This window comes from Ambystoma mexicanum, chromosome 13 (assembly GCF_040938575.1).
Source record: "Ambystoma mexicanum isolate Mex_15411 chromosome 13, UKY_AmexF1_1, whole genome shotgun sequence".
NCBI lineage: Eukaryota > Metazoa > Chordata > Amphibia > Caudata > Ambystomatidae > Ambystoma > Ambystoma mexicanum.
Window position 1 is genome coordinate 133200217 of NC_090938.1, and position 1153433 is coordinate 134353649.

Sequence of the window (1153433 nt, forward strand, 5' to 3'; positions counted from 1 at the left end):
GTTGTCAACCAAGACCTCTGCCCCTTCCTTCAAAATTCCCCTTCATGAAACTCCCTGACATACCCCTTGTATCTCCCGGACCTCCAACGCCCCAAACTTTTCACCTTATCCTCCGAGAAACCCAGCCTATTACCCTCCGATGCTGCGCCCATCCTGAATGAATGTGTACCAAAATCCCCTGCCTTTTCTCCTACCATTACCAGAGCCTTACGCAATACCCCCAGGACTTGTGCCGCTGAAACCGGCGTCCCATCCTCATGCTTAAACACCAAGCCTGTCTTCCCTCCACACCGCTCCTTCCACAACCTGCCTGCCTGCACTGGGCATAAGTCCTTGCTAACCTGACCCAACAAAACCCAAGAACCCTTTCCCTTTTGGTCCGTTTTAGACCTATTAATCTTGATGTCCAAACCCAATTCTGTAATTTGCACATCCTCCCACTGCAATCCCCCAGTCCCCCCTTTTCTCCCCACCAACTCCGAAACCCCAAAAGCCCAGAAGAATAACCAAGTAAAACAGGTCGCAAACAGCTCCCCCTCCCGTACCGACCAGCAAACTCCCCCCACTGCCTTAACCAACCTCTGCAGCAATTCCGCCGATATCGGCCTCCTCTTGTCCTTGTCCCTCTTACTCTCCCTTGCCCATCCTTCCAACATCCTACTCGCCATTTCCCCCCCACTCGGCTGAAAACCCCAGAACCATTTCCCGTAGAAAGCAAGCCCTGCTAACTTCCCTGCTATAGTTGCTCTTGACCAGCCCCTGTCCATGCACCTCAGGAGGAAGTTCATGACGTCATCCTACCTCCGCTCTTCCGCATCCCATCTACCCTTCCAACTACAAGCTCCCCCTCCAATAAAATCCTCCCAGGCCCTCCTGTATGACTCCTTAGACGCCCCGGTCAATGAACCCTCCACCAAAGCAAGCGCTCTCATCTTCCTATCTTCCACAGCTCCTCCGGAATCTGCTGCCCCTCCTGATCCGGATCTGGAGCCAAACCACGGAATCTCTGCCATTGAAAACGAGATAATGCATCAGCGATGCCATTATCCTTCCCTGGCACATGTGTTGCCTTAAACACCACATTCCATTCCATGCAGCGCAGCACAAACTCTCTCATAAGTCTTACCACCCTTTGATCCCTTGCTGACTGCCTGTTTACCACATGGACCACGCATTCATTGTCAACATTGAAATTCACTTTCCTATTTTGCAAATCCTTCCCCCACAACTCCAATGCCACCAGCAATGGGAAAAATTCAAGGAATGCTATACTCCTTCCCTCCTTCAACCACAGAGCTTGCCATTTCTCCGCAAACCATTCCCCCCCCCCCAAAATACTCCGAAACCTCCTGCTCCGTCAGAAAATATCTGTACTTCCCATGTCACCGGGTCTCCCTGCAACCACATTGACACCCCGTTAAAATTCTCCAAAAAAACTGAGCCAAATTCTGCAGTCCTCCCTCACTGCCCCCGATACTCTTATCCGATGATGTGGGCACTTTGCTCCCGCCATAGCCCTCGCCATGTTCCTACAAAACGTCTGTCCTGGGGCCACCACCTTGCATGCAAAATTCAAATGCCCTACCAATCTCTGCATGTCAACCAGCATCATTTTCTTGGCCCCTACCGCTCTCTCCAGCAGTGCCACCAGTTTTCTCACCTTGTCATGCGGCAAGCATGAGGTCATGGCCACTGAATCCAGTTCAATTCCCAGAAATGTCAACACCACTGCAGGCCCTTCTGTTTTGCCCTCCGCTAACGGCACACCCAACTCCTCCATTAGCTCCTGAAACAACTTTAGCATTCCCTTGCACTCCCCCTCTCTTTCTGCCCCAATGAACAGAAAATCATCCAGATAGTGCAGCACACTCTCCCAACCCGAGTTAAATGAAAAAACCCACTGTAAGAAGGAGCTGAATCGTTCAAACAGCGCGCAGGAAATTGCACACCCCATTGGCAAGGCTTTGTCTATGTATATGCGGTACTCGAACTGCAAACCTAACAACCAAAAATCCTCCGGGTGCACCGGCAATAACCTGAAAGCCGCCTTGATGTCACACTTGGCCATGAAGGCCCCTCGCCCTTCTTTCCTTACCAGCTCCACTGCCTGGTCAACACTTGCATATACAACCCCACATTCTTCCGGGGCAATGAAATCATTGACTGACATGCCCTCCGGGCCATGACAAATGGTGTATTAATCTGAACTCCCCCGGAGCTTTCTTGGGCACCACCCCCAGTGGGGATATAACTAAGTCACCCGGCAGGTCATCAAATGGCCCTACAATCCTTCCCGCCGCTATTTCTTTGCTCAATTTTTGTCTTACCACTTCAACATTTTCTTTGGCTGACTTCAGATTTTCAGCCCACCGGCGCACCCTTGGGCCCTGGTACCCCAATCTGAAACCTTGACAAAACCCCTCACTCAAAATCTTAGCCCCTTCCCTGTCTGGATAAAATTGCAACCATTTTTGCAGCACCCCCACTTTAATTGGAGTAAAAGCTTTTCCCCACAACCCCTCTATCTGAACCTCTCCCCCTGTCACCCTGTTGGAAACACTGAGTAAGAGGGTGTTTTCCTCCACACTTAAAACACTCATGCCTGAACCTACACAGGGTCCTTGTGCAGCCGTCCTTATTAAATGCCCAACATGCTGCTGAGGACTGCCCTCTGCCTCCTCCCCCTGCCCCCTCATGGGCGGGGCGACCAAGAAAGGGCCGGAAAGGCACCGGCAGTCCACTTGCTGTGTGCAATGTCGGGGCAGGCCTCGTTGGGGCCATCCATTGCAGCCAAAGATCCATGTCTATCTCCCCCCAGACCGCCTGACTGTCCTCCGCCATTCTCGCTCTGAATTCCTCATCATACCTTACCCAGGCAAAGCCCCCAAAACTCGTGTAAGCCTTCCTAATTACGTCCATATATTTAAGCAGGGCCACACAACGCTCTGGGAATTTTTCACAATAAACACTGGCATAAATGATAAATGCCGACGTCCAATTCTCAATAGTCACCGGGACCCTTGGGCGCGAAGCCAGTTCCCTCTCTTCTTCTTTAGACCCCTCCTTAGCTATCACTTCCCTATGGAGCAATTTAAAAACATCTACAAATTCCCCCGCCTGAATCTTCTCCCTGGTTGCTGCCATCAAGTGCGCCCCCAACGGTTTTGTTATCCCCATGTATGGCAGTTTTTTCTCTTTGCCTTTCACTTCCAACTCCTTTTCTTTCCCAGCTTGCCCCTCGAGCACCAATGGCTCCACCACCTTGTCCGTTTGGACCTACACTGAGCAAATGCCCTTCCCAACCCCCAAGGCTCCAATGGTCTGTACCCCAACGTCCTTCCTTATCCCTTGCAATCCAGACCCTTCATTTCCCGTCCCCCCTCTTGTGACCCCTCTCTGCCATGCAGATGACCCTTCCCTTTCCCGCTCACCTCTTTCCACGCCTGCCGTCTGCGGTCTGGCGTCCACACCGATGGTCCTCATCTCTTTTCTTAGAGGGCTCCTACTGCGGGGACAAAACATGTCAGCAGACACACCCAGCCAACAGTTCCCCCGCCCTCTTGCCCCCCGACCACCCTGCACCTGCCTTTCCAGATCCCACCACCAACTTCTTCTCTCCTCCCCCCTTTCCCCTACCGCCCTATAACCTTCCACCTCCCATTGCCACACATAATCCTCCAAACCAACTTCATCACCCCTCAAATACCATTGTGGATGCGAGCTCGTGCCCCAGTCGAGTTGATCTTCCTCTTGCGAGCCCGGGGCGTCCGCCCCGCCACTCCTTTGACGTCTTCTCGGCGGGGCCGCGGAAACCCCTGCCTGGTCCTCTTCTCTCGGGCGAGGCATTCCGTCCTCCACCCTGGAGTCCTCATTGCTAGGGGCCGTGCTGCACCCTCTAGGCTCTCCATGCGCTGACCGAGGGGCCGTTCTAAAACCCTCTACCTCCACCTGACCAGCGGGGGCTGTGCAGCGCCCTCCGCCCTCACTCCTCCTACCCGGGGGGGCCGTTCCGTGCCCCACTGTAACCTCCTCAATTGATGGGGACCTCTCCCTCCTTCTCCCACCTGCACTCTTCTGCAGGTATTTACCCCCTCTACCCCTCTGCCCTGTCACCCCCTTCTGCGCCCCATCACTGGCCCCGCTGTGGTTCCCTTGAGCCACCTCCTTTTGAGCACTCCCAGCTTCCCTAGGGCTATCATTCACTCCCTCCCTCAATGGCTGCCCACCCGAAATCATTTCTCCCCCAGACGCCCTCCTGTCTATCTCCCTCCTCATCTTCCTGCCCCTGGATTCTCAAACCTCCCCTCTCCCCGCCGCGGGGGTGCAAGCCACCACTGCCGCGAGAGCCCCATCCGCCGCTGCTCTACGCTGCGGCCTACCACTACTTATCTCCCCCTCCCCCGTGACTTCTCCACCAGTGACCTCCCCCACTGCCCCTTCCAACTGGGCCCTAGATGCCCTACTGATTATTTCCAAGGCCTCCCTCAGAGCCTTAGCATCAACCAGACCCTTCTTGCTGGCTCCCTGGCCCACCATCATGCACTACTAATCTGGTTGTGCACTAAAATATCTATACCCCTTGAAAATCACCTAGCCAAAACTAAACCCCCGAGCCAAAACTACCCGTGGACCTGTACCCCAAATTGACCACTACCAACTTCGAGCGATTTAACTGAGCACTTGCCAGCACCCACCCGCTAATATAAAAACACCCCCTACTGTTCCAAAAATTATTATTTAAAAAAATATATATATTTTTTTTTTAATACCCCTATTACCCCCTAAAAATACTGCCCTCGACCCTGCAACCCTCTGCCCAGGCAATAAAGTGCCACAAGCAAAAGAAAGCCCCAACCACCACAAGTCCCACTAGCACAGGGCGTCCGTGTCACACTGCCCCCTGGCGGCGTGTAAGCAGCACCGCACCTAAAGAACCCAATAAACAATGCAGCCCCTTTAAATGGGAGCACACCGCCCCCTCTGTCACGCGAAGGCTACCGCATACAGAATTCCCCTCTCCCAGCCGAAAACAGGGACCAGGCGTTCCCCTCCCACTACCCCCCGAAACAATCTGTGGGCGAGAGGCACAGAGCCCAACAGCCCGCTAAACCCGCCCTCCCTCCCTGCTGCACCGCGTTCCCCTGCCCGAACTTCACCCCCACCCCCTGTAGCACTGTACGGAAAATGCTGCGTCGCACTGCCGATACCTATCTAAATAAAAACCCCTGCGCCTGCACACAGACCCACTGGACCCGGAGCCTGCAGGTAAGAGGGGGTACCTTATCTACGGTACCCCCGGCTATCGAAACAAAATTATGCTGTAAAAGATATTCCTAACTACAACTAACCTCCCCCACTGCTAACCTATCCCTCTCACCTACGCTAGCCTGCCGTAACGAAGGCCCCGCTACACAGGGAAGGCTCGGGAGCAGGCGACAGGACTGACCGACAATCGCCAAGTCCAACCGTCACCTGCCTCCCGAACCTTCCCTGGACCCTTAAATACCCCGGGGAGGTGCTCTGCCCCCACGGCCACTCGCTGGCCGTGTGCAGCGCCAAAAACCTCCCCAGGGGGAAACGCTTTGCGGTACCCCCGGGGCCCCCCTTTTCCAACACTAATCTGCTTGCAGCCTCTTTGCCTGACTTCTCCCAATGTCCTCCATCCTTCTAACTCTCTTCTCCTTTCCTCTCTTCAATATCCCCCTCCTCCGACCTCTTTTCCCCCCTCTACTCCTTTTTGTCTTTCATCCTCATTTCCTGATCCCTTACTGTCAGGGGTGTTGCTAGGTCTGGAGAAGATCGGGGGCTACGCTAATGTCAGTCGGGACTGTTGCGACTCGGGGCTAGCTAGCCTTTTCGTTGTAGCCCCTGAGCTTCTATTTGGAGCTACAACCAAATGACCCAAGGCTATAGCCCCCCTCAAATCCCTAGTAAACCCCTTTAATATACACTTGTCTTCATTTTTCTCTTCCTTACCCATCTCCCTGCTTACTCTCGTCTTTACTGCCTAACTCATGTCACTCATTTCCTCTTCCATCTTCCTTCCATCTCTCGTTCACCCTCTCTCTTTCTTAACACTCTCACTTCCTCCCCTTCTCTTCTGTAACCTGATCCCCTTCACTCTTTTCCTCCCTCTCTTTCTCCCATACTCTTTTTCTCAGCTGTCTCTCTTCGAGTCCTTTCTCTTTTTATTCTGGCTCACCCCTTCTTTTCCAATACGCCTCTCTCAATCCATTCCTTCCTTCATTTGCCCCCAAACTCCTCTGCGTCCCATTCCCCCTTCTTTGCCCACTACGCGTCAGAATGATTTCTAGGTCGGTTTAAAGTGTAACCACAGTCTGATGGTAGTTAGCAACGTTTTGCCGTGTGATCTTTCAGTGCTTTGATGCCCTCGTGGCTAATAGCACCAAATAAATGAGATGAGATGAAATGAAAAGCCGAGAAAATTGCTCAGGAGGTTGAGCGCTCGCTGCTGCGATGTGTGTGTGATCTGCAGGTCGCAGGTTCGAATCCCAGCAGGGTCAACTCGCCCTTTCATCCATCCGAGGACGATAAATGAGTACGTATTCCGGTTAGGTGGTATGGTATGTGTAAAGCGCGATATATAACTAACACATTAACATTATGAAACTCACGAGAAACTCAACATTGTGTTGCCCTACTAAACTAAATGGGGTCTAGCTCACCCCTCCTCACCTATGCATCTCCAAACCTCAGATGTAAGAAAGTAAGTTCTACAAGGCTGCACGACATAAAGCACCAGAGCCCACCCGCGAGATGCAAGGCTTCTCACTCACCCTTGCACTGTCAGATTGCTTTCTTCTGCTTCCTCCCAATGTTATGAGCTGTGCGTCATCACTGCCCGGATGACTTGGGCGGAGGGCTGTGCAAGACAGCACAACCTAACTTCACGCTCACAGTATTGGTGTACCCCACCTCCACCCACTCCGTGGCTGGCCAAAGAAGGTGAGCGACTTGGAGCAAACCATGATGTGAGTTTCAGAGGGGCGTGGAGCAGTCCATGCGAGGGGTTGCCTAGAGAAGGGTCGGGTAAGACACCACGTGAGAGGCACAGCGTGACTTTGCTGCTCGCCTTTCCTTTTATAAGTCATTGTAACAATGAGTGCTAGTCCAGTTGGTTTAAGAGAACCCAATCCATGACCCCCTGCATGCAGACCTTTAAAGGCAACCACTGGAAACGTCATGCCCTGGTGCCAGCTAATCACCCTGAAGGCACGACTCCTGCCACATGCAGCTTTCAAGAAGCAATGCCCAGGGGCAACAGGGTCACATCAGACAGGTTGGATACTACGGCAACACGCCCCGTGGGGCTTCCAAAGAGACTGCGCTGGGACTATGCCATCAGCTTTCAGCATCTTCTCACCCAGACTCCAGACTCCAAGGAGCACCTGCCCCTCCTTTCAACACTCTAAGCATTCTCCTATACTTTACGCACTGGCATAGCCATAACTACTTGTTGTAGCTTTGCTTTACTTTCCATGCAAGGCCTTTGGAAATACATCCAGCATTCATATTATGATAGGTTATTTATAACGCGCTTAATACCCAGAGGTTTCTAAGCGCAGACCCGTGGATCGAACCTGTGTTGCTGCGTGTGGTCTTGCTTCCAAGGCGAGCACGTTGCTCCTGAGCTATCCTCCCGATTATGGATCAAAGGACTGCAGCCTTTCGGATCCTTTCATAATCCTAAGCTATGACAGAACTGCAAAGTATCTCAGTTAGCTGTGGGACACATCACGTCAGTTCTGTTTTTCCTGTTGAATTCTGGGACTTGTAGGCCCATGCTTACAATAGGTAAAACAATCTCCTTGTCCCAGCCTGCAATGGGAAAAATCAGGACTGACTCAAGGTGCGCACATGGAATTGGGAAAGTTGACAGCTATGCTACGAGCACAGGGATGCGATTGCGTAAAAGTCTTCAACAATTTGAGTGCTTCTCCTTTTTAGTGGCTAAGTGGACCTCAAGTGCTTGTGGCATAGTGAGAGCTGGTTGCGCAAGGCGGCCATCACTTCCTGGCGGCAGACCTGGGTGAAGTTCGGAGCAAGGTCAATGATTAAGCTGGCAGTTACTATTCAGAAGTATGAGGTCTACTTGCACAGCAGAGCCTGAGGTTTCAACTCAGGGGAGTATGAGGACTGTGCACACAGTGTCAACAGCATGTTTGTAAAAGGTACGTTGTATGCCATTATTGACAGCCCTTTGGTGTTGGCAGTTGTCTGGAATGGGAGCCGCATGGCTTGCGAGGTTGGCCAATTACCCTACTGGAGTGTCAGTGAAGTGGTTGGGTCAGCGGTCTTCCTACACATCCTATGCAAGGCAGTGATTACTCAGCCAGTTGTGGGTTTCCTTAAATGGAGGGGTGGGGTAACAATCCACCAAGACCTAACCAGGGCAGACCCTGAGGTCCAGGGATGTTTGTGAAAGCAGCCAAGGTACTACCAACCATGACTGCCATGTGAGGTTGCCAGATAAAGCCATGCCAAGGTGGAGACCCTATTCTGGTCGGGGATTTGCTGCTACTTAAGCCTATTTCATTCAATTGAAATGACCAACCACGACAACTAGGTAGCCTTTCTAGGGAGGGGCTTCAGAGAGAGGCGGAGCCTGGTCATTTTGTTAGCTCTGCCTATAGCAGCAGCATAGAAGGCCCTCGGGGAGAGACTACTGTGAGAGCAGGCCACAGCCATGCAGGAGAGATAGATTTACTCTCAAACTCTCCCAGAAGCGATACAGGGAGCCCGGGAGTACATGGCAGCAACCCCCCAGAAGAAAAGTGCCTTCATGATAGGAACTGCTAAATCCGGGGTGCATAGTCCTCCAAGACATGGGTGTTATGTGGGTTCCATGTGTTAAAATAGCTGCAAAAATGGCTTAAAATAGCGGCAAAAATGGCCGCGAACACACAATATTGCAGCAAAAAGGCCGTGGTGTTGCCACCGCAATCCATGTAAAGGATGCGGGGGACACCACCCCCAACCCCCAGTCCCATTATCCCCCGCTCCCCTTAAATGGTGTAATGGGGTATACCTTTAACGTGTCAAACCACAGCATTTTTGCTGCGATTTTTTGGTTAGGTGACATTTTTGCTGTGATTTTGGCACTGCATACCGTTATGTGGGGTGCAGAGGGTTCCCAGCTCTGGCGACCCTGGAATCTTCTCAGCCCTGCATGCTAGTGTCTGCAGTATGGTGGCACTGCATCTCCTTAAAGCTGGTCTGGATGGAGCTCCCGCAGGCGCGCCAAGCCAAAGATGAACGAATGCATGCACCGGTGCTGCCCTTAACGCGCCCAGGGGAAGATCCTAGTGTGTGTTCTCCTGACCCTCTGGCAGTACCAGCCCGCTCTAGCACCCGGGCAGAGCAACAGATAACCCGAAGGTCACCTTTGCCACCTCTCTGCACTGTCCCAAGGCCTGGAGCCAGACTCACTGGGCCATAGTTACATGCCCTGGAGCTCTCTGTGGCTTTAGTTTCATGTTTTAGTAACTTGCTCTGGTGTATGCATTTGTGATAATGGACTGAGTAGGTCGAGGACATGATGGTTTATATTGCAAGTGACTGCAATAGCGTCACAGCAGCTGGCGTGGATACTTGCACTGTTGTGACTTAAACCTAGTCAATGAAAACATGGTGGAATAATACGTTGCACTTAATGAGCCGGGAAATGACCCAACGTGTCGTGTCTACAGCAGCCTACTTGATGGACCCATAACAACATTATTGCCTTTGTTTGTTGTAATGGGAAAACCACTTTGGCATTGAAAAAGTCGGCAAGCAAAAAAGTAGTGCAAAATGCAGCTGAAAAGTAGTAACAAATCCAGTGCTGCTGGGTAAAGGTTAGAACTAGGCAGGTAGTGGAGGGCTTGTGACTGCCTGGTATAGAGTTAGGGGAAGTGCTAGGGTTAGGATAGGGTTTGGGGGTGGGCTACGACTAAGGGCTAGAGTGAAAGACTTGGGTCAGAATTAGACTAAGGGTTAGGGCAGGGAGATTGTGGAGTGCTTGTCACTGTCTGGTTTAGAGTTAGGGGAAGTGCTAGGGTTAGGATAGGGTTTGGGTTGGGCTATGACTAATGGCTAGAGTGAAAGACTTGGGTTAGAATTAGAGTAAGGGTTAGGGTCAGGGAGATTGTGGAGGGCTTGTGACTGTCTGATTTAGAGTTAGGTGAAGTGCTAGGGTTAGGATAGGGTTTGGGTTGGGCTATGACTAATGGCTAGAGTGAAAGACTTGGGTTAGAATTAGAGTAAGGGTTAGGGCCAGGGAGATTGAGAGTGCTTGTGATTGCCTGGCTTAGAGTTAGGGGAAGTGCTAGGGTTAGGATAATGGTTTGGGTTGTGCTACGATTAAGGGCTAGAGTGAAAGACTTGGTTTAGAATTAGGGTTAGGGTTAGGGGCAGGGAGATTGTGGAGTGCTTGTGACTGGTTTAGAGTTAGGGGAAGTGCTAGGGTTAGGATAATGGTTTGGGTTGTGCTACGATTAAAGGTTAGAGTGAAAGAGTTGGGTTAGAATTAGAGTAAGGGTTAGGGCCAGGGAGATTGTGGAGTGCTTGTGATTGCCTGGTTTAGTGTTTGGGGAAGTGCTAGGGTTAGGATAAGGGTTTTGGTAGGGCTACGACTAAGGGTGAGAGTGAAAGACTTGGGTTAGTATTTGAGTAAGGGTTGGGGCCAGGGAGATTGTGGAGTGCTTGTGATTGCCTGGTTTAGAGTTAGGTGAAGTGCTAGGGTTAGGATAGGGGGTTGGGCTATGACTAAGGGTGAGAGTGAATGACTTAGGTTAGAACTTGAGTAAGGGTTAGGTCCAAGGATGTTGTGGAGGGCTTGTGATTGCCTGCCTGGTTTAGAGTTAGGGGAAGTGCTAGGGTTAGGATAGAGGTTAGGGTGGGGGTACAGCTAAGGGTTAGAGTTAAAGACCTGGCTCAGAATTAGGGTGTAGGTTATGGTCAGGTAGGTTGTGGAGGGGTTGTGACTGCTTGGTTTAGAGTTAGGGGAAGTGCTAGGCTTAGGATAGGGGTTTGGGTTGTGCTACGATTAAGGGTTAGAGTGAAAGAGTTGGGTTAGAATTAGAGTAAGGGTAAGGGCCAGTGAGATTGTGGAGTGCTTGTGATTGCCTGGTTTAATGTTTGGGGAAGTGCTAGGGTTAGAATATGGGTTTGGGTTGGGCTACGACTAAGGGCTAGAGTGAAAGACTTGGGTTAGAATTTGAGTACAGGTTAAGGGCAGGGAGATTGTGGAGTGCTTGTGACTGTCTAGTTTAGAATTAGGGGAAGTGCTAGGGTTAGGATAGGGGTTAAGGTGGGGGTACGGCCAAGGGTTAGAGTGAAAGACTTGGGTTAGTATTAAGGTAAGGGTTAGGGTCATGGAGATTGTGGAGGGCTTGTGACTGGTTTAGAGTTAGGTGAAGTGCTAGGGTTAGGATAGGGTTTGGGTTGGGCTATGATTAAGGGTTACAGAGAAAGACTTGGTTTAGAATTAGAGTAAGGGTTAGGGCCGGGGAGGCTGTGGAGGGCTTGTGATTGCCTGGTTTGGAAATAGGGGAAGTGGTAAGGTTAGAATAAAGGTTAGGATAGTGGTACAGCTAAGGGTTAGAGTTAAAGATGTGGGCTTCATCATGACTTGGGTGGTATCCGGCGCTAATTGCGCCAGGATACCGCCCAACACTATTAGTATTACCACAACTCGGCCTGGCGCAATTTGCGCTGAATCCCGAGTTGCTGTGAGGAGGTAAATCTCCATTCCCATTGGGGCAATTGGACCCAATGGGGGTTCCTCAGCACTATTAGCGCTGCACTAATAGCGCCAAAAATGGGCAGAAAGGGGACATTTAAAAGTCCCACTTTAAGCCCAACTCGAGATTGGTCAGACCGGTAAATGCAGCGGTAATAGCGTTACTGTCTCGTTTTACCGCTCCGCCCAACTCATGATGAGGCCCTTGGGCTAAAAATTAGGTTACGGCTTAGGGCCAAGGAGGTTGTGGTGGGGTGGTGATTTTGGGTATAGGGTAGCATATGGGATAGCATCAATGCTAGGGTTAGATTAAGGATTATGGTTATGCTATGGTTAACATCAGAGTAAATTCTTTGGTTGTTAGATTTAATATTTGATTAAGGGCTTGGGTTAGTCCTAGAAAAAGAGATAGGGTTGGGGAAAGCTGGTGTTGTGGGGTAGGTGTAAGATAGAGGTTTGGATAAAAGAACAAGTTACTCACCGTAGTGACTAATGTACTCCTAGTCATTAATCCTCTTTCCTCCATACTGTATGGGCGCCCCTGTATGGGGACGGGACCAGGACCAGAATCTTTTGCCCCGCAATAAATTGCACTTCCCCTTTAAGGGATTTAATTTATGCCTGTGTAGGCACGAGGACAGGTGTGACCGCGCATAGTGACTCCTCTCATCGGTGCTCCACCTCAGTCCCCACTGACGCGCATCAGAAAAGATAGTCTTAACTACGCATTTTAACACTGAGGGTGATGGAGAGTGGGGCATATGGAGGAAAGTTGACTTGGGACTAGGAGTACATTAGTCACTACAATGAGTAAATTGTTCATGCTCTTACGTCCCGTCCCCTTTCCTCCATACTGTATGTGTAATTTAAATGCCCATACAGCAGAGGTGCTAAGAGTCACTTTAAGCAAAAAGGTTCCTCAGAACTGCTTGGCTAAAAGCTCCATCTTCATGTGAGCTAACATCTAAATAGTAATGACGGCAGAAAGTAAACGGAGTGGACCATGTCACCACTATGCTAATTACATCCCATGGCACATGCCGCTGAACAGCGACTGCTGTTGCTTTGGCCCTTACCAAGTGTGCCAAAATGCCCCCCGGAGAACATTTACCTTGCACCTTGTAAGCTTCAGCTATGCAAGACACCATCCATCTGGCTATGGTTGCTTTAGGCGCTTGCTTCCCCAGCGAAAGTGTGCCAAAAGTTACAAACAGCGCATCAGAATATCTATATGGTTGTTTGGACCTGTCAAGGTAGAACTTTAACGCTCTGCTAACTTCAAGGCAGTGCAAAACCCTATCTGCTTGACATTGAGGGTTAGGAAAGAAAGTAGGAAGGAAGATCTCTTGATTAATGTCAAACTCTGTAACTACTTTGGGCAATAAAGAAGGGTGCTTCCATAAGACCACCTTGTCCCTATGAAACCTTGCGTATGGCTCCGACCCTGCCAGTGGCTGTATGTCACTCACCCTCCTAGCCCATGTCAGGGCTAACAATAAGACAGTTGTTAAGGTTACAAACGTAACATCCACCAAAGGCATGGGCTCAAAGGGTTTATGCGCCAGGGGCGCTAAGCCCACATTGAGGCCCCAGAAAGGCCGAGTCCTTCTGACTGGAGGATATAATCTTGTTAATCCTTCCAAGAACATTTTGACTACCGGGTTGATAGAAGAAAAACTGGTTTGCTCTGACTTTCTATATGCCCCAAGGGCTGCCAAATAGGTCCTGCACGTGTCTATTTGTACTCCTGAACGTGCGGAAGTATGCAGAGAATGACACCACGTTATCTAGGGTACAACTTAGATGGTTAATACTCGTATTGTGCGCCCAATGACAACATCTTGTCCATTCACTTTTACTCAGCTTGAGTCAAGTCTTTTCTGGCTCTTTGTATGATTTTCAGGTTGTCGTCTGACAGCTGAAGGTGTGATAATGTCAGTTTCTCAGGCACCAGGCTGCTAATGCCTCGGACTTAGGATCGGGGTGCAACACTCAGCCCCCCTGTTGCGACAACATTAAATAGGACACTGACAGGCGTACTGGTCCCTTATCCGACAATTGCTTGAGGTCCGAGTGCGATGACCTGGAGGACCACAGAGGAGACAGCAGTAACATGCTGCACCTCCTGGACAGTCTGAATTTGTTGATCACTCTCTGTAAGAGCAGGGTCGGAGGGAATGCATTACAGCCCAATTCTGAGCAACCTCTGTGAAAAGCATCCCCCTCGTACCCTGTGCCCTGGCACTCCAAAGAGGCGAATCTGTTGCATTTGGCATTGCTGTGTGTCGCAAACAGGTCTATTTTCAGCTGGGCAACTCATTGAAAGATCTCTTGAATGATGGAATCCTCTATTACCATTATTAGGAGCTCGTGTTGAGCCTGTCTGCTTCTGCATTGTTCCGGCCTGGAACGTGGGCCACCTAAAGCCAAATCACCTGTGCTATGGGCCATTCCCACATCTGCATAGGTTCCTCCCTGCCTGTTCAAGTAAAACATGGAAGTAGTGCTGTCCGTGAGAATCAGCATCACCTTGCGATACATTTGAGGAGTAAATTGCTTTAAGGACAGGCATATCCCCTTCAACTCCAAGTAGTTGATATACCTGTCCCTGCTGGCCCAGACTACGTGAGTCGAGTGGGTCCCCAGCATAGCACCGCATCCCTCTAAGGATGAATCCATCATCACAATCAGTGAGTGAGGGGGGAGGATGAAGGAACGAGTCTCTTACCTGTAACTCCTGCATGGGCAAATTCAATGGATTCACATGCTCATGAATATTACCCGTCTTCAGGCTGGGAATCCTCGGTAATCTTAAAAACAGTTTCACTTTAAAGTCAAAAACTGCTTGTCGCTTATAGAGTCTATAGGTGTCGTTTTGGATCATACTGCCCAAGCCAATGGCATTCATCCTCCTAGGCTCTACCCCTATAAGTCCTCCTCTGATTTAGAGGTGCACGTAAAGTGGCAGTAGGAGGCAAGAGGAGCCATAGAGGGGTAAGAGGGAATGTTGCATATGATGTGAATCCATGTAGGATACCAACGCTGGCGAACAGTTGTTAGAGGTAAGTAACTTGTTCCTTTTCCAGCATGGGATCCTTCATGGATTCACATACTCATGAATACGATTATCAATCAGTACATACACAACCACAGGAGGTGGCACCGACTCAACCGAAGCAATACAATAACTCACCTCTGGAACACATGAGTCGACCTCCACGTAGCAGCCCTGTAAAGGTCCAGCAGGGGAACACCAGCCAGGAACGCCGCAGTAGCATTCACGGCTCTAGTGCAATGGGCTCTCGTTCTATCTGGCAACTACCTATTTGCAAGCAGATGGCAATACATGATACAGCCAGAGAGCCACCTGGAAATGGAAGCCTTGGAGATGTCACAAACAGCTGAGAATTTGTGCAAAAAGTCTTAGTGCTTTGGACATACAATTTCGAAGCAAATGCCACGTCCAGCGAATGTAAAGCGCATTGAGCAGGAGAGTCAGGATTGGGGAAGAAAATGGGAAGAACTAAAGGCTTGTTCAAATGAAAGTCTGATGGAACCTTTGGCATAAAGGATGAGTGAGTCCGTAGCACCGCCTTGGACTGATGGATTAGACAAAGAAGGCGGTTTGCAAGAGAGAGAGCCTGTAACTCTCCAACACATCTGGCTGAAACAGTAGCCCCCAGAAAAGCAGTCTTGTAAGACATCAACTTTAGAGAAGCAATGTGAAGAGTTTCAAATGGAGGACTCATCAATTTTGGCAGAATGACGTTGAGCTCCCATGCATGGGCTGGAGCCATCACATGAAGTAATGCTCTGAACAGACCGTTCAAGAATTCTTTAAAAAGTCTGTGAGACCACAAGGAAGGCATGTTAGGTGTCAGAATGTATCGGGAGATAGGTGCCAGGTGTACCATGATGGAAGCGTGAGCAAGGCCTGCCTTTGCTAGGGAGCGCAGGTAAGGTAGGATTTGAGGAACTGTTATGCAAAGGGGAGAAAGCCCCTGTGAAGCACACCACACAGAGAAGCACTTCAATTTGTGCTTATAGCATGCCCGGGTAGAAGGTGCCCTAGCTTTAGCCTGAATATCCTTACATTCTGCCGGCAATGAGTAATGGCGAAACTCTAGGTTTGCAGGAGCCAAGCCGCAAGTTTCAAGGGCGCTGGGTCGTGGTGGAGGACCGACCCTCCATCTCTGGTGAGCATGTCTGTAAGAGGTGGCAGCTTGATAGAAGGATCCACGTACAGGGGTAGGTGGTCTGAGTACCAGATCTGCCTTGGCCACGCTGGAGCAATGAGTATCATCTTGCACTGGGTCTGTTCGAGTGCCCTTATCACCTGCAGAATCAGGGAATTGTAGGGAATGCGCAGAGAAATCTGTCCTCCCAGGGGAACAAGAAGGCGTCACCCAGACTCCTTGGTTGCCGGTACCGGCTGGCAAACTCGGGGCACTTTGAATTGCTGCCATGACAAATAGGTCAATTTGGGGGTGACCCAGAAGGAAAAGAGCAGAAGAACTGTAATCTGATGAAGCTCCGACTCATAGCATGGTCGTAGTTCTCTGCGATTGTATTCCATCTGCCAGATGGGATGGACTGAGAAACATCTTCTGAGCTATGTGAAGGCATCATGAACCGAGACACAGACAACAGATTCAAAGTTCAGACAAAAGTAGTTTTATTAACTTAAATGTCAGAATGGTTGAAGGCCTAACTTGCCCCATGCTGAGGTGGGTTTCCCTACTTAAAGAAACTAATGAAAGTCCAAGTCTGTAAGTTCAACTTAAAAGTCTGTCTGTGTTCAAAACCTATACATGCCCTCAAAACTAAAGCTAACCAGTGTGTAGTGATGTCAGCAACACACGAAATTGTGTTTCAAATAAAATCCTGAGCTTCTTCCAGCTCTGGGCTTGCTTTCTAGCTCCTCTTCCCCAAGTTCAAGACAGTTCCACAAAGTCTCAGGTTCCCTTCACCAAGAAGACAATACAGTTCAAAATGAATTTTGGGAGTTCCTTACCCCAAGAAGACAACACAGTTCCAATAAGTTCTTAGGTTTCCCTTCCCCAAGACATCAGCTTGCCATCTAACACTTGGTTTCAGTCGCTCAATATTCAAAACCAGTTCCAGGTCAACTTCACCTTCCTTCTGGTTTCTTGACAGCTCATACTGATTGCTTTCTTCTTGTCAGAAGCTTTCTTTTAGTATTCAATAGTGCTTAACTCTTATTCTTTTGCTCACAGTTCATCTTATTCGTATTGTTCACCATAACCCTTCACTTTGGGTTCTCAGCATCTTGCACATCTCCATGTGTTCATGCAGCAATTACATTTGCACTGTAACAGCCCCAGGAGCGCAACGGTTCGAGTGTTCCCTTGTTATCACTCACCAGTCCCTGGTGGCTCCTCCAGGCGGCTGCTTCCCTTTTCTTATGTTCAGCATTCACGTCTCTGTTGTATTGCGAGCCGCGCTCACACTCCGGTCTTCTTTCTGAACGTTTGCCGACAGCACCTCCTGCTTCCCACAGATCCTTTCAGTAACTGGAAGCAATTGGATTTCTTCTGTGCCCACAGCTCTTGCTGCGGGCACCCAACCAGGTAGGCTCCCACCACTGTGACCATCTCTTGGCCCGCCCAGGGCCCGGCACCACAGTCTCTTCCGGGAACTTGCCAGCATCCTGGTTTCCCAACAGGACCCTCCTTAGCAGCCTCCTTAGCCACAGGATTCCTCTGCACTCAGGCCCGCAACACTTGGCCTGGCTTCTCTCCTGTTGGATTCCCTCCTGCTGGTATCTTCGGCTTTTATACACCTGCAACCATTTAACAGGTTGCAGGTGTGAGTCCTCAAACCCAATTGTCTGACCATGGTTAGTAGAGTTCTCTGGACATGCCTGACCCTCACAACTGTCTGCAGGCCTCTTCCTCGTCTCAGTACCAGAGTGGTGAAATGACATGTTAGTGTGTACCACTCCTAGTTGCCTCTTCCTCATCCCAGTACAATAGTAGTATGAATGAGGGGAAATTAGGGGAAGTGACTGACAACAGCCTATAAAAGCAGGGAGAGGGTGAGGTTGATTATTATGAGGAAAAGAGGGGTACCATGTCTCGCCGGTGGACCTCCTCTTCTTCACCCTCTTCAAAGTGTCCCTAGATCGAAAGTGTCTTCTGGTGTTATCCCGGATGAAGGGAAAAGGGTAACCATATCCATTAATGCGGCTGGGACTGAAGGTTCATTGTGAAATGGAAATGGTGGATACTGTGTGTCATTCAAGGACCTCCCCCTACCATTCCCAAAGTCTCCTCTACCCAGGTGATCCTCCCTCGCATCTCCACCCCCAGGGTTGGGATCCAAGTGCGATGGCTCTTCCCTGGCCACCCCAGCAGAAGATGTTGAGGAGAAGGAAGTGAGAATGCCCCAAGGATCCTCACAGCTATCACCCATTTCCATATTGCTTGCACTTCTTTGGATAGAAAGGGAGAGCCGGTTCCCCCGTGTCCTGATGTAGAACATGATGGTCTTGTTGTCCATGAAGATGCTGACCACTCTGCTTTGGAATATAGGCTTGAATGACTTGAGGGCCCAAAACACTGCTCTCAGCTCCAAAAGTTTGCTGTGCAATTCCTTCTCCTCTGATTGCCATAAGCCCTTGTCATGAAATTTGCCTGTGTGTGCTCAGCACCCTTCCAGGGAGGTGTTGGTGGTCACTGTGGCCTGATGAGCAAGAAGGCAAAAAGGAGCGCCTTGTGTGAAATGGTGGGGAACGGACCACCACTGCAGGGTCTTCCTGAATACTGGAATTAGGGTGATCTTGTTCCAAGAGACTGATATCTCTTGTCACTTGGCATCCAGGAACTGTTTTAGAGGCCTCATGTGCAGCCTGCATTGAGAGACTATGGGGATGCAAGAAGACATCATTCCTAACAGAGATTTGATGGCACAGACAGTTGCCACTCGAAGAGCTAAGAGCTGCTGCACCTTGTTCAGGATAGCCTCGACCCTCTCCTCCAATGGGGAAGCCAGACATGCCAGTGTGTTGAGGTGTGAGCCTGGAAAGAGAGCATTCTGTGATGGCACCACGCATGATTGTGGAAAGTTGATAGAGAATCCCAACAACTTTAGGCACCTGATGGTCTCTTCAGTGTGCTGTAAGGCCAGTGGGTGAGAGCGGACGTGGATCATCCAGTTGTCTAGGTAAGGGTAGACATAGATCCCTGAATGCCGTAGATGGGCTGCCACTGAAGACCCTCAGAGTTGATTTGAGGCCGAAGGGAAGAGTCTTGAACTGGTAATGTTTGCAGTTTAAGACAAATCGGAGGAAGCGTCAATGCATATGATGAATTGGAATGTGAAAATAGGCCTCCTCTAGGTCTAGGGAGGACAGGAAGTCTCTGTGCTCCAGCTGCTCGATCACATGTTCCAACGTCACCATCCAGAATTTTTGAGACTTGAGAACATTTTTGAGTTGTCTTAGGTCTTGGATGGGCCTCCATCCGTGACTTCTTTCTCACTGAGAAGTATCTGGAGTATACTCCAGAGCCCCAGAGATGTTGTGGCACTGCCTCTATTGCCCCCTTTTGTAGTAGAGCCAGAACCTTTTACAAGAATAGAGGCAGGTGTTGTTTCTTTCTCACGACGGGAGGAATGGAGGGACAGTTGCCCAGGAATTCGAGGCTGTGACCCCGCTGGACAATGCTGAGCAATCTCTTGTCGGTGGAGATGTTGTGCCACTCGTTGAGAAACTGTGACAGACGGCCTCCCACTGGGGTGCTGAGGCGAGGAGCCTGACTCGGGATCTGGTCAGGCCCGTTTTGTCATATTGGAGGAACCCATAAAGGTGTCTTCATGACCAATAAGCCACCCTCCCAAATGTCGTTGAGCAGAGAGATGGATACAACAGATTTTCAAGAGGTCTCTCTCCTTTTTTTTTAACAATGTTGCTGCACATGTTTACATTGCATGAAACAAGCCGATCTCATCTTGTGGAGCGTATTTAGAGGGCAGATCCACATCCGGGGGCTTGCTGTCAGTTGGTATCAGGTTGTCAAACTTATCTGTACTTTGTGAGCTGTCAGTGTCCGGATTAGTGTCTGTGTCTGCGTCTGTCAGGGTACCTGCAGGAATGGAAAACAGAAGAGGCAGAGGTGTAGATGGAGGGGGGAGACACTTTTCACTTTCTGGCCCACAGCACCTCGTGAGGTGACTACAGACTGAGTCTGCTGACCGCATGGTGCGCCATCATTACTGCGGTCCATCTCAAGAATGGGCGCCAGCATCGCCCTTCTGACCAGTTGATCCTCGTTGCCGGCGCTCCTCATTATCTGTTACTGCAACTTCCTGCCTACACACCCGGGAGCCGGAAGGCCATTCTAGCCACCTCAAGGACCCGCCCTTCTCAAGGGCCCACTCAACCCAGCAGTGCAGACTGGGGTCTGCTGACCGCGTGGTGTCGCCACCATTACTGCGGTACATCTTAAGCATGGCCACTGCCATTGCCCTTCCAACCAGTTGATCCTCATTGCTGGAGCGCCTCATTGGCTGATACTTCCACATCCTGCCTGCAAATCTGTGATCCGGCAGGTGTTACACTCACCTGGTCTCTGCGGGGACATTGGGGCACGGTTGGAGCCCTCCCTAGACTTGGCTCCCCTGGATCGGCTCTCTGCCCCAGCTGCTGCAAAGTCAACTGCTCTGGATGCTGGTACTGCCCCTGCTTTTTCGTAATGATGAGCTCTCCGTCCTGCTTCTGGTATCAGGAGTGCTGTGGGTGGACCTAGTTGCTTCACTGACCCGTAGAAGTGGCGACCCAGACCTGCTGCGACCAAACGCTTAGAAGGTGAGTGCTCTTGGCAATGATTACTCTTCGTATTCTTATTGTAATGTCTTTTGCCGTGATTATAGTTCGTAATTCTTACAATGTCTCTTCTCTCCTCTATATGTGTGAGGAAGGCTGCCCGGAGTCGCGGTGTTTGGAGTGAGTCCAGTGATTCCCCAGAGGATGATGAAGCCTTAGAATTAGATGGTAAGTTGGCTGTCAGGGTAGAACGCTAGGATCTGTTATGGCAAGGCTGAGCGTTAGTTATTTATGCGACTTCTAACCTGTTGTGTTCTTTTCTCTTGCAGGCGAAGTCTGGCGGTGTCGAGCGGAGGACGACTGTTCAGAGGTCAGTCCGCGGCTGCAGGATGGAGGTTCCACGAAGATGAAGAATGGAAGATAAGCTCCTGCATAGCTGGTCGTCCGGAACAGGTGAGAAAGCGCTCCAACTCTGATGACTATGGGAATCAGGTAAGATGCGATGCGCTGCAGACTATGGAGTGCAGGAGACAGGTAAGGTGCGCATACAGTGCTGGTATAGCTGGAGTCAGGTAAGGTGCACTTTCAGCGATGGTGTAGCTGGAGTCAGGTAAGGTGCACTTTCAGCGATGGTGTAGCTGGAGTCAGGTAGGGTGCGCATTCAGCAATGGTGTCGCTGGAGTCAGGTAAGATGCGCCTTCAGCGATGGAGTAGCTGGAGTCTGGAAGATGCGCAATGAGATTATGAGCAGGAAAACAAGGTAAGGACGGCGGTAAGCGTTACACTGCAGAAGGCAGACTAATGCGAAGCACCAGTATGTGAGTGGGTTGGCCTTAAATAGGCTGGCCCTGGCCCCTCCCTCTGGACCCGCCTTGTGGCTCCACCTTGCCACTTCCAGAGGTTCCTGCACATGCTCCCCAATGAGCTCCCCTGCTGCATGTGCCTTAGTCACAAAGTGTGCAAAACTGTCAGGAAGGTCGGTAATCTCCTCTTCCTCCTGAGACTCCCCTTCCTCCCCTTCCTCCTCACCTTGAAGTCTCCGACGTTGAGTTAGCGTTGGATTGTCCTTAGTTCGAGCCTTCCCTCCTTGTTTTTTTTTAAGAGAGGGGCGACCAAGGTAGGACGCCACAGTGACACCCTTTGGGTGATCTGTGGCAGCCCTCCTCAGTCGCTTTACAAAGGGGAAAAAGCCAAAGGCACAAAAAACCCCGGAGGATAAAGATCTTCAAGCGTAGTGATGTAATGGACTCTCCTGAGGATGCAGTAGAAAGAGGAATCGGGAACGAACCAGAACGATGAAAGTTCTTAAATAGTAGACTGTAGAGGATGAGGCGAGGCAATCCAATTGCCAGACAGAGGTCGGTACACAGTAATCATCAGCAGACTTAGCAGAAAAGGGCTGGACGAGGCAATCCTTGAAAGCAGACAGAGGTCGGAATCCGGGAATTCACAGAGAGGCCAGAGGGGGGTAACTGGAGGAACAGCGAGGAGAAAGAACACAGGAGGAAAACAAGAAAAGACGGGAAAAGAATAGACGGAAAAGATCAAGGCGGAAGGGGGGGAAGGAAATAGATTGGAACGGAATAGAACAAGGGAGAGAGAGAAAGAAGGCGAGAAGAATTTACCGGAGCAGGTAAGGAGCAAAAGGACTGGAAGAGGGAAAGAAACTAATGAAGCGGAAGGGAAAAGGAATTAACTTCGAAAAGTAGCAGCGGCGCAGGAACAGGACGAAACACTGTACGTTGCAACGCACCTGAACCCGGAAGTGGAAAGGATTAAATACCGGTTCAGGTACGTCGCAACGACGACTAGACCTGCACCGCAAGCTCAAAACAAAAAACGTAATGGAATCCGCTATGGCGGTCGCAGCTTCCACTTCTTCCAAAGCCGCCAGTTTCCCCGCTGCGTGACAGTATGCCCCCTCCTAAGGGTCTCCCCACCGGGTTTATTGGGATGTCTGGAATGGAACTTGCGCAACAGGAGAGGTGTATTTAAATGGGCTTTGGGTTCCCAGGTATCTTCAGACTTAGGGTAACCTTTCCAGTGTACTAGGTATTCTAGACGACCCTTATGAAATCTAGAGTCACAAATTTGGGATACCTCATAAACGTCTCCAGTGGGGTCTGAGGAGATCTGAGTGTTCTTCCTTCTTCGGAACCACTTATCTTCTATGAAGGTCTTCAATTGAGAGGCATGAAACACCAGATGTACTCGACTTAGTTGTGCAGGTAGCTGTAAGCGAAATGCTACAGGGTTGATCATTTGTGTTATCTTGTAAGGTCCAATAAATCTAGGGGACAGTTTAGATGGGTGTACCCAACGTGGTAGAAATTTAGTGGACAGAAGTACCTTAGATCCAACTTCCCAATTCGGTACTGGTCTCCTGTGTCTATTTGCTTGGGATCGGTTCCTTTCATTTGCCTCTAAGAGTCCTTGTCTAGCTTTGGTTTGGGCTTCTCGAATATTAGATAGGGAAGCTTCCACAGAGGGCACCGAGGACTCAATGTTGACCAAGGGAAGAAAGGTACGGGGATTATACCCGTACATACAGAAAAAAGGGTTAGAACCCAAGGCAGAGTGGCAGGTGTTGTTATATGAAAATTCGGCCGTAGGAAGCAATTGGACCCAATCATCCTGCTGTTGGTTGACAAAACACCGGAGATACTGCTCTAATGTACCATTAAGACGTTCAGTTTGTCCATTTGATTGTGGATGAAATCCCGAGGTCAAGGCCCTTTCAATGCCTAATCGCTTGCATAAAGCAGACCAGAAATGAGAAGTGTACTGGCTGCCACGGTCTGAGATGATCTTAGTAGGCATTCCATGTAGCTTAAATATGTCGCTCAAGAAGACTTCTGCCATGCGAGATGCTGAAGGTACACCCGGTAGAGGCGAAAAATGTGCCATTTTGGTGAAAGAATCGATTACCACCATTACACAGGTACAACCCTGAGACACTGGCAACTCTACAATGAAGTCGGTCGAGATTGTGGTCCACGGACCTGTGGGTATGGCGTCGGATTCTAACAAGCCCAAAGGCTTTTGTGTGGAATTTTTGTTACGAAGACAGGTAACACAAGACTGAACGTATTGTCTAGTCTCTTCCTTCATCCGAGGCCAGAAAAAATATCTCGATAAAAGTTCTTGCGTATTCCGAATTCCACGGTGGCCCGCAATCTTGGTATCATGGCACCAGGATAATGCTGTCTTCCTTAAAGACGTAGTTGGCAGATACAACTTGTCCTTAACCATATATAAACCTTCCTTGATTACATAATCGGTCTTGACGTTATCCTTTTCTGCTTCAAACCTCCCTCCAGAATCGTCCTTAACTTGTTGCAGGAATGTGGACACCGCTCCGATTATCCGAGATCTTGCAAACATCAATTCAGTAGTAGTTTCTTGTTCTGACAGGTAATCACCTCGTCGAGACAGGGCATCTGCCACTAAGTTTTGTTCACCCGGGATATAAGTAATGTTGAAATCAAATTGGGCAAAAAAATGTGCCCACCTTGCCTGTCGTGTGTTGTAACATTCGAATTGACGCAATACCTGCAAATTCTTGTGATCCGTTCGAAGTGTAAAAGGGTGTTCTCCACCTTGGAGGAGGTGTCGCCACTCTGTGCAAGCTAATTTCATAGCCAGCAATTCTCTCTCTATCACAGAGTAGTTACGTTGGCTGGGGTTAAGTGTCTTGGAATAATAGGACACTGGATGTTCCTTCCCTTCATGCTCTTGTAGTAACACTGCTCCGATTGCAGCAGAGGATGCATCAGTTTCCACGATAAAAGGATGGAGCTGGTCAGGTTGTCTTAATATGGGAGCTGAACAGAAGGCTTGCTTGAGTTGTTGAAAATTCTCTTCGGCATGCGAAGACCACCGGAAGGGAGAGGAAGACTTTTTAAGGAGTGAGGTCATCGGGAGTACTTGTTGAGAGAAGTTGGGTATAAACTTCCGGTAAAAATTCGATAACCCCAGGAATCTTTGGATGTCTTTCACGGACTTAGGAGACGGCCAATCTAGGATGGCATTGACCTTCTGAGGGTCCATGGCAATACCCTCAGAGGAGAGTATGTATCCCAAATATGATATGGACGTGGCCGAAAACACACACTTTTCCAATTTGACAGAGAGATGATTTTCTTTGAGTCTGTGAAATACCTCCTTGACATGAGTGTTATGCTCTACTTGAGAGTGGGAAAAGACCAATATGTCATCAAGATAAATGATGACAGAGTGTCCCAGAATATCTGAAAAAAGTCTGTCCATGAAACGTTGGAAGATAGATGGAGCATTTACCAGGCCAAAGGGCATCACTTGATACTCATATAAGCCAAAAGGTGTCCTAAAGGCAGTCTTCCACTCATCTCCGGTTTGGATCCTAAGTAAATGGTATGCATTGCGTAAGTCTAGTTTAGTAAACACTGTGGCCGACTGGACGGCATGAACAATTTCAGAGATGAGAGGCATAGGATATCTGTCCTTGATGGTTACCTTGTTTAATCCTCTGTAATCGATACAGGGTCGTAGTTCTTGCGTGTCTTTCTTGGGAATGAAGAATAGGGAGGCACCAGCAGGAGATTTAGAAGGTCTGATTAACTCATTGGCTAAGTTCTTGTCTAGGTAATCTCTCAAATAATGTCTTTCTTGCAAAGTCAAGGGATACATGCGACCAAAAGGGACTAAAGCCTCAGGGTGCAAATCAATGCAACAATCCTCAGGTCTGTGAGGAGGAAGCTCTAATGGAATCTTCTCTGCCACCACTTCAGCGTAACTGCTCAAATAGGATGGTAAGCAATGTATGGACTTCGATTCCATCCCACAGGAAGTCTGTATCGTAGAAAAGTCTGGTTTCGGCAAACAGCTTGCTTTACAGAAGGTTGAATGAAAACTCAACAGGTTCCTAGACCAATCAATGGTAGGGTTATGACGACGCAACCATCCAATGCCTAGAATCAAGGGGAAATGAGCAGCTCTGATGATATCAAAAGAAAGGCGTTCAGTATGTTGCATGATACGCATGGTGAGGACTTCTGTAGAATGGGTAATAAGGCCTGAGCTCAAAGGTTCGCCATCAACTCCCTCCACCGTTTGATCCTCGGTCTTAGCTATCCGAGTCAGTCCTTGACTCTCTGCCCAGTGGGTATCGATGAAATTTCCTGCGGCTCCACAATCCAGAAGAGCCTGAGTCTGGATTGAGGTCTGGCCATACAGAAGAGTGACTGTCATTACCATAAGACGATCATCGTCAGAGCATTCCAAAGAGGTGACTGAGAGGGTAACAAAGGGACTGGACTCCTTCCCTCGGTAATATGTCCCCAAATTTACCGAGGGTACTCGTTTCCCGAGCGTCTAGGAGGCACATCAGGACATTCTCGAAGTAGGTGATTAGAAGATCCGCAGTACATGCATAAGTTTCCTTCACGCCTCCTCTTTCGTTCTTCTGCAGAGAGAGGAGAACGCGTAGTGCCGATCTGCATAGGCTCTTCACGCGAGAGACGAGTAGGAGGAAGGGGTGCTGAAGAAGAAGTAGCTGGGGGCATCGGAAGACCACTCTTAATCTTGCGTCGCTCAGCTCGCCGTTCAGACAGCCTGAAATCGATCCGAAGTGTTGCAGTGATAAGATCGGCAAAATTTAAGGGGCGTTCGATACGTGCTAGTTCATCTTTTAGCTCTTCTCGCAGACCCCTCCGAAAGATGGCGTACTGAGCTTGTTCTTGCCACCCAGCCTCCGCAGCGATCTGTTTAAAGGAGGTGATAAAGGACATTAAGTCTGCATTCCCTTGTCGGATGTCCAATAGATCCTCGGAGGCTAAAAAAGTGCTCTCTGTTCGAAGGAATGTTTGTTTCATCATGGTCTTGAAAGCCTCATAATCCAGAAGCACTGGATCTGTTCTATTGACCAGAGGGGTGGCCCAAGCCAAGGCATTGCCAGACATATGGGTTATCATAAACCCAACCTTGGTATGGCCAGAAGTAAAGGCATGTGGACGAAATGAAAAATGTAGGTGACAAGCATCTAAGAACTCTTTTAGCCTTTTGGGCGTCCCATCAAACTTCCCAGAGACTAACGGTAATGGAGGCAAATCGGTTGTCGGTAGTTCTCGCTCTGCCATCCTCTGTTGTAGAACTGCATTAGTGCCCTTTAAATTCTGGACTTCTAGGCTCAAGTTTTGGACGGCTGCTACCAGTTCCTGAACTTGCTGTGGAGTGGCCATGTCTAGATTCGGGCGTTGCAAACTGTCAGGAAGGTCGGTAATCTCCTCTTCCTCCTGAGACTCCCCTTCCTCCCCTTCCTCCTCACCTTGAAGTCTCCGACGTTGAGTTAGCGTTGGATTGTCCTTAGTTCGAGCCTTCCCTCCTTGTTTTTTTTGAAGAGAGGGGCGACCAAGGTAGGACGCCACAGTGACACCCTTTGGGTGATCTGTGGCAGCCCTCCTCAGTCGCTTTACAAAGGGGAAAAAGCCAAAGGCACAAAAAACCCCGGAGGATAAAGATCTTCAAGCGTAGTGATGTAATGGACTCTCCTGAGGATGCAGTAGAAAGAGGAATCGGGAACGAACCAGAACGATGAAAGTTCTTAAATAGTAGACTGTAGAGGATGAGGCGAGGCAATCCAATTGGCAGACAGAGGTCGGTACACAGTAATCATCAGCAGACTTAGCAGAAAAGGGCTGGACGAGGCAATCCTTGAAAGCAGACAGAGGTCGGAATCCGGGAATTCACAGAGAGGCCAGAGGGGGGTAACTGGAGGAACAGCGAGGAGAAAGAACACAGGAGGAAAACAAGAAAAGACGGGAAAAGAATAGACGGAAAAGATCAAGGCGGAAGGGGGGGAAGGAAATAGATTGGAACGGAATAGAACAAGGGAGAGAGAGAAAGAAGGCGAGAAGAATTTACCGGAGCAGGTAAGGAGCGAAAGGACTGGAAGAGGGAAAGAAACTAATGAAGCGGAAGGGAAAAGGAATTAACTTCGAAAAGTAGCAGCGGCGCAGGAACAGGACGAAACACTGTACGTTGCAACGCACCTGAACCCGGAAGTGGAAAGGATTAAATACCGGTTCAGGTACGTCGCAACGACGACTAGACCTGCACCGCAAGCTCAAAACAAAAAACGTAATGGAATCCGCTATGGCGGTCGCAGCTTCCACTTCTTCCAAAGCCGCCAGTTTCCCCGCGGCGTGACAAAAACACACTTTTTTATGAGGCTGGTGCCAGAGGCGCCAGGACTCGGTCCATTTGGACCCTGCAGGTGATAAAGACATGGGCCCTTGCCTGGTGGCCATGACAGCGCCCCTCCTCAAGGCCCCTCTCACAGGCGTTCTTCCCTCTGGTCCTGGTTTGGCAGCGTTATTACGGTGGAACCGTCTGATTAGTCGAGGTGCATGGACAAATTCAACAGGTTCCCATGTGCGATCTTGAGGTCCGTAACCCTCCCAGTCGATTAAGTAGTACAGTTTTGATCATACAATCTTAGAGTCCAGAATTCTTTAACCTCATACTCAGGTTCTCCCTCGATGATTTCAGACTCAGGTGGTTTTTTAATCCTAGTCTCCGGCTTCACAGGTTTTAGGAGGGAAACGTGGAATACTGGGTGGATCCACATATTGGTGGGTAGATCTAATTTTAGAGCGGCAGGATTGATGATGGCCTTGATGGGGTAAGGTCTGAGATATCTTGGATGGAAGACCCGAGGTCCTTTTAATGGTATATTCCTGGATGTCAACCATATTTTATCACCAATTTGGTAATGCAGAGCTTCCCTTCTGTGCCTGTCAGCAAACTTTCTCTGTTGTTCCTTGGCTTTGATTAGGTTCTTGGTTGCTTCCTTAAGAGTTTGAGTGATGGTCTTATGTAGAGAAGTGATCGCCGGCATTTCTAGTTCATCAAGCGGATCAAAGGAGGACTTCCGAGGATATCGACCATTTGTGGTATAGAATGAGGTTTGTCCAGTACTAGTGTGGATGGAGTTATTGTAGGCAAATTCAGTCAACCAGAGAATGTTTTTCCAAGATCCTTCCATCTGCTGCAGCATGCATCTCAGGTACTGCTCTAGCATCTGATTGATCCATTCCGTTTGACCATCGGTTTGGGGATGGTGACTTGTGGATAGGCAAAGATTGATTTGCGCTATCCTACAACAACTCATCCAGAAGGCTGAGACAAATTGAGTTCTCCGATCTGAAATCAGTACCGAGGGGAAGCCACGTAGTTTGATTATTTGTTCTAAGAATACAGTAGGCAGAGTTCCAGCAGTAGGAAGCCCCTTCAGTGGAATAAAATGTGCCATTTTGGAGAATAAATCTACCACGACTAGAATTGTGTTGAAGCCATCACAGGGTGGCAAATCTGTAATGAAGTCCACGGATAGCGTATGCCATGGTACTGGTGGTATAGCCAACGGATGCAATAATCCTGCGGGACTTGACTTTGAGATTTTTGTTGCACGCAAACACTGCAGGTTGCAATAAACTGGACCACGTCCTTTCTCCAGGTTGGCCACCAATAGTTCTTCCGGATTTTGGCCCGTGTTTTAGTAATTCTGGGATGTCCCTCCACTAATGACTCGTGGTAATTTGCTATAATTTTGTTTTGTATTTCTTTGTCTTTAATGTATAGTCTTCCCTGAAAATAGGGTAAATTATCCTTGATGGAGTACTGGTCCCCTTTGTTCAACCATTCTTGTTGGGCTGTTTGGTCCATTTGAGACTGGAGGTTGACCTTCAAGTCCTCCCAGCAGGCGGTTACTGCAATCTGGTTTTGAATTCACCCTTCAGGAATGATGGGTACTGGTTCTGATGGTATAAATGCGTCCTTGTCTTCTCCCATTCGCGACAGAGTGTCTGCTTTTCCGTTACACACTACTGGTCTGTATGTAATAAAATTGTATGCTGTGAAGAAAAGAGCCCTACGAAGCTGATGTGAAGATTGGGCCTTGGCATTTTTTTAATATTGCAGATTACGGTGGTCTGTAATAACTGTGACGGTATGCCTAGCTCCTAGAAGGTAGTGTCTCCAGGTTTTAAGAGCTCCTTTAATGGCTAGTAACTCTTTGTCAGTTATGGCATAGTTCATCTCTGATGCTGTAAACTTACGAGACCAAAATGCTATTGAGTGCAATTGCCCCGTGTCCGGGTCCTTTTGTGATAAAACTTCCCCCATGGCCACGCTGGAGGCATCTGTTTCAACTGCATAGGGCAGGTCAGGTCGGGGTTGCCGAAGTACGGGTGCTGAGGTGAAGGCCGATTTTAATTCTGGAAGACTTTTTCAGCTTCCGGAGACCAGGAAAACTTTGTATTCTTTCTTAGTAAAGAAGTGATAGGATGAACGATCTGAGAAAATCCCAGGATAAACCGCCTGTAAAAATTGGCAAATCCGAGTACACTCTGCACTCCCTTGGTTGATGTTGGGGATGGCCATTGAAGAATAGCTTCCACTTTGCGAGTGTCCATGTGAACCCCTCATGGGGTAAGCATGAAACCCAAGAATTCGACTTCCATGACGTGGAAAAAAACATTTTTCCAATTTGACGAACAGCCAACGGCCCTTACATGGCCCACATGATCTTCCTTGGATGCTGAGTAGATGAGAATGTCGTTGATGTAAACGAGGACAAAGACGTCCAACAGTTTGTGAAGTACATTGTTCATGAAGAACTGGAATGCTGCTGGTGCGTTGCATAACCCAAAGAGCATAACCTGATACTCGAAGAGTCCACATTTGCTTCAGAATGCTGTCTTCCATTCATCGCCCTTTTTCACTCTTACCAAATGGTAAGCTCCTCGTAGGTCCAATTTTGTATAGATTTGAGCATTCTTCACCTGATCAAGTAACTTGGGAATGAGTGGCAGAGGGTATCTATTCTTTACGGTAATCTGGTTCAGTGCCCTATAATCTATGCAAATTCTGAGGTCCCCATCCTTCTTTGGCATGAAGAAAAGAGCTGAGGAGGCTGGAGACTTGGGTGGGCAGATGAACCCGTTGGCTAGGTACTGATCTAGGTATGTTCTCAGATGCTGATTCTCTTGCTCAGTTAGAGCGTGAATTCGACTGGAAGGGATTTGTGCTCCTTGGACCAGGTCGATTTGGCAGTTGTGAGGTCTGTGTGGAGGCTGGGTGTTTGCTTGTTCCTTTCGGAACACATCCAAAAAGTCCTGATATTCGGAGGGTAATGAACCAAAAATTCCTAGGATGAGTTTCACCTTGAGTTGTAGATTCCTCATGTCCCTGTGGTAGCAACTCTTTGCACATTCTTGAGAAAAGGTGAGCTCCCTTGTGCGCCAGTCAATCCTTGGGTTATGGGTTTCAAGCCACGGCATTCCTAGGATCATTTGGAACTGGGGGGGCCCTATAAGATCGAAAGAAATGTCTTCCCGATGACCATCCTGACACATCAGCATCACCTAATCAGTATGTTGTGTTACTGGACTGGAAGACAAATGATAGCCATCTACGGCAGTGACGTTTCCCCGATTGTGGTTTTTGCTGAAGTGGAAGGCCTATCCGTGCGGCTAAATTCTCATCGATGTAATTTCCCACCACTCCACTATCAATGTAGGATTCTAGAGCATGTACATTTGATGGTTGTTGGTGGTGGATTAATAGTACCGGGATGACCAGGTATGAGGTCTGCAACTTTCTTTATTCCGCTCGACAAGTGGACGCCTACACTTGCCAGGCATTGGAGTTTTCAGACTTCTGTTCCTTTTCTTCGTTGCTGTTGTCGGTGGCACAGACTATCCTCTTAGGGGGTTTATAGGGAAATCTTGTAGGAAATTTCAAGCTTTTCTGCAATATAAACAGAGTTGTTGTTGTCTCCTTTTTTCCATTTCAGCCTTGGAAATAGGGGCTCGTAATCCCTCAATTTGCATGAGCTCAGTGGATTCATGAGTTCTGGTTTGGTTGTCCCGAGTTCGCATGTAAACTGACCTCCCTCCAGCTCTCGTACGGTCCATTTTCCGGTCCTGTAACCTATGGTCCAATTGCACCGTCAGATTGATATATTCCGCACAACACTCTGGCGGGTTGACCACTTCAGCTAACACATCTTTTAACTCACCACATAGCCCCCGGTAAAAAAGTGTGGTCCTTTACTCTTCAGGCCAATTAGTCTGTGCTACGAGACAGTTGAATTTGGCAATATAAGTCAACAAATCATGGATTCCTTGTCTGAGATATAATAATTTGTTATCTAAGGCTTGTCCTTGGGTGTGTCTGGCAAACAATTTTTCCAATTCCCATTGGAATTCCCCAAAATCTCGAAGTATTGGATCATCCTGGGTTACTAATGGTATGGTCCAGTGAGCTGCGCTGCCTCCCAAATAAGAAAGTACAAAGGCAACTTTTGCGCTATCGTTAGGGAAAGCCCCAGGTTGACACAAAAAGTGGAGGCGGCACTGGTTCATGAATATGGCATATTTGTTAGGATCGCCGGTGAAACACTCTGGCAGGGCCAGTGGGACTGCCCCTGGAAGTACCACTTGCACTGGTGGTGATGGTTGTGGCAAAGAGTTGGTGCAATCCCAGGTAACGGAACCTGTCCTGTGTCTGTCTGGAGCATTTGTCTTGCCAAATCATCCGTCCGTTCCCAGGCTACAATAAGGTCTCTCCTCAAGGCATTGGTCCCTTGCCTAGAGGCATGAACTTCAGCCAGCAGCTCCCCCAGTAATTGCGCCAACTGGTCGGTATCAGAGGTGTCCATAACGCCCAGGCAGAGATTCAGAGAGGCTTCGCATTTTGTTACGCTCACCTGGTCTCTGCGGGGACTTTGGGGCACGGTTGGAGCCCTCCCTGCTATGGATGCTGGCACTGCCCCTGTTTTTTTGTAATGATGGGCTCTCCATCCTGCTTCTGGTAGCAGGGGTGTCTTGGGTGGACCTAGTTGCTTCAATGGCCCATAGAAGTAGCGACCCAGACCGGCTGTGACCAACAACTTAGACGGTGAGTGTTCTTGGCAATGATTACTCTTCGTATTCTTATAATGTCTTTTGCCGTGATTATAGTTCGTAATTCTTACAATGTCTCTTCTATCCTCTATAGGTGTGAAGAAGGCTGCCCGGAGTCGTGGTGTTTGGAGCGAGTCCAGTGATTCACCAGAGGATGATGAAGCCTTAGAATTAGATGGTACGTTGGCTGTCAGGGTAGAACGCTAGGCTCTAGTATGGCGCGGCCGAGCGTTAGTTATTTATGCAACTTCTAACCTGTTTTGTTCTTTTCTCTTGCAGGCGAAGTCTGGCGATGTCAAGCAGAGGACGACTGTTCGGAAGCAAGTCCGCGGCTGCAGGATGGAGGTTTTGCGAAGATGAAGAATGGAAGATAAGCTCCCGCGTAGCTGGACATCCGGAACAGGTGAGAAATCGCTCCAACTAACTCCGATAACTATGGGAATCAGGTAAGATGTGATGCGCTGCAGACTATGGAGTGCAGGAGACAGGTAAGGTGTGCATACAGCGGTGGTATAGCTGGAGTCAGGTAAGGTGCGCTTTCAGCAATGGTGTAGCAGGAGTCTGGTAAGGTGCACGTTCAGCGATGGTGTAGCTGGAGTCAGGTAAGATGTCCTTCAGCGATGGAGTAGCTGGGAGTCTGGAAGATGCGCAACGAGATGATGAACAGGAAAACAAGGTAAGGACGGCGTTAAGCGTTACGCTGCAGAAGGCAGACTAAGGGGAAGTGCCAGTATGTGGGTGGGTTGCCCTTAAATAGACTAGCCCCTCCCACTGGACCCGCCTGTGGCTCCACCTTGCCACTCCCAGAGGTTCTTGCACGTGCTCCCCAATGATCTTCTATGGCCACACTCGGTCCTGCTGCACGTGCCTTAGGCACAAAGTGTGCCAGAGGCGCGAAGATGGGTCCATTTGGACCATGTAGGTGATAAAGACATGGGCCCTTGCCCAGTGGCCATGACAGCAGGCGAACGCCGCCCCCCACAAGCGGTTGCCCTTCTCTAGGGCCCACTCACCCCTCTGGAGTTCTCATTTTTCACTTCCTGGCCCACAGCACCTCGTGGGGTGAGTGCAGAGTGGGGTCTGCTGACCACCTGGTGCAACCACCATTACTGCAGTCTATCTCAAGCATGGCCGCCGGCATCAGCCCTCCGACCGGCTGATCCTCATTGCTGGAGCTTGTCATTGGCTGAAATCGTAACTTCGTGCCTGCACATCCTGGTCACTGCAGGCGAATGCCAGCCCCTTCAAAGGGCCACATCTAAGGGTTGGGTCCTGCCCTGTCTGGGCCTGTCCAGGTCCTGACAGGTCTGCTGGGGACTCTGACCTAGATACTCCATCGCCGCCAACCGGTGGTTCCCCCAATCATTTTATTGTGCACTGCAGCCCAGAGGATTTACCATCAGGCCTCTTACCAACGCCATGAAGCTCAGGAGGAACTTTCTAGACACGTAAATTGGAGAGGAACAACTATAAAAGGGCCGCAAATGCTGATATGGGAATCTGCCTCACGCCACAGAGGAAGACCCCTATGGACAGACGTATCTGTGTTACTACCTTTAGCCCCATTAGTGACGCTATCAAGAATATCATCCGCAAACGTCGGCATCTGGTGAAACAATGCGGCCCCCCGGCCAAGAAACCTATGTTTGCATAAAGAAAAAACACGAATCTGAGGCAGACACATAGAGACACCAGGGAAGAACAAACACTGCTCAAGGCGTGGTGGTTACCTCCCTTTACAGGACACTACAAATGAGGCAAATGTGTCACAAAACACATATTTGAGCAAGGACATATTAGGCGGGAGCTTCAAACCCACACAGAAAACGCCATTTGCATCATTATGTGCCGGTGTCGCTTACTAGATGTGGGAAAGACTACCCGTCTGGTTAAACAACGAATATCAGAACACTGATCGCGTATCAGAAACAAAGTGAGTGACAAACCTCTTACATAGACTAGAACAAAGGTGGATTTACCGCTCTGATACAGTCAATCGGGGTCTCAACATTTCAGTTGATTGGAACAATTTGATTTTCACATGAATACCCCCCCAGCCATGTGGTCTTGTATTTAGATGGGTTAAGAACAAGTGCTGTTGTCCCTGCAAAACACTCATGTCACTGTTAGATGCCTGACTATTCGCATTGAGTTGATTACATCAATCGTAGCTGATGGTCATCCGGACCCCCACTTCTTGAAAAATTGAGCCATCCGGCAGATAGTGAAGGACAACAATGATGCCCCAGTTTGGGGGCATTGTGACGCCTGTATAAAATACACACTTAAGACTTGTGAGCACAGGCCAAGTGATAATTGTACATTTGCTAAATAGCAAAAATACCATATGTACAAATGAAGCATTGCACATAAGTAATAATGGCCCTCATTACATGTCAGGCGTTAAGGGTTTAACGGCGCCGTCGGCGCCGTTAAACCCTTAACGCCTGATTAAGCGGTCCCGGGTTTTAACGCCTGCTTTTTGCAGGCGTTAAAACCCATGGGGCCTCATTACAACTCAGGCGTTAAGGGTTAACGCCACCGTTAACCCTTAACGCCTGATTCTGATTTTAACGCCTGCTTTTAACAGGCGTTAAAATCCATGGCGCTAACCTGCCATGGTGCTAATTACGCCGCCGTAATTTACGGCGGCGTAATTAGCGCCTTCCCCACTCCCATTATGCCCTATGGGGCAAAAATGGGAATGGGGAAGGGCAAATGGTGAATGGGGAATTACCGCCCCACTCACCTTGGAATGGGGCGGTAATTCCGCCATCCACCATGCCGGAGTCTGGCATGGACCATGGTGCTAATAGCACCATGGTCCAGCGCCGGACTTGTAATGAGGGCATGGGCCTCATTACGACCCTGGCGGAAAACGAAAAACGATGGCGGAAATGCAATACCGCCATCGAATAGCGCTCGGTGCGATCATGACCCGTCACCGCAAAGTACGATGCCATTAGCGACACCGTAGTGAACGCCAACGCTAACTGCACCAAGTACGCGCGCGCGCGCCATGCCAAACCGTAATTACCACCATGGCGCAACGGTACGCGAATTCTGACCCTAGCGGACATGCACCTAACGCCATCAAGCACGGCGGAAAGTACCATTCCGCCATGGTGAGAAGTACGGCATCGCGAACCAACCGTAAACGGCCCTACTGAGTGCCTGTACACCGCTCCCTGGCCACATTGTACAACTCCCCGTAGGTGCAATGAAGTCACACAATGCAACCAGTGAAATGTACTAGTCATCCATGCCTGCCAACGAACAAATGAATCTCAAGAGGGGCCAATGGGAGCTGCAGGGCACAGATGGCACGAATACAGAAGCTATACAAATGGACATGACCTCAGTCTCCCACCAAGAAACGCACGCAAACACAGGCACCTGTGACCAGCCATATTCCGATAATCACATCATTCCACCAATCCAACTGGCTGACCGGCATCTGTTACACAAAAGCTAATCCCCCGCCCCTGAGCATGACATCATCAAAACAGTCATATTGGCAGCCCTTATCCCTGACCTCACTGGGCTTCGTAGGCAAACGCGCCCAGCACAGTACCACGCAACTATACTCCGAAGCTGGAACCCAATGCAGATCTCCTCACAATACATCGCTCCCCAAATAGGAATATGCCACATCACTTGCAAAGAAGAACGCTACACGGTTCATATCAGAATAGAAATTTAATGCACAACAAATTCACCAAGCCCATACAGCCATTAGGCCATGAACTCCAAAATACATTTCACCATTGTGGGCTGCATCCGCAATAAATGACCAGCTACTTCTTGTGTGACGCCCTGTTCCTTCATGGTACACAGGGGCTACATTCTCGTACGAAAAGGCAACATGGAAGCGCCTAGAACCGCAGGGCCGTCCCAATAGGGAGGCACTAGTCCAGCTGAAAGGCCGAAATGTTGCTCCTAGCCACTAGTACTGCGTAAGGGCATGTGGCCCATTGGCGATCGTCCCATAAGATCGTAATGCTGCTCCACTGATTAACACGAAGCAGCAGGTGTCGGGAGTAAAATCCATCTGCAGGAGTGGCATACAGATGGCAGTGGCAAAAGGGGAGGAGATACCTGTCACCCAAATGAAATGAAAAAGAATAGTATGGCCATCAGAACTTCATATGAATTACTCACTTCAATGATCACACCAAATCCACAGCCATATGCATGCTAGCCCACTCCAAAGGATCATCACCACCCAAAAACCACTTGCGAATCATAACTATCTATATCGAGGTGAAAACACTATCACAAACGAGTGTACCTGTGCATGCGTCTGTTCAAACAGAATCCATCAGATGGGATTGGTAACGTGCATAGACACAAGTGTCTGAAGGCGCGTCGAGACAGGGAGGGCTCAACAAGGCCAGATAGACGATGGTCCCACTATGGCAGCCCTGCATCACATAGCGCAGGGGAGGTGGATAGATTCCAAGAAGCCCTGTACATGGCAAACTCTGTATCAAATCATCTGTCCATGCATCCATACATCATTCCCTCAACCCGTAATGAAAACGCCTGTTTCCATACTCACATAACATGTGAAATTTCCATTGAGTCTGTGCGTTATGCAGCCTGCAAAATCCACTGTGCCCCAGCCCGTAATTCCAGTGTTGTGAAGTAACATGTATTTGGGAACGTCCGGCCTTATCGCCCACTTCGCTATTGCGCATCCCAAACTATTCATATCAATCATTGCATCCTTGCCATGGCCCCTGTCCCAAGGACATTGAACAATAGAACGTTATATTTGCAGTCAGACCTGTGGGCATCTCCTCGCCGCTAGCTGAAAACCGAAAGCGCCGCCCTTCGAATTCCTCATTTGCAACATCACGTCGAAAAGGCATCTGTGGCCGCTTGAAATCACAAATTAATCCATCTAGTGCGGCTGTGTGTGAAAATGGCAACTGCCTTCACTCACAAATGGGACGCCCCGCCCGTCGGTGAACCTCAGTACAGTGTTGCATGAGGGTCCACCGTTACTCGAGTACTACGTTCCATTGACCCTTCACAAGTCTGTTCGCGACTGCAAAGATAGTATGTGAAACAATGGGACCATAGCAGAATGAACATATCAACCAATGTTACACTGCCATCGGGTACAAATACATGATTGTAATAGCAAGATGCCATTCGTCGAATTGCAGCGTTGTGTGCGGGACGTGCTCGCCCAAAGGGGAGAGCAGCTTGCACAGGTGGAATGAATCACCACAGGTGGAGGCCATACAGCCTGAAAACACATAAATTGCACACCCAGCCTCCTCCCACAACCACACCCACTCCGAAATGCTACCGGCAGGACTAGCTATGTTGGCCCTGGGGGACCTGATAGCACTGCAAGTACTCCAACTTCAAGAAGAAGACGAACACCAACTACAACCGGCCGCACGGAGGAGACGCAGGAGGAGGAGGAGGGCAAGGCAGGGCCAGCAAGGGCCGCCAGCACAGCCACTACCACCACGCAGGCAGCCCGCAATCCCACGCCTCCGAGCACATCCGTTCAACCTCACTGATGAGCAGATCCACACCCTCTACCGTTTGGAGCGGGACACCATAACCGCCATTGTGGACATGACACAGGCTGACCTTGTCAGCATGATAGATAGCCCAACCGCCATCCCACCCCTACTGAAGGTGGTGTCTGTACTCCACTTCCTGGCCACAGGCACCTACCAGCACACAGTCGGACAGTTGCATGGCATATCACAGCCACTGTTCTCACGGACACTATTGCAAGTGCTCGATGCCCTCCTGCAGCACGCAGATGACTACATCTCTCTACCACGCTCGGAGCAGGAAATTACCAACACAAAAGTGGGATTCCATGCACTTGCCGGCATACCGGGTTGCATTGGTGCCATCGACTGCACCCATGTGGAATTGGTCGTCCCACATGCCATGGAGGCCCAGTACCGCAACCGAAAACAATTTCATTCTCTGAATGTACAAATGGTGTGTGACTCCAACAGGATCATTACACATTGTTGTGCCCGATTCCCTGGATCAACCCATGATTCTATGGTCTTGAGGAACTCTACAATACCACGCTACATGGAGCGACACGCAGGGAACAGATCCTGGCTACTCGGTGAGTCTCATTTCAAGCATGATGATGTGGGGTATGTGATGCGGCAATGACCTGGCAGGAAGGGGGGGGGTGCGTACGTAGCAATGGCATTCCTCAAAATTCCTTTATTGTCCACATACAGGTGATGCCGGGTATCCACTGAAGAGATGGCTCCTCACACCAGTCCGGAACCCACGGGACCAGCATGAGGAGGACTACAACCATGCCCACTCACGTACCCGTGTAGTCATAGAACAGGCATTCGGCCTACTGAAGACTCGTTTCCGCTGCCTCAGCAGGTCTGGCGGGGCACTCCTGTACCGCCATGAGAAGGTTGCAAAGATGGTCATGGCATGTGTCATGCTCCACAACATGTGCGTACGTAGAAATGTGCCCATGCCCCCTGACGCAGAACTGCAAGCACCTGAAGATGGTCATGATGAGGGTGGGGATGTGGCAGCACCTCAAGGAGTCTGCGAGGCACAGGAGGGCCGTGACATTCGTCAGCATCTCATAGATGCATGCTTCTAGCACTCACGCCTGGTGGCTGATACATGGACACGGGACTCGTGGCACTGTGTGTGTCTGGAACATGCACAATATGGACTGTACGCCTATAATGGCCTCGTACACAAAGATCAATGTCCACACATCTCATTGGATGATCGTGCATTGTTTATGGCATATGTGATATCATGTTAAACACCCTATCGACCCGCCACCCAAGTGAGCCCAACACACCCCCTCCACCCTCCTACCTCCCCCCCGAACACCAGTGTCCAAAGATGCTCATTGTCAGTGGGCAGTCGCTATTGCAAGCCCCCTCTCCGGGTATCAGGGGCACCCCTGCCTGTGGAGCGCAGGTTCCTCCCAGATCTACGTTGGGGGCTGCCCTGGACGGAACTTGCAACGGATGATGTCTCTGCCTGCTCACGTCCATGCATGTCCCTAAGGGTTTGTGAGAGCTCAGTGAGCACACGGCGCACTGCGGCAAGTTCGGCACATACGTCTTTGGACGTCGCATGCAGTTCCCCCCTCAGGCTCTCGGTGCTTCTCTCCATTTGTACTCTCAGGCTCTCGGTGCTTCTCTCCATTTCTACTCTCAGGCTCTCGGTGCTACTCTCCATTTGTGCCCTTAGTGTCTCTGTACTTCTCTCCATTTCTGCCCTAAGTGTCTCAGTTGATGTTTCTATGTCTGCCTTAGTGCCCCCACATTCATCGGCATGGTCCTTGAGGAGCGTGGCCAGTTGCTGCTGTTGCACGATTACCTGGTCGAGGGACTGTTGCCTCTGCTGGGCCATGGCCATTTGCGGTGGTGTCACAGAGTGGCTGGTCACCTCATGTTGCCTTGCCACAGGGCTTGTGGGGGATGGCCAGTCGTCGTCTTGTGGGTGCCCCTGCGTGGTATCCTCATGGTGTACGGGATAGAACAGACAGGGGGATTGAGACAGGTCATGGATGGATCTAACTTCGACATCCCCGTTTTCTGTGTCGGAGCATGCTGCCATTAATGCAGTGTCACCTATGGTGCTGCTGCCACCAGAAGCAGTGCCTACTGTGGCATCCATTGGGGGGACCTGTGGTGGTGCTGTTGTGGGCATGCTGGCTGCTGGGGTGCCTGTTGGAGTTCCCTCCTCTGTGCTGCCACTTGATTTGTGCTGCTTCCGTGTCTTGATGCGTGCAGCTGAGGTGGAGGGTCTTTGGCCGTTGGTCTTGGCCCTCTTTGCAGGTGTGCTGGTAGGGGTGTCCTGGAGCTCGTCGTTTGGATCGGACCCTGTGGTGGAGTAAAGGAGGGCGAGCGTTATTAATGGGTCTGTGGAAATTGGAATGGCAATGTATCACATGCATTGGGGTGGTACCTGAGGGTGATTTGGGTCGGGGCCTTGGAGGTGGTTTCATTTGTGTGTGGAGTGAGGGTGCAGTTGTTTTGCAGCCTGCAGTTAGGGTGTGCCTGCTGCACGTGTAGAGGGTGTTTTTAGGATTTTTAATTATTTATGTATTTGATGTGAGTTTTAAAGTGTGCTATCAGGCCTATGTATGTGGACGTTCTCCTGGACATGTGTTACTGTTGCACTATGTGGACACGTGGTACTTCACATGATTGGACATTGTGGTTTTGGCATTGTTTTATTTGGGACACCTACCTGATTCTTCGGATGTCTGCACTCCTTTCTCCATCCCTCCGACTCCCTCTATGCTCTCCATTCCAATGGTGGAGGCACAGATTTCTTCCCAGGGGGTCAACTTGATGGGTGATTCCGATCCTCCCCCGGTAGCTGTGGCAATGTTGCGGTTGGCAGAAAGTATGCTACGGACGCGTATCCGCAGGTCGTCCCATTGCTTTCTGCATTGCTGTGGGTTGCGGGGTGCGGTCCCCACCGCACTTACCCGCTGTGCCACCAGGGCCCATATGGCCTTCTTGTTCGCAAGTGCCGTCCTGGTCATTTGCGTCGAGAAGACGACGGCAGCATTCTCCTGGAGGGTCTCTGTGAGCACGGTGAGTTCCTCACGGGAGAAGTGGACCTGCCGCTTGCGGTCGCACGCTTTCTTCGCTACTTTTCCCATTTTTCTTGGATTCACTAGGGTGGATGACGGGTTGGGATGTGTCTCAGGGTAGTATTTTTAATGGTTGTGTGGAAATTGTGGTTTTATAGGTGTACGGCGTGATGTTTCCCGTTCCGGGACCATGCTTTTACTTCCGTTTCCGTATATTTCCGGTCACCGTACTTTCCGGTTGGCGCTCACTGCGGTGACCGCTAAGATGGGTGGCGGTATTGCACCTAGGGCGCCGTACGGCGGCGGTGTGGGCCGTTTTGGGGTCATTTCCGCCACCGCGGACTTTGCACTTCCGCCATGGCGTGGTGCTCGTGCCCGATGGGTCGGAATGAGCCGCACTTTGCTCCGTCGTGCAATGGCGGAAACGCTATTTACGCTATGGCGGTCCGGTCGGTTGATTTCCGCCAGGGTCGTAATGAGGGCCCATGTCTTTATCTTGTCAGTGTATCCAGGCTCATGTGCCGGGGATACTGCTGCAAAGCGAGTAACATCTGCAGTCTTGTTTCCCTTTCTATGAATGGAGCTGATATCTAAAAGGGCTGACCAATATGGCGCCCACCTTAATTCAAAGATAGCCGTGTAAGGAAAGCGCTCCACACATTGAGGTAATCCCGTTTACATTAAGAGGACGACAGAATGACAGTAATGTTAGGTTGTTGTTGGAATCACGATGAAATGTGACACAATGTTAAGAGCTCCTCGCGCGAACATACAAGTAAGTTGTCTGTGTCATTATGTAGGGGAAGAGATGAGCAGGTTTCGAGACCCGGGTTGAAAGATAGATGCCCGTGGCGCTTGTGTGCGCTACCCTAGCTGTGAATCAAATCCATGTAGATCACGAGTTAGGGAGGGGCCCTTGCTCTTCATAGTCAGGAGCAGCTTGGGGTCCATGTAAAGACATCACCTTCCTGGCAGAAAAGGCACGGTGAGCACAACTGGTGCCGCAGTGTATGTCTATACCTATGTAGCATGTTATGAGGTATAGAGGGGGTGCATGCAGCTAGACATAAGAACAACCCAGGCTCTCGGCAAGATATATTGTACCTGACATAAAAGCCACACGACTATAATGTGTGCCCTATGGTATGCCTTGCAGATTGTTTTTTTGCCAGAAGCAGCACCTTCTCCACTGAGGGGGGAGAAGTAGACGAATCCGAGGCCCCACATCTGCGTCCTAAAGATACGTCGGAGAAGGGGAATCAATATTTACCCAAAAGTAAGTAAGCATACAACAGCACATAGTCCCACAACATAAAGGTACAGAGATGGCTTATATATACCACCATCTGTATCATTTGGATTCTTTTGTAGATTGGAAACAGAAGAGGGAGTCATTCCTGGGCAATTTGCCTCAAGGGAGCTACGCAGCAGTTTGTGCGCCATTCGACCACACGTTGTCTGAAGGGGCCCGGAACAGACAGTAGAGTTAGAGGTAAGGGATCGTGGGTCAGTACGTGATGTGGGAAAATGTCTCTCTCTCTCTCTCTCTCTCTCTCTCTCTCTCTCTCTCTCTCTCTCTCTCTCTCTCTCTCTCTCTCTCTCTCTCTCTCTCTCTCTCTCTCTCTCTCTCTCTCTCTCTCTCTCTCTTCTCTCTCTCTCTCTCTCTCTCTCTCTCTCTCTCTCTCTCTCTCTCTCTTCTCTCTCTCTCTCTCTCTCTCTCTCATTCACCCACAATAGAGGGTACATTGAAAAACGCCCAGTCATATATAGGGCTGGCATAGGAAATTGGAGAAAGTGTGTGCAACAAATTAAAGGTATGCACCAGTGTGACAAAATTAAGTTGTAACTTACAGGGTAATTCATAGAATGTCCGCGTGCGATTGTCTGCGCCAGGCACGTGCGCTAAAACCGATTTCCGCGCACAGCGTATTCATGGATTTTAGGCTCCCAAACCAGCCGTGGCGCAGAGAATCGCAGCGACCCTGCAGCAGCGCCAGTAACGCCCCCAAGAACGCCCTCGCGCAAGGAAAAGCCATCAAAATCGCTAAATCATCGCAAAGGGCTGCGCTAACCCTGGACCAGTTCACCGGGCTGGCAAACAGCAAACGCCAAGCGGGGAACGTGTATTTCAGGGGTGCGCGGGAAGTTCCACACGCGATTGGCCCAGTGCGAGCAGGGTACGTGTATTCCATGGGTGCGCGGGAAGTTCCACACGCGATTTCAGCAGGGTACGTGTATTCCAGGGGTGCGTGGGAAGTTCCACACGCGATTTCAGCAGGGTACGTGTATTCCAGGGGTGCGCGGGAAGTTCCACACGCGATTTCAGCAGGGTACGTGTATTTCAGGGTGCGTGGGAAGTTCCACACGCGATTTCAGCAGGGTATGTGTATTGCAGGGTTCTGGGGAGTACTACACGTGAATTGGCCGTGTGGGTCCTCCCAGGTGTACGCTCCACAACCTCCACGGCCCCTGCAGGCAGCCCACACCATGGGGGACTACCCTGCACCCCTGCTCATGTCCCGCATGCAGCCCATCCACCATGGGCATGCCCCCCAGCCAACCCACATGTCACCTTGCACTACTGATCAACAATGCATGTCTCCCACCACCCCCACCCCCCAGCAGTGCAGGGGCAGCCTCCACCAGGCCCCCACTCATGTCTCCCACCACCCCCACCCCCAGCAGTGCAGGGGCAGCCTCCACCAGGCCCCCACTCATGTCAACCACCATCCCCACCCCCCAGCCATTAGGGGCACCCTCCACCAGGCCCACACTCATGTCTCCCACCACCCCCACCCCCCAGCAGTGCAGGGGCACCCTCCACCAGGCCCCCACTCATGTCTCCCACCACCCCCACCCCCCAGCAGTGCAGGGGCACACTCCACCAGGCCCCCACCCATGTCTCCCACCACCCCCACCCCCCAGCCACCAGGGGCACCCTCCACCAGGCCCCCACTCATGTCTCCCACCACCCCCACCCCCAGCCATCAGGGGCACCCTCCACCAGGCCCACACTCATGTCTCCCACCACCCCCACCCCCCAGCAGTGCAGGGGCACCCTCCACCAGGCCCCCACTCATTTCTCCCACCACCCCCCAGCAGTGCAGGGGCACCCTCCACCAGGCCCCCACTCATGTCTCCCACCACCCCCACCCCCCAGCAGTGCAGGGGAAGCCTCCACCAGGCCCCCACTCATGTCTCCCACCACCCCACCCCCCAGCAGTGCAGGGGCAGCCTCCACCAGGCCCCCACTCATGTCAACCACCACCCCCACCCCCCAGCCATCAGGGGCACCCTCCACCAGGCCCACACTCATGTCTCCCACCACCCCCACCCCCCAGCAGTGCAGGGGCAGCCTCCACCAGGCCCCCACACATGTCAACCACCATCCCCACCCCCAGCCATTAGGGGCACCCTCCACCAGGCCACACTCATGTCTCCCACCACCCCCACCCCCCAGCAGTGCAGGGGCACCCTCCACCAGGCCCCCACTCATGTCTCCCACCACCCCCACCCCCCAGCAGTGCAGGGGCACCCTCACCAGGCCCCCACCCATGTCTCCACCACCCCCACCCCCCAGCCACCAGGGGCACCCTCCACCAGGCCCCCACTCATGTCTCCCACCACCCCCCACCCCCAGCAGTGCAGGGGCGCCCTCCACCAGGCCCCCACCCATGTCTCCCCACCCCCCAGCCACCAGGGGCACCCTCCACCAGGCCCCCACTCATGTCTCCCACCACCCCCACCCCCCAGCCACCAGGGGCACCCTCCACCAGGCCCCCACTCATGTCTCCCACCCACCCCCACCCCCCAGCCACCATGGGCAGCCCCCACCAGGCCCCCACTCATGTCCCCCTGCACCCCCACCCCCCAGCATCCAGGAGCACCCTCCACCAGGCCCCCACTCATGTCTCCCACCACCCCCACCCCCCAGCACTGCAGGGGCACCCTCCACCAGGCCCCCACTCATGTCTCCCACCACCCCCACCCCCCAGCCACCAGGGGCACCCTCCACCAGGCCCCCACCCATGTCCCCTATCACCCCCACCCCCCAGCAGTGCAGGGGCACCCTCCACCAGGCCCCCACTCATGTCTCCCACCACCCCCACCCCCCAGCATCCAGGGGCACCCTCCACCAGGCCCACACTCATGTCTCCCACCACCCCCACCACCCAGCCACCAGGGGCACCCACCACCAGGCCCCCACTCATGTCTCCCACCACCCCCACCCCCCAGCCACCAGGGGCACCCTCCACCAGGCCCCCACTCATGTCTCCCACCCACCCCCACCCACCATGGGCAGCCCCCACCAGGCCCCCACTCATGTCCCCCTGCACCCCCACCCCCCAGCATCCAGGGGCACCCTCCACCAGGCCCCCACTCATGTCTCCCACCACCCCCACCCCCCAGCAGTGCAGGGGCACCCTCCACCAGGCCCCCACTCATGTCTCCCACCACCCCCACCCCCCAGCAGTGCAGGGGCACCCTCCACCAGGCCCCCACCCATGTCTCCCACCACCCCCACCCCCCAGCCACCATGGGCAGCCCCCACCAGGCCCCCACTCATGTCAAATGAAAAATAAAATCAATCCAATGAAGAACTATGTACAAAACATCCAAGGGTCCATGAGCCCAACTGAACAAAGGAAACCTACAAAAAACCCTAACTAAAATGCAACTATATACAAAAAGTGAAGCAGTGTCCGTCGACTCCAAATCATAAGAACAAACAGAGGAAACCTAAAACTAAAGAACTATATACAAAGGCGGCGGGCAAGTCCAGCGGCTCACTCCGTGGTGTTCCGGGCCAGGGCATCATCGAACTCCTGTTCGATGTCCCGGAGGCGGTCCTGTTCCATGGCCCCGAGGGTCCGCAGGGACGACGCAGTGTCCTCCTCCAACCCCCTGCGGATTGCCTCGAGGCACTCGGCCCGCCTCAGGGCCCTCCTCATGGAGTTCTCCGCCCTGACCATTGTGAGCCGCGCCTCTTCCGCCCGCCGCCGCTCCGCACCTATCTGCTGGCCCAACCGCTGCCACACAGAAGACACACCCCGTCCTGGGTCAACCTGCCCTCCGGCCGATGCCTGCCCCTCCGATGTTGAAGGCCCGAGCCTTCATGGCTCCCACCACGTTGCTGCTGCTGCTGTGCCTCTGCCCGTGCACTGCCTCCTGCTGCCTGCACATCCTCCGCCGGCTGGGGTGCAGTTGTTGATGTGGCCACCCCTGCTGGACGTCCGACTCCCGACTGTGGCAGGGATGCCTCCTCCAACAGCCTGGCCGCACTGTCAGAGGCAGCTCCACAGGGTACCCAGGTGACTGATGGTTGGGAAGATGGCACAGAGGACGACTGGCGCGTAGGGGGTCCAGTTGAGGAGGGGGTCGGAGCAAGCCCCATCAGACGGAGGAATCCGGCCTGGGTGACCTGTCCCAGCAGGCTGACGTGGTCAACGAGCCATTCGAGATGACGTGCAGTCTCTCCATGAAAAGACTGCAGGTCACCTCGCATGGCCCGTTGACGCAACGCCACACCAGCCAGGACAGGCTCAACCCGGACCTGGATAGCCACGTCCGCAGGCAGAGGAAGGCCAGTTGACGTCAGCTCATCCCCTGCCTGGAAACGGGTCTGGACGTAGGCATCCTTGCTGGTGCAAGATGATGCAGGGACAGGATCGGGGACAGGATTGCACACAGGCACCTCCGCGGCGGCCTGTGCTGCCTCCTGTCCCTGGTCCTGCACTGCACCACTAGCACCAGTGGGATCCCCACCTCCAGACCCCATCTCTGGTGCTTGCACGGCCTCCTCCTCCACCAAACCCCCCACCAACCTGGATGACTCCGTGCCATCTTCCCCTGTTGGGCCCTGTGGGGTCCCAGCTGCCCCTTCTGCTGCCGAGGAGTCCAACCTCCGCCTCTTGGACCTCCCCCCGGCAGCTGCGGCCTGGGACGCGGCACCAGACTCCTCACTCCCCGACGAGATGACAACACGGGAGGGGAGCCGGGCCTTGCGTCTCCGGCTGGCGGTGGGATCCCCGCCGCTGTGCTCCACAGCACCTTCTCCGCCCTCTTCATCAGTTGACGCTGCAGACAGGGAGAAACACAACACAGGCATCAGGGCACTGTACAATGGACACATACACACATGACAGTTGCACATGAGTGGCATTGGCAAACCTCAGACATGTCATCACAATCCCCAACACACATGTCATTACAACTCGCACACATGAGCCATACCACAGCCATATCGCAACTGCCACCACCATCCCTACACATACAACAGCATGAGCAGCCAAAGGTGAGCCAGACATCACATGCAACACAGGAAGTGCACCACACATGTACACACACCACCACACTTGCATGCATGTGTACACCTCTGCCAAGTGTCGCACTGTTCAGACGGGCATCCATGTCACATCTGCCAATCAGGCTTCCACATACCGCTGTCACATGCATCCATGTTGCATCACTGTTGCACCCTTGTCAAATACACACACATGCACATGTACACAGTGCTCATACATGCAGCCGAAAACAACATACATGCGTGACATCACGGACATGTCTACTTACATACACATTCATCCAAACATGTGTGCCCACACAACTGCATTTGGCATGCAAGCCTACACACACAAGCACCATCCATGTCTCACACATTACAGCCCTCGCATGTGTCAGCCCCACGGCCCTGTACACCCCCACCCATACTCGACCCCATACAAACAGATGTGCAACCTGCACACTACCGAATAATCACCACACGCACTGCTCACAATCAGGATGCATGTACACTCACCGCTCGACTCCAGACGGGTCTGCTTCTCTAGGACCTGGACGTGGAGCGCTGGGGATAAGCGTTCCAGGACCCTCATCTGTTCTTCCGACAAGTGGCCCCGGCGCCCCTTGGCATCCGCTGCCTTCAAGAGGCGCCGGGCCTTGTTCAGGATCCTGGACCTGAAGTCCTCCCAGCGCTTCCTGACATGTTGTAAATCGCGGACTGCCACCCCCTCCGCGTTGATGGCAGTCACGATGTCAGTCCAGATCCGAGTCCGTCCTTCCTTGTCGGCGCGGGAACTTCCGAAGAGGGCATCATACTGCCCCAGGACTTGCTCCACCAGGACACCAACTTCGGTGGCACTGAAGCTGGTGCCCCTCTGCCTCTCTGGCCGGGGGTTGTCAGTGGTCCCAGATGGTGTTTGCTCCGACATGACAACCCCAGAGGCAGGAGTGGGTGGGCAACTGGGTCCTGGGGCTGGGCTGTGGAGCGATGGAATCCCAGTCGGGAGTCTTCGGTTTCAGCAGAGGTGGTCACAGCAACAGCACCCCTGGCTGATGTGCAGGCAGCAAATGGCAGTGCACGTGGGCAGCAGGCAGTCAGGCAGCAGCAGATGGCAGGTGGGAGCGTGCTCGGGGCTCTGGGGGGCAGTAGTTCGGCCTTCTGGGCAGGAGCGTGGTCTTCCGTGTGCTTACGCGTGGCCAGCTTGATACGGAGTGATTTGGCACGTGAAAAATCCAACACGTCTGCGTGTAATTCGAGGAAAGGTCCTTAGCGCGTAAACGCGTCGCCAGCGTATGCGCGTCTATGAAGTCACGTGCACGTTGAATTGGGCACACGTTTGAAAATGTTGCGTGTGAAAAAAATGAAAGACACGTCCGAGTGTCAAAGCGTGTAATTGGTGGGAATGGGCCGAGCGCGTACACGCGGCAGTGACAAAGCGTGTAATTGGTGGAAATGGCCCTACACGCAGAAGTGACAAAGCGTGTAATTGGTGGAAATGGCCCTACACGCAGAAGTGACAAAGCATGTAATTGGTGGAAATGGCCCTAGCGCGTACACGCCGCGTAAGTGACGCTGGACGTGTGGGCCTGTATAAAAGGTACGTGTAGAACAACATTTCCTTTTATGTGCTTTTCGTGGAGAGCGAGTGGGTGAATTCTGTACTTCTTGTCGTTTCACACACGATTTACTTCACGGCGTTTCAAGTTCGTATTCCCTGTTACCTCTGACAGCTTTTTCTCTTTTTCCTCTCTTACTGGTTTACCTGGGCCTGTTCCCTCAAACAGTGTTCCCTTCTACTGTTGTCCTGTCTCCTCAGACAGCGTACAAATCTTCTTTTGGCGGGGGTGTTGCCAACCAAACGCGCTCCTTTTTCATGCTCTTTTACCTGGCAGACGGTGAGTCACGCATGTATCTAACATCTGTGCTTGCCCCGTGTGTAGCCTACCCCTTCAGAGGTCATTCTAGGCTGCGTGTGACACGCATACGTTCATTCTTGTGTTACTGGGTGCCACAGCGTAGTGCAGGTTTTTCTTTCTGCACACGTGGTCTAGGAGGGGTTGCGTGCACGTCATCTCCCTTTTTTGGGGCTCCTGTGCGTAGCGTGACCCGTCATCTTTCCCCAGGGGTTACATTCAGCCTTGCTAGAGCACTAGGGTACAATTACCATCTGGTACCCAACCCCTTTGACCCCCAATTGCCCGGGACAATAGTTTACAGCCACTCCCATACGCACATTAACATCAGTGCCATGGCTGGGAGGCGAGGATTCCGTAAGGGTGGCAAAGGTGGAAGAGCCACAAGTGGTGGATCCGGTAGGGGACGTGGTCGTTACTTGCAGGGTGAGCCTGTCCCCCCATGTGTGGAGGACCAGTCAAGGGCACCCATAATCCCCCCCCTCCCGTTGAGGCTGATGTGGCTGACACCATCCATGCTCAGCCCTTGTTGGACCAGCCCATTGTGGCACCAGACCTGGCTGACTCCATGGCTGACTGCCAGGTCAGCAGGCCTATGACACGTGCGCTGGTGCACGTTGATGTCATCATGCCACGTGCATCTGGGGCAGCAAGGTCATCTGCTGCCCCAAGTAGGCAGGGCGGAGAGGCTGCAGGGGCAGCTGCGGCTCCATCCACCCCAGCTCTCACACACCCAGCCAGGATAGTGTCGGTCCTAGTCCATCCTGCTGACATTCCCCCTGACACCATTACACTTGAGCCAATGCCTGCACCAACTCCCATGCTGAGTGTGCAATCCCACACTCCTGATACAGAGTCCACCAGGGCTCCTGCCCCTAGTGTCCAGAGCGGCGCAGGACACTCAGGATCACCACCACCTTCCAAGCGGAAGAGGAAGAGTGCTCGTCCGGCACAGGCTGATGCCCCAGACACGGCTACACAGTCCGGCCCGTCGAGGAAGCCCAGCTTCACGGATGACGAACTGAATGCACTTGTCGAGTATGTGTCCGCACATGATAACGAGATGGTCATTGTTGCAGGATCCAAGACCACACCTGCACAACGCCAGGCACACTGGCAGACCGTTGCGGACATCGTAAGTGCCCTTGGAATCGTGAGGCGCACAGCCAATGATTGCTATAAGCGCTGGAATGACCTAAAGCGCAGGGCAAAGAGTAAGCTGGCCTCAAGTCATGCCGCAACTCTAGTGACTGGAGGTGGGTCTCCAGTAGTAGACATGGAACTGACTCCACATGAGTCAGTCGCTGGGACCTACGTCATGGAGGAACAGATCCAAGGCGTGGGAGATCTGCCTGATTACGAGGCATTGTCCGGTGAGTGCACATGCATGTGTGTGTCATCCATGTGCATGGTGTGTGTGTGAGGGCTTCTGTTTGTGTGCCAGGTGAGAGTGTGTGCGCCTGAGTCGTATGGGTCAGCCATGTGCTTCATGCAATACATCCTGCGCAGCTGCATTTGGCCATAGCAGTATCCCTTCTGCCAACAGTAGACATCTAGCCCAACTGCACGCCAGTTGCCCTTGAAGTGTCACCTTGCCACAACATTGTTGCTTATTTTTCACTGTTCATTCAGTCAGATTGTTTGCATTCCACCACTTTTACTAGGCATTTGGCAGTCCTCTAGTCACATGTCTGACATGGCTATGGTAAAGTGGAGTGACTTTATTACCTGGATATCATTTGTTCACACATGTCCCTGTGCAATTGGACCATTTTGGACTGGCAGCTCCAGGTGAAAAATCTGACCTGTTTGAATTAGAAAAGCTATTACATGCGGGAACTGGACTGAATGAATAGGTGCTGCCCTCCTCTCCATCTTCACTCAATAGCAATGGTACATGCCATCTGTGTGATGGCATGTGTGTTTCACCTGGCAATCACAGGCCAATGTGTGATGCCACTGCCAGGCAGCATGCAGAAAATGTGTTCATCTTCCATCTTGGTGTCATCAGTGTGTGCCATTTGCCTGCCCTTCATATGCAGTGAGGGTGCATGCATGGGAGGGTTTAATCATGTGGGACATGTGTCAATCAAGTACTGGTTCTCTTGCTTCTCAGCCCTCATTGTGTGCCATGGTGCTAATGCCTGTTTCCATTTCTTTGTTTTTATGTCTTTGCAGGGGAAGACGCACCTGATACTGCTGGGGTTGTGGAGATGGTGCAGACCCAGGAGGGGTCCGAGGGCCGACCAACCACCAGTGAGGGACGTGGTGTGGTGGTGGGTGAGAACCCACAAGTGCTGCAGGTCGTGCTCTCAAGGGGTGTCTCTGGCTGCACCTCCCCCGAGCTGTACTCAGGTGTTGATTCGGATGATGAGACCTACGTGCCGTCGCAGGTGAGTGTTCCAGGGAGGTATTCTGTTCTGTCCCACCCACCTGCACCAGGGTCAGAACCCTCAATGGGGATGTCAGTGTTGGCAGCTACGCCTTTGGTGGTTACGGATGCAGGGTCACACTCCGCGACATCTGATCCTGTTCCTGGGCCAGCAGATCAGAGGGGGAATGCAGTCCTGCAGCCTCAGGCAGTGCCGGCACAGCAAGGCGCAGTTCGCCTTGCCCCAGACAGGTGTGGTGCCCACCGATGTGGTGGCCGTACGCCACCTGGCAATACCGCATGGGAGCAATCCATTTACGGTATGGCAACCCAACAGGCAGCATCATCCGAGATGATGGCTCAGGCCATGGATAGGGTGGCCACTTCCATTGACCCCCCTGAAAGGTTGATGGAGCGACTACAGCAGGCAACCGACTCCATCTGCCAGTCACACAGGGAGGACATGTTGGCGTCCAACAGGGACAGGCGGGCGGCACTGGCGACTCTGCAGGAGGCCATCTCCATAGAGTCCCAGGGCCACAGGGAAGCCCTGAGGCAGGAGCTCCTTCACCTCAGGACGACTCTTGTTGAGCTTGAGGCTTCAACACACCAAAGGACAGAACAGCAGCTGGAGCGTCTCACCCGTACGCTCTCAGCTGAGATGCAGGCAACGAGGGCGGAGGTCCGGGCATCCCGTGAGTTGTTGCATGGGGACCTCCGCACACTCATCCTCCAGAACGAGACCTACCACACCCGCATGCTTGAAGCCATGGAGGAGCAGACTAGGGCCTTGCGTGGGCTGCCTCCCATAGTGCAACCACCTCCGGATGCAGCTGCACAGGGTGATAATAGCGACAGCAGTGATACTCCCACAATAGGGTAGCCGTGTGGGCCATGAGCCCATGGAGGTGTTTTTTTTCCCCAGGATCCACACAGGTGGGTTTTGGTGTGCACCCTGTCCTCAGACCTCCTGGGTGGCCTCCCCAACCCCCCCGGGCCCATCAATGGCCATTTTTTATTTTTTTTTATTTTTATTTTTATTTTTAATTATTATTTTTCCCAATTTTTTTGGGACAATTTGTTGCCTTCCGTGGTTCCTGTGGGCATACGCTGCATTGTGGCTGGGCACATGCAGGCTTGTCATGTATTTGGTTCAGATGCTTGGGTTTGAGTCACACACACCCCTCCTGCTTCCCGTTTCCATGGGCTTGCAAAGGGTGTGCCCAAGTGACATTGACGTACATGGTGACATTGGACTCCCACTACATGTGTGGGTAGTCTAGTCAATACTGTGTATACATTCCTAGTGCATATTGCTGTTGTGTTGTACACTGCATGTTGCATTGATGTGTAACTCATCATCTGTGTCTACCTCCCAATTTGCAGGTCCCTTCCTCATGTCTACACAAGGTCCTCTAGTTTGGAGATGGGGTCCATGTTGGCAGCAGTGCACCTACAACTCTACATGGCGCCAACACTGCACAGTTGGTAGTGGTGGGAGTGCAGGCATTTCCAGGTGGTGAGACTACTAATTTATTACATTTGTGATGTCATGTTAATGGTAGTACCTGCTCAAGTTTGTTGTTGGTCCTGCATTACTGTGAGCATTTCAGGTGTTGCAAGTTTCAATTAGGGACACTGTACATTGTGACACTAGTGTCATGTTGTGGGGATTACTTTGTTTACCTGCAAATAGCATGACATGGCACGGTGTGTCGTGTGGCGGTGCTGGGGATGGGTTGGCTGACATGGCACTGTCCTCTTGTTGCATTTTGCAAGTGGGTATTCATTTTAGCTGCTTGAATGTGTTTCTTCACAAAACTGCATTGGTGGTGTCTATGTGGGTAGGGATGCACACATTGTAACACTTCCAGGTGAACAATCTCAGGCTGATATGGTTTTCACGGTTGATTCTCCAGACATTCAGGATCAGTGTCAGGTTGAGTCATCATTGATTGTCAGATGGAATGTGCCAGGGCAGTGTGCACTCCACAGGGGTGTGATTTCTATGTGAAGTAATTAGCCACTAGCTGTGTACGGGCTGCCTCCCCCCGTGCCCTTTCCCCTCCCATGCGCAGCGGCTGTGCATGTGGTTGGGGATGTGGGGCCACCACCATGTCCACGGCCAGGCCCTGGCATGTTACAACGTTGTGCAGGACACATGCTGCCACTATGATCCTGCACACTACTGGGAGAGCGTACAACAGCTGCCCGCCAGAACGGTCAAGGGAGCGAAAGCGTGACTTTAGCACTCCAAATGTGCGCTCCACTATGCCCCGGGTTGTAATGTGGGCTGTGTTATATCTTACCTGGGGTGGCGTGGTGGGGTTCCGAATTGGCGTCATCATGTGGGGGCTGAGAGGGTAGGCACTGTCCCCTGTGGAGGTGGTGATTGGTATCATTGGTGGGGTTGTGACCTTGCTCAGTATCTGACATGCATGCATGTGCAGTGGCATTCATACTCACCAAGCAGCCATGTATCGCCATGCCGCCCAGCTTCTAGGTCCCGGCTTAGGGTGGACATTCGGTAAATGAAGCTGTCGTGGGTGGACCCGGGATAGTTGGCATATACTGAGGTGATGATTCCCTTGGCATTACATACTACCTGCACGTTGATGGAATGGCAGTGCTTGCGGTTCCTATAGATGTGCTCTGATGCCCTGGGGGGACATAGAGCCACATGGGTGCAGTCGATGGCACCTAGCACTTTGGGGAATCGTGCCACACCGTAAAAATCCAGGGCGGCAGCATGTCTTTCTGCAGGTGTTCTGGGCAGGTATATGTGCCTGCGGACTGATGGGCGTGCAGTGATGATGTTCAAGACCTGGTGTAGGCAGCGTGACTGGGTGGCCTGTGATACCCCACCCACTATGGCACTTGTCCGCTGAAATGATCCAGTGGCTAAGAAGTGCAGTACATTGAGGACCTTCTCCAGGGGGCTGAGTGCTTGGGAGCACAGGGTGGGTGATGTGAGGTCATCCTCCCACTCACTCACCAGGTCCAGTATTATGTGTGGTGGAAACCTGTACCTCCCATACACCTGGTCATCAGGCATCCCAAAAAGGCTGGTTCTGGGTGTGAATATTCTGGCCCTGACTATCCTCCTCCTCCTCCTTTGGTAGCCCACGCCCACTGCTGCTAGGAACGGTATGTTCATCCTGGGTCTGAGCTTGTTATTTTGTTAGCGCGCAAATTTATGCATTGCGCGTGTTGTAGGCGAGCGTGTGACCCGCGCACCCCTGAAATCCAGAACCAAGTCAAATAGCGTGTGGAAATTCCCGCGCACCCCGGGATACAGGTGCGCTGACGTACTTGCGTGTGTAAGTGCCCGCGCACCCCTGATATACACGTACATAGGCCAATCGCGTGTACGCGCACTTTTTTCCAATTACACGCGATGACACTCTGACGTGCTGTCCAATTACACGCGATGACACTCTGACGTGCAGTCTTTCCACGTGTGCTCTGTCATCATGTGCTGTGTGGGAAACACCCGTGCGGGTCACGTCACAGACGCGCTTACGCGCTGAGGGCCTTTGGTCCAATAGAATCGCGTATGCGTGCTGACGCGCTTACGCGCTAAGGGCCTTTCCTCGAATTTCACGCTGACGTGCAGGATTTTCACGTGCCAAATCACTCCGTATCAAGCTGGCCACGCGAAAACACACGGAAGACCACGCTCCTGCCCAGAAGGCCGAATTACTGCCCCCCAGTGCCCCGAGCAGCCTCCCACGTGCCATCTGCTGCTGCCTGCCTGCCTGCCTGCTGCCACCGTGCCCTGCCATTTGGTGCCTGCACATCAGCCATCTGCAGGGGTCCAGTTGCTGTGTCCACCCCTGCTGGAACTGAAGACTCCCGACTGGGATTACATCGCTCCACAGCCCAGCCCCAGGACCCAGTTGCCCACCCACACCTGCCCCTGGGGTTGCCATGTCGGGCACTTCCACATCTGGCACCATTGGCTACCCCAGGCCAGAGGGGCAGAGGGGCACCAGTTTCACTGCCACCAAAGTTGGTGTCCTGGTGGAGCATGTCCTGGGGCAGTATGATGCCCTCTTTGGATCGTCCCGCGCCAGCAAGGAAGGACGGGAGAGGATCTGGGCCGACTGTGTGGTTGCCATCAACGCGGAAGGGGTGGCAGCCCGCGACGTCCAGAAGATCAAGAAGCGCTGGGAGGACTTGAGGTCCAGGACCCTCGTGAAGGCCCGGCGCCTCATGGAGGGGGGCCTGGGCCGCATGAGTTCCATTCAGATGAGGGTCCTGGAACGCGTATGCCCAGCGCTCCACGCCCAGATCCTTGAGAGGGAGACCCGTCTGGAGTTGAGCGGTAAGTGTGCAAGCATTGCTGTGTGAGACAGGGCATGTTGCGGTGTGCTGGTTCTCTGATACTTGCCTGTATGTGTGACATAGGCCATGTATGCATGTATGTGTGCAGGGACATCATGGTAATGCATGTGCGACCAGTGATGTGTGAACCACATGGTTGTTGCATGTGTTTAAATGCCACATGGGGAGCCCTATGCAGATTTTAGACAGGAGAGCATGCCAGTCTCTGTTCCTGGACATGGGTGGGGGTGAGGGATGGGTGCTGATGGCAGGTACATATATGGTAGCCATGTCTGTGTGTCTGTGACTTGTGCATGCCATGGATGCATGACACATGTGTGTGAAAATGCACAGATTCACTGATGCAGCCTAGTTACCCTTGTATCCGCTGTGTTTGGGGTGTATGGGGCCAGATGGATGTGACTGAGGTGAAGTGTGTGCATGTGATAGGCATGACCCATGATGCATGTGAGTTCCATATCATTGTATGTTTCAAGAGTCCATTGGACATGTATGGAAATGTCCATGGCATGCACCATGCCTGTTACTGTGTGTGTTTTGCCTGGACTGACCCATGTGTTGTGGAGGGACATGATGGAAGTGCACTTTGACAGTGGTACTCATCTGCTATTGCTTCCTGTCTAGGGGACCATTGTACAGTACCCTGATGCTTGTGTTCTTTGTCTCCCTCTACGCAGCGGCTAGTGAAGAAGAGGGCGGAGACGGCGCTGTGGAGCAAGGCGGCGGGGATGCCCCCACGGCTGCAGCGGAAGGGGTGGGTGAGCCCCCACAGGGGCCTGCTACGGTGGAAGACGGTGAGGAGCCATCCAGGTTGGTGGTTTCCACAGAGGAGGAGGAGGCCGCCACAGGGGCACACATGGGGCCTGGTGGGGGCATCCCTGCTGGTGCAAGTGGTGCAGTCCAGGGCCAGGGGCAGGAGGCAGCACAGGTCACCGTGGAGGGGCCTGTGCATGTCGCTGTCCCTGACCCTGTGAGTGCACCACGATGCACCAGCAGGGTTGCCCCGTCCCAGGCCCGTCCGCAGGTAGAGGGGATGTCCATGTCACCTGACTCCCCTCCACCTGCGGACGAGGGGACCCGTGTCCGTAGGGAGAAGGTCCTGATTGGGGTTGCGATGCGCGCGGGTGCAATTCGTGATGACGTGCGTGCTTCCCGGGAGGAGCACGCACATCATCACGAAGAGCACCGTGCCGACGTGGCCCAATTGGGATCTTCCATGTTCGAGGGTTTCCTGCATGTGTCGGCCAATCTGGCGGCCCTCTCCTCCTCTGTGGAGGCTATACGCCAGTCGTTCTCCATGCCGTCTTCCGGCCCAGATGTCACCAGGGCCCCCTGTGGACCTGCCCTGACCTATGCAGCCAGCTCGGTAGGGATCCCATCCCTGCCACAGTCGGGAGTCGGAGGTCAAGCAGGGGTGGACACCACAGCAACTGTCCCCCAGCAGATGGAGGATGTGCCAGCATCATCAGGCAGGGCACGTGCACGACGGCGTCGGTGGATTCCATCAGCCTGGATGCCGTCATGCTGGCAGAGGCAGTTGCGTCGGAGGCAGCAGCAGAGTCAACGTGGGAGGCATCATGGCTCGGGGCCATCAACATCGGAGGGGCAGGCATCGGCCGGAGGGCAGGAGGACCCAGGACAGGAAGTGTCTTCCGTGTGGCTGCAGTTGGGCCAGCAGATAGGTGCGGAACGGCGGCGGGCGGAAGAGGAGCGGCTCACGATGGTCAGGGCGGAGAACTCCATGCGGAGGGCCGTGAGGCGGGCCGAGTGCCTCGAGGCAATCCGCAGGGGGTTGGAGGAGCAGATGGCGTCGTCCCTGCGGACCCTCGGGGCCATGGAACAGGACCGCCTCAGGGACATAGACGAGGAGTTTGATGATGCCCTGGCCCGGAACACTACGGAGTGAGCCGCTGGACTTGCCCGCCGCCTTTGTATATAGTTCTTTAGTTTTAGGTTTCATTTGTTTATTCTTATGATTTGGAGTCGACGGACACAGCTCCACTTTTTGTATATAGTTGCATTTTTGTTAGGGTTTTTTGTAGGTTTCCTTTGTTCAGTTGGGCTCATGGACCCTTGGATATTTTGTACATAGTTCTTCATTGGATTGTTGTATTTTTTAATTTTATTTTTTCTTCTCCATGGAGCAATGGTGTTTGGATTTTATTTTTTTTCAGTCGGATTGATTTCATTTTTAATGTGACTTTGAAGTACATTTTTTTTGGATTTGGTATTTTTCATTTTTTGGGACGGACATGCACCTTTTCTTTTTTTCATTGGCATTGTAGTTTGTTTCATTTCATTTGCAGTCATATTTTTTAAATAAATTTTTGTTTTCATACTTCACTGTGTGGTATCATCTCATTGGTTTCATGCATGTCATGTTGGGTGTTTTCAAATTCATTTGCAACCATTGTGTGTGACAGACATGGGTTCATTTGCTTTATGTACGTTGGGGGTGTAACATGTAATTTTCATTTCCATGTGGGTGAATGGGTTACTTGGTAGGGCCTTTTGGCTGTGGAGGCTGACCATTACGCACATGGTTGGTGATTGTGAGGACCTGGGTGCAGGGGGACATGGGTGGGGGCCTGGTGGAGGCTGCCCCTGGTGGCGGGGGGAGGGGGTGATAGGGGCCATGAGTGGGGGCCTGGTGGAGGCTGCCCCTGCACTGCTGGGGGGTGGGGGTGGTGGGAGACATGAGTGGGGGCCTGGTGGAGGGTGCCCCTGGTGGCTGGGGGTGGGGGTGGTGGTAGACATGAGTGGGGGCCTGGTGGAGGCTGCCCCTGCACTGCTGGGGGGTGTGGGTGGAGGGAGACATGAGTGGGGGCCTGGTGGAGGGTGCCCCTGCACTGCTGGGGGGTGGGGGTGGTGGTAGACATGAGTGGGGGCCTGGTGGGGGCTGCCCATGGTGGCTGGGGGGTGGGAGTGGGTGGGAGACATGAGTGGGGGCCTGGTGGGGGCTGCCCCTGGTGGCTGGGGGGTGGGGGTGGTGGTAGACATGATTGGGGGCCTGGTGGAGGCTGCCCCTGCACTGCTGGGGGGTGGGGGTGGTGGGAGACATGAGTGGGGGCCTGGTGGAGGGTGCCCCTGCACTGCTGGGGGGTGGGGGTGGTGGGAGACATGAGTGGGGGCCTGGTAGAGGCTGCCCCTGCACTGCTGGTGGGTGGGGGTGGTGGGAGACATGAGTGGGGGCCTGGTGGAGGGTGCCCCTGGTGGCTGGGGGGTGGGGGTGGTGGGAGACATGAATGGGGGCCTGGTGGAGGCTGCCCATGCACTGCTGGGGGGTGGGGGTGGTGGGAGACATGAGTGGGGGCCTGGTGGAGGGTGCCCCTGCACTGCTGGGGGGTGGGGGTGTTGGTAGACATGAGTGGGGGCCTGGTGGAGGCTGCCCCTGGTGGCTGGGGGGTGGGGGTGGTGGGAGACATGAGTGGGGGCCTGGTGGAGGGTGCCCCTGGTGGCTGGGGGATGGGGGTGGTGGTAGACATGAGTGGGGGCCTGGTGGAGGCTGCCCCTGCACTGCTGGGGGGTGGGGGTGGTGGGAGACATGAGTGGGGGCCTGGTGGAGGGTGCCCCTGCACTGCTGGGGGGTGGGGGTGGTGGGAGACATGGGTGGGGGCCTGGTGGAGGCTGCCCCTGGTGGCGGGGGGGTGGGGGTGATAGGGGCCATGAGTGGGGGCCTGGTGGAGGGTGCCCCTGGATGCTGGGGGTGGGGGTGCAGAGGGACATGAGTGGGGGCCTGGTGGAGGGTGCCCCTGCACTGCTGGGGGGTGGGGGTGGTGGGAGACATGGGTGGGGGCCTGGTGGAGGCTGCCCCTGGTGGCGGGGGGGTGGGGGTGATAGGGGCCATGAGTGGGGGCCTGGTGGAGGGTGCCCCTGCACTGCTGGGGGGTGGGGGTGGTGGGAGACATGAGTGGGGGCCTGGTGGAGGCTGCCCCTGCACTGCTGGGGGGTGGGGGTGGTGGGAGACATGAGTGGGGGCCTGGTGGAGGGTGCCCCTGCACTGCTGGGGGGTGGGGGTGGTGGGAGACATGTGTGGGGGCCTGGTGGAGGCTGCCCCTGCACTGCTGGGGGGTGGGGGTGGTGGGAGACATGAGTGGGGGCCTGGTGGAGGGTGCCCCTGGTGGCTGGGGGGTGGGGGTGGTGGGAGACATGAGTGGGGGCCTGGTGGAGGGTGCCCCTGGTGGCTGGGGGTGGGGGTGGTGGTAGACATGAGTGGGGGCCTGGTGGAGGCTGCCCCTGCACTGCTGGGGGGTGGGGGTGGTGGGAGACATGAGTGGGGGCCTGGTGGAGGGTGCCCCTGCACTGCTGGAGGGTGGGGGTGGTGGGAGACATGGGTGGGGGCCTGGTGGAGGCTGCCCCTGGTGGCGGGGGGGTGGGGGTGATAGGGGCCATGAGTGGGGGCCTGGTGGAGGGTGCCCCTGCACTGCTGGAGGGTGGGGGTGGTGGGAGACATGAGTGGGGGCCTGGTGGAGGCTGCCCCTGCACTGCTGGGGGGTGGGGGTGGTGGGAGACATGAGTGGGGGCCTGGTGGAGGCTGCCCCTGCACTGCTGGGGGGTGGGGGTGGTGGGAGACATGAGTGGGGGCCTGGTGGAGGCTGCCCCTGCACTGCTGGGGGGTGGGGGTGGTGGGAGACATGAGTGGGGTCCTGGTGGAGGGTGCCCCTGGTGGCTGGGGGGTGGGGGTGGTGGGAGACATGAGTGGGGGCCTGGTGGAGGGTGCCCCTGGTGGCTGGGGGGTGGGGGTGGTGGTAGACATGAGTGGGGGCCTGGTGTAGGCTGCCCCTGCACTGCTGGGGGGTGGGGGTGGTGGGAGACATGAGTGGGGGCCTGGTGGAGGGTGCCCCTGCACTGCCGGGGGGTGGGGGTGGTGGGAGACATGAGTGGGGGCCTGGTGGAGGCTGCCCCTGCACTGCTGGGGGGTGGGGGTGGTGGGAGACATGAGTGGGGGCCTGGTGGAGGGTGCCCCTGGTGGCTGGGGGGTGGGGGTGGTGGGAGACATGAGTGGGGGCCTGGTGGAGGGTGCCCCTGGTGGCTGGGGGGTGGGGGTGGTGGTAGACATGAGTGGGGGCCTGGTGGAGGCTGCCCCTGCACTGCTGGGGGGTGGGGGTGGTGGGAGACATGAGTGGGGGCCTGGTGGAGGATGCCCCTGGTGGCTGGGGGGTGGGGGTGGTGGGAGACATGAATGGGGACCTGGTGGAGGGTGCCCCTGGTGGCTGGGGGTGGGGGTGGTGGTAGACATGAGTGGGGGCCTGGTGGAGGCTGCCCCTGCACTGCTGGGGGGTGGGGGTGGTGGGAGACATGAGTGGGGGCCTGGTGGAGGGTGCCCCTGCACTGCTGGCGGGTGGGGGTGGTGGGAGACATGAGTGGGGGCCTGGTGGGGGCTGCCCATGGTGGCTGGGGGGTGGGGGTGGGTGGGAGACATGAGTGGGGGCCTGGTGGGGGCTGCCCATGGTGGCTGGGGGGTGGGGGTGGGTGGGAGACATGAGTGGGAGCCTGGTGGGGGCTGCCCCTGGTGGCTGGGGGGTGGGGGTGGTGGTAGACATGAGTGGGGACCTGGTGGAGGCTGCCCTTGCACTGCTGGGGGGTGGGGGTGGTGGGAGACATGAGTGGGGGCCTGGTGGAGGGTGCCCCTGCACTGCTGGGGGGTGGGGTGGTGGGAGACATGGGTGGGGGCCTGGTGGAGGCTGCCCCTGGTGGCGGGGGGACGGGGGTGATAGGGGCCATGAGTGGGGGCCTGGTGGAGGGTGCCCCTGGATGCTGGGGGGTGGGGGTGCAGGGGGACATGAGTGGGGGCCTGGTGGAGGGTGCCCCTGCACTGCTGGGGGGTGGGGGTGATAGGGGACATGAGTGGGGGCCTGGTGGGCTGCCCATGGTGGCTGGGGGGTGGGGGTATTTGGGAGACATGAGTGGAGGCCTGGTGGGGGCTGCCCATGGTGGCTGGGGCGTGGGGGTGGTGGGAGACATGAGTGGGGGCCTGGTGGAGGGTGCCCCTGGATGCTGGGGGGTGGGGGTGCTGGGTGACATGAGCAGGTGTGCAGGGTAGTCCCCTGTGGTGTGTGCTGCCTGCAGGGGCCGTGGAGGGTGTACAGGGAATACCTGGGAGCACACAGCCAAATCGCGTGTAGAATTTCCCGCGCACCACTGAAATCCACGTACCCTGACAAATCGCGTGTGGAACTTCCCGCGCACCCCTGAAATCCACGTACACGGCCAAATCACGTGTGGAACTTCCCGCGCACCCCTGAAATCCACGTACCCTGACAAATCGCGTGTGGAACTTCCCGCGCACACCTGAAATCCACGTACCCGGCCAAATCGCGTGTGGAACTTCCCGCGCACCCCTGAAATCCACGTACACATCCAAATCGCGTGTGGAACTTCCCGCGCACCCCTGAAATCCACGTACCCTGACAAATCGCGTGTGGAACTTCCCGCGCACCCCTGAAATCCTTGTACCCGGCCAAATCGCGTGTGGAACTTCCCGCGCACCCCTGAAATCCACGTACACGGCCAAATCGCGTGTGGAACTTCCCGCGCACCACTGAAATCCACGTACCCTGACAAATCGCGTGTGGAACTTCCCGCGCACCCCTGAAATCCACGTACCCGGCCAAATCACGTGTGGAACTTCCCAAGCACCCCTGAAATCCACGTACACGGCCAAATCGCGTGTGGAACTTCCCGCGCAACCCTGAAATCCACGTACCCGGCCAAATTGCGTGTGGAACTTCCCGCGCACCACTGAAATCCACGTACACGGCCAAATCGCGTGTGGAACTTCCCGCGCACCACTGAAATCCACGTACCCTGACAAATCGCGTGTGGAACTTCCCGCGCACCCCTGAAATCCACGTACCCGGCCAAATCGCGTGTGGAACTTCCCGCGCACCCCTGAAATCCACGTACACGGCCAAATCGCGTGTGGAACTTCCCGCGCACCCCTGTAATCCACGTACCCTGACAAATCGCGTGTGGAACTTCCCGCAAACCCCTGGAATTCACATGCCCTACCAATTCGCGTGTGAGACTTCCCGCGCACCCCGGTATACACGCACACGTATTTTTTGTCAGAGGGTGTCCGTGTTTGTGGGTACCCCTTTGCACGTCATTTGTCCTGGAGGGCCACAGTATGGGACATTCATCATGGCAGTATATAGGTGCTATTTTTTGGCGCACCTTTTGGCACACATTTCTTACAGGCGCAGAGACGCTACCGCCTGCTTTCTTGTGGCGGTCGTGTTTGTGCCTGTGCGCTGGTTTGAGCATGCGCTTTTTTGCCCTATTCTATTCCATGAATACGTGTTGTAGGCGAGCGTGTGGGCGTTCCGCGCACTTGTACCCTGTACTTCCCCCGTGACGCCCACATTTTGGCAAGTTGTTCCCCATTCCGAGTGTTACGCCCCGTGTTCCGCCTACTTTTGTTGCGTGCGCCGCGCTATGTGCGATATTCGCTGTGGCCTGTGCGATTTTCGCTGTGACCTGGCGCACGCAGTTAGATGGCCTGTGCGCCAACGTGCGCCGCACACTTTTTTATCGCACATCCGATGGTTTTCTCGCGCACGGCCTTCCATGAATCGATGTGCGCTGCTTTTCGTGCGATTTTCGCACTTGCACTGCGATTTTTGCTATTCCACTGCGATTCGCACGTTTTTGGCCACTTGCGCCGCGCTAATTATTCCGTGAATCGGCCTCTACATCGTATCACATGATTTAGTCATTCAAAGTAGTAGAGTACAGACAGAACTCGTAACCCAGTTGAATTTGTTTTTATTGTAGATAAAAGTGACTTAGCGTCAAGTATGTGTTATATTGCAATATGCATATCTGCAAAGATTCTGACACTGAGTAAGTAAATCAATACATGGATTTTTCTATTTGTTCATAATGAATAAAAATAAATAACAGACCTAAGATTTGCATATATCAAACAACAGTAAAAGGAACATCATTGTTCTCCATCATGAAATAAAAATGGACAACACGCTACCATTGCTATATTGACAGGTGCTATCAGTGGAAATATAAGAAAAGCTATTTCGCATATAGCCTGTACAAATAAGAAAATACTTTGATCGAAGTAATACATGAATAGAATTGTCCATTTGCTCAACAGTTTGAGCTTCCATGTAAAAACCCAAGGAGAATAAACTGCAGGATCCCATAGTAACTGCGTGATCACACAGAACACATCACCTTATAGTTCCATCGCCTCTATGCTATTGGTGTTCTGGCACTCAGTCTATCATGATCACAAGTCTGGTAGAAAACAAACGTAAGGTTGATTGACTCACATACACTTACATTTGAAGTGCACGAAGAGCAACATGAAACTTCATTTAATGGGGCAATTGATATGGATACATTTGTTTCCATGATTTTATTATTAATATTCAAAAAGAAGATGTATACACAGTTGTCTAGGCCCACAGGGCAGAAGAAACAGGGGCAGGTGTATTACCAAATGTTCATATTAACACATATTTTTATTTAAATTTAACACTCATAAAATGATCACATTACATAAAATTCAATGTCAACACACAATATATAAAACATGTAAAAGACTATACTTTACAAAAATACATGAAAACCCATACTGTGCATTGATTTTTAATGGTTTTAATAAAGCTCTGTATGAAACTTCACACTGGAGTAATTTCTCATGTTTCTAAGTGCTGTTGGTGTATTTTCAAACCCATCAGTTTGATTATCCCTAGGCCATCCACACAAAAAAGCAAGTTGAGGGGAAGAGAGTAGGAATACAACCTATTCCAGTTTCCAAAGACAGGTCCTGGCACCATAAATCACTATGTATGCAGAGTAACCCGCAAACCCGGGATCCAGAATGACGATAGAATTGAAAAGAGTCTATCTAGAAATGTTTTGAATATTGAAATAGTCGATCTACACAAGAATGTGTAGTGCAAAATGCTTTGCATGGCCAGTAAGAAATGTGGCACAGAATCATGTCAATGTGGAGAAAGTTGTGAATTATTTGAAACAAAAGCACGCAGAAAATTGAAGGATAATCTATTTTAAGAGATGCAAACACTGAACTTCTAAAATAAAACAAAAAAGAGATGTCATGCATCATTTCATTTTACTAGAAAAGGCAGGCTGCCGTAGCGCAACATAACAAGGATGAGGTAATGGTTTCCAGAAACACAAATATACAAAAGATATAGAGAAAATGCGGATGAAATAAAAAGAAGGATTTGGGTGTCAATAACACTGCAATGTAACCATATGTGTGTACTAACCCGCCAGATATTTAGAATTAAGGCCACACTTTTGGTACTAATAACACCCCTATCATAAAGGCTACAGTGCACTTTTCATAGGAAGTCTTTGTTACTTTCCTGTAACTGTATTTCTCCAGCATTGGTATCTTTCATAGATTCACATACTTGAATATTCCCTGTCGTATTTTATTATTATTATTCGGTTAAGCCCGTGCAAGTCAAGGGCAAACTTGTCTTTTCCTTGCTGTTTGGCTGCTTTCTTCAGGCGTTCTACAGTGCAAAGGAGCATTTCCACTGCGATGACCTGAAGCGACACGAAGCCCCGCCCATTTCAGGAGTGCAGGCTAAAAAGGACTCCCATCCACCCTTGCGGCGTTAAGCCCGTGCAAGTCAAGGGCAAACTTTTCTTTTCCTTGCTGTTTGGCTGCTTTCTTCAGGCGTTCTACAGTGCAAAAGGAGCATTTCCACTGCGATGACCTGCAGCGACACAAAGCCCCGCCCACTTCAGGAAGTGCAGGCTAAAGGGGACTCCCATCCACCCTTGCGGCGTTAAGCCTGAGCAAGTCAAGGGCGAACTTTTATTTTCCTTACTGTTTGGCTGCATTCTTCAGTCGTTCTACAGTGCAAAAGGAGCATTTCCACTGTGATGACCCGCAGCGACACAAAGCCCCGCCCACTTCAGGAAGTGCAGGCTAAAAGGGACTCTGATCCACCCTTGCAGCGTTAAGCCCGGGCAAGTCAAAGGCAAACTTTTCTTTTCCTTGCTGTTTGGCTGTTTGCTGCGTTGTTGCATCTCCGCCCCTGAGACCTCCAACACTAACATTATTAACATCATTTGAGCAGAGTCTGTCCGGAGTATGTGGAAGTTGAGTGAGGCTGGGTGATTGTCGGATTCACCCGGCTACCTGTCTACCCTAAGCGTACTTTGGGAAAAGAAAACAAATAGAATGTCTAATGTGCGCGAGAGAGGCAAAACAACCCAACCGAAGACACGTGCGCAGATGCGACGGGATCTCATGGGAGTGATATCTGAGCCTGAACCCGAAGCTGAACAGATGGGATACGGGCTGGTGGGCTCGCCGGAACTTACATCAACAACAAACTCACAAGTAAGTGGCCGCCTGGTGTCTATGAGCTGCTCAAGCGCTTATGAATCTGCAATGTTGTCATTAGGGGGCGCCTCAGCCAATCTAGACATTCCAGACAAGGGGTCTATTAGTGTAAACGGATGCGGTTTGCCTGAACTGTTGGAACCGTGTGGCCAAACTTTGAGCCCAAATCCACATAGCATGCATACTGCTGGTGATCGCATCGGTGCTCCATTCAAACTGCAAAACATTGGTGTGGATGGGCCCATTGATGGTACTACTGATGTCTGTACTTTACATGACCAGTGTCATTATACATCTAAACATTTCGATAGCAACCAACCTAGGGGCCTAACTCAGGATCTACTGGCTTCAAAGGTCCCACACCAGGTTCCACACCTTTGCGTCCTTGCGTGGCGCGCTACGCAAAGTATGAGCGGGGCTGCCTTTACTCGACAGCTTGGGAAAATGGACCCCATTGGTCAAACTGAACATTGTGCTTCTACAAGCAGTCAAGTTCCACACTTTATACAGCCTACTCAGCGGCCTTCCAGAGCCCCTGCTAAGGTCTCATCGTTCACGGTTCTTCCTGACATACATTGTGACCCGATGGTCCTCTCTGACACATGCTGTGACCCGAAGGCTTTCATACAAAGTCCACCAAAAGAATGGCTGGCTGCATTACATGAACAAAATACGTATGAACTACAATCTGCTAGCACATGTGAAAGAGGAATTGAAAAAGAAGACGATGTCTTCTACGTTATTTCTCCTCATTTGTATCCTGAGCCACCTAAGAATGTCGGAGCAATAGGACTTGCAATGGAACCTGAAGGTAGGAGCGAAATACGCAATTAATTGGAAATTGTAAATAAACTTTTATTTGATATATCTTACCTAGACAAAACACGGAAACACCAAAGCATAAATAGAGAGATTGATCCTACTAAAGACTCTAATGATGCTTTGAATAGAAGTCCAAAACCCATCTTGAATGAAACCATGCCCAAAAACAAATGGCAAAGTGGCCTGCACAAACGCAGAAGGCTTGATCTGAGCTTTTCTTCAAGCTTAAATTGCTCTCAATTAAGAGATCCAAAAAACAAACACAGCCAGTAGTGCAAAATGACAACAGTACACAAAAACAGGATCGAACCAGATTAAATAAAGAATCATCTTTGACCACTGATTCCTAATCTGGTGATTCTTCATTAATGGAACATGCATATCCGAAAATTAGAGAAACTAAAGTTCGTCCTCGGACCAAACAAGACGAGTCCAAGGCATCCACCCAACAAATTGTAAAGGAGCTCCAACCCATTTTGATGTCGTCGTTGGCTATTACAATCTTGCCCTTTATCAAACTCTATGAACAACTTAATGAGAACATCAAAGGTTTGACGACGTTGACTGCCCTAATAAATTCCAAAGTTCTAAACTTGGAAAGCGATAATACTCTGTTCAAGTACACTTATCATGACATGAACAAAAGGATTGAAGGATCACTGAACCTGCTAACTGAACAAAAGAAATGCGGCAGCAAAGATAGAAAACTATTTGCTGAAGTGGCGAGGAAAGCCCTGCTTCTACTGAAGTTAAAGAAATCAACCGCGTGCAGTTCGCACAAAAAGGAGATTCCTGTGGCACACTATCAGCAGACACCAACAAATGAGATTTCACAAGATGTGGCCCCTCATGACTTTAAGACAAATTGCATGTCACAAGCGGTCGCCTGTAGAATGGCAAGCCCGTGTGATGACAGGCAAATTGGCATCAACCACATGGAGCTTCCATTGGAGGAGCTAAATACAGCTGCTCCTGGGTTGGTAGAACAGAATATGGCCAGTCATACTCCAAGCAGTGAAAAGTTCATGATAGGAAAAACTGAAATTCCACCTCTAACTGACAAAACATTTCAAAGGAACCAGACCTAAAGTTGTGGGTTCCCATCAACGCAGGTCCTGAGGACTTAGTTGTTGTAATGGAAGCAACTCAAGATTTAACCATGAGGTCTTCATTTTCTAGTGCATTGAAAAGTAGTTCGGGAAAAGATAATCCAGCTACTCAGGACTTCCAGCTGCCAAACTCATGCAGTATTGTGGGAAGTGGTATCACCGAACCTCTTGAAAGTAATACTGAGAGCAATAAAACAAAAGAAAAGAACTCTGAGCTATTTTCCATATTTAGCAAAGGCATTGAGAAATCTAGGACAAAGGCTGGCAAAAAACTGGAAACAAAAAAAACAAAAAATCATAACTCAAAAAAACAACGTACGCCCAACTCCTCAAGAAAATTTCTACGCAACATCAAGACGTTAAACGTCACTGTTAACACTAGCAACAATGTGGTGAAGGACAATAAACAACTAAAAGAACATGAAATCTTGGTAGCAAAATCCACGAAAGAGGCAGTTGTCATTGATGAGGCCTCAATTAATCTGATGGACTTGTCCACTTATGAAAATGACACCTCATGTGGCGATTTCTTCACTGAAGACTCTTGAATCTAATTCCAGTGCTAGGCATTCACGAGCTGAACCCGCTATTAAAATCAACTTGGATAAACAAGATGACACAGGTCCCCCAATGGCCCCAACTATAAATGCTAACCTAATAGCCCAAAGGCAACCAAATATTGATGAAAAAGACGAGACCAAATTAGTTCCGTCAGGGAGAATGTGTACTTTAACTCATCCAGTGGTGCCAGTGGCCTTGGTTCCATTGGAACAATCTACCTCGGCATTTATTCCTTTAAGTAAAAAATGTGAAAAATTAGCTCTTGAAGCTTGCACTTTGACCATAAGCAAAAGGGCCATTGCTACATCAAAAGCCCCTTCACCCAATGAATTAAGGTTCAATTGCAACCTTACTAATGGCCCTAAATTCATGACTCTAAGTTCCAGTAAAAAAATAAGTTGAAAGACAACATGATCAGGGGCAGGAGTCTCAAGGCCACACGCTGAAAAGTCTTAAAAAAGTATCAGGAAAGTCTGACAAAAAATCACAGGCTCCATTTAAAATCTGTTTGGAATGTATTGTAAGTAGTGACAATTTTATATTGAATCGAAACAATGTGTTGTGCCTACTTTACCACGTTCTGAGCTTAAGAAATATCGAATCCAGTGATCTAAAAATCATGGAGTTTGTGGAAGAACTCAAAACGGTAAGGTAATATTACACTTGAACTTAAAGATCATATTTAACACACTGTTGGACGCAGCTCCCATACTCATGTCATTGGGTTTTGATATATTCAAAATTGCAGATGATGTTGACATTAAATGATTGGGAGAGTCTCCTAAATACATAAAAACTCCAGAACAAACTTTGAACCATAATGTGGAGCGAGTTGCAAGCTGCAGGGATGAGGCAACTAGAGAAGTTGCATGCTCAAAAAGACGCAAGGGTTTGCTTGGAGAAAGCATCTGTCACACGTTTCTCCCCTTCTCACCTGTTTCTGTTGTGTACTTGCAACCTTCTGGGATTTCTTCTTCCTTACGGTCCGGGATTTGTATAGTCCCGAACGCGGGTCTTCGGCATCCAGTGTGAGAGTAGCGGTTCAGTTTCCAGGAGCGTTCTACAAGTCCAGGGTAATTCCAGGAAGTAATTAAGGTATGCTCGGAGGCACGGAAGACCCCGTGAATCAAGCGCAGAATGTTTTCCAGAAGATTGGGGAGGAAAGGGAACAGAAGGGAATTCAAGGGACTGGGAACAAGGAATCAAGCGAGAGCCCTGATCGAACTCCGGCTAAGCACGTCCGACTACAGGTAGCGGTAGCGTTGAGACGCGCAGAGCCACGGGGGTGTGTCCCTTTTGTAGGATGAGCGGCGTGGAACGCATAGACCGATCCGGAGTATTCTGTTCTGGGCGGCCATGTTGGAAAGATAACTGCATGCAAACCCCTGCGAGTCAGGGACCAGGAGGTCCAGAAAGGGCGTAGACGGCGGTTCATGACAGCATCCCTTGCATAGATAATTCTTTGAAAGAATGGTCTGACAAACAACCAATCAAAATAACCTAAATCGGACGAAAGAGGATAGTACTGATTAAGAAGACTGCACGTCCGCATATTAACGGAATAATGACTGGCTGTGGGTCGTGGAAGCTCTTTCAAAGAAGACCCAGACAAACAATAACAAATAATGCCACATAGCTTCAGATAAGAATACAATTGTTGCTGACTCCTGGAATTCTAGAGGATTTGCACATCTATTTCAGACCAACTGGCTAACTGGTATTGATTTAAAGTGTATACAAGAATCTTGTCTCTTGGAGTGTCCTCTGTCTGCTCGATTTGAAATTGCCTTTAATCCCGCTATAGGGAACCAAAAAGGACGACCCATGGCTGGATTGATAACATTCATCAGGAAAAACTCTGGATTACGACTTATTAAAACATGGAATACATCCTCATATATACTAATTTATGTCATCAACATATACTGGCATCATCTGTCAGCAGGGACTTTGACCTTTATTGATCAGGTTTCAGCATTGATCGACGATATATATGAAGATGATACTAAGTCAAGCATTATAATCTGTGGAGATTTAAACATCAATTGTATCAATTTAAACCAAGGTAAAACTCCCAATACATTACAGAATCTAGCTGGTGTCTTGAAATGGACTTGAGAAATCTACACATGCTGAATGGGAACATCAGAGGGGACATACTGGCTAACTACACTTGGAGTAACACGAGATCAAGCTCAGTCCTGGACTACTTTTTTTTATCGGATAGTTTACATGAGCAAGTAACACACATGCAGGTTTTGGTGGGTCCCGATAGTGACCACAACATGCTGAAAATAACACTCAAAATGGGCAAAGACCCAAAGAGCAGTCAGTGGAATTGCTGTGTAAATGTCGATTCGAATAGAGTAAGGCTGTGTCTCAATAATGAGGATGTAAACTCAATCTCAAGACAATTCTGTGAGGAACAAGATGGGGTTGAATATGCTTAATTACTAACAAAATATATGGAAAAAAGTCAACTGCTAAAAAAACTGTAAATTCACACCAATACACAAATTTGATCTAGAAGTCATGAAGCGAAAAAGATCAATGCGTGGTGAAATCAGAAACCTGCACGGTGCCAATGGAATCGAGTTGGCAGAGCACTAAAGAGTTGCAAAGCAAAAATATAAGAACTGGGTTGAAGCCCATAAGGCGCTAATGTTCCAGAAGGACTCTGAACTCATGTTGCAAAAACTAGAAGATAAAAACTTTCAAGAATTCTGGAAGATAATCAACACGGAGAGAGTGCGTCTCAAATAGCCTTGCAGGCCAATTCCGTAACTGAAGAAGAATGGATCAAGTTCTATAGTGAGCTATACATCAAAAAAGGTAACAACAAAGAGCCAGGCCTACCCGCACTAACTTCCTGGAACATAAAGTTTGAAAAGAACAACATTTTTGAAATTAAAAAGAAAGCAAGCTCTTCCAGGGCTCCAGGGCCTGATGGTTTAACCAACTACACCTTGAAGGAGAACCCAGAGATGTGGACGGGAATATGCCAAGAACTTTTTCATAGAATTAACAGCACGTGTGCCATACCTTTATCCTGGAAAAGCGCTGTTATTGTTGCTATATTCAAAAAAGGTAACAGGGCCAATCCTAAGGACTATAGGCCAATAGCGCTGCTAGATGTTCTTGGCAAAGTTTATTCCACATTACTACAACAGATCCTGCTTAAGTGGAGTACAGCCTCAAAACATATTGATCTAAAGCAATCTGGTTTCGTGAAGGCCGTTGGATGCAGTTTGAACTTGATATTAACAAATCTAATCAAAATGGAGGCAATAAGATTGAGAAATAAAGTTTACCTGGCCTTCATAGATTTCTCACATGCATTTGACAGCATCAACAGAGAAATGCTGTGGTCCAAGATGAAACAGTGGAACTGTCCTGCCAGTCTCTTAGCAGCAATAAAAGAACTACACACTGGAACCAACATAAGGATTTGATTAGATTTGGAAGGTACGCTCTCAGCTGCTATTAACACCTTTTGCGGGGTGAAACAAGGCTGCCCGCTAGCATCCATTATCTTCAATCTGTTTATTTCTGACTGTGGCTATGCAATTGAGGAGGTATTGTCATTTCCACCCATGATTAACGGGAGTCACGTGAGTTGGCTCTTATATGCTGATGACCTGATCATACTTGACGTCACTCCAATTGGCCTTCAGCGGAAATTGAACGGCGTAGAAACATATATGAAGAACAATGGTCTACACATTAACAAAAAGAAGTGTGAGGTATTGGTCTTACAAAATCTAAGGACCTCTCACAAGACAACTGGGAAAAAGTACATATGGCGCCTTGGGACCGAAACCCTAAATATCGTGACCAATATCAGATTCTTGGAAATGAGGATTAGCTCCCACATTGACGATAGCCCATGGGTTGAAATGGTAAAAGCAAAGTGTCGCCAGCTAGCATGTCAGGCATCCATTCTCAACAAAAAATATGGAAAATTCTCACTAAGATCAGTGATAAATTTCTATAATCAAAAAGTGGTTCCAGCTCTGTTATTTGGTGCAGAATGTGCCCTGGGATGTCCTCACGAAGTATGGGATATGCTAGAAAAAGTTTTTTGGACTAAGGTGCTCCAGCTCCCTAGGGGTACTCCAACGGTATGTATAAGATATGAACTAGGGCTCATATCTATTCACGCTCGTGTATGCTGGAACGGTTCTAGGTCATTTAGTTGAAAATAAATGGTCGACAGGACAAATGGTCGACACCAAAAGGTCGACAGGTCAAATGGTCGAATTATTATTTTTTTTTTTCACATCTCTTTTTTTTTTGGGGGGTCCCCCCCAACCCCCTTTTTTTACTAAAAAACCCTTTTTTCCCTAAACGAATACCTAAAAAATATATATATAAATTAAAAAAAAATCCGACCATTTGACCTGTCGACCAAATTGTGTCGACCATTTGTCTGTCGACCATTTGACTGGACACCTGCTGGAACACGTTAGATCTATACCGCAAGACAACTTTGGAGGTGGTAGTCCCTCAATTCAAGATCATACAGAATCTTGGTAATGGTAAAGTAGAAAACATTTCAACTATGTGGGCACAATGTTGTGAGGCCTTGCTCATAAACTCGGAAATTGAAATCTCGACTCTACATTGCAACCCGACCGAAGCAAAAATGAAATTGTGGAGGAACGATTGGATATCAACAGAAGAACAAATATCAGAGAAAAGACTGATGAAGGATGCACCTTGTGAGGCGAGAGCATTCAACGACTGTTCAAAGTTTGTGGAAGTCTCTCCTGATCCACGCCGAAGATCTTTGTTTTTGAATTTTTGATTAAACACTTTCAAAACTAAGGAAAGGCTAAGTTTGTAGGTGCAAGATCCTAATAAGGATCTAACATGCAGATTTTGTATGAAAAATGATGAATCCTTAAAACATCTTGTGTTGTACTGTAATGCTCTTCAAAGAATGAGAACCAAACATCTTGCTCCAACTATTCAAACTCATCCATCTTTGAGTGGTGAAGATTGGTGGTCCGTGATGTTCACCGGGCATGATAGAAACTTATCTATGTCCTGACCACCTTCTTGGGTGAATAAAGGGACCTATTAATTAACCCTACCAATGGGTGTGATTAAGCAAAATCAGTTGATGATGATTAACTACCTGCAGTAACGCTAAAAAGAACTATGTTATGGTAGTTGGTATACTCATGCTTAATGTACGCTCAATCTGATGCTTGCGAGATGTGGTTGGAACTTGAGATGTGGGATAAAACTGTTGCTGTTTTGTAAGATTGTTCTTTTTTTAAAGGTTTGAATAAACTGTATAAATAAAATAATAATAAAAAAAGAATATTCGCCGTCATATTTAAATAATAAAAATAATAATATAAAACTACACCCCCATAGTGAATGTGTAGCCCTTTGTAGCCCTTCACTTGTGGAGTCCCTCCACCTCCTTTGGTCCTTTTAGGCACCACCCAATGAGGTTACAGGGCTTAGGCTCCACCACAGTCAGCCATCTTCAGATTTGTAACCGTGAAGGCTAGTAACTGATGACTGACTGGAAAGGGAGCAGCCTCTCCACAGCGGAGGAGGGCAGGCGCATGTGAACCTATGAAAGATACCAATGCTGGAGAAATACAGTTACAGGTAAGTAACTAAGACTTCTCTAGCATTGCATCTTTCATAGATTCACATGCTGGAATAGAATACCAAGCAGTCAACTACCATTTAGCATGTCTGATAGCCAGAAGGCTGCATCTATATGTGCGTGCGCTATATATACCTTGTGTAACATACCTATAGCGTGCAAAGTAGGGCTACCAGAAAAATACATGCAATGGGACGGTGGGAACAAACAAGAGTAAAAGTTAACGAGCCCAAGGCTGCTCCTACCTTAAGTGAATAAGTGCTGAAGCACTGCTTGTCCTACCGCTGATTCCCTTCTGTTGCCTTCTTCCAAGCAGTAATGCCAGGCAACGTGTGGAGGGTGCTAAGGTGGCTGCCCGACAGATGTCCCTCAAAGACACTCCTGCCTGGAACACTGTTGAAGCCGTTCTCGCTCTGGTGGATTGTGCCGTGGGTGTGGCTTGCAGAGGGTTATTTCTGATTTGGTGACAGTGAGTAATTCAACTGGAAACCCAATGTGCCAGACTTTGTTTTGATATTCATTGACGCTTGGTTCATCCTGCAAAGGTGACAAAGGTCTTGTTGAGGTCCTGAAATCTTTTGCTCTTTCAATATAGAACTTAAGTGTCCTTGCCACATCTAGTGAATGTAGCGTCCGTTTCACTGTGGTTGTGTGGTTGCCAAAGAATGTGGGCAAAACAATTCTTTGCACTAAGATGGATTCAGATATGACCTTTGGAAAGAATTTAGGGTGGGGTTGAATGACACTGTCCCTGTGAAAGTTGGTTAACGGTGGCTCGCTGGGCAGTGCTTGTAGCTCCCAGATGCACCCAGCTGAGGTGATAGCCACCAAGAAGGCTGTTTTTGATGATAAGAACTTTGTGTCACAGCTGTGAATAGGTTCATAGGGCACTCTCTTTAGCATGGCTAAGACTGTGTTAAGACACCAGGCGGGAGCAATTTTCCTTTGTCTGGGAAAGGAGAGCAAAAGCCCTTTAATGAAGGCTTTGACCGCTGGGTGTGCCACTAGAGAGTGTTGATGAAGCCTGGTTGTATAAGCGGAGATGGCCGAGAGATGGCCTTTGATGGAAGAAATTGCCAAACCGCTCCTTGCTAGATGTAGAAGGTAAGGGAAAATGGGTTCTGCAGATGCCAAGAAGGGATCTGTGCCAGCTTCCAAACACCAGGATCTGAACTGTTTCCATTTTTTAGTATATGTTTGTCTGGTGGTGGGAGCCCTGGCAACTTGCAGTATACAAATAGGGGCACGACCTATACAACCCAAGAGTTGCAAGTATAATTCTTGAAACAATAAACAAAAACAAGTCATTCATTTCAAAACAAGGTATATTTCCAAAATTAGAATAAAATGTTACTTCACAAAGACTTATAAACAGACTAGTGGAGTACACCTAAACTCCATACTTACAATAACTCCTTGTCCAGATATTAAGATAACTTTATGAAACCAAATCTAGAATTACTAATTATTGTTGAGTTATTTCTACTTTAAGTGTATTAATTTGTTGATCCGATAGATACTTAAGGTGACCAAAAACATTACCATTTGATTTTCTTATATGCGTACTGTTTTTGAAAATGTGAATGTTTACTGTTTATAAGTCTTTGTGAAGTAACATTGTATTCTAATTTTGGAAATATACCTTGTTTTGAAATAAAGTGACTTGTTATAAATTTCTTGTTTCAAGAATTATACTTGCAACTCTTGGGTTGTATAGGTCGTGCCCCTATTTGTATCTCAATGTTTGTTGAGGTACCATTTCTCTTTCCCATACACACTCGATCTGGTAGCACGAATCTAATAGGGAGCACCCAGAATTTTGAGTTAACCAGCTAATCTCTCTAATTTTGTTTAGTAATTGACGAGTGCACCTCTACAACTAACCCATACTAGCTTGCAGTATACCCCAGCATTCATGATCTAGAATGAGGTTGTGGAATTATTTTCGTTGCTGAAGAGCCAGACCCGGAGGGATACGCTGGCCGGGTTGTGGTGAAGTAGTTTGCCCCTGTGCTGTGACAACAGGTGCAGGTGAGGCTGGAGGTGAAATGGATTCTCCAGTGCTAGTTGAAGGAGTGCAGGGTACCAAATCTAGAGTGCCCACATCAGTACTATCAGTATCATTGTGCAGGGTTGTTCATTCATCCTGCGCAGCACCTGCAGGATCAAAGGTGCCGGAGGGAACCCGTAAAGGAATTTCCTCTTCCTCTGTATGGAGAACGCGTCCCCCAGGGAGTACCTCTCTGGGTACCTGGAAGGATACTGATCGCACTTCTTCTTTACATGGGTTGCAAACAGGTCTATGATGGGTTTTCCCCACCTGAGGAATAATTTGTCCAGGTTGCGGTCATTGATCTTCCATTCGTGGGACTGAAGGAATTGCGAGCTGAGTTTGTGTGCCAACACATTGGGCCTCATTACAAGTATGGCGGTAAGGCAACAAAGGCCCCGGTATCGCTACCAGCACCGTTGCTACCGTACCGCCATACTAGTTCTGGCTCGCGGGTGCCCTTGCAGCCAACAGGTCTGACCTGGTGGCCGTACCGCCACCCGCGAGAAGAACATGATGGTAGCACCGGTACCGTTATTAATGGTATCGGTGATGCCACCCTCCCCATTCCCATAGAGCCCTATGGGGCTCAAATGGGAGTGGGGATGTACCAGGCCCGACACCCGCGAAAAGCCAATTACTGGGTTTGGGTGGGCCGGAATAGCCCGGTAATTTCCCTTTCGCTGGTGCTGGACCCGTATGCGAGTTTGGAGGTAGATTTGTCGGTAATACCAGCAAGGCTACCTCCAACCTCGTAATGAAGCCCATTGTCCTTGCTGGGGAGATGTTCTGCCCTTGTGTGTATCTTTGGTGGTTTTACCGGCAAGGCTACCTCCAACCTCGTAATGAGGCCCATTGTCCTTGCCGGGGAGATGTTCTGCCCTCGTGTGTATCTTTGGTGTATTGCCCAGTTCCAGAGCCGTTGAGCCTCCACCGAGAGAATGTTGGACCTTGTGCCAGTCTGTTTGTATATTGCATTGACGTGGTGTTGCCCATCTGCAATGTCACCATTTGCCCAGAAAGCACTGGTAGGAAGGACGTCAGCGCCCTTCGTATGGCATTGAGTTCCAGCACATTTATGTGTTGGTGGGATTCTTCTGATGACCACACCCCACTGGCTTGCAGATTGCCCAGAAGGGCCCCCCAGCCCGAGAGTGAAGCATCCGTTCTCAAGAGTAGAGTGGACGTGGGTAGCTGGAAGGGTAAACTCTGTAGAAGATGGGAGTGTTTGGCCCACCATTCGAGGGCTTTGTGGAAATTTGGCATGAGATGCACAATGTCCTCCCATGAACCACTGTATTGAGCCCATTGGTTGTCCAGCTCCTCCTGAAGCGGTTTCATCTTCAGTCTGCAATGTGGTACGAGGAAATTAAAGGAGGACATTATGCCCAGGAGGGACTTGTATTGTCTGACAGAAGAGCATGTTCTATCTCTGAACCATGCAGTGAGGTTTTGCATTGTGGCCACACTGTCCAGAGAGGGGGGTACCCTGGGAACTCGAGTGTCCAGATCTGCTCCTAGAAAGATTGCTATCTGTGCAGGCAGTGGCAACGATTGTTCCTCATTTATCGAGAACCCTAGGCCTTTGGAGTAGGGTTGTTGTTCTTCCACCTGCCTCTGACGCTGTTTCCAGGGAGCTTCGCTTCACTGGCCAGTTGTCTAGGTATGGAAAAACCTGTACCCCAGCGCGCCTGAGATGAGCGGCCAGTGTGGCCAGGCATTTCATAAACACTCTTGCTGTAGACTTCAGCCTGAAAGAAAGTACTTTGAACTGGAAATGTTGGTCACCGACAGTGAACCAAAGGTACTGTCTGTGGGATGGATAGACAGGTTCATGGAAGAAGGCGTCCTCCAAGTCTAGGGTAGCAAGGAAATCGCCCTTCTTGAGCCTTGGAAGGATAGTTGAAGGGAGGTCATCTTGAATTATAGACGATGAACAAACTTGATGAGGACCCGTAGATCTAGTATCGGGCGCCACTGGCTGTTTTTCTTCTTTACTAGAAAAAAGTGGGAATAGAATCCTTTCCCCCGTTGTAGAGGTGGTATCCGCTTTATGGTGTCCTTTAGTAAAGGCTTGGTCACTTCTACCCTTAGCTTTTGCAGCCGGAAGATGTTTTTTCTTGGTGGCGGGCAAGGTGATGGTCATTGAAGAAAGTCTATGGTATGTCCCCCTTTTATTACTTGAAGCACCCATTTGTCCGATGTTATGGTGTACCAATGATTAAGGTGCAGTGAGACGCGCCCTCCCACTGGGGTGTGATGTGGAAGGTGCGCCGAGATCGAGTCAGTTCTTCTTGGTCTGGTTCCTGCCCTGGCTTGAACCCCTTTTGCCACGTTGGTTCTGGTACCTGGTGGAACCCTGCTGGCATCTACCTCCTAATTGGAAGGAGGTTGAAGATCACGCTTGACCCTGGACCGACCTGCCATATGACCTGTACTTGGAACTGGCACCTCAAAAGGAGCGAAAAGGATGGCGATCCTTGTCCTTTAAAGAGCTTATCGCCCTAGCAGTCTTGGTGTCGGCTTTGATGCCCTTCAAATGGTCATCTATTTTCTTGCCAAACAAGTCTTGCCCATCAAATAGCATGTCTAGGATCTGGGCCTTACTTCTGGCCTGAAACTTGTGGCCTTTATCCAAGCTTGGTGTCTCAAGATTATGCCATGTGCCATCTGTCTGAAACCACAGTGGGCGGAGTCCACAGAGGTGTCGATCACGTGGTATGAGACCGCTTCGCCATCTGTGATAATGGCTTTGACCTCTTCTTGAAATGCCTCTGGGAGGTGTTTAGTGAGAAGGGATATACAGAACCATAATTCTACATCCAGCCTTGCCATCAAGGCCATGGTGTTGCTGGCTCGCACCGTCAACAATGCCACAGTTGAGACCTTATGTCCCATCGCTTCTAGTTTACGTCCCTCGTTATCGGGCAGAGCTGTGAGGGGAGAGGCTGGGTTTTGTAGTCTTTTCCTCGCCTCCACCGTGATAACGGAGTCAGGTTTAGGATGGCCTCAAAGACACAATGGAGCCGAGTCCGGGGCTTTGTACTTTTTCTCCGGACTAGCCACCCGTGCCGGAGTGGAAAGAGGAATGAGCAGCATTTTTCCACCTGCGTCCCAAATAGACTCTAGCATTGGTATCGTGGTGATGGTGCGGCGTAATTTGTCTCTGTACTCATAGAGGACTGATGCTTTCTCCTCTGTGGCGACTTGTATTTTTGAAATCTCTGCTGACTTTGCCATGATGGAGTGAAAAGATATGATACGAGGATCCCCCAGTGAGTCACGTTTCTTCTTCTCTATGACAATAGAATCCCAATCGCCTGGGTCTGTATCTGGAGCATACTGAGGCAGTTCACCTTCTTCCGGCTTGTCGTCATGACTGTCAGGGTCAGAAAACTCCCTAAAAGGATCATCAGGTTCCCCGGTGTCGTCTACGATTTCGTCCGGACATTATGCGGCTGTAACAATTGAAGGTGCATTGCGCGCTTTGGATCTTTGAGGTGAAGACGTTAGACGAGATGAAGAGCGTCTTCCTTTTTTAGACCTGGGTGATCCACCATAGCGTGAGCTTTGCCCTTGGTGTCTGCTAACTAATGAAGATGGCCTTGAAGGAGACGGAGAGTGTCTTCTTTTTTGAGACCTGGGTGCTCTGCCATAGCATGAGCATTGCCCTTGTTGGCCGCTAACTGATGAAGATCACTGAGGTGGTGGTGAGTGATGTGGGGTAAGATCTGTAGGAAACCTGGTTTCAGTGTACCGGTCAAGTGCTTCGTGAAGGTCCGCTTATAGGAACTGCCTGGGTGTTCAGGAGCCTTGCTCTTTGCCTTCTTTGGAACTCATCCATAATTCTGCGCATCGACTGCAATAGAGTAGGGTCGAAAGGATCGGCCACGTCTTCCATTGCTAGTTGCCAATGTGGACTGTGCTCTTTAGATTGTACTGTCAGTTGTTCCTCCACCTCTGAGAACTCTTCCTGCAATATGATTTCAGGTAGTTTGTTCATCTCAGTTATAGGGTATAGAGGAGTAACGCCTTCTAACCCATCTAGTTGTGGTGTATGGATACTTAAAGCTTCCTCTGGCTGTAGGAAAGACTTGTCGATGACGTCTGGTGGTGCTGGGTCATTCAACAGTGTTTTGCCCTGCTCTTGGGTGCTCATTGACAGTTTTTCCATCGACGATGCTGGGTCCTTCAATGAAAAATGTTTGGATGTCGATGAGTGCTTCGTCGACGAGGATGTCTTCGTTGACCCATGCTTTTCGCCAGTGTCCTTCGTGGACGGGTGCTTCGTCGATGGTTTTTTCCTCGATGACGATGTCTTGGTTTGACAATGGGCGACGGTTTACCCGTCGATGACGGGACAATTGTAGTGGACAGCGAGGTTAGTTTAGTTGTGTACGGGAGAAGCAATGGAGGAGCTTTTACCTGTGTGGAGTTCTCCTTAAAGCAGACCTTTAGATACAGGTTCAGTTGAGGATTTCCCACTTCTCTTGTTGCCCTTGGATGGCAGAGAGTCTGCTCTGTCCACTGAAGAAGCTCTCCTCTTTGGAGCTTGCTTCTAAGGGTGTCTGCAGGAAGTTGAGTGTGCAGTCTTGCTGGATTCCTCATCAGTGCCGGAGTGGAAAGAGGAATGAGCAGCATTTTTCCACCTGCGTCCCAAATAGACTCTAGCATTGGTATCGTGGTGATGGTGCAGCGTCTTTTGTCTCTGTACTCATAGAGGACTGATGCTTTCTCCTCTGTGGCGACTTGTATTTTTGAAATCTCTGCTGACTTTGCCATGATGGAGTGAAAAGATATGATACGAGGATCCCCCAGTGAGTCACGTTTCTTCTTCTCTATGACAATAGAATCCCAATCGCCTGGGTCTGTATCTGGAGCATACTGAGGCAGTTCACCTTCTTCCGGCTTGTCGTCATGACTGTCAGGGTCAGAAAACTCCCTAAAAGGATCATCAGGTTCCCCGGTGTTGTCTACGATTTCGTCCGGACATTATGCGGCTGTAACAATTGAAGGTGCATTGCGCGCTTTGGATCTTTGAGGTGAAGACGTTAGACGAGATGAAGAGCGTCTTCCTTTTTTAGACCTGGGTGATCCACCATAGCGTGAGCTTTGCCCTTGGTGTCTGCTAACTAATGAAGATGGCCTTGGAGGAGACGGAGAGTGTCTTCTTTTTTGAGACCTGGGTGCTCTGCCATAGCATGAGCATTGCCCTTGTTGGCCGCTAACTGATGAAGATCACTGAGGTGGTGGTGAGTGATGTGGGGTAAGATCTGTAGGAGACCTGGTTTCAGTGTACCGGTGAAGTGCTTCGTGAAGGTCCGCTTATAGGAACTGCCTGGGTGTTCAGGAGCCTTGCTATTTGCCTTCTTTGGAACTCATCCATAATTCTGCGCATCGACTGCAATAGAGTAGGGTCGAAAGGATCGGCCACGTCTTCCATTGCCAGTTGCCAATGTGGACTGTGCTCTTTAGATTGTACTGTCAGTTGTTCCTCCACCTCTGAGAACTCTTCCTGCAATATGATTTCAGGTAGTTTGTTCATCTCAGTTATAGGGTATAGAGGAGTAACGCCTTCTAACCCATCTAGTTGTGGTGTATGGATACTTAAAGCTTCCTCTGGCTGTAGGAAAGACTTGTCGATGACGTCTGGTGGTGCTGGGTCATTCAACAGTGTTTTGCCCTGCTCTTGGGTGCTCATTGACAGTTTTTCCATCGACGATGCTGGGTCCTTCAATGAAAAATGTTTGGATGTCGATGAGTGCTTCGTCGACGAGGATGTCTTCGTTGACCCATGCTTTTCGCCAGTGTCCTTCGTGGACGGGTGCTTCGTCGATGGTTTTTTCCTCGATGACGATGTCTTGGTTTGACAATGGGCGACGGTTTACCCGTCGATGACGGGACAATTGTAGTGGACAGCGAGGTTAGTTTAGTTGTGTACGGGAGAAGCAATGGAGGAGCTTTTACCTGTGTGGAGTTCTCCTTAAAGCAGACCTTTAGATACAGGTTCAGTTGAGGATTTCCCACTTCTCTTGTTGCCCTTGGATGGCAGAGAGTCTGCTCTGTCCACTGAAGAAGCTCTCCTCTTTGGAGCTTACTTCTAAGGGTGTCTGCAGGAAGTTGAGTGTGCAGTCTTGCTGGATTCCTCATCAGACGACATCTGTCTGCTCTCCAGGTGAAGTAATACTCTCCTATGCCTGTCTTCCAGAGTCTTCTTGGAAAAGGTTTGACATATTTTACATGACAGGATGTCATGTGGGTATAGGAAATAGATGTAGAGTTTGTGGGGGTCTCTGATGAAGATGACATTTTTAGCACACCTGGAGCAGTCCCTGAAAAGGGAGGTCTTCTCCTTTACAGATTGTGCTTGAGTCTCAGCCATGAGGTGAGAGTAGGCAACCTAAAAACACAACATTTTTAGGTGGCAAAGGGTGGAAACCTGAGCTCAAAAGTTTGAACCAGGAAGCCCCAGTCATAGGGAAGCTAAAAAACCTTAAAGTATGACAAAAATGTCCAGAATTAGTATGGAAAAATCGAATGTGCTCACAGAGCTGAAGAAGATTCCCCTGTACAGTAGACACAGTGAAAAATCTGAAGATGGCTGACTGGGGTGGAGCCTAAGCCCTGCCACCTCAATGGTTGGGGTCTAAAAGGACCAAAAGAAGTGGAGGGACTCCACAACTGAAGGGCTACACAGGCCCTATGCGGCTCAATTGTGTGTAGCTTTTCTTCCTAAAGGAAGAGGTTTTATATTATTATTTGTATTATTTAAATTACTGAGGATTCCCTGTCTGACGACAGGGAATATTCAAGCATGTAAATCTATGAAGGATCCAATGCTGGAGAAAGAGGGAACATTTTCCCTGATTGCTTTTGAAATCTCCCAGTAAATGGAGAGAGTGCTAGTCATGGCAACTATATGACTAGCCCATTTGGTTAAGATCTACATATTTAAAATCTGTCTAATGTTTTGAGGTTGATATATGAAAAACCTGTGATACAGGTACAGATTTAGGACCCATTATTCATTTTACTGATGTAATGCTAATCAATGCCTTTGGTGGGTGATTGAGTGACCCTATACAGCTCGCAGTATAAAATAAAATGCATCTAAATACCAAACATTCTTAAGGGGAAGTTAAGAGTGCATTAACACTTTGGGGGTCATTCTGAGTTGGGCGGTAAGGGTTACCGGGCACCGGTAAGGAGACCGGTACCGGTAAACCCTTACCGCCCAATTCCAAGGTCCCTTAGTGGGAACCGCAAAGAACGTGTGGTCTAACCACACGTCCTTTACGGGTCCCGCTAAGGGACCAGGGCGCTAATTACGTGCCTGCTATTCGTGGGCCCGTAATTAGCGCCTTCGCCATTCCCATTGAGCCGTACAGGGGCTCAAATGGGAATGGGGAATGGTTGGTTGAATGGGGTCTTACCGAGTCCGCACAGGTTGGGATGTCCCGGTAAGTCCCCATTCAACCAGACCGGACCCGGTATTGGAGGCAGCCATGGTGCAAATAGCACCATGGCTACCTCCAATCTCGGAATGAGGCCCTTTGTCTGGAACATCAATTTCCACTGTAAACCTCTTTCTATGTACAGTGTGAGGAACCAGGAATGAGACAGGGACAGAGAGGACCCATGCTTGTTGCTACAAACATTTATCAAATAACAAAGGGGTTGGAAAATGCCCCACTGTCCCTAATCTAGGAGTTATTTCCCTACTTCAACCAAAACTAAGGGTCTGTCCTGTGTCAAGATGTCCAAAGCAAAAATGTTGTGTGTCCGGAACACTATCCTAGCGCTCTCATCTAATAGCAACTCCAATGTGTGAAGGATAATGTCTTTGGCTTTCAGAAGTCCGCAAATATTCAAGTTCAACCAAAAGATGCAAATTCAATGTAAATGTTCCAACTGGACAATGTTCGCAATTCCCTGGGAGGACTCCCTTCCCTAGGTTTCTCTCCTTACAAAAAAACTGTTCACAAAATGCACTTCTGAGTTATTTACAGCCTAGAAGGCTTGACTTCCTCCTTGTGGCAGTTACTATTCACTTCACCAACTTGACTTGACCTGGTGTACTTTCCTGCCAGGATTCTCTTAGCCAATTCACTTAGTTCACAACTCCAAGGGCATAGGTTTCTTTAGCATTTTTCCTATATACTGGGCTCCTCCTGGTATACTCTCCCGCCGTCCCCAGAGGGTTGCCTCCCCCCATGTGGTCCTCCCTCAAATAGCCACCCCCAGGATGAGGTGGCGGCTGCCGCCCCCTGGCCACATGAGGAGAGGCTACCTCTGGAAAGGAGTGATGACATCATCAGATTTGTCACAACAGACATATAAATATACTTAACATACAGAAATATGTGCAAACATATAAAGGTGACCACCCAAAATCTGTCATGCCCTAAACTAATAATGAAAACAAACCTGTTTCCATGACTATTTCCATCTCATTCTGATCCCATCTATAAAGGCAGGCCATCACTGAAATACTAAGCAATGGCCTCTGAACAAGAGTACAACCAGCAACCCCAGACACGTGTTTCTGCCATATTGAACATCAGCATTGAGGTGCAGCTAACTCTCAAAATTGAGTTGAGTTTAGGGGGTTTAAAGTTAATGTATATTGTATGGAAGTGTCATGTCCAAAAAAGCAAACACATGTTTTGCTCCTTCAGAAGATTTCTCAAGGCATGTTAAACATGCCCGTTAGAGTAATAGCAGCCAAAAAAGACACGAGCAAGCAAATTAAGTACATATGCTTCAGGAAATCTGGAAAAGCTCATTTGCCTGGCTGCAATACTGGGAATGCAAAGGAGGAATTCTTCTTGTTGGTTGGTGATGTTTGAAAGCCCTGAGAAAGCAGCTGGCTGTGTACAAACGTGTATTTGTAATATTTAAAAAAACACCTGTCCGTAAAAGGGCCTAGAAAGAGATTATGAATGACAAAAGATCCAGAAAGCACTGGAATTTGGATCCTTGGATAAAGTTAGGTCACAATCCAACATGATCACTGCAAATGAAAAAGAAGCTCGTACAAATCAAGCTTCATTTTTAGAATGATAAGAAAATAATGTTATGTTTTGTTGATTTGTACAGTGCACCGCTACCACCCGAGGGCAGTCTCCAGGCACTGCAAGAGAAGAGGTGGCGTATGATAGTGAGGATAGGGTGATAGGAAGTCTCCAGGCGCTCGCGTGGCACTGCAAGAGAAGAGGTGGCGTATGGTAGTGAGGATAGGGTGATAGGAAGTCTCCAGGCGCTCGCGTGGCACTGCAAGAGAAGAGGTGGCGTATGGTAGTGAGGATAGGGTGATAGGAAGTCTCCAGGCGCTCATGTGGCACTGCAAGAGAAGAGGTGGCGTATGATAGTGAGGATAGGGTGATAGGAAGTCTCCAGGCGCTCGCGTGGCACTGCAAGAGAAGGGCTGGCGTATGATAGTGAGGATAGGGTGATAGGAAGTCTCCAGGCGCTCGCGTGGCACTGAAAGAGAAGGGGTTGCATATGATAGTGAAGATAGGGTGATAGGAAGTCTCGAGGTGCTCGCGTGGCACTGTAAGAGAAGAGGTGGCGTATGATAGTGAGGATAGGGTGATAGGAAGTCTCCAGGCGCTCGCGTGGCACTGCAAGAGAAGAGGTGGCGTATGATAGTGAGGATAGGGTGATAGGAAGTCTCCAGGCGCTCGCGTGGCACTGCAAGAGAAGGGCTGGCGTATGATAGTGAGGATAGGGTGATAGGAAGTCTCCAGGCGCTCGCGTGGCACTGAAAGAGAAGGGGTTGCATATGATAGTGAAGATAGGGTGATAGGAAGTCTCGAGGTGCTCGCGTGGCACTGTAAGAGAAGAGGTGGCGTATGATAGTGAGGATAGGGTGATAGGAAGTCTCCAGGCGCTCACGTGGCACTGCAAGAGAAGAGGTGGCGTATGATAGTGAGGATAGGGTGATAGGAAGTCTCCAGGCGCTCGCGTGGCACTGCAAGAGAAGAGGTGGCGTATGATAGTGAGGATAGGGTGATAGGAAGTCTCCAGGCGCTCGCGTGGCACTGCAAGAGAAGGGCTGGCGTATGATAGTGAGGATAGGGTGATAGGAAGTCTCCAGGCGCTCGCGTGGCACTGAAAGAGAAGGGGTTGCATATGATAGTGAAGATAGGGTGATAGGAAGTCTCCAGGTGCTCGCGTGGCACTGTAAGAGAAGAGGTGGCGTATGATAGTGAGGATAGGGTGATAGGAAGTCTCCAGGCGCTCGCGTGGCACTGCAAGAGAAGAGGTGGCGTATGATAGTGAGGATAGGGTGATAGGAAGTCTCCAGGCACTCGCGTGGCACTGCAAGAGAAGAGGTGGCGTATGATAGTAAGGATAGGGTGATAGGAAGTCTCCAGGCACTCGCATGGCACTGCAAGAGAAGAGGTGGCATATGATAGTGAGGATAGGGTGATAGGAAGTCTCTAGGCGCTTGCGTGGCACTGCAAGAGAAGAGGTGGCGTATGATAGTGAGGATAGGGTGATAGGAAGTCTCCAGGTGCTCACATGGCACTGCAAGAGAAGAGACTGCAAGAGAAGAGGTGGCATATGATAGTGAGGATAGGGTGATAGGAAGTCTCCAGGCGGTCACGTGGCATTGCAAGAGAAGAGGTGGCATATGATAGTGAGGATAGGGTGATAGGAAGTCTCCAGGCGCTCGCGTGGCACTGCAAGAGAAGAGGTGGCGTATGATAGTGAGGATAGGGTGATAGAAGTCTCCAGGCGCTCGCGTGGCACTGCGAGAGAAGAGGTGGCGTATGATAGTGAGGATAGGGTGATAGGAAGTCTCCAGGCGCTCGCGTGGCACTGCAAGAGAAGAGGTGGCGTATGTTAGTGAGGATAGGGTGATAGGAAGTCTCCAGGTGCTCGCGTAGCACTGCAAGAGAAGAGGTGGCGTATGATAGAGAGGATAGGGTGATAGGAAGTCTCCACGCATTCGCGTGACACTGCAAGAGAAGAGGTGGCATATGATAGTGAGGATAGGGTGATAGGAAGTCTCTAGGCACTTGCGTGGCACTGCAAGAGAAGAGGTGGCGTATGATAGTGAGGATAGGGTGATAGGAAGTCTCCAGGTGCTCGCGTGGCACTGCAAGAGAAGAGACTGCAAGAGAAGAGGTGGCATATGATAGTGAGGATAGGGTCATAGGAAGTCTCCAGGCGCTCGCGTGGCACTGCAAGAGAAGAGGTGGCATATGATAGTGAGGATAGGGTGATAGGAAGTCTCCAGGAGCTCGCGTGGCACTGCAAGAGAAGAGGTGGCGTATGATAGTGAGGATAGGGCGATAGGAGGTCTCCAGATGCTCGCGTGGCACTGCAAGAAAAGAGGTGGCGTATGATAGTGAGGATAGGGTGATAGGAAGTCTGCAGGCACTCGCGTGGCACTGCAAGAGAAGAGGTGGCATATGATAGTGAGGATAGGGTGATAGGAAGTCTCCAGGCGCTCGCGTGGCACTGCAAGAGAAGAGGTGGCGTATGAAAGTGAGGATAGGGTGATAGGAAGTCTTCAGGTGCTCACCTGCCACTGCAAGAGAAGAGGTGGTGTATGATAGTGAGGATAGGGTGATAGGAAGTCTCCAGGCGCTCGCGTGGCACTGCAAGAGAAGAGGTGGCGTATGATAGTGAGGATAGGGTGATAGGAAGTCTCCAGGCACTTGCGTGGCACTGTAAGAGAAGAAGAGGCATATGATAGTGAGGAAAGGGTGATAGGAAGTCTCCAGGTGCTCACCTGCCACTGCAAGAGAAGAGGTGGTGTATGATAGTGAGGATAGGGTGATAGGAAGTCTCCAGGCGCTCGCGTGGCACTGCAAGAGAAGAGGTGGCGTATGATAGTGAGGATAGGGCGATAGAAAGTCTCCAGGCACTCGCGTGGCTCTGCAAGAGAAGAGGTGGCGTATGATAGTGAGGATAGGGCGATAGGAAGTCTCCAGGCGCTCACGTGGCACTGCAAGAGAAGAGGTGGCGTATGATAGTGAGGATAGGGCGATAGGAAGTCTCCAAGCGCTCGTGCGCACTGCAAGAGAAGAGGTGGCGTATGATAGTGAGGATAGGGTGATAGGAAGTCTCCAGGCGCTCGCGTGGCACTGCAAGAGAAGGGCTGGCGTATGATAGTGAGGATAGGGTGATAGGAAGTCTCCAGAGGGTCGCGTGGCACTGAAAGAGAAGGGGTTGCATATGATAGTGAAGATAGGGTGATAGGAAGTCTCCAGGCGCTCGCGTGGCACTGCAAGAGAAGAGGTGGTGTATGATAGTGAGGATAGGGTGATAGGAAGTCTCCAGGCGCTCGCGTGGCACTGCAAGAGAAGAGGTGGCGTATGATAGTGAGGATAGGGTGATAGGATGTCTCCAGGCGCTCGCGTGGCACTGCAAGAGAAGAGGTGGCGTATGATAGTGAGGATAGGGTGATAGGAAGTCTCCAGGTGCTCGCATGGCACTGCAAGAGAAGAGGTGGCATATGATAGTGAGGATAGGGTGATAGGAAGTCTCTGGGCGCTTGCGTGGCACTGCAAGAGAAGAGGTGGCGTATGATAGTGAGGATAGGGTGATAGGAAGTCTCCAGGTGCTCGCGTGGCACTGCAAGAGAAGAGACTGCAAGAGAAGAGGTGGCATATGATAGTGAGGATAGGGTGATAGGAAGTCTCCAGGCACTCACGTGGCATTGCAAGAGAAGAGGTGGCGTATGATAGTGAGGATAGGGTGATAGGAAGTCTCCAGGCACTCGCGTGGCACTGCAAGAGAAGAGGTGGCGTATGATAGTGAGGTTAGGGTGATAGAAGTCTCCAGGCGCTCGCGTGGCACTGTAAGAGAAGAGGTGGCGTATGATAGTGAGGATAGGGTGATAGGAAGTCTCCAGGAGCTCGCGTGGCACTGTAAGAGAAGAGGTGGCATATGATAGTGAGGATAGGACGATAGGAAGTCTCCAGGCACTCGCGTGGCACTGCAAGAGAAGAGGTGGTGTATGATAGTGAGGATAGGGTGATAGGAAGTTTCCAGGCGCTCGCGTGGCACTGCAAGAGAAGGGGTGGCATATGATAGTGAGGATAGGGTGATAGGAAGTCTCCAGGCACTCGCGTGGCACTGCAAGAAAAGAGGTGGCATATGATAGTGAGGATGGGGTGATAGGAAGTCTCCAGGCGCTCGCGTGGCACTGCAAGAGAAGAGGTGGCGTATGATTGTGAGGATGGGGTGATAGGAAGTCTCCAGGCGCTCGCGTGGCACTGCAAGAGAAGAAGAGGCATATGATAGTGAGGATAGGGTGATAGGAAGTCTCCAGGCGCTCACCTGGCACTGCAAGAGAAGAGGTGGCGTATGATAGTGAGGGTAGGGTGATAGGAAGTCTCCAGGCGCTCACGTGGCACTGCAAGAGAAGAGGTGGTGTATGATAGTGAGGATAGGGTTATAGGAAGTCTCCAGGCGCTCGCGTGGCACTGCAAGAGAAGAAGAGGCGTATGATAGTGAGGATAGGGTGATAGGAAGTCTCCAGGCGCTCGCGTGGCACTGCAAGAGAAGAGGTGGTGTATGATAGTGAGGATAGGGTGATAGGAAGTCTCCAGGCGCTCACCTGGCACTGCAAGAGAAGAGGTGGCGTATGATAGTGAGGATAGGGTGATGGGAAGTCTCCAGGCGCTCGCGTGGCACTGCAAGAGAAGAGGTGGGGTATGATAGTGAGGATAGGGTGATAGGAAGTCTCCAGGCGCTCGCGTGGCACTGCAAGAGAAGAGGTGGCGTATGATAGTGAGGATAGGGTGATAGGAAGTCTCCAGGCGCTCGCGTGGCACTGCAAGAGAAGAGGTGGCGTATGATAGTGAGGATAGGGTGATAGGAAGTCTTCAGGCACTCATGTGGCACTGCAAGAGAAGAGACTGCAAGAGAAGAGGTGGCGTATGATAGTGAGGATAGGATGATAGGCTAGTTTCAGAACCAGTAGTTGAAACGACTTCTCCACACCTCAAAAAAGCGCCACACTGAGTATTTGTATAGAGTAGGTTGGTTTATTATATTAAATTGAAAATGCCCTTTAAGGATGACACGTGTTTCGACACACCAGTGTCTTTTTCAAATCAGGGCTGGTGGCAATGCTGAATCTCAAGTCAAAAGGTTTCAATTGGGTGTAACACACAGTCATGGGTTAAATCCCTCTCCTGGTCCGCTGAAGTCTGCTGCCGTCTGGACACTTTGTAAATGTATTGCAATATAATTTAATATAATAAACCAACCTACTCTTTACAAATACTCAGTGTGGCGCTATTTTGAGGTGTGGAGAAGTCTTTTCAACTATTGCTCCAAGGGGTCAGATTGAAATAATAATCAGGCGCATGGTAACTTTGTAAGTTGGTACCAAACAAAAAACCCCGGAGTTGTGGTACAGCTAGTTTCAGAACCATGCGGAACTGGTGGCTGTGTGCGTTGTCTTACGTGTGGGAGTTGGTTCGATATTTAAAGCGAAAAGAATAGAACCGAAACATGGTGTTTTTGCAATGTCTTTCCCCCAGGGTGTTGCACACCCTGTTTTATGCCTCGTGATACTTGGAACCTGTCTTCTGCCTCCTTTGGACTCCTGAGCCCTGCTCATGGTGTATGCATGTCTTTCCTGGGTTTTACATGTGAATTTCATATTCTTTTCTTAGTCTTTCAATGCATATGTGCTTGGGCTGCACCTTCAATGTGTTTTTTGGTTGCTCTCTATCATTTTATTCGTAATCTACGTTCTGCTCCTCACTTTCTTCTGTCTGTCCCTCATCCTCTCTGAGCTGCCTCCCACTTCCGTTCTTGTAAACTCCTTGCCCCCAACCTGTAGAAAGCTTTGCCCTTTGATATGTGTTCTTGCTCCACTCTTTCATTAATTAAAAATGGCTTGAAACATGTGTAGTACACTTTCCTTTCCTGAGTAGTGTTGCTGGTGCCTAATCTATGATTTATACTACCCTTACTTCCATGCTTGCCTTTCATTTTGGACTGTTGCTTTCTTCTTCGTGAAGCGCTTTGGATAAAACCGCTAAATGCATTCTGCAAATAAATAAATAAGTAGTGGAAACCTAGCTGTGAGTCTTGTGCAACAAGGCGATACAGTGATAGGGTCCAATAGCAGCAATACAATGAGAAGGGTAGATTATTGGTGGTACGCTTGGAATGCCAATGAGAGAGGGGATACCGGGGCTACCGGTAGGGGCTACATATTGGGAAGTGAAAGGTGGAGTCCTTCTCCATTATTTGTTTGGGTGGATATGCTTATTCCTGTTGTACAAGTTGGGTGCTGGGTTTGTCAGGTTCACTCTGCCTTTGATGGCTTTTTTGATTTCCTTTCGTCCCGCCTTTCCAAGCTACCTGTTTTTCACATTTTCTAACTTGGGGGCCCTCTTGCTTGGAAATCACCCCACCCCCTTCTTTTTTGGATTATCTCTTGGGTCATGAATCAATGACCTACTGTCACTCTGAAGTACTGTAGTAGATTCTCACTATGTGTATTCGTTTAATGATTATTGTCCGTAGGGAAGTTGGTAGTGTCCATTAAAGCCACATTCATGCACTGTATTTGTGCACAGTTCAGGTACTACCTACTTGGAAAGAAACGTTTCTATAATTTGCTTTGGTGATTTTGTTCCTCTTCCATGCATGGCAATAAACGAGAATGTGGCATTGCCAACCTGTTCTTATTCCGTCTTGTTGGCTAGCTCTCTAAAGGTTACAGTTCAAACAACCGGAAGCTGGTTGCTCTTCACTGTAAAGCTCCAGTGACTTAAAGGGCCATGACTCCTAGCCTGAAGGTCTGCATTTAAACTGTGGGCCATATGATGTGCACTTCTGAAAAGTTAGTAACATGTAAGGGAACATGTTCTGCCTTAACATAATACTCAGACTGATTAACTCTGCTGTATCGTTTACATTACTAAAGTAAAAACGTGCACACTGATGAAAGGTAAAAACACGCACTGGTTAAACTCCAGCGCTTCGCTCTGGCCTTTACCTCGGACCCCGGGATGATAACACTTCATCCGGCCCACCTGATTGGGTCTTAACACTTAATTGTTACATACAACCATTCAAAGTTGTCTCACATAAGAAATACACACACTGAGTACTAACATTATCACTGAGTTGGCTTACACAATGTAACTTAAAGAACCGTGAGACATGACCTAAATCTCAGCACAGAGCTCGTGAAAAAGCGACCTTAGTTAAGATTAAGAGTGGGTGAAACCGCTAATTTTCGCTCTGCAGCCAAAATGATGACTTCTGGGCAAATTCTTGCTGCTTGCTAGTTCATCCCTTGAGCGAAACTGGCCATTTCTTCCCTTCTTAACCTAATCCTCCCAAATATTCATGCACGCCAAGCAAAATGGTGATCAATGGCAATCCAGCAGGATTCCGCACCGCTGGAGAAAGAACATTGGAGAGGAATATCGGAGATTACGTTTTGCAGCAAATTTCCCACTCATCCATAGCTCAGCTGTAAGTGCCAACTGAAAGGCACTCTTTGCCTCTCGGAGCTACTGATTGCTATGGATTAGGAGTCTTATTATTCGTAAAACAAAATGTGATGAATACACCACTAAGTAGTAAAACATCAGTCTATCAAGCAGAAATGAAAGAAAAGAAGCTAACATCTGGGAACGCTTTACCCTTCTTACACAGCTGCAGCCGCTTTTACAGAATGGCTGACACTTTCGCCCTGATGCACTCTTTACGCTACCTTTTTAACTTTAACTTTCGTAACCTTAACTCACTTATTTTATGTGGCGTGCACTACAGCGTTTTTGCTGCTTCGTAGTGCTGTATTTAGCAACAATAAGGCACTTATTGTTTTGACTGTTGCGAAAAACCAGAGAGTGTTTCAATGCCTAAGCCCTGGGGATCCCTTACTCAGGTGGCCAGGGCACTGCCATCGCCTTTGTATCCAGACCCTGGGGGTGGACAAGTGCCAGAGGGTCACCAGGGTGCGGGGTCCTCTGGGAGTGGGGGAGGAATGCCTGATGACGAGACCTGGTATTCCACCCTTTCCAAATACCCCTGTCCCATCCTATTTTATAGGATATTCCAACTTCCCAGATCCTCCACCCCCTTTTCTACGCAAACACTGAGCCGAGGAAGAGGAGTTCTGAGGCTGAAAGGAGTACCACTCATGCAATACATTGGACATGTCCCACTAATAAGATCAGCCAGATCTAATTACAAACACCTGGTACATATTAGCTCTCCCCACATGGTTGAAAGCACTCTGAGCAAGACGATGCACAAGAAGGAGCAGTTCTTCCAGGGCAACGGCAAACCAAGTGGAGCAGAGCGACAGGCAGAGGGATGGAACCGAGGTACAGAGAAACCTTGGAGATCGTTACTTCCAAAGGGCCTTGAAAGTTGCGCAAGGAAGCCCAGCCAGAGAGAAGAGACAACCCTCTTTTGTATTTCAAGGATACCAGCCACTCTCTTGGGTGAACAGCGAAGTTGGGGAGATACAGCGGCAGTTCTGGTTTCAGCCTTGACTACAGGATGAAAGCCGCGAAAGACGAAAATGAATTACCACAGCCGGTGAGTTGATGAAAGCATTGAAAGTCCAGTCTCACATCCAGGTTTACCTCTGCCGGTTGTGAGAGATGTCTTGGAACTGTTAGGTTTGATCCCGGCAGAGGGAAACCTGGATGTGAGAGATGTCTTGGAACTGTTAGGTTTGATCCCGGCAGAGGGAAAACTGGATGTGAGAGATGTCTTGGAACTGTTAGGTTTGATCCCGGCAGAGGGAAACCTGGATGTGAGAGATGTCTTGGAACTGTTAGGTTTGATCCCGGCAGAGGGAAACCTGGATGTGAGAGATGTCTTGGAACTGTTAGGTTTGATCCCGGCAGAGGGAAAACTGGATGTGAGAGATGTCTCGGAACTGTTAGGTTTGATCCCGGCAGAGGGAAAACTGGATGTGAGAGATGTCTCGGAACTGTTAGGTTTGATCCCGGCAGAGGGAAACCTGGATGTGAGAAATGTCTCGGAACTGTTAGGTTTTATCCCGGCAGAGGGAAAACTGGATGTGAGAGATGTCTCGGAACTGTTAGGTTTGATCCCGGCAGAGGGAAACCTGGATGTGAGAGATGTCTTGGAACAGTTAGGTTTGATCCTGGCAGAGGGAAAGCTGGATGTGAGAGATATCTTTGAACTTTGAAATAAGTACAGTGCTCAAAAGTACATTTACCAAGAGGCTTTGTTGTAGGAGAGAAAAAGTGACGTTTGAGGAAAGAAGGTCAAAATGGCCATGCTGAGATAAGAGCAAAAGCCTCGCAGTTTCGAAAGTCTTCGACAGTGGCAGGAAAGTGAAAGGAGGCTTGAGCCCGACAGGGGAAAGCCTATGAAGGTGTTTGTATTTGTATTTATTTTATTTGTAATGTGCACCTTGCCCTAGGGCATCTGGGCGCATGATTTGAAAGCAGTGGTACCGGAAAAAAGGTAACAAACATTTAAAACATTGCATCAGGAGAGAATAAAACAGGTACTACAGTACACAGTATGTACCAATACTATAACAATGCTCAAGTGAAAAGAGAATCAGGATACAATAAGGAGGGAAGATGCGGAGATAGCCGAGCAGGTAGCACCTTACAGAAGGATGCCAGCATGTGTCAGGGCGAGGCGGCCAAAGCATCAAGTTCATAGAGCCACAATTTAGTTTTATTTTTAAAGGTGTGGATGGAGAGAACTATTCTGAGAGAATTGGGTAGGGAGTTCCAGAGCTTATGCGCAAGGACTGGGAAACTCGATCCTCCGGCTGTCTGCAGCTTGAAGCTAGGAATAGACAATGTGTGTGCATGGGCATATCTCAAAGGTCTGGTTGCTGTATGTTGCGAGAAACGCGTGGACAAGTAAGCAGGTGCCGCGTTGTTCTGGGCCTTGTGAGTTAGAACAAGTGTCTTGAGAGATATGCGATGTGTAATGGGTAACCAGTGCAGGTAACATCTTGTGTCGTAGATGTGAACTCGCCTGGGTACGTTAAGAGCTGCCCTGATAGCATTGTTCTGAGTGACCTAAAGTTTGTCCAGGTTTCTTTGACTAGTCCCTAAATAGAGGGCGTTACAGTAGTCAATTTTGGACATGATAAGGGTTCTGGCGAGGATCAAACAGTTGCCAGTTGTCAAGAAGGGACGGCACGCGGTGATAAGTTTACAGGTATTGGATGACGCTGAAACTACCGCATTGGTTTGTCTTTTAAGGGAAAGAGTAGAGTCTAAGTAGATGGCAAGTGTTTTGGTGACGTTGGATACTGTGATATCGTTCCCATCAATAATGAAGGATTTGTATTCTGGGTCAAGTTTGGTAAGTTTGGTGTGAGAGCCCAGAATGAGTAACTCCGTTTTTTCATCATTGAGGCAGAGCCCATGATGTGCCATCCAGGCCTGGATGACTGTATAAACTGCATTGAGTGCTTTAGAGTCGGTTACATAATCGCCAGTGATAGGGATGAGTATCTGGGTGTCGTCTGCATAATTGGTATAAGAGACACCCAGATAGTCAAGTATATCAAAGAGCAGTTTAGTAAACACATTGTGCAATGATACGCAAGATCCTTGTGGGACTCCACATTGGACGTGTGCTGAATCAGCTGCGGCTGAAGGTGAAAAGATGATCATGGTTCTATTTGCCAGACCCTCATGGTTCTATTTGTTATTGAAACTTGGCGAAGGGAACCTCCACAAATTGTGATTGAAAGGTTTGAGCCCGGCGGAAGGAAACCTGTACTGAATTGTGGTAACCAATGGAAACAACCTTTTGTTCAACTGTATTACAAGCTAAAAAGTGACCTGGGCTGTATTGAGAGAAAGCTGAGAGGTCCAGCGGATAAACTAGTGACTTTTCGTGGAAGACCAAGTGGGCCCTGGTCCACCAAACAAACTGCATCTTTGTATCCGAAGCCAGAGTGTGTTGCAAGGTCTGCAGCGCGGGTGGCAACAGGGTCACCTTATGGTGCCCATATTTCTCCGGTCCTGCGCCGCTTGCATTGGCTGCCGGTTGCCCAACGCACTGAATTTAAGGCACCCTGTATTGTGCATCACGCCCTGCATGATCAGGGGGTGGAGTATCTTCGTATTAAATTCTCACGCTATCTTCCGAATTGTTCTCTGAGATCTGAGTCGGCTGGTTTGCTTTGTGTACCGCCCTTTCGCCGTTCACGGTTTGGGGGACGTGCTTTCTCTATTGCTGCGGCACAGCTATGGAACAAGCTGCCTGTTGTATTGAAACCAATGTCTAACCATCTGGCCTTTAGGAAGGCTCTTAAAACACAACTTTCTTAACCTCACTGGCAGATGGCCGTTCTGCTGGGCTTTTTATGTTCCTCTCCAGGGCCATGATGCCTTGGGTGACCGTGCGCTATATAAGAAGTCTTAACATAACATAACAAGGTCCAAGTGTGTCACCTTACCCCGTGCTACAAAAGATGGGAAAGGGAGTTTACTTAGCCATACTGACATTTCTTTTGAACACCGATTTTCCTTTTTTCCTTACACTTTCCCTTTACACCTATATTGTATTAGAAAGAGGGCAGTCATTCGGTTTATTAGTATGGCCGTTTTATTTTGACTAAGGACTGACTAGGAATGTATTTTCTTTTTATTTGATAGTCGAGCATGCTGTCATCTTAGTTATAGGGAAAGATAGGAGTTTTCCAACCCCTTTTAAACCATCAATAAAGGTTTTGAAACGTGCAGCTCTTTTGTCAGTGTCTCCTTGTGATACCATTCCTCCCTCACACTGTGAAAGGGTGAATGTCTGAGCTGGAACGGAAGATATTTCGCATGTGGGACAGCTAGGCAATTAGAGTTCAACTCGCTGAGTAATTTCTCCAGTAGTGGTTAGCAGAATTCTGCAAATCTGTTCTGTTCAATTTCTGTGGTAATTCATATAAAATGTCTCCATGTACCGCAATTTCGCTTCACCTGAAAGTAAGGTGTCCTGTGAAAGTTGTTGTCAATATTGCAATTTTTCAGATGAAATGCCCCAGCATTTGTGAAAATGGGGCATTTTCGGCCATGCCAAATGCACTTTTGGGGTTAGTGAGGTGCAAAATCACAGTGCAAAATGCTCTTTTTCAGCAAAATAGCAAAAACCATATATAAGGCGCAATGTGCCACTTTCACTTTGCCAGCGGAAATGTCACCAACCCCTACTTACCCGACTATCCCCAGTGGTTGATCTGCAGATTTGCTTTACTTGTCTCTTAATGAAGCCTCCCTAGGAATTCAGGGGGAATGCTCTATTTCTGTCTTCTGTCTGTGAGAGTGACCTTGCTGTGTACATTATTTGCAGAAGAGGAAGGATGTAAATTCCTTTTGCTTGTCTAAGAGAAAACCGATTGTTTTTGTGTGTCTCAGGAATACAAACCAGAGTAACTACCCATAACTAGCAGAAATGCCGGGTCTATGCGATCCCGAAGGCGAGCCCATATGTACCATCTGTATATCCTATTTATGTCTGAGTGGACAGCTCACCTTTCACATTGGATCCAACCTGCACTTTACAAATTTGAATTCCACAGGCAAACTTTGCCTTCCCATGCATTGCACACCCTTAATTGGGGTGATAATAGAACATATCATTCGCCTGCTTAGAAATGGTTTGGCTTTATTTGGCCTAAAATTTTGACCTAATCACATTTGATCGAATTTATTTGACCTTTTATTCAGTCTAAAATGCGGGGGGAGTGCTACCACAACCCCCCACTTCTCCTCAACCTAATCTATACCCCTACCCACCCCCATATATATATTTAATTACATTTGACCGAAAAAAAAGGTCAACAAAATTCTATCAAATGTTTCAGGTCAAATGTTTTTAGGTCAATTATGCTGATACCTTAAAAATGGGAGGAACACCACAAATGAGTAGTGTGCATCATGAGGTTTTATATTGCACAAGCCTACCTATGAAGCAACAGAGTGCCATACCACACCACACCACACCACACAAGCATACATTCATGGGATACAGTAATAGGGATAGAATTAGGACAGAATATTAGAGGTACAGTCAGAGGGATATGGAGAGAAGAGGTGCAGGGAGTTTCAAGAAGAGTTATGGGAGGGACAGGCATGCCCAGTCTGGCGTGGAAAGCGTCCCTAGATTTGCATCTGCGATTCCCTCCCTCGCTGCCTTCTGCTATCAGTTTCTCATTGATCTTGGTCCAATGCCATATGCCATCACCTTGCGCATACACACAAGGTGTTCCTTTGCGTATGTTACTGGGACTTATACCGCACACTGCTGCCATTTGCATGGCTGGCAGGCACAGCTGCGGGTCTAAAAGAGAGGGAGGTGGGATAGGTGAATGCACACTGTGCCGATGCGTGCAGTTTGGAAGTAAGCACGAATTGTGTTGAAGGCCTGATTCTAGGTGGTCCGTGTCAAAGGTATAGAAGCATTGGTTTTCAGATGGGTCTGACTGTCTTAACTAAAGTGGCCAGATGACTCCATGGGGGTCATTTTCGTGGAAGTGTAAGTTGCATAGAGGAACATCCTCAGTTTGCACTTTTGGGCAAGCAGTTGCCGTCTATGCAATGTGCAATTTGCCTCATATCCACCGGGCAGTGCACAATTGAAGAACTAAACAAAGGCTAAATGACCTTTACTCTTCAGTTTTGCACTACGTGGGTGGAACAGTGTAAAAGCCTCCCGCATTTCATAATTGTGGGAGGCAAACCTGCTTTTACAAGTGTTATTTTCCGGTGAATTCCATTGGTTTTCCACCAGATGAAAATACTTGCTGGTGGAACACCAGGCGGATCTGTCAGGTGGAGCTAGGAAAGCAGGCAGATATGTAAAGTCTGTCCTGCTCCTAAACTCAGCTGACAAATTGGTCAAAATACTGTGGAAGGGTCAAAATGGTGGTAAAAGTGTACCAGCACTTTTACTGCCATTTTTGCCAATCCGTGGGGCATGACAATGTCCACCGCCATGTCAGGAAGGAAACCATGTCCTGTTAATGGACTTCACGTCTCCATCAGTTGTCTGCTGGGAGCTATAGTGTTGGGTCAATTCAATTGAATAAAACGACTGAAGCAAAACTAAGCTAAACACAATACCCAACACCAGCAGCATAGGGTGTCCTTGATGTCGTGGAATCATCTGACAACCATACTATTAAACCTACCTTTCAGTATTTACCTACCACTCCTACAGAAGTCTTGCAAAATCGCCAAATAGCTCCAAATGCCACTCCAGAGAACAGACCAACATGGAAACTGCTCCTCAAAACAGAAATGCGAAGAAAGGTACACACACACACAAACACACACACACACACACACACCGTTTTTGCGGCTTGTGTGATAGGGAATGGAGTGAGAGATTGCTTTCTTACTTCATCCTCAAATGCATGCCATTATGTTTTTAACCAGAGCATAACACATACAATTGGGTAGGTACTGGCTTAGTGGCCAGTGTATCCATTTTGTATTGATTTATATTGCCTATGCATAATTAATCCTTTGTCACCGGGAGGATAGCTCAGGGGCAACGTGCTCGCCTTGGAAGCAAGACCGGGAGGATAGCTCAGGGGCAACGTGCTCGCCTTGGAAGCAAGACGACAAGGAGCACCATAGGTTTGATCCCTGGGTCCGTGCTTAGAAACCTTTGGCTATTAAGCGCGTTATAAATATCACATCATATATGTGTTTTGTTAGAATAAAATAAAGATTTCCTGTGTGTGGTTTTTCATTATGCCATATGTTCCATGTGAATAGTTTGTATGTTTGTTTTTGGATGTGACATTTCCTTCCGTACAAAACCTCTGGGTGGGTGTTGCCTGTTCCTACAGGTCACATAGTAGACTTATAGGTGAAACTTGAGTGGCCCTGCTTTCCGAGAGCGCTCATAGCTGAGTTGACCCTTTAGTGATCCTACTTTCTGGTCATACGCACGGGGTGCAGGAGGCTCGGAAAGGGTCTCTCCCTCATTGACCTGTTGATGGAGTAGCTGGATGATCGTGCTCCCTCACTGTGGCATCAATGCTGAGATGCTCTGGGGGCATATTTACTTTGTTTCCTGCTATGTGCTGATGTTGTGAGAATTGTCTAAGATGGCCGCCGTGTTTGTGACAACCTAGCCATCCTTTGCAACACGCCTGGCCTTCTGCAATTGACTGCCAGCAGCCTTTTTTAGCCAATCTGGCACACTGGAAGGCGGAAGCTGGCCCCCAAACAAAAGCCCACATATCGGCCTTATAGGATGTGTCTCCCTCATTGCCCTGCTGAAGGAATAGCTGGATGGTCGTGCTCCCTCCAGCCCCCACCGCATCCTGCTTGATAGACCAGAATCTGAAGAAGGTAAGCCCATCTGGGGCTCTGAAGAACCACTGGCACTACCTTCAACTAGAAAAAAAAGAAAAGAAAAACTGCATCTTTTTCAGTATTTGCCGCCGCATGTGCGACACGCGCCTTATTTGCTTTCTATGATGTATTAATTAAGAACAAGCAAAGCGCTCATCACAGTGTGGCATCAATACTGCTTCCAATGTTCTGGGGGCAAATTTACTTTGTTTCCTGCTCTGTGTCGATGTTGTGGGCATTGTGGAAGATGTCTGCCTTGTTAGTGGCAACCTAGCCATCCTGTGTGACATGCCTGGCCTCCTGCAATTGGCTGCCAGCAGCCTTTTTTAGCCAATCCAGCACACCAGAAGGCATAAGTCGGCCTGCAAAGGCCCACATCTAAGGCCCTGTCTGTTCCTGTCAGTGCCTGGCCATGCTCCGAGCCCAACTTTGAGACATCTTCAATGAAAATGCTCTGTACTGATATATTTACAGACATTGCCCCTCATGACTGTGTCATCCCTACTCGTGCCATCACGTGAGTACTGCTAATTAGTGACTGCCTCTGCGCCACTGAATTCATTTCCTCTGCCTCTCAAGTCATCCACCTTCCAGATGCCCCATGCTCTTCTGTGACTCTGCATGCTGCCTTCACTCACTGTGACTCATTCTCACTGTCACCAACTACTGACCTGTTGCGCTGCACTTCCTGTGCCATTTCTCCAAGACTGTGTCTGTTTGCTTGAAAATCGTTTTTAGCTGTGCCTCCTTCCTGCATTGAAAGTGCCTGTTCGCTGAAAATCATTTGTAGCTGTGCCTGTTGGCTTCATTGAAAGTGCCTGTTTGCTTGAAAATCGTTTTTTGGCTGTGTCTCCTTCCTGCACTGAAAGTGCCTATCTGCTTAAAAATCGTTTTTTCTGTGCCTCCTTCCTACTGTTAAACAAAGTAGTAAACAAAAGCTACCGCTGGGTGGCTTTCCCTTCATTAGTGCTGTACGCGGAGGACGGGGACCGGAGACCAGAGCAGGAAAGCTGCAGCTGAATCTCGGTAAGTGCTATTTATTTTTGTAAAAAAATAAGCACTAGCTGCGTTTTTTTTTTCTAAGTTTTCCAGGCTGGAGGAGCCCGGAAAACTTAGAAATAAAACCGCAGCTTTAAAAACATTGTATTTATGTTTGTGGTCGCTTTTGAAGCGACCGCAAACATAAATACAACGTTATTGTGTTGGAAAACGCTGCGGTTTTTCTTTCCAAGTTTCTCAGGCTCCTCCGGCTCGGAGGAGCCTGAGAAACTCGGAAAGAAAAACCGCAGCGTTTTCCAACACAACCGCGTTGTGTTTCTGCTTGAATCTGCTTTCCCATTTGGGGCTCTCGGGCTCCCCGTGGGGAGCCAGAGAGCCACAAATGGGAAAGCAGATTCAGGCAGAAACAACGCAGCATTTAGCATTTCCCATTTGGGGCTCTTCGAGAGCCCCAAATGGGTAATCAGCTGTAGGCAGAAACACTAAGCGGCATGTAAACATAACTGCATTGTGTTTCTGCCTGCCTTGGCTTTCACTTTGGGTCTCCGGTGCTCTCCTGGGGGAGCACCGGAGACCCAAAGTGATAGCCACAGCAGGCAGAAACACAACGCGGTTGTGTTTGAAAACGATGCGGTTTTTCTTTCCGAGTTTCTCAGGCTCCTCCGAGCCGGAGGAGCCTGAGAAACTTGGAAAGAAAAACCGCAGCGTTTTCAAACACAACGTTGTATTTATCTTTGCGGTCCCTTTTGAAGCGACCGCAAACATAAATACAACGTTTTTAAAGCTGCGGTTTTATTTCTAAGTTTTCCGGGCTCCTCCAGCCCGGAAAACTTAGAAAAAAAAACACAGCTAGTGCTTATTTTTTTAAAAAAAATAAATAGCACTTACCGAGATTCAGCTGCAGCTTTCCTGCTCTGGTCTCCGGTCCCCGTCCTCCGCGTACAGCACTAATGAAGGGAAAGCCACCCAGGGGTAGCTTTTGTTTACTACAGCTGGCTGGCTTTTCCTTCATTAGTGCCGCAAAAGCAAAAGCCAGCACAGGAGGGCATCCATTTCACAAAATGGATGCGCCCATGTGCTTGCTTTTGCAAATTTTGAGCTTGAATAGCTCAAAATTTTACATAGGAAGTTTTAAAAAAGAGAATGCTAGTATTTATTTTTTTATGTTGCCTATCTATTTTTTAAATACATTTTTTTACTAGACCATGCTTTTAATGGTGGCACTCGCTGGGAGATCCTCCTTGACCTCTTGGCCATTTCCAGGGTCATCATTGTCTATTGGAGTGGAACCATCATGGTTCAGGGTCCTCAACCCAACCTTCTACTCTTTGACAGGCTCCTACCTCGCCTCTCAAACCTTACCTCTACCACTGAAAAAGCTCCCTTGCCTGCTGTGCCTTCCTCATCCTCTGCACAGGCTCCTTTGCCTACTGTGCCTTCCTCCTCCTCTGCACAGGCTCCCTTGCCTACTGTGCCTTCACCCCCTCTGCACAGGCTCCCTTGCCTACTGTGCCTTTCACCTCCTCTGCACAGGCGCCCTTGCCTTGCCTCACTGTCCTGGCTCTCTTGTCGGCCTTGGCTCTCCGCCATCCTCCACTATCCATCTGGCTCTTTTGCAACCATTGTGGGGGACCACCGTCCCCTGCCCCCCCGTGGCATACCTTAAAAGATGGCAAGCTGCTCCATTTTGCTACGCTTAATTCTCTCTATCTGCAGTCAAACACTCGTCTGACATCTGCAACCTCCTTGAATGCATGGATGTATATGTGCTCGCCATCAGGGAGACATGGTTCAAGGACAGCTCTGTCATGAGCTTTGACACACTCCTCCCTGAAGGATACAAGATTGTCTCTGTGCCAGGCCCAAGGGTTCAGGAGGGGGAGTGGTGTTGATCTTCCCACAATGGATACCTGTGTCCATCATCCCCACTTAGGCCTACTCCTCCTTCGAGTGCCTAGTCTGCAGTTCTCACTCTCTCCTAAATCGCCTCTCCTTACGGCCACCTTCTATCGGCCACCAGGAAAGTCCACTCTCTTCCTCTCGGAATGGGCTGACCTGGCCTCCTCTCTACTCTCCTCCTCCTCTCAACTCCTCTTGCTGGGTGGGTGACCTCTACATCCATCTGGACTCTCCTGACTCCTCAGGACCTTTCCGCAACCTATGCAATTATCGCTCCCTCTCTATCTTACCTTCTGGCTCCATGCACACAGGATACTCTGATCTCTACTGACATCCCTCTCTCTATTCCTCTTACTACCTCTTTCTCTTGGATGGACCACTCTTTTCAGTCTCCTCACACTTGAAGCTCTCTCTCCTCTTGCATCGGCACAACCGGTATTACCACTTGGTTTCAAAGTCATCAGACCCATGAAAAGAGTGACAGTGGCTGCCTTTGGCTGCCCTTGCCTCCACCTACTCTACGTCTCCTACTCCTGCGGCTGACTCTGACACTGACACAGCCCTAGCAAACTTCAATCTCTCTATCTCTAACACCCTTGATACTCTTGCCCCTGTCATGAGGGTCCGACTGAAGCCTTCCAAAAAGTGCAACTCTTAGTACGACTCTGATCTGGCTGCCGTCAAACGCAAGTGTAAGGCAGCTGAGCGGAAATGGAATGTGTCAGGTGGACCCTCTGACAAACTGGCCTGTCGCCTCCTTCAAAGGCAATATCGACTCTGCATCTACACCAAAAAAAGAGTCTTTATTCAAGCCTGTATCTCTGCGGCATCAAGCAAAACGGCAGACCTTTTCAGTCTGTAAGGAACAGGCCAATCCTGCAGCAGCCTCCTCTTCTGTTACACCCACCCAAGACATTTGCTCGACCCTGGCTGCACACTTCATCGCAAAAACACAAGACATCCTTTCCTCTCCCACTTCCACACCACATCATACACCAACACCTCTGGAGCCTCTCTCGGCCCCTCTCCTCCACTTCTCCTCTCTTCTCTCACTCCCATCGCACCTGATGAGGTCACCAGACAAGTCCGGTCTATGAAGGCCTCATCCAAACAGGTGGACCCCTGTCCCTCCAAAACCATTATGGACAACATTGACTCTCTCGCTCCAGCCCCGGCTGATCTCTGCAAACTCTCTTTTGCCACTGGAGTTTTCCCACTCCCTAGTGCACCCTTTGCATAAGAAACCCTCTGCTAACCCCTCAATTCCAGCAAACTACCTCCCCATCTCTATCACCCCTTTCCTGGGCAAACTCCTGGAGAAGCTGGCTATCTCTCAGCTCAACCTCCACACTGAATCTGCTTGTTACCTGCATGACCTTCAGTCTGACTTTAGAGCATCCAGAGGCACGGAAAATGCTCTTCTGAACACCTGTGAAGACCTGGTCTCAAATCTTGCCACTAACACTCCCTCTGTCCTCATTCTTCTTGACCTCTCACCTTTCTTTGACACAGTAAACCACAACATCCTGATCACACGTCTCTGTGACACCGTGGGAATCACAGCTCAGGCTCTGGCATGGTTAACCTCCTTCCTTTCCGACCGCCCATCCCAGGTGGAACTTGGGTCCTTTCTCTCTACTATTACTCTTTCAAGTTTTGGCGTTCCCCAGGGTTCTAACCTATCCCCCTGGTTCTTCAGTTTCTACATGGCTGCTCTGGCACGTGTGATTGCCACTTTCATCTCTAACTCCCAGTGTTATGCGGATGACACTCAACTCTCCTTCAGGCTACCCTCAGCCACCTCCTCTACCTTGCTCTAATCTGACTCTGTCCGCAATTCCGTCATGGTGTGCTGCAAACAACCTCTACCTCTATGCCAGACTGAAATCGTTTGCATTGGGAACCTTGCTCCCGCTTTCCCACTCTCACTCTGGCCGACTTCCCTTGGCCCTGAGCCCGCACTCACCTGCGAGGCAAAAAACCTTGGGGTCATCTTCGACTCCACTCTCTCCTTCGCCTCTCATATTTTGGACATTTCTAAAAACTCCAACTACCGGCTGCACCTCCTCAGAGGTACTCTTCCTTTTCTCACTTTCCCCCAGCGTCTCACTTTCTCCAGAGCCCTGGTTCTCTCAAGGCTGGACTACTGCACCAGCCTCTTTCTCAACCTCCCTGCCTCTGCTCTGCGCCCTCTGCAACTCATCCAGAACAGAACTGCAAGACTTATCTTTAGCCTCAAGCCCAGGGACCACATCTCTCCGGTGCTGAAATCCTTTCACTGGCTCCCCGTGGCTGCAAGCATCAAGTTCAAGAGCCTCTGGATTGTCCACAAGGCTTTCTGGGGCCTGGGAACTACCTATCTGCAAAGATGCCTACCGAAATACTGTCCTTTCCGAGCCCTCTGCGAATCTACCTAAAACCTTCTGCGAGTGAGCCGGTTCTCCAAGTAGAGATTTGGAGGGAGATCTTTATCCTCAGCAGGGTCCTCTCTGGAATAGCCTACCTGCTGCCCTCCTTCTTTAGCCTGATCTCCTTAAGTTCTGGAAACTCCTTAAGACTCTTCTCTTCTTTCTCCCTCCCTCTACCCTGCTAACCTCTCTCTTCGCTCTCTCCCTTCTTTTCCACACAGCTTGCTGACTGGCCGCCGGGTATACCTCAGTGTCACACAGGTCCCTGGCACCCTCGCCAGTCCTCTCCCATTGGCCTCCGGGCCTGCACTTACTTCATTGCTACTGCACTTGATCGATGACCCATGAGAGTGGCATCTCTCAGCACTTACCCCAGTTTCTAACTGACTGGGCACACTTGGACTCCCCCCCGACACTTATCCCCCACTCCCCTGCCCTCTTCTGTATCGTCTGTGCCCTTGCACAATCTGAATGTACCATGCCTTGAAGATTATCTATCTATCTTCCCTGTCTCCCCTCCTTGCATGGTGGCGATTCAATGAACTTGGAAAAACTGCAGAATCGTCGTCAGACCTTTTTGCTATTATCCACACTGTCAATTGTATTATATGCACTTACTCTGCCTGTGCAGACTTGTATCATTAAGCAATTCAAAGGCTCTGAATGACTGTTGTTTGTCCCCCTTGTTCCCTCCCTCCTTGAGAGCTTTGAAACACTTGCCTTGTGTATAGGCTGTTTACAAATAAACATTCTCATACCAAACATTACCATACCATATAGGTGACCCCTTGATGACCCTGCTTTTTATACAATGCATCAGAGTGTTTGCGGTTGGTGTCTATGGCCCTCATTACGAGTCGGGCGCAAAGGGATACCGGGCACCTGTAAGGACACCGGTGCCGGTAATCCCTTTGCTCCCTATTCCGAGTTCCCTTAACCGGTCCCTTCCTTAACGCCTGGTTTTACCAGGCATTATGGACGGGACCCGTTAAGGGACTTTTGAGCTAATAACGGTACCGCAATTTGCGGTACCGTTATTAGCGCCTTCCCCCTTCCCATTGAGCCCTATGGGGGCTCAAATGGGAATGGGGAATGGCTTTTTCAATGGAGACTTACCGGTCCTGCAAAGGTCGGAATAGACCGGTAAGTCCCTATTGAACCAGGGCGGACTCTGTACCGGTATTGGAGGTAGTCATGGCGCGATTTCCTCCATACTAGGAATGAGGCTTAATATGTCACAGGGGCACAGAGTGCCCCTGCCTATAGGTGTCACGTGGGTGACCCTGCTTTCTATACACCATCTCAGGTGGCTGTTGCTGTAGGCCATGGGACCACGAAGGGCCTATGGGGGGCCTACCCTGCTGACTGGACATAGGCACGGGTGCAGGTGGCTCAGAGAGGGCATATGGCTGATGCTGACCCTTTGGTGACCCCGCTTTCTGTACACCATCTAGCGTGGCTGTTTGTATAGGCCGTGGGGGCACTGTGGGATCCTATCTGTGACAACAAAGTGACCATGCTTTCTGGCCACAGGGACGGCGTCCAGTGCACATAGGTCACCTTTTGGTGATCCCGCTTTCTAGACATAGGCACGTGGCTCAGTGAGGGCATATGGCTGACGTTGAGCCTTTTGTGACCCCGCTTTCTGTACACCATCTAGCGTGGCTGATTCTATAGGGCGTGGGGACACTGTGGGATCCTATCTGCGACAACGAAGTGACCATGCTTTCTGGACACAGGGACGGGGTCCAGTGGGCGCTTAGGGGGCACATAGGTGACCTTTTGGTGACCCCGCTTTCTGGACATAGGCACGTGGCTCAGTGAGGGCATATGGCTGACGCTGACCCTTTGGTGACCCCACTTTCTGTACACCCTCTAGCGTGGCTGTTTCTATAGGCCGTGAGGGCACTGTGGGATCCTATCGGTGAAACTGAAGTGACCATACTTTCTGGACACAGGGACGGGGTCCAGTGGGCGCTTTGGGATGCACATCGGTGACCCTTTGGTGGCCCAGCTTTCTGTACATATGCACGGGGTGCAGGTGGCCGAGTGGGGGCATATGGCTGATGCTGCCCTTTGGTGACCCCGCTTCCTGTACACCCTCTAGCATGGCTGTTTCTACAGGCCGTGGGGGCACTGTGGGATCCTATCTGTGCCACTGAAGTGACCATGCTTTCTGGACACAGGGACGGCGTCCAGTGGGCGCTTAGGGGGCACATAGGTGACCTTTTGGTGACCCCGTGTTCTGGACATGGGAACGTGGCTCAGTAAGGGCATATGGCTGACGCTGACCCTTTGGTGACCCCGCTTTTTGTACACCCTCTAGCGTGAGTATTCCTATAGGCTGTGGGGGCACTGCGGGATCCTATCGGTGACACTGAAGTGACCATGCTTTCTGGACACAGGGACGGGGTCCAGTGGGCGTGTAGGGGGCACATAGGTGATCTTTGGTGACCCCGCTTTCTGTACATAGGCACGGGGTGCAGGTGGCTCAGGGAGGGCATATGGCTGACGCTGACCTTTTGGTGACCCCACTTGAAAGGGGCCCCTAGGGGTCCCTCGCATTATGGAAACAAGGCAAGTCACAACACACGATAGATACGCCAGACACGAGGTTGTATTCCCAAAGCTAGGGTTTATTGCAAAGCAAATAGTCTCAGATGGCCAACTCGGTCTCACGCCCCGCGACGTGTATCTCTAGACCTCGAGGGACGCAATATACATCAGTTACATATATACAAAATGCATATCATACAATCAGCTGTGACATGTTTAACACCCCTCTTTATTGGGTTTCTTTGAACTCGGTTTGATGATGGACACTTTCGACGAATATGACACCTTCAAATATCTATTCTAGTAACAATATGCAACCTTGCAAGTGCGGAGACATCTTTTCTTCGTTGAACAGAACACAGTGCTTCTGTTCTTGTAAGCAAGCTACATACGGGGGAAGAGTCACATTCTAGACCTTGCTATCTATGAGGTGCTATTCGTGTCCTGGGAGCCAACACGCTCTACAGGGCTCAGAAAAGGGGGGCTGTAAGAAGAGCATAATTCAAGCCTTTAGCTGCTTTATTCTAACATATTCTACCATATAACGAGACTGGCTGGCAGCTGTGAAATGATTAAATGCCCTGCGGCTCTGCTTCAAGGCTACATTCGGGAGCGAGCCGGGCATTCCTCCCCGGAGCTGCCTACGTTGTGTTTCAATGAACTCTTATTAGCCTCGCGGCCCTGCGGCCTTGTCCTTTCACGTTCAGACAACAATGTTAACAGTCGAGCAGTGTAAGCAGAAAATATGCTGCGAGCGAAGCAATTTGAACAGAAAGCAATGAGCAAGTGTTAGAAAACAAAATGGTGATCCTTGTTACATCAAAATGGCCGTTCATTGGTAAAACTTGGAAACCTGTATTTCTATCGTTTCGTACATGAGACGGTTGGCCTTCGGGCACCAAAATACGTTTGCCGTCAATCATGAGAGGTTTCCATTTTTCTAGACTGACAAACCCTCCTTTGGCCGTATGCCAAACGTCTCATTCATTTATTGTATCCTCCTCTGATGACGATAAGTCTGAAGCACTTATGTCTGAGTTTTGCATGCTACGATAAGCATCATCATCTTCATTAATAGTTATAGCCATTAATTCTTTCACTGTTTTCATTTCATTTGTGTCTCTGTCATCCCGGCCATAAGTTTGTTTTCTTTTTGTTATCATATGCATACATCCCTTAGTACATCCCTCAGTTACCTCAGTGCAAACTAACGGTAGGCATTGTATGCAACAACAGCACGTTATGAATATCCCAAACACCACTACTAATATCGCAATCAACTTCCATCCCCAAGAACGCAGTATCCCCCAAAACCAGGACTCTATTACCCAGCCCCCTTCTCCAGTAGGGAGTTTGGAGTTTAGGACATGCATTTTCTTTGTTGCTTCAAAAATCGTAGGGGAATAGTCATCTACGAATATGCAGCACGCTGATCCCACAATCTTGCAAATTCCCCCACGATCAACCTTGATTATATCGAGAGCCATTCTATTTTGCAGCGTTATTAACCCAATTCCTTTTTCTTCCAACGTCATATTAAATAGTATATCTGTCGTTGTGTTTATGGTATCTTTTAGTATTCTGGACAGCTGCCTTATGTTGTAGGAGTTCACTATCTCGGACAAGAATGGAATGAATGATTTTGCTACATCCATCGCTATCAAAACACCTTCGCTACTCCTTTTGGTTCTAGATCTGGATAGCCTGGCCATGTCTGCTGTTTCTAAGAGGAACACTCCCGGGAACAGTAGACCTAGGTAACATGTACCTCCCCAGTTTCTGGGAAACCAAGGATGTGCTTTCTCTCCACATATAAAATAGACTGGATCTCCCACATATACTGGTTCTATTACCTGTTTTAGTACCGCTGTATTCATGCATCCAGTAAATGTTCCTACTAAATAGGAGCCTTTCTTTTTTAGACAAAAAGGGACAGTTCTTGGGTTATAATTCACCGTGTAAGAAGGGGGAATTGCATCTTTATTCCTGTCAGTTCTTACACGAAACGTCATCACAGATGTTTTAACTGGTGGGGACAATCTATCTTGTCTATTTTGTCGTGTTATTTTTCGCGTACTTTTTGGCATAGGTTCTGGGATCATCACTTGTGCTTTGTGGAATATGGAACAACCCACAGGCCTCATAATTATTTCCTCAAACTCATTCATGTTTGTTCTGTCTAATTGACCCGTAATACTCTTGTTCCACTTCCCATAAAACATTGCACTTAAAGATGCACTGCATGCAGAACTCAATGGTAATGGTTGCACATACCACCCTATTCTTTTCCCTGCATGCTGCGGTAAATGGGCGCATACCCAGCAATTATTTTCCTTTAGAATTGCATGCGTCATATTCATGATGAGTAATAGCGTATTGTTCCCATACCCTTCTCTGTGTCTCTCTTCCATTGGGGACAAGATATAAGTAATCACCTGAATCGGACTTTCAGTAGTGGATATTTTAACTATTGGTAAAAACATTCCCAATGGGTGTATAGACTCCACATACCATAACACCAAGGCTGTCGTTATTGGTGCTACCACACTCATGAAGCACATGATTATCGTCAAAGCCAGCATACAATCTTTTTTCCCATGCATTTTCCCTAAGTTTACAGTCTTTATAACTAACTCATTCTCAGCAGTGGTGCAGGAGGAGGCTGAAACCGGTCCCAACATTTTTCTCACCGTCCTTCTTCTTCCTGACAAAGTTTGTCATGGATATCTCTCTTCGTCGCACTTGTCCGGATGTCAATAAGTTCAAAGGAATTGTCAACAGTTTAGTCTGCCAGCCCTTTGCAGCCTGGTTTGCTTATTCGTTCTGGGCAAGATCACTTATTCTCTCTCATACTGCTCAGAGGACTTCTGAACAGTTCTCTATTGCCTTTGTACCATGTGCGCCCAGCTTGTCCGCTCTGGTTCAGGACACATGTACTTTTTATGATCGCACCGAGGAGCCACGAGTCTTGAATTGTCCGATATGCACAATTCTCATGCTTCTCTCCTCTACACCTCTAGTTCCGTCTCCGTCCATGAGCGGAACCAGTGGTTAGCATAAACACCAAAGAACTGTGGATCACTCTGTCTTTCGAGGCCGCAAATCATATCGCCTCACTCCTGATATTGTGTGATCCGTGAACAGTGTCGGTGCACTTCCAGATCCAGGCTCAGTGTCAGCCTGCGGCGCAATGGCAGATGCTGGTGTGCGCCACGAAAGTGATGCAGATACGGTCTTTGGCTCTGGCGCAATGGCAAGTGCTGGTGGCGCCAAAGGGCTACACGTCTAGTATCTGATCTTATTTGCAATGCAGATTTCGTGTCGGCCAACAGTGATGTAGGTTCTGCTGGGCAGCGTTGGGGCACTCTTTGCCCTTCCCCCTTTTTGGCAATCTTTTCAGGCTTTGTTTCGAGTTTCACTTCCCGCTCGGACAGATTTAGCGGCAGTGGACTGGCAGCAGTTTCTTTCGTTTCTGGGACCGCTGTCTCTTTCTGGTCGTCCAGATTGGGCAAGTCTTTCAGTAAAGATGGGATCTTTTTGGCATGGATGGCATGGATCCACGACTTCCTCCCATCCACCCGTATTGCCGTCTGCGTTGCCAGAAGCTCTTGATAGGGGCCGTGCCACCTGGGTGCTAACGACGATTTTCTCTCAAAGTTCTTAAGCAGCACCCAGTCGCCTGGCTCCAGCGCGTGCCCCGGACCAGTATATCTTACGGGTAGAGCCTCCTGCACCTGCTGATGAATCAAACGCAATTTCTGCATTAAAAGGCCACAATAAGTGCTAAGTACAGGATGTTCCACTTCACTCAGACGCTTTGGCTGAGCTGCGCACCAAGTATTCGCCGGCCTCCCCATCACAATCTCATACGGGGAGAGCCCAGTTCTAGCCGTACAGACATGCGTATGCACAAAAGCGCTATCGATAATGCATCCACCCAACTCAACTTGCTCCCTGCACATATCTTGCTAATTTTTGACTTGAGGATTCTGTTGTGCCTCTCAACAAGACCGGCCGAACTCGGATGTCTCGAACTATGAAATCTCTTATCAATCTGAAGACCTGCACATATCTGTAACACCACTGCGCCCACAAAATGTGGACCATTATCTGACCATATGACAAGGGGCAAGCCAAAACGGGAAAAGTATTCTTTAAGCATTACTTTTGCCGTACCCATTGCTGTGCAGTCTTTTAAGGGATATGCCTTCACCCACTTGCTGAATGCACAGATCACCACTAAGACATATTTCAAGTTTTGGCACCTCTTCATCTCTATGAAATCAAAATGGATTACCTCAAAAGGCATAGAGGGCGGGCCAAAACTGCCTATTGGAGTCACTGTTCCCTTTCCTGCATTGTGTTGTAAACACGTGATACAGTTCTGCACCAACCTCTCTGCATTCTTCCTTATGTTTGCATTGTGCCATACCGTAGATAGGTGCTGTATTATTTTTTCCGCACAGATGTGAGTAGGGCTGTGAGCCATTGTGACCATTGCAGTCACATAAGAATTTGGCAACATCCAATTTTTAGTTCCCTTGTCCACCCAACAACCCTCTAAATTTAACTCAGCAGAGCCCTCTGCCCACCCTTGTATCTCATCGGCCGTGGCTTCGGCCTGCATCTCTTTCACAGTGGCAATTCCATCTTCTATCATACAGGGTACTTCCTCAGTCTGGACTGTCATCATTTTATCATTCAAATCAGTGGCAGTTTGTTTCGCAATTCTGTCTGCAAATGCGTTTCCCTCTCCCACTTTGCATGTTACCTTTTTATGTGCCTCGCATTTCACTATTGTTAGGCGCTTTGGAAACGTGGGTACAGACAGCAATCGTACAAACAAAGGGCCATGTTGAATTCTGGCCCCATGTGATGTCAAGAAACCCCTCTCAGCCCAGAGTCGACCAAAGTTATGAACAACCCCAAAAGCATACTGACTATCAGTATAGATATTCACGTTCACATTTTCAGAAATCTCACAGGCTCTGGTCAATGCTATTATTTTTGCGGCTTGTGCCGAGTTGTAGGGAATTCTTTTGCTTTCTACAACGCTCTCTAGGATAGTGATAGCGTAGGTGGCAGTTGTTGTGCCATCAGGTAGTTTAAAACAAGAGCCGTCACAAAATAACTCTTCATCTGGCTCCTTTTGTGGGATGTCACTTAAATCAACTCTCCCCTTCGTTTCTTCCTCAGTGACCATTAAGCAATCGTGGGGTGGTGATTCGTTGTCACCAATTTCTTTTATGGGCAGTGGCATTAATTCTGCAGGATTCAAAGCGCTACACCTCATAATTTGGATATTGGGCGCGAACAAGATAATCTCAGATCTTGTCAGTCTAGCGGAGGTGAGATGTTGCGTCTGTGTCCTAATAGGACAGCTATGGCATGTGGCACCATCAGATTGAAAGTATGCCACAATACCATCCCTTCCGTTTGTTTCACCGATGCAGCAGCCGCCGCAACAGATCGCAAACATCGTGGTAGTGCGGGCGCTCCAGTGTCCAGCACAGAAGAAAAATAGCCGCACGGCCTATTTCTTCCACCTTGTTCCTGTGTCAAAACAGCTAATGCACATCCTTCATTCTCGCATACAAATAATCTAAAAATGTTTTCATAATTCGGCGTGCCCAAAACTGGAGCAGAACATAATGCAGTTTTCAATTGATCAAACGCTCTCTGACATTCTTCATTCCACTGCATAGGCATCACTGCATCCTTCTTAGTTAATAGCACCATTGGCTTCACAATTAATGCAAAATTACCGATCCACTGCCGGCAATAAGAAGCCATGCCTATTATGGATCTGACTCCTTTCTGTGTCTTTGGAATAGGCATACAAGAAATACTTTCAATGCGTTCTGGCGTTAGCCTTCTCTTTTTTATTAAAGTAGGTAGCCCAAATAAGCTACCGCCTTTCGATTATATTGAAACTTCTTCAAACTAGCTTTATGGCCATGTGCTGCTACGTGTGTTAGTAGTAATACGGTGCTCTTTTTACAAATCTCTTCTGTACCAGCAGCGATCAACAGATCATCTATATATTGCAATAGTACACACCCCACTGGTAATTCTAGCATGTCTAGCTGCTCTTTTAACACTCTACTGTAAATACTCTGACTTTCCGTATAACCTTGTGGAATGCGCGTGAATGTAAATGATCGTCCCCCTAATGTGAACGCGAACAAATATCTACTGTCCTTGTCCACCGGAATGCTAAAGAAAGCATTTTTTAGATCAATTACGCTAAAGTATTCTGCTGAGGCAGGTATCATTGTCAATATTGTAGTGACGTCTGGGACCAAAGGAAATTGTGGATCTACTACTTTGTTTAGCGCGTGCAAATCAATTATGAAACAATATGGTACTTCATTGCCTCCTTTCTTAAACACTGGAAGAATCGGGCTGTTACATGTACTGCCTGTAATTTCTTCAATTACCCCTAATTTCACCAAATCTGAAACAATACTTTTCAATCCTTTCTCTCCATTAGCCGAAATTTTATACTGGGGAATTCTTGGCAGTGTAACTCCTTTCAAAATGATCCTCACTGACTCCATCTTCAAGCATCCTACACCTTTGTCATGCATCGCCCATATACAGATTGGCACTTCTCTTAACTCTGCTGGCAAGGGTTCTGACATGCATTCTGACACAGGGGCATCTTGTGGCCAAATCGTTAGAAACACCCCGTCTGACGTACAATGTATAGTCGCACCTAGCTTTTTCAACAAGTTCAATCCCAACAAGTTCTCCCCACAATTTTCTGTTAGGAGAAAGGGACAATGTTCAGTGAATGGTCCTATAGTAACTGGGACTGGTTGGGACACTGGGTTTATGACTGGTGTACCTGCGAACTCTACAGAAACATTATTTTGCCCTGACAGTGGTATATCCGGAACCAAGTGATGGTCTATTGAACACTTTTGCGCTCCTGTATCTACAAGGAAGCGGTGCTCCTTATTCCCGACTCCCATTTCTACGTAGGGCCCTCTCTGATTCACAGGAATAGACACTGGTTCCGACCCCTGCCCTGGGCTATCCTATTGGGGAAATAACACATCATCTGATGTGTAGTCACTACTATTACTGTAATACGTATTTGGCTGCGTATTGAAAATGTTCCCACTCTTTCCTCTATTTCCCCCACTCTGATTCCCATACTGTTGGTTTTGCTAACCCTGACTCTTGTTAGGAGCACTTTGGTTTTGGGCTTGGTTTTGATTACCTTCATTATTGTGGGGCTGCTGCATACTATTCCTATTTGGTCCATTCGTTCCTTGGTGCCCTCTGTGCTGTCTTCTCTAACTGGGTCCATTTCTATTCTATAAATGTGGACATTGCGCTCGCCAGTGTCCTTCTTCCTTACAGTATGCACACTGATTTGGTCCCAATGGCCCCCCATGCATACTCAAATTACTCGTGCCTTGTGCGTTCCCTCTTCCTCTATTATGTCCTGTTACTTGCTGCAGTAACACCCTTGTTTTCATAATGCATTCTTTCAAGTCTTCCCCCATCTGTTTTAATAACAATAATTCGTCCACCATCGTCTTTCGCCCAGGCGATGGTAACTGTTGCCGTCGATTGTGTGGCCCTAGCACTTCCTTCCTATCTCTCCCGATATCCTTACCCCTGTACCCAGGTGCAGTAAACATTTCAGCATATTCATTATCCAATTCATTTTTAAGCACAAAAAGTCCATACACATGTTCCCTCACTTCTTCATCTCTGTCTACAGCGTGCTAATGTATTTAAGTCTAACAATCGCTGCGGTGGTAATTTCCCAATTAACTGTTTCCATCTCTCCACCAAATATTCACCCATGCATTCCAACACTACCTGTCTTTCGTTGTTTCTTCGGAAGTCATACATCGAAGCCAATGCTGCCGTCCCATTATTCCCGTCTATATACATTTTTGCCTTTTGCTGCAATTCCACCTTCCTTTCTTTCATGATCGCACTGCGAGATACCCTTGTGCATCCACTTTGTTCAGTCCCGCCTCTCGCCCCCACGGTTTCAACTTTAACCCCTGGAGGAACGGACGGTACCGAGTCTGTATCTAAGGCGGGAGGTGCGGATGGGACAATGGGACCAGGGAGTGTCTGCTGTGGGCCTGGTTGGCTAATAGGAATTGTTACGTGCGTGGTCTGTGGCTGTGGGAGGGCTTGAGCTGCGGGAGGGACTTGAGCAATAGTTACTGACGTGTTTGGCCTCGCTTCTGATCTTGGGCCTTGTTTTGTATGGATCAATATGTTTTCCATCACTTCATCTGCTATGTTCAATTCTCGTTGTGGGTATATCTTTTCTATATTTAACTGGTCACGTCTACCTGACCTTCTTAGACTCTCAGTCCACTCCTCCTCCTCCTTTTCTTCCGCTACTTCACCTTTTGATTTATGCCTGTGTGCATGCTTCGCTCTACTTCTAAATTGGAGCATTGCTTCCCTTCTCCAGTCCTTGACAATATCAAATGCTGCGGGACGCGCTTTCTTTCTTATCAACACTCTTTCCAAATGATCTATTCTCGCTATCTCAAAACTACCATTTATCGGCCACTGATGGTCTTGTTGCTTTCTGGTTTGCCTATGCCAAGTCTCACAGAATATTATCGCTCCCACACCATACTTCACATACATCTCATATGCCGCCGTTCCCCCAGGTGGTGCAATTTGGCCATCTTCCAAAGATTGTCTACCACAGCGGAAAAACCCTTCTAGGGTGGACAATACCCCAGGCATGTTTCAACCTTCCCCCTGGTTAATCAACCTTACCTAGGGTGTTTGATTTTGCAAAGTCAACTCTCAACCAATATCAGGATTACTTTGAATCGGGGTATGACTCACCTGATAAATCAATTTGTCCTCCAGGACACCATTCGTCTGTATACTGACGCAACCAATGACGTTGTGTCTGCGTTTCTTGGCTTCTGCCTCGTTTCGGACCGTCGCCTCCTTGTTCTCTAGCCAGATACGTCGATCAGGAATCAGATGTGTGCAGATCTGCAAAGGAATCTCTCATCACTTCTACACGGCGCCCCGAACACCTCTTGATCCTGGCTTGATTGTTCCGTCCTCGTCGTTCTCCGCCTTTACTCAATTACAACGTACACGATGGAACAAGTGGGGGAGGGTCCCTATTCGGGCGCCATCTTGAAAGGGGCCCCCAGGGGTCCCTTGCGTTATGGAAACAAGGCAAGTCACCACACACGATAGATACGCCAAACACGAGGTTGTATTCCCAAAGCTAGGGTTTATTGCAAAGCAAATAGTCTTAGTTGGCCAACTCGGTCTCACGCCCCGCGACGTGTATCTCTAGACCTCGAGGGACGCAAGAGAGCGAATTACGTACATCAGTTACATATATACAAAATGCATATCATACAATCAGCTGTGACATGTTTAACACCCCCCTTTATTGGGTTTCTTTGAACTCGGTTTGATGATGGACACTTTCGACGAATATGACAACTTCAAATATCTATTCTAGTAACAATATGCAACCTTGCAAGTGCGGAGACATCTTTTCTTTGTTGAACAGAACACAGTGCTTCTGTTCTTGTAAGCAAGCTACATACGGGGGAAGAGTCACATTCCAGACCTTGCTATCTATGAGATGCTATTTGTGTCCTGGGAGCCGACAAGCTCTACTGGGCTCGGAAAAGGGGGGCCGTAAGAAGAGAATAATCCAAGCCTTTAGCTGCTTTATTCTAACATATTCTACCATATAACGAGACTGGCTGGCAGCTGTGAAATGATTAAATGCCCTGCGGCTCTGCTTCAAGGCTACATTCGGGAGGGAGCCGGGCATTCTTCCCCGGAGCTGCCCATGTTGTGTTTCAACGAACTCTTATTAGCCTCGCGGCCCTGCAGCCTTGTCCTTTCACGTTCAGACAACAATGTTAACAGTCGAGCAGTGTAAGCAGAAAATATGCTGCAAAGCAATTTGAACAGAAAGCAATGAGCAATTGTTAGAAAACAAAATGGTGATCCTTGTTACATCAAAATGGCCATTCATTGTAAAACTCGGAAACCTGTATTTCTATCGTTTCGTACATGAGACGGTTGGCCTTCGGCCACCAAAATACGTTTGCCATCAATCATGAGAGGTATCCATTTTTCTAGACCGACACGCTTTCTGGACACCCTCTAGCGTGACGGTTTCTATAGGCCGTGGGGGCACTGTGGGATCCTATCGGTGACACTGAAGTGACCATGCTTTCTGGACACAGGGACGGCATCCAGTGGGCGCTTAGGAGCACATAGGTGACCTTTTGGTGACCCCTGCTTTCTGTACACCATCTCAGGTGGCTGTTTCTGTAGGCCATGGGAACAAGGGAGGTACTATGGGGGGCCTATCCTGCTGTCTGGACATAGGCACGGGGTGTAGGTGGCCGAGTGAGGGCATATGGCTGACACTGACCCTTTGGTGACCCCGCTTCATGTACACCCTCTAGCGTGACGGTTTCTATAGGCTGTGGGGGCACTGTGGGATCCTATCGGTGACACTGAAGTGACCATGCTTTCTGGACATAGGGACGGGGTCCAGTGGGTGTGTATGGGGCACATCTGTGACCCTTTGGTGAGCCCGCTTTCTGGACATAGGCATGTGGCTCAGTGAGGGCATATGGCTGACGCTGACCCTTTGCTGACCCCGCTTTCTGTACACCCTCTAACGTGGCTGTTTCTACAGGCCGTGGGGGCACTGTGGGATCCTATCTGTGCCACTGAAGTGACCATGCTTTCTGGACACAGGGACGGCGTCCAGTGGGCGCTTAGGGGGCACATAGGTGACCTTTTGGTGACCCCGTGTTCTGGACATAGGCACGTGGCTCAGTGAGGGCATATGGCTGACGCTGACCCTTTGGTGACCCCGCTTTCTGTTCACCCTCTAGCGTGGCTGTTTCTATAGGCCGTGGGGGCACTGCGGTATTCCTATCGGTGACACTGAAGTGACCATACTTTCTGGACACAGGGACGGGGTCCAGTGGGTGTGTAGGGGGCACATAGGTGATCTTTGGTGACCCCGCTTTCTGTACATAGGCACGGAGTGCAGGTGGCTCAGTGAGGGCATATCGCTGACGCACACCTTTTGGTGACCCCGCTTTCTGTACACCCTCTAGCGTGGCTGTTTTTGTAGGCCGTGGGGGCACTGTGGGATCCTATCTGTGACACTGAAACCATGCTTTCTGGACACAGGGGACGGCATCCAGTGGGCGCTTAGGGGGCACATAGGTGACCTTTTGGTGAGCCCTGCTTTCTGTAACCATCTCAGGTGGCTGTTTCTGTAGGCCATGGGAACAAGGGGGGACTATGGTGGTGTCTACCCTGCTGTCTGGACATAGCCACAGGGTGTAGGTGGCCGAGTGAGGGCATATGGATGACGCCGACCCGTTGGTGACCCCGCTTTCTGTACACCCTCTAGCATGGCTGTTTCTACAGGCCGTGGGGGCACTCTGGGATCCTATCTGTGTCACTGAAGTGACCATGCTTTCTGGACACAGGGAAGGCGTCCAGTGGGCGCTTAGGGGGCACATAGGTGACCTTTTGGTGACCCCTTGTTCTGGACATAGGGACGTGGCTCAGTGAGGGCATATGGCTGACGCTGACCCTTTGGTGACCCCGCTTTCTGTACACCCTCTAGCGTGGCTGTTTCTATAGGCCGTGGGGGCACTGCGGGATCCTATCGGTGACACTGAAGTGACCATGCTTTTTGGACACAGGGACGGGGTCCAGTGGGTGTGTAGGGGGCACATAGGTGATCTTTGGTGACCCCGCTTTCTGGACATAGGCATGTGGCTCAGTGAGGGCATATGGCTGACGCTGACCCTTTGCTGACCCCGCTTTCTGTACACCCTCTAACGTGGCTGTTTCTACAGGCCGTGGGGGCACTGTGGGATCCTATCTGTGCCACTGAAGTGACCATGCTTTCTGGACACAGGGACGGCGTCCAGTGGGCGCTTAGGGGGCACATAGGTGACCTTTTGGTGACCCTGTGTTCTGGACATAGGCACGTGGCTCAGTGAGGGCATATGGCTGACGCTGACCCTTTGGTGACCCCGCTTTCTGTTCACCCTCTAGCGTGGCTGTTTCTATAGGCCGTGGGGGCACTGCGGTATTCCTATCGGTGACACTGAAGTGACCATACTTTCTGGACACAGGGACGGGGTCCAGTGGGTGTGTAGGGGGCACATAGGTGATCTTTGGTGACCCCGCTTTCTGTACATAGGCACGGAGTGCAGGTGGCTCAGTGAGGGCATATCGCTGACGCACACCTTTTGGTGACCCCGCTTTCTGTACACCCTCTAGCGTGGCTGTTTTTGTAGGCCGTGGGGGCACTGTGGGATCCTATCTGTGACACTGAAACCATGCTTTCTGGACACAGGGGACGGCATCCAGTGGGCGCTTAGGGGGCACATAGGTGACCTTTTGGTGAGCCCTGCTTTCAGTAACCATCTCAGGTGGCTGTTTCTGTAGGCCATGGGAACAAGGGGGGACTATGGTGGTGTCTACCCTGCTGTCTGGACATAGGCACAGGGTGTAGGTGGCCGAGTGAGGGCATATGGATGACGCCGACCCTTTGGTGACCCCGCTGTCTGTACACCCTCTAGCATGGCTGTTTCTACGGGCCGTGGGGGCACTCTGGGATCCTATCTGTGCCACTGAAGTGACCATGCTTTCTGGACACAGGGAAGGCGTCCAGTGGGCGCTTAGGGGGCACATAGGTGACCTTTTGGTGACCCCTTGTTCTGGACATAGGGACGTGGCTCAGTGAGGGCATATGGCTGACGCTGACCCTTTGGTGACCCCGCTTTCTGTACACCCTCTAACGTGGCTGTTTCTACAGGCCGTGGGGGCACTGTGGGATCCTATCTGTGCCACTGAAGTGACCATGCTTTCTGGACACAGGGACGGCGTCCAGTGGGCGCTTAGGGGGCACATAGGTGACCTTTTGGTGACCCCGTGTTCTGGACATAGGCACGTGGCTCAGTGAGGGCATATGGCTGACGCTGACCCTTTGGTGACCCCGCTTTCTGTTCACCCTCTAGCGTGGCTGTTTCTATAGGCCGTGGGGGCACTGCGGTATTCCTATCGGTGACACTGAAGTGACCATACTTTCTGGACACAGGGACGGGGTCCAGTGGGTGTGTAGGGGGCACATAGGTGATCTTTGGTGACCCCGCTTTCTGTACATAGGCACGGAGTGCAGGTGGCTCAGTGAGGGCATATCGCTGACGCACACCTTTTGGTGACCCCGCTTTCTGTACACCCTCTAGCGTGGCTGTTTTTGTAGGCCGTGGGGGCACTGTGGGATCCTATCTGTGACACTGAAACCATGCTTTCTGGACACAGGGGACGGCATCCAGTGGGCGCTTAGGGGGCACATAGGTGACCTTTTGGTGAGCCCTGCTTTCTGTAACCATCTCAGGTGGCTGTTTCTGTAGGCCATGGGAACAAGGGGGGACTATGGAGGTGTCTACCCTGCTGTCTGGACATAGGCACAGGGTGTAGGTGGCCGTGTGAGGGCATATGGCTGACACTGACCCTTTGGTGACCCCGCTTTCTGGACACAGGGGCGGCATCCAGTGGGCGCTTAGAGGGCACATAGGTGACCTTTTGGTGTCCCCGCTCTCTGGACCTAGGCACGGGCGAGGGACTAGGGCCGACCCCGCGCTGAACCCGCGTTCTGTCTCTAGTGCGCGCGGGCAGGAGGGAGCGGATGTGTTTCGGTGCTTGCTGGGGTTTGCTCTCTCTGGAGCGCTCAGCTGTTTAGTGTCAGGTTCTGTGCAGTGCTGTGGCGGCGGCGGCGGCTGTGGCCGCTGCTGCGAGTGGTTTATCTGCTCGCACAGTACACCCACTTCCCCAGCTGCTGAGTCAGGCTGTTCCTGTGCGCTCGGCACATTGTGTTCCTGCCCTGTCTGCTGGCGCCGTGCCCAGCTCACATCAGGGCCTCTCTCCTGTTTGTGCTGCGGGGCAGCCTTGGAGTGCACCATGCCGGGGGCGGGAGTGCGCGGGCGGGTGGCACTGCAGGAAGGGTGCTAGGCACGAGTAGGGGCACTGGCGCGTGATCAAGCTGGGGTACGGACCAGGGCTGGCCCTGGGGCAGAGTGGGGTGGGGGGCAGAGCTGGTGACAGGCTGGGGGCAGGGAGGCGTGATGGGAGATGCTGGTTGGCCATAGAGGTGAAGGCTGGAGACAGGGGCACTGGGGTTGCTGGGACGCTGTAGGGTCGAGTTCTAGTTGAGAGTAGGTATGGGGGAAGAGGTGAAAGGTAGAGTGCAGTGTGCAGTGCGGAGGTATTGATGCAGTGTGCGGCGGTGGGAAGGGAGGGATTAGGGGCACAATAGCGCCACATGGTGGTGGGAGCCAGCAGGGTGTCGGTAGACCCTAGGTTTGCAAGTGGACAGACAGGTGGAGGCCTTGAGAGTAGGTGACTAGCTACGGGGCAAGCAGAGAGATGGGGGCGGGGCTAAGCAGCAGTGTCAGGATGGGAAATAAGGGTGTTTGTTGAGAGTAGGGCACACGTTGCCAGGCCTCCCTGTTTAGGAAGGACGCTGCGGCCTGTCAGTGTAACCATGGCATTTTCTCATCTCCCTGCCGCCTCTGACCGTGAAACCACCACCCTCCCCCCCAGTTCGCCCTCGCAGACCCTGATGCAGTTTTCTGAACGCCCCCAGCAAACTGACAGCACACAAAATGAGTTATGCTACACAAATTCAACACAGCACCTTGAACTGGCGTGGCGCGGCCTACGCGCTTTATAAATGCGCGCACATCATGACACAAGGCCGCAGCATTTCGGATGAGTCGAGAAAGAATATTTTGCATCCCAGATTTTGTAAATTCTCAGGTGGGTGGACGGCTAGGGATGGAGCGATGGACCCGCGACCAGGTGGACGCCATTTTGTATGTCATGTTTCTTGCTTAGGAATGCTTAGTTGGTAAATGAAACACTGGACATTGTAGAGAAATATATCTTTCTCGGCTTTCCAATAAAATCTCGACCGGTCCTTCCTGTGGGGAGCACATTATGCCACCGTCATGAGGAAGTGGAACGTGATCAAAAAATGTATTGCCAGTAAGGGGAGCTTTAATATAGAATGTCTCCTTACAGTGAACTGTAAAAGCCCTATACCGGGCATATTATACAGACTCGAGGACCTGTCCTTTTCACAGGCTACCTGGTTGGGAAACAGTGGCGGGTCAATTGCTGCGCTTCATACTGGGTGTACCCAATGCTGTGCCAGGGGCAGCACTACGACTTGAGCTTGGGTCCATCAGATCTTCATGGTCTCTCCAGCGCACCAAATGTTACCTTACCCTTTGCCAGTCGGGTACTACTGGTCATATCTTGCGGGGCCTGACAGCCCTACGCCTGGTTGATGTTGCACAGGATCGGTTCGTTGGCGATCTACATAACTGCGCTCGCCCACTCACATGAGCTCAGCTTACCCCCAGATCACGCTCTCACTCTCCCTACTAGCAAACCAAACGGGGTTGGGACCGTTGTGGAAAGTTGGATACCCTTCCAAGTAAGATGAGGCACGCAGAACACCGTACTCAGTGTTTTGCCTATCTGACGAAACTGTGCCCCCCCCCCCGCCCCCCAAGATACTGAGATAGAGTCATTATCTATCTCCGTGTTAACATCCTCCCCACCAATAAGTATCGTGAGGCCTGGAACGGTACGGCATCCGATGAAAGATCAGGGCCGCGTCATCTGGAAATTGAACCGAGTCGACACATGTTGACGCAGTGCCCAGTGTTTCGAACTAAATATCGGAAGGGCTAGATGCCATTTGTAGCCAGTGAGGAAGGTATCCAGTCTGACCAATTTTGGAGCACGATTTATGGAGCGGATACAGTGGTGATTGTGGTCGCAGCTTATTATGCATGGAGAGAAGTTCTAGTCTAGCCTTCCTTGATGTTGCACACACATACACACACCCCTCATACAAACAAAACACAAATACGAGATGCACAGAGGAAATGTGAGAAATGGCCAGACACAGAATGACAGCGCACACACACAGCCACCTCACACAGACAATACACATACACACGATGCACAGACAACATGTGAGGAATAGCCAGACACAGGATGACAGGGCACACTCACAGCCATCTCACACAGACAATACACATACACACGATGCACAGACAACATGTGACGAACAGCCTGACACAGGATGACAGGGCACACACACAGCCACCTCACACAGACAATACACATACACAGGATGCACAGACAACATGTGAGGAATAGCCAGACACAGGATGACAGGGCACACTCACAGCCACCTCACACAGACAATACACATACACACGATGCACAGACAACATGTGAGGAATAGCCAGACACAGGATGACAGGGCAGACACACAGCCACCTCACACAGACAATACACATACACACGATGCACAGACAACATGTGAGGAATAGCCAGACAAAGGATGACAGGGCACACTCACAGCCACCTCACACAGACAATACACATACACACGATGCACAGACAACATGTGAGGAATAGCCAGACACAGGATGACAGGGCACACACACAGCCACCTCACACAGACAATACACATACACACGATGCACAGACAACATGTGAGGAATAGCCAGACAAAGGATGACAGGGCACACTCACAGCCACCTCACACAGACAATACACATACACACGATGCACAGACAACATGTGACGAATAGCCAGACACAGGATGACAGGGCACACTCACAGCCACCTCACACAGACAATACACATACACACGATGCACAGACAAAATGTGACGAATAGCCAGACACAGGATGACAGGGCACACTCACAGCCACCTCACACAGACAATACACATACACACGATGCACAGACAACATGTGACGAATAGCCAGACACAGGATGACAGGGCACACTCACAGCCACCTCACACAGACAATACACATACACACGATGCACAGACAACATGTGAGGAATAGCCAGACACAGGACGACAGGGCACACTCACAGCCATCTCACACAGACAATACACATACACACGATGCACAGACAACATGTGAGGAACAGCCAGACAAAGGACGACAGGGCACACTCACAGCCACCTCACACAGACAATACACATACACACGATGCACAGACAACATGTGAGGAACAGCCTGACACAGGACGACAGGGCACACTCACAGCCACCTCACACAGACAATACACATACACACGAGGCACAGACAACATGTGAGGAATAGCCAGACACAGGATGACAGGGCGCACACACACAGCCACCTCACACAGACAATACACATACACACGATGCACAGACAACATGTGAGGAATAGCCAGGCAAAGGATGACAGGGCACACTCACAGCCACCTCACACAGACAATACACATACACACGATGCACAGACAACATGTGAGGAATAGCCAGACACAGGATGACAGGGCACACTCACAGCCACCTCACGCAGACAATACACATACACACGATGCACAGACAACATGTGACGAATAGCCAGACACAGGATGACAGGGCACACTCACAGCCACCTCACGCAGACAATACACATACACACGATGCACAGACAACATGTGACGAATAGCCAGACACAGGATGACAGGGCACACTCACAGCCACCTCACGCAGACAATACACATACACACGATGCACAGACAACATGTGACGAATAGCCAGACACAGGATGACAGGGCACACTCACAGCCACCTCACGCAGACAATACACATACACACGATGCACAGACAACATGTGACGAATAGCCAGACACAGGATGACAGGGCACACTCACAGCCACCTCACGCAGACAATACACATACACACGATGCACAGACAACATGTGACGAATAGCCAGACACAGGATGACAGCGCACACACACAGCCACCTCACACAGACAATACACATACACACGATGCACAGACAACATGTGAGGAATAGCCACACACAGGATGACAGGGCACACTCACAGCCACCTCACACAGACAATACACATACACACGAAGCACAGACAACATGTGACGAACAGCCTGACACAGGATGACAGGGCGCACTCACAGCCACCTCACACAGACAATACACATACACACGATGCACAGACAACATGTGAGGAACAGCCAGACAAAGGATGACAGGGCGCACTCACAGCCACCTCACACAGACAATACACATACACACGATGCACAGACAACATGTGAGGAACAGCCAGACACAGGATGACAGGGCGCACTCACAGCCACCTCACACAGACAATACACATACACACGATGCACAGACAACATGTGACGAACAGCCTGACACAGGATGACAGGGCACACTCACAGCCATCTCACACAGACAATACACATACACACGATGCACAGACAACATGTGAGGAACAGCCAGACACAGGATGACAGGGCACACACACAGCCACCTCACACAGACAATACACATACACACGATGCACAGACAACATGTGAGGAATAGCTAGACACAGGACGACAGGGCGCACTCACAGCCACCTCACACAGACAATACACATACACACGATGCACAGACAACATGTGAGGAATAGCCATACACAGGACGACAGGGCGCACTCACAGCCACCTCACACAGACAATACACATACACACGATGCACAGACAACATGTGACGAATAGCCAGACAAAGGACGACAGGGCACACTCACAGCCACCTCACACAGACAATACACATACACACGATGCACAGACAACATGTGACGAATAGCCTGACACAGGACGACAGGGCACACTCACAGCCATCTCACACAGACAATACACATACACACGATGCACAGACAACATGTGAGGAATAGCCAGACACAGGACGACAGGGCACACACACAGCCATCTCACACAGACAATACACATACACACGATGCACAGACAACATGTGACGAATAGCCAGACACAGGACGACAGGGCACACTCACAGCCATCTCACACAGACAATACACATACACACGATGCACAGACAACATGTGAGGAATAGCCAGACACAGGACGACAGGGCACACTCACAGCCACCTCACGCAGACAATACACATACACACGATGCACAGACAACATGTGAGGAATAGCCAGACACAGGATGACAGCGCACACACACAGCCACCTCACACAGACAATACACATTGTTAAGACGGATTTCTGAACTCTGTCCTGGCGGCGCAGAAGTTCAGAAAGCCAACCTAATTACTTGGAACAGGGTAACCTCTGGACAAGCCAGACCAATCAGGGTAGCGATCGCGGCGGTCAAGACTAGGTCTCAAGAGGGGTGAGGGTGACTGAAAGCCCGCAATGAGCACACAAAGCAAGGACACTTACAAACTACTCCAAACAGGTGTTATATTAAAAATATATACACATTTATTCCAAGGCCTTTAAAACAATGACTGTAGCGAGAAATCACAATACAACTCTAGTAAACCAACATATACCATACCAATACAATATATATACAAATACAAACAAGTCTCAAGCGTTAGATGCACGAAATGTGTAGTCCACCTAAAAGGGAAGGAAAACAGGCAGTGCGAGATAATGCTTAGACCCAGTCCGCCTTCAGAGGCACCTAACTAAAAGGAAGTCCAAGCCCTACGAAGAGTGGAGCCTTGTGCTCAAAAGTACCTGCACGCGCTGGTGCCAACGGGCAAAAGGGGAGTCTCTTCGAGGGAAATCAGGCAGTTCAGTTTAGTGCACAAATGAAGAAGAACAGAGTTCCGCGACTCAAGCGCAGCCTCCACTGTGGGCAAAAGCAGAGCGCGAGTACGGAAAGGCGTGCTGTTTTGAGACAGCGGGGAAAAGCTATGGGCTCCTGCAGGAGGGCGACCAGTTCCTAGCTATGCTACTCACCGGTCCCCGATGCAAGCAGACCCAGGCTTCTCCGCGTCAGTTTCAGTCGCTGGCAGGTTCAGAAGAGCAGGGGACGTCTCGTCGTCGTGTTGAGTCTGCAGCAGCAGAGTTGAGTAAAAGACGTCCCAAACGAAGGAACCCGCACAGTTTGTTACCACAGCAGGGCAACGGAGCGGCCGTGTGTATCTGAGCCAAATGTACACTACTCACTTCAGACCTGGGAACGCCAAGTGTACGAAGCGTGTGAGAGTGACAAGGACTCGAAATACTACACAACCTGGCGGCGGTTACAGAGCAAGACTCCTGTGTAGGCTGGTCAGTCTGCTGGATGGCCCAGAGACGCTTCCGAAGGCTTACTAGCAGGAGACGGTGAAGATGCCGAGAATAGCTGTCCCCGCTATTCCAAGGGTCGAAGTACCAGTACAGGCCTTCTGGTTCGATCAAAGGTGAAAAGGGTTTCACAAGGCGACAGCAGTGCAGAGGAGCAGTCCTTCAGCGGGTCACCAGCGATTCCTCGGTTCAGCCTCTTGGTTGCAGGATACTTGGCTCCTGTATTCCTTCGTTCGTGAGAACTCAGGAGATCGACATTGTAGTGGTGTTTCCAGCCCCCTCTTATCCACGGTTCCCTTCGCGTCAAAACGGAGGTGACCCAATGGGAGATCCGCTCATCAACACTCACACCATTCGTGGACCTATCACGGACCACGGTGGTCCCAGGCATTCACACCACCCTAGACTCTCTGGCACCCAGGATGTGTATTGGGACCAGACATCCCAGCCCACATCCTGGAGGCACACACCAGGCATGTAGAAGCCCGCGAAAGCATCCGTGTTTTGCGGGAAAGTACATGCCCAAATAAGGAAGGCCCCGGGTCGGCTCGACCTGGGGAAGGTGAAGGGAGCAAGACGGTCAGCGGACAGGACAAAGGAGCCTCATGGTCTGGCCATTTTGGGAGCCAGGCCACCATTTTGTGTTAAGCGCGAGAAACGTGCTTAAAACGCCAAAAGGAGCTCAAAACACAAGAAACGATCGCTGCCACCATTCCCGTCCGTGAATCACTTGCACCGATCAGTTACAATCCTAAACGAGTATCTATGGCCTGTAGAAGGCTAGAGACCCAAGAGAGCAGTACCTTAGCTTACAGTGCCCTATTGTGTCATGTTGCACAAAAGCCGCAACATGATAAAAGAAACTACGGAAAACAGCGTTCCCCGGTACTTACTGTCTTAAGGGCATGTCAGTTTCCCAGTAAGAAAGGAGCGAAAGCCCAGAGGAGTGCGGCAGAAGGCTGCACTTCTCTGGCAAAGTCGAGAACAAGGTGAAAAACAACAGCAAAAAGTTTAGGGGTTGCCACATGGAAGGAAAATGACCTACAATTACGAAATCTTTCCTAACACACATACACACGATGCACAGACAACATGTGACGAATAGCCAGACACAGGATGACAGGGCACACTCACAGCCATCTCACACAGACAATACACATACACACGATGCACAGACAACATGTGAGGAATCGCCACGCACAGGATGATAGGGCACACTCACAGCCACCTCACACCGACAATACACATACACACGATGCACAGACAAAATATGAGGAATAGCTAGACACAGGATGACAGCGCACACACACAGCTACCTCACACAGACAATACACATACACACGATACACAGACAACATGTGAGGATCGCCACACAGAGGATGATAGGGCACAGTCACAGCCACCTCACACAGACAATACACATACACACGATGCACAGACAGAATGTGAGGAATAGCCAGACACAGGATGACAGCGCACACACACAGCTACCTCACACAGACAATACACATACACACGATGCACAGACAACATGTGAGGAATCGCCACACACAGGATGACAGGGCACACTCACAGCCATCTCACACAGACAATACACATACACACGATGCACAGACAAAATGTGAGTAATAGCCAGACACAGGATGACAGGGCACACTCACAGCCACCTCACATAGACAATACACATACACACGATGCACAGACAACATGTGAGGAATAGCCAGACACAGGATGACAGAGCACACACACAGCCACCTCACACAGACAATACACATACACACGATGCACAGACAACATGTAAGGAATAGCCAGACACAGGATGACAGGGCACACACACAGCCACCTCACACAGATAATACACATACACACGATGCACAGACAACATGTGAGGAATAGCCAGACACAGGATGACAGGGCACACACACAGCCACCTCACAGAGACAATACACATACACACGATGCACAGACAACATGTGACGAATAGCCAGACACAGAATGACAGTGCACACACACAGCCACCTCACACAGACAATACACATACACACGATGCACAGACAACATGTGAGGAATAGCCAGACACAGGATGACAGGGCACACACACAGCCACCTCACACAGACAATACACATACACACGATGCACAGACAACATGTGACGAATAGCCAGACACAGGATGACAGGGCACACTCACAGCCATCTCACACAGACAATACACATACACACGATGCACAGACAACATGTGAGGAATCGCCACGCACAGGATGATAGGGCACACTCACAGCCACCTCACACCGACAATACACATACACACGATGCACAGACAAAATATGAGGAATAGCTAGACACAGGATGACAGCGCACACACACAGCTACCTCACACAGACAATACACATACACACGATACACAGACAACATGTGAGGATCGCCACACACAGGATGATAGGGCACAGTCACAGCCACCTCACACAGACAATACACATACACACGATGCACAGACAGAATGTGAGGAATAGCCAGACACAGGATGACAGCGCACACACACAGCTACCTCACACAGACAATACACATACACACGATGCACAGACAACATGTGAGGAATCGCCACACACAGGATGACAGGGCACACTCACAGCCATCTCACACAGACAATACACATACACACGATGCACAGACAAAATGTGAGTAATAGCCAGACACAGGATGACAGGGCACACTCACAGCCACCTCACACAGACAATACACATACACACGATGCACAGACAACATGTGAGGAATAGCCAGACACAGGATGACAGAGCACACACACAGCCACCTCACACAGACAATACACATACACACGATGCACAGACAACATGTGAGGAATAGCCAGACACAGGATGACAGGGCACACACACAGCCACCTCACACAGACAATACACATACACACGATGCACAGACAACATGTGAGGAATAGCCAGACACAGGATGACAGGGCACACACACAGCCACCTCACACAGACAATACACATACACACGATGCACAGACAACATGTGACGAATAGCCAGACACAGAATGACAGTGCACACACACCATCACATGCTACACTAAAAAACACACACATACAAGCACACACACTACACAAACACAAGTATACACATTCACACTCTGCAACACCCTTGATAGACATATCTCTCCAGCATATATGCATTCAGAATGCATGAAGGCAGAAAGCACAGGTAATAGGCGGGTTCTGTTCCTAGCCAGAATCAACACGCAATATGTTAAGTTAGGTTTCTGGCTGTTCTACCACACTCCATTGCCATTTGCATGGTCTCAATGCAGTCTGGGAGATATGCACAATGACAGAGAGTTAGGCTGGTGGGGAGAGAGGAAAATAATACACACCCACATTACATTTGCAATGCATCTATGTACGAATCATATGATTGCAATACACATAAGCATGTGCAAGGCCAGAATGCACATGGAACACATGCAGGACGCAGAATTCAGCATAGCTAACACGCAATACGGATATACATTATACGCAGAGCACACTGAAGAAGGGGCCAGACATGAGTAATACGCAGTATGTGCAAGGCACACAATCCATGCGTGTGTAACATACATATGGATAGACAACAAGCTCACACTGCATACATTATGTACCGAATGCATGTAAGCAGGGGCGACGCACACCCACACACACACACACACAGAACATGCAATATGTATGCAGCATGCATATTTAGGCACAACACGGGATACACATATACATTACACTCGTGATAGACCGAAGCAATGCAGACAGACTGCCCATACGTGGGACACAGGCACGCGCCGGAAATGACGAGTATGCAATATGCACTTAGCATGTATACATACGTTTAGAATGCACAGGCGGACAGATCACATGCATGCATGATCATATAACCAGGCAGACAGATACACAAACACTGAAACACACAAACTAAACAAAAGCCCTGCAAAAAACATGTGTCATCAAAAAGTGAAGGTGTCTACGTATAAATAATGGTCACACTACGAATTGAAGCTCAAGCTGCGCTGCACCACTAACTCCCAAGATTCAGAGGTGTTCCCAGGAGCAAGCCCACCAATGCCCCACTTTACACCTAAGTTGCAGCGGGCGAGAAGACCCTGTGAAACCAGCCCTGCTGTGACAAGTCCACAGAGACCAAGAAGAATCCTAACCCATGACTACACACTCAACCCGAGAAGATGGAGCAACGAGGCTCAAGCCTCGGTATCCAAAGATCACAGCTGATGGATAAAATCTACCAGCAAAAAGAATAAGAAGCAGAGAGCGTGCCTTCCATCAGGCCCTTTGCCCAATCCCCCTTCCGTGTTCTCTCTCTCTCTCTCTCTCTCTCTCTCTCTCTGTCTCTCTCTCTCTCTCTCTCTCTCTCTGTGTCTCTCTCTCTCTCTCTCTCTCTCTCTCTCTCTCTCTCCTCCTCCCCATAGGGCAGGGAAGGCATGGCGCCGCCATTTTGGACAACGGCCTGCACGTTCACTGTGTCACAAAACAAGGGAACCACAACAGAACGTGTATTCCTAATGTTAAGGGGACAAGATTGCACAGACAATGCGCCAGTAAATCAACCATTTTCAACGATAATGTTTTGAATTGCGATGGACGCACAGGGCGCAACTCACAGAAGATGCCAGCACAAATGCTGGCGACCCTAAACCCTGTACAGCTCCCCATTGCTCTCGAACTAGGCCAGCGCTTTAAACAATGAAATAGTGAAATACAAAAGAAATACAATTTATTTCAAGGACTAGAGGTTGAAAAAAGAGGGGTTTCATCAAAGAAATATCGTTTGCACTTTGGTGGCACACGGTGTATGATTTCCCCTTGAAAGGTCTATAATCCCTTACACAGCACCACTGGCATGCTGTAAAGTGCACTGCACACATGGACAATGCTGCAGGGCCGCCCAAAGCGAGGCAGGGTAACTGCTGGTACCATCCAGCAAGCATGGAAGAGGGGCAGCTGCTTCCCCCAAAGCCTGCGCTCCCCCTCTCCCCCACAACACAGAGATACGCACATAGCTCTCAACCATTTATGTCACAAAGGCGGGTGAAAACACCCAATTTTATTTTTGGCGGGTGAGAGGCCCATTGAAATTAATGGGCGTGCAGGAGGTTTGGCGGGTGAGTCAGCTGTTTACAAGGCGGGTGACACCCGCCAAAAGCGTGTGAGTTGAGAGCTATGTACGCAGTCTTTCCACACTACAACGCGCAGGTAGTGTGAGGTGTGAACAACACCTCACCCTTCCACAAAGCAGCAGGGTGCCAATCACCAGAGGGAACCAACAGCAGGCAGGAAGGAGTATTGTTTCCATGTCCACATCTGTAACAATAAAATCCTACGGCCTTTTATTGCCAATACTTGACAAATGTGTGGTCCAACCTTTCTCTGGGGAGGGAAAGGGTCCGGGCAAGCCCACAATCACTGTTACGAAAAGCACTAAGGTACGTTGCGTGCATATGGGTCCAGCAGTTACTGGGGTGCATCCTTCTTACCAAGAGGCACCGCTTTGCGCTAGGAAAGGGCGCAGACACGACCTTAATGGCCCGCAGGTGGACTCCAGGCTGGAGTCAGTAAAGGCTGCACTGAGTGTAATGCCACCACTTGGACATACCCTACCCCAAAGGGGCCCATTTGAAGTGCGCTCAGCGGCAAACATGCGCTGATCTAGTAACCCCGCAGTACAGAGTGCTTACCAAGTGACTGGGTGCAGAGAGCGTGCCGCGTTACAACCCTCCCCAACCGCCTCCGCCATGGCCCCATTCCATCATATTAACATGGAACACTGTGTGCTGGGACAGGCCTGCCTGGCCGTCCTGTTCCCATCCCGGGGTTCTCTTTCTCTGAACACAAATACAATGCTTTTTATATCTCATTTCACAGTGTGACCCCATAAACTGGCCACAGAAGCACATCGAGCTCCCCCACTCTGGCCCCCAGATTGCCCACGCTTGTAAGAGTTGGTTTGGCCGCCATTTTAATGATAATACTCGCTTACACACTCCCCCAGGCTTAGCCTATTGCTCTTACCTATTCATTCATTTCATTCTTTTTTTAAAGCAACTTTATTTTAGTTTTCTCATAGAACAAGTAGAAAAGAAACTGGAAAAATCCTAGACAATTGACACCTGCACTCTCTCTCTCATGTGTAAGCCAAAGAAATGAATTAATCTTTTATTACCTGCTCACTACAAGGAGACTCGAACCCATGTTGCCCCAGAGCCACAGAAAGGTACAGTAAATCAGTTAGGAATTCACTCTTCAGTTTAACCCTGGAAACGCTGGAGTCATGGCTAAGAGATCGGGCCAGGTTTTGGGCCTATCCTTTCTAGTGTCCCATGTTACATGGGTAGACGTCTGGCTTGGTGCGCCTTCACCAAGGTTCTTTCCTCTGCAATAAATGGTAGAAATCATCCACATCTAAGAGTGCCAATGTTGGTGGCACGCCCGGAAAACTCTCTTCGTAACTATACTGAAGGATCAACCCGAAACTGGTGTATCACAGGGCGCGGTTATGAGTTTGGCGGTATTAGCACGTGGTATTACCGTGTGTGAAAATATCCCATGGGTGATACTGCATGCTGTATTGCTTGTGAGTGAAGGAAATGTCCTCTGCACAATGCCAGTAAGGAAACTCGTAGTGTGGCGGGGCGGGGAAACGTGCAGCATTCTACATCTATGGCCAAACTTCAGGTTCTTCTCCCCTCACCCCCTCTGCATCAGTTTGGGGAAAGAGCAGGGTTCACACTATGTGGTTTTCTAGGATGCCAGCCAGTATGTTCTGTGCAAATGATTACAGGAGAGCAGTTGGGCGTTAACCTCTCTAGAGCTACGGTGCCATTACAGCCACAATTCTTGAGTCCCAAATCTCGAGCCCATATTTTTGGTAATTTCTTCCATCAGGGAACCTAATTGCAGCTGGAGCATTTGGAGTACGGCATACGCCCAAGATCTGCTTTGCTTATGCAAACCCATTAACATGATATATGTATGTACTGTAGAGTCCTTTTGGCTTGGTCACTAAGTTCCAGAAGTTTAGAAGTCCCACCATGGCGCTGCTGGAGATATTTCCAAAACTCTTTTTTCTCAAAAGTCTCCACCAAAGGCCTAGCAGTTAACACATCAATACTAACCGAGCCACGACTAAACTCTCCTCTTCAGCCCTGCAGCACTCGCCCACATCAGCGGCTAAGCAAACCCAAAGCACTGTAGGTTACCAGGTCCTCGGCTCTTTCCTTTGGATAACATACGCCCAGCACATAGAAAGCAGATTGCCACTCAGGACCTGGGTACTTCTGACCTGCACCCATCCGCACCACAGGTTTCACATCTGCCTCTCCCACAGTCCCACGAATGATCGCATCTGCCTCTTCCACTGTCCCACTAATGATCGCATCTGCCTTTTGCACTGTCCCACTAATTATCGCATCTTCCTCTTCCAATGTCCCACGAATGATCGCATCTGCCTTTCGCACTGTCCCACTAATTATCGCATCTGCCTCTTCCACTGACCCACGAATGATCGCATCTGCCTCTCACACTGTCCCACGAATGATCGCATCTGCCTTTCCCACTGTCCCACTAATGATCGCCTCTGCCTTTCCCACTGTCCCACTAATGATCGCATCTGCCTTTCCCACAGTCCCACTAATGATCACATCTGCCTCTTCCCCAGTCCCACTAATGATCGCATCTGCCTTTCCCACTGTCCCACTAATGATCGCATCTGCCGTTCCCACTGTCCCACGAATGAACGCATCTGCCTCTTCCACTGACCCACGAATGATCGCATCTGCCTCTTCCACTGTCCCATGAATGATCGCATCTGCCTCTTCCACTGTCCCACTAATGATCGCATCTGCCTTTCCCACAGTCCCACGAATGATTGCATCTGCCTCTTCCACTGTCCCATGAATGATCGCATCTGCCTCTTCCACTGTCCCACTAATGATCGCATCTGCCTTTCCCACTGTCCCACTAATGATCGCATCTGCCTTTCCCACAGTCCCACGAATGATTACATCCGCCATTCCCACTGTCCCACTAATGATCGCATCCGCCTTTCCCACTGTCACACTAATGATGGCATCTGCCGTTCCCACAGTCCCACTAATGATCGCATCTGCCTCTTCCACTGTCCCACTAATGATCGCATCTGCCTTTCCCACTGTCCCACTAAGGATCGCATCTGCCTCTCCCACTGTCCCACTAATGATCACATCTGCCTTTCCCACTGTCCCACTAATGATCGCATCCGTCTCTCCCACTGTCCCACTATTGAGCGCATCTGCCTCTCCCACCGTCCCACTAATGATCGCATCTGTCTTTCCCACAGTCTCACGAATGATCGCATCTGCCTCTCCCACTGTCCCACTAATGATCGCATCTGCCTCTTCCACTGTCCCACGAATGATCGCATCTGCCTTTCGCAGTGTCCCACTAATGATCACATCTGCCTTTCCCACTGTCCCACGAATGATCGCATCTGCCTCTCCCACTGTCCCACTAATGATTGCATCTGCCTCTGCCACTGTCCCACGAATGATTGCATCTGCCTTTCCCACTCTCCCACTAATTATCGCATCTGCCTCTCCCACTGTCCCACGAATGATCACATCTGCCTCTCCCACTGTCATACTAATGATCGCATCTGCCTCTCCCACTGTCCCACACAGGATTGCATCTGTGATCGCATCCGCCTCTCCCACTGTCCCACTAATGATCGCATCTGCCTTTCCCACTGTCCCACTAAGGATTGCATCTGTGATTGCATCTGCCTCTCCCACTGTCCCACTAATGATCGCATCTGCCTCTCCCACTGTCCCACAAAGGATCGCATCTGTGATTGCATCTGCCTCTCCCACTGTCCCACTAAGGATCGCATCTGTAATCGCCTCTGCCTCTCCCACTGTCCCACTAATGATCGCATCTGCCTCTCCCACTGTCTCACAAAGGATCGCATCTGTGATCGCATCTGCGATCGCATCTGCCTCTCCCACTGTCCCACTAATGATCGCATCTGCCTTTCCCACTGTGCCACTAAGGATTGCATCTGTGATCGCATCTGCCTCTCCCACTGTCCCACAAATGATTGCATCTGCCTTTCCCACTGTCCCACTAATTTGCGCATCTGCCTCTGCCACTGTCCCACGAATGATCGCATCTGCCTTTCCCACTGTCCCACTAATGATCGCATCTGCCTTTCTCATTGTCCCACTAATGACCGCATCTGCCTCTCCCACTGTCCCACTAATGAGCGCATCTGCCTCTCCCACTGTCCCACTAATGAGCGCATCTGCCTCTCCCACTGTCCCACGAATGATCGCATCTACCTTTCCCACTGTCCCACTAATGATCGCATCTGCCTTTCCCACTGTCCCACTAATGATCACATCTGCCTCTCCCACTGCCCCATGAATGATCGCATGTGCCTCTCCCACTGTCCATATAATGAGCGCATCTGCCTCTCCCACTATCCCACTAATGAGCGCATCTGTCTCTCCCACTGTCCCACTAATGAGCGCATCTGCCTCTCCCACTGTGCCCCTAAGGATCGCATCTGTGATCGCATCTGTCTCTCCCACTGTCCCACAAATGATTGCATTTGCCTTTCCCACTGTCCCACTAATGAGCGCATCTGCCTCTCCCACTGTCCCACGAATGATCGCATCTGCCTTTCCCACTGTCCCACTGTCCCACTAATGATCACATCTGCCTTTCTCACTGTCCCAATAATGACCGCATCTGCCTCTCCCACTGTCCCACTAATGAGCGCATCTGCCTCTCCCACTGTCCCACGAGTGATCGCATCTGCCTTTCCCGCTGTCCCACTGTCCAACTAATGATCACATCTGCCTTTCCCACTGTCCCACTAATGATCGCATCTGCCTCTCCCACTGCCCCACGAATGATCGCATGTACCTCTCCCACTGTCCCACTAATGAGCGCATCTGCCTCTCCCACTGTCCCACTAATGAGCGCATCTGCCTCTCCCACTGTCCCACTAATGATCGCATCTGCCGTTCCCACAGTCCCACTAATGATCGCATCTGCCTCTCCCACTGCCCCACTAATGATCGCATCTGCCTTTCCCACTGTCCCACTAATGATCGTATCTGGCTTTCCCACTGTCCCACAAATGATCGCATCTGCCTTTCCCACTGTGCCACTAAGGATCGCATCTGTGATCGCATCTGCCTCTCCCACTGTCCCACAAATGATTGCATCTGCCTTTCCCACTGTCCCACTAATGAGCGCATCTGCCTCTCCCACTGTCCCACTAATGATCGCATCTGCCTTTCTCACTGTCCCACTAATGACCGCTTCTGCCTCTCCCACTGTCCCACTAATGAGTGCATCTTCCTCTCCCACTGTCCCACTAATGAGCGCATCTGCCTCTCCCACTGTCCCACTAATGAGGGAATCTGCCTCTCCCACTGTCCCACGAATGATCGCATCTGCCTTTCCCACTGACCCACTGTCCCACTAATGATCGCATCTGCCTTTCCCACTGTCCCACTGTCCCACGAATGATCCCATCTGCCTTTCCCACTGTCCCACTAATGAACGCATCTGCCTCTCCCCAGGACCGGCCTTAAGGGCAGCAGCGCCCTGGGCGAACCGGCTCCCCTCCCTCGCCCACTGCGCCCCCTGGCTAACAGGGGGCGGGGCCAGGATGGCCAACTTTTTTTTTTTTTAACCTCCTCGCTCTGGCGAGGAGGTTAAATAGGTGCCGTTAGCACCCCATTGTCATTGAATGAGCCCGCCATCGTGAGTTCATTCAATGACAATGTGGCGCCTGCCACACCTTCTGCCACCACGGCAGCTCGGGGGAGCGCTTGAAAGACTCCCCGGAGCTGGCGTGGTGGGGGGTTAATGGTTCCTTTTCTTGTGAAAAGTGTCCAAGGCAGAGGGGCGCATTTAAATGCACCCACCGCCGCGGGCACCCTTTACAGTAAAAAGCCACCTGCTGTGCCTTGTGCCACAACGCCAGCTCGGGGGAGCCCTTCAAAGACTCCCCGGAGCTGGCGTGGCAGGGGCAAAAGGCACCCTGGGGGGCATGGTGCCCCAGGCGTTCGCCCGGCTTGCCCCCCCAAGGCCAGCTCTGCCTCTCCCACTGCCCCACTAATGACCACATCTGCCTCTCCCACTGCCCCACTAATGACCGCATCTGCCTCTCCCACTGCCCCACTAATGACCGCATCTGCCTCTCCCACTGCCCCACTAATGAACCGCAGCCCACTTTTCCTCTTGCACAGACAAGCGCAGCAAGGCCACCAATAGTGGCAGTCAGGCTCTATGCAAACCCACTTACATCAATATTACAGGTTGCTGCAAGGTTCCAAGGGAGACGAATATTCCCCCAGCAAAGCACTGGCAGTGCTGGAAATGGAAAATACAAACTGTGGGAACCCATCAGCGATGGCGGGCGGGTCTGAGGGGGTATTCCGGGCCGAGGGCTGGAAAACACGGAAGAATTTCCTAAGCCCCCCAATGAATAAACATTTTTATTTCAAAAGCTTAATTTACAAATGCATAATAACTAAAGAAAGGAGGGGTGTTGCTTAAGAATGTCCTGCAGAGTGCAATCCTAACAGGCTTATTCACGTGTACCCTGACAGAACGTTCAAGTGGGGCAGTAGGTACGTTTTTCACCTTTCCTCCTGAAGGCGTGTGTTCGAATCCCAGCTTCAGCAAATACATTAAAAGCACTAAACCTCTTGGAGGGTGTAAATGGTATTCCGAGGCCTGGGGAGACATATTTTGCGGAATCTCAGATCCGGGAAAATCCGGCCCAGTGACCAGCGCTGAGCACTGGAACAACATAAGAAGCAACTCCTGGTGTCTTGCAGTTGGTGCATGCAGACAGTCGGGAAGGGATCTTCACATGGGTTGATGTCCTGCAGTTGGTGCATGCAGACAGTCGGGAAGGGACCTTCACATGGGTTGAGGTCCTGCAGTTGGTGCATGCAGACAGTAGGGAAGGGATCTTCACATGGGTTGAGGTCCTACAGTTGGTGCATGCAGACAGTCGGGAAGGGATCTTCACATGGGTTGAGGTCTTGCAGTTGGTGCATGCAGAGCCAGGAAGGGGTCTTCAGATGCGTTGAGGTCCTGCAGTTGGTGCATGCAGACAGTCGGGAAGGGATCTTCACATGGGTTGAGGTCTTGCAGTTGGTGCATGCAGAGCCAGGAAGGGGTCTTCAGATGCGTTGAGGTCCTGCAGTTGGTGCATGCAGACAGTCGGGAAGGGATCTTCACATGGGTTGAGGTCCTGCAGTTGGTGCATGCAGACAGTCGGGAAGGGATCTTCAGATGGGTTGAGGTCCTGGAGTTGGTGCATGCAGACAGTCGGGAAGGGATCTTCACATGGGTTGAGGTCCTGCACTTGGTGCATGCAGACAGTCAGGAAATGTGCTTCAGATGGGTTGAGGTCCTGCAGTTGGTGCATACAGACAGTCAGGAAATGTTCTTCAGATGGGTTGAGGTCCTGCAGTTGGTGCATGCAGACAGTCGGGAAGGGATCTTCACATGGGTTGAGGTCCTGCAGTTGGTGCATGCAGACAGTCAGGAAGGGATCTTCACATGGGTTGAGGTCCTGCACTTGGTGCATGCAGACAGTCAGGAAATGTTCTTCATATGGGTTGAGGTCCTGCAGTTTGTGCATGCGGACAGTCAGGAATGGGTCTTCAAATGGGTTGAGGTCCTGCAGTTGGTGCATGCAGACAGTCAGGAAATGTTCTTCAGATGGGTTGAGGTCTTGCAGTTGGTGCATGCAGAGCCAGGAAGGGGTCTTCAGATGGGTTGAGGTCCTGCAGTTGGTGCATGCAGACAGTCGGGAAGGGGTCTTCAGATGGGTTGAGGTCCTGCAGTTGGTGCATGCAGACAGTCGGGAAGGGATCTTCTGATGGGTTGAGGTCCTGCAGTTCGTGCATGCAGACAGTCGGGAAGGGGTCTTCAGATGGGTTGAGGTCCTGCAGTTGGTGCATGCAGACAGTCGGGAAGGGATCTTCAGATGGGTTGAGGTCCTGCAGTTCGTGCATGCAGACAGTCGGGAAGGGATCTTCATATGGGTTGAGGTCCTGCAGTTCGTGCATGCAGGCAGTCAGGAAAGGTTCTTCAAATGCGTTGAGGTCCTGCAGTTCGTGCATTCAGACAGTCAGGAAATGTTCTTCAAATGGGTTGAGGTCCTGCAGTTGGTGCATGCAGACAGTCAGGAAATGTTCTTCAGATGGGTTGAGGTCCTGCAGTTTGTGCATGCAGACAGTCAGGAAATGTTCTTCAGATGGGTTGAGGTCTTGCAGTTGGTGCATGCAGAGCCAGGAAGGGGTCTTCAGATGGGTTGAGGTTCTGCAGTTCGTGCATACAGACAGTCGGGAAGGGGTCTTCAGATGGGTTGAGGTCCTGCAGTTTGTACATGCAGACAGTCAGGAAATGTTCTTCAGATGGGTTGAGGTCCTGCAGTTGGTGCATGCAGAGCCGGTAAGAGGTATTCAGATGGGTTGAGGTCCTGCAGTTTGTACATGGAGACAGTCAGGAAATGTTCTTCAGATGGGTTGAGGTCCTGCAGTTGGTGCATGCAGAGCCGGTAAGAGGTCTTCAGATGGGTTGAGGTCCTGCAGTTTGTACATGCAGACAGTCAGGAAATGTTCTTCAGATGGGTTGAGGTCCTGCAGTTGGTGCATGCAGAGCCGGTAAGAGGTCTTCAGATGGGTTGAGGTCCTGCAGTTTGTGCATGCACACAGTCAGGAAATGTTCTTCAGATGGGTTGAGGTCCTGCACTTGGTGCATGAAGACAGCCCTGAAGGGGTCTTCGAATGGGTTGAGGTCCTGCAGTTGGCGCATGCAGACAGTCGGGAAGGGGTCTTCAGATGGGTTGAGGTCCTGCAGTTGGTGCATGCAGACAGTCAGGAAATGTTCTTCAGATGGGTTGAGGTCCTGCAGTTGGTGCATGCAGACAGTCGGGAAGGGATCTTCAGATGGGTTGAGGTCCTGCAGTTGGTGCATGCAGACAGTCAGAAAAGGTTCTTCAAGGGGATAGGAGTCTTACAGTGGGTGGATGTAGAGGGCTAGGAAGGGATGCTAAGAAGAGTTGATTTCTTGGAATGGATGATGCAGACAGCCAGGGAGGGGTCTTCCAATCAGTTGGGGTCTTGCACTGGTTGATGTAGAGAGTCAGGAAGGGGGTCCTCAGAAAAGGGGAGGTCTTGAAGTGGGTAAATGGAGACAGAAGGGGGTTTAAGATGAGTAGGAGGTCTTGCAGTTGGCAGATGTTGGCAGTTGAAAGGAATTGCTCATAAGGGTTGCAGCATTCCATCGGGAAGGTGATTTAGAGGGCAGCAAAGGCGTCCTAAGAAATTCTTGCAGAGGGTGGGTGTAGACAGTCAGGAAGGAATCATTAGATGGACTGGGGTCTTGCAGTGGGCGGTTGCAGAAGGTCAGGATGGACTCCTGTGGACAGTTGAGGTCTTACAGTGGATGGATGCAGACAGTTCGGGAGGGATCTGCCGAAGTGTTGAGGTCTTGCAATTGGGGATAAAGAAGGCCAAAAAGGTGTCCTCGTAGCGTTGAGGTCTTCCAGTGGGTGGAAGCAGAAGATCCAGATGGGATCTGTACAAGTGTTGAGGTCTTGCAATTGGGGATATAGAAGGCCAAAAAGGTGTCCTCGTAGCGCTGAGGTCTTGGAGTGGGTGGAAGCAGAAGATCCAGATGGGATCTGTACAAGTGTTGAGGTCTTGCAATTGGGGATATAGAAGGCCAAAAAGGTGTCCTCATAGCGCTGAGGTCTTGGAGTGGGTGGAAGCAGAAGATCCAGATGGGATCTGTACAAGTGTTGAGGTCTTGCAATTGGGGATATAGAAGGCCAAAAAGGTGTCCTCATAGCGCTGAGGTCTTGGAGTGGGTGGAAGCAGAAGATCCAGATGGGATCTGTCGAAGTGTTGAGGTCTTGCAATTGGGGATATAGAAGGCCAAAAATGTGTCCTTGTAGCGTTGAGGTCTTCCAGTGGGTGGAAGCAGAAGATCCAGATGGGATCTGCAGAAGTGTTGAGGTCTTGCAATTGGGGATATAGAAGGCCAAAAAGGTGTCCTCGTAGCGTTGAGGTCTTGCAGTGGGTGGAAGCAGAAGATCCAGATGGGATCTGTAAAAGTGTTGAGGTCTTGCAATTGGGGATATGGAAGGCCAAAAAGGTGTCCTCATAGCGCTGAGGTCTTGGAGTGGGTGGAAGCAGAAGATCCAGATGGGATCTGTAGAAGTGTTGAGGTCTTGCAATTGGGGATATAGAAGGCCAAAAAGGTGTCCTCGTAGCGCTGAGGTCTTGGAGTGGGTGGAAGCAGAAGATCCAGATGGGATCTGTAGAAGGCTCCAGGACATTGAATGGGGCGGATGCTGACAGACAGCAAGGGGTCTGCAAATGGGGTGGGGTCTTGCAATGCAGATGCAGATGACCAGGAAATGTCCTTGTAGGGGGTGGGGCCTTGCACAGTGAATATGTACAGGATTAGCAAGGGGTCGTTAGGAGTGTTGGGGTCTTGCAGTGTGTGCATGCAAAAGATCAGATTGGTGTCTGCAGAAAGGTGGCACCTTGCATTTGTTGGATGCACTGGGCGAGGAAGGGTGCATAAGAAGATTTTAGCCCTTGCATTAAGGCAGCTGCAGGGAGTCAGGAAAGCTGTCTGAAGTGGTGGGCCCTTTCATTGAGACCATGAAGAAAGCCAGGACAAGGTCCACAAGCCTGGTTGTTAGGTAAGTCCCTCTAGGAGAATGTCTCTATCATTGAGCTAAGAGAGGAGACAGCAGCCAGCTGACCAACACATCTCCTATGACAGAACACCACAATCATGCAAAGTCTCTGGGGAGCTGAGGTGCTTTACAATTAACTTATGCCATGCTGACAAACATAGGTCCTGTTGAGGCTGAGGGCTCTCCACAAATACAGAAAGGGTGTGTTCTCTTAAAAGGATAGGGGCTCCCCAAAGCAGCTCACCTGATACTGGCTAAAAACCCACCTTCAGTGATAACTATGCATTGATGGCCAACAATTGATTACAATCTAGAGACATCTTGCCGGCCATGCCATATCTAGCTATTCACTGACAAGTCTCCCTTGGACCACTTGTGCGTGCATATGGGGTCGTTTTTGTAGCCCATGTAGGTCCATGGAACCATGCTATAAGCAGTTAGATCTGATAGTCTAACAATGTGACACAGGATATTCAAGAGCTTACAGCATTGCACTAACTTCCAATAGTACCGGGCCGAGGGGCGAAGACGAGAATCTGACTTTCCTCCCGGCTGGGGCTCACCAAGAATATGTTTGTGGGCCAGAGGAGAATTTCCAGGGTAGAATCATGAATGCACTGCCGAGCCTCTGCTCTACACTCCAGAAGCCCCGCAATAAAGCTCAACATTAAAAAAAAGATAAGAAAGTAGTACAATTATTTCTATAAATGCCTAAAATCAATGTAGATTGATGGATGGATGAAAAAATAAGGGAATCATCCCGTAACTGGGGGAGGGCAGCTGGCCCCTAAACTACATGCTCTGTAACCAACAAAATATGACGATAAGACCTTTGCAGAGCCTCTTTCCAAGCTCAACATTTCTCAAAACTATCCCAAAAGAAAAAACAATCTGCTTCCCTAAAATTATTAATTCAGAATAAAAAAATTAAAAAATAATGTTCCGGTTTCCATTTAATTTACTTATTTCATTTGTTTACCGAATGTACACCAATTTTAACTAATTTAGAAAACATTTCAGACTGTTTCCTGTTTGTTAAAATAATCATTTTTTTTCCACGTTAATAGTATTTTCTTAGTATTATTTATAGCTGTTTGCAGCCTTTGCTATTTTTGTTTCTTCATTTTGGCGGTTTCTTATGTGTTTTGCGTTTGGCTATAACACTCATTTTAAGACCAACTAGCAAAACCCTGAGATGGAGATTTGTTAGGTAATAATGGTATTGGTTGTATGTAAATGTATTCTATTAGGTTAGTTTATGTTATTTTATCTAAGCATGGTAGATATTAGGTTTTATTTTTTGTATTTCTGTATTGAGAAACTGAGAGATAAGTATGTTGTATCTTTCCCTATGTTATCTTATATGTTTTGCTATGTAAAGTTGTATTTAAGTATACACATTTATATTTTTTATATGTAAAGTGTATTTATAAACTACATCACATTAAAAGTTAAATAAATAAATAAATAAATAAATAAATAAATAAATAAGACCCTGAGATGAATGGTCTCTCTGAACGATTTAACAGTACTCTAGTAGAACTGGAGTGTGCCGGTTACATGTCATCTGCCCTTAAAGCTGGGGAACTTGCCGTCCACGACCTGTTACATACAGGATCGCTAGCATGTGGACCTCTCTCATAACACTCTCTGTTTTGGGGGCAAATGTTGAGAGCATGCTTTTCAGTACGCTGTTATATTTCTCAAGGGACACGTAAATGTTTGGAATCATTTTACAAGCAATAGCACCTCAGCCAGTGGTAAACGTTAAGTCTTGAACATTCTGCTGGTGCTATCTTCACTTGACAGAAACCCTATTCTCAGACAGGTCTTGATCTGTGAGCACTGAAAAGGAGTTGTGAGAGGGTTACAGCTTCTCCTTAACATGACATAATCAGTCATACGGTGCTTTCAGAACCCATACAGAGCTAGTGGCAGTAGCTAGTCTCGGCTAGTGCTACTCTTGGAGTCATGATACTGAGCTGTTATTCACTACTTCTCAGAAGCCGCAGGCTCAGCTAGTAATGAAATGTGCGTTCTGATCCATAGCCAGGGGAGGTTCATCACTTCTCACCGGCCTCAGAAGCCCAGCTTTCCCTGATATGAGATGGGCCAAGGCTGGACACTCCTAAGAAGACCCAAAAGTCCAGCTAGTGGTGATCTCTGATTCCTAGTACAAAGTGGGGGCGTCACCACTTCTCTCAGGCCTCAATTGCCCGGCTATTGGTCATATGTGAAGCCTGACGCCTAGACCGGAGCAACTGTGTTTGTATTCTTCCCCTGGACCGCCGTCCTTCAGCCCATGTCTGTATTCTGAGAAATCCGCGGAGTGCCAGTTGCGCATCGATAACTCTGATTTCGGAGGAACCCGAGGACAGTTTGTTTTGTATGCCTGGAAGCGGCTGATTATTTGCCACAACCAGCTTTTGCACTTGTTTCCCACCTGGACCCGGATACAGCTCCATGCAATGGCTCCTCCCTAACACCTATGTCCATAAACTGTCCACTCCCCACCTTACCTGAGACTGGGTGATCTGTCCCCAGTGTTTCCTCCCCTGGTACCTTGGAGATCCCTTGCTGACTGTTGCCCTCACTCCCCTGGTTGATCTCCACGCACTTGCTCCCTAACCTTATTCTTCGCTCTATTACAGTAAAGCATTCAGTTGCTGTCCGAAGTTAGGTCCGCACAAAAAAAATACCATAATGCTAATAATATAACTCACCCCTCTATACACTCTTTCTTGTGTCTTCACCCTTTTCCTTATCATCATCCATGTTCTCGCCTCCATCTATCTGTTCCATTTCCCAACTGTTGCATCATATATCCTTTCTCTATGCAACTGCCCCATCTCCCTCTTCTGGCTCCACTACTGTTTCCTCCCAAACTCTCTTTTCCATCCTCCCGCGTCTTCTACGTCCTCTGTTTCCTCCTCTCCATCATCTGCGTGCTCCTTCCCCACGCATCCTCTGATTTCGTAATCTATTCCGCTTGATCTCCCTTTTTCTCTCCGTCCTAGCCCATTCCTCCTTCGCCTAATCTCCCCTCTCCTCCTTCCTCTTCTGTCTCCTCTCATTTCCCCTTCCCACCGCTCTCCTCTGTCTCCACTACCCTGTTTTCCCTTTACACCCCCTCATGTCCTCCTCCCTCCATCTTCATCTTATATCTTCTCTTGTGACATCTCACTCTATTCTGCCTCCTCTCTCTTTCCCAACCAGACTCCTCTCGACCCTTCTCACCATTCGCCCATCCTGTTGTGGTGTTTTCCCGGATGTATACGTTTTGGCCGTGGCACAGTTGTTCACTGCCGAATTGACCGTGGCCAATTCCGCCACAAAGCCAATTTTGCTGTGGCCAAAACGGCTCTAATTAAAAAAACCACTCACCCGCACACAGCCCCCCCACCGACCCCCTATTTACCTTTTTGCCGTCCATGCATGTTTTTACCCTGCAGCGTTGGATCCGTCCCTCCTACGTGGATCGGATCAAACGCCGCAGGGTCCGCATTTCATGTTTTTTTGGTCCCCACCTCCAGACCTCCGGAAACGAGGGACCAAATTGGGTAATACTGTTTTCCCCCTATCTGTCTATGCTTTTCTCTTGCCCTTTCCACGTCACGGTACTTCCACATCCCCTTCTTTCTCTGTGTTACACCGCCCCCCCCCCCCCAGCTCCTTCTCCCGCAGCGGCGCCCTTGTCCCCTTTGTGTAGCTTTTTGATATCTGTACACTTTGCACATAATATGTCCTAACTGCTGCCTCGACAACAACAGAGTCGGGGATTGTGCAAGCGGCTCTCGCTTTCACTGCCTGCCCACACCAGCCTGGGCTGATAGCGGCCGCCTGCCTGAGACTCGCTGCAACCCTTCCTTCTGGGAGAGGCAGACACTCACGGCTGAGAAACTAGCCGGGGAGAGGTAACCCTTCAGACAGAGAAGCCTCCAGCGAGAGAACTATATGCAGGGAGCTGTAAACACATCGTATAAACAAGCCAGGCAGAGGTAACCTTTAAGACAGAGAAGCACCCAGCGAGAGAACTATATGCACAGGGAGAGGCAAACATGGCTTAGAAACTAGCCGGGGAGAGGTAACCCTTCAGACAGAGAAGCCTCCAGCGAGAGAACTATATGCAGGGAGCTGTAAACACATCGTATAAACAAGCCAGGCAGAGGTAACCTTTTAGACAGAGAGAAGCATCAAGGTAGAGAAATATACAGAGAGAGGCAAACACGCACGGCTGAGAAACTAGCCGGGGAGAGGTAACCCTTCAGACAGAGAAGCACCCAGCGAGAGAACTATATGCAGGGAGCTGTAAACACATCGAATAAACAAGCCAGGCAGAGGTAACCCTTCAGACAGAGAAGCACCCAGCGAGAGAACTATATGCAGGGAGCTGTAAACACATCGTATAAACAAGCCAGGCAGAGGTAACCTTTAAGACAGAAAAGCATCCAGCGAGAGAACTATATGCAGGGAGCTGTAAACACATCGTATAAACAAGCCAGGCAGAGGTAACCTTTAAGACAGAAAAGCACCCAGCGAGAGAACTATATGCACAGGGAGAGGCAAACATGGCTTAGAAACTAGCCGGGGAGAGGTAACCCTTCAGACAGAGAAGCCTCCAGCGAGAGAACTATATGCAGGGAGCTGTAAACACATCGTATAAACAAGCCAGGCAGAGGTAACCTTTTAGACAGAGAGAAGCATCAAGGTAGAGAAATATACAGAGAGAGGCAAACACTCACGGCTGAGAAACTAGCCGGGGAGAGGTAACCCTTCAGACAGAGAAGCACCCAGCGAGAGAACTATATGCAGGGAGCTGTAAACACATCGAATAAACAAGCCAGGCAGAGGTAACCCTTCAGACAGAGAAGCACCCAGCGAGAGAACTATATGCAGGGAGCTGTAAACACATCGTATAAACAAGCCAGGCAGAGGTAACCTTTAAGACAGAGAAGCATCCAGGGAGAGGAATATGCACAGAGAGAGGCAAACATGGCTTAGAAACTAGCCAGGGAGAGGTAACCTTTCAGACAGAGAGAAGCATCCAGGGAGAGAAATATACACAGGGAGAGGCAAACACTCACAGCTGAGAAACAAGCCAGGGGGAGGTAACCTTTAAGACAGAGAGGCATCCAGGGACAGGAATAAACAGAGGGAGAGGCAAACATGGCTTAGAAACTAGCCAGGGAGAGGTAACCTTTCAGACAGAGAGAAGCAACCAGGGAGAGAAATATACACAGGGAGAGGCAAAAACTCACAGCTGAGAAACAAACTAAGGAGAGGTAACTTATAAGACAAAGAAGCATCCAGTGAGAGACATATACACAGGGAGAGGCAAACACGGCTTAGAAACTACCCAGGGAGAGGTTACCCTTCAGACAGAGAAGCATCCAGTGAGAGGAATATACACAGGGAGAGGCAAACACGGCTTAGAAACTAGCCAGGGAGAGGTTACCCTTCAGACAGAGAAGCATCCAGTGAGAGAAATATACACAGGGAGAGGCAAACACGGCTTAGAAACTAGCCAGGGAGAGGTTACCCTTCAGACAGAGAAGCATCCAGTGAGAGAAATATACACAGGGAGCGGCAAACACGGCTTAGAAACTAGCCAGGGAGAGGTAACCTTTCAGAGAAAAGCATCCAGGGAGAGAAATATACACAGGTAGAGACAACCACTCACAGCTGAGAAACTAGCCAGGAGAGGTAACCTTTCAGACAGAGGGAAGCACCCTGGGGAGAAATATACACCCGGTAGATGTAAACACGGCTGAGAAACTAGGCAGGGAAAGGTAACCTTTCAGACAGAGAGAAGCATCCAAGAAGAGAAATATGCACACAGAGAGGCACACACTCACAGCTGAGAAACTGGCCAGGGAGAGGTAACCTTTCAGAGAAAAGCATCCAGGGAGAGAAGTATACACATGGAGAGGCAAACACTCACCGGTGAGAAACTGGCCAGGGAGAGGTAACCTTTTAGACAGAGAAAAGCATCCAGGGAGAGACATATACACAGGGAGGGGCAAACACTTGGAGGTGATCCGACCCTCCAGAAAGAGTGAAATATCCATGGACAATAAATAGACTGGGCCTCAGGAGAAATTATATTAATGTATACAGGCTGTAAACAAGCAGTAACAAAGCCAACATTTTAGCTTTGTTTGCAGTGAAAATGTTTTCTTTGTTGCTTTGTTTTACCATCATATGCCCATATGATTTACCTGGTGTTGCGATTGCATGCCCAGATTACCATCATTTGCCAGGTTCTGCCATGGCATGGTCCCATCTTCACATCGATTTCCAAGTTTTGCAGCCATATAGCAACATACTCACGTCCTTGCCAGGCAGCCGTACTAATAGCCAGCTTTTGCCCTCAGACATCCGCAACTAACACATGATGCCGCACATTTAGATAATTTTCTGATATATGTGCATCAAATGACAAACATGGCCACCCTTTGTCTGAAGTTGGTATCATCTGTTTGGGCACCCACACCATTAAACAGCCATTGCTGTGATATGCCCAGGCAACCATTCAATTTCCCAGCTATTGGCCTCCCATTCTCAGGTACCTGCATTAAGGTGCAAGAGACTTAAAGGATTATGGATCGAGAACCTGCTCCTAAATCACCACCAACAGCCAATCGGTAATCTCTCATGAATGCATGGCCAATGACCCCTACATGTGTCTCTTAGTAACACATCCCGAGTCTCTGCCCGCTTCCACCCAATAGCCAATCGGTAATCTCTCATGAATGTATGGGCAATGACCCCTACATGTGTCTCTAAGTAACACATCCCGAGTCTCTGCCCGCTGCCACCCAATAGCCAATCGGTAATCTCTCATGAATGTATGGGCAATGACCCCTACATGTGTCTCTTAGTAACACATCCAGAGTCTCTGCCCGCTGCCACCCAATAGCCAATTGGTAATCTCTCATGAATGCATGGGCAATGACCCCTACATGTGTCTCTAAGTAACACATCCCGAGTCTCTGCCCGCTGCCACCCAATAGCCAATCGGTAATCTCTCATGAATGTATGGGCAATGACCCCTACATGTGTCTCTTAGTAACACATCCTGAGTCTCTGCCCGATGCCACTCAATAGCCAATCGGTAATCTCTCATGAATGCATGGGCAATGACCCCTACATGTGTCTCTAAGTAACACATCCCGAGTCTCTGCCCGCTGCCACCCAATAGCCAATCGGTAATCTCTCATGAATGTATGGGCAATGACCCCTACATGTGTCTCTTAGTAACACATCCTGAGTCTCTGCCCGCTGCCACTAATAGCCAATCGGTAATGTCTCATGAATGTATGGGCAATGACCCCTACATGTGTCTCTTAGTAACACATCCAGAGTCTCTGCCCGATACCACCCAATAGCCAATCGGTAATGTCTCATGAATGTATGGGCAATGACCCCTACATGTGTCTCTTAGTAACACATCCCGAGTCTCTGCCCGCTTCCACCCAATAGCCAATCGGTAATCTCTCATGAATGTATGGGCAATGACCCCTACATGCGTCTCTTAGTAAAACATCCCGAGTCTCTGCCCGCTGCCACTAATAGCCAATCGGTAATCTCTCATGAATGCATGGGCAATGACCCCTACATGTGTCTCTAAGTAACACATCCCGAGTCTCTGCCCGCTGCCACCCAATAGCCAATCGGTAATCTCTCATGAATGTATGGGCAATGACCCCTACATGTGTCTCTTAGTAACACATCCTGAGTCTCTGCCCGATGCCACTCAATAGCCAATCGGTAATCTCTCATGAATGCATGGGCAATGACCCCTACATGTGTCTCTAAGTAACACATCCCGAGTCTCTGCCCGCTGCCACCCAATAGCCAATCGGTAATCTCTCATGAATGTATGGGCAATGACCCCTACATGTGTCTCTTAGTAACACATCCCGAGTCTCTGCCCGCTGCCACTAATAGCCAATCGGTAATGTCTCATGAATGTATGGGCAATGACCCCTACATGTGTCTCTTAGTAACACATCCAGAGTCTCTGCCCGATACCACCCAATAGCCAATCGGTAATGTCTCATGAATGTATGGGCAATGACCCCTACATGTGTCTCTTAGTAACACATCCCGAGTCTCTGCCCGCTTCCACCCAATAGCCAATCGGTAATCTCTCATGAATGTATGGGCAATGACCCCTACATGTGTCTCTTAGTAACACATCCTGAGTCTCTGCCCGCTTCCACTAATAGCCAATCGGTAATCTCTCATAAATGTATGGGCAATGACCCCTACATGTGTCTCTTAGTAACACATCCCGAGTCTCTGCCCGATGCCACCCAATAGCCAATCGGTAATGTCTCATGAATGTATGGGCAATGACCCCTACATGTGTCTCTTAGTAACACATCCCGAGTCTCTGCCCGCTGCCACCCAATAGCCAATCGGTAATCTCTCATGAATGTATGGGCAATGACCCCTACATGTGTCTCTTAGTAACACATCCTGAGTCTCTGCCCGCTGCCACTAATAACCAATCGGTAATCTCTCATGAATGCATGGGCAATGACCCCTACATGTGTCTCTTAGTAACACATCCCGAGTCTCTGCCCGCTTCCACCCAATAGCCAATCGGTAATCTCTCATGAATGTATGGGCAATGACCCCTACATGTGTCTCTTAGTAACACATCCTGAGTCTCTGCCCGCTTCCACTAATAGCCAATCGGTAATCTCTCATAAATGTATGGGCAATGACCCCTACATGTGTCTCTTAGTAACACATCCCGAGTCTCTGCCCGATGCCACCCAATAGCCAATCGGTAATGTCTCATGAATGTATGGGCAATGACCCCTACATGTGTCTCTTAGTAACACATCCCGAGTCTCTGCCCGCTTCCACCCAATAGCCAATCGGTAATCTCTCATGAATGTATGGGCAATGACCCCTACATGTGTCTCTTAGTAACACATCCCGAGTCTCTGCCCGCTTCCACTAATAGCCAATCGGTAATGTCTCATGAATGTATGGGCAATGACCCCTGCATGTGTCTCTTAGTAACACATCCCGAGTCTCTGCCCGCTTCCACCCAATAGCCAATCTGTAATCTCTCATGAATGTATGGGCAATGACCCCTACATGTGTCTCTTAGTAACACATCCCGAGTCTCTGCCCGCTTCCACTAATAGCCAATCGGTAATGTCTCATGAATGTATGGGCAATGACCCCTACATGTGTCTCTTAGTAACACATCCCGAGTCTCTGCCCGCTTCCACCCAATAGCCAATCGGTAATCTCTCATGAATGTATGGGCAATGACCCCTACATGTGTCTCTTAGTAACACATCCTGAGTCTCTGCCCGCTGCCACTAATAGCCAATCGGTAATGTCTCATGAATGTATGGGCAATGACCCCTACATGTGTCTCTTAGTAACACATCCCGAGTCTCTGCCCGCTGCCACCCAATAGTCAATCGGTAATCTCTCATGAATGTATGGGCAATGACCCCTACATGTGTCTCTTTTTAATACATCCTGAGTCTCTGCCCGCTGCCACTAATAACCAATCGGTAATCTCTTATGAATGTATGGGCAATGACCCCTACATGTGTCTCTTAGTAACACATCCCGAGTCTCTGCCCGATACCACCCAATAGCCAATCGGCAATGTCTCATGAATGTATGGGCAATGACCCCTACATGTGTCTCTTAGTAACACATCCCGAGTCTCTGCCCGCTTCCACCCAATAGCCAATCGGTAATCTCTCATGAATGTATGGGCAATGACCCCTACATGTGTCTCTTAGTAACACATCCTGAGTCTCTGCCCGCTTCCACTAATAGCCAATCAGTAATCTCTCATGAATGTATGGGCAATGACCCCTACATGTGTCTCTTAGTAACACATCCCGAGTCTCTGCCCGATGCCACCCAATAGCCAATCGGTAATGTCTCATGAATGTATGGGCAATGACCCCTACATGTGTCTCTTAGCAACACATCCCGAGTCTCTGCCCGCTTCCACCCAATAGCCAATCGGTAATCTCTCATGAATGTATGGGCAATGACCCCTACATGTGTCTCTTAGTAACACATCCCGAGTCTCTGCCCGCTTCCACTAATAGCCAATCGGTAATGTCTCATGAATGTATGGGCAATGACCCCTATATGTGTCTCTTAGTAACACATCCCGAGTCTCTGCCCGCTTCCACCCAATAGCCAATCGGTAATCTCTCATGAATGTATGGGCAATGACCCCTACATGTGTCTCTTAGTAACACATCCTGAGTCTCTGCCCGCTGCCACTAATAGCCAATCGGTAATGTCTCATGAATGTATGGGCAATGACCCCTACATGTGTCTCTTAGTAACACATCCCGAGTCTCTGCCCGCTGCCACCCAATAGTCAATCGGTAATCTCTCATGAATGTATGGGCAATGACCCCTACATGTGTCTCTTTTTAATACATCCTGAGTCTCTGCCCGCTGCCACTAATAACCAATCGGTAATCTCTTATGAATGCATGGGCAATGACCCCTACATGTGTCTCTTAGTAACACATCCCGAGTCTCTGCCCGATACCACCCAATAGCCAATCGGCAATGTCTCATGAATGTATGGGCAATGACCCCTACATGTGTCTCTTAGTAACACATCCCGAGTCTCTGCCCGCTTCCACCCAATAGCCAATCGGTAATCTCTCATGAATGTATGGGCAATGACCCCTACATGTGTCTCTTAGTAACACATCCTGAGTCTCTGCCCGCTTCCACTAATAGCCAATCAGTAATCTCTCATGAATGTATGGGCAATGACCCCTACATGTGTCTCTTAGTAACACATCCCGAGTCTCTGCCCGATGCCACCCAATAGCCAATCGGTAATGTCTCATGAATGTATGGGCAATGACCCCTACATGTGTCTCTTAGTAACACATCCCGAGTCTCTGCCCGCTTCCACCCAATAGCCAATCGGTAATCTCTCATGAATGTATGGGCAATGACCCCTACATGTGTCTCTTAGTAACACATCCTGAGTCTCTGCCCGCTGCCACTAATAGCCAATCGGTAATGTCTCATGAATGTATGGGCAATGACCCCTACATGTGTCTCTTAGTAACACATCCCGAGTCTCTGCCCGATACCACCCAATAGCCAATCGGTAATGTCTCATGAATTTATGGGCAATGACCCCTACATGTGTCTCTTAGTAACACATCCCGAGTCTCTGCCCGCTGCCACCCAATAGCCAATCGGTAATCTCTCATGAATGTATGGGCAATGACCCCTACATGTGTCCCTTAGTAACACATCCTGAGTCTCTGCCCGCTGCCACTAATAGCCAATCGGTAATCTCTCATGAAAGTATGGGCAATGACCCCTACATGTGTCTCTTAGTAACACATCCCGAGTCTCTGCCCGCTTCCACCCAATAGCCAATCGGTAATCTCTCATGAATGTATGGGCAATGACCCCTACATGTGTCTCTTAGTAACACATCCTGAGTCTCTGCCCGCTTCCACTAATAGCCAATCGGTAATCTCTCATGAATGTATGGGCAATGACCCCTACATGTGTCTCTTAGTAACACATCCCGAGTCTCTGCCCGATGCCACTCAATAGCCAATAGGTAATGTCTCATGAATGTATGGGTAATGACCCCTACATGTGTCTCTTAGTAACACATCCCGAGTCTCTGCCCGCTGCCACTAATAGCCAATCGGTAATCTCTCATGAATGTATGGGCAATGACCCCTACATGTGTCTCTTAGTAACACATCCCGAGTCTCTGCCCGCTGCCACTAATAGCCAATCGGTAATGTCTCATGAATGTATGGGCAATGACCCCTACATGTGTCTCTTAGTAACACATCCCGAGTCTCTGCCCGATACCACCCAATAGCCAATCGGTAATGTCTCATGAATGTATGGGCAATGACCCCTACATGTGTCTCTTAGTAACACATCCCGAGTCTCTGCCCGCTTCCACCCAATAGCCAATCGGTAATCTCTCATGAATGTATGGGCAATGACCCCTACATGTGTCTCTTAGTAACACATCCTGAGTCTCTGCCCGCTGCCACTAATAACCAATCGGTAATCTCTCATGAATGTATGGGCAATGACCCCTACATGTGTCTCTTAGTAACACATCCCGAGTCTCTGCCCGCTGCCACCCAATAGCCAATCGGTAATCTCTCATGAATGTATGGGCAATGACCCCTACATGTGTCTCTTAGTAACACATCCCGAGTCTCTGCCCGCTGCCACCCAATAGCCAATCGGTAATCTCTCATGAATGTATGGGCAATGACCCCCTACATGTGTCTCTTAGTAACACATCCCGAGTCTCTGCCCGCTGCCACCCAATAGCCAATCGGTAATGTCTCATGAATGTATGGGCAATGACCCGTACATGTGTCTCTTAGTAACACATCCCGAGTCTCTGCCCGCTGCCACCCAATAGCCAATCGGTAATGTCTCATGAATGTATGGGCAATGACCCCTACATGTGTCTCTTAGTAACACATCCCGAGTCTCTGCCCGTTGCCACCCAATAGCCAATCGGTAATCTCTCATGAATATATGGGCAATGACCCTTACATGTGTCTCTTAGTAACACATCCCGAGTCTCTGCCCGCTGCCACCCAATAGTCAATCGGTAATCTCTCATGAATGTATGGGCAATGACCCCTACATGTGTCTCTTAGTAACACATCCCGAGTCTCTGCCCGCTTCCACCCAATAGCCAATCGGTAATCTCTCATGAATTTATGGGCAATGACCCCTACATGCGTCTCTTAGTAACACATCCCGAGTCTCTGCCCGCTGCCACTAATAGCCAATCGGTAATCTCTCATGAATGTATGGGCAATGACCCCTACATGTGTCTCTTAGTAACACATCCTGAGTCTCTGCCCGCTGCCACCCAATAGCCAATCGGTAATCTCTCATGAATGTATGGGCAATGACCCCTACATGTGTCTCTTAGTAACACATCCTGAGTCTCTGCCCGCTGCCACCCAATAGCCAATCGGTAATCTCTCATGAATGTATGGGCAATGACCCCTACATGTGTCTCTTAGTAACACATCCCGAGTCTCTGCCCGCTGCCACCCAATAGCCAATCGGTAATGTCTCATGAATGTATGGGCAATGACCCCTACATGTGTCTCTTAGTAACACATCCAGAGTCTCTGCCCGCTGCCACCCAATAGCCAATCGGTAATGTCTCATGAATGTATGGGCAATGACCCCTACATGTGTCTCTTAGTAACACATCCCGAGTTTCTGCCCGCTGCCACCCAATAGCCAATCGGTAATCTCTCATGAATGTATGGGCAATGACCCCTACATGTGTCTCTTAGTAACACATCCCGAGTCTCTGCCCGCTGCCACCCAATAGCCAATCGGTAATGTCTCATGAATGTATGGGCAATGACCCCTACATGTGTCTCTTAGTAACACATCCCGAGTCTCTGCCCGCTGCCACCCAATAGCCAATCGGTAATGTCTCATGAATGTATGGGCAATGACCCCTACATGTGTATCTTAGTAACACATCCCGAGTCTCTGCCCGCTGCCACCCAATAGCCAATCGGTAATGTCTCATGAATGTATGGGCAATGACCCCTACATGTGTCTCTTAGTAACACATCCCGAGTCTCTGCCCGCTGCCACCCAATAGCCAATCGGTAATGTCTCATGAATGTATGGGCAATGACCCCTACATGTGTCTCTTAGTAACACATCCCGAGTCTCTGCCCGCTGCCACCCAATAGCCAATCGGTAATGTCTCATGAATGTATGGGCAATGACCCCTACATGTGTCTCTTAGTAAGACATCCCAAGTCTCTGCCCGCTGCCACCCAATAGCCAATCGGTAATGTCTCATGAATGTATGGGCAATGACCCCTACATGTGTCTCTTAGTAACACATCCCGAGTCTCTGCCCGCTGCCACCCAATAGCCAATCGGTAATGTCTCATGAATGTATGGGCAATGACCCCTACATGTGTCTCTTAGTAACACATCCCGAGTCTCTGCCCGCTGCCACCCAATAGCCAATCGGTAATGTCTCATGAATGTATTGGCAATGACCCCTACATGTGTCTCTTAGTAACACATCCCGAGTCTCTGCCCGCGGCCACCCAACAGTCAATCGGTAATCCCTCATGAATGTATGGGCAATGACCCCTACATGTGTCTCTTAGTAACACATCCCGAGTCTCTGCCCGCTGCCACTAATAGCCAATCGGTAATCTCTCATGAATGTATGGGCAATGACCCCTACATGTGTCTCTTAGTAACACATCCTGAGTCTCTGCCCGCTGCCACCCAATAGCCAATCGGTACTCTCTCATGAATGTATGGGCAATGACCCCTACATGTGTCTCTTAGTAACACATCCCGAGTCTCTGCCCGCTGCCACCCAATAGCCAATCGGTAATGTCTCATGAATGTATGGGCAATGACCCCTACATGTGTCTCTTAGTAACACATCCCGAGTCTCTGCCCGCTGCCACCCAATAGCCAATCGGTAATGTCTCATGAATGTATGGGCAATGACCCCTACATGTGTCTCTTAGTAACACATCCCGAGTCTCTGCCCGCTTCCACCCAATAGCCAATCGGTAATCTCTCATGAATGTATGGGCAATGACCCCTACATGTGTCTCTTAGTAACACATCCCGAGTCTCTGCCAGCTGCCACCCAATAGCCAATCGGTACTCTCTCATGAATGTATGGGCAATGACCCCTACATGTGTCTCTTAGTAACACATCCCGAGTCTCTGCCCGCTGCCACCCAATAGCCAATCGGTAATGTCTCATGAATGTATGGGCAATGACCCCTACATGTGTCTCTTAGTAACACATCCCGAGTCTCTGCCCGCTGCCACCCAATAGCCAATCGGTAATGTCTCATGAATGTATGGGCAATGACCCCTACATGTGTCTCTTAGTAACACATCCCGAGTCTCTGCCCGCTGCCACCCAATAGCCAATCGGTAATGTCTCATGAATGTATGGGCAATGACCCCTACATGTGTCTCTTAGTAACACATCCCGAGTCTCTACCCGCTGCCACTAATAGCCAATCGGTAATCTCTCATGAATGTATGGGCAATGACCCCTACATGTGTCTCTCAGTAACACATCCCGAGTCTCTGCCAGCTGCCACCCAATAGCCAATCGGTAATCTCTCATGAATATATGGGCAATGACCCCTACATGTGTCTCTTTGTAACACATCCTGAGTCTCTGCTCGCTGCCACCCAATAGCCAATCGGTAATCTCTCATGAATGTATGGGCAATGGCCCCTACATGTGTGTCTTAGTAACACATCCTGAGTCTCTGCCCGCTGCCACCCAATAGTCAATTGGCTTTGAGGACCTGCAGCTAGAGGGTAATTCGCCTGAGCGTAGGCTGTACAAAAATACTGTGGATACTGTGTATCCAGTGGCTGAGGGTGGAGGCCACAGGCTGCTACCCCTTGGAGTACCCTCCGACAGAAATGAAACGGATTCCCCAATCACAGAACAAAGCAGTCCTGTCCTCGTCGATCTGGAGAGCCCTGGCTACATCAAGAGTATGCGCCCTCTCTTCCTCTGGGGAAGAAAGTCGGGCCTCATCCTGGTTAATGGGAAATGAAGACTACACCATTGGTTGCAAAGGGTGTAAGACTACCATTTTGAGCAAAAACTGAAGATATGGCCTAGTGACCTAGAAAGACCACAGTCTCCAATAGGTCTGGATGATGTGGTGGTGATGAGGAACACCTCCTTGCAAGAGGGGTATTTTAAGTCGACCATAAGTAAGGGGTCAAAAGGGGGATCCTCGAGCTGTCTGAGAGCAGCCAGATCCCACACCGGCACCACAACTGCCCCAAGGGGTGCTCCAGCTCCAAACTCTTCAACAGATGCTTAATGAAGGATTGCAAGGGAGCAATTGAGTCCTGTAAGGCCTTCATCGCAGCCTATTGAGACCTGATTGTAGAGACCGTTAAGTTTAACCGAAGGCTGCCGCTGAGAAACTCCAGAATTCTCCCGAGATTAACCGATGATGGTGGCAGTCCCTCTCGTTGAGCCATGCAGCAAAGGATGCCCACAGATGCTTATAAGACTCCAGTGTCAACTGGTGCCTGGAACCCAGGAGTAATGAGGCTACCTGCCTGGGATGCCTTATGGCACAGTTGACACCCCACTCCTCCTTTAACACAGATTAGTAAGGTTGACAGCTGCTAAAAACTATTTACTTACAGAAAACATGTTTCCAGAGAGAGGATATAAGGATTCAACATTGATCATAGCGCAGAAGAAAAGTCTTACATGTGACTAGAGAACGAGCACTAAATCCAGCGATCACAAAAGATCAGTGTGAGGAATTGAATTGCACACTATGTATGACCCAAGCACTCAATTTCTGCAATGCATTCTTAGAACACACTTCAATTTTCTTTTGCTCATAATACATGCCAAGAATTCCCAAGTACATGCTTAACCTGTTGTTTATAAAAGCATGAATAATAGATCAAATCGTCTAACAGGAGGTGACATAGCAATACCAGGACCGACAAAGACACCATTGCCTACTGCGAAAAAGGGCATATATCAATCTCTGCAATGTTTCTGTTGCAATAACATTTTAAAGAGCAATACCCGTCAGCATCCATTGACTGGCCGGCCACTAGTCCACTGTTTATTTTATTTATTTAGACATTTATATAAGCGCACCAAGCCCGAAGGCATCTAGGCGCTGTTTACAATCAGACAGGATAGCAAAGGAAGAAGAGACGAATAGGGAGGGGGAACAGGGGAGGCAGGGGAGTCAGTCTTAGTTGAAGAGGTAGGTTTTGAGCTTCTTTCTGTTGTCATAGGACAGTTTGTTACGCAGGTGGCCAGGGAGCTTATTCCAGAGTTCAGGGGCACGGACTGGGAAGCTACCTCTCTCCACCTCCGTTTTTGTGATTTAATCTGGGGGTGACGAGGCAGTATTTGAAGGCGGTGCATTGTGGTCTTGTTGTTGTGTGTCTGGAGATTTTTGTTCCCAGGTTGGAGGGGGCGCTGTTGGAGAGACAGCGGTGCGTGATGGATAAGATCTTGAAGTTTATCCTATCCTTGACCGGAGGCCAGTGCTTGGATCTCCTAGCTTCAGATACGTGGTCCCTCTTTCCAATGCCAAGTGTCGCGCACAGAGCGTTATTTTGGACCGATTGAAGTTTGCACAGATTTTTGGAGGATGTGCCACATAAAAGTGAGTTGCAGTAGTCAAGTTTTGAGCAGATGAGTGCGTGAGCAATAATAGACTTTGGCACATTTCTAACAGAATCGGGTGGGCATGTACTGAAATGCCGTTGTGGGATAGTCGATCTCGGACAAACAAAAAAATAGGATCAATGATAGGCTAATCAAACAAAAAAAAGATATTCGAAATCAAAATATTATATCAAGTGTTGCACATCAATGAATATCCGGATTTGGTCTGTCAAAAACAGGCACACGTTCTTCGGATTGTTAAACCGCACCCAAGAAGCTGAGTTTGAGAACTAAGGTTACTACAACGGGAGCGATTTTGGATTTATTTTTTTTAATCTGAATCTCGCATGGGCTGAATGAACAGATACATTGGCAGATCATCTTTAAAGTATTGCAAATGTTTTTTGAGGGTAGTGGCTACCTTTGCAACAGATTGTAGTAATAATAAATATGAGTGTTTCTTCTATGTTTTTGGTAGGATAGGGCGGAGTCAGGATAGAAGCAACAGATACTGTTGTTAGTAAGTAATCCATTTCAACCAGGTGACTGACAGGAAGTGCTCTATAATCTAAGCAAAAGGAGCAAGCAGCTTCATAGTAATAATAATAATAATAATAATAATAATACATGATAATACATTAATAATAATGAATAATACATAATAATGCATAATAATAATAAATAAATAATCATAAATAATAATTACAATAATAATAATAAATCATTTAGGATTCACTTCCACTGTGATTCTATGCATTAGCCACAGGCAAGATTAACGATTTTTCTTTTTGATATAAGAATTAACTTTGATTGTAACTTTCTTGGATGTTCGAGTTTATGATACAAAATACCATGAAAATAGTTACTTATGTTTGTTTGATTGTCAACACTTGATGAAAGGGTACCCCAAGCATGTTGTTCAACAAATCACATGCTCAAGAAACAGTTGTTTGATTGAAGGAATTAACATAAATGAAAGTAACAAATTTGTGGAGACACAATAAAGTCGTTGTCTGGTCAGAAATGCTCGAAAATAGTATGGACTTTTATTATGTGTTCACATGTTGTCATGGGAGTATAGCTGATGCCCGGGTCTGCTCTTAGAAACCTCTGGGTATTAAGCGTGTTATAAATGAACAATTACCATACCTGTGATTGGTGGTGTATGACAGCACTGAATCAAAATGGAAGAAGGACATGCGGCAGCCATATAGATAGAGAGACTTAGCTCACCATGAACACTATTGAAACAAGCATTGGCAATGAGAACAGGTTTGGCTTATGTTAGAGATGGGAAAGGTATTTGCCAGGCATTGCAGCACTGGTCTAACTGGTCATTAATGGTAGCAGCTCGAAAATGTTGCACATATCTCACCTGGGCATATGATAGCATTGCCTGGCAACTGTCTATCGAATACCTAGACACAAGCCGGAACTGTTGGCTTCGCTAATACTTGTTTTTAACAGTACTTCAGTGCAGGACACGCATACTTCTTTTGTGGCTAAAGGCAGGCCTGATTAAGACAGTTTTTATTACACCAGTAACCCGTTCACAGCCCCAATTAAATCAATAGCTCTCAGAAGACTGGTTTGAAAAAACCCTGACAGGCACTTCGGGCACAACGTTTGATTTGAAGGCTTGATAAAGTTAGGTCCAAACGATACCAAGAGGGTTTGTTTTGGGCAGGTAGGGGCAGGATGGGAGGGAATGGCCTTGGGGTTCAGCATGGACATGAGCAATCAGTGGGTGGGCAACTAGCCTAACAACACACCCAATCATTGTGTCCCTCCTCATATGCTAACTCACCCCACCGCCTAGCTTCCGGTCTGCAGAACTTCTGTCAGCCAAGCTTCAACTCTCAGCTACTCAAACCGTACTATTACACCTCCTCTACAGACCCCCAGGCCCCATCACCACATTTGAGGAAGAGATATCTGACCTCCTGACCACCAACACCAAAACAGGATCGCAAATCATCCTCCTTGGCGACCTCAATTTCGGCCTCGGTGACCCAAACGATGCCAATGCACTCTCTCTGGAAAGCACCATCTCCCAACTAGGGTTCAAGCTCAGAATCACAGACCCCACCCACAACAAAGGCAGGACCCTGGACTGGCTAGCGGATCTCAACTGCTCTACGACCATCACAAAAAACAAGCAAACTGCATGATCTGACCACCACGCCATCTCCTTCTCCATCCAAGGGAAACCACAACCAAACACTCCTACCCCCATCATCCCCCAAGCCCTCAGCAGAAATAACTGCAACATTACCTTACGAAACCTCAGCCCACTCTTAGACAACATCCTTACCCCCACAAACTATGTCAACCTAGATACGGAGAAACTTGCTGACCTATACAACAAAACACTAGAATCAGCAGTTGACACCATCGCCCCACTCAAACTCACCAAAGCCAAACCGGCAGCCCACATGAACAAATGGTTCACACCAGAGCTAAAAATCCTCCGAAACGCCAAACGAGCCACAGAAGCCACCTGGAGAAAAACGCCCAAACCCTCCAACAAAACACAACTCTCAATAGCAGCCACCACCTACAAAACTGCCATCCTCAAGGCCAAAAAAGAGACATATGACTACAGAATTGAGAGCGCCAAATCCAAAACAAAAGAGCTTTTCAATATCCTCAGAGAACTCGAATCCCCCCCCCACTCTGGCAGAAACCTGCGTGAAAGATGCAGACTGGTGTGAGAGGATTCAAAAAGCACTAGCAGACAAAATCACCATGTTACAATCCAAAATCGAACAGAAAAAGCTTAACCTAATCAAAAAAACAAACCATCTACCGTCCACTACTCCCAAAACACCTACCTGCCCCCCCTTGTCCTTCTCACCAGTATCCACTAAAGAAGTAGAAAGCATCATTAAGGGCCTAAAAACCCTCTAGATGCCAAGGGGACTCATGCCCAGCTCCCATCATCCAGGAAGGCGCCAACATGCTGGCCCCCTTCATAACAGCCCTTATCAATGCATCCTTCAAATCAAGCTCAGTGCCTAGCACCCTCAAGGAGGCCTGGGTCATGCCACTGCTAAAAAACCTAGTCTAGACCCCAATAACCCAACCAACTACAGGCCAATCACCACCATTCCCTACATCCTAAAGATCTTAGACAGAGTGGCCTACCTGCAAATACAGAAGCACCTGGAAGACAATAACCTCCTGGGTCTCAGACAATCTGGTTTCAGGCCAAGGCACGGAACAGAGTCAGCCCTACTGGACCTAAAAATCCAGATGGACGAGGCAAAGGACAAGGGTAATCTAGCCATTCTCTTGTTACTAGATCTATCAGCAGCCTTCGACCTCGTCGACCATCAGATCCTCACGGAACATCTGATGACGTCAGCGGCCTTCTCTAATCAGGCGACTGCCTGGATCCAGTCCTTCCTAACCAACCGAACCACCCGGGTCTTCTCCCCGGGGGCCTCAGCACTCCCTGTCCCCATCACATGCGGCGTCCCTCAAGGCTCGTGCGTCTCGCCGACCCTATACAATATCTTCACTAAGCTATTGTTTGACCGCCTAGACAACCTGGGTGTCACATACACAAACTATGCTGACGACACCCAGGTTTTCATCACCCTATCAGGGTGCTATGACGAGGACTCCACCAGAATCAACAATCTATACTTGGAGATCCAAGCCTGGATGGCAGAGCACGGGCTATGCCTCAACGATGAGAAAACTGAGCTCCTTCTTGTCGGCTCCCAACCACGGCTAAACAAACTAGACCCCCGTTACGCGTCCATCAACATAGACGGTAACCAAATCACAGTTGCCAAAGAAATTAAAACCCTTGGGGTTTATCTAGACTCCACTCTCTCACTCAAAAGACAGGTAAATGCCACAGCCTCATCCACAGCTTACACAAATAAGCTTATCAACGCCTGCAAACCCTTCCTTTATGCCTCCAGCTGCATTACGCTAGCCAGAGCACTAGTGCTCTCAAAAATGGACTACTGCAATACACTCTTTCTCGGCACGTCAGAACGCAACCTGAACAAACTGCAGGTGCTTCAAAATAATGCCCTCAGAGCCGCCCTCAGTATCCCACGACACGCCCACATCTCCAGCATCAGGCAAGATGCTCACTGGCTTCCGGTACAAGACAGAATCACCCTCAGATCCCTCGTCATTGTCCATAAATGCCGCTCCAATGATGCACCCAAATACCTGGCAGACAAGTTCCACAACTACACCTCAACTAGACCAACCAGAACGCCATACTCACACTGCCTCTCCGTTCCCAAATTTGCCCTAAAAAAAGCCAGCGGCGCCAGCTTCCCGGTCGTAGCTGCCAAACTATGGAACGCTATGCCGCTAACCATCAGAACAGAACCCTCCTTTTGGACTTTTAGAGCCAAAACTAAAACTTGGCTTTCCAACAGAAACTCTGCCTAATGTACTTCCTCTCCGCATGCCCCTGTCGACCAGCCTGTAACCTGGTCTTCCATAACCTGGTCTTCCACACTTATTGTTGTTATTTCACAGTCTTGTATTATTGTATATTGTACATTCCTGACATGTTGTAACTGCATCTAAGTCTCCGGCGCCCAGTTACCCCAGGGTTCGGCGCGCGGTATAAAGAAACTAAACTAACTAAACTAAACTCACCCTAGCTGTACTGCAATGCATTAGTTTTGCCTTAGAGGTGGCGCAAACGCACCACCCTCAAGCTAAAACTAAAACACGTACTACAATGTTGCTTCATACAAAATGCGAAGACTGACTGCTGCTACCCATCCATCTCTTAGCTAAATCATAGAACACCACTTATTGTTATATTGTGTTTAAAGTGACTGCACTGTGCAGCATAGGGGCTATATGCATATGCCACACGAACACTGACAAGGAAGCACGTGTGCCAGCAAAGATTGTATTAAAGGCGGTTTACTTGTTTCTTAAATTAATCTGCTCAATTTAATTTAAACTGTTCCTAATTCTGGCAGATTAGAGAACTCTGCAAGATTGGATGCTAGGTAACCCGACACCAGAGTCAAAAAGTAGATCCTTTCTGGTCTCTATGGAAACCAGTATATTTAACAAAAGGCGAGTCCTCTGAGAGGCCGGAAGGGCCAAGGCAGTGCCAGTACCTCTTAAAAGACTTTCACCAAGCAAGGATACAAGTGGGAGGCAAATCCCACGTCCATTTACCAGTTCATTCCTCCTTCCCTGCCTGACATGACAGTCCCGCTGCCTTTGAGGCGAGGCACGGGCAGAGCAGAGCAGTACTGCACTCGCTGTGGATCCGAATACCTAGCATATGATGTGAATATATGATGTGGGAGCATGCCATTTGATCAGGGGTGGACTTGGAACCAAAAGAGGCCCTGGAAATCATTTCCAAAGTGGCCCCATATTACATATTTTCAGAAAGCCCAAACCTTTTCCTATAAACGAAATTTGGATATAATAAGTAACCTAACAAAAGTGGCCCTGGGCGCAGAAGCCTACTAGGAAATCACCAGAGTTCCCTACAGGCCAGTCCACCCCTGCACCAGATGACTGCACTTGGTACTTGATAGCAAGTACTAAGCATATTAGAAAGCATTTGCATATTGGCTATCCCTTCTGCCACTTTTGGTCCCTGGCGTGAGGGAAGGTCCTTGCCCTATTGTCCAGTGTCCCTTTGCCTGTTTCAGGTCCTTGTGCATTTGCGTATTTAATTTAGTTTTTGCTCTGCAATCCTTTTGTGCCTCCCCTGACACGCTTCTGTGTTCCCTGTGTGTGGCTCCCACCTCCCTGATCGGCCAATTTCACCCACCATCTGCAACACAGGCTAAGCCCCTGCGTTCGCTGCCTTGCCTCAGCCACTTTAAGTCCCTGGCGTGAGGTAAGGTTCTTGCTCCCATTTTCCATTGTTCCTTTGCCTATTTCAGGTCCTTGGGCATTTTGTATTCAATTTTGTTTTTGCTCAGCGATCCCTTCGTACCTCCCCCGACCGGCTTCCGTGTTCCCTGTGTATGGCTCCTGCCTCCCAGCCCTCCCCTGATTGGCCAGTTCCACCCTCCATCTGCAACACGGGCCTAGACCCTGCGTTCGCTGCCTTGCCTCAGCCACTTTTGGTCCCTGATGTAAGGTACAGTTCTTGCCCCCATTGTCCAGTGTCCCTTTGCCTGTGTCATGTCCTTGTGCATTTTGTATTTAATTTGGTTTTGTTTATTGTTCCCTTTGTGCCTCCCCGAACCCACTTCTGTGTTCCCTGTGTGTAGCTCCTGCCCCCCACCCCTCCCTTTATTGGCCAGATTCATCCACCATCTGCAACGCGGGCCTAGACCTTGCGTCCGCAGCCTTGCCTTAGCCACTTTTGGTCCCTGGCTTGAGGTAAGGGTCTTGTTCCCATTATCCACTGTACCTTTGCCTGTTTCAGGTCCTTGTACATGTTGTATTTAATTTTGTTTTTGCTATGCAATCCCTTCGTGCCTGCCCTGACCTGCTTCCATGTTCCCTGTGTGTGACTCCCATCTCCTGGCCCTTCCCACTCCCCTGATTGGTCCATAACACCCACATCACACATCCTACCAGGGAAGCCCCCTGCCAATGCAGCCCCTTTGGCTAAGGGCCACAAGGGAAAGGGCAGCGCCCGAAGAAGCAGCTCAATTCATGTTTGCGTGTGTTCATCTGGGAAGCGTGCCGCCATCAACCAGCAGCAACTGACTAGGTAAGAGCAGTCTGGGTGGGGAATACAGCAATTACTGTATTCCGGAAAGCCCTACCACCCCTCTCAGCTTCATAAAATAGCTTACCAAGGTTTGCTGGCTGGTAAGTAATAGCCCTATCACTGCTGCATTCCAAACGTTAAGCACCATTTCATTAACACTTGGGTTCCCATCTTAGGTGCTCTTCTCAAAACTAGGTTTTAGTGCATACGTGCAGATATTGCTAACACTTCTTCTGCTACTACTGACCGTCGGATCCTTCCTCGGCTGGCAGCCCCTATGATATCATGGTCGTCTTTTCCGGTGTTTTCTGCCCTCGAGATACTGAAAGCCATTCATGGCCTTAAGTCTGCCTCTCCAGCAGATGCCATACCTCTGAGATTGATTAAAGACACTGCTACTGAGCTACTCCCCTATATCACAAACGCTATTAACAATTCACTTCAAACTGGTATAATTCCTATCCAACTTAAACATGCGCTGGTGCTTCCTCTTCTAAAGAAGCGCACCCTTGAGCCTAAGGTAATGGCTAATTTTAGGCCCATCTTGTTGCTTCCCATCAATATGAAGCTACTTGAGACCTTGGTCTCCCTTCTCCTCTCTTCTTTTCTGGAATCCTCCGGCTTCTTCGACCCCTTCCAGTCTGGCTTCTGCCCTAGAAGGGGAACTGAGTCTGTACTCAACTCTGTTATGGACGACCTTGCCCGGTTGGTTGATCAGGGCGTGGTGGGAGCAGTTCTTCTATTGGACTTATCTGCCGCCTTTGACACAGTAGATCTCTCCACTCTTTTGGCGCGGCTGCCGACACAGGCATCTCCGGTCAGGTCTTTGACTGGTTCCAAGCTTTTCTGATCGACCGGACCCAGTCGGTGTCTCTGCCTCCTTTCTGCTCCCCCACCCCGGGACTGCCCTCTGTGGTGTCCCGCAGGGATCGGCTCTCTCCCCCATGCTTTTTAACATGTACATCCGCCCCCTTCTACTTCTCATACTGTCGCATGGCTTCAGATATAAATTCATATGCCGATGATATGCAGATCCTGGTTCGTCTTGATCTTACCATGGCTGATAATGCATCTCGGCTACGAAGCTGCCTGGAAGATCTTGGCGCCTGGATGGCGACCAATTGGCTAAAGCTCAATGGCTCAAAAACTGAGGTACTGGTGGTGGGCACCTCTAACCCCCACTCCTTCTGGACCCCAGACTTCTGGACTTCCTCATTAGGCACGTGCCCTAGACCAGCAACCCCAGTCAAGAATTTAGGTGTCCTGCTTTCCTCCTCCCTTTCCATGGTACCCCAGGTGGCATCTGTATGTAAATCTGGGCATTTAAAACTGCGTATTCTGCGTAAGATGCTCCCCTTTATTCCCACCAAACATCGTGCTCCTGTGATGGCAGCCCTGGTCCTGAGCACCATGGACTAGTGTAACTCTCTTTACTTAGGTCAGCCGAGCCACCTTACTAAACGCCTTCAACTGCTCCAAAACTCTGCTGCTCGTGCAGGGATTCGCCATCCTCCTCGTGCTCACATGACCGCGCTGCTCAGATAACTACATTGGTTGACAATTGAGAAGCGCATTCTTTTTAAATCTCTGTGCCTGGTTCACTTAGCTTTCTACAATCAAGGTGCCGAATACATAGAGGAAACATTTTCCTGTTATGTGCCATCTCGGCCCTTGCGCTCTCAGTCGGCTCTTTTGATCACTGTTCCTCGTATCAGGTTGTCCCGGATGGGAGGTTGCGCCTTCTCTGTGATGGCCGCTATAACCTGGAACAGCCTTCCCTTTCAGCTCCGTACCAGCGAAAACCATCTGGTTTTCCGTCGTGACCTCAAGACCCATCTGTTCTAGTTCTCGCTGCTGCAACTCTCTGTCTACCCTAGCGCCAAGAGACCTCCGGGTGAACGTGCGCTTTAGACATTTTCTAATATAACATAACATAAAATACTGTTGTGCCCCCATTTTAGGAACTTTCTTCCTCTATCCATGCGCCCCAAATCTCGGTGTTACTGCATTTGCTGTCGTGCCCCCATATTTGGTCATTTTCCCCTTTGTCCAGGTGTCCCAAAAGTAGGTGTTACTGCATTTACTGTTGTGCCCCCATTTTATGCGCTTTCTCTCTCTACCCAGGTAGCCCAAACCTTGGTGTGTCAGCATTTACTGTTGTGTCCCTATTCTAGGAGTTTCTTCTTCGAGTCCTATCTCTTTTAAAAACCTGCCACTCTTGTGGCCCCACTTAACAATCTAGCTGTCTATACCCACTGCTTTGGTCTCAACCTTTGAGCGCTCTCTCCCAATAGAAAACTGCCCCTGCTGCTGTAGTCTCAATTTGGTATGCTAGCTGCTGTCTGTGTAATATAGCTGTTTTCACACCTGCTGCTGTTCATCTGAGTTCTGGACTTTCTCTCCCACTAGCCGGGGACCCCAAATCCAGCCAACTAAAGTTGTTGCTCCGGTCTCAACTTTGGCTGTTTATACTTACTGCTGCTGTCTCATATGTGGGCACCTTCCCAATAGCCAGGTATCTCCACTCAAACAGTTATACTTACTGATGATGTGCCTGATTTAGCTGCTTATACTAGCCACTGCTGTCCCAAATCTGAGCGTCTTCAAGCACGGATCAAACTCTCTCAAATCTAGCCTTTCCCATCTATAGTAGTATCTCAGCCTGAGACACCCCCAGTGCTCCCAAACCACCCACCTTCCAGCCACACCCTTAAATGGCCACTGCGATCAGCACACTCAATCTGGACACACGGACAACCTAGATCTCTACCCCTACACCTTTTTCCATCCACCAATACCGCACTCAACCAGACTAACTCAAGCACACACTGCCACTTACCACACACCTCCCCACTCGCATGCAAGAGCAGCTCTCCGAAATTCTGAAATAGACCACACCCACCCTACACCACTCAACCACACACCATCATTCTTGAATCCAGTACCACACTCACCTGGAATCATACACACACACACACTGCCTCTCACCACACACCTCTCTACTGAGCTCTCAGCCATTCCAGAATACACCCCACCCACCCTTCATTGTTCACCCTTGCACCCTCTTTCTTGAACCCACTACCACACTCACCCAGAATCCCTCACACACACCTCGCCTGTCACCACACACTACTGTGAAAAACCTGAAGGTGTCCCCCCAACTTGTCCCCGGGGATCTGTCATTGAGGTGGCCAGGACACAGCCACCACTATTGGATCCAGCTCCTGGAGGTGGACCAGTGAGGGAGGATCACCTGGATGGGGGGTCCTCGGGGAGGGGGAGTGGGACACTGATGGGTGAGATGCAGCATCCCCCTTCCTTTAACACCTTTCCCCCATCCTTTTTCATAGGATGTTCCAAACCACTGCCCCCCTCCCTTTTCCAACACAAACACTTTCGCACAACACAAAGGACAACAGACTAACACCAGAGCCGTTTACCTGACATGTCCCAATACAAGGGTCAGGCAAAGTCAGGCAATTGATGAGAATCACACACACCTGACAGCCCTTTCCCTTCCCCACAGGGATAAAAGGCAGAGCCAGAGAGCACAGAACGAGCAAGGCGAACATGGCAGACAGCACAACGGGACGGCTAAGCAGGCGCAGCAGGTCAAGCAAAGTAGAAAGGCGGCAGGAATCGAGAGGGTGGCAAGGAGAGAAGTGACCTTGCCATTTTTGTCCAAGACCTGCAGAACCTTTGTGGGAGCGAGCCTAAGACCGCACGCAAACAATAACACCAGTGTCCTGTAGCAGATGTCAACAGTACACAGGGCAAGCCTACGCCGATAAGCAGGAGCGAGGGAAGCTCCCACGACCGGGGTACCGGCCTTAACTCCAATGAAGAAGAAAAGCCAAGCGCTTCATCACAGCCGGTGAGTCGAGGGGAGAATCGATAAGAACTGGGCTGTGTTGAATGAGAAGTGCAAAGTGACAAGTTAACCAAGATTAGTGAACTGTGTAAAAGAACTGTAAGAAGTGTTGAGGGGAGACCAGCTGCTGAGAGAATACGGCACCACGTGGGTGCTTATTCGAGAGACTCTGGTCGATCCCCATCTGAGCAAAACTACGGATACCAGAAGGCCATATAAGAGGTCAAAGTGGTCATACAGGAGGTTTAGTAAAATTCCTGTGCAATCGAAAGACTTTGATCTACAAACTATGAGAAAGCAAGGGAAGTGAATCCCACAGTGAGAAGAAATAAGCAACGCAAATCCCAAGCATGGCAAAGTCTAAAGTTCCAAAGAAACAGTGTGTTTTGAACTGTTTAACAAGACATTAATAATAATAATAATAATAATAATAATTTAGAATTTATATAGCGCTACAAACCCTCAGGTATCTGAGCACTGCTTATTATTACCCACAATGTGTGGTGCTCAGAATTGTGGAATACGATACGAGAAGGGTCAGCACCCAGAAGAGGGGGGCCCAGGGTTCAACCCATCACCCAGTAAACCTTAGAAACAAAATTTGCATTTTTTAAAGGAACATTTGGTTTGTTATTGGAACACGTCAGTTTCTCGAAGGTAAGAGGCTTTCAAGTGAAATGAGACTTGGTCATTGACAGCCCTGATAGCTGAAAGCTCGGGAGTGTGTCCTGAGAGCTGCCATTAGAACTGTTGTGTTGTGCTGGTGAAGCCCAAGACTGTACTGTGCTCCAAGCTCCCATCTCATCCTGTGTCCGTGTCCAAAACATGGGGAAGGAAGATCCAAGCTACCACATCCTGACATATTTTTTGAGAACACTTCTTTCTTTTCTTGAGAATTATCCCACACCCCATTTTGTATTAGTTGTGAGGTTTTGCAATAGGTTTCTTAGTATAGGCCCTTTTTATTTTGACAGAACACCACTAGGACTGCCTTATTTTTCATTTGATGTTCGACGATTGCTCCGATCTTAGCTATAGGTTTAGATTAGGAATTTTTCAAACCTGCATACAGCATTCATTGTTCAATAAACACCCATGAACTGTGATCACTTGTGTCTGTCTTGCTTGCAGTTCCTCACACTACCCTACTCGCATGCACAAGGAACTCTCAGACATTCTGCAATACACCCCATCCGCCCTAAACCCTTCACCTTCGCACCGTCATTCCTGAACCCACCCTCCACCCCGCAAAACCTTTTCACCTACGACCCCTCCACTCGAACCCCACACACACCGACCCAACGCCTCCACCACTCACCACACCCCATCCAACTCTCAGATCGGAAGTGCTCTTTGGCCCACCATGATTAACCCACTGCCTGCCCCCCTCCCTGCTACCCCCTCTGGCCCTCCTCTCATTTCCAATCCCTCTTTCCATCCCACCCTCCCAGAGAACCTACAGCCTCCCACATCCTCTCAGCGACCACCCTCCAACTCTCAGACCAGAGGGGCACTTTGGCGCACACAGAAACAACTCATCACAGCACCGCTCTCAGCAACCCCTGCCCACCCCCTCCCACTCTCCCAACTTCCCTCTACGCAACCCCAGGTGGAAGGCCTTCTCCCACCCAAAGCCTCCCACCACCCTGCGGCTTACTCTCAGAACAGAGGAGCCCGCTGGTGCTCCAAAAACATTGCCCGACTGCCATCTCAACCCTTGCACCTACCTTCAGGAATACACCCTGCACTTCTCTAGCCCTGCCTCTGTCCCTCGCCCCCACACCTACAACCCCATGGACCTCCACACACCAGTCTCAGATGATGGGAGCACCCCATCAGCCAAAATGCCCCTCCTCCCCTCCCGCACCCTCCAACCACACACCCTTCCTCATATTCATTTTTGACCTGTCTCACTCTCTCTCCAAAACCACTTCAGCGGAATCCAGGGGGTGCTGAGACAGCTTACGCCCAACCCCTCCCATGTCCAGCTCTACCCCCACCGCCAACTCCACCACTACTTCCACCTCCCTCGCCCCAACCATACCTCCTTCGGCAAGCATTGTCCACCGACCTCCCACCCTCTCCATCACACTGACCACTACCAGAAGGCCACCCATGGCTACCCACTTCCCTTATCTCAGCTTGGCACGTCTTGCCCTTTCCTGAACCATCATCTCAACCTCCTTTCCCGCAGACCCCCCACCCTCTCGCACACTCGTTCAGCACCCAAACGCAGAAAATTCAGAGGTACACACTACCCCTCGCCCTCTACTTTGCATGCCTTGCCAGGCCTGCATCTCTCTGTGCACTTCTCCACTCCTAGCGCCACCACCTGATCCTCTCTGTCACCCCTGCCTCCCACCTCCCTCCTTGAAGACAGCCTCTCCCCTTTCCCTCTCCTTCAACCCTCCTCCTCTCCCCTTTCCTATTCACCAATCCGTAACAGCACCAAACCACAAACCTCTGAACGACCCAGCACCTCTCACCACCACGCACCATCCCTCTGAGCCCTTCGCTACCAACTGAACCACCCATACCACGCCACTACTCTGTCGAAGACCGGTGATCGCCTGCCCTCTCTTCCCAGCCCTGAACCACCTTCGACCCTCAATGCATCCAATTACAGTATCCATCCCTGACAACCTCCGTCTGTCCAATTACACTGCCCTACCCATTCAACCCCCTCCCTACCACCAATACCAACCTACCAGTGACTCTGACCATCTCAGCTCTGCCAACCCCGGACACTTGGAAAAACACTGCCCCCTCACAAAGTAAACTGCCTCCTCTTCAGGGCCCGCTCTGTGGCCAAAAACAGTCACATCATCTATGATCTCCTAACCTCAGAGAATCCTGATTTTATCTTCATCAAGGAAACCTGGGTCTCGGACAATCTCAAGCCTAGCGTTCACGAAGCATTCCTACTGTCTACTCACTCATCACCCACACCAGTCCTTCAAGAGGAGGCGGATAAGCCATCCTCCACAATCCACGCATCTCTATCACCTCCACTGAAACACAATCCAGCACAGCCAACTTCGAATCCCTTCTAGTCAAACTCTCCTGCCTACGCTCTCACACAACTTCCTACTCGTCCACAATCCCCCTGCATACGACAGACACTTCGCCAACAGCCTATGCCACTCACTAGTGGCCCCTTTAGTTAACCACCTTGCACCCCCCCTACTGGGAGACTTCAATATCTGGTTTGACATGCCGAACAACACCATGACTCTACCCCTGGTCGACAGCCTTGAGGCACACAATCTCACCCAGCATATCACAGGACCCATGCACACTGCTGGCCACACCCACAACGCCATCTTCAGCTCTTCCGGCCTCATCTCCACGTCCACCCCTAAACCCCCCATCTGAACAGACCACTCTGCCATAGACCTCCTCCCCCCAGGCCAACTCTATCCCAACATCTCAATTCAAGTGCTGGAACAAAGTCAAGGTACTACTGGACCTGGCCGAGGTGCTGCTACGCGCCCTCCCCTCACTCCTGACCACAGATAGACTCTTACCCATTAAGCTATTTGACTCCTGGCTAAAGGACTCACTCATTCCCCTAACCCCTTCCAAGTCCGCCCCCTCCCGGAAAGGACCTACCTCCAAATGGTTCACCCCACCCCGAAACACTCTAAAAACCCTTATTGCTCCCATCAGCGCAAATGGCGAGCTCCCAGAACCCCGCAAAGCAAAGCAGTATTCGCCCACCACCACAGAAATTACAAATCAGAGATCCGAAAGGCCAAAACAGCCTATTATATTAAAATGCTCCTGAACTGTTGTACGGGCAGCAACAGGATTGGACTGGCCTATATGGCAATAGGCACATGGCTGAACCAAAAACCCAAAATGCTGGTGTTTGGGTCAAAGTGGCCCACTTAACTGGCCAATTTGGGCCAGTTTGATGAATTAATTTACTCGGTGGCTAGTAGTTTTGACCAGTGTTGCTTAATAATTATTCTTTGAAATACACAAATTTTATCACACTTTACCAAAAACGCCCCCTGGGTTAATATTTAAACAGTGTCACAAAAGAAATTAATATCCATTTGCAACTGTGGGACACTTTTTCATTGGTGCCCGAGATAGTTTTATGGCCCGGTCCGACCCTGAGCTGCAAAGAGCTTCACAGGATCCTCACAGAATTCCTGAACCTGCCCTGCACCGCAGCCCTGTCTGACTTCTCACAAACAGTCTGCAACTCCCTGTCTGAACATTTCCACAAAAAGCTCTAGACAGGACGACCACCCTCAATGCCAAGCCCTCCAACCTGTCGTCCCGCCCTGCACCCGCTCTAAAAGAATCAACCCTCCTGCCCCCGAGAACCCTTCATTCTGCTCTTTCAACCCTATCTCAAAAGAGGAGTTCATGAAACTACTATCCGTCAGCCGACCCTCCGGCTCCCCCTAGACCCTTGTCCCGCCCCTCTCCTCAAAGACATCTTCACCTCCACTTGTGCCGGAGAATTGGCGAGGTTCATTCTTAATGACTCCCTCACCTATAGCAACTTCCCAGAACCCTTCAAAGCCGCACATGTAAAACCTCTTCTTAAAAAAGCATCCCTATACCCTCTCGTACCAATTAATTTCAGGCCCATTTCCAACACCTGATTCTTGGCAAAGCTCATCGACCACACTGTGTACTCGCAGCTCAATGGCTTTGCTGGATCAAACAATCTCCTGTACCCCACGCAATCAGGGCTCCGTCTGCGCCACAGAAAAGAAACTACACTGATCTCTATCTGGGATGACCTCAACGTCACTGAAGACTCAGAAGGATGTGCAGCACTTGTTCTCCGTGACGTTTGACACCATCAAGCACATGATCCTCCTTGACAGACTGCACTCCCTAGGAATACGAGATTCAGCGGTCACCTGGATCAGCTCATTCCTCACTATCAGACAGAAAATCACTCTCTACCCCCACCCTGTTCCACTCCACTGCACGCCCAGTGAACACTGGAGTGCCCCAAGGCGCCCCTGCCTCTCACCCCTTCTCTTCAACATTTACTTGACTCCTCTGCCTAGGATCATCCACTCACACAACCTCACATGCTCTAACCATGCGGATGACACACAAATCATCTTGAGAATTCCTAAATGGACCCCTGACCGTCGCCCTGACCTAGCAGCATGTCTCACTGACATTGACAGCTGGATGACGACTAACCATAGCCTTCTAAACCCATGAACAACAGAAATCATGATATGCGGCAAAACTGCTCTATTCCCCCAACTGACTCCTTGGCCACCCTCACTCGGTCCTCCCCCGGACGACCACCACCACTGTCAAATCCTCAGCTGCACAATGGACTCGGACCTAACTCTCTTTCACCACATCAACAATGCATCCAGATCCTGCAATTTCCACCTCAGGCTTCTGAAACGTATCTTCCTGTATCTCACCTACCCCAATTCACTGGCTGCAACTATGCCCGTTGTCATGTCCAGACTTGATTATGCAAACTCCATCTACTTGGGTGCACCGGTCTACCAACTAAACAAACTCCAAAGAGTCAAAAACCCAGTTGTCAGACTGCTACTCGCATTGGGGGAAAGGGACCACATCTCACCTGCTCCCCACACCCTACACTGGCTCCCAATTGGAAGTAGAGCCGCCTAAAAATTCCTGTGTATTACTCACCGAGCGATGTACAAAGCAGGCTCCAAATACAAGAAAGAATTACGCCATACCTCCCAACTAGAATTCTAAGGTCAAGAACAGTCCTCCTCCTAGTGGTCCCTGCCACCAATTCAGCCAGGATCGAGGGTCCACCTACTCAACCCTGGCGCCGACTTTGTGGAATTCACTGCCTCCATGCTTTAGACACAGCCAAGATTACATGGCTTTCCAGAAGGCACTAAAAACTTGTCACGTTCCCTAAAACTGAAGGGACTGCCCTAACCACCCAACTTAACACCACGTCCAATATATGGCTTGGTAACCTTTCAATACAGGGCCTCAAAAGGCTATAAGGCCAGGAGATATCTACCTCCAACTATGTGGAGCAGTGTCCTAGATGTGAAACCCGAAACATAGTCGCACTTATGTACCTACCCCACGACGGAGTTGATTCATTGCCTTCCTCCACCAGGTATACACTACGCTATGAGGCCAAGAGATATTGGCCTCCACTTATCTGGACTGACTGTGCTAGACTCGTAACCCAAGCACTAATAGCACTCATGTACCTAGCATGACTGGCCTCGATCATCACCACCTCCAGATATGCACTACGCTATCAATGCTGCCCATCGTTGCTAATCTTACCCATCTGGAATCAATGCAGCACTTATGTTCCTTCGCCATGACGGAGCTAATTCATTGCCTTCCTCCACCAGGTATACACTACGCTATGAGGCCAAGAGATATTGGCCTCCACTTATCTGGACTGACTGTGATAGACTCGTAACCCAAGCACTAATAGCACTCATGTACCTAGCATGACTGGCCTCGATCATCACCACCTCCAGATATGCACTACGCTATCAATGCTGCCCATCGTTGCTAATCTTACCCATCTGGAATCAATGCAGCACTTATGTTCCTTCGCCATGACGGAGCTAATTCATTGCCTTCCTCCACCAGGTATACACTACGCTATGAGGCCAAGAGATATTGGCCTCCACTTATCTGGACTGACTGTGATAGACTCATAACCCAAGCACTAATAGCACTCATGTACCTAGCATGACTGGCCTCGATCATCACCACCTCCAGATATGCACTACGCTATCAATGCTGCCCATCGTTGCTAATCTTACCCATCTGGAATCCATGCAGCACTTATGTTCCTTCGCCATGACGGAGCTAATTCATTGCCTTCCTCCACCAGGTATACACTACGCTATGAGGCCAAGAGATATTGGCCTCCACTTATCTGGACTGACTGTGCTAGACTCGTAACCCAAGCAGTAATAGCACTTATGTACCAATGCGATAGCTGAGCTTGATCATTACTCCATCCAGATATGCACTACGCTAACAGGCCAGGAGATGCCTATCCTTGCAGATCGTACCCATCTGAAAATCTTTGAGTGAAACTTCATATAGAGGGCCTACTAGCACTTATATCTTTGCTAATCCTACCTATCTGGGAATGTATCTAGCAACTGATGGCCTCTACAGCACCTATATTGAAACAACATGATTCGGGCCAGATCTGGCTGTCATCATCCAACAGTCCACACTAATAAGCAATACAAACCCAACAAGATACATGGAAGCCCTAGCCTAATAGCTGAGGCCCTAAAACAGATACCTTCCCTTGTACCGGCACTGGAAACTCCTCGCGAGTAAGGGCCGCCTCAAACCCACACAAACATTCTAACACAATAATATGCTAACTCTTCCCTCTGCAACAACAAACGATAGAATGCAGCGATACCCCTCCATTAATTTGGTCTATCCGCACACATACTTATACACCGCCATGATCACCTCAACAGTCTTTAGAGCGCAGCTATACCCCACGAAAATCGGCCTACCAGCACAAAAAATCCTTTTCACAATCTCCACCACCGCCAAAATGCAGCTACCCAAGTCCACTGGCCTTGCTGCACACAACCACTGCACCGCACCTAGCACTAGAATGCTGCCACACACCACTTAATACGCCCTGGCTGTATACATACCAAGTGCAACTAAGCACTTTAGTACACTACTCTCTCCAATGACCTGGACTACGGTCCTGGAGGGCGTTCAACGCACATCGCTTTGGAATCATAACATAACGTAATAGCTTTGTATGCTGAAAAACGATAGTCTGGAGGGTTGCCAAGAGCTGTGCCAGTGGTTATGATTTATTCAAAACCTTCCAGCAATCACCCACCTTTTGTTTTTTCCCACCCAGGTCAGGAAATATTTGAAGTCCCACAGAGCAGACCACAGATTACGATCCAGTCTGTTCTGGGGAAATTAAGCCCACTGGAAGTGATTCTGAGAAGGGTTTCCCAAACACAAAACTCTTCACTGGGACATCATTTAATATACTAAAGGGTTTTTCTTTTGAGTCATTTGTATTTGTTAGAGAGAGGGAATTCTTCTTACAGAAAAACTGTACAAAAAGGTCATACTGGCACCATCTTTCAACCCAATTGCTGGGTGCTTTATAAAAACGAAAGCAATGCATAATGGATAACCAAAAATACTATTGACAAAAGAAAGCTGCCATGAAGAATTGATTGGGCAGGGACAACAGCTACTGGCATACAAATATAATGTGAGACTTATAATATTAAAAGTATTTACCATAGCTACACATTGGTCTATTCTGTGCACGGCCTTGTCTATATCCTGGCACCTGCAGGAGCACCAAGGTGCCACCTGATCACCTCCAAGACGGCCACTTTACTTACTATGTATGGTCGCTGGCCATGCCCAGTGGGCACTTTGCCTAGGGCCTTTAAACCTCAAATTTACCCAAGGTGTTCAGTGGGCATGCCGAGTGGGCACTTGGCTCAAACCTGCATTGTGCCTACTGAGCTCTGCACACTGGACCACCTGGCCATTGCCTTCAGTCATTTCCCAGTGTCCTTCAAGAGCCTGCATGTGTCGACTGGACTGGGTATGGCCTGGGTCTAAGCCACCTACTGTACTGACAGTTACTACTTTGCCCAGGGTACAGTGAAAACATATCCCGAGGCATGGCTAGAGTCCATGATCATGGTTCCTTCAGCCCAGCCTCTGTGTGCAGGCTCCTTTAAACGTCGCAGTGTGTCACTTACCATGGCCTGTGATCATGCCTAGTCGTCACTTTGTCCAGGGAATGGCCTTTGAGCATGACCCAGGCACCTTCAAAATACATTTTTCCCCAGGCATCTGCGTTGGCCATTGATTGGTTTAGAGGAGAAAAACTGTTTTTTTTTTTTACCGAGGATTCCCGGCCTGACGACGGGGAATATTCATGAGCATGTGAATCCATGCCAGACCCATGCTGGAGAAGGCTGCATTATGGCAGAAAACACTTTTCATCATCGATCTCTTTCGCTGCTAGCATATCAAAGAGATGGAGAGAAAATGCAAACGTAGCATCGCGAGAAACAGACACGGACGAAAAGGTACAGATCGACAGACAGGGGCAGGCAGACCTGGACAGGCAGATAAGGACAGGCTGGGAGACAGGTAATGACAGATGAAAAGGAACAGATAGAGACTGACAGTGGCAAAGACAGATGAGGACAGAACAATGGAAAGAAGTGCACTGGCACAGACAGGGAAAGACAGGGACAAACACAGAGCAAGACACATAATGATATCAACAGACACAGACAGACAAAAGGGTAAGAGACAGAGTCAAGGGCTAATAGACACAGTAAGGTAGGGACAGACAATTGCAGGCAAACAAGGACAGACAAGCTAATAGAAATAGTACAGACTGCCAGGGCCAGGCAGCCAGGTCCAGACAGACAGGTACAGAGAGAAAGGTACAAACAGACACATGCAGACGTGACAGATACAGAGAGGTTGATAGACAGGGATAGCCAGAGACAAATAGAGTCAGGCAGACAGGGGCAGACAGACACAAACATACAGACACAGACAGAGAGAGAGAGGAGGAGAGCGAGAGACACACACAGACACAGGGAAAAAGAGACAAGCAGACAGGCACAAACAAAGAGACCGACACAGTTAGGGACCTACAAAGGGGCAGAGACAGGGACAGAGAAAGGGATAGCTAGAACACAGAAAAAGGGTAGATAAATGGATGCATAGATCAGCAGACAGACATAGATAGACAGATGCATCGTTAGGCAGATAGAGAGCGAGATGGATAATCAGAGAGACAGACAGGCAGATCGACACGTACACACAACGGCACAAAGAGGAAATGAGCGGGCACACATTTTTAAAAAGTGTTACTAACTGTGAATCAAAAAGTGAAGTGTACAGACGTTGGGAATGGCAACATTAAGCACAAACACTCAGTCCAAATAAAGTGTTATTATCTAATACAAAGGCCATCACTTTTTAGCAAATAAAGGTTCACCCGCACCACATTTGTAGTGGTCTAGAGGGATTTAAGGTTTAATCTGTAGTGTGGTGGACTTTGTATTAGGCAAGTACATCCTTTGAGTGAAACATGGGTAGAACCTAGGTCCCTTCGGCGCTAGGTGAGCAAATGGCTCAATTGTGTTAATCACAAAGGTTATTTTAATTAAGATTTCAGTCAACAAGTGTTTCGCCCCTTCTGTGTCTTTGTCAAGGCATGTGGCCTTTAGTTGGATTTCATTGGTAAAAGCGATGCGTTATGCAAGCAAGATTTTGTGAATCCCAAATGATTGTGCTGGAACTGTTGAGGCCCAGGCGGGAAATGGATGAGGGTGTTCTTCCGGAAGCAAGCCCGACACGGCCTTGCAGATTATGTGTACTTTTTCCTACTAGAATAATCCCGCAGGACACCCGCATCCGCTGTCCCGCATGGGCCTCAACAGTTCCTGCGCAATCAGTCCTGCGCATCATTTGGTATCGACAAAATCCTGCTTGGATAACGCATCGCTCTTACCAATGAAACCCAACTAAAGACCACACGCCTCGACAAAAACCCAGAAGGGTCGAAACAAAAGTTGGCTTGAATTTTAATTAAAATAAACTTTATGATTAACACACTGGGGCTGGGTCAAATCCTTGATACCATACAAATACTGGTTGAACCATTTGCTCACCCAGCACCGAAGTGACCTAGGTTCGACCCTTGTTTCTGCCGAATGCAATATGGGATGGAAGGACACAGCCTCTCTTGAACCCCGTCACTGGCAGCGGGGCCCCACCCTAAGCCCCTCTGATCCGCACAGTGATCTACACATTCTAGTGCCCCTGCCCCTTTTCCCTACATCATTTGAGTGTCTGTACCTTAACATTGCCAATCCTAAGGCTTGGAGAGTTCCATTTTTAGCAGCAGTAGTACCCTCACCTCCAAGGCCCAGGATTTCTCCCCATCACATCGCTTTAGTTTGCAACGCTCCCACCATCCATGACCTATGAGCGCCACCAGCCGCTCCTTTGGGTGCGCCATCTGGGGTGGATGGGGAATGGCTAGGGATTCAAGGCCTAGTCACGTGTCACCCGCAGGAACCAGGCACTGATTCAACTTCTTGCGATGACATTTCCTTTGATATAAATTACGATCGGATGGATCCCTTGATGGCACTCGGGTCCAAGGTGGTGCCTTAATGCTTGGATCTCTGCAGCAGAGACACTGGAAACGTTGAGTGCCCCCAGGTTGGTGTGCCACCTCGCCCCTTGCTCCTGGGCTCACTTCATAGAGGCGGCCCAGCGGAAGCATGGAGCAGTAGACAGGATATTGCACGATGCGCGGGAACTCGTCCTAAGGAACGCCATCCCCTGATTGGAATAGGAGCCAGGATCGCGCTATTTCGAGCTGCTGGCAGAGGCGGAGGACCAGGGCTGACATCCTTCCACCCTCCCCGTGACCCAGCGCTTCCCTCGTCCTCAGGTGCCCCCCCCCCCCTCCTGGGGCACAGCCTAGGCCGCGATCCATGCCAGAGTGCAGGCCCTCTGGAACAGCGTCCTCCCACACCACACCCAGCAGCGTGCCAGAGAGGGAAACTGCGCTCCCAGGGAGAGAAAAGTCCCAGGCCACACCCGAGCAGGGAATGTGCCACTGCCGTGCCGCTCTGACTGCCAGCCACCAGACACCCAGTCCCCAAAACACCGACTGGGGCAGAGGCTGCCTGGCGGGCTAGGGACTCTGACAAGCACACACAGTATCATTGCTCCCCAGCTAGGCTGCTCTCTACAAAGCCACACACATACGACACGAGGCCACCCCCGTGGCGCTGTGGTGCCATACATATACCCAAGGGCTGGCGAAGGATCGGTGAGGCTCTGAGCACGACTGAGTTAAGCTTTCCCTTGCAGGGCGGTGGACTTTGTTTAAGGGAAATCATTGACTTGTAGTTAGTGTGTTTGCACTTTAACATTGGCGTTCCCAACATTTGGAGACTACTTTGGTGTTGTGTTGGAGTATTCACACTAACACATATTGCTATTTCCGACGTGTGTAGAGTTAACAGTTTTAAAGTTTGCAATCTCTTTCTTAAGAATGTTTTCCCTACTAGTTCTGCGCGTGCGCGTGTGTATGTGTTGCTATTGGTGAGTGTGCCTGGTCGTATATGTTGCTGGGCGAATGTGTATGTCAGTCACACAGCTGTTGGCGAGGGAGTGTGTGTGTGTGTGGTGCTGTGATGTGTGTGTGTGTCAACGAGTCCATTTTCTAGACGTGTGTGTTTTACCAGTGGCGATTCTATGCATGTTTGCATTGCTTAGTGTGAGTGTGCATACGGTGTGTGTATGGCTGCGTGCTTGCTATTGCAGAACCCGTGCCTGTGTGTATGTGTGTGTGCTTGCCAATCCATATTATGTGTCTGTCTGTGTTGCTGACAGCTTGTGTGTGTGTTTGTGTTTTCCAGCGCTGTTGCTGGTTTCATCATGAGTGTGTTTGCCAATGCTAACTAAGTGCGCATCGGTGTGTGTTTGTGTACACTGGGTAGCTTGGGCAGCTCCTAATTCACCATTACACATATTGCCGAGGAGGAGGGTTCGTTGGGCGTTTTCCGAGCAGGCTGGCAAGAAAGGACCTCAGGTAAGGAAGCCAAGAGCCATAGGTAAAGAAGGGGTACGCTTTACTGTTGTAGTACAGGCCCCAGCATGTACGTAGCAGTAATGAGGGAATGGGATATCCACCGGCCAACCCACCCTCTCTCTCTCTCTCTCTCCCAGCCAGCCCTCCTCCAAGTGGTGTGCATCGAGCACTCAGTAGGTCACTCACACACAGCACTCCACACGCATGCACGCAGGCAGGCAGGGAAGATAGAGCAGGTAGGAGGCTGTGGCCGGGTGCAGGTGTGTTTCCCAATGCCGAGTGTGTATCTCTGTGTGCTGGGTGGCAAGGGCGGCTGTGGATGCATACGTCTATCTCACTGTTTTGTGCAGTGTCTGGGATTTCTCACCCTCCTGCATGTCACTCAGCCCAACTCCCGCAGGGACGCTTTATTCACGCTCTCGTTGTCGCGCGCGTACCAAAGCACATTCCATGATTTGACCCGGTGAAGGGTTAGGGAACTGGGTGGGCCACCGTGTATGATGGGAGGGGACGGTTTCTCTGAAGCCCCTCCTCGTGGCACTCCTGTTCACCGGGAAAGAGACGCCAGTGCTTCTTACCATCCCTTTTCCTTTGCCCACGTGGGTTGGAATTGGAGGCAGAGCCGGTGGCATTCTTAGATTGCTTGTATTGAATAGTTTGGATGGAGGTATAGCGCGGAAGCAGGCCCTTCGCTGCACACTTGTATTCAGCATCCCGGTACTGTGGGCTCCCATTCTACCGGATGAGAGCCAGTCCCGGGGCTGGGATTGGCAGGTGGCAGAGGAGCGCGATGGACAGACATGCAGACAAGCCCAGCCTGTGTTTCCATCGCCTTCATAGAGGCAGCAGCCGCAGCAACATTCCATTCATGTCCAGCCTGTGCGTTTGCATCGTCACACTCGTTCTACAGAATGTCGTATGTTTGTGGGGACCAGTCCCCTGGGTTCTATTGTCCACGGGAAATGTTCCTCCCCATGCCGCCTACCTATGGCGCGTGTAAATCATGTGCAAAACGAACTGTGCATGGCAATCTGACCGTGCCCACCTCCCCATCCGCTATGTGTTACTTGTCCCACTGCAATGAATTGCCATCTCACTGGGAATCCTATGGAATCTGCAGAAAGCTGGTGGATTCCACAGGAGTCTGTGCGAATGACTCCGGCGTGCATGGACCTGACAGGTGGCATTTGCAACTGTTTGCACGTTGAGATGCAAACATCATGCATGGAAACCCAGGAGGGACAGATTGCCCTGCACGTTTACCACCCCAACGCGCAAATATGAATGACTCCACCACGGAGAGAATTGCTGAAACTGAAGCGTGAACATAAGCGATCCTCCCCGTGCAAAATGCAGGCGGATCTGGGATTCTACGTTACATTTACACCATCAACCAAACAGCTCGCAGATGCCTCCTGCCATGAATGTGAATGGATACAGCATCTGCTCGTGCAGCAAAAACCCACGTGCCCAGGAAGAGGCCAGATTTCTGAGCAGGGCGGATGGGTGAGGTGGATCCCTACCCAGGCTCTGTTGGGGAGACTCAATTTCGAGTGCCTCAGAATATAAACTTGTTAGAACCTGGGGTCTAAGGGTTATGCCATGTTTAACTCCTTTATCTACTATTTGGGGAATTGTAACCGCTTTGCCGCTGGAGTGCAGGATGACCTTTCCGTTCTGTATTTCTCCTACAGATTCAGAAGTCATACAGACTCTGTCCTTCCCAAACACTCCACACTCTGCCCCACATTTGGGGCCTCACCCTGAGCCTGACCAAGGCCACGGAGATCCAGTTGGCCACCTAGTTACGCTGATGCCAGTCTGCATAGACACTTAGCTATTTTGTATCATATGCAAGCCTGATGGGGTGAGGGATTGCCACTCTGCATACACACACCTATTATGCCACATAGGCTTGTCTGCACCCCTGATGTAGCCCCCTTACCATGAGGGGAGGCTTTGCCAGTCTGCTTACACACACCTATCATGCCACATAGGCTTGTCTGCACCCCTGATGTAGCCCCCGTACCATGAGGTGAGGCTTTGCCAAGGCTTGTCTGCACCCCTGATGTAGCCCCCGTACCATGAGGTGAGGTTTTGCCACTCTGCATACACACACCTATTATGCCATGAGGTGAGGCTTTGCCAGTCTGCATACACACACCTATTATGCCACATAGGCTTGTCTGCACCCCTGATGTAGCCCCCGTACCATGAGGCGAGGCTTTGCCACTCTGCATACACACACCTATTATGCCATGAGGTGAGGCTTTGCCAGTCTGCATACACACACCTATTATGCCACATAGGTTTGTCTGCACCCCTGATGTATCCCCCGTACCATGAGGCGAGGCTTTGCCAGTCTGCATACACACACCTATTATGCCACATAGGCTTGTCTGCACCCCTGATGTAGCCCCCGTACCATGAGGGGAGGCTTTGCCAGTCTGCAAACACACACCTATTATGCCACATAGGCTTGTCTGCACCCCTGATGTAGCCCCCGTACCATGAGGGGAGGCTTTGCCAGTCTGCATACACACACCTATTATGCCACATAGGCTTGTCTGCACCCCTGATGTAGCCCCCTTACCATGAGGGGAGGCTTTGCCAGTCTGCATACACACACCTATCATGCCACATAGGCTTGTCTGCACCCCTGATGTAGCCCCCGTACCATGAGGTGAGGCTTTGCCAAGGCTTGTCTGCACCCCTGATGTAGCCCCCGTACCATGAGGTGAGGTTTTGCCACTCTGCATACACACACCTATTATGCCATGAGGTGAGGCTTTGCCAGTCTGCATACACACACCTATTATGCCACATAGGCTTGTCTGCACCCCTGATGTAGCCCCCGTACCATGAGGCGAGGCTTTGCCACTCTGCATACACACACCTATTATGCCATGAGGTGAGGCTTTGCCAGTCTGCATACACACACCTATTATGCCACATAGGTTTGTCTGCACCCCTGATGTATCCCCCGTACCATGAGGCGAGGCTTTGCCAGTCTGCATACACACACCTATTATGCCACATAGGCTTGTCTGCACCCCTGATGTAGCCCCCGTACCATGAGGGGAGGCTTTGCCAGTCTGCATACACACACCTATTATGCCACATAGGCTTGTCTGCACCCCTGATGTAGCCCCCGTACCATGAGGTGAGGCTTTGCCAGTCTGCAAACACACACCTATTATGCCACATAGGCTTGTCTGCACCCCTGATGTAGCCCCCGTACCATGAGGTGAGGCTTTGCCACTCTGCATACACACACCTATTATGCCATGAGGTGAGGCTTTGCCAGTCTGCATACACACACCTATTATGCCACATAGGCTTGTCTGCACCCCTGATGTAGCCCCCGTACCATGAGGTGAGGCTTTGCCAGTCTGCATACACACACCTATTATGCCACATAGGCTTGTCTGCACCCCTGATGTAGCCCGCGTACCATGAGGTGAGGCTTTGCCAGTCTGCAAACACACACCTATTATGCCACATAGGCTTGTCTGCACCCCTGATGTAGCCCCCGTACCATGAGGTGAGGCTTTGCCACTCTGCATACACACACCTATTATGCCACATACACACCTATTATGCCATGAGGTGAGGCTTTGCCAGTCTGCATACACACACCTATTATGCCACATAGGCTTGTCTGCACCCCTGATGTAGCCCCCGTACCATGAGGTGAGGCTTTGCCAGTCTGCATGCACACACCTATTATGCCACATAGGCTTGTCTGCACCCCTGATGTAGCCCCCGTACCATGAGGCGAGGCTTTGCCAGTCTGCATACACACACCTATTATGCCACATAGGCTTGTCTGCACCCCTGATGTAGCCCCCGTACCATGAGGCGAGGCTTTGCCAGTCTGCATACACACACCTATTATGCCACATAGGCTTGTCTGCACCCCTGATGTAGCCCCCGTACCATGAGGCGAGGCTTTGCCAGTCTGCATACACACACCTATCATGCCACATAGGCTTGTCTGCACCCCTGATGTAGCCCCCGTACCATGAGGTGAGGCTTTGCCAAGGCTTGTCTGCACCCCTGATGTAGCCCCCGTACCATGAGGTGAGGTTTTGCCACTCTGCATACACACACCTATTATGCCATGAGGTGAGGCTTTGCCAGTCTGCATACACACACCTATTATGCCACATAGGCTTGTCTGCACCCCTGATGTAGCCCCCGTACCATGAGGCGAGGCTTTGCCACTCTGCATACACACACCTATTATGCCATGAGGTGAGGCTTTGCCAGTCTGCATACACACACCTATTATGCCACATAGGTTTGTCTGCACCCCTGATGTATCCCCCGTACCATGAGGCGAGGCTTTGCCAGTCTGCATACACACACCTATTATGCCACATAGGCTTGTCTGCACCCCTGATGTAGCCCCCGTACCATGAGGGGAGGCTTTGCCAGTCTGCATACACACACCTATTATGCCACATAGGCTTGTCTGCACCCCTGATGTAGCCCCCGTACCATGAGGTGAGGCTTTGCCAGTCTGCAAACACACACCTATTATGCCACATAGGCTTGTCTGCACCCCTGATGTAGCCCCCGTACCATGAGGTGAGGCTTTGCCACTCTGCATACACACACCTATTATGCCATGAGGTGAGGCTTTGCCAGTCTGCATACACACACCTATTATGCCACATAGGCTTGTCTGCACCCCTGATGTAGCCCCCGTACCATGAGGTGAGGCTTTGCCAGTCTGCATACACACACCTATTATGCCACATAGGCTTGTCTGCACCCCTGATGTAGCCCCCGTACCATGAGGCGAGGCTTTGCCAGTCTGCATACACACACCTATCATGCCACATAGGCTTGTCTGCACCCCTGATGTAGCCCCCTTACCATGAGGGGAGGCTTTGCCAGTCTGCATACACACACCTATCATGCCACATAGGCTTGTCTGCACCCCTGATGTAGCCCCCGTACCATGAGGTGAGGCTTTGCCAAGGCTTGTCTGCACCCCTGATGTAGCCCCCGTACCATGAGGTGAGGTTTTGCCACTCTGCATACACACACCTATTATGCCATGAGGTGAGGCTTTGCCAGTCTGCATACACACACCTATTATGCCACATAGGCTTGTCTGCACCCCTGATGTAGCCCCCGTACCATGAGGCGAGGCTTTGCCACTCTGCATACACACACCTATTATGCCATGAGGTGAGGCTTTGCCAGTCTGCATACACACACCTATTATGCCACATAGGTTTGTCTGCACCCCTGATGTATCCCCCGTACCATGAGGCGAGGCTTTGCCAGTCTGCATACACACACCTATTATGCCACATAGGCTTGTCTGCACCCCTGATGTAGCCCCCGTACCATGAGGGGAGGCTTTGCCAGTCTGCATACACACACCTATTATGCCACATAGGCTTGTCTGCACCCCTGATGTAGCCTCCGTACCATGAGGTGAGGCTTTGCCAGTCTGCAAACACACACCTATTATGCCACATAGGCTTGTCTGCACCCCTGATGTAGCCCCCGTACCATGAGGTGAGGCTTTGCCACTCTGCATACACACACCTATTATGCCATGAGGTGAGGCTTTGCCAGTCTGCATACACACACCTATTATGCCACATAGGCTTGTCTGCACCCCTGATGTAGCCCCCGTACCATGAGGTGAGGCTTTGCCAGTCTGCATACACACACCTATTATGCCACATAGGCTTGTCTGCACCCCTGATGTAGCCCGCGTACCATGAGGTGAGGCTTTGCCAGTCTGCAAACACACACCTATTATGCCACATAGGCTTGTCTGCACCCCTGATGTAGCCCCCGTACCATGAGGTGAGGCTTTGCCACTCTGCATACACACACCTATTATGCCACATACACACCTATTATGCCATGAGGTGAGGCTTTGCCAGTCTGCATACACACACCTATTATGCCACATAGGCTTGTCTGCACCCCTGATGTAGCCCCCGTACCATGAGGTGAGGCTTTGCCAGTCTGCATGCACACACCTATTATGCCACATAGGCTTGTCTGCACCCCTGATGTAGCCCCAGTACCATGAGGCGAGGCTTTGCCAGTCTGCATACACACACCTATTATGCCACATAGGCTTGTCTGCACCCCTGATGTAGCCCCCGTACCATGAGGCGAGGCTTTGCCAGTCTGCATACGCACACCTATTATGCCACATAGGCTTGTCTGCACCCCTGATGTAGCCCCCGTACCATGAGGCGAGGCTTTGCCAGTCTGCATACACACACCTATCATGCCACATAGGCTTGTCTGCACCCCTGATGTAGCCCCCGTACCATGAGGTGAGGCTTTGCCAAGGCTTGTCTGCACCCCTGATGTAGCCCCCGTACCATGAGGTGAGGCTTTGCCACTCTGCATACACACACCTATTATGCCATGAGGTGAGGCTTTGCCAGTCTGCATACACACACCTATTATGCCACATAGGCTTGTCTGCACCCCTGATGTAGCCCCCGTACCATGAGGTGAGGCTTTGCCACTCTGCATACACACACCTATTATGCCACATACACACCTATTATGCCATGAGGTGAGGCTTTGCCAGTCTGCATACACACACCTATTATGCCACATAGGCTTGTCTGCACCCCTGATGTAGCCCCCGTACCATGAGGTGAGGCTTTGCCAGTCTGCATGCACACACCTATTATGCCACATAGGCTTGTCTGCACCCCTGATGTAGCCCCAGTACCATGAGGCGAGGCTTTGCCAGTCTGCATACACACACCTATTATGCCACATAGGCTTGTCTGCACCCCTGATGTAGCCCCCGTACCATGAGGCGAGGCTTTGCCAGTCTGCATACGCACACCTATTATGCCACATAGGCTTGTCTGCACCCCTGATGTAGCCCCCGTACCATGAGGCGAGGCTTTGCCAGTCTGCATACACACACCTATCATGCCACATAGGCTTGTCTGCACCCCTGATGTAGCCCCCGTACCATGAGGTGAGGCTTTGCCAAGGCTTGTCTGCACCCCTGATGTAGCCCCCGTACCATGAGGTGAGGCTTTGCCACTCTGCATACACACACCTATTATGCCATGAGGTGAGGCTTTGCCAGTCTGCATACACACACCTATTATGCCACATAGGCTTGTCTGCACCCCTGATGTAGCCCCCGTACCATGAGGCGAGGCTTTGCCACTCTGCATACACACACCTATTATGCCATGAGGCGAGGCTTTGCCACTCTGCATACACACACCTATTATGCCATGAGGTGAGGCTTTGCCACTCTGCATACACACACCTATTATGCCATGAGGTGAGGCTTTGCCAGTCTGCATACACACACCTATTATGCCACATAGGCTTGTCTGCACCCCTGATGTAGCCCCCGTACCATGAGGTGAGGCTTTGCCAGTCTGCATGCACACACCTATTATGCCACATAGGCTTGTCTGCACCCCTGATGTAGCCCCAGTACCATGAGGCGAGGCTTTGCCAGTCTGCATACACACACCTATTATGCCACATAGGCTTGTCTGCACCCCTGATGTAGCCCCCGTACCATGAGGCGAGGCTTTGCCAGTCTGCATACGCACACCTATTATGCCACATAGGCTTGTCTGCACCCCTGATGTAGCCCCCGTACCATGAGGCGAGGCTTTGCCAGTCTGCATACACACACCTATCATGCCACATAGGCTTGTCTGCACCCCTGATGTAGCCCCCGTACCATGAGGTGAGGCTTTGCCAAGGCTTGTCTGCACCCCTGATGTAGCCCCCGTACCATGAGGTGAGGCTTTGCCACTCTGCATACACACACCTATTATGCCATGAGGTGAGGCTTTGCCAGTCTGCATACACACACCTATTATGCCACATAGGCTTGTCTGCACCCCTGATGTAGCCCCCGTACCATGAGGCGAGGCTTTGCCACTCTGCATACACACACCTATTATGCCATGAGGCGAGGCTTTGCCACTCTGCATACACACACCTATTATGCCATGAGGTGAGGCTTTGCCACTCTGCATACACACACCTATTATGCCATGAGGTGAGGCTTTGCCAGTCTGCATACACACACCTATTATGCCACATAGGCTTGTCTGCACCCCTGATGTAGCCCAGGTAGCAGAGGGAGGTAGGCATGACAATATTGTTGTAGGATTCAGAACCCCTGGGAAGGACGATATGATATGATAGGTTATTTATAACGCACTTAATACCCAGAGGTTTCTAAGTGCGGACCCGTGGATCAAACCTGTGTTGCTCCGTGTTATCTTGCTTCCAAGGCAAGCACGTTACCCGTGAGCTATCCTCCCGAGATGGCACCACAACTGAATTGATGGCATAGCGGTCCAGTACAAAGCTTTAGGTGTCCTTCCCTGGCTTTTCCATAGGGTGAATAGGAATGTTAAACAGGCTTCTCATCTGTACCATTTTCCCCTCTTTTAGTAATGACTGCATCAAGGGGCAAACCTTCTTTTGCCTCAGGGTGTAAGTAATATTGGGGGATCCTTCTCAATCACTTGGGGCTCCACTTGTTTTTGGATGGGTTTGGCACTGTGAATGTATCCTACTTAATTGTCATGTGAGATCCAAAGACAGCAAGTGACCTGAGACAACCGTCCCGCGAGCTATGGGGACATGTGGACGTCTTAAGAGTTGGGGGCCGAACCCCAGGGCACTGTTGCTAACACAACTTTAGTACTGTTATCAGGATATGAAGGAATACGCCACCACTTGTATAATATATGGTGCAATTCATTTTGCAAAAAAGACTGCACCCCCCCAACAAATTGTCTAGTGCGTTGAGACACAATGCGAATACCTGCTTGTTGCTAATGGGACCCAGTTCCACAGATACATGTTCAGTAACAGGTTGAGGTACTGATCTATTAGAAATACTGACAGCATTAATAGTAATAGAACGTTTTCAGATCATGTAGCTGACTTGTTAGCCCCTGTGTCCACTGGACATGAAACAAACTGGACCTCACTATAGGTATGACAGTGCAGGTGAAAACTGCAGTAATGCCGCAGTAATTCCTTTAGAACCTCATTACCGCCGCATTACTGCACCGCTGTACTACAAGTTTGCTGGTAAGGTGCAGGATTAACCTCCAGCAAAAGGCGTCTACTGAAGCTCCCCTGTAACTGCAACCCTTTTTTAGTTTATGGGCACATGAAAGCTGATAAGGCTCCTAGGACAGGGGTGCTTTTGAAGCATCCCATTTTGGCCTTTGATTGTGTTTTTGTAGAGCGAGGCACCTGAAATTTAGTTTTGGCTTTACCAGGGTGCAGCCTGATTTTCCACATTAGTAGACCAAAGTACCTTTTTTGGTAGCCGCAGGGCACTAATGTATTTATTGAATTCCCACTCTCTGCCATTTTATTTTTTGCCATTCTTTGGTGAAACCACACAACAGGCCTAACATGGCTCTTGTGCAAATATGACCTCAGTAGTGGTTTGGACTGGTTTGGCCCATTCTATAGCCCTAGACAAGTGAAAACACATACTGTGTGTGTGGATCTGGGTATTTGGTGGTTTCTATGGCCAGCCTGAGTTTCTCCTGGTCGTCATCACATCACTGGCTGGGCAAGGATGCCTCTGCTGCCGCCATTTCTGAGACCACTACCCAACCTCTGCTGGGGCTGCTTTGGGTCACATCCACCATTGCTTCCTTTGTGGGATCACTCTCTACTGACTGGCTGCCCTTCTGTTGCCCTTCAAGACATCAGAACCCGCTTGGTTAGGTTCCCCAGTCTTCATGGAGGCATGGTGCCATTGTTATTACTCCTGACTGGTGGGTCATTTGTGGGTCAAAGTACATTTGTTCTTCTGTTGGGTTGCCTGCGTCACCGTTGTTCTGGGGTACAAGTCCCTGGGACCTGTAACTTGACCGGCAAGAAACTATTTCTACTCCCTGGATTGTTTTGCCACTCATGAGCCCTGTTTTTGGAAACTGCCACCATGACTACCTACCTCTGAGCCCTTGCCTGGTGGGTTACCAGAGGTCCCCTTTAACCACAGTCGTGGGTTTCTGGTGGTCCCCTTCTCCTGCGTTCTGGTCCGAATCGTGCTTTGCTTTTCCTCATCCGAGGCGTGCTGTGTCTCAAACCTGGCACTGGGGAGGGATCTCCAAGAGGGTCTCCTCCATATTGCCCAGGGCTAGGGTTCTGCCATGCCCAGAACTGTTGGTTAGATCTCAGACTTACCTCACTTTTTCCTATAAACTTGGCTCTGCCTACAGACCTTGTCCGAATATAACCTGTGGGGAACATTTGCTGCCTCTAAAGTCTACATAAATCACTTTTAAAGGTTCATACTTTTAAATACACAGGTATTTTAAGGAAGTCACCTTGGGGTCCCTGGAGCTTCCTACAAAGAGAAAGGAATAGCAAGTACGCATGATTGTATCTGTGTTGGTATTACAATCCTGTCTACTGAATATGCTCTAGAACACATTATATAACTCAGTTATTAATGTATCTGTGTTCTAGGAGTCTAACAAAACCATATTGGTTTCATAATCAGAGTCTCACGTAAAGCTATGTTTTCTTTGCCCTTTGGGCATGGCTTAATATGTATTTACCTTCTTTATATCACTGTAGGCGCTATATAAATGTATAGTGTGCATTTGTAACAAATATACTACTGTTCTTGTTTTTGTGTGTCATTGTGAGTCTTGATAATGGCTATATGAATGTATGTTTTGATTATCTAGTATTCCTTTATCTTCCCACCGCTTACCCTTTGTCTAAGGTGCCTAGCACCAAATACCGGGCTTTGACTTTAGCATTAGGAGTGGCAGTGGCGTAACACAAAATGTGGGGGCCCCCCTACTCGGCAACAAATCACGGGTCGCGCCACACTCTGGGTCGGCCTAGATTGTCACACTTGCGCAATATAAACGAACATGCTGCTGAAGTGGTATGCCGAAAACTGCACTAGGAGAAAGATATCAATATGTATTTTAATGCAATATACAGCACACTTTCTGAGAAAAATTGGCTATAAAGCCACAGTGTTTGCAATTGTTTTGTAGGGTAACACCAATCCAATACATGCAAGTCACCAACAGTGCACAGGAACATCAATGCTTTGCTATTAAAAATTCCATGCCACAATGAAAACATGTCCAACTGGTTGCACAATGTAGACCAGTGTAGACACGTAATAACATTACAGTAAAGCATGCCAGGCCACATTTAGACATACCTAGACTGGTTGCACCAAAATGCCAGTCAAAGCAATAACATTAATCAAGAAGAGAGCACACATTAAAGCCTGCGTCTCCGCAGCCTCTACCAACACGGACAAACTCTTTCAAATAAGCAAGGAACTGGTCAATTCTGTTGCGGTCTCTACCTCTCCTGTTCCCTACAAGGCCCTCTGTATGGCTCTGGCCTCTCACTTCTCTGCTAAATCTCAGGACATCCTGTCCTCTATTTCCTCTTCCTCTCCCTCTTCCTCTCTCAGCCACCTTTGGCCACCTCTACCTCTCCCCCTCCTTTTTCCTCTTTCTCTTTGACAACACCTGACGAGGTTTCTAGACAAGTCCGATCTATGAAAGCGTCATCCAAACAGTGCTCCCCTGCTCCTCCAGAACCATCAATGACCATATTGACACCCTCGCTCCAGCCTTGGCCGATTTCTGTAATCACTCTTTAGCCACTGCAACATTCCCCTCTCCCCTTAAGCACTCCCTTGTGCACCCACTTCTCAAGAAGCAGTCTGCGGATCCAACCTGCCTGGCAAATTATTACCCAATCTCCATCACCCCTTTCTTGGGCAAACTCTTGGAAAAGCTTGCCATCTCCCAGCTTACTCTCCACACTGAATCTGTTGGTTGTCTACATGACCACCAGTAAGGCTTCAGAGCTGCCAGAGGCATGGAAACTGCTCTACTGAACACCCATGAAGATCTGCTCTCTAACCTTGATTCCAGCATTCCTTCTGTCTTCACCCTCTTTCTTTCCTCTGCTTTCGACACGGTCAACCATGCCATCCTGATCAATTGACTCTGTGAGAACCTGGGCATCCTGGATCGGGCCCTGGAGGGACTGCCTTCCTTCCTCTTGGACCGCTCCCCCCCTTCCAGGTGCAACCTGGTCCTAATCTCTCTGCCAACTCTACCTGTGGCATTCCCCGGGGCTCTATACTCTCATCCTAGTTTTTAAATCTCTACTTGGCCCCTTTGGCCCACCTGATCTCTACCTTCTCCTCTCAATTTCAGTATTATGCGGATGACTCAGCTTTCCTTCAGGCTCCCCTCAGCCTCCTCTTCTCTCTCGCACAGTCCTGACTATCCGGAATTCAGGATTGGTGCGCCTCCAACGATCTCTGCCTTAATACCATTAAGAGAGAGATCCTTCTCATTAGGACCCTGGCACCAGCTTTCCCTCTCTCATTCTGGCCGTCTGCCTTGGGCCCTCTTCCTTCACCTTCCTGCGAGGCAAAAAACCCTGGTGTTATCATCTATGCCACCCTCTCTTTCTCTCCTCACGTCTCTGATGTCACCAAGTAGTTCCACTACCAGCTGCTCCTCCTCAAAGGGACTGTTCCCTTTCTCACTTTCCACCAGAAGCTCACTTTCTCCCGAGCCCTTGTTCTTTCTAGGCTGGACTACTGCAACACCCTCTTTCTCATTCTGCCTTCCTCTTCTCTCCGTCATCTGCAACTAATCCAGAACAGGACTGCAAGACTTATCCTTGGCCTCAAGCCCAGGGATCATATTTCTCCAGCCCTGAAATCTCTCCAATGGTTGCCAGCGGTTGCAAGGATCAAGTTCAAGACCCTTTGCATTGTCCACAAGGCTTTCTGGGGACGGTGCCTGCACTATATCCAAGGCTCTCTTCCAAAATCCCTTTCTTCTCGAGCCCTTCGCTCAGCTACCCCCAACTCTCTAAGGGTTAGACGTTTTTCCAGGCAGAGAGTGGGGGGTAGATCTCTCTCCTCTGCTGGTGCCTCCCTCTGGAATGGCATCCCTTCCCCTTCAAACTTGAGCTGGACCATCTGAAGTTTCGGAAGCAGCAAAACTTTCCTTTTCTCCTCGGCTTTCTCTCTCTCCCTCCCCTGCTGACCTACCTGTCTGCTGTACCGACTGATTGCTTGGATACCCTCAGAGTCTCTCTGAGTCCAGGCTCTTTCTTGATCGGTCACCCTTGCACTGTCTCCATGCCTACCATGCACTTAGGGGCTGTAACTGTAACCCTGAAGCCCCTTGTTCTCCTTGCACTACCCATAGCAGCGCTGCCCTGGCTGCACTTAGTCAGAGCATTGCAGCCCTGTTTTCCCCTCCCCTCTCCCTTCCACTTCCCCCCTCCCTTTCCTCTTGCACCTCTCGTTCTCGCAATGACACAAGGCCTAGTGAGATTGTTTGCCTTGTCCTCCCTCTATCTTCCCTCCCTTGTCTTGTCGCGCATAGAAACACTTGTGTACAGGCGCTTTATGAATGACTTTTATCATATTATTTTATCACAGATGCCCAGAAAATGTTTCAATGCCGCAGTAAGAAATGGCTAGACTGGCAGCACCCAAATGCCAGTCTAGCCAGGTAATTACACTTAGCAGGACTGCTTTATCAGAAATTCCCAGTTAAAAGAAAATCATACCAAACTGAGGAATGACTAGACTGGCTGCACCAAAATGCCTCTCTAGCCACTAATACCACATTTCATGCCTGTTTAGCCTGGATATAAACAACCATTATGAATCATCGCACAATCCCACCCCCACACAACCACTCTCCCTCCCACCCCTATCCCAACCTCCAAAATCAGCTCCTTGGCCAAGAATTACCTCCATGTCCCTCTTCCTTGTCCCAGAGCTTACATATGAGGCTACTTGCTTCATAGGTAAGTACTGGGATGAGCACGAGTGAGCTAGGACTAACAAAGATTACTGGTAGCTAAGTCAGGCATTAACTCCATGTACCTCTACCTCATCCCAGTACTTGTGTATGAGGCAGAGTACACAAGTACTGCCTCATACATAAGTACTGGGACGAGGAAGAATAGGGTAGGAGTAATCAAGGCATTAAACATTAAAGTATTGGCGCAACACCATTGAGTTGACTGGGCTTCAGCACTCCCCCCCTGACATTTTGGGCTATGTTTACTCGACCTGGCTGACCTTTAGAGCAGTTGCCGAACAGAACAGGACACAGATGTTAAACGGCACCTGGGTTTTGCTGTTAATAAGGGCCCAGTAATTACCAACGTAAAGCCTTGGACTGTTAGTACATGCATTCAAATACCACATTTTTTAAGCAGTTGAAATCGCGATGTGGGTCTAGTACTTACATACCAGGGGAGTGATTGGAAGGGTAGAGAGGGAATAGGAGACTTAAAGGAGAGAGTTAACTGCTTGTAACATTGAAGCTGCACTAAAATAGTCTCATTAAAACGCGTAAAGAAGTTAGATGAACAACACCCAAATAAATTTGCCCCTCCCCACCACACGTGAAGATTGCGCCTCTCCCAACATTTGAAGGGTTAGCCCCCCGAAATGTAGGTTTTGTTGTGCCCCTGTACACAAGCACACACACCATTCACTATATACACACCCAGCCATCCATACATTTAAGTGTGCACTCTTTCACCATACAGGCACACCCAGGCAACCACCCATACATTTAAGTGTGCACCCTTTCACAATACAGGCACACCCAGGCAGCCACCCATAAATTTAAGTGTGCACGCTTTCACCGTACACACACACACACACACACACCCAGTGACCCATACATTTCTGTGCACTCTTTCACCATACAGGCACACCAGGCAGCCATCCATACATTTAAGTGTGCACACTTTCACCATACAGGTACACTCAGGCAGCTACCCGTACATTTAAGTGTGCACCCTTTTACCATATAGGCACACCCAGGCCGCCACCTATACATTTAAGCGTGCACCCTTTCACCATACACTCATGCACGCACACGTCATGGGGTTGAGGGGAGCCCTATTACTTTAAAAAGAAATTGGGGCTCATTACGGGTCTGGCGGTAACCGTGCTGGTGCTACCGGCGGGTTGCTGCCGGACCCGTAAAAAATTACCCATGCCTGATTTCCCGATGCCACCGGGCTCTTCCAAATCCTGCGGCCGTGAAGTCAGGCGCCGGTAATTTCGGTAATCCCCATTACCATGGAGTCCCATAGGACTCCATGGGATTGGGGACACGGAAGCACCAGCACCGTTTTTAACGGTGACGGGTCTGCCTACTGTGGCCGCTGTGCCCGGCAGGGTCAGACCTGTTGGGCACAGCGGCCCCAGCAAGTAGACCTGTAATATGCCAGTCCGGAAACAACGGTGCCGGTAAGATTACCAGCAGTGTTGTTTCCGGACCGGCATGGTCAGAATGAGCCCCATTGTTTCTTTTTGAATTCACTCTAACTTCATTAAGAAATTATTCAGTTAAGGACCAAAACCATAACTGAAATAATTTCTTTGTGAAGGCAGAGAGAGTTATAAATGTGGAGCAAAGGGCTGTGATACTGTTTCGCTGTAGCCCTACCGGCGAGTGAATACCGTGTGCAGCTGTCCCTTTAAGGATCATCTTGCTGCTGCTGCCACGGCGAACGAGCACGCCGACGTGTTTGTATAAACTTGACCGCGCCGCGCCCTTGCGGCGCTAAGCCCTGTGGAGCAAAGGGCTGTGATACTGTTTCGCTGTATCCCTACCGGCGAGTGAATACTGTGTGCAGCTGTCCCTTTAAGGATCATCTTGCTGCTGCCACGGCGAACAAGCACGCCGACGTGTTTGTATAAACTTGACCGCGCCGCGCCCTTGCGGCGCTAAGCCCTCTGGAGCAAAGGGCTGTGATACTGTTTCGCTGTATCCCTACCGGCGAGTGAATACCGTGTGCAGCTGTCCCTTTAAGGATCATCTTGCTGCTGCTGCCACGGCGAACGAGCACGCTGACGTGTTTGTATAAACTTGACCGCGCCGCGCCCTTGCAGCGCTAAGCCCTGTGGAGCAAAGGGCTGTGATACTGTTTCGCTGTATCCCTACGGGCGAGTGAATACCGTGTGCAGCTGTCCCTTTAAGGATCATCTTGCTGCTGCTGCCACGGTGAACGAGCACGCCGACGTGTTTGTATAAACTTGACCGCGCCACGCCCTTGCGGCGCTAAGCCCTGTGGAGCAAAGGGCTGTGATACTGTTTCGCTGTTTAGCTGGCGAGCGGAGAGCGGCGCCCTTGATGACTGCGAACTCAGGACCACAAACCAGGAGGAAAATGCTCCAGCATCGGCGGATGTTGAATCCGTGGACAGCAATGAAAGCGGCAAGTGGCTCTCAAATGGCAAAGGTAAGCGAGCGGGGAGACAGGTTCCCTGACCCTGCGGAAGCGAATGTCTTACCTAAATTTCCTACAGTTTCACTTACATCTACGCACCCAAAGTCTGCTGCCACAAATTCAATAACGCCTGCAAATATGTCTTTTGTAGCAGTCGAAGTAAATGACATTTCTCAACCGGACGTTGAAATCATTGCGAACACTACAAATAAAGCATCCGCATTCACCTCCAACAACAGTCACATGAGCTGCACGAAGAGCAGCCCTGGGCTTTTATCCCAATTTCCTCTTTCTCCTCTGTCCGCTCTCCTGAACGCCCGCCGGCGTAAGTCTCTCTACTCGATGAATCTACGAAGCAGAATGAGCCCATTAGCTGCAAAGGAAATTCTATAGCAGCTGCATTAGCTATACAGCCTTCCACTCCACTGCTGCGAGACAACAAAACGCTCACAACCCTTTGATAAATAGTCCTGAAGTCTTCTACTGGCCCTTTGACGTGACTGATGTTGAAATGATTGAAGCCGAACCCCAAATTGTAAATATTCCGGCTGAACTTTACACACTTTACACTGACACTCTAATTGTTGCCTCTAATCGACTCGTAACATCTGGTAAGAGCGAAAAATTACCCATCTCTACCAACATGTCTGTAATATCGGTCTCTCCAACTCACCGATTGCTAAATGACGACCCTTTAAACTCAAACTTCATAACAAACACTAGCAACCTATGCGACCCACCTGGCACTCATACTTCAACGGAATGTTCTACTCTGAACCTAACGTCCATAGTATCAAGGAAACGGCCTCAGAACATTATTAGACTTGTACCCGAAGTGAACAGTGATAACGAACCCTTAATGCCTGCTAATCATCAAGAATGTGATACCTCTGCATCAAGTTCCAAAGGACAAAATAAGAGTCATTCCAAGGAAATTCAAACTGAGCTGCTTCACAAGCCCAATAAGCCACATACTGCAGGGAAAAATGCTAACATCAGAAAAAATAGTACAAGTCTAAGTACTGAAGGACGTGAGGCGCGCCTGCTGGCACAACTAGACGCAGACTATGCAGCCGCAAAACAAAGGCTGCTGACTTACTACGACCAACGTCATCAAATTCGTTCTCGGCCAATGTCACAGCTTAACTCAATCGAATCAGCTGACTTGGTCACTCAGGGAAACCTTCCTCGGCAAGACCATTCGACAACAAATGTCGATGGAGCTGACCTGAGCAGCAACTTACCTGGTATTGCTGACGGAGAGCCTGCAAGAAACAATAATGTGTCTACAAATAAAAGTGTGGCAGAAGGTCCCCGATTACCAAATTTGGCATCTACAAGCACTCCTCGAGTACGTTCCTCCTTGTCGAAGAAACACTTGTCTGACCACCTGAAAAAAAGTTCAGTCAAGCGCTCAAACTTCATCACATGAGGAGACTTCCTCCAGTTCACACTCCTGTGCCGATGGCTCCTCATCGTCATCCCAGAAATCCAGTCTCTCGGCTGCAGCAGCTACGCAGCTGTATAACAATGTGCTTGCTGCGACATCGATGGCGATGATTCCCTTCACAAAACTTTACGAATCACTTCATGAAGCCTTAAAAGATCAAACAGCACTAATCGCAGTTTTATCCGACAAAATGGTGAAAACTGAAAACTTTAACAACTTTCTGAAAAATCAGATCTTGAGAGAAGCCGATCTTACGACTCGGTGGCAGGAACGCCTGACAGATTTAGCCGCACGCCATCATTGCCAAAACGACACCCTGTCGGAAGGACTCTTGGAAGCCCTTAAGTGGATGCGGCATAATGTCGACGCTGTCCTTTCAAATCCAGTACTGCAACATCCATCAACCACTAAAGTGCCAGAACTCCTAACAACAGAGTCTTCTACAGAAAGTGGGACAAATTATCTTCTAAACTCGGCAGCCGGGCAAAAATCTAGCTCGGAAAAGAATCTTTTGGCATCCTCGACTGTGTCTCGAAATGGGCAACTTAATCATCCAATCCTGACTCCTACTCTGATAGGTAGTCAGTTGCACCTTGATGACTCCCAACAAAATTTGAAAACAAGTAAGGACAACACTGAAAAGGAAACTAATACTCCATGTAAGACTTCAAAAGGAGCAGTCTCTGACACGGAACAGCCTGCAGCAATTTTTCCTAAAGATAGGAACCCGGACTCCGTGCTTTCAATTTCGCAGTGTGCGCCAATCTCATTTGGCATTTTTGCGGGAGCCGCGAAATCAATAACCCTCTCTCTTCCTGATCCTCCAGCCAAAACTCTTAAAAATGTGAAGAGTATACGGGCCGTTAGCAAGTCAAATCTTAAATGTTCACATGCTGCAACCGACAAATCGAAAGATAATAAAAAAAAAAAATTCATTAGAAATGTACCTTCGCCGACAAAATTGGGTTTGTTCACACGAACAACCAAACCGGAAGAAGACGCGGCCATAGCCCTTGCCATTTCTGCGAAAAGTGTAAGACCAACTTGTGCACCGGCCCACCCCTCAACTAAAAGACGAAGAATTGAGTCTGCAAGTGAGACAGTCGAAAGCTCCGAGAGTATCCCTGAAATAGATCTCTGCAATCTTTCTACCTATTCCGACCAGGAAGACTTACTCGAGAGACACAATGTGAGTGTAAATGATGTCATACGCTCTTTTCCATCTGATGTTCAGGGTCAGTCTAAACCTACTACAAACCGAAGGTCCGTGTCAGCGGTTTCGTCTCCTCGCTCTGGTAACGAATCTCACAGAGTGCGCGATCATCTTGCGCATGTAACTGAACATTCATCTAGATGGAATCCCAAATGTACCAAACATCAACAAAGCAAGAAGGTGCATTATGTTTCTAGAGCTCACCAAAATCTCTCTTCCTCTTCAACTGTACAAATTGGGAAACTACGTCTTCAAAATATTCAAGACGATGATAACGATGTTAATCTTAATCGTGCAAACGTGATGAGACTACTCAAATGCATTCCATCACTAAGCACAATCAAATCAGCTGACATTAAGATTGTCGAATATCCAACAGAACACACGGCTGACCAGGTCATTCTGCACATTCCTTCTGCCTCTGTTCGAAATACCATGATGCGTGCCTCTGATGAGTTATTGGGGGTTGGTTTTGACATTTCGATTGAACCTCCGGTACCTACAAAGAGTCCCAATACTCGTCCTTTTTCGCCTTCATCTAAGGCTGATGCCTCCATAAGCTGTAAGGAGCTAAGGCAGCCACTTGCGGAAATCTCACTAAGACACAATCAAAATCTTCAGAACAGTCGAAAGTCAACATGGGATAATCAAAAACTTCGCTCCCGCAATACGAAACAATAGCCATGACTATCTGATCGTGAACCTTGGTGCGAGTTCCTATCATGGAACACGAGAGGGTTCACACACCTCTTCAACAACTTTGAAGCTGACCTTCAGCGCGCGGTCATAATCTGTCTACAAGACACGTGGCTTGTAGAGGCTCCAACGAGAGACGGCTTTGAAGTTCACCTGAACCCTGCCGTAAAAAATCCACAAGGTCGCCCTTATTCTGGGCTACTAACAATGACCAAAGTCACCAACCAATGGAAAACCATGGAAGTCTCAAATCCAAACTCCTTTATTCAGGGGATTCATATGCAATCTACTCAAGGCATCATAGAAGAGCGGCATAACCTTCTGATCATTAACGGATACTGGAATCCGTACAAAATTAGCACTGCCATGTTTCTGAAGGCCATTACTAGCCTTATAGACAACGCTGTTATAAAACACAGAAACCTGTCAATAATCTGCTGTGGGGATCTGAACTGCACTTGGTTTGGCTTTGACACCATTCGACAAGTATACCTGCCCCTTGCCGAACATGAGCTGTCTTGCCGAAGTAAGGCATGGACGAAGGCAATACAAAATCGAAATTGCCATTTGGTGAACGGAAACGTCAAAGGAGACGATCCTCCATCTGCAACCTGGCATCGTGATACTTCTCATAGTATCCTGGACTACTTTTGGGTGTCTCTAAACATGGTGGACAAGATAACTAACTTAAATGTTGTCAAAATGCGGAATAGCGATCATGATCTTTTACGCCTCTCGTGCACTCTGGAGTGGGCACTACCTGAAGGACATTATGGACTTCCTATCACAGTCAATGCAGGGGGCAATCGTTTACGAATAAACGGTCCAAAACTCCATGCACTGAGTGATCAGCTATACAACCTTCATGCAGATCAAAATGTCAACTACGCGCCTTTGGTCAGCAATATGATGTCTACCACCATCGCAGCCAGACCAATGGGAATGGTTCACAAACACGTGTCAAGCACAATCATTTCTGCGCAAAAGAAAACGATGAGAGCCGACATACGACTGCTGAAAAGGCTCTCAAGATCTTCCTCGATGGCCGAGAAACTTAGAAAAGAAATTAAACAAAGGCGTCAGGTGTATCGCAACTGGTTGAAATCGCACAAAATGATCATCGATCAAAACAAGGCCGAAGCAATGATGAAAATACTAGTAACCAAAAACACCCGTCAGATATGGGACATCTTAAACGCTGGCAACTCTCGATGCTCGGCGCACATATCCAACGAAATAAACAGTGCAACCTGGGCAGAGCACTTTTCTGAAGTGTACCAGTTGCCCAAAAAAGAATGCAACTCAGACATAAAGTTTTCCGGCGCCGTTTGGGAGGTGACGATGTCTGCTCTCGAAATAGAGAAAATGATCAAGACTCTGAAGAATTCTCACGCAGCAGGTCCTGACATGATTACTAATATCATGTTGAAAAAATACGCCCGGCAATGGGCCATTTTGATAGAAGCTTTGTTAAAAACAATACAAACTACAAAGCTAATGCCTGATTCATGGCTGGAGGCAATCGTGGTCCCAATATTCAAGCGGGGAAATCGAGCGATTCCAAACAACTATCGCCCGATTGCCCTACTCGATACTATCGGAAAAATCTTGGGCTCGTGTCTATGTCAAAAACTTGAAGGATGGGCTTCGCATGCAGGGATTTTAGATATTAGACAAACAGGATTCACCAAGGGAGTAGGTGTCGAAGTCAACTTACTCATCCTAACTATCTTAAAGTTGGAAACTTTGAAGACAGGGAAAAAACTATTCCTTGCCTTTATTGATCTACGTCAAGCTTTTGACATGATCAATTGCGATCTGCTGTGGACAAAACTTCAAGTCTGGAATCTATATTGGAGCCTATTCAAGCCTTACACTCTGGTACATCAATTCAAGTACGGCTAAACAACCAAGGCGACTTGTCATCAAAAATTCTGACGCACAGGGGTGTGAAGCAAGGCTGCCCTTTGGCAGCTGAGCTCTTTAAGCTCTTTATTGCAGATGTCCCAGCTTGCTTGAACCGGGTCCAGTGTTTTTCTCCAAAAATCAACAACACTCCGATAAACTGCATAGCATATGCGGATGACCTTGTCTTAATTGATCGTACCCAGATCGGTCTTCAACGGCTGCTGAGTAATCTCAGCGACTACTTAAAACAAAATGACTTAAACTTGAATGTTGATAAAACTAAGATAATGGCTATCGGTACAACAACATCGCGGAAAGACCAAGCCTTCAAATGGACCATTGAGAATAACATCCTGTCATCAGTGAAGTCCATTCGCTATCTTGGCATCATGTTTAATAACTCCATCAACGAACATCACTGGATGCAAGACCTGATTGCACGGATGAACCAGTTTGCAATTCAAGGGGCCAAGATAAACAGGGAATATGGAAAATTTAGTCTGTCACCAGTTTTGATATTTTATGTCCAAAAGGTAATTCCAGCAATTGCCTTTGGTGCGGAGGCCGGATGGAATTTGGCCGCACAGATTTGGCATAAACTTGAGGCAATATTCTGGAGACGTGTCTTAAGACTCCCAAACTATGTATCCATCACTGTGATTCGCTATGAGTTATCTTTGAACTCCCTACACTCTGTTGTAATCTGGAAATCTTTGACCGCCTGGAGGAAAATGTGTGTAGCTGTACCGTCCCCCGCTTACCAAATTTTGGCTGCGAAACATGAAGTTGCCAACAACCATCCGTTTTGCGCCTGGAAATCTGCTTTGGCAATCCACCTAAACAGCGCCGACATATCAACTGATGATTTAATTAATTTGCCACAGTTGGCAAAGATCAAATTTGAAAATTGGTCTTGGATTTGCAATTCAGAACTTGGAAACAAACTGAAATCCACGCTGAAATCGGAAACTACAGTGCATAAATTGAACAAACCTTGTCGATACCTAGTAAAATGTCCAAATTCACAATATCGTGAAAAATTCTTGAAGTTTCGGCTGAACGCCATTCAGTCTAAAGAAATGCTGTGGCAACGCAAAAACAAGGACACTGCTGACAACATATGCCGATTTTGCCGCAACGCCACAGAAACGTCTTATCATCTAGTAACAGCATGCGCAGGGGTGAATACCCACCGACAATGCCATCTTGGGAAATATGCTCCACTGGACAACGACACGGCCAACTGGTGGGGCCGTGCAATTTCTGGACATGATATCCAACTCACATGTGCTGTCGTCAATTTTCTGGACTCTATTTTCTTAAGCCCTGAGGCGAAATTAATTAATTAATTAATTAATTAACTAACTAATTAACAAATTTTCACGTATGACCATGTAATCTTCGGGTCTAAACACCAGTTAGTCAAGAGGTCGAAACCCTGATGTATGCGTCTGCTAGTACATCTAGTTGTTTGGTTGTAAGACGTTTCTTAGATGTACAGTTTCGTTTTCTATGTAACAAAAGTTATGGCGACCAACTCTCTTTTTTAGTTGTGATACCATAACTGAAGTTTCAATAAAAAATAAATAAATAAATAAATAAACTATTTGTATTTGAAGTCATAGGGCTCCCCCCCACCCCATGACATGGAGCCCTCCAGCCTAGGGTCTTCCATGTCATGGGTTGGGGGGAGCCCTCAGACTTCAAAAAGAAAGTTTCTTTTTGTAGTCTCTCTACCTTCATAAAGAAATGATTTCTGATAAAGAAATAATGTCTTTATTAATGCAGAGTGAATTCAAAACGAAACTTATTTTTTTGTTGAGAAAACCCCCCCTTTTTTTTCAAGTGGGGCCCCCTCCCAGGACATGTGCTGGCGGCCCCCCTCCGCCCCCCGCACCACAGGGACTGCGGGGGCCCCTGTTACGCCAGTGAGGAGTGGGCTGGATTTTAATTAAGGCTTCTGGTTTTATGCTATTTATTTTAGTGCCATTTCCATCTGTATGTATTCACATTTATATTTGGCCCTTTTTTTCCCCATATTTAACCAAATGTACTTTTTGTCATATAAAAAGATAATTCACAACCAGTACTTTTCTGCATTTATTCTAATAATGAAATGCATTTATTAAACCACACATGCAGCCATATAGGAAAGACATGCTAGCTCAATTTCTTCAATAACAACAAACGGATGCTCTTGTGACTGTTGCTGCCTTAAAATATAGGCTGTCGGCAGTTTGAGGAACTTTAATGCTATTTTTATACAACGTTTACACTCTCCATGCTGTCAATCTGCAATGTGATTGGCCTGCGGTGTGTAAGTGACATCATAGAGAACCAGACAGTTTCTCTGTTTTTCCCCATTTTTATGAATGAATACATACAGAAAGCAGATTGATTTCCGTCTATATCTATGTGGAAAAATCAGAATAAAATGCAATCCTAATGGATCATTAGTGTTTTCATACATGTGCTGTGCTGATACAATATGTTCTTTTTAATCTACTACTTAGTTGAATTAATAGAGATTCTATGGGTGCTTTTTGTTTCTCAGCATAGCAGTATAGTGGATTCCTTGGGGGTAACTGTGGAGATTAACTGTACTTCACTACCAGCCTATCCCATTCCCTGAAGCCTGACTACTCTGGCACAACTAGCACATTAGAGTTTGGTCTTTCCTTTGGATTTTGAACCTTGATTCAGCAGTAGGTTCGATGGTTTCACATCCCTCACCAGAGGGCTGTAGAGAAATCTCCTTAGCAAGGTTGCTGGGCGATGAGCAACTGCTGAACAGGTTGGGGTGGGTATGGGTAATTAGGACAGTTTGTTTGGAAGCTGCATCCTGTGGAATAGATGGATCAATAGATGGAGCATGTGACCAATAGATGGGTTGTGTTTAGTATGTATCTATCAATAGATGGAGCAGACTACTGTGGGTTAGACTGGTCTTTTGTAAAGATCCTGTGTGCCCCTATTCATTGAGGGTAAAGCAGAGCAGCTGCTTTCCCCAATTTATTTCTGCTAATATTTTCTGCTTCAATCTCACATCCTTACTTTAACTGTTCAGTTTTTCGTTGGAATCTTTTTATCTCCTTCATTTGAAGGCATTGTGTCTGCTGGACGTCTCTTTCTATCAATCAGCTAAGTACCCCATTGTTTAGACAAATGTTGTCCTTTTTAGATTCAACAGGTTCATTATTATATCAGCGTTGAACATTCCCTGAACTGGAAACTGATTATGCTGATTTTTCTGTGTTCATTTTGAGGGGTCAGAAATGAGAAGCTGACAAAAAGTTGTATCGTTTTCAACATCTGACATCTTTATTAAGATAAAAGGGGTTGGAAGAAGGCCTTTTTGTCCCTGGCCAAAAGAGAGTTTCCCCTACCTAGGAAACTAAAAATAAAGATCAGTCTGTGTCTAGTTGTCAAAATTATACTAAGCGTCCTTGTGTCCAAATCTATCTGACCCTCACACTATAAATGAACACTTAAAGGTGTCTGGTGAGTGTTTCTGTTTTGATTGAATAAAATGTTTACACAAATCAAATATGAAAATCCAACAAATAATCTCTGCATCCAGGGTCTAGTTCCCTTCCCCTGGATTATTGCAGGTACGATAGTGAGAGTGTCTCTCTCAGTCAATGAGCCTTTAAGAATAGATGTAATGTCTCTTTCGTAATGAGTTTTCCTTCAGGATGGCAAAAAGGGCCCTTTCTTCTTCAATAATGTTTTGAAACACCTGGTATATGGTTCCTTGCACCAGGACTTCCTACAGTCTTCACAATGTTGTCTTCGCCTTCTGGGTCTTGCAGATCCCCTGGTGTACTCTCCTGCCAGGAATCTCTTCCCAAAGATATTGTCTGCCTGATGGTTCCATTCACCAGGACTTTCTACAATGTTCACTTTTCTTAGTATAATAAAGTTATTACTCTTCACTGCTTACACCTCTTTAGCTTCAGGTACTACTTGTTCAAACTTCCCCCCTCTATTAGCATCTTATATATGGAGAGTGTCTCCCTTCGTAAGTACTCTTTAGCTTATGGCAATGCTTGTTCCAATCTTCTCAAAACTGACCTCTCATACTGACCTTCCCGCCTTAAAGCGCTTTGAACTATTGTACCTTTGCTCAACTTTCCACAGAGGATCAATGTCTCCAGAGCTCGGGTTCTCTCCAGACTGGACTACTGCAACAGTCTCTTTCTCAATTTTCCTACTTCTACTCTCCAACCTCTGCAACTTATCCAGAACAGAACCGCAAGACTTATCCTTGGCCTAAAGCCCAGGGACCGCATCTCTCCGGTGCTGAAATCACTCAACTGGCTCCCCGTGTCTGCAAGGATCAATTTCAAGCCCCTCTGCATAGTCCACAAGGCTTTCTGGGGCTGCGGCCCTTACTATCTACAACGCTCTCTTCCCAAATACTCTCCTTCTAGAGCCCTCTGCTTGGCCTCCTCCAACTCTCTTCGGGTTTGCCGCTTCTCCAGAGATTTAGGGATCGATCCTTGTCCTCTGCAGATGCCTCCCTCTGGAACAGCCTACCTACCACTCCCCGTCTTGAGCCGGACCTCCTTAACTTCCAGAAACTTCTCATGACCTACCTCTTCTCTTCCTCCTTCTCTCTTCCTCTCCCCTGCTAACCTCCTTTATCCTCACTTCTTTCCCTCCTTCCTTCTCTTCCCCAACCTGTTCATTAACTGACTGGGCGCCTGGTGCACCTCTAGAACCTCACAGGTTCCAGGATCCCTGGCCAGTCCCGCACTGGCCTTCGGGCCTCTGCACCCGGCCTGGCACTACTGCAATATGCTCCATGAGAGGGGCACCCACTCTGCACTTAACCCAGGCCCCTGTTGGACTGGGTGCACTTGTCCCCTTCCCCTCCCTCGCACTTCCTGTTATGAGCACTTGCACGTCCTTGACCTTGAATGTTCTATGCCTTGCAAGTTTGTCTGTCCAGTCCTCCCTTTGCCCCCCGCCCCCAGCTGGGCATGCTTTAAATACTCATTCATAGGCTAACTACCAAGCAACATGAAATGTCGCCAGGCCAATACTGTAGTTTGTGGATTTGTATGCTCCCCCCGCCTCTCCCCTCACTCTTTGTCTTGCACTTCACTAGTATACATGCCTCTGGCCTAGCATGCTAGCTATTGTTGTAAATCATTCGGTATCTTCAAGGCCTAAGAATGATAAATGTATTCCCTTGTTCCCTTCCCTCCTTGAAGCGCTTTGAAGAACTTCACCTGTGTATAATTGCTCTATAAATAAACAATTACAATATAAAGAGACTTGTACTAATTCTGCCCTTCAGCTTCCTCCTTAATGTTTACATTAATATGCTATAGCTTGTGGCAATGCTTGTTCCAATTTGCCCCAAATTGACCTCTCACATTTACTCCAGCTTTCCTCATATGGCTCTCTCTCATATGAGGATATGTATACGTTCTGCCTCTTCAATTTACTTGCTCGGTATTCAAAAGATTCATTTATTTGTCCATATGCCTGTCTACCCGCCCCGGGGGCCTCAGCACCTTTGGGCAGACTCACTGGTGTTGATTGGCATCTTTGGACCGTGTGACATTGCTGCAGCGAAGCAGCAACTCCTAGAGGGCTTCCCCAGCATCGCGGACCCTCGTCCGGTTCCAGCATCTGCTCTGTGTTCGTGTGTCTGTGAAAGTGAAGGCTTGGAAGGGTTTTCACTGTGCCGCGCTTACACCAGCCTGCCGTTGCACTCCCAGTGGTTCCTCTCAAGCGGCTGCTGCGCATCTCCTGGTCTCACGTCTTCCCGGGTAGGTGGGCTTCCAAGTGGATGCTTGTAAACATCTGCTTTACACAGCACAGTTCACCTTTTCCCGTCTGCTTCTGCTACCTGCGCTGCTTCCCATTTCGCTCCCCCTGCAGCTAGCTTCTCCTCACCTGCAGATGCACAGCAGGTTTAAATGGCCCACGCAGCTGAGTTCTCTCATGACAACTAGTCCACACGTTTAGATTGAGGATTCCTTCATTCTTCATTTACTACTTCTTTGTCTCAGTACCTGAGGCTTTATGGGATTTGAAGTCCATAGGCGTTTTAGGCTCTTTAAGGTTGCATTGTTTGAAATCTTTATTAACTTGAAGACCATTGGAAATAGGAGATGTTAAGTGTGTTTCATGTACATATGAGGTGGGAACAGTATCTGCTTAGGGTAATTAACAAAAAGGGGTGTCAAGGCTTTATAATGACTGGGATCTGTAAAATGATAATATGCCATCAGGAACTCTGGAATTATAGGATCCTCTTCACATAAAAGGGAAGAGTACCACGTCTAGTCACCACATCTCCATGGCAGTCATCTCCTCCCATGTGATCCTCCCTCATAATACTACCCCCAGGGTCAGGATCAGGTAGCGGCTGCGTTCCCCTGGCCACATGGGAGGAGACTTTAGGCTGGGGATCAGTGATGACTCCTTAGGATTCGTCACATAATGCATGATATTCTTTTTAATAATCTACATGTTCTGCTGTTGTATGTAATGTACCTATACTATGCTGGAGTGCCCATCAGTGTTTAAGTCACTTGCCTGGTGATCGTGGCAGGGGACGTGACACTTGCCCTTAAATGGCCACCCTGGAGACACTGACCATGAGGATAATTTCAACCCTCCCTTGTGCCCAAGTAGAACCAATGGGACAAGTAGGTAGGACCCTTTAAGGAAATTGGGGAGCAGTGATCCCGTTGAGATGGTAGCACCTGTGTTTTCAGTGCCCCTTGGACAGGTGAAGAAACCAGTCTTAACTCTGCAAAAAGGGCGATATGAGCAAGGCCAAGGAATATGGGAGGCAGTTAACCAGCCCCAAGTCACATAACAAAACTTGACCTTACCATCAGAGGAGGGGCTTACCAGCCAACACTGACACCAGAAACCTACGCAGGAAGCATGAGTTGGGAACTCCAAGATGGCAGAAGTAGGTCCAGAGACTGCAATCTACCAGACTCTTGAGTGCCACCTAGACCCAGCCTACTACAACTCCCAAGTCTCCTAACCCATTCTGCACACCTGTGGCCCCTTACCCCAAAGAGGAGCTTAAAAGGAAGGCCTGCTTCTATAAAAACCCAATGGCTGAGTTACTAAAGGAGTTAGGAGGAAAGTGGGCAGGGGCTGGAGCAGGACCAGAATAAAAGGAGTTTGGCAAAACTGGAGGTAGGAGTGGGGAAGCAGCTGGAAGGAGTATGAAATGGGATGGGAGAGGAGGAATTGGAAGGACAAAGGGGTATACAGCCCTGGGCGTGATTGGTGAGAATAATGAAAATGAGGCTGACGCTAAATTGGAGGAGGTGGGGTGAAAGCAAGGAGAAGTTTCAATAGAATCCAAGGAGGAGTAGGAGGTGTGTCACAAGATTGGTGGTACAAATCTAAAAGAGGGGTCTGAAGATGTTTTATTGTGAAATATTATGGAGCATTTGTCGGAAAAGGTGGCGGAGAATATGTACTGAAGAGCATGAAAGAGGAAGTTGAGGGATTAGGAGGAGAGATCAAGGTGGTGGAAGAGAGTCACAAGGAGGTTATAAGGAGGAGAGACCAAGGAGGTGAAAGAGGCGAGTACTCAAAAGGTGGTTAGAGAAGAGATATAGGAAATGTGAGGAATCTGAGGGCATCCGCACTTCTTTTCCCCCCTGTATCCTCCTCTCGGGTGGCCAGGGAAAGGCCATCACTTTTTGGATCCTGACCCAGGGGGTGAATATGCAAGGAAGGATCGCCTCGGTGGAGGAGACTTGGGGAGTGGGCAGAGAGCGTCTTTAGGTGAGATAGGGTATCCCTTTCATAACAAACCCTCTATCCCTCAAGCCTTTGTAGACTATTGTCAGCCCTTTCCCTGTTCTTCCCTTGAAACCCTTCCCATGAAACACCAGTTTAGTACTAGGACGAGGAAGAGACCAACTAGAGAGACACATCCTCATTTATTTATTTTTGCGATACAACCAAATTTGGTTTATTCACAAAACATTACATATAAAAATAAAATTTACATCACAAGTATACAAGTCAAATTACAAATTTGATAGTCATACAAAACATTTCCAAAAATCTTTAAACTTTCCGTATCTAAAAAAAAGAAGAAAAAGGGAGAGAAATGCAGATCTTTAACAATATCTTAATGGTATAACCCCAGTCTGTTGCAATACTCTTATCAAATTAATTGTTAAAGAAGTTTCATAACCTGCTACCATTCTCTCCCAAAACATCTCAGTAGTTAGTCAATCTACTGAGATAGTTAAGGGCCCTAAATATTTTTCTCTGGCGAGCCTCGCACCCCCACAATATCTTAACAAATGCTCAATTGTCTGGGCTTTTGGGTCTTTACTGGACAGAGAATTGTTATTTCCTCCTGACACCCCAGCTTGGCTAAAACTGACCCGGTGTGGATCAGGTTTAACCGCACTCTGAGAAAGTTCTGTCTCACTTTCTTATCCGGAAATTTTGCAGATATCTTGGAAGCTGGCCCAGTTTTTTATCACACTTGGAAAGAGATACTGCTACCGTGGAAGACCTCATTTGGTCAATTGTTCTAATATAATCCCTTGTGACAAAGGCCTTCTTTGTCTTCATTGGATTTGTTATTAATGTGTCTTCGTCACTATCACAGGTCCCAAGGATCTCAAGTGCCGACCTCCTCAGATCGTGTAACACCAATGAATGGCCCACATACAGGTGCTCCAATAGATCTTCATATAACGAGTCCTTCAATGGTCTAATAATCAGTCTATATAAGGATAGTAACTTCCAGTCCAAATGTGACTTCAGTGACCTAACGCCCAGCTCAAATCTCAACCTTACCATTGGAGTCCCATACGGCAGACCTAAGGCCTTCTTCCATATCTTACCCTCAATAGACAGCCAGTCGAAAGACCAGGCAATAGGTTTAGCCTCTATTCCACACAGAAGGACAGGTACTATCTTTGCCGAGTAAAATCTCACTGCCGGGAGCAGTGAATATTCACAGAGCTGACAATGACTCTCTGTAATTGGGAGGTTAGCTGGTTTGTCTTTGCTGTAAGTTCTGCCAAAGTCTGTTTTCTCCCGGGGATGGCATATAACATATAACCTAGAGAGATCATTTCTTCTACTGCTCGGATAGAGTCACCACCCACCTTCCATTGGAACTTACTTCCACCTATTTTCTTTCCCCCAAATATCACTATTTTTGACTTTTCTAGGTTCATCTTTAGATAATTTTCCTTCATGTAGACCTCAAGGGCATTCAATAGCCATTGAAGGCCTACTGGTATTGTATCCATGAAGACAATATAATCTGCATACATGAGCCATTCAATGGCTCTGGAGCCGATTTTAGCGCTCCCCAACCCTACAATATCTACTTCCTTTCCGAAGTCAGCTAAATAGAAGTTAAAGAGAAAGGGAGTACCCATGCATCCCTGTCTCACCCCTCTCCCAAAAGAGATCTTTTCAGAAAGGTGGCCTTCTTTATTGAGTCTCACTCTTACAGTGTTGTTCTCATGGAGAGAGACGAAAATATTTATCAAGGGAATCGGGGCCCTCCTAGAAGCCAGCTTGAACCAAAGACGTTCTCTGTTGACCAGGTCAAAAGCACTTGACAAATCAATAAAGGCGCAATATAACCTTGATGGTATCTTTCTTTCTTGACTGTTTGTCAGTGTAGCCAAAACTATATCATTTAGGGAGTTGGCGTGACCCTTACGGAACCCAGTCTGCTGTTTTGGAAGGATCTCATTGGCTGTGGCCCATTTCTCATTTTCTGACACATCCTCATTTTATTAACACAAACACATATCGACCTCAGCAATGTACTGAGACGAGGAGGAGGACAACAAGAGCAAGGCCGGACTACCTTTTCAATAGTGAGTGGTCTAGTCTTTTCTGGATTAATCTTGGTGGCAGGAACTTAAAAACCAGACATCCTTGTGAAAATTGAGGCAGCAGAAGAAGCAGGGCTATGGACCACTTGGTGCAGGCAAACCTCTCTGGACCAGCGGTGTGGCAAGATGAGCACTCGAGACCCGAGAAAGGATGCAGAGTTTATGCAGCGGGACGCAGAGTTGAAGGACGCTGGGGGCCGGTGGCAAACCGAAAGAAGGAGACGGACGTGACCGAATGAAGCGGTCGTGAAAGTCCCAAGCTGCAGGAGGAGCATCACTAGGTGAGCGCAGTCAAAGAGGGCCACTGGGAGAAAAAGCAAGGTACCGTACAGGAAGAAGGGAACCCATGGCAGACGAGGACCTCGCAGCCAGGGGTGGACTGGCATATAGGGAAATCTTCATTCCCTGTAGGCCTCTGCACCCTGGTCCTGTTTGGTGGGGTATTTCTACATTTTCCCATGGGAAAAGTGCTGGGCTGGCTGAAAATGTGTAATAAAGGGGCACTTTGAAAATTATTTCCAGGGCCTCTTTTGGTTCCCAGTGCACCCCTGCTCACAGCACAGCCAAAAGCTCTGACCGGTGAGCGAACCAAGAAGAGGGGGAACACCGGGTTGGCAGGCGAATATATAAAGCAGACAATGAACATTGATTTAAATGGAACCAAGCATTTCCATCCACGCTGAATTAAGTGAAAGTAAAGTACTTTTTGAATACTGAACAAAGTGAAAGCAAGTTTTGAGATTTTTTGATTATTGAACGGAGGGAAAGCAAGTTTTGAACATTTTTGTATTTTGTGCAAAGCAAGCAATGAACGTTGATTCAAACAGAACCAAGCATTTTTATGAATGCCGAATGAAGTGAAAGCATAGCACTGCTGAATACTGAATTAAGTGAAAGCAATTATAAGCATTTTTGAATACTGAACAGAGTAAAGACAAGTTTCGAGCAATCTTGAACATTTTACTGAGTGAACGAAAGTTTGGGAAAGCTGCTAATACAGAGAACTATATTATATGAGAAAACAAACATTGGCAAAAGCTACAAGAGAATTCAAGGAACTGTATGCTGTGAGGAGACACACGTTGGCAAGAGATAAGAGAAGGCAAGAAAGTGTAACAAGTACTGTGGCCAACCCAGCCACGGTATAGAGTCAGGGAAGTGGGACACATCAGAAGAAAAACAAGTGCATTGTGACCAACCAAGCCACCATACATTGTCCGAAGAGTGGGACATGGATAAATAGCTCAAGCATCACTATCAAACGGAAGTAGTGGCATAGTGGGGATGGAAAGACACCGATAGTGGTTATCGGTTGCGTGACATGTAATGGGAGGGCCTTGGGGTCCAACAACTATGCCTAGACTGAGTGCAACCCCAGATGGAAAAGCCAATGAAAGTACCTACGTTGAAGCAGTGGCACAGTGTTGATGGAAAAGCAGACAAGAAGGGGCATTGGTTGCGTGACCTTTAATGGGTGGACCGTGTGGTCTGACAACTGCACCTAGCCAGTTAAAATGCGGTGCCAACATAAGAAAGCATGTTCATACTGGCTGCACCAATTTAGGCCAGTATGGCCCAGTAAGAACACTCAAAATTTTGGCTTTGCCCATTATGCCAGTAAAATATGCCATGCCAATGTACTACTTTACTAGCTCCCCAATGTAGTTTCTCCCGACCCTAACGTAAGAACACTCCTGAAGTGGGCTTTGACCATAATGGTAGTAAAACAAGCCAAGCCACCAGAAGAAAACATCCCTGCTAGTTGCCCCGATGTAGTCTCCCCACTCACAAGAAAACAATCCTGTTGGCTTTGTGCATAATGTCACTAAAACATACCAAGCCACATCTATACTGACTAGCATAATGTAGTCCCACCACATAAGAACACTCATCGGGGTAGCTTTGCCCATAATGCCAGAAAGCATGCTATGCCATTGTAAGAAAATGTTCATACTGGTAGCCAAATGTAGCACCCCCCACATAAGAACACTCGGCTTTGCCCATAATGGTGGTAAAATATGCCATGCCACTACAGGGCAATGTCCATAGTTGCTGCTCTGATGTAGTTCACCCCACAAAAGTACATTCATTAAGTCGGCTTTGCCCATAATTTCAATAAAACATGCCTTGCAACTGAAAGAAAACATCCATGCTGCGCCAATGCCTCTCACTAAGCTCCACTCCCCGACTTGCAAATACACTCACGCACACATATACATCCAGGCCCATTCACACACGCAGTCATGCACAATATACACACTTCTCTCTCATTCTCACATGCACCCACAGAACACTCCCCCTGGACCCCCATTCCCACACGCACATATGCACACCCACACACAACATTCACAATGCACTCTTATTCATATGTGCACTTCCGGAGACACAATCCTGTCAAGCGGAACTGAGCCTGTGCATGAGGGCCGTTGAGCAGGAGTCACCACATTGTCCACCGGAGTTAAAATTATCAATAGAGCGGTGCCAAAAACCCACCCTACACCTGCCAACCAAATAAGTGACTGATGAGCGGCTGGACGCAGGCAGGGCAGTCTACCTGCACCACGAGAAGGGGCCCCAGATTAACGTGATGCAGAAACAGTGTCAGGGACTGGACTGGGGCACCGTGATGGAGTAGTAATGAAGAAGTACCACTAACGAGGCAGCAATGGGCAAGAGCAGGTCAGAGGAAACCAGGACTGAAGAGAAGGAGGCAGGCAGTAGGCCAGGACAGCAGAGCTCAACAGAAAGGATGAACGGAGGGAAGAGAAAAAGCAAAGGATCCCAAAACAACAACAAGTAGAGCCACGTCGAGCGAGGCCCAGACTGTGTGATGACTTGGTCGTTAGGGCCTAGGTGCCCAGCAGCGTCGTCCCGGCGTACGTACCTGATCAACGGATGACGTCTCATCCCGGAAGCCGAGGCAAAATATGGGGCGTTCCATTATCAAGGGAACCACCGCCGAAAAGGCTGACTTCACTGCCGCATGCCCATGGACAACACATGTGAGGCCGGGTTGCAAGACGGTAAGAGCGGTGCCGCAAAGGCAAGCACCAACGTGCATAAACCCAGCAAGCTCCCGGCCTGCGACTGCGGGGCCGGGAGGGATGTGCATGCCTGCATCCATCCTCATTTGCATGCATACACATGCAGTTTTCTCACTAACTCCTCCAGCACCGGCCTCGACACCCCCCACCCAAGCTGCTCTGCAGGCCCTCTGACTCCCGCACACCACACAGACAGGTGTAGGCCCCGCATATGCAGTGGAGCCGGAGCTTCAGAAACCGCCAACGGATATTTGTGTCTTCAGTTCCCCCAACCTGAATGCCCAATGTGGCATGCAAGGGTGGGGAGGCGAAACGGCCCCAGCCTTCCATGGACAATTGGGCATGCACGCTGGGGTACGTGAAAGACGGTTTGGCACACGATGGTCCTGGCACCTGGATATTTCTATTGTCACTCTAGGTCCTCGGGCCGTGCTTTGCTTCTCCCAGGTTGCTACCTCTTCCCAGCACCCACTTCTATCATATTCAAGACATAACATCTGTGCTAAGATAAACCATGCTTAGTTCTGCTATGTTTGGCATATAGCCCAAGATTTTCTTTATGGTAATAGGAAGCTTTCTTATGCCATGTTTTGTATACTATGCCTTGCTTTATAATCCTACACTAGATTTGACATGCAGCGCTATGTTATACTATATTGCTGGGACAGGTTACGCTATGTTGGCTTGGCATACATGTCATATCATGTCATGTCACATTAGGTAATGTTGCCCTCTCCCACTCCCTATCATGTGTGGAATGTGCCCTGTGGGAGAAGCTGTGGCAGATCCAGACTCTCATCTCACCTCCAGCCATCTCTGCCCACTCCTCTGCAGTGCAGCTAGAAGGCAGCCTATGGATTCAGCTGGGAATCACCCTGAAGGCAGCCTATGGATTCAGCTGGGAATCACCCTGAAGGCAGCCTATGGGTTCAGCTATGAATCACCCTGAAGGCAGCCTATGGATTCAGCTGTGAATCACCCTGAAGGCAGCCTATGGGTTCAGCTATGAATCACCCTGAAGGCAACCTATGGATTCAGCTGGGAATCACCCTGAAGGCAGCCTATGGGTTCAGCTGGGAATCACCCTGAAGGCAGCCTATGGATTAAGCTATGAATCACCCTGACGGCAGCCTATGGATTCAGCTATGAATCACCCTGAAGGCAGCCTATGGATTCAGCTGGGAATCACCCTGAAGGCAGCCTATGGGTTCAGCTGGGAATCACCCTGAAGGCAGCCTATGGATTAAGCTATGAATCACCCTGACGGCAGCCTATGGATTCAGCTATGAATCACCCTGAAGGCAGCCTATGGATTCAGCTGGGAATCACCCTGAAGGCAGCCTATGGATTCAGCTGGGAATCACCCTGAAGGCAGCCTATGGATGCAGCTATGAATCACCCTGAGCCTTTCCACCCTTCTGTGTGTTGAGGCCATTGCACGCAGAACCTTCTCATCTCCACCTAAATTTAGAAATGGATTACCTGCAGAAATGGCTCCAAAAAAAAGCGTCATCCCTATGGTAGGTTGTGAGTCCATGACATCTCCTCTGGATGTGGAGCACTGCACTAGCCAATGTCATGCTGTATGGCAACGCAAGATGTCAATCCCCAGAGTCCTCCTGGCCCTGAGAAAGATACATCCCTCTGAGTGACATGTTCCAAAGTAGACTCCTGCCCATTACACCTGACATGGGATGCTTACAGGTCACAGCTGGATCCAGTCTCCTCCAGTCAGTCTGGGATGAGCCACCTTCAGCGCAGGACTTACTGATGGCGGTTGTTATGAGGATGAGTCAAGCGTCCTTAATAACAACATCTCTTGATCTGCATACACCTCGTTGCCCACCCTGGTGTAGTTGACAAATAAAGGATCTTCAAGAGTAAATGTGTTGGGGGATGCAGGGTTCAGCACCATTGCATTCCCTTGGAATCACGTAAAGGGCAAATCCTTCCGTGTGCGGGCCTGTCTAAGGAGTCCATCAGCATTGCACTGAGCAGGTTGTACTCCATTCTTCCTAGCATGACACGAGGATGCAAGGAAAGAGCACGAGCTTTTAAGCAAGGGATGTGGTGGGGGACGGGGGGTCTAAGATGTGACGTTCCAGTGCCATCACATTGGGCATTATAGTGAGAAGTCCCTGCATCCAGGGCCTTTACTGTGGCTTTGAATCTCTCAGTAATTCAGTGCCAAATGGGTAGCATGACGCGAGGAGTGGTCTTTCCGAGCAGGGCTCCCGTTATAGCACAATTCCTTTCTCTGGTGAGTAGGGAGGAGGTCATTAGCAGCCAAGATTCTGGTCTTGGCATTGTACACCCGTTGCTGTCATGCTGTGTTGGCGCCACTCACCGGTCTTCTGCCTTCCGTGACTTTTCTTGATCAGGCACGCGCTCTTGTGATGGCCTTATTTGGCAGATGGCTTGGAGCATCAACCTGAAATGGTTGCCACTTGATTTTGAAATCAAGACAGTAGACAAGGCTACCTTGGATCGTTTACTGGTGGCATGACATTTTTTTGACAAGAATACGATTAGTCCCCTAAAACCTCAAGCTTTAGTGTCAAGCTGTCGTGGTCTAGGTGCATCTTGGAAGATAGAGATAGTTCTCTCAGGGTAGCTCAAGTAGCCATAGCCCAACGGGTGCTTTCGACCCCAACCCCCCAGAATGACACACACACACACACACACACAGAAGAAGGAACATCCTAGAAGTAGTATGTATACAGTAGCAATACCTCAGAATATGGCATTGCCTAAAGCATGAGTTAGGAGACCAGTGGTGTGTGTGGTCATTGTGCGTCAAGAGACCCCGTGGGTTATTGGGTATCTGGGAGAAGATACACAGTGGAGTGGTAGAGGGAATAAGCAGAGGGGTGGTGGCACATCCAACCACAGCTACTTAGTTAAAGAATCTAGCATTGGATTAACCAGTCGAAACATGAAGATGACATTATCTGGATTGGCTTTGCCCTGACATGTGTGTGCAGCCTCCATGACTACTCACATGTGTGGGGGGAGTGCAGGCGTGGTGTGCTTTCGAGGAGACTACTCACATGTGTGGGGGGAGTTCAGGCGTGGTGTGCTTTCGAGGAGATTTCATTCCATTTGAGTCGTTGATTGTAGGGTGCAACCCGCTGCTGAGGGTTCATTAGTTAATTTAGTAAACTTGAATGAATTTGGCATGAGGTGCCATCTCCCGCAATAATATTCACTTCCAAAAGAAGCATCAAACCCTACGCGACCCGTGCATATATAAACAACCATCACATGCGAGTTTGATGAGCTCAGATTACTCCACGGAAAGTCATTCCAAATCCCCAAGACGTGTTTGCGCATACCGTGTCTTGCGCATCACTCCCCCATCCCCCGGGACTTGCGTTGAAGTCTGCGTATTTTTACAGAGCAGAGCTGCCCTTTGGATTCAGCAGGGAGATGGGTCCACCCGATCACAGTAGCCAAAAGGTTTTCAAAATCAGATGTTGCTGTGGACATTTATTGTCCTCAGATGACTGCATTTGATTGTGACTGTCCTCTTTGCGAACCACCTTCTTGCAAAGGTCCCCTATCCGTGAGACCTGCATGCTCAGGGAACTTCTTGTGCCCAAGTTTGGCATGGCACACTTTGTGAAGTTAATGTAACAACTCTGGTCCCATGGTTCCGTGAACCACGTTTGCTGCAAAGCCAAGATTTTGGAGCTGGTGTGGAAGTTACCCCAGTCAGGAGCCCCCTACTTGTGCAAGTCAAAGATATAAGACTCGTCTTCTTCTTTAGGAAGTAGTTGCCCTCTAGGCTAGCTTTATCTAGTCTATTTTGTTTGTCGCAAGTAATAGATTGTTTCTTATGTGGTTTATTGACTATTGGTGTGCTCCTTGTTATCTGTATTACTGGACTAGCAAATTCTGTACTCTCATTTCTTGCTTCCCCCCACCCCCGGTTGTATACGAATTGAATGTCTTACAACTGCTCGAATGACAATTGACCTTTTCACAATTGACCGAATTGTGAAGGTCAATTGTACCATATATGTGTATATGTGGGGGGAAACCCCCCACAACCCCCCACCCAACGCCAAACCCCCAAAACCCATATATATATATATATATATATATATATATATATATATATATATATATATATTTTACCAAACCATTATATATATATATATATTTGGTCAATTGTGAAAAGGTCAATTGTGACCTTTTAAATTCGGTCAATTGTTCATTCGAATAATTGTAAACGACCAATTTGGGTAATACCCCACCCTCTGTGGTAACAAACGAGTGGTAATTGATATGATATGATAGGTTATTTATAATGCGCTTAATACCCAGAGGTTTCTAAGCATGGACCCGGGATCGAACCTGTGTTGCTCTGTGTCGTGGGATCGAACCTGTGTTGCTCTGTGTCGTCTTGCTTCCAAGGCAAGCACGTTGTCCCTGAGCTATCCACCTGTGAAAGCGAATTGAATTTGCTTTCCATGGCTTTACTGCCCTGATTTAGATGGCATTCATTCTTGGGACTTGAGTTTCCATAAGTGGCTCATGCAAACCTCCATCTAAGCGCACATTATCCCCTGTTTGCCCTCTTCCCTGGCACCTTCTTTCTGGTTGAAATTCAGCGCGCTTTGCGTTCTACTCAATGGATCAGCTAAAGGGCGAGTGTTTATGAAGCACTGGCTCAGAGAAGATCTTCTTGTCCGAACAATTACTGCATCTTCATCTGGTGGCCATTCTTTCAGCTGGGGCGAGTAGACCAATTTGGGGTCATTCCTCAAAAAGAAACACTTTTCCCAATGACCTGCTAAAACCATGCATAGATGTTGTTTCTTGTTCCTTTTCTTAGTCTCTTTTTCACTCTGTTTTCAGACTGCAGGGATGAGCAGATGTATCCTGGTCATTATTTTCCTTGTCACGTCTCCTTCAATAGATCTCCGTTTTTATGCCCACTATAATGTTGCTTTGCTCTTCTGCCAGGAAGGTGCTAAGTGGGTTCCCTGCTGTGTGGCCAGAACGCTCCACTCATGAAGTATGCCTTGCGGTACTTCCTTGAATTGATGATGCCATCAATATTGATTTTTGCCAATCTGGTCCCTCCAAGAGGAGCTGCTTGGCTCCTGGAAGTTGCTGCGGTTAATCCTCACATGTAACCCCTTAAGTGCCAGGCTATTATGCAAGTCTATGCTAAAGGGACGAGCATACTCGTCTACTAGCTGCCTGTTTTGCATGTTTGGGAACTCCTAGTTGTCCAAAAGAAATTGAAGAAACAACATTTGTCCCATGACGGCCAAACCTCTGAGCGCATTTAGGCCCACAGCAGTTCTCTTTGCGCTGTAAGCTTAAAAAAAGGACCGGCGACTCTATCCGCCAATTTTTCTGTCAAAACGAACAATTGCATTTTTAAGTTGTTTCGTTTTTAAGGCAATGTCAACCGGGTGGGGTTTGGAAGATAACTTTCCATCATGGGTGATACCCAAATCCTTGAAATTCGAAGCTCTCTCAAGCTATGCGCCATTAGGGTAACACTCATACGAGAGCACCATGCGCTTGCGACTAACACTAAGTACTTTAGTCTTCTGAGCGTTAATCTCGAGCTGATTCTGTAAGACAAACCTTTGGAGAAAGAGCAACTGTCTTTGTAGACGAACTGGTGTGTTATTTAGAAGGACACTATTTCCTCCATCTCTTTACTAAAGGCTAGCCACAATGAGCCTTGATGGTTCACCCTATTATTGGAATCCCTCCTAACTTGGAAAAATAATGTCTTGAATAGAGATGTGTGATATAGATGCACCGAAAAGATCTAAAGATCTGTTGCTAGCAACTTCCAGTACAAAATCTTAAAGTAGATTACCATTCTCAACGCAATTTGATAAAAGGGTAACAGGCTCCTTAGACCACGTAATCCTGTTTGTGGCGGGATTTACCTGCAATGAAGGGGAATATGGCAATTTGACAGCACTGGGGGCAAGCAGGTGCCACTTCAAGATCAATGGGAAAGTGATAAATATCTTGGCTTTCCTACGTTGTTCATGATTCTATTCTTAGGAGTTCTTTCCCCGGGGCAAATATATAATGAATAGGAGAAGCCGCTGTATTGCTCACGCTAGTAATCCGGCAGGAATATCCCTTAGAGGTCGACCCTTCATCATTCCCAAGAGCATGGACTCTAAGGGTTACTACCACCGGCTCTGAGAGCTGAGCTATCTTGTTGGTCGTTCCACAAATATTTGCAAGCCTGGCTGTTCGCCGAGGGTACCTCCCACTCATCCTCCTCCCTTTACACTTTCTACTATGTGTACACAAGAACGCATGCTTTGAAACTGGTGCTGTAACCTACTTTGAAACATGTACTGTGACCAGCACCTCGATCCCTACAGGTTTAGTGCGCTTTACAAATGTACAAATAAATAAATAAACAGGCAGTGCCTTTATCATTTGGCCTAGTTTGTAGCATCTCATATGGTCTGATGTTCCAATGCTTATTTAGACATCGTGTGTCACATTGAAATGCGCATTTTTCTGGAAATTTGGCATTCAGATCTCCAAGCCCCAATGTATGCGAGCTGAGCAAATCTGCTGGCCACCTATACATACTTTCTTCTACTATTGACCTGTTTACACTTCCCAAATATAAAACTCACTGGTACCCTTTGCATTTCAACCCCAACTAGACCAGCCATAATATTAATTGAGGGATTTCTCAAATCAAGCCTTACAGTTCTGAAATGGTTATGTACTCCAATTATTAGGCCACCCTATGGCCCGTCCTTAAAGCCCCACACAACATTTTAGTTGGTGTGACAAACGCATAATAACACTTGCATGGTCGATATATCATGCAGCTGTCCTTCCAACCCTCACACACACCCCAGGCACTTCCCAGGCGCAGTCTTTATTGCACATCTCACCCTTTCTCGCTTCTGGACCCGTGACATCCACCTCACATACACCCTTATTTCCTCGCCCAAGCCTCACCTTGCCCTCACACCTGACACCACTCCCCATTCCCCTCTAGAAGTCATTCCCCTGACCAAATCACTCACCTTAGAGGACTGTCTCCTGACCTTTCACTCGCAACAGGAAACATGTTTGATTTCCCCAGTCGCCGTCCTGCACTCCCTCCCGCCCACCTCAGTATCCACATCTACTTTCACACCTCAGAGCAGGGTGTCCACCCCCCACATCCCCCAACACACCCCCCCCAACAATACACTCAGCCTCCTTCACCACTCCCCGGAACGGAGACCTTAGGCCCATCACTAGAAATCTCTCCCGTTCTGCTTTTCACTGGGCACGCCACCCTCCTGATCCCTCAGACCCTTGCTCAAAGTCCACCCCTGTCTCCCAGGGGAACCGCCCTGCGGATCCCCCCGCCTACAGTGCAACTTCCTACGTGCCAGCACTTGCCTACACTCACGTCCACGCTACCATCTCACGCCCTACCTGGTGGCAGCCATCCCGACCGCCCTATGGAATCCTCCTCCTCGCATAAAACACCCAACGGACTAATGTGCATCGTGATCAACCACCCAACTGACTAATGTGCATCGTGATCAACCACCCAACGGACTAATGTGCATCGTGATCAACCACCCAACGGACTAATGTGCATCGTGATCAACCACCCAACAGACTAATGTGCATCACGATCAACGCCTGATTCATTGCAAAGATCTGCCACATCATATACGACTTCATTTTCTCTGAAGACCCCGACATCTTGTTCATCACAGAAACCTGGTTCTCCCGAGACTTCCGACCCATTGAGGCTTCCGCCCAGTAGGGATGTAACGGTATAACGGTATACCGTTAAAGATACCGTGAACCACTTAATTGAACAATAATAACCGTCACATTGTTTATACCGTTATACCGTTCATATCGTAAAGTGTGCTTTTCAATCTGATTTGGAAAGGCTGCAGTAAGCAAGTGCTGCGCAGTCTTGGAGTTGCACTGTTGGATGTGCCGTCTGCCAAGTAGTTTCAGTTGGAGCAGTTTTTAATGCCATTCCATAAACCACACGTGCCCGACACAAAATCAATATGTTAGGAATAGGAAGAATAGATACAGTGCCAAGAAGGAAAAGGGTTTACTTTGGGTTGGCGGCTTTGGGGTTTATATATTTATAATGGATAATGTTCTCTAAACATATGGCAATGGGGGATTTCCCTGGTTCTATCATTGAATGTACATATAATAAGTCATACTGCGAAATTCACTCATCTCTGTGGGTATTCCCTGCTGCCATACCAAAGGGTAACATGTCTGTGATTACTGAACACCTTTTGGCCCGCAAGTAAACTAAAGGCTGTAACGTAAAGAGAGTGTGTCTGTGTGTGCGTCTGTGTGTGTCTGTGTGTATATGCGCACAAGCGTATACTACCATCAGCCTCCATTGATCAGTGGCATGCAGGTTATCAAGATTGCAACATGTTCATCTTCACCAGTAGCCAGTGGGGGAGCATAAAGCCTAAATGACCACTTAAGAAAAGCTATTCAGTTTGCTTTGCCAGTTGCAGCAGGGCTCCCCCCCCCTCCTCCTCTCCACACATGTGTTTGTGTTTGGTGGAAGCAAGGCATTTCAGTGGAAAGTATGTTGAAAAGCCCAATTCTGGCCCTGGGTGCCTGGTTTTGTTTGTGATGCTAAATCTGTCAATTTATGACCTTTTAGAAAATATTTGTTAAGATTATTTAACTCCACCTGCTATACCGCGATAACCATGATATACCGTCATTTGGCAAGAAGGTTATCATACCGTCATAAAACTAATACCGTGACACCCCTACCGCCCAGACTTCACCCTGTGCAGGCACCATTGCTTTACTATACAACTCCATCCTCTCCATTTCACTGTCCGAGGATCAAACCTGCAACTCCCACTGCAACTCCTTCCTTGTCATCATCATCACCATCATCATTAGGACTTTACTCGACTGTCATTTGCCAAAATACATCCAATAAAGGAGCTGGCATGAGATACATGTATTACAAATTAACACTCAACCGGCATAAAATATCATTAAAATGTGACATGCAATGCCCCATGGCCTAAAGCGCAAGCAGTGCTAATAATGCAAATTATGCACACCAAACTCTGCCTTATGACTTCAATAGAGCAAATTATGCACACCTGTGAACATTAAGCCTGTGCAAACTCTGCCTTATGACTTCAATAGAGCAAATTATGCACACCTGCGAACATTAAGCCTGTGCAAACTCTGCGTATTGACTTCAATAGAGCAAATCATGCACACCTGTGAACATTAAGCCTGTGCAAACTCTGCCTTATGACTTCAATAGAGCAAATTATGCACACCTGTGAACATAAAGCCTGTGCAAACTCAGCCTTATGACTTCAATAGAGCAAATGATGCACACCTGTAAACATTAAACCTGTGCAAACTCTGCGTATTGACTTCAATAGAGCAAATTATGCACACCTGTGAACATTAAGCCTGTGCAAACTCTGCCTTATGACTTCAGTAGAGCAAATTATGCACACCTGTGAACATTAAGCCTGTGCAAACTCTGCGTATGGACTTCAATAGAGCAAAGTATGCACACCTGTGAACATTAAACCTGTGCAAACTCTGCGTTCTGACTTCAATAGAGAAAATTATGCACACCTGTGAACATTAAACCTGTGCTAACTCTGCCTTATGACTTCAATAGAGCAAATTATGCACACCTGTGAACATTAAGCCTGTGCAAACTCTGCCTTATGACTTCAATAGAGCAAATTATGCACACCTGTGAACATTAAGCCTGTGCAAACTCTGCGTTATGACTTCAATAGAGCAAAGTATGCACACCTGTGAACATTAAACCTGTGCAAACTCTGCGTTATGACTTCAATAGAGCAAATTATGCACACCTGTGAACATTAAGCCTGTGCAAACTCTGCATATTGACTTCAATAGAACAAATTATGCACACCTGTGAACATTAAACCTGTGCAAACTCTGCATATTGACTTCAATAGAGCAAATTATGCACACCTGTGAACATTAAGCCTGTGCAAACTCTGCGTTATGACTTCAATAGAGCAAATTATGCACACCTGTGAACATTAAGTCTGTGCAAACTCAAGCCTGTGCAAACACTGCGTTAGGACTTCAATAGAGCAAATTATGCACACCTGTGAACATTAAGCCTGTGCAAACTCTGCGTTATGACTTCAATAGAGCAAATTATGCACACCTGTGAACATTAAGCCTGTGCAAACTCTGCCTTATGTCTTCACTAGAGCAAATTATGCACACCTGTGAACATTAAACCTGTGCAAACTCTGCGTATTGACTTCAATAGAGCAAATTATGCACACCTGTGAACATTAAGCCTGTGCAAACTCTGCCTTATGACTTCAATAGAGCAAATTATGCACACCTGTGAACATTGACAGGGTAATTCATAGAATTTCGCAGAAAAGTGTCGCAAGCGGCTGGCGCAGAGTGTCCGCGTGCGATTGTCTGCGCCAGGCACGTGCGCTAAAACCGATTTCCGCGCACAGCGTATTCATGGATTTTAGGCTCCCAAACCAGCCGTGGCGCAGAGAATCGCAGCGACCCTGCAGCAGCGCCAGTAACGCCCCAAAGAACGCCCTCGCGCAAGGAAAAGCCATCAAAATCGCTAAATCATCGCAAAGGGCTGCGCTAACCCTCGACCAGTTCACCGGGCTGGCAAACAGCAAACGCCAAGCGGGGAACGTGTATTTCAGGGGTGCGTGGGAAGTTCCACACGCGATTGGCCCAGTGCGAGCAAGGTATGTGTATTTCAGGGGTGCGCGGGAAGTTCCACACACAATTTCAGCAGGGTACGTGTATTTCAGGGGTTCGCGTGAAGTTTCTCACGCGATCGGGCCTGGGGGAGCGTGCTACGTGTATTACAGGGGCGCACGGGAAGTTCCACACGCGATTTCAGCAGGGTATGTGTATCCCAGGAGTGCGCGGGAAGTTCCACACGTGATTTCAGCAGGGTACGTGTATTCCAGGGGTGCGCGGGAAGTTCCACATGCGATTTCAGCAGGGTATGTGTATACCAGGGGTGCGCGGGAAGTTCCACACGCGATTCCAGCAGGGTACGTGTATTTCAGGGGTGCGCAGGAAGTTCCACACGCGATTGGCCCAGTGCGAGCAGGGTACGTGTATTCCGCGGGAAGTTCCACACGCGATTTCAGCAGGGTATGTGTATTTCAGGGGTTCTGGGGAGTACTACACGTGAATTGGCCGTGTGGGTCCTCCCAGGTGTACGCTCCACAACCTCCACGGCCCCTGCAGGCAGCCCACACCACGGGGGACTACCCTGCACCCCTGCTCATGTCCCGCAGGCAGCCCATCCACCATGGGCATGCCCCCCAGCCAACCCACATGTCACCTTGCACTACTGATCAACAATGCATGTCTCCCACCACCCCCACCCCCCAGCAGTGCAGGGGCACCCTCCACCAGGCCCCCACTCATGTCTCCCACCACCCCCACCCCCCAGCCACCAGGGGCACCTGCCAGCAGGCCCCCACCCATGTCCAACTCATGTTCCCCCCCACCCCCACCCCCCAGCACTGTGGGGCACCTGCCAGCAGGCCCCCACCCATGTCCAACTCATGTTCCCCACCACCCCCTCCCCCCAGCACTGTGGGGCACCTGCCAGCAGGCCCCCACCCATGTCTAACTCATGTTCCCCACCACCCCAACCCCCCAGCACTGTGGGGCACCTGCCAGCAGGCCCCCACCCATGTCCAACTCATGTTCCCCACCACCCCACCCCCCAGCACTGTGGGGCACCTGCCAGCAGGCCCCCACCCATGTCCAACTCATGTTCCCCACCACCCCCACCCCCCAGCACTGTGGGGCACCTGCCAGCAGGCCCCCACCCATGTCCAACTCATGTTCCCCACCACCCCCACCCCCCAGCACTGTGGGGCACCTGCCAGCAGGCCCCCAACCATGTCCCCCTGCCCCCAGGTCCTGACGATACACAATCATGGCAGTAATGGGCAGCATACCCAGCACAAACACCCAGCCAAGGATTGCATCCACCCACATAGCAAATGCAATTACATGATACAACCCCAATGGCAAGTATGTAAATGAACACATGTCCGTCACACACACATACACAATGGGTGCAAGTGAATGTCAAAACCCATATCATGACATGCATGAAACCAATGAGAAAATACCACAAAAGAAAGTTATAAAAACATGTATTCTCGAAGAAAATGAAGTAAACTAATTAAACATACAACAATGGGGATAACAAAATAAATTGTCCATGTCCGATAAGTAATGTAAAAATACAAAAAACAAAGGAATCCAAAAACTAATGTTGTCCAAAGCAAAATCATGGTGAAAAAAAATAAGGAAAAACCATTGCCTCATGGTGAACACAAATATAAATCAAAAAAATGTATATTAAAAAATCCAACTATACACAAGAATATTCCAGGGTCCATGAGCCCAACACTATAAATGAAACCTACTACTACCTAATAAAAAAACTATATACAGAAAAGTGGCCATTGTCCGAGCGGTCCAAGAAAATCTCAAAAAATAAAGGAAACCTAACAATAACTAACTAAAGAACTATATACAATGGCAGCGGGCAAGTCCTGCGGCTCACTCTGTGATGTTGCCGGCCAGGGCATCATCGAACTCCATGTCGATGTCCTGGAGGCGGGACTCTGTCCTGGCCCCGAGGTCTCGCAGGGATAACCCCATGTTCACCTCAAACTCCCTGCGAGCTTCCTCGAGGCACTCAGCCCTCCTCAACGCCCGACGCATGGAGAACTCCGCCCTGACCATGGTGAGCCGCTCCTCTTCCGCCCGCTGCCGCTCCGCACCTATCCGCTGGACCAACTGCTCCCACACGGAAGACACTACCATCCCAGGGTTCTCCTGCCCTCCGGCCGATGCCTGCCCCTCTGATCTTGATGGCCCCGAGCCATGATGCCTCCCACGTCGAGCCTGCTGCTGCCTCCGACGCCACTGCCTCTGCCAGCACGACGGCATCCAGGATGATGGAAACCACCGACGCCGTCGTGCACGTGCCCTGCCCGATGATGCCGTCACATCCTCCATCTGCTGGGGTCCAGTTGCTGTGTTGTCCACCCCTGCTGGACCTCTGACTCCCGACTGTGGCAGGGATGGGATCCCCACCGAGCTGGCTGCATTGGTCAGGGCAGGTCCACAGGGGGCCCTGGTGGTATCTGGGCCGGAAGACGGCAAGGAGAACGACTGGCGTATAGTCTCCACAGAGGAGGAGAGGGCCGCCAGATTGGCCGACACATGCAGGAAACCCCCGAACATGGCCGATCCCAATTGGGCCACGTCGGCACGGTGCTCTTCGTGATGACGTGCGTGCTCCTCCTGGGAAGCACGCACAGCATCACGAATCACAGCCGTGCGCATCGCGACCCCAATCAGGACCTTCTCCACACGGCCAGGGGTCCCCTCGTCCGCAGGTGGAGGAGAGTCAGATGACATGGACATCCCCTCTACCTGGGACGGGGCATCCCTGCTGGTGCAACGTGGTGCACCCACAGGTTCAGGGACAGCGACATGCACAGGCCCCTCCACGGTGACCTGTGCTGCCTCCTGCCCCTGCCCCTGGACTGCACCACTTGCACCAGCAGGGATGCCCCCACCAGGCCCCATGTGCGCCTCAGTGGCGGCCTCCTCCTCCTCTTTGGAAACCACCAACCTGGATGGCTCCTCGCTGTCTACCGCCGTAGCAGGCCCCTGTGGGGGCTCACCCACCCCTTCCGCTGCAGCCGTGGGGGCATCCCCGCCGCCTTGCTCCACAGTGCCGTCTCCGCCCTCTCCTTCACTAGCCGCTGCGTAGAGGGAGACATAGAACACAAGCATCAGGGTACTGTACAATGGTCCCATAGACAGGAAGCAATAGCAGATGAGTGCCACTGTCAAAGTACACTTCCATCATGTCACACCACAACACATGTGTCAGTCCAGGCAAAACACACACAGTGACAGTCATGGTGCGTGCCATGGACATTTCAATGCATGTCCAATGGACTCTCGAATCATACAATGTAATGGGACTCACATGCATCATGGGTCATGCCTATCACATGCACACACTTCACCTCAGTCACATCCATCTGGCCCCGTACACCCCAATCACAGTGCATACAAGGATGACTAGGCTGCATCAGTGAATCTGTACATTGTCACAGACGTGTGTCATGCATCCATGGCACTCACAAGTCACAGACACGCAGGTCAGGCACACAGACATGGATACCACATATGTATCTGGCATCAGCACCCATCCCTCGCCCCCACCCATGTCCAGGAACAGAGACTGCCATGCTCTCATGTGTGCAATCTGCACAGGGTTCCCCATGTCGCATTCAAACACATGCAAAAACCGTGCGGTTCACACATTACAGGTCGCACATGCATTCCCATGATGTCCCTGCACACATACATGCGTACATGGCCTATGTCACACATGCAGGCAAGTATCAGACAACCAGCACACTGCAACATGCCCTGTCTCACACAGCAATGCTTGGCCACTTACCGCTCAACTCCAGACGGGTCTCCCTCTCAAGGACCTGGGCGTGGAGCGCTGGGTGTGCGCGTTCCAGGACCCTCAACTGGATGGAACTCATGCGGCCCCGGCCCCCCTCCACGAGGCGCCGGGCCTTCATGAGGGTCCTGGACCTCAAGTCTTCCCAGCGCTTCTTGACCTTCTGGATGGTGCGGGTTGCCACCCCCTCCGCGTTGATGGCAACCACACAGTCGGCCCAGATCCTCTCCCGTCCTTCCTTGTTGGCGCGGGACGATCCGAAGAGGGCATCATACTGCCCCAGGACTTGCTCCACCAGGACACCAACTTCGGTGGCAGTGAAGCTGGTGCCCCTCTGCCCCTCTGGCCGGGGGTTGCCACTGGTGCCAGATGTTGATGTGCCCGACATGGCAACCCCAGGGGCAGGAGTGGGTGGGCAACTGGGTCCTGGGGCTGGGCTTTGGAGCGATGTTATCCGAGTCAGGAGTCTTCTGTTCCAGCAGGGGTGGACACAGCAACTGGACACCTGCAGATGGCTGATGTGCAGGCACCAAATGGCAGGGCACGGTGGCAGCAGGCAGGCAGGCAGGCAGGCAGCAGCAGATGGCACGTGGGAGGCTGCTCGGGGCACTGGGGGGCAGTAATTCGGCCTTCTGGGCAGGAGCGTGGTTTTCCGTGTGATTTCGCGTGGCCAGCTTGATACGGAGTGATTTGGCACGTGAAAATCCTGCACGTCAGCGTGAAAATCGAGGAAAGGCCCTTAGCGCGTAAGCGCGTCAGCACGCGTACGCGATTTCATTGGACCAAAGGCCCTTACAGCGTAAGCGCGTCTGTGACGTTTTGCGCACGGGCGTTGCCCTGGCAGGGCTTGGTGATCCCGCGTGCCTTTATGTTCTGTACGTGCTTTTCGTGCGGTGCGTGTGTTTTCCATCTGTTGGGGTTCACACGCTATTACTTCACAGCGGGTGTTGGCTACGTGTTCTTCTACACGCAAGGCAGACGGTGAGTGGTACCCGAACCCCTGAAATACACGTAGCCCGCTCCCCCAGGCCCGATCGCGTGAGAAAGTTCACGCGAACCCCTGTAATACACGTAGCCCGCTCCCCCAGGCCCGATCGCGTGAGAAACTTCACGCGAACCCCTGAAATACACGTAGCCCGCTCCCCCAGGCCCGATCGCGTGAGAAAGTTCACGCGAACCCCTGTAATACACGTAGCCCGCTCCCCCAGGCCCGATCGCGTGAGAAACTTCACGCGAACCCCTGTAATACACGTAGCCCGCTCCCCCAGCCCCGATCGCGTGAGAAAGTTCACGCGAACCCCTGAAATACACGTAGCCCGCTACCCCAGCCCCGATCGCGTGAGAAAGTTCACGCGAACCCCTGTAATACACGTAGCCCGCTCCCCCAGGCCCGATCGCGTGAAAAACTTCACGCGAACCCCTGTAACACACGTAGCCCGCTCCCCCAGGCCCGATCGCGTGAGAAACTTCACGCGAACCCCTGAAATACACGTAGCCCGCTCCCCCAGGCCCGATCGCGTGAGAAAGTTCACGCGAACCCCTGTAATACACGTAGCCCGCTCCCCCAGGCCCGATCGCGTGAGAAACTTCACGCGAACCCCTGAAATACACGTAGCCCGCTCCCCCAGGCTCGATCGCGCGAGAAAGTTCACGCGAACCCCTGTAATACACGTAGCCCGCTCCCCCAGGCCCGATCGCGCGAGAAACTTCACGCGAACCCCTGTAATACACGTAGCCCGCTCCCCCAGGCCCGATCGCCTGAGAAAGTTCACGCGAACCCCTGTAATACACGTAGCCCGCTCCCCCAGGCCCGATCGCGTGAGAAACTTCACGCGAACCCGTGTAATACACGTAGCCCGCTCCCCCAGCCCCGATCGCGTGAGAAAGTTCACGCGAACCCCTGAAATACACGTAGCCCGCTCCCCCAGGCCCGATCGCGTGAGAAAGTTCACGCGAACCCCTGTAATACACGTAGCCCGCTCCCCCAGCCCCGATCGCGTGAAAAACTTCACGCGAACCCCTGAAATACACGTACCCTGCTGAAATCGCGTGTGAGACTTCCCGCGCACCCCGGTATAGACGCAGACGTATTTTTTGTCAGCGGGTGTCCATGTTTGTGGGTACCCCTTTGCACGTCATTTGTCCTGGAGGGCCACAGTATAGGACATTCATCATGGCAGTATATAGGTGCTATTTGTTGGCGCACCTTTTGGCGCACATTTCTTACAGCCGCAGAGACGCTACCGCCTGCTTTCTTGTGGCGGTCGTGTTTGTGCCTGTGCGCTGGTTTGAGCGTGCGCTTTTTTCCCCTATTCTATTCCATGAATACGTGTTGCAGGCGAGCGTGTGGGCGTTCCGCGCACTTGTGCCCTGTACTTCCCCCATGACGCCCACGTTTTGGCAAGTTGTTCCCCATTCCGAGTGTTACGCCCGTGTTCCGCCTACTTTTGTTGCGTGCGCCGCGCTATGTGTAAATTTCGCTGTGGCCTGTGCGATTTTCGCTGTGACCTGGCGCACGCTGTTAGATGACCTGTGCGCCAACGTGTGCCGCACACTTTTTTATCGCACATCCGCTGGTTTTCTCGCGCACGGACTTCCATGAATCGATGTGCGCTGCTTTTCGTGCGATTTTCGCACTTGTACTGCGATTTTCGCTATTCCACTGCGATTCGCACGTTTTTGCCCACTTGCGCCGCGCTAATTATTCCATGAATCGGCCTGTGAGCCTGTGCAAACTCTGCGTTATGACTTCAATAGAGCAAATTATGCACACCTGTGAACATTAAGCCTGTGCAAACTCTGCTTTATGACTTCAATGGAGCAAATTATGCACACCTGTGAACATTAAACCTGTGCAAACTCTGCGTTATGACTTCAATGGAGCAAAATATGCACACCTGTGAACATTAAACCTGTGCAAACTCTGCGTTATGACTTCAATGGAGCAAAATATGCACACCTGTGAACATTAAACCTGTGCAAACTCTGCGTTATGACTTCAATGGAGCAAATTATGCACACCTGTGAACATTAAGCCTGTGCAAACTCTGCGATCTGACTTCAATAGAGCAAATTATGCGCACCTGTGAACATTAAGCCTGTGCAAACTCTGCCTTATGACTACAATAGAGCAAATTATGCACACCTGTGAACATTAAGCCTGTGCAAACTCTGCGTTTTGACTTCAATAGAGCAAATTATGCACTCCTGTGAACATTAAGCCTGTGCAAACTCTGCGTTATGACTTCAATAGAGCAAATTATGCGCACCTGTGAACATTAAGCCTGTGCAAACTCTGCCTTATGACTTCAAAAGAGCAAATTATGCGCACCTGTGAACATTAAACCTGTGCAAACTCTGCCTTATGACTTCAATAGAGCAAATTATGCGCACCTGTGAACATTAAAACTGTGCAAACTCTGCATTATGACTTCAATAGAGCAAAGTATGCGCACCTGTGAACATTAAACCTGTGCAAACTCTGCGTTATGACTTCAATAGAGCAAAGTATGCACACCTGTGAACATTAAACCTGTGCAAACTCTGCGTTATGACTTCAATAGAGCAAATTATGCACACCTGTGAACATTAAGCCTGTGCAAACTCTGCGTTATGACTTCAATACAGCAAATTATGCACACCTGTGAACATTAAACCTGTGCAAACTCTGCGTATTGACTTCAATAGAGCAAATTATGCACACCTGTGATCATTAAACCTGTGCAAACTCTGCGTTATGACTTCAATAGAGCAAATTATGCACACCTGTGAACATTAAGCCTGTGCAAACTCTGCGTTCTGACTTCAATAGAGCAAATTATGCACACCTGTGAACATTAAGCCTGTGCAAACTCTGCGTTCTGACTTCAATAGAGCAAATTATGCACACCTGTGAACATTAAGCCTGTGCAAACTCTGCCTTATGACAAGGAATTCAAAACCTCGCACTGCATGTTTGTGCAGGTATTATACTAGCATTGTTCGTTGCTTGATCCCTGTCCTCCAGCTTTGTTGGCCTGCATCTTTAAGGTGGTCTTAATAGGTGCAACATGCAACAAAGTTTCAGCAGACAATGATGACATTAAAAGTCCAATGTAAAACATAGGAAAAATCCAAGCGTAAGACAGAGACTCATCCGCATCCACATGTGGAGGATGCAATTCCACGCGAAGCCTGTTGCATGTAAAATCATGGTTTTATGTGTATACCCCTTTCCGCGAGCTTTACGCCAGGCTTGATGGATATAACTGGCTACGCAGTATATAATGTGACTAATCATTTGTCTGCCTTACCAATAGCAGGGCTTGCTTTACCTTGGCGTACATTACGAACCTTACAAATCGCTTTCAGAACCCTCAAACGAATAGTCTGATACCCCTCACAAAAAAACAGGACGTGACATTATTGTTTCTTTTCTTGAGACGCACACTAGGCACAATTCACCTCTGTCCCCTGAGCGAGCACTACTAGGGCTGGCTTTAAGCAATATTTGTAACCTCATTTTCAGAGGCAAGCATTGTGCCAATGGGAGCTTGGCCTACGTCAAGGTGTTTTTCAAATCCTAAGGAGTGTTTACCAGCCAAGTAAAACTCGACTGTACCTAAGATGGAGCAGTTATCAATTAATTTGATTTCTGCAAGTCCGCAGGTCATCTTCTTAGCTGCTTCTACACTTCCTTTTGTAATCCTGTGAGGGTCATCCCAAAGCTTGCATAGGTTTAGGCTGTAGAAACACTTTTTAACATGTGCAAACCATAGATGTGATTTTCTACCCTCCAGGCTTAAAACATGCTCAACTGTATTGCAATAGTTCACAAGCCCCGAGACTGTCCATACTCCCAACCAGTATAGTACTGGTTGGATGCCCACATCTCCATCTATAGGTCTTAGGCCTAACTCCAGGTAAAGTGAAGAACCAGGACATGCAAGGGGGATTCCCAGCAAATGCTTAAGAAGAGCTCTTTTCACGAGGCCAAGGTTGTTGGAGTTAGCGTGCCCCCATATGTCTGCCCCGTAAAGGACAGCTGACTTTGCCCGTATGAGGTACATGTTAACAGCAGGGGATAAAACACCTCTTCCATGGGTGTTAAAGAACATCCATATCTTTTTCAAGTGCTAAGTGGGACTTGAGCATCTGGGTTGTCCACTGGCCAATGTCATTCATTCTGACACCCAAATAGTCGTAATAGGAGACTTGATCCAACACCAGGCCATTGGCCCTCAGTATGAACTTTTTTTGTTTTGTACATTTTGGGCAGAAGACCAGAGTTTTTGTTTTCCCAGTGTTAATCTCGAATTGGAGTTCAACTAATGTATTCATGAATGCATGCATGGTAACCTCCAAACCTTTTGCAGACGTTGCTAAAAGCACGGCGTCGTCGGCAAAGAGCAATGCAGGGATCAATTCAAGCCCCAGCTTTGTCTGGCCCAAACAGTTCACCCTCAAATCTCTGATCACTTAATCTATGTGAATGAGGAACAACAGAGGGGCGAGTACACAACCTTGCCTCACCCCTCTTGTAACGGCGAAGGAATCAGTCAATTTCCCCATAGTCCACAGCACACAGAGTAGGCTAGAGTTGGACCAGGATTTTTAGTAAATTGCCTGGAACACGCACCCCGTTGGGCCAGTACTGACCATAACTGGTTGCATGGGAGCCAATCGAAGGCGGTTCTGAGGTCGACGGACACGGTGTAAAGTTTCATCTTCCTCAGAAGTGTATACTTCTGTACAATCATAGATAAGCAGAATCCCAGGCCCTCAATGCTCGTCTTGGGCTGGAAACCCAGTTGAGGTTGGTCAATTATTCCCTGTTCCACCGTCCATGCCTGAAGATGTTCGTACACGTATTTATTTATTTCATTTATAAAGTGCACAAAAATGCACGGGCATCGAGGTGCTGTTAAACGTAGCAGTTACATGTAGCCAGTTGGCAATAGGAAGTAGTATAAAGGGTAGGTTAATAGTTACAAACAGAACAGAGGTGAAATACTTTTGAGGTTACATACAAAGAGGGATGATGCAGGAGGGAAGATCAGGCCTAGATAAACACGATTATGCAAACAGCCAAGTTTTGAGGGCTCTGCGGAAGACCCAGTAAGACTCTTCCGCCCTCAGAGCAGGTGGGAGGAAGTTCCATTGTTTAGCTGCTATGGATGGAAAACTCGATCCTCCCGCTTTGAAGCATTTTAACTTTGGTTGAACCAGCTGATGGGAGAATGGTGTTCTGCTAGGCATGAACAAGTGCGTCTTAGAGATTTCCTGGGACAGGTAAGGCAGGGCAGACCTGGAGATGCACCTGGGCATGATCGAGAGTGTTTTGAAAATGATCCCTTCTCCAATTCCAAGCCAGTGTACTGCTCTTCGCACGGCCAAGATGTGTCCCAAACTAGGAATGTTCAGGGTCGCTCGAAGAGCGTTGTTTTGGATGGTGTGTAGTCTCTGTATGTTGTGTACACAAGTGTCAGCAAAGAGTACATTACAGTAGTCTAGCCTGGTGCCGACAACTGCACGCGCAATAGTTAGACAACTATTTGTAGATAGGAAAGGTCTGCGTGTTTATCAATTTGGTTGTGTACGCCGTTGAGGAGGAGATGGCGTTCACTTGACGGATCAATGATAGGGTTGCATCGAGGTTTACCCCAGTGTTTTCAGCACAGGGGAGACTGGAATCTGGGTGCCATCGATATTGAAGGCTATGTATTTGGGGTCGAGTTTTTTTAACTCTGTTGAGGGTCCACAAGGAGCTTGATCTTCTTGTCGTTGAGACGATGGCTGTGCATTGCCATCCAGGCTTGGATGGTTGCGTAGGCTGCGCTCAGAGTGTCAGCATCATTTGCATAGTTACCAGATAGGGGCAGGAGAATGTGCATATCGTCAGCATATTTGGTGTAGGCTATGCAGAGGGAGTCGAGAAGTTAGAGGAGTGGCTTCGTAAATATGTTATATAGCGTGGGAGGGATGCATGATCCTTGTAGAACTCCAAATTTAATTGGGGATAGTGGAGCACTAGCATTCTCAGTGAAATCTCATTGCTCTGCCCTCAAGGAAGGAGGCAATCCAGGTCGTAGCTTCAGGTGAGAATAACACTGAAGTGGCAAGATGGGGGCAGAGAATTTTATGGTCCACCAGATCAAAGGCTACAGACAGATCTAGAAGGAGAAGCAGGGCAGGTCTCCCTTCATCCCTGATCTCGTCAATCTGGATTTTGAGGTCTAGAAGTGCTGACTCCGTGCCATGGCCTGGGCGGAGGCCAGACTGCCGGACTCTCAAGATATGATTTACTTGTAGATGGTGCTGAATTTGGGCATAGGTTGTTTTGGCCAGTATTTTTAGTAGGAAGGGGACCATGGTGATTGACCGGTAATTGTAAGGGAGGGAGGGGTCAAGGGAGGTTTTTTTAGTACCGGGTGAACCCAAGCTTTTTTAAGGCTGGACTGCACTGTGCCTGGGGCTGAATTTGGACATAGGCCGTTTTGTTCAGTATTTTTAGTAGGAACGGGACCATGGTGATTGGCTGGTAATTGTTAGGGAGGGAGGGGTTAAGGGAGGTTTTTTTAGTACCAGGAGAACCGAAGCTTCTTTAAGTCTGGACTACACTGTGCCTGTCGTGAAAGATGCATTGATAAAGGCTGTGATGAAAGGTGTCAATGTTTCAGCACAATCTTTGATGAGAGAGGCAGGCCATACATCACCTTTACATCTCAAGGGTTTCAGGCTCTTTAGGGTGTGTAAAGTTTCCAGTTGAGAGACTTTTTGGAAGCGAAACAGTGAGGTGCCTCAGCTGTTGGTCATGGGGGTCGTGGTGGCTGCAATGGCCGGGCGAGTAGGTTTCAAAGTGTATCATTTGATGAGAATGTTTTTGTGTAGCGTATCAATTTTTTTATAACATGGCATTCTGTATATTGGTGCACCTTGCTATGTCTTTAGTGAGGGTAGAGGGTAGGGGGGTGGGGGATTTAAATTCCCTGAGGATGGTGAATAATTCTCTAGTGTCAGATTTAGCGTTGGCTAGTCTTGCATTGAAAGTGGCAGCTTTGGCATGAATGGTGGCTTGTTTGTACCGTTTGGAGAGACTTGTGAAAACCTGCCTTAGGGCGTCGCAGGGAGTTTTCTTCCAACATGTTTCAGCAAGTCGTATTTTGGTCCTGAATTCCAGGAGGTCAGGGGTGAACCAGGAGTTGATATGTCCTGCAGGTTTGGCTTTTTTAAGTGCTAGGGGGGCGATGGTGTCTACTGCGCTAGTTAAGGTTGTGGCATAGAGATCTGCTAGTATTTTATGATCTTGTGACCTTTGGTTAGTTTGCGAGAGCTACATGCCAAAGACAGCGGTAGCAGTATGGTAGAAGGTTTGTTTCGCTGGCAGAGAGGGATAGTGAAGGCAATAATGCAGTTGTCAGACCACGGGCAGGGAGAATTAGATCTAATGATGACGAGGCAGTTGAAGTCTGCAATACAGTCCAGGGTCCGACCTCTGGCATGGGTGGGATCGCTGATGCAATGGCTGAACCCAACGGCATTCAGAGAATTGGCCATGGAGGTTGCTTGCAGGTCAGTGGGGTCGTTAAGGCCGAGGTTCAAGTCACTGGTGAGGATAACTTTCAATGAAGGTTTGAAATGGTCTCCTAGCGTGTGAAGAAGATTTTCTTCAAAGGTTAGGATGGGGCCGGGTGGGCGGTAGTTAACATGAACTGTGATTGTGTTAGGAGGGGAGGTGGTCAGTTTCACTGATAGGATGTTGCAGTTCTCATTGAGAGAGTTGTTGGTTTGCCTGATGCGAAGGTGGTCTTTTGCTATGAGGGCAACTCCACCGCCTCTGGCATTAAGTCTGTAATTCCTGAAAATGGTATAGCCTGTCGGGATAGCAAGAGAAAGGGCAGGACCTGATGCTGCATGTAGCCATGTTTTGGTGATTGCAAAGGCGTCAAAATTACCTGCTGTCAGGAGGTCATGGATGTCAAGTTCATTGGCTGGTAAAGAGCGGGCATTGGCCAACGCTAGATTGGGAGTGGGCCCTGTGGGTTTGGCACCATTTGAATTGGGACTGTGGGAATCATACATGTATTCTGGTGCACTTCTCTGAGTTTTTTGGGTTGCCGGGCAGACAGCATTTTTGGTTCAGTTAAGGGCGTTGCAGGAGGAGGCAATAACATTTGCATCAGTTCTATTAGACGCAGGGCGGTTCTGTCCTAGGCAAGGCTAGAGGTGTCAGTCGCAGAGCAATTGGTAACATCATCAACAGTACTAGCAAAGTTTTTTGGGAAGTTTAAGACATAAGCAGCATTGTCAGTAGAGTATTGCGCAACAATAACAGTGCAGGCATTATTCATCGCAGGGCCTAGAGAGTGCACAGGATAATCGGCAAGGATTTCCACACCATTATCAGTGCTAGCAGCCTTTTTAGTAGGCTTTGGGAGATAAGCAATGTTTTGGCCAAGTTCAGAACAACAGTCGCGCTGCTAGTAGTATATGCGGCAAGGTTTTAAGGAGAAACAGCATTTCCAGCGAGGTTTGGTACCTCGCTCTGCATGATCTCAATGTTTCTGTGACTGTGATGGATAGGTTTGTGGGCCGCCCGGGTGTAGTGAGAGCATGTGCTTGCAGAGGGCCGAGAGGCAGGGGTGGGCATTTGAACATTGGCACGTTTTCAGGTGTAGATTACGGTTTCTTAGGTGGATGGTGGAAGCGATGGTGTGGCCAGTCAAGTTCTCAGAGTGACTGTGAGCTTGGGGGAAAGTTTTGGTTTGTTGCGCGACATGCCTGGACTGTAGTATGTACCAGTTGCGGCACAACACGTGGTTCAGCATGCCATGATTGGGAGGGCATGCCTTTGAGCAGTGTGGCCGAGCTAGACTGGCAATCCGGGGGCAGGCTGCGGCAAGAGGCCCAGGAGGGCCATTGAGAGTGGCGCGAGAAAAGGGGTGGGCTGAGGCTGGGGCAGAAATGATGCACAGGTAAGGCGGATGCAAAGTGCAGGCTGCGTAGCTCACAGGATAGTTGATGTATACCAGGTAAGGGGAACAACCTCCCCAGCAGCAGTAGTAGATGGCTTAGCTTTTGTGGTGTGCAGAGGCATCCGGACACAGAAAGGCGACATTATTGAAGTGGCTGATGTAGAGCGGGAATGCGGTGCGGGGTACGGCGGTCCTGGCGGAAACCGACTGAAGCATCTTTCAGCCTTATATGTTGGCCTTACTTGCAGGCCTGCTGCGCCTCCCAGCTGGGGGCTCCCTCTGCCATTAGTTGCTGGCCCATCCAATCAGGGCATCGGCTCCACTGAGCCTTTCAGCTGCTTTCTTCTTGCTGCATTTCGGCGGCGGCCATCTTATTCTCCCCAGGCACTGCACCGTGCTTGTGGAGGAGATGGTATTGCTGGAAGCAGGGGGCTCCAGGTGGGGTCTTCTGAGACATCCTTTGGCCTCATATGTCGGCCTTGCTTGCAGACTGGCTGGGTCTCCCAGTGCCATTAGTTGCTGGCCCATCCAATCAGGGCATCGGCTCCACTGAGCCTTTCAGCTGCTTTCTTCTTGCTGCATTTCGGCGGCGGCCATCTTATTCTCCCCAGGCACTGCACCGTGCCTGTGGAGGAGATGGTATTGCTGGAAGCAGGGGGCTCCAGGTGGGGTCTTCTGAGACATCCTTTGGCCTCATATGTCGGCCTTGCTTGCAGACTGGCTGAGTCTCCCGGCTGGGGGCTCCCTGTGCCATTAGTTGTTGGCCCATCGAATCAGGGCACCAACTCCAGAGAGCCTTTCAGCTGCTTTCTTCGTGTTGCATTTCAGCAGCAGCCATCTTATTCTCCCCAGGCACTGGAGCATGCTTGTGGGGGGAGATAGTGTTGCTGGAGGCAGGGGGCTCCAGGTGGGGTTTCGTTTCTGAAAACACTATCGAGACAAAGGTTTTGCCAACTCTATCAAACAGGGATATCGGCATGTAGTTCCCTGGGTGTCCCCGCATTTCTTATAAATGGGGACAGGGATTTTTGCCATGAGCTAGGCATCTTATTGAGCCCAAGAATTGAAGTGCCTCCAAGTATAGGCATCCATATGGCTGATTCGCCCTGATAGAAGTCAATCGGAATGTCTCGTTGTGACTTGATGGCACCCTCCAAATCTGCATAGCTAAATTGTGTAGGCGCAGTAATACATTCAATAGCATTGTGGATTTTTCCAGATCCACGGGGGGGGGGGGGGGGGTCGGTCCCCCAAAAGTAGATGTGTATCCAAAAGGGTCATATACATTCGAGAAGTGCTTTCTCCAGCTGCTTGGGATGATGCATGAGGCTGTTTGGGGTTTCCTTCATTAAGGATCTGTAATTGCCTCTTAGTATCTGGACTTCTATTCTGTTGACACTAGGTTCTGCCTTTCAGGCAATTTGAAAGATGGAACTTAGCTAATTTGCACTCCTCGTCGTACCATTCATCTGTTCTAAAGCCATGCCTCTTTATGAGGCTGCAGGGTTTAGTGATAAATGGTTGGCTGTTAGTGACCAAGTTGTTAAATGTGTCATGGATGTCCTATTCCAAATGATCCATATTTAGGAGATATTCGTGCTCGGGCAACAGTGAATAAGAGATATTCGTTTTAACTGTGGGTAAGTTAAGACTGGCCCATTTAACTCCCTTCCGTGACTGCCCTACAATTTGGTTTGCCATACTAGGGGTGCCGGACGTGTGTGGTGACTCCCGCTCTGAGGAGAGGTTGAATGCAACAATGATCAGGCTGTGATCGCATCCAGTTGTTCTCAGGACCTTAAAGTCTGATATGCACCCCCAGATCCTGACTGAGACAAGAATGTAGTCTATATGGAATGCACATTCGCCCCCGATGAATGTTGTTTTAGCGAGCTGGTCTTTCTTGAAACGCCCATTGCAAGCCCTCAGTTCCAGCCCAAATGATCTAAAGTGCAGAGTTTGCCCTCTTTGGAGGGACAGTAATCAGCACATTGATGTCCCACGCCCCATCCTGTTCATCCCAGATTCCTCCATGTCCTTTATTGGCCCACGCCCCGTCCTGTTCATACCAGATTCCTCCATGTCCTTTATTGGCCCACGCCTCATCCTGTTCATCCCAGATTCCTCCATGTCCTTTATTGGCCCACGCCTCATCCTGTTCATCCCAGATTCCTCCATGTCCTTTATTGGCCCACGCCTCATCCTGTTCATCCCAGATTCCTCCATGTCCTTTATTGGTTTGATTTGCAGATTCAAGTCACCAAGGAGTACTGTATGTAGATCAGATCCTACTTGGACTTCCCTCTCTTCTATATGTTTCTCTGCCAGCTCGCCTACAGTGATGCCATTGCTTCCATATGTTAATATCCCCGCAAAAATGTTGCCATACAAAAATATTGCCATGTTTTTCCCGCAATATTAAGCCATGCAACCTGCAGGGGACTATCCCCCCCGCTATCCCCCTGCAATCCCCATAATTTTTCTTATGGAGTGGGGGACACACCCGCAACCCCGATAATTTTTTTGATGGAGCGGGGGACACCCCCGCAACCCCTGGTCCTAATAACACCATAAATTATCCCCACTAATAATATCGCCTATGGCCTTACCCCACGACCATATATATGGCGATATTATTGCTGGGGATAATATTACCCGATACCATGCCACTGGTCTTATTAGGCCGACTGTATATGTTAAAGAGTGATATGGGTTGATCATTTGGTGGCTTTAGGTCTAAATATTGGATATCTGGCGAACCAGTTCCATTCAATCCAACCTGCCAGTCAAGGGCGAGATTAATCCAGAGCATTCCCCCATAAGGTCTACTTTTTGGTCCCTTGGCTGCGGGTGTACGAAAAATTGTATAGCCTTGAAAGTCAACCTGGTCCAGAACCCAGGTTTCCTGGAAGCAAACCACGTCGTACCCCAGGAGGAAGTCACACCCTGGAGGGTCTTCAAGATGTGTTTTCAGACCTACAGTGTTCCATGAGATCACCTTATGAGGCCTCAGTGGTATCCCTTGCTTCATGACCAAATTCTGGCAATGACAATCCACCTTGCCTAAACAGTTATTTGGCTGATCCCCAAACGTCCTGGATGCGGGAGTACTTTTCCCTACCGTTACTGTGTTAGATTAAATGGGCCTATGTTTCTCATCACCCCCCCACACACTCACAGCATCTTACTCATATACAGACCCACTGGCTACAACAGAAATGTTGTTGAAAACCTCAGCGACTCTATAGCTGCCGTCCTGATTTCTCACCACCCCCCTCAAAATGCAAGGGGATTTTAACATCTGGTTCGACATCCCTCCTAAACCCATGACATGACCCATTCTGGACAACCTTGAATACCTTCATCTGGCACAACTAGTATCAGGTCCTACACAATGTGCAGGCCACCCGCTAGACGCAATCTTGATCTCTCCTGGGCTGATCACCGCACTCCCGCCCGGCCACTTGTCTGGACGGACCATGCAGCCATTTTCTTCATGTTTTATTGATCGGAAACCCCCCCTCCCCGACATCCCCAGGAGCCCTCACCCACTCCCCCTATTGAACAAGTTCAAAGTAACCCCAGACCTGTCTGATTCCCTACTTGCTTCCCTATTCTCCCTTTCCTCTCCAGCCAGGTCAGCCCTCCATTCGTCATTTCGACCGATGGCTCGCTGAATCCCTTAGCTCTCTCAACTCTATCAGACTCATTTCCAACAGACAGGGCATCTCCCTCAGATGATTCTCCTCAGCTCTCTAAATATCCAGATCCATATCCTTGAACGCAGATGGCGGGCAGACACATCACCACACAACAGAACAGCCTATGCCCAGCAGCTCAAAACCTACAGGGCAGAAACCTGCAAGGCCAAAGAATCCTTTTTATTGGAATAGAATCACCAATGGCTTGAATATCTGCAGGGAACTCCACAAGATCATCTCCGAATTCAAGGCCCCTCTTTGTACCTCCTCCTCCTCCCCATCCCACACCCAAGCACTCTGTGACTGGCTCTCTGACCACTTCCACCACATAGCCCTGGAAAGAAACCGTACCATTGGCAGTAAAATAGCGTCGCTCCCGCCACTCCAACATTCATCCACATCCAGGCTCCCAGACTCGACATCCACCTGCTCGCTCGTCTCTTCCTTATTTCTCCCACCCAGAATTTCTCAAGCTACTAGCTAACAGCCGTCCCTCAGGATCCCCTGGAGATCACTACCCTCCTTCTCTTCTAAAAGAAATCCTATCTTCAACCTGTACTGGTAACATCGCAAGATCGATCATCAACTCGTTACTCATTTCAGGCATTTTCCCAGCAGTTTTCAAGATCTCGTTCATCAAACCCCTGCTCAAAACACCTACCCTGGACCCCCTGCTATCAACCAACTACAGACCTATCTCAAACAATTGTTTCATAGCTAAATTAATTGACCAATCACATGACACCCAGCTATGTGCCTTCACAGAAACCAACCACCTCCTCGACCCCACCCAATCAGGCTTCAGATGCCTATGAGGAACTGAATCGTGCCTAGCCTCCATCCGGGATGAACTCAAAGGAACCTCAAACGCTGGAGGCTGTGCCATACTAATACTTCTAGACCTCTAGTCGGCCTTCGACACCATTGATCACTTCACTCTCACAGAAAGACTCCACTCTCTCGGCATCAGGGATGCAGCCTTGAAGTGGATTTCCTCCTTCCTCTCCAACAGATCCCAAATACACATGCCTCCCTTCTCCTCAACTCTCTGCCCTGTCACTCAGAGAGTGCCACAGGGCGCCTCTCTCCTCTGCTCTTTAACCTCTACCTGAGCCCCCTCCCACTGCCATCTGCTCACACGGCCTGTCTTGCTACAACTACGCAGATAGCATCGCTCCCGCCGCTCCACAATTCATCCACATCCAGGCTCCCAGACTCGACATCCACCCGTTCGCTCGTCTCTTCCTTATTTCTCCCACCGAGAATTTCTAAAGCTACTAGCTAACAGCCGTCCCTCAGGATCCCCTGGAGATCACTGCCCTCCTTCCCTTCTAAAAGAAATCCCATCTGCTTATGCGGCCTGTCTTGCTACAACTACGCTATTAGCGTCGCTCCCGCCGCTCCACAATTCATCCACATCCACACCTAAATCATCTTTAAAATCCCAAAGGACACTTCCAACTCCTCCCCAGACCTTGCATCTTGCCTCACAGTAATCGAACACTAGATGACTGCTAGCCATCTCCTTCTCAAGCACAGCAAAACTGAAATCATGATGTGTGGAAAGACTGCCCTCTTCACCCAAACCACCCCTTCGCTGCCCTCCAAAGCCCCCTACAATCTCCAACTCAGTATCGAACCTTAGATGCATCATGTACTCAGGACTGACACTATCACAACACATCAACTCAGTGTCAAAATCTTGCAATTTACACCTACGCATACTCCATCGCATCTTTCCCTAGCTGACCTGCCCAGAAAGAGTCATTGTGACCATGAAACCTTCTGTAGAAACATGTGTACAGGCGCATTATAAATATATCATACCATATCATGGCCATCATCCTCTCTCTCCTAGACAATGCCAACACCCTATATCTGGGTGCCACTGCATCACAATTTAGAAAACTACAGCAAGGCTCCTTCTGGCCCTATCACCAGAGAACACACCCGGCCTCTGTTGCCTTTACAGACATCTAATCGTACGACAATCCACCTTCAAGGCAATGTGCATCACCCACTGTGCTCTGCACAACGCAGGCCCAGAATATCTACAACACAAGCTCACACCCTACAGGCTCACCAGCAACCTAAAGTCAGGCACAGCCCCCCTCCTTGTCATCCCAGTCACTGAATCAACCAGAATTGGGGGATCCCTTTCTCTGTCCAAGCTCCCACCATCTCAAACTCGATCCTGTTTAGCATCTGCTGCATAGAGGATCAAATCGCTTTCCGGAAGGCACTCAAGACCTGGCTCTTCCCTTCGGCATCTTGACTGATCCAGTCCAGCTCCTTGGCAAACTATCATCCCCTGAAAATTAGATGGGGGTGCCAAAGGTACGGGTAGTATAGCTCAGTGGCAACGCGCTCATCTTGGAAGCAAGGCGATGCAAGCAATACAGGTTCAAATCCCGGGTCCACACTTTTTGGTATTAAGCGTGGTATAAATAACCAATTGTAATAATTATAATAATTAATGAGGAGACAGCACAACAGTACCTAGCATGCACAGAAAGAATTCCAGTCGACCCGTATGACATGATCTGTATACCCTCATCGCAACTAGACATCACTCATGACTCCCTGTACGTATAACACTCCATATCAATGGAACATAACTTTATCCCTCCCGTAGCATGGCCACCCACCCGCATACATCTGCAATAATTCACTTCTCGACCTCATTTTGCACATCACCTCTGCCAATAGAGTGCAGCTGAGTCCCATGAAGAAATGTGGTCCAGATGGGCACATAATCAGTCTCCTTGATTTGCATACTCTCCCGACAGCCTATCACAGCACCCATCTACTAGCCAGATCTCCATGGGTCTCTGGCAGGGACTTAGCTGCCCCTACCTACCTTTGTACAGGCTAAAATGCACCCACACATTCTAAAATCCTCTACTCGGTTCTCATACCTCGTGCTTCCGTCCTCTAGGGGCATTCCACCACAGCACTTTGAAGCCATACTAATGTTATTTGGAGCTATACAAATGCCATTTAACATAACATACATGCTAAACAATTTTCATACATTGCTGAAATGCTTCAAATACATTGCAACGCCTTCACTGAGTGTTATATATAAGCAGTGTGCCAGTCCCTGTGTATGGTAAATACATCATAACACATGATTGTGATGTATCTCAAATGTGATGTGCCAAACACACCACAACATATAGTAAAATTTAAGTGAGTAAGCAATGACTAATTATTGTGATGTACAAGTGTGCGTGTGTGTGTGTTTGAAATACATCTTTAAACATTCTTGGAGTGTGTTAAATGCAACAACTACAGTTGTGCCATCCGGGATGTACGTTTTTACTGCTCTGCATTCACTTCGCCATAGATTCACTTAGTAACTTTTACTCCTCCATGCCTTTACTTTCCTTGTCTTTTACTTTCCTTAGCATTCACTTAATCATTACACAAAACCCCTTCTGTCCCCCTTCTTTTTTACCCCATATTCACCCCAAGCCAAAACTTGACCAAAACGCTAACCTTTAGTTAACATTAACCACATGCATTGCCACCTTCACAATGTGACGATGCAAAGGAAGTAAAGGAACGAAGAAGTAAATGTATGCAATCAAAGGTAAACGCATTAAGTGTAGGGGACGTTTTCTAGGCGAAGTAAAGGGGATATTGCAAAACTATAAGGCTAATGGGGCTTTAGCCCACCCCCAAGGAAATTCTGGCTGTTGCTGAAGGGACGTACTCACCCTCAGTACTGTCATGAGCAGAGCAAAATGCAGATGGTTAGCAGAGTCGGGGTCTGTGTAGCCCGCACCTTTCCAACAGTCTTGCATTTAAAAACATTTCATTGGTTATCAGCAGCTCCTTTCTTGTGTATGAATGTTTACGCAATTGACATATGATGGGACAGTTCTAACTAAAAATAACCACACAGTTCGAGATACAAACCAAATCTGTGCCTGCTTCCAAGGCAATAAAAGTGAGTCACACAACAAAGCTCCCTTTTAAAGATGAGTTTATATGAATGATGCCACACTATTCGAAAAAAGGCGCCCCAACAATGGGACAGATTTAAGGATTTTAGGGACATAATGGTGTCCTCTTGTGCTCTCCTGTTTGGGCCAACAAGGCCATCACCTAGAACTGTACAAAAAAGGTAGCAGGCGCCCCTCTCTCGAAAGAACAAGGCATGATAACCTGTTCAGTGGTTATTAACCACATTGAGAGTTCGCAGCCATTGCTTTTTGCTCACTGTACCTTCACAGATGGGAAATATCCATTTGCATATCAGTCTTTGTCCCGCCCACAAGGGCAGTCCAGCACCGAAATGCTATGGCAATTCCTCTCTGAACAAGAGTACCATCAGCAACCCCATACACGTGTTTCAGCCTTGTTGGGCATCATCAGTGAGGTGAAGCTGAGCCTCTCTAAGCACAGTGAGCAGGGAGTCCACGTCTGGTTGCCCCAGGTAACCTAGGGTGACCAACCCCAAGTTCCTTTCAACAATACCACTGAACAGGTTATCATGTCTGTTCTTGCGAGAGAGGGGCGCCCGCTACCTTTGTAAAACTATTTTTTAAGGAACCTGGGATTGGTAACCCTAGGTCTCCTGGGGGCAACCAGACGTGGTCTCCCTCTCACTGTGCTTAGAGAGGCATCAGCTTCACCTCACTGATGATCCCCAACAAGGATGAAACACGTGTATGGGGTTGCTGGTGGTACTCTCGTTCAGATTGGAATTGCCATTGTATTTCGGTGCTGGACTGCCCCTGGGCAGGACAAAGACTGATATGCAAATTGATATTTCCCATCTGTGAAAGGCACAGTGAGTAAAAGCAGTGGCTGCGAACTCTCAAGTGGTTAATAACCACTGAACAGGTTATCATGTCTGTTCTTGCGAGAGAGGGGCGCCCGCTACCTTTGTAAAACTATTTTTTAAGGAACCTGGGATTGGTAACCCTAGGTCTCCTGGGGGCAACCAGACATGGTCTCCCTCTCACTGTGCTTAGAGAGGCATCAGCTTCACCTCACTGATGATCCCCAACAAGGGTGAAACACGTGTATGGGGTTGCTGGTGGTACTCTCGTTCAGATTGGAATTGCCATTGTATTTCGGTGCTGGACTGCCCCTGGGCAGGACAAAGACTGATATGCAAATTGATATTTCCCATCTGTGAAAGGCACAGTGAGTAAAAGCAGTGGCTGCGAACTCTCAAGTGGTTAATAACCACTGAACAGGTTATCATGTCTGTTCTTGCGAGAGAGGGGCGCCCGCTACCTTTGTAAAACTATTTTTTAAGGAACCTGGGATTGGTAACCCTAGGTCTCCTGGGGGCAACCAGACGTGGTCTCCTTCTCACTGTGCTTAGAGAGGCATCAGCTTCACCTCACTGATGATCCCCAACAAGGGTGAAACACGTGTATGGGGTTGCTGGTGGTACTCTCGTTCAGATTGGAATTGCCATTGTATTTCGGTGCTGGACTGCCCCTGGGCAGGACAAAGACTGATATGCAAATGGATATTTCCCATCTGTGAAAGGCACAGTGAGTAAAAGCAGTGGCTGCGAACTCTCAAGTGGTTAATAACCACTGAACAGGTTATCATGTCTGTTCTTGCGAGAGAGGGGCGCCCGCTACCTTTGTAAAATCACCTAGAACTGTGTTGTTGTTGTTGCACTGACACTCCCTCAGATCAATATCACTTGAGTTGACAGGCAGATATACAGTCTCTGACCACAAACTGTAATGGATTCAAGGTTTTGCATAATTCTTACCCACTGCCAGTGCTGTGGGCAACCTTCCACACAACTGTTTTTTTTTTCCATCTGTGACATTGCAGAAGGAGATCAGTCATATGCAAATCAGGCAGATAAAGCCACCAATGGCAGCAGTCCAGTCCGAACTGCCATTCACTGTCCAGATTTCTCCCAAAAGAGTCTGAGTGAAACTCTTTCCTCTACTCTTTTATTCAATGCTATGGAGTCTTGTGGAGCACACCTGTTAATTTCTGTTCCTTGGAGCTTCATGATCTGCAAGAGGTGGGATTTGTGACTAATGTAGGAGCAGGAGGGAGGCGGGGCAACGTTGCTTTGCCGCAATGTTGATGTATGCAGATCTGAAAATATATATCTGCACACTAGTGTGTACATTTAAGATATTTTGTAAGTTGTCTGGGGCAGTGTTTAATGTGAGCTCCAAGTTGCTAATTTAAATTGTCTGTAGTTAGGCCATATCATGAGATGTTAGGTGATGATAGGTTATTTATAACACGTTTAATATCCAGAGGTTTCTATGCGCGGGCCCATCGATCGAACCTGTGTTGCTCTGTGTCAGGTGTCACGATGCCATGGCACAGATTCAGTGCCCAAAGTTTCTAGTCAGTTTCACAGGACCACCCTTCTTACTGCCCACTGACACCTCAAAGACACTCCAACTGTATCACATCTCAATCTCACATGGTGTTATGGTAGAACGCACTTGGACATGCACCATGAACTAGTAAGCGGCAAAGCCAACAACGTACCACAGCACAGCCAAACCATAGCATTGCCATGCTAGAAGGTACCATTAAAAATGTGAATTGTACCTCTACATTTTATCGTGATTTGGACAATGTCAATGTCTCTTTTCCAATATGCTTTAAATTACACCATTTTCTGCCACTTTGACACCCACTGTAACATTATTGATGCATGTAAAGGACAGAATAGAACATTTGTCGTGCATGAACCGAAAACGACAAATTCCTGCTGTGGTAAACATCCAACGTATTCCTCGTGCACGTGGCATCGCACTGCAGCACATCCTCATGTGCCTTTTAAGTACGACGTAACCGATGTGTGTAACACTAAATAACACCATGTACTTTACAAGCACATAACTCACTAATTGATGTGTGAAGTACAAAATAATGGGCTCTATTTTTAAGGTTAATTGTACTTTAAACTTGGTGGCTGAGGTCGCAGGACCGACACGCACCGCCCACCGCTTGTCATTGGTCTGATGAAGAGCGCCGTAAACATGCCAGAAAGCCAATGAGAATGTTATGGGTGGACCGATGGTGCTTGACCGTTGAGAGCGCGAGGTCAGGGGCGGGTGCAAGAGGGCAGTGACATCGGAGAGAGGGGCGGAGCGCGCCAAGCATTGCATCCAATCGGCTCGCCTCAGGCGGGCCGGTGGGCGCGGTCTCGCTGCGAGCTGTGCGCTAGGTAGCTGCGGCTGTCAGTCGGAGCGCGGCAGGACTGGAGGATTGAGGTGCGGGTGGAGCCGGTGGCAGGTACGGTGCACGGACATGTGGAGAGGGTAAAGGGCTTATCCGGCGATGAAGAGAAGGAGGGGAGGAGGCAACAAGTTAGAGGGGCGAGTGGCACAGGAGTAATACTACTGGTGGAAGTGAAGAAGGTGAACAATAAAGGGGCGCCAAGTAAATGAATGAGAGAATAAACGGTGAGATCGTGAAGGGTAGGATTTGCAATGGAGTAAATAAAGAGTAAGGAGCTTGTTGGTAAACATTCTATGTGGGGGGATAAAGAGAGCGGCTGGGAGCTGACTAGGATAATAGATCATGTGAAAGGGAAGTGTACTGTGTAGGGCTATTTGGGACAGGTTATAAAGTGCAGGTGTGGGAAAGAAAGGAGTTTTATTTAGTAAGCATGAGGGAGTGAACACATGGAGGTCCAACGGGGGGGAGAGTGAAGGATAGTAATAGAAGGCAAACGACGATTATTGGGAAAACGTTGGGCGAGGGGGTGTGGTGGTAAAGAAGGGACCTAGCATGGGCTATTGAAAAAGAAGGGGCAAAGGGGAGCAATGGCCCAAAAGCTTGGAGGACTAGAAGGTGTCTAGGGCAGATGAAGGGGTAACTAGAGAAAAGAAGGGAATACAGCCTGAGTGTTGATGGTGCATTAATGGAAAGGAGGCAAGAAATAGCTTGAGGGTAAAAGAGGAATGGATGGAAACAAAGAGGGGGGATTGAATGGGGCTGACGGGGAGGACCGAATTAGAGTGGTGAAGTGCTGTAAAGGTTCTGGGTAAAAGAAAGTTGAGTGTGAGGGTGTAGAATCAGGCCAGGTGGCCAGTAGGTGATTTGGTGTGTAGGGTCAGTTAAGAGGCAAATGGGAGGGTGTAATTAGATGATAGGGTAAGGAGGGTCCAAATTGAGCAAAGAAGGGAGAGAGGGCCAAAGATACTGGTTAAAAGAGTTGGTTTAAAATGACCCACAGAGACAGGAGGTGGTAGAACAGAAGGGAACGCCATAGGTTAGGGAGATTAAGTTGTGATATAAAGGTGAAGTTAGATCGATACGAAGGACAAAGCTGGGCGTTGTGGAGGGGAATTAGCTGGCCAACCTATGCACACATGAAATAGTGGGATTGGGATCAACAGAGTGATGCAGTCTAATAATTAGGGAAAAGACGGACATAGTGAGTGCAACAATGACAAAGGGGGGTGTGTAGGGCTCACAATAATGCTTTAAAGTTACTCGATGATATAAGAGTGTTAAGGAGATTGAAGTTAAAAAGTAGGCGTTAAGATGCATGAGAGCTCTAAAGAAGGATACTTCAAAGCGTGCAAAGTATGAAGATTAATGATTGGCGAATAAGAGATAATTGGGAATGCGGGGACAAAGCGGAGAGTAAGGAAAAACATAATATGGATAAAGCTTAGTGAGTAGGAGCAATGGATTACTAAGAATATGGAAGTGTGTGCCCAACATTGATCGTCTTGTGGATACCTCCCTCGATAAGTTGTGGAACAATGAATGATGTGTTTTGGCAGGTGTGCCTAATAAACAACAGCTCTCTGATATATCTGCCAGGGAACACCTTTCTTTTACAAGACGCCTCTTTCTTCTGAGCGGCCACTCCCATGCCCCATTCTATATACCAACCACATGCATGATATACCAACACCACACATGATTTACGAGACACAAAGCTAATATAGTGGATGCTTTTCCTTGGCCACCCATAGGAAAGCCACAGATGCCAGCGCTTTGTCACTGATAGTGAAACCTGTCTTGTGTCACCTCCAGTTATTATATCATAGATGCAATACATGTCCTAATTCTCCTAAAGAAAATACACATGCCTACAAACCGCGGCAAAACATATATACGCAAAGAGGTCTAATATATTTTTTAAAACAATGTAGGAACTTTTCCTATATCTAGTTGATCTGTCATTGTACTTCACACTTTAACCCACACCACTTGCTGCATACTCAACAACACACTCTCCAATTCTTACCGCCGACACCATCCATTCCAGCAAGCTCTCTTCCACTCATCATTTATCCTCAATACCCGCACCACAATGACAAGGGTAGATACATCCCGGTGCCATGCATCATGCGCTTCTTGAACCAACAACCTTCACTTGGCCACCTTTTCAAAACTTCTACACCTTCTGTTTAGCCAAACAAAGTTTATTACATTTAAATTCCAACACTGGACAAGGATCAGAATTTCTACACAAACAATCCCACTGAACTGTAGTAACATCTCAGCCCTAAACGCATTCTCTTGTTCTGCAAACCTGGAATGAAAGCATGCTTAATTTTTCTCTTGCAGTTGTTGACGTTATTAGCCATGCCCTCATTGTCATCTCATTTAATCTTTGATCCGATACACTTTCTCTGCAAACACTGGGCACAGCACTGTGACAGCACTTCTCATCACTTCTTCCTTAAGCAAAACAAAGGAGACCTTCTCTCTAGAAGAATGTGGTTCTGTTTTATGCTCCCAATGTCCTGCAAAGTATCCTTTGAACACATTGCTCCGGGCACAGGAATCTGGATAGTATCTTTTAGAATATTATTAACCCTTTTTACCTGCCCATTCTTCTGGAGATGATCCTACACTCCACACAAGGTTGACGAAATTACCCCTTAAATAATACTTAGATTATTCAGGATTCCCTCACTGGAAATATTTTCTTTTAAGAACTACACACAATTATCAGTGAACAAACGTATTATTTCACGTTAAAAAATATCCTCTCATGACCAAAGCATACTTGACATTTTGTGACAAAACGTGAAGGAGTTATATAGGGTTCATTAATCATTTTTCATCAATACCATGGTCCCTCCAGTAAAAAATGCAGGCATCTTGAAAGCTGTGTGCTTAATTAATACCCTGTCATTATTATTGCACAGTGATGCATTATTCTCTCAATACCACAATCAATCCAGGCCACCGGAAGTCAGCTCTCAAAGGTGTTTATGCTGAAATGACTGTGTACCTTCTCAACAAGTACTTTCCTCAATCGTGGTTATGACTTATTTCACATGCTTAATGTCTGGCCACTTGTTCTTTATAAATTCCTCCGCCTTAAAATAGTTCACACCATATCACCATTCACGCTACACACACCACAGCCTGCACATTGGCCTCATGTCCATTCTGTCCATATCTGAGTTGCCCGCAATCGCCATGTCATTAAGAGCAGGTTATATAAAGTATTGTATCTTTTTAGCAAACATCTCTTTGCATGCTTCGATTTGGAGCGCTTTTGACAACGCAAAAAACCATCTAAAATATAAGTGAAGGCAGGTAAAAGTTTTTTGTTAAAAAGCCAGGACTCAATTAAGCTGCTCCGGATGACGTGGAACTGTTCTATAGTTAAACATCGCAGTGGACACTAGATAAACAAGGCATGAACGCGTTGTTGTCGTGTCACCTATAGCCTTTAAACCGCCGTTCCTGTAACTTTGTGGTGGCAAGGCAGAGCATGTGAGCATATTCTTTGTGCAAAATGCAAAGCAACCGTTTGTGGTCAATGCTCAAAATGAAAGAGTATGGCAGTTCTAATGGCCCAAAATGCTCTCCGTCTGAAGCGCCTGCCATTCTTTCTTAATTGTTTCTGTTTTTAACGCTTAGCGTACTGGAACGCAGACACGTGTTTGTATTCCTTCTTCCCATGTTGTTGAGTAAGGCATGCTCCACCAAGTCGGACAAAGTCCCATTTAATTTGATCACGTTTTTCCATGTAATGTTTAATATAGTTTGACTAAACACAGCGTCCGCCGTCCACGCCTGTGGTCTGATCCGCGGTACCTGCACAGCAGTGCCACATGAAGGAGCTCTACTCCCGTCAGTGCCTGATCTGAACGCAAACTTTATTCTAAAAATGCATCTTTCAGACATGCACGCATGACCAATTGCAAAGAAGTGCGAATGCCCAAAAGCTGCCTGAGTTACTATGGATTACTTTTGGCCCAAACGTATCTGTATTTGTAATGGAAATTACTTTTCAAATCCCACAAAAAACGTTAATCTCCACTTCAAGAAATAGGGTGTAAAATACTCCCACTTCAAAGTCTTATCTAGGGGCCCGCATACGGCAGTCAAGTCTTTGGTTTTAAAATCTGGGAAACAACATATCTTTCTTTAAATCCCCATAAAAACCATTCTTTCTTCAACATTGTAGGCATTGTATGAGATGTGGAAAACGATCCAGACATTTTGAGTAATACCCACACAATCAAAACAATGAGTATATCTGTTCTCTGTTCACTGCAGGCAAAAGCTTCAGCATTGGCATCCATTCAATACCTTTTCGAGAGATATCTCACCTGGGGCAACTGTATGCCACTTATAGTCCACCTCTTGTAAAAGCAACTTACAAGACACAGGGACTTCACACGGAAATGTGAAGGAGACGGACAACAGTGGGTGGGCACAGAACTGCACAAATAAATGGCAGTGATTTTATGAAGCACCGCATTCACTTCAGGTGGACATTGCGGCGCTAAAAATGAATGCCAGAGCAGGAGGGCTATCTGTTCCCATTTTTATAGGGTTTCCAACTGCACCACAGCAAACAACTCAAAGTGGCAAATACAGAATCAAGGGCAATTAAAACAGCAGTATTTTAAGTGTACTTCTGTAAGACAGCAACTCAGATCTCATGCTTGTCTCTTCCGGCAAAGGCCCGCATAACTTAGCTTCCTGAACCTGGAAGAACGTGTAGGTCACTTAACGCGCGGAACCGCGTAGCAGCTCTTCTTCTTTCAACAGTGCGGCGCTCGTCTGGATGTTGAACTTGTGGCTGGATATTTGTCGCTTTGTCATACAGGGCCTTTGTTTCAACGTACACATCTGAAAGCTGATTCTGGACCATACTGGAAGCCAATATATTAGGCAGAGGGCGGGTGAGGTGTGATCACCCCTGGGGTTGTGGGTAACTATGCAAGCCACAGTGTTCATCATAACCTGTAGCAAAGTGAAGATCTTTGTATAGGTTCCCAGAACTAGGACCCTGCAGTCATCCTGTCTGGGACCTATGGTAGCCCTTGCAGTGCTGTCCACTGGTGTGCGAGGAAGGGCATGAGCGCCTGTTATAGTAGCTTTGTTGAAGCCGAGGATGGTCATATCAGCGCTGGCAAAGCAATCACACCGTGATTTCGCTTTGGTTCTGTTTTGCCTCGGATTGAACACTAGAAACCCATTCTTAGTAAGATTCGGACTTAACCCGTTATTGCTCATCCATAAATTGATGACTTTGATCAAATTGTTCACCTTGTCCCGGATTATGTCTGGTTCACCATTAAGCCTAAGGATAACCTATGTGATGTGCGAGTAGAATAATTATAAAACTAGACTCCATCATGAAGGATCAAATCATTGAAGTAGATCTATAATAACAGCAGTGCTGAACAGGACTCTTGAGGCATGCTACAAACAACCAAGCAGGCAAAAGATGCCTGCCAGTAGTACTATAACCCCCCTTTCATCAAACTCAAAAGGGGGCATGGTTTGCATAATGTGACAGGTGGCCACGCCCCCTTTACCCAGAAGTCCTGCCCTAACCGGATGTCCCGCCTCCTGTGGTGTCCATGGTAACGCAGGTCCCTCCTTACCGGATGTCCTGTGCTGTAGTGACGTCATGTGTTGTATTCAGGGGCGTGTTGGTATAGAAAAGGGCGTTTCCCGGTGGTGATGTCATGGGTGAGGTAATATTTTGGGGGCTAGACGTGGTCCAGCAGGGATGGTGACATCACGGGCGTGTCCCTGAAGTTTCACCTAAGGCCTAACCTAATAGTGACGTCATGCGTTGTGCTTAGGGGCGTGTTGGTGTAGATAAGGGTGTTTCCCGGTGGTGATGTCGTGCATGAGGTACTGTTTTGGGTTAGGCGTGGTCCAACAGGAATGGTGACATCACGGGCGTGTCCCTGAAGTTTCCCCTAAAGCTTAACCTAATAGTGACGTCATGTGTTGTGTTGGGGGATGGCCAGCGTAAATAAGGGCGTTTCCCGGTGGTGATGTCGTGCATGAGGTAATATTTTGGGTTAGGCGTGGTCCAGCAGGGATGGTGACATCAGGGGCGTGTCCCTGAAGTTTCCCCTAAGGTCTAACCTAATAGTGATGTCATGATTTGTATTTAGAGGTGTGTAGACGTAGAGAAGGGCATTTCCCCGGTGGTGATGTTGTGCATGAGGTAATATTTTGGGTTAGGCGTGGCACAGCAGGAATGGTGACATCACGGGTGTGTCCCTGAAGTTTCCCCTAAGGCCTAACCTAATAGTGATGTCATGTGTTGTGTTGGGGGATGGCTGGCATAGATAAGGGCGTTTCCTGGTGGTGATGTTGTGGATGAGGTAATATTTTGTGGTTAGGCGTGGTCCAGTATGGGGGTACGGTGACATTACAGGCGTGTCAAGGTCCAGGTCTCTGGTGAGATGATGTAGGTATGAAGTTGTGATGTCTGGGGGCAGGCCGGGGGGCGTTGTGGGGGTGATGTAGTTATGGGTCCTCCCATAGGGGCGGAGTATGGTGTGTATATATAGAGAAGGTGCTATGGAGAGAGGTAGACAGCGCTCTTGGAGTCTGCGCTAGTATGCATGGTCTGACCATATGTTTGGGTAGGCTATGGAGCTTTTTTAATTGATAAATTTATTTCCAAAACCTGTAAGAGGAGTGTGTGTGTGTGTGTGTGTCTCCTGCAGTATGTAAGTAAGGATTAATGTTATAATGTTTTTATATAGATTTACAATTGTTGGGCCGAGCAGAACATGTTGAGGGTCAGCTCAAAAGGAAGCGTTTAGAGGTCGATACGCATGGTACGTTGTTTATGTTTGCTTACCAAAGAGTTTTGCAGCTTTAAGGCTTATAAAGGTATCTAGGGTGTATTTTATTACAGGCTTTTCTTTAATGGTTTTTGGGTGCTTTAGAAGGAAACAATTATTAAGATTTATGAGCTTGTATGGTTATAAGGAATCACACATGTTTTTAGTTTTGTAAATATGTATTTAAGTATGTTATGGTCATTTTTTTTAGGGCCTAGTGTTGTGTACAAGTCTAAAGGCTTAGCGCTTGCTACCTCGGGAGGTCAGGCAACGCATCGTGTGAATGAAAAAAACTGGCCAGACCTTAGAGCTTTTTGAGGGGACCCTGAAAAGGAAACGTTTGGAGACAGATACACACAGTATGTTATTTATGTTTGCTAACTTTGCAGCTTTAAGGTTTATTATAGGTTTTTCTTTTTTTAAGGGGTTTTGGATGATTTAGAAGGAAACATGTATCAGGGATTTATCATTTTGTATGTTTATAAGTAATCAGACTCATGCTTCTAGTTTTGTAAATATGTATTTAATTATGTTATGGTCATTTTTAGGGCCAAGTGTTGTGCACAAATGTAAATGCGTAACACCTGCTACATCTGGAGGCCAGGCAGCGGATCGTGTGAAAAAAAACAAGCCCGACCTTAGAGCATTTTAAGGGGATTTTGAAAAGGACCTATTCAAGGGACAGTACGCACGGTATGTTATTTATGTTTGCTAACTTTGCAGCTTTCAGGTTTATAAAGGTATCTAGGGCTTATTTTATTATAGGTCTTTATGGGTTTTGGATGTTTTAAAAGGAAGCATGAATTAGGCTTTAGGATGGTGTATGTTTATAAGGAATAGGCTTTTGCTTCTAGTTTGTAATTTTCTTTTAATTATGTTTCTTTTAGGGTCTAGTGTAGCGCTTACGCCCTTTGCGGTCCCAGCAACGACTCGTGTGAAGAAAACAGGTCAGCCCTGCACAGAACACTTTGACACAACAACCGTTGGGGGTTATGAGGAGTGTGTGGGGCTCCAAAATATTTTAAAGAAAAAAAAAAAGAACTTTAAATTAAGTTTGAAAAAAGAGGTACGGTTTACAGGGGTTCAACCTGTTTTAAATGTTACTAACTCTAAAAGTGTGGAAGATCAAAGTATTCAGGTCACTCCGGCGGATGCCCCTCAGGCCCAGTCTGTTAGCTCTGATAAAAATATACGGTCCCGTGTAAAGGTTACAACACCTATAGACCCATCAGCTAATAGATCGCGGCTAGAGAGTATAGGTTGTGGCAATATTACCTCTCCTTTTGTGCTTCCATCTTTAAAGGCCGTAACTCCTTTAGACCCAATACCAGCCGTCGTTAGGGCACGGTTTCCTGATTATGGATACTGTACACCGCCCCATACCTATTCACCCACAATCCCTAGCAGTGAGAGGTATGTTGATATTCCCCAAAATTTAGAACCAGCCTTGGTGGTACCAGGTGTACCAATAGCCCCTGATTCTGAAAATGTTATAATAATTATAGACTCCCCTATAAAAGAACCTCCTTGGAGATTTTCCTGCTTTAGACCCAATACAGGATACCACTAGGCAACGGTCTCTGGATTGTGGAGATTATTCAATACCCCATACGTGTTTACGTACAAGCCCCAACAGTGAATGGTGCGCTGATATTTTCCAGAATTTCAAACAGGTCCCTTTGGTACCAGATATACCAACAGCCTGTGCTTCTGAACCTATTATAATAATTATAGACTCCCCTGTAAAAGAGCCTATTGTAAATCCACCTATAAAAGAGCCTATTGTAAACCCCCATATAAAAGCGCCTATTATAGTTAACTCAGATTCCCACATAAAATTAGCTTGTGAAGAATTTGTATATGCCTCTGTTATTTGTAGGTTAAATGACCCCCCTAAGCCGTTAGATCTTTCAAGCACAGGGCCAAATGGTGTAAACAAACGGGTGTGTGCAGTGAACAATTTTCACAAGCTTGATAATAAACCATTGTCTCCCCGACATACCTTTAAACATGTTAACACATCAGCCGCCAGGGTGACGGTTCCCTGTTATAAAAGGGGTGACACTGCTAAGCGGTTATTTGAGGTAGATGTATTAAATAGTAAAAAAGGAAAACATCTACCAGGTATACATAAGAAAGTAAACTTAGGCTGCCAGAGGTATAGATTAAAGCAAAGGTGTACCAAAAAAGCTTTAATTGATACACATAGAGGTGTTTGTAAGGCCAAACACCTTTTGTTCAACATGAAATCTAAAACCAATGTACTGGCTCAAGACTATAAAAAACAGTCTTTAAAAAATAAAGCTAGGGCTGCTCCAAATCAGTTGACAATCCCCATAACAGCATTAAGGACTGGGTTAGGTCCTGGGAAGTCCACAAATGGTATAGATGTAATGACACCCCCTAGCACCATAGGGTATGGTTTGGAAGATGTGCATACACCCCCTAAGCCTGTAGACATACCACATTTACCTGTAAAAGGTACAAAGGCCTTGCGTTTAAAATGGCTTCGCTCTAGGAGACAGAGGAAAATGTTTTTGAAACGCTTAAAAAAAGCAAAAGCTATCATTACCCGCCGTGCAAAGAAAGATTTAGAGCTTCACTCTCCAGATACACCTGACACGTCTGATACAGAAACTGTTTTTTTACAGAGTTTGGGAACATACCATCATGATATACCAAAATATAAAAGTGTTGAATACTATGAAGTTTTTCGTTTTATGAATCTAGATAGGATAACCTCAACAGGTCACGCACTATTACTGATAACAGAATCGGTTGAGAGGTTTTTTCCCACATTTTGGAATCTGCTGGTCCTAATGACTTTGTCCAGATCCGTTTAGACAGTTCTACTTTAAATAGACCTCTTTTTACCAGACGATCCCACCGACAGGTGTTTGATGTTTTAGAGTTTTTAGAAAACATTGGCCGTTTGCTACAAAGTAAGGCTGAGCTTCTTGTAACGGAACCCTTAAGAATTGTAACTGTGATTGTTAGATCTAGAGAGGGTGGCGTGTACAGGCCTTTAAAGAAAACACTCTACAGTATGATTGTGGCTAAGAAGAAGCGTTGGCTTTTGGATTTTAACCATGGGGACTTAAATATATGTATGGCTGCCAGTATCATAGGTCTGCTGGAGCCTAGAACTGTTACTGACGGTTACATACAAAGAAAGGCTTTAGAGGTCCACCAGACTCTGGGTATACCCCCTGACGTCATGGTTGGTTTTAATGAAGTGTGCCTATTTGAAGATTACTTTGGGGTGCCGATCAAAATTTTGTATAATGAAGACCGGATTTGGAAATATTTTCCCCAGGGTTACACTTCTAATAAAAACACTGTCTATCTTTTTACATCATGAGAAACACTATTACGGTATTTTAAACCTACAAGGTTTTCTAGGGGTAAAGAATGTATGTCCTTTTTGTTGTCATATATACAACAATCGAATGGCTCACAAATGTAGATTACATTGTCAAATGTGTCAAAGAGATGGGTGTCTTGTGTTGGATGAATCAAAGTTTAAATGTCCCAAATGTAAAACTTTTGCCCGGTCTGAACAATGCCTTAAAAAACACATTGAGAAAGCAGCGCAGGGTTTAGCCCAATGCTATTTGAAAACGGACTGTTTCATGCGGTCGCTTTATAAATGCTGATCATGAATGCCGTGGTAAAATTTGTCCTAGATGTAAAATTGAATTTGTTTCATTGGAGGACCATTTGTGTTACATGACCGTTCCAAAAGATGTGGCTAAAACTGAGGATTACATTGTGTTTGATATAGAGTGTATGCAAGAGACAGGCATACACGTCCCAAACTATGTTTATGCCAAACATTTGACGGGTGATAAGACGTGGTCCTTTTATGGTATAGACTGCATTAAGCGTTTTATTACTAATTTCTTGGATCAAACATTTAGGGGGTATAGCTTTCTGGCACACAACAGTCAGGGGTATGATTCTTTCTTTTTGATACATGAAATGATTAAAGAACGAGTAGCAGTCAAACTGGTAATGCATGGTGCAAAGCTAAAACTTCTAGAGGTAATACCCTTTAAAATTCGGTTTATTGACAGCTTGAATTTTTTGCCTATGAAGTTAAGTAAGTTGCCTAAAGCATTTGGATTTCCAGGGTCGAAAGGTTATTTTCCGCATTTTTTTAATACCCAGCAGAATCAAAACTATGTGGGTCCTATTCCTCCTGTGGAGTGCTATGGTTCAGAATATATGATGTCTGAAGAAAAGGAGGCCTTTCTAAAATGGTACTCAGAGGCCCGTAAAGATGTTTTTGATTTTAAGAGGGAGCTAAAAAGGTATTGTCGCGAAGATGTTAATATTTTGAGAACAGCCTGTAACATTTTTAGAAACGGTATCATTGAGCTAACCCAAAAGGAGCACATTTTGAAACCCAATACTCCTGAGGAGTTAAAATATGTGACGTATGTTGATCCATTCACTTTTATCACGCTAGCTAGCATGTGTATGCATATATATTAACAACTGTTTCTTGAGCCTGAAACAATAGCCCTAGTGCCAATCGACTTGTATCATGGAAAACAAAAACGTTTTTCTACCCCTTCTATATAGTGGTTGATGTACTTGTCCCATCAAGATGGTATACCTATACAACATGCCCTGCGTGGAGGGGAAAAAAAGATTGGTCCCTATTTTTTAGATGGTTATGCGTGTCTAAATGGGGAGGAATTGGCCTACGAATTTAGTGGTTGTTTTTTTCACGGGTGCCCCCGATGCTATAAGGAAAATGACTATAACACCATGATGGGCTGTACTAATGACCATTTACATAGAAGAACACTTTTAAAAAAGAATTTTCTTGAAAACAAGTGTTTGCACGTTATTACACTTTGAGAGCATGAATGGACAGATATGCTAAAAAATGATGAGGGGCTAAACATTTTTTTGAAACAAACAAATCTACCAGAACCCTTAGAACCCTGTGATGCTCTCTGGGGGAAGGACTAATGCTGTTAAACTTTACCACGCGATAGCTCCTGGTGAAAAGATACATTACTTTGACTACACCAGTCTCTATCCCTTTGTTAACAATTCAAAACCATACCTGCTAGGACACCCCCAAATTATCTATGAAGATTTTGGAGATGTTAAACAATATTTTGGACTGATTAAATGTCAGGTGTACCCCCCTAAAAAACTTTATTTTCCAGTGCTCCCTCAAAGAGTTTCTGGAAAACTAATGTTCCCACTTTGTATGACTTGTGCCACTACAAAACAAACTGAAAAATGCACACACAGTGATGAGGAACGCTCTATTACTGGTAGCTGGTGTGCTGTTGAGCTACAAGTGGCCTTGCAGAAAGGATACCGGCTGGGTAGGATTTATGAAATATGGCACTTTGGGAAAGCTACAGTAGAGCTGTTCACAAAATACATTTGACTTTTTCTTCGAGACAAACAGGAAGCATCGGCTTACCCCGAAAGTTGCAAGGATGATGAATCACGACAGCGGTATATAGACGAGTATTACAAACACCAAGGGATACGGTTAAGACCCGAGTTCATTGAAAACAATCCCTCTAGACGTCAGTTAGCTAAACTGTGTTTAAATTCCTTATGGGGTAAATTTGCGCAAAGAACCAACCTTCCAAACACAACCATTATAACGGACCCCGAAGAGTTGACCGCTTATCTTTTTGACTTGGGCTATGACATTTTAAGCTTACAGTTTATAGACAAGGAAACAGTGTGTCTTTGTTGGAAGTATGCCAAAGAGTTCCCAACGTGCTCCAACAACATAAACACTTTTATTGCATGTTTTACAACAGCCCACGCCTGTTTGGAGCTTTATAAAGTCATGGATGCCCTCCGAGACCGTTGTCTGTACCACGATACTGACTCTGTTATTTTTGTCAGCTTTCCCGGTGATGAGGACCCGCCCCTGGGGGATTATCTAGGTAATTTAACAAGCGAACTAGCTCCGGGAGAGCACATTGTAGAATTTCTTTCTGCAGGTCCCAAAACCTATTCCTATAGGACATCCAACGGTGTTGTCTGTATGAAAGTAAAGGGTATCACTTTAAATGTTAGCAATAGTATAAAAATTAATTTTGACAGTTTAAAGGAGCTGGTGCAGAAATACTCTTTAAACAACATAACCAGAAATATCACAGTTCATCAACCTTCAATAGGGCGTAAAAAGAAACAATGGGAGATTAGCAGTGAAACGCTGCAAATAACCTTGAGGGTAGTATTTGATAAGCGTGTGCTTACTGCTAATTACAAAACATTACCCTATGGTTATTGAAAAGGGAACAACGCATACGATGGATACCCGGTTACAATACCCTTTTTCATGCGTGTTAGTGGGACCTTCTAGCTGTGGTAAAAGCTATTTTATTAAGCAGCTATTAGAAAAAAAATATCGGAAAAATGCAGAACTTTTGATGAACTAAATCGTGAACATTTGATCCTTTAACAACTGTTCCTTTATAGATAAATTCTCCCTTGTTGTTCCATGTTGCCACGTTTTTTTCACTTCCCATTTTGTTCATCAAAGGTTCTGCATTTTTAGGATAACGGGGGTTAATAGTGTCCAAAATTTCCATTACAATAGGATCCGGGGCAGAGGTTGATAGGGAGGGTTTAGAGCTAATTGCAGGGTCTTCGGGGGGCATGTACAACATCAGTTTTTTTTCTCATTTTCGACCTGTCTAAAGTATGTTAAGTATTTTTGTAGAATAGTTGAATAGAGCCCCACTTTATCATAGTCTGATAAATCATGCCGCTTTAAAACCTCTTGCATTTCAGAGTCAAGCCTTAAAGTGGCTGATTTTCGGATATCTGTTTCTTCCCGCTTCGGGGTACTTATACCCTCCAACTGACGTTTGTCAACCAAATACATCTTTTGGGCATGCTCCATTAACCACCCCCTAAAAGTCTAGTAATTAGAGGCAATGCCAAACCTAGGAGTGCCCCTATAAAACCCCCAGATTGTTTTAGAAGCTTTATTTTGGTTTTTATAGACGACCTCTTGTTACTCAGATTTTTAAGGAGGGTTTTTTTCTTTTTTAAAACGCCTAGTTGCCGGGTGGATAACGGAACGTTACCTTTTATAGTGTTGAAGGCAATCTCTGCTATAGCCGATACTAGATCATCAGAGGCTGAGAACAAAATGGCCTTCCGTTGTTGGGGTGGAGCTGTTACTAGCATTTTAAGAAGAGCAAAGTTCCTACGTATACGGGCCGTCATGGTAGCAGGTCGTCGTCGCTAATGAGGAAAGATTGTTTTTCACCGTGGTTTTCTAGATGTCTTTTGTACGTAAACCACGGGTATATCAGGAGGGAAAACACCGGTCCTCAATCTGTAGTCTTCTAAAGTGTTTGTTTTTAGATCCACCAAGGGGTAACCGTAAGGTTTTAAGGTAGCGTCTTCAGAAGCCTCCATAAAAAAACGGGTATTAGCCGGGTACATCTGTCTTGCTAGGACGGTTAGTTGGTGTTTATCTCTAGAGTTTTTAAACAACACTATATAGCTGGCGTTTAATGTTATGGAGCGGTTGCCCTTTCCGCGGTAGAATACATTTTGAACAATGTAGCAAATGCTAAGGTTCCTGTGATGTGAGTATTGTGTAAAGGCTTTCTCGATTTCCGAGCTATGCCCTCCTTCCATCATAAGATCATCTACAATAATCATATTAACAAGATTTGGTGGTAGCAAGCGGTCATCATTCAAAGAATTTGGTAAGCCCTCCACAAACTTCAGATGTGGTATTTTAGATGCCAATTCATTATACAAGGGCTGCCAGCAAGAAAAAAAACAGATAACATTTTCAGGAATGGTATTCATAACAGAGGGTACATTTTCTAATAGCTGCTTAATATAATAGCTTTTACCAAAGCTAGAAGGTCCCGCTAACACGCATGAAAAAGGGTGTTGTAACCGGGTATCCATCGTATACGTTGTTCCCTTTTCAATAACCATAGGGTAATGTTTTGTAATTAGCAGTAAGCACACGCTTATCAAATACTACCCTCAAGGTTTTTTACAGCGTTTCACTGCTAATCTCCCATTGTTTCTTTTTACGCACTATTGAAGGTTGATGAACTGTGATATTTCTGGTTATGTTGTTTAAAGAGTATTTCTGCACCAGCTCCTTTAAACTGTCACAATTAATTTTTATACTATTGCTAACATTTAAAGTGATACCCTTTACTTTCATACAGACAACACCGTCGGATGTCCTATAGGAATAGGTTTTGGGACCTGCAGAAACATATTCTACAATGTGCTCTCCCGGAGCTAGTTCGCTTGTTAAATTACCTAGATAATCCCCCAGGGGCGGGTCCTCATCACCGGGAAAGCTGACAAAAATAACAGAGTCAGTATTGTGGTACAGACAACGGTCTCGGAGGGCATCCATGACTTTATAAAGCTCCAAACGGGCGTGGGCTGTTGTAAAACATGCAATAAAAATGTTTATGTTGTTGGAGCACGTTGGGAACTCTTTGGCATACTTCCAACAAAGACACGCTGTTTCCTCGTCTATAAACTGTAAGCTTAAAATGTCATAGCCCAAGTCAAAAAGATAAGCGGTCAACTCTTCGGGGTCCGTTATAATGGTTGTGTTTGGAAGGTTGGTTCTTTGCGCAAATTTACCCCATAAGGAATTTAAACACAGTTTAGCTAACTGACGTCTAGAGGGATTGTTTTCAATGAACTCGGGTCTTAACCGTATCCCTTGGTGTTTGTAATACTCGTCTATATACCGCTGTCGGGATTCATCATCCTTGCAACTTTCGGGGTAACCCGATGCTTCCTGTTTGTCTCGAAGAAAAAGTCAAATGTATTTTGTGAACAGCTCTACTGTAGCTTTCCCAAAGTGCCATATTTCATAAATCCTACCCAGCCGGTATCCTTTCTGCAAGGCCACTTGTAGCTCAACAGCACACCAGCTACCAGTAATAGAGCGTTCCTCATCACTGTGTGTGCATTTTTCAGTTTGTTTTGTAGTGGCACAAGTCATACAAAGTGGGAACATTAGTTTTCCAGAAACTCTTTGAGGGAGCACTGGAAAATAACGTTTTTTAGGGGGGTACACCTGACATTTAATCAGTCCAAAATATTGTTTAACATCTCCAAAATCTTCATAGATAATTTGGGGGTGTCCTAGCGGGTATGGTTTTGAATTGTTAACAAAGGGATAGAGACTGGTGTAGTCAAAGTAATGTATCTTTCCACCAGGAGCTATCGCGTGGTAAAGTTTAACAGCATTAGTCCTTCCCCCAAAGAGAGCATCACGGGGTTCTAAGGGTTCTGGTAGATTTGTTTGTTTCAAAAAAATGTTTAGCCCCTCATCATTTTTTAGCATATCTGTCCATTCATGCTCCAAAAGTGTAATAACGCGCAAACACTTGTTTTCAAGAAAATTCTTTTTTAAAAGTGTTCTTCTATGTAAATGGTCATTAGTACAGCCCATCATGGTGTTATAGTCATTTTCCTTATAGCATCGGGGGCACCCGTGAAAAAAACAACCATTAAATTCGTAGGCCAATTCCTCCCCATTTAGACACGCATAACCATCTAAAAAATAGGGACCAATCTTTTTTCCCCCTCCACGCAGGGCATGTTGTATAGGTATACCATCTTGATGGGACAAGTACATCAACCACTGTATAGAAGGGGTAGAAAAACGTTTTTGTTTTCCATGATACAAGTCGATTGGCACTAGGGCTATTGTTTCAGGCTCAAGAAACAGTTGTTTATATATATGCATACACATGCTAGCTAGCGTGATAAAAGTGAATGGATCAACATACGTCACATATTTTAACTCCTCAGGAGTATTGGGTTTCAAAATGTGCTCCTTTTGGGTTAGCTCAATGATACCGTTTCTAAAAATGTTACAGGCTGTTCTCAAAATATTAACATCTTCGCGACAATACCTTTTTAGCTCCCTCTTAAAATCAAAAACATCTTTACGGGCCTCTGAGTACCATTTTAGAAATGCCTCCCTTTCTTCAGACATCATAAATTCTGAACCATAGCACTCCACAGGAGGAATAGGACCCACATAGTTTTGATTCTGCTGGGTATTAAAAAATGCGGAAAATAACCTTTGGACCCTGGAAATCCAAAAGCTTTAGGCAACTTACTTAACTTCATAGGCAAACAATTCAAGCTGTCAATAAACCGAATTTTAAAGGGTATTACCTCGAAGTTTTAGCTTTGCACCATGCATTACCAGTTTGACTGCTACTCGTTCTTTAATCATTTCATGTATCAAAAAGAAAGAATCATACCCCTGACTGTTGTGTGCCAGAAAGCTATACCCCCTAAATTTTTGATCCAAGAAATTAGTAATAAAACGCTTAATGCAGTCTATACCATAAAAGGACCATGTCTTATCACCCGTCAAATGTTTGGCATAAACATAGTTTGGGACGTGTATGCCTGTCTCTTGCATACACTCTATATCAAACACAATGTAATCCTCAGTTTTAGCCACATCTTTTGGAACGGTCATGTAACACAAATGGTCCTCCAATGAAACAAATTCAATTTTACATCTAGGACAAATTTTACCACAGCATTCATGATCAGCATTTATAAAGCGACCGCATGAAACACAGTCCGTTTTCAAATAGCATTGGGCAAAACCCTGCGCTGCTTTCTCAATGTGTTTTTTAAGGCATTGTTCAGACCGGGCAAAAGTTTTACATTTGGGACATTTAAACTTTGATTCATCCAACACAAGACACCCATCTCTTTGACACATGTGACAATGTAATCTACATTTGTGAGCCATTCGATTGTTGTATATATGACAACAAAAAGGACATAAATTCTTTACCCCTAGAAAACCTTGTAGGTTTAAAATACCGTAATAGTGTTTCTCATGATGTAAAAGGTAGACAGTGTTTTTATTAGAAGTGTCACCCTGGGGAAAATATTTCCAAATCCGGTCTTCATTATACAAAATTTTGATCGGCACCCCAAAGTAACCTTCAAATAGGCACACTTCATTAAAACCAACCATGACGTCAGGGGGTATACCCAGAGTCTGGTGGACCTCTAAAGCCTTTCTTTGTATGTAACCGTCAGTAACAGTTCTAGGCTCCAGCAGACCTATGCTACTGGCAGCTATACATATATTTAAGTCCCCATAGTTAAAATCCAAAAGCCAACGCTTCTTCTTGCCACAATCATACTGTAGAGTGTTTTTCTTTAAAGGACTGTACACGCCACCCTCTCTAGATCTAACAATCACAGTTACAATTCTTAAGGGTTCCGTTACAAGAAGCTCAGCCTTACTTTGTAGCAAACGGCCAATGTTTTCTAAAAACTCCAAAACATCAAACACCTGTCGGTGGGATCGTCTGGTAAAAAGAGGTCTATTTAAAGTAGAACTGTCTAAACGGATCTGGACAAAGTCATTAGGACCAGCAGATTCCAAAATGTGGGAAAAAGCCTCTCAACCGATTCTGTTATCAGTAATAGTGCGTGACCTGTTGAGGTTATCCTATCTAGATTCATAAAACGAAAAACTTCATAGTATTCAACACTTTTATATTTTGGTATATCATGATGGTATGTTCCCAAACTCTGTAAAAAAACAGTTTCTGTATCAGACGTGTCAGGTGTATCTGGAGAGTGAAGCTCTAAATCTTTCTTTGCACGGCGGGTAATGATAGCTTTTGCTTTTTTTAAGCGTTTCAAAAACATTTTCCTCTGTCTCCTAGAGCGAAGCCATTTTAAACGCAAGGCCTTTGTACCTTTTACAGGTAAATGTGGTATGTCTACAGGCTTAGGGGGTGTATGCACATCTTCCAAACCATACCCTATGGTGCTAGGGGGTGTCATTACATCTATACCATTTGTGGACTTCCCAGGACCTAACCCAGTCCTTAATGCTGTTATGGGGATTGTCAACTGATTTGGAGCAGCCCTAGCTTTATTTTTTAAAGACTGTTTTTTATAGTCTTGAGCCAGTACATTGGTTTTAGATTTCATGTTGAACAAAAGGTGTTTGGCCTTACAAACACCTCTATGTGTATCAATTAAAGCTTTTTTGGTACACCTTTGCTTTAATCTATACCTCTGGCAGCCTAAGTTTACTTTCTTATGTATACCTGGTAGATGTTTTCCTTTTTTACTATTTAATACATCTACCTCAAATAACCGCTTAGCAGTGTCACCCCTTTTATAACAGGGAACAGTCACCCTGGCGGCTGATGTGTTAACATGTTTAAAGGTATGTCGGAGAGACAACGGTTTATTATCAAGCTTGTGAAAATTGTTCACTGCACACACCCGTTTGTTTACACCATTTGGCCCTGTGCTTGAAAGATCTAATGGCTTAGGGGGGTCATTTAACCTACAAATAACAGAGGCATATACAAATTCTTCACAAGCTAATTTTATGTGGGAATCTGAGTTAACTATAATAGGCTCTTTTATATCTGGGTTTACAATGGGCTCTTTTATAGGTGGATTTACAATAGGCTCTTTTACAGGGGAGTCTATAATTATTATAATAGGTTCAGAAGCACGGGCTGTTGGTATATCTGGTACCAAAGGGACCTGTTTGAAATTCTGGAAAATATCAGCACACCGTTCACTGTTTTGGCTTGTACGTAAACACGTATGGGGTATTGAATAATCTCCACAATCCAGAGACCGTTGCCTAGTGGTATCCTGTATTGGGTCTAAAGCAGGAAAATCTCCAAGAGGTTCTTTTATAGGGGAGTCTATAATTATTATAACATTTTCAGAATCAGGGGCTATTGGTACACCTGGTACCACCAAGGCTGGTTCTAAATTTTGGGGAATATCAACATACCTCTCACTGCTAGGGATTGTGGGTGAATAGGTATGGGGCGGTGTACAGTATCCATAATCAGGAAACCGTGCCCTAACGACGGCTGGTATTGGGTCTAAAGGAGTTACGGCCTTTAAAGATGGAAGCACAAAAGGAGAGGTAATATTGCCACAACCTATACTCTCTAGCCGCGATCTATTAGCTGATGGGTCTATAGGTGTTGTAACCTTTACACGGGACCGTATATTTTTATCAGAGCTAACAGACTGGGCCTGAGGGGCATCCGCCGGAGTGACCTGAATACTTTGATCTTCCACACTTGAGTTAGTAACATTTAAAACAGGTTGAACCCCTGTAAACCGTACCTCTTTTTTCAAACTTAATTTAAAGTTCTTTTTTTTTTTTCTTTAAAATATTTTGGAGCCCCACACACTCCTCATAACCCCCAACGGTTGTTGTGTCAAAGTGTTCTGTGCAGGGCTGACTTGTTTTCTTCACACGAGTCGTTGCTGGGACTGCAAAGGGCGTAAGCGCTACACTAGACCCTAAAAGAAACATAATTAAAAGAAAATTACAAACTAGAAGCAAAAGCCTATTCCTTATAAACATACACCATCCTAAAGCCTAATTCATGCTTCCTTTTAAAACATCCAAAACCCATAAAGACCTATAATAAGCCCTAGATACCTTTAGAAACCTGAAAGCTGCAAAGTTTGCAAACATAAATAACATACCGTGCGTACTGTCCCTTGAATAGGTCCTTTTCAAAATCCCCTTAAAATGCTCTAAGGTCGGGCTTGTTTTTTTTCACATGATCCGCTGCCTGGCCTCCAGATGTAGCAGGTGTTACGCATTTACATTTGTGCACAACACTTGGCCCTAAAAATGACCATAACATAATTAAATACATATTTACAAAACTAGAAGCATGAGTCTGATTACTTATAAACATACAAAATGATAAATCCCTGATACATGTTTCCTTCTAAATCATCCAAAACCCCTTAAAAAAAGAAAAACCTATAATAAACCTTAAAGCTGCAAAGTTAGCAAACATAAATAACATACTGTGTGTATCTGTCTCCAAACGTTTCCTTTTCAGGGTCCCCTCAAAACGCTCTAAGGTCTGGCCTGTTTTTTTCACACGATCCGTTGCCTGACCTCCCGAGGTAGCAAGCGCTAAGCCTTTAGACTTGTACACAACACTAGGCCCTAAAAGAAATGACCATAACATACTTAAATACATATTTACAAAACTAAAAACATGTGTGATTCCTTATAACCATACAAGCTCATAAATCTTAATAATTGTTTCCTTCTAAAGCACCCAAAAACCATTAAAAAAAAAGCCTGTAATAAAATACACCCTAGATACCTTTATAAGCCTTAAAGCTGCAAAACTCTTTGGTAAGCAAACATTAACAACGTACCATGCGTATCGACCTCTAAACGCTTCCTTTTGAGCTGACCCTCAACATGTTATGCTCGGCCCAACAATTGTAAATCTATATAAAAACATTATAACATTAATCCTTACTTACATACTGCAGGAGAGACACACACACACACACACACACACACACACACACCTCTTACAGGTCTTGGAAATATATTTATCAATTAAAAAAGCTCCATAGCCTACCCAAACATATGGTCAGACCATGCATACTAGCGAAGACTCCAAGAGCGCTGTCTACCTCTCTCCATAGCACCTTCTCTATATATACACACCATACTCCGCCCCTATGGGAGGACCCATAACTACATCACCCCCACAACGCCCCCCGGCCTGCCCCCAGACATCACAACTTCATACCTACATCATCTCACCAGAGACCTGGACCTTGACACGCCTGTAATGTCACCATCCCCCCATACTGGACCACGCCTAACCACAAAATATTACCTCATCCACAACATCACCACCAGGAAACGCCCTTATCTATGCCAGCCATCCCCCAACACAACACATGACATCACTATTAGGTTAGGCCTTATGGGAAACTTCAGGGACACACCCGTGATGTCACCATTCCTGCTGTGCCACGCCTAACCCAAAATATTACCTCATGCACAACATCACCACCGGGGAAATGCCCTTCTCTACGCCTGCCATCCCCCAACACAACACATGATGTCACTATTAGGTTAAGCCTTAGGGGAAACTTCAGGGACACGCCCGTGATGTCACCATCCCTGCTGGACCACGCCTAACCCAAAATATTACCTCATGCACAACATCACCACCGGGAAATGCCCTTATCTATGTCTACACACCTCTAAATACAAATCATGACATCACTATTAGGTTAGACCTTAGGGGAAACTTCAGGGACGCGCCCGTGATGTCACCATCCCTGCTGGACCACGCCTAACCCAAAATATTACCTCATGCACGACATCACCACCGGGAAACGCCCTTATTTACGCCGGCCATCCCCCAACACAACACATGACGTCACTATTAGGTTAAGCCTTAGGGGAAACTTCAGGGACACGCCCGTGATGTCACCATTCCTGCTGGACCACGCCTAACCCAAAACAGTACCTCATGCACGACATCACCACCGGGAAACACCCTTATCTACACCAACACGCCCCTGAACACAACGCATGACGTCACTATTAGGTTAGGCCTTAGGTGAAACTTCAGGGACACGCCCGTGATGTCACCATCCCTGCTGGACCACGCCTAGCCCCCAAAATATTACCTCACCCATGACATCACCACCGGGAAACGCCCTTTCCTATACCAACACGCCCCTGAATACAACACATGACGTCACTACAGCACAGGACATCCGGTAAGGAGAGACCTGCGTTACCATGGACACCACAGGAGGTGGGACATCCGGTTAGGGCAGGACTTCCGGGTAAAGGGGGCGTGACCACCTGTCACATTATGCAAACCACGCCCCCTTTTGAGTTTGATGAAAGGGGGGTTATAGTACTACTCCTGCCCACTCACAGTAGGTATTTATTTACTGCCCTTGAGGAAGTATTCTATCCAGCTCTCAGCTTCCCTCGATATCGAGGCGAAAAGAGTGATCATGGGTCTCAAGTCAGGCAGCATCAGTGAGCCGGACTCTCTCTCCTCCGTTCTCTGCTGGTGTGCAAGACAAGATGAGAGAGGTGAAGGTGGGTGGCATGGGTTCCAGTTGTGTACCTTATAAGACGCTGCCTCTTACAGCACCCCCTTTATGGTAGTAGGTATCAGTCAGACACTCTCTGCTTACAGGAGGAGCCAACCGGACATATCGCCGCAAATGGTTTTACTGAAGTGTTTCTGCTATAACTTTTTTTAAAGGTCCGGTGTTAAAGGAAATCAACGGTACAAAGAGCGCTACAGGGTTTCGGGCTATGGGAAGAGGGGAACACGTGTGCAACATAGAGAGACAGAGAAATAATTGGGAATGGGGGCAAGCATGAATAACATTGATATGATTGGGCAGCAAGAGGGTGAAAGAGGCATAGTATTAAATTAGGGAGCAATAGTGGGTCCAGGGGATAGAGTGCAATGAGGGGCACCAGAAGCAACTGGAAGTGGAGCGCTAAAAATGGGCTAAACCACTTTAAGAGGGTAGGGGGATGCAATGGGGCACGGATTCACAGTGCCAGCCCCATGTCTATCAGCACCCTGTGCGTGATTTTTGGACACCCCGCCCCTCAACGTTCTGTAGTCTATAAGCAAATACCAGAATGCAAAAAGGTCAAAAAGTGCAGTTCCCCGTGGGAATGGGAATAGTTGCTCATGTACTCATCCCTTCCTCTGAGGTGCGGGGGTCAAAGTTTTCAGAATGCTGCTGCATTTGAACAGGTTGTAGTGTGTTTAGGTGTGATTCTTGAATAGGCGCCGGTGCGGAGCTTCTGTCACTCACTGTCATGTCAAGTATCAGCCTCTGGGCCTCATTAGGAGTCCGGCGGTAGCCGCGCCGGTAAAACCGGCAGGCTGCTGCCGGACTCATGGGGATTTACCGGCTCTGGACTTGCCGGAATCACCAGGGCATTACAGCCCTGGTCCAGTAATTCTGGAGCCGGCATTCTGTTACTCCCCATTCCCTTGGACTCATATAGGACTGTATGGTGCCGGTGTTTCCATTTCCGTGTGCAGCCGGTGGCGTTACTCCGCCAGGTCAGACCTGGCTGGTGTAACACCACACGGCCACATAACTCGGAGTTAGTCGGTCCGGAAAATGTTGCCGGTATGGTTTTACCGGCACCGTTAAATCTGGACCGGCTAACTCGTAATGAGGCCCAATGACTTTCTATTAGTGAGTCAAAATCACTAATAGAAATGACACTTTACTTGACACTTTACATTGTGTGAGCCGGCGCCGCCCTTTATCTGCAACGCCCCTGGGCCACCGCACCACTTGATCGCCCCTTGCCTGATTCACCTCTAGATGCTTGGAGGAATTCAAGGTGTGCTCATTTACTGGTGCTGGAGAAGCGTTTTGTGCCGTGAGCTTTGACAACCGGAAGTTCTCCCAGAGTGAAAGGGCCACATTTCCCAGCACTGCGCGCATCAAGTGTGCCCGGGGGTGAGATGGGGAAGTTCGGCAGCATGCTCATCCAGTCCTGCCAAGACTCGAGAGGGGAAATATGAGGGTGGCTTACGGAAATGTGTTGGCGCAGACACACGTGGCTGTCGACGGATGCACGCCAAGTCGGGAACACACTGCCACCGGAAGGAGGAGGCGTGCAAGAGGGTTGGGATATACAAAAAAGAAGTACACCCGGTTATAGGCTACACAAATGGGGTGCTGGGGGCTTTTGAATGCGTCCACAGTGGGCATTGTTTGCGAATGGTTAGGGGAGGGAGGGTGGTAGGATAGAAATGGTGGTTTGGGGTGGGAGGGCGGTAGGATAGAAATGGTGGTTTGGGGTGGGAGGGTGGTAGGATAGAAATGGTGGTTTGGGGTGGGAGGGTGGTAGGATAGAAATGGTGGTTTGGGGTGGGTGGTAGGATAGAAATGGTGGTTTGGGGAGGGTGGTAGGATAGAAATGGTGGTTTGGGGAGGGAGGGTGGTAGGATAGAAATGGTGGTTTGGGGAGGGAGGGTGGTAGGATAGAAATGGTGGTTTGGGGTGGGTGGTAGGATAGAAATGGTGGTTTGGGGTGGGAGGGTGGTAGGATAGAAATGGTGGTTTGGGGAGGGTGGTAGGATAGAAATGGTGGTTTGGGGAGGGAGGGTGGTAGGATAGAAATGGTGGTTTGGGGTGGGTGGTAGGATAGAAATGGTGGTTTGGGGTGGTAGGGTGATAGGATAGAAATGGTGGTTTGGGGAGGGCGGTAGGATAGAAATGGTGGTTTGGGGAGGTTGGTAGGATAGAAATGGTGGTTTGGGGTGGGAGGGTGGTAGGATAGAAATGGTGGTTTGGGGTGGGAGGGTGGTAGGATAGAAATGGTGGTTTGGGGAGGGTGGTAGGATATACATTGTGGTTTGGGGTGGGAGGGTGGTAGGATAGAAATGGTGGTTTGGGGTGGGTGGTAGGATAGAAATGGTGGTTTGGGGTGGGTGCTAGGATAGAAATAGTGGTTTGGGGTGGGAGGGTGGTAGGATAGAAATGGTGGTTTGGGGATGGAGGGTGGTAGGATAGAAATGGTGGTTTGGGGAGGGAGGGTGGTAGGATAGAAATGGTGGTTTGGGGAGGGAGGGTGGTAGGATAGAAATGGTGGTTTGGGGTGAGTGGTAGGATAGAAATGGTGGTTTGGGGTGGGAGGGTGTTAGGATAGAAATGGTGGTTTGGGGAGGGAGAGTGGTAGGATAGAAATGGTGGTTTGGGGAGGGTGGTAGGATAGAAATGGTGGTTTGGGGAGGGAGGGAGGGTGGTAGGATAGAAATGGTGGTTTGGGATGCGAGGGTGGTAGGATAGAAATGGTGGTTTGGGGAGGGTGGTAGGATAGAAATGGTGGTTTGGGGTAGGTGGTTAGAGATATGCGAATGCCACCTGCCCGGATTTCGACCGGACTGACCGCATTTTTCGAGATCTGTCCTGTTGTCTGGTTTAGATGCAATGAATCCGGATTGTATGTGTCTCCTGTGACGCAGCAGTCTGAGTTTCAAGATTCAGAAGCCAGGGATGTTGCAGCGGGAACGGTTGGTGGCCTTTGAGGGTGTGTGCCAGCCAAGGCTGAATGGGCTTCCAGCAGTGCTCCCTGTGGACAGAAAAGGGCGGCCCAGCAGGCAGAAGTGAATGGAAACCGGTCATGGGGACAAGGTCACCTCCAGTGACCCTTTCACATGCAAAGTGCCAACTCTGTGCAAAGGGATAATATCGGGGCTGCTAATTTTCCTGGCCCACGTGCATCTTCAAGGCAAGACCAGACAGCAGGTCTCACAAGCTATTTGTGAAAGAATAGGTGAATTGTATATGTGGACAAAATTTACAAGACGTGATTTTGAAAGTGTTTTTTTTTCAAAAACACATTCTATTTTACACTTTTACAAAACGACATGATGAATGCCTGTTTTCATAAATGGAATACGCATGAAACCTTTATTAATAATACTGCCAACCCACAGCAGACTTCAGACACCTAGTTGCGGTGTGGCACGTGTGGCACGTGAATAGAGCACCAGGCATGCCTCCTTTTTGCATTCGGTCACTTACAGCTCTGCAATGATAAACGAGAAGCAAAACTACGAATACCAGAATCCAGAGAAACACTCCGCACAGGCTGCACCACTTACACGTGACCTACATGGTGCGACAGGTACTACCACCATATGGAGGCAGTGGTGAAAAGAAGCTGACTAGTCCAAAATGCAAGCCACTGTTGAATGAACAGCTAGTGTGGATGGGATGTGTCGGACATGTTATGAGACCCCATCTCAATGCTTGGGGCCTTACTGGAATGTAGTCCTTTCTCTGTAGATCTATCAAGCTAACCCATTTCTAGTGAGGGTTACACCACGTCAACCTTCAAGCGTGCTTCTTGTAGATCTGCATTCAGTATTGTGGAAGGGAGCAAGATGGCTATAATTCTGCTGTATGATATGCTTACCATGTACAACAAGAAGGATAAAATGGGGAGAATGAATAACGGGCAAGTTGTTGTGAAAGGCAAGGAGGGACGGGAAGTCAGTCGCAAGTCAGTGCACCCTGCACAGCCTCTTATCTCATCTCACAAAATGAATACGATTCTGGTGGAAAATATGATCTGGCAGGATTTTATGACTGGCCTCTGCCTCCAAAAGGTTGATATGGTTTGGGAATAGTCAGCTAGATGTAGCTTAGTCAGCTTTTAAATGTTCTTCCTCCTGTGAAATCGGTAAACTTGGGCAAACAAGCAATGAAGAGCAACCAATGTCTAACTACTTCTTGCATGTTTCGATCACTGAAGAAACTTGACCTGTTTAACGTTAATGTACCTACTCTTGTTTTTGCCTTATGTAACAGGCATCCTCGCAATAAGCAGCGCCTTGATGCCCAAGGGCTTAGTGCGCTATAAAAATGTAAAAATAAATCAATAAATATGGCAATGTATCTCAAAAATATCAGCAGAGCATTCTGTTACTGGTGTGCGCTTTATAAAATGGTTGAAGAATCACTCTCACCTTTTCTCGCTATGAATCTCTTTTAGAATGTTGGCTTGGTGGGTTAATGTGCAAGCTGCAGTGATTTAGTTGAAACCTGCAACTCGATCTTTGCTGCAGGTTCTTAAGGATTTACTCACTTTCAAAGCTTAAAATAGAGCTTTTAAAAATGATTTTACAGCTGCTTTTAAAACGAAGAAATGTTTTTGGGGGGAAATTAAGATCAGGGCCATCTATTGATCTGGCAAGATAGACAAGTAGGTTAATGAACATCTTGATGAAATCTGAACAGCTTGATGCAGCCCTGCCTAACCTCCAGGATTCGCCTGATACTTCCGGCTTTTCTCGACTTTCTCCGGGGAAAGAGAGACAGAGACCTACAGATTTCTCGTGCACACAGCCGTCTCAGCGGGGGCGTGGGAATAAAGCTATAAAGCTTGCATCCCTTACCGACCGTGAACCTTTGCATTGCACAGTGACGTCAGCTCAGTGAGAGGAATGTTCCTATCTCACGCGTACAATATGAGGCCAAGTCCTTAAGTGGAGGACTGGTCTCAGATCCTAGCTTCACCTTTCAACTAAAGTGTGATCCTTGACAAATCATGTTATCCTTCAGTGCCTTATCTGTGGCACATCTAATGTGCAATGCTTAAGCCCTGCTTTTCCATCAAATAGAGGAAGATTTATATTTAGATTTGCCCAGATGAAATTAATTAAAAGGGCTGATTACAAGTTACAATTGTTACATTTTTTTTGACATAGTTAAAAATGTTGTCGTGTTTGTGTGTGTGCGTGCTATTATACCAACCATTTTTTACCCTGAGATATGACAATGGCAGAATGGTTAGTAACTAGGAGAGGCGTTAGGCGCTCGCTGCAAATACCAGAAATGTCAGAGTTTTTTTATTTCAGCTCTCGGCAGGTCTGGCTTGACATCAGCAGATCCATTTATTTTTGTCAGATCAGCTTTTGATCATTCGAAGGAAAACATGTGTATAATTTTGTGAAATGTCGTTTTAGACATACATAATTCTTTTTTTATTTTAATAATGCGTATTGCTTTTTAAAAAACGAATATAGGTCAGTTAAAAACATAACTGCTAGCATGATATTTTACTTTCCCCACTTTGCCACTGGAACCCCCCTCCCAGCACTTTCCTGTGCACCCCTTCTAAAGAAGCCCTCGGCCGATCCTTCCTCTCCGGCACAATCTCCATCACTCCTTTCTGGGGCAGACTCTTGGAAAAGCTGGCCATCTCCCAGCTTAATCTACATGCTCAATCTGTTGGTTGCCTCTATGACCAACAGTCCGGCTTCTGAGCTGCCAGAAGCACGTTAACTGCTCTCCTGAACACCCGTGAAGACTTGCTCTCCAACCTTGACTCTAATCTCCCTCCTGTCCTCATTCTCCTTGATCCTCTGCTTTTGACACAGTCAACCAAGCCAACCTGCTCAATGGTCTCTGGGACAACCTTGGTATTACTGATCAGGCCCTGGCCTGGTTGACCTCCTTTCTCACCGCCCGGCCCTCTCAGGTCCAACTGGGGTCTTTCCTCTCATCTATCTCTCCCTCTACTTGTGGTGTTCCCTGGGGTCTAACCTCTCTCCTTGGCTCTTCAACCACTGACCGGCACCTCTTACCCACCGCATTGCTACTTTCTGCTCCAATTTTCAATATTATGCGGTTGACACTCGGCTCTCTTTCAGGCTCCCCTCAGCCACCTCTGCTTCTTCTCTCATACCAGACTGGCCACAATTCAGGAATGGTGTACCACTAGTGATCTCTGCCTTAATGCCAGTAAAACTGAGATCCTCCTCATTGGGACACCCGCAACCCCCTTTCCTCTCTCTCTGGCTGCCCACTCTGGGCCCTCTTCCTGCTCCTTCCTGTGAGGCTATGAACCTTGGTGTCATCGTCGACTCCGCCCTCTACTTCTCTTCTCACATCCCTGATGTCTCTAAGAAGTCAAACTATCAGCTGCACCTCCTCAGAGGTATTCTTCCTTTTCTCACTTCCCCCCCAGCAGCTCACTGTCTCCAGAGCTCTGGTCCTCTCTAACCCGGACTATTGCAACAGCCTCTTTCTAAATCTTCCTGCCTCTACTCTTCGACCTTTACAACTTATCCAGAACAGGACTGCAAGATTTGTCCTTGGTCTCAAGCCCAGGGATCATATCTCTCCAGCTCTGAAATCTCTTCACTGGCTCCCCGTGGCTGCAAGGATCAAGTGCAAGACCCTCTGCATCATCCACAAGGCTTTCTGGGGCCTGTGACAGCTCTACCTCCAACATTCACTTAAAAAACATCTTCCTTCTCGATTTCTACACTCATCCACCTCCAACTCTCTGAGGGTCAGATGCTTCTCCAAGCAGAGAGTTGGGGGCAGATCTATCTCTTCGGCTGGGGCCTCCCTCTGGAACAGCCTCCCTGTCTCTCTTAAACTTGAGCAGACCCAGGTTCCGAAAGCAACGCAAGACCTTCCTTTTTGCTTACGCTTTCTCTCTTTCTCTCCCCTGATGATGCACCTGTCTGCTCCGCGGACTGGTCATCTGGTCACCCTCTGAACTCGGGCCCAGGCTCCTGCATGTCCATTTGCCCTCGTACTACCTCCGGGCTCCCCAGCACTTAAGGGTCTGTATCTTCAACCCTACAGTCCCTCCTCTGTGCACTTATGAGCCACCCACTGGCTGCAATTGTGAGTTAACTGCACTTACCCTTTCCCCTCCCCCCTGGCACTTCTCCCCTTGCCTCTTTCCTGCACTTGCGCAATCTGAATGACACCAGACCTAGTAAGATGGTAATTTTGTCCTCCCTTGTTTCTCCCTCCTTGTCGTGTCGCGCCTAGAAACACTTGTGTACTGGCGCGTTATAAATGCCACATAATATCATATCCGTAGCATAAACGTCTGGTTTTTGCTTCAAAGGTGGCAATCCTATTTGCGGTGGTTCCCAAGAGATCCTGGTTCAAACATTAACTTAGGGGTGGAGGGTTAGGAACAAATGGTCAGTTTTGAAAAAGACACTAAAAGGGAGACTCTTGGGATGAATGGCGCAGGACAGACACATTTGTTCAATTCCCTTAAATTTAAGACAAATCGGTGCAGTTTGGCAACAAGCAACCATTGGCATGAAATAACCTACCATTAAAAGACCCATAGCCAAATAAATGCTCCCTACACAGAAGCCCACCTGCCAGTGCCGCTGCTTCAGATCTAAAGTTTGTTGCCAGCCCTAAAAAACCAGATACCCCACTCTGGTGGCAACAATCCACAAACCGAACAAGACACACGCTTCCTGTCCACAAAGCAGCGTAGTCATAAAGGACAGAAGAGTTCAGAATGTAAAGTTTCTGTCCAAGATCACAAGGTTGCAATGTACCAGTTGCTCCCTCCACCTCAGTCTTCAGTGACATTCATTGTGGCCCCGTGGACATTAAGGGAGACGCGGATAGCAGAAACCGCTCATCCCAGCCAGCCCAACGAGTGCCACCCGGGAAAACACTTGTGGGGCCAGTAGTAGAACTTCATTTTTTTTTCCTAGAAAGGGCTGGTCGTGGTCGGCGAGTGGAGCAAAATAGAAAAAGAAGAGGTTTGCAAGCTCTGGCAGATGGGATGGAGCAGGGATTAGCGGGCAGCAGAGCTGGGCATTACCAATAAAGGGGCGGGAGTAGGGGGGCAGGGCAGTTTATAGCCAACTTGGTGCCCAGGGAGAAACATCAGAATGAACTCCCCGACTGGCACACGTCACTCCCAAACTACACCTCTGTCATGCAACAAAACCCCTGCTCAACATGAAGAAATAATTGCTATATAAATGAAGCTGGTTTAATTACATTATAATTCAAGTACTTTACAGAATAATTCTAATGTGAAAACACAGCTGTTTCTGCCCAAGTACATGGTATTTCCGTCACCTGCTCTTATGGAAGGCCTTTCCTGAATGCAGTTTCAAACTATCCTTACTGGCACACTGCGGTGTGAACAACCTACCAGGGTCGGAGGGCCCACTGACCTGGCCCTGTGTTGCAGGTGTTCTGTTCGTACCACCTCACTTGTATTTCGTAAGGGGCAATACTAGACCAAACATATGAATTATTTTCTGATAGAAGGTTATCATTCCAAGATGGACAGTCTGGTACACTCTTATTGTACTCTTTTAAAAATACCTTTCTGAGAGTGGGAAAAGGGACAAATAGCACCAATGAGGATTCCTGATTGCTTTGCATTAAATCACAGAGCGTTTCAGGACTATAACAGTGATCAGAGATCGCTACATTTGATAAACAAGTCTGTGATAAAAGGATTGCATGTGTGAATCTCTAAATGCATAACTGATGCTTGGCTTAGTGCTCACATCACGGTTCACAAAACGCACCCGAACATTACGTTTGTAACCATGAAGCATAGATGCTCATTTGGACATAAATGCTCATTTGGACAGCTTATGTTTTTTGATGCATGTATAAAATGGCTGCAACATCAGTCACTCAAATGGGGTACAAGGGTTCTTTTGCTTCTTGTTTATGAAGAATTTCAGAGGAGGAAGAGCTGGGTCTCAGTGTGGTCATGCCCCAACCCCAATACAGAAACATCTTTAGGGAATTATATCTACAGATAGGGCAGGATACCGCACAAGAGAGACCCAATAAACAATGCACAGAAAGGCTACACAGAAAGGATTGTACCTCTTTCAAACTTTAGCCTGACCAGTAATGAGCTGATGAAGTGTTTTAAACAAAACAAGCTTCGAATGTATGGTAAAGGGTTCACAGTTGCTCAGCCACTATCTCCTCACTATTACAAAGGCCTCAGGGGTTATTTTGGCAAAAAAGTGCAGGCCCACGCTTTATCTAACAGAGCTGGAAAATCATGGTGTGGCAGTGTAGAAAGGACGCTTGGCCTAGTGGATTTACAATTTGAGGCAACCTCTTTGCTATAGGTGTTTAAGTGTGGGCACAGTATGGCATGCTCATCAGAGTCACATACACAAAACATTCCAGTGTGCTCTTGTATGGATATTGGGCACATCAGACAAAAACAAACTATATGCGCGGTTACATAAGGGAGCACCACATACACCCTTTACCCAACAGGATGGTGACTTGTGCAGCGCACAAATCATTGTTGCACACGTATCCCTGCATTGATTTACCATGGACTCCTATCTGCATGGTGACACAGGCGAACCCTGCTTTCCTAATCAAGGTGCCCAGTGGCATTGAGTTGCCATCTGGTGTGCGTGCTAGGCAGTGGCTGGCTTGTTTAGACAATTAAAAGACCTTTGATGCTGAACAGATGCATTTAGGCAATGTCCCAATGCAGCCACTAGAATACGTAAGCCAGACAATTAGAGTTAACTTTCCCAGGGATGCGCCATATCCAACTAAAAATTAATATACAAAAAAAGTGTTGGGGTGTCAAATAACTAGACATGAAAATCAAATAGTTTAAAACTTCTGTGTGGCGCGATAATTCTCTTTGTAGAATGCATAGGATTATCAGCTGATACTTGTGCTGGCCTGATGGATAAAAATGCCCCATGTTTAGTTCTTAACACTGAAATGTTCAGCAGATACTGTGTAAAAACAATGGCTTGTTAAGTGTGGCAAATTTATAAATGTCCCCACTTGAAAGGCTGTCAGCACAAAGAATGAGGGGCGCAGGGAGTGTGACTCCAGAGCATCCCACAAGCTGCGTTTGGAATCTGCATTCCTTTGTTTGCATATTCCAACGCATCGCAGTCATCCACAAATCGGCAGAGGGCAGCCAGTCACACATCACAGAGGAGCACTCACCGGCACAGCAGGCTGCTTAATCTGTTGTCTGGCAAGCACAGAAGCAGCTTTCGGAGTGGGCACCTTAAGCACCTACCTCCTGAGCTATTTAGCTCTGCGCCCCGGGCCGTCGCCCGCTCCGCCCGGGCCAAGAAACAGGGCTTGAGGGCGGTCGAGGGGCATACGGTATCGGTAAAAGCTGAGCGCATTAGCTTTAAGACATTCGAATGGGTCAGGATGAGAGGTGCACCAGTGAGCAGAGGGCGTCCACAATGTGGAGCAGAGGCCAGCAGAGGAAAAGTGCAGAGGGGTCATGTCAAGGCCCCCGTAGAGGGACCAGAGCACCGGAGCGAGTTCCTTCTGGCCCAGTTCACATGTTTCTTTGTTACTCTTTGCCGCTACTTCATCGCGATTTAGTAGATGCCTCTGAGATCCAAACCCCTTTAATAATGCAGCATTTATGAGTGCACTCCAAATCTAGAACCCAGCAACTCTTTAGACACACCATGCCAAATCCAGCATGTATGGTGCACACACTCAGCTATAATCTAAACTCTATGGATGCACAGGTCTATGTAGCCCTAATCCAGCACCCAGGATTGTAGAAACGCGCACACACAAACTTAATCCAGCACATATTAGTGCATACATACACTCCCACTTACAACACATCCAGCACTACTCCCACATCTATGGGTGTGCACACACCCGCCCCCTACACACACCCACAACCAACAATAACGCATCACCTTCAAGCGCTCACAGCCATTTTATCCAATTCTTTTGAATGACCAGCCCATTTTAGGCCATTTCCTTTGTCCAGTAAGCTTTTTACCAACTCTCCTCTTCGTGCGTAGCGCCCAGAAACACACAACCTCCCTTCACTGCCACTAACAGATCAGGATCTTTGTAAATCCTGTGTGCCGTCCGTCCACCCTTGGGATGAGCTCCTCAGGCTCTGATTTCAGGGGTTCACCGTCTATCCTTCAGGCAAATGGCTTGAGTTCATATTTTGTTTGCTAGGGCCAGTTAGGCACGCCAAGTGGTCAACAACACATGCTAAAGAGCTAGAAGGATAGCTGCCATTTCCTTTTATTTGGTGTGGTGTAGCCACACTCCTAGGCTTGCATCCATTATACCCCGCCCGTGTAAAGGGAAGCTGCCAGTGCAGGTTCAGGAGTCTTGGGGAGATTTCCTTTTTCAGGAGCACCAAGATATATTCTTCAATTCAATGTGCTTTTCTTCCCTCCACATTAATATGGGATTATCTGGGAACGTTATTAAAGATGTCTTCGGAGGTCTGACGGTCCTGTTGTTGGTGCACTGATGTCCCTGTCTCATGGATTACAGGGGTCTGCCTCGTTGACTGGTGCAACATTGCATGTTCGGAAATTGATGGGCACTGATTTAGCACATACTCCCCGATTGGGCTGTTGCTTTACTGCTGTCTTTGCTCCCTATATCGAAGGTGGTTCATTTGGTGAGCATTTGCTTCAAATTTGGAAAAGTAAATCGTTTCTGGGAAAAAATGATATGACTGCATCTAGTAGCTGTGGCCATGGTGCCATTTGTATGTTAACTGTGTATAATGCGAGGCCTATAATCTGGTCTACATTGTTGGTGGTCCTTTTGTGGGCCCTAACCCCAAACTTGCATGGTGAGCTTGGCCTTACGATAATGTGGGGGAGCCAAACATTGGGCAAGCGATGGTGTAAATTGTGTCCCTTGTAGGAGTTGCTGCTTTTTCTATGTTATCCCGGAGATGTTGTGTTTTGAGTGGTCCTTGGCCTGCTGCCTGTATGGTGTGACTATACAGTGGACGATTCAAAAGTGGTGATGTGAAAAATTGGAATGAGTTTTTGTCCTCCCTTCTTCACAACTGGTTAGGAATTTCCTGTACTGCTGGTAGACCTGGATAAATACTCAGAAGTGTTTGCTGCACGCCTACGTCGTTTCAATGGGGTACTACATACTGCAACTCTTTATGCACTGGCCCTGCTCATATATACAGAACATTGACAACCACCACCTCTTGTTCCATTCTTTGTCTCCCCATGCACCAAGATTGGCGCTTGGCATATGGGTGGGTGAGTGACATGAAGGAGAGAGCAAGAAGTATCAGTACCAGACTGACCACAAAGGCCATTCTTCCTTACTCTGCCTTTCTCTTCTCCCTCCTTCCCCACTGACTGGGAACCACATTATATAGCTTGAAATCCCTAGAGAGATAGACTGACTCAAGCAAAAAGGTTGCACTGAACCTCCTGGTTAAAATATGAATTTCACATGGAGGAGACGTTCAAGAAATAAGGCTTTTAGTAATGATGGATGGCCTGCATTGCTGGCGTACACATTTCTGAGTTAGGGGCATGCCTCTAGAAAACAGCCAATGTTGCTTTTACTCTGTTGGAATGTGGCGGCCTCCCTGCCCACAAAAGCACCATTGTAAGTATAGGGACTTGTACGCAGATATCATTTTCCTGGGGTCTCTGGCCCTGGAGCACCAGCATACTTGGTGCCCCTTGGGTTAATGCCCACACTTCTATCTAGGCTCTAGTGCCTTTCTTGTTAGGATATTGTTAATCAGCTTCCCATCTAAGATGCCTTGGCACTACGCCTGCCGGATCTTGCATATGGAGGACGGTTTTGTAACCAGGCTCTCAAGAATCCTCTCATAGATTGCCTGGGGCAGTTGGATTGCAGATATATGCCCCTCTTAGGTTCCCGGAGACTGTTCTGGTTCTGCATCCTCCACCAGCTTAGATGTCTCTGTAGAATACTGGCGCAAAGCCAACCTTTGCTTTCCTCTATTCCTTAATTGTCGTCCCTCCTCTCCACCTTGTGTTCTACTTGTCAACTTCCTTTCCCTCTCCTGCCCTATCTCCCCTCCTTTCCTCCTTCACATTTTGCAGTGCACTGCTCTAACTTTCTCTTATCCCATCTTGTCCACTACACTTTTTCTTCATCTCCTTCTCTTCTCTTTTTGCCATTCTCCTTTTCTCCTCTTGCATCTTCTCTTACCACAGCTTGTCTCTCTCCGCCTCTTCCAGCTTCTCTTTCTCCTCTTCTTATCCTTTTGCTGTTTACTGTTCCATCACAGTTTTGGTTTGGGGGTGACTCTCACACTTATGACGAAAACATAGAGGAGCGAATAGTGGCTTTTGCTTCAAAGGCACTTAATGGAGCCGAAAATAACTATTCACTGATCGAGAGGGAAGCATTGGCAGTTTTTTGGGCCATATTGCATTTTATGTTTTTCTTTTGGGCCCAAGAATTTATTGTGAGATCAGATCATAAGCCTTTGGCGCAGATGTTTGCGTGTGGTAGTTGGAGTGCAGGATCCACGTGGATCAGGAGGTGGCGTTAGGTTTACAAGGCTACGACTTTAGAGTTTGTTATCTGCCAGGAAAGCAGAATGTGGTGGCTGATTGTCTGTCGCGACTGCCAGTAGGTATGAGTGAAGATGACTTGGGGAGATGCCATGAGGAGATTAACATTGCCAGTCTTGACTTGTGAAGTGTGGAGCTAACTGAATGGGAGTTGTCTGAAGGAGCTGATGAAGTATGGAAGTGTGTCAAAGAGTGGACGGTTTCCGGTTGGCTAGGCAGGGAGACCTTGGATAAGAGAGTTGGGGTGTGGTGGGCAGTCACAGATGAGTTGTCTCTTATTGATGGTAGGCTTAGGAAGGGGTTGAACATAGTTCCCCTGGAAGGACTCAGGCCCAGATTGTTTGAGTTAGCTCATCAAGGACATTTGGTGGTGAGCAGCACGAAAATAAGGCTGAGGCCGATTTTCTGGTGGCGTGGTTTGTATAGTATGGTGGAGAGGTTGGTCAGAGGATGTGTACCGTCTTGTCTGAGTGATAAAATCATCATGGTGCATGAGACACCGTTGATTCCTACTTTTTTTCCAATCAAACGTGGAAGAAGTTTGCCGTTGACATCATGGGACCCATTTGGGGTTTGGGTGACAGTTTAAAGTTTCTGTTTCTGATGGTAGATTATCATACCAAATGGGTAGAGTGGTGTCCTGTCAGGCAGGTTATGACGAGGGATCTGGTTGAGCTCTTGGAGGGTGTGTTCTAAGGAGAGGGTTTTCCCACAGATATTGTTACAGATAATGGGGTGAAATTCCGTTCCGAGTTGATGATGAGATTCTTGAACAGTTATGCTATTAAACATACTCCCGCCCTTTGCCATCCCAGAGACAATGGTTTGGTGGAAAGAGTCAACAGGTTAATTAAGGGGGGTATCCAATTGGCCTTTAGATCAAAATTACTGTGGAAAGTTGTCCTTAATCACATGCTGTGGGGTTATCTCACTACACCGCAATCTGTGACCAAGGTATCATTGAAGGGCAGAGAGCCTGGAAATAAACCATGTCCTGGTTGGCCAACTCTGTTGCAGTAAGAAACAATTAACACATATGCACTCCTATTGTTGTCCTGGAGAAACCTATTTGTTGTTTTTGAGATTGGTAGTGAGGTGCTGAGGAGTGTAACACAACCTTGACACGAGGTTGTGGGTTTGGAAAAACTGGAAGAGGGAGGGTAACCACAATATGTGGGCCCCTCGCGTCCCCGGCACACTCTAGGTACTGTCACAGACAGTCAATATGTATAGTTCTCTAGATATAAATGTTAATCATCATCTAGACATACCGCTATGTCAAAAGCTTTGTAAATGATTCAATTATCGGTATTACCAAAGAGATTTATTCACATAAACTTTAGTGGACCTCTCTTATTAACATACATATAGTTTGCAAACAATAAAGTTGTGTGAAACTTTTAGAAGTCTCTGTAATTTCCTCACATGTGATAAGTCATCAAAATTCAAACATAAAAACTCTACGCGTTTCGGGAAAGCTCCCTTCTTCTGGAGTGGATGTTAAAGATTATCAAGAAAAATTTCTGTCCAATGATTAATCTTCAATATTCTAAACTTCCGAGACGTTGTGTCTGAATATCTACAAGAGAAGACATTATTCTTAGTTGTAATTTTTACTCAATTAATCAAAAACAAGACTTTCCTACTAATTACTATAAGCAGACTACCATAGTGCTTCCTACCTCACATCGGTGCCACGAGGTTGAAACCCTGGGTCTAAGTGGATGAGCTTAACATCTATCAGTCTTCGTATGTCAATACTGGTAAATAAGTACCCTGCAAGACAAGGGTAGGTCTAATTAGTAAAGTATCAAAAAATCATGACAGGTATTCATAAAAGGAGAATCCAAGAGAATAACAGAGAGATGTACCTTGGATATGAAACTGCATGGAGCTTGGGATTATTTCGCTACATTCTGTCAGTTGCCTGTAGTTCAAAAATCTCTAGTCCAAGTCATGCCTTGGCAGGAGTGGCTGGAGTTTCAAAGCAAGAGGGGGTAGTGTATTAGGTCCTCCCTTTGCATACCCCAATGGGGGTCCAAGATCCTAATTTGGAAAGAAAGAATTAAGGCTGAAATTAAATCAGTGTCAGGGCTTTAGTTTGACCTCAAGAATAACATATATAGGTATTAGGTGGGAAATAGAGAGTGGGCAACTCCCAACAATCTATAATATCCTTCAGATAGCTTACCTATTAATGATATCTGGCGTGCTGATAGTAAGGATCCTGCTCGTGTGCCTAATGAAAACTGGCTGCTATTCGCGGTGCATTAGGTAACGAGACTGGCTCGTATATTCAGTTTAGCAGGAATTGACTTCCTGCAACATTCGCGTCATGTGCGTCAGCGCGTCACGTGCGCGATGACGTCTCGCGAGAACGCGCGACGGTATCACGCATCGCGACGAGAGCATGAATCATATTGGACCAAGTAGAATTCACAATGCTGGTAGAAAATAGAGTGCTCGTGCATGCATTCTAATAAGAGCACATTAGCTAAAATTGAAATAAGTGAGACTGTAGATATGATAGGAATGACGTCCCACGTTGGCCTCTGAAAAAGGTAAAACCTAAGTATGTGAGCCATGGGAATAATTAACGTGAAAAGCTCAATAAATCAAGATCATAAGTACCAGAAGGGTATAGTCTCCCTAGACCATGGTTAGGCAGGGTAAGTATCAGAATGATGAAGGATGTCTAAATCTGGGGGGGTAGTTAGATTATGCCGGAAATGGTATGTGGTTAGAGACAGAGGTCAACCATGGGGCACCTCTGTTCACAATCTAAAGACACCAAATTAATGCAGTAGTCATTTTCACATCGGTCTTTATGGTGACAATAACTCATGATGATTTGGTACAGATATTATATATATATATTATATTCTCATCAAATTGTACTCAACAATGCTTGGTCAATAGTGTGATGTCATCTAGGATCTTTAGATTAGATCACCAATCACCTGATGGTTCAACCGTTATGTGTATATGTTGTGTTCATGTAGCTGGTTTATAAAAAGGCACCTAGATGAAACTCTTCATTCATTCTATAGGGAGTCATACTGTCCAGTTTATCAATCCAGTATAATTCACGTTGATCAAGTTTTTTGGAATGGTTACCTCCTCTTGTTGCCTTTGAGACTACTTCTACTATCTGGTAACGCAATTGGGCTATCGTATGCCTTTTTTCCAAAAAATGTCGTGCCACTGGTGACCGTTCATTCTTCGTCCTGATGTTACTTTTGTGCTCATTGCACCTTTCTTTCATTTTCCTTCTTGTTTGTCCCACATAATAGATCCCACAGGGGCAACTCATTGCATAAATGACTGACTTGGTATTGCAGGTGGCATAATTTTTTAGTTTGATCTTCGCACCTGTCCTTGGATGTCTAATGTAGTTCCTTTTGGTAATGTTATTACAGTTCCCACAATGTAGGCATGCGAAAGTACTGTTTTTTTGGGTATGTAATGTTTGTTGTCGCTGTTCCTGGGTACGTTCTGCTTTTACCAATTGGTCCCGGACGTTCTTACCTCTCTTGTAGGCAATAAGGGGTGGTTCAGGGAAGAGTTTTTGTAATTGGGTGTCCATCTGTATAATCCTCCAATTCTTTCTTATCAAATGAGTGATATGATAACTTTGGCTTGAGTATTTGAGTGTGTACAGAAAGGGTATCTCCTTGTGTTCTGGTGTTTTCTCCAATAGAACTTCTCTTGATTTTAAGGTGGATCTTTCTTTAGCTGCTGTAATAATGTTCTCTGGATAACCTCTCTCGAGGTATTTGTGAGTCATCTTATCCATTTCCACTGTGAGTGTGGATTCCATAGAGGTAATCCTTTTGGCCAGGAGGAACTGACTGTAGGGTAGGACACAACGTCTCGGAAGTTTAGAATATTGAAGATTAATCATTGGACAGAAATTTTTCTTGATAATCTTTAACATCCACTCCAGAAGAAGGGAGCTTTCCCGAAACGCGTAGAGTTTTTATGTTTGAATTTTGTTGACTTAACATGTGTGAGGAAATTACAGAGACTTCTAAAAGTTTCACACAACTTTATTGTTTGCAAACTATATGTATGTTAATAAGAGAAGTCCACTAAAGTTTATGTGAATAAATCTCTTTGGTAATACCGATAATTGAATCATTTACAAAGCTTTTGACAAAGCGGTATGTCTAGATGATGATTAACATTTATATCTAGAGAACTATACATATTGACTGTCTGTGACAGTACCTAGAGTGTGCCGGGGACGCGAGGGGCCCACATCTTGTGGTTACCCTCCCTCTTCCAGCAACTCTGTTGCAGTAGAAAAGAGTTACATAACGGACTTCATTAAGAATAGTCAAAGGTGTCCACGGAAGTGTTTGATTATGAGAAGAGTGTGAAGGATAATGTATGGAAGGTAGGAGATTGGGTGTTGATTTGCAATTCCAGGTCAATTTACAAGTGTCTGGAAAGCAAATTTCTGTGTTCTAAGTTCTGCTGTTAGAAATGGAGTGGTGTTTGTGGAGGGGTGAAGTGTGGTAGATGATACTATAGGTTATTTATAACACGATTAATACCCAGAGGTTTCTAAGCGCGGACCCGGGGATCGAACCTGTGTTGCGCTATGTCATCTTGCTTCCAAGACGAGCATGTTGCCCCTAAGCTATCTTCCCGAGACCGAGATGGGCAGATTAGTGCCTTGTGGTGAAGGTAATGATTATGGTAGTGGACCGTTGTTAGAAGAGGGGGGTGAAGGTTTGTCAGGAGGAACATATCACTGTGAGTTTGGCCCAATGTTGACAAAAAGAGTTAGAAGGGAGCCAAGATGGATGAGAGATTTTTTGCGTGATTGAAGGACAGGAGAGCTTTAGGTGCGCAAGGCTACACCTGCAAAGACATGTATATATATGTTTAATCTTTTCATCTTGTGTGAGACTGTATCCTTTTAATATGTTAGAATTCTATTGCTGTGTGCATTCTGTAGCATACCAGATTTCAGTTGTTTGGTCAAGTTCTATATAACCACTTGTTTTTCTGATGTCATATTGGGCACCCTGCGTTTTTTAAAGTATTAAAGGATAGAGATGTGTTGCATTACATCTCCAGAGCCTTCCACCCGCATGGAACGTGGAAGTGTTGGGAGATCGGTAAGCGGTGAATGGAGCTTGCTGCTCTGTTACAGTCTTGCAGGACCAATAAAAGAACCAACACTTACAGGCACAGCTCTCGTCTTTTCAACATCCTTCTCTCCATAGCTCTTCTTTCTCTCCATCCTGCTGTTTGCCACTTCACCAAACTCCAGCACAAGAAAGTCCAACCTGCTGAAATAATAATTTAAATGCTGAAGAAGATAATCATTGAAATATGGAGTATATTAATACTCAAAAAGTAATTTGATGGCTAGGTCAAATTTTAAAAGCAATCAAGATATTATTGAGGTGAAAGAGAAAAACAATATTTAATTTAATGAGTGTTGTGTTACAAAAGAGAGAGGGTCTACATTTAGACCAACCATTAATAAATGAAAAGTGCATGAGTGATTAATGAAAACATCATAACACTTATGAAACAACAAAACATGTGCGTAAAAAGAACATTAAACAGTCAACAGAATAGTTCATTTGATAGTAAGAACATTTTTTAACAGTATTTACATCATACTAGAATGCAAAACAAAGTTTTTAAGAAAACCTCAATTCAGAAGAGATATGTGTCTGCATTCTAGTTATAGTGAATATGCACTTCATGACTTTAAACAGGTCTGCCAACGTGCAGGTGTCTTAACATGATTATTTGACACATAAAATACTGACAGACATCAGGGACATGTTTCGGCAAATAAGCCACCCGTCTGGCAATAAACTTCAAAAAATTGCCTTCCTCAGGGCAAAAGAGACAACAACTGAACCCTGTGGGGAAGCAGACAAAAATATTGATATTTGGTGAAAACATATATAATGCTCTATAGTTTGGGTACTGAGTTCAATCAAGATTGCTTGCAAAGTAAGCTTTAAGCCAAAAAGGTGAGGGGCAAAAAATGCCATAAAATCTGACTGCAGTAGTAATTTAGAATGGCCAGATGAGGAGCTTACCGAAATTAAACGGGGCAGAAACATCTGAAGCAATAGGCCAGAAATGATCTCAGCAACGGGGCAACATCACAGAGGGTGTGGCAGTAAAAGCAGCCACTGTGAAAAACGGTTAAATATAAACTTTAGTTGAGAAACAATTCAAAGCGCTTCGAGTCTCTCTTTTTGCCAAAAAACCTCGTCAAGTCAAGTATAAGTGGCCTACCTGACTGACTGACTGTGCTCTTTTTCAGAAAGATGAAGGCAAACTGGACCGGAATCAATAATTTTGCAAGTAGCAGTTAAGGTCGCACGTCTCTTGACTTCTGTATTGCTGGCCTTGAAAAAAGTATATATATTAAAATAATAATATAAAAGAAAGTGCATGAAAAAAACATGCATATGTCATTATGTACTATTGGGTGAAAATTGAAGTAAATAATTAATAACTAAAAAGAAGGGGATTAACGAATAAGCAGAATTTAGGGGTAGTTAGGATTTTCCTACCTTGAATTAATCTTAAAGATGCAAATGTGTTCACTTTAATAATTCATCTTGAAACCCAGTTGTCATGAAATTAATGCTTAAAGGAAAACGGTAAGCAGCGGTCTGTGAGACTCATGCCTCTGTCGTGAGTAAATCATTCTGAGAAGAACGACTAAATAGGAACAAAACAACATTGCGTTTTACAATAAGGAGATTGCAAAATCGCACTCGGGTTTCACAATAATGCAGTTTTTCATCTTACCTCGTTTCGGCGTTCAACGTTGCGGGACGTGACTGAATCAGTGTGTTTACCCGTGCTTCGATGGGATTTATGGTAAAAAGGGGCTCGAGTAGTAGCCACCTCTGATTGTGCAGCGTAACAAATGCGCTATGATTGGATGGAGTGAGACGTGCCTTCCAACGTCTGTTATTGGATAGGTTGATGCTAACCAGCCTCACATTGATGCCATTGGTTAATGGCAGACGTGCCTTGCAGCGTCTAATGAGGAAAGAAAAAGAGAGAAACCTCGCTGCACTGCCATGATATTTTGCTGCTGACATGTGCCAAGAGCAGCTGTGCGGCTTTTATGCTCACAATATGAATCTAATATTGATTTATTTTGGGAAACGTAAACAAGATGCGCGTACGTTTCTGATCGAAGTATGATCTCTAATCGTACAGCGTAACAATCGCGCTGTGATTGGATAGAGTGAGACGTGCCTTCTGACGTCTATTAGTGGATAGGTTGATGCGGGCCAGCCTCACTTTTCTGCCATTGGTTGATGGGAGACGTGTATTGCAACGTCTCCCATTGTGGGTATGGTAGTTGAGGAGAGAAACCTCACTACACTGCCCTAATATTTGCTGCTGACGTGTGTCAAGAGCAGCCGTGCCGCTTTTGTCTGTATGCATCTAATATTAATTTGCTTTGGAAGGCGTGAGCGAGACACGCATATATTTCTAATCAAAGAACGCGTAGTTTTGCTTATTATGAATCCAAAAAGCACGTATGTTTGCTTATTGTGAATCCAAAAAGCGCGTACATCACTGAGAGCGCCGGGAGGTGCCTCAATCTGAGGGGAGGTTGGCCAGAAAGAGAGAAATGCAAAACTACAGAGCACTTAAAATGCAGCTGATTTCCATGGGTATGCCTATTTGCACGAAAGTCCCAACGGGCCTTTTTAAATCATGGGCCATACTCATTGCATGACTAACTATCTAAAATGTAGTTATGCATGCGGTGAAAGGGCAAAAAGGAACATGATTGTGAATGTGAATTAAGTAGTGGTAATAAAATACTCACAAAAAATGTCTCAATAGAGATTAGTAATTAGCGTCGATAATAATAAACTCCAATGGGCAAATATGTGGAGAAATAAACTGAGAGCTATATGCAGAGAGACGGAGTATCTAGTATTCGTGTTGTTTTAAGAAGAAATCACAAAAGGCCAGAAAAAGGGGCTTTACTGATAAGTCTCTTTGGATATCCTCTTTCAATGAGTCGGGCACTCAAATTGTCAGAGGGTTCATAAAAATCACTTAGATTGGAGCAGTTTCTCTGAATGCGGAGGAACTGCCCATAAGGCAAATTGTCTCATAAGTGACGTGGATGATTGCTAGAATAATGTAGCAAGGTATTGCATGCCGAAGTCTTGAGATATAGAGAACATTGTAAATTGCCTAATTCATCTTTAATTAACAAATCTAAGAAAGCTATTTGTTTCGAACTGGATTCCATTGTAAATTTGATCTTGGTGTCTAAATGGTTTAGCCAGATTAGAAATAGCTCGAGGTCTGAATCTGTTCCACTCCAGATGAAAATAATGTCATCTATATACCTCTTCCAATGGGTTATATAGTTTCGGTAAGGGTTGGTGACAGATAAGATGTGTTGTGATTCAAACTTGGACATAAAAAGTATTGCTAACCTGGGGGCAAATGCTGCCCCCATTGCCGTACCTTTGATTTGGAGGTAAAATTGGCCATTAAATTCACCAAACTCCAACTTGTACCTTTTACGTTAAATGTCTCTCTCACTAGCAGTAACTATCTGCTCCATTTAGTAGATGAGAGGGCTGGCCTTTTACAGGATACATTAATTTCTTGCATTCAGCTGGTGTTATTGTTCTGGCAAGCTTTTCGATTGTCTTTTTAGTGCCACAATGCACACACAAGCAGGTTCGTGACTGTAGCTTTCATTAGGATCGGCTGCCATTTTGAAAGTGTTCGGCTTTAATTCACCTGTCAGGATACACTGAGGCTTGCATTCTTGTGCATGTGTGCAGACATGCTTCACTCTCACAAAATCAGGAAAGGTATCCTAAGCCCCAACTCTACATGTTCGTGGATGACCAGGCACAAGAAAAGGAATGCGAGCAGTGCCTCTTTGCAAACTAGTATCGTCACACTCGTATCTGCTTAAGTGAACTGGCAAAGAAAAGCATCTGTGGTCTACATGACAAGCACAAAGTTCAATGTACATGATGCTTGACCCTTCCAGAATCAGTCAGCTGCTGAATGGGGTTCCCTGATTTACTTAGAGGCTTTCTATCAATATAAATGGCTGCTCGTCACAGGCACAAATCTATAGCAAGCCTAGCAGAGAGGAATCTGAGTTTGGGGAGGGGTTGGAATGTAAATAGTGGGGGCAGATAGTGGGTGTCTGTCCACTTTGGAATTTCCCTGTCTGCTTTGTTTTTTGATAAAGCTAACCACCCAAACTCTCCTATTCAGTTTCCCACAGGACGCCCTGTGAGCGATAAGGGCAGGACATTCAAAAGAGTGATAGGAAAGCGCTGCTCTAAGGCTGGTGATGGACTAGGAAGGTTGGGGATCCACATATACTTCCCCTGGACTTACATCATGGAGCGTGTAGAGACACCCAGCTTCCGGGCTCACCCAGTCCCATCAGTCATCCTACTATACGTGACGTCTGCACAGTATTCAGGTATCGCTGCAGAGTGGATTCTCTCAATGGACGAAAAAGATGTAGCAGAGGACAAACATTTAAGTTACAGGTTTGTAGCCAGCCATAAAAATGTCACTCGTCACCGCAATTCTATACATGCACAGAGCACACTATTACTTACTCGCCAAGAGTCAAATATAACAGTGGCACTCTGGATGTAGCAAACCATCAAACTGGTGCTTCATTGACTCATCTGCTAAGGCAAATACGTTACTAGGAGTTCAGATAACTATAATTGCACACAGTTAATGCTTACAGGAATCAACATAGATTCCTGCAGGTTCCAAGTATGGTATAACATTGCCCAGAGTTACAAGGAAAGGGACACTTTTCCGAAGCCCAGTAACAAAACTAAAGTTATTTACTCGCATTAGATATGGTGGAGTCCTTCCTTGCCTCAGTTATGATTATCCAATTTATTTTTAAATCACCAGATCAGAAAAGGCTTGTTATTCTATTTCAGCAATAGTCAGCATGAAGAGAGCATGGCCCCCTGCTGCTTCAGAGCTGGAGTAGATCTGAAAATCAAATCTGGAATGATAATTTTTCAACCACCAGAATTAGTTGAGTTGTTGGTTGACCTGAACTTCTTCAGGACCCTCGGCAACAGAGGAACCATAAGGAAGACATGATGGGTCTTTTGTGACAAACTCAGAGATTTGAGGCCAAGACCCAAACAGGATGCCATTTGAGAACATTGAGCATTCTCGAACTTTGCAAATTGGTCCACCTGTTCTTGTCCCCATTAGGTGAAGATCATTCGAGCCACTGAAGGCTTGATTATCCATTCATGTGGAGTATTACAGTACTGCATAGAGGATCCACAAAGAAATTGGTTTTTCCCTCTAAATGGACTGCTAGATGTGTCAATTGTAGAAGCGCTAAATGCCAAATCCCTGCCGGAATGCTGCATAGGGGATATGATATGGTATTATATGGCATTTATAACGCGCCTATACACAAGTGTTTCAAGGCGTGACGAGGCAAGGGAGGGGGAACAGAGGGGAGACAGAGACAACGATCCTACTAGGCCAGGTGTCATTCAGATTGCGCAAGTGCATGGGTAGGGGAGGGGAAAGTGCAGTACATGGGGGAAAAAGAATAAATAACAATAAGTAAAAATACAGCCCGCTGGTGGCAAGTGCAAGGATAAGTGCAGACATCAGGTGGTAGTGGGACTTTTAGGGATACAGAAAACAGTCCCCAAGTGCAGGGTTTGCCTTGGAAGGCAGTGCAGGGGTGCGCCTGGCGGGGGGAGGCGATCTGGGCAAGAGATCAGAGGGTAGCCAGGTAACCAGTGCATAATCAGTTTCAGCCAGGACGTCAGCAGGGGAGAGGAGGAGAAAAAGCAGAAGCAAAGAGAAAGGTTTTGAGGTGCTTGCGGAACCCGTGATGGTTCTCCTCAAGTTTCAGAGAGGCAGGGAGGCTGTTCCAGAGGGAGGCCCCAGCCGAAGAAATAGATCTACCACAAACTCGTTTCTTGGAGAAGCGACTGACCCTGAGGGAGTTGGAGGCAGATGAGCGAAGAGCTTGAGAAGGGAGATATTTAGGAAGTGAGAGTTGAAGGTATTGAGGCCCCAGACCCCAGAAGGCCTTGTGGATAAGGCAGAGGGTTTTGAACTTAATCCTCGCAGCCAGTGGGAGCAAGTGCAGTGATTTCAGTCCCAGAGAGATACGATCCCTGTGCTTGAGGCCAAGGACAAGTCTCACAGTCCTGTTCTGGATGAGTTGCAGAGGGCAGAGAGTAGAAGCAGGCAGATTTAGAAAGAGGCTGTTGCAATAGTCCAGCCTAGAAAGAACCAGAGCTCTGGAGACGGTGAGCTTCTGGGGGAGGTAGAGGAAAGGAAGAATACCTTGGAGGAGGTGCAGCTGGTAGTGTGACTTCTTAGAGATGTCCGAGATGTGAGGAGAGAAGGAGAGTGTGGAGTCGAAGATGACCCTGAGGTTTTTAGCCTCACAGGTGGGAGTAGGAAGAGGGCCAAAAGAGGCCAGCCAGAGAGTGACAGGATAGGAGGGAGTGGGTGTGCTGATGAGGAGAATCTCAGTTTTACTGGCATTAAGGCAGAGATCATTGGTCGGCACACCAATTCTGGATAGCAGACAGACAGTCAGCGATGAGAGAGGAAGAAGAGGTGGCTGAAGGTAGCCTGAAAATGACCTGCATTTCATCCGCACAGCACTGGAAGTTGGGGAAGCGTGCAGCAATGCGGTGGGCAAGAAGTGCCAGGTATTTGTTGAAAATTCAGGGAGGGAGGTTAAACCCCTGAGATACACAACAGGTCTCTAGGGATGGGAAAAGAGGAGAGGAATGACCCAAGTTGTGCCTGGGAGGGTCGATCAGAGAGGAAAGAAGCCAGCCACGCCAGGGCCTGCCCGGTGATACCCAGGTTATCACGGAGACGGTTGATCAGGATGGCATGGTTGACCTGTCAAAGGCAGGGGAGAGATCAAGTAAAATGAGGATAGAGGGGGTGTTAGAATCAAGGTTGGAGAGCAGGTCTTCACAGATGTTCAGGAGAGCAGTTTCTGTACTTCTGGCAGCTCTGAAACCAGACTGATGATCATGGAGACAACCAACAGATTCAGTGTAAAGATTGAGCTGGGAGATGGCCAGCTTTTCCAGGAGTTTGCACAGGAAGGAAGTGATGGAGATTAGGCAGTAGTTAGCCGGGAAGGACGGGTCGGCAGAGGGTTTCTTAAGAAGAGGGTGCACAAGGGAGTACTTCAAGGGGGAAGGGAAGACTCCAGTGGTGAAGGTGTGGTTGCAGAAGTCGGCCAGAGCAAGAGCCAGAGAGTCAATGTGGTCCTTGATGGTTTTGGAAGAACAGGGATGCACCTGTTTTGATGAGACTTTCATAGATTGGATTTGTCTAGAAACCTCATCTGGGAAGAAAAGGGGAAAGGCAAAGGAGGGAGGAGAAGTGGCAGAAGATGGGCCGGAGGAAGAGCAGGGAGTCGAGGGAGGAAGGGGAGAGGAGGAGAGAGAGGACAGGATGTCCTGAGTTTTAGAGATGAAGTGAGAAGCCTGTGCAGTGCAGAGGGCCTGGGAAGGGACAGGAGAGGTAGAGACTTCAGCAGGATTGGCTGGCGACTTGCCGAATTGTTAGATGCCGCAGAGACGCGGTCTTAGATGTGAGGATGAGACCAAGAAACCTCTTGACAGCTTAACTAAAACAGTGCCCGTGCATTGTTCATGAAGACTTGAACCCACTTTCTCTTGACCTGAGAAATGTCATAAAAATCACTTTAAACACAACTAAATTTAATATGATGGAGTGTATCGGGGGGGGGGTGAAGCGACACAAAGAGGCTGTATCAGGCTCTGCAGCCGTATTCCGAACAATCCATGTTACTGTGATCTGACGACTGGGATGGAAAGGAACCCCAATTAGGTTTATTCCCAAGGTACCAAGGTACGGTCAAATGCCACTGTAGTGATCAAGCGTTCAACCTAGTGAAAGGTGTTACATGATTAGATAAGACCGTGAAGCATCAGAACCTCTAGAACTACCATGCTGTGGTGCATTAATGGCTGGATATTGAATGGACACCTGGATATTGAATGGACACCGTCTGTCCTGGGCACACACGCCTTCCCTTAAATATAGTCCAGGATTACTCCAAATAACTGAATTCTTTGTATATTTTATGTTTGTATGATAAAAAATCCAAAATTTCCTAGGGCTTTGCACTCCACCTAGAATCTCTTGAGTGTTTTGACCTGCAGATGAAGTTCAAACATGAAGACAAGATGTAACCACCGAGAGAACCTTTGCAGAAGCTCTCACAGTTGCATTGCACACACCTGAACTGTTTATGAAAACATCAATGGCAAGTCCAAGAAAGGTTCTGCTCTGACTCTAGAATCACCATGTGAAATGATTCTGCTTTAAGGCACTGATTGAGATCATAAAGGTATGAATAGGGCTAATTTTCTGAGATGATTTGGAGTCACGAAAGTTCTGGGAGTAGAATTCTTGCCTGTTCTGATGTTCTGGGATCCATTTGATAGCATGGAGGAGTAGAGGTTTCTGGATTCTTGAGAACATTTCATTGACAACTTATGCAATTGTGCAGCAGACACCAGAGGGACTAGAGGCAGAGCTAGGGAGCAACCTTGATTGATGACCTGTATACCTGTATACCCAAGGGCCTTGGGTTTACTTTTCCCATTGATGATAGGATGACATACTGCCACTGACCAGTGTGATGAATCCTATGGACTTCTCAATAAACTCCTACCTAAAGTCTCCTCCCAGGTGGCCTGGGAAAGGCAGACGCTTTCTGATCCTGACCTTGAGGGTGGTGTTCTGCAGGAGGATCACCTGGGAGGAGAAAGAGCCCAGGGGAATGAGAGAACTCTGTGGGGTGATATGCTGTATCTATCTTTCTCTAAGGAGGACAGCTCTCCTATAGCAAAGTCTGTAATGGCTTGCTGTCATAACAACCTTTATGTTCCACAAATTATACATCTAAATGTGGGTAAAAACAATCACAAATCCCTAGGCATTGAAATAATTGAAAACCCTGGAGACTTATGAAGTTAAATACTCCCCTAACTCCCGAAGGTACAGTGAAAGGAAATCTGTGAATAATAAAGATTTAAACTCTAAAGAACATTATTCCTCTTTAAAATCAATTCTAGTGACTGATCCTTATGATATTGCTTTACAGAATATTATGGGGAACAGAAATGAGTTTAAGAATGAAAATCACGCCAGAAAAAACAACTTTACCATTGGGGACTTCAAGTCCCATAATTCCCAAAGGTATGGGACGAAGAAGAGGGCGAAAGAGGAACAATGCTGCAAGAGTGGTCAGATTGTTAATTCAAATGACCTACACCTGAGGGAGCCTGGGAAGCTTAAAAGCCCCTCTCAGGTACAGGCCATTGTCGAGCAGAGTGAACAGAAAGAGCTTTGCGATTCGTACATGCAGCCGATGCAGAAACAGGAAGAGGGAGAAGGCGCCCGGAATACTGTTAAGCAGAAAACAGTAGCTGGTCCTGAGAGGATCTGTGTCTCCAGAAGCATTAATTACAGAGACTGCAAAGTGGGAAACGAAAGCGGGGGGAGCTTTCTTCCCCAAGGGGCTGTCTCCGGTGGCTCGCGAGCACCATACAACCTCTGGAGCAAAGGAAGATCCCTTTACAAGTGGTGCGGGCGACGGTGGACCAGGAGTAGCAGTTTGCTGAGTCGCGAGAAGCCACTGAAGCGGAACACCTGCAAGCAGTGGGGGGATCGAACGCGCATCACCTTACCCAGTGCATTCACCAGCTGATAGTGACCTCCGGAACGCTTGACTGCTTGTTTACCAAGTAGCAAACACTTCATTATGAGTGGAAGTAATACAAAGTCATTTTGAATAGCGAACTATTAGGGGGAAAAAAAGTATTTGTCAAAACCAAATTACTGTAACTTTAAGCGTGTGAGTTTATTGAGAATCCAGCAAACCAATGGGGCAATATTATTAGAAGTTAATGCATACAAGCATTGCCCAAGCCAAGAGAAACAAAAAACAAGGCAATTCAAATCCAACAGATATTGCCAAAGGCAGAAGGGGACTAATGAAAGGTCCAACGGTTGTGAAGCTTGTTGCCCATATTTTGAGAAGCATATAACAAAAAGTGATATAAAGCCATATTGCCAAAGAAAAGGAAGAATCAGAATAATACCATACCCTTGTCAGTATTTATTTACTTATACAGTGGGGGAAAGGAGAGTGGCAAGAAGGCTGCCCTTCTGGAAAAGGTTATTCAGAAGCAGAGGAGCATAGCTTGCATAACAGAATTAAAGAGCACCGATGTGAATTTTGTTTTCCCTGAAGAGTAGCTCAAAGTTTGATGTAGCAAAATAATGAACATTGTGAAGCTGTTGTAAAGCTGTTATAAGTTGATCTTAACCACAGAAGCACTTACGGTTTGCAAATTGCTGTTCGGGCAGGGGAGTATACCCGAATGGCAAACCTTTGAAGTAATGAGCCTGGCATGGGAGTAAACCAGGTGTGATTGAGGTAGTAGGCCTGGCATGGAAGTAAACCAGGTAGAAGTTGATAACGTGCTGTAAAGTGGTGCTAACAAAAGACAATTTGTTGCTTGCATTGCTGAAGAACTAACTATAAAACTGCTGTAAAGGAGATATATTTCTTCAGAAATTACTGAGTTGTTGCAAACATCCTGACAAAGACAATTTATGTTGCTTGTGGTGCTGAAGAAAGAACTGTATAACACTGCTGTAGAGGAGTTATATTTCTTCAGAAATAACCAGTTGTGATAAAACATCCTGACAAAGACAAATATTGTTGCTATTGAAGTATTAAGAAAATATTCTGTATGTGAAGAGGATAATTCGGAATATTACTGTTGCTCAAGGAAGATAAAGAACCTTCTATTTTCTTTGTTGAATCACTGGAGTGTTGGAACTTTGTTACAAACCAGGATTTCCTTATTTCTTTTTGGAAATATGCAGAATAATACTGTTTGAATCCAGGGATGGGGAATTCACCCAAGTTATAAGGAGAGACTGTTGACATATTACAAATTCCATTGTTATATTATTGTTGTTGCCTTTGAACTGCCACGCATTACTTCATTAAGTTATTGTATGTATAAGTGTGAGGTATAAATATCAAAACAATCAGGATGAGAGATCCTATAAGCGGTTGTGTGGTTCTGAACATATAAATCTATTTAAAAAAAAAACAGAATATTTTGGTGACTTTGCAATTAGTTTACACTACTTTCGATAAGCATGAAAGTAAAAGACAACAGACAGGAGTGATTATAATCAGTGGTAATACAAGGTAAGTATCAACCTCTGTAATATCGAGGTAAAGACTCCACATAGGGACACAATCACATATGATGATAGGAAAGACCTACAGTTGAACGAGGTGCACCTGGGACGGAGAGTAGTCCAGGGCGTGGTTAACACAGGGTGTACACAACAATTTCTACAGAACATACACGAAAAGGGGGTTTCACAGTTGTGTCACAGGGGATCGACACAGGTGTGTTTCGTCCAAAGCAGGCTTGATTGGAGCCTGTCTGTGTGTTGGCCTTCATCAGGATTGACACCAGTTGCGGTGTTGTCCGTAATATCTGCTGCTGCAATAGCAGTGGGGTACTGTAGACAATCCTTTGTGTATGTTCTGTAGAAATTGTTGTGTACACCCTGTGTTAACCACGCCCTGGACTACTCTCCGTCCCGGGTGCATCTCGTTCAACTGTAGGTCTTTCCTGCAATCATATGTGATTGTGCCCCTATGTGGAGTCTTTACCGCGATATTACAGAGGTTGATACTTACCTTGTATTACCACTGATTATAATCACTCCTGTCCGTTGTGTTTTACTTTCGTGCTTATCGAAAGTACTGTAAACTAATTGCAAAGTCACCAAAATATTCTGTGTTTTTTTAAATAAATGTATATGTTCAGAACCACACAACCGCTTATAGGATCTCTCATCCTGATTGTTTTGATATGTATACATGTGCCCACCTGGGTATATCAGGAGCCCGCCAGGCGCCCTAATTGTTACTTGTATAAGTGTGAGGGACAGATATCCTTGGTTAGTGTTTCCTTTAGTTTATTTTAGGCAGAGAAATCCTCGTCAGGGTAGGTATAGTGAAGCGTTTATCCAACCTTTTACTTTAATAAAATTGTATCTTTTGAAAAACATTCACAAAGATGTTCTGCCTCCCATTTCTGACCCCTCACACCAGGGATGTATGTTCCTTGATGGGAAGAGGAACTGTTATCCCCAAAGAACAGCCAAGCAGATTTCCCTGATTCAGATTTAGCAGAAGGATCCAATATTGATTCAGGACTGTATACGCTCATCTCAAAGTTGCCATTGCTAGTTTGCAAATTATCCTTAACGTTCTGCCTTGCTTTAAAAAGATTGGCATGCCTGCAATAGTTTGAAACGTATTTTTGCTAAAGAGGAGGAATATGTGATTGCACATACAGTCTTCACTGTAATCACACATGCATTACCTGATCTGTTTTGGGTGAACATAATCACTCAAAGAAATGGATGGCACTGTACCTACTGTCATCTTCAGTAAGGTGGGGTAAGAGATATGTCTGGACCCACACAGAGGCTATGAGGACCATCCAGAAAGGCTGTTCCATAGTCGTCAGAGTACACTGGGTATGGGGGGGAATGCTGGGAAGGCATAGAAAAGCTTGGCATTCAATGGTACTGCAAAAGTATCTCCCAGGGACTCAGGTTCCCAAACTGTAAAAATGTGGTACTTTGTATTGTAGCAAACAAGTCCCTTGGCGGGTTCTCCACATCGCATATACCTTCTTTAACTCCACACCATCCAGTTCCCATTCAAGACACTCCTGTAAGAAACCTGAGGGTATTCTCACTCCTACTCCCCTTGGAGGCTCTACCCAGGTGGCCAGGGTAAGGCCATCGCTTTTGGATCCTGACCCTGGGGGTGGACAAGCGAGGGAGGATCACCTAGGAGGAGGGTCCTTGGGGATTGAGAGTGGGATGCCTAATGTCAACCAACCTGGCCCTCCCCCGAACTTAATGGGTTATTGTAGGTCACCTCCCCTTCTTTCCTCTCTTGGGACACCTGACAGTACTGAGACGAGGAAGAAGCAACTAAGAATAATGAACACCAATCACTTTTACCAATTAGGTAGTGGGGTGTAGAAGATGCAGGAAAGGTATGAAGGTCAGGCATGACCTCTTGATCAGAATAAGGCAGAATTGAATGATGGAATAGATCTACAGCCCATTGAAGGACCACATGTGTATAAAAGACAAAGCCACAAGGGAGGAAAAGAGAGAGGCCTGGGGAACTTGGACAGAGATTGACGTAAAAGCCAGGGAATCAAGAGGCAGCAGTGGTGGGACCCAAGAACAAGATGGGACACCAGCCAACAAGCCCAAACCAAGGGAAGCCTCCTGTAGGGAGAATCGGGTCTCCTGTGTAAAGTGGGAGCAAAAGGAGCTCCAGCGAGGCGCGAACACAAAGGACACTATGCCGGGCCCCGCTAAGCATTGAAGCCCCCTACGCCAACCGAGCTCCTATTCCCACTTGAGCAGAGCTCGCAGAAGCAGCAACCAGAAGGAGGAAGGAAAGCCACAAGGACTGCCGGAGAAAGACACCTACATCCGGTGATTGCTGGGGAAGTTATCCGGGGACCGGGGCACGCTGGGCAGACTACGAAACAGCATGAGGCAGTAAATACTTCTGTTATGAATGGAACTGTGAGTCAGATGAATGAATGAATGAATGACAAGTGGTGCGGAAACCAGCAAAACTGCTGATATTGAACACTGAACTGAATGAAAACAGTCAAAACTGCTAATACTTAATACTAGATCGAATGAAAACAGCAAAGCTGCTAATATGGAATACTGAACTGAATGAAAATATAACAAATCTGCTAATCTTGAATAACGAACTGAATGAAATGGCAAACCTGCTAATATTAAGCTGATGTTTAATCATGCATTGCAAGAAAATAGTAAACTAAAAGTGAATAAAGAACTGTAACTGCAGAGTTCAAATCAAGTCTGGGAAACTGTCTGGCTTGTTTGTTGAATATGGAACTACTCAGAGTGTGTCAGCGGGGCATTAATTGTCACACCCAATTGTCCAAAGTGATTGTGAACCACTGCTGCTTGAGGTGTTTGACCCTGCCTCCCTCTGGGGATGATTTTTGAACGGCAGCCAGGAAGGAGTCAATCCTGCTTTGAGGTTTGCGGGCGGGCAAGCACTGACCCTCTACTACCTCTTTTATTACTGTATCTTATGGAGGACTGTTGGTACTTTCGAAGATGACACGTGTGTTGATGATGGCCACTGAGGGCCGTAGCTCCTTCCTGATGGCAAGTGAAATCTTCTGGAAACTCCTCCATATGGTATAAAAGATCTTCTGTCACATAGGGAGCTGATTGTACTAGCTGTGCCAGTGTTTGTTTAAACACCTTTTAGGTGGTAGCCGATGATCCTACCAAAAAGATTGTGGCCATCAAAGGGCATATCGTGGATTTGTGCTTGGATCTCTGCCCTGAAGGTGATCTTCATCCACGCTTTCCTCCTAAGTACTGTGCCATGGGATAACTGTCTGAAGCCTGCATTCACCTCATCCACTGTGAAATCGATAGCGGGATCGAACATTGTTTCTCCCACTCTGATGATGGCCTTGGCTTCATCTTGTATCCCGTCTGATAGGTGATCTAAGAATCTATTCATCTTATGTCAGAGCTCCCTGTTGTATCGCGCTGTCGTCACCAAAGCATTGGCTGTTCTGATTGTCAAAGATAATGATAATGATGCAGAGACCTTACGTTAGATAGCCCCAAGCTTCGTACCCTACTTTACAATAAGGGTTAAAGTCAGATTTGGGAACTTTCGTGTGATAGCCACTTTGATTATTGAATCAGGTTTTGGATGGCTTCTTAAACAAAATGGTGCTGTATCTGAGCCTTGTATTTCTTCCCCGATCTTTCCATGATCACTGGGTGTACAGTGAGGTCTTCGAAAAGTCTCCTCGACGTTCTATATGGTGTCCAAGATGTGGATTGTAGCTTGTCTCTACAACCATAGATCAGATCCGGCCTCAGGATGAGACGGATGACTGCCTGGGGCACCACACCCCCCAGGGCACGCTAGCCCCCGCCATACCAGCTTGGGGGAGTCTTTCAAAGGCTCCCCAGAGCTGGTGTAGCGGGAGAAGGCGCGGCATGCAGGCTTTTGATGTTAAATGCACCCGCGGCTACGGGTTCATTCAATGACAATTGGGTGCTGACGCGCCCTATTCATATTACGCGAGGAGGCTAAAAAAAAAAAGTGTCCCATCCTGGCCCCGCCCCCCTCCTGCCCCACCCCCTGTTAACCAGGGGCGTGCGGGGGTGAAGGAGGGCGCCATTTCGCCCAGGGTGCTGCTGCCCTTCAGGCCGGCCCTGCTATAGGTGAATGACTTCTTTTTTTCTGCTGCTACCTGCAGGTTGAACAGGGGAGCAGTCTATGGAAAGAAGGTTATCAACTGGAGTAAAAGCTCACTCAGTGTAGTCATTTATTTTATGCTCATCGATGATTTAATCTTCCCATTCATCTTCTTCGGTTTGAGGGGAGTTTTGATTAATTTCCCTTCCTTTCAGTTTATCCATCGGTTTTTCTGTCTGAGTACCCCTGGTAGGGATCACCCATGGTGTCTTCCTAAGGGTTGGTTCCTCTTGTGCCTGTGTGGCGGTGAATTAGAGCCCCTCGATCTGGTCGAACAGGCAAGGTCCTTTTCGGTGAAGTGTGGGGGTCGCAGACCGGACGTGCTTTGGCCCCCTAAGGTTGGTTGGGCTCTTTGTTTGCTTGGCGTTGCTTTCTCTGAAATTCTGACAAAATGCTTTGCAGAGACTGCATCACGCTTGGTTGAAAAGTGTCATTAATCATCCACAGGCTGTGTCTGCATTGGCCAGTCTGGACTGCCTGTGCTGAAGAGTCTTTTGGGTGACGCTCTGACAGTCTTATATACTCCTTGTGGGGTTCCCTTAAAAACAAAGTATAGCGGTTCATAATAAGGGACTTCTTTAATTTGCAGGACTCCTGTGACCTACCTTCCATGGCCCTGGTGAGAAGGGGTGTGAATACATGTTTTCTCAGGTCATAATGCAGCAAAGCTGAAACCAAAGCTACCAGACTGTTCAGAAAGTACAGCCGAATCGATTTTCAAGTAAAGTGTAAAAAAAAACTTTCAGTGTGGTTGTAGTTTGAGAAAAGGTCAGAGAGCTGAAGAGGATTACCTGCCACAAGACTTGTGGTGAAGAATATGAACATTGCTGCTTTGGGTGGAGCTTAGGCTCTGTCCACCTCATTATATTAGGCAAAAGGGATCAAGAATGAGGTATAGAGCCTACAAAAGTGAGTTCTCTCTAGGTTCTTATGCAATGTGTTGTTTGTTATCTGATGACGGGCAACATTCAAGTGTGTGAATCTAGAACAGTGCATGAGAATTATAGTTATATCCATTGCCCCATTGGCTACATCTAGATAATGTCTGTGCCCAAGGTTACTTTGCCACATAGTAGCATTTCTTGTATCTGTCATCTGCATCATTCCAATAAGGCGGAGGGCCAACCAGTAGAAAGAGTTTCCATGAATTGCATAGCTTCTTCAGGGTCAGAATAGGAAAATGTCTTTCCATCCAATGGCATCCGAAAATAATTCCTTGAATACAGCTGTGACTTTTGTATATGCTTGCTTCTAAATAGTTTCTTAACATTCTTGAGTTATTCCCATGCCCTCTGTACTCCCCAGTTTAAAGCAGGGAAAAATCGATGTTGTATTCTCATATTGCACGTTTACTGGATCTCTGGGCGCTTGTAGTTTTTCATTGTGCGCGGTCTAATTTAGCAGCTTTCAAATAATTCTATGTGGCATCCTGTTGAAATGTGAGTTTATAAGGATTAAAATGAAAGGACTCATGAGTTACATCCATATGTCAAACCTTAAACATACTATATGCTAAATAGTGTACATACTATCATTTCCTTTAGATGGAATCATGCAAAGCTATAGGTGAAAATACCTGGGTACCAACTGGAAACTAAAACAAAGCTAAAAGAAAAACAAAACCAAAGCAAAAGCGGGAGGCCATCTAAAGGAATTGATAGTATGTACACTATTGAGCATATAGTATGTTTAAGGTTTGACATATGGATGTAACTCATGAGTCCTTTCATTTTAATTTTTATCCTTATGCGACACCTTCTTCTACACCTGCCCCTCATCTTTGACAATGACTTGCAATATGGTATGTAACTTCTATCTTTTGTTTGCTGTAATTTGAATTTATAATTTATTCCGTATTTATTTTTGAAACCTATGTTTTGTTTGCTTGTAACAGCCTTGAGGACGACCGTTTGGTTGAAACGCGTGTCGGCTGTTCATTGGTCATAATACATATCATAAAACAGAATAGAACATGGCGATTGGACAATTCGGATGTAGCTCATACTACGGACTTTATTTACTTTATCTGAGAGGAATGACCAGTCTAATCTATCTCATTGCGCAAACTGACAGCATACCTTACGTTCTTCACTGTACTGATTAGGGGGTCTAGGGGGACCCTGAATGCTGGTCATGCTGCAATCCACCGAACACTTGATCCAAGGAGACTAAGCGCCCCATAATTGGTTACCCTTTTAATTGTGTACATTAGTCGTGTTACGTATTACTGGCCAGGACTGCATGCTGATAGAATGTCTATGTATGTATGATATAGGTGTAGAGGAGCACTCTGTGGCTTATTACGAACGCAAGTGATTTTCATATACAGTTAACATAAGACTTAGGTGCTATACAGAGTCCGATTCTGGGCTACAGAATCCAAAGTACAATGGTTTATTAGATCACTCGAGCTAAAATGATCATACTCTGTGCCCACTTTTGAGCATGAGACATGCAAAACAAATATATTCAATTACATTTAAGTATAAATACGTAAATGTAATTGAATATATTTGTTTTGCATGTCTCATGCTCAAAAGTGGGCACAGAGTATGATCATTTTAGCTCGAGTGATCTAATAAACCTATGTATGTATGATAGACAGCTCAGGAGAATGTTGAGTGAGTGCTGTGTGTGTGTTCTATGAATGTCAGTTGGGGGCCTGAGCTGGGGGTGAGAGGATGGCCGGAGGGCCTGTCCCTTATATGTCTACTGATGTCTACCTGATCCTGTTATGTACATGCCTGCAAGTAACGATGTATGATAAAGTGTCCTGGTTCAACCTACATGGCTCCACAGCTGGTCTGTCTGTGTATTTATGGCCAGAGCCCTAGAGGACATCTGAAGAACCCACACTAGGAAGAGACATCATCTGCTACAGGAGCGACAGCAGCAACCAGAAGACGTAAGGAGAGCTGTGGTGGGCAGCAGCCGTAAGACAGCACACACCGTTCCCCGTGCAGTTATGTCCCAGCAAATGTCTCCATGGGCCCGCCCTCTGGGTGAAAGGCCCCCATCAACAATCAAATCCCCAGAGTAGCCCAGCCAGGGAGCACAGGTTTCCGCAGTAAGAATGTCTGAACGGGTGGCAGTGTACAGAAAGCAGAACGGTTCCCGAGCCCACTCACAGAGTGCTGGAGGATCGCCTTGCCTCCCCCGTTGCATGGTGCTCTGCGCAGTTAGCCACTGGTTCCTCTTCTGGCTCCTTGGTGCCATGCTGTCACGGCGTAGCATAGGGCCGAAGCAAAGGAATACGTAAGGGGGAAGTCCACTCTGATATAGTGAGCATCCCAGGCCAGCCTCTGCCGCACGTAGAGGAACGCTCGGAGGACCTGGTGGCATGACCGGTTTCTTGCCCAGGTCTGCAAGGGAGCTCCGTCCGCCTCAGTGCTGATTCCATTGGGATGACATTTGGCCGTCGGCATTTTACCACGTTCTCCTCCCGTTGGGCTCAGCGCCGTTGTAAACAAGCAGGGGAGGAAGATTAGAGGAACGGCGTGCTGTATGCGACTCTGACGCCGCTCGCATAGCCATTCGCTTGCCGTTAGTTCGTAGATGACTGCAACGACTGCAACCTGCACCTCCCTAAGCAATATGGTGGCATCTGGGCCACTAGAGGTTTGTGACTGCACCAACAGAACCAAAGATTTGCAGAAACGTGCCAAGCCTTCCCTTACAAGTGGGTGAGGGGATTTCCGGTACTTTCGTGATCAGATTTGACCCTTTGCAGATTGCATCGTAACGTTGCGAGTATAGATAAAGAGTACTATTAAATAAAGCGAGAGGATGGGCTGCGCAATAGCACTTTATAGTTATTGACACCTCGCGAGTTCAGGTGCGAATTGTGTTTCCATGTTGCAGTTGTGTTGGCCTTGATCACACCGGCACACACCGTGCCAACATTATATGGGGGCCCTCTGCACCATGTAATCACGTTATAGTTGTGTGAGCCTAAAGGACTTTTGAGTGATCCTAAAGGATGTTTAATCGTTTTGAGTTAGTTTAAAGGACTTTGGAAAAAAAAGCTGTATTTGAAAATATGTTTATGCCTTGCTGTGTAAGCAGGGCTTCGGGAGTATAGGTGAAATAAGTTGCTTTAGTGGTATGTGGAGGTCAAAGTGGTTACTTCGATGTTGGGCCCTGGTCATGTGACGTGGTGTTGGAGGGTTATGGCTCACCAGACCTATCATTCTGTGCCATCGCTTTACCTCGCACCACAATGTTCTGTTGGGGTTTGGCCTGCTCAGGAATCGAGGATCCCAGTGATTGTCTTCACATCTGGAGCATACGTTTTAATAGTGGTTACGCACCCTGTGTCCTTAGGGTGCATCCATACGGGATAAGCGTTGCTTTCAGTTGATAGATTCAAGTTTAGCGGACTGCCTCAAGAGGATTGAGCATCAGCAGCGTATTAGGGCACACGCCTTGGCTGTCCTTTTGGTTGGACATTTAAAAAAAAGATGGAAACGGGTAAATATTGTCCATGTGTTCCAAGTAGTAGTTGTGCACAGGGCTGTAGAGGTAAAAGTAATACATTGTGCATAAATTTAAAAGTTGTAATGTATGCATCGAGCCAAAAAGTAAACAGATGTTGATAGTGCACCCAGTAGGAAAAGAAGTATAGAACATTGTGCATTGAATAGAAAAGCTTAAAAGATGATATATAGCTATAGTGTGGAAATGTTGGCCAAGTTTCCCCATTAGTTTCTTACTATGTTATTAGAATGATATAATTATAGTTGGTTCTTGGTGCTACCGGGAGCACCTTAACTGTTAAATTTGTGTTATGTTTTGTGATGAGTGTGCTGCAGTGTGGTGGTATGTGTGTGGTATGCTAGTCGGACATGTGGGCATGCACGTGAGTGTGATTAAACTGGATGTATGTGTCGTGGGTGGAGGATGGCTGATGAACATGGTAGAGATGAACATGGTTTGCTTCCGAGTTGTCATGTTGGGTGTGACATGACACCACCTGTGTGAGAGTTTTGCTTGCATGTGTTGCTTTGCTGCCTCGTTCCACTTGTCCCGCTTTTGTATGTTGAGTGTTGTAGTGCATGCATAGATGGTGTTGTGTCAGTGTATGGTATTTGGTGATTTCTGGTGACGTTTGTTTCCACAGATGTTTTGAAGTGGTGATTGAGTGTTTGCTTAGTATCTTGGTGGTTGATACTCTTGTGCCACTGTCTGGTTTGGGTGATGTTTGGGAGTTGATTGCAATCGTTTGTATCTGGAATGTGAGAGTGGAAGTTGCTGGAATTCGTACCCCTTCTGTGTTTGTTGTTCCTGTTATGGGCAACACCACGTTCCCTGAGTGTTAGTTTGTGGATTCCCACGGCAGTGTTTCGCTGTGGCTCTGCATCGTAGTTTTGCATTGCATCTCGGTCCGGTGTCTGGCAATCCGTGATCCCCTCCCCCTGGGTCCCGACCTTTCGGTGCATAGTTTGTTTCTTGTGTGTTACCCCTTGGGTGTTTGTGCCAGAGTGTGGCAGACTCTGTATTCTGGGAGTGGCAGATCCGGATGGAAGGTTGTTGGTTGCGGCGGAGGAATGCTGTGTGTGGTTCTTGAGATGTTGTGGTGTATGACTGTTTTTAGGAAGGGAGATGTTGTAACGTGAGTTAGTCTTGTTATGCATCACTGGCCAGGAGTGCATGCTGATAGAATGTTGATGTATGTATGATAGACAGCTCAGGAGAATGTTGAGTGAGTGTTGGGTGCAAGTGTTCTATACATTTCAGTTCGGGGCCTGAGCTGGGGGTGAGAGCATGGCCGGAGGGTCTGTCCCTTATATGTCTACTGGGGTCTACCTGATCCTGTTAGGTACATACCTGCAAGTAACTGCAGTTGTACATATGTAACTATGTATAATAAAATGTCCCTTTTCAACCTACATGGCTTCCCAGCTGGTGTGTGTATTTCTGATCCGAGCCCCACACCACATCTCAACACATCCCTGTCTTGAGGCGTGGTCTTGTGGTTTGTGAGCTATTAGAGATGGTGGTCCGCAGTAGCAGAGTCGTTATCAGAGACACAAGAAACAGGATCATCTTCTCGTTTACCACTCCTTCTCTCACGCCTAGGAAACGGATGTTGCAGCATTGTGTCCAACCCTCTAAATCTTCCATTTTCTCTGCAAGTCCTTGAATATCTTTCCTGGTCTTATCCCACCGCTTAGTGGTTTTAATTACCTGTGCCTGGATAGCCGCAAACCGTTTCTCAACTTAGTATGTGCAGGAGGACAGCCAGCTTGTTTTGGACAGCATCTACTCTTGCGCCGCATTTTTGGGCCAAACCCACTCTGCCCAATTTCTTCTCTGCCATTTTTTCTGCCAGTATAACATTAGCCTCTGTATTCATGCATGGATCCCACGTAGATGCCGCTATGGAGGATGACCCGATTGTTTTTGGAAGGCACATTTTTGCAGACCAAAAGTCCTTTTTCAGTCAACTTTTTTGCCCTAGTCTGCTTGCTTCGGGCCAGCAGGGCACGCTACAGAGGCCTTGACTGCCATAGCACAAGCAGGGAAAAACAGCGACAGCATCTTCTAGTTGCCTGATCCTTACACCGCTGGAATCAGCAGCCTATCTAGCTCTTGGGACACATACCGTGGGCTTTCCATCACACAGCTCACAGCACTTTGCATTGGTTCCTCAATGCGTGGTGACTGCACGCGCACTGATGTGTCTCGGCAGCCCCTCTACAGCTGTGTCAAGTTGAATGAGGGTAGAGGGGTGGTTATTGCTCATACCCTCTTGCAGCCCTGCGACCAGCAGCTCACAGCTTCCCTTCGCCAACCAAGGCCTGCGGGTCCAGGCTCTCCCCGGTGTATTGCTCCCTCAAGCTTCTCACCACTTCCTCACCTAGGGGCTCCATGGGCAGCCCGCTCACTGCAATAACTATGCCATAGCGGGCAGCCTAGGCGGTGAGTCCGCTTAAGGCCGCCCATGCTGTTACGCTACACTGGGCTTGTGCATTCACCAAGCTTCCACAGTACAGTGCCTTCCCCAGCTCTGTCTAGCAGAGTGCCGGCCTTTCTACCACCGCAGAATGGCTCGCCCAAAACGACGCTGTGCATAGTGATTTTCTTCACAGTGCCGGCGGTCTCCACAGCTGCACACCAACCTTTATTACCACACCGAAGAGTCAGTAGCCATGGTTTTGAGGTTAACTGAAAATGTATACGGCCAGACGCGGTGTGCTGCCAAGTAGCTCCAACACCAAACTTTACAGCTTGGCTTCCTTCACTTAACCCCTTACAACTCAATTCTCCTCTAGCTGTTGATAAAATTCTGCTTCTCTTCATTTCTCTATTCTTTATAGTCCAGAACGCAATTAAATCATTTTTTTTAATTCTCAACTAGTGGCCAGTGCCTGAACCCATGAGGGCGCTTTGCGCGGTTGAGCTTCCGGATTCGCTAGTACCAAATCTGCTAGCTTACCAAACTAGCAGTTTTTTAAATGTATTTTAGATGTTGCACTGCAACCATAGCGCCCCTTCAACTGACATTTTTTCACTGAATTTGGATGGTTTTTAAAACGCAAGTTTAACTGGAAACATACCCTTGACTCATTCTTTTCACTGAACTTCTAAGTTTTTTTTTATAATAGGTGGTGTTTTGTAATGTTACTAAACTGAATGTCACTTATTAAAGAGCCCTTTTTTCCAAACGTAACTTAACCATAATGTAAAAACGTGTCCACATTCCCTCAACCAAGCTCAGTTTTACATCCTCTTCAGAGATTTCCATTTCAGCCTCAAGTACAAGAACACGAATGCTTGCAAATAAATACCTTTGCTAGCCTAATTAACGTTCAACGTGTTGTTTTCTTTTGCGACAATGCGTTTTATATTACACCTTGCCTAACATGGTAGAAGTAAAGTGAACTATATATAAGAAAAAAAATATATATATATATGTGTGTTATATACCATTTGAGCTAATGTACACATTCCGCAACGTCACCTAGTAGCCATTGCTGGAAGTACACCTCCATTTCAGAGCCACATCAGCAAGGCACGTTGGTATGCAAATTAGCTTAAATTCAAGCTGTTTGCTTCAGAAAATTGCCTTTGTCTTACAGGGAGTGCTACTTTATACATAGCGTCATCAACCCAAGACAGACATTTCTCAAGACTGCAGACAACTACGTACCTGGTTTCACCATTAGGAATCTTCAGTGTAGTAAAGGCTGACAGTCTTCTGGAAAGAGCATATATACTTATAAAGAAATATATACATATGTTATTTTCCTAGGGCGAGGTGAAACTTGTTACATAGAAAGCCCATGGCTAGGAGCCACAAGCATAATATAGCATAACAAAAACTTTAGTTAAGAGAGAGTTAAGTTGAGAGTATTTATCACAACAAAACCCTTGAAATGACATGGGTGTGTGGGAAGTGATGATCATCTTAACTCCGTGTCCACCCCCGTTGCAAAGCTCATGACCACATCGTTCTGAGTGAAAAGATCTTTTAAAAAAAATCTTTCCACTAAGATCGATTTAGAAACACTGTTCCGTGACCGCACAGAGCAGTCTTTCTAAATGGAACGTTCATGCCCCTGCCACACACAAGTGCGCGCGGGGGCTGATAGGCACGCCGGGCCCCGGAACCGTAGGATCAAGAGAACGTTTAAGTGTGTGTGTATATGTGTGTGTTTTGGTTTGGGTGAGGGGCTTGGAGGGAGGGAGCTGGGGCTGAAATCCCGCAGAAGAGGGTGGTGGTGGTGCGGATGAACAATGGGGGGTTCAAGGGTGAAACCCCCTGAATATTCTTTTAAAAAACACACATTTTAAAGGGCTCAAGAGAAAAAGACCTTCACAATGCTGTTTTTCTGATCAAAAGAAAATCGGGCATTGTAAATCAGTCCTTTTCTCTTGAGACCTTTAAAATGAAGTCTGATCACATAGAACCGACCACATATATGATATTACAGAGGGGATTCACAATGAAATACAAAATGACATCATGGGGGACATCTATGGGGGCACCACGTTAAGATGGTCCTCACTTCCTACGCCTGCTGAATTTCAAGGGTTTTGCTGCAATAAATCGGCGTACCTTTCAGTGACGATACGAAGAATCAAACTCTTGGAATAACAGGACAGCTTCAGAATTCACCTCACCTCTGGAATGCCCTATCTGTTCATGTCTGTGTTTCTGTTTTGTGTTTCCTGCACAAAGAGTCTTATGCTTCCGAAGTTCTCCCCAAGCATTTGATTAAAACTATATGCAAGCAGGCAAAAGAAAGAAACACTGCCAGGATGCTCTCAGAAAGGCATGAAGGGATAGGATAGTGCCATTCGTGGCATGAGCAAACCTACTGAAGGCCGCTATGTTTCAGACAGAGCCAGTTGTGTGTCCATCTTGACTGAGCCTGCTGCCCATGATGCCATCTATTTTTAAGCTTGGGATAGATAATGCGGTCAGTTGAATGTTGAAGAATGCTATTAAAAAAATGAATCAGGCTGTTGGTCACATTTTCAGAATTGCCTCTAAAAGACTTATCAGAATATAATAGAGCAAGCCATTTGTCGGCATGAACCCTTTGAAAGATTGGTGGTGGTCATCCATGTGTGTGGCTTATTTGTTTTATTTTTTAAAGCGCGGACCTAGCTCGAAAGCAGCGGAGCACTGTACAGAGTGTGGGTAGCTGGCATTTGGACTGGCATCTGTTTGCACGCAGAGATTTGAGGTTGGTGAGGTCTCCTGAGTTATAGTTTTGGTGCCACCATTTCTCTAGGGCTCTGATTGAGCATTTGTTGACGGCTAGCTCAGAGGTGTACCATGGGGCGGATGGTTTGGTCTTAGCCCGGCTTGATTTTAGGAGAGCATGAGTGACCACCAGTTTCATAGCAGAGTTGCTGAATAATTCCAGGAGGCCCAAGACATTCCCTGTGGTAGGGAAGTCTGCAAAGTTTGCTTCTAGCTCATTGACTTGGAAGGTTTTCAGTGCGCGGCGTTGAGTGAGGAGGCATTTAGCCTGACCTTTGTGAGCCGTAGCCGATTGAATGACTGATAATGGGATTGCGGCATGGTCAGATCAGTCAAGTGGGATAGGGTCTGCACTGGTGATGATATGAAGACCAAGTCTAGGGTGTTGCCACTGTTGTGCATGGGGGAGAGCACAATTTTCTTAAGGTCCATGAAAGCAGTCAGTATGAAAAGCATGCTTCAGCTGTCAGCCTGTGATTCAGGGACGTCAAAATCCCTGAGAAAGGCATTATTTGAATGTGCTAATTTGGCAGAGGAGAGGAAGTTGGAAATGTCTGCAATAAAGGAGTGACTCCTCTGAGGTGGTCTGTAGATGAGGTGGAAGGTGATGGATTCCTTGTGCGTTAGAGGGAACCAGCAGGCAAGTGATTCAAATAAGCTTGTTCTGGGAGAGGGGATGATGGAGCACAGCCAATCGCTCCTGTGGATGATTGCCACTCCGCCTCCTTCCCTTCCTGGTCAGTCGGCATGTTGGATGCAGTAGTCTTGGGGTAGGAGGACAGCAAAAACATGGGAGGGGGATGGGGTAAACCATGTTTCAGTGATGAACAGAGCATCGAGGTTGGCCTTCAACCATTTTCTCTGGGCACAGTAAACCTTCCTGCCAATTCTTTATCCATCAATCCCTGCAGTCATTTTGGTACTACACTTTAACAATATTTCCTTGCAGGAAATAAATAGGAAGTGTTTATTTTGACTACCTCGTATGACTTTTTCGTCCCCTGAGCAGAAAGTCACATGACTGTTTGAGTCGAGAGATATTAATGGATCCAGCTTGTGCCAGTCTTTTAGGTTATTGTATTCACGAACTAATTTATAGTATTGTGTATTGATAATCCTATATTCAATAACATCTTTTTTGAAATCATAAAGTGAAATTGCTCTGCGACACGTGTTTTGTACTAGCAAATGTGCATTTTCAAGGCCTGCTGTCAATCAATTTTCAAAAAAATATATTAGTTTTAATAGATTTTTGTAGAACGATGTGTGGAGACAACAGACGGAGTGGTGGCAATAATGCCTTCAAATATTGATGAAGCATCCAATACATAACATTAAATCAAGTTGAAAAGTAACACACATTTGACGCACACTTGTATGTTTTTGTTTTGGAGAAAGAAACTGTTTAAATATAATGACCAGCTAAATTGCTACAGTTACAGGAGAAACAAGGGAAAGAGAAAAACGAAGTAAATATGTTGAAATTGATTATTAAAGTAGGGAGTGAAGGCTTGGCCCCAAAAACATACCTCTACTGGGAATCTGTATATAATTGAACGCTGAAGCATTGTGATGTGAGCAGTTGTCATATCTGAAGGAACACATGGTCATATGAAATGGACCAGAGATTTAATTATTCTTGTTAAATGGAGCAGATATTTAGAAAGGGTGAGGAGAGGTGTAGTGTTAAGGATATACCACACATTAGATCCCTGAGGAATGATGTGGCACTCCCCCCATTGGCCAATTCCTGGGCTATACAAGCTGGTATGGCTCATAAAATCCCTATGCCCAGAAATTGGCCAATGAGAGAAGCCTCACTATTTCCCTGGGGTCTCTGCACTTGCGGCCCATATCTCAGTGCGGCGCTCAGTCATCATGGGATCACAGTGCTGACAGCCATGCTGCAAGCAGCGCATGGCTCTCAGTGTGGTGCTCCCATGATGAGATTGAGCACAGCGCTGACAGCCATCTTTCCAGCTCGGCGTTACTCTCAGCTTGGCACTCCCTCTCTTCATGGGAGGGCTGCACTGTAAACCATCTTGTCAGCAGCGCTCTCCTTGTCTGGGCCGCACCTGACAGGTGCGGCCTGGGAACCTAAATCATCCACCCCCTCCCCCGCTCCTTACCATCATAGGGTGGGAGGCAGAAGCCCCCCTGCCAGTGCTGATCTCTTTCTTGCCCTGGCTGCAACAGACAGACACACCCTCAGCAAGGCATTGTGGGTATGCCTGTGGGGTTGATTAAGCTATGTGTAAAGTAGCACTGCCCTCTAAGACAAACACAAATTTCCTGGAGAAAAGGGCTTGCATTTCGGATAATTTACATACCCCCAATGCCTTGCTGATGTAGCTCAGAACTGCAGGTGAACTTCCAGCAATGGCTGTTAGAATGCGTTATGGGATGTTTGACTTGGTTCAAATAGACTATCCTACTTTAACATTTCATGTGAACGTTTTTTTCCCAAGCCTTTCTAAATCCACCAGCGGTAGAGGGAAGTGACATACATCTTAACATGAGGCCCCCTCATCATGTCAGTTTTTATCTCATTGTTAATCCCTGCTCTGATGTCATGTACATGCTCATTGGCTGACTAATGAGGGGACTCCCAGTCAAGGTGTTTGTCACTTCTGTGACAAATCGAGGGTATTCATCCCTTCTACCCAAGGGTGAGCCTCTGCCTTTCAGACTAGGGGTCTGGGCAAGTGGAAACTCACTGGGGAAATCTCCCCCTTAGGGGACAAGGTCTCTGCTTCCTGTGAGGGACTTCCTAAGCCACACATCATAGTAGCATATATGGGACTATCTGCTGCGAAGAATACTTTGACCTCTGCCTATTGGGCTGAAAGCAATGCTGAAACAAACCAGCCTGAAAAGGAAAGGAAGATGTCTCTTTAAGAAGAAAAGTGTACTTAACTGAGGCGAGTGGAGTCCCAAGGGGAAGCAGACAGTATCGTACACGGGGGAAGCCCCCTGACGTGATCATGCCTTGGAAAGGCAGACCTGAGACGAGGCGCAGAAACTGCGACTTTTGAGGAGGCAAAGAATTGCAGTCTGATACGCCAGAGTCCCAGTGCATCCAACAACGGAGAAACCGTTTTGAAGCAGGAGAACAGAATGCTGTACCAGGTTGTGGCGGGACCACGTCCATATCCTAGTGTACAGGATGCCCAAAAAACCATGTTGAGACCATCAGAAATGGGAGCGCGAACTGCTCTCTAAATGCCAGCACCCATATACGGCAGGAGCCAGAAGGTAATCCGAGAACGGGAGACCAGCGAAACTGAGGAATGAAAAGGCAAACAACAAAGAGGAATACCCACGGGAATGCCATGCCCTGCAACATTCCCCTGCATACAGAGAGGTAACAGGGAGAAAAGGAGAAGCAGGAAGCCACCGGGGCAACATGATGCAGAGAGAGTAACTCATCCCAGTAATAGCAACGAGATACTAAATATAAAACGGTTTAACTGGAACTGTGCAAAGCAGATAAAGAGAAGAACAAATAACCCTTTGTGGGAAGTAAAGACTTGAAACAAAGACCAGTGAAACAAAGGAAAGGACCCTATGAGTTCAAAGGTGAAGAGTGGAGCAAGCATGGCATAATGTCCTGTGATAACGAGGAGGAGATAGGTCTATCAAGTGAAAAAGAGAGTCACAGAGAGCGAAATCGCGAGAGAGGAGATACCAAATTGGATAAAACCACATTCAAATTGAGAGAGCCTGGATTAACAGATTCAGACAAGTGTGTGAGAAAATACCACAAGCAAAGTTGCCACAGACACATCGCTAAATAGAGTCCAAGACCCATGAATATTGTGGAAGAGCTAGAAGAGTACATGAAGGAGATATATCCAGAGACTATTATAGAAGATCGTGTTAGGAAACAAACAAAAAAGAAAGACATTGATATAAAGAGACTACCAGAAGATAACAGAATGCCAGGGGAATGAAGTCATTCGCCTGGCCTTGTTTAAGTTGGTTGTATTAGTGGTAGGGGCGGGTACAATTAGATTTGGACTGAGGAAATGCTTTCTTTGGGACTTCCTGACGATAGACGAGCAGCTTTAGATAGGTAGGGAGGCCCCGCTAGCAGTAGGGACAGATAGGCCTTCTAATACGTTTATTAAAAGCAAGTCAGAATGTCCTTAGCGTGTCCGACTCCTTCTTCCGACCCACCACACTTCCCACACCCGCTGAACTTCATGGGTTTTGTTGCATTAAATCGGATCATCTTAAATATGTTTTAGCTAAAAGGGTTTTATTATGCTATATCTTCACCAGGCCTAACTGGGCATGGCCTTTGGACGTGGCCACTTTCATTTTGCACCAATTATTATAAAAGACAGAGGCCACTAGCCACTGTGACCCACATACGCATGCTTAGTAAGTTAGTAGATCTTATTGGCCATGGCTAGTAGTCACATCCTGCTGCCCATAGCCAGTGGGACGGTATTCCCGCTGAGGCCTATATTCCCCTCACTGAGCCCGGGTTCATATCCCCTTGCCTAGTAACTTACCAGATCCCTCTGGCCATTGGCCAGGGCAGTGGGCATGGCCATGTCTGCTGTCCATTTTGCAAAAATGTGCAGAAAGTGCATGTGCCACTGTCTGTGATGTGCCAAATAGGCTAAAAGACTGTGGCCCGGGCCAATGGGCCAGGCCCACAGACGAGTGCCAGTCACCGATTTAAAGCCTGGTTTCAGTCATTTATGTTCTGTATTCTTGATATTTGAGTCCACAGGCTGTCTGAAGAGCTGAAATATTTCCAACTCATTTTTGCTATTTTGTACCCACTTTTTCAGGTTTTTAAGCTTCTCTGAAAAGTTTGGTATGAATTCGTCTAGTGTTTTTTTGCTGTAGGTACGCGCAAATATTCCATATGGGAAGTTGCATGGGAAAGGGAACCTTTGGGACCCTCCGATATATAACTGTGTCCCTTTTGGACAGAACTTTACAAACCTTTCCAAATAAATGAAAAGTTGGTTGCATATTTCGTGCAGCTTTGTCGAACGTTACAAGCTACGTTACAAGCTTTTAAAAAGTGCTCTTGCTATGAGAGTCCAAATTAAGCACAGCACAGAGTCACTGTCACAGACTCTGTAACAGAAACAGTACAAAACATTCTAAAAAAACATAGACCTGGCTCTCAGGAAAACTGCAGAGGGAATTGTTCTATCATACAGCCAAAAAAAGATGGATAGATTGACACCAAACCTGCACCTGCGATCTTCCCTTGCTCTGGCAAAAGTCCTTTCAGCTTATTTTAATTAAAACAATGTAAAAGTGGACAAAGAGGACAAAAGAGCCCTTTGCAGAACCTGATGAGTGGATTGGTGCCTGCGGACCCAGACAGCGGTGCACGCAGTTTGGCTACTAGAAAGAGCACACATGTGATGGGTTAGAGATGGACTCGGGCTGTAAGGAATTAGCATTTCAATTCTGTTGGATACTTTAGACCACGGAGCTCTTTGAGGTGACTGGAGAACGTGTCAACTGGGCAGAGTAGAAAGCCATTTCCAGTGAATACATTCAGTCTCTTTGAGGTGACTGGGGCATGGCCATAGGACAGGCCCAGTGGTCACAGCGAGTGACTTTGCTTTGCCCAGTGGGAACCTTGGGGCTATCTGAAGTGTATGGGTGCAGGCCATGCTGGGGGGGGGGGGGGGGCTGAGGCTGTTTTTAGGCGCTCGCGGCCATGGCAACAGTGTGCCAACTTGATGTGGGTGTGTTTGCGGTGCCTGGGGCAGGTGTGCACTGCGCATGGCCATACGCCACTTACAGTGGGCACTGTTGGTGAGTTAGTGATGGCATGTGACATACCCACAGTTCCACAGGGTATGAAAAAGCAAATAAAGCAAAGGAAAAACAGGAGGATCTCAGAATACTCACGTTGGGTTTTACTTTCGATTTAAATACCAACACCAACCGAATCGCACGTGGACCATTAAGAGTATATTCCAGTAGATATTTTCCATATAATTTAGTTCAGCACGCAAAGTCCTGAGCAGTGGATGTCAGTGGCTGAGTTATGGTTTCTTTGTTAACAGTAACTTTTTAATTTATTGATTGTTATTATTTGGGTATTTATCGAAGGCGGACCTAGCGTAGGAAGCAACGGGGTGCTTTACAAGTCATAGGGGGAAGTACACAGTGAGGACAGCATAGAGACACGAGGGCAGCCAGCTAACCGTGGCGGAGGCAGATGCAGGGCAATTTCTCAGGAATGGATCTAAAAGCAGTCGGTAGGTGGGGAGTGGAGGATATGTGGCCCCAGGTTTTAGTGAGGAGCCGTTCCTTGAAGAGGATTGCCTTCAGTTCAACAATAAGGTTAACAATAAATGCACAATAAAGTTGTTGTTTCCAGTGAATATCCTACAACTAAAAAAGCTTAAGGTCTACATAGTGAGGACTGAGCATGCGCGAGGAAGGAGGGTGGGGAGGGGTCAAGAAGATAGCCAGGAAAAGAGGGTGAAAGAGGGGAGGGGGAAGGAAGGGGAAGAAAGAGCGGAACGAGGAAGTGGTAGGGAGAAGGACGAAAGATGGGCAGGAACAGGAAGAGGGGCAAGAAGGAAGAGCGAGGTGGAGGAAGAACGAGGGAGGGAGGGAGTGGGGGAAAGATAGGCAGGAAGGAAGAGGGTGGGAGAGAAGGGGAGGGGGGAAAGGGAGCACGAGAAAGCTACCCCCTCCTCAACACACATGTGCTCCAGAGGGAGCAGGAAAGTGACAGAGAAAGAGGGAGAGGGAGCGGGGGAGTGAGAGATTAGTGAACAAGAGGGGAGAGATAATATTATGGGCACTACAGGGGTGGGGCAGAGCAAGAGAAAGAAACAGCGAGACACAGAAAAATAAAGGGAGGTAGACGGAGAGAGAAAAACATAGAGACATAGAAAGACATACAAGCAGAACAAGGGACCGAACCAACCAGGAAAAAGATTTTAAAAACTGTATAAAGATGGCAAACGTGTACTTAGTCCCCATAAATTAACATGACTCATCACACAAGAGACAGGACTTTCGAAATCCTCATGACAAAATGAGAACCTACGATTGCATAAGGTGACGGGCTTCGCTGATGGTGACTAAAACATGTCCAAGATACTGCACAGATATTCAGCGTTCAATATTTGCAGCTAGGAAACCTTGCCGAGCACTTTCAGGTTAATACCATTTCATGTATGTGCAGCCATGTGCCATTCATGATATGTTCTGTTCAATGGTTATGCATTTAATGAAGATACCATTTCTTGGGGGTTATTGTACGGATACAGGAAGTACCCTTTTCCTTTTTGGATCTCATTAAATGAAAAGGAAGCCCGTTATTTACAGGTCTTAGAAATACTCCCTTACTTATTACAATCTAAATAAACCCTATGCTATATGAAACAAAAGCGAATTCTACTTCCTATACATCAAATGTTCAGCTCAATCCTTCTAGAAAGCTAAAAAGAACTGTACGCTACAGGAATCAATCATGAATGGAATGCAAAACAAAATCGTAGTTTATGGGGGTCACAATGGAACAGACGATCTCTGGTGGGAATCAAACATTTGCCATTGCATGTGTATCAACGATGAATCCTATGACAGGAGATGGAGAATGAATACCATGTTTAGGATGCTTTATTGCAGACTGAATATTTAGTTTACTCTGTGGAAGTCACAAGTAAAGGTTGTGACAAGATTATGTTATATTATTTTTGATTCATAAAACCGTGTATTATGCCTGCAGAGGCTGCTTTTGCGCCAGATGAGGCGTGTGCATTGCAGTATAGTTGGCGTATGGGAGGCCTCGTGGAATGATCCTGTTTTTCACAATTTCCTGAATTTTGTATGGACTACTTGTGATCCATCAGATCGCTCCGTATGCAGAAGTTAAGAAGGTCAAGTCAGAAGGCTGTCCGCTGGCCGTTGGAACTGCAATATCTGGTTGATCAGTGCCAGAGCTGCCGAGACAAGGTGGGAAAGCAAGACCTAGTTGCGGTAGTTGCCATCATATTTACGCAACCTATCCTTCGATCTCGAGCTATGCACCTTTCATGCTGCCCGTCCAGTATGCGGTATCCTTCAAGACCATTTACTCTTCAGCAGGCCTGTACTCTTTCTTGGTCCTTGTCCTGGAGGGCATCTTCAGTGTATTTGTCGTCCTGAGGTCTCGTCTCCTCCATCGCAGACTGCGCCTCACTTTATATGATTACTAATACAATTGTTGCCCCAAATTGTGCATGAGTGGTTGATCGAGGGTGTGGTTTGGTTGTCAGATACCCATATCTGTGCTGACGCTGTGTGTGACATTTCTTTTTGTTAAGACAACCTCTTTAGTCAATGTACAATGGGACTCAATTATTACAGCAATTTTATTTAGAAAAGAACTAGTAACTCCTTGTCATAAAGGCTGACCCATTCCTTTATTTAGGACATTCACCGCGTTTGTGTTGCTGTGGCTCTGCGATTTAATGATGTCTTAAACTTCCAGAAAAAGTTCACTGGGAAGCACAGGTGCATAAAGGCTTCATGCAAAGGCCCTGTGCGAATGAATGTAGAGAGCCATGTCCTTCTAGCAGCCAAAGGGATACATGAGACATGGCATATGAGGAGGGACACAAAGCTTTTATGTGTTGTTTGGTTATTTACCCACCCATTGACTGTCCATGGCCTTGCTAATCCCTGTGGTCATTTCTACCCAGTTCATGCCCCGCCCCCAAAATACCTTCTCATGGGAACTCTTGGAGCTCGCTTTATTCAAGCATTACCCTCAAACGTTGCACTCAAAGTGCCTGCAAGTGTTTTATGAAAGCAGCCTTTTGGGAGTTAATGATTTAATTGGCGTTGTAAACCTGCTACTGGTGTAATACAAATGTCTTAACCAGGTCTGCCTTCAGCCACTCGATTTATAAGCACTCTGCCGTTCCTTCACTGAAGTCCTGTTAAAAACAAGCATTGGCAATGCCAACATTTTTCACTTGTGTATAAGTATTAGGTATTTGCCAGGCACTGCTATTAGATGCCCAGGTACTTGCTACATTTTGCAGCTGGCACCATCAATGACCTGTTAATACCACTACGGCAGTGCCTGGCCATTCCCATGCCTACACAAAAGGCCAAACTGTTGGCATTGCCTCTGATTGTTTATTAGGCTGTGGGTATCAAGCGTAAAAGAGTCCAGTACTGCGTGCTACCAGAGTTTACTAGCTGTTTAGTAGCCATTGTGGGATGAGGAAAGGCAAATCCTTCCAGAGGCAGAGGGCACATACATTGGTTAGTGTTTCTAGCTCTTCATAACGAGTGCCATAAGCCCCTACTGACGTCCCGTTCCAATACAGTTCTACTGTGACCCATGAAAAGGATACTTCGAAAGTGCAGATGGCGAGCGGAAACTTTGACAATTGAATGAAAGGGTTAGAGGTTGGACAGGTGAATGCATGAACCATGGGTGAATGGATGGATGGATGGATGGATGGATGGATGAATGTATGTATGTAGAATGCAAAGTGGACGGATCAGTTGGCTAATGGATGTGCAAATTAATGTTTGGACAGGTGAGTGCAAGGATGTAGATATTTTGAAAAATGCGCCAGCTAACGCAGTTGTCCACGTGGATGTGTGGCTAATGTATTGAAACAAATAAAAAAGCCCCTGATAGCAGTGTGCTATGCCACTCAGTTTTATTGTGCAATTACAAGTAATAGTTTTCCAACTGTGTCCTTAGTACTGTCTGAATTAACTTCATTCAGAGTTGATCGTTTTAGTGATATTTAGTTATTCCCATATATTTTCCTCCGTCCTCTTTTTACTGATAATTGTCCACAAATATGTGTCCTTAATGATAACAGGGTTTCCTTGTTTGTAACTTATTGTCCTCTTTCCTTGTTTGTAACTTATTGTCCTCTTTCCTTGTTTGTAACTTATTGGCCTCTTTCCTTGTTTGTAACTTATTGGCCTCTTTCCTTGTTTGTAACTTATTGTCCTCTTTCCTTGTTTGTAACGTATTACCCTCTACACATGTTTCACCACTACCTTTGAGTGGCTCATCAGGGGGATTTTGTTGGCAGATTAAGTTGTAGTAGTTGTCAATTTGCATTAGTACTGGCTGATTTTGCCATTTGGGGTCTTATTTACCTCCAGCTGTAAACTGGAGGTAAATCAGTAAACCCCCACTGCCAAACTTGTACTCTGTCAGTCCGGAAAAGTGCTGCTATATGGAATACTGGCCATTTCTTTTCCAGAACATGAAGGTCGGAATGAGCCCCATTGTCTTTCAGCCATTATTTGAAACTTGTGATTGAGGGCCCATGTCCACAGCTTCTGGCCCTCCGCAGAGAGAATTGTTGACTTTGTGCCTCCCTGCTTGTTGGTTTAATGCATGCAGTTGTATTGCCTGTCTGGACTGTGACTACCTGGCACACCAATACCGGCTGGAATTATTTTAGCGACTAATGGATAGCTCTGAGTTCTAGAGCGTTGAGGTAGAGCAGAGTGTCCTGTGGCATCTATATGCCCTTTGCTTGAAGTTCCCAAACATGTGCTCCCCGCCTGAGTGCGATGCATCCGCTCTGAGGAGCAACGTCGAAGTGGGTCCCTGAAACGGCATGACTTGTGTTAGATGTTGCTCCTTGCCCCACCACTGCAGTGCCTAACAGAAGGGCAGTGTGAGGAGAACGTCTTCCCACCATGAGCTGGTGGCTTGTGTCCATTGGTGGTGAAGCGTTTAATGGATTAGCCTCATTCATAGCCTTTAGTTGGGGATCAGGTATATACAGGAGGACCTCATGCCCAGGAGGGATTTGAACTGACGTACCGTGGTGGAGGCATTGCCGAGAAACCATTAGACCCACCCTAGCATTATTGATACCCTTTCTACTGATGGTCGCACTGTGGGGATGGGAGTATCCAATTCTGCCTCGAGGAAGAGAGTGGTTTGAGCCGGTACAGGGGTTGACTTGGCCTCGTTCATGGAAAAGCCTAGATTTTCCAGCATCAATGTTGTCTTTGCGACTGCTGCAGGCCTCTGCAAGCTTGTCTTTATCAGCCAGTCGTATAAATATGGAAACACCTCCATCCCTGTTTGCCTGAGGTTTGCTGCCACTGGTGCTAGGCATTTCGTAAAACCCTTTGGGGCTGACTTCTGGCCAAAAGGGAGTACGCAGAACTGAAAGTGTGTGTTCCCTACTGGGAGAAACCAGGGGGTGTCTCACCAGCTAGTCCCCGGGGATCTCTCTCTCAGAGGCCAGGGCACAGCCGTCGCCTTTGGATCCAGACCCTGTGGGTGGATCAGTGCGGTAGGATCACCTGGGTGAGGGGTCTTTGGGGGGTGGGGATGATGAAGCTGTTGGTGAGCCGTGGTATTCCCCCCATTTTATTTATCCAACCATCCTATTTTTTGGGATTCTCTGAGGTCCCAACTCCCCCGCCCCCTTTTTACTCAGACACTGGGCCGAGGAAGAGGGTGACTGAGAATAACAACGCTAACTAGCACACATCGTACTGGACATGTTCCGCTAATCAGGTCAGGCACTTGACTATAAGTACATACACCTGATACCAATTAGCTCTCCTCACACGAATTAAAGGCGAAACCTAGAGACACACTCTGAACAAGGTTGAACACGAGTACGAGCAGAACTTCCGGGGTGAAGGCAAACCTAGTGGAGCAGAGCGACGGACCAAGGTAAGATAGCAGCAGATCAAAAACCCCAAGAGTTCCCTACTGGTGTTTGTTGCCTGCCTGTTGAAGGCCAGATCCCACATCAGAAGCCTGCATTGTGTTTCAAGGACGCCAGCAACCCTCCCGGTTGAACTGCAGAGTTGGGGAGGCGAGGCTATGCCTGTGGTACTAACCTTGACTCCTGAATTGGAAATCGTGAAACTAAGAAAGAAACGTACACAGCCACTGAGTTGGTAAGCAACCTGATAGACCGGTGTGTGTTAAAGTTTGAAGTAGCAACATTATATCGCAAGTGAAGGCTGCACGTGTGTGGATGAGACACAAAGAAAGGCAGACTTGTGGATGAACTTTGAAGTAAGAACAGCTGTAAAATCAGCGATTCTAAGTAACGGAGTGGTCCGGCGAAAGGAAGTAGCACACTCGAAAGTCTCAGTGAAAAGTAGATTGTTTGAAGTGATAAAGCGAATGAACGGCAAAAGTGAATTAAGCAAAAGTAACTCATAGAAAACGGGAGAGTGAAAGTTAAACCTTGAATTTTGAGTCGAAGTGGTCCTGCGGTGGTCTGTAAAGAAAGCCATGCACATTCGAAAGTTTTGACATCCGAAAGTGGTCTGAGCCTGACAGAGGGAGACGCAAAGTGTAATAAGCTTGATGAAGGGAGCTCCCTTGCAAGTTTTACGTGAACTTTGTTGTGAAAGGTCTGAGACTGACAGAGGGGAGCATACATGAACTTTGTTGTGAGGTGTCTGAGCCCGACCGAGGGTGACCTATGTGAACTTTGTTGTGAGAGGTCTGAGCCTGACAGAGGGGAGCGTACATGAACTTTGTTGTGAGATGTCTGAGCCCAACAGAGGGGGACCTATGTGAACATTTTGTTGAAACATTATTTTGAAGTCAGGAAAAGAGACTTTAACATGGAACGCCAGGTGGACCTTGATTAACGTTTTGGAAATGTTTATTGTGTTGAAAACCGAGCCAGAGTGTGTCATCCTGCCTACAGGGACATCCTTCCTCTGTGAGATCTAACGTGGAGAGGAGAGCTGGTTCAACCACATTTATTCTTTTGAACACTGATTTTTCCTTTGCATACATTTCTCCTTTATACACTTTTTGTACAAGAGATAGGGCAGACATTAGGTTTTGTTAGCATATGCCATTTTGATTTGACTGACTCCACTAGGACTGTTTTGCTTATCGTTTGATGGTCGAGACTACTCCCATCTTAGTTATAGGGCAAAGTAGGAGTTTCCCCAGCCCCAACAACTTCAACAAAGGTTTACAAATTGTACCCATTGTGTCAGTGTCATACTTGAGATACCATGCCTCCCCTACACTATCGAGGACCAGAGGTACTGACTGTGCGCTGGTTGAATGGTAATGTAGAAGCATGCATCTTCCAAATCCATGGCCGCCAGGAAGTCGTTCTTGTTCAGCCATGGGAGCATTTTTGAAGAGAAGTTATCTTGAATTTGATGCCTCTGAATTTGTTTTAGGCCCTTAGGTCTTATATTGGGCGCTACTAACCATTATTCGTTTTGATGAGAAAGGACAGAGAATAGAACCCTTTTCCCGCCCGGCCCTGTGGTAAAGGTTCTATGGCCGCCTTTTGCAGAAGTTTGGCTTCTTCCAGTTTTAGATGTTTCAGCAGATGACCCTTTGCGCTCGCGATGGCAGAGAAGGAGGGCGGCCCAAAAATTCTATAGTGTGAACTTTCCATTCCACTTGTAACAGCCACTTGTCGAATGTTATTTTCAGCCAATGATGTAAGTGTTTGCTTGTTCGCTCTCCCACAGTGATGCAATGTGGGGGGGTTCCCTAAAGAATTTTTAGATTAGGTCTTCGCCTGGCCGGACCCATGCTTACCTCTGTTTGGAGTATTTGGTTGATGACAGTTGTTACCTGTTGCCCGCCTGATACGAGGAGGAGGATGACCTTTGGGTATTGAATGACCTGTTGTAACCTCTGTGGAGCTGTGAAACGCATGAAAGGGGCAGCGATCCATATCTTTGTCATTTAGCGAGCATATTGTGCTAGCTGTGTCCGTATATGACTTACTGCCCTTTAAATGGTCATATGTCTTTTTGCCAAAGGGATCCTGCCCACCAAAGGGCATGTGCAGAATTTGAGCCTGGACCTCTGTTCTGAAATTGGTTGCCTTCATCCAGGCGTACCATGGGCTATTTGTCTGAAACCATATTTGGCCACGTCAACGGCTGCATCGATCATGTGATGGGATTTTGCCTCACAATCTCGCTTTTGCCTCATCTTGGAATTCTGCTGGCAGATGTTTCACCAGTCTGGACATCTTCAGCCAGAGCTCCCTTTTAAGCCTTGCCATCATTGCCAGTGCGTTAGCTGTTCTTATAGTAAGGGAGGCTGAAGACGATACCTTGCTGCCTATGGCCACCAACTTGCGACCTTCCTTATCCAAAGGGGCTGTCAACAGTGAAGAAGGGTTAGGCAGCTTTTTAATTGTCGCCAGCCACCGTAATGATGGAGTCAGGCTTTGGGTGTCCTCTTAGGCAAAGACGGACTGCATCAGGTGCCTTATATTTTTTCTACGGACGGGAGACCAAGGCAGTAGTAGATTAGGGGCTTGATAAAATCTTTTCTCGCCGCTTCTCATATTTTGTCTAAAATCGGGATAGTCGTCACTGTTCTTCTACATTTATCCCTGTGCTCGTAGAGCACCGACTTCTTTTCCTCACAGGCAACTTTGAGATTAAATAGGTCTACCGCCTTAGCTATTATCGTGTAGAACGATACAAGATTATCCAGTGGAAAAGTACCCCTGGTGAGTCCCGTCTCTGTTGTTTTCTATTACATAGTTGTCCACTCATTCTGTTGGTTTGGCACATCCCTAGGAAGATCTCCTTCCTCAGGCTCATCGTCTGGATCTGAGAAATCCCTGTATGGGTCATATGCCAGGCTTTATGCATATGGATCATCCTGCCTATCCGACACTGATACTGTGGAAGGTGCTGCCATGTCTGATCCTTTGGAGGCGAAAGTCTTCTTGGTGATTAACTTCTTGGTAGAGACCTGTCACACAATGTCGCACGTATTACAGGCAAATTGTTGCGTTTTTGCGACCTATAGGGTGGTGGCATTTTGCATCGAGGTGGTGGTGATCCCCGAGATGATACATGCAAAGGCATCATTGGCTGGCGCTGAGGAGATGCATTGAATTGAATTGATATTTTATTTGTATCGCGCTCGTACAAAAGTGTTTCAGAGCGCGACCAGACAAGGGAGGGGAAACAAGGGAGAACAAAACAACGATCTTACTAGGCCCAGTGACATTGAGAACCTGCAAGTGCATGGGAGAGTGAGAGGGGAAAAGTGGATGGGAGGGAGGGAGAAGTGGAAAGTGGGGAGCAAATGAGAAAACCGATAAATAATAAATAAAAAAGACAACAAACAGTGGTAGTGCAGCCAGCAAGCGGCAGTAGACTGGGTATGTCTGATAAGTGCAGGAAGACCTTGTTGTGGTGATCTGCCATCCACTCCTGTCGAAGGTCTCCTCATGGGTCTCCTTTCTCCTGTTTCTGATGGTGGTAAGACACTTAAGTGTCTCAATGTAGAAGGTACTAAGAAGCAAGCTCTTTGTTGTCTCTGAAATTCATCCATGATAATTTGCATAGACTGCATAAGCGTCTATGTCAGAGGGATCTGAGACGGCATCTGTGCTAGGCTACCAAGGTGGACTGTTTTCTTTTGGCGCATGTGTGGGTTCCTCCGCCACTTCCTCAATATCAGAACACTCCTGATGGAGTATGATATATGGAAGTTCCACCATCTCCTTGATATGTGATAGGTTAATGGTAGGTAGTGTCAGCAGTTCATCCTTCCTTCCTGCTGTGGATCATGCTCCAGGCAGCTGAACATTTGATGTTTCCTTATTGTCCTGTTGATGATTTTTCAGTACTAATATTTGTGGACGGATCCTCGGTCCACGAGGTGGTTGTTGACGGTTTCGTTGACGACTGCTTCATTTACGAACAATGCGGTCGACGAAGACTCATATGCTATCAACGAAGATTTCTATGGACAAGGTCCTGCCCGTGTACAAGGAAACATTAACTGTTGTCGTGGACGGCCGGCCCTCCATGGACAGCATAGGCATCGACGGCACACTCTCTTTAGTGGATGTACGGTTGCTCATGGACGGAGTACCCACCTATATCCTGACACCTTCTTTGTCTGTTTTATTCCAACAGACTGCATAGGATATTCCTCTCCTAAAGACACTCCTGTCCTGATGAAGGTCTACACCACTAGAGCTCACCTAGCTCCACACAAAAAGGCTGAAACACTGTCATGTTGACATGTTATATGTTGTTGTTCAACTCTGTATAAACACCCTCACCTTATGGGCAACCCATCTGTTGATGATTCCACTAAATTCTCTATCCTCCTTCCCAGATCATCTCAAATATTAGCTACTTGATTGTCCCAAATCAGGTACTATACGCTGTACTTCCTGAATGTTGGATGTCCTATGTTTTGTGAAAACAGTGTATCACCACACCAACTGCACTTAAAATAAAACTGTATTGCACTAAACGGAGTTTGTGATAATTCTGTGTTCACCCAGGCTTGGGGCGACCCACACAGAGATATAGAATTGGTCACTCTACAGCAGATAGATCCACCTGACCTTGCTCATCTGTTCTTTTGATATTTGTGTACCCACCTGGGCAGAGAAAGGCAGTAACCAGGTACCCTTCTGTATATTGGAGGAAAAAGGAGGCCATCAAACTTTGGAATGATCTTCCCCACGGCCTTACAGGGTCTAACAATGTTCTCAACTTTAGAAAAAGACTAAAAACTCTTCTGTTTATGTTGTCACTCCTATTGGAGCACTGATTGTTCTGAACCACAGCGCTTAAATGGCCTGGCCGTAGGCGCTATATAAATATCAATATTAGTAGTAATCACATCAGGCTAGAGGTCAGGAATGGGAAAGAAGACACCATGTGATCTTTGGGATTTGGGGGTGGGTTGGGGACCCAGTTACGGGTAGAAAATGTTTGGTTGGTCAGGGGGAGACCGCAGGAATCTAAAGATATTATAGATGCAATGCTGTAAAACACGGTTAGAAGAAAATGTACGTCACACAAAGGTAGAAGATTAGAAAGGGAAAAAGCAAGCAATTGAGTGGAGTGAGGGGGCCTGGAAAAAAGAAAGGGGACACATTTTGAGTGCCTGTGAGGACTTGAATACTTTTTAATTCAGAGCAATTAATCCCGTTATCGCAGTAATTGGCAAACCGCTACTCTACGGCAGGAGTTTCTGTTATCGGAAATGATTACTGTGAAATTATTGTGGGAATAAGGAGTTTAAAAAAAGGTTTAACATTTACAGTGCCTATATTATATCTTCTGGGCAGGGCGCAATGGGTGTTTGGTAACAAAGTAATGGTTTGACATGCCCAGTGGCCCAAAAGAAATATATTGGTGCAACACTCACAGAGGCCACAGTCGAATGGCCTTAGCTAGTGTAGGGGAGGTATGGTATCCACAGTATGACACTGACACAATGGGTACAATTTGTAAAACCTTTATAGACATCGTTGGGATTGGGGAAACTCCTATTTTGACCCATAACTAAGATGGGAGTAGTCTTGACTATCAAATAATAAATAACGCAGACCTAGTGGAGTCTGTCAAATCAAAATGGCCTATGCTAAAAAAACAAATGCCTGCCCTATCTCCTGTACAAAAAGTGTAAAAAGGAGAAATGTATGCAAAAGGTAAAATCAGGTTCAAAATAAACTAGTGTGGTTGAACCAGCTTTCCTCCCCATGTTAGACCTCACAGAGTAAAGCTGTCCCTGTAGGCAGGATGACGCACTCTGACTTGGCTTCCAATATGATAAACAGTTCCAGAATGTGGATCAAGGCCCATCTGTCTTTCCATGTTTCCAAAGATAATGTTTCAACCAAAAAGTTCACAAAGGTCCCCTGCTCTTGGGCTCAGATCTTTCACGATAAAATTCAACACAAACTTGTAAGGGGGGTGGGTCCATTCCGCAAGCTTATTTCATGTCTGGTTTCCCTCTGTCGGACTGGGACCACTTTCCGATGTTGAAGACTTTCGAATGTGCATGATTTAATTTTCAGACCATTGCGGGACCACTTTGACTAAAAGCTTATAGTTACATTTTCACTTTCCTCTTCTCTAGGAGTTAAACCTCTGTATTTCACTTTTGCTGTTCATTCACTTTATCGCTTCTAACAATGTATCTTTCACAGAGACTTTCGAGTGGGCTACTTCCTTACGCCATACCACTCTGTTACTTAGTATTGCTGATTTTGCAGCTGTCTTTTACTTCAAAGTTCATTCACAGGTCTGCCTTTCCTTGCGTCTCCTCCACAGGCGTGCAGCCTTCACTTGCGATATAATGTTACCACTTTCACTTCAACACACACTGGTCTCTCAGGTCGCTTGCCAACTCACCGACTGTGTGCGTCTTTCTTGGTTTTGCGATATCCACTTCACGAGTCAAGGTTAGTAACACAGGCTTGGCCTCACCTCCCCAACTATGCTGTTCACCCGGGAGGGTTGCTGGCGTCCCTTAAACACAATGCAGTCTTCGCTTGTGGGACCTGGCCTTCTCCACGGGTTTTCTGCAGATTGTGAGAGGCAACAACCTCTGGTAAGGGAACACTTGGGGTTTTCTACCCGCTGCTCTCACCCCTTGGTCCGTCGCTTTGCTCCAGTAGGTTTGCCTTTGTCCCAGAAGTTCTGCTTGTACTCGTGTTCCATCTTGCTCAGTGTGTCTTTGGGTTCTGCCTTTTATCCGTGTGCGAAGTGCTAATTGGTATCAGTTGTATGCACCTAGAGTCAAATGCCTGACTTTGGCTGACCCGATTAGCACGACAGGTCCAGTACGATGTGTGAAAGTTAATGTTGTTACACTCAGTCACCCTCTTCCTCAGCCCCAGTGTTTGTGTAAAAAGGGGGGGGGGTTGGGACTTTGGTGAATCCTAAAGAATTGCACGGGTTAGATAAACAAAAGAGGGTGGGATACCGTGTCAAACCACTGTGTGCCTCATCCCCACTCCCCGAAGGCCCCTCACCCAGGTGATCCTCCCGCACTGGTCCAACCCCAGGAACTGGATCCAAAAGCGATGGCTGTGTCCTGGCCACCTGGATGACAAGTCCCAGAGGACTAGCGGGAGAGACACCTTTTGGTTTCTCACACTGCGGACACCTCAAGAAACTATGCAACATGTTTGGCCATGGCCAATGGCCATGGATGAAGGCCGTAGCTAGTGGGCCCAAAAGAAAACTATTTGTAGAACATGTGCAATGGCCACGGCCGTATGCCATGTCTAGTGGGCCCTGAGGAAACTAAGGTAATGGTAATGTTTATTTATAAAGCGCCTATACACAAGGCAAGTGTTTGAAAGCGTTCAAGGAGGGTGGGAACAGGGGAAAAAATAACAGTTGTTCAGAGCCATTGAAATTCTGAGATGAACATAGTCTGCAGAGGCATATTAAGTGCATATAATACAATTAACAGTTGAGATACAATAAAATAGGCCTGACAACGATTCTACAGTTTTGCCAAGTGCAATTAAGGGGTTAAGACAGTGGAGAACAGATAGACGATCTTCAGGCACAGCGCATTTTGATTGTGCAAGTGCACAGACGGTTACATGGACGGGGGGGTCCAAGTGCACCCGATTGTTGGAGATTGGGGTAAGTGCAGAGTGAGCCACTCTCTTGTGTCATTTCTTAAGTGCAGTAAGGGTGAAGGGGGGAGTGCCGGGTCCTGAGGCAAGTGTGACAGAGGACTGGTGAGGGCGCCAGGGACCTGTGAGAGCCTGAGGAACACCCGGCGGCCAGTCAGCAAGCTGTAAGGAAAAGGGGGCATCGAGGGAAAGAGCAGAGAGCTAGGTTAGCAGGGTAGAGGGAGAGAGAAGGAAGAAGAGAAGAGGGAGGTCTTAAGGAGTTTTCTGAACTTAACTAGATCAGGCTCAAACCCTTGCAATTAAGATGATCAGATTTAATACAACAAACCTCTGAAATTCAGCACCCGCATTTTAATCAAGTACACCTTGTAGAACAAAAATGCGTCACACTAACCAAACATTGATAGGGGCTAGTGGCCAGGAGAGGGCCCGTGAGGAAAAGAAATTGAGTAGAGAGGAGGGACCATAGAAAGAGCAGGGTTAATGGTTAAGGTGAGTGTTTGTGAGGACAGTGAAGACTTTGGGATTTTCGAGCATTATCGGGGAAATACTGGGGAAATCCCACAGGCATGGATAGTTCAATGCCGCTGTATGTGTAGTTTGTTGCTATCATCGGGGGGATATTGGGGAAATCCTGCAGGAATGGGGAAATAGTGACAAAATAAGTAATTTTACACCTGGAGTGATCACATCTCCTAGGCAGGGGGTAATGGATCTCTGTGCCCAATGCCATGACTAGTGGGCCCCAATGAAACCTATTTGGGCAACATGTAAAGTGGCCATGGCCAAAGGCCATGTCTAGAGGGTCCCAAAGAAACCTCAGAAAGCATGAAGGAATGGGTTAGCGTCAGTGTACGCATCAGCAAACCTAATGAAGGTCGGTATGTTTTAGACAAAGTTGACTGTGTATTCATCTACACTAAGCCTGCTGCCCACCCAAGTCCAAGTCTGGGACAGGAAACGCAGTCACCAACTGGACAACTGCATCTAGAAAAGGATTCAGGCTGTTGGTCACATCCTCAGCATTATGCGCCTAGAAGGCCAATAAGCCAAAGGGCCAAACATGTCATGTTTTGGCCCTTTGGCTTGTGAAGGTTGGTGTGAAAAAGGACGCTGCCAAAGAATGGGTTGGGGCACCTCTCTTATAATATGTATGTGCTCACGGGCCTTGCAACAGGAACACACCAAGTTAAGCTGGTCATTACTTCTATACATCTGCTGAATTTCAAGGGTTTTGTTGCCGTAAATCTGGTCAACTTAACTGCACTTTAACACTTTGTCAGTGAATATATGTATGAATGACATTTCCTCAGTTTGATAGAAACACTTCCTGTAGTGGTAAACAATGCCTTACAGAAGCCTTAATGACAGGGAGGAGTGAAACATCCTTGGATGCAGTCGCTTCTCCCATGGTGCCCATGGTGCAGCCACAGTCCAATAATCTCCCTGGGTGGTGCACCACAGGAGCATCACATGGGGAGGGAAACCTTTCATGGGATGAGGGATGATACCCTAGGAGAGACACAGTATATTTCTACCACTGTCCCAGCTTCCTCACCCTCTTACCCTCTCCGGAATTCTGGAATCTGTCATACTCCTATGTATGTGAGCAAAGTAGAACTTTGTCCTCCCTTTGATGAATCTGACTGAGTCATCATTGTTTCCCTGGCGCTGACCACCTCCCATGTGGCCAGGGGACAGCAGCTCCTACCTGATCCTGACCCTGGGGGTGGCTATATGAGGGAGGATCAAATGGTGGGGGGACAACCTCTGGAAGGATGTCATGGCTTCATTGGATGAGACATTGTATCCCCCATTTTTCTTTGAGGATAACCCTCCCATACCTAATACCCTCCTGGCCTATTGCCATATGTTTCCCCATCCTCCTATGAAGGATAGTAAAAGAAACTTTCCCAAAGCCCATATGCCAACCTTACAGATCTGCCTTCTGAAACCTATTAAAACACCTTCTCCAGTTCCACCTACCAATCATCCAGGACTGACGTGCCCTTGAAAACCATTAAGAATGTTTATCCAAGTTCAATGTACACGTTGTCAAGAATGGACTTCCTTTGACAGAATTATCCAAATGCTGGGATGAAGAAGAGGAACCGAACAATGCAGAGCAGAGAAAGCCACAAGCCCAAGGATCACTCTAGTTGATAAACCTGGACACCTGTGACCGGGAAATGTAAATAGCAGAAGCAGAGTGTCTGAGTCTGCTGCTAGCAGGAGAGAGCTGTGCCTCCGCATGCAGATCGAGAGACGGAAAGGCTGAAACCGTTGTGGTGGAGCTAGGCGACTCAACGAGCAAGAAGAAGGAAGCTGACACGCAAAGAGGACAAACAGTGGGAACGCCAGGAGCCAACAATTGACTCCTGTGCATTCACAAGTGTCAGAAAGCAGCATCTAACTCACTGGAGCCAGGAACAGAGCAGAGGAGCCCAGGCAAAGCCGTGAGAGACGGGAAAGCCAAGGGGAAGCAAACTCCAAGAAGGAAGCAACCAAAAGACTGTCACCGGCTGACTGTGGGAGTAAGCAGGAATGCCAACAAGAACTAGTGATTCCACTCGGAGACAGCAGAATCACTGGGGCTTATCGACGGCCACACCGAATGGAAGCATTAGTAAATAAAGAAACCAAGAGAGAAACAGCGAGAGAGCTTCATGTTTAAAGGGGAAATTAACTGCAAGTGAAAACCCTACAAGTATGTGAATGTATTCAGTGCAAGTGTATGGGAAACGCGGACAGGATAATATATTAAGAAGATACATTATCAAGCAAAGTAAATGTGCAAGTCTGTCAGAAGGCAGAGAGCCCTTATGAATACAAGAAGCCCAGGCAGGAGAGGATACCAGGTAATTACAAGTGTGTGAATACAAGAAGCCCTGGCAGGAGAGTATACCAGGCACATTCAAAAAATGTACAAATGTTTAAGAGGTCCTGAGAAGAAATATCAAGACTAGGAAAAGGACTGTGATAACCAGGAGTAAAAGGGTCCTGAGTAGGAATATCAGGACTAGGAAAAGGATTGTGTTAACCATGAGAGAAGTCACAAACCCTGGCAGGAGGGTATACCAGGTATCCTGAAAGAGACAAAAGTACAAACTGAGACATTTATGTGCATCAGTGTTGTTACTGGACAAGAAAGGCATAAGGAACTGTTACTTGTGAAAATATCATAAAGTAAAGAAGAATTACGGGACCAGGCAACCACCCTCCGGAGCAAGGATCCTTATCCTTGAAAAACGTATGTACCGAATGAAGAATCCGGGGAAAAGGAGTTACCCTCTGGAGCAATGATCTTTATCCTTGAAGAACCTTTGAGTTGGAGCTATTTATTCTTCCTTTTTGAACACTTTTCTAAACCACCCAAGGTTAAAGGCATCGCCATCTTCATCGTAGAATTTTGTTTATAGGTTCAAAATAGAACTTTGGACATGGGACAGTTTTTGTTTTGGACATTATGACACATACAGATCATTCGTTTTTGTTTATATGGGGAAATTCCTCTTGGAGTAGGGTCAGAGATGCATTTTCCCACACCCTTTTATTTTGAATAAAAGTATTTACCCAAAATCATGGTACACTTGTGTCTGAGTTTCATTCCTGACTCCTCACATCCCCTTAATAGTACTGATTAGAAAAAAAAACAGTTATGACATCTTAGAAAAAATGTACTCGGACGAAGAAGATGCACAGAGTACAGGAGAGCAAACAGAGGAACCACAGTGAGCAGATTAACCTATTCCATCTAGCTGAACTCGGCAATGAAATAAAAATGAAAGAATGACTCCCTGGAGGATCCGTGAGGTAAGGCACTGTGTCTGCTGGAGATGCCGAGAAGGCGGGGATGCCCAGGAAGAAGCAGAGTGGAGCTGGTCCTGACAGCGTAAGGAACGGCAGGCTGGCGGACGCAGGCAACAGGCAGTCCTGGGGCTTGGGAAGTGCAACGGCTTCCAGAAGAACCGTTGGTGCTGGTCAGCCACCGCAGGCCAAGCAAAGCCTCCCCAAGCACCACAAGTTCCAAGGCTGACGGGGGAAACTGGGAGAAGGCAGACGCCCTGACGAACCAGCAAAACAGGTACGCAGAGGGGCAGAAAGACACTGGTTACCAGAGAAGGTGGTGGCAAGCAGACAAGTGGGAAAAATACCCCGCACCTAGTGTCTGGGACCAACTTTCACATCTATGATAATATATGGTAGTGCTTAGTCCCGAAAACAGGCAAGCCTGGGACTCTCACCCATAATAGAAATACATTACTTGCTCATCCTCATAGTCGCAGTACCTGGGAGAAAGGTGAGCCAGGTTGACTGTGCAATAGGTAGTACTTGGCAGGAGAGTACACCAAGTCTACCTAGAAAGAGGACTGTTGAAACCTGGCAAGTCGGGGACTCGCACCCATATAAGAAGGACAATCGTTACTCTTCTTCATAGTCACAGTACCGGGGAGAAGAGTGAATCTGGTTGGATGTGCAAAGGAAGAGAAACCTGGGTAAGAGTGATAGACCTTGGGATTGGTGAACATGGTTGCAACACTAAGAGAAGGGAGACATTCTCTTGGATCTTCAAAGAAGTCAAAAAGAAACCAGCGGAAGGGAGTCATTCCCCCAGGACTTGTGAACACTGTGAGAAGTCAAGAGAAAGGAGGCATCATTTGGAACTTTCATTTATGAAATTGCACAAGGACTATGAATGATACACTTAGAAGATAACCCCTTTGCACCTTATATTGTGTTGTTAGTGTGAGGGTTAGAGTTAGGATTTTGATACAACAGTGGACTTATTTTTATTTTGATATCCTGACAGACTCATGTAAGATTTGTGCTGAGGCAGGGAAACCCCTCTCAGCGTTGGGGCTAGTGAGTCCTTTCCCCAACCCAACTTTCATTTAAATAAAAGTCTGTAGCAACAGAAATGGCACCTGTATGTTGATCTCTCTCTATTGCACCCTCACAGACGTCATTAGGTTAACAAAGCTTTCGTCTGAGGCAGTTATGCCATAGTTTCATCAAGGTTGCTTTCCTATACATCTGTAAAAGGCCCAGAATGGACTATTATAGACTTTCCAATTCTCTATAGCTCTGATAAGCCCAGGGATCTCTCAGTGCTCCTGGTGAACGCACCGCTGTCACTGTGATAATTGTTCGATGTTGAGTACCTTGCATTGAGATTCTCACGGGTGGCTTGCTCGATGTTTATAACATGCTACTTGTCGAGGACTTCAACATCAATGTGATTGATGTCAAGACACTCACCCTCAATTTCCTTAATGTCCAGATTACATTTTTCACTGCCAGAGCCAATTGAAGACAGTGTTAAAGACCTGCAGCCCACAGAGGGCACTCAGCCTATGCAGGATAACATGGCAGGATCTACTCCATCTCCACCTAATCCTATAGCCAAGTCGCCTTCAAGTGTTTCACAACATCAATCAAGGCCAGATTGCACACCAAGGGAAATGACTCCTCCACAAAGTTCGCCTCCAAAACCACCTCCTAATACTGACATCAAATCAAACTGCAGTACATTTTTTCCCAGATCACCAGATTGTATTATGCCAAGAATTTCTCCTATAGATGATCTTGACAATTTTTCAGGAGTCTCCAAGGGGGCGGCTACGAAATTGGGAATTACACCCACTCCTTCTCGCCCTCAAGCTTTTTGAGTCTCTAAATCCTGAAGAGCCATCTCAATCATTAATTCCTTTGATCCCAGAAATTTCAGAATCACTAAAACACCTTTATGGTACCAACAGCTACATTAGAGAAGTCCTGGCGGAAGACAAAGTATTGTGCTCCTGAATTGGATCCAATTTTTATGCGCAAAGATCCAGCTAACATTTTCACTGTCTCTTAGATCAGAAAGAGGTTCCCTTCTTCATCACCTCAGGATCCTCCAGACAATGAAAGCAGAAGAATGTTTCCTTGGGCGGGACAATCTGCAATGCCTTCTCGAGTGCAGCGAGTTCCAATGCTCTATTGGGAAAATATGACAAATCCTTGTGGGTTTCTGTCCAAAGAATTTTGGAATGGTTGCCAGAAGACAAAAGTGAAATCATTTTCGAACTAGTAAAAGAGGGTTGTATAGTGACACAATATCATCAGCATATCTACTGGTGTTGTGGACTTGTCTGAAATAACAACTGGCAAGGACTGGTGAAAAGAAGATCTGCAAAGGTTAGGATGACATTTCTGAAGGTAGATGGTCAGCAGAAGATTTTGTATTTAACTTTCTCAGGCAATGCTCTTACTGTCTCACATAATGAGGAGTAAGTGGTGAGGATGATACATGAGGAAGAGACCCTGAAGTAATTTGAGATAGAATAGAAGAATATGAATACATAACATCGTTTCACTCCTCCGAGAAGTAGTACTTACAAAAGCTTTATTCCTCTTCCCAGGGTTTACACTATCATTAATCCCAGCATCAGCAGCATCAGCACCAACAAAGGTCTTAATAGCAGTGAAGAGGCAAGGGAGAAAAGCAGCCAGCGACAGTAGCGAAGTAAGCCTCGTCCTTAGTAATAGTGACTGCCTTCAACTTCCCCTCGTGCAAAGCACTCATTTGGGAGGAAGTGTGACTGCCAATCTGCCAGCCTAGCAAACATAACAAAAGTCTCCTGGGTCCTCAAAAGTGTACCAAATGGGTGTTCTCTTCCATTCTTCTCTTCTCTAAACACCCCTGCAAGAAAAGGGATAGCTCAATGCCATTAGGTCCGCTTGGTGCTACAGGTGAAAAGCACTCCTGCAGAAAGGAGCCAGAGAGGAGATGGCAAGGCAGGAATAGGGGAAAGGGATTTACTCCCAGTATTTTCTGCTTCACAGAAATGATTCGGATGAAATAAGAGAGGTTCAGATTTAAATATAGTAAACAAGAGTATTAAGAGCGAAAATGTCAGAATGCTCTCTCATCATCAGATCTTTCTAAATTTGATGGAGATTGAATGTTCTTCATAGACCTTCAGGACATATATTTTCATGTGCCCGATGCTAGGAAGCACATGAAAGTCCTCAGATTCATAGTGACCAAATCGCAAATTAAATCAGTTCAAAGTCCTGCATTTGACCTGATAGCAGCATCAATGATTTTCCCAATGTACATCGCAGTAGTGCCAGCACTTCTCTGAAAGACAAAGAGCATCTTTGTATACCCTTCCTTTGATGACTGGCTGGTCAAGTCACCATTTTACCAACAGACCCAATAGGAATTCTAGACCACCCCTCATCTCATATCCTTAGTAACCTGGCTCTTCATATGATTCCCCAAAAGTCAAATCCAATCCCTTCCAAAAGATTCACTTCATGGGAGCAGAGCGAGATATTCAGGCTGCAATAAGGTCTCTCTACAAAAGTATGCAATCTTCTGTCTGAAAGAAGTTCCTTCTCCTAAGAAGCATTGCCAAATCTTCAGTGAGGTGGATGTCATCCCTGCTGGATTGAGTGGCCTCATGTATTTTCAATGTTCTTGTCACTAGACTATACATGAGACAGTTTCAGAAATGTGTATGGGATCAGTGGCCCAAACCCCTGGGATCATGGAATGACAAATTGATCATCTTCCAGAGAGCCCCTGAATCCCTGAGATATTGGTGTCATTATCACACTCTTCTCAAAGGGGCCGCATTTCATAAAGCTCAACAAACTATTGCCACAAATGCATTCCTGGAAGTCTGGGGAGGTCACACCTAATGACCCAAAGGACTTGTTTGGATAAGAATAAAACGTATCACATCAATATGTTGGATCTCCGAGTGGTAGATCCAGCTCTAAAGGCCTTTTCCCCATCCATAAAGTAAGCCAAAGTCTGGGTGCAGGCTGCAACCTGACCAGCATGTATTATCTGAACAAGGTCAGATAACCTGAAGGACCCCTCCGCCCCCATGGAACCTCAGCTAATATGGCTTTTTTCGCTCTTGTTGATGACAATTCAAATTCCTGAACAGGTCCTTCCTAGGAGAATACTAAACATGTTCTCGGGTTTTTTTGTGACAGCTGAACATATCAAATGCGCAAACGTTGCCTCCAGGCATGCAGAGCAGAATAAAAAAAATGAATGCTCTTTTAATTAACTGGTCCAACACATTTCTCTACCCTTTCAGTCAATGGCATAATGATCATGGTTATCCCATAAGAGTAACAGTCTTAACATCTTTGAGCTTCTTTATGGGCAGAGCGGTTTTGGCCCTGTCAACCTTGCAAGAATAGGATTGGAAATTATCCAAAAACATGAGCCTCATAGAGCCTAATGCCTGGAATGAATGGTGAATTCATGAGCTGGATGCAGAATGCTGGAGAGCTATCAGGATATGTTAAACGCTTACCATGCCACTGACAGCACCTGCACAGTGATGCCAAAAGTCCTTCTGTCAAGCCAAAACAGATGGACCAAGTACATGGTACCATATATAACCCCTAAAAGGTAGTAGAGCAACATTTACATTACCTACGTGGTTAACCTAATGTATTCTACTAAACACCCAGCCAACATCATCTGGATGAGAAACATGAAAGCAAATATGTGTGTTGCGCTGCATGCTGGTTCTTTGCAGCATGCAGTATGATACCTGCAATAAATATCGTCTCCTAGAGCTGCTCAGTAAATGCCAAATCTATCTAGGAACTTCTACTTGCCTCTGAACTCTTTGAATTACAGCAAAGGGATTTCAGGCAGCTTGAATTGTGTATCTACATAAAACAGTGAAAGCAAAAACCATGCAGCAAACATGATCTTAAATACCCATGAGCTTTAGATAGAGGGACATGGGAAATGCTGGACTGAGCCCCTATCATTTCGGTTCTCAAGGAGGACTGAATGATGAGGTTCTGCATGCGATTAGCAAACATGTAAAAGGTCACAGGGATTGATGCTACTTGTAAATGATGCATTCTATAAAGAATACTCAATATTATACATGATTCAAGGGTGTTGGTTAATGACTTCCATGCCAAGTGGTGGGGCAGAGAAAACCTTAATTAATCCCACAGGGGATCTATTCATTACAAGCCATTGCTTATGGTATAAAGAAGTCAACGAGGATGGGCCAGAGGCTTGAAACCTGTATCTTAGCAGCCGGTGAACACAGTTTGTATGCCTATTTTGATCAGTTGCCTATTACAGCTTGAGTCAGATTCTGCACACAAAATAGGTAGTAGACTGACTAAGAATGTTTGTCCTTAAAATGTAAACACTGCTATGGTCATCCAGCCTGCCACCTTCAATCCTGCAGACTCAAGTCTGCTGGACTAAATGGGCTATATGGACTAATTCACTTGCTACAAAAGTGCAGGACAATGTATTCTTAACTGTCAATATGTGAGCCTTTTGCTTAGCGACAGTATTGTTTTGAATAAATGGGGAATGTGCGATGCACAGCAAGTGTTTAATGTCATATTATCTGTGCCCACTTCATTCAGCAGGCGTTGTCTGTAATTTGCAATTCTCATACAGTACTCCTAACTCCATGTGCCTGTAGCAGCTTCCATCTAATGTTGTGTGTATGATGAGATACCAAACCCTAGTGCCCAGTCCCACTCTGTATTGTGTTTGTTTTACAGTCGGTGGTCGATGGTGAGAGGCGATGACCACGGACGACCCAATGAAGAGTGAAGTGGAGGGCCCCCAGCAGCAGCAAATGGCCAAAGCCAGCCATGGTGTGGATGTAACACCCAACAAAGATGGTGGGGTGCTAAAGGTAAGATGGGCAGTACATCACTCCAATACACCAAGGCTTCCACAATGACACAGCAGAGGGAGACAGGAGACCGGTATGCTGGGAATCTCCAACAGTAAGTCACTGAAGGCGATTCCCAGGAGTGGCTGCAGAGTGACCTTCAAAATTGAATAGACCGGCAGACAGTGATATCTTGTTACTCATTACAGCACACCCTAGTCTGCTCTATGTTCCTTATTCAGGGTTCTGTAGTTCATTCCTTTCATATATCTATGCAACAGACCTTAATACTGCTTTTTGCTTTGGGTTTTCTGCCTACATTCTGACTCAGTTCACAGCATGTGTGACCAAGCCTGCCTGGGAGGCAGTGGAGCACTGTATCTTTGATAACAAAGAGGAGAGATTAGTCTGTGTCAATGACTTGTTTCTCTGCATGGGTCTATGCCAGTCAGACAGACCATCATATTTCCTTTATTTACATACTATGCAGGCATGGGACTTTTTCTGCACAATGTTACTCTCTGTTCAGCAGAATGAAGGGGGATTTCTGGCAAAGTTTAGGTTCAGGACCCATGTGGTACCCGATGCATTGAATGAGTGGCTCACACCATGAACCATTGAGGAAATGCAACAGTAAATCAGTAGGACGTGGCAGTTTGACCAGAATGCAAAAGATTGCTAGGAGCAAGTAGAGAGGGTAGATCAAAGTGTAGTGCAGTAGCATCTCATGTCATCCTAGTCAATCGGAATTGATATTCTCAGGGATCACAGAATTCATTCAAATCAGACTATAATTATTCAACTGTCTTTTGCTATGTTGTTTATATGAACACTCTGTACAGCTCCTGTCCCGAAACCTGGATTATGTATCTTTGATTTACCTCAAAGATAATTTGGCACCAGAATTCACAGTTAGCCAGAGAAAAAAAGAACCAGCTTTTCTCTTCTGCTTCGAGTTCAGGAAAATACCTGTCAGCATGCGAGAGCCAATTCTGAGTATGATACCTGCAAAACTGCACAAAGCTGTTTCCCTTCAAAATCCCATGTCCATTTATGCCTGCTGGAAGCAGCTTAGGGATTCTAATACTTTCTTGGAACAACAGCTACCAAGTGGCAATGGCCAGGGCCATTTAAGCCATTTCTTCAGCCAACTATCTGTTCCTTGGAGAAAGGACCAAAGGTTTTAAAAATACACAAATCAGGCCAGAGTAATGCCACGCATCCTATTCTTTAGACGTTTGTATAATCTGCTTGCAAGTTCTTATCTCTTAAATAAGCCCCCCTGGGTCAAGTAACATGTTGCCTTTGCGCCCCCTTCAGCAGACTTTGCTGTTTAAGAGATAATCCAATACCCATTGCTATTCGTGCCTTAAACAACCACCTAGATTTACCTCACCCATTGACCAAACCTGTTCTTGGTGTTCCTATTTAATACACGTCCTGTTTTCTTTGGGATCCTGCTGCCTGGCTGAGAGGGTCATTCTTGAATGTCCAAGTAATTCCCCCCCAACCCCTCTTCTAGCCGTCTCCACTCATTTTCCCCCTTTCCAAACCTGGGCCCAACTTGTAAGAATTTTTTAAAAATGTTGTTAAGCTTTATATCTTAAAGAATATTTGCTGCCTGCATGTTAGCTTCTAGGAGCAGACTCTATATTTGCGTTTCTAGCTAGATGTAATTTGACAGGTTGCGGCTGAGCTCTTTGAGGGGATTTTTTTATAAGCAGCTTTTAGTTACACATAAACTTTACATACAATATAAAACTTATATTAAAATTATGCAAACATAAGTAACATAGAAATTTGTTTGATCCTATTTTCAAAAAAATGCCAGAATTTCATCAAAGCAATAATGAGCGAGATCTGCTTCCTTTCAATACAATGCACCAAGAACTGCTCTGCACAAGAAAGAAAGCATAACAGTGAACAAATTGACACAGATGTACACAACAAGCTGATATGAGTTCTGGGCCTACTGTTAATAAAGGTTAATAGTTTCCAATTGATTCCAATTTTTACAGAAAAGAAAAATAGCGCTTCAACATAGGAATACCAATATGAGGCCCTGTCACCATCAAACTTAGCAATACATTTAAGATTAGTAGTAAATACATACTTCCAATAGCAGGGCAAGGAAATTTAATTTGAGATTGTTGTGGTTTCACAGATATGTATTAGTGACATGCGGTAATATATATTTATTTTCCAAAATAATCTTTGTGTTCTTAATTATGTCCCAATTCTCTGCTTTCTTAATAAATTTGCGTTCTCATTTGCTCATAAGCCTAATGCCAATTGATATCCCAATCTATTAATTTGCCACCGAGCAAACAAGAAGTTAATTCAACAAATAACACCTATTTTTACTCAGTTTTCAAAATTAAAGCGTATTTCGGGACATGCATATAGATGTCATTTTAGATAAAACGTACCTTTAAGTGTGGATGCAACAGTGCTCTAGGATTTTAGGCCTAATTAAAAATGTACAGTCTAAACAGAAGCACAATTAGTTATACATAGAATTTTCCACCATATCTTTGCTTGAGCAATGCCAGTGGTTAAGATTCAGTCTAAACCTTCCAGCCATCACCTCTTTGTTTTTGCTTCTTCAACCCGAGTGGGACGGGTATGCCCAGACGTGGGTCCCGTGCCTACTGGGCCTAGAGACCCAAGCTACTCCTCGCTGATGAGGCCCAACAAGGCCGACACATGTTTGGGGATGCTCGTGGTCTCGTGCAGAAGGAATGTGACCTAGGCAGTTCGGGCTGGACTGCCCCTTTTGGGGTGGGACCAAGCCTGATTTGCATATGGTTTTTCCCCTTCTGTAATGGCTTGGCAAGCGAAGAACGATGGTCTGGAAGGTTGCCCAGAGCAATGCCAGTGGTTAAGATTCAGTCTAAACCTTCCAGCCATCACCTCTTTGTTTTTGCTTTGTCACCCCGAGTGGGACGGGTATGCCCAGACGTGGGTCCCGTGCCTGCTGGGCCTAGAGACCCAAGCTGCTCCTCACTGATGAGGCCCAACAAGGCTGAAACATGTTTGGGGATGCTTGTGGTCTTGTGCAGAAGGGATGTGACCTAGCAGTTCAGGCTGGACTGCCCCTTTAGGGGTGGGACCAAGCCTGATTTGCATATGGTTTTTCACCTTCTGTAATGGCTTGGCAGGCGAAGAATGATGGTCTGGAAGGTTGCCCAGAGCAATGCCAGTGGTTAAGATTCAGTCTAAACCTTCCAGCCATCCCCTCTTTGTTTTTGCTTTGTCACCCCGAGTGGGACTAGTATGCCCAGACGTGGGTCCCGTGCCTGCTGGGCCTAGAGACCGAAGCTACTGCTCACTGATGAGGCCCAACAAGGCTGAAACATGTTTGGGGATGCTTGTGGTCTCGTGCAGAAGGGATGTGACCTAGCAGTTCGGGTTGGACTGCCCCGTTTGGGGTGGGACCAAGCCTGATTTGCATATGGTTTTTCCCCTTCTGTAATGGCTTGGCAGGCGAAGAACGATGGTCTGGAAGGTTGCCCAGAGCAATGCCAGTGGTTAAGATTCAGTCTAAACCTTCCAGCCATCACCTCTTTGTTTTTGCTTTGTCACCCCGAGTGGGACGGCTATGCCCAGACGTGGGTCCCGTGCCTGCTGGGCCTAGAGACCAAAGCTACCCCTCAATGATGAGGCCCAACAAGGCCGGCGAAGAACGATGGTCTGGAAGGTTGCCCAGAGCAATGGCAGTGGTTAAGATTCAATCTAAACCTTCCAGCCATCACCTTTTTTTTTTTTTTTTTTGTCCCTCCAGACATAGTCACGGGCTGAACTGGCCTCAAACCCTTCTATAACAAATTGCACTAGATTTGATTATAGGCCAATATAAAGCCCTTCACTCTATATCCTCCATATTGTTTTTTAAAATTAGTAATAGATGCCATATTGGATAGAGCATTAGAAACGTGAATTTTTTTTCAATACCTCACTATTTGTTTCTGTGATAAAAACAGACAAGTGTGGATACAAATAAACTAGTTCCAAGTTAGTATGGCCCAAGTAGATTATTTTAGTTTTACTAAAATGTATACTTGGAAAAATTTTCTTGGAATATTCTAACATGGCAAACATAGATCTTTTAATCCCTATGGATGTGTGCTCCAATATGAGGTTATCATCCACATAGCCTATCCATGAGATTTGAATGTTACTTAATGTAGGTGAAAAATCGTTAACTTCTTCTAATACTTGAGGCTTATCAGCGATGTATAGATGGAAAAATAAATGTACAAGTATTTACCTTGCTTTAATCTGTTGCTGGTTTTATCTTCTGTGATGGGCACCTGAAGCTATCAGAGTTTATTGTTACACTAGCGTCATTATACAGCTGATTAAGTAAACCCTGCGATACCCCAAATATATAATTTACTCCATAAACGATTCCTGTTCACACTGTCAAATGCAGCACTATAATCTATAAATGCTGCATAAAGAGGGGAACCCTCCCTCTGCGTTGCCCTTTTGATAAGTAATTTTAAAAGCAACATTTTTTAATTGGTTGAATGATCTTGAAGGAAGCCAGATTGGAAAACACGTTATTGGTTGAATGATCTTGAAGGAAGCCAGATTGGAAAACATGTGATAATTATTTTCTTCCGCCCACTTGCTGAGTTTGTTAAAGAGTATGGAGGAGAATATTTTGCTTGGGGCGCCAAGGAAGCAAGCATCCTATAAATCCAAGACTCTGCTCTATCGCCCTCTGAAAAATAGGACCAAAGAGTGACTGTTTCCCCGTGTTAGGAATCTGTTGTAACTAACCATTTTTAAAAAATATTGATATATTTTCCCATAAGGTTGGATAGACTTAAATCACTACATTAGCCAGCCTGTCACGGCCGGGCGCTTGAGAATTGTTAATATTTGTGATGCATCTATAAATATCTTCCATCTGGCGTGGATTCACATGCTCAGGAATATTCCCTGTCGTCAGGCTGGAAATCCTCGGTAAAAGAAAAAACAGTTTCACTTTCACTTAAAAACTCGATAGACAATAAATAGTTGGTCATCTTGTCTGACATTTGCCATCTTTCGAAAATGTAGAAACTAACAGCCTTTTCAGGCCGAGTCTGTGCAACGTCTCTTCAACCTTTGAAGGGTGAGGAGGTGGATAAAAAGCTGGTAAAGATATTTTCTATGTTCAATGGAATTCAGACAGTACCTTGGGAAGGAAGGAGGGGGCGAACCTCAAAACTACCCTCTCCTTGCAGAATATAGTAGGTGGTTTGCCTGACAAAGCTTGTAGCTCACTCACTCTGCAAGCAAAAGTGATGGCTACCAAAAAAACTGTTTTCAAGGTTAACAACCTGTGAGAACAAGAATGGAGAGGTTCAAATTGAGCTCCCATTACATTTCACCAGAGCACAAGATGCATTGATGGCTTTTAGTGCCATTCTTCCAGCAGAGAATACCCTCTTTGCCAGTGCATCATATTTCTTATCCTCTTCTTATCCTCTTATCGTCCCTATCTGGTGGATGTTTGGATAAGCTGCGTCCTTGATGTGGAAGTAGCCACCCAACCAACAAAAACTCTGGTGTTAGGTGCCTGGAAAGGAGGTCATAGTCAACAGAAGAAGTTCTGTACTTCTTCACCATCTCCTTGTTCACAGCAGGACTGGTATCAGGATTTACCAGTTTTCCAGAATAGGGTTCCTTAATGCTATATGAAAGGGCAGCAGAGGCTGTTTAGGAGGGCCTCTATACAAAATGTCTGTAAGGTCATCCTGGGCAATGCCCTAGCAGGACGCCCCAACCCAAATACTCAATCAGCCTATTCATGACCGATCTATAGGCCGCATTTGAGTGAGAGGATATATCTGGTGTGTCAAATTCAACCCCAGGCTTCTTTCAGACAAGTGACTAGGTCTTAAAGCTGGATTGGTGCGAGAACAACTCGAACAACTTGATTTCCAAAACGTAATCTTCTGTCATCTTCCTCCTCATCTTCTTCAAAGGTGGACTGAAAGGATCTGAAAAAATGTGTCTTCGATTTGGGTTTAAAACTCAAAGTTGTCATTAAGGTCAATGTGCCCTTCGACTGACTCCTTCAAGGAGGAAGTCACAGACCCGCTTTGCTTTGATGAAGTCTTCGTAGTTGAAGCTACACGAGATGACATCCCTGAGGTACTCAGACTAGGGTTTTTGGGGGCACGGGTCAAAGCCTTGCTGGATTCCTTGCCGCTCTTGAAAGACGCATTGGGTTCAACAGCCTTTTTAGGCTCTTTCGTTGGACAATGAGGGGCTGCCTTCGAAAAGACATGCATCATCTCTTCATTAAACTTTTCCCCTTTGGCTGCAGAAGCGGTCTTATAGGGACAAAGTATCTGACGCTTGTCAGGTGATGAGTCGGAGGATGAGAAACAATGGCGTTGTTTCTTCAACTTCTTCCATGACGATGAAGAGGAAGAATGACGGGAATCGCTCCTGTATCGTGACCATTTAGAATGTCGATCGTTTCTTGGGCCTTTCTGGAGACTTGTCTCCAGTGGAGCTTCTACCTTCACAGGATTTTCTCTTCGAAGGTGTGGAAGACGGAGACTTGAAAACCGACCGACCTATGGTGAGCTTCGAATTTCTCTCGTTCAAGGCCTTGCTGGTCATCGATTGACTTTGTGTTCTTCGGCGTGGCACCAGAGACAAATCAGTGATCGACATCTTTGAATCACAGTCCGCACATCTCTTGAAGCCTGTTTTCGGCATAGACATCGTGAAGAATTTTACTCAAAAAGGATAAAGACGTTAGTCGAGAGATTCGCCGAGTCGAGTCAGACTGTTCAGAGAGTGTGCTGTGCATTCGGAAAAGCGGATCTGATGCAACGGATGCAGTGCATGCTAATTATACTGCCATCAATGTCAACGTCCGGACGCAGGAATGGTAACCGTTGAGGGACATCAACTTGATGCCGCACAGCAGGATATAACTATATATTTCTAAGATGAGGAATCTGTGGGAGGACACAGTCCATAAGAATGGTATTTTTAATACTGCATCATTGTTTTGATATTGAAAAACCTTAGGGCAGGATTTGCGGGGTAGATCCTGATGGCATCTGTTTCTTTATCTTTCTACTTCAGAACTAGGCAGATTTTATGCAAAAGCACAGACCAGTACCGTACAACATATTCTTCATCACCGAATGCAAGCGACTTGTTGATGTGAAGGGCCTCTTTTCTGACAAGACAATGGGGGACGCAGCACTGGGTTGGGTACTGCTGAGGGCACCAGTGATGTGTCCATTTGGTTCCTCTTGCTAAGGTAAATACCCCTTCCTATCATAGTGGAATACAAACCTAAGAGAATCACAACATATTTGGAAGTGATTCAGCTGTCTGTTTAGCCTGTCACCGTCTGACGCTCTGCAAGAGATTTGCCAGGAAGGCATCTACATTAAAGTGGGCATAACCAAGCTATAGGTATTTGCTTGTAATATTATTGCTTGTGCTCTAATGATCATGATCTCTCTTGCAGCTGGCTACACTGCTATGCAGCGTCAGGTACCTTAAACCATGGAACATTATTTGTGGCTTAACCACAAAATACTGTATGCCCTTTCTATAAGGACCTATTCTGATTTAGAGCATGTGATGCAACCTCCTTCTTTGGAATTCTTATAGTTGGATCTGTGAAGGCATCATGAAGCAAGACACAGACAACACATTCAAAGTTCAAAATAATTTATTAACTCAAATGTCAGGATGGGTGAAAGCCTAACTTGCCCTATGCTAAGGTGGGTTTTCCCTACCTGAACAAAACTAAGGAAAGTGTGAGTTGCAAATATGATTGGGTAATATCGCGTTGGATTGCCAAAGTTCTGTTAGTAGCTACTAAGCAGATATTAAAGGTCTGGAAGACAAGAAAGAAACCCACAGTAGAGGATTGGATTTTAGATGTGCAAGTTCTATCTAAATATGAGAAGACTATGTTTTATAAGCAATGCAAAGAAGCACTTTATGATGAACAATGGGGGAATTTCAAAGATTTATATGGGTAAACCATCTTGATCGGAATTGTGTAATAGAATGGGTTTTCATCACGTCTAATGGATACATTTTGGGGGGAGGGTGCTTGTGTTATGTTCTCTTGTTTTGTGTTGTCTGTCATGTTTGGGAATATCAGGCCACTGCTCATGGCTACGTTTTTTAAATGTGTTGGGGTTAATATGTATTTCAAGGTAATTGTTTATTGTATTCTTAGATTCAGGTTTATGTTGTTACCTGGATGATAGCCTGCTGGCCTAGTACCATTTGCTTTGTACTTGATATGTTTCTTTCTTGTTGAAAATAAGAAATAAAGTTTGGAAAAAAAGAATACAAAAAACAAATTCTTTTTTTTAAAAAAAAAAGAAAGTTCAACTTAAAAGTCTGCCTGTGTCCAAAACCTATCCTTGCCCTCACAACTAACGCTAAACAACAAGTAGGGATGTCAACAGTAAAGGAATGGTGATCAAACAAATTTCTGAGCTTCTTGCAGCTCCTAGCTTCCTTTTCAGCTCCCCTTCCCAAGTTCAAGAAAGTTCCACAAAAGTCTCGAGATTACCTTTCTCAAGTTCAAAACAGTTCCACCAATCCTTTGGTTCCATTCCCCATGTTCAAGGCAACACAGTTCCACAAATACTTGGGGCTCCCTTCCCCAAGTTCAAGGCAACACCGTTCCAAAGAAAAGGGTCTTCAAGACAGTATCGCAGTACATCAAGTCTCAGAGTTCCCTTACCCACGACTACAACTTGCCAACTTATACTTGGTTTCAGTCTTTCAATGTTCAACACAACTCCAGACCAACTTGACACTGCTTTTGGTTTGAATTAACAGTTCACATAAATGACTCCTTCTTGGTTTATTTCAACAATGTCTTTGGTTTTCACATTTGAGGGTTCCCTGGTCTAGGTGCAGTTGTCAGACCATACAGTCGACCCACTACAGGTCACACAACCAGGAACCCTAGGCTTTTCAGCCCCACAGAGGTTCTTCTGTATTTGCTCCTGTGTACAGACTCCCATTCCCTTAACTTTTCCTTGCCGGCCTCTTGGCTTTATGTGAAGGCACACACTCTCTTGGCTTCTCCTGGTTAGCCTCTTGGCTTTGCCACAATGTGTCACATATCCTTTGCCAGTCTTTGGCCTTATAGTACTGTATTCTTGCATAAAGGTCACTTTGTGGTGGTTTTATTTCTTCCCCACCTTTCTGTCATGCTCTTTCGCAAACTTCTACAATTGCTCTCTTATTTCGTATGTTGATTTTCAAATGGGCACTGTCATATTTAACTTTCATCAGATCGTAGCTTTGCTCATATAGTTTTCATTCAGTTCGGTATTCAAATGTTTTCATTCAGGTCGGCATTCAATATTAACAAGGATTCACTTCCCTGCTTAGTTCATTTCACCCGTGGCTTCGAGTTTCTTCCACTTTGTACATTTAATTTACTTTATTTGGCATTTGTCTCACTTCCATGCAGCCCCTACGAGCACCCCGGTTTCATGCCACATCCCTTTTCACTCACTGGTCTTTGACGTTCTTCTCGGGCAGCTGCATTGCTCCACCTCTCCGCCTGCTGATTTGCTTGTAGATTCGAGCCCCACTCGCACTTCAATTGCTTCTCTGTGCTCGCCGGCAGCTCCGCTTCCCTTCTGCAGACACTGGCAGCAACTTTGTTTCTCTTCCTTAGCCTGCAGCTCCAACCACAGCTATCCGACCTCAGAGGCTCCCACACCTGTGAAATTCTAACGGCCCCCTTTGCCCTGGGATCCATAGGTCTTTGGGCTCTTCTGCCATTGTCCTGGTATCCCTGCAGGACCCACCACAGCTGCCTCCTCTCAAACAGGATTCCCTGCTGGTCTCTAACACACAAGCCTCCATGCTGCTCTCTTTGATGCTCTTTTTCTCTCCTATTATACACCTGCAGCCACTTGATAGGTTGCAGGTGTGAGTTCCCAATTGGACTTGCCTGGCTGCAATTAGAGGGACATGCCTGACCTTCACAGTATTCTGCAGGCATCTTCCTTGTCCCAGTAATAGAGTGGTGAAATGAGTTAATAATGTTCACTACTCCTAGTCGTCTCTTCCTCGTCTCAGTACTGTCATAGGTGGAATGTGGGAAAATGAGGTAAGATGTTTTACAGTAGCCCATATAGGCCAGGGGAGGGTTAGGTTGGTTCTCAATCGGAAAATGGGGATAACATGTCTCGCCTGTGGGTACCCTCTTCCCATTACTCAAGGACCCTCCACCCAGGTAATCCTCCCTCGCTTCTCCACCCCTAGTGTCAGGATCCAAAAACAATGGCCTTTACCTGGCCACCTGAGAAGAGAATCCAGTGGGAGTAGGAGTGAGGATACTCTCAGGTTTCCCACAGATCTACATTAAAGTAACAAAAAGAATAACAAGGCTGAAAACACTCATTTTAAAAAAATCATATTTCCAACATTTTCCATTTTCTACACATTCGTTCTAAATGTAATGTGGGGGTAGAACCACCCGCACACCCCACCTTAATATCTTCACCAACCCAACTCACTATCTATTTATTCTGAAAAAACGTGATTAAAAAAATTCACTGTTTTTCGACTTATTTTTCAATTCGTTTTTTTACAGGCGATACCCTTCTAGTTTACCTTGTCATCCGCAGTATCCGGGTATTAAGGTGTCATGGAATCCCTCCAAGCTCTCTGCTTACAAACAGATTGTTTCCTCGTCTTGGACTGTAAAACTTTTTTTTTTAAAAGACTATCAGATTTACGGATAACTTATTTTCTTAAAGCACACGCAAGCAATGCTGTACTAAAATGTCTATGGGCCTGAAACTCAGTACATGCCCCAGTAAAGCACGAAGGTACCCCCTGAATGAACAAAAGATACAATGCGTTTTTGGACAGTTAACGGCGGCTATGTAATACAAATCTTCTTCAGAGAATGATGTGAGATTGAGTGATTTCACTACCTTTGCAATTGCGGCCCTGATCATATGTGACCAAACAAGTGGAACAGTTGCTGCTGGTCTAATGAAACCAATAGCTCTCATGAGGTTGTACCTCTTATATTAAGCCAATTTTTCAAACGCTTCTTTATAAATGTAAACGTTCTTTGACTGAGGCAAATGTTTACATATTTTAGAGGTATTTCAGTGTCTTAATTAAGTTTAATATTTCTGTTGTCACTCCTTTAATTAACTTCTCAGCTAACACATCTGTCAGTAAAGGTCCTGGCACCCATATGTCACAGTGTGGCATCTGAAGACCAATACTACAATATGTCTAAAAAGGGCTTTAATGGCTTTTTTCCAAAGGTTTGGTCACTGACAGAGGTCGTGGCTGGCAAAAACACATTGAGATGTTCTGATTTAAGTGAAAGTCCATAACTACTTTCAGAATACATTTAGGGTGGGTGCAGATACCCCCTTTTCCTTGTGAAAGATGAAACACTGAATGAGTCTGCAGCTCACTCACTCTGTGGGCATTCAAGATGGTGGCCAAAAATGCTTTTTTCCACGAAAGGAGCCTTCGGTGTACCCAAGTCGTGGGTTCTCGGGGATGTATCCATAAGAGCTGATAGTACCACATTTAATACCACCACGAAGATTAGGAGGCGATTTCCAGGAGGTCCGAAAATGAGATTTGCATGGCCACAGTGGGGCCACCAGAATCATACTGGTTGATCTTTTGAGCTGGTTCACTGTCTACAGTAACACAGGGAGAGAAGGGAAGGCATACAAAAACTGAGCATCCCAGGGAAGACAGAATGCATCCTGAAACTCCTCCCTCCAAACCCCCCAACCCCCATAAAGCAAAAAGGGGACCCTTTCTGTTTGAAAATGTCCACCATATGACATACCAACAACAACCGAACATTATGAGTTACCTACTGAGAAAGCTCCCATTCTTTGGTCTTATAAGAAAGCCTGCCGAGGCAGTCCACTTGAGTGTGCAGTTACCCTTCATGGAGAGAGGCTGAGGGGTGAATCCTGTACTGGATGCACCACTTGCAGTTGAATTGGGCAAGCCTGCATAAAGGGGGGGGCCTCATGATCCACCATTTGTGCATGCCGGAGAGATCCGTAGTGTTGTGTGTGGAGGATGATTTTGGGAAGGAATGAATTAATCGCCAAGAAAATGGCCTTTAACTCAGGAAGTTGATGTGTTTCTCCTGTTCCACTGAAGAACACAGACCACATCAATCTGTGGTGATCGTCAGGAAAGTACCCACAAAGGAATTCCCCCCTCCATCCTCCCAATGAAATCTTTTTTGACAGGGGAACTGACAATGGCACGAACTTCGGTTGGTTTCCTGTTTCCAAATGGCCATCAGGCTAAACTGCAGGATCCTCATAAAGACTTGTAAAATGGACCACCAGGATGCATTGATTACATCATGCCTAGCGTCCTATGAAAAACAGCTGGGGCCATGGATGCCTCTAGGACCGGGGCATCTGTGGACCTGAGTGCTTTGATTCTCACTCGTGTGGGGAACACTCTCCTTTGATGCACATACCTGAAGCGGTCAGTATATTGAATGGCCTGAGCAGGGAACAAAGGAGATCGTTTGAAGGTGACTGAAATGCACAGAGAGATTCCCACCTCCAGTGTGGGGAGACAAAAGCTGAGAAAAGTCATCTTGCTTGGATCAACCAATCATCTAGATGTGGATACATGTGGATTCCCTTCGCCCCTAGATAACTGCAGGGTTTAAACTTGAGAGGAGCTGGGAGCTATTCAGTGCAGGCTTGTACTATAGAAGAGCCACGTTAGCTTGACACCAACAGCTACCAGGAGCTGCTTTTGGCTCCCCAGGCCAACTGATGCCGAACAAACACACCAACATTAATTTAACATTTGGGACAATCTATAACTAAACTTGAGGACACATATATACAGCATTTAGAGCATAGGGCATCGTAAATAATGACCACAATGATATTTTTTCACCTTATTTGGAGGTTAGATTTGCGGAACACTATATACTAGCACTTCGGTTTCTCTGGTCGTTTGGATAATGCTGGATACCCAAGAGCTGCTTTTAGCTCATTCCTATCCAATCTTCATTTTATTCCCTGGACTGTCCCCATAACCTTTGTTCTGGAAAACCGCAGGTATTTCCTGTGGAGAGACCAAATGGGGATATGCATGTAGGTGTTTTGAAAGTCTAAAGCACAAAGCCATGGTCTGGAACAACTGCAGGTCCTCAAAAGGCAAGTAAGGTTTGTGATCCTGAGCTAGGGCTCCACAAAATAGTGTAAGCACTTGACTGGTGAAGGTGCCTCATTGCAGTACACTACATTTCATAAAGCATTAAACTCTTTTTTTCCTTCCCAGAAGGCCAGACCTCTGGGAAAGAGGCTGAAGAAGCTGACTTGCTCTGGGAGACAGCCACCCCCTTCGCCACTGTCTGAACGGGGGATGGGAAAAAGAGAAAGCTTCTCACTGAGAACCTGCCAGTATTCAGCCTCATGTTTTTAGTTTTTCAGGGCAATTTTTGGGGTGTTTCCTGAATCTTCACCTCTCTGAGAACATTACGCGGAAGGGATATCATTGATTTACCTTGGTGTCCCAAAAGGAGAGCTAAAATAACCCCTGCTTGAACCTGTCCTGCTCAGGGCTATAGTTTGAAGTAGGGGGATACATTCAAGTTCAAGCTACTAGCCATCCATAAAAAAGTTACTCGCCACCTCAATTCCATACAAACACACAGCACACCAGGTCTTATTGGCCAAGAGTAAAATAGCACTAGCCAATGGCTAGTGGCAAGTGCACATCTTTTACGCTCTGGTTCCAAGAATTCAAGGACAATCAACTCCTGCACAGGTTCCTTAAAGAATATCTTTGCAGAATGTATTGAATAAGGCATAAATGGGAAGTCCTTGTCTGTAGCCACATGTGCTTGCCAGCGTTCTGGTCTACTGGAGGATGACCTCTGCAGACTTTGGATACAGGTCTGCCAACACGAAAGGTCCTGCAGCGGCTTTCTCCTTTGTCTGTCTTTAGACTTACGAGTCACTTTCTCATGGCTCTGATCTTTTCCCCGGTGTGGCTTCTGTTGCCCGCGCCCAATGGTCACTTCCAACCTCGGTGCCTTTTCTTGGAGGCCGACGGGGAAGATTTTCCTTTGGATTTGGAGTCTCCTCTTTTTGAACATTTCAGTGGCTAATTCGTTCCTCTGTGGCTGTCCCAAACATAACTCACCCCTTTGCATGTGGTGCCCTAGTGAAACCCCCAAGGGGCACTCAAGTAGCTGAGAGTCATGAGGTCGGGGAAGGGCCCATGCCACATGAGGCTCTAGGAACCTTATGTATAGACCCTAGAGGACCCTCCAAACTAAATTCATAGGAGGTGCCAATAACCTCACTTAATAGGCCCGAAGGACCCTCTATTCAAACTTTGTGGTAGGTTTGAACAAATGGGTTAGATAGTAGGTGCGTGAGCCAGAATCCAGAAAAATGACTGTCTGAGCAGCCACTTGGTTTGTGACCCAGGAGAAGGCCTAAAGAGTCCCTATAAGGGCCCAAAGGGTCCCTGTACCTGTCTCACGAGTTGCATCGTTGGGGGCTGTGGGGCTTGATAAAAAGAATGTTCACCTGCTTCTGGAACTCGTGCAGCAGTGAACACCCTAAATCTGCCCCCACTGCCAAAAGACACACAGAGAGAAGCGTGCCAAAAAAGTAGTCGTGCCAAACATAAGGTGGCCCGAGGCACTGAAGAGAAAGTGTGTGGGTGGCAAAAGCAGAAACGGTTTAAGTCAGGAAAAACACCTGCTGAACCCCTCCTCATCAATGAAAAACGATGTAGTTAGAAACTGTGCAGCTGCTGCTTGAGGGTCGACACCATTGGTGCTGTGAAAAGGACTGGGGGACTGCGACGAGATGGAGAGAGACTCCGGTAGTGTAGCTGGTAGCTCATGCTCGCCGCCATGCCTGCTTACATTGCTTTAGAATGCTGCTTCACAACATGCTCCGGTCCCGCCCCCGAGGGATAAGCTACCCCATTCTAGAGTCTAGAGGAAAAAGGACAGAACGTCAGGGGCGCAACGAAACCTATATTTGGGTTGGGGGCTAACTGGTGATGGGAGGTCGCCACTCAGAAACTAGGCAGGGCAAAGGTAGAGGGTCTGTCCCACTCTGTTCAATGCCAAGGGTTGTCTGGCGTGGAGCCCAAGCACTTTTAAAGCACAATATGTTAGCGAGAATGACCAAGGGATGGGATTTAAAGATAACATACACATTTAGATGCTTTGATATTTGCTATATCTAAAGCCCAGGCATTCGATCAGGGCTCACCCTTTAAGCAAAAGCGACCACAAGGAGACCATGCGATAGTACAGTGTGACACAAATCCAACTTCCACACGAGATACAAACCGTACATTTCTGTTCATTATATGCCAGAATAAAAGCATGTTCATGCTGGTTGTGCCCATACAGTTCCATTCTGGCTGCACAAAAATATGCCAATATTCCCATATAAGAAAATACTCATGTTTGCTTTAGGCGTAGTGGCAGTAATTATACTATTATGATACGATGTTATATGGCATTTATAAAGTGCCCATACACAAGTGTTTCAAGGTGCGACGAGACGAGGGAGGGGGAACAGAGGGAAGCCGGACAATGATCTTACTAGGCCAGGTGTCATTCAGATCGCGCATGTGCAACATTATAGTGTTAAGTACTTGTTCCATGGGCTATACGCCCCCGGTATAGCCTGTGGAATGGGTACTTAACGCTATTGGCACCCTGGGCTGCCAATCCGGTAACCCGGGTGCTGATGGCAGTGTCTTTTCTATGAATGAACGGGACGCCGCTTCTAGAGATGTCCGGCACAGAGCTGGAAGATGGGGCTCCAAACGGAGCTCCTCTCCTATTTCCATGGCGGCAGGAAGAAGGAAGACAGAGGAGCAGCGGCCCTCCGCCAGCACAGCCATCAGGTAAGTGGGGGTGCGAGGGACAGGGAAAATAAAGTTACGGGAGGGTAGGGGGAAGATGGCGGGGTGGGGGATGCAACCGCCAGGTTGCTCAGAAAGCAGGCTTGGGTCGTGGGATTCAGCCCGTGATCCGAGCAACCTAATTGGTTGCTCCCCGTCCCTGGGTGCTAAAAGAAAATCTGCCCATAAGGGCTCTGCTAATATATGGCAGTAGCCACACATAAGGACATACATTTGGTGGCTTAGCCATTAAAAATGCCATATCACAATAGGAAAACATGTCCAAAGTGGCTTAAAAAAGTATGCGTGTGAATGCCGGTGCTAACAATGAAATGCTTTATGTTAGTAATTGCAGGGACTATGTGATCAGCGAAGCAGAGACGCCGTTTAATGTCTGTGTCCTGCTCTCTGCGGGCACGGCTCTGTAGGTCAGCCAGGTCGAGTCAACATAGCCCAACATTTTGGGCGCCTAGGGGGTGGCTAGAGCCCAATCTACACAATGGTGTTGCGCCACTGCAGGACGTAGATGTTCATTCGCTGCAGAGAGCCCTGGGAATCTAGAGATGCAAATTGCGATGCTTCAACAAATCAACAAATGGTATATTATGTTACATTACTTGTTATTTGTATAGTTCCTACTGCCATTGTTATGACCTTAAAGCAATGTGGCGTTCACTTTTTCCCAGAAACTTAATGTCGCCAGAGCACTGGTACTCTCCAGGCTGGACTATTGCAACAGCCTCTTCCTCAATCTAACTTCTTCTTCTCTCCACCTAATCCAGAATAGGGCTGCAGGACTTATCCTTGGCCTTTAGCCCAGGAGCCGTATATCTCCAGCCCTAAAATCTCTCCAGTGGTTCCCAGTTGCGGTAAGGATCAAATTTAAAGCCCTCTGCATCATCCCTAAGGCTGTCCGAGGCCAGGGACCACGCTACCTGCAACTTGACCTCACCAAAACTCTCCTTCCAGATCCCTCCTATCCTCCGGGTACAACTCTCTGCTTGTCAAGCATTTCTCTAAGCAGAGAGCACGCGGCCATTCCCTTTAGCCAGCTAGCTCCCTCCTCTTGAACAGCCTCCCCCCTTTGCTCTGCCTTGAGCCGGATCTCTTCAAGTTCAGCAAGCACTTCAAGACCTTCCTCTTCTCCTCCTTCCCTCTCTCCCTGCCGTGCTAAACCCCACAGTCGCTACGATTGGTCGCCTGGGCCCTTATGTCTCCTTCTGGGTCCGGGCCTTCTGTCTGATCGCGCCCTCCCCCTGTACTTGCATTTTGACACTACTAGGCCTGGTATCTCACAGGCCTGCACTTATTGTATGGGATGGTGACCCCTCTTCCATCTACTGGTCACTGCCTGGCACTTCCTGCTGCCTTTGCAACTGGCTCTCTGGCACTTACCGGTTGCCTTTACAATTGGCTATGTGGCACTTCACCCCTCTGTGGAACCTCTAGCACTTACCCCTTTCCCTGTCCCTTCTCTCTCTCTGCATTTGCATGATCCGAATGATCACAAGTCCTAGTAGGACCACTGTTGTATTTTTATTTTGCTCATTACTGTTCTCACTTTCCATTGTCTTGATGCTTCCTTGTTGCCTTCCCTTTGCCCCGTGGGCGCTTTGAAACATTGGGCCTCATTACGGGTATGGCGATAAGTGGTTAAATTGGAGACTGAGTTCACTTCAATTGTACCACTCTGCCAAATTATGAGTTTTGGCTTTCAGTGGAAGATTTACCTTCAGCAAAACCCTGGAGGTAAATCTTGCCACTCAATGCCCCAAAAATCGGCAGAATTGGCAGAATTACTGCAGTAATTACTGCGGCAGTAATTCTGCTGTGGTAATTCCGCAAAAAAGCCCTATTGGGTCCAATGGACCCAAAATAAATGGGTATTTACACCGCTACCACCACTTGTAATCAGGCGGAAATTCCGCATGACCAAGTGGCGCTAATGGTAATTTGTTTTTCGTGGATTAACCGGAGAATTACCGCCATGCTCGAAATGAAGCTCAAAGCGCCTTACAAACGCCCAATAAAATAAATAAAAAATAAATAAAAACAAATTGCCCTTTTGCAGAGTGTAGTCTGAACAGACATGTAAATAAAAAAGCATTCAATTACATGCAAATAGTATTTATCATTTAGCAGACTGTTTCATTATTAGCAGAAATTACAAGTTTAAGGACAATATAATAGCCATGCAGTGTAGTGTGTTCAGGTGCAGAGAGGATTCCTATATCAACCACTAAGTGACAGCTGTACCACATTTTTCAAGGGACTCAGCCGTATTCTGTGGGCTGTGGCACTAATGAGGAAATAGGATATTATAAATTAGTTTATCACCCATGAAGAAAAAAGGCCTACAGTTCAGGGCTTTCTTATACCTTTCATGCAGAACAAATGCACACTGAATAACATGTTCTCAAATGCAAATTACGTGCATATTTGTCAGGTATGTGTAAGATCCATTCACTACATGTCCACTTGTCTGTAATTTAGACTTAATGCACTATAAAATTGTATTTTATGTGTAGTGTTGCAATTCATCAAACCCACCACTAAACTCATTTAGCTTGGACATTTCAATCTTAGCTTCAACGGTCCTGCCGATAGCAAATCCATTGTCCTCACTACTACCCTGGCAGAAATGAACCTTGTCTAAGTGGTCACCACACCCACCCATGCCAAAGGCTGCATCCTTGACTGGATTGTTTACTACAACACAAACCTATCACAGCCATTGATCCCCTTCCCTGGATGGATCACTCCCTTATAGAATACAGTATTCTACATGACCTTAGCACTGCTACTATCCAATCCACAACCTCTCCCCACATTATGACTCGCTACATTCGTAAACTCATTAAGGAAATGCTAGAACCTACTATCTCTAACTTTCTTACCCCCCCCCCCCGCCCCCGCCCCCGCTGATTGCAATGACCCACACACCATTGTCACCACCTACAACTTCAGCCTTTTAAACTATTCAGATCTTTTGACCTCCATGCTCCTTTGAGATCCAGCATCCCCAAAAAAGCCTGCAACAAATGTTTCCCTGATGAACTATACACCCTCTGCAGACATAAACACGCCCTCAAGCACCTTTGGTGTAAAACACCTCTCAGTTGCAAGGAAAGACACTTACATCTCTTCTGTTAAAGCCTACACATTTGCCACCATCTCCAAAATCCTATAACACTAGGATCACGAAAGCAAGCTCAAATGCTTAGGATCACGAAAGCAAGCTCAAATGCTAGAGAGCTCTTCAAAATTCTCAAGAACTCAAGACCTCTGCTCCCCCCATCATCAACTTCCTCAAAGACAAAACCTGGCACAACTATTCAGTCAGCCCTTTCAAATAAAACCCTCATGTTTAGAGACAAAGCCATTCACAAGAAAACACTGCTTGACCTCAAAGACCCCTCACTCCCTCTCTACCTCCACAGCCCCACCCCTCTTCATCCTCCTTACAATTCTCACTAGTCACCCCCTCAGACATCTCTGAAATCATCTGTCTCCTCAAACCCTACAAATTGTACAGGAGACATCTGACACATAGTCAAACTTTGCTCAGAACCGCTCTCCCTCATTATCCACAATTTCATGAATGCCTTGTTTGCCTCTGGCATTATTCCCTCACCCATCAAAGAAGCATGCTACTCAAAAAACCTTCTCTCGACCCCACCCTCTCCACCAATTACAGCCCCATCACAACTCAAAATGTTCTACCGCACAGCATACACCCAAATCCAAGCATACCTCCAACACTACAGCTTGCTTGGCTCACGCCAATCTGGATTCAGACTTGGACATAGTACAGAATCGGCAATCCTTGATCTGAAAAATATTTGCGACTCAGGTGATATTGCCCTCCCACTCCTCCTCAACCTCTCTGCTGCTTTCGATCTCATTGATCACATCATCCTATGTGATCATCTCACCACAAACTTCCACTTCTCAACAGAAGCTATCATATGGATAAAGTCCTTCCTCAGCGATTGTCCATTCAGAGCCTTCATTGGTAATGGAGCTGCTGACCCTATCTCTGTCCCCTATTTCATCCCACAGGGCTTATGTATCCTTCCCACGCTCTACAACATGTTTACCAAATCCCTGTTTGATCACCTAGACAATCTCAGCATCCCCACACCAACTCTGCAGGTGACATCCAAATACTACTAAAACTCACAGGTTACGATTTCTAAGACTCCATATCTGTCAATCATGTCTACAGCATCATCCAGAATTGGAGGGCCAAGCATCATCTTTGCCTTAATGATGATAAAAACAAACTACTCATCATAGGATACCCACACTGTCTCAAGACTCTCGACCCTGGTTTTCATCATTTTCCATAGACTGCATCCCTACCTAGGTCTTCAGCCATGTATAAACCCTGTGGGTGTTCCTGGATGTGGAATTTAGCATGTACAAACTCGTCAATGCCCTTGCATCAACCACTGCCTACACCACTAAACGTATCAATTATAGCAGAACATTCTTGTCACCAGACAATTGCCTTACCCTCGACAGGGCCATGATCAGGAATAAACTGGATTACTGCAACGCTTTACTCACTGGTACCTCCACCAAGAATCTTTCTAAACTGCTGCTGCTTCAAAACAATGCTCTCAGAGCCTTCTGGGGAATACAATGTACCAACCACATCTCACAGACCAGGTGTGATGCCCACTGGCTTCCAATCAAACCTTGGATTGAATTCAAAATCTTGACAACTACTCACCGCTGATCCACAATGCTGCACTCACCTACCTTAGTCAACGCCTTTCCAGAAAGACCAACATACGCAGCCTACAATCCTCCTCTGTCCTTGCTCCTGTCACCGATAGCTTACCATCTTCCTGGTCACCGTCCCCACTCTGTGGAACACCCTCTCGCCCTGCATCAAAGACGAACCTTCATATCTTACCTTCAGAAAAGTCTAAAAGCCAGTCTGTTTGATAAATATGGCTGAGGTTCTTATGTGGCCTATCTTTATTAAGCATAGATCCTGTTTCTTACCCTTTCGCTTCTACTCTGATCTTGTATTAGCGCTGTGATACCTCTGAGTTTGGGCGCTGCCAAGAAATGAAATAAATAAATAAACTTGTGCAAAAGTTAATGCAGTAGAAATGTTTTGTATTTGATAAAAATATAGTGTGTTGCAAGGTCAGTAATGTGTCCCTGTCAAGCAGGGATAGGAACCCTTCTTATCCAGTGGTAGGAGGCCTACCAGGTTGGAGCCATTTCTTCCCCAGAGGGGGACGGTGGCAGTTGGGAGTGCCTTAGTCGCTTTTCCTTCCTTTCAGCCTGTTTGACAGATAATAGTACACTCTTGATCACCCCCATGCCTCTATGTGAAAATACTGGTCAGTCATTTTTGTGTTTACAGACAAGCTCATGTACTAAGCAACAAGGCCGTCAACCGGAGTCTCAAGTTAGAAGGCTCCTACAAGCATCCCACCACTGCTACCGTAGAGAGTCTGAATAGCCGGACGAAGCAGCATCCACAAAAGCACCAAGTGGCGGCAAGGATCTCTGAGTGCTGCCAGCTTACAGAGATTTTGCTCACCGGCAGAAAAATCGCAGTGTGGGTACAAGGAGAATGCCGGCAGCAGGACTCGAACTTAGATCTTGCCGCTTACCTGTACATTCGCAGCAGAGCAGCTCCATGACACGCGCTTGGGCTGTGATCAGGGCGGAATGCCTTTTGGGGGATTAGGCACACAGCGGCTCCATGACACAAACGTAGACGCTGTTCAGCATAGGCTGACATTGAGAAGGCAGGTGGACCAGCATGGAGAAAAGGGGCATGGCTTAGCCCTCAATTTATGCATTTGGCAGTCTGTGAACCCTCTTGGGTGGGGTAGATGGGGACCAATTTGCCCAAGAAGCCAGTGTGAGAAGACCAATTTGAGGAGAAGGGGGAGGATAAAGCCTGGGGCAGGAAACAGGACCAAAAGTTGTAAGGATTGTCTGGAGAAGTGGGTACATGAGTTCTAGAAAAGGGTGAGGTATTGGTTGGTGGGAGAAAGTGGTTCTCTGTGGTTAATGTGCATACTAGTACGGTGGTAGTCGGAAGGAAGGGAGTGGATGAAAGGTTGACTGAGGTAGCGAAAGGTAGAGTGACTGATTAGTGGCGGAGTGGAAAGGAGTGCGTAGTTGTAGAATGGCGAGGCGAGAGCAGTAGTGGAGTGGAGAGTAGTAATAGAGTGGAGAGATGATAGTAGAAGTAGAGAAGGGAGAGTGGTGTTGATGAGAGGAATGAGAGACGAAAAAGAAGGTAATATTGAAGGGTGGAGGTAGACAGTACAGAGAGAGAGAGAGAGAGAGAGAGAGAGAGAGAGAGAGAGAGAACGTCGGAGGGACAGAAAAGCTAGAACCAGGAGAGAGAGCTGAGCCGGTGAGTGACGCAGATAGTAGGAAGAGTACTGAGAGAGACTGAGGAAGAGGAAAGGAAGAGCAATGTTGAAAAAGGGAGATTGAAAGCTGGGGTGTCTGCACGGCACAACCCATGACCATCTCATGGGGAAGTCCTGGTTTGGAGCCCTAGATTCCCTGAGGGCAAGTAGGCAGATAAGACATTTGCCTTTAGGCTATGACAAGAAGATGAACAGAATAGATAGAAGGGGTTACCAATCACTACAACAAATTTGGAAATTTGAGGTAAGCCTGAGTTAGTGTGCGATTGCCCATCCCAAGGTTAGTGAGAAAGGAAAGGCCATTGGGCCTGTTGAAACAACATTTAAGAAAAACCATTGAGCCTCCTATGGGTGTTGGTGTGTTCTTAAGGCATCTGTGACAAGTATTTGGTATCTTGGGCTGGGTCACCTTAGACCCACTGTTCCATACCATACCACACCATTCCATTACAGTGCTGAATGCAGTAAAAAAAACATGTTTATTATTATTAGTAATACACAGCCATCAGAGTTTATTAGACTGCGTGAAAGGAAGAGGGATGGATGTGGGAAAAACAGATAGGTGACTCTATGGGCTATCTCTTCTACCAAAGGAAGGATTTTTAAAGTGTAGATCCTTATAGTTATATGGTTGTGCATTGTATTTTAACTCCCTTCTTCTTACATATTACTTCTCAAATTGGGTTTTTACTTACCTTGTCTTTTCTTTGCTTACCTTGCTACACTAAGAGGATTCCTGCCTCATTAACACAACTATAACCATTCCTATACAGGTCCTAGCAGGATTCATGAACCTCCAGAAAGTCTGGACTGGTTCTGGTCCCGGGGAAGCTGTGATCGAAATCCACCAACAGTTAAGTGGGCACGTATTTCATTACACTTTTCCTATCTATAGAACCTGGCTGTTCGGGCTTTGGGGAGTAAGCAGAAGGGCTTTGGCCACTGTCTTTTCATAGACCTGGTTTCAACATGCCTTGTCTCACCATGACACTGTGGAAGGCTCACAAGCCTGACCTCTACTGCCCCAAAGACAGTCTTTATGCCCATAAGCTCTTTGCCCAGAAGAACAAGCCTAGGATCTGGTCAAGTATATTAAAAAGAAAATCTTTGGGACATTCCAAGATGGCCGCCGGGGCGATGGGACGCGCTTAAAACGCTCTCCGCCCGGGCCGCCGAAATAAGCACCAAAACAGATGCGGCGAGCGGTAGGATCGCTCCCCCCCACTCTCCCGGGCCCCTGGAGTGACAATCGGGCCCCAAGAGGGTCGAACGCAGCGTATGGGCGCGGGGTGCGGCGACCGCCCATCCCCCACCGGGAGGTGACCGTGGGCCGGCCCGGCTGTCGAGCTGAGCGAACCAGCACAGAAACACCCCGCAGGGGCCGAGAACCCAAAACTCGAGTTGGAGGACTCGGGCGGGTCCCCCCCCGGCGGGGCCCCCCCCGCCACGTCCACGGTACTCGACCACGGCGAAGCAGGCCAGGCGCAGCGGTGGCACCGCCCCTCCTCCATCGAGGACAGCCGGAGCAGCGGAGCAGAGGGAGCTGTGCCGGCGGTCCGGCTCCATTCCGCGGCCCGGAGGTGAGGTGCAACCATCAAGTGGAATCCCCCCCTCGTGGCGGCTACATGAAAGAAATGAGGAGACGGAGGCGGCAGCATTTTAACCGAAGGAGGAGCGCCGACGGCCTGTGAGCTGCAGCCCCTCCCGCGTGGGCTCACCAGCGCTCCAGTCGACCCGGCACGGGAGTGACTTGCAGGGAGACGGGCACCAGTAACGAAATCCCCAGAGGTGAGCGGACCGATTGGCGGGGGGCGCGGGGGAAGGAGACCCCCAGCTGCGATAAGGACGCCTAGGATTGCATGCCCAGCGCACAGATTAAAGCCATAAGAGGAAAGTGGGGGCACCCAACGGCACGACAAAGCCCACGTAGGGCGGCCCAGCAACAGAGGTAGGGGGGACTGGAGGGGCCCGCCGGGAACAGCCCAAGCAAGAACACTAGAAGCAGGAGACCCAGTACAGGCAGGGAAAATTAAGCAAGCGAGGAAGGGGCCATATAAGAAGGGAACTTTAAGCACAGAACTAACGAAGGAAGGGCAACCTAGGCCGGCCCCAGCCCATAGTTTGAAGAGAACTCGTTGGGGAGGTGGCGGAAGCTCACTACACAGCCCAGAGGGATCACAGAAAGCCCACACACATTATAAGAACTCACTTTGAACATGTCAAGGGCGAAAGGGAAAAGTAACGCCACCCAGCAGACCCCACAGACCTCAAAACAGGATGCAAATATCCTACAGATGTGGTCGACGGACTCCACGTCGCAAGCTAAAGGGAAGAGCCAGGAGAACCTGCAAGGTGAAAGTATGGCACCAACGAACCACCAACAACCACCCTCTAGGGATGACATGCAAGCATGGTTTATGGAACTACAGGACAAATTCATGTCAACAGTACAGGAGCAGTTCACGACGATGAAAAACAACATGAAACAGGTGGTGCAGGATCTGAAGGTCGATGTGGCCAAAATGGAGGAGAGAACAGATATACTGGAAAGAGCAGTCCATGGTATTGAAGAAGAGAAGCAACAGGTTAGCGAAACACAGGAACACTTGGTAAGACTCACCCATAACCTGGAAATACAATGCAAAGACCTGGAGAACCGCTCCAGACGGTCCAACATACGCATCAAAAACATGGCGGAAACAGTTCTGGACAAAGACCTTATGACCGCAGTGAAGGAAGTGTTCAGAGATATTCTAGATGCACCAGAGACAGACACAATCTGAGTGCACCGGGTCCACAGGGTCGGACCGAAAAGATCTGGAGCACTGGGTTAAAGACCACGGGATGCCCTGGTAGCTCTTTCCTCATACCCGCAAAAAGAACGGATCCTGAGAAGGGCTAAAGAAATGGAGCATATCAGGATGAACGGACAAGAAATACAATTATTTCAAGACTTGGCCCTGGTCACACTGCAGTAAAGAAGAGCGATGGCCCCACTGGTCAAGGCATTGGTGGCGAAACAAATCCGATACAAATGGACCTTCCTGTTTGGACCGACCTTCACTTGGGGGGGGAAACAGAGCAGAGCGACCACATGGGAAGAAGGCCTTAACATAATGGGTCTCCAGGAAGATGAAGAGGAAACAGACCAATCAAAACCAAGGGGAGACTAAATGAGAAAACCAAGGGGCTGGGAATCTATTAAGCAAAAAAGGTCAAGCACAGGAAGGGAAAACCGCAGGAAGATGCCATGAACAGATAAAGAGAAAAGGATTGCCACGGACAAGGTTGGTGGCAGCTAAACAAGGCCCCGCTGGGGGGGAGGGGGCGGAGGAGAATTAATTGCTACAAGAATGGCAGAGCAGGCGGCCCGGGCGGGACGCGCCGGCTTGGAATCCGGTAAGGACAGACGGTAAGTGGGGTTTAGGATTCCCTACAAATATATCCCCCGAGTGTACGGAGGGCAGGGAGCTCTGGGCGCAACGCCCTAGCATCAGTTGGAACCCTCGCCCTGCTCGGGGGCAAGTTGTTTGGTTTATGGTTCTGGGATGGGGGGTAAGTTTAGGGGAGGGGAAAAGGGGGAGGGGGGCAGGTATACAGGTGTAGCGGCAAAGAAAGGGGATCCAAAGTCAAAGTGCAAGTACTTCACAAAATGTGGCGAATACGCATTGTAACATACATTATTAGGGGTTTCAATCACCCCACAAAGCGGGTAAAACTGGAGAAACAACTCAAAAGGGAAAGAGCAGATCTAATACTGCTCCAAGAAACCCATATCAGAGCAAGGGACAAACAGAAAACTCGCATTAGAGGGTACCAAATATGGGCACAAGCAAACTCAGCAGAAAAAAGATCGGGGGTACTGATAGCGATAAGGGAAGGGTGGGACGATAAACTGGAGGATGTAGCCACGGATAAAGAAGGAAGGTATGCGTTCGCAAATGTAATGATAGAAGGCCAGCGCATCACACTAGCGTCAGTTTATGTGCCCAATATGGGTCAGTATGGCTTCCTCAGAGATGCCCTGGGAAAATTGGAAGCCTTCGCAAGGGGGGAGGTGATCCTGGGGGGAGACCTTAATATAGCATGGAACTCACAACTGGATAGAAGCTCAGGGAGTGCACATGGCCAAGGGGCACCTTCAAAACGCCTCAAGTAGCAGATGGACCAGCTGGCCCTAAATGATGTGTGGAGGGAACTGAAGGGGGAACAACGAGGGTACATATACTTCTCACATGTCCATAGCTCCATGTCAAGAATAGACTACTTCTGGGTATCAGTGGGGCTTATGGGCAAAATTCAAGGGCTGGAACTGTTAACTATTGCCCTATCCGATCATGCACCACTGTGGCTTGACCTGAATCTCCCGGGGAAAACCAACGGGCTCTGGAGGTGGAGACTACAGGGGACATAATCCAGGACCCGGTAACAGGAGATTCAGTAAGGGAAATGATAGAGGAATACTTCACACAAAATGATACTGAGGAAGTCTCAATGAGCACAGTCTGGGAGGCGTTTAAAGCTGTTATCCGCAGGAAGATTATGGCGCTGAAAATCACGAGGGACAAACAGAGGTATATGTGGGAAAAGGAACTTGAAAGTGCAATAACAGAACTACAGGAGAAAATAACGGCCCACCCCACTAGGGCTTTAAGGAAAACACTAAAACTCACACAGGGTCAGCTAGAGATGCTTCGCACAAAAGGAGCAGAAAGGAGCCAATTATATCTAAGACAAAGATACTACATAAAAGCAAACAAAGCAGACAGGCTACTAGCAAGGCAACTCTGCGCAAACCAGAAAGAAACAACGATTAAGAACATTAGAGATACGAAAGAGGAACAGCTGACGCGCACACAAGACATATGGGAGGTATTTAGAAATTTCTATCAGAAACTTTACTCCACAGAACATCCAGATGCAGAGGCACAGGCAAAATATCTTAATTCCCTCCACATCCCACAAATATCAGAAGAAGACAGACAGGCCCTGGAGAATCCAATACGGGAAGAGGAAGTTAAAAAAGCAATAAGGGACCTCCCGTTAAATAAAGCACCCGGTCCAGATGGTTTCAGGGCCCCATTCTATAAAAAATATGCAGACTTGCTGATCCCGGCCCTAACCAATCTCCTAAATTCATTCAAAGATAGCGGCAATGTGACCCCCACAATGAACGAAGCGAAGGTCCTAGTATTTCACAAACCAGGGAAAAAACCATCACTCCCAGCATCATACAGACCAATCTCCCTAATAAATATAGACGCTAAAATATACACAAAAATACTAGCAGCTAGACTATCCCCGCTTCACCCAAGGTTAATTAATCCAGACCAATTGGGCTTCATACATTACATTAAGGGAGTCCACTCACATCAAAGGGATAGACATGGCAGGCATGCAACATAAGGTGATAGCATACGCAGATGACATGTTATTCGTACTAGAAGACCCGGGCCGAAAACTAGCGGCAGTGGTTGGGGAGCTGGAAGAATTCGGGGCCATCTCCGGCCTAAAAATGAACAGGAATAAATCGGAAATATTAATACTGGCGGGGGGCCGGGGGAAAATAGAAAGGGAAGCAAAAGTAATGAACCTTAAGATTGCAAAGGAGGGCATTAAATACCTGGGAATAACATTAACACACAAGGTAGGGCAACTCTATGGGAAAAACTACCCGCAGCTTATCGCAATCATACGCAGAGACCTGGAAAGATGGAATCCTCTGATCATTTCTTGGTGGGGCAGAATTCAATCGGTCAAGATGACCATCCTCCCAAAGCTACTGTACTACTTCCAAGAGCTCCCTGTTGGGGTCCCCAGAACATTCTTTAAAACCTTATCCAAAGTGATCTCATCCTTTGTGTGGAAAGGGAAAACCCAGAGACTGGCCATGGCGACCCTAACCGCACCAACCAGGGAGGGTGGACTAGCGCTCCCCCACTTCCAGAAATACTTCCAAGCGGCGCAGCTAAAGGTACTTCAGGGATGGCTGGGCGAAAACCTGCAACCGATCTGGGCAAAACAAGACGAGGCAGTAGCAAGAACCCCGCTGGTAGAATTACTCTGGAAACAGAAACAACACAGACACCCCAACATGGGGATCAGTGAAATAATGAAGACAACAATGGAGGCGTGGGACACCCAACACGAAAAGGTATAATGACCACCACACTCAGCCCTTTCACTCCCATATGGAGGAATCCACAGTTCCCACCGGGGATGGAGCAGGGGGCCTATGAAAGTTGGGAGGAGGCGGGAATAACGAAAATTGGGGAAATGTTCATTGACAATGAAGTCAGATCTCACGAATCGTGCTACCCTCGCTCATCACTCTTCAAACGGGATAAATACAGATACGAACAACTCAAGCACTGGTTAAAATCCCCGGAAATAGCTAAGGCAGCAACGAGAACCCTCACTCCATTTGAGAAATACGTCATAACCAACTCAGAGGCAAAGAAATGGGTATCGACTCTATACTCCTTCATAAACTCACAGGAGGAAGAGGTCAAGTGGACATACATGATCAAATGGAGCAGAACATTGGGGGAGGAACCAACAAGAAAACAGTGGGTGGACCTATGGACACTGATCCCCAAGATGACTAGATCAGCACAAGCAAGAGAAATTTGGATCAAAATAGTAACACATAATGACACTATACCCCCGAAAGACTACACACATTGTTCCCCAAAATGTCAAATCAATGCTGGAGGGAATGCAGAGAGGTGGGAACGTGGAAACACGCCTGGTGGGATTGTAAAGGGATTGTGCCATTTTGGGAAGAAGTGAAGGGAGAGATGGGGAAAATATTTCCAGATGTGGGACAGATGGGGGAGGGAGTTTGGATGTGTGGAATAAGAGATGAAACTGCTAGAAAATACAAAAAAAACACAATGGAGAGGCTTCATGGGACTTCTCATAGCGGCATGGTCAACAATAGCCCAGAGTTGGAAAAAGAAAGACACCCCACTGACATTCACGTGGCTACAAAAAGTGTGGGCACAATTGGCGATGGAGAAAGTTACCCACACAGTGTAAGGAACGAGGGACAGGTTTGCAGAGGAATGGGGAGGAGTCCTAGAGTATCTCCAGTCAGACTTTATGGAACAATGGTGCCCACACAACATTAAAGTAACAGACTTATTCAGTGCATAATGTAATCCCCCGAATTCCGGTAACTTGTGCCCCTAAGGGAGGGCGGGGGGAGTTGGGGGGAGGGTTTTATATTGTTTCATGTTAGTTGATATGTGAAATTCAATAAAGACATGTTTAAAAATAAAAAGAGAGAAAATCTTTGGTCACCATGGCATAAATGAAGAAACCCTCACAAACGTATTTCGAAGTTGTTTTGCTCTCTTTTCAGAGAACATCTTCAAACTTGGCAAATTCGGATTGCTGACATACAACCCATCCCAAATGTTGTTTAGGGGCCTAAGGAAGTCAGTAGAAGGGCTTTTCCACCTGTGTTTTCGTGGGCATGGCTTCACATGCCCAGACTCACCACATTTCTCCTTTCAGCGAAGTGCCCCATAGAATACAGTTGAGCCCCACAATAAATTTGGTCCAATTATATATATATATAGCTCCTCCATCTTTTCCTTCTCATGCCTTCCTTAGCATCTTATCTATTTCTGCCCTCATCCCAACTTTCTACCTGACTTTGCTCCAACCTACCACTACTGCATGTTCTTATATCCGCCTCCTTTGCCACTCTGATAGGCAAAGCGCCTCGATGCATAACGTATGCCATAAGGCGCTATGTGAATGCAAGATAACATAACACTACAGCGCTCTTTTGCTGATTTTACTGTGTTTTTAACGTTAAGTGTTGGTGTTCTCTAGCCAGAGCACCCCAAACGTGAATGTGTATATATCAACAGGGATGCATGCAATCTGCCCACGAACATGTTTTGTTTGCAGGCAGACTGCCCACAGTAAAACTGCTTGGGCCCCCGTTTTGACCGTTCATTGAAAATGGGAGTCTGTGCCATTGTTAAGGCTGCATTCTTAAGGCAGCAGTAGACAACCCTGCAACCTCCAAGGCCGCAAATACCTGAACAGGAGGAGCGGGGGACACCCCCACAAACCCTATTTCTCATGTTCAGGTAAGTAGGTCAAAAGGGAAGAAGGTAAAAAGGTACACCTATAAATAGGTGAAAAAGACCTAATGAACAAAAGTAAACAAACAAATTGGGTAATTCCATTAATAGTGTATGTTTAGTGATTTATCTAACTGTGGTTTTTAATTGATGACACTTGTCAAAGGCCTGAATATATAACAGTTGTTTTTATACATTCTGCCTAACTTGTATTATTAAGAGTGATACGTGTGTGCTTAACTGACCCTTCAGCACTCTCCTAAATCTAAGCCTAACTTCTCAGTTACACTACTTTGACAGAGTCTGGTTATTGTGGAGGCATCAGGAAGCAAGACACAGACAACAGATTCAAAGTTCAAACAAACTTACTTTATTTAACTTAAATGTCAGGATGGATGTAGGCCTAACTTGCCCTAAGCTAAGGTGGGATTTCCCCTTCCTAAAGAAACTAAGGACAGTTTGATTCAAAGAGTTCAACTTATAAGTCTGTCTGTGTCTAAAACCTATGCTTGCCATCACAACTAAAGCTAAACTATGTGTAAGGATGTCAACAATAAAAATAAATAATGTTCCAAACAAAGATCTGAGCTTCTTCCAGCTCCTCGCTTATTTTTCAGCTCCCCTTTCCAAGTTCAAAACAGTTCCACAAAACTCTCAGGGTTCACTTCCCCAAGTTTAAGACCGTTCCACAAAGTCTTGGAGTTCTCCCCCAAGTTCAAGACATAAAGTTCACACTTAACAGTTCTCAAAGGATTGGGATCCTCCCAATCCTCTTACCAAGGGTGATTTCTCTGGTTCACCAATGCACGTTTGCTACAAATCAAGTTGTTCCACCTTTTCATTGACTTGCTCCTTCTGGATATTCACACTCTTGATTCATCCTTTCACTTGCTTTTCATGCAAGGCACTCGGCCTAGGCGCAGTTGACAGACCACAAGGTCCACTCATTACAGGCCACGCAACTGAGCATGGTGAGCTCAGTCCCGATATTGGCAAGTTCAAGCCCTTAACATTCACAATATCAAAATGTGAATCAGTCATTTAATCGCCCCCAAAGCCCTGTAGAAACAAACCTAGATGATTCATGAAAATGGCATAAAACACATGTACTTGCCTTCTCATTCCAGATCAAATGCTGAACAGTGAGAACCTTGTTTAACCCTAACCCCCGAGAATCTTCCAAAAAACGTGCAGAAAGTGCCACGATTCCCTATTAACTCGTCTGGTCTGTTCTGACCGGTTCATGGCCAGTCAGGACGAGAGACTATCAGGATCTCAAAAACTGGAACAATTACCAATCAGGGGAAACAGTTCCCATGGGTGAGACCTCAACATGTCATGACATAGCATGAAGCTATCACTGTAGCTCCAAAGAACTTCAGCAAAACATACACAGAGCAGATTTTCGGATTGTTACAGACCAAGATACACCCTTGTGAAAGGACTGCAACGATAACTTGGGCCCCGGAAACAACAGAGCTCCAGGCAAAAAGGCACAAAACTGCATATACAATGACTCAATAATTTAATGCGTAGGACATTAACTAGAAACCGAGGCCTGGGTCCAAGTCAAATGACTCTGCCCCACCACTGTGGTACTTCCGACCCCTCTTATGCCTCTCCAACATTATCCAGCTCCTATGCCTCCTCTTGGGACCATGTAACAACTTGCGTTCCATCCCTCCTCTCAATCATAAAAATGAATGAAAATGGGGTGTGACATTAATGGAAGGCGTAAAAGCCTTATGCATGGTGTTTACGCCTTCCATTAGAGTTACGTCCCAATGAAATTGAGCTCCATTATAATTGAATTCACCTTAAACCGCCAACACCGGTATTCTGTGTAAAATTAAACACTTGGATATTGCTTATCAGCTAGAAAGGATTGATTATCGAACCAATGTCAGAGGTTATTACGAATGGCAAAGTAGATATTGTTACATATTGATTTTGAGAATACAAGAAAACGAATAATAATGTTTGTTTTATGTTTTTATTTCTGTTTTGAAAACTGGTCTACAACTTTGGATTCCCATATGAATTCATGATTTTAAGTTAATGTGATTGGTTTTGCGTGCAGGACCATTAAGAGCCAATTCTTTAGGCCCTAGCACAGAAGGCAATATTACTTCTCTACTGATATGATTTTTTGATGGTCTAATAAAACTACTCTTATTTAAACATCTGGAAGAAAGCCATTTTCTTGCTGCACAGAACAATAAGCATCATGTGTTCTGTCTAAAAGGATCTCAGCATCGTATGGGAGTTTGGTGATGCTGCGGACCATACCTTGCGCAAAGCCTTTAGGATCTGAGTCCAAAACATGCTTATGTGTGCTGCGAGTGCGTTTATGATTCAGCCTCAATCTTTTTTCCACATCCTCTTGTTTGGCCGGCAAGGACTCAAAGTGTGTTTCCAGGGCTTCCACTGTGTTGGAAGTATTTTGGGAACCACATGCAGGACGTATTTTCAACTTTGTCCACCCTCTCCTCGTCAGTCACCTGCAAGTTCCACCACTTAGCGGTCCAACAGGAGATGTTGTAAGTCAAATTTGGTGGCCATTGTGTCCAAAGCTATGGCATCTGCAGGCTCACTATGCACCTGAGTGACAGTTGTTTGGTCAGGTCTTAGATTGCTGAGGTCTCTTGCCGGAACCACATAACTAGGAATCTATTATATAATGGTCCAATGCAAGCAGGTTTCAGATGCACCCTTACCCTCCCAAACTGTACCACAGCCCTTGTCCATGTAGCTCTAGGGTTCACAGCTTACAAAGCAGGTTACTGAATAGCTCAAACCTGGATCAAGAGGTTCCACATGGGCAGGGAGAGGAGGTGAGACAACTTGAATCCAGCTGCATCCAGTGTCATTGTGTGAATCCTTATCAAAGCCATCTCTCTCCACAGGATGATCATTCCCTGCACCACAGTGATCATGAGGGAGCAGGGGCCATCATAGAGCATGGTTTAATAATTCTGGGGCTTCCAGCTAGTAAAATTGTGCAGATTCGAGCTCTCCACGTTGGCTCTCCACCATCAGGACTTGAAGCGCTGGACTCTGAAACGTCTCAGCCCATTAGAGGGCATTCATCCTGGCGTAACCAGCATATCACTTTGCAAGCCGCTCCTCACCACTGCTTATTATAAACCTTCTTAAGCACACTGAAAAGGGACTGAACTGCTCACTATTGTGGTCTTCCTGTATAGCGTTTCTAATTGAAATGCTCTGCTTTTACTCAATAAAATACAATTAATTCTACCACTTGATGCTTGTAACTGTTCTCCTTGATTCACACTCTTTAATCATAGCATTCACTTTCTTTGTCCTAGCATTACCAACACAACAGCACTTTTTTCTATTTATATTTTCAACTTTGTTGGTTTGGTTGGCTCTTTGAAAAGTTTCGGAGTACTCTTACCATATACTTCACGCAAATGGGTTCCAAGTTGAGGCACTTTCCTCTAGATATGCCATATATTTTGCAGTATTTTGATACTTTTCCATGTCTTCTAAGCACCTTGTAAGTGAAGTGCTCTTCAAGACTTATCATTGCCTCTTACTCTCAAAGGGGGGCTTCTCCTTCCTTGAGCTTCCTCTCGCAAGTCCTCTTCAAGACTCTCCAGTAGCTCTTTTTTTCTTATAATTTATTGAAAATATAGTAAGTTAAAACAAATTACTCAAGAACATTTGCTTTTCCCTTTTACACGCCCTCCATATTGGAAAGTATAAGAACATTTACATCGATCTCTACTAAAAGCCACTGAACAGGAAAGTGGCGAAGTCCACGATCCTAGAGCTTTCAGGCAACTAAAAGGAACCATATCCTATCAAATTTGTAGTCACAATCACAAGTCTTATTCTGAATTTTAACAAATGAAGCCAGCTGGCTCATGTCTGTTAACCAATCTTTCATTGTGGGCCTCAGTCTACAGCCTTAAAATGTATTTTTTAGCTAACAGACGCACCCTCAGGAGAAATTCTTAATTGCCCCACCCAAATGCCCCAATTGATCATCTAGACCCAGAACCATGAGATTTCCTAACATGCTCCTGGAGAGCAAGGTTGAATGTCACAAAAGTCTTGGCCCAGTGGTGATTCTCCCTCAGACAGCTGTAAAACATGTATGGGAGTTAACGCTGGAAAGTTGCAAGACCAGCTCTTGCCATTGGGCGACAGTCCCAACTTGAACATTTTATCTGGTGTCAAATAAGTTCTCATTAGGACTCTCTGAGTGTATTGCAGACTGACATATTTTTGATCCGAATACCTGCTTCATCATACATCCCAATCTACCACAGATTTCTCTACCACACTCCTCAGACATGGCTCGACTCAGTGAAAGGACGTCGAGATGGGCATGGCTTATGTCTTTCCTCAGGTTTCATTTATAACCAGAGACTTTGCATCAATCCTCAATTATATCCAGCACTTGGCCAAGCGAGACCTATGGGCCCGTAGCCCTACCCCTCTAACTGCTTGCAGTAAATATCAGATTGAACAATAGAGGAGACAGGGGCTATCCTTGCCTGATACCCCTTTCGACCTATAATGTCTTAGAGATTTCCCAGTTGGTGAGTGTCTGTGCAATGGAACCTGTGTAAATGGCATCTGATAGGTCATATTAATCTAACCAGGAAGCGATTGCCGATAGTGTGACTCCCTCTGATCACCTATTCAATTCAATCAAGTTCTCAGATTCGCTGTACCATTTCACCCTTTCACGAAGTGGCATTGGTGTATGTGAATGAACCAGGAAGTATTCCAGCAAACCTGTTAAATAGGCCTCTTGTCATTATCTTCAAGTCAATGTTTATGAGTGAGATTTCCTTGTACCACACTCACTCGGTATCGTACAATAATACCGAAACTAATACGGCGAATGTTTGTTTACTGAAAAAAAATGCAGTGACGAAAATGTTGAAGATCAAAGACTGCGCAAGATGGATCTGGGGGTTGCGGGGTGTCCCCATCATCCTTGATTGGCATCTAAACGCTGCAAATGGGTTTAGAACAGATGCAGGTTGTCAAAAAGGAAACAAATAAAGTTAGGGAGAAAAAAGAATCTCACAGGAGTTGAAACACACACCAGAAGGGAAGAGAAAACGTGAGCGGAGCCAGTGAAGGAAGAAGGAAGCCTGAGAAGAAGTAGCAATGTAAGGCATGGAGGGGGAAGGGGGTGGCAGATGTCTCGCCCATTGCACGTTTGATGCATAAGCGGGATCCAAAATAAGATTTACAAAATCGCAGACATGCTAACAAGGAACTGGGTGCCGCCGTGAGGGAATTCAGAGGTTTTGGATTCTGCATTATCGGCAGCGCAGTGATCACATAGATCCCTTTCACTCAGGTCCTTACCTGGTTTAAGAATTGGAGTGCACCAAGCTTACCCAGCAAGTAGTTCCCTAAACACTGAATGAAACTGTACAGGGAAACTGTCAATCCTGGAGTTTTCCTTTTCTTAGTTACATTAACAGTCTTGCCAACCTGTGTGTAGTGATGTCATCAGATAAATACTGAATCTCGTCCTGAGACAAAGCCAGAAGATTATTTGCCTCCAGGAAGCGCAATATCTCATAACAGTCATCTGTGTATAGTTCCTTATAGAATTCTAAGAATGCTGTATTGATAGCAAATGACTTGACCTGAACTATGCCTTACCCATTACTAATTCACACAACGGTCCCAGATGCTTCCGCCTCTCTCACTATAAATGAGTAATGTAGTACATTCCTCTACCCAGTCCTAGAACTGTCTGTTTCCTAACCAGGAATTCTACTTTTTTATTTATGTAGTCATTAAGTTCTAGCTGAACCTTCATCTGTCTCGTCATAGGTTGCTGCCAGCAGGGCCCAGGGGTTGTACCAGGCAAGGTCCACCTAATGTCATCTCTAACGATGCCTGCGCCTGGTCCGAACATCATGTTATTACCTTCCTCCTACCAGCCACCAACCCCCAGCCCACACCTACCATAGCCCCCGCTATACCTACCAGAAATAAATAAGATATCACCAGGGAGAAACTGCTTCCTCTTATCCTCCCTTGTTTGAACACTCTTGCTGCACAGCACAAGGATAAGGACCCCACTGCCTTAGTAGACACTTATAACAGACTAATGACCAATGCCATTGAGAGCATAGCTCCACTAAAGATCTGCAAAGCCAAACAACAGTCCCACCTGAACTCTTGGTTCACCCCGCAGCTCAACGCTCTGCGCAAAGAAAAGCGCAAGGCCGAAGCCCTTTGGAAAAGTCACCCTAGCGCAGCTAATAAAGCCTCCCTGCTGATTACCTCTCTTAATTATAAGGAGGCCATACTACAAGCCAAAAAGGAGACATACAATTCACGAATATCCCAGGCAGAATCGAACACTAGAGAATTATTCAAAATCCTCTAAGAGCTAGAATCTCCCTCACCTGCCCCGGACACGTGCACCAAGGACAGCACCAGGTGCAACAATATACAAAATGCCCTTCTTAACAAAATGTCCACCTTGCAATCCAAAATCAACGCCAAACAAAATACCCTTCACACCCCTGTATTTAGCAATACCAGGCCACCTAAAATAACTACCCCTGACTCCCCGGTGCCGTTCAGCTTCACACCGCTCACCGTTCTGGAGGTTGAAAAAATCATCTGCAACCTAAAACCTTCGAACTGCCAAGGGGACGCTTGTCCAGCCCCGATCATTAAGGATTCGGCTCATGACCTCGCCCCTTTTATCACCGCTTTTATTAACGCTTCCTTTCAATCGGGAGTGGTCCTCAATAACCTGAAGGATGCTTGGGTCATTCCTCTCCTAAAAAAAAAAACACCTTAGACCCGGAGGTTCCAACCAATTACAGGCCCATCACAACGGTCCCATTTCTGCTAAAAATCCTAGATAGAGCAGCCTACCTTCAGATACAGAACTATCTGGAATCAAACAACCTACTAGGTACGAGACAATCTGGCTTCAGACTGAAGCACGGCACGGAGACAGCCCTCCTCGATCTCAAAACCCAAATTGAGGATCTCAAAGAAAAAGGGAAACTAGCTCTTACTACTTTTAGACTTATCGGCTGCCTTCGATCTGGTTAATCACCAAATCCTCTGTCACCACCTGAAAACTGCAGCTCACTTCTCCGACATGACCACTAACTGGATTCAATCCTTCTTGGATAACAGACAGATGAGGGTATTCTCACCCACCTCCGCAGCTGACCCTGCACCAGTCCCTTGCGGAGTCCCCCAAGGTTCGTGTGTATCCCCCACCCTCTATAATGTATTTACTAAACCCTTATTTGATGTGCTTGACTATCTGGGTGTCACCTACACAGATTATGCTGATGACACCCAGATACTCATCCCCATCACGGGTGACTACACAGTAGATTCAAAAGCCTTAAATGACGTTTACCATGTCATTCAAACATGGATGGCCCAACATGAGCTCTGTCTCAATGATGACAAGACAGAGCTCCTCATCCTAGGTACTCAGCAAAGACTAAACAAGCTGAACCCTATGTTCAGTTCCTTTAACATCGATGGAAATCTAATAAAAGTCTCCAAAGATACCAAAACGTTGGGAATCTACCTCGATTCCACCCTCTCCCTTCACAGACAAACAAATGCAGTTGCGGCCGCTGCCGCCTATACCTGCAAGCTGATCACAGCATGTCATCTTTTTCTTTCCACGCACAACTGCACTACCCTTGCTAGGACCCTGGTCATGTCCAAACTGGACTACTGCAATGCACTGTACCAGGGCACTAATCAGGGTAACCTAGACAAGCTCCAGATCATACAAAATAACGCCATCAGGGCAGCCCTCAACATTCCCAGATCTGCACACATTTCGGATACCAGGAAGAACCTTCATTGGTTGTCAGTCACCCAAAGGATCGCACTAAAATCGCTTGCCCTAACCTACAAATGCATGAATAACCTGGCCCCCACTTATCTCTCCACACGTTTCACGCTACACACCCCAGCTCGCTCACTTAGATCTACCCTGAACAAGAGCCTACTGATACCTAGATACAAGCTCCAAACAGCTGGTGGATCCAGCTTCCCAGTCCTGGCAGCCAAATTGTGGAACGCTGTCCCCTTGACTATCAGAAACCTCCCCTCCCTCAACCTATTCAAACATAGAGCCAAATGTTGGCTAGTCACTACCAATGCCCAAGCTACGCTCTGAAAACGTGATGCAATAACCTGTGTATGGATGTACTATTCGACAAACCATGTATCGCTGTACTACGTACCTATGCCTACTTCTATGCTATATTTATTGACTGATATATAATCACTGTATGCAATTTATGTGACCATTGCTTTCAAGATATGCGCCCGGTAGCCTCCGGGCCTGGTTTGCGCTATACAAATAAAATAAATACAAATACAAATACAAATGAATACAAATACAAATTGACCTTTTTTAGAACATGTACCACTTCCCTGTCTCAGGGTCCTTGTTCTAATACCCACCAACCTGCTTTCTATCTCTCCTTCTCAGTGAGTCATATGAGGGTCTGGAATTAAGAGACGGAAAAAATGGTGGAATATTAAAAAGTTTATCAAGACAAAATAAGAGGGGTTGGAGAGAGACTAGCCCTATCTCTGAGGGATTTCCCTGCCTCAACAAAACTAACTTAGGTTACTGTCAGTGTCAGGATGTTCAAATTATAGGACACCGTCCTGTGTCCAAAACCTATCCTGTACCTCACATGCTAAACTTAGGAAAAGGTGAAAGGGTAAGTCTCTTTTTGACTGCAGACATGCAGCCCGATCTTATATTCATCACAAACGTTCCAAAGGAGAGTACAATAAGGGTGCCAAAAAGGTAAATATAAGTCCCAAAAAGGCTTAGGGTTAATTCCTCTTTCTCCGGTCTTTCTTGTATTCTACCAGCTTGATTCTTGATGAGCAGACCTGCTTCCCAGGGCTGTAACTGTGAGGTTCAAAACCGGTGTAGGGAAGCAAACAAAAGTTCCATAAGACCTGGTGTGTGGACTCCCTTTCTCCAAGGTCTTTCCAGTATTTGTTCAAGGTTTATCTTTCATTTGCAGACCTGCCTCCTAAGGCTGTAATAAAGTCCCAACAGATTGCACTTATTCTTCTCGAGTATTGTGGGTCTCCAACCTTATTTATGACACACCCCTCTTTGGCCTATTTGCTTGCCAAGTAGGGTACACCAGGTTCTACAATTCCAACCCTGGTCTATTCTCCCTCCAAGGTCTATGGGTGTCACTGATCCACACAAAGTTTGTATCCTTCTCAAGTATTGTTTGGGGATCACTTCCCCAACGTGTATTCTCAGTCTCTTCCACGTGTTAACTTTTAGTGTTTTTTTACTTCAATCTCTCTCTTTTCCACATCCCTGGTTTACTCCCCTGCCAGGGTCTGTAACTGTTACTGGTCCCTGCGGTGTTCTTACTCCCCCTTTTCTACAGTATCATTTGGGCAACATATCCCCAGTCTGGTTTCTCAATCTCTTTCACTTATTAATTCTCAGGGTTTCTTTGCTCCAATCTCTCTCTTTTGCACATCCCTGGTTAACTCCCCTACTAGGGTCTGTGTTTGTCACTGGTTTCAGTAGGGATTGTGCTTTCCCCTTGTCATAAATTGGGGATCGCCTTTTCTGCACAGGTCTGAGACCCCCTTCACTTGATTGATTACAATGGGATCTCTCCTCATTCCATAGCGCTGGCTCACTCTCCTGCCAAGGTCTATGAATGTTCTTCATATTTACAAAGTTTGTACTTTCCCCTATTCCTGTGCGGGGGTATGGTTGTCTGCACCAGGTCCCTGGCCCTCTCTTCTAGGACCCTCTGCCCGGTAAGTATTCCTTTCTTCCCTAGGGTTGCATTCCCTGTTCCCTCTGGGTCTTCCCAACCTTCTGACTGGCCGGCTACCTGTCGGGCCTTGGCCTTGTCGCTCCGGTTGTTTGCGAGTCACCCAGGCGTTAAAGTTACTAATGTTCCAGCTTTCCAGTCTTTCTATCATCCTGCTTAACGTTCATCCTCACCTCCTGCACCTTTCTCATTCTGCCTTAAAATGTTTCCTTCGTCCCACTTTACCCTTTCTCCATCATCTTCCTTTGTTCTTCTATGCCCTTCCCCATCCAGAGTCAATTCTTTCAACCAACTCTTTTACTCTTACTGAGAAATTGCCCCAAACCATATTTAGACCAAACACCACCTTCGCTCTTGCAATGTTCTGCTATGTCTCCTCTCTCCACCAACTCTTTCTTCTCTCTTCTTTTGTCCCTTCCTTAATCCACTACACACTCCTCCTTCTCGCCACTTTTCTTTGTAACCCCCTCCTGCCACTGAAATCCACCCTCCAATGTGTACCAGTCGCTCTCCTACTCCATCTCCAAACACCCCTATCTCTGCTCACACTTAGCTTCCTTTTATACATCTTTAATCCCTCCCCCAGGTTAGGCCTTTCATCAGGATTATGCATCTATGAGGGATTTTCTGTCTGTGAGTGAGATAAGTTAGGTTTGAATATGCATTGCTATTCAGGTGTTTGTTGTTTGAGAACACGGTCTCTGTGCATTCTGCGGATTGAGGCTACAATTAGCCTTTATGTCACCTTGAAATTATTTCAGTGTGTGTACATGTGCAGTAGAAGTAGGGTTCTGCGAGCAGTAGATATAGCCAGCGTTGCTTCTGCTGCACATTCCTTGGCAACTGCTGCTGCTATGGGACTCCTGGTAAAGCTGACTATTTCACATTGCAAATTGTGCATTCTCTGTCTCCCAAGAGCAGAGGTTTGTACTGCATACCTTTGATATGCTAAACACAAGGGATTATAACTATAAATCTTGGTTAGTCATTTCAGGGGTCTCTATGAAAGGGCCATTGCTTGGTTCCTGGGAAGGGACAGTCATTGTGTTCCCGAATTTTCCACATTGGTCCCCTAAAGGGACAGTAGTGTCTAATGTCTCCATGTGGCGATTCCTGCCTCCCTCATGTGGTGTGGTGAAGGTAACCGGGGGATTCTCCCCACACCACCCTTCGGCCCAGCATCACAATGCAGGTGGGAGCACATGGCCCCCTTGGCTACAGGTTAGACGCATCACAGGGGACAATTAAAAATGGTCACTCTGTAGAAGACTAGGGGCCTCATTACGACCCTGGAGCTAACCATGCCGGATTTTGCGGTATGGCTATCCCCATTCAGGGAACCCGGACCCAGTACATCCCCATTCCCATTTCAGCCCCCATGGGGCTCAATGGGAATGGGGATGATGCTAACAACGGGCCCATTCATGACGGGCCCATTGTTAGCATCCTGGTCTGCTCGCGGGACCCGCAAAGGACGCCTGGTTTGACCAGGCGTCCTTAGCGGGTCCCGCGAGCAGACCTCGTAATGAGGCGGTAGGGGGTTAACGGGGCCGGCAGCTCTACCGGCCCTGTTAACCCCCAACCGCTAGGGTCATAATGAGGCCCTTGGTTTGTTACCTAGACTTTATGATGGTTTCTGTCAAGTTATATGACTATGAAAGCACAGAATGTATACTTAATTTGTGATGGGACGGGATTGTTTTTGGTTCAAAGTGCTGTAAATATTAACAAATATTCCAGGGGATGCCTAATATTGCAAATATTAACCAGTTATTATGATATTCCTGGCTTTATTAACAGAAAATAAGTAGTGTATTAAAGTCATAGAGGGTAATATTGTGTGTAAACAGCTTGATATCTAGCCCCTCAGAAAATTGATAAAGAATTCTCTTTGAGTCAACAATTCAAAGAACATCTATTCCATTGTGAGACAGGTATGGTATCAAGAGTGACAGACTCGACGATATTAGTTTCCAAACCTTTATTTACTAAGATTCCTGGGTTGGTGTAATGCCTAACTGGTCCTAGCTCTAAAGGGATGGTTCCCTTAACAGATGTTTCTAAAGGCCGTCAACGTCTGATAGTCCAAAATAAAAGTCTGCCTGTGTCTAAACCTATGCATGCCCTCACTCTTTACAAAAATGTGATAGGTAGTCTTTAAAAAGGAAGAAAATAGTGGTTCAACCAAAAATAGGAAACTATAGTCGGTTTGGGGTGGTCTTCTCACCAGGTGTAGTTCGGGCAATGTCAAAAAATGAGTTAAATCAAAAGGGACTGTTTGTAACCTTCTCCACAGAGCCCTTGCAATATTCTCAAATACTTTCAGCGTCTTTAGTTCCTTCCCCAAACTTCAACTTGCTCAAGTTCCAAACACCACAAAAGAAATATAACAGTTCCTTTTGAAACTTCTCAGCGTTCCTTCCCCATGCTCAGGCCCCTTTCAGTTTCCAACACAAAATTCAGTTTGTTGGGATGCACTTTGCTTTTCCTTCAATTTCATGAAATAATGGACATTCCACTTTGTTATTAAGCCTTTCAGGGTTCCCTTCCCCAAGCTTAGGCCCCTTTTGTTTAAAACACAAGTTCAGCTTGTCAGGATGTACCTCTCCTTTCAAATACAGTTCGTTCACACACACTTCACTTGTGGGGTACAATTCAGAGACTTTCGAAACTGCCCAGTTCTTTACCCCTCCTCGGCATGACCACTTCGCTCTGTAACCCCTCTTTTTATTTTTTGCTCCTTCTTTTAAACCGTTCCTCTTCAGATGCTTCCTGCACCCCTTCTTGTTCTCCTTTGGTTCTTCCTTGTGAACACTTGCACCTTTGTTTGCTTTCCTTTTTTTCCACTGTGCACTCTTGCACCTTCCTTTGCTTTCTTATCGTGCCTCTTGCACACTTCTCGTGCTTCCTGCACATTTGACACACTGTCCTCTTTTCTGTGCACTTTCTGCACTCTTTAAAAGTCTTTATTCCATTTTCCTTCTTTGCACGGTTCAATTTACTTTTCTTCCGCGCCGCTAGCGCAAATTCCTTCTTTCTATTTCTCTTATTCTGATTATCTCTTACACTTTCCATGCTTCGTACACTTTATCTCACTTTTCGCTTCGTGTTGCTTTAACAATGTGTTTTTCTCTCGCTATGCTTCAGTGAAACGCATACTCCCGATTTTCTCTCTCTTACTCACCAGGCAGTGTCATGTTGACAAGCGGTCCCGCCGGACAAACACAGGGTTGATATCAGGGTCTCACCACCTGCCATTCAGACACCCTTGGGACCGGCACACGTCCCAAGGGAACAAGCATTCTGACAAATGCTAGCAGTAGGACACAGTCTGCCTTATTCAGGCTCCTTGGACTCACAACGGCCTAGCCAAGCTGCAGCCCTTCACAAGTACAGGGCCAGCGTCTCAGCATGCTGTTCTTCTCCTGGCTTGAACCTCTGCTGCTCTCTTCTCCTTAGCTTCACAGCTCCTTACAGCATCCCCAGCTCGCTCTCCTCCTTGTGAAAAACCACACCTTTTATAGTTGAAAAAACAGTAAAGTGGAGTCCGGTGTGAATGGTCATTAATGAATGCCTGACCCTGCTTGACTCTATTAGTGGGACAACCTAAGTTCTTTCTATAATAAGTTTCCCTTACTTTCTCCATGTTATTTCTATGGGTAATCTTTACTGCTCCCAGTTGTCTCTTCCTCGCCCCAGTGTTGGTTGAAAATGGGTATGGGGTAATGGAAGGGTTTTGAAGGACAGATCTATTTCCTGCTACTCTATCAAGGGATCGACAATGGACATAGGGAAATCCTCTAGCCTTGTTTTCCCTCAAGGGGATGGTTTCTCCCTTCCATATTCCTGATTGTTGTGATATTCCCTGTGATCTAAATTGGTAGCAAATTAATTGATATTAATGTCAGACTTCTGTCTTTGTTTTAGTGGTTTTCCTTCCTTCCCCACCTTTGGCAATTAACTCTTTCCTTCCTTCCCCTTGGGTCATGGATGTTGGGATTGGAATTAGGGAACATGAGACCTGGATTAGGGTTATAGGAATCAATGTATGCCATGAAGGTGTCCGGGACTTCTATCACCCTGTCTGAATACCGCATCTCACCTGGGGTATTCCCACGAAGGCAACCCCAGATTCCTCTACCCAGGTGATCCTCCCTTGCTCGTCCACCCCCAGGGTTGGGATCCAAGAGTGATGGCCCTCCCCTGCCCACCTGTATAGAGGACTCTCATGGTTTTAATGGGAAAATACCCCTAGGTTATTCACACCATTCTCCAAAAAACCTATATTTTCCTATTCAAAAGGTTACCCATCTATTAACAGCTTAGGGCCTTCTTTGCTAAAGTCTCTTCAATATCTAGCTCTGTATGTTCTCCCCTTTAAGGAAATAACCTTCTTGCTGCCGGTAGTCTTCCAATGTTTATCAATCATGTGCATGCTAAAATTGAGGACAGTAGCGAAGCAACCCTTCTGGCTCGGATTCCCAGTGAGCCCTCCTGGCTTGGATTCCCAGTGAGCCCTCCTGGCTTGGATTCCCAGTGAGCCCTCCTGGCTCGGATTCTCAGTGAACCCTCCTGGCTCGGATTCTCAGCGAACCCTCCTGGCTTGGATTCCCAGCGAACCCTCCTGGCTTGGATTCCCAGCGAACCCTCCTGGCTTGGATTCCCAGCGAACCCTCCTGGCTTGGATTCCCAGCGAACCCTCCTGGCTTGGATTCCCAGCGAACCCTCCTGGCTTGGATTCCCAGCGAACCCTCCTGGCTTGGATTCCCAGCGAACCCTCCTGGCTTGGATTCCCAGCGAACCCTCCTGGCTTGGATTCCCAGCGAACCCTCCTGGCTCGGATTCTCGATGAACCCTCCTGGCTCGGATTCTCGATGAACCCTCCTGGCTCGGATTCTCGATGAACCCTCCTGGCTCGGATTCTCGATGAACCCTCCTGGCTCGGATTCTCGATGAACCCTCCTGGCTCGGATTCTCAGTGAACCCTCCTGGCTCGGATTCTCAGTGAACCCTCCTGGCTCGGATTCTCGGTGAACCATCCTGGCTCGGATTCTCAGTGAACCATCCTGGCTCGGATTCTCAGTGAACCATCCTGGCTCGGATTACCAGTGAACTATCCTGGCTGGGATTCCCAGCTAACCCTCCTGGCTCCGATTCTCAGTGAAGCCTCCTGGCTTTGGTACTCAGTGATCACTCCTGGATTGTATCATCATGCTTCCCTACTTGCTCAGATTCTTAATGAACAAAAAACACAAGTAAAGTTCCTAGAACAACAGTACATTATTATAATGTCTAAACAGTCAAACACTCAAAAAAATACAAAATTGTATTAAATAAGTTCTACAAAAAGCATACTAGACTGAACAAGCACATGTGTGTAAGTTCTAAATGCATGAAATCTGTGAATGTATAATAAGGTGTAAGAAGACATTTTAAAAACAATTGTGCCATACATTTATTTATTTGCATTTGTAAAACACACAACTGCCCTCGATCATCCCAGCGCTGATAAGAAGGCTTACTTAGCTATATAGTGCTTGTGAAATCTTGGTTACATAAGTTCTAGCAAAGTTGCCTGCCGTCCATTTGAATAAAGGTGGCATCCGCATACAATGCAGAAAGTCAATATGTGTGACGCAGATATGATGCGCCGCCCCAACTTGAAGGGTGGCATGAGCATACAAAGCAGCAAGTCAATATATGTGGCACAGAAATGATGCGCAGCCCCATCTTGAGGGGTGGCATCAGCATACAGTGCAGAAGGACAGTATATGTGGCACAGAAATGATGTGCAGCCCCATATTGAAGGGTGGCATCAGCATAGAATGCAGAAGTCAATATATGTGGCACAGACATGATGCGCAGCACCATCTTGAAGGGTGGCATCCGCATACAATGCAGAAAGTCAATATATGTGGCTCAGACATGATGCGCAGCACCATCTTAAGGGTGGCATCCGCATACAGTGCAGAAAGTCAATATATGTGGCACAGACATGATGCGCAGCCCCATCTTGAAGGGTGTATACACTGGAGGGTAAATCCCCTACTCTGTGGGGGTCTGGGGAAAAGAATACAACAAGAAAGAAAATATAGTGACCCCACAGGGTGTAAAATACAGGTGATGTGGTATACTAATTACCGATACTCACCTCACTTTTTCAAACCTCAACAAACAAACAACTAATGTACGACACTGTAGCATACAAGCAAAATGCCACAGACTAGTCAACAGATCTAGCACAAGGTTTCCTTTGGAGGATCACTCTCACTTAGATCTACTATTTTCTGATTCCAAGGAGTGTCTTAATTAGCTCTGGCTCTATATGTTTTACCCCTGGTTAACAAGTGGTCATATCATCATTGCTATACATTTAACACTTGAATATTAACCAGAGTCTTGGCTATAATTCTCATTATTTTAATAGAAAGCATAAACAACTTTTGGTGCAAAAACTTCAGTGACATTTTACACAAAAATTATTATTTCTCAAAAGATACATTGATTCGAATATAATCTTTCGATCAGAATGTCAACATTTGAATTAATCATGCACCATAGAGAACAATAAAAAGTACAAGTAAAACAAAAAGACCGTACAAGTATTTTTGACAAAAAGACCCAATGAGACAAAGTTTTCATTTGGACAAAATCTATGAATAGCACAAGAAGTAAATTCTATTCCTATGGCAGAGGGATATTATAACATTACTTAGTTTTCACCCTATTTTGGTTTTACATTGCTTAGTTTTCAACCTATTTAGGTTCTGAAAATCCACATATGTGTTCGCCAAAAGGCCCCAAATAGAGAAAAACAAAAACCAATTATTGTTCCTTTATGGGGTTTAGGAATAGATAACTAGTGTCAACTAAACTTATATATTCACACTAGACTACTGTTTCTTACAGTACGTCTCAGGTCAGACTACTGTTTCTTACAATACTGCTCAGGTCTACGTATGTGCCAACTGGCCTAGCTGATATAAGTCCAGTGGTCAACAATGTCAGCCAAAGGGGGTCAGGCAGATGGAGTTGAAATACGTTTCGGCGTGGAGTTCTGGACAGAAAACGCCTTCCTCAGGACCAAAAGTCAGATGTGTAAGAATTATAGCCTCTATAAAAACAAACAAATACAAAGAGGACAAGGAAGAAGAACAAAAAATAACATTAAGGGGAGTTATAAAAAGATTAAAAATCCAACCTACAACGACTACTAAAGAACTAAAGGCATACCAGTTTCTATTCAAATAATGAATGTAAAGGAAAAAAGCCAGGCAAGAAAAGAGAAAGGATAAACACCCAAACCCATCACAGGGTAAAGAGACAAATAATAAACAATATTGTTTATGACAAGATACAATATGTGTGCATAGTCCAGCACCGTGAAGGAACATTATAGTGTGTAGATAATAGATCATGCAAAAAACAAGCGTTTGCCAGAGTAAGCCGAGGTAATAAATATGAATATAAATAAACCAAATGTTCTGAGTCGAGTCAGACATAGGAACATTATTGTAACACCCGCTCGTGGAATGACACCCCTAAGTTAGAATCTTGTGCTCAGCATCAAGGGGATATCTGTACCTCAATTGGGGCAATCGAACAGAGGCCCGAAGCCACATGTAGTGTTGCCAGATTGAATAATATCTGTGTTCTGGAAGGTATTGATAACCGGAGGACCCAGTCATATGTGAACACACTTCACTTATCTGGAAGGAAACATAAGTGTATGTCACATAAAATGGGTGTCTCTCTGAAATCCATGACCGGAGTTCCGAAAAGTTACAAATGTACTTGGAATACATAGCAGTAGTAGAAAAATAAATAAATAAAGGTCTATACCTGTGGTCATAAGCTTATCTGGGCACTGAAGTCAACACTTGTCAGAGTCAGCATGCCGTCATTAGATAACTGGGTACTCGTCTAAGCTATGTGTCTCTAAAATAAGAATGACACAAAGGCAAAAAGGAGCGTGTTAAAGTGCCATATTTGCTATTTGGGACCAGTGATTATGCTATATAGCTAATCCAGCTCACAGGGATAAGAGTAAAAGTAAACATGTACTCACCCTGTACCCTTGAGCGACTGAGACGAGGGCATTCAGGTCTTCTCAGCGGACGGGCATACGGGTCAAATGGAAACAAGAAACGGCAAATGCCGTCTTCATAGCCGCTGGCGGTCTGCTGGGTTCGTTGGCGCCCGGCAAGCGGCTCTCTCAATAGTGCTTGCCACACGTAAAGGGCATAGCCACTATCAGGCAAAAGGTATCCTTGTTATGTTAAAGTGGCTGAAGAGCCAGCGAGTGTGAAGACGTGCAGCTTGAGCGGCCACGTTAATTCCGAAAACCGGAACTTGAATTACTGTCCGGGTTACCGGAGCTACGCCATTATAGTAATGGTGGCCAAAAAGGGGAATGACAATCCACTTAGATCTGAAATACAAAAAAGGTCTAAACCGCAAATGGAAAAGGTATTGATACCAACATTCAAATCAAATGAATTAAAGCAAAAAACTAACAAAAAACTAAAAAAGGGACTGAGTGCTATAAAAATAAGTAATGCCTATGAGGACAACTGGCAGTGTCTTGTCCGTTTAGTGCAGCTTTAAAAACTCCAGCTGTTGTTCCATCTGTGTGCAAAGAGTGGGGAGGGGAACTATTGGGGCCATAGGAGGGCAAATGGAAAACCGAAGTCAGTTCTGAACAGCAAAATCCCGAGATGAGGGTGGCTAAAGGCAAAAGAGATAGGGAGGAGAAAGAGAAACTATTCTCCAAAATGGTCTACAACAAAAGCCACACTGAACCCTGACGGTCCCCGAGGTCAGTGTAGAAATTGACATGGCGGAGTTTCCTCATTCAGACCCCTCCGTTTATCCAAAGTTTGTAAACGATGGATCCATCTAGATTCCTTATCATTCAGTGCTCTCTTTGGATTGGAACTGTTTTTGACAGTGTCCAGAATCCACCAGTATAAATCCTCAGAACTATGGGCAAAAGCCACATAGTGTGACACCATTGGTGCTTGGTGATTTTTGCACTTAATCCTGGATCGATGTTCATTGATCCTTATATGAACTGGTCTTGTGGTTTGGCCCACATATCTCAGCCCACATGGACATTGGATGCAATAAATTGCATTCGTTGTTTTGCAGTTGGACAAAAAGCGTATGTCCCATATTCTCTCCTCAATTTTAAAATGGGACGTTTTCTTGGTGTATTTGCATGCCCGGCAGTTTCCACATGGGAAATGACCCACCAGGGGTCTAAGAATTCTATGACTTATGTTTGGTTTGCCATAGCTGGTAGAGTGCACCAATTTATCTCTCAGGTTTCTCGATCTTTTAAACGCAAACAGAGGTTTGCGTTTGTCTTGAAGACAGTTACTGACCATTGGCCAATACTTCAAAAGGATTTTCTTAATAGCAAATGATTGTGTACTGTATGTCGTAACGCATGTTATGCGATCCTTATTTTGTGTTTTCGGGTTGGATTCCAATAGATTTTCACGGGGCGTGAATCTTGCTTTTTTTAATGCATGAGATACCAGTTTCTTGGGGTATCCTCGTTCCTTTAACTCACCAGCCAAATTGTTAGCATGTGTATAATAGTCAGTAACCTCAGTACAATTTCTTCGAAGTCTGAGAAATTGACTGAAAGGCAAATTCTCTTTGAGAGATCTAGGGTGGAAGCTCTTAAAGTGTAGAAAAGTGTTTCTATCTGTGGTCTTTTTGTATAAATTACAGGCCAAATGTCCAATTTTCACATTGATGCATAGATCTAGAAAATTGATAGTCAATTTGGAATATTGCATCGTGAATTTGATAGTATTATGTTGGCAATTCAGATAGGCAAAGAATTCCCGTAGAGACTCGATATTTCCTCTCCAGATGAAAATAACGTCATCGATGTATCTATACCACTTTCTGATATGTGGATTATAGATGTTACTTTCGGAGAGAACATATTTCATCTCAAAAGCGGCCATGAATAGAATCGCGAGGCTCGGGGCAAAAGCTGCCCCCATGGCAGTACCTCGTTTTTGTAAATAGAATTGTCCTGAGTAGACGAAAAAGTTTCTTTGTAATGCAATTGTCATTAGTTCGACTATAAAAGCCGCTGGGACCCTATATTGGGTTGCCTGGTGGATAAGAAAGAGATGAACTATCTCTATTGCCTCCTCCTGTGGAATGTTCGTGTAGAGGGCAGTGATGTCCATCGTGACTAAAAGATCCTGATCTATGTCGAATGGCTCTCCCTCAAAGATTTTTATAGTTGCTGTGGTATCTTTTAGATATGTGTCTGTCTGTTTACTGATTGGTTGCAAGAATAAATCTATGAACTTGCACAAAGGTTCCAAAATGGAGCCACAACCAGACACAATCGGCCTACCTGGTGGCTGTATTTGATCTTTATGTATCTTGGGTAGACTGTAAAAGGAGGGAGTCCTTTTCTCTGAGTGATTCAGATATTCAAATTCTTCCTTAGTTATCCATGATCGATCTACTGCATATTGGGTAGCATCCCTGATCTCTTTTTCGATATCTGGTGAAGGGTCCTTCCTCAATGGCCCATAGCTCTGAGTATCTTCCAAAAGGTCCAGCGTCATGCGATTATAACGTGCCCAAGAAAAAAGGACAATCCCTCCCCCCTTGTCTGCGGGTTTAATAATCGGGTTGGGATTGGATGTTAATTCTTCTAGAGCTTTCTGCTCTTTATTAGAAAGGTTATTTCTAACCTGATGGTTTGTATTCTGAAGTCTTTTCAGATCGTTTAGGACACATTTCTCAAATAGGACAATTTCCTCAGCCACCTGGTTGTCTGACGGAATAAAGGTGGATGGCACCCTCAATCCTGTGTCTGTTATAGTTTCACTTTCCTCCTGTTCGCGGAAGAAGTTGTTTAATCTAATTTTTCAGAAAAATTGTTTCATTTCAATTTCCGTAGAGTACCAATCCGTCCTGTGGGTGGGGACGAAGGAAAGGCCTTTAGTAAGGAGCAAAAGTTGTTAGTCAGATAGTATTACATCTGATAAATTAAAAACTGGAATAGTTTGATCTTCCGAAATAGTGGCCGGATGAGTGCCAGGGACTATTATTGGTTGTAGCCTCTCCTGCGTGATCGTTGCCATCTCCGACCTCCCCGTGTGTCCCATGGCTGACTGTAGGGGTCCCCCTGGTAGCCTTGATAGGGGCCTCTCCCCAAAAAAGGTCTTTGGCCCCTAGGTCTAAAGTGTTGTTGGCCTCCCGATTGATATTGGTCTTCCCCTGCAGAATCACTGCTAGTGTCAGAAAATGTGACCCACCTTCTAGGGCCTCTCCTATTTCGTCCTGTCTGTTGCGTTCTTTCCTGGTTTTTTTGTTGTAGATATTCTGTACTCAGATATGGATATATTCTCTCCAATCGAAATTCTTGGATATCTTTGTTGAGTTTTTTAGTTTTTTTTGATAGTGTAGATGTTTTAAATTCTTCAAAAAGTTTTTCGATTTCTCTTAATTTATCCTCCGAGTTAACAATTAGAGGATTAGATTTAAATTTCAGTTCATCTGACTCAATTTCTTTTTGTACTTTTACTGCTAGTCTCTGAGCTGTTGAGATCGTTAGGGCCATAAGGTCTCCACTACATTTTGTGGCAATTTTACTAAAGCCAGTTTTGTATTCCTCATCCTCCAAGAATAGACCTGGCTCATTGCGTATAACCATTCCTGCTGGTATGATGCTTGCTCTCAAGTACTCTCTCAAAAAATGCCCATGTAGTTCTGTTCTAAATCCCTTCTTCTTTAATTTTAACAGTTCCTCGCAGTTACTTTGTGTTAGTATAGGAACAGTATTGTCACCTTGGTCAAAGAACGACGGGCCTCCAATTATATTCAGTATTTGTTCCTCACTGTAACTCAGTGTGGCATTCTCGGCCATATCCTGGCCATCTTGAAGGGTGGCATCAGCATACAATGCAGAAGGACAGTATATGTGGCACAGAAATGATGTGCAGCCCCATCTTGAAGGGTGGCATCAGCATACATTGCAGAAAGTCAATTATATGTGGCACAGACATGATGCACAGCCCCATTTTAAGGGTGGCATCAGCATACATTGCAGAAAGTCAATTATATGTGGCACAGACATGATGCGCAGTCCCATTTTAAGGGTGGCATCCGCATACAGTGCAGAAAGTCAATATATGTGGCACAGACATGATGCGCAGCCCCATCTTGAGGGGTGGCATCAGCATAGAATGCAGAAGTCCATATATTTGGCACAGACATGATGCGCAGCCCCATCTTGAGGGCGGCATCAGCATACAGTGCAGAAAGTCAATTATATGTGGCACAGGCATGATGCGCAGCCCCATTTTGAAGGGTGGTGTCATTGGCATACAATGCAGAAAGTCATAGACCCCTCAATGAACATATCACATAAACCATGGCGAACAATGTTTCAAGACACTACACCATGACACCATACACATACATTTAAACATATACATAGTCCTATAAGATCAAACAAACTAAAAATATATAACAAAAGGATTATTTAATTCTTTCAAAGTATTCACAATATGAAAATTATGTAAATATTCTGCCTGTTTCTTCACAATGAGCCTTGCTGGCTTGGATTCTCAAAACACCCACCTGGCTCGGGTGTTCTTAGTGAGTATGTGTTATTGTTTCCTTGGTGGGCTTGTCAGTCCTCCTCCCAGAATTTAGACAATGGCTGCCACCTCACTCTAGCTTTGCCTCTCCCTCGCTCTCTCTTCTCTTTTCTCTCGCTCTTACCCTCTCCCTCTCTCTCACACTCTGCCTCTCCCGGGGTCGTTGGGCTTTTGCCATACCAATTTCTGAGCATATGTCAACAACATTCTCCGCTTCTGTACCATTGCTGTGCCCCAGCTCAGAGTTCACTGGTCTCGCCACCTTCCTCTGAGCACCCACTTTAGCTTTTGGACCTCCTATCTTGGCCAATGATGTTGTCTGCTTTGAACCACACTGTCTACTTCCTCCTCCTTCTCCATTCTTCTCCCTGAAACCCCTTCATCCCCAACCTGACTCCACTGCCTCTGATGTCCTCCTCCTTCCTCTCTCCACTCTTCTCCAACCTTCTTCAGTTTCAACTCTCCTTCTCCTTTCTCCTGCTTTGTATCTCCTTGAACACCAACATGGCCCTCATATGGCTGCTTCTCTCCTCCCCTTTTCTTCTATCTCTTCTCTTGCCCTTCTCCAATGCCAACCACCCCCTCAGAAGTCTGCTTCTCCGCTCCTTCCTTCCTTTACATCGACGCCAACTTTTCCCACACAAGTCTACCATCCTCTTGCACTTCTTCCTTTATCTTTCCATCATCCAACTCCAACCTCGCCCTTTCTGTAGTGTTTTGTGCCCTAGTAGCTCCTCTCAGCTCTCCTGGACCCTCCTCTGACACAGCTCTGTGAGGCACCTCTGCTTCTCCTCATACAGGTTGAGCAAACAGGTTATTGTATTCCGTCTAACCAGCATTTCTTGGATTGTTTCCTCCCACAGATTTCTTGGGGGTATGTACAGTTTTGGTGGTATCCTGTAGGTAAATCCATTGGGATGCCACCAAAACAGTAATACCGCTTCCGCCACTTGGAATGCTGGAATTACCGGCATATTCCAAGTGGCGGAAACGTTTGTAAATTCCCGTAGGACTTCATGGAGGGGATTGCTGGAATTACCGCCACAGACTTTTGGCTGGAGGTAAATCAGTGCCCCACTGGTAAACTTGTGTTTTGTTGGTGCAGTAAAAGTGCCGGTGCCGGAATTACCAACTGTTTTACCAGCACTTTTACTGCAAAACTGTAATGATGCCTCTTATCTTTGATATACTTATATCCTGCTTGCAACCTAAGGAAACTTTGTTCCACAGCACAGGGTTCTGTTTGTTGTCGAGTCAATGTCCCTCGACGGTTTCCATTCCTGTGCTCAGACATGACATTGACGGTGGTATAAATAGCACACACTGCGCCTGCTGCCTCAGTTCTGTTTTCCACATGCACAGCATGCTTTAGAATGTTTTGACCTCATCTCAGCGATTCTTCTACTATTTGAATTCTTCCCAGTATGTCTACTCCGAAGACCGGTTTTAAGAGTTGTGCAGACTGTGATTCAAAAATGTCAATCAGAAATTCACACAGGATATGCCTCTGGTGGCTTGGTAAGGAGCACAAAGTTATTGAGTGCGGCTCCTGTCAGTCAATGACTCGCAAGCCCCTGAAAGAAAGACAAAACGCACCTTAGCTCGGTCAGTCTCAAAAATCTCTGTCCTCCACTCCTTCAAAGAGAAACCTTCTGGTGGTAGGACTTCAAGCAACAAATCACCTTAAAGGCCTAAAAAACACTGCAAACACTGAAGTGATTTGCATCATTCTTCGTCTTCATTTTCACAATGGAAATCAAAGAAGAGACACCATTGTTCTTCGTCTTCTGACTCCTCGCCTGACAAGAGACAGAAATGGTGGACGTCTTGCCGAAGTTGCCACCCCCTACCTCGTCTCTTGAAAGATCCAAAAAAGACTACAGATTCTACTGCGCCCTAAAAAAGCGTCAAGCAGTAGTCGAAGGCTTCAACCTGTGCACTAAAAAGGCCGAGCCAGAAGGCCTCTGAGATGCCTACTCGAGCATCCTCGACATTGTCACCGCAGGAGGAGCACCAAATTAAAAGGCTCCAATATCTTCATTTCCAAAGGCTTCGACCTCAGAAATCAGTGGCGATTTCGATGTCAGATCCATTTTAGAGCTTTCATCCTCAATCGAAGAAAGACTTGTTTGTGTCTTTTGGATCTATTTTTGATGAAGAAGATAAAGATGGGGACGTTGTGTCATTCGTGTACAAATGCTTTGGCACACCTAGGGCCTCATTACGACCCAGGCGGTAAGGGGTTTACGGCAGCGTAAACAGCGCCGACCCTTACCGCTTGAGTACGAGGTCCCTTAGCGCCATGGAGCTTTTAACACCTGCTTTTAGCAGGTGTTAAAATCCATGGCGCTAAGGGACCATGGAGTTAATTACGCCACCGTAATTTACGGTGGCGTAATTAACGCCTTCCCCACTCCCATTATGCCCTATGGGGCAAAAATGGGAATGGGGAAGGGTAAATGGGGATTGGGGACTTACCGCCCCGCCAAGGTCGGAATGGGGCGGTAAGTCCGCCAACCACCATGGCGTAAACGTAGTTTACGCCATGGTGGTAAAGTCACGGCCCAGGCGGTAACTTACCGCCTGGGTCGTAATGAGGCCCCTAATGTCCCTGAGGAGCACATATCTGAGGAAGCCCGTTTAGAGGACTTGGCTACTTGCCTTAAGGGAGAGAGTGGCTTAGACACTTCCCCTGAAGTGACATTTGCTCTACACTCATGCTGTTAATAAAGAGTTGGTAAAAAATATAGACCATCAGCTATTGATCCTAAATTTCTCTTAAGGCACCCTACTCCTGGAAGTTTGGTTGTACAGGTGGCTACCTCCACTTCTAAAGCAGCTGTATATCCATCTATCCCAACTGATAGGGAGGACAAGAAATATGACATGCGATGGCCCTCACAGGCATTAATGCGTCTCGCGCATTAGCAAAATATACATTCACTTTGTGGAATGTAACCTCCCATGCAGCTGAAAATATTCCTGAAGGAGAGATGACGGATGGTTTCAACAACATCATCAGTGATGGTAAGAAAGCAGCCACTCCAATCGGGGATGCCTCAGACTGCTTTGGTCGCTCTATGGGCTCAAGCGCAGTCATCAGGAGGTTTGCATGGCTGCTTAATCCTGATTTGCTCCTGATGTCCAGTCAAGACTTCTGGACATGCTCTTTGATGGGTCAAAGAATTTTGGGGCAAAGACTGATGACAGTTTAGAGAAGCTTCAAGCTTCTAAGGTGGCTGCAAAATCCTTGGGAGCAGTCATCCAGCAGCCACAACAGCACCCACCTCCACAGGCTTAAAAAGGGCATTCTTTTCTCTTCTAGTCTTATTTTGGGCAAGGAGGTAGAAGTCAACCTGCCAAAGCGGCCAAAGGAGATTTCCATGTAGCTAAAGGGGCCATGGAGGAAGAACAGCTCAGGCAGTCACCTCTGCACTGTCCTCTTCCACAGCAGCCACAGCCTCAAAACCACTCTGAGCACTTTACACACAGGTCTCCAGTGGGAGGCAGGATGACCCATCATCTGAAAGAATGGCACTACATTACTTCAGATGCTTGGGCATTTCAGACAGTGGCCCAAGGGTACTGTCTCCCATTTCCAAATAGTCCCCGGAGTGAGCTATTTCTTTGGGAACCAGACCCTCCTCCTCTGCAGGAGATTCTCTCCCTCCTGGAGAATGGTGCCATGGAAAGGGTGTCTATAGTGGGGCAAACCCAACGTTGGTACTCCACCTATTCTGCGACCCATCTTGGACCTGAGATGCTTGAACAAGTTCCTCAGGAAGGACAGATTCAAGATAATGACTCTTTCGCAGATCCTCCTGGCCCTTCAGCGTTAGGACTGGATGGTGTCACTCGATCTTCAGGATGCTTACTTTCCTATGCATATACATCTCAAGCACAGGAAGTATCTTAGGTTCGCCATTGGCAGCTCTCACTATCAGTTTTGAGTACTGCCTTTCGGGCTCTCCTCTGCTCCAAGACTCTTCACCAAATTGATGGCAGTGGTAGCAGTGAATCTGATGGGAGGGATCCACATCTTTCCCTACCTAGACGATTGGGTGATCAGAACTCACTCTCTCAAACGGGCTCTGGAACATCTCAACAGCACCTGCTACTCTCTCCACAAACTGGGTGTCTCCTTCAACTTCAAGAAGTCCCAGGTGACACCTTCCCAAAGCTGCAATTTAATGGCGTAGTCCCGGACTCTTCCTCTGGGAAGATTTTGTCCCCCGTGTTGAGGGCTCAACATATCTTGCAGATGGTGACAAGGTTTCAAAATGCCCAACATCTGCCGGCTTTCGATTTTCTGAGGTGGCTGGGCCTCATGGTATCCTGAATTTGTCTGTTGCTAGAAGCCTGCCTAAGAATGAGGTCCCTCCAGTGGGCCCAATGCTCACAATTCTCAGGCAGTGATGGACCTTCTTCAGGTCCTGAGCAAGATAGCACAGGATCTCCTGTGGTAGGCCTGCAAGCAGAATGTGATGTGGGGGTCGGGGGTGGGGCTTTGGTCCCCTTCAGAATCCAGACATCACACACACCTTTTAGAGCTGAGGACAATAAGACTGGCATCGATGGCATGTTTACCATTCATACAGGGGAAGAATGTCCTGGTAATGACAGACAACAGAGTGGCCATGCTTTACCTCAACAAGAAGGGAGGTGTAGGGTCACTACCACTGTGCAGGGAGGCATTGCAGCTGTGGTTCTGGGCGTTACAATGCAGTATTTCTCTATCAGCAGTTAACCTAGCTGGAGAAGAGAACACAATGACAGACGCTCTGAGTAGGCAGAGCACAGTGGAAGTTAGATCAGGTAGTCCTTTTAGACTTTTGGGGAACCCCTCAAGGGGATCCATTCATGTCTAATGCCAACAGGAAATGTGGCCTGTTCTGCTCCAGGGAATTTCCTAAAAGAGGAGCTCTAGTAGACGTGTTTGTGGTGGACTGGGAATTTCCACTCTTGTACGCGTTTCCACCATTCCCCTTAATTTCTTATGTCATCAGGATGTCGAAAAAGTTCAGGAAATCCATGTTCCTGATGTCTCCGGATTGGGCTAGGAGGACGTGGTACACAGAACTTCTAGACCTGTCCATCTGCCCTCCATTCCGTCTTTCCCAGAGAGTGGACCACAGGAGGAAGGCTGTCTTCTTCACAAATTCTGAACCTTCACACCTGGTTTCTGAGAGATTAAGCTACAAAGATTGGGACCTCCCAGAAGACGCGATGGAGGTATTGCTTTTGGGCAGAAGACCAGCAACAAAGGCACTATACTGCTGCCATTGGAACTCGTTTTGCAGCTGGTGTAGAGCTAAAGATATAGATCCTTTCCCTTGCAATCCACCTGCAGTGCTTTCATTTTAGTTGCACCTGGCCTACCAGGGGCTACAGGTGGCTACTGTCAAGGGTTACCTGGCGGCATTATCCATATTTAAAAAAACGCCAGAGCAAGGCTCTTAATTTGAAATACCCATTGTGATTCAGTTACGCAAGGGACTGACACATATTTTCCCACCGGTTCTTTTCATAGGACCGGTTTGGGATCTAAACTTGGTGCTAGCATTTTGGATGGGAGCTCCAATTGAACCTCTCAATTCCTGTCTGCTCAGGTTATTAAGCTTCAAAACAATCTTTCGAAGGGATTTTGTCCTCCGACGTATTCCTTATCTTAGATATCTCCTTCCAGCTCTGCTGGCCTCGGAATATTTTTCTCTAGAGGGCGCTGCGCGTCGACGTCCTCCGAGTCGATGTCCCTCGACAGCCGCCGTATCGACGTTGACGTCATCCTGCCAATAAAGGCCGCGCGCAGCGTCCGTTGCTCAGTTCTGTTTTTCCGCGCTTACTCAGTGCCTCGGAATACCGTTGCTCAGTTTTGTCAGGTTAATCCTATTTACCTCGAGTTATTCGATACCGTACTCGATGGCTTCTTTGTCGGAACCGACAACTCCTCGATCCGGCTTCAAAAACTGCTGAGATTGTGGGAAAAAGATGTCGCTGACTGACCCTCACAGAGTTTGTCTGTGGTGTTTGGGAGCTGAACACCATTGTTCGGAGTGCGAGGACTGTATGTCCATGACAGCTAAGGCCTTGAAGGAGCGTAGGGGGAAGCTGGAGAAAGGTAAGACTTTTAAAGCTTCTTCTTCCTTGACGAAGTCGAGACATTCGTCTCCTCGTCACCATTCGCGCTCCAGGTCTCGGAGTGGATCCCATCACTCCTCGAGATCGAAGCACTCGAAGAGGAGACGTCGAAGATCCCCTTCTCCGTCTTCTTCTTCCTCTGTTTCTCCAAAGAGAATCCCTTGCCCCACGAAACATAGTTCCCGGGCTGAATGGGAGGAATTCCGCAAAAATATGATGAGCGTCTTCGGGAAAGCGGCCTCGACCCCCTCGAAGACTGCCGAGAGCGATGCTCTGGTCGAAAGACCCGAAGGTCAAAAACCCCGCGAGTCGCAGTACCCGGCGAAGGAAACCTCTTGAGCGCGTCTCGAACCCTCGAGTAGGACTATGACCTCAAAACCTTCCTCGAAGGTTCCGTCGACGAAGGTTCCGTCGACGCCGAGGTCGGTGTCTTCGACGCCATTGTCGAAGGGACCTTCGACACACGGGTCTGTCGACTCGACGCCAGCTTCGACACCGGCGTCGACGCCAAGAAAGGTCACGGTTACGACACACCCAGTGACTATCCCCAGGTCCTCGATGACGATGGCGTCGAGATTGTCAAGCAGAATCCCAATTCTGTCAAGGTCATCGAGGCCTCCGCTGTTGTTTTCGACGCCACGCTCGAAGCCTTCGACGTCGGACGACGTCGACGTTTTCGAGGCCGATTATGACAAGTTCGGCACCCTCTGCCTTGGAAATGGGGTTTACACCCTTTATGAGTTCAGAACAATTGAGAACTATGTCCTCAATTATGGAAGAGGGTGAATTGTCTGAACAGGAAGACACATTTGAGTTGCAGGGACCTGTAACTCCAATTAGAGAGGAATTTTCCTCTGAAGAACGCAGGTTAAAGGATCTTCATGATTCCTTACATGAGGCAAGTGGGTTAGACACTTCCCCTGAGGTGGAGTTTGCTAGGCCAGACCCGGGGGAGCATGCTGAAACCCCCTATAGAGCCTTAATGGCCAGGATCACAGAATATATGGGGTGGTCTGCACCTTCACAATCTTTCCAACAAGATGACCTCACGGATATTCTTGATAAAGGCCCACAGGAGGATCCTGTGGTGCCTTTTCGTAAAGCTCTTCAGAGGAAGATTATGACAAACTGGGAAAGACCAGATGTCGTCCCGGCAGTAAATAAAAAACTGTCTACAAAATACAGGGTATCTTCTACAGACCCAGAGTTTTTGTCAAAACACCCATCCCCAGAAAGTCTGGTGGTACAGGCAGCATCTTCTACTGATGTCAAGACGGCTTATCCTAACGTCCCACAGGACAGGGACGATAACAAATATGATGCTATGGCAAAGAAAGTTTTTTCGGCATGTAGCATGGCGTTAAAATCTGTTAATGCTACTTGCACCCTTGCTAGATTCAGCCATACACTTTGGGAGTGTGCTTCTACAGCGGCTGACTGCATTCCGGAGGGAGAAGAAAGGGAGGCGTTCCTGAATATCATACAGGACGGTAAAGACGCTATGTGCGAATCCCTCCAGACTGGCATTGATTCAGCTGACAGTATCAGCAGAGCAATGGCGGCAAGTACAACAACCAGGAGATTTGCTTGGTTGAGAAAGTCTGGTTTTGCCCCAGATGTGCAAGCCAGGCTCTTGAACATGCCATTCGATGGCTCTTCTTTGTTCGGGAAAAAGGCGGATGACAGTTTAGAGAAACTGCAAACTTCAAAAGCAGCAGCAAAATCCCTAGGCGCTGCAATCCGTAAAACACCTTTTCGTCCCACAGGAACCTAGGCGAGGGGCAAGTCCTTTCGCTTCTACTCCGCATTCGGAAGAGGTAGAGGATGACCGGCTCAAAAGGGACAAAGAAGAACTACCCGAGGTGGACGGGGTAGATATTCAAAAGCCGCAGCGACAGCTGGTGCCTCTTTACCATCGGCATCTGCATCAGCCGCCCCAAAACCACTCTGAGGACTTCCCTCACAGGACACCTGTAGGAGGCAGGTTGACTCAACATCTGGCGGAATGGCAGGCTATCACGTCAGATGCTTGGGCATTGGAAACAGTTGCCCAAGGTTACTGCCTGCCTTTCCTACGCATACCTCAGAGTCATCCACCGGGGATCAGCTCTCAAAAAGCTCCAGATCCGCTCCTCTTGCAGGAAATTTTGGACCTGCTAGAGAAAGGTGCCATAGAACTGGTACCTGTAGCGGAGATGAACAAGGGCTGGTACTCCCCTTATTTTCTCATTCCAAAGAAAGACTGAGGACTGAGACCCATCTTGGACTTGCGAGAATTGAACAAATTCCTCAGGAAAGACAAATTCAAGATGGTCACTCTTTCTCAGATCCTCCAGGCCCTTCAGTTCCAGGACTGGTTGGTATCTCTGGACCTTCAGGACGCTTATTTCCATGTGCCTATCCATCTCAAACACAGGAAATACCTGAGGTTCGCAATTAGCAACTCTCATTATCAATTTCGAGTGCTGCCATTTGGGCTGACCTCCGCCCCGAGGGTCTTCACCAAGCTGATGTCGGTAGTGGCTGCAAGTCTAAGGAGGGAAGGGATTCACGTCTACCCCTACCTGGACGATTGGTTGATCAGGGTTGTATCTTCGGAACAAGCTCAGATCCAGCTAAATCACGTGTGCCACTCCCTTCACAAACTGGGTTTCTCCCTCAATTTAAAGAAGTCACAAATGATACAATCGCAGAGACTCCAGTTCATCGGAGCGATCCTGGACACTTCCCTGGGAAAAGCCTCGCCACCAGAGGTGAGGGCTCAAGATATTCTACAGATGGTTACCAAGTTCCAAAATGCCCAACGTCTCCCAGCCTTCGACTTTTTGAGGTTGCTAGGCCTCATGGCATCCTGCATTTTCCTAGTGCCAGAGGCTCGCCTGAGAATGAGATCCCTCCAGTGGGCACTGAGGACTCAGTGGTCACAATTCTCAGGAAGGAATGACAGATCTTCCTCAGGTTCCCGACAGGGTGGCTCGAGACCTTCAGTGGTGGGCCTGTCTGGAGAACATTCTGAAAGGAGAACAGTTTTGGCAACCCTGGCCGGAGATAACAGTAGTCATGGATGCCTCACTCACGGGGTGGGGAGCCCACGCCAACGACTTGACCATCAGCGGTCGTTGGTCTCCATCGGAGTCCAGACTACATATCAACCTGTTAGAGCTGAGAGCCATCAGACTTGCGCTGAAGGCGTTCCTGCCAGCTGTACAAGGAAAAAATGTCCTGATAATGACGGACAACACAGTGGTCATGCATTACCTCAATAAAAGAGGAGGCGTAGGATCACTACCCCTGTGCAGAGAGGCGATGCAGCTCTGGTTTTGGGCAATCCAAGAAGGAATTTCTCTATCGGCAGTTCACCTAGCCGGAGAGAAGAACTTGACAGCGGACACTCTGAGCAGGCAGAGTACAGTCTCCCACGAGTGGGAACTAGCTCAGGAAGTCCTTCAAGAGATCTTCGCCCTTTGGGGAACCCCTCAGGTGGATCTGTTCGTCACCAGCGTCAACAGGAAGTGCGATCTGTTCTGCTCAAGGGAATTTCCCCCGAGAGGAGCTCTGGGAGACGCGTTCATAGTGGACTGGGAGTTTCCACTTCTGTACGCGTTCCCACCGGTCCCTGTCATTCCTCAAATGATCAGGAGGTTGAGAAGATTCCGGAGAACCATGATCCTAATTGCCCCGGATTGGGCCAGGAGAACGTGGTACCCGGACCTTCTAGACTTGTCCATCTGCCCTCCAATTCGACTTGCCACTCAGAGAGAACCTACTCTCACAGAAGGGAGGTCAGGTTCTCCATCCAGACATCAAAACCCTCAACCTTCACGCTTGGCTTCTGAAAGGCTGAGGTACAAGGATTGGGACCTCCCTGATGATGTTATGGAGGTGTTGCTTTCGGCAAGGAGGCCAGCAACAAAGTCTTTATACCGCTGCCGTTGGAACAGATTTTGCAGCTGGTGTAGAGAACAGAATATCGACCCCTTTTCATGTGGTACACCAATGGTTTTGTCCTTCCTACTATATTTGGTGAATTCAGGCCTTCAAGTTGGCACCATTAAGGGCTATCTCGCAGCGCTATCCATCTTTAAGCGCACTGCGGAAGAACCATCCTACTTCAAGTTACCCTTGGTAATACAGTTTCTAAAGGGGTTAACCAATGTTTATCCCCCAAGACCATTCCAAGTTCCCCTGTGGGATTTAAACTTAGTCCTAACTTTCCTGATGGGCTCACCTTTCGAACCACTCCATTCTTGTTCGTTAAGATTCCTTACCCTTAAAACTGTTTTTATTAATAGCACTTACATCTGCTAGAAGGGTGAGCGAATTACAAGCTCTTTCTTGTAAACCCCCTCATACAATCTTTCACAAAGACAAAGTTGTCCTGCAAGTGAAGCCTAATTTCCTCCCAAAGGTGGTTTCTGAATTCCATATCACTCAGAAGATTACCCTACCATCTTTCTATCCTCCTCCTCATCCGGGGAAAGAGGAAGAGAGGTTACACAGGCTAGACCCTAGAAGGGCTTTAAGTTTTTACATCAGTAGACTAGCCAGGATAAGACAGGCAGACCAGCTGTTTGTGGGTTACACAGGTCACAAGCTGGGGTTACCAATAACTAAGCAGACCATTTCCAGATGGATCATTCTAGCCATTCTGGAATGTTATAAACTGGCAGGGAAAGAGCCCCCTCAAAACCTTAGGGCTCATTCGACCAGAGGTATTGCAGCTTCATCGGCCCTCAAAAGAGGTGTGCCGGTTAAAGACATCTGTGCGGCCGCTACATGGTCGTCTATCCATACCTTTACACGATTTTACAACTTGGATTCCTCCTCCAGTCAAGAGACTAGGTTTGGAAGGGCTGTACTGCACTCTATTCATCAATAGAAAACAGCGTGAAGTCAGTACTCCCTCCTCCAATGATAGAATACTGCTATGGGAGTCTATCTAAGATAAGGAATACGTCGGAGGACACAATCCCTTCGAAGAACAAGTTACTTCTTACCTTGTAACGTTCTTTTGATGGGATGTTCCTCCGACGTATTCCTTATCGACCCTCCCATCCATCCCCGCAGTTCTACTTCCCTTGTTGTTGCAGCTTACGCTCCTTCAGGGTGATTAGTATAGTCCAGAAAGAATTATTTGTGGGCTACAAAACGGAACTGAGCAACGGACGCTGCGCGCGGCCTTTATAGGCAGGATGACGTCGATGTCGATACGGCGGCTGTCGAGGGACATCGACTCGGAGGACGTCGACGCGCAGCGCCCTCTAGAGAAAAATTTTCCGAGGCCAGCAGAGCTGGAAGGAGATATCTAAGATAAGGAGTACTTCGGAGGAACATCCCGTCGAAAGAACGTTACAAGGTAAGAAGTAACTTGTTCTTCTAGTAGCCATCCTTTCTGCTCGCAGAGTGAGTGAGCTACAAGCCCTATCATGTAAACCTCCTTTCACAATATTTTCCAAGACTTGTCCCAAAAAGGGCTCTGAGTTTTGATGTTGCCAGGTTGGCAAATGTCAGGCAGGATGATCAACTCTTTGTTGGTTATACTGGACACAGACTAGAACAGGCAATGACTAAACAAACTTTGTCACATTTGATCATTCTGTGTATTTCACAATGTTATTCTATAGCTGGGAAAGATGTCCCTGAAAATCTAAGGGCACATTCCACCAGAGGAGTGGCAACCACTTTGGCTCTATAAAGAGGTGTATCAGTGCAGGACATCTGTAAAGCTGAAACTTGGTCTTCTTCGATACACACCTTTTCAAAACATTAATGTCTAAATACCTTGTTGGGTCAGGATGCTAAGTTTGGGATGCTGTTTTACACATTATAAACCAGTTAGAAAAATTCACTGGTCCCTCCTCCTTCTATGAAGCTGTTGTTGGACTCTATCAAAGATGAGGAATCTTTGGGTGGACACAATCCATTAGAAGAACAAATTACTTACACCTGGTAATGTTCTTTCTACTGAATGTTCCTCCCACAAATTCCTCATCACCCTCCAAGTCTGCCCCTCTGACTGTGGCAGAATATTTTAATACACTTGTCTCTTTTAACGTCCATGCAGGCTCTTATAATCCACAAGGCTACTGTGCAGAAAACTAGAACTGATGTAACGGGTGCTGTACGCGCTCTATATACCATGGTCAGCGCCAGGTCCGAGCGCGGGAATGGAAGCCACTGAGGGACATTGTCGAAAAATATTTCAGAAGAATTGCAAGTAGGATATCGCTATATCAAAGATGAGGAATCCGTGGGTGGAACATCTAGTAGAACAAACATTACCACAGGTAAGTAATTTGTTAATCTCCTCCCGGGTTGGCTGGAGTAGGTTAGTCCCTGCAGGAATCTGATTAGGAATAAGGCTTTTAAATTCAGAACTCAAGTACAATGGTGGTCATTTTGAATCTATGCATTGCTCTCTGGAAGTTTAATTGCTGAGAAAGCAGTCTACATATCTCACCGGTTTGGTGTCTTTCCTACGGGAAAGCCTGTGAAATGTCAAATCCCTTGGGCCTTCTTGCTCCACTTTTCCCTGGGGGGTTCCGATTTGTTGTTCTCTGTGGGGTTTTACGGAGCAGTAAATATGTTGTCAATGTGAGCCCTGCTTATGAATGGGTAGAAGGAGAATTTCTACTTTGCTGCTCATGCACAGTGACGGGAGGTAGTTTGTGCATGAAGAGAGGGCCAAGATGCATTTCTCTCACCCCCTATCTGGTGTTTGCTGTGCTTGCCTTTGTTTTCTGAGGAACATGACTGGTGGTTACATTTACAGTGACTGTGTGGGTCCCTGCTGGATGTTGCTTTATGATGAGGTGGCCTCTCCTGCCAGCTAATGGGACCATGAACGTTCTGTTTTTGAATGTTCTGCCTGACTTCAGACCACAGTTAGGGTCCACCTTGAACCTTGTTTCTGGGAACCAGATGTTGTGGTCTCTATTTAAGACAATGGGCTTGGGTCTTTGTTGGATATCAGAGTTGTGGTTTAAAGACCCCAGTGTCATGTATCGGGACTGTGTGGATAATGAGAGGTTTCGGGTGGATGCTGGGTACATCCCCTCCCAGGAGTTGTATCACATAGCAGGTGGCTTCCCTGGCCCGCAGGGTCACCTGGCCCTCCCATAGGGGTCTGTCCAATGTGCCTTTGTCACACATATCAGTTCCTCATACTCTTTGATATTGTCTCTCTTGAGACATTCCCTGGCCTACAGTTCTGTCTCGAAGTTGAGGAGTTTCCTGTCTAATGTTGGGGGATGAAGTCTGCTTAGCGTTGAGCATTACCAGTGTACCCGATGATGATTTCAGCAGCTCCATATACATCATAGCAATATTAATAGGACCATTATGGAAGAACGCTTGGAGGCTATGTCTATGGAAGAAGGGGACTACATCAAACTTGACCAACATATTAAGTATCCAGCTATATGGAGGAAGAGTGTGGTGGTTTAGGCGACTATACTGGACCTCAGGTATATAGAAACATGTTCATCTCTTTGGCCCAGTTCTTGGGAAGATATGGCAGACTTCTTTATCCTAGTGCATAGAGCTGTACAGTAATTTGGAATGCCACTTGTGAGCCAAGCAGAGGGAAGAGATTTTCTTTTTGCCGAGTTAGATCAAGTGACTTCACTTTCATTGTCTCTTTGCATTCAAGAGCCAATTAGAAATGAATCACATTGTTTTTCAAGGCAGCTTTTTTAGTTCAACCAGCACTCGCTAGGACTAGTAAAATGTATCATACCACCTGAAAATGCACGTCTTTTTGTTTCTAGATGCCTTAATAAGGACATTTAAAAATTGATCAGACTGAATAAAAAATAACGAATTCTGCATTATTGACTATAGGGTCTGTAAAAACTGCAGTTGGACTTACCTGTTAGAGCCAGGGACATTGGGCACATTGTCCTTAGAGGCCCGCTTCCTACCAGAAATGATAAAATGGAGGCACTGCCAATTATTTAGGATAGCAGATACACAGCTACACAATATCACATTACATAACCCATTTAGTTGTGCTCTTATGGCATTCCTGTATTCTGCATACGTTTCTCTTAAATGCTTTTGCAATTACTGCTTAAATGCAGGCCTACTTGAAGGCCTAAAAATATACCTGGAGATGCAGGGCTACATTGTAGCCATACCAGCTGATGACTTTATGGACAATACAAACAATCCAATCAATTTAGGGATTGCATATATGCCATAGACATAAAATAAACATATTTCCACATTCTGATTTTTCCTTAACACAGATGATACCTAAGATGTTCGGTGTGGTGTGACCATTTTAAATGCACATTTTTAGCCTTCAGTAATAACTCTGCCTACGTAGCATTTATCAAGCTGATGTCCAACCTGTTGGCTTATCTTCAAGGCTAACTAATTCACATTTTGTTTTGCGACTGGCTTCCGAAAGCTAACATTTCTTTTGTGATCTTGCCCATTCCACAGAGGCCACATGGGGCCAGATTCCAGAGATTTTGCCTGAAGGATATAAGGAGATGCTCTGATAGTCCTGGATTTGCTGCTGCTGCTTTATACCTTGTTCACAATACCTAAACCTGCAACAAGTCTGGAGCTGACTGGAGCCTCTTTTAGATAGATGCTCATGTGCAAATGTGAGGGTATCTTAGAAATGCTGCAGTTAGCTATTTATTTGTTCTAATTGTTGGGTTTGTGACTCGAGTATGAGGTAGCGGGAGAATATCTCAGATGCTCAGTGAATCTCTTGATTTGTCACAGGTTTTATTGAATCGATTGGAACTCTGGTGAAAAAAGAATGATGTCCTCTCCTGCTTATAAGTCGGTTTAAAAATGAAATTGTATGAGTCATCAGGTTTGCACCTCTTTTTCATAAGAGAGAAGCCCCTGGGGAAAAACGTGATCATTTTAACAGTCTGGCTTTGTCATTAAAGTTAATGAAAGGATTATATTCTAGAGAGAGTTCTTTATCCGGGATGCAATGACGCTAGTCTGCAGCATCTAAATAAAGGACATCATCTTGGAGATTATTCCTTTGCGTGCCGATGCCCCAAACATTGGTGGGAAGAACTGTGGTATTCTTTGGTCTATGATGCTACCTTGAACTCAGACCCCAAGAGTTGACAAGGCCATTAGATAAGTGTAATTATTTGTGTGAAGCATGGAGTATTCTGAACAATGCGCAAAAGATCAAATGAATGGTGTGCCACGGCCACTGCAAATGTAAACCAAAAATGTACATCTATCTAGCAGAATGAGAAAATGAAATGTATCAACGAGTTTGACTATATGAAAGATCGTTTCCCTGAGAAATATGTCTTGGAGTCAACAGCGATTTATGCTTGAAAAGGCCTTTCAAAGTGGTATGTCAATTCTTCAGCCCCCAGCAACATCAGGTCTAAGAAAAGGTTGTGCTCCTTTTATGATGTCGAGCTATGGCATTATGCAAACATTAAATTGCCAGGCGTTAAGTGACATTCTTTTCTTAAAGCGTTTGCTGACTTTGCCTAAATCGGCACCTAAAATTCCTATGCGGCTCGAATTATGTGAATCTGGGCTTGGATGTGAGGCTAAAATCAGACCAATCCTCCATTGGGTCAGGAAATGGCCCTATTCAGTCGTTGCTGCTTATAGTGATGTACTTTATAATTTTTTCGCCAGGACAGAGCCTCTTGTTAGTTGGTGTTAAGACATTTGCTTGACTGCCAAAGAAGAACGATGTCTGGTCAAATCCAACTGTCATTTAAGGTAACATCAAACATACGATAAAATAGACTTTTATTCAGTTGGTTCAATATGATATACTACCCAAATGCGAGGGGAGCATCATGAGTGAGACATTCCTTGGTTACAAAAAGCTTGTGCGTTTTGAGACATGCATGATAAAATTGAACATATCCAGGTAAAAGTGCATCTTTGAAGCTTCAGTTAAGAATGTTGCAATTGGAGACTGCGCATGCGCGAGACGCGCATGAAGAGCTAATCGTCTCGGGCTCCCGGCGGCCGCGGAATATATCCTGTAATTATTCCGCATATTGGAACCACCCGACCTCAAGACACAGCACCCCGGTGGCGGACATCCCCAGGCAACAATAGCTGCGGCCTGGGGCGAAATCGGTCCCGGGAAGGCGAAGAACGCAACCCCGGATTCACCGGTTCGAGACTTGCCGCCATTGCCGTGCGGCTGCAGAGTGGCCGCTCCGCCCCCCCCCCCCCGAGCCATCGAGGTGCGGGCACTTCATAGAAGGCAGGAGACGGCCCCGAACCGACACCTACAGGCTGCAGCCCGGAGCCCCTCTCTCCCCGTGCCACGCAAGACAGCCGGACCGGACGGCATATGAGAGGAAGAGGACAGGGGACGAGGCACGGAGCTGAGACGTCTCCGCCCGCCCGCCTCCCGCCACTGGTGAGACAGCAGCATCCGGGGTTGAGCCGCGACGCAGACACGGGCAACACAGTGTCGCGCTCCCCCCAACAATACCGACAAGGTACGTGGAGCCTCTCCCCACCCCCCCACCCACCGACCGAGGGACAGCGTCCCGCACGAAGGAAGGGGCACACCCCCCTCCCACGACAACAACGGAGCTGGGTGAAGGGGACTGAAGGCGCTCTCCGCCCCCACCTCTAGGAGCACCCTGTACTGGTGCGCATAACCTCACCCTAACACTGCGAAAGGGCTTAAAAGGCCCGGAGGACTGGCCACAAAGCGGCAACTTTGGGACACGATTGTTGGAGGCACGAAGGCCCCTGCTGCAGGACCCATAGCTCCACTGGCAAAAAGTTCTGGACACACACCCCACAAAGGGGAACAACTCCCGGTGGGGACGAGCATTGGGGCAACCCCCCCCCACAGCTCTACCGGACTGCCGCAGATCAAGGGCCTTGGGCACCATTACCGCTGGGAGACGGGGCCGTCACCCTACAACCAGGACCCTGGCAGGATAACACTCCTACAGAAGTGCACGTGGTGGGGTGTGCGTGACAGCGCCCCTCTGCGCTTCAATCCACTCAGGAACAGTACACATTCGAGACGGTGGGCACGGTCCTCACGTGTACGCAACTACAAGAAGCCCCCCCCAGTGGACCACAGACTCCAACAAGTATACCGGACCACCCAGAACTGGGGTTTGGTGCTTAAGCAACCCACGCAGCCCCTGCCCCTGCGGGTGCTTCGAAACAGAGACAGAGTGGCAAAAGATAGATGACCGGCGAGCCCACCCCGACTTGGTCCCCTCGGCGATCCCCACGACCCACCCGGGCCTAAATCCTCACATAAACCACCGACTCGGCCATGGGCAAAGACAAGGTCAAGCGGCAAACCCTGCAGAGTAAAATGCACCTTTACACAGTGGAGGCCCCCTCCCGCCAGGAGACACAAAGCGGAAGCAGGCAACATGGAAGGAACTCAGGACCCCCAACTCTCCCTGAATGACTTAATGAAAGCAATTGGGGACTCGAGAACTTCGCTGGAACTTAAAATAGGAGGTGTCTCCACGGAAGTATCTCTCCTACGCCAGGATCTCCGCAACCTGTCGTCCAGGGTCGGATAAGCGGAACAAAGGGTGTCGGATACAGAAGATAACGTCCGCCAGTTGGAACAACAACTAGCCATAATCGCCCAGAAAGTCAACCAACTTGAATACCGAGCCGAAGACAGTGAGGGCAGGGCACGCCTCAACAACCTCATGATTCTCGGGATCCCGGAGAGAGAGGAAGGCCCTAGTGTCGAACTTTTCCTAGAGGACTGGCTACCTCATGTCTTTGCCCCCAAGAAATTGTCGAAATTCTTCTCTATTGAGAGAGCACATAGGGTACCCACTGGGAGACCCACCCCAGGAGCCCCGCCTAGAACAATAATAGCACGCCTCCTCAACTACCGAGACCGAGACGCTATCGTGCAGATGGCACGGGCCTCCGGCCCAATCACATACAACAGCTATAGAGTGGGGTTTTTCCCGGACTATACCAAAGAGGTCCAGAAGGCCCGCCAGTCATACGACTCTGTCAAGAAGAAACTTCACTCCTTGTCAATTAAGTTTGCTCTCTTCTTCCCGGCGATACTCAAGGTCCACCACGAGGGCACGACCCATTTATTCCACAATCCCAAAGAAGCATGGGATTGGCTCGAAACACAGATCCTCAATGGGCCCATGGCCCGACGCTCGCCCTCCGGACCGCCTGCGTGCAAACCCGGGCCCGGGCAGCGCTCGAAACCCTTCACCCAGATAGACCCGGAAACCGCATCGCCACAGCGTCCCACCCAAAATACCACAGAGAACGGATGAGGTCTGGGCACCACAGACCCGAACTTGCCACGTGACAACACGGAAACTACATCATTGCGGCCACCACCGTTCAGGTACCGCAGTCTCCACAAGGGCTACACCCTAGGTCGGGTCATCCCGACGCAGTTTAAGTTCACCAAGTTATAAGTTCAATGTTTGGGCGACAGGTGCTCCCAGTTGGGGGGGGGGGAGTACAGGGTGGGGGGAGTTTTGGGGAATCGAGGAAACGGAATCACGAGAAAAGAAAGATGGAAACCGACGAGAGCAGACAAGGCAAACAAATACTGTTTTGGGCCAGGACCAGAGACGCAAGTATCTGCCCGCCTTCAGGCGCTCCAATGCGAAGCGGCCCCTGGATGTCCCCCCCGAGAGGAAAACAACATACGTCCCCGGGGGGAAAAACGCAACTGCCACTAATCCTCCCTGCTACCCCACCAAATAGACTCACGCAGACAGGATGAACTCCAACAAGTGACAATACTGTCCTGGAACGTCAATGGCCTCGGCTCTAGCATAAAGCAGAGACTGGTGCTCCAGTACCTAAACCGACACTCGCCGGACATTGTCCTCTTAAATGAAACGCACTTGATAGGCACAAACACCAACTTTTTCAAAAGGTCCAACTACTCGAATGTCTGCCATGCCGGATTCACGAAAGGAGCCAGGGGCACAATGATTCTCGTTCACAAGAGAGTCCCTCTCCAGGTTAGGAAGATCAGGGCGGACCCCCGGGGCCGCTATGTATTGATGCTAGCGGACATCTGGGGCGAGAAATGGGGCCTGGCAGCAATCTATGCCCCCCCACGCTGACGAAAGAACTGCTCGCCGAGCTTCAGAGCTTGCTCCTGGAGGAGGAGGCTGATGAGTGGGCGCTCAGAGGGGACTTTAACGAAGTAATGGACATCGCAGTCGACAGAACCTATAGGCGAGCTGGAACATGCCCCACCTCCACGCCGCTCGCCGAGGCCTCAGGAATGGTGGACGCATGGCGCACACTTCATGGAGACGAGGCAGGGTTCTCCTTCTACTCAGGTGTCCACAAATCATTCTCCAGGATCGACTACGCCTTCGTCCCCCGCAACATGACCCACAGGCTTCTCAACGCTGCATTCCTCGCGAGAGGAATTTCGGACAACTCCCCGCTTCTTTTAACTCTCAAAAACTCCTCCTGTCGCCCGGATCGTAATTGGCGCCTAAATGCATACCATCTCCGTCTTCCTGAAATTGCGGAGGAGCTAGAAAAGAGGACAACGGAATATTTCAAAATTAATGAGGGCTCGGTGGACTGTCCGATTTCGATCTGGGAGGCATACAAAACAGTCCTACGAGGGGAGGTTATTTCCACGGTTTCCACCTACCAACAACGCCAAGTCCAGAAGATCAGGGAAGCAGAAACACGCGTCCTGGAGTGTGAGCGACAAATCCTTATACAAAACACCCAAGAAGCAAAGGAAGCGATGCTCACGGCGTAAGACGCCCTCAGTAACCTGTCCCTAGACAACGCACGAACTGCCCACCAATTAGTCCGGAGCCAAATATATGAAAGGGGCGACAAAGCTAACAAGACTCTGGTCTGGTTGGAGAGACGCGTGCAAAGCAGGGGACACGTAAGGGCAATCAGATCTCTGGATGGGACATTGTTGACAGAAGACTCGGATATCGTCGAGGCATTCGCCACCTATTACAAGAATCTTTATACCCCACCCATTGGGAATCCATCAGTTGAACCCTCTCGATACCTCGACCACATCGAGATTCCGATACTCCCGCAACACCAATCTGATCTCCTGAATGCTGACATCACTGACACCGAGGTACAAGATGCACTGGCGCAACTCCAACCCGGGAAAACTCCGGGCCCCAATGGGTTCCCAACTGAAAGGTGGAAGTGCCTCGGTGGCATGCTACCTTCCCACATGCACCGCATGTTTCTACGCAGCAAGGAACTAGGAGCACTTCCCCCAGACCTCAGGAAGGCATGCATAGTTGTCATACATAAGCCTGGGAAACCCCCGGAGGAATGCGCCTCCTATCGTCCGATATCCTTGATCAATGGCGAAGCGAAGGTCCTCTCCAAAACACTTGCTAACAGACTGCTGCAAGTGATGGAGACCCTCGTCCACCCAGACCAATGTGGTTTTATGCCCAATAAATCAACTCGGATGAACTTACGCAGAGTCCAATTTGCACTGTCCAGGGCAAAGGAAATACCAGCCCCACTCGCCCTCCTGGCGGTGGACTTCGAAAAAGCCTTTGACTGTGTGGGGTGGGATGCTTTGTGGGAGATCATGGCTAGGATGAACCTGGGGCAGACATTTATATCCTGGGTAAAACTTTTATATGCATCCCCGGAGGCCAAGGTGAGGGTGAACGGCAGGTCCTCCAAACCATTCCCCCGGGGTCGGGGCACGAGACAGGGATGCCCGCTGTCTCCACTCCTCTTCCTCCTTGCCATCGAGCCGCTAGCGATTGAGCTTAGAGCTAACACCAACTGGACTGGTTTCGTCTGGCCGGGAGGGGGAGAAGACCGCCTCTCGCTCTATGCGGATGACCTGCTCTTATACCTCAGTAACCCGAGTATCTCGTGCCCGGTGGTCTCCCTCATACTCAGGGAATATCAGTACTTTGTAGGCCTGAAGGTTAATGATGCCAAAACCATCTTCTTCCCGATTCAGGGTGGCGAGTCGGCGATCCCGGAGACCTGCCCATATCACGTCTCTATCAGGGAACTCAAATACCTGGGTATACGGCTCGACCCGACGCTTGATGGGTTCGCCCGGCTTAATATGCAACCAGTCATAGAGCGGTTAAACAGAGACACCCCCCATTGGCAATCTCTTCCCCTATCGCTAATGGGCCGGGCTGCATTATTCAAAATGATGACCCTTCCAAGACTATTGTATGTCCTCCAAAATGCCCTATCCCCCATCCCCCGAGAAACATTCGCACTCATTGACAAGACCCTGCCCACACTGCTATGGGGCGGGAAACAATCCAGGATTGCCCTTGATACGCTCCAGAGATCGGTGTGGGAGGGTGGCATCGGTTTACCCTGCATACGCACCTATTACCTGGCCACACAGATAGGGGTGGTGAATGACTGGATCCACGCGGATCCCACACTCCCACACACCCGTATAGAGCTGGCGACCATGTCCCCGCTAACACCGCTCCAAATCCTCTACGCCACCCACGATCAACTCCCGGTGCTGCCCAAAATGACCCACCACATCTGGCGCACATGGCGGGCCGCACACAAACTAATCGGCTGGGAAGGACAGCCAACACTGTCGCAACCCATATGGCACAATGCGCTCCTCCCGGAACTAGTGAAAATGGGCTCCTTCGGTCACTGGCTGGCAAAAGGAATACACACATTAGCACACGTGATACAAGAGGGTCGCCTCCTGAGCTTTGAGACCATGCGCGAACAATTCGACCTGGCACCCATGGACCGGTTTCGGCATGCGCAACTGTCCCACGCCATCCGCACCCAATTCCCCGACACTACGGTCGTACCTCCCTGCTCTCCCATCGAGACCAATATCCTTCCACAGCACATCTCCTCTAGGGTCACTTCCACTCTCTATCAGGCCCTTAACTCATTCGGGGCTACACAACTTGACGGGCTAAAGGCAAAGTGGGAAAGGGATCTGGGCCCCCTGGAACCTGAAGATTGGGTGGAGCGTTAATGTACCCCAGAGAAATTGGAATAGAATCCAAGCTCAGACTAATACAATTGAGGATTCTCCATCGTTCATACCACTCAAGCACTGCGATGGCCAGATGGGGTGGAATAGAAGACGGGCCATGTGTCAGATGCAAAACTGAACCCGCCACCTTCTACCATATGTTATGGGACTGTCAGGCGATACAGGCCTTCTGGGTGGGCTGTGTCAACACAATCTCAGCCGCTCTGGCGACACCAATCCCTAGGGACCCCAAGATGATACTCTTGGGCATTGGGGTGAAGTAGACCTGTCCAAATATGAGAAAATGTTTTTGGCAATTGCATTGGGGGCAGGCAAAAGACTTATTGTGGCCAATTGGGGATCTACCGAACCACTGAGCCTGAACCGTTGGAGTAATGAGTTGGACAGGTGCGCAACCTTAGAGCGCCGGATCTATAATGCGAGGGGCTGTCCCCGCAAATTCGAAAAAATATGGGGTAAATGGCTAGACGCTCAATGAGCCCCGCGGGTGGGGGTACACCGGTAACGCTGCTAGCATTGTTTGCCTGCCTTGTCCTATTGATATCTTACGGTCCTCGGCCCCACGGGCCGTGTTGCTATGGATAATTGCCTTCAACATGTATACCGCTGATTCATGTCTTATTCATGTACGTTTCTCTATGTTATGTTGTTAAAATTCAATAAACAGAGTTATAAAAAAAAAGAATGTTGCAGTTAGCACCATTTGATAGATGCCCATTCTGCCTGAATTGTGAGAACACCCACGTCATGTTTTCTTTGTTTGTCATTTTTACATTACTTTAAGGTGGCAAAGCTTTGTCTGAGAGAAGGGAAGTGAAAAGTGTTAATAAGACATTAGAGTATTGCAAATGAACCCTTTAAAATCAGGGATCTTTGTAGTTGCAAATAACATAAAGAGATAATGGCCAAGAAGAACCAAATTGTCTGTATTGGCAACCTGATGAAGCCTATGCAATGTACCTCATTGCAGTCTTTTGTGAATGGGTGTGATGAAGATTCTTTTTTATTTTTATGTACTGTAAGGAAGGCATGATATCAAAGTAAGACAGACACAAGTGATCACAGTTCAAGGGTGTTTATTGAACTTTATCAGGGATGTGAAAAACACCTATCTAAACCTAAATCTAAGATGGGAGCAAGTTACGACCATCAAATAATAATAATACAGTCCTAGTGGAATCGAGTCAAATAAAAAGGGCCCATACTAAAAAAGAAAACTATTGCCAATCCTTACCGCTAAGCTACAAAATAGTGTGGAATAATGTTCACAAAAGGAAAAGTGTTCACAGAATGATATCTCAGGATTTTTAGGCCATTGGCCTCCCTTCCCCATGTGTTTAGCATGGGACAAGGCAGGTCACTTGAGCACAACACACTCTTGGGCTTCTTCGGCACAAGGTCACAGTTCCTTTTACCAACATCAGGGTCTTCTGTGCTCAAGTCTCTTTCATTCAAAATCTCTTGCTTCAGAGGGCCTGATGTACCAGAAACAACAAAGACAAGTTTTACTGTTCACCCTGGATCCCCTCTTCCGGGCTCAGATCCCCTTTTAAACAATTAGTCCCCTTCTTCCGGGCTCTTCACCAATTTCAGTTTGTAGGCATCCCTCAGTCGGGTTCACATTTTCCACAACAATATATTCTCAGGTGAGTTTTACTGTTCACCCTGGATCCCCCTCTTTCGGGCTCAAATCCCCTTTTAAACAATTAGTCCCCCTCTTCTGGGCTCAGACCAATTTCAGTTTGTAGGCAATCGAAGATTTTTGAATGTGCACGGGATTCAACTTAACCTGCTGCACGACCACTTCGATTTCACCGTTCAATATTTACACACTCTGGGGGTACGAAACAGAGACCTTTGAGTGTGCACCCATGTGGCGCCAGACCACTCTATATCAGGTACCTATTTTGGTTTTCATAAAGCTTAATCGCATATAAGTTCTTTGTTGATACAATGTTGCCCCTTTCAACCTTGAGCATAACACAGTCCGGTCTACTATCAGTTTCTCCCGACTCACCGCTGTCCTGAACTCGTTGGCGTTGATTTGCTGTCGGAGTCAAGGACAGTGCCACAGTGGAAATTGCTTCTCCCTGCCTTGGCTATCAATGTGACCGGGACCCGTGTACCTTTGTCACATGCTACACCATTCGTCAGCTGTAAATCTTGGTTTTATGTTTATTTTCCATGAGGCTTCTTGAAAGTCGCAATCCTTTCTTGAAAAGGGCACGGTTAACTCCCTCCTTTTCATCCTCTCTGGTGTTGCTACCTTTCTCCCCGGTTTAAACTGCCATCCCGGCATAGCTGCCTCCTCTGGCGTTTGACCTTGCTCCCTTTAGGGTCTCCCTCCACCGGATTCTGACACCTCTCTTCAAGATTTAAAGTTCACATAGACGACTTACCTCTGCCAGGCTCTAGCCTCCTCTCAAAAACTCCTGGTTCTCAAAATAGGTTTTTGGACTTCCAGTCCCAGAATGCATTATGATAATTTTGCTCCCATTTCACAGCTCCCCAAAACAGCATTCCCTGATTTTAGGAGTTGTAGGAGCCAAAAGGGGATGTTCAAATGAGGTCAGGGTCTCACCTCCTACCCCTCATAGACCTGGGTTCGCCTGTCTGGCCGGGGGAGGAGTTCTGCTGTGGGTACCGCCAGGCAACACCAGCTGCCCCTGGTCTTGCCTGTTCGAGGTATAGTTCCCTTTCCACACTAGTGTCTCCTCTCAAGTAACAGGGCCAGTGTTTGGGCAGTTTTCTCCTCCAGATCTCCCAGGGCATCTGCAGCTCGCTAGGTCTTTCTCCTGCTTCCCCGCATCTTCCAGCATCCCTGACTCACTCAGTGTGCTCTTCTGCTCCGCCTTTTATACTTTCTGGGAGTGGTAATTAGGTTCAGGTGTGCATAATTGTAAAGGGAGGCCTGACTTTGCCTGGCCTCGTAAATGGGACAGTCTGCTGTCAATAGGAAAGAGTTTTCTTCTGTCTCTGAGCATGTTTTTCGTCAGTAATCTTCATCTTCCCAATCCCTCTATTCCTCGTCTCAGTGTTAGAGAGAAAAAGGGGGGGAGTTTGGAAGTCAGTAAATCCTGTATAGTAGGATGGGGAAGCGATCATAAAGGAAAGGGGATACAATGTCTCACCATCGGGTCCCCCTATCCTACTCCCAGAGGATCCCTCACACAGGTGATCCTCCGACACTGGTCCATTCCCAGGAACTGGATCCAACAGCAATGGCCGTGTCCTGGCCAGCTGGATGACAAATGGGGATCAGCACGTGATACACCTTCTGGTTTCTCACAATAGTCTTGTGAATAGTGTATATATTTTGAATGTGTTTTCATGCCCCCCTTGCCGTTGATATGATTTCTATGATATATAATTTATATTAATTTTGTCTTTTAATGTATTTTTATCACACATGATTTTAGGTAGTCTGACAGAAAAAACGGATATATTAATTGAGCAACGGTTTCTGGAGCTGATGGTGTCATGTGTGCCAGTAATTCCTTGTGCAAGAACTGTGATAAGACTACATTTATTTGATCAGGCAAAAAACTAGGCTTAAGAGGAGAAGGAATCGTCAACTAAAATACCTATTCCCACTCAATTTAAAGACCTCATTCTTAGGCGGTCACAAAAACAGTGTTCTTCAGGACATTCATGTTGTACAGTCCCATCTGTTGATCCCGATCACTTCATCCGTAGCAACACGATCCTTCACAGTATGAACGGGGAGCTGCCTTGAACTGCTTCAAAATCCATGATCTCTAGAGGCCCAGTAAATCGTAAACTGCAGATTACCTTTTGAAACACAAAGCCATTTTCTTAGCTTGCAAGACTAGTGCAGCAGAAAAGCAGCAATGTTTAACCTAAACCTGCAGAGAGAGGTTTCACCTCATCATCCTTTTAGCAAGTCAAATAGGCAATTGCTCACAACATATTGCAAGTGGTGATTCCCCTTACAGTACCTCATACTTAGCAGGCAAGCTTTTTGGGCACATGAAAACATACTCATGAATGTCAGCTTCTAATTCTGCACATGAAGGGCAACAGGTTGGCATTGTGGATAGGATAAGCCAGCAAATCAAGAAAGAGTTGCCATTTTCATTTCTCGGACCAACTGTTGGAAGAACAGGTCCATTTATGGTTTTGCACCAAATCTTCTAATTCACCAACTGCTGCACATGAAAAACTCATACAATTGCAGAGTTAGTTTTAATTTCCATGTATTGGCCATTAAGGCTCTTCCTTTAATATCCCCTTTACTGTATCAGAGTTAGTCTTCTCATCTACTCGTACTTGAAAATCTCATAATGCAATTGGTGGTCAGATTCTTCGCACTCCCTTCAGTAGCGTTCCTCAGGGTTTTTGAACTAACTACTTCATTGTGTTACCCCTTAACCATATCATCAGACAACATCAGAGTTATTTAAGTGGTTAGAAAGGTTTCCATTTGTCCCCAGTACACATGCAAGTGATGAGATTGTGTTATTGGTCACTGCAGAAGCCAAAATCAAGTAATGTCATGTTTAGACAGTGTTTTTGGTGATTTTTCAATGTGCTCCTGAACCTGTTCAAAATGACAACTGTAGAACATACTTTACAGATATGAAAACCTTAGTGAATTTTAATGGTCAATTCTCTCGTCAATGAGCTCTGAAGTGTGCCCTAAAGTGAAAAGACATTTCAGAGTTCTGCTTCCTCTTTACCCTTCAGTTAAAACACATTATCCAACATAGGATAAGAAGTTGCGCAGGTGCTTCTATCTCACAATCCTTTTGAATGCAAGTTTTATATTTGTTTTTTGGATTACTAACTTGGGAAACCACTTTCTTGTTGGAATTGACATCACCTCAGTTTAAAGAATTTTACAGAGTGTCTTATAGGGATAATATTGTTTTAAGAACTCCCCATTCCTTTCCTTCCAAGTTATTATCTGAATTTCCCATAAATCCAGAAATGTATCTACCCTAATTTTTGCTTAAACCTGCAGTGGATTCAGAAATCTTTATTATTAATATTATACATGTTTATGTAGAGGTTTGATGGATTCCCCTCGTTTCTAATCTCTGTAAACTTGTGTTATTATTCCCCAATTGTTATCTTTATCAACCTTAGGAGGTTCAAGGGCTGAGTCAGTCCTGCTAGGATTCGATACCTGTGATCTGCAGGCAGAGCACAGGTGGCTGATGTGATTGTTTAATTCACAGGCCTTTCTTGCCCAGTGGCAATATGGCTGTTCACAGACCTCTTTAATTTTACCTTGAAGGGAAGAACATTCAATTAGATTATTTAGTAGGCAGGCTTCATCCAGTGTAAGATTTAAATGTTGTGTTGAACGCCTGAATTTATATTAAGTTGGTGACCTGGAAAAAAAACTGTTCTAGTTGCAGTTTACTCTGCTGGGATTAAGAAAGGTGTTGGCTCTCTTCACTGACCTTCCTTATTCCTTGAATATGTTTTACAAAAAGTAAAGTTGTTTTAAGAATGCACCTTTATGTTTTTGCAAAAAGTTGAATGTGCATTTTATTTCAATCTGAAATAGTTTCTTGACTTTGTTTCCAACCCCTTTTATCGCTGAAAGAGATTAGCATAATTGAGCTGGTCGCTGGAAACCTTGTTTTTATTTTTATTTTATTTATCTGTCCCATTCTGGCAATACTTCAAGTTGTTTGTTGATTTTGGGGTAAATGTACTGGGAAAGAAGCAGCAAATGTCTCTATTACTTGGAGGATTATCCTCTGCAGCAACGAAAACGAACCCTTGCATGGTATCTATGGTACAGATGACATTCATGCACATATGCTAACGGCTAAATCAGTCTCCATAGTTACACTTTCTGTAAATGCTATTCATTGAACATTATTCAAGGCTGAGACACAGTTCAGTTCTGAATGGTAAAGACTATTTTGGCTACATTGTTGGCTGAACCTTATGCTTCCATGTCTCAGTGATATTTTATTCTTCAGATTCTTGCAATTCATAGGCCTAATAGGGCTTTGGTTTAAGAATATGTAAGCTGGGAGGCCACCAGGAGGCGCATGAAGGAGAGGTGAACCTTCAACTGGCTCTGCTAAGCTAGGAATAAAGGGGCCATGAGCCCTCCCTTTACCCCCGCCATCCCCCAAGGGTTGCCAATTTCATTTCCCCAGAGAGTTCATATGCCCAGCGGCCCATGCTCCAAGTTTGGGGTGAATCCAAGATGTAACGGCTGAGTACCGTCCAGCCGGGCTCACTTCAGGAACTATTTCAACGCGAGTGCCGGGCCGGAACGGGGCCTGCAAACCAAGCGCCTGAGCCCCTAAGGAGACATACTGCTGCGAGCCTCCACCAAAGGGGGAGGACAGCTACGTCCAGCACACAATCCAGCTGGGAACCATAGGGATAGGTCAACAGCGAGGACTCTCTCTTATGCGCCGCACTCGAAACGCGAGTGCAAGATACTCTCTCCAGCTAATCTGGCCATCCACCAGAAGAGAAGCCTGCAGGCCCAAATGGTCCTGATTGAGAGATCCGCGTGGAAGATGGAGGATGGAGGGGTGGCAACTCGTTTGGCCAGCATAAAGCTTGTTAGACCCTACTCATCGTGACAAGCTGGGGAAACCTGGGAGGTAAATGAACAACGCTTGTGGGCTGTGACATGCTGGGTGGGGCAGAATAACGCATCCATGCTGTGAAAGCCTGCAGCTGGACTGAGAGTGGAGGGATGCAGAAGCGGCTGACAAGCATGCCCAGGCCACCCAGCGACAAGTTCACTTTAAGGGGCATCAGTACAGGCTCTAGTGCCTTCCACAGAGCTCTGTGAGAACAGACATTGAGGTGCATCCCCACCCGTGGCACAGTAAGCCATCATACTTGGTGGGGGGCTAATGTGGCGACACTCCCTGCACGGGCGGGTAGCTCTCAGTGCCCCGCCTCGCCCAAGAAAGGCTCCTGCAAAAAGATTTGGGGCTCCCTGCCCCCATAGTCCGACCAACGGGGGTCCTTGTACCTTTTACAGTGAAAGCACTAATTGGGTGATGAGAGGAATCCATCAAGCCCTCCATCGCCCCCGTTCTCGCCTGGCGTCTGGAGGTTTGGGAACCTGGACCACTCCACTGGACAGGGACACACAAAGAAGAACCAAAGTCTGACAACATCTAGAGAATCGCCAAGTGGGACCTGCATACGGGACTCCGCCACAGGCGGAGTGGGTACTATCTCGGCTATAGTCATTTATGGCCTGGAGGCCTGCTCTGCTGAAATTCAGATTCCAACCCCACTCCGACATCAGTTGTAATGTCGACCCAGCCCGGGAAGCAATTATGGCAGATGACCCAGCCGCAACCAAAAAGGACATGCGCTAATGGAGGAGATCAAGGGAATCTGCACAGTACTAGATAAAAGACTAGATCAAATGGATCAAAGGATGGACTCCCTAGACGAGAAGGTCCAAGGCATTGAGAATAACCAAACGTTCCTAGACATGATGTAAGCAAAAATGGACATTAGAATTTCAGAACTGGAGAGCAGGGAGGCGGAGACTCAGTTGAAAATGGATGACTTCAAAAATAGGGATTGAAGGATCAACCTCCGTTTCTTTGGATTCCCAGAAAAGGAGGGAGAATCTGAAAGTGACATCAAGCACTCCATAATGGAAGTCCTGAGGCTTCTATTCAGCTGAGACGTTCTCGAGGAACCCATCACTGATAGGACCCACCGTGCTGGAGGCGACACTAGAGGCCCGAGAACAGTCCTGGCGAGATTCCATTACTATTCCGAAAAGGGGAAGATTCTGGAAAGGGCCGGGAAGGTGGGCCCTCTTGACTATGGCCCTGCCAAAATAACTATTTTCCAGGATTTGTCGGCCTTCACGCTAGCTTGGCAAAGACAATGTGGCACCCTCATGAAATGGCTAAACGAAAAGGGGGTGAGATACCGCTGGGGGTCCCCCTTCTCTCTTTCTTTCGAACATGAGGGCTACTCCTACAAACTAGTGAAAGAAGACGATATCCAACGGGTCTCAGCAGGGCTAATGGATGATCCTGTTCTCTGTTAGCGGAACTCAGAGCCTGAAGGAGAAGGGTCCGCAGGTCAGAGCCCCCGGCCGGACAGACACACAATCCCAAGGTCTCGTAGGTTCAAGAAACTTAACACTCCCCCAGGGGGTAAGCGGAACAGATGACCAGACCCCACGAGCTTTATACTTTATTTTGTACAGGGTTGGGGGGAGACCAGGAGGTCACTTGGGAGAAATTGCTGTACAGACTCATAGCCCTGTTGGCGGGGGATTGACGGAGCAGTACACAAAAAGACAGGGAGAGGGGAGTGAGGGATTTGTAATGCTTAATTCAGGGGGGGCTCAGGGAAGTGAGCTTTGAGAGGTGTGTCCTACGTTCGGGAGGACCTCTGGTGATTTGATTCTGTCTCAGACGAGCTATCTGAGCGGGATTGGATGCCTGTGAGGGGGAGAGTTGTGGGGGGGAGTTTAAAGTTGGGAGTCTATGTAAACTCTATGTTAGTTTTTTTTTTCTTAACACTGTGTTCTCAGAAGGACTAAGCGTTTAATGCATTACAAGGGGAAGGTCTCTGGTGCGGGAGGAGGTTTGTTGTACCATGGCTAAGGGCAGACTATGGCAATGTGTAATCTTGTAATCGGCTCCCTCAATGTGCGTGGTTTTAATTCCCCAAGTAAAAGGTTGTTGGTTCTTCAAGAATTCAAGAGGGCTGGTTTGGACTTACTATGCCTGCAGGACACACACTGGGTGAGGGATAATTAACCCCATTTGATATCCAGAGAAGTGGGGGAAATATATACAGCCTAATGCACGAAAAAGAAAAAAGGGTGTGGCAGTGCTGGTCTCCACCCTCTTGGGATTTCAGGCAGATGAAGTCATGCCAGATGGGAATGGGCGCTATGTTTTTGTCAAGTGGAATATTAATGGTGCCCGGACAACCTTGGCTTCAATCTATGCCCCGGACACGGGTCAGTGTGACTTCTGGGAGGGGGTGAGAGATAAGTTGATCATATTTGTGACAGGCTGTCTAATTGTAGGAGGGGTTTTTTAACATGGTGTTTGACCACAAGAAAGATTGCAAGAGGTTGGGGATGTATGTTGAGGCACAAAGTAATGAGGGGGATTTACTACGATTTAGAAATATTAACAACACCCTCAGTGTGGTGGATTCTCTCTCTGCCCCAACAGAAGGAGATAGGCCTTTTACCTATTTCTCAGTAGTCCACAATTGCTAGTATTGATCTAATTTTTGTTGACTTACATCTCAAAACCCTGGTCCTAGAGTCCCATATTGCCCTAATCCCGTGGTGGATCATTACATGGTGAAGGTGGTAGTGGAGAGAGATCACGCTCCACCCCCATCGGAACTTGGAGATGTAACGACTTCCTCTTGAAGGATAAGAAAGTATCACAAGAGCTTTTGAACACAATCAAAGAGTATTTCACTTTCAATGGCACGGGAAAGGTGGGGCTCTAATCCCTGTGGGAAGGGTTGAAAGACACACTAAGGGGGGTCTTGATGAGAATAGGTTCTCGAAAGAAGAGAGGGGGGGGAACAGGAGGCGACACTTCGTTGAAAGATGGAAAAATTACAACCTGGGGCTAATCAGGGTAACTATATGTCCCCTGCGATCTCAAGTTAACTCGGTCGATACAAAGTGCAATTGAATGCAATTTTGGTCAAAGACAAAAGTACCATGAAAAAGGGGTAAAGGCAGATAAGATTCTCGGGTGGCGATTGAGGGAGGACAAGAAGAAGAGGAGGATGATAGGATGCATTGAATCGGAAGAGATGGCTGTCAGATGGGACCAGAGAGCCATAGTAGAGGAATTTGTAAAGTACTATGACAAGCTGCATGTCTCAGAATGGGAGGGTCAAGAGGAACAAATAGATACATTTTTTGGGGGGGTTGTGCCACCCGGGTCTAACATATACTACAGTAGAGAACCTTGACTCCCCCATTAAAGTGGAGGAGCTGGTGTTCGCTATCAAAAATATGAAGTGGGGTACGGCACCAGGGGAGGATAGCTCTACAATGAACCTTTTTTTTTATTAATGTTTTATTGGTTGAAAAGTCAAACATGTATAAAAACAATCATTAACTTAAAAAAAAACCTTTAACATTCTTTGTTCCCCAGAGAAAGAAAAAAGAAAAGCCCATCCATAGCTTGCAACAACAAGAGCCATTTCACTAGGAATAAAACCTTTTCCCTAAACAGCTCAATTGTAAATACCATCCATGGATGTTACAACATCCTCTCCGCCTACTCATGAGATGATACTATGTCAGATTGACATTGAGACAATAGGGATATGCATCAATCCCAACCTCTCTTAATCCCCCTCCTCCCTCCCTGTTTCCCCCTGTTTGGTTAATACAACCTCCAACATTTTCATCACAGCTATAACCATCCTAGGCTTCTCACCAATTAGCATCCATGTCCACCATTCCCCTTTCGAGAGAGTAGTTTCCATCAATGAGGACTCCTCTAGATATAACATTCGAATCTTAGTCAGAGCTTCACAATTCATTATTAAATGTTTTCCGGAGGTTCCACCAAGCAAGAGCTCATACAATGTCAACAGTTAGCACTTTCAATCCCCACCATTTTCCTCTTAAACAGAATCTTTCTTGAGTGTAAGATATGTAGGCGACATCTAAGCAGAAGATCACGATATTTGGGGTCAGGGAATTTGATCATGAATTTCGGAAGTTCGTTAACTCTGCCTCCCTCCACGGACAGTGGATCTTTAGACCTTAAACCAATGCACTGATCCATGGTGGTAATCCAATCACAGAGCAGCAGTTTCTTTCTCACACTCATTGGGTTAGACATCAGCAGGTCGACGGACACATCTTTATCCCGCAAAAAAATGTCCACCTTATTTCTCCATTCTTCAAATGGTCCATTGACTACCCTGTTTGCCAAGGCCAAGAACTTAAACGGTTTCTCAACATTCTCTAGGGCACATTTCCTATATAATTAAACCGTCTTGCAAGCTACTAGTGATTCCAAAGACTGTAGCCTATGTTCAAATCTAATTTTACACAGTGGGAGATCATTTGGCAGGCACAAAATCTTGCGCCAAAAATGACCCTACAATTTCGCCCAACACTCATATGAGAGACGGACAGCAGCTTCGGCTCCATAGGTTATGATCTGTGCCACCTTTTGCTTATAGAAGGAGATGATGGGAATTAGTGTGAACTTACCAAATTTCTGGTGTACCAGCCTACCCTGGTTCACCATAGGGATCATTTTCTGTCATAGATAAGCTTAATGGGCAGCCTCATCAGTATTCCTATTAATCTTGACCCCCAAATACACTATTGAATCCACCGTCTCTAGAGGAGTTCCACCCACCCTCCAGGTAAAGGTCTCTTTTTTAACCTTCTAGCCTTCTTCATTGGGAGGACCTTAGATTTACTTGCATTTATTTTCATACCCTTGCTCTTAAGGTATGATTCAAAAGCTTGGAGGCGGTGCTGGAGGCCTATAGGAGTACAGTCAAGGAAGACGAGGTCATCTGCAAAAAGAATCCACGGAACCAGGGCTCCGTTTATTGAGGGTGGAAAGGCACGTACATTCTCCTGGAACAATCCCAAGTCGGAGATATATAAACAGAAAAGTAACACGGCCAGGGCACAACCCTGTTTCAGGCCCCAGAAGGTAAAGATTTGACTCAATAGCGTTCCCCTTGTGGAGAGCCTAATTCGCACCGAGGTGTTAGTATAAAGTGCTTCAATTGCCTCTACAAAATCCCTAGGGCAACCCCACAGTCGCAGTTTCGCCCACAGATGGCTCCTGAGGACCCTGTCGAACGCCTGTTCGAGGTCCACAAAGGCCAGAACAGCGTTGATTCCTTCTCAAAGCTCCTTTCCTTAAGTAAGTTTAGTAAGAAGAGGTTTAGGGAGGTGCCTACAGCCCTCACAAAGCCCGTCTGCCTCGGGTCCAAAATACCACTCTTATCCTCCCAGTCTTTCAGATCATGAAGCAGGAGGGTTGCAATAAGCTTTCCCAACGCATCCAAAAGGGCGATAGGGCGATAGTTTTTAGGATCAGCCCTATCGCCCTTTTTAAAAATTGGCACAATTAAGGCTTCCTTCCAAGATTCGGGAATTGTTCTGTTGGCCATGATTTGCCTAAACATTGTTAAAACGACACTAACCCAGTGGTCTTTGTTTGTTTCTAGTTCGTAGTTTGAGATCCCATTGGGACCGGCTGCCCAACATCATGATCATCCAGAAGAAAGTTCCATCCCCCACTATACCTAGCTTTAGGGCTATGCAAGTCCTCACCCGGGTCGGAGAACAATGACTGATAATGACTAATCCAGTCTTTCTCCGCCACCATCACCAAGGATTTCTCATGTCAGAACACCCCACCATTATTAATTAATTCCCATGTGGATCTAGAATCCTTCTTGCAGACCGCTTGTAACATGCACTCGGCATCATGCTGAAGACGCAAATGCTGCGTACTTCTACATCAATTTTTATATGTCTGCCGCACTTTTCTTGCCCTTTTTTTCTTGTCCAAGCCAGAATCACACCCTATTTGTTTCAGAGCTCTACGCATGTCTTCTCTTTTTTTAACCAGTTCACCGTCATAGACATGCTTTTTTGACCACGGCAGATCCCCTTTCCGTACTCCTGGTTTAGAGAACTCTTTAAGGAGCCCCCTATAAACAATGTTCCGAGGGTCTGTCAACAATTGTCTATTATACTCTGTCAATCCTCCTGACTTCATGCTCTTTCAATCTGAGGCGAGTCCCACAACTCCTTAATTCAACCTCTTTCATTACATCCTTCTGATCTTTATCCCACCTACCCCCAAAACATATGGTCAATAGATTGTGATCACTGATGGTTTGGGGGATCACCACAAAGGTCTCAATACTCTCCTTAAGGTTGTTGGAAATGAAGCAGTAGTCAATGCAAGATGTCAATAAACCATTCCTCCATTTGGGGTGACCGGGAATATCTCCCTCCGTTTGCCCGTTTACCAAGTGCATTTCTCTAAGCTTGATACTCCTCATCCAATTCTTCTCCCTTTCATTCCATTCCTTCTTATCACACAGCTTCCCAGTCTTATTAAACAGTTTGATATTAAAATCTCCACACAACACTATTTTAACACCATCCCCTTCACAGACAGCCTCATCAATCAAGTTAGTTACAGCCTTCGTAAAATCGAATTACTTCCCCACATTGACTCGCCAATACACGTTGATCAAAAGCCAAGGCCGGACCACACCATCCAAATCATTTTTTAAATAATTTGCTTGGACATAGGGATTTGGGCATTTAGTTGCCGTAATCGACCAACCCAAGTCATTCCTCAGCATCGTCAGTAATCCAGAAAATGGGCGGCCAAACAACCCTTTAGGAGCCGGGTTTAGTGACACCACATAACCATCACACTGAGGAGGCTCCCTTAACCAGGTCTCTTGGAACATGAGGATGTCCAGATCCCCCAAAGCCCGCAATCCACCCTCTAGTATTCCAACAGCCGGAACCCTCTAGTATTCCAACAGCCGATCCTCAATAAGGTTGATGTCTTTTTTTCGATAATCTAGCATCTTCCAGCCCACTCAGAGCACCTTCTAGCCATGACCAAGCTGGAACGATAGCCGCGGGTGATGTTAAAACCCTCGGCTTTCCGAGCTTTCGCTACTGTAAATTTCGGAGAGTGTAGATCTTTCTTGTGGGCCACCGAGACCATCTCTTTAAATTGCCTATTGAGTCTTTCGTTACCCCTTTCCTTCCTCTTCTCCTCCCCCCGAGCTAGATTTTCCAAATCAGGGGCCCTTGTAGAGGTAGCCAATTTCCAGTTCATTTTCAATTGAGCGTGAAAGTCAGTTAGATCAAAACCGAGGGTTAAGAATTTGTCTCTCAGTGCTAGCAAGGCATCCTTTTTACCCTTAGAGATGCAATATAATCCAGTTTGTCTTTTTTTTTTTCAATGAATTCCACAATCTTAATATCCTCTGTCATGAATTTGAGATTCAGGGCTATAGTATTAACCAACCGGACAACATTTCCCCTATTCAGCAAGAACATTGTAGAATCACTCTTAATCGTTTCCAAGCAAACCTTTGGACTCAGTTCTTCAGTTTTATGTGACGGGCAGCGGTTTTCCATCTCCCCCTCCTTACCACCTCCCATCTAGGCTCTTTATTAGCACCATTGGGTTTATACCCTTTGACAGTCTTGTTTCTATTCATAGCTCCTAGACCACCTCTTCTCATGTCCTTGAGGGTCCTCAATCCAAGCTTTTTTTCATTGGAAGGACTTTGGGTATTGGCGGCCAAAGGCTCCTTGGTTTTGAGGGGGAGGTTAAGCAAGGCCATCCTTCTTTGTTCGAGGGTCTTAAAAAACCCTGATCATTTTCTGGTTTATTCACAACCTTTTTGGTAGAGGCAGAGGCTTCACCAGACTTTGGTTTTTCTTCCTCGTTAGCAACTAACAACAGTCTTTTTACTGGGAATGTAGTCGGCCAGAGCGATTCCATTAGTGCTCTCTCGGCTGGTTCCACACCAAGATCCCTTGATTTTGAGAGACCTTCCATAAGTTCCCATTCAGAGTTACTAACGTCTTTCCATTCAGCATCTTCCTCTGCTTTCTCCAATTCTTCCACCAACAGACTCAGCTCTCATATGGAGGTATCAGGGAAGGGGGGGCAGATCTCTCCTAGGCTTCTTCGCAGCCGGCAGACTAAGTGGCAGAGGTGGTGATCTAATGTTCCTAAGGAATGCTCAGGAACCCTTCGCCTTCCTTTTGGCATTCGCTGGCAAGTTTTTTGATTTTGTTTCCGCTTGTGATTTATGCTTTCCAGGAGGAATTCCCACTGCACTGGACACACCCACCCTCAATGGGCCCTCCTCAATTACCCCTGCCGTTTTCTGGTCCTTTTTAGGATTAAAGACCGAAAAGATGTTCTTCACTACAAGGGGCGCTTTATCCCCCTGTCAAATCAACAGCAGGGACCACCCCATCCTGGCCAATTGGTATGGCCCTAGATGATTCCGCCACACTTTCTTTCAATGGGGATGACAAGCTCGTTACCCCTTTCACCTGCATCCTCATCCACTTACAATCTTGCAAAAGGGCTTCCATCATCAGGGACTTGTCCCCAGATTCACGACAGGCCTGATCACAAATTCTATTTTGCCACATACGTGAAGTTTCCGCTTAAGTGTCAAGGCTTTTCTCAACACTCCCCGCTCGAGCTTCCATAATTTGCATTTTTTCCAGGAGGCCCCCCCATCATAGCTGATTGAGTTTGGAAAGACTCATTCAGACTCTCATATAGCTTTGTAAAAGGCCCTAAGGAGATGGACAGTGAATCCATGACAAGATGCTGCAATTGCATTAGATTAAACCCCTGGATCCCCCTCCCCAACACTTCTCTTTCTTCTTCCACGTTGTTCCTGTATTCGGGGGGAATAGTCCGGTGATCCACTCCCAGATGAGGAGGAATCCGAGGGCAGCACACTATCCACTGAGGACGGTCGTAAGCCTCTCCTCTCTGGGGGACTATTTTCCATCGAGGGTTGAGTGGGGCTATTAGAGGGCGAGGACACTGTACCCATTTGGGGAGCTTCCAATAACTCTTCCCTCTCTGACCATGCAGTTGGAGTCTCAGCCATTGTGGGATCAATGACTTCCCCAACTTCCTTCTCCCTGGCCTCATTCAACTCCGCAGGAACATCGATTGCTCTTTCCACCAGGACCTCCGCTTCCAGAAGTGATTTGTCCAATAGTCTAATGCATTCATTGACTCTAGACATGCTAAGTCTCTTTTGTTTGGCAATTTTGACCGTAAGGTCAGAAAGGTCGGTCGCCAGTTTGTTTGCCAACTCCTCATTTGCTCCTTTTATCCCTGCAGGTTTGGCACTCAGAGCTGCTAATTGAAGACAGGAGTTTAGGCTAGGAGAGAAGACCTCCAACTCCAAAAGCGCTCCAATACCCTGTAGCCCCCCCCCCTGCACCCCATCATTGTCTTCGCCTGGGGGTGGATAAGCGTCCACAGCATTGGATAAGACGGTTTCCCTGGTGACTTGCTCAGCATCCTGAGACTCCGCTCCCAACACCAAAAGCCCCTGCTGGGTTCCTGCCCCCTCTTTCCTGGGCATCCATATATCCCTCATATTGGAGTCAGTTGGGGGCAGCAGTTCAGTGTTTCCTAAAGTTGTTTCGCCCTTCCTTCTCGGAAGACCAAAGTCTGTGTCAGCAGGCACCAACCCTACCCCTCCTCTCCTTATCTCCTCTCCTTATCTGTTGCCGAGTTTTTGCACCATGCATGAGGTGGATCTTAATTTCTCCATTCCTTTAAGTGGTCCCCTGTGGCAGACCACCCCTGTGCCAGGGTTTTATGGGCTTATTAAAAAAATAAAGAAAAAAAATAAATAAGTAAATTACGAGTATCTCCTCTGCTAAATCAATCAGGGCTCGGTTCCACAGTATACAGTTTCCTATGTATACCAAATAAAGGACGTTTTGCCTCAGGTGCACCATAAAAATATCCCAAGCACAATTGCAGCTATATTTGCATTTTTCCTGCTCATGGACTTCAGGGCTCAAGGGCACAGTATTTGCCTTGCTGGCAACAACTCTCTTACTCAAAATCTCTCCCCCACCGCACTTACCGGCTTGCCCACTCCCGAGCGTTTTCTCAGAGCCCTATTACCCACACGGTATGGGGCCGGGTCCGAGACCTCGGAGCAGGAGAAAGTCTGTCTCCACACCTCTCAGCGCCGCGTTCACCAGCTTTCTTTTTCGCGGCTGCTTATCTGCTCATCGGCTTTGATGGAATTACACAGGACCTTCTGCACAGTTCGGGAAAAACTATGCAGAGGAAAGAACGTTGCATGTACTTGCGCAACCTTGTCACGCCGTCAAGCCGCGCTGACTCGCCTCGTCTCATCTATTCTCGCAAACAAAGTAGTGTCAGCCGCTTCCGACAGCCAAAACGGATACCACAGACTTGCCCCACATCGACCATGGCAAAGGGGAATGAACTTTTACAAGCTCTTGATTTCTTCTCGTCCCCTACTTAGTTTTCAATGCCTGCCTGGTGGTTGAGGCCCTTCCCAACACGATGTTGATGGCAAAAATAATAGTGATCCATGAGGAAGGTAAAGGCCCCTTGAAGTGTTCTTCCGATAGACCCATCTCCCTTTTAAATAATGTTGTGAACATTCTTGCAAAAATGTTAGGAGGTAGATTGAAGTCGATCCTACCAACATTAGTACGCAGTGACCAAGTGGGCTTTATGAGACAAGGGTCGGACAACATATAGAACACCATGACCCTTATCCACTGCGTTCAAGCAGAGGACCTTGGTTTCTCTCAACTCGGAAAAAGCCTTTGATAGGGTCGAGTGCCCCTTCATGATGAAGGTTCTTGAGAGTATTGCGTTCGGGTCGAACTTCCGGAAATGGGTTCTGGCGCTATATACGGGCACCTAAGCACATGTCCAAATAAATGGAGGGCTTTCAGAAGTGATCACTCTGTCAAGGGGCACAAAACAAGGTTGTCCGCTCTCCCCCCTGTTGTATGCCCTGACCATGGAACCAGTGGCTGTGGCAATACGAGAGAACCAAAGTATGCATGGGATAACTGAGGGGGAGATTGAATGCAAACTGTCACTCTTTGCAGATGATAGCCTGGGTTACCTCACCAATATTCCACAATCACTCCTGGCCCTCATGGAACAGATATCGAGAAATGGTCTCCTGTCGGGTCTCAAAATCAATGTACAGAAATCATGTATCATGCCTGTTCAAAAACAGAGTCCTTTATTGGACGCAAAGAGGGGATACTTGAATGAAAATTGAACACCTCAAAATTCCATATCTGGGGGTCCAGATTACTAGAGATTTGGGATACATGGTGTGAGTGAATTACAACCTTCTACTAGTGCAGCTTAAAGTAGACGTGAACAGGTGGACCCCTTTGGTGTTGACCTGGTATGACACTTGAGCTCAGTCAAATTTGAATATTCTCCCCCATGTACTCTACTTGTTTGCCTCCATCCCGGGTCCACCAAAAGAAATGTTCTACCTGGACTTATTGGGAGATATTTGCAAATGTATCTGTAGTAATAAGACCCTAAAGATGAAGATGACTACTCTTAAGCTTCCAAGAGACGAGGGGGATGGGGGTTCGGATTCCCTAATATTAGACTATACTACAAAACAGCCCAATTACGTATACTACGCGACCATATGAGAGATGACACAAAAACCTATTGGACATACCTAGAAGACCGAGCTGCCCACCCGTTAAAGATTAGGGATTTTCTTTGGTCCCCACTTAATGCAGTTCTGGAGCAATTGCGTTCTCACCCTACATTGCAAGTTTTCTGGACACTCTGGCATGAGAGGGGGCTCAACCGAGCGCTTTCATCGTGGCCCTCACTGTTGTTCTCGGTATGAGGTCCCCCATTTAATTTTGGAAGTCTGGGTCTGCGAAACTCACAAAGATGGTCATATATGGATCTTGAGAGGGTCGCCAACTGTTTAAAAATGGGATTTACCTAGACCTGGACTCAATTAGGGAGGTATTGGGGAAAGACACAATTTCGGTCTTTGAATACATTTGGGTGAAAGGCATACTTACCGACCCGCAATGGGAAACCTCTCTGGCAAGGGACCTCAGCGCTTTTGAAAATGCCCTAGACTCAGCTAACACAAGAAAGGGCCTCCTGTCCAAACTATACAAGGCTATGAAATTGTTGTCTCTGGCAGGGAGACAAACATTTTAGAGATACTGGATAACCCTACCCGGGAGGAGGAAGGGGGGGAATTCAGAGGAGTGGGCTAACATCTACCTGGTCACGTTCCATGGCAATCTGTGGAGCATAACAACAAGATGTTGATTGGATGGCACAGACACCCTTTGAAGCTATCTAGAATGTTCAGAGGAGTCTCTCCTCTATGTCCCAGAAGATGCGGGGAGGTGGGCTCTCTTTCACACATGTGGTGGCACTGCCCAAGGTTAAGGTGATTTGGAAGGAACTACTGAGCTGAATGAAAGACATTACTGGGATTCAGCTAGAGCTGGACCCCTTGCAGGTGCTTCTGGGGATTCCTGAAAAAGATAGGTTGAGCATAGACTTCCTAGAATGTGGGAGGCGATGCGGAGAGCGGGTCGACCGGCCATCGCCCAAGGGTGGAAGAATGAAAACCTCCCCTCTAGGAGGTATGGGAACAGAAAGTGCACGCCATGATCTTTATGGACAGACTGACAGCTATGGTGAACGATAACCTGAAGGCATTTACACAGGAGTATATGCGATGGGAACGGAATGACTGGAACTTCAGATGGCTGTAAGCATGACCAGAGGCACATGGGTGGTTTAGAAAGGAGGCGGGGGGCAACATACCGAAGTCGCCTTAACCAAGAATTGCGCGCCAGAGACACTAGAAAGCTGGTTTCTGCAATACACGGATGATCTTGAGCTTTGAATTAATCTTTGGGGAGGTGGGGGTAGATTTGAGGAGTTAGTATGTGCATGTTTTGGAGAGGTCGTTCTCTGTTTTAGAAGGAACTTACTGTGAACTTCTTAAAGTTCGACTTGAATTTGGGGTACCTTGGCTCCTGGGTTGGGTTTTGCGTTAGAGTGTGGGTGGGGGGGGCTTAAGCTTGTATAACTTTTATCTATTCTGATTGTATGTGCTTTACCTGTTTGTTTTGAATAAATGCCAATAAAAACGAACTTTAAAAAAAAAAAAGAGTATCCAAGTTACTTTCTGTAGTACCTACTGTGTTCTTAGCCTTCAGCACGCTATTCCAGCCATGAAAGTTTTGGCATAACCAGGTAGCAATAACTGGACTGTAAGGGCAGCAGTTATACGTGGCATGTGGGGGTAGAGAAAATCAATCAGGGATCCTGAGCTTATATGCTATTAAAGTGGCAGTATGTCTTATTCAGTACAGTACATATATATGACACTCTATTCCTGTGACGGAATGTGCTTAAGGACTAAAAATACGGTAGTTACAACAGTGAGTACCTTTTACAATCTCTTCCTTATTTTCTGAGCAACACTATTCCCTCACTCTATCGCTCATCAACAGCAGCTCGTACCCTGCTCTCCTTTGCACTGCTTTTCTTCTTTGCCATTCCTGCTCTCATTCCTTGACTTGTCTCACCTCTAAGCATATCCTCTCTCCTCACCTTCTTGGTCTCCTCGAATCTTTCTTACTAGTCCATTTTCATCACAGTTTCACTCACCTCTCTCTCTCTGCCACTTCCTTCCACTTCAATTTCATCACTGCTCTCTCGTTCTTTTTCCTCTCTAGCATCCTTCAACACACTCACATTTTTTGCCCCTTTGATAGCCAAGAGCCCTCTCTTCAACAGCAATCTCTTCAATATACATTCTCGTTTCCAACACTCAAGCCCTCTCACCCCTCTTTGGCACCTTGCTCTCATTCCGCCATCCTCCTCACTCTATTCTTATGCACATCTACTTTGCATTTTCAGGATCATCCTCTCCTTCTCCAGCATGCACCTCGTTCTTTCACTTGGCACAACTCAGTCTCTCCCTATTTTGATAGAATCCATCCTTTTTAAATCTGCCTGCATTCTCTCATCATCAGTTTATAGTCGTAGCATCGAATGCCAAAGCATCGAATGCTTTACCATCTAAAAAAAGGGTCGAAAAAAAGCATCTAAAGCATTTTTTGTTCTTTTTTTTAATGGGGTGTTCCCCCCAACCCCCCATTTTTTTAACCTTTAGAAACCCAATACAATTACGCTTTAGTCTAGATGGTAAGGCATTCGATGCTATGACTAGATACCCTCATCATCACTTCTTATCTTTCCAACAGCACCGCACTCTTTTGCTCAATCTATATACCACTGCTGCACACCAGAACCGCTCTTTCACAACAGTACCACCCTTTATCCTCAACACCATTTATCTTCTCAATAACGTTGAGCAGTACTTTCCCCTTTTGCACTCATCACAACTGCGCCCTCTGTCAATACCATTGCTCATTTTCCCTCAACAGGACCACTTCTTAACCCCTTCGCCATTGCTTAATTTCTCTCAAAGCACCCCTCCTTCTCTATAGAAGCAGATGGTCTTTCTTTCAGCACTGCTTCTCAATTCCCTATCTCTATTGCTCAGTTTAGAATCAGGGTGTAAAATGACCCCTGCTTTTCTTTTCAACAGCACCTCACCTTCAATAGCAATAACACCTTCACTCACAATAGCTTCCCTCTTGCTCTCTCCAAGAACAGCTCTGCTTTCTTTACCATCCTCGCCAATCATGCTTTCTCTCCACCATATCTCCTATTCCGATCATCGCTGTTCTTTCCCTGCTTCTCTGTACTGCTCCCTACCATACCTTTATCCATACTACTCCCTCCACCCCTCTGTCATGAGCACTGTGCCATTCTTGACTCTTCACTGAAGATCAATGGCACATTCTTACTCTTCCCTCAATTACAGCACTGCTCCTTACCTCTTCACTCAATGCTTTAATCTTATCTCTGCATCACTTCATCCCTCTCTTCCCTGTACACATGTAGCTTTTCCCTTTGCCTCAGGAACCTGCACTTCTTTCAGCCTTCTCAGCACTGCTCCGTCCCTCTCTCCATCCTCAGCACCACTCCGTCTCTCTCTCCTCCAGATTGTGAAACGTCCTGGCATCAACGAGGAGACCCCAATGATCGGAGACAAGGTTTATGTCCATTACAAAGGGAAGCTGTCCAGTGGCAAGAAGTTTGATTCCAGCCGTGCTAGAAATGAGCAATTTGTCTTTAGTCTCGGCAAAGGTAGGATGCTATTTACCTTGCTTGGCATTGGGTGACTAAATGCGCACAGCTTAAAAGGTTCTTGTATAGCCAGCAGACTTGGGTAAAAGGCTTGGCCGATTCCTTGCTTCCTTACTCTTTAGTATCAATTCCTTTCTGTTCTCACTTTGAGGTTTGGGCTGTCAATGTAGAAATGTATTTAACTTATTCTAAATATTTATCTTGAGAAAATCCCAGAGGATATGTATATTGGTGGTCATTTCTGATTGCGTGAGGTTACCCAGATTCCCACATGTTAACTGAAATACGTTATCAGAGGTTACGTTGAGCACACTCAAGGAAGCCGAATAAGGTGTGTAATTAAAGATGTTATTTAGAAAATGGGCTAGATCATCTATGATGGAACACTATTCTCATCATTTAGTAGCACACAAGTCAACGTCATCACCTAACACAACCCTGCTCTTAATGAAGAAAAACTGGATCTGTATTGACATTTATATAAATATATAGATCAGTGTTGCAAAGGGGGGGCATATCATAGTCAATACATCTCATTTAAGTTACTACACACTATATTTAATATTTAGTCATACTACTGAGTCCAGAGTTGTATGTATAATGTTGCAGTTGAGCAAACTGGAACCTAGAACACATATTGAATCTCAGGTTGGGGGAAAGACTAGGAGTATAAATGCTAGGCCAACGGTATTGGGCCATGTTGATTTTTGACCCTCAAAAGAACTTACAAAAATCTCCATGGAAAATATACTTTTAAAAATGATTTATGAGTGACTTTGCAGGATGTCTAAGGATATCTGAAGAGAACAGCTTGGCAGTGAAATAGCATTTTAGTTCCAGAGTTATGCTCTTTTATGCAACAACGACTGAAAAGAATTGCAATATTAAAATCCAAAGAGTCTGCTTTGGTCTACTTCCTATATAACTGCATATTGCTGTATCCTACCGTTGTAACCCAAACAACTTGAAGATAGAAAACTCAGGAAAAACCTATCCACGCATCCCATTACTGTAGAAGCCTTAAAGCTCTTAAATAAGTCCCCTTATCAGCCTTTTATTGCATGCAATACCCAATGCGTGTTTGGTTCACAACGAACCAACCAAAAAGACATTGCCATGGTTTGCAAACTAAAGCTGCTTTATCTGCAAAACTAAACTGGTTTAAAACCATCGTTGTCTTTGATCTAACCTTTTCTGCGTTTGCATTAACCGTTTCTGCGCTTTTGTGACATGTGTATATACATCTTACATTTTGTGGGGACCTGCATGAGTGTGGCCATGAAGTCCTGTAGACCTGTGATCAAAAACCTTTTGACCAGAAGGCTCAGGGCTATTGGGTCAGGGTAAACATTCAAAAGGTTGATGTCTGCACAGTTAACAACCTACGACATGGACTTTTTTCAGCTTCCAAGATGTGCATGCTTTACTGCAAAGACGCAACCTCAAAAACATGATTATTTTATCTTTTTTTCAAGAATAGGGTGCTTTAAAGATGGCCCATAGGAAATGGATCTTTAGACTATGACCTATTTTAGCCATCCCCAGTTATTTCTTAATAATATTTCTCTAGAGTAGGTTGGATCCAAGTTCTCCCTGTGCTTAAGTTTCATAGATACTCCAGTATATTTTTCTGTGTCCAAGGTCCTTAGTGTTGATTGGCTTCCTTGTGCAATGTCTAGGCTCCCAAGTACAGTGCAGGGTATCGGCTTCAAGGAATGCTGGTGCTGCATTCAGTTCTTATCAGGCTGTTTTTGGACTGCTGGGTCCACATTATCCCTTGCCCTTATTTTCACTTGCAGTGCGGACTTCAAAATATTATCTTCAGTTGTGGTCAAAATCTTCGGTTCTGTTGGCACCTGGACTCACCAGATGCTACGCTGGCGCTGCATGTGTATGGTGTTGAGATATGCAACAGCTTCTCGAGACACCACTCTGCTCGCTGGTGAGTACAACTGAGACGCAGGAGACGCTAAGAGTGGATGCTGATCCCAGATGGAAAAAACAGTGAGGAAGAACCTCTGAACCTTTGAATATTGGGGTAGAATCTGTCAAACATTTTTTTGTGTGTTTCATATTTCTTTTATTTTTTTTGTAGTTGCTATAGCATTTGCGCTGCCATATGATATATAGTTTTCTTTTGTTTGATAAAACATCATATTCCAGAAGAATGCAAGCACCACCAATCCATCAGTTTGTACAATGCATACATCAGTATCGTCCCATCCCCTCTCCTTTGAGCAATTTGTCGGCACCTCCCCAAAATGTCAACACCCCACATTGCATTGCACGGCAGGTCTCCTCACGCATGCCCTGTATAATGTCGTCATGCTTCGGCCACCTTCCCTCCATGACAGAATAGACTGGTTGATTGCATGTACTTGGGGCGTGCTAGGAAATTCCACACTGCACCCAAAATGCCATTATCCCTGTATAGCTGCCCCTATTGCTTGACTTCACATCTCTTTGCTGTGTCGCCTCCCACGACTGGCGTTTTGTTGAGCGTATAGCATTTTCCCATACCAGTACCTGTGGCATACACATATGCTTCTGTCCTTCTATTTTCGTACTCCTGTTCCACACCTTATATATTGCCTGCACATGCCGGAGCACACACTTAATGTGCTTGCTGCACATCAATGGGACATTCAGAAGATGTTGAGGTTTACACCACTATTAGCCTTGTCACTTTATCCTGACCTTTTTCCGCAAATTACAGCACTACATACAGCTGCAGTGCTGCCACATAATAAAGCCTGAAGTCAGGAGCCCCATCCCTTCTTCCTGGTATGATAGCCTCAGCGCCCGAACCCTATTCCACTCTACTTATTGCCCCAGAATAGACACGCCATTAGCTGATCCAGCCACCTAAAATCTCCTTCCTTTATTACCATGGATGCCCCGGAATATATAGAAGTCCCAGAAGCACTATCATTTTGAATACCAACACCCTGCACATCAGTGTTAAAGGAAATTCCAACTTGTGCTCCACTGACAATCAGATCCTTTGCAAGGATCGCATAACCTTGGCTTTGTACACCTCTTCTATGTTTGCACTAGCCACAATGCTTCAATAACGAAAAAGTGCTTGTGTAACTGGAATGCTTAGGCCTACTAGCGGTGCTGTGTTTGTCTCTGGCATCACTTCAAGGCATGATTTTGCGCAATTCATGTGCAATCCGAAGACTATCCTGTACTTCTCAATTTTCTCCAGCACTCGTGGATAATTGCCTGCAGGGCCTTCGACCTATAATAATATTTTGTCCGCATATAGCGAGATTACGTGGGTTGGCACTGCTTTGAGATACCCTGTGTCCTTGAATTTTATCCTCACTAAACAAGCCAGTGGCTCCATCACTATGGCAAATAATAGCGGAGAATGAGGACAGCCCTGTCTAGTGCTTCTGCCTACTGTCTATCCCCCTGAGATAGTTTGGTTCATTTTGAGGCTGGCATATGGCTTGTTATATAGCAGTTCCACCCAGCTGATGAACCCCTCCCCTATGCCAAACCTCTTTAGTATCTCTACCATGAAGCACCAATCTACACAGTCAAAAGCCTTGTGTGCATCCTTGCTGGACACCCCCCCAGCCCCCACCCCTCTTCATCATACCTTTCATCATTGGGAGCATTCTTCTGATATTTAACATGGTATTCCGCTGTGGAACAAACCCTGCCTGATCCTCATGCACTATTCTGTATATCATTTTAGTCAATTTATGATTAGAACTATGTAAATCACACATGTGATCAGTTGAGGACCATGTTATAAGTAAGGTCTATTGGACTTTGTTTTTGTTTTTCCAATAATAGGACACTCATATACTTATCCCACAAACAGTTCATTGAAATACTGTTGCCCTTTCATGCATTTTGCACTTTATGGAATTTAAGTAACACCTTAATGCAATTTTGCACAGAGACCTTTGATCTGAATTAGTATTATCTGTTGTGGTTTTAATCTGTATTAATAGCAATACATTGTTTAATGATATTATGTTGTATGTGTGTATGTATCTGAGAGATTTGTAGAAGCAACGTTGTCAAATGATATGTTGTTTTCTTTAAAACAGTGTGCCACTGGATTTATTATCCAATATAAACTTATTATACAGACTAAGGTGTCCCCTTTTCATACATATGAGAGCAGCGTATCCTACTCTGTTTTTGGTACATTACAATATGAGCTTGAGCACGCCCAGGCTCACTCAGTTCAGCCCCTTGCCTCTCTAGTAAAATCACTACATTCGCCATAATAATTCAGCTTTTCCTTTACGGAGGACCCCAGTGGCACCTCAACCGGGTCGAAAACACAGTAGATTGCCTTCGGAGGCTGTACCCCCCAGGAGGACTTTCCCCGTTGTAACCCATAACCTCAACACATTACTCGGCTTACCATACCAAATAGTCAACCCTTATCACCTGTAGATTTGTTGGCCGAAATGCCTTTGACTTATCAGTGCTCCATGCCCATTTCACACCCAGCTTGCCATGCAAACACACATCACTTTACTTCAATTTAGTTTCAACATAGTACATGGCAGTCTTGGCATCTTCATAAAATTGCCATTTTCCCTCTATCTCGATTCAGGGCTTTGCAGGTGTCAATAGGCATATGGGATCTTCCATGCTCTCAGAAGTTTCTGGACTGCGTCAAATTATTTCCTCCTCTTCTGCGTCTCATCTCCATAGTCTGGGTAAATGCTGCTTTTGAACATGACTTCACCATGTGCTCGCACCAGTGACAGTATCTTTACTTTGTCCTGATACCGAAGCTGCCTCATTAGTGATCGCCATCACCAACCAATGTGGACAACAGGACCTCGGGAACCGTCTGTCATCCCTAGCACCCTGACATTATTCCTCCCTGAACTGTCCTCCCTCTCATTGATATTGATTGCCTGGTGCTTTAGCTCTTCTCTGTGTTGCCAGTTCCTCTCTGTGCATGTGACTTCTGACCTCAGTATCGGACACCCGCTTTTCCGCCTTTCTCATCCTGTCACTCAGTTTGCTTACATCCTGCCTCATTTGCGCCATGGTTATGGAGTGCGTGTCTAGCTTGTCTGTAACAATTTTGTTGCCTTCTATTATTAACGCCCTCAACTGTGCGTTCGTAGCTGCAGCAGTCAGCTCGACATCCCTTCCAGCCGCCGGTCCTACAGCTCACTCACCATTTGCTCCTGCTGTTGTGCTACCCTGGAAAAGCTCTGCTCACTGGCCCCTGCGTATTGCTTTATGCCACCAGTTTGCCTTTCCCTTCTTTTTTCGGCATGGATTCTCCAGCACACCAGAGGTTGTGCCTGGCACGGCCCACAGTCTAGATTACCTCTCAGCGCCAGCCTCGACTTAACTCCTCTGTTCAGATCACAGGCCGCTTTCATCCATGCCCATCAGGGTATTATCACTTGCAGGCCACAGAGCTGCTTCCTGCTAGAATGTATCCAAGCCCTTCCTCCACTGTCTGCATGGCTGCACCCTCTATAGCAATGTTCGTGGCCTATCACAGGTCTCCTCAGCCCTCCAAGTCCACCTCCACCACTTCTCCCGCTCACTGTCCTCGGATAGCATGGCACACAGAGTTCTGTGGCATACCTCACAATCTTTTTAGTTCTGTGAGCTGGTGATGATAGCAGGTTTCATTTTGGACGTGGCAGAGCCCCTTAAAGTGAGTTGATGTGGAAGGAGCTTGGTGGGTGAAATGACTGGCTGTGATCCTGGCCTCTTTTCCAGTGTCAGGGTCGCACGCCACCTCCTCACCTCATCAGGCGTCTCAAGGTCATTCACCCACGCTAATCTTTGTCACCCTGCTTCTTCAGCCACCCTCTGCTGCTGTTGTTTCCTTTCCTGGGGCTATGGGGTTCAGCAGCCGCTGCTGCTACCGCAAGCCGACCACTCCTGATGCCGCGCAAACACACACCATCAGCGCCAAGCCGTGCAGCCCGGCCAGCACCTCGACTAAGCCCATAGGCCTCTCTTTCACTGAGCATTTCAGCCGACACTTTTCTGGGCACTTTGCCTCTGCTTCCGCCTGGAACCCGTTCCACCACTCTGTCCGCCATATATCCTCCTCTCCGATGGTCTCCAAAGATTGTTAGTCACGGGTAAAGCTGTTCTGCTGATGGTGATGTGGCAGAGCTACATCAGCAGGCAACTTACTCAGCGGCCATCTTGACTCCTCTGCCAATCTGTAAAACGCCTTTGACTTGAATTCTATCTGATGAGTTGCTTTCAATGTATAAGAGGAAGTAGTAGAGAAACAATGTTCAAACGGCATGCAGGAATAAACAAGCAGCAGGTAGCGGAGCTGCAGCAAAGGTATGGAATGTAATTGAAAAGCAGCAAGCAAGAATAATGAATATATTTGGAGAAGCACAGAAGGCAACTGGAGACAGAAGTAAAATGGGAGCCGAACACTTTGGGGTGAGAAGCGAATAGGAAAGAATACCTGTACTGTTGCGCTACAAAGACTGTGCTTCTCAGTGTCCCATATATCCATGTTGTTCTTTTTTCCCTCATTGGCCCTGATCTACACGACGTGGAATGTCCCCTACCATCTTGTTTGGGGCCTCTGCAGCGATTCGGCTGGAATGAGGACCATCTCCATATACATATTATGGCCGGTGACATCCACTGACCGCATGTCATTGTTGCAAGACCTACCAGAGTCTTCTTCGGTAGGTTATGACATTGTGCTCCCGACAAGAGTTTGTCCCCTCAAAACTCCAAGGCAGAGAATGGAATCTTAGAAGCAAAACAGGAGTGTTCAGATACAATGCAGGTTCCTAGGTCCTGTTGCAGAGTGTATACCCTTTCCAATCAATGAGATACTGAAGTATTCCATCTGTTCGATAGCAGGAATTGCATATCTGTGTAACTTCATAGTCAGAGATGCCACCTTTCATGATCAGAGGAGGGGGAGTATGTTTTCTTCAAGGAAAGTGATGATACAGTTTTAATGGTTGTATAATAATTGACCTTTCACAATTGACCTCGGGAGAATTGATCTAATATAGAAGATCAATTAGGACAACCCCCCGCAACCCTCTACCCAATCCAAAAAAGCCTGCAATCCCCCACCCAAACCCCTTATATTATTTTTAATCCAAAACCATCCCAATACATATATAAAATAACTAAAATAATATAAAGGTCAATTGTGCAGAAGGTCATTTAGGACCACTATAATTAGGTCAATTGTGCAAAAGATCAATTTTAAAAGGTCAATTTGGGTAATACAGTTTTAATACCTAAACAGGAAAGACAGGATGAATCTTCTTCCAAGTGGGTGGCAGCCGTAATTTGTAAGCCATAGGGTTTATTTTATCAAGAATCTGAAAAGGACCAAAATATTTGGGGATAGTTTGGATGTAGTCAGATGTTTAGGCAGGAATTGGGATGAAATTCAAACTTGATCCTCCATTTCGTAATTTGGATGTTAGCTCCACTTAAAATCAGCATATCTCTTAGATGTAGTTTGAGCACAAGATAGGTTACTCAAGGTTTACTTTTACATTTGATGTAGATCTGAGCCATTGGTCAACGGAAGGAACATTGGTTTCCGCTAGAGTAATCATGGGAGAAAACTTTGGATGGAACCCATAGAAGCTGTGAAAAGGGCTGCGCTTGGTCAGTACTATTTCTATTGGAAAACTCTGCAGTAGGAAGTAAGAAAATTCAATCGTCTTGAAACGTTGAAGTGAAATAACAGAGATATTGTTCAAAAGTTTAACTGATTCTTCATGTTCGCCCATTGCACTGAGGGTGGAAACCAGAAGACAATGCCCTATTGATTACTACGGATTGGCGGTCCTCCAGGACTTGGATATGTATTGAAACCTTTGATTAGAAATAAGTATATCGGGGGACGTGGCCATGTGGCAAGGGATGAAGACGTGCCTGCTGCAGGCTCCGATGTACGGTACCATATTAAACCACAATGACACCAAGGAGTCACTTACCCCCGTCGGATATATGCTTGTGATCCCCTGACATACGGTGTGCGGCTAAATGATCGGACAGAGGAGCAGAGTGCCCCCAGGGCATACGCCGCTGAGTAGCTGCAGAGCGATCGGCTCAACCAAAATGGCAGCGGTGCCTACCAAGGGCAACCTGGAGGTGGGTGTATACTGTGGGCTATCAATGCCTGTGAGTTTCAATAAGGTCAGCAGAATGTTTCACACTGTAAGCATATTTAATAACACATGGTCATTTTAAAAATCTTTTTAGATACAACAGAGTATTAAAGAAATAATTAATTGAGTAATCATTACAGTGATTGAAAAAACATTAGTGATTGATAAAACATAGAGATTTGCACCTTTTTTTTTATAATCATTCATGTGCCATTAATAGATGAAATAAATCATTTTTACAATAAGATTCTGCATAGATAAACAACACTATTGTCTCGTTCAAGGAGCATTGGGTACTGAGATTGATCTGTGATGTTCAGTACTGCTCCTCGTGTACATACTACGCGTTTCGGGTATTCATGCCCTTCATCATCTATGAGATCTAGAGGAATCTCTGTGAAAGATAGATAAGTAATACTGTGTAAGGGATATGTGAAATATGTGTGGTTTAACTGGCTAGTAAGGTAAGTAACTAATGGTGACTGACCTGTGTGTCCACGGTCTGTTCCTAGACGGAAAATGTTAGTTCACTGAGTGTTTTCATCAAGTGGAAAGACTTCTTTTCAAGTACAGGGAAAAGTAAGGAGAATGCAGCATTTGTAATGAATGAGTAGGTAGTAGATGGCCAGGCATTGGACCAGTCGCTTGTGGTAAGCACTGGGTCCCACGTCAAGGCCATCAAAGTAAACCTGTTAGCAGAGGTGTGAGCACAGCATTAATGCACTCACCAATGGAGGCGGGTGCGGTTGTTGGAGCCAGTTGATGCTATTTGCTTTGCAACGGTATGCCTCTCTAACGGGGCAGAGGTTTGCAGCAAGACTAATGAAGTGGTTTTGCTGAAAGTATTTCGGATCCGCGTGTCCTATTAGACAAGAAGCGGATTGAGGTAAGTGAAGTTTGGTGAAACTGAAAGGAAACTGTCCGTTACCAGCAGATTAACAAGAGGTTTGGAAACTTACTTGTTGAAGTGTGTCGGTATCTGGCTACGACTGCTTGCGGGAGCGAGATAGCATTTTCACTGTACGATGGCACGGATGGTAGTCAAGGCAACCAGCACACGTGCGTGTGTTGCTTATGAACAATGAGGCTCAGGTAGGCGGGGAAAACGGAGCGCCATCTTTAAATATTAAAGGCTGTGTTGAGATGTAACAGAGCGGGTGCCTTGGTTGGAAAAAATGGACACATATTCAGAATATTATTGAAATATGTAAAAGTGTACAAAATATATTGGCCCTCATTACAACTGAGGTGCTAAGTGCACCAACTTTACCACCATGGTGTAAACTATGTTTACACCATGGTGGATGGCGGATTTACCGCCCCATTACAAGGTGAGTGGGGCGGTAAATCCCCATTTCCCATTTTCCCTTCCCCATTCCCATTTTTGCCCTATAGGGCATAATGGGAGTGGGGAAGGCGCTAATTACGGCACCGTAAATTACGGTGCCGTAATTAGCACCAAGGTGCCTTAGCACCATGGAACTTAACGCCTGCAAAAAGCAGGCGTTAAGGTGGGAATCAGGCGTTAAGGGTTAACGGTGGCGTTAACCCTTAACGCCTGAGTTGTAATGAGGGCCATTGAGTGTTATTAAAAGCAATGGGGCAGCGTATTGCACTAGTGGCAGAATGCCAACCCTAAGTGTGTTTAGCAGTGCAGCAATGTAATGTATATTTGTATTTGTATTTATTATGTTTATATAGCGCTTTACTCCAAAACACTGCACATTTTAACAACAGGATACATATAACATTAACCTTATAACAGTATAACAGTAGAAGCAATTTACAATTAAGATCAGTCCAACAAAACAGTAATTAGAGCAGTTAAACTGAAGGGAAGAGGGAAAGTAGTGAGGTAGAACTGAAAGGGAGAGAGAGGGGTGGGGAAGAGAAAGAGGGGGGAATAGGATGGGGTAAAAAGGTGAGAATGGGGTGGAGGGCAGGGAGATGATCAAGGTGAAATGAAAAAAGGAGGGAGGGGGAGCAAGAAGGGGGAAGGGTTTCATGGTGGGGAATGGAGAAGGAGAGATTTCAGGGATGTGCGGAATGAGGGAAAGGTAGGAATAGAGCGGATAGAGAGAGGTAAGGAGTTCCAATGCAGGTGGGCTAGGAGCTGGAAGGAGTGGAAACGGGAGGAGGCAGAAGGGGATGGAGGTAGTGGTCAGCAGAGCGAAGGGAGCGGGAAGGAGTGTAGAATGAGAGGAGGGAGGAGAGATAAGGGGGAGCAAGACCATGGAGAGAATTAAAACTAAGCAGAGAAAGTAAAATTTAAGTTGGGAGTAAAAGGGAAGCCAACCAATGGAGGAAGGGAAGTATGTAAAGATGTGCCTCAAAGAGGTAGTTTAACAGAAATGTGAATCCTTGTGCAGTAATGTAAATGCAACATCAGGTATGATGGTCAAATGTAGAATCAACTGGGTTAACTGAGTTTAAATATTGTATGGTGTAAATAAAACGACAGGTGAAAGCTGAGGTCCCAGGCCACATTCATCCCTGAGGGGACATAGAATCTAAGCAGTCTATCCAGTATACCTCTCTTTGCAATAACAACTTGGTTAGAGTGCCGCTTCTTCCTGGAAGATGTACATGTTCAAGTATAATGAATTTAATTTGGGCAATTGATTGTCCTGCTTTGGTGAAATGTTGGGCCACAGGAGATCTTTCAGAGGCCAGTCGTATGTTTGATTTATGTTCGGACCAATGTATTTTGGCCTTACTCATTGTCATGCCAACATAATAGAGCCTACAGGGGTATTTGATTCCATAAATTATGTTTTTTTGTATCACAGGTGGAGGTGTGATGAAGTGTAATTTTGTCACCCATATGTGGATGGGTGATAGAGTTACCTTTTGATTAAGTTGTTACAATTGTTGAAGTTGTTGCAAGGTCGAGTCCATTTATGATTTGAGTCTTTCACCCTCTTAGTCTCAAAGTGTGCCTTGACTAGATGGTCTCTTATTGATCTGCCCAAAGCTAAACACCAAACGCTGTGCCAGCCTACCGTGTGGGCCCCACCTGCTTGGTTCTGAGGTCTGGAGGGGTGTGCACCTACCTTCAATCAGCCCAGAACTCCTTTGTTGGCCACTAGCCAAGGTCACGCACCCCAGGCAGCACTGACCAGATCGGATGCAGAGCTGTCCACCCTCTGCGTAGGAGGAGGAGGGAACCGTTATCCACCTGGGGGGGAACGAGGGGTCTCTGGACAGAAGATCTGGCAGTGCTCCCTGCCTGAAGGTGGGTCAGAGGACAGCAGGAGGAGGTGAGATTCTTGCGGTGTCACCGCACAGTGGCTGTTTTATGTGTGTTGTGTTCTGAACAGAGAATGGAGCAGCAGGGAGAGAGGTCAGTGGCAGTAGAGGCAGCCTGGAGGGCCTCGGCTTGAGGTCTATGGGGCACTCTGAAACTTGTGGTTTCTCCTGCTCATGATACTTCCACTCCAGGCCAGCTCGGAGGTGGCTCTTTGGCGTTGCTGGGTACAGTCCCTCCCACGCTCCACTTTGGTATCTGCTTCCTACGACTTCCAGCTCGACTCTTCTTCTTATCTAGAGTGGCCAGCAGCGCCATTGGCTTTCCCTATCTGGAACCTGTCTTATAGGTGGGGGAGCTTATTGAGGCTAATCCGAACACACGCTGTGCTACTTTAGCATGCATCATATCAGGGGCGTGTTGGACATGGCTTTGAACTTCCAAGTCCTCTGCGAGAGCCAAACCTACAGACATTAAAGCTTTGCTCATCATGCATTACAGCAGGGCCAAGCACTTCCTAGCAAAATGGGCGGATGTCCATTTTCCTTCTCCAACAATGGACCCTGTAGACACCCCAAGAGCAAAGCAGGATCTCTTCGGTATGCTCTAGAATCTTAAGCAGGACATCACGCAAGAGATCAAAGCCTCTTGCGAAAAACAATCCAAGTCCATAGTTGAAATGAAAACTTGCATATTGGGGATGGAATCCAGGTTGAAGGATATGGAAGCCATGGTTTGCGAGCAAGCCCACGACCAGGCACGTTGAACTCAAAGAGCACATTGAACTGGTTTGTACCATGCATGAGGACTTTGAGAATTGATCTCGGAGGAACATTATTTGGCTATGTGGAATCCCACACCAAATACAGGATCAGGTGCTGGAAGACTATGTTCGCGACTTGCTCAATCTCTTCTTAGCCTACCTGACAACGAAGGAGCACTTCTTGAATAAGATGCACCGGATCTACTCATCCCACCCAGCAGCGCTGTAACCCCCTGACTGATTATAGTGCATTTTTTTCAGCAGAAAGATTCCATCCTGGCTGTGGTGAGAAAGAAAGAGCCTATTCAGTTCCGAGGAGCAAACTTCACCTTATTCCAAGGCCTCTCTCCTTGAACTCTAGCGAACAGGCAAAAACTTAATATGGTGACGACATGGCCTCAATCGCGTAAGGTGCAATACAGATGGGGATTTCTGTGGCAACTTCTGTTTGAGTACCAGAATCAGCATTATGCAATTTGTTTGGAAGAAAAAGCGACTGAGTTGATGGAGGCTTCCATGGAGGGGTGGCCTGCTGAGGGTGGGAGGGGGCGGATTTGTCTGCCCGTCCGGGACCCATGGATCACGATCCGTCCAGGAGGCCGAAGGGGAGACGGACTGACATGATAATCACAACCAGGAAGAAACCAGAGCCAACACTTAAAGACCTGCATTAAGACCCCTTGTCAAGGGCTGCTTTGCGACATTACACAAACCCGCCTGATGGGGTTAATTTAATTTGAAGGTTCTTCTTCAAGTTTGTGTACTTTATTATCTGATGGGGGGCGGTGTGGGGTTTGCATGGGGCGGTCCGGAGGATTATTGCCTGAGCTTACTGTTTCACAAGATTTCAATATTGTTTTTTTGCATAAGTGTTCTTACTTGTTTTTTCTTTTCTGGGTTTTTTATGTTTAATTTCATAACTGCGCAGATTTGCAGACTTCACTGGTTACGAGTGCAGTCCACTGCTTATTTTAGTAGAGGGGTGGCCATGATTCGATGCCGGCCTGAGGGAATGAATAATGTTGTCTCCTGATATAGCTTTTGAAACCGTGAATGTTCAGGGGCTCATCTCACCTATTAAGCGGAACGCACTACTGCACAGACTGTCTTCTCTCGATGGAGCCATCGTCTTTCTTCAAGAAACCCACCTGCTGACAAAGGATGAATCACTGCTCCATGATAAAATTATCCTAAGATCTATTTCACGAGCAGTGGTCTCAAAAAATGAGGAGTCGCCTTAACGATCCATAAGGGAACCCTCCACAAAGTCTTGAATATGCTGAAAGATGGGGAGGGCAGATATCTGTTACTTAGCGCCCATTTTAATGAATGTAGCTTTACATTGGTCGCGATTTATGCTCCAAATGAGGGATAGAACACCTTTCTTGCCAACTTCTCTAGGGTATTATCAGGCATCGATGAGGGGGAAGTAATACTATGGAGAGATTTCAACTGTGTTGTAGATACAACTATGGACAAATCCCTGGCACCCACGGATGATAATAATAATGACAGAAGGAATTTTCAGGCAATGACTAAACTGCTGCAGGACCATTCTCTTATTGAGACTGTGTGCTTTTTCCGTCCTGGGCAACGGGATTATACTTTCTACTCAGGAGTACGTAAGGTTTTTCAAGACTTGATATGGTTCTTTTGGCAAACACCCATATCCCAGAAGTAAAAGGGATTGACATAAACCCTAAGGCCTTCTTTGATCATGCCCTGGTTAAACGGATCTTAGATCTGGCCGCCACACTACCGCCTACCAGACCTCCCTGGAGAGTGAATGATTTAGTTCTCTGGGACGTAGCAATGACCTTTTCCCTGAACAATTATTTCCAAGGAAATGATATGGGGAAAATAGACTTCCGGACGGTGTGGGATGCTGGGAAAGTGGTGATTAGGAGAGCCATAATAGGGCAAGCCGCTGCTTTTGGGAGAGCCAGAAAGGCCCATCAATCTCTTCTAGAGGGAGAAGTCGAGGACAAGGAAAGGGAGCATACACAGAGGGGCCTGTGGGAACTTCGAGTTGTGCAACAGGCGTTAGAAGCTCACCTAGCGGAGAAAGCGGCCCACTCCATCATGCTTGCAAAACATTAGTATTTTTCCAAGGGTACCAGGGCCAACAAACTCCTGGCTACCAAATTAAGGAAGATATCAACCCGCAACTATATAGGGTCCCTGAAAGATAAAAGGGGGTTTTGGGTAGTTACCGAATCAGAGAAGCTAAAGATTATGGAGGAGTACTTTCACACGGTATCGACTAAGCACCAGAGTGACCTAGCCTGAACCCAAATGTTTACCACCTTAGCAGATCTCCCCAAGTCCTTGGAGAAATGCAAGAGGCCCTGAATCACAGATAAGGAATCAAGAGGTGGTTAAAGCAATCCGTGCACTCCCAATGGGGAAGGCCTGCGAGCCCTGATGGCTTCTCCAATTCATTTTTTAAAAACCTTTGCTCATGCCCTCTTTACCCACTTTAGCAGGTTATTTCTCTTTTTGGAGATGGCAGAGTATCAGAATCCAAGGCAGAATCAGCCACCTCCCTACTCTTGAAAACAGGGAAAGACCCTGAAGATGGTTCGGCCTATCGCCCCATTGCCTTACTAAATACTGATGCCAAAATGTATAGTAATGTGCTGGCCACCAGATTTAGTGGACGCTCTTACGTCTGATTAATAGCGATCAAACTGTGCTTGTTAAAAATAGGGGAGCGCATGATAGTATCAGGAGGATAGTTGACCTTCTCGCCCTGGTTCCCCAAGCTCAAGACAGGCTTTTGATTCTGTAACTGGACGCTCATCGTACATTCAATAGCGTGTCCTGGGACTACCTGGGGCAGCTGTTATCAACACATGGGTTTGGACTAAACTTCTCCAGATATATCATGGCAAACTTCCAGATCCCTGCCATGATAGTGAGAGTGAATGACCAGTGGTCTACCTTGATCAATCTAGAGAAAGGAACTAGACACGGTTGTCCATTGTCACCCCTGGCATTTGCCCCTGTGAAGGAGCTACTGGCTCAGAGGATTTGCCTTCTTCCCTGGATCATAGGGTTCTCGCATGGCGGGATTAACCATAAAGTGGCACTATACGCCGACAACATCTTGTGCCTCCTTGGAGAGGCCCTGACTTCTTTGCCTGAGCTAATGAAGTTACGGGGGGAATTAAGTTCAATCTCTGGGTTTCATATAAATCACAAGTCTGTCGGTCTAAACATAACAGAACCTCCCGATATCATATAGTCCCTGAAATCCCAGTTCCCATTCCATTGGGCTAATCGAGCAATTTGCTATTTGGGCGTGCGTATTACGTTGAAATATGAGTCCCTACTTAAGGCCAATTTCCCTCCGCTGTGGAAAGATGCAAAAGATCTGCTAAAGCGATGGGACTTGCTGGAGGTTTCATGGCTGGTACGGATTTGTGCAACTAAAATTACATTACTTCCAAAGTTGCTCTGTTTTTCAAGTGCTGCCAATCCAAGTCCCTGAATGGGAGCTCCTGGACCTCCAAAAGGCAGTGGGAGAGTTTACCTGGGAGCACAAGCCACCCCGGATCCCGCTTAGGGTCCTCCTTGGGTCCAAAGGTGTAGGAGGTTTCAATGTCCCATCAATACAGAGGTATTTTCGTGCAGCCCCGTTGGCTACTATACTGGATTGGGCATCCGAGGAGAGAGTCCCGAAATGAAAAATAATTGAAAAACCTTGTTCGCCTTTTTGGCTGGCTCACCTTCCCTTCCTTTAATAATGAGGTGAGATGCTCCAACAGGGGCCCTTTGGTGACCACAGCCGTTACCTTAAATCATTGGGATAAGCATGCACTCAGCGAGATGTTTGGTCTGGACTGGGACCTCTCTCTGCTGTTCTCCAGATTTCACGCTTGGGATGTACACTAAGGCTTTCACTAACTGGGAAACACAGTGGACATGGAGACTAGGCGACCTGTTTAAAGATGACACCACGCTCATGTTTATAGAGTCTAAGGAGAGGTTTTCCCTTTTGGAATCCGAATGGTTCCACTATTCCGAGATACATAATTGGGTAACCAACAGCGGGGTGAAACAAGCTGAAATGTGGCCTGCAACAGGATTTGAAGTCTTGGTGCGGGATGGACAAGAGACACAGAAGATAGCCACTTATTACTGGTTGCTGGAGAATGCACGTCCAGGAAAAAAGCTTTCTAACATGCTGCGGTGGGAGCGGGAAGTGGGATTAGACATTCAGGCAGATTCCCGTCATCATATTTGGACCAGGGCCCATGAAAGTTCTCTGAGAAAAGAGTGCACTGAAGCTGTGCTTCTGCTGTTATATGACCCCACAGAGGTTACACGCGTTTCATCCTGAGTACTCAGATTGCTGTTGGCATGGGTGTGGCCAACTGGGGGACTAGGCTCACATGTGATGGTTATGCCCGACCATGCAGACATATTGGGATGAGATTTGCTAAAAAATTAAAGATATAACTGGCAGGCTTCTTCCAATGTGCAGGCTGACCCTGGTCCTGGGAGATGTCCCAAATGATGATACTTATCCAATGGTGGCTCGTAGGGCAGAGCTAATATCGCACCTATTAATGGTAGCAAGAATAAATCGCGCCAGGTTCTGGAAAACACCAGAAGGGCTGTGTATCTCATATTGGTGGATTAAAGTATGGGAAATAATTACAATGGAGAGAATATCTGTGCTTGCATCTGATAGGATGGTGAAGTTTGCATGGGCCAGGGTCTCTTTTCTAGAATGTATTCGGTAGAGAGAACACATGTTCTCAGACTGCAACTGATGAAACACTTGTCACTGTAATAGGGTATGTTGAGAAGGTAGCCCACATGCTTTGCTAAGTACTAAAGTAAGATGATGCTTGCATGAACTAGTGGGTTATGGTTGACACAGTACTAATTTATATGGACAATGTGGATCTCAATCGTGTTTTTCTTTTTGCTTCCTTCATGGGGGGGGGGGGGATTCTGTTGTATTTGCTAAAATAAAATTTTGACCAAGCAATGCTGTCTTTATATGATGCTCGCTATTGTTGATACTCATGCTGATTGTCGAGTTTTTACTAAAAATATAAGATGCACAAAAAAAAAAAGAAATAAGCATATCAGGCAACCATATGGTCTGAATATGTTGGATAGCAATGTTTTAGCCATCCCGAGGTTTGAAGATTCTTAACGAAGTGGAGAGAAGTGAGCCATCCAGGTGCAGATGTCTACTTTAACCATAATGGCATTGTAGATGGTGGACGTAGGAAGGTTAACAACAAAGTCCATAGGTATTATTTGCCAAAGAGTTATAGGAAATTCAGGTTGAAGCAATTTTCTGGCAGGTTTGTTTCGAGGGTTATTGCCTTGTACGCACTGTTGGCAAGTAGTGACATTTTTCAAGATGTTGGTGAAAAGGCAACCAACATTTTTTCTTTTTTTGTTGTTGGAGGCAGTGATGTCTTGTCGTCCTGTGCTGCCAAAGAATCATGATAGAGGCCCAGTATTTCTTCCTGTAGACAACCTGTGGGAATGTGTAGTTTTTCTGTATTAAAAAAGGTACCTATGCCTTTTAGTAAGTATCTAGGGAGTAAGTAGTGATTTCAGTCTCAACCTTGCTGAGGTGGACTTTTCCTTGTAGACTTATTACAAAAAGGGTGATACTGAGCAAATGAATTTCTTGCTCAAAAGAACATTTCCATGGTGAAAATAGTCATTATTCGTACCATGCATTCGAGACAGGGCATCTGTAATGGCATTCATAGTACCCAGTATACATGTGAGGTGAAAATCTTATTGGACAAAGAAGCAGGGACATCTGGTCTGTTTACTGTTATTACATTCCATCTGTGGCAACATGTGGAGGTTATGGTAGACCGTATGTATCGCTACATGGTTGGATGACTACAAACCACCTCCTCCTAAACCCCACTAAAACCAAAATCATGGTGTGTGGCAACACTGAGATTCTTCCCCACCCTCTACCTTGTCCCCCATCCATGGGCCAACCACCCACCCCCTTTGACACTGTAAAAAACCTTGGATGCACTCTGGCCTCTGACCTGACCCTCTCTCGTCAAATCAACAACGCATCTAAGTCTTCTCATTACCATCTCAAAATTCTTAGACACATGTTTTCCTACCTCTTCTTCCCCAATAGACTTGCCGCTGTTATGTCTATTGTAATGTCAAGACTCGACTATACTAACTCCCTTTACCTCAGAGTCCGGGCATACCACCTTAATAAATTGCAAAGAGCACAAAACGCTATCACCAAAATGCTACTAGCACTGGGCCCAAGAGACCACACCTCTCCTGCTCCCATAACCCCCCACTGGCTCCCAGTAGGACGAAGGGCCACTTTCAAGACCCCATGCATCACTCGCCGCTCACCGTGCAGTGCACAAGACCGACCCTCTATACCTGCAAGACAAGCTAAAACCTTACCTCCGACCCGCACCCTAAGATCAAGCTCCACCCTCCTTCTAGTGATCCCAACCACCAACTCGGTCAGGATCGGAGGATCCTCGTTCTCAGCCTTGGCCCCCACTCTATGGAACTCGCTTCCACCTCACATCCGACACACTGAAGACTATTTATCATTCCGCAAATTACTAAAAACATGGCCCTTCCCATAACACCAATAACCACCCTAACATGTGTCTGAATCCCCCAGCATCCCAATGACGAAACACGCAATAAGACTAGTCTTCCTGGTTTTCAAAACCTCCGATCCTACACACAGGATAGAATAGAATGGAAGAAATGGACGGAGTGGATGGATAAAATAGATGGAGTGGGTGGACAGAGTAGATGGAGTGACAGAGTTGATGGAATGGAGGGAGTAAAGGAGTAAATGGAGTGGATGGAGCAGATGGAACCCGATGAATGGATAATAATTGGATGGTGTGGATGGAATGTATGCTGTGGACGGTATTAGAGTGTATGGAGTGGATAGAATGAATGGATGGAAGTGCATGGAGTATGTCAGGGGTCAGGTTGCCCACGTAGTGTAGCCGAAGAGTTCTTCTCCCTGATGTACCCCTCTGGCTTAAGTATGAACAAGAAACCAGAGCGGTCAATCAGATAAAAGAAAGGATGCCAATGGAGTCCCCAGGTGCTGCGAAGAATGCTAGATGCCAGTTGAGAAGTTACGGGCGAACCGGATGATGACACAAACGGTGTAGGCGCTGGACCTGCAAGTGAAGTGATCTTATTAACACAACACAGGTAGCAGGGTAACCTATGTGAAAACAGTGCCAATTGCCCAGACCAAGATAAAGTCAATCACATAGGGTTTTCCCTGAATGCGGGTACACTGTATAATAATCACCAATCCCCCCTCCCCTTCTTGTACACTCAATGAAGGTCACAATGGCTTACCGTAGTTTTCCTGTTTCTTTCTCCAGGACAGAATCCCTGCAGTGGGAAACAGAAAGGTCCAAAGTAGCAATCCAAAGGAGAAGAGGTCCAACCTATTCCGATGGCACGAGGATGCCTAAGCAGCCACCTGACCCGACGGCACGAGGACGCCTTAGTACACACTGGAAGTCTCTAGTCCGTGTACTGAAAAAACAGGAAGTCCCAGTAGTTCAACAAGAATGACACACAATTCCAAAGTCCAGAAGCGATCCCACGATGTGAAGCAACAGGCAGACGGAGTCCAAAAGCAGCCAAGGTAACGTAGTTCAAAAGGGAAAGGCACGAGGAAATCCGATAGCGGTCCGAGGTCAAAGCACGAGTCAAGGCAAAACCAAAGTACAAAGTGTTCCAAAAAGCAGTTCCAAATCAGCGGTCCGGGTCGAAGAGCCAAGGAGTCTTGAAGTCCAAAGGGGAAGGGGAAAGGAAGGGAAAAAGGGCAACAGGGAACAAGGTACAGGTGTAACAAGATGCAAGGTACGAAGCTCCACTAATTACAATCAGAAGCACCGGGCAGAGTGAGGGAGGTGCTTATGAAGGGTGGGTCATGTGACAACGCCGTGTATTGCTCGGCGTCGAGCGCGAGAGGAAAAGAGAGGACGCCAGCGTTGCCATGCCAACTTCCAGGCACCTGGCTGCAGAGTCCTTAAAGGGCTACGACCCTGTGTTTTGATCGTGCCGGTACGGCCACACATGACAGTATCCTCCCTCAAAGGGGCCCTCACCCCCCGAGCGGACCAAAAACTTGACAAAAGAATGGGGGCATGAATGTTCCCAGCCGGTTCCCAGGTGCGATCCTCGGGACCATAGCCCTTCCAATCAACCAAGTAGAGACGCCGACCCCTGCGTACTTTGGTATCCAAAACCGCAGCCACCTCGTATTCATCGAATCCATGCACCTTAACAGGCGAGGGCCGTAAAGGTAACCTAGCCGAAGGGTGACAAGGTTTTACCAAGGAGACATGGAACACGGGGTGTATCTTCCAGCTTGAAGGGAGAGCCAGGTGGACCACAGCAGGATTTATGACCTGCAGGATCTTGTAAGGACCCAGAAACCGAGGTAATAGGGTCCGTTGACCCGGCAAGCGTAGGTTCTTGGTGGATAGCCAGACATTCATGCCTGGGGTATAACGAGAGGCCGCGGAGCAGTGTGCATCCGCACATTTCTTGGAACGTTTGTGGGCCAAGAGCAATTGATTTCTCACTATAGAGTGGGTATCTGAAAGATTCTTAATACAGCTCAATGCGGCAGGGTTGTGAAACAGCAATTCGACACCAATAGGTAACGAACGTGGATGTCTGCCATACAAAGCAAAGAACAGGGACAAACGGGTCGCAGTATGGAGAGAGTTGTTGTAGGCAAACTCTCCCAATGGCAACAAGGAGACCCAGGTACCCTGACGTTGGAAGGTAAGGCAACGCAGATATTGTTCCATGGTTGCATTCAGTCTCTCAGTTTTACCGTCGGTTTGGGGATGGTATGCACTGGAGTATCTACCATCTATACCCAAGGTTGTGGTTAAAGACCTCCAAAAGCGAGAAGTGAACTGTGGTCCCCGATCAGTGATAATCATAGAGGGCAGACCAAACCTTCTAAACACGTTCTTTAGGAACAACTCTGCTAAGACTGGAGCGGTAGAGATACCACAACACGGTACAAACAGAGCCATTTTAGTAAAGTAGTCTATGACTACCCAGATAGTGTCCTAACCGTCCACCAAGGGAAGCTCAACAACGAAATCCATCAAGATCATTTTCCATGGAGTATCTGGTACTGGCATGGGTTGAAGTAAGCCCACGGGTTTGCCATGCCGTTGTTTACACTGGGCACAGATGGTACAGGCTGCTATGTATTCTTTTACGTCATGGTTCATGGAAGGCCACCAGCACCACCTTCTTAAAAGGTCTATGGTCTTCCCTATTCCTGGATGAGCTGCTATGGCAGCGTCGTGACACCACTGCATGGCGGTACACCTGGTATCAGAGTCAGGGATATATATCTTACCCTGTTCATAGGGTAGTGAATGAACAACCTCAATCCAAGGCTAGCTACCTCAGAGGGATGGGTACTCAGCCAATCCTGGATTGAGACCCTCAGAGAGGGGCATAAAGTACAGCTACACACCACTTGGTTAGGTAGCACCAGGGCGCCCGGGAGATTAGAGGGATTTGGAACCCCATGGAGACGGGAAAGAGAATCAGCTTTCGAATTCAAGGGGCCAGGGCGATAGGTGATGGTAAAGTTGAACATCACAAAGAATTCATGCCACCTGGCGTGGCGAGCCGTGGTACATTTTACTGACTGCAAGGCCAAGAGGTTCCTGTGATCAGTGAATACTTGGACTGGTTCAGGAGACCCCAACAGGTGATGCCTCCAAACCATGAAGGCATCTCTAACAGACAATAACTCACGCTCTGTGATCGTATAGTTTCTTTCCTAAGGGGTGAGTTTTCTTGAGTGAAAGGCCACTGGATGTAGGCAATTGGTCTCCGGACAATGCTGAGACAAGATAGCACCCAAGGCTATATCAGATGCGTCTGCTTCAATGACAAAGGGCAAGGTTTGATCTGGATGTTGGAGTACCGGAGCTGAGGTCAATGCAGACTTCAAAGCTTCAAAAGCTTTCTGTGCCTCTGTATTCCACTTAAACGGGTGTTTAGTGCTAGTGAGTGCAGTGAGTGGAGATGCAATGGCAGAACAATCTTGGATGAACCTTCTGTAAAAATTGGCAAAGCCAAGAAAAGATTGCAAGGCCTTTAAAGTGTTGGGACAAGGCCAATCCAGAATCGCCGATACTTTGGAGCAGCTCATCTGCACACCTTGATTAGTGATATTGTAGCCCAGGAATTCCACCTCCGTTACGTGGAACATGCATTTGTCTAACTTAGCATACAGATGGTTTTCTCTTAATCGTTGCAGCACGTTAGACACATGAGTAACATGGGAGTCAAGCGAAGGGGAATAAATCAAGATATCGTCCAGATATACAACAGCATATTGGTCCAACATGTTATGGAACACCTCATTGATGAAGTCTTGAAAGGTCGCTGGAGCGTTACACAAGCCAAAGGGCATAACGCAGTATTCAAAAAGACCGTACTTAGTTTTGAAGGCAGTTTTCCACTCATCGCCCTCGCGTATTCGTACAAGGTTGTATGCACCCCTTAAGTCCAGTTTGGTGAAGAGCTTCGCCGAACCCAACTGATCCAGCAAGACCGTGATCAAAGGAATCGGGTATTGGTTCTTAATCAAGACTGTGTTTAACGCACGATAGTCAATGCAAGGACGAAGGTCCCCTTCTTTTTTAGGAACGAAGAACATGGGGGAGGCAGCCGGTGAACGTGAAGGGCGTATAATACCCGTGTTCAGTGACTTCTCAATATAGTCCTTCAATATCAGGTCTTCCTTTGGGGTCAAAGAATAAATATGCCCCGATGAAATCTTAGCTCCTGGAACCAATTCAATGGGGCAATCGTAGGGTCGGTGTGGCGGGAGCATGTCCGCCCCACGGGCGTTGAAGACATCCTGATACTCCTGGTATGCCATAGGAAGCGTGGTATTAGTGATGGCTCCCACAATGTGGGCTGTCTCAAAGAGAGCATGGCTAAGATTAGTGGTTACCAAACGGGTTGTCAAACACTGGCTTTCGCAATGAGCCGAGAGAAAGCACGCATCCCCTGAATGCCAATCCACAGAAGGGTTATGTAACTTCAACCAAGGTAGGCCGAGAATGACCCTAAGTTGTGGTGCGGCAATGATGTCAAAATATATAGTTTCCTGATGACCACAATCCGTGGTCATGACAAGGTCGATAGTGCTTTCTGTCACTAAACCAGAGACCAGGGTGGAGCCATCAACCGTGTTCACCATTTCAGGACATGGTTTGGGGACAACCGGGAGACCCAACTCTCTGGCATAAGAAGTATCTACATAATTCCCTGTGGCTCCCGAATCCAGAACCACTCTTACTTCCTGTTTCTCGAGACCAAGTGCTGCCAGTGAAACAGTTAGACAGAAGGGGCTACACAAAGGGGGATCAAATGACGAAAAACCTGGGGTCTGGATCCCCTCAGTCACCAGGTTTTGGCGTTTCCCTGTTTCTTGGTGGTTTTTTTTAGAACACTCCTTAAGCAAATGATCAGATGCACCACAATAGAAACATAGTCCATTCTTCTTGAGGTGTTCCCTTACCTCTGCCGATAAAGGGGCTCTAAGTGCCCCTATCTGCATAGGTTCCGTGGGTCCCGAAGCAGAAACAGGAACAGAAAGGGAAACTGGAGGGGCCGTTCTTTTTTCACCTTTCCTTGCTGCCTGCCGGGAATCGATCTGGAGAACTAAATCCAATAGTTCCGAAAATGCCGTGGGTATCACAGGAACTGTAGCAAGGGTGTCCTTCAGGGAATCCGATAAGCCCTTAAAGAAGAGCGAAGCCTTTTTTTCCTCGGGCCAGCCGGTTTCTGCCACCAACTGATTAAATATGGCTAAATAAGACAAGAGGGGAAGGTTGCCCTGCTGGAGACCGAGCAATTCCAAATCAGTGGCTTGAGTGGCATAACGTGTGTCAAACACACAACTCATGGCATCTATTAAAGCATCGCAATTATACAGAAGATGACTACCTGCTTCCAACAATGGATTGGCCCAAGCAGCTGCAGTACCCCCTAAGTGGGACAATAGGAATGCAGCTTTAGTAGTGATGTCTGGAAAGGAGGCAGGGCGACATAGAAAATGCAGCCTACCCTGGTTCAAGAAGGTCCTGTATGTCTTAGGATCCCGATTGAACCGCTCAAGCGGGGCCAAAGGAAACTGGGCCGTCATATAGACGGATCCGGTACTTTGTTGAGGAGGAAGGGAACCAGCCTCAGACACACCCGCCAAAGGAGACGCCTCTGCTCCTCGAGGTGTCAAACCTGCCTGCAAATCGTCTATGCGACGTTGCATGGCCGTATGGGCAGCAGTCATATCATTGCATAGTTCGGCCACCAACTGCAAGATGGTGGCCAATGTCTCATTGGCATCCATTGTAGGCTTCTGATTCTGTCAGGAGTCAGGTTGCCGACGTTGTGTAGCCGAAGAGTTCTTCCCCCTGATGTACCCCTCTGGCTTAAGTATGAACAAGAAACCAGAGCGATCAATCAGATAAAAGAAAGGATGCCAATCGAGTCCCCAGGTGCTGCGGAGAATGCTAGATGCCAGTTGAGAAGATATGGGCGAACCGGATGATGACACAAACGGTGTAGGCGCTGGACCTGTAAGTGAAGTGATCTTATTAACACAACACAGGTAGCAGGGTAACCTATGTGAAAACAGCACCAATTGCCCAGACCAAGATAAAGACAATCACATAGGGTTTTCCCTGAATGCGGGTACACTGTATACTAATCACCAATCCCCCTCCCCTTCTTGTACACTCAATGAAGGTCACAATGGCTTATCGTAGTTTTCCTGTTTCTTTCTCCAGGACAGAATCCCTGCAGTGGGAAACAGAAAGGTCCAAAGTAGCAATCCAAAGGAGAAGAGGTCCAACCTATTCCGACGGCACGAGGACACCTAAGCAGCCACCTGACCCGACGGCACGAGGACGCCTTAGTACACACTGGAAGTCTCTAGTCCGTGTACTGAACAAACAGGAAGTCCCAAGTCCCAATAGTTCAACAAGAATGACACACAATTCCAAAGTCCAGAAACGATCCCACGATGTGAAGCAACAGGCAGACGGAGTTCAAAAGCAGCCAAGGTAACATAGTTCAAAAAGGAAAGGCACGAGGAAATCTGATAGTGGTCCGAGGTCAAAGCACGAGTCAAGGCAAAACCAAAGTACAAAGTGTTCCAAAAAGCAGTTCCAAATCAGTGGTCCGGGTCGAAGAGCCAAGGAGTCTTGAAGTCCAAAGAGGAAGAGGAAAGGAAGGGAAAAAGGGCAACAGGGAACAAGGTACAGGTATAAGAAGATGCAAGGTACGAAGCGCCACTAATTAAAATCAGAAGCACCGGACAGGGTGAAGGAGGTGCTTATGAAGGGCAGGTCATGTGACAACGCCGTGTATTGCTTGGCGTCGAGCGCGAGAGGAAAAGAGAGGATGCCAGCGTTGCCATGCCAACTTCCAGGCACCTGGCTGCAGAGTCCTTAAAGGGCTACGACCCCGTGTTTTGATCATGCCGGTACGGCCACACATGACAGAGTGGATGGAATCGGATGGACTGGATGGAATCGGATGAAGTGGATGGAATTGGCCGGAATTGGATTGAGTGTATGGTGTGTATGGAGTGGATCGAATGAAATAAATGGAATGAATGGATGAGGTGGGTGGAGTGGAGTGGAAGAAGTAGGTGGAGCGGATGAACCGATGGAGCGAATAGAGCAAATAGAGTGCATGGAGCAGATGGAACAGATGTAATGAATAGAGTCGGTGGAATGGATGGAGTGGATAAAATTCAACAGAAACTGGATGGAACGATTGGAATTAGATGAAGTGGATGAAATGGATGGAATAGATGAAACAGATAGGTTAGATGCAACGGATAGAGTGGATAGAACTGATAGAACGGATGGAATAAATTGAACGGATCAAATGAATAGAACGGAAGGATCTGATGGAATGGATGTAACAGAGTAGAAGGAGCAAACAGAATGGATGGAGCAAATAGAGTGGATGGAACAGATAGAGATGACAGAACGGACAGAGTCGATGGAACTGAAAGAGTTCATGGAACAGACATAGTGGGTGGAACGGACATAGCGGATGGAACGGACATAGGGGGTGGAACGGACAGAGTGGATGGGACAGACAGACTGGATGGAACGGACAGACTGGATGGAATGGATAGAATGGATGGAACAGATAGAGTGGATGAAACGGATAGAGTGGATGGAACAGATAAAGTGAATAGAACGGACAGAATGGATGGAACGATAGAGTGGATGGAGCGGATCGAGTGGATGGAGCAGATCGAGTGGATGGAACCGATAGAATGGACATGGAACGGATGAAGTGGATGAAACGGAGAAAGTTGATAAAACAAATACAACGGATAGAGCGGATGAAATTAAATGAAGTGGATAGAGTGACAGAGTGTAAGGAGTGAATGGAATGGATCGAATTGGATGACTTGAATGGAACTGGATGACATGGATGGAACTGGACGATTGGATAGAATTGGGTGGTACTGGATGCAACTAGATGAAATAAATGGAGTAGATGGAGTGACCGAAATGGATGAAATGGATGGAATCGGGTGACATTGATGGAACTGGATTGAGTAGATAGAACTGGGTGGAATGGATGGAACTGGACAGAGTAGATCAAACTGGACAGAATGGATGGGACCGGACAGAGTGGATGGGACCGGACAGAGTGGATGGGACCGGACAGAGTGGATGGGACCGGACAGAGTGGATGGGACCGGACAGAGTGGATGGGACCGGACAGAGTGGATGGAGCCGGACAGAGTGGATGGAGCCGGACAGAGTGGATGGAGCCGGACAGAGAGGAAGGAACCGGACGACACAGTGGATGGAACTGGACAGGGTGGCTGGAATTGGACAGGAATTAGACAGGGTGGCTGGAACTGGACAGGGTGGCTGGAATCGGACTGAGTAGATGCAATTGGATAGAGTGGACAGAGCAGACGGAGCGAATGAAGCTGATGGAATAGATAGACAGAATCGAGTGGACAGAACTGACAGAACAGATGGAATAAACGGAATGGATCGAACAGAATGGACGAATTGGATAGAATGGACGAATTGAAAAGAATGGACGAATTGGATAGCACAGATGAACTGGATAGAACTGACACACTGCTCTAAATGGATTAACTGGATAGGATGGATGGAATAGTTAATAGATGGATGGAACAGATGGAACGGATGGAACAGCTTGTGTGGATGGAACGGCTAGTGTGGATGAAATTGCTGAATCGACAATATGAACGGAATAGATTGAATCGGTAGGGTAGATGGAATAGGTAGAACGAATAGAGTGAATAGAATAGGTGGAATAAATGACATAGATAACATAGATGGAATGGATTGAATAGATGAAGGAGAAACATGGACAGAGTGGACTGAATGAATGGGGCAGATTTGAATGAGTGGAACCTGTTTAAATTTGTCCCATGTGTTGTATCAGTGTGCCCCTGTCCCTGTGTGGTCACCATATATTCGTATCCCCCTATATATGCTATATATATGTATCTCCATATAATCTGTTTCCCCATATATACCTGTATCCCATATATACCTGTATCGACCCCTATCGCTATATATCCGCATGTCACTATGTATGTCCCCACCACCCTGTTCACGTGCCTGCTCTCACGTGCTTTACAGATAACCACCAGATCACACCACTACGCTTACTCTCTACTACACACCATCATTCAGCTAGAACACAGCTATACCCCTGATAATTCGGCCTAGCTGTTCACATACGAACACGGCCCCACGATCACCTCATCACCCTAATAAAATGCAGCTAGCTGAGCACATTCCGGCCTAGCTGTTCACATAGGTGTTCCTCAGGCCTAACACAGCCAGAACCCAGTCTGGGTGTCCACCCACCAGACTGCACACATCTAACTGATATCCTCAGCACTACACCTATCGCTAGGAAGCAGCTATCATCTGACAGCTAAACCAGCTGCACACATATCCGGTGCACCCAAGCACCATACGACACTATCTTTCTCTACTGACCTGAACTACGGTTCCCGAGGGTGTTCAACCTACCAGCGCTTTGAGGTCATACCAATGATATATAAAGCGCTATATAAATGGCAAGTAATGGTCAGACCACACGTCCCTTACGGGTCCCGCTAAGGGACCAGGGCGCTAATAACGGGCTTGCACGTCGCAAGTCTGTTATTATCACCCTCCCCATTCCCATTGAGCCCTATGGGGGCTCACATGGGAATGGGGAATGGCATGTTCAATGGGGACTTACCGGTACCGCCAGGGTCGGACTAGACTGGTAAGTGCCCATTGAACTTCACCGGTGACAGACCCGTTATTGGTGGCAGTCATGGCGCAAACAGCGCCATGACTACCACCAATCTCGTAATGAGGCCCATTGTCTCAGGCTTTCTTTCTCTGGCAGAGATAGCAAGTACATGTAACCAAATGGCTTTATGGCATAAGGTAGCAGTTGCATTGCACAATCCTTAGGTCGACGTAACAGCAGAATATTTTTCTGGCTTTCTGCAAACACATGTAGAAATGCACTTTACTTCAGGGGTTATGTTAGAAACGTGAAAGAGGCATCTAGTAGTATTGGTTGCAATCTTGACTTGACTAGATGTCTGCACCAATGAGGCCTGATCAGCGATACAACAAAATCAAAATTCTGAACCCAAAAACAAGGTACATGAAGACTGGTTAATGTAGGAGTTAGACCTAGTACTGCCTGCCTTCATCAAATTGAAGGAAACACTCTCCTTATGCTATGAGATTCTCAAATGCAGACTGCACCCTTTCAGTTACTGGTTCCGAGGATAATGGTTGACCATCTATACCTTTTATGGATTGTGCTATGGTCTTGGTATGTCAAGGGAATTTTCTGAATGGGTGCCCAAGTGTTATCCATGAACAAACCTATAGGTCATAGGATTTGCATTGATTCTGCTCCTTGGCTGTAAGAGGACCTTGATCTCATCCACTTGCAATGGTTCAGATTTAGTCTCGGTTTCTTAAGATGGTACTGGAGGACAGTAAGAGATTCTATAGCTGAAGGGTGGCTTTCGTGGTTCAGCATGTTCCTCTACTAGGGGACATTCTAATTATAGGACCATGGTAAACCAGCCATGGATGAACAGGTTGAGGAACCATTGCCAATTCATGTTTTCATTTCTCATTAAGCCACCCACATCGGTATAATGTGAAGCAGACCTCATCTGTCCAGCCAGTCTCCTCGGTCAATTAATGAAACCTAGTAGTTTAGGTTAAGACATCATGTGTCCCAAGCACACACTTTAGAAAGCAATCCTGTTTTGTACAAGTCAAATCTGGGCGATAAAGCATGCCCTTAAAGGCCTGAAGACTCCATTGTAGCTGTTAATCAATGGGTCAGACATTGCTACCAGAGCTGTGACCAGGATAACACTCTGCTGCTCAAATTGGAAATCCGGAATTCCACTGTAGCTCAGCCTGTTTGACATTGAAGAGGCTAAAATGAGGAATGCACAGTACAGGTGTCTAAAAATACCTTCTACGAGGAACCATCATACTTTCCTGGAGACAATCCCCCAATAGCGGGTGCAAACACCTAGGCACATCGGCAGCTATCATCTGTCGGAAGGTGGCATTCTCTGTCTTCAAAGTTTGGACTTCGTCATTAAATTAAGAATGGCTATGCATTATTCCTGCAACTGTTCCATGTTGACCTGAGTGTGTTGGCCTAGTTATCTGTCAGCTACATGACTTACCTGACACTTGCCTGGCATCGGGTATGACGGGTTTTGAGATATCGTTTTTTCTCTCGGTAAGCCACTCTACCAGCAGGTGACTGCAGCTATGAAGCAGGTGATGCTAAGAGTAGATGCCAGTCTCTGAGGAAAAAACTCAGTGGTGAAAAATCTCTGAAGTTGAATGTTGGGGCATAATTTGTAAGATGTTTGTAGCAGTTTGAGTTCTGATCTGATGTGGTCCATTGTAAGGTAAATGTGAAAGTAGGACAGTGTTCACGCAGGCAGACCGGAATAAATGGGCAGCGGCGAGCAACATTTCAGAAAATGTACAGAACAGTGCTGAAGAGCAGCAAGCAAGAATAATGGAACGTTTTGGACGGAGACTGAAGGAAACCAGCAAGAACACTCTAGGGCGAGAGACAACCTGAAAAATAACTGTAGCATTGCAACCCGTAGACTCTGCTTTGCAGTGTCTCCTATACCCACGGTGTGCCTGCTTCCCTGAAGTCACTGAACACCCCATACATCACCACCATTTTGGTTGGGGCATCTGCAGGGGTTGGCTGGGAGAAGCATCTCTGGATACACACGGCGTTGGGCAATATTGCCTGGACCCATGCCAAAGCTGCCAGAGGGACATGAGTCTTCTTCTTCAGTTGGTCATGACAGGTACCTGTGCCCCACAGAGGTTCCAGGATGTTATTGCATGCAAGCACTGCAAGGATACAGTTAGTAGGCTTCTCACAGCCAACCAGACAAGAAAGTGTCTTTTTTCCTAAGAAGCTGGCTCGGCCAGCATACCATATGGATGGCTCCTCCACTGCCGGACGGACGATTAACCCAAAGCCGGCCAATGAGGCTTACCCTAAGGTGCAGATGTGTTCTTAAGATAATGTGACCATTCCACCTAAAAGCACAGAAACTTGTTTGGCGTATCCCTTAACATTTGAAGTACTTTTGAGGTGACAGTTCACCCGAAACATACCAATGCTAACTGACTATCAACCAGAGCGCTGTGAGGTCTCCGTTGGGCATTTTTTGCATGACTGCTAAAAGGTGTGCACACAACAGCACATATGCACAGTCCACAAGGTTAAAATGAGTCTGTCATTGCTAGTCATGAGCACGTTTGTCACACATTTTGGATGTAGCTGTGGCTTGTGAATCCATTGCCAAATTAATTGTTACCAACCCCTCAGATTAAATTCCCTTTTTGGATCCAAATGAACATTAAAATAGCTAAATAGCTTTGCCCTCTCTCCTTCCCAAATGGTTAGGCTTGCCAGCACTGCAGGCTGGATAGAAAACCCTTCTCAAAAAGAGAATGCTCTCACTTTAGTATTTTCAGAATGACACTTGGTACATGAGCATCCCTATGTGCACCTGTCCCCGCTCCCACCCATGTGCGAACAACCAACACCTACAAGTTCCTTTTTTTGGCTATTTGGTTTGTCGTGGAAGAGCTTCTCGGTGAGGCTCTCTTTTTTGGGGTAATCGTTTTTTTAAGGTCGCCACCTCTGATTCCAAGGGACCATCCAACACATGTTCATGAGTTCACTCCAGGCACACGCACCTGTGAGTACCTCTCGGTGGAAAAGCACCCAGTCGTAATGATTAGCCTTTGGTACTGGATGACCTTTTCACTTCAGATAATGTTCAGAAGAGACCAGAAAGGAGTGTTCTTGCCTCGGCTCTGTCCCGAACAGGCAAAGGTCACTCTGAGGACAGCAAGGCCTCTAAGAAGGTGTAGTTCATATCCCTTTTTTCAGAGGTTGAAGAGGTTGAGTATAGCTACGGCCAGGGTCACGGTACCACCAAACCAGCAGTGGGGGCACCTAAGTCTGCTACTTTGGTAGTGGGAAACCAGAAACCAACCAAATACTTTTTCGATTGGATTGTGTCCTCCCACGTATTCCTATTCAATATCCAGCTTCAGCTGTTTTGGATTTTTTTTCCAGCAGAGAGCACTGTGCGTCGATGGCGTTGACTCGATGTCCCTCGAAGGCCTACGTCTCGAGGATGATGTCATCGAAGGCATATATAGCATGTGCAGCACCCGTTGGCTTCATTTTAGTTTTTCTGCAAAGCTATCGCTTTGAGAAATACAGCACGCTTTTTCACTTCGTGATGACTTCATTACTTCGAGAAATCGAGAATGTCGTCTTCATCGACACCGAGAACCCCGAAGGCCGGGTTCAAAAAGTGTTATGATTGTGGGTCAAAAATGTCATTGACCGATCCTAATCGTATATGTTTGTGGGGCCTCGGGGTAGACCATAACACCTCGGACTGCTCCAAGTGCCAGTCGAGGACAGGAAAGGCCTTGAAGGAACGAAAAGTGAAATTGACGGTAGGTTGAAACCCCAAATCTCCTACCGTACCCAAAAATCAGATAACAAGGCTCCATTTGACCTCCAATTTGGTATGCTAAATGTACCAGAAAGTTTTATCTCGGAGGAGTCAAGGTTGAGAGAACTTTATGACAACCTGCAGACAGCCAGTGGGGTAGATACCTCACCTGAGTTGGAGTTTGGGAGACCAGAGGCTGGGGAGCATGCTGATGCGTCTCACTGACAACTCATGCCCAAGGCAATGGACTACATGGGGTGGAGTAGGCCTCAATTACCATTCAAACAGGATAATCTGACAGACATCCTGAATAAGGGTCCTCAGTCAGATCCTATATTACCTTTTCATGTTGCTCTGCAAAAAGGGTGGCGATTAAATGGTAAACACCGGATAACAATTCAGCTGTAAATAAAAACTTGACCAAGAAGTACCAACCTCCTAGTAGTGACCCTGACTACCTGTCAAAAACACCCCACTCCAGAGGGTCTGGTAGTATAGGCAGCTACTAAAACTTCTAAGCAAACAGCTTACACTACCATCCCTCCAGATAGGGATGACAAAAGAGTAGATGGATGGACAAAGAAGGTATTTTCTGCAGGGAGTATGGCACTCAAATCAGCCAACTCCACATGTGCCCTTGCAAAATTTGTATTCACTCTATGGGACTGCATTTCCATGGCGGCTATAACGCTCACCTGACTCCCACGGAGGCGCTGGTCTAGTCTGGGTTGCTGTGGCCTCTTCGAGCGTGATGCGCAGAACTCGGAACACCGACTGAACAGGACCCTCAAATCTTGCTTGTCTGGCCAGTAGGAATATCCTTCTGCAGATGAGAAAGGGGATTAACAGTCTGCAGAATAGTGTGCTTGCTCCCCCCTTCCCCCCTTCGTTCTTCTCTAACTTCCTCCGAAATCCCCGGTTGAAGCTCACCTTATGGTTTGAAAGGATGAACTCTCCATCCTGCTTCTGGTGCAGGGGCGCGTGTTTGTCCAGTTACTTCACTGGTTTTCAGAATGGCGCTGGCAAAATCCACTTGACTTTTCCGAGCGGAACGCCGTAAGTATGAAGATTACAAAAGTTCAAGTGTTGAGCCTCCTTTTCTGTTGCCTTCCTAACCTGTGATCTGTCCTTTATTTCAGGTGCAGAATGAAGGCGATGCTTTGAGGGATTGAATTGCCGATGGTAAACTCAGGTGAGTTAGCGATGGGGGCGATCCCTCTTAATGTCTTTATATTCCCCCAGTAATGTCTTTTGTCCTTTCCCCATAGGGGCCGGGGTGCGGTACCTGCCAACGAAGTGGCGCCGACCCGAAATGAGGAATGGTCCACCAACAGAAGACCGGTAAGTGTTATGGCGGAAAATTAGGCTTTCCTCATATGTTCCTTCTGCTCACCTTTTCTCTTCTTCTCTCCCCTAGGCGCAGAGATGTGGCGACCGGTGCAGACAGTCGCGGTGGAGCCAGAAGAACTCCCGAGGACAGGTGATTGAAGCGCGGCGCTGCAGCGAGCAACGCGGTGCTTTTAAATGAAAGTCTTTTCTCAGGAACGCTGGCGTGAAGGTTCCGGATGCAGGTAAGAAGTTTGATAAAATTCTTGGTTTTCACCTTTCTCATCTCTTCTTTCCTTACAGGTGTTCCAGGATCGAGGCGGGTGTGGCTGGAGACCAGATGCAGGAGCAGACACGGTGAGCGTTCAGCTGCTTGGATGCAGAACAACGCAAAACGTGAGCTACTGTCTGGGCGTGGCTTAAATAGCCCCCAAAGTAGTTCCAGGTAAGTATCCTTCCCTGGCCACGCCCGAGTGGCAAAATAGTCCCAATGAAAAAATAGTCCCTTTCAGGTCTCAGGGAGGCCTGAATCTTGCAGCATGATCTGCATCAGGTAAGTGCACAAAACACCTTCCTTTATGAGCCCGGCGCCTATGGCGCCAGGACTGATGTCCAACATGAGCCTGGCGCCAACGACGCCAGGACAGAGTCCAAGAGCCCCTATAAGGGGTCGCTGGGCTTTTACCCGGGGGCATGATGCCTGCTCCCGGGGGTGCTGGGCCTGGCCTGGTGCTCTGGGGGTAGGCATCATGACAGCGGCAGAGCACATTCACTAAGGGGATGAAGGAAACCAGTTCTTAGCCATAGTTAGGGACGGCAAAGAAGCCATGTGTGGGTCGCTTCCATCAGGTCTGGATTCTGCTGACAGCATCAGCAGAGCCATGGCTACTAGCACCGTTATGCAAAGATTTATCGCAGTTGAGGAAATCAGGTTTCGCAACGGATGTGCAATCCAGAGTTCTCAACATGCCCTTTGACGGGTCTCCCCGGGTCTCCCCTTTTTGGCAACAAGACTGTCGAGAGTCTTGAGAATTTGCAGACCTCGAAGGTAGCAGCCAAATCTTTAGGTGCCGCTATTAGGCAACCTCAGCCTTTTTGACCTAGTGGACAACCTGGGAGGGTTAGATCTTTTTACTACTCCTCAGTTGGAAGGGCGAGAGGAATGGCTGGTCAAAGGTGCCAAAGAAGATTTGCTTGTGGTAGACGAGGGAGAGATGTGAAGCAAGCTCAAGCACGAGCATCTTTACCATCTGCCACTGCATCAGCTGCCTCAAAACCTCTCTGAGGTCTTGAGTCACAGTTCACCATTGGGGGCCAGACTGTATCAGCATCTGGAAGAATGGGAAGACATTACTTCGGATGCTTGGGTCTTGGAAACCACAGCCCATGGTTACTGCTTTCCTTTTATACAGCAACCTCAGAACAATCCACTGGGGAACCACTCTTTGAGGATTCCAGATCTGCTCCTTGTACAGGAAATGTTAACCCTGCTAGAGAAAGGCGCTATAGAACCTGTGCCTGTAGTGGAGAGGAACAAGGGTTGTTATTCCCTTTATTTCCTAATACCCAAAAAGGACGCAGGACTGAGACCCATCTTGGATTTGAGATACTTGAACAAGTTCCTCAGGAAGGACAAGTTCAAGATGGTCACACTTTCTCAGATCCTTCAGGCCTTTCAACTCTAGGATTGAACGTTGTCATTGGACCTGCAGGATGCTTATTTTCATGTGCCAATCCATCTCAAGCACTGAAAGTACCCGAGGTTCTCAGTTGGAGGTTCTCATTATCAATTTCGAGTTCTGCCATTCGGGCTGACCTCCGCCCGAGGGTTTTCACCAAACTGATGGCGGTAGTGGCAGCGAGTCTCAGTAGAGGGGGAATTCACGTCTACCCCTACCTGGACGATTGGCTGATCTGGGCACGTTCTCCCGAACAAGTCCTGGGTCATCTCAACGTCACCTGCCACTCCCTTCACAGACTGGGCTTCTCCCTCAATTACAAGAAGTCCCATATGACAACTTCTCAGAAACTCCATTACATCGGAACTGTTCTGGATATATCCTTGGGAGAGAGCTTGCCACCCGAGGAGAGGGCTCAAGACATTCTTGAGTTGTTTGAGTTGAGTTGTCAAAATGTTTGTGTCTCCCGGCCTTCTATTTTTTTAGGTTGCTCGGCCTCGTGGCATCCTGCATTTTTCTGGTGCCAGAAGCCTGCCTGAGAATGAGGTCCCTTCAATGGGCTCTCAGAACTCAATGGTCCCAGTTCTCATGGAAGATGTCGGACCTACTTCAGGTTCCAATCAGGGTCGCACTGGATCTTCTTTGGTGGGCCTGCGAGGACAACATTCTGAAGGGAGAACATTTTTGGCAACCACGGCCGGAGATAACAGTAGTGACGGACGCCTCACTCACATGGTTGGGGAGCCCATACCAACGATCTGACAGTCAGCGGTCGTTGGTCTCCATCGGAGTGCAAACTACATATCAATCTTTTGGAGCTGAGGCCAATCAGACTAGCGTTGAAGACCTTTCTGCCCTGTGTAAGGGGAAAGAATGTCCTGATAATGACGGACTAAACAGTGGCCATATACTACATCAACAAGAGAGGAGGTGTAGGGTCACTGCCACTGTGCAGAGAGACAATGCAGCTCTGGTACTGGGCAATTCTGGAAGGAATCTCCCTATCACCTGTTCACCCAGCCAGGGAGGAGAACACGGCGGCGGACGCTCTGAGCAGGCAGAGCACAGTCTCCCACGAGTGGGAACTAGCTCAGGATGTCCTTCAATCTATCTTCACCCTTTGGGGAACCCCTCCTCAAGTGGATCTGCTCGTGACCAGTGTCAACCGTAAGTGTGAACTGTACTGCTCCACGGAATTTCCCCCCAAGAGGAGCTCTAAGAGATGCGTTTGTGGTCGACTGGGTAGTTCCACTTCTGGATGCATTTCTACCTGTCCCTGTCATTCCTCACGTGATCAGGAGGTTCAGAAATGTTCGGGAAACACATGATCCTAATTGCCCCGGATTGGGCCAGGAGGACATGGTACCCAGACCTTCAGGACATGATGTCCTCTGGTGCGTCTTCCACAAAGAGAGGACCTTCTCTCGCGAGAGGAGGGTCGGGTTTACCATCCAGAGGTCAAAACACTCAACCATCACGCTTGGTTTCTGAAAGGCTGAGATTCAAGGATTAGGACCTCCCGGATGACATAGCGGAGATTTTGCTTTCTGTCAGAAGGCTAACAACAAAGTCTTTTACCATTGTCTTTAGAATAAATTCTATGACTGGTGCAGAGAAAAGAATGTCGGTTCTTTTCTGTGTAAACCAGCAGAAGTTTTATCCTTTCTACTATCTTTAGCCAATCAGGGGCTCCAGATTGATACTATTAAAGGCTATTTGTCCATCTTTAAGCGCTCGTCACAGGACTGTTCATACTTCAAAATTCCACTGGTGGCACAATTTCTAAAGAGGCTCACTAATGTGTCCCTCCCCCATTCCCCCCAATCTCCTTTCCAGGTTGGGACCTTAATCTGGTTCTAAAATTCCTAATATGTGCACATTTTGAACCTTTACACTCATGTCCTTTAAGGTTGTTTACCTTTAAAACCATTCTATTGGTAGCTCTAACATCATGTCGTGCAGCTCAATAACTTTCACCTCCTCCCTTAACTCCTCCTCACCTCTCTCTTCTGTTGCATCTGTTGACAGTTTAGTCTCCTTCTTTTTGCGGGTCTTTCTTGTCTTCTTCTCTGCTTTATCCTTCTTGTGATGCAAATAGGGGTGTGCTTCCTCAGAGGCCGTCGTGACCGGAAGGAACCAGGTCCCGGAGACCTCCGAGAAGCCAGTCGTAAAACAGGGAAAAGGCCGGTTGGCAGAAAAAAAACCTGCGGATGATGTCTCTTCCTCTTTGAAGATTGGTAGGTATGAGGTCCAAAAGTAGAATGGTAGTTCAAATAGACAAGGAAAACTGTCCTATCCTGGTCGTCGCTATGAAGAGGCCAATGACAGGACCAAGTAATATGGCTGAAGAAGTCTCTGGTACAAAGAGTAGTACTGTGGTGAAAAGCCGCTTATGGCAGACTGCAGCCTAGATCCCGCTGCCTGGCTGAGATGCAGCTCCGCCGTGGAAATCCGCTGTCTGGTGAGAGAGGATGCATCCAGGCGGGAATCCGCTGCCTGGTGAGAGTGGGTGCAGCCAGGCGGGAATCCGCTGCCTGGTTAGAGTGGAGGCAACCAGGCGGAAGGTAAGATATCTATCCCTCAGAAGAGGAAAAAGGTGCCTGAGAGATACGTGGCTTCGACAGTGATATTCACAAGGCTAAGAGAGCAAGGAAGAAAAGCAAAGAAGGTAGCTGTTAGCAGAGGTGAGATCGGAAGCAAATGGAAACGGAGAACAGGAGGGGAAATGGTAGTATAGAAAGTAAATAGAAAAGTGAAAGGAGATCCCTTACCTCCTCTGTGTGGGCTAGACAGCCCTCAATCTACCCGCACCCAGAAAGCAAAAGACACCTAGAGAGTGAATGAAAGACAACAAAAATTCGGTAGCAATACGGTTCAGAACAGGGAGTAAGCGTTAGAAGTTTCTTGAGAGAAAAAACAACGATACAACGCATCGGTGTACTGATGCGTGTGACGTATATACGTCGCGGCGGCCATCTTGGAATTAAAGCATAGACCGCTGAATGGCCCTTCTTGCTCCATCTTAGGTGTGGCTCCATCGGTTCCATATCTTCCATGACTGATGCATTACACATCAGCCCGTAGAGTGAGTGCGTTGCAGGCCCTTTTCGTCTAAGCCACCCTTCACTATCTTTCAAAAGGATAGGATTGTTCTAAGGGTTAAACATTCATTTTGACCCAAAATAATTTCTGATCATCACGTAGGGCAGAAAATTGTTTTACCTTCTTTCTATCCCTCACCTCATCTTAGCAAGGAGGAGGAGAGGTTACATAGGTTGGACCCTCACAGAGCTTTAAGCTTTTATATATCTAGACTGTCAAAACTATGTATTGATGATCAACTTTTCATTGGCTATTCGGGCCAGAAACTGGGTCTGGCTGTTACTAAACAGACCTTATCCAGATGGATAATTCTGGCTATCTCCGAATGTTACAGGCTGGCAGGATTGGATCCTCCTGAAGATTTATGGCCCCATTCCACCAGGGGCATGGCTACCTCTACAGCCCAGCAAAGGGGTCTACCAATAAAAAAGTATTTGAGAAGCAGCAACATGGCATACTATTCACACATTCACAAAGCATTACTGTCTGGAATCTTCCCTCAGTCAAGATGGGAGCTTTGAAAAGCAGTCCTGCGCTCGGTTCATGAAAACCATACAAATTGTAATTCTACTCCCTCCACCAAATAAAACACTGCTTTGGGAGTTTATCAAAGATGAGGAATACATGGGAGGACACAATCCATTCGAAGAACAAGTTACTTACCCGTGGTAACATTCTTTTGACTGGATGTTCCTCCCATGTATTCCTCATCGCCCTCCCAACCTCTCCCTCCTGGAAGAGGGCAATTGCCTCTATCTTCTTGTCATCGGGGAGGAACTCCAGAATCAGACCCTGCCTGTACCACAACTCCCTGTCGTGCCTAGGTTCACCAGTGCGTTGGCCACCTTGATGGTGGACGCCATGGTGTAAATCCCTTTCCTCTCCATGGCGTCCAACTTCTTACCCTCGCTGTCCCAAGGGACTGAAGATGACGAGGATGGGTTAGATGACCGCTTGCTCGCAGTCGCCAAAACCACCGATTCGGCAATGGTTGTGACCTAAGGCACTTGGGTGCGGATTCTGGTACCCAATATTTCTACTCCAGCCTATTCCGCTTGGCTGGAGCCATGCAAGAGTTCAAGGGGGCTAGGCCCTCCTCGCACACGTTGTCCAGGAGGGGCACCACCATGATTGTCTTCCTCTTGGCCTTGCGCCTCTGGTACAGGAAACCCTCCTTCCTGGTTTCTTTGGGCACAAGCTGGAACAGCTTGTAGTTCATGGAACGGAACAACCCCGCCCCGTCCTGTGGGGACACCCTAGGCTGCGTGGACCTGCTGCCTGCTCCGACGATGTCATTCGTTGTCATGGCCGCACCTGTCCCCGTCCCCGTGTCTGGGTCTACTGGGGGAGATGGGGACTGACAAGGATGTGGAGGTTGAAATGGGGGCATCGGATTGCGCTTCCTTTTCTTCGTCCGCGGTTGATGGGGGGCCTGTGGACTATTGGAACAGGCTCTCGTGGCATCCTCTTCGGGATCTCCGACACCAAGGTGTGGAGGGTTGATAGGATGTCCAGAGACACATCCCTCGATGGAACTGGCTTGATTGGAATGCTAGGCTCCGCGCCGTCATCGCTATCACCATCGCCCTCCTCTTCCAAGTCCTCGTCGTCTGTGGACTAAACTTCCATGGCTTGGGCATGGTTGGGACTTATCCGGGGCCTCCTTACCCCCGCCCCCTTTTCCGCCCTGAGGGACTGGAACCGGGTTCGGAGGCGGTGTCCCCTTCTCCGGCATGCCGAGTTTGTCAAAGTCACCACGGCAGCCTTGCATCTCGGAGGGAGGGATACCTTCAGCACTGTGGGGGCTACCTTCTCAGGGTTAGCCCCTTCAGCTTAGACGAAGACCTATCCTGTGCCGCTTGGGCCTTCGTGGGCAGCTCGGCCTTCTTTTCCTCTGTCGGGGGCTTCTCGAGGTTCTCCCGCAGCTTAGTCGGGTTGGACGACTTTCTCTTCCAGGAGGAGCTTGAGTGCCGGCTGGCAATGGAGGTGGAAGGGGATGTGGGACCCGCTTCTGCGGGGACCCCAGTAGGCCCGGTCTTGTGGTGCTCGGCCTTATCTTGGGCTCCCATGGATGAGGCGCCCTCGCAGGACTTAGAAGACCGCTCCTCGGACCGACCGGCCTTGGGTGAGGCATGCCCCTGCTCGGAGCATGGGGCAGATGCCTTGGCGTTCAACCAAACCGCCAGTCAACTGTGCCTGTCCTTTGTCATCTTCTTGAAGAATCCGCGGCATATCTCGCAATCTCCTTCCTTGTGGTCCGGATGCAGGCAGTAGAGGCATTGCAGGTGCTTCTCCTCCACAAACACATTTCGAAGCCTGCACTTCCTTCTTTCTTCTTCTCGGTCATGGTCGAAGGGTGTGAAGTAGGCCCAATGGCCTTCTGGAAACTTCGACCATCTTCACCCTTGAGAGGCGCTGAACTTCCTTCACCGACAATGGATCCCCGCTGTCGCCAGATGGAGAGAAGAGCACATAGACTCTTATGGAACAAAAATAGAACCTTTATCTGTGAAAAACACGAAAAACCGTACAAGTGGCTCGCAGAGCAAACTCGAGGGCTCCCAACACTGAAGCGTGCAGTAAAAATCTGATGATGGCTGCCAGAGGAGGGGCTTAGGGAGAGGGCTGTCATTGGATGGGGGCAGTATGACCCAGAGGACAGTGTTTGGTTTAGAGGAGAAATATAGTTTGTAAGTGAAACTGTTTTTCTTTTTACGGAGGATTCCCAGACCGACGACAGGGAATATTCATGAGCATGTGAATCCATGCCAGACCCATGCTGGAGAATCAGACTTTTTTTGGGCAGTCACAGATAGAAAGAAAAAAGGAGCATAGCAACATAAATAAAATAAAATATAAATAAAATATCGTATCACCATGGACATTGTGGACGTTGGCATGACTCTGGTTCAACCTACATCATCCCAGAGAGGAACATGTTCAAGAATACTTTCAAAGTAAAAGTGGGTGACCTACTCAGGATGAAGATTAACACAAAGGGTTATGAGAAGGGCCCCTTACACATGCATGGGAGAGAGCATTGTATAGGCTGTCTATCGCAGAAGAATAGCATTTGACAGGGTTAATCAAGTTGCACTCCAAATAAAATGACCGGGGGGGGGGGGGGCGCAGAGTTCTGATTTTATCTGTCAGTGACAGCGATGGAGCTGTCCTGCCACACCTCCACTTGGAGTACCCGATGGAAAGAACTTGAAAATAGTCCCTGGGATAGGGGATCTGTAAGGAATGTTAAAACCTCTAATAGCGACCACTTCATTGTCAATGATAATTCTTTGTATTTAGTTCACGGGTTCTATATTTGTTTACTCACAGGGAGCGAGGTATTATGCCTGGCACAGCCATCACCTCCAACCCCTCCCAATCCCCTGGCTGTGGAATAGCCTGGCAGCCCAGAACCCTGTGATGCTGTGTCCTTTCAAGCAAGAATGTTTCTTTTTTTACTTTGGAGAGTTTCCTCGAGCCAGCGGAGGCTAGCTTACCCCTGAAAATTGTGCATCGAAATAAACCAGATCACCTTCACCCAACTTCCCCGACACGCTTATAACAGACAGCAAGGCTGTCTTGCTATAACCCCACATGGCTGCTTGCATATGACGGAGCAACCTCTGTTTTTGGGGCGATTGATTTTGAAGCTCATATCTAGAGGATTTATTTTAGTTTAACTCGTGAATCTAAGAATTCCTTCATTGGTCTGAGCCATTTGTGCAGTCTTCTTGTCTAGGTGGGACCATGAAAGATTCTGCAAGAAGTGATTATCCAGAGAGTCGTCGGTTGTAAAACACGAGAGTGCTTTCCCATGTGAGTAAATCGCTTTAACACTTTTTGCGTTTTTCCCTACGTGCATTATATTGGACTTAGGGACATTCACTATAAGACCCCAGTTGCCACTTATTGCTTACAATGCTCTACTCATTTCGATGGAACCCAGGGTGTTGTGCCATACAGTATGCCATTTTAAACCAATTCCCCATCTACCGACTGGATATATACAAATTCAAAAGTGCAGGAGCTCAATCAAAAGCCTGACTCCCACAGTTGAAAAGTCTAAAACGGTTGGTAAACTCCCGGGATGCCCCACACCTAATCAGTGCAGTTATATTAGTATGCGGTTTAACCAGGAGGCCCAAAGCTGAGGGAGGCCTCGCATATCTGCCAGTGTATCCGCAACAGTGCTTGGTCCGTACATTTGCGAACAGATGCCAAATCCAAACACACTAAATGGAGAGAGGATCTAACCCCATGTGCTTTATACAAATAAACCTCCCGAATAACAGACAGATTTCCGGAAGCAATAGCATAGGCATATAAAACATGTATTGATTTCAATTTATTTTAATTCTTAGCACCGCGCCATATCGGCCGTAGGCCTCATTGACTGCTCATGGCCAGTATAATCCTTATGCCAATTCCCGCCATCTACCCCTCCCCGCCCTAATCACATCCTTGCGCGATCTCTTTGAGCTAGCTTCATCAGTTACACCAAACCCTGCCCTGTGAGTGTTATTGCCAAGTACTCTGCTGAGAGTTAGTGGCCTAATTGTGCTACTGGTGTAATAGAAATGTCTTAACCAAGGGTGCATTCAGCCACATGATTTATATGTCTTCCTTGCACTAAAGCCCCCCAAAAAAGCATTGGCAAAACCAATCGTTTTGATAGGCATTTGCCAGGCACTGCTATCAAAGGCATAGGTAATCACATCCTGTTCTAGCTGTTGCCATCTTGTGGCCATGTAGGACCTTTATGGCATTGGCATATGAAGCAAATGCCTATCCCACGCTAACACACAAGCCAAAACTGTTAGCTTTGAAGGTGCTTCATTATAAGTAGGGATTATATGTGTATTTCTACAACTGATAGAAACCAGTCCACAGGATAATATGGCATTGCAAAATGTGTAAAAATGTGGTGTCATCAGAACAAGGGCACATTTTAAAAAGTCGACTGATGCCCCATCCCGGCAAGCACCGTTATGCACAGACTGGGAGAAGATCACAGCTTCAATTTAATTCAAAGTATAATCCTTTGTGGAGGCTGCTTGGACCCAGGAAATGTGTCTTATCTGACCACGTGGTCAGGTGTCTCATTGTCTACAGATGGCTGTGGCAATCATGGTCTGCAAAGGCGGCCGGCTTAGAAACAGCCCTCCAGAATCCCTGAGAACCATTGGCGTTTGCTGACCGTAGCTCTTCCGGCAAGGCATTCTCTGGTAGCTTTTTCCAATTCTTCAGGGACTTCTCAGGGCTCATTGATTACAGAAGTTCTCTCTGGGCAATATGAATTGTTTGCTCGATTAAGGGTAAATGATGCATCTTAATCTCGGCTGTCCTGGGTTTCCATGCATGTTTAGACCTTTGCATAGAAACAATTGTAAAAGCTTCCTGCCATTTGCGTTCATGGCGTGGGTAATTTACATGGATGCATGTGGAATTAGCATAGTTTTAGCAGGTGGAACAAGCAAGCTAACATTTGAGGAATACAACGCCTTACTGCCAGAGTCGATAGGTTTGGCAGAATTCATATTTCCGATCTGCGCCCTCCCCGCCCCCCATTCACAGAAATCCATGAAAAAGGAAGTGTTTTAAAACTATGCATTAAATAGTTTGCACATGGTTTCCACACACAATGCACACACACTCGGCTGCCAGTACATTGAGAGCCCTTGTACAGCTCCTTACCCTGTCCTGACCGGGCGTGCGGGCGTGCTAGCCTTTAAGGTGGCCAAAAGATCCTGCTTGAGCATTGTGCAGCTGTCACTGAGCCTTAAATGATCCCTTCTATTGGGCCCAACCTCCTCGCAGCAAAGCTGATAACTAATGTCAGCAGCTCTGTATGTACATTCGTGCTGTCCCCTGTCAAAACCTGTTTGTTGCAGGATGGATAGATCAAAGAAGTTCTGCCTTTACCCACACTGTTGTGTATACATTTCTTCTCAAGTGCAGCAAAGTGGAGATGTGTGTCATGTTTGATAATGCCACTATCATCATGTTTTAGTTGGATAACCAGGAGCCTGTAGTGAGGTCAAACGTCGCACTCGGCAGATAGTGAGCAGGCGCTTTGAAACCTTTTCCCCAATTGCAAACACTACTGGGACCAGAAAGAAGACCGAATTACTGATCAGTCATAATATATTTCATTATTTGTAAATCAGGGGGAGTAATTTTTGTTCTTTTTTTGTGTACGGTTAAAAAAAAGTTGAAATTAGAACAAAGTAAGAAGAAATGATACTTAACACATTACACTTTAATACATCAGAGCAATAAAAAGATAAAATATCATCCAACAATAAGTAAAACATTAGGAAATATATTTGCATCTGTAATTTCACATACATGAGAAAAGGACTAAATCAAATTCATACTCTTCATAAAAACCGATATTGCAATAACTTCCCAAATATTCTTGAAATGTAATCATCTCCACCAAAAGGTTTCATTATCTAAATGATAATGTAATGGTACAACCAACCTACCAATAGGAAGAGGAGGGCGGAGGTACTGTGTAGCAGGATGTGCAGTGCTTCAGCGTCGCGGTGAACGCTCAGCTCCTGGACCTAACTCTGCTGACTCCACACAGGAAGCCTCGCAGCAACCGCTGAGAGCCGAGAGAGCAGGGAGCCCGCTTGAGATGAAAAGAAGCGGCAGACCTCTCAGAGGGCCCAGATGTGGCGTGGTTTTCGGGGCTCTGCAGCTCGCCTGTGTCAGCCAGGTTGGTGCTCACCCTCAGTGCCTGGCCTTTCTGGCCCTCGTGGGAGCTGTCTCTCTCTCTACGTGCAGTATCGGGAGTTCACTGCTGCAAGGCGGCCCGGGACAGCGAGCAGATGGCCGCTACTACCAGGTGTTGGGCTGCCCGGAGCCGTCTTTGCACTCTGCCGGTGCAGCCCCCGTGCTGGAAATCTTGTGCCAGGTGAGCAGGGTCAGACCGGGACAAGAAATGGGCCCAGACACCTAAAAAAAAAAGTGTCCCTCACCTAAAATAAAGTGTCTCTCAAACCCCCATCCGTGAATCACGTCAATTCACAACGTTACAGAAAATGCTACTTATGGAGGGATAATGGTGTTTGTTGCATATAATGTTTTGTGTAAACACTTGAGAAAACGAGTGATAACATTCCTTTTCCATGGCCCCAGCATTTGATAATGGTTTGTTATTTAAATAGCGCGTTTGCCAAAACACTGTACATAGTACATATTTACATACAATCATTCCCAACCCAAGTATTTGGTACTCATTTATCAACCTCTTATTAATGAAAGGCTGAGTTGGCCTTGCCAGGATTTTAACCTGCTACCTGCAGATCATGCATAGACTACAGGGGAAACAACCCTGAGAGTTCACGGTGCCATAGGAAAGAGGAGTCCAGACCCTGTGACTCCGGGAGGCATTCCCAATCTCACCGAGATCGGGAGCGCATAGAGGATAGGGAATGGACTACAAACAGTAGCAGCTCTAAGTCAGAAAGTGAGGGTAGAGGAAAAGGAAAGCTGCCAAACAGAAGAAGGGTTTTGTTAATGACATAATTTGACAGATGAAGGCCATAAAGATCTTTGTGACTCCCTACGACAAGAATACAAAATATTTGGTATGGGGTACTTGGGGCTTTACGAGAAAATGATGACATCATTTTTAACCCAAAATTATGTGAATTGTATGGAGTTTGCCAAGTGGACAGCCTCCCCCAAATACTCCAGCTTCTTTGCAGGGCTGGAGGATCAGGATCACTACAAATGGTCCACCGATAAGGCAGCCATATTTAAACATGTTTCCACCCACCAGAACTCACAAGAGGCCTGTAAAGCAACATATAACGTGCAATATGGGGAAGACCTGGCGCCTATGGAGTTTGTGAAGGATTTAAAATGAGCATTTGCGAAGACTTCTCGATGCGTGAACACCAATAGTAGGGATTTTGGGACCACCTACTTCCATGCATTCCGCAAGCACATCATGACTTAGCTGGTGCAGGATTTTCATGAGCACAGGACCCTAGATTGGGAGATTGAACATGCCAACAGTATCTATGAGGTCCAGAAGACCACTGAGAGTAGAAACAACAGCAAAACCCCTAAACCGCTACACCTTCCGCTGTGAAGGTGGCAGAGGTGAAAACTACCCCTCCATTGGCTCTGTTGACGGGGTGCCTAAAAATACTCCTTCTGCCAAAAAGCAGAATGAAAGGCAGAGGAGACCCTCTGACCCAGCCCAATCGAAGGGTAGTCCGGCGGGGTACAAGAATGGTTACCCATCTGACTCTGCCACCTATGAAAGCCTGAGATATAAGGCTAATAGCCCGATTCCTGGGTATGTATACATTCCCCGTCATAGAGGGGGGGCCCAACCATGTAAGTACTGCTCCGGGAAACTTCCCTCAGGAAAGAAGCATTACTCCATCTCCCATCCTGAAATTTCTCCCAGGTGCCCCTGAACCAGAACTTCCAGAATAATCCTCCTCTCTCTCCCCGCTTCCAGGACAATAGATCCCTGAACCCGGGAGAAGGGAGACCCAGGATGGAAAACTATGGGGGAAACTTCCAATACCCAAACTGCTCTGGGAGAGCTACCCTTTCCGGGAGCAGCAGAGGTGTGACCAGAGACCTCCTTACAACTCAGAAAATGTTTCCCAACTGGAGCAACAGGTCTAGCAACTGACCAACGATCTGGGACGCAAGCTGAGGGCTCAATCGTACCCTCAAGTGGAACCTGCTGCCCTGAACACCCCAACACCTGTATCTGATGCCCTCGGGGGGGGGGAAATGACTAAAGAAAAATTCCGACAACCAACAGACTCCTGAGGAATGGAGCTTGAGTAGAAGGGAGATGCCAAACCCTAGTGAAAGCTTCCTTTCCCAACCAAACAAAAACCCATGGAAATCTCTGAGCCTGAATCTGAATATTCTACCCCAAAAAGCTGGAACCTAAAGAATAGAGAGCAAGTAGGAGAGGTCAAAAGAGAACCCACTTTGGGAAGAAGCTCCAGATCATTCCCTTTGAAAGAGAAGATTCCCTAGAGGATTCAGATAAGGAAATCCTCTTTCGAATGGATTGTGTCCTCCCACGTATTCCTTATCTTTGATATTTTCCAACAATCCAGCTTGCTGCTTCTGATTTTTTTCCCCCAGTAGAGAGTGCTGTGTGTCAATGCCGGTCGAGTCGATATCCCTCGGAGGCCTCAGTGCCGATGTCGACATCATCACAGGTATAAGTAGCGCGCGCAGCGGCTGTTTCTCAGATCCGTTTTTCCGCGCTTCACAGCTTCGAGAACGCAAAGCTCGGTTCCGTGAGAACATCGAAATTCTTCGATCTTTCCGTGAAAATTTCAACTAAACTTCGACGAGATGGCCTCCTCATCGGCTCCGTCTACCCCTCGATCCGGTTTTAAAAAATGCTGTGACTGCGGGGCTAAGATGTCCATGACATAGCCACACAGGGTCTGTCTGTGGTGCTTTGGGGCAGAGCATCCTTTTTTGGAATGCAACGAGTATATGTCAATGACGGCCAAGGCCTTGAGGGAGCGCAGAGGGAAATTGGAGAGGGGTAAGCCTCAAAGGTCTGTTACCCCATCCAAACACACTTCCGACGAGTCGCGGCCTTCGTCTCCTCATCACAAAAAACACTCCCGATCACGTTCTCGAAGTGGATCACATAATTCTTCCTCTTCGAAACATAGCAAGAAAAGGCGCCATATGTCTCTGTTTACCTCATCCTTCAGTTCACCAGAGAGGGTCATTTGTCCAACGAAACACAGTACCCAGGCACAGTGGGAGGAATTCCGTAAAAGTATGTGAAAGGTGTTCGAGAACGCGGCCTTGCCCCCCTCAAAGACACCTAGAGGCGATACCCCAGGAGAACACCTGGAAAACACAGAGGCCATGAGTCTTTGACCTCGGCTGGGGAAACTCCTTGAGAGCGTGAAAAACCCTTGAGCCGAGAAAAAGCCTCTAGGACGCATAAGAAGTCGCCACTATCGACTCATACGGCAAAGCCAAAGAGTGCATCATCAACGCCCTCTGTGCCCTCATCGAAGGAGAAGCCATCGATGCCTCGTGTGCCGACCTCCTCAATGCCGTACTACGATTATGTCAAAGACGTCGACATTACTGTTGATTCCATCGACGACTTGGAAGCCATTAGCGGTTTCATCAAAGCAGTTGACGGTTTCATCGAAGCCATTGACATCATCGTCAACGATTTTGACAATTTCTGCGCCAATAATGACATCCATAACACCTTCTTCTTCTTCATTTGAAAATAATTACACACCACAACCTTATTCAGATTATTTCAAGACCCTATTGTCAATTTATGAGGAGGCAGAATCATCTGAAAAGGAAAGGCCTTTTGGTCTTGAGTACGGGATGCCTTCGGTCCCAGAAGAACTGGTGTCAGAAGAATCTAGAAAGAAACATCCGCAGGACTCCCTGCATGAAGCAAGTGGGATTGATACTTCCCCGGAAGTTTAATGCAATCGCTTCTTCAGCAGCCTATCATGCCAAGCTCCTGAATGCAGCTAGACCTTTCCACTCTAAAGAGAACTGCACCAACATAGCAAGAGCCATCACCGACTCAAGGTTAGACTATTGCAGTGTTCTATTCCTGGGCACTTTGGCACAAAATCTAGACAAGTTGCAAGTCATCCAGAATAATGCACTATGCGCAGCAATGGGCATTCCCAAAAGGGAACGTATCGCTGCTACCAGACAACAAGCCCACTGGCTCCCTATAAAAGAAAGTGTTATATAGTTAAAGCCCTGGCACTGACCCACAAGTGCATCCCCCTCACTGCACCGGCCTACCTCTCACAAAGGATTCACCCTTCCACATCTGTGAGACCCACTAGAACGCCTTACTCTAACTTGCTCAATGTGCCCCTAATCAAAAGAGTTAGAGCAGACGGCGCTAGCTTCCCGTACTTAGCATCCCTACAATGGAATGCCCTCCCACCACCACTACGTGCAGAGGGATCACATATGGCATTCCGAAAGGTGCTGAAAACCATGCTCTTCGCCTAACTAACCTCTGCACGACACACAGCATGCCTGCATATTTAAATATGATATAAAACTGCAAATGTATATTTAATCTGTGTATAAAACTGTATAAATGTGTACATTGAAATCCTGCAAATGTATACTTAACCTGTGCCCCCTCCCTGTAACTAAGTGCCCCTCAAGTAACAGCGCCACGATGCTCGAGGGCTGTTTGTACGCTATACAAATGTAAAAAAAATAATAATAATTGAATTTGGTAGACCTGATCCAGGAGATCATGCTGAAAGAAATTACAGATTGCTTATGACTAGAGTGATGGAGTATATGGGGTGGTCTAGACCCACACCTGTGTTCGAACAAGACGACCTAACGGATATACCCGGCCACAGGAGGACCTTATTGTCCATTTTCACAAGGCTTTACATAAAAGGATATCTTCCAACTGGGAAACAATGCAGGTGATCCCTGCAGTTAACGAAAGATTAACAGCTAAATATAGAGCATCAACTTCGGATCCTCTATATCTTTCAAAGCACCCAACTCCAGAAAGTCTGGTAGTACAGGCTGCAACTTCTTCTGGAAAACAAAATGCATATCTCATAATTCCGCAAGATCGGGATGACAAGAAGTTTGATGCCATGGCCAAGAAAGTTTTCTCAGCATGCAGCATGGCATTAAAGTCGGCTAATGCCACATGCACGCTGGCGAGGTTTACGCACACCCTTTGAGATTGTGTTTCCATGGTGGCTGACCATATCCCCGAGGGGGACGAAAGGGACAGTTTCTTGACCCTTATCAAGGCTGGAAAGGACGCAATGTGCAAATCACTCCAAACCGGTCTCGACTCTGTTGACAGCATCAGCAGAGCCATGGGGGCTAGTACAGTAATCCACAGATTTGCGTGGTTATGGAAGTCAGGATTAGCCCCAGACGTACAGTCCAGACTTCTCAACATGCCCTTTGACGGCACACATCTATTTGGGAGTAAAGCTGATGAGAGTTTGGAGAAGCTGCAATCTTCCAAGGGGGCAGCCAACCCTTGGAGCTGTGATAAGGCAAACTCCAAACTGCCCCACGGGCAAACCTTGGAGAGGTATGTTCTTTTGCTATTATTCTGCATTCAGAAAAGGCAGAGGACAGCCAGCTCAAAGAGGCCAGAGACGATTCCCCTGTGGTGGACGTGGTAGAGGTACTAAGACCGCAGCAGCAGGTGCTACTTTATCCTCGGCATCTGCGTCAGCCCCCCCAAAACCTCTCTGAGGTCTTACATCACAAGACAACAGTAGGAGGCAGATTAACTCAACATCTGATAGAATGGCAGGCTATTACTTCAGATGCTTGGGTATTGGAGACAATTGCCCAAGGTTACTGTCTGCCTTTCCTACAAACACCTCAGAGTCAGTCATCCACCGGGAGACAACTCTTTGAAGATTCCGGATCCGCTCCTTATGCAGGAGATTTTAACCCTGCTAGAGAAAGGTGCTATAGAACCGGTACCTGTAGCGGAGAGGAACAAGGGTTGGTACTACCTGTATTTTCTAATTCCGAAAAAGGACGGCGGATTGAGACCCATCTTGGACTTAAGAGACTTGAACAAGTTCCTCAGGAAGGACAAGTTCAGGATGGTAACTTTTTTTCAGATCCCTCAGGCCCTCCAAATTCAGGATTGGTTGGTATCATTGGACCTTCAGGATGCTTACTTTCATGTGCCTATCCATCTGAAGTACAGAAAGTACCTGAGGTTCACCATTGGCAACTTGCACTATCAGTTTCGGGTTCTGCCATTTGGACTAACCTCTGCCCCGAGGATTTTCACCAAGTTAAGGGTGGTTATGGCAAGCCCTAGATCATCTAAGTTACGCGTGCCACTTCCTCCACTTACTGGGCTTCTCCCTCAACTTCAAGAAGTCCCACATGATATCTTCACAAAGACTACAATTCATTGGAGCAGTCCTGGACGCTTCCCTGGGAAAAGCCTCGCCACCAGAGGTGAGGGCGTAAGACATTCTACAGATGGTGACAAAATTCCAGAATGCCCAACGTCTCCCAGCCTTCAATTTTCTCAGGTTGCTTGGACTCATGGCATCCTGCATTTTTCTGGTGCCAGAGGCTGGCCTGAGAATGAGATCTCTCCAATGGGCTCTCAGGACCCAGTGGTCACAGTTCTCAGGAAGGATGTCAGATCTCCTACAAATTCCAAATAAAGTCTCACTGGACCTTCAGTGGTGGGCTTGGTGGGAAAACATCTTGATAGGAGAACCTTTTAGGCAACCATGGCCAGAGAAAACAGTAGTGACGGATGCCTCACTCATGGGGTGGGGAGCTCATACCAACGATTTGACCATCAGCGATCGTTGGTCTCCATCTGAGTCCAAACTACATATCAACCTTTTAGAGCTGAGGGCAATCAGACTATCACTGAAGGCCTAACTGCCGTCTGTACGGGGAAAGAATGTCCTGATAATGACGGACAATACAGTGGCCATGAACTACCTCAACAAGAGAGGAGGTGTAGAGTCTCTACCACTTCGCAGAGAGGCAATGCAGCTCTGGTTCTGAGCAATGCAAGAAGGAATCTCTCTGTCGGAAGTGCATTTAGCCAGAGAGAAGAACACGGCGGTGGACGGTCTGAGCAGGCAGAGTGCAGTCTCCCACTAGTGGGAACTAGCTGAGAAAGTCCTTCAAGAGATCTTTGCCCTTTGGGGAACCCCTCAAGTGGATCTGTTCACGACCAATGCCAACAGGAAGTGCGAAATGTACTGCTCCAGGGAATTTCCCCCGAGTGTAGCTCTAGGGGACGCGTTCGTGGTGGACTGGGAATTTCCACTACTCTACACGTTTCCTCCAGTCCCCTTCATTCCTCATGTAATAAGGAGGTTGCAGAGGTTCAGGAAAACCATGATCCTATTTGCCCCGCAGGATTAGGCCAGTAGAACGTGGTACCCGGACCTTATAGACATGTCCATCTGTCCTCTGAAAAAGAGGGGTAGAGTCAAAGGCTACCCTTGTCATGGGTGTGACAAGAGGTTACCCAATCCTTGCAGTGGAGCTAGGTGGCTGCTAGCTCAAAAAGAGATCACTGTGAGATACAGGAATGTCAAAAAAAGGGGAAGGTTTTATTTAAACTAACACAAAGACATATGTTCATAATTTAGCATGTGTCATAGCACGAGAAATATGCATAATGAAGTACATCGTAGTCTGCATATTGGTGAGTTAGTAAGCAAAGTGACAGTTCATTTCATGTATTGTTTAAAATGGCAATACGGTAACATTGTCGACACAATGGTTGGTGTTTCTGGTCTGGTATATTGATGGCAATAGGCAGTGGCTGTGTAGAATGGAGCAGCGCTGCTATGTTGTGCCGAACTGTCTTCAGGACATATAGTCGTGGTCGGGATGTTGTTAATAGGGGTGGGCGTCCACCTAGAGTGTAAAGGGACTGTGTTAGTTAAGGGTGCACAGGTGATGCCAAGTAAAGGAAAGAAGCTGCAAAAGAGTGAACCTACCATGTACAAGTAAGTAAGTGAACGCCATGGCTGAAGTCTTGATTTGACCACTTGCTAATTAATGCGGCTGGGGAAGCAGTCTGTTTTAGTCACATGCCAAGATCTAAGTAAGAAAAATATATAGAGGTTAACAATGTAAAACTACAAACAGGATGTAGTGTCAATTGCTAGGGTGCATCTCTGGGGATTAGAGTGCAAGGTGGCCTTGCCTATCTAGTGTGGGCGTGGGCCAATAAATGCCTGCTGTAAAGGGAAAAGACGTAATATCCAGCTAGGTTGTACACTGTGTATTTGTGGCGGCGAATCAAGCAATATAACGGTAAAGACCGCGCATTGTTGATCGTCGTGTGCACCTACAAGACTATGGTGCGTGCAGTAGCGAAAGAGACATCCATTTTGTGGAGCCCGTGGGTGTGGAAGGGCAAAATGTCCCGCACTCGAATTGGAAAAGCGAAAAATGAGCTGCGGTCAGAAATGCCGGAGACAACAGTAGTAAGTGCAAGGTGCACGTGAGGGCGAGGTGCAGTAGTTACAGAGGGAGTGTTTCCTGCCCGATGGCTTGGGATCCATGATGGAGAGCTGTGCAGCGACAGCAGTCTTACCTGTGCAAAAAGAAGCTGTGTCACTGAATGGAAGCGACACTACTGTTGTCTCCAGCATTTCTGACCGCAGCTCATGTTCTTGCTTCTTTCCATTACTTGGCATCACCTGACCACTCTTAACTAACACAGTCCCTTTACACTCTACGTGGACGCCCGCCTCTATTAACAACGTCCCGACCACGACTATATGTCCAGAAGACAGTTCAGTACAACATAGCAGCGGTGCTCCATTCTACACAGCCGCTGCTTATTGCCGTCAATATACCGGACCAGAAACACCAACCAGTGTGTCGACAATGTTAACGTATTGCCATTTTAAGCACGACATGAAATGAACTGTCACTTTGCTTACTAACTCACCAATATGCAGACTACGATGTACTTCATTATGCATATTTCTTGTGCTACGGCACATGCTAAATTATGTAAATATGTCTTTGTGTTAGTTTAAATAAAACCTTCCCCTTTTGTTGACATTCCTGTATCTCACAGTGATCTCTTTTCGAGCTGGCAGCCACCTAGCTCCGCTGCAAGGATTGGGTGACCTCTTGTCACGCCCATGACTAGGGTAGCCTTTGACTCTACCCCTCTTTTTCATTGTACTTCCTAACCCTCTAGAGTCAGGCCCCCTTATAAAAAAAGAGGGTTTCCCCAATATCTCTCACATCTGTCCTCTAATACGTCTTCCACAAAGAGAGGATCTTCTCTCGCAAGAGGAAGGTCAGGTTCTCCATCCGGATATCAGGACTCTCAGCCTTCACGCATGTTTCTGAGAGGCTGAGATACAAGGATTGGGATCTCCTGGACGACGTAATGGAGGTGTTGCTTTCGGCCAGAAGGCCAGCAACCAAATCCTTATACTGCTGCCGTTGGAATACGTTCTGCAGCTGTTGTAGAGATAAGAATGTTGAAGCTCTTTCATGCAATACACTGATGGTGTTATCTTTTCTGTTGCACTTGGCAAATCTGGGACTCCAGATTGGTATGCTCAAAGGTTACCTAGCAGCGCTTTACATTTTCAAGCGAACTGCTGAGGAAGTCTCCTACTTACCTCTGGTAATACAATTCTTGAAGTGGTTAACTAATATTTATCCCCCAACTCCTTTTCAAGTCCCCCTGTTGGATCTAAATTTAGTCTTAAACTTTTTAATGGGTACTCCCTTTGAACCTCTTCATTCGTGCCCATTAAGACGTCTGACCCTCAAAACAGCCTTTTTAGTGGCAATAACATCTGCCCGATCGGTGAATGAGCTACAGGCTTTGTCTTGCAAGCCTCCTCACACTGTCTTTTACAAGGACAGAGTAGTATTAAAGGTGAAGCCTAACTTCCCTCCCATGCACTTGCGCGATCTGAATGACACCTGGCCTAGTAGGATCGTTATCTGTCTTCCCCTGGTCCCCCTCCCTTGCCTCGTCGCGCCTTGAAACACTTGTGTATAGACGTGTTATAAATGCCATATCATATCATATCAAAGTGGTGTCTGAGTTCCACATCACTCAGATCATAACATTGCCTTTCTTTTACCCTCTTCCACATCCGGGGAAAGAGGAAGAAAGGCTTTATAGACTCGATCCAAAGCATGCCTTGAGCTTTTACAATAGCAGACTTGCTAAGCTATTTTTGGGTTACACAGGTCATAAGTTGGGCCTAGCGGTCACCAAACAAACCATCTCTAGGTGGATTATATTAACAATTGTAGAATGTTACAAATTGGCTGGTAAAGACCCTCCAGAACACACAAGGGCCCATTCAACCAGGGGTATCACAGCTTTGTCAGCTCTTCAAAGAGGAGTTCCAATAAAGGATATTTGTGCGGCTGCCACATGGTCGTCTGCACACACCTTTAAAAAATACTATAGTCTGGATTCCTCCACTAGCCAAGAATCTAAATTTGGAAAGGCAGTGCTACACTCTGTGTATACTTGAATACTCTAATTTTACTCCCTCCTCCTGACTATATTACTGCTTTGGGAGAGTATCAAAGATAAGGGATACGTGGGAGAACACAATCCATTCGAAGAACAAGTTACTTACCCCTGGTAACGTTCTTTCGACTGGATGTTCTTCCCACGTATTCCTTTTCACCCCTCCCATCCTACCCTGCAGTAAAACTTCCCTTGTGGTTACAGTCTGCACTTCCTCAAGGGTAGTAAACGTCTAACGTAAGACACTTCTTCGCTTCAAAACGGAACTGAGCAACGGACGTGGTGCACGCTACTTATACCTATGATGAAGTCGACATCGGCACAGAGGCCTCCTAGGGACATCGACTCGACAGGTATCGACACACAGCGCCCTCTTCTGGGGAACATTTTTTTCTGAAGCAGCAATCTGGATATTGGGAAATATCTAAGATAAGGAATACGTGGGAGGAACATCCAGTCGAAAGAACGTTACCAGGAGTAAGTAAATTGTACTTCTGTAACAGGGGATCCCTCGCAAAGAAAAATGGGTCCCAAAAGACCCTGAATGGGACAGGGTAAGTGTGGAGACCGACCCAGAGCAAGAAAGTCAACCCCAAAATGTGTGCCAGACAGAATAGAAACTGAGGGGGTGTCCTTTCTCCAAACAGGTTCTGAGAACTGTTGCAAGGTAAAGGTGGGCAGCCAGGGAGCCAGGGAAAAGGAGGATTCCCCAACGATTCCCATTTCGAGTTGCAAATTTTCTTTACAGATCCCCAAACTGGAACACAGAAAATTGCCCAAGATCACACAGTGTTGGAGTTAAATATTAAGAAAATGACCACCGGGCTGTCAAATAACTCACACTTTCTTTGCACCTTGGAGGAGAAAGAAGGCCAATTTTATGCACCGATCAATGTGCAGGGTCAGTGTGAATTATCAGCTCTGGTGGATACTGGATCCCAAGCCACCCTCCTATCCAAAAAGGCCTTTGACCAACTAAACTCAGGATGGGGGGGAGGGCCACCAAATTCCCCTCACACCACTTCCCCAACAACCCCCAAACTTCGACGGGAATGATATTTCTCGCAAAGGGACTTCGTATCTGGAAATAAAAATTGGGCGGCATTGCGTTAAACATCCTTTGATAGTTGTGACTCTAGAGGGCACACGTTGTTTACCGAGGAACGATCTCCTGAGGAAATTATCACCTCTGACCGACTGTGTAAACAAGGTCCTCTGGACCTAGAATAACCGTCCTATAAAATGTAAAATGAGTACCAATTATGTCAGCATTCATTTCATTGATCAACATTCTGAGAATGTAGAATTTCGTTTCCAGAATTACCAGGTCCCAGACATTACTTTTATCTCTGTAGGGGAACAAACTGGTGATGGGAACCCTTCTCCATTCTTGAAAATCAACCTTCCTCACAGTTTTAAGTGGCACTTCACACAGGAAGGGAACACCCTAAAATATTACACCAGTCCAAAATCAGAAGAAACCTTGAGTCCCGTGAAACCAGATAAGGAAGAACCCGCTCAGTCTGACGGACATTCAGAAAAAGGGCAAACAGTTGTTTTTCCCCATTCAAATGCGGGGCAGTAGCCGGTGCTCGCCAGAGTATGCCTGAATAATAGAAGGATCTTCATCAGCGAGGAATTATTCAGGAAACTCCCAAAAGATCAGACCATTCCCACATTTAAATCAATAAAAAAATTGAAAGTTGGTCTGGAAATCCCAAATTCCAAACATCTCCTGGCTAGCAGGTGCATGGTAAAAAATTCCATTGACAACATAAGCATGGAGCATAATTGTTGGGTCATGAGAGATGTCCCTTCCACCTTTTATTTGGGCAGTGACATTCTCAACTGATTCACAATTAATTTGGGCATCATTGACAATAAAGCCTAGTCACGACTGGGGGATAACCCCATCGGCTTTGACAGCACGGAAAAGGCATTTTGTTCAGCTCAAGTGCGAGAAGATGTTACCATCCCAGGACAGGTGCGACAATTCACTATTCCCCTCAAAGTTTTGCGAGGACTGAACTTCAAACATCAGGACGCCTATATAGATTTAAATTCCCATCTACAACAACAAGGTTTGTATTTAAATACGCCACCTCTAGTAGACATAGAACACAACACCATTCAATATTGGTGGATAACGGCAACCCTCGAAGTATCACTTTGGGTGCAGACACATTTATTGGAATGGTTGGTGATGCCCCACATTATTCTAATGATTTAGGTAATGAAATCGTGGGACCAATCCCAAACTACTGTTTCAACATCAGCAACGGTATTCGTCCAGAAAACATTTTTACTAGACATGGGGGGAATTTCACAGTGTACTCTTCCTGCCCCTACAGGGTGGAAGAGGTGACCGGTGATATCAGGAGGGATGAGGTTGTGTTCAGAGTCAAGGGCCACTACCTTGAATCCCCTGTCCAGGTCAACACCATCAAAAGAGATCTCCTCACCCAACTGGAGGATACCGCTGAAATTGCCAAGCCCGAGCTCTTTCCAGGTTTCAAGAAGATGGGCAACGAAATGATCAATCTTGCTGATGCCTGTGAGACCGAGGAGCAAAGACAAAAGCTGAAACAGGTGTTCCCGGAATTCCAAGTTATCTTTTCAGTGGACTCATAGGACTGTGGGCGCGCCTCTATTCATTCAACCACTATACCCACAGATGCCAAGATGGCTCCTGTATTTGTGAAACAATACGGGTTACCTCTCGCACCCATGGAATCACTCACAGAGATTATAAAGAATTTAGAATCCTGTGGGATAATTAGTCCAGTCCACAGTACCTTCAACAATCCGGTACTGGGGATACTAAAACCAAACGGCCAATGGAGACTATGTGCAGACCCGAGGGAATTGAATAAATGGTTTCATGCCATTTCGCCTTTTTTCCGACAGGTGTTTTGCTGCGGGAGTTTTGCCGAAAAGCTTCATTATAATTTTTGAAAAATTATTTTTGGCCAGTTCCCCCCAAACCTCCCTTAATCTTTTCATTTTTTTAATGTACCTCCCCCCCCCAACCCTTTATTTCCCCTTTCCCATCCACCCCAAAAATTTTCGATGGGAATTTTCTGCAAAACTACTGCTGCATTACATCAGTCGGAAAAACGGGTGTCGACAAAAGGACGCGATAGCGAATAAATGGGTCCACATATCACCCTTTCCCTACATCGATCAGGGTCTGGCTCAGATCCAAGGGTCAAAGGTGTACACCGCCATTGACCTGACCAACAGTTACGGGACAGTACTGGTGAGTAGTAAAGACGAGTACAAGCTTGCCTTTACCTTTGGGGGGCAGCAGTGCACGTGGACCTGAACCCCCTTTGGATTCATCAACTCTGGCAATGACTTTAACATCTTGTACATAAGGCCATGCCCGACTTGGGCGAAAGGAGAAACCTGGCCTAAGTGGACGATGTTGTGATCAAGTGCTCAACTGCTGAGGAACATAGAGCAGAAATCCGCTATGTTCTGACCCAGTTGCAGAAAGCCAGAGCAAAATTGTCCTTTCAGAAGGCACAGTGGTGTAAGACCTGAGTGAACTTCTTAGGGACAAGATCACCCCTGAGAGTCTTAATCCCGAGGCGACGAAGGTGTAAACCTTATTGAAATGAAAAGACCCTACTACTCTGTGAGAATTAAGAAGCCTTCTTGGACTCACTAATTATAGTTGAAAGTTAATTGAAGACTATGCAGAGGTCACTCAACCCTTGGTCCATTTATTAACGGCCAGAGTCAAGTACGAGTGGGGTATGGAACAAGCCGAGGCAGTTAAACTGAAAAGAAGCCTTTTCCCGGCTCCTTGTTTGGATTACCCCTTAAAGAACACAGAGTGCTTCCTGGAAACGGGGTTATCAGATACTTGCCTAACAGTGGTGTTGTATCAAAAGATTGACAAGGTCAGCAAAGTCATCTCGTATGGGACTAAAACGTTGTCCTCTGTGGAGGAAAAAATCAATGACTGCGAGAAGGCACTCCAGCAACGGTGTGTTTGTTGAAAAATGACTGCCCATTCATTCTGGGGAGCACATAATTTTCAAGACTCCTCACCAACCCTTGCAATATCTCCAAAGTGACAGAATCCAGGCGGGGAACGTTAGTGATTCCAAAATGTCTTGCTGGATTCTGTCCATGCAAGGCTCTCTGTCTCCTAGCGCAAGGGTTGGCAAACGTACATGATTGTTTTCAAGAAAACTGCCTCAAGAACAAAAGTCTAATGACCAACATGAAGGCGCACTTAACTTCCCCACACAAGGCCTATGAAGAAGACACGTGTCAAGGGATACCCACAGTTTATTTGGATGGGTGCTTTTACCATGTTGATAACAGCGGGGAAAAAGAACTGGTGGCTGGCATTGAGAATGCCTGGTTGAATGATACCCCAGAACCTTCTGCTGGTTATAAAATAGGACCCCGAAGTAGTCAGGTTGCAGAGTTGATGGTCGTTCATCAAGCCATCCTCACTGGAGTGCACCACCAACTCCATGAACTGGTCATAATCACTGACTTTGATTATGCCAGGAATGGGTTTGTGGAGCTCCTGTTTAACTGGAAGAATTGAGGCATGCTTTGTGCCAACAAAAAAACCCTAAGGCATGCCAAACTGATCCAGTCAATTGACGATCTGGTGACCTCCAATGAGATGACCATCTATTGGAAGAAAATGAGGGGTAAATCCAAAATAGAGGAGTCAGACAAGACTGGGAATAACCTGGCTGACGAGATGGCTAAAAGTGGAGCTCTGCAGGAGGATTTCATAGAAAAGGAATCCCTGGTGGGGGAAAATACAAGTTGCCGTTGTCATCAGATCGCAAGCTTGTGCAAATAGTGAACCCTCGACTGCCCAGTGGAGTAAGGATAACCCATATGCAGATTGAATCACTGCACAGAATGAGGACCCAATCATTGGGTAATTTTATCGACACATTGAAGACTATGTGAGCATTCCTCTAACAGAGTCCGAATTATACCGGTAAAGAGGCGACTACTGGACTGGGATTGGATAGGTACCTTGGACAGACTTAGCGCCTTTCCATCAATAACCCAGGGCAAGGACGAGCACCATCAAAGAGGCACAGTGCTCCCGTACCTCGACAAATTTCCTTCAAGCACAGAAAGGGACAGTTTTTTGAGATTCCGACTAAACCTCCTTCACACCAGAGAAGTCCTAGGGAGAAGAAATAAAAAGGAGATGCAACCTAGTCTGCTGTGCCGTTACTGTGGGCTGGAGAATGAATCCCTACAACATCTGGTGATGAACTGTGTTACTTTATCTAGGCCCAGAGAAAAATGGTTAGGGCTGCACTTCCAAAATCTAACCACTCTATCCCTGCAAGACAGGTGGTCAATCTTAAGAAGGGGAGAAAAAGTCTCCAGGACCTTGGCACTGTTGAACTTTGTGCGAGAAATATTTACAGGACTTGATATTTAGCCATATTTTGTTTCTTCTTTCTTGTCTTTTTTTCTACGCTCACCATTTATTCTCCCCTTTTTATATATACAAAATTGATTTTTTACATTCTTTTAAACGAAAGGAGATCTTGTTTAAAGTATGCATTTAAAGTTTTCTTAGAAACTAATTGATGCAATAAAATAAAATAAAAAAAAAAAAAATACCGGTAAAGAGGATCTTCTGGTGTTGATAAAGTTTTACAAAATGTCCCGAATCCAAGGCGGTTTGTTGGTAAGGAGAGCCCTATCTGGCTGTGACCAGTGGGTGGTACCTACCTCATTTAGAAGCCTGATGTTGAGCCACGTCCATGACGCATTCTCTGCCGGTCATAGGACCAAATGGACGACCTTAGAGACATAGGCAAACCGGCACTCCTCCTGCTCCTTGACTTATCAACCTCGTTCGACCTTGTCGATCACAACACCCTTTGCCGCCATCTCTTCCTCTGCAGCTAACTTCTCCCCCAAAGCCTGTGACTGGATTACCTCCTTTCTCCAAGATGGGGCTATGAAAGTCTTCTCTGACTCAGCCTCCGCCATCCCCAGCCTCCTCAAATGTGGAGTCCCACAAGGGTGCTGCATAGCACCAACGCTATATAACCTCTTCACCAGGCCTCTGTTTAGCATCCTGGACTCCTTGGGCATCTCATACACTAATTATGCGGATGACACACAGGTGCTAATCCCACTCACAGGGGACTCCAAAAATAATATGTCTAATCACACAACTATCTACTCAACCATCCAATCCTGGATGGCGGACAACTGGCTACTTATCAGTTCACCCACTACCTTGGGTAACATCGGTCAGGAATAGTCCTCTTTCACTATTGACCACACACCCATCAATGTCATGAACTACAGAACACGCCCCTTTTGGACTTCCTGGTCCTTGTCTCATCGGGGCTTATACTCCCTTGTACTTCCAACATGGCCGTCCACTGTGAAACACCTTCCTCACTCTACACCTTGGACGTAGCGTGTTCTATTTATAGACCACGCCTCCTGCGGCTCCGCGGGTCTCAATGCTATTGCGAAGTAGCGACCAGACGTGTGCTCCGTAGCTCACGGTATTGTTTCCCTTGCTTCTTCCAGCCATCCCCATTCCTAGTTGCTTTCCTTCCTTTCTTGATTCCTGGACTCGTGTGCTAGAGGCGCACTCTGTAAATTTCCCGGATTCCTGGATCCTTGCATCCCGGGACTTTGAATGCACGCTGGAGTCGGAAGAGACTTGTGCAGCCTTATTCAAGACTCGATCTGTCCGCAAGAAGGCATCGATCAAGAAATCCAGCAAAGATCGAACTCAGGTGAGAAGGGGGGAACTCTGTGACAGTTTGAGACGCCACACGACCGAACTCGATATGGACATGGAAGCGGCCGTCCAGGACCTGATGCGTGGCATGCAAGAGCTATCAACCGAGGTGCAGAATCTAAAGGCGGAAAACGCCTCTCTCAAACAATCAGTTCGATCCCGTGATTCTGCTTCAAAAGAAAGTGTGTTGCTGGGCGGCATAGAGGACAAATAGGATGGGTCAGCAAAAACCATTCGCGGATTCCTGGATTCATGTTTGGTCCACTTTACTTTTAAGCCCTACTACTTTTTAACTCCCAGGGCTAAGGTGGGGTTCATAATTTCTCACCTTTCAGGAAACGCCTTAACCTGGGCTACGCCCCTCGTTAATTCCCGCGATACTCTCCTAGATGACTATGATGGCTTCATACAAGCCCTTAAGACCATGTTTGACCGTCCAGAGCAGGTCTATAGTGCAGGAACGCCTGTTAGACTTTCAGCAAGGATCCCAGGATATGCTCACCTACGTTACCCGATTCAAGCAATTAGTCAAGGAAGCTGATTGGTCCCCTGAGGCTAGTTTTACCCTTTTCAGGAGAGGACTGAATGAGGAGATTAAGGACGAGTTGGCCAGAGTGGATCGGCCAAACTTATTCCAGGCACTAATGGACCTTGCCATGCAAATAGATTTCCGTATCCAGGAAAGGAAGGCAGAGAAGAAGAAATCCAGAAGTAATCCTCCGAAGCTGTCCTTCGAGAGTACCATCAAGACGGACACAAACCCAGGCTCAGTCTCTGAACCAGAACCCATGCAGATAGGAGCCTTCCGTGGACCTATATCCCCGCAAGAAAGGATGAGAAGAATTAATACGGGGTTGTGCTTGTATTGTGCCTCAGACAAACACTTGGTTAGGGAGTGTCCTCTAGCCCCTCCTCAGTGTTCGGGAAACGCCAACTCCCGATCCTAAATGGAGCAGAGCTTCGGGAGAGAGATGTTTGCTCCACATCAATTCCATCCTTGAACTCTCCTGGACAAAACAATTTGGTGATACTACAGGCCTTCCTGTCGCCCTCCAAGAATAAGACCTATCCCATTCTGGCTTTGGTAGACTGCGGAGCTATGGGAATTTTCATTGATCAAGACTGGGTTGTTAGTCATCATATTCCGTACAAGACACGAAGCACCATGCAGCCGGTGGAAGCAATCGACGGAAGACCCCTCACTTCAGGGCCCATAAGCCTGCAGACAAAAGAGATCCAGCTTTCCATAAACCATCACCAAGAGCGGATTACATTTGACATCATTAAGTCAGCTCATTACCCCATGGTATTGGGTACGCCCTGGTTACAAAAGCACAAGCCGTATGTCAATTGGACAGCAGGATCACTATTCCTAGGCTCAGAGTTTTGTATGTCCCACTGTCTATTCCTGGATCCCTCCTCGACACCCCCTAAAGAACCACTAAGAGACCAGCAAACGCCACTCATGGTTTCCAATATCATACACGTCCCAGAGGCCTATCAGGGATATGCTGATGTATTTTCAACTGCCATAGTCTAGGCCTTACCCCATCACAGACCTGAAGACTGTGCCATAGATACAGATCCCTCAGCAGTGATTCCCTTCGGCAGAATGTTCATCCTTTCCGAACCAGAGAAAAGGGCCCTCCGAGAATACCTGGATACCAACCTTGAAAACGGCACCATAAGACCCTCAAAATCTCCAGCGGGTGCTTCGTTGTTCTTTGTTCCCAAGAAGGACACCAAGGAACTCAGACCTTGCCTCGACTATCGTGGCTTAAATCAATGCACCCTCAAAGATCGGTACCCACTGCCCCTGATCTCGGATATCCTGGAAGCTGTGAGAGGCGCCGTAATATTCACGAAGTTGGATCTCTGGGATGCCTATCATTTGATCCGTGTCCGGGAAGGAGACAAATGGAAAACAGCCTATAGAACACCCTTTGGTCACTATGAATATCTAGTCATGCCCTTTGGACTAGCTAATGCCCCCACAGTTTTTCAACGTTTTATGGATAGGGTGTTTTCTGACATGTTATTCCTCTTCGTCATTGTCTATCTGGATGACATATTGATCTTTTCCAAGGATCCTCTAAAGCATGAAGAACATGTAAAGGCAGTATTACAACGACTCTGTGAACACAAACTTTTAGCCAAACCCGAAAAATGCTTGTTTCACGTTACTTCTGTTCACTACCTAGGATTCATCCTTAGCCCAGAAGGAATTGATATGGACCCTTCAAAGGAAAAGGCCATACTGGCATGGCCCGCTCCCACGTCCTTCCTGGGGCTTGCCAACTTCTACCGGAAGTTCATTTCTACCTTTTCCGAGATCGTTCAGCCGATCGTTGCCCTCTTGAAGAAAGACACCCCCTTTATCTGGTCTACACCGCAAGATAAGGCATTCCAACGTTTAAAGACAGAGTTCACGCAAGCCCCCATCTTGGCCCAACCCGACATAAATCGGCCATTCTTAGTGGAAATGGATGCCTCTAACTACGCCATAGGAGCGGTCTTGAAGCAGGAACTTGAGGATAAACTGGAACACCCCATTGCCTACCTCTCACGAACCCTGACTCCCAGTGAGACATGGAAAAGGAACTCTTAGCCATCCGCCAAGCCTTCACTCAATGGCGACATCTACTTCTGGGTGCTAGCTATCCAATTCAGGTCCGCACGGACCATCGGAATCTTCAAATTCTACAGTCGTTGGAGTGCAGGAACAGTCGTCAGGCGCGTTGGGCCTACTTCTTTGCCCAGTACCAATACCAAATCACTCATGTTTCTGGATCACAAAACATGATTGCTGACGCCTTATGTCGATGTCCTGACTATGTAACTACTGAAGACGGGGCCTATCCTAAGATGTTTCCCCACACGATCTTTGTTGCTCAAGCAGTCAACCTCCTGGAAGAAATTTGAGTGCAAACCCAATCCTCTGACCTCTGGAAGGATATTTCAAGGAAGAATCCATGGAACCTAAGAGTTAAGGAAGGATATTTATTGAAGGACAATGCACTGGACATTCCAACACAGAAATTACAACAAAAAATAATAAACCTCTGTCATGATACCCTTCACTCCGGACATCGTGGCATAATCAACACCCTCCGTCTCATACAAAGACAGTTTTGGTGGCCTGGAATGAAGACCAACGTACAGCAGTACATCAAGGCTTGTACTATCTGCAGTCAAAATAAACATGATAACAAGAGACTGGCAGGTCTTCTACTGCAAACTACACTGCCAACAAGGCCATGGGAATTCATTGCTACAGACTTCATTGTGGAATTACCACCTTCCCGAGGATACACGACCATCATGGCTACCATAGACTTGTTCACTCATATGGCTCATTTTACACCCCTGTGTAAGCTACCATCCTCGTCCGCGCTTGCTGGAATCTTCCTGGAACACATATTCCGTTTACATGGACTTCCTTCCAAGATCATATCTGATCGAGGACCTCAGTATGTCTCTCAATTCTGGAAACATCTGTCGCATTTTGGGAATCCAACGCACCCTCTCATCTGGTTATCATCCCCAAACCAACGGGGCCACAGAACGTGCTAATCAGACCCTGGAGCAGTATCTTTGTTGTTTCGCCACCAAGGGTCAGGATGACTGGTCGCTCCTGATACCCGTGGCAGAATTTGCCTACAACAATTCCGATCATTCAGCACTTAAGACCAGTCCATTTTATTGTAGCCAAGGTTTCCATCCCTCGGTTCTACCCTCTGTTCTCCCTCATCCTACACCAGTACCTACTGTCGACTCCTGGATAGAAACCCTCATCAACGTACACCAGGAGGCCAAAGAAAACTTAGAGAGGGCCAGAACACAGACTAAGAGGTATGCGGATTCCAAAAGAAGACCAGGTCCTTCTTATGCAATTGGTGATCAAGTCTGGTTGTCCTCGAAATTACTACCCGGACATCTACGGCCAAACAAGTTGGCCCCTCGGTACTATGGTCCATTTCCCATCAAGGAAATTATCAATCCAGTTTCATAACGGATCAGACTACCAGACTCCTGGAAGAAAATTCACCCAGTATTTCATACATCCTTATTAAAACCCTACACCCAATCCTCCCGGAAATCCTGCCGACCTCCTCCTCTGCTGGTCGACAACCAATTGGAATATGAAGTATCCCGAATATGTGACTCCAGGTATAAACGGGGTCAGCTTCAATACCTGGTTGAATGTAAAGGATATCCTCCTAGTGAAAGAACCTGGGAACCACTTTCTAATCTCAAGGCCCCTCGACTGCTCAGAAGATTTCACCTTATACACCCGGGCAAACCCGGAGGAACGGGTCATCGGAGGAGGCATGCTGTCATGAACTACAGAACACGCCCCTTTTGGACTTCCTGGTCCTTGTCTCATCGGGGCTTATACTCCCTTGTACTTCCAACATGGCCGTCCACTGTGAAACACCTTCCTCGCTCTACACCTTGGACGTAGCGTGTTCTATTTATAGACCACGCCTCCCGCGGCTCCGCGCGTCTCAATGCTATTGCGAAGTAGCGACCAGACGTGTGTTTCATAGCTTGCGGTATTGTTTCCCTTGCTTCTTCCAGCCATCCCCATTCCTAGTCCCTTTCCTTCCTTTCTTGATTCCTGGCCTCGTGTGCTAGTAGCGCACTCTGTAAATTTCCCGGATTCCTGGATCCTTGCATCCCGGGACTTTGAACGCAAGCTGGAGTCGGAAGAGGCTCGTGCAGCCTTATTCAAGACTCGATCCGTCCGCAAGAAGGCATTGATCAAGAAATCCAGCAAAGATGGAACTCAGATGAGATGGGGGGAACTACTTGACAATCAAGGTTTCTGACAATGTCAAAACACTTGGCATCTACCTAGACTCAAACCTCACCATGGACAGACAAGTGAATTTGATTGCCACCTCTTCAGCCTACTACGCAAAAATCATCAACGCAGCCAGACCATTCCCATCACGACAGAACTGTCTCACCATCGCCAGAGCCAGTATTGGCTCCAGACTTGACTATTGCAACGCCCTCCTATCCGGGACCTCTTGCAAAAACCTTGCTAAACTACAACTGGCTCAAAACAATGCCCTCAGGACAGCCACTGGGACCTCAAGGAAAGACCACATCTCTGAAATCAGGAGACAGGTCCACTGGCTCCCTATCAAACAGAGAATTATTTTCAAAACACTCTCCCTGGCACACAAATGCCTCCATGATGCTGCTCCTCCATACCTTATCCAGAGAATTGTCAAACACACCACAAGACCTCTCAGAGAGGGATACTCCAACCTTATCCTTGTTCCTAAAACCAAAAAGGCCCAGGCAGGCGGATCCAGCTTTCTCACGATAGCCGTCACCCAATGGAATGCCCTTCCACCCAACCTAAGAATGATTGCGTCTCACCAAGCCTTCCGCAAAGCAATCAAAACAAAACTCTTCATCTAATACCATTCAATTGCTTTCTTATGTCTGACAAAACTCTGTGTATGTATTACTGCTGAATTATGTACCTGCAACTAAGAGACCTCACGGTCACATGTAACCTTTCCAACTGAAAAATGTTTATACACCTCATGTAACAAGCGCCACAATGCCTCTGGGCTGCAGGTGCGCTATACAAATGCAAATAAATAAATAAAATTAAATAAATAGGGAGTTTCACACAACATTAGAAATCTTGCGCTAGGTTGCCCATAGGCCTCAGATGGGCCCGGACCTTGACACTTACCTAAAGGGGTGTCTTGTGTGTGCTATTTTTCAACCCAGTTTACTCACACACAGAGCTCCCCTACAAAAAAGGGAATGACACTGCATTTTGTCAGATTTGCAAGTCGATTTCATCCACAAATTGGGTAGAATGTCTTCCAGCCCCGAATTGTAAGGCAGAGACAGTAATTGTCAATCACGTCTTCTCTCGTTTCGGCCTCCTGCAAAGGATTGAGTCGGATCGAGGAAGTCATTTTACTAGTGAGGTGATGGTGAAGATGTGGGGGATTTTAGGAGTAAAAAGAAAACTCCACATTGCCTTCTACCTGGCCTCAAGCGGGGGGCGTGGAGAGATACAACAAAACAATTATGAGTATCTGAATGAAGTTTGTGACAGAATCTGGACCCAGTTGGGACATCCAATTATTGCTTGTCCTGAAGACTATTCGGTCTACCACATTTTCTGCAACAAGGATGTCTCCATTTGAGCTCATGCCCGGATGGAAAATCGTGTTACCTAGGCATCTGCTCAATAGAACTCAGGAGCAGACACTGATAAATGCATCCACTACTCATGAGAACATTGAAAATGTAAGGAATCATCTCCAGCACGCTTTTGCCTATGCTCAGCGCAAATTAGAAAAGTCGGCTGAAGAAAGGAAGACCTATTATGACCTAAAGACCAGCACAAAAGAGTATGAAGTAGGGGACACAGTTTACCTGTACAATTTTCAAAGGAATCAGGCCAAGGAGCGGACATTTCTTCCATATTGGCGTGGTGCCTTTGACATTGTAGATACAATATCACCTGTTGCCTTCAAGATCTGCATCCCAAAAGGAGAACAGACCGAAGGAAAATGGGTCCACAACAATCAGTTGAAGAGCTGTCATCCGAGAAACGCTTTACAACTGATTGAAGAGCCAAATGAAAGTCGAGCAGAGGAACCATCTGAAGAATGAAAAGGAAGGATGAAAAATCAGATGGGAACTAAGATATATATACAAATACCTTGCGCCCGTTATTTTGGGAGGACCACAATGTGAGTGGTTTGTGAAAACTTTTTCTAAATGCCATGAGGATGTGCAACATATTCTATGGAACTTTTTAAACTTAAATAAAGCAGAAGTATTGTGGATTTGGTTTCCTGATCTCTGTTTTGGGACTTTGGAGTGCTCCTCCACCAACTGCGGAAACGACAGCTGAAAATAATATATATATATATATATATAACTAACTAACTAAATGACTCCCTGTGAGTGCGCGCACACACACACACACACACACACACACACACACACAATAGGGTTTTGTGAAATGGTGGCAATGTTGTGTAGTATACTTGTATGTTATTGTTGTTTTTGTCAATTCTGTGTAAATCTTCTGGGGAAATGTGTGTAAAAGGTACTGAACCTGTTATTCGTTCTATTGGTTAAAAAAATAACTCCATTCAATTCCAGCCTAAAGGCACAGGGGAAGTCTGGGGAGGACTGTAGGTATCCCAGATGAAAAGAATAGAGCGGGTGCTGTGCTACACCCCGCAACCCCAAGATGGAAGGAGAGGCTGGAGTGCCCACTGCCTGATGAAGGAAGAGGGTGTGCTGTGCTACACCCCCAACCCAGAAACGGAAGGGGAGACTGGAGTGCCCACTCCCTGATGAAGGAAGAAAGGGTGTGCCATGCTATATTCCCCAACCCAGAGACGAAAGGGGAGACTGGAGTGCCCACTCCCTAATGAAGGAAATTGAGCCGGATGTCACAAATGAAAACAAAAGTATAAGAAAAAGAAAAGGGGGTGTCGGATGAAACCCCACTCTGCCCTGCTCTTCCCCACCAAAGAATCCTGGAAGAACAGGATGCGGGGCATGTGGGGTGTAATCAAAAGCCCCACACCAACGGAACAGAAGGACCATGTGAAAAAGGCCTTCCTGTTGTTACCAAGGGAAAAGCCGCATTTTAATTCACAAAGGAAGAAGAAATTCAAAGGTCCCTTTCACACGAAAAACAGGCTTTTTAAACACTGACACAAAAACAGATTTGCATATATGTTTGCAAGTTAAAGCAAGACATGAGAAAAATTTCCCCTCGCCAACGTAAAGATGTCAGGGAAAAGACAGTGTGTGTGCATTGACGAAAGGTAAGGTAAATTATGCTTCACATGCAAAGTACAAGAAAAACATTTGAAAAGAAAAGCCTACACGGTTGCCATGAAAAGTTCCCATGTGCCTATTTAGGCAGACTATGCAGGTGTCTTTCTGCAAGGGAAATCTAGAGAAGGCTAAAACAAAAATCTAATCCAAGTGCAGATTAGAAAAGCACATCACATTACTGGCTGAGGAATAAAATGCAGCATTTTCACTGAAATTGCCACTCATCAAAAGGTGGTGCACTGTGACGATTCAGACTCACTTTTCAGCAGGAAAATGAACAACAGATAATTAAAAGTGCATTTTATTAATGACTGAAAGAACCAGCTCTCTACTTTCAGCACAAAAAGCCAAGTGGACCCTGAAAACACACTGTAGGAATCAAGGCTGATATTAGGAAATGCCATATGTGAGTCAATTTCAGCCTTGGACAAATACTGGGGCTCTGGTCAAATTTACCAAAGAACTCCTCCACTGATAGCCTGGCTGGCATCCCAACTGTTTACAACTGCAATAAAATGTCTCCTGATAAGAGGTGTTGAAAAGAGACTTTCCCTAGGCCTACTGTCTCTGAGGGCAATTCTGAGTAGGCAAATGCTCAGACTGGTGCATGACTAAAGTAGGGGGAGATGCGAACACAGGGCCTATAATTAAGGCTGAACTCTTAAGGCTGAGCGGAGCGAGAGCAGAGGGAGAGCAGTCGTCTGCAGTCTTTCTATGCTGTCTACACTGTGAGAAGTGCTTTAAGGCTGTAATTTTCCGCAGAGCGGTGAGCGAATTGAGAGCAGAGGGAGAGCAGTCGTCTGCAGTCTTTCTACGCTGTCTACACTGTAAGAAGTGCTTTAAGGCTGGCATTTTCCGCGGATCGGTGAGTGGAGCGAGTGCAGAGGGAGAGGAGTCGTCTGCAGTCTTTCTACGCTGTCTACGCTGTGAGAAGTGCTTTAAGGCTGTCATTTTCCGCGGAGCGGTGAGCGGAGCGAGAGCAGAGGGAGAGCAGTCGTCTGCAGTCTTTCTACGCTGTCTACGCTGTGAGAAGTGCTTTAAGGCTGCCATTTTCCGCGGAGCGGTGAGTGGAGTGAGTGCAGAGGGAGAGGAGTCGTCTGCAGTCTTTCTACGCTGTCTACGCTGTGAGAAGTGCTTTAAGGCTGTCATTTTCCGCGGAGCGGTGAGCGGAGCGAGAGCAGAGGGAGAGCAGTCGTCTGCAGTCTGCTGCAGACAATGGAGGCAATGGCGACACTAAAACAGACTGTAACATCTCAGACTCAGCCTCTTCAGTCCGCAAACACCATTACACCAAACACCATTACAATGGAATCCTCCTCGGAGTTATCCCTCCGAATTTTACGGAGTTCCCTGAAGTCAACTGATAACAAGAAAACAAAACCCAAATCTACGCCGACTATCAAAAAACTGAAAGAACAGCGACTACCGCCAAAAGCAACGATAGTCGTACCACCGACCACTAAAACTACAACAAACACGGCGAATATCATCTTTTTTCCGACCCAATCAACAGGGGCCACAGGAAACAATGATCAAGGTCTCGAAACTATCCACAGGACCGAGGCAGAACCTCCGAGTGCCTCGACAACTTCCTTTGAGTCAATAAATACATCAACAAGCTCTTTGATCGATACGACCTTAAACGCGTCGGAAACTTCAGATTCAGAAGTGGCAAAAACAGAATTACCCGGTAAAATCACAGAGTCAAATAAGAACACACTACCTGACATACCTGTTTCCCCGGTCCCTCCGGCGGTACGGACCCAAGGTTTGAGGCCCCTGGACCCTCCGCGTTCCGCTGGATTACAGCCGCTTCGCCCCCTTCCCTATGGCAACCACTCCCCCGCCCGGCAGGCTCTGCCTCCCCGTCTCGGAAACGAGACGAGCGGCGCACGGGATTCACCCGTCGGAGGACGGTTGGCCCGGGCTCCTGGGCACCCGGCCGTGGGCGAAGGAAGTGTGACCACGGGAAGGGGCATCTCGGAGGCGAGAGTAATGGGGGTTGCCCCCAAAGAACGAAATTCCGCCACAATTCAATCCGCGGATCCTCAAGGAAATCAGAGCGTGAGGAGCTCGAGTAAGGAGAAAAATTCGAGCACAAAGTCCGCCCAGAACGACGCGTCTCGCAGCCTGAATCAGTGGGCCCCACCAAGGGCTTAACGACGGACGAAACTTCCAGCAGCAATGCAACGACAAGTACGGTGGAGGCTCAGTATCATGCCTCTCAAAAATCGTCAAACAAAATAGACTTTCACTCGGCCCCCCCAGAATCAGCTGGGGATGAACCTTCTGCACAGGGAATTGATGATGCAGCAGGGAATGCGCCTCGTGGAACCCCGATGGGTTTGCCCGTCCATCCAAGAAATCCATGCGCACTTTTGCATACGGACTTGCTTCTAGATCTGTCTAGCGCCCATTTGGAGACAGCTACCACGTCGGAATTAGCAGTTAAAGACTCGCAGGAAGCTCCCAAACAAAGTCAAAAAAGAAAGAAAATGACCTCGACAAATGTAAAAACAAAACTACATAGAGCCAGGAAAACAGGAAAGTCAACTTTACCGGCTCCCCTTCTCTCCAGTGCCCTGAAAGACTTTATAAACAAACAATTCAAAAGAAAATTAGATCAAAAAAAGAATTATCAGATGCAGAAATTCTAGAGGCCATCCAGGATTTACCGCCGGTGAGCAAATCACGGAAATTTACCTCTGGGCTGTCAAACCAGGCCCAGACTCAAACGGCCAGCAAAAACCAACTAATGGGAGCGAAAGAAGTTTTGGAAGCCACAAGAAATGAAGAGCCACCTGAAAGGGGCGAATCAAACCCAAAATACATGACCGCTCCGAACATAGAAAGTGATAAAAATCGAAAAAGCAGCAACACAGTGGGTGTTAACTGATCTGTCATGGAAAACTCTCACATGATGGAGATCAATCAACATGAGTCATCCAAATCATCCAGCCCTAAAAGCCCTGAACAGGGCATGCAAACCTCGTCCACGCCTAAAAAGTCCCACAACGAAAATCCAGCCCATACGTGATGTCACCAGATATACGCCCTCTGCCAGACCATCGGACCCCAGACGTGGAGACTTTCAGCCCGGACGGTCACATGCAAGCTTCAAACCAAGCATCTCAACAAACACCCCATCTCAATCACCCTCAAAAAATCGAAGGCTCAGCGAAATTGCAGCTCCAGGCAATAAAGATTCTCCTTAAAAAAAAAAACAGATCTCCCAATTATCATGTCAGATATCACTATTGCCTTAGCACCCTTCGGTAAGCTATACGAAGCAATTAATGATTAATTGAAAGACAGTTCGGTTCTAACTGCAATGATGCATAGCAAACTGATTTTCGTCGAAGGGTTTATTACAGCGCTGGACCAAAATAATAAAGATCGGAGTGATATATGGGATGCAAAGCTGAGTAGGCTAGAAGACGTTCTGTCCCGTCTCAATCCAGCCCCCCCGGCTACAGTGGAAAAAGAATCTCAGACCGAAGGGCCACTTTTGTCTCGAGATCTGGCACCGGTCTTCAAAAAGCGAATAGAAAAGCCTTCCCAAAGTATCGCAACAGTGTCTAATCATCAGAAAACTATAGGAATATTAGAAATGGCAACACCGGCAACCAAAAGTAAACCATTATTGAAAATCGCAACGAGTAATGAACTGAGAGGAAACAGAGAACAAACAGTGTCGGCTCTGGATCCCCTGATGGCAAAGAGAAATAAACAAAAGGAACAAGCAAAAGCAACCACGATCTTACCTCAGCCAACCCAAAGTGCTAACAACTCAGTAATTTGCACATCTTCCTCTCCGAGATAGGTTGAAGATTTTATAGCTCAGAGCTCAATGATGGACCTAAGTCAACACCTAGATGGAGCCGAAGAGGTTTCAACGAATCCTGGGGCCATGAAAGGCAATCGTGTGCAAACCATCAATCCTACCGCAGTATCTAATAGTGTGACGCAAGGGAAAAAACCCACATTAAAAGACCCCATTCCTGTACCGGATCCGACGGCTCGTGACCATCTAAAACAACCTTCAGAATCAGTCCCTAATTCTTTCCGTAAAAAAGCGTCCACCGAGAAGCGTAAGGGACGATCACGGTAGACATAGTGGTCCGTCTTTATTGGAGACACGTCTCTTCAAGATCGAACAAAAACCCTCAATCGACCAATATATGGTCTTAAACCGCAATACGGTGCTGAAAACACTTAAAAAGACCAAATCCCTGCAAAACTTAAAATCGGACGATTTTGTACTAATCGAACCATATCATAGAAAGAAACTAGCAAAGGCGTATCTGCACATTAAACAGCGTGCCTTGAAAGAACTCTCCAATGACGCCTACTTGGAATAAGCACACTTGGGGTTTAATTTATCCGAGATCCCTACTGCGATACCCAAAGACTCTCCAGGACATTTCCACAGAACTTCCCCAAAAAGGAACTACAGGTTCAAATCTAGAACTGAAGACTTATACAGATCTGGAAGACGAGGTCAAAGTCCAACAACAGTATCCCATTGGCCACACAAGTCAAGGAGTGACGAAAGATTTGAACACAGACAAGAGAGGAGACAAAATCACAAGTCTGATCGAGACACAAAACCAGCTACATCATTACGTTTCCGCGATCATGAACGCAGACCTTCAATGACTGAGGACCTGTCCGCAAGAAGAGCAACTAAACAAACCCAGCATGAAACAGAAAAGGCATCAAAGAAAGACAAATGGAGCTGGTTTCGCAGTATTCTAACGTCGGGGCAGAAAAAATAGCAATCACCTGGGGATGCAAAGTCGATGATATCCGCATCCCATTCGTCTGCGACAACTTCAGTGAGCAATATTCTAAGTATAGCATCTTGGAATACCAGGGGACACGCACATCTCACCAAATCTGAGAGCCATGATCTCAGCTGTTATGACGTCATATGCTTGCAAGAGACTTGGCTGCGTGAAAAACCGGCACTCGATGGCTATTGTATCAAAATATCCCCGGCCCATAAGGGACCACTTGGCCGCCCTTCATCAGGTCTGCTCACAGCGATCCGGACTGGTTCCGGGGTAGCAATCATAAAGGTCATAAAGCAGACTTACGAAATCCTGGCAGTTTTAACTACATGGAATCCAAGAACTCTCAAGACTAGGGCCTCTTCACGACTTCGGCGGTAACCCTTAAATCCAGCAGTAGCGCTATTACCGCCAGATTTAAGGGTCTGCCGAATCAGGGCTTCGGCGGATTTCGCCCCAGCTCTGAGCTGGGGGGAAATCCCCTGAAAATGTGCGCTATTACCGCCGGCGGGAAATCCGCCGGTGGTATTAGCGCGAAGATTCCCCATTGACCCCAATGGGGAATGGGGCATTCCCGAATGGGCTCAGTGGGGAATGGGGACTTACATTACCGCCGAACTCGTGATCCGGCGCTATTAGCGCCGGGGAGTTCGGCGGTAGGGCTAATACCGCCCACGCTAATAGCGTTATCGTTACCGCCCAAGTCGTGATGAGGCCCTAAGTCTGGAACACAAGATGTTGTAGCAATAATAAATGTCTATTGGAATCCCCAAAAGACTTCAACTGAGAACATGTGCGAAGAAGTAACCAACACAATTGATGAAATTGCTATTAACTACAAATCCTTTAATATCATGATCCGTGGTGACTTAAACTCCAACTGCGCAACGTCCAGCCCGAATCAAAGAAAACTATGTACAAATTCGACCTCGTTAAATAGGGGTTTGGCATGGAACATAATCATGAAATCTCATAACCTTCATAATTCGTCCTCAGTGACGGATTCAGATACCTTGCTACCAACTTGGGAACGTGATGCATCCGGCCACTCTTGACTACATCTTTGTCTCCGATTCCCTACATCGCAATATAGTCTCCTTCAATGTTGTCAAAACAAAACACAGCGACCATAACTTACTGAATCTCAAATGGAAACACAAGGGGACTATATCGCAATTCTATGTTCCAGAAATTGAGACAAACTCACAACAAACTCGTTTACGGATGATTGCATCAGATGTCTGCAAACTTAAAGACCAGTTTACAACCTTAATCTCTGATCCAACACTGCAAGATGGTGTGGCTAGATCGAGCTACATTCCTCTCCTCCTAGCCTTCAAGAAGCCTAGAAATAACCTGAATACGCAGTTGACCCAGCACACCCACGAACACTATGCGACTTTGGTCGTAAAACGCAGAGCACTAAGAAAACTTAGAAGAGAAGCAAGAAGCTGGAATTGACCATCACTTTGGGAAACTCTCAAAGTAGAAACTAGATGCTATAAACAATGGCTGAAAAATTTAAGAAGCCTTTTATATCAAGCGGACGCTGAGCAGATGCTGAAGGCACTAGCCAACAAAAAATCCTGTTACTTTTGGGCTGTGATAAATAAACCTAATAAGATCTCAAACTTGCACATGATAAACCCAGTTCCAGAAGAAAACTGGAGTATGCACTTCTCAAATCTGTTCTAACAACCAGAAGAAAACAAGGAGGCGTTTATTAGAGCTCCGGACTCACCATGGGTGGATTTGACAGATGTAAGTGACATCAATTTCACAATAATGAAACTGAACTCATCAAGAGCAGCCGGACCGGATGGCTTAGCAAATTGCAATTTAAAACAACATCCAGATGAGTGGTCTAATCTCATAAGTGCAATCTTCAAACTCTGCAGAGAAAAAAGATCAGTACCGGAATCATGGTCAAAAGCTTTGATCGTCCCAATTTTCAAAAAAAGGTTCCAGAGACGACCCTGTGAACTATCGGCCGATAGCACTTCTGGATGTTATTGGGAAGATCTTCGCCTCCATCCTTCTGTCTCATTTTCGGAAATGAACGGTCTCAGCAAACTGCTTTGATCCTCTACAAACAGGTTTTCAGAAAAACGCAAGCACCAGAGCAAACATTATGCGTCTGACCATACTCAAAGAAAGAGTCCTGACAGGTGGCCCTCAAATCTTTCTTGCTTTTGTTGAACTATCTCAAGCTTTCGACCGAGTGGACAGGCAGAAACTGTGGGCGAAACTGAAGACATGGGACTGTCCAAATTCAATCTTGGAGCCCATAATCAGTCTACATAGTGACACTTGCATAAGAGTCCGCCTAAACAACGCAGGCCTCACATCAAAATCCATCCAAACATGTCGCGGGGTAAAGCAAGGCTGCCCCATGGCCCCTGCGCTGTTTATATCATTTTTGGGAGACTTCAAGGATAGCCAAAGCAAGATCAGAACATTCCCACCTAAAATAGGTTCAACAACAATCCTGAGACTGTTGTACACGGATGACTTAATTCTACTCGACCTTACCCAGGCGGGCCTCCAACGTCAACTGGATAATTTGTCATCGTACATACAGGAAAACAACCTGGAGATTAACAAATCCAAAACAAAGATAATGATTTTACAAAAAACGGCCATAAAAAAAAAGGAGCGGTTTCAGTGGCATCTCAACGAGACACAAATTGAAGTGGTGGACTCCTTCAAATATTTGGGAGTACAGTTGGACAGCTCGAAGAAATCTGGCAGCATGCAAGCTATCTTATGGTCGAAAACCAAAAACCTGACAGCACAGCTGAGATTGGTTGACCGAAAATACGGAAAGTTCTCACTCCAACCAGCTATAAACTACTACAAAGCTAAAATTGTGCCGTCACTTACTTATGGCATGGACGCCTTACCTTCAATCCCTCCCTTACTCTGGCAAAAACTGGAAGGTCATATATGGAGAGCCGTCCTGGGTCTACCTAACTCGACCCCGATCGCTCCGATCAGGCGAGAACTTGGCCTTCTGTCTCTAAAGACAGTAGTGGACCACAGCTCTCTTCAGCTATACAGGAAAATTATTCACCCTGAGAGTCTCGAAATCTATCAAGTAATGGCAACAGAACTGGAAAAAGGTTTCAATCGGACTATGAACCAGGTGTCTGCGGACCAAAAACAAAAATTACAGCTAATAGTGTGTACCGAAGAAGAACTGAAGGAAAACCCAACTAGGATAAAAGCAAAACTAGAATGCTGGGACTGGATCAACACGACTGATTCAGCATCATCGTACAAACTTCTAGCACACCTTCCAATGACCACTAACAAATTGAAAGAACTGATGGTGTACAGCAAAAAATACCCTGACAAACTGCTGATGAGAACTCTTCTAAAAGCTCGCCTAAATGTTTTACCGACCAGAGAAATCTTAGCTATCAGAGGAGGCTTGGAGAAAAAAACTTGTAGACTCTGTGCAAATCCCGAGGACATTGAATCGATAAAACATCTACTGATGCGTTGTCCGGCTCTTCATCAGGTCAGGATCGCCTATTTCTCCACTTTGACGGCCACCTCCTTCGCGGGGAACGAAGATATCTGGTGGAAGCGCCTGATAACAGGAGAAAAGACTCGATGGCACACGGCTGCTGCAAAACTTCTGAACCTGGCCTTGGAAAGAATAAAAGCGACACCGGAAGCTGGGGTCCGATCGCACCATCAACAAATCTAATTGCAAGGCTCGCATCACTTATCAAACAAAATATGAAAGGACTTCATTCAGATTTAAATGCGCTCTTGTAAAAATCTTTTTATGATTAAATGCAAGTAAATAAAACAAAAAATAATAATAATTAAGGCTGAACTCTGGAGAAAAGAATACAGGAAAATAAAAGCTTTTCAGATAAGAGGACAGGATGCCAGATGTCTGCAGTGGGGGGGATCTCTGTGTAGCAAATGCATCCCCATTTACGGTCTGCACCGTACACCAGAAACAACAAAGAGACTAACCAAACAGGCTTGCCCAGAGAGACAAATGGCCTGGAGGAAGGGAACCTCATATTTGCACATATGAAGACTCCCTTTGTTTAAATGGACTGTCACAATTGTGTTTTTTCCTCAAACTACAAATCACACTGTATACATGTGTTTTATTTTGTAGATAATTTCAAGGCGATTTTGGTGATATAAAATTCCTATTCCATGTAAATGACTTTTGTCCATTGACCAGTTTGATTATTTCTTGAAGTGTAATCTGTAAAAAAGAAAAGTATTGTAATTTGTGTAATTTATTTGTGTGACAAGAAGTTAATTGTGAGTCACAAAGAGTGTGATGTGTCTAGTTTATTGTGGTTTCTATGAATTCTATTTTAAATAAATACAAATATATTTCCTGAACACCAGCCTGGTTCTTGAGAAATTGGTAGCTCACGGGGAGGGATCCAAGGGGTATTAGATGGATTGGTGATAGGGCTGAATAAAAAGAACCAACATTAACCATTTATTGTGGGACACTTAGCTTGGGGAGGGAAGAAACTCCATGTGTTGAGGGTGGCCTCTCAATAAACAGTTAAAGTAAGCCACACGATCCACTATCTTGATCAAAAAGGGGACACTTGTCATTGGCCTATAATTTGCAGGGATCTCAGGATCCAATGTAGATTTATTTAATAAGGGTGTGATCCACACTTGCTTAATACAAGAAGGTACAGGTACTGACTGAAGAGAAACATTCACAAAGTCAGTAATTAAGAGATCAGGGGTGTTTACACAATTTTTAACAATCTTCGCAGGACAAGGATCCTTTGGGAAATTCATTGGTTTTAACGTCTAAATTACATTCTCCACATCCAAAGCTGATACTTGCCTGAAATCAAACAAGGGAGGAATCAATCCATTTGATGGTGAGAGAACAATAGGAGGGGCTAAACTAAATCTCTTCTGTGAGATATCTGCTTTAACAGATTATACTTTCTAGAACAGAGCTTGTTGGATGTTAGTGCACCCAACTGTGTCTCTAACTAAAGTATCTGGTGTCTTTATGATTTAGAATGTGTGGAGGCCTCTGAAATACGGTTGTTCAAATAATGTTTATAGCTAAAGCCACAGAGCTCTTGTATGATCTGCCCACTGAGTTATTGGAAACCTTATCAGAAACTAAAGATGACTTTTGCCAACGGCGATAGGCCTTGTTTTTTTGCACCAACAAAATACGAAGATCTTGCATGTACCAGGATTGAGAAGACCTTGCTGCTGGGATGAATTTACACATCTTTACAGGTGCGACAGAATCAAAAGCTGAAGAAAGTATATGGTTAAACTGTAATGCCGAATCCTCAGAAGAAGGACTGACCATCACGGGTTGACCAGAGGACTCTATAAATAGTTAAAGTGTAGTAGAAGTCATTTTATGTATATTTTGCTTCTGCACCATCTCAAGTTCAGGATTGACTTGTAGAATTAAATTTGATGTACCGATTAAAAAAGTATAATATAGTGGTCAGAACATGGACAAGTGAGAACCTCTAAGTGCTCAACATGAATACCATGGGTACTGTGATTAATCTGGCGGTTTCATCGCTCCTTTCCTGGAAAAAGTCTCTCCTCTTGTGGCCAAGGAAAGACAGTCAGCTGCCTGATTCCGACATTCGGGGTGGCTATATGAGGGGTGACCACATGGGGGAGACGACCCTCATGGGGGTGGAAGGATGGCACCAGTTCAGACATGATATTCCCTTTCACCTTTAATACTGACACCCCCACACCACATGCTTTAACCACAATTCTGCCTCTCTTTTTGAAACTCCTAATATGTTTCCTTCTGGAGTTAGTGAGCCCTATATAGGGAATGGGAGGGATAAGACATACTCGACAGAAATGACCTAATAACCACAATATTGAATGACAACCATGCACCTATACAACATACCTATATGGTCTATTGTGATATAAATGAAGAATATATAGGTATTCCCAGTCAAACACAGTGTCAGCCCCTCCCCCCTCCCATTTTAGTACTGGGATGAGGAAGGGCGGCAGATCAATGAAGAGGACTAGGAGCAGTGAATCAACACAGCGGTCTAGTCTTTGGAAACTGTTCGGCAAGACTGGGAAGTTTAAATCTGCCACAGCTGACTAGTCGAAGGGAGGGAGGCAGAAACCAAGTGTGTTGGTGACTGGTGCTGCCGCTGAAGAGAATGCTGAATGCAAGCAAAAAGAGAGCAATTGAGGCTGACACGATAGGCATGTGGGAAAACGCAGAGCGAAGGAAGCCAAAGACGTGGTTGCTCACAGCAGCGGCAGCTGTACACTGCAGTAAGCAGCAATGTGAGGGTGCTCGGCTGACAGGACACACACTGAGTCAGCGAAACAGAGAAACTGAAGAGACCGAGATGCGAGAGACACAACAGACGTTCGGTAAGCCCAGTGAAGCTAAATGAGTTACCAGGGCACCTGCACCTGAATGATGTGTTACAGAGATAACGCAAGGTAGGCAAAGCAAGGCCTTTGATGAAGTTGGGATAGTTAGAAATGATGCTGAGAAAGGGTCAGTGACCCAATAGATGAAGAGAGGAATAAATGTGAAAGTAAATAATGGTAAAAAGGGACTAGTAGCCCAAAACCTTGAAGAGAGTGTTACAAAATTTGACAAGAGGGGATTAGCAACACACTATTGTATGAGCCTAAAATCGCGGATCATTGAAGGAATAATTGGAGTGAAAAAAAGCTCTTGCAGGATAGACTCACGCATACAGGAGTGAGAAAGAGGTTAAGGAAACATTGATATCCTGGCAGGAGAGTAAACCAGGAGTGAAAGAGAAAGCAAACTGGCATTTATGATAATAGTGTTATCCAGGTAGGAGACTAAACCACGAGTGAGAAAGGAAGCAAACTTGCATTCATGAAAAAAGTGATATCCTGGCAAAAAAGTAAACCAGAGAGAAAGAGAAAGCGAACTTGAAAAGAATGTTATCCTAGTAAAAGAGTAATCCAGGATTGAGGAAGAAAACTAACTTGAACTCTGTGAAAAATCAATATCCCGGCAGGGGAGTACACTAGGAGTGGAAAGCAAAGAACACTTGATAATATAAAATTCTAAGAAACACATGTTGAAGTGAGAAAGCATACCCTTTTTTGGTGGATCAATGAGAAAGGTATAAATGTTCTGGCAGGGGATTATACCTGCAGTTTCAAGAGTAATAATCATTGAAGAAGGAAAGTATTCTAATCCTTTTGGAAATACAGAGTATGAGAGAATGAATCAGAACTATGAGTGAATAACTTTTTCATTACCAGAAGAAATCTAGGGGAAGGAAAAAACCCTTTCCTGGTTGTACTTTGTTATTCTTTTCCTTTTTCCTCCTTGCAATCTTTTTTCCATTTGGAACTTGGAACAAAAGCTACAAGGATAGCGTATGTGAATTCCCTTGTAAACATTATATAACATTTTGAATGTAAGGGTCAGTTTAGGGTTTTCGACACAGAACGGAGGATGTTTTTGTTTTATTAAACATCCTGACACAGACACAGACATTCCTTTGATTTCTTGAGGCAGGAAAACCCCTCAATAAAAGTCTTTAACCAAAACTGAATATGCCTCTGTGTCCGACTCGTTCTCTTGACCCCTTACAGTTCATAGCCAGTCTAAAATATGACCATTATTATGTTATGTTATGTTATGTTATGTTATGTGGCATTTATATAGCACTCTATATATCATTGATTTGACCTCAAAGCCCTGGTAGGTTGAACGCCCTCGGGACCGTAGTCCAGGTCAGTTGAGAGAGTAAGGTGTCAAAGGGTGCTTGGTGCACCAGTTATGTGTGCAGCTGATGCAAATTGACTGATGGTAGCTGCATCCTAGCATTAGGTGTGGTGGTAATGATATCAGTTGTATGTGAACAGTCTGGAGGATGGACACCAAGACTGGGTTTTGGCTGCATTAGGCATGTGTAGGACGCTTATGTGTGCAGCTAGGCCGGTTTGTCATGGGATGTAGCTGCATTTTATTAGAATGATGAGGTGTTCATGGAGTAATGTGCATATGTGAGCAGCTAGGGGGAAATTGATCGAGGGGTGTAACTGCACTCTAATTGTGTGTTGTTGTAGAGTAGAGAGTAAGCATATTCATATGGGAGGTGAGTGTTTTATCTAGATGTGAATCAAGCTAGCAAGTGGCCATTTTCAAGATGTGAATCAAGCTAACAGGAACAATTTCTAAATGTGCGGGACGGGCAGGCTAAATTATAGTACTATCTCAGTGGGCATTTCTAGATGTGAGTCATGCTTACAAGTGGGAATTTTCAAGATGTGAATCAAGCTGACAAGAGCAAGTTCTAAGTGAGCGGGACAGGCAGAGTAAAATACAGAACTATCTCAGTGGGCACTTCCTAGTTGTGAATCAATGTAAGAGGAACAAGTTCTAGGTGAGCAGCACAGGCAACTAAATCACAGTAATATCACAGTATGCGCTTGTGAATCAATGCATCAAGAACAATTTCTAAGTATTACTAGAATAAATACATTATAGTATTACCATAGTATTACTACGGTGGGCACTATCAAGATGTGAATCAAGCTAACAAGAACATTTTCTAAGTGTGCGGTCAGGTAGACTAAATTACAGTACTATCTCAGTAGACACTTTCTATAAGCAAATCAAGCTAAGAAGAACAATTTCTAGCTGTGCGGGACAAGCTAACAGGTGTGCATTTGTGTAGGTTTTGAGATAATAGATGTAAAATCTAAAAGTGCACTGTTCAAGGATGCAGCTCTGCTGTCTCGTGCATCATGCAACCACAGATTAACATCACCAAGAACTATAATTCGAAGGGATTGTGTCCTCCGACGTATTCCTCATCTTAGATATCTCCTTCCAGCTCTGCTGGCCTCGGAAAATTTTTTCTCTAGAGTGCGCTGCGCGTCGACGTCCTCCGAGTCGATGTCCCTCGACAGCCGCCGTATCGACGTCGACGTCATCCTGCCTATAAAGGCCGCGCGCAGCGTCCGTTGCTAAGTTCTGTTTTGCCGCGCTTACTCGGTGCCTCGGAATACCGTTGCTCAGTTCTTGTCAGATTAATCCTATTTACCTCGAGTTATTCGATCCGTACTGGATGGCTTCCTCGTCGGAACCAACAACTCCTCGATCCGGCTTCAAAAAATGCCGAGATTGTGGAAAAAAGATGTCACTGACTGACCCTCACAGAGTTTGTCTGTGGTGTTTGGGAGCTGAACACCATTGTTCGGAGTGCGAGGACTGTATGTCCATGACAGCTAAGGCCCTGAAGGAGCGTAGGGGAAAGCTGGAGAAAGGTAAGACTTTTAAAGCTTCTTCTTCGTCGACGAAGTCGAGACACTCGACTCCTCGTCACCATTCGTGCTCCAGGTCTCGGAGTGGGTCCCATCACTCCTCGAGATCGAAGCACTCGAAGAGGAGACGTCGAAGATCCCCTTCTCCGTCTTCCTCTTCCTCTGTTTCGCCAAAAAGAATCCCTTGCCCCACGAAACATAGTTCCCGGGCTGAATGGGAGGAATTCTGCAAAAATATGATGAGCGTCTTCGAGAAAGCGGCCTCGACCCCCTCGAAGACTGCCGAGAGCGATGCTTTGGTCGAAAGACCCGAAGGTCAAAAACGCCGCGAGTCGCAGTACCCGGCGAAGGAAACCTCTTGAGCGCGTCTCGAACCCTCGAGTAGGACTATGACCTCCAAACCTTCCTCGAAGGTTCCGTCGACGAGGGTTCCGGCGACGCCGAGGTCGGTGTCTTCAACGCTGTTGTCGAAGGGTCTGTCGACTCGACGCCAGCTTCGACACAGGCGTCGACGCCAAGAAAAGTCACGGTCACGACACACCCAGTGGCTATCCCCAGGTCCTCGATGACGATGGCTTCGAGATTGTCGAGTAGAATCCCAATTCTGTCGAGGTCATCGAGGCTTCCGCCTTTGTTTTCGACGCCACGCTCGAAGCCTTCGACGTCGGCGTCGATGACATCGACGTTTTCGAGGCCGATAATGACAAGTTCGGCACCCTCTGCCTTGGAAATGGGACTTACTCCCTTTATGAGTTCAGAACAATTGAGAACTATGTCCTCAATTTTGGAAGAGGGTGAATTGTCTGAACAGGAAGACACATTTGAGTTGCAGGGACCTGTAACCCCAATTAGAGAGGAATTTTCCTCTGAAGAACGCAGGTTAAAGGATCTTCATGATTCCTTACATGAGGCAAGTGGGTTAGACACTTCCCCTGAGGTGGAGTTTGCTAGGCCAGACCCGGGGGAGCATGCTGAAACCCCCTATAGAGCCTTAATGGCCAGGATCAGAGTTTATGGAGCGGTCTGCACCTTCACAATCTTTCCAACAAGATGACCTCACGGATATTCTTGATAAAGGCCCACAGGAGGATCCTGTGGTGCCTTTCCATAAAGCTCTTCAGAGGAAGATTATGACGAACTGGAAAACCCCAGATGTCGTCCCGGCAGTAAATAAAAGACTTTCTACAAAATACAGGGTATCCTCTACAGACCCGGAGTTTTTGTCAAAACACCCATCCCCAGAAAGTCTGGTGGTACAGGCAGCATCTTCTACCGATGTCAAGACGGCTTATCCTACCGTCCCACAGGACAGGGACGATAAAAAATATGATGCTATGGCAAAGAAAGTTTTTTCGGCATGTAGCATGGCGTTAAAATCTGTGAATGCTACTTGCACCCTTGCTAGATTCAGCCATACACTTTGGGAGTGTGCTTCTACAGCGGCTGACTGCATCCCGGAGGGAGAAGAAAGGGAGGCGTTCCTGAATATCATACAGGGCGGTAAAGACGCTATGTGCGAATCCCTCCAGATGGGCATTGATTCGGCTGACAGTATCTGCAGAGCAATGGCTGCAAGTACAACAGCCAGGAGATTTGCTTGGTTGAGAAAGTCTGGTTTTGCCCCAGATGTGCAAGCCAGGCTCTTGAACATGCCATTTGATGGCTCTTCTTTGTTTGGGAAAAAGGCGGATGACAGTTTAGAAAAACTGCAAACTTCAAAAGCAGCAGCAAAATCCCTAGGCACTGCAATCCGTCAGACACCTTTTCGTCCCACAGGAACCTCTGCGAGAGGCAAGTCCTTTCACTTCTACTCCGCATTCGGAAGAGGTAGAGGACGACCGGCTCAAAGGGGACAAAGAAGAACTACCCGAGGTGGACGGGGTAGATATTCAAAGGCCGCAGCAACAGCAGGTGCCTCTTTACCATCGGCATCTGCATCAGCCGCCCCAAAACCACTCTGAGGACTTCCCTCACAGGACACCTGTAGGAGGCAGGTTGACTCAACATCTGGCGGAATGGCAGGCTATCACGTCAGATGCTTGGGCATTGGAAACAGTTGCCCAAGGTTACTGCCTGCCTCTCCTACGCATACCTCAGAGTCATCCACCGGGGATCAGCTCTCAGAAAGCTCCAGATCCGCTCCTCTTGCAGGAAATTTTGGACCTGCTAGAGAAAGGTGCCATAGAACCGGTACCTGTAGCGGAGAGGAACAAGGGCTGGTACTCCCCTTACTTTCTCATTCCAAAGAAAGACGGAGGACTGAGACCAATCTTGGGCTTGCGAGAATTGAACAAATTCCTCAGAAAAGACAAATTCAAGATGGTCACTCTTTCTCAGATCCTCCAGGCCCTTCAGTTCCAGGACTGGTTGGTATCTCTGGACCTTCAGGACGCTTATTTCCATGTGCCTATCCATCTCAAACACAGGAAATACCCGAGGTTCGCAATTGGCAACTCTCACTATCAATTTCGAGTGCTGCCATTTGGGCTGACCTCCGCCCCGAGGGTCTTCACCATGTTAATGTCGGTAGTGGCGGCAAGTCTAAGGAGGGAAGGGATTCATGTCCACCCCTACCTGGACGATTGGTTGATCAGGGCTGTCTCTTCGGAACAAGCTCAGATCCAACTAAATCAATGTGCCACTCCCTTCACAGACTGGGCTTCTCCCTCAATTTAAAGAAGTCACAAATGATACCATCGCAGAGACTCCAGTTCATAGGAGCGATCCTGGACACTTCCCTGGGAAAAGCCTCGCCACCAGAGGTGAGGGCTCAAGATATTCTACAGATGGTTACCAAGTTTCAAAATGCCCAACGTCTCCCAGCCTTCGACTTTTTGAGGTTTCTAGGCCTCATGGCATCCTGCATTTTCCTAGTGCCAGAGGCGCGCCTGAGAATGAGATCCCTCCAGTGGGCACTGAGGACTCAGTGGTCACAATTCTCAGGGAGAATGACAGATCTTCTTCAGGTTCCCGACAGGGTGGCTCGAGACCTTCAGTGGTGGGCCTGTCAGGAGAACATTCTGAAAGGAGAACATTTTTGGCAACCCTGGCCGGAGATAACAGTAGTCACGGATGCCTCACTCACGGGGTGGGGAGCCCACGCCAACGACTTGACCATCAGCGGTCGTTGGTCTCCATCGGAGTCCAGACTACATATCAACCTGTTAGAGCTGAGAGCCATCAGACTTGCGCTGAAGGCGTTCCTGCCAGCAGTACAAGGGAAAAACGTCCTGATAAGGACAACACAGTGGCCATGCATTACCTCAACAAAAGAGGAGGCGTAGGATCACTACCCCTGTGCAGAGAGGCGATGCAGCTCTGGTTTTGGGCAATCCAAGAAGGAATCTCTCTATCGGCAGTTCACCTAGCCGGAGAGAAGAACTTGACAGCGGACGCTCTGAGAAGGCAGAGCACAGTCTCCCACGAGTGGGAACTAGCTCAGGAAGTCCTTCAAGAGATCTTCGCCCTTTGGTGAACCCCTCAGGTGGATCTGTTCGCCACCAGCGTCAACAGGAAATGCGATCTGTTCTGCTCAAGGGAATTTCCCCCGAGAGGAGCTCTGGGAGACACGTTCATAGTGGACTGGGAGTTTCCGCTTCTGTACGCGTTCCCACCGGCCCCTGTCATTCCTCAAATGATCAGGAGGTTGAGAAGATTCCGGAGAACCATTATCCTAATTGCTCCGGATTGGGCCACGAGAACGTGGTACCCGGACCTTCTAGACTTGTCCATCTGCCCTCCAATTTGACTTCCACTCGGAGAGAACCTACTCTCACAGAAGGGAGGTCAGATTCTCCATCCAGACATCAAAACCCTCAACCTTCAAGCTTGGCTTCTGAAAGGTTGAGGTACAAGGATTGGGACCTCCCTGATGATGTTATGGAGGTGTTGCTTTCGGCAAGGAGGCCAGCAACAAAGTCTTTATACCGCTGCCGTTGGAACAGATTTTGCAGCTGGTGTAGAGAACAGAATATTGACCCTTTTTCATGTGGTACACCAATGGTTTTGTCCTTCCTTCTATATTTGGCGAATTCAGGCCTTCAAGTTGGCACCATTAAGGGCTATCTCGCAGCGCTATCCATCTTTAAGCGCACTGCGGAAGAACCATCCTATTTCAAATTACCCTTGGTAATACAGTTTCTAAAGGGGTTAACCAATGTTTATCCCCCAAGACCATTCCAAGTTCCCCTATGGGATTTAAACTTAGTACTAACTTTCCTGATGGGCACACCTTTCGAACCACTCCATTCTTGCTCGTTAAGATTCCTTACCCTTAACACTGTTTTATTAATGGCACTTACATCTGCTAGAAGGGTGAGCGAATTACAAGCTCTTTCTTGTAAACCCCCTCACACAATATTTCACAAAGACAAAGTTGTCCTGCAAGTGAAGCCTAATTTCCTCCCAAAGGTGGTTTCTGAATTCCATATCACTCAGAAGATTACCCTACCATCTTTCTATCCTCCTCCTCACCCGGGCAAAGAGGAAGAGAGGTTACACAGGCTAGACCCTAGAAGGGCTTTAAGTTTTTACATCAGTAGACTAGCCAGGATAAGACCGGCAGACCAGCTGTTTGTAGGTTACGCAGGTCACAAGCTGGGGTTACCAATAACTAAGCAGACCATTTCCAGATGGATCATTCTAGCCATTCTGGAATGTTATAAACTGGCAGGGAAAGAGCCCCCTCAAAACCTTAGGGCTCATTCGACCAGAGGTATTGCAGCTTCACCGGCCCTCAAAAGAGGCGTGCCGGTTAAAGACATCTGTGCGGCCGCTACATGGTCGTCTGTCCATACCTTTACACGTTTTTACAATTTGGATTCCTCCTCCAGTCAAGAGACTAGGTTTGGAAGGGTTGTACTGCATTCTATTCATCAATAGAAGACAGCGTGAAGTCAGTACTCCCTCCTCCAATAACAGAATACTGCTATAGGAGCCTATCTAAGATGAGGTTTACGTCGGAGGACACAATCCCTTGGAAGAACAAGTTACTTCTTACCTTGTAACGTTCTTTCGACGGGATTTTCCTCCGACGTATTCCTCATCGGCCCTCCCATCCATCCCCGCAGTTCTACTTCCCATGTTGTTGCAGCTTACGCTCCTTCAGGGTGATTAGTCTAGTCCAGAAAGTATTATTGTGGGCTACAAAACGGAACTGAGCAACGGACGCTGCGCACGGCCTTTATAGGCAGGATGACGTCGATACGGCGGCTGTCGAGGGACATCGACTCGGAGGACGTCGACGCGCAGCGCCCTCTAGAGAAAAAAATTTCCGAGGCCAGCAGAGCTGGAAGGAGATATCTAAGATGAGGAATACGTCGGAGGAACATCCCGTCGAAAGAACGTTACAAGGTAAGAAGTAACTTGTTCTTTTAGAAGTTGTTTTAATCGAGGAGTGTGATAATGAAAGAAGTTGCTCCTCATTTTCTTTTTTTATAATGTGTATGGTTAATTGCATTGTTAAAACAATTAAAAAAACCTTTTACATAAAATCCACTTCATCATAATGCATTCATAACATCTCTTACAGAACTTCAAATCAACAATAGATTTCTTCCATCCACATATTATAAAAGAAGAAAATTCCCTTCCTATCCATTAGCCGGTCTAAAGCATTACAACCATACCTTCCCTTAATCGTTTCTTATTTTTTAAGAACAAGTTCTATGAAAGACATTACTGCTAACTTCAGGCTGGTCTTTTAGCCTAATAATACCCAATACCACCATTCCTTAGCTGATAGTGACTCTGCTTGTTTTAACAAAAGTCCCAATTACTGCATTCAAACTTCAGCTACTGCAGTGCAGGTAGTAACCAAATGGAAAATAGACTCTTTCTCCTGGGGGTCTCCACAATATCTACATTGCGCCTCATCTGCCACTATATGTCTCCTTTGTAGGAGCACCTCCTTTGACGGCAGTATATTTAGGCGACAGCGCATAAACAAGTCTCTATGGGGTCAAGTCAAATGGAAACTCCTGCAGTTATCCTGGTATTTGATTTATTCCCCTCTGTGCCTCAGGGAGAACCAAGGAGAGTCAATAAGAGCCTCTAGGCTGTATTGTATTAATCCAGTCTAGCTCGTGCAATTTTCTATTGGCTTTCATGGGATTATTTATTAGCAGATTGTGCATTACCTCACACTCCATCATGTAATTTCCACACCGTTCTTTCCACTGTTTTAACCATTTATCTGCCCAGGCAGAATCATTTTGTCTCAATATTTCAAAGAGAGGAGAGGAATCTGTGGTCAGGCATTTCCTATATAGGGAAATAATTTTCCATGCCACCACTGATTCCATAGTCTGTAGACCCAATTCAAACCAGATACATGCCATTGGTAGAGATCTAGGCAGTCTCAAAACCATCCTTCAAAGAATCCTTCAAATACACCCCATTCTTTACAGGCTAAGTTAAGGATAGCTTCTGCCCTATAGGTGAGTATCTGTACTACTTTCTGCTTATAGAACAATAGCACTGGCAGGAGCGAGAAGGCCCCAAATTTCTTAGTGCAAAACCTTAGCCTGAATCGCGAGTTTCCTTGCTTTTACTCTCAGCATAGTTAGGTGGGCTCTCTCATCTACATTCTTATTAATTACCGTCCCCAGGTATGTTATCATTTCTACCTTCTTGAGAGTTTCCTGTCCCACTTTCCAACTTTGGCCATCCTTTTGTTTCCTTGCCGCTGAGGTCATTATGAGAATTTTTGATTTCTTCACATTGAATTGCATGTTGTTTAACGTTAAATAAGAGATGAAGCTGTCTAATCTGGGTTGAAGTCCGATAGGCATCTGATCAATAAGAACTAGATCGTCTGCATATAGGACCCAAGGAAGCTCCAATTCCCCAATTTTGAGAGGGAAGGATCGAATTCCTTGTTGTGATTCCCCTAACTCTGACATATAGAGGTTGAATAGAATTGGTACTTAAGAGCAGCCTTATGTGCAGATGTTTTTAGACAGGTTCCTTCCCCCCCAGGAGTGAGCCTCACCTGGATCGAGGTGTTTGAGAACAAGAGCCTAATAGCTTCAATTAGATCTGGGGGCAGTTCCGAATTGAAAGTGCCGAAGCCGTTCCCTTTCAGCACAATCAAAGGCCTGCTACAGGTCCTTAAAAGCCAGATATATCTTCTTGTTGTCTTCAACCAATCTCATCTTTAAGAGATTTAAAAGGAACTCATTTAGGGAGGTCCAAACACCTTTTACAAATCCCCTCTGCCGCGGGTCCATGTGCCTGGTATTAACTGCCCATTGATTTAGGTCTCTTAGTAGTAATCCAGAAAATAGTTTGCTCATGGTGTCTAACAGGGCTATTGGGCGATAATTCTTGGGGTCCCTGCTGTCACCTTTCTAGAAAATTGGGACTAATATTGCCTCATTCCATGTAGAGGGGTTCTGTTTTGTTGTCAAGACTTGTTCGAAGATTTTTTTTATTTTTATTTACCTTGAAACCAGCTATTGAGTTTTATTTTTTTTTTTTGTAAATTTGGTTTTATTGGTTTTTACAGATACAAGTCATGCAAAGAAAAGATACATTTAAGTATACAATTAACTATCTCATAATGGAGAAGCGACCCCTTAAAATACGGCGTATTTAGTGTCTGTCCTGCATACACCTTCTTCATACATAGGGTTCGTGCGCAAACATGACCTTACCCCCCTCCCCTTTCACGCCCCCCCCCCCTGATCGGAACCTGTATTGCAGGTCGAGCAGCGTTCATCGTGTGGCGAGCAGCGTCAGTGTTAAATGCCGAAATTGCGTTGGTTATGAGAGTGTCAGTTGGAGAGTTCAACTCATACGTTGCCTAGGTCAAGTCTTGTAACTCCATCGTAGTGGTAGGGGCATCGTTATGAGATAGGCCGGTGGGCAGGTATATACTTTTATATTCCATCCATAAGATTTCAGTCTGAGATAGTTTTCCATGTAACAACGCTGTTATATGTTCCATTATGCATATATTATTGGAAACATGGATCCATTCATTTTTCGTGGGAGTTGTGGCCGATTTCCACCTCATTACTAGTGTTGCTCTAGCGGCTAATAGCAATTGTGGTGCTAGATCCTTGATCTGGACCCAGTCATCCTCATCTTTCTCAAGGCCAAACAATATGAGGTAGGGTGTAGGTGTTCTGTCGATACCATCGACTTTTTTGATCCAGCCCAGGACCTCCGACCAGAACACTTGTATTTTAGGACATCCCCACCACATGTGCCAGTAGTCTGCTCTGTTTTCGCATCCACGCCAGCATTCCAGGCTCGTAGTCTGAAACATTTTAGATAATCTGACTGGATCATATTGCCATCTATGTAATAATTTGATTGCATGGAGTTTGTATTGATTTGAAATGGATATTCGTGTGGCAGCCTGGCATATGGTATCCCATAGGTCTGGAGTGAACTGTTTGGAAAAATCTGTCTCCCATCTGCTTTTCAATGAGTCCGTGTTCGCCCCCTCCCCTTATATCAATGTTTTGTACATATCGGAGATTAGGCCTTTCATTGCAGTTCTTGAGTCCAGTATTTTCTCAAAAGGGGTGAGTTCTCTCATTAATTTGGGTTTCCACATGGCTCTTGTCAAAACCTCTTTTATCTGCAGTTATTGAAAGGTGGATAATGGGCCTATTCCGAGAGCTTCGGTTAGTTCAGGGAGAGAAATGAAGGAGTCGTTCCGTTGCAAGTGCCCTACTCTCTCTAATCCAGCCTCATACCATGATTGGAACCTTTCGACTCCTGGAATGTGGTCGTTGATTCCTGGGGACCACAAGTGGCTGAGGGGAGCCGGCCAAGTAGTAATGTTTTGCATGTTTTTGCCATGTGTCCAGATGTCCCAGATGGTCATTAGTATCGGGTGGTATTTGAGTTTTCTACAGATTCTTTTTTTAGGTGCCCATAACCATTCAGATACTGTAGCTGGTGTAAAGTAATGGTTATCCATATATACCCACTGGGTGTCTATTTGGTTATCAATACCCTGAGTTGGGCGGCCTCGTAATATTTTTGAAAATTGGGAAGCCCAACCCCACCTTTACTTTTGCAAGCGTTAGAGTTTTATATGGAATTCTGGCTTTCTTCCCTTGCCATAGGAATTGGAGCATGGCCCTTTTGATCTCAGTAAAAAAGTTTTTTGAATCCTAATGGGTATCGCCTGAAAAGGAAATAGGAACCGGGGCAGGGATATCATCTTAATTGCATTGAGCCGGCCTAGCCAGGATATTGTGAGCTTATCCCATCTTGTCAAGTCTAACCTAAATTGTTTCAATAGGGGTGGGACGTTTGCTTCAAATATCTCACTCAGATGCTTCGTTAGTTGTATCCCCAGGTATTGTAGTTAAATGTTAAATGTTAAAGGTATTTGTACCGCGCACCGTCACCAACGGAATTGGTCCCCAGGCACTCAGGCGGATCTGCAAACGATAAAGGTGGGATGGGTTAGTAGGTTGAAGAAGGGAGTAGGATAGTGAGAGAAGTGGTGTGCTGTTGGCAGCTTCAACTCAGTATACACCGGGTACTGAGCTTTGGTGCAGGTATCCGATTGGAGTCAGTCCACGTGTGCTGTTGTTCCGGTTTATGTGTTGTTGCAGTGTTGTGAAGTGCGTGCGGTTTGTTGTGCGAGAGATGGTTGTGTGAGTTTTTGAGTGAGATAAGTATGCAGAGTTTGAGCTTATTGGTTAGTGGGTTACCTGACCTTTACCAATGCTAGTACTCGCGGTTCTGGGGAGAGTGGCACTTGTTGGCCCTCGCATTCCCATCTAGGCGCGGCGCAGGCCAATGATTGGGGCTCCATACTGGTGTGATCATGCCAACATTCACACTTTTATCTGGTCGCGGCGCAGGCTAGTGTTTAGAGATCGGTCCAGGAGTGGGCAAGCTAGCGTTCACAACTCCATCCGAACGCCACGCAGGTTGGTGTTCACGGCTTTGATTGTGGCCTAAGCTAGCATTCATGTTTCCTAGGCGAGGGCGTGTTATCCTTCGAACAGTTGTGAATGTTCGATATTGAGACCGAATGGGGAGAATTTGATGGTATTCTCATCTTTTTGACCTTGGAGGGAAAAAAGTGTGGACTTTGTTTAATTTATTTTGAACCCAGAGAGTTTACCATATTCTTCTATCACGCAGAGAGCCCGGGGGATGGCGACGGAGGGGTTTGTGATGTGGAGGAGGATGTCATCTGCGTAGATGGCAATTTTGTATTCTGTTGTCCCCAGTCGAATACCTTTTAGTGTAGGGTCCGCCCTTATTGCGATTGCCAGGGGTTCTAAGGAGAGGGCAAAGAGAATCGCTGAAAGGGGGCATCCTTGTCGTGTCCCCTGCTGCAGGTTGAACCATCGTGAGTATTCTCCGTTCACAAATATAGATGCCTTGGGGTCTGTATAAACTGCGTGTATCACTCTCCTAAATCTAGTGCCCATTCCCACCTTTCGTAGTACTGCCTCAAGGAACCCCCATTCCACCCTATCAAAGGCCTTTTCCGGGTCGATGGAAAGCAGGGCCAGGTCATTCTCCATGGTCTGGGATGCGTGGATCAGGTGTAAGGTTTTGCGGATTGTGTCTGCACCTTGTCTGCCCAGTATGAACCCAAACTGATCGGAGTGTATAAGTTGAGGGATGAGGGTTTTTAGTCTCGCTGCCAAGATTCTGGTGTATATCTTTGCGTCAAGGTTAAGTAGAGAGATGGGGCGGTAGGAGGAACATTTCGTAGGATCCCTCCCAGCCTTGGGGATAACAGTGATCAATGCCCTGGTAAAGAGTCTGGGGGTTTCCCTGTGTCCATTATTTCATTAAAGAGGAGTGTTAGGAAAGGGGCCAGCGCGGTGATGAAAGTTTTATAAAATCCGGCGGTGTAGCCGTCTTCGCCCGGGGACTTGCCCAATGTTAATCTTTTTATGGCAGCTTCGACCTCTAGTTCCGTAATAGGGGATTCTAATGATTCGACCTCTAAGTCAGGAATACGGGGTACATCTGTTGAGGACAGTTAGGACTCTGTCTGTGATCATTCAGGGTCTACCTCAGAAGAATATAGTTTCATAAAAGTCGGCAAAATGTTCTGGGATGGTGGTGCGGGCGTGTGATGTCGGGGAGGTATCGCCTTTAATTTCTAATACTCTTCGCTCCGCTCTTTGTTCTCGCAGCCTGGCAGCGAGAAGTGCGTCGGCCTTATCGCCCTTCTCGTAGAATTTTTGTTTTAAAAATCTTAGTTTACGCACAACCTGTTCATGCTCCAACAGTTTCAGTTTGTTTCTTTTCTCTCTGGCTTCGTTCATCTTCTGAGGATCCACTTCTTCACCTATTTTGGGTGTGCGTTCTAATTGGGAGATTTCAGTTCGGAGCCTTTGTTCAATAAGGTTACGTTCTCTCTTCTTTGATGAGCCTTCCCTTATCAAGATCCCTCTCCAGGTGGCCTTCCCGGCCTCCCACACTGTTTGTTTGGGTACCTCTCCATTGTCGTTTGTTTTAAAGAATTCTGAGATTTCTGTCTCCATTTCAGTTCTGAAAACGACATCCCTCCAAAGGCTCTCGTTGCAGCGCCATTTCCCACTATTTTTAGGTAGGTCGGCCGACTGGATGTCTTTGAGGACCATGTTGTGATCGGACCAAGTAATCAGGGTTATTTTTGCCTGTGACGTTACTTCAGAGAGCTCGCTGGACAGATACATGTAATCTATACGGGTGTACGTGTTGTGGGGAGCGGAATAGAAAGTGTAGCCTTGTTCTTCCGGATGAAGAGCTCTCCATGTGTCTACCATGTTGTACAGTTCCATCATATTAGCTAGCTCAGTCGGTTCAGGTCTATTCTGATGAGTCGTGGTAGGGTTCCCAGGATTCCGGTCTGTGGCCGGGTTCGCCCATTGGTTAAAACCCCCTCCCACAAGATGATGTGCCCGGTGGCTTCGAGTAGTATCTTAGGGATTGTTCTGGAGAGAAATCTAGACTGGCCTGTGTTAGGAGCATACAAGGTGGCAATTGTGACGTTCAGATTACCTAGTTGTCCATTTACTAGCATTGCTCGTCCTTCAACGTCTGACCATGCCTTGGTCATCACAAAATCTATGCCTTTTCTAATGAGGATTCCCACCCCTCCCTTTCTGAGTGGGCCCGAGCCCCAAAATTCAGTTCCCACTCGTTTCCCAAGAATCCGTCGTTCATCTCTTTTTATGTATTTTGTTTCCTGGAGTAGAAGAATATCTAGTCCGCTTCTACGAAATTCTCTGGCTACAAGGGACCGTTTCGTCGGTGAGTTGAGCCCTTTAACATTGAGTGATCCAACTCTTAAGGAGACCGTTCCCTTATATTAACGTTTGTAGCCATAGTTCTTTCTTGCTGGGAGTTGTCTCTTTGTATACACTCGGCAATGCGCTATGCTCACGAGCCGCACGCTGGTTTGGCTGTTGTGGTTCATTATGTTTGCTGCTCTGACCTTTTTTGTTTCCTTAACTTTTCCCTTCCCCTCTCCCCCCTCCTTCCTCCTTCCTAATTGATGGCATCCGGTCGAGCCCAGTCGATTGTTCCAGGTCGACATCGGACCACTTCCGGGTGTCGTTACTTCACGCCCCTTGACCAGAATAAGTCATCATAGTCCAGAGTGAGCCCCCTGGTGGTTCTCCCCTAATTATCTTCATTAGAGTTCAGGGAATGTGTGTGCGCTTGTGCATCCATATCACACCATTGACATACTTTGATTGGAATTGTCTTACCGGTATCATCTGGTGTCAGTTGTCCGTTTCTGGGGAGAGATTGCCCCTCCTGAATTTCCGCGACCCCTTTACTCTTTCTCCGGGGGCCTTGGAGTCGCCATTCTCTTCCTTCCTTATTTGTCGCTTCTTGACTCGCCTCTTCTCCTTGTGACCCTAGGAGGTCAGATATGCACGATTTTATCTTGTTTTTTTCCGAGCGCGGTCTGAATCTAGTCCCCTCGTATTGGAATGTCAGGGAGAAGGGGTAACCCCATCTTTATCGAACGTTCTTTTCCTTGAGCATCTTCGTTAGAGGTCCGCACATTTTCCTGAGGGCTAGGGTCAAGGAGGAGAGATCTTGGTAAATGGAGATTTGTGCTCCGCATAGCGTAATCTTCTCACTCATTCCGGCTTTCTCAAGAATTCTAGCTTTGTTCCTGAATCGGTGAAATCGGGCGAGGACTGAGCGCGGTCCACTCGCTGGGCCTCCTGCTCTATGAATTTGTTCGGTCACTGGTTCATCCACCTCATCATCTGTTGTCAGAAGTTTGATGATGTTGTGAAGTGTCTCCTTAAGATCCGCTTCCGTTTCCCCCTCTCTCTCCGGAATACCAAAAATGTGTATATTATTCCTCCTTTCTCTGTTCTCCAAATTATCGAGCTTAAGTTTAAACTCGTATTCACGTTGTTCCAGTTCCGTCATTCTTTGGTCGAGTTGCCCTTCCAGCGTGTCAATGGAGGCATGATTGTTTTCAACTCCCTCGAGTCTGTCCTCCATGCTATCAAGCCGTTGAGTGATCCTATCTATTTTGCCACCTATATTTGTTCCCAGGTTCTTAATCTCCCCCAGTAGGGCGGCTATGTCTCCTTTCGTGGCTGCAGCCAGGTCGTCTTCTGTAGTGGCGCAGTTCGCCATCTTGGCGCCAGCGGTTGTAGGCAAGGTGGGAATGTAGGCAAAGTGAGCTAGTTTATGCTTAGTACTCATACAGATCACTGATGGTGGGCCTGGGTAGAAACTGCGTGCGCTGTAATAATCCACGCCTTACTCGATCTAGGTGGATGATGACGGCCTACTCCTACGAGTTGCGTTGCGGATAGTTTGTGGATGGGGAGGCGTAGGTTCTTGTGCAGGCCTGGGGTGGTGTCGTGGGCAGGCGGGGTGTCGTGCTGGGTTGTCGGCTCCGAGGGGTGGTAGGCATTGTCCCCTATCTGTTCCGATTATGAATCCCGTCTCTGGTGGAGTTTGTGCGCCTTTATTATTTGGGGCCTGGACAACTCCGCCGTTGGGTTCACTCGGGAAGTTGCAGATCCATGAGGGCACCACTCGGCGGTCTTCCCCAATGTCACTCCGTCGCAAATTGGTATGTTCGCAATCCAAAGTTCACTTCTTCTTGCAGCACTTATTCGCGCTCACCGGGTAGGTCGGCTGATCTCACGTCCTCGTGTGAGGGTGTTGCACTCCGGGAGCCGAACACACGCCTTCCGGGCTTTCCAACGGTGAGACACACGCAGTTGGTTTCGATTTCCACGTGCCTCGGAGGCCCCGATTTTCTCTTGCGTTTTCTGAGGCTGTGGAAGGCCGATTTTCATCGGGATTTTTCCTCAGGGTGGGGGGGACGTTCACACGGCGAGATCCTGTATTTGTTCAGCGGGGGGTTCCAAAAGACGGGGGCTCATTCCATCTTCCGGGATGCTGGTTACGGAGCTCACAGAGAGAGCATGCTGATCTCTGCGCCCCCTGGTGGCCGTTTTTCGTTTGAAGATTTTTATAGTAAGATCAGCCCAAGCATCAACATTACCCCTTAAGACATAATTTGCAATGCCATCCTGACCTGCCGCTCTCGAGGAGCTCAGCTTGGAGATCATACTTTTAATTTCTTAAATATCCAAGCTGAATGCCCAGCTTCCATTCTGGTTTGGTGGCTTCTGTTGGAGAGATTAATCTCCAAGGGCAAAGAGCTTAGAATAATGATCCACCCAGTTAGCCTCAGACATCTGGTTAATAGTCGGCACTGGATTGAAATTTCTGCCATAATTTAGTAGCTCCCATAAATGTCTGGTATAATTTTTACCAAGCAATTTGAGCATGTGTTCTGCATCATGCTGGAGTATAGCTGCTTTAGATGTTTTAAGCCAGTTTCGATATTTGTGTTTCCTTGTTTGTCTCAGGATACCTGACGGATCATTATTATGTCTCCTTAGCCTTCTCATGTCAGCACTGAAAGTTCACTTGGCCATCACAGTTCTTGGGTTATAATTATGTACTGGGAGTTATTCGGTCTTATTATCCCGGGTCCTCTCTTCTCTATATGCCTGTAGGATCTATGTATAGTCTGTTGCCCCAGGACATTTCTGAATGAACTGATCATATTGCCGGGTAATACTGGGAACTTCTGAAGCTCGAATACAGAGTCTATTCTTGCCCCATGTGATATCCATTGGGCCCTGCGCTCCCCTATTTCTATACTGGCAATCTGTACTCCAACTATTTGCTAGTAAGTTATGATGACTAGTTGGCATTTCTAATACTTTAAATTGGGCAATATCGATCAAAACATTCCGAGAAACATAATAGTCGATACACCATTTTTGCTCTCCTTTTGACTATGTATTTGCGGCAGGGATATCTCCTTTGGTCTGTCCATTAAGCAATGTCATTTCACAGGCTTTAATTTCATCCAGCCATACTTTGGCCCTGACATCAAGTAGTGATTTCCATTGTGCCACCCCCTCACCATTAATAAGATGCATGTTGCGGTCACCACACACAATAAAATGGGAGTCATCCACTACCATTAGGGTCTCATCAATCATTTGCATTATGGTGTCTGTAAGGGGGCCATCGTTCTCAATGTTTACTCCGCAATACACATTAATTACAATTAGGCGTCTTAGTTTGTTTTTCCTCTTGCTTTGGGACCAGAATCCATGGTACCTGGACAAATGGGTTTGGCTGGATCACTTTAATTACCTGTAGGTCTTTTGCCATTTTAATCAGTGTTAACATTCCCAAAGTTGGTCTGCCCATTTTGCCCTTTTGGGCTTCATTCAGATAAACCTCATACTCCTCACATAGGGGCACAGACATCAACCATGTCTCCTGTAGGCACATAATGTCAAATGTTCCTAGGTCTAAATTCTCATTTGAAAAAAGATCTGCAAAACCCCTCGTATTCCAGTACCCTAGTCGTAGGGGCTTTGGGTCCTCCTTTTTTGTCTCGAAGGTAATCTGGGCTCAGCCAAGGCAGCTGCTAGCCATGACCACATTTGTGGTTTCCCTACATCAGATCTCAAAGTATTGCTTGTCATTGATGAGTTGTTTTTTCCATCTGTATTAGAGAATGTGACTTTCAATGATGGTTTGGCAGCCCGAGTACCGGGATGTACCTTCTGGTTCATACAATCCGCTGCGTTTGTGCCACAGCTACTTCTTCGTACAGGGGACTAGAGACTGCATGACTTGTTTCCTTGCAGCGATGTGGCACTCTCTGTAGTCACTCAGAGTGTAGCCTAATGGGTATAGCAACTCTCTCGGTTCCAGAATTTCAGCTCTTATTAGCTGAGAACGCAGGTGTAAAATGACCCAGTCATTGCGTGACTCATTTGCGAACTGGACGATACTAATGTCCTCCGTTGATATCGATCTCAATTTCGGTATATGATTAAATAGAAGCACACCATTATACTGATTCAAAAAAAGGTTTCTTTGTTGTGAAGTAGATTTTCTAACCAGACTTTGACATCCTCCTTGTCAGAGTGGCAGAACCGATTGTTTCTGCACATCATCTTCTCCGGAGTCCTTAATTTGGCGTCTTTAACCGATATTGCCACTTGGTGGTTTTTTGTTTCTTTTCTTGACATCTCTAGGTGGTTTCTCTTTTCCTATATGTAATACCAACGGGGTACCTGGTATAATTCTATGGCCCTCCAGGTGAATATACACATCAAAAACAAAACTGGACCAATAGATAAATGATGACAGGATTCCGTGTATATATAATCAAAAATGTGTTACCAATGCATGATATTTATTTCATTTTTTAATCACGAACCATCTGTTTGTAGATCACAGCAACTCACAAAACATTTTCCCACCACTCAAACTTCATTCATGACTCATATATACCATATTCACACCAACAAATATACCTAACGTAGGTGTCTATTGTCACCATAACAGAATAACAAAAACACAATTTCGAAGTCAAACTCATTTGTTTTACAGATGTGTCTCTATATATAATTTATAGGCGATATACATCGGTCGACACGTGTTTCGGTTGTAGTTCACTGTGGGTGCAGAGTATCTTGCCCCGATCGTTTAGCTAACCTTCCTCAGGACGGAGGACAACTAACAAATGCACGTTGCCTCTTTGATGTATAGGGCGAGCCCCGTGATCTCTGCTGGTATTTCGGGTGGTGATGACATTGTAGTGGAGTCAATCCCCATAAAGGTTTAATCTTGTAGAAATGGCAAACTGTACCCTTTCTTATTCAAGGGTTCCCGGTGTGTCTAGCCTTTAATGTGCTGGTCAATAAGGATGGGGATTTACCCCATTTGGTATTACCAGAATCCGTGTCTGCTCACTGAGACACTCTGGAATGGTATAATCCGTTCTGTACAGGGAGTATTCCCATCGTGTAGAGCTCTTATTCCTCCTATGTCTAATGTCGTTCGCCTGCTACACCCCGTATGGAACGGAATATACCATTCCAGAATGTCTCAGTGAGAAGACACAGATTCTGGTAATACCAAACGGGCATCCTTATTGACCAGTACATTGAAGTCTAGACACACCGGGAACCCTTGAATAAGAAAGGGTACTGTGTGCCATTTCTACGAGATAGAACCTTTATGGGGATTGAGTCCACTACAACGTCATCACCACCCGAAATACCAGCGGAGATAACAGGGCTCACCCTATCCATCATAGAGGCAACGTGCATTTGTTAGTTGTCCTCTTTCCTGAGGAAGGTTGGCTAAACGATCGGGGCAAGATACTCTGCACCCACAGTGAACTACAACCGAAACACGTGTGGACAGACATATATCTCTTATAAATTATATAGAGAGACGCATCTGTAAAACAAATGAGTTTGACTTCGAAATTGCTTTTTTATTCTATTATGGTGACAATAGACACCTATGTTAGGTATATTTGTTGGTATGAATATGGTATTTATGAGTCATGAATGAAGTTTGAGTGGTGGGAAAAAGTTTTGTGAGTTGCTGTGATCTACAAGCAAATTGTTTGTGAGGAAAAAAAATTTGATTATGTGTACACGGAATCCTGTTATCATTTATCTATTGGTCCAGTTTTGTTTTTGATGGGTTCCTCTTTTCCTCCAGCGTTCTAAATGGAGATTTAGACATGGGCGATTTCACTAAAGCGTTCTCTGATGCTTTCCCCAATGGTAATGTTGGATGCGTTATAACATTATTTAGAGAGGACACTTGGCTGTCTATTTCCACTGCTCAGAGCTTCTCAGGTACACCCATCTATCTTCTTCTTCGTCTCTTGTTATGATTTCGATAAGGTCACTTAGGCATGAGTCTGAAATTGAATCCAACTCGTCATTCCTCTGGCTGCTAGCTGCTAGCATTTCTGGCCACTGGCCATGACCAGCTGGGGTACAGGGGGCTTTCGCAATCAGTTAGGGGCTCTTTTCTCAGGTCTTTATTTGGCTGAGTGGATGCCGTAGGTGGGGAGAGCGAAGTTGTCTCAGAAAAGCTCTTGACCAATTTGATTTCCGTTTTGTGCCCATTTTCATATTTTTAGTTTTCTTTTCCATTATACCCTGGTGGTTTCATATTTTGTTATTGCTAGATGATGCCATTGGGGTGTGTGGCTTTCCAAAGATGGAGAATGTATTGCTGGTTCCCGACACCATGGTATCTACTACCTCACCTCCTTCCACTAGGTTCCTTGCGGGGGCTTCCCCTAGCCTGGCAGCTGGCAGTAGGTCATGGCCCCTCTCCTTATCTGATATTTTCTCTTGGATGGATGGTTGTAAACTTTTCCCAGATTGTCCCTCGTTGTCTTTATCCAGCGTCGTGGTAATGTCAGTCGAGGAATTTCGTTGCCCCTGCATTTCACGTACTTCTGAGGGGGGAGCTAAAGCTGCTTTCTTAACTGAATTCCCCAGCTGTTCCGATTTAAATTGGGCACGCATCCATTTACAAACCTCCAGGACTGCTTCCATTAGGGTTGTTTTATTTATTCGCGTCTGGCCAAGTCGGATAGGTGATTTTGCCAATTTAATGAGGCCTCAGCTTCGCTGTTAATTAAGTCTTTCCTGTACCCTCCCCATGAAGCTTGGCGTGGGCCATGGCTATAAGCGTGGCCTGGTCTTTCAATGAATCATTTAGCGATTCATATAACTTTGTGAAAGGTGCTGTTGAGATAGCCAGTGATGCCATCACTGTACTTTGTATTTGGTATTTGGGCTGTTCCTTCTTGAATCATCATTTCTCCTTCTTGTACATTTTACACGCCATTTTGCATATTCCTTCTCCAGTCTCTTCTAGGGATTGAGTACTGACCACTCTCTGAGGAACCAGAATCCAATTCAGATGTAGATGGCACTCTTTGACTCTGACCATTCAAAGGGTGCCAATTTATCGGGCTCTCAAACTCTTGTTCTTCATTAATTTCATACCCATGGATTTGACTTTGTGGGATAGTTCCCACATTTCTGCTCTCATCTTGAGTCTGATCTTACTGGGCTGAGATAAGTAACTCTTTCATCTCTATTCCACTTTTAACCTCTCGAGGAGTCATGGTCCGTCCTCTTAGTTCTTCCATAGATTATCTGACAGAGTGTAGACTCCATCGTCTTTGGTTCAAGATTTTTGTAGTGAGGGCCAAGATGTCTTTTTCGATAGACGGGCCACGGGAGCAGAATTCTTCATTTCCATTTCTTTCACCTTCTCTTTGTTCTTCATGGCCGCTTCGAGGTGTTGGCAAGTCGTCTTTAGGAGTATGCATTCTTCCTATCATCCATTGGAGTTGGTTGTTGGGAGTCACTCTAGGTTCTGTATTGATCTTTTCACAGTCTTCCTCTCCTGCTAGGGACACTGGGGCCTGAGATTGTCTGCCAAGTTAGCCAGGCGGTTTCTTTCCCTTTACACTCCATCTCATCGGCTTCAAGGGTCTCTAACGGGCTGCATCCTGAATTAGGTTGCTGCTGCTCCTTCCCAGGGTCTGCCATTTGTGTAGAGATTTTAATAATACCCAAGGGGCCACTCGCTCCCTCTCCTTCAAGCACCACATCTAGTGGTAAGGGTGCTGTTGTATCAGCGGCACCTTACGGTTTCCCGCAAGCAGGGCTTAGTCCTGTGGGCTGCTCATCATTGCTGGAACTCTCCAGGTACTCCCCAGAGCTACTGAGGTCATCCCTGTTAGCTCTTTCTCTCCCATATCATTTGACTTTTAAGCTTCGAGTTCACATTCATGATCTTACCCACATTTCCAGGCCCTCCTCGTGTCCTCGTCTGTTGGTGCATTGTAGTGCCAGTTAATGACATGATTCGTCACTTGGTTGTATTTGGCAGCAGGATACAATGACACTCCCACTATAGCATCTGATGTATGTGCTGGGTTTTAGGCAAGGTTTTAATGCAGTACCCTCTGGGAACACTACAAGCAACTATGACTACAGGTGTAAGCAAACCAACCTTTGGTATAAGTCTGTACTATACAGGTTTGGTAGCGTGTTGAGCAGCCAAGATTATCTCAAGATGGGAAATGTGAGCAGTAAGGATGTTACACAGAGGTCTACCATCACAGGTGTTCAAGTAAACTCCTACACTCAAGGTGTCTTGGTTAAATACTTATTAATTTATTAACCATTCAATTATAAAACATTCAATAAAAGGAGGCAATTATATAATCATACACAAATATACTTCAATACTGTACACTCTAAGTTTCTGAATCAGATAAGACCCTTGTGGGATGGCCCACAGACACAAGTTACAACCACAAGTAAAGTTAGTAACAAGGGTGCTGGGGACATGAATATCGTACTGTGACATTCAGAATACTTTTCAAAGAGGAGTAAAAGGTTATTAGAACATACAAGATTACAATTATTCTTAGACAGTGTAGATATTTTGCGTTCACCAGAAGAGTCAATTCAATTCAATAAGCTAGGCCAAAGTCAATGGGACAAAGTCTTGGATAGGACAAAGCAGTTCTGGCAAGTTGACGGAAAAGTCTCTGCACAAGTTCTTAGAAGTAGTTTGTAGAAAGAAGAATCATATGTTGGGTCACAAGCTGATTAGGCCTGTGAGTTGCGAAAGTTTCAAGCACTTTCACCGCGAGAGGTAAGTACTCTCAGTCTGATTTTACAGTACCTTACAAATGAAAAAAAAGAGGCAGCTGATGACTTCTGTTCCTGGCAGTTTCTGCAGATCTCTCTGTTCCTGAGTCTCAGTCGTGGGGACAAGAGGGAGGACATCGGGGGACTCCTGCACTGCACTTGAACAGTCAAAAGATTGCAACTGTCAAACTTCGATTCCGGTAGCTGTAAGTAAAGCACACAAACTGGTGTCCCTCTCCCTGGTTATACGGTTTCCTGCAACACTCTGAGGAAAATACAACCAGCTCCGAGATTTGTATCCAGGAGGCTTACTGTCGAGTTGATTGGTTCCACCAACTCAAAGGGAGAAGTCCTTGCCGGGCTTATCTGTCGAGGTGAACTTGGTGATTCAGACCTGCAGCTGGGCTTCACCGGGCAAACCAACGGTCCAGGAGTTGCAGCAGCCGTCCTCTTCAAGCTCGTCTTCGGTTCTTTCGTTCCAGTGGGCAACTCTGCCTTCCAAGCCAAGAGACTCACCTTTTATTCAGTTCTCTCCCATTCATTCTAGCCTAGCTGTCAGTCACCCAGCAGGGTGGATGTTCTTGCCGGACAGTCAGCCAGCCAATCACCACAGAGTGCATTTGGGTCTCCTAGGAGACTAAGTACAGGGAGTTTCGGGCACCTCCCTCCCTCCCTGCCTGCCCACCCCAGAACTCGGGAGACAGAGGCGGTCTTCACTCCTGAAGCCCACCAAAGGCGAAGGAACAAAGGGACCACACCTGGTTTGGTGCGCAGAGACAAACTCTAGAAGGACCTTTCCAAAAAGAAATGGCAAAAAAAGAAGACCGGGACCAGTTTAAACAAAGGGGGCTCAGACGCCATCTTGAAAAACGTGGCTCCCGCGATTTAACGCTACCGGAGCTACGAATAATTCGCGGTCAGGAAAAATCATGGTAGTTTGTTGTAAAACCACTGCCACCAGCCATTCTGAGAGGAAAGGGTAGCATTTGACTGCTACATGAGTATCTAGACACAGGGGCTACTAAGTAACCCCTCCAGCACTCTATTGTAAGGCAGCTGCGGAGCAGGTGCAAATGTATCTAGGTCACCTGGCCTAAGCCCCGCCCACCTGGTGCACTCCAAGGTGATGTCTGCTTCAGCAACCTTCGCAGCGATCTGCGACCAAAAGGCTTGTATAATCTGGCATCCACATAACATGTGGGTCATCCCCATGCGGGGTTTGTTGCATTTAGGGCATTCTATTGTTCTCGCTCCTTTGAATTTGGAAATAACTTCAGGTGTAAGATACGCTCTGTTGATTATATAAAATTGTATGAGTTGCAGTCGGGCGTTTCTGGACACTTTTTTATGATAGTGAATTATTGATTCCCATTCCTTAACCTCAAATTGCAGGCCCAGCTCCTATTGCCATTTCACTTGGCACTTGAGGTCTTGCTTGGTTGCGCTGTCTAGCAGGGATTCGTAGAGTCTCGAGGTTTCGTGTCCGCCCTCGGCAGCATTTAACATGTTTTCAATGTTATCAAGTCCAGTTTCAAGGTTCTCTATCTCGAGGCATCTGTTTGCAAGCTTTGTTATCACCGCGCCATGGAGTAGGAATTGCCCTACTGGTATTTCTGATGTCTCATGTAGTTCTGTGAACGTTAGAATGTCCTGGTCGTCCACAAGGTCGCCAAGGGTGGCAACCCCGCAGGGTTCCCACGTATTCCTTATTTCTTTCAGGCCCCCTGGTCTGTTTGTCATGATGGCAGCAATCGGTATCTGAGGTGAGTTTGGGTTGCATGTCTTCATGGCTTTACAGGCTCGTTTCCAGATCTGGATACCTAGCTTCATTAGGTATGGTTTGTGTTGATTCGCACCATCTGGGGTCCAGAATAAGTCTCTGAGTAGCATGTGGGGGATGGCTGGTTGTAGGAGCTGGGTGTCGGTTGTGGTTTCATCCGCCATCCATTGAATTACATGTTTCAGTTGGCCTGCTAGTTAGTATAATTCAAAGTTGGGGATTTTCAGGCCTCCACTGTCGTAGGGTCTCTGCAGTACTTCTAGTGCCACTCTATGCCTCCCTCCTTGCCACAGGAATCCCCTGCATAGTTTGTTTAGGTCTTTGAAGAACTGCTGTGGGATGTTATATGGGACGTTGGTGAAGAAGTGTAGGAGGCGGGGTAGTGCCACCATCTTAAGGAGCCGAGCTCTTCCTGCGACTGAGAGCGGGAGTCTGCCCCAGAAGTCCATTGACTTTTCTAGGCTGTCTTTGGCTCTCAATGTGTTGAGGGAGTGCTCGGTCTTGGGGTCTCGGTGAATGGTTATTCTAAGGTATTTGAAGGAGGTGGTCTCCCATCTAAAGGCCATGGCTGGGAGACTTTCTTCACTGGCCTCACTTAATGATGCAAGGGGGTAGAGACAGGACTTATCATGGTTAATTTGTATCCCTGTGTATCTGTGAAACCCATCTAATGTCTCCAGTATGTATGGCAGTATATGTTCTGGGTTGTTCAAGTAGAGAAGTGTGTCGTCTGCATACATGGAGACCAGGTGGGTCACTCCATCGATCTCGATGCCCCCGTCCCCATACTCCTGCCTTAGATATGATGCTACAGGTTCAATCGCTACGATGTACAGCATGGGGGAGAGTGGGCACCCCTGTCGCGTGCCCCTATAGAGGCACCATTTTTCCGAATATGTATTGTTTGTGTGTAACCTGGCCATGCGATCAGTGTATATGAGTTTAGTCCACTTTAAGAAGGCTGGTCCTATTCCCATCTTGGCCATGGTGGCGTGCAACCACTTCCACCGGACTGAATCGAATGCCTTGGTGGCGTCTAAGGATGCCACTGCGCATGTTCCAGGCCTGCCATTGGTGCTGTATATGACATGGTGTAGTTTACGTAGGTTCTCTGTAATGGTTCGCCCGGGTACGTACCCGGTCTGGTCTTGATGGATTAGTTGTGGGATCACTGTATGCAGCCTCCTTGCTAGCAGTGCCATCAGGATCTTGTTGTCCGCGTTAAGCATAGATAAGGGCCTGTAAGAGCCGCACTCTCTGCTGTCCTTGCCCGGTTTCAGTAGAGAGATATTTACGGCTTCTCCCATGGTGTCGGGGAGGGTGCCTATTTCATATGCTTGGTTGAACACTTGGGCCAGGAGTGGGGCCAGCGTTTCCTCGTAAGTTTTATAGAACTCCCCCGGGAGCCCATCTGTTCCTGGGGCCTTGCCGGATGGCAGGGATCTAATGGTGGCCGTAACCTCCTCTGGAGTATTGGGCTCATCTAAGGCCTCAGCCAATTGCACGTCTAGTTTGGGTAGCTTAATAATGTCTAAGACATCCTCTATTTCAGTGTCTGTGGGTGATGGGAGTTCGATGTAAAGGGCTTGGTAAAACCTGGTGAATGCTAGGTGTATCTCGGCCTGCGTGTGTGCTATTGTGCCATCCGGGTTGTGAACTTGGCAAATGGGTGTCCTGGAGGCTTCCCTCTTGTAAAGCCAAGCAAGGAGCTTCCCTGGCTTGTCCCCAAGAGCATGACTTTGTTCGATGTGTTTTGTGTAACTAAGTTTCCCCACTTTTTCCCAGTGCACCAGGCAGGCTTGTTTGAGCTCAACTATTTTTTGAATGTGGATAGGGTCTGCGAAGGCTTTGGCTTCTAGTGCCTTCAGCTCATCTTCGTTGCGTGTTAATGAGGTTAGTATGGACTTCTACGCTCCTCCTATAGCTGCAATCATTTCCCCCCTCATGACCACTTTGTACGCCTCCCATGCTATACTGATGTGTTGCACACTATTCTCATTTAATTGCCAGCAGTCTAGAGTGCTTTTTTAAATCTGTTCGGAGAAGGTCTCGTCCAGCAGGGCTTTGCTTCTAAGCCCCTAGGTGGGCGCAGGGGGTCTGGGTGCAAACACTGTGCACGTGGTTATCAGTGGGGAGTGATCTGACAACACTCTGGCATGGTATTGTGTGTCCCCGAACATGGCCAGTTGTTCCTCGCTCACATGGATGTATTCTATTCTAGTGTGGACAGCATGTGGGGCTGAATAGTAGGAGTACTCTCCTTTCTCGGAGTGGTGTTCTCTCCATAAATCTATAAGCGCGAGTTGTTGCTTTAGTGCGTTCAGTATTTTGGCAGGTGCGGGCGAGCTTGTTATCGGATCTGTCCATGAGGGGGTTTACGGTGCAGTTGTGGGCTCCCCCCCCATATCATGGTGCAGTCTCTAAATGGGCTTAGCCGATTATATAGGGAGCGGAAGAAGACTGTGGCGTCATGGTTAGGGGCGTAGGTGTCAACCAGGCATAGTTCCTTTCCCTCAATGGTACCGTGTACCAGGGCCATTCTGCCTTCGTCTGTTTTTGAGTGCATCAGTTTTATGGGGATTGAAGGGGCTACCCAGATCAGGACTCCTCTTCCGTAAGTGGAATATGTGGATCCTATCAATGTCCCTCTCCAAGTTTTAGTGAGTGCTGCTTGCTTTTGTGCATTCAGGTGAGTTTCCTGCAGGAGGGCGATTCCGACCTTACTACGCTTTATGAATGTGTGGATTAGACGCTGCTTGACATAATTATTAATTCCTCTGACGTTCCATGTCAAGATTCTAATTTTGTCAGCCATGGATTTTGTGTGGTCAAACTTATGTGGGTGGCGCTCCTGGCGCACTCCCTCTTGGTTTCGGTAGCTTCCGGTGCTCTGGGTGGTCTTGGTTTCCCTATATATAGTTCCCGAACTTGAATACCAACTCCCGGGTCCCCCCCCCTAACTTTAAACTCCCCTGGAACATAACAGGTCCAGTGGGGTTCCCCCCGTTCGGACTACCCCGTTTACGCTCCATTTGACCTCTTAATGGTCTCTTGGTACCCTACAGGCGGGTTAATATACCCTAATTACTTCTGGGGGCAGAAGACGTCGCCTTGGCCGCTGTCGTGTTGGTTGCAGTCCATGTTCAGTGTGGCTCTTGTTAGGATCTAACTTGCTGTTTCTGGGTGTGTGTTAAGTTTTTTCTTTTTTCCTTCCCGAATGTGCGTGCTCATTTTGATATTTGGGGGATCACTCAGGGTGCAGATTGCCGTGGTTTGCGGTCCCTTGTTTTGATGTCAGGGAGCTGCTCCCCGTCCATCCATTCTCTGACTTCCGCAGGGGTGTCAAACAGGTGCGCTTTGTTGTTATGCAGCACTTTCAGTCTTGCTGGATATAGAAGCATGTAGCGCAGACCCGCTTTCTTCAGTCTTGCTTTTGTGTGGATGAATTGGGCTCTTCTCATTTGGACCTGGAACGTGTATTCAGGGTATATGGCTATCTTCGCTGCGTCTCTTTGTATGCAACCGCCCGACCTCGAGAAGGCTAAGATTGTCTCCCTGTCCCTATAGTTGAGCACCTTTGCAATTACTGGCCTGGGTGGCGTCCCAGGGGGCGGTCGTTTAGTGAGCGAGCGGTGCGCTCTTTCGATGGTGAAGCCTTGTGTTAATTTCCCCGCCCGACTTCCTGCAGTAGGAGGTTTTCTATATAGTTTGTGGGATCGTTTCCTTCAATGCCCTCCGGCAGGCCAATAATTCTGATGTTATTTCGGCGTGCCCGCCCTTCAGCTTCATCAGCCCTGTCCTCTAGGTTTTTCACCTTTTGTGCCAGTGCGTCAATGTCCTTCAGGAGCTGGGTTTTGGTCACAGTGTTCTCACGGAACTGGGTCTCAAGTGCCTCTGTTCTGCCCGCTATGGAGCGGACGTCTTGTCTTAATAAGTTCAAATCGATTGCCACAGCGTCAATTTTACTTTCCATAGTCATCTGGAGAGTTTTGATGGCTTCTAACAGCTGCGAGTTAGCTGGTTCCGCTGGCGTTTCAGGGGGTTCGGTCCGCGTTGTCATGAGGCTGGTGGAGCCGGTGTCTGGCCTCGCCATTCCAGCAGCTGTGTAGGTCTCCATGGTGCTCTGCTTCAGCTTGCCTCTCGCACCTTTCGTGGACATTACCCTGCTGACTGAGGGCCCGCCGGTTTCATGGGCAGGTCGCGCCACAGAGGGAAGGGGTACGCCGCCCAGGGGCTGCTCTGCAGCTGTGCACCCTGTTTGTGACTCTTCTTGCGGTATTTGTGGTGTCTGGGGGTTGTGCAGCCCCCTTCTGATCCCTCGGGTGCAGATGGGGTGGGCACCTGGGCTTGTTCTACAGTCTATTTGGGGGCCCATGCTTTAGATGCTCAGAATATGGGGGGATCCAGGAGGTGATGCCCAATGGTGTCAGCTCTGTATGGGCTATGCTCCACTGCCTCCAGTTGTCTGGACCCCCCATTGATCCGTTGGGGCCACCGGTGCAGGCAGCCTCAGCTAGTCAGCTTTGACCGGTGGCGGTGGGGCACGGCGAGCAAGTGGTGCCTGTAGTGCGCGTTTCCGGGCCTCGGTCAGGGGCCCGGCTTTACTTTTTACTAGCGTGGCCCGGGGGGGGGGGGAGCACCCTCCTCCAAGGCCCAGCAGACGTGTCTGGCCTCACCGGGTCCCCCCCTCCCACCGACTCCTCACCTTGTGTCTTTTCTGTGCCTCTGGGTGATCCCGTGTCCCAGCTCGCCTCCGTGGTCTCTCCTGGTCCGCTTGCAGCGTTCTGCGTATGCCGGTGGGACGCCTCTCCCTGTGTTGCGCGTCGCTGAGGGCAGTGCCGGCCCTGCTTGAGGAGCTTTGCCAACACTCCCGGCCAGGCTCCCCAGGGTCAGTCTTCCTGCGGGGATCAGGGGAGTCGAGTCACTCGGCCATCCGACGTCTCCAGGTGCTGTTCACTCACCGGCTAGGTTCTGGAGCAGTCCCCTCGCTCAGACTCCGGGTCTTCCCCCGGTCACCCCAGTGCTTGCCGAGCTCACGGGATGCTTCAGTTTCGGCCCGATGGGTCTGGGCCCTGCGTTCTACGCAGCGTCTGCTTTTCAGACGGCCGGCGCCATTTTCTCCCTGCAGGCTGTCTTCACTCTGCTCACCGCCCCGCCGCAGGGAAGGGTCACAGCGGCGTGGAACCTCGGGTGGTGCAGCCCGTCGTGCCCAGCTGCAGTTGCGGATGCTCTCAGCTGCTTGGGCCGCTCCGGATTGTAGAGCTTCAGCAGGATTTTGGACACATGATACGGAGCTCACTGAAAGGCGACTTTCTTACATGGCAGTTAGCCACGCCGCCCTTCTTTTCCCTACTTAAGGAGCCCTCCTGCCTCTTTCCTTTGCAGCTGGGGAGCAGGTGCAAGTGGAACTAGGTCACTTGGCCTAAGCCCCACCCACCTGGTGCCTTCCTGGTTGCCGCTCTTTTTCACCACTTAGCAAGCCCCGCCCACCTGGTAACTTCCTGCTTGCCGCTCTTTTCCCTCCTTAAGGAGCCCTCCTGCCTCTTTTCCTTTGCAGCTGGGGAACAGGTGCAAGTGGATCTAGGTCACCTGGCCTAAGCCCCGCCCACCTGGTGCCCTCTTGGTTGCTGCTCTTTTTCACCACTTGGCAAGCCCCGCCCACCTGGTGCTTTCCTGGTTGCCGCTCTTTTCCCTATTTAAGGAGCCCTCCTGCCTCTTTTCCTTTGCAGCTGGGGAGCAGGTGCAAGTGGATCTAGGTCGCCTGGCCTAAGCACCACCCACCTTCGTGGTCTTAACTCTTAGATCTAGGGCATCTCCCGCCCAGGCGTCCAAAGCGAAGGGCAGACAAAGAAAAAGGCAATTCCTATTTGGACCTGTTCGGACAAGGAGTAGGCCATCCTGGCTTGCAACATTATGTGTTACTACTGACTTCTGAAATTGTATTCGCTCTCCCCTGTTGCTCTCCACTCTTTCAGACTGCTTACTCTCTGTTCTCTCTTCCTATCCCTTCTCCCTTTTCCTATCCCCTCCCCTTACTTTCTTCTATGCACTTACTAATTGTCCCTGGGCCTAGTATGATAGCAACCTCAACTGTCTCTACCACCTCCCCTTAGTGCCCCCCTCCAGCACTATCTGAAATGTTGTCAGGCCTAGTACAATAGTCGCTTGTTTTGTTCCTCCCCTAACTTTCTGCACCCCTCTCCCTCACCTTTTTTTCCCTCCGGCTATACCAGAAATGTCGTCAGGCCCAGTATAGTAGTCGCCTGTCTGTTTCCATTTCCTTCCCACTCTCCCGCTCCCTTCCTTATCTATGTCTTAGCTCTTGCACTATCTGAAATGTCCTCAGGCCGAGTACGATAGTTAATTTCACATCCTTACTGTTCATGGCCTGTAAGAATGTCATTGTATTTTCCCTTGTTCCCTCCCTTGCCTTGAAGCACTTTCAAACACATTGTGTATAGGTGCTATATAAATAAACTATCATATCATATGATAGGGTGTGCTGGGTCTAGGAATTTAAACGACTAGTAAAGTCAATTTCACTTCACTTTACTTACTCTGGGAAACAGTAGTTTATCCCAGAGAAGGTATTACAACCTTGGGAAAGCCTGAAAACGTTTCCCTGTGCCACTGCACTGAGGGTTCTCTGTGACACAAATGAAAAGATGTTGCCTATGGAGTTGGTTAGACTCCATAACCAAGGAAAAAACAGAGGTAAACACATATCAAAATACATGAGAGAGTGGGAAAAAGGCTCAGACTCTCTCCAGGTGACAAAAATCAAGTCCTCAAAATCCAGTAAAGTTGCTGGGGTCTCTAAGGTGTAGGGAAATAGCAGATTTTTGTAATTTCTCCCTAACACTTGTCCCCCCCCAGACTAAGGGACGGGAGGATTTAATCCACCCCTGGATGAATCTCCTTACTCCAGTCGGTCATACATTCTGGAGAGACCATTAGCATTTTGGTGATTACACCCTGACCTGTGTTCAATGGTAAAATCAAACCGCTGTAGGCTGATTGACCATCTTAACAATTTAGGATTTTCCCCCTTCATCTGCATTAACCATTTCAAGAGTTGATGGTCTGTCTGAATCACAAATGTAGATCCATACAAGTATGGTCTAAACTTCTTCAGAGAACACGCAATGGCAAAACACTCACGTTCTATGGTTGCCCACCTTGTCTCAGGTTCCTTCAGTTTCCGACTGATGAAGCAGATAGGGTGTTCCCTGCCTTTTTCATCCAGCTGACTCAGAACTCAGCACCTATAACTGTATTGGAAACATTTGTCTGCACAATGAAGGTTTGGCTGTAGTCAGGAGCTCTTAAGACTGGAGCTTGACAAAGGGCTTTCTTAAGACCTTCAAATGCCTTAGTGCACTCCTCATTCCACCTGACCTTCTTGGGGAATTTGGGTGAGGAGACCACATTCAAGGGAGAAGCTATGGACCCATACTTCTCTATGAAGTTCCTATAATAACCAGTGAGAACTAAAAAGGCTCTCACTTGGGTTTGAGTAGAAGGGGTGGCCCATTCTTGTACAGCTTGTACTTTGCTAGGCAATGGCCTTATTTCACCTCCTCCTACCTCATGTCCAAGGTAGACCACTTTGCTCTGACCAATTTGACATTTACTTGCCTTTATGGCCAGATGGGCCTGCGCAAGAGTCTGTAATACATATCCTAAGTAGTCAACATGTTCTTTCAAGTAGAGCTGAACACTGCAATGTCATCCAAGTATGCCATGCAGAAGTCCTCCCTCCCATTCAGAACTTGATTCACCATCCTTTGGAAAGTAGCAGGTGCATTTTTTAATCCAAAAGGCATAAGCCGGTCAAGTGGCACAGTGAGTAGAGCGCTCGCTTTGACATCAGTGCAGATCCTGCTAACGCAGGTTCGAATCCCGGCAGGGCCAAACTCAGCCTTTCATCCTTCCGAGGCCAATAAATGAGCACCACACACCGTGGGTAATAATAAGTAGCGCTCAGATACCTGAGGGTTCGTAGTGCTATATAAATGCAAAATTATTATTATTATAACCTTAAACTGGTACAGGCCTGCTGGGGTCGAAAATGCAGTTTTCTCCTTGGCATGGTCTATCAGAGCTATTTGCCAATAATAGCCTGAGGTTAGGTCAAATGTACTGAGGTACTTGGCTGAACCAAATGTGTCCACCAGTTCATCTGTCCTAGGTAAAGGATGGGCAACAGTCTTTGTGACTGCATTTAGGGCTCTATAGTCCACACAGAATCTCAACTCCTTGGATCCTACCCTTGGTACTAGCACAACTGGACTAGACCAAGGACTTGTAGATGGCTCTATTACCCCGAGATCAAGCATCTTGTTGACCTCTTTCTTTATGTGGGTTCTTACATGGTCTGACATCCTGTAACCTCTGCTTTTAACAGTTAAACAGTCACCAGTGAGAATATAATGCTGGCCCCAAGGGGTCAAGCCTAGTGATAGTGAAAACAAAAAGGGAGGCAAACTGATTTAACAGAGATGTGCACTCCTCCTGTTGTTCCAGTGTCAGATTAGAAGAGAGATTAACTCCTATCTTCCCATCTAAAGGTTGTCCCCTGAGGAGGTCAGGTAGAGGTTCACGCTCCTCCTCCTCCTGAGCAGAGGCTAGAAGCAAAGCTCCCAGTTCTGGTCTAGAGACTTAGGCTTTTAGACGGTTGGTGTGAAAGACCCTGGGGGCCTCCTTAGGATTGCCAAGTCCACCAAAAAATTGAACTCCAAGTTTTCCCACAACCTTGAAGGGTCCAATCCATTTGTCCTGTAAATTCCTCTACCTTGTAGGTACCATAACTAGAACCAGCTGGAGTAAACTCAACCATGTTGGCCTTCTGGTCATGCCAATGCTTCACCAGAGCCTGACCTGCTTTCAAGTTATCAGATGCTTCTGTCATCATGTGTGTCATTCTCCTTCGGAGACCTAACACATAGTCAGTGACTCTCACTGGCTTGGGGGAAGGAGCATTCTCCAACCCCACCTTAATTAGGGCCAAGGGGCCTCTAACTGGATGACCATAGAGGAGCTCAAAGGGACTAAATCCAACTCCCTCCTGAGGGACTTCTCTATAAGCAAAGAGAAGGCATGGCAGTAGAAGGTCCCACTTTCTGCTAAGGGGTTCTTCTAAAGCACCTATCATGCTCTTCATAGTATGTTTAAACCTCTCTACCAACCTCTTCATCTGGGGATGGTAGGCAGGTGAGAACTTGTAAGTCACTGCACAGTTTTTCCACATGGCCTGCATGTAGTGGGACATGAAATGTGATCCCCTGTCAGAGATGACTTCCTTAGGAAAACCTACCCTGGTAAAAATACCAAGTAGGGCCTTAGCAACTGCCTGAGCAGTAACAGTCCTCATAGGTATAGCTTCAGGATACCTGGTAGCATCGTCTACCACAACCAATATAAATCGATTGCCTGAAGAGGTTGGAGGGTCTAAGAGACCAACAATGCCGATTCATACCCTCTCAAAAGGAACTCGCACCACTGGGAGAGGCACCAAAGGTGCCACATTCTTGTCTCCACTCTTGCCAGATGGCTGACAAGTGTGACAGCTCCTACAGAATCAATCTACATCAGACCGCAACTTAGGCCAGTAGAAATATAGAGAAATCCTTTCCTTGGTCTTCTTAAAAGTTAAGTGACCAGCCAAAGGAATCTAATGGGCTAACTGTAGGAACTGGTGTCTTATCTCCTGGGGCACTACACGTCTTCTGTAGTCCCCTGGGATAGATGCAGTAGGTTCACTGTAGAAGGGGCCATCTCCCCAGTACAACCGGTGCTTCCCTGGCTCTTGCCCGTCCAGCAGGGAAGCAGCCTGTTGGCGAAGTCCTTCAAGAGTAGGACACTCTCTTTGACCTCTGCTGAAGCCTGCCCTACAGGGGCCACCTTCTGCCAGTAAAGACTGCAGCTCAGGATGGTCTTTTGGATCCAGATCTCCAACAGGGGGAAGGTCTTCTTCCAGCTCTGAATCTTCAGCAGCTGATTCACCCTCTCCTGGTTTCTCATACTCAGTCTCAGCTGGTGGAGTCAGGTGTGACTTTGGACAGTCCTCTCGGGGATGTCCTAGTTTGATGCACAGGAGGGCTATCTTTCTTGTTTCCTGAAACCTTGGGCTTCTCCTTTTTCCTGGGAATAGAAGTTGGCATTTCTTGTGGACTAGGTGTTATAGGTTCTCCTGTAACAACCTATTGAGAGTCCACTAGAGTGAGCTCGCTGGCCTTCTTTGTCTGTTCCTGTTTCCTTTTACTGGGAGGCATGGGGGTGCTTGATACAACTCCAAGAGTCTTTAAGTCATTCCCCAACAGGACCCTCCCAAGTACCTCACTTTGTACACTGACAGGTATTCATTCGTTCGTACAGTCAAATTGTTGCACTGGATGAGAGCTGGTAGTCTTAGAAGCAGTTGGACAGGGCCTCCAGCAAGCTTAGTGAGGCCTTTGGTTCCCTTAGCAACAACCTCCGGTTTGAAAAAGGTTTCATCCAGCCCTGTAATGCTGGCCCCAGTGTCTCTAATGGCAGGGGTCTCCTGTCCATTTACAAGTACACTGTCCTTGTAGTATTATTTTGTGTTATCTGGAATAGAATTATAGACATCTAAATTCTACTGTTCCCACAGACCCAGGGACACTAAAGAAACACTGGCAGAGACTCCAATGGGGTCTTCAGCCAGTAGTTGAAAGCTTCCACTTGCCATATGTACTTCTCCCTCTGGGGTGAAGGCTAAGGAGGCAGTGTGGGCCCCTGAAGGTTTACCCTTGCATCTGCGATCCCCTTTCACATGGTCAGTTGACCCACAAGCATAACATTTTACAAATGTTTTGACAAATGGGGGCTTCTGCTGACCTCACTCTGATTTGGCACCAGGGGTATCACTAGACTCATTCGGTTTCCCTTGTAGCTTTCCCTTTTTCTGTTTGGGGCCCTCTTTTGGATTGGAGGTATTAGAATTCTCTTTGCCATCTTGCTTTCGCTGCTTCCCTTCATCCTTTTTCTGAGTTGCCCAGAATCTTTGTGAGTAGCCCTGTTGGCATACCACAAGTCAGCAGCTTTTGCTATCTTCTTGGGATCAATCTCTTTAGAGTCAGCCAAGTGCTGTCTCAGCTCAGGAGAGCAGGCATCAAAAATAGATTCCAACAAAAACAGATTTCTCATTCATTCAAAAGTGTTAACTCTGTAACCCTTAACCCAACCATCTAAGTTCTTCAGGCATGCACACACACACACAGGCAGCCCAAGGGATACCGTCAGTCTTTTTGAGGGTCCTAAACCTCTTACGGTACTGGGAAGGAGTTTTCCCAAATTTAGCTATCAAAGCTAGCTTCACATTTTTATACTCCAATCTTTCAAGTTCCCCCACCTCCATTACAGCATCAGTTGCAACCTGGGGGAGCCTAGACAAAAGCCAAGGAATCAACTGATTCCCTGTGAAACCCTGAATCCCATTGTTATACTCAAAAGCACCCAACCAATCCAAAATATCAAGTTTCACCTCATACATACTCACAGCTTCCTTAGGCATGCGAGGTCTCTTAGGACTGGAAGACCTAGAAGACTCTGGGATAGAAACATCTTCAAGAGACAATTTCTTCATTTCAAGACCATGTTGCATTTCCATTTCCCTTAGTTTGGGTTCTTGATGTTTGCTTTCAGTTTGCATTTGTAGCCTTTTGAATTCTAACTCAAGTCTCATATTTTCAAGAGAGACAAATTCTGGACTCGGTACTGGACCTGGTAGGGTCCCTGTGGCTAGTTTGAGGCCTAAGAGCATGTTGAGGTAAAGAGGGGTGTTGTAATGTATGTCTGGCTTGTGGGTGACATCAGTGGCTCTCTGAATGTGGTGATGTCAGTGTAGAGTGCATGTTGTCATCTGAACTGTGTTCCAAGTGGGACAGTTGGAGAGTGTAAGCTGGCGCTGAGGTCGTGCTGGTGTCTCTGTGAACTATCTTACAGAATAAACCCACAGTAACTTCCCTGCTGGCTCAGGTGTGTCTGTTTTTGGAACTATGTTATTTCACTGGCGAAGAGGATGGGATCTGCCGTGGAGGGGGCAGCAGAAAAGTCAGGACATCGCTCTACGTTACACACGTCCCATGGTGTTGTCAGCTGTGTCTAGCTCCGGGAATCTGGACCTGGGAGCTAATCTTCAGCAGGCCAGATGGTGCTGAAGGCAGACGGTGTTCGTGGTGTTGGAGCCGGCGCCGGATGTTGTAAAGTCTGGTGCGCAGCAAGTGGCGTGGTGAAGCAGTGGCTCCAGTTGCAGTGGCGCTGCTCATCCCGCACTGAGCCTATTCCCGGGGGCGTAGAGGAGCATCCTGCCAGGCAGTGCAGGAGTGAGGCTGGACTGGGCGAGCCTCCGTTGGCCGAGAATAGGGCTGGCTGATGGGCTGTCCGGCGAATAGCAAGGCACAACAAAGTGTTCGTGTTGGTGTGTGCTGGGACTCTGGAGGTTGCAGCAATGGAGGGCATCGGGGTGGAGGTTCCCTAGCGCCATGAACTCTTGAGTCATTGCCGCAGTAAAGCTGGCAGCGGTGAGGTGATCCCTGCGGTGCCCACTGGCTTAATGGTGACATCAGTGGGTTGTACGTTGGCGTTTCAGCATGTGCGGCTGGGAAGTGAGGTGGTTCTGGAACGTGCACCGTGCGTGGCACGCAATGGACAAGGATGCGTGGACTTCCTGTATCAGGTGAGGAGCAGCACGTCATTTGGTAGCACCTCCAGGTTGAACAACGTTCCGGTTAAATGTGTCAGGACTGGGAAAGCGTTTGCTTCTCTGGAGGCGTGTCGTGGGGGCCTGGAAGTGCCACTACGCAATGGTAGAGTTGATTGCCGTTCAAAACACGTGATGCGGAAGGCATCGAGGACAGCGTATTCTGTTGGAGTGGCAGACTTGTGTTTCCTCCTGGTTGTTACTTGGTGCTGCAGTGTTCGTGTCGGAGCCCTGGGGGGCTCGGGTTTTGATTTCTGGCAGCTCTGTGAGAGGACGACAGCTCGTTTCGTTATGTATCGTTAGTGAGTACATTTGTGAGGCCATTCCGAGTGGTGTCTCGTGTATGTGTTGTGGCTTTTTGCTTAGGTCTGTTATAGGTGTCTCAGGCCGGTATGGTGTGTATGTTTATGTTGTGGTTTTGTAAAAAGAAAAAGTAAAAGCTTTATTGTGTTTAATTTGTTCTTTCTTTCAGGAGCGGTTGGGACTGGGGGGTGTTGGTGTCCAGTGTCCTGAGGATTTAATAAAGAGGTGTACTGTTGTATTTTAAACTGAGGAAGGTTGCAACAAGGGACCTGTGGGTGGAAGGTCTTCTCATTTAGTGTTGCAACCTGGAACTCGAGGGTTCGGGTTTGTTTTTATTGAGTGATCCCTAAGTTTAACATTACCATAAGGTTGTCTACCAGCGAAAAGACACGTCGTTCAGTGGATCACAACATTGTCATTATGAGATTATTGTGGTGAATGCATACTGTGTGTGTTAGCGCTTTATGCAACCATTCTTTGTGTCCTTTGTCCAGGGTGTGAGCGTGTGCGTAGTTTGCAGTGAGGTGCTGTGTCGGGAGTTGGGGCGCAGAATGCTGGGTGGGTTCGTGTGCGTCTCTGGCCTGCGGGATTGCTGCCGGGTCCTGCAGTGGCTATAACAATTTTTGGTGTTAAATGACAGGGTGGCTGGGACCAGGGGTCCCGTGTGCGTGTGGAGATGTTTCCTGTGTTAGTAGTTAATTCATGGTGTCTCGTATTGTGTGCTTGTGGTGACTGTGATGGCAGCCTGGCCTGCGCTAGGGGTCCCATATTTGGTCTCGTTTTGGGTGTGGTTGTGACTGTGATGGCAGCCTGGCCTACGCTAGGGGTCCCATATTTGGTCCCGTATTGTGTGTTGGTGGTGACTGTGATGGCAGCCTGGGCTGTGCTAGGAGTCCCATATTTTTGGTCGTGGTTTTTAGTGTTTTTGCAGTCTGGCTGGGGCTAGGGGGTCCCGTGGTGTAAGGGTGGAGTACTATAATAGGCAGTTTAGTAGTGTACTGTTGTGGCAGTTGGTGGTGTACTGCGGTGGCAGTTGGCAGGGACCTGGGGTCCCGTGTGGTAGTGTTGTGTGTCGTTATGGCAGTTGTGGCCGGGACTTGGGGTCCCATGGTGTGTTGGTGTACTGCGGTTGTGCAGTTGGCTGGGACTAGGTGTCTCATGGTGTTGTGGTTCAGTGGCATACGTTTGGGCGCGTGGAGGTTGATTTTGTGTTCAGTTGGTGATGGGTATGTAGTGTTTCCTGTTGTGGGAGCGGTTATGGACTAATGTCAGGGTGTGTGCTTGTTGTTGCTCTTGTGTGAGCTGGGGTAGTGCCCAGGGATGGCATCCCTGGTGCCCTGGGGTGCACACCAGGGTGGAAGGATGTTGGTGCACGGAAGGGTTTGGTGGTTAGTGTAATGTACTTTTGTGGAACGCTGGGGCGTGGCAGGCTCTAGGTTTCAAGGGGCAGCTTGAAACAGGTGGTAGTGCGTATTGTGTTGTTTTTGGTCCTCAAGTGTTTTTCCAGTCCAGGTTGAAGGGAGGTGATTAGCCCTTATTCTATTTCGGTGGGTTCCTCGTGTTGGTTGTCATTGTTGGGAACGGAGTGGAGTTCAATGTATTCTTTGGCACGGTTAGGGTATAGATTTATGGGGTGCCGCGTGGGGTTTATTATTGTAGCTCAGTCATTCTTAGTGTTCTATGGGATGTTGTAGGGCAGTCTTTTAGGTGGTCACTGGTGTTTGTTTTGGGGTTGTGAGTGATGCTCCAGGTGGACAGTTTCTCCTAGTGTTTGGGTCGTGTGCCCATTTGGGTTCTGGTGTTGTTGGTGCAGGTACATGTTGGCCACACGTATTTGTAGGGGGGTGTATGGGTTTAGGAATGTACGAAGTGCTGCAAATCCTTTAGGTTTTCAGGAATGTAAGGATGGAGAAGTGTGGTAAGGTCATTTTTGGTTTTCAAGAATGTAAGGAGGGGGAAGTGTTGTAATGTATGTCTGGCTTGTGGGTGACATCACTGGCTCTCTGAATGTGGTGATGTCAGTGTGGAGTGCACGCTGTGCTGTGATGTCAGTATGGAGTGTCAATGTTGTTATCTGAACTGTGTTCCAAGTGGGTCAGTTGGAGAGTGTAAGCTGGCGCTGAGGGACGTGCCGGTGTCTCTGTGAACTATCTTACAGAATAAACCTGCAGTAACTTACCGGCTGGGTCAGGTGTCTTTGTTTATGGAACTATGTTGTTTCAAAGGGCTCACATCTTGAGACCCCTCTAACTCTTCTGACCCTTCAATAACGTTAGAGTTAGACTCGGAATCATTATCATCCTCAGCATTTTCCACATTTGAGTAGGGGTGACAGCCCTACTTCTCAGACTTTGATAATTTAACAATCTTTCAATCAATTCATTTTTCTTTCCTTTAACAGGGAGATTCCTGTCCTTACACATAACTTTCAGTTGATATACTGTTAGAATGATCAGGGCTTCCTGTCCGAAGTTATCCATATCTGGCATGTTACAATTGCTTTTCTAGTGGAGCTTAGCCTTGTGAAGGTTACTATTTGAACAAAAGTAAAGCAGAACTCTCAATGTAACAACTGTACAATTTATCTTCACCACCTGCCACCAGGTTTAGGCAAAGTTTGAATGCAGTACCCTCTGGGAACACTACAAGCAACTATGACTACAGGTGTAAGCAAACCAACCTTTGGTATAAGTCTGTACTACACAGTTTTGGTAGCGTGTTGAGCAGCCAGGCTTATCTCAAGAGGGAAAATGTGAGCAGAAATTATGTTACACAGAGGTCTACAATCACAGGTGTTCAAGAAAACTCTTACACTCAAGGTTTCTTGGTTAAATACTTATTAATGCATTAGCCATTCAATTATAAAACATTCAATACAAGGAGGCAATTATATAATCATACACAAATATACTTCAATACTGTACACTCTAGGTTTCTGAATCAGAAAAGACACTTGTGGGATGGCCCACAGACACAACCTACAATCACAAGTAACTTTAGTAACAAGGGTGCTGGGGACATGAATAACTTACTGTGACATTCAGAATACCTTTCAAAGAGGAGTAAAAGGCAAAAGGTTATTAGAGCATAAAAGGTTACAATTATTCTTAGACAGTGTAGATATTTTGAGTTCACCAGAAGAGTCAGTTCAATTCAATAGGCTAGGCCATAGTCAATGGGCTAAAGTCTTGGATAGGATAAAGCAGTTCTTGTAAGTAGACGGAAAAGACTCTGCACAAGTTCTTAGATGTAGTTTGTAGAAAGAAGAATCATATGTTGGGTCCCAAGCTTATTAGGCCTGTGAGTTGTGAAAGTTTCAAGCACTTTCGCCACGAGAGGTAAGTACTCTCAGTCTGATTTTACAGTACCTTACAAATGAAGAAAAAGAGGCAGCTGATGACTTCTGTTCCTGCAGATCTCGCTGTTCCTGGGCCTCAGTCGTGGGGACAAGAGGGAGGACATCGGGGGACTCCTGCACTGCACTTGAACAGTCAAAAGCTTGCAACTGGCAAACTTCGATTCTGGTAGCTGTCGTCAAGCACACAAACTGGTGTCTCTCTCCCTAGTTATACGGTTTCCTGCAGCACTCTGAGGAAAATGCAACCAGGTCCGAGATTGGTATCCAGGTGGCTTACTGTCGAGTTGATTGGTGCCACCAACTCAAAGGGAGAAGTCGTCCTTGCTGGGGCTTCTTTGTCGAGGTGAACTTGGCGATTCGGACCTGCAGCAGGTCTTCTCCGGGCAAACCAGCGGACCAGGAGTTACAGCAGCCGTCCTCTTCAAGCTTGTCTTTGGTTCTTTCATTCCAGTGGTCGACTCTGCCTTCCAAGCCAAGAGACTCGCCTTCTATTCAGTTCTCTCACATTCATTCCAGTCTAGCTGTCACTCACCCAGCTGGGCAGCTGTCCTTGCTGGACAGTCAGCCAGCAAATCACCACAGAGTGCATTTGGGTCTCCTAGGAGACTAACCACAGGGAGTTTCGGGCACCTCCCTCACTTCCTTCCCACCCCAGACACTCGGGCGCCAGAGGCGGTCTTCACTCCTGAAGCCCGCCAAAGGCGAAGGAACAAGGAGACCAAACCTGGTGTGGTGCGCAGAGACAAACTCTAGAAGGACCTTTCGAAAAAGAAATGGCGAAAAAAGAAGACCAGGGCCTGTTTAAACAAATGGGGCTCAGACGCCATCTTGAAAAACATGTCTCCCGCGATTTAACGCTACCGGAGCTACGAATTTGTGTTCAGGAGATATCATGGTAGTTTGTTGTAAAACCACTGCCACCAGCCATTCTGAGAGGAAAGGGTAGCATTTGACTGCTACATGAGTATCTAGACACAGGGGATACTAAGTAACCCCTCCAGCACTCTATTGTAAGATAGGGTGTGCTGGGTCTTGGAATTTAAACGACTGGTAAAGTCAATTTCACTTTACTTACTCTGGGAAACAGTAGTTTATCCCAGAGAAGGTATTTAAACCTTGAGAAAGCCTGAAAAGGTTTCCCTGTCCCACTGCACTGAGGGTGCTGTGTGACACAAATGAAAAGATGATGCCTATGGAGTTGGTTAGACTCCATAACCAAAGAAAATACAGAGATAAACACATCAAAATACACGAGAGACTGGGAAAAAGGCTCACACTCTTTCCAGGTGAAAAAATCAAGTCCTCAAAATCCAGAAAAGTTGCTGGGGGTCTCTAATGTGAAGGGAATTAGCACATTTTTGAGAATTCTCCCTAACACTGGGTTCTCCACCTCCACTGCTCACCAAACACAAACACTCTGCGCACTCCACCGTGGCTCCGCCAAGGTCAATGCTTTTATGGCGCTCCTCCTCCAATAGACAGCAGTGGCAGATTCTGGTCTGATACAGGCAGTCAAATGGTGCACAAACACTCTGCACACTCTGTGAAGTTGCTCCTCAAACAAATCTATGATGTGAGGCAGTTTATACAGTAAGATAAAAGTATAACACATATTGGGGTTGACTAGAATCTTAACAAACATCAGTTCAGTGCCTTCTGGCGCTTCCACGCTCAGTTGGGGTTCATGTAGGGATTTTCGATAAATAATAACCTCCCACCCCACCTATACCTGAAGCTATATTTAAATAAAAGATATAGGGCCTCATTAGGACCCAGGCGTTAAGGGGTTAACGGCGCCGTACAAGGCTGCGGCGCCGTTAACCCCTTAACGCCTTACTACGAGGTCCCTTTCCGGCTCCCGACCTGAACGGCTGGTCTGGACCAGCGTTAAAGTAGGGACCCGCAAAGGGACCTTGATGGCAATTACGGTACCGCAATTTGCGGTACCGTAATTGCCGCCTTCCCCATTCCCATTGAGCCCTATGGGGCAAAAATGGGAATGGGGAAGGGCCATGGAGAAAGGGGGAATTACCGCCCCGCCAACCTTGGAATGGGGTGGTAATTCCCCCTTTCTCCATGGCGTACTCCGGCATAATAGCACCATGGTTTAGCGCCGGAGTCCTAATGAGGGCCATAGTAGCCATCAGGTATGGCTAATGTAAAGTTTGGCCCAGAGGATACCGAAAGCGATGATTCTGTCAAGAAAGCAACATCAATATTGGTCAAGAATTAAGTCAGCAGCACCAAGAGAATGCTTTACTAAAGAGCAAGTATTTAGGAGAAAGCAGCAAAGCTGTTGAGGAAGCTCAGCTTTTGCAGCAGTATTAGCAATGGAGTCTTTAATAATAATGATATCTGTGATAGACTGCACTTGAGCTTGATCCGATATCTCAGTGTCAGCCGAATCAGTGCAAGCCGTGTTTGGTAAATTCTCATGCTCCTTCGAACGCTCACCAACAGGTGCTGCCTGGGACGAACCACGGGAAGGCAGAGTCTCCACTTTCAATGTGCAAGCATTAGAAGTACTTCACCGCATTGTAGCGGGAACTAGTGGCACAGATAAACCTACGTCTAAATAGTTTTGCAAGATAGCTTATAGATGTGTATTCGATTTAACAGACATGCTCACCAAACCTAAATAACTAAGAGCAACAAAAAAACGTGGTTCTCCCCTATACTCGAAGAGCTCAGGCACACTTCGAGAATTTACCAGCACAAACCAGCAGTGGCGCATTAATGGGCCGGCACTGACCGCCTTTGGGCTTTTAAATCTCAGCTCGAACTGCAATAGCTCATGGGAATTGCTGGTGGGTAAGAATAACTTCAGTTGACTAACACCAAGGCGGTGGAGAAGTCCCTGAGGGTATGTTATTCGTTAAGGCTTTAAGGCAACGAATGAAATATAAATGTGTTGGTAGGTGCATATCGCAGCTAACTTCAGAGGCCTAGGAAGGCGACCTGTCGTCTGAGGATAAGAATATCTGAACCAAAAACCAACCGAGTAGTAATCAATGCCGGGAGCTGGAGGCTACCTCCCACAACGTGGTTAACGGCGCCTAGGAAGGCGACCTGTCGTCTGAGGATAAGAATATCTGAACCAAAAACCAACCGAGTAGTAATCAATGCCGGGAGCTGGAGGCTACCTCCCACAACGTGGTTTAGACTGGGGAACGTGAAACTAGGATATTTGGTCATGTTTGAGACCAGGGAATTTGAGACTAACCTCCTATTGGAGTTAAAGGAACTCCAGCATTAGACCCTATACACATATATTTTGTTTGAACCTCCATCTTTGCACTATTTACCCAGCTGTCCCTTTTGAGTTGCCCAACCCAATAGGCCTTTAGCCACCACCTTCTTGTGATACATTAAAAGTGCCACATTGTAATCTTAATCATGATTGTTATGTTGATCCCACACCATCACAAGGTTAAAACAAAAAAATAACATTGATATTTCCCATGCATGTAGATGTGTAGATGACATTTTATGTGGGTTGAAAGGCAAAAGATTCTGCACAAGGATGAGCTCCACTTAGTTCACTTCTCCCACCTGTGATATGTTGATGTAAAGAAACAGGTTTTAGTAGTATCATCTCTTATGGGCGCCTATGGATTGTATTGCTATATAGAGCTTCAAAATGTACTTTATAAAATCTGCATTTCCCAAAAAATAAAGAAGCACGTGCATATGTCAGGTGCAGTGAGATAGCCGATGATTAAATTTTGTTTTCATAGGATGTTCGCAGATTGCTGGGTAATGGGAACGAATATGTGACAGACTTAAAAGAGTCATGGCCATACTGCAGCTCCTGTAGTGGAGACGTTGATGTTAAAGTTAGAATCTGGATGGGCTCTTTATTGGCGCTGCTCACGGCGGCCAGACTTTAAGGGAATGTCTTCAGGTTTCATATTGGTATACTGAAATCCTGAGAGCTTTACCCAGCTGGCTTGGCCAAAATTGCTTGGGACTTCGCTGTTTGGGAACTTGTCTTTTTCTTGTTGAGTTCCTGGTCTGTGGACGAGTGAAACAGGTCCACCCCCTTGAAAGGGAGATTCAGAATGCACGCCTGAACATCTGTGTTGAATCTTGTGGTGTGTATCCATGCTGTGTGTTGCATGTCAGTGGCAATGCATATTCTCCGCCTCAGCTGGCTGTGCCCCATTGGACCCTGCCTCAGTAGTAGGCTGTGGCACTGGTGCTACTCGAGGAGCCCTGTTGTCTGAACTAGGGGTTATGCTCCCAAATGTGGCTGCACTACTATTTGCGTGGGCTTTGGAGATTTCGTCTGCGGTAGCACCTCCCTGATCAGGTTTTTTAGTATCCCTGACATCTGTTGAGACCTCATCAGGGTCATGAGCCTCTCAAAGAAATGTGTCTCACGCCGTCTGGGACTGGCTCCTCACTGTCAGTGTATATGTGGCTGAAGGGGGTCCTACTAGGTCCCGGCCTAGAGTGTGTGTGTTACTCTCTTCCGTATATCTCATTGACATGGAGAGTACCAGGTATGCCGTGCACCCTGCAAATTGTGGGGGGTGCATTGACCCACTTGGGCGGGCACCATTTTGTCTCCTGACGCCGCCATTTTCTGTATTGCTTCGCTCCCAGGAATGTGAAGGGAATCTCTTGTCCGGGGCCGAGCCTGAGCATATAGGATTTCTTACTTCCTTTGAGGACTTGCTCGGTACTTGAGTGAACCTTGGGTCTATACCGGTAGGCTTGCCACCCTCAGACTGGCGCCTGGTAGTGCTTCTGCATGTAGGTGTTCCCTCGGGCCAGGGCCCTGTGCAAGAGCAAAGTGCCTTGGCACCAGCCCCGGTACTAGAGCCTTCTGGCCCCTCAGTCGCGACCCGGGTGGATCAGCCAACCCCTCGGCCCATGCGCCGGTAGCTCTGTGAGCCTCGGGATCCTGACTGGTCTTAGGATCAGTATGATCCCTCCCACTAGTTGGATTTCTGTGGAATGAATCCCCTTGCGGGGTGCTTTAGAAAAAAGGGTACTTACCTTTCCCGATCTTGTCTTCTGGCGAACAAACTCCTTCAGGTGTTCCGTGGGGACCTCGAGAAAATTTCCCTCCACGGGGCAAAAGGATTTTTGAGAGAACGTGGTGTCAAGGAGTCACACACGGCGCAGCCTTCCCAGTGGTAGTCAGAGCCGAGGCACTCCAGACAGTGCTTGGGGGTCAGAGGCTGGGCACGACCTGTCGCAAGAAGGAGATCTGCTGGATCCCGCCTTACCCAACATGCGCTTGGGGAGGCAAGGCACTAATGGGCGGAGAAAAAAGAAAAGGTAGTTTGGGGACAGTTACAAGTACGCACTTAACCACTAGCACCTTGAGAATAGGTCTGCTCCCCTTGAGGCGTAAAAGAGGACTGACGAGAGGCACCAAAGGGTGAGGCGTGCAGAGTCCATATGCGTCCGTGCCCCACGTGCCTTAAATTTAAAGAGGGACATGCTCTTTTTCTGTGGGGAACGCAGGTACCGTTCCCATCTATAGCAAGGTACCCCAATGCAGAATGGAGGAAATGGGACAGGACCTAGGAGGATGGCAGTTCATGCAGGCTTCCCCAAATCAGCCGGGCAATGTTAAATGTACACACAGCTGTCACCAGCCATACGTTTTCAAAGCCGGGTCCCAGCCCCGCTAGCATTTATGAGGTTCCATAAAATTGGTTGTTTGCCCTATAGCCAATGCTCAGTTTGGTGGGACTATTATTGGAATCTTTTTACTGGGCCCTGTGAGAATTTGGTAACTGCCATTTTTCTTGGTATTCTGTTTTTGGAAAGCTCGATATGAGTGTACAGGAGATCGTTCTGTGATGTATGAGTAGTACTGCTGTTTTCTTCATCCTTCGGCCCCTATCCTCTAGATGACCTCCCTACTTTTTTGTTTGTGTGTGATTACATTCATATAGCACATCATTATATGAGAGAGCTATATCAACTGGCATGCCAGCTGAACATTTTAGGAGGGACTCTGGAACTTTCTGGACCCGGCATTGTGCTCTGGTGCCTTACATGAATTTTTCACAATGCTCTGCAAAGTTATTTCATGTATTCCCACTCCTTGAGAGATGGTGCTATACGTCTATCTTAAGAGGGATTTTAGGACTATGAGTGCAAGTCACCATGATGTGAAGCAAGTTAGTATGTGGCATTGCTTTGCCCAGTCCATTTATGTTGTGCATCTTGAGGCTACATTTTTTTTATTTTCATCACTTTGGACATTGTTATCTGATGGAGTTTAAAATTGTGATAGTGCGTTGCTGTTTCTCTGTGTAACAAGTTGTGGCATTGCCTCCAAACTCCCAACTCTACAAAGTTAAATTTATGGGCATTCGCAGTCAGAAGTAAAATATCTGCTCCCTTTTATAATTAATAAAACAAAATACGGTAGGTACTAAGGAGCGCAAAGAAGGAAAATACAATGCATGCAAATCTGAATTCCCAGGTTTCTGAAATGCCCGCCCTCATAAAGAGTGACCATTAACAAGTATGTTATGTGTCAAATGTGTGCCGTCTCTGAATAAACACTGTAATACTTCAGGGGCCTGACATGCAATGTTTCTTTGTTTCAGGACAGGTCATCAAAGCATGGGACATTGGTGTGGCCACCATGACGAAAGGCGAAATTTGCCTTTTGCAGTGTAAACCGGAATATGCCTATGGTGCGGCAGGAAGTGTCCCGAAAATCCCTCCGAATGCAACACTCTTTTTTGAGGTATTTTTCACTCATTATTAAGATGAAAACTGCAGTCACTGTTACAGGCCCAGGGAAATAGCAAGACCAACTAAAGTGTATACAGACTCTTTTCTCAAATGTGCAAACACTCCATTTATTTTTTTTATTGCCACAATACATTAAATAGTCTCAACTTCTATAATAGCAAAGCACCTGATCCCATGCACGCGCACACTTTGATAAAATGGGTTGGAAGCAGAGGATTTCAATGAGGTAAGCAGGTAAGCTTGTTTTGCTTTTAAGAAGTAGTTATCTTTTGTTATTTCTGCCCTTTAAGCTCCCAACCGCTGGTCATTCAGAGAATGCTTCTGTAATCCAAACACCAGCGACATCCAGGGATCTCATCCTTCAATCCCTCTTAGAATTGTTTTTCCCCGTAACTTGCAAGAAGACACTTGCCACCCTCAGTTTATAGGACCACATAATTGTTCTCTAACCCTTTACCATCAACTCATTCTTGTGCAGGGTGAGGCTTTGCTAACATTGGGAAAAGAAGAACTGTGGCTGCTTAAGAGAGAGGGCTCATCCGACTGACGCTGCAGTGCCTCAGCTCCTTCTGGACCCAACCTTGCCACATGTTGGGAAATCCATTGTTTTGCTAAGTCTGCCAACTTGCTCTGGGAATCTGACAGTTTCCATCTCCATGGGAACCCTCACATGCATTCCTTCAGATCGACTCCTTGCCACGTTGGAAATCCCAGTATGAGCAGGTTAACCACTTTTGTGGTGTTTTCTAACGTTTCAATCTTCTTCCGTACTATATGTGTCAGAAGACATAACTGAAAATTCACACATTGTCCGGGATTTACTTATTTCTGACACTGTAATCCTAACCTTCATCCTTATACTGTCAGTTCACAATTTAGGTAGACCAAGGTCTGCAAGCCATTGACGGAGTCCAAGATCACCCTTTCCCTCTCTTTGAGGACCTACTCATAGAGAGGGTTTCCAGAGGTTTCCTTACTGTCTAGCACTTCGCCATCATACGGTCTGTGAGAACACGGTCTGAAAAAAGTCTCCACAGGTTCATTGTTTTTGCACTTTCTGAATCTGTATGATTCCACTGGCCTATGCACACAGCCGTCTGGTCTCTGAAGGATCTTATCACAAGTTCCATGCAGGACCTTCAAAATCCTGGTGCTCTGCAGGAATAAGACGCAAGCCACACATAATGCGCTACTACGCAGTTGCTACACAGCACATATCTGTACCACAGACAATTACTGTTCTGCCACGCATCTCTTGTTGAATCGGCAACCTTATTTGAGCTTTCAGCAGTTCCTTGGCCTGGTGTGATCGTGGCACCGTAAATGATCCTCATTGGAACACAAGGCGCCTGACTGATGCCTACAGGCCTGGATCACTGCTTCCATTCCCAGAATGCTTCAGGGGAACACCACACTCCCCTCTATCATTGATTGATTAATTCATGGGCAACCTCAGTCCATAGCGACCCACAGCGAAAGTCGTCTAGGAACCTCACATGGACAAGGCTATCTTGGGCACTGCGGACTACGACTCACTTGTTTACTGATTCTGTTGAAAATTCATATTGTGAAAAATAGAATGAAAAATATGGATAAGTGCACATAAGATTTACATGTGAACAGCGAGGCGAACAGCTGGAAATACTGGCATCTGTATGTAGACACATAGGGTAGAGTGTAGAGATGCTTGCTGGGAACACAGAAATATATTTAATCACTTTTGCATATAACTATTTCTAGAAGCCATTTGAGATAACTGGTTGATCAATTTGCCCCAGACTTTTCAATATGATTGGGTTATATCCCATACCAAAACAGGAATAGATACCAGATCGAGGCTACTATTTTTGTAGCATTAAAAGTTGAACCTTGATAAAATGTTCTTGGATTCATATCCCTTCTTTCTCGTGTCCTCTGATAGAAACCAGAAGGTGTCTCACCACGAGTCCCCAGGGATCTGTCATGCAGGTGGCCAGAACACTGCCATAACTTTTGGATTCAGTTCCTGGTGGTGGACCAGTGCGGTAGGATCACCTGGGAGAGGGGTCTTCAGGGATGGGAGAGGGACACTGGATGGCAAGACCTGTAAACATGGCCTTTGGGTTGAAATGAAATGTATGCATGACGTGGCCTCTGTTTATTAAGCCAATGCCTAATAATTCCATATTTGACAGCAATCTTAAATCTTATCTATATGTTTTGTGTAACAATTTTTTCCTCCACAGGACCACCAAATGTATGGACTTTGAAACTTAGGGCATGGACTCATAAAGAGCAGGCACCTCTCGCTTACCATGTCTTAGTAGGCTCATTTACCTATTTTTGTGTGGTAAGGCTATATGGAGTGTGTCTTTTTATGTAAAACGTAGCCTGTGGCATAGCAAACTACTTGCTGGGTTTGTAGCAGCCCAACCCTTGTGTATTTGTTAGCAATGCAGTGTCCGCTAGAGGGCTTGACCCCGACTGTTGTGTTGTGTGGTGCAGTGTTCACTCAAGTGCCTGACCTGGCCATGGGCCGCCCAGGGTGTTGGACACATGGCACTTTGGGGTGTAATGAACCCGTGGCTGTTGTGTTGTGGTAGTGGGGTGTTGGACACCCGGATATTTCTGGGATGTTTTCCTGGGAGGTTTACCTGCTTGTGCTTTTGGAGACTCTGAGTTGGACACCCAGTACCCTTGAGGAGGTTGTCCTCTCTTTCTGTTGGTGCATTGTTGTGGGTACCTGATGTCCTGTGTTCTGGAGTGTATGGTGTTGGTTAGTGTTGACTGTCTTTTCATTGCACCATAGCTTGTTGCTGGTGTGACGAGTAGAGGGTTGCAGCTTGTGGATTTATGGATTTTGTTGTGGTGTTGGGGCTGGTTCCCTCGATTGGAGTGTCCCGATGTAGGGCCTGCATGTGTGGACCGTGGATTGTGGTTGGCTGAGTTGGCCTCTTCCTGTAGCAAGACATTGTGGGGGGGATGGTTTGGTGAGAGCATGGCTCCTTGTTCTTATGCTAGAATGGAGTGTGAGGTTGTGGGAACTTTTGCTTCTGGTCTGAATGGGTTTGGGAGTGTGTTGGAGTTGTCAGACTTCTGGTTGCTTTCTCAGATGGTTCTGCCTTTGTGTTTTGTTCCGTACCCCTTTTCCTTTGTCTGTGTAAGGAGGAAGATGTGTTGTGTCTTGTGTCTCCCCTGCTCTGGTCTTGTGTGCATGAAACCTAGATGGAATGCCTGGTGGAATGCTGATGTGTGGAATGTTGTTGTGTGAGTGCCCTGAATGTTCCATGGATGTCAGTTGGTAGATGAGAGCCTGTGAGAGTGGAAGCTGGTGAATGTTTCCTATGTCTTCCCTTATACTTACCTTGTAACTTACCTGCTTGTGTTACCTTGTCAACCTGGACTTAAGTAAGAGTTCACTTCCCTACCTGCTGCGTCAGAGTTCTTCTTCACCAAGAGTACATCTTTACAGCCTTCTCAATTAAAATGGTAGATTTTAATAGTCTGCTGAAAGGATCAGAGTCAGATGGGACGTTGCCAATACTGTTGACAACTAAGTGTATTTTTTCAGCTTATTAAAGTTGATTCTTTGTTTTTTGTCCTCTTGGCTTTCCGTACAACCTGGTCGTGACATGCCTGTACCTTCAAGACAAGCCTAAGCACAGTATTGTTATATATCTGAGATTGTGAACAGAAACCAGTGATGAATGTAAGTAAAAACTGATACCCAAAGGAAATTGACATTCCACCATCGACCAGGAACTTTAGCAATCAGTGGAGCAGTGTAAGTGCTCCATTATTATCTGGCTAGGTGGCGTTTCACTCTAGCTTCAGAACGTGCACTTCTGGTATGGCTGTCTTGAAATAAGGATGCCAATGCTGAGATAATAAGGTAGCTCCTTGCATTACAGCCTTCCCACTTCTCTGTACTCCATCAAAGTGGAAGTAGACATCAGAATGCAGATTTACTCTCTGTGAAGGCATCATGAAGCAAGACAGACAACAGATTCAAAGTTCCAGCAGAATTGCTTTATAAAATCATATGTCAGGATGTATGAAGGCCTAACTTGCCCTATACTAAGGTGGGATTTCACTACCTAAAAGAAACTAAGAAACGTCTGAGTCAGAAAGTTCAACTTAAAAATCTGTCTATGTCCAACACCTATACTTGCCCTCAAAACTAAAGCTAAACAACGTGTAGGGAAGTCAGCAACAACAGAAATAGTGATACAAATAAAGTTCAGAGCTTCTTTCAACTCCTAGCTTACTTTTCAGCTCCTGTTAACCAGGTTCAAGAAAGTTCCACAAAGGTCTCGGGATTACCTTTCCCCAAGTTCAGAACAGTGCCACAAATCCTTGGAGTTCCCTTCCCCAAGTTCAAGACAGATCCACAAATCCTCAGGGTTCACTTCCCCAAATTCAAGACAGTCAATTTGCACTTATTCTCAATCTTTCAATTTTCAAAACAACTCCAAGCCAACTTTACACTCATTCTGGATTTGGTTAACAGTTCAACTAGATTATTTATTCTTAGTTCTCTTCAGCAATTTTTTTGGCTTTCACAGTTGAGTGTTCCCTGGTCTAGGCGTAGTTGTCAGACCACCCGGTCCACCCATTACAGGTCGCACAATCAGGAACCCTTGGCTTTCTAGTCCACAAAGATTCTTCTGTATCTGCCCCTGTGTGAATATTCACACTCACTTGGCTTCTCCTTATCAGCCTCCTGGCTTTATGTTAAAGTTCACACTCACTTGGCTTCTCTTTGTCAGCCTCTTGGCTTGCCACAATGCATTACACATCCTCTGCCAGTCTCTGGCCTTGCCACACTGTATTCAAACATTTGGTCCGCTGTCACGCTTTCTCACAATCTTCCATACTTGTGTTCTTGTTTCGTACTTTGCTTTCAATGAGGCAATACCTGAATTTCACATTCATTTGTTATCAGATCTTAGCTTTGCCAAAATGTTCTCATTCTGTTCGGTATCCAATATGTGTAATTGTTTACTTTGCCGCTTGCATATTACATTGTCCTTAATTTGCTCCCAACCTATGGCTTTTGGTTTTTTCATCATGCACATGTTGTTTCACTCATTCAGCATTCGCCTTGCTTCTCTACAGCCCCCAGGAGTGCCCCGGCTCAAGTGATTTTCTCTCTTCACTCACCGGTCCCTGGCATTCCTTCCGTGCAGCTGTCCTTTCGCTTGTCTGCTCTGCCTGCTGGTTTTCCTTCACCCGTGAGCCCCGCTCGCACTTCGGTTTCTCTCCCGTTCTTGCCGTCAGCTCAGCTTCCTCTCCGCGGATGCTGTTGGTCACTTTGCTTCCTTTTCCTTGCTCCAGCTCTGGCTGCGTATCTCTGACCATGGAGGCTCCCATACTTGTGGTCTTCACACAGCCCGCCTTGCCCTGGGCTCCACAGTTCTCTGGGGCCGTCTGCCCGCATCCGGGCTCGCCTGCAGGATCCACCAAGGCTGCCATACACGGGATCACCTGCTGGTCCATTTGCTGTTGGTCTCCTCCCTTCTTATCCACCTGCAACTACTTGACAGGGAGAGGGTTAGGTTAATTCTCATAAGGGAAAGGGGTATACAAAGTCTCGCTTATGGATACCCTCTTCCCAGTCCCCAAGGACCCCCCCACCCAGGTGACCCTCCCTCACTTTTCCACCACCAGAGTCTTGATCCAAAAGCGATGGCCTTTCCCTGGCCACCTGAGACGAGGATCGAGGGGGAGTATGCATGAGGATTCCCTCAGGTATCTCACATCTCACACTTCCTCACTTCATTTGTCATGCAAATGGAGCTGAAGGTGTTAAGGGGAGAGGCAAGTGATGCAGTGCCTTCCAATTATTGTGGAATACCAGGCCTTATGCCTGTCTTTCATGGACACAATCAGGTGACCAGGCCTGCAGCACTAGGTCCAGAAAGTTAAGTCTGCAATGTGAGGAAAGATTCATCTGTGGCTGGAGATTAAACTGGCTGGAAAAAAGATTCTGGATGGTGTGAAGTCGTTTTATACCACAATAATGTTTGCTTGTGTAAAGTCTGCAACAGGAGTTGTGTTGGGTGATTCGAAAGAGTGCTGACTTGCAAAGGTTTGGAGAAGATCTATGACAAAGAAGCAAGGCCAGCCTTCCCTATGTCGGACCATCCATTTCTGACAAGGGACTGATCAGCAGTAGCAGTGAGGATGAAATCAGAGCCACGGCCGGGGAGAAGACTGGTGCAATTCTAGGGAAAGGTGAGAGCAGGAAGCACCAGGGAGATGTGAACCACTGTAGCTGGGTGAAGTTGCTAGTGGGAGTACTGATGTCAGAATGAAAGAAGGAGAGCAAGACAGAGAAAGCAAAGTCCATAACAGACTCAAAACACCAAAGTAAGGAAAGTGGGCAAAGAAGCAATCATGGCTAAGCCCAGATGCTGCAAACTATATGGACTAAAAATGCTCCACACAGGAACATAGAGTGAGAGCTCTTCGAGCACATTGGGACATTAACAAGACACTTTGTGTGCTGGATAAGAGAGTCGGAACACCCCCCCCCCGCTCACCACAAGAAGCACCGACTGATTACATGTATTGTTTGATATGGGAGACATTGAAATAGTAAAGTACTGGCTGGACTTAGGAGTCCAAACATCTACAGCCCAATACAAAGGAGAAACATCCTGATATCTTGACCCTGAATCACCCAGTGTCGGGTTTGAATAAATGATTATTTCTTTGTCCATTACTTTATATTGTTGATTCAACCAAACATCTATACAATTTGAAAGATAATGTTTAAAGAAATAACACGTGCCTATGTTTTAAGAAGACAAACTTAAATAAACAGACCACACAAAGGTTTGCTTACTCTTGCAGCACCATTTTAATATTTTTTCTGCAATGTACATATTTTTTGTACATGTGTTTTTAAATCAAGTTAAGCTATACACTAAATAGGTTGCGTCTACGACATCGTACAGGGGTAGAGAAGCAAGTTATTTGATGTTCCACAGTGATACAACTTGCAAGAGGACATCATGGTATGGGTGATGCACTGTAACTCAAAGGACTGCAGTGTGTCACAAAGCTGAATAGGATCAATCTCAAGCCACCACAAATGTATGTACTTAGTAGGATATTTACACGTTGAGGAAAAAGCTACACAAATGTAACGTGAAGCTTCAACAATGACTGGGTAGCTTCTTCTAGAACAGGTATGCAGGTTCAGTTGACAGTTACTCACAGCCCTCAGGGTTTTAAATGTTCCCATACATTTTACTTGCCTTCTTGGCCAACAAACTCAAATAGTTTGCTTCTCATTCTCGGTTCTGGAAGAGCCCTGCTCCCGGATCTTTGTGCCCACACATTGGTTCAGCCAGGATTTCTTTCCTGGGTGGGACTGCACATACTCCTACTTCCCGTCCCCTTTCTTCCATACTGTATGGGTGTCCCTTGCTAGAGACGGGAACGGAACCTTTTTCACCAGAAAAAATGTCTTTACCCCTTTAAATTTAGATGTGTGCAGGGGCGTGGCCCTGGGAGCATGCGCTCGCTTGACTCCGCCCTCCGGTGCCTCACCTCAGTCCTCTTTTCCGCATCGACGGGTGCGGACCTTCCTCACCTACGCTGTGGTTGAGGCAATTTTTCTCCTCATAATTCCATGCGGTTGGAGTCTTCCGCAGGGATATTTGTCCCTCTATTTTATTCTTTATTACTAACCAAAGCTTCTTTTTTTTAGGAACAAAAATTCCACCGTCCTCCAGTACCTCGCCCCTCCCCCGTGCATGTCGGCCACAGAGGGCTTTAGTAGTGCCTGGCCTGCAAAGGATCCTTTCCTATGTCAAACACGCACGTGCTTGCCTCGGCGAAGACAATGGCTGTGACGGTTGTTCAGCGTGCAATGCTCTTAATCCCCAGTCACTGAAGAACCAGCTGGCTAGGTGGAGGGAGCTGTTCTGAAGATCTCCACATGAACGTATCAAGGAGTATGTATGTAGAAAAACCCAGCCCAAGGTAAGTGTTCTATTCTCCAAAGCACCCCACAAAGGCGACTGCTTCCCCTGGTAGGTGACCAGCTGTGAGGGGCTAATCAGGCTCTATAACCAGCAAGGGTACTGAGGCTCTCTCTCTCTCTCTCTCTCTCTTGAGCTACCAGCCTTACGCTCAAGGAGTCCACGGATCCTCTCGGTCCTGGCACTGAGGGGCCAGATGGCTCTTATACTGGGGCTCTGTTCTATTTAAAAAAGTTTTAAAAAGCACTACCAACACCATGTCCGAGGTCCAAGCCTACACGCACAAGCAAACAGGCGGAGGCCAGAGCCAGTACCTCTGGGTGCACGCAGGCCACACGTGGCACTGTGCATGAAAAAATGGCAGCACAGTCAGGCAAAATGGGGGCACGTGCAGAAATGTGCCAATACACTGAACCCCTAAGACAGAAATTCACCCTGAGGGTGGAATGCTCTCCCATGAGGTCGACGCAAGTCAAGTGGTGCACTTCCTACCCCGTACCCTCAGAACAGGTGCGGTACACAGAAGCGGGCTATTCGCAGGGCAGACACAGCGCAGGAAGAGCTCAGCAGTACATGTCAGTCTCCCCGTCAGTGCCTGTGCAGGAGCGCAGCTCTCCAGCTTGCAAGGAGCGATTCCTAAGAGATCTCCTCAAATGCTAGGTATCCTGAGGGGAATCATCCAAGACATGATCCAGCCTATGCTCCTGCATCCCCCGGCTCCAATCCAACCACAGCCGACTCCAAGACTTGGCTTGACGCCCTCGTAACCCACAGAGACTCCGGCCCCCGCTCAGTCTAGCACTCCAGTCGAGTCACCGCTACCTGTGGCTCCCCAGGCCATGACACCCCAGGGCACACTGCCTTCGGATAATGCAGACCCAGAGGACACCGCGAATCAGGGTGACACGGGTAAGGAGGATGAGCAGGACACCTTTTCTTCGGCAAGGGCTTTCCATAACAGGCTAGCCGGATTGGCAGAATACCAAGGCAGTGCTCAGCCGTAAAAGGAGCAACCAGAAGCGGGGGTCCTAGCAGAGGTGTTGAGCATCCGTTAAACCACCAGATCTGGCATGCCGCTCCAAAAAGATGTGGAGACTCAGGCAAGGAAGGGCTGGACCAAACCCCATTCTACTCAGCCAACTAACAAGAGGCTGGACGCAAAGTATAGGCAGGCAGAGGGGGATTCTCTTCTGCTGTCGGTACACCCACAGCTGCATTTATCGGTCATTGCGGCGGCATCCATGTACGCCAAACCGCATCCAATCAACTACATCTTCGTCTACGTCAGCATTACTAGGCAAGGAGGAGAAGCTTCTGGAGGCCTACGGACAAAAGGTATACTCCAGCGCCGGCCTCCACCGGCGACATGCTAACGCGGACGCCATGCTGGCTACCACAAATCAGAGGATATGGAGGGAGATTGCAGATTTCCTTGCAAAGTTGCCAGCTCACAGACAGGGGTCTTCCAAGGCTGGTTTGGCCGAAGCCAAAATTGTGGCACAGAACCTAATGGAGTCTTCCGTGGCTCATATTGACACAGCAGGTAGAGCCATTTGTTTGACCACACATATGAGGAGGACAGCAAGGCTCAAGGCCACCAGGTTCAATCCTGACGTACAAGATTGCATCCTTGACCTCCCTTTTGAAGGAGGGGACCTGTTTCAATCATCCACGGATGAAGAGTTGGACAATAAAAAGAACTGTTCCCAGACAGCCAATCTTTGGCTATGCTTGCAAAGCCAGTACCCAAGAACTTCGAGCAGGGGCAGTCACGGTCCGATAGAGGTTGCATGTTCGGCTGCTTCAGGGGCTTCCAGGATCTGAGAGTTAGGCAGCCTGACAGATCGACAATCCAGCACAGTTACAAACAGCTAAAAACTTTGCACAAGGGCTTCTTACAGTCCCCTTCCCAGGTGCCAGCCTCAGAGGGAAAAAAGCAATGACAGGATTGTCACGGTTCACAGTTGTCCGGTGGGGGGCAGGCTTGCTCTTCTCATTAGGTCCTGGCGGGCACTATTCATGGATGCATGGATCCTCTCAGTGGTATCACATGGCTTCTGCCTCCCCATCCCTCTAATCCCTCCATTCTCTCCTCCCCTCCCCCAGATTGGGACACCATCTCTCCTTGCAGAGATCAGCTCACTGGTCGTGAGCGGAGCAGTAGAGGAAGATCCCCTCCACAGAAGAAGAACCAGGCAGGCCGGAGAGTGGTTCCGGATCTTTCCTTCTTAAACCTTTTCTTACTCCTCCAAAAAGTCAAGATGGTTACGCCAGCGCTGATAGCTGAGACTCTGTGTGGGGGAGACTGGACGTGCTCCCTGCACCTGAAGGATGTATACCTACACATCCCAATATGGCAGCCCCTCCACCCCTTCCTTGGGTTCCGGATCCGGGTTATGGGCTCCCACTTCCAGTACAGGGTTCTCCTGTTACGGCTCAACTCAGCCCCAAGGATATTGCAAGACTCATGAATTCGGTGGTTGTGCTACTCAGGTCGGAGGGCCACCATGTGTACCCATACCTCGACGAATGTTTGGTCAGGGCAGGATCACCAGGGGAGGTCAGGAATACAGCCTCCAGACTAATGGATATTCTCTATGAACTGGGGTTCTTCATCAACCTTAGAAAGTCTCAGCTCCAGCCTACACAAGCCTTGGTCTTCCTGGGTCTTAGGTGGGATTCGAAGGAGCAGCAGATCTTCCCCACCATGGAGAAGGTGGTGCTCTCAAAGCAGCTATTGGGCATTTTCTCAGTAGGTCAGTACCTTCATCCTAGTGGTACCAGCACCTTCTGGGGATTATGGCGGCATGCCCCTTGGCTGTTCCGCATACAAGACTCAAAATGAGGAGGGTGCAGTTACACTTCTCAGCCTCACGGAACCAGGAAACAGGCTTCCAAGCAGCATTAGTCACCATCCCTGCCTTCCACCATGTGATCAGGAACAGCTCATTCTGTGTTCAGACGGACAGTTCCACCTGCATATACTACCTCAAGAAACAGAGGGGGGGGGCACCACATCTCCTCCCATATCCAGGCTCACCATCGACATATTGGAATGGGTCATCGCCCACAACATATGGCTTTCTGCAATCCACCTCCCAGGGGAGTGCAACCTGGAGACGGACAGACTCAGCAGGCTGGCAGTGGATAACTACGAGTGACAGCTGAATGCACAGGTCCTACAGGAGATCTTCTGCAGGTGGGCACAGCCACACACAGACCTATTCGCCATGAAGCACAACCGGAGATGCCAACAATTTGCTTCCTGTATGGAACAGAGCATATGCTTGCCGGGGGATGCCCTGCAACTCCATTTGGGCTTGCATAATCCCTCTGAGTCCTTTAATCCACAAGGTCATCTGCAAGATCAGAGAGACTTATCAACTGAGATTAATTCTGATAGCGCCATAGTGGCCAGCCAGACCATGATTCTCAGCCTTCATACGGCTCTCGGATAAGCCCCCGGTGCCTCTCCCAGTCGGAACAGCTCCACTCCTATCTCAACGGGGGGGAGGGAGGCGGTAGGGCACCCGCCCCCAGGGAAATTAGCCCTAGCAGCCTGGCTCTTGAACCGATAGCTCTGAAGCACCTTCGCCTGTCTCAGGACAACCTGGAGGAGCGTCTCAACCAGAAACCCTTACAGGAGCAAATAGACCAGGTTCTGCTTCTGGGCCAAGGAAAGAGGTTTAGTTCAGTTTAGTTTGTTTATTTGTAAAGCGCTACCGAACCCTCGGGTAACTGGGCACTAATTCTTTAAGTACAACAGTGGTAACAGATTGATGCACATTCGAGCATGTGGGTATGATGCATTTCAGTGTGGTTCGAGGGACCTGGTTACCGAGTGGTCCATGGAGAAGTATAGTAGATTATGGCTGGCCAGTTACAGTTTGGTTCGCTGCAAGCATAACATACATTTGACTGAGGAAGCAGATAATAGATTAAGTTACAAATACATAAATAAGGTAATGGAACCGTTGGTGTAGACTTATTGACGTGCACACTGGATCAGTTGCTGTTGTTCTCGGCACACCTGGTTGAGTCGGGCGTTCAGGTCGACACATGCTGTACATACCTAGTGGCCATAGAGCCTACAAGAATTCGGGCAGCGACTCGTTATCCACATCCAACCCTGTGGTCAAGAGGCATCTGGTGGGACTAACTAGTTTATACCCTCCTATCAGACGTCCACACCCGGTCTAGGACCTCAACGTGGTTCTGGGTGCCATGGCGCATAAACCATTCAAGCCCATGGCGTCCGTCGACCTCAGATTGGTCACAATGAAGACAGAGCTGCTGGTAGGCCTTACCTCGGTGCGCAGTATTCAGCGATATTCAGGCACTAGTGCCATCAGAGCCTTATACCACATTCCATCATGACTAGGTGGTGCTCCATACCCACCCCTCATTTCTCCCAAAGGTGGTGTGTTTCTTTCACCTCAGTGATCAAATAGACCTTCCAACTTTCTTCCTAAATCCAAAGGTGGAGGCATTAAAGCTGTTACACTGTCTGGACATCAGGAGAGCCCTAAAATTATACCTGGACAGGACAAAGGGCATTCGCAAGTCAGATGCTTTGTTCGTCACCTTTGGTGGTTCAAAGCCAGGTTATCGAGCATCGAAGGCCTCAATAGCTAGCTGAAAGGTCACAGCCGTTCAAGAGGCCTACAAGGGGCAGCAGTTGAAGGCTCCAGCTAACACGCAGACTCATGCGGTCAGGGCCAAGGCAATGGCGGTTGCCTTCCAGGCGCAATTGACATGGCAAACAATAAGCAGGGCTGCCATCGGGGCTGCCCCCTCAGCCTTCTGCAAGCATTATTGCCTAGACGGCAGTGCAAAATTAGACGTGGCCTTCGAGCAAGCAGTCCTTAGGAAACTGTTTTCTTAGGGGTGGCAACATATCTCCTCCCTGGGGCCTCAAGCAGTGCTTATCGCCCATACAGTATGGAGGAAAGTGGACGGGACATAGGAGTAAATATAAGTTACTCACTGTAGTAACTAGTGTACTCCTAGTCCATAGTCCCCTTTCCTCCATCTGTCCCACCATCCTTCCCCCTTAATAAGCAACGTTGTTAGGCAGTTCAATCTAGCCAAGGCGTCATAGGGGACTGAGGTGTGGTGCCGGAGGGCGGAGTCAAGGGAGCATGCTCCCGGGTCTACGCCCCTGCATGCGTTTAAATTTAAAGGGGAAAAGAAATGTTTTCTGGTGAAAAAGGTTCCCTCCCCATCCCTAGTGAGGGATGCCCCTAAAGTATGGAGGGAAGGGGACTATGGACTAGGAGTACGTTAGTCACTACAGTGAGTAATTTATAATGTGTACACATGGGCCAAGGGGCGGGGCCTTTGCAACTAAAGGAGATAATAAGCATGCCCCCAAGACCAGACCAAATCTTCTACACTTAAATTCGTTTTTTTCCAAAAATTGATTTGCAGATTTTTCTTATGAAAATGTTCTTGATTAGTAAACATACTTATTTAATTAGCAATTTTGTAATAATAGTTTTAATGTCACCAGAAGTTATTTGCATCAAAGCCATAAAACGAGCAACAATGCAAAATTATTGTGTACCTCTAAAGTAAGACGTTAGTGAGATGAGTGTCTGTAAAATGTAAAGGTTTGCGTTATGAATGGACACAAATAAATAGATATGATAAAAATGCTCTGAAAACTGCAAGGCTCTCTGCACCTGGGTGCAGTTGGTGTTGCACAGGGCAGAGTCATGTATATTGTAGGCTTGACACATCATTTGCTGTGTAAGGAGAAGTTCAGAAGCTTCATGAAAACAATTATCACAATATTAAAGGGAAATCATGGCCTGAGACTAAACCACTTAATATGGTATTGCAGCAGTCAGGGTAATTGTCAACTTCAGGTGGAAGATGGCCGTTGCCTCTCATTGAAATGAACTGTTTTCAATACAGTGTTAATTGGCACTTTCGCAGGAGGATAGAGCCACTAACAGCCCTCAAGCACGAGCCTGGTAAGTCCAAGAGCAGCATTCCAGCTCTGCGCACACATAAAAGTGGTATATATATGATTATTATCACTTGGATCCGCCATCTGGTTTTTAAGGGAACCATGCCTTGCCAATTCTTGCTTCTCTTAAACAGAAATTACACATATGTCTGTGATTCGAAATAACTATTTCCATGTCCTGGAGTTGTGCAGGTGAGTGGGCAGGGAGGGGTCGAGGTGTGGCACTCTAGTGGATACTCAGCATGGGGCACCGCCTCCAAGAACAGGCTGAAGGCTGGGCAGAGGTGCAATAGGCCGATAATGAAATATGGGCCGCTACTTGCAGGTTCCATTTGTGTTCCCAGCTTCCGGATTAGCCAGCTCTCTCCCACAGGTGCGAATATATAATGCAATCATACTCGAGAGCAAAGCAAGCTCTGGAGGATAACTGCAGTGTATGGTATTTCAGTAGATCTGTAGATGTAAATCCCTCCTCCTCCATTCTCCTCTGTGAAAACTCCCCCTCTGCCCTCTCTACTCCCCCCTCTTCATCTGATTTCTCTCTCCCCTCTCCTGATCCCCCTCTCTCTCCCTTCCATTTTCCCTCGTCCAATCCATCTGAACCCCCCCTACACCTATTCCCACTCCCCTTTTCCCCCCCTCCTTCAGTTAATTGCTCTTTGCACTGTTTTATCAAATGATTCATGATGTAATTTTGCTCCTACTGTTATTTGTTGTTATCTTGTATTATGTTGTTCCACTGTACAGCTCCTTGGTGTAAAGCGCTCTATAAATCAATCAATCAATCAACTATTGATCACTACTGTGCGTAAAAATCTAGTTAGCTTTGTGTATTCATTATGTCAGAAGAAAGTAAGAGACTAAGCAGAGTGAATGGCATAGCAGTCAGAAAACTGGGCAAACTAGGTGGAATATTGTAGTTTGCGGCCATCTCACTTTCAGGGTAGCTGGTATAAAACAACAGGGTAATAAGATAGAATGTCAAGGAGTTTGGGATCAACTGATGGGTTGAACACCAGTTGATCAGATGCATACAACCAGCATTTCATAGAACTAGGTTTTCAATCAAAAGCATTTGGCTGTGTGATCATATACATTTTCAAGAGCGTTCACTCGACCATATGATGCACCTTGCCTAACAAAATGTAAAATAGTTCCCACTATGAGATTTAGATAAAATAGCCTACACTTTACTGAAACAATGCAGTGTTTTGCAGGAGTAATACTGTAAATATGCATTATGTAACAACATACATTTTTAGGAATGGAATTGTAAGACTATCTTTAAAAAAATAAATAAAGTTAACACATACTGGTCTTTGCCAAACAGAATATATGTTGCTGTGACTAAAATCCAATTGTTATACTCTGGAGCTGGCAGAGTGATACCTAATGTTCAATAAGTGTACATTTCCACACTTTGTGTTTGAAATAGTTGTTGGTTTTATTCTTAACCCGTTCTTTGATTGACAATGGTTGTCACTTTTAGTGACATACATTCTACTTAGTACAGACTTCCATGGGTTTGAAAAAAAGCAACATGCTTTCTGTTATCTAGTGCCAATACGTGTTTCAACCTTAAGGTTTTTCTCAAGTCAATAACGTCAAATGCGTGGTCCCGGTTGGGAGAGGAAGTTGTCCGTGAATGTTGAATGAGCTGGATAGTATCTGTGCCCGGCTAGGTGTCGTCGTTGTCTGTGGTCTCGCGGACGAATTGGGCTCCATGGGAATTGGCTCATGGAAGCACTGTTGCTAACAGTGCCAGTGCTTCCGTGATGGCTCTGCATATCGTGGCCGGTGTGCCTGGCAGGGTCAGACCTGTCGGGTGCAGCGGCCCCGCAGACTAACTTGTAATTTATCGGTCCAGAAACAAGGGTAGCAGTAAGTTTACCAGCACCCTTTGTCTGGACCAGCAAGGTTGTAATGAGGCCCAACGAGTTTGTGTATTGGCCACCGGGACATGTGAAATTCTGTGATAGCACTTTAGTGCAGTGAATTGGACGAATAGCTAGCAAAAAGGTGCGCGAAGATTACAGAAATCTGCCGTAGTGGAAAATGCTTAGAACTATTTTTATACTGGAGCGGCAAGAGTGGAAAAAAGCTGCGAGTTCCGGATTACCATTCTGCCCAAAGAAACTTCGCCAACACATCAGCAAAAGGTGCGATCATTGAAAACAAAGCTTCAAACTGAACCTTGGTGCTGCTTGGGCTCTGGTGGTTTATTTCCCTCCTGTACTCTCTTTTGCTCCCTGTTAGATTGTGTCTGGACCTTTTTAAGTGTGATCAATGATCAGCATACCTTGTTCAGTATTTCTGTTAACTTATGATCAGCAGTGGCTTTTCAATCTGCACTCATCTTTCCAATGCAGGCGCTATCACAGGTTGGGCTGTGAGGGAAAAAGGGTAGGCTTTGGCCCTCAGGCCACATCCTGTCTGCAGCCCTAGACCCACAAGCCCTGCATGTTAGGCTTGCACAGGTTTCAAACTGGGGCAGGGTGATAGTTGACAAACCCCCAGAGCTTCCATCTGGAGGCTGGTAATAGATGATCCCCAATAGCTTTCCAGACACCTCCCTTTCTTAGTGTCTTGGCTGCCTGTCCAATGTCCCATCCTCGCTTTCCACCTAAATGAGTGGCAATGGTCTTGTACCTAAATGAACCTCAAGTGCACCTCCTGTCTTCTCCGTTCCACTCTGGCTTTTTTTTCTACCTCCTTGATGCCTCACCATGTGCTTGTAGATCCACCCCTAAAACACTCACCCCTGCCATGCATTGTGTTTTCCTCTTCCTTTTATCTTATCACTTCTCCCAGAACGACTCTGCCCCTTCTACACCTCTCAGCTCTTTCAAAATCCTCCTCTTCCACCTTTCTGTTCTATCCTTCCTACTCTTGAATGATTTCTTCAAACTCCCCTCTATGGCCCTCATTACGACCCTGGCGGAAAGGGGAAAACGATGGCGGAAATGCAATACCGCCATCGAAAAGCGCTCGGTGCGACTATGACCCGTCACCGCAAAGTACGAAGCCATTAGCGACACCGTAGTGAACGCCAACGCTAACTGCACTAAGCACGCGCGCGCGCACCATGCCAAACCGCAAACACCACCATGGTGCAACGGTACGGCAATTCCGACCCTAGCGGACATGTACCTAACGCCATCAGGCATGGCGGAATGGACCATTCCGCCATGGCTAGAAATACGGCATCGTGAACCAACCGTAAATGGCCCACTGAGTGCCTGTACTCCACTCCCTGGCCACATTGCACAACTCCTGGCAGGCGCAATGTACTCACACCATGCAACCAGTGAAATCTACAATTCACCCATGCATGCCAACGTAGAAATGCATGCAGGTGTTCGAAGCGCCCCGTGAGTGGGCATCCATGTACGGCATTTCACCATAGCCGTACTGATGCAGCACAGGCATGTGAAGGTACAAGACATCAAAATGGAAATCAAGAACACATGACACAAAACAACAGTAGTCCCCCATCGCTTGCCACCAGCGCAAGGCAACATCCAAAACAGCATCCTGAGGGGGATTGCACCAGACCTGTACTCTTGCCAGTAAACAAACCAACCATCAGCAGAAGCATGTACCACACAAGTTGGCAGAGTGACTGAGCAGCCAGGCACATCCCAAGAGGGGCCGATGGGAGCTGCAGGGCACAGATGGCATGAATACAGAAGCTATTCCAATGGACATGACCCCAGTCCCCCTCCAACAAACGCACGCAAACACAGGCACCTGTGACCAGCCACATTCTGAACATCCCATCATACCATCAATCGACCTGGCTGACAGGCACCAGTCGGCCAAAAGCCAATCCCCCGCCCCTGAACAGCACATCATGTAAACAGTCACAATGGCAGCCCCTATCCGTGACCACACTGTGCTACGTAGGCAAAAGCGGCCAGTACTGTACCACACAACTCAACTCAGAAGGTGGAACACAATGCAGATCATCTCGCAATACATACCGCCACAAATCGAAAATCGCCACATCACCTGCAAAGAATAACGCAACACGCCAAATATCGGAATACAATTTAAATGCACATCCAAATGACAAAGGCCTCACAGCAATTTGTAAAATAACACCAAAACATCCATCATCACCGAGGGCTGCATCTGCAATAATTGACCAGCTTCCACTTGTGTGACGCCCTGTACCATCATGGCACACAGGGCCAACATCAACGTTCCAAAAGGCAACATGGAAGCGGCAAGAACCGCAGGTCCGTCCCATGAGGCAGGCACTAGTCCAGCTGAAAGGCCGAAATGTTGCACCTAGCCACCAGAACAGCGTAAGGGCATGTGGCCCATTGGCGATCGTCCCATAAGATCGTAATGCTGCTCCACTGATTCACCCGAAGCTGCAGGTGTCGAGAGTAAAAACCATCTGGAGGAGTGGCGTACAGATGGCATCTGCAATAGGGCAGGAGATACCTGTCACCAAAATGAAACACAAATTAACCGATTGCACTACATGACACATGATGCATCACTATCTTCATTCAACACACCAAATCCACACCCATATGCATGCTAGGCCACTCCAAAGGAATATACACACCCCTAAATCAGTATCGATACATAACGAAACCAATCGAGGTTAATACACCATTGGCAACGTCGGTTACTGTGCATGCGTCCGTCAAGATAGAACCCATGACATGGGATTAGTAACGTGCCTAGACACAAGTGTATGAAGGCGCGTCGAGACAGGGAGGATCCGACAAGGGCAGATAGACGTAAGTCCCACTATGGCAGCCTTGCATCACATAGCGCAGGGGAAGGGGATTGAATCAAAAACACATGTACATGGCAGACCCTAAATGGAATCATCTGTCCATGCATCCATTCATCATTCCCTCATCCCGCAATGAAAACGCATGAACATTCACTCACATAATATGTGAAACTTCCATCGCGTCTGTGCGTAATGCAGTCTGCAAAAACCACTGTGCTCCTGGCCGGATCTGTAGTGTCGTGAAGCTAGATGGACTTGGGAACGTCCTGCCTTATCGTCCACTACGCTATTGCGCATCCCATTCAATTCATGTCATTCATTGCTTGCTCGTTATGGGCCCTGTCCCAAGGACATTCAACAATAGAACGTTACATTTCCAGGCAGACCTGTGGGCGTCTCCTCACCGCTACTTCGCAACCAAAAATCCTGGCCTTCGAATTCCTCACTTGCAACATTACGTCGAAAAGGCTTCTGTGAACGCTTGCATTCACAATTACATCAATGTAGTGCGGCTGTGTGTCATAATGCTAACTGGCTGCAATCACAAATGGGACGCCACGCCCGTCGGTGAAGTACGATACTGTGCTGCATGAGGGTCGGCCATCGATCGAGCCCTACATACCACTGACTCTTCACAGGTATGTAAGCGGCTGCAATCATAGCATGTGTAACAATGGGAGCATAGCATGAAAATCAGTCAAAGTACATCACACTGCCATCGGGATTTGATACATGATTCCAACCCCAAGATGCCATGCGGCCAAATGCAGCCTTACGTGCGGGACGTGCTCGGCCAGAAGGGATTGCATCTGCCACAGATTCATTCAATCAGCACAGGTGGAGGCCATACAGGCCGACAGCACATATATAGCAGACCCAAACCCCTCCCACAACCACTCCCACTCCAAAATGCTACCGGCAGGACTAGCGATGTTGGGCCTGGGGCACCAGATAGCACTGCAAGTGCTACAACTACAAGAAGACGACGAACAACAACAGGTACAACAACCGGGCGCACAGGGGAGACGGAGGAGAAGGAGGAGGAGGAGGGCAAGGCAGGGTCAGCAAGGCCCACAAGCACTGCCACTACCACCACGCAGGCGGCCCGCAATCCCACGCCTCCGAGCTGATCCGTTCAACCTCACTGCTGAGCAGATCCACACCCTCTACCGTTTGGACCGGGACACCATAATCGCCATTGTGGACATGACACATGCTGACCTCGTGAGCATGATAGATAGCCCAACCGCCATCCCACCCCTACTGAAGGTGGTGTCTGTACTCCACTTCCTGGCCACAGGCACCTACCAGCACACAGTGGGACAGTTGCATGGCATTTCACAGCCACTGTTCTCACGGACACTCTCCCAAGTGCACGATGCCCTCCTGAAGCACGCCGACGACCACATCACACTACCACGCACGTACCAGGAGATTACCAACGCAAAGGTGGGATTCCATGCACTTGGCGGCATCCCGGGTTGCATTGGTGCCATCGACTGCACCCATGTTGAATTGGTTGTCCCACATGCCATGGAGGTCCAGTACCGCAACCGGAAACAATTTCATTCAATCAATGTGCAAATGGTGTGTGACTCCAACAAGATCTTTACGCATTGTTGTGCCAGATTTCCAGGATCTACCCATGATTCTATGGTCCTGAGGAACACAAGAATACCACGCTACATGGAGCGACACGCAGGGCACAGATCCTGGCTACTCGGTGAGTCTCATTCCATGCATGACATCGTGGCCCATTTGATGCGTCAATGACCTTGCAGGAGGGGGGGGGGCTACTTAGCACTATCATTCCACTGACACCCTTTATTCGTCCCATACAGGTGATGCCGGGTATCCACTGAAGAGATGGCTCCTTACACCAATCCGGAACCCACAGAACCAGCATGAGGAGGACTACAACCATGCCCACTCACGTAGCCGTGTGGTCATTGAACAGGCATTCGGCCTACTGAAGGCTCGTTTCCGCAGCCTCAGCAGGTCTGGCGGGGCACTCATGTACAGCCATGAGAGGGTTTCTAAGATGGTCATGGCATGTGTCATGCTGCACAACATGTGCATACGTAGGAATGTGCCCATGCCCCCTGACGCTGTACTGCATGCACCTGAAGATGATGATGATGAGGGTGGGGATGTGGAGGGACGCCAGGGAGTCCATGAGGCACAGGATGCACGTGCAATCCGACAGAGCATCATAGATGCATGCTTCTAGCAACCACGCATGGTGCCTATTACACGGAAAGGGGACCTGTGGCACTGTGTGTGTGTAGTACACGCACATAGTGGACTGTACGCCTATGAAGGCCTCGTACGCAAATATCAATGTCCACACATGTCATTGGATGATAATGAAGTGCTGTATTGTTAATGTGATTTGATTCATACACCCTATGGACCCGCCACCCAGTGAAGCCCAACACACCCCCTCCACCCTACTTCCTCCCCCCCCAACACCAGTGTCCAGATATGCATGCTGCCCGTGGGTAGACGCTATTGCAAGCCCCCTCTACGGGTATCAGGGGCACCCCTGCCCGTGGAGCGCAGGTTCCTGCCAGATCTGCGTTGGGGGCTGCCCTGGACGGAACTTGCCACGGATGACGTCTCTGCCTGCTCGCGTCCATGCATGTCTCTGAGGGTTTGTGAGAGCTCCGAGAGCACACGGCGCACAGCAGCAAGTTCAGCACAAACGTCTTTGGACGTCGCATGCAGTTCCCCCCTCAGGCTCTCGGTGCTTCTCTCCATTTGTGCTCTCAGGCTCTCGGTGCTTCTCTCCATTTCTCCCCTGAGGCTCTCACTACTTTTCTCTATTTGTGCCCTGAGTGTCTCGGTGGATGTTTCCATGGCTGCCCTGGAACCCCCGCATTCATTTGCATGGTCCTTGAGTAGCGTGGACGCTTCCTGCTGTTGCTCGATCAGCAGGTCGAGGGACTGTTGCCTCTGCTGGGCCATGGACATTTGCGGTGGTGTGACAGGGGGGCTGCTCAACACATGTTGCCTTGGCACAGGACTTGTGGGGGTTGGCCAGTCGTCGTCTTCAGGGTGCCCCTGCGTGGTTTCGTCATGGTGTAGGGGATGGAACATGCAGGGGGATTGGGAAAGGTCATGGATGGTACCTACGTCGCCAGCACTGTTTTCCGTGTCGGAGCATGCTGGCATGACAGCTGTGTCACCTATGGTGCTGCTACCACCAGAGGCAGTGCCATCAGATACGTTCTTTGGGGGGACCTGTGGTGCTGGGGTTGTGGACTTGCTGGCTGCTGGGGTGCCTGTTGCAGTCCCCTCCAGTGTGCTGGCACTTGATTCCTGCTGCTGCCGTGTCTTGATCCTTGCACCTGAGGTGGAGGCTCTTGGGACGTTGGTCCTGGCCCTCTTTGCAGGCGTGCTGGTAGGGGTGTCCTGCAGCTCGTCGTTGGTATCGGACCCTGTGGTGGAGTAAAGAGGGGCGAGCGTTAGTTATGGGTCTGTCGGATTTGGAATGGCAACGTGTCAAATGCATTGGGGTGGTACATGAGGCTGATATGGGACTGGGCCTTGGAGGTGGTCTCATTTTCGTGTGGATTGAGGATGCATTCATTTGGCTGCCTGCAGTTAGGGGGTGCATGCTGCACATGTAGGGGTTGTTTATGGCATCTTGATTAATTTGTTTATTCATTCTGACTTTTAGAGGGCGCTGTCAGGGCAAAGTATGTATTGCACTATGGGGTCACATGGTACTGCACATGTTCGTGGTTTGTGGATTTCGCATTGTTTCTCTTGGCAAACCTACCTGATTCTCCGGATGTCGGCACTCCTTTCTCCATCCCTCCGACTCCCTCTATGCTCTCCATTCCTATGGTGGAGGCGCAGATCTCCTCCCAGGGGGTCAACTTGATGGGCGACTCTGATCCCCCCCCGGTAGCTGTGGCGATGTTCCTGTTCGCAGAAAGTATGCTGCGTACGCGGATCCGCAGGTCGTCCCACCGCTTGCGACATTGCTGTGGCGTGCGGGGTGTTGTCCCCACCGCACTTACGCGCTGTGCCACAAGGGCCCATATGGCCTTCTTGTTGGCAAGGGCCGTCCTGGTCATTTGACTGGAGAAGACGACGGCGCCATTTTCCTGCAGGGTCTCGGTCAGCACGGTCAGTTCCTCTCGGGAGAAGTGGACCTGCCGCTTGCGATCACACGCTTTCTTGGCTACCTTTCCCATATTTATTTTTTGAACTGGGGTTGCTAACGGGTTGGGATGTGTGTCAGGGTCGGATTTTTAATGGTTGTGTTGGGATTCGGATTTTATAGTTGTGCGGCGTGCTGTTTCCCGTTCCGGCCACATGCTTTTACTTCCGTTTCCGTATATTTACGGTGCCCGTAATTTGCGGTGCCCGCTCATTACGGTGCCCGCTCATTACGGTGACCGCTAAGATGGGTGGCGGTATTGCACCTGGTGCAGCGTACGGCGGCGGTAAGGGCCGTTTTGGGGTCATTTCCGCCATCGCAGCCTTTCGGATTCCGCCATGGCGTAATGCTCGTGCCCGATGGGTCGTAATTAGCCGCACTTTGCTCCTTCGTGCAATGGCGGAAACGCTATTTACGCTGTTGCGGTCCGGTCAGTCAATTTCCGCAAGGGTCGTAATGAGGGCCTATCTCTGGTCGCTCCTCCAACCTCCCCCACAAAACTTCTTTCCACCCCCTCCACATGCCTCTTTACTATGTCCTTGATGTTCCCTCCCTCCTTCACGTCTGGGATATCTCCTCCAACCTTCTCCTGGTCCCTACAACATGCTCCTCCTTGATAATACTGCATTTACTTTCTTCTCCACCCGCCACTGTTTTAATATTCTCACTACTCCTGCCTACTCCTCTACTCCACTTCTCTCCACCTCCTTTTCTCTCTCCTTGTCTTCCTTCCTTTGTCTCTCTTCCACCACCTATCTCAATTTTTCCTACTCTGCCTCTCTCCATCTCCAGGAACCTCCACCACTCACTCGCCAACTCCTGACACACTTGACCATGTCCATCTGCATAGTCATCTTATAGTGACCCAGCCCCCCCTCCTTCGACTTTTCTTACCTGAGAGTTGGAACACCCATATGTGCTATTCCTGTCTGTTATTGGATTGGTGAAGCCGTTCTGCTCCAAAGATCCTACTGGTCTGTAATGCGCTTCAGCGGTGGTGTGCATCAATGTGAGGTAAGCCATTTTCAGGATTGGTTGCCATCTTGGAACTCTCGTGCCTAGAAACACTTGTGTACAGGCGCGTTATAAATGACTTACATTATGCGTGTGTTTGTGGGGTGTCGCCAAGCAGAATGCCTTGACACACACTTTCACTGACTGACAGTAACTGTGCTAACTCTACCCTAGATGGCTTTGGCTGCCAACAAAGGGGAAGGATACTTTCCAGCAGTGAACTGGCTAACACTTTGCACTTGACGATGGTGGGAAACTGTGGGATCACTGCTTGTGACAGTCCCCTCGGCCTGGGGCAAAGTGGGGTTGAACAGGTGATCCCTGTGTACCCTCTCCCGTCCCAGCATCACACAGAAGGTGAAGTTACCGTGGCCCCTAGATATCTGTCATAAATACCCCCCTTCCTTGAAGCACCACAAAGGTGGGTGGACAGGGTGTCTTCTTAGGTGGAAGCACCCATCCCTCGTGACCACTGTATCTATAAACCTAAAGCGCAAGTAGGAAAATGTGTCATATATTCTTCCCCACTTCTTTGAAGCACCCCAAAAGAGGATGGGTAAGGTGCCTGCTCATGTCATCATTAGCCTTTACATGGCGCTCCCTGTGTGATATATAAAAAGCAAAGGGTAGTAATATATGAAACCTTACTAGCCTTGTGTGGCAGGTCCCTATATCGAGCAAGCCATGTAAGCAGCCCATGTAATAGCCGGACATTCTAATTCCAGCATCACATACTTTTTTCCACATGAGAAAAGCTTCCAGTCAATATGCAAGATGGGCTGTTCAAACCCATTGTGTTCTTGGGAAAAAAGAGCCCATAGTTCCATGAATCTTTTTGTGAAATTAATGTTTGGTTGAAGTCTGGCATGATGACGAGAGATGGATGACATAGTGAGTGTTTTATTTCTCTGAAGTTCTTCTGCAATGTGTTAGTACATGTTAGTTTGTTAGGTTCAGAAGGTTTGAGTTGATTTGTGAGTGGGCCTGCAATTGTTGAAAAATCAGGAATACATTGTCTTTAGTAGCTGATTAGACTTCCTGCTTGGTGTTAGACATTGAACCTTCTTAATTGCTTCAGCTTTGACTTCTTCTGGCTGCAAGGTCCCTTTAATACATTAAACCTGACATTTTTCACTGGAGGTAATCAAGGTGGCACTTATCTGGGTTGGCTTTAAGCCCTGCTCGTCTTGGGTTATAGGTTACCAAGTACAGATGGTGTATTTGTTCCTCACAGGAATTTCCAAAGATGACATCTTTCAAGGTATGCCCCCCCCCTCCTGCACGTCCCAGGTGAGGTTGAAGAACCCCTATGGAATGTTGCTGGGGCTCAGTGAAGACCAAAAGATATGACTGCAAATCGAAGGAGGCCAGCATGAGTTGAAAATGCTGTCTTCACTTTCAGTATCCTTTTATTTAGTCTAGAGTAAAGGCTGTGTCCAGCCGGATTATTCTGATTATCTTGTTTAAGCAGGAAATAGGGTCAGCAGTGAACCTGGAGAGTTCCTTGACCTCATGCAAGTCTATGCAAAAGTTTCATAGCCGTCAGGTTTAGTGACAGACATCATGTTTGAAGACCAATAGCTCTGCAAGGGCTTGGTGCCACTGCAATCCAATATCTTTTGTCCCTCAGGCATGACTACCTGGCATCACGCTTCTGAAAATTGATAGGTTTAGATCTGGAAAGCCTTAGTATGAGAGGCGTCTACGAGACGCACATATCTGTTTCCCTTTTCAGACCCTTAAACAAACACATGTCAAAAGGAATCAAGATAATTCCGGAGGCTGTTGGCTTGATGGGTCTTCAAATTCTCAGGAATCATTTTCCTCAAACTGATGGTTAAGCCAGAATGCGCATTAACATTGGAGCTGGCCATCACAGTCTTCCTGGGATCTCTCCATGCCTTCAGCCAGTTGATTTGATGCATCTTTGAGGTATTTTTGATGGTCGCCTTGCCACACATGATCATTCGTGGAGCTCACAACTTCCATGATTCGATACGGCCCATATTTCTTTGCCAACAGCATTTTCTCAGACGTGGGGAGAAGTACAAGGACCTGATTTGCCATCTAGAATTTTCTTAAGTCGGTCTGACAGGTTTTTTATAGCATTTTCTGTAGGTGTTTAAAAGCACGTCTTTCACCAAGCCTCTTGTGACTTAGATGAACTAGGACATGTCTGGTCTCCTCTTAGTTTTCCCATCCACTTTTTGGCATATCAAGGGCATAGCAGAGCCTTGCCCGTAAACATTTCAAACAGGGAGAATCCTGTTGAACACTGTGGCATTTTTCTTTCCCCCAACAGGATGCACAACAGTAGGTTGTCCAAGCTCTTGGCATCCTCGTCAACTAACTTCTGCAAGAGATTCTTCAGGGTCTGATTAAATCTGACTAAATCATATGTTTGAGGCCTATGAATGGATGTGCCTAGTATCACTATATGTAATTACATTTATAACGTTTGACACGTAATACATGTGAATATCTTTCACAAAGCCCACCTGAGCTGTAATGGGATTGGAGAAGCAGTTCTGCCGGAATGCTTTTGCCCGTTTGTAATGCACATCTGCTGTGGTGTGCCGCAAGGTGGGCCAGACCATTTTCAGGATCGGTCTCCATCTTGGATGTTGTGTTTGTGTGTGTATGTGTTTATGTGAGTGTGATGCCGCCAAGCTCACACAAAACATCACTAACGGACTGCACCCATGCCAGATCTGCCCCAGTAGCCTTTGGCATGCCACGCCAGTGCTCAACAGTATCCGTGAGACTCTCAAGCACCTACTTCACTTGGGCTGCCAAAAAGGGGAATGATCATTTACCAAGCCACCAGTGTACTGGCTCAGACTCTGCACATGTGGATTCCTTAAAGGTTGCTCAGAACAGGTCCTGCCTTAAAAATGGGGTGGTGCCTTCTTGTACCAGCATGACATGGCAGTTGGTTCCCCTTGTGACCCCCAAATCTACATCTCTTGGGCTGGAGTCTTTGTAGCAAGAGTTTGTTTTTGATACTTTCCTGGCTTGGAGCATTGGCCATCTAGGCTTGCAGATTTAAATCTTTCTTTACATCAGGGTTAAATAAGTCTCCCATATATTAATGCATCTCTTCTGGCATGGAATCCTTCTGAAATAGCACTCTTTCTAGGAGGGCATTGGTGCCCTCTTTCAGTCACTTCGTACTTGAGCCAATAATATATTTAGAGTTCTGCTGAGATGGAAGACTGGGGGAATGCATATAAATTGCATCACCTCGGTTCATTGTTTTCCTGTACCAAGATCTGGTGCCAGTGTCTACTGTTGCTTTTGACTGTTTTCACTGTTTAAGAGACACAAGGTTCCTGACAGTACTATAGGATGAATGTACGACCCCATTTAGCTGTTATTTCGATCACACAAAGAGGTGAATCACCTTTTCCCTCGGCATGTGCCACATCCGGTGCCCTTTTAAGAAGATTCAATGGGTAGAGGCACAGTGCCCCTGCAGGAGTACCTTTATAGGAGCTTTTTATTAAAAATAACCTTCATTTGGGCTCTGCATTTCCACTGAGAAGACTTTTAAAAGCACTCGGGTCCCTTGCTAGCTCCAAATGCCACACTTTTACATTGAAGAGAGAATCTACAGCTGTCGGGGGCTAACCTTGGGATCCAAGAGGCTTTCATCACTTTGAGGATGGCCTATTAGCATTCATGGCGGTAATCCAAATGTTTAAAGTCCCTCTGCTGAGATTTCTTTCTCTATATGCAGGATTCCTTCTCATTGGTCAGGGTGTCTGACATTGAGAATATTTGTTATCAATGGGTCTTTATTAAATATAAAAATACCAAATATGTCCTTCGAGGATGGGTTTGGAAAATGTTATAATATAGAGAATATTTGCTTTTAAAAATGTGCACCTGTACCTTCTGGCTTCATTGTTTAATCAATCAAGCCACTGATTTGGTATAAAATCACAAATGTGCTAATTTCAAATGAATACCTAGACTTACTTTTAAAGAGAAAATCAAAGTAAATGGATTACTGTAGCCTGAAGATGTTCCTTCCAAAGCCAGGATGCAGTGTAGTCATGTGCGAGTCAATACATTATTGCACTTTAGGGAAGGATCACTGAAGTGCAGATAATGGGCCACACTGTGAATTGGGTAGTACAATTTCTGCAATAAGACCAACTTGGAACAGGATGTCGACTCGGTCACTCGTTGCTTTCTGGCTGAGTCCTGCTGCTGCCTCCTAAAGGTCCGGACTCCTGGGCTCTTACTTTGCTGATCCTAGTTGATCTGTATGCATGAACAGAGCGTTTATTTGCCGAATCTGCCTTTTCCCTCTGGACCTTTTCAATCAAAACTACCCATCGGGGAATTGGGTTTTTTATTACCACACCCTGGGGTGGTTGTGGCTGCAATTGAACCTCCTAGATGGTAAATGGGGACTGGGAAGACAATTATAGTAATTTGTGTACTAGGTTTGATTGGAATTGCTCTATTTTATGGAGGTAAAGTTATGTGACTTCTTTCAGCCAAGTGCTGGACGATTGCCGACCATTTTACCTCCAAGGTCAGAATTTGGTGGTATGGTAAATGTGACAGTAATTATATTACCTCCACTTTTTTACAACACCCCAAAACTTGTAATGATGCCCTATGTCTTTTAAGATTTATTGGCTTAAAATATTCTGATTTTGAATAGATTATTCTTAGTTCACACACGTCTTTCCGTAGTTAATAAAACTTTTTTTCTCTGTGGTTGTTTCTCTCTTTTCGTATTGCCTCAGCCATGCCTGCACTTTTTGGCAAGTGTGATGGCAGAAAATCTAGGCACGCATTCATGCATCTCTTTGTGTCTAGAGGCGTGCTCGGTGTTCAGGGTGGTTGTCTTGCTATCGGAATTTCTCGCATAACGCTGAGGATGCCATCTTGCCATCCAGCTGGCCTCTTGACTTTAAGGGTGGATGCTCTCTTGATATTAAGGATGCTTCCTTGTGGCTATGGGAGGTCTTGGGACTTTAAAGATGCTCTGTCGATGTTAAGGATGCTCTCTCGAAGTTAGATACCCACTTGAGATTAAGGATCGACACTCGACGATAAGAATAATGATATTAAGGATGCTACCTTGTGGCTATGGAAGGTCTTGGGACTTTAAAGATGCTCTGCTGATGTTAAGGATGCTCTCTCGAAGTTAGATGCCCACTTGAGATTAAGGATCGACACTTGATGATAAGAATAATGATATTAAGGATGCTACCTTGTGGCTATGGAAGGTCTTGGGACTTTAAAGATGCTCTGCCGATGTTAAGGATGCTCTCTCGAAGTTAGATACCCACTTGACATTAAGGATCGACACTCGACGATAAGAATAATGATATTAAGGATGCTACTTTGTGGCTATGCAAGGTCTTGGGACTTTAAAAATGCTCTGCTGATGTTAAGGATGCTCTCTCGAAGTTAGATACCCACTTGAGATTAAAGATCGACACTCAACGATAAGAATAATGATATTAAGGATGCTACCTTGTGGCTATGGAAGGTCTTGGGACTTTAAAGATGCTCTGCCGATGTTAAGGATGCTCTCTCGAAGTTAGATACCCACTTGAGATTAAGGATCAACACTTGACGATAAGAATAATGATATTAAGGATGCTACCTTGTGGCTATGGAAGATCTTGGGACTTTAAAGATGCTCTGCCGATGTTAAGGATGTTCTCTCAAAGTTAGATGCCCACTTGACATTAAGGATAGACACTCAATGTTAAGAATAATCATTTGATGTTAAGAATGCCCTCTCGGGATTAAGGAAGGTGTTCCCAATGTTAGAGGCTCTCTCAGCATTAAGGTTGCTCTCTCGACTTTAAGGATGCTTTCTAGACTTCAAGGATGTGCTCTCGCATTAAGGATATGCTCTCAGCTTTGAAAATGCCCTCTTGAAGTTGACCTTTTTTCTCTTGGTGTTTTTCTTCATTATTTTACCTTCATTTTAAACCATGAACACAAAATATTTCTGTACATGAGCACGATTCTATGATAAACTTAAATTAGAAAAGTTTAACTTTAAAAGTAACAGTAACCCAGATAGTCAATTACTTATAAGAAATACCCCTCTTTTGTTTAACATTGCAAGGAGTAAAAAAGCACATGAATGGCACTGTTTTTTACTAACTGTAAAACTGCAGGATAAGACAAAAAAAGAGGAGAAATTCGGGCAATGTATAGAGAAAACCAATATAGGGCACAGACCGTCAAGCTCTCAGGAAGCTCCATAGTGCCATGCAGTGAGAGGTAAGCCTCAAATAATGTTTTCAGATGGAGGGAACCCGAAATTCACTTGCTTTCAGCTTGCTATTTGCTTCAGAGTAGCTGTTTTTCTGTTTGTGGGTTGATTTAGACAACAACCTTTGTCATATGCTTCCATTTTTGTCAGAAAGTTAGTCTCTTTTCTCACAAACAACATGTTGTATTTATTAATTTATTTCATATACATATAGCCAAGTGGGCTTTGTATATACATTACAGACAACATATATGTAAACACGAATTATACACTTGTTACATTTGTTGATAATCGGATCAGGTTATTCTCAGTACTATAAGTGTTCAGCTTCTGCTTGAGCCAACATTTGCGCGACCTAGAATGCCACTATTTGTCAGTCTATACCGTTCAAACCACTTTTTATGAACACTCAATATCTTTCCTAGGGTCCCTGTATTTTCACAACTATCTAAATTGGTAAAGGCCTGGAGATAGCTAACCATAATGGTTTCATTCTCCAGGTATAGTAGTCTATCATAACACATGACCACTCTATATGTAAAATTTGAGAAGCTACACTTCATGTCCAATTCTAATTTTATGTATTCAATAGGAAGTGGATGTGGCATTCTAAACAATTTCTGTAGTAGTTTTGCATCAAATTTACGTATTTCGTCACACAGCATTTCGTCACACAACTTGTGACCCCACACCTCAATTCCATACATCATGACTGATACAATCTTAGTATTATCTAAGAGTATAACCGTCTCGAGTGAGTAGCCTCCATTTCTGCCAATAAATGCACTGATGGTATTTGCTATCCTTGTGAATTTGTTTTTTGATTCCTCACAATGGGCATGCCATTTAAGCTGGTCATCAACAACCACGCCTAGATATTTATAATGCCTTATCCGTTCCATGGCTTCATAATCAATCTTCCATACAAATGTGTTACTTTTTTTCTTATTGCCATTGAAAACCATGATCTTAGCTTTAGAGCTCTTTATAGGTAGGCCATTGTTTTTAGCATATGTACCCAATGTTCTAGCATGTTCTGCAGACCCTTGGGGTGTGGTCTAACAGAAGTAAATCATCTGCATAACCTAGGCAGCCAATTCTTGCTGTCCCTACTTTAACAGTATAATGGGCTGTATTATCAAGAACAATACCAAAATCAGCTAAGCACTGGTTAAAGAGGGTGGCTGCCACTATACATCCCTGTTTCACCCCTCTAGTACTGATTTTCTCAGACAGGGCACCTTGGTCATTGAGTCGTACTTTTATACTTGTGTCTTTGTATAATCATCTTTACTAGGCCTTGGGGGAGCTTCCATTCCACTAGTTTCCTCCACAGTCTATTCCGCTTAACTGTATCGAAAATGGCGCTAAAATCGATGTATGCGCCACAAACAGCGGTATTACGCCTAGTCCATGCAAACTCGACTGCAGAGGCGAGAATCAGCAGGTTAGGAGTCGTGTTAGAGTTGGCTGTGAAACCAGATTGGTTTGGGGGGAGGATATTGTTATCCTTAATCCACTGGTGCAGTTCTGTCAAAAGCACTGTCGCAAATATCTTCCCCGGGATGTCCAACATTGCCAACATTCGATAGTTCGAGGGATCTCACCATGAGCCCTTCTTATGCACCAGAAGAATGTGGCTTTCCCTCCAGGATTTAGGCAGGGTACCACATTCACCAATATGCACATATAGGAGACTCAGCACTCGGGCCCACAAGTCTGGTGAAATATTTAATAGACTATTACAGGTACTGTCTGGGCCAGCTGCACGTGAGTTATGATGCCTCTCTATTATTTTAGCTAGTTCACTTACTGAGGCTTTACATACCCATTTCTCTTTTGGCAAGGCTAGCTCCTCATCTATCGGTGTAAGTTCACCCAGAGTTGCCTCAATATGGGTGCACCAATCTTTCTCCAGGACACTATCGATTGGCCAATCTCTCAACTGTTCCTCTTAATACTGTCCATATACCATTAGGGTTTCCAGTATTAGCATATTTTGCTAATTGTTGCCATACTTCCATCTCGTAATGCCTTCAAAGAAGTCTCAGCCATCTATGATACTCAGCTTTGACCAGTCTTACCTCTGCAGTGGTTTCCCCAGGAGTATGCCATTCACTCGACTAAGACGTTCCACAATAGTTATGCACAGTTGTTATTTTGTGGCTGCAATGCATGCGTCATAGTGTTGTCCCTTTTTTATGTTCTTTGTTCAATATTTCGTGTGTGCTCTTATAATTTGTTCTCTGTTGTATAGCCTCCTTCATACCCGTCGTGACCTTCAGAAAATCTGCCAGCATGTTTGGGCCACTATTCCCACGATTCCATCATGTTGCAAAAAAACAGGTAGCATATTGGCTATAACCTCCTGTGCCTTATTTACATTTTTTGCATTCCACTGGATACGGTTCTGGCCATTGTTAACATAGATGTCTCCATTTAGCGCACAAGAGTAGATACACCATTTGGCGGTGTGTATTTTAATGAAGTATATAGTGGCATATGGACGCTTTCATCTCTAGTTGCGACTGCCATATCTTCTACCAACGCTAGTGCTGTCATGTTTGCAAACACATAGTCAATTTAGATGCACTACTCCTGCTCACCCATGTACATGCATTATGGGCATCGTCCCGGACAAAGTCAATTTAATTTAGTAAATCTGTGAGCATATAGCAGGTTAGCCCAGGCTTTCCCTTGTCTGTTTGGCTTTTTAGGTTTAATTGGTGCGGATTCACCTATGTTAGCACAATCTATATTATTTGATTCTATATTTGTATTGAAGTCACCGACTATCCAAACTGGTTTATGACGGTTAATCATATTTAAACTCTTCATCACAGTCGTAATATTATGTTTAGTTGCTATAGCATTGCGTGGATCATATATGTTCACGAGGAACATCTCAGTATGGTTGCTAGCCATTTTTACTGCCTGTACCATTGTGGATGACCCTGTGACTTCGCTTAGAATCAAGGGGTTATGGGTCATAACTAATATCCCCCCTTAGGCCGACCGATAGGCCCCTTAGTTGCTAGGATTTGTAAGGTATTCCTATCGTCAATATGACATGTCTCGGTCATCCGAGTTTCTTGTAGAGCTATAATACTGAAGAGATCGATAGATTTTTAAAAGACCGTCCTCAACCTTAAAATGTGAAAACCCTCTAGTATTCCAAGATCATATGATGGTACTGTCATCGAGAGATCGATGAGAACGGAGTTTTGAAGACAGTGGGCAGCCATTGGCAATAGCCCTCCCTTATGTTACCTCTGTCGTCTCTGGCACCTTCTACACTCGGTTTTCTATTAATAGTCTGATAGCTTACTCTTGGGTCAATTTCTGAACTCACATTATTGTTCGTTACTCCATCTCTGGATTCTTCACTGTTACTTTTGGGGCCACGCCTTGATACTGCAATTTCTTGTCCCTGTGGGCGCAGTCTACTCGTTGAGAGCTCCAAATAAGTATCATATTTACTATTACTATACACCTTATTTCTGTCTTTTAGTGCAGACATTTTTACAGGTTTACAGGTAAACCCAACATGATACATCTCTTGTTCAGGATTGCATCAGTATGAAACCAAACATTAGATATGGGAATGTTCAGATGCTCCAGTTGGTCAACGATCTTAATGTCATTAGAAGTAACCACCTGTCAAGCCACTACAGTATGAAGAATGCATAAGATGGCCTCTCTGTTAAGGGAAGGTAATTGTTCATCATAAGACACTGGTGTGATTTGAAGAGCACTAAATGCCTCCCTTATGTCATCATGATCATTTCAAATTTTGGTTATTTTGGAATTTGAGGGCTTGTTAGTCCAGCACTCTGGGAGTTTCAGTTGGCCAATTGGGCATGTTTTGGTGAAGGGTACTTATTGCTATTTTCCCCTTTATCTCTTTGTTGCCTTGTGTCCTGGTCTTCTTATTATTTATTTTAGTTACTTGCTCATCTTAAAATGCAAAAAGGCATTCTATGTCTTCAAGTGCGTCTTCATTAAATTTACTGCGCGTATTGTTCTGGTTTTTCAGCTGCTTCACTCGTTGTTTTTTCCCTTCCTTGACCGTTGATTTACTGTTAGCATACTCATTCTCAATTATTTCATTATTTACATGTGCATCGGATTGGTCTACCATTTCACAGTCAGCCTCAGCAACACATCCTGTAGTTGCTTTCTTACTCTTTTTGGATCAGTTACCATTCATGATGGCTTGAGATTTTACTTTTTCTTCCGCTTACCACATATTTCTGTATTCGCTACAGAACGGTCAGTTTCCGTTGAATTAACCTGTGAAGTTTGTTTGGTTACAGATTGGAGACTTGGTGTGATAGGGATGGGTATAATATCAGTGTTTGTGTTTTGGTCTCCGACTGTCTTCCTATAGCAGTTGATGGACTTGTGTAATAATAAGGATTGCACATCTAACTTCTTTTCCAACTCATCACATTGTTCTACAACTGTAACTAACACATATTCAACTATACTAAACATCGAGCTGGATGTAATACTGGTGTTGCTAATGTTGCTGCTATCGACATTGCCATTATCGGTGACCGCATTATCCTGTGAGGTGTTTATTATGCTATTTACCTCCTTCTGAGCCTCCACATCCCCACTGTACTCCTTTTGAGGTTGTGTTTTATCTTGCGTCACACTGTTTTGCAGGGTTTGGGGTTGTGAGTCAGCCCAATCCGTCTTGTCACCCAGGTCAGCTGTAAATGGTACTGTAAGGTCGGAAGTGACATGACAGGGGGTGGATGCGGGATAGGCTAGCATTCAACTGGTTTATTTGTTATTATCACTATTGGTTCCACGCCTCTAGGTGATGTATTAATCGGAGGGGGATCATGTCTATCCATAGTCACCGGCCGCAGTCATGGCGTCACTCATTTCCTCAAACTCAGTAGATGTGTTGGTCTAAGTGCTAACGGTTATGCTCCTGTCTCTACCTTTGGTAATATTACTTTCATAGGTTAGAAGGGATCCAACTCCATCTCCATTGTCAACAGCATTTATACTAATTACATTTGCTACTGGCCTGATGACATGTTCGATTATCTTGGTGCCCAGACAGCACAGTGATCTACTTAAATCAGCCTCAATTTATTTGGCTGCAATTTCCTCCTCGATGGCAGTGAGTGTGTTTATTTTCGGGAAAAGGATTGTCATGGTTCTAGTTTTCATTGTGGGCGACAGTTTGTCTATTGTTTTAGGGGGACAGGTTTTACGCTGCTGCATGATCTTTGCTTCCTGTGTTTGTATGGGAAGGGTGACAATATCAGATGTTAACTTTCCATTTGGCGGATCAAGAGACGGATGGACACCGTCATCAACAGCGTTAACAGCCACAAGTATGCTGCTGCTGATAGCCATTGTACAGGCGATCCTATTTCTATTAACGCCTCAAGGTACAGGAGGACAAGTATGTGATTTAGAGCAGAACTCTACAGGTTATGTGTGGGTATATAACGTCTAATCGCTGCATGCACTGTTAGGAGAGCGCATGTGGCACAAATGTCTGAGAGAAAACAACAAAAACTAATCACATCCACCCCTATCTGAGTTCACATACAGCTCAACGGATGTTACAATGAGTTAGTGCGGATGACTAGCATTTACTCACAATTGCGGCAACCGCTCAGTCAGGTTTAAGTCGCCCAGAGACCCTGAGCCCGGCAGCCCAGCAAATAGCTAACAGCACTTAAGAAAGCACTTCCAAAATGCGTGTGTTTTAATCTGTTACCTTGGACTTTCCCTGTGCCTGCCCAATTGGACAGGTGCCTAACATGCAGTGCTAAGATGGCAAAAAAGGATGAGCATGATATATGAATGTACCGTTTTATAGAAGACCTTGCATTGAGGAGTGCCACGTCTGCCAGGCCATGCCCTGCAGAAGACCGAGAGAGAGGCCAAAAGTTTTCAGGCAAGATTGGGCATACTGGGAAGTATCAAATTGGAACATTCTAGATCTTCAGATCTTTGTGGCCAAGAGGTGAGTCAAATCCCCTTGCTGACCAAGCTAGAGCACACCCTGATGCCTTCCAAGGTGCATCATGCGAAACTGAGCTAGCCCTCCATCAGGAGCTGTTCCATTTTTCCAACGTTGGCAGGTCGCCGCCGACTTGCTTTTAATCTTCGAGGTTCCCTGCATTGTAATTTATTTCAAAGTCAAGCCACCGAGTATTGTGAGACAACCACCACACAACATTTTTTGAGACACTCAACATTGCAAGAGTCTTTGAGAAGTCCAAACCAAGTTATTGAATGACATCCTAGCTGTCTTAATTGCATTCAACATCGTGGTCTGTGTCAGAAAGAAATCCTCTGCGATCACCTACTCTATAAAAGGGTTTTGCTAACCTTTGCAGATCTGGTACCGATTGCCACATCACCTGTTCAAGTACACATGGTAGACACCACAATCGCCTCCACCATCTCAAGCTCCTTCTTATCTCTGGCTCTCTATAACTCTGTCTCACACTCTTTGTCCCTCTCTGTCTCTTCTTGTAACCCTCTCTCTCCTCTCTCCCTCTTTGGCTCATTATCTCTCTTTCTTGTCTATCTATGACTCTCTCTGTTTCTTTATCTCCATGTATCTCTCTCTGCCTATATTTTCTTATCTGTCTGACTCCCTCTCTCTGGTTTACCTCGGTCTGTGCCCCTTCTGTCTCTCTTTGTATCTCTATTTTCATGTCTTTCTCTCTCAGTTCGTTTTCTCTGTTTCTCTCTGTCTCTTCCCCTCCCTTTCTCGTGTGTAGCATTTGTGGGCATGAATGGCAGTTTAGTACTGGGGTAGCTGGCTGGAGCCGTGGGGAGCCTCTCTTTCATGGCTGCATTGGATCAGTAGCTACAGAGCAACGTAAACATCCTGTATGCAAGTGTACTCATTCCCAGTGTTTGTACAGACAAGTCACTTGCCATCTCAAAATTTTCCACATGTGCATAGTACATAGTTTCTTACTCACCAAGAGTCAGTTATCACTTGCCAGAGCAGCTAGTGGAGAGTGGATAGGTTGCAACTATCAGCCAAAAACAAGTCTGAATTATTTTGGCTGAGTACCTACTCAAAGCCAACATCTACACACACGTATCACCGTTTAGCTATTAGTCAAAGTACCCAATTGTTTCATAATCAATAAGTTTCAGTTAAACAGTTATGTCTGTGAGTCCTGTAGGTGGTTGGTGGTTCAGGTGAGTACCAGCTAAGTGTTGATCAAGGGACAGAGTGAAAGGCCTGTCAGAAAATGTATTTGTACCTATTTTCTGTTTGTCATGGTTGAGCAATAAATGTGATGTGCTAGGGCAGCGAAATCCAGTTTATTTGCCAACTTTATATGTTCTTAAGAACTATTGTTCATAAATTGTTTCTTTGCGTCCCATGCCCTTCACTCACGTTCTCATTAATACATAGTGTCATCACAGTTTCCCTTTGCCTGTCTCCCTTCTGTCACCACTCATAACGCTGGCTGGAAAACATTTCCTTGTCTTGTTCCTCTTTAATAAGCTTTACCGCCTCCACTTCTCTCTGCCCCCTCCAGCTCTGTTTGCTAAATAAAATGTTTCATTCTTTCTAGATTGAGCTTCTGGATTTCCGAGGGGAGGACCTGTTTGAAGATGGTGGTATCATCAGGAGAATCAAACAAAAGGGGGAGGGGTACTCTAACCCCAACGAGGGGGCAACCGTTGACAGTGAGTGTTGCGAAGCAGTATAAAAAGGGACTGTTACTGGATATAGTGAACTAAGAGTGGTATTAGAAATAATGAATGCTGCCAGGGCAGTGTGTGTTGTGGCAAGCGTAGAGATGGAGGGTTGGAGCAATGGTGGGCAGTGAGTGTTTGACAGACTGTGCACAGAGAATGTTGTGGCCAAGTGGGACATGAAGCGTTCAAGCCACAGTTTACCCTTCGTCAAGGGTGTTCAGTGTACAGTGAGCGCTATGGTGATGGTAAATAAGGAGAGAAGGGTTGATGGCAAGTATTGGACGATGTTTGTGTTATGACAAACGGTAGCCATTGAATATTTGAAAGATGATGCTGGTAAGTGTGGAAATAATTGTAATGGCAAGTGAAAGGATGATGGAGAGTGGTGTTTGCATGATTAATAAACGTATGTCCTGATATGATTGGATGGCAGGTGATGTAACTATGGCGTGCAGAGTGTGTTGCGATGTAATAGTTGTAGAGTATTGAGACTATGGAAAATGGCGAAGGTTGGAAAAATATTGGTTCTGGAGAATTGGGGAGATAGTAGAGGGCAAAAAGAGGGATAGTGAAAAAAGATTTATAACACATATGCCAAGTGGTGTCTCAGCACTATAGAGCGAAATCCTGATAAATGGGGGCAGAGCAAGTGGAGAACACACACACCTTAAGAATAAGCTGAAAAGCCAGAATGATCCTTCAGTCCCCAAATGCATGGGCATGGAAGGGAGTCGTTTCCAAGCAGTGAGACACAGAAAGGAAAAGTGCAACAACATTTATGCTAAAAGTGAAAAGCACACGATGGAGCTGCCTGGAGCATGGCTCATGCAGCAGGTAAACCTGGCAGAGCTCCACCATTAAAGAAATTGGCCCAGGTATGTCACAATGCTCTAAGAGAAGGAATGCTGCCAGCAAGGCAGTCCGTGTAACGGCTGAGGGTGCCATGGTGCATTTCCCTGCCACCAAGCAGTCCTTCAATAGGTAGCAGCTGGAGCTGATCAAGCCATCAAACACATACACACACAATTGGTTTGGTTCGAAGGCTCCTAAACAATGTTTTATTGACTCTTCCTATCATGTAGTTAGATTGAGGATAAATATTCATTAGTATCAACTATATATGTTAGATTTTAAAGATGTAAGTATATTTTTCTGAGGGATTTCTCCTATAAGCAAGACAGGTAAACATTAAGGTTACCATTATTTACGAAATCACACACAGACACACATGTGCGTGTATGATCTATAGCTATTTGTACGATTTCATATGGCGTTCAAAGCAAAAACTAATTTCCACCTCAAATATCAATTTCTTTTGTACACAGACACAATTGATATGTTTAGAGAAAGTTATGAATACAAAAGTAAAGTGTTTAGTAATCAAACTAAAGTTTGTCAAGGATTCAGTAGCACCCAAATCATTCTGATTTTAAAAAAAAGGATTAAAGAATTAAGGGCGGTGTGATGAGATTAAGTTACCGCTTTAAGTTTCTTTAACATTGTTTCTTCATGAGGTTGGAAAAACACAATACACCACTAAACCATATGTATTGTTTTATTAAGATATGGGGCAGATTTTCTTGTTCAATTATCTCAGCATATTTTTGCTCTGTCTAAATAATGTACTCTGCTGAATAATTCTTGATACTTGTCAATTAGTCAGCAAAATAGTTCAATATATCCTTAATGGTGATAAATCCCAATTAGTGCCCACATAGATATTGATTATTCTTTGATAGTGTCCTTTGTTAATTGATTCTTACTGTTAATACATTGGTTTCTTCTTGGATTATATCCTCAATATGTTAAGTATTCCTAAATGATAGACGTTCCTGTTACTTAATTTTTGCTCTTCTTCAATAGTGCCATCCTCAATTAGTTATAGCTCAACTTCAATAGTACCATCATTGACACAAGTTTCACCACTGCATTGTGGCTCATCAAGAGGAAAAGTTATGTTCTGTTAATTGATGATCCTAGTTTCTTTACAGATGTTGGTCCCACTATATATTTGTAGATCAGTGATGTTGATTAAAGGTTGATGCGGCTAACAGAATGTCTTTCTATTATGCTGGCATCTCATTTTGCCCAAAATGCATGTGCATTGACAATGCCTAGAACAGCGCAGAACCTACAGTCTCTCCATAAAGTCCATGGACATGTAGTACAACCTGCAAACCTGTTGGATAGAGGGCCAGTTTGCTGTTAATAAGAGTCTTGAATGTGCTACCCTGCAGATCTGGGGGAGGTGCAGTGTACATGGGTAGTCGACCCTAAGAGGGATGAATATCTAACACTGAAGCTCTACTATCAGGAATAGGATGCAAAGCCCCTGCAGAATGAATGAGAACGGCCTAAACTGTACGGTGCAATCTGTGTGCCCTCTAGGCCCAGAGACAGTGATCAAACCTTTTATAAATATGTTAGGCCCTTGGCAGTCTGGTCCCGGGGGAGGTGGCGTGGGAATCACAGTAAAAGGGTTAAGACTAGAGGCACTGCAACAAACCAGAGACAAGGATTAGTGATCTGGGCTACCTGACAACCTGTTCAGACATTTTATAAATAACATCTTTGGACTCTATCCTAAGGTTTAATGTCATCATCATTTGTGGACGTAATCACACACTTTATGCAGCACCTATGATCTGGAGTATAGCCAATGCATGTTTATGTCTCTGGCTGTTTGACCAATGCAGATCAAGTTGTGTGTGCATATAATCACATAAATATGACCGCATGTGTGCAGTTTTGTTGTTGGGGGGGGCTGTATTTCTTACCTTACAAAACCAGACATTTCACAGTGCCTATCAGTGTGCAAGCTTTGCACAATCTACAGTGAAATCTGTGGCAAAACATAGCTATGATGTTGCAATAACTCTGCTTGCCATTCTTTATACGTTCTACCAAGAGATTCCAATTCTGTTTCAATATGAAAAAGGTTTTGGGAAATTTTAGTTCACCCATTTTTGCAATATGACACTTTTTCTTGGTAACTGTTGCTACTTTTTGGAGAGTGAACCGAATGTGGTTGGAAATGTCAGACTATCTGCTGTGTCCGTTTTGCTCTTAAAGATGAAAAGGTGTTCGTTAGGATTCAATCTTCTCAATTTTTGTTGTTTCTCTGATGATTATTTTAGAAAACTCTGTTTTGGAGGTCAATTTTCAAGCAGATGCATTGGCTTTTGTTTGGCTGCTAGTTCTCCTAGTCCTTATAAAGGAATCAAATTGTAAATTATCTATATTTGCAATGGAGGGATTGCTTTCGTAGTGCAACAAAGTGTTGCGATCGGTGGGTAAGGAATGATTTTCTTAAACAATTGTTAGACTTAGAAAGCTGATGTTACAGTTATTAGAATGTGCTGTGAAGTGTAAATAAGTATTCCAGTGGTATTCCAGTGGTTCGACCACAAGAAGAATCATGTCAAAGTTCCCTGCATGTCATGTGTTCCTTTGCAAAGGCATAGGCATAGTTTCGAGCATTATGTAGGATCTCAGTACCAGAAACGATTTTATCACAGAAACCAGAGGTGTTTTTCTTAGACAATACCCCACATGGGTTTCAGACATATCGCAGCAAGTAATATGAAGATCAAGATACAATTCACTGCCAGTTAGGATGATACTGCTGCTGATGAGTTTCCAACTGTGCTGGGAGGAGAGAGAGCGTTTTGTGTAAAACCTGCCCTTGAGAAAACGGGGCAGTCAATCGCTCTGATCCGTTGTGCCATCATCAATTGTCAACCATGGCAAGGATTGTTCCAAATGTGAGAATTATCATCCGATATCACTACTTAATATTGATATGAAGATTTTAGCAAATGTTTATCCAAACTGGTTGCATTGTTGAAATGATTCAAATGTCACAATCTGGATTTGTGGGTCATCGGTTTGGATGTGACAACATCAGAACATTGCTCAATGTGCTGGGTTCTAAATCTGATCCTGGTTCGAAGGCAGCATTACATTTTTTAGATGCAGAAAAAAGCATTTGACAGAGTTAACTGGAGGTTTTGGGAATTCACGTTCAGTATAATGAGTTTTAGTAAAGTTTTTATTATTATGGTGAACTGTCTACATAATGGAGCTTTGAAAAGGATTTGGGTTGATAATACTATGTCAGAGTCCTTTCATCTGTATAGGGGCACACGGCAAGGCTGCCCATTATCTCCTTTTTCATTTAATATTGCATTCGAACCGTTACTTGCATTAATTTGTCAGAATTTGGAGATTCAGGAATTGCAATTTGGACCGGTGGACCTCAAAGTGCTGGCATATGCTGATTTAGTGATTGCACTGTCTGATCCTTGTATCTATTGCCCAGTATTGAGGGACATTTCTAATACAAATTAGTTTGTTCGAAGGGATTGTGTCCTCCGACGTATTCCTCATCTTAGATATATCCTTCCAGCTCTGCTGGCCTCGGAAATTTTTTTTTTCTCCAGAGGGCGCTGCGCGTCGACGTCCCTCGAGTCGATGTCCTTCGACAGCCGCCGTATCGACGCTCGACGTCATCCTGCCTATAAAGGCCGCGCGCAGCGTCCGTTGCTCAGTTCCGTTTTTCCGCGCTACTCGGTGCCTCGGAATACCGTTGCTCAGTTCTTAGTCAGATAATCCTATTTACCTCGAGTTATTCGATCCGTACTCGATGGCTTCCTCGTCGGAACCGACAACTCCTCGATCCGGCTTCAAAAAATGTCGAGATTGTGGGAAAAAGATGTCGTTGACCGATCCGCACAGAAATTGTCTGTGGTGCTTGGGAGCCGAACACCATTGTTCGGAGTGCGAAGACTGTATGTCCATGACAGCTAAGGCCCTGAAGGAGCGTAGGGGGAAGCTGGAGAAAGGTAAGACTTTTAAAGCTTCTTCTTCGTCGACGAAGTCGAGACATTCGTCTCCTCGTCACCATTCGCGCTCCAGGTCTCGGAGTGGGTCTCATCACTCCTCGAGATCGAAGCACTCGAAGAGGAGACGTCGAAGATCCCCTTCTCCGTCTTCCTCTTTCTCTGTTTCGCCAAAAAGAATCCCTTGCCCCACGAAACATAGTTCCCGGGCTGAATGGGAGGAATTCAGAAAAAATATGATGAGCGTCTTCGAGAAAGCGGCCTCGACCCCCTCGAAGACTGCCGAGAGCGATGCTCTGGTCGAAAGACCCGAAGGTGAAAAACGGCGCGAGTCGCAGTACCCGGCGAAAGAAACCTCTCGAGCGCGTCTCGAACCCTCGAGTAGGACTATGACCTCCAAACCTTCCTCGAAGGTTCTGTCGACGCCGTCGACGAAGGTTCCGTCGACGTCGAGGTCAATGTCTTCGACGCCGTTGTCGAAGGGACCTTCGACACACGGGTCTGTCGACTCGACGCCGGCCTCGACGCCGGCGTCGACGCCGAGAAAAGTCACGGTGACCACACATCCAGTGACGATCCCCAGGCCCTCGACGTCGATGGCGTCAATATTGTCGAGTAGAATTCCAATTCTGTCGAGGTCCTCGAGGCCTCCACCTCTGTTTTCGACGCCACGCTCGAAGCCTTCGGCGTCGACGACATCGACGTTTTCGAGGCCAATAATGACAAGTTCGGCACCCTCTGCCTTGGAAATGGGATTTACTCCCTTTATGAGTTCAGAACAATTGAGAACTATATCCTCAATTTTAGAAGAGGATGATTTGTCTGAACAAGACACATTTGAGTTACAGGGACCTGTAACCCCAGTTAGAGAGGAATTTTCCTCTGAAGAGCGCAGATTAAAGGATCTTCATGATTCTTTACATGAGGCAAGTGGGTTAGACACTTCCCCTGAGGTGGATTTTGCTAGGCCAGACCCGGGGGAGCATGCTGAAACCCCCTACAGAGCCTTAATGGCCAGGATTACAGAGTTCATGGGGTGGTCTACACCTTCACAATCTTTCCAGCAAGATGACCTCACGGATATTCTTGACAAAGGCCCACTAGAGGATCCAGTGGTGCCCTTTCATAAAGCTCTTCAGAGAAAGATCATGACAAACTGGGAAACCCCAGATGAAATACCAGCAGTAAATAAAAAACTGTCTGCAAAGTACAGGGTATCTTCCACAGACCCAGAGTTCTTGTCTAAACATCCATCCCCAGAAAGTCTGGTGGTACAAGCAGCATCCTCTACCGATGTCAAGACGGCTTATCCTACAGTCCCACAGGACAGGGACGATAAAAAATATGATGCTATGGCAAAGAAAGTCTTTTCAGCATGTAGCATGGCGTTAAAGTCTGTTAATGCTACTTGCACCCTTGCTAGGTTCAGCCATACACTTTGCGAGTGTGCTTCTACAGCGGCTGACTGCATCCCGGAGGGAGAAGAAAGGGATGCGTTCCTGAATATTATACAGGACGGTAAAGACGCTATGTGCGAATCCCTCCAGACGGGCATTGATTCGGCTGACAGTATCAGCAGAGCAATGGCGGCAAGTACATCAACCAGGAGGTTCGCTTGGTTGAGAAAGTCGGGTTTTGCCCCAGATGTGCAAGCCAGGCTCTTGAACATGCCATTTGATGGCTCTTCTTTGTTCGGGAAAAAGGCAGATGACAGTTTAGAGAAACTGCAAACTTCAAAAGCAGCAGCAAAATCCCTAGGAGCTGCAATCCGTCAGACTCCTTTTCGTCCCACAGGAACCTCTGCGAGGGGCAAGTCCTTTCGCTTCTACTCCGCATTCGGAAGAGGTAGAGGACGACCGGCTCAAAGGGGTCAAAGAAGAACTACCCGAGGTGGACGGGGTAGATATTCTAAAGCCGCAGCAACAGCAGGTGCCTCTTTACCATCGGCATCTGCATCAGCCGCCCCAAAACCACTCTGAGGACTCCCCTCACAGGACACCTGTAGGAGGCAGATTGACTCAACATCTGACGGTATGGCAGGCTATCACGTCAGATGCTTGGGCATTGGAAACAGTTGCCCAAGGTTACCGCCTGCCTTTCCTACGTATACCTCAGATTCATCCACCGTGGATCAGCTCTCTGAAAGCTCCAGATCCGCTACTCTTGCAGGAAATTTTGGACCTGCTAGAGAAAGGTGCCATAGAACCGGTACCTGTAGCGGAGAGGAACATGGGCTGGTACTCCCCTTACTTTCTCATTCCGAAGAAAGACGGAGGACTGAGACCCATCTTGGACTTGCGAGAATTGAACAAATTCCTCAGGAAAGACAAATTCAAGATGGTCACTCTTTCTCAGATCCTCCAGGCCCTTCAGTTTCAGGACTGGTTGGTATCTCTGGACCTTCAGGATGCTTATTTCCATGTGCCTATCCATCTCAAACACAGGAAATACCTGAGGTTCGCAATTGGCAACTCTCACTATCGATTTCGAGTACTGCCATTTGGGCTGACCTCCGCCCCGAGGGTCTTCACCAAGTTAATGTCGGTAGTGGCTGCAAGTCTAAGGAGGGAAGGGATTCACGTCTACACCTACCTGGACGATTGGCTGATCAGGGCTGTTTCTCCGGAGCAAGCTCAGATCCAGCTAAATCACGTGTGCTACTCCCTTCACAAACTGGGCTTCTCCCTCAATTTAAAGAAGTCTCAAATGATACCATCGCAGAGACTCCAGTTCATAGGAGCGATCCTGGATACTTCCCTGGGAAAAGCCTCGCCACCAGAGGTGAGGGCTCAAGATATTCTACAGATGGTTACCAAGTTCCAACATGCCCAACGTCTCCCAGCCTTCGACTTTTTGAGGTTGCTAGGCCTCATGGCATCCTGCATTTTCCTTGTGCCAGAGGCTCGCCTGAGAATGAGATCCCTCCAGTGGGCACTGAGGACTCAGTGGTCACAATTCTCAGGGAGAATGACAGATCTTCTTCAGGTTCCCGGCAGGGTGGCTCGAGACCTTCAGTGGTGGGCCTGTCAGAAGAACATTCTGAAAGGAGAACAGTTTTGGCAACCCTGGCCGGAGATAACAGTAGTCACGGATGCCTCACTCACGGGGTGGGGAGCCCACGCCAATGACTTGACCATCAGCGGTCGTTGGTCTCCATCGGAGTCCAGACTACGCATCAACCTGTTAGAGCTGAGAGCCATCAGACTTGCGTTGAAGGCTTTCCTGCCAGCTGTACAAGGGAAGAACGTCCTGATAATGACGGACAACACGGTGGCCATGCATTACCTCAAAAAAAGAGGAGGCGTAGGATCACTACCCCTGTGCAGAGAGGCGATGCAGCTCTGGTTTTGGGCAATCCAAGAAGGAATCTCTCTATCGGCAGTTCACCTAGCCGGAGAGAAGAACTTGACAGCGGACGCTCTGAGCAGGCAGAACACAGTCTCCCACGAGTGGGAGCTAGCTCAGGAAGTCCTTCAAGAGATCTTCGCCCTTTGGGGAACCCCTCAGGTAGATCTGTTCGCCACCAGCCTAAACAGGAAATGCGACCTGTTCTGCTCAAGGGAATTTCCTCCGAGAGGAGCTCTGGGAGACGCGTTCATAGTGGACTGGGAGTTTCCGCTTCTGTACGCGTTCCCACCGGTCCCTGTCATTCCTCAAATGATCAGGAGGTTGAGAAGATTCCGGCGAACCATGATCCTAATTGCCCCGGATTGGGCCAGGAGAACGTGGTACCCGGACCTTCTAGACTTGTCCATCTGCCCTCCAATTCGACTTCCGCTCAGAGAGAACCTACTCTCACAGAAGGGAGGTCAGGTTCTCCATTCAGACATCAAAACCCTCAACCTTCACGCTTGGCTTCTGAACGGCTGAGGTACAAGGATTGGGACCTCCCTGATGATGTTATGGAGGTGTTGCTTTCGGCAAGGAGGCCAGCAACAAAGTCTTTATACCGCTGCCGTTGGAACAGATTTTGCAGCTGGTGTAGAGAACAGAATATCGACCCATTTTCATGTGGTACACCAATGGTTTTGTCCTTCCTACTATATTTGGCAAATTCAGGCCTTCAAGTTGGCACCATTAAGGGCTATCTCGCAGCGCTATCTATCTTTAAGCGTACTGCGGAGGAACCATCCTATTTCAAATTACCCTTGGTAATACAGTTTCTAAAGGGGTTAACCAATGTTTATCCCCCAAGACCATTCCAAGTTCCCCTATGGGATTTAAACTTAGTACTAACTTTCCTGATGGGTACACCTTTCGAACCTCTCCATTCTTGTTCGTTAAGATTCCTTACCCTTAAGACTGTTTTATTAATAGCACTTACATCTGCTAGAAGGGTGAGCGAATTACAAGCTCTTTCTTGTAAACCCCCTCATACAATCTTTCACAAAGACAAAGTTGTCCTGCAAGTGAAGCCTAATTTCCTCCCAAAGGTAGTTTCTGAATTCCATATCTCTCAGAAGATTACCCTACCATCTTTCTATCCTCCTCCTCACCCGGGGAAAGAGGAAGAGAGGTTACACAGACTAGACCCTAGGAGGGTTTTAAGTTTTTACATTAGTAGACTAGCCAGGATAAGACAGGCAGACCAGCTGTTTGTAGGTTACGCAGGTCACAGGCTGGGGTTACCAATAACTAAGCAGACCATTTCCAGATGGATCATTCTAGCCATTCTCGAATGTTATAAACTGGCAGGGAAAGAGCCCCCTCAAAACCTTAGGGCTCATTCGACCAGAGGTATTGCAGCTTCATCGGCCCTCAAAAGAGGCGTGCCGATTAAAGACATATGTGCGGCCGCTACATGGTCGTCTGTCCATACCTTTACACGTTTTTACAATCTGGATTCCTCCTCTAGTCAAGAGACTAGGTTTGGAAGGGCTGTACTGCATTCTATTCATCAATAGAAGACAGCGTGAAGTCAGTACTCCCTCCTCCGAATATAGAATACTGCTATGGGAGCCTATCTAAGATGAGGAATACGTCGGAGGACACAATCCCTTCGAAGAACAAGTTACTTCTTACCTTGTAACGTTCTTTCGACGGGATGTTCCTCCGACGTATTCCTCATCGACCCTCCCATCCATCCCCGCAGTTCTACTTCCCTTGTTGTTGCAGCTTACGCTCCTTCAGGGTGATTAGTCTAGTCCAGACAGTAATACTGTGGGCTACAAAACGGAACTGAGCAACGGACGCTGCGCGCGGCCTTTATAGGCAGGATGACGTCCAGCGTCCATACGGCGGCTGTCCAAGGACATCGACTCGAGGGACGTCGACGCGCAGCGCCCTCTGGAGAAAACATTTTTTTCCGAGGCCAGCAGAGCTGGAAGGATATATCTAAGATGAGGAATACGTCGGAGGAACATCCCGTCGAAAGAACGTTACAAGGTAAGAAGTAACTTGTTCTTCTCTGGTCATAGGATTAACTGGACTTAGAGTGAAGTGTGTCCACTGGCTGAAGGGTGTTGTCAAGGTGATTTTGTAAGGTTTGGGATTGTAAATGGTCGGATAAGGGTGTTGTATATTTGGGAATAACCTTGGTGCGAGACCTGAAGAAAATTTAGTCCTGTTGACGTTGAAAAAGTGGTTTTAAACATTAGGAGGAATGTCCATAAATGGAGAAATATTAAGTTGAATAAATGGGGCAGAGTTAATATTATTAAAATAGCCTTGCTTCATAAAGTTTTATGTATAATTCAATCTCTACCTTTGCCAGCACCCAAAAAGTACTTGTGTATGTTTGACAAAGTGTTTAAGGAGTTTTTATGGGGAGATATAAGAACATTAAAAGGACACCATATTATATTCTGGTGTGTGAGATTGCGATGGGGGGATTTGGTTATCCATATTTAGAAAAATATTATTGGGGCTTTATCATTAAAGAATCGGCATTGTACTTCTCTCATAATATGTTGCATCCACCAATTTGGCTAAGCATGGAAAAGTGGGCTGCATCTCCCGCATGTCTTCAGAACATTTACACAATGTCTAAATTGCCACAATCAACGAAACCTGTACCTACAATACAAATGTAGTAGGAGTATAAGGCTTTGCATCACTGGTTGGAAGAGAATGATGAAGTTATCTGGCTACATAGAGAAGCTTCCAAATGGTATATCCCAGTATTTCAGAGGAATAATAAAATGTTGTTTAGGAATAGTTGGATACTAAAGGGTGTATTGTATTTGGGTGACTTGTTGGGACGGACCAGATTTGGGGGTTTAAGGAACTGCGGCGTACGTTTGATATAGCGAGGAGTGAGAAGAGGAAATATTTGAAGTTATCTACTCTGGTAACCCAAAGGATTGATATGCTGGATGCTCCACTTGTGTATCGGCCTGTGCTTTTGGACATTTTTGAGAATCCACCACGAATGGTATGAACATTTCTCTGACTAATGCCAATTGAGGCGAAGATGTCTGCTGGATGGGACTGTTTACTTTCAAAGTGGTCTGTAGATTTAGGATGTGTTTTGACAGATATTGAATGTGAAGGAGCAATAAAAGAATCTGGCATACTGAAATTTGGTCTCAATTTACATCTTGTGAGACAGAAGATTATGGGACGGTTATATTGAACTTCCGATAGGATGCGTTCTTTGGGGTTTCAAGAAGATGACAGTTGTTGGGGTTGTGGCATACTGAGTGGATCATTATACATGTTGTGGAATTGTACAAGAATTGAGGTGTTTTGGAGAGAGGTTTGGATCGCAAGAGTTGGCTGTGGATGGAAGCATTTTGTGATGTCCGAAACATACAATATTATGGTTGAGTGGTTGTAGTAAAGGGGCTACATTTTGTTCATGAATGTGGTTAGTCAGAGCTCTGGAGGTCACTCAAAAACACATTTTAAAAGTGTGGTAGATGAGGAAATAACCTTAGGTAGACTCTTGGATAAATGACTTGGTGGTGTTCTCTACATTTGAGAATGTGTTATACAAAGATAAAGACCACTTGGATATGTATGAAGAAATGTGGTCAACCTTTAATGATCTTTATGGATGAATTTTTCTTGCTAGCTACTGGACTTTGTTTTGGATGTGTGATGGTACATTATCATTGTTTTTCTGTTTCTTTTTTCGCCTTTTTTCCTTTTCTCTTTTCCTTTCTCTTCTTTATCTCTGTTTCTATGCTTGACTATTTTATCCAGTTCATTGCATTAATCAACTTATTTTTAACTGTAGGTTCATATTGTGCTGTAGAATGAATTTATATAATTAATGGAATCTGCGCTGTAATTTATATTCTCACTTATTGCTTGTTATGATATTGTTAAACATGTTTAAATAAAAAAAAACTTTCAACCACATTTCAATCAGTGATTGTCGACTGCAGCAACTGGAAAAGGAAGGTACTCTTACATCCCATCCAATTTCCTCCATACTTTTGGAACACTGATTTCTCCCCATATCGCACACCTAACGAGTGCAAAAGTTGTGCAGGTTGTCCTTAGAGGTACCCAACAGTTGGCGCAGACAATCTTTGCTGTTTTGTCTAGACACCTCACACACGTGGCACTTGTGCAACATGTGTTACTAACTTTCAGCCTGTTCATTGCTCAAGAGATCCAAGCAGTAGAAGGGGCCTTTGTGGACTGCCTGATTTCATTGTGCCAAATACATCAAAGATCTGTTGAGGATGAAGGTAATCCAACCACTCTTTTCCCCATGTGAGCGGAATCCACCGTACCTCACTTTGAACTTCTCTTGCAGGACTCATGCAGTACACTGCTCAGGTGCCCGCTATTTGTGCTGTCATTGTGGGAGGGGCAGCAACACCTTTTGGAGAAGTCACACAAAAAACAAGGCGTGTACCCCATGAATACATGCAAAGGGTGACACTAACTCCCTAGGGTGTTTCAGGCATACCAGAGGATGTTCACGCTCTGAGGCCCTTTACCAGGTTATGCACGTCCAATACTTCACCAAAATCCTGCCACAGGGCATGTTGTGGAACTTGGAGTAGAAGCTCCTCAGTACACAGGGCATCTTACTAGACCTCCGACTCTAGGCAGAAATGTGTCAGACGTGTTTCTGCAGCACAGGGATAGGGAATGGCCACTGGGGAGAGTGAGCTGCTGGTCTCAACTGCTTCCAACAAGAACCCTTTTTGTCCTGCCTGGCCGGAACATGGAGCAGGCTCCATTTACAGAAACATTTTCACTGTACATTTAATGGACCGTGCCTGTGCTGGAGTTCACCTTTCTAAACCTTGCCTCACAAACAGCACGATAATTGCTTTCTCTCTGGGATGTCAGGCTAAGAACTCAGGCCCTTCGTCAGCAGCCGATCTGCTCTACTTGGGCTGGTCAGAAGACTCTTCCTGGCCAAAAGAATGAGTAACTCATGAGCCAGATCAACCATTTTCTGACAAGCCAGACATAAGATCCTTCCTTAAGGATATTATCATCAAGATCCTCCCATAGAGAGTGACCCCTTCTCTTCTGCATTAGCCAAGGCCACAGTAACAGCAACAAACCTGTCTCTGGCAGTAGGCCCTCCTTTCGGGCTGGCTACGCAGTAACATCTGATCTCACTCTTCCATGGAGGTAAAGGCAGAGGGCAAGCATGAACACCCCTCCCTTCTATCTGCCTTTTGGATACTGCGGATGACGAGGAGGAGATTGTACTCCATATTCAATAACAGAAATAAAGTACACATCACTAAAGTAATGGAGATCCTTGAATTTCCTCTGCCAGACAAACCTCCTGTGGAACCAGGAATGCTGACTGACATTTTATCACACATGTCAGAAAAAGTGGAACGCTCCTTCAGACCGACATTTTCTGGGATGCCAGGAACATCTGGAATTAGCCACATAATGTAGCTCCAGCTAACAAAAAGCTGGATGCTCGCAATCCATAGCTGCCAATTGAAAATCTGTTCATGGGCTCTAATCCCCTTCCACAATTGGCGGAAATCTCTGCTGCTTGGGCTTGGAGAAAACCCCTGCCTCATGAACCCGAGCCTCTGACATTACTACCCTCACTCCCTTGCGCAGAGATAAAGCTCTGGGCGCCATGGAGATCAAAAAGGTCCAAGCAATAGTGCTCTTAATTCTGACACCACCCACACTGATTGCAATAACAAGTTCTGGTAGGTAGGTAAACGTTTATTCTGAATATATCCATTAACAAGATCACAAACAACACATAAAACAAAGCCGAAAACATGATAAATATTCATAAATTTATACTTCAATATATCTTCTTCTAAATGCTGACTTGACATACTATAGAAGATCATACAATAAATGTGCATCATTATGGGTGGTAAACAGATGTATGGCATCCATGCATGTCCTTGTGTTGTTTTTAATTAATTGCGGCTTCAGCAATTCTTTCCTAAAATCGCAAAAACGTGCAAGTTGTTAAAAAGGGCATTAAATTCCAGTATTTACCTGATCTGTGATTGGCCAATAGTTTAGAAAGAATTGGGCCGGTAAGCGCAACATGGCAGCTCCTTGAGTGGCATTCAGATATGAACATGGTGTAAACAGGTCTATAATGTTTGAAGGATTTTTTACTCACCTCTAGGGTTGACATTGTAGTGCTTTATAAAAAGCAGAATATTTGGCTGCATTATAATAAAAAAAATACAAACATAATATAGAACATCATAAAAAAAAAGGCACATCGTTATGGGTCATAAACAGATTCGTGGCATCCATTAACGTCCTTGTGTTGTTTTGAATAAAATGCAGCTTAAGCAATGTTTTCCTAAAGTCGCTAAGAAACCTGCAAGTTGTTAAAAAGTGCATTAAATCTGCGTCTTTGCCAGACTGCAATTGTATAACCTATTTGGGCTCAATCAACACACCCTTGCTTTTAAAGACAGCACGTTTGGCCTGATCATCAATGCTATCCTTTGGCATTCAGGTGATTTAATTTTGGCTATAAAAGCAGTTTCCCTTACATATGCACGGTGGTACAGGTCAGGACAATGTCTTGCTGTATTAAGGCAAAAATCATTACCAGCGACATCCGACATCCTGGACATGTTGATATGAGCGTGAGGAAGATGTGCCTGGTCCTGGATACTGAAGGGGTTGCTTAGCTAAAGTACCAAACACCTTCAAGAAGTTCAGGAAAGGATCAGGGCACTTCAGTTTGACGGGCTTATCCTCTGCCATACCACTATGGACGAGGTATTTAACAAGGAGCAGACCCATACTCTAACTGCAAAAAAGCTTCTATCCCAAAGTCAGACCAGGTTTAAAATCCTCTGCCTCCTTTCAACAGAAGAGTCACCCCACAGGCAGCAGTGGCTTTGTAGCCTGTGCATAGACGGTGTCCGGTCAAAGGTTCGAATCCAAAAGGATGGAATGCCATAGGGTCGGGTCAAATCGACCCTTTTGTTTTCGGTCCTTTCGATTCGACCCTATTGTATTTTGATCCTTTTGATTCGATCCTTTGACTTATAACCTTCATAGACAGGTGGAGGGATCTGGCCCGCAGCCAAGTAAATAGAGCGTAGGCTGAAGGGTTTCTTCGGTACCAGCACCACCAAGAGTGACAAAACCAAAGTTTGACAGGTTGATGGTCCAGCTGCATTCCACCTCATTTAGTGGATCAATATCACTTCTTTTACCATCTTAGAAGTAAATAACCTCAGATCCTTGGACACTTTCTGTTGTGAGCAGCAGGTAAAGGATCCCACTTATCAGCCACCCCCCACTATTCCTCCCCAGTTCTCTAAAAATGTTAATTGAACCACAAGGAGGGCCTTCAGAAATGAGTAAAACTCGATGCAATAGAGCAGATCCATCATGAAAGAATCTTGGCAGGGTTAATTTTCAGCTTCTTTGCCCTCCCAAAGAAGGACAAGGCGAGATGGAGGACTATCCTCAACATTTACAGCATCAACGATTTAAACCTGTAGAAAAGATTCAAGCTGGATACTGTGACGATTCATGAGAACACGTAATTTCTTCGCAGAGGGGAGCTCTTCCCTGTGAGGCTAGCCAGCACAGCCGCTCTGCACCATTCCCCCTAGGGGTGGCGAAAAACGGGACCTCACAGGGAGAAACCCCCCTCATTGGGAAGGACTCTAGCGCTTTAATAGCACTACCACCGGCAAACCTGCGCTATTAGAGCCGGCAATAATAGTGCCAGAGGAAATTGTGTCACCGCCAGGAACGGGAAGCATTGCGCTGGCCATATTGAAAAACACAATCCATTGAATATCTCCCGTCCTGCACCCAACCGGTCCTGTAAAGCTCCAAATATGTCCCAGGAGACGCTACGAGGCAAAGGGGCTGAAGATCGCCTGAGAAAGCCAAAACGTAGTGAGGGGGCGCTTGTCGTCCTCGCAGATGAGGTAGTGGTCCACTGTGAGGAGCTGCACCGAAAGCAGGCAAAGGACCAAGCAGTGGACAGCAATCTAGAACACCATTGCCGAGAAGGGGACAGCAGTATCCAGTGTACCTCGTGATGGTGAAGACTGCCACAAGAGGTGGAACGACCTGAAGGTAAGGGTGCAGCAACTGATGTCCCAACACTGCTGTGAGTCCCTGTCGACAGGATGAGGCACCGTCGAGCCACTGGTCCTCACTGCCTGGGAGGAGAAATGTAGCATGATGCTGGACCACAAGGGGATAGAGGAGCCAGCAGCCAGGAGGCAGGATGTGAGTGACCCCCCCACCCCCAACAAATGCATGCACAAATGACAACCCAACATAAGAAGCCCCAGGACAGGGACACAAGTCAGCAGACCCCGAAGCTGGGGATTCCGACAGGGCAGAGTGATGGGGTGGGACATCAGCCACCCTCCACCGCAGTTGTGGGGAATGACACCAAGAGCATCCCTGAGCATCACAGCAGCGGGAAGGGCAACGCAAGTGAACCAAACAAATGCCATGCGCACCACACCCCTACTCGTGCACCCTATGCCAGCAGGATTGTAATGCGTGAGCGACTATGACACCTTGCAGAACTCACCCCAGCATGAAGCTGTCCCAGTAGGCCTGCCCATGAGGGCATGGCAGACAAGCCACAGGGAAGTACACGTCCCACACACAGACATGTGCCCAGCCTGCCAATTACTGTTCACCACAGTACAGCTCTTCAGGCTGCGCAGCATTTTCCCAGAGCCATGATAGTGCCAAGGAACAAGTCCCCCACCCCCAACTCCACCATGTGAGTGCCACCTGGGCAGGAGATGTGGGACTATGAAGGACCACAAGCATGCATGTCAGACATAAGCCAGCCCAGCATGGACACCCTGCCCTACCCAAACAGAGACCAATGACCAACAGGCCATGGGTCTCATACCCATCGCCACAAGCAACCCTGTGACGGCAGTCCCACATGCATCCTCGCATGGCCAACCATGCTGATTTGCCCATGTGTGGGATCACACTCTGTACCATTGCAATTGTGTCCTGCATGCCTACACACGTGGTGGAACCATACCTGATGACATTTCCTATGTCCCCTACAGGCACTTATGCGTCGGCAGAGGCCTTGGAGGAGGAGGAGGTAGCAGGCCCATCAGGGAGTGGTGCTTCAAGGCCCTCAAGGTCTGCCACCACCTTCACCCTACAAAGGGGCTCACGATCCTTGGCTAGGCGCGCGGAACACCGTGCTACACCTGTAGCCAGCAAGGCCAAGCATGCAGGTGGCACAGCAGGCCCTGCACCAACACCAGTAGCCACAGGAGCAGTGCAGGCCAAGCTGCACCCACACCTGCAGCAGTATGCGGGACACCAACCAACACCTGTTGCCAATGCCACTGAGGAGCCACAGGGGGATACCAGCCTGGAGTCAACATCTGCTGAATGCCTACACTCCCCAGGAAGTCCAGGAAGCTCTCCATGCCACCAGTGCATAGCAACACCAGACCCGGATGTGGACATTCCATTTTATGGCTCACCCGCATCCAGCCCTGGCCGAGTGCAGAACCCACCACCTAGATTCTGTAGTCCCTCTCGCAGCATGTTGCTGCAAAGGCTGGATGACATGGAGCGCAGACAGGGGGATATGGAGGAAATTGGGCACACTTGTTCCACACACATGCAGGCCATCAGGGAGAGTATCCAGGGGCAAATGGTGCAGAACAAAGGCCGAGATGAGTGCCAGCACGTCCGCCCTGACCCTATATGCACAACGTGTCAGGGTAATTACAGAGGGTCTCTCTGTCCTAGCGGAAGCCATCCGGCAAGGCAATGAGTTGCAATGCAGCAGAACCCTGTGACAGGCTCACTCCCGTCCACCTCCACCACACCCACAGAGGGGTAACAGCAGGGCATGCCACAACGACAGTGCCACAAAGTCACCAGGGGCAGGCAAGGGGGGGCCCCGACTGTGAATGACACAGGGACACTGGCCGCCATGAGTGGGCATGCTGGGAGTTGGTGGTGGGAGAGGGAGGAGGGGGGATAGTGTGCTGGGGAGTTGGTGATGGGAAGGGGCAGGGGGAATAGTTGGGGCACTTCATTCCATAAAAACCGTTAAAATTCATCAATGCGAGGACATTCATTGATGAACTTCATGATTGTGTCTTTGTCATGTTTATTGTTTAGGGTGGTGTTACACAGTGGTGCATGGCTTGTACCCTGTGAAAGTGTAAAAAAAAAATGTCTATCAGTCCCTGGCGTGGCATTCTCCTATCCCTCACGTCATCTTTGGCAATGGGTGCATTTGCCTGAGCCCCAGGCACTGCATGCTCATCCTCTGGGGGTGATATGTCCATGTCAGAGGTTAGTTTAACATTTCTCTTCAGGCAGATATTGTGAAAAATTGCACACAAAAGCACAATTTTGACAACTTTCTCTGGAGAATTCCTCAGGACTCCACCGGTACAGTTGAGGCAGCGGAAACGGGCCTGCAGGAGGCCGAAGGTACGCTCAATGCACACACGGGTCCGGCTTTGAGCGTGGTTGTAGGCATGCTCTTCAGTATTTGTGGATCATGCACAGGGGTCATTAGCCAGGGCAGCTGTGGGTATCTGGAGTCACCTGCATGGGCGGAGGCACAGGCATTAGTCCTGGTGTGAGGTGTGGGGATGGACTTACATAATATCAGGTCAATGGACTACTTGTGCATGCAGATGGGCCTTCATTTCATGGCATGTATCTATTCTATGTCTGTGCGTGCAGTATCACTCGTGCCATGCATTGTTTGTGCTTCACATGCATCCTGTTCCCTTGCCGTATATGTTATGTACTGTGTCTGTCGGTGACATGTGCAGCGGACATGGTGGCTGTCATGTGGCTGTGTCTTTACACCGTGCATGTGGCATGCTGGGTTTCCCATGGACCCTCCCTGGGCATCTGGTGGCAACGGTTGGGCATTGTGGACTGGCCACACATGGGTGCATGCCCGTGGCACTGGCATGGATGTTGTGCTGTGTGGCATTTTGCCCATTTGTCTGCATTGCTTTGGCGGGTTTGTGTTGCATTGTGGTGCCTGTAGTCATTTTAGTGTATTTGGTGGATACTCTATGTGTACTATTGCTTTTCCATGCAGGTAAGTCAGACATGTGCCTGCTCCCTGGTCTGTACTGTAATATTGGTGCTGGAGGTAGTCATGTGCAGATTTCGCATTCATGGCACGTCATGGCAGCCTTTGTGTGGTCATTCAAACCCCCCCCCTTCCATTTGGGCATGTGACCCACAGTGCATGTGTGCACTGCTAGCTTTTCTACTCACCTACAATCCATGTCCGTTGTCCTCTGTGCCTCTCCATGTTTCCTGGCAGTGTGCTGTTCCGCAGAACGATGGCATTGTGGGTGGGACCAGGGTAGAGGGCACAGCAGTGGGTGATGATGAGGTTGGGGTCGCAGGTCACCTGCACATTCACATTCATGGATTGGTAGTGCTTGCAGCTTCAGTACACTGCCTAGTAGGCCTGGGGGCGGGGGGGCACCAGCGCAACATGGGTACAGTCCAGGGCAGAAATCACATTTGGCATTTGGGCAATGGCAAAGAACTGTGTCTTCATGGCATTGACCTAGCTAGAGTAGTAGGCAGTGTGATATGGCGCTGCACTTGCCACAGGTGGGCTTCAAGCACCTGGGCAGCACTGCAGAGAATGTGAACTGTGCCATGCCGTGCATCATGGCCACAGAGTGCTGAAAAGTGCCAGTTCCAAGGAATTATAGGACGGACACTAGTTTCAGCAGTGGGGGCACAGCTGTCTGGATGCTGATCCTGCTCCCTATGTCGTCCTGTATTGTGGGGAGCAGCTCTGTTATGGTCTCCCTGTTGAGGTGGTAAAGGGTGACCAACTGGTTGTCGGTGAGGGTCCAAGGTGAGGGTCTGACCCTGTTATGTTATGTTATGTTATGTTGTGTTATGTTATAGGAATTTGTAGAGCGCAGCATTCACCCGAGGGCATCTTGGCACTGACCAGAAAGGAGAGCCGAAAGGGAATAGACTAAGTAGCAGAAAGATTAGAAAAGATAGGTTTTTAACGCACGACGAAAAGAAAAATGATCCTCCCTTTCATGTAAAACATAGGGTAGGGCGTTCCAAGCTTTTGATGCAGCCACAGAGAAGGCATGTCCACCAACACGGGAGAGATATGTCCAGGGAATTTGGATGCTCAGAGAGGTTTGAGAGCAAAGTGCTTTAGATGGAGTATAGGGGAGAAATTTAGCCTGAAGGTATTCAGCCCCCCTGTTTGTGGAAGGCTTTATGCACAATATAGAGAGACTTCAACAACACCCTCTTCTCAACCGGAAGCCAGTGCAGTTGACAAAGAATAGGAGACATGTGCGCAACATAGGGGGGTGGGCGACAGCTTTAGCAGCTTTGTTTTGTGGTAACTGAAGTTGGCGTAATAGATAGGTAGGTTGTGCCAAATAAAGCGCATTGCAATAGTCAGTGCTGCTCATTACCAAAGAAGAGACTACAGGAGCATGCAAATGTGCAGGGATATAAGGAAGAATGTTACGGAGGACCATCAGCTTAAAATGACCGGATTTGCAAATTGCTGCTATCTGGTCGACATTGATAAGGTGTTAGAAATGTTACCACCTAGATCCTTCACTGAGGAGGCAGGAGAAGGAAAAGGGCCAAAACTAGATGGCCAAAACGCAGAGGTCCAATACCTTGAGGGATCCGCTGTACCCACAACCAGTACCTCAGTTTTATCAGTGTTTAACTTCAGCCAATTCCTGGACATCTACTCACCCACATCCTCCAATCAGCCCCTAAGCCGAGCAGCAGTATCGGAGCAGTAGAGATCAAGTCGAAGGAGAATCTGTTTGTCTGTCGTTGGCGCAGGAGTAGCATAGGAAGCCATGAGACTGGATGATACCATGAACGGGCTTAATGTAAACGTTGAAAAGAATAGGGAATACTGCTGAGCCTTCAGGGACTCTGCACGACAGAGGGGTAGGTTTAGATTTGAAAGGGGGCAAGGAGACTGATTGGGATCGTCCTGAGAGGAAAGTGGTGAACCACTTGAGAATTGTGCCAGATAGGCCAGCAGAGGAGAGGCGGGCAACCAGGGTGGGGTAGTCAACGGTGTCAAAGGCAGCTGATAGATCTGAAAGAATCAGTGCTCCAACCCCACCCTCGTCCACCAGGTGTGTAAGATCATCCACCACCGCCACAAGCACTGACTCAGTTCCTCTACAAGGGAGAAATCCAGACTGAAAAGGATCAAAAAAGTGGGACAATTCTAGAAAATCGCCAAGAAGTGGGGATATAAAAGATTCAAGCACCTTCATAGTGAACGGTAGAGGAGAAATGGGACGGAAATTCGAGAGGACTGCAGGGTTCAGAGACGGCTTCTTCAGTAGGGGAATCACCAGAGCCTGTTTTAGATTATTAGGGATATGACCCGTGGCAAGGGAGTCGTTAATTGCCCATGTGATCCAGGGGCCAATGTTGGCAGAGATATCCATCAGAATTGAAAGAGGAATAGGGTCCAAGGGGGAAGCGGATTTTAACCTATTTATGGCAGATAGTACATCTTGTACAGAGAAAGTAGGAAACAAAGCCCAGCCTACCGAAGACCCAGTGTAAACAGAATACACCTTCGGCCGGTCAACAGAAGAGCCTACACTGTCGAGATTTTTGCAAATAGAAAGAATCTTTTCCTCAAAAAAGAAGACGGAGAGTCGCAGAGGCCTTTCGATGATACTAGTTTGGAAGAGTTTTTAGCCGGTGAGGATAGCGACTTTACCAGCTCAAAGAGAGCTTTAGGTTGGCTTATATACTTTCTCACTGAAGAGGCATTGTTTGGCCAGGAAAAAAGCTTCCTGGTAATTACTTGAGGCTTGACAGAACAAGTTTTTATGAGCTGGATTATAATGAAGTATCCATCTTTCTGCCTGCGTACGGAGTAGCTTTAACGCCTTTAGGTCTTCAGTGTACCAGGGTTCAGACGGATGAGCCCTAGCTTCACAGCACTTCAACGGCGCAATGGAGTCAGCCACATTGCCAAAGGCCTCTGCTAAATTGGTTTGCATGCAGGGAGATGACCTGGCACAATGTGACTCAGTTTGAGTACATAGTTGTTGACGAGAGGTAGAGCGCCAAGCACGTTTCCAGAAGAACTGTTGGCCGAGTTTCAAGGCAGGGCATAGTAGGGATAGAGAATGGAACTGCAAAGTGATTGGACCAAGTCAATGGGAACGCGGGAAAGATACTACAAACCTCTTTAGCAGCAAACATGAGCTCCAAAGTGTTGCCAAGACAGTGGGTTGGGTAGGTAACCTGTTGTGGGAGGCCTAAATCTGACATAGTGGTAAACAATTGAGATATTGCATGCTCACTTGCTTTGGTGATCGGAAGGTTAAAATCACCAACACAGAGTAGGTTGGAATGTTTTAATATGAGTTCAGAAACTAAGGCGGGGAAATCAGTCAGAAAAGAGCGGTCATAGCCAGGGGGGACGATAAACCAGTAGCACAGTCAGAAACATGGAGGCAGAAACTTGGAGGTGTAGCAGTAACGATTCCATTTTCAGGCTGTGGTCAGTTTGTATCGAGGGCATATTAAATATAGACTTATAAATGACTGCAATCCGTCCACCAGAGTGAGCCGACACTCGGTCCAGACGGAGGATGCTCTAATTGGGAGGTAATGCTAGCAATACAGAGCGGTCAGAGTGCTCACGTAGCCATGTTTCTGTGACGAAAAGAAGATCTGGGTGATAGTCATCTATCAAGTATTAGCAGTCAGGGGCATGTGCAACTAGTGTGCGAGCATTTAATAGGAAACAATGCAAGAAGGGGGTCCTAATATTGGACTGCTCAGCATTAGTTTTGCTAGCCTTAATAAAATTATGCAGGAGGAATGGTATTAGAAGGGGAATGAGACAATAAAGCCTCATGCAATAGGTACCCAGCAGAGGAGGCGTTGGTAGCGTAAGTAGATGGCAAGCCCCATGGCCCGGACTACGCACGGATGAGCACAGATGGGCTTAACTTTGGCGCGACTTTGGGGCCTGGGGATCGGGGCACGCCTTGTTTGGCCCCTCCTCCTCCTCCTCTTCCTGCCTATCCCCCTGCACTACCTGTGCTGTATCCTGGTTGTTCAACCTCTCTACTTCCAAGCGCAGCATGAGCAGCTGCCTATCCCAGCTCACAGTGGCTAGTGGCAACATGGTGTTGGAAACAGTGTTTGGGGTAGGGGTGTGCCTTATGTAGCCCTCTGGGTGGATTGGGATCACCTGTGGCTTCATTTCAGGCACCTGTCTGCATTTACCTCCACCTGGAGGAAATGGACTTGTGCAATGGAAATGGACATTATTGTTGTACATTTCTAATGCAGATGATCTATTTACATACAATTATTTTGTAGTTACATTTGAACTTTGTAACTTCATTGACCATATCTTGAATGCATTGAAAATCAATATTTGATCATTTGCAATACGTGAAGTGATATTTATATTACAATAATTGATTTGCATTGAAATTTGGTGGCATTTTTTTGAAGGATAGCTAATGGTTTATGATCCCTAAAGCAAGGGCTACACTCTTCCCAGAGTGGTATTCTGGAGGGGTTTTTGTGCACACAACTTCCTTAAGGCCACAATTAAACGGGGAATGCAGTGCTCCAGATGAGATGTGTTAGGGAGAAATCTCATTTATGGCTAATTTCCCTCACCTAGTGAGTCCCTCAGCAGCTTTGCTGGATTTCTGGGGTTTATTTTTCCCACCTGGTAAGAGTGTGAGCCTTTTTTCCCACTCTTACATGTGTTTTGCCACGTGTATTTCTTCTGGTTGTGTGATCTTGGGCTCTGGAGCTACACCACTCCATGAGCCCCACTTTTTGTGTGTTTTACACCGAACCTTCGGTGCAGTGACACAGGGGTGTCTCTGAGACTTCCCTCTAACTCAATTTTTCTGGGACTGACTACTGTCCCCCAGAAACTGGTAAAGTTGCCATTTACTTTATGTAGTCATTTAAACTGCAGACCCAATACACCCCATTTTACATGGAGTATTGGAAAGGGTTAATTCCTACCCCTTTTTGTCTGTGCCTCTCTGAGCTTTATTTTACTCTCTTAACACTAAGAATTGGCTGATGGCAGTGGTATCTACCTTAACTTTTCTACCGCGATTATACTATATAAACGTGGTACTGTTTTAGGCTATTATATTGCCTTGAACTTAAACCTGCTTGACCAAATACTTTTTATTTCGGCTCCGGTTGGGTTTTATCGTCATTTCTTTTTGTTAAAGTCCTTCTTGTGTTTTACTTTGCGCGGCAAACCAGGTTTGCCTTCTTTGTTCGCCGACCTTTGGCGGGCTTCTGTCCAGAAGCCCTCCTTTGGCGTCTGGGTGTCTAGGTGGGCTGAATGTGAGCGAGGGGTTTAGTCACCCCCTGCACAGGGTCTCCTTGGAGACCCGAGTCACACTTTGAATTGATTGGCTGAGGTGGTTGTCCGGGCCGGACAACCACCCTGCTGAGTGATTGACAGCCAGACTGTGTGAATGGGGGATTTTGTCATAAAAGGCAGGACTCTTGAGCTGGAAGTCAGAGTCGCCACTGGAACTGCAAAGAACCGAAGAGAAGCGGAGAAGAAGACGGCTGCTGAAACTCCCGAGTCCCGGTGAAGCCCTGCTGCAGTTCTGAGCTATCTACCCTTCAACGACAAGAGAAGATCCAGTCCGGAGTCTTCTTCCCTTGAACCTGGTGGGATCAACCAGCTCACCTTCCACACCCAGAGGATCCTCTTCTTGGTCGAAATCGCTGCACACAGCTGTAGTGGTCCGGATAGCCATCTGAAGAGCCTCTCCTGTTTTAAAGGAGTGCACCTTTTATTCACTGTTGCTTTGCTGCTGCTGCTGCTGGCTTCATGCCTGGGTAGTGCAGATCGCTCCAAGCGTCCTCCTTCTTGTCCCCACAACTGAAGCTCCAGGAACCGTGAGTCTGCAGGCACTACCAGGAACAACTGCCGTAGCACCATCTTTTCTTCATACGAATAAGGTACTGTGTCCAGTTTCGAGGAATTGGGGTGAACTCTTTCTCTTCACCTAAGGCTTGCCCTTGTCTTCCTTCCCTCTTATAACTTTTGCTTCCCTTTTGACAATATCTAAGTACTCCTGGTAATCTCGAATCGTGAACTGTTCAACCTTGTGATCCTCGACAACAGGGCCCGGTCCCATTTGACACTGGCACAGGCCCATTGACTTTTATCTACGTTTTAGAAAGTGTCTCTTGATTCTATCCGCCTTGACAAAAGTATTGCCAATGATTTTTATCCCCAACCCTCTTGTGTTAATGTACTAAGTGTGTTTGACTTCGGTAACATTTCTTCTCGCGGGTACGCCTTTCTTTCGTAAAACCGAACTATCATTACTGTCAAAAAGTGTTTGCGTAATAACCCGCGGTAACGGCTTTGATTCACAACACCGGTCTGTCAAATCCAAAGGTACTTACCTTGAATTGTTCTGCACAAGGGGAATTGGTTGTGTGTAGTGTATTTGAAGTGGGGTTTTAATTCAATAGAAGTGAAGTGTTTTGTGAACAGATGGTCTAAAGATAAGTCTGGCTGCTCCGCTACTGCTACCACTTTAACGGTGTAGTACAGGCCTGTACCAAAGGTGAAATTGTACTACCACCTGTAGTCTTAATCTTGTTTAGTGGTCCCTAAGGGTACTGCACAGTATTCTGTCTAACAAGATGTTGAAATGGGAGTAATTTACTCCCAATTTTTGAAAGTTGGGAGTAAAATGATTTTTATGGGAGTAAAAACATGAGTCCCGTTCCCAATGGGAGTATTTTATTAACAATTAAACAAATGTTCAACTGTACAACAGAAATGTTTTTGTGAGAAATACTTCTTTGCACCAAGTTATTCATGCATATTAAAAAATACATTTACCCTCTTCCATAATTATAGTCGTTTCTTCCTGTGTACTACATGCACTTCTGGTTCAAACACATCCATGGAACTGTTTGGGTGAAAGTGGGAGCACAAGCTCCTATGTGTCAATTTGCCATTTTTTATTGGGATTATTTTTTCTTCATATTTTAATTTTTGGGGAGAATTTGCCTATTTTTAGGGAGTACAAGTGGCCGATACACCCCTGGTCTGTAGGGTATGGGAACAACCGGTCCTAAGGAGAGGACAGACTGTGAATGTTGGTGTTGTAGAGGAGCAGCTAGCCGCTTTCTCACTAGTTCCTGCCCCCTCACCATCCTCACGCTGAGCCATTGGAAGGTTGCCGCATGGAAGGATGGCAGCACACACCCATGGACAACATGGAGCGTTAAGTGAAATCTGGCAAGGGCAGAGTGGCGTCATAAAGAAGATATATGAACCTATGTTGAAACGATATGCAAATACTTACAAGTAACAATGTAACTGAAGCACGAAGAGAAACATGTACCCAAAGCGGAAGTAATTATGACTATAAAGAAGATGAAGTTACTTACTGATCAATAACTGTTAATAAGGTAGAAAGGAAACATATAGAAGCTTGCTACAGAGGTATATATAACGTGGCTAGGACAGCCAAGGTAAGAAAATGGACGCCGATTCATGTCTGAAACAACCAAGCTATCTCAGAAACAGACTAAGGCTGCAACATCAAGAGACGCAGAAGAATAGTTCAGTGTGCAGAACCGACAATGAGTCACGTTTGGCCCAGAATACAGATTGCAATTTTAAGGAATAAGCACAGAGCACAAGGGGAGGTACATGGATAAGCTCTGAATATGGTACATTCCTCATAGATTGAAGAATAAGAAACATCTGCCAAAGCCAACTGTCAGTCAATTAAAAGTGTACATAGTTCATATGGGATAGGGTGAGGAGCAAGTCTCTACAGGCCTTGAGGAGCAAGTGCATCAAGCATAATTAAATCAAATAGCAGAAAAAAGAAGGCTGAAATGGACCAATTTCTGGTCTGCTAGCACGTGATTTCGGAGAAGAGAACAAGGGCTATTCATTAAGCCACAGACGTAGATAGCAGTGTGTTCACACTCACTTGAATGTTCCAGGCCAGTGAGTAGTCAACAAGGTCAACTACAAAAGGAAGACTTTGGTTTATGGCCTACCGATCGAAGTGATGGGCCAATTGGGAAGACAGGGAGTAGTCTGACAGGAATCAAATACCTAAGTTTCGTTTCGCTCACATGCTGCCAAAAGAGTCGAAAGTCCATGGCTGGAATAGTATGCCAAGCAATCAGTGGGTTTGAGGGACAACCTAACATAGTACATTGCATAGACCCATCCACTGACTGTCTGTCCATTATAATCAGTACTGTACTGTACGTAGAGGTAGTTCAAGGCGTGCTGGCCAATGAAGCACTAAACCTGATATATTCTATGATCCTTTAACCAATCCTTTCCATCGATAGGTTTTGTATTTTGCCACGTGGAATGACGTCATAGGATGCATATTGGGGTATAAGGGAGTGTGCATGTATCAGTCCGATGTTTGTCAGGTCTCTCCCTACTTTATGAAATGAGAATAAAGTCGTGCTTTGCCATACTCCTTGAGTCTGTTCCGTGCTTTGGTCTGTGATCTTAATTTGTAATTTCATCTAGCACTAAAGACGCTTCAAGGTCCTAGAGCACTGTAGAGATGTGTGAAAAGCTGCCGGAGGGGCGATCGGGGGTCCTAGAGCACTGTAGAGATGTGTGAAAAGCTGCCGGAGGGGCGATCGGGGGTCCTAGAGCACTGTAGAGATGTGTGAAAAGCTGCCGGAGGGGCGATCGGGGGTCCTAGAGCACTGTAGAGATGTGTGAAAAACTGCCGGAGTGGCGATCGGGGGTCCTAGAGCACTGTAGAGATGTGTGAAAAGCTGCCGGAGGGGCGATCGGGGGTCCTAGAGCACTGTAGAGATGTGTGAAAATCTGCCGGAGGGGCGATCGGGGGTCCTAGAGCACTGTAGAGATGTGTGAAAAGCTGCCGGAGGGGCGATCGGGGGTCCTAGAGCACTGTAGAGATGTGTGAAAAGCTGCCGGAGGGGCGATCGGGGGTCCTAGAGCACTGTAGAGATGTGTGAAAAGCTGCCGGAGGGGTGATCGGGGCTGTAACTCTGCCTTTGCCCTGGGAAGTCGTTCTTAAACAGGGGATATATATATATCTGCCCCATCTTGTGCCCGATCACCTCGAATCCCCAGTGTCACATTGCTAGCGGGGTAACAAGGGAGCGGGGAGCACAGCCGGGAGGCCGTCACTCAGCAGTCTGAGAACTATTTACAATAAATAATTAAAATAAAGTCAATATAAACCATCTTCTCAATGGGAACGTATCCATCCCCCTCGTGTCTTTTGAATCTATCTGCTGAATGGGAGCAAGGGCTGCCTGGCTCCAGACTCTGCAAGGCAGGGGCGTAAGATGTAAGTGTCTGTCATCAGGGACCTGGCTAGACCTGCCCGGGCCTTCCATATGCGCCTCAGTATCGAAGGAAGGGATCCCAGGCCCATTACTCCCTCTGAACCCCAGTATTGCACAGCTCGGTGGTGCGATCACTGGGCCCAGGCAGTGCTTGCTCGTCAACTGTGTTTCTGCTGCTGCTTCGACTGCCTGTGATAGTTCAGGTTTTGTTTTCTGCCTTTTTGTAATCACAGTACAAATTGCTCTGAGCACATTGTGTTCGTGCCAAGCAGAGTGAGAACACCGTGTGCTGATCATCGTCTCCAAAAACAACAGCACACAATCTCACCCTGAGCCGCTCTGAAAAGAGCAGTATTTAATCTCACCACATGCACCGAAGGGAACCGCACACTGTCTCACCCTTAGTCACCCCCGAGTTCCTCTTCACAATAAAGTAAACAACGCTCACCATCTCGCCCTGGGCACACACAAAAGAAGCCCGAGGCCTGCCCCTCTCTACCAGCTGCCCCAGCCTGTCTCCTTATTCCGCGTACTTTCCCAACAACGCTCACCATCTCGCCCTGGGCACACACAAAAGAAGCCCGAGGCCTGCCCCTCTCTACCAGCTGCCCCAGCCCGTCTCCTTATTCCGCGTACTTTCCCAACAACGCTCACCATCTCGCCCTGGGCACACACAAAAGAAGCCCGAGGCCTGCCCCTCTCTACCAGCTGCCCCAGCCTGTCTCCTTATTCCGCGTACTTTCCCAACAACGCTCACCATCTCGCCCTGGGCACACACAAAAGAAGCCCGAGGCCTGCCCCTCTCTACCAGCTGCCCCAGCCTGTCTCCTTATTCCGCGTACTTTCCCAACAACGCTCACCATCTCGCCCTATGCACACACAAAAGAAGCCCGAGGCCTGCCCCTCTCTACCAGCTGCCCCAGCCTGTCTCCTTATTCCGCGTACTTTCCCAACAACGCTCACCATCTCGCCCTGGGCACACACAAAAGAAGCCCGAGGCCTGCCCCTCTCTACCAGCTGCCCCAGCCTGTCTCCTTATTCCGCGTACTTTCCCAACAACGCTCACCATCTCGCCCTGGTCACACACAAAAGAAGCCCGAGGCCAGCCCCTCTCTACCAGCTACCCCAGCCTGCCTCCTCTCTCGGCCTACTTTCCCTTTAGGCAGCACTGATTATGCTTCTCCAAAGGCCTGCCCCTCTCTACCGGCTGCCCAGGCCTGCTTCCTCTCTCGGCCTACTTTCCCTTCAGGCAGCACTGATTATGCTTCTCCAGATTCCTGCCCCTCTCTACCGGCCGCCCCACCGTGCCTCCTCATTCCTACTTTCCCTTACTTCAGGCAGCACTGATTATGCTTCTCCAGAGGCATGCCCCTCTCTACGGGCTGCCCCAGCCTGCCTCCTCTCTCGGCCTACTTTCCCTTCAGGCAGCACTGATTATGCTTCTCCAGAGGCCTGCCCCTCTCTACCGGCCGCCCCACAGTGCCTCCTCTCTCGGCCTACTTTCCCTTAAGGCAGCACTGATTATGCTTCTCCTGAGGCCTGCCCCTCTCTACCGGCCGCCCCACAGTGCCTCCTCTCTCGGCCTACTTTCCCTTCAGGCAGCACTGATTATGCTTCTCCAGAGGCCTGCCTCTCTCTACCGGCTGCCCCACAGTGCCTCCTCTCTCGGCCTACTTTCCCTTCAGGCAGCACTGATTATGCTTCTCCAGAGGCCTGCCCCTCTCTACCGGCCGCCCCACAGTGCCTCCTCTCTCGGCCTACTTTCCCTTCAGGCAGCACTGATTATGCTTCTTCAGAGGCCTGCCCCTCTCTACGGGCCGCCTCACAGTGCCTCCTCTCTCGGCTTACTTTCCCTTCAGGCAGCACTGATTATGCTTCTCCAGAGGCCTGCCCCTCTCTACCGGCCGCGCCACTGTGCCTCCTCATTCCTACTTTCCCTTACTTCTGGCAGCACTGATTATGCTTCTCCAGAGGCCTGCCCCTCTATACCGGCTGCCCCAGCCTGCCTCCTCTCTCGGCCTACTTTCCCTTCAGGCAGCACTGATTATGCTTCTCCAGAGGCCTGCCCCTCTCTACCGGCCGCCCCACAGTGCCTCCTCTCTCGGCCTACTTTCCCTTCAGGCAGCACTGATTATGCTTCTCCAGAGGCCTGCCCCTCTCTACCGGCCGCCCCACAGTGCCTCCTCTCTCGGCCTACTTTCCCTTCAGGCAGCACTGATTATGCTTCTGCAGAGGCCTGCCCCTCTCTACCGGCCGCCCCACCGTTCCTCCTCATTCCTACTTTCCCTTACTTCAGGCAGCACTGATTATGCTTCTCCAGAGGCCTGCCCCTCTCTACCGGTTGCCCCAGCCTACCTCCTCTCTCGGCCTACTTTCCCTTCAGGCAGCACTGATTATGCTTCTCCAGAGGCCTGCCCCTCTCTACCAGCCGCCCCACAGTGCCTCCTCATTCCTACTTTCCCTTCAGGCAGCACTGATTATGCTTCTCCAGAGGCCTGCCCCTCTCTACCGGCCGCCCCACCGTGCCTCCTCATTCCTACTTTCCTTTACTTCCGGCAGCACTGATTATGCTTCTCCAGAGGCCTGCCCTTCAGGCAGCACTGATTATGCTTCTCAGGTGGCCTGCCCCTCTCTACCGGCCGCCCCACCGTGCCTCCTCATTCCTACTTTCCCTTAATTCATGCAGCACTGATTATGCTTCTCCAGAGGCCTGCCCCTCTCTACCGGCTGCCCCAGCCTGCCTCCTCTCTCGGCCTACTTTCCCTTCAGGCAGCACTGATTACGCTTCTACAGAGGCCTGCCCCTCTCTACTGGCTGCCCCAGCCTACCTCCTCTCTCGGCCTACTTTCCCTTCAGGCAGCACTGATTATGCTTCTCCAGAGGCCTGCCCCTCTCTACCGGCCGCCCCACAGTGCCTCCTCTCTCGGCCTACTTTCCCTTCAGGCAGCACTGATTATGCTTCTCCAGAGGCCTGCCCCTCTCTACCGGCCGCCCCACGTTGCCTCCACATTCCTACTTTCCCTTCAGGCAGCACTGATTATGCTTCTCCAGAGGCCTGCCCCTCTCTACCGGCTGCCCCACCTTGCCTCCTCATTACTACTTTCCCTTCAGGCAGCACTGATTATGCTTCTTCAAAGGCCTGCCCCTCTCTACCGGCTGCCCCAGCCTGCCTCCTCTCTCTGCCTACTTTCCCTTCAGGCAGCACTGATTATGCTTTTCCAGAGGCCTGCCCCTCTCTACCGGCCGCCCCACCTTGCCTCCTCATTCCTACTTTCCCTTACTTCAGGCAGCTCTGCTGCTGCATGTCCGTCACTGTTTCCTGGCGTTGGCAAACCCACGACCTAGCCTTGCCACTTAATCCCCCCATCTACCCCTGCCGTGCTCCTATCTGCCCCCAGCTTGAGTCCATCTTAACGCTGGCCTTTCTCTCTGTTCACACCAGCCTACCTTTCCCATTACTCATCACCAGCCATGCCCGTCACTGCCTCCCGTCCTGCCCCTGCTGCCGCCCAGACAGGTTCCTTACTACCGCAGACAAGTCCCTTGCTAAGCCTGGCCTTGGAGGTTGCAGTGCTGTAAAGCATGCACCTTACTTAACATCTGCCTGGCCTCTTACATTGCTGTAAAGAAGGCCCCTTGCTACTGCCGCAGCCGTATCCTCTGCTGCCCCACCACTTGTGTGCCTTATCCTTAATGTTTACACTTGCCATTGCTCACCACTACTAGCCTTGCTTTGTGCTACAGTCCATTACCCGTGGTCGTGTTCCATTTCCTAGGTCGGCCACGGCCCCACCTGCCGCCCAGTACAGTCCATTACCCGTGGTCGTGTTCCATTTCCTACCGCCCAGTGCCGTCCATTACCCGTGGTCGTGTTCCATTTCCTAGGTCGGCCACTGCGCCACCTGCCGCCCAGTACAGTCCATTACCCGTGGCCGTGTTCCATTTCCTACCGCCCAGTGCCGTCCATTACCCGTGGTCGTGTTCCATTTCCTAGGTCGGCCACTGCGCCACCTGCCGCCCAGTACAGTCCATTACCTGTGGTCGTGTTCCATTTCCTAGCTTGGCCACTGCCCCCGTGGTCGTGTTCCATTTCCTACCGCCCAGTGCCGTCCATTACAGATGGTCGTGTTCCATTTCCTAGCTTGGCCACGGCCCCACCTGCCGCCCAATACAGTTCATTACCCGTGGTCGTGTTCCATTTCCTAGCTTGGCCACTGCCCCCATGGTCGTGTTCCATTTCCTAGGTTTCCTAGGTTGGCCACTGCCCCTCGTGCCACCCAGTACAGTCCATTACCCGTGGTCGTGTTCCATTTCCTACCGCCCAGTGCCGTCCATTACCCATGGTCGTGTTCCATTTCCTAGGTCAGCCACTGCGCCACCTGCCGCCCAGTACAGTCCATTACCTGTGGTCGTGTTCCATTTCCTAGGTTGGCCACTGCGCCACCTGCCGCCCAGTGCTGTCCATTACCCGTGGTCGTGTTTCATTTCCTACCGCCCAGTACAGTCCATTACATGTGGTCGTGCTCCATTTTCTAGGTCGCCCACTGCCCCACCTGTCGCCCACTACAGTCCATTACCCGTGGTCGTGTTCCATTTCCTAGGTCGGCCACTTCCCCACCTGCCGCCCTCTACAGTTTAACATTGCTGGCTGTGGCACTGCCACACGCCCCAAAGTGAAGGCCTGGGTATAATCCTAGATCCAGGACGGAACGTGGCAGCGCATGCGCATGCTCACAGCCTTCCTTCCTATTCTTCTTACTGTCTCAAAGTGCTAGTTCAACGAAGGCTTTTTCCGAGCACTAACAGCTGTGCAGCCATTGCTCGGGCTGTAATAGGCGCCAGACTTGACTACAGGCAGTGCAAATGCATGCGGTGCGGGCTGTGGAGGGCTTACCAGAGGGGATCGCATCTCTGAAGCCGGGAGGGCCCCCAATCTCGGGCTATAATAGGCGCTAGACTGGACTACAGGCAGTGCAAATGCATGCGGTGCGGGCTGTGGAGGGCATACCAGAAGGGATCGGATCTCTGAAGCGGGGAGGGCCCCCAATCTCGGGCTATAATAGGCGCCAGACTGGACTACAGGCAGTGCAAATACATGCGGTGCGGGCTGTGGAGGGCTTACCAGAAGGGATCGGATCTCTGAAGCGGGGAGGGCCCCCAATCTTGGGCTATAATAGGCGCCAGACTGGACTACAGGCAGTGCAAATACATGCGGTGCGGGCTGTGGAGGGCTTACCAGAAGGGATCGGATCTCTGAAGCGGGGAGGGCCCCCAATCTCGGGCTATAATAGGCGCCAGACTGGACTACAGGCAGTGCAAATGCATGCGGTGCGGGCTGTGGAGGGCCTACCAGAAGGGATCGGATCTCTGAAGCGGGGAGGGCCCCCAATCTCGGGCTATAATAGCCGCTAGACTTGACTACAGGCAGTGCAAATGCATGCGGTTCGGGCTGTGGAGGGCCTACCAGAAGGGATCGGATCTCTGAAGCGGGGAGGGCCACCAGTTGGTTATCTGTGTGTTGCTAGTAGCTCTGAAGCCGGGAGGGCCCCCAGTTGGCTATCTGTGTGTTGCTAGTAGCTCTGAAGCCGGGAGGGGCCCCAGTCTGTTGCCAGTAGGATCACCTGTTGCTTTTGTGCGTTACACACACCTGCCCATATGGCAGCAGTCCTGTGCATTTATCCAGCAGACTCTCCAGGCACCTGCACGGAAGGTGTTCAGCTCTAATAACTCTTTCCTTCTTCAGGTGCCCGGGGCCAAGCTGAAGGGGGCACCCCTATGGGACGCCGAGAAGCTGCAATGCCCTTCCTCGGGCTCTTTTGCCAGCTTTAAGCGTGGATTCAAGAAGCTGTGTATTGACCTTTTTTCCGTAGTCTGGCTCCTCTTGATGCCTCTTGATGCCTTTCCACTGGTCTATCGGTTGTTATCATGTTGTTTGTCTTGTAAGCCTACTAAGCCTGAGGGCCTTGTCTTCAGCGCTATAATGAGATTGTCCGTACCGCTTCCCGACCTGCAGCCGTGGGTTGTCACTACTCATTAGTTCAAGCCCCTTGCTGTTTCTCCACCATGTTCTTTCTTCATCCCAAGGATGGACTCCTTTCCCTAAGCCCCTGGTTATGCTTCCAGCCATGTTCCTTCTTCATCCCAAGGATGGACTCCTTTGCCTAAGCCCCTGGTTATGCTTCCAGCCATGTTCCTTCCTCATCCCAAGGATGGACTCGTTTGCCTAAACCCCTGGTTATGCTTCCAGCCATGTTCCTTCTTCATCCCAAGGATGGACTACTTTGCCTAAGCCCCTGGTTATGCTTCCAGCCATGTTCCTTCCTCATCCCAAGGATGGACTCCTTTGCCTAAGCCCCTGGTTATGCTTCCAGCCATGTTCCTTCTTCTCCCAAGGATGGACTCCTTTGCCTAAGCCCCTGGTTATGCTTCCAGCCATGTTCCTTCCTCATCCCAAGGATGGACTCCTTTGCCTAAGCCCCTGGTTATGCTTCCAGTCATGTTCTTTCCTCATCCCAAGGATGGACTCCTTTCCCTAAGCCCTTGGTTATGCTTCCAGCCATGTTTCTTGCTCATGTTTCCCCTCACTCACTAAGCAAGGAGATGCATTCCTTAGAACACCCGTTTGGGCAATAGAGAGATGAGAGGGTGATCAAGGAGAAGGGCTGAAGTGTTGGATGGGGACATCTGGGCATGGTCACTTGAAATCTTTTCCCTATGCCGGTCTGACACGCCTTTCTTTTCTAGTTCATGTGGAGGGCCATTGTGGCGCGCGGGTGTTTGACCGCCGCGACGTGACCTTTGTAGTCGGAGAGGGGGAAGATCACAACATTCCTATCGGGATTGACAAGGCCCTGGAGAAGATGCAGAAGGGAGAGCGCTGTGCCCTGTACCTGGCTCCACGGTAAGGCCCACCTTCCTCTTTTCCAGAATTCACTGGCACAGACCACATGGCTGGTGGTGGTGGTGGTGTGGGGGGAGCATGCGTTTTCTCTACTCTACTCGATATCGCATGCGCACTAGCTTGATTTGCAGTAGGCCTGAGCTCCACTGTGTGCTTGCATTGTGGCACCGTTTGGATGTGGCGGGCAGCATGCAAGGTTATGCGTCCCAGGAGAAGTGGAAGCTGACTGAGGAGAAATGCTATATTGAAAATGGCGCCACATCGTTTGCTTAATGGGGGCCAACGGAGAAGGTTTTACTTGTAGGGTTCCAGTCATTGTGGACGGTCGCAGATGCATTTTTGATTCCAAGTAAGGTTCATGAATTATTGTTAAACCTGTGGTTCTGATGTTCAGCTCAGGGGGGCCACTCTGGCCTGATAGGGATAAATAAGCACCTGTGGGGGATAGATCTTTGGAAGCCATTGATGGGTGGGATTTGGACTCTAAGGTCAAGGAACGTGTTGTGTGCTATGTGGGCGTGGAACGCGTGCTGCCACTGAATAAGGGGGGTTGCCATCAGGGCCTTGGGAGAAGAAATTGCTTTATATAACGTGGCCCTTTAAGGTTCTTTCAGCAGCGTACAGTTGTGCCTTTGTGATCGCCACAGGCACGGCCACGCATCCATGCACCGTAGAATGCAGCTATGGCTCTGCTCATCTGGTCTAGAAGCGCATGTAGGCGCCCACACTGAAACACCTGACGTACCTCAACACCCCTGCCACTCGCATACAGCGACTACCAACGAAAATACATTTGGTATAGCTGGCCACACTTCGACTCTCTCAACAATAGCTCTCTATCACACACCACCAACAGCGCCCACCCATGTGCCTGACCTTTGGGCTGCTTAGTCAGGCCTAGCCAGCCGCTTAAGTCCTAGACAGTCGAAAATGCACACATGCATCTCCTAATCTAAAACTCCTAGAACTTCCAGCACATTGACTACAGTCACCGAGGGCGCTCCAACCACAAAGCGCATTGAGGCCATATGAAGGGGGGAAAGAGCGCTATATAAATAACCGAATACAATACAATACATTACAATATCGAATGTTATGCAGGATGGCAGGGGGTGAGGTTGACAAGCGAGGATGCATTTGCCCACGTGGGCTGACTTGTGCAGTGTAAGAATGGGCATGAAGCAAAGGGGCCTACCTATCTATCATCTTCAAGCAGTGGCGTCAGTGTGGCTTCCAGCACACGGGCGCTGATGGGCCTGCTATTTTCCTTCAATTGGAACTGAAAGCAATTGAACTGTTTTTTGCTTTGAAACTTGCAGTGCTTGAAAGGTTTTCAAAAAAGCCTTCTTTCTTGCCCACAGCCTTTGAAACTCCACCCGGTTTTGAACTTGAATATTGCTCTAAATGCAGAGTGGACCTTTTGAACTCGTGACCTTGAGTGACCCTGAGCACGTCACATGGAAGACTGTCTTCCTATAGGCAGCAAGGTGCAGGCTGTCTCTTGGGATCACAATAATAGTCTCATTGGAGATCACGTTGATTTTTGGAAACACCCTTGTGTGTCATCAAAGGTTGTTGTCTCGGATTGTTATCAATATAAAGGGGTGTTTTCGGAACCATTTCTTGAAATTTCACACATCATATGCCAAAGCCTACCCATGGCTTTCCCAGAAGCCAACCATTCTACCCAAGGACTTCTCCTGGCAGCACACGTCAGGATACATTTCTTCATGCATAGCCCTTTACTCACAGCAAAGTACCCCCGCCCCAGTCTGCCCCACAATGCCACTTTCATAAAAGCAACCATACTCACACCCAACTATCGTGATAAGCAACCCACATCTCTCTCACAGTGCCCAAACTGCCAAGCAAATGCCTACAGTGTCACCATAAGGCTCAAAGGCATAACCTAGCATAGACGCCAAGAGGACATGCAAATACCACAAGATGCACTATAGGGCCCAGCAATACCGAAGACCCAACCGCATATTATATGTCCTAGTGGCATTACACACCTACAGAAGATCGAGCATACATTCCAGCTGTTACCCCAGAGAAAGTATCCATCAGCCAGACCAATCAAAAGAAGGCTAGACTCCAACCATACCCCAGAGAAAGTATCCATCAGCCAGACCAATCAAAAGAAGGCAAGACTCCAGCCGTACCCCAGAGAAAGTATCCATCAACCAGACCAATCAAAAGAAAGTATCCATCAGCCAGACCAATCAAAAGAAGGCAAGACTCCAGCCGTACCCCAGAGAAAGTATCCATCAGCCAGACCAATCAAAAGAAGGCTAGACTCCAGCTGTACCCCAGAGAAAGTATCCATCAGCCAGACCAATGAAAAGAAAGTATCCATCAGCCATACCAATCAAAAGAAGGCAAGAGTCCAGCCATACCCCAGAGAAAGTATCCATCAGCCAGACCAATCAAAAGAAGGCTAGACTCCAGCCGTACCCCAGAGAAAGTATCCATCAGCCAGACCAATCAAAAGAAGGCAAGACTTGAGCCGTACCCCAGAGAAAGTATCCTAGACTCCAGAGAAAGTATCCATCAGCCAGACCAATCAAAAGAAGGCTAGACTCCAGCCGTACCCCAGAGAAAGTATCCATCGGCCAGACAAATCAAAAGAAGGCAAGACTTCAGCCGTAGCCCAGAGAAAGTATCCATCGGCCAGACCAATCAAAAGAAGGCTAGACTCCAGCCGTAGCCCAGAGAAAGTATCCATCGGCCAGACCAATCAAAAGAAGGCTAGACTCCAGCCGTACCCCAGAGAAAGTATCCATCGGCCAGACCAATCAAAAGAAGGCTGGACTCCAGCCATACCCCAGAGAAAGTATCCATCGGCCAGACCAATCAAAAGAAGGCTAGACTCCAGCCGTACCCCAGAGAAAGTATCCATCAACCAGACAAATCAAAAGAAAGTATCCATCAGCCAGACCAATCAAAAGAAGGCAAGACTCCAGCCGTACCCCAGAGAAAGTATCCATCAGCCAGACCAATCAAAAGAAGGCTAGACTCCAGCTGTACCCCAGAGAAAGTATCCATCAGCCAGACCAATCAAAAGAAGGCAAGAGTCCAGCCGTACCCCAGAGAAAGTATCCATCAGCCAGACCAATCAAAAGAAGGCAAGACTTCAGCCGTACCCCAGAGAAAGTATCCTAGACTCCAGAGAAAGTATCCATCAGCCAGACCAATCAAAAGAAGGCTAGACTCCAGCCGTAGCCCAGAGAAAGTATCCATCGGCCAGACCAATCAAAAGAAGGCTAGACTCCAGCCGTACCCCAGAGAAAGTATCCATCAACCAGACAAATCAAAAGAAAGTATCCATCAGCCAGACCAATCAAAAGAAGGCAAGACTCCAGCCGTACCCCAGAGAAAGTATCCATCAGCCAGACCAATCAAAAGAAGGCTAGACTCCAGCTGTACCCCAGAGAAAGTATCCATCAGCCAGACCAATCAAAAGAAGGCAAGAGTCCAGCCGTACCCCAGAGAAAGTATCCATCAGCCAGACCAATCAAAAGAAGGCAAGACTTCAGCCGTAGCCCAGAGAAAGTATCCATCGGCCAGACCAATCAAAAGAAGGCTAGACTCCAGCCGTACCCCAGAGAAAGTATCCTAGACTCCAGAGAAAGTATCCATCAGCCAGACCAATCAAAAGAAGGCTAGACTCCAGCCGTAGCCCAGAGAAAGTATCCATCGGCCAGACCAATCAAAAGAAGGCTAGACTCCAGCCGTACCCCAGAGAAAGTATCCGTCGGCCAGACCAATCAAAAGAAGGCTGGACTCCAGCCATACCCCAGAGAAAGTATCCATCGGCCAGACCAATCAAAAGAAGGCTAGACTCCAGCCGTACCCCAGAGAAAGTATCCATCGGCCAGACCAATCAAAAGAAGGCTAGACTTCAGCCGTACCCCAGAGAAAGTATCCTAGACTCCAGCCGTACCCCAGAGAAAGTATCCATCAGCCAGACCAATCAAAAGAAGGCTAGACTACAGCCGTAGCGCCATCTACGAGATAACGAAGTGTTCTGCGGTGACTACAGCGCTGTACAAAACACGTGTTTCTAAATCTCAGCATTCATTCTTGATGTAATCTTAGTAACAGGAAATATTCACTATCCGACCTTTTGTAAATCCAAGATACATAGTTTTATCGAGCTATCTTTAGTGCTGGTCTGCCATCTAGTGGACAAGTAGCGGGGACCAACGTTGAAATACATTAAGTCAAGTGAACATTGACACGAATTTTGAACATCCACTGTCCACATTTATATAGAGTTCTGGTTTATAATTAACCCAGGAACAAATGCAGGGGTAGAACTTCATTCTGGCTGCTCGGTTTTCCATTCGTCTCTGGAAAGTGATCCACTGTGATACAGTATTATGGGAATTAATGCCCGGTCAGACTAGCATAGGATCATAGTTATTTGTACAGCCAAATGTAGGCCCTGCAGTTTGTCCTGCATACTGACACCCCATGCACTCTTGACTCCAGCGCTGTTAGACTCACATGGAGGCACTGGCCAGCATACACTAGTAAATAACGTTGCCAGCAACACGCCTCACTGTACCCATGCTCATCGCAGCCACAGAATTACTATGCTGTCAGGTGACATGGGATAGACCGCTGATTGTCGATTGGTTATATCTGTATGCAATACTATGTTGATTCCGTGTCATACAACAAAACAAAATGAGCATAGTGTCAGCTGCTCGTCTAGTCAAACAGTTGCCATATGAAGAAAAAAATACAGGCCGGTAGACACATTGCACAACACCCTTCATTTCAGTCCCCCTTCCCCCCACCTCCCAAATACCTTGTCCCACCAGTACTCCCCTACCAACCAAGTACGGTGGGAACACATCCCGCCTTCTTCCTCCAGGTACATTTCCGCTGCCCTCCTCCCCCATCATACACTGTACATCAGTTTCCTTCAAGAGGGTTTCAAATCTGGAGAGGACGTGAGTTCATTTAACATTGGGCCCCAATCAGGTTCTCCTCCTCCTCCTCCGAATCCACCTCTGTCAAGCCCCACCGCTAGACATCTGCTATCCATTGCTTTATAAGTGCACCTTTAGGGCATTTACATGACATTGCTGACCGCCTCTTGGCCAGTATCAGCATGAACTGTGCTATTCTTTTCCGGGTCTTATCCTTCCTTCTCCCAGGAACCAATCCCTACCGCTAGACATCTGCTATCCATTGCTTTATAAGTGCACCTTTAGGGCATTTACATGACATTGCTGACCACCTCTCTGCCAGTATCGGCATGAACTGTGCTATTCTTTTCCAGGTCTTATCCTTCCTTCTCCCAGGAACCAATCCCTACCGCTGAACATCTGCTATTCATTGCTTTATAAGTGCACCTTTAGGGCATTTCCATGAAATTGCTGACCACCTCTTGGCCAGTATCCAGTATAAGCATGAACTGTGCTATTCTTTTCCAGGTCTTATCCTTCTCCCAGGAACCAATCCCCACAGCTGAACATCTGCTATCCATTGCTTTATAAGTGCACCTTTCGGGCATTTCCATGAAATGGCTGACCACCTCTCGGCCAGTATCCAGTATCAGCATAAACTGTGCTATTCTTTTCCGGGTCTTATCCTTCCTTCTCCCAGGAACCAATCCCTACCGCTGAACATCTGCTATCCATTGCTTATAAGTGCTCCTTTAGGGCATTTACATGACATTGCTGACCACTTCTTGGCCAGTATCCAGTATAAGCATGAACTGTGCTATTCTTTTCCAGGTCTTATCCTTCTCCCAGGAACCAATCCCTACCTCTGAACATCTGCTATCCATTGCTTTATAAGTGCTCCTTTAGGGCATTTACATGACATTGCTGACCACCTCTTGGCCAGTATCAGCATGAACTGTGCTATTCTTTTCCGGGTCTTATCCTTCCTTCTCCCAGGAACCAATCCCTACCTCTGAACATCTGCTATCCATTGCTTTATAAGTGCTCCTTTAGGGCATTTACATGACATTGCTGACCACCTCTCGGCCAGTATCGGCATGAGCTGTGCTATTCTTTTCCGGGTCTTATCCTTCCTTCTCCCAGGAACCAATCCCTACCTCTGAACATCTGCTATTCATTGCTTTATAAGTGCACCTTTCGGCATTTCCATGAAATTGCTGACCACCTCTTGGCCAGTATCGGCATGAACTGTGCTATTCTTTTCCGGGTCTTATCCTTCCTTCTCCCAGGAACCAATCCCTACCTCTGAACATCTGCTATCCATTGCTTATAAGTGCTCCTTTAGGGCATTTACATGACATTGCTGACCACCTCTCGGCCAGTATCCAGTATAAACTGTGCTATTCTTTTCCGGGTCTTATCCTTCCTTCTCCCAGGAACCAATCCCTACCGCTGAACATCTGCTATCCATTGCTTTATACGTGCACCTTTAGGGCATTTCCATGAAATTGCTGACCACCTCTTGGCCAGTATCCAGTATAAGCATGAACTGTGCTATTCTTTTCCGGGTCTTATCCTTCCTTCTCCCAGGAACCAATCCCTACCGCTGAACATCTGCTATCCATTGCTTTATAAGTGCACCTTTAGGGCATTTCCATGAAATTGCTGACCACCTCTTGGCCAGTATCGGCATGAACTGTGCTATTCTTTTCCGGGTCTTATCCTTCCTTCTCCCAGAAACCAATCCCTACCGCTGAACATCTGCTATCCATTGCTTTATAAGTGCACCTTTAGGGCATTTCCATGAAATTGCTGACCACCTCTTGGCCAGTATCCAGTATAAGCATGAACTGTGCTATTCTTTTCCGGGTCTTATCCTTCTCCCAGGAACCAATCCCCACAGCTGAACATCTGCTATTCATTGCTTTATAAGTGCACCTTTCGGCATTTCCATGAAATTGCTGACCACCTCTTGGCCAGTATCAACATGAACTGTGCTATTCTTTTCCTGGTCGTATCCTTCCTTCTCCCAGGAAACAATGCCTGTAAGCGAACATGGGAACCATGCATTCAGTTGTTAATCCGGGTCACCACCTCTTCCCAATAAGTCACCTCACCCCCCCCTCCCCATCTTGGACAACACATGTAGCTTCGCCGGGGTCATTTACACCCTATATATTTAAATTGAACCAGTCAAAATCTTGCATTCCGTGGCTCCTTTTTCATCGGCTCCCATACATGGAGCCACTCCCTATCCTACATCACAAAGCCCACACATCCCTCTCCCATTTGCTGTTGATAACCAAGTCCTCCAATGGTCTCCCCTCCTGCAACACCTTATATAAACGAGAACTCCCCCCTTTCCGTTCCCACAGCAACATTCCTGTCTCTATCACCTGACCAGTCTCATGCTCTTCCAGGAAACAATCCCACAGTTCGGACAACCTCCTCACCATGCTACCATAGGTCAGAAAAAGCCCCTTCGGCATGTCATATTTCTCCATCCGTTCTTCAAAAGTAAGTCGGTTAGATAGCACAGCAAGTAGAGCGCTCGCTTTGACATCTTTGCGGAGCCTGCTTATGCATGTTCGAATCCCGGCAAGGCCAAACTCAGCCTTTCATCCTTCCAAGATGCCGGAGGGTTCGTAGCGCTATATAAAATGCAAAAAAAAAAGTTATTTCCGGTCCGCAAAAAAAAATCACCCATTGATTTGCATCCCTTAATCCACAAGGGTGCGAGAGCCACTTCCCTCTGTGCTGTCAATATGGTCGCATCAAAGCCTAATGACAAGTCCTCCCTCTAAATTCCTTTTGGATTTATTGATTTATTTATTGTGTAATTTTATTTTACTAAACCTTACACAAAATATTCTTTCATAAATATCAGTTCACTTTTCGATAAAGCACATACAATCCTCACATGTTAAATCTCATTTGATAATACAATATACATCTTCTAAAACCAATTATAACTATACTTACTAAAAGCATATCATACACTCATCAATATGTGCATGCATCTTTACCAATTTACCACTCATCGGTCTTCTCATCTAATTTAGTAGCTTTAAGAGTGCAAGAACTGAAATAAGATTTTGCATAATGTAAAGGACATTGAGTCAAACGCTTTCCATAAAAATTCCATGGGTTATGTCTCAGCTCCTTTATACACCACGCAAAAGAATTTAAACGGGGGACCAGTGCTCCAGGTAAGATTTGTAAGTGGGATTACCTTACAACCTCTTTTTTAAAGTTGGGAGTAAATTGACTAGCTACCACTCTGGTCAACCATCGAGCACTCACACTACTGGGTGTCTTTATTATCTGGTTTGATGTGCCCAACGACCCTATGAGCCAACCCCTGGTCGACATCCTAGAGGCACTCAATCTTTCCCTATACCGCAGGTCCCATCCACACTGGGAGCCACACCCTTGATGCAATCTTCAGCTCCTCCGACCTCCTCTGTGTCCAGCCCCAAACCACTCTTCTGGACAGACCACTCAGCCTTACTTTTCTCTATCCGCACACTGCCCCCACCACCACAGATGCTGGAACAAGGTCAAGGTACTACCTGACCTTGCTGAAGCCCTGCTACACACACTCATGGCGTTCCTGACCTCAGATAGACCCTACCTATTGAATCCTTTGACTCTTGGCTTAACGACTCTCTCCTCCCTCTCACCCCCTCCCGTCCCACTGCCACCTGCAAAGGACCTATCTCCAAATGGTTCACGACCCAACTGAAGACTTTCGGAAGCCATAATCGCTCTCTTGAGCGCATACGGCAAGTATCCAAAACCCTTCTTAGCAAATCTGTGTTCGCGACATCACTGTAACTACAAATCTGAGATGCGAAAGGCCAAAAAAGCCTACTACAATAAAAGAATCTTGAAAGGCTGCAGCAGCAGCAAAGAGCTCCAGAGGATCATCTCAGAATTTCTGAAGCCCTCCTCCACCATTGCCCGACCACACCACACAAACGCTTTGCGACTCCTCTTCCACAGCACAGCACTGGACAGGACGGAAACCCTTAATGCCAAACTTTCCAACCTCACCCCCTGCCCAACACCCGCTCCTTGAGATTCCACCTCCCTCCTGCCTGCCCCCGTAGCGCCACTTTTCAACTCTTCCAACCCCATCTCGAGCAAGGAGTTCCTCAAATTACTGTTTCCCTCTCTTCTCTGTCCCGCCTCTCTCCTCAAAGAAATCTTCACCCTCATTTGTGCAGGAAAACAGGCTAGGTCCATACTCAACGACTCCCTCACCTCTGGCATCTTCTCAAACCCTTCAAAATAGCGCATGTCAAACCCCCTCTGAAAAAAGCATGTCTTGACCCCCTCCAGCCAATTAATTACAGACCCATCTCCAACACACGATTCCTGGTGAAACTCATCGACCGCTCTGCCTACTCTCAGCTCAACCTTTTCGCAGAATCCAACAATCGAGTAGACCTTGCTCAGTCAGGCTTCCGACTGCACCATGTAACTGAATCCACACTGATCTCGATCTGGGATGACCTCAAAGTCTCAGGAGACTCTGAAGGATTTGCTGTACTGGTTCTCCTAGATCTCTCACCAACTTTTGACACCATTAATCACTCAGTCCTCCTCGACCGACTCCACTCCCTAGGAATCCGAGATTCGGCACTCAACTGGATTGCCTTGTTCCTCAACAACAGGAAAGAAATCACTTTCCTCCCCCCTTTTCTCTCCTCCGCTCACCCTGTGAACACAGGAGTACCTAAAGGTGCTTGCCTCTCACCTCTCCTTTTCAACCTCTACATGACCCCTCTGCCAGGGATCATCCGCTTGCACAACCTCACCTGCTATAACTACGCAGACGACACCCAAATTATGCTGATAATCCTGAAAATGAGCTGTGATCCACGACCCGGTTTATGGTCTTTCCATCGAAAACTTTCCAATGAAAGTTTTTGCATTGAAAATTATCCATCGAAATCTTTTGCATCAAATGCATTTTTTTGTATTTTTTTTAAATCCCTGCTTTGTACCCTTAAAAACCCACACCAACGAAAATTAACCCTTTACCCCACACATATATGCATTCGATGCATATTTTTTCGATGGATGCGTTTCGATTGAAAACGTTTTGTTGGAAACTTTTACAATGGAAAGACTGGATACCCCACGACCCGACCTAGCAGCCTGCCTCACAGATATAGACCTGTGGATGACAAGAAACCACCTCCTTCTTAACCCAGGGAAAACCGAGATCATGGTGTGCAGCAGCACAGCTCTACTCCCGCAACCACTCCAATGGTCCTCCTTCCTCGGCACTCCACCCATACCACCAGCATAGTCAATAACTTTGGCTGCACAATGGTCTCAGGCCTAACCCTGTCCCACCAGATCAATAATGTACCCAAATCCTGTCACTATTACCTCAGGCTTCTGAGACGCATCTTCCCTTACCTGACCTACCCCAACAGATTGGTTGCTATCATGTCCATTGTTGTGTCCAGACTGGACTATGCAAACTCCATCTACTTGGGTGCACCAGCCTACCAACTTATCAAACTCCAAAGAGTACAAAATGCAGCTGTCAGACTCCTTCTTGCACTGGGACGAAGGGATAACTTCTCGCCTGCTCTCCGTACCCATCACTGGCTCCCTATTGGATGAAGAGCCACGTTCAAAATCCTATGCATCACCCACCAAGCAGTGCACAAGGCCGGCCCGACATACCTTCAAGAGAAGATTATGCCCTACTTCCCAACACACACCCTAAGATCAAGCACAGCCCTCCTGCTAGTGATTCCAACCTCCAATTCAGCCAGGCTTGGAGGGTACACCTACTCTACCTTGGCACCAACACTGTGGAATTCACTGCCTTCCCACCTTCTACACAACCAGGATTACATTGCCTTCCGTAAACCATTGAAAACCTGGCTTTTTGCTAATCAATGATAGGGACCGCCTACGGCCACCAAACCATCCACCAGTGTCCAGATTTCAGCTAGAACTGCATTATCTCAAAATAGGAACAGTTAGGCCTTTTAAACTGCCTAATAAGGCATTGCCATGGAAAATTAGGAACAGTCGGGGCACGGAAGCCGGCTCTAGAGACCACCACCCCCTTTTGCCAACAGGTTGGCCATGCTCCCCAGCACAGCACTCCAAATCCCATTGCCCATGACTATAATCCTAAAACGTGACTTCACGATAATTGTATGCTATGACCAGGCAAGCCCACCGCCACCCAGACAGACATGCCCCACACTCTAAAACCAGGAGATATGTCTGTATATATCAACTTGGAAACTAGAACTCAACAGCACCAATAACCGAGCTTAGTCATTATCTTCCCATAAGGAAGCATAGCACTTTCACTCCAGGAGATGCCAACCACTGTCATACACACGTATCCACATACTCCTGGGAATCTGGGAATTAACACACAGTCACCAAAGCGGACCCCCCTAGCAGGCCAACCACATCAGGCCCTGTTTCCCTGTTAACCAGTCTCAAGCCGTACACATCTGGGAAACAACTCAGAGAGCCACTTCTCCAGAGCCTCATAGCACTTATGGTTTAGACAGAACGTTTTGGTCATATCATGCGACAAGGTGGTATATGCTCAAATCAGACAACCCTGGCCTACCTAGGAATAAGGCCAAGAATTCCTACACTGACGGCGCTATAGCGACTATGCTTGGTTGGATTCTCCTGAGAATCATGCAGCAACCACAAATGTGTCAGGAATTACCCAGCCACCCGCCATAAACTATGACCAGGGACCCTGAACAACAGAGCCTCTGTAAAAGGATCGTCCAACCGGGCTAACACAACATTCTCCGCACCAACCAGAGAATTCTCTTTCGGTGATCCACTACCGCAATCCACCAGGATAGACAAGGGGCCTCCTACCGATAAGCAAAGACATGCACTCCTACCAATATGCTCACTCTCCACTTCACACCAACAAACAATAGAACACAGATACACCGCTCAATCAAGTTCAGCCTAGCTGCACACATGCCTACACTAACGCCTTGAACACCTCAACAGTCTGTTAGAAAGCAGTTTTATACCCCACGAAAAATCAGCCCAGCTGCACACATAATCTCTTACATAGGTCCCACGGCAGCCAGAATGCAGACTCGGCGACCACCTATCATACCAAGTGCACCCAAGCACTATATGCTATCCTACTCTCTCCACTGACCTGTCCTACGGTGGCCAAAGGAATTTAGCCTACAGTGCTTTGAGATCATTCCAATGGTATATAAGGCGCTATACAAATTCACAATACTGTAATGCAGTTCAACATTATTTCCCCCTCCTTTTGGTACATCAGTGAGCGGTGGGATTTAACCTTATTTTTATGTTTTTGCTTGAACTTGATTATTTGTTCATCTCTAAGCTCCCCCTTCCAGAAGATTGCGTATAGTTTGTCTGACACTATTTCGTAACCATCTTTTTGATTCTTGGATTTCCATGTTATAGTGCCAGCAACACAATGAATTCACATAGTTTACAGTTTTTTCCAAAATAAGCAAGTATCTTACAAAGGTAGGAAAGTGCTCCAATGAGCAGCAACTCGTATCTATTCGTTTTCAATTCTCAATCAAGAGTGCCTCTATGTGAGTATTAAACTTGGATATATTCCTAGCAGACCAGAAATGTCTGTTCTTGACCCTTGAATCCTCTACTCCAGACTTACGCACTGGTGCATCTCTGGATATCAGTGTTTGAAGATTCCCACTTAACCTATAATGATCGCTAGGAGCATTACTACTAACAGCAAAATCACAATTCTCAACCACAGTGCTTCCAAAACAACTATAAAATCAATACTTGAGACCGGAGACTCACGTTTCCAAGTATATTTATACTTGTGTAAGTTGTTCGGATTTCCTCTGAGAACAAACAGATTCCACCTTTTAAAGAAACTCGCCCATCTCTTGCCCAAGGCCTCCTGCTTTGATGGCGGGTATTTTCTCTTACCTCCTCTGTAACTCATATCATAATTATTTTTCCCTCTGCAATCAGTGTTAAAATCTCCTGCTAATACAATGTGACCCCGATTTCCCTGCTCGTACCAACTCAGGAATATATGGTCTGACTTTTCAAACAGCTCCATTTGTGTAACATCTTGGTAGCAACAATAAATGTTTATGACAAAAAATGTAAGCTCATTCTCTTTTAGCTCCACACAAGCCGCAAGGCCATATGATTCCATATCCCATATACGAAGATCACAACCACATGTAGACCGAATTGCTAATAAAAGACCCCCTTTGGCCCTACCCACCCCGCCTCATCGCTTTTTGTTGGCAGATTAAATACCCATCTTAAACCACATCATCAGTTAGCAAGGTTTCCTGCATCAGTATCAAATCGTATTCACAAAACCTAGCCAATTTTCCTTATTCATATGCAAAAATGTTAAACCTCTCGACTTTCAGCTACATATACTAAACACCTGGTCTCTTTTTAACATCTTTTGCCCCATGGCAATCTGGGAACTGGGCAACCAGGGCCAGTCATCCACCTGTTATTTCTCCTGCTCTTCTCTCTTAGACATCAATACTGTCCGGAAGGGCAATGGACCTGTGGTACATGATATGTTTATGGGGTATGGCAAGTTGTTGTAGTTTACAGAACCCACTGAATTAATTAGAAGTTTTTCCTGATGTGTATTTAAATCAAACCCCTGCTGGCGCAGTTCACCAGTTGACAACAGAATGTAATCTCCAACTGTGCTTTTTTCGTCGCACAAATCTACTAATGTGATATCCCTTGATGAAATAGATGTGAGTCTGATCATGTCATACAGAATCGCAAGGATTGTACTGTGATTCAAGACAATGTCACTCTTGCGAAAAAACAGCCCCCATAATTAAGCAGGGTTTTCAAGAGAGTCTATTAGGGAGGTAACCCCTTCTGGTTGCATACTCCTACGACGAGTTTGATTCTCTCTAATGTCTTTTGTGGGCATCTGAGGCCGTTGAGGACGAAACAGTGACATAGTAGGCATGTTCTTCCTGTTTGACATTGCAAAAGCCTGTTCAGGCTCTATAGAATTACATTTTCCTTTTCGTAGTCGGTCTGACAAGCACTGGTCACGCCCCTATTGTTTCAAAAAATATTCAATTCTAAGTCCACCTGAGGAATTCAGTCAATAAGAAGGGTTCTTTTTCTGCTCCCCAATCCCTCAATATTTGTTTGTCTCTGGAAGCTATGTGAAAAATAGGAGCCAAACCCATCTGGTCATTTCCTTTGCTGCTAGATGCCTCATTTTCATTCCCTTCATGCAGTTCCAGTGAGCAGATAAACTTTAACAAGGCTCTCAGATTAATTTTCCTTGACCTTTGCTTCTTCAATTTCTTTGACACATTTCCATCAGCTTTTTTCCTCCCTTTATTCTTTCCTTTACCACTCCCCTGAACTGGTTTACGCAGGGGTGCTGGGCTAACCACCAACACTGACTCCTCCTCATTAAGTGCAGTCACTCCCAATCTTTCAAATTCTTCTAGAAACTCCAAGGATGGAGGAGTGTCTAGCACCAGAGGATGGGAGGTGGAAACTTTGGTGGAAACTTCAGTGGACTACTTCTCTGTTCCCAACTGCACAGATATTTCAAAACTTGAGTTAACTTTTCCTCGATGCCATTCAGCATAGAGGAGTTTTCTTTAACTTGGCCTATTATCGTATCATGCACTCTTAACGACAAACGTTTTTTCCCACTCTCCTGAATATCTTTTACTTTCAAGAATGTTCTTTAACTTCATCTTTGATCAGGTCGTAGTCCCTGACTAGTGGTGAGTTTAAGACAAAGTTAAGTGCGTCTAGAGTAGGAGAGCCTATTTCTGATCTTGTGTATTACGTAGAGCTTCACAATGTACACTAGTTCATCAGATCCTCTGCTGTTCAGATATTGGAGAATTAAAAAGAGCTGAGGTTTCAGAAAGAGCATCAAAAGAGTTGCGCCGGGATGTCCCCCAATGGCAACTACGTCTTTCAGCAGACAAGTGGGCTGGGGTACAATGGTTAGCATGTTTGCATTTTAGCTCTGAATGCCATTGGCATGGGGCGAGGGAGGTTGAGAGAGGGATTCCATAGGCATATCCCCTTCACTGGAGCTCCTCCCATGGCGAAACTAATCCATAAACTTCTTTCTGATGTTGGTTGATGTTACAGTAAAGTCCAGCCCTGCAGATCCAGAGACCGAAGTCCTTATTACTACCAAAGATGAGCCACACTCATTTGGGGCTTGGGCCGAGGGCGTGGCTGTCATTGACAATCTCCGATGGGGAAGTGACATTTCTAAATCGCAGGGTAGCATCTCCCTTGCTTTGTAAATTGTGAATTTTGGATTTTGGTTCATTTACTCAAACAATTGCTCCAGTAGCTCCAAGATTACAAAGGAGCACAACTTACAACTGGACTCACCCAACGTGTATAGATGCAAAAAAGAAAAAAAAAACTTCTAGCCCCAATGCTCTTCTGTCTATTTCTGCCTCTCAACTGTTGCCCAGCTACGCTATGTTGGTGCAGCGCTTTTATGTCCACGTGCTCCCCTTTCAGCAATCCGAGCCATCAAAATAAACCTACGCCAAGTAACTTTTAAAGAAGCAATGCCACTCAAAAGATCTTTGGTCTGAGCTAATTGCTGCCCAACTCGGCAATTACATCGGGCACAGTTTAAAATCAATCTACCACATGTCATATGATCTCTGCATTATTTGGTCACAAACGTACTCGCTTCACTAGGACCGCTACCCGGGACTGCTACTCAGTGTGTCAGTTGGCTGCAAACCAGCATTGTTACTCTAGACGAGGCTAGGCCACCACCATGGCAACCGTGCCAAACAGGCCACTGGGGCCCCACAGACCCCAGAATGGCCCGCTTTTCAAGCGTCCTGGATCTTAGACCAATGCCCGGCTCCGCTTCGTCCGCTCCGCCCCACGTACAATTCTCTGTCAGGAATTCTTACATCAAGGAAAGAACCTACTCATGTCCTCTTGCATCCACACAGAATTGTGAACTGAGCGTCAAGCCGCACTGGCACTCTGTAAATTCCTTAAACTGTAACAATTTCCCCGATACTGTGCACATGACATTCAATATATTTGTGTCACCCTTTCTCTCGAACAGGTCCCATAGTAATTGAATGCCCTGCCTATATCCCGGGAGAGTTCCCAGCAACCCCTTTATGACTCCTGTCGGAGAGTCATCCCAAGGAGCCACAAACTGTAATTGGGCTGCGAAAAAGTATAACTCAAGATCAGGGATGGTCAGTGCCCCCTCCCTGATACGACCGACGGAGCACCTTTATGGCTACCTAATGTCTACCTGTGCCCCAAAGTAATTACCCAATCTTAACATCTTAAAAAAGACCAGTTTTATCTCTTATGGCATGCACACAAAAAACACAACAATCTCGGGAGGACCACCATTTTAAAGAGAGCTATCCTTCCCGTGAATGATAATGGCAGAAACTTCCAAAAATTCACTGCATCCTAATACCCGACAGTGATCTACCCATATTGTACACAAAAGTCTCCTTGATATAATGTAATATCTGAATGCCGAAATATTTAAAGGATTCTAGTTCTCATGTTATACCCCAATCCAGGAGCGTGTCCCTATGTCAGTTCCGTAGGTCCTCCAGAGGGAACAAAACCGATTTTTCCTTATTAATCAGAAATGCCAATAATATTCTGAAGTTACCCAAAGTCTCCATAATAATCGGAATATTATATAGCGGATAGTAAAACATCATCCACGTATAAGGATTTAATATGTATCTCTATACCAGTCTCCTATATATATATTTCCTGAAGTAACTAGCCAGGGGTTCCAGCGCCATTGCAAACAAAATCGGGGACACCAGGCACCCCTGCTCGTACCCCTCTCTAAAGTCCACCTGGAAGACACCCAACTCCCCGTTTTCACCCTTGCCATGGTCTCTTATATAAAAATCTAAACCATCGCAACATACCAGGTCCTAGGCCAAATGCTTCGAAAACCCTAAATAGCCAGGCCCATTCAAGTGAAGCAAATGCCTTGACTATGTCCAAAGAAATCAACACTAGCTCTTCCCGTGTCTGCCTCACTCGATCCATGACATGATGTAATCAGTGTAAATTCATCATCGTATTTCGGCCCAATGAGGCTGAAACATGTCTGGGGATACCTGTGGTCTTGTGTAGAAGGGATGTGATATAGCAATTCAGGTTGGACTTTTGGACTGCCTCTTATGGGGTGGGAACAAGCCTGATTTGCATATGGTCTTTCCCCTTTGAACATCTGCTATCCATTGCTTATAAGTGCTCCTTTAGGGCATTTACATGACATTGCTGACCACTTCTTGGCCAGTATCCAGTATAAGCATGAACTGTGCTATTCTTTTCCAGGTCTTATCCTTCTCCCAGGAACCAATCCCTACCTCTGAACATCTGCTATCCATTGCTTTATAAGTGCTCCTTTAGGGCATTTACATGACATTGCTGACCACCTCTTGGCCAGTATCAGCATGAACTGTGCTATTCTTTTCCGGGTCTTATCCTTCCTTCTCCCAGGAACCAATCCCTACCTCTGAACATCTGCTATCCATTGCTTTATAAGTGCTCCTTTAGGGCATTTACATGACATTGCTGACCACCTCTCGGCCAGTATCGGCATGAGCTGTGCTATTCTTTTCCGGGTCTTATCCTTCCTTCTCCCAGGAACCAATCCCTACCTCTGAACATCTGCTATTCATTGCTTTATAAGTGCACCTTTCGGCATTTCCATGAAATTGCTGACCACCTCTTGGCCAGTATCGGCATGAACTGTGCTATTCTTTTCCGGGTCTTATCCTTCCTTCTCCCAGGAACCAATCCCTACCTCTGAACATCTGCTATCCATTGCTTATAAGTGCTCCTTTAGGGCATTTACATGACATTGCTGACCACCTCTCGGCCAGTATCCAGTATAAACTGTGCTATTCTTTTCCGGGTCTTATCCTTCCTTCTCCCAGGAACCAATCCCTACCGCTGAACATCTGCTATCCATTGCTTTATACGTGCACCTTTAGGGCATTTCCATGAAATTGCTGACCACCTCTTGGCCAGTATCCAGTATAAGCATGAACTGTGCTATTCTTTTCCGGGTCTTATCCTTCCTTCTCCCAGGAACCAATCCCTACCGCTGAACATCTGCTATCCATTGCTTTATAAGTGCACCTTTAGGGCATTTCCATGAAATTGCTGACCACCTCTTGGCCAGTATCGGCATGAACTGTGCTATTCTTTTCCGGGTCTTATCCTTCCTTCTCCCAGAAACCAATCCCTACCGCTGAACATCTGCTATCCATTGCTTTATAAGTGCACCTTTAGGGCATTTCCATGAAATTGCTGACCACCTCTTGGCCAGTATCCAGTATAAGCATGAACTGTGCTATTCTTTTCCGGGTCTTATCCTTCTCCCAGGAACCAATCCCCACAGCTGAACATCTGCTATTCATTGCTTTATAAGTGCACCTTTCGGCATTTCCATGAAATTGCTGACCACCTCTTGGCCAGTATCAACATGAACTGTGCTATTCTTTTCCTGGTCGTATCCTTCCTTCTCCCAGGAAACAATGCCTGTAAGCGAACATGGGAACCATGCATTCAGTTGTTAATCCGGGTCACCACCTCTTCCCAATAAGTCACCTCACCCCCCCCTCCCCATCTTGGACAACACATGTAGCTTCGCCGGGGTCATTTACACCCTATATATTTAAATTGAACCAGTCAAAATCTTGCATTCCGTGGCTCCTTTTTCATCGGCTCCCATACATGGAGCCACTCCCTATCCTACATCACAAAGCCCACACATCCCTCTCCCATTTGCTGTTGATAACCAAGTCCTCCAATGGTCTCCCCTCCTGCAACACCTTATATAAACGAGAACTCCCCCCTTTCCGTTCCCACAGCAACATTCCTGTCTCTATCACCTGACCAGTCTCATGCTCTTCCAGGAAACAATCCCACAGTTCGGACAACCTCCTCACCATGCTACCATAGGTCAGAAAAAGCCCCTTCGGCATGTCATATTTCTCCATCCGTTCTTCAAAAGTAAGTCGGTTAGATAGCACAGCAAGTAGAGCGCTCGCTTTGACATCTTTGCGGAGCCTGCTTATGCATGTTCGAATCCCGGCAAGGCCAAACTCAGCCTTTCATCCTTCCAAGATGCCGGAGGGTTCGTAGCGCTATATAAAATGCAAAAAAAAAAGTTATTTCCGGTCCGCAAAAAAAAATCACCCATTGATTTGCATCCCTTAATCCACAAGGGTGCGAGAGCCACTTCCCTCTGTGCTGTCAATATGGTCGCATCAAAGCCTAATGACAAGTCCTCCCTCTAAATTCCTTTTGGATTTATTGATTTATTTATTGTGTAATTTTATTTTACTAAACCTTACACAAAATATTCTTTCATAAATATCAGTTCACTTTTCGATAAAGCACATACAATCCTCACATGTTAAATCTCATTTGATAATACAATATACATCTTCTAAAACCAATTATAACTATACTTACTAAAAGCATATCATACACTCATCAATATGTGCATGCATCTTTACCAATTTACCACTCATCGGTCTTCTCATCTAATTTAGTAGCTTTAAGAGTGCAAGAACTGAAATAAGATTTTGCATAATGTAAAGGACATTGAGTCAAACGCTTTCCATAAAAATTCCATGGGTTATGTCTCAGCTCCTTTATACACCACGCAAAAGAATTTAAACGGGGGACCAGTGCTCCAGGTAAGATTTGTAAGTGGGATTACCTTACAACCTCTTTTTTAAAGTTGGGAGTAAATTGACTAGCTACCACTCTGGTCAACCATCGAGCACTCACACTACTGGGTGTCTTTATTATCTGGTTTGATGTGCCCAACGACCCTATGAGCCAACCCCTGGTCGACATCCTAGAGGCACTCAATCTTTCCCTATACCGCAGGTCCCATCCACACTGGGAGCCACACCCTTGATGCAATCTTCAGCTCCTCCGACCTCCTCTGTGTCCAGCCCCAAACCACTCTTCTGGACAGACCACTCAGCCTTACTTTTCTCTATCCGCACACTGCCCCCACCACCACAGATGCTGGAACAAGGTCAAGGTACTACCTGACCTTGCTGAAGCCCTGCTACACACACTCATGGCGTTCCTGACCTCAGATAGACCCTACCTATTGAATCCTTTGACTCTTGGCTTAACGACTCTCTCCTCCCTCTCACCCCCTCCCGTCCCACTGCCACCTGCAAAGGACCTATCTCCAAATGGTTCACGACCCAACTGAAGACTTTCGGAAGCCATAATCGCTCTCTTGAGCGCATACGGCAAGTATCCAAAACCCTTCTTAGCAAATCTGTGTTCGCGACATCACTGTAACTACAAATCTGAGATGCGAAAGGCCAAAAAAGCCTACTACAATAAAAGAATCTTGAAAGGCTGCAGCAGCAGCAAAGAGCTCCAGAGGATCATCTCAGAATTTCTGAAGCCCTCCTCCACCATTGCCCGACCACACCACACAAACGCTTTGCGACTCCTCTTCCACAGCACAGCACTGGACAGGACGGAAACCCTTAATGCCAAACTTTCCAACCTCACCCCCTGCCCAACACCCGCTCCTTGAGATTCCACCTCCCTCCTGCCTGCCCCCGTAGCGCCACTTTTCAACTCTTCCAACCCCATCTCGAGCAAGGAGTTCCTCAAATTACTGTTTCCCTCTCTTCTCTGTCCCGCCTCTCTCCTCAAAGAAATCTTCACCCTCATTTGTGCAGGAAAACAGGCTAGGTCCATACTCAACGACTCCCTCACCTCTGGCATCTTCTCAAACCCTTCAAAATAGCGCATGTCAAACCCCCTCTGAAAAAAGCATGTCTTGACCCCCTCCAGCCAATTAATTACAGACCCATCTCCAACACACGATTCCTGGTGAAACTCATCGACCGCTCTGCCTACTCTCAGCTCAACCTTTTCGCAGAATCCAACAATCGAGTAGACCTTGCTCAGTCAGGCTTCCGACTGCACCATGTAACTGAATCCACACTGATCTCGATCTGGGATGACCTCAAAGTCTCAGGAGACTCTGAAGGATTTGCTGTACTGGTTCTCCTAGATCTCTCACCAACTTTTGACACCATTAATCACTCAGTCCTCCTCGACCGACTCCACTCCCTAGGAATCCGAGATTCGGCACTCAACTGGATTGCCTTGTTCCTCAACAACAGGAAAGAAATCACTTTCCTCCCCCCTTTTCTCTCCTCCGCTCACCCTGTGAACACAGGAGTACCTAAAGGTGCTTGCCTCTCACCTCTCCTTTTCAACCTCTACATGACCCCTCTGCCAGGGATCATCCGCTTGCACAACCTCACCTGCTATAACTACGCAGACGACACCCAAATTATGCTGATAATCCTGAAAATGAGCTGTGATCCACGACCCGGTTTATGGTCTTTCCATCGAAAACTTTCCAATGAAAGTTTTTGCATTGAAAATTATCCATCGAAATCTTTTGCATCAAATGCATTTTTTTGTATTTTTTTTAAATCCCTGCTTTGTACCCTTAAAAACCCACACCAACGAAAATTAACCCTTTACCCCACACATATATGCATTCGATGCATATTTTTTCGATGGATGCGTTTCGATTGAAAACGTTTTGTTGGAAACTTTTACAATGGAAAGACTGGATACCCCACGACCCGACCTAGCAGCCTGCCTCACAGATATAGACCTGTGGATGACAAGAAACCACCTCCTTCTTAACCCAGGGAAAACCGAGATCATGGTGTGCAGCAGCACAGCTCTACTCCCGCAACCACTCCAATGGTCCTCCTTCCTCGGCACTCCACCCATACCACCAGCATAGTCAATAACTTTGGCTGCACAATGGTCTCGGGCCTAACCCTGTCCCACCAGATCAATAATGTACCCAAATCCTGTCACTATTACCTCAGGCTTCTGAGACGCATCTTCCCTTACCTGACCTACCCCAACAGATTGGTTGCTATCATGTCCATTGTTGTGTCCAGACTGGACTATGCAAACTCCATCTACTTGGGTGCACCAGCCTACCAACTTATCAAACTCCAAAGAGTACAAAATGCAGCTGTCAGACTCCTTCTTGCACTGGGACGAAGGGATAACTTCTCGCCTGCTCTCCGTACCCATCACTGGCTCCCTATTGGATGAAGAGCCACGTTCAAAATCCTATGCATCACCCACCAAGCAGTGCACAAGGCCGGCCCGACATACCTTCAAGAGAAGATTATGCCCTACTTCCCAACACACACCCTAAGATCAAGCACAGCCCTCCTGCTAGTGATTCCAACCTCCAATTCAGCCAGGCTTGGAGGGTACACCTACTCTACCTTGGCACCAACACTGTGGAATTCACTGCCTTCCCACCTTCTACACAACCAGGATTACATTGCCTTCCGTAAACCATTGAAAACCTGGCTTTTTGCTAATCAATGATAGGGACCGCCTACGGCCACCAAACCATCCACCAGTGTCCAGATTTCAGCTAGAACTGCATTATCTCAAAATAGGAACAGTTAGGCCTTTTAAACTGCCTAATAAGGCATTGCCATGGAAAATTAGGAACAGTCGGGGCACGGAAGCCGGCTCTAGAGACCACCACCCCCTTTTGCCAACAGGTTGGCCATGCTCCCCAGCACAGCACTCCAAATCCCATTGCCCATGACTATAATCCTAAAACGTGACTTCACGATAATTGTATGCTATGACCAGGCAAGCCCACCGCCACCCAGACAGACATGCCCCACACTCTAAAACCAGGAGATATGTCTGTATATATCAACTTGGAAACTAGAACTCAACAGCACCAATAACCGAGCTTAGTCATTATCTTCCCATAAGGAAGCATAGCACTTTCACTCCAGGAGATGCCAACCACTGTCATACACACGTATCCACATACTCCTGGGAATCTGGGAATTAACACACAGTCACCAAAGCGGACCCCCCTAGCAGGCCAACCACATCAGGCCCTGTTTCCCTGTTAACCAGTCTCAAGCCGTACACATCTGGGAAACAACTCAGAGAGCCACTTCTCCAGAGCCTCATAGCACTTATGGTTTAGACAGAACGTTTTGGTCATATCATGCGACAAGGTGGTATATGCTCAAATCAGACAACCCTGGCCTACCTAGGAATAAGGCCAAGAATTCCTACACTGACGGCGCTATAGCGACTATGCTTGGTTGGATTCTCCTGAGAATCATGCAGCAACCACAAATGTGTCAGGAATTACCCAGCCACCCGCCATAAACTATGACCAGGGACCCTGAACAACAGAGCCTCTGTAAAAGGATCGTCCAACCGGGCTAACACAACATTCTCCGCACCAACCAGAGAATTCTCTTTCGGTGATCCACTACCGCAATCCACCAGGATAGACAAGGGGCCTCCTACCGATAAGCAAAGACATGCACTCCTACCAATATGCTCACTCTCCACTTCACACCAACAAACAATAGAACACAGATACACCGCTCAATCAAGTTCAGCCTAGCTGCACACATGCCTACACTAACGCCTTGAACACCTCAACAGTCTGTTAGAAAGCAGTTTTATACCCCACGAAAAATCAGCCCAGCTGCACACATAATCTCTTACATAGGTCCCACGGCAGCCAGAATGCAGACTCGGCGACCACCTATCATACCAAGTGCACCCAAGCACTATATGCTATCCTACTCTCTCCACTGACCTGTCCTACGGTGGCCAAAGGAATTTAGCCTACAGTGCTTTGAGATCATTCCAATGGTATATAAGGCGCTATACAAATTCACAATACTGTAATGCAGTTCAACATTATTTCCCCCTCCTTTTGGTACATCAGTGAGCGGTGGGATTTAACCTTATTTTTATGTTTTTGCTTGAACTTGATTATTTGTTCATCTCTAAGCTCCCCCTTCCAGAAGATTGCGTATAGTTTGTCTGACACTATTTCGTAACCATCTTTTTGATTCTTGGATTTCCATGTTATAGTGCCAGCAACACAATGAATTCACATAGTTTACAGTTTTTTCCAAAATAAGCAAGTATCTTACAAAGGTAGGAAAGTGCTCCAATGAGCAGCAACTCGTATCTATTCGTTTTCAATTCTCAATCAAGAGTGCCTCTATGTGAGTATTAAACTTGGATATATTCCTAGCAGACCAGAAATGTCTGTTCTTGACCCTTGAATCCTCTACTCCAGACTTACGCACTGGTGCATCTCTGGATATCAGTGTTTGAAGATTCCCACTTAACCTATAATGATCGCTAGGAGCATTACTACTAACAGCAAAATCACAATTCTCAACCACAGTGCTTCCAAAACAACTATAAAATCAATACTTGAGACCGGAGACTCACGTTTCCAAGTATATTTATACTTGTGTAAGTTGTTCGGATTTCCTCTGAGAACAAACAGATTCCACCTTTTAAAGAAACTCGCCCATCTCTTGCCCAAGGCCTCCTGCTTTGATGGCGGGTATTTTCTCTTACCTCCTCTGTAACTCATATCATAATTATTTTTCCCTCTGCAATCAGTGTTAAAATCTCCTGCTAATACAATGTGACCCCGATTTCCCTGCTCGTACCAACTCAGGAATATATGGTCTGACTTTTCAAACAGCTCCATTTGTGTAACATCTTGGTAGCAACAATAAATGTTTATGACAAAAAATGTAAGCTCATTCTCTTTTAGCTCCACACAAGCCGCAAGGCCATATGATTCCATATCCCATATACGAAGATCACAACCACATGTAGACCGAATTGCTAATAAAAGACCCCCTTTGGCCCTACCCACCCCGCCTCATCGCTTTTTGTTGGCAGATTAAATACCCATCTTAAACCACATCATCAGTTAGCAAGGTTTCCTGCATCAGTATCAAATCGTATTCACAAAACCTAGCCAATTTTCCTTATTCATATGCAAAAATGTTAAACCTCTCGACTTTCAGCTACATATACTAAACACCTGGTCTCTTTTTAACATCTTTTGCCCCATGGCAATCTGGGAACTGGGCAACCAGGGCCAGTCATCCACCTGTTATTTCTCCTGCTCTTCTCTCTTAGACATCAATACTGTCCGGAAGGGCAATGGACCTGTGGTACATGATATGTTTATGGGGTATGGCAAGTTGTTGTAGTTTACAGAACCCACTGAATTAATTAGAAGTTTTTCCTGATGTGTATTTAAATCAAACCCCTGCTGGCGCAGTTCACCAGTTGACAACAGAATGTAATCTCCAACTGTGCTTTTTTCGTCGCACAAATCTACTAATGTGATATCCCTTGATGAAATAGATGTGAGTCTGATCATGTCATACAGAATCGCAAGGATTGTACTGTGATTCAAGACAATGTCACTCTTGCGAAAAAACAGCCCCCATAATTAAGCAGGGTTTTCAAGAGAGTCTATTAGGGAGGTAACCCCTTCTGGTTGCATACTCCTACGACGAGTTTGATTCTCTCTAATGTCTTTTGTGGGCATCTGAGGCCGTTGAGGACGAAACAGTGACATAGTAGGCATGTTCTTCCTGTTTGACATTGCAAAAGCCTGTTCAGGCTCTATAGAATTACATTTTCCTTTTCGTAGTCGGTCTGACAAGCACTGGTCACGCCCCTATTGTTTCAAAAAATATTCAATTCTAAGTCCACCTGAGGAATTCAGTCAATAAGAAGGGTTCTTTTTCTGCTCCCCAATCCCTCAATATTTGTTTGTCTCTGGAAGCTATGTGAAAAATAGGAGCCAAACCCATCTGGTCATTTCCTTTGCTGCTAGATGCCTCATTTTCATTCCCTTCATGCAGTTCCAGTGAGCAGATAAACTTTAACAAGGCTCTCAGATTAATTTTCCTTGACCTTTGCTTCTTCAATTTCTTTGACACATTTCCATCAGCTTTTTTCCTCCCTTTATTCTTTCCTTTACCACTCCCCTGAACTGGTTTACGCAGGGGTGCTGGGCTAACCACCAACACTGACTCCTCCTCATTAAGTGCAGTCACTCCCAATCTTTCAAATTCTTCTAGAAACTCCAAGGATGGAGGAGTGTCTAGCACCAGAGGATGGGAGGTGGAAACTTTGGTGGAAACTTCAGTGGACTACTTCTCTGTTCCCAACTGCACAGATATTTCAAAACTTGAGTTAACTTTTCCTCGATGCCATTCAGCATAGAGGAGTTTTCTTTAACTTGGCCTATTATCGTATCATGCACTCTTAACGACAAACGTTTTTTCCCACTCTCCTGAATATCTTTTACTTTCAAGAATGTTCTTTAACTTCATCTTTGATCAGGTCGTAGTCCCTGACTAGTGGTGAGTTTAAGACAAAGTTAAGTGCGTCTAGAGTAGGAGAGCCTATTTCTGATCTTGTGTATTACGTAGAGCTTCACAATGTACACTAGTTCATCAGATCCTCTGCTGTTCAGATATTGGAGAATTAAAAAGAGCTGAGGTTTCAGAAAGAGCATCAAAAGAGTTGCGCCGGGATGTCCCCCAATGGCAACTACGTCTTTCAGCAGACAAGTGGGCTGGGGTACAATGGTTAGCATGTTTGCATTTTAGCTCTGAATGCCATTGGCATGGGGCGAGGGAGGTTGAGAGAGGGATTCCATAGGCATATCCCCTTCACTGGAGCTCCTCCCATGGCGAAACTAATCCATAAACTTCTTTCTGATGTTGGTTGATGTTACAGTAAAGTCCAGCCCTGCAGATCCAGAGACCGAAGTCCTTATTACTACCAAAGATGAGCCACACTCATTTGGGGCTTGGGCCGAGGGCGTGGCTGTCATTGACAATCTCCGATGGGGAAGTGACATTTCTAAATCGCAGGGTAGCATCTCCCTTGCTTTGTAAATTGTGAATTTTGGATTTTGGTTCATTTACTCAAACAATTGCTCCAGTAGCTCCAAGATTACAAAGGAGCACAACTTACAACTGGACTCACCCAACGTGTATAGATGCAAAAAAGAAAAAAAAAACTTCTAGCCCCAATGCTCTTCTGTCTATTTCTGCCTCTCAACTGTTGCCCAGCTACGCTATGTTGGTGCAGCGCTTTTATGTCCACGTGCTCCCCTTTCAGCAATCCGAGCCATCAAAATAAACCTACGCCAAGTAACTTTTAAAGAAGCAATGCCACTCAAAAGATCTTTGGTCTGAGCTAATTGCTGCCCAACTCGGCAATTACATCGGGCACAGTTTAAAATCAATCTACCACATGTCATATGATCTCTGCATTATTTGGTCACAAACGTACTCGCTTCACTAGGACCGCTACCCGGGACTGCTACTCAGTGTGTCAGTTGGCTGCAAACCAGCATTGTTACTCTAGACGAGGCTAGGCCACCACCATGGCAACCGTGCCAAACAGGCCACTGGGGCCCCACAGACCCCAGAATGGCCCGCTTTTCAAGCGTCCTGGATCTTAGACCAATGCCCGGCTCCGCTTCGTCCGCTCCGCCCCACGTACAATTCTCTGTCAGGAATTCTTACATCAAGGAAAGAACCTACTCATGTCCTCTTGCATCCACACAGAATTGTGAACTGAGCGTCAAGCCGCACTGGCACTCTGTAAATTCCTTAAACTGTAACAATTTCCCCGATACTGTGCACATGACATTCAATATATTTGTGTCACCCTTTCTCTCGAACAGGTCCCATAGTAATTGAATGCCCTGCCTATATCCCGGGAGAGTTCCCAGCAACCCCTTTATGACTCCTGTCGGAGAGTCATCCCAAGGAGCCACAAACTGTAATTGGGCTGCGAAAAAGTATAACTCAAGATCAGGGATGGTCAGTGCCCCCTCCCTGATACGACCGACGGAGCACCTTTATGGCTACCTAATGTCTACCTGTGCCCCAAAGTAATTACCCAATCTTAACATCTTAAAAAAGACCAGTTTTATCTCTTATGGCATGCACACAAAAAACACAACAATCTCGGGAGGACCACCATTTTAAAGAGAGCTATCCTTCCCGTGAATGATAATGGCAGAAACTTCCAAAAATTCACTGCATCCTAATACCCGACAGTGATCTACCCATATTGTACACAAAAGTCTCCTTGATATAATGTAATATCTGAATGCCGAAATATTTAAAGGATTCTAGTTCTCATGTTATACCCCAATCCAGGAGCGTGTCCCTATGTCAGTTCCGTAGGTCCTCCAGAGGGAACAAAACCGATTTTTCCTTATTAATCAGAAATGCCAATAATATTCTGAAGTTACCCAAAGTCTCCATAATAATCGGAATATTATATAGCGGATAGTAAAACATCATCCACGTATAAGGATTTAATATGTATCTCTATACCAGTCTCCTATATATATATTTCCTGAAGTAACTAGCCAGGGGTTCCAGCGCCATTGCAAACAAAATCGGGGACACCAGGCACCCCTGCTCGTACCCCTCTCTAAAGTCCACCTGGAAGACACCCAACTCCCCGTTTTCACCCTTGCCATGGTCTCTTATATAAAAATCTAAACCATCGCAACATACCAGGTCCTAGGCCAAATGCTTCGAAAACCCTAAATAGCCAGGCCCATTCAAGTGAAGCAAATGCCTTGACTATGTCCAAAGAAATCAACACTAGCTCTTCCCGTGTCTGCCTCACTCGATCCATGACATGATGTAATCAGTGTAAATTCATCATCGTATTTCGGCCCAATGAGGCTGAAACATGTCTGGGGATACCTGTGGTCTTGTGTAGAAGGGATGTGATATAGCAATTCAGGTTGGACTTTTGGACTGCCTCTTATGGGGTGGGAACAAGCCTGATTTGCATATGGTCTTTCCCCTTTTGTAATGGCTCGGCAGGCGAAGAACGATGGTCTGGAGGGCTGCCCAGAGCAATGGCAGAGGTTAAGATTAATTCCAAACCTTCCAGCCATCACATCTTTTGTTTTGCTCTAACTCATCCTCGGCATACACCATTAACCGTAAATAGTTCTCACTCGCCCTGTCATCCTATGCAATGTTATGTTAAATCAATGCCAAGTCTTTTATAGCACATTGGTTTCATTAGTTTATTTTGCCATGTTATGCATTGTCATGCATTGTTGTTTCTTATTAGGCCCTGTCGGGCTTTGATGCGCCCTAATGGGCAATGTTATGCAATATGGTGCTAGGACAGGTTAAGGTATGCAATGGCTCAAACTCAGGATCCTCAATTTGTGGTCAATTTTCTGGGGCCTTCCTGCTGACTGCTAACTGGAATACCATACACACTTCAGTCAAGTAGCAGTGAATTGAAAGAAGAGAGCAGCCAGACATTCAAACATAGGTACTAGAATAGGAAAGAAGATGAATAGAATCAACAGAGATACATTAAATAGACATGTCTTCAAAGGTTTACTGAAGATTCAGGCAAGCAGAATGTCTGATGAAGAAGGGCAAGAGGTGTCACAATATGAGAGTAGTGACCAAGACTCATCTTCTCTGGTGATATTTCTTATGCTGGAAACCTCGGGACGAAACCAGTCAGATGATAGGCCTGTGGAGGGGACATGTTTCTGAAGTTTGGCTTTGAGATATTTTTTGGTTTTCCTGTGCGGGCATTTGAAGTTCATGCAAAGCACACTAAATGAGATCATGTCCTGAACCGGAATCCAGCTTTGTATTTGGCAGAGAGAAGGGATTGGTGGGTTTTTGTGGAGTCCAAAGATGACCCATCAAGCAGCGTTATGAATTCTTTGAAGCCCTAAGATTTGGTAAACCGGAAGATGGCCATAAAGGGTATTGAGAACCTGTAACTGTAAATTGATTAGGTAGACTGCTACAGCTGAGTGATGTTCCTTGGGAAGAACAGGGAGGACCTTTGTTAGGTTCTTCATTTGAAGGAGGCATGACTTGCTAGCAGCCCCCATTTAACAATTCATGTTCATTTCTGCATCTCTGATAAATGTCAGATGAAAATGGGAATGGCAGAGCTTAAGACAGGGGCACAGGAAATTCAGATGTTTTTTATAGGATGTGTTTTCTTACGAGGTTTAGCATCTATATTTTTCATCCATTTAGTTACAAGCTGTTGAAGTGCATTAATTTTTCCAAAACAAACGGGCCTGGTGCTGGTGTGGTTGCTCAGTTGTAGACAATAAGCACACATGGCGTTTAGGTGGTAACCTTTAACATGGGTAGATATGGGTAGTGAAGTAGAGGAGCGAATACAGGAGTGAGGGTGGTCCTGGTTGAAACCCCCTCACTGAAGTATCACAGAAGGGTAGATCAGACAATGCTTGGCAGTGCAGCAGCTCCTGCAATGGCTAAAAGAGCCGAGCAAAGCCGGTCCTGTGGCCCATTGAAAGTTTAGTGATACCTAAGTTGAGATCCTCCTTAATCAGAAGGGTCATTGATTAAGCTGGGACTGAGATAGATTTGTGCATTGCCAATAATGGCAATCTATGTAGATTGAGGTAGATGATAAAAATGTGTGTTTACGCTAGATCAAGCTGGTTTGAGTGAGCTATACGGAAAACTGTCTCTATCGTTCTCAGTTGGCGTGAAGAAATATGTGCTGAGGTGGGGCGAATTACATTCTCCCAACATGCAAAGGTGATTGGGCATATACATTGGCAGCAACCAAAATATATATGACTGTAAGATGCTTGGTTCGGTTCTGTGCTAGTATGCAGATGGTCGCAACACAGACCCTGTCTACAATCCCGATGTCTTCATCCTGATATCTATTCCCAAACACTTGTCACTTGAAAAGCTTCATGGTTTGTAGGCCCAGGACACAAGCCTCTGTTTTCTAGCAGCACTGCCATACAACCGTTGATCACAGAGACAATCTTGGAGTTTTATTGTGAGTACAAAATGATACCTCACAGCAAGTTATGTGTCAACAGTGCTTTCTTTTCTTTTTTTTCAGTTACGGCTTTGGGGTAGCTGGGAAACCTTTATTTAACATCGACCCTGATGCAGAGCTCTGCTATGAAATCACCCTGAAGAGTTTTGAGAAGGTGAGAAGTTCGGACCCAAAACACAAATGGATCATAGAATCTGTTGAGAGTACGTTATAGCCACTGGGTCATTCTGCCTCTTTGTCTACTGCAATACATAAACCATATGTGATTTTCAGCTCTACTATTTTCTATTATATTCTGCTTCTTCCATGCCCCCCCCCCAGAACATTTCAAATGATGGTTTTCTGCTTCCATCCCAATTGGAACAATTACAATAAATTCTGTGCAATCATTGGCCTCCTATTGCCCCCCAGTCTACCTCCTCAAGTCTCATGTTCTGCTGCAAGGTTATGGGCCACTTTAAGTTTTGGCTTATTAATATCGTTTTAGTAGTACTTTCAGGTAAAACTAGAATACTGTAATGAAGTATGGCACACTGTGTGGCTTTTCTGGAAGGGTCCAGTGCCTTGGATGAGGTGTATCCAGCCTCAGCTACATCATTTACTTGTGGCATTACTGTTTTTAATTGGGCATTTCTAAGCAAGGTTTGTTATCACACCCCTTTTTATTTGGGCTGGCCATTGTTTTTGTCATGTATGTCTGCAGAAACGGTTATCTGCAAAACAGTGGCTAAAATGAAGCCATTTATCTGACCTTATCTAGATTCATTTCATGTTTAATAAATTTAAAACGGCAATTTCTTCCTGAAAATCATCTTTTGAATGGATTGTGTCCTCCCACATATTCCTCATCTTTAGATATCTTCCTCTTCAGCTTTAGCTGCTTTGGAAAAACTTTTTCGGCAGATGGAGCTGTGCATCAATGCGGTCGACTTGATGTTCCTCAAAGACCTCCGTCTCAAGGTCAACATCATCATTGGTATATATAGCACGTGCAGCGCCCGTTAGCTTCAGTTCAGTTTTTCCACAATAGCTAGCTAACGATTCAAGAATTACCGCGTGCTTCAGTTTCTGTGTAAACTGCAAAATACTCGAGTATGATGGCCTCGTCATCAACACCATCAACCACGAAGACTAAGTTCTAAAAATATCATGAATGAGGCACCAAGATGTCTCTCACGGATCCTCATCGGGTGTTTGTGGTATCTTGGCATTGAGCATAGGATGGCAGACTGTGGGTCCTGTCAGTCCATGACGGGTAAGGCTTTGAAAGAGCGTAAGGGGAAATTAGGGGCGGGTAGGTCCCCTACAAAATCCCCCTCAATGACAGTGTCATAATGGTGATTTTACTTTTTGGCTCGAAGGGCTGCAACAGAATCCTTGTACCGCTGCCAAGGGAACAAATTCTGCAACTGGTGCAGGAATAAGAATGTGGACCCTTTTAAGTGCAATATACCTATGGTGTTATCTTTCTTATTACACTTGCCAAATCTGAGGCTCCAGATTGAAACCATTAAAGGATACTTGGCAGCGCTTTCAATATTCAAGCGCACGTCCAAAGAGGTATCGTACTTCAAGATGCCGTTGATCATACAATTTCTAAATGGTATCACGAATGTGTTCCCTCCTTCTCCATTTCAAGTTCCAATTTGGAACCTCAATCTGGTACTAGCATTCCTTATGTGCGCTCCTTTTAAGCCACTCCACTAAGGCCCATTAAGATTAATGACTTTTAAGACCATCTTATTAGTCGTATTAACATCAGCCCACACGGTGAGCGAGCTACAGGCCTTATCTAGTAAGCCACCATTTACAACCTTTTAGGACAAGGTGGTTCTTAAAGTCAAGGCACCTTTCTTCTGAAAATTATGTCAGACTTTCATATATATCAGAACATTGTTACCATTATTGTACTCGCCTCCACATGCTGGCAAGGATGAGGAAAGCCTGCATAGGCTAGATCCAAGAAGAGCACTTAGCTTTTATATCTCAACATTGGCTAAAATACATCAAGATGACCAACATTTTGTGGAGTACACTGGCCACGAATTGGGACTAGCAGTCACAAAACAAACATTATCCAGATGGAACATGTTGGGCATTACTGAATGCTAAAGATTGGCTGAAAAAGGTCCTCTACAAGGCCTGAGTGCCCATTCCAAAAGGGTCATCGCAACATCTTCTGCTTTACAAAGAGGGGTGTCGAGACATGGTATTTGTGCAGCAGCAGCCACATGGTCTACTATTCATACTTTCACAAAATACTACTGCCTGGATTCATCTTCAGGCCAGGAAGGAGGATTTGGAAAGGCAGTCTTACATTCTGTCCATGACAAATCTTAAGGACTAACCTCAACATTCTTACTCCCTCCTCCAAAACCGACACTGCTTTGGGAGTTTATCTAAAGATAGGGAATACATGCGAGGACACAAACCATTCCAAGAACAAGTTACTTACCCCTGGTAACATTCTTTTGATTGAATATTCCTCCCACATATTTCTCATCGCCCCTCCCAACCTACCCCACAGTAGAATTTTTGTGCATTACACCTTACGCTCTTTCAAGGTCTTATACTGCCTTGGACACTCTGATGCCAGTAATTCTGTAAGAAGGCGTAAAAACAGAACTGAAGCTAACAGGCGGTGCGCGTGCTACATATACCAATGATGACATTGACCTCGAGATGGAGGCCCTCGAGGGACATTGAGTTGACCGCATCGACGCACAGCGTCTTCGTCCTCTGCTGACATTTCTTTGCCGAAGCAGCTAAAGCTGGAGAGGAAGATTTCTAAAGATGAGATATACGTGGGAGGAACATCCAATCGAAAGAACGTTACCAGGGGTAAGTAACTTCTGAAAGCTAAGGGGGTAATTGCAGCTATCAATAGTGGCTGGTGTAATAAAACCTCTCGACCAAATGTGCCTTCTGCCACTTGATTTCTAAGCAATACTGCATTTAAGTGCACAGCCCTACATTAAAACACTTTGCTTGCCTTTAAAGACCTGTAGAAGCATGATATTAATTGTACTGAGATCATTTGTAAAATATTTTAACATATACAAGTTGTAATGTTAAAAGTATCTTAATAAGGGACCAGTCTACCTGTGGAAAGGCTGGAGAGGATGACTTTTTTGCCAGTGCCTGGATATTTTGTTGTGCCTCACTCTTTTTGGCCGTTCTGTGTATCCTATTTCCTCCTTTCCATTAGACTGTGTGTTGACATGGTTTCCAATGTAAGCGCTGATGAAGTGTATTCTCAGCACCGAATCATCCTTACATCTGATATGCACTGAATTTCCTAGTCCGGTTTCCGGTGGTTCACCAGGTGCTATTGACAGCTAAGAATTGTATTGCCCCACAGCGTCCTTAGGATCTGGTTGCAAAATAATATGGTAATGATCAAGTGTGTACATTAAGCTGCTCTGTAGGGTTTACTGAATCTCAACATCAAGAGGTATTTATTTAAAAACAGAATTTGAGGGAAATGGCATGCCTGGGCAGGCGTGCTGGTGGAGGAAAGTATCAGCTGGCAGTATTCTTAATGAATGCATGCATTAATCTGCACGCCCCTGCGAACCACTGTATGCTGTGTCTGCACGATATGTAAGATATAAACAAGAAAGCTAATGATATTGATATAACAGATTACTCCAACGTTGACATAAAACTCATACATTCTTTTTTCTTTAAGTAAGTCTAGTGTCCATAGTTACCCCAGAACATGACTTATCAAATACATTTCACTTTCGATGTCGCAAAAGGGCACGTGACCTTGGAATTAACATCAAAACCGTTGTTAATGTTAAAGCATATTTATACCATGCACTGTCACCATGGGAGTGGTCCCCTGGTGCTTTAGCGGATCTGTAAAACAAGAGGGTAGGGTAATTTAGTACAACTGAGTGGGAGAAAGAGCAAGAGAGCTGTGATGTGCTGTTGGCTGCTCCAGTTCGATTTACATCGTTCGCTGAGCTTGGGTGTGTTTTTCGGTCGGTAGCCTTCATATGCTGTTGTGCAAGACTACATGTGGTTTGTTTTGTTGTTGCAGGGTAGTGAACTGTGTGCAGTTTGTTGATCTTTAGAGGTACCGTTGTGTTTAGTTCAGAGTTTCAGAGGTGTATGCAGAGGAGTTAATTTTTTTATTAGTACGGTTGGTTAGTAGCATCACTAGATGGGATGCATGCTGATATCCACAGTTCCATCTAGATGTGATGCATGCTAATCTTCACAATTATGTCTAGAGGTGGTGTATGCTAATCTTAACAATTATATCTAGATGTGACTCAAGGCTCATCTTCAACAACCCTGTCTAGATGGGACGCAAGGTAATATTCACAATTCTGTCTATATGTGACCAAGTGTAATCCTCACAGTTCTGTCTGGATGTGACGCAAACTGACATTCACAACTCTGTCCGGATGCGACGCAAGCTAATATTCATAATTCTGTCTAGCTGTGGCACAGGCTAATCCTCACAGTTCTTTCTGGATGTGGCAGAAGCTAATAATCACAATTCTGTATAGGTGTGACGCAAGCTAATATTCATAGTTCTGTATAGATGTGACGCAAGCCAACATTCACAATTCTGTCTGGATTTGACACAAGCCAATATTCACATTTCTGTCCGGATTTGACACAAGCCACCATTCACAGCTCTGTCTCGATGTGACGCAAACCAATATCCACATTCTGTCTAGATGTTATACAGGCCAATCCTCAGTTTTGGCTCAAAGTGACACAAGCTAATATTCACAATTCTACACCATCCATACCAGTCCCAAATGTAGACTGTGGCTGACTAACTCAAATTGGCTTGATGCCAGGTATGGTAGGTAACCTTACACATTGGGGCTAGATTCGGGACACCTGGGTAGTGGGAGAAAATGACTAAATCGGGATACAACAGTAGACAGTAGTATGGCATAAGGTGGAAACCTTGGTTTCAGATACCGCAATGGTGGGTGAGACATCTAGACTACCATATGCTTTCCCTGAACTCTATCTTGTTGTGTCATTTCATATCCCTAAATCCATTTAAGTGCATCACATTTCCTACCCTCGAAGTCCATCAAGTGCATCACATTTCTTACCACCAAAGATTACATGGGGATACAACAATAGACAGTACAGTGTAGTAGCACCCAGATCTGGGACACCCGGATAGTGGGAGAGAGGCCTAACAGCAAAATGCAGCAGCGCCTGGATTTGGGAGCTCTTGAGAGTTGGTCAAATGCCTAGGTGGGGGTGCAGCAATGCAGGCAGTAGCTATAAGGTTTGGGATAACAGGCGGAGGGGTAGATGCCTATGCTGCGAGTATCACAGTGAATGACTGGCTGAGATGTCGCTGCCTGATCCAATCTACCTAGTTGCGAGATATAGCTGACTGACAATCTTTAGAGGTCTTGGATATGGTTCAGTGATTGTTGCCCTGGTATTAGATGTGGTTAACATATGAATGTGCAACTGGTTACAGGCTTTTAGATAATATAGTGATGGGATAGTAAGATAAAATAATAAGATGGGTTGGACAGTCTAATGGGGAGCAGTAATTGCTGGCCTCCCTGTCAAGACATTCAGTTCCTGAACGTTTATCGGCCACCATACTCAAAGGCAGCACAGCTACCGATATCATCATTGACCTATTGCCATTTGCTTGCCATCAAAGCACCTGTAAGAGTTGCTGGCCCCCAATGTGGAGCGGCCAGACTATATCCAAATAATTTCAAGCGTTAAAGCACTGATAAATGTTTGGACATCCTTCGACAAATACAAAAGAGAAGCATACTCTGTTCACCATCTGTTCCCTCTTATACAATTTTTTGGGATCTGTGTGGTGAAGCGGGTCATGCTGGAAAGCACTATTTGCTTACAAACAATGATGCAGCTTTGAAGTTACCTACTGCTTGTCTAACTCGCTTCAAAGCATCCAGAGTAGGATCCCTGCGTTACAAGACTGTGCTCTTGGACCTTGCAACCTATAACAGCGTTCTCTTATGCCACCTCCCTTGCCATGTGCCATGATTGACTCTATTTAAGTGATGTGTTTGTTGTGGCAGGCATTCCCTCATATGCCGCTCACTGAACCTGTATGATGTGCACCGGAATCTTCAGTCTGGTGAGCACCTGTATTTTCTGCTGCGGTTTAGCTACGAAGTCTATATGGACAAAGTTCCAGCTGATATAGAGGAAGGGACCAGTACAGGAGGAATCCATTTGCTTATGAAAGTTTGGAAGATTTTGGTTAAGGTGGTTTGGTATCGGGCACCACACCATATCCAGATGTGTATTTCATGTCTTTCAGTGGATGTATGTACATCTCATCCTCTGCTCTGGTCCTTTGTCCATACGATTTAGGCCGGAGGCACCACAGATGCACACTCAGGTTAGTACTGCTTGAAGGGAAGCGAGTCCCCGCTGTACTGGTCAACTTTTACAAGCCTGATAGCATCATGTTGATTCTGTGGAGGCTAACCTCAGCTTTAACAAACGGTCATTAATGGAGTTTGACCAGGTGTCTTTTGGTGACAAATCTTGTGAAACAGTGCATTCCGCTGCAGTGGATTTTGCAAATACTTTCCAGTACAAAACCACTGGTTTCATGGTTCCAGAACAAGACCACTGTTACCAGTCATTCCTACTGGTTCCTAGGGCTTAAAAAGGTTGAACCTTCTCTGCCCACTGGGTCTACTTTAAAAAAAGGTTCAGGAGGCTTTAAAGTCTATTGTACCGGTACCAAAGCCTCCTTCTGCTTGTGGTCTTATGCAGAAGAGATGTGACCAAGCTATTTGGGCTGGACTGCCTTTTTTGGGGTGGGACCAAGACTCATTTGCACTTGCCAGAAGTTTAAGATTAATTGAAAACTTTCCAGCCATCACCTCTTTTTTTTGCTTTAGTCACCCTGAGTGGGACGAGAATGCTTTGATGTGAGCGCTGAGCCCGTTGAGCTTAGAGACCAAAGCTACACCTCACTGTTGATGCCCAATGATGCTGAAAAATGTCTGGGCTTGCATATGGACTTTTGCAGGAGGTATGTGAACAAGCAGCTCTGTCTGCGCTGTCCCTTTTGGAGTGGGACCAAGACTGATTTGCATATGGTCTTACACCTTTCTGAAATCACTGGGAAGGCTGACCGGAAGAATGAAAGTCTGAGGGATGCCCAGAGCACGTGCCAGAGGTTTAAGATGAAGTAGCACCCGGTGCGGGGGGAGGAGGGGAGAAAACAGTCAGGTTGCTTGGATGGCAGGCTGAATCTACTGATCCAAGCCTGCTTTCTGAGCAACCTGATGGCTGCTTCCCCAGCCCCACCAACTTCCTCCCACACTCCCCCTTCTTATTTTCTATCCCCCGCTCAACCCAATTTACCTGATTACTATGGCGCCGGTACCCGCCAACACCGTTGCTGCTGCTTCCCTTCCCTTGACCCTGCTGGCCGTCATAGAAATGGAATAGGGGCTCCGTATGGAGACGCGTTCCTGATCCATGGTGGCCATCTTTAGTGAGTATTTTGTTTCGCTCATTGAAACAAAATACTTTGCTCTTAGCACCCTAGGTTTCTGGATTGGAAACCCGGGGCGCTACTAGCAATTATCAGCCGTTCCACAGGCTGGACGGGGTGGTAGCAGCACTGGGAACCCTCATTAAAGGCCCTCACTATGCTCGGGCCCCGGCCGTTAACACCTGTTCCAGCCTGTGGACTTGTGATTATTACTTAATTCTAAACTTTCCAGCAATGACCCCTGTTGTGTTGTGTCCTTCACAAGATGACCACGAGCCAGATATAGAAAAGGAAACCTTTTTTTTTTCATTAAATGTTTAACCATTTTTATTTATTGGCGTTAACAGGTCATGTTGGGGTAGCACCAGGAACAGCTGCTGCCTGGGTGTTCTGCACAGACACTCTGGTGTGGGTCTTAGCCAAGTGGTCAGTGTGCCTCTGGTATGGAGACTTGGTGAAAACAGTCTTCTTCCAAAGATCTGGGGTCAGGTAGCTGTACGTCTTCATTTGTCAGTTACAGGATCAGCATAGTACACCCCCAAAGGTAACACATAGGCATGGGACATCCACTGGCATACATTCTCACTCCAGCAGCCTCTCTCCAACTGTCATTCCATGAACCCATAACAAGTCACAAATAAACAGCATCCCATGCATGGAATGTTCATGACATCACCATTCAAGCACGGAAGACCGATAAAGCAGAAGGCACATCACACCAGCCTTTTTTTTTTGCTTCACAAATCAGGAATTACACGTATGCCTCTGCTCTGCTGGACATTATCAAGTTAACCAAACAGACTGCAATCATAAAATGTTCTCCTACTAACCCCTTTCTGGTGGCATTTCAAAAGAAAGCCCTTTAACGAACACTGCTGGTAAACAGGCGGCCGTTTCCGGCTCTCGAGGTGAATTTGTGAAGAGACTTGTGAGTCAGGAACACTCCCCATCATTCTCCTCATTACAAGAGCTTACTGCTATTCAAAATGGGGGTTCAGATTCACTAAGTGTGTCCTGGTCTAGAATGGGATGTCACCTGCACTCAGATAACCTTTGCAATGATGAACATGATTGCCTAGTCGCACCAAAGGTACTGTGGTCCTACGTGGCTAATATTCCTATGGATTCTTCCATGGCAAAAAGGTGGGTATGATTGTCCTTTAAATCAGGAATGGTATGCACCAGACTTTTCCACAATAGCTCAAGCACACTGCAGGTGGTGCATCAACTGCCTGCAAAATAATGTGCAAAAAAACTGGAAAAGCAACCCCAAGAGAGTTCACTCGCCTTTGGGGACACTTTGTAAACATTTCATTTGGGGACACTTTGTAAACATTTCCTTTGACTTTACTTGACTCTATAGATGCATTGATTAACAGTATGTTGTGGTCCTTGTAGGAATTTTCTCGAAACGGGTTGAGGCATACCCATGCTGCAAAGCTTATACTGGGACAGTGAACAAGCTACGATTAGGGATTTTGTCCTCCGGTTTGGACTGCCTGTGCGTATAAACAGCGATATGGGCATCCACTTCACAGGCTGGCTCATCAAGGACCTCTGTCCAGCTTTACAAATATAAAAGAAACAGCACTGCCATATCCTCCCCCCACCAACCCTCAATCGGCAGAGAGACTGTAGTGGCAAAATTCCATGATTAAAAGCACGCTGGCTAAGTGATGTACTAAAACTGCCCTCAAATAGCCATATGCCTTACCACTGGATTTTTGTAAACGCTTGACATACAGTTAACACATAAACTGGATGACATGTTAATGGGTTGCTCTATGCATCTTCCCTTGTGAATGCAATTAAAAACAACCTGTTTTGCTATACATCTGACCGATGACATGATGCTGAACTATGGCAAGAAACGTGTTTCCTGCCCTAATTCTGTCCACTCACAGGTGAGACAGGTCTTGCCAAAGGAGCGAGAAGAAGGGTGTCACTAGCAGGAGTCCGAGGACTTCGTCTCTGTAAATGTACACCAGCGGAATATTTTGTTGTGTTCCCACTCGATGGGACCTTTCTAGGTACGACTCACTACAAATACAGGAGTCAAGGTGATGGCAATGCCTGTATGAGTACACGCTACCCACTGTAAATGGTAATCGGCTCCATAGTCCTATAGTCTTTTCTCTATCCGTTGATTTTTATCAGTATCTTAAGACTATTAGAGAGAAAACAAACTTGGATCAAATACTAAAAGGTATACATTTAAGCAATATGATCAACATGAGCAAAGGGAGGAGCTGGCTGTGGTGGAGACAATGCTACATTCCGGCATAGCAGAAAAGGAACTGTTTTTGTGGGATGCATTGACCCACTAGGCTCTGCCCTGCGACATCACTGTGTGCTGCTTTCACCAGAAACAACAGAATGGCCGCCAAAAAGCCCTATGCGCGCTAAAAATCTCTGAGGAGTGTGCAGGGAAACCGGAAAAATAGGCTGCCAATCTACTTTGCCTGTGTCAGTGGCAGAACAGGAGACCACACTGCCAAAACCTGTCATTGGGTTGCAAGAGTGAAATGGAACTAACTGAAAAGGCAATGCTCTAAAATCTGTTTTTCTTTGGCTGTTGAAATTGCAAAGTAATCGTTCCCAAACATCAGAAAAGATCCAACATCCTTGTTGGGTGTTTACCATCACCTCATCTAAGGAATCCCCATAAGCACAATGTCAGGAGAAGAAGATTTCATCACAAGAATATCCACATTAAAAAAGGTGCTTGCCTGGAAAAATCTGTCAGAATATGGGCGCAGTACCGCTGCCTGCCTGTATCAAAGCTGTCATTTAATTACACTGGCAGTTTAAAACTTGTACATTGAAATCAAATTGTGGAAAAGAAGAGACTTGCCATCAAAAGCAATATAGGTTGCTACTATTCAATTTCTATGTTTTAAAAAGACTGGAATTAGAGATCTGTGTGTCTACTTTGAAATGTAAAGTCTATTTTAGCAAAGACAATTTTAAATTTTAAACAAGGTGTGTTAAAGTAACCTCTGATGCCAGCCACAGAACTTCAAAGGCAAATTCCACAGCGTGTCCCAAACAAAGGTGCCTTCCTTTTGCTCTCTGCCCAGGAACTCGGTTAGATGCTAATGAAAGGAGGAGGAGAGTTTGCCCTACTTCTCTGGGGAGAGACAATAGGCTTCCTGGACTGAAAGGGAATGCAAATTCAAGTCTCAACAGAAACTACTGCCAGCAGGAAGAGAAGCCTGGATTGCTCTTAGCCCAGCAAAACCATGGGGGCGGGACCAGACAGATATGTGTATCTTAAACCACAAGAAAGTATCTTTTGAAAAAGACTCACAGAGAACTTTGCAAAATTTGTACAAATCTGTAAAATATAGGTTGTTAACATGAAAATTCTGCTCACGGTTTGAAACTACTCTGAACTCTGTGCTATGTTCAGAGACATGACTACAGAAATGTTTATTTTGTAGCAATTGTGATGATACTACAAGTATGAAACGTCATAGGATTATGCCCAGATGTCATGCGCAGATATGTAGAGAAATGTGGACAAATCTGACATTGGGTACCCAACCAAAAGCACGAAAAATCTGAACTAAAGCTCTCACCGAGATGGAACTCGGACGGATACTTGCTCTACTAAATCTGTGATGTAAATATGTATTGCTAGCAAGTTGGTTGTATTGTAAATATGATTTATATGAAAAATAGATTTACTGTGCAGGAACAAAGGAGAGGTCCTCCCTGGATTGTAAAATACAGCATCATCATGGCACCATAGTTCCTTCTCAAATCAGGAGAGAGGACAGACCCTAACCAATAGGATTCCTAGAAGGTGTGCCTAGTATAATTCAGCCTACCCAACCCTTAGGGAAATACATAAATAGAGACAGCCTAGGATCTAGACACACACAGATTCACCCATCAACTGATTACTGGTGAAGCACTTTGCAGGAGAAACCCATATCCAAGACTGCAGAATTTTGAAAGCAGAGAGGCCCAATTCCAAAGCTGAACCCTTCTCAGCTTGGCCTTTAAAATCTTGCAGCCTGGCTGTGCTGTTTCTGCTTTCTCACCAAGAACTCTTGCTAGAATCCAGAGATCCAAATCAGTAGAGCAGAGCTGTAACCAGATAGCTGCAACCCATGACCAACCCCTCAGATCCAGTCCAGAGGCCATGCAGTGTCCAGAGTGCCGTGCTGAGTGCAGAACCCAGCGCGCTGAATCCTGTCCGGTGGGCTAGCAGAATTCCAGTCCAGAAATCTTTGACCAGATCCTTGACGGGCCTATTCCAAACAGTAGTTGTGAGTATCTATAGCATAGAATTGTCCCTATCCAGTATCATATTCATAAGTAATCCTATCCAAACCCTTCTATCATATCCAGAATTGCATTGTAGAAACCCTTTTGTCTTTCCTGAATCTTGCTCTCATTCCTATAGCCCTTTTGTAATGGTAGTGATAATATCATCTTTGCGCTAATATATTTGCTAAAGAAAGACAAGTGTCTCAGCGGCAAAAGCCAGACAGAGGCGTCGCTGATCTGGTGGCTGTACCATTGGGTATCTTGTATCTTCATAGACTCCCTAGTATAAGAAACTTGTTTGTAATTTTAAAAAAAGCGCAACCTTGTTTACAAATTTGGACTCTTTCTGAGAAAAACCGACCTCTACTAAAACCTTCATAACTTCCGTACCGTGCATGCTAGAAAAGAAATTGAAGCTAATATCCTCAGCTTTCAAACGAATCCAAAACCGCATTCCAACTTCTTGTAGTTTGTCCGCAATCGGGTCCGCAATCGGGTTTCCCGCGCGTGGAAAAGTTTGCCACAAATGTTTTCGTTTGGCTCAATTTCGTCACGTGTAAAACAGCTGTTCTTTGCATCCGAACTCAGAATTCAGTTTTCAATCTGCTAGTTATTCAATAATCATTGCTAGTGTTTATCTGAAACTATACAAGGCGGCTCCCACTAGCTTTGACTCCAATTTAGTGAATTAAATCCATTTTTCAGTGTTTTTCCCATTCATTCAAAGCCACATTTAAACCATTTTGACCTGTTTGCAATCATTCCTGTTTCTCTCCGAGTTTGCTGGGGGAAATTGGGATTAATACTGTATTTGTTGAGTTTGTATCCCTGAAACCTGTTTTCTCTCCTTCCATCTCTTCATCTTGCATATTGGGGGGATTGAGTAGTGTGCAGGGGGAAAGAGTGACATTGCATTTGACTGAACCCACACAAAGTATTATTCTATGCTGCATTATTTTTCTTATCCATACTCCTTCTGATTAAAGAGATTGTTAATTGTAACATCACCCCATTGGTGATCCTTGTATAAATATTAAATAGTGTGATATATATATATTGTGAAATCCATAAAATACATCTTTTAACTTTGCAAAACAGCCTGCTTCCTGGGTCAGTGAGACCGGGTGGGATTCAAAGAGAGGGACGGGATATAAGGGTACACCATTTGGAAATAAAAGAACTTATAGACATAAATAAATAATTAAGGGTTCCAGCTGTGCATCACACGCTAGGCATTGACTTAGGTGGAGTGCTGGGTTGAAATCACTTACAGTTTTCTTGGAGACTGAAACTGCAGAGTGTATGTTTTATTATGGTTTATTTCATCTGTAGCAAACCACAAGGAAAGAAAGGTTATTCCCCCTTGCCATGCCCCCCAGAATGAAACCAGACATGTTTCGGCCTCGTTGGGTGTAGCATTGGTCTCTTAGGCCTAGCAGGCCCAGCACCCCCTTCTGGGCATGCCCTTCCCACTCAGGGTGACTAAAGCAAAACAAAAGAGGTGATGGCATTGGCTGGAAGATTTAGAATGAATCTTAAACATCTGGCAAGTGCCCTGGGCCATGCTGCAGACCATCATTCAGACTTCCAAGCCATTATAGTGTAGAGAGGAGAAACAAGTTACTTAAAGGTAACTCCTGTTTTCGAACATGGGTCTGGCATGGATTCACATGCCAATGAATATTCCCTGCCATCAGACTGTGAATCCTCAATAAAAAAGAAAAGCAGTTTTGGTTTAGCCTGGAAACTGCTTGTCTACTCTATACCCAATCACTATCCTTTGGTCATAATTACCTCATTTAGTGAAGGCTGTCTCCCTAAACTCCACCCCTTGTGGCCATCTTCAGATTTGGTAGAGCACGTAAAGTGCCAGTATGAACCAAGAAGAGTCACTGAGGGGAAGGAGAGAAGGTTTACACGTGATTCCAGACCATGCTGGAGAACAGAATTTACAGGTAAGTAACTTGTTCCTTCTCCAGCTTGGGGTCTGGCATGAATTCACATGCTCATGAATACGATTGCACAGCAGTACATATACACAACCACAGGAGGTGGCAAGGCTCAACAGAAGCAATACGTACCCCTGGACCAGACTCACTTCAAGCAAACAGGTTGTGTAACAGCGCTTGGCCAACCCGGGAATCCTCTCTGGAATCCCTGTTGACGCAGTAGAATCTTGTGAAGGTGTTGGTGGACCTCCATGTAGTAGTCCTACTGATATCAAACAGGGGAACACCAGAGAGAAATGCCATCATCGCTGCGATGACTGGTGGAATGGGCTCTCAGCCTGCCGGGAAGAGGTCTGTTGGCCAGACGATGCATGATGAAGCCAGAGAGCCACTTGGAGATGAAAGCCTTAGACAGGGCCTTCCCATGCCCTACTGGGCCAAAATTCACAAAAAGTTGAGATGTCTTCCAAAAATCCTTCATGTGCGCCACATAAAACTGCAAAGCACGAGCAATGTCCAATGAATGCAAAACCCGTTCAGCAGGCGTAGAAGGATTTGGGAAGAAGGCTGGCGGAACCAAAGGCTCGTTGAGATGGAATTCAGAATGAACATTCGGTATAAAGGTGGGGTGTGTCCGCAGCACCACCCTAGTAGTGTGGAAGTATAAGTAAGGCTGCTTGCAAGAGAGGGCTTGGGTCTCCCCGACCCACCTGGCACTAGGAAATCCATCTTCCATGAGAGAAACCTCAGAGGGGCCTGATGCATGGGTTCAAATGGGGCCCCCATGAACTTAGTCAAAACAATGTTGAGCTCCCCAGCTGGAGCAGGGCCTTCATCGGTGGAAAGGTGCTGAAGAGGACTTTGAGGCAGTCTGTGTGACCACAGGGAAGGGCATACCTGGCGCCCTGGTATACCGGGAAATGGCAGCTCGATGCACCTTGATGGAGGCATGGCCCGGGACAGCCTTGGCCAATGAAAGCAATTACGGAAGGAGCTACGGAGCTGTGATTTGCAGCAACATACTCTTCTGAGTCCTGCACCAACCACACTGTGAAGCGTTTCCACTTTTTATGCCATAGCACGACAATGTAGAGGAAGCTGTTGCCTTGGCCAGGATCTTCTTACATTCCAGCGGCAGGGAATTTATACCCAAACTGTAGGGCTGCAGGAGCCAGGCCGTGAGGCTCATTGATGCAGGATCAGTGCAGTATTGTTCTGTTTTCTCTGGAGAGAAGACCGGGAAGTTGTGGCAGCTGGATGGATGGAGCCACTGACAGAGGGCACAGGTTTGGGTATCAGATCTGCCGAGGCCACGATGGAGCAATAAGGATAACTCTGCAGTGACATTATCTGATCTGAGTGTGTTGCTCACACGTAGCAGGAGTGCAATTGGAGGGAAGGTGTACAGAGAGAGCCCCTCCCATTGGAACAAGAAGGCATCTCTCAGGCTCCTCGGCTGAGTAAACCTGCTGGTGAATCTCTGGCAATTGGAATTGGCCACCATTGAGAAGAGGTGAATCTGGGGCTGACCCCACTTGCGGAAGAGAAGGGATACCTGAGTCTGATGGAAGTTCCCACTCATGGCAGGTCCACAGCTACCTGCTGAACGAGTCCGCAATGGTGTTCTTTGTGCCCACCAGTTGAAAGTTGGCATGGTACACCTGGAAAATGGCCCAGTACCACATGGCCTGGGCTTCCAGGAAGAGCACATGGGAGCGCGTCTTGCCCTGCTTTCGGATGTAGAACATGGTGGTGATGTTGTCCGTGAAGATACTCATCACCTTCCCCCGTAGCTGAGGTTGTAATGATTTGAGGGACAAGAAGACTGCTCGGAGTTCCAGGACATTGATGTTCTCCTATGGGAGCCAGAGGCCTCTGGCATGCGACTGTCCAGTGTGAGCCCCCCGCCCTTCCAGAGAGGCATCCGTGGTGACTGTGGCCTGGTATGGCAGTGTTTGAAAGGGAACTCCTTGCATGAGATGTGGGCATACTCCCCACCATTGTAGAGCTTGCCAGAACTCATGGGTGAGGGCGATCTTGTCCGTCCAAGTGCCCGTGACCTGCAGCCACTGTCTCCAGAACTCCTGAAGGGGCCTCATCTGAAGCCTGCAAAAGGGAAATGGGTGCAGGAGGACTACATGCCCAACAGAGATTTGATGGCTCGTACTGTTGTGGATTGCGCCAAGGACAGGCGCTACACCTTCTCCAGGATGGCTGCTAACCCCCCCCCCCTCCTCTGAGTAGGTACCCAGGCATGCAACCATGTTGAGATGGGTGCCCAAAAACAGAGCCTTCTGCGATGGCGCCATGCATGGCTTCGGATAATTGATGGAGAAACTGAGCTCTGCCAGAAGGCGTATGGTCTCCACTTTCTGCTAGTTCGACAGTGAGAGCGGGAGCGGATGAGCCAATTGTCCAGATAAGTTTATACGTGGACACCCTTGAGGAATAGATGCTCTGCTACTGAAGCCGTGGTGTTCCCTTGAAGAAGAACGTCCAGCACCCTTTTGTCTGTGGTGATGGCGTTCCAATGTTTGACAAAGTTTGCTAGGTGGCCCCCCACCAGGGTTCGAGCGTGGGGGCCAGGGTCCACAGCCGGTTCAGGCCTGCTTGGGTGTCTGCGCCCTGGCCTGCGGGTGCTGACAATGCTGGCTTCCGCTGCCGTAGGCCTGTGAGCAGCCTATGTAGGCTTCCTGGGTCGTGGATTGGGAGGGCTAGTGATAGAGAGTAGTATATGCTTTGGAGGACCTGCCAGGCTTCCCTTTCAAGGACCGAAGGACGATGACCTCCTCTGCTGTAGTGTCCCCAACGAGCATGCCGTCTCGGTATCTGTTTTAATAGCTTTAAGCGTCTCTTCCACAGCCTTGCCAAACAAATGATCCTCATCAAAGGGCGTGTCCACTACCTTGGACTGGACATCTGCCCTGAAGTTCGTGGCTTTCAGCCAACCCTGGCATCTGAGGGCCACCCCATTGCCCATCTGGTAGAATCCGGAATCCACAATGTTCAGCACCAACATGATGGCGTGGTCCGAGGCCATCTCACCCTCCTATTACAGGGACAGGGATAGGGCATCGGCCTCTTGTTGTTCGGATAGCAGTCTAAAATTGGCCTGAGCTTATATGTCAAGACTTGATTGTAGCGTAGAGTAATGGACCTCCGTCCCTAAGCAACAAACAGCGAAAAATAGAAATTACTGGGTGTTTTAGGATTAGAGCCACAGGTGGTGAAAGAACATGAACACTGAGTCCTCCGGGTGGCTGCTGTAAGAAAATGGGCAGGTTAAGCAGACGAGTAAAATAGAAATGCCCTGCAGTACCAGTGATATGAAATAAACAAGCATCTACCAGTTGAAGGAGCAGAGGGAGGATCTGATGGAGGGTCGGGTATCAGTGTGTTGTCCTGTTCTATAATGCTGGAGAATGGGAAGGGCCCAGAGTTGGAGGAAAGAAACCAGTTAGCCCACCAGCAGCACCTGAATGCAGAAAGGCAGAGACAATGAACCAGGGCTACTTGCAGCACGTAGCTCTGGAAGCCTGAGTTCCAAAGACTGAAGTTATCCAAAGTTACCAAGGGGAAGACCAAACACAATCTGTGAAACTATTTGTGGTCTAGCCGTGAAATCACTGGGTACGAGGTTGCAGAAGGATAAGGCAAAAGAAGTCAAAAATACATCGTCCGTAGTCGTAGAATCCAGAAAACACAATCCGAAGCTCAAGAACGCCAAACGCAGAGTAAAACAGCTGAGAAGCAACACTTTGCCGGGAGAGCAGCTGTTTTATTTCCTGTTTGGAAGATCACGTGTTCCAATGCGTGCATCACTTGACGGGAAGGCATAAGCAGGAGCAGTTCGAGGAACCATGTCACGTGATTGCTTACCAGGCCAGACGTTCTTTCTGTATGTTGTGATGATGGGGCTCCGCTTCATACAGAGCCGCCACGGAAGCCGCCAAGCACGGAGAAATGGTGCGCGCCTTGGAGCCCCTGATGCTGCAGGTGGGTAACGTGACAGCTACAAGAGCGTGCTCTCTGGTGTTTTGTGTGGGGCAAAGCCTGGGGCACAGTGGGCAAGGACTGAACTGGGGAGGACTGGGATGAAGGATGCATGACATTATACCAGAGTTCACTGCCATTGCGAGACAGGATGTCTAGGACATTGGCGGCCTTGATGGCGGAAGCTGCGGTGTAAATGATGGGCTTGCCCACCACATCAAGCTTCTTTCCCTCCTAGTCCGGAGGTACCATTAAGGAGGATGAAGGATTCAACAAGAGCTTCCTGATAGCGGCAGACACCACAGAGTCTGGAGATGGCTACGATCTCAAGCAACTGGGGGCCGAGTCCATGACCCTGTACTTCTTATCCAGTAAGTCTCTTTTTGAGGGTGCAGTACTTGGTGTCTTCATCGGGGACAAACCTTCCTCCCAGACCTCGTCCAGCAGAGGGATCGACATGACAGTGTTCCTCGAGGATGTACAGCATTGAAAGAAAAACCGCTCTTTCTTCTTCTCCTCCGGCACCAAACTGAAGAGTGAGGACACCCTCAAGATCATAGTGTGGAAAGAGCCAACCTCCTCCTCGGACAAAGCCCTGGTGGGCTCATCGGCACCCAGGGGCTCCCTGGCAGCCGGGCCATAGCGATCATACTCGTCTGCATGCATAGCCATAGTTTCTGTGTCAGTAGCCGTGTCGGTAAAAGGCGGTTCCTCCACCACTGGCGTCCTTCATGGGATCTACAGCTTGGTGTAACACCTTCTTTTGGATCCCCTGTGAAGGGGCATCCTCAAAGGACCTCAATCTCTTTTCAAGTGAGAAACTCTGAGCTGTGGCTTCTGCAAACACTTTTTCTCAGAATGAGCACGCTCATGGGACCAGCCGGTCCTAGATGAGGCATTCCCCTCCTTGAGCCACACCACTAACCTGCAATAGCAGTCCCCCTTCATCTCCACTTGAAATCCGTGGCAGATCTCGCATCAGTCCTCATCGTGGTCTGGATGCAGACAATACAGGGACTTGAGGTGCTGAACTTCAGTGTAGATGTTATTCTGGCCACATTTATCACATGCCCCAAGCCTGGGCCTTCCGAAACTTGCAGAGATGATCCGACAATGGATTTAGATCTTAGCTGACAGCTGTTCCCTGCTGCCGGCATTCAACTGCGACAGTCGACGATGAAAACAATAGGAGAAAAACTATGAAAATGTATCCCAAGAACTTGAAAAATATCACAATACTCGACGAGCAAAGTGAGACGACTCCTGACCGACATTAAATTTTGTGGTAAAAATCTGAAGATGGCCACTAGAGGTGGATGTTAGGGAGACGGCTGGCAATGTGTGGGGCCAGTATGACTCAAAGGACAGTGATTGGTTATAGAGGAGACAAGCAGTTTTCAGGCTAAAGCGAAACTGAGGATTCCCAGCCTGACGACAGGGAATATTCATGAGCATGTGAATCCATGCCAGACCCCATGCTGAAGAAGTGTGCAAAACTCTTTGCAATTGAGAGAAAGTTCTTCCCTGCTGGTACTAATCAGTTCCTCATCCCAGTGTCCTATGGTGCTTGCTTCATTTCAGGAATTCTCGATACCAAGGGGTGAACCATCTATGCTCTCAGACCTCACAGACACAGATTTCAATGCTTCTCAGTACTTTGTTCCTCAGCGACAGTGGTTTGCTACTGTAGAGAGAATTTTACACATTTCTCCTACAACCTTGACCTAATCTTATATGGAAGATTTTTGCACTCAGGATCCAAATCCTCCTTTAATTAACCCATCCTTCTACATCCATTTTTAAGTAGCCAGGCCATTTGTATTTTACGTTCATCACTGACACACACATACTATGCTCAGTCTGTTATGCAAGTGTGCTTCTTTGGCCTCCTAATCTTTACCATTAGAACATACTTCGCTTTCAGATCTTTTAAATCAGTGCTGAGGAATATGTGGAGAAGCTGACTGAGAGTGTGCTGCAGATACACTCTTTAAAAATGTCCTTCGCGCACCGAAGCGAAGTACTGGAGAAGTACCGCTTGGCCGCTGACTCTGTCTCTTTCCTCGTGGACCTGAATCCTGTTCATCTGTACTACGATCTTTTTTGGGCTTGTATTTATGTTTATAAGCTTCTTAAATTGTGAAGCCCTGCCTCCTTGGGCGTGTATCTACAAAATTCAGCTTGCGTGCGCACCAAAGTGAAGTACCGGAGAAGTACCGCTTGGCCGCTGACTCTGTCTCTTTCCTCGTGGACCTGAATCCTGTTCATCTGTACTACGATCTTTTTTGGGCTTGTATTTATGTTTATAAACTTCTTAAATTGTGAAGCCCTGCCTCCTTGGGCGTGTATCTACAAAATTCAGCTTGCGTGCGCACCAAAGTGAAGTACCGGAGAAGTACCGCTTGGCCGCTGACTCTGTCTCTTTCCTCGTGGACCTGAATCCTGTTCATCTGTACTATGGTATACTTGTACGCCGAGACTTCTAATAGACTGATGATCCACTTCTGAACATTGCTCTAACATACTTGCCCCTTTTTTGTTACACAGATCTTTTTTAGGCTTGTATTTACGTTTAAAAGCTTCTTAAATTGTGAAGCCCCGCCCCCTTGGGCATGTAGCTACAAAATCCAGCTCGCGCGCGCACCGAAGCGAAGTACCAGAGAAGTACTGCTTGCCTGCTTCGCCGCGTTCAGCGACGCGGCAGCGCGGTTTTCTTCCCTACTTGTGCTTGGCTTCGCTAAATTTATTGTAGTAGTTGTTTCCCCCTTGGTGATCTAATGGAACATGGCTTATTCACCTTGAGAACGTGGCATGCCTCCTCCGGTCCTCCCACATATGAACCTCAATAATCAAAAGACTTCTGACCACTCTTCTCGGAAACAAGAACGTAATGTGAAATGTTCCACCCCACTTTCTCGTGTAAGCCAGAATTTCTCCTGCTCGTCAGTAAAATCAGCCAAAAACACTGACATATGCTCATTTTTTCAAGACTTGGACAACACAGGCCCTCCTGTGGCCATCCTAAGAACTCTGCATGTGCCTCTGACAACGCGCATCCCGATCCCTGCAATTATGCAGGTTGCCACGTCTACATCCCCTGTGGAGTCACCTACTATCAGGAAGCCGACTCAAACTTCAAATGAGCCAGTACCTAAAACTGTTACTTCTCTCTGTCCAACTGTGATACAGAAAGTGACAAGAAACTATTAAAAATAGCTTACTAACAAGGAGTTTGGAAGAAAAGGAGAGACATTGCCTTAACATAATCAGGAGGGAGGCATCCTCACAATCTTATTTGACTTGGTTAGAATAGTGGTAGGGTCAGCTAGAACTAGTTTTTGGACAGCGGATTGTTTCATTTGAGACTTTCTGATGACTGAAAAGCCCCTTGGTTATTTATATAAGCAGGCAACACACGCACAGCAATAGGGAAAGATAGGCCTCTTATCATTTAATAAATAACTAGTGGAAATGTCACCACAGTGTCCGCGTCCTTCTTCTGACCCACCACAGCAGCTATTCATGTTTTTGTACTATTAACGGCCTTTCATACCACATGCCTCCTGTAAGATTCCCTCATCCACATACCTGCTATCAGCTGTTTTGGTATATGCCGTTATATGGGAGAATCCCCAGTTGATATGTATTTGTGACAGATCCTCTTCCTAATATGTCTCTCTAACTTTCTCTGCAGGCCAAAGAGTCATGGGAAATGGACACCAAAGAGAAATTGCTGCAAGCTGCCGTGGTCAAGGACAAAGGAGCCACCTACTTCAAGGTGTGAGGATTATTCAAGAGAAAGAACAAGCAAAACTATCCTATATCGCCACAAGTGGTTACAAACTATATACCTTATGTTAGTGCTATCATAGGGCCATGCATCCTTGGTAAAAGTGTCACACAGGTGTTATTCATGCACTTTTATTCTCACCTCTAGTGATGTCACAGTGGGATTCCATTTTTTCACTTGTTTGATGATGGACTTCTTGCTTGAAACACAGTATATGGTGTTGGATTAATCTGTTTCTGTTGCAATTATTGGACATAGTAATTAGGGCAACACTATTTTCAAAAGATCTCTTTTCAGATGTTGGATTGGGAGGGCTGGAGTCTCTTTAACACCCTTAAATAAAGTAGTGCTACAGACCCCATTGATGGTTTGATCCTCTATAGGACAAGTCATCAAAGGGGTAGTCTAAGGTTTATACTTGGCTCGCTAAAGCAGCTGCCATCATGTTGCCCCATTGAAAATTGCAGGGGCTAGTATTTCTAGGGCATCTGTTTCCATGATTGCTGAGTCTCTTAAAACTTACTTTTAAGAAGATCACACACTCGGACTCTGCTGGTGACATCACTATCTGACCCTGGATTCGTTCTCCTATTGAATGTCTTTCCAATCTTATTATCAGGATATTCTTAAACTATAGTTCACCATTTTAGCAATAGAACTACATCAGACCCCAATACCCACAAAGAGATGCTTACAATGCAAATGGAACTTGCCCCTTTACCATTGTGTGCCTCTTTCGTTCTCTCTCAAGCCCTATTAAATGCGCTCTTGTTCTTCTTTGAGGGCCAAATTAAAATTTACAATGTCATTTTTGCTCCTGCCATTCATAGGAATAACTAGTCTCTGACCAGAACTCCAGTTCTGCTTTTCCCCATGTTACCTGGACTGCGCTTCCCACACTCACTCAGCAGGAGGTGATGTTCCTGCTTTCTCATCTGAAATCTTGCTCACCACTAGACCTTCATGTCAGGACTCTATAATTGTATATAGACTCTATATATCTTCCACTGATTAATGTACTAAATACCTTGATTCCTACTGTACTGTCAGCTGTTTTGGTTCCTCATCTTAACAAGCCCCTTGTCTATCCCACCATTTTAAGAATTACTGCCCCATTTCTTTGCTCCTAAAAATAACTAAGCTGTTTGAGTTTTTAATTTTCCCTTTGCTCCACAGCCAGCTAGATGCCACTTAAGCCCTTGATCCTTTTAAGACAGGATTTTTTCCATCTAGAGGTACAGAATCAGTACCAGTAGCCCGTGTACCAAGATGTTTAAACCTAAAAACTCTCTATTCTGCAGTTTCAATTTAACCATGGACGGCTGTATTATGAAAAAATTGTCACTGTGGTATTTTCACGTTCAAACGCAGTCAATGGGCATTAACACATCTTTGGATAGTTTATCTACCAGAACCATAGAAGTTAAAAAAAAATTGTGCCTACTCGATTGGTGTAAAACTCAAAATGATGTTTCGAAATATAAAACTTTTAATCAAATTGGCTTGACAGTGAAAAAACTAGACTGCATCACTCTGTACCTTACTAAATTTCCATTTCAGATTACTAGACAATTTTTAAGATTTCATTTTAATCTTTTTTTAACCCACAAAATAATAGGAGCAAGATCCAAATCAGATTTCTTTTATCATTGCTGTAGTCAGATTTTTAGGAATCCTTTTTAGTAAAGTTTGCTGTGTACTTTTTTTAATTATTTTTTGTAATACTGCCTAATTGCACAAGTTTATCTGTCTGAATTTGTATGTGAAAGGTTTCATTTTAAATATCACATTCGCACCCGGAGGAGGGCGCTCAGCCAATCAGGTGGCTGGAACAGCAGGCGAGAATACACAATGCCCGCCTGCTGTCCCAGCCATTCGAGGCCCTTCTCGGTGGTGCTTTTTTCCCTTTTCTTCAATGAGGGGAGGCAACAGGGTCCTCTTCCTGTTGACCCCTCCCCCCAAAGAAAATGATCCGATTCCCCTCTCCACCCCCTCCACTTACTTGCAGGACTGTAGTATTGTGCTCCAGTCCCAGAGCTCCTCCCATCTGGCCACCACCATAGACATGGAAAGGGGACTTGAAGCGGCAGACATCTTTTTTTTTTCTTTCCATTTTTCATCGAGCAATTGGCAGCACAAGCAGCGTGTACCTACTGATGAAAAATTATGAAAGCTATTCGCACCATGGATGAATCCCACGTGCGAAAAGCGTTCATGCCCTGCCAGTCAGTCGACGTGACCGGTAATGGCGCACAGCCCAAGTGTAGGCCTTCGATTTGCACATGCCTTCCTTAGCTCCAGCTGGGAGGCTGCTACCGGCCATGTACTCCCTTGTGGCAGGGCATGAAAGCTATATTATACATAAATAACAAGGTAGCCCCATTCAATGCCCTCTGCCCAGTCTCTGATGTCCATAGTACCACAGCTCAAACACGTTAGATCTGCAATAGCCGTTGATACTGTTGACCATTCTATTTTTCTAGTCATCTAGAATGAAGTACTGGCCTGCTTCCGTTCTTCCCGGGAGAGTTGAACTGCAATTCTTTACCCTCACTTGTCTTTTGTTTTTCCGCTTCAGTGCGGAGTACCAAAGGGTCCTCTCTTCTCTTTAACCTTTACCTGTGTCCCTTGTTTCATTTCATTCACAGCTATAGTTTTCTCCTTTACTTATATGCTAGTGATATCAAGATGCTGAAAAGAGCTAACCATGGTAGAGGACCAGTCAACATCTGTTCAGAGAGTGTATACTGGCCCGGAGCTGTGAATAGCCAGATATTAGCATTGCTCTATACAGGCAAGACAGTGCTGATGGTCATCAGGGGGTGTGCCAACCTTTGGGAATCCCACTTATCGCACCAGGAGATTAACCAAGCCTCTCTTCCTATCCCCCGTGTTCATTACCTGAGTTTCTGTTTCACCATGATCTCTCTCTAATTCTCTACGAGAATGCATTTACAAGTAACTGCTTTTTCACTATGAACATTCTTCCTTTGTTGTCCCCTGGTTGTAGAGCTACCGGAGTCCTGGCTTTGGTTTCTGCTCAGCTGGACTATGGCAATACTTTATATTTGGAGTGCCCAGGTGTGTAGGAACAGACCGATATGCAAATAGATAGTTCTCCTCTGTGAAAGGTACATGTGAGTTTGTTTTAGACCCTCCTGAGTTGGAAGCCGCAAATAGAACACGTTATTTGAACCATTTTCATTCTTAGTAGAAGGGCTTACACAATTATGTATTCAAGAATTTAAAATCTTATTTATTTGGGATGCATATACATTCTGTAGCCCTTTTGTTACAGGTGGCAGGTTGTCCACCAGGATCAACTGACACAACAATACGATTATGATTCAAGGGTGTTTATTAGGACAGTACTATGGAATAAAGATGCTCTTGGTTTGAAGGCGTACCAAAAAAACAATATGGTCTTTGCTTTTTATTCTCACTAAACGTCCCTAGGTGCAAGTTTGCTTGCAAAGGTCCCAAATACCCTGCTTAGGCCTTTTCTAGATTGTTCATAAAACTGCACGGCACTATCGGATTCCAGGTTACCCTGGGTGTTGTCTAAACGACCTCCGGTAGATGTAGCTGAGATTCTACCAAGGTTGTAGCTTTCTCACGTGGATCAGATTTGGTGAGAACAAGGTCTCTGGGTCAGCAATGTGAGTAACTGGCTGACAAGCCCAAGCCTGAAGGTCCACACATGCACCCTAGCCCCTCAGCTGCCTCTGCCCTTTCCTTTGCCACTCAACGCTCTCTCAACTACTTCCATCATGGATTTCTACCCTTTGGATCAGGGACTCTCTTCTAAACCAGTGCCCTCATTTGGGGGGTTCCCTCCTTTGACCTTCCTCTTTTATGATGTACTAGTTTTCTCGGGCTTCGTACCTCTTCCTGAAAATCTATTTACCTCCTCCTCCAAGATTGAACCTTCCCCCTTCAGATAACCAGTCATTACTTTCTCATCTTATCCCTCTTCCGTTCCAGATATCCCACTCCTACCTTCCACTTCCTGATGTTTCAGCCCCTGCCCAGTACCTTAACAACCTCCTTCCAATTATGCCACAACCTTCTCCAATTCGGTTCTCACATCCTCCTTAACTATTGCAACATTCTTAACCAACCTCCTAACATTGGTCATGATTCTCTCTGCTCCTTCAACTCTTCAACCTCTTCCTTCAACTCCTCTGCCTCCTCCTTTAGTTCCCCCACAACCTCCAATATCCCTCTAACATTCTCCTTGATTTCAATCCTTCCTCCTCAAAAACGTCTCTGCTCACCGCCCTTTCTTCTACTCTGCCCCAGCTCTCTTGATCTTTTTCTTCCCATCAATGATGTCACCAGTTATTCACCAGACTATGCTCTTCCAGTCTCCCCACTCCTCAGCTCCATACTGCTCATTATGCTGCTTTTCCAACACTCTCCAACTGCCCTCAGTACTCCTCTTCAGCAACCCACACACTGGCTGGGTTTGAAGCTGCTTTTATAGTGGCCTGGTCACTCCCCTGGGGTGGATTCTGAAGCAGTTGCTTACAGCTGTAATTGCAGAGGAGTATTCCACTGGGATTGGCTGAGGCGACTTCCTTCCTGTGAGGGTATAAAGGGGATGCTTAATGGGATAGACGCTATAAGAGCTTGGACAGCCATCTGGACTTTTACTTTACAGAGGGTAGAGCCTGAGTGGGCAAGGTCCACCCAAAATCTGTAAATGCCCACTCATCAGCGCTGTATCAGCATTTACAGATGTTAATGTCACTGTGGTGGGCCCAACTGCATTAGCCACTTTGCTGTCCTGCTTCTCTCTGCATGTTTGATGCATGCAATCTTCCCACTTATGTACACAAAGTAAGTATGGCTGTAAAATATAAATCTGGCATCTCCTTTCCTTTAAACTCCTCCCCTGGGTTTTGTGGGTGACAGAAAGGTGCTTGGTGGGCTCCTTCCCTCATTTTGACATTTTCGCAGATCAAGTCGCAAGTCTACAGCTACTGCGACCTTCGAAACATGCAGTGTACTTGTGTCGGAGGGCCACAGTTCTAGTACCAGGTCAGCAAATCCTGCAGATCTCTGAATCATTAGTGAAAAATTGTTCTATGTGTTTCTGGGCTTCTGCAAGATTATAAGTTGATTGGGCTTGTTAAAGGGACTTGCGTGGAGAGAATGTTGGCTTCCCTGAGTTATATTTGTCTTCTTTGATTCCTCAAAGTACTTGTTCTTTATGAGGGTGACCTCTGATAAAGGTTTAATGTGGGAAGTTGGAGCAGGGCAGAAAGAGATTCTGGGAGATCTAGTGCTGAAATATTTGCAACTGGCTGTATGGCTCTTTAAAGGGCCATCTCCTTTTCTATGATGGGGAGTAGATGATCCTCTCCCAATCCCCGTATAGGAATGGTCTCAGCAGAGTGGCCTCTACTGAGAATGTGATTGGGGTAAATCCAATCTGAAAACCCTTCCCTTAGAGCTGCGTAATTGTGGGGGGTGTAGCTTGTGAGTGAGTAACCTTTGCTAAGCGCAAAGGATTACCCTGTATACCTCCCCTGTGTCTAATATCCAAAAGAGCAGAGGGGTGGGACCTGGCCCCTTATTTTACCGCCTTGTCAGCACCTCGCACCAAGCAGGGGATTGTATCACACTGTAACATTTCCAAATTTCTTATAAACTGGACCAAAAAGCAACTCAAACTAGTATTATATCAGGAAAAGGGTCACCCTGACAGGTATCTTTTGAAGGCATTCATAACAATCTAAATAGCTAGAGATGTGGATATAGATGACAGCTACTGACTGGGTAACTTTCATAAAAGAGTTGAGTTGGCTATTGTGGGTAGTTGGGATGGGCTCAGCGCAGAGCTTTATAACTCAATTTAACAGGCATATCTATTCAATTCACTCTCCCCCTTCACCCTCCAAATGTAAACCTGCCAAGCGAGGTAGGTTAAAGTACCAGAATGGGACGGGCTGCCTTGGATTGGGTTTCACTGTATGAAATTGCTATTCAGCTGTCAACACTTCCCCCTCTTTAACTCCTGCACCACTTTCCTTTGTGCATTCTTCCAGGCGGGCAAATATATGCAGGCGGTCATCCAGTACAGCAAGATCGTATCCTGGCTAGAAATGGAATATGGCTTGTCTGAAGCTGAGCGGAAAACCTCCCAGGGTTTCCTGTTGGCAGCTTTCCTGAACCTAGCTATGTGCAATATCAAATTGAAGGAGTATATGCAAGCTGTGGAGTGCTGCGAGAAGGTGAGGATGCACTCAAAGATGCACATAAAACACTTACTGTTGTGCGGCACTAAAGGGTATTGCGATATGTCACAGTCCAAGGTTGAGGATCTCTGAGGCATGTGCATGATTTCCTGTGCTTTGGGGTAATATTTGACTGCTGATGGTTGAGTTGTAGTAAGTACAGGGGTGCATTCTGCGAGGAGCCAGCAATGACACGTGGACAGAAAGGAGTCATGTTGATTGTTATAGGCCTTCATTATGAGTATGCTAGTCTGGAAAAAGGTGCCGGTAACAATGTGTACCGGCACCTTTTCCTGACCGGCATACCCAGAGTCTGCCGGTAGGGGCAGTGAACTACCGGCAGGCCTAACTCTAATTTAAAAACAGTATTCCTCTGTACCCAACACACTTCTCCCCCGTATGATCCCAAAAACACACCACGCTAAAACCATCAAAACCCTGTTTCACCTTTCAAGTTCAGTAAGACTGGATGGGCCTAGATATGTTGCTTTGGAAGAGCATTCCCTTGATCTGGCCCTTACAGATTACAATAAGGAGGAAATGGAGGAAAACAAGCAGTTGAGGCAGTTAGCCTCATTATAACATTGCCGATATCCTGGTGGTAGAGCGGCCACAATGCCGACAAATGTTACAGTTTCCAGCACCCAGCCTAGCGGCATTGCCGCTGCATTATGGGTGCTGGTGTGACAGTGTTAATCTCAATTCATGGAGTCCTATAGGACTCCATGAGGGGATTTGCCATAATTACTGGCACTGGCAATACTGGTGCCGGTAATGACAGCTTTTTTGCCGGTCGCTCTTAGCTGGAGGTAACACAGGTGCCCCACTGTCAATCCTGTAGTCGGCCGGTCCAGTAAAGTGCCGGTAGACATCAATTTAGGCACTTTTTCAACAGACCGGCTGACATGAAATGCTGAGTAGGGGTATCTTTCCTAACTCCGGTTGATGACACCTTCGTCAAGTTCTTTGCCACTAACTGCCCCACCCATGCTCCTCGAAGTGCACAAGATGAAGTACATGAAGAAAATAATTGTTAAAAAGGAAGTGTTAAGGCATTTCTTTAACATCGAAAGCCTAGGAAACAATCAAATAGCTTGGGACAGTGTGTTCCACATTAAATCACTCCCAGTGAATTTTAGATTGAATCTCGGAGGAGTTGGTTTATTAAAACAATTTGGGAAGACTGGTATTTCAATACAGTGTTTAGAGACTAAAAAACTAGGGTAGCCAGTTCAAGTTTAATTCTTGCCCTGACTATTTTCACCACACACATGTGCACTGTCTTCTGAAGCTGATACATCAAGTAGTGGACAGCTCCCATTAAAACAGCATTAGCTTAATCAGGTTTGGCTCACTCTAGTGGTAGTACCTGATTTATCATCAGTAAGGTGTGCACCAAGTTGCCGAAAAAGTCTAATAAGTAACTGGAGCTGCTAATCACTGTGTGTACCTGAAGGTTCTTTGGCACAAAAGGGTCAATAACCACCGCTAAGGTTTTTGCTTGGATTACTATGGTTAGTAGAAGAGAGACAACCGCCAAAGTAGAATTCATAGATTTTGGGGAGTTTCTGTTTTTATGTACAGGAATTTAAACCACTTCTGTCCTTTGAGCATCAAACTAAGACAGTTTTCTGTCGGCCAATGTTTAAAAGGGGTTACAATTGAATCAAGATGCAAGCTATCGAGCCTGGAAATTCCATGGAGCTTATAATACAATTGTGAATCATATGCATAGGAGGGAAAACCCACATTCGAATATCAGAACAAATCATGGAAAGGTTTCAGATATATACTAAAAAAGTAACAGAGAAAGAGCAAATACTTGGGGAATGAAGAATTTGTTGATAGTCAGACTAGTGGTATAGCTTGCGTAAGTGGTGTAGCAAGTTTTGGTGGATAGTAAAGAAGAGAACCAGAGGGTGGCTTTATCCAATGCCGTTGCCATGGAACCATGTTGGAGGACATTGAAAGCTGCATTTAAATTGAGTAAGACTAACAATGAGTCCGAACGGTCGTCAGTCTTCCAAACAAGCTGGTTGTGTGCATCGGCCAGGGCAGTTTCACTGTCATGGCCTGGTCTAAACCCAGACTGCCATTCACCCAAAAGGGAATGTGATTCAAGAAATATGTGGGGTGTGTTTTGTGAGAAACCAAAGGAAGTCTCAGCTACTAGTCCCCGGCGATCTCTCTCTCAGGTGGCCAGGGCATGGTCATCACCTTTGGACGCAGACCCTGGGAGGTGGATCAGTGCGGGATGATCCCCTGGGAAGGGGTCTTTGGAGAGTGGGGGTGATGCGACAGATGGTGAGACGCGGTATTCTCCCCCTTTCCCGTACCCATGACCCCTCCTATTTCATGGGATTCTTTGATGTCCAGCCCCCTGCCCCCTTTTCTACACAAACACTGGGCTGAGGGAGACTGAGAGTAACAAGACTAACCATTGCACATCTCATTGGACATGACCCGCTAATCGGTTAATGCAAAGTCAGGGACTTGACTTCCATCACATACATCTGATACCCATTAGCTCTCCCCACACGTAGAGACACACTCTGAGCCCGGTGGAACATGAGAAGCAGCAGAACCTCCAGGGTGAAGGCGAACCTACTGGAGCAGAGCGACGGATCGAGGGATGAGAACCATGAGTAAAGAAACCCAGGAGTTCCCTGCAGGAGGGTGTTGCCTCCAAAAAACTGTAAGAGATACGCAGACAAGGCCAAATCCCAGACAAGAAGATTTGATTGTGTCGCAAAGGCACCAGCGACAATCCCGGGTGAACGACAGAGGCCAGGCCTGTGGTTTTAATCTTGACTCATGAATTAAAATGACAAAGACAAGAAAGAAATGCACACAGCCAGTAAGTTGGAGAGCGAGATGAAAGACTGATGTGTGTTAAGGAGAGATTGAAGTGACAGAAATATATCTTACAGTTGAAGGCTGTATGCGTGAGGATCAGACGCAAAGAAAAGCAGGCCTGTGGTGAACTTTAAAATTACTGATAACTGTGAAGTCCATGATACAGAGTAGTGGAGTGGTCCTGCGAAAGGAAGTAGCCCACTTGAAGGTCTCAGCGAAAGGTGAATTGTTTTTGTTATAAAGCCACAAAGTGAATAAACTTTAAAAAGTGTGATGATCAGGATTGACCCCAGCAAAAGGGGAAGTGGAAAGTGAATATTGAACTCTTGTGCTAATGATATTGAACTACACAGACCAAGAAACATTGGGGCAAATGACACAAGAGTGCGAGTAAAGAGAAAGTCGACGTGGTCCTGCGAAGGACTATAGTAAAAACTTTGCACATTCGAAAGTCTTCGACATCAGGAAAAGGTCCGAGCCCGACTGAGGGAGACCGGAAGTGTGATAAGTTAGTGGAAGGAAACCCCTAACAAATGTGAATAAAACTTGGGGAAGGGAACCCCTGCAAGTGTGAGTGAGTGAAAGGTCCAAGGAAGACCTACATGAACTTTTGCTTTAAAGTGTCTGAGCCCGACCGAGGGGGACCTACATGAACTTTTGCTCCGAAAGGTCCGAGCCCAACTGAGGGAGATATACGTGAACTTTTGCTTTGAGATGTCCGCGCCCAATCTGTGTGAACTTTTGGGTTGAACTGTGAACTCTATTGTTGAACTGTGAAAGAACTTTTGGAACGCTGGAAAAAGTGACTTCAACGTGGAAGGCCAGGCGGGCCTTGATCCACGTTTTGAACTGCTTTGTTTTGAGAACCTGAGCCAGAGTGTGTCCTCTTGTTTACGAGGACTGCCTGACTCTGTGCTATCCAACGTGGGGAGGAGAGCTAGCTCAGCCACTTTGATTCTTTATATTCCAACACTGATTTTCCTTTGCATACATATTCCCCTTTACACACTTTTTGTATGACCGATAGGGCAGGCATTAGGTTTTGTTAGCATAGGCCATTTTGATTTGACGGACTCAACTAGGACTGTGTTTTCTTTATTATTTGATAGTAGAGACTACTCCCATTTTAGCTATAGGGCAAAGTAGGGCTTTTTCCAAACCCTAGAGAATTGAATAAAGCTTTTAAATATTGTACCTTTTGTGTCAGTGTCATACTTGTGATAACATGCCTCCCTTACAGTTTACCCAAATGTTTCCAACATGTTTGCCAGAAAAGGACTATGGGCAATTGGACCATTGCCAATCAGTAGATCTGGAACAAGGGATGATTTCTTAAGTAGAGGAGTGTTCCAGGCCTGTTTGAGACTATTAGGCACAGAACTCTGAGCTAAAGCTTCATTAACAAAGATGACAAAAAAGGGAGAGGGCTGAATTATGCTATTTGTCAGGCAAGGGCTACTTGGCCAGGATGTAGGATTCATCGAGTTAACTATGTCTATAAGCTCTGATGTAGGCTACTGGACACAAATGGAGCACCGGGAAGGGGGAGACCAAAAAATCATTGACAGGATATGAAAGGGGATGTGATAATGGGAGAGAACGAGTTATTTCTGAGCGAACTGGAGAGATTTTTTTGTTCAAATATATTGTGAATATTCTGAACCCAGTATAAAGTATTTTGATTATCTGGTAATGATGCTGTTTGTTTTATTTTCAAGTTTTTTGATATTCTAAAAATGTTCATAGTTGAATTATTTGCAGCTTTAATTTCATCAGGATAAAAATAATCTTTTTGAATTAGTAATTGCTGTTTTATAGTCTTTCCTAATACTGTGAAGAGCAAATGTATCAGTTTCAGATTGAGATTTACCCCATTTTTGCTTAGCCCTTCTGAGCACAAAGGTTTGGAATTAAGTAGTATACATTTGGTAGGAACTGCACAATCAATGATGTTTGATAGTAAATGATTATATAGGTCTGCCTTCACTTCATAGCCAACAGGCAGGGCTAGCCCTTCAAAAGCATTATTTTATTGATTGGAGAAAAATTCAGATGCTAATGCATGTAATGTAGTAGGTTGAATAGTTTTTAATAAGTTCAAAGAAAATTAACTGCTGAATTGTCCATACAGCCTAAGTTTGATGTCGATATAAATTGAGTATTGGTATTTTAAGCTAGTGCCCTGCCAAGAGCATGGCTTTCTGCATGAGTTGGGACATTGTTTATATAAGGAAAATCAGTAGAAAATTATTCCACATAAGTGTCCTGAAGGAGGTTGGCCCTTAAATTAAAACCACCTAAAACTAAACATTTAGTTGAAATACAAGAGATTACAAATAGAGGTTAATTTAATTGATGAGTAAAAGTTACTTTGTTGCCGTCAGGTGGCCTGTATAACAAAATAAAGGAGTTGATTTATAATTAGTTAAATTAATTTGAAGTGATTCACAGAAGTCCATATTTATTGACTGAGACTGTCATAGTTCAAGATGATCCTTACAAAACATTGCTACAAAACAGCGCTTTGAGAGGCGATCAAGATGAATGAGGGAGTAGACAGCCGGGATGAGAGGGAGTTTAGCTGGATCTGACCGAAAGCGTCAGTGAACCATGTTTCAGTTAAATATAAAATATCTATATTGTTCACCATTACCATGTTTATTTTTTCAGTGTGGTGGTTTAAGGGCTGCAGATTTACTAAAGCACAATTAATAGCATAAGTGGAATTCATACTTAATTAGCAGTGACACAATTTTAGACTTGCATAACCTCCAGGGACAACCTCTCTAGCTCCAATGCCTCAAACCCACTTTGGCCATTATACACTTTCATCAAAAGTAGCAGGAAGACAGGCTAAAGTAAAAACGTCTAAAAAAAGAATGCTAAGTAAGGACCAATGCCTTGCATGTGCATTTTCTGCATTCTTTTCACTTGCATTGTGTTGCATCTACTGTAGTACTCTCTGCCTGCACATCCCGTGCATACAAGTCAAGATGTTGAAGGACTTAGAACTATACCTGCAATAACGCACCAAAATGTAGCCAAAATGTTATACGTTTTATTATGTAAGGTCACTTTGGGATACATTACTTTACAATGGTGAGTATATGTACACATTTTGTTACTTTTATTCTGCAGGCTCTTGGTTTGGACCATGCCAACGAGAAGGGCCTCTACCGTAGAGGTGAGGCAAGGTTGCTAATGAATGAGTTTGAGCTGGCAAGGCTGGATTTCGAGAGGGTGCTGGAGGTAAACCCACACAACAAGGCAGCTAAATCTCAGATCGTAGTGTGCCAGAAGAAGGCCAAGGAACACAATGAACGGGACCGGATAATCTACGCCAATATGTTCCAGAAGTTTGCAGACAGAGATGCTAAGGTGGGCATATGAGTGGAATTCTGAATGAAAGAAGAGTGAAAGAGAGGAAGGAACTGAGTTGTAAACTTTTTGGTCTTTTCCATATGAATATAAATCATCCCATACACTGGTGAAAATGGCTTAATGTCCCTATTGAAAGCACTGATGACTCCCCGTTAAAAAACAGACTGCAGCAGACCTACAATGCTCTTGCAGCTTAGGACAGTAGAAGCTCTATTAGCAAAAGAATGATTTTACCCGCACAAGCATTTATGATCAGGGTCTCGCCTCTAACCCACCCTAGTCAGACCAACGTCTCTGCCCTTCAACTCTTTTCTCTAGCTCTCACTACTGTCCATCAGTCAACCTCCTCCTCCTCCTCCTCCTCAAACTTCTCCACATCCTTCTTCACATTCCTTTCACCCTCTGCTTTGCTTAATCACTTCCTCCCTAAACTCTCTAATCATCGTCTTCTCAACTCCCCTCCCTTCTTTATCTTCCTCTCCTTCCAGCTTCTGGTGCTGTACTGCCTCCTCTGGTGCTCTTAACCCATCCAGTCTCAACTCCACTTCCTCCTTTGGCTTCTCTTCATCTTTAGCCTCACCACCTTCCTATCAGCCTCCTCCAACTACCTTCCCACCACCCTCTAAGTATTTCCAACCTTCTTCAACAGCACTGTCGGCTCCCTCTTAAATGTACCAAACTCCCACAAAATCCCCTCCCTCTTTCTTAACTTTAACAACATCCTCCAACAATTCCATTTTAAACTCCTCCAGCAACTTAATCTCCCTCAGGAATATAGTGCCCTGCACACTTAAGGGTATACTGCTCTTCTCACTAACCTCCTTCTTCCCCTGTAGTCTCTCACCACACGTCCACTGCACTCTGCTTCTATAGTTGCCTCTTCGCTTTGAGCTGATTTGCTGGTTTGCACTCCATTTCTCTCCAAACTATATCTTCCTTCTTCTCCAAGAGTTGACAAACCCTCTGAGCTTTAAAAACCACCTTCAACACATTTATTTTAAGCTCTGTCAACAAGCCACCGCCCCCTCCTTAACTTTAACAACTTCCTTCAACAATTTTCCGTTAGCATTCCCCACTAGCTCTCCACCAACCTCATGCTTAAGCTTACCCAACTTCTCCCACAATTGCCTTCCAACCTCCTCCTTAATCTTTCCACGCCCCTACTGAACTCAGCTTTTCCAGTACCCTGTTATCTCTGCACTGCATTGTTGGGTCACACTCCAGCATGCTCGAAAATCCATCTGCCTTTGTTTAGAGCTGCTTTTGTAGTGTCCTGACCCATTTCCTGGACTGTTTCCCAAAGCAATATATTGCTGCTGTGACTGTAGAAGAGGGCTCCACTGTAATTGGCAGGGGTCACCTCCTTCATGTGGCAATATGGGGATTGTGCTAAGTGACGCAGAGGCATGTTTTTCCCTAGTGTGCCCTGCCTCTCTCTGCCTGCTTGCTGATTGCAGTTCTCACTGCCTGTCTGTTCCTGGAAGATGTTTTCATTTTGAAGTTTAATTTGGCCCTTTTCTGTTTTCAGCATGTTCGTCTGAATAGTATATACTCCTTTGGAGAGTGAGGAAGGCTGATATATCTGTTTCTCTCCTTTTCTTTTTAGCAATGGGTAGGGCTGCACTTCTTTGCTCTTGTAGGCAAGGGGTGTGTGTTCTAGACTCACTCGGCATAGCCTACACCAACTATGCCGACGACACCCAAATCCTGATCCCACTCTCAGTCAACAACGCAGATGATTCTGACACCCTCAACAATATCTACTCCACAATACAGGCCTGGATGACGGCTAATCACCTTTGTCTCAACACCGACAAAACAGATGTTTTAATAGTCGGCCCACCAAGTGCCGTAAACACTCATCAAGCAATACACTTCCTTCCAGATTGACAATTGCTCAATTCCCATCTCAACCACAGTAAAGACCCTAGCGGTTTACCTTCATGCCTCCTTCACCATGTGCAGACAAATAAGCTTCATTGCTTCCTCAGCAGCCTATGCCACCAAGGTCCTGAACGCAGCCAGACCCTTCCTTTCCAAAAACAACTGCCTAACCATTGCCCGTGCCATCATTGGTTCCAGGATCGACTACTGCAATGTCCTATTCACAGGCACCACCATTGGAAACATCCACAAACTGCAAATGATCCAAATGAATGCCCTTAGAGCAGCCCTTAATATCCCTAAAAGAGAACACATCTAAAGATGAAGAAGAGAAGCACAGTGGCTCCCCAACGAGGAGAGTATCACCTTCAAAACTTTATTCATTGCCCATAAGTGCCTCTCTAATATAGCCCGCCCATACCTATCCTAAAGAATTACCAAAGCTCACTCCTCAAGACCCACCAGGGCCCCCCACACAGATTGACTAATAGTGCCCAAAGTAAAGAGATGCAAAGCCGGTGGCTCAAGCTTCCCCTATCTTGCTGCTAAACTCTCAAATGGATTGTGTCCTCCGACGTATTCCTCATCTTTCATATCTCGTCCAGCTTTGGCGGCTTCTAGAAAAAAAATTCTCGGCAGAGGGTGCGGTGCGTCAATGGCGTCGAGTCGGTGTCCCTCAAAGGCCTCCATCGAGGGTTAGGTCATTGGGTGTATAAGTAGCAGTTCCGAGTAGTTGGCCTCAGTTTCATTTTTCCGCAAACGTGTTTGCTTCAGAGACTCGGCGTGCCTTGTTAGTATTCACTTACTACACAGTTCTTCAAAAATCAAAATAAATCAAAAAGTGCAGAGAATGCAATTCGAAAATGTCCATCACTGATCCGCATCGCTTGTCCCTATGGTGTTTGGGGGAGGCCCAAAACACGGATTCCTGCTCGAAATGTCAGGCAATGACAAGTAAAGCCCTGCGAGAAAGGAAGAGAAAAATTGCAGGTAGGCCGTAAAACTAAAAATGATCGTTCCTCGACCGTCGAGTCTGGAGATTGTTCTCCTTAATGCGAAAAGGACAAAAAGAGGTCAAGATCCCGTAGTGGCTCACGCCACTCATCGTCCTCGATGAAACGATGGAAGAGATGGCACCATCGGTCGCCATCCTCTTCATCATCGTCGGACGAATCCCCCAGAAAATGTAAGTGCTCCACAAAACATTCTTCATCCGCAGAGTGGGAGGCATTTGTATAAAAATTCTAGAAATTTTCAAGATGGGCAAGCCTCCATCCACGCCTTCTTCGGAAGCCCGGACAAGAGCGGTCCCGTTCTGACACTCGCACGCCCTCGAACCCGGGTGATCGAAGACACTCGCACGCCCTCGAACCCGGGTGATCGAAGACAGACCCATCCAGAACCTTCAAGATCTCTGATGAAAGAAAGTCATACAAGTCGTGACAGGCGCTCGAGGTCATCAACGCCATGGAAGACACCACATACCTCGAAGAAGAAATCTCTGAAAACGACCGTTGAATCCTCGATGCGACGGCGCCATTGCCATCCGCGCCTTTGTCGACGTCGACACCAAAAACATCGGCGTCAAAAATTACTGTGGCTTCAACTCAGCCTTCTGAGCATGTTAAAACTGGCAAAGATGCTAAATCAAAGACTCCCCCAAAGCCTACACCTTTGGTGGTTCCTGACATGGGCAAGTGCCAGTGGAGGGCCCAGGTGGATTTGCTAAGGGGAGCCAGGAGGAGAACATCAGGCAAGTGGTAGGGCAGGCAAATTCCAACAGCGGGATTAAGAACCGCCAGGCAGGGGCCAGCAAGGGCAGCACAGTGTGGGGGTAAGGGGGGCGCTGGTATCGACTGGGAAGAAGGGCATTGAATCCTGTGAGATTCATGAGGATCAGGCCACCGGTCACTGTGGCAATGGGGTGATTAACAGGGAAGGAAAAGAGGGAAAGAAGTAGAGAACAGCAGAGTTTTGAGCAGTGTCCTGAACTTAAGTAGGTCTGGATCAAGTCTAAGAGGGCCAGGGAGGCTGTTTCAAAGGGAGGCACCAGCCGAGGAGAGAGACTAGCCCCCCCATTCTACATAACAGTATTACTGCTGGCTGGCCCTATCACGAGTTGGGCGCTAAATGGGCTGTTTTACCTCCAGCTTTTTTCTGGAGGTGAAAATCCCATTTAGCACCCTGTATTAGCGTGTAGTATTAGCGCTGAAAATGCCCCATTGAATCCAATGGACCCAATGGGGAATGCAGATTTACCGTTAGCGCCCAACCGTGATCCGGCGGACAGGTGGGCGCTAACACTATTATCGTCGGGATACCGACCAACTCGTGATGAGGCCCTTGGAGTCGAGATTTGCGAGCATAGTTTCACGGGTGTTCAGGAAGTGCCTCTGGATGCCCGGAATCCAGATTGATGGTCATGAAGGTAACCAACAAGATCAGTATGGAGGGTCAGTTGGGGAGGACAAGCTTCTCCAAGAGTTTACCCAGAAAGGGGGTAGTGGATATAGGGCGATAGTTAACCGGGCAGGAGGGGTCAGCAGATGGATTTTTTAAGAGAGGGTGCAGATGGGAGTGCTTGAGGGATAGAGGGAAAGAGCCAGTGGCAAGGGTTTCTGAGTGTGGTTGCCAAGGGGGAGCTATCCTCTGTCTGTACTGTCATTGCGATGTGTTTTTGTATGTCTGAAAATTCTTCTTGACGTAAAATGTCCAGCAGATCTGTCATCTCGTATATTGGAAAGAGTTTGATTATGTTGGAACCAGATGAATGTGGGGTTGCTGGGGCCCATTGCTTGTCTCTCGCTGTGGAAGGGACACTGGTCCATCGACGTGCTGTGTTGCACCATTGACGAGTGAGACATAGGGGAGTGCTTAGTCATAAATTAGGTCTTTTCTGTGGACAGTGTCATACACGTTTTCAACGATTTTCTGGTTGAAGAGGGTTTTCCCGTTGATGCTCTACTAGTGTTCGTGGACGGGCTGGTCATCGACGACGTCCGGTCACGGTGCTTTGCTGATAGAGCAGCAATCAACAAAGTTTCAGTCAACGATGCCTGTGCCGGCGATTTGGTAGCCGTGGACAGCTTGCTCATGGGAAACCTTTGCACAGCCGACGTTCCCCTTGTGGACAAGCTTGTTAGCGATGTCTTGTCCATCTTAATTGAGGTTTTGCTTGTCAGCTGACTTGCTTCCGTCGTGGAAGAGTGGCTTACCGTGGATTTAGGGTGCTTCTCATCACCAGATGGGCCCCCTTGTTCTGTCTCAACTCTGGTCTTAGGGGTGGTGCCATTCCTGTTTCCACTGAGGAAGCATTCCTTTTTACTGGAGCCTGCTTCTCAGGGATTATGCACAATGAGGCTGGGGCTGTTCTGGTAGACTTCTCATCTGAAGAGTGGCACCTATTTTCTTCTAAATAAAGGAGAAGTCTCCTGTGCCAGACCTTAAGGGTTTTCTGAGTGAAAGTCTGACATATTTCATAAGCCTGTGTCATGAGGGTGTTGGCAGTAAATGTATTCATGATGAGGGTCCCTCAGAAAAATGTTTTTCTTGCCACACCCTGTGCAACCTTTGAAGAAGGATTTTTTAAATCTTTAAAGTATCTTCCCTGCTTACCTCAGCCATGCCCAAGCAGAGCCAGGTCAAGATGGGACAGTAGACAATTTCTTAGCCCTGGTCCTCCACAGCTAAAAAGCACAATAGCTTGTAGGGTACGTTTTGATCTTCTAAAACATGAAGATTATGGAAAAGAGATTACAATTCTGAAGTTGTTAATAGAAAAAAGCTTAGAGAGGTCTGAGCATTCCCTAGTCACTTTGGTGAAAAATCTGAATGTGTCAGGCTGCACCCCTAGAAACTGTGGCAAAGGTGGAGATTCTAGCTCTATCTTACTATCTCTGCCAGAGGACTCGGTCAAGTCCTCACCAACATGGACGCCTTCTGTTTATCAACGCACCGTTCCCTAGGAACGGTGCGTTGTATCCGTCACTTCCTTTGGTTCATCGCTGTTCTGTCTCTACACAGTTTTTCCTTCTGCAGTGCTTCCAGATTCTGCATCGTCCCACCTTGTAATTTTTTAGCTTTATGTTGTTTGCTTTTGCACGTACTCAGCTCTCTTACCTCCATTCTCTGTCCCTTCCTTGCTTTCACTTACTTTCGGTCTCCATTTTTTCGCGGGTTATCTGTGCTCACAGCGTTTGCGCTGCTTTCTGTTTTCTTTTTCTGTATTTCGGTCCCTGTGTTCCGTTGGGTCCTTTGTGTTCACAGCACTTGCACTGCTTTAAGTTCTCTCTCTCCTTCCTTCTTACTTAACCTATTGCTCCTCTTCGCTATATCTTACCCAGACTTATTCACGTGGGTTTCTTTCTGTCATTCTCTAATCATTCTCTGATTTCCTTCGCTCTGCGTACCTCGCACATCCTGTATCTCGTTCTGTCAGTTCTGTCTTTGTACTCTGGCCGCTACAGGATCTCTCTCGCTCTTGGTCCGGCCCTCTTGCTCCGTCCTATTCTTCCTCTTATCCTTGTTTCTCCTCTGGCTTAGTCTCCATTCTAACCCTAGCCTGTTGTAAGGATCCTGTGTTTCACTCTATCGGATCCATTGGGTTCCTGTGGCCGCTTGGAGACTCTGGGCCGAGTTGAGCCCTTCGGCTTATGGGTGATTTTGGATTCTCCTTGTATACTACATTGGTACTATGCCACCCAGCAAGAACTCTTCAAGGAGCTACTACACTTGTACTCCCGCCATCCGGCAAGGAATATTCAAGGAGCTATCCTATTCCAAAGGAGTCTATTCCTTACTTGTACTGCGGGAGTGGCTCCAGTAGAATCCTACGAACTCATCTGATCGGACTGTTTCATATCCTGCCATCTCTTTGGAACAAGTTCTGCAACACCTCACAGGGTTTTTTTGTGCCCACTGGCTTTTTCCCTGGTACTTGGGGCTGGCTCCTCGGGGTTCCCGATGACTTCGAGCCTATTCTAGTCAAGGTGGCCTCCAAGGGAGCTCGACCCTACTTACACGATAAGAAGGAGAAAAAGCCCAAAGAAAAGAAGGTCTCAGAATCCCGAAGAATGCGAAAGAAGAAACAGACTGAGACTAGAGACAGTTCTTCAGTGGATCAAGGTTCGGAGGAGGTTCGGGAGGGTACACTGCCGCATGACAACATGGCTGCCTGGGGTGAAGCTATAACCCTGCCACCACAATGGCTATGAGCAAAAGAACTAAAATGAGGTGGATAGGCTACAAAAAAAAGTAGTATTTAATGCTTTATTAGCAATGTACATTACTTCATATGTGATATTTAACATACCACGGATTCCAGTATGACAACAGGGAATCATTCAAGCATGTGAATCTATAAAAGATCCAATGCTGGAGAAAAAAGAAAATCACTTATTGCCTGCCGCACTCCTCTCCCTTACTCACTACTAGTTGGGAATGTTTGGGCTGGAAGGAGGTGTGAGCAATTCTTAATATATTGGGGCAGGGAGAGTGAGAGAACATAGAAAAACTAAGAGCACTGGAATCATGACAGGATATTTTTCCTAATTACTCCTATGTCCCGTCCCCTTTCCTTCATACTTTTTGGACATTCCGTCCTGTGGGACATGACTGGAGCAATTTTATAAAAAAGCATCAATTTGAAAAATGTGTCCTTCTCTTTTTACGTGGGGTACCGCACACGGCCGTAACCCCACTCTCCTTAGCTCCGCCCCGTGTATTGCCCTTCAGTCCTTTCCTCTGCGCGTTCGGGGCTGGATGCACTTGCATCACCGGGAAGACCTTTTTTCCTTCCCGTTGTCCTCTCCAGTTCCAGTTCTTCGGTTGCGTAGTCCTCCATCTATACCGGATCGTTTAGGATTTGCTACTTGTTCCTCTTGCGAACGTCACTTCGCTAGGGCCGATCCCCATTCTCTCTGCTTGGAGTGTCTGGGACCGGATTACCGTTGGGACTCGTGTTTCTACTGCGACTCCCTTTCGTTCCGGGCACTTCACCATCGTCTTCGTCAGTGGGAGGAGTTTCCTCCATTGAATTTCTGGCTGTTCACCGACAGAAAGAAGAGATGCCTGGTAAGTTTCTCACTTTTCAGGGCACCCTGGCCAGGGGACTCCTTCCCTGGGTCCTCCAGGCCCGGGAGGGGCTTCAAAAGCTCCGCTACCAGGTTTTCCCCTGAGATGCCGCGCAGGCCTAATAGGCGTACCAGTGGTTTTCTCCGTGGGTTTCCGCGAGGGGCCTGCCTATATCGGATCACGATCCGAGGTTCACAGATCAGGTGCTAATAGTCAGCATACTCGTGCTGAGGCGTTGGGTACCAGAGTTCGCTCCGAGGTCTCCTTGTCAGGAGCTTCCCACACAGACACCGGGGTGCGCCTTGAGGCCTCCGTTGAGGCTTTCTGTACCAAACCACGGTTCGAGGCCCCTCTCGGGGGAGCTATTAAGACCAGACTTTGTTCTGAGGTTCCTCTTAACGAGGCTAAGGTGTGTACCAACAGAACTGAGAGGCCTGTTAAGACCTTGTCTGTGAGGTGGATTCCTCAACTTTCCCGAACTCGCTGAGTCACCGGTTCTGTTGAGGGGGAACAGGGAGAGGTTGTCGACCGTAACTCCTCCTTTACCGGCATTGCCGAGGTTCCTCCTTTGGAGGCTAATTGAAAGGACAGGATGTCCAGTAAACATCCAAGGCCCCATAGTACCGGCTTTGCCGAGGATCCTTGTGTCAAGGCTAAAATTTCAGTCAAGTCCCCTGATCAGTCTGTGGAGTCTACTGCCTCATCTACACATGTGACCCAGTTCTCCTCAGATGTTCACAAAATAGCGGGCCTTCCCGCGTCGTCTATGGCGGCCATTTTGGATTCTTCCCTCACACCCACGCTATAGACAGCGGGTGCTGGGAATCTTCTTTTCAGTGGACAACCTTTTCCATCCGTGCCGCCTTTCCTATGACTGGGCGCTCGGATGCCACTACCTCATTCGGTCTTGCTTCCTGGCAGCCTCTTCGTCAGAGGATGCCTTTCTTGAGAAGTTTCAGAGACTTACGCACTCCGACCCCATGAGAGAGTACTTTATGGGCCTTTCTTGTAGCTCTGTAACCAAGGTTTCCCTTTAGGTGCCCAAAGGGCCTAACAGGCGTGCCGGAGATTCCTCTGAGGGTTCTGTCGGAACTGCCAGTACCGGACATTGTTCTGAGGTCCACCATCATGGTGCTAAAGTTAAGCTCAGTTCGGCTGGGTGCCAGGATGCCAGGGTTCACCCTGAAGTCTCCGTTTCTGGAGCTTTCCCCCGCTGTAACCAGGTTGAAACCTGAGGTTCCTCTTGTGGAGGCTAAAGTCTGTACTGAGTACCGACTCGAGGCCCCTTTTAAGGGAGCTTTACATAGCAGATTGAAACCTGAGGTTCCTCTTGTGGAGGCTAAACTCTGTATCAACAGATCTAAGAGGCCTTCTCGGAGGGTCTTGTTGGTGAGGTATTGTCCTCAACCATCCCACGCTCAGGGTGGTGGTGGTACCGGTTCTGTCGAGGGGACAAAGAGGGGGCTCACGGACTGCTGTTCCTCTGGTACCGGTTTGTCGGAGGTTCCTCCGTTGGAGGCTAATTTTGAGACTGGTTCGAAGATGTCAACTAAACATCTGAGACCACCCAGTACCGGCTCTGCCGAGGATCCTTGTAAGGCTAAAGTGTTACTTAAGTCCCCTGACTCTCCTGCAGAGGAAATTGCCTCAGCTACGCATGTGACGCTTGTCGACGAAATGGCGGCCCAACCTGCATGGCCTATGGCAGCCATTTTGAATACCTCCCTTACACATACGTTCGCAATGTCTGGTGCTGGGAGCATTTCTTTTGGCAATAGTAATCCATTCTGCCCTTCTTGGACCGGCGTGCTCCGCTGCCTCATACTGTCTCGCTCCCTCCTGCTTTTTGCTCCACTGATCTCCTTGGACCCGGCCAGTTGTGGACCCTCCTGGAAACCACCACGGCTGAGGATGAGTTTTTGGGAGGTTTCAGATGCTCATGCACTCGTACCCTATGAAGACGTATTTCAAGTGTTTTTTCACTCCTGTTCCACCCCAGCTGCTCCAATTCAGGGTTTCTTTTAAAACCTGAGGCGGTAGGTGTGCAGGACCAGTCTTCTGTTCCCGCCTCGTTGGGATGAGCCACAAGCGGATGAGGACGGTGATGAGCAGCCTCGCAGGGTGAGAGCATTCCATGTCCGGGAGGGGCTTGTGTAGCTCTGTTACCAGGGAATCTCCTGTGGTGCCTAAAGGGCCTAATGGGCGCACCAGAGTGTTCTCTGAGGGTCCTTCAGAGGACCTGCCAAAACCAGACATGGTTCAGAGGTTCACCATTTGGGTGCTAAGGTTCAGCTCAGTTCGTCTTTGGCTCTGGATACCGGGGTTCCGCCTGAGGTCTCCATTTCTGAAGCTTTCCACACTGATACTGGTATACGCCCGGAGGTCTCCGTTTCTGGTACTTGTCACACCGAGCCACGGCTCAAGGCTCCTTTTATGGGAGCTATATGTCCCGGTTAAAACCCAAGGTTCCTCTAAATACAGCACCAACGGAGTCGAGGGATCCTCTAAGGGTCCTGTCGGTAGGGTGCATTCCTCAACCATCCCACGCTCGGGGTTGTGGTGGTACCGATTCTGTCGAGGGGGCAAAGAAGGTGATCAGCAACAGGCCTTCCAGTACCGGTCTGCTGAGGTTCCTCCACTCGAGGCTAATTCTGGGCCAGTTCCTAGGGTGCCCACTAAACATCCTAGATCTGCCAGCACCGGCTCGGCCGAGGATCTTCGTTTCAAGGCTAAAGGCCTCATTATAAGTGAGGCAGAACGGATTAACGGGACCCGCTAAAGGAGGCGGCCTCGTTAAACCCGTTCCGCCTCATTACAAGCTCCCCTTGCAGGACCCGGTAAGTAACGCCTGGTCAAACCAGGCGTGCTTACCGGGTCCCGCGAGGGGAAGAGGGAGCAAACAGGCCGCTCATAATCGGCCCGTTGTTTGCCCCCTCCCCCATTCCCATTCAGCCCTATGGTGGCTGAAATGGGAATGCGGAAGGTCCGGGCCCGGGTTCCTGGAGGGAGGAATTACTGGGCCATCCGAACTCAGAATGACCCGGTAATTCCCCATTCTGGGAACCCGGACCCGGACCTGATTTTGACGGCAGCCATGCCGCTAATAGCGGCATGGCTACCGCCAAAATCGTAATGAGGCCCTAAGTGTTTCTTAAGTCCTCTGACTCCCCTGAGGGGATAGTTGCCACATTTTCCCCTATGACGCAGTCCTCTTCAGGTGTTGACAAAATGGCGGCACAACCTCCTTGGTCCACGGCAGCCATTTTTGATACCTCCCTCACACCAACTTCCATGACGACTGGTGCTGGGAGCGTTCCTTTTGGGGCTGAGCAGTTTTTCCACGCTATGTGGACAACAAAGTCCCGTTTGTCAGTCCTGGCGACAGCTTCAGCTAAGGCCCCTTGTACACAGAGGTCACGGTCCCAGACTCCGTCCTTCTCTGGTATCATGGGGTTTCAAGGTCACTGTGCACGCCGATCTGAAACTCCTATTGGTAGCCCCACCTTAAGCGGCAGCGGTAAGGTGGTTGGTTTTTATCTCGGCCATCAGCCTCCTCTAAGGGGACAGATAATCTCCCTGCCGACAAATCACCAAATTATATTTTTTGATGGTGACACTACACTACGGTGGGAGGATGAATCGCGTCTCATCTGGAGGCGTGGCAAACCATCACCGAAGACTGGTGGGGTTTGTCCATCGTTTAGGCAGGTTTTCGCTTGCCCTTTCCTCCTACCCCACCCTTCAAGCCTCTCTTACGACAGATCGGGATGCCCTCCCTCAGAACAGAGGTACAGAAACTTATATACCTCAGAGCGGTGGAACCTTTTCCCCTCATGGAGCAAGGGATGGGTTAGTACTGCAGTCTCTTCACAGTGCTCAGCCAAGCTGGCCTCTGCATTATCTTCGATTTTTCAGAGAGAAATTAAAGTTTTTCACGCCCTGCCAAATAAAGTCCTCTCTGTGGAAGGGCGATTGGCTCAGTGTGGTGGTCTTCCAGGATGGGTAAATGCACATTCTGACTTGGAGCCCACATATAGAATATCTGTGTTTCTCTGGAACCCGCATATGACATTTTTGCAATTCTCCGGGGAAGCAGAACACTTCAGATTTGGGTACTCTTTTTGGTCTCGGCTCAGCGAGACGCAACGGAAGCTCCTCTGAGGGGCCCTGTAGCTGTCTCCGAATACTGGATCTTCTTCTAAGGTTCCCCATTTGGGGCTAAGGCTGAACCCAGTTCTTCTGTGGCTTTGGATACCACGGTTCGCCCTGAGGCTTCTCCATCTTGAACTAACTGTACCGAGTCTTAGCTCGAGGCCCCTCTCGAGGTGGCTATAAAACCAGGGTTAATCCTGAGGTCCCCTGCTTGGGGCTAAATCGGTCACCAACAGAATTGAGAACATACCATTCCTTGTGAGTATTTAGAACGTGCAAGTGCAGAAAGGAAGAGATATGAGGGGTAAGTGCTGGAGTGTCCGAGCCTGTGGGAGAGCCATGGACGAAGTACTAGGAATGTTGAGTGCACACGGCTTGGACCGAGGGAGGTGTAAGTGCGAGTCTCCAAAGCACAAATAATCTTGCTACTAACCCTCACAAATAATAATGTGGAGCGAAGTGTGTGATATATACATATATTTTTTGTTTATGTTTTTAAGGTCATATGTTGTGTTATAGGCCTACATCTTTTAGATGTGTGTCCAATATTAATTAAAGCTCTTGTTTTGGATTCATTATCCTGATATTGTGACCTTCTTTAGCTAATATTTGTTACACCTAGCTTTTGCTGCATCCTCACCTACCTTTAAATGCATCTCTGAAACAGGGGTAGCTTTTGACTCTCCTTTGTTCCTTGTCATGTATATCCCTAAGCCTTTCCATGCGCGCGCCCAGCTGTGGTGATACCAGTTCTGTTGAGGGGGCGAAGTAAGGCAGTCACGTACTACAGACTTTCCAGTACAGGCTCTGTCGAGGATCCTCCACTAGAGACTAATTCTGGGGAAGCCCATGATGTGTCAAGTAAACACCCTAGATCTGCCAGTACTGGCTCTGCCGAGGTTACTTGTTTCAAGGCTAGGATGGCACACAAGGCCCCTCACTCCCCTGGGGAGACTATTGCTTCACTTGCTCCTGTGATGCAGTTTGCCCCTGGTGTGTGATAATGGCGGCCCAACCTCCGTGGGCCACGGCAGTCTTTTTGAATACCTCCCTTAAAAGCGAGGTTTTTTTTGTAATTTTTATTTTTTTAAAAAACATTTATTTATTAGCATGTCAACAAATACAAATCACATCGATATGATACAAGGGTTTTTTTTAGATTTTAGCACAAGCATAAACACATCAGTTAACTATATTCCAATAAGTACACAATGGGCCTCATTACAACCCAGGCGTTAAGGGGTTAACAGCCCTGTAAAAGGTGTCGGCGCCGTTAAACCCTTAACGCTTGATTACGAGGTCCCTTCGCGGGTTGCACTTTAACGCCTGCTTTTAGCAGGCATTACAAAACCAGCCCGCAAAGGGACCTAGGAGCTAATTACGGCACCGTAATTTACGGTGCTGTAATAAGCGCCTTCCCCATTCCCATTGAGCCCTATGGGCCAAAAATGGGAATGGGGAAGGGGCCATGGTGAATGGGGAATTACTGCCCCGCCAACCTTGGAATGGGGCGGTAATTCCACCATTCACCATGGCGGATTCCGGCATGGACCATGGTGCTAATAGAAGAAAGATAAGAAAAAGTAGAAAGAAAAGAGAAAGAGGGAAGAGAAGAGAGAGGAAGAAGAAAGAAGAGAGAGAAAATAAAAAAATAAAAAAAACAATTCCCACTCCTCAATATCATGCATACCTTAGATATTTAGCCATGTCATTGAATGGTCCCCACATTGAAACGTATTCCTCCTCCTTCTCTCTCGCTTCGAATGACATTTTATCATAAGTAGACAAGGTCTGCAACTCCATTAACCAATCCTCCACTGAAGGCTTCTTCCTGGTTTTCCAAACTCGGAGAATCAGCCGCATCGCAACTAACAAAGCTTTATCAATCCAGCTGTTATATTTTATATAATCTGTAAATCTACCCCTATGTAGAAGAAGGATTATATTAACGGCTGATCTCTGCAAAATTACTTTTAGCGTCAATTCAACTCTATCAATCACTTAATTCCAAAAGCTACAAACTCTCGGACAACTCCAAAAAAGGTGTACCAATGTACCCCTGTCCGTCCCACATCCCCAGCAAGAATCATCTGTCTGTAAGTTCACTTTATACATCTTAACCGGCGTCCAGTACACTCTACCAATTATCTTCTGTCTGATCAAACGTAGATTTAAGTCTGGACCTAGACTGGCACCTACTCTTAGTATATCTCTCCAATCTCTATCCGTAAGGTCCATATTCATATCCACTGACCATACCTCCCTCAATTTTTCCCAAGCTTCCACATGTCTAATTTCCAATTGCATAGAGTTCATATATGTACGAGCAGTATACTCTTGTCCCAAAAGTAGCTGAAACAATTCCGGTTTAGTCCCCATGGAACCATTGAGCATGCCCTTCTGAAGATTAATCAAAGAGACTAGATCTGCGTATCTGTTTCTTTCTCTAGAATGTATACCACATTTTCTCTGCATCTCCTCAAATGACAGCAAATGGTCTCCATGAAGTAAGTCCCCTATAGTGAGAATACCCCTCTTCATCCAACTTCGCCAGTTAAGGCATCTATTGTTGAGTTTCAGCACCTCATTACCACAGAGAAGCATCCTCACTAAATCCATAAAACTTTATTCTCTTCAAACCACCTCCAAAAAATGTGTCTAGTAGCCACTATTGATTTTAGCTGTAATCTGTTGGTCGACAAATTCCCCATAGTATAAAGACTATTCAAATGATACGGACTGCAGATATCTTTTTCCATGCGCAACCAAAGAGGTCCATTAAAATCATCAGAAGACCTACACGCACCCAACACTGCAACCTGTTCGCCATCCCAACCCTTAAAAGAGCCAACTTTGCAGTCTTAGCACCAAAAAACTGGAATGCACTACCACCAACACTCTGGAATGAACCCTCACGCTCAGCATTCCGCAAGTTTCTGAAAACTCAACTATTCCAATAGGCCAGCCACCTTAGACACTTCAGACATACCTTACCTGACCCGTGGGTTCATCCATGTTAATTGCCCAATCCGTAACTGAAATGTAGGTCTAAACTGCTGTATGCTCTTGTAACCCTATAAGCTATGCTCTTTGTCTAAGCAAGTATCCTTCAAAAGCGCCACAATGCTCTAGGGCCGATGCACGCTATACAAATGCAAATAAAGAAAATAAATCTCTATAATAATAAGAGCCTTTTTAAAGCAAAAACGCCTTACAGTATTTATGTAAGTCTGGATAACCAAATCCCCCCTCATCAACCTTCTGCATCAGAATATACCGTGGGATTCGTGGTTTTCCATCAACAAGAAGGGCAACACAGACTCTCCTCTCCTTGTGGATCTTGTCATACAAATTTGGGCTGGGCCATCCAGTATATTGTTTGGCTCCAGGCTCCACACATCCCGGGTCACCTCAATGTGACCGCAGATTAATTCAGTCACCAGTCGGCATCGGTTACAAGTGTGAGATGAACAGCAATGTCATCTCCAACCTTTTCCAGCAATGGGGCACCCCAGAGGTGGTCCTCTTTGCAGCTTGTTGGTCAACATGAAAGCTTATGCTTTCCCCTCATTGCCTCCTACCTATTGGTCGCTCTGTAAGCGCATTGAACTGTGGCCAAAATAGCTTCATGGGCTTTCCCACTAGCTTTTGGTAAGCATTACTGCTTAGACTTGGCCACCAGAGCAGATGCTCAATTCGGCCAGGCTGTCTTAAAAACCTTTTTCAGTAAGGAGGTTCCATCCACCCGTATTTCCTTTGAGGAGTGCTTGGTAATCTCCCAAAAAGTTTGGAGGAAAGGGGACGGGATGTAGGAGTATAACAAAGTTACTCACCGTAGTGACTACTTTACTCCTAATCCATAGTCCCCTTTCCTCCCTACGCCCGCCATCCCCACTATTAAGTATCCTCTATTATTGCTTAAATGGTCTCAGACCTGGCGATAGAAAAGGACTGAAGGGCGATGTGCAGGGTGGAGCTAAGGAGGGCGGGGTTACGGCTGTGTGAGGTACCCCACGTAAAAAGAGAAGGACACATTTTTCAATTTGATGCTTTTTTACAAAAGTGCTCCGGTCTCGTCCCACAGGATGGAATGTCCCAAAAGTATGTGGGAAAGGGGACTATGGACTAGGAGTAAGGTAGTCACTACGGTGAGTAACTTTGTTATTCTTCATTTTATTTTATTTTATTGTTTGCTTGTTAGGCACTTATACAATAAGAATATATGGTTTCAAAGCACCCACAGGGCACGGAGGGAGGGAGAGTGGGAAATACATTACAACATTACAACACAATATTTAAGAGAAGAGTGAAAGAGGAAGGGGGACGAACATACTGTGCCTTGTGAGTATGCAGAATGTGCAAGTGCAGAAACAAAGAGGTAAGAGGGGTAAGTGCTGGGGTGTCCGAGCGTGTGGGAGAGCTATGGACGAAGTACTAGGAATGGTGAGTGCACACGGCTTGGGCCGAGGGAGGTGTAAGTGCGAGTCTCCAGAGCAGAGGGAGTGCAGATGCAAGTGCTGTGGAGAGAAAGGAGCTGGGAAGAATTGATGTGGGAGGTCAAGGCCCAGAAGATTATTAAGGGCCTAGGACACTGATTCAGCAACTGTGGAATTGGAAGAGAAGAGTGGGAGGGAAGGATGAAGAAAAGAGGAAAGTCTTAAGGAGCTTCTGGAGTTTGAGAAGATCCTGCTCAAGGCGCAGGGGGAGGCTGTTCCAGGGGAGGTAACCCATAGAGGAGAGTGAGCGACAGCCTGCCCTCTGTTTAGCAAAAAGCTTTACACACAAACAGTTGGTGCCAGAGGAGCAAAGTGGTCTAGAGGGAGAATATTTAGTAAGCTAAAGCTGAAGATAGTGTGGTCCCCGGGCCCAGACAGCCTTGTACCTTGTGGATGATGCAAAGGGATTTGAATTTAATCCGCGCAGCAACCGAGAGCCAGTGAAGACTTTTTAGTGCAGGAGAGATGCGGTCTCTGGGCTTAAGGTCAAGGATAAGTCTTGCTGCACTATTCTGGATAAGCTGCGGGGGTTGCAGAGTGGAAGAAGAATGATTCAGGAGAACACTGTTACTGTAGGCAAGTCTAGAGGGAACCAGGGTGAGTCCCATTAAGCCTCTGAGGGAAAGTGAGAAAAGTTAGAATTCCTTTGAGAAGGAAGAGCTGATAGTTGGACTTCTTGGCAGTGTCCTGAGTGTGAAGGAGGAAGAAAAGAGAGGAGTCGAAGATGACTCCAAGGTTTCTGACTTCAGTTGAAGGCGCAGGGGGAGTGCCCAAGCAGGAAGGCCAGAGCGAAGGGAAGAATGAGGGAGCAGGGGTCCCAATGGGAAGGATCTCAGTTTTACAGGGATTGAGGCAGAGATCATTGGAGGTGCACCAGGACTGGGTGGCAGATAGGTAGTCAGGGATGATGTGATGGGGGGTGCAAGAGGGTTAGCGTTGAGCCTGAAGAAGCCTGAAGAGCCTGAAGAAGAGCTAATGCTCTATAGAGCCGGGCAATCAGCTCCCTCTTGGCCCGGAGCTTGCTTGGGGTGTATTCAAATGCTGTTAGGGGTCTTTGTAAGGAGTCTCCTCAGCGCGGGTCTCGCAATACACTCCTCAATTGTAGGTAGAATAGTGGTGCTATTGTAGTGCCATGTTGTGCGTCTTCTAAGTCTTCTTTTGAGATATAAGTACCCACTCTCCACATCTGCCCTGTTCGTACCAATCCCTCATCGTATTGGTGCTGAAAATTATTCATATTGATTAAGTGGTCTCGAATGGGGGCATCCCAGATGCAACTGAGGGGCGATGGCCAGGATGTTACTCCTTTCATAGCTTGGGAGGGGTGCCATAAGGGCCACAATACTGCCAGGATTGGGTGCTCTCGAGTTCTACGTGGCATTGTCCGGTACGGGGCCCACAGCCATTCCCCCAAGGTGACAGGTGCAAATAGCTAATTCTCTAAGACCACCCATTGATTCTTTGGGTTTTCTAACAGGTGATCAGCCAGAACGCGGAGTTGGTAGGCTCTGAAGTATTCAAAGAAATCTAGATACCCCATACCCCGTTTCTCTTTTGTTAAAATCAATGTCGCATATGAGATCCGGGGTTTCAGATCTGCCCACAAGTATGCCAAGAGCTTGACCTCTGAAATGTGTCTGAGAAAGCCACTGGGAGAGATTGAAAGAGAAACAAAAATCTGGGGAGTATGTTAATCTTAATTGATGTATATCTAGCCGCTCAGGAAAGCCCTAATTTGGACCATTGCTGCAAGTGTGCTTTGATGGTGCTCCAGAGGGGTTTGTATTTTGCGTCAAATAGGTTGGCCAGATTCATTTTGATCTCTTTACCCAAATATCTTATCCCTTCTGTCTGCACCTGAAATCCCCATTCTACTACAAGCTGGGTTCGGAAAGTCGTGTTCAGTTGGAGCGGCAGCGCTATTGTTTTGTTTAGGTTTGCCTGGAATCCAGACAATGTACCATATTCTTTCATGGACTCAAAAAGAGCGGGTATTGACTCCAATGGCTGGGTGATTAGGCAAGAATATCATCTGCAAATAGTGGCAGTTTATATTCCCTCCCCCCTCTTTCCATTCTGTGAATTTGGAGATTCGTCTTAATTGCCTGCACGAAGGGCTCCACCACACCAAGAGGTACGCCTGTCTTGTGCGTCGAGTTAGGCCAAAAAGCCCAGAGGCCTCTCTGTTGATCAGGACTTTGGCAGAGGCATTGCAGAAAAATGCCTGAGCGCCCAAGATACATGTTTCGCTCAGTCCCACCCACCACATAACTGCGCGCAGGAAAGGCCACTCAACCCTGTTGAAGGCCTTCTCCACGTCGATGGACATTAAGATGGGGCAATCGTTTCTTTCGTTGATGGGGGCTCTGAGATCAAGGGTTTTGCGGACATTGTCCGCGCCTTGTCTACCTCTCACATAGCCAACTTGGTTGGTGGGGACTTGCTGTGGTAGGATTAGAGCCAAGCGGTTGGGGAGAAGGCTAGCACACAATTTCGAGTCTACATTTAGAAGCGAAATTGGGTGGTATGATGTACATTCTGCGTCATCTTTGCCTCCTTTGGGGATTACAACAATTCTTGATTCAGTGAATGATGGTGGGGCTTGACCTGTGTCTAGAATCGAATGAAAGAGTTTGACTAAGAAGGGGGTTAAGGAGTTACAGTTCGCTTTATAGAAGGCTGGTGTGTACCCGTCTTGACCGGGTGCCGAACCTGCTTTCATTTTAGAAATGGCTGTTTGGACTTCTTCAGCCGTCCAGGTGTGCTTGGGGTATTGGTATACGCGGGAATTTCTACAAGCACTGTCAAATTCCGATTTCTGTGCCATCTCCTTCGGCTGTGTATAGAGAGGAATAGAATCTCTGGAAGCGGTCTGCGATTTTACGGGGGTTTGTTAAGTCTTGCCCGATTCATTATTATTTTAGGAACTGCCCTATCTGCCCTTTGTTTACGTAGGTGGTTAGCTAACATGGTATGAGCTTTATCGTCTTTCTGTTTTAGATACCGCAATTGCGTCCATGCCTTGCTCTGCCAAATGTCTCTAAATTCCTTTTGGAGCACTTCACTCTGCGCCAAGATTTCCACCCCATCTACAGGGTCACTCTGAGGTCTAGTTCCTTACGCGTTATCTCAGATTTTAGCTCTTTTTCTCTTTGTAATCTAGTCCTCTCTCTATAGGCTCCCTCTGCTATCAGGATCGCCCGGAATGTGGCCTTCGCTGCCTCCCAGATCGTGTTCAGTGGCAATTCACCTGTCTCATTTATGGTAAAGTAATCTTTGATCACTTCTGTGAGGGTTACTTTAAAGAGTGGGTCCTTGTAGAGGGTATCGTTACAGACCCATCTATGCTCTGTACAGTGGGGAGCTCTGAGTTCCAGTAAGCATAGATCATGGTCTGTCCAGAACACAATCTCAATAGATGCATTTAAAATTGAACCCTCATTTTCAGATTCCACTAATAGGTAATCGATCCAAGAATAAGTGAGATGTGGGGGGGGGTAAAAGGTGAAGGCTATTAAATGACTTGCTTGTAGTTGACTGAGAAATTGTTCCCCTGGGGAGCTATTCAGTGGTTGTGCGTCCTGCCTCATGGAATCCCAACCTAGACTTGGGTGTGATATAATGTTAAAATCACAGCCACATACCAATGTGCCATCTTTCCAACCGTCCATGAAGTGCAGGAGGCGTTCGCTGAAGTGTGTTTGATTTCGATGAGGGGCGTATACCGAACACAGTGTAACTGTGCATGATCTTATTCTCCCTTTTAAGGTAGGAACCCTCAGTCTTCCCCCCAGTGTATTTGTTCCACTTGAAGGGCTAGTGATTTCCTGTATATAATCCCAACCCCCACCCTCTCTTGTGACTTCCGGAAGCCCATAATGTGCCTCCTATTTCCCTGCCTATGATCTTAAACTGTTTCCTTTGGGCAAACTGACAGGCTAATTCATAGAATCCAGCGCACAAGTAGCGCACGCGGCTGGCGCACAGCGTGCGCCTGCGATAGTCTGCGCCAGGCACGTGCGCTAAAACAGATTTCCGCGCACAGCGTATTCATGGATTTCAAGCTCCCAAACCAGCCGTGGCGCAGAGAATCGCAGCGAGCCTGCAGCAGCGCCAGTAACGCCCCCAAGAACGCCCTCGCGCAAGGAAAAGCCATCAAAATCGCTAAATCATCGCTAAGGGCTGCGCTAACCCTGGACCACTTCACAGGGCAGGCAAACAAGGAAAGCAAAGCGGGCAATCTTCAAATCATGAGTACGCGGGAAGTACTACACGCGACTAGGCAGGGAACGTGAATTACAGGGGTACGCGGGAATCACCACACGCGAACAGCCAGGGTGCGTGTATTACAGGGGTAGCGGGAAGTCCAACACGCGATTGGCCAGGGTACGTGTATTACAGGGGTACGCGTGAAGTAGAACACGCGATAGGCCAGGGAACGTGTATGACAGGGGTACGCGGGAATTATCACACGCGAACAGCCAGGGTGCGTGTATTACAGGGGTAGCGGGAAGTTCAACACGCGATTGGCCAGGGAACGTGTATTACAGGGGGACGCGTGAAGTAAAACACGCGATAGGCCAGGGAACGTGTATCACAGGGGTACGCGGGAATTATCACACGCGAATAGGCTGGGTGGGCCCTCACAGGTGTACCCTGTACACCCTCCACGGCCCCTGCAGGCAGCCCACAAAACAGTGGACTACCCTGCACACCTGATCATGTCCCCCTGCACCCCCATCCACCAGGGGCACCCTCCACCAGGCCCCCACCCATGTCTCCCACCACCCCCACCCCCCAGCAGTGCAGGGGCACCTGCCATCAGGCCCCCACCCATGTCTCCCACCACCCCCACCCCCCATCCACCAGGGGCACCCTCCACCAGGCCCCCACCCATGTCTCCCACCACCCCCACCCACCAGCACTGTGGGGCACGTGGCCAGCAGGCAGTCAGGCAGCAGCAGATGGCAGGTGGGAGCGTGCTCAGGGCTCTGGGGGACTTTAATTTGGCCTCCTGGCCAGGAGCGTGGTCTTTCGTGTTTGAACGCGTGGACAGCCTGATAGGGAGTGATTTTGCACGTGAAAACCCCACACTCAGCGAATCGCGCGAAAAGCCGTCACCAGCATATGTGCGTCAATAGTTACCTGCACGTGCAGTGTCAAAGCGTGTGATTGGTGAAAAAGGATCTACACGCAGGAGTGACAAAGCGTGTGATTGGTGAAAAGTGAGCTACACGCAGGAGTGTCAAAGCGTGTGATTGGTGAAAAAGGATCCACACGCAGGAGTGACAAAGCGTGTGATTGGTGAAAAGTGAGCTACACGCAGGAGTGTCAAAGCGTGTGATTGGTGAAAAAGGATCCACACGCAGAAGTGACAAAGCGTGTGATTGGTGAACATGGGCCAAGCACGTACACGCCGTAAGTGACGCTGTACGTGTGGGCCTGTATAAAAGGTAGTGTTGAACACCATTTCCTTGTACGTGCTTTTCGTGGAGAGCGAGTGGGTGAATTCTGTACTTCTTGTCGTTTCACACGCGATTTACTTCACGGCGTTTCCAGTTCGTACTCCCTGTTACCTCTGACAGCTTTTTCTCTTTTTCCTCTAGTACTGGTTTACCTGGGCCTGTTCCCTCAAACAGTGTCCCCTTCTACTGTTGTCCTGTCTCCTCAGACAGCGTACACATCTTCTTTTGGCGGGGGTGTTGCCAACCAAACGCGCTCATTTTTCACGCTCTTTTACCTGGCAGACGGTGAGTCACGCACGTATCTAACTTCTGTGCTTGCCCCGTGTGTAGCCTACCCCTTCAGAGGTCATTCTAGGCTGCGTGTGACACGCATACGTTCATTGTGCTACTGGATGCCACAGCGTAGTGCAGGGTTTTCCATCAGCACACGTGGTCTAGGAGGGGTATTGTGCACGTTCCTTAACTTTTTTGGGGTGCCTGTGCGTTGCGTGACCCGTCATCTTTCCCCAGGGGTGTCATATAGCCTTGCCACTGCACTAGGGTACGAATACCATCTGGTACCCAACCCCTTTGACACCCAATTGCCCAGGACAATTGTGCACACCGACTCCCATACGCACAATACCATCAGTGCCATGGTTGGGAGGCGTGCAAGCCGTAAGGGTGGCAAAGGTGGCCGAGCCACACGTGGTGGCCGTGGAGGATCCACTAGGGGACGTGGTTGTGACTTGCAGGGTGCCCCTGTCCCCCCCAGTCTGGAGGACCAGTCAGGGACACCCATGCCCGCCCCCCCCCCAGTTGAGAGTCATGTGGCTGATACCAACCCTGATCAGCCCTTGTCGGACCAGGCCATTGTGGCACCAGACCTGTCCGAGGGTGATCCCATCGCTGACATCCAGGTCAGCAGGTCCACTGCACGTGCACCGGTGCACATTGGTGTCATCAGGGCACGCGCATCTATGCCAGATAGGTCATCTGCTGGCCCCCGTAGCCAGGGTGTGGCTCCATCCACCCCACCTCTCATACACCCTGCCAAGACTGTGTCGGTCCTAGTTCATGCACCTCAGATCAGGCCTGACCCCATCCCACTACCCCCAATGCCTGCACCTACTCCCATGCTGAGTGGGCAATCCCACACACCCAGTACTGAGTCCACCACGGCTCCTGCCCCTAGTGTCCACAGCGGCGTAGGACACTCTGGATCCCCACCCCCTTCCAAGCGCAAGAGGAAGAGTGCACGTCCGGCACAGGCTGATGCACCAGGCACGGCTGCACAGTCCGGTCCATCAAGGAAGCCAAGCTTCACAGACGCCGAACTGAATGCACTTGTTCAGTATGTGTCAGATCATGATAGGGAAATGGTCATCGTTGCAGGGTCCAAGACCACACATGCCAGACGCCAGGCACACTGGCAGACCATTGCTGACAGAATAAGTGCCCTTGGAGTAGTGAGGCGCACAGCTAGTGATTGCCAGAAGCGCTGGAATGACCTTAAGCGCAGGACAAAGGATAAGCTGGCCTCAAGTCATGCCGCAACCTTGGTGACTGGAGGTGGGTCCCCAGCACAGGAAATAGAACTCACACCACACGAGTCCGTAGCTGGATCCTACGTCACCGAGGGACAACTCCAAGGTGTGGGAGACCTCCCTGATTACGAGGCATCATCCGGTGAGTGCACATGCATGTGTGTATTATCCATGTGCATGGTGTGTGTGTGAAGCATTCATGTTGGGTGCCTGTCAAGGGGGTGTGTGGCAGAGTTGATAGTGGCACCCATGTGCCCCATCCAGTATGTTCAGTGCAACACCATCTGCCCACAGCACTATCCCTACTGGCAACAGTGCACATATGGCCCGACACCATGGAAGTTGCCCTTGAATTGTCATTTTGTCACTACATTGTTGCTCATACTCCCCTGTCTATTCATCTGATGTCTTACATACCATTCCTATACTTTCCCCCAGCCATTCAAGTTTCATCTTCACATGCCTGACATGCAATGATACCACATGCTAATGCGTCCTCTGTATATAAATGCCAACCAAATGCTGTCATACTGTGGATGTTGCCTTGACATCCACCTCCTACCTGTGGGCTTTGGTACCGTCTGGTTTCGAGCCCCATTCCCTCACACTCCATGCTGCTCTTCATGGTCTATCTTCCATGACTTCTACAGTTCAGACCATCGTGCCCTACTCACGACACCTGCTTGCCAAAAGTCAAATGAGGGCACCCTGCCCTCCAATGCGACCCACCCTATTGCTGACCAGTGCATCTGAGCCTACTCAAAGCTAACTCTCACTGACATCTGCTCATACATGCCTTTGCCTGTCCCATAGACCCTTCACATGGTCCCTGTCCTCTCTCCTTGCTCCTCTTCCACCATCAATGGTGGGACCCGTTGGGGTGTACTCCTGGCCTCCTTCCAATCCTCAGAGGCCACTATTGATGTGCATGGTAATGGGAGCGTCCCAGTCCAAGGCCCTTAGGCCAACCTCAATCTCCTTGAGAAATGCTACCCACATCTCATCAACTTCCTTACCTCTCCTGCTGTCCCCCCTCCTCTCTCCTCATCAATCCTGCACTGCCTCCCTGCACCCTCCCATGAACCTTCTCCGCCTCCCACTCCAACTCCTACACATGCTGCACCCCTGATCTCTAGCACTCCCCGTAAGTCCTACAAGGCTGTCAACCTCCTCCACAATTACACTCCTTTCACTGCGGCTGCATCAGGCATTCCTCCGATATCTGTCACTTACATGAGGTTATGCACCTTGACATCCTTGGTCTCATGGAAACATGTCTGACGGCCAGCTCTGTCTGCATCCTTCACACACTCCTACCTGATGTTCAGGAGACCCTCTCCTTGGCCCGCCACTACTGTGCAGGGGGGGTGTGCCCTTGGCTTCCCTGAGGGTATTCCTGCCACTGTCACTCCTACTTAGACCTACTCCACTCTGGAATGGCTTGTGTGACGTCTCTCTCCACCACACCTTGACATTCTCAAACAGTGCGTACTGTGTCTGGGAAAACTGGTCAAATGTACTACTTCCTTTCTGAGTGTCCTCACCTCTCCTCCTCACTCATGTCCCCAGACACAGAAATCCTCATCCTTGGTGCTGTACGCATCCACCTGCATGCTTGTTGACGCCCCCACGTGACCTTTCTGTGACCTCAGCAACTCCCTCTCACCCTCTAGACTCCCGTCTGTCCCTACTCATTCTGCAGGGCACACTCTTGATGCTCTGATCTCATCTGACTTTCCCCTCTCCGTCCATCTCTGCACTCCTCTCTCCTGGAGTGATCACATTCTCCTCTCCTCCCAGCTCACCCTCACCACCCCACAGGCAAAGCCACCCTCACCACTGTCACACACCTTCTTGGTATTCCGACCCATGAAGTGTGTGTCAGTCGAGGCTCATGCTGCCAAAATCTCCCCCCCATCCAGCTCCCCCTTAGGCTCACTCCCATCCTGACAGGGCCCACTCCATGCTCCACTCCATGTCAGGTACACTGGATGTCTTTGCCACGGTCATGACCACCTGTCTGAAGCCCCATGCCAATGCAGAGTCCTGGCATGACTCGGATCTTGTGAACCCAAACCACAGGTGCCGGGTGGCAGAGAGGGAATGTCCTGCATCATGGCCATCCTCTGGCAAACTGGCCTGCCACATGCTCCAAAGGCAATAGCGCCTCACCCTTTTCACCAAGATGAGATCCCCAATCCAAGGGCACATATCTGCGGCATGTGACAACTCTGCAGGACACATAGAAATCTGCAAGGACCTTGCCGAGCCAGATGCAGTGTGTACCTCCCCTGTCCCCTCCGAGCCCACAGCACTGCATGATTGACTCTGTACCCATATAGGCCACCCCCCCAGCACTTGTCTGCGCCTAACACCATCTGCCCTTGACGTCAAGTCCTACTTACCTTGTACAGCACTTCCAGCCGCCACTTCCCCTTGCACTTCATTGTGCCACCCACCCCTGCACTTGCGTGACATGAATGACACCAGCACCAGTAGGATTGTTGACTGGCATCCCCTTCTGCCCCACCACCCCTCAGTGCTCCGCTGTACCTTCATACATTTCTGGACCGGTGCTTCACGAATGCAATATGAATCCTTTACAGGTGATGGGGAGGTGGAATCACATTGTTTACTGCATTTTGTTGATGTAGACAAGGCACTGTGCATCGTGGCCTATTTGGACTAGCAGATCCATGTACAACATGTATACTTATTGAAGTGACGATGCAATGTCAGGACCAGAGTGGTTGAAATCCAAAAAACTCGCCCTCCTCTCCCTCTTCACTTGGTGGCTATGTCACATGCCATGTGTGTGATGGCATGTGCCTTTGACATGGCAATCACCGGCCAATGTGTGATGGCAGTGCTAGGCAGCATGGTGAGCAGGCGTTGCTCTCCAATCTGTACATTGTATGCCCTGAGCCTCCCCTACAGACCCAGTGATGGTGAATGCATAGGAGGTCTCCCAGTCATGTGGGACATGTGTCGTAGAACTACTGCCTCTGTTGTTCATCAGCCCTTGTTGCATGCCATGGTGCTAATGCCTGTTTCCATTTTTCTCTTTCATGTCTTTGCAGGGGACGAAGCACTTGTTGATGCTGGGGATGTGGTGGTTGAGCCGTCCCAGGAGGGCAACCCGGGCCGACCTACCACAAGTGAGGGACGTGGTGTGTTTGTGGGTGAAAACCCACAAGTGCTGCAGGTCGTGCTGTCGAGGGGTGTCTCTGGGGGTTCCTCCCCCGAGCAGTATTCAGGTGTAGACTCGGAGGATGACACCTATGTGCAGTCGCAGGTGAGTGTTCTTGGGAGAGAATCTCCTCTGTCCGACCCACCTGCAGCCGGGCCATTGCCCTCAATGGGGATGTCAGTGTCGGCAGATCAGCCTCCGGTGGTTACGGATGCAGGGCCACACCACCCAATCTCTGATCCTGTTCCTGGGGCTGCAGATCAGAGAGGGAATGCAGTCCTGCAGCCTGAGGCCTTGCCGGCACAGCAAGGCGCAGTCCGCCTTGCCCCAGGCAGGTGTGGTGCCCGTCAACGTGGTGGCCGTATGCCACCTGGCAATACCGTTTGGGAGCAATCCATCTACGGTATGGCCACCCAACAGGCAGCATCATCCGAGATGATTGCACAGGCCATGGATAGGGTGGCCACTTCCATTGTCCCCCCAGAAAGGCTGATGGAGCGACTGGAGCAGGCTACAGAGTCCATCTGCCAGGCACACAGGGAGGATATGTTGGCGTCCAACATGGACAGGCGGGCGGCACTGGCGACTCTGCGGGAATCACTTTCCATGGAGTCCCAGCGCCACAGGGAAGGCCTGAGGGAAGAACTCCGTCACCTCAGGTCGACCCTGTTAGAGCTTGAGGCTTCATCCCATAGAAGGACAGAGGAGCAGCTGGAGCGTCTGACACGGACGCTCTCGGCCGAGATGCAGGCAACTCGTGCGGAGGTCAGGTCATCCCGGGAGTTACTGCATGGGGACCTCCGCATGATTATAACCCAGAACCAGAACTACCAGACCCGCCTGCTTGCAGCCATGGAGGAGCAAACTCGTGCTTTGCGTGGGCTGCCTCCCATTGTCACACCATCTTCTGAGGCAGCTCCCCCACCTCCAGAGTCAGCTGCAGGGTCTGGCCAGAGCCATAGCGACTCATCTCCCACAACAGAGTAGCCGTGTGGGCCACAAGCCTATGGGGTGTTTTCGTTTCCCATGATCCACACAGGTGGATTGTGGCGTGCATCCTGTCCTCGGACCTCATAGGTGCCCCCCCCCCCCCCCGCCGGCCCTTTCATGGCCATTTTTTCTCTATTTTATTTTTATTTTGCAAGAGTGTTGCCTTGTGTGGGTACCTGGGCATACACTGTATTGTGGCTGGGCACATGCAGGCTTGTCCTGAGTTTGGTTTCGATGCTTGGGTAGCAGACATCCACACCCCTCCTGCTTCCGTTTCCATGGGCTTGCAAAGGGTGTGCCCAAGTGACATCAAATTACACGGTGACATTGGACTCCCATGAGCTGTTGGCCAGTCCATAGTCAATACTGTGTAGACATTCATAGTGTTCATTGTTGTTGCACCTAACTATGCATGATGGTTTGATATGTGCCTCTACTTACATATGTTGCTCATGTTTTGCAGGTATTTCACACAGATCTTCACAAGGGCATACTCTCTGGAGTCAGACTACATGTCGGTAGATGTGCACTGACACTTTTGCATGGCGCCATCACTGTACATCTGGACGGTGAGGACATACCAGCAGAATCAGGTAATGAGACTACCATTGATTACATGCATTGTGTCTTGTTTGGGTGGGCTTCAGGGTGGGTTGGTGTGTAATTTGATTGAAATTACTCTTACACAGGTGTGTAGTAGTGGCTCCAGGTCCGTTAGCTGCTCAAGTGCGGCTATGTTCCATTTGGGGCACTGCTATTTGTGACACTGGTGTCATGTTGTGATGGCCAGTTTGTTTGCTGTCACATACCATGACATGGTGTCCTCAGTGGCGGGACTGTGAAGGGAATGGGTGACATGGCAATGTTGTCATGTAGTGAATCGCCTGTGGCAATGCATATTAGATTGATGGAGTTGTGTCTTTGCGTTGTGATGCATTGCTGGTGTATGTGTAGCTAGGGGTGCACACATATTGACACTTCCATGTTAACAACCTCAGGCTGATGTGTATCTGACAGTTTATTGTCAAGTAAATTTCAGACATTGTCAGGTAGTGTCATCATTGATTGTCAGATGGTATGTGCCAGAGCAGTGTGCACTAGCCAGCACTGTGATTCCTAGGTGAAGAAGTTGGCCACCAGTTGCGTACGGGCTGCCTCCCCCCGTGCCCTTTCCCCTCCCATGCGCAGCGGGCGTGCATGTGGTTGTGGATGTGGGGGCACCACCATGTCCACGGGCAGGCCCCGGCGTGTTGCAACGTTGTGCAGGACACATGCTGCCACTATGATCCTGCACACTATTCTGGGAGCATATAACATCTGCCCGCCAGAACGGTCAAGGGAGCGAAAGCGTGACTTGAGCACTCCGAATGTGCGCTCCACTATGCCCCGTGTTGCAATGTGGGCTGTGTTGTACCTTACCTGGGGTGGCGTGGTGGGGTTCCGGATTGGGGTCATCATGTGGGGGCTGATAGGGTAGGCACTGTCCCCTGTGGAGGTGGTGATGGGTATCATTAGTGGTGTTGTGTCATGACCCAGTATCTGACATGCATGCATGTGCAGTGGCATTCATGCTCACCAAGCAGCCATGTATCTCCATGCTGTCCAGCCTCTAGGTCCCGCCATAGGGTAGACATTCTGTAGATGAAGCTGTCGTGGGTGGACCCTGGATAGTTGGCATATACTGATGTGATTATTCCCTTGGCATTGCATACAACTTGCACGTTGATGGAATGCCAGTGCTTGCAGTTTCTATAGATGTGCTCTGTTGCCCTGGGTGGACGTAGAGCCACATGTGTGCAGTCAATTGCACCAAGCACTTTGGGGAATTGAGCCACACCATAGAATTCCTGGATGCACGTCCGCCTTTCTGCATGAGTCCTGGGGAGATATATGTGCCTGCGGACTGATGGCCGTGCAGTGATGATGTTCAAGACCTGGTGTAGGCAGCGTGACTGCGTGGCCTGTGACACACCACCCACTATGGCACTTGTCCGCTGAAAGGATCCAGTGGCCAAGAAGTGCAGTACATTCAGGACCTTCTGCAGGGGGCTGAGTGCTTGGGAGCACAGGGTGGGTGATGTGAGGTCATCCTCCCACTCACTGACCAGGTCCAGTATGATGTGTGCTGGAAACCTGTACCTCCCATACACCTGGTCATCAGGCATCCCGAATAGGCTGGTTCTGGGTGTGAATATTCTGGCCCTGACTCTCCTCCTCCTCCTCCTTTGGTAGCCCACTGCCACTGCTGCTAGGAACGGTATGTTCATCCTGGCATCTGGCTTGTTTATTGAAAAGTGCGCAAATTAATGCCTTGCGCGTGTTGTAGGCGAGCGTGTGAGCCTCGCACCCCTGGAATCGAGTTCCCACTCCAATCGCGTGTGGAAATTCCCACGCAGCAGGCATACAGGTGCGCTGACGTACTTGCTTGTGTAAGTGGCCGCGCACCCCTGAAATACACGTACTTATGCCAATGGCGTGTACGCGCACTTTTGCCCAATTACACGCGATGAAATACACGTACATAGGCCAATGGCGTGTACGCGCACTTTTGGCCAATTACACGCGATGTAATACACGTACATAGGCCAATGGCGTGTACGCGCACTTTTGGCCAATTACACGCGATGAAATACACGTACATAGGCCAATGGCATGTACGCGCACTTTTGGCCAATTACACGCGATGACACTCTGACGTGCAGTATTTCCGCGTGTGCTCCGTCTTCACGTGCTGAGTGGGGAACGCCCGTGCGGATCACGTCAGACGCGCTTACGCGATGAGGGACTCTGGTCCAATAGAATCGCGTATGCGTGCTGACGCACTTACGCGCTAAGGGCCTTTCCTCGGATTTCACGCTGACGTGCAGGAATTTCACGTGCCAAATCACTCCGTATCAAGCTGGCCACCCGAAAACACACGGAACACCACGCTCCTGCCCCGAAGGCCGAGTTACTGCCCCCCCAGTGCCCTGAGCAGCCTTCCACGTGCTATCTGCTGCTGCCTGCCTGCCTGCCTGCTGCCACCGTGCCCTGCCATTTGGTGCCTGCACATCAGCCATCTGCAGGGGTCCAGTTGCTGTGTCCACCCCTGCTGGAACTGAAGACTCCCAACTGGGATTACATCGCTCCACAGCCCAGCCCCAGGACCCAGTTGCCCACCCACACCTGCCTCTGGGGTTGCCATGTCGGGCACTTCTACATCTGGCACCAGTGGCAACCCCAGGCCAGAGGGGCAGAGGGGCACCAGCTTCACTGCCACCGAAGTTGGTGTCCTGGTGGAGCATGTCCTGGGGCAGTATGATGCCCTCTTTGGATCGTCCCGCGCCAGCAAGGAAGGACGGGAGAGGATCTGGGCCGACTGTGTGGTTGCCATCAACGCGGAGGGGGTGGCAACCCGCAACGTCTTGAAGATCAAGAAGCGCTGGGAGGACTTGAGGTCCAGGACCCTTGTGAAGGCCCGGCGCCTCGTGGAGGGGGGCCGGGGCCACATGAGTTCCATCCAGAAGAGGGTCCTGGAACGCGTACGCCCAGCGCTCCACGCCCAGATCCTTGAGAGGGAGACCCGTCTGGAGTTGAGCGGTAAGTGTCCAAGCATCACTGTGTGAGACAGTGCATGTTGCGGTGTGCTGGTTCTATGATACTTGCCTGTATGTGTGCCATGGGCCATGTATGCATGTATGTGTGCTGGGACATCATGGTAATGCATGTGCGACCAGTGATGTGTGACCCACATGGTTGTTGCATGTGTTGAAATGCGGCATGGGGAGCACTATGCAGATTTGGGACATGAGAGCATGCCAGTCTCTGTACCTGGACATGGATGGGGGTGAAGGATGGGTGCTGATGCCAGGTACATATATGGTAGCCATGTCTGTGTGCCTGACCTGCATGTCTGTGACTTGTGCATGCCATGGATGCATGACACATGTGTGTGACAATGCACAGATTCAGTGACGCACCCAACTTCCCCTTGTTTTGCCTGTGTTCGGTGTGATTGGGGCCAGATGGATGTGACTGAGGTGAAGTGTGTGCATGTGATATGCATGAGCCATGATGCATGTGAGTTACATATCATTGAATGTTTCAAGAGTCAATTGGACATGCATGGAAATGTGCATGGCATGCACCATGCCTGTTACTGTGTGTGTTTTGCCTGGACTGACCCATGTGTTGTGGAGGGACATGATGGAAGTGTACTTTGACAGGGGTGCTCATCTGCTATTGCTTCCTGTCTAGGGGACCATTGTACAGTAGCCTGATGCTTGTGTCCTTTGTCTCCCTCTACGCAGCGGCTAGTGAAGAAGAGGGCGGAGACGGCGCTGTGGAGCAAGGCGGCGGGGATGCCCCCACGGCTGCAGCGGAAGGGGTGGGTGAGCCCCCACAGGGGCCTGCTACGGCGGGAGACGGTGAGGAGCCATCCAGGTTGGTGGTTTGCACAGAGGAGGAGGAGGCCGACACTGGTGCACACATGGGGCCTGGTGGGAGCATCCCTGCTGGTGCAAGTGGTGCAGTCCAGGGCCAGGGGCAGGAGGCAGCACAGGTCACCGTGGAGGTGCCTGTGCATGTCGCTGTCCCTGACCCTGTGAGTGCACCACCATGCACCAGCAGGGATGCCCCGTCCCAGGCCCGTCCGCAGGTAGAGGGGATGTCCATGTCAACTGACTCCCCTCCACCTGCGGCCGTGGGAACCCCTGGCCGCGTGGAGCAGGTCCTGATTGGGGTCGCGATGCGCACGGCTGTGATTCGTGATGCCGTGCGTGCTTCCCGGGAGGAGCACGCACGTCATCACGAAGTGCACCGTGCCGACGTGGCCCAATTGGGATCGGCCATGTTCGGGGGGTTCCTGCATGTGTTGGCCAATCTGACGGCCCTCTCCTCCTCTGTGCAGGCTATCCACCGGTCGTTCTCCTTGCCGTCTTCCGGCCCAGATGCCACCATGGCCCCCTGTGGACCTGCCCCGACCAATGCAGCCAGCTCGGTGGGGATCCCATCCCTGCCGCAGTTGGGAGTCGGAGGTCCAGCAGGGGTGGACGACACAGCAAGTGGACCCCAGCAGATGGAAGATGTGCCGGCATCATCGGGCAGGGCACGTGCACGACGGCGTCGGTGGTTACCATCAGCCTGGATGCCGTCGTGCTGGCAGAGGCAGTGGCGTCGGAGGCAGCAGCGGGCTCGACGTGGGAGGCATCATGGCTCAGGGCCATCAAGATCAGAGGGGCAGGCATCGGCCGGAGGGCAGGGCAACCCTGGCATGGCGGTGTGTTCCGTGTGGGAGGAGTTTGGCCAGCGGATAGGTGCGGAGCGGCAGCGGGCGGAAGAGGAGCGGCTCGCCATGGCCAGGGCGGAGATCTCCATGCATCAGGCATTGAGGCGGGCTGAGTGCCTCGAGGAGGCTCGCAGGGAATTTGGTGAGCACATGGGGTTGTCCCTGCGAGACCTCGGGGCCAGGACTGAGTCCCGCCTCCAGGACATTGACATGGAGTTCGAGGATGCCCTGGCCAGCATCACCAAGTGAGCCGCAGGACTAGCCCGCTGCCTTTGTATATAGTTTTTAAGTTAGTTAGTGCTAGGTTTCCTTTATTTCTTTTTATTATTTTGGACCGCTTGGACAATGGCCACTTTTTTGTACATATTTTTTAACTTAGTTAGTATTAGGTTTCATTAGTGGTGTTGGGCTCATGGACCCTTGAACATTCCTGTATATATTGTTATTTTTTGGGAGATACATTTTTTTAATTTCATATTGTTTACACCATGTCGTAATGGTTTTTCTTTGATTTCATGCTACATGTGTTTGCTTTGGACAAAATCTATTGATTTTTCTATCCTTTGTTTTTTGGTTTCTCATTTTTGTTCCCGGACATGGACCTTTTATTTGCTTTGCCAGATAGTTGTATTAGTTTACTTATTTTTTTATTTAATACATTTTTATATTATCTTACACTTGTGTCATTTTTTCTTTGGTTTCTTACATGTCATGATATGGGTTTTGACATTCACTTGCACCCATTGTGTATGTGTGTGTGGCGGACATGTGTTCTTTTGCATACTTGCCTTTGGGGTTGTGTCATGTGATTGCATTCACTATGTGGGTGCATGCAATCCTTGCCTGGGTGTTTGTGCTGGGTATGCTGGCCATTACTGCCATTATTGTGTATCGTCAGGACCAGGGGCCAGGGGGACATGGGTGGGGGCCTGCTGGCAGGTTCCCCACAGTGCTGGGGGTGGGGGTGGTGGGAGACATGGGTGGGGGCCTGGTGGAGGGTGTCCCTGGTGGATGGGGGGTTGGGGGTGGTGGGAGACATGGGTTGGACATGGGTGGGGGCCTGCTGGCAGGTTCCCCACAGTGCTGGGGGTGGGGGTGGTGGGAGACATGGGTGGGGGCCTGGTGGAGGGTGCCCCTGGTGGATGGGGGGTTGGGGGTGGTGGGAGACATGGGTGGGGGCCTGGTGGAGGGTGTCCCTGGTGGATGGGGGTTGGGGGTGGTGGGAGACATGGGTTGGACATGGGTGGGGGCCTGCTGGCAGGTTCCCCACAGTGCTGGGGGTGGGGGTGATGGGAGACATGGGTGGGGGCCTGGTGGAGGGTGTCCCTGGTGGATGGGGGGTTGGGGGTGGTGGGAGACATGGGTTGGACATGGGTGGGGGCCTGCTGGCAGGTTCCCCACAGTGCTGGGGGTGGGGGTGGTGGGAGACATGGGTGGGGGCCTGGTGGAGGGTGCCCCTGGTGGATGGGGGGTTGGGGGTGGTGGGAGACATGGGTGGGGGCCTGGTGGAGGGTGTCCCTGGTGGATGGGGGTTGGGGGTGGTGGGAGACATGGGTTGGACATGGGTGGGGGCCTGCTGGCAGGTTCCCCACAGTGCTGGGGGTGGGGGTGGTGGGAGACATGGGTGGGGGCCTGGTGGAGGGTGTCCCTGGTGGATGGGGGGTTGGGGGTGGTGGGAGACATGGGTTGGACATGGGTGGGGGCCTGCTGGCAGGTTCCCCACAGTGCTGGGGGTGGGGGTGGTGGGAGACATGGGTGGGGGCCTGGTGGAGGGTGCCCCTGGTGGATGGGGGGTTGGGGGTGGTGGGAGACATGGGTTGGACATGGGTGGGGGCCTGCTGGCAGGTTCCCCACAGTGCTGGGGGTGGGGGTGGTGGGAGACATGGGTGGGGGCCTGGTGGAGGGTGTCCCTGGTGGATGGGGGGTTGGGGGTGGTGGGAGACATGGGTGGGGGCCTGGTGGAGGGTGTCCCTGGTGGATGGGGGTTGGGGGTGGTGGGAGACATGGGTTGGACATGGGTGGGGGCCTGCTGGCAGGTTCCCCACAGTGCTGGGGGTGGGGGGGGTGGGAGACATGGGTGGGGGCCTGGTGGAGGGTGCCCCTGGTGGATGGGGGGTTGGGGGTGGTGGGAGACATGGGTGGGGGCCTGGTGGAGGGTGTCCCTGGTGGATGGGGGTTGGGGGTGGTGGGAGACATGGGTTGGACATGGGTGGGGGCCTGCTGGCAGGTTCCCCACAGTGCTGGGGGTGGGGGTGGTGGGAGACATGGGTGGGGGCCTGGTGGAGGGTGCCCCTGGTGGATGGGGGGTTGGGGGTGGTGGGAGACATGGGTGGGGGCCTGGTGGAGGGTGTCCCTGGTGGATGGGGGTTGGGGGTGGTGGGAGACATGGGTTGGACATGGGTGGGGGCCTGCTGACAGGTTCCCCACAGTGGTGGGGGTGGTGGGAGACATGGGTGGGGGCCTGGTGGAGGGTGTCCCTGGTGGATGGGGGGTGGGGGTGGTGGGAGACATGAGCAGGTGTGCAGGGTAGTTCCCTGTTGTGTGTGCTGCCTGCAGGGGCCGTGGAGGGTGTACAGGTAATGCCTGGGAGCACACAGCCAATTCGCGTGTGGAACTTCCCGCGCACTCCTGCAATCCACGTACCCGGCCATATCGCGTGTGGTACTTCCCGCTCACCCCTGGAATCCACGTAGCCGGCCATATCGCGTGTGGAACTTCCCGCGCACCCCTGGAATCCACGTACCCTGCCATATCGCGTGTGCAACTTCCCGCGCACCCCTGGAATCCACGTAGCCGGCCATATCGCGTGTGGAACTTCCCGCGCACCCCTGAAATCCACGTAGCCCGCCATTTCGCGTGTGGAACTTCCCGCGCACCCCTGAAATCCACGTAGCCGGCCATTTCGCGTGTGCAACTTCCCGCGCACCCCTGAAATCCACGTACCCTGCCATATCGCGTGTGGAACTTCCCGCGCACCCCTGCAATCCACGTAGCCGGCCATATCGCGTGTGGAACTTCCCGCGCACCCCTGAAATCCACGTTCCCTGCCATATCGCGTGTTGAACTTCCCGCGCACCCCTGTAATCCACGTAGCCGGCCATTTCGCGTGTGGAACTTCCCGCGCACCCCTGCAATCCACGTACCCTGCCATATCGCGTGTGGAACTTCCCGCGCACCCCTGCAATCCACGTACCGGGCCATATCGCGTGTGGGACTTCCCGCGCACCCCTGAAATCCACGTAGCCGGCCATTTCGCGTGTGCAACTTCCCGCGCACCCCTGGAATCCACGTACCCTGCCATATCGCGTGTGGAACTTCCCGCGCACCCCTGGAATCCACGTACCGGGCCATATCGCGTGTGGGACTTCCCGCGCACCCCTGAAATCCACGTAGCCGGCCATTTCGCGTGTGCAACTTCCCGCGCACCCCTGGAATCCACGTAGCCGGCCATATCGCGTGTGGAACTTCCCGCGCACCCCTGAAATCCACGTAGCCGGCCATTTCGCGTGTGCAACTTCCCGCGCACCCCTGAAATCCACGTACCCTGCCATATCGCGTGTGTAACTTCCCGCGCACCCCTGCAATCCACGTAGCCGGCCATATCGCGTGTGGAACTTCCCGCGCACCCCTGAAATCCACGTTCCCTGCCATATCGCGTGTGGAACTTCCCGCGCACCCCTGTAATCCACGTAGCCGGCCATTTCGCGTGTGGAACTTCCCGCGCACCCCTGCAATCCACGTACCCTGCCATATCGCGTGTGGAACTTCCCGCGCACCCCTGCAATCCACGTACCGGGCCATATCGCGTGTGGAACTTCCCGCGCACCCCTGGGATCCACGTAGCCGGCCATATCGCGTGTGGAACTTCCCGCGCACCCCTGTAATCCACGTACCCTGCCATATCGCGTGTGGAACTTCCCGCGCACCCCTGAAATCCACGTACCCGGCCATATCGCGTGTGCAACTTACCGCGCACCCCGGTATGCACGCACACGTTTATTTTTTCTCTCTGCGCGTGTCTGTGTTTGTGGGTACCCCTTTGTACGTCATTTGTCCTGGAGGGCCACAGTATTGGACATTGATCATGTCTGTATATAGGTGCTATTTGTTGGCGCACCTTTTAGCGCACATTTCTTGCAGGCGCAGAGACGCTACCGCCTGCTTTCTTGTGGCGGTCGTGTTTGTGCCTGTTTGTGCCTGTGCGCTGCTTTGAGCGTGCGCTTTTTTGCCCTATTCTATTCCATGAATACGTGTTGTATGCGAGCGTGTGGGCGTTCCGCGCACTTGCCTCCTAAACTTTCCCCGTGCCGCCCACATTCTTCCCCATTCCGAGTGTTGTGCCCCATTTTATTCCCCATTCCGAGTGTCCCGCCCTGTGTCCCGCCTACTTTAGTGCTGTGCGCTGCGCTCGGAGTGATGGCGCAGTGGCCGTGGCGCACAACGTTGGTTGACCTGTGCGCCGGCCTGCGCCGCGCGTTTTTTCCGCGCACGTCCTCTGCTTTTCTTGCGCAGGGACTTCCATGAATCGACGTGCGCTGGTTTCCCTGCGCTTTGCGCTGATTTTAGGCGCAGCGCACGTATTGGCCCCTCTGCGCCGGGATTTTCGGCGCACATTTATTCCATGAATCGGCCTGTGAGTCTCTTGTACAAACAACACCTCTAGCTTAGAAAGATTGAATTCCCTAGCTAGCATAGAGCGCTTTTGCAGGGAGTTTAGGCCTTTGACATTTAAGGACCCAAATTTGATCCCATCCGATAGTGTCATGTTAGTGTGGTAGATGTCGCCTCATGGTCCTACGAGAGTGGACTATTTCAAAGTAATCGACTGACTCATGCATGGGATGTTGCGGACCGAGATGTGTGTGAGGTTACAATTGGGGAATTTTAGTGATGTTCAAGTACCTTCCCCCTTTCCTTTGGTGTGTTTCCCTCCCTCCCTCCCACGCTTACCCTTGAAAAACACCATGTGAGGTATTTCTCGAGATCAGAGACGCCCTTTAGGAAGAAGGGCCACACTACAGCAACCACTCTCCAGGCTGGTGTATATAACTTCAACATTGCTAGTAATCGAATGGCGAAACCAACTCGTAGCATACCTTTACCTTAATAGCATCCAAACTTTTAATACCATACATAGGAAACAATTTCCATACCCGACATTGTCTGCGCCTGGGCTAGTCCCCACTCAGCAGAGGGGCAAGCCTTTTTCCCCCCGCCTGGGGGCGCATCAACCCCTTCCAAGAGGCCATCACTGGCCCCACGTTTCCTTTGAAGGAGCAGTTACTCGGTGTGTGTTGTAGCGTTTGTATTTTCTTGTTCCAGGGGCTCGGCCCTTTCTTGACTACGAGGGTAGTGCTTTATGCAGTGGACCGGCAGGCTGTCGAGATGTGTCCCCGCCAGTTCATAGTGAGCCTTCTTGTGGGCCCTCCAGAACCCCTTTCGCTTCTTCCTCCGATGTAACGTGGTCGCCCTCGCCTTTATTTTTGAAACTCTGTGAAAAGGGGAACCCCCAGTGATAACAAATCTCATGTTCTTGTAGCCAGGTGGTCAGTGGGCAGCAGCCCCTTCTCCGATTCAGCGTGGCAGCAGAGAGATCCTGAAAAAGCTTTACAGTCAATCCCTCAACTATATAGTTTTCTTTGCTCTTGCTCTTTGCAGTATGTCCTCCCATTGCCGATAGTAGTGGCATTTGACCAGGACCAGCCAGGGGACCAACGACCCTGAGGACTCTGTCGAATTCCAGGACAGGGGCAGCAGATGAATCAAAAAGAGATGCCACTAAGGTTTTCACTCTACTCTCTAGGCCGGGTGGTGTTTCTTCTTGCTTTTGGCTGAGGCCGACAATACATATGTTCATCCTCCATTCCCAGTTTACCAAGTCGTCGAGTTTCAGCTGTATGTCTTTCTTTTTGTTCCAGGACTTGGAACCTGGCTTCACAGTTCATCACTGCCAAATCCCCCATCAGCTGATTATTTTCTACTGCCTCGATCCTGTCTTCCACTTTCACCATCCTCGTCTGCAAGTCCAAGACTGTTTCTGTGAGGCTGGTTCGCATTGAGAGAATTTCCCGAAGCAGGAGGCAAATGTCTGTTTTGGTGGCGCTGTCCTGGTCGTTCCCGGCTGTTTCTGTGAAGCGTTGGACCTTGTCTTGCTCCATAGTTCTTGGAGTGCGACTGAAAGATCACAAATTTAATAATGTGCCTGGGTCCAGCGCTCTGCTGGCTGGAGGTTCGGCGGTTGATGTCGCTGTGGACTCCTTGTCGGGGTGATCTATTCACCGAGCCCAATGCAGGCGCTCTCGTCAAATGTTGGAGGTATATGCCTTTTACACTAGCAGACACCCCATGCTTACTTTTTTCTTTTTTTTTTTTTACTCCCTTTTCACCCCTTTTCTTGCTGTCTTTTCTCTCCCAAGGTCTGTTTGCTTTGTAATTTATTGTATCTGCTCACATTGACTGTGTGCTCTTATGTTGTCTTTTATTTGAGCATGTGCAGATGCCCCTTTTGTGCTGATTTAGCAGCTGTGGTTTACCCAAAGACCTCATGTGACTAGAGAGGCTAACATTCTTCCTTCTGCACTTTCTGCTTATCACACGTGGGCACTGTGTGATTAACTAATGCTCATTTCCGTCAGAAAGGAAGTCTGATGTGTGAGGCTCTTGTGCGCGAGGCTCTTATGTTCCATTGTCAATGGTTTGGTACAGGCAAGCCCTACTCATTCGGGTTAGATTTCAAGTTTGTGACTATCCTTTACTCCGTGCTCTCTTGCGGTTTGCTGCATTTTAGTTTCATATGGTTATTCAACATCCCGTAAGGGCTGTGGGGAGAACGTTGCGTGGCTGTGTGTGCTTGATGCAGCGTGGGCGGGTGGATTATCTTATCGGTGCCACTGCTGTGTGCGGTCAGGGATGGCTCTCTTTCTCTCATGGTGCGTTCCTCGCCTGAGTGTGTGGAGGAGGCTTCTGGTGGGTGATCTTGCCCATGGGCGGATGCCGCGCATGAGAATCAGCGCTGCTCGCTTTCCGGTTGCTGTGTGCAGCAGTCATATTCTTTTCGGACTGCTCCTCTTCATGGAGTTGATCCGGTCCTGTGATTGTTTTCACTCCGCAAGGGCACGGGGCGTCCAAGCGCTTTCCAGTACTGTCTGCTGCGGCAGCGGGAATTGCAGTCTTTCTATGCTTCCCCGGGCTGCCTCTCCATGATCAACCATTTTGATTTCTTCGTGCCTCGGGGGCTCGCCTGATTTCCTTTGTCGCGTTTTCTCTGTTAGTCAGCCCGGTTTTGCTTCTCCCTGGTGTTTCATTTAAGCGGAGTGGATTGCCATATTCAATAGCCTGGAGAGGGAGACGACGGCTCAGACAGCCCTATTGTCTGTGCCCCCTGGTGGTCTCCTCCAATAAAATAGTTTAATTCTGTAATTCAGAAATAAATGATGAAATTATACCTTAAGACGTATGACCATTCCTCACAATTAAACAGCCTATTTTGGGAAGTCTTAGCTGACCGTGATAGATGCCGATTAGGGTACAATAGTCTCATTAGGAAAAGAAGCCTGAGAAAAGTTAAACTCTCCAAATGCTGTGCCTGTTTTTCAAGAAGATAAGAACATGGCTCCTTCCTATAAGGGCATCCTACCTTTATTGACATCCACCAGTTCAATTTTGTTTGGCTGCAGTGGCGCTAGATAATGTATGGTCTCCTTTTGCTATAGGTTCCACTCATCATCTCTGCCAGTAGCTTTTCAACAAATTATAAAAGCAAAATAGACCCTGACAGTATACTGTGTGCTACTGAACACTTGAATTGATCACAACTTTGTAGTGGAAGCAAGGCTTTGCAGTTTGTTTCCAGTTGTGAGAAACCTGAGGGTATCCTCACACCTACTCTCCTTGGATTCTCTTATCATGTGAACAGGGAAATGCGTTTGCCTTTGGATCCTGATCCTGGGGGTGGAAATGTGAGGGAGGATCACCTGGGTGGAGGGTCCTGGGTATTGGGGGCGGAGTACCCACAGGCGAGACATGGCATCCCCCTTTCCCTATTGAAAACCAACCTAACTCTCCTCCAGCCTTTATGGGCTATTGTAAGACATCTCCCCTCATTTTCCCACACTTTACCTAAGGGACTAGGAAGAGGTGACTAGGAGTAATGAACACGAGTAACTCCTTTTAACACTCTAGTGCTGGGACGAGGAAAATGACTGCCAAGTACTGTGAAGATCAGGCATGTCCCTCTAACTGCAGAAAGGCAAATCCAATTGAGAAAGCACACCTGCAACCAGTCAAGTGGTTGCAGGTGTATAAGCAGAGAGGCAGAGAGCAGCAAGAAGACGACCAACAGGGAGGCCTGTTTGGGAGGGACCAGCAGGGGACCCTGCACGTGAGGAAGCAGCTGTGTTGGGAACTGAGAGGAAGCTTGGACGCCGGCAGAAGTCCCAGAGGACTTGTGGAGCCCAGGGCCAGTTGGACCGTTAGGCTTCCACAGGTGTGGGAGCCTATGTGGTCGGGATAGAGCAGCTGGAGCTGTGGAGAAGGAAGAAAGAAGAAAGGACGCCGTCCGTGTCTGTGGAAGAAGAGCAAAGCTGCCGGCATGCACAGGGAAGTATCTGGAGTGTGAGCGGGGCTCGCAGTAACCGTGGCCAGCCAGCAAAGCAGAAAGGAAGTAGCGAAGCTGCCGGAGAGGAACGCTGAGGACCAGTGAGTGCAGGGAGGTGACACTCAAAACCGCATATTTAATACCGAACTAAGTGAAAACTTGAAGCAAAACTAAATTACGCATATTGAATACTGAACTAAATGAAAACATGAAATCACGCATATTGAATATCGAACTGCATGAAAACTTTGTGGGTAAAGCAGTTCGCTGATGAAAGTGTAAAGGGTGAGTCCCCTTTTGAAAATCTACAAAATAAGAGTGCACGCATGAAAGAGCATGACTGAGAGGTGGGGAATAAAAGAGCCCACCACAGAGTGAACATTATGAATGGATACAGTGCAGCAAGGTCCAAGACTGCCACGAGATGTGTGACACGTGATGGCAAAGCCAAGAGGCCAACAAGGGGAAGCTAAGTGAATGTGTATCTGCACACAGGAGCAAGTACATAAGAACCTGTGTGGGCTGACAAGCCTAGGGTTCCTGGGTACGCAACCTGTGAAGGGTGGGCCGTGTGGTCTGACAACTGTGCCTGGGCCAGGGAAACATAAAATTGTGAAAGCCAGAAACATTGTGAAACAAACCAAGAAGGAGCAATATAGATGAACTATTGTTGCAATCCAGAAGGAGGGTCAAGTTAACCTGGAGTTGTGTTCAACATTGAGAGATTGAAAACAAGTACAAGTTGTTACATTTAAGACATGGGGAAGGGAACCCTGATACTTGATGAACTGCAAATGTTGTCTTGCGGACAGAGTCTCAAGACCCTTTCTTTTCATTTGAACTGTGTTGCTTGGAACTAAGAGAACCACAAGGCTTGTGAACCTCAGGATTTGCAGAACTGTTTTGAACTTGGGAAAGGTAATATCAAGACTTTCATGGAACTTTCTTGAACTTGGGCAAGGGGGATCTGAAAAGAAAGGTAAGAGCTGGAACAAGCTCAGAACTTTGTTTTGATCATCATTTCTCTGTTTATTGACACCCCTACACATTGTTTAGCTTTAGTTGTGGGGGCAAGGATAGGTTTTGCGCACAAACGATGTTAAAGTTGAACTCTTTGTCTCAGACTTTCCTTAGTTTCATTCAGGTAGGGAGATCCCACCTTAGTATAGGGCAAGTTAGGCTTTGAACCTTCCTGACATTTGATTTAATAAACCCTTTGATTTTGAACTTTGAATTGGTGTCTGTCTTGCTTCATGATGCCTTCACAGAGTGGCGATTCATCAGTCCTAACTGTTGTCACACACAGTTGTTTCCTTTCAGTTCTGATCCTCATTGTGTTTGGTCTCCTGGGAATCCTCATGAACCGGTTGGGTTACTTGGAGGGATTGAGAAATGTTTGTTTCTGCGAGCAGTGGAGTTAGTGAAGCTCTGGGGAAAAAGGGATGTTTTTTTTAATTCCATGTTCATTGTGATAGAAACATCTGGAAGGTCTTCAATAACTCAAATATGTGTCTTTTTCCAACAAGATAATAGTGTAACAGTTGGCCATGGTAACTTTTCCATATTTTGGATGCAGTACAGAGAGGAGAATAGTTAATCATTTCAGAGGATGCACATTTCTGTATTTGGATTGAGTCTCTTTGCATTTAAGTTCCCAGGTTTGTTGTAGATGGGAATCACAGTAATTCTTTTAATTTATTTTCCAATTTTGGTATGTCGAATGCGTGTCAGAAAACCATGCTATGAATTATATTTTGTAGAATAATATGGATACTGCACGCAGGGGAGACTACAAGACAGAACTCGCCCAAAAGGAATGATATGTTCATACAGCAGGTCACAGTTCATAAACAGCACACTAGTATTGATTAAAAACATTTTACATGATCATTAAAATTAAATGCCACAAACTCAAATGTTGGTCGAGTTAAAACCTCCCCAATCCACATTTCAATTTTATAGTTCTTTAAGATATTTCAGAATGTAAAATTATTGGCAATCGTCAAACATTTTAATGTCTTTCTTAGACATTAAGTGAAGACACTGAATGGCATCCCACCCACCTGAGCAAGAATGGAACTTAAAGGTTTGCATCTCCAACACCAAATTGAATCTAGTATAAACCTCACTTTCAGAATTATTATTGTCTCAAAATATCTTCTATGCGCTCGGGCTTAGGAGAGCTAAATATTATTTTTCAACTGATTTGAAACCTTGCACTTAATTACCAAAATGTGTGTTTTTCTACTATATTTATATTTCGATATATACATTTTTATCTATATGTTCTCCCTGATCTAAGTTATTATATGGTTTTATGACAATTGTCGAAATAAAGAAACAAATGAATGGGTAATATTATCTTGCAGTCTTAATTTGGCACCCACATTTTGTTTATGGTTGTCGCAGCAGTTTGAGCATGCCTCAGAATGAAATCCCTACACATCTACCTTTGCCCAGACAATTGGTAATATTCAAGCTCAGACCCCACACTTTCTGATTAGTCATATGAAGTCAAACCTGACATCTTGAAATACATCTTATGGACTTCTGGTTTCAGAAAAATGACCTTGTCTCCCAGGATTCTGGTGACTTTGGCTATGTAAAAGATACTTAGTGTTGAAGTCAACCTTCAATGCTGTTTGTTACCTCTTGGGTAATGCCCAGAAAAAGAGGCTCTAGTCAGTCTAATGCGTGTTTGAGAGTACGTTGCATTGACACAAGTTATGGCAACTCTGGATATTCCATACTGTCTCAAGGAAGACATGGATCAAGTCTCGAGTTATACCGACTTTATTTTGAGTTGGCTACAACACCGGGTAAAAAATAACAAATGTGGAGTAAGAAGCAAACTTAAATAATTTTCAGGATAGATTCTCCAAGGCCACACTTTTGTTTCCCAGGTCAGGATTTCAATGTATCTCAATTACTCTTTGCCATAAATTAAGGCCCCAATGACTATACCGATACTCTACTTTCACAAGATTCTCCTGGCCACTTATAGGGCCTCATTACAACTGTGGCGGTCTGGAAATAAGGGTGCCGGTTCCACCGTACCGGCCCCCTTTCTGGACAGCCACAGCACAACCATGCGGGCGGAAGCCGTTGCGCCCAGCAGGTCTGGAAAGCTGAAAAGAGATTTTTCATAAGATGAGGAATATGTGGCAGGAAGATCTTTTCGAAAGAACATTACCACGGGTAAGTAACTTGTTCTTCAAATCTATTGTGTCCTCCCATCTATACCTCATCTTATGATAGACTCACAAAGCAGTAATAATTTGGTCGTGGGAGTATGAATTTTACTTCGTCCTTAAATGTTATCATGGACTGAATGAAGGGCCGCTTTCCCAAATTGTCTTTCATGATTGGAAGATGAATCCAAGCAGTGATGTTTTACAAAAGTGTGAACAGTCGACCAACTGGCCGCTGCACATATGTCTTTTACCGGAACACCTCTCTGAAGAGCAGCAGAGGTTGCCATGCCCCTTGTGCTATGTGCTCTCAAACCTTCCGGCAGGTCTTTAACCGCTAACCTGTAGCATTCCCGCCGATAGTTAGGATGATCCATCTGGATAGGATCTCTTTTGTCACAGCTAAACCCAATTTAGGAACTGTTAGGCCAATGAATAATGGGTCATTTTGACAAATTTTTGACATTCTTGATATGTAAAAGCTGATAAGCCTTCTTGGGTCCAGCCTATGTAATCCTTCCTCCACAGTTCCAGGATGAGGAGGTGGGTAGAAAGATGGTAAAATAATCTTTTGCGACAAGTGGAAGTCGGAGACTACCTTTGGTAGAAATGAAGGTTTCACCTTGAGAACAACATTGTCTTTATAGAAAACAGTATCTGGTGGTTTACAGGAAAGTGCCTGCAACTCGCTTACCCTGCGGGCTGACATTATTGCCATTGGCAAAACAGTTTTCACAGTTAACAGTCTTAATGGGCATGAGTGTATTGGCTCAAAAGGAACTCATGTTAGAAATGTTAACACCAGTTTAAGATACCATATAGGGACTTGGAATGGAATTGGTGGAAATACATTAGTAAGACCATTGAACAATCAGAAGGATTTTAAAATATGAATCATCCTCTGAAGAGTGGTTGAAAATTGACAGAGCCACCACGTAACCTTTAATTGTTCCAATCTGGAGACCCAGATTCGCCAAATGTAACAACAAAGAAAGCACAATAGGTGTATCACAAAGAAAAGGATCCACATTCTTATCCCTGCACCAACTGCTGAACTTGTTCCAATGGCAGCGGGACAAAGAGTTTGTTGCTGCCCTTCTGGCAGAACGTAATATCTCCATTTTGGGGTTCCAATCCTTATAACTCAACCTTTCAGAAACCATGCATGAAGGTTGAGTGTCTTGACCTCTGGATGGAGAACCCAACCCCCCTCTCGCGAGAGAAGGTCCTCTCTTTGTGGAAGACGCATTGGAGGGCAGATGGACATGTCCGGAAGGTCCGGGTACCACATCCCCCTGGCCCAATTTGGGGCAATTAGGATCATGGATTTCCCGAACTTTCTCAACCTCCTGATCACATGAGGAATGACGGGGACTGGAGGAAACACATACAGGAGTGGAAACTCCCAGTTTACTATGAACACGTCACCTAGAGCTCCTCTTAGGGGAAATTCCCTGAAGCAGAACAGTTCGCACTTCCGGTTGATACTGGTTGCGACAGATCTACTTGCAGGGTTCCCTAAAGGATGAATATTTCTTGAAGGGCTTCCTGAGCTAGTTCCGCTGCCGTGTTCTCCTCTCCGGTAGGTGAACTGCAGACAGGGAGATTCTTTCTTGAATTGCAAAGAACCAGAGCTGCATTGCCTCTCTGCACAGTGGTAGTTACTCTACGCCTCCTCTCTAGTTGAGGTAGTATATGGCCACTGTGTTGTCCGTCATTATCAGGACATTCTTTCCCCGTACAGAGGGCAGGAAGGCCTTCAGCGCTAGTCTATTTGCCCTCAGCTCCAAAAGGTTGATGTGTAGTTTGGATTCTGATGGAGACCAACAACCGCTGATTGTCAGATCATTGACGTGGGCTCCCCACCCGGTGAGTGAGGCGTCCGTAAATACTGTTATCTCCGGCCATGTTTGCCAAAGGGGTTCTCCCTTCAGAATGTTATCCTCGCAGGCCAACCACATAAGATCCTGTGCGACTCTACTTGGAACTTGAAGAAGGTCTGACATCCTGCCTGAGAATTGGGACCATTGAGTCCTGAGAGCCCATTGGAGAGATATCATTCTCAGGCGAGTCTCTGGCACCAGAAAAATTCAGGATGCCATGAGGCAGAGCAACCTCAAAAAATCGAAGGCAGGGAGACCCTGGGCACTCTTGAATTTGGTGCCCATCTGCAGAATGTTTTGAGCCCTCACCTCGGGTGGCAAGGCTTTGCCCAAGGTGGTATCCAGTACCACTCCGATAAACTGGAGTTTTTGTGATGGTATCATGTAATTGAGGGAGAAGCCCAGTCTGTGGAGAGAGTGGCAGGTTACGCTGAGATCTTCCAGGGCTTGTTCAGGTGAACGTGCCCTGATCAACCAATCATCCAGATAGGGGTGGACGTCAAGTCCCCCCTCTCCTGAGACTCGCTCCCACCACAGTGAAAACCCTTGGGCGGACGGTCAGCCTGAATAACAGAACTCTAAATTGAAAATGAGAATCACCAACCGCGAACCTCGGGTACCTTCTGTGCTTGTGATGGATAGGCACATGAAAGTAAGCATCCTTAAGGTCCAATGATACCATCCAATCCTGGAGCTGGAGTGCCTGAGGGATCTGAGAAAGGGTAACCATCTTGAACTTGTCCTTCCTGAGGAACTTGTTCAAGTTTCTTAAGTCCACAATGGGTCTCAATCCTCCGTCCTTCTTGGGAATTAGAAAGTACGTGGAGTACTAGCCCTTTTTTCTCTCCGCCATGGGTATCGATTCTATAGCACTTTTCTCTAGCAGTGTCAAAATTTCCTGCGCAAGGAGCGGATTTGGAATTTTGAAAGAGCTGTTCCCCTGATCCTGGGGCCTTTTTAGAAAGGGAAGGTAGCAACCCTGGGGTATTGTTTCCAGTGCTCAAGCATCTGAAGTCATGCCCTGCTATTCTTTCAGATGCTGAAAAAGTGGGCCTCCCACAGGTGTCTTGTGGGTTAAGGCCTCAAAGTGGTTTTGAGGCAGCTGAAGCAGTGGCTGAGGGTAAAACTGCCACTGCTTGGGCTGACGTAGCACCTCTCCCTCGTCCACCTCGAGGGAATCTTCTCTGATCTCTATGACTGGTCTGTCCTTTCCCTCTTCCAACTGAGAAGCAGAATTGAAAGGACCTACCCCCCCCAAGATGATGTACCGGGGTAGAAATGTTGAGGCTGTCTAATGGCGGCACTAAGAGATTTAGCTGCCGCTTTTGATGTCTGCAGTTTTTCCAGACATTCATCAGCCTTGCTTCCAAACAGCCTTGAGCCGTCAAAGGGCGTATTGAGGAGTCTAGATTGCACATCCGTTGCAAATCTGGACTTCCTCAACCACACAAATCTGCATAGCACGCTACTAGTTCCCATGGACCTGCTAATGCTATCAGCAATATCCAGACCTGACTGGAGACATTCCCACATTGCTTCCTTACCATCCTTGATGATAGCCAGGAAGCCATCTTTCTTCTCTTTCTGGGATGTGGTCAGCCACCATAGCTAGGCAGTCCACGGGGTAAACGTTAATTTTGAGAAGGCGCATATTGTGTCTGCTGATTTTAAAGCCATACTTCCAGCAGTAAATATTTTTCTAGCCTAGGCATCCACTTGCTTGTCATCCCTATCGCGAGGGCTAGAAGGATATGCCGATTGTTTAGTAAACGTAGCAGCTGGAATCACTAAATTCTCTGGTGTTGGGTGCTTTGTTAAATATTCTGGGTCACTGCTGGATGGCCTATATTTTTTTCCAAAGTTCTTATTTACTGCAGCTGCAGTTTCTGGTGTTTCCCAATTAGATTAGACTCTTGTGTGGGGCGATATGAAGGGGCAAAATTGCATCTCTCTGGGGACCATGATCCAGTATATCGGTTAGGTCATCCTGCTCGAAAAAAGGTGCACACCTGCTCCAACCCAAGAATTCAACCACCTTGCACATTATTTGTTTATATGAGGAGTCAGCGTCGTCAGAAGAATCTGGTTTCCCAAATTCCAATTCTGGAGAGGTATGTATTACACTGGCTGTTTGCAAGCCTTTTATCCTAGACTCTTCCGAAATTAACTGCTCTGGCACATTTGGGGTACCAAATTGTAGGCCAAATGGTGGTGTATTGTCATCTGATGGTTCATTGTCTTCATAAATTGAAGTTAAAGCTTTTAAAAAAATCATTTTTGGTTAGGGTTTGAAAAACGTATCCTGCGTAATCGAGGTCTTCGACAACTTCGAAGAAATCGTCAATAACGTCTTCAAAGTTGGTATCGATTTTGTCAAATCAACTTCGGCACTGGAGTCAATGGCTCCAATGCCGATGGCATTTGTGAGGCTGTCGGAGGACTGGATTCCTGGCTTGTCTAAGCCCTTGATGATTTCTCATCGGATCGAGATTTCACTCAAAGTAGTTCTGACTTATGCCTTGCTCTAGAAAATGTATACGGCTTAGTCTTCAACTTCCCTATGCTGTCTTGATGCAGATCGGCAAGGGCATGGAATGTCTGCTTCTCCTTCAAGGGGGCCCGGCCGCATTCTCGAAGATTTTTTACATCTTTTTACGAAATGCATCTCATTTTGCTGGGGAGTCCGACTTGGTTGAACATTTGATAACCTCAGCCGTTGAATCACTAGAGGTCGAAGGTGACCCATGATGCCGTTTCTTAGCCTTCGTGGAAGAAGAAAAATGGTGCGATCGACTTCTTGATCGAGATCTTTTTGACCATTTTCGTCGAGAAGGAGTCTCTTGACTCTTTGAATTTTATTTTTTTTGGAACTCCTCGAAGGAGACTCCTAAGGTAACGTACCCACAGCCAATTTACCTTCACGCTCCCTCAGAACCTTTTCAGTCATTGCCTGACAGGAGTTACACTCAGAGGTGTGGTGATCGGTTCCGAGACACCACAGGCATATGCGGTGGGGGTCGGTTATTGACATCTTCGAACCGCAGTCTTGACATTTCTTGAAGCCTGTTTTAGCCGTTGATAGTGCCGACAGTGAAGACATTTTCGTACAGAAAATGAGTGACGAAGTTCAGTAATGAACCGAAGAGCGCTGTAATTCTTCAAAGCGATTGCTCGGAAAAACAGAACTGAAGCCAACTGGTGGTGCGTGCGCTACTTATACTAATGATGATGTCTACAGTTGAACAGAGGCCCTCATGGACATCGACTTGACGAGATGGCACACAGCATCCCCTGTCGAGAAGCTGGAAAGATATTTATGATAAGATGAGGAATACATGTGAGGACACAACCCATTTGAATATAGCTTTATCAAAAGCAGCCAGAAAGGATGCAAAATGATGCCACTTTGCCCATAAATTGGCCAGGATATGCCACAACGATTCTGACCCATAGCCTACTGTGACCTCGTCCCCTGCTTATTCTAGGGGGGGGCTGGGGCAGGTGGCATCACCAAGGGAGTTTGCTGCATCCATAAGCCTGATGATACTGGGCCCAGTGCAGTGTGGGTTAGATATCCTGTTTACTCCCAAAATGCTACAAACAGGAGTCAGGTTTTCACAAAACTAAGAACCCTCTGCTTCCTGACACTTTCAAGGACACCTGGAATCTGACCCCCTCCTCAGCACCCCTGGCCTGGGGAATAAGGAGAAGTTGCCTTTATGCTTCCCAAATGTACAGGCCACTAAAGAAGCATATCTAGATAGTTATTGACACCAATCATTTTGAAGGAAACAGTGAGCGAGAACTGGGACCTCTTAACATTTCTCGCCTCGTAACTTCAGAGAGGGGATATGCAGTAAGCATATCGAGCGCCACTGTGAGCAAATTGCTTTGAGCAGTGGGCACAGAGGAAAGAAAATCCAAAAAGGTGACCACTGCATGCTTGAGACCTCTGCTTGTGGATGTACAAAATGGAAGTCAGTGGAGCCATGCACACCTTAGTGGAATGAAGTCAAAATGCTACTCGGCCAATACAACAGCCCCATACCCTAGTCCATCCCCCCAGACCGAAAGGAGGAGGAAAAGGCAGTAGAAGATGGTCCCCTGGATATGAGCATGTGGCTAGGCATCAAGGCGGCAAGAGAATGTGGACCTATAAGCTAGAGGCCAGGACTCTGGGAACATGAAATGGTGAGATTGCTAAGAGAAAGGCAGTAGAATTAGAGCGGTGGCCTCAAGTCTATCTTAGACTCTGGGCAGATAAACCACGTAAGTCACAATATTCTGGCATGGACCAATTGAGGAAGCACTACTCAAGACTGGAGATCCCAGGATGACGACACTCAACTGTGCTCAAGCTAACTAAAGACAATACGTGATATCAGGAAGATATGCACCACTCCAAAGACTGTGTGTGCTGAAGAGAAACACAGAAAAATACCCAAGGGGAGAAGATTAAAGAGACTGTTTTTGTTTGTTTCCTTTTTTGCCATTTTTCTTTTTGCCAACCTGGTTAACCCCCCTAATAAATCTTGTTGGACAACGTTTCTGTAGCTCTGCCTTTCGTGGAGTCCACTTGGCTTTGTAGAAGATCTGCAAATACCAAGTATGTGACTTGGAAGATAGCCTTCTTGGAAACTCAATTGGACGCAAAAGAACAACTCACCATAGTGACTTCTGAACACCTAGTACACAGTCCCTTTTCTTTATGCTTGTGGGATCTGTTCCACAAACATGGGATGGGACTGAAGCATATTGCAAAGCAGCTTTATGATTTTTTTTAAAAAGTAACATTTGCCAGGCCATGCATGAACACGTGCCTAATATACCTCTCGCTCGAATTATCCCAGACCCACCTAGCAGTCCCTGTTATAGTGCAATTACTAATAGTCATGTCAAAACCTTCAGATTGCTGACGACTGCAGAGGTTGCTACGTCCCTCCAGTCCCCCTCAACCCAGTGCCGGCAGCTAATTTGATTATTGCTGCCAACAGCAAGTCTCTGAGGAAAGGGCTGAATGGAACAAAATAAATGGTCCAGTCTGCTTCTCGCCCCTCTTTATTCTCTGATGCTAGTGTATTACAAGACCATATAACTTGTGTTAGTCATGAGCCTTGATTTCAGTGCCATTGCTCAAAGCTCTCCCTCTGGCTTACTTTTCACCTGGCCATCCTTCTAGAAATCTGATTGCAGGTTCTCATCTTTTGGCCTTGGTAAGTTCTTCCCAGAACAGGAAATGATGATCTTCAGCCCATAGATGGTGTGTTTTGTTCTCCTTCTTAGCTGTATAAATGGGCTCAAAATAGTTTCTGTACAGTGCTGAACTCTTATATTCCACTCCTTGCGACCTAAGCTTATTGAAATGTTCCTGGACTTGCTCTGTGTATGAGGTATATTCCTAAATACCCAAACTACAACCTTACTACTTGTGCCCAATCAAAAATACTAAACTACCTACACCATACTGAACCTCCCAAAATACAGTACTAGAATTCCAGGCATCTTTACCCTTGAATACTACTTACTTATTTTTGTCAGCTAAAACACTGCTCGCTATACTGAGATGGAAAGCAACTCTGATTTTCACAGACGTCTTCCAGGAAGATCTTGGAAGGGGTATGTGCCTAACAGACAACTCTAATTCACACCAGGTTGCAGTCCCCAGGAAATGGGAAAGGAAGGCACAACTGCTGAGCCCACTTCCTTCAGTGGAAAGGTGGTTGTTAATGGCAGCTTCCAAGCCCTTGTGTAGACAATGGGGCGTGCAACCGCTGTTGCTGCTCTTTGCTCACTCTCTGCATCCTCTGTGCTGCCATAAAGAATTGGGTAGGAGTGCGGAAATACCAGATTTTGGAATGAGACAACAATCTGGTAACCAAATCCTCCCAAACTAAGACATACCCACTTAAGTGTTGTAAAAGCATAAAAAGTAATCTATGAAAGATTTCACAAACTTCACTCCTTTGCTAAGAAACCTATACCCCAGATCTGGCTACCATAAGTCTTCTAGCCCGAGTATGGTGCCAACTCTCCAGCTGTCCTCATTCTACTCGATCTCTCCTCTGCCTTTGACACAGCCAACCACTCCATCCTCAAAAAACGGCTCCATGATACCCTGGGTATCTCGGAGCGGCCACTGGACTAGCTGACCTCCTTCCTAACTGACCATCCGTTCCTGGTTATTCTGGGCACCTTCTCCTCACCTATTTCTTTCTCCACCTGTGGTGTGCCTCAGGGCTCCAACCTCTCCCATGGCCCTTTAACACTTAACTTGCCCCTCTGGCACTCCTCACTTCCTCACTTCCTCCTTCTCCCCAAACTTCCAGTGCTATGCAGATGACACACAACTCTTTCATGGTGCATTTCCAATGATCTCTTCCTCAATGCCAGTAAGACTGAGATACTTCCTATAGGGACCCCTGCTCCCTCTTTCTTCCCCTCACTCTGGTCAACCTCTATGGGCTCTCCCCCTTCTCCTTCATCTGAAGCCAGAAACGTTGGAGTCATCTTGAACACCTCTCTTTCCTTCTTCCCTCACGTTCAGGACATTGCCAAGAAGTCCCATTTTGAACTCTTCCCTTTCAAATGATTCTCCCTTTTCTCAATTTCCCCCAAAAGCTCAATGTTACCAGAGCTCTGGTTCTCTACCGGTTAGACTACTGCAATAGCCTTCTCTTGAATATACCTTCCCCCTCCCCACAAGCTAATCCAGAATAGGGGAGCAAGTTGTATCCTTGGCCTAGGTTCAAGTTACTACTTTCCAACTTTCTCTCTGCATGTTTCCATCTAGTCAAAGTCCATGTTCCTAATGGATTTCCCTCTAAATCAGTGTCTTAGGGATATGATTTTTAAGAGTCAACAATTACAATACCTGCTGCGTGTGCTGCATTTTCCACTGCCACAATATAGCTAGTTAGCCTGTGGTGCACACTTTTCAGCGACGTTTGCTGATAGGAGCTTCTCACGAGGATCTTTTCATTACTCCTCATGCGAATTGGGTAGACAGAAGCTGTCTTGGATCCTGTTAAAGCAGCACCTGATAAAAATGGATGTGTTGTCTTTTGATAACCAGCCAAGTGTTTCAGTGAAATAGGAGCACTGGTCAGGGGATCTTATTCTGAAGGATAAGTGGCAGAAAGCAGCAGCCAGGTGTTCACATGTCTCTGTGCGCAATTCCTACAGAATATTGGAACCAAAACCTCAGGCAAGAACTATACCTTTGAATTACTCTACAGAGGAAGAGGATGATTGCATCTGGGTATATCAAGTAGGCAATGTGCCCTGCAATGTGTCGTGAGCCCTTTTAGAAAAGAAAGGTGTCCAATGTTGTCTGCAAGCGTGAGTCTACTACTATCCCCAGAGTACCAAATTAAGTTTTTAAAAAACCTCTGAGTCTCTACAATGCCACTCCAGTGTGTACGTGTGTGTGAACATGCGTGTGTAAACTCAGAACACTTTTTATAGTATATGTGGGACTAAAAATATATGGTTTACTGGGGAAGTTGGAATTTACCAATATTTGATATAATGCACTCTTGTAAAATTGAAGTCCTACCACATTTTAAAAGCACAATATTCCACACCTTTCCTAAAACGTTATGTGGAGGGAGCTCACCATCCATCCCATGTGTTATTTTTAACCTGATCATGTTTTACTGTTACTGGGCCAATGTGTTTTGAAATACACAATATTGCACTCATTTTCTAAAAATAACGTACCTGGGCAGAACTCACCCCTTAGTCATTTAACCAAAATCAATTTGCAGACTCTCTCACGACCAGCCCTTTAAATTGGTCCTTTAAACCTCAAGACCTGGCCAATGTTGCTGACCCACAGAACTTTCCTAAATCTTATTTACACATCCAACAAATTATTTTTTGGGAACACCATCATCATTAAAAGTGAGGGTTTAGGAGTTTAAACATTTTGGGGGAGGGAACCCCTCTCAGTTACATTGCGGGTTGCGAGAATCACAGGGTGTTCAGCACCCACTTTTATAGGAAGCTCCCATCATTTTGTGTTATGCAACTGACCTCAAACAGTGCATCTGCCTCCGTGGTTGAAGGATCCTGATTCTGGATAGATTCATAACTTGCATTTCTGTGTTGAAAATCAGAAAGCCACATTTATTTCTAATGACTGAGACTGACTTCTGGCATATCACTGCCCCATTGTGCTCGAATTACCTACACACATAGAGTTGTCCTCTAGTCCAATTCTATACAGATGTTTACAGAGACACATTCCACCACTTGACAAGGTGGCATAATTGTTCCTCGGGTTGGCCCTGATCATAGCTGGCTGCTGATAATGGTGCCCTTGGTATATACTCTCTGATTGTCAAGGGAAGGATTAAGTCTTTCAACAAATGGAAAATACATTTTGTCTTACTTGACGATTGTCTGAAATTCTGAAGGTCTCAAATAAAATAAAATCTAGAATGCACCTTTGCTAAATCTCTAATCATGAACTGGAAATTAATAGGGGTGTGGGTTCTCTTCAGCTGCTCACTTTACTTTTTTGAAAATTGTATTTGGTTTATTACAAGCCTTACACATAAAAACATATAAATACCAAAGTATATTATCACTGCATAATCATTGGAAAATATAATCAATGGAAAACATAAAAAACATAGAATTATGAAATCCAATACAGAATATTCAAGAATAACATCTACTAATCTTAAAATTCATCTTCAACAAGTATCACCAGTAAAAACCATCATTCAATTGAATACCTTTAAAAAGGTCACCGTCTTCATTAATAATGATGATAGCTCCAATATCCAGCTTCAGCTGATTCTGAAAAAAATGTCGGCAGAGTGCGCTGTGCATCGATGCAGTCGACTCGATGTCCCTCGAGGATCTCCGTCTCGAGGATGATGTCATCGAAGGTAGATTTAGCATGCACAGTGCCCGTTGGCATCAGTTCCGTTTTTCCGAGTAAGCTTTTGCTTCGTGAACTACAGCATGCTTCAGAAATGTTTTCGAGAAATATAAGAAAATGTCTTTGTCTTCGGTTCCGAAAACCCGGAGACCAGGTTTAAAAAGTGCCAAGACTTTGATGCCATGATGCCTCTGACGGATCCACATTGAGTATACTTGTGGTGTCTCGTGTGGAGCACAAGACCTCAGCCTGTTCAAAGTGTTAGTCGGTGACAGAAAAGCTCTGAAGGAGCATAAAGGGAAATTGCCAATAGGTAGACTCCCAAGTAAATCCCCTTTGACTACTTTATTTCTTCCGACGAAGCGAGAAGCGACTCTCCTCAACGGAAAAAGACAAAAAGGTCAAGGTCACGGAGTGGCTCCCACCACTCCTTGTCGTCATTGAGGAAATTTAAGAAAAGGCATCACAAATCGCCTACTTCGACGTCCTCGTCCGACTCCTATCCAGAGAGGACTATATCTTGTCACACTAAGGCCTCTACTCTGGCTGAATGGGAATCATTCAGGCAGGAAAGGCTTAACATTTTCGATAGTCATAAACCCTGGAAGCAAGTAGGCATTGCTCCTACCGCGCCTTCTGAAGTCGGTAAGGGAAGGGCTCGAGCCAAATCCTGCACGCCCTCGAGCCCAGGACGAAGGCCAGATTCCCCTTGAGAGCCGTTGAGGCCTCGTCACGATGAGAAATCATCAAGGAATCTTTCAAGTTATAAGTCAAAGGACAAGTCGATGTCGAAGTCGTCGACATCATCAACGCCAGTGGCACTATCGACGCCAGCAGTGCCATCAACACCATTGACACCAGTAGTGCCATCAACGCCAAAAACATCTTCATAGAAGACATCGACGACTCCGTGGGCATCTGGCTTGAAACCTTCGAAGCCATCGACGCCTTTACCTAAAATACAGAAAACCTTTACTCCTTTACCAAGGAAGGATTTCTTTAAGTCTCTCACTTCTATTTATGTGAACAATGAGCCATCTGATGATAATGATGCGCCCTTTCGTTTGCAGAATGGCACACCAAATGTCCCTGATAGTTTCATCTAAGAAGAATCCAGGTTGAGGGACCTGCATGAACATTTACAGACAGCCAATGGACACTTCACCGGAATTGGAATTTGGAAATTCTGAATCAGATGAGCACTCAGATGCCTCTTACAGGCAATTCATGACCAAGTTAGTGGATTATCTGGGATGGAGCAGACTTGCCCTTCCATTCGAAGAGGTTGACCTCACAGATATCCTGGACAAAGGTCTCAAAGGAATCCTATCCTACCCTCTCAAGTCGCTCTTCAGAAGAGAGGAAGTGCTAATTGGGAAACACCAGAATCAAGTCCGGCAGTAAATAAGAACCTGGAAAGAAATACCGACCATCAAGCAGTGACCTGAGCTACTTGTCGAAACACACTACCACAGAAACTCTGGTGGTGCAGGCAGCAACTGCTACCTCCAAGCAGACTTCTTATCCGACCATCCCACCAGATTGGGATGTTTAACAGGTAGATGCCTGGTCTAGGAAAGTATTTTCTGCGGGGAGCTTGGCTCTAAAATCAGCCAATTCCACATGTGCCCTGCCGAAATATACTTATACTCTATGGGACTGTATATCCATGGCGGCTGAACACATTCACAAAGGGGAGGGAAGAGACAGTTTCTTGGCCATTTTAAGAGATGGCAAAGAGGCCATGTGTGAGTCTCTTCAATCGAGTTTGGATTCTGCTGACCGCATAAGCAGAATCATGGCGGCAAGCACCGTGATACGCAGGTTTGTGTGGTTAAGGAAGTCAGGATTTGCACCGGACGTGCAGTTTAGACTCCTTAATATGCTTGACCTCAAAGGCAGCAGCCAAGTCTTTGGATGCCGCTATTAGGCAGCCTCAGCCCTTCCACACAAGTGGAACATCTTGGAGGAGGTAGATCTTTTCGCTACTACTCCTCAATTGGAAGAGCGAGAGGAATGGCTGATCAAAGAGGCCAAAGAAGATTACCTCGTGGTGGACGAGGGAGAGGTGCAAAGCCCACCTGAGCAGTGGCACCTTTATCTACAACCGCTGCTTCAGCCGCCTCAAAACCTCTTTGAGGTCTTGACTCACGACAACCCAGTTGGAGGCAGACTGTCTCCGCATCTGAAAGAATGGTTGGGTATTACTTCAGATGCTTGGGCATTGCAGACTATAGCCCAAACCTGCCTCCCTTTCATTCAGAGACCTCAGGATAATCCACCGGGGAGCCATTCTTTAATGATTTCAGATACGTTCCTTTTGCAGGAATTTTGATCATGCTAGAGAAAGGTGCTATAGCGACAGTACCTTTAACGGAGATGAACAAAGAATGGTATTCTCCATATTTACTAATACCCAAGAAGGACGGAGGACTGTGACCCAACTTGGACTTCAGATACTTGAACAAGTTCCTCAGGAAGGACAAGTTCAAGATGGTCACACTTTCTCAGATCCTTCAGGCCTGGATTGGATGGTGTTTTTGGACCTTCAGGTTGCTTATTTTCATGTGCCAATCCATCTCAAGCACAAAGTACCTGAGGTTCGCTGTTGACTTGTTCTCATTATCAGTTTTGAGTTCTGCCATTCGGGCTGACCTCTGCCCCAAGGGTTTTCATTGAACTGATGGCGGTGGTGGCAGCGAGTCTCAGGAGAGGGGGATTCACACCTACCTGAACGATTGGCTGATCAGGGCGCATTCTCTGATCAAGTCCTGGATCATCTCAGCGTGACCTGCCACTCTCTCCACAGACTCGGCTTCTCCCTCAATTGCAAGAAGTCCCACATTATACCATCTCAAAAGCTCCAATTCATCAGGGCTGTACTGGATACATCCTTGGGAAAGACCTCGCCACCTGAGGTGAGGTCTCAAGACATTCTGCAGATGGTCACCAAATTCCAGAGTGCCCAGTGTCTCCCAGCCTTTGACTTTTTGAGGTTGCTCGGCCTCATGGCATCCTGCATTTTCCTGGTGCCAGAGGCTCGTCTGAAAATGAGATCCTGTCAATGGGCTCTCAGGACACAATGGTCTCAATTCTCGGGCAACATGTTAGACCTACTTCAGGTTCCAAGCAGGGTCAGACAGGATCTCCTGTGGTGGGCCTGCGAGAACAATATTCTGAAGGGAGAACCTTTTTAGCAACCATGGCCGGAGATAACAGTAGTGACGGACGTCTTACTCATGGGGTGGTGAGTCCATTGTCATGATGCCTACCCCCGGAGCACCAGGCCAGGCCCAGCACCCCCGGAAGCAGGCATCATGCCCTCGGGTAAAAGCCCAACGGCCCCTTATAGGGGCTCTTTGGACTCAGTCCTGGCGCCTTTGGTGCCAGGCTCATGTTGGACATCAGTCCTGGCGCCATAGGCGCCAGGCTCATAAAGGGAGGTGTTTTGTGCACTTACCTGATGCAGACCATGCTGCATGCTTCAGGCCTCCCTGAGACCTAAAAGGGACTATTTTTTCATAGGGACTATTTTTTCACTCGGGCGTGGCCAAGGAAGGATACATACCTAGTTGGGGAAGGATACATACCTGGGACTTCTTTGGAGGCTATTTAAGCCACGCGTTGTTCTGCTTCCTGCAGCTCACCGTGTCTGCTCCTGGACTCCAGCCACGCCCGCCTCGAACCTGGAAGACCTGCAAGGAAGGAAGAGAAGAGAAAGGTGAAAACCAAGGACTATTTCAAACTTCTTACCTGCATCCGGAATCTTCTCGCCAGCATCCCTGAAGAAAGACTTCCATTTAAAAGCATTACGTTGCTCACTGCAGCGCCACGCTTCACTCACCTGTCCTCGAGACATCTCCCGGCTCCATCGCGGCAGTCAGCATCGGACGCCACATCTCTGCACCTAGGGGAGAGAGGAAGAAACAAAAGGTGAGCAGAAGGAACACAGAAGGAAAGCCTGATTAACAGCCATAATACTTACCGGCTTTTCTTCCACATTTCGGGTCGGCGCCGCCCCATTGGCAGGTACCGTACCCCGGCCCCTATGGGGAAAGGACAAGAGACATTTCTGGGGAATGATAAGGACATTTAGAGGGATCGCCCTCATCACTACTCACCTCGGCAGTTTAACCCCTCGACGCATCGCCTTCATTCTGCACCTGAAATAAAGGACAGATCACAGGTTAGAAAGACAACATAAAGGGGGCCTCACTTGAACTTTGAACTTTCATACTTACGGCGCATCGCTCAGGAAAGTCAAGTGGATTTTGCCAGTGCCATTCTGAAAACCAGTGAAGTAACTGGACGAACACGCGCCCCTGCACCAGAAGCAGGATGGAGAGTTCATCCTTCCAAACCATAAGGTGAGCTTCAAACCGGGGTTTGGAGGAAGTTAGAGAGGAACGAAGGGGGAAGGGGGAAAGGGGGAGCTAGCACACTATTCTGCAGACTGTTAATCCCCTTTCTCATCTGCAGAAGGATATTCCTACGGGCCAGGCAAGCACGATTTGGAGGTCCTGTCCAATCGGTGTTCCGGGTCCTGCGCATCACGCTAGAAGAGGCCACAGCAATCCAGACTAGACCAGTGCCCCCGTGGGAACCAGGTGAGCGTTACAGAACGCAAAGCCTTCCTACAAATTCCCACCCAGGCGCTATGGAAACTTCCGAAACTGACCAGTTGGCCCAATTACTGGGGGAATTACGGGCCGAAGTACACGCCGCTCATCAAGAGACTAGTGCCCTCAGGAGGGAAGTGATTGTAATAAAGGATAGAGCTGATGACCTGGCTAGACAGCTTTTGCAAGGTCAAGCTGGACAAACTCCTTTACCCGGTTCCGGGGGGAACCCCGCTCCTGTGGTTTCCAGTAACCCGGTGAAGATTAATCTACCTGGAAACATGCCGCTGGCCCCACCTGAACGCTTTGCTGGGGACCCCAAACGATTCGCCGTATTCATGAATCAGTGTCGTTTGCACTTCCTATGCAGACCTGGGGCCTTCCCTAATGATCAGACCAAGATAGCCTTTGTGTTGTCATATCTCAGCGGCTGTGCTGCCGATTGGTCAGTCCCACTGGTAACTCAAGATGACCCGATTCTTCGTGATTTTCAAGGATTTCAAACAAGCATGGAAAGGTTATTTGCTCAACACTCCCAGGGACAGGCTCTGGATGACGAACTTCTATCTCTGCGACAGGGCAATCAAGACCTTCTATCCTACGTTGCAACCTTCAATAGACTAATTGTGGAAACTGGTTGGCCAGAGGATAAAAGAATCACATTATTCTATCGAGGTCTACGCGGAGAACTTAAAGATGTCCTGGCACAAGTTGTAAATCCGCCCCAAGAATGCACTGAATATATAGACTTAGTGGTCCAATTGGATCACAGGCTGCAAAACAGAAAAGCAGATCGGTCCAAGTTTGAAACCCGGGTGTTGGCCAAGACCCACGCTAACCCCAAGGGGGCTGATGCCTCGGAGCCTATGCAAATCGGAGGTGTTAAAGGACCCCTAACTCAAAAAGAATGGGAAAGAAGACGACAGATGCAATTATGCCTTTATTGTGGGTCCTCTGGACACTTTCTACGAGATTGCCCGGTTAAGCCACCCAAGAAGGTGGTAGGAGCCGCTGATAAAATCCATGGAAACTCTGTATCGGGAAACGACCACGCCCGGCAAGCGTAGGGGTCCGCTTGCCGAGGTTGAAAACTAACTCTCAGACCTTGCATTTCATTGTGCCAATGGTCCTCGTAGATCCGGAACAGCCTAAACGGTTGCATGCTATAAAGGCATACATCGATAGCGGGGCTATAGGAAACTATGTGGATCGAGAATTGGTCTCTAGGATAAACCTCCTTCTGCGTCCTAAAACCAACAAAGATGTCATCACCACAGTAGATGGAACCGAAATTGCCTCTGGACCGGTAACACATTCCACAGCTGAGGTGACACTTGTGGGCCCGGATGGCCATCGGGAGGCAGTTGTGTTTGATGTAATCAAGGCTCCACAGTTTCAGCTTATTCTCGGAATACCTTGGTTAGAGACACATAATCCTCGAATTGATTGGCGAGCGAAGAGAATAACCTTCCCGGATTGTGCACAAACCTGCTACCCAGAAAATCCAAAGATTAATCTAGCATCAGTAACCTCTGTCCCCGTGCAACTACCTCCAGAGTACCAAGACTTTCAGGACGTCTTCCAAAAGGAACAGGCCAACACGTTACCTCCCCACAGATCGTACGATTGCCAAATCGATCTGGTGCCCGGTGCACAACCCCCTTGTAGCAGGATTTACGCCCTTACTGAACCAGAGAATCTGCATTTGAGACAATATTTAGATCAATACCTCGCCAATGTTTTCATTCGCCCGTCAAAGTCCCCGGCATCCTCAGCTTTGTTCTTCGTGCCTAAAAAAGAAGGCGACCTTAGAACTTGTATCGATTACCGCGCATTGAACCAGATAACTGTTAAAAATCGTTACCCTCTGCCTCTGATCCCTGAACTCCTTGACCAGGTGAAGGACGCTTGCGTATACACCAAGTTAGATCTCCGGGGGGCTTATCATCTGGTACGAGTAAAAGAAGGCGACGAATGGAAAACGGCCTTCCGTACAAAATATGGACTATTCGAATACCAGGTGATGCCTTTCGGGTTGTGCAACGCGCCTGCAGCCTTCCAATTCTTCATGAACGATGTCCTTCGGGAACTCATCGATGTCTTTGTTGTCGTGTATATCGATGACATTCTTGTGTACTCCTCTTCGGAATCTGATCACAGAAAGCATGTCAGGGCCGTCCTAGAGAAACTGCGCCAGCACAAACTGTTTGCCAAGCTGGAAAAATGTGTTTTCCATACCACCGAGGTTGAGTTTCTCGGATTCATCCTGACACCTAAAGGGATCCGAATGGATTCACGGAAAGTGGATGCCATCCTCAAATGGCCATCACCTAGTTCGGTGAAAGGTGTCCAAAGCATGCTTGGTTTTGCCAACTTTTATCGCAGGTTTATCCCGGAGTTTTCACGTGTGGTGCAACCCATCACTGCACTCTTGCGAAAAAATAAACGTTTTGAATGGACCGAGGAAGCCGAACAGGCCTTTCAGGAGTTGAAAGCTAAGTTCACGTCCGCACCTATTTTGAAGCACCCGCGTCCCGATCTCCTATATATTGTCGAAACCGACGCGTCCAGCTTAGCCATGGGAGCTGTCCTGTCTCAGAGAGACCCTGAAACCAACCAACTGCACCCCGTAGCATTTTGGTCCAGAAAGTTCTCGCCGCCGGAGATAAATTATGCAATCACCGATAAGGAACTATTAGCCATTAAGTCCGCCTTCAAGGCTTGGCGGCATTATCTCCTCGGCGCCCGGCATACCATCACTGTGATCACTGATCACCGAAATTTACAATATTTAAAAACTGCCAAGGCTCAATCGTCTCGACAGCTCCGATGGGCTTTGTTCTTTGCTGAGTTCGATTTTGTAATCACCTACCGACACCCGGCTATAAGAATGGTAAGGCGGACGCTCTATCCCGAATTGGAATGGAAGAAATAGACACAAACTCATAACCTGTGCCGATAATTCCCGAACAAAGAATTTTGGGGATAACCACTTTACAAACCCTTGAAGACATTCAAGCACGAGTGAAACAATTCCTGAACTCTTCAGCCTTGCAGGATTGGATCAAAAGGGGGTCTAACTTTTCAGTCAAGGATGGCTTATCTTACTTCCAAGGACGCTTATTTTTGCCAGAAAAGGAATTGCAAGAACTGGTTATTTCCAGTCATCCTGATACCCTGATGGAAGGACATCCTGGCATTGCCAAAACAGAGGAAAAGTTTAAACGACAATTCTGGTGGCCTTCCTGGCGAAAGGATATTAAATCTTTCGTGGTGTCCTGTGGAGTTTGTGCCCAAAACAAAGGTCAAAAGACAAGACCCGCCGGTCTTCTTCAGCCCTTAGACATTCCACCAGCACCTTGGCACACCCTGTCACTAGATTTTATCACGGACCTGCCCTCTTGTAATGGTTACAATACTATTCTGGTCGTGGTGGATTTATTTTCCAAAATGGCCCACTTTATTCCGTTGAAAGGATTACCTTCAGCCTTTGTTCTTGCCAAAGAATTCCTCGAAAATATCATCCGTTTGCATGGATTCCCGTCCATACTAGTCTCCGATCGGGGAAGCCAGTTTATTTCTCATTTTTGGAAAAAGTGTTGTCAACTGGCACAAATCGACGTAAGACTCTCGACCAGTCACCACCCACAGACCGATGGTCAGACGGAGAGAACGAACCAGACCCTTGCACAATATCTACGATGTATGTTGCACCAATCGGAGGGTAATTGGAAGGACATTTTATGGGTGGCAGAATATGCATACAATAACTCGATACACTCTGGAACTGGTCAGAGCCCATTTTATACCCTATATGGACATCACCCTCCTACTTCAGACTTGGACTCACCTCTGAGCCTTGAAATGCCCGCAGTGGACCATTTGCATTCTACGATTACTCAAGCCTTCAAGGATGAAACTGCACATTTGCAACATGCGAAAGGGAAATACAAAAAGAATGCAGATCTGCATCGAAGAGAGGCGCCTCCATACCAAATAGGGGATCAAGTATTGTTGGCTACCAAACACCTATCACTCAAGGGGCCTCAAACTTTTAATCCAAGGTATTTAGGCCCTTACTCGATCAAAGCTATAATCAACCCAGTGGCAGTCAAGCTCGATCTACCAGCTAACATGCGGATTCACCCCGTTTTTCATGTGTCACTTTTGAAACCAGTGCACCCAGGAACCAGATTAACAAAGCCACCAGAACCGATTCAGATAGATGGGGAGCCTGAATTCGAGGTGAAGAACATTTTGGATTCTAAGATCTCAAAATCAAAACTTTTCTATCTAATTGATTGGAAAGGGTACGGGCCTCAGGAAAGGTCTTGGGAACCCAGTGATCACGTACATGCACCTCGGCTGGTAAAAAGGTTCCATCGGAATTTCCCAAACAAACCGAAACCTCCAGAAGGAACGACCTTGGGAGGGGCCTTGGGGGGGGAGTTCTGTCATGATGCCTACCCCCGGAGCACCAGGCCAGGCCCAGCACCCCCAGAAGCAGGCATCATGCCCTCGGGTAAAAGCCCAGCGGCCCCTTATAGGGGCTCTTTGGCCTCAGTCCTGGCGCCTTTGGTGCCAGGCTCATTTTGGTCATCAGTCCTGGCGCCATAGGCGCCAGGCTCATAAAGGGAGGTGTTTTGTGCACTTACCTGATGCAGACCATACTGCACGCTTCAGGCCTCCCTGAGACCTGAAAGGAACTATTTTTTCATAGGGACTATTTTTTCACTCGGGCGTGGCCAGGGAAGGATACATACCCAGTTGGGGAAGGATACATACCTGGGACTTCTTTGGAGGCTATTTAAGCTACGCGTTGTTCTGCTTCCTGCAGCTTAACGCTCACCGTGTCTGCTCCTGGACTCCAGCCACGCCCGCCTCGAACCTGGAAGACCTGCAAGGAAGGAAGAGAAGAGAAAGGTGAAAACCAAGGACTATTTCAAACTTCTTACCTGCATCCGGAATCTTCTCGCCAGCATCCCTGAAGAAAGACTTCCATTTAAAAGCATTGCGTTGCTCGCTGCAGCGCCACGCTTCACTCACCTGTCCTCGAGACATCTCCCGGCTCCATCGCGGCAGTCAGCATCGGACGCCACATCTCTGCACCTAGGGGAGAGAGGAAGAAACAAAAGGTGAGCAGAAGGAACACAGAAGGAAAGCCTGATTAACAGCCATAATACTTACCGGCTTTTCTTCCACATTTCGGGTCGGCGCCGCCCCGTTAACAGGTACCGTACCCCGGCCCCTATGGAGAAAGGACAAGAGACATTTCTGGGGAATGATAAGGACATTTAGAGGGATCGCCCTCATCACTACTCACCTCGGCAGTTTAAACCCTCGACGCATCGCCTTCATTCTGCACCTGAAATAAAGGACAGATCACAGGTTAGAAAGACAACATAAAGGGGGCCTCACTTGAACTTTGAACTTTCATACTTACGGCGCATCGCTCAGGAAAGTCAAGTGGATTTTGCCAGCGCCATTCTGAAAACCAGTGAAGTAACTGGACGAACACGAGACCCTGCACCAGAAGCAGGATGGAGAGTTCATCCTTCCAAACTATAAGGTGAGCTTCAAACCGGGGTTTGGAGGAAGTTAGAGAGGAACGAAGGGGGAAGGGAGAAAGGGGGGAGCTAACACACTATTCTGCAGACTGTTAATCCCCTTTCTCATCTGCAGAAGGATATTCCTACGGGCCAGGCCAGCACGATTTGGAGGTCCTGTCCAATCGGTGTTCCGGGTCCTGCGCATCACGCTAAAAGAGGCCACAGCAATCCAGACTAGACCAGCGCCCCCGTGGGAACCAGGTGAGCGTTACATCCATGCAAAGATCTGGCAATCAGCGGTCGTTGGTCTCCATCGGAACCCAAACTACACATCAATCTTTTGGAGCTGAGAGCAATCTGAAGTTCGCTGAAGGGTTTTCTGCCCTCTGTACGGGAAAGAATGTCCTGATATTGACAGACAACGCAGTGGTCATGTACTACCACAACAAGAGGGGAGGGCGTAGGGTCACTACCAATGTGGATAGAGGCAGTGCAGCTCTGGTTCTGGGCAATTCAAGAAGGAATCTCCCTATCATTAGTTCACATAGCCAGAGAGGAGAACACTGCGGCAGACCCTCTGAGCAGACAGACACAGTCTCCCAAGAGTGGGAACTAACTCAGGAAGTCCTTCAAGAGATCTTTACCCTCTGTGGAACCCCTCAAGTGTATCCGTTCGCGACCAGTGTCAGCCAGAAGTGTGAACTGTTCTGCTCCAGGGAATTTCCCCCAAGAGGAGCTGTAGGAGACGTGTTTGTAGTGAACTGGGAGTTTCCACTCCTGTACACTTTTCCGCCAGTCTTCGTCATTCCTCACATGATCAGGAGGTTGTAGGCGGTTGAGAAAGTTCGGGAAATCCATGCTCTGGATTGGGCCAGGAGGACGTGCTACCCGGACCATCTGTACATGCCCATCTGCCCTACAGTATGTATTCCACAAAGAGTTGACCTTCTCTTGTGAGAAGGCCATCAGCAAAGTCTTTATACCGCTGCCGTTTGAACAAATTCTGCAGCTGGTGCAGGGATAATAATGTGGACCCTTTGCTTTGCAAAACACCAGAGGTGTTATCCTTTCTGCTGTACTTGGCCAATCTGGGGCTCCAGGTTGGGACCATTAAAGGTTATTTGGTGGTGCTTTCTATCTTCAAGAGCTCGTATGAGGAAACTTCATATTTTAAGATACCTATGGTCATACAAATTCTGAAGGGACTCACTAATGTGTTCCCTCCATCTCCTCTTCAGGTTCCCAATTGGGACCTTAATCTGGTTTTAAAGTTTCTTATGTGTGCACCATTTGAACCACTGCATTCATGTCCCTTGAGAATACTAACATTCAAAACAATCTTGTTGGTAGCACTAACATCAGCCTGTAGAGTGAGTGAGTTGCAGGCACTATCCTCTAAACCATGGTTTACAGTATTTCATAAAGACAAGGACGTCCTGAGGGTCAAACCTTCATTCCTACCTAAGGTCATATCAGACATTCATTTGGGACAAAATATAGTGTTACCGACTTCCTCCCCTCCACCTCATCCTGGCAAGGAAGAGGAGAGGTTACACAGGCCCAACTCGTGAAGGGCTATGTGTTTCTACATTTCAAGTTTGTCAAAACTTTGTATGGATGACCAACTATTTATATGATACACTGGTCATAGGTTGGGAGAAGCTGTAACCAAACAGACCTTTTTCAGATGGATTATTTTTGCTATTTCCGAATGCTTCGTGCTGGTGGGCTAAGATCCCCCAGAAGGCTTGAGAGCCCATTCCACTAGGGCATGGCTACTTCTTCTGCTCTGCAAAGAGGTGTTCCTATTAAAAACATTTGTGAGGCAGCCACTTGGTCTACAATTCACACTTTTGCTAAGCATTACTGCCTTAATTCAGGGTGGAAAGGCAGTCCTTCATTCCTTAATGGAAACCATTGCTGACAACATTCTTACTCCCTCCTCCAAAACAAATACTGCTTTGGGACTCTATCAAAGATGAGGAATACGTGGGAGCACACTGTCCATTTGAAGAACAAGTTACTTACCCCTGGTAACGTTTTTTCGACTGGATGTTCCTCCCACATTTTCCTCATCGCCCTTCCCACCCTACCACGCAGTAGAATTTCCATGTTATTGCAGCTTACGCTCTTTCAGAGTCTAGTATGGTCTAATCCGCTTTGATGGGGGGTAGTTCTACTTGAGAATGACACGAGAAAACAGAACTGGAGCCAACGGGTGCTGCAAGTGCTATATATACCTTCAATGTCATCATCCTCGAGACAGAGGCCCTCGAGGGACATCGAGTCAACTGCATCAACGCACAGCACCCTCTGCCGAATGTTTTCTGAAGCAGCTGAAGCTGGATATTGGAGACATCAAAGATGAGGAATACGTGGGAGGAATATTCAGTCAAAAGAACGTTACCAGGGGTAAGTAACTTGTTCGTCTAAGGGTTTCTACGCCCTGGTTGCAGAACCTACATATATTATTGACCTCTGATGAATAAAATCTCTCACGTAGGAATAAGATTAAACCAAATCCTTAGAAAGGTTCTCATAACACGACCATCAGGACATTGGTTCATACCACCAAGCAATGTCCCTATTTTTGAACAATTTATATGAGCCTCTCATATCGCAAGTTTTGATCCAATACAGGTCACATATCTTTTGCTTCACTGGATCGGGGTTGATAATGAGAAGCTCAGAAGGTATACCTCTAACCACCAAGATCTCAGTGCATTTCCTTTTAAAATTAATTAAGCATCCTACATTAGAATTCTCTAACTGTTAACATAACAAGTGATACAGAGTGTTGGGCTTTGCCACCCTGAGTTTCCTGTAAATTCGATAGAGCTGTCTATCTGTCATGGCCACGGGCCCCAGAACACAAAACCCACACCATCTAGTGATGGGGGCAATGGGTCACTTGACTCACTTATGTCCCCTCATAAACTCAGAGGCCCTGGCTGGACTCAGTCCTGGCGCCTTTGACGCCAGGCTCATATAGAGATGTGAGTAGGAACATTTATTTCAGTGAAGGAGTGGTTTTATTTTACTTCAGTGCACACTTCATTTCAGTGCAGGAGTGCTTTTATTTTACTTCAGTGCTGGGGTGCTTTTAGTTTACAAGAACTTTCCAGGTGCTGGAAGCCTTTATTCCAGAGAACATCCCCATGTGCTGACTCATCGGCCGCGGCTCCCTAGGCCTGGTCTTCAGGTGCTGATTCATCGGGTGTGGCAGGGCGTGGCAGCAGGCAGGCCAGAGCTACTGGGCGTGGCCGGGAATAAGACTATATAAACCCACCGATCACTCAATCAAACGCTTCACGTTACTTTTCACCTCTGTGCAACGTGACGCTCACCGCCTCCTAGACCAGCTACTTACCTCGTGATCCTGCAACAACAGCATGCTTACCTGGACCCTGGCTCGCATCTCACATCAAAGCTCCATCTTCTTGGCAGATCCCGAATCGACGCTGTAGCACCTGCGCTCTCTGTCCCACGAAGCCAAAGTCCTGAAACGAGAAAAGAACACAAGGCAAGGTTAGAACTCCCAAAAACACCCACCCCAGGGTTGTGCTGCATTTAAAACCCAAGGTGCACCCCAAGGCACCATTAAAGGATACTTAACAGCTGTCGGACCATCTCAGCCCTGCTGCTCCGTACCGCCAGCTCCGCTTCTTCTACCGCAGGTATGGCCGCCACCGCTACACCACCTGCAAGGGGAGAGAGCAGAGAAAAGAGACATTACATACAAAGGACAGAGAACAAACTTTACAAATACAATTACAACAGTTGGAAGACAAGCAGAAACAAGGGAAACACTTACCCACAAGAGAGGCGGACTAGTTGCAGCTGGCCTGGACTTCCACGACAAGGGACCAGTGAAGGAACTTGGTTCCCTTCAACAAGCGCCCCTGCCAGAAGCAGCAGGACGGAGAGCTCATCATCATCATTTAGCAGGTGAGCCTCAAGAGTAGTGCAACCCCACGGAAGCCACATCCAGGGAGAAGAGATCTGGAGAAGGGGTCAGGGACCACAGGCTGTATACTCATACGACCCCCCTTATATTCACGCAGGAACCGCACTGCTCATCACTGCAGTTCCCCACACAGACGCAGAGGGAGGAACAGACAAGAGGAGTTTCATCCCTGGGAGGGCTGCAACCGTGCCCCAAAGCCTCCGCAGAGGCCACGGTGAGCGTGACACTATCCAGTTATACAAGACATTAATGTTAACCCCAAGTCATATCTTATAATTGCTATCAGAATGCAATTGGGCAGGTTCAATACTTTCTGCCATAGCTTACCCTCCATGTTTCCCAACTCTATTCTTTCAGATAGCACACTTGACTCCAGCCCATAGAGGATAGCCAGGATCACTTTAAAATGATAATAAGTTAGCAGTGTGACTAGTGTAAAACAACAGTATTTCTTATAAACATACACCATCTGGGCTGCCAACCTTAATCCTTTCTCTCAGGGTGTTTTCTAAAACAGCTTTTGTGTGAGGCTCTAATACGACGATAGCCCATATATTTCACGGTTCGCTTCACTGCCAAATCTTTCCCATCCAAAGTCCGTGTAAACTTGGGAGTTATACTTCCATTTCCCTTAAAACTCAATATACTAGTATTAAGAGGTTTTTTAAATCAAATTATTCCCAGTTGTGCACTCAGCAAATTCTAATATCAGCCGTTGCAGACCTTTCTGAATTCTATCCATAAGCAAGATGTCATCAGCATAGCTAAGCCAGAAGCACTTCTCTCTGGCAATCTGCGGTTTTATAACAGAGGCAGTTTCTATGCATTCCCCTATATCAGATATATACAAATTAAATAGACAGGGGGCTGAAATGCACCCCTGCCTAAGCCCATTAGCAGTGTAAATAGGTTGGTTACTGAGCCTTGTTTGTTCATTCTAACTTTAATCTCCGTCACAGCATGTATTTGGATCAAGATATCTAACAGGTGATCTGGGAATTTCAAACTCCGTAACTTGGTCCATAACCTAGCACGATCTACTGTATCAAACTCTAGGCTGAGATCTACACATGCTACAAATAATGGGTCTGCATCCTTAACACATGCTTGGCCTAGTAAAGCATTAATAACCAGAGCATTAGCGTCCATCCCGATTCCCCTCCTCAACCCAGACTGGAAATTGGACAACCTGTTGGTTTGTGTAATCCATTACTCTAGTTCACTTAGAATACAAGCAGAGAATGGCTTGCTTTTTGTATCCAGGAGGGCAGTCGGGTGGAAGCTAAGAGGGTCCTGACCTTCGCCTCTTTTATATATGGGTACAATTAGCAAGGTTTTCCAGGTCGATGGTAATATTGTATGCTTCAAAATGCTATTAAAAAAAAGAAATACAAATAGAGCCCAAGTCTTCGGATCCAATTTTGGAAACCTGTTGCATAGGCCATTAGCCCCAGGAGTATGCAGGTTTGAGGAAGAGACAGTGATTTTTTGAATCGGCTCTACTAAGATGTTCATAGACCGTGGGCTATCAAAGCTACAATTAAAAGGAACCATAGATGTATTACTGTACATATCACTAAAATACTCGATCCAATGCTTTTCAGGGATTGGATTCAATAGGATTTCCACACTAATGGCCGTCCTTTTCTGCACTACGGACCAAACGTTCTTTCCATTGTGTTCTACAACAGTCCTGAGCATACGGATGGCGGTAAGGATTTACCGGTACCGGTAAAATACCGGTAAATCCTTACCGCCTTACTACGAGGTCCCTTTGCGGGTTGGGGAATTTAACGCTTGCTTTTTGCAGGCGTTAAAAACCAACCCGCAAAGGGACCCAGGGGGCTAATTACGGTACCGCAATTTGCGCTTCCGTAATTAGCGCCTTCCCCATTCCCATTATGCCCTAAGGGGCAAAAATGGGAATGGGGAAGGGCAATGGTGGAAGAGGGAATTACCGCCCCGCCAACCTTGGAATGGGGCAGTAATCCCCCTTTCCGCCAAGGCGGAGCCGGTATTTTACCGGCATGAACCATGGCGCTAATAGCGCCATGGTTCTCCGCCATCCGTGTAATGAGGCAATGTCCCTTTATGCAAGTAAATATCTGTGCACTCTTATGCAATTTTTATAGCTTTGGTTTTTTCCTCTTAATATGACTGCTTTTTACTTCCAAATCTAGGACACCTTTACAGATTCCCTTTATAGCAGACCTCCTTTAATTTTACGTATTTGTACCTCCTGACTCTACTTGTGAGGACGGGTGGAACGCGGATGGACCTCTGCCTTATCACATGCTACAACCATTTTTCCCACTAATAAAGGAGGTAAATGTTTCCATCGATAAGGATCCCAGTTTATGGATCAAGGTAGTGGAATGCCAGAAATTGACAATCGCCTTATTTAATCGATCAAGGCACCACAGACTCCAGGAATTTCTATTCTTTTGCAAGTTAATAGAAATATTTGTACAGGTAGATTGTGTAGGCATCTTCAAGGTAACCTTAAAGAAAGCTGCGAGAGTTAAACAGTAACTAGCTTTATTTTCCTTAATGACAAATGTATTGCATTAGCAAAAGAAATTGTCTGGTAGTGCAACATAATCGATCCAAGAATGAGAATTATCCTTATGCCATGCTGGCCTACTAGGTACATCACCCTCCACCTGTCCATTTGCAATATGGAGGCCCCATTATGCACAACATTCCTTCCAAACTCGACCTTGCTCTCTTTGTTTAACTTTATAGCAAGAGTCCCATTGCAATATCAACAAGTTTACAGGTCTCAGGGGCGAGGTATGTTGAGTTCATTTCACCTACAATCATTATTTCAAAATCAGGGCTCCAACCTTATTATCCTCCAAAATTCCACTAACAGCCTCCACAAAGTCCCTTAGTAAACAGTGAGAAGGATGCCAGTATACATTAACAATCAGAAGTTGGCTCAAGCAGATGTTATACCTGAAATGTATTTCCAGTGCGAAAAAATGCCTCTGGAATCTTTTGATACATATTTCCCTAGTAAGCCCAAGCTAAGCAAATCACAGGCTGCATGTAGATATGATATCCATCACAAATTAACGACTCCAGAGCACAGGTTTCATGGAAAATTACAATAAAGTGATCTCTTAGGGATTACAAAATTGTATCATTTCACATAGGTTTACCGCAGCCCCTGATGTTAGAGGAAATCATAGACAGATTGAGGCCCCTATTTGGTCATCCAAGCCCATGCCTACTAGCAAAGGCCACTCGTTATTTTTAGATAATATGGCCAGTAGCCAATTCCAGTCTTCCAGTACTTTAGGAATTTCTACTTGCGTGTCTAGAAAACATATCTTCCTCATAGTCAAATTGTGACTCACAATCATGCCCCCCTTGTTGCCTTGTGTATTTTCAATTGGGGCCCTTTTGTAAAGGACATTTAACCCTGGTTCCACAGAACTTGGACAAATATCAAAGCCCAAGGCAAGGAGCGACTCTGCCTCCTTCAACAACATGGAATACACCGCTCTAGATTGAACCTTAATTATTACTATGTCATTTTTTTGCTCATCTAAGAATTCCACAAAGTCTATGGGCCTCATTACACGGTAGGCGGTAAGGGTTTACCGGTACCGGTATTTTACCGGTACCGGTAAACCCTTACCGCCTTACTACAAGGTCCCTTTGCGGGTTGGGGAATTTAACGCCTGCTTTTTGCAGGCATTAAAAACCAACCGGAAAAGGGACCAGGGAGCTAATTACGGTACCGCAATTTGCGGCACCGTAATTAGCACCTTCCCCATTCCCATAGAGCCCTATGGGGCAAAAATGGGAATGGGGAAGAGCAATGGGGGAAGGGGGAATTACCGCCCCACCAACCTTGGAATAGGGCGGTAATTCCCCTTTCCACCAAGGCGATGCCGGTATTTTACCGGCATGGACCAAGGTGCTAATAGCACCTTGGTCCACCGCCATCCGTGTAATGAGGCCCTATATCTTTGGTAGAAATCAATCTTAATCTTGGAATTTCATTGGAGAGCTCTAAAATATTTGAGCCGTTCAGCGCCCACCCAATATTGTGATTAGTCGTCCAACACGTATTTCCTGTAGGTCTTCACCCCATAGTTTCAGAGCCTCCCTGTTAACCTTTCGTATTTCCCATTCCAGCATTTGCACCAAACATGTATATCAGCTGATTAGATTCAACAGGCATCGAACATCTCAATACTTGCACTCTCCACAATTGATACACAGAAGTAGGCCACAACAATTTGCAGTAGAGGGAATAAAACTAAGCATAGCTTTTATTTTTCCACACACAATTTAAACAATTGCCACCATCCTCATTTGAACCATTGTTTCCTTCTCCCAACTGTAAGGGGTGTGACAAACCTAGAGGTTACGTCCCCTTTTTTCCTCAAGCGAACACTGCCCCATCCCAAAACATCAAAATAATCATAAGGTTGCCCACACTTCCCTGTATTTTAAAACTCACAAGACACATCAACAAGCCATGAAGATGTGCAATACTGACATGAGGAGGCCACATGAAGAGGCATGGAATAATGATCCACGTTCTAGTTGTTACACAACAAGCACCACCGACCTGGAAAAAAACACACAGAAAACCAAACACAGGTTGGTGTGGTAGAAGTAGAAGCCGAGATAGGAGTGGCAGTGGTAGTGGCAGTAGAACGACACAGGGAAAAAGTGGAAGTAAAGTGCAGAAAAGAAGGATTTGGGAAAGTAGGAGCAGTGAAAGTATTAACAGGAGGAACAGAAGAGAATAGAAGAGAGAAAGGATTACAAAGTAACAGGAGAAGTGGTGTCATGATGCATACCCCCAGGCATCCAGACCACGTCCATCAGCCCCGGGAGCAGGCATCATGTCACCTTGAGAAAACCCAGCAACCCCTGCTAGGGGCTGTCTGGGTTCAGTCCTGGCGCCTATGGCGCCAGGCTCATATGGGACATCAGTCCTGGCGCCATAGGTGCCAGGCTCATAGGTGCACACTTACCTGTTGCAGACCATGCTGCAAGAAGATCCAAGCCCATGTGAGGCCTGGAAGGGACTACTTTACCTTAGGGACTATTTTGTTACTCGGGTGTGGTCGGGGAGGAATACCTACCTGGGACTACTTTGGAGGCAATTCAAACCACGCCCGAAGAGCAGCACACGCTTCGCGTTATTCTGCATCCAGCAGCGTAACGCTCACCGTGCCAGCAGCAGCATCCAGCCTTCTGCCAAGCCCGCCTCGAGCCTGGAGCACCTACAAAGAAGGAAAGAAGCAAAGGTTACAACAAGAGTATTACCTGATTTCTTACCTGATTCCGGATGCATCGCATCTTCAAACCAGAGGAAAGACTTTGTTTTAAACGCGTCGCATCGCCAGCAGCAGCGCCGCGCCCTACTCTCCGTTCCACGCAGCATCTCTTCGATCCGGCGCTGTCTCCATCTTTACATCGCCGAATCCCGGCACCTTAGGGGGACAAGAAACAACAAGGTGAGCAGAGAGAACAGACAGAGACAATCTCTTTAGCCGCCATATGCGTACCTGATTTTACCGCCGGAGGTATAATTCATCAGCACGCCACATCTTCTTATGCCGCACCTTTAAGATAAGGAGAAAGCAGCAAGTTTAACCCTTGGCATTATTTACCGAACAGTGTTGGGTAACACAGACTTTTACCGGAGCGCTTTCAGCTGTCAATCTTCTTATTGGGTGAAAGCTGCAAGATAGAAGAGGAATTGGACAGGAGTGAATTCCAGACATTTTGAACTCTTACGAACTATATACTTACGGCTCTTCGCCAGGACCTTTTAGAGTCAGGATTCGTCTACAACTCTTCCAATATCTTCAGGCCAGTGAAGGAACTGGTCATCAACGCGCCCCTGCGTGCTTCGCAGGATGGAGGGCTCATCCTTAAAGAATATAAGGTGAGATTGCTGAGAGGGCGCTTCAGAGGTGATTGGTGGGGAGGACAGTGGGGGTGCTATCACTTGAATCCACAAGTGGCTAAATCCATCTCTCCACTTGTAGGAGAATATTTCTACGGGCCAAGCAGACAAGATTAGTAGGGCAGATCCAGTCAGTCATCGCTGCACTACGCATCATGTGGGTGGAGGCCGCAGCAGTCCGGGTCCGACCGACGCCCCTGTGGGAGCCAGGTGAGCGTAACAGAACGCGAAGCCTATCTACAAATCCCCACCCGGGCGTTATGGAAACCTCAGAAACCGACCAACTGGCCCAACTATTGGGGGAATTTAGGGCGGAAGTGCACTCTGCTCGCCAAGAGACTAATGCCCTCAGAAGAGAACTAATTGTATCGAAGGAGCGCACAGATGATCTAGCTAGACAACTGCTGCAAACTCAAGCTGGACAAGCACCCCTACCTGGTTCCGGGGGAAACCCAGCTCCTGTGTTATTGAGTAACCCTGTGCAAATAGACCTACCAGGAAATATTCCATTAGCTCCACCTGAATGCTTTGCCGGAGATCCCAAAAGGTTTGCCGTGTTTATGAACCAATGCCGCTTGCACTTTTTATGCAGACAGGAGCCTTCCCAAACGATCAAGCCAAGGTAGCCTTTGTATTATCATATCTCAGCGGCAGTGCAGCTGATTGGTCAATTCCACTAGTTACTCAGGATGACCCAATTCTTCGGGATTTTCAGGGCTTTCAAACGAGCATGGAAAGACTGTTTGCTCGGCACTCCCAAAGACAGGCCCTGGATAACGAACTTTTGTCCCTACGACAGGGTAACCAGGATCTGCTAACCTATATCGCAACCTTCAATAGATTGATAGTGGAAACCGGATGGCCTGAGGAAAAACGAATTACATTGTTTCATCGTGGACTTCGGGGAGAACTTAAAGACGTCTTGGCTCAAGTTGTGAACCCACCTCATGATTGCGCAGAGTTTATAGACTTAGTGGTCCAGCTGGATCATCGACTCCAGAATAGAAAGGCTGATCGAGCTAAATTCGAAAATCGGGTATTGGTTAAATCCAACGTTGCCCCCAAAGGAACAGATGCATCAGAACCTATGCAAATCGGGGGGGTCAAAGGACCCTTAACTGAAAAGAAAAGGGAAAGAAGAAGACAGATGCAATTGTGTCTGTACTGTGGAACCTCAGGACATTTTCTACGGGATTGCCCTATAAAACCACCCAAGAAGGTGCTAGGAGTTGCTGATAAAAGTCCAAAAGAGCCTGATTCGGAAAACGACCACGCCCGACAAGCGTAGATGTCCGCTTGCCGAGCTTAAAGAAGAACACTCAGACCTTGCATCTGATCATACCAATGGTCCTAATTGATCCTAGACAACCCTCACGTATGCACGCAGTAAGGGCATACATTGATCAGCGGGGCCGTAGGGAACTATATGGATCACGAATTGGCTTCCAGGATGAATCTACCTCTCTGCCGTAAAAAACCACCTCAGATGTCATCACCTAAGTCGATGGAACTGAAATAGCCTCTGGGCCTGTAACTCATTCCACCGCAGAGGTGACATTATTGGGTCAGGATGGGCATCGAGAGACTATTGTGTTTGATCTAAGCAAAGCCCCACAGTTCCAAATAATACTGGGGATACCTTGGTTGGAAACACATAAACCTTGTATTGATTGGCGAGAGAAGAGAATAACCTTCCCCGATTGTGCACAAACCTGTTACCCAAAGAAAAATCAGAACGCAGGCCTGGCCACAGTAACCACAGCAGTCATGCAACTACCTCCAGAATACCAAGTATTCCAGGATGTCTTCCAAAAGGAACAGGCAAACACCTTACCTCCTCACAGATCGTACGATTGTCAAATCGATCTCATACCCGGTGCACAACCCCCTTGTAGCAAGATCTATGCCCTTACGGAACTTGAGAACCTTCACCTACGACAATACTTAGACAAGTACCTTGCCAATGGCTTTATTCGCCCTTCCAAGTCTCCTGTATCCTCAGCTTTGTTCTTCGTGACAAAAAAGGAAGGTGACCTTAGAACGTGCATAGACTACCGCACACTAAATCAGATTACGGTTAAAAACCGGTACCCATTGCCTCTGATCCCCGAATTACTAGACCAAGTAAAGGATGCTTGTATCTACACTAAGTTAGATCTCCGAGGGGCATATCATCTGGTACGTGTAAAGAAAGGCGACAAATGGAAGACGGCCTTTCACACCAAGTACGGTTTATTTGAGTATCAGGTGAAGCCCTTCGGGTTGTGCAATGCACCAGCAGCTTTCCAGTATTTTATGAACAATGTCTTTCGTGAACTCATTGACATCTGTGTTGTCATATACATAGACGATATCCTTGTGTACTCCTCCTCAGAATTAGACCATGTTAAGCACGTACGTGCAGTCCTTGAGAAACTACGCCAGCACAAGTTATATGCAAAATTGGAAAAATGTGTTTTTCATGTTACGGAAGTTGAATTCCTTGGATTTATCTTGACTCCAAAAGGAGTCCAAATGGACTCACGAAAGGTTGATGCAATTCTCAAGTTTGCCAATTTCTACCGCAGATTAATTCCGGACTTCTCACATGTTGTACATCCCATCACAGCACTTTTGTGAAAGAACAAACGTTTCTTGTGGACCGAAGAGGCTGAAAAGGCCTTCCAAGAGCTGAAAGCGAAATTCACGTCTGCGCCTGTCTTAAAGCATCCACACCCGAGCTTCGATACATAGTGGAAACTGATGCATCCAGTTTAGCCATGGGAGCTGTCCTGTCCCAGAAGGATCCTGAAACTTAGTAACTTCACCCAGTGGCATTTTGGTCCATAAAGTTCTCGGCACCCGAGTTAAACTATGCGGTTACCGATTGTTAGGAAAGATTTCTTAATTGTGGATAATTTTCCTTCCATGTGGCAACCCCTAAACTTTTTGCTGTTGTTTTCACCAGGATCTAGACTTTGCCAAAGAAGTGCAGCCTTCTGCCGCACTCCTCTGGGCTTTCGCTCCATTCTTACGGGGAAACTGACATGCCCTTAAGACAGTCAGTACCGGGAAACGTTGTTTTCCGTAGTTTCTTTATCATGTTGCAGCTTTCGCGCAACATGGCACAAGAGGGCACTGTAAGCTAAGTTACTGCTCTCTTGGGTCTCTAGTCTTCTACAGGCCCTAGATACTCTCTTTGGATTGATAATGAACGGTGCAAGTGAATCACGGATGGGGCTGGTGGCAGCAATCGTTTCTTGTGTTTTTGAGCTCTTTTTGGCGTTTTAAGCGCTTTTCTCGTGCTTAGCCCAAAATGGTGGCCTGGCTCCCAAAATGGCCAGACCACGAGGCTCTTTGTCCTGTCTGCTGACCGTCTTGCCCCCTCCACCTCCCCCAGGTTGAGCCAACCCAGGGCCTTTCTTATTTGGGCATGTACTTTCCCGCGAAACACAGATGCTTTCGCGGGCTTCTACAGGCCTTGTGTGTGCCTCCAGGATGTGGGCTGGGATGTCTGGTCCCAATACACATCCTGGGTGCCAGAGAGTCTAGGGTGGTGTGAATGCCTGGGACCTCCGTGGTCCGTGATAGGTCCACGTATAGTGTCAGTGTTTTGTGAGCAGATCTCCCATTGGGTCTCCTCCGTTTTGGCGCGAAGGGAACCGTGGATAAGAGGGGGCTGGAAACACCACTACCATGTCGATCTCCTGAGTTCTCACAAACAAAGGAATACAGGAGCCAAGTATCCTGCAACCACGAGGCTGAACCGAGGAATCGCTGGTGACCCGCTGAAGGACTGCTCCTCTGCACTGCTGTCGCTTTGTGAAACCCTTTCTACCTCTGATCGAACGAGAAGGCCTGTACTGGTACTTTGACCCCTTGGAATAGTGGGAACAACTATTCTCGGCATCTCCACCATCTCCTGCACGTAAGCCTTCGGAAGTGTCTCTGGGCCATCCAGCAGACTGGCCAGCCTACCCAGGAGTCTTGCTCTGTAACCGCTGTCAGGTTGTGTTGTATTACGAGTCCTTGTCACTCTCACACAATTCGTACACTTGGCATTCCCAGGTCTGAAGTGAGTAGAGTACATTGGGCTGAAATACACACGGCCGCTCCGTTGCCCTGCTGTGGTAACAAACTGTGCGGGTTCACTGCGTTTGGGACATCCTCAACTCAACTTCTGCTGCTGCGGAATCTACACGACGCCGAGACGTCCCCTGCTCGTATCTGAACCTGCCAGCACTGAAACTGACGCGGAGAAGCCTGGGTCTGCTTGCATCAGGGACCGGTGAGTAGCATTGCTGGGAACTGGTTGCCCTCCTGCAGGAGCCCATAGCTTTTCCCCGCTGTGTCTAACAGCACGCCTTTCGTACTCGCGCTCTGCTTCTGCCCACAGTGGAGGCTGCGCTTGAGTCGCGGAGCTCTGTTCATCTTCATTTGTTCACCAAACTAAACTGCCTGATTCCCTCAAAGAGACTCCCCTTTTTGCCCGTTGCCACCAGCGTGTGCAGGTACTTTTGAGCACAAGGCCCCAATCTTCGTAGGGCTTGGACTTCCTTTTAGTTAGGTGCCTCTGAAGGCGGACTGGGTCTAATTATTATTCGCACTGCCTGTTTTCCTCCCCATCTAGGTGGTCTATACATTTCGTGCGTCTAACTCGTTAGACTTGTTTGTATTTGTATATATATTGTATTGGTTTGGTATGTGTTGGTTTACTTGAGTTTTATTGTGATTTCTCGCTACGGTCAATGTTACAAAGGCCCTGTAATAAATGTGTCTATATTTTTAATATAACACCTGCTTGGAGTAATTTGTAAGTGTCCTTGCTTTGTGTGCTCATTGCGTGCTTTCAGTCACCCTCACCCCTCTTGAGACCTAGTCTTGACCGCCGCGATCGCTACCCTGATTGGTCTGGCTTGTCCAGAGTTTACCCTGTTCCAAGAAACTAGGCTGGCCTTCTGAACCTCTGCCCCTCCAGGACAGAGTTCAGAAATCCGTCTTACCAAATTGGTGTACAGCGGTAGGATACGACTGAAGGTATCCAGTGTTGCGCACGAGCGAAGGCATTTCAAGTTATTCCTACCAGGACATGTAGTGAATTGTCGTAGTATAACTTTTAAAAGGCCATAAGCCTATCTAACAGTATGGAAACAAATACCTTGTTAACTTTAAATGCTTCTAAATCCGAAACATTGAAAAAGATGTGTGCAGAGAGAGATGTCTCCTCTCAAGGCACCAAATTGGATATGATCCAAAGAATCGTGGCGTGGCAAGAAGCGCAGCTTGACGCTATAACTTCTGAGGACAGTGCGGAAGGAGGTGGGGCTGCTCTCACTGTTAGAACCGATGGTTCTGCCGCTGCACTGGTCCACCGCGACCACGAGTACAGGGAGGATGAGATGTCTAATGTTTCCTCTGCCAGTGTCGATGGGGAGGCCATGCTTGAATTCAAGAAGCAAGAGCTGCTGTTTAGGCAGAAGGAGCTTGAGTTCAATATGGCCAAACTACAGGAAGAGCTTGAGTTCAATAAAGTCAAGCTAAAGTTCGAACAGGCAGAAAAACAGAAAGACAGGGATCACCAGTTGGAACTGGCCAAGCTTCAGGTTGCAAATGGATCCAAGGGTCCTGGACATGGTTCTGGGGCCTCCTCTCATCCACGATTTCCGAAAGATCTGGTCAGTGTGTATGAGGAAAAGAATGACATTATGGACTGGCTGAATACATTTGAGTATGCATGCGAAGTTCAACAAGTTGACAATGCTGATAAGATTGCGTGGTTACTCAGCGGACTGCCCCATTCTGGCTGCAGTGCCATTATGGAAATGTCGAAGGCTGAGCGAGCGGATTTTGCATTGTTAAAGCAAACTCTCATTTTAAAGTTTGGAAATACTCCTGCCCAATATTTAAAACGATTCAGAGAGTATAAGAAAAAAGAAGGTGGTACTTGGGTATTTTATGTAACCGAATCCTTAAAAGACTTGACTGGCTGGGTCGAAGGTTATAAGGTTTCTACCTTTGAAGGCATGATAAGTCTTGTCATGCTGGAACGTATTTTTGCATCTTCTTCCCCGGAGCTTAAGCAGCATTTGGCCGATTTGAAGGAGATAGATCCTAAGAAGCTGGCCATTGCCGCAGATTTATGGGTGTCACATCGAGTGTCCCATAAGGACAAAACTCATCCTGTTAAGCAGGAGGAAGGGAAAAAGTCCAGAGATAAGGAGGGTGGAGAATCTGATAAATCTTCTTCTCAAAAGGGCCACAAAAAGAAAAATAAGGGTAAGACACAAGAGAACTCACAGGGTAGTGGAGGTCAGCCTCCGAAAAAGAACTCTGGTTACAATAAGCCTCTCTTTGTAAACAGACCCAATGGATCTTGTTTTGCTTGTGGAGCAACTGACCACGTGAAGGGGGATCCCCGGTGTAAGGTTAAACCTTTGGGGGTCCACTCCGCTAATCTGGCCTTCTCCTCCTACGAGGAAGAAGAGATCACAGGACCATCCTTCTACTCGCACTCCTTCCCCAGCGGGATAGAAGCTGAGGTAGTTTGTTTCCCTGGGTTCCTGGGAGCCTAAAGTCGCAGAGGCTTATGCTAGGATTCCAGATAATACCAAGCACTACTTTAAAGACAGTGTGCTGATCAATGGAGTGGCTACTCCAGCTCTTAGGGATAGTGGGTGCAGTCGAACTGTAGTGGATTCCACCTTGGTAGACTCAGAGGAAGTTGCCAGAGCTACTCGGATGCCCACTAAGTTGGCTGACGGCCCACCTCGCATGTTCCCAGTAATACCTGTAAATCTTACTTTAAATGGTACAGCAGTCAGGATTCCAGTGAGCATTCAGAGAAACGTCCCAGGAAAGGTCTTCTTAGGCAATGATCTCAGAGCTTTAGGGCTCGTAGGAGACACTGCCGACAGACCCTGCACACGGTCTCAAACACGGGCAGCATTGGCCAAGACCAATACGCCGCCCCAGACGAAGGGGAAACCCAAGGCGAAAGGAGTAAGCAAGTCAAGACGAGGGAAAGAAAACCTTCCCCCGAACTCGCCTACCACTGCGGTGGAGGAAGTTGGTCAATCGCCCGGGCCTGATGAGGAGGTGGCGATGCCTGAAGTATTTGACCCCAACGACCATCCGGCACTAAAAGACTTGTTAGTAGAAGGTGGTCCTGACAGGGAAGAATTCAGTAAAGGCCAACGTGAGTGCCCATCTCTGGAAGGCCTAAGGAGACAAGCCTGCTCCTAGCTTGAGGGTGAACCTCCTGGGACGCATCAGATTTATTGGGAAGGTGGACTCCTGTATAGTGAGCCCACAGAGTCTACGGAAGGAGACCATAGGAGGTTTGTGGTTCCCCTTGCTGTAAGACCCTTCCTCCTGCATCTGGCGCATGAAGTGCCCCCTGCTGGTCACCTTGGTATTAAGAGGACCAAGCAAAGGTTATCCATGCACTTCTACTGGCCCAAGATGGGGGTGCAAGTATAAAGTCACTGCAGGAGTTGTGCCTCCTGCCAGTTATCTGGTAAGAGTGGCTCAACAATCCAAGCTCCATTGGTACCACTCCCAGTTGTGGGAATACCATTTGAAAGGGTAGGGATCGACATCGTTGGTCCCCTTGACCCGCAGACATCCTCAGGCAATAGGTTTATCTTGGTGCTAGTCGACTATGCTACCAGATATCCTGAGGCTATCCCATTGAAAACTGTAACTGCCAAGTCAGTTGCAAAAGCGTTGCCTGGCATCTTTATTAGGGTTGGCTTCCCTAAAGAAGTTGTGTCTGACAGAGGCAGCAACTTTATGTCAAAGTATATGCAGGCTATGTGGAAAGAATGTGGGGTCACCTACAAGTTCTCTTCTGCATACCACCCCCAGACCAATGGTCTGGTGGAACGTTTCAACAGAACGTTAAAGAGCATGATTGGGGCTCTGGAAGAACCTCAGAGAAGAAAATGGGATCTTCTTTTACCATGCTTACTGTTTGCCTACCGAGAGGTACCACAGGAGGGTGTTGGCTTCAGCCCCTTCGAATTTCTTTTCGGTCATCCTGTACGGGGACCCTTAGCCATAGTCAAGGAGGGATGGGAGATGCCCACTCCCCCTGTTACTACCAACGTAGTAGATTATGTGCTGGGGCTCAGAAAACGGATGGTACTTCTGATGGGCTTGGCTAGTGATAAATTGAAGGCAGGACAAGCGCTGGTGAAACATTGGTACGACCAGAAAGCTTCCCTCATCAACTTTACACCTGGTCAGCAAGTCCTGATCATGAATCCCATAAGGCCTCGAGATTTACAGGACAAATGCTCAGGCCCTTACACAGTGGTGGAGCCCCTGGGTGAGGTTAACTATTTAGTGGACCTTGGAAGGCCTGGACAGGCTCCAAAAGTGTTCCACATAAATAGGCTGAAGGCTTTCGTCCCAAGAGTCGAAATCGCAGCACTGCTACTGGCTTCAGATGTTGAGGAAGAGGCGTCTGAACCTCTCCCCGACCTGTTCCAAAGCGGTCCTTCAGATAGCTCCTTAGAGGGTGTCCGAGTAGCCCCTCACCTGACTTCTAATCAGCAGGCTGAGGTGAAAAGTTTGCTTCGGCAGTTTTCCCCCCTGTTTTCACAGTCGCCTGGTTTGACACCTTGGTGCAAACATAACATAGACACAGGAGACAGTGTACCTACCAAAAGTAGGGGATACAGGATGTCAGACAAAGTACGGTCTTACATTAAGACCGAGGTCAACAAGATGTTAGACCTTGGGGTGATTGAACCCTCTAGTAGTCCTTGGTCCAGCCCTGTGGTTTTGGTTCCAAAGGCAGGCACTTCTGAATTGTGGTTCTGCGTGGATTACAGGGCTCTGAATGCTGTCACCAAGACAGATGCACACCCCTTGCCTCGAACAGATGAGCTGGTGGATACTTTGAGTGCCCCCAAGTACCTTAGGACGTTTGACCTCACTGCTGGCTATTGGCAAATAGCTTTGGCAGAACATGCCAAGGAGAAGACAGCGTTTTCTACTCCAGGCGGCCTTTACTAATTCAGGGTAATGCCTTTCGGGTTGAAAAATGCACCTGCCACTTTCCAGAGGCTTGTGAATCATGTGTTGAATGGGTTGGACGAATTCTGTCTTGCATATCTGGACGATATAGCAGTTTTCAGTGCCACCTGGGAAGACCATGTGAAACACCTCGGGATTGTGCTCCAGGCTCTTCAGAAAGCACACTTGACCATAAAGGCTAGTAAATGCCAGATTGGACAAGGCTCAGTGGTTTACCTTGGACATGAAGGAGGTGGAGGGAGGATACAGCCTCTCCCCAGTAAAGTACAAGCAGTACAAGACTGGCCTACCCCTGCTACACAGACCCAAGTGAGACCCTTCTTAGGACTCACAGGGTATTACCGCAACTTCATGGCAGACTATGGCACCATAGCTGCCCCTCTGACTGCCCTCACTACTCCGAAGAAACCCAAGAAGGTAACTTGGACCGACGAGTGTGAGAAGGCCTTCAACGGCTTAAAAGAATCCTTGTGCCAGGCCCCTGTCCTCAGGGCCCCTGATTATCAAAGACCGTTTATTGTGCAGACGGACGCCTCTGACAATGGGACAGGAGCTGTACTATCGCAAGTAGATGAGAAGGGTAAGGAACACCCTATTGGTTTTATTAGTCGCCAGTTTACGGACAGAGAACTCAGATGGTCCACAGTGGAGAAAGAATGTTTCTCTGTTGTGTGGGCCCTATGGAAGCTGAGGCCCTACCTCTATGGGACCCACTTCACTGTGCAAACTGATCATAAGCCCTTAAAGTGGCTAATGAACATGAAGGGAGAGAATCCAAAGTTGCTTAGGTGGTCCATAAGTCTACAAGGCTTCAACTTCACTATTGAGCATAGGCCAGGTGTCCAACATAGCAATGCTGATGGGTTGTCCAGAATGTTTAACCTACCTGAACAAGAGACTCATCCAGGGGTGGATTAGTTCCCCCTGTCCATAGTCTGGGAGGGACGAGTGTTAGGAAAGATTTCTTAATTGTTGGTAATTTTCCTTTCATGTGGCAACCCCTAAACTTTTTGCTGTTGTTTTCACCAGGATCTAGACTTTGCCAGAGAAGGGAAGCCTTCTGCCGCACTCCTCTGGGCTTTCGCTCCATTCTTAAGGGGAAACTGACATGCCCTTAAGACAGTCAGTACCGGGAAACGTTGTTTTCCGTAGTTTCTTTATCATGTTGCAGCTTTCGCGCAACATGGCACAAGAGGGCACTGTAAGCTAAATTACTGCTCTCTTGGGTCTCTAGTCTTCTACAGGCCCTAGATACTCTCTTTGGATTGATAATGAACGGTGCAAGTGAATCACGGATGGGACTGGTGGCAGCGATCGTTTCTTGTGTTTTTGAGGTCCTTTTGGCGTTCTAAGCGCGTTTCTCGTGCTTAGCCCAAAATGGTGGCCTGGCTCCCAAAATGGCCAGACCACGAGGCTCTTTGTCCTGTCCGCTGACCGTCTTGCCCCCTTCACCTCCCCCAGGTCGAGCCGACCCAGGGCCTTCCTTATTTGGGCATGTACTTTCCCGTGAAACACAGATGCTTTTGCGGGCTTCTACAGGCCTTGTGTGTGCCTCCAGGATGTGGGCTGGGATGTCTGGTCCCAAAACACATCCTGGGTGCCAGAGAGTCTAGGGTGGTGTGAATGCCTGGGACCTCCGTGGTCCGTGATAGGCCCACGTATGGTGTGAGTGTTTTGTGAGCAGATCTCCCATTGGGTCCCCTCCGTTTTGGCACGAAGGGAACCGTGGATAAGAGGGGGTTGGAAACACCACTACCATGTCGATCTCCTGAGTTCTCACGAACAAAGGAATACAGAAGCCAAGTATCCTGCAACCACGAGGCTGAACCGAGGAATCTCTGGTGACCCGCTGAAGGACTGCTCCTCTGCACTGCTGTCGCTTTGTGAAACCCTTTCTACCTCTGATCGAACGAGAAGGCCTGTACTGGTACTTCGACCCCTTGGAATAGTGGGAACAACTATTCTCGGCATCTTCACCATCTCCTGCACGTAAGCCTTCGGAAGTGTCTCTGGGCCATCCAGCAGACTGACCAGCCTACCCAGGAGTCTTGCTCTGTAACCGCCGTCAGGTTGTGTTGTATTACGAGTCCTTGTCACTCTCACACGATTCGTACAGTTGGCATTCCCAGGTCTGAAGTGAATAGTGTACATTGGGCTGAAATATACACGGCCGCTCCGTTGCCCTGCCGTGGTAACAAACTGTGCGGGTTCAATGCGTTTGAGACATCCTCAACTCAACTTCTGCTGCTGCAGAATCTACACGACGCTGAGATGTCCCCTGCTCGTATCTGAACCTGCCAGCACTGAAACTGACGCGGAGAAGCCTGGGTCTGCTTGCATCGGGGACCGGTGAGTAGCATCGCTAGGAACTGGTCACCCTCCTGCAGGAGCCCATAGCTTTTCCCCGCTGTGTCTAACAGCACGCCTTTCCGTACTCGCGCTCTGCTTCTGCCCACAGTGGAGGCTGCGCTTGAGTCGGGAGCTCTGTTCATCTTCATTTGTTCACCGAACTAAACTGCCTAATTCCCTCGAAGAGACTCCCCTTTTTGCCCGTTGGCACCAGCGTGTGCAGGTACTTTTGAGCACAAGGCTCCACTCTTCGTAGGGCTTGGACTTCCTTTTAGTTAGGTGCCTCTGAAGGCGGACTGGGTCTAATTATTATTCGCACTGCCTGTTTTCCTCCCCATCTAGGTGGTCTACACATTTTGTGCGTCTAACTCGTTAGACTCGTCTGTATTTGTATATATATTGTATTGGTTTGGTATGTGTTGGTTTACTTGAGTTTTATTGTGATTTCTCGCTACGGTCAATGTTACAAAGGCCTTGTAATAAATGTATCTATATTTTTAATATAACACCTGCTTGGAGTAATTTGTAAGTGTCCTTGCTTTCTGTGTTCATTGCGCACTTTCAGTCACCCTCACCCCTCTTGAGACCTAGTCTTGACCGCCGCGATCGCTACCCTGATTGGTCTGGCTTGTCCAGAGGTTACCCTGTTCCAAGAAACTAGGCTGGCCTTCTGAACCTCTGCCCCTCCAGGACAGAGTTCAGTAATCCGTCTTAACACCGATAAAGAGTTATTAGCCATCAAATCCGCCTTTAAGGCTTGGCGACACTATCTTCTCGGTGCCAGGCATCCCATTACTGTAATCACCGATCACCGGAACTTGCAGTATCTAAAAACAGCCAAAGCCCAATCATCGCGCCAACTTTGATGGGCATTGTTCTTTGCCGAATTCGATTTTGTGATCACTTATCGACCAGGCTGTAAAAATGGCAAGGCAGATGCCTTATCCCGAATAGGAATGGAAGAAGCATATGCGAACCCGGAACCGGTGCCTATAATTTCTGAACAAAGAATTCTTGGCATAACTACTTTATAGACACTAGAAGAAATTCATTTAAAAATCCAACAACTCTTCAAACCAGCAGCCCTGCAGGACTGGGTAAAGAAAGGCCTGGATTACTCAGTCATCAATGACCTACCCTACTATCAAGGATGACTATTTCTACCACACAATGAATTACAGGAACTTGTCATCTCCAATTATCATGATACCTTAATGGAAGGTCACCCAGGTATCACAAAAACCGAAGCCAAAATTAAGAGACAATTCTGGTGGCCCACCTGGTGAAAAGATATAAAGTCATTTGTGATGTCTTGTGGCATTTGCGCCCAAAACAAGAGTCAGAAGAAAAAACTAGCTGGCCTTTTACAACCTTTGGATATTCCACCTACACCATGGCACACCTTATCTTTAGACTTTATTACTGATCTACCTCCATGTAATGGATTTAAAACCATTCTAGTTATCGTGGATCTTTTTTCCAAAATGGCCCACTTTATTCCTTTGAAGGGATTACCTTCTGCTTCAGTCCTGGCCAAGGAGTTCCTCGAAAACATTGTTCGAATACACGGGTTTCCTTCTGTATTGGTGTCTAACTGAGGTAGTCAATTCATTTCACATTTTTGGAAGAAATGTTGCCAATTGGCGCAAATCGATGTAAGGTTATCAACCAGTCACCATCCCCAGACCGATGGTCAGACAGAGAGGACCAACCAGACCCTTGAACAGTACCTTCGTTGCATGCTTCACCAGACCGAAAGTAATTGGAAAGATATTTTATGGAATTCCGAATATGCATACAATAACTCTGTACATTCAGGAACCGGACAAAGCCCCTTTTTATATCATATAGGGACACCACCCTCGAACCTCAGAACTCGATTCGCCTCAGCACTTAGAAATGCCTGCAGTTAGTCATTTACATTCTACTATTACACAAGCCTTCAAGGAAGCGACAGAACATTTGAAGCAAGCAAAAGAGAAATATAAGAAAAATGCTGATCTACATAGAACTGAAACTGCACAGTACCAAATTGGAGATCAGGTTTGGCTAGCTACAAAACACATACCTCTGAAAGGAACTCAGACTTTTAATCATAGATATTTGGGGCCTTACACCATTAAGGCCATTATCAACCCGGTGGCCGTCAAACTGGAATTACCTTCCAATATGCAAATTCATCCTGTCTTTCATGTTTCACTTTTAAAACCAGTTCAACCAGGAACAAGATTACCCAAACCACCAGATCCTATCTTGATAGATGGAGAACCTGAATTCGAGGTGAAAAACATCCTGGACTCCAAGGTGGTTAAATCAAAACTTTTTTACTTAATTGATTGGAAATGTTACGGGCCACAGGAAAGGTCATGGGAGCCTAGTGACCACGTTCATGCACCACGATTAGTGAAGAGCTTCCATCGGGACTTCCCAGACAAACCAGGACCAAGGGGAGGAACGACTTTAGGAGGGGCCTTGAGGGGGAGTGCTGTCATGATGCATACCCCCGGGCATCCAGACCACGTCCATCAGCCCCGGGAGCAGGCATCATGTTGCCTTGAGAAAACCCAGCAACCCCTGCTAGGGGCTGTCTGGGTTCAGTCCTGGCACCTAAGGTGCCAGGCTCATATGGGACATCAGTCCTGGCGCCATAGGCGCAAGGCTCATAGGTGCACACTTACCTGATGCAGACCATGCTGCAAGAAGATCCAAGCCCATGTGAGGCCTGGAAGGGACTACTTTACCTTAGGGACTATTTTGTTACTCGGGTGTGGTCAGGGAGGAATACCTACCTGGGACTACTTTGTAGGCTATTTAAACCACGCCCGAAGAGCAGCACACGCTTCGCGTTATTCTGCATCCAGCAGCGTAAGGCTCACCGTGCCAGCAGCAGCATCCAGCCTTCTGCCACGCCCGCCTCGAACCTGGAGCACCTAGAAAGAAGGAAAGAAGCAAAGGTTAGAACAAGAGTATTACCTGATTCCGGATTCATCACATCTTCAAACCAGAGGAAAGACTTTGTTTTAAACGCGTCGCATCGTCAGCAGCAGCGCTGCGCCATACTTACCATTCCACGCAGCATCTCTTCGATCCGGCGCTATCTCCATCATTACATAGCCGAATCCGGGCACCTAAAGGGGACAAGAAACAACAAGGTGAGCAGAGAGAACAGACAGAGACAATCTCTTTAGCTGCCATATGCTTATCTGATTTTACCGCCGGAGGTATAATTCATCAGCACGCCACATCTTCTTATGCCGCACCTGTAAGATAAGGAGAAAGCAGCAAGTTTAACCCTTGCCATTATTTACCGGACAGTGTTGGGTAACACAGACTTTTACCGGAGCGCTTTCAGCTGTAAATCTTCTTATTGGGTCAAAGCTGCAAGATAAAAGAGGAATTGGACAGGAGTGAATTCCAGACATTTTGAACTCTTACGAACTATATACTTACGGCTCTTCGCCAGGACCTTTTGGAGTCAGGATTCGTCTACAACTCTTCCAATATCTCCAGGCCAGTGAAGTAACTGGTCATCAACGCGCCCCTCCGTGCTTCGCAGGATGGAGGGCTCATCCTTCAAGAATATAAGGTGAGATTGCTGAGAGGGCGCTTCAGAGGTGATTAGTGGGGAGGACAGTGGGGGTGCTATCACTTGAATCCACAAGTGGCTAAATCCATCTCTCCACTTGTAGGAGAATATTTCTACGGGCCAAGCAGACAAGATTAGGAGGGCAGATCCAGTCAGTCATCGCTGCACTACGCATCACGTGGGTGGAGGCCACAGCAGTCCGGGTCCGACCGTTGCCTCTCTGGGAGCCAGGTGAGCTTAACAAGTGGAAAACGAAATGGACAAGGAAACTGCTGTAAAAGGAAAAGAAAAGAAGAAAACTAAGACCATACGCAACCATGGAAAACGGCGGTAGACCGCTGCAAAATCCTGAGAGCCAGCCGAAACCAGGGCTTTGAGTGGTGGTGCTACCGCCGCCTTACCGGGACATTGCTGTGTCAGTTCCCGTGCCCCGTGGAACAACAGGAGGCAACCCAGGAGACAGTTTCCAGGCGAACGGAGACCATAACCCTGGGAACTGGAAAATACTGACAGACCACCTGTGGACTTGTGTGCACAGACGCTGGAGCCTGCAGGCTGAAAGCAGCAGAGACAGCCTCACTGCTGCAACTCACAGCTTGCAGAAAACGCTCCATGTACCACTTGTAGCGTTTGTAGACACTAGGGACTTTGTGCGCCGTTGTCGGAAGTGACAATCACCCAGCTGAGGCCCAGGCTGCAGCGCTGAAAAAAGGTAAAGACCTATAGATAGTGCAAGTGTGAAAGAAGTGTCCCGACGGCGAGGACCTCAAAGGCTAGTTTAAGAGGACTTTGAAAAAAGGAGAGGCGACCTAAGAAAGCTGCAGAACTCCCTTCCGTCTGGACTTCAAAGCAGGAAGTCATGAAGGTAAGCCGCAAAATGGAGTTCAATTTAAAGGTAAGAAGGACACACTATTTCACAATAGAAGAAAAGGGGTAAACTTCTAAAGTGGGCTTGATTTAACCACATGGGAAACCTACAAGAAAACTATCTTCCTCGACCAAATAACATTGGATTGGGAAAACCAATCTAATGATAATTGGCAGAGATTACCTCTGCTAGAGACATCTGAAGCCTGGCATAAGCACAATTGTTTAGATATAACAAGGCGGTGGACAAACCACAGTAAGGAAGCTGTGCCCGGAATAGACTCTCCACCGGACAAGTGAAGAAACTGTTATAGCCACCAATTTAGGCCAAATACAAGGCCATATAGGGGAGGAAGGACCAGGGAAGGGGATTGTCGGCCTGGCATATTAGGTTCTCACATGCTACGAGGACAATCCACTTCCCTGGTCAACTAGGAAAGACCAGGGAAGTGGATTGTCCTCGTAGCATGTGAGAACCACCTCTAGGATAGTGGACGAAAGAACTATCAGAAGGCTGCAGGAAAGTAGCCAAGTACTGTTCATTTTGCCCGATGGCAATTTCTGTAGTACATCAAGTGTGGGGGTCAGAATAGGTTTTGACACCGGACAGTGGACATTTATTTTGGACATCCTGTCAAAGACGGATCCACTAGTTAGTTTTGTTGAGGCAGAGAAACCCCTCCTAGAGTTAGGGCAAATGAGGCATTTTCCCCACATTTTTTTTAAATTATTTGAATAAAAGCTCTATGAAGAAAATCAATGCTGTGTCTGTCGCGTTACTCCGAATCCTCACAGGGGTCGGAAATGTGAGGCAGACAACTTTGTGAAGGTTTTTTCAAAAGATGCCATTTTATTAAACTGAAAAGGATTTGATAAATGCCTCACTATCCCTAACCTAACGAGTATTTTCCTACCTATAAAATAAGCTCAAGTAAACACTGTCCCTCACACTTGTACATGCAATAAACTCAACAAGGTAATGCAATGCGTGGCTCATCTCCTTCCTTTCTAACAGACCTTCCCAAGAGCAAATGGGTCCTTTTCTCTCCTCCACCACACTCTTTTCCTGTAGTGTCCGTCAGGGCTCTATCCTATTGTCATGGCTCTTCAACATCTACCTGGCCCCTCTGGCCCAACTGATATCCACTTTCTCCCCTCATTTCCAGTGTTATGCAGACGGCACTAAGCCCTCTTTCAAGCTGCCATCCTCTACCTCCTCCTCCTCCTCCCTCATACCTGACTGACTAACTACTATTCAGGTATGGTGCTCTGCCAATGATCTCTGACTTAATGCCAGTAAGACAGAGATCCTTCTCATTGGGGTGCCTGCTCTCTGTTTCTCCCCCCACTCTCTCGCCAGACACCTTTGCCCCCTCCTCTCACCCACCTGTGAGGCAAAAAACCTTGGATCATCTTCGACACCTCTCTCTCTTTCTCTCCACACATGATGGACCTTGCCAAAAAGTCCAACTATCAGCTCCACCTTCTCAGGGGCATTCTACCTTTCCTCACCTTCCCCCAGAAGCTCAACTTCTCCAGAGCCCTGGTTCTCTCTAGGCTAGACTACTGCAACAGTCTGTTCCTCAATCTGCCTCTTTCCTCCCTTTGCCCCCTTCAACTAATCCAGAATAGGACTGCACGACTATCCTTGACCTCAAGCCCAAGGAACACATCTCTCCAGCCCTAAACTCTCTCCACTGGCTTCCGGTGAACGCAAGGATCAAATTCAAGGCCCTTTGCATCATCCACAAGGCTGTCTGGGGCCTCTTTGCATCCAGCTGTCCCTCCCTAAATACCTCCCGGGCCAGAGTCCTTTGGTCCTCTGGCTCCAACTATCTGCTGGTCAAACGTTTCTCCAAGCAGAGAGTGGGAGGTAGATCCCTCTCCTCGGCTGGCTCCTCCCTCTGGATTGGCCTCCCTCCCCCCTCAGATTTGAGCCAGATCTTCTTAAGTTCCGGAAACCTCTGAAGACTGTCCTTTTCTCCTCCTCCTTCCCTCTCCCCCTCCCTTGCTAAATCTCCCTCTGCTGCTGTGACTGGGGCCTGGTCCCTTCAGAGTTTTATAGGGACCAGACCACCCCCTACCTGTCCTCCCAGCATCCTTTGCCAGCATTTTTCCTCAGGCTCCCTTTTCTGGACTAGCCCAACTTGGTCCACTCTGTCCACTGCACACATCCTCTCTTTCCCCCTTTTCCCCTGGCACTTGTCACTTTTGCCTGCCCAGAACTTGCCTGCCCCCCCTTCCGTGGTGGCAACCCACTCCTGCACTTCACCCTCTACCCTCCACCCCCTTGCGCTTACCACCTTGTCAAGCACTTGCACGGTAGGATTGTCACAAGGGCAATCTAACCGTTTTCTCTTGTTCTGCTTTGTGATTCCCATGTCCCCCAGCCCGCTCCCTCCTTTTCTAAGAAGGGCAGCCTGCCTGCCACTCTTGTTCTCCCACTCTGGTTTTAACCAAGTGCTGATACTGGGTTTCTCCCACTCATGCTCTTGTTTGGCTTAGGCAATGCTAATTTAAGTCAATTCTTTCTATTGCCTCCGTTTGACTTTGCCACCATTGGTTCTCTTCAACTATACTCGCTATCTCCCTCTTTTGGCTTTGGCAATAGTTGTTTGCTTGATTTTTAGAAATAATGCCCTTGAGTGTTGTTGGCAATTACTCTGACCTTTAATTTCACAATGACTCTGCCACATTCTCCCCTTCAACGTATCAACGTGATATCCATAATAAATATCTTTCAGCTTTATACCAGTTCGATACACATAGTATTTACTTTTTTCTGCCACTTTGCTACTTTCTCCTTAGTTCAGTATTCAAAATGCCCGCTTTTGGACTCGCGGGTGGTCATGGAGCGCTCTGGGGTCAGAGTATTCAAGTGAACTCACTTGGTGTAACGACCATGAAGGGCCGTGAGCCAACTCTCAACTTACCTCCACGGCAAAAGAAGAGAAAATGTGTTTTCTTTCCTGCCGTTATGCTGCATCTCCTTTCTATCGGCGTTGGTTGTTGCCTTGGTAATGCGTAGTGCAGCAGTGTTCCTAGGTACGGTGCGTTCCAGGGAGGGCTGCGCGTGTTTATGGTCACGTGACCATATCATGTGCTTTGCTGCCGTTGTTTGCGGGCAACGTTGGTATAAAGCCCTCCTTCTTTTCATGAAACGCTGCTTCTGATTAAAACTCAAGTACTTGTATTCATTTGTCTGTTTCATCGAAGCTCAACCACGGTGTCCTTGACTTCCCTTCACCTGCGGATTTTGCTAAATCTTTCTGCCCGCATGCTAACAGACCATTGCCTGCCTCGCGGATGTCTATTGTTCCAATCTGTACAGTAACTGACCCAGCGGGTCCCTGACTACTCTGCGATTAATTCCTTCTCTGTGTTCTACATAACACAGAGACTTTAGTACTTTGATGTGAGGAAAATGTACTGTTTCTTCTTACTTCCAAGCCCTACTACCTTCAACCTACACCTCACCCACTGTCCTGCTTCAACCATCCTCGATTGAGACTTTCTCGTATCGACTTTTGTGCACGCTAATAGGACGCCTTGCAGTCACCTTCCTGTGCACCAACCCGGAACTATCACGTCCCCCGTTCCGTTCAGGTTATTGTCCATACTAACCTTCCCCTTCCCTGTCATTTGTATTTTGGATTTCCATTATGGATTGGTCACACCCTGCATGAACTTGGTAAGCTCCTTCAATCATTGGAACCATTCGTTTTTTTTTAAAGTTTTTTTTTTAATGTTACATTTTTTTTTACGGGAACTGTTAGTGACTATTTCTCTTCTGCTTCCTTTTCTTTTGTAAGGTGGAATTGGGTTAGTAAGCCTTGTCATACCTCATCCCACGGAGAAGAGTCACACTTCCTGGGTTAACGCAATATAGAGTCCACACTGGTGTATGCTAGTCGTTCCACTGTTAATCTATTTTGTTGTCTTGAATTGCTTATTCAAGTCTAATCTTCTACCATTTTCCTTTCACCCTGGATTACAGCAGTGTGGTTCACCGACTGTTTCGTTTGATTTGTCCCTTTGTCCTGTTAAATTCAAAACAGCAAAGGGGTGTATCTAAAGGAAGATCTCCCTCACCTTCAAGTGAGGAAGTTACCCCAGCCAGGACAGGCCCGGGTCTATCTTCTAATACGCAGTCTGAGGGATCTGGATAATCGCGACATCGGGGCGACTGGGTGAGTACTTGACAGAATCAGATGCCATGGAAGCATCTGAGACTCTCACTAATCTCATGCAAATGGTCGCAGACCTCCGGAGTGACATGACCTCTGCTCATGATGCTTTGCGCCAGTGCATCGACTCCTTACAGGATCTCACAAGGGGCCCAATGCAGGGCCTCAGTGATCATTCAGGTGCCAGCGCATCAGGTTCAGCTTTTCCATTGCCACGACAAAGGTTCTATGTGATCACTGCGACCACACATAATTGCGACAGCCGAAAATGCAAACTTTTTTTATTAAACCCCCTTTACACCACATAGATATGCGGGGGGAGACCCCCCCATATTACTATAATATCCCATACCCCCCGCATATATATGTGGTGTATAAAAAAAAGTCAGCAATTGTGAGAGCAACATTTTGGGCCATTTCAACGACAAGAACCTATGCCAGTTCTTATGTTGGCCCAGTTCCCTTTACCACCACCAGAGCGATTCACTGGTGATCCCAGGGCATATCGGACGTTCATAAATCAGTCGAACTGCACTTCCTATGTTGGCCAGCCCCATTTCAACCACCATAGCTGCTTTTGTGTTATCATACCTCGCTGGCACTCCAGCAGCATGGGCCAATCCTCTGTTAGAGACCCACAGCTATTTACTGTACGACTGTGATGCCTTGATTACTGCTATGAACAGGGTTTTTGACACTAGGTACAAGCCTAAAGCCACTGACGTAGAATTTCTCAATCTCTGTCAGGGTAGTTCCACCCTGCTCAAGTATCGGGCCAAGTTCAACCAACTAGCAGCTGAGACAGACTGTCCAGAGGAAAAGAAGGCTGCAGTTTGCTACAAAGGCCCCTTCGATGATCTCAAGGACACACTTTCAACCGTCTCTGTAGTCCCAACTGAATTCCCAGAACTCTGGGACCTGGTACTACAGGTCGATGCCCGAAGGGCGGAGAGAAAAGGGGAAAGCGGGCTACCCCTCCGGCAGTGACACGGCCGGGGTTCTCACTTCCCGCACAATCCAGTCCTAAACTCATGCAAATCGGGGCAGCTTGTGGTCCCCTACCCTCAGCCGAACGGGAACACAGGCATGAAAACAACCTTTGTATGTATTGCTGGTCTTCGGAGCATCTTCTGGATGGCTGTCCTAAAAACACCATGCAAACGGGGAAACGTCAGGGCCCGGCAATAGATAATCTTGTTTCCGGGTGTTCCTTTACTGGACTCCTCTGGTTCGGAGGAGTCGCCTCCATTCTGTCTCTCAGTCTCCCTGTTGATCCCTTCAGGGTCCCCATTGCATACTTATGCTGTTCTGGATTCCAGTGCCTCGGGTAGTTATATGGACTTGATCTTTGCCCGAGATTCCGGTGTTCCTATTGTGTCCAAACCTTCCCCATAAATGGTGAAAGCTGTCGACGGTACTGTACTAGTGTCTGGTTTGGTTACAGAACAAACGGTAATGCTGAAAACGCTCACTGAGCATGGCCATGCAGAGTATTTATCCTTCAACTTGATCAAAGCTCTGCAGTTTAGGTTGGTTTTGGGTCTGCCTTGGCTACAGCAACATAATCCGGCTGTTGGCTGGAACTCTCGAGAAGTACAGTCCCCTTTGCTGTACTGTGAGGTCCATTGTTTTCAGGCACATGAGGTAGCCCAGGGTGCACCTTGTCCACCTTACCTGCATTCGACTCCTCTGATCGGTTCTGTAACATCTGAATCCGTTTCTACTATACCAATGGCTTATCATGATTACCTGGATGTTATTCGACAAAGGTGGGGCCAATCAATTGCCCACACTGCCCTCATGATTGCCCCATTGATCTACTTCTGGGTTCTAAGATACCCTCAGGTCGCATATATTCACTTACTCTGCAGGAAGATCAGGTCCTGAAGGAATACATCGACAAAGCCCTTCTCACAGGGTTCATCCGTCCTTCCAAGTCCCTGGTGGCTTTACCCCTGTTATTCGTCCCTAAGAAGGAGGGGGACCTGAGGCCCTGCATAGACTACAGGGCTTTGAATGCCATTACTGTTAAAAATCAGTATCCTTTACCATTGATTTCGGTACTACTTGACCAGCTGGGTTCCTCTACCATGTTCACTTAACTCAATCTCAGATGACCTTACAATCTAGTCAGAATTCACAATGGCGACGAATGGAAAATGGCATTCAAGACTCGTTATGGGCTATTTAAATACCTGGTTATGCCATTCAGACTCTGCAACACCCCAGCCACGTTCCAGTTTTTCATGAATTACGTCTTTATTGACATGCCAATTCCGCTCATACGCATGGCTGGTATTATCATACGTTTTGGCTTCTTGGAACCTTCTGAATACCATGTCAGTTTTCAGGCTCTATACAAGTGAATTGCGGTACCTGATGCTTGTTTTGTCAGACATCACTGATACAAATATTTGCGCAGACTATAACCGACATGGGTAATATAAACATTTAGCGTTTTCATTTTCTCAGACCAGATACATTTGACCAAAGTGTTCATTAGTGAAACGTGATTAGATATGAATATTTAATTGGAGCCCTGAAGAAGAGTTCAATGCTCAAAACACGTGTGACCTCTGTGATAATAAGAACTTTAGTAACTTGAAATAAACTAAGATCCTAATGATCAACATAACTATTTTGCTTTTCAAATTTATATTGAACCACATCACTCTTAATAAGTTGGGTTGTGCACATTAGGAACCTATTTTTTTCTTTTGATCTCAACGTAGGGGATTCAGTTTGTGCTTCCCCTTTGATGGAAGAAATTGATCTATCAAAGAGTCTATCCATATGCTCATGATCTGCATCATAATCTAATAAAGAGACAGTCCTCTGCATCTCTTCCGCAACATCTAGAAAACTTTGGTCGTTAACATGCGTGAGCGTACTTCCCACATTCATCGGCGTGGCCCGACAAGGTACAGTGGGCCTTACTTCAGTGCTTCTTCCTGCCTGGGGAAGAAGTACGTCATCTTTTGCCCTGCAATTGCCCCCACATGCTTATGTTTTTCATTACTTACCTCCCCACTAAAGCATTTAAGTATGGATGAATAGGTGGTTCTCCCAAATTAACACATAGTTCACTCACCAAAAGGTCTTCTGAATGGCCATTTTCCTGCATATACTCGATTGCTGTACCTCCCACTGGCTCTGACGCCAATGAACATTCCCTGTTCACCATACTAGGCATTGGGAAGGATTCTGCAGATATAATTCAAACAGCCGAGAGCAAGTCACCCTGTGCTTCTTTGTTTGTTGTTATTATAGCAGTTTGGCTTCACAGGGAGTAACTTGATTTACTTGTCATATTTGCAGGGAAGGAAACGTATGCTGTACTGCCTGGATGTATATATGTAGGGTCCAGCAAATACACGGTATTAGAACAAGATTATCTATACCCGTTTTGCAGAATGTTACCGGACCAAGCAATTCAAACAATTTACTCATATCCAGAGTCATTCACAATACCTTGCCAAGTGCAGCGTCTTCCAAATACACCCCTCGGCTCCATCGAAGCCACCAAATTGTGAAACTGCAATTACACATTGCTGTACACCGCGTACGCTCCGTGTGGTGACTATAGTTTTAATGAAATCTGGGCGGCCCAGCTCCGGGTCCAGCGATAAAGGTAAAAGAAATACTCCACACAAGGTAAGCACAGGGTCCAGCATCTCCTGCCCAACTGCAATTACACACTGCCCCACAGTGCGTATTTGATTCTATTCTCTCAGAGAAGGTGCACCTTACCAAAGATTTAAAATCATTACCTTCCACATCTCCTTTAGGGATAACTCTTGTGTTTCATACTTAAAACTGCATACTCTCCAGCTTTTTTATATAACTTAGACACAGGTTATGGTGGCGTCTGCCCCAACACTTCTGATCAGTCTCTTCATTCGTTTGTAGCTCATTGAAGCTCTCCTGTGCAGACTGGCAAGTTCCGCCATGCCCCCACAATGCAGTCACACTTTACTGTTCAATATAGGTCATTGTTGCTAGTTGTGCATTGCACTTCTACTGTGAGCCCATTCACAAGCATATTCCAAGTTGCGGCTGCTATTTGCTCAGTTAACCTGTTGCTGGGGAAAGTCCTTTGATAAACCATTTATTGGAAGATTAGTTGAGAATCTTATTTTGCCAAGAGATATCTTCTACTTTGATGGGGATCGTAAGTTGCTGCTTTCAAAATCATTGGGTACATATCTTGATAATATTCATACCATGCAAGCTTTGATTTTGTTTACTGCAAATACCATATGTGGTTGTCATTTGATTTTATGAGATGAGCTGCTAGGCTTTCACAATGACCAGGGGAGATAAAACCTACTCCAGGCCTTGCACTTTCTTTGACATTCTGGTAGGCCTGAAGGTCGAGTAACTTAGTTTACCTATTCGACCCCAGAGAAATGCTCTCAACCCATGGTGCCAGGTGACACAAATGTTACCAGCCCTTTCTGTAAAATGGTGCATGTCAAATAAGCCAACTTCATGTTTGGGGCACTGCTGCCCAGAGGACAGCCATGCACAGTGGAACTGTTATTTAACATTTACTGCAAGCAAAACTTGTTTGCAGTGAATGTCAAATAAATGTTTAAAACATCTCAGAATTTCATTGTGCTCGCCGGCAAGGTTGAGTTTTATGCAAATGGTACTCAACCTTCAACTGGACAATGTGAGTGGTGGAGATTTTGCAAGGCCTGTACTCTCAAAAAACTATAGGCTAGTGTCTGGAGACACTCTGACAGGGTCACACTACACCCACTGCCAGACATGATCCAGGCACAGCATGACAACTACAGTGGTCATGGGAACAGTATAGATACCTTATAGCATGACATAAACCATTGACACCGGTTTGATAGACATAGAGAGCGTATCATACCTATCATGTATGTCATTAATGTACAGTAGGTCTCAGAGTTTTTACCTAGGGAACACTCTGGAGATCTGATCCTTAAGTCAGGCCTGAAGCACACCTTTATCCAATGGCTTGTCCCTGAGATCAGCACTTGATACGAGAAGACAAATGGTCGTATTCCGGCGGCCCTTGCTATTTCAGAGTGGGCTCCAGCCACATTGGGTTTAAGATCTGTGATTCTGACTGACTTATTGAGTGCAATCACTCAGAAATTATGTTCATGTGCTGTAGACGTTATAGAATATATTCCTATTCTGCTAATGTACTGATTACTCATGCTTTGGTGAAAAAAATGTTTGATTAAATGATTGGTAATTATTTTGAAAACCTCTCTTTTCTGTCACATTTGTACTCAATGTCATTATGTACATCAATATTTTGTGTTAAAAATATTAAATCGCCATCTTAAAGGGCAGCAAAACATTGCACGTGTTTAGCTGCTAAAACACAAACATAGTCTTTATGCCACTATTAAGGTGGAAAAGCTAAGTGGAAGAAACATGTCTTACAATGGACCCAAAGCAAGGACAGCATCAGCATCCATTGCAAACATGTGGCTGAACATTTTATGCCACTTGGACCACACTCGAGAAATGCAACCTTTCTTTCCTGGTGAAGCGCTAATAGAAGGCTGCAGTGTTTCCATTGTGAAGAGTTTAGGGTGTGCTTAGTTACCCTTCCGTGTATCGCATGAGAGTGTAGATAGCGGCCTTTGTCCCTTCAAAGGTCTGGAAGCTACTAGCCACTGGTAGCCCTGCACGGTGTAGTAATATGCACAAGAAACACCACAGCATTCAAGCAGCAGCTGTCTGCACCTGCAGAAGCATCTGTGCTCGCACATAGGCAACTTTGCATATTGTGTACTCTAAAAGGCCAAGTTTGCTGACAAAAGTGCGAATCAGGAGGCCTTTGTGAGCAGATAGCATGAATGTGCAAGATTGACATAAGCCAAGATTGTATAGTATGGTATGAGATTACTAAAGCGTAGCATTGAAATGCGATATCTTGGCGCTAGGAGTAATCGCTTTATTTCATTCAAGGGTTGCCCCACACTCTGGTGATAATCCCTCCTACCAAGTGAGCATATAATATATCTATTTAACCAAAAGAAGGGACACATACATAATCAATCAGTATCACACGTTGCCCTCAGAAATAGAAACACTGCCACCAGCCACTTAGCAACTATGGGCTGTGTGTAATCTAATAAAGCAATTACTACCACTTCTCTAAAAAGTCATGTTTTAATTTAATTCCTTATTCATAGCACAGGTATCAAAAACATTAAAAAAACACATATACACCACATAAAACTATACAATGTTAAAAAGTCGTTTTTCCACCACACAGAATCAAGTTCATTAATGCTTGAAACACAAACGTAGTAGCAACTTAATTCACTCTTGCTTCCTACTACGTAAAAATAGCCCAACTTATATTAGTTTCTGTCCTTGATGTTGTAAATAACTGGACATTCTTCAGGGGCAGAAGTTTGTCTTGTGCTTTCTGTAGGATTTTCTATTCTTTCTTTTACGATTCCAGTTCCCATAATTGAGGGTACATACAAACATATACACATTACTACATGGGCATTATTGGTTCATTTACTAAACCTAGCCATCCCTAATCACCACTAGGGTGCAACAAGTATACAATTTCATAATATACCTGTGCCAAACACTTGTAGGCCTTAACTGTTTACAAGTTAATTAACAATTGCAAACATTGTTCTACACCTACAAAAAGGTAAGGAGAGTTCGCCCATACCCAATCACAACCTTTTAGGAACTTCTAAGTCCCTCATACCGCCCCATGGATGGTTTACCATGAGTCTCATTAAGAATAACGAAGGGTGAATGCATAAGCATGTGGTTTCAAACCTCACCTTGGTCATAGAGGCTGATCGCCTCTCTCTTGAGGAAGATTATAATTTTTCTCTTGAATACAACACCCACAATGCCGGTCACTAGACGGATTTTACCCCATCCATGGCTCTAATGCACAAAAAGAGGTTCTAGGGGTTAATAGGAGTCGGAAAGGGTAGTCTATCTCCCCCTACAAAAGTATATCATGGCCCTTACCTCCAAAAATGGTATTAACAAATCCAGGGCCCACAGTATTCAGGTCCAGTTTTCATGTAAATTGTACACGTTCCATTTAATGGATGGGTCAAGTTTCAATGCCTTGTCTGTAAAAAAAGAGACAGACCCATCTTAAATGATGTTACAGTTCCCTCAATTCATAATTGGTGCCGTGTAATAAGGGACCTTGCATCCCAGCAATGCTGGCAGAGAATGTCGAAAGATACCAGGCTCTGCTGAGTGTCTGAGAGCCTGCATTGATGCTAAATGGTGAGTTGGAAGTAATACATATTATTTACTGAGGGCCTGGATATAGAGTGACAATTGAAGGAAATTACACATGCCGAAGACTTGTTGTGACCAAGTTGCTAACTGTCCCATTCAAAATAGATTGTGCCCTTATTTTGCCATCACCAGACCCGCTTTACAGAAGGCGCAGTTGCTTAAAAACATCACCTACACCCCTTCGCTAGCACAGTCCCTTCCCTCATGTGTGACTTGAAGTTGTTGATGTTCAGTGGTCAGTGATCGCTTTTGAATACTTTTAGAAGACATGCTATCACTTCGATGCCTCTCGGTATGAACTGCTTGCATTTCTAAGTGCCTTTCCGTGTGTCTGGAGGACTGTGCTTCACTGAGCTTGCATTTCTAAGTGCCTTTCCGTGTGTCTGGAGGACTGTGCTTCACTGATAGACCTTTCATAATGTAAGACGTTTTTTCTCTCTCAGGGGGAAGCCCAAGGAGAGGGGAGTGTGGAGAAGGCCGATCGATGCGAGAAGGAAGCGGAGTGTGGGGAGCCAGAGGACGATGTATGAGATGGGCCCTCTTCGGCCTCTGCCACCTGCACCAAAGCTCAGGACTAAAGTGTGTTTGTTGTAAAGCTTGTGTCAACTTGTGTAATGTTGGAGGCAAAACTAACCATCGATGCCATGCTGGAGGAGACAAAGAATACTCTAGTTGTGAGCATAGACACAGGAAGTAACAGAGCACGTGTGTCCTGAGAGCAGATTGACAAGTCACAGCACCTGAGTGGCCAGACATGGCAATCGGAACCACCTACACCCTAATCGGAAAAGCACAACAAGTGATCCAGAATTGCAGAGTAACAAGCACAGGCTGGGAGTCATCCTTAGGCAGTGAGTACAGCGGACCAGCTGGAAAGCGAAACACAAGCAGAAGTGCACTTTTGGGCAACCAATCCTGCAGTACCAGTAGTGAAGTTAAAAAGATTCCAAAGTTCATCATGGGAAAACAAACACTGCTGAAAGAAAAAAGCAGCCTACAGGTCTAGAAATTCACATGGAAAGGTGCTTCCTTGGACAGCTAGCTCAGACAATGAGCAACTTGGGCGGCTTGGGACAATGCGCCTTACAATACAGAAGCACAACCGGAGGTCTACATGGGCTTCTACCAATGCAGGGCACTCTCTGGGTCTGTGCAGGCTTTGCGCAGAATGCCCGCCATACGTTTCTGGTGCTCGGATTCTTTTGTAGGGGTATGTTTTTGCATTGACCCGAACGCTGGCTACTCCTGCTGGACTCAGGGGAGGATCATCCCTGCACAGACACAGGGTACATAAAAAGGAGATTCAGCTGCAGTTACATGCGTTGGGGGGAGGTGAAAGTCCACTTTGCACTGTGTCATTGTCGAGTTTCCAAATGTCCATTCACCCAGGTATTCTATGCTGTATGTCTTAATATTATTCTCAGAGAAGTGTGCTCTCTTTTACTGTCGCTCTTATGGACAGCCTATGGGAAATGCCTATGTGTTGGTCAGGCGAGCCTCCAATGGCCCTCCTAGTCCAGCTGAAGCACAATGGTCCTTGATAACATCCATTGCTGCCCCGAGCTTTGGATCCTTCCTCCCTGTGTCGGAACTATCAGACTTTCACTGCTGGGGACTCCCACCCCTGAAGACCCCCACCCCTACCTGCTAGGAAGAATGCCTCTTTCACTCCTTTCACCTGAAGGTCCTCATTCCCATTCATACATTACTGGGAGGCACTGAGAACCTCCATCCATTCACAGGAATGTCCCATGAACTCCTATCCCATGTGTATGTCTTGTTGCAGCGCCCCCTAACCGCCCCCACCTTGCGTTCCACGAGTGCTGATGCTCCTCCTGGACCTCCAGCCCTCCTTCGGTGCATATAGTCTTTGATCATCTCCTTAATTTGCAGAAGTTACTGACAAGATCGGCTCTTGCCTCGGTTTTACTTTTCGTAACATGTTTAAGGACTGTTGGTTAACATGCATTGTTTTCTGTGTGAACACATTTCTCTGCATGAGAACATCCAGTGGTAAACAAGGATACCTGCATTTCGGTCTTGCTGGAATGGCACAGTATCTATCAGTAGACAGATAATCTTGGCCCTCAAAACGTAGCCCCTCTCGTTCTCAAGAATTGTGGCCAACAGGAACATTCGTTCATTGGAAAAAGGAAATGTATTGAACATCCTTTCAAATGTTTGTGGCCTTTATACCCTCCTAAACTAAACTCTTTTAGCTGTGGTTATGAGTCCGTCTTTTGATGCCATTCCATCTTCTGGCATAAGAGTGTTGTTGGTACCTAGACTAAGCGCTATGTCTTCCAAAGATCGGGCAGTACATCACTTAGCAGAGGGACGCATTTGTTCTGTGCATTGTTTGTGTGTTCATTGAATGGTCCTATCAGATTTCCATCGTCACTCAGAGATCATGCTACTTGTTTTTCAACACATGTCTTGTGCATCTTCTACAGGCAACTCCTTGCACATTTCCTATATAAAGAATTGAGAGCCACACACCTTTGGTGGATTTGCAATGGAAAGGCCAGTACTTCCAGTCTAAGACAACGTCTCCCTCCTTCTCAGCACTCAACCCACAACCACCTTTAAATGTCTGATGTCGTCATATGTTGTAGAACATGTCACTTGGTGGGAGCAGGATGTCCCATAGTCAAAGGAAGGGAAGGGCTTTACAGAGGAAAGCCTTTACACATTTCAAATGAGTAGCATCTTTTGTGAAAGATGTTGCAACTCTGCATACAGGTATGCAATGAAATCCTTTTTGTCAATTTCATCTAACATTTTCATTGGGAAAATTGCATCATTTTATTTTGTATTGTTTCACAATTTTAACTTGCTGCGTTTTTATTAAACCTGGGAAAGAGTTGAGGGGGGTCTGGGTTTGTATTCAAGAGGAGTTGGAAATGAAGTTAGCATATCGAAATTATGAACAAGCGATGGTGCTAGCAGTAGATGTGGTTGCACAAAGAATCTTTTTTCCCGGAGAGGTGTGAGTCACATAGAGAGGGGTAGTGCCTGTGGGGAGGCAAACGATGGTGATGGGGCAAGGAAACGTGAAGAGACATATGAGGGCTCTCCCCTCTTCCTCTGAATTCCTAAAACAAGAGAAAGTGGATATGACATTTACATTTAAATGTTTTAATTTGTTTAAACTTGAATAATGAATTTGTTTACTTGAAATTGACATGAAATGTGTACTTTGTAGTGTATTGAAGATGTCATTAAGGAGATGATAGTGCATAGAACTTCCAGCAGCTAGAAACATTTCCAAACCGCTTGAAAGGAGTAAGGGTAGGATTAGGGCTACTGGAATCATCCGTAAGGTAATGTGTCGTACGTCAGCATATAGCTAAGTGGTTAGGTATCTTTCCCCATCCAGGACCAGTATTGTACTCCCGCCTTTGCCAACATGAGCCTCTTAATTCGCATTTAATCACTTTCTCTGAGGGAGTATAAATGGGTTCATTGCTTGCTGGTGGCAACTGTAAGGACTCTTAGTATTATGACCTGGAGACTGCCAAAAGACGATACCTGTTTGAGGTTACCTGGATCTTTTTTCTGGTTGGCTAAGAACTCAAACTCTGCATGCAATTGCCAGTTTTGTTGAGATGTTGAAATATAAGGCACTCTTTTAGTTTTGTTTGAAAGACCATTTTAAACCTGTGACGTCTTCGTAGTCCCTCCCCCGACCCCTGCACATGCCCTACTTTCTCACCAATAGAATGGTAACGTTTTGAATAAAATAGAAAAAGTTGACTTGTATACTTGGGGCTGACCAGAGATCGTTGGGACATCTCTTGGGTTCACTCTTCAGAATGAGTCTATTAAAGGATTCCTGAGAGAGAGTGCAGAAGCAGGAGGGCACCAATTGTTCTTTTTGATTAATAATGCAGTTTCCTCTCTAACAACTAGACTCCTTGTGATTATCAGTATTGCGCAGTAACCTAGACTGAGGCATTCGCAATAAGTAGGGGTATTTTCTGAGAGCGATTGAGGATCATGTGAGGGGATGGGAGGTTTTAGAGTGGATTATTTGTGCCCTATCAAGGGTAGAGTTTGGGGCACATGACTCCCCTTCATTGGCAGAAGCAGGAATCTTTGGATCTTCATCACGTTCAGGGCTTAGAGCTCATGGAATCCTGTGAGGGGGGCAGCAGAGCCTCTGGCACTTATCATCAACACGGGCGCATGCTGAACCCTTCTCACCTGAGGATCTTACAATAACTGGCTCTCAGCGTTGCCCGGGGCACTTTATTTTACATTATGATATGATAGGTTATTTATAACGCGCTTAACACCCAGAGGTTTCTAAGTGCGGACCCGGGGATTGAACCTGTGGTGCTCCGTGTCGTCTTGCATCCAAGGCGAGCACGTTGCCCCTGAGCTATCCTCCCGAGACATGTGGATAGCATGGGACCCTTCAACAACCTGCCATCTAAGCTTTTGCCTAAAAGAGATCTCATGTCTTCTAACAGAGTTAAGTTCCCGCTTCTTTGCAATTCCTATTATAATCGAATCTACTTTACACTTATAGTGCACAAATATTTCAATAACCAATACAACTAAACCTACTTCTTTATGATGCTAGGCCGAGTGTGGTTCAGTTGGTACTGTCTTTGGGTAGTAGCAAAGGGCACTTCGCTTCCTGACCTATAACAACAGCACTTTATTTCATTGGGTCTCATTATAACCCAGGCGGGACGGGGTTAACGGCGCCGGTAAAGGTGCTGGCGCCGTCAACCCCGTCCCGCCTGATTACGAGGTCCCCTCGCGGGACCCGGTCTGCAATGTTTGGTTTCACCAGACGTGCAGACCGGGTCCCGCGAGGGGAGGAGGGAGCAAACAACGGGCTGCTCGCAATCGGCCCGTTGTTTGCTCCCTCACCAATTCCCATTCAGCCCTATTGGGGCTGAAATGGGAATGGGGAAGGTCCGGGTCCGGGTTCCTAGAAGGAGGAATTACCGGGCCCTCCGAACTCGGAATGGCCCGGTAATTCCTCATTCTGGGAACACGGACGTGAGGTCGTAATGAGGCCTATTGTCTTTTCTGATCCCCAGAGCTCTTCATTTCATGCCAGACATCGGCGCAAGAGGTCTTTCTTTCTTTTCCTGTCATTGTATGATCCCATTTGTATTTTAAGAATCATGAGGGGAGGGGGTACCCTACATCTTTTGTTTCTAATTATGTGGAGACCTAAAAGTATTATTGTTTTAATAACCATGAGGTGAGATGCTACAATTAGTTGATTTTATATGTATAGGCTACTTTTCTCATGCCTGGATCAAAACAAATGGCTGTGGGTGTTTTCATATGTAATAGCGACTTGCTACTCTTGGTTGAGGCGAACAGATAATGTTGTCTTATTTTTCAGTTAGTACCCTTCCTTATAAACGTCATTGGAATCCAGTGCACATGACCAATGCATTCAAATCAAGTTAATCAAAACTAGAACTCTAGAATGTATTACCTTGTTAAATGACAGAACAGTGGTGTCCCAAATACATGATGTTATGTGGTTGCCCCCCCCTATGGTCCATGTAAAAAGAGTGCACCTCTTAGAATTTCAAGGATGTTTTTTCCATTTTCCTTTGTGGGAAACCTCCGCACGCCCCACCCGACTGAACTGATTTCCTCTAATGTATAATGTGGTTACAGAGGCCTGCCTCCCCTCATCTACTGATTTCAGGTTGAGTGCATGTACTCGTGTGAGCGGAGCATTTTCTTCTGGTAGTTTGAAGACAAGAAGACAAATAAAGTTTACTTTTCTTTTTTTATATTTGGATTTTGTACTGTTTCTGTATCTAGACTTTTAGTGACGCCGATTTAGATGTATTTCAACGAGCGAACATCTCTACAGATTGCACAAGCTATTTCCGCCAGCTGGTGCTTTCCAAATTAGATCATGCTGGACACCTGTGAAAATATTTTTTAAAAGAAAATAGTCTCATCATGCATTCTATTTTGAAGCAGGACATTGTTAATAATTCAAATGCTTCCATTTGTATTGATATTGTGGGATCCAAAGGTAAAATACTCTTTGAAAATGTTTAAAAACATCCTATAGCTTCACAAAAGGAAGGTTCTGTAATCTGACCCTTATGTTGACATCTGTAACTCCAGTACTCCAGTATCCTGATCCTCCTCCCTCCCCCAACTGGTTGGGATAGCCTGCATCGCAAGCTGAATGGGGAAACGCTTCTTCAGAAGACGATGATGTCACTTTAATGCTTTTAGAAAAGGGCTTGGTACATGTGCGCATCCCCTTGCGTGCCTGTTCCGGTCCCACTCACGAATCACCAACTGACACCAATCAGTTCCTATTTTCCCACCTTTGCGGTTGGACGTGGCAAGAGTTTTATTTTTATTTTTATTTTTTTGCAACTACCTTTCTCTAGACATGGATGTTCTCCTTTTTGCTGCCTTCTCTCCCTCAGGGGTGTAGTGCTCAATGCGATTGGTCATATTTTTTTATCAACATTGGGCCTCATTACAAGTATGGCCTTAAGGCAACAACAGTGCTGGTATCGCTACCGGCACCGTTGCTACCGTACCACGATACTTAAAGTTCTGCTCGCGGGTGGCCTTGCAGCCACCAGGTCTGACCTGGTGGCCGTACCGGCACCCGCGAGCAGAACATGATCGTAGCACCGGTACCATTATTAACGGTACCGGTGCTACCATACTCCCCATTCCCATTGAGCCCTATGGGTCCAGCACCCGCGAAAGGGCAATTACCGGGTCCGGCTGGGCCAGAATAGCCCGGTAATTGCCCATTTGCGGGTGGCGGACTCGGATGCGAGTTTGGAGGTAGCTTTGTCGGTAAAACCGGCAAGGCTACCTCCAACCTCGTAATGAGGCCCATTGTCTCTTTCTCCGCACAGTGCTCCGATGACAGGGTTCAAGCGATGTATTGGATGCGGTAAGCTCTTATCAGCAGCTGACCGTCACATAGACTGTGTAAGCTATCTCGGAAACCTCCACCCAGTGAGTTGCTATCAATTCTGTGTGGTCATAAAGCCCAGGTCGCTGAGAAATCGCTTAGTCTTCATGATGAAAAAGGGTTGGTGCCACAAGCCACCATGGATTTTATGGAGGAACAGAAGACTTTTCATCCTAGATGTAAGAGAGATCAGGACTGGGCATGGTCTCAGACTCAGCATTGCCTTTCGGTACTGGTTCAAGTTTGCCACCTCTGATGGGCCTAAGAGACCTTCCTGGAGTTCTCGCTGGGCGAGCACTCTTGCTAATGCTGCTCTGAGGGAAAGCATTAAGTCACAAGGCTTGTCCTTCATTATCAGATTATTAAGGTCTGCAATTAAGTGGAGTCTAGCTTCTTTCGTTTGGTGGTTGAGTCTAACTCCCTCCAGCATCCCGGTACCGATAAATTGGCACCAGTGCATCCTATGCCCACTACTTCGGTACTGGCAAACCATAAACAAGGTAAACCTTTTTGGATTCCCATAAGAGGAAGGACCACAGATCAAACTCAGCACCAGCTTCAATAGTGGCAGAGTCTTCTTTTAAACATAAGAAGCGCAAACACTCTTCACAAGTTGAAAGTGATCATAATGTTCCTTTAGAACCAAGTCAGGTTTCTGATTCTGGTAATTTCAATACATTGAAATATTTCATGGTATTGCCTCAGATCTTTTTGGGACATCTGTACAAAGAAGAGAGTTCTGCCATAGCCCAATTATCTCTGGACCAAGGCTTGCCCTCCGCTTCTCAGCCCTTGTTACCAATTTGTTTTACGAATGTTCAGTTACGGCGGGCAGTGTTGATGAGCGCGCATCAAAATACTGTTAACACTACTTTAGCACCTTCATCACTCAGAGCTGATAACCCAACATCGGAGCTTTTACTTCTCCTATGGCTTGTGAGCCTTCTATTGATTTAATTGAGTCGATAACCTCTGCAGTCATACAGTCTGTTATGTATGATGAGTTTTTGGAGGTTTTAGCCAGTACGCTTTCTGATAGGAGGTTACCACCAGTGCGACCACCCACCCCTATTACTCATCTGTTATCAACAAAACTACCTATCGATTTTCCTCGTCCAAAAAAAGTGGGCAGAGTTGACGGTGTGCCTTCTTCTTCAGATGAGGAGGATGAAACTCGTATTCACTCTGCAAAGCAGTTCCATATATTAATACCCAAGGCATTTCAGGCTTTAGACTGTTTGTTTCCTGAAAAGTATGCTGCCTCAGGCTTTTTTTAAGGCTCTCTTCTTCCTCTTGGGTGCACCTCTTTTTGCATAGGATGTTTCCATAATGGAATAATCAATGCAAAGTTAGTCAAAACCTCATTCAGAACCTATAGTTTCCAAATTCTTGGATTACAAATACAAAATTCCAAAGGGTGAACCTTTTGTTGCTCTGAGAAATTTGCCTGAAAATCATTGGTTGTTTCTGCAGCTAATAGTAAGGGCAAATATGCTATTCAAGATCCCTGGGCATTCTCTATCTTCAAGAAAGGCCCGGCCATAAACTTTCCATCCATCATGGACCAAAGTTTATTCAATTGCTCACAGAGGAGATGCAAAACTTCACCACCTCAGTGCAATAGACTTTGTTATAGAGACCAATAAAAGGCCAAGGTTTATACTATCGTTACTTCACAATGTTGAAGAAATCAGGTGGAATCAAACCAATTTTAAACTTCTCAGGGATGCATTTCACATGCTGACCCTGGCGCCGATTTTGGATGCTCTTCAGGTTCTGAATTGGCTAACATCTGTGGATCTTCAGGGCGCCTATTTCCAAATGTTCATCAAGAAGATGCACTGTCAGTACCTCAGGTTCACTCTGGATGGCCAGCACTAACAATACAGGTGCCTGTCATTTAGTTTGAAGGCAGCCACCAGAGTGTTCATGTACATGCTTTATGTGGTGGCAGTATGTCTTTGGTTCCAGAGGATCCACACTTACACCTACCAGAACGATCAATTGATCAGGACACTCTTGGGAGGAAAATTTGAACAATCCCTCATTTGCGTGCACAATCTGGGGGTCTTGATCAACAAGAAAAAGTCTAGCTTCATTCCATCCTAAAGGATCATGTTCATATGGGTGGTCCTGGACACCTATCTATGTGTCCTTCTCCCTTCTGACAGAATTTTAGCTTTGAAACAGACAATCCATACTTTCGCCATCATGACTCAAACATCTGCTTGGTGGTTCCAGAGGCGTCTGTGACTGATGGCCCAGGGCATTCTAGTTGTTCCTTTTACCAATTTCTGAATGAGACCATTGCAGTTACATTTACTAGCAAACTCGGACAAACTGCCAGATCCTCGGTCCATGAAGATTTCTATCATGAAGGAAATCCAGAGTTATCTCAAGAGGTGAACTTTGGAGGAGTACCTCCTCATATGGTTGCCCTTCTCTCCTCCTTCTCCTGAAATCTTATTGGTGACGGACTCCTCCTTGTCAGGGTGGGAGGCCTCTGTCAAATCCAGCAAATTCACGGTTTGTAGAGCATTCCAGAGTTGACTTCTTCACATAAACTACATGGAATTGAGCATCAGTTATTCTAACCCTCGAGTCTTTCCTGCCCCTGATACAGGGGGAAGTGGTTTCTGTGTTCATGGAGCTCCACAGCTATGTCTGTCTGAACAAACAAAGATGAAATCTCCCTCCTTGTGCCTCCTAGTCTGCAAGCTTTGGGAGCCGGGCCATTTAAACCATTTACATCCTACTGCAGGCCATTTATAAGGGAAGGGCAATGTGATAGCAGACTCCTTGAGCAGGCTGCACCTTGCCACTCACGAATATGAGCTGAACCAGTCAGCCGCCATTCCAATTTGTTCGGAAATGGGGCCATCCTTCGGTGCTTGTTTGTGACAGAGAGCAACTGTCTGAGTCGGAAGTATGCCTCTCGTCAGGGATTGGGTTTCAACTCTATAGGAGATGTGTTCAGTTTTGATTCATCTGGAACATTTCTTAATGCATTTTCTCTCTTTCTTCTAATTCGCTGGACTTCATGAAGCTTCATGGAGGCTCAAAGTTGCCGCCTAATCTTGGTGGCCCCTTACTTGCTTCGCCAGGCGTGGTTCTCAATCATTTTCCTGCTCTCAAAGCAAGTATTTCATTTCTTACACAGGGCCCGGGATCTCCTAAAACAGCAGAGCGGTGTGGTCCTTCATGCTTGCTTACCATTTGTGAGCTTGAGCATCTGGTTCCTGAAGAACTAGTTCACGACAATACAGAGATTTCCGACATTAACATTTTTGTCTTCTGGGCAGCGAGCAAGTAGTCAATAAACGATTAAATGGCTCATATTTTGTTAATGGTCTCTATTGAAGGACCTCAATCCTTTTAAGGCCTCATTCGACAATGCTTTGTCCTTCGTGACCTTTTTGGACGATACTTACTGGCATTTAGGTTTAATTATTTGTCTGCCACAGTCGTTTACATTCATTTCCCTGAGGAGACCTTTTCTTTGAAGAATTAAATGGATAAGCAGCATTTTGATGGGCTTCTTCATCTTCACCCCACCGCCCCTTTCAGAGAACATCCTCCTTCATGGCACTTGAATGTGGTTTTGGATGCCATTATGTGTGAGCCCTTTGAACCCTTCCTTTCTAGCGACTTGGACCTTCTCACGTGGTAAAAAGCCTTTTTGGTGGCCATTACATTTGTGAGGAGACTGAGTGGGATTCATGCCCTCTATTTGCAAGAAAGGGGGAGAGTGGGATGCTGGAGTACAACAAAATAACCTTCATGGTGTTTCCAGTGCTCCTTGCCCTTGGTCTCCCTCCTCCACAAAGTCCTTTCAACCGTCCACCCGGCATGCACATGCAGAATTGGAACCTCCATGGTGATGATTGAGAATGCAGTGGTGCGGGAGGGACATGGAATGCGGATGGATGCTTGCACGCAACATTCTAAAAGCCTTAAAGTGACAGCATCCTTTTTTGGAGAAGCTTTTTCCTATCCACCATGGAGTGCAGGCTATCAAAAAGCTATGAAGGAGGGAGAGCAAGGTCTAGGAGAATTAGAATGACCACAAAGGTAATTTATTCGACTGTCATGAATAAGGCCAATGTCAAATTGCTTTGTATACAATACAATGAGGGAACATGCCATTCTTTCGTTTTTTAGCATATTTGTCAAACTCCACGAGAATTGACTTGGGGAAATTTAATATGAAGCAGATACATTATAAATGTTGGTGTCTGGTCAAGAAAGATATGCAGCCAATGGTTTCAAAGAATAATGTGTCTGTTGCTTGCCTTCCAATCACATTTTGACTGATTGTAACACACTGAAAATGTCTAGCATATAACCCAAGTCAATTGTCAGACTTGCAGATAAAGGGAGGAGGTTCAAGAAGTCTCTAACACCTGCAATTTACTTCAGTGAAGATAAAGATGTGAAAGAAACCGCCTTCCCTCTCCTCCGCCTCTCTAGCCCTTGCATATAGTAAATCTGTCTGTGGTGTATCCCCTATACAGGACACTACAAGTGAAGATCACAATGAGACCAGGTGAGTCATCAACCTCAGTATCACCAGCCCTGCAACGTTAATGGCACCTGCTTCTAAGGCACGCCTTAGTACATATTTGCACCGAGCACAAAATTGGCATTAATGTTTCTCCTGAAGTTAAATTACCCCTGTCGTCTCGTGCACATAGAAAGTTTCAACAGATAAAACAATTCAGTGTACATTGATACCTCTGCCTGAATCTCTGAAATTAATTTGAAGAAAGGGCCTGCATTGATTCACCCTTTACAATCATGGCTGCCCATGCAACACTATTAATGGGATGATTGAAGTGAGGAAGATTTAGAGGAGTGCTAAAACTACCCTTCAGATAGAGGGTCGGGAAGGCACACATCTCAACAGTAAGGTATGGTAAAGTATTCTTCTATAGTGCCCATCGGCCAATAATGGTGGCCTACCTGCCGTGGCTGTGTATAAAATAGGGCTTGGGTGGTAGTTGGAGAGTCAGAAACGCAAGGAGCGGAAAGGCTGTTGTGTTAGTGATAGCAGGTTCCGAAGCACCGAGTACCCTAGTGCTGACTATGGATTCTGGTGTGTTAGCACAGGTAGACAGTCTTTGGATGTGTTAGCCTTCATGGCGATTGCAGAGTTAAGGGGATATTGGTGGATTTGTTGGAGTGGGATGAGGTGTTAATAGGGAGAGTGTAGTGTATGAACCTGCGTAAAGTGTGCTAGACCTTGTGGGCAGTCTGCCGAGTGGTGGATGTTGTGTAACAGTTGGTAGATTTAGCAGTGAGTACATTCGTAAGGGGTGCATTGGTGTGGAGGAATGGGGTTCGTATTTGGTGATTTCTTAGGAGTGTTTGTAGCTTGTTAGCTTTGTTGCGCATTTATGCTCTGCATTGAGTTTGACGTCGGAAGCGGCCTCGTGTCCTTTGTTTCCTTGCTTCCCTTGAGGTGCGGCTTGACGTCTGCACGTCCGTAGGTCCTTTCCTCTGTCAGACGGACGAGCGAGTGTGAGCGAGTGTGCAGGAGCCGAGCGGAGCGTGGAACGCTGACCATATGTGCCCGCCAGCGATTTTCAGCACCCCCGCAAGTTACGGTATAGCATGGAGGGCAAGGCGGAGTAAACGGCCCCTTGGAGACCCACCTTTGATCTAGCCCAGTGTAGGCGTGCAACGAACGGCAAAAACAGGGAAGTGCCTGACATAAAGATCATAAAGATCCCTGGCGCGGTAAGCCTTTTTACAAGCTGTCCTCCAGCTGTCCTTGTTCCTGAATCCTGAACCTTGCACACGCTTAGGAGTGGGAATTGAGGGAGACTGTGGGGGAGACTGTGGGGGGGGCAAAATCCCCTTTGATCCCTTTGACCCCGCAAGTGCATTTGTGCACACTTTTGAGTGGTGGCCAGTGAAGTACTTCCTTTTCTGTCCAGTGTGAGACTGTTGGAACCAGCCTCTGTAGGTACCTTGTCGGTACTGGAAATAGCGAGGTGCGGCTTGACTCCTAAACATTGAACGAAGGCTCCCTGCTCCTTGAACTCTATACGGCGTGCCGGTTTAGCTCCGGCCTTGGGCATAGTGGCCCCCCTCATCAGCCCCTCGAATCCTGCACCCTGCATCCCACTGGCCCGCCATACGCGGCCGCAGATTTGCCTGAATAACCCCCTGGAAGAGGCCATTCCCTGGCTGACAGGTGGGTGTGCATAGATGTGCCCGCTAGGAGTGGGGGCTTGAGGGTCGACTCTAAATACAGACCGCAGGTCAGAGTGTGGCCTGTATTACCTAGTTTTTGCTCCCCTTTGGGGCTGGAGCGATTGGAATCAGGGGAGTGTAGGGAGGAGGTGGGGTCCTGAGTGTCCGGTACTGGGTGTGGGAGCATGGGGGCGGAGAACTGCACAAACTGCCTGTGTCCCTGGCTGTGGTCTCTAGAGGAGGCCTAGCCATGGTGCTAGCAACCACTTGGTGGCTGTCCTACCTAAGAATCTACTCAGGGGCATATTCCACCATAGCACAGCGCCTCCAGCTCACCTTCGCACACAGGGGGTATGGGCAGTGAATCGGAGCAGTGTGTTACGAGCCAGAGACTGTGGGCACTTGCCTTTGACCCGGGCGGGTAGAACAGAATCACTGTGTGTGTGTAACACCAGGACGCCCTAGTGTGAAGACTCACCGTGGGAGCGATTGTTGGTACCAACTGCCTCTCCTCTCTACCTACTGGGTTGATTCTCACTATTGTCAGTGAGGCAGGATCTAGATAAAGTGATTGTAGCCACTCTGCAGTTATGCAGAGGGGGAAAAGAGCTCCCCATTCAATCTACAATTTACGGAAAATCAAGGCAAAACCTGTGAAGGAATGTAATGAGAACAATAAGAAAGGTGATAAACGCAAGAAGAACGCAAAAAATCCCACACCTGTGGCTCAAGGAGCTATCACTGATTACTGTACAGTAAATCCTCCCCCTGAAATAAATTCAACTATCAACGAGGAAACGGTGGTGCCCGTGCTAAGTGGTAATATTTCTTTAAATTCCACCATCTTTGACGATATAGACAACAACTCTTTGCTTGACCTTTGTTTAGACATACAGAGAGGAATGCTGTCTCAGATTCCCCAGAAGGTACCTAGCAGTATAACATCTCCTAAGCAAAACATCAGCACACCATCGGGTGCACAAAATCCCGAGGGTAGCAACAGTCACCTGTCCGCTTCTCCAAATTTAGCGATGGCTTCCATGGAGGACGGACCTGAAAACGAGGTTGAGGATGACAAAAGTCCGCACCCAAGTATAACTGCGATAGCCGAGCTTCAATCTTCGGTGGCCTCCCTTCAATTTGGGCTTAAAATACTTCTGCAAATGTCAGGACGTATTTTGACAAATACCAACACCATCACCTTGGCATTAGAACATAAGGATCTCCCTCGAGACGATGCGGAAGTAAATCTATCTGATGCCGTACATTTAGTGGAAGAGACGGAAGAGCAGGAAGTCATCCCGAGGAAGCCGTGGAAGATTCTACGCCTTACGGGAGTACCCCAGAGGGGGAGGCACTAGCAGCGTGCGTAGAGGATCTGGAGCTTACACAAAGTCCTTGGGCTCCCTCACCACCCTCACGGAAACAACGTATATTGGCTAAGAAGGCACTTAAAAATAAGAAAGCTACAATGAGTGCCCCACTTCCTACTGCTGGCCCACTGACTGCCCCGGAAACTCGCTCTAAAAAAGCCAGGAAAAGACTTGTGGAGACGGGAGCAGCAGGAGAACTACCAGAGCCTACACGGCACGGCCAAAAAAGCTTAGTGGAGGAGTGCAACGAGAACCGCATTTGCTTTATCAAGAATCTTTATCCTAGTGGGAAAAATCCTTGGCTGCCTCGCTCAGAGTTCTTAACCAGACTTCATTACATCCCTCAACTTCGAGTACTGAAATCTGATGACTTCTTGTTCATTGAACCTCTGCAGGTGCCTAATTCACATGTCTCAGCCATACATTGCACCTTTTTGGCCTCTGCGCATCTAATCAGAAACTTTAAAGAAGAATTGAGGGCAGTTGATATTGACATTGATGTAGATCCTCAGGAGAGGGATTCACATGACGAACTTGAGGTCATGGATACATCGGTTCCATCAGCCAACGAGTCCAAGTCTGTGGCAGTAGAAAACTCTACCTTGGTTGAAATACAACAAGCTCTCAAATCACTCTTGGAATCCCTCCCACGAGTACTTCATAACCACTGATGTTTTTCTTTAATTTCCTGGAATTGTCAAGGCTTTGCGCATCTTTTGAGGCCTGAGGGCTCAGTTGTCTAATTGTCCAAACACAGCTGTATCTGTCTCCAGGAAACTTGGTCATTGGAGCCCCTATTACTTGATGGCTTAGTTACATATCAGTCATTTGCTAAGAGGGGTGACAAGGGTCACCCTTTTGGGGGTTTACTTACAGGGGTGGTTAATACAGTTATATCACAAAAGATACAGTGTAAAGCTGAGGACTACCTATTGGCGGTAGAGGTTGATTTTGTAAATGAAGGTGATCTGTGTAGATTCTTATTGATTAACCTCTACAACCCCCCTGGTGCTGTGATAAGAGAACCTTTACAAGAAGCAATTCAGGATCTATTGTCTTCTTGGTCACTAAGGCCTGGTAATACTGCGCTAGTGGTTGTGGGGGATTTCAACTGCCATATGACAGGCAACCTCCTTATATCTCCCAATCCTGACCTCAGTGCAAGATGCCTGATGTCCCATGGAAGAAGGGAGGGGGAAGGGGTAGGTTGGCTGCAACTGTTTGACTCATGGGATCTTACCATGATTAATGGTCGCACATCGGGAGATCGGCCTGGGAAACACACTTGGACTAATGGTAAATCATTCAGTACCCTGGACTACATTTTTATGTGCCCCGAGATGCAGTCCAGAGTTGCTGATATGATTGTAACTCCCAATAAATGGAGCGACCATGCGTTGCTCCTTTGCTCTCTCTGCCTCCCTTCCCCCTCCACTTCCCACTCTAATATTGGCAGTATACAAACCAATTGCTCCAGCACTAGAATAGTTTGGTCAGAGAAGAACATAAGAGCGGCCTCTGAAGCACTTAAATCGGCTGATGTATGGGATCTTCCTCACTTCGATCTCATGTCAGTAAATGATATAGAAGATTGGATTCGGGGATTCGCTGGCCTACATGCCACAACAAAAACTAGGCACATGTTAAAGCCTGAGGGCAGAATTCTCCATTATAACAAGGGAATCCGGGAGGCCAAGAGAGGATATAGAGCTGAGATTCGGGGTCTCAAGAACATGAACTTAGTGGGAGCTGACTACTATGAGAAAGTTAGAAAAGCTAAATACAGATATAGAGCCTGTATTAAGAGCATAAAAATGTCAGAAAGGAATAACAGACATCAAAGGCTTGTACAAACTATCTGTTCTAGAAATTCTCGTAGTATAGGGTCACTCCTAAACGAGAATAGAGAGAAGGTTAAGGGACCATTAGCCAACCCTATTGGCGAAGAAGTATGGATAAAATTTCTATTAGGTTGTAACTCGGGAGAGGCAGAGGCTTCTAGTATATCTCAAGTGAAGGTTCCCTTCCCCCGCCTTTCGATGTTTCTGCGGAGGCCATTTACAACAAAATAGTCACTCTTAAGGCCCCTAGAGCCCCCGGCCCTAATGGGCTGGCTAATGCAGTAATTAAGAACTACTCTGCATTTTGGGCATACCTCTTTTCTATTCTCTTTAAAAAGATCTTAGCACAGGGGACCATTCCCCGCTCCTGGCAAACGGCTATTCTCGTCCCTCTGTTCAAAAAAGGTAGCCGCATAGATCCTAACAACTACAGGCTCCTTTCTATGCTGGACATCACTGGCAAACTTTTCGCTGCCTTACTGCTTAGTGAGCTGCAGAAGTGGGTGGAACAAACCAACATACTCAGCAGGTTCCAATGTGGTTTCCGGCGAGATTTCTCCACCTCTCACAATCTTTGGGTGATGGACATGCTTTGCACATGGGCACTTAGCAAGGGGCAGCCCCCGCTTTATGCTCTGTATATAGATTTTAAGGCTGCCTTTGATACTATCCCTAGAGCAAAGCTATGGATGAATCTGGAAACAATGGGTTGCCCGTCTGGTCTTTTATACTATCTAAGACAGTTGCACCATAATACTTCTGCGTGCCTCAGACTAAACCAGGAAGGCAATATGACTAGACAGGTGACCCAGAATAGGGGGGTAAAGCAGGGATGCGTAACTGCACCCCTCATTTACAATCGTTATGTATATGGCATCCCTGCAGCACTGGCCAAGGCTAACAATTGCCCTCCAAAAATCGGTGAGGCTCCCTGCACTGTCCTAGCATACGCTGACGATCTGGTTGTATTTGACAATACCATAGCTGGACTCAGGCGCTCTGCGGTCACTTTATGGGATTATGCTAGGAACAAAGGCCTGATTATAAACCTAGATAAAACAAAGGTACTCAGATTTACCAGGAAAAAAGCATCCCGAGTCAACTTGTGGGTATATAATAACCATATACTTTATGCTCCATCCTATATGTATCTTGGAGTGGATATTGAGCCGTTGGGCGACTATCCCTTGTGCCGGCAAGGACGAATAACCAGGGCTATGCAAGTAATAGCATTGTTATCATCGTTCACAAACAAGCAGGGCGGCTTTACCTTGTGGTGGACTAGACACCTATACATCCAAGTGTTTGTGTCCATGATTACCTACGGCCTTGAGTCTCTTCTATCTTTCGATCTTGCCTAGCTGCAAGTGATGGAGGGTAAATTCTGGCGCCGGATACTGGGATTACCTCCGAGTGTCCCAATGGCCCTGATTAGGCTTGAATTGGGCCTTCCCTCACTTAAAGCATTGGTACTCAAAAGGAGGGCAGGATTCTATCTTAAAATGAAGGGCAGCCCTTCCAATCCGTTATTGGCCGTGATCCATCAAGAAGTGAGCAAAAAACACACCACTTCTCCCCTCCTGAAAGACATGACCAAATTTCTTATGGAGATAGGTTGGACGCACAGAGGGGAGATTGTCTCTAAGGATGTGCTAGGAGCACTCGGCAAAAAGGTGGACCTGTGGGATTAGTTAGAGAATTTCTCAAACCTAAGCAGCTTAAAGTCTTATCATTTCGTAAAATATAGACTCTATACTTTTATGCAACCACAAGCATATCTGTATCTCTGCCCCACCAAAAGGCTCAGACGTTTCATTATTTTGTTCTGAATGGAGCAATTACCCACCCTTTATAACATAGGAGCCAGGGAAAAGATTCCTGCCAGTGAGCGAGTTTGCCGTTTATGCAAATCCCCTGAATGTTTGGAAGCAGCCAAGCATTTGTTGACTGAGTGTTCGACTCTGGAGCGTTCAATCTCCAAATATCTTGGGGAATTTGTACACGATTCTTTAACCATCTGTGAAACCTCATTCTGGCTCTATTGCACTAACACCAGCAACATGCACTTGTTTATTGCATTGTATAATGTTTGGCAGCAGACTGAAAAACACCTAGGCTCTTTGCTTTGATTTGAAACATCTCATAATGGTGGGTTAAAGATTGGCGGTGTCACTTTGACTAGTCAGGGAAGTCACATCTATGGCACCCTTATTTCGACTCCTAGGCAGGATATCAGTGGGTGAGAGGTCTAATGTTTGTATTTATGGCTAAGACTGTGCTGTCGTGAAGGCAAAGATTATAAGTCACACAAAACTGTTCTTATTTGAGCACTTTGTTTTTCCTGAGGTCCTAATATTTTAAAGAAATGTTGTTTGTTTTATTATATATCTTCATCTGTTTCTGATATATCTGCTGATTTGTTTCTTTTAACGAGTTAATATTAATGTATGTAATTTGTATTATGTGTAAAGTTTGAATTTATTTTCAATCTGTATCACATTAAAGAATATTAAGTGATATTAAGTTAGCTTTGTTTCGTCAGACCTGATCTCTTTGTCAGGGTTTTGTTGATTTCGGGCGTTTGGGCGCTCATAAGCTTCAAGAGTTGAGGTGTATAAAAGCAGACAAGAAACCTCACGTTACTCTGAATTACTTGTTGTATATGCGGTTTGTTTTAGCTGAAGAGCTGTGTTTTCAGTTTTTTCCAGAATGTCTGCTGGTTCGCTTCAAGGCGGCGGTGATTGGGTAGAAAATTCCAAAGTTGTATAGCTAGCAATGAGAAGGCCAATTTTCTCCGTCTCTTTCTTTGGAAATCGGGGACAAGGACTGGCCTGGCTTGATCTGAGACTCCTGGTGGTTGCATAGTGCTGCAACACCCAAATCAAGTAGGCTTTGCTTGCTCGCTTGTTCCATACAACACAGAGAGCTTTAAAGGATAATCTGTTTTTAAGGGAGCCAGGAGAGCATGCGAAGTGCAGGGGGATGTGCTTGAACCTTTTCATCCCATGGAGTAGTTTCTTTGCTGCTTTTCTTTTTTACCCTTTGTAGCTTTCCCATGAGGTACTCCGTGAGATGTAGAAACAGTCTGTTTGTGTAATGCAGTCTTATTAGGACAATCTATGTAATTGCAATGCCCCTCTCTGGGCAGATGAAAGGTTGGTAGTATGCATCGTAGCGTGTAAAGTTCGTAGAAGCTGCTTCTGATGATCGCTCTGACTGGTGGCTCTAGGTTGAGGCTAACCATTCATTGATGTTCCAATGTTCCTTATTCTTGAGGATGGTTCTGGGCATTAGCCATAATCAGGGAGTCAGAGGTCTGAAGATGTAGTATACAGGGTTGCACTTCAAATCACAAGTTTGGTTTTGTTTGGGTTTGAGTTTTAATCCCTTTGTCATCATCCATGTAGACAACTGTTTACGTCTGGCGTGTCATTGGAGGGTTATTTTCCAGCTTGTAGATCATTTGGGTGCTGCCTGCAGAGTTGTAGCAGGTGAGTCCAGGTAAATAACCTAGAGGATATTCTGAAAGGTGACAAAGGTGTTGCTTGCCCTGACCTCTCTGCAGTATTCATCGCCATGGGCCACCACATTTCCGGTCTCTGGTTAGCAATAGAAGTAGAGCAGCAGAAGCATGGTTGGGTTACTTCTTTAGATGCCTCCAAGGTGCATATCTTTACTTTGTGTTGTGGAGTGCCCAGGATTTGCATTATCTCTAGTCTTCCTTAACATGTTTGTATAGGGGTTTCGGATTGGGTATCTAATATATTTGGCTGATACTCAGCTATAGCTAGGGTTCTTAGGCACTTGGCAGTGGGACATGGAAAACAGCAGTTATATCAGGTAACCAACATGCTGAATGGCACAGACAAAGATAGATTGGCCACTGTCTATTACAGTAGAGGTTCTCATATTAAGTGTTCCCTGAGCTCTGGTCCATATGGCACAGACAGTTATGTACCCATCATCTAAGGGCATAATATCTTGGAGGTGCCTGTCTGAGTTGTTCTTGACTGCCCGTTTAATTTGGTATCCCAAAACAACCTTTTCCTCTGGCACATTTTTCCTAAACTTTAATAGCAAATTAAACAGTTACTTGACAGCCTGCATATTTGATCATGGTCCAGCCACTGGAGACTCCCACAACGTGCCAGTGGCACAGAACAATGCTGTTTGAATCGGCTGGCATACACCAATAGTTATATGTGTTCCTGTATAGAATCCACCTTTCGAATGGATTGTGTCCTCCCACGTATTCCTCATCTTGTGATAAATCGTTATCTCCAGCTTCGCTGCTTCGGGAAAAAAAAATTCTCGGCAGAGGGCGCTGTGCTCGAGGTCGTGGCGTCGATTGTCCCTCGACGTACTCCATACTCTGTCGACGTCACTGATGGTATAAATAGCTCGAGCCGCGCCCATTGCTTCAGTTCCGTTTTTCAGATCGCTTCGCTATCGAGAACGGCGCGCTTCTATTTTCTGTGAAGAAAATGTCATCATCTTCGACACCCAGAACTGGGTTTAAAAAGTGTGCGGATTGTGGGTCTAAGATGTCGATTACCGATCCCCACTGGATTTGTCTCTGGTTTCTCGGTTCCAGTCACCGAACCGACGACTGCGGCTCCTGCCAATCGATGACCGAAAAAGCTCTTCGTGAGAGGAGAGGTAAACTGTCGGTGGGGAGGGAGGCCTCTAAAAAGGTTTTGTCAAAAAAACATAAGAAAGCGACCGATTCTAAGGGATCGGATCACCATAGGCACTCGAAGAGATCTCGATCTAGAAGTAGATCGAGACATTCTTCGTCGTCATCGAAAAAAATGAAGAGGAGACATAGATCTCCCTCATCATCTTCTTCCTCAGAGTCGACCGAAGAAATTTGTTGTCCGACTAAATCGGATTCTCCCAGTAAGTGGGAAGAATTCCGCAAAAAGATGATGGAGGTTTTTGGAGAATGCGGCCTCGACCCCCTCGAAAGAACCTCAAAAAAGCCATACTCCTAAGGTCGCTCCATTGGACGACAAAGGGAAGTCCAAGGCTACTATGGCTAAGACCAGTAGCGTCGAGGAATACAAAAAACCTCGAGTCGACGTAAAACCGTCGAAGAAACTTCGAGAGTCGAGCACCTCTCCAGTGCCGGCCAAGAAACACAAATCCTCGAAGACTTCGTCGACGCCCTCGACGTCGATAATTTCGACACCAAAACCACATGCGTCATCGACGCCATTATCGAAGTCATCTTCGAAAACTTCGAAGACACCCTCGAAAACTTCGAGGGATTTGCCATTTCCTTCGAAGCAGATGGAAGAGGAAGAAAGGAGATTCACTCCTTTGCCCAGATCAGACTTTTTCAAATCTATGTCTGCAATTTATGAAGAGTCTGCTTCAGAAGAAGAAGACGAAGTTACTCCTTTGGGAGTTACTTATGGTACAAGACAAGTTCCTGAAGAACTTATTGACCAGGAATCCAGAATGAGAGACCTGAGTGATACTCTACATTCTGCCAGTGGAGTTGACACATCCCCAGAATTAGAGTTCGCCAAACCTGATCCTGCAGAGCATGCAGATGCTTGGTACAGGGGTCTTATGACCAGGGCAGTTGAATACATGGGTTGGGGTAATACTTCACCCATTTTTGAAAAAGATGACATGACGGATATTATCGTCAAGGGACCTCAGAAGGATCCTGTTCTTCCTTTTCACAGGGCCCTTCAAAGGAGTGTGGAGAAAAACTGGGAGAAACCAGAAACCATTGCTGCTGCAGACAGCACTTTTCCAAGAAAATACAGACCAGCTGGATCGGATCCTGAATATTTGAATAAACATCCGACTACAGAGAGTTTAGTCATTCAAGCAGCATCCACTTCAAAACAAACTGCTTATCCAACTATCCCTCCAGATAGAGAGGATATAAAAATTGACGCCTGGGCACGTAAAGTTTTCACGTCAGGCAGTATGGCACTTAAATCGGCAAATGTCACCTGTACCCTAGCCAGGTTTACCCATACCCTGTGGCACTGTATTTCGGCGGCGGCTGATCATATTCCAGAAGGCGAGGAAAGGGAAGGCTTCCTGAATATAATCAAAGACGGGAAGGAGGCAATGGGGGAATGCCTCCAGTCTGGACTGGATACTGCTGATAGTATCAGCAGATCCATGGCTGCAAGCGTTGTGCTACGCAGATTTGCGTGGTTGAGGAAGTCGGGATTTGCACCGGATGTGCAAGCTAGACTCCTCAACATGCCCTTTGATGGCTCGAGGCTCTTTGGCAGAAAGGCTGATGAAAGCCTTGAAAAACTTCATACCTCGAAAGCGGCAGCTAAATCACTTAGCGCCTCTTTGCGCCAGCCTCTAAAACCCTATTCCGGCTCATCTTCCTGGAGGGGTCACTCTTTTCGATAATACTCCTCTTTTGGTAGAGGAAGAGGACAGGCATGTCAAAGGGGCAAAAGGAACTTCCCTCGTGGAACACGGGGAGGAGGTGCAAAATCAGCCTCAGGAGCGGCATCTGTACCCTCAGCCACTCCTGCAGCCGCCTCCAAATCCCTCTGAGACCTTGTTACACAAAACACCAGTGGGAGGAAGGATCTCTCAACATCTGAAGGAATAGCGGGGTATTACCTCAGATGCTTGGGCACTGGAAACAGTAGCCCAAGGTTACTGTCTCCCCTTTCTAAAAAGGCCTCAGAATCTTCCACCGGGAGCCAATTCCGTCAAAATTCCGGATCCGCTCCTGTTGCAGGAAATTTTAACCCTGCTAGAGAAAGGTGCCATAGAACTGGTACCTGTAGCGGAGAGGAACAGGGGTTGGTACTCCCCATATTTTCTCATCCCAAAAAAGGACGGAGGACTGAGACCCATCTTGGACTTGAGAAACTTGAACAGGTTCCTCAGGAAGGACAAGTTCAAGATGGTGACTCTTTCTCAGATCCTTCAGGCTCTCCAACTCCAAGATTGGTTGGTATCATTGGACCTTCAGGATGCTTACTTTCATGTGCCTATCCATCCAAAGCACAGAAAGTACTTGAGGTTCGCGATTGGCAATTCTCATTATCAGTTTCGAGTTCTGCCATTCGGGTTGACCTCAGCCCTGAGGGTTTTCACCAAACTGTTGGCGGTTGTGGTTGCAAGTCTCAGGAAAGGAGGTATTCACATATATCCCTACCTGGACGACTGGTTGATCAGAGCAAGTTCTCCAGAACAAGCTCAGGAACATCTTTCGATCACCTGCCACTTCCTCCACAAACTGGGCTTCTCCCTCAATGTCAAGAAGTCCCACATGATACCATCCCAGAAACTCCAGTTTATCGGAGCCGTCTTGGACACTTCATCGGGAAAAGCCTCGCCTCCCGAAGTGAGAGCTCTCCACATCCAGCAGATGGTAACAAAATTCCAGAATGCCCAACGTCTACCGGCCTTCGATTTTCTCAGGTTGCTCGGCCTCATGGCATCCTGCATTTTCCTAGTACCAGAGGCCAGGTTGAGAATGAGATCCCTTCAATGGGCACTCAGAACTCAGTGGTCCCAGTTCTCAGGCAATATGTCGGATCTTCTGCAAGTCCCGAGCGCAGTTGCTCAGGATCTTCTATGGTGGGCTTGCAACAACAACATTCTCAAGGGAGAGTCTTTTTGGAAACCATGGTCGGAGATAACGGTAGTGACGGACGCCTCACTCACGGGGTGGGGAGCACACACCAACGATCTGACAATCAGCGGTCGTTGGTCTCCATCGGAGTCCAAACTACACATCAACCTATTAGAGCTGAGGGCAATCAGACTAGCTCTGAAGGCCTTTCTGCCCTTTGTACAGGGAAAGAATGTTCTAATAATGACAGACAACACAGTGGCCATGTACTATCTCAACAAGAGAGGAGGTGTAGGGTCACTGCCACTGTGCAGAGAGGCAATGCAATACGAGAAGGAATCTCTCTGTCGGCAATTCTCCTAGCCGGAGAGAAGAACATGGCGGCAGACGCTCTGAGCAGGCAGAGCACGGTCTCTCACGAGTGGGAGCTGGCTCAGGAAGTCCTTCTAGAGATCTTCGCCCTTTGGGGAAACCCCTCAAGTGGATCTGTTCGCCACCGCGATCAACCGGAAGTGCGATCAGTACTGCTCAAGGGAATTTCCTCAAAGAGGAGCTCTGGGAGACGCATTCGTAGTGGAGTGGAAGTTTCCACTGCTGTACGTGTTTCCCCCAGTCCCTGTGATTCCTCAAGTAATCAGGAGGTTGAGAAAGTTCAGGAAAACCATGATCCTAATTGCCCCGGATTGGGCCAGGAGGACGTGGTACCCTGACCTTCTAGACATGTCCATCTGCCCTCCAATACGTCTTCCGCAAAGAGAGGATCTTCTCTCGCAAGAGGAAGGTCGGGTTCTCCATCCAGAGGTCAAAACACTCAACCTTCACGCATGGTTTCTGAGAGGTTGAGATACAAGGATTGGGATTTTCCCAGATGACGTAATGGAAATCTTGCTTTCGGCCAGAAGACCAGCAACAAAGTCTTTGTACTGATGTTGCTGGAATAGGTTTAGTAACTGGTGCAAAGACAAGGATTTGGACCCTTTTCAGTGTGGCACCCCAATGGTGCTTTCCTTTCTGCTACATCTAGCTAATCTGGGGCTCCAGATAGGAACAATAAAAGGATACCTTGCTGCGCTGTCCATTTTCAAGCGCCCCTCGGAAGAGGTTTCATATTTCAAAATACCGTTAATAATTCAATTCTTAAAGGGGCTCACTAATGTATACCCTCCAGTCCCTTTTCATGTACCAGCCTGGGACTTAAATTTAGTATTAAAATTCTTGACTTGTATACCTTTTGAGCCTCTGCACTCATGTCCATTGAGGCTTTTGACTCTAAAAACTGTCCTACTTGTGGCCCTATCATCAGCCCGCAGGGTTAGCGAACTTCAGGCTCTCTCATGCAAACCACCATATACTATTTTTTATAAAGATAAGGTAGTCCTTAAAGTTAAACCTTCATGTTTGCCAAAAGTAGTCTCGGACTTCCATTTGTCACAAAAAATAGTACTTCCTACGTTTTATCCTCCTCCTCATCTGGGCAAAGAAGAGGAGAGATTACACAGATTAGATCCCAAGAGGGCTCTTAGTTTTTACATATCTAGGATGGCTAAATTGAGACAAGATGACCAACTCTTTGTGGGTTACACTGGTCAAAAATGAGGCTTATCTGTAACAAAACAGACCATTTCCCGCTGGATCATATTAGCCATAGTTGAATGCTAGAGATTAGTGGGAAAAGAACCACCAGATGGGCTTCGTGCCCATTCTACAAGGGGAATGGCTACTTCTGCGGCTCTAAAGAGGGGAGTCCCGGCAGCAGACATTTGTGCAGCTGCAACCTGGAAAACAATACATACCTTTGTTAAACATTATTGTTTGGACACTGCCTCCTCTAACGAGGGTTTATTTGCAAAGGCAGTTCTGCATTCTGTCCACGAAAACTGAAATGGTACTCCCACCTCCAAAAATTGATACTGCTATGGGAGCCTATCACAAGATGAGGAATACGTGGGAGGACACAATCCATTCGAAGAACAAGTTACTTACCAACTGTAACGTTCTTTCGACTGGATGTTCCTCCCACGTATTCCTCATCGACCCTCCCATCCAACCCCACAGTACAGTTTACGTGTTCTTACACTTTCCTCTCACGAAGAATGTATCGGCCATGGGACACGCCTGGGTGTTCCTCCTATATATATTTCATCGAAAAAACAGAACTGAAGCAACGGGCGCGGCTCGAGCTACTTATACCATCGGTGACGTCGACAGAGTACGGAGTACGTCGAGGGACAATCGACGCCACGACCTCGAGCACAGCGCCCTCTGCTGAGAATTTTTTTTTCCGAAGCAGCGAAGCTGGAGATAACGATTTATCACAAGATGAGGAATACGTGGGAGGAACATCCAGTTGAAAGAACGTTACAGTTGGTAAGTAACTTGTTCTTCTATCGGTGTAGATCCGAGGGCTGCAACGTTGGCTCTACAGATGTTTTAGACTGCAACTCACATTAATCCTATTAAGCATAAACAATAGTGGGGAGTTATGGGAGCCTCCGAAAAAAACATCTGATGAGCAGCTGATTGCAGATCCCCGGTATAGATCCACCAGAGAAAAGCATAGTACTCCCGGGGGTCCTCAGGTGGGTGGAATCCTCTCTTGGGGGAAAGCATTAGTGTTTAAAATAACACAGGACCATGGATGTGACCTAAACTGAGTTTCACAGAACAACAAACAAGAAACCAAGCAGTGAGAAATCTGTCTTCAACCAGCAAAGCGAGTAGAGTTGCACCATGTCTCCTTCCTATTATCAGCTCCTTTTCACTCTACTAAACCATGTGACAGTAAGAGGATATCGGATGATAGCCTTATAGTGTCAGAAGAATGCTTCATACGGGTCCCTAAAAGAAAGGAAAGTATTGCAGACATCTTAGAATGGACTACTTTTTAATATCTTTTCATTGCCCATCCTTAGAGGAGGATCCTACTGTTGTGTCGCAGCAGCTGCAGAACAAGGAGAACCCCTGTACCCATGAAGGTGAGCCCACTGTTATGAAACACTATAACAAACACTGTGCATCCCGCCACCATGTTGCTAAGATGCCCTGGAACAAAAAGCGTGTCCCCACACGTAAATCTGGTAGAAATGTCTAAGGCACTGGGCAGCATGGATGCCCCCAGGGCCTCCATGATGGTTTTGACTCCTTGGGTGAAACAATATGCTGGCTCCACGACTGCTTACCCCCGCAGAATTATTAAGACACTGCTAGTAGAACAGCGTGCTAACAACGGAATGAACAAAGGAATGCTCTCTCAGTCTTTCACACACATAGGTTAGTCCTTAAAATGAATCAAATATTTCAAACATTATTAACAATTCTGAGCATCACAAATCTTAAACTTGTGCCGTAGCATTTCATGAATGCAACTTGTGAAGATTTCATAAAAACTTCCCGATGAAAACATTTGTCATGTTAAAGGGTGCAGAAGTAAGACTCTGATGTGTTTTGCTGCCTCGACCAATATTACTAATGTCACGATCAGGATGTCAAAAAAAGAAAAACAAGAGTCCACAGTCCTATGTCAGAATCCTAGTTCTGTCCCTCACATTCTATGTTAAACTAAATGAAATTAGATCCTTTTAGTCCAGAGGACGACTCTCTTCCAGGGGACACAAAGACAGTCCTTGGTTTACACGTTTTCCCAAGTATTTGGTGGAATGTCTCCCTTCCTCAGGTGTCTCATACAGTTCATCAACTGCTGGGGAAATGCCCCCTTTCCCCAGCCTTCCTCAGGCTCCTCGTACAGTTCATCAACTTTTGAGGGGAATGTCTCCCTTCCCCAGCCTTCCTTGGGCTTACAACACATTTCAACAATTGGCAGGGAAATGTCTCCCTTTCAGAACTGGCCCTTCCTGGGCTTCTACTCAATCCTCGGGGTGGTCCCAGACCCTGGTTGGTAGACCTGGTTTCTTCCTACCAGGCACTGCAATGAAGAATAAGCTGTGGTGGTCCACTGACCCTGGTTGGTTGTCCTGGTTTCCTTCTACCAGGCGCTGCGACAAAGTCGAGTGGCCTGGATGCTCCTCCAAGCTGTGGTGGATCCCTGACCCTGGTTGGCAGTCCTGGCTTCCTTCTACCAGGCACGTTGATGAAGAAGAGTGGCCTGGATGCTCCTCCAAGCTGTGGTGGATCCCTGCCCCTGGTTGGCAGGCCAGGCTTCTTTCTACCAGGCACTATGATAAAGAAGAGTGGCATGGATGCTTCTCCAAGCTGTGGTGGGTCCCTGACCTTGGTTGGCAGGCCTGTCTTCTTTCTACCAGGCACTGTGGTGAAGAAGAGTGGCATGGATGCTTCTCCAAGCTGTGGTGGGTCCCTGACCCTGGTTAGCAGTCCTGGCTTCCTTCTACCAGGCACGTTGATGAAGAAGAGTGGCCTGGATGCTCCTCCAAGCTGTGGTGGGTCCCTGACTCTAGTTGGCAGTCCTGGTTTCCTTCTATCAGGCACTGTGACGAAGAAGAGGAATTTGAAAGCTTCACCAAACTCGGGTTGGTCCTTGATCCTGGCTGGCAGATCTGGTTCCCTTTTCTTCCAGTTCCCTTAGTCCAAAACACAGACCTGGTTTACTTGCCTGCCAAGTACTGTCTTCTTATGTATTACTCTCACAGTTCTCTTTACAGTCTGTTGTTTTCACATGCAGACTTGATTTACTCTCCTGCCAAGTACTGCATTTGCATGTCTTATTCTCACAGTTCTCTTCACCTTATCCGTTCTTATTTGACAGGCCTGGGTGGCTTTCCCTCCAAGTACTGTCACAAGACAAGGAAGATTGGATATTCCTGTTACTTGATATGATATTTTCTTGTAAGGGTCTGTGATGAATCTGATGGAGTCATCACTGATTTCCCGGTGGTGGCCTCCTCCCATGCAGCCAGGGGATGGCAACAGCTAAGATAGCCGGTAAAATAGCTCAGAGGGTTGAGTGCTTGCTGCTGAGATCTGAGCGTGATCTGCAGGTCGCAGGTTCGAATCCCGGCAAGGCCAACTCAGCCTTTCAACCTTCCAAGGTTGATAAATGAGTACCAATTTCGGTTTGGGTGATATTGTATGCAAATATGTACTCTGTAAAGCGCTTTGGATAAAGACGCTATATAAATAACACATCATTATTATCATTACCTGATCCTGACCTTGGGGGCAGCTATATGAGGGGGGCGACAACCTCCGGGAAGATGTCATGGCTTCATCGGGTGAGATATGGTAGCCCCCATTTTCCCTTGAAAATAATCCACCAATATCTAATACCCTCATGGTCTATTGTCATACATCTACTTATCCTCCTGTGAAGAATAGGGAAAACCTTTTCTCTGGGTCCGCCCATCAATCATTAGGACTGATTTGCCATCTAAAACTATTGAAAATGATTAGCCAAACCAATCATCAAAAATGGACTTCCTTTCCCAGAATTACCAAAATACTGGGACGAGGAAGAGGGATGGAGCAGTGCAGAGCGAAGGAGGCCACAAGCCCAGCGAGCGCTCTATTTGTGGCTTGCATAGACCTGTGCCTGGGAAATTTAAAGAGCTGAATCAGAGAATCTGCGACTGCTGCTGCTTGCGTGAGAGAACTGAATCTCTCAGCAAGGACTCTGAAAGCGAAAGGCTAAACCGACCTGGTGGAGCCAGGCGGCTCACAGACGAAGAAAGAAGCTGCAGCGCGAATGCCAGGAGCCGATGAAAGACCCCTGGGCATTTGCAGGTGACTGAAAGTAGTGCTTCACTTACCGGAGCCTGGAACAAAGAAGATGTGTCAACTTGAAGCCTCGATAGACAGAAGAACGAAGAGACAATGGGCCTCATTACGACCCAGGCGGTAAGGGGTTTACCCCAGCGTAAACAGCGCCGACCCTTACCGCCTGAGTACGAGGTCCCTTAGCGCCATGGAGCTTTTAACACCTGCTTTTAGCAGGTGTTAAAATCCATGGCGCTAAAGGACCATGGAGTTAATTACGCCACCGTAATTTACGGTGGCGTAATTAACGCCTTCCCCACTCCCATTATGCCCTATGGGGCAAAAATGGGAATGGGGAAGGGTAAATGGGGATTGGGGACTTACCGCCCCGCCAAGGTCGGAATGGGGCGGTAAGTCCGCCAACCACCATGGCGTAAACATAGTTTACGCCATGGTGGTAAAGTCACGGCCCAGGCGGTAACTTACCGCCTGGGTCGTAATGAGGCCCAATGATTTGGAGTGGAAACAGATGGATAACCTTCACTGGCTGACCGCAGGAGAATACAGCAATGCCAACAAAAGCCAGTGAGTCTACCCAGAGACAGCCGGGACCCGGGGGGGGGGGGGTATCTGTGGCCAAGCCAAGTGAAATTAAATGTAAATAAAACAACAGAGAGAGAGAGAGAAGAAGTGAAAAGACAGACTGAAATGGGGAATTGAATTGCGAGCAAAACCCTTACAATTATGTAAATGCATGCAGTCAAGTACATTGGAAACCCGAACAGGATAATATGTCAAGCAGACACATTATCCAACAAAGTATATGTGGAACTTTTGGAGGGGGTTGAGAACCTGTATAATTCCAGATGCCCTAGCAGGAGAGTATACCAGGCAATTACAAGTGTGTGAATACAAAAAGCCCTGGCGGGAGAGTATACCAGGCAATTACAAGTGTGTGAATACAAGAAGTCCTGGCAGATGAGTATACCAGGCAGTCACAAGAAATATGCAATATTTAAAGAAGCCCTGAGAGGAAATATCAGGACTAGACAAAGGATCTGTGTTAACCCAAAAGAAAAGGAGCAACATCCTGGCAGAACAGTATAGCAGGTGCACTGAGAAAGACAAAACTAGAAAGCCAAACAGCTTTGTGTGACAATATTGTTGTTGGTCAAGAAAGACACAAGGAACCGTTGTGTGTCTGTGAAACATTTGGAAGTAAAGAGGAATCCAGGGCAAGGGAACCACCCTCTGGAGCAAGGAGCGTTATCCTTGGGGTACTTCTGTTCTGGAGCCATTTATTCTTACTTTATGAACACTTTTTTAAACCACCCAAGTATAAAGCCATTTCCTTCTCCACCTTAGAATTTAGTTAACAGTGTGAGGGTTAGAATAGAACTTTGGACACGGGACAGTTTTGGTTTTGACATCCTGACACAGACAGATCCTTAGTTTTGGGTTAGGTAGGGAAATTCCTTTTAGAGCCGGGTCAGAGAGGCATTTTCCCAACCCTTTAATTTTCAATAAAAGTCTTTAACCAAAATCTTGGCTAACTTGTGTCCGAGTTTCATTCCTGACTCCTCATAGGTCCCATACCTTATTCCTCACATTACAGTATAGTGATAATGGGCCTCATTATAAGTTTGCTGGTCCGGTAACAACTGTACTATGGGTTCTGCTCGCCGGTGCCTTCCCACCCTCCAGATCTAACCTGGCGGGCGTACCGACACCCGCGAGCAGAGCATGTCGGATGCACCGGCACCATTCTGAAGGATGCCGCTGCCTCTGACCTCCCCATTCCCATTGATCCCTATGGGGCTCAAATGGGAATGAGGAGCATTTTTTTCGGTGCCCGTAATGACCCGATGATTGCCCATTCGCGGGTGCCGGCAAGCCTACTGCCAAACTTGTAATGAGGCCCAATGTTTCTCTTAGTGTCCCGTTGGGGTTATTGTTAAGAAGGATTTCTGAACTCTGACCAGGAGGGGCAGAGGTTCAGAAGGCCAACCTAGTTTCTTGGAACAGGATAACCTCTGGACAAGCCAGACCAATCAGGGTAGCTATGGCAGGCGGTCAAGACTAAGGGCCTCATTCTGAGGTCGGCGGTAAGGGGTTAACGATGCCGGTAAGGTTCCGGTGCCATTAACCCCTTACCGCCGCATTACGAGGTCCTTTTGCGGGTCCCACTAAGGGCGGCTGGTTTTACCAGGCGCCCTTAGTGGGAGCTGCTAAAGGACCAGCATGCTAATAACGGGCCTGTTATTAGCATGGTCCCCATTCCCATTCAGCCCTATGGGGGCTCGAATGGGAATGGGGAAGTACCGGGTCCGGGTTCCCTGAATGGGGAAATAATGGGTCCTCCAAGGTTGGAATGGCCCTGTTATTCCCCATTCAGGGAACCAGGACCTGGTATGCGGTATGGGGATAGCCATGGCACTAATAGCACCATGGCTACCTCCAACCTCGTAATGACCCCCTAAGTCTCAGGAGGGGTGAGGGTGACTGAAGGACCTCAATGAGCACACAGAGCAAGGACACTTACAAATTACTCCAGACAGGTGTTATATCAAAAAAATATAAACACATTTATTACAAGGCCTTTGTAACATAGAGCATAGCAAAGAATCACAGTAACACTAAGTAAAACAATACATCACACTCAATACAATATATATACAAGACCGGGAGGGGGGGGGGAATCTAAAAGGGTGGGTGACTGCATAAAATATGTCGACAACCTAGATGGGAAGGAAACAGGCAGTGCAGTTAATCTTCAGGCCCAGTTTGACATCGACAGTTCACCTAACTAAGAGGCAGTCCAAGCCCTAAGAAGATGGGAGCCTTGTGCTCAATAGTACATGCAATGCAAACGCACGCGGTTGTTCCAATGGCCAAAACAGGGTCTCTTTACGGGCCTCTAGCAACTCGAGAAGGTGGATGAGGCGATGAAGAATAGGTTCCCACTATTCAAGAAGGACCTCCACTTGAAGGCAGAGGCAATTCGAGAGTTTTTGATGGAGTCGCTATTTCCCAATAGCGGTGGACAGGAGAGGGACCCCCAGGGGCACTCGTGCGCAAAAATGGGCTCTTGCACTAGTGGCCACCGGTTGGGGTATTGATTACTTCAGGGGCAAGAGGGTCACAAATGCAGTGGACTTGCAAAGGACGTTGCCGCAGCAGGGCAACATGGTAACCACGTTTACTCCAGTCCGGGTGCACTCGTCTCACTTCAGACCTGGGATTGCCAAGTGAATGAAAGTTGGTGTGCGGGTGCCGAGGAAACAGAGCTAGCAGCATACCAAGTTTCGAGGTCTGCCTTGAAACGACAGTGGAGACAGAGCAAAGGTCCTGCGTAAGCTGGTCAGCCCACTGGTTGGCCCAGGTACACTTCCGAGAAAGCTTACTTGCAGGGGTTGGTGAAGGTGCCGAGAATAGTTGGTCCCACTATTCCAATGGGTCGAAGCGTCTTCGCAGACATTTTAGAACGACCAGATGCAGAGGGGTCCCATTGGACGACAGCGGGCTCAGGGTGCCAAACCTTCCAGCGGGTCACCAGCGGTTCCTCGACTCAGCTTTGTAGTTGCAGGATACTTGGATCCTATCCTTTGCTCAGTGAGAATTCAGGAGATCGACCTGGTAGTGGTGTTTTCAGCCTCCTCTTATCGAAAGTTCCCTTCGCGCCAAAACAGAGAGGACCCAATGAGAGATATGCTCACAAACACACACTCCATACGTGGACCAATCACGGACCACGGTGGTCTCAGGCATTCAGGGCACTCCAGATTCTCTGGCACTCAGGATGTGTATTGGGACCAGACATCCCAGCCCACATCCTGGAGGCACACACACAAGGCATGCAGAAGCCTGTGAAAAGTTAGGGATTCGCGGGAAAGTGCATGACCAAATAAGGACTGGCCCGGGTCGACTCAACCTGGGGAAGGTGAAGGGGCAAGATGGCCAAAGGACAGGACAAAGAACCTCGTGGCATGGCCATTTTGGAGCCAGGCCACCTATTTGTGCCAAACGCGGTTAACACGGTTAACATGGCAGGAAAAGGTTAAAAATACTGCGAAACAATGGCTGCCACCAGTCCTGTCCATGACACATCTGCACAGTTCATAATAAGTCCAGCGAGAGTATCTAGTGCCTTTGGAAATGACTATAGACCCAAGTGTGCTGTATGGTAAGATACATTGCACACTTGTTACATGTTGCACAAAAGTTGCAACATGAGAAAAGGACTAAGGGAAACAAAGTCTCCCAGTACTGACTGTCTTAAGGGCATGTTAGTTCCCCATAAAAAGTGAACGAAGCCCAGAGGAGTGCAGCAGAAGGCTGTGCTTCTCTGGCAAAGTCAGTCAATGGTGTCTAAAGAGCAGCAAAAGGTTTGGGGATTGACACATGGGGGGAACATTGCATACAACTATGAAATCTTTCCTAACACTCGCCCCTCCCAGACTAAGGATAGGGGGAACTAATCCACCCCTGGATGAGTCTCTTGTTCAGGTCGGTTAAACATTCTGGACAACCCATCAGCATTGCTATGTTGGACACCTGGCCTATGCTCAATAGTGAAGTCAAAGCTTTGCAGACTTATGGACCACCTAAGCAACTTTGGACTCTCTCTCTTCATGTTCATTAGCCACTTTAAGGGCTTATGGCCAGTATGCACAGTGATGTGGGTCCCATAGAAGTAGGGCCTCAGCTTTCTTAGGGCCCACACAACAGAAAAACATTCTTTCTCTACTGTGGACCATCTGAGCTCTCTGTCCTTAAGCTGGCGACTAATGAAGCCAATAGGGTGTTCCTGTCATGATGCCTACCCCCGGAGCACCAGGCCAGGCCCAGCACCCCCGGGAGCAGGCATCACGCCCCCGGGTAAAAGCCCAGCGGCCCTTTATAGGGGCTCTTTGGACTCTGACCTGGCGCCGTTGGCGCCAGGCTCATGTTGGACATCAGTCCTGGTGCCATAGGCGCCAGGCTCATAAGGGGAAGTGTTTGGTGCACTTACCTGAAGCAGACCATGCTGCACACTCACCTGATGCAGACCATGCTGCATGAAGAACCAAGCCAAATGAGGCTTAGGAGGGACTATTTTTCTGAAGGAACTATTTTGTTACTTGGGTGGGGCTGTGGAAGAATACTCACCTGGAACTTCTTCCAAGGCTATTTAAGCCACGCCCGGACAGCCACACGTGCTTCGCGTTGTTCTGCATCCCAGCAGCTGAACGCTCACCGTGTCTGCTCCTGCACCTGGACTCCAGCCACGCCCGCCTCGAACCTGGAACACCTGTAAGGAAAGAAGAGAAGAGAAAGGTGAAAACCAAGAACTTATTCAACCTTCTTACCTGCATCCGGAATCTTCACGCCAGCATTCCTGAAGGAAGACTTCCATTTAAAAGCACCGCGTTGCTCGCTGCAGCGCCTCGCTTCACTCACCTGTTCCCGACACGCCGCCCAGCTCCATCGCGGCTCACAGCACCGGTCGCCACATCTCTGCACCTAGGGGAGAGAAGAAGAGACAAAAGGTGAGCAAGGGAACACAAGAAGAAAGCCGAATTTTCAGCCATATTACTTACCGGCTTTTCTTGGTGAACCATCCCACATCTCGGGTCGGCGTCGCATCTTTGGCAGGTACTGCACCCCGGCCCCTATGGGGAAAGGACAAAAGACATTACTGGGGAATTATAAAGACATTTAGAGGGGTCTCCCTCAGCACTAACTCACCTGATTTTACCACCGGCAATTTAACCCCTCAACGCATCGCCTTTGTTCTGCACCTGAAATAAAGGACAGATCACAGGTTAGGAAAAACAACATAAAAGGAGGCTCACACTCGAACTTTTGCATCTTCATACTTACGGCGAATCGCTCAGAAAAGTCAAGTGGATTTGCCAGCGCCATTCTGAAAACCAGTGAAGTAACTGGACGAATGCGCGCCCCTGCACCAGAAGCAGGATGGAGAGTTCATCCTTCCAAACCATAAGGTGAGCTTAAACCGGGGGTTTTGGAGGAAGTCAGAGAAGAACGAAGGGGGAAAGGGGGGAGCAAGCACACTATTCAGCAGACAGTTAACCCCCTTTCTCATCTGCAGAAGGATATTCCTACGGGCCAGACAAGCAAGATTTGGGGGTCCTGTTCAATCGGTGGTCCGAATTCTGCGCATCACGCTTGAAGAGGCCACAGCAACCCAGACCAGCGCCTCCGTGGGAGCCAGGTGAGCGTTACAGAACGCGAAGCCTTCCTACAAATTCCCACCCAGGCGCTATGGAAACTTCTGAGACTGACCAGTTGGCCCAACTACTGGGGGAATTACGGGCCGAAGTACACGCCGCTCGTCAAGAGACTAATGCTCTCAGGAGGGAAGTGATTGTAACAAAGGAAAGAGCTGATGACCTGGCTAGACAGCTTTTGCAAGATCAAGCTGGACAAACTCCTTTACCCGGTTCCGGAGGGAACCCCGCTCCTGTGCTTTCCAGTAACCCGGTGCAGATTAATCTACCTGGAAACATGCCGCTGGCCCCACCCGAACGCTTTGCTGGGGACCCCAAACGATTCGCCGTATTCATGAATCAGTGTCGTTTGCATTTCCTGTGCAGACCTGGGGCCTTCCCTAATGACCAGACCAAGGTAGCCTTTGTATTGTCATATCTCAGCGGCAGTGCTGCCGATTGGTCAGTTCCACTGGTAACTCAAGATGACCCGATTCTTCGTGATTTTCAAGGATTTCAAGCAAGCATGGAAAGGTTATTTGCTCGTCACTCCCAGGGGCAGGCTCTAGATGACAAACTTCTATCTCTGCGACAGGGCAATCAAGACCTCCTTTCCTACATTGCAACCTTTACTAGACTAATTGTGGAAACTGGGTGGCCAGAGGATAAAAGAATCACGTTATTTTATCGAGGTCTACGCGGAGAACTTAAAGATGTCCTGGCCCAAGTTGTAAATCCGCCCCAAGAATGCTCAGAATATATAGACTTAGTGGTCCAATTGGATCACAGACTGCAAAACAGAAAAGCAGATCGGTCCAAGTTTGAGACCCGGATGTTAGTCAAGACCCACGCTAACCTCAAGGGGGCTGAAGCCTCTGAGCCAATGCAAATCGGAGGAATTAAAGGACCTTTGACTCAAAAGGAACGTGAAAGAAGACGGCAGATGCACTTATGTCTTTATTGTGGTTCCTCTGGACACTTTCTACGGGATTGCCCGGCAAGGCCACCCAGGAAGGTGGTAGGAGCCGCTGATAAAATCCATGAAACCTCTGTATCGGGAAACGACCCCGCCCGACAAGCGTAGGGGTCCGCTTGCCGAGCTTGAAAACGAACTCTCAGACCTCGTATTTCATTGTGCCAATGGTCCTCGTAGATCCGGAACAGCCTAAGCGGTTGCATGCAATAAAGGCATACATCGATAGTGGGGCTACAGGAAACTACGTGGATCATGAATTGGTCTCCTAGATTAACCTCCCTCTGCGTCCTAAAACCAGCAAAGATGTCATCACCACAGTTGATGGTACCGAAATTGCCTCGGGACCGGTAACACATTCCACAGCTGAGGTGACACTTGTAGGTCCGGACGGCCATCGGGAGGCAGTTGTGTTTGATGTAATCAAGGCTCCACAGTTTCAGGTTATTCTCGGAATCCCTTGGTTAGAGACACATAATCCTCGAATTGATTGGCGAGCAAAGAGAATAACCTTTCCGGAGTGTGCACGAACCTGCTACCCAGAAAATCTGAAGATCAGACTAGCATCAGTAACCTCTGTCTCCATGCAACTACCTCCGGAATACCAAGACTTTCAGGACGTCTTCCAAAAGGAACAGGCCAACACGTTACCTCCTCACAGATCGTACGATTGCCAAATCGATCTGGTGCCCGGTGCACAACCCTCTTGTAGCAGGATTTATGCCCTTACTGAGCCGGAGAATCTGCATTTGAGACAATATATAGATCAATACCTAGCCAATGGTTTCATTCGCCCGTCAAAGTCTCCGGCATCCTCGGCTTTGTTCTTCGTGCCAAAAAAAGAAGGCGACCTTAGAACTTGTATCGATTACAGCGCATTGAACCAGATAACTGTTAAAAATCGTTACCCTCTGCCTTTGATCCCTGAACTCCTTGACCAGGTGAAGGACGCTTGCATATACACCGAGTTAGATCTCCGGGGGGCTTATCATCTGGTACGAGTAAAAGAAGACGACGAATGGAAAACGGCCTACCGTACAAAATATGGACTATTCGAAAACCAGGTGATGCCTTTCTGGTTGTGCAACGCGCCTGCTGCCTTCCAATTCTTCATGAACGATGTCCTTCGGGAACTCATCGATGTCTGTGTTGTCGTGTATATCGATGACATTCTGGTGTACTCCTCTTCAGAATCAGATCACAGAAAACATGTCAGGGCCGTCCTTGAGAAATTGCGCCAGCACAAACTGTTTGCAAAACTGGAAAAATGCGTTTTCCATACCACCGAGGTTGAGTTTCTTGGATTCATCCTGACACCTAAAGGGGTCCGAATGGACTCACGGAAAGTGGATGTCATCCTCAAATGGCCATCACCTAGTTCGGTGAAAGGTGTCCAAAGCATGCTTGGTTTTGCCAATTTTTATCGCAGGTTTATCCCGGAATTTTCACGGGTGGTGCAACCCATCACTGCACTCTTGCGGAAGAATAAACGTTTTGAATGGACCGAGGAAGCTGAACAGGCCTTTCAGGAATTAAAAGCTAAATTTACGTCTGCACCTATTTTGAAACACCCGCGTCCTGATCTCCCATATATAGTCGAAACCGACGCATCCAGCTTAGCCATGGGAGCTGTCCTGTCTCAGAGAGACCCCGAAACCAACCAACTGCACCCCATAGCATTTTGGTCCAGAAAGTTCTCGCCGCCGGAGATAAATTATGCAATCACCGATAAGGAATTATTAGCCATTAAGTCCGCCTTTAAGGCTTGGCGGCATTATCTTCTTGGCGCCAGGCATACCATCACTGTGATCACTGATCACCGAAATTTACAATATTTAAAAACTGCCAAGGCTCAGTCTTCACGACAGCTCCGATGGGCTTTATTCTTTGCTGAGTTCGATTTTGTTATCACTTACCGTCCCGGCTGTAAGAATGGCAAAGCGGACGCGCTTTCTCGAATCGGAATGGGAGAAATGGACACAAACTCAGAACCTGTGCCAATAATTCCCGAACAAAGAATCTTAGGGATAACCACTTTACAAACCCTTGAAGACATTCAAGCACGGGTAAAACTATTCCTGGACTCTTCAGCCTTGCAGGATTGGATCAAAAGGGGGTCTGACTTTTCAATCAACGATGGCTTACCTTACTTCCAAGGACGTTTATTTTTGCCAGAAAAGGAATTGCAAGAACTGGTTATTTCCCGTCATCACGATACTCTGATGGAAGGACATCCTGGCATTGCCAAAACAGAGGAAAAAATTAAAAGACAATTCTGGTGGCCGTCCTGGCGAAAGGATATTAAATCTTTCGTGATGTCCTGTGGAGTTTGCGCCCAAAACAAAGGTCAAAAAACAAAACCCGCCGGTCTTCTTCAACCCTTACACATTCCACCAGCACTTTGGCACACCTTGTCACTAGATTTTATCACGGACCTGCCCTCTTGTAATGGATACAATACTATTCTGGTTGTGGTGGATTTATTTTCCAAGATGGCCTATTTTATTCCGTTGAAAGGATTACCTTCAGCTTTTGTTCTTGCCAAGGAATTCCTCGAAAATATCATCCGTCTGCATGGATTCCCGTCCATACTAATCTCCGATCGGGGAAGCCAGTTTATTTCTCATTTTTGGAAAAAGTGTTGTCAACTGGCACAAATCGACGTAAGACTCTCAACCAGCCACCACCCACAGACCGATGGTCAGACGGAGAGAACGAACCAGACCCTTGAACAATATCTACGATGTATGTTGCACCAATCGGAGGGTAATTTGAAGGATATTTTATGGGTGGCTGAATATGCATACAATAACTCGATACACTCTGGAACTGGTCAGAGCCCCTTTTATACCCTATATGGACATCACCCTCGTACTTCAGACTTGGACTCACCTTTGAGCCTCGAAATGCCCGCAGTGGACCATTTGCATTCTACGATTACTCAAGCCTTCAAGGATGCTACTGCACACTTACAACATGCGAAAGGGAAATACAAAAAGAATGCGGATCTGCATCGAAAGGAGGCACCTCCATACCAAATAGGGGATCAAGTATGGTTGGCTACCAAACACTTATCGCTCAAGGGACCTCAGACTTTTAATCCAAGGTATTTAGGCCCTTACTCGATCAAAGCTATAATTAACCCAGTTGCAGTCAAGCTAGATCTACCAGCTAACATGCGGATTCACCCCGTTTTTCATGTGTCGCTTTTGAAACCAGTGCAACCAGGAACCAGATTAATAAAGCCACCAGAACCAATCCAGATAGATGGGGAGCCTGAATTTGAGGTGAAGAACATTTTGGACTCTAAGATCTCAAAATCAAAACTTTTCTATCTAATTGATTGGAAGGGGTACGGGCCTCAGGAAAGATCTTGGGAACCCAGCGACCACGTACATGCACCTCGGCTAGTAAAAAGGTTCCATCGGAATTACCCGAACAAACCAAAACCTCCTGAGGGAACGACCTTGGGAGGGGCCTTGGGGGGGAGTGCTGTCATGACCCCCGGAGCACCAGGCCAGGCCCAGCACCCCCGGGAGCAGGCATCACGCCCCCGGGTAAAAGCCCAGGGGCCCTTTATAGGGGCTCTTTGGACTCTGTCCTGGCGCCGTTGGCGCCAGGCTCATGTTGGACATCAGTCCTGGTGCCATAGGCGCCAGGCTCATAAGGGGAAGTATTTGGTGCACTTACCTGAAGCAGACCATGCTGCACACTCACCTGATGCAGACCATGCTGCATGAAGAACCAAGCCAAATGAGGCTTAGGAGGGACTATTTTTCTGAAGGAACTATTTTGTTACTTGGGTGGGGCTGTGGAAGAATACTCACCTGGAACTTCTTCCAAGGCTATTTAAGCCACGCCCGGACAGCCACACGTGCTTCGCGTTGTTCTGCATCCCAGCAACTGAACGCTCACCGTGTCTGCTCCTGCACCTGGACTCCAGCCACGCCCGCCTCGAACCTGGAACACCTGTAAGGAAAGAAGAGAAGAGAAAGGTGAAAACCAAGAACTTATTCAACCTTCTTACCTGCATCCGGAATCTTCACGCCAGCATTTCTGAAGGAAGACTTCCATTTAAAAGCACCACGTTGCTCGCTGCAGCGCCTCGCCTCACTCACCTGTTCCCGAGACGCCGCCCGGCTCCATCGCGGCTCTCAGCACCGGTCGCCACATCTCTGCACTTAGGGGAGAGAAGAAGAGACAAAAGGTGAGCAAGGGAACACAAGAGGAAAGCCGAATTTTCAGCCATATTACTTACCGGCTTTTCTTGGTGAACCATCCCACATCTCGGGCCGGCGCCGCATCTTTGGCAGGTACCGCACCCCGGCCCCTATGGGGAAAGGACAAAAGACATTACTGGGGAATTATAAAGACATTTAGAGGGGTCGCCCTCAGCACTAACTCACCTGATTTTACCACCGGCAATTTAACCCCTCACCGCATCGCCTTTGTTCTACACCTGAAATAAAGGACAGATCACAGGTTAGGAAAAACAACATAAAAGGAGGCTCACACTTGAACTTTTGCATCTTCATACTTACGGCGAATCGCTCAGAAAAGTCAAGTGGATTTGCCAGCACCATTCTGAAAACCAGTGAAGTAACTGGACGAACGCGCGCCCCTGCACCAGAAGCAGGATGGAGAGTTCATCCTTCCAAACCATAAGGTGAGCTTAAACCGGGGGTTTTGGAGGAAGTCAGAGAAGAACGAAGGGGGAAAGGGGGGAGCAAGCACACTATTCAGCAGACAGTTAATCCCCTTTCTCATCTGCAGAAGGATATTCCTACGGGCCAGACAAGCAAGATTTGGGGGTCCTGTTCAATCGGTGGTCCGAATTCTGCGCATCACGCTTGAAGAGGTCACAGCAACCCAGACCAGCGCCTCCGTGGGAGCCAGGTGAGCGTTACAGAACGCAAAGCCTTCCTACAAATTCCCACCCAGGCGCTATGGAAACTTCTGAGACTGACCAGTTGGCCCAACTACTGGGGGAATTACGGGCCGAAGTACACGCCGCTCGTCAAGAGACTAATGCTCTCAGGAGGGAAGTGATTGTAACAAAGGAAAGAGCTGATGACCTGGCTAGACAGCTTTTGCAAGATCAAGCTGGACAAACTCCTTTACCCGGTTCCGGAGGGAACCCCGCTCCTGTGCTTTCCAGTAACCCGGTGCAGATTAATCTACCTGGAAACATGCCGCTGGCCCCACCCGAACGCTTTGCTGGGGACCCCAAACGATTCGCCGTATTCATGAATCAGTGTCGTTTGCATTTCCTGTGCAGACCTGGGGCCTTCCCTAATGACCAGACCAAGGTAGCCTTTGTATTGTCATATCTCAGCGGCAGTGCTGCCGATTGGTCAGTTCCACTGGTAACTCAAGATGACCCGATTCTTCGTGATTTTCAAGGATTTCAAGCAAGCATGGAAAGGTTATTTGCTCGTCACTCCCAGGGGCAGGCTCTAGATGACAAACTTCTATCTCTGCGACAGGGCAATCAAGACCTCCTTTCCTACATTGCAACCTTTAATAGACTAATTGTGGAAACTGGGTGGCCAGAGGATAAAAGAATCACGTTATTTTATCGAGGTCTACGCGGAGAACTTAAAGATGTCCTGGCCCAAGTTGTAAATCCGCCCCAAGAATGCTCAGAATATATAGACTTAGTGGTCCAATTGGATCACAGACTGCAAAACAGAAAAGCAGATCGGTCCAAGTTTGAGACCCGGATGTTAGTCAAGACCCACGCTAACCTCAAGGGGGCTGAAGCCTCTGAGCCAATGCAAATCGGAGGAATTAAAGGACCTTTGACTCAAAAGGAACGTGAAAGAAGACGGCAGATGCACTTATGTCTTTATTGTGGTTCCTCTGGACACTTTCTACGGGATTGCCCGGCAAGGCCGCCCAGGAAGGTGGTAGGAGCCGCTGATAAAATCCATGAAACCTCTGTATCGGGAAACGACCCCGCCCGACAAGCGTAGGGGTCCGCTTGCCGAGCTTGAAAACGAACTCTCAGACCTCGCATTTCATTGTGCCAATGGTCCTCGTAGATCCGGAACAGCCTAAGCGGTTGCATGCAATAAAGGCATACATCGATAGTGGGGCTATAGGAAACTACGTGGATCATGAATTGGTCTCCTAGATTAACCTCCCTCTGCGTCCTAAAACCAGCAAAGATGTCATCACCACAGTTGATGGTACCGAAATTGCCTCGGGACCGGTAACACATTCCACAGCTGAGGTGACACTTGTAGGTCCGGACGGCCATCGGGAGGCAGTTGTGTTTGATGTAATCAAGGCTCCACAGTTTCAGGTTATTCTCGGAATCCCTTGGTTAGAGACACATAATCCTCGAATTGTTTGGCGAGCAAAGAGAACAACCTTTCCGGAGTGTGCACGAACCTGCTACCCAGAAAATCTGAAGATCAGACTAGCATCAGTAACCTCTGTCTCCATGCAACTACCTCCGGAATACCAAGACTTTCAGGACGTCTTCCAAAAGGAACAGGCCAACACGTTACCTCCTCACAGATCGTACGATTGCCAAATCGATCTGGTGCCCGGTGCACAACCCTCTTGTAGCAGGATTTATGCCCTTACTGAGCCGGAGAATCTGCATTTGAGACAATATATAGATCAATACCTAGCCAATGGTTTCATTCGCCCGTCAAAGTCTCCGGCATCCTCGGCTTTGTTCTTCGTGCCAAAAAAAGAAGGCGACCTTAGAACTTGTATCGATTACAGCGCATTGAACCAGATAACTGTTAAAAATCGTTACCCTCTGCCTTTGATCCCTGAACTCCTTGACCAGGTGAAGGACGCTTGCATATACACCAAGTTAGATCTCCGGGGGGCTTATCATCTGGTACGAGTAAAAGAAGGCGACGAATGGAAAACGGCCTACCGTACAAAATATGGACTATTCGAATACCAGGTGATGCCTTTCTGGTTGTGCAACGCGCCTGCTGCCTTCCAATTCTTCATGAACGATGTCCTTCGGGAACTCATCGATGTCTGTGTTGTCGTGTATATCGATGACATTCTGGTGTACTCCTCTTCGGAATCAGATCACAGAAAACATGTCAGGGCCGTCCTTGAGAAATTGCGCCAGCACAAACTGTTTGCAAAACTGGAAAAATGCGTTTTCCATACCAACAAGGTTGAGTTTCTTGGATTCATCCTGACACCTAAAGGGGTCCGAATGGACTCACGGAAAGTGGATGTCATCCTCAAATGGCCATCACCTAGTTCGGTGAAAGGTGTCCAAAGCATGCTTGGTTTTGCCAATTTTTATCGCAGGTTTATCCCGGAATTTTCACGGGTGGTGCAACCCATCACTGCACTCTTGCGGAAGAATAAACGTTTTGAATGGACCGAGGAAGCTGAACAGGCCTTTCAGGAATTAAAAGCTAAATTTACGTCTGCACCTATTTTGAAACACCCGCGTCCTGATCTCCCATATATAGTCGAAACCGACGCATCCAGCTTAGCCATGGGAGCTGTCCTGTCTCAGAGAGACCCCGAAACCAACCAACTGCACCCCATAGCATTTTGGTCCAGAAAGTTCTCGCCGCCGGAGATACATTATGCAATCACCGATAAGGAATTATTAGCCATTAAGTCCGCCTTTAAGGCTTGGCGGCATTATCTTCTTGGCGCCAGGCATACCATCACTGTGATCACTGATCACCGAAATTTACAATATTTAAAAACTGCCAAGGCTCAGTCTTCACGACAGCTCCGATGGGCTTTATTCTTTGCTGAGTTCGATTTTGTTATCACTTACCGTCCCGGCTGTAAGAATGGCAAAGCGGACGCGCTTTCTCGAATCGGAATGGGAGAAATGGACACAAACTCAGAACCTGTGCCAATAATTCCCGAACAAAGAATCTTGGGGATAACCACTTTACAAACCCTTGAAGACATTCAAGCACGGGTAAAACTATTCCTGGACTCTTCAGCCTTGCAGGATTGGATCAAAAGGGGGTCTGACTTTTCAATCAACGATGGCTTACCTTACTTCCAAGGACGTTTATTTTTGCCAGAAAAGGAATTGCAAGAACTGGTTATTTCCCGTCATCACGATACTCTGATGGAAGGACATCCTGGCATTGCCAAAACAGAGGAAAAAATTAAAAGACAATTCTGGTGGCCGTCCTGGCGAAAGGATATTAAATCTTTTGTGATGTCCTTTGGAGTTTGCGCCCAAAACAAAGGTCAAAAAACAAAACCCGCCGGTCTTCTTCAACCCTTACACATTCCACCAGCACCTTGGCACACCTTGTCACTAGATTTTATCACGGACCTGCCCTCTTGTAATGGATACAATACTATTCTGGTTGTGGTGGATTTATTTTCCAAGATGGCCCATTTTATTCCGTTGGAAGGATTACCTTCAGCTTTTGTTCTTGCCAAGGAATTCCTCGAAAATATCATCCGTCTGCATGGATTCCCGTCCATACTAATCTCCGATCGGGGAAGCCAGTTTATTTCTCATTTTTGGAAAAAGTGTTGTCAACTGGCACAAATCGACGTAAGACTCTCAACCAGCCACCACCCACAGACCGATGGTCAGACGGAGAGAACGAACCAGACCCTTGAACAATATCTACGATGTATGTTGCACCAATCGGAGGGTAATTGGAAGGATATTTTATGGGTGGCTGAATATGCATACAATAACTCGATACACTCTGGAACTGGTCTGAGCCCCTTTTATACCCTATATGGACATCACCCTCGTACTTCAGACTTGGACTCACCTTTGAGCCTCGAAATGCCCGCAGTGGACCATTTGCATTCTACGATTACTCAAGCCTTCAAGGATGCTACTGCACACTTACAACATGCGAAAGGGAAATACAAAAAGAATGCGGATCTGCATCGAAAGGAGGCACCTCCATACCAAATAGGGGATCAAGTATGGTTGGCTACCAAACACTTATCGCTCAAGGGACCTCGGACTTTGAATCCAAGGTATTTAGGCCCTTACTCGATCAAAGCTATAATTAACCCAGTGGCAGTCAAGCTAGATCTACCAGCTAACATGCGGATTCACCCCGTTTTTCATGTGTCGCTTTTGAAACCAGTGCAACCAGGAACCAGATTAATAAAGCCACCAGAACCAATCCAGATAGATGGGGAGCCTGAATTTGAGGTGAAGAACATTTTGGACTCTAAGATCTCAAAATCAAAACTTTTCTATCTAATTGATTGGAAGGGGTACGGGCCTCAGGAAAGATCTTGGGAACCCAGCGACCACGTACATGCACCTCGGCTAGTAAAAAGGTTCCATCGGAATTACCCGAACAAACCGAAACCTCCTGAGGGAACGACCTTGGGAGGGGCCTTGGGGGGGAGTGCTGTCATGACCCCCGGAGCACCAGGCCAGGCCCAGCACCCCCGGGAGCAGGCATCACGCCCCCGGGTAAAAGCCCAGCGGCCCTTTATAGGGGCTCTTTGGACTCTGTCCTGGCGCCGCTGGCGCCAGGCTCCTGTTGGACATCAGTCCTGGTGCCATAGGCGCCAGGCTCATAAGGGGAAGTATTTGGTGCACTTACCTGAAGCAGACCATGCTGCACACTCACCTGATGCAGACCATGCTGCATGAAGAACCAAGCCAAATGAGGCTTAGGAGGGACTATTTTTCTGAAGGAACTATTTTGTTACTTGGGTGGGGCTGTGGAAGAATACTCACCTGGAACTTCTTCCAAGGCTATTTAAGCCACGCCCGGACAGCCACATGTGCTTCGCGTTGTTCTGCATCCCAGCAGCTGAACGCTCACCGTGTCTGCTCCTGCACCTGGACTCCAGCCACGCCCGCCTCGAACCTGGAACACCTGTAAGGAAAGAAGAGAAGAGAAAGGTGAAAACCAAGAACTTATTCAACCTTCTTACCTGCATCCGGAATCTTCACGCCAGCATTCCTGAAGGAAGACTTCCATTTAAAAGCACCACGTTGCTCGCTGCAGCGCCTCGCCTCACTCACCTGTTCCCGAGACGCCGCCCGGCTCCATCGCGGCTCTCAGCACCGGTCGCCACATCTCTGCACTTAGGGGAGAGAAGAAGAGACAAAAGGTGAGCAAGGGAACACAAGAAGAAAGCCGAATTTTCAGCCATATTACTTACCGGCTTTTCTTGGTGAACCATCCCACATCTCGGGCCGGCGCCGCATCTTTGGCAGGTACCGTACCCCGGCCCCTATGGGGAAAGGACAAAAGACATTACTGGGGAATTATAAAGACATTTAGAGGGGTCGCCCTCAGCACTAACTCACCTGATTTTACCACCGGCAATTTAACCCCTCAACGCATCGCCTTTGTTCTGCACCTGAAATAAAGGACAGATCACAGGTTAGGAGAAACAACATAAAAGGAGGCTCACACTTGAACTTTTGCATCTTCATACTTACGGCGAATCGCTCAGAAAAGTCAAGTGGATTTGCCAGCACCATTCTGAAAACCAGTGAAGTAACTGGACGAACGCGCGCCCCTGCACCAGAAGCAGGATGGAGAGTTCATCCTTCCAAACCATAAGGTGAGCTTAAACTGAGGGTTTTGGAGGAAGTCAGAGAAGAACGAAGGGGGAAAGGGGGGAGCAAGCACACTATTCAGCAGACAGTTAATCCCCTTTCTCATCTGCAGAAGGATATTCCTACGGGCCAGACAAGCAAGATTTGGGGGTCCTGTTCAATCGATGGTCCGAATTCTGCGCATCACGCTTGAAGAGGCCACAGCAACCCAGACCAGACCAGCGCCTCCGTGTGAGCCAGGTGAGCGTTACAGTTCCTTAATCTTCTCATCTACTTGTGATAGTACAGCTCCTATCCCAGTGTCAGAGGCATCTGTCTGCACAATAAAAGGTCTTTGATAACAGGGGCTCTGAGGACAGGGTCCTGGCACAAGGAGTCTTTTAAGCCATTGAAGGCCTTCTCACACTCTTCAGACCAAGTTACCTTCTTGGGTTTCTTTGGAGTAGTGAGAGCAGTCAGAGGGGCAGCTATGGTACCATAGTCTGCCATGAAATTTCTGTAATACCCAGTGAGTCCCAAAAAGTTTCTCACTTGGGTCTGTGTAGTGTGGGCAGGCCAGTCTTGTGCTGCTTGTACTTTACTATGTAGAGGCTGTATCCTCCCTCCACCTACTTCATGTCCAAGGTAGACCACTGATCCTTGTCCAATCTGACACTTACTGGCCTTTATGGTCAAGTGGTCCATCTGAAGAGCCCGTAACACAATCCCAAGGTGTTTCACATGGTCTTCCCAGGTGGCACTGAAAACTGCTAAATCATCCAGATATGCAAGACAGAATTCATCCAACCCATTCAACACATGATTCACAAGCCTCTGGAAAGTGGCAGGGGCATTCTTCAACCCAAAAGACATTACCCTGAACTGGTAAAGACCCTCTGGTGTTGAGGAAGCTGTCTTCTCCATGGCATGCTCTGCAAGGGCTATTTGCCAATAGCCTGCAGTAAGGTCAAACATGCTGAGGTACTTGGAGGCACCCAAAGTATCCATCAGCTCATCTGTTCTAGGCAAGGGGCGTGCATCTGTCTTGGTGACAGCATTCAGAGCCCTGTAATCCACACAGAACCTCAGTTCAGAAGTACCTGCTTTAGGAACCAACACCACTGGGCTGGACCAAGGACTACTGGAGGGTTCAATCACCCCAAGAGCCAACATTTTGTTGACCTCTGTCTTAATGTAAGACCTTACTTTTTCTGACATTCTGTATCCCCAAATTTTGGTAGGTACACTGTCTCCTGTGTGAATGTTATGTTTGCACCAAGGTGTCAAACCAGGGGACTGTGAAAACTGCCTAAGCAAAGTTTGCACCTCAGCCTGTTGATCAGAAGTCAGGTGAAGGGCTACTTGGACAACCTCAATGAAGCTTTCTGAAGGACTGCTTTGGAACAGGTCAGGAAAAGGCTCAGACTGCTCTTCTTCAACATCTGACGCCAACAGCAGTGCTGAGATTTCAAATATTGGGATGAAAGCCTTCAGCCTATTTACATGGAACACTTTTGGAGCCTGACCAGCCCTTCCAAGGTCCACTAAATAGTTGACCTCACCCAGTGACTCCACCACTGTGTAGGGGCTTGACCACTTGTCCTGTAAAGCTCTAGGCCTTATAGGATTCATGATCAGGACTTGCTGACCAGGGTTGAAATTGATGAGGGAAGCCTTCTGGTCATACCAGTGTTTCACTGGTATGTCCAGAAGTTGTCCTGCTTTACATTTTTCACTAGCCAGGCCCATCAGGAGCACCATCCTTTTTCTGAGCCCCAGCACACAGTCCACTACGTTGGTAGTTATGTGGGGAGTGGGCATCTCCCATCCCTTCTTGACTATGGCTAAGGGTTCCCTTACATGGTGACCAAACAGACGTTCAAAGGGGCTGAAGCCAACACCCTCTTGTGGTACCTGTCTGTAGTCAAACAGTAAGCATGGTAACAGAAGATCACATTTTCTTCTTTGGGGTTCTTCCAGAGCCCCAATCATTCTCTTCAAGGCTGTTAAACCATTCAACTAGGCCATTAGTATGTGGGTGATATGCAGAGGAAAACCTATAGGTGACCCCACATTCCTTCCACATGGCCTGCATATACTTGGACATAAAGTTGCTGCCTCTGTCAGACACAACTTCTTTAGGGAAGCCAACCCTAGCAAATATGCCAAGTAAAGCTTTTGCAACTGACTTGGCAGTCACAGCTTTCAATGGGATGGCCTCAGGATACCTGGTGGCATGGTCGACCAGCACCAGGATAAACCTATTGCCTGAGGATGTTTGGGGGTCAAGGGGACCAACAATGTCGATCCCTACCCTCTCAAATGGTACCCCCACAACTGGGAGTGGTACCAATGGAGCTTGGATTGTTGAGCCACTCTTACCAGATAACTGGCAGGAGGCACAACTCCTGCAGTGACTTTCTACTTGCACCCCCATCTTCAGCCAGTAGAAGTGCATGGATAACCTTTGATTGGTTCTCTTGATTCCAAAGTGACCAGCAAGGGGCACTTCATGCGCCAGCTGCAGGAGGAAGGGTCTTACAGCAAGGGGAACCACCAACCTCCTATGGTCTCCTTCTGTAGACTCTGTGGGCTCACTATACAGGATCCCACCTTCCCAATAAATCCTCTGCTTCTCAGGAGGTTCATCCTCAAGCTGGGAGCAGGCCTGTCTCCTTAGGCCTCCCAGAGATGGGCCTTACCAAATTCTTCCCTGTCAGGACCACCTTCTGCTAACAAATCATTTAGTTCAGGATGGTCATGTGGGTCAATTTACATAGGGAGGCTTACTCTAACCAGAGTTCTGTTTGGAGGCTAACCTCCACTACCCTGTGAGTTCTCTTGTGTCATACCCTTATTTTTTCTCTTTTGTGGCCCTTATGGGAGGAAGTTTTATCGGTTTCTCCACCCTCCTTATCTTTGGACTTTTTCCCCTCCTCCTGCTTACCAGGATGAGTCTTGTCCTTATGGGACACTCTATGTGACACCCACAAGTCTGCTGCTATGGCAAGTTTCTTAGGATCTATCTCCTTTGAATCTACCAAGTGCTGCGTAAGCTCAGGGGAAGAAGATGCAAAAATGTGTTCCAGCATGACAAGACACATCATACCTTCGAAAGTAGAGACCTTATAACCTTCAACCCAGCCAGTTAAGTTTTTTAAGGATTCAGTTACATAAGATACCCAAGAACCACCTTCTTTCTTTTTGTACTCTCTGAATCTTTTTAAGTATTGGGCATGAGTCTTTCCAAACTTTAAGATGAGAGTTTGCTTCAACATTGCGAAATCTGCTCTCTCAGCTTTCGACATTTCCATAATAGCACTGCAGCCAGAATGGGGCAGTCTGCTAATTACTCAGGCAATTTTATCAGCATTGTCAACTTGCTGAACTTCACATGCATACTCAAATGCATTCAGCCAGTCCATAATGTCATTCTTTTCCTCATACACAGTGAGCAGATCCTTAGGAAACCTTGGATGAGAGGAGGCCCCAAACCCATGTCCAGGACCCTTGGATCCATTGGCAACCTGAAGCTTGACCAGTTCCAAATGGTGTTCCCTGTCTTTCTGTTTTTCTGCCTGGTCTATTTTCAGTTTGGTCATGTTAAATTCACGCTCCTTCTGCCTAAACAGCAGTTCTTGCTTCTTGAATTCAGGCATGGCCTCACCTTCAGTACTAGCAGAGGAAACACTAGACATTACATCCTCCAAATCCTCATGAGTCCCATGAACAGGTGCAGCGACAGAACTGACAGTTCTGCCAGTGGGAGCAGCCCCACCTCCTTCTGTAATGTCCACAGGAGCTATGGCACTAAGATGAGCTTCTTGCCAGTCCATGATTCTTTGGATCATTTCCATTTTTGCGCCTTGAGCAGAGACACCTCTCTCAGCACACATCTTTCTCAGTGTTTCAGATTTAGACGCATTTAAAGTTAACAAGGTACTTGTTTCCATTGTTAGATAGGACTATGACCTTTTTCAGTTATACTACAACAAGTCACTATGTGTCCTGGTAGGAATAACTTGAAATGCCTTCACTAGTATGCAACAATGGATACCTTCAGTCCTATCCCACCGCTGTACAATTTGTTAAGGAGGATTTCTGAACTCTGACCAGGAGGGGCAGAAGGTCAGAAGGCCAACCTAGTTTCTTGGAACAGAGTAACCTCTGGACAAGCCAGACCAATCAGGGTAGCTATGGCAGGCTGTCAAGACTAAGTCTCAGGAGGGGTGAGGGTGACTGAAGGACCTCAATGAGCACACAAAGCAAGAGCACTTACAAATGACTCCATACAGGTGTTATATCAAAAAAATATAAACACATTTATTACAAGGCCTTTGTAACATAGACCATAGCAAAGAATCACAGTAACACTAAGTAAACCAATACATCACACACAATACAATATATATACAAGACCAGGGGGGTCTAAAGGGGTGACTGCACGAAATATGTCAACAACCTAGATGGGAAGGAAACAGGCAGTGCAGTTAATCTTTACGCCCAGTTCGCCATCGACAGTTCACCTAACTAAGATGCAGTCCAAGCCCTAAGAAGAGGGGAGCCTTGTGCTCAATAGTACATGCAATACAAACGCACGCAGTTGTTCCAATGGGCAAAACACGGTCTCTTCAGGGGTCTCTAGCAGCTCGGGAAGGTGGATGAGGCGATGAAGAATAGGTTCCCACTATTCAAGAATGACCTTCACTTGAAGGCAGAGGCAGTTCGAGAGTTTGGGATGGAGACGCTATTTTGCAATAGTGGTGGACAGGAGAGGGACCCCCTGGGGCCACTTATGCGTCAAAATTGGCTTTTGCGCTAGGGGCCACCGGTTGAGATATTGATTACTCACCGGTCCCTGATGCAAGGAGACTCAAACTTCGGCAGGTCAGTCCACCTCGCTTGCAGGTTCGAATGCGGCAAAAAGGATGTCTCGGCACCTTTTAGTTCCTGAGATACAGCGATGATTCCCAAACGGGACAGTGGGGATTTCTCTGCTGCGGGTGGATGAATCGACCCAGGTTTACTGCAGCAGGCTTCAGGGGCAAGAGGGTCACAAATGCAGCGGACTTGCAAAGAATGTTGCCGCAGCAGGGCAACACGGTAACTGCGTTTACTCTGGTCCGGGCGCACTCGTCTCACTTCAGACCTGGGAATGCCAAGTTTCGAGAGCCTCCTTGAAACAACGGCGGAGGCAAAGCAAAGGTCCTGCGTAAGCTGGTCAGCCCACTGGTTGGCCCAGGGACACTTCCGAGAAAGCTTACTTGCAGGGTTTGGTGAAGGTGCCGAGAATAGTTTGTCCCACTATTCCAATGGGTCGAAGCGTCTTCACAGACCTTCTAGGACGACCAGATGCAGAGGGGTCAGGGTGCCAAACCTTCCAGCGGGTCACCAGCGGTTCCTCGACTCAGCTTCGTAGTTGCAGGATACTTGGATCCTATCTTTTGTTCAGTGAGAACTCAGGAGATCGACCTGGTAGTGGTGTTTTCAGCCTCCTCTTATCCAAAATTCCCTTCGCGCCAAAACAGAGAGGACCCAATGGGAAATCTCACAAACACACATTCCATACGTGGACCAATCACAAACCACGGTGGTCTCAGGCATTCAGACACTTCAGACTCTCTGGCACCCAGGATGTGTATTGGGACCACACATCCCATCCCACATACTGGAGGCACACACACAAGGCATGCAGAAGCCTGCAAAAACATTGGGATTCGCGGGAAAGTGCATGACCAAATAAGGACTGACCCGGGTCGACTCGACCTGGGGAAGGTGAAGAGCAAGATGGCCAAAGGACAGGACAAAGAATCTTGTGGCATGGCCATTTTGGAACATTCGTGCCAAACGCGGTTAACGTGGTTAACATGGCAGGAAAGGGTTAAAAATAATGCGAAACGATAACTGCCACCAGTCCTGTCCATGACACATCTGCACAGTTCATAAAAAGTCTAGCGAGAGTATCTAGGGCTTTTGGAAATGACTATAGACCCAGGTGTGCTGTATGGTAAGATACATTGCACACTTGTTACATTTTGCACAAAGGTTGCAACATGAGAAAAGGACTAAGGGAAACAAAGTCTCCCAGTACTGACTGTTTTAAGGGCATGTTAGTTTCCCCATAAAAAGTGAGCGAAAGTCCAGAGGAGTGCAGCTGAAGGCTGTGCTTCTGTGGCAAAGTCAGTCAATGGTGTCTAAACAGCAGCACAAAGTTTGGGGTTTGCCACATGGAGGGAAAATTACATACAACTCTGAAATCTTTCTTAACATTTATCCTCTTTCCTCCGTGTTTACCAACGGTTTTGAGGTTGTGGTAATAGCTGGGTTCCTGGATAACCCGTCTGCTAGAATGTTCTCACTCCCAGATATGTATGTTAAATGGAAGTCAAATTGGGGAAAGTAGGCCCAACGAGCCTGTCGATCATTGGTGCATTCCATTTGTTGCAGGACCTTGAGGTTACGATGATCCGTGCAAATCTTAAAAGGATGAGCGGCCCCCAGCAATAAGTGTTGCCATTCTAGGCATGCTTGCTCTATGGACAATAACTCCTTCTCTAGGACAGAATAGTTGACCTCGCTGGAACTCAGAATCTTGGATAGATATGCAATAGGATGTTCCAGACCACCTAGAGGTTGTTTAAGTACTGCTCCAATTGCTCCTGCAGATGCACAATAAAGGGCAACATCTGAGCAGGTTGGTTTTAGGGTTTCCTTTACCCTAATTCATCTAACACCCTATGGCTCAGCCACCCAAATACCGTCAGGGTCTTGGCTGAAGCTGGCATGGTTCGCAATGGATGGAAGTTATAGCATGCCTGGAAGCACCGCCATTGATGCGCCGCCATGCTCTTCCCTCACGTTAGGCTCAGCAAACTAGTGTTCGATCCAAGATGGCGCCCCGCTCTGAGGATATCAGCAGTACGGGACTGCCAGCTCGACACGTTGTAATCCTTTTCGTTCGTCTATGGGTAAGACACTAGTTTTCATCAGGATCTCTCCTGCTTTCCTTTAATGTGCTGTCCGAGATTCTCTAGGCCTCTCTATTGCTTGTCGCTATCCTGGGTGTTTACACTCTGCAGTTCTATTTATCGCTAACTGATCTGCTTTGCTATAAGCTCTCCCTGTGCCTCTACCTCTGGCACTTTTGTTACACCAGCTGCTGCGGCTTACGGAAAGCTGCTGTTTCAACTTCTGGATCCCTTCTGACAGAACATCAGACCCAGGTTTTTTTTTATGCAAGTAGACTTTTTCCTCATAGGGTTTGCTCCAGGGGAGCCACTCGGTCTTCCTAGGTTTTTCAGGTAGACCGCATGGCTTCTTCCAAGGACAGACCTTACCTCTTTGAGGGTCGGCACTCAGCGAGAAAGAAGAAGCCTGCGAGCCAACAAATAAGGAATACTTCTGATCCTGACTTTTCAGGTGAGGAAGAGTGTTTTGAGAGCTTGCGATGCCCAGCAACCATGGCAACAGCGGAACAGCTGCAGGAACTGGTATCTGTACTTCATGGTCTTACCTTGTAAGTACAGGCTCTAAAAGCAGAAAATGTTGTACTGATGCAATTACTATGAGACAAATTCTACAGACTTGCCACTTTTGGGGTTGGCTTCAGGAATGTTTGATGGCTCACCAAAGAAACGAAGAGAATTTATAGATGCTGGTGTCATCTATTTCACATTTCGGACAACGACTTATGCTACAAACTGCATCAGAGATGGGTTTATTGTCTCTAATAAGATGGGCAATGCTCTGGCATGGGCAACCCCATTGGTGACCTCGACTAATCCAGTCCTACAAGACTACTCTGCATTCGTTGCTTTATTAAGACAAGGCTTTGAACGCCCAGAGGTCGTGTTTTCTGCCTATGAATCCCTCCTGGATAAATGCCAAGGATATATGGACCTCATGACTTACATGTCCTCCCTTAAACGGGTCACTGCCCAGGCCGGATGGCCAGAGACGCTCAATACACGTCTTTAGGAGGGGCCTAAATGAGGAGATTAAGGATGAGTTAGCCTGGGTCAATTACCCGGAATCGCTATCGGATCTGACTTTTTTGGCACTGCAAATAGACTTTAGAATAAACTAAAGAAGAACTGAATGCAAGAAGAGTAAAGGCTCTGCCTACATGCAATCCCCTGTCTCAAAGCCTACTGACCCAGAGTTACCCAAAGGGAGGAACCTATGGACAGTCACAGAGGGAAGACGGAGAAGCGAGATGGGGTTTTATTTATACTGTGGGTCCAATGCTCATTTGCTATGTGATTGTCCCAAAGTCCCTCCTACATGCCAGGGAAATGATGAGGGGCCACCAACTGGGGTGATACCAAGTGTCCCACAATCGCTACTCAAACTTTACCTGGAGGACTTGACGTACGCTTAATGGTGGTTCCCATTCACCTGCATCTTCACAATGGTAGGAACATTGAGACGACAGCCTTGTTGGACAGTGGGGCAGCGGACAACTTTTTGGATATTGTGTGGGCAGACAAGGAGTGTCTTCCCCACAGAGAGAGGACTACAAACCAGTCAGTGAAAGGAGTGGCTGGTCAGCCCCTTTGTTCAGGTCGCATTACACACTCCTCACTGCCCCTGTCCGTATTAGTCTTCGAACATCACAAGACTCTGAGTTTTGATATCATTTATGCAGCCCATTTCCCCATTATCCTGAGAATATCTTGGTTGCGTCTTCACAACCCTTTTCACCGATTGGTCGAAGAACACTCTTCTGTTCAACTCCAGCTACTGTACCAACCATTGTCATCCTACTTGCAAGGAGGGGTCCCCCTCAGCAGCATATGCTTCTGTTCCGACCTCAGCTTTAGGGGTGTTTCAGATCCCAATCAGTATTAGTATTACGCAGATGTCTTCACGGACAAGCTCCCTAAGGATTTAACCCCCCTCACCTCTATCGTGCAGAGGACTGCGCAATCGATTTGGTCCCTGATGCAGTGGTTCCTTTTGTGAGGATGTACTCACTCACCTTGCCAGAGAAGAAGGATTTAAGGGAATACTTGGACAATAATCTACAGAACGGGTTGATCTGCAAATCCAAGTCCCCTGATGGAGCTTCCTTGTTTTGTATTCTGAAGAAGGATACGAAATAACTGATCCATGCATAGACTTCAGGGATCTTAATAAGGTCACCATCCGTGATCGCTACCCCTTGCCATTGATTAAGGACATCCTAGAGGGAGTTCAGGGTGCGGTAGTGTTTCCCAAATTGGGCCACCGTGGAGCTTACCATCTGCTCAATGTACGACGGGGAGAGGAGAGGAAACTGACATTCAGAGGACCATACCAGCACTTTGACTACCAAGTGATGCCCTTTGGGTTGGTAAATGCTCCAGCTATTTTCCAACGCTTCAGTGACAGAATGTTTTCCGATCTCCTGTTCCACTCTGTCAATATCTACCTTGATGACATTCTTGTGTTTTCTGCCTCAAAGGGACTCCATCAGATCCATTTTAGGGAGATCCTAGAAAGGTTACAGAGACATCAACTCTTGGTTAAACTGTAAAAATGCGTATTCATAGTGTCATATATTCCCGACTTAGGGTTCATTCTTTCTGATAAGGGCATTGAGATGGATCCACTCAAGACTTCTGCAGTATTACAATGGCCCGTCCCTTCTTCTGTTAAGGACATTCAGCACTTCCTAGGACTAGCCAACTTTTATAGGAAGTTCATTAAGAATTGTTTGGACACTTTACTTCCCATAACAGTCTTTTTCAAGAAGGATGTGCCTTTCAAGTGGCAGAAGGACGCTTCACGAGCATTTGACCTATCCAAATTCTGTACAGCTCCTATACTCAGGCAACCTAACCAGATGTTGCACTTTATTGTGCATCTGCAGGAGTGATAGGTGCAGAACTTAAACAACCTGTAGGTGGTCTGGAACATCCTATTGCATATCTATCCAAGACCCTGAGTTCCAGCAAGGTCAACTATTCTGTCCTAGAGAAGGAGTTATTGTCCATCATAGTCGAGCGGACTGAGTGCATGGAGCGGACTGAGTGCATGGAGGGGACTGAGTGCGTGGGGCGAACTGGAGTGTGCGGGGCGGACTGGAGTGCACGGAGTGGACTGGAGTGCACGGAGCAGACTAGAGTGCGTGGAGCAGACTGGAGTGCATGGAGCGGACTGGAGTGCATGGAGCGGACTGGAATGCATAGAACTGCGTGACTTACATGGAACGTTTTGGAGTGCATGGAACGTTTGAAAGAGTATATAACACATCATATCACATCACCACGCTTACTCTCTTCTCTACACCACCATTCAACTATAACACAGAGATTCAATGACACCATTCGGTATAATTGTTCTCATACTAACATCTACCGCATACTCACATCACTCCCCCAGCCAGGCGTTCTCCTCAGGCCTAACGCAGTCACACTCGGTCTGGATAAATCCTGCCAGAACAAACACATACTCCTGATCTCTCAGCCACCACACCTACCGCTAAGAAGCAGCTATTACACAAATGCCGCACCAGCTGCACACATATCCGGTGCTCACACACACCTTGACTCTCTCCACTCTCTCTACTGACCTGAAATTTGGTTCCCAGGGGCGTTCAACCTACCAGCGCCTTCAGACCATACCAATGGTACATAAGGCGCTATATAAATGCAAAGTAACATAACATAACATAAAGCAAGCATGCCTAGAATGGCGCATCTTATTGCTGGGAGCCGCTCATCCTTTTGAGATTTGCACGGAACATCGGAACCTCAAGGTTCTGCAACAGATGGAATACACCAACGCTCGACAGGCTCGCTGGGCCTACTTTTTTGCCCAATAGGATTGTTGGAACAAAGGACAACTCCTAGAGAGCCCTGAACCCATCTATCAATGGATTTCATAGTTGATTTCCCCCGTCACACGGGTGTACTGCTATAATGGTCACCATAGACTCCTTCCGTAAAATGGACCATTTTTCCCGCTTACCTGGACTACCCACCGCTCCTGAAATGGCCAAGGTTTTTTTTCCAGGTCTTCCCACCACAATAACATGGGATCAGGGTGTCCAATATACTTCCCTTTTTCAGAAAACCTTATGTGACCTACTTGGTATCCAACAGGCTTTGTTTTCCAGTTACCACCTGCAATCTAATGGACAGACAAAAAGACTCATTCATACTATGGAACAATATCTTTACTGCTTTACCAACGCCAAGCAAGATGACTGGGTAGATCTATTGCCAACTGCAGAATTCTTATATAATAACACAATCCACTGTGCCATAAAGATAAGTCCTTTCTACTGTTCTTACGGTATTCATCCTAGTGCTGTACCCTGCGGACCCTTTCTTCCTTCTCGCATACCTTCCATCGATGCTTTGCTTGTTAACATCACTCGGGCCTATGTTCTGGCCTACGACAATCTGGGAGAGGGCAAACAAAGAAACAAGGCCTATGCCGACAGGCATAGAAGTCTGGTACCAGCTTGGGACAAGGACATCCTTGCTTGGTTATAAACGAAGTACTTACCGTGATGGGTTTGTCCGTCTAAATTACCACCAAGATACATTGGTCCCTACAAGATAATCAAGAAGATCGATCTAGAGGCCTTAAAACTCCTATTGCCCAAACATCTTAGACGGATACATCCAGTTTTTCACTCATCATTGTTGCGTACCTACCCTCCTGATATGCACTCACAGAGGAAACTACCATACCGTATTCTGCCAAATGAAGAAGCTGAAGAATACAAGGTGTCTAAGATATGTGATTCTAGGTTTCACAAGGGAACCCTGCAGTATTTGACTCATTGGAAAGGGTTTCTGGTTTTTCAGTATTCTTGGGAACCAGTCTTGCATATCAAGGCACCCGTTCTACTTGGACGTTTCCATCGGATGCACCCCGGTAAGCCCGAACGACGAGGCTCAGAAGGGGGCATAGTGTTATGGTTCCCAACGGATGGAAGTTGTGGCATGCCTGGAAGCACCGCCATTGATGAGCCGCCACGTTCTTCCCTCACGTTATGCTCAGTGGACTAGTGTTGGATCCAAGATGGTGCGCCGCTCTCAGGATATCAGCAGTATGGGAGCACCCGCTTTAGATGCTAGTTTTGCTCATTATCTCTCCCACTTTCCTTTCTTGTGCTATCTGGCATTCTCTAGCCTTCTCTATGTCACTATCCTGTGTGTTTACACTGTGCAGTCATATTTCTCGCTACCAAATTTCTGCTTCGCTACAAGCTTTCCCTGTGCCTCAACATCTGGCGCTTTTGTTACACCAGCAGCCGCGGCTTACGAAAAGCTGGTGTTTCAACTTCTGGACCCCGCTCTGACAGCACATCAGACCCATTTCTTTTCTGTCAGTAGGCTTTTTCCCCCATAGGGGATGCTCCAGGGGGGCCACTCAGTCAGGCGGACAGCGTGGAGTCTTCTCGGGGCAGACCTTACCTCTTAGAGAGTCGGCGCTCGACAAGAAAGAAGAAGTCTGCGAGCCAACAAATAAGGAGTACTTCTGACACTGATCCTGACTTTTCAGCTGAGGAACAGGAAGAGTGTTTTGAGAGCAGCAGTCCGATTGGTCACAAGCTTCCCTGGGTCTTTCTCTGCTTCGCCGGTGCTCTGTGGCTCTTCCCGGCTTGCCGTGGCGGCTCTGCAGCTTCTAACCTGTAAGGAAGGCATGGTATCAATAGTAAGACAGACATAAGTGACCAGAGTTAAAGGGTGTTTATTGAACTTCAACAAGGGTATGATAAACGCTTATATAACCGTAAATCTAGAGATGGGAGCAAGCTACGACCATCAAATAATAGAAAATGCTGTTCTAGTCGTATTGTGTCAAAATAAAGACGGCCTATACTAAAAAAATAAATATTGCAAAGATTACTCTATATAACAAAAGGTGTGTGGAGTATTGAGGAAAGAGTAAGTCAGAAATACTGAGCAAATGTGTTTCCCTTCTCCACGTTTTCAAGCATGGGACAAGGTGTCTCATTGGAGCTCGGAACACACTTTTGAGCCTCTCGATACAGTTCAAATCAATGGTGCTTATACTGGGTCTCGCTTTGCTGGGCTCGGAGCTTCTTCAATTATTTGCTTGCATTAAAGACTTTCGATTGTGTGAGGGAAGTTTGACTCAGACCCTCTGGGAGAAACCTAAGGGTGTTCTCCTGAGTAGAGCCCTGAAATCCCTTATCCTGGTGGCCAGGACATGGCCATCGCTGTTGGATCCAGTTCTTTGGTGTGGATCAGTGCAGTAGGATCACCTTGGTAGGGGAACCCAGGATTATGCTCGGGGGAATACCCCAGGTGAGACACAGTACTATGCCGAGGTAGAGGAAGAGGCGCACTACATCTCTGAAGCCTTTATAGGCTATCATAAATGTGCCACACTTCCTCCCGTTCATTTTACAACTCCTACAAACCCTACCTGTCTGAGTCGCCTAACCATTTTCTTTCTTATGACACCTTTTCCTCATCCTATCCCGTAAGACACTTGAAAACTCTAATGCCCTCTTTTTCCAATGTGAACACTTTCTCACCTTGTGACAGGAAATGAACTAATACTAATGCCGTTTACCTGACATGTCCTAACCCAAGGGTCAGGCAGAGTCATGCAATTAACTTGAATCACACACACCTGACAGTCCTTCATTTTCCCCATAGGGATACGAGGAGGAGCAAAAGAGCACAAGGGGAGCAAGGCGAGCACGGAAGACAGAACAACGGCACAGCTAGGCAGGCGCAGCAGTTCAAGAGAAGGAGAAAGGCAGCAGGAATCGAGAGGGTGGCAAAGAGAGAAGTGAGGTTTAGAATAGGTGTTTTCCCAACATGCATACAGCATTCATTGTTCAATAAACACCCTTGAACTGTAATCACTTGTGTCTGTCTTACTTGTTGCCACCATGCGTTCCTCAAACCTCACATGACCTCTTCAACTTTATTCCTGTCTTGGTAGTGGTTTCTGGTATCTGTAGTTCTCATACAAAGTTCACTCTCAACCGGGGTTACAGTATTCAACTTTCACAATTTCTCTGGCTTCTCTCAGTCAGGCACGATCCTTTTAACATTACTTCTCTCTCGCTTCAATCGCATCAGAGTTCGAAACACATCTTACCGAGACGTTCGACTCAGCGGTTTCCCTTCACCTGAACACTCTGTTGTTTTGTACCCTTCTTCTTTCAGTACTACACAGTTCAAAAAAGTATTTATCGATTTTCCTGTAATCTTCTCTTTGTTGCTTGGCCTTGCTCAGTCTTTCACCGTCTCCCTCCACCAGGTTCGGAACAACTCGCAGAGCACACAAGGGTCTCCCTCTGCCGGGCTCGGACCCCTCTCAGAGTTCACAGAGGGCCTCCCTCTGCCGGGCTCGGACCCTTCTCCAAAAGTTCACAAGGTGTCTCCCTCTGCCGGGCTTGGACCCCTCTCAAGATGACCCTTCTCCAAAAGTTCACAAGGGGTGTCCCTCTGCCGGGCTTGCACCGCTCTCAAGATTTACAAAGGGCCTCTCTCTGCCGTGCTCAGACCCTTCTCCAAAAGTTCACCAGGGGTCTGCCTCTGCCGGGCACAGACCCCTCTCAAGGTTCACAAAGGGTTTCCCTCTGCGGGGCTTGCACCCTTCTTCCAAAGTTCACAAGGGGTCTCCCTCTGCCGACCTCGCACCCCTCTCAAGATTCACAAAGGGCCTCCCTATGCGGAGCTCGGACCGTTCTTCTGAATATCTAAACAAAACGAAAAAGAATGTCTTTGGACTTCTAGTACCATAATGCAGTTCTTGGTAATTTGCTCACACTTCATTGGATCCCCAAAACGGCATTCCTGTGGTTTTAGGCACCGCCGGAGCACTATGCTAAATTTACCAGGCCCACCCCCAGTGGCCTGGGCTCCTCTGTTTAGCCCAGGGGAGGAGCATTGTTGTGGGTGTTACCAGGTAGCACCAGGTGCCCGTGGTTTAGGTCCCCTGAAGGCACAGCTTCCACTCCACACTGCAGCCTTCCTTGCACAATCAGGCTCAGTCCCTGGGTAGTTCTTTCTTCTCCAGGCCTTCCAGGTTCTCTCAGCTCCACAGGTCTCTCTCTAACGTCCTGGTACCCTCCAGCATCCCCAGCTCGCTGAAAGTGCGCTCTCCTGCTCTGCTTTTTATACTTCCTGGGAATGGCAAGTGGAGTCAGGTGTGAGTACTTAGAAAGGGAGGCCTGACCTTGCCTGGTGTCATTAGCGGGACAGTGCAGTCTTAATATATGTAAGGAAGGCATGGTATCAAAGTAAGACGGACACAAGTGACCACAGTTCAAGGGTGTTTATTGAACTTTATCCTGGGTGTGATAAACGCCTATCTTAACCTAAATCTAAGATGGGAGCAAACTACTAACATCAAATAATAACGCCGTCCTATACTAAATAACCTATTGTGAATCCTTACCACTAATTTACCAACAGTGTGGGCTAATGTTCATGAAAAAGAAAGAAGTGTTCACAAACATGATATGTCAAGATGTTTAGGCCATTGGCCTCCCTTCCCCAAGTTTACAGCATGGGACAAGGCAGTTCATTCGAGCATAGCACACTCTTGTGCTTCTTCGGCTCAAGGACACAGTTCCATTACCAACTTCAGGGACTTCTGTGCCCAAGTCTCTTAAGTTATCAAAGTCTCTTGATTCAGAGGGCCTGATGTACCAAAACCATGAAAGGTTCCATTACAAATATTCAAGTTGGGGGATTCAATCTTCACCCTGGATCCCCCTCAGCCGAGCTCAGGTCCCTTTTCTACCACAATCTTTAGTTTGGATCCCCCTCTTCCGGGCTCAGATCCTCTTCTCCAGTGCTTATAGAATATCTTTTCTCAGGTGAATCACAGTTCACCCCGGATCCCCCTCAGCCGGGCTCAGATCCCTTTTACCCAATTAGACTCCCTCAGCCGGGCTCGGACCAATTACAGTTCGTGTTAGCTATCGAAGACTTTCGAATGTGAACAGGTTTTGGCTTGACCCATTGCAGGACCACTTCAATTTCACAGTTCACAATTTTACACTCTCAGTTGGATACCTAACAGACACCTTCCAATGAGCACTGACGTGGTGCAGGACCACTCTGTATATGGTATCTATCTTGGTTTCAAAGGTTCAGTCACTCCTTGGATATTCTATTATATTCACATTGCTTATCACATACGCCTTACATTCGGTTCTTTGCAGATTTCTACATACATTGTTGCCACTTGCAACCTTGGTCCTAACACAGACCGGTCTGCTATCAGTCTCTCCGACTCACCGGCTGTGCTGACTTTACTGGCACTGCTTTGTTTTAGGAGCCAAGGACAGTACCACAGTGGCATTTGCTCCTCCCCGCCTCGGCTATCGATGCAGGAGAGCCCCGGGTACCTTCGACACACAATGCACCTTTCTTCCCGGTCTTACGTTTCTTATTCTCGAGGGTTTGTGAAAGTAGTGGTTTTCCTCTAAAAAGGTAAACGGCAATTCCCTCCTTGCAACCCTTTCTGGTCTTGCCGTCATTCTCCTTGTATTAAACTGCCATCTCGGAACTGCTGCTTCCTGCATTTTGCCTTGCTCAGAGTGTGCTTTCGTTCTTCGCCTTTTATCCGTATGGGTATTTGTGATGGAGGTCGGGTGTGTGTAATTATCAGTAAATGCCTGACCTTTGTGTTGTGACCTGTCAGTTATACGGCTCGGGTGTTAGTCTGTTTTTTCTCACAGTGAGCTGTCCTTGAGAAAGTGTTTGTGTCGGGAAAGGGAGGCGGTTGAGTTCCTAGGTATCATAACATGGTAGGATGGGGAAAAGGTGTTAAGAAGGGCATACTGTGTCTCACCTTCCGGTGTCTCACTTCCACTCCCCGAGGACCCTGATCCAGGTTATCCTCCCACACTGGTCCACGCAAGGAACTGGATCCAAAAGTGGTGGCAATGTCTTGGCCACCTGGATGACAGATCCCCAGGGACTAGCGGGTGAGACACCTTCTGGTTTCTCACATATAGCATAGTCTTTCTTCTATCTCTCAGTGGTGTTTTGAGAGATCTTCATTGTCTCAGCTCCCCTCTTCCTCGTCTCAGTGTTTGTAGAAAAAAACAGTGTGGAGTGGTTGTGGGAGTTGTAGTTTTTCTGATTAATTAGGGAACACCTGTGTGGGGTTTTGTCCAAATAAACAGGGTGAGTGTGTGATGGTAAATAAATGCATGTGTGTGGTTTCACATCAAAGTTCTGGGGCATAATGGAACTAGTTTGACAATATTCTATTTCAACTTTAGGAATGGTGGGTAGGGGCATATCTAAGACAAGGGGATAGTCCAGCGGTTGTAATACACAGGATGGTAATTGTAATTTCTTTCTCCCGGTTCTCCCACACCTCATTTCTGAATTGGTATTTGTTGCAATTAGGGAGGGGGTAATGGGACAGGATTTAGAATAACCTATAACGGTGGAGGAAGTGTCGAAACGTGGGGGGAATACTGCATCTTGCCATCGGATGTCTCAGCCACAGGATCCCTCACCAAGGTGATCCTCCCCCACTTGTCCACCCCCAGGGTCTAGATCCAAGGGCAATGGCCGTGCCCTAGCCACCTGAGAAAGAGATCCCCAAGGTTCAGACGCTGAGACACCTTCAGGTTTCTCACAGATCCTGTTCAGCATTTTTCTTCCAAGCAGACTGCATGGCCCTGTTGTGCTGCGCTGCTGGTGCTTTTCTCAGCCATCCTCTCGGTTCGCTCAGAATGGTGATGGAGAACCACCGGTGGAGATCGCCACTTCAGCGTCTCAGTGCCTGGGTCTGTTCCTGCTGCTTTCCTCGCCGAGCAACACTCCCTCTCGTGGTTCCTTTCTGGAGCATCTGACATTCGGGTGAGTCCATTGTCAGTTTCTATGCCCGTATCTGGTAAAGTCTGTGACTGAAGACTAGACTATTCAGATAGGTTCATATGAGTGATCCCTGCGGATCGACGCCTCTTCCTCATCACAGTTTCTTGATTTGGTTCTTCATTATAGTTATCCCTATTCTTCCTCGGCTTAATCCTTTTTACTTCTTGTATACGATAGAAGACTATGGGATAGGAGGGTAGGGAGAGTGGGGTGAAGGAGAGGAGTAGGTCTTAGATGGATACAGCGTTCCTTCACAATATTCATAAGTAGTCCTAGAGTGGGTTTCCCCTCACATGACAACCACCTGCTCAGTACCACCCCCAGCGGGATTATCGGATTGTGGCCTCACCTCCCTGACCTCATGGAAAGGGGCTCCCCCTACAGAAGCAACAATAACATCCTGGGATTTGTCACACATGCGCAGGATTTACTAGTTATTGAAGATATCACCAGTAACAATGGGTCTAAGAGTGTTTTTTAAATACAAAGTACACTAGAGTGTTGGCAGCTGACAAGGGGAAACCAGCAGAAAGCATTGTTCTCTCTTGTCCCTGCAGCATTTCCAGCATTGCAGTATCTTTTCAGTGGCCTTGGTTTGGAGGCGGGATTAAGTTGCCAAAAACTCCACTCCCGACGCAGAGCATTGTGGAGGGTTGGCAGAGTGTTAGCTGAGGATGCTGTGGGTGCCATGGAGCAACGCTCGCTACCAGACTCCAGGCTGCCTTTAAGAACATAGAGCCTAATGAAGACTGTCCAACAAGAGGGGCTGCGTCGTGAAACAGGACACGCTGCCGGAGTTGGAGGATTTGAAGGAGCTGCAGGCTACTATTCACTGCAGACGACTTCCTCCAACCTGAAAGCACCAGAAGGTACCATTTGCCCATCCGTTTACTTAGAAGAACAATTTGAATGCTTCCCCGCTGGTTAATCCAGAGGTTGCGCAAACGACCAAGCTATTTCTTTCCTTGCAAGAATTAGCGATTGGGAAAGAAAGGGAGGGAGAGAAGGAGGAGGAGGGTCGCAGACCGGCCCCGTGACGACTCAGCTCGGTCGTGAGAAAACTTGTTGGGCAACTGCACAAGCTTCATTTGCGTGGCTGGGTGAAGAGTCCCGTACTAATTCATCATCAGCCCCTAATTCATCGAAAGAGCTCTCTATTTTGAAAGATTCAAATACAAAGGAACAGAACTTTAAGACATGACCTGCAGCCCAAACGGAGCTAGCGTCCAGACCGGTCCTTCCTCTCTTCCCGAGTATTGCATTGCAACCCCAGAGCTATTAGTCAAAACAAAGTGCACAAACTCACGAACACTGTTACACACCAATGAAATGGGCCTGACCATATAAAAGAAATCGATTTGCTTGCAAGCAAAGCAACGGTCCAAATCATTTTCAGATGCCAAGTCCATCAGATGGCATTTTAAACCAAAAGAGTCTATCCCCCCAGACAATGACAACTGGAGGTAAAACAGGCTCAAAGAAAAATCTTTGTGCCACAAAATGAAGAGGATTTCTGGCAAGATATTTCAGACTCTGACCTGTTGGTGGCATCAGGTAGCCCTGGCATGACATGTGAAAGAAGGCAGCCCTTGTTTGTCCGTGACACGGTAGAAAATGATACCCCATTGATGGAGGAGGAACACTGTGGAGCGGAACGTGCTTCGGCAGGCGTGAGAAATGTAAACGCAACAGACCCATCCTTAAACCCCATTCTCACTACATCAATCGCGCCGAACGAAGGAACGCCAGTTGATCATGATGTAATGAATGCAACCTCTGGAGACATTGAGCAGCCCCTGAATGGTTTGGAAGAGAAAGAGGCACGCTCTTCTGAAAATCCGAATTGGAGCCTCAGAAAGAAGAATGTACCTTGTGCACAGCCTAAAAAGCAATACCCCCTGCTACCAACAAAAGCAGTACGAATAACTACCGAAGTGCTCCCTGACAACTCCACACCATCCACGGTATCACCCCGCGCACAGCCTAATGAAATAAACCCCCTACTACCAACAAGAGGGGCAAAACAAACAATCATGGAAGTGGACGTTGATAGATCCACACTATCCATGGCACCTAAAAAAAAGGTGAAATTGGTGAATAATGGGCGAGCTGATTTGAACAGCACCTTGACTAGTATAGTGGAAGTGCCCCCTACACAGAACGTTGCCAAGAAGCAGCGGCTTGCGCAAAGAAGAAGAGAGTGCTGCCGAAACAATATCTACAGAAGATTCAGAAAATTCTGGAAGGAAAGTCTTTTATCCAACTGACAATGAAATGGATAGATGACATAAGAGCAGAATTCGAAGACCCACGGATAATCATCTGTGGGGATCTGAACATTGATTGCTTGGGAATCTTGAAGAGGTATGAAAAGAGTTGGCTCAAAACTGAGAAGTCCACTTGTACCAGGAAATGGTTATAAGAAACTAAAAACAGAGATCTACAAATTGTCAATGGGCATGTGGAGGGAGACTTGGCAGGGGCATAAATGTGGTTCTCTACTCGAGCAAGCGCTACACTCGATTATTTCTTTGTTGATGGGCCAACGTTTTGCAGGGTGACCTCATTAAAGGTCCTGCTGGCTCTACAGGGTGACCATAGCCCATTAATTCTAAACTGTCTGAAGTCAAATGAAAAGGGTTATACAAACAGTGATGGGAATTGCTGGACATACAAGGTCGGCCTTAACAACTGCTGGAACAGACTACGGATTGATCCAAAATCCCACCCCCTCCCCCCTCCTGCACTAGCAACATACATGAGTACATGGCATCTATCTCCCGAACAGGGTGTCTACAATGAATCGTGCCTATGCGCCTTCAGAGAAATACAACCTGGAAAATGCAAGGTCAAGTTCAAGAGAAAGCACATCTTTGTTCAAGGCATTGATGAAAAAAAGAAACAACTGGCAAAGGATCTTAGGTTACTGGACCTTGAGCCGCTTGAGGGCCTAAAAACAACAGTATCGTAATTGGGTGAAGTCCTTATATCAAAAAGACTGAGAACACATGTTGATGCCCCTAAACACCAAAAATCCCAATTTCTTATTGTTTCTCTTGAACGATAAAGAGAATAACAACGGAAACTTGCAGTTAAATCCAATTCAAGAATCTCAATGGGTGGAGCACTTCTAGCTGATCTACGGCCAAAAAAATCCAGCAAACACCACAATTGGAGAAAATCAAGCTCTTAAACATTGGTCCATAGGTTTTGATAGGAAAGAAATAAAGCTCATCATATCGAAAGTCAGCGCATCAAGGCCACCAGGCCCCAATGGCATGTCAAACGCCATGCTGAAGGCTGCCTCAGACTTTTTGTCATGATCTCTGCTTCCAAAAGGTCAGGGTTTTCCCAACTCCCTTGGAAGCAGATCCATAACCCAGGTTCCGAGTGCCAACCAGTCCCAATTAGGACCTTTTGGACCCAGTCCTGGCGCCAGTGGCACCAGGCTCATAAATATGCCCAGTCCCAGCGCTGGAAGCGCCGGGCTTATAATGCTTGGGTGGACTTACCTGCAGCAGACCATGCTGCTTACTTGCCTGCCAGTTGAGCCTCTGATCCTCTTCTGTTTGGAACTACTTTTCCTGTTGGGTGGGGCAGGAGCCACTCCCTAGATTCAGAACACTGGAACTCTTCTGGAAAGCAGGAACTCTTTTCTTACCTAGGCGTGGCTGTGGAAGGAGACACCTAAGCACTACAGGAGGCTATTTAAACCACACCCGATGGATGAATCTTGCTTTGCGTTATTCTGCATCCTCTGCAGCAGAACGCTCATCGTGTCTTCTGCATCTGATCCTGGGCCTAAGGAAAAAGGCTTACCATCCTGAATCCAGTCTTCAGCAACACCTATAAAGACAAGAAAGAACAGGTTAGCATTACGTCTTCAGTGACAGCTCTTCATTTACCTGGTCCATCGGCTGTCACCAACGCCTCGCGCTGCATTCCGGCATCTGAAAGACAAAGGCTTACCTACTCTTCGTGCGCTCCGGAGGTCTTCACACTGCATTCCGGCATCTGAAAGACAAAAGCTTACCAACCCTTCGCACGCTCCGGAGGCCTTCGGCGCTGCATCTCGCATCTGAAAGACAAAACAAGGTGCGTTTAAAGACATTGGGGAACTTTAATACTCACGTGCCATTACTCCTTTCCACATCTAACCCAGTGGGTATTCCGGCACCCTGCAGCCGCTCCGAACTTATACCTGCAAAATAAAAAGACAGTTAGAGCGCATCGTGAAGCAGGCAACAAGCGCTTACTTACGTGCTTCCAGGCGCTTCTATTCATCACACGGGCTCCATCTTCAACTCACTTCAGCCCGTCATCCGCCATCGCCGGAACCCTGCAAAACAAGAAACATCATTACTAAAGACTTTAAAGACATTAGAATTACTTGAAACTTACCGTTCGTGCAGTAAACAACGGACAGCAGTCCTCTGAAGTCAAGAGGCCTGCTCCCCTTATCCAGTGAAGAAACTGGTTACAGCACCCTGCCCCGAGGCAGATGGAGAGCACGGCGTTCACTTACCTAAGACATCTTACCCTTCGTGTCAGATATACCGTGCACAGAGGTCCAGCCCAAAGAGCCAGCCGTGTGTTACACATCACCTGTGAAGATACGGTATACGCCCAGTCAAGACCGGCGCCTCTACGGGAATCAGGTGAGCGTTACAGAACGCAAAGCCTACCACAAAACTCCCGTCCAGGCGCTATGGAAACCTCGGATACCGACCAGCTAGCCCAGTTACTTGGGGAACTAAGGGCAGACATGCATGCAGCCCGTCAGGAAACGAACGCTCTAAGAAGGGAACTGATTATTTCCAAGGAGTGAACAGATGATCTCGCTAGACAATTGCTACAGTCACAAGCCGGACAGACCCAGTTACCCGCATCTGGGGGAAATCTTCCTTCTACATCCTCTATGAATCCAGTGCAGATCAACCTACCTGGGAATGTACCTCTGGCTCCGCCCGAACGATTTTCTGGTGACCCAAAGAGGTTTGCAGTATTCATCAATCAGTGCCGGTTGCATTTCTTATGCCGGCCAGCAGCCTTTCCAACTGATCAAGCTAAAGTAGCTTTCGTGCTTTCGTACCTTAGTGGCAATGCGGCAGACTGGTCGATCCCTCTAGTAAATCAAGATGATCCGGTCCTCCATGATTTTCAAGCTTTTCAGCTCAGTATGAAAAAACTGTTCGCAAGACATTCACAGGGGCAGGCCTTGGACAATGAGCTTCTTTCGTTGCGACAAGGTAATCAAGACCTTTTGGCTTATATTGCGTCTTTCAACAGACTGATAGTGGAAACTCAATGGCCTGAGGACAAAAGGATTACGCTGTTTTATAGAGGTCTACATGGAGAGCTCAAAGATGTGTTAGCCCAAGTAGTGAATCCCCCACAAGATTGTTCGGACTATATAGACTTAGTCGTTCAAATAGATCACAGACTGCAGAACAGGAAGGCCGATCGTTCCAAGTTTGATGCTCGAGTATTTTCCAAACCGCCAAATCCTTCCAAAGGAGTAGACTCCGGGGAACCCATGCAAATAGGGGGTCTGAAAGGTCCTCTAACACAAAAGGAGCGGGAAAGGAGAAAACAGTTGCAATTATGCCTCTATTGCGGAAACTCAGGGCACTTTCTTCGAGACTGTCCGGTGAAACCTGCCAAGAAGGCAGTAGGAGCTGCAGTTACCAAAGTTACAAACTCTGAGCAGGGAAACGACCTCGCCCGACAAGAATAGAGGTCCTCTTGCCGAGCGTGAAAACCAGTTCCGTGACCTCGCATTTCGTGATACCTATGGTCCTCATTAGCCCTGATAATCCGGATCGATTACATGCAATAGAAGCTTACGTCGACAGTGGTGCCATCGGCAATTATGTGGATCATGAAATGGTTTTGAGGATGAATCTAACTCTTTGTCCCAAGGCTGTAAAGGACGTCATTACTACGGTGGATGGTATGAGATAGCCTCCGGGCCAGTAACGCATACCACTCAAGAGGTGACGCTAGTAAGTCAAGATGGACACCATGAGAAGATCGTGTTCGATGTGATCAAGGCCCCTCAGTTTCAGATTATTCTAGGAATACCTTGGTTAGAGAAACACAATCCTCTGATCGATTGGCGAGCAAGAACGGTCCAGTTTCCAGAATGTGTCTCTACTTGTCACCCTCTGTCAGCTTCCGATTCTACCACTGGTGTAATACCCTTCTTTCTCTCTTCAACCTCCTCACCTGTGGAGTCGAAATCCTCTTCAGCTGGACTGAGTGCTCGATGCGCCGTATAATCCTTTTCCTTTTTTCGAGATTGAGAGTGTCTCCCACAAGAGGAAGCCACAGTGAGAGCGTGTAAATGCGCCCTGACCGTGTCCCCCTCCCGGGAGAGACGGGAAGGGGGAAAAAAGCCAGAGTAGGCAAAAAACCCCTTGGACCGGTAAGTATCCTGATGGCCGCTGGACGTGTATGCAGATGAATGATGGGAGAAGGCAGCAACCGGAACCAGGTGGAATTATAATGCAGCGAAAAACGCCAAAAGGTAAAGAAAACAAAGTAAAGGCAAAGAGCTGGAACTAAGGAATGGAGGTAGAGAGGAAACGAAAGACTGGGACCGGAGTAGGACCGGTAATAAGGACGGAAAGAGTAAGAGTAAAAATGCTCGAGGAGCAAAAGGTAAACAGCGTGTAGCAAGACCGCGGCAGCGAGGAAAAGCAGCTGACCGTGGAAGGTTGCAACGCGCTGTGCTCAGGGAGAGGAGTGGTTAAATAGCGCTACGGCGGAGAAGACTAGACCGCATAGAGAGAACGTAGCGTCAGCGTGACGGGAATCAGGAAGTCCCTAAGCGGCAGCGGGGCCAAAGACGCCAGGTGCGGAGGCGGCGCATGACAGTATGCCCCCTGCCAAGGCCCAGGCCACCCGGTTTGCCGGGATGCAAACGGTGAAACTTCCGGAGAAGGATAGGAGCGTGGATGTGTGCAATTGGTTCCCAAGAGTCCTCAGTATGTGAAAAACCTTTCCAATGCACCAGGTATTCCAGGCGCCCTTTGCGGTATCTGGAGTCCAGCAACCCGGACACTTCATAATCAGGAGCATCAGGTGAGTGAGAAAGAGTGGGGAAAGGACGAGCCCTTAATGACTGTTCGGCACTCTTCAAAAGAGATGCGTGAAACACTGGGTGAATCCGCCTAAGAGAATGTGGCAGCTTAAGGCGGAAGGCCACTGGATTGATCTTGGCAGAAATGGGATAGGGACCGATAAACCTGGGGGACAGTTTAGATGGGCGAGACCATCTAGGAAGGTATTTAGTAGATAACCATACCTTGGAACCAACCTCCCAATCAGGTACAACCTGCCGGTGCCGGTCAGCTTGCCTTTTGTAAGCCTGGAGGCTATCTCTGAGATTCAACTTGGCTTTGTCTTGGATGTCCTTTATTCGGATAAGTGTCTCTTCTACCGCCGGAAGTGCAGGTTTGCAGAAAAAATGTGGAATGATGGCTCGGGGATGAAAGCCATATGAACAATAGAATGGAGACATTTTGCTTGCGGAATGACTGGCATTATTATATGCGAACTCCGCTGTCGGCAGCATATCCACCCAGTTGTCTTGTTCCATATTGGTATAGCTGCGCAAATATTGTTCCAAGGTGGCGTTTAACCGCTCTGTCTGCCCATTGGTATGGGGATGATATCCTGATGACAAAGCGCGCTGAATATTAAGAGCGGCGCATAAGGACTTCCAGAATCTGGAGACGAATTGGCTTCCTCGATCTGATACAATCTTGTCGGGGAGACCATGAAGTCGAAACACATCTTTAATGAACACTAATGCCATACCATCGGCAGTTGGTATACCAGGGAGTGGAGAAAAATGAGCCATCTTGGTGAGAGAGTCGATGGACACCATTATGCATGTACATCCGTGGGACAAAGGTAAGTCCACAATGAAATCTGTAGATATATGACTCCACGGACGTTCCGGGATGGCATCTTGTTGTAGCAGACCTATGGGTTTCTTTGTGTTGTTTTTACTCTGACAGCAGACTCTGCAGGACTTGACATAATGTTTAACATCTTTAGACATATTAGGCCAATAAAAAGCTCTACTAATCAAGTCCAAGGTGCTGGTTTGTCCCCTATGGCCTGCTGTCTTGTGATCATGGCACCAGGACATTATGTCTTTTTGAAGAGGTTTGGATGGTATCCAGATCCTCTGTTTCTTCAGGAACAAACCATCCTTTTGGATCATGTCGCGAGGTTCTGGATGTAAGGAGACAGCTTCTTTTATCCGTTGAAACAGGGAAGAGATAGTGGCAACAATGCGGTTCCTGGGAAACAACTTTTCCGGGCAGGATGAGGCAACATGGGAGGAGAAAGCCTTTCTGGACAGAGCATCTGCCAAAGTGTTTTGGCTTCCAGGAATATATGTGATGGTAAAGTCATATTGTGAGAAAAAATGCGCCCACCGGGCTTGTCTGGAATTGATGCAATCCATTGACTGTAAAACTTGTAAATTCTTATGGTCGGTCCGGATTACAAAAGGGTGGTTGCACCCCTGTAAGAGGTGTCTCCAGACTTCACAGGCTTTTTTCATGGCTAGTAGTTCACGTTCTATTACTGAATAATTCCGTTGACTCGGAGTGAGAGTTTTTGATAGATATGCTATTGGGTGTTCCGCGTTGTCATGCTCTTGTAGTAGAACTGCTCCTATTGCTGCGGCAGAGGCATCTGTCTCAACAATAAAAGGTTTGCTTTGGTCTGGCTGGCATAGGATGGGAGCGCTGCAGAAGCTCTTCTTCAAGAGTTGAAAGCTTTCTTCAGCCTGTGGGCTCCAAATGAAAGGCACAGATGTCTTCTTTAACAAATTGGTAATTGGTAGGACAGTGTTGGAAAAACCTGGCACGAAACGCCTATAAAAATTAGCCAGGCCCAGGAATCTCTGAACTTCTTTGACTGAGGAAGGAGCCTGCCAATGGAGAATGGCCTCAACCTTCTTTTGATCCATTTGTACTCCTTGTGGTGAGAGGATAAACCCTAAGTAAGGGATCGAGGATACCCCAAAAACACACTTTTCACGTTTGGCCAATAAATGATGTTTTTTAAGGCGCTCCAGGACCTCAGTGAGATGTAGTAGATGTTCTGACATAGACTGTGAAAAAACAAGTATGTCGTCAAGGTAAACCACAACTGAAATAAACAATAAATCAGAGAATATTCGGTCTATGAACCTTTGGAATATAGCGGGAGCATTGACCAGTCCGAAAGGCATAACGTAGTATTCGTATAGGCCGAATGGTGTCCTGAAAGCCGTCTTCCATTCATCTCCTGGACTCACTCTGAGTAAATGATATGCATTGCGCAGATCCAATTTAGAGAAGACTGTTGCTCCCTGTACAGATTCCAAAATGTCAGGAATGAGGGGCATGGGATATCTATCCTTACAAGTGACTTTATTGAGTCCCCTGTAATCGATGCATGGTCTGAGGTCCTTAGAATCCCTCTTTGGAATAAAAAACAAGGGAGCACCCGCCGGGGATTTAGAGGGTCTGATGAGACCGTTGCACAAGTTGTCATCCAGATATTTTCGTAAAGCGTCCTTTTCAGTCTTGGATAAAGCAAACATTCGTCCAAATGGGACCAGGGCATTAGGTATTAGCTCGATAGAGCAGTCCTCCGGTCTGTGAGGTGGTAATGCCATTGGAGCGGATTCAGCAAACACCATAGGGTATTCTTCCAATACCGAGTCAATGGAAAGCACCCCTATACTCGTGGGGAGAACAGTGGGAGATATCTTTACCTCCTGGTAATGTGCTTCTTTAAAGCAGTGTGTCTGGCAATAGCTGGAATTAAACTGCAAAGTGTTAGACTTCCAGTCGACATGGGGATTATGTTGTCGCAACCAGGTAATCCCCAAGATAAGAGGAAAATGGGCTGCTCGAATGATGTCAAAAGTAATGACTTCTGAATGTTGAAATATAGTCAGAGGAAGGGGTTCGGTTGTCTGAACAATGAGTCCTGAACTCAAAGGTGTGCCGTCTACTCCTTCTACTTTCTGACCGTGGCTGCGGTCTATCCGTGAAGCACCCACTTTGTCTACCCAAAGGGTGTCAGCGAAGTTTCCTGCGGCACCGCAATCCAAGAGAGCCAGCGTCTCTACGGGGCTGCCATTGATAGTAACCTGGACCGTTATAACCATCAGGCGGGAATCTTCAGAAGGGTTCGAGGAATCAATAGACATAGTAACGTAGGGACTGGAAGATTGCCCTCGATAACCCGTCCCCACTAGGTTCGAGGGTTTGCGTTTTCCGCCGGTTTCTTGGTTAGTTCAGAACAATTATGCACCGTGTGGCGATCAGAGGCACAGTAGGCACATAGGCCCTGTTCCCTTCTCCTCCTTCTTTCTTCAGGTGTTAAAGAACGGCGAGTAGTGCCGATTTGCATGGGCTCATCGTGAGGTTTGGGCGCTGCCGAAGGAGGTGAGGAGGTCCTTGAAAAGGAGGTACGTGCTTTTCTTCTTTCTTGACGCCTTTCTTGCATCCTGAACTCCATCTGAAGGGCGGCCGTCATAAGATCCTGCAGGGAAGTAGGCCGAGGAAAGTGAGCCATTTCATCTTTTAATTCTTCTCGAAGTCCTCTGCGGAACAAAATAAATTGAGACTGTTCAGACCAACCCGTCTCCATGGCCAATCTCTTAAATGAGGAGATATAAGACAGCACATCAAACTGTCCTTGACGAATGTCCATCAAGTCTTCACCAGCTGCCATTGAGACTTCGGGTCTCTCAAAGGTTTGTTTAACAAAAGCAATGAATGCATCGAAATTCTGAAGGACAGGGTCATTTCCGGTGACTAGAGGGGTGGCCCAAGCTAGAGCGTTCCCTGTCATATTAGACACCAGGAATCCAACCTTGGCATGATCTGAGGCGTAGGTGCGGGTTCTGAAGGAAAAATACACCCTGCAAGCGTCAAGAAATTCTTTTAGGGTCTTGGGGGAACCATCATACTTCCCTGAAGACAAAGGCATAGGGGGCAGGTCTGTGTTGGGGGGCTCCCTTACTGCCACCATTTGTTTTAACAGATTGTTTTCAGTTTTCATATTCTGCATTTCTAGAGAAAGGCTTTGTACCGCAGCGATTAGTTCCTGCACTTGCTCAGGAGTAGCCATGATTGGTGTTTGTGGGCGTTGCAAACTGTCAGCTTCCGATTCTACCACTGGTGTAATACCCTTCTTTCTCTCTTCAACCTCCTCACCTGTGGAGTCGAAATCCTCTTCAGCTGGACTGAGTGCTCGATGCGCCGTATAATCCTTTTCCTTTTTTCGAGATTGAGAGTGTCTCCCACAAGAGGAAGCCACAGTGAGAGCGTGTAAATGCGCCCTGACCGTGTCCCCCTCCCGGGAGAGACGGGAAGGGGGAAAAAAGCCAGAGTAGGCAAAAAACCCCTTGGACCGGTAAGTATCCTGATGGCCGCTGGACGTGTATGCAGATGAATGATGGGAGAAGGCAGCAACCGGAACCAGGTGGAATTATAATGCAGCGAAAAACGCCAAAAGGTAAAGAAAACAAAGTAAAGGCAAAGAGCTGGAACTAAGGAATGGAGGTAGAGAGGAAACGAAAGACTGGGACCGGAGTAGGACCGGTAATAAGGACGGAAAGAGTAAGAGTAAAAATGCTCGAGGAGCAAAAGGTAAACAGCGTGTAGCAAGACCGCGGCAGCGAGGAAAAGCAGCTGACCGTGGAAGGTTGCAACGCGCTGTGCTCAGGGAGAGGAGTGGTTAAATAGCGCTACGGCGGAGAAGACTAGACCGCATAGAGAGAACGTAGCGTCAGCGTGACGGGAATCAGGAAGTCCCTAAGCGGCAGCGGGGCCAAAGACGCCAGGTGCGGAGGCGGCGCATGACACCCTCCACCTGGTGTTGCACTGGCAGCAATTTCTTCAGAGACTCCCCAGTTACCTCCCGAATACCTAGAATACCAAGATGTTTTCCGGAAGGATCAGGCTAACTCTCTACCTCCTCATAGGTCTTATGACTGCCAGATAGACCTGATACCTGGATCTACTCCTCCTTGTAGTAGAATTTATGCCCTCACCGAGCCTGAGAACCTTCACCTTCGACAATACCTGGATCAATACCTGGCAAATGGGTTTATTCGTCCTTCCAAGTCCCCTGCTTCTTCCGCTTTGTTCTTCGTTCCAAAAAAGGAAGGAGACCTTAGAACTTGTATAGATTATCGCTCCCTGAACCAGATCACCGTTAAGAATAGATATCCGTTACCTTTGATCCCTGAACTCCTGGACCAAGTCAGAAAAGCATGCATATATACAAAGCTGGATCTTAGAGGAGCTTACCACTTGGTACGAGTAAAAGAGGGCGATGAATGGAAGACGGCCTTCCGCACCAAGTATGGGCTATTTGAATATCAGGTCATGCCCTTCGGACTTTGCAATGCCCCGGCCGCCTTTCAATATTTTAGGAACGATGTCCTCAGAGAGCTCATAGATGTGTGTGTTGTTGTTTACATTGACGACATCCTCGTTTATTCTTCATCGGAATCTGAACATCGGAAACACGTGAAAATGGTCCTCGAAAGATTGCGTCAACACAAACTTTTCGCTAAGTTGGAAAAATGTGTTTTCAACGTGACTGAAATTGAATTCTTGGGATTCATATTATCACCTGGCGGAGTGCGTATGGATTCAAAGAAGGTCGATGCAGTTCTCAAATGGCCATCACCATCCTCCGTAAAAGGTGTGCAAAGCATGTTAGGCTTCGCTAACTTTTACCGCAGGTTTATCCCCGAATTCTCTCGAATAGTCCAGCCCATCACTGCCTTGTTAAAGAAAAACAAACGATTTGAATGGTCTACCGAGGCGGAACAAGCTTTCCAGGATTTGAAGACTAAATTTATCTCTGCACCAATCCTAAAACACCCTCGCCCCGAACTCCCCTACATCGTGGAAACTGATGCTTCAAGCCTTGCCATGGGGGCAGTTCTATCACAAAAGGACCCGGTAACCAATCAGTTGCATCCCGTGGCATTTTGGTCCCGCAAATTCTTGCCTCCTGAAATCAATTACACGATTACTGACAAGGAACTTCTGGCTATCAAGTCTGCCTTTAAGGCTTGGCGGCATTATCTGCTGGGGGCCCGACACACCGTTACTGTGATTACGGATCACCGAAACCTGCAATATTTGAAAACCGCAAAAGCCCAATCCTCTAGACAACTCCGTTGGGCATTATTCTTTGCCGAGTTTGACTTCATAATTACCTATCGACCTGGTACAAAGAACGGTAAAGCTGATGCCCTTTCTCGGATGGGAGTGGAAGAACACTTGATCAACCCTAAACCTGTACCAATCATTCCCAAGCAAAGAATTCTGGGTGTAATCGCCACAGAATCCATAGAGGAAGTTAAGGATAAAGCCAGGCAACTTGTAACTCCAGCAGACATACAGAATTGGCATCTGCAGGGAAAGGACTTTGCCGTAAAGGACAACTTATTGTATTTCCAAGAACGATTATACCTACCCAGCACAGATTTACAGAAAAAAGTAATCTCTTGTTATCACGATTCTTTAATGGAAGGACATCCCGGTATGGCCAAGACCTCAGAAAAGATCAAGCGCTACTTCTGGTGGCCGTCTTGGAAAAAAGATATCAGAGACTTTATAATGTCCTGTGGAGTATGCGCCCAAAACAAGAGTCAAAAGGAAAGACCAGCAGGCCTCTTACGCCCTATTGACATCCCACCTCGCCCTTGGCATACGCTTTCTATGGACTTCATCACCGATCTACCTCCATGCTCCGGATACAATACGATTCTAGTAATCGTGGACTTATTCTCCAAGATGGCGCATTTCATTCCGCTCAAAGGCTTGCCAACAGCAGCAACGCTGGCCCGAGAATTTCTCGAAAACATCGTCCGACTGCACGGTTTTCCTTCGGTTCTAATTTCGGATCGAGGTAGTCAATTTATTTCTCATTTTTGGCGAAGTTGCTGTCGGTCGGCTCAAATTGATGTGAGACTATCGACCAGTCACCACCCTCAGACCGACGGACAAACCGAGAGGACCAATCAAACTCTGGAACAGTATTTACGCTGCATGCTGCAACAAACTGAAAAAACTTGGAAAGACATCCTTTGGATATCCGAATATGCCTACAATAACTCTGTCCATTCGGGAACTGGGAAAACCCCGTTTTTTCTTTTGTACGGCAGTCACCCTCGAACCTCGGAGTTGGATCCCCTCCAAGATCTTGAAACACCAGCAGTAGACTACCTGCATTCTACAATCACCCAAGCCTTTAAGGAAGCTGTTTCTCACCTTCAAAGGGCTAAAGAACAATACAAGAAAGGAGCAGATCAACATCGGAAGGAAGCCCCTCAATATCAAGTAGGGGATCAAGTCTGGTTATCCACCAAATATCTACCTCTAAAAGGGCCACGCACATTCAACCCAAGATACCTTGGTCCCTATTCCATCACTACCATAGTAAACCCAGTAGCGGTCAAGTTGGACTTGCCCCCGCACATGAAGATACATCCGGTCTTCCACGTCTCTCTATTAAAACCCGTGCAACCTCAAACCCGACTAACTAAATCTCCAAAACCTATCCTAGTTGATGGAGAACTCGAGTTTGAAGTCAAAAGCATTCTGGACTCCAAGATCTCCAAATCTAAACTATTTTACCTAATTGACTGGAAAGGCTACGGCCCCCAAGAGAGATCCTGGGAACCTGCTGAATATGTCCACGCTCCTCGCCTAATCAAAAGATTTCACCGAACATTTCCTGACAAACCAAAACCCCCGGAGAAGCCCGGTTTGGGAGGGGCCTGGAGGGGGGGTACTGTCATGATCTCTGCTTCCAAAAGGTCAGGGTTTTCCCAACTCCCTTGGAAGCAGATCCATAACCCAGGTTCCGAGTGCCAACCAGTCCCAATTAGGACCTTTTGGACCCAGTCCTGGCGCCAGTGGCACCAGGCTCATAAATATGCCCAGTCCCAGCGCTGGAAGCGCCGGGCTCATAATGCTTGGGTGGACTTACCTGCAGCAGACCATGCTGCTTACTTGCCTGCCAGTTGAGCCTCTGATCCTCTTCTGTTTGGAACTACTTTTCCTGTTGGGTGGGGCAGGAGCCACTCCCTAGATTCAGAACACTGGAACTCTTCTGGAAAGCAGGAACTCTTTTCTTACCTAGGCGTGGCTGTGGAAGGAGACACCTAAGCACTACAGGAGGCTATTTAAACCACACCCGATGGATGAATCTTGCTTTGCGTTATTCTGCATCCTCTGCAGCAGAACGCTCATCGTGTCTTCTGCATCTGATCCTGGGCCTAAGGAAAAAGGCTTACCATCCTGAATCCAGTCTTCAGCAACACCTATAAAGACAAGAAAGAACAGGTTAGCATTACGGTCTTCAGTGACAGCTCTTCACTTACCTGGTCCATCGGCTGTCACCAACGCCTCGCGCTGCATTCCGGCATCTGAAAGACAAAGGCTTACCTACTCTTCGTGCGCTCCGGAGGTCTTCACACTGCATTCCGGCATCTGAAAGACAAAAGCTTACCAACCCTTCGCACGCTCCGGAGGCCTTCGGCGCTGCATCCCGCATCTGAAAGACAAAACAAGGTGCGTTTAAAGACATTGGGGAACTTTAATACTCACGTGCCGTTACTCCTTTCCACATCTAACCCAGTGGGTATTCCGGCACCCTGCAGCCGCTCCGAACTTATACCTGCAAAATAAAAAGACAGTTAGAGCGCATCGTGAAGCAGGCAACAAGCGCTTACTTACGTGCTTCCAGGCACTTCTATTCATCACACGGGCTCCATCTTCAACTCACTTCAGCCCGTCATCCGCCATCGCCGGAACCCTGCAAAACAAGAAACATCATTACTATAGACTTTAAAGACATTAGAATTACTTGAAACTTACCGTTCGTGCAGTAAACAACGGACAGCAGTCCTCTGAAGTCAAGAGGCCTGCTCCCCTTATCCAGTGAAGAAACTGGTTACAGCACCCTGCCCCGAGGCAGATGGAGAGCACGGCGTTCACTTACCTAAGACATCTTACCCTTCGTGTCAGATATACCGTGCACAGAGGTCCAGCCCAAAGAGCCAGCCGTGTGTTACACATCACCTGTGAAGATACGGTATACGCCCAGTCAAGACCGGCGCCTCTACGGGAATCAGGTGAGCGTTACACTTTTGGACCGAGTTTTGTTTCGACCTGTTCACCAGAATCAATCAGTTAAGAGCAATCCCTGCCTCGTGGAAAAGGGCAGTAGTGGTGCCAATTTTTAAGAAGGTGAGATAGAGCGAAGCCAGGAAACTACCGCCCAATTTCACTGTTGGACGTATTGTGAAAATATATGCCGGCATTCTACTCAAACCCCTGAAAGAGTGGATATTGATTACTGGCAATTCCAACCCCAGCAGGCAATCTGGATTCATAGAGAAAGTGGACTGTGGGTTAAACCTTTTCCTAATTAGCCTCTTGCAAATGAAGATGTTAAAAGAAAATGAAAACCTCTTTCTAGCCTGTATTGACATGGAGGTGGCCTTTGATAGAGTTGATCGAGATATCCTGTGGTCAAAAATGCAACCAAAAAGGCTGCCCTGTAGATCTATTAGCAGCCATTACAGCCCTTCACAATGTAACACTGCTGCGGATCAGATTAGATCAAGCAGGCAATTTAACCTGAGAAACACCAACTAGAAGGGGGCTCAAACATGAGTGCCCCTTGGCATCTATATTATACAACTTTTATATCATGGATATGAAAGATGTACTCAAGCCTAAAAGATCCTGCTCTCCGAGGATTAACGGTTGTTTGGTGTGTCATCTGCTCTACGCGGACTACCTGGTATCATTGGACAGAACGTCTCTAGGTCTACAGTGAAAACTGGAAGCATTTCAGACCTATGTGGAACGAAACGAACAAAAGGTTAATATCGACAAACCTGACATTTTGGAAATCAAAAATCCACGTGTAAAAACAAGAAAAACTTTCAGATGGAGTCTGGGCAATAAGAAATTAACATTAACAAAATCAACAAAGTACCTGGGTATTATAATAATAATGGTGAAAACCCCTCGATTGATAACCTGAGGATGAAAATGAACCAGCTCACTGCCCAAGCCTTGATAATAGGGAGAAAGTTCGGTAACTTCTAACTGCAACCAATTGTACATTTTTACAATCAGAAAGCAGTGCCCACTATGACTTATGCTGGGGAAGCGGATCGGGCCTGCCATGGGAAATGTTAGAAAAACTTGAAGGAACGTATTGGAAGTGAGTGTTAAGATTGCCAAAATCTGTGCCAATGGTTGTCATTAGGCACGAACTAGGTCTCCATTCATTGCTTTCCCGAATTACCTGGAAATCCCTGATTACTTTTCATAAACTGGTGGCCCCTGTGTGCCCGCCACAGTATAGAATCATTAAAATTGAGGTAGAAGGAATTACTTTCTGGCCCCTATCGCTCTGGAGAGACAAATGTATGGAAATTGTGATCATCCTTTAACACGATGGTTCAAACCTTGTGTGATAGCCCAAAGAGGATAAAGACCCTCCTCATGTCTGCAGATTGAACAGAAACGGAAGCAAGACTTTCCCTCCTAAAGACGTACACCCTCTCAGAAACATTAACAGGACTCCCTGATATCACCGCGGAATATCTGAAAAAATCACCTCACCGAAACACAGAGACTTAATTCTGAGATTCCGGTTGAACATTTTGAGAACAAAAACAACGTGTTTAAGTATGGTGTGACAAGGGATAATAAGTGACGATTTTGTGGCCTACAATAGGAGTCACTACAACACTTGATATTTCTCTGCAAAGAGTTAAGATCAGAACGAAGCAGACTTTTATATGACAAAGTAGAAAGTGGATGTGGCCTGAATGCCGAGTTCTGGTGGGAATCTTTGCATGGGGGATCTAGCCCAAAAGTCACAAGGGCCTTAGGAGTTTTTCGAGAAGTGGTATTTGGTAAGAAATCAGAGGGTGTTTTACTGGAATAACTTCAGGTATAAAATAGTGGATAGAGCAATGTAAAGCCAAGAGATGTGATATGGGATGCAGAGTATTGGACCAGCTTGCATGGGAACACTGAAAGTTCCAAATACCTAATTTAATTAAGAGACAGAATAGAACGGAAACTTGTATGATGTCATCTCTTGGTTTATGCTCAGGGAACGAAAAGAAAAGCAAAAGTTTGTCTTGTAACTAAATGCTTAATAAAAAAAATAAAAATAAATACACAATGGGCCTTATTACACGGATGGCGGTGAACCATGGCGCTATTAGCGCCTTGGTTCATGCCGGTAAAATACCGGCACCGCCTTGGTAGAAAGGGGAATTACCGCCCTATTCCAAGGTTGGCGGGGCGGTAATTCCCCCTTCCACCATTGCCCTTCCCCATTCCCATTTTTGCCCCATAGGGCTCTATGGGAATGGGGAAGGCGCTAATTACGGTACCACAAATTGCAGTACCGTAATTAGCTCCCTGGTCCCTTTGCGGGTTGGTTTTTACCGCCTGCAAAAAGCAGGCGTTAAATTCCCCAACCCGCAAAGGGACCTCGTAGTAAGGCGGTAAGGATTTACCGGTACCGGTAAAATACCGGTAAACCCTTACCGCCATCCGTGTAATGAGGCCCAATGTCTTATTGAAAACTTCTTGATCTGAACCCAGAAGTGCAATAATCAATTTTCAGCTAAATGTCTTTCTGGGCAACAGGCATTCTGAGACCTTCGCATCCGGGGAAGGGTGCTATGCCAATCAGGTGACTGTAATAGCGGGTCAGAATACATATTCTCCGCCCGCTACTTAAAGCCACCCGAAGCGCTTTCCCGGGAGGCCCCGTTTCGTTTTTTTAAATGTGAGGAGGCAACAGTTGCCTCCCGAACCCCTTCTACCACCAAAACAATTGATAAACCTTCCCCACGCCCTCCCTTCCTCCCGCCCCACTTACCTGCTGGACCAGAGCTTTGTGCTCCGGTTCCGGCGCTCCTCCCGTCTCCCGGTCACTGCCATACACATGGAAAAGGAACTCAGTCCCTTTTGCCTATGGCGGCTGCCATCTTTTTTCACATTTTGTTTTTTCCCTTGCGAGAGTGGCTGCGCAAGCAATGCCAAACTTTCGAGGTGGGAAGGGAAACATTTGCACCCCAGATAAACCCCAGGGTGCAAATGGATTTCACCCCCTGTGTGGGTTCAACAGCCCACAGCCCTCGCAGAGACCCTCGCTTTTCTCGGGTATTCCTGGACTCAGGCCATTAAAGGCCATGTCCGCCCACCACAGAGTGGGTGAAAACAATATTCACTGAGTTAAGATAGAAAACAATGCTGTCTGCAAAACTGGCTTGCAGAGAGTTTTAAACTAGTTCTGTTTAGAGTTTTGCTTGAGCAGTGTGGGTGAAGACAGCCTCACTCAGCACATCTGGTGATTAAATACAGGCACAATAATAACTGAGCCAAAATCGAAAACACACGTTATTAAATTCAGAACCCACTAGAAAAATAGTCCTGGAAATCTAAGAGAATACCAACATTCATGGTGCTAAGAACAACTCAGAAAGTGGAAGAAAACAATGTTTTGCAAAGATTTGTAAGCTTTAGCGTGGCCACAATATAATTACTGTATCTTCAGAGGAAAGTTAATTGCAACCATTTAACCACACGTTTCCATCAGGAGATACAGCAAGATACCTTTTATTTAATGCACCAACATGGTGTGAAAGGTGCCCCTAGGGGACCCTGACGTCTATGGAAACAAGACGGGTCACCACACACGATAGAGACGCCAGACACGAGGTTGTATTCCCAAAGCTAGGGTTTTATTGCAAAGCAAAAGTCTCAGTTGGCCAACTCGGTCTCACGCCCCGCGACGTGTATCTCTAGACCTCGAGGGACGCAAGAGAGTGAATTACGTACATCAGTTACATATATACAAAATGCATATCAAACAATCAGCTATGACATGTTTAACACCCCCCCTTTATTGGGTTTCTTTGAACTTGGTGTGATGATGGACATATCTGACCACTATAACACCTTCAAACATCTATTCCAGTAACAATTTGCAATTTGTGAGTGTGAAGGCATCTTTCGGTTATTGAATAGAACACAGCGCTTCTGTTCTTGGAAGCAAACTACATACGGGGGGAGTTTGCATTCCGGACCTTGCTATCTATCTGCTGCTATTCACGTCCTGGGAGCCGACATGCTCTAGCGGGCTCAGCAAAGGGGGGCCGTTAGAAAAGCATAATTCAAGCCTTTGGCGGTATTATTCTAACATATTCTACCATATAACGAGACTGGCTGGCAGCTGTGAAATGATTAAATGCCCTGCAGCTCTGCTTCAAGGCTACATTCGGGAGGGAGCCAGGCATTCTTCCTGGCGCAGCCTATGTTTGTGTTTCAGCGAACTCTTGTTATCCTTACGGCCCTGCGGCCTTGTCCTTTTCACATACAGACAACAATGTTTCATAGTCGAGCAGTGTAAGCGGAAAATATACTGCAAAGCACTAGGAACAGAAAGCAATGAGCAATGGTTAGAAAACAAAATGGCGATTCTTGTTACATCAAAATGGCCGCTCATTGGCAAACTCGAAAACCTATATTCTGTCTCTCAAAGTAGAGGTATCCGTATTTCTAGACTGACAAACCCTCCTTTGGCCGTATGCCAAACGTCTCATCTATTTATTGAAACCTCCTCTAGTGATGATGAATCTGAAGTACTTATGTCTGAGTCTTGCATGTTATCGTGGACATCATTGTCTTCATCAATATCTATTGCCATCAACTCTTTTACTGCTCTCATCTCATTTGGGTCTGGGCTAGTTCGATCATGAGGTTGTTTTTTCTTTGTTATCATATGCATGCATCCTTCCGTACATCCCTCAGTTACCTCTGCACAAACTATTGGTAAACAATGTATACAACAACAGCACGTTAGGAATATTCCGAACACCACTACTAATATTGAGATCAACTTCCATCCCCAAGATCGTAGTATTCCCCAAAACCAAGATCCTATTCCCCAGCTCCCTTCTCCAATGGGGAGTTCAGAACTTAGAACATGCATTTTCTTTATTGCTTCAAAGATCGTGGGGGAATAGTCATCGACATAAACGCAACATGCTGATCCCACTATTTTGCAAATTCCCCCACGATCAACCAGGATGACATCGAAAGCCATTCTATTTTGCAGCATCACTAACCTGATTCCGCTTTCTTCCAACATCATGTTAAATAATATATCTGTTGTTGTGTTTATTGTATTCTTTAGGATTCTGGACAGTTGCCTTATATTATAGGAGTTCATTATCTGTCCTAAGAAGGGAATTAATAACTTTGCTACATCAGTTGCTATTAAAACACCTTTGTCAGTCCTTTTGACTCTAGTTTTGGATAATCTGGCCATGGCTGCTGTTTCTAAGAGGAATACTCCTGGGAACAGTAGCCCTAGGTAACATGTACCTCCCCAGTTTCTGGGCAACCAAGGGTATGCTTTCTCTCCACATATAAAATAAACTGGATCACCTACATATACTGGTTCTATTTCCCATTTCAGTACCACTGTATTCATACAACCAGTATATGTTCCGACTGAAAAAGAGCCTTTCTTTTTTAGACAAAAAGGGACAGTTCTTGGGCTATAATTCACTGTGTAAGATGGGGGAATTGCATCTTTGTCCCCTTCTGTTCTTACACGAAACGTCATTACAGATGTTTTTTCTGGCGGGGACAATCTATCTCGTCTATTTTGACGTGTTATCTTCCATGTACTTTTCCTCGTGGACTCTGGGGCTATTACTTGTGCTTTATGGAAAATGGAACAACCCACAGGATTCATTATTATCTCCTCAAACTCATTCATGTTGGTTCTGTCTAATTGACCCGTATTACTCTCATTCCATTTCCCATAGAACATTGCACCTAAAGATGCACTACATGCAGAACTTAATGGTAATGGCTGCACATACCACCCTATAGCTTTTCCGGCATGCTGTGGTAAATGGGCACATACCCAGCAGTTTGTTTTCTTCAGGATTGCATGTGTCATGTCCATTATCAGCAGTAAGGTGTTATTTCCAGAACCTTCCCTGTGTTTTTCTTCCATTGGGAGTAGGGTATAAGTGATTACCTGAACTGGGCTTTCAGTAGTGGATATATTAATTATTGGTAAAAACATTTCTAATGGGTGTATTGTTTCTAACCACCATAATATTAGGGCTGTCGATATTGGTGCTACCACGCTCATAAAGCACATTATTATCGTTAGTGCCAGCATACAATTTGTTTTACCATGCGTTTTTCTTAAACTTATAGTCTTTATAACTGACTCATTCTCAGCGGTGGTGGTGCAAGAGGAGGCTGGAACCGTTCCCGGCATGTTTCTCGTCGTCCTTCTTCTTCCTTATCACAGTTCATCGTGGATATCTCTCTTCGTCGCGCTTGCTCTGATGTTTATAAGTTCAATGGAATTGTCACAGTTCAGTTTTTCCTGTCCTTTTTAGCCTGGATTTGATTATTCGTTTTTAGGCGAGATCACTTGTCCCTTCTTATACTGCTCAGAGGACCTTTGATCAGTTATCGCCTCAGTATCATGTGCGCCCAGCTTGTCCGCTCTGGTTCCGGACACATGTACTGTTAATCAGTTATCTTACTTGCCATAGTACCATGTGCGCCCAGCTTGTCCGCTCTGGTTCCGGACACATGTACTTTTTATGATCGCACCGAGGAGCTGCAAGTCTTGAATTGTCCGATTTGCACAATTCTCATGCTTCTCTCCTCTACACCTCTGGTTCCTTCTCCGTCCATGAGCTGAACCAGAGGTTGACATAAACACCAAAAAAGACTGCGGATCACTTTGTCTTCCGAGGCCGCAGGTTGTATCACCTTGCTCCTGGTATCGTATGATCCGTGAACAGTGCCGGTGCACTTTCAGATTCAGGCTTGAAGTCAGCCTGTGGCGCTACTGCAGGTGCTGGTGTGCGCCGCGCCAATGATACAGATCCGTTTTTTGGCGTGCTGGTAAGTGCTGGTGGGCGCCAAAGGGGTACACGATTTGGTTTTGCTGGTATCTGCAAGGCAGATTTCACGTCGGTCAGCAGTGATGTCGATTCTGCTGGGCAACGTTGGGGCACTCTTTGCCCTTCCCTCTCTTTGGCAATCGTCTCAGGCTTTGTTTCGAGTTTCACTTCTCGTTTTGGCAGATAAGGTGGCTGCTCACTGGCAACAGTTTCTTTCGTTTCTGGGACCGCTGTGTCTTTCCGGTCATCAGTGTCAGGCAAGACTTTCAGTGCAGTTGGAATCTTTTTGGCATGGGTGGCATGGATCCACAACTTCCTTCCATCCAGCCGTATTGCCGTCTGCGTCGCCAAAAGTACTTGATGGGGCCCGCGCCACCTGGGTGCTAATGATGACTTTCTTTCAAAGTTTTTTAGCAGTTTTTTAGCAGCACCCAGTCTCCTGGCTCCAGCGCGTGCCCCGGACCAGTGTATCTCACTGGTAATGCCTCCTGCACCTGCTGATTAATCAAACGCAATTTCTGCATTAAAAGGCCACAATAAGTACTAAGCACGTCGTTTTGGCTGAGGTGCGCACCAAACATTTGCCGGCCTCCCCATTACGATTTTGTATGGGGAGAGCCCAGTTTTAGCCTGTACAGACGTACGCATGCATAATAGTGCTATTGGTAATGCATCCACCCAACTCAACTTGCTTCCCGCACAAATCTTGCAATCTTTGATTTAAGAATCCCGTTGTGCCTCTCCACAACACCGGCAGAACTCGGATGCCTTGAACTATGGAATCTCTTATCAATCTGGAGACCAGCACATATCTGTAATACCACTGCACCCACAAAATGTGGTCCATTATCAGAACATAGGACCCGGGGCAAGCCAAATCTGGAAAAATACTCCTTCAACATTACTTTTGCCGTACTCATTGCTGTGCACTCTTTCAAAGGATATGCCTCCACCCACTTACTGAATGCACAGATCACCACAAAGACGTATTTTAAGTTTTGGCACCTCTCCATCTCTATGAAATCAAAATGAACTACCTCAAACGGCATGGAGGGCGGGCCAAAACTGCCTGTTGGAGTCACTGTTCCCTTTCCTACATTGTAACACGTGATACAGTTCTGCACCAACCTCTCTGCATTCTTTTTTATGTTTACATTCTGCCATACTGTACAAAGGTGCTGTATAATTTTCTTGGCACAGATGTGCGTAAGGCTGTGGGCCATTGTGACCATTGCAGTCACATACGAATTTGGCAACATCCAGTTTCTAGTTCCCTTGTTCACCCAACAACCCTCCAAATCCAACTCAGCAGATCCCTCTGCCCATCCCTGTATTTCATCGGCCGTAGCCTCGGCCTGCATTTCTTTGACAGTCGCAACTCCATCTTCTATCATACAGGGTACTTCCTCTGTCTAAACCGTCATCATCTTGGTATTCAAATCAGTGGCAGTTTGTTTCGCAATTCTGTCTGCAAACGCGTTTCCCTTTCCTATTTTGCATGTTACTTTTTTATGTGCCTCGCATTTCACTATTGCTAGGCGCTTTGGAAACATGAGTGCAGACAGCAATCGTACAATCAAAGGGGCATGTTGAATTCTGGCACCATGTGATGTCAGAAACCCTCTCTCAGCCCAGAGTCGACCAAAGTTATGAACCACTCCAAAAGCATACTGACTATCAGTATATATATTCACATTCAAATTTTCAGAAATCTCGCAGGCTCTGGTCAATGCTATTATTTGCGCGGCTTGTGCTGAATTATAGGGGATTCTTTTACTTTCTACAACACTCTCTAGGGTAGTGATAGCGTATGCGGCAGTTGTCGTGCCATCTGGTAATTTAAAACATGTGCCGTCACAAAATAACTCTCCATCCGGCTCTTTCTGTGGAATATCACTTAAATCTACTCTTCCCTTGGTTTCTTCCTCAGTGACCATTAAGCAATCGTGGGGGGGTGATTCATTCTTCCCAATTTCTTTTAAGGTTAGTGGCATTAATTCTGCAGGATTCAAAGCGCTACACCTCATAATTTGCATATGGGGCGCTAACAAGATAATCTCATATCTTGTCAATCTAGCAGAGGTGAGGTGTTGCGTCTGTGTCCTATTTAATAGAATGTCTATGGCATGTGGCACCATCAGAATTAAAGTGTGCCCCAATATCATCTCTTCCATTTGTTTCACTGACGCAGCAGCCGCCGCGATAGATCGCAAACATCATGGTAGTGCGCGCGCTACAGGGTCCAGCGCAGAAGAAAAATAGCCGCACGGCCTATTTCTTCCACCTTGTTCCTGTGTCAAAACCGCCAATGCACATCCTTCACTTTCACACACAAATAGTCTAAAAATGTTCTCATAGTTCGGCGTACCCAAAACTGGAGCCGAGCATAATGCAGTTTTCAATCCATCAAATGCTCTATGACATTCCTCATCCCACTGCAAAGGCATAACCGCATCTTTTCTAGTTAAATTCACTAATGGTTTCACAATTAACGCAAAATTACCAATCCATTGTCGGCAATATGAAGCCATGCCTATTATGGCTCTGACTCCTTTTTGTGTCTTTGGAATAGGCATACAAGAAATACTTTCTATGCATTCTGGCGTTAGTCTTCTCCCTCCTTTTGAAAGTAAGTAGCCCAAATAAGCCAACTCCTGTTGATTATACTGACATTTCTTCAAACTAGCTTTATGGCCATGTGCCGCTAGGTGTGACAGTAGTAATACAGTGCTTTCTTTACAAATCTCCTCTGTGTCTGCAGCTAGCAATAAATTGTCTATGTATTGCAAAAGTACACAACCCATGGGTAATTCCAGCATGTCTAGCTGTTCTTTTAATGCTCTACTGTAAATACTTGGACTTTCCGTATAACCTTGCGGAATCCGCGTAAATGTAAATGATCATCCTCCTAATGTGAACACAAACAAATATCTACTGTCCTTGTCCACTGGAATACTAAAGAATGCGTTTTTCAAATCTATTACACTAAAATATTCTGCTGAAACAGGTATCATTGTCAATATTGTAGTGACATCTGGCACTAGAGGAAATTGTGGATCTACAACCTTATTCAATGTGCGTAGATCAATTATGAAACGATTTGGTACCTCATTACCTCCTTTTTTATAAACCGGAAGAATCTGGCTGTTGCATGTACTGCCTGTGATTTCCACTATTACCCCTAATTTCACCAAATCGGTAACAATACTCTTCAATCCTTTCTCACCTTCAACCGAAATTTTGTATTGGGGTATTCGCGGTAGGGTAACACCTTCTTTCAAAATAATCTTTACTGGCTCTATCTTTAAACATCCCACATCGTTGTCATGCATTGCCCGTATACAGGTTGGTACTTTACTTAGTTCCCCTGGTAACGCTTCAGACATGAATTCTGACACAGGGGCATCGTGTGGCCATATCGTTAGAAACACTCCGTCTGCCATGCAATGTATGACAGAACCTAATTTTTTCAACAAATTTAATCCCAACAAATTTTCTCCACAATTTTCTGTTAGAAGGAAAGGACAATGTTCGGTAAATGGTCCTATGGTAACTGGGACTGGTTTGGACACTGGGTTTATGACTGGTGTACCTGCGAACCCTATGGAAATATTCTTTTGCCCTGACAGTGGTATATTCGGAACCAAGTGATGGTCTATTGAACACTTCTGTGCTCCTGTATCTACAAGAAAGCTATGCTCCTCATTCCCGACTCTCATTTCTACGTAGGGTACTCTCTGATTCACGGGAATAGACACTGGTTCCGACCCCTGTCCTGGGCTGTCCTATTGGGGAAATAACACATCGTCCGATGTGTAATCATTACTATTACTGTAATACGTGTTTGGCTGTGTATCGAAAACATTTCCACTCTTCCCTCTATTTCCCCCACTCTGATATCCATATTGTTGATTTTGCTGTCCCTGACTCTGGTTTGGGGCATTTTGGTTTTGGCCTTGGTTTTGATTACCTCCGTTATTATGATGCTGCTGCATACTATTCCTATTTGGTCCATTCACTCCTGGGTGTCCTCTATGCTGTCTCCTCTGACCAGACCCATTTCTATTCTGTAGATGCGGGCATTGCGCTCGTCAATGTCCTTCCTCTTTACAATATGCACACTGATTCGGCCCCATTGTTCCCCCATGCATATTCGAACTACTCCTTCCTTGTGCGTTCCCTCGCCCTCTATTATGTCCTACTACTTTCTGCATTAAGACTCGTGTCTTTAGATTTACGCTATCCCTCTCTTCTTTTTCTTTTCCTGCAGTCACTCTGCACTCATAATATTGGGCCATATGCAGTACTTCGTCTAACGTTTTTGCTTGCCATGCACTCTCTGATGTCATTATGAGATCCTGAATTGGAAGTTTTAACCCCCTCACATATTTGTCAACAAATAACCTCTTTCCTGCTTCTGAACCCACATCCTGCCCGCTGAAGTCTGTGAATACTTCTTCAAATCTATTAAAATAATCTGTAGCCAACTCATCTTTGCCTTGTACACATGCAGTCAATTTGTCCCATTGGATTCTTTTCTCTGGGACAATTGTTTTTAACTTCTGTACTATACGTGCTGGTAACGCCGCCAGGTTCGCTCCTGGTGTCCCTCCAACCGCTTTATTTCTATCTTCTATTAGCAAGTCCGCCCATGTGGCGCCAAAGGCAGTTGTGTCATCTACCTTCCTTATTTGTTTCCATATGTCTGCTGGCAGGATCACTGGAAATATTAGGTCTATATCACCCATGGTAAGCACGGATGATTGTAGGCAGGACTCTACTTCCTTGTAAAACCCTGCAGGATTCTTTCTTATATCAGGAATCGTCTGCTTTATGTTGTTCACCTCCTGTCTGGAAAAGGGGACATGCACATATTGAGCGGTGTAATGGGCTGGTGTCACCTGAGCCGCTGCACCGCCCACTGCGGGAACCTCTACTTTGGGCACAAAGGTAGGTGGGACCTCTCTCATAGGAAATGCCCCACTTACCGTCCCTCCCCCTTCTCTTAGATGTAACAATATTCCCAGATCCAATGATAGGGCTGTTTCTCCTGTCCCTCGCTTTAGTGCTCTTCTATATACTGCCATTATTTCGGGCGGGCTGGCCTTATCGTTTTTTATATCTTTATCTAATAAATGTTCAACCATCGATTGTAGCGCTTTTCTTTTCATAGGCATGGAATATTCATCAAATATCTCGTGTATCTCCATTGTGGGAATACTAGGATCTGACATCCATCTAAACGCTTCTCGCATACATACTTTTAACTTGTCGCCCCTTTGTACTGACGACATCGAATGTCGTTGTTGTATATATGGCTCTACAGTTTCCTTCCTATTTCTCCCGATATCTCTACTCCTGTACCCGGGTGCAGTAAACATTTCGGCATAATCATCATCTAATTCATCTTTAAGCTCAAAAAGTCTATACACATGTTCTCTCACTTCTTCATCCCTCTCCCTACAGCGTGCTAATGCATTCAAATCTAACAATCGCTGCAGTGGTAATTTCCCAATTAGCTGTTTCCATTTCTCCACCAAATATTCACCCATGCATTCCAACACTACCTGTCTTTCGTTGCTTCTACGGAAGTCATATATCGAAGCCAATGTTGCCTTCCCATCATTCCCGTCTATATACATCTCTGCCTGTTGCTGCAATTCCACCTTCCTTTCTTTGCTGATTGCGCTGCGGGTTACCCTCGTGCACTCCCGTTGGTCAGTCCCGCCTCTTGCCCCGCGGTTTCAACTTCAACCCCGGGAGGAACGGACGGTACCGAGTCTGTGTCTAAGGCGGGAGGTGCGGATGGGACAATGGGAACAGGGAGTGTCTGTTGTGGGCCTGCTTGGCTAATAGGAAGTGTTACGTGCGGGGTCTGTGGCTGTGGGAGGGCTTGAGCTACCGGAGGGGGAGCTTGGGCTACGGGCGGGGTCTGGGCAATAGCTACTGACGTGTCTGGTCTTACTTCTGATCTTGGGCCTTGTTTTGTATGGGTCAATATATTTTCTATCAATTCATCTACTATGTGTAATTCTCGTTGTGGGTATATCTTTTCTATATTCAACTGGTCACGCCTGCCTGCCCTTCTTAGACTCTCAGTCCACTCCTCCTCTTCTTTTTCTTCCACTACCTCACCTTTTGATTTATCCCTGCGTGCATGCTTTGCTCTGCTTTTAAATCGGAGCATTGCTTCCTTTCTCCAGTCTTTAATAGTCTCAAATGCTGCAGGACACGCTTTCTTTCTTATCAACACCCTTTCCAAGTTATCTATCCTCGCCATCTCAAAACTACCATTAATCAGCCACTGATGGTCTTGTTGCTTTCTGGTTTGCCTATGCCAAGTCTCACAGAATATTATTGCACCCACTCCATACTTCACATACATCTCATACGCCGGCGTTCCCCCAGGTGGTACAATTTGGCCATCTTCCAAAGATTGTTTACCACAGCGGAAAAACCCTGCTAGGGTGGACAATACCCCAGGCATGTTTCAACCTTCCCCCTGGTTAATCAACCTTACCTAGGGCGTTTGATTTTGCAAAGTCAACTCTCAACCAATATCAGGATGCTTTGAATCGGGGAATGACTCACCTGATAAATCAAGTCGTCTGTATACTGACGCACCAAAGGACGTCGTGTCTGCGTTTCTTGGCTTCTGCCTCATTTCGGAACCCTCGCCTCCTTGTTCTCTAGCCAGGCACGTCGATCAGGGATCAGATGTGTGCAGATCTGCAAAGGAGTCTCTCATCACTTTTACAGGGCGCCCCGAACACCTCTTGATCCCGGCTCGATCGTCCCGTCCTCGCCGTTCTCTGCCTTTCTCAATTACAACGTTACGCGAAGGAACAAGTGGGGGAGGGTCCCTATTCAGGCGCCATCTTGAAAGGGGCCCCTAGGGGACCCTGACGTCTATGGAAACAAGGCGGGTCACCACACACGATAGAGACGCTAGACAGGAGGTTGTATTCCCAGAGCTAGGGTTTTATTGCAAAGCAAAAGTCTCGGTTGGCCAACTCGGTCAAACGCCCGCGACGTGTATCTCTAGACCTCGAGGGACGCAAGAGAGTGAATTACGTACATCAGTTACATATATACAAAATGCATATCAAACAATCAGCTATGACATGTTTAACACCCCCCCGTTATTGGGTTTCTTTGAACTTGGTGTGATGATGGACATCTCCGACCACTATGACACCTTCAAACATCTATTCTAGTAACAATTTGCAATTTGTGAGTGCGAAGGCATCTTTCGGTTATTGAATAGAACACAGCGCTTCTGTTCTTGGAAGCGAACTACATACGGGGGGGAGTTTGCATTCCGGACCTTGCTATCTAACAGGTGCTATTCGCGACCCAGGAGCCGACATGCTCTAGCGGGCTCAGCAAAGGGGGGCCGTTAGAAAAGCATAATTCAAGCCTTTAGTGGTATTATTCTAACATATTCTACCATATAACGAGACTGGCTGGCAGCTGTGAAATGATTAAATGCCCTGCAGCTTCATTCGGGAGGGAGCCAGGCATTCTTCCTGGCGCTGCCTACGTTTGTGTTTCAGCGAACTCTTGTTATCCTCACGGCCCTGTGGCCTTGTCCTTTTCACATACAGACAACAATGTTTCACAGTCGAGCAGTGTAAGCGGAAAATATAATGCGAAGCAATAGGAACAGAAAGCAATGAGCAATGGTTAGAAAACAAAATGGCGATTCTTGTTACATCAAAATGGCCGCTCATTGGCAAACTCGAAAACCTATATTCTGTCATATCGTGCATGAGACGGTTGGCCCACGGCCACCAAAATGCGTTTGCGTTCTCAAAGTAGAGGTATCCGTATTTCTGACAGGTGCAAACAGTAAACGTTTCCATGTGACTAATGTATTCCTAGTTCATAGACCCCCTTCAGCCATGCATATGCAATCTTTTCCCCACATAGGTGGAGGACCAAGCTTGACGCGGACCATCAAATTAAATTGAAACAGTAATACAGAAACACAGGCATGCATATGCAGCCGCCCTTTTAGACTCGTACCAATACAGTAGTCGCTATGGTGAGTGACTTTGACATACTCCTATCTCTTGTATCCTTTCCTCCATACTTATGGGAGATTCCTAAGTACCATGATAGTTAGGAAGCTGGTGATAAACAGAACAAAACGAAACAAGCGTTACCCAAAAAGGTTTCTAAGTAACACCCATCTAAAACGAGTATCCGACCTTCAAAGAGGAATCTCCCTCTCCACACACCAGCAGCAGAACCGCCCCCATTTGCTGGAGTGCTGACAACTGGTGGAGCTTTTACTGGCTGATGATAACTGTATTCTTCTGGGAGGACTGCAAGAGCCATAGCTAAATCCTCAGGTTCAAAGCCATCAAGCACAGTGACTGAGGGGGTGATTGGAGGGTTCTCCTGGCTTCCAGAGTCCGTAAATCTTCTGTCACTGGGAATAATATCCAGAGGAAGCATGTCTGAAAAACAACACTGTATTCGGCCAGTGAGGAGCTATGCGGATCATGTGCCAATTGCGACATGTCTGCACTTTGTTAACTAACTTGCTCAGAAGAGGAACAAAGGCGTCTCCCACGGAGCCCTCTCTAATCCACCCTCTGGAGGCAAAATAAAGGCATAGCTGGTTAGCTTTAGTGGAAAAGATTAACTGTCTCGGGAGGATAGCTCAGGGGCAACGTACTCGCCTTGGAAGCAAGACGACACGGAGCACCACAGGTTCAAACCCTGGGTCCGCGCCGCATTATAAATAATTTATCATATCACTACGGGTGAACCCCAATAATTGAAAATATGATAGAGAACTAATCCACTAGTTACCATTTATGAGCGTCTAGGTCCTCATGCTGAGCTCTTCCGCCTTCTCATTCAGCTCACCAGTAAACGCCTTATGCAAGATGTTATCCGAAATTCAAACTTACCTCAGAAATGAAAATGCCAAATGGGGGAATTCATCTATTAATAGCATACCATTCATTAAAACTAAATAGTCGTCCAAGTGGAACAATCTAATCGGATTGATACACCGTGCTTGCACTTTATTCAGATTATTGCAAGGTTTCAGTAAAGAAAATGTATTTATGTAATGATTCCTTTTGTATAGATGAATTAATGGATTTTAGCTACTGTTAAGATGGATTTCTGAACTCTGTCCTGGAGGGGCAGAGGTTCAGAAGCCCAGCCTAGTTTCTTGGAACAGGGTAACCTCTGGACAAGCCAGACCAATCAAGGTAGTGATTGCGGCGGTCAAGACTAGGTCTCAAGAGGGGTGAGGGTGACTGAAAGCCCGCAATGAGCACACAAAGCAAGGACGCTTACAAATTACTCCAAGCATGTGTTATATTAAAAATATAGACACATTTATTACAAGGCCTTTGTAATATTGACCGTAGCAAAGAATCACGATAAAACTCAAGTAAACCAACACATCACCATCAAATACAATATATATACAATTACCGAAGGGTCTAAAGAGTTAGAAGCACGAAATATGCAAACCACCTAGATGGGGAGGAAAACAGGCAGTGCAAGTAATCGTTTAGACCCAGTTTGCCTTCAGAGGCCATCTAACTAGAAGGAAGTCCGAGCCCTACGAAGAGTGGAGCCTTGTGCTCAAAAGTACCTGCACACGCTGGTGCCAATGGGCCAAGGGGAGTCTCTTCAAGGAAATAGGCAGTTCAGAGCGGTGAACAAAGGAGGGCGAACAGATCTCCGCTACTCAAGCGCGGCCTCCACTTGCGGGTAGAAGCAGAGCGCGAGTGCGAAAAAGGTGTGCTGTTTGACGCAGCGAGGAAAAGATACGGGCTACTGCAGGAGGGTGACCAGTTCCTAGCGTTGCTACTCACCGGTCCCCGATGCAGGCAGACCCAGGCTTCTCCGCGTCAGTTTCAGTGCTGGCAGGTTCAGATACGAGCAGGGGACGTCTCGGCGTCGTGTAGATTCCGCAGCAGCAGAAGTTAGAGTTGAGGATGTCCCAAACGCAGTGAACCCGCACAGATTGTTACCACAGCAGGGCAACGAAGCGGCTGTGTGTTTTTCAGCCCAATGTACACTTCTCACTTCAGACCTGGGAATGCCAAGTGTACGAATCGTGTGAGAGTGTCAAGAACTCGGAATACAGCAGCAACCTGACGGTGGGTACAGAGCAAGACTCCTGGGTAAGCTGGTCAGTCCACTGGATGGCCCAGAGACACTTCCGAAGGCTTACGTGCAGGAGATGATGAAGATGCCGAGAATAGTTGTTTCCCACTATTCCAAAGGGTCGAAGTACAAGTACAGGCCTTCTCGTTCGATCACAGGCAGAATGCTTTCACAGGGCGATAGCAGTGCAGAGGAGCAGTCCTTCAGCGGGTCACCAGCGATTCCTCGGTTCAGCCTCTTAGTTGCAGGATACTTGGCTCCTGTATCCGTCGTTCGTGAGAACTCAGGAGATCGACCTGGTAGTGGTGTTTCCAGCCTCCTCTTATCCAGAGTTCCCTTCGTGCCAAAACGGAGAGGACCCAATGGGAGATCTGCTCACAAAACACTCACACCATACGTGGACCTATCCCAGGCATTCAAGACACACTAGACTCTCTGGCACCCAGGATGTGTATTGGGACCAGACATCCCAGCCCACATGCTGGAGGCACACACAAGGCCTGTAGATGCCCGCGAAAGCATCTGTGTTTCGCGGGAAAGTACATGCCCAAATAAGGAAGGCCCCGGGTCGGCTCGACCTGGGGAAGGTGAAGGGGGCAAGACTGTCAGCGGGCAGGACAAAGAGCCTCGTGGTCTGGCCATTTTGGAAGCCAGGCCACCATTTTGGGCTAAGCGCGAGAAACGCGCTTAAACAGCCAAAAGGAGCTCAAAACACAAAGAAACGATCGCTGCCACCAGTCCCGTCCGTGATTCACTTGCACCGTTCGTTAACAATCCAAAGAGAGTGTCTAGGGCCTGTAGAGTGACTAGAGACCCAAGAGAGCAGTAACTTAGCTTACAGTGGCCTCTTGTGTCATGTTGCGCGAAAGCTGCAACATGATAAAAGAACTACGGAAAACAAAGTTTCCCGGTACTGACTGTCTTAAGGGCATGTCAGTTTCCCCGTAAGAATGGAGCTAAAGCCCAGAGGAGTGCGGCGTAAGGCTGCGCTTCTCTGGCAAAGTCTAGATCAGGGTGAAAACAACAGCAAAAAGTTTAGGGGTTGCCACATGGAAGGAAAATTACCTACAATTAAGAAATCTTTCCTAACACTCGCCCCTCCCAGACTATGGACAGGGGGAACTAATCCACCCCTGGATGAGTCTCTTGTTCAGGTCGGTTAAACATTCTGGACAACCCATCAGCATTGCTATATTGGACACCTGGCCTATGCTCAATAGTGAAGTCAAAGCCTTGTAGACTTATGGACTACCTAAGCAACTTTGGATTCTCTGCCTTCATGTTCATCAGCCACTTTAAGGATTTATGGTCAGTTTGCACAGTGAAAGTGGGTCCCATAGAGGTAGGGCCTCAGCTTCCGTAGGGCCCACACAACAGAGAAACATTCTTTCTCCACTGTGGACCATCTGAGCTCTCTGTCCTTAAGCTGGCAACTAATGAAACCAATAGGGTGCTCCTTACCCTTCTCATCTACTTGCGATAGTACAGCTCCTATCCCAGTGTCAGAGGCGTCTGTCTGCACAATAAAAGGTCTTCGATAATCAGGGGCCCTGAGGACAGGGGCCTGGCACAGGAGTCTTTTAAGCCATTGAAGGCCTTCTCACACTCGTCGGTCCAAGTTACCTTCTTGGGTTTCTTCAGAGTGGTGAGGGCAGTCAGAGGGGCAGCTATGGTGCCATAGTCTGCCATGAAGTTGCGGTAATACCCAGTGAGTCCTAAGAAGGCTCTCACTTGGGTCTGTGTAGTGGGGGTAGGCCAGTCTTGTACTGCTTGTACTTTACTGGGAAGAGGCTGTATCCTCCCTCCACCTACTTCATGTCCAAGGTAAACCACTGCGCCTTGTCCAATCTGGCATTTACTAGCCTTTATGGTCAAGTGTGCTTTCTGAAGAGCCTGTAGCACAATCCCGAGGTGTTTCACATGGTCTTCCCAGGTGGCACTGAAAACTGCTATATCATCCATATATGCAAGACAGAATTCATCCAACCCATTCAACACATGATTCACAAGCCTCTGGAAAGTGGCAGGTGCATTCTTCAATCCGAACGGCATGACCCTGAATTGGTAAAGACCGTCTGGAGTGGAAAACGCTATCTTCTCCTTGGCATGTTCTGCTAAGGCTATTTGCCAATAGCCCGCAGTGAGGTCAAACGTGCTGAGGTACTTGGAGGCACCCAACGTATCCACCAGCTCATCTGTTCGAGGCGAGGGGTGTGCATCTGTCTTGGTGACAGCATTCAGAGCCCTGTAATCCACGCAGAACCTCAATTTAGAAGTGCCTGCTTTTGGAACCAATCCCACAGGGCTGGACCAAGGACTACTAGAGGGTTCAATCACCCCAAGATCTAACATTTTGTTGACCTCTGTCTTAATGTAAGACCGTACTTTATCTGACATCCTGTATCCCCTACTTTTGGTAGGTACACTGTCTCCTGTGTCTATGTTATGTTTGCACCAAGGTGTCAAACCAGGCGACTGTGAAAACAGGGGGGAAAACTGCCTAAGCAAACTTTTCAACTCAGCCTGCTGATCAGAAGTCAGGTGAAGGGCCACTTGGACACCCTCAAAGGAGCTATCTGTAGGACCGCTTTGGAACAGGTCGGGGAGAGGTTCAGACTCCTCTTCCTCAACATCTGAAGCCAGTAGCAGTGCTGCCATTTCGACTCTTGGGACGAAAGCCTTCAGCCTATTTACGTGGAACACTTTTGGAGCCTGTCCAGGCCTTCCAAGGTACACTAAATAGTTAACCTCACCAGGGGCTCCACCACTGTGTAAGGGCCTGACCATTTGTCCTGTAAAGCTCTAGGCCTTATGGGATTCATGATCAGGACTTGCTGACCAGGTGTAAAGTTGATGAGGGAAGCTTTCTGGTTGTATCAATGTTTCACCAGCACTTGTCCTGCCTTCAACTTGTCACTAGCCAGACCCATCAGAAGTACCATCCGTTTTCTGAGTCCTAGCACATAGTCGACTACGTTGTTAGTAATAGGGGGATTGGGCATCTCCCATCCCTCCTTGACTATGGCTAAGGGTCCCCGTACAGGGTTACCAAACAGAAGTTCGAAGGGGCTGAAGCCAACACCCTCCTGTGGTACCTCTCGGTAGGCAAACAGTAAGCATGGTAAAAGAAGATCCCATTTTCTTCTCTGAGGTTCTTCCAGAGCCGCAATCATGCTCTTTAACGTTCTGTTGAAACGTTCCACCAGACCATTGGTCTAGGGGTGGTATGCAGAAGAGAACTTGTAGGTGACCCCACATTCTTTCCACATAGCCTGCATATACTTTGACATAAAGTTGCTGCCTCTGTCAGACACAACTTCTTTAGGGAAGCCAACCCTAGTAAAGATGCCAAGTAACGCTTTTGCAACTGACTTGGCAGTTACAGTTTTCAATGGGATGGCCTCAGGATATCTGGTAGCATAGTCGACTAGCACCAGGATAAACCTACTGCCTGAGGATGTTTGCGGGTTGAGGGGACCAACGATGTTGATCCCTAGCATCTCAAATGGTATTCCCACAACTGGGAGTGGTACCAATGGAGCTTGGATTGTTGAGCCACTCTGACCAGATAACTGGCAGGAGGCACAACTCCTACAGTGACTTTCTACTTGCACCCCCATCTTGGGCCAGTAGAAGTGCATGGATAACCTTTGCTTGGTCCTCTTAATACCAAGGTGACCAGCAAGGGGCACTCCATGCGCCAGCTGCAGGAGGAAGGGTCTTACAGCAAGGGGAACCACCAACCTCCTATGGTCTCCTTCTGTAGACTCTGTGGGCTCACTATACAGGAGTCCACCTTCCCAATAAATCTGATGCTTCCCAGGAGGTTCACCCTCAAGCTGGGAGCAGGCCTGTCTCCTTAGGCCTTCCAGAGATGGGCATTCACGTTGGCCTCTACTGAATTCTTCCCTGTCAGGACCACCTTCTACTAACAAGTCTTTTAGTTCAGGATGGTCATTGGGGTCAAATACTTCAGGTATTGCCGCCTCCTCGTCAGGCCCGGGCGATTGACCAACTACCTCCACCGCAGTGGTAGGTGAGTTTGGGGGAATATTTTCTTTTCCTCGTTTTGGTTTTCGTACTCCTTTAGCCTTCGGTTTCCACTTTGGCTGGGGCAGCGGATTGGTCTTGGCCAATGCTGCCCGTGTTTGAGACCGTGTGCAGGGTCTGTCAGCAGTGTCTCCTACGAGCCCTAAAGCTCTGAGATCGGTGCCCAACAAGACCTTTCCTGGGACGTTTCTCTGAATGCTCACTGGAATCATGACTGCTGTACCATTTAAAGTAAGATTTACAGGTATTACTGGAAACATGCGAGGTGGGCCGTCAGCCAACTTAGTGGGCATCAGAGTAGCTCTGGCAACTTCCTCTGAGTCTATCAAGGTAGAATCCACTACAGTTCGACTGCACCCACTATCCCTAAGAGCTGGAGTATCTCCTCCTTGATCAGCACACTGTATTTAAAGTAGTGCTTGGTATTATTTGGAATCCTAGCATAAGCCTCTGCGACTTTAGGCTCCCAGGAACCCAGGGAAACTAAAATTACCTCAGCTTCTATCCCACTGGGGAAGGAGTATGAGGAGAAGGATGCTCCTGTAATCTCTTCTTCCTCGTAGGAGGAGAAGGCCAGATTAGCGGAGTGGACCCCCAAAGGTTTAACCTTACACCGGGGATCCCCCTTCATATGGTCAGTTGCTCCACAAGCAAAACAAGATCCATTGGGTCTGTTTACATAGGGAGGCTTATTGTAACCAGAGTTCTGTTTCGGAGTCTGACCTCCACTACCCTGTGAGTTCTCTTGTGTCTTACCCTTATTTTTCTTTTTGTGGCCCTTTTGAGAAGAAGATTTATCAGATTCTCCAACCTCCTTATCTTTGGACTTTTTCCCTTCCTCCTGCTTACCAGGATGAGTTTTGTCCTTATGGGACACTCGATGTGACACCCATAAATCTGCGGCAATGGCAAGCTTCTTAGGATCTATCTCCTTTGAATCTGCCAAATGCTGCTTAAGCTCCAGGGAAGAAGACGCAAAAATATCTTCCAGCATGACAAGACTTATCATGCCTTCAAAGGTAGAAACCTTATAACCTTCGACCCAGCCAGTCAAGTTTTTTAAGGATTCGGTTACATAAGATACCCAAGTACCACCTTCTTTTTTCTTATACTCTCGGAATAGTTTTAAATATTGGGCAGGAGTCTTTCCAAACTTTAAAATGAGAGTTTGCTTCAACATTGCAAAATCTGCTCGCTCAGCCTTTTACATTTCCATAATGGCACTACAGCCAGAATGGGGCTGTCTGCTGAGTAACCAGGCAATCTTATCAGCATTGTCAACTTGTTGAACTTCACATGCATACTCAAGCGTATTCAGCCAGTCCATAATGTCATTCTTTTCCTCATACACACTGAGCAGATCTTTTGGAAACCGTGGATGAGAGGAGGCCCCAGACCCATGTCCAGGACCCTTGGATCCATTGGCAACCTGAAGCTTGGCCAGTTCCAACTGGTGATCCCTGTCTTTCTGTTTTTCTGCCTGTTCGATTTTTAGTTTGGCCATACTGAAATCAAGCTCCTTCTGCCTAAACAGCAGCTCTTGCTTCTTGAATTCAAGCATGGCCTCCCCATCGACACTGGCAGAGGAAACATTAGACATCTCATCCTCCCTGTCCTCATGGTCGCGGTGGACCAATGCAGCGGCAGAACCGTTGGTTCTACCAGTGAGAGCAGCCCCACCTCCTTCTGCACTGTCCTCGGAAGTTATAGCGTCAAGCTGAGCTTCTTGCCACGCCACGATTCTTTGGATCATATCCAATTTGGTGCCTTGAGAGGAGACACCTTTCTCCACACACATCTTTTTCAATGTTTCGGATTTAGAAGCATTTAAAGTTAGCAAGGTATTTGTTTCCATACTGTTAGATAGGACTATGGCCTTTTAAAAGTTATACTACAACAATTCACTACGTGTCCTGGTAGGAATAACTTGAAATGCCTTCGCTCGTGCGCAACACTGGATACTTTCAGTCGTATCGCACCGCTGTACACCAATTTGTTAAGATGGATTTCTGAACTCTGTCCTGGAGGGGCAGAGGTTCAGAAGGCCAGTCTAGTTTCTTGGAACAGGGTAACCTCTGGACAAGCCAGACCAATCAAGGCAGCGATCGCGGCGGTCAAGACTAGGTCTCAAGAGGGGTGAGGGTGACTGAAAGCCCGCAATGAGCACACAAAGCAAGGACGCCTACAAATTACTCCAAGCAGGTGTTATATTAAAAATATAGATACATTTATTACAAGGCCTTTGTAATATTGACCATAGCAAAGAATCACGATAAAACTCAAGTAAATCAACACATCGCCATCAAATACAATATATATACAATTATCGAAGGGTCTAAAGAGTTAGAAGCACGAAATATGCAAACCACCTAGATGGGGAGGAAAACAGGCAGTGCAAGTAATCGTTTAGACCTAGTTCGCCTTCAGAGGCCACCTAACTAGAAGGAAGTCTGAGCCCTACGAAGAGTGGAGCCTTGTGCTCAAAAGTACCTGCACACGCTGGTGCCAATGGGCCAAGGGGAGTCTCTTCAAGGAAATCACGCAGTTCAGAGTGAACAAAGGAGGGTGAACAGATCTCCGCTACTCAAGCGCAGCCTCCACTTGTGGGCAGAAGTAGAGCGCGAGTGCGAAAAAGGTGTGCTGTTTGACACAGCGAGGAAAAGCTACGGGCTACTGGAGGGCAACCAGTTCCTAGCGTTGCTACTCACCGGTCCCCGATGCAGGCAGACCCAGGCTTCTCCGCGTCAGTTTCAGTGCTGGCAGGTTCAGATACAAGCAGGGGACGTCTCAGCGTCGTGTAGATTCCGCGGCAGCAGAAGTTAGAGTTGAGGGTGTCCCAAACGCAGTGAACCCGCACAGATTGTTACCACAGCAGGGCAACAAGGCGGCTGTGTGTATTTCAGCCCAATGTACACTTCTCACTTCAGACCTGGGAATGCCAAGTGTACGAATCGTGTGAGAGTGTCAAGGACTCGGAATACAGCAGCAACCTGATGGCGGTTACAGAGCAAGACTTCTGGGTAAACTCGTCAGTCCACTGGATGGCCCAGAGATGCTCCCGAAGGCTTACGTGCAGGAGATGATGAAGATGCCGACAATAGTTGTTCCCTCTATTCCGAAGGGTCGAAGTACCAGTACAGGCCTTCTGGTTCGATAATTTGTTAAGATGGATTTCTGAACTCTGTCCTGGAGGGGCAGAGGTTCAGAAGGCCAGCCTAGTTTCTTGGAACAGGGTAACCTCTGGACAAGCCAGACCAATCAAGGCAGCGATCGCGGCGGTCAAGACTAGGTCTCAAGAGGGGTGAGGGTGACTGAAAGCCTGCAATGAGCACACAAAGCAAGGACGCTTACAAATTACTCCAAGCAGGTGTTATATTAAAAATATAGATACATTTATTACAAGGCCTTTGTAATATTGACCATAGCAAAGAATCACGATAAAACTCAAGTAAATCAACACATCACCATCAAATACAATATATATACAATTATCGAAGGGTCTAAAGAGTTAGAAGCACGAAATATGCAAACCACCTAGATGGGGAGGAAAACAGGCAGTGCAAGTAATTGTTTAGACCTAGTTCGCCTTCAGAGGCCACCTAACTAGAAGGAAGTCCGAGCCCTACGAAGAGTGGAGCCTTGTGCTCAAAAGTACCTGCACACGCTGGTGCCAATGGGCCAAGGGGAGTCTCTTCAAGGAAATCAGGCAGTTCAGAGTGAACAAAGGAGGGTGAACAGATCTCCGCTACTCAAGCGCAGCCTCCACTTGTGGGCAGAAGCAGAGCGCGAGTGCGAAAAAGGTGTGCTGTTTGACACAGCGAGGAAAAGCTACGGGCTACTGGAGGGCAACCTTTTCCTAGCGTTGCTACTCACCGGTCCCCGATGCAGGCAGACCCAGGCTTCTCCGCGTCAGTTTCAGTGCTGGCAGGTTCAGATACGAGCAGGGGACGTCTCAGCGTCGTGTAGATTCCGCGGCAGCAGAAGTTAGAGTTGAGGGTGTCCCAAACGCAGTGAACCCGCACAGATTGTTACCACAGCAGGGCAACAAAGCGGCTGTGTGTATTTCAGCCCAATGTACACTTCTCACTTCAGACCTGGGAATGCCAAGTGTACGAATCATGTGAGAGTGTCAAGGACTCGAATACAGCAGCAACCTGATGGCGGTTACAGAGCAAGACTTCTGGGTAAACTCGTCAGTCCACTGGATGGCCCAGAGATGCTCCCGAAGGCTTACGTGCAGGAGATGATGAAGATGCCGACAATAGTTGTTCCCACTATTCCGAAGGGTCGAAGTACCAGTACAGGCCTTCTGGTTCGATCAGAGGCAGAATGGTTTCACAGGGCGATAGCAGTGCAGAGGAGCAGTCCTTCAGCCGGTCACCAGCGATTCCTCGGTTCAGCCTCTTAGTTGCAGGATACTTTGCTCCTGTATCCGTCGTTCGTGAGAACTCAGGAGATCGACCTGGTAGTGGTGTTTCCAGCCTCCTCTTATCCAGAGTTCCCTTTTGCGCCAAAACGGAGAGGACCCAATGGGAGATCTGCTCACAAAACACTCACACCATACGTGGACCTATCACGGACCACGGTGGTCCCAGGCATTAAAGACACACTAGACTCTCTGGCACCCAGGATGTGTATTGGGACCAGACATCCCAGCCCACATCCTGGAGGCACACACAAGGCCTGTAGAAGCCCGCAAAAGCATCTGTGTTTCGCGGGAAAGTACATGCCCAAATGAGGAATGCCCCGGGTCGGCTCGACCTGGCGAAGGTGAAGGGGGCAAGATGGTCAGGGGGCAGGACAAAGAGCCTCGTGGTCTGACCATTTTGGGAGCCAGGCCACCATTTTGGGCTAAGCGTGAGAAACGCGCTTAAACAGCCAAAAGGAGCTCAAAACACAAAGACACGATCGCTGCCACCAGTCCCGTCCGTGATTCACTTGCACCGTTTGTTAACAATCCAAAGAGAGTGTCTAGGGCCTGTAGAGTGACTAGAGACCCAAGAGAGCAGTAACTTAGATTACAGTGCCCTCTTGTGTCATGTTGCGCGAAAGCTGCAACATGATAAAAGAACTACGGAAAACAACGTTTCCCGGTACTGACTGTCTTAAGGGCATGTCAGTTTCCCCGTAAGAATGGAGCGAAAGCCCAGAGGAGTGCGGCGGAAGGCTGCGCTTCTCTGGCAAAGTCTAGATCAGGGTGAAAACAACAGCAAATAGTTTAGGGGTTGCCACATGGAAGGAAAATTACCTACAGTTAAGAAATCTTTCCTAACAGCTACTTATCAGCATTAGCACTTTATGAGGTTTTGTGAAGTTAGAATGTACTATTACTAGTGACCTATGACACCATATATAGGATTAGCGGCTAGGGAGATGTGTTCATAGAACAATGGGTCAGGCACATTATAGGAAAGTGTTACAGCCTTCACTTCTTAACTTTTTCACCACTCTGCCCTCCACTGCAGCAACGGCAGGACTGAGCAGATCTGCTCCTGGAAGTTCAACAGATTGTCTAAAAAAAAGCAAGGAAAAGGTTCCTGACAAAGAGTACCTTACCAGATTCTACTCAAGATATTTTCTTATACCAAAAAGTGAGCCAGAGAACTTGAGGCCCATTTTAGACCTATGGGACCTAAACAAATGCCCGAGAAAAGACAAGTTCAAGATGGTGACATTGTCTCGGGTTGTGGGAGTCTTGTACCAGGCTGACGTGAAGGCATCCTTGGACATCCATGGCGCTTATTTTTACATTCCCATCCTACTAATGCACAGAATGTTCCTGCGATTCATCGTTGCAGTTCAGCACTGGCAGTTCATGGTGCTGCCTTTTTACTGAATATCAGCTCTGATGGCCTTCACCAAGGTGATGGCTCGTGCGGAATTCCATCTGCAAATGGCAGGTGTGAAGGAATGTTCCTGTCTTGAAGACTAGCTGATGAAGTCTTCCATTCAGAAAGAGGTACTGTACGCTATTCAACAGATCATCTGCCTGGTTCACATTGTGGGATTCTCGTTTAACCTAAAAGCTAATCTGACCTCTCCATATGGCTGCAGCTCATGGACAATGTTGGTCACAACGCTAATGAGGACCTTCCCACTGCCTGGATGGTTGAGGTATTCAAGGTGATGTTGGGCAATTTGAGGCTGGGGTCTAGGCCGTCAGCTGGGGTGTTACTGAGGCTGCTGGGCCTGGTGGCCTTGTCCATTCTTGTCATTCCTTAGGCAAGGCTTTGCATGAGGGGGCTCCAGTGGGAACTCAGGTTCAGCTGGAATGAGTGCCAACTTAGTGCAGTATTTGAACTGGTGATACAGAGAGGAGAATGCCATGGTTGACAAAGCATGTTCACTCCCGGTCGTTCAGACACAGGTAGCCACAGACACTTTCATTACAGGCTGCGGGCCACATTTTATATGTCGCTCTGGATATGCGAGACAGCTGGTCAGAGAAACAGACCAGGCTTCCAATCAATCTTTAGGAACTAGCCACGATTTTCCTCGCCCTGCAGGCATTCCAGTCGTAGTTACGGGGCAAGACTGGTCATGGCCAACAATACAACCATGAGGCACTATTTAAACAAGTGTGGAGTGGGATGCATGAAGCTGTGTTGAGAGGCTCAAGTTCTGTGCATGAGGCCCATTTCCAGAAGTTGTTTGATTAAGGCTTTTCGTCTGGCTGGGGAGAGCGATGGAAGGTCCAACACTCTCAGCAGAAGGGTGTCAGTGTTTCACGGGTGCCTAGTCACCAATCAGTGGTAGTGCACATCTTTGGGAGGAGGGGCAGGACATAGTTTCATCTTTTAGTGGTCCATCTGAAGTACCCTAAGTGTTGCATCTGAAAAGTGTCCAAAAGGGGAGTGATTGTTGATGTGCTGATTCCATGGAACATCACAAAGGTTTATGCCTTCCTTCCAATCCCTCAAATGCCAACGGTCTTGTGGAGGTTCAAGCACTACAGAGGGGCGAGGGTCTTTGGGCGCAGAGGTGCCCAGGGAGGGTTGGGATGCTGACTGACACAATCTCACCAGAATTATGGGCTGCAAGTAATCTGAATCAGGAAGCAGGCAGGATTTTCCACCAGGACCCAAGCAGCCTGCGGCTTCGTGCTTGGTTTCCTAGCACCCGAGGTTCCAGGGGCATGACTTTGCCAAGGTGCTTCTTGACCTCATTGTGGGGGCCAGATGACAGAGCATGCACCAGCTTTATTTTTGCAGATTGTAGCACTGAAGCGTGGGGTGATCAGCAGCAGATTGACCTTTTTGGAGGCTTCAGTGGAAAGGGTGATGGTCTTTACACTGTCACTGTTGAAGGAAGGGATGCAGGTTTCCACTGTGAGGAGGTACTTGATGCCCTGTCCATCTTTATGTGTAAGCCCGAGTAGAGGTTTATCTTTGACATATCTATCAGGCTGCAGTTCTTGAAAGAGTTGGTGATCTGCTCTAAGTGCCATATACCAAAGGCAGTGGGCTCCAAATGTCATCTTTGCCCAATTAATGGCTCTGCCTTTTGAGCCTAAGGACTTTAGGTTTCGCACCAATAAGACAGTTCTGTTGGTGGCCATGATAGTGGCCAGGTGTGTGAGTGCGCTACAGGCCTTGCTTGCTGACAGGCCATGTAGAATTTGTATAAGAGACAACATGGCACACCTGGTGAAGCCATCTTTTCTGCTGGAAGCTATCAGTGAGTTTTCATGTTAACCAGTCAATACAGCTTTTGACATTTTTTCCTATCGCCTCACACATCTAAGGCAGAGGATAAACTGCATTGACTGGCTGCATGGGGACCCTTAGCAAAGATATAGCTCAGTTGGATGAGCACCTATTTCACAAGGACATGTTTGTTGCCCTTGACCATGCTTTCAGGGGATGACTGTGAACTAGCAATCCCCAGGTGGATTGTTGCATGCATCAGGATTTGCTATGAAGCATAGCACAAACTTACTCTGGATGGGATCGGGGCACATTGCACCAGCGGTTGGGCGGCAATGACTGCCTTCCTGAAGAAGATTCCAGTTCAAGTGATTTGCAGGTTGGCCACCTGGTCAACTCTGCATACGTTTGCAAGTCACTATTGTCTGAGGTACAGCATATATTTCATTAAGACCTGTATCTTTTGGCCTGGTACCTCTGAAAGATTCCCCCAGCAATTTCAATTAAAAAAGAAAGTAGTACCATAAAGTTAAGAAATCTGCTTAAGATAGTATCCATTAGAAAAACAAGTTCCTTGTCCCGGGAGGATAGCTCAGAGGCAACGTGCTCGCCTTGGAAACAAGACGACATGGAGCAAGCCAGGTTCGATCCCCAGTTCCGCGCTTAGAAACCTCTGGGTATTAAGAGCGTTATAAATGACATATCATATCATATCATACGCACCATATGGTGGATATGCTGCTTCTCTGAAGATTCTTTATCCCTCTGCCCCCTTCCCCTCATTCATCTTGGCATGTTTCCAGGCCATCTGTGACAGCAACTATCCAGGCAACTGTTAGACTCGGGATGGATGGCACCACTTATACCCTGGCCACTATCACTGCTATATGCTCCCTCAATCAACATGGATATTAGTTGCGCCACCCAGCGCGGCAAGAGCGTGATATCAAAATGTACAAGGCACCAGCCTTCAGGCGCTGATGTGAAGAGGTCCCCTAACTAGCTCTGGGGACACCTAGTGTGGTGAATCAAGGGAACAATGGTCTCCCCAAACAAGCTGATGATGGGGCGGCGGTGCTCTGGGGAGGAGCCGCTGGTCACTCCCGCTTGTTGCCCATCTTGTGGCGGCAATGGTCACCATTGACCTTGGACAAGACTCAGCTTCTGCCAAGTGGAACATAAACTGAATGGCGGCAGTGATGCAATATTTCTGCTTCCCTCATACAACAGGAATTCATTTTCCAGGGAGCCGATACAGTTATTGATAGAGTTTCCTTAGGGAAACACAGCTCTGAGATGCAAAACAAACATGTAGCATACTAACCCTTTTGCTCTGATAACAGACAGACCCTGCACAAGGTCACAAACCAAGGCTGCTTTGGCAAGATCAAAGCTGAGCCAAAGCCAAAGGGGAAACCCAAGGCTAAGGGAGTCAAGAAAACCAGAAGAGGAAAATAAAATATCCCCCCTTACTCACCTACCACTGAGGTGGAGGTAATTGGCCAAGCAACTGAACCTGATGAAGAAGAGATGCTGCCTGAAATTCTCAACCAGCATGACCACCCTAAACTCCAAAGTTTGTTGACTGAAGGTGGTCAACGTGAGTGGCCATCTTTAGAAGACCTAAGGAGACAGGCCTGTACCCAGCTTGAGGGTGAACCTCCTGGGAAACATGGGATTTATTGGGAAAGTGGGCTCCTGTACAGTGAACCCACAGGGTCTATTGAAGGTGACCATGGGAGGTTGGTGGTCCCCCTTCAAGTAAAACCCTTCCTCCTACAACTGGCACATGAGGTCCCCCTTGCTGGGCACCTTGGGATTAAGAGAACCAAGCAAAGATTATCGATGCATTTCTACTGGCCCAAGATGGGGGTCCAGGTAGAAGGCCATTGTAGGAGTTGGGCCACCGGCCAGTTTGCTGGGAAAAGTGGTACAACAGTCCAGGCTCCATTGGTGCCACTCCCTGTTGAGGGAGTGCCCTTTGAGAGAGCAGGGATGGACATTGTTGGTCCCCATGACCCTCAGCCATCATCTGGCAATGTTAGTTGACCATGCCACCAGATTCCCTGATAATTAACAAAGGGGGTCCTGGGAGTCTCTCTGCCAGACATTAGTCCTGGTTTCAAGAGCCTTACCCAGATTCTTTAGCTCACTATCTTTCACAGAGAAGACATTTGCAAAACATATCAGTCTTTGTCCTGCCCTGGGGTAGTCCAGCACCGAAATGCTAGGCAGTTCTCCTCTGAACAAAAGTACAAACAGGAACCCAGACACGTGTTTCGGTCTGGTTGGACCTCATCAGTAGGGTGGAGCTGTGCCTCTCTGAGCAAATGGTCCACGTCTGGATTCCCCTAGTAACTTAGGGTGAGACCCAAAGCTACTTAAATTATGCAAATTAACAAAGAGGGTCCTGGGAGTGTCTCTGCTAGACATTAGTCCTGGTTGCGAGAGCCTTATCCAGATTCTTTAGCTCACTATCTTTCACAGAGGAGAAATTTCCAAAACATATCAGTCTTTATCCTGCATAGAGACTATGGCTGTCAATGCCATTAATATAGATGGTTTTAAGTAATTTAGCCACCCTGCTAGTCATGGTGAGTTTGGGCGTCCTTCAGGCGGCCTTCTAACGCTTGTTAACAATAGAGTGAAAATGCATGCTAATTTGATTTATTCCTCTGATGCTCTACTAGTTATTGAAATAATGCTTAGTCAAACCAAAATAATACTGATCAATTTGTATAGCAATCCAATACACAGTTCACATCTCGGTACAATTGCACAATTACATGCTATTTTACAAAAGGGATTTTTGAGGAATGTAGAACATGAAGTAATTTTAGATGGTGATTTCAACTCTATACTCAAGTACTCCTCATACTATAAGCTAACACCAGCAAGCCATGTATACACTGCTGTGGCATTCGAACGAGGGTATTGTTGGTCACAGTTTCTCCATAACTGGAATATACACATAATCGCACATGCCAAAGACCAGAGTAAATGCACATTGTTTAGAGGGAAACTTAGCTCACTGATTGATTACATGGCTGTATATGAAAACCTATTGAAAAGGTCTAACCCTATTGAGTTAATAAACATGAGCTGTAGTGATCACATGCTACTCAATCTAAAATTAGAAGTTATCCTTGATACGCACAAGAAAGTACCCCACCTACCTCTAATTGAAATAGATTCACATCCCAAATCGATTAGATGGCATCCCAAATTATGCAGAGAGCTAGCATACTTGGTCAACCGTGACATGTGGTGTAATGAGACCTGTTCAGCACTGAGTAGGAATGAACACAAAATCACAGTCTATAACACAAATGTGGTAAAACGTCATTTAGACGCCATAGCACACACCCAAAAACAGTGTGTAACCGTAAACTCTTGTAAATATAGCGCTGAAATTGCGATGCTCAAATGTATACGCAATGGTGACATTGGAAGGGCAAAGAGGGAAACTGAAGACTACATCGAATTTACTTTTGTAAAAAAACAGCTACAACTAAGATGTAGATATGCCCTTAAGGTGGTCAAGAGAGCACAACATCTAGCAGAAAATCAAAAAATGATCAGACTTATCTGCAAGCGCAAAACCAAAGCTATTTGGGCGATTGTACGCTCACAGGGCAAAGAGACTTTTCCGATTTTCCACTCAGCGATCTCGGGTACGAAGTGGAGTGAGTATATCTTGGATAGATATGCTTTACCATTGGGATTTCGATCAGCCAACACCTCTGCTCTTGCCAATAAGATCCCTAGTAAATGTATATGGAACTTAGGTGATATTAGATGGGCTATCAAAAAGCTATAATACTCAAAGGATGCAGGCCCAGATGGGATTCCCCCATGTATATTAAAAGACGATCCGCACTTGTGGGCTAAAGTGATAAAGGTTACGTTTGAGTCAATTTTTTAAACCAGAACGATACCTCAACATGGCTTACAGCAATAATTGTCCCCATTCATAAAAAAAGGCCAATTGATGTCCCGGGAAAATTCCGCCCCATATCCTTGATTGATGTGCCTGCCAAAGTGTTTTCTACTCTTCTCTTAAGGGAATTAGAAATTTGTGTAGCAGAGAAGCAATTATTATCTAAACACTAGGTAGGATTTCGAAAGGAGATGGTGACTACACTAAACGCCACGATTCTTGCCCATTTGCTCGAAACCTCTCATAACACCCCCTCAGGTGCTATGTATATGGCATCATAGAACCTTTCTGCAGCCTTTGACAGCGTCATAAGGGACAGGCCGTGGAATAAGCTACTCACATACGGTATTCCTGCTCATATTATGGGGCTCATAGCTCTTCTTCATACTAACACGTCATAGATGGTACGGATCAGCAAAGGTGGGTCTACTACAGAGGCAATTGATATAGAGATAGGGGTTAAGCAAGGCTGTCAGTTGGCAGCTATATTGTTCAACCTTAATATCTGCAACATTGAAAAATTATGGGAACATCAGGTGGTATTTCCAGTGAAGTTGGGTGATACCCGAATTAATTGGTTAGCATTCGTTGATGATATCATTCTGTGTGATCGTACACCAGGTGGGCTACAGACCAAATTGAATGTGGTCCATGAATATGCTAAAACTAACAATCTCACCATTAACGCAGGTAAATCCAACATAATGGTATTTGCAAACAGAAAAAAAGTATGTAGATTCACATGGAAAATGAATGAGGTGGTGATTCAGCGGGTGTTGGCAACCAGGTATTTAGGATACAATCTATGCAATTCTAACTCACTGGCAATGTGGAGTAGTACACTGAACATCAAAGTAACTCCTCTTATATCACAAATGAAAATCATCTACCATGTGCACTTGAAATTCTCTTTCATACCTATGATTAAGTTTTACACATTAAAGGTTGAACCCGTGTTATTGTATGGTCTTGATTTATGTATAATGGACATAACAAAGATACTCAATAAGCTGCAAGGCAACATCTGGAAAGTAGTTTTGGGTTTACCCAAATCACTTCCAAATTCAGTAATTAGTCATGAACTTGGGCTGAATTCTTTGGCATCTAAATTTTGGTGGCGTAAGTTGACGAACTATAGAAAAATATTATATCCCCCGCCAAACTCGTTGTATCAAGACTTTTGTTGTATGGTTGTGAAAGACTACCCACTCTCAATTAAGGGTTATGTTAAGAAGATGGTATCGATACTATAACTCATAGCTATGGACAAAAAGGAAATTTATGATCATTTAGGTGTGGTAAAAAAGAAATGTTTCCAAATGGACTGGGCAAACACGATTGAGCTCAATGCTAAATATAAATCTTATCGAGATCAGTACTGTTGTTTTCACAAACAATTTCCATGTTTACAATATTTGTTAATATTTCCGTGTCCAAAAGCAAGGAACTTGTATTTGAGATTCAAGCTAAATTTAATTCAAACTGCAAAAAGGACTAAGCACTGGGCTACAAACCGTAATTGGGGAAATCTTAGTGGTTGTAGATTCTGTGGTAATAAGGACATCTGTGAGTCTCTCAAACATCTGGTGATACATTTTATCCACTTTGAGACCTTGCGAAGCAGATACATAGGCAAATTCTATAATGCTTATTTGCTTCTCTCCAGAGACTTGTTGTGGTCCAAATGTATGTGGGGCAAAACCCAGTTGTTGATACTTGCATTAACACGCTTTATCACTGCTATCCAAAAAAAGCTCGGTGGTCTGGAAACCCAGGCTTCTGAGTTATCTATGAGAGAGGCTAAGTTTTAAGAGTTGACTTATTTTATGATTTTAAGTTGAATCTTCTAACAGGTTAATTTAAATTATGTGAAATTCGAATGAATTGTTTTATGAGTTGTACATGGTATTTTTTATAGATTTCTAATGTATAAATATTTGTAAAGGTGCATTGTGCCAAATAGAAATAAATAAAAAAATAAAAAAACATTTAAAAAGTAAGAACTTTGCTGAGGCAGTTCACGCCCTTGTTTTCACTTACTCCAGGTTTGACACCTTGGTGCAAACATGACATTGATACTGGGGATAGTGTTCCTACCAAATGTAGGAGTTATAGGATTGAGATCCTACATCAAACACAGGTCAATAAAATGTTGAATCTAGCGGTGATTGAGCCCTCCCGTAGTCCATGGTCCAGTCCAGTGGTTCTGGTGCCAAAGACAGGTTATTCTGAATTGAGGTTCTGTGTGAATTACAGGGCTTTGAATGCTGTCACCAGGACAGATGCACACCCTCTGCCAACAACTGATGAGAGTTGGTGGACACTCTGGGTGCTTCGCAGTACCTCAGCAGTTTTGACTTCATGCAGGGTATTGGCAAATTGCCCTAGCAGAACATGCCAAGGAGAAGACAGCATTCTCAACTCGAGACAGACTTTACCAGTTCAGGGTAATGCCATTTGGGTTGTTTAATGCACCTGCCACTGTTCAAAGACTAGTGAATCATGTTCTAAATGGGTTGGTCGAATTCTGCATGGCATATAAGGACGATATTGCAATGTTCAGTGCCACCTGGAAAGACCATGTGAAACACCTGAGAATAGTGTTGCTTGCCCTTCAGAAGGCTCACCTGACTATAAAGTCCACCAAGTGTCAAATTGGTCAGGGCTCAGTGGTTTACCCTGGGCATGAGGTTGGTGGAGGCAGAGTACAGTCTCTACCCAGTAATGTACAAGCAGTACAAGAGTGGCCTACCCCCACAACCCAAATCCAGGTCAGAACCTTTTTGGTCCTCACTGGGTATTACCGGAATTTCATGGCAGACTTTGGGACCATAGCTGCTCCTCTGACTGCTCTGACTACTCCAAAGAAACCCAAGAAGGTCTAATGGTCTCAGGAGTGTGGGAAGGTCTTTCAAGGCTCAACAGGCTCCCTGTGCCAGACCCCTTTTCTCAGGGCCCCTGACTATAAATGTTCTTTTATTGTGCAGACAGATGCCTCTGACAATGAGATAGGTGCTGTTCTATCACAGGTATATGAGAAAGGCAACTAACACCCGATTGGATTCATTAGCCCCCAGCTTAAGGACAGAGAGCTCAAGTGGTCCACTGTAGAGAAAGAATGTTCTTCTGATTTGTGGGCCCTAAGGAAGCTGAGACCCAACGTCTATAGGACCCACTTCACTGTGCAAACTAACCATAAGCCCCTAACGTCACTAATGAACATGAAGGGAGAGAATCCAAAGTTGCTCAGGTGGTCCATTAGCCTGCAAGGCTTTCACTTCACCATTGAACACAGGCCAGGTGTACAACATAGCAATGCTGATGGGTTGTCCAGAATGTTTACCCAACCTGAACAAGAGGCCCACCCAGGGGTGGATTAGTTCCCCCTTGTCCTTGGTCTAGGGGGGAGAGTGTTGGGAAGTATTTCTCTAGGTGCAATTTCCCCTCCAAATTATGGACCCCCCAAACATTCTGCTTTTGTTTGACTGACCTAACCTGACTTTTCCCAGTGGAGTCCAGCCTTCAGCTGTACTCCCCTGGGCTTTGGGTGATTTGTTATGGGGAAATTGACACATCCTTCAGACTTTCAGTACTGTGACTATGTTGCCATTTCTTGGTAACTTTTTATCTGTGCGCCAAGTACCTTACTGTACCACCCACAGGGGTCTTTTAATTTTTATGGCTCTAAACACCCTGTAAGGATTTTCTGGTGGTTAAACAAGTGTGCCTAGGATGGACTGGTGGCAGCAGTTTACTTTACTGGTATTTTTACTTCTGCTTATTGTACCATACTGAGTTTATCGCGTTTGGTCCCTGACGGTGGCCAGTGTTGAAAATGGCTGTGGCACGAAGTCTTTTGTTCTGTCCTTGAGCCATCTTGTCCTTAGCCTTCACCCAGGTCGAGCTCACCCAGAACTTCCTTATTTGGCCATGCAGCCTCCCGCGAAAACCGCTTGTTTCGCGGGCTCCTGCATGTCACGTATGCTAGTGCCCAGGAAGAGGACTGGGACTGTCTGGTTCCAATCTACACTACTGGTGCCAGGATGTCTGGTGTGCCTGAATGACTGAGACCACCGTGTGCCATGATTGGCCCATGCCTGGTGTGCATGCAAGAAAGACCTTCCATTGGTAATCTCAAATTTGAGCGCAAAACAAATCTTTGATAAGAGAAGGGACTCTGCATCCATTCCAGGTTGATTTACTGAAGTTCACTCCGATCTACAGAAGGAGCCAAGTATCCTGAAATACTGAAGCAGACCCGTGGAACCACCGGAGATGCACAGGAAGGTCTGGCACCCTGAGCCTGCTGCTATCCCGATGGACCCCTGCTTTTTTCATCGATCTTAGAAGGCCTGCAAGGGCGCTTCAATCCTCTGGAGTAGTGGGAACAGCTACTCTCGGCACCTGCTGATCACCCGCAAAAAGAGCCTTCTCAGAAGTGTTCCTGGGCCATCCAGTCAACTGACCAGCTGTACTCCGGGGTATCGCATAGGAGCGCCCCCGTGCTGAGCTGACACTCGATACTTGGTAAATCGCTAGCTTGTGGTCCTCGGCCCTCTCCTACCAAATTTCGTAGTCCTAGCTCCTCTGGGTCGTGATCTAAGAGTGTGCGCCACTCCGCAAGTCTTTGTAATTCCTGTGTCACTACATTGTGCTTTGACTATCTGCCCTCCTGCGCCTTGAAGCCTGCTGCACCAAAATTTTCTTCCTCTCTTCTTTGTGAGCTGAGAAAAGCCTACTGTCCAGTCACGGACGATCGTTCTATCCCGCAGCTGCTGAAAGCCGGAGCGCTGAGAAACTGCAGAGCTTGAACCTACAAGAGGCCTCGACTAAACTGGAAAAGTTTGGTCTGACCTGTGCCGAGGGGCGGTGAGTATTTGCTCCACCCTGGCACAACCAATATACTTTTACGCAAGAGAATCCCTTAAAAGTTCCTCACTTTGGCTGGGTTAGCCTGCGGTCCCAAGCTATTCCCGAACATCAAAAGTTGCTCTGCCTGTAAGGTTAGACCCCCCTCGAATAGTGAAACTTTATTCTTTATCACCTCAAGCCCCTTCCTGAACTGCTACAGCCCCCTGAAGCGGTACGATTTTCACTCTTGACCACGGCCGCACGTTGTAAACGCACGGCTGTACTTTTGGGCCCAAGGCTACCCAGTTCGTATGGTTGGACTGCTTAAGTTAGGATTTGGATTCTGAAGATCACCCAATACAATAATTGTGTTAAACACCTTCTGTTACAGGTTGTTGATGTGTTCACCCCCATCTTGCATTAGGCTAAAAGCAATTGTATCTATGTAACATAGTGATACGCGTGTGTGGTAATTGTTTCTTATTACTGTGGTTATTAATAAATGTACATGTATTTTGATATACACATGTCTAAGAATAATCTGCTGCTCGTCACTTTGTGTGTTCATTGTGGGCTTCTGATCACTCTTACCCATCCTGAGACTTAGTCTTGACTGACGCCAAGCTACCTTGATTGGTCTGGTTTGTCCATAACGTTCCCCTGTTCAACTAAACTAGGGTGGCCTCCTAAACATCTGGCCATCAACCGGCATGACACACCGGCACACCAAACACTTTGCGCGACATGGACATGTGCAGGGGAATCAATCCCACCTTCGGCAAGGCCATGGAGCTGTCCACACAACAAAGTAACAATCCAACTTTTTATGCGATGCGTATGAAGACAGTTTGCTTACCTGTAGTAAGGCTGCAAGCAGTCTCCATGTCAAACCTGTATACCAGACGGCAGGCTCCAGCACAAACTGGGATATAGACTGTGGCTCGAGGGCGACCACTATTTCAATTGCTGGCAGCCCCCCGTATGAGAAGGGGTAGAGCTTGCACCCCCTTGCCCCCTTTATATGTTTGCTTAACTGTAACACCTGCCCTGGGAAACATAAAGCCAGCGTTTGATGAGATGAGGGAGAGGACCAATGGAGGAAACAGGGGGGAGGATAAAAAGGGGTACAAGCATGTGTGAGCTGTTTGGGTGAGGTCAAGGTAGAGAAGGAGGATCAAAAGACCATGCATAGGAAGGACTGTGCAGAGGAGCATGGAGTATGCACAGTGAGGTATTGTTTGGTGGGAGAACGTGGTACTTGGATGTAAGTGTGTGTGCAAGGTGTGTGAGGGAGACTAAATAGAGGGAGGGTAGGAGGTGAATGAGAGAGTGAAAGGAGGGTCACTGTGGGAGTATGTGTAGGTGGAGGGTAGAGTCGTAGTAGAGAGTGAAGAGTAGTAGTGGTGGAGAGGGGAGAGTTACAGCAGAGCGGGGAGAGTAGTAGTGTGGAGAGGGGAGAGTTACAGCAGAGTGGGGAGAGTAGTAGTGGTGGAGAGGGGAGAGTTACAGCAGAGTGGGGAGAGTAGTAGTGTGGAGAGGGGAGAGTTACAGCAGAGTTGGGAGAGTACTAGTGTGGAGAGGGGAGAGTTACAGCAGAGTGGGGAGAGTAGTAGTGGTGGAGAGGGGAGAGTTTCAGCAGAGTGGGGAGAGTAGTAGTGGTGGAGAGGGGAGAGTTTCAGCAGAGTGGGGAGAGTAGTAGTGTGGAGAGCAGAAGTAGAAGAAATGTAGAGGGGAGAATAGTAGTGTAGCGAGGGGGGAGCAGTAGTGTGGAGAGGAGAGAGTAGAAATCTTGGAGGAGGCAAACAGGAGTAAGAAGGAGAACATTGGAGGGACAGGGGATAAGAGCGAGAAAGGGAGATGCAAAGGAGAGTGGGAAGAAGAAAGGGAGGTGAGTAGACAGGAGGGAGAGGAAAGATAGAAAATCAGTGCAATGAGTACAAGGGCATGAAAGGAAAGCACCAAGTGGGACCTGCCTATCTGGAAGGAGCCTAGTTCTGTACTACTTATACTGGATTTTTGGATCTAGGTTATAATTTCAACTAAATTGTTTACAAAGAGAGATTGAGAGATAGAGAGAGAGAGATAGAGATAGAGAGAGAGAAAGAAAGAGAGAGAGAGACAGAGACAGAGAGAGAGAGAGAGAGAGAGAGAGAGAGAGAGAGAGAGAGAGAGTGTTCACCCTTAGGCCATCGTGATTAGTCTGTCAGTGATCAGACAGTAGAGGTTACCTGTATATGGAGACCATCCTGGGGTTGAGGGACGCCTGGGACAGGGAGGGAACCACCAGAACTAGAGAGGGAGAGATGGAAGACCCCTATGGAGCCCGCTTACAAATTCTTTAATGAACATATAAAAAGTTGGTGTGCTTTTCAGGCCATCTGTGACACTTAGCTGAAAAGAAGCACTTCTTTGACAAGGATATTTCAGATCCGGTTCAGCTGCAAGGAAGTACTGTGTGGGGGAAAGGTAGTTAAAATATAACAATCTCCTTTTAGCCGACAGATGAGATTGATAAGAATTAAGTCATCCAGATGGATGAGTATGGAGAGTTGAGGGTGGAGAAGAAATGACTTTCATTTGGAGCGAGGGGGCATAGTAAGATGAGCATAAGGAGAGGAGTTTAGCGATGATAGTAGAGACGTTAAGCAGATTGGTTGTACCCATTGCATGATACTGGTGCAAGCATGCCACGAGAGAATTCATAATTCTTCATAGATTCACAGCTTAGAATGATTTCCTGTTGTCAGAGGGGAAATCCTTAGTAGTCAATACAACAGCAATAAAGAAGTACATTTTTGTAGACTATCCACTTCGTTAGGTTGATATTGACCTCTCCCAAAAAGGTGGTTAGCCTGGGCTTCTGCCCTGAGAGCCATCTTCAGATGTCTCAACAATGTTTAGAGTAGGGAATCCTTCACACCATCTCCCTTAGTTTTGTATTTTTTCATAAATCGATTTAGAAATATTTTCCCCTCAGGTCCCTTTCTCATCGCTTTTGACCTTTTAAAGTCCTTGTTCTCGTTTTTATTTGCTCACAAGTACTTACAACATTGATTATGTCATGATCTGGAAGGGACATGACACCTTCAAAAGTATGAAGAAAAACCTTTAACGATTGCATCACATGTGGAAGAAAGAAAACATTTTTTCCTAAAGGACATGTATGAGGACTGCATTTGTTACCTACAACCTGATCACAATCCCGAGTACTGTGATATGTTCAGAGTCTTTCTGCTAGAAACACTGAGAGATTATCAAAGACGGTTGCTCCTTTATATTAGCAAGGATGTAGATGTCTCTTCTGGCAATGAATCAGTGGGATACCTGCCAATGTGATGAACACCAAGTTCCTTACTAAAAAAAAGGACACATTCAGAGGAACAACTACAAAACCACAAGAGGTTCAAAATGGGACCACCTTCAAAAGCTTTGAAGGCCAAGGAAAGACCTAAGATAAAGGTCACTATTCTTCTCAAATCCAGTGTCAATAAGACTAAGGAGGGTTCGACTACGAGTGAGCTGTCAATTACCAAGGATTCAACCTCTGAGGCAGTTGTGTCTGATTGGAGCATCTGTTGACCCAGGCTCATAGTTCAAAATTACTAGGGAGGTGAAAGGCACACCTCCATAAACAAAAAGCCGTTGACGGGAAACCTGTCAATGTAAAAGGCCATCCAAGGGTTGCATTCTTATACACCAAATAAATGCTACAATTGTTTGGTTACAATAACACTTAAAAGCAGACCTCCACCATCCTTGCGGGTGTTTCAACGATGACCTTTCAGTTAATAGCCACATACACTAACCAGATGTGCCACAGCGACTGCTTGGGCTATGGTTTCAAAGCCAAGCCTTGAATATCAATTAGAGCCAAAGCTTCTTTGCATTTAGTATGTGCACCGTCTATATATCATGGTGAATGCATGCTTTCCACTCATCCCACCCAAAAGCACACGTTGGCAGCCACTGCAAAATTGAAGTCATACTTCTATGTTTGACATGAAAAAAACATTGAAAGCATGGTGTGCTCCAGACTCTGTGGACTTGGAGCTGTCCTCGATAAAGCAAAGGCCTGTGCTGTCACTTATGCCAGCAGAGTGCATTAATGTTGTGGGGCATTTTCAATTTCCACCTTTATATATATAGTCACCATTTCAAAACCATCCCCAACAACAAACCACTAAGCTCCTATTTTTCAGTGTACTACACCCCCTTCGCAAACCTGCATGAATTAAATTGGAGGTTGCAACTAAGCGCCAAGGACGAGTAAGCTCGTCCTTTTTGCATAGACTTACATAATAGCCTGGCACTTAAGTTAACTGAGTGTTTAGCCTAGACATGACAACCCCACTAATGTGTTGCAATTACAAAAGAGAAGGTGTGTTTGCTTCCAGTACCAGCACTCCCCAAAGCATCCGCATTAGAGGAGATTGCTGTCTCCAGGAACTCATGAATGCAACGAAACAGGGCCAGCTGAAAAACATTGGAATCATCATAAAACAACACTGCACCCCCCCGGCGATTAAGGGCTTCCAATCGAATAAAATACACCATAAACTGGCCCTCTATGCAGACGACGTCCTACTAACCATCACGGAACCTCGTACTTCCCTCCCTCAGGCCCTAGCTGAGATAGAGAGCTATGGAAACGTCACAGGCTTTGCCATCAACTTCCGGAAGTCAGCTGCCATGGGGGTAGGCCTGTCCCGGGAGGTCCGGGAGGCTCTGGCCCCATTATGTCTGATACAATGGACGACTAAGAGCATCAGTTATTTTGGTGTCCAGATCCCAGCTGACCCTGGGGAAGTCTATCGAGCAAACTTTCTCCCACTGTTCACGGACCTCGAGGCAGACTTAAATCGGTGGGCGGCACAAGAGATCTCACTGATGGGCCGCATCACGGCCTGTAAAATGAACTTGCTACCAAGGCTCCTATATGCCTGCGCTTCGCTTCCAGTACCAATCCCGGCACCTGCCCTTCAGAATCTACAAAAGAAAATGTCACGGTTTATTTGGAAAGGGAGGAAGCCCAGAATCCCTAGGACCACGATGCTGGGCAATGCTAGACTGGGTGGCCTCGGAGTTCCAGATCTACAAAAATATCAGATGGCGGCCCAACTCGCCTGCATCCGATCATGGCAGATACTTACCAACCGCCCGAGATGGGTGGACCTCGAACAGGCGCAACTACCGCTCCCGCTACGTTTTCTCCCGCATATCAATCCCTCCAAGCGCCGACAGTGGCAGAACCTCCTGATGACCACCAAACACACTATTGCTGTCTGGGATAAAGCACTGAAACAAAAGAAAACCCCAGTGGGACTCAGCCCTTCCTCCCCGGTGTTCCTGAACCCAGCTTTTTCCCCTGGCTGGTCCACCCGGAACTTCAGATCCTGGATTGCGGGAGGACTGGAGACCCTGGGGCAACTATTTGAAGGGGGACAACCCTGCACCTTTGGGCGTTGTAAAGAACTCTTCCAACTTCAGGAACAGGATAGATTCACGTACATTCAGCTACGCCACTGGTGCTCCCATCCACAGACCCGCCAAGCCGCCACCCGCCCTCCCACTGCTATTGAACTGACCCTAAATGACCTCCCAACCAGGGGGAGAATCTCCACTCTATACAAACGCCTCCAAAATGACTTCCTAACCTCTAAAACCCGGTACATGGCCCAATGGGAGGCGGACCTAGGCCACCCAATCGAGGACCAGCTATGGGTTGACATTTGGTCGCGGGCCCACACTTCTTCATCTTGCATTACGAACAGAGAAGGCGCCTACAAAATCCTTCTTCGCTGGTATTATCCTCCCCTAAGACTACACCATATGAACCCCACACTTAACCCGAACTGTTGGAGGCAATGCGGCCAAGTAGGGTCTTTCTTTCATATGTGGTGGTCCAGCCCGAGGGCCCAGACCTTTTGGAAACAATGCCTAGCAACAATCGCAGACATCACTCAGGTACGACTTCCCCTGGAGCCCGAACCCATCCTCCTGGGAGCCCCGGTCCCCGGGATCTACCCTAGATCTGGCCCTATGGCCAAACTACTATCCCAATGCCTACTGGCAGGCAGAAATGTAATAGCTCGCACTTGGAAAACCGCAGAAGGACCACTAATGCCTTTTTGGTGGACTAATATTTGGGACATCTTAATCGCGGAGAAGGTGACGGCTGCCGGGGCAGGCCGCCTACATCGCTTCGAGAACATCTGGGGCCCGATCCTAGACTTTGACATACAAGCCCCAATTAGCCAGGAGAACTTTACGGGACGTTAATTCGCAGCTGGGACAGGAAGAGGAACATTAAGACCCGGGGGAGGGGAGGGAAGAGCAACCAACTGTATTGCTTTTGTACCATATGTCGTGATTGATCAAGTTTTGTATCATTTTACCCTGTCTGTTTAAAATAAATATTTACAAAAAAAAAAAAAAAAAACAACACTGCACCCCTGAATCGAAGGCGTCATTTGCATCTACGCCACCAATCCGCGATGAGCTGTCCTACTGCAAATATGAAGCCGACTGTCACCTCTCAAACGTAGAGCTCAATGATATTGAACAACATTGAGTTAAGGCGGACAATGAATCGAGAACAATTGGAATTGAACATAGTATTGAATCATGCGCATGTAATTTACACAGCTACCAATATTGCTGATTATCCTCCATGGAGAAAACATAGGTATGAACGTCTACTAATTGCAAGGGCTATGTTTAATCTCTTACTGCTAAGGGCCATCACAGAGGAGTGGCTCAAGAATAATGCTGGTAACCCAAACGAGACAAATTGTTTATTCTGCGATGATTATAAGGAGGATATCTTGCATTTCCTGTTCTTTTGTCCGGTCTATGCCAATATTAGGAAGACTACAATCCAGCCATTATCGAGTCAATTGGGCTTTAGACGATGTAGACCAGCACTAACCTATTTACTATTAGCTAACTTTCATTTGTTAGCGTAGACATTGCTTAACTACCTCAGAACTGCCCAAAAACAAAGGAATGTCTTAATGAACTCGAAGTCACATCCTGTTTTTATCACGTCTTGGTTTTATATACTTTTACATTGTATGTATTTTATTATGATGTTCATACTGATGATGTATACTGTGATGGATATTTTTGTATCCGAATAAAGTTGTTTGACTGACTAACAAATAAGAGATCCTGCGGAGAGCAAGCAGAATTGTTATCCCTGAGACATTTATGACAAGGCTAGCATCTCTTGCCTATGGGGGAGAATAGGACATTTTTAAGACAAAGGCAAATCTTCGTCGAAACCTATGGGTTCCCAGGAATTTATCAGTTAGCCGTAGATAGAATACAGACCTGCCTATTGTGTCTAGCCTCCAACCCTGCATAATAGACAGCTCCAATCTACACACCAAAAAGAGAGAAAGGCCATTGCAATTGGGTTAGCATGTACCTAGATTAGTTTCTACGAGATCATATTGTCTTCTTCTAGTTTATCTATTTATTTTTTACATTTATAAAACGCCTAAGCCCGGGATCAAGGCATTGTTGCAACCAGTTACATATAGAGTAGGGACACAAGGCAAAAACAAAGCATATATATTTATATAGAATGAACTCAAGTGTTGCTTGGCAAAAAGCTGCAGGTTTTCAGGGCTTTGCGGAAGGCCCAGTAAGAGTTCCCCACTCTTGAGGTGGGTGGGAGAGAGCGTTCCAGTGCTTAGCTGCCACTGTGGGAAAGCTAGAGCCTCCTCCTCTGGCTCGTTTGCATTTCGTTTTGACAAGGCAGTGAGAGTAAGCTGCCCTTTACCGGTCTGAAAGTGCTGGCTCTCAAGATTCTTTGTGATAAGTAGGGGGCGAAGAATGCGACAGGCATCGGTGTGTGAGAGCAAGAGATTTGAAGATTAACGTTTCCCGGATGGGGATCCAGTGAGCCTGCTTTCTAGCTGCAGAAATATGCTCTCTTTTGGGAATGTTCAGGGCAGCACATAGGGCATTGTTTTGGATCACCTACATCTTATTGATATTCTGCTTTAAGGTAACTGCATGAAGGGCATTGCAGTGGTCGAGTTCCGATCTTATTCTTGCTCATGTAATTGTGAGGGGGCTGGTTGGTGTGAGGAAATGCCTGGCAGCGTTGATCAACTTAATTGAGTAGGTGGCTGAGGAAGCAATAGAGTCCATTTGTCTTGTTAGAGAAAGGGTAGCATCCAAGTGGACTCCCAGTGTTTTCACGGTGGTGGATACCGGGATATGTAGTGTAGTAAAATCCCTCAATGCTCACACCAGAAGAAATACAATCCACTAGGCAAAAAGCCCAGCACACCACCAGAAAAAGTTTTATTTCCATAAAAATAGGAGTGCACCAACAAAGAGCTCTGCTGTCATTGAACGTTCTAGGCAAATCAGCACGAACAACACTTTATGAAGGCAGAAAGCTTCATCAGTGACCTAAATTACATAATGTGCAAATCTGCGTGGCTGGTTGGTTGAGACCCTATACATAGGCTACCTGCTCCATAAGGGATGCCAGGCCATTGGTCCCAGCCCCTTCTGTCCAATCTTCTTCCACATGGATTCCTCCTTTCGTATCATCGGGCGTGAAGCTACCACTGATTGGTAATTATGTGAAGAAAACCAATACAGGCTCTATCTCTAACTGATGTGCACCTGCTACTGCAGACATGGGCTAAGAGGATACTTCAAGGCCATCGCTTCTAAGAAATTATAGCTCAATTCCAGACATGTTGAGGCCCAACCAAGGTTCCCCACCCTGGTGGTTTTAGCTATGTTGTTTTATCTCTCCCGGCACCTCGCAGCACAAATCACCCAACCTATGGTGAAGGATGATTCCTGTTCTCAGATCGTTTCTTATCGATTAGGGGTCGAACAGTTTTATGGTTGGTGGTCTGGTGCTAGCTGGTATCCTGGAATGCTGGAGGTCTTGGAATTGCTGTTACTTAGACCTGGGACAGGGAAGGTTGGAGGCTCGTGCCCGCCTTCTCGTGGGATTGCTGTTCTCAGTGAGCTCTCAATCACCTTGTGGCCTTGCAGGGTGCATTCCTTCTGGGATATGAAATGCCGGCAACACAAGACAATGAAGTGCAAAACAAGGGGGGGTCTGAGAAACTCTCTGCCAGCACGAACACAGCCCATTGACTTGTTCTTGGGTGGATGGCCCCTAGGAGAGTCTCAACCAAGTCTTTAGCTCACTGTTCTTTTCACAGAGAAGAAATTTCCCCCCATATCAGTCTTTGTCCTGCCCAGGGGCAGTCCAGCACCGAAATGCTAGGCAATTCTCCTCTGAACAAGAGTACCACAGCAACCCCATACATGTGTTTCTGCACCTTCCCGGACCTCTGGTACATGTGAAAGCGCTGGGGGGTTGGGCGTCCCTCCTTCCCAACAGTAGGCCATCTATGTTGAAGTATGTGTATTAGGCTTTGAGCTTCTATAGCACAGCTGGCTAGCCCACATGCAGGAGCTTGGTTTTGTTATCGCTTAGGCAAAATATGGTTAGTGTCCATCCATGCCTGAATTGTCAGGTAGGTTTTGTTTAGGGAGCTGGAGTCTTCCTTGTAGATACCTGATAGAGGATGGAGAATTTGTGTGTCATCAGCATAGTTGGTGTATGATATGCCGATGGAGTCGAGGAGGTCAAAAAGGTGCTTGGTAAATAAATTGTATAAGGTGGGTGAAACGCAGGATTCTTGTTTGACCCAATGCCCTATGGGTGTAGCAGGGGTGCTGGCCGCATCTGCAAACACTCTCATGGATCTGCCATCAAGGCAAGAGGTAAGCCAAGTGGTGGCTCCCAAGGAGAAGCTCACACAGGCTTTGAGGTGGTGACAAAGTGTTTGTTGGTCGACCAAGTAAAGGCCGCCAAGATGTCCAGCAGAAGGAACAACGCTGGCTTTCCCTGATCTCTGAGATCATCTAACTCGTTTTTAAAATCAAGTAAGGCTGATTCCGTGCCATGTCCTGGACGGAAGCCAGATTGGCGTGTACCTAGGATATGATTAGATTGCAGGAAGTGCTATGTTTGGGAGTAGGTGGCTCTATCTAGAATCTTTAGGAGGAACGGGATTGTTGTTATCGGACGGTAGCTGCTGGGATCAGTGGGATCTAGCGTAGGTTCTCTTAACAAGGGGAGAACCCATGCTTCTTTTAAGCTGGGTGGGGCGAGGCATGCATCTATGGTGGCATTAATAAACCTAGAGATAAAAGGGAATAGGGCTTCTGCTGAGTCTTTGATGATAGTGGCTGGGCATATGTCTCCTTTGCATCTGGATGGTTTGAGGGTTATGAGAATATCAGTTTCTAGTTCTGTCGCTTTCCTAAAATGGAACATGGAGATATTGGTGCTGGCAGGGGTAGGTGGCAGTGGGAGGTTGTATGATGATTTGATGGAAGCTCGTTTTTGTGCAATTTTGAGTTGCAGGGAATTGAGTTTCCCTAACATGGCATTTTGAATGTTAGAACACCAAGTTTTGTCATTAGTGATGGTGTTCGGGGTGGGAGCAGGGGTTTCCAGTTCCCTAAGTATCATTTTTTTTTTAATATGTTTATTTTAAACCAAGGCAGGGAGACAACAGCATGATATAAACAAAGCATGTAAAGCAAAACCATAACTCCCCTCCGATCAAAATACGCGCCTCCCCCCATGGCTCATGGTCCGGGGACGCTTCCCGCTGGTTCTATTTTCTGTGCTAGCTTCGGCTCTGTGCCTCTTTCAGGGAGCGTCCTGGTCTCTCAAGGCCGCCGGATATAGGAAGGCTTGTAGGTTAATGCAGGACATTTCTGGTCATACTCCAGAACTGGAGCCCAAATGTTCTGGAAGCGGTGGAGGAATCCGGTCCTTGCCGCTGTTACCTCCTCCGCGATTAGTATGTCCCATATTTTCCCCCACCATTGGGACATATGGGGGCCGCCTGGGGTTTTCCAAAAGCAGGCGATCACTATTTTCCCCGCCAGGAGGCATTGAGTCAGCAGTTTAGCTCTGTTCCCAGAGCGTGAGTAGATCCCGGGAACCGGGGCCCCCAGAAGGACGGGTTCAGGCTCCAGGGGAAGAGCTGTCTGGGTGATCTGTTCGATGGTGGCTAAGCATAGTTTCCAGAATTGTTGGACTTTTGGGCATGTCCACCACATGTGGAAAAAGGAGCCCGGTCGGCCGCACCCTCTCCAGCAAGCGTGGTCGATGGACTGGTTCATGTGATGGAGCCTGAGGGGTGAGTAGTGCCAGCGCAGCAAAATTTTGTACGCGTATTCGCTGTTGGTGACACAAGCGGATGACTTTTGTGTTCGGGTCCAAATATCTACCTAGGCCTGGTCCTCGACCGGGTGTCCCAAGTAGCCTCCCACTGTGCCATACATCGGGTTCTTGAGGCTAGAAAGTCCCCTAGAAAACGTCTGTACAGGGTGGAAATCCTGCCCCGAGCTGGGAGGTCTTTAAGAGTTAGTTTGAGGGAGGTGAGAGGGCGTGTGGCTGCCTGGAGGGTTTGGGCCTGGGAGCACCAGTGACGTAGTTGTATGTACGTAAACCTGTCTCTTTCTTGGAGCCAAAACTGTTCCTTACATTGTTCAAAGGTGCAAGGTAGGTCTCCCTCATACAGCTGATCTAAGGTTTCGAGACCTCCCAGTATCCAGTTTTGGAAGTTTCGGGGGTTCGCCCCGGGTGAAAAGGTCAGGTTGTGAAAGATCGGGGATAGGGGGCTCAGACCCTCGGAATTTTCTTATGCCTCAGCACCCAATCCGAGGAGCTCAACGTATGTTTAGTCTCCAGGCCTTCCCATCGTTCTCTAAGAGTGGGCGGGATGTGTGGAAGAAACCGTAGGGGGAGCGGGAGCCGTGATTGTTCCAATTCCACCCATCTAGGGCGGTCTGTGGTAATTTGCCATGCACAAATGTGTGCTAATTGTGCTGCCACCCTGTAGGATTGCAGGTCGGGACACCCATACCACCCAATCTTGCATCTCCTAGCATTGATTTTTGGGGGATCCTGGCTTTCTTACCTCTCCAGATGAACCGAAGCATTTTCCTCTGTAGGTCGCGGAGGGCAGGAGATGGAATTGTGACCGGGAGGGAAGAGCAGGCGTAAAGGAATCTTGGGAGTAAGTTCATTTTGCAGGCCGTTATGCGTCCCATCAGGGAGATCTCCTGGGTCGCCCAGATTTTCAAGTCGCCTTCTAAGTCCCTGAAGAGTCGAGGGAAGTTGGCTTGATATGTGTTCCTCGGGTTTGCGTGTACCTGGACCCCTAGATAAGGAATGGCCCCCCCTTTCACGCAATTGGACACATCTGGGCCAGTGCTTCCCATTCCTCTGGGTAGAGACCCACTCACAGTGCAACCGATTTGTTGAAGTTGATGGAGAAGCCGGTGACTTTCCCGTAGCTGGTTATTTCAGACAGGGCGTGTGCTAATGAGGAGTGGGCCTCTGTGGTCGTGAGCAACATGTCATCTGCGTATAGGGCGATTTTGTGCTGAGATGGACCTACCTGGGGGCCCTTAATGTTGCTATTTAGTCTGATCTTTTGGGCGAAGGTTTCCATAATAAGTGCGAATAGCAGAAGAGATAGCGGGCAGCCCTGTCTAGTTCCGCAGGTCAGAGGAATCGGGGCGGAGAGTGAGCCATTGATCCTGAGGAATGTTTTTGGTGATTGATAGTTTGCCAGGACATTGGGCCTCATTACACGGTATGCGGTAACCATGGCGCTATTAGCACCATGGTTGCCGCCGGTATTTTACCGTGTCCGCCTTGGTGGATGGCGGAATTACCACCCTAGTCCAAGGTGAGCAGGGACGGTAATTCCCCATTCATCAAGGCACTTCCCCATTCCCATTTTTGCTCCCATAGGGTTCAATGGGAATGGGGAAGGAGCTAATTACGGTACCGCAAATTGCGGTACCGTAATTAGCACCAAGGTCCCTTTGCGGGCCCGTTCCTTAACGGCTGCTAAAACCAGCCATTGAGGTCAGGTCCGGCAAAGGGACCTCGTAGTAAGGCGGTAAGGGTTTACCGGTACCAGTGCCCTTACAGGTACCGGTAAACCCTTACCGCATTCCGTGTAATGAGGCCCATTGTTTGGAACGCCGGGCCAAATCCAAAGGCATCCAGGGTCAGGCTCATGAAAGACCAGTCCACACTGTCAAACTCTTTGATGGCGTCTAGGGCCATCGGCACCAGCCCTAAGAGCCCCGGGAGGCTAAGTCCACCGAGTTCAAGGCTCTGCTGACGTTGTCACCTGCCGATCTGTTCAAGATGAAGCCTGCCTGGTCAGGGTGGATTATGTCAGATAGTACACAAGATAAGCAGTTGGCAAGAATTTTTGAATATAGGTTGGCGTCAATGTTCATCAGGGCTATAGGCCGGTAGGAGGCCGGGTCTCTCGGGTCTTTCCCTGGTTTTGGCAGAAGGATGGTGGTGGATTCTTGCATTGAACGGGTCACTGCCCCTGTCTCCCTGAAGGAGTTGAAAAGGGCCACCGGTGGGGAACCAGCTGCGGTTTGAAGATCTTGTAGAATCTTGATGAGAATCCATCAGGACCCTGGGCCTGGGATTTAAGTGACTTAGTGGCTTCCTCGACCTCCTCACTTGTAATCGGAGCCTCCAGGCTCTCCTTCGTCGAGTCGTGTAGTATGGGGAGGGCTGCTTCCCGCAGGTATTCTCGCTGTTTAGTCTGGTCCCGCGGTGGTGCCGTCATTACCTGGGCTAAATGATCTGCCGCTAGCTGTTGCTTTTTCATTTCCGTATATTGTATCACCCCTTGTGGGTCTCGCAGTCCGATGATAGTGTTAATACGTTTTGCCTTAGACAGTTTAGCGACAAGTAGCTTTTTCGCCTTGTTGTTCTTCACATAGTAAAATTGTCTAGCTTTGACATAAGCTGTGCGGTGTGTTCGGCGTAGTGGGCCTCAAGCTTCTTTCTAGCTATCCCGATAGCTCGCTGAGTTTTGGGAGACCAGCCTTTTTCCTTATGGGTTTCCTCCGCAATTTTGAGTTCTTCCTCCAGAGCCAGACGAGCCTGCCGCCTGTTCCGGTGAAATGCCACTCCCTGTGCGATTAGTTCTACCCTGATCACCGCTTTCAGGGCATCCCAGGTGTTTGCCGGGGAGGTATCTTCAACTGGATTCTTTCTGAGACAGTTCTTAATTGCTGTTGCAATCTTGTCCCTTAGAAGCATTTCATTGAGGAGTCCATCTATGCAGGGAATTGGGCTTGGGTACATTTCCTCGGATCTCCATGATTACTGGGGCATGGTCAGATAGGACTTGCGAGCCGATGGATACCTCATTGATGTAGCTAAGCAGCTCAGGGGATGTCAGGAAGAGGTCGATCCTTGAGAAGGTTCGGTGAACATAGGAGTAGAAGGAGTAGTCCCTTTCGGAAGGGAGGAGCACCCGCCATGAGTTCCCTACATCCAAAGATCTGAGCAGACGTAGAAGGCTGAGCGCATGAGTAAAGTCTCCAGGGCTTGGGGGGTGAGATTTGTCTTTCGTGGGGTCTGGTACTCCATTGAAGTCTCCCCCAATTATGATTTGGCCTTCAGCAAAGTGACAGAGAGGTGCCCAGTGAGTCATAGAAGGCTGACTGTCCAGAGTTTCGGGCATATACTGAGGTGAAAGTGTACAGGTCTCCCAGTAGAAGGCATTTGACTGCCACAAATCGTCCTTCCAGGCAAGTTTTTGTTTCCAGCACATGGGGGTTTAGGCCCTTCTTGAAGAGGACCGCTGTACCTCCTTTCTTAGAGCCCTCTGAGGCAAAGAACTGGAGCGGAAAGGATCCGGAGCGGAGACGCCCAAAGTGTACCGGTAGTAGGTGAGTTTCCTGAAGCAGGGCCACCGCTGCATCTTCATCCTGGAGCTTTTGTAGAATCGACTTGCGTTTGGCAGGGGAGTTCAGTCCGTTGACATTGAGGGAGAGAAATTTTACGGTTGATGCTCCTGGACTGGCACCATCTCTGGTGCTGCATCTGGAGGGGAGAGGTCAGAAGGGTGTGAGTCAGCCGCCATCTAGATGAAGTGCTAAGACTGAGTCGCCCTGCTCTTGCGGTTTTAACACGAGCCCCCAACCGGAGGCCGTAACTTTAACTGTGTTACACTTTTCAGACGTTGGTCATGGTTACATCGGAAGATATGTGGATTGATTCGTCCTAATGCATTACCAAGAGTATGAGATTCGGATTATGCAAGTATCTGCAGTCTAGTTGTTTGATGTTCCCAATGGACGGCTGCAACGAGTCACGTGATTTTATCAAGCTTCCAACAGAGGTCTGCGGCGAGTCACATGATCACATTTAAGGATCGGAGACTGTCTCCGCGATGCGTCGCTACTTTGGAAGACGTAAGTTCGTATCCTAGGCTCCTTTGATTCTTCTGAGTTATTGATCGTAAACTGTACTAACCCATTCTTTCTTACTTTCACTTCAGAATTCTATTCCCGTGCTTTCTTTCAGGGACCATTCCGAGTTCGTCTCTACCTCGGGGTCTGCATACATTCCCCGTTCCACTTCCCGCAAACATCTGTTCAGAATATTGTGGGACCACAGCGTTTCTAGTAGCACTGAGTCTCCTTCTCTTCTGGTTTCGTAGCTTTCTTTTCTTGTTCCATTATTCGCCCCTTCTCCTATCCTAGGAAATCCCGGAGGATTCAGAGTTACTCTTACATACTCCAGTCTGTCTCGAAAGGACACACCTCTTTGATCTTATCCAAACTCATCTTGGAACTTTCAGTAAGCACTTGTACTTCCTTTTTTTTTATTTCCTTGGACTTACCTTAATCCAACACTCACCTGTCATTTCTTTACTCTGTAGACACCAAGCTCCAGGCTCTCCAAGATCCCACGCGTTAAGAAGCCTTCCATCTGAAGCACCGTTCATCGTCTCCTCCCAGGGTTTTATTCCCCAGAGGGTTTCCCTGGGGTTCGTGCTCCTTCCCTGCTGGTCGTGTAGTTCCGGGTGGAGGGAGGAGCAGGGTCTGCAGGGCAATCCTCACTATCTGCTGGTGCTGCTTCCAGACCGGCAAGTTTCGACCAGGTTAGTGTGCATCCATTGATAAATATCAGTGTTTTGGTGTTAACCTTAACTGAACTTATTGGCAGTTGTAACAAACTGATTGGGGGCTGACCTTGTGGGTTCGGCTGTTCCCCTGGCCAACTGGGCCAACCGTCTAGGTAACGATAGAATAGCATTCCAAGGACTCATAGGTGGAATGTCCCTTGGAAATGGGCATGGTCTGTGGGTGGAGCCCGCTGTGTTGGTTATAGTTGTTCGTAAGCTAGTTCAAAGTTGGTGAAGTTCCTTAGGGACAGAGCTGAGTGGGTGGCAGGAGCGCGTGGCAGCAATCCGCCTGTTATGGTCTTGCACCTGGCTACCTTCTCCTGCTGCTCCGCGGTACCTTCGACCAGGAGGACCGCCTAGGTTTTGGGAGAGAGGCAGCTCCCGGGCTCGTAGCATCGTCCGATCTTGGCGATGTAGCTTCGTCGCATGAGGCAGGGAGCATGATTTTGTTGGCATCCTCAAGATGACTGATTCTGCGTAGAGTGCCGTTGTATGAGAACTGTAAGGCAGTCGGGAAAATCCATCTATATCAAATCTGATGCTCTTGAAGAAAGAGGGTCGGAGGCCGGAGGGATTTCCTCTTCTGGAGGGTGAAAAGAGAGGGATCTTGGCAAATTTGGAGCGGAGAACCCTGAAATGAGAGCTCCTCCTGTGAGTGGCTGATTGCTGAAATAGCCTCTTTTGTGGTAAAGAAGTGCACTCTAGTTATGACATCGGTGGGAGGTCCGAGTCCACTCCCCGACGTGGGCGCAACCTGTGGGTGCGATCCAGCAGGATTTGGGGTTTGTCCAGCTGTGGGAGCAAAGATTGGAAGAAGTCCCCCACATATTCCGCTAGGTTTTTGTCCAAGAGAGAGGATGGAATCCCTTGAATTCGGAGGTTGTTGCGTCAAGCCCTATTTTTGGGATCTTCTTGTTTGAACTCGAGGATTTCACATTTGTCCTGTAGGGATCTCATCGAACGTTGGATTTCCCCCAGTTTGGCTGCCTGGTCCTGGGAGCAGTCGTCGATCTCTCCCAGCCTTTGTTCTACTTCGGTCACCCTTTGATCGGTGTGCTCTAGTTTGGTGGTAAGCTCCATCCGGCAGGATCTCAATTCGAACTTAATGTCAGTCATAAAGCCTGAATGTCTCCTCTGGTAGCAAGGGCATCTTTGTCCTCTTGGGATCCTTGTGGAGTGAGCTTGGGGGGGTCGAGTTTCTTTCCTTTGTCAGTCGATGTGAACATAGTGGCGATATCTGGGTTCTTTCCAGCTTTTGGTTGCTTCGCCATTGCACCTGATTGGGACGAGGTAGGTATTCCCGGGATTCCTTGGCGCAGTGAGGTGAGGGAGACTATTGTCCGAGGCTGAGCCGTACCGGTTACTGAGGTGAGGCTCACGGTTTCCTGCCTAGGGCCCGTGAGGGGAGATGCTTCCATGGATTGGAGCCACCCAGCGTGATGGAGAGTAGAAAGGGATTTTGGTTAGTGTGAGGCTGTGATGTAGTCTCTGACTCCTTAGTACGGACTGCGGCGGAGAGAAGCAGGAGAGTTGGCTGTGGCGCCCCAGGAAGCAAGTGAAGAGAAAAGGGGGAGTAGCGGCGTTGTAGGTGCACCCCTGCCAACAGAGGCAACCTCGGTGTAAAGGGCTGGGGCCCAGTTCGTATTAGGTGTTGGACTGTCTCCGGTAGCCATGAGGGACCCCTCCGATGGTTGTGCCGTCTAATGGACTGGCTGTGAGGCTAGGGGAAGTTAGTAAAGCGAGAAGCTTTGGGCAGCCGTTGGGGATTGTAGTTTCACACCGCTAGTTGGGTCTGGTCCGAGGCAACGAGTCAGGGCAAGGTGGTGCCTCGTTCACCTCAAATGCACCAGACAAGCAAACCAACTGGAGCCATTCTCTGCAGGAGGAGTGTTGTAACTGCCAGCCGGACCCACTGAGATATATCCTGGAGTATATCCTTGAAGGGGAGCACTGCGAGGAGCTCTACCACGCCTGTACAGGAAAGCTTGACTAAGTGTCAATTAAGCGAAGAGTGTCTTGCCATCCAGCTGCGTAGGGTGCCCACTGCTCCCTCCGGACAATGGTGTGGTGAGTTGCTGACTTGGTGATAAGATGGTGGGTTTCACAAGGAGCTGCTGCCAGTCTGGGACCCCACCTTGGGTTGAGGCTTGTGAAGAGTTAGGGCAGCATTGATGGGCTCGCCTCGGATGGGTCGCCAACCAGCCTAGGTTGGTCCCCTTGCTGCTTACCAGAAAGAATGCGGGGCCGGCGTGGGGAGGAGGCACGAAGGACCCGGAGCACCTCTGTCTCTCTGCTTCAGATGGGGCGGATCAGTGAAGTTCAGTGCATGGGGTCCCCCGGCGCTGGGACACCCGATCCGGGTGCTCGGTGTTGCAGAGGAGGGGCTTTTTACCCCGTCAAGGTGCCGCAGACTGGGCCGGAGCTCTCCCCCATAGGGACGTCATGCTGCACACGGGGGGCCGGGGCTGGCGGTCACAGAGCCATTGCTGCATCCGACGGTGAGGAGGTGGGGGTCGCAGCTGTTCCGGCAACCAAGTCGGGTGGAGGAGAGAGCGTGCTTTGGGTTATTAAAGCTTAGGGAGCTCCTCCCCGGGCTTCCGCCCTGCATTGCCACGGGCTTGGCGAGCTTCATCTGCCATTTTGGAAGGGGCCACGGGGCTCAGAGCTCTGTGCGCGGCCTCCAGGTGACCGTCAGCCCCAGATCTTATCTCTTTGCATGCCGCAGGTCTTCCGACACCTCCGCTGAGGTTTGTACATATTTTCAGAAGGTCGAACTGCACCTAAATAAACACAGAGCGGGCCCGTCACGGAGGCCTCTAAGAGAGCATCCACATTGCCGGAGCTCCAGGCCACGCCCACCATTCCCTAAATATCTTAAAGATTTCTTTGGTGTTTTCGAGCTGGCATTGGAGACCCTACAGTTGTAGGCTTCCGATTTAGCTGTTAAGAGATCCTGTTTGTATTGTTTGGAAACAATATTGAACTGGGTTTTGAGGGCGATTTTTTTTCCAGGTGCCTTCAGCCAGGCATTTCTTAGCATGTAGCTCCTTGAGGCTAGGTGTAAACCAGGGGTTCATGTGTCTAGTAACTTTAGTTTTACGGGTGACTACGGGGGCTGCCCTGTCAACTGCTGCTGTCACTGTGTTCAGATAGAGATCGGCTAGCTCATCCGGGTCATTGGAATGGAGGAATTCAGGTTGGAGAGGTGAGTTAGGGGGCAAGATTTTTTCTTTTGTCATTTTTCATGAGTTCCGAGACCACAAAGGCAGAAAGCGAGCAGGGGAGGGTGTCAGCTGTTTGGTAGGAGGGAAGGAGAAGTTCACAATATGATGATCTGACCAAGGTCAGGGTGAGTTATCAGCGATGGTAACCTGGCTGTGAAGGTCAGCAATCCAATCCAGTGTACGGCCTTTGTCATGGGTGAGGGTTGTCACGCAGAGTCTGAAGCCAAGGGTACAGAGTGCATTTGCCAAGGAGCTGACATTGAGATCTGCAGGGTCATTGAGGCCTAGATTTAGGTCACCGAGCAAGATGGTTCTGGAGGTAGGCTTTATGTTATCCATCCACAAAGGAAGCTGGAGGGTCATGGAGGCGATATATTACGTGGATGTTGATTGAGTCACTGGGGGAGGTAGATAGCTTGACTGAGAGCACTTCACAGTTGAATGGATCGAATGCTAGAGAAAATAATAGCACGTCAGGGCATCCCGAAATCTTTCAAGCTTAGCAATGGGAAACCTTTCCAAAGTCAGGGTTTTATGAATACCTTGAGAAGCCTGGCAGTCAATAGATTTGAATCACCCTGAGCTATCCCATGCCCATGGTGAGATTGAGAGATTCCTGAGCACTCCACAAAAAGTGGTCAGGATTCCACATGAAGGAGAACACAGCTTAACATTCAAGCTCTTCCAATTTCTTTGAAAATGATCAGTTCACACCTCACAGCTCCAACAGATGTGCACCAATTGCACTCCTGATTGGAGGAATTGTAGGATCACCCTCTTTGGCTTGCGTTTTATGAGCATCTGTATTTTCCTCCGATGACACACTAGCCACCAGAAGATAACTGCAGAAATCACAAGCCAGAATCTGAAGAACAGCAGGGCCATCTAACATTCCCCTGGCTGTTCTGAGATCAGCATCTGCGAGGCAAAACCAGCATTCCATGTGGAACTGTACCCATGACTATGGCTTGCACTGAAGGAACTATGGTCACTGGCAAAAACTCTCAACATTCATAACCATAAACTGCATATTTTTCTAAAAGTCACCATTCGGTAGAAACCTCTTGTACTATGCATGCATCTAGACCTTATGCAGAAGACAAGCGGCAATGAGGACCACGATTTCAACTACGTTCTGGACATCTGCATAGATGCGACTCCAACCACCCAGATATCTCTACAGAGCTCCGTTGAGACAAAAACAGAAGCTCCTGTAGGATCGCCCTGCAACCATGATCAGTGAATGGGAGTTCCTGATAAGGATAGCACCTAAGAGACAATTCTGCATTTCCTGAGAAACTGAGATACTATGCTCTGCATTGGTGAGCAATATGAACACAAGTGTTGCATGTTATTAGCAGCCTGGGCAGGCACGGCAACCAATCAGGTTGCTCCATAACCGTACTGAATCTTACAATCCAAGCACGAATTAAGAGCAAGTTACTACATTCAAACCCTCCCGCCCCCCTCACCCTCAGCGCCTCAAGATACAGGCCATAAACTCAGGGCTCTCCTGCCGCTCTCTCAGTCCAGCTCACTTCACAGCCCCACTTACCGGGACACGCGCCATTCCTTTCTGCGGCCTGCCATGGACATGGGGCAAGGGCACCACACACAACCCCATCCTCTGTTTCCATGCAGGTCATCTTTGGGAAAGAAGGTTTTTTCTCAAATAGAGGCTTGCATGCTGGTCAGGTCCATTATTTAAGGGGAAATCATATAACCCAGCCCCTTGCTATCACCACCTGGTGCAGCACGGGTAATGGGTGATTATTGCCTCATTCCGAAGGGGACATTTAAGGAAGATGGAATCAGCACAGAGCGAATTAAGGGTGTTTAAGGAGGGCTCTTACTAGCTGGTAATGGCAGAAGGGGGCGCGGGGGATTGTTGCTATTGGAACATTTCACCCAATGAGGCAAAGGGGATGCATTGAAATGCTGGGGAAAAGGGACCTATACAAGCCATGATTGCCCTCGGACAGTGATTGGTGGCAATGAAACTGCCAACATTCCAATGTTCCAATTAAGCTTTAAAGACTGAGTCCAATGTCCATCCCGCGCATTGTGGCCCCGAAGATCAAATTAAAGACCAGAGAGCAATGTTTTACTTTATTTATTTTATTTATTTATTTATTTATATTTATATAGCGTGCAAGCAGCGCAGGGGCATTGAGGCGCTGTTACTTGCAATAACTTAGTTACATGTTACAGGCATGATAGCGATTGTTAACACATTATGAATACTACAAGATATCATACTGTTGTTACAGATATTGCATTTGGTCGTATATTACAACTTATATGATAGGTATTCGTGCTGGTGTGTCGGGCCTTATGTGAAGAGGGTAGTTTTCAGAGTTTTGTGGAAGGTGGTGAGGGAGGCCTCACCTCGGATAGTGGGAGGTAGGGCGTCCCAGTGAGTGGGCGTGAGATTTACATGACCATAATGCCTGTTACGGCCAGGGGGAGGGGTATGTAAATCTATCGTGACCCCCATCACCCTGGAAAGTATAAAGAATGTATCTTACTAGACCCACAGCCAATTTCCTGTGACTGCCCAGGAGGATTTTGCTTACAAATACACCTGAGTGGTCATAGGGAGTGACTGCGGGTACACAGTTCTGCCCGCATTGGAATGTAGTGTTAAAGTGAAGTGTAGCATTAGTAGTGGACTATTCTGAACAGTCTGTGGCTGGGCAAACAATTATGCAGGCTGTACCGTTATTCTAATTTCTTATAGTCCGCAGATTGTCCAACAAGAACATGAAATGAACATTCCAAGGGTTATAATTATGCTTTGTAGACCTAGGCCGAGGGCCATACTGGGTGTTATGGGCCCTTAAGATCTAGGTAAAGGCCTGAGGGCATTGCACAAGGTATGCAGGGTCATAATGCCAGGTGCGGCCTGAGGGCGAGGTCTATTTAGCTTTTATATCTCAAATGTATTACGAAAAATAAGAGGGGAAACACTGGCCTGAAGATAGAGGGGTGTGACTGGGGGTTGCAGGGAATTGACTGAGGCAAGCCTGATCAGTGATATGAGGACGATGAGAAGAGGAAGGTCTGCATTACATGAATTGGGTGCCTTTAGGTTGGAGCAGGCGATAAGAGTGGAGAGTAAAAGCTGTGAGGTCTTTGCATTCTCACATGCAAATTAAAAGGCGACCGGAAACAGAAAGTGTGTCCTCGCACTCTGGTATTCTACAAACCACCTAACAGCACCACGAGCAAGAAAGATGTCTTTCAATTCTCATGACCACGTGTATGAAAAATATAAAAATCTCTTCCATCAATCAACAGACACAATATTTCAAAGGACATCCAATGAAAGTGCTCAGGGGGTTAGTAAAGTGCACTTCGCTGAAGTGCAAAGTGATTAACATTCTTCAAGCAATATATTCATGTTCTTTGACTTAATTTAACACAAGTACTAAAAAGAAACAGACCGGTCTTTGTTGAGCAATTCCAAGAATCAACCTAGTGCATTCTCAATACTATATTTTAACATCACTAGAGGTGAAACTGCGGGTGACAATCTCTTTGGTCAACTCTAGACTCGGTCACCAGTATAAACTCCTAATAAACTCCTGATCACTGGTCTCTTCTAAGCATACATAAATGTCGACAAATTGTGCTTCAGCAACACACCAGAGGATACTATCACCTCTCTATGTTCCCCTTTGTTTCAGTATCAAGGTATCAAGGCCTTCATCAGGACCAAAAAAAAAATACAGAACACCAAATGTGCCCCTTATAAGCCACAATTCTGGACAAAGACAGAACATCTGTGCTTCTTAAATCTTGATGGTTGACAAAATGTCAATGCAACACCTTAAAACATACACATATACAAAATATTTCAACCCCATCAATCAAATGTGCAAAACATCTATCACACAGTGATACTAGACACGCTAGTTCGGGAACGGTAAAGCTTTCTGTTGAAATGGGCATCGACCGTCAGGGGGGTCCTAAGCTGCTGCCCCTATTTTTGTAATCTTTATCACAAAGCAAAATACTGCATGTATAGGGGCTTCAATTGCAAATAATCTAATACCGAGAGGTTGTCACCAGAGGTAGAGGTTGGGACAGATGCAATGTTGAAATTGGCAGAGATGGAAAGAGTAATTTATGATCGAGAAAAAAGGCAATTGTTATTTGGAAAGATTTGGGGGAAATTCCTGTGTATGTATTAGCCCTGGAAGTTCTGCTAATTAATTTAGGGCGGGTCGGGGTGGGGCGGGGGAGGAAACTGTTGATTTGTAGTGGGATAGGTTGGAGGGATCACTCATTTTTGTTGGAAAGGGTTTATTGGTTTATGATTTGAGTAGAATTTGGGATAGTAAATGTGTGTAGCAATAAATAAATAATATATTATTATTGTTGATGTATGTTTAAGAAAATGAAAATAAAGAATTCCCGGTCTAAGTCCCGCTTTGCCGCTCGAGGATACTGACTCTGCTGCTACTCCTTTGCCGAGAATCTCTGCCGCGAATTGAACTGCTTGCCAGCCGACACTACAAGTCCCAGAAGGCACTGGCTTTGGCTGTATACCTTCTAGTGGGCGGAGCTATTTAAAGGAACTCGCGCGCGCACCGCGCGCGCGCACCGGCGAAGTCCCGGTCTAAGTCCCGCTTTGCCGCTCGAGGATACTGACTCTGCTGCTACTCCTTTGCCGAGAATCTCTGCCGCGAATTGAACTGCTTGCCAGCCGACACTACAAGTCCCAGAAGGTGACCCTGATAGAGATCTACTTAAATATACTCAGTCAACTTGGACACTACTTGGACAATATACAAGTAATCACTTATGATTTTCTTATAGGCACTGGCTTTGGCTGTATACCTTCTAGTGGGCGGAGCTATTTAAAGGAACTCGCGCGCGCACCGCGCGCGCGCACCGGCGAAGTCCCGGTCTAAGTCCCGCTTTGCCGCTTCGCCGCGGTCACCGCGGCAAGCGTCGAAAGTAGTTAACACCAACAGTGCTAGCAATTTGATCTTGAGACCCTGTTTGGACATTGATCATAATTCAATTATGAAACGACATATAAACTCATTAAAGTCTGGCATGCCGATAGTCACAGCATCGCACAGATCCAACAGCGCCAGCTACATCGAATCTCCTCCGTTTGCCCATACAAAAAGAACTCGCCTTAGCTCCACTCCATGTGTAAGTAGCCGAGCTATAAGACAAGATGAACTAGGGCCTCTCCATAAAATGGACATTCGCCCCTTTTGTAAAGGCATAAATAATTTTGATCACTCAATACAACAAACTGGGAAGCCTATAGGGCTTTCGTTACAACAGCCAACCAAAGAGCCTATGGACATAAAAAGATCCTCAGATGACCATTTTGTAACTAGCAATTCTGGTGGGAGAAATTTAATTGATAAAGAAAAGCCTGTGACACACATGGATGAAATTCGAAGTGGCGAGCCTTGTCTTCCAACTACAGTCACCGTTCCAACTGTTAAATTTGCAAAAGAAAATGTCTCGCTCACAGATAGTGCCATACTAACAAATGTATTAACTGGTGTTGAGGCTCCACCACCAAATGTTTGTAATATTTCTGTAATATCTGTGGGTGATACTTCAACATCTAAGTCATCTGTGAATTTTGTGCCGCAAGACATTCCTGTCATTGACTTAGAGAACAGCTCTTTGGCTGTTTTTTCTCACATGGCCTCTGAAAACCTATCTAAATCCCCGGCCCTTTTTACAAACGCCAGCCCTGTTGATTCAGTGGCAAATCCTTCCTTTACTGCTCCCACCCCTAGAAAGGTAACCGGAAAAACTGTCTCTGACACGTGTACAAATGACACTCGGTCCGTGGACATAGGTATAGCTTTAACATCGATGAATAATGCTATCTTAGCCTTGGCCAAGCTCTTTGAAGTTTTGGTTTTAAAGGCGGAGACACACTCAAACCAATTTGACCAGATTTTCACAAACCAGTCTATAATCTCTGACAAACTGGATCATCTGAAAAATGTGAAAACAACAACAATTGTCAACCATTCTGTGTCTACACAGACTTCATTATTTAACGATCCAATCGCTCAAAAATACCAGCCCCTACCGTTCATACTGGAACCTATAGTGGACTCCATGGAAAGAGAACTTGAACCAAAAACGATCCCCACTTATGCCCTTTTTGAGACTAAAAAGACAAAGAACATTAGCACAAAAAAATCATCATCACAACCACAGACTAAGAAAACAAAAAACATGAAAATGGGTTCTCGTCAACCATCACAAATTAAAGCCTTTCTTAGCAAATTACCTACCCTCACCACTCCTGCTGCAGTGGCTTCAAAAGCCATTACAAAAAAATATGCATTGCAAAAGCAAAACAAAAAAGCTAAAACACATTCGGCCCTTGCTGATCCAGTCTTAGCGTATAGCCCCTTAAATAAATTGGTTACTGTAGCAAACCAACTCTCACAAAATAACTCCATCGAACCAAATGTGAGCTCAGTGACCAATGGTGATCATGACATGCCCAATATAACAACTGAAATGACTATTATGCCCCCCATGGCTCAGAACTTAGAGCCTCATGAACAGCGTCGTCAAGAAATACACAAGGCAGTTGATGACTATTTAGCTCTAAAAATAGTTCCAAAAAATTTAACCTTGCTGCCAGAAACTCCAGCTGCACAGACACCCGCATCTGCAGCTGTATCGATCTTAAAAAAATCACCATTACCGGACATGACGGGATCTTGCCCAAACAATTCTTCTCAACCTACATGGAAGTCGTTATCCGCAAAAGAGTTTAGGTCTGAGGAACCTGGGACAAATCCAGCTCACTCTGATAATTTAGAATCCCTTGTCCAAGCAACACTAATTAAACTTTTGGGAACCCCCAACACTCCTCAACCAGGCGCAATCCTAAATCTAGACAATGGCGCTAGGAAAAAAACGAATGAATTAACATTAGCAAATAAACAAAAACCTATTGCCACCCGCTTTAAACGACCAGCGATTCATTGCTTAACTCTCAGTTGTCAGCCCTTACCTGTCAGACAGTACAACCTAAATCGAGCATCCGTTCTGTCGATATTTCATGAAATCCCGGATCTTGATGACATAGGATCGGTTGACATCGAACTTGTCGAATTTCCGGACGCTTCGAATCAATCGTTAGTAAATTTATGGATTAATTCCAGGGTGGTAGTAAACACTATTTGGGCGGCGAAATCCCAAATCACTGATCTTGGTTTTACATTACTTCCATCCTCAGAGGTACTAGACAAACCTATCACACGTGCTTCGCCTGTCTCGAACCAACAAAAAAACCGATCCCAAGAACGACTTGCACAATCCTGCAGTTGCAAATGCCAATCTAAACAAGGATAGCAAACGTCCCCCACACCATCTAATTTTCATTTCGCTAGTTGGAACTCCAGAGGGAATCGACATTTATTAAATAATTCTCTTCTAAGTGACCTGAACCTCGACGTAATTTTGCTTCAAGAAACTTGGCTAACAAACTCTCCCTCTTGGAATAATTATGATGTTTGTCTAGCTCCCGCAGTAAAACATCGGGTGGGTCGTCCAACCTCAGGTTTACTAACCGCAGTCAAACAATCCTCTGGTCTAAAAATATCCCCTTGGTATTGTCCAAATGAGTTCATACAGATGTCTAGACTGAATGGTTCTAACCATACATGCGCTGTCATTAACATCTACTGGAACTATATGAGAATCGCTGATGATAGTTTTCTTGAATCCCTAGCGCAGGCTTTTGACTTAATCATGATGGATGGGCATGTTAACTTGATCTACTTAGCAGGTGATCTAAATTTACACTGTCTGGGACCTTTCGCCAAGAATGAACAAAAACGACTTGACATGTGGACCATGTTTATTAGATCCCATAACCTTTACATGTTAAACGGATCCCACTCACATGATATTCCACCAAGACCGACATGGCATCGAGAAAATAGCCTCAGCATCATTGACTTTACTTATGTCAATGCAAAGATGCTGGATATGGTCTTAGACTTTCGCATTATAGAATCGCAGGCAAGTGATCATAATATCATGCACACAACCTGTTGTTCTAATAAAACGACCACCAATTCTGAATTAATCTATCTTAAAGGGACACATGTGGTAAACCCGGCAAGAAACCGCTTAAAGTGGTCCGAACACTCCCTGAAAGCTTTCAGATCGTGTTACCATGCCCATCTAACAAGCAATAATATAAACGACACTATGGCTGAAAATGTACACTATGATCTGATGCAGCTCTTTCAACCAAGATCCATCATTCATAAGCAAAAACAAATTCCGCATTTGCACATCACCAACCCTGAGGTCAAACTTAAAAAATCTGTAATGCGAGCTGAAAAAAGAAAGGCCAACACACTTCCTCCAGAACTACGTCGGGTTGCGCTATCGCAAATCCAAACAAAATATAGAAATTGGGCTAGAAGCATTAAAGCCAAATTGTATCAGGATGATGGGGAAAACATGCTAGTAGCCCTAGCCTCAAAAAACTCAACCCATTCATGGCATACTATAAACCAAATAACATCAGGTCATCAAGTGGCAATCCAAACAAACGATGTCTCGGAGAACACGTGGGTTTGTTATTATTCCAACCAATTCACAAGTGACCAAGCACCCTCATCTGTCTCACTTTCAAAGCATGACACTGCTTTTAATCTATGCTTCACTAAAGAAGACTTAAAGCTCTTAATTAAACAGGCCAGCAACTCCAGGGCCCCTGGCCCGGATGGGCTGTCTAACATGCAGCTGAAACAATTCCCGGAGATTTGGGCCGACATATTATACCTTATGTTTAAAACAATCATTAAATCTCAAAAAATCCCTACATCTTGGAAACAGTCGATCCTCGTACCTATCTACAAAAAGGGTGATCGTTCTTGTCCTGCAAGTTATAGACCCATCTCATTATTGGATGTAACGGGAAAGATCTTTTGTCGACTCATTTTACGTGAGTTAAATGAGTGGACCAAAAATCACTTGAGACGAGATCCTTTTCAATCTGGTTTTGTCAGTGGCCTGGGAACAATTCCCAACATTATCACCATCAATATGTTGAGAGCACAATATTTAACCAAGAAACAGACTCTATATTTTGCATTTATAGATTTCCGGGCCGCATTTGATTCAATAGATCGAATGCTACTTTTCGATAAACTAAAAAAATTTGGTTGTCCTAGCTCCATTCTGGCGTTAATCATCCAACTACATACGGATACTTCTATGCGAGTCCGTCTCACACGGGAAGGCTTACTATCGACACCCTTTCAAACGTCTGTTGGACTCAAGCAGGGATGTATATTAGCATCTATTTTATTTAATCTGTTTATATTAGACTTAGGCCTATGCTTCCGAGACATTATTAACGATGCCCCAGAATTGGGTGGCCAACGCATCTCGTGGTTACTCTACGCAGATGACCTGGTCTTACTTTCACAGACACCTAAGGGCTTGCAGAATTTGCTGACCGCCCTTTCACACTATGTAGACTTAAACCATCTGACAGTGAATCTGTCCAAATCTCAAATCATGGTATGCAAGCCTCAGGGTAAACGTAGAACTCATAATGGACCGTGGTTTTTGCAGGGCCAAATCATGGAAATTGTCCCGAATTTCAAGTACTTGGGAGTGAACATACAAAACACTAGCACTCAAGTCGCTGCTATACACATGCTAAATACAAAATTGCTAACTCTCATATCTCAAGCGAAAATCCTCGTATTTAAGTACGGAAAATTTACATTAAAACACATTTTGATGTTCTACGAACAAAAGGTGACGCCCGTTTTACTTTATGGTGTGGAGTCAAAATTATATTCCAATGACAATTCATGGAATAACCTTGAGGCCTCGTTTTGGAAAAAGGTACTGCGACTTCCAAATTGCGTCCCTTTGCCTCTGCTAAGATTCGAATTGGGCTTGAACTCACTACATAGTAGAGTAAAATGGAGAATGTGTGCTTTCTTTCGAAAAAGTTTGCTTGGAATTACTGACGTTAATATTCTGAGCACAGTAGCTCGCCAACTATCTGGATCGTCTGCCCCCTTTCCAACGAAATGGCGAAACATGGTAATAGATACATTAGCTAAAGCTGACATCTCTTTACAATTCCTTATAGAAAACCCAAGTGGTGCAAAGAAAAAACTGTTTTGCTGGGATTGGATTGTAAATTACGAGTTATGTGCAAAGTATAAAGACTTTGCCCCCAACCTCTTTTGCCCCAAACGTCTTGGACAAACGGCCGGATATCTGTTGAAATGTCCTTCAGCTAACATTCGTAATAAATTCTTAAGAATGAGGCTAAATTTATGGCTAACGAGAGAGATCATGGTTAGGCGTAAAACTATTCATGTGGAGCTTAAATATTGCCGCTTTTGTAAAAACCGACATGTGAAAGAAACGTTGCCACACCTCATTGTATCGTGCCCACATTTACATGTTATTCGAGAAAAACATTTCAAGAATCTTTTGAATTTGTATATGGAGAAGGACGAAAATGAAATTTGGAGTATTTTATTCAATAGCACTAGATTCTCAATCATGAAAGCTATTGTGCACTTTCTAGAAAATGTCCTACATGATGAGATACTGTCAGATGTATAAAGTATAATCTCATCCAAAACCCAGTTTCGAATTGCGGAAATCGCAGATTTTTATAGTGGCAATTGTACTTAATTTTATCATGGCTACTTTAAGCATTTTATCTGCTTGATTTGATAAATTTTATCACTGGTTCGAACGTTTTAGAAAATGTAATAATCATATGCATTGTTAATTCTTTTCACTATTATGTAATCATGTTGTCACGATAATCACAAATTTCTAAGAATTTTGAAAAGTTGATGTAATCAGCTATGACAAAATAAAAAAAAAAAAAAAAAAAAAAAAAAAGAATTTTATTTAAAAAAAATACTTCTTTACTTGAGTACATAAAACGTGCGCTTTGAAGAATACAGCAATGTTCTTATCAAATCCGTGCCTTTTGACTATTGGCGCCTTGCTGAGAAGAGAGAGCTTATTGGCTTTCTGCGGCCACTCGGGTCTCCTCGGCTGCCGTGTTTTGTATGGACCTGTCCCGTGACAATCTGCAGCTACCCCCCCCCGCCCCCACACACACTCCATTCCTTTGCACCTCCATTGTTATCTATGTAATGCAGCCCACAGGTGCGCCAGGCTCCGTTTCCCAGCTCTAGGCGAGGGGGCTTGGCCCCACAAGTCAGAACAGCATCTGCAGGCCGCCCCGCACTAGTGCGCCAGGCATGCACAAGCACACAAGCGGCCTCCGCATGATTCCAGCCCCCGGGCCCCCCCAGGCCCCCCCGTTAGACTGATGGGAGTACACATGTCACGCTCCTCGCTCTGCTGATCCCCTCACCCCTCGGATCTGCTTTTAGTGAATGACTGTGACAGATGCCGAATCCTGCCGCATCTCCCACGAGGATGGAGGCCTCTGAAATCCTATTAGCGAGTTTCCAGGAAGCCTGAAAAAAGTCGCCCGTGCCGCCACCATTCGCGTGCAACGTGCGGGCGCCCTCTGTGAGTGAGCTACTCACGCCGCCCGCAGGCCCTTTCCCAGAGGAGTTGGGGAGCCTGGCTTGGAACTGACATCCATTGGACTCACTGGCCGGGCTCTCTTTGGGGGCTACCCCGAGCAGGCGGGGCCGCGGGGACAGGTCTCGGCTGCTGACCACGGAAGTGGAGAGTTCAACAGCAGTCCCTGGTGTTTGCCTCCAGGGCCTGGGTGAGGACTGCACGACAGGAGGGAGCTATGCCTCTGCACTCTGACATCCTACGCGAGGTGTGGATGTCCGACACGTGAGTAGACCTGAATATTATTCCCCTGGGCCCCTGGGGTGAATAGGTGCCCGCGGATAGCGCCCCCCCTCCCCACACTTATCAGCCAGAATGCGCTCTGCCAATGCCTGGGAAGCATGAATGTGGGATGGACGGTGTGCCATGTTGCTGGCTTTCAGCGGGATGGCATGTACTCACTAGGGTTACAGAAGAGGCAGTCAGATGCCAAACTAGGATGTGACACGGCCAGGAGGGCTGGAAGGGCCAGCCCGCTTCCACTGGGTCATTGCTTCTGGAGCATGGGTGGTAGGTAGGGCTGGGGAAAGTTCAGTTGCCTGTTAGGCTAGGCTGCTACCTCTGAAAGGAAAGCACGGTGGGGCTGATATGGGACCAGCCCCCTATTAGGCTGGGGAGTGAGGCAGTTGGACTGGAGCAGAGTCAGAGAGAAGCACCAGGAGTGCACATAACCTCCTGGAAAGTAGCAATACTAGCAGACTTGTGAATGACTCCTCCCACTCCTACTGGCCTATTAAACACACCGGACTATCAGGGATTATGCATCCTCATGTAGGACAGTGCCCCAATAGTCATTGTGGGCACCTGCAGTGTTAGTGATGTGGACCGTGGTTTGTCATGTTGCTATGAACGATGCCTTAGTTACGTGGGCGATTGCACCCCACCATTACATCGCACACACAAGTCGCCTGTATTATGTTGTGTTATGTTGATTTATACTGCATACTGCTACCACTCAGGGGCAGTCTCAGGCACTCGTGTGTCTCTGCAAGAGAGGGGGACGAGGAGGTTAGTGTGGACAGGGTGAGAGGACCAGGGGCAGTCTCGGGCACTCGTGTGTCTCTGCAAGAGAGGGGGACGAGGAGGTTAGTGAGGACAGGGTGAGAGGACCAGGTGCAGTCTCGGGCACTCGTGTGTCTCTGCAAGAGAGGGGGACGAGGAGGTTAGTGAGGACAGGGTGAGAGGACCAGGGGCAGTCTCGGGCACTCGTGTGTCTCTGCAAGAGAGGGAGGTGAGGAGGTTAGTGAGGACAGGGTGAGAGGACCAGGGGCAGTCTCGGGCACTCGTGTGTCTCTGCAAGAGAGGGGGACGAGGAGGTTAGTGAGGACAGGGTGAGAGGACCAGGTGCAGTCTCGGGCACTCGTGTGTCTCTGCAAGAGAGAGGGACGAGGAGGTTAGTGAGGACAGGGTGAGAGGACCAGGGGCAGTCTCGGGCACTCGTGTGTCTCTGCAAGAGAGGGGGACGAGGAGGTTAGTGAGGACAGCGTGAGAGGACCAGGTGCAGTCTCGGGCACTCGTGTGTCTCTGCAAGAGAGGGGGACGAGGAGGTTAGTGAGGACAGGGTGAGAGGACCAGGTGCAGTCTCGGGCACTCGTGTGTCTCTGCAAGAGAGGGAGGTGAGGAGGTTAGTGAGGACAGGGTGAGAGGACCAGGGGCAGTCTCGGGCACTCGTGTGTCTCTGCAAGAGAGGGGGACGAGGAGGTTATTGAGGACAGGGTGAGAGGACCAGGGGCAGTCTCGGGGACTCGTGTGTCTCTGCAAGAGAGGGGGATGAGGAGGTTAGTGAGGACAGGGTGAGAGGACCAGGGGCAGTCTCGGGCACTCGTGTGTCTCTGCAAGAGAGGGGGACGAGGAGGTTAGTGAGGACAGGGTGAGAGGACCAGGGGCAGTCTCGGGCACTCGTGTGTCTCTGCAAGAGAGGGGGGCGAGGAGGTTAGTGAGGACAGGGTGAGAGGACCAGGGGCAGTCTCGGGCACTCGTGTGTCTCTGCAAGAGAGGGGGACGAGGAGGTTAGTGAGGACAGGGTGAGAGGATAGGTTCCGAACCAGGAGGAACTGGCGTTTGTGAGTGTTATTTTACGTGTGGGAGTTTGTGCGGGAGGCCTCAAGTGTTGTAACCGTATGGGTAAGACTCTGCCTCGAGTGTGTGGTAGTGTTTTGTGTTGGTTGTAGTGTGTTGTGTGCGTTGTGGTGGTTTTGGTAGTGCGCACTGGGTAGATATTGTACATAAGGTATCCAGAGTCACAGGTGGTTGTAGATGTAGGATATTCAGTGCCTCCGGTGTGTGGTGGTGTTTTGTGTTGGTGTTAGTGTGTTGTGTGGGTTGGTCGTGGGCACTGGTTAGATAATGTCCCTAATGATCCAGAGTCACAGGTGGTTGTAGCTGTAGGATTATTCGGTGCGTCTGGTGTGTGGTGGTGTTTTGTGTTGGTGTTAGTGTGTTGTGTGGGTTGTGATGAGTTGGTTGTGTTTACTGGTTAGTGTCCATAAGGTATCCAGAGTCACAGGTGGTTGTAGCTGTAGGATTATTCAATGCCTCTGGTGTGTGGTGGTGTTTTGTGTTGGTGTTAGTGTGTTGTGTGGGTTGTGATGAGTTGGTCGTGTTTACTGGTTAGTGTCCATAAGGTATCCAGAGTCACAGGTGGTTGTAGCTGTAGGATTATTCAGTGCCTCTGGTGTGTGGTGGTGTTTTGTGTTGGTGTTAGTGTAACTGCTGAACCCATATGCATGCATTATTGTAGGCCGACCCCGAACCCTCACCCAAAATGATTTGGCTCACAACATTTTGTCAAGTGTTGGCAATAAAAGGCCGTAGGATTTTATTGTGCAGATATGGTTATGGAGATAACAATAATCACATATCATAATAATATCATACTTTTGGGCACCGGGTCCTGAGGTTACTCCCTCTGGCCTGTGCCGCCTTCTCATGTCCCACGACTTGTTGTGGACACCGTACAGTGCCCTGTACCTCTTTTCCTTTGTTCTTCTCCCTTATTTGTAGGGTGGGAGGGTTTTGTGGTAAAGAAGCAAAGTGTGGAAGACGCTGAGTGAACAGCGAACCTCCTGTAAATTTGGGTCCCTGTTCAGGGTCCACAAACAGATTGTTATGTTAATTGAGCTTATAAAGCGCACGGTCGCCGAAGCATCATGGCGCTGAGGAGGGGGAGCTAATCTCACAAAAGGTGGCCAAGAAGAAAGAAAATTAGAACAGCATGGTCTTAAGAGCTCTTCTGAATCCGAGATGGTTAGCAGCACCTCTTATTGTCGGGGAGAGGTTGTTCCATAGTCTAGCCGCCGCGATAGAAAAGGCTCTACCCTCAATCCTTTCATGGTTGAACTTAGAAACAACTAGGAGATTGGTGGCCGAGGAGCGCAGAGTCCGTGTAGGGGTATAGTGGATACATTTCGCTTGCAAAAACTCAGCTCCATGGCCATGGACCGCCTTGTGCACAATACACAGGGATTTAAAAAGGACCTGCTGGCCCACCGGAAGCCAATGCAGTTGGCGAAGTACTGGAGAAATGTGGGCACCATAAGGGGTGCCCTTGGCTAGCCTAGCCGCCAGGTTTTGCATACGCTTTAATCGCTGTATTAGACCAATTGGCTGCGATAGATACAGGGAGTTACAATAGTCTAAGCATGAAAGCACTAGCGCAGCCACCACAGGAGGGCGGAAGGCTACTGGTATCATAGGTAGGGCCCTCTTAAGGTGCCTGATCTGGTGATGGGCGGCTTGGCACACAGCCGTAACTTGATTGGACATAGAGAGGGTAGCGGAGAGTATGACGCCCAGATTGTGTTTTCTTAGAGCATTTTGCTCTTATTTATAAGACCCAGGGGAGCCCTGGATCTTTGATGTGTATAGTAGTGGCGGCTGTGTGCCAGCCCCCGGCCGGATAGCCGACTTGTCTGGCCCCGTGAGGGGGGGCAGGTCTTTGAACCTGGGCCCTGCCTGACTGTTGGTTTTCCTTAGGTGCTTAGCACCTTGTTGCTTGGAGGAAGGGTGAGGTGATGGTTCACATCTCACCCTTCCTCGGCTTTGTGCGACAGAGACTGCGTGTCTCTGTAGCTTGTGGAGGAGAGGAGGAGGCATGGGGGTGGGTGCTGCCCCTCTCTTGGCCTGCTGAATGATAACATCAGTTACCCTGCCTCGCCTTGGGCGGCCCTGCAGCATTGCCCATAATGTGTGGGTTGTGATGGGTTGGTTGTGTCCATGGTTAGATAGTATCCATAAGGTATCCAGAGTCACAGGTGATTGTAGCTGTAAGATTATTCAGTGCCTCTGGTGTGTGGAGGTTTTTTGTGTTGGTGTTAGTGTGTTGTGTGGGTTGTGATGGGTTGGTTGTTTACTGGTTAGTGTCCATAAGGTTTCCAGAGTCACAGGTGGTTGTAGCTGTAGGATTATTCAGTGCCTCTGGTGAGTGGTGGTGTTTTGTGTTGGTGTTAGTGTGTTGTGTAGGTTGTGATGGGTTGGTCGTGTGCACTGGTTAGATAGTGTCCATAAGAGATCCAGAGTCACAGGTGGTTGTAGCTGTGGGTTTATTCGGTGCCTCTGGTGTGTGGTGGTGTTTTGTGTTGGTGTTAGTGTGTTGTGTGGGTTGGTTGTGTGCACTGGTTAGATAATGTCCCTAATGATCCAGAGTCAGAGGTGGTTGTAGCTGTAGGATTATCCGGTGTCTTGGTGTGTGGTGGTGTTTTGTGTTGGTGTTAGTGTGTTGTGTGGGTTGTGATGGGTTGGTCGTGTGCGCTGGTTAGATAATGTCCATAAGGGACCCAGAGTCACAGGTGGTTGTAGCTGTGGGATTATTTGGTGCCTTCGGTGTGTGCTGGTGTTTTGTGTTGGTGTGTTGTGTGGGTTGTGATGGGTTGGTCGTGTGCGCTGGTTAGATAATGTCCATAAGGGATCCAGAGTCACAGGTGGTTGTAGCTGTGGGATTATTCGGTGCCTCTGGTGTGTGGTGGTGTTTTGTATTGGTATTAGTGTGTTGTGATGGGTTGGTCGTGTGCACTGGTTAGATAGTGTCCATAAGGTATCCAGAGTCACAGGTGTTGGTTGTAGCTGTAGGAGTGTTCAGTGTCTTGGTGTGTGGTGGTGTTTTGTGTTGGTTTTAGTGTGTTGTGTGGGTTGTGATGGGTTGGTCGTGTGCACTGGTTAGATAGTGCCCATAAAGTATCCAGAGTCACAGGTGGTTGTAGCTGTGGGATTATTCAGTGCCTCTGGTGTGTGGTGGTGTTTTGTGTTGGTTTTAGTGTGTTGTTTGGGTTGTGATTGGTTGGTCGTGTGCATGGTTAGATAGTGTCCATAAGGGATCCAGAGTCACGTGTGGTCGTAGCTGTAGGATTATCTGGCGTCTTGGTGTGTGGTGGTGTTTTGTGTTGGTGTTAGTGTGTTGTGTGGGTTGTGATGGGTTGGTCGTGTGCACTGGTTAGATAATGTCCCTAAGATCCAGAGTCACAGGTGGTTGTAGCTGTATGATTATCCGGTGTCTTGGTGTGGTGGTGTTTTGTGTTGGTGTTAGTGTGTTGTGTGGGTTGGTCGTGTGCACTGGTTAGATAATGTCCCTAAGATCCAGAGTCACAGGTGGTTGTAGCTGTATGATTATCCGGTGTCTTGGTGTGGTGGTGTTTTGTGTTGGTGTTAGTGTGTTGTGTGGGTTGTGATGGGTTGGTCGTGTGTGCTGGTTAGATAATGTCCATAAGGGACCCAGAGTCACAGGTGGTTGTAGCTGTGCGATTATTCGGTGCCTCCGGTGTGTGGTGGTGTTTTGTGTTGGTGTTTGTGTGTTGTGTGGGTTGGTCGTGTGCACTGGTTAGATAATGTCCCTAAGATCCAGAGTCACAGGTGGTTGTAGCTGTATGATTATCCGGTGTCTTGGTGTGGTGGTGTTTTGTGTTGGTGTTAGTGTGTTGTGTGGGTTGTGATGGGTTGGTCGTGTGTGCTGGTTAGATAATGTCCATAAGGGACCCAGAGTCACAGGTGGTTGTAGCTGTGCGATTATTCGGTGCCTCCGGTGTGTGGTGGTGTTTTGTGTTGGTTTTAGTGTGTTGTGTGGGTTGCGATGGGTTGGTCGTGGGCACTGGTTAGATAATGTCCATAAGGGATCCAGAGTTACAGGTGGTTCTAGCTGTGGGATTATTCGGTGCCTCTGGTGTGTGGTGGTGTTTTGTGTTGGTGTTAGTGTGTTGTGTGGGTTGTGATGGGTTGGTCGTGTGCACTAGTTAGATAGTGTCCATAAAGTATTCAAAGTCACAGGTTGTTGTAGCTGTGGGATTATTCGGTGCCTCTGGTGTGTGGTGGTGTTTTGTGTTGGTTTTAGTGCGTTGTGTTGGTTGTGATGGGTTGGTCGTGTGCATGGTTAGATAGTGTCCATAAGGGATCCAGAGTCACGTGTGGTTGTAGCTGTAGGATTATCTGGCATCTTGGTGTGTGGTGGTGTTTTGTGTTGGTGTTAGTGTGTTGTGTGGGTTGTGATGGGTTGGTCGTGTGCACTGGTTAGATAGTGTCCCTAAGGGATCCAGAGTCACGTATGGTTGTAGCTGTAGGATTATTCGGTGCCTCTGGTGTGTGGTGGTGTTTTGTGTTGGTTTTAGTGTGTTGTGTGGGTTGCGATGGGTTGGTCGTGTGCATGGTTAGATAGTGTCCATAAGGGATCCAGAGTCATGTGTGGTCGTAGCTGTAGGATTATCTGGCGTCTTGGTGTGTAGTTGCGTTGCTGATGGTTTCTGGTGGCTGGTTCACTCTAGATGTGCCTCAGCTTCTGGAGATGCTGGGTGTGAACATTGCGTTGGTTCTTGGTTTGTTTATGTGTAGTGTGCCTAGCCTTAGCTCTGGAATGGCGTCAGCTATGATGGAGCATCAGGAAGGGGAGAGAAGGGGTTTGTAAGTCGGAGCCTCTGTCGCGGCTCTTTGGTTGCTGCTTGACGGTATCTCGCCCGGTTCTTGTATCTTGTATGTCATGAACCCAAGGAAACGTTCAGGCCTTTCTCCACTCTTAGAAAAGGAGAGGTTCCCAGAAATGGGGATTGAAGTGGAATGGGGAATGGGAGCTTTTTAGATGATTCGTCATTTGTCTTCAACCACGCAGCGTGATATTTCTTGTTATACCTGAGTGTTGCACTAGACAAAGAGAAATGCTTGCTTAATAACCTTTGTCAAGCCAATATCAAGCAGGTGGAATATTTAATTAACAGTTCCCCGGCAGTTATAAGCATTTCTCTCATACACCAGGTCATTAATTCTTTAAGCAATGATAAACTGCTCATATAATGTTCACCGAATCTGTATTCATTCATCAAGCCCCTACTAAAATGTGTAGTACATTCTATAAAGATATGGTGCCCATGCTTACTTGCATGCCACTTGCTAAAAAAAAAAAGCTATGGAGGAGCATTTCAAATCGGCATATAAGAAGGAGCTCATTTAGGTGTCCACGCCCTATACGTGCCTGGGCAACGCTGAGTAAATGCTTCAATCAGACATTCTGCAAGCCGCCTTCTTGCTTCATCCATGCTCAAGGAAGGTCTTTCCATGCCACTCGGGGTTATTTTTCCTATTTTGAGGCTCCCATGGCCTGCTGTGCACACCCACAATGCTTTAGCTCCAAAAGAACAGTTTGGGTTACTTTCTTTTCACTTGATTTTACCGTAGACTCTCCATCCCAGCACCTGGGCACTAAGACCTATCACAGCCCCTCCCCCCGCCCCCCCTACACCCTCACCAGAAATGTGATTGTCTGTTGATGTTTGGATGTTAGATATTGCCACGTCCCCTCTTAACGATCCTCTTTTTTTGTGGAAATGGGAGACTATGTAGACCCCCCGCGTGGATTTTAAACCTGGGGCATTAAAAGTTGCACACAAACAACCTTGCTCAACCCACTGAGCTGACTTGTCCCTATGCAATATGTAAAACAGAAAAGCAACAAAGGATACATTTAAAAAAAAACATCTATGTGGACAAATGAATGATTGTTAACCTATATTGGCGAGAAAACTGACCACGCCAAAAATAAATAAATTAACACAGTGTAAAATAGTGTTCCTACAACATCTCACTGACCTATCCAAGAAGGTCCTTTTGGATTTCCATCTTGATGCACAGAACTATGTACCCACAGTACCCTCCCTCCTAATGATTTGCTTTGAACCAGAATCTGCATGGCATGGGGCTTCTGTAGCGTGCAGTTGCGTGTGATCTCCAAAAGCCCACGGGAATCTCGGCGGCCCCGCAAGCGCTGCAGGTGTCTGCCAGTGAAAGGCGCTGGAGTAAACCTGGGGTGCTCCTGCCGTCCCGGAATGCGTTGCAGAAACAGTCGCTGGTCATGCTGCTCTCCGCCCTGCGTTGTGTCTGTTCCACAGGCACACACTTTTCTTTACACATCCCTCAGGCCCCATTTGCAAGTCCCCACGCTCACCTTTTCAAGCCATAAAGACACTTTTTCTGTCCTCCGCTAAATATTCCTTTTTAGTTTTGGCTATTACCCACAAGTCAACATTACTGTATTAGAGCACAGATAGGTAGGAGATGGGAGGTAAGGATGGACGCCCAGCTTGTGAGTGTTGGTTGGCTGTTTACCCACCATGCCCATGCAAAGCCCTAGCCCCCCCTCCCCCAACCCGTACCTGCCAGGACCGCCCAAAACACTTCCTCCTGGGAACTGTTAAAGGTAGCTCTATCAACGAAGTAACATCACATTTTGATTTACATAGGGCCTGCCATTGTTATTTCTAAACAGTCTTCTGCGAGTTAATAGCTTAATACCACCCCACATCAGGCTCATTGACTCGCAGCTTGCCTTTCGAAAAGCAATTAAAACCCTGCAATTTGTCTGACTCCTAATACAACCTATTGTCTAGTCAGACCCCTAGCTGTTAAAACAGGGGACCACCTTCTTCTGTTTTGTGCCTGTGATAACTGTATGTAATTCTGTAATATCTATTTCCCCTGTAATTAAGAAATGTGGGCGGCTTTTTTGTAACCCTTAATCAAGCCCTTCTTGTACTTGCCTGTGACAGTTCCTCAATGCCCCTGGGCTGTAGTGCGCTATACAAATCCAAATAAATAAATAAAATAAATTAATTGCAGCTGTACATTTGCTGTGGGTGTAATACAAATGCCTTAACCAAGTGTGCCTTCAGCCACTTGATTTATAAGCAATATGGGTATTCTCGTATCTGTTCCTTGCACTGAAGTCCTGTTAAAACAAGCATTGGCAAAGCTACCGTATTTGGCTTGCACATATGTATTGGATAAGTACTTAACCAGGCACAGCTATCATATGGTTAGGTACATCATCCATCATGGCAACGCCACCTGGCAAATGGCGATTCCATGTCAACATAAAATACAAAACTGTTGGGTTTGCCAATGATTGTTTGCTGTGAGGTCCAAATGAAAGCGTGTGTGAAGTATTTGCTGCCCCACATTGCAGCTTTACCAGGGTGAGAGCCTGCTTATCGGCAGCCCTGCAGCTAGGCTCTGATCCATACCCCAATATCTGAAGTTCTGACACTGGGGTCAGTTCTGGGTTCCTGCACAATCAGAATGGACCAGTGCTATCTTGCAGCAGTGTAGTAAATCTGGCCCCGGAACCTTATTCCTGCAAGAGGTATACATCACTTTATTTCAAAATAATTTCTCTAAAGCCACCTAATTATGCTGATTACCTCCAAAGCTCAAATTGACCATTCCCGGCTAATCTCAGACTGGCATCTGTTGCTCATCGCCCAAGTAGGGATTACAGATAAAAAAAAAAGAACACATTGTTTTTCCAGGCTTCAGAGCCATCCACAGAAGCGAGCAAGCAGTAGAGATGCCCTCAGCGATACCACGTAATAGCATGGAGTTAGGACACCGTGACCATCACAGCACAACAGCGATCCAATACCACATGGTGACTACTGACCGGAAAACACACCGAACCTCAGTGACCAGTTTCTCCAAACTGAAGCTGCCAACAGCACATCACAGCTCTCTTGCTCTGTCTCCCGCTCAGTCCTAACATGCCTGCCACCCTTCTTGCATTACAGATCCGCGAGAGCACCAAGAGACCACGCAGGTGCCAAAAGTGCGCAATATTGGTGGGCCGTTTAGGAGCCTGGGCCAGAGCGGGAAACATTCTTTCAAAGTGTCAGCAGATTGATTTTTCGTGGGTGCCCCTTGAGGCATTCGCAGGTCACTTTGGACTCTATAACGCAACCAGGGCTTGAGCCCAATGACCTGTGATAGACATAGGATGTGTGTTCTGTGCCTAGTGGGATTAAATGTACTGGCTATGGAGTTAAAGGAATGGTTCGCCCAAAAATTTTTATTTAAAAAATAGATAGGCAATATAAAAAAAAAACGATTGGCATTTTTTTTTTTCGAAGTCCCTATGTAAACTTTTGAGCAATTCAAGCTCAAAAATGTGCAAAAGCAAGCACATGGGCGCATCCATTTTATGAAATGGATGCCCGCCTGTGCTGGCTTTTGCTTTTGCGGCACTAATGAAGGAAAAGCCAGCCAGCTGTAGTAAACAAAAGCTACCACTGGGTGGCTTTTCCTTCATTGGTGCCGGGACTCGGAGGACGCGGACCGGAGACTACAGGCAGAAAAGCTGCAGCTGCATCTCGGTAAGTGCTATTTTTTTTTTTTAAAATAAGCACTAGCTGCGATTTTTTTTTCTAAGTTTTCCGGGCTGGAGGAGCCCGGAAAACTTAGAAATAAAACCGCAGCTTTAAAAATGTTGTATTTATGTTTGCGGTCGCTTTTGAAGCGACCGCAGCCATAAATACAACGTTATTGTGTTTGAAAACGCTGCGGTTTTTCTTTCTAAGTTTCTCAGGCTCCTCCGAGCCTGAGAAACTTAGAAAGAAAAACCGCAGCATTTTCAAACACAACCACGTTGTGTTTCTGCCTAAATCTGCTTTCCCATTTGGGGCTTTAGGGCTCCCCACAGGGAGACCTAGAGCCCCCAATGGGAAAGCAGATTTAGGCAGAAAAAAAATGCAGCATTTAGCATTTCCCATTTGGGGCTCTCGGGCCCCCCGTGGGGAGCCTGAGAGCCCCAAATGGGAAATCAGCTGTAGGCAGAAACACTGCGGCATGTAAACACAACCGTGTTGTGTTTCTGCCTGCCTTGGCTTTCACTTTGGGTCTCCGGTGCACCGGAGACCCAAAGTGATAGCCACGGCAGGCAGAAACACAACACGGTTGTGTTTGAAAATGCTGCGGTTTTTCTTTCTGAGTTTCTCAGGCTCCTCCGAGCCGGAGGAGCTTGAGAAACCTAGAAAGAAAAACTGCAGCGTTTCCAAACACAATAACGTTGTATTTATGTTTGCGGTCGCTTCAAAAGCGACCGCAAACATAAATACAACGTTTTTAAAGCTGCGCCATGTGCTATCTTTGAGCTTGAATTGCTCAAAATTTTACATAGGGACTTCGAAAAAAAAAATGCCAATCGTTTTTTTTTATATTGCCTATCTATTTTTGAAATAAACATTTTGGGCGAACCATTCCTTTAAGAATGTGACGCGGCCCTCTGAATACAAGGCCCAGCCTGCGATAAACATAGAAGAAATACTATGCCTAGCAAGGCCAAATGGCACGAAGGCGCTCCCAAATCCCACCACAAGGTCATATCACTTAACAGAATAGTTTTAAGGTCCAAAAGTCGAATTACATAGGCATGCACTTAGACGGAAACCTTTCCTTTAAATCACAGTTCAACAGGGTATTTTTGTTTGGGATTTTCACTTCCAGAGAAGGTTTTAGGGGGTCCCTAAACCAAACCGACTTTGAAGTGGTACTCATGTGAACATCTTGGAAGACCCTCGCATCTACTGCCCTGGGCTGCTTAAAGCAGACACAGGTAATTATGGCTCTGGCTGCAGGGGGGTAAACTGGAGACTTTCCCGGTATATGTCTGACTCTACCATAAACCCTACTGGTCCTGGACAATCACAGGACATGATCTGTTGGAAAGCCTGAACTGTCCCCCGCAGATCTTATCCGCTCTGCTGCACTAAGCAACCGCTCTGAGGCCTTGACCACTCATATGCTGAACACAACACAAACTTTAATACCTTGTGCGCCACATTCCAAGTAATTGGTAAACACCCCAAGTGTTTATCCTTAAAAATTCAGAATTTAATAAGAGATTTCTAAGTCATTGGGCCTCATTACAAGTGTACCGGTCCAGTAACAACGGTGCTGGTAAGCCTACTGGCACCGTTGTTACCGGTCTGGCACACTACAAGTCTGTGGAAAGGTGTCGTCCCGCCCACAGACTTTCACGGAAGCACCGGCACCGTTATTAACAGTGTCGATGCTTCTGTCATCCCCATTCCCATGGGAATGGGGATAAGCAATTTATCGGCGCCTGACTTCCTGGATCGCCGGGGTCGTAATTCCCTGGTGATTCTGGCAAGCCCGGCGCCAGTAAATATTGCAAGTCCGGCGGCAACCCGCCGGCAGCACCGGCAGGGTTACCGCCGGACTTGTAATGAAGCCTATTGACTTTTGCTATAGTGCTATAAGTACGGGTCATTTTGAGTCAGCACATGTTTTGCACATCAGAACATCTTTAAGACGAAGAATTATTAACCTTTAATGGGTCATGCTATGTCTTGGAACAAAAGCCCTAAACCCTCACAGGTATTCATGACATCACAAACCACTTCCAAAATGCAGTGGGCGTTCAGCAAGCCATAAATGGAACACATAGGGGCCTAGGTGAAATCCTTCCCAACGACAACCCAATCACAACTCTCAACCAATTCAAACCAATAATTGCAGGTCAAAGAAAGTTGTAAAGCAGGCCCTCAGTGGACCCCTCCTTTCAGGCATCTACAGAGAGATGTCCTCACCATAGAAAGCCAGGCGCTCTATTTTCGCAAACAGATTAACTGTTTACTGCCAAAAGGAATTGTACCAAGGTTTTCTAGATGGCATACATTAAACATCCCTCAAAATACCACAGGTGACGAGGCCGATCATAACAACTACCAACCTATCTCAAACATATCTCACCCAGCTAAAATCTTAGAAAGGTACATGCTATGAAATGACTACTACTCTGCAGGAGTACAGTGATGAGTAGTGGCTAAACTGATTAGCCAGGACCACACTACTACTAAACCAGCAGTGATCCCGATCATAAAGGTAAAACAGGAACAGCCCGAAATGTGTACCTCCTTCACCTAATGTGGTAGCACTGGCCGAGGGCAGGGCATATCTTTAGGAGGGGTGCAAGATGATAGCAGTAGAAACCCAAACAGTAATATTACAAGGTATCCAGTAATTATAACTAATACAAAATAAAGAATGCATTTATAACAGATAAAAAAAACAACGATAAAATACCGAATAAAAAAATATATATATGTGGGGGTGGCGAAAGGGGTTACATCTGGTGGGGTGGGGGTTGGGGTGGGTTTTTAAACATGGGGAAACAGGGGGCTCTGGGCAAAGGGAGCCTCCCCTGAAAAAAGAAAAAAACAAATCAGTATTTTTTTCGTTATTTTGGGTTTGTTACGATTTTATCCTTTATTTTTTGGTTTGTTAAAGTCACATAGAACTATATTACAAGAGCACTATATAAAATAATGTCAAATAAAAGATTCTATGAAAACTTTGGGCCTCATTAGAAGTTTGGTGGTTTGGTGGTAGCCTTGCTGGTAAAACCGGCAGGCTGCCGCCAAACTTCAGAACATTTCTGGCACCCGCGAATGGGCAATTACCGGGGCATTCCGGCCCACCGGACCCGATAATTGCCCTTTCACGGGCACCATTATAAAAGGTGCCGGTGAATCCGAAATGCTGTGCTCGCGGGTGCCTTTCTGGCCGCCAGGTCACACCTGGCAGGCAGAAAGGCACCCACGAACACAACTCGTAGTACGCCGGTCTGGAAACTATGGTACCGGCAAGCTTACCAGTACCGTAGATCCCGGACTGGCAAACTTATAATGAGGCCCATAGACTTCTAATTAAACAATAAAAAAGGTAAACAACTAACAAAAAATACAAGGAAAAATCCACCCTTTAAAAGAAACACAGAAAATGCACGCTGGGTAGATGACAGCACACTGGGTAGGACAGCACACTGGGTAGATGAGCAGGGTAGATCTGGCACTGAAATTGGCACAGTGTCAGTTTTCAAGGATATGTCTTTTAATAAAAAAGCAGAAAAGGGGGGCTTAAAAGTCGCCAAGCTCCTTAAAGCAGCATACAGAGCCTCTTCACAGTACCTTATTTCTTGGTCTTGGGTGATCAACAATGTCAAGCTCGGCTTCTACGCATTTTACTGCGGTTGAGTTGACGATCAAGAGGATTCAAGTCGATGAGTCCCAACAGGTTCGAGTCAGGTCAAAACAATGCTTGTGCTTAGTTGAGTCGGCGCGTTACACGATAGCTCTCAGTGGATCGAGTCTTTGGTTGTGTTGGGCCAGTAGACGAGGTTCAGTTGGGTTGATGCTCAAAAATGCTGTGAGTCAGATGCGTCCACATCAGTGATCCTGCGCTTGAGTCGAGGCACCGGATCTTCACTGTTGCAAAGTGGCACTTGGACAGCTCAACACTGCAAGCAAGATGCTTGAAGTTCGTGGTGTGCCAGAAGCAGCACCCACAGGTCTGTGTCGGCTCGAAGTCATTGAACACATCAATGCAGCTCGAGGATAGCTCGATGTGGTTAAACAGGTGTCCAATTGCTCTCTGATATCTGGGTTGCTCTGAGTCCTAATCCAGGGCACCAGGAAAAGGTGAGTCCTTCTGATGTGCTCTCACTCCGGTGAGGTTTGCTGACCCCTGTCGGAGGTTCATTCAACTCCAGTGACAGGCTATAGCTCTACTGCAGCTACAGTGAGGCCTTGGTCCAACAGAAGTTCACTCCCTGTGGTCCATGCGGGTAGAGGACAGACGCATTACCCTGTCTTGGATGCCTTTTGTCTTCACCGACTTGGTAGAGGACTTTGGCGTGGACTCCACCCCTAACAGAAGTCCAAAAGTGTATTCTTACAGTTCTTGTTAAAGCCCAGGAATGAATCAAAGAATTAGAAGCTGCCCCTCTCCTTTTAAAGGCAAAATGCCACAGAAGATTGGTCCAAAGCAAGCATGCTGTAAGGAGTCCAATCCCCGGTGTTATAACAAGTGCCCTTTGTTTTATTACATCACACACAGAGTATCTTGTTTGCAGGAAATAGAACAGTCAGTAAAGGGAAGCAAAGCCTAGCAAAAAGCAAGATGTGTGAACCTTCTCCAGGCCTACCTTACATCACTCTAACACCACTCCTTCCCATGTCTGCTAGCATCAAAGTAACTCCAGCACCCTGGTGCGAGCTTGGCTTTGTTATGTCAGAACCAGTGTTCCCTCTAAGCTGTACGCATGTGCGCTTGCCCAGCTTCCTTCTGGGTGCCGCCCAGAAGATTTTTAGCAGCGCACATAGACAATTCTCACCTATTCAAAAATATTTAATAAAGCACATGCTACAGCAATTCATTGAAATTTACGTTCTCTTAAATGAAGCAACTAGTCTTAATATTCTGCTAATTTGCATTACACTACTATGCAAGGGAGACCGTACACACCTAAAATCCCTAACAGCAAAATACACACATAAGAGGTTGAATACTAATATGAAAAACTGGCTCCATGAACAGAAGAATTTAACCAAGATATGCATGCACACATTAACCAAATGATGTACCCTCCCCACCTGCGACTCCTAAGCTTGAGTCTACCACACTTTGACCAAATGTCTCTAACTTCTGCCCCAGAACACATTAAGATGGTACCGGACAACCTTGACTCCTCCTCATTTGGCTCTGCGAAAGGTGTACCTACATCCACTTCTTTTACGTTTGTCGTAATATGAATGATCTGAGTAATATGAATAACGTTCACGTGCCAGAATTTCTGTTACTCATTGTGCCTTACTAAAAGTATGACCCACACGATACAATCGAACTACCAGCTAAAACATTGGATACTGACTGTAAGTAAGCAGGCTTTCTGGATGTGTAACCTATCCCATACGTCCTCTTCTTTGTACATATGTCCAGCAAGTGCTTTGAAGCGGCCCCCTTGCAAGTTAACACATTATAAAACTCAAATATTAATTTGCCCTGTAAGGATTTTGAGAAGACAAATGGGATCCTACTTTAGCATTACTAACATGACCCTATAAGTAGACAGCAACATTGCAATATCATTTACTTTGCCTACAAGGAATAATGGGTATGGACTATACGTGGGATTACTCGTCCATAGTATCAGGGCACCAGATATTCAGACAGGAGAATGCTTTTCACACAATCTGCCTAATTTCCAAGTGTTCAAGAGTTCCCTTTGACATAGACCGTCACACATTATATGGTAACCCCCTGCTATGTAAAAACTGTTTCACTGAGCACTGTGTAATCCTACACAATGATAGATGGGTGGGGTACGTTGCATCTTGTATGCACTGCAAAAGAATTGCATACGTGCAGAGTCATGACATTCTTAAAATGCACATAATAGGTTGAGGCATTAAATATGCCTTGCTTGCAATGTATTGTAGGTCTGCAAATATCCCAGTGAGTGTTTACTGCTACAATCCCTCACTTTATACAGTGCTCTATCAACTAGCATTGGAGGCAAACACAGGGGCTGGGGAAGGGTATGGGCGGAAGAGCACAGGTCATCACTCGTTGCGGGTGATGAACAAAGCAGCACATTTCAAAAACCAAGTCAGAAGTTTCGACAGTACACCAAAGGAAATGTGTTGCTTGTTTGCTAAAGTATAGGAAATTCTAGTACCCGTCTAGACAACAGCACCTTCTTTATCTTTCTATGCGCAGCTGCTGAGGTCTTTTCAATATAACCATTTGCTCTGCATAGTCTCTAGCATCTCCCAGCATCTTATTTAATTCCTAACAAAGAATTACAGAAACGGGATCCATAGTTACAGACGAAGGGACTCAATCTGTTCTAGCTCTTGAGGTTTGATGCCATTAACTTAAAAGGCATATATGTGATTTTCTTACATAGGGATCCATACTAAACCTCAATAAAGCTCTTGTTTAATGTGTCTAGGCTCTGGTGTGGAAGGGTGGGCAAAACTATAGATTACATGACGTTCCTTGTTATTTCACTTTCTATGTCAGGGTTACAAGCAAGGCTCTAATTAGATTTTGCTCCCTACTTGGAGTCAAATGATTTTTCAGGGTGTAAAAAAGTAGTTAGCTTTGCTAATAGGGATACTTTCTGCTTATTAAAAGTGGTTCTTCCCCTTAAAATTCCTGTTTAGTTCAGAAGAGTTCCTTCCTATGCCACTGCTCTACTGGTCACTAATTTGAAACAATATCAGTGGAGCTTTGTGGGTTGAAGCAACAAAATGTCCATTGTGTCTCGTTTTGTTAGGCACATTTTCATATTTCGGGAGTACACATGGATGGTGTTTGTCTCTTAGCTGCAAGGCTGGTGTTACCACTACCCAAAGGTCAACCAAATGTGGATAGTAAGCAGAGGCACAGGAATATTTGATCTTCGTATTCTGAGGTGCAGTTATTCTGATGCAATTATGATCCTTACACAAATTATTAGAAGCATGTTCTCCTGGCCCTTGAATTACTTCATTAAAGTGGCACTTGAACTCCTATCGCATGTTTTTTGACACATTGCTTTTAATTGCCATTAATCCATCGGCAAATGTATCATGTCTGAATTTCTTCACAGCAACATCAGTTTATGTCGAAAGCTATTTGTGTTTTGTATTACACATGAGTGATTTTCCAGTGGCATGAAACGTTTGCAAGGTACTGTGGCAGATGTTGAAGTCTTGACTGGTTGATGAGTTTTCTGTTTAATCACATATGACATATTCTATTTTAGCCTATGTGTTTGTAAAAGTGTTGTAAGATTTGTCAAGAATTGCAGTGGCAGGGAAGAAGAAATTCCTTTCCAAACTCTCTTCTGTAATGGTAGTTCACTAAATACCACTAAATACACATGCTCACTAAGTGGCTTACCTCATTAGTCAGTTGCACACATGGAAATAATGTGCGCATAACAGCAAACCAGTTCTGCACATTGAGAAAAATAATTAAAGGGAACATTGGTCAGAACCTGCCTTTGAAGCACAGTTCCCCGGGGTCCTCCTGAGGGCTGTTGCTGTGCCTTGGGAGGAGGGTGTTGCCATTCCTGCTGGAGAATTAAAGGGGCTGTATTCTGCCTATTGTTGCACATGACTGTAGTGGAAACATTCAGCCTGGACGCCAATACACATCAGTCCTGTCACATCTGTGCCCTGCTCACAGAGTTACACTGGCGTGATATCAAATTCATGTGGCTTCATAATTGTGTGCTCTCATCAGTCACCATGTAATACCACAAACAGGCTTGGTTTATATTTAGAGATTTACCTGCCACAAGACTGCTTAAGGCAGACAATTATTATAATTTAGATCAGATATGCAAAAGTTAAATCTGTCCACAGTGACTGTGTCTCAGCAGGTATCAGGGATGTACAGGTGACCTTTGAACTTTATCTGTGCCACAGCAGAGGTGCAATGTCATGCCAATTTACTGGTTTCAGTAAAGAACCTGTGTGCACTATAATTTTGGCACATATAATTTTGAAAAGGCAGTCCGATTAGCAGACCTCCCTTACAGAAACAGAATTACCAACATCATTTTATTAATCAAAGTCAAAAAAGGTAGGGCTTTCACACCCACGCCAGATGGCATTCCTCCACAATGCATACACAGCTAAATAAATCCTGGAACACATAGAGGACAATGACATCTTAGATCCTAGAGAAATGTGATCCAGACCAATGATCGAAACAGAGTTGGGACACCTGTTTATCTGAGACGACCTCAAAATCAAAACAGATACTAACACTATCTTGCCCCTCATATTTACATTTTTTAATTTAATTGGGTATTTTTAATATGCCTATACAGCAAATGGTGTTTCAAGATGCCACTAGACACAAAGGGGGGTGGGGGGTTGTTTATGGACAGGGATGAAGTATAACAAACAACGGTCCTTCTAGGCCTTGTGTCATTCGGATTGTGCAAGTGCAGTAACAAGAAGTGCAGGGGTGTGGGGGGTGCCAGTCAGAGCATAATGCGTTAATGCTAAGATGGGAAGGGAAGGGACGAGTGGAGAGCTGGGGTAGGGAGAGGAAGAGGGAGGGGGTAAGAGGGCCCCTGGGCTAGCAAGAGCTATGGTGAGGCCAGGTGGACAAGTGACAGGGGAAAGCAGGGAGTACAAGGAATGAGGGTCCGCATGCTAAATTCGAGGGGAGGGCTGGATTCGGGATCAGTAGGGGTGTAGGCCTCGCCGGCTGGTACAGCAGGAGGATGCCCGGAAGGGCAAGTGCAGGTTTGGGGCCGGGGGGTTTCCGGGGAGGATGTACTGCTGGGGTAGACAGGGCCAGGAGGGCCTGATGCCCTGTATGACTCGGAAGGAACCAGGCAGCCAGCCAAAATACGGCAGAGGGGGACATTAGCAGGGGAGGGGGAGAGGGAATTAAGAAGAGAAAAGGAGGGTCTTGAGAAGTTTCCAGAACTTAAGGAGCTACGGCTCAAGCCTGAGAGGGACAGGGAGGCCATTCCAGAGGGGGGTTCCTGTGGAAGAGAGAGATCTACCCCCCACTCTCTGCTTGGAAAAGCGTCTGATCTGAGAGAGTTGGAGCTAGAAGACCAAAGGGCTCTAGAAGAGAAGTACTTAAGGAGAGAGAGTTGGAGGTAGCGCAGTCCCATGCCCCAGAAAGCCTTGTGGATGATGCAGAGGGTCTTGAACTTGATCCTTGCAACAACCAAAGCTAGTGGTGCAGAGATTTTAGGGTTGCAGAGATGCAGTCCTGGGCTTGAGGCCAAGGATACGTCTCGCAGTCCTATTCTGGATTTGTTGAAGGGGGCGAATGGACCATTTAGGCAGATTGAGGAAGAGGCTGTTGCAGTAGTCCAGCCTAGAGAGGACCAGAGATCCAGAGACAATGGGCCTCATTCTAAGTTAGCCGGTCCAGAAACAACAGTGCCTCCTGGAGCCGCTGTGCCCGACAGGTCTGACCCTGCTGGTCACAGCAGTCAAGCCAGGCAAAGCCATCACGGAAGCACCTGCAATGTTAACAATTGCCGGTGCCTGAATTCCTGGCCACCGGACTTGGAATAGCCCGGTGGCACCGGGAAGTCAGGTGCTGGTAATTCATTATGGGTCCGGCAGCAAACTGCTGGTAGTACTGGCCCGGTTACCGCCGGAACTGTAATGAGGCCCAATGAGTTTCTGGGGGAAGGTAAGGAAAGGGAGAATGCCTCTGAGGAGGTGCAGCTGAAAGGGGCCTTTTCAGCAAGGTCTGTGATGTGAGGAGAGAATGAGAGAGAGGAGTCGAAGATGACACCAAGGTTTTTTGCCTCACAAGAGGGTGATGGGAGGGGCCCATGGCGGGTAGTCAGAGAGTAGAAGGGAAGGAGGGACCAGGGGTCCCAATGAGAAGGATCTCAGTCTTACTGGAATTAATGTGGAGATCGTTAGCATTACACCATGCCTGAATAGCAGTCAGACGGTTAGGAATGAGAGATGAAGAAGAGGAGAAGTGGAGGGAAGCTTGAAGGAGAGCTGCGTGCGATCTGCATAACACTGGAAGTGAGGAGAGAAGGCAGAGATCAAATGGACTAGAGGGGCAAGATAGATGTTGAAGAGCCACGACGAGAGGATAGAGCCATGAGGGACGCCGGAGGTGAAGAGTGTGATGGGGGAGAGAACAGGGCCCAGTTGGACCTTGGAAGGTCGGTCAGAGAAGAAGAAGGTCAACCAGTCCAGTGCCAGGTCCGTGATGCCAAGGCTATCACAGAGCCGATTTAAGGGTGCCATGATTGACTGTATAAAAGGCAGAGGAAAGGTCAAGAAGGATGAGAATGGGAGGAGAGTTTGAATTGAGATTTGAGAGCAATTTGTCACGGATGTTCAGGAGTGCAGTTTCCATGCTTTTGGCTGCACTGAATCCAGACTGGTTGGCCATGGAGGCAACCAACAGATTCAGTGTGGTGGATCAGCTGGGAGATGATCAGCTTTTCCAAGAGTTTGCCCAAGAAGGGGGTATGGCTATAGGGTGGTAGTTAGCTGGGCATGAGGGGTCAGCAGGAGGCTTTTTGAGGAGGGTGCACAAGGGAGCGCTTGAGGGGTAGCGGTAACAAGCCAGTGGCAAAGGAGTGATGGCAGAAATCAGCCATTGATGGAGCAGCGGATGCAATGTTGTCCTTGATAGCTCCGTAGGAGCAGGGGAGTACCTGTTTGGAGGAGACTTTCATAGAGAGGACTTGTCTAGAGAGATATCTCATCCAGTGGCATGGGCGTGAAAGAGGAGATTAGGAGGGAAGATGAGAGGGGGGGCAAAGGAGGCCTGAGAGCGGGTGAGGGAGAAGGGAAACTTGAAGAGGAGAGTGAGGACAGGATGTCCTGAGTTTTGCTTAAGAAGTGAGAGGCTAGTGCAGAGGGTATGGGATGGCAGAGGAGAGGTGGAGACCACAGAAGGATTGGCTTGTTCCTTGCAGATTTTGAACAGTTCAGCTTTGTTGTTAGCGGCCCCAGGGATGCAGGCTTGGATATAGGCTTTCTTCTTTGAGTGGATGGAGAGTCTGTATTGCCTTTGGAGCAGGCAGCAGGCCAGTTTGTCAGAGGATGTGCTTGAGGCCTACCATTTCCGTTCAGCAACTCTGCACTTGCGTTTCAGAGAGGCTAGGTCAGAATCATACCAGGTGTTGCATGCTGGAGATGGAGAGGTGAAGGTTAGCAGGGCTGTATCAGTGTGAGAGTCTGTGGCCGGAGTGGGAGGGGGAATGAAAGCGGCAGCAAAAGCAGCAACTGACACTCGCTTCATCGGTCGAATGAAGGAGAAGGAGACTGGATGTGCGGTCCGATGCTTAGCCGAGATCCAGGTGAGAGAACAGGAGGAATTTGTCAGACCAGGAGAGGGGTGTAGTCAGAGGGTTGGAGATGGGGATGTCTGCTGTAATGAGAGCATCCAAGGTGTGTCTGGCTGAGTGCATCGGCCGGAGGCAAGAATATTGAGGGAAACAGAGTCACAGAGGCTGCGATAGAGTCCAGAGGCAGCATCAGGAGAGTCAAGGTGAATATTGAAGTCTCTGAGGAAGAGAAGCTTGGAGGTGGAGGCCAGGAGAGTAGAGGTGAGGTCAGACCACTCCGAAAGTAAGAGGGAGACCAGGAGTCCAGTAGATGGTGGCAAGAGTCAGCTAGAGGATTAGAGAGAAACCAAGTCTGCAGACAAGGTATTCATAGGAAGAGTAGGTCTGAGTGAGTTTGATAGTAGCAGGGATCCAATCAGGGAAGATCAGGGCCACTCTGCCCCCAAGCTGGTTAGGCCCAAGCTGGTTAGGCCTGGGCTTAGAAAGGATCTTGTAGCCCTCTGGGAGGAGTGTGTCAGAAATAGTGACAAAGCTGGCAGTGAAAAATATTTCAGTGAGAGCGAGGACGTCAAGGTCAAAGTCTTCATGGATGTGGCAGATGTCAGAGGAGTTTTTAACGGCAGAGTGAGGCGAGAGTTGAGGGTAGCTAAATGGAGCTGGTTGCCTCCTTTGAAGGTCTTCCGAGCAGGGCTACAGGAATGTGGTATGCCCATTTGATGGCGGCAAAGTGGCCGGAGAGGTGGCAGGAGGAGGAGTGGCAGGAGAAGGGTTGAAGTTGATGAGAGACGGAAGATGCCTATCAAGAAGGAGGAGGTTGGGCTGAGAGCCCTAGGCCATGGCAGTGCCATTCTGGTAGACATTAATGATTCCCCTAGAGGATGGGAAGTGTGCCAAGAGTACTTCCCATCGGGTTCCACCATTAATGGGCGAAGAAGAGAAAGGCGAGAGGACTGAGACCATTTGGGGAATCCAAAGGTCCGGAGAGGGATAGACAAAGCGGATGTCAGTGACAGTCTGCCTGGAAGAAGTGTTGACGTAGGTGTCAGCAATCAGCAGACCTGGATTGGAGACCAGGAGATCTTTTTTGAATTATTTCCTTCCAGACTTCGAAAGAGTGATAGGATACGTGATAGAGTAGCAGTGAGAGTAGATGGGCGAGATGGTGAGCACCATGGAGGGGGGAAAGCAGAGAGAGATGGAAAGGGGGAGAAAGAGAGGGATGTAGAGACTGCACAATGCACAACAAACCCACCAGGCGGCCTAGCAGCAAGTCAGGTGCACGCGAATCTGGTGCACGAGAACGGAAGACCCGACCAGTGAAGAGAGTCCTGAGGCAGGCAGAAGGCGAGCTCTTAGTCTTGGAGGAGGCAGCAAACTGTAATTTAGCCTGGTGCCATTCTGACTTGGCCAACGCAAAGGGGCACTCACTGTGTAATCCACCAGCCAGCTGACACACCATTGTCCAACTTGATGACAATGTTCTGGATGTACCAAGCAGGGGCGTGGAGGAGTAGTGGGCGGCTTTAGGCTAGGATAGTGCCACAACAGCGTAGCTGCCCCACATACATGAAATGCACCGCTACCCAGAAGTGCCATAATTGCTGCCAAAAGGTCAGCTGCAACGAGACCTGCAGAGATCTACAACACAGAGGTACCATTGATCAATGTACCCAGGCTGAATCAGGATATATGTCAATTAAAGTAGTGCTGAATGTGGGAGGCACCAGGCAGCTGACACATCCTCTGCTGAGGCACAGAATGGCAGTGGTCCAGACTTCTTTTGTAGGAGGGTGCAAGGGCAATGAGCGGGTTCTGCCGGGAAGTACTGTAAAAGGCCGGGCCTCCCCACTGATGATGTGTATAATAGAACACCAAATTGCCATGAGAGCTGCATACCCGCCTGCTGCAATGACTCCTGCATGGGTATGCCAGACAAGAATGTTCACGTACTGCGCCTTCCAGACAGCAGCTAGGTCTCTGGCGGTTTCACAAATTGAAATGCAATTGCGAGCTTTGCCGCCACCTCCTCAAGAAAGAAGTAAGGCACTAGTGGACCCAGGGGTCCAAGGATTAACTTCAGGGTGTCAACAGCCCAATTCCAAAGTTCAAACATGTGTTCAGTGGCCCAAGCTACAGCTTCTGTCTGCTGCAGCAAGGCTCCCTCTGTTTCCCTAGCTCTGTTCCCGTTGGTGCCTGCGGCAGTTAGCTTTTGCGCACTCACTTCCCTACTGGGGCGCACTGCTCCTCCTCAGGGTTTTTGGCTATATGCCACTGCACCCCTCCCAGTGGCCATTCTTGCACCTACGGTGCCCTGCTTCCTGCTGCCCTTCTGTTGTCACAGGCACTCAGCTCACCTCATGGCATGCTGGGCTCACTGTCCGCTTCACTGGTGCTCAGCTCCAAGGTGTTTCAGTGCATGTCTCCCTGGTCCCTCTCTCTGTGTCTTGGACCGAAGCAACCACCTCTAGGCTGCTGGGGTGTCTGTCTCCCTTAATCGCTGCTCCTGCACTCTCTCTGTCTATCACAGGTGTGCTGGCAGCTTCCGTGACCCTCTGCTGGCTTCTCCGCTCCGGCCCCCTTTTCACTATGGCACCACGCTGAAGGAGTGATGCACTGCCCAGCCGCTCCTCTCAGTTCTTCAATGCCTCTCCGCTGCTCACAAAAGCGATGGTTGCCATTGTGTCCCTTTGCAACGCAGAGTCAGAGCCTGCCACTCCCAGCCACCATCTTGCCGCCTTCCCCGCCGAGGTCCACTTCTTCAATCTCCCAGCACTGTGCACTCGACCTTGCCAAGCACCTCCCAGGTGTCTTGGGTGTTTACTATTTGTTTACCGTGCTGGGACTGCTATTGGTGATGTTGTACACATTCGGGTTATGAATCCTCTTTCAGGATCTGCCGGGAGCCTGGAGGCACGTCCAGGCAGGTTACTCTGTTCTCAGTGGCATTTGACTCCATAAACCATGGATCTTTAATCAGGGGACAGGAAAAAGTTGGACGAACCAAAACAACACTATAATGGAATGGATGATCACCGAAAGAACATAAATCACCCGGATTTCCTCTTTAGTTCCAACTCCGCAAATAATCTCCGGAGGCCTTTAAGGATTGAACCTATCCCATCTCCTTTTCAGTATCTACACGGCCCCACTCTGAAACTCATTAAACCCCCCCCTTGGGATCATCTGCTAAAACTATGCTGATGCTGCACTAGTCATCTTCAAAATAAAAAGCCACAATGAGACCAACGACAACCTCACCAACTGCCTCGCTCATGGGAGCATATGGATGGCCAGGAACAACTTAAAATTCAATTTGCACAAAAAAGAAATCATGACCGTCTCCCGATGTAGCACCAGAGGTACCGCTAATTGACCTGCGGTATTGGAAAAATGGGATAAAACATCAAAAGTGATCAAGAATCATGGGATTCCTATGCACAACTGACTCATATTGAACCACATATCAACATACTGGCCAAGATCCTGCCATTCCCCACCCTGCAGCCAGGACCTTGGTTCCATCAAGAATTGACCGCCAACAGTTTATACCTCAGCATGCCAGACTATCTCAAGAAGAACTATTGTGCACAAACTATTGGGTCAGTACTCCTCTGAGCTACTTAAAGAGTAACCTATCATCAGTGGTCCAGATAGTGACCCTTACCCAATGTCACTACAAAAACATCCATAGACTTGTGTACTGAACCAATTGCGCCATACCCGAATACCATTACACTAGTTTTGAAACAAAGTCTAACACCATCCAGGCTTGGCATATATCTTTTACTGGTTTAGCCGCCAACACGTGTTTCAACCTCCTCGCTGAGGTCTTCTTTAGGGCATTGTCTTCTGAACTTATTTGATATCAAAGCTTCACGTTCTCTACATCATATGTCCTCACTGAACACCTGACTGGTAGGCAAGATCAACTTGCTGCTATCGCCCTTAAATTATAAGACTTTGATACTGCAAAGATAGAGCAAAAATGTTCTGATATCATCCAAGAAGAACGCTTGAACTCGGCAATAACGTACAACCTGCAACAACGTACTTCACCAGAAAGAGACACAGGATTGGCCTTCTCCAGCTTAGTTGCCAAACTCTTCAACATCCTTCCAATGGAACTCTGCACAAGGCGGGACCAACTTAAATTCAGTAGAATGTTGAAGACCTGACTTTCCAAAACCTAATTTAACCAAGACGCTGTCCAGTAACAAGAGGCCCGCTGGCATTCTGCTGCAAGCAGCAGCTGTTTTCTACAATGGTCCTTTCAAATATATATTGTATTTGAAAGGACCATTGTAGAAATCAATGATTGGACATTGATTTGAGAGTTGGAAGAAAGCAGGACTAATATTACAGGATTGGTTATATTTTGTGGTGTGGGATTAGAAACCAAAGACAGGACAGTGCAAAGAATATTCCAGGACTCGGCATTAAGGGTTGAGGAGGCAGTATCAAAGCCTTATAAATTAAGGGCGATAGCAGCAAGTTGATCTTGCCTACCAGTCAGGTGGTCAGTGAGGACCTATGATCTGGAGCAAGTGAAGGTTAGATATCAAATACATTTATAAGACAATGCCCTGAAGAAGACCTCGATGAGGAGGTTCAAACACGTGTTGCCAGCTAAGCCAGTAGAAGATATATGCCAAACCTGGATGGTGTTACACTGTTTCACAACTAGTGTAAATCACAAGCAATGGTATTTGGGTATGGCGCAATTGGTTCAGTACACAAGTCTAACTCATGAAGAAACTTCCATTCATATGGAATGCAGCAGCAAGGCTATTGCTATGACTCAACAGGGGGGAACCCATAACCCCAACACTAAGAAGTCTCCACTGGCTACCAGTAAAAAAATTAATCCAATTCAAAGTACTCTGCTTCATCCACAGATTTCTGCTCCACACCGTAAGGTCATGGCACAGAATTATCTGAGCAAAGATCGTCTAATATCATCCAAGAAGAACGCTTGAACTCGGCAATAATGTACAACTAGCAGCAACGTACTTCACCAGAAAGAGCCTCAGAGGATTGGTCATCTCAAACTCATCAACATCCTTCCAATGGAACTCTGCACAATCCAGGACCAACTTAGATTCAGTAAAATGCTGAAGACCTGGCTTTCCAAAACCTAGTTTAACCAAGAGGCTGTCCAGTAACAAGAGGCCCGCTGACATTCTGCGGCAAGCAACAGCTGTTACAAAGAACAAGAAGGCTATCCCCCTTTGGCCCTCGACTAATTTGTTCATGGGATATTCATACTCACCACATACCTGAGCACCTCAGCGAAAGCAATTGGGTAACTCTTAAAAAAACACGGTGCCACTTTTACGACAACGGGCCTTCAATTCTAGCTGCCCAATGCATAACAGACTTTAGCCACTTCACCACAGGTGCCAACCCATCTCCATCCTACCTGGCTGCCCAGTGAAACAGAATTTAGCCACTACATGACTTGAGTCAATCCATTGCTGCTCTACCTCACGTGTGAGACCCATCCACATACCACACAATATACCCTTCTGGGTCCTGAGCTCCACTGAAATCCTGGCATAGAAACGATATGCTCCCTCTTATGTATAATGTCCGCCTCCGCTAGCCCTACCGACTAACCAATCCATTTTTCATTCTCAAACTCGATACACATGCATGACTTCCAAACCCCTTCTCACCAAACGGCAAACAACTGAACACTAGACCTCCTCTACCAAAGTACACACCTCAGTCCCCCAGCAAAGCAACCAAGCACTGTGGGCATGTGAAGTCTCCTTTCTACACTCAAAATTCTGTAGTGCTCTTAACACAAAATACATAGTAACTCACGTGCACACAGTGCTCAGAGTACTCCAGATCTATACAAATCAAGATAAGGGTAGGCCTCAAAATTTGAACTCAGCACTAGACATTGGCTAGTGATAATTGACCCTTGTCAAGTAAGAAATGCTACGCTCTGTGTATGAGGAGAATTGGGAGGGCGAGTGCCTTTTTGGCCATGGATAGTAGCTTGCTACTTGAAATGTTTACCCCTGCAAGGACATTCTCTCTCATCTCAACTAATCCTGATCCACCTACAATCTTTCAGAGTTACCAGAGCGCCTGGAGGCCATGCAAATGGAAGCGATGTGCCCCATAAATCCTAATAACAGAACAGAACTTCGGATCTCTATAATTTGTGAGTGATTTCCCGTGGTGATACACATCGGCCGTGGTCTGTGTGGTTGTGTTGCAGTGTCTCAAGGCACTGGTCATGGGGAGATCATGCAGCAGGAGGTGTAGTCCATGGGCACATCTTTGCTCCTAGCAATACCACCAACTACAGGCCCATCACAACGGTGCCTTACCTACTCAAAATTCTGGATCGTGCAGCTTATCTCCAAATCCAGGATTACCTTGATACTAACAACCTATTAGGGCTCAGACAATCTGGCTTCCGTCCAAGACACAGCACGGAGACAGCCCTGAGCGATTTGAAAACCCAAATCAAGGACCTGAAAGATAAGGGCAAACAAGCGCTCCTGCTCCTCCTTGACCTTTCAGCTGCATTCGATTTGGTCGATCACCAAATCCTCTGCCATCACCTTAAGATTGCCGCTCACTTCTCTGACGCAGTTACTTCCTGGATCAGCTCTTTCCTGGCAAATAGATCCATGAGGGTCTTCTCTCCCTTAGCCGCCGCTGACCCAGCACATGTCCCCTGCGGAGTCCCACAAGGCTCTTGTGTATCGCCCACGCTTTACAACGTGTTTACTAAACCGCTCTTTGATATTCTTGTCTATCTGGGTGTCTCCTACACTAATTATGCGGATGACACCCAGATACTCATCCCTATCACTGGTGACTATGTAACCAATGTCAAAGCTCTAAATGCAGTCTACACTGTCATCCAGGCCTGGATGGCACACCATGGGCTCTGCCTTAATGATGAGAAAACAGAGTTACTCATCCTAGGCTCTCAGTCCAAACTCACGAAACTTGACCCCAATTACAATTCCTTCATTATTGATGGAAACGTTATCAAAGTCACTAACATCACCAAAACACTTGGAATTTACCTAGACTCCACTCTCTCTCTCAATAGACAAACCATTTCAGTAGTCTCAGCATCATCGTATATGTGTAAACTCATCACAGCTTGTCGCCCCTTCTTGACAACCGACAACTGCCTGATCCTCGCCAGAACCCTCATCATGTCCAAAATTGATCATTGCAACGCCCTTTACTTAGGGACTAGTCAAAGAAACCTTGATAAACTTCAGTTCACCCAGAACAATGCCATTAGGGCTGCTCTCAACGTTCCCAGGCGCTCCCACATCTCCTCTACCAGGCGCAAGTTACACTGGCTACCCATTACACTTTGCATCTCCCTCAAAGCACTTGTTCTAACCCACTAGGCACAGAATAATGCTGCACCTGCTTACTTGTCCACGCGCTTCACACAACATACAGCATCCAGACCCTTGAGATCTGCACAGGCCCACATACTAACCATTCCCAGTTTCAAGCTTCAGACAGCCAGAGGCTCGAGCTTCCCAGTCCTTGTGGCTAAGCTCTGGAACTCTCTACCCAATGCTCTTAGGAATGTTCCATCCATCCAATCCTTCCAAAATAAAACTAAACGGTGGCTTCACGAACAGGATGCCCTGGCCACCTCACTGTAATTCATGCAGCTCTTACCCGCAAACAGGCTACTCATTGTATATACTGCATATGTCGGCTGCTAGGCCAGTCCTTGCAATGTTTCTTTCATGTTCTTATTCTTGCTGTAAATATGCTTATATAATGTAACACGTATTTGTAACTACCTTCTTCAAACATGCGCCCTGATGACACCCTACAAATAAAGAAAATACAAATACAAATGCGCCCAGTGGTTAGCTACCGAAGAGTCCGTACTATGGGATTTGATGTCCAGAAGCCCATGTCTTGTGCAGCCATGTTATGTGTGGCCAGAGGCCAAGTTACAGAAATCGTTTCAACCTTTGAAGTAAAGGCAGGGTGTGCCGGTGCCAGCCATTTACTGCACTCATCCGTATAACTGTAAAATGCAGAACACACCTCCAAATGCCAAGACGATTGGCTCCGCCAATGCGTGTTTGCGATGTTCTTCCACTAGTATGGTGCACTTGCACCGCTCACAAGTGCATGCGGGCGGAGCACCTGCTATCTCACCGTGCATTGATTGGCACTGCCGTGCATGCGTTGGGTGGGGTTGAGCATGTTTTGATCGAAGCATGTCCCCGTTTTGATGACTCTCCTTTCCCGACGAACGTGCAAGCATGATTCTAGCATGTTCGAATCCCCTTTCATTACGGGGGATCCTCCTTACCTCCGACCACATACAATGCTCTAGTTGTCATTTAACCCTTCTCATACCAACCCCTAACCCAGCCCAGCTCCATCCGCTTCCCAGTGCCAGCATCTCAGAGCATGCTCCGTGGATCTGTCCGGGTGGGCTTCAGAGCGGCCCCTTAGGAGAGACCAAAATGGGTCACAATAAACGATTTGCAAAGCCAACACATTCCCAAAAAGAAATACTTTGTGAACAATATGCGACTAACTCTTAGATTTACCCAATTGGCAACTTAACATACTAAGCAACATGAATTAAAAATGCTTTTTGCCAAACTACACATTGAAAATCACATTTCAAAAAAGAGAAAGAGAGAAGATGTTGGCTTTGCTTGAGTTCCCTGCTATTTCCTTACGGTTGGCAGCAGGGTGGGTGAGGAGGAACACGGGGAGGAACGATGGCAAGGCCATAGGAGATGGCTCAAGAGTTGGGACAACAAAATGCATGTATTCATAACTGGAAAAAACATACTACAATTTATCAAAGTATGTATGTCACAGCTAGAAAACACATTTGGGCAAACTCATTTAATTTTGTAAAGATGGAGGCAATTCGGGAAAGGGAAAAACGTGGGTATAGTAAGCAAATTGTGCCCAAAATACAGAAATTAATCTTTTGTTAAATCAATTTAGTTAAGGTGAGAGTGGACCTATTGAATGCTAAATATAATAAAAATATGCATTTTAGAAGACCTCTCAATTTAAGAGGGGTCAAAGGTGTAATATTCGAGAAATGTAATTAAAATCGACGTCTAGGTTCGGTGCTGTATAAGTTCATGACAGCGCAGGTGTACGTGTCCAAATGGGAACTCAACGAGTTCTTTCAACAAACAGATGTAAACTCTGCGGAAAAGAAAAGGCTTATTGTGCTATGATTAAAAGCACCCTGAATGTGGGTCATACAGGAGGCATTCGACCAACCGACCACACACCTAGTCCTCCATCAAGGCTCCCCCTTGTAGAACTCCCTTCCACCTCGCCTCCATTTTGAACTGGACCATCAGGACCTTCAAAGATCTCTGAAGAACCATCTCACCCCATACTGTCCAGGATCCCCCTTTTATCCTCATAATGCCAGCTATCCATTCTCTACCCTGAGCACTAAGAAGGGTCGGCTCACTCCATCCTGTCCAGGCAGCCCCACTCTACCACTCATAATACCAGCTATCCATTCCCTACCCTGAGCACCAAGAAAGGCCGGCTCACTCCATACTGTCCAGGGACCCCCACTCTACCCCTCTTAATGCCAGCTGTCCATTCCCTACCCTGAGCACCAAGAAAGGCCGGCTCACTCCATACTGTCCAGGGACCCCCACTCTACCTCTCTTAATGCCAGCTGTCCATTCCCTACCCTGAGCTCGAAGAAAGGCCGGCTCACTCCATACTGCCCAGGGATCCCCACTCTACCACTCATAAGGCCAGCTATCGATTCCCTACCCTGAGCTCTAAGAAGGGCCGGCTCACTCCATACCGTCCAGGGATCCCCTCACTACCACACATAATGCCAGCTATCCTTCCCTACCCTGAGCACTTAGAAGGGCTGGGTCACTCCATACTGTCCACGGATCCCCACTGTACCCCTCATAAGGCCAGCCATCCATTCCCTACCCTGAGCACTAAGAAGGGCCGGCTCACTCCATACTGCCCATGGATCCCCTCACTACCACTCATAATGCCAGCTATTCTTCCCTACCCTGAGCACTTAGAAGGGCTGGGTCACTCCATACTGTCCACGGATCCCCACTCTACCACTCATAAGGCCAGCCATCCATTCCCTACCCTGAGCACTAAGAAGGGCCGGCTCACTCCATCCTGTCCAGGGATCCCCACTCTACCACTCATAAGGCCAGCTATCCATTCCTACCCTTAGCACTAAGAAGGGCCGGCTCACTCCATACTGTCCAGGCAGCCCCACTCTACCACTCATAAGGCCAGCTATCCATTCTCTACCCTGAGCACTAAGAAGGGCCGGCTCACTCCATCCTGTCCAGGCAGCCCCACTCTACCACTCATAAGGCCAGCTATCCATTCTCTACCCTGAGCACTAAGAAGGGTCGGCTCACTCCATCCTGTCCAGGCAGCCCCACTCTACCGCTCATAATACCAGCTATCCATTCCCTACCCTGAGCACCAAGAAAGGCCGGCTCACTCCATACTGTCCAGGGACCCCCACTCTACCCCTCTTAATGCCAGCTGTCCATTCCCTACCCTGAGCTCGAAGAAAGGCCGGCTCACTCCATACTGCCCAGGGATCCCCACCCTACCACTCATAAGGCCAGCTATCGATTCCCTACCCTGAGCTCTAAGAAGGGCCGGCTCACTCCATACCGTCCAGGGATCCCCTCACTACCACACATAATGCCAGCTATCCTTCCCTACCCTGAGCACTTAGAAGGGCTGGGTCACTCCATACTGTCCACGGATCCCCACTGTACCCCTCATAAGGCCAGCCATCCATTCCCTACCCTGAGCACTAAGAAGGGCCGGCTCACTCCATACTGCCCATGGATCCCCTCACTACCACTCATAATGCCAGCTATTCTTCCCTACCCTGAGCACTTAGAAGGGCTGGGTCACTCCATACTGTCCACGGATCCCCACTCTACCACTCATAAGGCCAGCCATCCATTCCCTACCCTGAGCACTAAGAAGGGCCGGCTCACTCCATCCTGTCCAGGGATCCCCACTCTACCACTCATAAGGCCAGCTATCCATTCCTACCCTTAGCACTAAGAAGGGCCGGCTCACTCCATACTGTCCAGGGATCCCCACTCTACCCCTCATAATGGCAGCTATCCAATCCCTACCCTAAGCACTAAGAAGGGCCGGCTCACTCCATCCTGTCCAGGGATCCCCACTCTACCGCTCATAATACCAGCTATCCATTCCCTACCCTGAGCAAGAAGAAGGGCCGGCTCACTCCATACTGCCCAGGGATCCCCACTCTACCACTCATAAGGCCAGCTATCCATTCCCTATCCTGAGCAATAAGAAGGGCTGGCTCACTCCATCCTGTCCAGGGATCCCCACTCTACCACTCATAAGGACAGCTATCCATTCCCTATCCTGAGCAATAAGAAGGGCTGGCTCACTCCATCCTGTCCAGGGATCCCCACTCTACCACTCATAAGGCCAGCTATCGAATCCCTACCCTGAGCACTAAGAAGGGCCGGCTCACTCCATACTGTCCACTGATCCCCACTCTACCCCTCATAATGGCAGCTATCCAATCCCTACCCTAAGCACTAAGAAGGGCCGGCTCACTCCATCCTGTCCAGGGATCCCCACTCTACCGCTCATAATACCAGCTATCCATTCCCTACCCTGAGCAAGAAGAAGGGCCGGCTCACTCCATACTGCCCAGGGATCCCCACTCTACCACTCATAAGGCCAGCTATCCATTCCCTATCCTGAGCAATAAGAAGGGCTGGCTCACTCCATACTGCCCATGGATCCCCTCACTACCACTCATAATGCCAGCTATTCTTCCCTACCCTGAGCACTTAGAAGGGCTGGGTCACTCCATACTGTCCACGGATCCCCACTCTACCACTCATAAGGCCAGCCATCCATTCCCTACCCTGAGCACTAAGAAGGGCCGGCTCACTCCATCCTGTCCAGGGATCCCCACTCTACCACTCATAAGGCCAGCTATCCATTCCTACCCTTAGCACTAAGAAGGGCCGGCTCACTCCATACTGTCCAGGCAGCCCCACTCTACCACTCATAAGGCCAGCTATCCATTCTCTACCCTGAGCACTAAGAAGGGCCGGCTCACTCCATCCTGTCCAGGCAGCCCCACTCTACCACTCATAAGGCCAGCTATCCATTCTCTACCCTGAGCACTAAGAAGGGTCGGCTCACTCCATCCTGTCCAGGCAGCCCCACTCTACCGCTCATAATACCAGCTATCCATTCCCTACCCTGAGCACCAAGAAAGGCCGGCTCACTCCATACTGTCCAGGGACCCCCACTCTACCCCTCTTAATGCCAGCTGTCCATTCCCTACCCTGAGCTCGAAGAAAGGCCGGCTCACTCCATACTGCCCAGGGATCCCCACCCTACCACTCATAAGGCCAGCTATCGATTCCCTACCCTGAGCTCTAAGAAGGGCCGGCTCACTCCATACCGTCCAGGGATCCCCTCACTACCACACATAATGCCAGCTATCCTTCCCTACCCTGAGCACTTAGAAGGGCTGGGTCACTCCATACTGTCCACGGATCCCCACTGTACCCCTCATAAGGCCAGCCATCCATTCCCTACCCTGAGCACTAAGAAGGGCCGGCTCACTCCATACTGCCCATGGATCCCCTCACTACCACTCATAATGCCAGCTATTCTTCCCTACCCTGAGCACTTAGAAGGGCTGGGTCACTCCATACTGTCCACGGATCCCCACTCTACCACTCATAAGGCCAGCCATCCATTCCCTACCCTGAGCACTAAGAAGGGCCGGCTCACTCCATCCTGTCCAGGGATCCCCACTCTACCACTCATAAGGCCAGCTATCCATTCCTACCCTTAGCACTAAGAAGGGCCGGCTCACTCCATACTGTCCAGGGATCCCCACTCTACCCCTCATAATGGCAGCTATCCAATCCCTACCCTAAGCACTAAGAAGGGCCGGCTCACTCCATCCTGTCCAGGGATCCCCACCCTACCGCTCATAATACCAGCTATCCATTCCCTACCCTGAGCAAGAAGAAGGGCCGGCTCACTCCATACTGCCCAGGGATCCCCACTCTACCACTCATAAGGCCAGCTATCCATTCCCTATCCTGAGCAATAAGAAGGGCTGGCTCACTCCATCCTGTCCAGGGATCCCCACTCTACCACTCATAAGGCCAGCTATCCATTCCCTATCCTGAGCAATAAGAAGGGCTGGCTCACTCCATCCTGTCCAGGGATCCCCACTCTACCACTCATAAGGCCAGCTATCGAATCCCTACCCTGAGCACTAAGAAGGGCCGGCTCACTCCATACTGTCCACTGATCCCCACTCTACCACTCATAAGGCCAGCTATCCATTCCCTACCCTGAGCACTAAGAAGGGCCGGATCACCCCATACTGCCCAGGGATCCCCACTCTACCACTCATAAGGCCAGCCATCCATTCCCTACCCTGAGCACTAAGAAGAGCCGGATCACTCCATACTGTCCAGGGACCCCCACTCTACCACTCATAAGGCCAGCTATCCATTCCCTACCCTGAGCACTAAGAAGGGCCGGATCACTCCATACTGTCCAGGGACCCCCACTCTACCACTCATAAGGCCAGCTATCCATTCCCTACCCTGAGCACTAAGAAGGGCCGGATCACTCCATACTGTCCAGGGACGCCCACTCTACAACTCATAAGGCCAGCTATCCATTCCCTACCCTGAGCACTAAGAAGGGCCGGATCACTCCATACTGTCCAGGGACGCCCACTCTACCACTCATAAGGCCAGCTATCCATTCCCTACCCTTAGCACTAAGAAGGGCCGGTTCACTCCATACTGTCCAGGGACCCCCACTCTACCACTCATAATGGCAGCTATCCATTCCCTCCCCTGAGCTCTAAGAAGGGCTGGCTCACTCCATCCTGTCCAGGCAGCCCCACTCTTCCCCTCATAATGCCAGCTATCCATTCCCTACCCTGAGCACTAAGAAGGGCCGGCTCACTCCATACTGTCCAGGGATCCCCACTCTACCACTCATAAGGCCAGCTATCCATTCCTATCCTGAGCTCTAAGAAGGGCCGGCTCACTCCATACTGTCCAGGGATCCCCACCCTACCCCTCATAATGGCAGCTATCCATTCCCTACCCTGAGCTCTAAGAAGTGCCGGCTCACACCATACTGTCCAGGGATCCCCACTCTACCACTCATAATGGCAGCTATCCATTCCTACCCTGAGCTCTAAGAAGGGCCGGCTCACTCCATACTGTCCAGGGATCCCCACTCTACCCCTCATAATACCAGCTATCCATTCCCTACCCTGAGCACTAAAACGGGCCGTCCCCTCCCATACTGTCCAGGGATCCCCCTCTACCACTCATAAGGCCAGCTATCCATTCCTACCCTTAGCACTAAGAAGGGCCGGCTCACTCCATACTGTACAGGGATCCCCACTCTACCCCTCATAATGGCAGCTATCCAATCCCTACCATGAGCACTAAGAAGGGCCGGCTCACTCCATACTGTCCAGGGATGCCCATTCTACCACTCACAAGGCCAGTTATCCATTCCCTACCCTTAGCACTAAGAAGGGCCGGCTCACTCCATTCTGTGCAGGGATTCTGACTCTACCCCTCATAAGGCCAGCTATCCGTTCCCTACCCTGAGCACTCATAAGGGCCGGCTCACTCCATACTGTCCAGGGACCCCCACTCTACCCCTCATAATGGCAGCTATCCATTCCCTAACCTGAGCTCTAAGAAGGGCCGGCTCACTCTATACTGTCCAGGGATCCCCACCCCTCAAAATGGCAGCTATCCATTCCCTACCCTGAGCTCTAAGAAGGGCCGGCTCACTCCATACTGTCCAGGGATCCCCACCCCTCATAATGCCAGCTATCCATTCCCTACCCTGAGCACTAAGAAGGGCCGGCTGACTCCATACAGTCCAGGGATCCCCACTCTACCCCCCATAATGCCAGCTATCCATTCCCTACCCTTAGCAATAAGAAGGGCCGGATCACTCCATACTGTCCAGGGATCCTCACTCTACCCCTCATAAGGCCAGCTATCCATTCCCTACCCTGAGCACTAAGAAGGGCCAGCTCACTCCATACTGTCCAGGGACCCCCACTCTACCCCTCATAATGGCAGCTATCCATTCCCTACCCTGAGCTCTAAGAAGGGCCGGCTCACTCCATACTGTCCAGGGATCCCCACCCCTCATAATGCCAGCTATCCATTCCCTACCCTGAGCACTAAGAAGGGCCGTCTCACTCCATACTGTCCAGGGATCCCCACTCTACCACTCATAATGGCCGCTATCCATTCCTACCCTGAGCTCTAAGAAAGGCCGGCTCACTCCATACTGTCCAGGGATCCCCACTCTACCCCTCATAATACCAGCTATCCATTCCCTACCCCGAGCACTAAGACGGGCCGGCCCCTTGTTAGGGAGAATTCTCTGTTTAGGCTGAATTTCCCTACCTAGTGAGTCCCCCAGCAGCTTTGCTGGATTTCTGGGGTTTCTTTTTTTCTCCTGCCAAGAGTGAGACTCTTTTACCCTCACTCTTGGACATGTTGAAGTGTGTTTTCTTGGTTAAACCTTGTGTTGAATGGGCTATGGGGTCTTTTACTCCATAGGGCCTCATGTATTTTTGTGATGTGGGTTACACAGCACCCTCTGTGCCGTGACCCAGGGGTGTCCTAGGGACTCCCCAACATAGACTCCATACCCTGGGACTGACTACTGTCTCCCAGGGCATGTAAAGTCACCAAAGACTTTGCTAGTCTTGAATCCTGAACAGAACCAGTACAAACCATCATATTGTGGACGTACTGGCTGGGGCAATTCGATTGCCCCAGGGTCTGTTAGTCGAGGGGGCACGTCTCCGTCCCCCCTGATCGAGTTTTGGCTGGTGGCAGTGGAAACTACTTTTTATATTCGACCGCGAATATTTCCCTATGGGATTTCCCATTGTTTTAGGCTAACACATTTAATTATTTATTTACGGTAGCCTTAAACATACCGCCGGTTTATATATTTATTATTATAACTCCGGTTGGGACTTTTTGCCAAAACTTGATTCTAAAATGGCGTTGGCGTTCGCCTCTGTAACTCTGACCCAAAGTGGAGCCCTTTGTTCCACTTTTGGCGGGCTTCTCCACAGAAGCCCTCCAAAGTGGTGCCACTCTGTCTGGGGTACTTAGGAAGGGTGGAGGGGGGTTTAGGCACCCTGGACTGAGTTACCTTGGTAACTCAAGTCGCACTCCGTCCTGATTGGCCCAAGTGGTGAGCCGGCCGGCTCACCACTTAGCATGTTTGAGTGACAGCTAGGCTGGGTGAATGGGGGTTTGCTGCATAAAAGCAGGGCTTTGGGGACTGGAACTTTAGAAGTCGCCACAGGACCAAGAATCCGACGAGGGAAGAGCTGAGCCGACCTGCTTCGACGACACCACCCGGTGGAGCCCTGCTGAACCGTCTCACCACTTTTCCCGACGACCGAGGAGAACTCTTAACGGAGTGGCTCCTTCCCTTGACTGGTGGGGACAACCAGTTTTCACCTTCTTTCCGCTTCTGGAGGTATCTCGTGGCCGCCTTGCCAGTGCCAAGCACCCCGGCAACCGGAACCCCACCACTTTTACCCCAACCACGAAAGTCGGTACAACCCTTTAACCGGAGGACTCCGCGGCTGGTTTCTTCCCGGGCAGTGCAACGACCCTCTTCTTCTGCTCTTCAGCGAGAACTTCTTCTCCCCTGACCGACGTCGAGCCTTGCTGCCACTGCCTGGAACAACTGCCACCGCTGGAGGATCCTTTCCACTTAAGGTACCGTGTTCCGCCTGGCTTCCCTTGCCACCGACTGTACGGGGTAGATTTAGCCCCCGGCTTTCGAACCTGGGAGTGCCTGGAACACCCTGGCTAAACTTTCTAAGCCACCCTAAACTCTTTCTAACTCTTTGCAAGACTTTGAATCCCTAATAACAGTGTGATCTTGGGCACATTTTCGCTCCGGCTACTCTAAGAGTGGGCCCTGCCTAGTGACTTTTGCTCACCTGTGACTTTGTGCTTCTTTGAGCCTATTGCAAGTGTTCTGGACCTTAGAGTGGTGTGTTAACCCATTTCTGTTTCTGTTCCCTTTCTTGAACCTACTAGAGTGTCATCTAACGTTAAGCGCTCACCTCTGTTTTAATTATGTGGTGTTAACCTAGAGTTGTCTAGATAGGAGTAAGGGTTGAAACTGCTTTCATTATAACTGTGTTTAAAGTGTTTTTACTATATTTTGCTAGAGTGATTTCAACTTATGTGTGTTTAATAAATAAATAGCTCTATACTTTTGAAACCAAGCTCTGGTCAGTGTTTGCTTGTGCTATTGTACTTGAGTACCTATTGTGTATACTTTACATACTACCTAACTCTTCTTGAGGGAAGTCTGACTGCTCAGCCACAGCTACCAGGTAAATCTGAGTGGTGCAGACTGCTACCAAGTGGGTTTACTGCTATACCTGTAGTCTTAAATCTTTTGCAGTGGTCCCCAAGGGAACTGCACAGGTTTCTGCCTAACACTGGTGTACAGCGGTGGGATTTGTATTAAGTATACATTTTAGTGTGCTTTAGATACCTTAGTGCAACTAACCACAAAGCTTAGCACTATAAAAGTAAACCTCTAACATGTCAGTTATAGAAAGCTATAGTCAAGAGTCCCTTGCAGCCAAAACTGCTGATTGTTTAAGAGTGCTCTGTAAACATAAAGACCTCCTGACTAAGGGCAAGAAAATGGAGCTGATTGAAAGATTGTTAGCTAACCAAAGTCTGGGTGAGGGTTCAGAGGAACCTACCACTCCAGCAACTGTAGATGACAGTATTGAAATTAACATGGAGCAAAATGTTGATGATTCTGAGGAAGAGTCAGAAGAGGAGGGTGAGGCTGTTGTGACTATCCCCCCTAGGCCTCTACCTGCTCTACCTGCTGTACCTACTGGGCCTTTACCAGGTCCCACATTTAGTCCTCAGTACTTTGAACTGGAGAAAATGAAACTAGAATTGGAGTATAAGAAACTGAATGCTCAAACTGACAAAGAACTAAGGCTAAGGGAAATGGAGCTCAAGTATGAGCTAGAAATGAAGAAATTATCTGTTGAGAATGCTTCTCTCTCCGGCTCCTCTAGAAGTTCCAGTCCTAAAAGACTCCGGATGCCTAAAGAATTGGTTGGTATGTATGAGCCTAAGTTGGATGTGTTGGATTGGTTGTCTCTGTTTGAATATAATCATGGGCTCCAGAACATCACAGGAAATGACTTACTCACCTGGTTGTTCTCTAGGCTTCCCCCTGTTGCAACTGATGTGGTAATGGAGATGGGGGAGGAGGATAAGAAGGACTATGAATGTGTGAAACTAGCTTTGATAGCTAGGTTTGGGAAGACCCCTTCCCAGTATCTTAAGAGGTTTAGGAGCCTCAAAAAGCATGATGGTACCCCTTGGGCTACCTGGGTGAGTGAAGGGTTGAAAAACTTAGAGGGATGGATTAAGGGTTACAAGGTGAACACTTATGAAGGTATGAAGAATTTGTTTATGTTGGAGACTATTTATGATGCCTGCTCTCCTGAGCTCAGACAACACTTGGCTGATTCCAAGGAATTAGATTCCCGGAAACTAGCTAGGGCTGCTGACTTGTGGGTTGCCAACAGGGCCACTCACAAGGATTCTGGGGTAACTCAGAAAAAGGATGGGGAGAGACAGCCTAAAAAGGACTCCAAAGAGAATTCAAATACTACAAATTCCAAAGAGGGCCCCAAACAAAACTATAAGGGTAAGCCACAAGGGAAACCGAATCAGGCTAGTGTACCTTCTGGTCCCAGACCAGAAGGAGGTCAGAACAAGCCTCCATTCCAGCGAGCCTTTGGCTCATGCTTTGTTTGTAAGGCTACTGACCATGTGAAAGGAGATCCCAGATGTAAGGGTAAACCTTCAGGGGTCCAACTTGCCTCCTTAGCCTTCGCTCCAGAAGAGGAAGTACATATGGCAAGTGGAAACTTTCTATTACTGGCTGATGAACCCACTGGAGTCTCAGCTAGTGTTTCTTTAGTCTCTCTGGGGTTGTGGGAACAACAGAATTTAGATGTATATAACTCTATCCCAGATAATACTAAAGAGTATTATAAAGACAGTGTCCAAGTGAATGGCCAGGAGACTCCTGCCATTAGGGACACTGGGGCCAGCATAACTGTGGTGGATGAATCATTTTTCAAGGCAGAGGATGTTGCTAAGGCACCCAAATGCCTCACCAAGTTAGCTGGTGGGCCTGTGCAGATGTGTCCCCAGTTACCAGTTCTCATCCAATGTAATGATATGGCTGTAAAAATACCTGTCAGTGTACAATGTGAAGTGCCAGGTAGGGTTCTGTTGGGTAATGACCTCAAAGCTCCTGGAGTTGTATCTCATACCCCCAGACCCCCTAGCAAAAGGTTACAGGAGCTCACAAAACCTGCAAGAGAGAAAACCCTGAGAGGGTTATCGCAGGAGATGATGACAGAAATCACTCCTCTCCCACTGGAACAATTTACTGCAGTAACAACCAGATCAGGAGCAAAGGGGCAACCCAAGACTCCTAGGAAAAAGCCAGCAGCAAGCACTCCAGTGCTTCCAACAAGGACTTCCCCTAGGTTGTCCAAAGTTACACCTGTAACTCCACCTCCAGCTGAGGCTGAGAGGGAGGTACAACCCTGTGTGGTTGAGCTAGACTCTGAGGAAGAGCTAGAGGGAGGCCCAAACCTTATTGGAGATTTGGACCCTGAGGACCATCCTGAGCTGCAGTCTTTACTGGCAGAAGGTGGGCCTAGCAGGGCTGCTTTCCGTAAGGGGCAAAGAGAATGTCCAACTCTGGAAGGTCTCCGCCACCAGGCAGCTTCTCAAGCTGATGGGCAAGAGCCTGGGAAGTATAGGTTGCACTGGGAAGATGGCCTCTTCTACAGTGAACCCACTGAGTCTGAACCTGGAGACTACAAACGCCTTGTAGTCCCACAAGAGAACAGACAACAGTTCTTACAACTAGCCCATGAGATACCTTTGGCTGGTCACTTGAGTTTCAAGAAGACCAAGGAAAGGCTCTCACTCTACTTTTATTGGCCAAAGATGGGGGCTGAAGTAGATAGATATTGTAAGAGCTGCCATACCTGCCAGGTTTCTGGTAAGGTTGGTTCCAAGAATGTGGCACCTTTAGTGCCTCTCCCAGTTGTGGGAGTCCCATTTGAGAGGGTAGGGATTGACATTGTTGGTCCCCTTGATCCCCCAACCTCCTCAGGCAACAGGTTTATACTTGTTGTAGTAGACCATGCTACTAGGTACCCTGAGGCAATTCCTATGAGGACTGTTACAGCTCCGGCTGTGGCTAAGGCCCTCCTTGGTATTTTCACCAGGGTTGGGTTTCCTAAGGAAGTAATCTCTGACAGGGGGTCAAACTTTATGTCCCACTACATGAAAGCCATGTGGAAAACCTGTGGAGTTACTTACAAGTTCTCAACAGCATACCACCCTCAGACAAACAGGTTGGTTGAAAGGTTTAACAGAACCATGAAGAGCATGATAGGTGCTTTAGAGGAACCCCTTAAGAAAAAATGGGACCTTCTACTGCCATGCCTGCTCTTTGCTTATAGAGAAGTCCCTCAGGAGTGAGTAGGTTATTCTCCCTTTGAGCTTCTCTATGGCCATCCGGTCAGAGGTCCATTGGCCCTGATTAAGGAGGGGTTGGAAGGTGCTCCTCCCCTCAAGCCAGTCAGAGTGACTGACTATGTGATAGGTCTCCGGAGGAGAATGTCACACATGATGGCAGAAGCAAGTGACAACTTGAAAGCTGGTCAAGCTCTGGTCAAACATTGGCATGACCAGAAGGCTAACATGGTTGAGTTTACTCAAGACCAGCTAGTTCTAGTTATGCTCCCAACAAGGCAGAGGGCCTTGCAAGACAAGTGGATGGGACCCTTCAAGATTGTGGGAAAGCTTGGAGAGGTCAACTATCTGGTGGATCTGGGCAGGCCCAGGGAAGCTCCTAGAGTCTTCCACACCAACAGACTAAAAGCATACATCTCCAGACCTGACGTAGGAGCCTTGCTTCTAGCTTCAGCTGCAGAGGAGGAAGAGAGTGAATCTCTCCCTGATCTCCTCAGAGGGGTGCCTTTAGATGAAAAAGTCGAAGGAGTTAATCTCTCTTCAGACCTGACACCTGAGCAACAAGAGGAGTGCAAATCTATGTTAAATCAGTTTGCCTCCCTGTTCTCACTGTCACCAGGCTTGACCCCTTGGGGCCAGCATGAGATACTCACTGGTGACTGTCTGCCAGTCAAAAGCAGAGGGCACAGAATGTCAGAACATATCAGAACCCACATCAAAGGAGAGGTCAAGAAGATGCTTGATCTCGGGGTAATAGAACCCTCTACTAGTCCATGGTCTAGCCCAGTTGTGTTAGTACCAAAGGCAGGATCCAAAGACTTGAGATTCTGTGTGGACTATAGAGCTCTAAATGCAGTCACCAAGACTGATGCCCACCCTTTGCCCAGGACAGATGAGTTGGTGGATAAACTTGGTGCAGCCAAGTACCTCAGCACATTTGACCTTACGTCAGGCTATTGGCAAATAGCCCTGACAGACCATGCCAAGGAGAAGACTGCATTTTCAACCCCAGTTGGCTTGTACCAGTTTAAGGTCATGCCTTTTGGATTAAAAAATGCACCTGCCACATTCCAAAGGATGGTGAACCAAGTTCTGGCTGGGATGGAAGATTTCTGCATGGCATACTTGGATGACATTGCAGTCTTCAGCCACTCCTGGGAAGAACATGTGAACCACCTAGGACATGTGTTGCAGGCTCTGGAACAGGCCCATTTGACAATCAAAGCCAGTAAGTGCCAGATTGGTCAAAGTAAAGTGGTCTACCTTGGGCATGAGGTAGGAGGTGGAGAAATAAGGCCTTTGCTCAGCAAGATTGAAGCTGTGCAAAGTTGGACAACACCAACTACTCAAACCCAAGTGAGAGCCTTCCTAGGCCTCACTGGGTATTACAGGAATTTCATTGAGAACTATGGGACCATAGCTTCTCCACTGAATGTAATCTCCTCTCCTAAATTCCCTAAAAAGGTAAAATTGAATGAGGAGTGCAATCAGGCCTTTGAAAAACTGAAGAGAGCTCTTTGCCAAGCTCCAGTATTGAGAGCTCCTGACTACCACCAAACTTTCATTGTACAAACTGATGCTTCCAATGTAGGTATAGGTGCAGTTCTAAGCCAACTGGATGAGAAGGGTAGGGAGCACCCCATTTGCTTCATCAGTAGAAAACTGAAGGATCCTGAGACAAGGTGGGCAACAATCGAAAGAGAATGCTTTGCTATTGTGTGGGCACTGAAGAAGTTTAGGCCATACTTGTATGGTTCTACTTTTGTTATTCAGACTGACCACCAACCCTTGAGATGGTTAATGCAAATGAAAGGGGAAAATCCAAAACTATTGAGATGGTCAATCTACCTGCAAGGGTTTGATTTCACCATTGAGCACAGGTCAGGGTGTCACCATCAAAATGCTGATGGACTCTCTAGGATGTATATCATCGACTAGAGGTATGAGGTTCATCCAGGAGTGGATTAAATCCTCCTGTCCCTTAGTCTGGGGGGGGCGAGTGTTAGGGAGAATTCTCTGTTTAGGCTGAATTTCCCTACCTAGTGAGTCCCCCAGCAGCTTTGCTGGATTTCTGGGGTTTCTTTTTTTCTCCTGCCAAGAGTGAGACTCTTTTACCCTCACTCTTGGACATGTTGAAGTGTGTTTTCTTGGTTAAACCTTGTGTTGAATGGGCTATGGGGTCTTTTACTCCATAGGGCCTCATGTATTTTTGTGATGTGGGTTACACAGCACCCTCTGTGCCGTGACCCAGGGGTGTCCTAGGGACTCCCCAACATAGACTCCATACCCTGGGACTGACTACTGTCTCCCAGGGCATGTAAAGTCACCAAAGACTTTGCTAGTCTTGAATCCTGAACAGAACCAGTACAAACCATCATATTGTGGACGTACTGGCTGGGGCAATTCGATTGCCCCAGGGTCTGTTAGTCGAGGGGGCACGTCTCCGTCCCCCCTGATCGAGTTTTGGCTGGTGGCAGTGGAAACTACTTTTTATATTCGACCGCGAATATTTCCCTATGGGATTTCCCATTGTTTTAGGCTAACACATTTAATTATTTATTTACGGTAGCCTTAAACATACCGCCGGTTTATATATTTATTATTATAACTCCGGTTGGGACTTTTTGCCAAAACTTGATTCTAAAATGGCGTTGGCGTTCGCCTCTGTAACTCTGACCCAAAGTGGAGCCCTTTGTTCCACTTTTGGCGGGCTTCTCCACAGAAGCCCTCCAAAGTGGTGCCACTCTGTCTGGGGTACTTAGGAGGGGTGGAGGGGGGTTTAGGCACCCTGGACTGAGTTACCTTGGTAACTCAAGTCGCACTCCGTCCTGATTGGCCCAAGTGGTGAGCCGGCCGGCTCACCACTTAGCATGTTTGAGTGACAGCTAGGCTGGGTGAATGGGGGTTTGCTGCATAAAAGCAGGGCTTTGGGGACTGGAACTTTAGAAGTCGCCACAGGACCAAGAATCCGACGAGGGAAGAGCTGAGCCGACCTGCTTCGACGACACCACCCGGTGGAGCCCTGCTGAACCGTCTCACCACTTTTCCCGACGACCGAGGAGAACTCTTAACGGAGTGGCTCCTTCCCTTGACTGGTGGGGACAACCAGTTTTCACCTTCTTTCCGCTTCTGGAGGTATCCCGTGGCCGCCTTGCCAGTGCCAAGCACCCCGGCAACCGGAACCCCACCACTTTTACCCCAACCACGAAAGTCGGTACAACCCTTTAACCGGAGGACTCCGCGGCTGGTTTCTTCCCGGGCAGTGCAACGACCCTCTTCTTCTGCTCTTCAGCGAGAACTTCTTCTCCCCTGACCGACGTCGAGCCTTGCTGCCACTGCCTGGAACAACTGCCACCGCTGGAGGATCCTTTCCACTTAAGGTACCGTGTTCCGCCTGGCTTCCCTTGCCACCGACTGTACGGGGTAGATTTAGCCCCCGGCTTTCGAACCTGGGAGTGCCTGGAACACCCTGGCTAAACTTTCTAAGCCACCCTAAACTCTTTCTAACTCTTTGCAAGACTTTGAATCCCTAATAACAGTGTGATCTTGGGCACATTTTCGCTCCGGCTACTCTAAGAGTGGGCCCTGCCTAGTGACTTTTGCTCACCTGTGACTTTGTGCTTCTTTGAGCCTATTGCAAGTGTTCTGGACCTTAGAGTGGTGTGTTAACCCATTTCTGTTTCTGTTCCCTTTCTTGAACCTACTAGAGTGTCATCTAACGTTAAGCGCTCACCTCTGTTTTAATTATGTGGTGTTAACCTAGAGTTGTCTAGATAGGAGTAAGGGTTGAAACTGCTTTCATTATAACTGTGTTTAAAGTGTTTTTACTATATTTTGCTAGAGTGATTTCAACTTATGTGTGTTTAATAAATAAATAACTCTATACTTTTGAAACCAAGCTCTGGTCAGTGTTTGCTTGTGCTATTGTACTTGAGTACCTATTGTGTATACTTTACATACTGCCTAACTCTTCTTGAGGGAAGTCTGACTGCTCAGCCACAGCTACCAGGTAAATCTGGGTGGTGCAGACTGCTACCAAGTGGGTTTACTGCTATACCTGTAGTCTTAAATCTTTTGCAGTGGTCCCCAAGGGAACTGCACAGGTTTCTGCCTAACACCCCTCCCATACTGTCCAGGGATCCCCACTCTACCACTCATAAGGCCAGCTATCCATTCCTACCCTTAGCACTAAGAAGGGCCGGCTCACTCCATACTATCCAGGGATCCCCACTCTACCCCGCATAATGGCAGCTATCCAATCCCTGAGCACTAAGAAGGGCCGGCTCACTCCATACTGTCCAGGGACGCCCACTCTACCACTCATAATGCCAGCTATCCATTCCCTACTCTGAGCACTAAGAAGGGCCGGCTCACTCCATACTGTCCAGGGACCCCCACTCTACCCCTCATAATGGCAGCTATCCATTCCCTACCCCGAGCTCTAAGAAGGGCCAGCTCACTCTATACTGTCCAGGGATACCCACCCCTCATAATGCCAGCTATCCATTCCCTACCCTTAGCACTAAGAAGGGCTGGCTCACTCCATACTGTCCAGGGATCCCCACTCTACCACTCATAATGGCAGCTATCCATTCCCTCCCCTGAGCTCTAAGAAGGGCTGGCTCACTCCATCCTGTCCAGGCAGCCCCACTCTACCCCTCATAATGCCAGCTATCCATTCCCTAACCTGAGCACCAAGAAAGGCCGGCTCACTCCATACTGCCCAGGGATCCCCACTCTACCACTCATAAGGCCAGCTATCCATTCCCTACCCTTAGCACTAAGAAGGGCCGGCTCACTCCATACTGTCCAGGGATCCCCACCCTACCCCTCATAATGGCAGCTATCCATTCCTACCCTGAGCTCTAAGAAGGGCCGGCTCACTCCATACTGTCCAGGGATCCCCACTCTACCCCTCATAATACCAGCTATCCATTCCCTACCCTGAGCACTAAAACGGGCCGTCCCCTCCCATACTGTCCAGGGATCCCCCTCTACCACTCATAAGGCCAGCTATCCATTCCTACCCTTAGCACTAAGAAGGGCCGGCTCACTCCATACTGTCCAGGGATCCCCACCCTACCCCTCATAATGGCAGCTATCCATTCCCTACCCTGAGCACTAAGATGGGACGGCTCACTCCATACTGTCCAGGGATCCCGCCTCTACCACTCATAATGGCAGCTATCCATTCCTACCCTGAGCTCTAAGAAGGGCCGGCTCACTCCATACTGTCCAGGGATCCCCACTCTACCCCTCATAATACCAGCTATCCATTCCATACCCTGAGCACTAAAACGGGCCGTCCCCTCCCATACTGTCCAGGGATCCCCCTCTACCACTCATAAGGCCAGCTATCCATTCCTACCCTTAGCACTAAGAAGGGCCGGCTCACTCCATACTGTACAGGGATCTCCACTCTACCCCTCATAATGGCAGCTATCCAATCCCTCCCATGAGCACTAAGAAGGGCCGGCTCACTCCATTCTGTCCAGGGATTCTGACTCTACCCCTCATAAGGCCAGCTATCCATTCCCTACCCTGAGCACTCATAAGGGCCGGCTCACTCCATACTGTCCAGGGACCCCCACTCTACCCCTCATAATGGCAGCTATCCATTCCCTACCCTGAGCTCTAAGAAGGGCCGGCTCACTCCATACTGTCCAGGGATCCCCACCCCTCAAAATGGCAGCTATCCATTCCCTACCCTGAGCTCTAAGAAGGGCCGGCTCACTCCATACTGTCCAGGGATCCCCACCCCTCATAATGCCAGCTATCCATTCCCTACCCTGAGCACTAAGAAGGGCCGGCTGACTCCATACTGTCCAGGGATCCCCACTCTACCCCCCATAATGCCAGCTATCCATTCCCTACCCTTAGCACTAAGAAGGGCCGGCTCACTCCATACTGTCCAGGGATCCTCACTCTACCCCTCATAAGGCCAGCTATCCATTCCCTACCCTGAGCACTAAGAAGGGCCAGCTCACTCCATACTGTCCAGGGACCCCCACTCTACCCCACATAATGGCAGCTATCCATTCCCTACCCTGAGCTCTAAGAAGGGCCGGCTCACTCCATACTGTCCAGGGATCCCCACCCCTCATAATGCCAGCTATCCATTCCCTACCCTGAGCACTAAGAAGGGCCGGCTCACTCCATACTGTCCAGGGATCCCCACTCTACCACTCATAATGGCCGCTATCCATTCCTACCCTGAGCTCTAAGAAAGGCCGGCTCACTCCATACTGTCCAGGGATCCCCACTCTACCCCTCATAATACCAGCTATCCATTCCCTACCCTGAGCACTAAGACGGGCCGGCCCCTCCCATACCGTCCAGGGATCCCCACTCTACCACTCATAAGGCCAGCTATCCATTCCTACCCTTAGCACTAAGAAGGGCCGGCTCACTCCATACTATCCAGGGATCCCCACTCTACCCCGCATAATGGCAGCTATCCAATCCCTGAGCACTAAGAAGGGCCGGCTCACTCCATACTGTCCAGGGACGCCCACTCTACCACTCATAATGCCAGCTATCCATTCCCTACTCTGAGCACTAAGAAGGGCCGGCTCACTCCATACTGTCCAGGGACCCCCACTCTACCCCTCATAATGGCAGCTATCCATTCCCTACCCCAAGCTCTAAGAAGGGCCAGCTCACTCTATACTGTCCAGGGATCCCCACCCCTCATAATGCCAGCTATCCATTCCCTACCCTGAGCTCTAAGAAGGGCCGGCTCACTCCATACTGTCCAGGGATCCCCACCCCTCATAATGCCAGCTATCCATTCCCTACCCTGAGCTCTAAGAAGGGCCGGCTCACTCCATACTGTCCAGGGATCCCAACCCCTCATAATGGCAGCTATCCATTCCCTACCCTGAGCACTAAGAAGGGCCGGCTCACTCCATACTGTCCAGGGACCCCCACTGTACCCCTCATAATGCCAGCTATCCATTCCCTACCCAGAGCTCTAAGAATGGCTGGCCCACTCCATACTGTCCATGGACCCCCACTCTACCCCTCATAAGGCCAGCTATCCATTCCTACCCTGAGAACTAAGAAGGGCCGGGTCACTCCATACTGTCCAGGGACCCCCACTCTACCCCTCGTAATGCCAGCTATCCATTCCCTACCCTGAACTCTAAGAAGGGCCGGCTCACTCCATACTGTCCAGGGACCCCCACTCTACCCCTCATAATGCCAGCTATCCATTCACTACCCTGTGCTCTAAGAAGGGCCAGCTCACTCCATACTGTCCAGGGACCCCCACTCTACCCCTCATAATGCCAGCTATCCATTCCCTACCCTGAGCTCTAAGAAGGGCCGGCTCACTCCATACTGTCCAGGGATCCCCGCTCTACCCCTCATAATGCCAGCTATCCATTCCCTACCCTGAGCTCTAAGAAGGGCCGGCTCACTCCATACTGTCCAGGGACCCCCACTCTACCCCTCATAGCCAGCTATCCATTCCCTACCCTGAGCACTAAGAAGGGCCGGCTCACTCCATACTGTCCATGGACCCCCACTCTACCACTCATAATGCCAGCTATCCATTCCCTACCCTGAGCACTAAGAAGGGCCGGCTCACTCCATACTGTCCAGGGATCCCCACTCTACCACTCATAAGGCCAGCTATCCATTCCCTACCCTGAGCTCTAAGAAGGACGGCTCACTCCATACTGTCCAGGGATCCCCTCACTACCACTCATAATGCCAGCTATCCATTCCCTACCCTGAGCTCTAAGAAGGGCCGGCTAACTCCATACTGTCCAGGGATCCCCACTCTACCACTCAAAAGGCCAGCCATCAATTCCTACCCTGAGCACTAAGAAGGGCCGGCTCACTCCATCCTGTTCAGGGATCCCCACTCTACCACTCATAAGGCCAGCTATCCATTCCCTACCCTGAGCTCTAAGAAGGGCCGGCTCACTCCATACTGTCCAGGGATCCCCACTCTACCAATCATAAGGCCAGCTATCCATTCCCTACCCTGAGCTCTAAGAAGGGCCGGCTCACTCCATACTGTCCAGGGATCCCCACTCTACCACTCATAAGGCCAGCTATCCATTCCCTACCCTGAGCACTAAGAAGGGCCGCCTCGCTCCATAATGTCCAGGGACGCCCACTCTACCACTCATAAGGCCAGCTATCCATTCCCTACCCTGAGCACTAAGAAGGGCCAGCTCACTCCCTAATGTCCAGGGATCCCCACTCTACCCCTCATAAGGCCAGCTATCCATTCCCTACCCTGAGCTCTAAGAAGGGCCGGCTCACTCCATACTGTCCAGGGATCCCCACTCTACCCCTCATAATGCCAGCCATCCATTCCTACCCTGAGCACTAAGAAGGGCCGGCTCACTCCATACTGTCCAGGGATCCCCCCTTTACCCTCATAATGCCAGCTATCCATTCCCTACGCTGAGCTCTAAGAAGGGCTGGCTCACTCCATACTGTCCAGGGATCCCCCCTTTACCCTCATAAATCCAGCTATCCATTCCCTACCCTGAGCTCTAAGACGGGCTGGCTCACTCCATAATGTCCAGGGATGCCCACTCTACGCCTCATAATGCCAGCTATCCATTCCCTACCCTGAGCACCAAGAAAGGCCGGCTCACTCCATACTGTCCAGGGATCCCCCCTTTACCCTCATAATGCCAGCTATCCATACCCTACCCTGAGCTCTAAGAAGGGCCGGCTCACTCCATACTGTCCGGGGATCCCCACTCTACCCCTCAAAAGGCCAGCTATCCATTCCCTACCCTGAGCTCTAAGAAGGGCCGGCTCACTCCATACTGTCCAGGGATCATCACTCTACCCCTCATAAGGTCAGCTATCCATTCTCTACCCTGAGCACTAAGAAGGGCCGGCTCACTCCATAATGTCCAGGGACCCCCACTCTACCACTCATAATGGCAGCTATCCATTCCCTACCCTGAGCTCTAAGAAGGGCCGGGTCACTCCATCCTGTCCGGGGATCCCCACTCTACCCCTCAAAAGGCCAGCTATCCATTCCCTACCCTGAGCTCTAAGAAGGGCCGGCTCACTCCATACTGTCCAGGGATCATCACTCTACCCCTCATAAGGTCAGCTATCCATTCCCTACCCTGAGCACTAAGAAGGGCCGGCTCACTCCATAATGTCCAGGGATCCCCACTCTACCACTCATAAGGGCAGCTATCCATTCCCTACCCTGAGCACTAAGAAGGGCCGGCTCACTCCATAATGTCCAGGGATCCCCACTCTACCACTCATAATGCCAGCTATCAATTCCCTACCCTGAGCACCAAGAAAGGCCGGCTCACTCCATACTGTCCAGGGATCCCCCCTTTACCCTCATAATGCCAGCTATCCATTCCCTACCCTGAGCTCTAAGAAGGGCCAGCTCATTCCATACTGTCCAGGGACCCCCACTCTACCACTCATAATGGCAGCTATCCATTCCCTACCTTGAGCTCTAAGAAGGGCCGGGTCACTCCATCCTGTCCAGTGATCCCCACTCTACCCCTCATAAGGCCAGCTATCCATTCCCTACCCTGAGCTCTAACAAGGGCCGGGTCACTCCATACTGTCCAGGGATCCCCACCCCTCATAATTCCAGCTATCCATTCCTTACCCTGAGCACTAAGAAGGGCTGGCTCACTACATACTGTCCAGGGATCCTCACTCTACCACTCATAAGGCCAGATATCCATTCCTACCCTGAGTTCTAAGAAGGGCCCCTCACTCCATACTGTCCAGGGATCCCCACTCTAATACTCATAATGGCAGCTATCCATTCCCTACCCTGAGCACCAAGAAGGGCCAGCTCACTCCATACTGTCCAGGGACCCCCACTCTACCACTCATAAGGCAAGCTATCCATTCCTTACCCTGAGCACTAAGAAGGGCTGGCTCACTCCATACTGTCCAGGGACCCCCACTCTACCACTCATAAGGCCAGCTATCCATCGCTACCCTGAGCACTAAGAAGGGCCGGCTCACTCCATACTGTCCAGGGATCCTCACTCTACCACTCATAATGCCAGCTATCCATTCCCTACCCTGAGCACTAAGAAGGGCCGGCTCACTCCATACTGTCCAGGGATCCCCACTCTACCCCTCATAAGGCCAGCTATCTATTCCCTACCCTGAGCACTAAGAAGGGCCGGCTCACTCCATACTGTCCAGGGACCCCCACTCTACCACTCATAAGGCCAGCTATCCATTCCCTACCCTGAGCACTAAGAAGGGCTGGCTCACTCCATACTGTCCAGGGATCCCCACTCTACCCCTCATAATGCCAGCCATCCATTCCTACCCTGAGCACTAAGAAGGGCCGGCTCACTCCATCCTGTTCAGGGGTCCCCACTCTACCACTCCTGCCAGCTATCCATTCGCTACCCTGAGCACCAAGAAAGTCCGGCTCACTCCATACTGTCCAGGGATCCCCACTTTCCCCTCATAATGCCAGCTATGCATTCCCTACCCTGAGCTCTAAGAAGGGCCGGGTCACTTCCATCCAGTCCAGGGATCCCCACTCTACCCCTCATAAGGCCAGCTATCCATTCCCTACCCTGAGCTCTAAGAAGGGCGGGGTCACTCCTTACTGTCCAGGGATCCCCACCCCTCATAATTCCAGCTATCCATTCCTTACCCTGAGTACTAAGAAGGGCTGGCTCACTACATACTGTCCAGGGATCCTCACTCTACCACTCATAAGGCCAGCTATCCATTCCTACCCTGAGCTCTAAGAAGGGCCGGCTTACTCCATACTGTCCAGGGATCCCCATTCTACCACTCATAATGGCAGCTATCCATTCCCTACCCTGAGCACCTAGAAGGGCCAGCTCACTCCATACTGTCCAGGGACCCCCAATCTACCACTCATAAGGCCAGCTATCCATTCCTTACCCTGAGCACTAAGAAGGTCTGGCTCACTCCATACTGTCCAGGGATCCTCACTCTACCACTCATAAGGCCAGCTATCCATTCCTACCCTGAGCTCTAAGAAGGGCTGGCTCACTCCATACTGTCCAGGGAACCTCACTCTACCACTCATAAGGCCAGCTATCCATTCCCTACCCTGAGCACCAAGAAGGGCCAGCTCACTCCATAATGTCCAGGGACCCCCACTCTACCACTCATAAGGCCAGCTATCCATTCCCTACCCTTAGCAATAAGAAGGGCTGGCTCACTCCATACTGTCCAGGGACCCCCACTCTACCACTCATAAGGCCAGCTATCCATTCCCTACCCTGAGCACTAAGAAGGGCCGGCTCACACCATACTGTCCAGGGATCCTCACTCTACCACTCATAAGGCCAGCTATCCAATCCCCACCCTGAGCACCAAGAAGGGCCAGCTCACTCCATACTGTCCAGGGACCCCCACTCTACCACTCATAAGGCCAGCTATCCATTCCCTACCCTTAGCAATAAGAAGGGCTGGCTCACTCCATACTGTCCAGGGACCCCCACTCTACCACTCATAAGGCCAGCTATCCATCCCTACCTTGAGCACTAAGAAGGGCCGGCTCACTCCATACTATCCAGGGATCCTCACTCTACCACTCATAATGCCAGCTATCCATTCCCTACCCTGAGCACTAAGAAGGGCCGGGTCACTCCATACTGTCCAGGGACCCCCACTCTACCACTCATAAAGCCAGCTATCCATTCCCTACCCTGAGCTCTAAGAAGGGCCGGCTCACTCCATACTGTCCAGGGATCCCCACTCTACCCCTCATAATGCCAGCTATCCATTCCCTACCCTGAGCACCAAGAAAGGCCGGCTCACTCCATACTGCCCTGGGATCCCCACTCTACCACTCATAAGGCCAGCTATCCATTCCCTACCCTGAGCACCAAGAAGGGCCGGCTCACTCTATACTGTCCAGGGATCCCCACCCTACCACTCATAATGGCAGCTATCCATTCCCTACCCTGAGCACCAAGAAGGGCCGGCTCACTCCATACTGTCCAGGGATCCCCACTCTATCACTCATAATGGCAGCTATCCATTCCCTACCCTGAGCACCAAGAAGGGCTGGCTCACTCCATACTGTCCAGGGATCCCCACTCTACCACTCATAATGGCAGCTATCCATTCCCTACCCTGAGCACCAAGAAGGGCCGGATCACTCCATACTGTCCAGGGATCCCCACTCTACCACTCATAAGGCCAGCTATTCATTCCTTACCCTGTGCACTAAGAAGGGCTGGCTCACTACATACTGTCCAGGGATCCTCACTCTACCACTCATAAGGCAAGCTATCCATTCCTACCCTGAGCTCTAAGAAGGGCCGGCTCACTCGATACTGTCCAGGGATCCCCACTCTACCACTCATAATGGCATCTATCCATTCCCTACCCTGAGCACCAAGAAGGGCCAGCTCACTCCATACTGTCCAGGGACCCCCACTCTACCACTCATAAGGCCAGCTATCCATTCCTTACCCTGAGCACTAAGAAGGGCTGGCTCACTCCATACTGTCCAGGGATCCTGACTCTACCACTCATAAGGCCAGCTATCCATTCCTACCCTGAGCTCTAAGAAGGGCTGGCTCACTCCATACTGTCCAGGGAACCTCACTCTACCACTCATAAGGCCAGATATCCATTCCCTACTCTGAGCACCAAGAAGGGCCAGCTCACTCCGTACTGTCCAGGGATCCCCACTCTACCACTCATAAGGCCAGCTATCCATTCCCTACCCTGAGCACTAAGAAGGGCTGGCTCACTCCATACTGTCCAGGGATCCCCACTCTACCCCTCATAATGCCAGCTATCCATTCCCTACCCTGAGCATCAAGAAAGGCCGGCTCACTCCATACTGCCCTGGGATCGCCACTCTACCACTCATAAGGCCAGCTATCCAATCCCTGCCCTGAGCACCAAGAAGGGCCGGCTCACTCCATACTGTCCAGGGATCCCCACTCTACCACTCATAATGGCAGCTATCCATTCCCTACCCTGAGCACCAAGAAGGGCCGGCTCACTCCATACTGTCCAGGGATCCCCACTCTACCACTCATAATGGCAGCTATCCATTCCCTACCCTGAGCACCAAGAAGGGCCGGATCACTCCATACTGTCCAGGGATCCCCACTCTACCACTCATAATTGCAGCTATCTATTCCCTACCTTGAGCACCAAGAAGGGCCGGCTCACTCCATACTGTCCAGGGATCCCCACTCTACCCTCATAATGCCAGCTATCCATTCCCTACCCTGAGCACCAAGAAGGGCCCGCTCACTCCATACTGTCCAGGGACCCCACTCTACCCCTCATAATGCCAGCTATCCATTCCCTACCCTGAGCACCAAGAAGGGCCGGCTCACTCCATACTGTCCAGGGACCCCCACTCTACCCCTCATAATGCCAGCTATCCATTCCCTACCCTGAGCACCAAGAAGGGCCGGCTCACTCCATACTGTCCAGGGAACCCCACTCTACCCCTCATAATGGCAGCTCTCCATTCCCTACCCTGAGCAACAAGAAGGGCCCCTCACTCCATACTGTCCAGGGAACCCCACTCTACCCCTCATAATGGCAGCTCTCCATTCCCTACCCTGAGCACTAAGAAGGGCCGGCTCACTCCATACTGTCCAGGGAACCCCACTCTACCCCTCTTAATGCCAGCTATCCATTCCCTACCCTGAGCACTAAGAAGGACCGGCTCACTCCATACTGTGCAGGGATCCCCACTCTTCCACTCATAAGGCCAGCCATCCATTCCCTACCCTGAGCTCTAGGAAGGGCCGGCTCACTCCATACTGTCCAAGTATCCCCACTCTACCACTCATAACGGCAGCTATCCATTCCCTACCCTTAGCACTAAGAAGGACCGGCTCACTCCATACTGTCCAGGGAACCCCACTCTTCCACTCATAAGGCCAGCTATCCATTCCCTACCCTGAGCACTAAGAAGGGCCAGCTCACTCCATAATGTCCAGGGATCCCCACTCTACCCCTCATAAGGCCAGCTATCCATTCCCTACCCTGAGCTCTAAGAAGGGCCGGCTCACTCCATACTGTCCAGGGATCCCCCCTTTACCCTCATAATGCCAGCTATCCATTCCCTACCTTGAGCACCAAGAAGGGCCGGCTCACTCCATACTGTCCAGGGATCCCCACTCTACCCTCATAATGCCAGCTATCCATTCCCTACCCTGAGCACCAAGAAGGGCCCGCTCACTCCATACTGTCCAGGGACCCCACTCTACCCCTCATAATGCCAGCTATCCATTCCCTACCCTGAGCACCAAGAAGGGCCGGCTCACTCCATACTGTCCAGGGACCCCCACTCTACCCCTCATAATGCCAGCTATCCATTCCCTACCCTGAGCACCAAGAAGGGCCGGCTCACTCCATACTGTCCAGGGAACCCCACTCTACCCCTCATAATGGCAGCTCTCCATTCCCTACCCTGAGCAACAAGAAGGGCCCCTCACTCCATACTGTCCAGGGAACCCCACTCTACCCCTCATAATGGCAGCTCTCCATTCCCTACCCTGAGCACTAAGAAGGGCCGGCTCACTCCATACTGTCCAGGGAACCCCACTCTACCCCTCTTAATGCCAGCTATCCATTCCCTACCCTGAGCACTAAGAAGGACCGGCTCACTCCATACTGTGCAGGGATCCCCACTCTTCCACTCATAAGGCCAGCCATCCATTCCCTACCCTGAGCTCTAGGAAGGGCCGGCTCACTCCATACTGTCCAAGTATCCCCACTCTACCACTCATAACGGCAGCTATCCATTCCCTACCCTTAGCACTAAGAAGGACCGGCTCACTCCATACTGTCCAGGGAACCCCACTCTTCCACTCATAAGGCCAGCTATCCATTCCCTACCCTGAGCACTAAGAAGGGCCAGCTCACTCCATAATGTCCAGGGATCCCCACTCTACCCCTCATAAGGCCAGCTATCCATTCCCTACCCTGAGCTCTAAGAAGGGCCGGCTCACTCCATACTGTCCAGGGATCCCCCCTTTACCCTCATAATGCCAGCTATCCATTCCCTACCCTGAGCTCTAAGAAGGGCCGGCTCACTCCATAATGTCCAGGGATGCCCACTCTACCACTCATAATGCCAGCTATCCATTCTCTACCCTGAGCACCAAGAAAGGCCGGCTCACTCCATACTGCCCAGGGATCCCCCCTTTACCCTCATAATGCCAGCTATCCATTCCCTACCCTGAGCTCTAAGAAGGGCCGGCTCACTCCATACTGTCCAGGGATCCCCACCCCTCATAATGCCAGCTATCCATTCCCTACCCTGAGCACTAAGAAGGGCCGGCTCACTCCATACTGTCCAGGGATCCCCACTCTACCACTCATAATGGCCGCTATCCATTCCTACCCTGAGCTCTAAGAAAGGCCGGCTCACTCCATACTGTCCAGGGATCCCCACTCTACCCCTCATAATACCAGCTATTCATTCCCTACCCTGAGCACTAAGATGGGCCGGCCCCTCCCATACTGTCCAGGGATCCCCACTCTACCACTCATAATGCCAGCTATCCATTCCCTACCCTGAGCACCAAGAAAGGCCAGCTCACTCCATACTGTCCAGGGATCCCCCCTTTACCCTCATAATGCCAGCTATCCATTCCCTACCCTGAGCTCTGAGAAGGGCCGGCTCACTCCATACTGTCCAGGGACCCCCACTCTACCACTCATAATGGCAGCTATCCATTCCCTACCCTGAGCTCTAAGAAGGGCCGGGTCACTCCATCCTGTCCAGGGATCCCCACCCTACCCCTCATAAGGCCAGCTATCCATTCCCTACCCTGAGCTCTAAGAAGGGCCGGGTCACTCCATACTGTCCAGGGATCCCCACCCCTCATAATTCCAGCTATCCATTCCTTACCCTGAGCATTAAGAAGGGCTGGCTCACTACATACTGTCCAGGGATCCCCACTCTACCACTCATAATGGCAGCTATCCATTCCCTACCCTGAGCACCAAGAAGGGCCAGCTCAATCCATACTGTCCAGGGACCCCCACTCTACCACTCATAAGGCCAGCTATCCATTCCTTACCCTGAGCACTAAGAAGGGCTGGCTCACTCCATATTGTCCAGGGATCCTCACTCTACCACTCATAAGGCCAGCTATCCATTCCTACCCTGAGCTCTAAGAAGGGCTGGCTCACTCCATACTGTCCAGGGAACCTCACTCTACCACTCATAAGGCCAGCTATCCATTCCATACCCTGAGCACCAAGAAGGGCCAGCTCACTCCTTACTGTCCATGGACCCCCACTCTATCACTCCTAAGGCCAGCTATCCATTCCCTACCCTTAGCAATAAGAAGGGCTGGCTCACTCCATACTGTCCAGGGACTCCCACTCTACCACTCATAAGGCCAGCTATCCATTCCCTACCCTGAGCACTAAGAAGGGCCGGCTCACTCCATACTGTCCAGGGATCCTCACTCTACCACTCATAAGGCCAGCTATCCAATCCCTACCCTGAGCACCAAGAAGGGCCAGCTCACTCCATACTGTCCAGGGACCCCCACTCTACCACTCATAAGGCCAGATATCCATTCCCTACCCTTAGCAATAAGAAGGGCTGGCTCACTCCATACTGTCCAGGGACCCCCACTCTACCACTCATAAGGCCAGCTATCCATCCCTACCCTGAGCACTAAGAAGGGCCGGATCACTCCATACTGTCCAGGGATCCTCACTCTACCACTCATAATGGCAGCTATCCATTCCCTACCCTGAGCACTAAGAAGGGCCTGCTCACTCCATACTGTCCAGGGATCCCCACTCTACCTCTCATAAGGCCAGCTATCTATTCCCTACCCTGAGCACTAAGAAGGGCCGGCTCACTCCATACTGTCCAGGGACCCCCACTCTACCACTCATAAGGCCAGCTATCCATTCCCTACCCTGAGCACCAAGAAGGGCTGGCTCACTCCATACTGTCCAGGGATCCCCACTCTACCACTCATAATGTCAGCTATCCATTCCCTACCCTGAGCTCTAAGAAGTGCCGGCTCACTCCATACTGTCCAGGGATCCCCACTCTACCACTCATAAGGCCAGCCATCCATTCCTACCCTGAGCACTAAGAAGGGCCGGCTCACTCCATCCTGTTCAGGGATCCCCACCCTACCACTCATAAGGCCAGCTATCCATTCCCTACCCTGAGCTCTAAGAAGGGCGGCTCACTCCATACTGTCCAGGGATCCCCTCACTACCACTCATAATGCCAGCTATCCATTCCCTACCCTGAGCTCTAAGAAGGGCCGGCTCACTCCATCCTGTCCAGGGATCCCCACTCTACCACTCATAAGGCCAGCTATCCATTCCCTACCCTGAGCACTAAGAAGGGCCAGCTCACTCCATAATGTCCAGGGATCCCCACTCTACCCCTCATAAGGCCAGCTATCCATTCCCTACTCTGAGCTCTAAGAAGGGCCGGCTCACTCCATACTGTCCAGGGTTCCCCACTCTACCCCTCATAATGCCAGCCATCCATTCCTACCCTGAGCACTAAGAAGGGCCGGTTCACTCCATACTGTCCAGGGATCCCCCCTTTACCCTCATAATGCCAGCTATCCATTCCCTACCCTGAGCTCTAAGAAGGGCCGGCTCACTCCATAATGTCCAGGGATGCCCACTCTACCACTCATAATGCCAGCTATCCATTCCCTACCCTGAGCACCAAGAAAGGCCGGCTCACTCCATACTGTCCAGGGATCCCCCCTTTACCCTCATAATGCCAGCTATCCATTCCCTACCCTGAGCTCTAAGAAGGGCCGGCTCACTCCATACTGTCCAGGGACCCCCGCTCTACCACTCATAATGGCAGCTATCCATTCCCTACCCTGAGCTCTAAGAAGGGCGGGGTCACTCCATCCTGTCCAGGGATCCCCACTCTACCCCTCATAAGGCCAGCTATCCATTCCCTACCCTGAGCACTAAGAAGGGCCGGCTCACTCCATACTGTCCAGGGATCCCCACTCTACCCCTCATAATGCCAGCCATCCATTCCTACCCTGAGCACTAAGAAGGGCCGGCTCACTCTATCCTGTTCAGGGGTCCCCACTCTACCACTCATAATGCCAGCTATCCATTCCCTACCCTGAGCACCAAGAAAGGCCGGCTCACTCCATACTGTCCATGGATCCCCCCTTTACCCTCATAATGCCAGCTATCCATTCCCTACCCTGAGCTCTAAGAAGGGCCCGCTCACTCCATACTGTCCAGCGACCCCCACTCTACCACTCATAATGGCAGCTATCCATTCCCTACCCTGAGCTCTAAGAAGGGCCGGGTCACTCCATCCTGTCCAGGGATCCCCACCCTACCCCTCATAAGGCCAGCTATCCATTCCCTACCCTGAGCTCTAAGAAGGGCCGGGTCACTCCATACTGTCCAGGTATCCCCACCCCTCATAATTCCAGCTATCCATTCCTTACCCTGAGCACTAAGAAGGGTTGGCTCACTACATACTGTCCAGGGATCCTCACTCTACCACTCATAAGGCCAGCTATCCATTCCTACCCTGAGCTCTAAGAAGGCCCGGCTCACTCCATACTGTCCAGGGACCCCCGCTCTACCACTCATAATGGCAGCTATCCATTCCCTACCCTGAGCTCTAAGAAGGGCGGGGTCACTCCATCCTGTCCAGGGATCCCCACTCTACCCCTCATAAGGCCAGCTATCCATTCCCTACCCTGAGCACTAAGAAGGGCCAGCTCACTCCATAATGTCCAGTGATCCCCACTCTACCCCTCATAAGGCCAGCTATCCATTCCCTAACCTGAGCACTAAGAAGGACCGGCTCACTCCATACTGTCCAGGGATCCCCACTCTACCCCTCATAATGCCAGCCATCCATTCCTACCCTGAGCACTAAGAAGGGCCGGCTCACTCCATCCTGTTCAGGGGTCCCCACTCTACCACTCATAATGCCAGCTATCCATTCCCTACCCTGAGCACCAAGAAAGGCCGGCTCACTCCATACTGTCCAGGGATCCCCCCTTTACCCTCATAATGCCAGCTATCCATTCCCTACCCTGAGCTCTAAGAAGGGCCGGCTCACTCCATACTGTCCAGGGACCTCCACTCTACCACTCATAATGGCAGCTATCCATTCCCTACCCTGAGCTCTAAGAAGGGCCGGGTCACTCCATCCTGTCCAGGGATCCCCACCCTACCCCTCATAAGGCCAGCTATCCATTCCCTACCCTGAGCTCTAAGAAGGGCTGGGTCACTCCATACTGTCCAGGGATCCCCGCCCCTCATAATTCCAGCTATCCATTCCTTACCCTGAGCACTAAGAAGGGCTGGCTCACTACATTCTGTCCAGGGATCCTCACTCTACCACTCATAAGGCCAGCTATCCATTCCTACCCTGAGCTCTAAGAAGGGCGGCTCACTCCATACTGTCCAGGGATCCCCACTCTACCACTCATAATGGCAGCTATCCATTCCCTACCCTGAGCACCAAGAAGGGCCAGCTCACTCCATACTGTCCAGGGACCCCCACTCTACCACTCATAAGGCCAGCTATCCATTCCTTACCCTGAGCACTAAGAAGGGCTGGCTCACTCCATACTGTCCAGGGATCCTCACTCTACCACTCATATGGCCAGCTATCCATTCCTACCCTGAGCTCTAAGAAGGGCTGTCTCACTCCATACTGTCCAGGGAACCTCACTCTACCACTCATAAGGCCAGCTATCCATTCCCTACCCTGAGCACCAAGAAGGGCCAGCTCACTCCATACTGTCCAGGGGCCCCCACTCTACCACTCATAAGGCCAGCTATCCATTCCCTACCCTTAGCAATAAGAAGGGCTGGCTCACTCCATACTGTCCAGGGACCCCCACTCTACCACTCATAAGGCTAGCTATCCATCCCTACCCTGAGCACTAAGAAGGGCCGGCTCACTCCATACTGTCCAGGGATCCTCACTCTACCACTCATAATGCCAGCTATCTATTCCCTACCCTGAGCACTAAGAAGGGCCGGCTCACTCCATACTGTCCAGGGACCCCCACTCTACCACTCATAAGGCCAGCTATCCATTCCCTACCCTGAGCTCTAAGAAGAGCCGGCTCACTCCATACTGTCCAGGGATCCCCACTCTACCCCTCATAATGCCAGCTATCCATTCCCTACCCTGAGCACCAAGAAAGGCCGGCTCACTCCATACTGCCCTGGGATCCCCACTCTACCACTCATAAGGCCAGCTATCCATTCCCTACCCTGAGCACCAAGAAGGGCCGGCTCACTCCATACTTTCCAGGGATCCCCACTCTACCACTCATAATGGCAGCTATCCATTCCCTACCCTGAGCACCCAGAAGGGCCGGATCACTCCATACTGTCCAGGGATCCCCACTCTACCACTCATAAGGCCAGCTATCCATTCCTTACCCTGAGCACTAAGAAGGGCTGGCTCACTACATACTGTCCAGGGATCCTCACTCTACCACTCATAAGGCCAGCTATCCATTCCTACCCTGAGCTCTAAGAAGGGCCGGCTCACTCCATACTGTCCAGGGATCCCCACTCTACCACTCATAATGGCAGCTATACATTCCCTACCCTGAGCACCAAGAAGGGCCAGCTCACTCCATACTGTCCAGGGACCCCCACTCTACCAACCATAAGGCCAGCTATCCATTCCTTACCCTGAGCACTAAGAAGGGCTGGCTCACTCCATACTGTCCAGGGATCCTCACTCTACCACTCATAAGGCCAGCTATCCATTCCTACCCTGAGCTCTAAGAAGGGCTGGCTCACTCCATACTGTCCAGGGAACCTCACTCTACCACTCATAAGGCCAGCTATCAATTCCCTACCCTGAGCACCAAGAAGGGCCGGCTCACTCCATACTGTCCAGGGATCCCCACTCTACCACTCATAAGGCCAGCTATCCATTCCCTACCATTAGCAATAAGAAGGGCTGGCTCACTCCATACTGTCCAGGGACCCCCACTCTACCACTCATAAGGCCAGCTATCCATCCCTACCCTGAGCACTAAGAAGGGCTGGCTCACTCCATACTGTCCAGGGATCCTCACTCTACCACTCATAATGCCAGCTATCAATTCCCTACCCTGAGCACCAAGAAGGGCCGGCTCCCTCCATACTGTCCAGGGATCCCCACTCTACCACTCATAATGGCAGCTATCCATTCCCTACCCTGAGCACCAAGAAGGGCCGGCTCCCTCCATACTGTCCAGGGATCCCCACTCTACCACTCATAATGGCAGCTATCCATTCCCTACCCTGAGCACCAAGAAGGGCCGGCTCACTCCATACTGTCCAGGGATCCCCACTCTACCACTCATAATGGCAGCTATCCATTCCCTACCCTGAGCACCAAGAAGGGCCGGATCACTCCATACTCTCCAGGGATCCCCACCCTACCACTCATAATGGCATCTATCTATTCCCTACCCTGAGCACCAAGAAGGGCCGGCTCACTCCATACTGTCCAGGGATCCCCACTCTACCCCTCATAATGCCAGCTATCCATTCCCTACCCTGAGCACCAAGAAGGGCCGGCTCACTCCATACTGTCCAGGGACCCCCACTCTAGCCCTCATAATGCCAGCTATCCATTCCCTACCCTGAGCACCAAGAAGGGCCGGCTCACTCCATACTGTCCAGGGACCCCCACTCTACTCCTCATAATGCCAGCTATCCATTCCCTACCCTGAGCACCAAGAAGGGCTGGCTCACTCCATACTGTCCAGGGAACCCCACTCTACCCCTCATAATGGCAGCTCTCCATTCCCTACCCTGAGCAACAAGAAGGGCCGGCTCACTCCATACTGTCCAGGGACCCCCGCTCTACCACTCATAATGGCAGCTATCCATTCCCTACCCTGAGCTCTAAGAAGGGCGGGGTCACTCCATCCTGTCCAGGGATCCCCAATCTACCCCTCATAAGGCCAGCTATCCATTCCCTACCCGAGCTCTAAGAAGGGCCGGCTGACTCCATTCTGTCCAGGGACCCCCGCTCTACCACTCATAATGGCAGCTATCCATTCCCTACCCTGAGCTCTAAGAAGGGCGGGGTCACTCCATCCTGTCCAGGGATCCCCACTCTACCCCTCATAAGGCCAGCTATCCATTCCCTACCCTGAGCACTAAGAAGGGCCAGCTCACTCCATAATGTCCAGTGATCCCCACTCTACCCCTCATAAGGCCAGCTATCCATTCCCTAAACTGAGCACTAAGAAGGGCCGGCTCACTCCATACTGTCCAGGGATCCCCACTCTACCCCTCATAATTCCAGCCATCCATTCCTACCCTGAGCACTAAGAAGGGCCGGCTCACTCTATCCTGTTCAGGGGTCCCCACTCTACCACTCATAATGCCAGCTATCCATTCCCTACCCTGAGCACCAAGAAAGGCCGGCTCACTCCATACTGTCCAGGGATCCCCACCCCTCATAATTCCAGCTATCCATTCCTTACCCTGAGCACTAAGAAGGACCGGCTCACTCCATACTGTCCAGGGATCCCCACTCTACCCCTCATAATGCCAGCCATCCATTCCTACCCTGAGCACTAAGAAGGGCCGGCTCACTCCATCCTGTTCAGGGGTCCCCACTCTACCACTCATAATGCCAGCTATCCATTCCCTACCCTGAGCACCAAGAAAGGCCGGCTCACTCCATACTGTCCAGGGATCCCCCCTTTACCCTCATAATGCCAGCTATCCATTCCCTACCCTGAGCTCCAAGAAGGGCCGGCTCACTCCATACTGTCCAGGGACCTCCACTCTACCACTCATAATGGCAGCTATCCATTCCCTACCCTGAGCTCTAAGAAGGGCCGGGTCACTCCATCCTGTCCAGGGATCCCCACCCTACCCCTCATAAGGCCAGCTATCCATTCCCTACCCTGAGCTCTAAGAAGGGCTGGGTCACTCCATACTGTCCAGGGATCCCCACCCCTCATAATTCCAGCTATCCATTCCTTACCCTGAGCACTAAGAAGGGCTGGCTCACTACATTCTGTCCAGGGATCCTCACTCTACCACTCATAAGGCCAGCTATCCATTCCTACCCTGAGCTCTAAGAAGGGCGGCTCACTCCATACTGTCCAGGGATCCCCACTCTACCACTCATAAAGGCAGCTATCCATTCCCTACCCTGAGCACCAAGAAGGGCCAGCTCACTCCATACTGTCCAGGGACCCCCACTCTACCACTCATAAGGCCAGCTATCCATTCCTTACCCTGAGCACTAAGAAGGGCTGGCTCACTCCATACTGTCCAGGGATCCTCACTCTACCACTCATATGGCCAGCTATCCATTCCTACCCTGAGCTCTAGGAAGGGCTGTCTCACTCCATACTGTCCAGGGAACCTCACTCTACCACTCATAAGGCCAGCTATCCATTCCCTACCCTGAGCACCAAGAAGGGCCAGCTCACTCCATACTGTCCAGGGGCCCCCACTCTACCACTCATAAGGCCAGCTATCCATTCCCTACCCTTAGCAATAAGAAGGGTTGGCTCACTCCATACTGTCCAGGGACCCCCACTCTACCACTCATAAGGCTAGCTATCCATCCCTACCCTGAGCACTAAGAAGGGCCGGCTCACTCCATACTGTCCAGGGATCCTCACTCTACCACTCATAATGCCAGCTATCTATTCCCTACCCTGAGCACTAAGAAGGGCCGGATCACTCCATACTGTCCAGGGACCCCCACTCTACCACTCATAAGGCCAGCTATCCATTCCCTACCCTGAGCTCTAAGAAGGGCCGGCTCACTCCATACTGTCCAGGGTTCCCCACTCTACCCCTCATAATGCCAGCTATCCATTCCCTACCCTGAGCACCAAGAAAGGTCGGCTCACTCCATACTGCCCTGGGATCCCCACTCTACCACTCATAAGGCCAGCTATCCATTCCCTACCCTGAGCACCAAGAAGGGCCGGCTCACTCTATACTGTCCAGGGATCCCCACTCTACCACTCATAATGGCAGCTATCCATTCCCTACCCTGAGCACCAAGAAGGGCCGGCTCACTCCATACTGTCCAGGGATCCCCACTCTACCACTCATAATGGCAGCTATCCATTCCCTACCCTGAGCACCCAGAAGGGCCGGATCACTCCATACTGTCCAGGGATCCCCACTCTACCACTCATAAGGCCAGCTATCCATTCCTTACCCTGAGCACTAAGAAGGGCTGGCTCACTACATACTGTCCAGGGATCCTCACTCTACCACTCATAAGGCCAGCTATCCATTCCTACCCTGAGCTCTAAGAAGGGCCGGCTCACTCCATACTGTCCAGGGATCCCCACTCTACCACTCATAATGGCAGCTATACATTCCCTACCCTGAGCACCAAGAAGGGCCAGCTCACTCCATACTGTCCAGGGACCCCCACTCTACCAACCATAAGGCCAGCTATCCATTCCTTACCCTGAGCACTAAGAAGGGCTGGCTCACTCCATACTGTCCAGGGATCCTCACTCTACCACTCATAAGGCCAGCTATCAATTCCCTACCCTGAGCACCAAGAAGGGCTGGCTCACTCCATACTGTCCAGGGATCCCCACCCTACCACTCATAATGGCAGCTATCTATTCCCTACCCTGAGCACCAAGAAGGGCCGGCTCACTCCATACTGTCCAGGGATCCCCACCCTACCACTCATAATGGCAGCTATCTATTCCCTACCCTTAGCACCAAGAAGGGCCGGCTCACTCCATACTGTCCAGGGATCCCCACTCTACCCCTCATAATGCCAGCTATCCATTCCCTACCCTGAGCACCAAGAAGGGCCGGCTCACTCCATACTGTCCAGGGACCCCCACTCTAGCCCTCATAATGCCAGCTATCCATTCCCTACCCTGAGCACCAAGAAGGGCAGGCTCACTCCATACTGTCCAGGGACCCGCACTCTACTCCTCATAATGCCAGCTATCCATTCCCTACCCTGAGCACCAAGAAGGGCCGGCTCACTCCATACTGTCCAGGGAACCCCACTCTACTCCTCATAATGGCAGCTCTCCATTCCCTACCCTGAGCAACAAGAAGGGCCGGCTCACTCCATACTGTCCAGGGACCCCCGCTCTACCACTCATAATGGCAGCTATCCATTCCCTACCCTGAGCTCTAAGAAGGGCGGGGTCACTCCATCCTGTCCAGGGATCCCCACTCTACCCCTCATAAGGCCAGCTATCCATTCCCTACCCTGAGCTCTAAGAAGGGCCGGCTGACTCCATTCTGTCCAGGGACCCCCGCTCTACCACTCATAATGGCAGCTATCCATTCCCTACCCTGAGCTCTAAGAAGGGCGGGGTCACTCCATCCTGTCCAGGGATCCCCACTCTACCCCTCATAAGGCCAGCTATCCATTCCCTACCCTGAGCACTAAGAAGGGCCAGCTCACTCCATAATGTCCAGTGATCCCCACTCTACCCCTCATAAGGCAGGCTATCCATTCCCTAACCTGAGCACTAAGAAGGGCCGGCTCACTCCATACTGTCCACAGATCCCCACTCTACCCCTCATAATTCCAGCCATCCATTCCTACCCTGAGCACTAAGAAGGGCCGGCTCACTCTATCCTGTTCAGGGGTCCCCACTCTACCACTCATAATGCCAGCTATCCATTCCCTACCCTGAGCACCAAGAAAGGCCGGCTCACTCCATACTGTCCAGGGATCCCCACCCCTCATAATTCCAGCTATCCATTCCTTTCCCTGAGCACTAAGAAGGACCGGCTCACTCCATACTGTCCAGGGATCCCCACTCTACCCCTCATAATGCCAGCCATCCATTCCTACCCTGAGCACTAAGAAGGGCCGGCTCACTCCATCCTGTTCAGGGGTCCCCACTCTACCACTCATAATGCCAGCTATCCATTCCCTACCCTGAGCACCAAGAAAGGCCGGCTCACTCCATACTGTCCAGGAATCCCCCCTTTACCCTCATAATGCCAGCTATCCATTCCCTACCCTGAGCTCTAAGAAGGGCCGGCTCACTCCATAGTGTCCAGGGACCTCCACTCTACCACTCATAATGGCAGCTATCCATTCCCTACCCTGAGCTCTAAGAAGGGCCGGGTCACTCCATCCTGTCCAGGGATCCCCACCCTACCCCTCATAAGGCCAGCTATCCATTCCCTACCCTGAGCTCTAAGAAGGGCTGGGTCACTCCATACTGTCCAGGGATCCCCACCCCTCATAATTCCAGCTATCCATTCCTTACCCTGAGCACTAAGAAGGGCTGGCTCACTACATTCTGTCCAGGGATCCTCACTCTACCACTCATAAGGCCAGCTATCCATTCCTACCCTGAGCTCTAAGAAGGGCGGCTCACTCCATACTGTCCAGGGATCCCCACTCTACCACTCATAATGGCAGCTATCCATTCCCTACCCTGAGCACCAAGAAGGGCCAGCTCACTCCATACTGTCCAGGGACCCCCACTCTACCACTCATAAGGCCAGCTATCCATTCCTTACCCTGAGCACTAAGAAGGGCTGGCTACTCCATACTGTCCAGGGATCCTCACTCTACCACTCATATGGCCAGCTATCCATTCCTACCCTGAGCTCTAAGAAGGGCTGTCTCACTCCATACTGTCCAGGGAACCTCACTCTACCACTCATAAGGCCAGCTATCCATTCCCTACCCTGAGCACCAAGAAGGGACAGCTCACTCCATACTGTCCAGGGGCCCCCACTCTACCACTCATAAGGCCAGCTATCCATTCCCTACCCTTAGCAATAAGAAGGGCTGGCTCACTCCATACTGTCCAGGGACCCCCACTCTACCACTCATAAGGCTAGCTATCCATCCCTACCCTGAGCACTAAGAAGGGCCGGCTCACTCCATACTGTCCAGGGATCCTCACTCTACCACTCATAATGCCAGCTATCTATTCCTTACCCTGAGCACTAAGAAGGGCCGGCTCACTCCATACTGTCCAGGGACCCCCACTCTACCACTCATAAGGCCAGCTATCCATTCCCTACCCTGAGCTCTAAGAAGGGCCGGCTCACTCCATACTGTCCAGGGATCCCCACTCTACCCCTCATAATGCCAGCTATCCATTCCCTACCCTGAGCACCAAGAAAGGCCGGCTCACTCCATACTGCCCTGGGATCCCCACTCTACCACTCATAAGGCCAGCTATCCATTCCCTACCCTGAGCACCAAGAAGGGCCGGCTCACTCTATACTGTCCAGGGATCCCTACTCTACCACTCATAATGGCAGCTATCCATTCCCTACCCTGAGCACCAAGAAGGGCCGGCTCACTCCATACTGTCCAGAGATCCCCACTCTACCACTCATAATGGCAGCTATCCATTCCCTACCCTGGGCACCCAGAAGGGCCGGATCACTCCATACTGTCCAGGGATCCCCACTCTACCACTCATAAGGCCAGCTATCCATTCCTTACCCTGAGCACTAAGAAGGGCTGGCTCACTACATACTGTCCAGGGATCCCTACTCTACCACTCATAAGGCCAGCTATCCATTCCTACCCTGAGCTCTAAGAAGGGCCGGCTCACTCCATACTGTCCAGGGATCCCCACTCTACCACTCATAATGGCAGCTATACATTCCCTACCCTGAGCACCAAGAAGGGCCAGCTCACTCCATACTGTCCAGGGACCCCCACTCTACCAACCATAAGGCCAGCTATCCATTCCTTACCCTGAGCACTAAGAAGGGCTGGCTCACTCCATACTGTCCAGGGATCCTCACTCTACCACTCATAAGGCCAGCTATCCATTCCTACCCTGAGCTCTAAGAAGGGCTGGCTCACTCCATACTGTCCAGGGAACCTCACTCTACCACTCATAAGGCCAGCTATCAATTCCCTACCCTGAGCACCAAGAAGGGCCGGCTCACTCCATACTGTCCAGGGATCCCCACTCTACCACTCTTAAGGCCAGCTATCCATTCCCTACCATTAGCAATAAGAAGGGCTGGCTCACTCCATACTGTCCAGGGACCCCCACTCTACCACTCATAAGGCCAGCTATCCATTCCCTACCCTGAGCACTAAGAAGGGCCGGCTCACTCCATACTGTCCAGGGATCCTCACTCTACCACTTAGAAGGCCAGCTATCCAATCCCTACCCTGAGCACCAAGAAGGGCCAGCTCACTCCATACTGTCCAGGGACCCCCACTCTACCACTCATAAGGCCAGCTATCCATTCCCTACCCTTAGCAATAAGAAGGGCCGGCTCAGTCCATACTGTCCAGGGACCCCCACTCTACCACTCATAAGGCCAGCTATCCATCCCTACCCTGAGCACTAAGAAGGGCTGGCTCACTCCATACTGTCCAGGGATCCTCACTCTACCACTCATAATGCCAGCTATCAATTCCCTAACCTGAGCACTAAGAAGGGCCGGCTCACTCCATACTGTCCAGGGATCCCCACTCTACCCCTCATAATGCCAGCTATCCATTCCCTACCCTGAGCACCAAGAAAGGCCAGCTCACTCCATACTGCCCTGGGATCCCCACTCTACCACTCATAAGGCCAGATATCCATTCACTACCCTGAGCACCAAGAAGGGCCGGCTCCCTCCATACTGTCCAGGGATCCCCACTCTACCACTCATAATGGCAGCTATCCATTCCCTACCCTGAGCACCAAGAAGGGCCGGCTCCCTCCATACTGTCCAGGGATCCCCACTCTACCACTCATAATGGCAGCTATCCATTCCCTACCCTGAGCACCAAGAAGGGCCGGCTCACTCCATACTGTCCAGGGATCCCCACTCTACCACTCATAATGGCAGCTATCCATTCCCTACCCTGAGCACCAAGAAGGGCCGGATCACTCCATACTGTCCAGGGATCCCCACCCTACCACTCATAATGGCAGCTATCTATTCCCTACCCTGAGCACCAAGAAGGGCCGGCTCACTCCATACTGTCCAGGGATCCCCACTCTACCCCTCATAATGCCAGCTATCCATTCCCTACCCTGAGCACCAAGAAGGGCCGGCTCACTCCATTCTGTCCAGGGACCCCCACTCTAGCCCTCATAATGCCAGCTATCCATTCCCTACCCTGAGCACCAAGAAGGGCCGGCTCACTCCATACTGTCCAGGGACCCCCACTCTACTCCTCATAATGCCAGCTATCCATTCCCTACCCTGAGCACCAAGAAGGGCCGGCTCACTCCATACTGTCCAGGGAACCCCACTCTACCCCTCATAATGGCAGCTCTCCATTCCCTACCCTGAGCAACAAGAAGGGCCGGCTCACTCCATACTGTCCAGGGACCCCCGCTCTACCACTCATAATGGCAGCTATCCATTCCCTACCCTGAGCTCTAAGAAGGGCGGGGTCACTCCATCCTGTCCAGGGATCCCCACTCTACCCCTCATAAGGCCAGCTATCCATTCCCTACCCTGAGCTCTAAGAAGGGCCGGCTGACTCCATTCTGTCCAGGGACCCCCGCTCTACCACTCATAATGGCAGCTATCCATTCCCTACCCTGAGCTCTAAGAAGGGCGGGGTCACTCCATCCTGTCCAGGGATCCCCACTCTACCCCTCATAAGGCCAGCTATCCATTCCCTACCCTGAGCACTAAGAAGGGCCAGCTCACTCCATAATGTCCAGTGATCCCCACTCTACCCCTCATAAGGCCAGCTATCCATTCCCTAACCTGAGCACTAAGAAGGGCCGGCTCACTCCATACTGTCCAGGGATCCCCACTCTACCCCTCATAATTCCAGCCATCCATTCCTACCCTGAGCACTAAGAAGGGCCGGCTCACTCTATCCTGTTCAGGGGTCCCCACTCTACCACTCATAATGCCAGCTATCCATTCCCTACCCTGAGCACCAAGAAAGGCCGGCTCACTCCATACTGTCCAGGGATCCCCACCCCTCATAATTCCAGCTATCCATTCCTTACCCTGAGCACTAAGAAGGACCGGCTCACTCCATACTGTCCAGGGATCCCCACTCTACCCCTCATAATGCCAGCCATCCATTCCTACCCTGAGCACTAAGAAGGGCCGGCTCACTCCATCCTGTTCAGGGGTCCCCACTCTACCACTCATAATGCCAGCTATCCATTCCCTACCCTGAGCACCAAGAAAGGCCGGCTCACTCCATACTGTCCAGGGATCCCCCCTTTACCCTCATAATGCCAGCTATCCATTCCCTACCCTGAGCTCTAAGAAGGGCCGGCTCACTCCATACTGTCCAGGGACCTCCACTCTACCACTCATAATGGCAGCTATCCATTCCCTACCCTGAGCTCTAAGAAGGGCCGGGTCACTCCATCCTGTCCATGGATCCCCACCCTACCCCTCATAAGGCCAGCTATCCATTCCCTACCCTGAGCTCTAAGAAGGGCTGGGTCACTCCATACTGTCCAGGGATCCCCACCCCTCATAATTCCAGCTATCCATTCCTTACCCTGAGCACTAAGAAGGGCTGGCTCACTACATTCTGTCCAGGGATCCTCACTCTACCACTCATAAGGCCAGCTATCCATTCCTACCCTGAGCTCTAAGAAGGGCGGCTCACTCCATACTGTCCAGGGATCCTCACTCTACCACTCATATGGCCAGCTATCCATTCCTACCCTGAGCTCTAAGAAGGGCTGTCTCACTCCATACTGTCCAGGGAACCTCACTCTACCACTCATAAGGCCAGCTATCCATTCCCTACCCTGAGCACCAAGAAGGGCCAGCTCACTCCATACTGTCCAGGGACCCCCACTCTACCACTCATAAGGCCAGCTATCCATTCCTTACCCTGAGCACTAAGAAGGGCTGGCTCACTCCATACTGTCCAGGGATCCTCACTCTACCACTCATATGGCCAGCTATCCATTCCTACCCTGAGCTCTAAGAAGGGCTGTCTCACTCCATACTGTCCAGGGAACCTCACTCTACCACTCATAAGGCCAGCTATCCATTCCCTACCCTGAGCACCAAGAAGGGCCAGCTCACTCCATACTGTCCAGGGGCCCCCACTCTACCACTCATAAGGCCAGCTATCCATTCCCTACCCTTAGCAATAAGAAGGGCTGGCTCACTCCATACTGTCCAGGGACCCCCACTCTACCACTTATAAGGCTAGCTATCCATCCCTACCCTGAGCACTAAGAAGGGCCGGCTCACTCCATACTGTCCAGGGATCCTCACTCTACCACTCATAATGCCAGCTATCTATTCCCTACGCTGAGCACTAAGAAGGGCCGGCTCAGTCCATACTGTCCAGGGACCCCCACTCTACCACTCATAAGGCCAGCTATCCATCCCTACCCTGAGCACTAAGAAGGGCTGGCTCACTCCATACTGTCCAGGGATCCTCACTCTACCACTCATAATGCCAGCTATCAATTCCCTAACCTGAGCACTAAGAAGGGCCGGCTCACTCCATACTGTCCAGGGATCCCCACTCTACCCCTCATAATGCCAGCTATCCATTCCCTACCCTGAGCACCAAGAAAGGCCAGCTCACTCCATACTGCCCTGGGATCCCCACTCTACCACTCATAAGGCCAGATATAGATTCACTACCCTGAGCACCAAGAAGGGCCGGCTCCCTCCATACTGTCCAGGGATCCCCACTCTACCACTCATAATGGCAGCTATCCATTCCCTACCCTGAGCACCAAGAAGGGCCGGCTCCCTCCATACTGTCCAGGGATCCCCACTCTACCACTCATAATGGCAGCTATCCATTCCCTACCCTGAGCACCAAGAAGGGCCGGCTCACTCCATACTGTCCAGGGATCCCCACTCTACCACTCATAATGGCAGCTATCGATTCCCTACCCTGAGCACCAAGAAGGGCCGGATCACTCCATACTGTCCAGGGATCCCCACCCTACCACTCATAATGGCAGCTATCTATTCCCTACCCTGAGCACCAAGAAGGGCCGGCTCACTCCATACTGTCCAGGGATCCCCACTCTACCCCTCATAATGCCAGTTATCCATTCCCTACCCTGAGCACCAAGAAGGGCCGGCTCACTCCATACTGTCCAGGGACCCCCACTCTAGCCCTCATAATGCCAGCTATCCATTCCCTACCCTGAGCACCAAGAAGGGCCGGCTCACTCCAGACTGTCCAGGGACCCCCACTCTACACCTCATAAAGCAGCTATCCATTCCCTACCCTGAGCACCAAGAAGGGCCGGCTCACTCCATACTGTCCAGGGAACCCCACTCTACCCCTCATAATGGCAGCTCTCCATTCCCTACCCTGAGCAACAAGAAGGGCCGGCTCACTCCATACTGTCCAGAGACCCCCACTCCACCCCTCATAATGCCAGCTATCCATTCCCTACCCTTAGCACTAAGAAGGACCGGCTCACTCCATACTGTGCAGGGATCCCCACTCTTCCACTCATAAGGCCAGCCATCCATTCCCTACCCTGAGCTCTAAGAAGGGCCGGCTCACTCCATACTGTCCAGGGATCCTCACTCTACCCCTCATAATGCCAGCTATCCATTCCCTACCCTGAGCACTAAGAAGGGCCGGATCACTCCATACTGTCCAGGGAACCCCACTCTACCCCTCATAATGCCAGCTATCCATTCCCTACCCTGAGCACCAAGAAGGGCCCGCTCACTCCATACTGTCCAGGGAGCCCCAATCTATCCCTCATAATGCCAGCTATCCATTCCCTACCCTGAGCACCAAGAAGGGCCCGCTCACTCCATACTGTCCAGGGATCCCCACTCTACCTCTTATAATGCCAGCTATCCATTCCCTACCCTGAGCACTAAGAAGGGACGGCTCACTCCATCCTGTCCAGGGATCCTCACTCTACCTCTCATAAGGCCAGCTATCCATTCCCTACCCTGAGCTCTAAGAAGGGCCGGATCACTCCATACTGTCCAGGGATCCTCACTCTACCACTCATAATGGCAGCAATCCATTCCCTACCCTGAGCTCTAAGAAGGGCCGGCTCACTCCATACTGTCCAGGGATCCTCGCTCTACCACTCATAATGGCAGCTATCCATTCCCTACCCTGAGCTCTAAGAAGGGCCGGCTCACTCCATCCTGTCCAGGCAGCCCCACTCTACCACTCATAATGGTAGCTATCCATTCCCTACCCTGAGCACTAAGAAGGGCCGGCTCACTCCATACTGTCCAGGGATCCTCACTCTACCACTCATAATGGCAGCTATCCATTCCCTACCCTGAGCACTAAGAAGGGCCGGCTCACTCCATACTGTCCACGGACCCCCACTCTACCCCTCATAATGCCAGCTATCCATTCCCTACTCTGAGCACTAAGAAGGGCCGGCACACTCCATACTGTCCAGGGATCCTCACCCTACCAGTCATAATGCCAGGTATCCATTCCCTACCCTGAGCACTAAGATGGGCCGGCTCACTCCATACTGTCCAGGTACCCTCACTCTACCCCTCATAAGGCCAGCTATCCATTCCCTACCCTGAGCACCAAGAAGGGTCGGCTCACTCCATACTGTCCAGGGAACCCCACTCTACCCCTCATAAGGCCAGCTATCCATTCCCTAACCTGAGCACCAAGAAGGGCCGGATCACTCCATACTGTCCAGGGAACCCCACTCTACCCCTCATAATGCCAGCTATCCATTCCCTACCCTTAGCAATAAGAAGGGCCGGCTCACTCCATACTGTCCAGGGAGCCCCACTCTATCCCTCATAATGCCAGCTATCCATTCCCTACCCTGAGCACTAAGAAGGGCCGGCTCACTCCATACTGTCCAGGGATCCCCACTCTACCCCTCATAAGGCCAGCTATCCATTCCCTACCCTGAGCACTAAGAAGGGCCGGCTCACTCCATCCTGTCCAGGGATCCCCACTCTACCCCTCATAAGGCCAGCTATCCATTCCCTACCCTGAGCACTAAGAAGGGCCGGCTCACTCCATCTTGTCCAGGGATCCCCACTCTACCCCTCATAAGGCCAGCTATCCATTCCCTACCCTGAGCACTAAGAAGGGCCGGCTCACTCCATAATGTCCAGGGATCCCCACTCTACCACTCATAAGGCCAGCTATCCATTCCCTACCCTGAGCACCAAGAAGGGCCGGCTCACTCCATAATGTCCAGGGATCCCCACTCTACCACTCATAAGGCCAGCTATCCATTCCCTACCCTGAGCACTAAGAAGGGCCAGCTCACTCCATAATGTCCAGGGATCCCCACTCTACCACTCATAATGCCAGCTATCCATTCCCTACCCTGAGCACTAAGCAGGTCCGGCTCACTCCATACTGTCCAGGGACCCCCACTCTACCCTTCATAAGGCCAGCTATCCATTCCCTTCCCTGAGCACCAAGAATGGCCGGATCACTCCATACTGTCCAGGGAACCCCACTCTACCCCTCATAATGCCAGCTATCCATTCCCTACCCTGAGCACTAAGAAGGGCCAGCTCACTCCATACTGCCCAGGGATCCCCACTCTACCACTCATAATGCCAGCTATCCATTCCCTACCCTGAGCACTAAGAAGGGCTGTCTCACTCCATCCTGTCCAGGCAGCCCCACTCTACCCCTCATAAGGCCAGCTATCCATTCCCTACCCTTAGCAATAAGAAAGGCCAGCTCACTCCATACTGTCCAGGGAGCCCCACTCTATCCCCCATAATGCCAGCTATCCATTCCCTACCCTGAGCACTAAGAAGGGCCGGCTCACTCCATACTGTCCAGGGATCCCCACTCTACCTCTCATAAGGCCAGCTATCCATTCCCTACCCTGAGCACCAAGAAGTGACGGCCCATCCCTTACTGTCCAGGGATCCCCACTCTACCCCTCATAATGCCAGCTATCCATTCCCTACCCTGAGCACTAAGAAGGGCTGGGTCACTCCATACTGTCCAGGGATCCTCACTCTACCACTCATAAGGCCAGCTATCCATTCCCTACCCTGAGCACTTCGAAGGGCCGGCTCACTCCATACTGTCCACGAATCCCCACTGTACCCCTCATAAGGCCAGCTATCCATTCCCTACCCTTAGCACTAAGAAGGGCCGGGTCACTCCATACTGTCCACGAATCCCCACTGTACCCCTCATAAGGCCAGCTATCCATTCCCTACCCTGAGCACCAAGAAGGGCCGGATCACTCCATACTGTCCAGGGAACCCCACTCTACCCCTCATAAGGCCAGCTATCCATTCCCTACCCTTAGCACTAAGAAGGGCCGGGTCACTCCATACTGTCCACGAATCCCCGCTGTACCCCTCATAAGGCCAGCTATCCATTCCCTACCCTGAGCACCAAGAAGGGCCGGCTCACTCCATACTGTCCAGGGATCCCCACTCTACCTCTCATAAGGCCAGCTATTCATTCCCTACCCTGAGCACTTAGAAGGGCCGGCTCACTCCATACTGTCCAGGGATCCCCACTCTATCCCTCATAATGCCAGCTATCCATTCCCTACCCTGAGCACTAAGAAGGGCCGGCTCACTCCATGCTGTCCAGGGAGCCCCACTCTATCCCTCATAATGCCAGCTATCCATTCCCTACCCTGAGCACTAAGAAGGGCCGGCTCACTCCATACTGTCCAGGGAGCCCCACTCTATCCCTCATAATGCCAGCTATCCATTCCCTACCCTGAGCACTAAGAAGGGCCAGCTCACTCCATACTGCCCAGGGATCCCCACTCTACCACTCATAATGCCAGCTATCCATTCCCTACCCTGAGCACCAAGAAGGGCCGGATCACTCCATACTGTCCAGGGAACCCCACTCTACCCCTCATAATGCCAGCTATCCATTCCCTACCCTGAGCACTTAGAAGGGCTGGCTCACTCCATACTGTCCAGGGATCCCCACTCTACCACTCATAATACCAGCCATCCATTCCCTACCCTGAGCTCTAAGAAGGGCCGGCTCACTCCATCCTGTCCAGGGATCCCCACTCTACCCCTCATAATGGCTGCTATCCATTCCCTACCCTGAGCTCTAAGAAGGGCCGGCTCACTCCATACTGTCCAGGGATCCTCACTCTACCACTCATAATGGCAGTTATCCATTCCCTACCCTGAGCTCTAAGAAGGGCCGGCTCACTCCATCCTGTCCAGGGATCCCCACTCTACCCCTCATAATGGCAGCTATCCATTCCCTACCCTGAGCTCTAACAAGGGCCGGCTCACTCCATACTGTCCAGGGATCCTCACTCTACCACTCATAATGGCAGCTATCCATTCCCTATCCTGAGCTCTAAGGAGGGCCGGCTCACTCCATACTGTCCAGGGATCCTCACTCTACCACTCATAATGCCAGCTATCCATTCGCTACCCTGAGCACTAAGAAGGGCCGGCTCACTCCATACTGTCCAGGGATCCTCACTCTACCACTCATAATGGCAGCTATCCATTCCCTACCCTGAGCTCTAAGAAGGGCCGGCTGACTCCATTCTGTCCAGGGATCCCCACTCTACCCCTCATAAGGCCAGCTATCCATTACCTACCCTTAGCCCTAAGAAGGGCCGGCTCACTCCATACTGTCCAGGGATCCCCACTCTACCCCTCATAATGCCAGCTATCCATTCCCTACCCTGAGCACTAAGAAGGGCCGGCTCACTCCATACTGTCCAGGGATCCTCACTCTACCACTCATAATGGCAGCCATCCATTCCCTACCCTGAGCTCTAAGAAGGCAGGCTCACTCCATACTGTCCAGGGATCCTCACTCTACCACTCATAATGGCAGCTATCCATTCCCTACCCTGAACTCTAAGAAGGGCCGGCTCACTCCATACTGTCCAGGGATCCTCACTCTACCACTCATAATGGCAGCTATCCATTCCCTACCCTGAGCTCTAAGAAGGGCCGGCTCACTCCATACTGTCCAGGGAACCCCACTCTACCCCTCATAATGGCAGCTCTCCATTCCCTACCCTGAGCAACAAGAAGGGCCGGCTCACTCCATACTGTCCAGGGACCCCCGCTCTACCACTCATAATGGCAGCTATCCATTCCCTACCCTGAGCTCTAAGAAGGGCGGGGTCACTCCATCCTGTCCAGGGATCCCCACTCTACCCCTCATAAGGCCAGCTATCCATTCCCTACCCTGAGCTCTAAGAAGGGCCGGCTGACTCCATTCTGTCCAGGGACCCCCGCTCTACCACTCATAATGGCAGCTATCCATTCCCTACCCTGAGCTCTAAGAAGGGCGGGGTCACTCCATCCTGTCCAGGGATCCCCACTCTACCCCTCATAAGGCCAGCTATCCATTCCCTACCCTGAGCACTAAGAAGGGCCAGCTCACTCCATAATGTCCAGTGATCCCCACTCTACCCCTCATAAGGCCAGCTATCCATTCCCTAACCTGAGCACTAAGAAGGGCCGGCTCACTCCATACTGTCCAGGGATCCCCACTCTACCCCTCATAATTCCAGCCATCCATTCCTACCCTGAGCACTAAGAAGGGCCGGCTCACTCTATCCTGTTCAGGGGTCCCCACTCTACCACTCATAATGCCAGCTATCCATTCCCTACCCTGAGCACCAAGAAAGGCCGGCTCACTCCATACTGTCCAGGGATCCCCACCCCTCATAATTCCAGCTATCCATTCCTTACCCTGAGCACTAAGAAGGACCGGCTCACTCCATACTGTCCAGGGATCCCCACTCTACCCCTCATAATGCCAGCCATCCATTCCTACCCTGAGCACTAAGAAGGGCCGGCTCACTCCATCCTGTTCAGGGGTCCCCACTCTACCACTCATAATGCCAGCTATCCATTCCCTACCCTGAGCACCAAGAAAGGCCGGCTCACTCCATACTGTCCAGGGATCCCCCCTTTACCCTCATAATGCCAGCTATCCATTCCCTACCCTGAGCTCTAAGAAGGGCCGGCTCACTCCATACTGTCCAGGGACCTCCACTCTACCACTCATAATGGCAGCTATCCATTCCCTACCCTGAGCTCTAAGAAGGGCCGGGTCACTCCATCCTGTCCAGGGATCCCCACCCTACCCCTCATAAGGCCAGCTATCCATTCCCTACCCTGAGCTCTAAGAAGGGCTGGGTCACTCCATACTGTCCAGGGATCCCCACCCCTCATAATTCCAGCTATCCATTCCTTACCCTGAGCACTAAGAAGGGCTGGCTCACTACATTCTGTCCAGGGATCCTCACTCTACCACTCATAAGGCCAGCTATCCATTCCTACCCTGAGCTCTAAGAAGGGCGGCTCACTCCATACTGTCCAGGGATCCTCACTCTACCACTCATATGGCCAGCTATCCATTCCTACCCTGAGCTCTAAGAAGGGCTGTCTCACTCCATACTGTCCAGGGAACCTCACTCTACCACTCATAAGGCCAGCTATCCATTCCCTACCCTGAGCACCAAGAAGGGCCAGCTCACTCCATACTGTCCAGGGACCCCCACTCTACCACTCATAAGGCCAGCTATCCATTCCTTACCCTGAGCACTAAGAAGGGCTGGCTCACTCCATACTGTCCAGGGATCCTCACTCTACCACTCATATGGCCAGCTATCCATTCCTACCCTGAGCTCTAAGAAGGGCTGTCTCACTCCATACTGTCCAGGGAACCTCACTCTACCACTCATAAGGCCAGCTATCCATTCCCTACCCTGAGCACCAAGAAGGGCCAGCTCACTCCATACTGTCCAGGGGCCCCCACTCTACCACTCATAAGGCCAGCTATCCATTCCCTACCCTTAGCAATAAGAAGGGCTGGCTCACTCCATACTGTCCAGGGACCCCCACTCTACCACTCATAAGGCTAGCTATCCATCCCTACCCTGAGCACTAAGAAGGGCCGGCTCACTCCATACTGTCCAGGGATCCTCACTCTACCACTCATAATGCCAGCTATCTATTCCCTACCCTGAGCACTAAGAAGGGCCGGCTCACTCCATACTGTCCAGGGACCCCCACTCTACCACTCATAAGGCCAGCTATCCATTCCCTACCCTGAGCACCAAGAAGGGCCGGCTCACTCTATACTGTCCAGGGATCCCTACTCTACCACTCATAATGGCAGCTATCCATTCCCTACCCTGAGCACCAAGAAGGGCCGGCTCACTCCATACTGTCCAGGGATCCCCACTCTACCACTCATAATGGCAGCTATCCATTCCCTACCCTGAGCACCCAGAAGGGCCGGATCACTCCATACTGTCCAGGGATCCCCACCCTACCACTCATAAGGCCAGCTATCCATTCCTTACCCTGAGCACTAAGAAGGGCTGGCTCACTACATACTGTCCAGGGATCCTCACTCTACCACTCATAAGGCCAGCTATCCATTCCTACCCTGAGCTCTAAGAAGGGCCGGCTCACTCCATACTGTCCAGGGATCCCCACTCTACCACTCATAATGGCAGCTATACATTCCCTACCCTGAGCACCAAGAAGGGCCAGCTCACTCCATACTGTCCAGGGACCCCCACTCTACCAACCATAAGGCCAGCTATCCATTCCTTACCCTGAGCACTAAGAAGGGCTGGCTCACTCCATACTGTCCAGGGATCCTCACTCTACCACTCATAAGGCCAGCTATCCATTCCTACCCTGAGCTCTAAGAAGGGCTGGCTCACTCCATACTGTCCAGGGAACCTCACTCTACCACTCATAAGGCAGCTATCAATTCCCTACCCTGAGCACCAAGAAGGGCCGGCTCACTCCATACTGTCCAGGGATCCCCACTCTACCACTCATAAGGCCAGCTATCCATTCCCTACCATTAGCAATAAGAAGGGCTGGCTCACTCCATACTGTCCAGGGACCCCCACTCTACCACTCATAAGGCCAGCTATCCATTCCCTACCCTGAGCACTAAGAAGGGCCGGCTCACTCCATACTGTCCAGGGATCCTCATTCTACCACTCATAAGGCCAGCTATCCAATCCCTACCCTGAGCACCAAGAAGGGCCAGCTCACTCCATACTGTCCAGGGACCCCCACTCTACCACTCATAAGGCCAGCTATCCATTCCCTACCCTTAGCAATAAGAAGGGCCGGCTCAGTCCATACTGTCCAGGGACCCCCACTCTACCACTCATAAGGCCAGCTATCCATCCCTACCCTGAGCACTAAGAAGGGCTGGCTCACTCCATACTGTCCAGGGATCCTCACTCTACCACTCATAATGCCAGCTATCAATTCCCTAACCTGAGCACTAAGAAGGGCCGGCTCACTCCATACTGTCCAGGGATCCCCACTCTACCCCTCATAATGCCAGCTATCCATTCCCTACCCTGAGCACCAAGAAAGGCCAGCTCACTCCATACTGCCCTGGGATCCCCACTCTACCACTCATAAGGCCAGATATAGATTCACTACCCTGAGCACCAAGAAGGGCCGGCTCCCTCCATACTGTCCAGGGATCCCCACTCTACCACTCATAATGGCAGCTATCCATTCCCTACCCTGAGCACCAAGAAGGGCCGGCTCCCTCCATACTGTCCAGGGATCCCCACTCTACCACTCATAATGGCAGCTATCCATTCCCTACCCTGAGCACCAAGAAGGGCCGGCTCACTCCATACTGTCCAGGGATCCCCACTCTACCACTCATAATGGCAGCTATCGATTCCCTACCCTGAGCACCAAGAAGGGCCGGATCACTCCATACTGTCCAGGGATCCCCACCCTACCACTCATAATGGCAGCTATCTATTCCCTACCCTGAGCACCAAGAAGGGCCGGCTCACTCCATACTGTCCAGGGATCCCCACTCTACCCCTCATAATGCCAGTTATCCATTCCCTACCCTGAGCACCAAGAAGGGCCGGCTCACTCCATACTGTCCAGGGACCCCCACTCTAGCCCTCATAATGCCAGCTATCCATTCCCTACCCTGAGCACCAAGAAGGGCCGGCTCACTCCAGACTGTCCAGGGACCCCCACTCTACACCTCATAAAGCAGCTATCCATTCCCTACCCTGAGCACCAAGAAGGGCCGGCTCACTCCATACTGTCCAGGGAACCCCACTCTACCCCTCATAATGGCAGCTCTCCATTCCCTACCCTGAGCAACAAGAAGGGCCGGCTCACTCCATACTGTCCAGAGACCCCCACTCCACCCCTCATAATGCCAGCTATCCATTCCCTACCCTTAGCACTAAGAAGGACCGGCTCACTCCATACTGTGCAGGGATCCCCACTCTTCCACTCATAAGGCCAGCCATCCATTCCCTACCCTGAGCTCTAAGAAGGGCCGGCTCACTCCATACTGTCCAGGGATCCTCACTCTACCCCTCATAATGCCAGCTATCCATTCCCTACCCTGAGCACTAAGAAGGGCCGGATCACTCCATACTGTCCAGGGAACCCCACTCTACCCCTCATAATGCCAGCTATCCATTCCCTACCCTGAGCACCAAGAAGGGCCCGCTCACTCCATACTGTCCAGGGAGCCCCAATCTATCCCTCATAATGCCAGCTATCCATTCCCTACCCTGAGCACCAAGAAGGGCCCGCTCACTCCATACTGTCCAGGGATCCCCACTCTACCTCTTATAATGCCAGCTATCCATTCCCTACCCTGAGCACTAAGAAGGGACGGCTCACTCCATCCTGTCCAGGGATCCTCACTCTACCTCTCATAAGGCCAGCTATCCATTCCCTACCCTGAGCTCTAAGAAGGGCCGGATCACTCCATACTGTCCAGGGATCCTCACTCTACCACTCATAATGGCAGCAATCCATTCCCTACCCTGAGCTCTAAGAAGGGCCGGCTCACTCCATACTGTCCAGGGATCCTCGCTCTACCACTCATAATGGCAGCTATCCATTCCCTACCCTGAGCTCTAAGAAGGGCCGGCTCACTCCATCCTGTCCAGGCAGCCCCACTCTACCACTCATAATGGTAGCTATCCATTCCCTACCCTGAGCACTAAGAAGGGCCGGCTCACTCCATACTGTCCAGGGATCCTCACTCTACCACTCATAATGGCAGCTATCCATTCCCTACCCTGAGCACTAAGAAGGGCCGGCTCACTCCATACTGTCCACGGACCCCCACTCTACCCCTCATAATGCCAGCTATCCATTCCCTACTCTGAGCACTAAGAAGGGCCGGCACACTCCATACTGTCCAGGGATCCTCACCCTACCAGTCATAATGCCAGGTATCCATTCCCTACCCTGAGCACTAAGATGGGCCGGCTCACTCCATACTGTCCAGGTACCCTCACTCTACCCCTCATAAGGCCAGCTATCCATTCCCTACCCTGAGCACCAAGAAGGGTCGGCTCACTCCATACTGTCCAGGGAACCCCACTCTACCCCTCATAAGGCCAGCTATCCATTCCCTAACCTGAGCACCAAGAAGGGCCGGATCACTCCATACTGTCCAGGGAACCCCACTCTACCCCTCATAATGCCAGCTATCCATTCCCTACCCTTAGCAATAAGAAGGGCCGGCTCACTCCATACTGTCCAGGGAGCCCCACTCTATCCCTCATAATGCCAGCTATCCATTCCCTACCCTGAGCACTAAGAAGGGCCGGCTCACTCCATACTGTCCAGGGATCCCCACTCTACCCCTCATAAGGCCAGCTATCCATTCCCTACCCTGAGCACTAAGAAGGGCCGGCTCACTCCATCCTGTCCAGGGATCCCCACTCTACCCCTCATAAGGCCAGCTATCCATTCCCTACCCTGAGCACTAAGAAGGGCCGGCTCACTCCATCTTGTCCAGGGATCCCCACTCTACCCCTCATAAGGCCAGCTATCCATTCCCTACCCTGAGCACTAAGAAGGGCCGGCTCACTCCATAATGTCCAGGGATCCCCACTCTACCACTCATAAGGCCAGCTATCCATTCCCTACCCTGAGCACCAAGAAGGGCCGGCTCACTCCATAATGTCCAGGGATCCCCACTCTACCACTCATAAGGCCAGCTATCCATTCCCTACCCTGAGCACTAAGAAGGGCCAGCTCACTCCATAATGTCCAGGGATCCCCACTCTACCACTCATAATGCCAGCTATCCATTCCCTACCCTGAGCACTAAGCAGGTCCAGCTCACTCCATACTGTCCAGGGACCCCCACTCTACCCTTCATAAGGCCAGCTATCCATTCCCTTCCCTGAGCACCAAGAATGGCCGGATCACTCCATACTGTCCAGGGAACCCCACTCTACCCCTCATAATGCCAGCTATCCATTCCCTACCCTGAGCACTAAGAAGGGCCAGCTCACTCCATACTGCCCAGGGATCCCCACTCTACCACTCATAATGCCAGCTATCCATTCCCTACCCTGAGCACTAAGAAGGGCTGTCTCACTCCATCCTGTCCAGGCAGCCCCACTCTACCCCTCATAAGGCCAGCTATCCATTCCCTACCCTTAGCAATAAGAAAGGCCAGCTCACTCCATACTGTCCAGGGAGCCCCACTCTATCCCCCATAATGCCAGCTATCCATTCCCTACCCTGAGCACTAAGAAGGGCCGGCTCACTCCATACTGTCCAGGGATCCCCACTCTACCTCTCATAAGGCCAGCTATCCATTCCCTACCCTGAGCACCAAGAAGTGACGGCCCATCCCTTACTGTCCAGGGATCCCCACTCTACCCCTCATAATGCCAGCTATCCATTCCCTACCCTGAGCACTAAGAAGGGCTGGGTCACTCCATACTGTCCAGGGATCCTCACTCTACCACTCATAAGGCCAGCTATCCATTCCCTACCCTGAGCACTTCGAAGGGCCGGCTCACTCCATACTGTCCACGAATCCCCACTGTACCCCTCATAAGGCCAGCTATCCATTCCCTACCCTTAGCACTAAGAAGGGCCGGGTCACTCCATACTGTCCACGAATCCCCACTGTACCCCTCATAAGGCCAGCTATCCATTCCTACCCTGAGCTCTAAGAAGGGCTGTCTCACTCCATACTGTCCAGGGAACCTCACTCTACCACTCATAAGGCCAGCTATCCATTCCCTACCCTGAGCACCAAGAAGGGCCAGCTCACTCCATACTGTCCAGGGGCCCCCACTCTACCACTCATAAGGCCAGCTATCCATTCCCTACCCTTAGCAATAAGAAGGGCTGGCTCACTCCATACTGTCCAGGGACCCCCACTCTACCACTCATAAGGCTAGCTATCCATCCCTACCCTGAGCACTAAGAAGGGCCGGCTCACTCCATACTGTCCAGGGATCCTCACTCTACCACTCATAATGCCAGCTATCTATTCCCTACCCTGAGCACTAAGAAGGGCCGGCTCACTCCATACTGTCCAGGGACCCCCACTCTACCACTCATAAGGCCAGCTATCCATTCCCTACCCTGAGCACCAAGAAGGGCCGGCTCACTCTATACTGTCCAGGGATCCCTACTCTACCACTCATAATGGCAGCTATCCATTCCCTACCCTGAGCACTAAGAAGGGCCAGCTCACTCCATACTGCCCAGGGATCCCCACTCTACCACTCATAATGCCAGCTATCCATTCCCTACCCTGAGCACCAAGAAGGGCCGGATCACTCCATACTGTCCAGGGAACCCCACTCTACCCCTCATAATGCCAGCTATCCATTCCCTACCCTGAGCACTTAGAAGGGCTGGCTCACTCCATACTGTCCAGGGATCCCCACTCTACCACTCATAATACCAGCCATCCATTCCCTACCCTGAGCTCTAAGAAGGGCCGGCTCACTCCATCCTGTCCAGGGATCCCCACTCTACCCCTCATAATGGCTGCTATCCATTCCCTACCCTGAGCTCTAAGAAGGGCCGGCTCACTCCATACTGTCCAGGGATCCTCACTCTACCACTCATAATGGCAGTTATCCATTCCCTACCCTGAGCTCTAAGAAGGGCCGGCTCACTCCATCCTGTCCAGGGATCCCCACTCTACCCCTCATAATGGCAGCTATCCATTCCCTACCCTGAGCTCTAACAAGGGCCGGCTCACTCCATACTGTCCAGGGATCCTCACTCTACCACTCATAATGGCAGCTATCCATTCCCTATCCTGAGCTCTAAGGAGGGCCGGCTCACTCCATACTGTCCAGGGATCCTCACTCTACCACTCATAATGCCAGCTATCCATTCGCTACCCTGAGCACTAAGAAGGGCCGGCTCACTCCATACTGTCCAGGGATCCTCACTCTACCACTCATAATGGCAGCTATCCATTCCCTACCCTGAGCTCTAAGAAGGGCCGGCTGACTCCATTCTGTCCAGGGATCCCCACTCTACCCCTCATAAGGCCAGCTATCCATTACCTACCCTTAGCCCTAAGAAGGGCCGGCTCACTCCATACTGTCCAGGGATCCCCACTCTACCCCTCATAATGCCAGCTATCCATTCCCTACCCTGAGCACTAAGAAGGGCCGGCTCACTCCATACTGTCCAGGGATCCTCACTCTACCACTCATAATGGCAGCCATCCATTCCCTACCCTGAGCTCTAAGAAGGCAGGCTCACTCCATACTGTCCAGGGATCCTCACTCTACCACTCATAATGGCAGCTATCCATTCCCTACCCTGAACTCTAAGAAGGGCCGGCTCACTCCATACTGTCCAGGGATCCTCACTCTACCACTCATAATGGCAGCTATCCATTCCCTACCCTGAGCTCTAAGAAGGGCCGGCTCACTCCATACTGTCCAGGGATCCTCACTCTACCCCTCATAATGGCAGCTATCCATTCCCTACCCTGAGCTCTAAGAAGGGCCGGCTCACTCCATCCTGTCCAGGGATCCCCACTCTACCCCTCATAAGGCCAGCTATCCATTACCTACCCTTAGCACTAAGAAGGGCTGGCTCACTCCATACTGTCCAGGGATCCCCACTCTACCACTCATAATGGCAGCTATCCATTCCCTACCCTGAGCTCTAAGAAGGGCCGGCTCACTCCATAATGTCCAGGGATCCCCACTCTACCACTCATAATGGCAGCTATCCATTCCCTACCCTGAGCTCTAAGAAGGGCCGGCTTACTCCATCCTGTCCAGGGATCCCCCCTCTACTCCTCATAATGCCAGCTATCCATTCCCTACCCTGAGCTCTAAGAAGGGCCGGCTCACTCCATCCTGTCCAGGGATCCCCACTCTACCCCTCATAAGGCCAGCTATCCATTCCCTACCCTGAGCACTAAGAAGGGCCGGCTCACTCCATCCTGTCCAGGGATCCTCACTCTACCACTCATAATGGCAGCTATCCATTCCCTACCCTGAGCTCTAAGAAGGGCCGGCTCACTCCATACTGTCCAGGGATCCTCACTCTACCCCTCATAATGGCAGCTATCCATTCCCTACCCTGAGCTCTAAGAAGGGCCGGCTCACTCCATACTGTCCAGGGATCCTCACTCTACCCCTCATAATGGCAGCTATCCATTCCCTACGCTGAGCTCTAACAAGGGCCGGCTCACTCCATCCTGTCCAGGTATCCCCACTCTACCGCTCATAAGGCCAGCTATCCATTACCTACCCTTAGCACTAAGAAGGGCCGGCTCACTCCATACTGTCCAGGGATCCCCACTCTACCACTCATAATGGCAGCTATCCATTCCCTACCCTGAGCTCTAAGAAGGGCCGGCTCACTCCATAATGTCCAGGGATCCCCAATCTACCACTCATAATGGCAGCTATCCATTCCCTACTCTGAGCTCTAAGAAGGGCCGGCTCACTCCATACTGTCCAGGGATCCCCACTCTACCACTCATAAGGCCGGGTATCCATTTCCTACCCTGAGCACCAAGAAGGGCCGGCTCACTCCATACTGTCCAGGGATCCCACTCTACCACTCATAAGGCCAGCTATCCAATCCCTACCCTGAGCACCAAGAAGGGCCAGCTCACTCCATACTGTCCAGGGACCCCCACTCTACCACTCATAAGGCCAGCTATCCATTCCCTACCCTTAGGAATAAGAAGGGCCGGCTCAGTCCATACTGTCCAGGGACCCCCACTCTACCACTCATAAGGCCAGCTATCCATCCCTACCCTGAGCACTAAGAAGGGCTGGCTCACTCCATACTGTCCAGGGATCCTCACTCTACCACTCATAATGCCAGCTATCAATTCCCTAACCTGAGCACTAAGAAGGGCCGGCTCACTCCATACTGTCCAGGGATCCCCACTCTACCCCTCATAATGCCAGCTATCCATTCCCTACCCTGAGCACCAAGAAAGGCCAGCTCACTCCATACTGCCCTGGGATCCCCACTCTACCACTCATAAGGCCAGATATCCATTCACTACCCTGAGCACCAAGAAGGGCCGGCTCCCTCCATACTGTCCAGGGATCCCCACTCTACCACTCATAATGGCAGCTATCCATTCCCTACCCTGAGCACCAAGAAGGGCCGGCTCCCTCCATACTGTCCAGGGATCCCCACTCTACCACTCATAATGGCAGCTATCCATTCCCTACCCTGAGCACCAAGAAGGGCCGGCTCACTCCATACTGTCCAGGGATCCCCACTCTACCACTCATAATGGCAGCTATCCATTCCCTACCCTGAGCACCAAGAAGGGCCGGATCACTCCATACTGTCCAGGGATCCCCACCCTACCACTCATAATGGCAGCTATCTATTCCCTACCCTGAGCACCAAGAAGGGCCGGCTCACTCCATACTGTCCAGGGATCCCCACTCTACCCCTCATAATGCCAGCTATCCATTCCCTACCCTGAGCACCAAGAAGGGCCGGCTCACTCCATACTGTCCAGGGACCCCCACTCTACCCCTCATAATGCCAGCTATCCATTCCCTACCCTGAGCACCAAGAAGGGCCGGCTCACTCCATACTGTCCAGGGAACCCCACTCTACCCCTCATAATGCCAGCTATCCATTCCCTACCCTGAGCACTTAGAAGGGCTGGCTCACTCCATACTGTCCAGGGATCCCCACTCTACCACTCATAATACCAGCCATCCATTCCCTACCCTGAGCTCTAAGAAGGGCCGGCTCACTCCATCCTGTCCAGGGATCCCCACTCTACCCCCATAATGGCTGCTATCCATTCCCTACCCTGAGCTCTAAGAAGGGCCGGCTCACTCCATACTGTCCAGGGATCCTCACTCTACCCCTCATAATGGCAGTTATCCATTCCCTACCCTGAGCTCTAAGAAGGGCCGGCTCACTCCATCCTGTCCAGGGATCCCCACTCTACCCCTCATAATGGCAGCTATCCATTCCCTACCCTGAGCTCTAACAAGGGCCGGCTCACTCCATACTGTCCAGGGATCCTCACTCTACCACTCATAATGGCAGCTATCCATTCCCTACCCTGAGCTCTAAGGAGGGCCGGCTCACTCCATACTGTCCAGGGATCCTCACTCTACCACTCATAATGCCAGCTATCCATTCGCTACCCTGAGCACTAAGAAGGGCCGGCTCACTCCATACTGTCCAGGGATCCTCACTCTACCACTCATAATGGCAGCTATCCATTCCCTACCCTGAGCTCTAAGAAGGGCCGGCTGACTCCATTCTGTCCAGGGATCCCCACTCTACCCCTCATAAGGCCAGCTATCCATTACCTACCCTTAGCCCTAAGAAGGGCCGGCTCACTCCATACTGTCCAGGGATCCCCACTCTACCCCTCATAATGCCAGCTATCCATTCCCTACCCTGAGCACTAAGAAGGGCCGGCTCACTCCATACTGTCCAGGGATCCTCACTCTACCACTCATAATGGCAGCCATCCATTCCCTACCCTGAGCTCTAAGAAGGCAGGCTCACTCCATACTGTCCAGGGATCCTCACTCTACCACTCATAATGGCAGCTATCCATTCCCTACCCTGAACTCTAAGAAGGGCCGGCTCACTCCATACTGTCCAGGGATCCTCACTCTACCACTCATAATGGCAGCTATCCATTCCCTACCCTGAGCTCTAAGAAGGGCCGGCTCACTCCATACTGTCCAGGGATCCTCACTCTACCCCTCATAATGGCAGCTATCCATTCCCTACCCTGAGCTCTAAGAAGGGCCGGCTCACTCCATCCTGTCCAGGGATCCCCACTCTACCCCTCATAAGGCCAGCTATCCATTACCTACCCTTAGCACTAAGAAGGGCTGGCTCACTCCATACTGTCCAGGGATCCCCACTCTACCACTCATAATGGCAGCTATCCATTCCCTACCCTGAGCTCTAAGAAGGGCCGGCTCACTCCATAATGTCCAGGGATCCCCACTCTACCACTCATAATGGCAGCTATCCATTCCCTACCCTGAGCTCTAAGAAGGGCCGGCTTACTCCATCCTGTCCAGGGATCCCCCCTCTACTCCTCATAATGCCAGCTATCCATTCCCTACCCTGAGCTCTAAGAAGGGCTGGCTCACTCCATCCTGTCCAGGGATCCCCACTCTACCCCTCATAAGGCCAGCTATCCATTCCCTACCCTGAGCACTAAGAAGGGCCGGCTCACTCCATCCTGTCCAGGGATCCTCACTCTACCACTCATAATGGCAGCTATCCATTCCCTACCCTGAGCTCTAAGAAGGGCCGGCTCACTCCATACTGTCCAGGGATCCTCACTCTACCCCTCATAATGGCAGCTATCCATTCCCTACCCTGAGCTCTAAGAAGGGCCGGCTCACTCCATACTGTCCAGGGATCTTCACTCTACCCCTCATAATGGCAGCTATCCATTCCCTACGCTGAGCTCTAAGAAGGGCCGGCTCACTCCATCCTGTCCAGGTATCCCCACTCTACCGCTCATAAGGCCAGCTATCCATTACCTACCCTTAGCACTAAGAAGGGCCGGCTCACTCCATACTGTCCAGGGATCCCCACTCTACCACTCATAATGGCAGCTATCCATTCCCTACCCTGAGCTCTAAGAAGGGCCGGCTCACTCCATAATGTCCAGGGATCCCCAATCTACCACTCATAATGGCAGCTATCCATTCCCTACTCTGAGCTCTAAGAAGGGCCGGCTCACTCCATACTGTCCAGGGATCCCCACTCTACCACTCATAAGGCCGGGTATCCATTTCCTACCCTGAGCACCAAGAAGGGCCGGCTCACTCCATACTGTCCAGGGATCCCACTCTACCACTCATAAGGCCAGCTATCCAATCCCTACCCTGAGCACCAAGAAGGGCCAGCTCACTCCATACTGTCCAGGGACCCCCACTCTACCACTCATAAGGCCAGCTATCCATTCCCTACCCTTAGGAATAAGAAGGGCCGGCTCAGTCCATACTGTCCAGGGACCCCCACTCTACCACTCATAAGGCCAGCTATCCATCCCTACCCTGAGCACTAAGAAGGGCTGGCTCACTCCATACTGTCCAGGGATCCTCACTCTACCACTCATAATGCCAGCTATCAATTCCCTAACCTGAGCACTAAGAAGGGCCGGCTCACTCCATACTGTCCAGGGATCCCCACTCTACCCCTCATAATGCCAGCTATCCATTCCCTACCCTGAGCACCAAGAAAGGCCAGCTCACTCCATACTGCCCTGGGATCCCCACTCTACCACTCATAAGGCCAGATATCCATTCACTACCCTGAGCACCAAGAAGGGCCGGCTCCCTCTATACTGTCCAGCGATCCCCACTCTACCACTCATAATGGCAGCTATCCATTCCCTACCCTGAGCACCAAGAAGGGCCGGCTCCCTCCATACTGTCCAGGGATCCCCACTCTACCACTCATAATGGCAGCTATCCATTCCCTACCCTGAGCACCAAGAAGGGCCGGCTCACTCCATACTGTCCAGGGATCCCCACTCTACCACTCATAATGGCAGCTATCCATTCCCTACCCTGAGCACCAAGAAGGGCCGGATCACTCCATACTGTCCAGGGATCCCCACCCTACCACTCATAATGGCAGCTATCTATTCCCTACCCTGAGCACCAAGAAGGGCCGGCTCACTCCATACTGTCCAGGGATCCCCACTCTACCCCTCATAATGCCAGCTATCCATTCCCTACCTTGAGCACCAAGAAGGGCCGGCTCACTCCATACTGTCCAGGGACCCCCACTCTACCCCTCATAATGCCAGCTATCCATTCCCTACCCTGAGCACCAAGAAGGGCCGGCTCACTCCATACTGTCCAGGGACCCCCACTCTACTCCTCATAATGCCAGCTATCCATTCCCTACCCTGAGCACCAAGAAGGGCCGGCTCACTCCATACTGTCCAGGGAACCCCACTCTACCCCTCATAATGGCAGCTCTCCATTCCCTACCCTGAGCAACAAGAAGGGCCGGCTCACTCCATACTGTCCAGGGACCCCCACTCCACCCCTCAAAATGCCAGCTATCCATTCCCTACCCTTAGCACTAAGAAGGACCGGCTCACTCCATACTGTGCAGGGATCCCCACTCTTCCACTCATAAGGCCAGCTATCCATTCCCTTCCCTGAGCACCAAGAAGGGTCGGCTCACTCCATACTGTCCAGGGAACCCCACTCTACCCCATATAATGGCAGCTCTCCATTCCCTATCCTGAACACCAAGAAGGGTCGGCTCACTCCATACTGTCCAGGGACCCCCACTCTACCCCTCATAATGCCAGCTATCCATTCCTTACCCTGAGCACTAAGGCGGGCCGGCCCACTCCATACTGTCCAGGGATCCCCACCCCTCATAATGGCAGCTATCCATTCCCTACCTTGAGCACTAAGAAGGGCCGGCTCACTGCATACTGTCCAGGGACCCCCACTCTACCACTCATAATGGCAGCTATCCATTCCCTACCCTTAGCACTAAGAAGGACCGGCTCACTCCATACTGTGCAGGGATCCCCACTCTTCCACTCATAAGGCCAGCCATCCATTCCCTACCCTGAGCTCTAAGAAGGGCCGGCTCACTCCATACTGTCCAGGGATCCTCACTCTACCCCTCATAATGCCAGCTATCCATTCCCTACCCTGAGCACTAAGAAGGGCCGGATCACTCCATACTGTCCAGGGAACCCCACTCTACCCCTCATAATGCCAGCTATCCATTCCCTACCCTGAGCACCAAGAAGGGCCCGCTCACTCCATACTGTCCAGGGAGCCCCAATCTATCCCTCATAATGCCAGCTATCCATTCCCTACCCTGAGCACTAAGAAGGGCCGGCTCACTCCATACTGTCCAGGGATCCCCACTCTACCTCTTATAATGCCAGCTATCCATTCCCTACCCTGAGCACTAAGAAGGGACGGCTCACTCCATCCTGTCCAGGGATCCTCACTCTACCTCTCATAAGGCCAGCTATCCATTCCCTACCCTGAGCTCTAAGAAGGGCCGGCTCACTCCATACTGTCTAGGGACCCTCACTCTACCACTCATAATGGCAGCAATCCATTCCCTACCCTGAGCTCTAAGAACGGCCGGCTCACTCCATACTGTCCAGGGATCCTCGCTCTACCACTCATAATGGCAGCTATCCATTCCCTACCCTGAGCTCTAAGAAGGGCCGGCTCACTCCATCCTGTCCAGGCAGCCCCACTCTACCACTCATAATGGTAGCTATCCATTCCCTACCCTGAGCACTAAGAAGGGCCGGCTCACTCCATACTGTCCAGGGATCCTCACTCTACCACTCATAATGGCAGCTATCCATTCCCTACCCTGAGCACTAAGAAGGGCCGGCTCACTCCATACTGTCCACGGACCCCCACTCTACCCCTCATAATGCCAGCTATCCATTCCCTACCCTGAGCACTAAGAAGGGCCGGCTCACTCCATACTGTCCAGGGATCCTCACCCTACCAGTCATAATGCCAGGTATCCATTCCCTACCCTGAGCACTAAGATGGGCCGGCTCACTCCATACTGTCCAGGTACCCTCACTCTACCCCTCATAAGGCCAGCTATCCATTCCCTACCCTGAGCACCAAGAAGGGTCGGCTCACTCCATACTGTCCATGGAACCCCACTCTACCCCTCATAAGGCCAGCTATCCATTCCCTAACCTGAGCACCAAGAAGGGCCGGATCACTCCATAGTGTCCAGGGAACCCCACTCTACCCCTCATAATGCCAGCTATCCATTCCCTACCCTTAGCAATAAGAAGGGCCGGCTCACTCCATACTGTCCAGGGAGCCCCACTCTATCCCTCATAATGCCAGCTATCCATTCCCTACCCTGAGCACTAAGAAGGGCCGGCTCACTCCATACTGTCCAGGGATCCCCACTCTACCCCTCATAAGGCCAGCTATCCATTCCCTACCCTGAGCACTAAGAAGGGCCGGCTCACTCCATCCTGTCCAGGGATCCCCACTCTACCCCTCATAAGGCCAGCTATCCATTCCCTACCCTGAGCACTAAGAAGGGCCGGCTCACTCCATCCTGTCCAGGGATCCCCACTCTACCCCTCATAAGGCCAGCTATCCATTCCCTACCCTGAGCACTAAGAAGGGCCGGCTCACTCCATAATGTCCAGGGATCCCCACTCTACCACTCATAAGGCCAGCTATCCATTCCCTACCCTGAGCACTAAGAAGGGCCGGCTCACTCCATAATGTCCAGGGATCCCCACTCTACCACTCATAAGGCCAGCTATCCATTCCCTACCCTGAGCACTAAGAAGGGCCAGCTCACTCCATAATGTCCAGGGATCCCCACTCTACCACTCATAAGGCCAGCTATCCATTCCCTACCCTGAGCACTAAGCAGGTCTGGCTCACTCCATACTGTCCAGGGACCCCCACTCTACCCCTCATAGGCCAGCTATCCATTCCCTTCCCTGAGCACCAAGAATGGCCGGATCACTCCATACTGTCCAGGGAACCCCACTCTACCCCTCATAATGCCAGCTATCCATTCCCTACCCTGAGCACTAAGAAGGGCCAGCTCACTCCATACTGCCCAGGGATCCCCACTCTACCACTCATAATGCCAGCTATCCATTCCCTACCCTGAGCACTAAGAAGGGCCGGCTCACTCCATCCTGTCCAGGCAGCCCCACTCTACCCCTCATAAGGCCAGCTATCCATTCCCTACCCTTAGCAATAAGAAGGGCCAGCTCACTCCATACTGTCCAGGGAGCCCCACTCTATCCCCCATAATGCCAGCTATCCATTCCCTACCCTGAGCACTAAGAAGGGCCGGCTCACTCCATACTGTCCAGGGATCCCCACTCTACCTCTCATAAGGCCAGCTATCCATTCCCTACCCTGAGCACCAAGAAGGGCCGGCCCATCCCATACTGTCCAGGGATCCCCACTCTACCCCTCATAATGCCAGCTATCCATTCCCTACCCTGAGCACTAAGAAGGGCCGGGTCACTCCATACTGTCCAGGGATCCTCACTCTACCACTCATAAGGCCAGCTATCCATTCCCTACCCTGAGCACTTCGAAGGGCCGGCTCACTCCATACTGTCCACAAATCCCCACTGTACCCCTCATAAGGCCAGCTATCCATTCCCTACCCTTAGCACTAAGAAGGGCCGGGTCACTCCATACTGTCCACAAATCCCCACTGTACCCCTCATAAGGCCAGCTATCCATTCCCTACCCTGAGCACCAAGAAGGGCCGGATCACTCCATACTGTCCAGGGAACCCCACTCTACCCCTCATAAGGCCAGCTATCCATTCCCTACCCTTAGCACTAAGAAGGGCCGGGTCACTCCATACTGTCCACGAATCCCTGCTGTACCCCTCATAAGGCCAGCTATCCATTCCCTACCCTGAGCACCAAGAAGGGCCGGCTCACTCCATACTGTCCAGGGATCCCCACTCTACCTCTCATAAGGCCAGCTATTCATTCCCTACCCTGAGCACTTAGAAGGGCCGGCTCACTCCATACTGTCCAGGGATCCCCACTCTATCCCTCATAATGCCAGCTATCCATTCCCTACCCTGAGCACTAAGAAGGGCCGGCTCACTCCATGCTGTCCAGGGAGCCCCACTCTATCCCTCATAATGCCAGCTATCCATTCCCTACCCTGAGCACTAAGAAGGGCCGGCTCACTCCATACTGTCCAGGGAGTCCCACTCTATCCCTCATAATGCCAGCTATCCATTCCCTAGCCTGAGCACTAAGAAGGGCCAGCTCACTCCATACTGCCCAGGGATCCCCACTCTACCACTCATAATGCCAGCTATCCATTCCCTACCCTGAGCACCAAGAAGGGCCGGATCACTCCATACTGTCCAGGGAACCCCACTCTACCCCTCATAATGCCAGCTATCCATTCCCTACCCTGAGCACTTAGAATGGCCGGCTCACTCCATACTGTCCAGGGATCCCCACTCTATCCCTCATAATGCCAGCCATCCATTCCCTACCCTGAGCTCTAAGAAGGGCCGGCTCACTCCATCCTGTACAGGGATCCCCACTCTACCCCTCATAATGGCAGCTATCCATTCCCTACCCTGAGCTCTAACAAGGGCCGGCTCACTCCATCCTGTCCAGGGATCCCCACTCTACCCCTCATAATGGCAGCTATCCATTCCCTACCCTGAGCTCTAACAAGGGCCGGCTCACTCCATACTGTCCAGGGATCCTCACTCTACCACTCATAATGGCAGCTATCCATTCCCTACCCTGAGCTCTAAGGAGGGCCGGCTGACTCCATTCTGTCCAGGGATCCCCACTCTACCCCTCATAAGGCCAGCTATCCATTCGCTACCCTGAGCACTAAGAAGGGCCGGCTCACTCCATACTGTCCAGGGATCCTCACTCTACCACTCATAATGGCAGCTATCCATTCCCTACCCTGAGCTCTAAGAAGGGCCGGCTGACTCCATTCTGTCCAGGGATCCCCACTCTACCCCTCATAAGGCCAGCTATCCATTACCTACCCTTAGCCCTAAGAAGGGCCGGCTCACTCCATACTGTCCAGGGATCCCCACTCTACCCCTCATAATGCCAGCTATCCATTCCCTACCCTGAGCACTAAGAAGGGCCGGCTCACTCCATACTGTCCAGGGATCCTCACTCTACCACTCATAATGGCAGCCATCCATTCCCTACCCTGAGCTCTAAGAAGGCAGGCTCACTCCATACTGTCCAGGGATCCTCACTCTACCACTCATAATGGCAGCTATCCATTCCCTACCCTGAGCTCTAAGAAGGGCCGGCTCACTCCATACTGTCCAGGGATCCTCACTCTACCACTCATAATGGCAGCTATCCATTCCCTACCCTGAGCTCTAAGAAGGGCCGGCTCACTCCATACTGTCCAGGGATCCTCACTCTACCCCTCATAATGGCAGCTATCCATTCCCTACCCTGAGCTCTAAGAAGGGCCGGCTCACTCCATACTGTCCAGGGATCCTCACTCTACCCCTCATAATGGCAGCTATCCATTCCCTACCCTGAGCTCTAAGAAGGGCCGGCTCACTCCATCCTGTCCAGGGATCCCCACTCTACCCCTCATAAGGCCAGCTATCCATTACCTACCCTGAGCTCTAAGAAGGGCCGGCTCACTCCATAATGTCCAGGGATCCCCACTCTACCACTCATAATGGCAGCTATCCATTTCCTACCCTGAGCTCTAAGAAGGGCCGGCTTACTCCATCCTGTCCAGGGATCCCCCCTCTACTCCTCATAATGCCAGCTATCCATTCCCTACCCTGAGCTCTAAGAAGGGCAGGCTCACTCCATCCTGTCCAGGGATCCTCACTCTACCACTCATAATGGCAGCTATCCATTCCCTACCCTGAGCTCTAAGAAGGGCCGGCTCACTCCATACTGTCCAGGGATCCTCACTCTACCCCTCATAATGGCAGCTATCCATTCCCTACCCTAAGCTCTAAGAAGGGCCGGCTCACTCCATACTGTCCAGGGATCCTCACTCTACCCCTCATAATGCCAGCTATCCATTCCCTACGCTGAGCTCTAAGAAGGGCCGGCTCACTCCATCCTGTCCAGGGATCCCCACGCTACCGCTCATAAGGCCAGCTATCCATTACCTACCCTTAGCACTAAGAAGGGCCGGCTCACTCCATAATGTCCAGGGATCCCCACTCTACTACTCATAATGGCAGCTATCCATTCCCTACCCTGAGCTCTAAGAAGGGCCGGCTCACTCCATACTGTCTAGGGATCCCCACCCCTCATAATTCCAGCTATCCATTCCTTACCCTGAGCACTAAGAAGGACCGGCTCACTCCATACTGTCCAGGGATCCCCACTCTACCCCTCATAATGCCAGCCATCCATTCCTACCCTGAGCACTAAGAAGGGCCGGCTCACTCCATACTGTCCAGGGATCCCCACTCTACCACTCATAAGGCCAGCTATCCATTCCCTAACCTGAGCACCAAGAAAGGCCGGCTCACTCCATACTGTCCAGGGATCCCCACTCTACCACTCATAAGGCCGGGTATCCATTTCCTACCCTGAGCACCAAGAAGGGCCGGCTCACTCCATACTTTCCAGGGATCCCCACTCTACCCCTCATAATGCCAGCCATCCATTCCTACCCTGAGCACTAAGAAGGGCCGGCTCACTCCATACTGTCCAGGGATCCCCACTCTACCACTCATAAGGCCAGCTATCCATTCCCTAACCTGAGCACTAAGAAAGGCCGGCTCACTCCATACTGTCCAGGGATCCCCACTCTACCACTCATAAGGCCAGCTATCCATTCCCTAACCTGAGCTCTAAGAAGGGCCGACTGACTCCATTCTGTCCAGGGATCCCCACTCTACCCCTCATAAGGCCAGCTATCCATTACCTACCCTTAGCCCTAAGAAGGGCCGGCTCACTCCATACTGTCCAGGGATCCCCACTCTACCCCTCATAATGCCAGCTATCCATTCCCTACCCTGAGCACTAAGAAGGGCCGGCTCACTCCATACTGTCCAGGGATCCTCACTCTACCACTCATAATGGCAGCCATCCATTCCCTACCCTGAGCTCTAAGAAGGCAGGCTCACTCCATACTGTCCAGGGATCCTCACTCTACCACTCATAATGGCAGCTATCCATTCCCTACCCTGAACTCTAAGAAGGGCCGGCTCACTCCATACTGTCCAGGGATCCTCACTCTACCACTCATAATGGCAGCTATCCATTCCCTACCCTGAGCTCTAAGAAGGGCCGGCTCACTCCATACTGTCCAGGGATCCTCACTCTACCCCTCATAATGGCAGCTATCCATTCCCTACCCTGAGCTCTAAGAAGGGCCGGCTCACTCCATCCTGTCCAGGGATCCCCACTCTACCCCTCATAAGGCCACCTATCCATTACCTACCCTTAGCACTAAGAAGGGCTGGCTCACTCCATACTGTCCAGGGATCCCCACTCTACCACTCATAATGGCAGCTATCCATTCCCTACCCTGAGCTCTAAGAAGGGCCGGCTCACTCCATAATGTCCAGGGATCCCCACTCTACCACTCATAATGGCAGCTATCCATTCCCTACCCTGAGCTCTAAGAAGGGCCGGCTCACTCCATAATGTCCAGGGATCCCCACTCTACCACTCATAATGGCAGCTATCCATTCCCTACCCTGAGCTCTAAGAAGGGCCGGCTTACTCCATCCTGTCCAGGGATCCCCCCTCTACTCCTCATAATGCCAGCTATCCATTCCCTACCCTGAGCTCTAAGAAGGGCCGGCTCACTCCATCCTGTCCAGGGATCCCCACTCTACCCCTCATAAGGCCAGCTATCCATTCCCTACCCTGAGCACTAAGAAGGGCCGGCTCACTCCATCCTGTCCAGGGATCCTCACTCTACCACTCATAATGGCAGCTATCCATTCCCTACCCTGAGCTCTAAGAAGGGCCGGCTCACTCCATACTGTCCAGGGATCCTCACTCTACCCCTCATAATGGCAGCTATCCATTCCCTACCCTGAGCTCTAAGAAGGGCCGGCTCACTCCATACTGTCCAGGGATCTTCACTCTACCCCTCATAATGGCAGCTATCCATTCCCTACGCTGAGCTCTAAGAAGGGCCGGCTCACTCCATCCTGTCCAGGTATCCCCACTCTACCGCTCATAAGGCCAGCTATCCATTACCTACCCTTAGCACTAAGAAGGGCCGGCTCACTCCATACTGTCCAGGGATCCCCACTCTACCACTCATAATGGTAGCTATCCATTCCCTACCCTGAGCTCTAAGAAGGGCCGGCTCACTCCATACTGTCCAGGGATCCCCACTCTACCACTCATAAGGCCGGGTATCCATTTCCTACCCTGAGCACCAAGAAGGGCCGGCTCACTCCATACTGTCCAGGGATCCCACTCTACCACTCATAAGGCCAGCTATCCAATCCCTACCCTGAGCACCAAGAAGGGCCAGCTCACTCCATACTGTCCAGGGACCCCCACTCTACCACTCATAAGGCCAGCTATCCATTCCCTACCCTTAGGAATAAGAAGGGCCGGCTCAGTCCATACTGTCCAGGGACCCCCACTCTACCACTCATAAGGCCAGCTATCCATCCCTACCCTGAGCACTAAGAAGGGCTGGCTCACTCCATACTGTCCAGGGATCCTCACTCTACCACTCATAATGCCAGCTATCAATTCCCTAACCTGAGCACTAAGAAGGGCCGGCTCACTCCATACTGTCCAGGGATCCCCACTCTACCCCTCATAATGCCAGCTATCCATTCCCTACCCTGAGCACCAAGAAAGGCCAGCTCACTCCATACTGCCCTGGGATCCCCACTCTACCACTCATAAGGCCAGATATCCATTCACTACCCTGAGCACCAAGAAGGGCCGGCTCCCTCTATACTGTCCAGCGATCCCCACTCTACCACTCATAATGGCAGCTATCCATTCCCTACCCGAGCACCAAGAACGGCCGGCTCCCTCCATACTGTCCAGGGATCCCCACTCTACCACTCATAATGGCAGCTATCCATTCCCTACCCTGAGCACCAAGAAGGGCCGGCTCACTCCATACTGTCCAGCGATCCCCACTCTACCACTCATAATGGCAGCTATCCATTCCCTACCCGAGCACCAAGAACGGCCGGCTCCCTCCATACTGTCCAGGGATCCCCACTCTACCACTCATAATGGCAGCTATCCATTCCCTACCCTGAGCACCAAGAAGGGCCGGCTCACTCCATACTGTCCAGGGATCCCCACTCTACCACTCATAATGGCAGCTATCCATTCCCTACCCTGAGCACCAAGAAGGGCCGGATCACTCCATACTGTCCAGGGATCCCCACCCTACCACTCATAATGGCAGCTATCTATTCCCTACCCAGAGCACCAAGAAGGGCCGGCTCACTCCATACTGTCCAGGGATCCCCACTCTACCCCTCATAATGCCAGCTATCCATTCCCTACCCTGAGCACCAAGAAGGGCCGGCTCACTCCATACTGTCCAGGGACCCCCACTCTACCCCTCATAATGCCAGCTATCCATTCCCTACCCTGAGCACCAAGAAGGGCCGGCTCACTCCATACTGTCCAGGGACCCCCACTCTACTCCTCATAATGCCAGCTATCCATTCCCTACCCTGAGCACCAAGAAGGGCCGGCTCACTCCATACTGTCCAGGGAACCCCACTCTACCCCTCATAATGGCAGCTCTCCATTCCCTACCCTGAGCAACAAGAAGGGCCGGCTCACTCCATACTGTCCAGGGACCCCCACTCCACCCCTCAAAATGCCAGCTATCCATTCCCTACCCTTAGCACTAAGAAGGACCGGCTCACTCCATACTGTGCAGGGATCCCCACTCTTCCACTCATAAGGCCAGCTATCCATTCCCTTCCCTGAGCACCAAGAAGGGTCGGCTCACTCCATACTGTCCAGGGAACCCCACTCTACCCCATATAATGGCAGCTCTCCATTCCCTATCCTGAACACCAAGAAGGGTCGGCTCACTCCATACTGTCCAGGGACCCCCACTCTACCCCTCATAATGCCAGCTATCCATTCCTTACCCTGAGCACTAAGGCGGGCCGGCCCACTCCATACTGTCCAGGGATCCCCACCCCTCATAATGGCAGCTATCCATTCCCTACCCTGAGCACTAAGAAGGGCCGGCTCACTGCATACTGTCCAGGGACCCCCACTCTACCACTCATAATGGCAGCTATCCATTCCCTACCCTTAGCACTAAGAAGGACCGGCTCACTCCATACTGTGCAGGGATCCCCACTCTTCCACTCATAAGGCCAGCCATCCATTCCCTACCCTGAGCTCTAAGAAGGGCTGGCTCACTCCATACTGTCCAGGGATCCTCACTCTACCCCTCATAATGCCAGCTATCCATTCCCTACCCTGAGCACTAAGAAGGGCCGGATCACTCCATACTTTCCAGGGAACCCCACTCTACCCCTCATAATGCCAGCTATCCATTCCCTACCCTGAGCACCAAGAAGGGCCCGCTCACTCCATACTGTCCAGGGAGCCCCAATCTATCCCTCATAATGCCAGCTATCCATTCCCTACCCTGAGCACTAAGAAGGGCCGGCTCACTCCATACTGTCCAGGGATCCCCACTCTACCTCTTATAATGCCAGCTATCCATTCCCTACCCTGAGCACTAAGAAGGGACGGCTCACTCCATCCTGTCCAGGGATCCTCACTCTACCTCTCATAAGGCCAGCTATCCATTCCCTACCCTGAGCTCTAAGAAGGGCCGGCTCACTCCATACTGTCCAGGGACCCTCACTCTACCACTCATAATGGCAGCAATCCATTCCCTACCCTGAGCTCTAAGAACGGCCGGCTCACTCCATACTGTCCAGGGATCCTCGCTCTACCACTCATAATGGCAGCTATCCATTCCCTACCCTGAGCTCTAAGAAGGGCCGGCTCACTCCATCCTGTCCAGGCAGCCCCACTCTACCACTCATAATGGTAGCTATCCATTCCCTACCCTGAGCACTAAGAAGGGCCGGCTCACTCCATACTGTCCAGGGATCCTCACTCTACCACTCATAATGGCAGCTATCCATTCCCTACCCTGAGCACTAAGAAGGGCCGGCTCACTCCATACTGTCCACGGACCCCCACTCTACCCCTCATAATGCCAGCTATCCATTCCCTACCCTGAGCACTAAGAAGGGCCGGCTCACTCCATACTGTCCAGGGATCCTCACCCTACCAGTCATAATGCCAGGTATCCATTCCCTACCCTGAGCACTAAGATGGGCCGGCTCACTCCATACTGTCCAGGGACCCCCACTCTACCCCTCAAAGGCCAGCTATCCATTCCCTTCCCTGAGCACCAAGAATGGCCGGATCACTCCATACTGTCCAGGGAACCCCACTCTACCCCTCATAATGCCAGCTATCCATTCCCTACCCTGAGCACTAAGAAGGGCCAGCTCACTCCATACTGCCCAGGGATCCCCACTCTACCACTCATAATGCCAGCTATCCATTCCCTACCCTGAGCACTAAGAAGGGCCGGCTCACTCCATCCTGTCCAGGCAGCCCCACTCTACCCCTCATAAGGCCAGCTATCCATTCCCTACCCTTAGCAATAAGAAGGGCCAGCTCACTCCATACTGTCCAGGGAGCCCCACTCTATCCCCCATAATGCCAGCTATCCATTCCCTACCCTGAGCACTAAGAAGGGCCGGCTCACTCCATACTGTCCAGGGATCCCCACTCTACCTCTCATAAGGCCAGCTATCCATTCCCTACCCTGAGCACCAAGAAGGGCCGGCCCATCCCATACTGTCCAGGGATCCCCACTCTACCCCTCATAATGCCAGCTATCCATTCCCTACCCTGAGCACTAAGAAGGGCCGGGTCACTCCATACTGTCCAGGGATCCTCACTCTACCACTCATAAGGCCAGCTATCCATTCCCTACCCTGAGCACTTCGAAGGGCCGGCTCACTCCATACTGTCCACGAATCCCCACTGTACCCCTCATAAGGCCAGCTATCCATTCCCTACCCTTAGCACTAAGAAGGGCCGGGTCACTCCATACTGTCCACAAATCCCCACTGTACCCCTCATAAGGCCAGCTATCCATTCCCTACCCTGAGCACCAAGAAGGGCCGGATCACTCCATACTGTCCAGGGAACCCCACTCTACCCCTCATAAGGCCAGCTATCCATTCCCTACCCTTAGCACTAAGAAGGGCCGGGTCACTCCATACTGTCCACGAATCCCTGCTGTACCCCTCATAAGGCCAGCTATCCATTCCCTACCCTGAGCACCAAGAAGGGCCGGCTCACTCCATACTGTCCAGGGATCCCCACTCTACCTCTCATAAGGCCAGCTATTCATTCCCTACCCTGAGCACTTAGAAGGGCCGGCTCACTCCATACTGTCCAGGGATCCCCACTCTATCCCTCATAATGCCAGCTATCCATTCCCTACCCTGAGCACTAAGAAGGGCCGGCTCACTCCATGCTGTCCAGGGAGCCCCACTCTATCCCTCATAATGCCAGCTATCCATTCCCTACCCTGAGCACTAAGAAGGGCCGGCTCACTCCATACTGTCCAGGGAGTCCCACTCTATCCCTCATAATGCCAGCTATCCATTCCCTAGCCTGAGCACTAAGAAGGGCCAGCTCACTCCATACTGCCCAGGGATCCCCACTCTACCACTCATAATGCCAGCTATCCATTCCCTACCCTGAGCACCAAGAAGGGCCGGATCACTCCATACTGTCCAGGGAACCCCTCTCTACCCCTCATAATGCCAGCTATCCATTCCCTACCCTGAGCACTTAGAAGGGCCGGCTCACTCCATACTGTCCAGGGATCCCCACTCTATCCCTCATAATGCCAGCCATCCATTCCCTACCCTGAGCTCTAAGAAGGGCCGGCTCACTCCATCCTGTCCAGGGATCCCCACTCTACCCCTCATAATGGCAGCTATCCATTCCCTACCCTGAGCTCTAACAAGGGCCGGCTCACTCCATCCTGTCCAGGGATCCCCACTCTACCCCTCATAATGGCAGCTATCCATTCCCTACCCTGAGCTCTAACAAGGGCCGGCTCACTCCATACTGTCCAGGGATCCTCACTCTACCACTCATAATGGCAGCTATCCATTCCCTACCCTGAGCTCTAAGGAGGGCCGGCTGACTCCATTCTGTCCAGGGATCCCCACTCTACCCCTCATAAGGCCAGCTATCCATTCGCTACCCTGAGCACTAAGAAGGTCCGGCTCACTCCATACTGTCCAGGGATCCTCACTCTACCACTCATAATGGCAGCTATCCATTCCCTACCCTGAGCTCTAAGAAGGGCCGGCTGACTCCATTTTGTCCAGGGATCCCCACTCTACCCCTCATAAGGCCAGCTATCCATTACCTACCCTTAGCCCTAAGAAGGGCCGGCTCACTCCATACTGTCCAGGGATCCCCACTCTACCCCTCATAATGCCAGCTATCCATTCCCTACCCTGAGCACTAAGAAGGGCCGGCTCACTCCATACTGTCCAGGGATCCTCACTCTACCACTCATAATGGCAGCCATCCATTCCCTACCCTGAGCTCTAAGAAGGCAGGCTCACTCCATACTGTCCAGGGATCCTCACTCTACCACTCATAATGGCAGCTATCCATTCCCTACCCTGAGCTCTAAGAAGGGCCGGCTCACTCCATACTGTCCAGGGATCCTCACTCTACCACTCATAATGGCAGCTATCCATTCCCTACCCTGAGCTCTAAGAAGGGCCGGCTCACTCCATACTGTCCAGGGATCCTCACTCTACCCCTCATAATGGCAGCTATCCATTCCCTACCCTGAGCTCTAAGAAGGGCCGGCTCACTCCATACTGTCCAGGGATCCTCACTCTACCCCTCATAATGGCAGCTATCCATTCCCTACCCTGAGCTCTAAGAAGGGCCGGCTCACTCCATCCTGTCCAGGGATCCCCACTCTACCCCTCATAAGGCCAGCTATCCATTACCTACCCTGAGCTCTAAGAAGGGCCGGCTCACTCCATAATGTCCAGGGATCCCCACTCTACCACTCATAATGGCAGCTATCCATTCCCTACCCTGAGCTCTAAGAAGGGCCGGCTTACTCCATCCTGTCCAGGGATCCCCCCTCTACTCCTCATAATGCCAGCTATCCATTCCCTACCCTGAGCTCTAAGAAGGGCAGGCTCACTCCATCCTGTCCAGGGATCCTCACTCTACCACTCATAATGGCAGCTATCCATTCCCTACCCTGAGCTCTAAGAAGGGCCGGCTCACTCCATACTGTCCAGGGATCCTCACTCTACCCCTCATAATGGCAGCTATCCATTCCCTACCCTAAGCTCTAAGAAGGGCCGGCTCACTCCATACTGTCCAGGGATCCTCACTCTACCCCTCATAATGCCAGCTATCCATTCCCTACGCTGAGCTCTAAGAAGGGCCGGCTCACTCCATCCTGTCCAGGGATCCCCACGCTACCGCTCATAAGGCCAGCTATCCATTACCTACCCTTAGCACTAAGAAGGGCCGGCTCACTCCATAATGTCCAGGGATCCCCACTCTACTACTCATAATGGCAGCTATCCATTCCCTACCCTGAGCTCTTAAGAAGGGCCGGCTCACTCCATACTGTCTAGGGATCCCCACCCCTCATAATTCCAGCTATCCATTCCTTACCCTGAGCACTAAGAAGGACCGGCTCACTCCATACTGTCCAGGGATCCCCACTCTACCCCTCATAATGCCAGCCATCCATTCCTACCCTGAGCACTAAGAAGGGCCGGCTCACTCCATACTGTCCAGGGATCCCCACTCTACCACTCATAAGGCCAGCTATCCATTCCCTAACCTGAGCACCAAGAAAGGCCGGCTCACTCCATACTGTCCAGGGATCCCCACTCTACCACTCATAAGGCCGGGTATCCATTTCCTACCCTGAGCACCAAGAAGGGCCGGCTCACTCCATACTTTCCAGGGATCCCCACTCTACCCCTCATAATGCCAGCCATCCATTCCTACCCTGAGCACTAAGAAAGGCCGGCTCACTCCATACTGTCCAGGGATCCCCACTCTACCACTCATAAGGCCAGCTATCCATTCCCTAACCTGAGCACTAAGAAAGGCCGGCTCACTCCATACTGTCCAGGGATCCCCACTCTACCACTCATAAGGCCAGCTATCCATTCCCTAACCTGAGCACTAAGAAAGGCCGGCTCACTCCATACTTTCCAGGGATCCCACTCTACCACTCATAATGCCAGCTATCCATTCCCTACCCTGAGCTCTAAGAAGGGCTGGCTCACTCCATGCTGTCCAGGGATCCTCACTCTACCACTCATAAGGCCAGCTATCCAATCCCTACCCTGAGCTCTAAGAAGGGCCGGCTCACTCCGCGGTGTAAATGCTCCACCATAAAAGACACATTGGGCAGGCCCCAATTATTCCGAAAAGGTCTGCCGCCTAGTTACTCCAGATGTGTATGAAAAGAAGCAAAAGGAACTTGCACTGAAGCCTTGTGTCTACAAGGCAAAGCTTAAGCAAGGGCCTGTAGGGGGGAATGTTTGAGTTCCAGTTATTATGCAGGTCTTGAGGAAAAATTAGTTCTCTCTTAATTGAGGTGTTAAGGGTTAGTTGCAAGCACCCTGAACCCAGGAGTGCATTATGTATTGTTGGCTTTTAGTCTTTACCTTTGGTAAGGAATGCATGCATGATTGTGGCCAAGGCTGATGCTCCTTAGGGTGAAACTTGCAAGCTGGGAGGAGGGTATGGAGGTGGCAAAATGCCACCCTTTCTAGAGCGGCAGAAATCATTGCCTAGGCCTTGGTGCCATGTTGGTGTGGTAGAAGTGTATCTCGGCATTGAAGAGCTTTCAGGGTGTGCATTCAGTAATGAGCTGCAGAGATAAAGGAAGGATGGAGAGGGCGCAGGTGGAAGTTGAGAACACTGTGTTGAATGCTTGGCGTAAGAGCTGGGATTTAGTTGATATGGCAATTCAGGGTAGACATGGGAATCGCACTGTGGTGGTGGGAAGTCATGACGCCCCAAAGCTAAGTCTGTGGTGTGGCCTTTCAAGTTAGGGGTTGAGGGCTCTGAAGACTAGGCCCATGAAAATGTAAGCTCCCTCTCGCCATCTGTCCGTGTGCCCTAGCATGCTCCGTTGGCTGGATAGATGGCTGGGATGGCACTCATGTGATGCTATGCCAATTACCACTGTCATGGTCTAACAGCACATTGACTTGTCAAGAATCAGGTGTATTGTGCCCCTGGCTGGGGTATTCATAATGTAGTCTGTGGGGGAACAGCAAAGTGCATCGGAGGAGAGAAAGGATGAAGGGGAGCAGAGTTGAACGAACCTGACAGATGTGTACAGGAAATAGAGGGGATGGAGGGTGCAGAGTTTGTTATGTGATTATGCACTCCACAGCACTCACATCCGCCTGCTTTCTTGGCGCTCTGGCAGATCTGAAAGAGAGGCTAGGCCTGATATGTGGGGAAAGAGTGAAAATTCAAGATATCCGAGGATGGAGTCCTCATAATGATTTGAATGTTTTTATGTCTCTTTCCAGGTCACTTGAAGACGCTTTCCCTGCACAGCAAATAACCCAAAAACAGGTAAGTGGTGTAACTGTCTGCAAAGGCAACTATCTCAAGCTGTGAATCACATCCTTCCATCCCCAAACCACTGGATTTTAACCATCCTGCACTAGCCCTCTCTAACTTACCCGTGCCTCCCTATCGGTGGGCACCACGTCCTCCAATCCCTAGCCCCCAAAACCCTACCCACTCTTTACTAACCCTCTATACCTCATCCACCCTTCAGAAATTCCCCACACCATATCCTCCCATCCCTAATCCTTCACATCTCATCCACCCTTCAATGATCCCCACACCATATCCTCCCATCCCTAATCCTTCACACCATATCCACCCTTCAATGATTCCCTACACCATATCCTCCCATCCCTAATCCTTTACATCTCATCCACCCTTCAATAGTTCCCTACACCATATCCTCACATCCCTAATCCTTCACACCTTATCCACCCTTCAATGATTCCCTACACCATATCCTCCCATACCTAAACCTTCACACCATATCCACCCTTCAATAATTCCCTACACCATATCCTCCCATACCTAATCCTTCACATCATATCCACCCTTCAATGATTCCCTACACCATATCCTCCCATACCTAAACCTTCACACCATATCCACCCTTCAATGATTCCCTACACTATATCCTCCCATCCCTAATCCTTCACACCTTATCCACGCTTCAATGATCCCCTACACCATATCTTCCCATCCCTAATAATTCACACCTTATCCACCCTTCAATGATTCCCTACCCCATATCCTCCCATCCCTAAACTTCTGCATCTTAACCATCCTGCACTAGCCCTCTCTACCTTAGCCGTTCCTCCCTATTGGTGGACACCACGTCCTCCAATCCATAATTCCCAAAACCCTACCCACTCTTTACTAACCCTCTATACCTCCTCCACCCTTCAATAATTCCCTAAACCATATCCTCCCATCCCTAATCCTTCACACCTCGTCCACCCTTCAATGATTCCCTACACCATATCCGCCCATCCCAATCCTTCACAATGTATCCACCCTTCAATAATTCCCTACACCACATCCTCCCATCCCTAATCCTTCACACCTCATCCACCCTTCAGTGAGTCCCTACACCATATCCTCCCATCCCTAATCCTTCACACCTTATCCACCCTTCAGTGATTCCCTACACCATATCCTCCAAACCCTAGTTCTTCACACCTTATCCACCCTTCAATGATTCCCTACACCATATCCTCCCATCCCTAGTCCTTCACACCTCATCCACCCTTCAATGATCCCCTACACCATATCCTCCTATCCCTAATCCTTCATACCTCATCCACCCTTCAATGATTCCCTACACCATATCCTCCCATCCCTAATCCTTCACACCTCATCCACCCTTCAATGATTCCCTACACCATATCATCCCATCCCTAATCCTTCACACCTCATCCGCCCTTCAATGATTCCCTACACCATATCCTCCCATACCTAATCCTTTACACCTCATCCACCCTTCAGTGATTCCCTACACCATATCCTCCCATACCTAATCCTTCACACCTTATCCACCCTTCAATGATTCCCTATACCATATCCTCACATACCTAATCCCATACCTAATCCTTTACACCTCATCCACCCTTCAATGATTCCCTACACCATATCCTCCCATCCCTAATCCTTCACACCTCATCCACCCTTCAATGATTCCCTACACCATATCCTCCCATCCCTAATCCATCACACCTCATCCACCCTTCAATGATTCCCTACACCATATCCTCCCATACCTAATCCTTTACACCTCATCCACCCTTCAGTGATTCCCTACACCATATCATCCCATACCTAATCCTTTACACCTCATCCACCCTTCAGTGATTCCCTACACCATATCCTCCCATACCGAATCCTTCACACCCCATCCACCCTTCAATGATTCCCTACACCATATCCGCCCATCCCTAATCCTTCACAATGTATCCACCCTTCAATAATTCCCTACACCACATCCTCCCATCCCTAATCCTTCACACCTCATCCACCCTTCAGTGATTCCCTACACCATATCCTCCCATCCCTAATCCTTCACACCTTATCCACCCTTCAGTGATTCCCTACACCATATCCTCCAAACCCTAGTCCTTCACACCTTATCCACCCTTCAATGATTCCCTACACCATATCCTCCCATCCCTAGTCCTTCACACCTCATCCACCCTTCAATGATCCCCTACACCATATCCTCCTATCCCTAATCCTTCATACCTCATCCACCCTTCAATGATTCCCTACACCATATCCTCCCATCCCTAATCCTTCACACCTCATCCACCCTTCAATGATTCCCTACACCATATCATCCCATCCCTAATCCTTCACACCTCATCCGCCCTTCAATGATTCCCTACACCATATCCTCCCATACCTAATCCTTTACACCTCATCCACCCTTCAGTGATTCCCTACACCATATCCTCCCATACCTAATCCTTCACACCTTATCCACCCTTCAATGATTCCCTATACCATATCCTCACATACCTAATCCCATACCTAATCCTTTACACCTCATCCACCCTTCAATGATTGCCTACACCATATCCTCCCATCCCTAATCCTTCACACCTCATCCACCCTTCAATGATTCCCTACACCATATCCTCCCATCCCTAATCCTTCACACCTTATCCACCCTTCAATGATTCCCTACACCATATCCTCCCATACCTAATCCTTCACATCATATCCACCCTTCAATGATTCCCTACACCATATCCTCCCATACCTAAACCTTCACACCATATCCACCCTTCAATGATTCCCTACACCATATCCTCCCATCCCTAATCATTCACACCTCATCCACCCTTCAATGATTCCCTACACCATATCCCCCCACCCCTAATCCTTCACACCTCATCCACCCTTCAATGATTCCCTACACCATATCCTCCCATACCTAATCCTTTACACCTCATCCACCCTTCAGTGATTCCCTACACCATATCCTCCCATACCGAATCCTTCACACCCCATCCACCCTTCAATAATTCCCTACACCATATCCTCACATCCCTAATCCTTTACACCTCATCCACCCTTCACTAACCTACCATACTTTAACCAGGCACTCCATACCACATTCTTCCACCACTAACCTTCAGGGCTTTACGTGCAAATCACTAATTCTGAAAACCTTAGCCAGGCCTTCCAATCCCACTACAACAGATCCTTCAACACCCAGCACTTTGCTCAACCTCCACTAACCCTCTAAACCTTACCCCACTTCACTAATTCACTATATCTTACCTAATTCTGCCAAATCTCCCCCCCACATATCTGTCTCTAACTTCCAACATCATGCCCAGCTGTCACGAACCCTCAAAACCTTACCCATCGTAAACTAATCTTCTGTGCCACATGCTTCCATCCCCAACCCTCTACACATTACCAATGCTTTACTAACCTCCCATGCCTTAACAACACCTCCCAAAACCTACACACCACATTCTTCTATCACTAACACTCTACACCTTATTCACACTTCTCTAATCCTCTAGATCTTACCCAAGCCTCCCACACTCTATACAGCATATTATTCACAGCCTCCATCACTAACCCCAACCCTTATCCACTCACCACTGACCACCTGTGTCTTTCCTACCTTTCACTAATATTGTGAACATAATCTGCCCATCCCTTACCCTCTACAACATACTCACCCTTCACTAACTCCCTATAATTTACTCACACCTCCAAAACCCTCTACACCACACACTTCCACCTGTAACCTTTGCATCTTTCCCACCCTTCCCTAACCCTCTGTACCACACATATGCCACCCACACCTTCTTCACCGCATCCTTCCATCTCAAACACCCACCACCTTGCCCACCTATCACTAACCCTCTATAACATACCTGCCATTTACTAATCCTCTGCACCACACTCTTCCATCTCTAAACCTCTACACTTTTCCTCTCCTTCACTAACGCTCTACACCTTACCCACGCCTCCCAAATAGTCCACATCAGAACCTTCCTGTCTCTAACCCTCTACACCTTACCAACCCTTCACTAAACCTACAAACATACAACCCATCTCTCCCAATCCGTCTACAAAATATCTTCCTATGTCAAACCTCCAACACAATACCCATTCCTTACCGAACCTCTATACCTTACCCAATCATCACTAATCCACTGTACCACTTACTTCCATCCCTAACCCTCCCATACCCACCGGTCTCTAACCCTTTATAACTTGCGCATGCCTCGCAAAAAAAACTCTTCACCACATTGTTTCTCTAATGCTCTGCACCTTGACCACTAGTCAGCAAACCTCTATACCGTAAACATGTCTTCCCCACCCTGACGCCCAACACTGTACCTAACCTTCACAAACCCTCTATACCATACCCAATCTTCAGCAATACTCCATACCTTACCAGGTCCTTACAAATCCTGCACACCACATCTTTCTATCCATAAACATCTAGTCCTTACGCACACTATCCCTCTATGCCTTACTCGAACCTTCCAAACTAACTTACCCAGGCCTCCCACACACTCTACATCACATCCTTCTATCCGAAACCCCAACATATTACCCAGCCTTCACTAACCTTCTGTACCTTCTGCACCCTTCACTAATTCTGTGCACTACACTCTATCAACAGTAAACCTCTACACCGTTCCCACTCTTCACTAACACTCTGGGCCTGATTCATGGAACGTTTTCCTATGGGATTGCGCCATTATAAAACACTTCCATGAATCAGGCCCTCTGTGTCTTACCCACGCCTCTCAAATCCTCCACAACACACCCTTCTATCTCTAACCCTCTAGACCTTACCCACCCTTCCCTAACCCTGTAAACCTTTCAATGTCTCCCAAATACTCTATAATTCATACTTCCATTTCTAACCCTCCAGCACCATACCAATCCATTACGAACCTTCTATACCTTACCCATTCTTCCCTAATCCTCTGCACCACATCCTTCCAATCCTATCCCACTCCTATTCACTAACAGCTATACCTTAACCACCCCTTCAAAACCCTTCACACCACATCCTTCCATGCCTTCATACCTTTCCCACACTTAACACTCTATACTTTACCCACATTTAACCCTTTAAACCTCACCAACCCTTCACTAATCCTCTGCACCACACCCTTCCATCACTAACCCTCCAAACCCTATCTACCCTTTACTGACCCACTTTACCAAATCTATCCCTCCCAAACCCTTTGCACCAGATCCTTCCATCCCTAAAATCACTCAAACACCTTACCACATTTCCCCTAACTTCCTATACAATATTCATGCAATCCAAACCTTCATCAGCACTTCCTTCCATCCCTTACTCACAATTCCCAACGCTTCATACTTTACCCACTCTGCACCATATCATCTGACTTAGCCACTTAGCCAGCAACTTCCCGTCCCTAAACCTTCACAACCCCCACCTATTCCTCGCCACACCACAATATTCTTCTACACACAAGCCTCTCCCTAGCCTTCCGTCTTCCATTAACCCCTCTCCATCCATGGCTTGTGTCATATCACACTTACAGTACACAGGGGATATTTACCTACTCAAAGTTACCTCGTGTATCTTTCTGAAATGGATTCAAGGAGGCACCAGTTCAGTCATGTGTTAGTGGTTATTATAATATACAATATGTTAGCTGCTGCAATTGCACAGTTAGGAAGGCATGGTGCCAACGCTTGCACTGCACACGCGCATCGTTTATCGGTGCAGAGGCTGACAGCTCTTCCGGGCGTCTGAGTGTGCGAGAGTGTTTGCAGAGAACGTGTGCCTTTAAGCATGAGTGAGTCTGAAGAGATGGGAATATGCGATTCTGTGCAAGAATGTGTCTGCATTACTCTGCGTGAGAAATTTGTTTGTGTAAATGTGTGCGTGGCAGCATGCGCGTTGACGTGTATGTGTGAGAGAAACAACAGTGAGTGCTTGTGAAAGAGTGTGTGTATTTACAGGTGTTGAGTAAAGTATACTGAACACCAAGCTCAGTGTACATTATGCAGCCCGAAGGGTTGTAGGCTTGATTTTCTATCACAAGCTCAGTGCACATTATGCACCCCGAAGGATTGTAGGCATGATTTTCTGTCACAAGCTCAGGGTACATTATGCAGCCCGAAGGATTGTAGACTTGATTTTCTATCCCAAGCTAAGTGTACATTATGCAGCCCGAAGACTTGTAGGCTTGATTTTCTATCACAAGCTCAGGGTACATTATGCAGCCCGAAGACTTGTATGCTTGATTTTCTATCAGAAGCTCAGTGTACATTATGCAGCCCGAAGGCTTGTAGGCTTGATTTTCTATCACAAGCTCAGTGTACATCATGCAGTCCAAAGGATTGTAGGCTTGATTTTCTCTCACAAGCTCAGTGTACATTACGCAGCCAGAAGGCTTGTAGGCTTGATTTTCTATCACAAGCTCAGTGTACATCATGCAGCCCGAAGGATTGTAGGCTTGATTTTCTCTCAGGCTCAGTGAACATTATGCAGCCCGAAGGCTTGTAGGCTTGATTTTCTCTCACAAGCTCAGTGTACATTATGCAGCCGAAGGCGTGTAGGCTTGATTTTCTATCACAAGCTCAGTGTACATTATGCAGCACAAAGGATTGTAGGCTTGATTTTCTATCACAGACCTAGTTGCCATAAAAACAAATTCTGGGGTCATTCTTTTGTTGCCTAACTGCTCTTTGACATTTTGCAGAAGGAGTTGAATTGCTTCTATAGTGAGACCGTGATTTATTTATAGACAGAAGATTTTACGAAGCTACTAAGTTCACTGCACTCCGATGAATTGTGAAGATAGCTAATGTATTGCACTAAGAAGATTTTGTAAGGTAACCAATGTATGGGACGCAGAAGAATGTGGAGGGTATCCATGGTATTGCATTGAGACAATTTGTCAAGATAACCAATATACTGCACTTTGAAGGTTTTATGAGGGTAGAAATGTATTTTAGGAACAAGGAATGTTTCAAATCTAGCTACATTTTAGATGTAGTAAATGCTTTCAATCCAGTTGCATCTTAGGTGTAGCAAATGTTTGAATGTAGCTGCATCTTAGGTGGAGTAAATGCTTTGAATCCAGTTGTATCTTAGGTGTAGTAAATGCTTTGAATCCAGTTGCATCTTAGGTGTAGTAAATGCTTTGAATCCAGTTGCATCTTAGGTGTAGTAAATGCTTTGAATCCAGTTGCATCTTAGGTGTAGTAAATGCTTTGAATCCAGTTGCATCTTAGGTGTAGTAAATGCTTTGAATCCAGTTGCATCTTAGGTGTAGTACATACTTTGAGTCCAGTTGCATCTTAGGTGTAGTAAATGCTTTGAATACAGTTGCATCTTAGGTGTAGTAAATTCTTTGAATCCAGTTGCATCTTAGGTGTAGTAAATTCTTTGAATCCAGTTGCATCTTAGGCGTAGCAAATGCTTTGAATCCAGTTGCATCTTAGGTGTAGTAAATGCTTTGAATCCAGTTGCATCTTAGGTGTAGTAAATGCTTTGAATCCAGTTGCATCTTAGGTGTAGTACATTCTTTGAATCCAGTTGCATCTTAGGTGTAGTAAAGGCTTTGAATCCAGTTGTATCTTAGGTGTAGTACATTCTTTGAATCCAGTTGCATCTTAGGTGTAGTAAATTATTTGAATCCAGTTGCATCTTAGGCGTAGCAAATGCTTTGAATCCAGTTGCATCTTAGGTGTAGTAAATGCTTTGAATCCAGTTGCATCTTAGGTGTAGTAAATACTTTGAATCCAGTTGCATCTTAGGTGTAGTACATTCTTTAAATCCAGTTGCATCTTAGGCTTAGCAAATGCTTTGAATCCAGTTGCATCTTAGGTGTAGTAAATGCTTTGAATCCAGTTGCATCTTAGGTGTAGTACATTCTTTGAATCCAGTTGCATCTTAGGTGTAGTAAATTCTTTGAATCCAGTTGCATCTTAGGCGTAGCAAATGCTTTGAATCCAGTTGCATCTTAGGTGTAGTAAATGCTTTGAATCCAGTTGCATCTTAGGTGTAGTAAATGCTTTGAATCCAGTTGCATCTTAGGTGTAGTAAATACTTTGAATACAGTTGCATCTTAGGTGTAGTACATTCTTTGAATCCAGTTGCATCTTAGGTGTAGTAAATTCTTTGAATCCAGTTGCATCTTAGTCATGGCAAATGCTTTGAATCCAGTTGCATCTTAGGTGTAGTAAATGCTTTGAATCCCATTGCATCTTAGGTGTAGCAAATGTTTGAATGTAGCTGCATTTTAGGAACAGCAAATGTTATTGAATCTAGATGAATTTTAGGCATTGTTTTTGAATCTCTACGGTAACTATTACGCACCACATTGTTGGACTCCAGCCGCAGACACGGCTGCGCACCCGCACGCATTCGCCTCAATACCCCAAACTAAAACATAACACACAACATCTCTGCCATCAGAATGCAGCTAAGTCCCACAACAAATATTTAGTTTAGCTTTTTTCATATTCATATTCTCTAGCATCCTCCCCTTCAACTCCCCCAGATTTCTCCATAATAGGTCCTTAGCTTCCGTAAAACCTCTCCTTGGGTACTCTCCCACCCACTTTCACGAACTCCTCCTTCAAATTTCAGGCAACCTCCGCCATAAACCTTGCAAAGGCCTCCTCTATTTCTTCACCAAATTCTTCCTGACTGTCTTCAAAATTCTACTTAAGCTCACCACCAAACTCCAGCTCACTATTGCCACCACCTCCTGTTCTCACCATCTCCTTTGCACTGAATCCTAATGCAACCACCACCTTCAAGTCTCTAACAACCTCACCTCTTACAGTAACAGTCTTTGCCTTAACGCTGTCCAAACCGCTTTTGTCTCAACGGTCTCCACCTTACTGCTGACACCACCGCCTTCTGCTATGATACCCTCTTCCTTCTTCTCTCTTACCAAACTCCTCTCACCCCTACTCTTCTGCTTCTCCAACCTTTTCTCACCTGTGTGAACTCACCGACCTTGTCTACTCCTGCTCACTTCAAAGTGCCAACGCCAAACCCCAACCTCTTCCTCTAATGTCCCACACTGGCATACTCTCTGACAGCCTGAATATGGTTTGTGTAGCTCCTGCGACCCAGTTTTGACTTCAGGCAAGGGTATGCAACTGCGTGTGATGGGAGTGATAAGGGCTTGTGATTGGCTAGTAATGGGAGGATAGCTCAGGGGCAACTTGCTCGCCTCAGTAGCAAGACAACATAGAGCAACACAGGTTCGATCCCTGAGTCTGCACTTAGAAACCTCTGCGTATTAAGCGTGTTATAAATACCCAATCATATCATATCATAATTCAGCCTCACTTGGGTCCAGTAGGGGCTGAGGGGCCCGCCTAGATCTGCATTAGGCCCGGTGGCCATTTTAGATTTTGCTCGTGAGTGCGCACAGTCTGGGAGAGGAATGTCTGAAAGGAATTGGCCCATGTCCTGTTGCAGCGCATGTCTAGTGTAAGGGCTTTAAGGATGCTCTTCACCCTATTTTAAGGTTTCCATGGGTGTCGGCAGGTTTGCGCTTACCGTAGACACCCAGATGCATCCGTGAACTTTAAGAACTTGACAGGAAGCAGCTTTGCAGCTCTGCAGAACCGAGTGGAGCCCACACACTGTTAGATTCCAGCCCGCGGTGTGCGCACCCGGGGGCTGACGTGTCAGGGCTGGGCCGCGCAGCCTGTGGCGCAGCGCCAGTGCGAGCTGTATTGAAGTACACCCACGCTCATTGCTGGTGTGCCCCGGAACTGCCTCCCGAACGCGGGGGCGGGGCTTTTATTAGAGACGCCCTGCGTCACCGCGTAGCGGGACGCAGCGCGGAACATAACATTCCTCCTTTATTGTAAAACAACGAAAACACAATACAACATGCACTCAACTGGTGTGCCTTGGCTACCACACATAGTCACTTAGCTTGGCTGGCGGTCTCGTGGCAGTTCTCAGGCGGTATCGCCCTTCTCGGGGACTACACCTCCTTGGTTCCCGATCGGGTTCACTTTCATTGGTGGTGTCCTCAAGGCTAGGGGCCTCCGGTGGTTCCCAAGTTCTGTCCTCTGCTCCTGTTTCATCTGGGATGGATCCAGGCTCCTCTTCGCTGGCCCGAGCGTCTTCTTCTTCCCAGTGACACACTTTGTCTGTCCACAGGGTGCGGGGTACCGCCTTGAACCACGACGAATTCCTCGTCACTTGACGGCGTCCTCGTGTCACTGTCACCATGGATCCGTGCCGATCACTGACGGTCCATGGCAGTTCCTCATATCTGGTGTCGAGCTTTGCCTTGGTGGGGTTGCGTAGCATGATGACTTGATCCCCCACTTGATGGTTAGACGGCCTCGCTCTCCTCTTGCCGCTCATGTGGGCATTGGCATCCCGTCTCCTCATTTCTGTGCGTTCGTTGATCGCGTCCGGGGTCCTGCTTGGATGATGCGGGATCGAGGATCTGATGACGGTGCCAAACGTGAGGTCCGCCGGTGGTATGCCAGTTGTGCTGTGGGGGGTGACTCGATAGTTTCGTAGGAAACGGTACAGGTCAACTTTCCATGGGCTTGCGTTCGCCTTGGAAACCCTGAGCACTTTGTTAATTGTTCTCATGAATCGTTCAACGTCCCCGTTTGCCTGGGGCCATCCCGGCATGATGTGGTGGTACTGTATATTGAGTTCCTGCAAATAGTTTTTGAAGTCCTCCCCTGTGAACGACGGCCCGTTGTCACTTTTGATGGATGTGGGTAATCCGTGAGTTGCGAACATCTTCTCGTTGGCCGGAATGACCACTTCCGCCGCTGTGGATTCAACTATTTCTACTTCAGGATATCGTGAGTGGTCATCAATGGCCACCAGGAGGTAGAGGCCTTCGCGCAGTTTACAGAAGTCAATGCTGATTGCCTCCCACCGAGAGCGGCCGCGTTCAGCCGATAGAATAGGTTCCGGTTCTGGCGGGGCTCCCGTTATCTGACAGGATAGGCACGTGTTGATTAGCATCTCAACACGTTCTTCGATCTGGGGAAACCATACCCTGTGCCTTATGCGGGCCTTTGTTCTCGCCAGTCCTTGGAGTTCTTCATGCGCTAGGGCCACAACCCTGGCTTGTAGTTTGAGAGGAATTACGATGCGGTTTCCTCTGAGTATCACTCCGCCTTCTGTGATCGACAGATCTTGCCTGACGGCGAACATGCCGGACAGAAACCCTTTCGCTTCCTCGGTCCTTTTGTGGGTGTGGCTCATGAAAGTCTTCCAGTCACCTGAGATGATGGCATCTCTCACTAAGTCGCAGCAAGGGTCCTTGTGGGTTTCCGACTCCATTTCTTCGATGCTTACCGCCTTGGGTCTCATTGCACGTACCACTTGGCATATGTGTTCCTCAGTCTCTTCGGCTACTTGGATCTCATGTTGCGTTGCCGCTCGCGGATGCCTCGAGAGAAAATCTGCGGGGTTTCCACTGCCTGGTCGGTAGATGAGATTGAAGTCGTATTGCTGAAGGTGTAGGAGCCATTTGGTGATTCGTGCCGGAGGGTGCGACGATGTCCCCATGAAGATGGGCAGTAGGGGTTTGTGGTCGGTGATCGTCGTGCACCGACGCCCATATACGTAAAGGTGAAAATGCCTGCACCCCCACAACACGGCGATAGCCTCCTTTTCGATGTGAGAGTACCTCTGTTCGGTCTCCGTGAGGGCTCTCAAGGCGTACGCTATCGGCCTTTTCTCCCCTTCCTTCGTTACCTGCATCAGGATGGCACCGAGCCCAATTGGGCTTGCATCCACAAACAGTTCTGTGGGTAGTTCGGTGTTGTAATATGCCATTTTGGTGTTGACGGGCAGGGAATCTTTAATGCTTTCGAACGCGTCCTGGCATTTTTACCCCCAGTCCCACTTGGTGTTGGCTTTCGTCAGTTCCCGTAATGGCTCAGATAGGGTTGCCAGGTCTCAGATGAACCTCCCGCAGTAGGTGGCCATGCCTAGGAAGCTGCGTACTTCCGTGGGGGTCATCGGTGGGCTTGCGGCCTGAATGTCTGCGACCTTCTGGGGGTCAGGGGAGATGCCCGTGCTGCCAAACTTGTAGCCAAAAAAAGTGATTTCTGACCGGAGGAACTCACACTTCTCCCGGTGTATGGTGAGCCCAGCTTCTTGTAGTCTGCCTATTAAGGTTCGAGGCCTTTTGATGTGCTCTTCTTTGTCGGGGGTGTGAATCAAGATGTCGTTGCTCACATTGAGGACACCAGGGATGCCCCTGATGACCTCTTGAATGGTTTGCTGGAATACCTCAGCCGCCGACGATATCCCGAAACTCAGGCGTTTGTATCTCCGCAACCCCAAGTGCGTCGAGAATGTCGTGATATGGCAAGAGTCCGTGTGTAGCTTGAGTTGGTGATACCCCGCCTTCAGGTCAACCTTTGAGAACACACAGGACCCCGTGAGGTCAGCCACGATTTCATCTATTGTTGGTGTGATGTGGCGCTCTCTTTTGATGGCAGTGTTCGGGAGGCGCATATCTATGCAGATCCGCACTTTTCCAGGCTGTTTGGGTTTTCGCGTTACCACCATTGGCGAGACCCATGGTGTGGGTCCTGTGACCTCTTCTATGATGCCGGCTTCTTCCAAGGCCTTGAGTTCCTGCTCCACTTGGTCTCTCATGTGGAACGGTGTTCTCCGATGTCTTACGGCCTTGGGCTGTACGGTTTCATCGATGTGCAGTTTGATGGTTTTGCCCTTAAGACAGCCTATTCCCTCTTGTAGCTTGGGCTATTGTCTTAATATGTTCTCCACCTCCTCGACCTCATCGACGTGGCAGACGAATTTGACCACTCCCAGATCTTCTGCTGCGTCCCCACTCAGGAGGCAGCATTCGATTCCTGCCTTCACGACATAGACTTTGGACCATAGTCTGTTTTCACCGTGTTCCAGCATTGTGCGGAACCTGCCAATCACTGGTAGGGGCTTCCGGCTGCCATATGCGTATAACAGCATGTCTCTGCTTTTCAGCTCTGGTAGGGGTTTAAGAGTCTGGAATATGCTTGTGGGCATCACATTCACTGAGGCGCCTGTGTCAATGGTCATGAGGATGCGCTGGTTCTGGACGGTGACCATGCACTTGCGCCTTCGGGCAGATTTTCTTGGCGGTCCCTGACCTTGGCTCAAAGCATGCACCAGATACACCTTCCTCCCTTTTCTGTCGTTGTCTTTACTGATGTCTTGCTGCACTGTCGAGACGTCATCCCCTTCTTCCTCCGTGGAGGAATTGGCCACTGCGACCCTCCTTGCGTTGGCCTGCTTCTTTTTCTTGGTCGTCTTCTTCTCAGGAGGATTCGGTGGGGGCTGAGTGGAGCTGCCCACTGATCTGCATACGGTAGCATAATGATCCTTCCTGCCGCATGCTCCACTCGTGGTTCCTTGTGCGGGACAGTTGCGACGGCCATGTCGTGGGCCACCACACCAGCCGCACTCTGTGGGCCCGGGAATGCGCGGTTGCCACCTGTTCTGGCCATATCCCCTGCTGTGGTCCTCTCTCGAGGATAGTTTATTGGAGATCTGGGCGACCATGGCAGTGCTGAGGGCAGGTTGCAGTCTGTGTAGCGTGGCCTCCATGTTGGCCGCTCCGGTGTGAGCCAGTTCCCTTTGGCGTCCGAGTTCAAGGATGCGCTGTAAAGGAATGCCTCTCTCGCTGAGGATCAGGCGTCTTAGTTTTTCTGAGTGTACGCCATTGATGACTTGCCTCCTAATTTCCCTCTCCACGTTTGTGAACTCGCAGGACATGGCCAATTTTCTCAATCGGGTGTGGTACGCGTCTAAGGTTTCATCCGCTGCCTGTATAGTGGTGCAGAATATAAAAGTCTCGTAGTCCGGGTTTAGTTGAGGGAGAAAATGAGCTGTGAGGGCATCTTTTGCCCTTTGGTATGCATCTTGTCCATCATCAACATTGAGGGAGTTGAAAACGCGCAGTACCTCGTCACCCACACTGAGCAGTAGGTGTGCTTTCATCTTCCTGGCCGCCGTAACTTCCTTGCACTCCATCGCCATCTCGAACTTTTGGATCCACAGCTGCCATCTGGGTCCGCTTGACGATGGGTCTGTGAAGGGGTCAAATGGCTGGATTAGAGTTGACGACCCTCCTTGCGTGCGAGGCTGGGGGGATGACAGCGACAGGTTTGCCGCAATTCTGGATGGCGTGGTGGGCCCAGGGCTTGATGTGCCGGCCGCCATGTCGACGTGTACCTTGTCGGTGCTGTCGTGATACGCTCAAGTGACTGCCAGCGCTGAGGAATCGGGCCTTCACCGGATGTGCCGCGGCCCCCTACCGCTGAGTGTGGAAGCGCAGGACCTGGTGCTTCAGCGTTGCCCTGGTTGGCAGTCCGTGTCACTGCATTCAAATATGTGTGTCCAGATGTCGACTGGCTCCACCATGCCCAGCTGGATGTCGTGGGGCAAAGGAGAAATGCAGATGTGGAAACAAATGGAAAAAAACATTTTTTTTTGGGTGGGGGGGTCACGTGTGCGATCCGCCCCCCACCGGGTGTCCAAAAATTTCGACGCGATGGATGTGGGCCATCGGTATGCTTTCACACGCCGAGCGCGTGTTGGATTTCGTTCCGCCTCGTCGCCATTGTTAGATTCCAGCCCGCGGTGTGCGCACCCGGGGGCTGGCGTGTCAGGGCTAGGCCGCGCAGCCTGTGGCGCAGCGCCAGCGCAAGCTGTATTGAAGTACACCCACGCTCGTTGCTGGTGTGCCCCGGAACTGCCTCCCGAACGCGGGGGCGGGGCTTTTATTAGAGACGCCCTGCGTCACCGCGTAGCGGGACGCAGGGCGGAACATAACACACACCAGCTTATTACTAATTTCAAGGGACAAGAACCCCTTCTTGTAGTTCACAGATATTAGAGCGTGGGTAGGCAGGTCCCCTCTTTCTCCAAAAGGTCACATCAGTGGTTTTCCAATGACTGTCCGCTGCCAAATGACGGGGACACGGACAGGGTGACCATGGGACCTGGTCCCCTGTGCCACCTCCCTCTCGTCTCGGGGGGATAGCTCGGGGGCAACGTGCTCGCCTCGAAGCAAGAGGACGCGGAGCAACACAGGCTCTGAGTATTAAGCAGGGGGTTTAATATCATATCATATGCCTATTGGTCCTCAGAATTTGGGAGATTACGTCACAACAGATATAGTGATATCTCGAGGGGCCCCCAAAACAGTTTGAAAAAAAAAAGATCAAAGAAATAGCATGCATCCCGCAAAGCCGTCAAGTGATTGCACCCCATCAGTTTCGTCCAAAAAAGGTGTGGGAATGTAGTTCAGTGTGTTTGAAGTCCCCGGAGACAGTGACGAATATCCGGCTGGCAGTAAACACGCCCTCATTCCAATCCCTGCGCGTCCCAACTCGCTATGGCACACACGTGTTACAGCTTCCCGTGACATGCTTATAACAGGCACAAACCTCTATCAACACAGTGCTTTGCCTTTGCATTTTTGCATTTGCATTTTTCTTTGGCGAACGGCATAGGTAAACACGTGTTGCATAATGTAGGTTGCTGCACTGTCTGGAATGTACAGATCTTTTTTTCCCTGCATTGTTTTCATTTTTGAAAATGAAGAATTGTGTAAATGTTGTCAGATTGTGTTATCGCGTTGCTTGTGTAGTTTGCATCTCGGTGTTATAAAACGGAGCATTGGTTTAGCACCTGAAAGCCAGACATTCCCAAGGACGTGCCCTTCTGCACGAGCAGAGGTGGGGAGAGATACTGCAAACTGTGCTCAATCCCCAGCGTCACCGCTTACCAGCACTGTGTGATTCTGGGCACATCTTTCCATCTTGCGACTTCTTATAAGAGGATTCAGTTCAGTGTATGTTATTGCATATACTTTGCTTATGGTTGGGCTGGCTATAGTGTTGCTCTATATGGGGTAATGTTCGTGGCTCTTTCTACAGTTCAGAGCAGTGTGCCAGCTTTTGTTCCTTGGCGCGTTCGAGGAAACTCTGTACCTTAGTTTCATCTCCACAGATTACAAAGTGATAAATTGCTTCGTGATAGGTCTAACCGTCGGGAAAATAGATATATGTGGCAGGGTAGGACGTGTGGGGGGAGGGCGTTAGTAGTGGATGGAAGGAAGGGTACATGGGGTCTGACCCAGCAGAAGAAAAACAAAGAAAAAACTCACAATGAAACCTACCCTGAAGTACCTTACACATTGTAATTTGTGGGGATGAAATGTTGTTGAACCCATGGCAACAGTACTTGAAAACCATGGTGACCTTTGGACTGAGATGTTGAGCATACGATAGACACATGACTCTATTCGTGACATGGTCTGTTTCGGATGTGTTTATATTGACAAATACACACAGATGCGCTACTCTGCTGGGCTGACCCGATTGATCAGGGACACTAGCTTTGCCTGTTCACTCTTCCACGGTGTTCACGATTCTGGAAAGATTCGAGGCAGGGGGTTGCTATCTGCTGATGGGTCAGTGGTCTGCAGTAAGCGGATGGACACCCAAAGGCCTACTAACTTCAAATGGTGGGCGAACCAAGCAAGAGTGCCCAAAACCAGAGGTCTACATGGGGTGCTTGGGCATAGTGCATGACTAGCAACTTTGCAACGCACCTCAAAGAAAATGTCCCTATTTCTAGGGCAGCTTGTAGACTTGAACGAGGGGAGCACTTTGCGTATCTTGGGGTTACTTTTACTGAACATGGCAGTCGGGTGGCTCATTTGGTGTCTCGGGCGTGCCGTTCTCCTGTTGGCTAGATTTCTACCCATCGAAACAGTTGACATTTGATTGTGTATGGAAAGGGCTGCCGTTCTACACCGTGAGGGAAACTCTTTTCTTAAGAGGATGTTGAGGCTCCAAGTCTTGTTCTCCGTATGAAATTAAACCAGGAACGTATAAAGAATGACATCAAAATGTTATCTTTAAAAGCCAGGCTATCTGTTTCGATCAACCCAAATGGCACACTTATTCAGGACCTTTTACCAAATATATATGCAGACTTGAATTGTCTACGAAAGTATCCCAGTTGGCCAATATTAAAAATGAATTACACAAGTATATGGTTTAGGATTGAAAATATATTGGGTACAACTATATAAGATAAATAGCTAGATTTTAGCATCACTTTTTTCTTTGTCTTGGTTTGATGTTGAAGGTAGTCAGTCTATGGTTAACGTACAGTTAGCATCAACCAGTGTTTTATGAATGAAAAGTCTATTGGATTAAATGAACCAGATATCTTATTGAGTTTGCGTTATGTGGAATTAATTTTAAGATTACTTATTTTAGTAATGAAATGATCCTATTTATGCCATATATATGATCATTAATTTTGTGAATTTTTGTGAATGGAAATGTATGTTCTTTTTTCCTTTTCTTATAAATATGTGTAAAGTTTATATTTAAACTGTATCACATTAGTAATTAAATTAAAAATGAATTGCACAATATAAACCACACAGATTGGCACAGTCCTCCCTTACACATCTTTATTGGTTTGGCAAGCCAGTTTAAGAATCTGTGAAGGGTAGTGCAAGCAAACAGGGAGGTGGTTCAGTTACTCAAGAGACCCATTATAGAATTTCTTTTTTTTAAGTTGGTTCTATTGAGAAGAATCTTACCGAAGGCCCTGAGGCCAGAAAGTAGTTGACATGCTTTAAACTTGACATATTGCATATTGGATTGGCTTTGGTGAACTGGTTTCTTGCTGATGAGCTATTGCGCCTACGCCCAATTTGTTGCACACTTTATGTTTTTCTGCCTTAGATTTAAAGTAATTGGCCAAGATACTTGAATTCCTGTTTTTAAAACCCCTGGTCTGAGTCAATACCGTGCAGAACTTAAATGTCTTACATTGACTCCTGATAGCCTCACTTGCTGTGCTCTGCAAACCTCTCTTGCTGCTGCAGTGCACATCAAACATGGAGATCACAGTATACCATGTTCAGCTCTGATTAGCATCAGTTTGCACACTAAATGTTAATGTTATTAGTTTACTTATTTTTTTCTGTTTTATAGGCATCATAATGTGAACTGTTTGTTTATTTTATATGTATACTCTGCAGGGCGCTATTTTATTTTGTTTGAATACTACAATGTCTACTTAATATCAGATTGTATATGCTGTACTTTGTAAGGTTTTTATCTGAAATAAAGTGTGTTGATGGATCAACAGACAAAATGTCCCTATGTGCCTGAATATCAAAAGAAAATACATTTGTGTTGTATTTTTTCAGTTTTTCACAGGGTCCGTCAGTTCACCCTATGCACCTTGAATCTGGCTTGGTTTATATGATGGGTCTAATTCCGTTAAGACCACTAATGTTATGGGGACACCTGTGAAAAAGTAACACTCATAACTTTACACATTCTAATGTTCAAGATTAGTTCATTCGGAGGGCGGTGTGTGCAGCTGCTGGCTATGCTATGTTAAGCAAGAACTTTTTTATCCGGGCATCCGTGAGGCTTTCCTAGACCTGGTGGCTGCTTGTGACACACAGAAAAAAACCTTAGTGCAGCCCTTTTTTGTCGTAAGTACAGAATATGTAGAATTGACAGAACAAATACTCATTCAGGCATGGATTAGAGAATCGAGGGGTCCTTCAGACACTGTGTTTACATATGACGTTTACTTCATTCTGCTACTTGACGGCACATCAATCCGACACCATTGCAGTCCATTTCACCCTCGGCTACCATGATAACCGTGAGTTTATTCAGTCGACATAAACCTTTTTGAAATTACGATTAAACATAAGACCGCCCCCTTCCTCACAGGCATCACAATGGACACCCCTCTACCCATGACATCACTTCCCTTTTACGTCAACCCGACATAATAGGTGACTCTGCTTCCACAACCGCTTCATTTGAACTGCAGAACACGCAAAACCTGCAACATTCTGGTGAAATCTATATACTAGTGGTAACTACCTTGCACGCATCTAATAATTTCGTATTCTGACACTAGACTTCTTTACATGACCCATGCTCTGATGTATGTCTACCGTCCCACAGATAACACATCCCTCTTAAGACTGGACTTCAAACTGACTCGCCATCAACACCTTTCGTTACTCACACTCCTTCTGGGGGTATGCACCTTTCTTCTTTTATTATCATGGACACTACACTTTAGCATCTATTAGAACATGGCCACTTCTTCTACTTTTTAACCCCGCACAGTCAAGAGATTCGGGACATGTCCCACTGGGAAAACATCAACAGGATGCAAGATTCCTTTAAATAAGAAATTGAGAGGTATAATGTTCATCTACATCGCAATTACCTCTACAAAACACATTGTCACCCATTATGGACTACTGACCGATGCATTTCTTATTCTCACTTTAGTAATCCTTGAGGTATTTGAAGACTGTATACAGATACAATATGAGGTAACATGGATAAACCCCATCACGTGGCCTGAAAAAAACACTTAGAAGGTGAAACTTATAAATCACTAATGATCGGATATATTAATTCAACATTATGTTGGGAATTCAACATTAGAAGCATCACAATTACGAGTTCCTTTTTTCTTATTTTGTAGATTAGAATTGAAGCTAGAAAACGTATGAACTGCATGAAATTGATTAATATTCGGCTCCCGATGAAGGGATTTTATTCCCGAAATGCACTGAGCTCATTTGTAATTGTTTGAATGTCTAAATTTATGATTTATGACATCGAAACCTCATATGTACAACTCATGCATTAAAAACTTTTTTATTTTTATTTTTGTTACTATTTGAATAAACTGTGGTTAACCACTTGAAAGTATTACATTACAGTTACAATTCATGACAATTCATGAAATACAAGATTTGACTGATTAATATCAGCATACATAGTGTGCAGGGAATGCGGAATTCTCCTGTTTGTACTTGCGACTTCCTGTGCCAGAGTCGAGTCTTCTCATCTGCAACTGTGAACTTTCCTAGAACACTGGTGTGCACTGCATTGTTTTTTCCTTAATCTACAACAAAGAAAGTGCTCAGACCGACATTGTCTTCAGTTAAGCTCGGGGCTGGCCCCTGAGGGGCATCTCAAGTGGATTGTTAAATCCTGCCAACTGGCTTTTCTGTTCAATCTGAGGACTAACATCCTTCCTTTGGCGAGTGGCACATGTAATCGAAATGGTTTCTCTGTAGTCCCCCAGTCTATGGTGGTCATTACGCGTATGGAGGTAGCTATGGTGCTATTAGCACCATGGCTACCCCCATACTGCATACCAGGTCCGGGTGCCTTGAATGGGGAATTACCGGGCCATTCCAACCTTGGAGGACTCAGTATTTTCCCATTCAGGGAACCCATCCCCACTCCCATTCGAGCCCCCATAGGGCTCAATGGGAATGGGGACCATGCTAACAACGGGCCCATTATTAACAGGCCCGTTGTTAGCTCCCTGGTCCTTTAACGGCTCCCACTAAGAGCGCCTGGTAAAACCAGCCGCCCTTAGCGGGACCCGCTAAAGGACCTCGTAATGCGGCGGTAAGGGGTTAACGGCACCGGCACCCTTACCGCCAACCTCGAAATGAGGCCTTATGTGTCCAATAGCATATCCACAGAGGACCTAACACACTTTTTATTTTTTTGCCCTGTCTTTAAAACTATCGGGAGGTTGTCTATTCAGTATTCTGCCAAATAAAACTCACAAAACATTTTGTACCACTTTTTTAACTGAAATTCTTACACAGGAAAGTAGATTCCAGGTTTGATGATGCAATTATCGATGGTGAGGAAAGGTGGGTGCGGTGGGACTCCCCCCATATTTTCCTGTAAAAAAATCTTTACAAAAGCAGTAACAAATTGTTGCTGAGTCATTGCTCAGTCAAAACACACAGAACCACCAGGAAGAGACATTCAATCCCGATTCTGGGGAACACTGAAGTTAGGCAGTGTAGTGCTGCTTTAAACTCCCTCTTATCCTTTACTGACAGACATACAACCCTTGCATTGTATTTCTTCATAGGAAGTACATTGGTGATAAGAAACAAAAGTAAATGTATATGGAATTTGTCTTGTAGCGATTATTCTTAATTTTGGGGAAATGTTTGATGTTAAATCTTATATATATATTTGAAAGCGTGTCAGTCTGTTTGCTTGTTTGCTATAGAAATGAAAATATATATTTTTGAAAGCGTGTCAGTCTGTTTGCTTGTTTGCTATAGAAATGAAAGGGAGACTATCTAGAGGGTTCCAGAGGGGTGTCACGTGGGTAACCTTTCATGAGCAAGTGATGTGCCTTAAAGTTGCTAAAGTGGCGCACCTGGTGGACAAAATCCAAACACATGCTTATTTTGCTTAATTTAAAGTTGCTAAATTGGCACTCCTGTTGTCTAATATTAGAACGAATACTCATGTTGCTTAACAAATAACCACAGCTATTTTGCTTAACAAACGACCACAAAGAAAGCTAAACATATGCTTGACAAATGACCATAATAAAAGTTAAGTGTGCCACACATTAGTAAAGTAATGCAAGAAAATCTGGGAAATCAGTCTTATCGATACTCAAGAAGTTTACATCCCCAGTGATAAAACACTGTAGTTCATGCCACACAAGAGACGATCTAGTTTTGGAAAGTCGTCTGATACAGGGCATAAGGGCAGCAGAAACAGTAGAACAGCGCCATCAAAGACTTCAAGTACAGGCAAGCAGACAGGCAGCAATGAGACAGCAAGGCACACCAGAACAATGACAAGCCAGACAACAGACGGATGCAATCTTCTGATGCTCGCTGAAAAGAGGCAGCCAGGGCAGCAGTGAAACCCCATATCTAAAGCGTGGTTACTTTGAAGTCCGGGCACCATCGGGTATATCTGCCTGTTATTTATATTTATGCTGATATTTTCAGTATACTACCATTATATTATCTTACGAGAGGCAACATCCTAAGGCGCTGCACGATGACTTGTCCTATGGGCAGTTCCTTAGGTTGAGATTAAATTCTATGACAAGACTGGAGGCGAGCATTATGCTTCATCTTCATTTATTTCCACTCTTCAGCAGTTCAACAAAACACATATAAAACTTTGAAAAGTGTTCAACAAACCTTTCTCATTTTCAAAACTACAACAGGGCTGGCGTCCCCGTGTCGTATTACCGGCACCTCAGGGGCTTAGCCAGCCTCGCAGGCAGTATTCTAACGGACGCGACTGCACTCGCAGGGCCGGCCCCCACCCTTGGGGAGGAGGAGCCGGCACTCGCGAGGATCGCAGCACCCCGAATTAGCAAGACTCGCGCAGGCAGCCCCCACCCGCGGGTGGACGGAGCTACCGCGAGCAAAGTGCAGAGCTCAACGCTCCAAGCCACAACCCCCACCCACGGGTGGGAGGAGTTTGGGCGCGTAGGACCACGCTTCAAGCGACGCCGCATTGGAGCGACGTTTGCTGGCATAAGTACATAACTTCAGATCGCTCACACGAGCAACCGAGGTGCAATGCCATTATCAAAGTAAAGGAGTTCAGCGGTCATACGATCGCGCCGTGCGTGTAAATGCACACACAAAGCTCAGCAGCCCACGAGCTCAGGAGCAGTAGACAGCAAGGGACTGGAGATTGTTTACACTGCTAATAAGCAGAAGATTGGCGCGGTGAGAGCGAAGATACTCGCATAAGCCAGAAGGCAGAATAAATACAAAGGTGCAGCCACTGAAAAAAAAAGACAAAAAAAAAAGAAAGGTTTATTTACTCAGAACCATCAAGAAGGAGCAGTGGGCGTGCTAAGACACCTGACTCAGGTATTTGGGCACACAGCACAGCAGAAGATGTCTGAATATGAGTGGAGCGAGGAGGAGCAGTCCCAAGACCACGCAGACAGTTTTAAACAAGTGCTGGGAAGCTCCCTCATTGATGCTGTGGCAGAAGGGGTTAGACCGCCTCCAGGAGAGGCTGGAGACATTGGAAGCTATGCTTTTGCAGCCTAATACTAGCACCAAAGAACTTAAGTGCACGCCCACAGAACCCTTGAAAGAGGGACATAAGGAGAGTAAGATAGCCCTCAAGAGGAAAGCCTCTGACAACCCCCGGGGCTCTTTGGAAGAGGCAGTAGAAAAGGACTCGGAGGTGCCTGCCGCTTTGGCAAAGCTGAAAGAAGCTTTTCTACAAAGGCAGCCAGTGCCAAACCTCATGACCCCTTATCCAGGGGAAGAAAACGTTGGAGAAGACCCAGGCTCGGAAGAAGAGCTGATAGAGGACCAGGCCTCACAGGAAGAGGAGGAGGCCTGGAAGAGGACTGGGCAAGACCCAGTGGGGGTAAGAGAGCGTGAAAGGAGAAGCACCTCCTGAAGCAAGGCGATATGTTCAACCCGGACAGCAATCCGAGGGCCACCGAGTGGCAACCATCCCCCCGAGTAGCTCAATATATGGCGGCAAGACTGCGCAAACTACTAGACAAGGAAGTGAGACAGCGCCTACGAGCAGAGTGCCCGCGACCAGACCTTCCAGGGAAAGTTGCGGAAGCCCCCAAGCTCGATCCAAAGATGCTGACCTTCGTGTCAAAAACTAGCAAAGATCCCTGCAAGGGTATTGATAGATCCTAGAAAAGCTGCCAGGAAAAAGTATTAGATTTAGCAGGACCTCTTAGCAAGATTATGGACCTCGTAGAGAGGGCAAAGGACACAGGAGAAGAGGTTGACCCGGAAACCCTTGCAGGGTGGGCTCAGAGGTTAGTTTGTCTTCTCCGGAATGCGAATTGTGCCATCGCGTCAGAAAGAAGAAAGGGTCTATTACTCAAGATAGATTTGAAGCTGAGTGATCTGTCATCGTATGAAGTGGGAGAGGGAGCCCAGGGCCTCCTGTTTGGAGAGACATTTGGGAAAGAGATGGGATGATTTGTCAGAACATACGCTTCACTAGAAAAAGCACAAGCATCGATCCGCAAAATATTCCCAAGCAGAGTTTTTGGAGGGACCGGCGCTTCAGGGGTCGTGCAGCCGGTCGCAGCCAAGGAGGGAGAAGACCCCAGAACCCCACAGTGCAATACTGGGAGAACAAGAGTCAAGACACATTCTTCCCGTCCAGAGGGAGATTACAGAGTGGCCGAAGGTCCAGAGGATCAGGACGAGGGCAAGGATTTACCCCAGGTGAGAGCGATTCAGTATCCTCCCGTAGGGGGGAGGACACGCATGTTTTTATAGAATTGGCGTGAGCTTTCAAGCGATTCCTGGATTTTGCAGACCGTCAGAGGACTTTGCCTAGATTTTATAGAGGCCCCAGTCCAGCTAAACAGACCGCAGAGTCAGAGATTAGAGCAAGCAGAACAAGCATGCCTAGACAGCGAGATAGTGCAGCTAGCTCGCAAACAGGCGATAGAAAAATGCGACACGGTCCCGAAGTTTGTCAGCAACATGTTCCTGGTTCACAGGAAATAGAAGGTGCGCCCAGTTATAAATCTCAAAGAGCTGAACGGTTGGATCGTATATCGGCACTTCAAGATGGAGGGCATACATCAGCTCAGAGACTCCCTGAGGGAGGGGGACTGGCTAACGCATTTGGATCTGAAGGACGCTTACCTTACACTTCCAGTACTCAAGGAGTACAGACCATTCCTAGCTTTTCGCTGGCAAAAACAATTCTGGCAATTCAGGACAATGCATTCGGACTTGCCTCAGCTCCCTGGGCATTCTCGAAGCTGATGAAGCCAGTGGCAGCAGCAATCAGAGAGAAGGGCGTCAGGCTGATCATCTAACTGGACAACCTCTTACTCCTAGCAGAAGATCGGGAGGTATTAGTATACCAGACGAGAAGGGTGCAGGATCATCTGGTATCACTGGGATTCCTAGTGAATACAGAGAAGTCAGATACCACACCAGCACAGAGATTGGACTTCCTGGGGTTTGTTCTCGATACTAAGAAAGCGGCATTAGAGCTTCCAGCTCGCAAAATAAAAGACATCAAGAGAGAAATAAGAGTGTGTTTAGAAAAACAGCAAGTATCTCTCAGAACAATAGCGAGGATAGTAGGGCTTTTAGCAGCATCTATTCAGGCCATATTTCCAGGCCCCCTGCACTACCTATGCTTTGCAGTGGTTGAAGATAAAGCATCTTCAACAGGGCCTGAAGTACCATCAGCAAGTACCCCTAGATCAAGATTCAATTACAGAACTAGAGTGGTGGTTAAAGAATATTGATGCTTGAAATGGGCGAGCCATATTCGGAAACAAGCCGGATCTGATAATAGAATCGGACGCCAGCCGGAAAGGCTGGGGGGCCAGATGTGGGACTCTGCAGACCAGGGGCAAGTGGAGCGAAGAGGAGCTTCAACTCCACATAAACTGCCTAGAGCTCCTAGCAGGATTGTTTGCGATCAAAGCTTTCACAAGAGGAAGAGTAAAATGTTGTGTTCTCCTGAAGATGGACAACATATTAGCAGTGCGTTACATCAATCACCTAGGCTGTACGAGGTCCAAGATGCTAGCGGAGCTAGCGAAGGACTTGTGGCACTTCTGCCTACGATCAGAGACATCAGTGACAGCAGAGTATCTGCCAGGTACACTGAACTTAATAGCAGATTGAAACTCCGGTACCTGACGGACTCCTGCGATTGGAGACTGGATCCAGCAGTGTTTTAGAAGCTGAACACGAAATGGGGACCATTACAGATGGACCTTTTCGCCTCCCGGATCAATGCGCGAATTTGCCACTACTACAGTTGGATACTGGATCCGGGAGCGCAAGGAACCGATGCTTTCCTGCAAGAGTGGACAGGAGGTCCGCACTACGCTTTTCCCCCTTTCGTGATGTTGAGCAGAGTTCTAGCGAAATGTCGGAAGGAGAAAGCGGAGTTGGTATTAGTAGTGCCTTTATGGAAGTCACAGGTGTGGTTTCCAACGTTAATGGAACTGGTGACAGACATACCCAGAGTCCTCCCCGAAGGAGAACGACTGCTCACGGACCCAGCTGGGTCATATCATCCTCTGAGAGTGAGAGGGACACTCCCGTTAGCCGCGTGCAGGATATCAGGAGACGTTGGGCTCTGCCAGGAATTTCGGCGCAGGCTGCACAGCTCATCGCTGAATCCTGGGCTCCATCCACTAGGAAGAGCTATGACGCAGCTTGGGCAAAATGGACACGCTGGTGCAAGAACAGAGGTGTTCATCCCGTTTCAGCACCTGTTGTAGAGATACTGAATTTCCTAGCAAACTTATTACAGAACGGGAGAGCTTTCCGAACGATAGGAGTGTACAGGTCAGCAATATCAGCAGGGCACTTGTCAATAGAAGGCGTCCCTGCAGAGAACATCCCGCAGTGGTGAGGCTCATTAGAGGTGCGAGATTCAGAGTTCCCCCAGAGCCCAGGTATAATACCACATGGGACGTGTTGGCTGTACTGCGATCATTATCAAGTTGGCCGGCAGATAAGTAGTACCTTTCCCTTAAACAGTTATCAGGGAAGCTAGCTATGTTGTTGTGTTTAATCTCCTGCAAACGAGTGCCCGACGTTAGAGCCCTAGAGATTAACAGAAGGTCCTTTGGGCCGGACGGAGTGACCTTCTCCGTAGTCAAGAGGACCAAGACGGGGACTACTACAGTCCATTACCCGTACTTTCTGAGCAATGCAAAATGGTGCTTAGCACGATGCATAAAAGAGTATGAGAGTAGGACGGCGGAGAATAGGGCAGTAAGTACTACTCAGCTTCTAATAGCGCGCAGGAAGCCCTATCATGAGGTTACGTCAGCTACCATCGCGCGATGAGTCAAAGAGATTATGCAAGCAGCAGGTGTGAATGTGGACATGTATGGAGCGCATTCAGTGAGAGGAGCAATGGCTTCGACTGCCCCGAGAGCGGGTGTACCATTATGTGAAATTTTGCTAGCGGCTGACTGGTCAAGTGATCGTACACTTAAAGAGTTTTATTTTAAGCCAGCTGAGAGTTTAGCTGGGACAGTGCTGGGGAAGCTTTGAACAAGCATAATGCTCGCCTACAGTCTTGTCATAGAATGAAGATTACCCCTGCTATCTGCGCAGGGAGTATTAATTCTATTTGAGACTAGGAGGCGAGCATTAAATTCCCACCCGAATGTTGTACTGCCTATAATTGCATTGTATTATATTTGTAAGTACACTACATAGACTCCACCCTAAAATCTCCTGTTGTATTGTCTCTTAGGAGAAGTTCAGAAGAATAACTGAAGACAGAGCAGTAACAGAGTGATACAGGAGGCCAGAGTTTCGCCAGCAGTTGAGTTCTCAAGTTAAAGTTATCTTTGCATCGTTAGCGGGGATCAGTTATGGAAGTTATGAAAAATTCAGAGCAAGTAAAAGCAGAGGAGGAGTCCAAGCACAGGAAGTGGGTTGTGACTGGCTGAGAGGGCATGGACTACAGAGACTCATGGATTTTGTAGTTTTGAAAATGAGAACAGTTTGTTGAACACTTTTCAAAGTTTTATATGTGTTTTGTTGAACTGCTGAAGAGTGGAAATAAATGAAGTTGAAGCATAATGCTCGCCTCCTAGTCTTTAATAGAATTAATAATCCCTGTGCAGCTAGCAGGGGTAATCTTCATTGCAATTAAACAGCTGTTTTTGTGGATTAAGCCCAAATCTTGGCTGAAAGACTTGATCAACCTGGATACCCACATAAAATAGTCAAACATGCAGCCAAAAGGGCCCCCTATACTAATCGCAAAGCGCTTTAGGTCCCCAGGGAGTCCTACAGATTGATGGACAGGGTGGTGTGTGTCACTACCTTTTCAGCGCATACCATCTGTATTCGCCAACTGGTGAAAAAATGCTGGCATCTAGTGACATTGACTGGATTTACAACCCAAGTGCCTCTGTTTGCACTGAAGCGTGTCACTAATGTTAATGAAAAACTTGTGCATTCAAGACTTCCGCAGAGGGAAGGATTGATTCAAACTTCTTTAACAACAGATGGGTAAATATTGCGAGTCGGGGCAACAGGACACCACTGCTGTGGAAATTGCAAGGTTTGTGCATATACCAAATAAACAACGGAATTTGCGCATGCCAATAGCAGATGGCACTTACGCAAATTTACCACATGCAGTTCAAAAAATGTGGTGTACATTTTCTCCTGCTCATATGAACTACTCTATGTGGGCATGGCCATCAGAAAGGTTGTGGTGCGATTTTCTAAACATCGCAGTAGGATCAGGAATGGGACAGCGAATGCCCTATTGGTACAACAATTTTTAGAAAGGAAACATGGTCCGGACAGTATCAAATGGTTCGCTATTGACCAGTTTACGCCAGATTGGCTGAGTTTCCCAGTGTTATGAAGACTAAACAGCTTTCAACAAATTTGGATTCACTGTCTTAGCACCCTTCAGACAGGTCTTAACGAGGACTTGCATTGGCCCACATTGATCTATTAATTGCACTAAGTTTTGCATTGGGTTTTTAATTCTGTTTTCTGAATTTGACATTGATTGCCCAATGTCAATGAGCCATGTGAGCAGGACCATACGTACACCAGTCCAAGATGGCTTCCACATTTCATATTGGCCACTTAGTTAAGACAGCCGACATGGACGGATATGGCATACCCGGTTTAATGTCTTTGACAGTAACTCTGTTGTAGAGTACAGTAATATTCCTTTATGGGCTATTTGCCTTGTCTTGTGACCTGGTTTCATTTACCTGATATATTTGTGCATACCACGTGATTTGGGTCCTATTTTTCCTTTAAGAATTCAGGAAGGGCCCCTCTTGGCCATGATATCCATGCAGTTTCAAAGGGTTAGACTCCAATCCAATATCGCTGCCATATTCGACCAACAGTATACTTGGCAAAGATGGCCGCCATGCTCATAGGTTTGGGAAACGCACTGATTTCATTTGCTCCAAGATCAGATCTGGAATGGAGGGAGGCAATTTGACTTATACGGGCACTTGTTGTGATTTATTTCAGGCACAGCATAAGTTGTTTTTATAATTTCACTCATAGATTGTACGGTTGCATTTAGTAACGTCGGTGCCATAACATCTTTTCCGCAGAGAGACAGGAAGCTTCGCCTTGGTAGAGTTAGTATAGTGGGATACTTCATGTCAGATTGACCGCAGGATGATCAAATTGAACGGGATTACGTTGTAAAGAGATAAATGGCTATGCATGTAAACATGCCATATTTGACTGTGCCACCCCACGAACTTGAATTTGAGTAGTGGTGATTGGCTATTAAGGACTTGCCCAACACATGAGACCGTGTTCCTCAGCTAATTTTCAAGTGATTGATGGTGATCTGAAATAGGAAGAACGCCATATGAAACAGCGTTTCTCCGCGTATTTCCATTTAATAGCAGTATCTGCAATTGGGATATCGTGTTGCCGGTGTTGGGGGATTGCACACGCTCGGTTGGAGTCTGCCATGGGCTGTGCTCACTCACATTAGCCAGAGGATAATCGCAGCGTTGGAAGAGCTAGAGGTGAGGCAACCTATCCCTGATAACTAGGTTCCAAGAGCAGCTATAGTTTGCCTGTCTGTGTTTGCTAATTTGGCAAAACCATATCAAATTTGTGGCGGGGCGCTTTGAAGAAGGGTGTATATGTATTTACCATATGTATAATCTTTTTACACACCAGGAATTGTGGAATATGCGAGCATTTAAATAGTATGAATGAAATTGGGCGGTTCTAGTTCATTTTTTGTCTATTTAAGCTTTGCATATTTCTTGCTTAGTTCTTCGATGACGTGATTCTTGATGTTCCAATCACCTGTCATTGTTGCTTTATCCTGAAGAAGGCTGGGTGCGTCCTGGTAAAGATGTTGCACTATTGGCCCTAGCTCCCGTTTAATTCACTTCTTAGCCACGTCCTCTCTTAGTAGTGACATAGTAGTGTCTAAGAGGTTGGTGTAGCTGGGACCTATCACCAGAGCTTGGTCTGAACAGCGTAATGCACGTGCACCTTATTATGGATGCACTGTTTGGGGGAGGAGTGAATGCTGTGAGGATGTCTGAGTGCAGCTGTATGATGTTGGAGGCATGGGGGGTGCGTATCACCCAGACACATTCTATGATGCACTTTTTATATCAAGTTCTTCATGTGTGTATGGTCACTACTTTCTATATACTATATATGCACACAATTTAATTAAAAATAACCGAATTTGTGACAAAAAATGTTTCTTAATTTTGCTTGACCATGTGTGTTTTTATAAACTTTTCAAACCTCTTTAGAAAAATCATTAAATATCATGTGGGCTTGCTCTCTGTTTGTGATTTATTTTCATTGACATTTAATTTTGTTTTCTTTCTTTCACTTTCATGAAGATTTTTCTTAATCTTCAAAAAAATAAAATGTTGAATTGATGCCCTCTGCATTAACACTCACTTTTAACAACAGGCATGGAAAGACTGCCCCAGTCAGGATTCAAAACATTTACTTGAGGGTCGCTGCTATCCCAGAGTGATCCTGTAAGGGTGTTTCTCTACACTCCAAGTGCCCCCCACTCTGCTTGCTCCTTCTTGCAGGGGCGTTGCTAGAGGGCGGGGCTGAGGGCGCTAAAGCCCCAGGTCTTTTGGTTATAGCCCCAGATAAAAGCTCAAGGGTTACAACCAAAATCACTGCAGGCACTCGATTGGGTTTTGTTCCACAGAATGTAAGGTATTGAGACCTTTATATACAATGAGGAACCACTCTATCAGACTGGCCACATGCCCCACTAAACCATTTATTCAGGCATTTGAGCCCCGCAATGAAATGGCTTAAGGCAGTGGTTTATGAACAAGGCACAATTTTTCAAGCTTATTACCAAATGTTTTCACTTAAGAAGCTCTACCAAGAATAACTAGGGATTCATCCCCAGATTTATCTAACTGCCTTGAGAACGACCGATGGGTCGAAACACGTGTCGGCTGTACTTTGAATAAATCACCTTTCACATATCCAACGACTTTATCAATATATATTCTCTGATATTGTCATGAGTTTTGAGATTTAACTTTGAGTATTGATTACTGTAATTTCGGTCTATTTGCGCAGTATAAATACACACGCCAACTGTTATTGTCCATTACCTTTGAGGCATTAAGGGGAACCTCAAGTGCATTTTCTGCTGCATTTTTTACAAAACTCGAGGAAGTTGAGCGCACTACTCACTGTTACTCCCCCACACTTTCGGTATTTACAACCAAAATGGCTAGCTAGCCCCCAGTCCTGACAGTCCCAAAAGTAGCGTACCCCCGGATCTTTTCCGGATCTAGCAATGCCCGGCCTTCCTGACCCGGCACTCTTTATCAACGATGCTTCTCCCCTAGTCCACACGCCCTGCCAGGCAACAGAATGTGCTCGCCCAAAGCCCTTTACATTGCTTGACCCTTGCCAGTACTGTTCGAAGCCACAGGTTTCAAAGCTTACATCTTGAAATGAACTGTATTTGTGTAGCACCTTTGCATCCACTCCACTGACATCCCTTCTGCAACCACTTTTCACAGTCACCATGATGCTCAGAAGTGTCAACAACTGTGATGTCATTTCCTGCAATGCAGCGTTTGCTGAAGCCACCACGTATGCAAATTAGGGAACGTTCCAGGTCCTTCCCAACACAGAGCCTGGCAATTCCAGGGTTTGCCTATGTTAGGGTGACCAGATTTAAAAAGTAAAAAAACCGGGACAGGGCAACTGACATAAAAGTAGCACTAACTCTTGAAAGTGGCTGTCAAGGCACTACACTCCAGTAGCGTTTGGAGGAGAAGAGCGTATGTGTTACTGTTCAAAGAAACACATATTATAATTAATTTATCACAAACTAGCACTATCTTAAGTTGTAAAATGCAGCTTTTTTTCTAAGGAGATTGTGCATTCCTGCCTGCCAGTGCCAGCTATGATGGCCTACTACAAATACCGGTACCACTGCAGTTTCCAATGGGAACTTAATCTTGAGAAAGGGGGTCAGAGCACCAAATACCAGGACGTCTGGTCACCCTAGCCTATGTGGTGTGTGTGTGTGTGTGTTAAGAGAGGACTTGTGAGACTAATCTGTGAGCAAGGCACGCGAGAGTCTTAGTGACAATGTTAGGAGATTGTGTCATCGTGTACCAAAGGTGTTAGGTAGTACAATGCACAGGAGAGTCATTGTAGAAAACTGTTAATAAAATAACAATGGTACGGGAGGGAGTGAGGAGTGGCGTGTGCGCCACGTCTGTGGGCGTCCTCTGTGTGCCACAGAAAGGCCTTCCTTTGCCCTGCTCCCTCCACGCATGTACGCTTGAATGACCTTTCCAAGGTGCTGGGTGCACTTTGTGTTTACTGGGGCTGACCTCCGCCCTGCTCCTTTAAAGAGACGGGGTTGTCCATTCAGCTATTCAATGCAGCGCTAACGCTGCGCTCTGCACCGCCCCAGGGCCTGGTGAGTGGTCTGTCCAATCAGCCACCATGCATACAAGGCCCCATGCCATTCTGAGCTCCCCTCTGCATCTCTTGTGGGGTAATGGTCTGACCAATCATCACCTCGCTCCCCCACCCGTAGCAGGTGAATGGTCTGCTCCTGGAGGCATCTGGCAGCAGATGGGCCCGGGATTGCAATGACATCCGATTAGCCGTGTCTGCTGCCGCCTGATTCCTCTGGGTGGACGCTGCTGCTCGTCCAGCTTCCATGCTTGCCTTGTCGCACTTTGTGGCTAGCGGGCAGTGCCATCGATCCGATCCGCGATTGATCAATGACCATGTCCAGTGACAAGGTAAGAAGGGACTTCCTCGGACGCTTAGGAGAAAGAGCGGCTTCTAGTGGAAGAGGTCAGGTAGGGGTCACACCTATGTCCTCGCAGCTGAACTCCTGGGATGTTGAGGGGACATTTTTTGGTGTCGGAAAACTATATATATAATTCATGGCAGCTGTCCGTAGTTTAATACAATTCTGAGGATAATTTCTTTATAATATTGTGGTGGGAATTTCACTACTCACCGCTAATTAGAAAATGACATCACTGCCATAAATAACTGTAGTTACGTATTACACTGGAGTGACGACGTTACACTGCTAGTACCAGCAGAGAGTTGAATGGCTGCTGAACACTGCATTAAAGCTGCTGTCACTAAATGTTCAGATTCTTTTCTTATAACATAGCTTTCTGTGACAGTAACTGCTGAACCCATATGCATGCATTAGTAATGGCCGAACCCTCACCCATAATGATAGGCTCACAACTTGTTTCACGTGTTGGCAATAAAAAGGCCGTAGGATTTTATTGTACAGATATGGGTTATGACAATAACAATATCACATATCATGATGGTATCATACTTTTGGGTACCGGGTCCTGAGGTTACCCCCTCGGACCCGTGCCGCCACACACGGGTAGGTTCCCGGCTGACCATGTTCCCCCAAGAGTATGCCCTAGAGACAGCCCCTGTGAGCAAGCGTTGTATTGATTTCCCGAAAGAAATGCTCCATGCCCTGGCTAGACAGATGGGTGCCGTCATGGAGGAAAAGGTCTGGGTTGCCTAGTGTAATGGCTGGGTGTTTTATGAAACCCAGTCCTCTTGTCATACAGAATCTCTCTAGTCCTGTTCAGTTTTCTTCTAGATATGTCTATAGATTTGTAGCAGTTGGCCCCTAGCCATTTCTTTCTTGGTAAGATGGCTGAGAAGTATATTTCCGTCCCCCTCCAGTTGTGTGAAATGCCTGCTAGGGAGGAGCAGATTTCTTCGCATAGGGTGCGTCTAGCTGTGTTAACTAGATCGTTGCCCCCTAGATGGATGATCAGGAATTCTGGGGGGCCCCTGTATGCTACCAGTTCTGCTAGTGTTTCGTGGACGGCAGCCCAGCGTAGGCCTCTGTATCCCCACCATGAAGTAATGGTGTTTCTGAACGGTGGCCTTTCTTTGGTTTCTTCAGCCCATCTGCCTGTCCTGAAAACGAATGAGTGGCCAACTATCCATGCTGATCGGAGTGTGGTCCTCGATTCGCCTGTTGTTTCTGTGGTGGTGGGAGGTGGGGAAAAGAAAGAAAATTTTAGGGCGGAGGCTATATCGATTTTGGTCTGATATATCTTTTATAACAGTCTGACTTCCATCCCCCTATGTTTTTTAGGAGTTGCAGTGCTAAACCTCCTTGCCATGCTGCGGTGGCGGCACCTATCCTGAAGGAGTGAGTGCCGAATTGTTTGGGATCCCACCCTGCTCTGCTGATTGCTTTTGTCAGCACTCCTTTAAATTGGTAGCAGCTTAGGGCCGATGCATCCTTGTGGATTAAAAAACTCCCCCCTACTTTGGGTCGTTGCGCGTAATAGAGGTTGGTGATGCAAACTGGGCAGTTTGTTGCCTCATCGATGCAACAAATATTGATGGTTCTTTTTGCACCCGTTTTCGACTGTTGCATTTCTATGTTAACACTCTCTTGCCTCATCCTGATTTCCATGACGCCCAGGCCGTTTCTGGCCTTGGTGCTGGAAGCGATGAGTTCTCCCACCCGGAAAGCCCCGAAGTAGGCTAGGAAAAAAGCTGTTTTAAATAACTTTATCTCGTATGGCTGCCAACATATGGCTTCCAAATGGCTTGCTATCTGCACCAGTTTGCTGAAATCAAGGGGTCGGCGGGTGTCCACTTGTGGACCCTCTATTCTGCCCCATCCCTTCATTGCGTAAGAGATGAGGGCGTTCTGGGTGGGGTCTGAATCGCCCCGAATTTTTGTAAAGTATGAAATTGCCACCAGGTGTCTTTTTGCCCAATCCCTTTTGAAACCTTGTTCCCGGGCCCATTTTAAAAATACCTCTATATCTTTCATCGTTATAAGTTCTACGTGGTTTACACCTGTGGCCTTAAATACTGTTTGCAAACACTTACTGTACTGCGTTGCAGTGGTGCTTGCCACCGCCCTCTACGCCATCTCTGTTAGGAAGCCTGTGAGGTTGTTGCCACCCGTTGTTGATGTGCCTGATTCTTGTTGGGCATCCCGGCCTGCACTCTCTGGTGCTGGCGTTGAAGCCAATGTGTCGTTGGCACCTGTTTTAGCGGTGCCTGGTTTTCGTTGGGCATCCCGGCCTGTGCTCTCTGGCGTTGATACTGTTATTCTTGTCTTCCCATTATTGTCCAGCATTCTGCTGGCATTGGCGTCATCTGTTCTTGGCCGTGCGGAGCTAGCTCTCGGAATCTTGTCCACTGGAAACGAGATAAGGCATCAGCAATGTTATTATCTTCCCCTGAAATGTGCTTCGCTTTGAGTACAACGTTTACTTGTAGTGTGACTGTTGTAATGGCTCGTAATACTTTTAGTACTAGAGGGCATTTCGTAGACCTTCTGTTTATGGAGCCCACTACAGCCATGTTATCGCACCAGATCAAAAGTTCCGTATTCGCTAGTCGCCTGCCCTAGATGTGTAATGTTAGCCAGATGGGGAATATTTCTAGTAGGGTGATGTTTCTTGTCCACCCTGCTTTTTGCCATGAATTGGGCCAGTGTCCTGCCACCCATTCTGAGTCTCGTATGGCTCCAAACCCCTTGCTCCCAGCTGCATCGGTGTATAGGACCCTGTTTGAACGGGTAGTTAAAGGCGTTCGCCAAAGTAAAACCCCGTTGAAATCTCAGAGGAATTTTCCCCATGTTTCCAGGTCTTGTTTCACCTCTCTGCCTAGGCGGATATTCAAGTGCGGTTTGGTGAGTGATTTGATTTTGAACTCCAGGCTTCTGGCAAATATCCTTCCTTGAGGTATTATTTTGGATGCGAAATTGAGGCTGCCTGCCAAGGATTGTATTTCCTTTACGGTCCCCTTTTCTCTCATTATCAGGTTTTGTATTTTTGCCAGGAGTTCTGATATTTTCGTTTTGGGGATTCTGCAGAGTCCGTTGCTGAGTCTATTTTGATGCCCAGAAAAATTATGTTTGTTTCTGGTTTAGTGGTTTTTCCCTTCGCTAGGGGAACTACCCACTGTGCTGCCATGTGCTCGAGGTTTGCTAAAGCCCGGCCGCATTCCTCGGAGTTTGGTGGCCCTATGACCATGAAATCGTCTAGGTAGTGCACTATTTTTGTCCCTGGTCTCTGTTTTAGGAAAGCCCATTGGAAAAAGGAACTGAATTGTTCAAATAATGCACATGATACTGCGCACCCCATGGGGAGGCATCTATCTACGTAGAATTTGTTGTTAAAAGTGAAACCTAGCCACTGCTGTGACTCTGGGTGGACTGGCAGGAGTCTGAAAGCAGATTCGATGTCCAGTTTGGCCATCAAAGCATTTCTGCCGCACTCTTGTATGAGCCTTACCGCTTCTTGGAAATGCGTGTAAATTACAGCGGATTCTGTGTGTGGGATGCCGTCGTTTAAAGACTGGCCTTTAGTGTAGGAGAGGTGATTAATTAGTCTCATTTTTCCAGGTTCTTTTTTTGGGGACCAGGCCTAGTGGAGATATTAAATAGTCTTTTAAAGGCATGAAATCCCAGGGACCTGCTACCCTTCCCAGTTGCAGTTCTTTCTTGATTTTGGATTCTACTATCTGGGGTTTGTCCCCGGCTGACTTTAGGTTCATCGGGATGTGTTGTGACCCGGTGCCCTTAAATGGGATGAAAAACCCTTTGGTGAAACCTTGCGATATTATCCTGCTGGTTTCCTTGTCAGGGTAGCTGTTTAGGGCGTCCCTAAAATTGCCCGGGTTGATGGGGGTTAGTCCTGGTTCTAAAACTGGGATATCATTCTTTCTTGGCTGGTAATCTGGTGCAGTTGCTTGCTGCATGGTCGCCATTGCAGTTTGTGCAGGCGTGTTTGTACCAGCATTCTTTGCCCCATGTACACTGGTTTTTCCCAAAATGTCTGCATGGGATGTTGGATTTGACAGCCTGCTGTTTGTTCTGTCTGTGGGTATTATTTTTAGCCACCCAAGGCTGGTTCCTTCGAAAGGGCTGCTCCCCTTTTTTGGATTTATCATTGTCATGGGATTTGCTTACTTGGGAATTTTTGCTATTTTTGGAAGAAGACTGCATGGTATCTTTTCCTGGGAAGGTTCGGCGTTGAGGGTGTATAAATCGTTCTGGACTTCAATGGCCGGCCTTTCTGACATGCTCCTCCTAAATCTAATGTCGTATGCAAGCCATGTCTTCCCCCTCTGTGTTACTTTTACTTCCCTTATTTTATCAACGTATGCTCAGATCTTCCTGCCATCCAAAGGGAATTTTTCCTCGTATATTGTTGCTAAGATGGCAAAGGCCTGTAACCAGTTGTCCCAGCTTTGTTCGACCTGGGCGTTTCTGGCAATAGCTTTTTCTTCTATTTTTTGGGGGTCTCTGAAAGCGTCTTTCCCTTTGCACTGGGCTTCTATTAGGGAAAAGATTTCTATAAATTCTTTGGCCCATATGGCTTCTTTGATTGTGGTATCAATGTTCCATGCCAGGCATTTTTTGTATCTATTTAATAACTCTGTTTGGAAGGATTTCATTTTCTGGTCCAATTGTGCATTACAGATTGTTACAATGTCAGTTGTATTGCTTCCGGGTGTCCCTGTCGCGCCCATGTTGTCTGTGCCTGGGGTTGTCCATGCTTTTAGGGCACCTGTTGGATCAGTTGCTGGAGTTATGAAGGCTGTTGTATTTATAGCTGTGGGGGCTATTGGCAACTTCTGTGCTTGTTGTGGCGGGATTGCTATAGGTGGTGTTACAGGTGGGTTGACAACCATTATTGTAGGTTCTATTGCGATGGTGGGGTTTGAGGCCCCAGGTTCCCTTGTGGGCGGTGTCTGTTTCCCCTTTATTTCTACCATTAGATGCTGTAATTCCGCTACATTCTCGCATAGTTCTGACAATTCTTTGGTACCTTTTCTGGTGCCTTCGGATATTTTTCTCCTTTTTAATGGTGCAGAAACCTCCTCCTGGCTGGGTGGGCTGGTAATTCCTTCCCTGGGTAGGCCGTACATGTTTTCTCTAACCCATGCCCATCCGTAGTGCTCTGCCACTTCAATGGCTGCTAGCAATTGTGGTGATTTGGGCTTCTGCGCGGTGTTGGGGGTGCCCGTGTTTTAAGTTTGGGCCCCATGTTTTTCTATGCCTGCTATAGTAAAAAGAAAAATGGGTTTTATCAAGGAGTTAAACCGTTGTTTGCGCCTGTTCTATTAGTTGCCCGTGCTTGGTAACTGTTGACTGGTGCCTTCTTGCCCGGGTTCAGAAAATTGGGCAGCCCCCAGGTTTGATTAACTGGCGTTAGATTGATTTCGCTGTGAGGTTGCCCTGCAATATTACAGAAATTATTTTAAATCTGCAGTCTTTGGGCCCGCCGCGCTTGGAACTGTGTTCGCTAGCTCTGCGTGGTTGTAAAGCAAAGATGAGCTCCCAAGCTGGCTTGTGACTCTGCCTGAGTTTAAAACTGCCTTGCGTTATCTTGCCCCGTCTGCCTTATAATGCGGGGTTTCCGGTCCACTGTAATCAAAACTTCCAGACATAAATGTCTATTTATCTTCCCTCGTAGCCCCAGCGCGGTGGCTCACCTTAAAAGTGTTGAATTGGAAGACGTCCGTGCCGTGCTTGTTCGTGTACAGCTTCTCCCTCGTTCGCACTGGTTTTGGGGATGATTCCGCGGCACGCGCCTTTGTTTGTTTTGTTTTGGACACGCTCGCCGCTCGCTTTTCGTTCTATGCCGAAAATGTTGAAGTTGACAGCGTCCGCGCTGGCCGCTCGGTTGCCGCTTATTCCTTCGTTAAAGCTGTATTGCAAATGCTTTGAACAGTACAATGTTCGGGAAGGAAAAAGACACTGCGATGTACAGTGAACTTCAAGAATTGCTAAAGAAGCAAGAAGATTTGGAAGACACTGAGTAAACAGTGAACCTCCTGTTTGCTTGGGTCCCCGTTCAGGGTCCACAAACAGATTGCGTTTACTCTGAGCATGCTGCTCTCATTTATAGGACCCATCGAGGCCCTGGGTCTTTGTTGTGTATGTGGTGGGGGCCGCTGTTGTGGCAGCCCCTGGCCGGATAGCCGACTGTCTGACCCCCTGGTGGGGGCAGATCTTTGAACCTGAGCCCTGCCTGATAGTTGTTTCCTTGTGGCGCTTTAGCACCTTGCTGTTTGGAGGAAGGGTGCGATGACTGTTCGCACCTTACCCTTCTGTGGCTTTTGTGCTGCCGAGACTGCGTGTCTCCGTAGCTGGGGGGAGAGGAGAGGAGCAGGCACGGGGGGTTGGGGCTGCCCCTCTCCCAGCTGCCGATGGTAACAGCAGTTACCCTGCCTCGTTTGTGGGATGCCCATGCAGCATTGCCCAGAACTGTTTATGAAAGTATGCGTACTTTGTGAACTGTGGAGGAGAAAGCGAATGTAACTGCATTTGATTGCTTATTTTAAAACACCAAATTACTTTCAAATGCATTGTGTTTTACAGCACATTACCAAGTTGGAGATTAGTGTTTTTTTCATCCCAAAATATTTTACATTGTTTATATGTATCAACAACCGGAAGATCTCTTGCATTGAGACTGAGTTAAAGGGGATGGCCGTTCAGACGTATTATAAGGACTCAAATACTGTCTACTGGACTTAAAAAAGCTTTGGAAAGTCATCTTGCCGGTCAATAACCTTATAACGGAATTTGGCCTTTAAACTCCCTCGTTCCTCTATTCTATCAAAAAAAAAACTCCTGGGTGATTTGAAATATCCAGTGTATACATATATCCTATATGATAAATTGCCAAAGGGTGTTTGTGGATGTTGAGCTTGTCTATAGCCCAGCCTCAGCTCTCAGCCCAACCTCTACCAAAATGTTGGTTCCACTAGGTCCTCTCTTCCCAACTGAGCAACAGATTTGTATTTTTTTTCACATTCCCACCACTTTCCTAAAACAACATCAATTCAAACGTGCTTGCCAAACCTGTTAGGACCGCATGGCTTATGCATGTCGTCAAACTCATGAGGTTTGCAAACATGTTCACTGCACATGTCTATGTTGCCTGCTGAACTCCATAGTCCAACTCTCATGCCTGCCATGGTAGTTGCCCATGTTTGCCGCTCCTTCATCCTACCGTGTGCTCGTCTCAAAAGGAGAGTACCCCACTGGGGGAATTCCTCCCAGCCCAAGGACCCTGGCGCTTGCTTGCCTGCCCTAGATGTGCATACCGGCCCTTTTCAAGTCTCCAGCGCCATCTGACGTTTCCCCACCAGTGCTTGCTCAGGCTTCGACAGAGAAGCAGCTGTCGCACCTCATGTGCCTCACACATCTGTCCAAGGGGGAGCTCCCGTAGGATCCTTTTGGTCAAAGCTTGCATTCGCTTTTTTCCAGATAGGGAACCATACTAAGAGTGTCCTGACATTCCTCGCCTCTCGGCACCAGGTGTTCCTCCCACTGTTGACCCTAAGGGATGGCGTCCATGCAGCCGTTCTTTGCTGGCTTCACAAGCGTTCATGAATTGTGTGTGTCACCTATTCTCCATGTATGCTCATCCTAAACGGTATATTTCCATGTTCCTCCAGCACATACTTCATTATAGAGTCACCTCACATGTCTGACAGTCATGCTTGCAACATAGCTGAGGATGCAGCCCATAGCCCAGCCTTAAAGAAAGCCAAGGGCAAAGGCTAAATGACTAAATGGTGCTGCAGCATTCTTTCATAAGAATAGATACTACGCGTGATCTTAGCCAAACGGCAAAGAGACAAAACAGACTGCACAGTCATTTTATCCTCCTCACATTAAAGGGATGAGTCTGTCTGAATGGGACTATATGGTTCATGGTTACAAATAATTTAATGTTATGATGCTTGTTGTAAAATATGAAATGAGCTTCAAGTGCATTGTGCATTATGTACTTATTGATTCAGGCACAGAGCCCCCTTATCACAGACTTGCTTGTGAAATATAGGGATCTGTGGTCATTCTTATGCTCACAATATGTTCCTGGGTTTTATTCAGAGCAGCTAAAAAAATCTCATTGGTGCTGTTTGTCCCCTTCCTCATTCTCATTACAACATGAGTGTACCAGACTCTCTATCTTGGAATGATGGCCTTCTGTTGGAATATACTTTACATGGTTATTCTAGGTTTTGATAATATTGCTTTCACCCCCGCTAAGGATTGTTTTGGAGGAGTAGGGTGTGGGGAGGCAACAGAGAGAGGCTCCCTATTGCCACCTCACATTTAAAAAAAATGCCGCCACCCGGAGTAGGGCCTCAGTGGTGGGGAACAGCATGCAGAGAACGCGTATTCTCACACTCTGTTTCAGCCACCTGATTGGCTAATGACACTTCCACGGGTGAAAATGTGTTTCACTCAAGACAAGTGTAGCATTCTTATTACAGATACACTATTACCTGTTCCCATTTCCGCATTCACTATGTTTGACCAATTCTTAGTTCTGGCACATCTGTCAAGGAGCTTGGCCCCTCCAAATGATCTACCTGGTTTACCGGGATGTACACTTTAAAAGATTTTTTACTGGTGAAGAAGCCTGCACACGTCAAGGGCACGCCTAGGCACATCTCAGGACCATCACACATCCATGCACTGCGTTTAGTGCCATGCGATCACTGTATGAGTCACTGCCCCCACAGAGAATAAAAAATGCAGTTTTGGAGCCTGCAGCCTGCTCCTGTGGCCCCTTTCAAGGTCTGTCATAACCATAGTATGGCCCTCACCTCTCTGCATAAAGATGATTGGCCTTCAGTGTGATGGCGACATTCCTGCAGGACACACACAAAGGCAATGTAGATATCCAAATAGCAACGGTTGGGGTGGCTCTGGGAAACACACACCGGACAATGCGACACTCGCCTACAGAGAACGAGAGAGAAAAGGGGACATAGAGTTTGCCAGAGAAAGAGAGAGAGAGAGGCAGAGAGACAGAAAGATGGAGGACACAGAAAGAGCGGGAGAGAGACATGGCAAATAAGCGTGTGTGTGTGTGTGTGTGTGTGCGTGTGTGTATGTATATATATCACATGTACTGGGTCGCATTTCTTATAAATGTTAGGCACTGGGTGGTGATTGGTATGTATCTGTCAGGCAAGGGATGATATTGGGATAAACATCTGTCATAAACTGCATAATATGGACTGTGTATCGTTCAACGCTGGGAGGTATATGATTAGCATATGCCAGCCACTGTGATGTGCACCATGCATATATGTCACGTAATTGGTGGTAGGCATTATATATCTGGGTTGCATGGGGGTATGTTTCTTGTATGCTGCATACTTTGGACTATATAAGGTGTTGCATGCTGAACAAAGTGGTATATATAACTGCATTAGCAGGGACCAGACGTGTGAGGGTATGCATGACGCAGTGTGTGTGTGTGTGTGTGTGTGTGTGTGTGGTGTGTGTGTAATAGAGGAATTCATGGTGGGCGCTAGGTGGCTCAAAGGAGCACATATATTGCACAAGGGTAAGCTTTAAGTAGCTTGGTAGCATATGATGGACATAATGAATGCATATAAGAAGCACAGAGTAGGGACAGGTCAGGGCAAACGGGAAGGTAAGGGGGTAGGGGGAAGGGAATCAGGGGGGAGGCCCAGGGGCTGGGTAAGTGCTAGGGGGAGACAGAAGGGCAGATATCTACCCTCCACTCTCAGCTTGGAGAAGCATCTGACCCTCAGAGAGTTTGAGCTATAGGACCAAAGGACTCAAGCAGGGAGGTATTTAGGGAGAGAAAGTTGGATGTAGCGGGATCCCAGACCCCAGAAAGCCTTGTCGATGATGCAGAAGGTCTTGAATTTGATCCTTGCAGCCACTGTGAGCCAATGGAGAGATTTTAAGGCTGTAGAGATGCGGTCCCTGGGCTTGAGACAAAGGATAAGTCTTGCAGTCCTATTCTGGATTAGTTGGAGAGGGCGGAGGGAGGAAAAAGGCAGATTGAGGAAGAGGCTGTTAAAGTAGTCTAGCCTGGAGAGAATCAGAGCTCTGGAGACACTGGGGGTAATTCCGAGGTTGGAGGTAAGGGATTACCGGCGCCTGTAAGGGCACCGATGGCGGTAATCCCTTACCTCCGTATTCCGAGTTCCCTTTGCGGGTACCTCTTTACCTCCTGCTTTTAGCAGGAGTAAATTACGGGACCCGCAAAGTGACCTTGGAGTAAATTACGGCACCGTAATTTACGGTGCCGTAGTTACCTCCTTCCGCATTCCCATTGAGCCCTATGGGGGCAGAAATGGGGATGGGGAAGGGCTATGGTGAATGGGGAATTACCGGTCCATCCAACCTTGGAATGGACCAGTAATTACTCCATTCACCATGCCGGTATTCCATGGAGTAAATAGCTCCATGGTTGCCAACCATGGAGCTATTTACTCCATGGTGTAGTCCTAACTCGGAATGAGGGCCACTGAGTTTCTGGGGGAAGGTGAGGAAAGGGAGAATGCCTCTGAGGAGGTGAAGCTGATAGTGGGACTTCTTGGCAAAGTCAGTGATATGAGGTGAGAAGGAGAGAGAGGAGTCGAAGACGACACCCAAGTTGTTTTCATCACAACAGAGTGAGGGGAGGGGGCCCAAAGAAGGTGGCCAGAGAGTAAGGGGGAAGGAAGGGGTGGAGTTCCAGTGAGAAGGATCTCAGTCTTACTGGTGTTAAGGTTGAGTGTGCACAGTAAATACGGAGTCTTTGTAAACACACACACCCCCACCAAGCAGGGAGCCAGAGGGGCCACAAGAGGCACTGCTTGTATGAGCTATGAATGTGACATTGTGCTCCTGCCTTAAATAAAGTGGACTGGAACAGTGCGGCAACTAGTCCCAGCGTCTTGCTCTGTCTCCCTGGGTCTGTTAACCAGAGTACTGGACACCTAACGGAGTTCACAAGAGATAAAATAGGTTGGGAAGTGAGGAGGGACTCTTTGAGTTTCCATATAGCATCTCTGGGTAACACATCATTAGTGCTTGTGAGCAACCCCAGCCATCAGATTCCTCCTAACCTCTGTGGTTGATGGACTTAATGTCACTTTGTCACATACCCAACCGTTTCCTTCGTGCCCCCTTTATTTCCGATGACGGGGATGATGCTGTTTTGGCTCCTGTGAATTTCTTGTGTCCCTTCCTCTTAAAATATATTTCTCTTGGGCGAGACAATTATTTATCCCTCAAACCCCCAGCTGGTGTGAGGTGGACGAGGGTGTGATCCCCTGTTGATAGAACATTATGTGACTACTGGGGAAATTGGATCTATGTGATCACTACGACCCTCAGAATTCCGACGGCCCAAAAAAGGCAGACTTTTTCTTTTCTTTTTTTAAACCCTCTTTACACCACATACATATGCGGGAGTAGACCCCTGCTACCCCCATACTACTTTTATATCCCATACCCACCCCCACCCCATGTATATATGTGGGGTAAGGGGGGTCGGAAAAAAAATCTGAATTTCGGGAGTCGGAATTGTGAGGGCAACATTTTGGGCCGTTACTGGCAAATTGTGTCTCTTCCTCAGGGAACAAGTCATGTAACCAAGTGTGAAATGGGCTGCTTGTCTCCTCCTTTCTCCTAGGGCTAAAATGGTAATGATGTCTTTTAGTCTCAAGGTCTAGATAGGTACAGCAGAGCAGTAAAGTCTCAGTTTCATGAGCTACAAAACGTTTTCGGGTAGATCCTTCTTTCATTGGGTTTATGACTAGGGAACGCCTTTGTATGAGGCTTACGGTGGAAAGTACTGCAAAAGACTGAAAGCATCAATTTTCCAATATGTGTACGGTCTGAACCTTCGGCTTACTGTCAATTAATTGATTTAATATATTTGTCAACTATGACATCGGGAAAACACTCAATGTGTGGCCTCCAGAACACAGCACAATCATCCAGATGTGGCCTGTAGAACAGAGCACAGTGCTCCAGTTGAAGCCTGATGACCAGAGCACAAGGCTGCATATGTGGCAGGCAGAACAGAGCACAATACTTAAGATGCCGTCTGCATTCGGGGTGAACTGCTGTTGACCAAGGCCACTCTGCTGGCTGCACTGGAGGTGAAGGGCACGTGTAGGTGCCAGCCAAGCTCACTGGAGTGGGAGAGGGGAACAGATTGACTCACCTTGTCTCGTAAACCCTGTATTGGGACTACCAGAAAACCACAAGTCTAGAAGCAGCTTGGAACCCCGTTTCAACTCCTCGAGACATCTTCGAGCTGGATCAACAATGCCCAACACGGGGGGCGTGACCAAGAGCACCAACAATGCGGACGCTGTTTTAATGACCTCCGTGGAAGCCTGATGCTGCACATAAAATTAATGCGTTCTATCGGACCTCCGATGTAGCGGGACACCTGGAGAAGTGTGGGAGACTTCGGAGACCCAGCAGCCGCAAAACCGATTGCATCCAACTCACGATGCCACTTTACGAGGGAAACGAAACTCGGCGGCATTGCCGCCGCAACATTCCAAAATGGCAGGCGGAGAGGGAGCTGAGCATTGAATCACCGCCAGTGAGACCGAAGACGGGGCCCGCCCGCACTAGGCATATCCAGCCCAGTAACTGAGTCCTGAGGGACTCCCGCCTCCTTGGGAGCTCCGCCTGAGGACCAACAGGGGCCTGCAAGCCTGGTGGGGCTATCCCGGGACCCTGCACGCCCCGGCCCACGAGCGTATTGAGGAGGCGCTGCAGGGCGCGGACTGGGCTGCTCCCGGCCTCTCCTGCTTGGGCTTCGGCGGGGCGGCCGAGGTGCGGGGGAGGAGCGCGACATCCCCAGGCTCTGTCGCCCGCTTCTGAGGCATGGAGCGGGCCCGGGACCCCCCGGATTGCAACGTGGGATCTCAGCCCGGTTCTGAGTGGCATTAAAGAATCGCTGGACCTTCTTTTGGGTGCGGAGGCGCTCGGGGCTCCCTTCTCCTCCGAGAGACGAGCTGACTCCATTGGCCTGCAGGGCTTCCCCAGCTAGGATGCTCCATCATCCACAGCACAGTAATTGCTCCTTGGGAGCCCCGCCGGATGCACAACATATTATTTCTTTAAACTGGGCCCCAAGCTGCACCGGAGCCCACCGCAGATCCAGGGGCGCTCTGGCCCACTCACCTGCAGGCCCCTCCTTCATATTACTCAGAGTTCGGCCCCTGCCGACACTACCCATCTTAACTGCAGGAGGGGCAGGTCTGTCAGCAACCTCCACGGACCACCCCACACCGCATCCAGCTCCTCATAGCCCTCCCCGAAGCAGAACACTCTTCCATTTCCTGGGGCGCCACGGCCCACCTCAGAACCGCTCAGGTACAGTTGGCCTAAACACCTGATAACTGGAAAAACCACCTAAGCTTGGGGGTCTGGGTGACCCAGCCAGCCCACCGCCTCTCCCGCAAACTACTACGCATTTGCACCCAAGTATCTGTCTTAGACCAGAGAACAGTGGCTGGGGATCCTTCCCCCAGCCCCCACCCACCTGGCTGGGCATAATACAAGTGAAGTTGGACTGTTCTCCGCAACTATACCCCCCTTGTTCCTTCATAACTCGTGCCGCAACGTCTAGACAATCTAAAAACTCCTAAAAACCCAGACATAGAAGCAATGCTTCTCTCATCAGATAAGGGGAAGAAAATGGATCAGCTAAAACTCACACCCCCAAAACCCGGGGAGGACAGAGGAGCCCTAGGGACTAAAGAAGACATACAAGCGTTCATGTCGGACATTAAAACTGAATTCAGGTCTTGTATGACAGAACTCACAACGAAGCTTGAACAAACAGACCAAAGGTTTACAGAAGCGGAACACAGGATAGGGGAGGTAGAAGATCGCTCCCTCAAACACTCTACAACCCTGGGAGAGGTCCAACGCTCAATCAGGGTGCTCCAAGACAAGTGCGAGATTCTTAAATACAAACAAGAGGACTTGGAAAACAGAGCGTCACGCAACAATCTTCGTATTAGAGGCATTCCAACATCAGTACTAGACAAAGATTTGGAGGAATACGTGGGAGATTTTTTCCAGTCCCTACTGCCACAGGTAGACAAACACCTGCTGCTACTAGATCGCATCCACAGATTACGCCCCCGCCGAGGGGAAGCCTCAGACCTCCCCCCAGATGTCATAATGTGGGTCCATTTCTACACCACGAAGGAAGCAATCTCAGCCATAGGGCGGACTCGGGATGAACTCACCTTTCAGGGTTCCCCTCGTCAGATAAACCAAGATCTCTCCCTCCTCACACTACAGAGAAGAAGAGCCCTTCGTCCCCTGACTCTGTTCCTGCTGGACCAGCATATCCGCTACAGATGGTTATTCCAGACAGCGCTGCAATTCGTCTATAAAGGCTCCCCTCAGAGAATCAGTCACTTGGAAGATGCAGAAAAGATCATGCACCCGGGCCCCTCTGGAGATCCCCTGAATGCAAGTCCCGAAACAGGGGCAGGGATACTCAATCCCTCTTCACCGAAACCAAGACGGGGCTCCTGGTCTAAAGTCCACAAAAACAGAAGGGGCAAATAACCCTGCAGTGGCACTCCTGGAAATCCTTCATCAAGGTGATGAAGTGGCAAAGAGGCCGATGACCCACACATAGAAAATATGCATTGGGCTTCCACGGTTCATGCCTGTTTCCAAGGTTCATTCCACCAGAACGACCTCAGAAAGAAACACACAATTCCACGCTTCGGGAGGCTCCAAGAAAGGAGGCACAGCAATCCTTTTCAGGAAGGACCTTAACCCTCAGGTCCTGGAAATAAAAACATGGCCGGAAGGACGATTTGTGGCAGTCAAATGCTTATTATTGGGAGACCTGTACACCTTTGCGTCAGTATATGCCGCCAATTCCAGCCAGTCAGCGTTCTACGGTACTCTGGGCTCCTCCCTTTCCCCCTTTATAGAGGGCCAGGTCATAATTGGAGGAGACTTCAATGGAGTACCAGATCCCACGAAAGACAGATCCCCCCCCCCCGAGACTTCACTCAGGCGCTCAGCCTCCTATGCCTGTTCAGATCCCTTGATGTGGTGGACTCATGGCGGGTGCTCCATCCCTCCGAAAGGGACTACTCCTTCTACTCCTATGTTCACCGAACCTTCTCAAGGATTGACCTCCTCTTGACATCCTCTCAGCTGCTTTCCTACACCAATGAAATATTTATCGGCCCGCGAATCCTGTCTGATCACGCCCCAGTAATTATAGAGCTCCAAGCACATACACCCAAGCCCGATTTTCCACGCAGATGGACATTATACGATCCAATCCTTAATGAAATGCCACTAAGTGACAGGATAGCAACAGCGATTCAAAATGTTCTCAGAGAAAATCCAGTCGAAGACACCTCTCCAGCAAACACATGGGATGCATTGAAAGCGGTGATCAGGGGAGAACTAATCGCACAGGGAGTGGCATTCCATCGGAACAGGCGGCAGACTCGCATGGCCCTAGAGGATGAACTTAGAGCAGTGGAGGAAGCCCACAAGGAGAAAGGCTGGTCCTCCAAGACCCAACGAGCCATCCGGATCGCCAGGAAGAAGCTGGAGGCCCACGATGCCAAACACACTGCACAGCTTATGATTAAAGCCAGACAATTCTACTAAGTGAAAAATAACAAGGCAAACAAACTGCTTGTGGCCAAGCTGTCTAAAGCAAAACGCAGTAACACTATCATCAGACTGCGAGACCCACAGGGGGTGATACAATACGCGGAGCAGGAAAAGCAACGGCTAGCGGTAGACCATTGGACCCAGGTGATGACGGCACAATCGCGGGACCAAACCAAGCAAGCACAATACCTGCATGGCGCGGCCCTCCCTCAACTACATGATTCAGCTAAGGAGAGCCTGGAGGCCCCGATCACTGGTGAGGAGGTCGAGGAAGCCATTAAGTCTCTTAAATCCCGGGCCCAGACGGATTCTCCTCCAGGTTCTATAACATTTTCAAACCTCAACTGGTTCCCCGCCTGGTGGCCCTCTTTAATTCCTTCGAGGAGGCGGGGACAGTGACTCCCTCAATGCAGGAATCCACCACTGTTCTCTTACCCAAACCAGGGAAAGACCCGAGGGACCCGGCCTCCTACAGACCAATAGCCCTGCTGAATATCGACGCTAATCTGTACTCCAAAATTCTTGCTAATCGCCTATCACGCATACTACCTGATATAATTCACCCCGATCCAGCAGGCTTTATTTTGTACAGATCGGCAGGAGATAACGTCCGCCGAGCCCTGAACCTGGTGGATCTAGCCTCTCGAAGCGCTCGGGGGCTGGTGCTGATGGCCCTGGACGCCACCAAGGCATTTGATAGGGTGGATTGGTCCTTCATTAATCTTATCCTGGAGGCCTTCGGGTTTGGCCCAGCGTTCCGGGCAATGGTCCTGGCTAACTACAAATCGCCAAAAGCATTTCTCAGAATCAATGGCTCTCTCTCTGCCCCGATCCCCATAACCTGTGGAACCAGAAAGGGCTGCCCGCTATCTCCCTTACTGTTCGCACTTATCATGGAACCCTTCGCTCAGAGGATCAGACTGAATAGCCACATTAAGGGCCCCCAGGTCGGCCCATCCCAGCATAAAATCGCCCTATACGCAGATGACATGTTGCTCACGATTTCAGAGGCTCGCTCCTCACTACCACACGCCCTATTTAAAATAACCAGCTACGGGGAGGTCACTGGCTTCTCCATCAACTTCAATAAATCGGTGGCCCTGGGTGTGGGCCTCTCTCCGGAGGAACAAGAAGCACTGGTCCCAATATGTCCGATAACGTGGAAGGAGAGGGCCATCCCCTATTTAGGGGTCCAGGTACCCGTAAACCCGAAAGACACATCTCAGGTCAACTTCCCCCGGCTCTTCGGGGAACTGGAAGGCGACCTGAAATGCTGGGCGACCCAAGAAATCTCACTGATGGGGCGCATAATGGCCTGTAAAATGAACTTACTTCCAAGATTCCTCTATGCCTGCTCCTCCCTTCCTGTTGCAATCCCAGCACCTGCTCTTCGTGAACTACAGAAGAAAATGCTGCGGTTTATCTGGAGAGGTAAGAAGCCCAGGATCCCCCACAAGTTAATGCTAGGCGAATCGAGACTGGGCGGTCTGGGGGTTCCCGACCTGCAATCCTATAGAGTGGCAGCACAACTAGCACACGTCCGCGCATGGCAAATAACCACTGACTGCCCCAGATGGGTGGAATTAAAACAATCATGGCTCCCGCTCCCCCTGTGATTTCTTCCGCACATCTCGCCCTCTCTCAGAGAACGATGGGATGGGCTCCTGCTGGCGACTTAGCACACCCTGAACTCCTGGGATTGGGCGCTGAAACATAAAGGAATCCCGAGAGGAATGAGCCCCCTATCCCCAATCTTTCATAACCCGACTTTCTTGCCCAGAGGGACCCCCGAAACTTCCAAAACTGGATAGCAGGAGGCCTCGAAACCCTGGACCAGCTATATGAAGGAGACCTACCTCGCACTTTTGTACAGTGCACGTACATTCAGCTATGCTATTGGTACTCCCAGTCTCAAACTCTCCAGGCAGCCACATGCCCTCTCACCCCCCTGGAACTAACTTTCAGGGATCTTCCGGCCCGGGGCAGGATCTCCACCCTGTACAGTCATTTTCTTGGGGACTTTCTGGCCTCGAAGACCCGATGTATGGCCCAGTGGGAGGCTGACTTGGGACACCCGGTAGAGGACCAAGCCTGGGTAGAGATTTGGACTCGAACGCACACTTCTTCCACCTGCGTCACCAACAGGGAATGCACGTACAAAATCCTCCTGCGCTGGTACTACTCTCCCCTCAGGCTCCATCACACGAACCAGTCCTTCGACCACGCTTGTTGGAGAGGATGTGGCCAACCGGGCTCCTTTTTCCACATGCGGTGGACATGCCCAAAGATCCAACAATTCTGGAAACTATGATTAGCTACCGTTGAACATGTTACTCAGACAGCCCTCCCTCTGGAGCCTGAGCCCGTCCTCTTGGGGGCCCCGGTTCCCGAGATCTACCCATGCTCTGGCAACAGAGCGAAATTGCTGACCCAATGCCTTCTGGCAGGAAAAATAGTGATTGCCCGCTTCTGGAAAGCCCCGGATGGGCCTCATATATCTCAATGGTGGGGGAAAATATGGGACATACTGATCGGAGAAAAAGTAACAGCGGCAAGGGCCAGAACCCTCCACCGCTTTCAGAACCTTGGGCCCCAGTTCTGGAGCATGACCAGAAATGTCCTGCATTAACTCACAAGCCTACCAATATCCGGTGGGCCATGAGAGCCTACGATCCTCCTTGAAAGGGGTAGAGGCACCCCTGGACCAAGAACCATGGGGGGAGGCGGTTGGGGAATTGGAGGGGAGTTATGGATTTGCTTTACATGCCTTATTTAAATTGTACTGTTGTCACCCTGCCTTGATTTAAAATAAACATATAAAAAATAAAAAAAACAATGCCCAACACACTTTGAGCTGCTACGGGACCTGCAGTGCTGTCTTTGCCACTGTATGAACCTTCAAAATGCTTGCCGCATTTTGAGCCATCCAGTTCTCGGCTCGACGCATTGAAGCGGATTAACTCATCTTGACCTGATCGTGGACTCAATGCCATGGACGCAACGGACTCAAGCATTAAATTGACTCCTGGAACTCATTGACTCATCTGTCTCAACACTGACCGCCGAAGGGATCGACTCGAACGTCTTGTCGCCGGGTCAAGTGCAGCAAAATCACCTAAAAGCCCAGCTCGAAATTGTCAAGTGTGCAAAGGTACTGTGCTGAGACCCTGTCCCCCTATTTCACTTTTTGTGACAAATGCCCCCACCCTTCTCTACCTTTTCCCCCCTTTAGAGGTCAAAACATATCCTTGAACTGGGACTTTGCTACCAAACGTTAGCCTGACCATGCATGCTAATCTACCCAGAGCGCCATTTCACAAATGTCTGAATTCTCTGGGCTTATTTCACAGAGGTGGATTTTTCTAGGGTTCCTAATTAGAAGATTGCATTTTACTGTTTCATTGAAAGTCTACATTTGTATAGAGCCTTGATTTGACTTTCTTTTCTTTTGGAACCATTGTATTTAAGTTGTTTGAGTTGCAACTGTTATCAGGTCACACCCCTCCTGAGGATATAGCCTGCCCATAGCCTATGCTACACAAACAGTAGAGGTGCTATACTTTTCGGCTGTGCCTGTATCAACATTATTATTGTTAACACTGCTGGTTTAACAGTAGTGTGTGGCTGGGAGGGCGGTCCAGGGTACACGTGGGCGGGGGTGGGAGTGTGGGGGGGTGGGCGGAGCCCACCCACTTATTTCAGAGCGTGGACTCAGTCCCCCTGTCCCCCACAGCTAAAATTAGAAACATTGACCATTTTCTTTGAATTTATGCATTAAAACTGGCCCAAGGAATCGAACACCAGTCATCAGGTTTGAAGGCCGTACACTTAATATAGGCATCATTTTAAAAACCATATTAAGACCATCATTTTGGGGGACACTAGAGTAGGATATCCTTAGAAAGACCTGGAGGGAGTAAGATAGATAATCCCTTGGCATTGCAAAGCCCTCCCACGGTACAGAAGTCACAATAAATAGTAGGGGTTACCCACCGCTAAAACATTGGGCCTCATTACGACCCAGGCGCTAATGGGTTAATGGCGCCGTAAAAGGCTGCGGCGCCATTAACCTATTAGCGCCTAATTATGAGGTCCCTTTGCGGGACCCGACCTTAACGGCTGGTGTAGACCAGCCGTTAAAGAAGGGACCCGCAAAGGGACCTTGGTGCTAATTGCGGCACCGTACTTAGCGCCTTCCTCATTCCCATTGAGCCCTATGGGGCAAAAATGGGAATGGGGAAGGGTCCTGGAGGAAGGGGGAATTACCGCCCCGCCAACCTTGTAATGGGGTGGTAATTCCCCCTTTCTCCATGGCGGAGTCGGTAACTTACCGGCATGGACCATGGTGCTAATAGCACCATGGTCTTCCGCCAGGGTTGTAATGAGGCCCATTGTCTGACAACCTTCTGTCATCGTTTTCTGAAAATAATAGAAATAGCGAACTCAAGACCAAATTACGAGGTTAGAGGTATTGGTAAAAACAGGTGGTATTTGCCAAAATTAACAAGTGACTTACCCCTGCTTACATTCTTTTGGCTGGATGTTCCTCCCATGTATTCCACATATTTAGATATCCTCCCTTCCAGTATCAGCTGCATCAGAATTCTTTTTTCGGCACAGGGCGCTGTGCATCGGTGCGGTCGGCTCAATGGCCCTTGAGGGCCTCTGTTCTCGAGATCGACGTCATCGCGGGTATATATAACACGCAAAGCGCCCATTAGCTTCAGTTCAGTTTTTTTGCCTTCTTCCCATGGTACAGTAACAGACAATGAAGGAGCGCAAGGTGTAATGCACAGATATTCTTCTGTGGGGTAGGCTGGTAGGGGCGATGAGGAATACATGGGCGAAACATCCAGTCGACAAAACATTCGAATGGATTGTGTCCTTCCACTTATTCCCCATCTTTAGATAGACTCCCAAAGCAGTGTAAGGTTTGGAGGAGCGAGTAAGAATTTTTTTATCCTGAAATTCATTCTCATGTTTTGTCATGGACAGAGTGCAAAACCGCCTTTCCAAATCCTCCTTCCTCGCCTGAAGAGGAGTGCAGAGAGTAATGTTTTGAAAAGGTGTAAATGGTAGACCAGGTGGCTGCCACACAAATGTCATTTATCGGCACCGCTCTTTGTAAGGCAGAGGACACAGCCAGGCCCCTTGTGGAGTAGCTCTCAGGCCCTCTGTGGGATCCTTACCTGCAAGCCTGTTGCATTCTGTGATGCATAGGATTTTCCATCTAGATAACATTTGTTTTGTGACCATCAAACCCAATTTTTGGCCGGTGTACCCCACCAAGAGTTAATCTTGTCTTATTTTAGCCATGCGTGATATGTGAAAACTAAGTGCCGTTTTTGGATCTGGCCTGTGTAGTCTTTCCCCCTCCTTACTAGGATGTGGAGGTAAATACAATGTTGGCAAAACAATCTTTTTGAGAGATGGGAAAATCCGAAATGTCGGCTTAACCCATAGAACAACTTTGTCCTTATAAAATGCAGGCTCTCATGAGGCCCGAGCAACCTCAGAAAATCGAAGACCGGAAGACACTGGGCACTCTGAAATTTGCTGACCATCTGCAGAACGTGTTGAGCCCCCATCTCGAGTGGTGAGGCTTTTCCTAAGGATGCGTCCAGCAATGCTCCCATGAACTGGAGCTTTTGAGATGGTATCATATGGGACTTCTTGAAATTGAGGGAGAAGCCCACTCTGTGGAGAGAGTGGCAGGTTATGCTGAGATGTTCCAGACCTGTTTGCGAGAATGGACCCTGATCAGTGTGAGGAACCTGAGGGCATCCTCCCATCTACTCCCCTTGGGTCTTCCTCTCAGGTGGCCAGGGAAGGGCCATCACTCTCGGATCCCGACCCTTGGGATAGATATGCGAATGAGGATCACATGGGTGGACGGTCTTTGGGGAGTGGAGGAAAGGTGCTTTTAGGTGAGGCATGGTATCCCCCTTTCCCTTGTCAGAATACATCCTACCCTCCACCGACCTTTATAGGTTATTACCAAACTTTCCCACTGTCACACACACCAACTGTCCCATATTCATATCCCTTTAAGCCTGGGATGAGGAAGAGATAACTAAGAGTAATGCACACTTCCCTCTGTACACACCTCTTTAGTACTGGGAAAAGGAAAGGACTGTGAAACACCACTCTAAGGGTCCGGCATGTCCCATTGACAGAATTACTTATGGTCAGGCAAAGGACTTGCATCTGCAGCCAATTGAGCGGCTACAAGTGTATTAATGGAAGAGAGAGCCATTTGGAAAGAGAGATCTACCTGGGAATGAGGAGGTGGCAGCCCGATGTGGAGCAGGCTGGAGAGGGGCCGGTGAAAAGGACAAAGACAGCTGCAGGAAAGCAAGGAAGACGCTGAGGCTAAGACCTGCCTCGAGAGGGTCTAGAGCCATGTGTTCCCTGCTGGAGCTGGACGCCATCGAAAGCGGCAGGAAGGTTCGGAAGAGGCAATCGCTGCTCGCAGAAGCACCTGTCGAGAGAGAGGGGAGCGAGCAAGAGCGGAGAGGAAAACAAAAGCCCCTGGAAGAGTGGCCATACACTGGTGAGTGATAGAGAGAGACCAATCATGCTGGGGCACTCCAGGGACTTATTAAGGGCAAAGGAAAATGCTGATCGAGTAAAAGCATGCAATGAATGGGTCTGGAGACCAAATGAACATTACTGAATACTGAACAAGCTGCAGGGTACTTAATGAGTTATTGAATACCGAACTGAGGAAAAAATATTAAAAAGATATGAAAATACTGCACAAGTGAAAAGAAAGTGATGTGCATTTACGAATGAAGTGAATTTGAAGGGAAAGCATTTATGAACAATGTGAAAGTATAAAGCCACATGGAAACCAGTAATGAGAGCTTGTGAAGCAAGTGAAAAGCAAATGGTAATCACTAGGCCGTAACAAAAAGAAATACCACAAAGTGAAGTGTGTGAAAGTCACGTGTTGGCAGAGTCAAAAGACTGTCAAAAGTGAAACAGAAGTTCACATGGACTTATGGCACAGATACAGAAGGAAAGCCTGTGTTGGCAAGGAAGTCCAATGAGAAGTAATGAACTTTACAAAGTGCCAAGTGTTATCGGTTGCATGACCTGTAATAGGTGCACTGTGTGGTCCGACAACTGCACCTAGACCGAGTAACCCCTACTTGGAGTGAACCAAGTAACGTCAAGAGGCTGATGCTGTTTTGCCTAACAAGGGTTTTAGTGAATGAAAGAAAAGGCAAATTAAGTGAAGTGTTTGATGAGCCTGACATTTTACAAAGTGGAATTGAAATCAGTATTGAGAATTAAGCAAGTTGAATTGACTGAATTTGAACCAAGGAGAGCTGTCTTCTTGAGGAAGGGAACCGTGAGATTTTGGAACTGTATTGAACTTGGGGAAGGGAACCTCGATGCCATTGTGGAAGTGTGTTGAACATTGGCGAAGGGAACCCTGAGGTATTTTTGTGGAACTGTTTTGAACTTGGGTATGGGAAGCTGAGAGCAAGCCAGGATCTGGAAGAAGCTCAGAACTTTATTTTGACACTGTTTCTTTAGTTGTCTTTAGTTGTGAGGGCAAGTATAGGCCTGGAGGAGGTATGCCTAGCTATTCTTTGGACCAAGTGGGGGGGGGGCAAATCATGTAGGCATTTATCCTGGTTGTAGTAGACCATGCTACGAGGTATCCTGAAGCAATACCTATGAGGACTGTTACGGCTCAGGCTATAGCTAAGGCTCTACTTGGTATTTTTACCAGAGTAGGGTTTCTTAAGGAAGTGGTATCTGACAGGGGATCCAATTTTATGTCCCACTACATGCAAGCCAGGTGGAAAAACATTGGTGTCACTTACAAGTTCTCTACAGCCTACCATCCACAGACAAATGGACTGGTAGAGAGGTTTAATCGTACTATGAAGAGCATGATAGGTGCTTTAGAGGAACACCTTAAAAGAAAGTGGGACCTTCTACAGCCATGCTGCCATTCTGTCATGGCCACAGAGCAAGGACCACAAGCTCCATCACAAAGGTTCCAGTCGACCCAGCCCTGGCGTCTTTGGCGCCAGGCTCATGAGAATGTGTGCTCTGGCAGGGTGGGGCCACAAGGCAGAGCAAAGGGGCGTGGCTGGTACCAGGCTCTTTTCTTTGCAGAATACGTTTTTTTCATTACTTACAGACCTGGAGTAGGCAATGGGAAAGCAGACGCCCTATCACGCATGGGTGAGGACAAAGAAGCTTTCACAACATCTGAGCCTGTGGCCATTATTCCTGAAGAACGGATCCAGAACCAAATCACTGCAAACACCTGTTGGGAGGACTTAAAAACCGATAGCTGATCTCGGATGAACCAAACAGCACAACAGGAGTGGTTAGTTAGGGGAGACCAATACTCCATCAAAGATGATCTACCCTATTTTCAACGAAGACTATATATTCAGGACAAGAAATTGCAAGACCAGATAATAGCAAACTACCATGAATCATTAGTGGAAGGACATCCTGGGATTGCCAAGACTCGGGCAAAATTCAAAAGGGCTATTGGTGGCCAACCTGGAGAAAAGACATTGCCCAATTCATTGCAACCTGTGGTGTCTGCGCGCAACACAAATCTCAGAAGTTAAATCCTGCAGGGTTACTACGTCCCTTGACTGTACCACCAGCACCATGGCATATGCTGTCTATGGACTTTATCACTGATCTTCCTCCCTGCAACGGGTTTAACACGATCCTGGTTATTGTAGACTTATTCTCCAAGATGGCCCATATTATTCCATTGAAGGGGCTTCCCACTGCTTCCGCCCTTGCCACTGTGTTTTTGGAGCAAATTGTCAAGTTACATGGTTTCCGATCGGTATTGATTTCTGATCCTGGAACACAATTCATCTCAGCTCTCTGGAGTAGATGCTGCAAAATAGCCAAAATTGACCTCCGGTTATCCACGAGTCATCATCCCCAAACCGATTGCCAAACCGAACGGACCAACCAGACCCTGGAGCAATACCTGAGGTGTATGTTGCAACAAACAGAGGTGTCCTAGAAAAATATCCTCTGATTGACCGAATTTGCCTACAATAACTCCATCCACACTAGCACCGGACAGACCCCACGGTCGTTATCCTCGAACGTCCACTTTTGATTCACTTGACGAATTGGAAATGCCAGCAGTTACAACATTGCACAAGACTATCACTCGAACCCTTAAAGAAGCAGCAGAAAATCTGACCAGAGCCAAAGAACAACAGAAAAAATGTGCAGTCCGACATCGAAGAGAGGCTCCGCATTATCAAGTCGGATAGGTTTGGTTGGCGTCCAAGAACATTCCCTTGAAAGGACCCTGAGCCTTCCGTCCAGGTACCTGGGGCCATACCCCATCAAAGCCATCATTAACCCTGCTGCCATGAAATTGGATTGACAAGCTAACATGCGGATCCATCCGGTGTTCCATGTTTCTCTCTTGAAAGCAATGAAACCAGATACTCGGATTGAAGCATCACCCAAGCCCGACATCATAGAAGGAGAACCGGAATAAAAAGTCAAAACCGTTCTGGATTCCAAGATAGTGCGAGCTAAACTGTACTACCTTATAGACTGGAAAGGTTATGGACCTCAAGACCATACATGGGAGCCTAGTGAATTCATCCATGCCCCACGACTAATCAGACAATTCCATCGTAACAACCCCACCAAACCAGGACCAGGAGGAAGAACGCCTGTGTGAGGGGCCTTGAGGGGGAGTGCTGTCATGGCCACAGAGCAAGGACCACAAGCCCCATCACATAAAGGGTCTCTGCACACTTTTATTCTGGTGCACGTGTTATTTCCTCCCCTGCAGGGCCTCCACGTGCGTCCAGGTCGGGCGTGGCCATAGGAATACATTGGGCTGCACATGCAGCATCTTCTGGGAGTGGCAGGGTGGGGCCACAAGGCAGAGCAAATGGGCGTGGCTGGGACCAGGCTATTTAAGACTGCCCCGCCCGCATGCAAGCGCTTCTCATTAGTCTGCTTATAGCAGCGTAACGCTCACCACCACCTGAAGTGCTTCTTACCTGATTCCAGTGATACCATCGGATGGAGCGCACCTTACCTGATTTCAGCAATACCATCGCCTGAAGCGCATCTTACTTGATTCCAGCAATACCATCGCCTGAAGCGCGTCTTACCTGATTCCAGCAATAATCATCGCCTGCAGCGCATCTTACCTGATCCCAGCAGTCACCGCAGTTGGAGTGCATCCTTACCTTTTACGGGCTGCCAACACTTACTCAGGGGCTCATCTCGACCAGCATCCTCGTGGATCCAGTCATCCATCACCCGCCAGCAGATCTTCGGATAGCTGCTCCCCGTCTGACTTCGCCAGGCCATCCCTGAAGGAGAAAAGGACAAATAAGGTTAGAAACAACATAAAGACATTATGCTAAGGTTGCGCGCATCACAATCCTCGCGCTTGACCTTAGAACCAAAGTTACCATCTATTTGGGACATCGTAAACTCCTCAGGCCTCCATTGGTGCTCGCTTCCAGCACTGCGACTCCGCTGGGCCTCTCATCACCTATTGGGGAGAAGGAAAGACATTACAAGGGATACGGACAATAATCACGGAAAAAAGACATTGCAAAGAATACGGACAATAATCATTGTTGAAGAACACTTACCTTTGAAGTGGTTCAGCCACAGCCAGTCTGGGCTGCCACGCACATGGACCAGTGAAGAAACTAGGTCTATCTAAGGCGCCCCTGCACTTGAGAAGCAGGACGGAGAGCTCACCCTCATAAATAAACAGGGGCAGTATCAACAACCAGCAGAGTCCACAACGCAGGAGCAGGGGAAGAAGCCTGGCCCAGGGAAGCCAGTTCCAGGGAGGGCTGCAACTGTGCCCTAACGTCCCCGCAGAGACCAGTTGAGCATAACACATGCCTTCTCTTTGATTATAGAGAAGTCCCTCAGGAGGTAGTTGGTTACAGTCCCTTTGAACTTCTTTATGGCCATGCAGTCAGAAGCTCTTTGGCCCTGATTAAGGATGGGTTGTAGAGTGCTCCTTCCCCCAAGCCAGTCAGAGTGACTGACTATGTGATAGGTCTCCGGAGGAGAATGTCAGACATGATGGCAGAAGAAAGTGATAACTTGAAAGCAGGTCAGGCTCTGGTCAAACATTGACATGACCAGAAGGCCAACATGGTTAAGTTTACTCAAGACAAGCTTGTACTAGTTTTGGTGCCATCTAAGCAGAGGGCCTTGCAGGACAAATGGATAGTACCCTTCAAGGTTGTGGGCAAACTTGGAGAGGTGAACTATCTGGTGGACTTAGGCAGACCTAAGGAGGCTCCCAGAGTCTTTCACAACAACCGTTTGAAGGCATATGTCTCGAGATCAGAAGTGTGAGCTTTGCTTCTAGCTTCAGCTCAAGAGGAGGAGGAGAGTGAACCTCTACCTGACCTTCTCAGAAGCCAACCTTTGGATGAGAACATAGAATGAGTTAATCTCTCTGCTAATCTGACATCTGAACAGCAGGATGAGAGCAAGTCTCTGTTAAATCAGTTTGCCTCCTTGTTTTCATTTTCACCAGGCTTGACCCCTTGGGGCCAGCATGATATTCTCACTGGTGACAGTTTACCTGTGAAAAGCAGAGGTTACAGAATGTCAGACCATGTAAGAACCCACATAAAGGAAGAGGTCAACAAGATACTTGATCTTGGGGTCATAGAGCCATCTACAAGTCCATGGTCTAGTCCAGTTGTTCTAGTACCAAAGGATTCAACGAGTTGAGATTCTGTGTGGGGTTGTCGGTGACTTGTTCGAAATACAAAGGATCGAATCCCTTTTTTTCGACACCAAAAGTGCCGAAAGAAAAGTTTCAAATGTTTTTTTTTTTTATGGGGTGTTCGCCCCCAATCCCCTGTTTTCTTTTTTTTAAAAACTATTTTATGCATACTAAACTCAAAAATATATAAATAAATAAATCAAAAAGCATTTGACATTTTTTTTCCGGTCCTTTTGGTTATGAAAAAAAGAGCATTCAATCATTTTTTTCAAAACTATGACTGGAAACCTCTGTGTGGACTATAGAGCTCTAATTGCAGTCACCAAGACTGATGCCCATCCTTTACCAAGGACAGATGAACTGGTGGATAAACGTGGTGCAGCCAAGTACCTCAGTACATTTGATCTGACGTCAGGCTATTGGCAAATAGCCCCGACAGACCATGCCAAGGAGAAAACTGTATTTTCAACCCCAGCAGGCGTCTACCAGTTTAAGGTTATGACTTTTGGATTAAAGAATGCACCTGCTACATTCCAAAGGATAGTCAATCAAGTTCCGAATGGGATGGGGAACTTCTGCATGGCATACTTGGATGACATTGCAGTGTTCAGCCCTACTTGGAAAGAACATGTTGATCACTTACGATATGGAGGTAAGAGGAGATAAAATAAGGCCATTGCCTATCAAAGTACAAGCTGTACAAAACTGGGCCACCCCTACTACTCAAACCCAAGTGAGCGCCTTCCTAGGTCTCACTTGGTACTACAGGATATTCATCGAGAACTGTGGGTCCATAGCTTCTCCTTTGAATGTAGTCTCCTCTCAAAAATTCCCTAAAAAGGTTAGATGGAATGAGGAGTGCACTCAAGCCTTTGAAAACCTGAAGAAAGCACTTTGTCAAGCTCCAGTCCTAAGAGCTCCTGATTACCACCAACCCTTCATTGTGCAGACCGATGCATCCAATACAGGTATAGGTGCGGTCCTTAGTCAACTGGATAAGAAAGGTAGGGAGGACACCATTTGCCTCATAAGTAGGAAACTGAAGGACCCAGAAACAAGGTGGGCAACCATAGAGTGTGAGTGTTTTGCCATTGTGTGGTCTCTGAAGAAGTTTAGAACATACTTGTATGGAACTACTGTTGTGATTCAGACAGACCACCAACCCTTGAGATGGTTAATGCAAATGAAAGGGGAGAACCCAAAACTTCTAAGATGGTCAATCTGCCTGCAAGGGTTTGATTTCACCATTGAGCACAGGTCAGGATGTCACCACCAAAATGCTGATGGTCTCTCTAGGATGTTTATAACTGACTAGAGTGAAGAGATTCATCCGGGAGTGGATTAACTCCTCCTGTCCCTTAGTCTGGGGGAGTGGGGCGGAGAGTGTAAGGGAGAATTCGCCAGAATGGCTAATTTCCCTTACCTACTGAGTCTCTCAGCAGCTTTGCTGGATTTCTAGGATACATTTTTTTCACCTGATAAGAGTGTGAGCTTTTTTCCCACTCTTACATGTGTATTGCTGTGTGTTGTACATTTTGTGTTCATAGACTGTGGAGCCTCACCTACTCCATAGGCATAATCTTTTTACTGTGTGCCACACAGCACCTTTAGTGCAATGACACAGGGTTGTCTTTTTCAGGCTTCCCACATTAAACTCCATATTCTGGGAATGACTATTGTCTCTCAGAACATGTAAAGTTGCAATTGACTTTATTAGTCTTTTTAAGTCACAGACCCAGTACAACCTATCTTACATAGAGTACAGGAAAGGGTTAATAGTTATCCCTTTTTGTCTGTCTCTCATGGAACATTATTTTGTTCCCCTTTAATTAAGATTTGGCTGGTGGCAGTGGTATCTACCATATTTTTCCTACCGCAGTTTATTTAAATTGCCTTGGTACTGTTTTAGGCTATCTTGGTAGCCTCGAACTTAACTCCGGTGGACCCCATTTACTTTTATTTGGTTCCGGCTGGGTTTATTCACCATTTCTTTTTGTAAAGGTCTTTCTCAAGTTTTACTCTGCGCGCCAATCCAGGTTCGGTTCCTTTGTTCACCGTCCTTTGGCAGGCTTCTGCACAGAAGCCCTTCTTAGGCACCTGAATGTCTGGGTGGGCAGGATGTGAGGGAGGGGTTTTAGGACACCTGCCAAGGGTTCCCTTGGAAACCCAAGTCGCACTCCTGTTTGATTGGCTATGTGACTGTCCTGCCTGGACAGCCACCCTGTTGTGTGATTGACAGCCAAGCTGTGTGAATGGGGGAAAACTGCATAAAAAGCAGGTCTCTGGGACTAGGAAGGAAGAGTCGCCACTGGATCGAGAGAACCGAAGAGAAGCTGAAAGAAGTGGACCACTACCACGACTGAACCTCCCGGTGAAGCCCTGCTGCAGGTCCGAATCTCCAAACTTCGACGACAGAGAAGATCTGCAAGGAATCTTCTTCCCTTGAGCTGGTGGGACCAACCAGTTTGCCAAGCAAGGCCTCCCTCCCCTGGTCGAATTTGCTGTGCATCGCTGCAGTGAACCAGTAAGCCAGGAGGCTCGGACCCTCTTTGGGTTTTAAGGAGCGCACCTTTTATTAGTTGCTTTGCTCTGCTGCTGGTTTCTTCCCTGGGCATTGCAGGACTCTCCAGTCTTCCTACTTCGTGTCAGTCCGACAGTCGCTTCAGGAACCCGTGAGCCTGCAGGACCTGCCAGGAACTTCTGCCTCAGCTACAGCCTTCTTCTTCATTTAAGGTACTGTTCTAACCCGGTTTGTCCGTTCCGTCCGACCGCGGTCAAAGTGTTTGAATTTTTTCGCCAACCCGAGGGCTTGTCCTTCTCTACTCTTTCAAATAACTTTTCTTCCGAACAACTTTGTTTCGAACTCTTGGCAAAGACTACTCTCAACTGTGTGATCCTCTGCAAAGACTCTGAACCACTAACATTGGCCCAGGCCTATTGATTTGAATCCTAGTTGTAGTATACCTTTTCTAGATTGCCCTGCTTACTTACTTGTTGCTGCTGCTTGATTTTGAATAACTTTGTCTTTCACTCCCTTTTTAATTGGTGGAGTGCCATTTTGCTCACACTTCATTTTGAGCTTAACTTGTCCAGAATTCATTGGGTGTTGTGTAGTATATTAAGAGTGTGATTTTTCTGCTGCTTTGCTTAGTGAATTGTTTTACCACTGATGTGTAAATAAATGTATATTCTTTTACTCAGAAACCTTGAGTCGGTGTTTGCTTGAACCATAGTCATGGCTGTCCTTTGTGTAACTGTTGATACTGCTCACTTTACTCTTGAGATAAGTCTGGCTGCTCAGCCATCACTACCACTTTATTGTGTAGTACAGGCTTGTACCAAAGGTGAATTTGTACTTGCACTCGTGGTCTTAATTGTGTGTGGTGTTCCCAAAGGGTACTGCATATGATTATGCCTAACACTCAAGAGAATCTGGGATGCTGAAACAAATTAGGAGAGAACTAGCTGACACAGAGCCCCCACATACGGGCACTGCAAGTAGCAGTTATCACACTGACACCCTTAGAACAAGCAGACATTATGAAACACCTGCAACAGTTTAAAATACTAGCACATAAAGAAGCTAAACTAATTGGATGGAAAAAGGCGGTGCAGCATTATGGGGAAGGACAAAAACGGGGCAGACAACTGACGAGAGCCACAAGGTAGGATAATAATGGAGAACGGGTTCTGTCAGTAAGGGACACACAAGGAGTGGAGATATTTGCAGATCTAGAAATTACACAAGAGTTCTGCCAGTTCTATGATAAATTATACTCCTCCCATACACGAAGATCCCAGAAAGAGTTGGATAAGTACTTAGACCACGTAGCCCTACACTGGTGCACAGACGAGGAAAGGGAGAGATTAGGTCACCTGATGTCTTTGGATGAGGTGCCGAATGCTATTAGATCCCTACCATCAGGGAAGTCTCCTGGGCCGTATGGGATCACAGCAGAATTTTATAAACATTATGCCACAAAGCTTGCTCCCTACTTACTGCAGATCTACCAACAAAGTCTCTGGTAGGGTAAATTGCCGGAATCCCTGAGAGAGGCACTGGTTGCACTGCTGCTTAAACCAGACAAGCCCCCAAATGACTGCTCATCGTACAAACCAATTTCCCACATTAATTTAGAAAATGCAATCCTGGCCAAAGTACTAGCCTCTAGACTGGCATCGCTGATGAGCACAATAGTAAGGGTGGATCAATCAGGGTTCATCCCTGAACGTTCCACTTCCTATGGGATACAGAGAATGTTTGGGCTGATCTCAACAGTGGGACAAGAAGATCAGATAGTGGCGGCCTTATTAGATGCCACTAAGGCATTTAACTCTGTGGAATGGCCTTTCCTGTTCACACTAATGCGCAGGATGGGTATGGGTGAGCACTTTATAGCTATGGTGTCACTATTATATATGCAGCCTGTCGTCAGAATATGTGTGAACGGTCAGCTCACACTGAAAATACAGTTGGCTAAGGGCACCCGACAGGGATGTCCCCTATCACCATTATTATTTGCACTGGCTATGGAGTCACTCGCGGAAAGAATAAGGGAGACTCATCTGCACAGAGGGGTTAAACTTTTCAAACACAAAGTGGTGATCTCCCTCTACGCAGACAACATAGTACTCCTCATTAACGACCCCAGACACAACCTAGATCCCATTATGAGAGACGTTCTGCAATTCAGAGTCTTCTCTGGGCTTACAATTAATTCAGCAAAATCAGTTTTGTTTCCACTGACGGACATTGTGAAACAGTATCCGGATGGGTGGGGGTTTCACTGGCAAACTACACAGACTCAACATTTAGGGGTCAACATTGCCTGAGATACAACCGTCCTATATAAGAGCAATTATCAAAAGGTGTTGGAACAAGCAAAAGAAGCTATAGCCAGATGGAGAGACCTACCCCTTAACCTCTATGGTAGAATTTCCCTACTGAAAATGCTGTTACCCCCCAACCCCCGGTTTTTGTACATACTTCTTAACGTCCCCATTGCAATACCAGCAGAGTACTTCTGAGACCTCAGATCCATGATAACACAGTTTATTTGGGCTGGGAAACAAGCCAGAATATAATGGGGCAAATTGGTAGATCCAATATATGAGGGAGGCCTAGCTTTACCCGACTTCAAAACGTATTATAATGTAGCCCAAGCAGGGTTTATCCTTTATTGGTTCGGAGCGAGAAACATGGTAGATATGACATGTAGGGCATGGACCCGTATCGAATACAAATCAAGAGGCGAGGTCCTCTACTCCCCAATACTGCCAGTCAAATATACACTTGGGATCCCCCTTACTAGTGAAATAGGCTTTGTTAATTTAATGAAACGATTGAAGGTGAGTTGTTACCGTGATCTATTTCCCAACGGGAGGTTCATAAAACTTGAAGTGGAAAACCAAGAGGGAAATGAGTGCTCTGGATGTGTTCTGTGTTACAGACTGAGGACTTCTCTGCAGCAAATATTCCTAGCATTCTCTGAACAACCGGAGATAGCCCCCATATTGGACAAGATAATCCAAGGGGGGGTACAATAATAGGGTAATCCTAGTCATGTATGCTATGAGCCTCAACTCCAAAGAAGGGAAAACATCCTATAGGGGAAAATGGGACCTCTCTTTAGGGCACGGAATATCTAGCGAGGAATGGAGATATTGTTGTGTAGGTACAAGGAGGTTTAAATATATAGAAGGGCTCCTGGTGGATACAACCCTATTCTGCCCAGGAAGGCTTACGTTACTAGAACAAAGGTGAAAGGGTTGAGAACAAAATAATTGAAGAGCCTCCTCCCTTCAAGTTCATTCCGGGTTTCAACACAATAAGGTGTAAACAGTCACACCAGTGGTTTCCAAAAGTTTTATATATGGATAGAATTTAAGTTTCTACTTTTAACATTCTGAACATCATGTGAAAGACAACGAACACAAGCAATCAAAATGTGCACAATCTGAACAAAACAGAAGAAAGATCTTAATCTTGCATGGTGAAATTGATAAACAAAGATAGTACAATCAATGCTGTCGCTACTAGAGGTAGACGACAGGTCTCGAACAAAAGGTGAACAAATAAACAAACAGGTCAGTAATACATATCTTCACAAGAACAAACAGTTGACAGCGGTGATACTGTGTATTGGTGAAAAATGTGTCTACACCAGGTGTTTCACCCCTATTGAGGGGCTAGGTGAGCCATTTCTTCCTAGGGCCTTCATCAGGACAAGAGGAGAACTGTGCGGTCAGGAAGTTCAGGGAGTACTGAAACAGGAAGGAGGAGAGTAATGAGGGGAGGCTCAAAGCATGTTAGCTGAAGAGAGTGACATAAATCACTAGATGTCTGTCTTGGAACTGGAAAGACATAGTTTACCTGTGGGGACGCGAGTCAGGCCACAGGTGAAAGTAACTGAGGTAACCTAATTAGGAAAGAATAAAAAGAACATTACCCAGTGAATTACTCGGGTAATGTGGAGCTGGAAAAAAGGGGATATGCACAGAACTAATCTATGAAGCTTACCTAATTAATGGTACCCATGAGTCCGAAAAAATCGTAACCGGGGTTGCTTTGTCTTCACAAGTGTTTACTAAAGGTGGAGAAAGCAGATACAAAATCTGGTCACTAAAAAAAGGTGGGCTATACAGTTGTAGCACAAATTATTTGTGTGAGTCTGTGCTGATGATATTCAAGCTAAAAATGCTTACCTAACGCGGGGAATCTCGCTTGTGGCATCCGGACAGGGGACAAAGTGCATGCGTCTTCTTGAACCCCCAGGATCAGTCCTAGGGTTTATGCATAAGGACAGACGGTTAGAGTTTTAAAAGAATTGTAAAAAGACTCATGGCAACACCCGGGCCGATCACTCGACTCGCAGTGCCTCCGGGAAGCGTGCGCTTCTTTACCAGAGTCTTTGGGAGTAAAAACACGCTGCTATGCTGCAAATCTGCAGTCCGCAGCACGATCGGAAACTTGCGCGATGCTGCCGATAGAAAGAATCACAAGAGTGCAGCCTCTGCAGGGTCTGGCCGCGGTTGGAATTCACACGTGTGCGGCGGTGGAGACGCCGTTGCTAGGAGTCCTGCTGTCTTATAGCGGGCGCCATTTTGGAATGGGAAAAAAACGTAGTGTCCGTGATAAGCCCTGATTGATGAGAAATCAATGTTGTCGGACGCGTTAATCAATTATGACTCAACAGTGTAACATCTCAAGAAAATAGATCCAAAAAAATCCCCATGTTAGAAAAAATTGTCATGGTAACCAATGTATAGCTCGGGGGGTAACTACCACGTAGAACTCAAAGGGGCACAAAAGCCGAAGTCTCTACCCTAGTATTATCAAAAGCACAGGGTAGGTGCAAGGGTAAACCGGACCAGCGTGTAGCGCCGCCGAGCCCAGAGTGCGTTCACCGCTTTATGCTACTATGGTAACTGGAAGGTTGGTAGGTGTAGTGTCTGGTTTAGAATGCTACGTGTCTTATAACATGGTGTTGTTGGAAAAAACTGTTGGAATGACATGCTGAGAGGTCATAATGTTGTTCAATGCCAGAGTGGGCCCTATGCACATGAACGTGCCCTGATCTGGTAAATCAACAAATATTGGTATAATATGACATATCCTTCAAGAACTCATACGTATATTGATTACAATGTGTATCAATCAATGCACTAAGATATGGTTCAAAAAGAGAGACAGTGTTGGACATCTCAAAAATATCTCAAGAAAGAAAAACATTGTGTACCAATTTGATGGCAAAGTGTATGTTTTACAAGAAAGATTTCCATTTGACGGATATGTTCAGACCTGTTTTTACTGTGTCTAATCTGTGCATCCACCTCTGTTCTAATTGTGTGAGGGCTCTATTCAGGTCTCCTCCTCTAAGGGTTGATTCGAGTTTCTGGATTATGAAGCATCTAAGGTGGCAAAACGATACGTCCCATAAAAATGCGTATCTCTGAACACCGCTCCTGCATTCGGAACAAAGTCCCAGATAAGAAAAGGAAAGAAGACCGAGAATGAGACTGCGCCCAGTTTTAAGAAAATAATAGTTAATGCGTTGAGGTGCCCTTTGTGATGACACGTGTTTCGGTCCCTTAATAGACCTTTCTCAAATCAGGGCTGATTCTAGTGAATATACAGTAATTAAGTGCCAAAAATAACAAAAAGACATTATGTTAGATCACATATTGTACATTAGTAAAAGAATGAACATAGAACAAAGAAACAAGTCACATATCCAATTCATATGGATGATAAATCAAAAAGCAAAACAATAATGCAAAAATAAGATGACAGACAAAAATAGGTGGGGGATTGGGAGGGACAGGAAGGGTCAAGAGAAAGGCATAAAAGGCTCAGTTAGTTAATGCTTTGTCCATTATCTCATAATACCTTCTTACAGTGTATGGTGAGTAATAGTTGTATTACCTCTTATTCTTTGAACTGCCCCTATTATTTTAGTTTTTGCAGAGAATATCCGCTTCCATTAACGGGTTAGATCCCTTTAAAGAAATGACATAAATTACAATTAACTAAAGCATTTTGCAGATGCCGCTCAGCATTGTTAGTCTAATGTAATAGGCAAAGTTTCACCCAAGGTAATGCACATCTTAAACCAGTTTCCTAGTTCCCAGTTAGTGTACATAATTAGGTTTCCGTAAGGATTAGTAGATGTTGCCAGTGGCTTTTTAAGAATCCCGTGTTTAATAGTTGTGTGATCACAATATTATTTCAGTTATATAGATTAAATCTTAGTATTCCGCCAGACTCGAGCCAGCGTGCTATTTAACGATGCAGCACACACGGTGCTCGCGGTCTTTAATTACATTGAAATCGTAATGGGAGAAAGAGAAAAAACGCCGCACTTCTGAGACGGTCTCTCACCTGAAACTGCATGAATCGCGTATAATCGCGCGCCGAGTGTCCAAAGGGGGCCTCCAAAGGCGTCCCCTTCGTTGTTAAACTAAGAGTGAGTCGCCATGACGATGTACTCCAAGAGTAGTCCGTTCTATAATTTTGAGGCCATTGTTGTTATAGTATCGAAAGCGGCGGCCATTACTAAATGGAAGAAGTTATGTGCTTCTTGTATTACTCAACCTAGTCTATTTAAAGAACTAGGTCATTTAGGTGCTTGTTAAAGAGTGCTAATTGTTTAGATTCAAATCATCTCCGAATCCACCGATCATTTATTTGTTTATAAAAAAGATCTGTATATTGTAGTAAGTCAAATTTAATTCCTTATTCAAATACTGTCTGTGATAGTTGCTTGGGTGATGGCTGCCTACTGCAAGAAAAAATAAATTATATGCATTTAGGTAACATTATCTCAAAATATAGTTAGTGCTACGATGCCAAAAGTCTCGAGCATATTTTTAGGTGACAAAAAGTGTGTACAGAGGTTATATCCTAAATCCTAAACAATTATCAACAAAGAAAAAAACTATTATCAAAAAAGATTGCAAGCCTGATGACGTAGTGTCAGGGTGATACATTAGTATGGTACCAAATTCTCAAACTTAGCCAATCTAGAAGTTATTACATATTTGGTGATATTTAAAGTAATCAGGATGATTATATCTGGTTCCTTTTAAAGAAAGGAGACCATTTCATTGTCTATGTTGAGGCCGAGAACTGTGGAATTAAGTTTACATATTGTTCTTGCTTCCGCTTGTCTCAAATTTTTCTCCTTATTGCCACCTCTTTTTCCCAAGGAGACTTTCTGAAGACCAATAAACTTGATGTTCGCCTTGTTGTCCATTTGGTGTCGCTCTTGCCAATGGGTGGCTAATGGTAACCTTGGGTCTTGGGTCCCAATTTTGGCCAAGTGTTCTCTAATCCGAAACCTTAGTTCCCTGATAGTGCTGCCGATATAGACCCAGTTACATACACATATGATCCCATAGACCACGTATTTCGACCTACAATTGATGGGTTGCAAGATCTTCAACGTTCTGTTGTTAGTGCCGGTGAACGAGTCCGTTTTTTTGTGTTCTATGTGGAAGTTACCCCCCGAGCTATACATCGGTTACCATGACAATTTTTTCTGACATGGGGATTTTTTCAGATCTATTTTCTTGAGATGTTACACTGTTGAGTCATAATTGATTAACGGCATCCGACAACCTTAATTTCTCATCAATCAGGGCTTATCACAGACACTACGTTTTTTTCCCATTCCAAAATGGTGCCCGCTATAAGACAGCAGGACTCCTAGCAACGGCGTCTCCACCGCCGCACACATGTCAATTCCAACCTCGGCCAGACCCTGCAGAGGCTGCACTCTTGTGATTCTTTCCATCGGCAGCATCGTGCAAGTTTCTGATCGCGCTGCGGACTGCAGATTCGCACCATAGCAGCGTGTTTTTACTCCCATAGATTCTGGTAAGAAGCGCACGATTCCTGTAGGCACTGCAAGTCGAGTGATCGGCCCGGGTGTTGCCATGAGTCTTTTTACGATTCTTTTAAAACTCTAACAGTCTATCCTTATGCATACACCCTAGGACTGATCCTGGGGGTTCAATAAGACGTATGCACTTTGTGCCCGTCCTGATGCCACAAGCGAGATTCACTGCATTAGGTAAGCATTTTTAGCTTGCATATCATCAGCACAGACTCACACAACTAATTTGTGCTACAACTGTATAGCCTACCTTTTTTTAGTGACCAGATTTTGTATCTGCGTTCTCCACCTTTAGTAAACACTTGTGAAGACAAAGCAACCCCGGTTACGATTTTTTCGGACTCATGGGTACCATTAATCAGGTAAGATTCATAGATTAGTTCTGTGCATATCCCCTTTTTTCCAGCTCCACATTACCCGAGTAATTCACTGGGTACTGTTATTTTTATTCTTTCCTACTTAGGTTACCTCTGTTACTTTCACCTGTGGCCTGACTCACGTCCCCACAGGTAAGCTATGTCTTTCCAGTTCCAAGACAGACATCTAGTGATTTATGTCACTCTCTTCAGCTAACATGCTTTGAGCCTCCCCTCATTACTCTCCTCCTTCCTGTTTCAGTACTCCCTGAACTTCCTGACCGCACAGTTCTCCTCTTGTCCTGATGAAGGCCCTAGGAAGAAATGGCTCACCTAGCCCCTCAATAGGGCTGAAACACCTGGTGTAGACGCATTTTTCACCAATACACAGTATCACCACTGTCAACTGTTTGTTCTTGTGAAGATATGTATTACTGACCTGTTTGTTTATTTGTTCACCTTTTGTTCGATGCCTGTCGTCTACCTCTAGTAGCGACAGCATTGATTGTACTATCTTTGTTTATCAATTTCACCATGCAAGAATAAGATCGTGCCTCTGTTTTGTTCAGATTGTGCAAATTTTGATTGCTTGTGTTCGTTGTCTTTCACATGATGTTCAGAATGTTAAAAGTAGAAACTTAAATTCTATCCATATATAAAACTTTGGAAACCACTGGTGTGATTGTTTACACCTTATTGTGTTGAAACCCGGAATGAACTAGAAGGGAGGAGGCTCTTCAATTATTTTGTTCTCAACCCTTTCACCTTTGTTCTAGGAACGAGGAGGGTGGCACTAAATACTAGATTTAAAACCAATTCACTGGATGTTACTTCCCAGGGGCTTCCGGTGGTTTTGTCAGATGTGGCACTGGGGCAGCCGACTTTATATGTCGCCTGGAATTATCCCCCAGTTTTCTCAATCTGGGAATCTGTTTTTGAAACTATAGGGGAAGTAATTGGGGAGAGATTAGATCTGAACCCGATGATTGCACTGCTGGATTACACCAAAACGATTCCAAGTGGTATGAGGAAATTGATTGGACTATTTCTGCTTCTGGCTAGGAGTCATGTAGCGATGATATGGGCAGAAACAAAACTCCCAAAATTTTAGAACTGGCAAGCTGATATCCTGTACTGTAATGAGATGGGATACAATGTGTTATTGATTCACCAAACTGATACACGAGACATGTGGGGCCTGTATGTTCAGTATCTGATAACTAAATCACGAGATGCGAATAGCAATCCCCGCAAACCCCTAGGGGACTAAAAGGTGAAATGCAAAGTAGTGCAGAATTATTGGAACCATGGGAAGTGGACAACCCCAAGCCTAACCACAAAAAGGTGAAAGATAATGACGCGCAACCCTGAATCGGCATGCTATGAACTTTTTGATGTGCTACCCACAAAACTGTAATTTAAATGAATAGCCCTGTTTGAAATAATGTTACTGATGGATCGTGGGGAACGTTTGAGAAATGTTAATGTTGGCATATTAATGCCAGTTGTGTTGAAAAATACCAATAAAACAATTTTAAAAAAAAATATATATATACATGCAAAGAGGAGAAAGTAACTTGCTGACCAATAAGTGTAAATATGCAGTAACGTAAAGTAGATGAAATATATGGAAGCTTGCTATAGAGGAAAAGATAACACGGCTAGGACGGCCATGATAGGACGATGGATGTCGGCTCGTGTTGAGAACCAATCCAGCTACCTCAGAGACGGACCAGGGTTGCAGAGTCAGGAGATGTTGGAGAAATAGTGTTGTGTGCAAAATAAAAAGTAGTCTATGTGGGCCTGGGATCAAGGATGCTATTTTAAGGGATAATTGCAAGGCACAAAGGGAGGCAGACGGATAAGTCATGTACGTAAGACATATTTCTCTCAAATTAAAAAGAAGATATTTGAAAGAGGCAAGTACTGGACAATTTAAAGTGTTTGAAGTCTATACAAGATAGACTGAGCAAGTCTCTAGAGGCCAAGAGGAGCAAGAACACCCAGTATAATAAATTAAATAGCAGTAAATAAAAGGTTGAAATTGATACATGTGCGGTCTCCCCACACGAGATTCAGAAGTTGAAAACAAGGGCTATTCATTAAGCTCCGGAAGAAGATAGTGATGTGCTTACACTTCCTTAAATTTCCCAAAACAGAGAGCAGACTACAAGGTCAACTACAGATGGGAAACTCTGGCTTATGGCCGGACTGATGAGAGGTGGTGGATTAATTGGAAAAGTGGGGAGTAATCTGACGTGATTCAAGCACCTGAGTTTTGTTTTGCTTATGTGCTGCTAACTGATACAATCACAGAAGAATTAAGAGCCATCAGGCTGATGAATCTCCAGAACAGGTATGTCTTGCACCTAATTACAGCAAAGAAGGAGGTGTGTGCACTAAGGTCAGGCCTTCCTGCTGTACATTTCTACCATCTCATGATGTAGAAAATGGAACCTTGATGGAAGCAATACCTATGCTGATGACCTTGCATACAAAGATGGAAGATGAAGCTGATGAGACAGAACGATATAACTGGTTTTCATTTCTATTGTCATAAATTCCAACCTGGCTGGTGAATGCCTTCAAGATACTTGGATCAATACTAATATTGGTATTGCTGGGATTTTGTCTCATAAGGATCATCTTTAGACAATGCCAGAAGACAGCCAAGAAAGCTACTAGGATGAAGATAATGATTGATATAGATGAGGGAAATGGTGAAATAATGGCAAGATGAGGAAAGTACTCATAAGAAATAAAGAAAGTTCCCTGGCACCTCCAGGAACGAAGTTCTACTACCCTAAGGATCATAAAAAATATGTAGGACATTGAATATTCTGTCCACCATCAGGAAATTGCTGTCACATGACCTGGAGTGTGGATGAACATATAAAGAATGCAGGTCACCTGAGGGGGGTGACAAAGATATGGATCTCAAAGAAACCACAGTATGAAGAGAAGATGAAGGAGATTGACAAGGAAAATATGGTTGAGGGCTCTACCACAGGGGGAATGTAGAGGAGAAGGTGGACACATTTTCAATAGCTCCCGCCCCCTCTCCGCCACCATACTGGAACAGCAAGAGAAGAACCCTATATGGGACCCCATGTGTTGTCTCTATACCACATCAAGTGTACAAGAGATGAAATGCACTCAGGCAACCATACCAAATGTACCCTTGCACTGAAAGAGTGGAAGGATGTCAGCATGCACCGTTGGACATCATGGAGTGCTGAATGAAATCTGATAAGGGCAGGGTGATGTCATGAAGCATATATACGAGGACATACTGAAACGATATGAAAATACTTAAGAATAATGATGTGACTGAAGTGACAAGAGAAACATGTACTTAAAGATAAATAATCATATCTGCAAAGCTTATAAAGTAACTTGCTGACCAACAAGTGTAAATACGCAGTAACGCAAGGTAGATGAAACATATAGAAGCTTGCTATACAGGAAAATATAACGTGGCTAGGAGGGTCATGGCAGCAAGATGGACTTTGGCTCGTGTTAAGACTCAATCCATTTACCTCAGCGACAGACCAGGGTTGCCGAGTCAGGAGACGTTGGAGAAACAGTGTTGTGTGCCAAATAAAAAGTTAAAATAAAGAAAAAGAAAACATTTGCAAGAGCCAAGTACTGGAATTAAAAGCGTATGAAGTCTATACAAGATGTAGTGAGTAAGTCTCTGGAGGCTAAGAGGAGCAAGAACACCAAGTATAATTAAATCAAATAGCAGTAAATAAAAGGTTGAAATTGGCAAATTTGCGGTCTTCTCTCACGTGATTCACAAGTCAAAAACAAGGGCTATTCATTAAGCTTTGGATGAAGATAGTGATGTGCTTAAACACCCTTCAACATCCCAGAACAAAGAGCAGGCTACAAGGTCAACTACAGATGGCAAGCTCTGGCTTGTGGCCAGACTAATGAGGGATGATGGATTAATTGGAAAAGTGGGGAGTAATCTAATTTGACTCAAGCACATGGCTTTCGCTTTGCTTACGTTCTTCTAACGAGCCGAAAGTCCAAGGTTCTGTGAGAATGCCAATCAATCAGAGGGTCTATGGGGTAATGTAGTATACAATGTTGCATAGACCAATCTGCTGCCATTTTCTCTGCTATAATCAGTATTATATGTATTTGGAGGTAGCTTTGAGGCGTGCCTTACAGATAAGAGGCAGCCAAGGATGTACTAACCCCCATGTATACCAGTATACCATAGGTACATATGTTCCCTTAACAAATCTCTCCCTTCAATAGGTTTTACATTTTGCCACGTAGGATCACGTCCTGGATGACGCATATTGGGGTATTAAACCTCTGTATAATAAAGTTTGTTTTTGAGTGCGTGAGCATCAGTCTGCTGTTCTCAGTTTGCCCTGCTCTATTGAACTGAGAATAAAGTAGTTTTCTGCCATATTCTTTGAGTCTGTACAGTTATTTGGTCTGAGATCTTTATTGGTAATCCCAGCTAGCATAAGAGACTCTTCAAGGTGCTAGTGCACATATCAATCCTGAAGCTGGAGGGCCTGCAGGATTAGAGAAAGAATGACCATCTTGAACTTGTCCTTCCTTAGGAACTGAACTTGTTCATGCATCTCAAGTCCAAGATGGGTCTCAATCCTCCTTCCTTCATGGGGATTAGGAAATAAGAAGACTACCAACCTTTGTTCCTCTCCGTCACAGGTACTGTTTCTATAGCACCT

General features: G+C 47.7%; 2 protein-coding genes across 6 annotated transcripts in view; both read left to right on the forward strand.

Annotated features, from left to right (window-relative positions):
- The first annotated feature begins 254878 nt into the window (after positions 1–254878).
- FKBP5 (FKBP prolyl isomerase 5) lies at positions 254879–824193 on the forward strand. Of its 2 annotated transcripts, XM_069633443.1 has the most exons (11): positions 254879–254975; positions 350387–350523; positions 447182–447326; positions 577212–577354; positions 615087–615201; positions 650553–650709; positions 681525–681615; positions 702871–702954; positions 709020–709205; positions 715203–715442; positions 818863–824193. In XM_069633443.1, the coding sequence occupies exons 2-11, from the start codon at positions 350410–350412 to the stop codon at positions 818947–818949; spliced, it is 1362 nt and encodes a 453-aa protein (XP_069489544.1). In that variant the 5' UTR covers positions 254879–254975; positions 350387–350409; the 3' UTR covers positions 818950–824193. The 2 variants fall into 2 exon arrangements, with proteins under 2 accessions (XP_069489544.1, XP_069489545.1); XM_069633444.1 differs by lacking the exons at positions 254879–254975; positions 350387–350523 and adding an exon at positions 449126–449268 and having other exon boundaries at positions 447197–447326.
- Positions 824194–967921: 143728 nt separating this feature from the next.
- TULP1 (TUB like protein 1) overlaps positions 967922–1153433 on the forward strand; it is a 767520-nt gene continuing 582008 nt past the window's right edge. For 2 of the 4 annotated variants that reach the window (XM_069633447.1, XM_069633448.1), the window contains exon 1: positions 1110370–1110527. In XM_069633447.1, the coding sequence (XP_069489548.1) occupies positions 1110507–1110527 (21 nt within the window). In that variant the 5' untranslated portion in view covers positions 1110370–1110506. Of the gene's footprint in view, positions 968290–1077849; positions 1077896–1110369; positions 1110528–1153433 lie in introns of those variants that run through there. The other 2 variants (XM_069633446.1, XM_069633445.1) reach the window with 2 other exon arrangements.

Bases quoted from the DNA above. Each gene is read 5' to 3' on its own strand.
- FKBP5 (XM_069633443.1), top strand. From the start codon at position 350,410: ATGACCACGGACGACCCAATGAAGAGTGAAGTGGAGGGCCCCCAGCAG. The intron at 447,327-577,211 runs GTAGGATGCTAT...TCTTTGTTTCAG, and splicing joins TGTCTTTAGTCTCGGCAAAG to GACAGGTCATCAAAGCATGG. The intron at 715,443-818,862 runs GTGGGCATATGA...TTTCTCTCTCAG, and splicing joins TTGCAGACAGAGATGCTAAG to GGGGAAGCCCAAGGAGAGGG.